General features: G+C 42.9%; 2 protein-coding genes, 10 long non-coding RNA genes, 1 other non-coding gene and 1 pseudogene across 21 annotated transcripts in view; 8 read left to right on the plus strand and 6 right to left on the minus strand.

Annotated features, from left to right (window-relative positions):
* The first annotated feature begins 8,793 nt into the window (after positions 1–8,793).
* On the plus strand, positions 8,794–63,716 carry PCP4 (Purkinje cell protein 4). The gene is made up of 3 exons (XM_077879263.1): positions 8,794–8,951; positions 36,008–36,059; positions 63,311–63,716. Exons 1-3 carry the CDS (start codon positions 8,943–8,945, stop codon positions 63,436–63,438), a joined length of 189 nt encoding a protein of 62 aa, XP_077735389.1. The 5' UTR covers positions 8,794–8,942; the 3' UTR covers positions 63,439–63,716.
* On the minus strand, positions 32,635–43,039 carry LOC144301982 (uncharacterized). 3 transcript variants are annotated; one of them, XR_013368906.1, is made up of 3 exons: positions 42,931–43,039; positions 41,986–42,426; positions 32,635–32,924 (listed from the first exon to the last, which is right to left on the minus strand). It is a non-coding gene; the product is annotated as an uncharacterized LOC144301982 (long non-coding RNA). The 3 variants fall into 3 exon arrangements; XR_013368907.1 differs by lacking the exon at positions 32,635–32,924 and adding an exon at positions 34,112–34,497; XR_013368905.1 differs by lacking the exon at positions 32,635–32,924 and adding an exon at positions 37,837–37,953.
* Positions 63,717–117,000: 53,284 nt separating the features above from the next.
* LOC144301986 (uncharacterized) lies at positions 117,001–151,051 on the plus strand. Of its 2 annotated transcripts, XR_013368910.1 has the most exons (4): positions 117,001–117,474; positions 124,767–124,914; positions 141,435–141,578; positions 150,047–151,051. It is a non-coding gene; the product is annotated as an uncharacterized LOC144301986 (long non-coding RNA). The 2 variants fall into 2 exon arrangements; XR_013368909.1 differs by lacking the exon at positions 141,435–141,578 and having other exon boundaries at positions 117,033–117,474; positions 150,047–151,039.
* Positions 147,409–880,198, minus strand: DSCAM (DS cell adhesion molecule). Of its 3 annotated transcripts, XM_077879265.1 has the most exons (33): positions 880,072–880,198; positions 758,754–759,071; positions 740,483–740,629; positions 453,288–453,434; positions 445,433–445,711; positions 441,345–441,620; positions 433,637–433,933; positions 432,606–432,881; positions 410,243–410,521; positions 386,998–387,117; positions 367,307–367,480; positions 285,671–285,867; positions 284,564–284,660; positions 283,754–283,882; positions 274,094–274,261; positions 266,268–266,338; positions 248,229–248,469; positions 246,525–246,671; positions 240,133–240,288; positions 228,741–228,874; positions 210,038–210,191; positions 207,450–207,567; positions 205,986–206,149; positions 204,260–204,358; positions 200,525–200,713; positions 199,022–199,312; positions 195,424–195,600; positions 182,930–182,960; positions 175,457–175,572; positions 171,780–171,929; positions 163,459–163,656; positions 161,839–162,141; positions 147,409–148,374 (listed from the first exon to the last, which is right to left on the minus strand). In XM_077879265.1, the coding sequence occupies exons 1-33, from the start codon at positions 880,112–880,114 to the stop codon at positions 148,022–148,024; spliced, it is 6,039 nt and encodes a 2,012-aa protein (XP_077735391.1). In that variant the 5' UTR covers positions 880,115–880,198; the 3' UTR covers positions 147,409–148,021. The 3 variants fall into 3 exon arrangements, with proteins under 3 accessions (XP_077735391.1, XP_077735392.1, XP_077735393.1); XM_077879266.1 differs by lacking the exons at positions 147,409–148,374; positions 161,839–162,141; positions 163,459–163,656; ... (5 more) ...; positions 200,525–200,713; positions 204,260–204,358 and having other exon boundaries at positions 206,016–206,153; XM_077879267.1 differs by lacking the exons at positions 147,409–148,374; positions 161,839–162,141; positions 163,459–163,656; ... (11 more) ...; positions 240,133–240,288; positions 246,525–246,671 and having other exon boundaries at positions 248,276–248,469; positions 274,094–274,170.
* LOC144301989 (uncharacterized) lies at positions 163,403–169,644 on the plus strand. The gene is made up of 3 exons (XR_013368915.1): positions 163,403–166,702; positions 167,216–167,334; positions 169,170–169,644. It is a non-coding gene; the product is annotated as an uncharacterized LOC144301989 (long non-coding RNA).
* LOC144301987 (uncharacterized) lies at positions 223,444–236,975 on the plus strand. 3 transcript variants are annotated; one of them, XR_013368912.1, is made up of 5 exons: positions 223,444–223,597; positions 224,156–224,329; positions 227,531–227,590; positions 230,649–230,784; positions 236,691–236,975. It is a non-coding gene; the product is annotated as an uncharacterized LOC144301987 (long non-coding RNA). The 3 variants fall into 3 exon arrangements; XR_013368913.1 differs by lacking the exons at positions 230,649–230,784; positions 236,691–236,975 and adding an exon at positions 227,894–228,170; XR_013368911.1 differs by lacking the exons at positions 230,649–230,784; positions 236,691–236,975 and having other exon boundaries at positions 227,531–227,868.
* On the minus strand, positions 560,542–575,973 carry LOC144301672 (uncharacterized). Its single transcript, XR_013368413.1, has 3 exons — positions 575,905–575,973; positions 574,176–574,326; positions 560,542–560,917 (listed from the first exon to the last, which is right to left on the minus strand). It is a non-coding gene; the product is annotated as an uncharacterized LOC144301672 (long non-coding RNA).
* LOC144301988 (uncharacterized) lies at positions 807,887–845,013 on the minus strand. The gene is made up of 3 exons (XR_013368914.1): positions 844,919–845,013; positions 809,163–809,317; positions 807,887–808,519 (listed from the first exon to the last, which is right to left on the minus strand). It is a non-coding gene; the product is annotated as an uncharacterized LOC144301988 (long non-coding RNA).
* Positions 845,095–855,435, plus strand: LOC144301983 (uncharacterized). The gene is made up of 3 exons (XR_013368908.1): positions 845,095–845,218; positions 848,053–848,182; positions 854,565–855,435. It is a non-coding gene; the product is annotated as an uncharacterized LOC144301983 (long non-coding RNA).
* Positions 880,199–966,066: 85,868 nt separating the features above from the next.
* Positions 966,067–985,823, minus strand: LOC144301990 (uncharacterized). Of its 2 annotated transcripts, none has more exons than XR_013368917.1 (3): positions 985,638–985,823; positions 984,807–985,031; positions 966,067–966,608 (listed from the first exon to the last, which is right to left on the minus strand). It is a non-coding gene; the product is annotated as an uncharacterized LOC144301990 (long non-coding RNA). The 2 variants fall into 2 exon arrangements; XR_013368916.1 differs by lacking the exon at positions 966,067–966,608 and adding an exon at positions 976,102–976,873.
* Positions 984,385–988,847, plus strand: LOC144301992 (uncharacterized). The gene is made up of 3 exons (XR_013368918.1): positions 984,385–984,918; positions 987,885–987,935; positions 988,272–988,847. It is a non-coding gene; the product is annotated as an uncharacterized LOC144301992 (long non-coding RNA).
* A 78,681-nt stretch (positions 988,848–1,067,528) lies between these two features.
* Positions 1,067,529–1,068,023, plus strand: LOC144301673 (ATP synthase F(0) complex subunit C2, mitochondrial pseudogene; annotated as a pseudogene).
* A 46,379-nt stretch (positions 1,068,024–1,114,402) lies between these two features.
* On the minus strand, positions 1,114,403–1,114,538 carry LOC144302133 (U8 small nucleolar RNA). The gene has a single exon (XR_013369006.1). It is a non-coding gene; the product is annotated as a U8 small nucleolar RNA (small nucleolar RNA).
* A 33,155-nt stretch (positions 1,114,539–1,147,693) lies between these two features.
* Positions 1,147,694–1,153,433, plus strand: part of LOC144301993 (uncharacterized) — a 14,630-nt gene continuing 8,890 nt past the window's right edge. The window contains exon 1 of the long non-coding RNA XR_013368919.1: positions 1,147,694–1,147,990. This is a non-coding gene — a long non-coding RNA (uncharacterized LOC144301993). The remainder of the gene's footprint in view (positions 1,147,991–1,153,433) is intronic.

Genomic DNA, 1,153,433 nt, shown 5'->3' on the forward strand with positions numbered 1-1,153,433 from the left:
AAAACTGCTAAATGGCTGACCAAAGGGGCAAAAAGAGGTGTCACAGAAGTGGCAGTTGAAGGCGGCTATCCCCCTCCTCCCCGGGGCCTGGGGAACAAAGGGAAAAATTGGAGATTATTAAAATTCAGAAGCTTAAAGGAAGGACCTCTGGGAGCTGAAGTTCAGACCTCTGGTGTGTCTGTGGGGAGTGTGGTGAGGCTGATCCTGCAAATTTTGGGAAAACCATAAACTAGATCCAGAGGAAGTGCCCCTCTCAAGGTAAGAAGCACTGCCACCAATGGGAATGGGGATCAAACAGGAAGGAACAAGAAGAAAACAGGAAGGAACACACTGGTCCTTCCTCCTCCTTCCTCCTCCAGCCTTGCAGAATCCTGACCTACCCTGCTCTCTCTTGGCTGGTCCAGAAAGGCTGGCCAACCTGAAATGTGGTTTGCAGAATCCTGAATACAGATCATAGACTGGGGATTTATAAAAGAGACATTACCAACTCCATCATCTCTGCATTTCGTTTACATGAAATGAACAGATCATATTTTCCTGCTTTTTTGGATGCCTGGCAATTTTTGGAGGCCCAACATTATGAATGCCATATTGTGGGGCGCTAGATTTGACCGTATTCTTTTAAAGAGTGTTGGACTGTTTTCCTGGCCTATAATTAAGTAAACTGTGGGTCACTTTGAGTCTTTTGAGGCTTGGTGTTAGGCTCTGCTGTGGCGAGCCAAGAGCAGCCTTCATTCTGGGACTAACTGAGCTCTGTTCCTAAGACAAGGCTTCAGTCCAACACCTGTATATTTTAAAGGTGGCTCCAGGAATGATCCCGACAGGAATGATTGCCAATTCCGTGGGATCTCCGGGAATTGTCCAGGGGCCCTTTCGCCAGCATTGAGAAGTTTCCTCCACTTTGGCTTCAGAGAGTACCTTTTGCACAGATCAGTATTCAGTCAAAGGCACAGGGGAACCTTCTGGGGTGCTCTCACTGCAGTAACCTCTCTTCCCGCAGGTCTTGCAAACCTTAGTCTCCCTGGCGCCCCCTGGTTAAAAGCAATGCCCTCCTTGTGCTTTTCTGACTTCCAAGGTCTATCTACTCCAGCCCTTTATCAATGAATGAGAATATAAATAATAGTGAAAGGGAATATAAGGGAAGGGAGAAGAAATGTGTGGGAAATATCAGAAAGGGAGACAGAACGTAAAGACTGCTAACTCTGGGAAACGAACTAGGGGTGGTAGAAGGGGAGGAGGGCGGGGGGTGGGAGTGAATGGGTGACGGACACTGGGGGTTATTCTGTATGTTAGTAAATTGAACACCAATAAAAAATAAATTAAAAAAATTAAAAAAAAATAAAAAAAAAGAAGGAAGAGGACACATTTGCCAGATCAATGACCACATACCATCAACCTGAGGCTACATTAATCTCCTCTGGTAGAGATATCATGTCTGGCACAATAGTTGCAACCTTGGTCTTAGCTGGTTGGGATTGTGCAACTCTACTGACATCTTCCAGGGTCTGTCTGGCTTCTGTAGTGACCAGACTGGTGAACTAAGTAAAGATAAATTGGAAGCCACCAACGTGCCACCCTTTCACTCTTTAAGGGTGGCACTGACCTCTGCTATTCCATCGGAATGTGATATTGTCTTCTATGATCATCTTGGCTGAGGTGGGAATAGCATCAGAGCTTTTACTTGGCTTTCCCCACAAAGGAAGCTCTTGCGCCACAGGCCATGGATCCGTTGTGGCAATTCCGCCCAATATGTCTATTTCCGGTGGACCCACTCTGGGTTGCATCTATGCCAGGATCCATGTACAGTCAGCTTCCTTATACTCCCACTCAGGCAGAGAGGCTGGTGCTTTGAGTTCCTAGTTTCCACTTGCACCTGTATTTGATAGTCCTTAAAATTTCCAGAGATTCTCTTTTTCATAGTACAGTCACTCAAGAAAATGGCCATGGACCCTTCTGAGGAATAACTGGGATGATTAGCACTATACCCTACGGCTATGATGTTGGTGGGTCCTTTTCTCGGGAGACCTGGCCACCTTTTCACGTGATTGCTTCTGAGCCTGAAAGCTGGTTCAGATTGAAAACTGGGCAAGGAATCCTGACTTTTTTATTGGGATGTCTGCCCTCAGCCTCTTGATTATTCACCTTCCGTTTCTCGTGCAGAATTGTGTAGATCCTCATCTAGATGTGTTTATATAGATTCAGGTTTCTCATCCTCAGCACATTTTCTCCCAGGTGATTCTTTGTTGCAGGAGACTGTTCATAATATTGTAGGAAATTTAGCAACAACTCTGGTCTCTGTATACTAGGTGTTGTAAGACTATCCCTGACCCAATCACAAATATTTCCTCCCAGCTGCTATATCCCGAAATGTCTGCAGACATTGCCAGTGTTCCTTGGGTGTGTGGGGGGTGCCCTTACCCCCCTTTGAGAACCACTAGTATAGACTGAGCAAGGCCCTCCCTTTTGATGCCCCTCTATGGATATGTGTTCTATTAATATCAACACAGTGCTCTGTGAGTCAAGCCCACTGGCTGCCCTCAGACTTTTCCATTCATTTTGATTATTGCACCCACATGCTTTCAATGATTGAGTGTTGCCACTTGTTATCTATTATTTCTGGATCCCTGTTGCTATCAGGAAGCCTGATTCTGTATTGGCTTTCCCTTCCACCAATCCTGGCTTGAGAAGGATAGAACCACTGAGCCACTCAGTGATGCTGTCGTCCCTCTCATCAGCACATTCCTTGTTGCTTTGGTGAAGGCAATGTCCTCATTGCGTGTTTGTTCAGAATTACATGGTATATCCACTCTAGCATGGCCTCATCTCTGAGCCTTTTGATCCCCTCTTCCACTTTTTTTTTTTACCATAGCAATTCTGGCATTTCTACTTCAATCTGTGAACCACCACTTCCTGCAAGGTTCCAAAGCAATCCTAGCAGCTTATTGGAACCATCTCTTGGGGTCTTGCCTGGAAAGTGTTATGGCATAGGTAGGTTTCCCATTATCAAGAAACTTTCTCTTGTCCAACTTTATTTTCTGCCCCCCACCTGTGGCTTTCATCCTGGATCCAACACTCGGAACCCAGCTACATGGTTGGGCTGGGTTCTGCCAGTACATGTTGGCCAAGCCCTGTAGCTCCTTTGGGGTCTTCCCTTACCAGGCTTGACGCTTGTGCCAGCTTTTACAATGATTCAAACGTAAGTATGAATCTGACAATCAGGAGGGGAGGTGGGCAGATCTGGGATAGGCATGCAGTGTCCTGCAAGACGGAAGCCTCTGTACCATCTTCAAGTACTGAGTGCACCCAGCCTTCAGCAGGTAGGAGGAGGTCAGTTCTGTAGGCCTGGAATGATCCAAGGGATCTGGGACTTCAAGATATTCATGTGCATCTACCATGACTTAGGATCTTTTCCCCTCCCAACCAGACCCTGGCTTTGGCATCGATTAGGAGAAATTGCCTTCTCTGGGATTTGGCAACATATGGTCAGTCTTGGGTCTGTTCTTCAGCTTTTTCTGCTGCAGCCATAAGACATGAAAATTTCTGCATGTTGCTCAAGAGGGCCTGGGTTTCACACTTAGTCTTTAGTTCCTAATCACTCTCAGCCTTGCCTTATTTTCCCCCAGCAACAGCTCAAGTAATGGAAGCCGAAGACATTCCATTGTCCTTATAATGTTTTTTTCCTGGGCTGGTTTCCTCTGGGGCCTCTCTCCTTGGCTTGTAGATGCTGCTTACTCCCCGTATCCTCACATGGCTTTTTCTCTTGGACGTGTATCCCTAGTGTCTCCTCTTTTTATAAAAGTACCAGCCCTATTGGAGTAGGGTCCCACCCTTAGGGCCTCATTGAACTTCAATAACTTCATTAAAGGCCCCATCCCCCCATATGGTCACACTGGGGGGTTAGCACTTTGAGGTGTGAATTTGGAGAGGCATTATCAGCCTATAATACCAGTCTGGCTTTGCAGAATCATTGATTTGAAATTTTGGGAGGAGTTGCTGAAGAGTGAATTGGAGTTCACCCGTGTAGGGAGTAAGCATAGGGGAAATAATTAAAATCTCAATAAAGCAAAATTCTGAGAGCTATCAAGGCTGCTGAGAGCGGAGAGCCCTTCAGCGATGGGTCTGGAATTGAGGCGTCCGAGACTCTGAATGCAAACACTGCTGACCTTTTCATCAAAAGGGGGATCTGCAGAGGGTGACACGTGGCTCTGGAAGCTCTCTAGGCAGACCTTATCCCCAGGACAGCCTTGGACCTTTAATTGAGCTAAAAGGGACTGCAGATTCTAAGATGACCTTTCCATCCATAAACAGGGAGTAATTTAAACCTACAGAACAGTAGCAGCTTCTGGTGAGACTGTAGCATTTGACGTTGGAAGATGAGACGAGACAGGTGCCCAGAACCATGGCAGAGAGATTGGACCTGCCCGTGTCCATCTCCCACACCATTCTCTCTTCTCTTCTAGTGCCTGGTGAGTTTTTAAAGAAAAGGTGACCTCACAGAGTGCCAAGATGGGATGGAAATTGCACGCTGTTTTAGGAGAGTGTGAGACATGGAGGGGGAGGAGAGAGAGCACTCGAGAAAAACGAATTTTCAATACCTCTGAGAAGTAATAAAACGTACACATCTGTTATGCAGAGTACCCAGTTAAGGGTGACGGAAGAAATGGGGGAAACACGTGTGTGGGATGGGAATGAAGAGGCGGCCGCAGAACAGCAGCTGTATAATCTTATTTGCTAAAACCCTGAGAGGCCATAGCCTAATATTTCTGTTAATCTATTTTCTCCTTAAAAAAGTCAACAAAACACAGTCATCTAGGTTTAAAATAGGTCTATTTTTCCCAAAATTTTAAAAGTTCTTTTAAAAAGCTGGTTTAAAATCCGACTACCTGGAGATTGTTGAAATATCCTTTTTTCTCATTTTTAAAAGAGAAAATTCTTCTACGTTGGCTTTTTTTTTTTTTTAAATAGAAAAAAGACAAAGAGTTTTCCTTATACAGCAGCCTCCACACTCGGTGGCCGGTAGGAAACTTTCTTGTTTGGAAGTGGTTTTGAGAGCTAACGTGGTGCCCACACAGGAGATGGGGGAGAGAACAGGATGGGATGGCCTCACCCTCTTTCATGAGCCTTAAAGTCCAAGAGGGGAGAGGCAAGCCTTGTGCAAGCCAGCTCACACCTGAATCAGTCATTGGAATAAACAGATGCTACTGGGAGAGGTCTCTAGAATCATGTTACATTTCTACATCTGTAGAGTGGCTTCCTGGCTCTGGGCCACGTGGCATCCAGAGGTTGTCAGAGAGCTAGAATCTGTAAAGGGGATTAAAATTAATTAATTAAAGGCAGTAGGAAGCAGGGTGGGGAATCAGAGGCAGGAAATTATTAGGTCCACCCTTTAGGGTGAGGAATGCTGAGCCTTTGGGGTAGGGCTGCCCAGGGACTTCAGGGGTCTTCTGAAGGGCGACAGTGAAGGCAGAAGGGAGGCAGGGTCTAGCCACTGATGTTGGGTCATGAAGACTCCATCCTGGGAGAAGGACCACATCCTCCCTTGGGCCAAACCTTCGAAGTTCAGGGATGAGGCCTGAGCTGTGCATGCACATGGCAGCTCATGAAGCATTAGAGAAGCAAAGATGGGAAAATGCAGCAGGAGGTGAATTTTTAAAAAGCCTCCACATCCCCTGAAATTATAGGTAAATGATGCATTTGGTATAAAAGTCTGATGAAAAGCCTCAGGTCATCAATATATAGTGGCCCTATAAATAACCCTAAAGGAGGATTTTGAAAGATTGCTTGGCTCATGTCTGCACCTTTGGGCAGGATCACATCCCCAAGAAGTTGAAAATAATCTATCCACATTACATATATTTTTTTCATAAATTATAGAACCCCATGTCTGTATCTTAATTCAGCAAGGTTGAAGTATTCCCCAGCATCTAATATATGAAGCTATAGATCTAATTCTCCTGAAGTTCTTTCAAAATTTATTTCTCAGCTCAATATATTTGTTGTGTATATTCTTGCTTAGGCTGGCAGATGCAAGATTTTACTATTTCTATATCACCAGCAGAGGAGATGAGATACTGAGGAATGGAAAGGCTTTGCCAAGGTCACATGGAAAACCATAGTTCATATCAAGGACTCAAGTCCTAAGCTTCTGGTTCATGACTCCATCTACCATATAATAGAGTGTTTGGGTGCTATGAGTCATATGATAGGGCCACACGGATTCTAAAAGGAGCTAGAGAAAGGAGAATCGGCAGGAGTCAGGAGGAGGCCTGGAAAGCTTGGAAGGAGTGAGTGAGGTGTGTATGTGTGTGTGTGTTTTATCGCTGTTCAAGCAACGACTCTCAAACTTGACTGCTTATCAGAACCAACTGAAAAGGTTTACCATCTTTGTCCACTTATCATCCTTGTCCCTTGGGATCCCAAGATGAGGTTCAGGGCGTCCTTGCAATCCTTGACCTGATGGCTGGTCTTGTGGGGGCACCACTCCCCCAGGATGAGGGATGGGGCTGGGAGCTGTGTACCACAGGCCCACCTTCTGAGAAATTATGGGAGTAACACCCAGTACCCTGGTGTCCATGCAGCTGGCTCCCAAGCAGACATGGAACCAGAACTATGTGGCATGCACCCCCAGATGCATCCCGTGTAACCTAAGGGTACTGAGTTCCCATGGCTGCTCAGTTCTCTCTCTGTGGCCATGCTCACCTTTGCTTTGTGTTTGAGGCAGATAGCTCCCTGACTCATTAATAGCAGATAATGGTGTTATAAAAAGTATCCTGGGGAAATTAACGGGGTTAGTTGCATGTCACATGGCAGATACTAATCACATTTGCTTTAAGATCTTTCTATGCTTCCCCTAAAAGTCTTCTTTGGCACTTGCTATGGCACCTGTATTAGTTTGCTGGGGTCACCATAATTAAGTGCCTCATGCCAGGTGGTTCAAACAATGGAAATTAATTCTCTCACAGTTCTGGAGGCTGGAAGCTGGAAGATCAAGGTTTGGTTTCTTCCAAGGCCTTTCTCCTTGGCTTGTAGATGGCCATCCTCTCCCTGTGTCTTCACAGGGTCGTCCTTCTGTCATAGGTCTGTGTCCTAATCTATTAATCTGTGCCAGTCCTATTGGATTAGGGTCCACCCATATGATCTCATTTTAGCTTATGTACCTCTTTTACGACCTCATCTCTAAAAGCAGTTGTGTGCTCAACTGGATGCTCAAAATCCCCAACTAGGCAGGCTTTTGCTGAGAAAGGAGTTGTTTTGCTCTTCACACAGAGAAGTGAACCCTGCTCCCCTTCCTCTGGTCTGATTAATAAATAAATAAATTAATAATAAATAAATAAATAAATAAATAAATATTCAATTCAATATATATTCAATATATATATATTCAATTTCTGTTTTTCTGTGAAATATTATAACGAATACATCTATCCTTCCATTGAAAGGAATATTTCTCTAGAGACATTCCCATGTAAAGTGGCTATAAATTAGGACGATTGGTTCCCACAAGTCTTAGGAGTCTTATGCTTCTGGCTGCCTCGTGTTGGTGCTTGCTCATGTGTGCAAGCAGAGACCAGGGGCCCCTCCATGGGCAGCCTGTACTCGCTGGTACCAATTTGGGGATATATGGCCTTCCACTCATGAGGTAGACCCAAGAAAGGAGTTGAAAGGAGAAGCCACCATAGCAGTGGCTGGATAGAAGCCAACGGAAGGAATGAGAGTTGCGTCTGAGCTTAGCGTTGGTTTGTCACACAGCTGTTGACTGAGTCTCCCCACGTGGAGTCATGGGTGAGGCCCCCCAGGGGGGCATCTGAGTAGCAACTACCCACTTTCTCATGTGTTTATCCATGTGAGCTACTTGATAGCTGTCACTTGGATATGTTTATATCTCCGGTAGGTCCTTTGAGGAGTTGTCAGTCATCGTTTGTAGTAGCCAGGATGGGGCCTCACCGTTCTCCAGCTGAGGCTCCTGCTTGAACCTGGCACCGAGCTGAAGCTGGTGAGATGTAGAAGGGCGTCCTGACCATCCTTGGGCCAAGCAGATGGGCAGTGACATGTACCTCATTCTCTGCATCGATCACGATCCCGGCTGTGAAAGTCAAGGCTTCACTTGGCTGCTGGGAAAACCCTTCAGCGTCTCCTTAGTCCAGGTGAAAGGACCAGACCTCTTTACAGAGAGACAGCACTGGCTGCAGCAATGAAACCGCTGGCAGGTTCCAGGGTCCAGCCCACATCCTCTTCCTGCTGCTGGTGAGGTTGTGACGTCACAGATAGGGCTGGGGCCCTTCTGTCTCATTACAGTGGGGCTCTCCAAGCCCATGTCCCAGACCTCCGATGCCCTACCGCCAAGGGAGGAAGTTCCCGGGGTACAAGCAGCCTAGCAGATTTGGGGGCAGGGTGGGGGACAGTGGAAAATGTTCCCCTGAAAGCCTGAGATTTGTGCCATGAAGAACAGGGGAGGAGGCTGCAGCTCTTGGGAAAACCAGCCGGGAGGAGAGCTCGGGCTGCTGTTCCCAGAACTGGCCTTGCTTCAAAAAAACAAACCTTCTTTCCATTGATATGGAACACGAATCTAAATCCTGCGCCCTTGAACTAATAAACAATGGCCAACCCGTGGGGGATCTCTGTACCTCTGACTTTGACCTTTCAAAAAAAAAATTAAAAAGAAAAATATCTAGCCTTTCAGTCTCTGTCCCTGGTGGAATCTGGAGCAGAGAGCCAGCAGCTTCCTGCTGCCTTCCGCTAGGTGGCACCTCGTGCTCTCAGATGCCCGCGCGGCGTGCGGACAGGTGAATGAATCTCATTGGCTTACGGGAGGCATGATGCCACCGGGCAGCCCTTTTTAAGAGAAAAGCCAGGACCGGTGGAAGAGCCACCCCTGAGCAGCGGTTTGGGTGCTGAGCACGGTGCCGAGCACAGGGATCCCGGAGCTGCAGTGTCAGAGCAACATGAGTGAGGTGAGTGGCGCTGCTGCTTGCAGACGGACACTTGGGGTGAGAAGGGACCTGGCCACAGTTGGGCTTGGGGAAAAAAAATGTGAAGGGTTTCCGAGTGGTGATGAAGAGCAGATCAGCCCCGTAACTATTTTCTCTGAGGGTTGACACTCTCGACAGCTTGGCTGGCACAGCAGGTGCAGACACCTGACAGGTTAAGTCTGCAACTTTTAGAAATCTGCCTTAGAAAGAGAAAGGGGATTAACTGTCTGCTTCCAATGTCATTGGGACTTTGGAAAGTGCTCTGGGTTTGAGACCTCCGGAGAGAAACCGATTGGCTCAGTGTCTTGGGAGGTTTGCACTGCTTCCCGCTTGTCCTCACGTGTCCGCTTCGGGGGCCCTGGCAGCAGGTTGGCAGGCAGGCCCGCTGGTGACAGTCAGCCCTGGGAGAGAAGCGGGGGCAGGATCTCGCGGCCCAAACTCTACCTGCAGTTCATCAGGGCACTGGCGAAAGGGGCAAATGGTGTGAACCGTGCCAGCCCTGTGTGCGCGGCTCGGCCTGGAAGACGCTTGGACAGGAGAGCAGCGACAACGCTCGGCTGCAAGTCCCTTCTCTGAATATGTTCATATAGAAGATACCTTGCTGGGGCAAACTGAGAGCTCATTTTATTTTAAGACAATCATGTTCTCTTGCTTTCTTTTAAATGAAGCAGGTTTGGGGTTGGTGTACAAACCACCCCCTAACTCAGCTCAGTAATTGGGACAAATCCATTTTCATGTCTTTTTTGGTCGGCACGTAAATAATGACTTTTAAAGACCTTTTATCTTCTCTGTCTTTTTTTTTTTTTTTTTTGACAGATGGGGGATCCTTTTTTTTGGAAGTCTAGAGTAAAATTAACTTCAGAAATAAGATGCACCTTCACTGCGTTTCTCTCTCTCTGATGGGTGACTTTTGACATACACAGGACAGGAAGGAGGGGGCCAAGAATGTAGGGTTTAGGGATGGGGCTTGGGACGGAGCCAGGGGTTCGAGTGAGGGTGAGGGAGTGCGGGAGGAAGATGGGAGGGCTGGAAGCCTCCCCGCCACCCACCGAGAAGGCTGGGGGGGCTCCAGTAACACCCCGAGCTTGCCTGTTCTCGGCCCTCAGCTCTGCGGCCCCGCGCTCCACTTGTGTTGTCTCATTTGCCTTCCCAAGTGCTGTGAGGTAGGTGCTAGTGTTATTCCCAGTTGACAGATGGGGAAACTGAGGCACACTGAAGTTCAAGGTGAGCTGGTTCCATGTGGGTGGCTGGTGAAGGGCAGGACTCAGGCTGTGGGGCTGGCAGCCGGCCGCCCAGTGATCTCAGGGTCCGAGAGCACATGGAGGTCTCTGAGCCTTGGGTGCCAGAGAAGGAGGAGGGGGAGGAGGAGGAGGAAAAGCAGCTTGGGCCTGAAGCAGAGACGGGGCAAGAAGGACCAGGCCCCTGGGCTTTCTGCTGGAGCCCACGAGACTTCGGGGGCCTCTACCCTGTGGCAGCTCACCCTGTTCACCACGAGAAGCGCAGGCTTTGGGGTTGGAGGTCTGTAAATATACAAATTAACAGTCTCATAGAGAAGGAGTCAGGACACAGTAGAGCCCCCGGGGCCCTTCTTCCACATTTAGCTACCCTGGGTTTTTCTGGAGTGGTGGGGCTCCTGCTGGCTCCCCTCGGGCTGTCACCCCATCTCCAGCCGGGGCGGTGGCCGGTATCACACACATGAGCTCTCCAGAATGCCTCACCTCCGAGGTGTTCACCTAACTGTGGGTCCCCAGGGAGAGAGCAAACGTCCCAGAGCTCAGCCCATGATTAGGGTCACAACCTCGTTTCTGCCAAACGTGAAATTAGGGCAGCTGTGCAGCTGCGCCCTGCCCCATCTCTCCCCCCCCCCCCCCCCCCGACCTGTTCCCCATTCCCTCAGACCCTAGCAGGCCACTGCAAGGGCTTCCTGTGGTGCTGAGAACATCCTTCAGGATGCACATCTGGCTCCTTTGCCGCCCTGTGCCCCCACCACACCGCTTCCAGCTCCCTCCTCCACCTTTGCCCCTCCTGTCCCTCCTGCACCCAGGCCCCCCTCAATCAATCACCTGCAGCGCCAGTCTTCTGGCCACCAGCTGGGTGACCAGCTCTCTGGCTGGTCCCCAAGTTTCCGGTTGTGTGTCCCTCAGAGGGTGGGAATTTGTCCTTTCACTAAAACTTAAATCTGCTTAAAACATTTAATAAAGTTGAACAGAAGCTCCTTTCTGGGTAGAGAACTGAACCTCTCCCCACCCCAAAGCCTTTCCTTAGTTGGATGAATTACATGTGGTTTCTTGTTTTAATAGCTCTCAGGCAGGGATGGATTTCAGATGATCGTTTACTTACTCATGTAACTAATGACTGCAGAGGGCCGAAGCAATGGATTTTATCAGGCTTTCCTCTGACTTCGGGATTTGTTTGAGTCTGGTGGGCAAACAGGGCCTGCTCCAGCTGGCAGGGTTTAGGGCTCGCTGAGCTTACAGCTGCTCCCTTGGGCTGTGCTGGAGCTGGGCTGGGGGGAGAGGCTCCCAAAGGGCCATGTGCTCCCCAGGTGGGCACAGGGGTACAGCCCCGGGGACTGAGCTGGCTTTCAACTGGATGACGCCACGACACAGTATCTTCTCCATCCCCTGTGACAATGCTTTTGGTGGAGGGGGCATGAGGTGATTGAAAAGAGCAGCTCAAGTAAAGCAAGGAAAGTCAAGTCCAATTTTAGGGCACCGAGAGAGTGGAGGTGGTTTGTGGGGGTGTCTCATTTACATTTCAGGATTAGAGTATGTCAGATGGGCCTGGAGATAATTTAATAGGAATCTAAGTGCAGGGTAAGGTGTATTAGCTGCCTTAGAAATCCTAGCCACCAAGGTTGAAGTGTACAAAGTCATTCCCTTCTCTCTTCAACTGGACCCCCACACAGGAAAAGAAAAAGACCTCTTTTGAGCCACCATACAGGAGTCCAATGAACAATAACAGTCAATCCCATTTTTCCCATGCAGGTTTGCATTTTTAAGTTGCTCTTCAAAAGAACTTATTTAGAAGGGCCAGGAGCAAGATTTTAATGCCATTAAGGCAAACATTTGGAGAAGCAATTTAAAAAATGACACCCACCCTCACCCTATTTGCAGGGGGTGGGGAGAGCTCCCGTTGCATAATGCATCAGTTGACAGTTATTAATTAGACCCGGGACCCCTTTGAGAAGGCATCCTCCCGTCTCCACTCTTTTCTTGCATAAGCTTGGATGGGATGTTGCAACTTGGCACCAGAGCTATGAGCCTTTCTTTCATCCAGATACTGCCGACAAAAGGATCATGCCTCTCAGAGGCATGGTGGGAACACACTGAGGACATTTAAGGGCAAATCTTTAGACCCACATGCCTGTCCTTAGCACAGAATCAGAAGCTACTGGCTCTGCAGCAAATCTCTAAAGAAGGAAGAGGACAGTGAACAACATTGTCTGGAGAGAGATTTGCAAGGGGAGGGTAAGCTCACTTAAATCCTGAGGTGGGTCATAGAAAGGACGGGATTTTTTTTTTTTTTTTTCAAAAGTAGCTGTTGGTTAAAAAATATCATAGGACACTTGCTTGGGACTTACCTGGTCAGCCATCAGGGTAACCCACTGCTGAGACAAATAGTAGGAAACAGAACTGGAATGAGATTTATCATAGTCGTGTGCCTCATATGACGTCATGGTGAGCTACAGCAAATGCTCACGGACAGATGATCGGGTTTGCAGAGAACCGTGTGGTTTAGACCAGTTAAGCACAGATGCTGGGGGTACTTGCATAAAATGGATTTTAAAATTGGCCCCGGAGGCCTAGCAACAGAAGGCCAAATGGCAATTCAGTTTTTTTCTGTAATGTTAACCTCATTTGGGGGGGCGGGTACCAGCAGCAGGGACACAGAAAGATCCAGAAAGATCCACATGGTTTTGCTGGATCACAGCAGGGTAGGCACTCTTTCTCTCCTCTCACTGGGGATATTAGGTCTAGAAAGATACCAGTTTCAACTTGGGTTCTAAGTTCAAGTTTTCTGGAGTGGGAAGAGGTCACAGTTCAGCCTGGAAATGTGTTTGCTGGGCTGATGATTGTAATGGATTGCCATAAAACTCATTCCCCCGATCCTGCATTTCATTAACAAATGACGTGTGATTAAGAAGCCTCACTGTTTTCCTCTTTAGAATTCTAAGAATGACAGAATGCAAGATGTATTTTTTTTTTCAGAAAGAAAAATTGAAGAAATGACTCACACTCGGTTTTATTAAGGGTTCAGTTGAATAGTGTGATCGAGATGAAAAGGAAATACAATTTTCTGTCAGGGGAAGTGCCTTGAATTTATGATGAATACGTTGTTTGCATTATTATTTTTTTTAATTATAATTTTTACCTCGGTTTTTCATTAGAGGTGTTGTCACAGGAGGAAGGTGTTCACCATTTGTCTTTGGTCCTCTGTCCTCGGTGTACTGGGTGCATGGTGCTACTTGAACCCCTGAATAATATCATAAGCTCAAGCCCGGGGCTTTTCACTAATTTAGAATGGCTTTCTAGAACGGGCTTCTTGCTGGAGGGGGCAGAAAGAAGGACTTTAATTTGCACTGATTTATGTTATATTTGGCTGATGGTTTTCTAAGACACAGCGTCAAAGCTCATGCTATTGTCTTCATCTGTTTGGGCTACTGTAAGAAAGTGCCACAGATTGCGTGCGTGCCTTATAAACCTTGGAAATTTATTGCTCACGGCTCTGAAAGCTGTAAATCCGAGATCAGGGAGCTGGGTTGGTCGGGTGAGAACCTTCCTCCTGGTTCATAGACACCTGTCTCCTTTCTGAGTCCTCACATGGTGGAAGAAGGGACAGGGATCTCTGGGGTCTCTTCCCTTGGGGTCTCTTATGCGAGGTCACGAGTCTCATTCATGGAGCGCCCCCCAACATGGCCTAATCGCTTCCCAAAGGCTCAATGCCTTCAGCTTGCGGGTTAGGATCTCAGCACATGAATTTTGAAGAAACACAAACGTCCAGACCCTAACAAGTACTACGGGTTGCATTTTATTTATTGGGATTATCCCACCTGGACCATAAGCTTCCTGAGGATAGGAACAACTTTACACTGTCCCCAGGACCTGGCTCCTGGTCTGGCACTTGGTAATGCCCCCTTACTGGATGAATAAATGGATTTCGGGGTGTGAGTTTATCGGTTAAAGTGACCAACAGACCTGACACCCTCTTTTCTAAATGTTGAGATTTGGGGTCCAGACAGGTTTGGAGAAGTAAAGTTCTATCTTTTTTTTTTTTTTTTTTTTTTTTTTTTTACTCTAGGTTTGAAATCTGGGTTTGTCATTTGAATCTTTTAAGTTGGAAAGGATACATTTATATGCTTTCAGGACAGGCAAAGAAATAAGAGAAACTGGAGAGAATCTGGACAGAAAGAACTCTTGACATTTGGAAAAATGTCAAGGAAACCAAGGGAGCAGAAGGAGGGACAGAGAATTCTAATATCCTATAGTTGGGGGGTAGTCTCCACTGGGACTATTTCACTTCAGATAAGCTCTATGAAATTCAAACAAAAGGAGCCATAGCCAGAGAGGCAGAGCCCGTGAATGCCCTACAAAACGGTTTGCTGTATTGAAATAGAAAACCAATTTGACTGTGCTTAGGGGGGGATCAGAGGGAGCCTGAGCAGATCTTTAGTGAGATAACTTCTGGTGCCGAATCACGGTCCACCAGCCTGCAAATCCGGGCATATTGTTGGAGGCAGAATGGATCTCTCACACAGGAAACGAAATTGCATATATTCGAATATTTTAATTCATATCGAAAAATTAGCCATTGATGTTTATAGTAATTAACCAAGTGTTGTAACTTATGGTTGCATATTTAAATATTTTTAGTTAATTGGTATTTAAAATAGGAATATACAACAATTCATACACAGAAAGATGCATTTGCCTGTGTTCTCCTGGGAAGTCAGACACTGAATTGTGTGACTGTGCCCCCATGCAGCCCAGCAGGCTCTGACTCTATATTCCTAACACCCCCAGGTATCCACTGTTTGCCATTCTTCATCCGATCCTTGGAACGAAGTGAGGTCTAAGTAATGAGGAGGAAATATTTTCCATTCTGTTTGGTACAGGTGCCTTTCGAGCATGGATATGAGAATGTTCTACAGATCATTGTTTTGTGCCATTAAGCCAAGCAAGCTTGCCACACCTGCCAGTGGCCCAAACCTATAAATCCTACATCCATTTCTGGGCTGTTTTACATGAACAATTCAGCGTAAGGTACACATTCCAGGCATCAATCTGCTTGAATATTGTTAGTGCCTTGCAAATAGCCCGAAATTTATGCTTCGGAATCTCACTGAATTACTTCTCATTCCATCCCTGAAAGGGAAACGCTTGGCCATATTTATAACATTGCCGGTGGAAAAATCAATCACCCACTAAATGCCATTATTTTACATTTTACTCTTAAACTGCCACCTTATAAATAAAAGGAAGACAAATTAGAATCATAAAGCAGGAAGGTAATCACCCACAAATTGAAAAAAACTCCTCTGCAGAACATCTAAGGGAAAAGAAGCCAAAAAGTGTGAATTGATAAGAAGTATTGAAATGAGGCAATTTTCATATCACAATGGAACTAGAATAGAGAACAGGAGAATCCTTTTTCCTGGAAGGTCTCTGCTCCCAGTCTGAGGAGAGTCAGGGCTTTGCCAAGACGGAAGTATCTCAAGTCCTCCGTATTTTGATCCTTCACCCAATGGTCTAGAGTGTCTTTTGAATGTTAGTTTTTAAATATTTGTTTCTGACTATTTGAAAGCTGTTTGATAGCTGAGGTTGTAGCTGGATTGGCTTGAGATTATGCTTTCCCCACTATCACAATCCCAAACTGTGGAGGAGCAGCAGGACGAAGGAAATGGTCATCTGTCCTCATAACCTCACACCTGTGGCTTGGCCGAGGTTCTAACAAAGTGATCGGTTATTTTAATTTTATACAGTGCCTGAAAAGAGGACCCCGGGGGTTGACAATACTCATTAACGTTTGTCTTAACCAAGCAAGACAGTAAAATGTAACAAGGAAATGTCTTTATCCTCAAGATTTTTAATTTTTTTTTTGCCAATATACTTTTATGTCCATCAGGTACTAAGTCTAACTATTTAAAAATTAATTAATATATTACATCTGTTTTTATCTTATTTTATTATTATTATTTTAATCCTTAAGCAATCTGTCTGCCTGACAGGGAGCTTGAATCACAACCCTGAGATCAAGAATCAGTCACACGCTCCGCCGACTGAGCCCGCCAGGGTCCCCATACCTGTCTTTACATGGAAGATTCTTTTTTTTTTTTTTTTTCATGGAAGATTCTAACATATATAATTTCCTTATTAAGTAACATCCCTCTTTCATCAGGGATTATTAGGGAAGCATCACTTTTCTTTTCCCGAGCTTGGCAAAATGACACAGTGTACCTGTGCTTTTCTTTTTCACATTTCCCGACAGTTGTTTGATCTGCAGAGAAATCCCCGATGCCATGAATTGGTCCAGCAGGTTCGGTAGCTGCGCTTCTCCAGCCTAATCTGATGGCCGTGGGTTCGGAGCTCGCATGGGTGCTCGTGAAGATACTCTAGCAGTCGCAGGGGGGGTTGGTGCCCTCCGTGCTTCCTTGTTACTTTTGCTGACGGCGTTAGCATTCTTTTCAATCTGTGAAATTGTATGCACAATGTTTAAAAATTGGGGTAAAACGCATATCATCAAATTTGCCATCTTACCCATTTTTAAGTATATAACTCAGCAATGTTCAGTTCTTTTACCTTATTATGAAATAGCCCTGCAGAACTGTTTCATCTTGTCAAACTGGAATTCTAAAACAAAACCAAACAAAGACAAAAAACTGGAATTCTATACCTATTAAACAACAAGTGCCCTCCCTCTTCCCCTCGCCTGGTGACCGCTTTTCAACTCGTTGTCCCTATGCATCTGACTACTCCAGGGACCTCGTATATGTGCACTCAGACAGTATTTGTCCTTTTGTGCCTGGCTGAGTATAGTCAGGATGATATCCTCAAGGTTCCCCCATGTTGTGGCAGGTCACTATGTAAGACAAGTTCACCTAAAGGTAGATCCATAAATCGATAAATGGATTTATGGATCATCGATGATCCATAAATCGCCCTCCCAGAGCTCAAGCAACTGCCGCACAGCACACGGTGATATTCTGAGAGCAAGTCAAGAGTCGTGGGATTCCCATTCTTTCCCACTCACCCAGATGACAATGTCGGTATCAATCCTGTTATTAGCTACTGATAAAACCTTATTTTGTTCCTATTGATCTTTGATCTCAGAGAGACATAAAAAGAAATTGTAAAGTTTCCTTCCCTGTGCGTGGTTATGACAGTGAAGCACCTTACATCCCCAGAGATGCCATTCTTTTCCATAGTCTATATCACTGGTGATCCCTGGGGTTGTGCTGTGCGCAACCTGTGCAGCTGAACGTGGTGGCCCTGCCCTTTCCTGGAGTGTAGTCACCCTGCTCAAAGACCGCTGACCTAGAGAAAGACTGTCATTTCCATGGTCCTACTTAGAATTCAGAGAATTGAAGCAGACCACTGTTGTCATTTCATTCGAAGTAGTCATTTGAAAATAGGGAGCTGAGTGCCTGAAGGCAAATCTTGCTCAGAATCACAGAGCTTCTTGAGGAAAATCCAGTGTCGGTTTCCCTTACACATTTCCTATTCTATTAAATTTCTCACTTTCTGTCATATCCTAGATACAACCCACTTTCTTTTACACCTGCCCCAGTTCCACTTAGGACTTGGATGTGAAATACTTGAAAAACAATATTGTCCTGGATTTTTTTTTATTAGCCTGAGTAAAAAAAAAAAAAAAGCAGCAACAGAAATCTTGACAAAGTCATTCCTTCCTCCCCCAGGTCTTCCACTTTGATTCTAGAGGTTCAAGTGTGCTCTCTGAGCCTCACCCCCATCCCAATAACACAAGGAGGGATTGGTGAGGTGAGCGTCAGGGAATGGCTGCCGTGAAATCTCACTGAGATCACAGTTGACAAAGTCTTTGCCTCACCTGGCGGTTTCCTTGACTTTGACTTTACACCAATCCACCGTCATTTCTTGCCTTACTCCCCAAACCCTGGCTCTGTTTGAGTAAGAAGAGCATTCTGGACCCCTCAAATAAAACTTTTTTAATTTTTTAAACCTTTGCTCAGGGAATGGCAGCACTTTGAGTGGCCAGATCCACTACGTGTATAATCAGTAATCACATATCTTGTTGGCCACGTTTCCTTCTGCCTTCTAGATTAGGGAACTTTGAAAGACAGAGACTGGCTCTTCTACACTGGCACATGCCCTTCAATGCACATTGATGGGGAATCCATTGCATGCTGTACGTTGTACTAGGTGAAGGAATAAGATGTGGTCCCCACCCCTCCAAGAGTTTAGAGGCTAGTTGGGGAGACAGAGTCACATAAAATTAACCTGACTTAAGGTCTATTCACTGTACAAACGGATGGAAGCACTTGACGAATGTCATTGTTGCAGGCCTGGAAAGGAGAAGAAGGGTGTTCTCAGGGAACCTTCCTCATGGAGTCAATGCTTCCAGAAGTAGGGTCTCAGGGGATCCCTGGGTGGCTCAGCAGTTTGGTGCCTGCCTTTGGCCCAGGGCGCGATCCTGGAGTCCCGGGATCGAGTCCCATGTCGGGCTCCCGGCGTGGAGCCTGCTTCTCCCTCTGCCTGTGTCTCTGCCTCTCTCCCTCTCTCTCTCTATATATATATATCATAAATAAATAAATAAATAAATAAATAAATAAATAAATCTTTAAAAAAAAGAAAAAGAGGTAGGGTCTCAGTACACATTGACTGAGGAATATCGACCATGACTAATGGATATTCAGTCTAAAAAATCATGAATTTCAGAACCACATGACAATTTAGCCATCTTCATGTCCAAGGGACAGGTACATATCTATGATGATACTACAGTTGATTTCTGCCCCTCGCTTAGTGATACAGATTGCTTCAAATGTGTCAGACATCTTCCCATCCTTATCAATGAATATTTGGGTTCTATTAAATTATCATGTCTTCTTTAAAAGTGCCAAGTGAATAAAGTCTCTTTAGTACATTGGAAGCTGATGACATGAGTACGGTCAATAAGACTTTTGGAATTGTGCAGATTGTCTCATTTTGAAAGTTCCACGTTCTACTTGTGAGAAATGCCTGAGTGAACTCAGATATGCCCGTAGCCGTCCTTCTGTGCGAGTATTAGCGTTTGTCCAGGATGAGCCCTCCCTGCTCATGTTGTGTCCCAGAGCCCCGGGTGGCTTCCTCACCATTGTTGGTAATTTCTTCTCTTTGGAGTTTGTTCAAGGCATGGGCTCATCCCTGTATTTATAACTCTGTTCTCACATATGCATAAATCCTGTCAAAATATAGAGATAACACAGCGCCACATCGCAAATATTATTTCTGGCAATGTTCTATACCTCAGAAATGTGGGCTATTTTACCTATTCTGGAAGATGACTTCTTAAAATAGATGTAACAATGTGTCAAGTCCCTCCACCAAGTACCTCATGCGAGTTTACTGTTGTCTTTTCATCTAGATTTAATCCATCCCATCTTCAAAGCGGATTCATTCTGGGGGCACTTTTTAGTGAATTTCCATGCCTTTTTTTGTTTTGTTTTGTTTTGTTTTTTGCCCAATTCTTGCTGAGAGCCAGATTTGGCTGAAATTCAGGTGAGAGCTCCCTGATAATTGAACGTTGGATGAAGATTTTGAATTCTCACAAGACGAACGCATAAAGGCAGCGTCGTGTAACTTTAGCGCTACAAGCAGTGCCCTCAGGGGACCCCACTCTCGCTCTTGTGTCCCTTGCGTATTTCAACAAGGAAGCAAGAGGGGGACTGAAGAGACAAGCAGATCTCCATCAGAAATGCGGTGGTTCCAAGACAAGCAGCAGCTCTGTAATTGTTGGCTCCTGCCCGCCTCTGCACGAAATGTCTTTTAAGGTGATGGTTGCTCACATGGAGCTGGAAAGTCCTGGGAAAGCCCGTGTTTGGATGGTGGGGCAGGACATGTGTGGGGCCCAGTGAAAAACAGGCATGTGGGGCTCCGTGGAAAACATTATTAAGAATTTCAAGACTGTGATGACAAAGCATTAAACCAAACTTGGGGCTTTTCTGAGCCAGAGGCCCCTGTGTGACTGCGTGGGTCATGTGGCCATGAGGCTGGTCCTGCGTGGAACTGGAAGTGGCCTGATTGCTTTTTAGTGGAGAGAAACAGAGAGAGAGCGAGAGAGCAACAGTGCCCTGATGAAACATTGCTATCCCTTTGCAATGTCAGGGGCCTTATATATATATTTTTCCCTCACCCAGAGGAGGTTTTCAGAATGGCCCATGCCTGACCATGGGAGCAGGTGGCTTGAGGGTCTTCCCTCTGAATCAGATGGAGCATCGAGGTGGCTCTGAGGAAGTCCACCTAGCAGCTCGCTTATGCAAGAAATCAGATGACACTGGCTGACCCTGCAGGGCTGCTCTGAGGTTGGGGTGACAAAATTGATTAAAAAGCACTTGGAAAGCATTTTTAAAAGGCCATATACATGCTAACTTGTGACCCCAATGTGACAAATTCCCTTCATTCTGATTCAATGATGAGCACTGGGTGTTATTCTGTATGTTGGTAAATTGAACACCAATAACAAATAAATTTATTATAAAAAAAAACACATAAAACGACCTTACCCAGTGTGGGCTGTTGATTCAGATGAACATTGCAGGCAGCCTGCTGGCACCGAGGTACCTCCTACACTCTCGTGTTCTTCCCTGGAGGGCACCCTACCAAGAGACAGGGAGAGCAGGTGTATGAGGCTTGTTCAATCCGCCTGGGTGGCTCAGTGGTTTAAGCGCCTTCCTTCATCCCAGGGCATGATCCTGGAATCCTGGGATCGAGTCCCACATTGGGCTCCCTACATGGGGCCTGCTTCTCCCTCTGCCTGTGTCTCTCCCTCTCTCTGTGTCTATCATGAATAAATAAATAAATAAAATCTTAAAAAAAAAAACAAAGAAAGAAACGTTTCCTGCTTGGGAAGTACAGGGTTCTCATCAGAGCAGGAACCAGGGTCAGTATGGACAGGTACAAGGCTGGCATGAGTGTCAGCCCTTCGGATCAACCCTGACCCAAGAAGGCGACCTTGACCGACGTTACAGCTGGGTTTGTTTTCCAGCAGATTACATGGGTCTGGATCTTGGAGGGATTTGAAAATAAGATAGAGAGCGAATGAATATCCACCGTGAAGGAGGCAGAGCGTGAGACGGAGCTGGTAGCGGGTGCTGGTGCTGGTGGTGGGCATGCGTGCATTTTGTTTGCATTGGGGAGATTGCTGGAGTTTACACCTCCCCAGGGTGCAGCTGATCAGATGGCCCGTACAGCTTCATCTGGTCTCCTAATCTGTCTCAATTCACCCCTTCAGCCGTGACAGCTGATTTATGACAAAGCAGTCAGTCCCCTTGCTTCCAGAAGTATACAACCTCAGACTTCTACGTGTTCCGAAGCTATTTTCGTTTTAGTCGAGTGGGGGAGAAAAGCTGGCTGCTTCCTTATTACCAAAAAAGAAAGTCTCCAGCTTCTGAAGCCTCGGAACACCCCCCTTGGGGAGAAGCACTCTGAGCAGCGCGGTGCCAGGTTAACATCTGAGCTTTATCACAAGGAGCCAGCACACGAGCACGGAGCTTCAGCTTCCCTAGGAGGGGCGCATGCAGAAGAGCCCACAAAACTAGTTTAACGTGTGAAAAATAAATCGGGACACTCGGGCGGAGGGGATTACCGAGCAAGATCCCCACTCTGGTACCAGATGGGTCGAGGCATAAAATATCTGTGCGGTCGATGGCAGAGGAGCCATCAAAACCATCAAAGACAGGTCTTCTGTCTTCCAAAGCCAATACCTTCCCCTCTAGACAGGCAAGATGAGGTGGCAGGTGTGCAGACTTCCAAACCAGTCTGCCGACCTTCAAACGCCAATCCCTTCCACTTAGCAGCTGTGAATCCTTGGGCAAGTCACTCAATCTCTACCCCAGTGTCTCAAATTTTATATCCATCAGATGAGGGTGATTGTCCTATCGGCTTCACAGGACGGTTGGTTGCTACAGACGTGTTACCCTGTCGCTTTGCAGGGACGGAGCCTGCTGCCTTGGTGCAGAGAAAGGAAGCCCTTGCCAAACTTGGAAGCAAGATCATTCACTCGGCCCTCAATGTGGCTTCTCTTGGGGAACAGTGGATTTGGCTGATGTTCTTTCCTCTCCTGCACACTGTCTTGTTCACTTGATGAGGAAGTTGAGCTCAGCAGTAGATCATGATCGGCTCAACCATTAGAGGAGCCGTGTGGCCGTGGTGAGCGACCATTCAGTGCCCGGGATGGGTGGCTGTGTAAGGCCCAGCAGGGCAAAATTCCCTCAGCTATGGGGGCATTTTCATTCTGTGGTTTTTGGCCACCCTTTGCCTTTCACTTGATGACACCTGGCACTGCATTTTATTAGCCATACTGGGGAAGGGATGGGGGAATGAAATGCCGGTGTTACTGCTGAAAACAAAGCAAAGAGGTCTTTTCCTGTGGCCTCTGTAATCTGGGGGAACGGGGACCTTCTGGCCTCACATCAGCTTCTCTGGCCTTTGAAATATAAAAGTGCCCTAAAAATAACATGACTATAGGAGGGACGGGCAGGCTTGGTGTTTTCACACCAGTATAGGTCTCATTTCGTTCCAGAAAACTGGCCATGCCTGTTGGTTTATCCCCCTCATCATCTGTACAAGGTCGATTTGTCCTTTAATGAGTTAGTTTATAGGTTCATCTCAGTGTCTGCCTTTGCATTTATCTTTTATGGACGCTTTTCCACCTCCCTTCTTTGTCGTGGCTTTGGGTTGACTGGCTGTAGCTCCCGGGATGGGGAGCAGAGCAAATCTCTGAGGTCCCTTTCTGCTCTGCGTGGCTCTGGCATCTTCTGTTACACTGAGAAATAATACACGTTTGGGTCTCTGTGTCTTTGTCTGAGAGCCTACTGTTGTCTGGTCACGGCAGCTGTCGGAGAAAGCATCTGCTCTTTACGCCGACAACCTTTATTCTAAGGATATTCTAAGGAACCTACAGAACTTTAGGAGGGCAGAGAAGGAAGCGGGGCAGACGGAGAAGCATTTCTTTGGGTGCAGTTCAGATGTGGAGGGTGGATGATGACATCTGCATTCAGGGGTCGTGCTGGCACCTTACAGATCCATGGGGCTTCTAAGGACAGCTCAAGGCAGGCTTGTTCTACTCTTGCTGGGGTCCGTGGAGGGGGGTGTGTATTGACTCAGGCTTCTTTTTCATCTTCAGCTGTGCGGGGTCTCTGCAGATGGGTCAGCTGGACACACACTGCCCCAGGGCCACTCCGGTGTCCCCTCTTCCTTCCCCACTCTTCCCTTGGTCACCATTCTACCCTCTTCCTGTGTCTTCTCTTTCTGGAAAAAAATACAGGCTGTCATTTGTATCGACACACAAAATAATCCACCTTGGGATGAGAGGCCCAACTGAAATTCGTAATAACTGATAGGTAGAGACTACCTACTTTGTGAAAAAAATAATCACAAATCCCAATATTCTCTCTTTAGATTCTCATAATAGCCACGTGAGCTATAGGTTTAATAATTTAATTTAATTTAATTTAATTTAATTTAATTTAATTTAATCCTTCATGGAGAAGAAACTGAGCAGCAGAAGAAGCCAAACTCTGAGGACTGAAATCACTTATTTGGGGTCATTTTGCTGCATGTCAGAGCTGGGGTTTCTCCTGGTCCCCAAGCTGCTGAGCACAATGTGCTTTCAGTATCTTAACTTACTGCAAATCGAACACAATGGAAGCAATACAGGCAGACTTCTTTTGAAGCCTGTTTTCCCATTACTTTGCCGTCTGGTTCCTTTTAGGGACCAGATCTGTGCACTGAGACCATTTTCATCATGTGTAATTCTCACAGCCTGATGAAGCAGGTGCCTTGTCCTAGCTTTAGAGAAGCAGAAACTGAGGCCCCAGAGAAGCCAAGTGACCTGTGCAGGGTCACACAGCTGCTAAGTGGCAGGGCTGGGAGGGTCTGGACAGTCTGAACCCAGGATTGCAGGAGACTGTCCTTACTTCTCTGTTTTCTTACTTTCTTTCTTTCTTTCTTTTTTGGTCATATTTATAAAGGTATAATTTGTGTATAGTAAAAGTTACCTTGCTTAGTTGTATAGTTGATGAGTTTTGACATGATCAGTCTTATAATTGAGACACAGACTATTCAATCACTGCATAAATTCTTTGTGTGCCTTTAGCGTCAGCTCTTTCCTCTGCCCTTAGCTCCAGAGCCTACATTCTTTGCCATCACATCCTAAATTAAAATAATCCCAATTTATGATGTAAGCTATTCACACTGCCTTGAGAATACCGTGATCACCGAGGCCTGCACAGGTGCTTCGTAACTGACAACTGAAGCATTAGAAATGTAGGAAAACAATCAGGAGAGTGAGGACAGTTCTGGTTCTCGTATAAATCACTCCCAAATCTCAAACTGCAGAAGGGACGTTCAGTGATGGGGGCTCTTTTGCTTTTTTTTTTTTTTTTTGGCTTAAACAACAAGCATTTATTCCTCATAGTTCTGAAGGCAAGGAAGGCGCAGATTCAGTGTCTGGTGAGAACTCACTCCCGAGTTCATAGATAGCCATTTTCTTGCTGTGTCCTCACATGGTGAAAGGAACCAGAAAGCACTGTGGGGTCTCCTTTATAAAAGCACTAATCCCATTCATGAGAGGTTCACTCTCATTACCTAATCCCCTCCCAAAGGCCCTACTTCCTAATACTATCACATTGGAAGTTAGGATTTCAACATATGAATTTGGGAGTTGGGGGAACACAACTCTTCAGTCCATAATAGAGGCATACAACATCAGATCATCCCATGATTAATTATTTGATTGTCAGGTTTAGGTGGTGACCTCCAGCTATCATTAAGGTACAGTTATGCTATATGTTGGCAAATTGAACTCCAATAAAAAATTAATTAATTAATTAATTAAAACAAAACAAAACAAAGCAAAATAAAACAAAAAAACCCAAAAGACTATGGGAGACAACTTGAAGAGAACCCTCTGGTCAAATTTGGAAGAATTTGAGCATCAAAACAAGAATGAGTATAATTGTTTATAACACATCGATCTCTTAAAAATCTGTGAGTCCATTGTGATATCTCTATCACATATATATCTCTCATTTATCTAGCTACCTCTCATCATCAGTTGTAATCTATATTTATATAAAGGAATAGCAGAGAAAAGAAAAGCTCTTCTTCATAGTAGAATGTCAAAGAATATAGAATTAGAGATATCACTATTTTATAACAGTTGATGTAATAATTGCTGACTAGGTCAGGCAGCAATCAACGGTGTATTTTAAAAACATCAGATAAAAGGTTGTTAGGAAAAAGGCATATTCATATGGTGCTGAAGAATCACTCCACAGTTTACTTAGTAATTGCAAAAGGAAAACTGTACCTTTGCTTCTTTTAAATGGGTTTCTGTTCTGCTCCCTAAATGGACACCCCACCACCTGCTCACGGGGACTCTTCAAGCCTATCAGGCAGAGAGGGCTGGGAGGCTTCCTTGCCACCCAGCAAAGAAGTGAGTGCCTCCGGGCCAACACGGGTCCCTACTGTAGTCCCGTGATCTGCTCTGCATCTCTTCCCCCAACCCCATCCTTGCTGGTGGCTGGGAAACCCATGGCTCTGGGCTGGACACGTGGTTTAAAGAGGACACTTATCTTCCCTCTGGCCCAGTGATAGCATCCTGCCTCTGCACATTGAGGTTCAGGAGGGAATTCAGCCCATACCCATAGAATCAGACACCCCATGGAGAGCAGCTACCCCAAGTGGTGTGGAAGGAAGACACCCTCCTGTGTGCTCTCAGCAGCGGAGGCTGGGGGTGCCGGCGTTTTGCTCTGAGACCAGAGTTGGGGGCATCCTGGACGAGGCCAGTGGCAGAGCTTGCTCTGTGTGCATCTAGGTTTCGGCCCAAGTGCAGAACCTGTGCTTTCACATGTTGCTGTTGGCATCACTGGTCTTCCAGAGATGCCCTAACAAGTCACCATGGTCCAGTTGGCTTAAACAACAGAAATATATTGTTCCACAGTTCTGGAAGCTGCAAGTCCAAGGTCAAGGCATCAGTAGGCTGGTTCCTTTGGAGGCTGTGCATGAGAATCTGCTCCAGGCTCTCTCCTTCACTTACAGATGGCCGTCTTCTCCTTAAATCTTTCCCTCCGTGCATGTCTGCATCCACTTTTCCCCTTTTATAAGGCCTTCAGTCTTATCGAATCAAGGTCCGTCCTAAGGACCTCATTTGAACTTAATTACCTCTGTCCAGACCTGGTGTCCTAATAAGGTCACTTTCTGAAGTACACTCAATTGCAGGAGCACGTGGTTCAACAAGTAACACTGCAAATGTTGTGGTGAATTCCCTCCGATTTGAAGGACCATCCAGAACCTTCCCTGCCACCCATTTTTAAGGAGGATTGACATTAACTCACATCTTATCATGACTCCTTTTTTTTTTTTTTAAGATTTTATTTATTTATTCATGAGAGATATGCAGAGAGAGGCAGAGACACAGGCAGAGGGAGAAGCAGGCTCCCTGGGGGGAGCCTGACATGGGACACGATCCCAGGACCCCGGGATCACGACCTGAGCCAAAGGCAGATACTCAACCACTGAGCCACCCAGGTGTCCCTCTGACTCCTTTTTGAGCTGAGTTGAATAAACAAAGCAAAGTGATTTTCTTGACATAACTTGAGATACGTGGATTTGAAAATTTAGAGGTATTTTCTGTAGATAAATTTAATAGGACATGAACTCATCCTACTTTGAACTCATAAGATAAAGCAAATCTATAAACTTAGAGGATCCACACAAGAGCCGTTAAAGTGTTCTTACATTTCTAGCATATACCAGTTATGGAATTGTATGTGTGGTATGAGGCGATTTTTGTAAAACGGAGACTATATGCATCTCCACACAGAAAAATGATGTGTAAGAAATATTCTAGGCTATTTCATGAAATATTAACGAAGTTTAACCCTGATTAGTTGGAGTATATGTAGTCTCATGCTTTCCTCCTTGTACATGTATTTTCTGAAATTTTCATAATGACCATATCCTAGTTTTATAAATAAAAAAAGTGTTATTTTAAAAAATAAATTGGCACAGGAAAGGTTTTTAAGGGTGAAAAATACTAATTAAAAAATATGGCTGTAGGGGCGCCTGGGTGGCTCAGTCGGTTAAGCATCTGCCTTTGGCTTAGGTCATGATCTCAAGGTCCTGGGATTGAGCCCCATGTCAGGCTCCCTGCTCAGTGGGGAGCCCGCTTCTCTCTATCCCTCTGCCTTTCCTTCTGCTCATGCTCTTTCTCACTCTCTCTCTTCCTCTAATGAATAAATAAAATCTTAAAAAAATATAGGCGTAGGACAAAGCATAATGGGAATTTCGGTAAGACAAAGCACGCATGGATCCCTAAAAATGAGGATCCTTTTATAAATGGTCTGCCCTAAGCACAGCAATGCTAATTATTTCTATTACCATAAAGGTCAGGATAACAAGGGTAGGGGAAGAACTTAGCCTCTAGGGTGGGATTTCGGCCTTTGGGTCTTTCTGGGGTGAGGGCAAGCACAAGGAGGGGAATGAGGATGAGTTTCAAAGGTTAGAGCCCTTGTCTGTGAAGATCCCACCACTTTTTCATTTAACCAACTTTTTTTTTTTTTAAACCCTTCCAGCTGAAGTTCTCTTTGACGTTAGTTTCTACACCTTTAGGGATTAAATTAGCAGCATTTTTAATGCTCCATTTTCGGAATGGAGAATTATAGGTGATTTAAAGTATCAGTGGCATGAAATTAAATCTATTCTATCCTTATCACATAATGTTGGCATGAAAGTCTCTTCCGCTCTTCAGACAAATTCAGGAACTTTGATTTGGGAGAGGCTTTTAATGATGTACCTTTGATGTTCCCAAGAAGCCACCTGTTCAGTTGATCTTGGTGGCCCCAAGCAATCATCAACTGCCTGCTGGCTCACCCAGCCACCCAGCCCACTGCACCATGCCGTGGCTGTGGTTTTGCTCCACTGTACATTTTAAGTCTGATATTTCGGGTTGCCTGGGTGGCTCAGTGGTTGAGCATCTGCCTTCAGCTCAGGTCGTGATCCTGGGGTCCTGGGATCGAGTCCCACAAAGGGTCCCCCACAGGGAGCCTGCTTCTCCCTCTCCCTACGTCTCTGCCTCTCTCTCTCGGTGTCTCTCATGGATAAATAAATAAAATCTTAAAAAAAAATGAAGTCTGATATTTCATCCAAGAGACTTGCGAAACTCTGTCAATAAAGTGTTAAATACCATGGAAACACACATTTGTTTCTTTATAAACACGGTAAACAAAAGAAAACACAGAAAAGGTGCTGGGTGGGAAGGTGAGATCTTCGGGGACAACTCTCATCTTGACATCTCTCCTGTGCAAGGCACTGATTCTGGGAAGAATCTGCAATATTCGAAACATCATGGTCCCTGAGTGCAGCCCACACCACAGAGAGGCAGATTCGTGTTTTTCCGCTTATTTAGGACCCATCTGAGAAACTGCTCGTCACGATACTACCATTTCAGGCAAGCTGGAAACCCTGAAACCATTGGAAATATGAATATCAAGAACACTACAAAAGGAAGATAGCACCGAAGAGAAAAATTGCTTGGGAGCAAGTGTATCACCAGGGGATAGACGGCGTTAAGTAGCACTTGCTAGCAAGAGATTCCAAGCCATTATGGGAATAAGATGGATTTTTCTTTCCTTCTTTTGCCAGATCTCTGCAACTACTTGGTAGACAGAATCCAAGAGAGGCTAGATGTTGGAAACTGAGAGCAAAGTGCTTTTTAAACAAAACAAAACAAAACAAAAAAACAAAAAAACCACAACACCTTGAAACAAGTACTTTCCCTTCTTTTGATATAGAAATGCCAACCACTTGATATCGCCGGGTAGCGTGGTCTCTGGACTACATGGTAGTTGATGGGCAGGAGAAGCACGCTGACCCCCTGCCAGGTCCCAACGTGTGGCCAGCAGGAGCCAGAGGTTATGATCTTTCCTTCTCAGAGGCGGGAACAGAGACTCCAGGAAGGGCTGTCCCCAGCGACGCAAGGCTGGTGGGGGCGCTGTGACTTGCACTGATCCGCAAGGGGAACAGCCTCCTTGATTCCCAGTCCTGGTCCCTCACCTGTGCCCCCGATCTTAGTCATCGTCGGGGAAGCTCTTAACCAGCTCGTAGAGATGATCAGGTCGTGAGCCAAACAAAGTCAGAGAATGTGTCCTTCTCCCAGGGACCCTCAGGGCCCAGCCCAGTGCCTGGCTCACTGGAGAAAGTGAACAGTCCAGCAAGGAGTCTCTCCCCGGGGCTGAGTGCTGGCCTCTGACCCTCAAACCATAGCCTTCACTGCAGATGGTCTTGCACATTGGTGAATGTGCCTAATTTTGACAATCTGTTTTTGTAAAGAATCTTTTATTTCTTAGCCTGGGAGAGATCAACATTCTTTAAGTATTTTTCTCCTACAGCAGCAGTGAGAGGCTGATGCCAGGACAGTGAATCTCTTGTTTCCCTTCCTCCTGGATGGTTCGATAACAGGACTGAGAAGCTTATGCCTTTCTGAGCCAGAGGCTTCTGTGGAGCCCCTCTGTCCTTTGTCCCCCGTGGACCTAGCTCCATGAGGCTTGTTGACTTTTCTCCAGTGTTGCCAAAGCAAATGCATTGGCATGGAAATCTTTCCATTATTTGGTGGCAAAATGGATGATGCTTTTTGGGAGACTGGGGAAGAAGGGGTGGAGAGTGGGTAGGACCCTGGGGACTCTGGGGATGGCCTGGGACATTTACTTGAGGAGGCTCTTTGTTCCCCAAGCCTTTGGGAGTGGTGACCCTCTAGTCAAATCATATGTCACTAAGTTAAGTATCAAGCCAGTACAGATGCAATACAGATTTATACATTTATTTTTATTTATTCATTTAACTTTTAGTTTCGGGGGTAGAATTTAGTGATTCATCAGTTGCATATAACACCTCATTACATCAAGTGCCCTCCTTAATGCTCATTGTTGTTACCCCCTCCCTCCATCCTCCTCCCTTCCAGCAACCCTCAGTTTGTTTCCTAGAGTTCAACGTCTCTTAGGGTTTGCTTCCTTCTCAATTTTCATCTTACTCTATTTTTCCTTCCCTTCCCCTGTGTTCATCTATTTTGTTTCTTAAATTCCACATATGAGTGAGATCATACGATATTTGTCTTTCCCTGACTGACTTGTTTCGCTCAGCATAATACCCTCTAGTTCCATTCACATTGTGGCAAATGGCAAGATTTGCTTCTTTTTGATGGCTGAGTAATATTCCATTTAAATGCTACAGGTGTAGCTTCAGAAAATATTCTCGGACTGTCACTTGGACCTTAAATTTAACCTGCTCAAATTCATTTCACTTTCCATTTTCTTCAAACTTCTGAAGTGAAGAGTAAATATCTTAAAACGGGAACCTGTGTCTTATCCTGAAGATGAAACTCTGTGCACTGACTGAACCATTTTCAAAGGAGACATAATCTGTCTGGTGTTCTGAGTTTGCACTGATGAGGAAGGACATTTTGGTAATTCAGTTTTATCTACAACATATGATTAACATAGTCAACGTTATAGGTATTGATGGCAAAGTACGAAAGTCGAGGCCCCCCCCCGCCCCGCCACTTCAGTATTCTGGAAGTTGCATAATAAGAACTCATAGAATGATAGCCCAAACTCATAACTTATAGTCATGGCCCATGAAAAAGCTGCAAATGGAAGTTGTCAAAGACTTTATTAAAATAATTTTCCAAATCCTTGAAATTACTTAATTTCTTGAAATTTTCACTTACTTTGGAGGAACGCTGGACCGGTGCCTGGTGGAGCTGCATGGAGCCTGAGGCAAAAGGAAATGTCAGTAATACTGGTCGATTTTGTCTTTGTGGACCATGTTGACATCTTGTTTATCATGACTTTTTACAGTAATTTGATTTTCTAAAATAGTGCCTTAAAACATTTTTTTTTAGTTGTATTGAGGTATGATTGACAAAATTGTAACATACTTACAGTGGACAATATGATGATTTGATATATGTGCACATCGTCGAGGATTCCCATCATTGGGTTAATTTCCACATCCCTCACCTCACATACTTACCTTTGTTTTTTGGTGGGAGCATGTTAGTTCTACTCTCTTAGCAAATTTCAGTTATATAACATTGTGTTACTAATACAGTCATCATGTTGTACATTAGATCCTTGGACTTTATTCATCTCACAGCTGAAAGTCTGTACCTTTTTACCAACCGCTCCCTAATCCCCCACCCAGTGCCTCGCAGTCACATTCTACTGTTTCTATGAGTTTGTCTCCGCTTCTCCAGCTTTCCCTCCCTCCCTTCCTTTCTCTCCCTCTCTCCCTTTTGCTTGCTTTCTTTCAGATCCCACATATAAGTGGATCCCATGCAGTGTTGGTCTTAATCAATGACTTTTTTGGTGCCCACTTAAATTTTGTGTCTGAGGTGAATGCCTCACTCACATTATTACCCAACGGTGGCTACTTCAAGAACACCCAAGATTCTGTAGTAGATCGCATGAGGAAGCCTAGAGGACTGAGGAGTAATGTCGTCGCTCATTCTCAGAGAAAGAGTGAATTTTGCAATGAGCATGCAGTAAGGTGGTTTCTGAGGATTGGGACAGCACCACCTATTCTGTTTAGCTGGCACTCTGAGGACATAGGTACTAGTGATATGTGCACGCCCCTAGATGTAGCATACAGATGGCCAGGCATATCTTAATCTCCATGCTGAGCTCAAAGTGCAGGAAGAAATGGATCCAAAGTCACTTATTTACCAGAAAGTAGGTATGACCTATTCTATCGTGGAGTATCTAATATGAACGGGTTGCCCCTGATTGTGCAACTTGGTTGAAAGAGTCACCCAGACAAATTGATGTGCTGAGTCAGACACCTTTTCAGATGTCACTTTAGACTCTCTCAGTGAGGACCCCGTGGGTGGCCAGCTTTGCGTGGGCTCCACAGGCTTCAGGCAGGTATGGATTGACAGCATGCACCTCTTGGCCACACCACGTGTCTCCACCTCTGCATCTCCTGCCCTGACACTTCCTGGTAGATGCCAGCTGTGAGACATTGCCCAGTCTGGAGGCATCAGGAACTGAACTGGTGAGCGACAGCAGCTGGTGGCTTATCGCTGATCTTTTCCCATGGGGGTCCACTGGGTTGCACCCCTCCTAGAGGGGGCGAGGTCAGTGTCACCCGGTAAGCCGGCTTGGCGATGAGTCCCTCTTTGCTCTTTCGTCCCTCATCCCAGGCGCCCTCTCTAACAAGGTTGTAGCACAAACAGCATTTGCCTCTGTGTTCTGGGAAACCAAATGAAGACATATTCTTTATTTTCCTGTAGCCCTTGGTGCCATGGGACTGTCAGAAAATTACTTCAAAATTTATACCTTTAAATACCAATCCTGCCTTTTTATGGATACATGGCATGTACTAGATTTTCAGAAAGAACTGTATATACCACTCTTTATTTGGGCTCCTTTTATTTGGAAGCTTATTAAATTCTGGAATGCTGCCTTTTTATTACTTAACATCACCGGGGAAGGATGCCTCTCTTCTGAGACCCATGTGAGTTGCTTGGCAAGTGTTCAGGGGTTGAGGACAGTCCTCTCTGGCAGCCGTTCTACCTTGTTCCCTCCCATGTCCTCCCTGCTTGTCTGCAGCCTCCACAGCAGGTGTGCTTGCTCACCACCAGCTCATGCTGGAAGAGGCTCCTTCAGTGCTGCAATCGGAACTTCTCGTGTTGTATCCTTGGATGGCTATTTAGCATTTCCTAATGGCAAATGAGGACAATATAGAAAGAGATAATTTTCAAGAAAATGCATCCATGTTCTAATAAGCTGAGTAGCTTTTGTATTTGTGATCGTAAATAGAGCAGAATGCGCTTTCCCACACGAGACCGTCTGCCCCCTGAAGAGGTCTTGGGGATGGTGACAGGGATGCTGTCTTGACATGTTGGAAAAGAGAATGCCATTGTGCCCGAGGAGGATGGACACAGAGCTGGCTTGAGCAGCAGGATGCTGTTTTCAGATGGCTGAAGAAGGAAGGGACTGTTATTCCTCCAGACACTTAGGAAAGCTTGGGAGAAGGACTGGGTCTGTAGTGGGACGAGGTGTAGTGGAGGGTCCCAAACAGGAGTGTCATATGAACGTGAAGCTGTTCAGGTGGGGCTGGAGCTGACCAGGAGAGGACCTGACTGAGAACATGTGCCAAGGGCCTTGACAAAGGCAGACGGCAAGAATCATGGTGATGAAACAATCAGGTGTGATGACCACTATAGACCCCCAGGATAGGGACACTCTCTCTCCCACTGCACTCAGACTTCCCTTAAAAATGCTGCAAGATCTCAGAGAAGTTTGAAATGGGAGACTCACAGTGAATAGTTCTTTTTTGCCAGGATCATTTTTCTGATCTGAGACGCCGTCTCCTTGTGACATCTCTCAGTGTTATTTTGCCTCCCTCAAATAAGACCTGACACAAAAACCCTGTCTTAGAAATCCTGAAAAAATGAGCTCCTTTTCCCCTCTGTGCACATTTCATGTTGGATTTCCTCGGGTTTCTAAAATGTGATATTTTACGGAACGAGGTATTCATGACATTTGAAAGGTGTCACTGTTTAAGGTTGTTAAAGACAGTGAGGGTTGAATGCGCTCCTATTTTGCATTTGTATTCTGCTTAATTTTGACTTTATTCAACTCTACAACCCTGTCCTTTTATTCTCTGAAATTCGCTTTCTTCCTCTGACCCGTCTGTGGATTATATGGGGGAAGGATGGAGGGTGTAAACACTGGAGTGTCTAACAGCTGCCATGCAGCTGGCTGGATCCTCTGTCATGCTGGTCTGATTCTCTTCAGTGCAGCCCACTTAACCAGCCCTACAGTGGAAGAGGGAGACTCAAAACAAGCACGAGAAGAGAAGGGTGTTTCACTTGCAAATCTACTATATTTAAGAAGTGTGCAATTTATTTAAATGGAGATGATGTGTATTCCTGGTTGACTGCTTAGGTAATGATGCCATGACACAGGATCTAAATGAAGTTTGTAGAGCAGTTGATGTCTGGCTAAGAACTGCAGATGCTCTCTGTGGGAACACATGGGCAGATCTAGTGCTCCAAAAATTCAGGATGTTCCAAATTAGATGTGAAGAAAGGGCCCACATTCATACAATCTTTCTAAGTGGCCTCTCCTTCCACTTCCACTAGCCCACAGAGAACTGGGTTATCCTCCCAGAACAGGACAGAGCACCTCTGAGCAACATTTGCACTTCATGTTGACTGGGATGGGGTGTGTGGTGGGCTTGGAGAGCACCGGGACACTTGGCTTTGTCACATTCTCTTGAGTTATCATCTGCACAAGGCAACAAGAGTACACGGGGATCATTAACTTGGTTAACATGAGTCTTTATCATTCTCTCTATTTATTCATACTAATCAGAACCTGAATTTCTCATGACAAAACCGAACACTAATGGGAACTGATAATTAAGTGATACTGTTTTTATTTTTTATTTATTTTTATTTTTTAATTTTTTAAATGATACTGTTTTTAGGCTGCAGTCCTGGACACAAATTAAATTTTGAGGACATCTTTAACCCTTCCTGAGAGTCACCTATAGTGATTCCCTCCTTGTTCAGAGCTCTGCCTCTCTTCCCAGGATCCTATTCGAATAGTTAGGTGACCAAGACAATCCCTGCAAGTCTCTAACCTCTGGACACAGAAGTCCTGTGAAGACTAGAGGTCTAGTCTTGACTGTGCCACCAACTAGTTCCTGACCTTGGACAAATCAGACTCACTCCTGGCTGCATTTTCTTCACCTGGAAGTTAGATACTTCATAATCTCTTCAATCTTTTTCAACAGGATGCATATTTTCAATAACAACCAGAAAGTTGGATTGGCAATAATACTTCTCTCTCCATGAACTAGAACAATTCTGAGCATCATATTGTTTTTGTTTTGTTTTTTGTTTGTTTTTGTTTTGTTTTGAGCATCATGTTCTCTTAAAGATAGTAGTTGGATAAGCTTTGAGGAAACATGCTTGTATGTTGACATGTATAATGTGTTTCACATAGCTCCCCAGACCTCACAGCCAGAGAATCTTGCCCAGTGATCCAAGATGAACCATAAAATTCTCATATTTTGGTCAATCTGGTGAAATGAAAATGTACAGCATAGGCTTACACAATGACAGACAGATGACTCAATAATAGGAAAAACTCTGACTACAACATAATATTCTTTTAGTTGATTAAAATTATTATTATTTTTTTTAAAAGATTTTATTTATTTATTCATGATAGTCACAGAGAGAGAGAGAGAGAGAGAGGCAGAGACACAGGCAGAGGGAGAAGCGGGCTCCATGCACCGGGAGCCCGACGTGGGATTCGATCCCGGGTCTCCAGGATCGCGCCCTGGGCCAAAGGCAGGCGCCAAACCGCTGCGCCACCCAGGGATCCCGATTAAAATTATTTTAATCTGGACATTGTGATTGGCATGAGAATACAATGGTATAGTGGCCATCATTGACAAAATGACGATTCTCATCTTCCCACTGAAAACTATGACTGTTTTCCTCATATTTCAGATGGGGTTTTGGTCTGTCAACAATAGCTTCCCATCTGGTGTTCCTTGGATGTGGGTGAGGGGGGCAGTCTGTGCAACTTGAACGGATCCTTTCTGGGGTTGACCCTTCTTCCTTGGCCTCATGAGCACCATGCTTTTGCCATCTGAGCTCAAGTAACATGATATAATGAAACATGATATAATGCAACAGATATTTAAAACACTAGAAGAGTTAAAAATAATCCTGAATATATCTGATAACAATTTCTTTCCTTTTTTTTTTTTTTATGCGTTTAGCGACAAGGTGCTGGGGCAACCAATGGAAAAGACAAGACATCTGGCGAAAATGGTAAGATGACACGAGTAGTCCAGATATTTACTTGTATCATGTCTACAGCCTCGCACATGTGGCAGGCGTGGGTAACGCCTTCTGTGCAAACCTGCTTACTATACGTGTTTATGCTTCGGGTTAGAGTGGATTTGAGCAATTCACAGTGAGCACCATGGTCTGGTGTTACAAAGAAAACCAAGCTCGCTAAATGCAGTGATAAGAACAGTTTCCTTCCCAAAGGAGGACTCCCATTTTGGGCAACACGATAATTACAATGCAAATATAGTTCTGTGCTTTCTTCATTAGGGTTGGTGAGAATCGTCAGAGTTGTTGTGAGGATATAATGAGATCAAATGAGATAAGCGCTTGGAAAGCTGTGAAGTGCTCAACTCCTGATGGGAGGCTCTACAGTCTGCTTCAGCCCTCCCGAGGACAGGACCCAGAGCACAGCACTGGAGGTCTGGATCAGGGAGTGTTGACAGCGTGGTTGCCAGCGAAAATGTGGTAGAGGCCAGAGCGTGGGCATCCTGGCAGCAGTCTCCACGCTGGCCTTGAATTGTAGGAGCATCATCATCATGGTCTTTGTGGATGGGGCCTGAGGCTCGGAGAGGGGCTGCTGGCTGTGACCACGAATGGGAAGAGGGTGGACTTGCGGGGAGGCCCAGCTAAGTGTAAGCCTGGCCCCCCAACTTTAGCAGCACAAAGGGGAGGATGCAGATTAATGAGGAGTAAAATATGCTCCTGGGGAAGTTCGATTCTCAGCCTTCTTACTTTTTTGTTGATTATGAAATGAACTCACTTTTGTGGGAAATGGGTCCTATGTCCTCCTGGGTGGGGTTCAGGCTGTGCCTTCTCCTCCCATCGTGGGTAATTCCACTGCAAAAAACCCTGTGGAGGCCTTCAGGGTGCTCTGCTGGGTCTGTGCTAGGGCCTGAGCAAGACTCAGGTCCTGGAATGTTCCTCGGTGCCATACTCCTGGGGAGCCTGCTGACTCATCCACCTGTTTTGGGGCATCCTATTGGGCAGAGTCATTGTGCGAATGAGCAGAGTGTGTCCTGATCAGAGCTGGGGGCTCTTCCTATCTTCTCCATGTGAGTCGGGGTTGGGCTGTTAGCAGGGAGATGGGGTGGGGACAGGCAACAGGAAGCTGAGCAAGCACAGTGGAGTGGAGGGCCCCCCAGCAGCTTGCCCATCTCCCTGGTTCGTGGGTTCATAGCCATCTCCTTCCTGGCACCTTCTGCTGGCCTCACAGCCTTAGGATCCCAGGGTTTTACAGTCAAAAGACTTCTCAGTGACCCACCAGCACCCAAGCACAGTAGTTGTGCTTTTGTTCTCACAGCTACTTTCCATTCGTAAAAATGCTCCAAGACCCCAAAGAGCTTTGTTTTTGTTAGTTAGATCTGTGGTTGGTTCTCATAGAAGAAATTAAAAAGGAGGAATTATTTTTTTTTAAAGATTTTACCTATTTGTTCATGAGAGACAGAGAGAGAGAGAAAGAGAGAGAGAGGCAGAGACACAGGCAGAGGGAGAAGCAGGCTCCCTGCAGGGAGCCCGATGTGGGACTCGATCCCGGGACCCCGGGATCATGACCTGAGCCAAAGGCAGACGCTCAACCACTGAGCCACCCAGGTGTCCCTAAAGGGAGGAATTCTTAAAAATGTTTACGTATCAATTCAGTAAACTTAAAGCAATAAACCCATGACATGTTCATGTAAGTAACATTTTCAAATTCAAAGTAATTACATTTTCCAAAACAGAAAAAAAAATACTATTTAGCAAAAGAATAGCAATGTCCTACATTTTGGCAAATCTCTTTAATGTCTGGGTTTAATAGAAGGCAGCGAGCTGCCTCTGCATTCCATCCTGTGGCATCGCACCTCGTCTCGGCTCAGGGATATTCCACTGTGAGCTCCTGAGGGAACGAGATTTTAAAAAGCAAGTCATAACCTAGTACTACAAAAAATAATTCTGATCTGAGCGCTTTCTCAGAGGAGGGCTGCACCCCCCATCCCGAGTACCTGGTCCACACTCTGAGCACTGCTGCTCCTCTGTGATTCCCCGTGTCATGTGTGAGGGGCCTGGACTCTGAAGATAAGGGGGTCATTGCCCAGACAGGCTCAGGTGCCTCGTGTTCACTGCCCCTGCCCGTTGGCTTTCCCCTGGCCTCCGTCCCATCCATCCTCTGAAGCATATCTACACCCTCAATACTTTGCACCAAAGAGCTGCTGCTGAAGACATGACTTTCTGCCATTCTGAGGCATGAAATTTCTTTCAGCCAAAATCCGATTTCTTCTAGTGAAAACCAAATGTGTCTTTACTGGAGGTATGGAAGTCAATGGAAAGAAAAATTCAAGATGCTATGGATAAAGCTTTCCTTTCCATAATTCTAGATATTAGAGGATAGTCACTTCTGAGTAGAAAAAGGGATGTTTAGAATTAGAGATCATTCAATAATCGTAGAACAAAGGTGCTGTATAAATTTAAACCATTAACACGCTGCACTTTGATTTCAGACAAAACGGCTCACACATGCTACATGTCCATGACATTTTATTATAATTTGAGTTTGTGCTTTGCCTCTAAAAATGAACAAAGACAAAAGTCAGTAACAAGCCAACAATGATTGGGGTAAAGACTTGGTCTAAAAGATGTTTTCCTAAAAGTCTAAGCCACTTAATTCCTTGTTCTTAAATTTGTCATGCGAGAATATCATCTTGGAATTTGTTTTAACCTATTATTACATCCCATTGAAATTCAAATTATTTTACTCTGTCATCACAGGTGTCTCGAGAGATCTTTTATCTGAATGTGTATTTCCTGTTACCACAAATGAAGCTGCCCACATGTGTTGAAGGAGTAGGGACCCATGGGAATGGACGTGTGGGGCAAAGGGCATCAAACTGTTAGGAGAGTTAGATAGTAGTCAATTAATCATGAAATGATCATTCCCAAATTTCATTAGATGTCTACAAGTTGAAGGTGTTCTTATTTCAAATATTATAAATTTACTTTAGGTCTCTAACATTTAAAGCAATGAGGACTGTGGCAGTGAGTTATGAGTCCTTCCAAATTCTAATTCGGATCATAGAAGACACATCTTGGATACATTAAGACTCCAGAGGGATCTAAATCGTTAGCTCCGCTGGAATTTTGTTACGTTAAAAATTATCTCTAGAGGGCCATTGATAGAGAATCCGGATTCTTGTTATCCCAAGATTATTTTTACTGACAGTGTTGTTGCTGTGGTATTTATGGATATGAAATATGATATTTATCCACTCCACACCCAGAATGCCCCTGAAATCTTCCTCAGTCAGTGGGATGCCAACCTCTGGTTATACAACCCAGCAAACCCACATCTGTAGTATGGAGACAGATTTTTTTTTTTTGAGATAGATTTTTTCAGAAATTTTAAGGTTATTATTTTTTTTTTCATTAAAGAATGAATTCATTGGGATCTTGTTAGTTCAGACATTTTCATTCTTGTAGGAACCAAGTACCTTTGTTGTTTGATTGGTTTAGGCCAAGAACTTCATTTGTTTCCCTCCTTGAGTGAAACAATAGTTCATAGCTCCAGTTACAACTCATCTATTGTGTTAAACGCAGATACGATTTTTCGCCTCCAATCACCAGTATGGACACAAACAGAAGGTGTTTTGTTTTTTTTCAAGATAGTAATTTTCCTCGATGTCTTGATCTGTATCTTGATACTTGTCATCAAGAGAGTCTCCAAGAGTTAAAATTTTTAGTGACATAGAAAGTAGGAAAATACTGGAAGGAGAGTGGCCACTGGGAGGCTTCCAACATGAAGGAAAGATTTACGAATAATAAACCTCTGGCAGAGCTTACTTTCAGAGCCTGGAGGCTTACCCAAGCTAAATTGAATTTCCAAAACTGGAATGGATTTCTCTGGATTTAGTGAGCTGTGATACATTTGTTTCCAGAAAGCTCTGTCTTTGGAGGTGGAGGGCATGGATACACTTGATCTAAGAAGAAGATCCTCTCCCATCTAGGTTGTGGGTAAATGCCCAGAAGGGAGGTATTATTCTGCACCACCTGTGGAGCTCACTGCAGTTGTAATTTCTGAGCAAGAACTCGGCATCATGCTTGAATATGTGTGCCCTTCTTTGGGAAAGAGTTTGTGGCTTGAGAAACTTCTAGTAGGTGTGGGGATATGCTAGGACCAATAATGTTCAGTTTGCACTGATACGATTATATGATTGCTAACAATGAATAAGATAAGACATTGTCTTGGGTGTTCTCCTCTCCTTGTTTCAAAGAAAACCTAGACCAGGGCAATTTAAGTTTATCTCTCCTTTGGATTTGAGAAAACACACACACACACACACACACACACACACACACACACTGAAATTTTGTTTTTTCTGCTATCAGGTAGGTGGAGGGAGATTGAGAAGGATTTGTGCTCATAGATAGACTTACAGACTACCATTAATCTGCGTGTGATTGTTCAAATAAGACATGAAATTCAAATATTTATCCCCAAAGCAGCCCCCTGTCAGCTCCAGATCGCTTAGTAGAGAGCAGCATTTTTCCTTTTGGTGTTCTCTTGGGGTATGATCATCTTTCAGTACCTATAAATAGACATGGGCAGGTGTTGCCTGGGACACATCTAACTTGCCAGCTCTCCTGGTTTGTGGAGATGTGTAGAGTGAGGCCTGGTGTTCGAGGGGGGATGGTGAACCGGGAATAGGATGGGTCCAGGAACAAAGGTGACCCAGTACTCAGTAAAGAAAAGGTCAGTCTGGCAGGAGGTGCTGCCCGGCGGGTCCTGCTTTTGTGCAACAGGACGTTTGGACAGAAGGCAAGATGAAGAAATGCAATTTCTAGAAAGGCTACAGAGACATCGCACCATGCAACCCCTAAAGCAGGGAGGTGACCTGGTTCTTCTTCAGATGCAAAGTACAATAGACCAGAGTTCAGGGCCCACAAGGAGAAGGCCCCAGCCCACAGCCTTTGAGATTTGCGGTGTTCCTATAGGCTGGTGTGTGCAAGCATTTGGAAGCCGGGGAATTGTGAAGCTCTGCTCCGCACGGAGATCTAATATGCCAACTCTGCATAAATCTCAATGGGAGTTTAGGTGGGAACTTGCCATCCTCTGCAAAACCTCTTTGAAAAGGGGAAAAAGAGAATTCAGAATGCCGAGCAGCAACATGTATCAGAAATACACTGTTTAAAAATTTTATAGCCCGCACCTGGCTGTGGGAAAAGCACCTCCCCAAAGTTATCAATCTCTAAGGTGTGCAACGATTACCAGGCCAGAAAGCTCTAAATCTGTCTCCGGCTAGTGTAATCAAGCCTCGAGCTGCATGAAGCCCAGAATTCGCCTGTGCTGACATACTGCGAGCGCTGCCATGAGCACCACAGACACATGAAGCTTTCAAGGAGAAAAATCAAATGCCTCTGGTCTCCATCTGGGGCCTCTTGGCCCTTTCTCTTTCTTTTTCCATACTCGGAGCAACCAGAGGGGGAAATAAAAATCAAATCAAGGGTGATAAAGCACTAACACGGGTTTCAAATATTATAGCAGGATATGCCCTTCTTTGCTGTCAGCGTGCAACACTCTGAAGATCTATATTCCAGGAGGAAGGTAATGGGCACACAAGGTTGCTTCTGATATCGATCCAGAAGGAGAAAGAATGAAATTGGAATTGCTGATTAAGCCAGGCCTTTCGACCGCCAGAGTTTTCACACAAACCTGGTCAGTGGGTAATATTGTTCAACAAGTGAGTTGATTCTGTGTGAAGGTTATTTCAGGGATTAATGCTGACGGGAAATTTATTACTGCTAATCTTAGCTTTACCCTTGATTTTTTTTTTTTTTTTTTGGCCTTCAGATTGAGCATTATAATGACTTCAGTGTACAGGTCCTACCTTGGATAGATAATGGTGCTTCAAATCCACTGTCTTTGGGGTAAACATACTTGAAGGGTCGTCAATGGGAGAGGAGATTTGTATCTGTGCCCAGTCTCTACATCCGTATGCATTTGCATCGCTTAAAATGCTCTCATGCATGACCTTCTGTTTGATTCCCTGGCAGCCTTGGGAGGTGGGTGAGGAGGTTGTGTCAGGTGAAACTCCTTGTGTTGGTGATTTGTCCAAGGTCACATGAATCACAAGAGGAAAGTTTTGGTCCTCTGGCCAGCAGCTCAGACACGCATGTCTGCATGGACACTCGGTCCTGGGAAGCTCATTACGTGGACAGCCACATTAATTTTTAAAATTAACACATTGAGGCAATATGCTAATTTACCTCTTCCTTCCTTCTTTCCTTGTGAGATTGAACATTGGATAACTTTAGACCAGCCGAAGATAGAATTCTGTTTCATATCATATGGAGAAGGCCCATATGCCTCAGTGGAAACCTGAGGGTATAAATAAGGTTGAAAGAATTGCCATTTAAGATCTTTTTAAGCCCATGAAGCAGCTCGGACCAGGAAAATTGGCGATCCTTCTTTTCTTTGGAATCCTGCCTTAACCAGGACACAGGAACACCTCCCGTTCTGCTAATCAATTATTCGTATGGAAATAACATTTCTCAAGTGCTTGAAAACATTTTGCTCTTTTAAGCATGTGAAACACTCCTAATTTTACTTATAGAATTAATTTGCACAGCAAGCAGCTTTTCGGAAGACAGAACCGACTTGAATCTCAGCCTGGGCTCTCTGATAAGATGGTTTAAATTTGTAGGTTTCGTATTAGTGAGTTTGTCTGTGATTACAGACGCATGTGGCAACGCTAATGTTCCTGCTTGAGAAAGGGTGTTCTTGGTAGATAGTGGGCTGAACTGTCTTCAGAAACTGAGCTCCCGCTCAGGCTGGCCCAGCCCTCCCAGCCGCAGGAAGAGGAAGCCTTGGTGTCCCCTGTACCTGTGTCCCTGCACCGGGCATCCTTACAGCCAACCCAGATCTTGCTTCAGACCCAAGGGCAGACGTCGCCCTGGGTCTCCCAAGAAAGCCCTCTGCCACGGGTTCTAGAACACAGCTCTGGGGAGAGCCCCTGGGGCCTGTTGTGAGCTCATGTAAATTCTACTCAACACTAATTGATGGTTTCTTCCAGCATTCTTCATCAGTAACGAGTGGGAGTTTCTGATCAATACTAATTAATTGTGATGATTTGGTCTAATTTGGGCCATTCAATCAAGAAACAGCACTATTTTGTCCCACGTACGACTTTTATTCTCTCCTTAGTGGGCTTTTCCTTGTTTTCAGGAACTGACCGGTTTTCATGAAGTTAGGCAAGCTGAGAACAGATTTGGCTCTGAATGCTCTTTTTAAGAGTTACTTCAAAATGTGATAATGGTTTTTCTGTTTTGCTTTGTTTTTGGCTTTGGTTTTTTTTTTTTTTTTTTTTTTGGTCTTCCACTAAAATTTAGGATAGCAGACTGGCCAAGCACTAAGGTAGAGGGCAGGTGGTTTTGGCCTTGCTTTTTTGAGGAGTCAGGAGAGCAAACGTGACCAGCTGTTGCACACCAGTTCATGAGCCACCCGGCTCTGGAAGACAAGATCTAGCAATCTCTTTCCTGATTGTTTTATGATTGACACCTCCTTGCCTTTTTTTCATTCTCTGTGAAGGATGGGGCCGCCACTCTCAGGGTCTAGGGAAAAATGAAAACATGACCTCCTTGTTAAAAAATTGTTAAGCAGAACATAAATCACCCTGCTGAGTGTGGGGCCTTACGCATGTTGCCTGGCTGTGAAACCAGCCTCTAAAGGTGCCGGATGCAAACCTTTTTTCTTTAAAAGTATTAAATATATACCATTCACTTTATAACACATTTTCTATCTGACACTTTCTAAACTGCTGTCCTGGCTGAAGCACAGCAGATAGATAATTGGAAACTTTTTAGGGTGTGAAAAATTAATTTGAATTTATAAGGAGCACAAAACATCCCTGCTCTTTATACTTTCCTTACTGTTTAATGGACTTGGCGAATGAATCCTCCTGGATCACTTTGTATGCTGGTTGTAATTTTGTATGAATTCTGGTTTTGCATCCTATTTTGTAGAGGAGTACAGATAACTCCAAGGTCTTTGCCCCATGGAGAAGGAGTTCTAAGTCCCCTTCTCTAACACCGGGGCAAGTGCGACTTCTCAGACCAGCAACACACAGCACAGGGGGTGCGTGGGGCTTCTGGGCCCAGACCTAAAGGAACCTGCAGCTTCCACTTTTTCTCTCTGGGAATGTTTGCTGTGGGAGAAGCCCATTGCCCCGTGAGAAATCTGATACCCTGTACCCATCCTGTTGTGAGGAAGCCCGAGCTAGCTGTGTGGAGCAGAGGCTTGGTGAGAAGCTTGACCAGCCAGCGGCGGTGCCGCCTCTCCCAGCCCCACTGCCAGATGTGCGGTGAAGATCCCCTGGGTGACTCCAGTTCCAGGACCATCTGGCTGCCACACAGGGAAGGCTCCATGCAAGAAGTGCCCGGCTGAGCTCATCCACCTGTAGGACCAGTAGGCAAAATAATCACTTCCTGCATTGAGGCTATTACAGTTTGGAACAACAGTTACCTGTTACATACCTAAACCTCTTGTCTTTACTAACCTGTCGGTTGGTTCCCTTCTCACTCCATCCCTCCTTCAAGTGCATCCTGGAACATCCTGAACATTCTGTTCTTGCTGGTAGGAATGTAATGTTTAGGTTCTTAAAAACCAGGAAAGGGATGTTACGAAACAGTATCAACTCTAGCATTTTTTGCTCTTTCATTTAAAAAGTATTTGCTCAGCACCGACTCTGTGCTAGGGATTGAAATCAGAATGGAGAGTGGGGCCGGATGTCCTCAGTGACAAATATGTGGGCCATGGTCCTGGGAGGGATTGGAGGGCACACCCCATCCCTGAATAACTTGAAGAGTTAACTACAATGGGACTGTTTGCAAAGATGTGTGTAGGGCTTAGGGAAGCCCACGTAGAACATCAAGGCACCTCAGACTAGCGATGGCAGGGCCTGATGGGAGGCACCATCCACAGAGGATGCTGTCTGGAGAGATAGCCCGATGGGGGCTATGTTCTTTGTTGATGGATATACCCGAGCTGCAGCAACTGTGCAGATTTGTAAGGTTGTCAGATTTAGGAAATAAAAAATACAGGATGTCCAGTTAAATTTCAGCATCAGATAAGTAATAATAATAATAATAATAATAATATTTTAAAAAAAAGTTTAAGTATGTCCCATGCAATATTTGGGACATACTTATAGTAACTATTTTTTTTCATTGTTTTTCTGAATTTGAATTTATGGGCAGTTGTATTTTATCTGCAACCCTAGCAGAGAAGAAGGCAAGGGAATCAATACCCGGATCTCTCTCATTCTGTTTTCTGATTGCCTGTGGTACCACCCATTGGAAGAACCCAACCAAAGCCACAAAAAAATGGTTAGGAGAAGCAGGAAAGATATGGACAGCAAATCTGAGCAGCAAAGGTTGAGAAATGGCACTGTGTCTTGCCCATGCACTTTCCTCACTGAATCTTGGGGCCAGGTCATCCACTACCCCTCTCAATCTTCACTGATTAAAAAATGTAGCTTATTGTACTGTAAGCAATTGCAGCCTTACACAGACAAAGCCGGCAGGAATTTTGCATCCAAATTCTGGATTGGTTTCAGAAAAAAGCACAAGAGAAAGAAAGAAATGCCATTTATGAATATTATCCTGTTCTTTTACCTGTGTAGTGTCATTGGTTGGTTTAATATTTTTAAAGGAAGGAAACCTGTCAGATCTTCTTTTTTTTTTTTTTTTTAGATCTTCTTTTGAAAGAGCAATTAGGCTGTCCGTGAAGGTTTGTGTGTCTCCCAGGCAGTCAGTTTAAGGCCCCCAGACACTCTTAGGTGTCATTCAGGAGCAAAGGGAGGTGGGCGAAGGCTGGGGAGGGGTATTTAATAGGAATGCAGCCAGGCTGGTGTGTGTGTATATGTCTGTGTGCGTGCACGCGTGCACATGCAGAGTGGTGTACATCTCAACCTGGTCTTTAGGGAAACCCTGATGGAAGCCCAGGCCAACTGGGAAATGGGTGTGTGTGTGTCTGTGTGTGTGTGTGTGTGTGTGTATAACGGGCACCGTCACTCCCTCCCAAAGTCAGGTTTGTCAGGGCAGGAAGGAGGGCCTGCAGTCTCAGCCTCCTGGGATTTGGGGTTACCAGAGACCAAACAGAGCTGGGGCATGGTGGTCCGGCACCCTCTAGTGATCTGGGTCTGGAAGCCACCAACTGAAGGCTTCCAGAAAAGCTGCCTTCTGGTGGCCCACTGCACTTGTGGACGATGCACCCAGCTCTCCTGAGCCACAGGAAGAGTGAGGAGAATGGGGGCTACCAGTGACCCCATGTGATGCCCTGGAGGGCTGCCAGCCTAGGGCCTCGGTCTGGGAGGGATACAGCACTGGGCTCTCCCCGGACAGCATTTCAGACAGGAGATGCTGAAATTTGCCTTCACGGTCCTGGAGAGGGATTAGGTTGTAGATCGGAGTCCTTCGTTTCAGAACCTTGAATTAAACTTCAAACTTGTGACTGCAAGATCAGCTGCTTAAGACATACGAGAAACAACCATCTCTTTCTTTTCATGAAGTGCAAATCAGAACCAAAATCTTCATCCCTCTCCTTCCCTACACAGCCAGGGGAATTGTTCATGTGGGCATGTTGGGGAAGATAATTTCCCACAGAAATGAGGGAAAGTTCAAGAGGAAAGAAGGATAACCATAACCAATATTAGGGGATCACTGAATTTGCAGTGTAATTATTTGTAGACTTAGCTTTTTCCAAAATTAATTTGAAGGTGTATTTATTATTATTATTTTTTAAAGATTTATTTATTTATTTGATAGAGATAGAGTGCATACAAGCAGGGGGAGCTGCAGGCAGAGAGAGAGGGAGAAATAGGCCCTCCGCTGAGCAGGGAGCTTGACTTGGGACTTGATCCTAGGATCCTGGGATCATGACCTGAGCTGAAGGCATACAGTCCACCGACTGAGCCACCCAGGTGCCCATATTTTTAACAGAAATTGTTGCTTGTCATGATTGAGAAGACTAATTATTTGCATATCACTAGATTTAATTTACTGAGACATTTAAAAACAAATTCGATTTCCCTTGAACGTTCGTTACCTGCCTCTGCCAGAAAACGAACTGGCTAGTAGAAGCTCCAAATCTGGGATTCCTCTGAGTTCTTGACAGAGTGCTCTTGTGCCAGGTGCCACTTTCCTTTTTCCTGTTGGGATCATGGACTCGAGTAGACCAGTGATTGGCTGAAAGATGTATTGATTTCATAGACCCAGCCGGTGTAGGGTGGAGGGGAGGGTGGAGGTGGGAAGTGGGAAGTTAGAGACACGGCCTCCTTCACGTTTATGAGAATACTCCTTCCCGTAATTTACGATTACTCGAAATGGAAGCTTGCTGCCATTTTCGTTTTTGGCAAGTGGCCTCTTCAATATTTCTAAAATGCATTCTTCTTTTGCACCGTCCCAGACCCTGAAGATAATTGAAAATTGAACTGTGCTCCAGCATTCATTTAGAAAGCAAAGTGTCCTTGGATGTCAGAGAGAAGCTTTCCTGGCTAGGTGCTGATGTGAGCAAAAGTAATTTCCACTTTAGACTCCTCTTCCCATCATAATTAGCTCCCAGGCCTAAGTGCAACAGGATCGACCTTTGAACATGGCAGATCTCATTACCCGCAGCACAGAATTGCTAATTGCGCTGATCACAATGGAAACCCTGAGTCTTCTTGCCTCTGACCTTTCTTAGGTCTGGAGTTGCAATGCAAACGTAAACCTTTTGGCAGTTTGAATTGATATGCACTCACCCAAATTCAATTTCCCACCGGTCCATAAAGCAAGCATTTTTACAGCGTGCATTGCAAATGGGCTGGGTCGTCAGAAACAGCCCTGAAAACATGCGTTGTAGATTATAATGCATTTTCTGGCCACAAACAAGTTCTCCAAATGTTCCTCCCAGGTAGTGGCTCTCCGTAATTATTTCATAGGAGTTTCAGAAGAAAATTAAAAAAAAAATGTTTAGCATCAAATTTTTGCTGGGTTCATTCACAGCAATAATTTCCCACAGAAATGAGAACTTGAGGCCCTTTAACATAAACCATACTTCGAAAGTTCAAGAGGAAAGAAGGATAACCAATATTATGGGATCATTGAATTTGCAAGGTAATTATTTGTAGATTTAGCTCTTTCCAAAATTAATTTGAAGGTGTATTTATTATTATTATTTTTAAAGACTTTATTTATTTATTTGATAGAGATAGAGTGAAATAGCTGCCACCTACATTGCCACCTCTGCAGTTATTTTGACATTTTTAGCTAGTTGTTTTAGGATTTTCTTTGCTTTTCGGCTTTTGCCCTGATTGCAGTACCACTGAACCTGCTCCGCTGGCTGTATGGTCTGGCAAGAAAACCATGTCTGAGTCTCTGTTTGCTCACGAAGAGGCAGGTGAAGAGTAGATCCTGTTTCTCATCCTTGCCCTTAGTGGCTTGCCATTGGCTGCTCATTCACCTGTGGTCAATCATTTCCTGTCTTTGGGGCCCCATTCCTCACCACGGAGCAATATCGCATCTCGGCTTTTGCTGAATTTTGATGCTTTATGATCCCGTGGCTGTCTCTTTCTGGCACACTATAGGATGTTTGACTTCTTTGGATTCAATCTTCTGCACCTATCGAGGGAATATTGCCTGTGAGTCTGAAGGAGAAATATGATGCTATTTCTTGGTGGAGGGAATGGAGGGGAAAGAAAGTACAACTTGTAGAATCTGAAAAGGATTGTCACCGGCTGTGTTAACAGATATAACCATTTCAACAAATTGGAAAATTTGTTCCTTTAGTTGGATGGACTGCATTTCCCGTAGCTGCCTGCAGAACACGGGCAGGGGCTTATTGCCCTGGGCTTTCCGTGGTATGCATTCGGGTGTGTAGCAGGGCTTCCTGACCAGTGACTGGCCTCCTGGTGTGGACAGGTGTCGGCAACAGCAGTCCACTCATCACAGGAACACAAAAGAAGTGGGCAGCCTGGTAGGGCTGAAATGTGCACACCTGCGCACATAAAGAGGCTGCTGTCAGCCCTCCTGCTACCCCTGAAATTAAGTTGTTACTGCAATTTTGCAGCCAGAAAATATCCCAATTTTCTTTTCTTTTCTTTTCTTTTTTTTATATCCCAATTTTCTTTTGAAACTTTGTAACCGTGGGTTTGGGCAATGCTGCCCCCGGGGTGCCATGCTCTCCTGGAATCATGCAAGGGGTTGCCAACGAGGGCCCCTCCAGATCCTGGCAATTGAATCCTGAGTTATAGCTACTTGTTGAAAAATGTCTCGCTTGCATTCTTTTATAGACCCAGCCCATGGGCACTTTAAATTATGGAAATATGTGGGGGAGTCGAACTATAATTTTGAAATTATGAGCCAGATTAGTTGGTGGAAGGTTCGAACAGGGCCTTAAAAGACTCAGCGAGCTACCTGCAGATAAAATGAGCAGTCTTACTCTGTTCACACATCTCAGAGTCGAACAAAACCGTGACATCCTGCCAATTACATATCTGGGATGGAGGTAGACTGTTAGGTCACCCCGGCCATCTGCAGCTGGCAAAATATATCCCTGGTGTGCATTTCCTCAGTTGAGCTTAAAATGGCTTTAGTGAAAGGTCGGATGCCACAGCTCCGGGGAACACTTCCATTCTCTAACAGAGCGATGTTAGACATTTTCCCCTAACGTCCTACCTAAATTGGTTTTTCATATCAGTTTCTTAATATCAGCCTCTATTCATGTTCCCTTGAGCTCCTGCAACCAAAAATGGATATTTTATCACTGCTTAAATTTTTGATCTAGACGGAAATGCTTCTATTACGTCTGTTGATCATCATAATGCTTCAAGGGATGCTATTTCAATGCTGGTCCTTTGAAAAATGATTTTTTTTTTTTGAAAAAAAGCTATTTAGAAACAGAATACATTTGGATCATGTTGCCTGACACTGGAAATTTCTCTGTTTTTAGAATTCTTAAGATAAAAATACGCTGCTTTATTTTTGATCTGTAAGGACTTCTGTGTGTGTGGGTGGGTGGGGTGGGGGAAAGGGCTTTGATGGCTCTCCTGTCAAAGTGTCAGATAAAAAGCCTAGCTTAAACAGTGGGATGGCTCTTCAGACCAAGCACAGTTCACATCTGAGTTTTTCCCAGGTGCTGGCCCACCTTAACCAGTAGGACAGACGTCTGAAGACTCAGAACTTCATCACTACCTGGGAAAGTACTTCTTACTCCATTTCTTCTTGAGATTAGTTGTGGAAACATTATTACTAAGTAGTGCTTTAAACTAAAACAGAAGCTCTACCATTGGCTAGTCCTTCTGGGTCTAAGTACTAGATGTGGTTCACCTACCGAGTCCAGAAACCCCATAACCTCATTCCTTCCTGAGCATTTGATTTTAGTCTCTTTTAACAATACGTGAACCCATCTTCCTGGTAAGTAGGATAACTATTCCAAAGCTTAAAATGACTCCCCTTTAGGAAGCTATTTCTAACAAATCGGTGCGTACTTGACCATGAGCTCTTAAGACAGTGCCATTTTAAAAAAGCAAATGGAAGCGATGTGCCAAACATGGGCAGAGAAACGTGGAAGCAGAGGCTTGTGGGGTCAGGACAGCAGCCTGCATGGAATTTAAACCCACGGATGGCAGTTCCTGGAACCTAATGCATCTCTTTGTTTACACGTTTACAACAGAGGCACACACCTGTGTGCAAAGGTCCTCCCTGTCCTTGGGATATTCCAACATGGAACACATGGTCGCGTTCAGGAGGTTTGAAGGGTATTTAAAATACCGGGAAGTCGTGGACACGAGCAGTCTCTCTACTTCTGCTTCTCTTTTTCTTCTTGCTGTGAATGAGAGGTGCAGGTGCAGAGGGTGAACGGAGGCACCTGATGCGTGACCAGGTTTGGTGGCAGCGTCACGTTTGGGATTTTAAGCAGCAGCAGTGCTCATCAGCCCGACTGCAGCTGGACCTGGCACACACCTGACTCTGGCTTCGCTTCACAGACCCCCTTTCCAGGTGTCACCCAGAGCGTGACCCCCAAAGTCAAAATCTGTATACACAATGGATGCATCTGCCCAATAGACCTGCGCATCTAAGGAAGCTTGTAATCCCTGAAAATCCACATAGGAAAATGCTTGTCCGCCGGGATTAGAGGCGCGGGGCAGAGAGCCAGAGTGGGAATGTGTCCATAAGATAGTGCAGCCCCCCTGCTGGGCCGCAGGGGTCCAGGAGGAACACAGAAACGTCTGCCAGGGCAGATGGCACAGGGCCGGGGGAAGGCGTCCCTCGCCAGGCAGCGCCGCAGAGCAGAGGGAAGGAGAAGAGGTCTGCAGCCCAAAGTCTGAACACAGCCTCAGTCCCTTTCTGGTGCACACGTAATGCTTTTTCTATCCACACTGCTGCTTCCCCCCAGCCCGGGGATCCTCTGGTCTGTAGGCCTAGGAGCCTTTCCCTTCCTCCCCCATGGAGTCTGGAAGGCAGTGCACTTGCCTCTGCTCCTCCATCCCTCCTAAAGGCAAGTTTTCTGGAATGATGAGCAAGGGGAGCTACGACCCTCCCTGGGCTCAAGTCAGGTTTCTGTATTAATGACTGGAGCTTGTGCTCCTTGGAGGCTCCTGGATGATGGCCTGTCATTACGATCGCATTTTCTTTCACTTTAAAACTGGAGAACTTTACAAAATTCTCCACGGTGCTGAAGTCTTCCGAGTTTAATCCTTCAGAACTTTGAAGGTTGGCAGCTAGGGGCAAGTAAGTCCGGGAAGATTTCACCCTTCTGAAACCTTGTGAAACGGTAAAACCAGGTAAAGCATAAGAGGAAGGGAAAACCGCTAATATCCCAAAGCTCTGAAAGAAGAGAAAACGAACGAAGGGCAGAATGAAGGGAGGATGCTGAGCCCTGATTAAAGAGAACTCACATTCCTTTCCTGTATTTTCAAGCATTTCAAGCTTCAGACTTTCAAAAGCTGGAAGGGGAAGGCTGTGGGGGCAGAAACCCCAGTAGGGAAGCCGGAGAGAAATGCTTGCAAAGGTTACCGAATATACAGGAGATATTTCTATCAAAAACCTGAGGTTTTAAAAGTATTAAGTGTTATAAACAAACGGCCATCGATATCAGATGTACATATCAGAATAAATGTGTGGGAAATATCAGAAAGGGAGACAGAACATGAAGACTCCTAACTCTGGGAAATGAACTAGGGGTGGTGGAAGGGGAGGAGGGCGGGGGTGGGGGTGAATGGGTGATGGGCACTGAGGGGGGCACTTGACAGGATGAGCACTGGGTGTTATTCTGTATGTTGGCAAATTGAACACCAATAAAAAATAAATTTATTATATAAAAAAAAGAAAAAAGCTCATGTAGTTAAGGGAGGAAAATATAGCCATGCCCTGTATGGTGATAGATGTTTGAATTTATGTTATCAGGCTGATATGAATTCAAATGAATTATATGCTTATTGTAATTTATGTGTAAATAGATGAGGTTCATCTACAAGAAGCTGAAATTTAAAAAAAAAACAAAGCTTAAACAATAAAGTTATTTCTTTCTCATATAAAAAGTAGGTCATTGAGGGCAGTCAGGATAGTGCTAAGGAGCATCCGGCATCCGTATTCCTTTGTGCCCCCCACAGCATAAGACTCTTAACTTAAGGCCCAAACCGGCTGCTTGAGCACGAGCCATTGCATCTGCACTCTGACTAGCAGGAAGCAGATAGGAATAAGGAAAAAAGGACAGAGTGCCAGCTTACGTTTAAGGAGATTTCTTTTAAGGAGATTTCTTTGATCCTACCCACGTCATAGAACCTAGTTGTGTAACCACACCCAACAGCAAGGAGGCTGGAAACCTAGTTCTGGGTTTGTAACTAAGGAAAAGAGACCAGGAGCAGATGCGGCCACCATCCATTTCTGCTCATGGAGTTTCTCGAGCGCTTACGTACCTGGCTGGCTTGCGTGGAGAGGGCTGGTCGAAGGTGATGGATGACTCCTTTGTTCTCTGTCCTCCTCACCAGCCTGAAGTCGTTTTTCTTTGTCAGCACGTGAGGGAAGGCAAACTGTGGCTTCTCTGAGGGGTGTGCTGTTAGGGAAGTTAGCTGCTGATTTGGGGTGTGCTTCGAAGAGGGAAAGAAACCTTTGGTGTATTATCCTCACCTCTGAAAGGGTTCTCCTTTGTCTACTTTTATTCACTCTGTTCTCCACTAAGTACGAAAGAATTCTCTATGCACGTAAAGTGAAAGCCTGCTCTCTGAACCCCAGACACACGGGGGGGGGGATGACCCCCTTTCCTTACATAACAGCCCTGTCCCTCCCCTGTCCCCCCTCCCATATAAGCTAGGCGTGCCTGCAGCTGATGGGGGCATGGACAACACAATCCACGCACGCTTGCTGGATTCCATGGAAGGGAGTTATTATAGGGTTATCTGTGCCTTACAGAATTTCTGAGAGGCAGAGAGCCCAGCCTGGACCATGCACAGCCGGGATCAACGCATCCAGAATCACCTGACCACGCACAGGTTGTTCTAGCAGAAGCTCCACTGCTGCTGCTGCTGCTGCTGTGTGGCTGTAGCACCGGGCAAGGCCAGTCCATGTCCCTACAGCTGCCCCAGAGAAGCCCGATGCCTCGGCCCCTGTGCTTTTGCCAGAGACGGAGTCTTCCTGTGTTTGCTGACCACCCCCAGGGCTCACTTCTGCTTCCTCAGGTCCTGCCACGTTGCACCTGCCTGGCTGGCCCTAAACCTGAGAAGCAGGATCCTCCTTCCAGGACATCTGGGAATGGGTTTCCTCCAGCCTGTCAGCAGCATGATGGAGCGAGCTGGTGGAAGGAGAGGCCATGGGGTGAGCCGGTCTGCGTGCCCCCGTCTCGGGTAGCATGCATTTGTAATCGCTCTGGATGCGCCTCAGAGCCGGCTGGCGCACACCCTCTCCTCGGCCCTCTAAAGTTCTTGAGAGGCAAATGAGTCTCGATTCCTTAGCATCCCCCATTTCAAACACAGCGGAGCATTTGAACCTCAGAAAAGCAAATCTGACCACACTCGATCAGTTGGAACTTGAATTTGAGCTTTCCCTAGTGAAGCTGCTTCTTCATGCCTCATTGCCCTGTCTTCATTTTTTTTTTCCTCTAAAAGGAAAAAAGACATTTCCTCAAAATGTAGGCATTTTGGCTAGTGCTATGGGCTGAATTGTATCCCTAAACCCAACATTTGTATGTTGAAGACCCAAAGTACTTCAAAATGGGACTGTATTTGGAGACATAGTCTTCAAAGAAATGATTGAGGTCAAATGAGGTCATTAATGTGGGCCCTAATCCAAGACGGCCGGTGTTCTTATATAGAGACCCATATATTATTATAATATATTATATTATTATATAATAATTAATATATATAATAATATATTATATTATTTGGTGTTAATATATAGAGGAGATCAGGACCCAGATGTGTACAAAGGATGACCGTGGGAGGACACAGGTAGAGGAGGGTGTCTGCATGCCCAGGAGACGGGCCTCAGAGGAACCAACATGCCAACACCTTGATCCCAGACTGTGAGCAAATACATTTCTGTCATTTAAGCACCCTGCTGGTGGTACTTTGTTACCAGCCTTTGCTGACTAATAAAACTGCGAACAATTTTGCCTTTCCAATAGAAAAATTAGTTTTTTCTTTTTTCTTTCTCTCTCTCTCTCTTTTTAAAGATTTTATTATTTATTCATTAGAGACACAGAGAGAAAGAGGAGCAGAGACACAGGCAGAGGGAGAAACAGGCTCCCCATGGGGAGCCAGATGCAGGACTCGATCCCAGGACCAGGATTGCAACCTGAGCCAAAGGCAGATGCTCAACCCCTGAGCTACCCAGAAGCCCCCCAAAATTGTTTTTTTCAATGATGTTTATATCTTCTTGTTAACATGGTCTCTTCCCGTGCTTAATGAATTTGGGGGAAAATATGATCTCAGCAGCACATATGTGCACCCATTTGGTTACCTAAACGGCCCAGCCCAATGGTCTTTTTTATATGAGGAAGGTGCATGTAGAAAGGGGCCAGAGCAGCAGCATAATGGAAGCAGAGGACTCAGGAGCTGCAAGTAAGCCGTTGCGTTCAGGAGACCAAATTAGGCCTGGCATTAACAACAACCCATTTTGAACAATGGAGACTGGGGGTTCAGAACGCCTCTATTTTATGGCAACAGAGAATTTCTCTCTCTTTGGAGAAGCTGTAAGAACCACAAAAGTGCAAACTTGGTGTGTGTGTGTGGAAAGTTTGAAGAAGTGGGAAATGTGTGTTTATCTAGCATGAGGACACAGGAGAGGCAGAAAGGCCCCTCGCCTGCTGCCGCTAATTCCCGGCCTTGCTCATTAATCTCCGCCCGCCGCTTAGCCAAGACCTGGAAAATTGCAATTCTCCGCACCAGCAGCCCCCATTCAATAAACCCTGAGCCAGTGGGCAGGAACGAGAAACTGGTTGGAGCTCAGAGCTCGGAGGCCAGCTTGTTGGAATTCCACACTCCTGCCCAGCCTCGGGGGAATGCTCTAACTCACCACCAACTGGGCTTTCCCCGGCTTTTTATTTTTATTTTATTTCATTTTAATTTTTTTTTATTGGAGTTCAATTTGCCAACATATAGCATAACCCCCAGTGCTCATCCTGTCAAGTGCCCCCCTCAGTGCCCGTCACCCAGTCACCCTGTCCCCCTGCCCACCTCCCCTTCCGCTACCCCTTGTTCATTTCCCAGAGTTAGGAGTCTCTCATGTTTTGTCACCCTGATATTTTCACTCATTTTCTCTCCTTTCCCTTTATTCCTTTCACTAATTTTTATATTCCCCAAATGAATGAGACCCCAGCTTTTTAAAGAACGGGCAGTCATTGCTTTTCTAATTAGCATTTTATAAGATAGATGCTTGATGCCAGCATTTTTTGGAACAAGGCATACAAATTTATCTTTATTATTTCTAGGGTGAGGGCAGCGGACGGGGGGTGGGGTGGGGAGGACACGACCTCATCCCTAACACTAGGTGCCTTGTTCTCTGGGTATATTTTGATTCAGTTTGAGGCTTAAGAAATAAAAATGCCAATCTTTGCTTGTTTTTCTTGCTTGTCTCTTTGCTTTCCCTGCCTCAAGGGTCTGGGTTTGGGTCCTTATGAAGAAAGCCACGCTGCTGGCCTTGGCCAATAGGTGGCCCTGGCGCGCTAGAGGGCGGAGAGTCAGCAACGAGGCCCCTGGGAGCCCCAGGTTGCCCTGTAGCAATTAGCTTAAGTATATCAAGGGCAACACGATGGACAGATGTTAATTTTTTCCAAGCTAGTATTATACTCTGAAGGCAGGTCGGGCATTCTAAGGACTTCAGTATTATAATACCCCATTTGCAAGGCATACTTAAGTTAAATGATTGCTATTTCTTTATGGTGTGCTAAAATTTAGGTCTTTATGATAGGCTCTGTGCTGTGCCTCCGAATCAAGGCAAACTCCTACTCAGGACAATTATATCCCAATTTACTGCTTATGCACAAATTTCTGATCTACAGGATTAGGACTTAGGAGGTAATTTTGTTTCTATAAAATAACTCTTTAACGTATGGAGAGTTGTAAGTATGTAAAGGGGGTGTGTGTGCATGTGCATGAGTGTGCACGTGTGTGTGTGTGCAAGCCCCTATATTCATGACTTATTGCCAGTACCTCTAGGCCATGACCCTATATCATCATAAAAGCAAATATATCTAAGAGTTCCTTCCATCAGGCATGGGGGTTAATATGATGTATTTTTGAATGATGCTGAGTCTCAAACTTTTTATCAGATCTTGGGCTTCACAGCCTCCAGGAATAGCTCTGTTATGCTCTGGATGACTACATGTCTGTTAATTTCTAAAGGATTTATGCTAATTATTTGAAGTCTGCTACTTAGATTGTGAATGCACGGATGGAGAATAGTTTCTCAAAACGTGTTGTTTCTCAGCAGCGGAAGGCCCCTGTGTCCTTCTCCCCCGGGCAGATGGGTCTTAAGCTGGTTTTGGGGATAGGCCTCCTCTCCTGACCCTGTCTCCTTCCCAGAGCCCTTACCTGACTTCATAACACACACACACACACACACACACACACACACACACACACTTTATTTTGGGAACTTATGAAATTCCATTACTTATTTGCATTTGCTTATTTATTTATTTATTTTCCCTGGAGAGAAGGGGGCTTTGGGCTTGTTCTTCCCTCTCTCTCTCAGCCTCTAGGACAGGGATGGATCCGTACTAGGCATTCTTGACCATTTGCTGAATGATCGCATTTGGTGTAGGTTCTCCTGGACTGCCCAGTAGACCAGCAGATTTTGCAAGCTGGTCGACTGTCTCATGTGTTTAATTTGGGCCATTTAAGATTTTCTTTTCCCCTAAGCAACATTAACCGGTCCATAGGAAAAACTGTCATTTCGGCCTCTAAGGATCTGAAAGCAACCCAACAATGTTGATTAAAATCCAGATTTCGAGCAAAGCTGGGCTTCCGACTCAGCCCTTGGCCAGCGCTCACCAGATGATCTCAAGCAAGGCATATCATGGTGTCTGTGCCTTTGTAAAATGGGAACAGTGGGCATTTCCTGCCGCTCTCGAGAATGCAGAAGCCAGACAAGGGACAGAATACAAAGCTACTTTGAAACCTATAGAGCCCAAAGTTAGTTTAGGTTGAATTGTGTCCTCCAAATTCGTATACTGAAGCCCTGATCCCCAGTGTCTCAGAATGAGGCTATATTTGAAGATAAGGACTTTAATGAGGTGACTGAGTTAAATCGAGGTTTCTTTGCGGTGTCTGACCAGTGTCCTTATAAGAAGAGGAAGAGGCACCAGACCATGTGAGGACACAGTGGGGAGGCGGCTGTCTGCAAGCCAAGGAGAGAGGTCTCAGAACAAAAACCAAACCTGCTGCTCTGTTGGTCTTGAACTTCCAGCTTCCAGAACTGAGGGAGAACAAGTGTCTGTCATCCAAGCTGTCTGGCCGGGGTACTTTGTAATGGCAGCCCTGCAGATCCACACAGGGGCCCAGTAAGAACCTGTTGATGGGCTGTGTAGCCCTGATTTGATGACCACCACTCTAGCGCCAGCTCCGTGTTTGTCAGAATAGATACACGCAGACAGTATTCTAATATGTCAAGCCATTTTCCTATACGATAGATTTTCATGAAAGCATCAGAGACTTGCAATATTCACCTGGGATTAGCCTGAGCTGGTGGTAGTAGCTCCTTCCTTTCATATTTATGATTCTCTATTTTACATTTGCCATCAAATGATCTGTAAAAGAAAATCCACTTAAATCTACGAGGGAGGACCTATTTAATGCTCAGTGAAGGGTGGCTCTTATTACAATGACATCTTTAAGAACGGCTACCTGAACATCTCTCTTATGGCGTAATAAAATCCAAAGCAGCAGGGCTACTTCCCATCTCAGTGCCTGCAAGGCAAGGGCAATATTTCAGGAAAGCAGCACAAGAGATGTCTACAGGAGCTCGGAGTATAAATCTGAATCGCACCGGCTTCCTTCCAGGGGGGCAGGTCACGGCAGCACTGAATCACCAGCCTCCCGGGCCTGGGGGAGCGTCGTGGCTCCCGTGCTGCTGGCCCGCAGCAGAGCTCTGGGTTGCGTCTCGGTTGTCTGATGGAGTTTCTGCCTGGGGAGAAAAGTCTAATTGCTTGAGACTGTTTTGCAGCTGTCCTGCTGGTTCTGAGAGCGCAGTGGGGGAGAGAGGATAGGATTGGGGGGGGTGGTGGCAAATAGAAGGCAGGTGGATGATGTAGTAGCTGGTAATGGCTCAGACTGCCCTGTGCCTTCGAGAGCAGGCCTGCTAGGTAAGGGACCCACAAAGCTGGGTGCCATCTGAGGGACTCGTGGGGGCTCCCAGCCGACCCGGGCTCCTTGAACATTGCAGTTACGGGGGTGCCCCTTACACCCCCGGAGCTACACGGTCGGGAAGCCGGGCTCCTTCCCGTTCTCCAGGGGACTTGGCAATCGCTAGCTTTTTATGACTTTTTTATAATTGGTATGAATAGCATCTTGACAGTTGTCCTGGTCGGCTGCAGAATTTCTTCACAGAGGGATGCTCAGAAATGATCAAATTCCTGTGCTCCAGAGAGATGTGAATAATAACAACGGCCGTGCAGCAACGGGCAGGTTATAAAGTGCTCGCTTAGGCTGGTGGAACCAGGTCTCTATGCCCTTTGGCTCCTGGGATCCAGGATACAAATGTCAGGTAGGGAGCCCACCCTGCCCGGCTGCAGGCCCGCAGGCCCGCATGCACCTTTATGAAGTGACAAGTAGAAGAATCTGGGGAACGGCTAGGCGGGGTCTGGAAGTGAGAACAGCTCACGATTTCCCTCTGCTCATTTAGATCTACTGTCCCTCCTGAGACAGAAGCCACCTGGACACAGGGCCCCAGGCGCCTTTAGTGCCTCCTAGCGACCGTGCCTGGGGACTGCCTGGTTTATTTTCACATGACCTGTGAGGCCTCGTCCGCACCTGTCTTTGGGTGTAGCCTCTGGGCCTTGTGCTGCTGAGCAAGGATGTGAAGTCACAAGCCCAGCAAACGCCACCTGCCATCCCAAAGGCTGGGGAGGGCCTGACCCCTCAGCGCTGCTGATGGCCGTGTGGCTGGCCCTGCTGGAAAGCAGTCATTTCCTTCCCCCACACAGCAGGCCCCAAGCACCTGAGAGTCTGAGCAGGTGCAGGGCCCGGGGGCTGGGGAGCCATGGGACTGCTCACACCCCCTTCCACCTGCTTTGCCGCTATGGCGTGTCTTGCTCAACACCACGGGGCCAGTGGTTCGATTTACAGCATGGCCTAGAGCTGCACATCACACTGGTATCTAGGTGGAACCGGCTTTTGAAAATAATTTTGCCTCTCCATTTTTGAGACGAGCACACTGAGACCCAGAGACGCTCCGAACCTTCAGGAGAGTCACAGAGCAGTAGGACACTCCCCCAAACCACTGTACCTGGTCTCACAACCCCTGCTTCTGCCAGCTGCCTCACTGGGACCAGGAGGGAGTCAGCCTTAGCCCCGAGAAGGCTGGAGGATGCTTGCCTGCCGGATGTGAGGCTGCCTTTCCTTTATTCCTGGCCACGTGCTGATACCAGGCACTGTTCTAGGCACAGAAGGGCTTAAAAGCCCACCCAGAGCTCACCATCAGGAGCTGTGTATCTGAAGGTGCCTACCTTTGGACGCCTGTGAGTCCTTCCTCTCTACCCAGGCCCTGACCTTTCCCTGTGGCACGCCCCCCTCCCCATTAAATGATGCTTCCTTATATCACTCCAACGTCGCCACATTTTGTATTGTGTTCACCAAGTTGTCTGTGGATAGTGCCCCTTGGCTGGCCCCACAGAGGCTTTGCCATGACCCCCAGCCTCCTCCTGCTGAGTCTGGGGTGCCTCGAGCCCTGCTTTCCTACTCTTAGGACCACACCCTGAGCCATCTGCAGACCCTTGCATCATTTGCGGTGGACCCTGTGCCACCAATTTGGTTTTTTTTTTTTTTTTTGAAACATCTATATATATATATATTTTTTGGAGTTCAATTTGCCAACATATAGCTGTGTCACCAATTTGAATAGTTGTCTCTTCTCTACCACATTCTGGGTCCCTCTCCTCTGCTTTACAAATCCCAGTGAGAGGAGTCACAGGGTCAGATCTTCCCCAGGCAATGCTGGACTCTGCCAAGTAAACAGAAGGTAACGATTCCTGAACTATTAGTGCATTCTTTTTTAAACATTGTAATATTTTTTCAACGAGGGAGGAATGTAGAAATCACTTTTGTCTGGAGATATTAGTTCCAAATATGACTGTAAAATTGTTTTTTATGACCCATCCTTACAATCTCATATATTTCTGAAATCTACATAGTTTTCTAAGCCCTCTTGAATCATTTGTCAAAAAATAATATTGCTGTTTTCTTCATTATTATTAAGGGGAAAGATGAATCAGGCCATTGAAAGCCTTCAGGTTGCAGCAATATTTTACATCTAAGAGAAGTTTTCTGTGTCTCCTTGAATGACAGATGGCCTCCCCTTTTGCAATCGGATGCAGCTGGGCCTAGCTCAGGCTTGCTAGACACTGTCCTATCCCTGTCTCGCACAATAATGCTAATGAAACATGTTTGAGGTCCTGACCCGGGAGTGTCCGGGAGCTCCTGCCCCACCCAGTGGCCCTATTCCTTATTGATTCCCTGCAGTGCCATGTAAAATGTGAATGGCTACCGGATGCAGTACGAGACAAACCCAATGTGTTCTCCATATCACCTGGGCTCTCAAGGGTTAGGAAAAGATGGCCCTCAAATATTCCCCAGACATTGGGACATTCAAACTTCACTATTCTTATGGGCATCCACAGCTCATATCCAGGATAGAGGAAAATAGTTCTACTGATTTAGGTCACAGACGCGTCAGTCTGGCAAGGCTTGCCGAGCCAGTGTCCTCTCCTCCCAGATGGAGGTGTGTTTGGAGGGATCTAGGTGGAACCAGCTTAGTCTCTGGGAAAATTGATAGGAGCCTCCTTAAGGGTCTGCAAAGGGAATGCCATGCCAGCAGATGCACCTGAAGGAAGGGGCAACTCACATATATTTATATTCTTATCTCTGTATCATCTCTCTATGTATCTATCATCATTTATATGTATCTATTTACCTATCATCTATCAATCTACTATCATCTATCAATCAATCATCAATCTATCATCTAATATCTATCTATCTATATTTATCATCTATCAATCAATCATCTATCATCTATTATGTATCTCTCTATCTATCTATGTATCTATGTATCTATCTATCTATGAAAGAACAGAGAAGGCAGGAGAGAACAAGCCTGCCTCACTTGAAAGTGATCCATGGTCTCCACCTTCTTTGTGAGGGTTGCAGCTGAACATTATCACCCAAAGTCTCTGAGAGAGGAAGTGAGTGAGTGACGAACTCAGGCTGCTTGGTGACAAAGTCAGGTGTAGAGACCTGTCCCTGCCTCAAATGTCCCTGACATTCCCATCCTGGGCTCGATGTGCCTTGCACACTTCTGGGCTCCAGGGCACACTGCTGGGCTCCAGGTTCAAGTCTGGGTTGCAGTGAGGCAGTGAGGTCTCAGCCCAAGTGCTCCAGGGTGGGTCCTGTTCCCAGGTGTGCTTTGAGCTAACTCTAGGGTCTTATTTGGTGCTTTTTCCATAGACAAAGTAGCTGAGTCTCAACTCTGGCTGCATCTTGGCATCATCTGAAAGCCTTTTATGAAAACAGGGCTGTCTGGTGCTGCCCCCAGGGCTGCTGATTCATCTGACCTGCTCTTGCTACCAGGAGCCCTTCCCAGGGCAGCCTTAAGCCTGGATTGGGGCCCTGGGCTTGTATGTTTTTTTAAAAAGATGCTTCGGTGATTATGAGGATTAGCGTTCACTGGACTGAAGGAGCTGTAAAGATGCTTCCCTTTTAAGACTAGAGGATTTTACTTATTTATTCATTTTAATATTTGACGAGAAGTCAGCTGATGCTCAGTGAAGAGGGACACTGAGCACGTGCTTTCACTTTGGCTTATATTCTATTTTCTATAATCGTTACAGTGTGAATTAGTTAAATCCTTCCAGTTTAGCAAACATATTGCTAAGCCTCCCTCATCGGAACAGACGTGTGGAAGTTTAGCCAAATTGTGAAGGTCAAATGGGGTCATCCATTGGTGACAATGATAAACAGAAACCCTGATCCAATCAGCAATCTCGCTGGCAATAAAGAATACGTGGAAACCCAGTGACTCCCCCCCCAACTCTTGTGAATATCAGTCCCCCATTGGGTCAGTATCTGTAGCACTATTTAAATTGTATCTCTATGAGGAAAAAGTCAAAGCACAGCTAGTATTATTTTTTTTAAATTGGAGTTCAATTTGCCAATATATAGCATAACACCCAGTGCTCATCCCATCAAGTGCCCCCCTCAGTGCCTGTCACAGCTAGTATTTTTAATACCATGTGATACATGACCATGAGACATAGAAAATTATGTACGGAAAGTATCTGAGTGGTTGGGGCTATGTCCTTGAGTTTCATGGTCTCTTGCAAGTGTACAGTTTAGGCAGCCAGAGAACAACCCATTCTGGGCTCTCGTGGGGGGTCAGGACATGCTCTACTCTGCACACCAGGTCCTGTGCTGGGGGTGGTGAGTGCGCGCTGCCTGGCGGACTGGCGGCTGTCTGTGTTTTTGCTCTCAGCTCAGTGACAGCTTCATGGGTGTGTTTTTCTTTTGTTACAGATGGGCAGAAGAAAGTTCAAGAAGAATTCGACATTGACATGGATGCGCCAGAGACAGAACGCGCAGCCGTGGCCATTCAGTCTCAGTTCAGAAAATTCCAGAAGAAAAAGGCTGGGTCCCAGTCCTAGCGGGCGAGCCCCTTCATAGTCTTCCAGGAGACACCGGATTCAACCATCATCTGTCAAGAAATTAAAAGAACAACACCCTAGAGAGAATTCATTTGCACATGATACACACATGCACACCTGTCCTGCAATGCATGTACAGAGACCCATGATATTTATTCCCTGCTAGGAAGGTGTAGACACTGCAACTGTGGGTGGCTTAATCTCTGTTTATCTCTAGTATCATTCCTCCTGCAACTATTTTCCTTGATGTTGTAATAAAATGGAGTTACGATGCGTGATTCAAGCGTCTGCTTTGTCTCTCCCTTTAGATTAACCTGGGAAGTGACCAGTGTCAGAGATGACTACAGGTCAGGTGTGTTTTTTCTCCTTCCCTTAAGAGTTAGAGCTGAAACATGGTGCTTCTATGAGAAGCCTTTCTGCTACGAATGAGAGATCTACTCCTTGCCATGCCTGTCTCATTTGAAGAGTATTAACTGCCAACCGGCAATGCATTTTTCTCTTATGATGGGAGTAGAGCCCTGTATCCTGGGATGTCAAAGAACCAGAAGCTTCCCAGAGGAATTATGACTCACTCAGGAGAACAAGAAGGGGGAGGGCGGTGCATGGATGTTTGGCGCATGTCACTCAGATGTGCTCAGCAGGTGCATTTCATGACTCCAGGGGGACGCCCCCACCGCTGAGGCCATTCTCTACACCTGTATGGCTCTAGCGGGAAGGTAGCTCTATGGTCCTTCCCCTCCCACCTCCCTGAGCTCCTCACACTATGATTTGCTACTGGCTGAGATCATTCACCACAACCTGCAATTCGAAGAAGCTGTTTGGCTTACCTTTCATCACATACCTTGAAGGTATGTGGTTTCACAGACTCCGAAGGGGCTCCACAGACTGGGAGGAGAGATTGCCATGTGGAAAGGATGCCTCACTGAGTAAGGGGCAGGGGGATTGGGTGCTTGCCTTGGGACCCCAGGTGGCAGGAGCCCTGAACCACTAAATCTTGCTGGTTTTGAGCTTTGCCACTTGAGAAGCTGATATGGAAGTTACATCTTGTCTTCAGCATCCTGAGGTGCTCTGTGACAGCACAGTGGTCCACTGAGGGGTACTTGATTTCTTTCCTTAACTAAGTATTGAGGTGGAGCATGAAGAATGGTGGAAGGAGGAGAGACAGGGCTCTGTGTGTGTGTGCTCACACTTGTGCTTGGGAGTGCAGGTATAAAGTAAGGTGGAAGTGGGCCAGGTGATGGCTGGGGTGGAGCTCACGGTGCTCCTCTGGTGGGGGTCCCATGTGGTGCCACAAGGGTACGGACCAAGAAAGATTGGCATCCTTGGAAAGATTAACTGTTTCAAAAAGTCCATTTGAAAATGTGTCTAATGTGTTTTGTGGGGAAATCCCTCCTACTGAATAATTCTCATGGGATGGGCTCTGGGGCTCCTCTAAAGGGTTTCTAATCAGAGAAGTACTCAATAGGATCGCTTCAGTACCAGCAAACAGCCAGGGCTTCCTAGGGGTCCTGGCATCTGTGGACCACTGCAAACAGGACATCAGGTTGAGGGGACACTCCAGAGCAGGCTTCCTGAGACAGTAGAGCAAATGCCACTAAAGTCAGATGGGCTGCTCTGTAGTCTCTTCATGGAGGTAAAGAGAGTTGGGAACATAATTCAGATGAATTCCCTCTACATCTGATCCTTTTGGTGACTCCTTTGTCCTTTCATTCTCTGAATATTGTCACACAGAGGTAGTGGCCTCCTTACTGAATGTGTCTGGCCCTGATGGCCTGTGTGTAGATCTCCTCCAGCTCCGACTCACCTGAAAGCAAATCTGGTTTTACAGTGAGGATTCTCCCCTTACCAAGGACTCTACATGCAAAGCAGAAGAATCTGGGGAATGTTCTTCCCCAGTGTTCCAAAGGGATGGGAAGCCATCCTCAGGAATAATGCCTATTGATGCAGAAGGAGGAGAGGGGGCTGAGGGCTGTCATGTTTGGAGAGGTCCCTCAACAGCTCTGATATACCTCCCTCATCCTGATCACAAGACAAGGGTATGTCTGGCCTCCTTTGAGCCACAGGAATAAATTTAACTTTTTATTTCCCAGGTAGATTCATAAGAGCGTCAAACTCTAGGTAACAGCAAGGGAAAGACTCTAAATGTGCCTCCCTTTGCATGGGATTTGGGTATGTTGAGTTTATGACCTCATGGAGACAGAGGAATGAGAAGGGACTTATGGCTCCAGGCTTTCTTTTTCTGTGGCCTGCAGTGTTCATCCCAGAGGGCAGAAGGGAACTCCCCCAGGGTGTGCCCAAGCAGGGATGCATAGAGTGTCAGCAAGCTGGACCATCATCAATTCAATTCCATTTCACACATATTTATTGAACTCCTACTATGTGTAGGTACCAGTGCTCTGGCCATCCCTTGTCAACGTGCTGGCAGGCTGGTGGAGAAGAGGCTCAGATAAACAGAAGATAAGATGGAGAGATTTGTGCTTGGGTGCAGTTTATCCAGGTTTGGAGAATCACTCAAATCTCCCCGAGGAACTGCCACCCCAGCAATGATGGGAAAGATGATGGGGGTCACTAGTTATATAAGATGGGTGGTTGGGGTTGGTTGGTTAAGAAGGGTCTGGGTGAGGCAGACAGGATGCACCTACCCAGCCTAGGGCACGTGGTTTGTCACCCACACTTGGGCAAGCCAGGAGGCAGGACTCAATGCTTGAGACTTGGAATTGGATTTATCTTTGACTGCAGAGAAGTTACCTACTGGAGCAGCAGTTTTTCTTACCATCAAGGTGATGAGAAGGTGTACTTCGGTGGATGGGAAAATGTTAGGAATTTAAAATGAGGTAAAATACTTGAGTGTCTTGCTCAGTGTAGGTATCCAATACATGAAAGGCAAGAATGGCAGACCCATGTGGCAAAGAATCTATCATTACTTCCAGCAGCAACAACCTTTTTTCCTGACTCAACCCAATGTAGAGTTCCATGGGACTCTGCTTCTCTTGGTGACAGCCAGTTGGGCCAGTGGTGGGTTCCTGGCCCAAGGGGTGGGCCCAACTAATCAGAATCCTTCTCTCTTGAGTCTAGACTAATGGTCATGGTCACAGAGCTAGTTAATGGGAAAGAGATGTTGAGTTGGGATCAAGGCTGGTATTATGGCAGATAAAATCCGCAAAAAAGCTCTTCACAAAAAAAGCAACCCCCCTCCTTTATTTATTTTTTAAAAAAAGATTATTTATTCATGGGAGACACAGAGGCAGACACATAAGTGGAGGGAGAAGCAGGTTCCCTGTGGGGAGCCCAATGCAGGACTCAAGCCCAGGACCCCTGGGTCATGACCTGAGCCAAAGGCAGATGCCCAACCACTGAGTCACTCAGGTGCCCCCCGCCCCCACCTCCTTTTTTAAAAAAATAAGTAACAAAAACTCATTTGGAAAGAGCTGTAGGGGGGTGCCAAGAGGATTTGAGAGCCAAGATATATGGGCCCAGAAGAGACAAAGGGTAGCTTAGGTTGAGTTAGTCATTTTGTTGCAATGAGCAGAAATCCATTCACATGAACTAAAAACAGAATTATTCAGGTCTCACAGACATCTAAGAACAGAACATCTTAAGACATCTGACAAAAGAATAGGATCCCATAGGCAGATAGAATTACATTAAATTTATAAATAAACAGGGGATGTGGTGGAGGAAGAATTGACATCTTTATATTACTAACTTTATAGCATTTTATGACTTTCAGTGAAGTTTTATAGTTTTCTTCATAAACGTCTTCTTGTTCTATTTCTAGGTATTTCCTGGTTATTTTTGTTCTTCTAAATAGAATCTTTCACCAAAGCTTTTCTGGTTGGTTTTGCTATTATCTAGGAAAACTGATATCTGTGTATTTAAGCTTGCAACTACTCATCTTACTGAACTAGATAACATCTGATGGTTTTTCAGTGGATTCTTCCGAATTTCCCCGTAGACAGTCCTATCATCCGCAAAGAACAATAATTTTTCTCTTCTTTCCCCCTATTTTTAGCTCCTTTCTTTTTCCTTGCCTTCCTGATACTTCATCCTTGCACTCTGGGGGAGCCTCGGGGGTTGCATCAGCCTTGGGTGACAGTGACAGACCATCTCTAGAGGTGTTTTCCTCACAGCTCATCTATTTTGGGTTGACAGAATTGAACATCAGAGGGTCATGTATTCTCAAGTCCTGCAGTCTTCTTGTCATACCTCTGAGGGAAGAAATTTTGTACACACTGAAGATTAGCTTGGATAATTTAGCAGAATTGTAAGGGAAGAGTGAAGAGGAGAAAGAGTTTAGGCTTGGAACTTATATAGGGTTTGTGTTTAAGGTGAGGATTCACATGGAAGGCATGTTTAGGAGATTTCACTTGATTCTGATTCAAAGCACATAGATCATTGAGGTGGGGTCCTTTGGTCAGTCTGCAACATCCAGTCTTAGTCCACTCGGGCTTCTGTAACAAAATACCACAGACTGGGTTGGGGTACAACAGACATTTATTTCTCACAGTTCTGGAGTAGGGAAATCCATTATCAAGGTGTTGGCTAATTCCTGGTGAGAGCCCTCTCTCTGGTTTGTAGGTGGTCTCCTTTTTGCTGACTCTTCATATGGTGTAAGAGAAAGAGAGCTGTGATGTCTCTTCTACTTCTAAGGGCACCAAGCCCACCAGGAGGATCTACCCTCATGACCTCACCTAAACCCAATTATCTCTCAAAGGCCCCATCTCCTAATACCATCATATTAGGAGTTAGGACTTCACCATATGAATTCTTTTTTTAAAAAAAGATTTTATTTATTTATTCATGAGAGACAAAGAGAGAGAGAGAGAGAGAGAGAGAGAGCCAGAGACATAGGCAAAGGGAGAAGCAGGCTCCCTGTGGGGAACCAATGCAGGACTCCATCCCAGGATCCGGGGATCATGCCCTGAGCTGAAGGCAGATGCTCAACCACTGAGCCACCCAGGTGTCCCCACAATACGAATTCTGGGGGGACACAGATATGCAGTCCATGACATCTGCCTTGCAGGAGTAGGAATGGTCATTGACATAGATGTCATTGACTGTAATGTGATCAGACTTACACGTTGGACTTTATTCACAGACCTACTGATTTACTGCAGGGCTGGGATTTGTAGCCACTGCCTGATTCTGTGTTGGCTCTCTTTCCCTGATGGCTGTGACAGTGGACTCTGTTCAGTGCCACATTGCCCTTTCGGAAGTAGTTTGTTCTTTTGCTAACAGATGCTTAATTGAATAAGAAGTAAGGCTGAGTGAGATGCTGCTATGTTTTCTGTGACCTCCCCGGGAGGTAGGGGTCCATAAGGCAGGGATAATGATGGGTTTGGCAGGGCCCTACCAGGCTTCCTGAATAAAACAATCAGAGGATTGTCAAAAAGCAGAACCACTAACCTTGTTCTCTGTCTGCTCTTTGCCCTGTAAAGCTGATCTGAATATGGAGATTTTGACCGCCTCCCCTTCCCCGAAGCTAATCATTCTCATTATTTCTGCATGCCTCTGCCGTGGGGCCTCTGCCCCCTGAGTGTTTTAAAAGCTGTCATCACATGAGTCATGATAGTTCACAAAGGATGGAGAAGTGCTTCTCTGTTAGAGGTTCTTGAGCTTTGGTTGGGGGTCTTCTTCCAGCCCCTATAACTCAAGACCCATTTCCTAGCTCACCTGGAAGACATAGAAGACCTTCAATTAGATGATTGTCTTGTCCAAAGCCAGGCTGAGTCCTTGACTAGTGAGATGGATTCCTGCACAGAAACACCCAGCACAGGTGAGACCACCATGCAGTGCTCCATGAGATTGGGAGGGGCCTTAGCTTCCCTGTTGGGTTTCTCATGCGTGACTGCATGTTTCCCTCTGGTGCAGCCACAGCCACTGGTGTCCCCAGCCTTTAACCAATTACTGTGGTTACAGCTGTCACAGGGCATGCATCTAGCCTGAGAGAGGACAGCTTTGGCTGACTTGTTAAGTGGTGACTGGTGGATAGAGCTAATTGTAGGGAGAGCCTGTGTCTTTCCACACCAGGATCATTTCAGCAGTCACTCTTCCGATTTCTCTACTCTGTACCCACTTTCTTCTTTCTAGTGCATTCCTCTGTGTTAGTCGATCATTTAAGAATGAAAATTAATCATGTCATCTTTTCCATGTCTTCCCACCTCCAAACTTAAAAATCCTTTGAGGATTTCACTGTGTCTCAAGAGAAAGCCAACCAATTTCCTTGACATGCATGGCCTGTGACGACCTGCGTGGTGCCCTGTCCCCTCACTTTCTCAACCTTGAGCCTGCTCCTCTGTCTTTGCATCTTTTAGTTCTGAGCTGGTATGCTACTTTCTGGAGCAGCTGAGATAAAACTACCTACCAGGAAAATCTCTAAATTCTGGAGGCTGCACCCCATAAATTTTATTACTCACTCACAGCCCAGCTTGATGCATGTGTTCTCAGTCATGGCCATTCTCCAAGTGGAAGATGGCATTAAAGGTTTGTAATGACCTAGACCTAGAGGTGACCTAGATCAATTACACTGGCCAAAATGCAGGCACACATGAGGTCCTGTTCTTGATGGCACTTATTACAGCTTTAATCTCACATGTGCTTATGTGATTCTTTGGTTAAGGCTGGCCTTCTCCACTCAGCTCCATGAGGTCAGTGACAATCATTTTATAGGCAATTTAGTTGCCCAGGAAATACTCAACTTGAGCATTAATGAATACACATGTGTCCAAGTTTGTTGCATGTGCTTTACAGAAAATGTCTCCCCCAACATATTTGAGGGCAGAGGGACATAGAGAAATCCTGTACTATCATTTAGTGAACAGCCAAGAAAGATCATGATTTGGTCAGAGTTCAAAGTCAGCTTGTAGACACACACTGGAGTCCAGCACAGATGGACACTGAGACATAGGTACGTTTCTATCTGTCTTATAGAAAAAAAAACCAAACTATTCCCCAAGCTTGTGATGGCCTCAAGGGCAACAGTGTTCTGAATACTGCAAATCCAGGATCCTATTTATCATGTATATATTTTTCATGTCATTCCTTCCATATGGAACATAGCCCTTCCTTTCCACTCACCCTTCCTAGGAGAGGAGATGTCCTTGGACTATGGTCAGTGGAGCCAGGCTTTGGCCTGGATCCAGTCACTATTGGTGTTATACTGTAAGCACTATAACTTCATCCTGCCTCAGTCTACCCCTCCATAAAGTGAGTATAATAATCCCCCAGTGTTCTAGGGAAGGAATGGAGTCTTTTCCATGTGTCAGCCTGAAGCAAGATACTGAGCACTGTAATCTTAGCAATATTAGAAAGTAGGTACTTTATACCCATTTTACAGACAAAGATATTGAGTCTAGGAGAGGATAAGGAAATGCTCAAGGTTGTGCAGATAGTGAGGGGTGAAATGGAATTTCTTATCCAGGTCTGACTTGAAAGCCTGTGGTCTTTGACACCTACATCACTCAATGTGAGGCACTGAATACCAATGTACCTTGTAACTAATGATATTTCTTATCCACATAGGGCATCATTCAAGTTCTATAGTCCTCAGTGATGCTCATGGTGTCTTCCTCATCCATTATATTCTTAGGGGTCCTCTTGATTCTGAATTCTGACAGTGGTGGTGGCAGGTAGAACAATGGCCCCCAGAGGTACCCACGGTCTGGTCCCTGGGACCTGTGACTACATTGCCTTATATATAGTGAGTTAAGTCAAGGATTTTGAGATGGGGAGGAAGGTTATTCTGCTTGTCTGGGTGGGCCAATGCCATCATGGAGTCCTTATAACAGGAAGACAGGAAGGTTGTATCAGAAAACGTAAGACTACCAAGCTACATTGGAGAGATGGCCTTAGAAGGTGGGAGGAGGGGGTGGGAGCCAAGGAATGTGGTGGCTTCTAGAAGCTGGAAAAAAGTAAGGAAGCAGATCCTCCCTTGGGCTTCCAGAAAGAACTCAGCCCAGCCAAAACTTTGACTTTACTCCATAAAACTCATTTTGGAGTTCTGATTTCCACAACAGTTACCATAAATTTGTGTTGTGTAAGCTACTAGATTTTGGTAATTTGTTGCAGCCACAATAGGAAACTAATAAGGTGGTATTTTCTTATACCTTAACACTTGGTATGATCTTGTAACTTTAACTATTATCCATGTGTTAATTATTATCACCCTAGCTGTGAAACTAGGACAGGGGAGACCATCCTCTCTGTAAGGTTAGTACAGACACAAAAGAGGGCTTGTGAAAAAATTTGTTGGGTCCCAAACCAAGGCCCAGTGTTGAGGCCATTGAGAAGGTCAGCAGATCATGGTGTCACTGGGCCTTGTCTCTGGGGTGGAAACTGTACAACTTCATCACCCCATGGTCTCTGTAGGACCCCCTCAGACAGGGATGTGTTGATGGTTGAAAGGAGCCAGCAGTATTATGGGGTCTGCAACTTCCAGGACCAGACCACTGTGGCTGAACTCAACACATGGTGGTGCCCTGCTTTGGAGGTGGGCCAGTGTTGGCTGTCACTAGCAGTTCACTCATGGTTCAAGTATAGCTCAGGATCTTCTGTGTGATTTGTTTGCAACCAAGCCAGCAGCCTCTGCAGCACCAGGTCCCCAAGCCAAGCTGATGAACATAGTGGCCACAGAATGGCTTTGCTACTGCAGTGCTTTGAGCAGAGATGGAGCAATGCAGGCTCTGCACCACTTGTAATATTCCTCTGGTGTTCCATCCTCCCACAGCAGTGAAGCTCTGAGCAAAGGAAGATGTATATCTCCACCGTCCTCCTGGCATAGGTTAACAGCAGGGTGAGATAGCTTTATTAATTTGATAACCTCCTAGGTGGGCATTCAGTAGTGAGGGACCTCCATGGAGCTGTTCATGAAAGGGTTGGGTTTGGCTTTTATGATTATCTGGGGCTAAATGAACAAAGGCATTCTCCAGCTCTCTAGGGTATCACTGGGCTTTCAATCTACTTCTTACTTATTCACGACAACCCCTTATGTGCTTTGTGCTCATAAATCAAAGAGCGTTCAGTGCTGCAAATCACTGTAGGGATGTCATCCTCCCTGAATTTTATAAACAAATAAAGCAAAGCTTGGATAAATGGAGTGTCTTGTCCATGGCCACATTGCCAGGCCCTGGACCAGAGTCCTTCAGGGATGGTGTGTCATCTCCTGGAAAGCATAGACCACAAACAGAGCTGATGCAGCCCATCCCACCTTCCCATCAAACATGGGAAGCTGCACTTGTCCATACCCTGGCCCTTAGAATCTCCTTGCTGGCCAGGTTACAAAATCTTCTGCTAACATTCCCTGGGAATGGAAGTGGGGGGAAGATCAGAAGCAAGCAAATAGTGGGCTACCCCACAGCTATTTTAGTACAAACCCTGGAAGAGTGGTGAGGAGGAAGTGTGGCTGTCAGGATAAACCCACTGCTTTCACTAACATCTCAAATAATAATGGCTCCAACAAGAGCGTTGTCTCACCTGAGACAGTCTTCATTAAGCATTCCAGGGCTGTGTAGCACCTCCTGATATCAGGAGCAATGTTTCTACCAACTTGCTCTTCCACCATCCTCAGGTCCTACCCTTTCCCCCCTGGTCACTTGGGTCCACATTCCAGTTCTAGGAAGGAGATATGGAGACGGATGCCTGGGAGGATGGATATAGAGGGACAGCACATGGTCTGTGCCACATGGGTCATCTTGTGGCCTAGACTATGGAGATGGATATGTATATGCCCCAAGTTCTTCAGACAGTTGGCATCTGTCCACTTCTCTTGGCAAGTGTGTGACTGGGGATGTGTGACTGATATGGTTGGTGTACCAGATGTTCTTAGTGCCTGCCCAGTGCTCCCCAATTAATGTGACAGCCTCCTTTTCTGAACCTCTGTGACTCCCCTAGGGCTTCTCCCAGCCTGCATGCAGGGCAACTAGGGGTGACAGGGTGTCATTGCCACTCAGTGCAGTCCCCAGCCAATGCCTGATAAGGGCTGGAGGACAACCATTATGGTTCTCTCGCTCCTTGGGCGAGCTCACTCCAGCACTGTTCCCTGCACACAGAGCAACCTGCTTGACGCTGCACTCTTGGTTAGCTTTGCTCCTTCCTATGTCATGTTCTCACTTCCCTCTCCATGCTCCCTCAGATAACCTCCCAGATAAACCTCTTGCATTTCAGTCCTTGCCTCAAAGTTTACTTCTGGGGGAAGCCAACCCTAGACATATGGTGAGGGAGATGTGTGGGCATTTTTAGCTAAAACTCCAGGTTTAAGGATTCTGGACCATATGTTTTGTTTACATCCTATTTTTCATAATCTCTTTTTATTAAGAAATCAGCCTCTTTGGATTAAAGTGGGCAAGAATTGGTTTAGTGTTTATACATCAAGAGTTGTTTTGTCCCTTTCCTTGAAGAAAAAAACCTGTCGGGGAGAAGGAAGGTGGAATGGGATGGTGTAACCAATCTGCTTTGTGTTGGGCTCTGGATGAATCTCATAGATACAAAAATGAAGGATATGTGGCCTCTCCATCCCCCACAAGTCTTCCTCCAGTAGAAGATTGAAGATGTAAGAATGTGAGGAAGCAAGTAAGGCAGAGCATACAAACATGTCACGTGGAGCTCACGTTTATGAGAGAGAGAGTGTGTGTCCTCGAGCAATGGAGGGGTCTCCATGGCCAAGTTCAGAAGAAGAAACTTCTCAAACTGGAGAGATAGAAATGGGAGAGAGGATGTCTGTGATAAGACCACATGTTCTTGCATCCACTTCACCTATTTGATCACATGAACTTCAGCCAGGAAAATCTCCCTCTGTTCCTTGGGAATTGCAGATTAACTTACTCTTGGCTTTTCCAGCTTAACTGAATATGCATTTCAGGTCACTTCAAGGATGCTTCTTTCTTCATTGATTCCTTATGACTTGGTGCTTACATCTCTGGGATATGCTGATGTCTTGGGTCTGCTTCTGCATCACAGGTTCAAACAGGGATGGTGTTCTCTACTTGTGTACCCCCATCCCTTCCCCTAGTGTTGTTATCCACTGCCCACTCTCTCTGTTCTTCCCAGATGTTCACTCACTTGTTCTTTGTCAAAGCCCCCTTGACCCCCTTACCCTCTGGACCATGTTCAAGAAGGTCCTTGCTCCCCCAAGAATAACTTCTTGTGTTTGGTCCCATCTTAGTTTCCTCAAGGCTCTCTGCCTGAGGGATAATTGCTTCCCAGGAGGATCCCTGATGCCTCTTGACATCACTTCTCTGATGGACACAAACTCTCAGTGGTCCTGGCTGCAGAGAAGCTTGAGTTGGTAGCCTGCAGAGAACTGAGCCTCTCTCCTGGTACCAATGCTATTCTAGAACTATGAAAAGCTACTCTAGTTAAAATCAGTTCAGTTTGGGATGAGACTGATTGCACTGTGGTCCCTCAAGATTTTCTGAGTCCTGTCTCTTCACTTTTTTTCTGTTATTTCTAAGCCCCAGGCTATGGCCTTCCAGTTTTCTTAATGGGAAAACTAACACAATTGTCTTCCAGACAGATTGTAACATCTCTATCTTGCTTTAAACTAGATGCCTGACCTGGATTGAATCAGTCCTGTGTACATCTTTTGGCTTCCCCTGGCCTGGGACCACACTGATTCCCAATGTGAGAGCTCCCTAGGAAATCATGTCAGTGTCTCTATGTGGGGTTTTTATAGTTTAAAACATGGCTTTCTATTAAGTGGTCTGACTTGGTTCTCTGAGTTAAAAGTGACTCTAGTAGGTTTTAGGGATAAGGTCTGACTAGCATGGAGTTGTGTGCGTTTCTATTGTGTCAGTCATTCTATCCTGGGCCCATATACACATGAAAGATCCATAACTCAATATACCATCATGGATGAGGATGTGGACTACTTCTCTCCTCTTCTTCTCACCATTCCTGCTATCCAGGTTGCTCTTCTTTGCTGTCTCATCTAGATTTCCACTTTAGATCCCTTAATAATAATAGCTATTACTTAGGATAATTAATGCTAGCTGCTGTAATGAACAACCCCACATCTCAATGATTTATTGCACAAGAGGTGAGTATCTCCCTCCTATGAAGTCTGATGAGCATTGTGTAGCTCTTTGGGGCAGTTCTCCACCCAGGGGGGTGACTCAGGGACTCAGGATCCATCTCTTGGGTGACTGCTATCTTGGGTCATTTGTTTCTGAGAGGAAGAGCTTAAGGGATTATATGGTATATTGATTTTCTAGGCCTTCCATAGCAAATTGCCACAAACTGGGGGCAGATGACAATAGAAGTTAATTGTCCACAGTTTTGGAGGCCAGAATCCAAAATCAAGGTATTGGCAGGGTTGGTTTCTTCTGGAGATATGGTGGGAGAATCTGTTCTATGCCTCTCTCCTAGTGTCTCATGCTTCTGGAAACGCTTGAGTTTCCTTGGCTTGTAGACATACAACTTCAATCTCTGCCTTAACTTGTACCTCTTCTGTGTGTATCCCTCTCCCTCTCTCTGTTTCTTTTTATAAGGACACTGTCATTTAATAAGGTCACCTTCATAGGCTCCAGGGGTTAGGATTTGGATGTATCTTTTAGATGAACACTACTCAAGCTAGCACACACAGTTTGTTTTATTGTCAGTCCTAGAGAGGCAGACAAATCTACCCACATTCCAGTGGCCAGAACTAATCACACAGTACAGCCCTAGTTGTGGGGGAGGATGGGAAAGATAGTCTTCTAGTGTGTCTAGAGAAAAGAAATGGAGGATGTAGACACTTGGCCAGTCTCTGACATTGGCTAACACTCAAGGGGCACTTACTCTGTGTCAGATGTCCTGCTAAGGACTTTGCAAGGATAATTGCATTTTAATCATTTTCATCCTCACAAGAAACCTTTGAGGTAAATACTCTCAAGTTAGTAAACAGAGGCAGAGAGTCCTTTGAATGATTTCTCAAGGTTATTTGTAGGTGGTGGAAGCACTGTTTTTGTCTAAGCAGACTGTTTTCAAAGCCTATCCCTTTGGCTCCTGTATGAGATGGCCCCTAACTACACTGACCCGTGGCTATTTGTCCCTGTGGGACACAATTGTTATCCTTCCTTACATGTCCTCAAGCTTGTTCTCTGACTTTCCTTTACTCATCACTGGGAAACCACCTGGGTGGAGCCAAGTGCTTTTTTTTGGGTGCTGCCTTTCCTAGGAAATGCTCATCCCTTCACCCTTAGAAGTCTTTCAGCTTTCTTTCCCTCACAGTGACTTGTTCAAGGACACCTCAATGGACACCAATGAAGCAGCCAAAGTAGTCACCTGCCAGCCCAGTAACCGGATGGAACCTACTGGCAGGAAGGACAATGCGGATGTCCCAGATTGATTGAAGTAATGCTGACAAGTTCATCTGCCAAAGAAGAGGAACTGGCAAGTAGAGCCTGATGAGTGGCCCACAAGCACAATTATTGACTTTTGAGCTAGAGGATACTGCACATTTATTTCTGTTTTGGCCGCCCACAGGACTGCATTTCGGCAGCTCTAGCATAACCTACATCAAGCTACACAACATCAATTGGCTGCTTGTTTGAAGTGGATCCAAACTACCTTGTCTGAATAGAGAACACAGCATATTTGTAAGCAAGAAGGCCTTGGATTCATGGTGTGTGAGGAGGAGGAGATCAGGGTTACTTTCCTTCTCCTGCTGCCCCTTCTGTTCTGGAAAATTTTCTGCTAGCTCTCAGAAGTCCAAGAAGGAAAAGATGCTTGTGTAATTTTGGATTTCATTACTGATTTTTGATCCAGATCTGGGTGGTACACACAGTAGAAAACAATATTTTTGTGAAGAAATGAAGTCCAGGAGAGGACTGAGGTTGGTGGAGGGGTAAGACAAAGGAAGAAAGGAATCAAGAAAAGGGAGAGGAGCAGGAAGGGGGAAAAAAAGGAACAAATAAGCAGGAGGAAAGATTTCCCTCTAGCTTGGTTTTGAGGTAAGAAAAAATGTTTCTCACCGTGCCCCTGGCAAGTGCATAGTCAGGGTATATACATGCCTGCTAAAAGTTCTGTGAATTCTCTGTCTGCAGATGCAGTAGGCTTCATTATGGGAGCTGGAGACCCGTGTCCAGGCCGTGGATGTGGGGAGCACCTGAGAGCATGATCTGGCACCAGTTCACTTTGTACTTGCTGTGTAAAAGGCATTGTATCAATTCTGCAGGGACACAGAGTGAACGATGCAATTAGTTCTCACAGTTTGCTTTGGTTAGGCACAATGTTAAGGCATGACCATATGTCTGCAAGGAGCTTGCTTTTTAATGGAGGTGATAGACATACTCACAAATAAGATAAAATGTCAAGCTTTTTGGCAGATAGATGAAGAATGGAAGGGAGTTAGATCAATTTCAACAAGAGAATGCTTCATGGAGAAGTACGAATCTTGAAAAAAGCATAGAGCTTAAACATGTGGGGATAGGGAAAGGGACATTCCTGGAAGGTCAGATACAGAGGCAAGAAAACACTTGTTTGGGAGAATAGTAGCTGTTACAATTTGGGAAAAGCACAGGATCTTGGAGTGGTATGGTGGAACCAAAACTTAGAGAGATAGGTTAAGGCCAGGCCAGATTACAGATGGCCACTGTGGCAGAGATGGCTAGTAGTATACCAGCCTGTCTCCGGCTTGTCTTGGAAACGCAGCCATTTTACACTTCTCAGCTTTTTTCACAGTTATATGTGACCATGTGACATGTGAACCCCAACCAATGAGACAGGGACAGAAGCCATTTACCAGAAAAGATGAGTAGACACCATGGGTGGGTGGAGGGTGAATCTGTTCAACTGCACCCCCACTTCTTACCATTCCAGTTGCCACCACCACCACCATTACTATTACTACCACCATCACCACTGCCATTACCATCACCACCATTAATACAACCATCAACCCCCCCACTAACACCACTACCAATACCACTTCTACTATCACCATTACCGCCACCGCCACCATCGCCACTACTGCTACCTCCACCACTATCACCACCACTGCCACCGTCAATGCCACCATGACCATCACTATCACCGCCACCGCCACTGCCAGATCCACCATTATCACCACTACCATCATAATGCCACTATTGCCATTACCCCTGACAGGAGAATCAAGTACACATGCTTATGCCAGGTGTTGTTCTAAATATTCCCACATCTTACCTATCTCATTTAACCTTGATGTTGACCCTATGAAGGGGTCATTATGATAAACTCCATTTTGAATATATCTTTTAAACCACTGCTTGTGTTCTAAATTTCAAGAATTTGAGCCCATCTATGCTTTTGATTTTCTTTTTTTGAAGTCAATTCTTAAATCATAGTGTTTAGGTCACACATGTTTTAGGCTTTGTTTTCTTAATCATGCTCACCATGAGTCTTATAGTCTTTTAGTTAAATTTGAATAGTAGACCAGGGTTTTTAAATACAAGCACATTCAGTGGCAGATGGAAGAGTTTCCAGCAAAGTACTATAGCATATAAACGTTTAGTGTTATATTACTCCTTAAAACTTGGGTAGCAACAGCCATTGCCTTGATAACTGTCCTTCACTCTTATTACTCTTGCTCTGTTGATGAAATTATATAAAACAAATAAAATTAGGTGTTTAGAAATTTAACCTACAGTGGAACAGAAAAGTGATGAAGATGGGTTTTGAAACAAAATGGCCTGATCTGAGTGCTTAATCCCTCTGCTACCTCCATTGATTCCTTCCACCTCTCTACAGCTGCCATTATTTACTGATTTTGCTCTTTATCCATGTCATCACCCATGCTTCTAATTGTTCTACTTTCCTTCCAGCCACCTCCATCTCACATTTTTTTTTTTAGCCTTCACCTGGATCTCAGCCATTTCTCAGAGTACACATTCCCTCCTCTCTTTATGTGTTGCCTGTGGTTTTTAGTTAAATTTTACCTTTAAAAACATTGCATAGTCTTGCAGTCGTTTTTTTTTTTTAAAGATTTTATTTATTTATTCATGAGAGACACAGAGAGAGGCAGAGACATAGGGAGAGGGAGAAGCAGGCTCCATGCAGAGAGCCTGATGTGGGACTCGATCCCAGACTACAGGAACACGCCTTGGGCAGGTGCTAAACCACTGAGCCACCCAGGCATCCCAGTTATACAAGTCTTATAACAAAAGCAGCATGTTCTATTTCCCAAAGGAAACTCTTTCAACTTCTTCAGATGTTTCTTTGAGGATTTACCTCTTATTTCTAAAACATGCTTAACATAACTCTTACTATTTCAGTTTCAGATGTTATATGTGACTTTCTAAATCAAATACAAGGATTTACCACCCTCTCAATCTTCCCCTTCTATTCTTCCAATAGAATTATGTTTAAATCAGGTTTGGTATTGTCATTATTATGTCTATGTTAATATAATCTTAGCTGAATCATTTAATGTACCCTCCACTGAATTTTCTTTCCCCAGAGTTAATAATTGTCTTTTTTTCTTCTTAGGTTTTAAGTTCTTACTCCTATTTTAATCTCAAGTTTTCCACCCTCAATGTATCTGTCCCCAATACATTCAAATACTTCAAGTAATCTGTAGTTTCCTTCATTCTTGACATATTCCTCCATCCTCTTGCTTCACTAGGACTGCAGCACAGCTTTCATACTGGAGTGTGACACTGGAGTGTCTTTCTGTCTATCCCTCAAGCAGTCACTTAATTTGTCTCCTGAGTTAAAGTTCTGAACTTCTGACTCTCATATGGCCCTGTTTCTTGGTTAACTCCTTCATGTTGATGGGACATATCTTTGGGTTATAAGAAAGAGTATCTGGAAGGTGTTTTTTTGAGATTGTGCATTTTTGAAGATGTGTTTTTCTTAACATTTGCAATTGAGTGACAGTTTGGCTAGGTATAAAAATGTAGGTTGTGAATAATTATTTTCAGATTTCTTATACTGCATTTTCCCCAGCTTTACTGATGCATAATTTACAGATAAAATTTATTTCTGAAAAGTGTGTATTTTTTTATAATTTTGGTAATATATATAATTGTGTAGCCACAACTACAATCAAGATTTGGATAGTTCTATCATTCTAAAAAGTTATCCTTCTACAGTCAGTCCTCAGACAACTACTTCCCTGTTTTGTGTCACTATAGTTTTATCTCTTCCAAAATTTCATATAAATAGTATCATACAGTTTACAGACTTTCGTGTTTCTCATTTTTCACTTAGCATGATGTTTTTGAGACTATGTTGCATTAATATTTTATTCATTTTTTATGGCTGAGATGTATTCTACAGTATATATGTACTGCAATTTGTCCCTTCACTATTTGGTTTGTATCAGTTTTAGGATTTTATTTATTTATTTATTTATATTTTTAAATATTCATTTATTTATTCATGAGAGACACACACACAGAGAGGGAGAGAGAGAGAGAGAAAGAGAGAGAGAGAGAGAGAGAGAGAGAGAGAGGCAGAGACACAGGCAGAGGGAGAAGCAGGATTCTTGCAGGGAGCCTGATGTGGGACTTGATCCTGGATCCTGGGATCATGCCCTGAGCCAGAGGCAGATGCTCAACTGCTGAGCCACCCAGGCATCCTTGGTTTTAGGATTTTATTAATCATCCTACAACAAACATTTGCATGTAAGTCTTTGTGTGTACATATATTTCTATTTCATTTCTTTCTCTGTGAGTGGGTGAGATTTCTGGGTCACATGGTAGGTTTGTGTTTTGATTGGTAAGCAATGGCCGACCTGTTTTCCAAAGTGGTTGTGCTATTTTACATTCCCACCAGCAATGTATGGGAGTTAGACTAATCTCATCTTTGTAAATGCCTGGTATTGTTTCCTAAGGTTTTTAAGGGGGATTTTTATTATGTACCATCTCCACTGTGGCTGAAGAGAAATTACATATCATTCGGATGTTCAATCTTTTTTTTTTTTGATGTTCAATCTTTTATCTGTGCCTTAATTTTTTGGTTATGTATTAAGCTTTTATTCTGATTCCAGTATAGTTAACGTATAGTGTTATATTAGTTTCAGGTGCACCATATAGTGATTCAACACTTCCATACAACACCTGGTGTGCATCACAACAAATGCTCTCCTGACTCCCCATCACCTATTTCCTCCATCCCTCACCCACATGACCTCTGCTGACCATCAGTTTTTTGTTAAGAGTCTTTTTCTTTATTTCTTTCTCTCTTCCCTTTTCTTATTTGTTTTATTTCTTATATTCCACAAATGAGTTAAATAATATGGAATTTGTCTTTCTCTGACTTATTTTGCTCAGAATAATACTCTCTAGCTCCATCCATGTCATTGCAATAGGTAAGATTTGCTCTGGAAACGTCAAGGTTCTTCTTGGCATCCCAGTTTTCTAAAAATTTATGGTGATGTGCTTTGAGATAAGTATCTTTCATTATTCCGTACTGATTATTTGAAGCAGACTTTCCAACTAGAGCCTCATGTCTTTTAGTTCTTGGAAATTTTCCTAAATTATTTTTTTTTTGTAATTTATTCCCTTCTATTTTTCTCTGAACACAGTTTTTAAAACCTCTATTGTTTGGATGTTGGCTTTCAAGATCAAATCCTTCCATTTTATTTACTTTTCTTTCCTACTTTCCATTTCTCTATCATTTTATCTTACTAGCTAGAAGACTTTTTTCAGTTTTGTCTTTCAATACTTCTATTGTGCTTTCCATTTTGCTCTCATACTTTAAGTTTCCAAGATTTAATTTTGTTGCTTGAATGTAATTTTTTAAAATCATACTCTATTGTTGATTTCTTAAAACACTACCTACCCATATCTATCAGGATATTAATTGTAGTTTCTCCCCCTAAAGATAGATTACTATATTTGCTTCATACTTGCTTCCTTTTCTCTATTTGTTTTGGAATTTGTTTTTCTTTTCCTGTTAGATCATGATTCTCGACAGGGCAGGTGTGGGCAGAGGAGAATGTGAAGAGGCAGGAGAGGGAGGTGAAAAAGGAGGAGGATGATTTTACTTTCAGGACATATTTGGCAATATCTGGAGATATTTTTGGTTGTCACAGCTAGGGTGGGGGAACCACACCTTCTAGTGAATAGAAGCCAGGGATGTTGCTAAGCATTTTACAGTGCACAGGATGCCCACCTTCTTCTCTGTGACAAACAATTATCCAGCCCCAAATGTCAATGACACAGAGATTGAGATCCCCTGTGGTACTGAATGCTTTTGTCAAATATCTGCTGGTCCTTGGCTGTCAGTTCATATTTAAAGTGCAATGCAATAAAAAGTATCTATTGGCAGAGCTTGTTGACTGATGGATCCAACATAGAGAAAAGTGGCTGGGTCTTTTCATTGTGTGTAGATCACTGGCAGAGTTGAAGAGAAATCCTTAACTCTCCCCAGTATGAATGTGTAGGAGGCAGAGTAAGGAAGGCAGCCCATGTGCTCCCCACTGAGGAGGGAGAGGGGCCCAGGGGTCTCAGCACTATGTGTGTGAACTTATTTAGAATTAAATAATTCTCATGTTTCTATTTATTCCTTGACCCCAGCTCTGTATACCCTACCTCTGTCTCAGTCTCTCCAGAGAATAAACCTCAGCCTTCTGCTGGGTCCAGGAGGATCACTCAGGACTCACACAGACTTCTGAACCATGTTTTGCTTTAGGTGACATCTGGAGACTCTCATTGCTTCCCTGAGCTCTACCCTTGGTCCAGCCTCCCTTGGGCTCATTTGCTCTGAAAGCAGAGTTGCCACCTGCTGCTTTTCCATAGCAGCTGCCCTATATCCTGAGAGCTCTGCATAAATGTCCACCCTACTGCCAGCTGTTCCCTGAATTCTTAGTGGATAATCCCACTCCCCACCTGACTTCTCAAACTGAAGCTGTTCTGATGTTAACCCTTGATTCCATGCCCCTTATGGGCAACATTTCTAAGTTTCACCATGTCTCTTCCTTCTGTTTAGAAGAAATATGTATTTCCTTGAAAAGATCCACCATTGTCCCTGGGTGGAATCAGCCCCTTCTGGTCCTTGGGAAAGATGCCCCACACTTCCATTCTTCCTTGAATCCTTAATTTCTCCCTCATCATAGCTTCCCTTTTCTCTGAGATAATATGGTTAGGAGTTTAAAAATGAAATCACCCCATGACCCTGGTATTTCCTAAGACTCCTATCCTTCCCTCCACAACCAAATTTATTTTTACAAGTTGTCTACACTTCTTGAAAGCACTTAGCCAACTGGCATGTGTGGACTGGCCCTGACTTCCATCACTCCACATCCCTGGTGATAGTCTTGCCTTGTACCCTCTGAGATAGCCCCATGTTTCTCCTTCTTCTTGCCATTGCTCCTTCTTTTTTTCTGGATTCTTGCCATTGCTCCTTCTTTTTTTCTGGATTCTTCTATCCTCTCTACTGGGTCTTCTTCTTGCACTAGCACTAACCAACATGTACGGTAACACTAAAAGTAACCCTAGGACAATCTTATTTGTACCCATGGCTTCTGTTAGTTGGCTTTCAGATCTCCATAACCAGCTCAGACTCTATATAAAGTACATTCGAGGGACGCCTAGGTGCCTCAGCGGTTGAGCGTCTGCCTTTGGCTCAGGGCGTGATCTCACAATTCTGGAATTGAGTCCCACATGGGGCTCCCTGCATGGAGCCTGCTTCTCCCTCTGCCTGTGTCTTTGCCTCTTTCTGTGTGTCTCTCATGAATAAATAAATAAAATCTTTTTTTTAAAGGGCACATTTGAGAGAAATAACCCTTTTGTTCTATATTGTCTTGGGGGGAAGAAAGATGGTAGCCAAAATATTGCTGTAATAGCTCTATACATCTGGGCAGAGGACAGCAGGCCATCAACCTGCTGGACTCACTCTAACATGGGTGGAAGTGGCCTCCCACCTCAGCTAAAAAGCCAGTATTTCTGCTTTTCTTCTACATTAAATCCTTACTTATCCTGCCTTAACTTGGGACCATTTTAACACCTAAACTATTCATACTTCTGTTTTCCAAATTATCCTGAAATGACTTTTTGTAGTACCTTCTGTAGCTAGACCAAAGAACTATGGTCTTTCATTCTTTTTAAGTTCAAAATGAAAGCATAATTTTGTTTATTCTGTGACTTGGAGCGGAAAGGAGTAAGGCGAACCACCTCTGAAACCTACAATCACTCACACACTCATTATGCTGACCCTGGATTGAATCTTGCGGCTTAGGTTCTTGGCCCTGGCTCACACTGTAAACGCCTGGGGAGCTTGTGAAGAATGCCATTGTTCAAGCTCTACCCTAGACCAATTATGGGCCTCAGGCATCAGTACTTTTACAAAGCTTTTCATGTGATTCAAATGTGCTGCCAGAGCTGGGAGCCACAGTTTCGGTTGGGTTTTTTTTTTTTTTTTTTTGCCCAGCTTTTATTCTCTTTTGGCCAACACTCAAGTCTTACTTTTGTGGCTCTCAAACTTTAGTGGATGTTAGAATCACCTGGAGTGCTTCTTAAGCCAGATTTTAAAAATGATTTTATTTATTTATTCATGAGAGGCAGAGAGAGAAGCAGTTTACCTGCGGGGAACCCAGTGAGGGACTCGATCCCAGGACCTGGGATTATGATCTGAGCCGAAGGCAGACACTCAACCACTGAGCCACCAGATGCCCCTAAGCCAGGTTTATGAGCCTTACCCTCAGAGTTTCTGATTCAGTAGGTCTGGCTGGGGCTCAATAACTTGCATTTCTAACCAATTCCCAGGTGATCATAGTGCTGATCTGAGGACCACACTTTGAGAACTACTTCCTTACTCTGCCTAAGAGCATTAGTCTTTTAGAGTCTGCTTCTCAGAGTTAGGGTAACCTGTAGTCTCCATGTTGGCACTAAAAGTCCCACATCATGGGAAGTGCCTCTGTCCCAGTTTTCCAAAAAGATATGTCCCCATCCTAAACCCCAGAATCTGTAAATGTGATCTTATTTTGGGGGGAAACATGATCTTTTTTAAAAAAAGATTTTCAAAATTTATTTATTCAAGAGAGACATGGGGAGAGAGGCAGAGACATAGGCAGAAGGAGAAGCAGGCTCTCTGCAAGGACCCCGATGCGAGACCTATCTGGACTCTGCAATCATGACCTGAGCCAGAGGCAGATGCTCAACTACTGTGTCACCCAGGCATCCTGAAAAAGGGTCTTTATAGATGTAATTAAGAAGAATCTTGAGATGAAGAAATAATACTGGACCATCTGGTTGGGCCCCAAAGCCAATAACAAGTTTCTTTAAAATAATGAGATGGAGGAAGATTACAGACTGAAGAGAAGACCATGTGGCCACAGCAGCAGAGACTGGAGCAATTGGCCACGAGCTAAGGGATGTCTGGGGCTACTGGAAGCTGGAGGAAGCATGGAATAGATTCTTCCCTAGAACTTTCTCTAGGACTGAGTGTGAACCTGTTGATTCCTTAATTTTGGACTTTTCTGGAACTGTGAGAGAATACATTTCTCTTGTTCTTAAGCTACAAAGTTTGTGGTAAATTATTACCGTATCCACAGGAAATTGATAGAGTGGCTCTAGCCACTGCTCTTCTACTGGGTGGTGTTTCTTGTCACTTGTGCTTATGAAAAGTGAGCTATTCTGAAAAATAGATTGCCTCCACAAAGACTGGCTGATTGACTAATGAGTCTGTAAAAATGCTTCCCAGAAAGAATAAGCTAGAAGCCAGTGGATTGCAGCTAATCTGATATATTAAAAAGTTCTGAAGATTATCTATAGTAGGTCATTAAGCAGCAAATGATGTAAATAGAAAATCTATTAATATTAAATGTGCCACTTTGTTATGCAAGATATGGCAGCCCAACATTGTAGGCGTCCTGTCAGAAATGTTCTGGAGCAATTGTGCCTGGGAACAAAAAAGAGAGCACGTGGAGAGACCTGGAGAGTGCCAGCATGTCCTCAGCCAGTGGGAAAGTACTTCAAGCCCAGTCAGAGACAGAAGGGTTTTCTGTGTTTGAGAAGGTATTGGCACCTTTATATCATCAGGCCACACAGAGACAGAGCCCAGGTGAGAGATCTAGGCCACTCCCAGGTCATATCTTGTCAACTCCAGGTCACTTCTGGGGCTTTGTCCAAAATGCTTGGAAGAGGAAGGCTAAGATATACCTAGAAATCTCCAGGAATGGCAGGTTTTCTTGCAACCATCTTTGCATCCCATGCCCTGGGCTGGGTCTTCCTGGGAAACCAAGTGTGGATCTGTGTGGGGCCCCCTGGCTGGTCTACTCTGTTTTCTTCATTTCTTCTAGGTGTCCACTGGCTGCTTCTGAGGGGTATTTGGCTCCTACATCCTTGCTACATCCATGGTTTTCCTGATATTTGACTTCTGGACTATTCTGTGAACCTACCACTGTATGAACTACCTTGTCTGGGTTGCCCATACTAGTGTATGTCTAGCATATACATACTTTTTCTTGATTTTTTAAAGATATCCATCAGTTGTCTCATGTATACTCTTTTGCACGCTGTGATTACTAATTATTTAAGAACAATCAGGCCATCTGCTTTTACTTACTTTTGAAGCACCCAGATTTGGCACCAGCACACAGTGGGATCTTACCTGACATAGATGCATTCATAGTCCCTGCTATTTTTAAATTATTATTACTGAATCTGGCTCAGCTGTGAAATAAATGGGGGCCCCTGGGATGGGCCTCAAAATGTGGCTAAATGATCTAAAACACAGGGAGAAAGGATCAACACAGCAGGCGGGGGAGAGGATGATGGAGCTAGGGGCACAGCTTAACGCCCAGCATCTTTGCAAACATTCAGTGACTATTTATTGAATGAATGCAGCCTGAGGGAATTAACAGTGTCTAACATATTGTAACAGAATACTTTGTGGGTGTTTTTGCATCAAGAGAGAATCTGTTTGGAAACTCTGCAATGCCTGTTCTTACGGGACTGACTTATTTTCTAAGACCGCAGAGGAGAAACTCTGTTATATTTAGCGTCATGTTCAGCCCAAGACATAACCAGCCCAAAGGCCCAAAGTCTGTTTGAAAGCTGGTATTCTAGCCTAAAAATTCACAGGAACATCCATTCTAGTCTCCAGTGTTTGCACTGTAAATTGTACACTGAGGAATATAACCCATCTTTAAGGAAGATGTGTCCTGTGTTACTCCATTTCCAGATCCTTCTGAATCCTGAGGGTTAGGGTCCTCCTGCACCAACCCTCGAATATGACTGGCCCAGGACACAACTGTAAGGAATTGTGTTAAAATAGTGATTTTATTTTATTTTATTTTTTTAAAGATTTTATTTATTTATTCATGAGAGACACACAGAGAGAGAGGCAGAGACACAGGCAGAAGGAGAAGCAGGCTCCATGCAGGGAGCCTGATGCGCTACTCTATCCTGGGACTCCAGGATCACGCTCTGGGCCAAAGACAGGTGCTAAACCACTGAGCCACCCAGGGATCCCTAAAATAGTGATTTTAAAGAGGAAGTGATTAACACAGTTTGTAACATGGAAAGATGTAAGATCCAATACTTAGCTCTCCCAGCCAACTCTACAGCTAGTTTTGCAGCATGAGCTCACAGAAAACATAAAGTGCTTCTTGCTAAAAATAGAAGCAATTTGTCCAGATACAATAGGCTAGTATGACAGGCTTTGCAACCTTTCTTCCTTTTTTAACAACAACAAAAAATTGTTAGTAAGCTACAAGACTGTGGGTTTTTAATTTGTAGGTTTGCTATTGAAGTTTTTAATTTGGGAAGGCTGACATAAAAAAAAATGCTTGGCTTGCAAAGCTTTCAGAAATTTAGGTGATGTTTTCTTTGGGATTTATTTACTGATTTCATTGAGAGTTTGGAGTACAGGAAAGTGAGGGTAACTGGTTTTGAGTGTGGTTGAAATTATACTACACAAAGGCTCTAAACTGGAGAAATAGAACAAATTATCTCCTGTCAATGGGAAGATAATTATTTCAAATACTAACAATCTTGTATTAGTCGCTTTGGGAAAAAGTTAGAACAATTTTTATGTCAGTTCCTTGTAAATTTTAACTGGAATTGTTATGGGACTTTATCACTAGGTCCCAAATCCAAAGTGAATTTTGTAAAATGAACTTCTTATGCTAAAAAAGAAAAAAAAATGTATCCGAGGGTAGTCAGGCGTCCTGCTGATGAACACTGGCCATGTTCTCTTAGCTATCGTTCTGTACTTCTGAGCTACTTCTATAAGCTTACTAATGTCTTTGAAACTTGGAAGCACAAACCAATGTCATGTAAATGAAATTCACCCAGGAAAAAGTTTCATTCTGGTTTGAGCACTCTCCATAAACACTGAAAAATGGATTTTTAAAAATAAGTTCTGACCTTGAGGAGTTAGGGTATGTGGTAGGATAAAACCAAACAGAAACAGTATCTAAAAATTATGTGATCTTGCTAACTCTGTTCTGGGTTTCAACACACAGCATGTTTAACCATCAAGTCCAGGTCAAGGGATGCCTTGACACAAGTACCCCTTTTGCATTTTCTAAGTCACCCTTTCTCCAAGTCATCCCCCCAAACTTGCTTCTATCAGTGCTGTTGTTTTATGGATAAGCTGAGCTGTCAAGTTATGTTGGATGTTCTTACTTGCTTCTTTTTTTGAAACATGCTGACCTGATGTTTTCCACCTTGAATTTCAAGAGCCAGGTGGATTTTTTTTGGGGGGTGGGGGGAGTTCAAATTCTGTAAGTGTGTATGTTATCTTTAGCTGGGGCTCAAAAAGAAAATAGGAAAGCGTTTATAAAAGGGAGACTTTTCAAAGAGTATTATTTCTATACTTTTATTTTTAACAGTTTAGGTAGACATTTAAAAAGACTGTTTCATGTCAGCAAGGAAGCTTACAGAATAAAACTTTTCTTAAAAATCAGAACTTTGCCAAAAATCCTGGAAAAAAAACAAAACCAAACCAAACCCATTTTCACTTAGGGCAGGAAATGGAGGAGTGGAGATGAAGTATGGGAGAAAGGGAATGGATCTGACTGGATTCTTTCTTCAGATCTAGAGAAATCAAGTAATTTTTGGCTTTGATTTTCAACCTTTTTGTTGACTGTTTCTTTGGCTGTGCAGAAGCTTTTTATCTTGATGAAGTCCCAATAGTTCATTTCTGCTTTTGTTTCCCTTGCCTTCATAGATGTATCTTGCAAGAAGCTGCTGTAGCCAAGTTCAAAAATGGTGTTGCCTGTATTATCCTCTAGGATTTTGATGGATTCTTGTCTCACCTTTAGATCTTTCATCCACTTTGAGTTTATCTTTGTGTATAGTGTAAGATAATGGTCTAGTTTCATTCTTCTGCATGTGGCTGTCCAATTTTCCCAGCATCATTAATTGAAGAGACTGTCCTTTTTCCAGTGGATAGTCTTTCCTGCTTTGTTGAATATTAGTTGACCATGGAGGTGAGGGCCCATTTCTGGGTTCTCTATTCTGTTCCATTGATCTATGTGTCTGTTTTTGTGCCAGAACCATACTGTCTTGATGACCACAGCTTTGTAATACAGTTTGAAATCTGGCATTGTGATGTCCCCGGCATTGGTTTTCTTATTCAATATTCCTCTGGCTGTTCAGGATCTTTTCTGATTCCATACAAATCGTAAGATTATTTGTCCGAACTTTCTGAAGAAAGTCCATGATATTCTGATAGGGATTGCATTGAATGTGTAAACTGCTCTGGGTGGCATTGACATCTTCACAATATTTATTCTTCCAATCCATGAGCATGGAATGCTTTTCCATCTCTTTACGTCTTCCTCAATTTCTTTCAGAAGTGTTTTGTAGTGTTTAGGGTATAGATCCTTTACCTCTTTGGTTAGGTTTATTCCTAGGTATTTTTTTGTTTTGGGTGCAATTATAAATGGGACTGATTCCTTAATTTCTCTTTCTTCAGTCTCATTGTTAGTGTACAGAAATGCCACTGATTTCTGGGCATTGATTTTGTATCTGGCCACATTGCTGAATTGCTGTATGAGTTCTAGCAATCTTGGGGTGGAGTCTTTTGAGCTATCTATATACAGTATCATGTCATCTACGAAGAGGGAGAGTTTGACTTCTTCTTTGCTAATTTGAATGCCTTTTATTTCTTTTTGTTGTCTGATTGCTGAGGCCAGGACTTCTAGACTATGTTGAATAGCAGTGGTGAGAGTGGACATCCTTGTTGTGTTCCAGATCTTAGGGGAAAGGCTCCCAGTGTTTCCCCGTTGAGAATGATATTTGCTGTGGGCTTTTCACAGATGGCTTTTAAGATGCTGAGGAATGTTCCCTCTATCCCTAAACTTTGAAGGGTTTTAATCAGGAATGGATGCTGTATTTTGTCAAATGCTTTCTTTGCATCTATTGAGAGGATGATATGGTTCTTGGTTTTTCTCTTATTGATGTGATCTATCACGTTGATTGTGATTTTCAACCTTCTTAACATCAGCAATTTTTATTTTCATTTCAGAAACTGTCACTCATGGATCTCCTTCTGGATCTTACGACCTTAAAGAGGGAAAATTCTTCACCATGGCTACAACCTTTGGTCTTTCCCACTGCTTCCCTTGGAATGTTCTTTTTCTACCAAACCAGTAGTCCTGTAACTAGCAGACTGCTTTCTCCCCAGCCATCTCTCACCCAGTTCTCCCTGTTGGTCTGGGTTAGATGACCAAACATTCCAACTGTTCTTTCACTAGCATTGTCAGTTTCAGTATCTGCTTGAATTTCCTCATCACTTATGTAATTTTTGCTTAACATGGATCAAATTCTTGTGTGTATGTATGTGTCTCTATGAGCATGTGCAGGTGTGTGTGTGTGCCTGTGAACATGCACGTGTTTTTATAGCCTTGATGTTATAATTTCAGATGCTACTGGAGAAAGATACTCATTATTCTCACTACAAAATTGTTTTATATAACCCCAACTGAAGCCTTCTGGCTACTTTATATTTTTTTTTGTTTTTTTTTTATATTTCTTATTATTTATCTATTTTATTTTTTCAAAGATTTATTTATTTTTAATTTAATTTTTTGAAGCTTATTTATTTATTTATTTGTGAGAGAAAGAGAGAGAGAAAGAGAGACTGTGTGTATGTATGTATGTGTATAAGTGGGGTGGGGGAAAGGCAGAGGGAGAAGCAGATTCCCAGCTGAACAGGGAGCTGGATATGGGCCTGGATTCCAGGACCCCAAGATCATGACCTGAGGTGAAGGCAGATGCTTAAGCAACTGAGTTACCCAGGCACCCCTTGTTTATTTTTTTTAGAGAGAGCGAGAGAGATTGAGAGAGAGAGAGAGACAAGAGCACATGTGTGAGTTGTGGGGTGGAGAGAGAGAATCTTAAGCTGATTCTCTGCCGAGAGTGGAGCCCTATATGGGGCTTGGTTTCCCAACCCTGAGATCATGACCTGAGCCAAAACCAAGAGTGGCTTAGCTCACTATGCCACCCAGGCACTCCTTATCATTTTTTTTTGGGGGGGGGTTAATTCCCTAAAGAATTGCTCACAGTGGCTAATCTATCTCTTTTCTATTGTATTATTCGAGTCTCAAACTTATTCCTTAAAATTCGTTCTCTGATGGTGAATATGTCCCGCCCTTCTAAGAAGGTAAGATTGTATAAACCTTCTGTCAGTCTTGGCTCCTCACACCTGGATATCAGAGTTGTTTCATCTTCTACTGCCTTCTCTTCTGCTAATATTCCAGAAGATGAAATAAATCTCCTCCTTTTTCACTATTAGAAAATTCGTAGCCATTGTCACTTTGATAATGACTTCTGCTCACTTCCCCTCTTCCTTCTCCTCTTGGGGACACAAGCACAGGAATGGTGGGATTTCTGAGAGTATCCCATGTGTCATTTAGCTTCCTGACTGTTTTTCCCACAATTTTTTTTTTCTTTCCAAATTTGGGTGGATTCTACTAGCTCTTTTTCCAATGTGCTGATGCTATGCTCTGTGTGTCCAGTCTGTCATTAAACCTGTCCACTATTATCCCAACCTCAGATATTATACTTTTTTCAATTTTAGATGTTCATCTGTTAATTGATGAACTTAAGGTCTTCTGCAAAATTCTCCACCTTTTGGTCTATATTATGATTATTTTCTTCATTTAAAGGAACATATTAATCAAATTAAATCCTTTTTTCTATCTCTAATATGTAGCTTATCTGTTTCTATTTCTATTGAATACCTTTTCTACTGATTATTGGTCATTCAGTCTCCCCTCTTTGCATATCTAACTTTTAAATTCATACCATATATATTATCTTCCACAAAAAATACTTGTTCTTTCTTTTCTTGGGCAGAGAGAATAAGAGACTGATCACCTTTTACAGTCAGGATTGAATGAATTGTTTATTAAGTGGAAATTGTAGCAAGACTCAGTTTACATCTGATTTATCACTGTTTCAGGCTTTGATTGAGAGCCTACTTGGTCTTTATCACAGCCTTGAAAGATAAGAAAGTTCAGTTTTGCCCTTCAGAGATTTTTTCAATTTAGCTTTTTAACCTCACATATATATTAGTTATCTCTTTCTGCAAAACACATCACCTCAAACATAGAAGCTTAAAACAACAGACATTGTTATCTGAGTTTCTACGAGTCAAGAATTTGAGAGCAGCTTAGCTGGGCAGTTTGGCTGAGGATTTCTCATGAAGTTGCAGTCAAAATGTTGGCTGGGGCTGCCATTGGGACAAAGACTGAACTGGGGCTGGAAGATTCTCTTGCAAGCTTAGTTACTTGGCTGCTGTGTCCTTTCCTCCTCTCTGGCTGTTGACCAAAAGCTTCATTTCCTTACCGTGTGGCCTCTCAATGGGGCACTTGTGTGTCATTATGACATTGCAAGTGGTTTCCCCCAGAATGAGTGATTCAACAGAAAGAACAAGTTGGAAGTCACATGTCTTTATAATCTGGGCACAAAAGCCATTCTCCATCACATCTACCTCATTCCATTGCTTGGAAGTGAGTCATAAGTGGATCCCACACTCAAGGAGAGGGAATTAGCTCCTGAAAGGGAGGGTATGAAAGCATTTGTGAACATATTTTAAACCACTACACCTCCACAAGCATCTTTCAAAATCTGGCACATGTCTTGAGGGAAGATCTGCCTTGTGTTTGAGGTAGACTCTAAAACTCCTTGCTTTTTAAACATCAAGAGAATGCAAGAAAATTCATATTGTTGTCTAGAGTTTGTGCCCTGCTTCCACAGTCTCCCACAGGGTCCAGAACTCAGACGATGTCCCGAGGCCCCTCTCTGTTCCTGTTTGTCATTACCACAGACTTGTGTGCTGCTGGAAGCTCTGCTGTTTCTCTTTCTCCTGATGGAAGCCCCCTCTGTGGGTCCTGACCCTCCGCGGCCCCTAGGAATGAGGAGTCCCCTGGGGGGAATAATGGACATCACTGTCACATCATCTCAGAGTGGCTCCCCTGTGTTTAGAATCTTTGTTCATTAGTCTATCATATTGCTTCCACGGTTCTCTGATGCTTTCAAAACATAATTTTCTAATTTATTCACTTTTTTTTGTGGTTGTTGCATTAGAAGCATTGGCCTGCTGTGACTGCTACATCCTACCCTAAGGCAGAAGCTGATCTCTTTCTTTAAAAGAAAATGTCTCCATTTGTTTTCTTGTTTCTGAGTCCTCTGGGGTCCTGCTCCATAAAGTGCATGTTCTTTCCCTGGAATCTCTCTTTGCTCCTGTTGTTTGCCAACAGCATCTTTATGTCTTTGCTCTCTTGAATAAGTCTAGTGTTTTCAACACTGGTACCTCTTCCAAAACAGCCTCCTGTTCCCCTTCCACTCCAGCGTTGGAGTCACCTTCTTCTGGTCTCCTACTTGGGTCCTTATTCTCTGGTTTCTGAAAATCCCCTGTAAGGTCCTGTAGTGACTGGCCTAGTGACCTTGTGACAAAGCCCAGAGGCTTCTTCTCAGTTGACCCTGTACCCAAACATGCAGCAGCTTCCGTTGAAACCTCTGTTATTCTTTAGCATTTCCATTGAGGCACCCTGTTTTGGTACATGTGTTGCCACTTGCTGTGCTCTTTTCTCTCATTACTAGATGTTCCCTCTTAATTACACTAAAACCCAGGGCTTTACCTTCCATTTCTATTTGAGTGATCCCCAAATTTTCTTCTGTAATCTCTTACCTTTCCCTTGGGCAACAAGCCAGTTTTCAAGTGCTTATTGGACATCTCCTCATGAATGGACCATTATTACCCTAAAAACAGTATTTTGACTTGAAATTTTGTTTTCATAATCTCTGTTTATTCTCCAAGACTCAGATCACACTGCCCATCTGCCTGCATCTGCCTGTGATCCCATAGGCTGCATGATGGTGTGGGATGGGATAGGTTTCTCTGTGCTCCTCGTGAGTCTCTGGCGTGGCATTTACACTCTGCACCACATCAACTGCTAGCTGTCTCTATTGCCTCCTTAGAGCACTGGTTCTCAACTGGGATGGGGGGCTCATGCTATTCCCCCAACCCCAAAGAAATTTGACAATGTCTGGAGATGTTTCATGTTGTGACTATTCAGACACTGCTACTGGCATCTAATGAGTAAAGGTCGGGGATGCTGCTGAGCATCTTATAATGCATAGGCCAGCCCCACAGTAAAGAAATCCACTGTGTAGTACTGAGCAGCTGCGTGACACTTTCAGCCTTTCAGAAAATAGTGATGGGTTTTCCTGCCTGTGAACCTACAGTGCTCAATGCACTGTGTGTGCTGAATAAATGTCTATTAAATGTCTGAAAGAAAACAAACTCATTTAATACCTCTGCTGCCTTATCTTCTTTTCTAGATTGGGTAATACCTTATTCTCCTTTTGTTTACTAAATCTTTTTTTTCTACTAAAATCTTATGCATGATTCAGCTCAGATACTAGGAGCATTCCACAGGGTCTGCCCCAGCCCCTTGAGAGCTTCTCTCTCTCTCTCTCTCTCTCTCCCTCTCTCTCTCTCTCTCTCTCGTGCACCCACAGCAATGCACCTGTGGCATTCATCCCTCTTCTGGAGAAGTACATTTATTTGCTTTCATTGTCACCTCCCTCAGTGATTCCTAAGTCTCCTGGGAATACTATTGGCTAACTGCTGTTTTTAGAATTCTCCCAGGGTCCAGCACTGTGGTCTGGAGAGTGGGGCTGTGTTTCATCGTGAATAAATTGACTCGTGCTGCCAAATGGCCCTCAGACTCTCCCAATCCAGATCCTTCTGGGGTACCAAGCTGCATCCCCTAAAATGATGCAGAAACCAGTGGATTATTTGAATCTCCTCTGTTTTCTGTTAATAAATGCCTAATTGGGAACTGATAGGCTGGTAATGCCTGATAGTATTTATTAAATAAATTCCAATAAAAGGACTCCCCATAACATCTTAACAACAGCATCATTGGATTATTCTATAATGATGGACAATTTTCATTTTAGTATATAAATATCAGTATGTTTGCAAAAAAAAATAATCAAGCAAATCACTAAACAGTCATACCTGCATTACAGCACTGAAGGGTAGCAGAATATTGCCACCCCAAAATATGTTACTTTGGTGTAAGAATTATTTTGAACTGAAGACAGAACAGATATAAGAAAAGCTCTCTGACCTTGCCCAGTTGTGTAAAAGCAGGGCATACATTTGTAAAGATGTCTCCTTCTGCACTTGCTATGAGGAAGGACAGAGGTCAATTCCTGGAGACAGCTCTGGACCTTTACTGGCCCTGAGACAGCCTCAGAGGAATCTACGTAGCAAGTTTTACAAGCTAGCCCTATTGTCCTTTGGTTTCTCAGTATGTTTACTGTCCCAGAATTTTCCACCTCCAGAAGCTCAAGTCCTTTTCCTGTGTCTTATCACTTCTCTGAGAATGTGTTGTTCTTTTGTTAAGATGCCATATATACCCAAGTTCTAACGATCCCATCAACTTACTCATCACTGGGCACCCCATGTGTAAATATGTGGCACATGTTAATAAGCTTCTGTCTCTTTCTCTCCTGTTAATCTGGTTTTTTTTTTTTTTTTTGTCAGTCTAATTTACAAAATTCCAGCCAAGGAACCAGAGGAAAAGGTGCCCCTATGGTACCTCCAAACCTTCATGTACAAGTTTGGAAGTATGGCCATTTATTCAATAAGCTCTATGGGCTGGCACTAGGCATAGAGTAGTGAGCAAGATGCTTTTTCAAAGACAGACTCATCCTCACTGTTGCCAAATTCTCGCTCTTTGATGGTGGGTTTGAATTTCTGAAATTGTCTGAAATCAATCAGAATTGAGAATGAAGAGCAAAGAGGGGTATCCCTGTGCCCTCTCTAACTTGCCTTTCAAGTTAGAAACAGGGCTTAGATAAAACATTGAAACCTGTATTTCTGAAAATCACTTATAAACAAGTTCAGAAAGTTCCAGAGACACCAGGTGGCTACTCAGAGGGGCTCAAACTCATGTCGACATACAAATTCTGTCATGGTCTCATTATCTGTTAATCACACCTTGTTTTGAAACTGTGTTTAAAGACCTTGTGAAGAGACAATGGGTCCTACTCTATTAGAAAAGAATAGAATATTCAGAAGTTTGGAGGAAAAATAACATTTAACATCCTTCTTGTGAATGATTCCTTGAAATACTCTTATAACTTTAAATCATGTTGTCTCTGTTCTGCCGTTGGCTAGGAAACTTCCAGAAATCTTAGATTAGGTTTTCTGTGCTTCCAACAGAAGCATATCATTGGGGAGCTAAATTACATTTAGAAGCTGCGTTTTTATTTTGATGATATATAGTTGATTGACTTTGCACTCAATTTAATAGAGTAATCATCTTGCTCCCGAGTGGCTATGACATGCTCAGTGCCCGAGGCCACAAGCCAGAATCTAGATCTGTTATAAGAAAGTCATCAAACTCTTTAATAGAGAAAAGAAAGAGAATAGATTCTCTGCTCCACACCCTCCAGCCCCACCAGCTGTTTTGAACTCATTTTCACTGGGATTCCAAAATGTTTTTTGAAAGATTTTATTTATTTATTCATGAGACACACACACACACACACACACACACACAGAGAGAGGTAGAGACACAGGCAGAGGGAGAAGCAGGCTCCATGAAGGGAGCCTGATGTGGGACTTAATCCTGGGACTCTAGGATCACGCCCTAGGCCAAAGGCAGGCGCTAAACCATTGAGCCACCCAGGGATCCCCTAGGATTCCAAAATTAATGAATTGTCTTTTCTAAAACAGTAATACCAGTTTGTACAAACTGATGTGTCCTGAGTGGACAAAATAGGTGTGTGTTTGTTTTGAAGTGGGCAAGGTAGGGACTGTAATGTTGCATACTTGGTTTCATCTTCCTTTTCACAATACACATACACATATAAGACAAATCACAATGAAAAATTCTGGAACATCGAATTCCACAGTTCTAGGATTGGATTACAGTGGACATTATGGTTCTGCCTGGACTCATCATTTACCACCCACATCTTGCATTTTATTTAATTTTCAAACCAATCACCAAAGAGGAAGTAACTCACCAGAAATGAGAATGTGACAGGCTGGGCTTGAGAACCAGTCTTTGAGTCAGGTCTTCTACCTGCTTCATTATGAGAGTGTTGCTCAAACTCAAGTATTGGACAGACCCTTGTACATATCATTGTGTAATTGTGAGGACTAGCAAGTCTGAAATCTGTAGGTCAGGCCAATGGACTAGACATTCAGGTGAGTTGATGTTACAGTCCTGAGTTCAAGTCGAATAGCGCAGCAGGCTGAAGTCTCAGGCAGGACGCCTATGCTACAGTCTCAAATTTGATTTCCTTCCTCTCTGGGACAGCCCAACATTTGCTTAAAAAGCATTCAACTGATTATAGGAGACACATTATAATCTACTTTATTCAAAGTCTACTATTTAAATGTTATTCATATCTACAAAATATTTTCACAGCAGCATCTAGGCTAGTGTTTGACCACAGAACTAGGCACCACAGTCCAGTCAAGTTCATACATAACATTAACTGTCACACCACTCCCTGCATGACTTGGCTCCATAGGACAGGCCACCCTGAGTCTGGAGTGTCTTTTCAGGACACCTACTGACTTCTAATTATCAAGCATCCTTTCTTGCGTTCCTTTACTCCAGTCTGGGAAGATTTAAAAATTCTCTCATGGGAAAAACTATGACAGGAAAAACTGGCTCTCACTTTATCCCATGTTCTTCCAAATCTATTGTCTGTGGTGTAAAATATGTTTCCTTGGGTCCTTCAGGATTTTGGTTTCTGATAGTCAAGTGGCTTTTTGTGTCAACTCTAGTTTCTTCAGTGAGTTGCAAAGGTTGTTTTTAGACTCAAAAGCAGAGCTGATGCCCTGGTTCTGCTGTGTCATCACAGTAGGAAGGGGTCGCATAGCAAAGCACTCTGTGATATCCCCCTGCTGCCTGACCCAGGTAGCAACACAGGGCAGGAACAGAGTCTCAGGGGTGGGAATGCTAAAGCCAGACCATCAACACGTCGGCAGCTGCATTTCTACCACATTGCCTGACGGACCATGTATGTTGATGAGATCATGTTTATGTTACGTGCACCCGGACCAGAACCTTCTTGGTGGCCACCTCTGCAGGTCATTCATCCCACACCTACCCCGGAGTTGAATAGAATGGAAAGAAGCTTCCAATTTTTTCTTGTACCAGATGACTATCTGAGACAGGCCAGGGAGCTGAGCAAGTTTAGGTTTCTTTAAAAGAGAACTGGGATCTCTTCATCCTTCCTGGCTGGTGTTGTTCTTTAAAGTGGTTGAACGTTTTCACAACCACTGAGACCTGGGGCTTCATGAATTTGTGCCTCCTGCGGTTAGATTACAAGGCCAAGCCCATCTGTTTTGTCACTTTGGTCAATTATTATAATTGCATTTTGGAAAGTAAGACTTTTGAAGAGCAGACATACAAGGAAGATCTAACCACATCATTTATAGCTAGTCCTCTGTGTCCTTGAATGTGTTTCTAGTTTGTCGCAGAAAAAGCTGGCTCTGTGAAATATGGCATATCTTTTAATTGCTGATTAAGACCTACATAAATCTAAGGCTATATTTCTCTGTTCAAAGGCATACTACCTTATATAACTAGCACAGAGGAGGCTCTCAGTATTATTTGTGGAACAAACAAATACATGTTAGTAATATAGATGTTCATATAGAATGTAAACTAATCATTGAGTCACAGGAGGGACACCTGTCCATGGCCTTGAGCTACCTGACATTGTTGGCCAAGGTATTACCACGTCCATTTCCCATTTTGAGGGCCATTATGTCAGTGAGTTAATTGTCAAGACCTCTAGGGTGAACCAGGGAGGAATTCACTGGAAGTTTTCAGAACCGAAGGAAAGCCTGGAGAATCTGGCTCAGAAAAGGGCAGTGTTGGAGTCCAGAGGTCTCCAGTCTGGATGTTAATGCTGATGCTGTCACCACTCCTAGATATCTAATGTCAGACCTGACATGGCCCAGGGGCAGAGGCTGCGCTGGACATCTGTCTCTGCGTGGCAGGCACCATGAGCAATTTTTCCTCCATCCCAGCATCTTTGGGTCACCCTCCTCAGGCAGGAGCTTCTTGTTGGTTGAGTGGAAGTCACAAACCCACTTGGTAGCACTCAGGGTGGCATGCCTGGCCCTGCCATCTACCAAAATTAATGCAATGTGGGAATTTCCCCCAAAGAGGACTGTGTTCAAAAGCCTGGTGAGCAAACCCCCCCAATGATGTTCATTGCTGTGTTGCAATGACTGTTGAGCAAATGTAGTTTTACAGGAATGAAATCAGCTTAATACCAAAGAAAGCAAGATTATGTTTGTATGGAGCCACTTAGCAGAGAGTTGGGCTCATGACAGACATCATTATTAATAATAGGGATTTGCTTATATTTTTAAAATAGTAGGTAATAACCATCCGTGAAATTGAGTGTAGCAGGGGAATTTTGTCTCAGATACCCCCAACTCCCTGCATTTTCAACTCTCTCCCATCCACCTCCTTTCCAGCCCCAGTCTTTCTGTGCTGCTTGATTCTCTTTCCCTATGCCTCAGGGTCGTCTTTGTTGCTGGTGGTCAACTAATTTTTTTTGAAGATTTATTCATTTATTCATGAGAGACACACAGAGAGATCAGAGACATAGGCAGAGGGAGAAGCAGGACTCCTCCTCTTCGCAGGAGCCCAGTGCAGGACTCAATCCTGGATCCTGGGATCACGACCTGAACCAAAGGCAGCTGCCCAACCGCTGAGCCACCCAGGTATCCCAACAAATGTTTATTAAAGTAGTTTACACTGAGAAGGGCTTAAATGCAGGACTATTTATATTTATACCATGAGCTTGTGAAGATCTTAAAGTTTGCAAGGCCCAGTGAATGAATCTTTAATGGTGACACTTACTGCCATTCAATAAAGTAAGCACACGTTACAGGAGTACATGTTGAGTGCAGACCAAAATGCTTTGAATGGACTATCTCCTCTATGCATGTCACAGTCTTTGAGGCAGCTATTACTGTTATTATCCTCCTGATTTTCAAGTGGGAAAACCAAGGTTCAGAGTCAACTAACCCACAGCTCATGCTGGGGGCTATGGACCAAACTAATGAACCTTCCATCTAATAGCACATTCTTCCAGTGCTGGTTCTTGAGACTCCTGCCCACTCAATGATAAGGAAAATAACTTGAAGACTGTCGAGGAGTCCTGTGTTAATCAAGATTCTCCAAGGAAACAGAACTATTAGGATGTGTATATGATTGGCTTATGTCATTATGGAGGCTGACAAGTCCAAGATCTATAGTCCGCAGGCTGAGCACCCAGGATTGCTGATGGTATTGTTCTACTCCGAGTTCAAGTGTGAAGACAGAAGACTAGTGTCCCAGGTGCAGTCAGGCAGACAGAGATGTTCTCTCTAATGCAGTCTTTTTGTTCTATGTAGGCCTTTAACTGGCTGGAGCAGACCCACCCACATGGGCAAGGACAATGGGTGATACTCGGTCTACCAATTCAAGTGTTGATCTCATCCAGAGGCATCCTCACAGATAAACCCAAAATAATGTTTGACCAAATGCTGGGTACTCGTGCCCCAGTCAAGTGGACCCATAAAATTAACCATCAGAAATCTTAATCTTCTAAAGTGTTTTGAGTTCCATGAGGCCAAGAACTGTTTTTATTTTTTTATTTTTTATTTTATTTTATTTTATTTTTTTACCTGTGACTATTCAGTGCCCAACTAATTAAGCTGAACTGAATAAATCTTTACAAGACCTTAGTTTCATGGTGGGAGGGACAATCCGAGGGGTTATAGTAAGGATTGAGTGCCCAGTAAGCACAAGGTGTAGGAGACAGAAGAGCCTGATTTCAAGTCTTGTGTCTGCAAATAAGCAAGTGATTCAAGGTCCACAAGTCTGCAGATGGGAGATCACAACATCCGCTTCCTGGAGATTGGAGAGAGGGCAGGGGACGTGCCAGGCACATAGTGGGCCCACCATACACAAGTGTCATTGTATTAATAGTGGAAGAAAACAAAATCAATTTTCTTGGCAAGGATCAAAGATGGCAGCTATCTACTGGCTGTGCCCAGTAGATAAGAAGTTTTGGAAGAAAGAAGTTCTTCCAAAAGAAGTTTCAGGAGATGATCCTCCCCAAGCCAACATCCATCAACTGGCCATTTAAAGATTTTCTCACAATCTCTCCTGAATTGCTTCATTTAAAAGACACCCAGCATGCCTCCTTTTAAAAGATAAATCACTGAAAATGTGACCTTTGTGTTCTAAAGCAGCTTTTATCTGGTGCAAACAAAAATCTCTGAAATGCCGAGAAAGCCTTTTAAGTGAAGACATTTGCTGAAGACTGGCATCATCAGGGTAGATGACCTTTTAATTGATGGTTTAATGAGCTCTCAGAAATCAAGTTCAAAGTTAATTTGTCGAACACTGTTTCTTTAAGGAACTGAGAGCCATGACTTCTTTCTTTCTAATGACACAGCATAGGGGTTTTATTTTTTTAGCAAAGTATTTGCTCCCTTTTTTAACATCTACCCTCTTCCCCCAGCATCTCTGGGGCTTGGACAGAGAAGTTAATTCTCAGTGGGTTAGGGCCTCTGTTGAGATAACTCAGAGAAAAGGAGTAGCCTCCAAGACTCCACAAAGACTTACGAAGAGTTCCCAAAGAACTAGAAGGATAAATGTTGGGTCTGATGTTGCAGGTTATTTTGGAATTATGGTGCTGTTGAGATTGCTGATTCTGCTGAATTCCCTTTTGGTGTCTTCATGGAACGCAACGGTAAGTTATGGCTGTTAGTGGAAATGCTTGCCCCTGGGGGGAGTGGGTCTAGGTACCTTCTTGGACTTGAAATAGCCTTTAACTCTCTTACATTATTTGGTCAAGCCATCCCTTTCAACCTGATATTCTTTCATTTTGCCCTTTCCCCTTTGGACATCCTGGGTGCCATGGCTCCCCTCAGCCATGCCTGTGAGCTGATTCACAAGTATCTCTCCTGATGGGGTAATTTCTATTCCTTTCCATCACCAATATCTTTGCAAAGATTCAAATTTGCTTAGTTATGTAGCCTGTGCTTAAAAAAAATATCCAACATTAGTTTGGATGTGTGTATTTCTAGAATGTTCTATGTACTCCTGAGTTTGTTATCTACTCCCACTTTCTGGGAGTCCTCATTTGCCTCAAATACATCAACGTCGTGAGGACAGCTGGCTTGAGGTTTGGCCAGCAACCTCATGTCTGTCCAAAGGGTAAATCCTAAAATGTTTGCCATTCAGGGCTACCTATATAGCCTGGAGCCACACCTTTGATAAACCCCAGACCACATCCATCTCTCTGAGGAGAGGGTCAGCTTCTCTTCAGCCCTGTAGCTCCCTCCCTTTGGGCTGACCCACTGAGTCAGGAAACACAAATGCTCTTGCCTTTGTACCTCCCCCGCCTCCCCACTAAATGCTCCTGACCAGAAAGCCATTCCTGAGGGTTCCACCACCATTTGAAAACATGCACAGTCAACCTCAGGCAGAAGGAAACTGCTGCAACCTAGCATACTTTCAGCTCAGGGTAGCTAAGAGCCGTGGAATGCTGATTTATTTTTCATTTTTTGCCAGCAGCACGTAACTGCCTCTTTAAATTATTTCAGCTAACTTCCATTGATGGTCTATGGATAAACAAAAGTGCCAGTTGCACTGAATTTGTGGGGTGGTTGATTTCACATAAAAGAGGCATGTCCTAAGTGGGAGATCTGTGCTCTAGAGCATCTAATTAGGAAAACCCAACAACAGCCTCAGTAAATGTCTCCCATTTACTTGCATCTGGGCTCGGTGCATCAATTGCAAATTAAAGATTCATAGATTTTGTGAATCATTAAAAACTATGTCACAATCATAAGGCACATTCAGCTCTCGGGGAAAATTGAAGGCACCATCATGGATTTAAAAGTCATTTTTCATCTCATGTATGTGTATATGAGTGTGTGTGTGATGCAAACATGTCCAGTGGGTGACCTTCATTTCATATGCCTCCTGTCTTGGCCTCCACCAGGCACCTGGCCTCCACCCTGTACTCTGTATTTCCCCTACAGGCACTTATATGGGATTTCATGTCTATGAGTTATTATTTTGCTGGCTGTCATGTTGGAAGACTAATATCCACTAAGCTTTTTAGCATCTTAAGCGATTTTTAAAATATGTAGCTTCTGAAAACTGAAAAACTTTCAAAACACACAAGGACTCGTGTCAAGTAATGGCATGTAGGTTTCCTGAAGAGTAGATGGAAAGATGGTTGTGGTCAGAGGTGTCTTCTGGCTCCGTCTGCTAGTGTCCTGGGGCTGCTGTAACAAAGGATCTCCAGCTGGGTGGTTTACACCTGCAGCACTGTATCCTCTTGGTTCTGGGGAAGAAGTCCAAAGTCAAGGTGTCAGCACAGCCATACTCCCTCTGAGGCTGTAGGGGAGGATCCTTCCATACCTTCTCCGGCTCCCGGTGGCCTCAGTGTTCCTTGGCTTGTGGCCATGTACCACCAGTTTCTGTCTTTACGGTCACATAGAGTCATATGCATTTTATTAGTCCACACATTGACCATAAAAGATGGGGCAAATTCTTCATACTGGGCCAGAGGGGAAAGTTCATCATGGTTAACCCATGCTTATGCTCTAACTGCCTCAGAGACCCCTTCCCTTGGTCTTTTTCCCTACCTTCCCTGGACAGGCTCTTCCTGGAATAAGGTAGCCAGATGGCATCCGACAAAGGGAATATGACAAGAAATCAGTGGTGATGGCATGACAACCCACTTAAGAAATCTGTGTCTTTTCTCCAAGGGTTTCTGAGTTTCATGTTTCTTATTCAATCTTTCTATGTTCTGAACTTGCTGACATGCAGTGACTTTCCTTTGAGATCGCCGCAGCATGGAGCTTCTCTGGGCAAAAGTCATCTTTTGGAGCTATAAAAATCTCGGCAGAATCCAAGAAACTCACTGGTGGTCCCAGTGCATCTCTAGGTGATTGCTCTACTGAGTTATAGGAAACAAACAATTTGGTCCAAGCTCCACTGACTGCTATTACGGAGTTGGGATATTATAGAGTTCAGAAGTCTAAAGACCCTGGGAAATCAGGGAGAAAGAGTAATTCCCATATCTTCAGCGTAACAACTCCAGTAAATGGATACAATCCTGCCTCTTATTGTGAGCTCAAAAGATTAACTTCAGAGATCTAGAAGTTTCTGTTGTTGATGCTACTTAAAAGTGGCTGGTTCCAAAATCCTCAAGTGCTCTGTTTGTAGAACAAATGAAGTTTTAATGGCCTGCAGTGCCATTTGAATATTCATGCTAATAGGTATTTTCCATTTAGGAAATAAGTAGAGTAACCAAGAATTAATTTCAACGGCTGGCAGTTGTTAAAGGCAACTAATTTACGCTGATTCTTGACTAGAAGAAGCAAATTGCCACATCCATTAAGGACATTAAAGAAAGCTATTCTTTTTTCTTTCACCTGCACCAGCCTGAGGGCACCCTACATATGCCCAGCATCCAAATGTCTCCCAAATGTGTTTACCACTTTTATTCCAACCATTAAGTGCTCTGTTTTCTATTTACTGCTATTCAGTTAACAACAGAGGAACCCAATATGAAAACCTAGGCTAGATTTGAAGAGTCAATACTTACAGCACATTAGGTCCTTTAGATAAGAAGCCCTGCAGGTGGCCAGAAAATCTTGTAGGTCATGGTTCTGCAGATCAGAACTGTGGATGCTGCTTCCAGTGAAATATGTAGATTTCAAAATGTATAGAACTGATGGGGTGAAAGCACTTAGATATTCTCCTTTGCATAATCAGACCAGCTAAAAAGAAAGTGTTCTCAAGAAAGGACAGGATGGTCTATTTATTTTCCAGTCTTCAATCAGGACTGTAAGGATCATTCTTGATCTACCAGCCTTCTCTCAAAATCAACATGATAGATGTCAGAGCCTCTGCTTATATATACAGCTTGTCTGAAAATAGTAATTTTTCTTTCTTTGGAGAAGCATCCCTTGAGTGTTCCCTGCTTTCTGTTTTTCTTTTCCTTTCTTTCTTTCTTTCTTTCTTTCTTTCTTTCTTTCTTTCTTTCTTTCTTTCTTTCTTCCTTCCTTCCTTCCTTCCTTCCTTCCTTCTTTCTTTCTTTCTTTCTTTTTTTTTCTTTCTTTTTAAAAGATTTTATTTATTTATTCATGAGACACATACACACCACAGAGAGAGAGAGAGCGGGGGGGGGGGGGCAGAGACACAAGCAGAGGGAGAAGCAGAGGGAGAAGCAGTCTCCATGCAGGGAGCCTGATGTGGGACTCGATCCCGGGACTCCAGATCACACCCTGGGCCAAAGGCAGGTGCTAAACCATTGAGCCACCCAGGGATCCCCTGTTTTTCTTTTCAACCAAGACTTATAGTCTTAACTAAGACATCCTGGACTGAGAATCAGCCTATCTGGCTCTTAGATCTGGTTCTGCCTCTAACTAGTTGGTGAACTGCTGAAAGTCCTCTAATTATGCTGAGCCACAGTGTCCTCATATCTGTGGTACAGACATTAAACCAGATCGTTTTCAGGGTGTGTTTCTAGCTATTTATTTATTTTAAAATATTTATTTATTTGTTTATTTATTTATTTGAGAAAGCAAGCAAGCAAGAGCACAGATGGAGGTGAGGGGCAGAGGGAGAGGGAGAGAGAATCCCAAGCAGACTCCTCCCTGAGCATAGTGCCTGATTCCAGGCTCAATCCCACAACCCTGAGATCACAACTTGAGCTGAAACCAAGAATTGGATGCCTAGCTGACTGAGCCACTCAGGCGCCCCCGTCTGTTTCTATTTAATACTCATTTAGACCATGGAATTCCCCATTAGTGGAAGCTCATACCACACCAAGCTCAAAAAGACCCTTTGAGTACCCTAATAAAAGAAAACCAAAAAAGAACAAGGTTCTAGGATCTTAAAGGGGAACTGAAATATCCTAGACATAGAAGTATACTTTATACACTTTAGCACAGAAAATTTCCCCCAGGGGTCTTCCCTATGTAAAGTTCTGTTATATGGAGAGCCACCTCTGCCTACTTTGCCTATAAATGCACAACTTTGGGATAGATGCACATGAATTACTCCAAAATGTTTGAACTGTTTTTACTAACTGCACTCTGACACCAAATCTGTGGGGGTTTTCCACACCATGCAATTCTTCAGTTTTCTGAGAAAGCCAGCAAGGTGTCCTAAATTCAATTCAGTTCTGACACTAACTATCCAGAGTTAGGGTTAAACCCTAAAACTAAGAGTTCAGCACCACAAGACTGCCTCTATTTCAGACTTTGGTTCCAAGTCCAGGCCACTGGTACTTCTTACTGACCAGCTGTAAATCAGGGGTTCCTTTGACTCCTGAATTAGATCTGTCATTTGCTAGAAGGGCTCACAGAACTCAGGAAAACATTTCACTTCCATTTATTAGTTTATTATAAAGGATACAGTTCAGGAACAGCCAAATGGAAGCCATGGACAGGGCTAGGTATGGGAAGCTTGTGTGAAGCTTCCAAGCCTTCTCCGGTTTTGCCACTCCCTAAGCACCTCCATGTGGATTGTACTCACATACCCAGATGCTCATCACCTCATTCATGAGTTCTTACAGAGCTTAATGTCCAACGCTTCAATCCCTTTCCCAGAAATCTATGTATGGAACTATAAGTTCCAACCCTCGAATCACTTTCTGGTGACCAGCCCCTCACAGGCTATTGAGGGTGCCTGACATAAGTCACCCCTTTAGCATAAATTCTGCTGTGATCAAAAGGGCCTTATTATGAATGAAAAAAGATTCTTTTCACTCAGGAAATTCCAAGTGTTTGGGGAGCCCTGTGCCAAGAATAGGGGCAAAGACCAAATATATTTCTTATTATGCTGTATCTATACTTCTTGGCTACAAAGTTGAGGGTTCCTATAATTCCCTGTTCCTTTCCAGTTCAGTGATTTGCTAGAATGAGTCACAGAAGTCATGAAAACACTTTTCTTACAATTAATAATTTATTATAGAGGATACCACTCAGTTAAATTAAAGAGATACATAGATATGAGGAGTGTATGAGGACACAAGATATGAGGAGTGGGGTATGTGAAGCTTCTATGTCCTCTCTGGGCATCTTACCTTTCTAACACCGAGATGTGTTCCTCAACTTGGAAGTTCTCTGAACCCCATTGTTTAGGGGCTTTTATGAAGGTTTTCTTACATAAGCATGATTGATTATGTCACAGGCTATTGGTGATCGAACTCAACCTCCAGACCCTTTCCCTTCTCTTAAGGTAGGAGTGGGATGGGGCTGAAAGTTGCAACCCTCTAATCATGTCTTGGTCTTTCTGCTGCACAGACCTGGAGCTGTTGTGGGTCCTCCAACCACCAGTCATCTCCATAGCACACAAAAGACACTCTTATCACTTGGGAGATTGCAAAATTTCAGGAGCTGTGTGCCTGGAACTGGGGACAGAGACCAAATATTTATGTTTTATTACATCACAGTGATCTCATATTATTTATGAGAAGACATCTTCATATTGCATGGATCATGATCAGTGAGATGATTAGTCACGTTTAGGTTCTATTTCATAAATGTATCTTCTCTCTAAAATACATGTGTTGGGTGTATAACCATTGTTCACTGCTATATTGTTACTGCCTGCATGTGGCAGGTAGTGAACAAATATTTATTGAATGTGTAAGTAAATGAATGAATATGGTTTTCCTGTATGCCATGTGCTGTTGGGCACAAAATATTTAAGAGTAGTCCCCTGATCTGCCATTCCTGGGGAGGGAGATTAAGATGATTCTGACATTGTGACACAGGAATATGCACATTTTCATCTTACATCCTAGAAGTAAGTAACTCTTTCAACTGAAGGGTGTTTACAGAATGACCTCCAGTGCCACCAAGGATAATGATGCCAATTCCAGTGGATGCCTCCAAAGATACCATTCCATCAGAGAGCTTTGTTGTCACACATTGTTCCCATTCCCTGGAAATATAAGCAGGTTGGATTTTGTGCATGAAGAAAAGCATTTCATAAGATTTGGTTGATGAGACTCAGATCATTCTTCCATTTAATAGATCTTTTTAAAAATGTGTCTATGGGGCAACCCTGGTGGCTCAGCAGTTTAGTGCCACCTTCAGCCCAGGGCCTGATCCTGGAGACCTGGGATCGAGTCCCACGTCGGGCTCCCTGCAAGGAGCCTGCTTCTCCCTCTGCCTGTCTCTCTCTCTCTCTCTCTCTCTCTCTCTTTCTCTCTGTGCCTCTCATGAGTAAATTTAAAAAAATCTTTTTTTTTTTTTTAAATTTTAAAAAATCTTATAAAAAATGTGTCTATGTGTCAGGGACTACCACTGTACTCTGGGGGTAAAACATGATTAAGACAGGGTTCCTGTTCTCAAGGTGGGAGGAGGCCACCCATTACACACCCTGTTTAGAGTGTCATGACACAACTATCCAGCTATATTGTGGGAGTTTATCCTCAACTTCAGATTGAGATTTGGGGCCTAAGTCTTCTTTTTTTCTTAGTCATCAGTATCTGTTTTTTAATACCACATGCCCTCTGTGCCAGTGGTGATGCAGTAGATCTGCTAAGAGTGATCAGCAACTGTCTCCAGATTTTCTGCGAGTTTTAATGCTATGCTTACCAGGATGGGTCATGGAAAAATTTCTAACTAACAATGGTACTTACTTCCATCACCAAATTATCCTTAACAAGTTTATTGGATAAAACATCAAAGAGAAAGAAGAGGGCATTACTTTGGAAATTCCCTAATTTCCTCATAGGACCATACAGAAGAACTAGGACAACAAAACTAAAAGCCCATGGACACCAACTACCATGGAACTTGGTGACAAGATAGTCCTACAAATTCCAGCATCTAAGTAAGTCTGAAGTCCACGTCAACAGGTACAATCACCTCACTCCTTCTGCATCATATGCTCTTCATGACTTGTCATGATCTTTGTATTCCTTCTCTCCTCCCTCCCTCCCTCCCTCCTTCCTTCCTTCCTTCCTTCCTTCCTTCCTTCCTTCCTTCCTTCCTTCCTTCCTTCCTTCCTTCCTTCCTCTTTGTTTTCTGAAACTGAAGTCAAAAAGAGAGAAGAGAAGCTAATATGTATTGGACTACTACTCTCTGCCCACCAGGGGTACATACTGGACTCTTCCCAAATCTCCCCAAACACACATGTTATTTTCCAGAATCCTTATGTTTTCACATAATTTTGTTCATTTCAATAAAGTCAATTTGCTAAATATACATGACTAAATGCTATTTTTGTATGCTTGTAAAACTTCTCATAAATAAATTCATAAATCATAAAAAATTCTTGTTTCTAAATGCGTGCCATGATTTTGCTTTGGGAAATACAATTTTTAGAGATGACACAAAGGGACAAATTTAAATTGAACAGCTGGGGAAACAAGCTAGAAAAAAATTTCAGCCTCTAAGTAAGACAGAAGGATATTATGGTGAAATGCAGTTCAATGAAAGTTGAAATAACTGCATATGAGATTTCATCATGTTGATTTGTGTTCCTGAGACATGATCCAACTATGGTTAAAATTTACTGTGTGCAATGCACACGCAATGCTATTGGGTGCTGCTTCTGTGTTTTGCTGGCCCCTTCTTCGATGGCCCCACTTGCCTGTGGAATACACACTTTCTTCCAGGTTCCTGCCACAGCCTGCTGTACTTCCTTCTCCCTCCCATTCCTGGGGGATGTCTTTAGTGCTCACAATTTGTGCAATTCTGGGCACTCCCAAGTGCTCTTCTCCAGTCCTGGACTAGCCTCTGGAATTCAGACTAGAATTTTTCAGCCTGGATCCATAGGTATTTATGGATCCATAGGAGTCCAGGGATGATGACAGGATGTCTGTGTGCACTTTTCTGAGAAGAAAGTATGTAGGTTTTATCAGACTTTCAAAGTGGTCCCCAGTGCCCCCTTCTGTCATCACAGCTAATGTTTAGTGAGTGCTTAACTTGTGCCTGGCATTGTTGCAAGTACTTTGCTTGAATTGTTGCTCATCATTATTGCAGTGGTCTGCTGAGGTGGGATGTGTTAACATCTCCCATTTCTGTGTGCAAGAACTGGAATAATAGTGAGGTTGGTAAGTAGCCAAGCTTATATCTAATGGATGTCAGAGATGAGGTCCAAATCCTGACACCCCCATCCTCTGCCCACCAAAGGTAAGAATTCTAAGCCTAAAACCATGTTCTCCACTGGACATGGTTTCCTATCACTATCACCTACCTAGTCCTCTAAACTCCCCTCTCTTTCACCTTTGCCCAGGCCTGGATTTCGTTGTTGTGTTTTTGTTTTCTTGTAATCTGTCTCCCAGATGTCTCTTATAGCACCTACATGATGCTATGAGATGTATCAGGCCCCAAACCTGATGTCTGAGTTAAGGCACTCCTCACCAAAGATGGGATTATCATCCCCTTGACCTTCATCCCTCCCCCTTCCACCCATCCACCACCTGCTGCCCTCATTGTTCTCAGAAGTATTGATTGGCTTGATAGGATCACATTCATCTGCTCAGACATGTTTGTGGCCCCCTAAGATAAAATCCAGCTTTTTAGCAGGAAGTCATACTTCATGATCATGGTCACTCTGACCTTTTCAGTTACAGCTCTGACTGGTTCCTACACGAAGTACTTACACACACACACACACACACACACACGCCGTGAAGACATACACATTACACATACACATCATACACATTACACCACACAGACACACACCCAGACACACACACCCTACACTGTGCAGACACAAAACATCACACCACATAGATACATACATCCCACAGGTAGATACGGACATCATATGCCTCATACCACACAGACACATGCCCACTCATACACCCTACACCATGCACACACATGGCACCACAAACACAGATATAGACATTCCATGTGTGGATATGCACATCACATACATCATACCACACAGACACACATACCATACATGCTGCATCTGACCCAGGCCCTTGAATGACCTCTCCACTTGAAATGTGACCTTTTTTTAGATGGCCAAATCTTTTAAGTGATTTAAAAGATTGGTTGGTGGGGTGGGTGGGGAAGGAGTGCTGAGGGGGATTTGTGCTGATAGAAAGTTTGGGAACTCTGTCTGAGAAAGCAGAAACTCTACCACTCCTGTCAGGTCCACCGAGGGAGGAAAGCATTAGAAAGAGGAGGGAGGGAGCTGGGCAGCCCCATTCATGAACCACCCCATGTGGAATGTGGCACCCTCATCTTCCTTGCCCTCAGAACCAGGCAGTGATTGGCTCCATCCACCCCTTGAATGCTAGCCCAGGAAGCATGTGGTGGTAACCCGACTACCTGTACTGGGTCTCAGCACGTCTGAGATTCTCACAGACAAGCAGGAGAACATCACCACCTCGTCTTGCTTTTTGGTGACAGTGGGTAATGGAGATGTTGCCTCTCTTGCTCCTCCATGCCCCAGGGAGACCTGGGCACCACCTGACTGTGTCCCTTTGCCATCTTGTACTCCACTTTATGTCAATTCCCCCTTCTGTTGCTTGCTACAGCACTGCCGTTTGTTTCTGAGAGGTATTTTCCCTGGATGGGCTCCAGGGAAGCAGGTATGAGGCAGAGGGAATGGTGGACCTATGTGATCCACAGGGAGTCATAGGGCCTGGGGTGGTACTCAACTTGACAACCTGAGGCAGGGAGTCTGGACCTTAACAACACCCTGCAGTGACCTATCATTGGATGTTAACTGTCCCTGGGGAGGTACAGAACAGCCAATGAGAGGGTACTCATCAGCTAGATGCTTTTGAGATCTTCAGCCACCAACACTCTCAGCAGCTGGGGGAAAGAAATCCTCTGTCCTGAAAAGGGTTCTGGGCAACCCATAGGTCATCTACCACACCTTTATATTTAAAACCCTTTGACATTCCAAATACAAGAATCTCACAGCATCAGTAAGGGAATGAGAGACTCCCTAGTCCAAATGCCTTACTTCATATGTCAGAAAAAAAGAGGTACAAGGAGAGGTAAAATGTCTACCCAAGTCTGTGGTGACATAGCTCCTCAGTGGCTTAGCTAGGACTGGAACCCACTGAATCTGCTTGTGAGTCCAGTACCCTATCTACGTGTAACAGTGAACTTCCCTGCTCTCCTTCTCCGAATGGACACCTCAGTTGCCTCTGGATGATGGGGAGTATGCTCACATTGACCAACCACTGGCAGCCAGTTTGCAAGTTCCTTGCTATGTCTCTGCAAAGGCAACCATAGGAAAGACTACAGAATGTCTCCACAAGAAATGCCAGGCAGGCCAGAAGTGTTTGTGGGATGAGCAGAAGAATTTTGAGCTACCTCCTAATCTCTGACAGTGATGCCCAATGGCCTATAAAGTCCTGGAGGACAAGATCCCCTCACCCCATCATGGGTCCCCCTAACTCAGCACAGACTTGACACAAAGCAGGGAACACCACGGCCTCTCTGAACCAATAAGCCACTTTACAATGGCTCGCTTGCTCATCCAACCTGCTGAGATAGTTTTCCTTCTCCAAAATTTCCTCAGAAATTAGCATTATCTTCTCAATTCTTATCTATACCTGGTCTTTTGAAAAAAAAAATCTCTAAAATGAATGTTATGATCCCATTGTAACCCAATTTGCCAATCTGCTGTCTTCCCACTGGGAATATCATGATTTAGCATCTAAGGAGTTCCTCGGCAAGCAGGTCTAATGGAGACAGTGTGCAGAAGACTTCCTGGGGCATGTCCTGGGGAGCGGCACCTGCAAGGGAGTGGGCAGCAGGCCTACGCAGAGGGAGATGATGAGCTGAAGTGAAGTTGCAAGAGGCCTCAGCCAGACTCACAGGGGGTTCCTGAGTGAGGCTGCCTTCAGAGTCCTCCCGAGTGAAGGCTGAAGGACCTTGACTTGGATGCCAGCACGGACCAGTCCTTGGATGCCAGCTGGCGAGAGAAGGGGTGTCATCACAGGCCAGGCAGCTCCTGCCCCAACTACGGCCAATCCTGGAGAGTATCTCAGCTGTGAGCCATGGCTTTAGTTCTCAAGGGGGATCGGCGGCACACAGTGTCCTTTACATTCTATAGTTGGTTAATCTCTCTAGATATGGCAGATAGACTCACCATGGTCCCAGCAGCCATCAGACAAAGGATTGATATTCCCAGCCTGTGTTGGGAGTTGTGGTGTGGCCCATTCTATGGATGTCCTGTGCTGCCTCTGCTCTCAGCCCACCCTCAATCTTTCCCTCATTCTCTTGGATATTTTCCAAGGTTCTGTTTGAAAGTTCAAGACTCCTGGACCTTTAAAAAAAATCCCTTTCCTGATGTCCATCACTCTGTAGCAAATTTCTCTCCCTCTCATCTCATCCAAACTCCCTTCAGCAGTAGCCTGTGTTTCTTGATGCCACTGCAGCACAGACTCTCCCTTTAACCGTGAGAAGAGCCATAGGATGAAGAGGACTAGGTGGGAGGGGCCTCTTACCCCAGACACAGAAGGTCACAGTAGAAACTCAGAGCCATAACAAGTTGCCAAATCATCTATGGAGATTTTGAAACATGGGTCAGGATCCAATTTCATGCTATTTTTCCCCCCAAAATGACATAGTTTTCATTGAGATAGGAAGTGCACACCTAGCATACCTGCAGTATTGGGGTCACATCATACCTGTGTCTCAGCCCACTGCCATCTGGCTTCTTGGTCTTCCATCAACTGAGTCAGGTTCTCCAGTGGTCCCTGGGGTGCTGTACCCCATGGATAGTCCCCTCCATTTCCTCTCAGTCCATTTGCTGGAATCTTCTTGCTCCTATGGAAGCTCCCCATAGCTATTGGAGGCTAGACTTTGGTTCCCCTCATACCTCATCTACCATTCTGTCTTTTGCCCTCAGATCCCTCTTTTCTGGTTGCCTATGAAAACATTACTTCTTCCCTCCTCACTTCATGTTTTTCTTCAGGATGGTTCCATCCACCCCTATGGCTTCAAATGCTATCTCCACATTGTTGAGGCTCAAACTCTCTAGCCTGGATTTCTTAGCTCCAAACCCTGGATCTAGAGGCATGTGGGGCCTCAGACAAATATACCCAAATGCAAACATTCTGTTGCTAAAAATCAGCTCCATCCTTTGACCAGTGCTCTAATCTAAGGCATCGACATGTGTAGCTCTTGCACCTGGACAAGGGCCCAGCCCGTGAGGAGCTGCACAAACACTCAACTGGGAATTGCCAAGGCTCATGTCACTGTGCTCTGGCACAGGCTGCAGAACTGGCCTCACACTGCTATCCACACACCCTCACAAGCTTATGCACACTCTCAAGGGCATGCAGTCCTAATGTGGCAAGTGTGGAAGATCAGCGTGTTTGCTGAAGGTTTCTTGGGAGGACAAGAAGGACGCATGTCACACATCACCCAACACAACTTCCTTCATGTTCTCTTTAAATGCCTCCTTCTCTTCCTCATTGGCTCCTCTCCTGGGACACCCCACATCCCTTTCCTCCTCCTTGTTGGTCTCTCTCATCCTTGTTCTTCCAGCCTCTTTCAGGTGTTCCCCATTTTTGCCAGGTAGAGACATCTGGTCTTTTCTTGTCTCCTGAATTTCTCCTCTGCCCATCACCTCCTTCAGGGACACAGCACGAGTGAGAAAAGCAAAGAACTGCTCCTGTTTAGTAAATGCATTTGCTTCCTGGGGCGGCTGTCACAGAGTCTCACAGAAGTACCATCTCACAGTCCTGGAAACCAGAGTCTGAAATTGGAATTTCTGCAGGTCAGCTCCCTCTGAGGGCTGTGGAGAAAAATCAGCTCCAGGCCTCTCCCATAGCTTCTGGAGGTTTGCAGGTAGCCTTTGGCACTCCTGGGCTTGTAGAAGCAATACCTGGACCTCTTACTTCATCTTCACATGGCGGTGTCCCTGAGTACCTGTCAGCGTCCAAATTCCCCCCTTTATAAGGACACCAGTCATATTGGATTGGGGTCATTTTACTCTGGTGTGACCTCATTTTAACTAATTATATCCTCAATGACCCTATTTCCAAATAAGGTCGCATTGTGAGGTTCTAGGGGGCTAGCCCTTCAACAGAGGCACACAACTCAATCCATAGCAAGTAGAGAGGGGAAAAGGGATTGTAAATATTGTCATATTTACAATTTCATATATTTTCTTCCATTTCCTGCTCTAGTAAGTCTTAGAATCCTCACTGACCCTGTATATAAGTGATGTAAGAGGGTAGAGATTCTTGGTGGTGGCCTCATGGTCCCTGGGCCAAAACGGGCTTTCCAGCTTCTGTAATGAAATAAGTCCTGGAAACTTCTTTAAAGGGCAGAACTCTGTGAAGCAGACAGAGGTTGGTCCCTTGGTCTCTGGAGGAGTGTCTGCTTTTTCAGTAGAGCATGTGATGGCCTGAAGGTCAAAGGCTGGCGAGGGGCACCTGTAGCTGTGGCAGCTGATACATTTTATAATTCTTTATTATTAGTAATCAGTCATCATAATACCGATTCTAACATTTATTGCACTTTCCTACGTGCCAGGCGCTAAGCCAAGCATTTAACATGTATTAGTTCACTTTTGTTAGTTGAGGAATGCAAGGCTCAGGGAGGTTAGGACATGTGCCCCAGCGGTGCAGCCAGTAAATGCACTGAGCATCAGTTGAACAGTAGCAGGAGGGGGTTTCCAGAAAGACCAGGCTCACCATGTGTGTGGAGGAGCTGCCTGCAGAGAAGCGAAAAATGGAATCTGCCTCTATTCTATGCACACTGCCCTTGGGTGTCTTCACAGGTGTCCTTGACCTGCTCCCAAGGGGACACCATTCCTATTTCCTCCCTCTGCCACTACTATCCAAACCAGTGGTTCTCAAGGCGTTATGAGCATGGAGTGCATGGGTAAGCAGTTTCCACATCAGCTCTTGTTAGCAATGCAGGGTCTCGGGGCGTACCCTAGATATTCTGAACCAGTTGCTCTGGATTCAGAAATGTGTGTGTGTGTGTGTGTGTGTGTATGTGTTTAAGCCCTCCAGGTAATTCTGATCTACTAAGTCTGAGAATCACTGAACTTGACCATTTTCAAGGGTTTATAAACCCTCTACCAAATGTCAGTTGAGAGGAGTTGGGTTTTTGATGGGAACGGACTTCACCTTGAGCAGAGACCACCTGCTTTGCCCCATGGCCACAGACACTCCTGGGGAGGGGCAGCCCTGACCTGGGGCCCCACACCCCATCCAAACCCTCTCTGCCCTCTTGTCTCACTTCTCCTGTAGTCCATGCTTCCACAATCTTACAGCCTGCCTGTTCAACAAACAGTTTTACTTTCCATCTGCAACCACATTTTAATTTTAGCAGTGAAATTAATTTTAATGAATGGAAACCCCCGAACGCCTTGTTATATGCGCGCTCATGTTCCCAGATAAGTGTCAAGTAGGAATGCTTATGGTGGGTGAGTCAGTTAACATTTCACAGTTAATCCAGGAAGCCCAGATTCTAAACCCCTGACTCCCCAGGGTGCTGAACACATCCCTTTCTGTAATTTATCTAGAGGGAAGGGAAAACAATTTCGACATGTGTATTTTATTTTGCCACATGAGGAGCACCTCCCCAGCCTGTAGAGTGGCCTCAACCAGCTGTAGCCCACTGGGGAGCCCCAGACCACCCGAGCAGGTAAGAGGTGGCATTCAGGGGTGAGCACTGGCAGGGGTGCAGCCCGGTTCTGCATCCCAACAGAAGCTGTTTCTAGTTCTCAGCCCACTCTGTACTTTGTTGAGTAGGAAAGGAGAGAGCCAGGGTGTCAAGCTCCTGCCCTACTGTGACGTTGCCAGCCCACTATGCTGGGGAAAAGGGTCAAAGTTAAGGGCTGCCCAGCATTGGATACTGGTGGCAATAATTTCATTTTGAAACCAGATGCAGTCAATTTCACTGCACTATTTGATTGGATTAAATGTGCTTTTGCCCAGCGGGGGGGTGGGGGGTCTTTTGTTTGAGTGACATGAGGTCTTATATTTCCCCAAACCCTCAAGCTGAATGTTGGAACCTGTGCAGGGCAGGACTAGAGCCATCAGAGGGTGGTGTGTCGATTGCCAGAAGGAGGGGAGTATAGGACAGGCAGGGTCACACATTGGTCAAGGGCATTGACGCTGGCCCCGCTCTTGTGTGTACATGCCGTGTCCTTGTCTCTGGGCGCACTCCTTCCCCCTCTACGATTTGGTTTCCTCATTCACATACTACAGGTGATGACAGTGATCCTGCCTCACAGAGGAGTCCTGGGGAATGCATGGCTTAATTTTCATAAAGTGTTTAGAACAGTGCTGGGTAGAACAAGCCTTATGGGTAAAAATAAAGGGTGAATCAAGGCTACTGATGTGTTTTCATATATATTTTCCCCCTAAAAACATAAGATGGAAAAATCATTCTGGTTAATAGAAGCATTGGAGGGTTTTGGAGATGACCATTTATATCAGCTTCCTGGGGCCACTGTAGCAAAGTACCACCAACTTTTCTGGTCTCACAACTTGAGGGGGCCAGGAGGCTGTGAGGGAGGATCTGCTCCAGGCTTCACGCCTTGGCTTGCAGATGGCTTTTTGTCACATCCTCTTTCCTCTATGAGTCTCTGTGTCCAAATATCCCCTTCTGCAAGGACACCATCAGATTGGATTAGGGTTACCATAGTGGCCTCATTTAACTCAATTTTCTCTCTGCAGACCCAATCTCCTAGTAAGGTTCATCCTGAGGTACTGGGGACTAGGACTCACACATGTCTTTTTGGGAGAGCCCACAATTCAACACACAACAACATTTAACTGTTGTTCTGGTTTCTGTGCTCATCTCAGACGATTTGGAATTAGCCCAAAAGGGTCTTCCTTTAGCCAGCTCTTCCTTCTCCAGTGTGGGCCATTTACATTCACGTCTGTGCTTGGAACCCCTTTGGCCTCCTGTAATCAGGAATCCTCAATGCAATCAGCTGCTGCTCACTGGTTTTTACAGGACAGCTGTACTTTGAGTTTTGAGGTCGTCTCAGAGAGGTTGTACTTTATTTGCTTTATTTTTGCTTGTCTGGCCAGAGTGCTACAAGTGCTTGGCCTTCTGGATGCAGTTTTGGGATGCTCAGATGTACGCAGCAGGCCAGGATCTGGCCCGTGTGCAGGATGTTACAGGTTTGGAGATCAAGCCTGTCTATTAATAACAATTATCACAGGGTGACTGCTCAGAGTCAATGTCATCTCCAGAATCGTTATTCTCTCCAGCATCTGTTCGCTTGAAATACAGGCGTGGGATTTTAAAAATCCAAATATTCAGAATATGCTTCTCTTCTCCCGGTTCTGAGGAGCTCAAGTTATTATTATTTGCTAGATGTAATGTGACTCCTTGCTTCTCATGTGATTTCACGATAATGTGGTAATCTGATGTACTGGGAAATCAGGTGTAGGTATATTGGGGCTCCGGGGGCCTGGATCGGCTGGTTCATGGGCAGATGCTCTGCAGAGCAGTGACGATCCAGAAAGAGGGATGCCAACATTTCTGACTCTTGGCCCTGTGTTCCAACTTTTAGCCCTACTCTGTCTAGGTTGACCAAATTTGGAGACACCTGTCACTGCAATTTCAGCGTGTCCGTGTTTTCTCTGCCTGTCTTGCATGAGGCCTTCAAGGAATTTCACTTGGTGTGCTTTATATTATCCATTGCTGCCCTGGAGCACACACACACTGGGTTTTCAAAACCTTGACATTTTGGGATTGGCCCTGCTGTTGAACAAGTTGATTCCAGGGATGCCTTGTATCCAAGATCTAGATGTGCAGCGGGCATGGTGGGTCTGGAGGTCGTTTCTCATTCCAGATAAGACCCACTGTAGCCTTGAACTAAAGAAGACAAGACATGGAGCTGCTGGGAGAGGCTCATGGGATGGCGGTTTTCCTACTTATGAGCTTCTGCAAGTGAGACACAGATATGACAGTGAGGTCTGCAAACCTCTTAAATATGTGCTTTTTAATGAGCAAAGTTTAAAAAAAATGAACAGAAAATAACCTAGAACCTACGTAATGCTGTGTTAGTTTCCTTGGGCTGCTGACACAATGTACTACAAGCTGGGTGGTTTAAACAACAGATAGTGATTCTGCCCCAGTTCTGGAAGCCGGAAGCTTGAGATCAAGGTCCTGAAGGGGCTCTTCTCCCTCTGAGACTCTCAGGGCAGGGATGGGCCACTCCTTTTGCCTCTTCCTAGCTCCTGATGCTGGTCGTTGCTCTTTGGCATTGCTTGGTTTGTACCTGTGTCACTCCCCGTCTCTGCCTCTGTCATTACATGGTGCTCTTCCCGTGTTTAAATTCTGCTTTCCTTGTAAGGACACCAGTCATTGCCCCCACCCCCCCGCATCCAGTATGACCTCATGTTGCCTAGATCACATCTGCAGAGACCCTATGTCCAAATGAGGTCACCTTCACAGGTATGGGAGTTGTGACCTCAATGTCTCTTTTTGGAAGTAGCCATTCAACCCAGGTCATGCTCGCATGTGCTCATCTGTTTGCTTGGTTTTCAGAAACTTTATCCGAAGAATGTTAAGTTCTAGGATATATTGAAAATGATCCAACCTTGGGATGTTGAAGTTAGGTTTGTAGTGACCACTTGTCTTCATTGATAGGGGGATAAGAAAATAAAATTTGCAACAAGCTTTGGTTTTTAGGGATCAGGCTAGCTGCCCAAAAGACACCTTCAAGCTGATTTATCTTACTGTTGCCATCAAATCTGGTAAATGCTAACTTCCTTGGTCCAGACCCACTTAGATCCATGGCCATGTTTTATGGCAGTGGTGTAAACAGATTCCCTGTGCTTCTGTGTGTGATGAGAGAGCATGGGCAGGACCAGCACTCAAGTTAAACAGTCAAGCAAAAAGCACTGATGTTTTGTTACCAACATACTTTAGCTTTCATTGGGAGTTGGGAAATTTTATACAGAAAAAACAGAATAACTTGCATGGTGCTTCACATCTACCACTTTCAGGAAGTGACTGTCTATTGTCCAGAGTCACAGCCTAAGGCCAGGCTGCAGAGTTTCTCTATGCTCTTTACATTGGAGAAGTAAGGGTGATGGCCCCTCATGACCTCACTGTGTTAAGAAGTCCTCCGTGTGGATTCTAACCTGGCAAGACCACCAAGAACATATCCATTTCATCCTTTGAAGTACCTGCTTTGTGACCTTGGGCAAAGCAATTGGACTCCCTCTGATTTGCTTCCCTTGTTGTGAAGGGGAGCTCACACATGAGAAGGAAACTCACACAAGAAAGGCTTCGCTGAAAAAAAACAAAACAAAACAAAACAAAGAAAGGCTTCGCTGTATGTCAAAAATAAATAACAGGACCTTAGAGCAGCTTATTGGGGTCTAATGCGAATGACACTATAGGTACTTCTCACAGTGAACCTTTGAGCATACTCATTAATGTTTTCAGGGTGCCAAGGCATTATGGAGTAAATTGCAACTTAGTCATAAAAAATGAAATATAACCGAAAAAATTATATAGATCATCACGTTTTTTTTGGTGAACTTTTTTTTTCTACAGGTTATTGGGACTTTCTGAATATGTGGGCCATAATGATTCCCCCATTCAAGTAATTCTCCCATGATTAAAGTACCTAAAATGGCAAGTCCTGAAACCTGCCTTGTAGCTAGTGGTTGAGTTTAGAGGATTCTTATTTATATAAATACAGATTTTTGCATATATATTTAATGTCTTTGTAAGGTAAAAGCCATGTTCACCAAAACGACCATTGTTTGAGAATTTTCTCTCAACTGAAATTGAGGTTGCTGTGAATGAAAGAAAATAGCCCTTTTTGGGTCATTTTAGACTAGATCGGGTGCGTTCAGGGTGGTATGGCCGTAGACTTGGGTCATTTTGGAACTTAGAGACACAACAGGGGAAGGGGAAGAAGATAGCATTATGAATTATGTATCTTAGGCTCTTATTACCAAGCCAGTGATTCGTTACTTGTTCTGTCTTATTCCATGATAAGACCCACCTGTGATAATATTGACTAAGTTTGAGCCATAGGTTTATCTACAAATTCAAAATTCTAACTTTCTGAAATGTGAACACATCCATTTGCTCACATTTGCAGTGGAATTGGTCTCTTGTGAAGTGTCAGTGTGTTGGGATGATGAACAGGAAACCTGTAGTTTTATTTTTCCCATTAGGCACCTTCTGAACTCTCCTTTTCTCCAAGCACAGCTCTCTGAATACAATTTGCACGTCTGTGTCAGCCCCTTTGGTTCTTAGAACAGTCTCAAGGCTCAGTGTTGTTCCTTTGCAGACATTGCTCTCAAGATGTATTTATGCCTCTCTTCTCCCCACAAAGCAGGTCACACATCCTCCTCACCTTCTTCCCCTTCATCTTCCTCCTCCTCCCTCTTTCACCTCTAGGCACCGGATTCTCTGAGGATGGGCAAGAGGTTGGGAGAAAAAGGCAAATTTCTCCTGGTTTGAGTAGGCGAAAGGGCAGTCTGTTCTGCCGGCTATTGTTGCCTCTCTGGCTGACACTGATGACCTTTTGTGTTCTTCTTCATCTGAGAATCCAAATGCTTGGGCTCTCATGGGGTAGACACTCAGGTGTCCTCAGGTGGTTCTTTGGAGGACCCTATGGATCTCTCTCTCTCTTTAGCCCCTACTTCAGGAAGTTTCATCCTCAGACTGTCACTGCTCCAGGGACAGATTCTCTCTTGATTAGATCTCCACAAGTCATTATAATGTTGAGGTGTTTGCTCAACCCTCAGGGAACTCCTGGATTCTTGCAACATCAGATGGTACAGGTTCAGATTGCTCCAAGTGCCCCATCTTGAACAGTCCTCCATGGTCATCATAGAGGAATGGTGATGTTCTGCTTGAGTTGGGAAGAGTGAGAGGAGGTGACACAGTAGCTGTGCTCATGAAAGAGCTCATGGACTCATCTCTTCACCCTGAGGAAAGCCTATGAGGGAGCAGTGGGTAGAGTTGGGATGGTGAAGCCAGCAGGCTGCTCAAGAAAGAGATGGAGGCTTCCAGGTGAATCTCCTGACTGGTTGCGGATGGTCATTCTCATGTTAACTACATGGTTTTTATGTCCATCATCAGCCTTGAATAGAAATATGCTGTCTATCTAAAATTGCTTCTCACAGATATCCCAATAAGACTGAGAGGGTTGATGTCCTCAAGGTAAAGATGAGAGAACATACCACACATTTGTGTATCTTTACACACTTTCTACCTGTCCTCCTACTGAGACAGAAATAACAACCTCTTGAAACTTCCCATGATTAGCCTGACCTTTATGGTCTTTCCTCCTGGATACTTAATTTGGCACCTGGTTTAATCTGTTTTCATCCTATTTTATCTATCAAGTATATTTGTCTTTTTTCCCTCACAAGATGGTGAATTATTTGAAGATGAGAATCACATCTTCTGAGACTTACACTCTCTTTTTAATTGACTAAAAAATGCTAGACGTTTAGTAGGTACCTTAAAAATATTTCTTGATTGATCCAAAAAGGCAGCCTGCACTAGTTTTGGAAGCTTGGATTACTCACGTAATTCCTTTAACTCCTTTTTATGGACAACTCTAATGGCCTTGAAGAAACCCATGATGGATGGATCCTCCCATCACCTTCTTATCATTCTATTGATAAATGAATGACCTTTGGCAGATTGAACCAAAGTGAGGCCCCATTCAAATGCACAAAAGGAGATTCCCTGGCCCATGTATTCTGAGATCCAGAACCTGCAAATCATAGCTGGATGTTTTGTTCTACAACTCCTTAATCTCCCTGGAAAAGGCTCTCTCATCAGTACCTTATAGAGAAATCCAAGGGTATGGTTGAGAGGAACCAACACCATAGTATGGAAAATGTATATATAATTTAATAAGCAGGAAATCTCAGCTCTGATATGTGTATAAAACGCTATGTAGTCATAAGAACAATCCCTTTCTTGTTACTAAGCACAAACGTAGTCTCCCCTAAGCATTGGGGGAACGTGAGTGACTTCACCTCCATCCCATTCTTGCTGCTACTTCCCTACATTCAGCTCTGTGGTGACCCTGCTCCTCTTTCTGGCCCTTCACTGAACTACATTGGATGGGCAAATACGTGTAGTCTGGCTGATATAAAAATGGCAGCAAGGCCTTCATCTAGCCAGGAATTATGGCTTAAGATACTGACTTTAAAATATAGAGTTTTCATGAATTAAACACCCACCACCATTTGTGCTAAGGTAGAGGTCCCTTGAAGAAACTGGAAGAGGCATAAATCCCCCGAAGTTCCTCACAAGGTCCTGACTGCTCCTTCCCAGGAATGGCTCTAGTTTTCTCCTCATGATTTAAGTGGCTGAGTTCTATAATCCACTCTGGTTTTGGGACAGACAAAAGCAAAAATTGGGATCAGCTAGACATGGATTTCCCATCTCTATGATTGCTTATTAATGGTGGGTCAAGTCATCTTTGGCCAACTCATCTGATCTCACAATGTCTTCATACAATTTCTGCCATTGATATCTTTGCATACATGCAGAGGGGATATGGGTGCTGGGGTGCTGACTTATCAAAGGTTCCCCAGCCTGCAGCAGTCCAAGAGTGGGTGAGGGGAAAAAGACTGCTGTTGTTTATGTTTTGTGCCCTCTTATGGTGACTCACATTTGCACAACAAATCAAAAAGTTGTGTTGCTCCATCTGATGCACACATCAAAATATTGATGCTGATGATAAGAAAACCTGACTAAACGAACAAACAAACAAACAAACAAAACCCTGGCATTTGTATGCACAATATTTTCCCATGTACCATTAATTGGATTCTTTTTTATTATTGCTGAGTTTTTCTGAGCGTGTTTCAAAATGTTTCCACAAAAGCATTCTTATTGACATTTATAAACTTAAACTTACTCCTCACTTGAGTTTGTAGGGAGACCGGAATGTAGTATCCCTGTGACCTCTCATTGTACTCCAGATGCCATGAGCCCTGCCTTTGTGGTGAATCTGGTGTGGAGACTAATTGCGTTGCCTTGAATGCAGAGCACAGAGAGTGCCCAGTCGTTAGAAAAGGAAACTGAAGGCATGCCAGCTGCTACAAGAACTTAAGCCATCCAAGGCCCAAGGTAAAAAGGGGGGGAAAAAGTAAAACCATTTAAAAAGAACTCATTAAACCAGAGGCATTTAAACAAAGAAAATCTTAATCTTTCACAAATTGCTCATTTGAGTCTCAACTTAAGTGCATCCTTTGGCTGAAAATATCAACTTGAATAGTTACTTGAAAGTCATGAAACATTAGCAGAGAAACTTTAATTAAAAATAGCCATTGCTTACTGCTTTGAGAGAATTTTCCTCTTAGGGGAGGGTCTTTAAACTGCTTGCAGTGTCAGATTTGCTTTCATTCTAATGATAAGCCTTGACAACTGAGAACAATAGCCACGTGAAATACTTTATTGGCATGCAAGGCTGTGCCCACAGAATAATCTCTTCTGCAAAGGGACCTGTCACCCCAAGAAGCACTGCATCTCTGCAAAGTGAGGAGCGGAGTGGCGTCTCTGTAGTGCATCAGCCCCATTTCTGTGAAATCTTTGATCATATATTCCTCCCTCAGTAAAATGGGTATGAATATCCTTTTGATTAACTGTGCACTGCTTTTCCTTGTGCATTAAGTTATTGACCCTCTTCAAGGTTGAAGAGACCCCCTTGAGTTCATAAACAGACTTAAGTCTTGCTGGCTAATTTCTATCACTCAAATCCTGAAAATGATCCCTCGGTAAATAACACCCTGCTGTCTTCAAAGAGCCTTTGAGGAGCTTGTTTTAGGTGAGTTAACCCTGACTTTGCAATGGATCTTATTGCCTAGCTTCCCATCTGGAGCAGGTCCTGGCAGCCTGCTCCGGCCCCTGCATGTCAGCTCAGCAACTGGTATCGTGGCCAGAATCCAAGCTGTGCAGTCACACTTCCTGCCCTCTGCCACTTGTCAGCGGTGTTAGAGAAGTTGCAGCAACTTTCCACACCTCTGTTTCAATATCTGTAAATCAAAGATTACTGTCTCATAGGGTTGTCAGGAGGATCACAGGAAGTAATGCCTAGGAAGGGCTTTCTAGGTGCCTGGCACACAAGAGGGACTCAATCCACAATAACTGTTTTATTGTTATTTTTATTCCACAAATCTTTGCTGAGATCCTACTATGCTTCAGGTGTCGGTCTAGGCCACTTGGGATATCAAGAGGAAATGATGAGTACCTTGGTCCTAGAAGCTCACAGTCTGAAAGGAGTAGACAAATACGTGCACCATGAGAGATCAGAGTGATCCCGACCTTGATGGAGGATTCCTGGGATATTTGGGAGCATCTGCCCAGATGTGGGCTCTGAGGGAAACACCTGCAGGGAATTCTGAAGGCTGGGTGAGAGGTGGACATAACAAAATGTTTCCCTTGACAGGGAGAGCTTGAGCAGAGGCCCTGAGGTTTGGGGGGCATGGAGGGGTCTGGAGTCACTGACGCTAGGTAGGCAGTGAATGTGTCCAATCAGAGGGACCTCAGAGATGGTGTCCAGGGATAATGGGAAGTCACCAAAAAATGTAAGGAGAGGAACTATTTTGATGATATTTTTGTCTCAGGAGGATAGGTTTTCCACAAGTATGAGGAAGAGACTGGCTTCCATTGTGAATTTGGGAGGAACACCCCATGGAGAGAGTGAGAACCTCTTGTTTTTGTGAAAAATGGGCTCCCACAGGGGGGTGGGGGCTGGGCACGTAGGAAGAGACCACAGTGATAGGAGGTTGGTTTGGACAGCGCTAACAGCACTGAAGGTGGGGGTGGAGGTGTCCAGAGGAGGAAGGGGGAGGACATTGGAATTGGTGGGCATGGGCACTCTCATTGTGCAGCATGGAGTGAAGCCCTCCACCTGTAATGGTGGTTAGGAGAAAGAACAACTCTGAGGGGGTTGAGGTGTCTGGCTGCCTGAAACCCCACCTTCCACTCTTTATAGTCTCTGACCTTGACCAAGTGACTATCTGCAAGCCTTGGTTTTCTCACACTGAACTGGGACTAGTAGCACCTTCCCCTGGGCCATGTGGGCATCTAACAAGGGAATGAGTTTGCAGAACAAGGCACCAGGAGCCTGAGGTTTGGTCAGGTGGCCCAGACTCAGCCTGTGGCAAGGGTCATCAGAATAGTGTGAGGCCATGTAAATCAGGAGGGGTCCTATTTGAGGTTTTGCAATTTGTAGTTCCAGGTCCTATGAAAAGAGATGCTGGGCTTTGCAGCCAGGAAGAGGATTTGAATAGATCCTAAGGGCATTCTGATCCTATCCAAGCTGCAGAACTAGTTGCTATGAAAGTCACCCAGATAAAGCTCAGTCCCTTGGCTCAGGGACCTGACAACTGGGGAAGGAGCCCAGGGTAGAATCCGAGAAGTCTGGCTACAACACTCACCCTGCTGCTCCTTCCTACGTCACCACCTTAGGCAAGTTTCTCACCTTCCCTGAATTGTGGTTGCTCACCTACAAAATGGGGATGATGATGCTTGCTTTCTGGGGCACTAGAGGAGGTTTAGGGGTGACACATGGCAAGAGGTTGCAGGCAGTGGCTTAATTATCATCAGGGGAGGTGCAAAATAATTTCAAATAGTTGTGTAGCACAGAATCAGGAGCACTATTGGGGAAGGATAAGGTGTTAAAGATAAGGTTCCCAGGAGGAAGGGATCATTTTCAGCTGAGATAATTAGGAGAGCCTTCCCCTGTAGGACATGGGACTTCCTCTGGATCTGGGGGAAAGGCGGGGGTTGTATGGTGGCTTCACCACTCTGACATGGCCAAGTGGCAGCTGTTTCCCAGGATCCAGCTCCATGTGTACAGTCGAGTTAAACTGGGCCATGGGGCATTTCCATGAAATTTTGAAGGTAAAGAAGAAGCAACAACCATGTTATTTCAGCCTTTGGGAGGTCAGTAAAGTATCCAGGCACCACTTGTTTACATTGTCCTTATCTGCTGGCTTAGCTGAGGAGGCTTCCACTGAATGTCCACTCTGCTTTTCCAGCTCCTAGATGGGAGTGGGCTTGGCTCCATCACAAAAAGTGCCACCTTTTTCTGCAGGATACCCTGCCACCTGTTACAGACAGGGACAGGGCCTATCTCTCACCCCTGGGAAAACACAGGAGGGCCTCCAATGGCGTAACTGCAAACCTGCCTCCCCATTGTGCTCCTGTGGATAAGGTCCCCTAGCTAAACCACTCTCTTTATCATGGGGACCAGGCAGAGAGCCTGCTCATTGCTGGCAGCAGGCTTTAGTTCCCTGCCAGCCTGCAGAATTACTCAAACAAGCCAACCATGTCCTCCTGATCCTACAAAGCCTGCTCACACAGCCCTGGTTGTTCACTCTGTTCTTGAGTGTAACCCTCACGTGGCCCTGCATGGTGTGTCGTGTCATCCTCCCCTGGCTGTGAGGGTGCGTGACTAACAAGCTGCTGCCAGTCTTACCTGTCTAGTGTCAGGTGCTATGTGTTTGATCATCCCATAACCCTGCGGTTGTATTCCTCCCCTCACCAGTGAGGTAAAGAAGCCGTGTTCAAAACAGAGATCCACACAGGTTCCCATGTTCTCATGGATTCAGGTTCTAGCATGTGGGTTCCACTTGTCCTTGCTCTCTCCCATCTGATACCAATCCTTCCTTCCCCACTCACGGTCTTCTTCCTTGTGGATGTTAAGGACCAGCATCAGACCAAAACCCATAGCTTTTCAGGGATCAGTTTCCAGAACTGCGTGGATCAATGCATGGGTCATATAACTTACTTTGTCTCCCTGGAGGCCCTTTTCTGCCAGTAGCAAAAACATAATCTCCCTAATTCACAGTAAACACAGTGAATATTCAGGTTCCTTTCCTCTCCAGTCAATCAGGAGTGGGGGTTCTGTGAGCTGACCCTGTGCTCTTAGGCTCAGCATTCCATGCAGATGGGCCCCCACGTCTCCTCAACTCTCTGATCCCCATCACATCAGAGGCTACCTTCTCCCCTTGGGGCTAGTTCTGGGGTGGGTTCATGACTCCTTCTCAGACATCTTGTACACATCTAATTATTTTCCTTTCCCATCTCTTTTCTGGTTTAAAGACTACTTTTCTCTCAGGAAAAGCAAGTATTTTTAAAATCACTTCGTTTTTTTCCTGGAGCTATTGCTTAAAAAAAAAAAAAAATCGCTCTCAGATGTTAAGAACTTGACATCTTTCTTATTTCTTTCCGAATGACCTGTGACTTTGTTTTGAAGCAATGGCATCCTCTAGTTCCAACTGCAGATGGCTATGGAGCCAGTGGGGAAGGAGGGCACACATCACATTCTAAAATCCCAGATGGAGGACAAGAGAGATGCAGAACCTAGTGTTATGAACTAAATATCTGTGTGTCCTCAAATCCATATGTCAAATCCCTAAGTTCCAATATGACGATATTTGGAGATGGGGTTTTGGGAAGATAATTAGGTTTAGATGAGATCATGAGGGTGGAAACCCATGGTGGGATTAGCACCCTTATCAGATTAAGAATGGAAACCAGAGGTCCTCATGCCTGTGTCTACTCACTGAGGAAAGGCCATGAGAGGACACAGCAAGAAGGAAGCCAGGAAAGGAGGCCTCACCAAGTATCCAATCTGTGGGCCCCTTGGTCTGGGACTTTCTGCCTCCAGAACTGTGAGAAACAAGTGTCATTTAAGCCACTCCATCTGTGGCATTTGCATGGCAGCTCAAACATACCAAGACAACAGGTGAACCATGGGTGAGAGCTGATTCCAAAGGAGAGTCAGGGACAGGTGCCCCTCTCCAGGTGGTCAGGAAGGCTGGGCCTTGGGAAGGCCATTTGATGCCACACTCAGGGATATTTCCTGACCTTCAAGAGAGTGTTTTGGGGAGGATGTAGAAAGAAAACAAGATTGTAAAGGGCTGGGAAGTAAGCAAGGATCAGGAATATGGGAGTGCTGAGTGTCAGCCACTTCTACGAGATCTTACTAAATAGAAGTGGGGACAGATGACAGAAGCTTTAGGGCCTACGGGGGACATTCAGAATCTAGCAGCAGGAGGGAAAGATATGTTTAGGCCAGGGAAACTTGAGCGTTTTGGAACACAGAGGAGAAAGACCCAAATAAAGGGAGAGATTTCCACACTCAGAAATGAGAAACCTATTTTGGAATATTGGCTATACTTTTTGGTAACATGGTGATCTTGGACAAGATACCAAATCTCTCTGAGCTTCATTTTCTTCATTGTGTAACTTCTGAGAATGATAAGTGTATCTCGCAGGCTTGCTTTGAAAGGTTTTACTATTAACTTAAAAGGACTTTGCATGATATACAGCTACTTCTGTAAGTAGGGACACATATATGGTACTTACTGTTTGTCAGGTCTTACTCTCCACTTAAATGCATATTAACTTACTGAGGTGCATGTACTAAATGCCTTTCAACTTAATTCTCAAAGCAACACTGTGAGGTGATTAGTTTTATTATTTTCATTTTACAAATGAGGCTCAGAGATGCTAATAACTCACCCAAGAACACAGAGCTAACGGTTGGCTGGGAGACTGGCTCCTAATCACCATGCAACCCTGTCCAATGCCAAATGAGTTTTCAGGATTAAAATTGATTATGTGGTTGACTGATTAGGTGGACAGAGAAAAAAGAAAGGATAATTACTGGAAGTCAATAGTAAAGAAGGAATGAAAGGATGGGATCAATAGCCCAAGTGGAAAGGCTGACCTTTGAAGGATGAGGGACAAGAGGAGAAAAAGACAAAGTTGCAAGGTGATACTAAGTGTTTGAGAACCTGTACCCAGGCTCTCCTAAAGCTGATCGGATCCATTCTCCAAATCTTGACTTGAGCTAACGAATCTTTTTCTCACTTAAATCAGGATATGTTTGTTGCGTGTTCACTTACTTGAGTCTGAAGGATGATAACTGAACATTCATGGAATTTGGAGTCTGGTGGTGGAGAAGAGAGGTGGAGCAGGCTGTCACTGTGTGGTAGTGACCAGACCCTGTCTAGCTGTCTATATTGGTGTCCTCAGGTTGCCCTAATAAGTTGCACCAACTGGGTGGCTTACATCAACAGAAATTTATTCTCTCAAAGTTCTGGAGGCAAGAAGTCTGAAATCAAGGTGTTGGTAGGGCCATGTTCCCTCTGAAGGCTATGAGGGAGAATCTATTGCTTGCTCTTGATGATTTTGGTAATCCTTGGTGTTCTGTGGCTTATAGATGCAGCACCCCAATCTTCCTCCAGCATCACATGGTTGTTTCTCTGTGTGTCAGTGTCTAAGGAGAACAATCATATTACACTAGGGCCCACTCTAGTGGATTATGACTTCAATTAAATTTGAGTCTGTTTTGAAATAAGGTCACATTTAGGTACCAGAGTTAGGACTTCAACATATATATTTTTTTTGACTTCAACATATTTTGAGGGGGACATAATCTTCCCACTCTACACTTACACGTGGCCATATGTGGCATAATATGATTATCTTGATATTGTCCTCTCCATTCCTCCTGTCTTTCCACAAGTGTTCAGGCAACTTTATGTCTCTCAGATTTCAAGGGAGGAGGTGACGCTGTCTAGCCTAAAGGCCAAATTTTTTTTTAAGGCCAAATTTTTTACTTGGAGTTTCAAAAGTGGTTCTTGAAATTCACTGTAAAGATAATATCTTTACAAACCAAGGGATTTTTGATATGTAAGAGTTGGACTTTTTTGAAAAACAAAAGGATTTGTGAGTTTGGGCAGGAAAGCTTGGAGGACCGAGTACAGAGAGAATAAAATAAGCCTGATTTCTGTAGAAGACAACAGAATGTAATGCAAAGGCCACTCCTTGCAAAGGAAAGTAAGCATTCAACAAGCAAGGTGCTTTGGAGGCAACGAGATTAGAATAGAGCTGTTTGTAGCTGTCTGAGAAGACTCCTGGAGGCAATTTTAAACTCTAAAGAGGCAAGAATCATGCACAGAGGTTTGAGGATCCAGATAAGAACAATCTGGAAACACTGCAAACAGATCCAAAGTAGATGACCTAAGGTTGATGCAGGTATTTAGCCAGATAGGTCCCAAGGCAATCTCAAGGTCCCGCACATTCCAGGGAGGGGCAGGCCCCCAGGGGGACCAGAGTGCCCACCAAGTCAGAACAGGGGAACATAGTGGCTGTCGCAGGGACCACAGGCCTTAGCACTCACTGGCTGTCAGCATAGAACACCGAAAGACCATGAGGGGCAGCTTCACTGAGATCTAGGTTGTAGCAGGAGCTGGAAGCCAACCCTCACCCCCGCTAGCCTGTCCTGAACTTCCTCTCCCAGAACTTAGGTCACCACAAAGACACAAAGAAGGGGCAGGAAGGAGTCCTTCATTTGGATAACTACTTACCCCCAACAGGCTGAGTTCTAAATTGGAAGTGGCTAATTTCCTTGGAATGAGTTTTAATTTTTTAAAGATTTTCTTTCTTTCTTTCTTTCTTTCTTTCTTTCTTTCTTTCTTTCTTTCTTTGAGAGAGAGAGAGAGAGAGGGAGGGAGAGGGAGAAGCAGACTCCCCACTGAGCAGAGAACACAACATGGGGCTCGATCCCAGGACCCTGGGATCATGACCTGAGCCAAAGGCAGATGCTTAACTGACTGAGCACCCCAGGCACCCCCAGTTTTAATTTTTAATCTCCAATTTAAATGGAAGCTGGGCTCAGTTATGGAGGAACAAGATAGTTACATCTGTACATAGCTGAGGCTTCTTAATATGTGTATTAGTTACCTCTCACTGTGTAACTTAAGCGGCTGAGGACAATGCAGAGTCATAGTCTCATGGTTTTTGTTAGTGAGAGTTTGGGGTGGGAGGTAGCTGGGTTTCCAGCTTCAGGGTCTCACCAAGCTGCAATGAAGGGACTGACAGGACCTAAGATCTCATACAAATGCTCTTTGGGAGAAGAAAGCATTTCCAAGTTTGCCAAGTTTTTGGCAGAACACATTTCCTTGTACCTACAAGACTGAGGACCAACTGTTGGCCGGAGGCTGCCCTCAGCTTGCAGGGCCTCCTCACAGTCCCCTGGCATGCAGTCCTCCCCATGGGTAGTTCACAGCATGGCATCTACCTCCTAAAAGCTGACAGGAAAGTGAAAGCGAGGTGGCGAGCAAGGCCAAGTCTTACATGATCTAATCATGGGAGTGACCAATGATCACCATTGCCACATTCTGTTGGTAGAAAGAACATCACAGGTGCTGGCTACACTCAGAGGAAGGGGATTGCACAAAGACATAATAAATAGCAGAAGGCAAGGGTCAAGGGAGGTGGGGCACCTAAGGGTCTGTCTGTGACTATATGCAAATCTTCAAATTTGCTATACATGCACCATTGGCTGCATACAGCTTTTGTTCTAGTGTATGAGGTCAGTAACCACTGACGAATGACTTCAGTGTAGTCTTGCCAGTTTTGTAAAGTTCTTTTAAAGGTTATAGGAGTTATAGAAGCTCTCTGTGGAACTTCACATGGAAGCCCCGTAAATCCTACCTCACTGCTGAAAGATGGGAAAGGAAGCAGGACTCTGAGGAGGCTGCAAGAAGGAAAGAGTTCCAAGTGGGTGTGCTGTGACCATTTCATATGCCGCCAGGGTCCAAATGGATGCTTATATGTGTTTAGTCAAGCATTACTCAATATAATTTGGCTATTAAAGGAAAGATATAACATTTGAGAAACAAGAACTTGTTTTTGCTACTTTTATTAAGAGTGATAAATAAGAAAATACAGGAGAACACATAGCTACATGACATTAATGACTACTTAAAATTTTTAAGCATGCTTCTTTTAGAGTGATAGTGGAACAGTTTCTTTTGAAGTTTAACCCCATAAATGCTGCCATTTATACATTTTTGGTAGACAACCTTTAAGAAGTGGCTTTAATTAGCTTCTCTTTGTATCCCTCTCTAGCCCCTCTACAGCCTTCTCCCCTCCTCCTTCTTCCTTAATATATGTTGATATAATTAGTTTTATGAACCAAACTGGCTCACATCACCAGAAGACATGATATAAAATTGAAAAGGCACTGCATAATTAAACATTTAAACATGATTAAGCACACTTACATATATGCTCTTGGGCTAAGAACTGATTTCAGTACCATGGACATTCACCAAATAGAAAGCTCCTGGGAGTGTTTGCCTTATGCTGTGTATATATATATACACAAATATAACAAAATGACCCTTCTCAGTCCAAATGTTGAAATAGTGTTTGGAAATGAGTGGGATGCTTGTTGGGACGTTCTCCATTGACAGATGTTACTCGGCATCCATGGTCTTATATACGTGGGTCAAAGGAATAATTAACCACAATTGTAAACACTTATTAATCACCTATACATGCCAAACACTTGTTCTGAGCCTTTTAGATGTGTTAAATCATTCCATACTCCAACATCCCTGAAAGAAGTTGGTATTATTTTCCATGCTTTACATATAATGAAATTGAAACATGGGAAGCAACTGCCCAAAGGTTACAAGCTTATCCATGGTTACAAGCTGCCCAAAGGTTACAAGCTTATCCATGGTAGAGTCCAGAATCAAATCCAGTAATATGACTATAGATCTCATACCCTTAATCACTATGTTTTAAGATTCCAGGAGGGTTAGTGCACGTGTGCAAGTCAGTGCAAACTCAGTCTTTGGAATGACCTAAAGAAAAGTAAGACCTCTTTGAGCTATTTCATTAAGTCTCAAGATTAACTGCTTGATGTAAAGACCCTGGTGTGCTGTGCGCTCAAGCTTTAGTGGTTTCCATATGTATAATGGGGCAGGTTCTAATGAAGCCCATTTTCCTATATTTACTATTTTTGGCCCAAAGCCTAGCTCATGATAACGTTGTGTGAAGTGGCATCTTTTTTGGCCCTTTTTAAAAATATTGTGCTCAACTCAAGTCAACAATCTCTTGCCCCATGTGTTAGCAATATTGAGTTTCTCTTAGCAGGGAGCTGGAAGGATGAATCAGCCACAAAGTGGGGTATTACAAAAGAAGCCTTAAAAAAAAACCAAAGTCAGATTTCTGGAAATGATGTTAAAGGTTCCACATGTATTGCAAGACCTATAAATATCTCATCTTCTGTATTTGAAAACCTTTACTGTTGGTCCAAATGTTAATCCTCATTAGGTTATAAACCTGGAAAGGATTTTGTTGTCAAAGATAAAAGACAAACTATAAAATTGGATGCTTCCTAGCTGAGTCCAACCCTGCTGAAGAAACCAATGACTTCTCCTTGACTTCAAAGCCCTGACTGATTTACCTATTCCTCAAGCCTATCAATCCAAATGAAAAATATCCTTTGTGGAGTTTCTGCTTTAGCGGTGTCTTATCAGTTCTTCATCTGTGAGAAGGCCTGGGCCAGGGTGGTGGGGGGGTGGTGAGGGGTGATGGTGGTGGTGGCAAGATTAATGCAGAACAAGCTTCCACCTAACTTTCTATTAGAGACAACATCATTGGGCTCTCACACTGGTTCCCATTTGCCTGCCCCAGGCTCTCAGGTCAGCTTCGGAGCAGATTCTCCAAAGCTGACTTCTGTCACCTTAAGAATGCAGAAGAGCATTTTACATTTCAGAGAGTAAATATGGTGGCTACTAGGGAGTGAAGGGTAGGAGTTAAGATTGATGACCTTTGGGCAGCCCAGGTGGCTCAGCGGTTTAGCGCCCTCTTCAGCCCAGGGCCTGATCCTGAAGACCCAGGATTGAGTCGTGGGGCTCCCTGCATGGAGCTGCTTCTCCCTCTGCCTGTGTCTCTGCCTCTCTCTCTCTCATGAATAAATAAATAAAATCTTAAAAAAAAAAAGATTGATGACCTTTAAGGGTGCAAACTTGTAACAAGTACTCAATAAGCCATATACTCAATAAGCCATAAAGAACTAATGTATGGTATACCGAATATAGATAGTAATATTGTACTAGAAGTACATAATGTGACAAATATTACAATGGCAATGGAATGTATCAAATGTACAAGACATAAATGTATCACATGCTGTACATCTTAAATTTACACAATGTTACATGTAAAATTTATTTAATTAAAAAAAGAAAAGAAGGTAAAAATAAAAGAAAATAAAAGGATTTGAGCTTATGCTTTGTCCTTTACTTTTGGCCAAGATTTACTTGCATCACATGTGGAAAAGTTCAGAAAGCAATCAGCAAACTTCTCCCAGGAAAAATCATAATAAGATTAATCATAATCATAATTATAATTATAATAATATTCCTTAATGAAAATAATAAGAAAAAAGGTATTAACATCTGTGATGCTGCCTATTCATTTATTTATTTTTTTTTAAAATTTTTATTTATTTATGATAGTCACACAGAGAAAGAGAGAGAGAGAGAGAGAGAGGGGCAGAGACACAGGCAGAGGGAGAAGCAGGCTCCATGCACCGGGAGCCCGACGTGGGACTCGATCCCGGGTCTCCAGGATCGCGCCCTGGGCCAAAGGCAGGCGCCAAACCACTGCGCCACCCAGGGATCCCCTACCTATTCATTTATATCTTTATTGCCCAATATTTATTGAACATGGACGCTTGGGTGGCTTGGCGGTTGGGGTGTGCCTTCGGCTTGGGGCATTAACCCTGGGGTCCAGGATCGAGTCCCGCTTTGGGCTCCCTGCATGGAGCCTGCTTCTCCCTCTGCCTGTGTCTCTGCCTCTCTCTCTCTCTCTCTCTCTCTCTGTGTGTCTCTCTCATGAATGAATAAATAAATAGAATCATTGAGTATTGAGTATACTTGAGTATACTATACCATTGAGTATTTTTGACTCCCTTGTCAAATATTATTATTATTTAAAAGATTTTATTTATTTATTTATTTATTTATTTATTTATTTATTTATTAGACACACACACACACACACACAGAGGCAGAGACACAGGCAGAGGGAGAAGCAGGCTCTATGCAGGGAGCCCAATGCAGGACTCGATCCTGGGACTCCAGGATTGCTCCCTGGGCCGAAGGCAGGCACTAAACCACTGAGCCATGCAGGGATCCCCCCCAAAAATATTATTGAACATGTAATACATACTAGGCACTAGGATAGGTACTGGGGTAGAACGAAATATGAGACCCGGCATTAGGTATGCCTTCCTAGCAATAGAACTTGGGATGTAAATTTATATGCAAAAAATTTATTACAATGCTACCAGAAGAAAGCAAAGCAAGAGTGGGGGAAGGAAGTTGGAAGAAGAAGCAGTGATATCTGGCAAAGTCCCAGTTTAGATGATTTCATGGAGTTTTGGAGCATAAACTGCAGTTTGGATTTTGCTTCATATGGAGGCAAGGGAGCTGGACTTCCATAGTCCTGTGCTTGTTGATCACTGGCTAAATTCTTTCTAGGAAATGTTAATTTCCAGGCATGTTGATTCTCTGTGCTTGTAGGAAAGGTAATCCCAGGAGCTCAAGAGCAGTGCACTGATAGAAGTTGTAGGGGCTGCCTCTAGGAGAGCAGCCCACCAAAGCTGATGTGTGGGCACTTGGAAAGATTAAGAAGATATTTGAGGAGTCTAGGTGAAGCGCCAACATGTCCGTATAGTCCAGCCCATATTCTGTCTAGATTTACTTCCTTTTCACGTTACATTCCCTCCAGCCTATCATGGCTTCTTCAAGACTGGGACTGAGTTCAATTTCTGTGGGAAACCCTATAAGAAGAGAGTTAGTGGGACAAAATGTAGCCCCTGCTGCTGTAGGTGATCCCAAAGCAGTATCTGATGTTTGTTATCTATTTCCTCTGGCATCCATTCTAGATAACCTTTGCCATTGGCTATCACTTCTGCTGGACTGGGTGGTTTGTTTAGCGAAGTCACCAAGACACTCATCCCTGAGGATGGAGCCTCTGGTGACTATCGCTGTGGTTGTTGTAACTGCCCAAGCACAGTTAAAAATGGGCACGGGAGCACCAAGAGATGCCCTAGTGAATCAACTGCATGGTGAATACATCCCTTTCTGCACTTGGGACATGAAAACCCTGCCTCCTTATGATGATCAAGGTCAAGTACTGCTGATCTGCTGTTAGAGAGAACCTCAAATGACTAGGTAGCAGCTATGGCTTTAAGTTTAACATGGCTTTTACTATGTCTCCTGTTGGAAAGAGCTCTCCTCTGGTAAGTGGCCTCTAGATCTGTAGAACCTAAAGTTTTGGGGATAAAATCACAAATTCCCTTGTGAGTTGCTGGAGGTGATGGTCAGTAAGGTCATTCCTTCCAAATTTTGGTTTCTGGATCCATGTCTTTTACCACTGGGATCTTAGTACCATATAATGACTGTTGGTTTAAGATATGTACTACATCCTGGAGGACCACAGTACCCCCAACTTCATAGGGTGTTGTCTCCATTCTAAAATCTTAGCCACATCTTCAAAATACCATTATCATGCTCTATTATTACTTATACACATTGTAGGACCAGTAGACCCATCATCATGTGCCCAGTGTCACACTTTCTTTGCCATTAGTGGTCCCTTCTTTCTATATGTTTATTTTTTTAAGATTTTATTTATTTATTTATTTGAGAGAGAGAGAGAGAGACAGAGAGACAGAGAGAGACAGAGAGAGAGAGAATGAACATAAGTAGGGGGAGCAGCAGGCAGAGGGAAAAGGAGAAGCAGGCTCCCCTCTGAGCAAGGAGCCCAATGTGAGTCTCAATCCCAGGACCCCAGGACCATGACCTAGGCTGAAGGCAGACACTTAACCAACTGAGCCACCCAGGCACCCCAGTAGTCCCTTTGTTCTAGACAATATTTTGTTACTTGGGACCCCATGTTGGTACATTTGTTACTCCGGCTCTCTGATCTGTGGACCTCAGCATTGGGGCAGGAAGAGCAAAATGATGTATGTGAATCTTGATCATGATTCACTGCCCTTTCCAAGCTAGAAAAGAATAAGGAAGATGTGAAACACATTATACTTCAAAGTCCTGCGCTCAGACTTTCATCTCAGAGAGAACTGAAGGGTAAGGTACAGCTTAGCAGGGTAGTTGTCCTGCTCATAAGCAAGGCACTTTGGATTCCACACCCTATGCCAGTCAATCACTGGTAAGGTCTCTTCATCCCAGAACATAAACTCCCAGGCACCTCTTGCTCTCTTCACTTGTATGTAAAAAGTGGCTCCAGCAACTAAAGAGAGTTCTTCCAAAATGAGTCACATGTACAGATATTTGAAGCCAGAAGATGGGCAGAGGACTTGAGTAAAAGAGATGTGAGGAGTCATAGATGAAGTGCAGACAGTGTTTGCTCATGGCTGAGAAGAGACACAAACCCTAAGCAAACTGTTATAATTCAGAGTGGTAAGTGCCATAACAGAGGCAAAGGCAGGCAATTCCAGGGTCAGTGAGCCTGTCTCTTCCTTGGGCTCAAGAGTGTGAGAAGAAAAAGGAATAATTATGTACCAGGAGGTGACCTCTGAGTTGAGCTGAGCTCATAAAGATGGGCAAGGATTATTCAGACAAATGGAAAAGGGGATAGACAGGTTCCAGGTAGACAAACAGGCATGTGTAAAGTCATGAGGATGAGAGACTCATTTCAAGTATTTAAGAAACTGAAAGAAAAGTGTGTGTGTGTACGTGTAGGTGTAGAGTATGGTGGGAGATAAAGGGGGTGTTGATAGAGATGAAAGAGTAGTCTAGTTTAGGCAGACTACACTAGATGAGAACCAGATGATGAATGGTCTTAAATGCCATACTGAAGAGTTTGGATATTTTATTCAAGGCAATAGAAAATAATTAAAAAATATTAAGCAATAAATTTCTCAATGAAAATTGCATGCTAAGAAGGCTAGTATGGCACTGGTATAGAGGGTGAGATCCGATAGTGTATAATATTGGAGATACTAAGACCTATTCCAGGAAGTCATCGCGATAATCCATGTGAAGAAGAACAGAGCAGTTGTGGAGAGATTAAGAAGCATGGGGGAAGTATGAGAGGATAAGAGACATGGTTAGTAGCTGTGGAGGTGAAGGAGAGTCCTGGATTGGATGGTAAAGCTATAACTGGGATAGGGACTCAGGATGAAGGGAGCCAGGAGGAGTGAGGTCATACATAGTCATCAGTGTTGAGTAGACTGATTTTGAGTTTTGCATGCTACGTCTAAATGGAGATGTCCAGGAGGCTGCTGGATGTGGACTGACAACTCAGTGTAGAAGTTCAAGCTGGAGAAATAAATTAGGAATCAGTAGAATGCAGATGATAATTAAAGCTATGATTGCAGATGGGATACTAAAATTGTCAAGGGTGAAAAAATAAAATAAAATAAAATAAAATAGTCAAGGGTGAGAAATAAATGCACAAGGGTGAGGGTGGACATCTGGGAAAATACACTTTTGAAAGGAGCTTTGGAGAATGAGAACCTCATCAATAAAATTGAGAAGACTTATCCCAAAATGCAGAAGAACCAGAAATCAGGAAGAAATTTCTCCAGTGCTATGGAGGAAGTTGACCAAACTGAGGGGCCATGGGACCAGGGCTCAAGGAAGTCTTCTATGTTTTTGAGGAAGTCAACTTCAGGGTACGAAAATAGGTGGTGAGGGCACGTGACGTTGGTGCACACTTCAAGGTGCTTCATTGACAAGGAGAATGGGGACAGGCAGTGCCTATAGTGAGTGGAGAATTGAAGGAGAGATTTTTTTTTCTTGATGTGAAAGACTTGAATATTTTTACATATGAAAACGAGAGGAGATAGGACTGAACAGGGGAGTGTGGGTCTTATAAAGGTGGGAGAGTTTGAGATCCAGACTACAGATGGATAGATGAGCTGCAGGTAGGAGGGGGACACTTTTCCTACTGCCCTAGGAAGGCAAGAGTAAGGGTGGGTGTAGGCTCAGAAGAGTTTGGCGGTGTGTGTAGGAAAAGGAAGCTTTTTCTTGGTTGCTGTCTGCTAGAAGTGAGGGCAGGAGATGGGATAGGGGTTTGGAGAAGGTCCTGATGGTTTGGCCTGACCCAGGTGGAACTGGGGTAGCATCAGAAGTGCTGGCCTTCTAGGAGCCTCAGTTACAGAACACTGGTGTACATTTCCAAGAGTGAGAAATGTGACGTCCTGGCAAATATGAGTCACTGGGGCTGTACCCACCAAGGACAGACAGACACCAACCTTGTTACCAATGGTGGCAACAACAACAAAAGTCAATTTTCTGTGACTCTCACAAAAGGGTTACCAGCACAAACTTAGAAATCTGCTAAATGTAAAAAGAAACTTATTTAGAAGGACCTGAGGGAAGGTCAATCTCTTCAACATCAGTATGCGAGATTTTATGCAACATGCAGTGAAGTCGCTGTTACCTGAAACCTTCAGAAGTGGAAGTTTTGATGAAACAGTCATATTCTCTTGTCACGTGGCCAGGAAGTCAGAATCAGGCTTCTTTACTTTCCCCTCCCCTCAGGATAAAGAGCACACACACATAATAATTAGCTGAATTTAGGAGTTTATTAAAAAGGTTAAAATCTGCCTTATACCCTGGGCTTACACATATTTAGAGCACCCTTTTTGAATTTTACAAAACATCTGCACATCTACATTCACTTCATAAACATCATTTAAAAACATTTACTGGTATTGGCTGATGCCTGGGCTGGATGTAGGAGTTAAAAAAAAATAAAAAGAATGTAATGCAGCCCTCACCTCTCATACACAGTTCCAAAGAGCTCAGATATTTGCCCAATGAGATTGACACCAAGAAGGATCATCTCCTTGTTGAGCTGGAAGGGCCCTGGAGAGCTGATCCAATCAGGTCTGTTTGCAGATGTCTAAACCAGATGGCCAAGCACAAGATCTCACGGTGAGTTCCTGGACTTGTTGGTGCTACAGCTGAGTCTCTCTGCACAATGTTCTTGTTATTATACCACGTGCCTTGCCAGCCCCAAATCCTCCTATGACTCAATACCATTAAACATACAAAATTTTCATGTTCAGCAGAATGGACACATAGGGAGGCAAAGAGACAAAGGCATCTTGAGAACAATTTTTGGCTAGAATGGATGCTGGAGGGTTTCCGGTTAGCTCTATAGCCGCTAGAATGTCCCCTTGCTGCTTGCTCTGGTAACCGTTATTGGAAGCATCTTCATTATGCTTGGTTTGACACAAAAGACTCTTAACTACTCTTAAAGGAAACATAATCTCCTTGATGTTGAAGGTTAGTTCTTGCCACATGATTGAGCTGAATGTCTTCACCAAGGTCCACCATGCTGAAGATTATGAGAAAAGTTAAGTGGAAGTTTTAGTAGAACAGGAATGTTCTTTTGCCATGTGGCCAAGCAGAAAAATAGGTAGTGTTGGCCTAACAGTATGTCTTTACTTAACTTGTGCTTTGCTCTGCATGTGCAGAGTGCATCTGTTTGGACTGTCAGCAGATTCCTTTCCTGGTCAATGGCAGGGCAAGTTCCCACCTTGACGGGAACATAGATGTTGGAGTTTGCTGACATGGTGTGTGTGATATGTTTTATCTGTGTGTTATTGGGTGTGGGCACAGTGGTTGCATGGAAGACTGTGCTCTCGCTCAGGTCAAGGGTTGAGTGCTAGATCAGCATGCTGGCACCATTATTGCTCCATCTCAGAAGCTGAACTTTGTAAGACACTTAAAATTTTGGATCTGGAAACAGGAAGTGTCTTTTTAATAGATTGCTAAATATTTCTTCCTGGTGTGGCAAAAGGAGGTCCCATCTTTTTACTAAGGCATTCAGCCCTTAGGGAAACCTCAGAGAATGACAAATTAAGACAAATACTGAATTAATAACTCTTTGAGAACCTAACTTTGTGCCCACATTCAACATGAATGGAAATGCTGCCTTCCCTCTGATTGTGATGCCCAGGTGGTCTTGGTAACCCCTCTGTGGTAGCATAGCCTTGGGCCCTGTCATCTCAAGGACATTTCTGAGCACCTTCCCTTTATTACACACAGGATTGTATATCTCAGTTGTTTCTCTCTCTGTGGTAGGGTTTTCTTTGAAGCAGAACACAACCCTCTCTGGGGAGGCACAAAGCCAGCGACAATAAACATTGCCTTTTCTTCTTACAGTTGGCTTGAAGTTTCTGGAACACAAAGAGCTTTCCAGCTTTGCCAAGCTTGTCTTGGGAGATGAAACAGACACTCCTTGCCATGTGCTCAAAGTTACTTTTCCCTAGCTTTCCCCCTTTCTGAAAGTGAGATATTGAGAAAAGCAAAACAACAATAACAACAACATTCTCATCAAATTGCAAAAAAAAGTTGTGACTGAGTGGATCACACCCAGAAGCCTAAGCTGCAGTAATTCTGTTAGGGAGTAGAGGAGGCGGGCACTCTCCATGTCTAGTTTGCCATTGTCAGGGATCTGTAGAGGGTACCATACTCAAAAACTAACAGGTTGGCTCGCCACAGTTCCATGGATGCTGGAAGAGGACATGAGTCTCCTGTCAGAGACCCAATGTAGTATTACAGCACAGTGATTGGCAAGAGTGCCACACTCTCATCAGTTCCCTTGTGCCCTCAAGGCCCACAGGGTAACGCAGAGGTGCTAGGTAGACTCTGTGCACACAGTAAGTTTGTGTCACAGTTGATGAACCATGAAGTTGAGAAAAATTGAGCATCTTTTCCATTTCAACAAATATTTGTAGGGTGCCTACTGTGGACCAGGTGCTGATCTAGGAATGGAGGACACAATGAGAAAAATGGAGTTCTGTCCTTGCGTGGCTGACTTTTTTTTTTAAGATTTTATTTATTTATTTATTTGAAAAATCCAAGGATTTCTTGGATTTGGATGAGAGATCCAAGGATTTGGATTTGGATCCATTTGGATTTGGAGAGAGAGAGAGAGTGAAAGAGAGAGAGAGAGAGAGAATAAGCAGGGAGAGCAGAAGGCAGAGGGAGAGGGAGAAGCAGACTTCCTGCTGAGCAAGGAACCTTAGGATCATGCCTTGAGCTGAAGGCAGATACTTAACTGACTGAGCCACCCAGGCACCTCTGTAGTTAAACTTCTTGTTGGAAAAGACAGATAGTGAAAAAGAACCATTATAAATAAGTAAATTACATAGTAAATCAGAAGATGAGAAGGGTATGGACTGAGAGCTACAGAAGATGTGGGAGCAGGAATGCTGGGAGGGGGCTGGATACAGTATAAATAGGGTGTTCAGAGAGGGCTTCGCTGAGAAGATGAAATTGGAGTGAAGATGGAAGAACATGAAGGAACCTGCCTGAGGCCATGCAGACGATCAGGGAAGCTTGAGGATGTGAATGCCTATGTTTAATGCCTAGGAAACTTTAAACTTAAGAAAGAATTTGCTGGCAAACCTGTCAAATTTTGCCTTGGAGGGAGACATTGTTTTTATTATCTCAGTCAGCACACAGATCTGCCTTTTGCCCAGCAGGGAGATATAGCTCTATCTTCTGAAGCTATCCTTTATGCAGATAGTATCCTTGAAAAGATACTACAGAACAGAATCTATTAATACCTCTACTCAGAAGACATGCACAAATGCAAGAGAATCATGAAAGATTGTTTCTCAGCAATTATTCTCCACTCTCATGCTTGATGATACTTGAGTGACCCAGCTAACTAACTGAGGTCCCTCCAATCCTCAGTCCCAGTTTGTAGAGGGGAGAGGGGCTCAGTCAGGACCCCGTCCTTAGTTACTATCTAACTCCATCCTAGCCCTGGCTGGCAGGCTCAGAAATTCCTGCTGAGAACTCAAGAGCTCTACTATCACAAATCTTCTCCTCAAATAACATACAAGAGCAAACAGACACAGTTCTACATAAACCTGAAGATGCCTTGACTCATACCCTAGTTAAGATTGCAGCAGCCTAGTTTCCAAGAGCTGAAGAAGACTTTTCTTTCACTCCAGCTTCATTCCTCTGACTCTGCTGTTTGACAGGTCACTTTGAGCCAATGGGTGGAATAGCATCATGGGGCTCAAGGACCTTGGGATATTAAATTGTTGATAATCTTCCCAAGAGACCTTTGGAGAGCTGATGATACCCTCCAGACCACATTCTTTAGGTAACTGAGAAAGGCTTTTGAACATGAACATACCATCAGTATCCATCAAACTTTCCAGGGCAGGTGAGTATAATCAGCTAGTCCTTGGATTTCCAATCCTAGTCCTTGAAGGCTGTCCACCTATGCTAGAAATAGATTTATAGAGTTCACATTTTCTTTTTTTTTGGAAGGCTTCAGTCATTTCCTTAAAAACCACATGAAGCTTTTGGCTTATGGAGAATCAAGGTCCCAAATCAGAGAGACCTTAAGTGAGTGTGATCTCCTGCTTAAGAACAATTGAAGCAACCATATGTTTTTTTATGTCTTTAAGTATTATCAAGATTCTCTGTGGTATGTGTACAATGATGATGGGATGAGAGCTTATCCAGTCTAACCTGTGATAAGCTTTGTATCATTTTACTCCTCCATCTTTCCCCACCTCCGTTTCTCCACTTCCTTCTCCTCATGAGTGGTCATGGCAGATGTGGATACAAGAAAGTGAGCTGACGTACATGTGAACTGAATGGAAGAACCAGGGTTTCTGTAGATGTATGAGTACTGAGGGCTGTGTGATTTACTGGGAATTTATTACAAAAAGGCCTTGCTTGCTTTAGGAAAGTGGGCATTTTTCAGACTGTTAGCTGAGGGATGCCTTAGAGGAAACTCAGCCCATTGACCCAATAGTATTGTTCATTGACTCTGTACCTATTCTCCATCAGCCTGCCAACTATCATGCATTGACCCCATAACTATTCTCCATTGACCCCAATGGCTATTGTTCATTGACCCTCTAGTTATTGGCAGAGGATAAAGAACTTATCAGAGTTCCAGTGCTCTAAGATACCGCAGTCTGGTTTCAGACTTAGCCTAATAAAATGACCTCTCAGAAACATTTTAAATCAGGTTAGAGACAGGCAAAGGTCCAGAGGAAAATTAATCATTATCACTCAATAATGGTTGTTTTACTACACAGTGCCCCCTTTAATCTATAAATCTGGATCTCTTTGTGGTCATCAATACTGGACCTCTTCCTGAGAGGTAGGGAATTGGACTTTTTGATACAAGGCTTGTGTGTCGAACTCATTTTAATGAACATCACGAAAGCAGAGTTATTGAAAGTAATCCATTACAGAGGCAAGCATTATGTAGAATCTTTATTTTTGCACAGCTTGAGAAAAAAAGAAAATATGGTAAACTTCTAAGTTTGGGAAATATAGGAGTTTTAAACTGATGAAAGATAGTTTTAATTTTTCCCAGAAAGTAGCATTTAATTTCTTTTGCATACAAAAGCAGTCTGCGAGGATCTGTGAGGGTGCAGACAATAAGCTGTCGACATGTTTCAAATTCTGAAACCATGGCAAGAAAACACACACACACACACACACACACACACACTTCAGAAGCATAGAGTCATCTACTATTCATGCCAGCAGGTGGTCTTGACAGAGTCCTGGCCCTGTTCTGCAGGTGCTCAGTATCACTGCATCTATGTAGGCAAATGTGCCTGCCTGGAAAACAAATGGAAAGAAGCAGTGATAGGAAAGAAGGAGGTAGGAGGGAAGCAGGCAGGGAGAGAGGAGGGGAGAACAGGAAATACGTTTCTGAACATGTTCCCATATGGTAATAACTGGCACCCGTCTATGCTGGTGACTTAAATGGGAGCCTGTAGAGAATATTAAGAGAGAGGAAAGTACTCGGGTAGTCTGTTACCTGGGCCACTGAGCTGCTATGGGCATTTGATCAAATTTTCTGGTGAATTTCAAACTTCTGTGGTGGAGACCTAAGAAAGTCTGCAATGGGGTGCAGGTGCCATGGGAGGATGATGTGGTCTTTCTAAAACACACTGTGTAAAGGTCATGGGGCAGAAGAATGCAGTCCAGGGTACTTAAGAGTACGTTCTCTGTTAGGATAAGCCACATGATAAATAATTTAAACTTGAAAGAAGAAGAAAAATTTAGATTTCAGAGGAACATCACTTACTGTTGGCTGGTTTCCCTCCTGGTACAGAGAAGTGAACCAGAGGCAACATATACTAAGATGGTCTATTGCAAATTTAGATACCAGTCATGGCAGTGACAGGACAGGTCTTAGAGGGTAAGAGGCATGGAATTCCCTGGTCCTCTCTTCTTTTCTCCAGAAAGCTGATGCTAACTGTGAGACTCTAGAGTAGGGGTCTGCAAACTTTTTCTGTATCGGGCCAGATGGTAAATATTTTCTGCTTTGCAGGCCATACCATTTCGGTTGTAACTATTCAACTCTGTTGTCATAGCACGGAATAGCCATAGGCAAAATGCAAATGGTGCACATGGCTGTTTTCCAATAAAATATTATTTATAAAAGCAGCGAGTGGGCTGGATTTGGCTCATGGGCCATGGTTTGCTGACCCCTGGTCTAGCTAGAGAGTGAGGTGCTGTGGAGAGGCAAGGAAGGAGCAGAACATCTGGGAGGCTTCGAGTACCTGGCCAGCCCCTGGTTATGGTCACGACCAGCTGCATCATCTGTGCTCTTCCCAGCCATTCCTGAGGAGCTTGGAGTGTTGGTGTCCTCTCTGGTTTATTCAACTGGGCTCTGGGTTCAGCCCTCGTGTTTGCAAACACAAGCATCGAGAGGAAGGAGGACCCAGCAATCAGTGGGAGACGAGAGAGGTAGACATCGAAATAAAGGCAGACCACCTTTTCTTTTTTATTTCGCTTAGACAAAATGCAAAGAGTGTCTCATTAAATTAAAAAATAAACAGAAAAGAAAATCAAATTGATTCCCCCCCCACCCCTTCACTGACGGCACTCATCCTAATTCACAACAGAAGGAGGTCAAATTGAGGACCCAGTTTCTAATGGGAAAGAAAGGTGTGCAAACATGACTAAAGTCTCCCCCCTGCCCCCAAATCAATGTTCCTTTTAAATTCACAAAGAGGGTGATTTTTTCCCCATTTTCGTTCTTAAATCTTGTGTGATAGAACTTCCAGTCAGAAGGTTTAGTTAGTCCCCCATGCACTTTGTAGAAAATCAGTAAAAATGCAATAACCTGTGAAGATCATAAAACTGGACTTCTTTCCCAAAAAATCAGATGCCCAGGCAGATGGAGCTCACACTCAGACAGAAAAAAAGCAGGAGAGTCTTTGCACTGTCTGTGGTTTCAGTATTTTCTCTTTTTTTTTAATATATTTTGGCAATTTTCTTTAATTATAAATATTGGAATTCCGTAAAAAAAAGGTAGCTTTGATTGAATTTTTTAAATTGTATTTACAACTGCTGTCCAGTCATGCTGTTTGTTATACCAGGGTGTAGGATTTTGCGTAGGGATTGTTTCCTTTCAAATGGCCCCGAGAGTCGAGCAGGGATTCTTGGGAGCTGCTCATCTTAGCTGCCTGTCCCAGCTCTGCTCCCTCTCGCTGAGGTAATGTGGCCACAGTCCCTTGCTGCCACTGCTGTCCCTCTCTTGTGGAGGACGTGGAGGAGGAGGCCTCCATGGGGATTGGCTCAAGGACCGTGGGGCGCTTCAGGGTCCGACTTTTCTGAGGTTCCAAGCACGCTTGCCCTAAACTCAGGTCCCTGCTGGTGCCTGCACCGCTTCGGTTTAACAAAAAGTCCATTCTAAGGTATGGAGGCAAATGTATGAGGTCACCTGCAAAGAAACACAGAGCAGTTAGTTGGCTTCCTCACTTGCTCAGCAGGAGCCGAGTGCCCTTTGGGGTTCAGAGCTGGAGATGTCACTGTACCTGGCTGTGCTTTGTGAGACCCCTTGTCAGAGCTCACCGCAAAGGCAGGTGGAACCCTCCTCACACCCGTCCCACCAGGCATAAGATGAGCTGGCTTTCCTACAGCACATTAACTTAGGCTTTTAAGGGTCATACTTCAGCCAGAGAAAGAGCAGTAACAAGATCCTTCAAAACCTCACAATGGAAAGAAAAGCATACATCAAAGGCAACAGTGCACCCCCAGGTATAAAGGGTGATGGACCAGACCCCGTATGTGATCGGAAGTGCTCAGGGGAGCATAGGGCTCGAGGAGGAAGGCAAGGATGCCAAGGAAGCAAGGGTCAAGCTCATTGGCTAGCTCAGTGCTTCCAGTCTTCTCCACCCCAAGACACATGCAGACAAGGGAGCGTTTGTGTAGCAGCAAGCTGGGTGAATGCAGGGGGCTCTTCCCAGCCATCTGGGGATTGAGGAAGTCACTATTTTGGCTCACTTGTAACTCCTGGGTGGACAGCTCTGGCTAAGAAATGGGCTGCGGGTGTGCCGTCCTCAAGCCAAGAGACCAGGAAGGAGGATGTGCTGGTTGGGGGAGGCACGGTGATGGCCTGAGCTCAGAAGACATCCACAGAATGTCAGAAGGAATGTAATGGTGAGGCCTAAAAAGGGGCCCAAGGATCATGGTTTCCGATTGGAGGATAGTGGGAGGGTGACAGGGAAGGATGTGTGGATTTTTATATATCCAGGTTCCTAAAAGTGATGACCTGACCTTATTCTAAAAACTTTAATAAGCAAATTATATTAATTTGCTCTTTTATTTACTCACATGGCTATTAGTCTTTAATTTTTTTTTCTTTTTCACATACCCGAGAAAACGTGGAATTCATTTACCTCTAAGGTTATTTTAAAATGTAGGTCAAGAGTGCCTCATGCTGTTTCTGAGACCCAACTAAATCTTGAAACTTGACATATTTGTAATGTGTTGTAACAGATTTGGGAATGAGTCTCTATCCCAGCAACTCCCCACTGAATGAGCAGGGCTTATTAAGCCTTCAAAAATCTATAGCCTTTTGGTCCCAGCTGGATTACAGGATGCTCAGGTCCTAGATTAGGAGGAACAAATGTGTTTGAAATCAAAAGACAAAACCCATGATAGCTGCCCTCTGCCTGCAGGGGCTCTCACATTAGATTTAGTGATCAGGAGGGTGAGGGTAGCTGAGAAAGGTGGGTGAAAATGGAAAATCCTTAATAACGGAAACAGTCCAGCGCCCACATCTTCATATAGCAGGGCTACTTGCACTTGCATACTGCAGGTCTGCCAACTATCTCTGAATACCCAATGTCTCCGGGCGATCCAGTTTTTCAGGCAAAGCTGAATTAAGTTGCATGATGCTCTAATTAGCCCTTTTGACAGTGTGAATGCTGCAAATGTGTCCTCTTAATAATTCATGCACTTATGTGGAAGAAAGCACCAGAGTAATCGGTGGTGAACTTGGTTTATTAAAGGCACTTTATGTCCATTAAAATCCCACCCCATGTGCTGATCCAAGTACCACTTGGGAAACTGGGCTATCTAATCATCCATGCATTTTCTATGTTCTTCAGATGCCTACAGATCCAAGGCAACTTGTGTGCTTATTACTCCAGCGAGAAAGAAGAGGAATGGAAACCGTGGTGACAGTCTGGATGTTGGCACAGCTGCTTTTCTCAGCCTCCCGCCTTCCATCTGCCTATTCCCACGGAGAACCTAAACAAGGATTCTACTGGTGGGGATTAGGAGTAGAGGTCTGGAAGGCATTGCCTGCCTTTAATCTAGGCTCAATCTCCTCACTCATAAAAATGGAAATAATACTAGAATCTACCACATAGAGTTGAAGTGAGGATTTAATTAGGTAATGCATGTGAAATGTTTACTGTCAGACACCTCCCTTCTCAGAAGGTCCGTTGTTAGGAGCTGGACCAGCCAGGGGAATGAGCCGGGAACTCTTCTTTCTACATTGGTTTCTATCTTCGGTGGGTTGATTACAGTCCACCCCTTCCAAAAGATACGTCTGTGTCTCAACCCTCAGGACCTGTGAACATGACCTTAGTTGGAGAAATAATTAAGGATCTTGAGACGAAATCATTAGGACTCAAGGTAGCAGGTGTCCTTATAGGAAAAGAGAGAAGGAGGCTGGAGACAGAGCAGAGGGGAGAAGCCATGTGAGGATGGAGAGATGCAGCCACAAGCCACAAAATGCATCCACAAAAGGATGGAGCTGGAGGAGGCATGGAAGGGATTGTTTCCTAGAGTTCCTGGAAGGACCACAGCCCTGTTGACACTGGATTTTGGAATTCTTCCCTTAGAACTGTGAGAATAAATTCGTGTTGTTTTGAGCACCCAGTTTGAGGTACTTTGTTATGCCAGCCACAGGACACTCACACAGATGTCCTTTCTTCTTGGCTGGGATGCCCTGGGTACTTCATGTGAAGCCTCTCTGAATACTCCTACTGTCTGGGAACAGTCTCTGCTTATACCAATTACAGGAAAGGAGGGAATTTCTCTTTAGAGACCAGTAACAGCAGCCGACATAGTTGTGGTTTGCGGTGTTCCCACCCTGTGCTCTGACCCGTCACCCACCTTTCCTCCTTACAGAGACCAAGGCAACACCTCTTCCCCCAGTTCCCCTGCTCTCTGGGAAAGCACACACCTGTCCAGCTGGCTCTCAAAGCCCCCGCTCAGGGAGGCTGGCTTTCCTGGGGTCTCCCTCACAAGGGAGCGGAAGCCTCTATGAAGGCCTCTGTCTCCACAGGGAGCAGGTCTCTTGGTTCCTCATAGTCCAGCCCTCCCCAGCCGACCCACCCCTGGCCACCTAACCCTCTCCATGCTCTGTGGAGCAACATGCCCTGAAGCTAATCCACCAGGAACCCCTGGAGTTATCCCATGTGTGAGAAAGTAGCAGTGATCCAGGAGTCATTCAAGGATCTTTTTCACTTTGAGCTCTACGGTCACCTCTGTCGGCACACACGGCCTTGGTCTCCTTGTGCGTAAACCCACCATTGCCACAAATATGGGCAGAGCCAAAACCTGGCCTTAGTGCATTTCCAGTAAAACCAGTTACAGTGGAGTTCACCTCCAATTCCAGCAAGGATTTAATCATTTAGGTTCCCTCTTTTTGCTTTACTCTGCGTTACCTCTGCCCTTTCTGTCTTTCTCCTTGTTTTGTTTTCCTTCTGCTGACTCTCTCCTCTGTGGAATACAAGGTGGAGGAAAGAGATGAAACAGACAGTGTGGGTTGGAGAGGGGGTGAGGAGATGACAGGCAGCAACCAGGGCATGATGTCAAGGAGAGTGTGGTATGTGTGTGTGCGAGTATATTCATATGTCCCTGTGTATGTGTATTTGTTCATGTGTGTATGTGTGTCTGTGTGCATGTGTGCACATGTATTTGTGCATATGTGCGTGTAAATGTCTGTGTGTGCACATATATTTATATTTGTTCATGTGTGTATATGTGTGTGTGCATGTGCACATGTGTTTGTGTATATGTGTTTATGTGTATGTGTGTACATTTATGTGTGTGTGTGTGTGACACAAAGACAGACGGAAGGAAAACCCACAGGTTGGGGGAGAAGCAGACCCCACAAGGAGAAGACAAGGTGCGCAGGAGAAAGGCACAGGTGTCAGGAGGACCTGGGCTCACATTCAGATGCTGGAAGGGAAAGGATCTGGGGACTCCCTTCCATGCCTTCCTTTTGCTCTGCTTACCTTATTTCTCACATTTCTAGCACTTTCCTAGTTAGCTAAACCCATTAGCTACTTTCCCAAATCCAGCATGAGTGAAACATGGTGACAAGGGGCTAAGAGTCCTGATAGGCCTTAGGGGCACACTCCACTTGCTGATTCTTGTGGTGCTTATTCACACAATTGTGTGTCATGAACAGTCACCCGCTGTGCTCTGCCCCTGAGGCCTTGAGTCAGAAACATGGGGTGAGGGCGAGGGTGGAGGGGCTGAGACACCCACAGGAAGAAGGGGCTCTGAGAAGCTGAGCTTAGGGGCTGAGGTGCTGGACTAAACCCGAGGCAGAGGGGCTGAGATGGGTGGTCAGGGAGGGGCGAGTGGGAATGGGGCTGAGAAGGGCAGAGAGATGGACAGGGAGACAAGAGAGATTAGAGAGACAGAGAGAGACACAGAGACAGAGAAAGAGATGTCAGAGACAGAGAGAAATGGGGAGAGGTGGAAAGACATAGAGAGATGGAGAGACAGAGAGACAGAGAAAGAGATAAAGACAGAGACTGAAAGAGACAGCTGTGAGACACACACAAAGACAGAAATGGGAGAGACAGAGATGAGAGAGATGGAGGGAAACAGAGATAAAGAGATGAGAGAGAGAGAAACAGAGAGGGATAGAGAGATGAGAGACAGATCTGAGAGACACAGAAAGAGACAGAGATGAGACAGAGAGAGAGACAGAGTATGATGGAGAGACAGAGACAGAGGGGAGATGAGAGAGATGGAAACACCTACACGGGGAAGCGGAGGGAAGCAACACAAGACATAGGACTGGGGGCGAGGTTGAAAGAGGGAGGAAATCTCCCATGAAAATGGGAAACAAAGAGTCATAAAGAGAGAAAAGCAGATAGGACTCAGCAGAGGAGTGTGGGGAGGATACTGCCACGGGACCCCCAGGGTGTGGATCATGAGTAAGGATATGGCCCTGTCCCCTTACCTGGCCACCACCCCCGTGGTCTCTGAGTCCTGAGTATTTCTCCCTCTTTGCCTCCTCAGCCTGCAGCCCCCAGATCACAGGCTGGCCCTCCCCTGTGACTCCCACCTGGAGGCACCATGGAAGGTCATTATTCAATATTATTGAAATCACGGCCCATTCCTTATTTTCCTGTCACCGCCCCTGGGACTTTGGTGCCCCTAGTATCTCTGAAAGTTCACACTAAACAAGTGTCATCAGTTTCTCCATCTGTCCCTAACCACCTTGCTCACTGGTGCCCTCACAATTCCTCGCCCCCAGACTCCCTGATCCACCAGCAGACATCCACCAGCAGGTGGGTGCTCAAAGCTTGCCATCCTCACCAACAGGGACCTGCAAGCCATGGTTGGCCCAACTGTGTCAAAACTGCTCTAGTAAGAGCACCTCCTGCAGGAGATGCACCTTCCTATTAGGAAAGCAAAGTTTCCCGAACTTTCTCAGTATACTCAGAAGCACACAAAGTTTGAATGCACTTTAGGCTCGAAGAAGGATGGCAAAAATCGATATTAAAAAAGAGCAAGAATGCATCCATTCAGAAAATCTATAATAGATGTGCATCCATGAATCTATTCTCAGACGATGCTTCCTGCCATTTGGTGTGCACACCCTTGGGGAGGAAGCATCTAGAGTTTAGTAGTAGTTCTCAGCAAAGAGTGATTCCGCCCCCAGGAGGCATGTGTCAATGTCTAAAGACTATTCAGGTGTTACAGTTGGAGGGTAGCTGCTCAGTAGCCACCAGTAGCCTTTACTGGACACAGGCTAAGGATGCTGCCCAACATCCTATTAAACACAGAACCCCACAGACCCTCCTCCCCTGCCTCCAATCCTTCAATGCTCATTGTGTTGCTACTGAGAAACCATAGCTTAAAGGGGCCAATGTTCACTATTCCAAGTGGGCCTTTATTCTACTTTAAGGAACAAGAAACTATTGCCCAGCTTCTTCTAGTCCACCAGGAGTTATGACCTCAGATCCTGGGAGAATGTGAAAGATGTATCCCATGGAGCAGTGGTCATAAGGTCTTCTTCCAAGTTGGTCTGATGAGGTTGGAGCTTAGGATGGGGTAAGAGCATGAGTTAGAGTCTTCTAGGCTTCCTGAAAAAATTCTGCTTTTACCTCTAAATGGTTCTGTGACCCCTTCAAATTTTGCATCTTTATCAAGTGAAGGGGGCAAGGTTATTTCTAAGGGCATCTTCAAGTTTGAAAGAGTCTTTCTTATGCTCTTTACCATCTCACCTGTGAAAACTGGAGGAGCACAATGTATTAGGAATTTGAGGATAAGTATGAAACGAATGCATTTTTAGGAGCCTAAAATTCTGAGGCATATTGTAATAGCCTTCTTCCCCCTCTTATGTAATACTTCATTAGCACCTGTGAAACCGTGCATATGCTTTCACAACAAAGTCCTGGAGAGAAAGCTAATCAGAGTCCCTGGGGATTAGCTCTCCTCTGGGGCCATATAAAAAGGAACTTTCATCAATTTCTAATAAGGCTTCACATCTATGCTTGGATGGAGCTGGGTATTGATGCAAAGGTAAGAAGCAAAGGATGCTTACCTTGACTTCTAGCAATTTCAATAAGAACCACACAGATCAGACTTGTAATGATGGTTACAGCATCAAAGAGCTAGTTACAAAGCGAGAGTATAGAGTCTGCCCATTCTGGAGGCAAATGAGATCTAACACTTTTTTAGTTTAATATTAATGCTGAAGCAAGGTAATGAAACCTTGTAAATGAACCTCTTTTGGTAAATGAATCTTCACTCCCAAATGGCCACCAGGAAAACCCCTAAATAAATAATGTGAGATTGATACCAGAGGTCTGTGTATGCGGATTCTATTACCATTCTTGGCTTGTACTTAGGAGGCTTCATGCATTTTTAAGAGCGCATCAATATTGTCATCCTCCTACTCACTGGTGAACTTTAGCAACTACACTGAGGTATGAAGTGGGGCTTTGAGTTTGTTGCTGCTCACAATTCTTCTGAAATAAAATAGTTCTGTGTGAGAAACAGGATTGGAAAACCCAGCACTTAGGCCAGGGTGGAATCACTTGGCAAGGCATTTGGAGCACTCAGTGAGGAAAGGTCCATGAGGCTCAAAGAACCTCCAGCTCCCACATAAGACTGACAAGGACACACACACTGGGGACCACTGAGGAGGAAGTGTGGTTGGGTGCCTGTACCTGTTCCCTTGTGGGGCTGGCAGACCTTTCTCAACAACCCTGTGCATCTTGACTCATCTCGTAGAAGGACTTAGTTAATCTGGAAACGAGAAGATTCTAGGCAGAAGGAATATACATTTGTGGACTTTAGGAACCCAGAGAGCAAGGGTCATGACCAGTAAGGAGACAGGGCTGGCTTCTTGAAGCCCTATGAGTCTCTATCCTGAGCAGTGGGCATCTTCACAAGGGATTTCAACATGAGAGCGTCAACTACACCACTTGAATTTAAAGTTTGTTGGTTCCCAGTTTGGGATATAGGATGCATTAGAAGTTGGTGCCAGCTGTGTTCACACAGGACCCCATTGAAATATGATGGTCTTTGCTGTCTTTTTACCTTTTTGCATATTCCTAGCACCGTCGGGTTGGTCATGGCTTCATGACATCTTACTGGGGTTTGTGTGTGTGTTGGGGAGGCCTCTGTCTTCCAGAGCTGGATTTTTTTTTTTGCCTTGTTTCCTGGATTTCCTCATTTATCTGTCTTGTGTCTTTAGTGCCGTTTATGATACTACATGGTATTCTGATGAATTAAGGAGCCTATGGGAAGTGTTGGTTTAATATATTAACAGTTTTAAGTCTTAGGATAATACCTGGTATTTTTTTTTTTTTTACAGAGAAGATATTCAATAACTATGGGTTAAATAAGTGAGTGCAATAGATTTGTGTTTTCACAGGGTCTTTCTGGAGATGCAGTGAACTTTCACTATGATGAGCCTTTTTGCTCATCACCCTTTGCACTGGAATCTAGAAACTTCCTTCTGGCCACTCAACAGGACACAGGTGGGCTTCCTACTGCTCCCTTACAAGTTATCAGGCACAGACCTCTTCCCTACCTTGTACCACCCATGAGCTCCCCAGCAACTAAAGCTGAAGTCCAATAAGCCAACCAAGGAAAACAGTGAGTTAAGGGGATAGGAGTCAGAGAAAAGGCAGTCAGAGCAAAAGAATGCACTTAGGAATTGGGGGACACACATAACAGCAGCATCTTTGAAAAATCCTTAAGAACACTTGGAAAGGTAAGAAGACTCAGGCACCTGGAATCAATGACAGAAAGTCACTGTCAGAGACAGAAAGGAGAGGAAGTTGGTGCAAAAGTCAAGTGGGCTTTGAATTCCAAGTTTGGGACTCTTTGTAATAAGTCCTACCATCCACTTCATGTGTCCTAGAGAGATCAGATAAAATAACAAGACGGTCTTTAAGAAGATGAAATCACAAATGTATGTCAAAGAGATCAGTTTCCGAGCAGTGAGCCAGGACAAGCATGGTGAAATCTTTAGGTTTACTCAGGGCAGGTGCATAGCAATATGTGGAGGTGCTGTTAATGGCCTCTGGGTCCTTCAAACTTTATTTATTGATTTTTCCCAAAGATTTCATTCATTTATTTGAGAGAGAGAGAGAGAGCAAGTGTGCATGAGTGGGCAGGGGTGAGGCAGAGGGAGAGGGAAGAGCAGACTCCTCACTGAGCAGGGAATCTAACACAGGGCTCCATCCCAGGACCCTGGGATCATGACCTGAGCTGAAGGCAGATGCTTAATCCACTGAGCCACCCAGGTACCTCTCTAACTTTAATTACTATGGGAATATTTGAAAGTTAGTCAGTTCAGAGTGAGCTCTTGCTCCATGTGGTGAATGTGAGGCTGATTCCAATCTCCTGACTTTGCTCTCCCCTCTCCCCACACCACTGTGCCTTTAGGATGTCTACCAGGCTTTCTACCCCATCTACCACTTAGATCTCAGCCCACATCTCATTGCTTCAAGAGGCTTTCCTTGACCATTCTCCCCAACTCCCAATCTCTGCCAGACTTGATCACCTTCTCCAATTACTTCTCTTCCCAGAACTTACCATAATCTGAAACTGTGTTATTTGCTTATTTTCTCCCATCAGGAATATAAACTCCCTTAAGATGGGGTCTTTGTGGGTCTCATCTACCATTGTATCTCTAGCTGTGAGATACAATGGGAGTGGGATCTCAAAAAAGACATGCTGATATTAGAAAGCAAGACTGCTAACTCTGGGAAACGTACTAGGGGTGGTGGAAGGGGAGGAGGGTGGGGGGTGGGAGTGAATGGGTGACGGACACTGGGGGTTATTCTGTATGTTAGTAAATTGAACACCAATAAAAAATAAATTAAAAAAAAAAAAGAAAGCAAGCTGGGAGGCTGGGAGGCTGGGAGGCTGGGAGGGAAGAATCAGGAGCATCTCTAGAAGGATGGAGGCCAGAGAAACTCAGTGTGCATGTGTGTGTACGTGTGCATGGTGTACACATGTTCTTGTGCATATGGAAGTATCAAAGATACTTGTGCTTCAAAGGAGACACTTTCTATAGCTCTTAGAATAACACTCATGATAGAAATTTCAAAATCTAATTGTAATGAGTGCAAAAAAGAGGAGAAGGATGCAAACCTGAGGCATGTGGCCCCCATCACCGACCCTAAGAAGTGAGGGGAAGAAGGACACAGAACTGCTTGAGAGGAACCAAGTGTGGTGCCTTGGGTCAGGAGGAGAGAGTCTATGTCAGGTGACCTGCTGGGAACAGAACTCATGTCCTCAGGTGGTGAGGGAGATGCAAGTAGAACACAGCTGTGGAGGGGGATTCTGGACAGTGAAAACCTCCAGAGTCTAATTCTGATTCAAGAGCCAGCATGAAAACCACATGGGCTTCAGGGGAAGCAGTATGTTCAGAGTGATAGCTGAGAACAGGAAGAACAGACTTCACTTGAGGGCACCACCAGAGCAGAGGTCAGCAGGTCCTTCAGGTAAGCACCTCTCACTCCACGCTCTTCTCTTTGGTTAAATGCTCACATCCAGGAGGGCACGAGGGATGGCATGAATGGATCCGAAAGCCAAAAACTGCTTTATGTAGCTGATTGTTCAGAGAACCAACAAGATGACAGTAGGCAGTGACCATTGCCAGCTGGAAAACTTCAAGTGTGTTCATCACGAGACAGGCTGATGTGTGTGTATTTAAGGCTGGTGTCCCAGAGTGTGAGTGCAGGAATCTAAAGGGGCTGACCCTTCTCCTACTCTTCATGGGGCCAGGATGCACTAGGCTGCATATGTGAAGTTTTAAGTAGCTTTGTGCGAAAACATTTCTTGATTGCATAGGATAAACTCATGAATAAAGGAGGAGCAACAGTCCGAGAAGGTTAAAAATCAGTTCAGAATGCTACCTGAATCCAAGAACAGGTATTGTAATCAAAGTATTGGAAATTGCTTTGACCAAGAGGGAAAGAAGTTGTTAAATCTTCCCTCTATTTCTCAGAGGAAGATAGAGTTTTATTTGTTTGGTTTGTCATTTGTTTCTAAAGATGGAAATAAACATCCCTTATTGGAGAAAATAAAACCGTAGCACAACTGGCATTTTATTTAAAATCAAAAAGCCCTAAAAATTCAGTACATTCAAAAGTCAAGTATTATTAAACATCTAAAGCGAGATTCTGATGTTTGCCTTACGTGCGAGCCATTACAGTTCATGAGGAGCTCCCCTTTATCTGTGGAAGAGATTGCTTTTTGATTTGTTGAGAGCAAGAATAGAAAATGAATCACTGCTGGAAGATGGGGTAGACTTAAGTGTTCTCTTATGTTTTACTGACAACTTCTAATAATAGTAATATTTTAACCAATTGGTCAGTCTTATCATTATCACAGCTATGATATGTACATTCATTCAATATATTTATTAAGCACCTACTATATGTGTCAGACACAATGGTAGGAGCATATATTCATTCACTAAATCATTTAAAATATTTCTTGAGCACTTACTGTGCTGCCAGTTATCTGTTAGACACTAGGAGAGAAGTATGAAGGCAATGAAGACATATTTTCTATCTTCCTGGAGCCAGGATCTGGCCTAGTTGGTTTAACTGGATCCTGACTTGATCTATGGAGTGTTTAAAAGGTTTGGATCACAAGTGGAGGAAAGACCATCAAACAAGAAGACCCGATTGTAAGGAGAAATATGTACAGAGACTTGGAAGACTTCATGGAGACACACATTGATTGACCGACGCCCTCTAGAGCTACGCGACACAGGTAAGAATGAGGTTTGAAAGCACAGCCCCAGGAACTGATGATTTTGACGCAGCCTCCAGTCAGCAAAATACTAAATTGTCACCTTGGTTTTTGTGCCTGGTCTTGAATTTAGTTTCATTATAAAGGGACAAGAGAAAGGTTTTCCTAAAAGCATATCAAATATTCAATAATAATAATGCAGCCATCCAGGGTGGACAAAACAAAGTTTATATGCATTAGGACTTGTGTTGATTTAAAAAGTTACTCATACCTAAAGTCATAAAATCATTTTAGTCTTTTTTTTTAATCATTTTAGTCTTAATAGCATTTTAAGACTATACTACTTCACTTAGTTGTGATCTTTCAGTTGTTCTGATGGATGCAGGCAACGATGTCAACGATGTCATAACAAAAGTTCAAACTTTTTTTTTTAATACGAGCCTAACAATAGGAACAACAAGACATCAGAAAGAAACTCAAGCCTTTAATTAATTCAAAGCTTCCATAAATAGGACCATTACTTCACCAGGAACTCCTGTATGCAAGGGAAGATGGTTGCCAATGGAAGCATGGCGTACTTAACTAGGTGATATGCAAAGAGGCAGATGCTTCCTGGGGGGGGGGGGTCCATGGCCACTGAAGGGAAATAAAAGAGGGAAGGAGAGGAGCCAGCGCTCATCTGGAGACCACATTGGAGTCACTATGAGAATCCCAACAACAGCGTCAACAAGGCAACGACAGAAGCAACTGCTAACCACTTCACCCAAATTATGCTACACACATCTTATACCAATGTCACGTCCATTTCAAAGATGGGGCACCTGAAGGCTTCAGCAAGGTTAAACAACATGCCCAGAGGCACATTTTCTCCTTTCCCATCTTCCTCCCTCTCAGGCTTAACAGCCACAAAGAGCTTATGTTGTGATCCTATGTTTTTCTGCATTCGCTTTGCAAATAAATGCCAACAAGAAATGCTTGAAATAAAAACACCCACAAATAACAGCTCATCTTCTCCCCGAGGAGGTAGACAGAATGAAAATAAATGAAGCCATCATTCTTTATTGTATGCTGGCATGAGTCTTGACTCAGTTTGGAAGATTAGTTGCTGGATAGACAATTCTTATTTTATATATTTTTATGCATTTATAAGGCTCATTTCAGCTGGGCTATACGCCATAAAACCCAAGGGAATTGCAGTAATTTAACAGTGAAGATAAATTTTTGAAATAGGGCTAGTATACTGGTTCGGAAAATGGGAAAAAAGGAAATAAAACTGGATTCGACAAGAATGGAGGGGCTGGTCCGCAAAGGAAAGTCTACAGGCAGCTATTTAAGGGTGAAGAAGAAGAAGAAGAAGTGATTCTTCACATGAGAAGTACCACTCGTCGCCATGGCCGGATTCAGTATATAGAGTGTTTGTTTGCCCTGTACAGTGGTTTGCAAATATCTGACCCAACACTTGAAAACTGTGAGTCTTCATAGAAAACCAAGATTTCTGGCTTCTCTTGAAAGTCGCTCATACTGGCCCCCCATTTCCACTTGGGATTAGTTGGTGGGAACATGCTGGCGTCTCTCCCCTCTAGATAGTCTTTGAACCCTTAAATTGTTCATCCTGCATCATCTCCCTGCTCTGCAACCTCTTCACTAATGCATGCCATCTGCCAGGCCCTGAGGCCTTAAAACCCAGAGCTGCCATCCACACACCCAGTCCACTCTCACACGCTCAAGGCAAAGCCCAAACCAGTGGCTGACCAAACCCAAGCCAGTCATTGTCACTTTGGGTAGCTCAATGAAACCAAGGCCCAAGCACTGGCCCACCAGTAAGACTTCTCTCCTTTGGAAAACCCTCGGTACAGCAGCTTTAAAACATAAGCCCCCTGTCTTTGAGCCTCCTCTCCTCATGTGTTGGGGTCTCCATCTCCAATCTGAGCTCCTTGGGCTCTTTGACGATTGCACAACAGAATATAGTAAGCGATGTGTCACTTTCCAGGCCCACTCTTAATAGACCAGATATTTCTGTTTGCCTGCTGGGAAGCTTGCTTAGAACCAAACTGCCATGATATGAAGAAGCCCAAGAACCTGGTGGAGAAACCCACCCCAGGGAAGGACATGGCCAGTGCCAAGCTGCCAGGTGAGGGAGCCATCTGGGAAGGCTCCTCCAGACCTAAGGGAGCCTCCTCAGCTGACCCAGCTGGAGAAGAGAGGAGCTGTCCTCACTAAGCCTTGACTAGATTTCAGATTTGTAAATAAGTTAAGTGATTGTCACTGTTGGGAACCAATAAGCTCCAGAGTGGTTCATTACACAGCAACCTGTAAACAGAGCACCGAGTCCAAACACCAGGATGGGCTTTCTTAGGGCACGGGTGTGCCTCAGGAAGACGAGTCTCCTAAACAGTGGCCCAAGCATTGCTTTCCTCACCTGGCCGGTGTGCCTTTGGAACCGCCATGTTCATCACTCGACCTCCATCCTGAGGTTTGGGGGGAGATGCAGTGAACCTGCAGATCCCCGATTCTGAAGGGGTGCTGGAGGTCAGACTGTCTGTGTACTCGTTTGTCCCTGCCGTCAACTGTTCAGATGATGTGTCTGATATGAAGCACTCTGTGATGGTGAACTTGGCGTGCCTCAGCTGCTCTTCCATCTTGGCGTGCTCGTAGGCCCTGGCCAGTTCTTCGTAAGTGGAGGAGGCACTTTCTGTGGAGACCATGCTGCTTCGCGCTCGATCTGCAGTGTGAAAGAGAACAAGATGGATAAATGATTGCCTTGGGCATGCACCCAGAGAATGGCCATCTCTGGCTTGTGGCTGTCTCTCCCAGATCCTTATGCAACCCGTCAGGGGTCCTGGGTCTTTGACTGAGAACTGCCTTTGTCACTATGGGGCCCTATTTCTGCACCTCTGTAAGGTGGGCTCAGGGAACTTTGTTTCAGCTGAATTGTTCACAGCCTGGGACACTTTGGTAAATCAGCAGTGCTGAAGAAGTCTGTGTTTAGTTAAAATGATCGGGAACACAGTGAAAATGGACAGCAGTGTCTACCCCCTGCTCTGACTTGTCAGTCAGTCTGTTCCGTAGAGACTCTAATTGGCACGAATGATTTGAGCTCTGCATTCAGCTCCTCCAGCCCTAGCTTGGCAATGAGGTTGTGACAGCGGCTGGAAATGAAGCTGCAACGTTGCATGAAATTGGCCAGTAGGAAGAATGGCCCCTGGTCCTTCGGACTTATCTTTTTGTGACTGCCATCCTTTATGGGTCCCAGAGAGTGGCCAGGACAAAAGGAGAAGCATCTTGGTCAGAGGAATCTCTATTTTACACACTAAAAAGTTTTGAATCACCTCTGTGGAACTCTGAGACTCTTCTAAGAGAAATAACAGCCATAAAAATAAATGTACAGGGTAACACTCCACCTTTAGAACACTATTTTTAAAGTATATCATCCAGAACAAAAGAAAATGAGTATTAAAATTTCCTACAGCTATTAGATTCAGATATAATTTCTTTTCAAAAGTTAAGGTGGGGGGATGGGGCAACCTGGTGCTATTCATAGGCCCTGTCTTCTCTCAGAAATGAAATCTAAGTGGTTGATGGCACAGACTAGATGACTTACCTTATAATCAACTCCTGTTTAATTGTCAAAAGGATCAGCCTATGCTCCCTATAGAGGGTGCTATGACCTTGTCATGAAATTTCAAGTGTAGCATCTTAAACCCAGAGATGATAGTGGGTCATGTGCCCTCAGAGTATAATCAGGAACTACTGCAATCGTGTGGGTAAAAATTTTGAAGTATCTGTGTTTCTCTCAGCGGGGTAGGAACTAAAACAAGAGAGGAGCATGAGTATGAGATTCAGGACACCTGCAAAATAGATGCCTTTCAGTTCTGCTTTACAAAAATCATTGGGCCCTGGATATCATCATATTGGTACCTGTTAGATAAATGCCTGAAAATTTGAAAGTGACCTTGAAGGAGCATGAGTAGAAGCTTCTGAGGCCCATCTGTGGGCCACACTTGTCCCCAGGGTTGAGGAGGAGGCGTGCAGACCCTACCTGTGTCTTGTGAAGGGCTGACACTGTAGCTGTCACTCTCCTTGTCCATTGATCCTGCAGCCCTGGGCGTCGGCAGCCTCCAGTCTGTGGTGAGGGTGTGTGCTGAAATGGTGGGGTGGGGTCTGTTGAGGGTCCACTGGCTGGCATACCGATTTCTTGCTGTGGGTCCTGCCTTTGCGTTCCTCCTGGTGGTAGGATCTGTGAAGAGCCAAGAATAATGTTTGTCTTAGTCCCTAGGGGTATGGCTAGTTATGATCAAAGTGTTGAGAGTGGTTCTCTCCACCCAGTCCTAAGACTCCATCCTGCAGGACTCATACTTCCAGGAAGCCTTCCCAGAGTGCCCCTATCCAGAGCATTCATTTCCTTCCTCTTATGGCCTGAGATATTTATGTGATACTTAAGCATTTTAAAAAGTCCTGTGAGAGGGATCCCTGGGTGGCGCAGCGGTTTAGCGCCTGCCTTTGGCCCAGGGCGTGATCCTGGAGACCCGGGATCGAATCCCACGTCGGGCTCCCAGTGCATGGAGCCTGCTTCTCCCTCTGCCTATGTCTCTGCCTCTCTCTCTCACTGTGCCTATCATAAATAAATAAAATAAAATAATTAAAAAAAAAAGTCCTGTGAGAGAAAGAACATTAGATTTGGACTCAGGGATTATGGACTCAAACCTTGCCGTTTGCCCTTAAATGTTTCTGTGAATCAACGCATATCACTTAAGCTTCCAGAGAATAACCACCATCTTCCATGCTTGGCCAAATATACTCTAACATGGCCTCTTTTTTATAGGTCTCCTATCTTAAGGTGTTATTATGGGTTAGATCATGTCCCTTCCAAAGATATGTCCACATCCTAACCCCGAGTACCTCAGAATGTGACCTTACTTGGAAATAGGGTCACAGCAAATGTCATTAGTTATGATAAAGTCAGATGGGAGTAGGGTGGCCTTCAATCTAACGTGACTAGTGTTCTTATAAGAACAGGAGACAGACACACAGAGGGAAGACAGCCCTGGACCAATGGAGGTAGAGATTGAGGTGCTGCAGGTGTAAGCCCAGGAATGTCAAAGATCGTCAGCAGCAACCACCAGAAACTAGGAAGAAGTGAGGAGGGATCCTTCTCTACAGGTTTCAGAAAGAATGTGACCCTGCTTATATCTTGAATTTGGACTTCTGGGCTCCAGAACTAAAATTCTGTTAGGCCACTGTAGTTTATGGTATATTGTTATAGCAGTTGTAGGAAACAATAAGTGTTATGGTGGTTTTGTATTTACTCGTTTCCTTGAGTATGACTGTTTTACTCATCAACTAAATTGTATGTTCTTAGACCAGAAGGATGATTTTTTTTTTTTTTGTCTAAAGACTCTCTTAGTCCTTTGCATATGGTAACATATCTTTTCAGTAGGATTGTCTGAACTTTGTCAAAGACACAGGTCATTCAATGCGGAGCACACACAGTTAATGATATCTGGATTTTATATGTCTGCTGTCCTCAAGAATACAGAAATTTACATACATAGAGGCCGGTGCCAGGTGGGTTTCATTTTTTTCTAAATCTGGAACCAAAAGCAGCAGGTCAATGGGGTAGGCAGAGTTCTTGGTTCAGCTCTTTGGCTGGACACTGGAGTGGATCACAAAACTGTCTTTTCTGGAATTCTGTGGAATAGGGGAGAGGCTCAGTGACCTGGAGTGATTTTTCTCGGGCTCAAGGCTGAAGGCAACACAAGGTCCTAGAAGGGGCTCATCCACCATTGAATTCTCTGCTCCTCAAAAAGGAATTTTAGGCAGTTATATTTCAAAGTGGCCTGGCCCTTTCTAAACACTGCAGTCTATATTTATGGCTCAGGACTAATGAAGCGGTATTAAAAGATCAACACTGAGAGGGCCAATCCTTGGCATTGTGACAATGACTTACTTATGTGCTTCTGTAGGCCTGGAAGTCTCTCTAAGGAAAGGGTAAGGGTAAGGGCAAGAGTGTTCATCCTTGGGTTCATTCATGGGGTCTACAATAATTTCTGGTACACATAGTCCCCTGGATGAATACAGATAGCCCAGGGTCACTTTATGGATGAAGCAATGGAAACTCAGAGAGGATAAGTGGTAAAAATGGAGCCCAAGACTCCATGGATTGGTTCAGAGATTGCCCAGCACTTGACCACGCTGGATATCTAAGTATCTAATACAGTGTCCCACGACACTGGCTCCTTTTTAATGCCAGGTTGGATCATTTGAAAGTGGCAAAATGAGTTTCTTTTTAAATGGAGGATTTTCCTCTTTGCAAATTCTAGTTATTGGACTTTGAGCCTAATCCATCATTCTACAATGCTGTAGAGAAGCATTAAGATGGCAACCAAATCGATATGTTTTAAGATTTCCTGGGTCATCAAAATGCTTCATCTTGGTGCATATTCTTTGGGGCATTGATTTTTAAGACACATTTTATCCCTACTTGCAAATTCCACAGCAGACTTTGTCGGAAGATATATTTTTTTGGCCTTAATTAGAATGTAAATGTGTTATGCTCGAGTGCCAACCCCTCTGGACAGCAAGGTGTGAATGATAATTGTGTTTCTCCACTGAAATGCTAGGAGAGAGGTCCTCAAAGAGATAGAAAACTATTCTCACAGGTAGGAGGCTAAATATCTTCCAGGTATGATGGACTTCCTAAATAGAGCTTCAATAAATGGAGCTTGTTATTATTTTTTTTGGAGCTTGTTATTTAAATGCTAATAAAGCTTTCCCCCCAAAAATGACCCTGTCCCTTACATAAGATTTGAGGGTTCTTATTTTAAAAAATTCTTCAAGGTTCTCATTTTTATTCTTTATGTTTCTTGCAACTACAACTATGGATCAGATTTACTCCTGGCATGGATGCTTGGGCAGGGGTGGAGGGTGGGTATCAGTTTGATCTTCCCACTTCAAGGATCACAATTTCTTCAAATATCCAACTTCTCCCCTGTGTTTCCTCCCACTGACTTGCCCACCCACAGTGGGGCAAAGCTGTAACCCCTTTCTCACTGAGATCACCCCAATGTGGAAAATTTCATGGTCACGTTGTGCATATCAGCCTCTATTCAAAGCCAGAACTCTTTTCAAGTTAATTTTGTTCATTATCCTTTTTTTTAGATGAGGACAGTTTTACCAGTGGCCTGATAATGTTAGAAATATAGGTCATGATATTACTTTCCTTGAACCACATCCTGCAATTCTGTTCTGCTCTAAGCAAGCATCCTAGAGGCAAAATTATCTCGGTAGGTAGAATATTGGGGTGGTTGACACATTTTTTTAATAATCAGGTTTTGGGAGCTGTTTTGTACCTGAGTTGAACTCTTCTGTATGATAGCTCCTAAGATGGCAGCTAAAATAAAAACTTGACTTGGATTCCAATTGGTAGCCTCCTTGGTAGTCCTTACCAGGTAATCTACTAAGGAAATAAATGTTGAGATTTACTGCCCCTGCATGGAAAGCATTTTATTTGACTCTCCAACATTCTGATATATATACAACTGAGTGACGAGCCATCACACTTGCTAAACAGCTAACAAATTACAAGGTAAGTGATACAAATCACTCTTGGCCTTTCAACACCGAGTCTGAACCTAAATTAAGCTTTTCTGCCCATTGAATCAAATTATTTTAATCATCCTGAACTCAGAATAAGAAAGGATTTTTGTGGCTAATAGGGTTATAAAACATGTCATGTGCACTGTGATCTGGGTATTAATCTATTTTTATTCTCTGGCATTCGATGTCCTATCTTGTAGGTGCTGTGGCCTTAGCTTCACGTGGTGATGATGCTGTGGGGCCTGAACATTCCCATCACATAAGGAGCAAACATTTATCAAGGGCTCATTGTACACAGGACACTCCTCGCCTCCATCAGGTATTTTCCTGCAGTGTGATGTCGAATACAATTCTGGGTGATGGAATGTGAATTTGTTTTCAAAGTCCCAACAAAAAAAAGTCAGTCCATGTTATAAACTTTTCAGTCCATGTTATGAACTTTATATATATAAAGTCTGCTCCGTCCCTAGATGTCCTCTAAGAAGCATCATCTCCACTTAACAGCAACATGGAGTGGTTGAGTTACGTTGCCTGCCTTTGACCCAGTTCCACTACTTGCTGGCTGTGAGCTCACCAGACGTGTCCATTTCCCTCATCTCTGAGAGTGGGGTTATCACCTCACCCACCCGTACGGTTGTTGTGACATGTTGGGGGGCTCAATAGATTTCAGGGCCTGGCCTGTAATTCCTGAGTGACAAACACCTGGTAAGAGTTGGAACACATTGTGCTTATTGGAAAGAGGATTGTGGAGATTTAGTAGATTGATCAGGAAGGCTAGAAATTTAGACAATTTGTCAGAAAAAAAAATACCGTAAAGCATATACCATTTGGTATTTTTTAAATACCAAAAAAATACCATTAAATATCATAAAACTGGATCCTGGAGAGTTCCCACACTGCAGAAAAGAGCTGAAGAATTGAGCTGGTAAGGATAGGTGTGCATCGTATTCATGCCCAGTCTAGCCTGCTCTCATCAAGGGCTCTTGTAATGCTCTTGGCCCAGGTGGGTGTATGGTGACAAAGGAATGGCTTCCAGGTAAATACAACCCAAGAACCCAGGTCAAGTCTAACATTGTTTGCTTCATTTGTCCTCATACCTTTGTACAAGAAATTTGATTTAAGTTCTCCTGTGACAATCTCATTGGTACGTCTCCAAAAAGTGTCCTGGGGAGAGACCGTGTACATACTTACAAACCTCTAATCAGCTGGCATCCAGACACCCAGCCTATGAGATGTTGCAGAAAATGGAGAACAAGGAGAGGTGCCAAGTGGACTGCCCAAGTCCTGTCCAAAATGCTAAACATTCTTTCTTTTCCACTCCTTTTACTGTGATTTCAGAACTTGGCGTGGATTGATATTTAAGTGTATTTACTGAGTGCCTACTGTGTGTCAGACCCTGTGGCTAGAGCCAGGGGTTGGGGAATACAGACACAGACACCAACAGAGGCCCCAATTTCAAGTGTACCCTAATTCACAGGAGAGACAGGGAAGCAAACAGAGCTGTAGACACAACCAAGGCATCTGTTTCCTCTGGTTGAAGAGCTAAATAGCCAATTATTGGTATTTCTCCCATCCTCATAATGAATCTTTGCTGCAACTCTGGAAAATTAAACAAAGAAAAAATGTGCCTAGAAACATAGCTTCTGTGATGCAGCCATGATAGTGTGCAAACAACATATCATAGATGCTCTTCTTAAAACTGAAGAGCGCCCACACTGAGGACATGGTCCTAGCATCATTAGGACAGAGTAGCAATGCCATTTGCAGTTGAGGAAACAGACTGTCTCTGCAAATGCACCATGCTACAGTGTGGAGAACCCACCACATGGGCCTGAGATGACACAGGTGCCCCATGTGTGCACCAATGATAAACTCTGGGGTGCAGGACCCAAGCAGAGAGTTGGGCTTTGGAAAGTTCCCAGAAAGACTTCTGCGGGGGGTCATCTGCTGGGGTGGGGGGCAGATGTTCATTGTTTCTACTTCTAAATGAAAAACAAGATTTCTTAGTCCCTCATAATGTGGTTCTAGAAGGAATATTTAATAATGAAAAAATTATCCCAAAGATCTTTTACTAATAGAGAATGTTGTGCAGATGCTAAATGAATCTCTCTCTCTCTCTCTCTCTCTCTCTCTCTCTCTCTCTTTTGGAACTAGAGACTGATGCATGTATTTGAGTAGATTTGCCTAATGTTTGTAAACAACTGTTGGATGAAGTTCATCACAAATGAAAGAAGCTGCGTTCTGGAAGCTGTGGTTGCTTCAGTGTGATGTGATCATCAGGCTGAACCCTGGTGGAGCATCCCAACATTCTCAGGATGAAGCGCAAACTCATGAGGCTGGCCCAGGAGGTTGGCCAGCTCTTTCTCTGGCTCTCCCCCTCCCCCTTTCCCTGTCACCCACTGCATTCCGTGATGCTTCTGCCTCAACAGGCCTTAGGAGGTTTTCCTTCCTCTTTACTCGGCCTGGCAGGCCAGCTCCTGACCACAACTCAGGTTTTCTCCTCAATGGTGGTCTCCCCAGACTGGCATCTGAAGGGTCCCTCCCATCATCCCTCTAAGACCCCTGACTCACCATCTCATCACTGTGTCCTATTTTTCCCTAGTTCTTTTAGATAACGAAAAATGCTTGAGTTCTTTGTTTGCTGTATGATTCCTGCACTAAGATGAAATGAAAGTCTTTTTGCATCTTAGGATGTACCCCCATCACTGGGCCATATGTAAAGCAAAATCTTAGTAAATATTTCTGAGTCTGAAAGCACGAATCCTTAAATTTCCCCAGTTATGCTTCCAGTATTGCAGGTGTGAGAGACATGGACCTGCTGCTTCCACTTGCCTCTTGCTGGTTCTAGTTTATGCTTGTGATGGACATTCACATCTCTGCTGATATTCTGAATGTCATTGAATCAATGCTTCCATGAGTCGGGGGGTGATCATGCAGTTGGGAGGTTCCCAGGGCTTTGGTCTAACTATTCCCTCTCCCCTATTTAAGGCTGGCCTCTTTGCATTTCTCTGCCAGTTGAACATTGAAAAGGAGGTAGGAATGCTTGCTTGTTTTACTTGGCAGAAAGAAGTTATGTGCTGTGAGTGTGGCAAGGTTGAGAGGTCCTGTCCCACTGCACTAAAGGGCAGGGACATAAAACCTAACAACTGGGGAAGTATTTGTCAGTGAGGGCTCCAGACAATCAGCATCAGAATTCCCCAGAATGTTTGTTTACAATGCAGGTTCCTGGGGCTCTTCCCTAGGCCAAGTGAATCAGAACCTCTGGGGATGGAACCCTGGATGGGTGTTTTGAACAGACATCCTGAGTGATCCTGATGCACATGAAAGTCTGCGAACTAATACCTGGACATCTGTCCTCTGCCTCTTTCTTATTTTCCTGCTAATGTTTCCATCAGTTTCCATGTTTCCTGGTGATGGGAGGAACTCTGAGGTCAAGGATCCATCCATTTCAGTCCCCCTGGGTCTACAGTCTTTCCTTCACTGAATAGCAATCAGTGGCTTAGAAACCCATCAATACAGTGTCCCGAAGTATCCAGAAGCTCAACCAGGCAGATGATGATGGGGAAACCAGTAGCTAGAGAGAATGTCAAGGACCATGAAGCAGTTTCTAAGAGCAAGGCTCTTGCTCCAACACCCTTGTGAAAAGTTAACTCTCACTCATGGCTCGTTTGTATCTTCAGTGTATGCTAATGTCATCAAGGAAGGAAGGGGTTGAGGTTACACAAAAGTGAGAATAAAAGATTTCTTGAGCATGCTCTTGAGCACATTTTTTTCAAATGAATTTCAGTAACACTTGAAATTATTTTCCCTCAAATGACAATGTTATTAGGAATCAACTGGTTTGCTTCATAACGCTTGGTGCATTTCACAAGTGCCTTTTGAGTCAGAACTTATGAAAAACAGCTCCTAACGTTGTAATATTTTTCTAATTATAACACTCCGAGAATGTAAATTTTTGCAAAGCGATTAGAGATTTAAAAGCTAGACATCAAAGCTTCCAAAAAGATAATAATCAGGACATCAATTTCTCAGTCTTTAAAGAGATTTAGAAACCATTTCAATTATGAAGAAATGAGAATATCTAATTAATAAGCTCTAGATACATATTAGGGGATTTAATTTCATTGCAGTAATTAATTCCCATATATTATGGATGCAGATATTAATAACCAAATCACACATAATCCCCAGATTAGCCAGGACTACAATTTTTCTCAAACAGCGTGTACAGGAGAAGAGCATAAGCTCCAAGGATGGACAGATCTATGACTAAATCTTGGCTTCACTACACATTGTGTGTGCGACTTTGTGCTGTTTACCTAACTTCTCTGAGAACCCATTTTTTTTTAACCTGTAGAGGCTATCATATCTTTTCAAACCTATTATAAGTAGGTATCTGGCAGGGTTGCCTTACAGATAACATACATGACATTACCTTTTTATCCTAATCCTGGCACAGAGTAGATACTCACTAAAGTCAATTACCTTCCTCTTTTCCTGAGTCATCCAAATTAAAAAAAAAATACCTTGACCTGAAATTTCTAGCCCTTTCATAGTGAATCAATACCAAGGGCTTCAACTGACACAATTTTAATACCAGCTTAGCTCAAACACTAAAAACTCAATGTCCCAATGAAAGATCCTATCATATTGGCCCCTTAGGCACGGGGCCAATGAGCCCCACTTCTGTTTGATGGGGACAGAGCATCAGTGTTTTGTCAGCATTGATAACAGCCACACAGTTTGTGTTGTTTGACTACTTACTTGTTCCCGGTCGAGCGTCCGAAACATCTACCAGGGGGCCGGTGGCCTGTGACACCGACTGGTAGTGTACCGTGTGTGTCACTGTCAGGGACTTCTGTTTTGCTGCCTCCCCAAAGTCAGCATCCGTTAACAGGACCGTGGAGCGATCATCTGCAGAACAGTAGGAACACAGGCAACCAGACACGTTTACCCCCTTTCAATGGCTCCCTTGCCTTCTCTTCCCTAGGTCCCTGTGTTATTGTTGATTACAACAATTACGACTTCATCTAAAGAAGCAAGAACAACTAGAAATTCAAGCACTGTGTTAGAACCACTGTAGGATGCTGAAAGTAGATTATCTTTAATGGTTGGCTTTCAGAGCATGAATGAAAGAGAGTGACCACAGAGAGAGGTCTTCTCAAGAAGCAAATGCTGGGATGCCTGGGTGGCTCAGTGGTTGAGCATCTGCCTTCGGCTCAGGGCATGATCCTGGGGTCCCAGGATTGAGTCCTGCATCGGGCTCCCTGCATGGAGCCTGCTTCTCCTTCTGCCTGTGTCTCTGCCTCTCTCTCTCTCCTCTCTGTGTATTCTCATGAATAAATAAATAAAAATAAAAAAAAACAAATTCATAAAAAAGAAGCAAATGCTGATTTGGGGAGACTTGTTGCAGCTACCTGTTTATAATAGAGTTTGGGAATTCTGTGTTTGTCAAAAGCTCACCTGAGATGTCACCAGAGATGCCAGCATCACTCAGCGATGGGGCTGTCATTGCAAATAAGCTTGGTGTGCAGTACTAGAAAAGCTCTGCCACAGCTGTCTACACTTGAGTGGCTCTCATGCTGAACTTGGCAAATGTTTGGGGTTGGGGTGAAGGGAGGGGAAGAGGGAGCTGGTCTTCAGAGTTTATTGATTCTTCTATTTTAAAGGTTCTGAGGTACGTTCCTTTTCTTCCCACCTCTTCTGAGCTTTAATTACTCTAGAACATCCTTTAATTGATTTTTCAAAATGACTCACTTGTCAGATTTCCAAGCCCAATTGGCGTTTGAAGATTGGAGAAGCAGGAGCCTGGGTTCAGATGAATTTAGAGCATTTTAGTGCTTGGAAAGGAAGCACTTGGTTGAGCTGTGTGTCATTATTTGGTTGTCTCAAGGTTTTCATTACTTTGTTGTGATACTTTTCACACTTCCTTAAGAGCTTTTTTACTCCAAGGGAAACTTCCGTTAGGATATATGGATAGATTCATACATTTTCAAGCACCGCAGCCCGGGATGCTGTTCATATGAGTTTATCAGTCAGCCGGGACCATGTTACAGCGTGCCTTGACACGGAACGGTGATGTGAAAGTCATAAACAACACAGCTAGACTTCTGTGCCCAAAAAAGGCTCTGAACAGAATGAACCTTACAAAATCCAATTACTCAGGCTCTGGCAGGAGAGGAAAGCCTCTTGAAGTTAGAATAAAATTTCTTGGCAGAGAAATAGAGGAAAGACTGCCAAGGTGTCTGCTGGCATCCCAGCGTGTGATGCAGTGCGGGTTGCTACCGCAGCAGGAGCCGGGGTTCGGCCTGGGGGTCAGTCGCAGCCTTCGCTGGCCCCCAGATTGGGCGGCCTTTATGCAGAAACAGATTTTTACAATTGGACCTGGTATCCGAAGCCTGACACTGACGTGTTGTGGTTTCTAACATGTAGCCCCGCTGAGAGCACTCCAGATAATCTTTGGGGCTATGCTACGATCTGTGGGGCTAGGTCACAAATTTTTAATGGGAAATTTCAGGTGCCTGTCAGTTTGTGAGCTTAATCATTCATTCTTGCTAGAAACTAATGGCACTCTCATATTGCATTGTTTTAAAGTATCACATTTCTACTTCCCCCAAATTAGAAAATGCCATCGACCAGCTGTCAGGCATCACCAGGAGGTAAACGATTCCTGGTGATAGATGATCCTGTGTAGAATAAGATGCACCTTTGACTAAGGGCAGTGACTATGGACAGAGGATGGGCAGACCTTTCTCTGGTCTTAGGTCAACAACGACTACCTATCTATTTTAACCACTGGAGGTACAATGATGAACAAGCCTGATGAGGAATGTTTACTAAATGTTGAAACTATATTATAAGGGCAAAGAAATTATGTTTTTATTTTTGAAGTAGTATTTCAAAGGAAGTTTTGGTTTTAATGCCCAACCTATTGAGTTTAATAAAAGAGATGCCAGCTATACTACTGAAAGATAATGATTATTAAAAATGAAGCATGGTGTTTTTGTCCTGATGTGAGCCAGCTAATAAAATCTTGTATATTTTAGGAGTGAGCCCTCGGACAACACGGGTAGTATTTAACCGAATTTGGTTGATCGAGGGCCACACTGGGCTTGACCAACCTTCTCCAAGTGCTATTATGCTTGGACCAAATTTGAATCCAGCAAGACCATCCCAGGCCTTAGGACTTTGAAGCCTTTAAGTCAAGATGTCTCTGCTGTTCCATTAGAACATAATCATGCAGGGTGGGGGCAAGGAGCAATGCAGATGTTTTGCCAATTTGGCCATTTACCACTTTTTTTCTGGCAGGAGGTTTCTAGTTGCCAGTGTAGTTGCCAGAAGTTGGGTAGTTTTAGCCAAACCACAGGATAGGGTTGCCCTGGGACCAAGTGCCAGCAAACACCTTCCAGAACAAATGCAGAGCAAAGTTTGTAAAGGGCCAAATTGGCAACCTGCCTCAGATTCTGTTTCCATGGATACTGGAAAGCTGAGTGGTATTTCTAAGGTGAGGGCTTCTGGGAAGTAGCTTATTGATATGGAAGCAAGTGGTGACAGTTACAGGAAACTAAGCTGGTGGCTGGGTGGGGGCCCTACCTTGGTTCTGCTCTAGTCTATGTGACCTGCAAGCTATGTAACTTCTCAATGCCCCAATTACAAAGTAGTATCTTTTTCCTATGTTGCTTGGGTGGGTTGAATGAAATGATGCACATAATGTGCTTTAAAAAGTAGGTGACATTAAAGAGCCCTCAGTAAACATTAGCTATTCTTCTGATCATTATCACAATGGAAATATAAAGTATCTGATTCTGGAATAAATAGACCTGTGTCAGAAGGCAGTGTGGAATGGTGGATTTTGAATGGAAAGGGCTGAAAGGAATTAAGACAATGGGATTCTGGATAAACCAGCCAAAAAGCTCTCTGGGTAGAACAGGGATCTTGGTGTTTCCCAAAGCACTGCCAAGGAACCCATTCCAGGGTGTCTATAGGATGCTGGGGGATGCAGAAAAGGCAGCCCGTGCAAAGACACTTGTTTGTTAACTGCTAGGTAGAGTTTAAATGTTTGCTTTAATGAAGGCCTTTCTGGAGCTGAAGAAGAAAGCACTGAGTGGATTTCCAAGATGGGGCTTTAGTGTATGGCCCTTCTAGGTTTATTTGATTACAGGTGTTTGTTCTTTGGAGAGGCACCAATAATCTCCCCAGAAAAGATCCAGCATGGATCAAAGTTGGGGAACTCCTGTCTCAGGTGACCTTGGAGGTACATATAATTTCATTCTCCCCCCACCCCACATTTGCTGGTATTCATTATTCTCCTCAATAACAATTATCTACCTTCTACCTTTGCTTGTGTAGCACTCAAGATGTTCCCATGTCTAAAGGGGTTTGGGCTGAGAGGACATGGCTGTAGCAGCCACATTGTGTGAAGCCATAACAGGGTACCTTACCTATGGTCTCCATTGTGTCTCTCTCTTCAATCAAAAGCTGAGCCCTGGGTATGTCAATGTGCATTCTCAAGGTTTGTTGTTGCTTGCTCAAGGTATCCGAAGTCCGAGTATTCTTACTGGGAATAAAATAGAGGGGATGCATGAGCAAATGCAGTTCAGAGTCACATTATGCCAACACGTGCTTGTATATCAACTGGGTTTAGTAGCTAATTATTTGAATGCCTTGTGAGCAGGCAAGGGGGAAAAAGCAATGAAGGAAAAGGGGAAAAGGAAAAGAAAAAATATTTTTCCTTCATTCAAATGATATTTACTAATATTAGGTTTCAGTAGTTAGTTGTGAGGTTCACAGAAAAAAAATTGTCTATAGACATTGGTTCCATATTGATAGAACCTTTGGAATTTCCCCTTTTCTGTGTAAAGCTAAGTAAAACAAAAAAAAAAAAGTGGTTTCTAAACCCAACAACACTTTTGTTTGTCAGATATGAGATATTCCAGTGATGGCAAGGGAGGAAGCATGTGTGCTGGCTGCTAAATGGGTGGGGTTTCTACTAATGGATTTGTATTTATATCTGGTGTCATTTTATTTTTGTTCTGGTAACAAATCATAAACCTTGTTAACTTCCTTGACACTAGTTTATCCTGATATCACATTTTAGAATTAAAAGAAAAACCCAACTACTGTAAGAATTTGTGTACCAGAAAATTACTCTTAGAGCAAGCTGTCTTCTAGAAGTAAATGAAAATAGGTAGTAAAACGGCATGGGATCATCAAACTCAGTTACAGCTTATAGCAAATAAAAAAAATCTGTGTATTTCACAAAAACTCAAAAAAAGTCAATAAAGGCTTTAATTAGAAATCTACATTGCAGAAGTGATTGTTCAGTCTTTGCACAGTTGTAAGAACTTAGATGATTTCAAAATATGTACAGTTGACCCTTGAACATCAAGGGTTTGAACTGTATGGGTCCATTTACATGTGGATTTTCCTTGATAAATACAGTCTAGTACTGTAATATTTTCCCTTCTGTATGATCTTCTTCTTTTTTTTCCCGTATGATCTTAATAAGGTTTTCTTTTCTCTAGCTTATTATATTGTAAGAATACAGCATATAAATCATAGAATATGCAAAATATGTGTTCATTGATTGTTTATGTTAAGGGTCAGGCTTCTGGGCAACAGTATACTATTAGCAGTGGAATTTTGGGGAAATCAAAAGTTGCATGTGGATTTTCGACTGTATGTAGAGCTCAGTATCCTTAATGATTACATTGTTCAATGTAAGTTCTATTGTTCAAAGGTCATCTTTATATGAAAATAACTTCTAATGAGCAACAAAGATTCAGAATAATACATCAATGTGATAAACTATGGCATCCATAAATCCAGCTCAATAATTGACAAAATCTACTTTGAGAAAGATTTCTGGAGCCTACTTCACTCAATGATTTTCCTCTGTGTTTGTTACTTTTAGTAGAGAACAACAAAGAGGGTATCTATTCTGGATCTTAAATATTTTTCTTCCCAACTAAGCATTCACTAAGAGTCCTAGATCCTTTCTTGTTGATGAGGATTCATCTACTCTTGAACCCTGTAGCTGACAGAATGTTAATAATCTGAAGGTCAAGTTCACTCAAGAACCCCTGTAGATATTTGCATGTTGAAGTCTGTGTTAATATTCTGAATATTTTGTAATTGCCCTTCCTTCATTTGAGTATAAACAAAACAACCTACAAAAACAACAGCTTCTGAAAGGTGCACCATTCCTACTTAGGACTTGATCTTGAACCAGATTTCTTGCTCTGCAGATGAGTAACTGGGTTATGTAGCTAGATCATGCTAATTATGCAGAGCCCAAATTCAAACATTTGGCCTGAATTTTTCACATGAACTGCATACTTTAAAAAATTATTTACTTATCTATGTTTTCACTTTATTTGTGTGTGTTTTTTAAAGCAAAAAGTCAAATACTTGTATAAAATGAAGAACATTTTGGTGACTTGGGGGGCTGCAGTTATGTCATGTTTAGACAAGCTCTATTTCCTCAAAAACAGATGGGGAACTACTCCTCTGTGAGTATCCAAAAGGTCTGTTTAGAAACTCCACTAGGGACTTGAGCTTGTCCTTGCACCAAAAATAGAAATGTGAGCTAGTTCCTTCTGCTCATCATGAATAGTTATGAGGCAGTCAGCGGCTGCTCTATTAAACACTATGAACCCAAGTGCAAACTATACTTAACAATAAGGGGTCCACTGTCAGACTGACACAGGAAGCATGCTAAATAGCTACTGTGCACCACTGCCATTGGCATGAGGACTTAGAATATGATGGAACTTCATTAACAAAGACAATGAAAGCTGGAGGTAAAACTTTACTTCCTCCTTGAAGGATTGCATGCTGTCAAGCCCTACAGTGGGAAGGCGAGAATGTGGCCCAACAAACCTTGAGATTCAGGAGCTAATTGTTCCCTTCTCCCTTGGAACTTGCTGTTCTCTTTGCTTAGAAGAAATGTTCCCTAGCCCTATCCCAGTGGCCATGTGACTGGCTCCCTCCCTGGCTTCAGGGCTTGATGCAGGTGGAGTCTTTTCAATGGAGCCAGGTTGGCCCAGCTATGGGCACTGCTGATGTTCCCCTCCCCATCCTCTGGTGAATTTTGTTTCCTCAGCACTTAATACTCAAGCATATGTTTAATGGACTTATCTTGTTTGTGATCGGTCTCTTCCACTGGAATAGGAATTATATAAGGAATAGTTCCTTCTGTTTTGTACCCTCTATATCCCTGGAATTAGAGCAGTATGTGACTGAAGTAGGAGCTAAATAAATATTTGTTAAAGCTTGTTGAATAAATCATGTTGCTTTGGGGGTACAGTGGTAGTGAGTGACATGTCCCAGAGGCACTAATACTCTTCTCATTTTAAAAGATTACTAGGTCTCAACTTTCTTAATGAGGCTGCCATATTCTATAATCTATTGTTATAGGAAGGCTGATTCTCTAAAATTATAACAATTGGTCATTAAAGCAGCAGCCAACCTTCAAAAAAAAAACTAGTTGAAGAAACCTCTTTTGTGAAAAGGTTCTGTATATTTCACCATGCAAAATTGCATCTTTTATATGATATGGGAGCATGTTAAATATGTTAGTTATTATTGAAATATAATCTTCCGCCATCCATTTGCAATTTGGTTGTCTGATTATAATGACAGAGAGCTGACCCTCATTCACAGAGGATGGTATTTCCCAGCTTAGTCAATAAATTACTTGCAGTTGTTAAAACTCCTTAAAGTCTTAGTATTTTCTTAAGCTTTGTGGGGAGAAAAAACTAATGAAAAAGTGTGTACACTATCTACCTTCCGAAATGTGCTATGAAGCATTCTATAAGTTCAGAATAATTGTAGGGTTATCAGGACCATATTTCATTATAATAGCTGAGTGGGTTTTTTTTCTATATGTCTAAAGATATGAACATCAAAAAAAGCTAAACTTATCTAAATTCTCAATTTGACCCTTCTTCATCCTTTTCCACTTATAGCTAGCTCTAAATAATATTGGTCTTTGGATATTAACCATGCATTGGCTAGTGCCTTAAAGCAGGCTAGTTTTACTCTTATATAGCTGGTATATTTTTAAAAATTATTTTCACCTAATCATAAAAAAGGAAAATCCTTTCTATCTGGTCATGGTGAGTGAGGTCTCTTTTCTCTCTCTCTCTCTCTGTGGGGGGTGATTTGCTTGGGTAAAGTAGATGAGTGGGCAGAAGCACGAAGCCCAGCGAAGGGAGATGACACCGTGTGGGGGTACCCTGGCACCAGCTTATCTGTGTTTGTCCTACAGTAGCATCTGCCTTTCTGGCCCTAGAACAGCTAATCCCAGTAAAGTATGCAGATACTTTTTTGTGGAATGTGGTTGGAAAATAACGTTACCTTCACCAAGATCACAGAATGATAAATCTAGGAACAATTTCAAATTATTATTTTTAAATGAGAAAAGTAGGGGAGTGCTTGGGTGGTTTAGCTGCTTAAGCACCTGACTCTTGATATCAGCTCCGGTCATGATCTCAGGATTCTGAGATCAAGCCCCCATCAGTCTCTGTACTTAGCATGGAGTCTGCTTAAGACACTCTCTCCTCCCTTGGCCCCTGATCCCACTCAGGCTCGAGAGCGTGCAATCTCTCTTTCAAAAATAAGTAAATAAATCTAAAAAAAAAAATGAGAAAAGTAGGGAATACAGAGGGAAAATGACTTGCCCAAGATCACAAAACCAGCTGGGGGCAACTTGAAGCCTACAACATAGACTTGCAGTTCTCTATGCTCTTACTGCACCAGGCTGCTAAGTCCTCAACTTCCCTTGCAAGCAGCAGCGAAGGTGAGAGATAGTGGTTCTGTAGCCTTCTCTGTACCAGTGGATATATGACTTGCCTAGGTTTTCCAAGCCACATTTGAAATATGGTTGGCCCTTAGATCTCCAGGAAGGTGACAGAGTCTTTGGTTGTTAGGCTTTGTTAACCAAACTCAGATTGAACTGACCCTTCATGATTAAAAGCATTGCTTTTATTTCTAAATTAATCCATAAAAATCCACCTATTTGAGAAGTTTGGAAATTCTCTTCCTTTTCAATCACTGTATCCTCTGGAGGAAAACCACCTCAACTACCTTAAGTGGGAGTAATTACTAGCTTTAATGTTCCTAATTTCATGTTGGCAACTGTTAACCTCAAATACCACTATTAATGCCTGCTTTCCTCAACAGGTGGTTTTTCAAGCACAGTGATTGGCCTATTAATGTAGAAGATATTTTTGATGTCTCGCTTGGGGCTAATGAGAAGGGGGAGGGATGCATTCTAGGACATCAGAGAAGCTAATAGAACTCATCCTAACCGAACAAATGTTGAATATGTCGGAAAACACAGATTCCAGTGTCACGAGCTTTGAGCAGAGGCATAATCTCTGAAGGAAGTAGCCAGAAGATCTCTGAGATGGCTGCGGGACCCAGGCTGGGTACAAACCAGTGAAGCAGACTGGAGTGGGGATGGGGATGGTGACTTTTTATACAGAGCAAAAAAACCTACCATTTACTTTGATGTGGATGGAACTGGAGGGTATTATGCTGAGTGAAATAAGTCAGTCAGAGAAAGACAATTATCATATGGTTTCACTTATATGCGGAATATAAGAAAGAGTGTAGAGGACCATAAAGAGGGAGAGGAAACTGAATGGGAAAAAATCAGAGAAGGAGCCAAACCATGAGAGACTCTTAATTCTGGAGTTGCTGAAGGAGCGATGGGTGGGGAGATGGGGTAACTGGGTGATGACATTAAGGAGGGAGGGTATTATGCTGAGTGAAGTTAGTCAGTCGGAGAAGGACAAACATTATATGTTCTCATTCATTTGGGGAATATAAATAATAGTGAAAGGGAATATAAGGGAAGGGAGAAGAAATGTGTGGGAAATATCAGAAAGGGAGACAGAACGTAAAGACTGCTAACTCTGGGAAACGAACTAGGGGTGGTAGAAGGGGAGGAGGGCGGGGGGTGGGAGTGAATGGGTGACGGGCACTGGGGGTTATTCTGTATGTTAGTAAATTGAACACCAATAAAAAATAAATTAAAAAAAAAAGGACGGCATGTGATGGGATGAGCACTGGGTGTTCATCACACAACTGTGAATTATTGAAAACTACATCTGAAACTAATGATGTACTATATATTGGTTAAATGAATTTAAATTAAAAAAAATTCACACCCAGTCTAAAGGGAGCACTTCATGTAGCTCCAGACAGCCATAATCTCTAGACTGTGCCCAGTATGGTCAGAGCATTTTCAAGAGAAGAAAGAAAGCCACAATCTTATATGAAATCTCTTGATTTCATGAATCATATGAATTCATATTTTTAAGTCAACATTAGAAAATTCATTTTGTTTTGAAGTTATTATAAATTGAAAGACTCTGGTTTGTTTTTTGTTTTCTAAATATCTGCCAGATTTGCTCTGCACAGGTGCACATGTGTCTGGATACCTTCCATGTGACCACAGAAATGTCCTAATACTTGCTTAGCAAATAAGTACAGATTTGCATTAGAGCATGGATTCAATCTTCTATAAAAATATAGATTTTTATATTCTTCTCATGCAAGTTTGACCTAGAAGGATGTGGCTAAGTTCCTATTATGGAAGATATATTTTACAGGCCATTTTCATTTCTGAGTTCTCTCTTGGCTCTAGATTCCTGCTACCAGCTATTCGACACTTGGAAAGCATCCCAAATTCAACATGACCCATACAAGTCTTTTCATTTCCATCAACATTCCCTTTTCCCTGTCCTCCAAAAAATAATAATAATAATAATAAAAGTCTGTACCCTGCATCTACCCTCCTAATTCCTAATCCTAGCAAATGACACTTATGTTTATTTAATTGCTCACTCCAAATTTTTTAGAGTAATCTTGAGTTCTCCATATCCATTACTTATAGTACACATAGTTTTAACATATACTATTGCAAACAAAGATGTCTGTGGAAAATGTAATTCATGGGCCAATGGCAATTGATCTCTGTCTTAGGTCTTCAAAGATACTGGTGATATGGGTTATGGGCTCTTTGTGAATAATAAATGAGCACCAATTTTATATGCAAAGATGGGGAAGGAAGTTAAATACAACTGTGGTGGGGTGGGGAGTAGGCCCCATACCCATCTTCTTTTTCCCCTACAGTAAATATCCTAAAATGGCAATACTGTCAGGATTCTTGACATTTATCTTAATCTGATTTCCAGACTCTGATTATCCTTTTTCACTTCTGGTTTAATCATTACAATATAAAAGGCTTAAACTGCAAATACTGAGGTGTCTTCTACAGCCTTGAAAATTCACTTACTCATTCAACTACCACAACTTACTTATTCATCTACTATAGTTCTGGTATTTTTAACATGAGGACAACATATCAGGCTATGACCTCTAAGACCAGACAGTGAATAGATAATTGTAGCAGAAATTGGTGAGTGCTCTAGTGGAGGGGTGCTCAGGATGCCATGGCTGCTGAGGACAAGGGGATGATCTTTTGATCATCCCATCTCTTTGGAAGGGCACAGTGCACAGTGCATTTCCTTTTCAGGTTTTCTTTTCACTTGCCTAACTCTGCTAAAGTGGAAGTCTCAACCTCAAAAGTGGTATACTTGGGTGGAAACAAAACCAAAGCTATTTACTTATAATGTGCTTTTGTATTCCCAGCTTTATGGGAAACATTCCACTGGTTGAGTCTGATCGACAAGAAAACAATCTATGGCATGTACAGAAGTATATTATTTGCTATCTATATATCCTATTAGGCATAACATGGATATTTGGTACACAGAATGAAATTTATGTGTCAAAAATAAAATGTGCTATCAATTTCAGACAATCATTTAAAAAAAACATCAAAGCAAGTTGGAAATTACCCTTTTAAACATGATATATAAGATAGTAGGTTTTGTTCTTACCTCATGAGCATTTCAGCTAAACTCTTTGCATCTGGGGAAAAAAAGTTAATATTAGTACATGATAAACAACTCATTAACATTCACTTAGGCATTTATGACAAATATTCTACAGAGTCAGATGACAATAACCACTTTAAAATGTAATTATCATTCCACATATCACTATTAATAACCAAAAGTTTAGTGGATTCCTTATTTCTTCTACACATATGTATGTGATATTCATGCAATAATGTTGTATATATGCAATCATATGTCATATATATATATGGTGTGTGTGTGTGTGTGTGTGTGTGTGTGTATATTACAAAAAGAGCATAACTCTCTGGGACCATAACATTTATCAGACATCTGTTAAAGTCTTCTTACAGTGTATTTATTTGCCAATTTTTGAAAACCCAATTTTATTTTCAGTAGTCAGAAAATTAACATTTTGAAAGTAGTTTATTTATGTAGTATACATTCTACTTGTTTTGTTATCAAAATATCAAAATTTAAAAACTTATGACACATAGATGACTTTAAGAAAGCATTATTACAGAGCTCTGAGTCCCCTAGGTTGATCAAAAAAATTGTATAAATGACATATCATTGTGTCTCAAAACTCAGATGCTTATTTCAAACCCCAAAGTAAAAATTTTCTTTACATTTTTTTTGTCTCTGAAAACATTGTTTATCAAGTCTTGGTTACCACTCCTGACAAAAGAAATTCTGCCTAAAAATGATGTAGAAAAGAAGTCTACATTTTTGGTGACATTGCTTTGAAATTCTCATCTCCCTTAAAACATAATTTGTTTTTCTTTTTACACATTTTGTTCTGGCAAAAAAAAATGAATGTTTTCTTTCTTAGAATACAAAAGCCTTCTTCTTGCTTTTTTTTCCCCCCACTGCTTTCTAAAAAACTTGATGTTAAATGTAGTATTCAATGAACAGAAATTTCTGGAAATGGATTCAGCTATGTGGCTGGCTCTATAGTGGAGAAAAGAGTATGTTGAAGCATTTTCATCTCATCTTTCATCTTTTAGAGGCTGACATTTAAGTGCAATCATTGTCAAGCCGGGGAGCAGCATGGTATTATTGAGGTGCTTGGGCAGTCACAGGGATAACCACCCATGGGCTGGCATCTCTGTAAGCCGAAGTTCAGTTATTCAAATCAGCCACGCCAGCTCCTACTGGTAACCTCACACATTCTGTGCACAGATGGGTTCAGTCTGGGAAACGAAAACAGCTCCTTTCTACCCCACTCATATGGTGAAGCAAAGAAAGCAAAACAACATTTAACTTCCTAGTTCATGTCTTTCTCTCCAAAGACCAAGCAGATATGAATTTCTTCTCTTCCTGAATGATTTAACACTTGCAAAGTAAATATATATATAAAGTCAAAAGCGTGGGATTAATTAGCTCTATGTAACAGCCAAGCAGTGGCTAACTCAACGGTCTAAAAAAGAGGGGGAAATTTAAGGAGTACACACTGTACTTCAGCTCATGATTGGAAGGTAACTCAGTCCCCAATGTCTTCAGAATGGACCTGGTTTCCTCGTTTTGCTCATTATCATCACACTTTTTCTGTTCCTGAAGTCAGCACAGTTTTCTGTTCTGTGATTTTTTTTTCATATCCATGTGCTAAGGAATTGTGGCATCTAACAAGTGAGAACAGAGTTCCCCTCAAATATCGGCATGCTCTAACAGCAAGTTCTTTTCATCTACAATTAGCAGGCATCTTTGCTGTGGTTAAGCTGGTCTACAGCTGTGGGCACCCTGAACCATTTTGGTCCACACTTCCCTATGCTTATCATCTTACAATAGATCCTTTTCTCTTTCTATCTAGTTACTATGTCCTCCTCCTGATGTCATCTGAAATTGTGAGAAAAGTGATATTAATTGAAATTCACTTCTGTGAATTCTCCTTTGAGAATCGCTGGTGGAGTTTTACAGCACAAGTGGCACCAGGGACTGTGTGTGAATGTCTTCTGGGAGCAGACACGAGGTGGGCTGCAGTCACAATGGAACATGTACTAGGAATCTGGATTGTGCCAGTCTCTACCTGGGAATTATTATGTCTTCTTTCAGAAATCAGGAAATTGGGACCCAGATATGTTCAGTAATTTCTTACAGCTGAGCAGGAATTCATAACCAATGTCAGTTGGTTCAAACTTCTTTTTTTTTAATTTTTATTTATTTATGATAGTCACAGAGAGAGAGAGAGAGGCAGAGACACAGGCAGAGGGAGAAGCAGACTCCATGCACCGGGAGCCTGACGTGGGATTCGATCCCGGGTCTCCAGGATCGCGCCCTGGGCCAAAGGCAGGCGCTAAACCACTGCGCCACCCAGGGATCCCTGGTTCAAACTTCTTTTCCATTACTACTTTTAAGGTTCTGTATACATAGAGTGGGATTTGTGTCATAACTTCAGGGACATAGGGGTACAGACACCTGGTACCTGCTGACTGAGGGAGATGATCCCAGGATCACCTGTTTCAGGCTGAGTCAATCTGGGAAATATCCAAGACTGCCCTCACCTTAAAAGGAGCATGGGACTTGGAGAGCATAGACTCCAATGGTAAGAGAGCTCCATGACACAAAATTAGTGTGTCCTGTAATTTGAGCTCCTTTAGGAAGTATGGAGTAGGTCAGTTTGACTGGAGAGAGGTTTCCAGGAAAGGTTGTGAATTAGGGTTGGTCAAGGCATACAGAGCTAAGAAGGTGTGACTTTGGGTTACTGGCCATAATATGGACCAAGAGGAGAGGAGGAGGGCAGAGGTAGTGGTGGGTGGGTGTAGGTGCTGTGTACTAGCATCAATCCATCCAGAGTACATGGAATGGGGGCTGGGGACAAGGAGTTGGTGGTGAAGGTGAGAGGCTGGGATGGTTGGCTGCAGTGAACAGGGGGACAGAGAGTGTTTGATGCTATAACAGATTGATGGTATCTGCAAGAATCAGGACCCACTGGGTATGGAGGGTCTGCAGGGAGTCCAGAAAAATGACAAGATTTAGGATATTCAGGGCTGGGTATGGTAACACAAATGACAGGAGTCTGGAAGGACACAGAAGCAGCAATGTGGGTGGAGCCAAGGTGCTTGGCTTCAAACCTACTGCGGTACTCCACCATATTAATATAGGCTGGGGGACATGAGGTGAGGCTGTTCAAGGCAGATTTGGAATCAAGTTTAAGAGAGATGTCAGGACTGAGATGGGGTCCAGGGTCTTCTTCATATTCATGTAGGGACAGTGAAAAGAGATGACAAAATCTCGGATATACTTTTGTTTAGTGGTGAGAAGAAAATCTGGGGCAAGTGAAGAACATTTTTAAAATCATGAAATCATAGAATCTTAAGAGCATTAAAGACTCTTCAAATCATCCCTGCAGTAAATGTTTGTCTCCATGCTACAGTGTCTTGGGCAGATGTTAAAATGAGCTGGGCTACTTAGCACTCTGGGGAGAGGGGGGTCCATGCTGTCGCTACCACATAGCACCTCTCACTCTCAGGTCTGATTTGATGTCAAGTCTGTTGATATGTCACCTCAACACGTCCCCATGGGACCTTTGCTTTTTTCTTTCTCCTCAGTTCGAATCAAATTACCAGGCAGCAGCCCCCTCCCTGGCCTCCCCACCTCCAATGTGTCAGTCCTGTAAGTGACATCCACCTGCGGGAAGGGTGATGGATCTGAAACACACCCCTCACTGTGTCACAACTGTGCTTTGAAACTCTCGGAGGGACCTCCCTGCCAACAGGACTCAGCACAAAGCAAGAGCCTGCTCATGCTGGTCCCAAGCTGTCTTTCCAGCCCTCCTGCCCCTCATGTCTTGCCTCCAGCCCTCTCTGAGGTTCTCGCTATTGCATTCTCTGTAGACCCCATGATATGGCTCCTTTGTCGCTTCAGTGTACGCAGATGCGACTTGCCCTCTGCACTCTCCCAAGCCCCGCCAGGTGAAGTTGGTGCTTTGGTTCTCTGGACTTCGCACACCTCTGCACAGCATCCAGCATACCCTTTCCCACTTCCCATGGTGGTTTCCTGTCCCCATGTCCTCTCTCCACTGGCCTGAGTCATCTGCCTCCCCAGCTTCAGCCCAATCTCTGCTCCATATGGAGGTCGCACAAGCTTTTCTTGGGGATACATTTAATTGTGGGAAACATCTCTCTGCTCTTGTGCTGAAATCCCTTGCTGTAATTTCTACCTGGACATAACGAGGACACCTGGAGTCATTCATAGGCCATGAGAATATCTCCATGCAGCTGCCTGCCACCTGTTTCTTTTCCAAGTTGAAGTTTCTAATTTTCTCAATCCCTCCTCAGATGGCATAATTTCTAGGTAATTCTCTATCTGGGACTCTTCTATGAAAGACCTGTGATTTCTTATTGTCCTTTATTAAATGAGGCCGAGCACAGAAACTGGTCATTTTTTGATATTCTCTTTCTTGCACACCCGTGAGGACACAATGCTCATTATGTGTGTTGTAAATGAATTTTTACAACTTATATAGAAGATCTTACAGTTTTCCCTATTACATTTTATCTCTTTGGTTCCAGCCTTTCAAAAGCTCTTCAAATTTGGATTCTTCCCACTAATACATTAGCTTTCACCCTTGGAGTTGTGCCACTTCCAAAATGGCTCAGCCTGCTCTGACTTTAGCCTCAGCCTGGTATCCCATAATCAGTCAGCCCTGTCCAAAGGGAAGTGAGATTTGTCTGGGCCTTTGCTCATCCCTATAATTTCCCGATTGCTGGCAAAGCATCCTTTCTATAACCTAAACTACTTTATCTCAATCTGTAACTTCTAGAATTTATTGTTTTTGAAAATGGGTATGGAGTGTAACTATTTTCCTATGCCTTTGATTGTTCAAAGATTATCCACAATTATTTTTGGGATTATATCCAGAACATCTTTGTCCAGAATCCTAAGACATCATCATTTGGGGTCTAGGAACCAGTACCATGTGATATCCTTCCTAATATTTCCTGTGGGGGGGAAACAAAATCTTCCCCTTTAGTGTATTATCGTAGCATTTATTGGTGCCCATAGTATGGTGCTTATCATTTAGAATTTGTGTAATAGTTAGTTGTAAATATGCCTTCCTCCTCACTAGCAAGATATCAGAACTATTATTTTATGCGACATCCCATCTTTTGCTCCCATAATGACTGGAACATAGTAGGCTTTGAAAGAATAAGTAAATTTTTTTTTTTTAAATTTTTATTTATTTACTTATGATAGTCACAGAGAGAGAGAGAGAGGCAGAGACACAGGCAGAGGGAGAAGCAGGCTCCATGCACCGGGAGCCTGATATGGGATTCGATCCCAGGTCTCCAGGATCGTGCCCTGGGCCAAAGGCAGGCACCAAACCGCTGTGCCACCCAGGGATCCCAAGAATAAGTAAATTTAAATGATCAAGGGCTCTGGTTATTTTCTTAAGCTCTTCCTTCCTTCCTTCCTTCCTTCCTTCCTTCCTTCCTTCCTTCCTTCCTTCCTTCCTTCCATCCTCCCTTTCCTTCTATCCCTGCTTTCTTTCCCTCCCTCCCTCTCTCCCCTCTCCTATCCTCCTTCCTGCTCCCTCTCTGTCCTTTCCTTCCGTTTTTATAATTCTTGTTCCACATTTTATGATTTGAATAGCACTTCTCCTGGTGCACATCAAAGCAAAGCAGACATTGAGTCGTTCTTTCTACCTGCCATCTGTTAATATGAGAACATCATCTCAAGGCTTGTTCTTGCTAAACAGCCTCTTGTGTTGCCTGTCACATTTTTTTTCCCCACAAATTTCAGCTCAATCTGAGATTTAGACTTTGTGACACCTTTCCTAAAGCCCTTTGCTACACCTACATATACATCCCTGGCTCTGTGTTTCCCCGTTAATCTTGGGAGTGATAGAGAAATAGTGCCAGGATATTTGGAAAGAAGGGGTTTCAAAAAATAACATTTGCTAACACACTGAATTGTAAAGTGTCCTAGAAAATGGTAACTGGAAGGAGAATTTGGTGATCAGAAGGTAACTGGTCATCTGCCTTCAGGAGAGCATTTGGTGGGTGGGGGTGGAAGTGAGACTGTGAGGATTCAGGAGCCAGTGAGAACTGATGCAGCTGAGTATGGAAGTCTTTCAATAATCCAGTGAGGAGAAGCAGTAGAGAAAAGGGTGGTAGGTAGAAAATATGCAAACAAGAAAGAATCTATATTTTTTAATATTATGGGGAAGGTAGATATATCAAATATAGAGATAAAAATGAATAAACCAAACATTTTCCATTGGAAAAAAATAAAATTATGAAGTAGTTATTGATTCTGTGTTAATATATTCTTCTGACTCCATGCTTCATTGACAACCCTTTCAAAGCCAACAATATTGATGGGATGTCCTGTTTCTTTATCTGGGAGTCCCAAGTCTTAGGCAGTTTCATGGAAAGAGAACAGGGTATGGCAGCAGTGATCAGAGCTCTTTCTCTAGCCTTGTCTTGATATGTGATTTTTGGACAAGTTCCCTTAAGGTTTCATGTCAGCAAAATAGGGTATAATATATATCAAGTTTATAATCTACCTGTTTGCATGGCTATGGAGAGACTAAGACAAGGCAGCATAGAGTAAAGCATTATGAAAGACAAGGGCAGTGCAAAAGTAGAAGATATGAGTCCTCTGTTGATTACTGCATGATACAGTGGGCTCTTGGGAAGAGGCACCCCTGTTAGGTAACTAATATTATAGCGTGGTCTCGCCCAGTTCCCATGTTCTTTTTGTAGATCACTTCCCATCCTGGAAGAGTCTCATCCACCAGGCAGTGCTATCACGGTGTGTCAGGGGAGCACAAGGCAAATCTCAAGAACAGCAGCTGTGCCAACTGAGAATCTGAGCTCTTTCCCATTTTGCGTGCCCAAATGTTTCATTAAAAAAGAGAAATCTCATTCATAGCCACATGACTACACTTTCATTTCTGAAGTTTCTAGTTAGGTAAAATGGAATATGTTTAGGTTAATACTTCTGTTGGGCAGCTACCTGCACATACCCACAAAAACAAACGAACGAACAAACAAACAAAAAAACAGTTTGGGAGTAGCAGATTTTGCCTAGCTTTACTATCTATCAAGTGTTCTTTGCAAGCTGCCTCACAACAATCCCTGCTTTTCTGTGGAATTGAAATGGGACTCGTAAAGTAGCTATTTTTGTGAGGGTTATGAGCCTGCATTTATGTTTTTGCCAGATGACAAATAGGACTTCCAATCATCAGCATGCTATGAAAGCTGATCCGAAAACTATGACTAAATAAATAGTCAAAAAAGAAAATCTATAACCTTATCCAGGAGTCCAGAAGACACATTTTGCTTGTAATCATGCCCTGATTTTTCTGAGAAAATCTGAGAAAACTGCAAGTACAAATATGGACCAAGTAGAACACCCAGGCAGGGCAAAGCACCAGGGCTGACGCCAACTCTCTCCCTCCGGACTCTTTGTCCTCACTCTTTGTCCTTTGCTCCACTGGCTGCCCTTGGCTTGGCCCTGCCACCATCCTAATGTTCCTTTGCTCTCCACTCTTTGATATGGAGGCCACTTTTACTCAATCCTTCCATTGCAAATTTGGAATTTTAAAAGAATAGTTTTATTAAGAAATTAAGGTTTGAAAAAGAAAAAAAAGGAGGGAAGGAAAGAGGAAGGGAAAGAAGGAAAGAAAGAAGGAAGGAAACAAAGTATAGAAATGAAGTTTCAGAGCATATGCTTATGATCTCCTATTGGAGGAGATCCACAACTGGGCATTTATTAGCTTAATTAAGAAGTCTCTACACTATTCTTCCTTTAGATTATTAAAGACCAAGCTAATATTTAGTCCTACAAATAAGGAAAGCTTTTAGCTCATTTGCAGAAGAGATGAATGGATGTTAGAGCTCAGTAGATGATGATCATCCCTCATAGCCTGCCCCTTCTTCTGTGCCCTTGTAGAACCATGAGGCCACATACTCTCTGGGAATGGCCTTCTGTAACTGATTTGTTTTTATAATATTAACACATTTCAAAGCATGCTTAAAATAACCTTGCTTCTGTTCACGGGAAGAAAGGCATTTTGCCACAGAAGCATGGTCAAATTTTATATCATCCATTGATTTTTATCTTTAGCTTATTTGAAGTGCCAGAAGTAGCTTTTAGGCTTGGCATGCCAGTTGACCCAACTGGCTGGTGCCAACATTGCACCTTCTTGGGTAGACTCACACTAAAGAAGGAAGTTTTTAGTGATACTGGCATTGATTACTTGACATGGGAATCAAATTTTGTGGTTTTTATAAGGTTGGGGCTCCTGAGATCATGGACCCAGCCAGGGATTTGTTCTGTAACCTTGCACTTTAAAGGATTTAGAAGTGGAGAAAAATCAGGGCATGATTACAAGCAAAATGTGACTTCTGGACTCCTGGATAAGGTTATAGATTTTTTAAAAAACATACCACTTGCAGACAATTTAGACTTTAGGAGGTCGCTATGCTCTAAAATTAGTAAAGTTCTCAGGAAGGAAGAAATATAAGTTGCTAAATTGCTTGAGTCTCATATTCTTTCCTTCCTTCTTTTCTTCTTTCCTCCCTCCCTCCTTCCCTCCCTCCTTTTTCCTTCTTTTCTTAATTTTTACATAAAAGAATGTTATGTTATATTCACCTAACTAGATTGCTTGTCTACATGGTAAAACATATCTTGCTTATAAACATTTAGTAGTTTCTAGCAATCAAACAAGGTCAACAATACGAAATTGACCTTAAATAGCAACTCTAACAGTATCCATTAGAACCCTCACAATGTTTTTCTATAATCCAAATTTTATTTCCAGTTTTGATCCTCATTGGTGGTTGTTCAAGCAACATTGACATATTATTAGAAAGGTCCTTATTTGGGGCAATAAAAATATTGTATGAAGCAACTCTTCCTGTTGAATCTGTAAATATATTTGAACTCATTTTAATCCAGGCACAGGATCTGTATCTTATGTGGGTCAGGTTGTAACTAGGTGATTCTACTGCTGAGTTCTGTTTAATAGGTAGGCACCTACTACATTAAGCTCTGGCTACAGTTTTCCTCTATGAGTGAGTTGTAAACACTTTTTTGTCATTAACTAACATTTTGGGGGCTCTGCTGGACTACAAGAGAAAGATGTTTTGGGGGCAAGATTTGGCCTTGTGTGGAGGTTCCTCAAAGAGTTAAAACTAGAACTGCCCTACAACCCAGGAATTGCATTGCTGGGGATTTACCCCAAAGAAACAGATGCAGTGAAACAGCAGGACGCCTGCACCCCAATGTTTATAGCAGCAAAGTCCACAATAGCCAAACTGTGGAAGGAGCCTCGGTGTCCCTCAACAGATGGATAAAGAAGATGTGGTCTATGTATATAGTGGAATATTCCTCAGCCATTAGAAATGACAAATACCCACCATTTGCTTTGACGTGGATAGAACTGGAGGGTATTATGCTGAGTGAAGTAAGTCAGTCATAGAAGGACAAACATTATATGGTCTCTTTCATTTGGGGAATATAAAAATAGTGAAAGGGATTATAGGGGAAAGGAGAGAAAATGAGTGGGAAATATCATAGAGGGAGACAGAACATGAGAGACTCCTAACTCTGGGAAATGAACGAGGGGTAGTGGAAGGGGAGGTGGGCAGGGGGATGGGGTGGCTGAGTGATGGGCACTGAGGGGGCACTTGATGGGATGAGCACTGGGTGTTACGCTATATGTTGGCAAATTGAACTCCAATAAAAAAAATATATAATTAAAAAAAACTGTTATACCCAGCACATGGCAGGTGATCAACAATGGCTTGTTGAATTAAATTTACTTCTGTGATCCATACACATTAAAACTTATAGTGAAAGGGAATATAAGGGAAGGGAGAAGAAATGTGTGGGAAATATCAGAAAGGGAGACAGAACGTAAAGACTGCTAACTCTGGGAAATGAACTAGGGGTGGTAGAAGGGGAGGAGGGCGGGGGGTGGGAGTGAATGGGTGACGGGCACTGGGGGTTATTCTGTATGTTAGTAAATTGAACACCAATAAAAAGTAAATTAAAAAAAACTTGCTGTTAGAAAGAGGGTGGAATTGGGTTCATGGTCCTTTGCATTCTTGCTGCATTTGTCCAACCTTTACAAAGCACGTACAAAATGCAAGACTGCAGACACTACTGTACTCCGGCAAGGTACTTCCCTGGAACTCTTTGCTCCCTGACATCTTGCGTAAATATGCCCCCTTTCTCACAGTACTTGTTTTCTTCCTGCTGAAACCTTTGTGCCGGATCTGTCTTTCCTCATGCACAAAGAAAACAAAACCGTTTCTGGGGAGGGAAAGGCCCTGCTCTCTGATGTGATGTATTGCTTTCTTTATCAAGATTCACCCTGAAATACTGGTGACTAGGAGTAGAGATGCCCACAGTGATAATGCCAGTCCCAGGATATTTTCTGGCCAGAGCACTTGCAAAGCAACCACTGAATCACCAGACATGGTTAAGAATGACAAGAAAGGGTCCATGGGCCCGCCATTGGTCCAGCGCATTATGTTGGTAAGAACAGCATCTTTAGCATCTTTAGAGGCTGAGGTGCTTAAGTTGTAAGTAGAGTAGGGCAAATCAAACAATAGCTGGGAAGGAAGGAGTAAGCAATAGGGCCAGGGTGAGGGGAGGAACGGTGAATTTGGCAGAAGGTAGTAGAATGCTAGGAAAGAGTGCCTTCATGTTTAGTGCATTTGCTGCCAAACCCTTGTGATCAAATGGAAATTATTAATAAAAAATTACTGCTGATTTTATACGATGTTTTATGAACAACAGATAGCCTTTGAAATGCAGCTAGTTAGATCTGGCTGTCTAAACGCAATAAGGACAGACCCTTGCTGGGTCTGTCAGTTATTGGCTCCTCAATAAAATTGCCCCTTGCCCCTAAAGACCTGAATGTGGGATTTTGTTGTCCCTGAAAGAGTTATAAGGACATCCTTTGGTCCTTATAGTGATGAGCACTTGTGGATGTAATCCAACACAATTCACTTTATGTTGGATTTCTCAACTTATTAAGCAATATGTTGCTTTTTCATAGCTCTTAGACGGCCTCCCCTTCTCTCCCCAGTTTGGATTAATTGCTCCCTCCTTTGTGCTTATGTAGGATTTGTTTGAAGCCCTATTTTAGCATTCATGACATTTTTGTTCTTTTCCTGGTAGATGCTCATGTGTCTGCCTCCTACACTAAACCTAAAGTTCAGAAGGTTCTTTCTCTTCATTTTGATACATCAAGCACTAAGCATAATGCTTAGAATATATAGGATTTACTAAGGTAAGTCTGCAAAACTAAATAAGTGGTTAATGTGATTTAGGAAGGATATTTCAATGAGATCGATGGCTCATCTGAATTATGGGGCTGCAGGAGATTTGAATGGAAGCGCTATTAACGTGTACAGATGGAACATGATGTACTTCAAATATTTTAATTTGTCAGCGAAGTGGAAGCAAATTGATAGGAAAATGTGTTAGGGCCACATAAAGAGAAATGCTTCCCATAAGTGCAGACAGGAGAAAGTATCAGCATGTTCTGCTGCTCTAATCAGATTATAGCCAACTGAAGTGTTTGTAGAAGATGCCAATGTTTCAATATCCCCACAATGTCTGGGGTATATCCCAGATAAGTACTGGGGACAGGGCTTTCAAACTTGTCCCTAAGATGTAACTCTGAGGAATATGCAGGATGCTGCATGACATTACTCCACACTGGACTGATTAAATGCGAACATTGTGTTCGTGCATTTTATCAAAAATGTGGCTTGGTTAAATATCCTGACGGTGAAAAGCAAAAGACTTAAAAATACTCTTCCTGCGTTGAGTTTCATGTTGGAAAGAGCTCATTTTCCTCACACTGCAGGGCAAGGGCAAAGGCAAGGAAAGGCTCTAGCCAGAAGCTGGAAATAGCTTTGTCACCAGGACCTCACAGAGCTGGACATTATAATAATGGTGTCTGCTCACAATGGCTCTCGTCTGGCCTAGGCTCTTGTCTTCCATGGTTTTTTTTATGGTTTGAGTGAAACTCTTACACTGGGCTTCAGCTCAAATTTCTAATTTGGGAAAGTGTGTGTTTTCTGTCTCACAATGCTTTACCATAAGCCCTCAATTTCCGCTTCCCGGCAATAAAATAGTTCTCATTGCCACAGCAAATGTGATAGATCTTTTTAAAGGAAGTCGTAATTGATGGCACTGCTGGAATGGTTAGAATTAAAGAGAGGGGGGTTGAAAACCCATGAGAAAATCATTTTCTTTGCCTATGATGTCTAGGATTTAGGAGACCTGTGTGAGGTTGACCCTCACTCAATTTCTGATGGTGTTGAGTAGTAGCATCTGTGTGACTCTTCCCCTAATGCTCTGTGACCCTGATGAAGGCACAGCACAGAGTCAGGCAGCTGGAAGACCTGGCCTGGAGAGTAAAAGCCCTTCTCTTGGGGGTTAGCTCCCACCAGGCTGGCTGTCCAGCAATGGTGGCACGAGCAGTTGACTGTGGGGCCACCACTCACCTCTCAGCCTCTTCAGTCTCTGCTCCCGCCTCCTCCTCCGTACCACGAGCAGGAGCACAAACAGCAGCAAGACCCCCACCAGGATGCAGGAGATGGTCACCAGCATCTTGAGCCCTTCGTTGGTTGTCAGCCCTTCTTCACTTTGGACAACTGACTTAATGAGTGGAGGGATTGTACCTGAAAGCAGGGCCGTGGTGTTAGATGACTATTAATGAAGACAGCATGGCGGAGGTTTTAGGGATGACGGTTACAAGAGGCACATTGTGTGATCCAAGGGTGTCCAGGGTGATGAGCAATGAGAGGAGTTCTTTATCTAGGTCCTTGCTAATTTATTTATTTTCTCACACCCCTCCTCTGCCCAACTTGCAACTTACTTGACAGCACATCAAATCACGATCTGCACAGAGGGTGAAGCCCATTTCTTTGAAAGGGACTCATTTTGCAATGTACTGCTGGGTGCAGGCACTTGAAAGCACAATGTCCAGGCTAGTGCTTAAAAAAGCCACATGCATTTAGCTGGAATTGTCACCTATAGTACAACTTATAGAGGCTACTTGAAAAACCTGCACATCAAAGAAGGAACAGTAGGTCTGGCAAGTGGACAGGAGTCTGCAGGGAGACTGTTCCAGATACACTGGTTTAAAGAAGCCTAACGTCCCTTTCTGTTTGGTTATTCACTTGCTTTTTATCTACTTTAGAAACTCTCATTTTAGGGTGTAAAGACTGAAGATAAATTTTCAAAAAGGAAACATCTAGGTCTCCAAAGCACACTCCTTAACGATCAAGCATTATTATACAGTGTTATGAAATTCAGATTATTTAGAATCATAAGGAAACACCTAAGTAGACTGGACTCTGAGCTATATTTGAAGCTGCTGTCTATGCAGAGGCTGAATATAATGGGCACAGAGATTCAAACATGCATCCACACTTTTATGGGGCACGCATATTGGCACCTTCCATTATGTAAGAAGCTCCATCTCACTATATTTTTCATGTAAAACAAGGGCCAGGAAGTCAGTGGTTTAGGAAAAATAATGCAAAAATAATACAATTTCCCCCCTGAGCAAAAATGGTCTTTATCCTGCAGTTAGTAAGTAGAGCAGGGATAATAGAATCCCAGTGCCCTATGTTATCTGCCCAGGCCAAGAAAAGTGTTCTTTGAACTGTGCAGTGTTTTCAGCTGGAAACCATGTCTGTGGTTGCTCAGAACCCACATAAGGAGATGCAGGTGAAGCTGGTCTGCAAAACCAAGGCAACACAAGGATGCATGCAAACATTTTGCCAAGGAAATGGCAGAAGAAAGAGTCAAATAAAGACACAGAAGAATCTGAGACCTGACTGGTATAGGTGTGAGGCTGTCAATGTTTGTTTCTCCCAAAATGAAAGAAAAATCTTCAGTCAGATATGATAAAAGAGATATTAAAGCTATATATCTATGAGATCAGTTCCAAGAAATCCACAATCCTTTTCAATGAAAATGCAAATATGTATTTTTATATCCTAGTGTAATAAAATCATTTCAGATTTCAGAAATTTAAATGTAGCTCACAAAACTTTTGCATGATTATAACCTAAGATCCAGGATAAAATGAGAGCATCATTTTTTTCTTTTTTCTTTTTTTTTTAGAAGACAAGCACTTAAATTCTGCAGAGTGCTTTGTAAGTTTGAATTACAGTTTCAAATTTTGCCTGTGAGTGATTTCTCATTAAAAGATTAGCATGACCATATCATCAATATGCACAGTGAAGCCCAGTGCTCTGGCACCTACACAGATTATAGAGAAGCTACATGCCAGCATGTGATTATTGTAAGTCAATTAATGTAAGCCAATAAGCTAAAGTAAGAAATATGCTTTCTGCCCGAATATGTACCTGCTAGCAGAGGACTTTGGGGGAACTCTTAAATGCAAAGTAAAGTTTGGTAAATCAAAGTCCTTTATTTCATAAGATCAAAGAATTAAATCATGTTGGAGGAGAAAGCCACAGGGAAGGGCTACTCTGACTATGGTTGGTACTTGGGGTTGGGACACCCTTGAATGACATTACTTGCAACTGAGGGCTAGAAAGTTAGAGGTGGCCCACGAAGAGCATCAGCTCTTGAGCAGAAGGGTTACAATCCAGTTGCTGAGCTAGCCATTCCAGAGCCATGGCGCAGAGTACACTGCAGTTGCAGAACCCCAGGCTGGAGTAACCAATACCAGGAAGGCTTCCACCTAAGGCTCTTCCTACTTTCATGTGCCCCAGGCCTGAAATGCTGGAGGCCAGATAGGGTGTTGGCTGGGGAAGACTTTGTGGTGACATGGCCCTGGATAGGAAACTTGGGAGTGGGTTTCCAGTGTGCCAGAGCAGAAAGAACTCATTCTGGGTCATCCATGACAGTCTAGGAGAAAATGACCAAATGAGGATCCCAGTCAACATCACCTGGTTAGCTTCCTTTAGTTGTTTATGAGAGTTCTTGGGTTCATGGATATTCTTGTTAGGATTGTAAAACCTGTGCTCCAAGGAGGTTCTTGCTGGAGCTTTAATTAAGCAAGATCCCGAATACATACAGGCAGAAGAGGGAAGACCCTTTAGCCTGCCTACTGATGATGAATAAAGTATGGGTGGTGTTTGCTCAGGTACACACTTCCTGGGCTAAACCATCCAACACTGTGGTCTGACCTGATCAATGGCATTGGCCAGAAGACTCGGAGGGGTGGGGGATGCTAACTAAGCCAGGTGCTTCCAATATCCTGATGAACTGTAGTGGGTCTTGTGTTTGAGCAGCTAACTCAATCACTGCTTTTCCCTGAGTCAAAGTCACTGCAAAGCTGTAGAAATCAGCACCAACATGCTGTTTGAGACTTTCTAAAGTTCCCTAACTGCATAACCATCAATGACCCACTATCTTTCACCTCACTGGGCTGGACATTTGTTCAGATATCAATAAATAGCCTTTGATACAAGTTGTAGAAAAAAAAAGGATAAAAATCTGTATCATTTATTTTTGGTTCACCAACCATCACAAGATACCTTGCCTGGTTTTCAGAAAGTCCATGCAAATTGCATGTGCATGTGTGTGTGGGGTGGGACACATGCTAATATCCTATGATATACCGCTTTCATCAGTGCCTGCATTTCTGCTTAGGGACTGCCATAAGCTCCTTTACCATGAAGACTGTTTTGGCACATGCAGTCTAAGGGCTAAATGAGAGCAAAGGCAGAGTTATGTGGGTTGGGATGGGGTGGGGAATGGGTAGGGAGACAACAAAAGCAGTGTTAGCACATAGTCATTGACAAATGCACAGAAGCACATGTTTGGTAAATGAAGGTAAAGAATCCTTCAGCCCAAAGAGAAACCACTTCTGCACCAAGAATCCCTAAGGAGATTCCCATTAGCCCTCAGTTCCGTATTTCTGGAACAGAGCCATGGTCTCGGGAACACCGTGAACTAGGGAGCCCCACAGGGAGCCGACTGAATGGCCCCGAAGCCTAAAGGGATCTGTGAGCACTGGTCACTCTGTGCCAAGGATGAATGTTGCATGGGAAAGGGACAGTAAGCACATGCACATGTCCTGTGACACAAAGAGGAGGGCCATAAAGCCAGCCAGCTTACTGCCATCGTAGTTCAGCGTGGCGAAGTTGGCCTGCTTCTCTGCACAGCCGGCACTGTTGCACACCCTCATCTGTAGCTCATACCACGTGGCTTCTTGCAGGTCGTACAAAATGTACGACTTGGAAAGAGAGGTCCGCTGAGCTGTGGTCCAGACTGTGGTCCCAAAGGGTCTGTACTCCAGTGTGAAGGAGGTGATGGGACAGCCGCCATCATTCCAGCCAATGAGGTTCAGCCTCACGCGCGTGGTGTTGATGCTGGCAAAGAGTTCTTGCTCCTTTGAAAATTGGGGCTCTGTAGGAGAGTGCACAGTGGAGGTCAGCTCATGGGATACACAAATGAAGGCCATCTGCATAGTCACACATTTCCTCTTTGGCTGCTTTCCCCATCTGGGTAAGGAGCTCAGTCCAAGTCTTGGTCATAGTCAACTCCCAATTTGTCCACTATTTATTGGGACCTATAAACCAATGGGCAGTCTCCAACTATCTCCCTTCGTAGGTACTAGAGGGAAAACTGGGTGGGTAGAGGCTATCTTTGTATATGTCAGAGCTCTTGAAGAACAGTGCTACTTTCATGTATGCATTTCCTTGAGTGGTTCTGAAGGAACCAGTGCTGTGTGCTGAGCTGACCTGTTTCCACTCTGGGGTGGATGGACCTGACTCAAGAATAGTTTAGTTGGATTTGGGAAGTACCAACGGGTGTCCCTTGCTATCTAAACAATTCCTACTGGAACCCAGGGATCTAGTGGACATACTTCTGCATAAATAAATCCCTCATCCTCTGAAGCCTTGCTGCATCTTATCCAAAACTCAGGTGCCAGGTCCAGGTAGCACCTTTGCCTTCCCATCTCTCACTCTTTGCTGCTATCCAGTGTGGCTCCATGCACTCGATGAGAGTCAGACATGAGAGGAAGTTCCAAAGACCCTCTCTTCACTGCCTCACTCACTCTTCTGTGCCACTGTGCTCCTCCCCTTATTGGTGTCCCCAGACTACAATTTCACTGCTGAGCACCGATCCCTCCATCCCCAGGGGTTCATCTCCTCAAACATTCATGTTTCAGATTAAAAACCAATTCACATTAAAAGTCAACAGTCTATATCAGTCACTTCTCACCTGAAAAGTGGGGCCTTGGAGGCAAAATGCGAGTTATGGATAGAGGGGGCATCGGGCGACGGAGAGGGGGAAGATCACAGTAGAAGAAGGTGAGGGGTAAATGTCATATTTCATGGTGACCCAGCTGGGGCACTTTATGTTGGCACTGAAACCCTTGATTTGCAAATGGCACTTGTCTTTTTCACGGCAGGTGAGATAACGAAGGAAGGGAATCAGGATATTCTGTGAAGATGGGCCATTCCTCTCATTGCACCGCAACACTTCCAAACCCGTTTTGGGAATAACAAAGTTCAAACTCACAAACATGCAAATATAATGACATCTTCTGTGGTTCCAGTCCCCAAATTAAATCTGGAAAGTAGAGGAAATGTAGACACCAGGAAGCACACATACCTTTCCCCAATGTTTTTGCTTCTATGATTTCACTTATGCGTCCCGGTCCCACTCCATTTTGGGCAGTAAGAGTGAACTTATACCAAGTACCACACTTCAGATTTTCCAAGCGGTAAGAACGTTCACTTGGGCTGATTGGAAAACTTCCCCACTGCTCACTGTTATCCTCGGAGTACTGCAATATGTATCCTACAGAGCACAAGACATATTTGAAAGAGTCTTATTTCCTTTCTACTAAAAGTTGGTGGACGTTTGTATTTTGTAGGGGATGAGAGTTCTCAGCACTCATGCATCTTTGGAAGAAAACAGTTAAAGTCTCCCTGATGCCAGGAAATTGAACCCAGGCTGGGAGGAGGGCTATGATGATGTTTTGATTAGTATTTAGGCCACACCAGACATTACTATGGTGTATTGCTAATTGGTGTGGTGAAAATAAAACCACTTTCTCCCCATTTCCTTTTAAAGGGTGTAGCAAGCAGCAGGGAATGGACACTAGGTCTCTAGATATTGGCCCTCAGGGAACACATGCCTGAATCCTTGGGTATCAGCATGCTCTGAAGCTGACTTACATTTAAGAGAACTAAAGCTCCAGAAAAGGGGTATGTTATCAAGGGGGTAGGAATCTCCTCAACAACCCCCCACCCAGGCCATAATCACCAAGGGAACTGGCTCTAAATCCTGTATTCATTCCAACATTTCCATGGTGACCTGGCCTCTCCTTTGTCTGAAAAATCCCTCCAAAAATTCATTTCTGTACATGACCACTACCACCTGTACTTCCACTAGCATGAACATTAACTGTCCATTTCCTGAGTGTTCACCATGTGCCAAGCACCGTCCTCAGCCCACTAGGTTCATTACTTCACATAACCCTAGAAGATAGTGATTTTTATCCCCACAGCACAGAGCAAGACACTGAGGTCCAGAGAGGTTAGGTGACCATTTGACGGCCCGCTAAAGTAAGTGAGATTCAAACCCCACCTTCAGAAACTGAAGCCAGCACTATTGGCCCTTGTGATCATTGAGACATTCCTCCTTGTTATGGCCATCATCCTGTTACCCCAATCACTTCCTGGGGGGCAAACAGGTCTGTTTTCTCCGTCCCTGCCTCCTCCACATTCACACCCAGGCAATCAAGGACCAGCCTGCCTGGTGCATGGTGTCCTCAACCCCCCCCCCACCCCTGAGTGGACTGCTATCCTCCGGGCTCCATTTTTGACATGGGCAAAGCACTGCAGAGACTCCCAAGCCCACACAGGCAGCATCAAGTGTTTTGCGGACCTCTCACATGGAGGTCATCTGTCCTTGATTCCTCTTCTGTGGTCAGGGTCCACATCTTCCCTACTCTTTACTCCTTCCCTCCCCTCTGGGCCTCTGCTGCCTTGGGGTCCCTCCTCCTTTCCGAGACTCATTTTCTCTTTGAGCATTCCTGATCTGCACGTCTCAAAGCTCCTACAGCACCTGACAGATGGATGACGGATCTGTGTTCTCCATGCTCCCATGTCATCTCCTGGCTTCAACTCCAGCTCTGCCCAAACCACCTCCCTGCTGCTCTGAATGTCATGGGGAAGAACACTTTCCTTCTAATTTCCTCCACCCAAATCACATCTGGGAAGCTCCTCTAACCCTTGGCAATAGGAGACCCCATGCCAACAGCTTTGGCTACCATTGTGTTTCAGGGACAATCAGGGGATTGTCTTTGCTTAGAAACCCTTCATTACTAAAATTGGCTTCACCTTCATGACCTTCTGCTCTGACACTTCCTGTACCACCTCTCCCAGGCTCTCATACTTACAGAACCAAAACTTTATTTCATTTGAGCCTGAAGTCCTAGAGTCCCTCTAACTCTCCCCTCAATGCCCCATTTTTTTTTTTTTTCCATAACGATGTTCTCTAACCAGCCTAGAACCTTCTGTAAACCATTTCCACCAGGAGCCTATTTTCACTCACTCCTCTGACTTTGGCCACACTTATTCTTCCAGTCACCGGCTCTGGTAACCTGTGATTCACTTTTTCTTCCAGGTGTCTGGCACTACTTGACAAAGTCATTAAACTGGGAAAACTGTGACCACAATTTAGGCAATTTATATGCAGCTGGGGCCTCGCTCCCTCTTGGCAATGACTTTTTTGCTCTATTAATGACTCCCTGTGCATTTCACACGGTAGCTGTTACAAATCTTCCCCATATTCCTCAAAACTACAAGCATAATTTCACCTCAAGTCAGCCAATTATTTAAAAATATAATCTCGCCTTTTTCTCTCCCCCTTCCCAAAAAGGGAACATCCTCCCATTTACTCAGTGAAGGGTAATAAATATTCACCAACTGATTGTTAAAAAAAAAAAAAAAAGTAGAGAGGTGCCTGGGTGGCTTAGTTAGTTAAGTGTCTGCCTTCAGGTCAGGTCATGATCTCAGGGTTCTGGTATTGAATCCTCCATTGGGCTCCCTGCTCAGAGGGGAGTCTGCTTCTCCCTTTTCCTCTGCTTCTCCTCCCTGCTTTCTCTCTCTCTCCCTCTTAAATAAATAAATAAATAAATAAATAAATAAATAAATAAATAAAATCAATCTTAAATAAAAAAGAGCCCTGACCAGTAGCATTTCTGATTTTTGGTGTGTGTGACAATCCCTAGCCTGGGTGCAGTCACTGAGTTTAAGGCGGGGAAGAGATAGGACAGTTTGCTCTCATGAGCTGGAAGGAGCTGGCTCCAGCACACTGCTGGCTTCACCCTGAAATGGCTCGCTATTTCTGGTTGTCTATCACCCTCCTCACTCAGAAGAAGGAATGTCCTCTCTCTTTGGAATTCCCCGCCCATGCTCTAGGACCAAGCCCCCATCCCCAACTCTTTTTTTTTTTTTAATTTATTTTACTTTTTTAAATCGGAGTTCAATTTGCCAACATATAGCATAACACCCAGTGCTCATCCTGCCCAGTGCTCATCCTGCCCAGTGCCCCCCTCAGTGTCCATCACCCAGTCATCCCAACCCCCCGCCCACATCCCCCTTGCACTACCCCTTGCTCATTTCCCAGAGTTAGGTGTCTCTCATGCTTTGTCACCCTCACTGATATTTTCACTCATTTCCTCTCCTTTCCCTTTACTTCCTTTCACTATTTTTTATATTCCCCAAATGAATGAGACCATATAATGTGCATCTTTTGTCTGTTGCTCTGGATTCTCTCCCTTTCCTGTGGCCACAGCTTGCTCCAACTCTATGCAGAATTATCATGCTATCTCATTCCTCAGAACAGACTTCCTTTATTCTTTTCTGCTATGGACTACTTTCAAAAGCTTTGTGCAAATGGATCATTTCTCACCTAAACTCTAGGTTCTCCATCTTTTCGTGCTTTAAAAATTATAACAGTAACTGCTTAATTACTAATTAAATTAGTAATTATTAATTATTCAAATGAGTGATTGAGTAAAGGAGTGAATGAATGATGGAGTGTTGACAACATGGGGAAGAAGAATCTTGGGGGGGGGAGGTTACCAAATTCTTTCTTTCCTGCCTTCATTAATCTTCCTCTCGGGTTGGATGCACAATGGTAATTTTGTGAATGGGATGCCTTGGATGAATGATGGGTTTCGGTAAATACCATAAAAATAGACGCGTGGCTTGCTGTTTAGGTGGTGGGACCATTAATTATAATTGACACATAATAATTACTTGATGGAGATGTGTCACTTCTCAGCCTGAGGATAGTGACAATCAACTACTGTGGGCACCTATTGCTCATTACCTCTGATAGAACTGCCCCCGTTGTCTCCAGGGAGCCATGAGAGCGTGATGGAAGAAGATGTAGTTTTGGACACTGTAAGCCGAGGCTGATCGGGTGGAACTAGATAGGAAACAGTTTTTAGAAAACAAGAATTAGTTTTTCACATCTTTAATCTGCCTTAACAGCCATTTACCAAATCATTTTTAACAGCCATTTATTAAATAAGTGTTTTAGGTTGCCAAAATATGCAATTCACTTCTGTCAAAATGTCTATTTAGTTGAGGTCCTTGGTTAAAGAGACAGAGCAGAGTGAGTCTATTATTTAATGAAAATTCAACTGCATTTCTCCTTGGATTTATGTCTAACTCATTTCCTCACTGATTCCTTGAATTTCTGAGTCGTTCATCACTGATTGAAATCTTCTTTACGCTTACTGAGGATGTGTGCATTGCTCTGAATTTCAGCCATGATCCAAGGGAAAAAGATAAATGGCATCCACTTAGCTGTTCTGTTCCCAGGGATGCGAAGGGGGAGGAGAGAGTAGGGGAGGGAAGACTGGGTGAGGGAAATTTAAGGGAGGTGGAGTAGGGGAGGGCACAGTGGCTAGTGGGAAAAAGAATAGCAAAAATTTTCACTTTTTAAGCTACTCCCCCAAGATGCAACACATACACACACACACCTACACACAGCTCTGAAAATCAAAGGTGTGCCATTGGGTGTCTGCACGTGAACTTGCACACTCATATGAGGTTTTGAAGAATACATACTTCTAACTAATGGGGCTCAATATTATTTTGGATCAGCACCGAGGACAGAAACATTGAAGGATTTCAGAATCAGGTTATCCAAATTGTATAGAAACTTCCCATAAAATGCTCATCTCTTTTCCTCTGAGAAAGGCCCATATATATTAACCCAAAGGTGGGAAAACCTGACCTGTCAGAGTCACAATATCATGCCAATTTTCTGAAACACAATGGAATTCCCTCGACTCCAATTTACTTGGAATTTCAGACCAATATTGCATTATTTTTTAAAAAATATGGTTGTTCTCCTCCTCTTCCCTCCCAATACCAATTTTATTTTTACTCTCTCTGATTTACTAATGTGACAACACTTAAGTCCAAAGAAGCATACATACCCTTTGATTTTTCTACTAATAAAATATGGCTGTGCACCCAAACATGAACCCGCTCAATGGCCATTTGGGATTTTAGGTACAATTTTAATTTAATTATCTTGAATTTGTCACGTGCTTTTTGTGTTTGATAGCAAGAAAAAACCACATATGCTGTATTAAAGATTCAACTAATTGTTATAGCAATATGCTTAGATTTTCATCTGATGACCTCTTAATGTACATTACATATAAAAGTTTAGTTACTCAGCAGATAACAGACTTCAGTTCAGACTAATTGTTTTTGTGTGTGTGTTTTCTGGGTTCTACTGACACATATGTAGACTAAACCGTGCAATTAGCTGAAATTATCAAGAACTTAGCGATGCACATAAAGAAAAATGAGACTAGGCTCTCTATGCACAAAAATATGAATAGTGTTATCTTTCGGATTATGAATGTTTTTTGATTTGCTGCATTACATTTTCTGAAACGAACATTTTTTTTTTGTAATATGAAAATAGCAATTAGCTCTTTAGAAAGGCTGATTTTTAAATTTGTTCAATTTTACTCTTTGCATATAGGCATGCATATAAAAATATCATTAAGAAGAGTCCCCAATTATTGTACCTTGTACTTGTAAATTTAAAATAATTTCATCAGATCCCCAGTTGTTATTGGCAATGCAGCTATAATAGCCAGAATCTTCCGCCTTCACTGTACGGATAATGAAGCTCCCGTTGCTGAAGATGCTCCTCCGCCCATCAATCGTTACTAGGCTGGGTGTCCCGTTACTACCTCACAGGAAGAAAAGGGCACAGATTAAAGAAATTACAATCCAAATTAGCTGAGGCTGGGGAAAAGCATAAAGACTCTCTCTGAGGTAAACAACACATTTGGAACTAAATTGTGATTACATGACAAAAACAATCAAATAGCTGAATTTCATTCATTGTAAAACACGCCATGTGGAGGGTAGATTTGTGCCAGGGGCTTGGATTCTGGCTCTCACATATGGCAATGTTCGTCACATGCTGAATGGGCCTCTCCCTCCTCCACCATATAGGCACCAACCACTTCCTCTTGGGAATTCCTTCTGGGACAGAAGTGCCATTTTGACACAATCACATAGGGACAACTAAATGTGGGAATCTCCTGTAGACTTGCTTAGATCTACAGTTGTTAATGATTTTGACCCCATGAACCATGGTCTCTCAAGAGGGTGATGAGTTGGTCCTAGAATAAAAAGAGTTCCCTCGCCATTGTAACTGCAGCCATGGTGGCAACTGTCCAGCCATCCCCACATTAGGCAGGATGCCTGACCTTGGGAGCTTATTTATTTCTTTGGATAAACTGATTTTAAAAGAGGAGAAAAGTGGTCCCTGGACCAAGACTGTTATTTCAATAGTTTATGTCTTTTAAGGGCTTTTGTTTAAAATAGGCACTCCTCTGAAACCATTTTATATCAAATCTCCATGCTCATTAGTGAATTGTCAGCCCTTAATTTATATCCTAATTTCTTCCTCTGAACATAGAGAAAGCACTTAGAAAAGTTATAGGACAGAATACATCTCACCCACTTTCTGCCTCCTATCTTGGCTGCGATTATTCTAATAATTACTATTGAGTATGGAAAACCAGATTTTATGTTAGCAAAGTCCTAATGCATTCCATTTCTTGACGTTATTTCTCAGAGCATTTGAGGTAGGGTTGGTTGAACTGTTATCTTAGAAGGAGAAAGATAGTTGTCAGGTCTCAGGTGACATTGGCCTTCTTTATCTCAGTTATATGGGAAATTCACATGATAAAGTACAGAGATGATTGGATTGGTCAGACTATTTTCCTTGCAAGCGTTCTGTTGAACTTAAAGGATCTGAATTTATGGAAGATTGACACAAAATGCCAGACCTTTTTAGTGCTAAAGTCAAGATCCTACTCCATGCCCACACCTCCTCTTCCATCTCAGAAGATTTGGTGTTTCCTGGAATTTTCATGAGTGTCAATGGATAGAAAATTAGACCACTAGACCCAACTTGGTATGTCTGATGTAATCTCTAGAGTTTCACTAAAGGCATACATTAGGTTACTGGTTACCTGTCTTTCATCCACTTTACTGCAGGAGAAGGGTCCCCAACAGCTTTACAAGGCAAGGCGATGTCCTTCATCCATGGAGTAGTCACTGTGCCACTGAAGGTCAGGATTCGTGCAGGAGCTGGGGCACCAAACACAGCAGAAACCCAATTATGCCACAGCCTCATCTATACAAAAGCCAAAATGACCTTCCCCCATATAGTAACACTCCCAAAAAGGGTGAATGCAGCATAGCCAAATAATGATATATGTAAAAGAGGTTTATTTGTTAAGAACATACAAATAGCTGAAAATTTCTATTGTGGCATTTCCCCCATCTTTTGACTAAACTTGAGGAGCCCAAATTAAATATTTGGGTTTTCATAAGCCTAGCAGCCCCAAGCTGTGTTTTCTATGAGCCCAATTATTTGTCAGAGCACTTTATTAAGCAATTTATCTTAACTCCAAAAATCACACATTAAAATATACTTTTAATATCTGAGAGAATAGACTACACAAAGTATAAAGCCCCAAAAGATGGAGAAGTAAAACAGGAACAGCTTCTATTTATCAATTTTGTGGAACTTTCCTGACTTTATTGAATTAACTTGATCTTCAGCACAAATGTTAAGAAAAAATGAATGTTTTCTGAACAGCTTCTTCTGAAGCAACTGTTTGCTTGGGATAGAGATTCAGATGCTCCAACAGGAGCATTGGCCTGAGACATGTGACATCAGCACAGTCCCAAAGTAGCAGGAGCAGAGAGGAAAAAGCCCAGGTGGACCTTTGTCACAGGGGCCTCCTTGAAGACCGAGAGGCCTGGAACTGACAGGTTCTTAGAGCTACCTTCTTAAGGGAGACATAAAAGCTGACATCAAGACACAAGTCCTCCAGAGGCAAAGCAATGTGCCCCACCTTTGCCATACATTGGGATACTGTCTTCTGGGACATTCCCTCTGGAAGCGTAGCCAGGCCAGATGCAGTCATAGACATCACATTCCAAGATTGCAATTTTACCTCTAAGAGATCTTGATAACATGCTTATTAATGTGATAATTAAGAAAAGGTCAGAATACAATAGTGAGGGGGGAAAAGAGAATGCTGTCACTGTTTTAAACACAAATGCAGATAAAAAGTAAATATGTTGTTGGCAAGTTAAATAAATTCACGGATCTTTTTTTGTTTATTGGACTCTTTGATTATGATATCCAGCCACCCTGAACACACACTCTCACATTTAGAAAGCAATGATTATCAATGAGCATAAGGATTGTATCATGGGATCAAAGCAAACCAGCAACATGTGCTTCTCCCTCCCCAGAGCAAGCTGATACTCCGCAAAACTACTCAAGGACTTGACTCTATTTCCCAGGTGGGTTCTTCCCAGATGGGTATCTGGGTGCTGACCCCTCTCCATATCTGACTCCTGCTGGAGGTCTCTTGAGAAAAATGACTTTCCCAACTGCCTGCCTGACACTCAACACACAGAAGTAGAGACGAGGTAAAGCTATTGCCTAACCCTGCATCTCATGCTGCTGGTTTGCTTTGATCCCATGATACAATCCTTATACTCATTGATAATCACTGCTTTCTAAATGTGAGAGTGTGTGTTCAGGGTGGCTGGATATCATAATCAAAGAGCCCCAATAAACAAAAAAAAAATCCATGAATTTGTTTTCCTTGCCAACAACATATTTACTTTTTATCTGCAATTTTGTAAAAAAAATGTGACAGCATTCTCTTTTTCTCCCTCACTATTGTATTCTGACCTTTTCATAATTATCACATTAATAAGCATGTTATCAAGATCTCTTAGAGGTAAAATTGCAATCTTGGAATGTTCTCTTTTCTCTTTTAGGCACCTAGCAGCCTTGTTAGTAACCAATTGCCAATGTGGTGTATTCCAAAATCAGGAGGCATCTCCTGCTGGCCTGGAATTATGATGTTAGTATATTTACTAGTGAAAACTGGTAATTTAGTGGTACCCTAAACACTGGGTGGTAGCAATTAACAGAAGTAGAATAAGAATATTCTGTGCCTATACGTGCTTTTTAGGACCAGTATAACATTTCAGTGTGCTGATTCTACATTAATTTTTGGGAACTTTTATTCTTTGGTGACTTTGACTTCCCACTGTTAATTAAGGTCTTTTTTTTTATAGCATTCCATCAATGGAAGAAGAGCCAAAGATTTTCTTATATTCATAAATTTCCAAATTCCACAGACCCTAAAATAAGCACTTCCTCTTTAAGAAGTATGATGATTGCTTTTGATGAAAGTAGAATTTCCTTGGGAAGTTGGTATGTAGTGATTTTCACCCACCCAAGGGGTGAGTGGAGGCTCTTTTTCCTCACTTTCCTTAAGACACTTTGAGTTGTAAAGCCACTCACTCTCAGTGCTATGTTCACTTCTAGAAGGATTCTTTTCTGATTTGCATAAAAGCCCAGTGCTAACTAGCAGCAACCTTATTTCTTAAGCTGAAATGTGATAACACGTGATGTTCTGATTTTCTAGTGATTTTTAGGGCATTGTAAGCTTTATTTCTGGTAGAATAGGGATTTAAACACAGTCCAATTAGAGTGGGAAATGAGGTCTTTACTACAGTGGCACACCTTTAGCTAATGGCTCCACCATGATGATTTCACTGCTGTTGCCTCTCCCAGCCGAAGTCACAGCTACCACCCAGACGCTGTACTGACGGTTCCGACTCAGGTTGGGAATTCTGTAGGAAAATGAGTCAGGAGAGGCTTCAAACTCGCTGATCACCTGTGAGAGGAGACATAAATGTTCCCACATTCAAGGAGGTAAATGGCACACATGGATTTCCTAAAGGCACAGTTATTAACATATTATCTACCAAAAGAAACAAAAGACACAGCTAATCTTTTTCCAAAATGCAGGAATATATCAATATCAATATCGACATCTCATATATAGAGATGTCATATGTAGAAAGTTTATATTTCTCTGTGCAGCAGCCTTGACAGCTACCATGAAGTAGCTTAACCTTTTTAATTATGGGTCATGGTACATCTGTTTTCTGTTGAAATAGAGTCACAAAAACAAATTTACCCTCCTACCCAAAATGACCTAAGAACACATGGAGTATATGAAACCACAGTCTCAAAGGCATTGTACATCAGGTTATGAAGTACAAGGCCCTCTGAAATATGGGAGACAAATGAAATAAGCTTATTATTGCAGGGCTTTTACATTTTTTTGTGAGAGTCTCCAGGCCCTGGCACAGAGAGGGAGCCCAGGAGGAGGCCAGCAGCTTCCCTGAGTTGAGGATTCACACCTGAGAGACTGGGAAGAAGCTGGAGCTCATAGGACAGAGTTGAGAATTCACACCCAAGAGACTGGAAAGAAGCTGGAGTTCGTAGGACAGAGCTACACACAGAGAGAATGCTGGGGATCTGAAGAGCATCTCACATGGGTATTTAGCCAAGCAGATCTGTGCACGCATGGTGGGAAGCTAACAGAAACTAGAGAAAGAACTAACTGAATGGAAAGGAAGTCACAGTGCCCAACATTTACACAGGGCTGGGGATAGTGCCTGTCCTACCAACCAGAGTGGAAGACCTCAAGATTCATGGAGCATTAGATACAGTACATCAGGGTCTTACCTTGGTGGTGGGGAATAATTAGGCCTAGATTGAACACCACAGTGGTATTGCCTAACAAATATTAAAAGCAAAATTCATATAGATGAAATTTTCACTAAGGAACTGCACCCCAGAACAGAAGTCAGAATATTTACAGGAGTAAAAATATCCAGTACTCAATAAGGTAAAGTTCATAATGTTCTACATCCAATAAAAATTTCCCAGATAAGAACAACCCAAATATCCATCAACTGGTGAATGGATAAACAAAATGTGTTGTATCCATACCAGAGAGTATTATTCAACAATAGAAAGAAATGGAGTATAATACATTTTTAACTTGGATAAATCTTGAAAGTATTATACTAAGTGAAAGAAGCCAATCATAAAAGATTACATACTTATTCCCTTTTCATGAAATTTCCAGAATAGGCGAATCCAGAATCAGAAAGTAGACTAGTGTTTCCAGGGGGCAGGGTGGGGTTGGGACAGAATGGATAATGACTGCAATGGGGTATAAGGATTTTTTGGGTGATGATGATGAATGTTCTAAAATTAGATAATGGTGGTGGTTGTGTAACTCTATGAATATACTAAAAGCCATTGAATTGCACACATTAAAAGCATGAATTTTATCGTATGTAAATTAAACTTCAAAAAAACTGTTAGAAAAAAAATTTCAAGAATGCAAAAAAAAAAGCCCAGAGAAGCATTTCTTTCATAAAGAAAATATAATTCAATCAATCATATTTGACCTATAATTGACACAGATATTAAATTTAGCAAATATGGGCATTGTAATAGTTATTATAATTGTATTATAGCTGTTTATAACTATAGATCTTCAAGAATTTAAATAGATACATGAATGATATAAAAAGACCCAAGTCAAACTTGAGGTGAAATTACAATATGTGAAATGAAATATACACTGGATTAGATTAATAGTAGACTAGATTTTCAGAAATAAAAGGTCAGTGAGGGCAGCTCGGGTGGCTCAGTGGTTTAGCGTTGCCTTCCAGTCTAGGGCGTGATCCTGGAGACCTGGGATCGAGTCCCATGTCGGGCTCCCTGCATGGAGCCTGCTTCTCCCTCTGCCTGTGTCTCTGCCTCTCTCTCTCTCTCTGTGTCTCTCATGAATAAATAAATGAATAAATCTTTAAAAAAAAGGTCAGTGAACTTGAAGATATATTAATAAATGAATCACAGGGAGAAAAGAGAGTACAAAATTTAACAAAGCTTTAGTGAGCTAAAGGACGACATGGAGCAGCCTTGTACACATGTAATTAGAATTGCTAAAAGAGGGAAAGGAGGCACAATAGAAAAATGTTTGATGAAATAGTGGCTGAAATTTTTCCAAATTTGATGAAAACTATAAACACAGAGAGCCAAGAATCTTAATGAATTTGAGCCACAAAAATATGAAGAAAACCATACTAAAGCATATCATAATCAAATTGCTCAAAACCAGTGATAGAAAATCTTAAAAGTAGTCAGAGAAAGGACATGTTATATGTGGAGAAACAAAAGAAATGATGTTAGCAGACTTCTTGTTAAAAACAATCCAAATGCTAATGAATGTTTCACCATAATTTGTACACTGAAACCTAATCCCCAAGGTGAGAGTATTAGAAGGTGGGGCCTTTGGGAGGTGATTAGGTCATGGAATTAGTGTTCTTATAAAAGAGACCCCAGAGAGCTCTCTTGCCCCCTTCCACCATGTGAGGACACAATGAGAAATCTGCAGCCCAGAAGAGGTCTCTCACCATAACCCCACCATGATGGCACCAATGTCTCAGATATCCAGTATCTAGAACTGTGAGAAATACATCTCTGTTATTTATGAGCTACCGAATCTATCATACTTTTGTTATTGCAGCCTAAGCTAAGATACCAAGTAAGAAGAGAGTACAACAGCATTTTTAAAGCATTGAAAGAAAAAAAGTCAACCTAGATTTCTACACTCAACAAACAAATATTTCAAAACTAAGAAATAAAGACTTTTTCAAAATATAAACAGCTAAAAGAATTAATCATCAGTAGAACCACATGTGCTATAAGAAATGTTAAGGAAAGTCCTTCAGTCAGAAGGGAAATGATACCAGATAGAAATATAAATGTCCATAGAGGGATGTAAAGTACCAGAATTGGTAACTACATAGGTAAATATATGGTTTTTTCTTCTTCTCTAAATCCCATCAAATTATTCCATTGATAATCAAAAGATAATGACGTAGTGTGAGATTTGTAACATATAAAAGTATGTTACAAAAGTATAAAATGTATGACAATAATTGCACAAATATTGAGAAGGGAAAAAAACAGGCATACTATTATAAGGTCCTTATACTATATGCACAGTAAAAAATATCACTAGAAAAAGTGGAAAGTGGTTAGATATATATGCTTTAATCCTAAAGAAATCACTGAAATTACAAAATAAGGAGTAAAATTAATCTAATGGGCCAGCCAAACAAATAAAATGGAATTATTGGAAAAAAATGTTCAATTAATCCAAAAGAGGCAAAAAAAAAAAAATAGAAAGGAAACAAATAGGACAGTAAAAAACCAAGTAGCAAGATTACAGATTTAAACCTGTATCAATATATCAGTAACTATAATAAGTGTAAATGACCTAAAATCCTCATTAACAGCATAGATTGTAAGAATGAATATAAAAGCAATACACAGCTATATGCTGCCTATTATAAATCTTTTTCAAATATAAAAATACAAGTAGGTTAGAAATAAAAGGACAGAAAAGTTATCCCACACTAATATTAATCACAAGGAAGCTCGAGTGGCTACATTCATATCAGACAAAATAGATTTTTTTTTCTCTGTCCTATTATTTATTTATTTATTTATTTATTTGTTTGTTTATTTATTTTATTTTTTTTTGGGGGGGGTTAAATATATATATGTTTATTTATTTTTTATTGGTGTTCAATTTACTAACATACAGAATAACACCCAGTGCCCGTCACCCATTCACTCCCACCCCCCGCCCTCCTCCCCTTCTACCACCCCTAGTTCGTTTCCCAGAGTTAGCAGTCTTTACGTTCTGTCTCCCTTTCTGATATTTCCCACACATTTCTTCTCCCTTCCCTTATTTTCCCTTTCACTATTATTTATATTCCCCAAATGAATGAGAACATATATTTTTGAAGAAAGAATATTGTCAGTGATAAAGAAGGTAATTTCATAATGATAAAAGATCAATTCATCTTGAGGACATAACATTCCTTAACATTTATGAGCTTAGTGACAAAACTTCACAATACATGAGGCAAGAACTGTGGAACTTCAGGAGATGTAGATTCAGACAGGTCACACCTCTTAAGGAAGCCATATGATATAGGTAGGCTGGTATCAGATCCATTTTACAAATGAGGAGTATTATGGGTTGAATATTTGTTCCCCAAAACTTCATATGTTGAAGTACTAACCTCTAGTGTAATGGTATTTGGAAGTGGAGTCTTTAGGGGATTAGATTAGGCCATGAGGGTAGGGCTCTCATGATAGAATTAATGCCATTCCTTATTAAAAAAAAAAAAAAAGGAAGAGACACAAGAACTTTCCCTCTCTACCATGTGAAGACACAGCAAGAAGGTGGCCATCTGTAAGCCAGGAAGACAACAGACACTGGATCTATTGGACCTTGATCTTGTACTTCCGGCCTTCTGAGCTGTGAGAAATAAGTGTCAATTATTTAAGCCAACCAGTGTGGTATATCATTACAGCAACTAGAGCAGACAAATACAAAACTTAGTACTGAGAAGTAGGGTGTTGCTGTAACAAGCACCAAACATGTGGAAGTGGCTTTGAACTGGGTAGAAGTAGGGAGAGTTTTGAAGTTGATCCCAAAAAAGTTGAGATCCCATGAAAGAACTGTTACAGGTGATTCTGATGAGGGCTTAGGAAGTAGGAGAGAGCTGGAGGGAAAGCCTCCCTTTCCTGAAGAAAACATATAAATGACTACTTATAGAATGTCACTAGAAATATGGGTGGTAAGAGCCATTTCAGTGAGGCCTCAGATGGAAATTGGGAACATGGCATTGGATAATGGGAAAAGGCAATCCATGCCAGAAGGTGGCAAAGAGCTTGCTTGAACTGTCTTTATGTTCTAGTGTTTTGTGGAAAGTAGAATATGCAAGCGATGAAATTAAACATTTTAGCTAAGATTTCTAAGTGAAGTGTAAGAGTGGCACTGTGGTTCCTCCTGAATGCCTATGGTAAAATGCAAAAAGAGAGAAGTAAATTGAAGAAGGAATTGTTAAACAAAGAGAAACCAGAACTTGAAGATTTGGGAAATTCTCAGCCCGTCCATTGCAAAAACAGGAGAAAGTGTGTCTGAATCAGCCACACCAGCAGGAGCATTGCCAGTTTGCACTGAAGGACACTGAGATGGGATAGAGTTAAATGGGGTTCTCTGAGTCCTTAGATTCTATAGGACAGGATGACTGAGCTATTTGGCCCTGAACTCGTCCTGTTCTTCAAGAAAAGGGAAGAATGGCTCTGAAGGATATTGAGATCATCAGGGTCACCACCACCAGGGTTTCAACAGGTCAGACAGCCTCCACTTGAAGCCCTGAGGGTAGGACCTCCGGAAGCTGAGTCATGGAGACCCCTGCTTGGTAGAGCCCTGGGGATTCTACTCTGCCCTTCAGAGTTGCAAAATGGACAAAGCCTCTGTAGAGAGCTGTGGGGTGGGCTGACTCAGTAGTCTGGAATACACTGCAATCCCGAGAGGTCTTGAGGGCAGAGCATTGAACCAAAGAGGATTATTCCTGTGCCTTAAGATCCAGTGGGATTTGTCTTGCTACGTTTTGGATTTACACAGGAGCCATCAATCCTTCCTTCTTTTCTATTTCTTCCCTTTGGAATGGGAATGTCTCTCCTATGTGTGTCCCACCCTTGTATTTTGGAAACATAACTTTTGTGGGTTCACAGCTGCAGAGTATTTTGCCTCTGGATGAATGTACCTGGAGTCTCATCCATACCTAATTCAGCTGGTACATAGATAAGACTTTGGGCTTTGGAGTAGCTGGCGCAATGAGTTAACACTTATGGGGCTATAGGGATGGAGTGAATGTATTTTGCACTTCAGAAGAAAATGGATCTTGTGGGGCTAGGGACAGAATGGACTGAATGTCTGTGCCCCCCCCCCCCAAATGAATGCATATGTTGAAATCCTAACCTCTAATGTGATGACATTAGGAGGTAATTGGGTCATGAGGGTGGAGCCCTCATGAATGGGATTTGTGCCCTTATAAGGGGATGAAAAGACCGGAGGTCTCTCTCTCTCTGCCATATGAGGATACAATGAAAATCCAGGAAAAGGGTCCCCACCAGCCACTGGGTCTGAGGATGCCTTGATCTTGGACCTCCTAATTTCCTGAACTATTAGAAATAAAGATCTGTTGTTTAAGCCACCCAGTGTGGTATTTTGTTATACAAGTGGACCCACACAAGGAAACTAAGGTATAGACTATGTGACTCACTGGGGTCAGAGTGGCAGGCGGGTGAGTAGAGGCTCAAGCTCAGTGCCTCTGGTTGGAGTCCAGCACTGCTCCCTCACACTTCATGCTGACAGTTACAAGCAACCAAATGCACAAAAGGCTTACTTTTACCCTTCCAAGCTGTTAAATAAACCTTGTGTAGGTGAGTAGGCTGCATGGGCTGCAACACCAGCTCTACAATTAATCAGGGGGTGCAAATGTAAACTATATCCCTTTGTTGTCACAGATCCCATATTCCCTAAATAAAAAATAAAATCAGAAAATTTCCCATTGTCAAATATCCAACTTCTGTATACACAGTGTCAGATGATTAAAGGGAGACCATAGGGCCCTTGCACAGATTCCCCAGGTGTGCATATATGCTTTAGAGTTCATGAGCTCTTGTCACCGTACTGCCCCTTTGCCACCTCCACCCTCACTTATACCAGTCCTGTCCTGTGTTCAGAAAATCATGGGAAAATCTAATCCTTCTAGAATTTCAGAGGGAATTTGGCTTGCTTCCTAGCAATCTGAGGAGACAATCCCAAGACTGTGTATATTTGTATTCTGTAATGTTCCAAGGCTGTGTTGTTGCCAAATTAATTTTACAAAGCTTAATGATGTGCAAATTATAACAATTGCTCCTATTGAACATTAAGCATCAACAGAGCATTAAAATATATTTACAAACTAAGGATTTTCTGTGAAGAGTACATAGCTTTTTGTTAAAACTTAATAAGCATCCTGTCTATTAGGTACAATTGGTCTTTGACTACCTCCAAAATAAGCATTTTATGTAATTTTTACCTGCCACCCAAGGCATGGCTAAAATCAATGATAAAAATATAATTTCTTCTGCAGCAACCAACATTTGTTTCACTGTTTATATACAAGATCAACCAAAAGCCAAAGTAAAAAGGTTTGTTTATAGAAACTTACTCTTTTTGGAATGACATTTCTCTATAGATAAGGATGAGAAATAATAGTCAAGCTGTCTAGGGGTTCCTGTTGGTTATTTGGGAAATTTAGTTGCCCTGGTGTTATCACCCTCTGATGCCACTCTAGTCCCCTGATGACTGCCATAATTAGGCACCATTTTTTGGCGCCTGGAAGTGTAATCAGAAGGTTGCCAACCAAACAACTTAAACAATAGAAGAGTTTATTTGTTCTCTTCATAATATATGTAACTGGATATTAAATGTGACTTTTTTGTCTTAAAGTTTTGGCAATGGGTTTAATAAGTGAAAATAGTCCCAATGATGCTGGTACCTTCCTTCCTAATAAAAAATGTGAGACCACCTATGCAGGGCTTTCTGATGTTTTGTCCATCATCCATCTCTGGGCCCCATAAGAGGCTAAGTCAGGAATAGGATATTCTTGTTGAGAGCAGTCTGTGTGCATTTCCACATAGGGATGCTAGGGAGTTCTGAGCTCTAAGAAAACCACTGGAAGAGCCTGAAGTCTGGAAGAACATAGTGAGTCATAGAGTTGGTGAGGAAGCCAAAGGCTCTGCAGAGTGGCAAAGGCTAGCCCTGCTCCCAGCAGGAGAGCAGGCTGTGTTGGGGCTGGCTGTCACTTCTAGTGTGGCAGGTTAGGAAAGCTTACACGTAGGTGCTACAGAGGAGGGCATGATTGGATGTCTCCAGAGGTGTGAGATGCCTCCTACAGAGGCGTGTACTGTGAATCCCATAATCACTTATCCATAGATGGTGCCTAATTCAAACATTATTAACAAGTTCAAGAGGTGGAAATGGTAAGAGAAAAAGAGATAAATGGGAAAAAAGATAATCAGAAGTTCATGTGAGGTAGTGAAGCAAATCCATTTCTTTAAAGCTTTCCCCTTAATGCTCAGCCAAAAACTCCTGTTCTCAGAAAGAGGATGAATATTGCTTCCTTATGAAACATTTTCCTCAATATTTTATATGAGCTACAATAACTGACTATATTTACTTTTCATCAATTGTCAATTGCCTTTTTATTGGATACCAGATTCTCCAATACAATGATCTAATCCTGTTTGAGCTGACTTGCTAATTTCTATGTGCACCCTATTATGTGTCACTCCCTCCCAAACCCTGGTCAGTGAGAAGGGATCGATTTTATTTCCAGGTTTCTCCTGATACTTCAGCTGCACTGGCGCATCGGAGTCTCAGAAACGTTGAGAATATGTAGAAAAGAACAGGAAAATTCCTCCTTAAAGGGCAGCAAGACAGAAAATGATAGCCTGAGGAAAAACACACACCAAATGTGGGTTCCTAGGATGAATGAATCCTAGGGAAAGTGGCAAAAGAAGACATTGGTAGGGAGGAGAGAGAGACACTTTTCTCAATATTTAAATATTTAAATCTCTAAATATTTAATTTTCTGCAGGCAGATCTATAACTCTGTCGTCTCATCTTCAAAGTTAAGACAGGGATATTAGCCACTCAAGAAGATTTGATTATGCCTACGACGTGAATTAATCTTGAATGGATGGCTATAACTAGGCTGATAAGGGATGGCCAGAGGAAGAGGGCACGTGGGGACAGCCATACAATCTCATTGGACTACAGATTTCTCCTTTGGGTCTTGCAAAGAAAATGTATGCGAGGGCTCTTAGCACCATGCCCGTAATGAGAAACAGTCATAAATAGTTGTTGTGTTTGAATTCATAGGCATTTACTGAGTTCCAGTCCAGTGCATAGACCATAAGGTAAGGTCCTGCCCCCAAGGGAACAAGAAATGATCATAGCTTGGCAAATAGAGGATTAATTAAATGAGGCAGAGTAAAATTCTGACAAGCTCTGCTAAAATCTAGAAATAAAAATCATTTGAATTCTGTTTCTAAAATGACTCCAGTTGTAGTTGAGGACATGATTAATATTTACAAGACACCTAGGAAAATAAATAAAGACTTCATGTATTTCGTTTAAAAAATACGTATTGCAAGTTTCTTTAATAAAACTTCAGACAGGGAAACGAACTAGGGGTGGTAGAAGGGGAGGAGGGCGGGGGGTGGGAGTGAATGGGTGACGGGTACTGGGGGTTATTCTGTATGTTAGTAAATTGAACACCAATAAAAAATAAATTAAAAAAAAAAACTTCAGACATGTTGGCTTCCTGAAAATTGTACCAAGAGTAGAAAAAACAGCTCATGATATAAACCCTGCAATACTCAGACCAGAAAGCTCACATTCACCTCTTCTGCCTTTCTTACTAGTGCTTTAGGTCTGGGTGGCATCACGGATTTCTGAGGAAGTCAACAGTATACTCCTCAAAAGAATGTAGAGGTTGCTGGAAGGTTGGCTTTCTCTTGGTGCTTCAGTGTCACCCCTCAAAAAGCCTGAGAACAGGGTCTGCTAGATCTACTTTCACCACATAACTATTTTTCCTTGTGGTCTTGATGCAATCATCTTCCTTTCATGTTTAAGACACTTTGTAAGAGTAAATAAGATAAAATTAATCACAATGAATTACTTTCAATGCTCTTTAATGATTTCTATAAAACTGGATTTTCCCCATTATTTTCTGGATTCATTCCCAAACCCCTCATCCTATTTAGCTCCATGGGTGACTTGCAAAGCCTTGTAGCCTTCTTTCAGCCCCTCCCCGTTGGGTCCCACATCTGCCCTTGGTTTACAGTCTTTATCCCCCTTTGGATTACGGTCTTGCATGTCCTTATCACCTCTCCCATGCTGGATGGAGTTCAGGCTCTCTAAGGGACTCCCTCTCTGATTCCCCGGGGATCTTAGGTCCCAGCATTAGAGTCAGGACCCAATCGCCACTAACCAGAACACCTGTTGCATTAAGTTGACTAATGACCTAGAAATTATTTGAATACAATCGAGAATAACTATGTAGAGAATGACTATGGATTCACAGGCTGCTCAGATCAAATTATTCAGTGTATCTCATGGTTATAAAAAGAATTCCACTTAAAAAATTTCAATTAACTTTTTAATGAAAAACTAATTCTGTTAAAGAGGTATCATGCTTTAAAAAGCTCTAATATCTAATTATTTAAAAAAAAAGCCTCGAATGTTCTGATTTTATAGATAGCATGTTCACAGCAGTGATTTAAAAAACCTCCCCCAGAGCAGAATAAGCAAAATAGGCAGCTCTTTTAATTATGGGATAACGACACTTTGAGGACATATAAAACCTTTCTGTTTAGTGGCAGAGAAATGACCTGGATTACGTTAAGAATAAGGAGTTAGCTGGATCAATTTAAGATTTGTCTTTGTTCTTTAAATTCTTACTTATAATACATTATGATCTGGTTTTCATTTTATTTCACTATTTTCACTTCTAAAAGAAGATAATGGGGCAGCCTCGGTGGCCCAGTGGTTTAGCACCACCTTCGGCCCAGGGCGTGATCCTGGAGTCCCGTCGGGCTCCCTGCATGGAGCCTGCTTCTCCCTCTGCCTGTGTCTCTGCCTCTTTCACTCTCTGTGTCTCTCATGAATAAATGAGTAAAATCTTTAAAGAAAAATAAAAGAAGACAATGGATGGCGAAGATCACCCTGCAGGGATAGACTGGGATGGTCAGCGTCCTGAGTGGGAAGAGCATATTCAATCTACTTGCTTTATCCAAGTCAATTTTGGTGGTTTCCTTTGTACTTTCCTGAGATGACTGTAACTGCTGTTGTATTTATGCCTGTTGGCTACTTTTAAAAAAGTCTTCTAAACAAAATATTTTGGCCTTCCAAATAGAAAAATTATTATTTTGCAAGCACATGTAAGTTGATATCCAGAAAAGGTACAGAAAAAGCTAGTGTCTCCATATTACTGTTTAGAATCAGCACTGTCCAGTTAGCCAGACTGGCATCACAGGGTCGGTCCTTACTTTTCCCAACCTTTTTTTTTTTTTAAACAAAATTGCCTCTATTCACTACAATTTTGCCTCATTTCTTCTCTGCTTTCATCCATCTGCTGTGCAAATTATCTATCTGTAAAAGTGCTTTATTAATCTGGCTGATTGCTATCACTTATTTGATGATGAACAAGTAATTCATTGTACATGTGCAAATGGAACAAGCCCATGCATTCTTAGCCAACTTTTGGCTGCTCCATAATTTCTAGCTTTGCCATCACAGTAAAGAGAGATCCACCATCAGGCCTTTTGGATGGAACTATGGGAGGATGATTTCCATGTGAGTGATTTAAAAGCACAGGCATTTTATCTAATTCCTTGTGAGATCAAAAGCATCCCCAAGTATATAAGATACTTTCCTGCCTCATGAACCAGAAATTTCATTATACAGTTTAACCTCTATTGGATGACTCACAGCCACTATCCATAAAATTTAATTTAGACAACATTTGCTGAACATCCACTATTTCAGCATAATACCAGGCTTTCTAAAGTCCGAACAGTGACTAACTGGGTGGCCTGCACTTAAGCTGAAAAGCCACCATGGGGGCCCAACTATGTCCTCATCTGACAATAATGCAAGAGGTTGTAGTTATGCCAAAGCAAGGCTTAAAACCAGTTCTGGGGCCTTTGAGATGAGACGGGAGCCAACTTCCCAGGAAAGACTGCAGGATGTCAGGGTGAAAGGCCTGGGCTCTGAGCTCAGACAAGTGGGATGCAGCCCCTGCTTTTACCTTGCAAACTGCATGGTCCTTGTCAGACAGCACATGCTGCTCCATTTCAGTACCACTACTGTGAGGTCATAATAACCCCACCTGCATACGGTAATCAAGAGGATTAACTGATAAAAGCCAGTATTTTTAAAGTGGTGCGTCATAGAAGCAATTTTGTGAGTTATGACAATCATTTACAAAATAAAATGGAAGAGAAAAAAACCTAACAGAATGGGAAATATCAGAGTGCATCATGTGGAACAAGTGTAAATGTTATGAAGCTTTTATTGTGTGGGTCCTGGATTATGATTGTAAGATATATTCCCTATTGTGAGTCATGAAAAAAAAGTTTGGAAACCATAGTCATAAAATGTTTAACAAATGGTGGCTAGAATTTGGCCAATGTTCAAAAATGGTGGAATAAACAATAGAGCATTTAAGTTGAACCTTTAGAATAAAGACTTTAAGTGGGAAAAGGATGAGAGAGAAAAGGCAAGGAGGACCCAGACACACGAGACGTGATATGGTTAAAGAGCTAGCTGGGTAGGGTAATAGAACAGGAGATAGGAGACTGGACAGGAGTTGGAGCTGGATGGTGGAGATCTGCTTAGGTCATCTTGAGGATTTTGAACTTTGTTTCAGGTTAAAAAGGGAGAAGTCATCCAAGAATTTGCCCAAGTGAGTGATATGGTCAGATCTAGAATGTGAAAGAATGATTATGACAGCAATGCAGACACTGGACTGGCCCTTAAGACTGGCAGTGGGAAGGCTTCTGACCTAGTTTGGTTCCCCATTCGAAGACCTGAACCAATGCAGTGGTGGTGGGTGTGAAAAGAAGGAAGAGGGTTAAAAAGATATTGTGGAGACAGAATTCTCATGACACAATGTCACTTCACAGATGCTGTTTCCTCTGGTCATAATACCCTCGTGTCCGGTAAAACTTCTCCACCTATAAGGCAGGGCTGTGTGTACATCCCAAGAAATGGTCTCTGACCCTCTGTTTGAGTGACACCCCCTTGCCTGTGCTCCATGTCATTCTGTACTCTACATGCCCCGGCTGTGTCCCTCACCCATCGCAAGAACAATGACAATCTCTGGTATTTTCTTCCCTCCCTAGAACCAGGAACTTCTCAAGAAAGGCAGACCCTCTATCCTTTATCACTGCAGTCCTGTGGTGGCCAGGAGAGCTCTTCCCCAAGTTGCTCTGGTTTTCCTGTCTACCAGGTATGTGTTGGAATTCTGCTTTCTGGTTCCCCTGTGGTTGGGGGAGGCCAGGTTATGGGTGTGTCACACCCTCCGGAGAGGCACAGAGGGTATTGTTAGATCATTAGCTTGGCTGGGAAACAGGGAGAGAAGAGGAACAGGAATGAATTTGGTTCTGGATACACTAGATGCAGTGGAGTCTCCATGGACATGGATGGAAGAAGTTGGAAATACGGGTCTGATTGGTCCTCTAAGATGGTTTGGGTTGGAGAAACACATTTGACCTTTGTAACCTCAGGTATACTTAAATTATAAAAACAGATTCAATGATTCATGGAGATAATAAAGAACAGGAAAAGAGGATGCAGGGAGAGTGTTGAGGAAGGCGTACATTTAAGGGTGGGTGTCGAGCTGGAGGAGACAACAGAAGAGAAAGACTAAAGAGAAGGGAGGTTGAGACAGAAAGAATATTAATGCAGATAGCAGTATGACAGCATGCTACGTGGCAGCAGAACCAGGGAGAGTGCTGCTTCCCTCGGAGGCCATGGCCTCGTACATCCAGGGGGTCCACGGTGGCTTCAGAGACAGGAGCCGAGGCCAGTGAGATGGACAGCATTATAAATATGGATGTTCAGGTTGACCACACTTGATGATTCCATCACAGCACCATTGTTTGACCTGAGACTACTCAACACTTCTGGATTTCTGAAGCCGCTCTCCCTCGTCCTCTGGCCCGTGATTTATTGAGTATAGGCCCCCGGGTCAGGTGGGTGGATATGGGGCAAACGCACACTTGCTACCTTGGCTTGGAAGTTACCCAGACCTGGCCAAGGTTACTTTCCTTGTTTCTCTGCAGACTTGCTTACTTCTAAATTGTGGGCTACACTGTGGGGAGTCTAGTTGCTGAAAGTCACCCTCCGGAGAAGAAGAGTACTGGAACATTCTCATTTGCTCATTCAGCACCATCGACCGAATACCTGTCACATGCAGGGACTGGATCACAGTATCATCAGAAACTGGGATGTTTGATGTGGGTCATAGCTCATCGATACCATTATTGTAGGCCTTCTGATTTTGCTCCTAATTGCTGAGAAGTCTGTGCTGTCTTAATTTCACATTTCTGAGTCCTGTCTCAATCAGCTTAGCGCTGGAAAAGGGACACACGTTCCTTCTCCATCCTCGTGCTTCGTTAACATATGGCATTTCCCACGGGCTGGGCTGTGTTTACACAGGGAGGAGCGCTAGAGAGGAGATCCAGCCTTGCTCCTTTCTCCCTGGGACCGTACAAGTGTGTGAATTGATTGTTCAAATCATCACATGTGAAAATTAATAGCCACGGCCCAAGCATTATATGGATGAGCTCCTGAATCAAATGATTTTTAAGATTTTGCTGTTAGAATCTCTGTCTGGGGAGGTTGACATCTCAGGGCATCTGCTGGACCTTTATAGGGAGACTCGTGTTTATCCAGCACCACCAGACGTTAGATGAACTTGCAGTTTCTTGTCTGGCCCAACATGTGAAATTTCCAATCTTAATATCTTTGACTAAGCTAACTCAAGAGAACACAATGAAATAAGTACCTATTATTAGAAAATGGGCTTTACCCATTAGAGGGAAGAGCCTGGGGCTTATAACAGGTCTTTTCATGGGGTCTAAGGGGAAATTTATATCAGCGAGGAAGTCAGCCAAGGGACTCCCATACAGAGCAACAAATTACAGAGTGTGTTGTGTCCTCATTTATCCTCCTATGTTCTACATTCAACTATGAAATCATTTCAAAGAAAAGAAAAAGTTAGATAGCGGAGCAGCAAAAATATACAGAGCTTGCACTGCCCTCTGGTGTTTATTCGGCCGCATAGGCAGAAATGTAAAAGCCTCACAAAAGGGGACAGTCTCGTCTTGTGACTTAACGTCAAATTACAGAAAATCGAGATGGAAACAAAGTTCCTCTTTCCAGTAATTTGTACTCCCTTACTAATTCCATGTGAAAAAAACCCCAAAATAATAGGTGGTATTTTCAAGTGTTTCCCTCCAAAGGGAAATATATTAATTAGTCCTTTCTGATCTTTACCTAAAACGGTATTATTTTATTTAAAAAAATAGCCCTTGTATGGGAAATCTCTGTACCTCCCACTCCGCTTTCTGTCACCCTAAAACTGCTTTTAAAATAAGGTCTATTAAAAAATCTTGGCCTCGTGGTCTTAAGTGATCTTTGAAGTAGATGAGCAGCAATGGAATGAGCCTAATTCTAGAGATGGAATAAGCCTAATTCTGGTTCACTTCACTTTATTGAGGACAGCTCTGGGATTCTGGACCTTCCTTGCAAAACTCCCATGGTGCTGCCCTGAAGACCACTGGCACCTTGTAATGATCATATTTCTGAATCTATATGCTTTTCAATATAGTCAAAGGCAGCACAGAGACACCCAGGTAGTGGCAGTCAGACAGTAAGTAGGTGAAAATTTTGGTTCTTAATTCCCATCTTTTCTGGTTAGTTTGATAATAGGATTGTCATTTTTGGAAGGGTCTTGTTGGGGAGGTACTAGGTGGTCAAACCTCATTGTCCTGTGCATGGAGACGCCGTGGAAATCCCTGGGCAAATCTTCTCTTCTCCATCCTGCAGATGGTTTGATCACAAGTTCAGGATTGTAACTCCCTCTGTTCTATTGTGTGTAATTCATGGGCTGGGAGGACGGGAACCATCCTGGCCTACAGCATCCACAAGTGGGGCTGTCTTACTCAAGTATGGATCTGTTAGGACCAATTGCAAATAAATAATCCAGGCTGGTGTTTGTGGGGTTTTTTGTTTTGTTTTTGTTTTAGCTTAGAGACAAAGAGCAGATTGAGGGGGAGCTGCTGGCGTTCTGGGTACCCTGCTAGTCTCTTCCTAGGTTGCTGCAGTCAGAACAGCAAATGTGAGTCCTCCAGCAGATAGATGGATGAATGAGTGAGTAAAAACAAAGAAACATTTCAAATCCCAGTGGAACACAGGTATTTTTTACTTTAGCGGTGATTTTGTCTCTCTTTGGAGGACTGGCTATATGTTGGGGCTAATGAGAGAATCAGGGGCCACACAGGGGTCCTCCGTGAATCCCCTCTCTGAGTAGCAGAATATGACTGTCTAGAGCATCATCCCGGCACTGTGTAGCATGTCTACACTTCGACGGTAGGATTTGGCAGGTGAGAATTAACAGCATGGGTGACGGGCACTGAGGGGGGCACTTGACGGGATGAGCACTGGGTGTTATTCTATATGTTGGCAAATTGAACAACAATAAAAAATAAATTTATTTATTTTTTTTTATGGGACAAGTTTACTAGAGATTTATATATTTTTTTAATTTACTTAACCATTTTATTATAAAGTTAATACAATGGGCTGTTGTATTACTATGATTACTTTTGTTTTTTTTTAATTTATTTTTTATTGGTGTTCAATTTACTAACATACAGAATAACCCCCAGTGCCCATCACCCATTCACTCCCACCCCCCGCCCTCCTCCCCTTCCACCACCCCTAGTTCGTTTCCCAGAGTTAGCAGTCTTTACGTTCTGTCTCCCTTTCTGATATTTCCCACACATTTCTTCCCCCTTCCCTTATATTCCCTTTCACTATTATTTATATTCCCCAAATGAATGAGAACATATAATGTTTGTCCTTCTCCGACTGGCTTACTTCACTCAGCAAAAATAAATTTATCATTAAAAAAAAAAAAAGACTTAACAGCATGTTTGAAACCAAAGAAGGAACCCACAAGAAAGTTCTGGAGCTTGACTCTGACCATTTACGTGTAAATCTTCACTTCAGCTCCAGAGGGGCGGCTGTTGACATTCTCCAGCAGGGAGGCAGACCTCCGTGAGCTGAACACGTGCTCTCTCCTGTCTCTCCACCTGCCACTGTTAATCATGCTCACTGCCTGGGGCACTATAAGGCCTGGGGGTTCCCTACAGACTCTAGACTTTGGAAAATGTATCACTTTAATTAGATAATTAATTAATAAATAGTTGGAGAATATTCTTCAGCCTTCAAAAGGAAGGAAATCGGGCAGCCCAGGTGGCTCAGTGATTTAGTGCGGCCTTCAGCCCAGGGCGTGATCCTGGAGTCCTAGGATCGAGTCCCATGTCGGGCTCCCTGCGTGGAGCCTGCTTCTCCATCTGCCTGTGTCTGTCTTTCTGTCTCTGTCTCTGTCTCTCATGAATAAATAAATAAAATCTTTTTTTTTTTTAAAGGAAGGAAATCCTGACACCTGCTACAACATGATGACCCTTGAGGACATTATGCTCAGTGAAGTAAGCCACATGCAGAACAACAGAAGCTGTATGATTCCACTTATAAGAGGTCCCTAGAGCAAGTCAGATCCACAGAGGCAGACAGAAGAATGGTGGCTGATAGTGCTGGAAGGATGGGGAATGGGAAGTTTCAGTTTGGGAGGATGAGAATGTTCTGGAGGTGGCCGGTGGGGATGGTTGCAGGACAGTGTGAATGTACTTAATGTCACTGACCTGGACACTTAGAAATGATTAAAATGGTAAATTTTATGTGAAGGTATTTTACGATAAAAACCAACATTAGTCCATGTACTCATGTCACAGATACTTCCAGAATGACTATGCATGACTATGCATGTCTCGTTCTATGCCCAGCTGGGGCACAGAAAGAGGGCTACGACATGGTGCCAACCTCAGAAAATGCCTTATATGTTCCTGTGAAGATATCGCGAATTTTGTTGTATCACTTTAGCTTTCTTTTCTCTCATATTTCCCTTCTGGATCTGCTTTTGTATCTGGTCTAAGGAACAGTGTAGCTCTATAATTATGACTTGGTAGTAATAATATTAATGAAAATAAATACAGCATTTGGAAGTATTAATTACCCTAACTTTTAATTTTGTCACAATGAACAAGGCGGACCACGTAATTGTCAGGGTCACAGATCCTCAGTAGAGGTCCTCGTGTCCGGCCCCACAGGGGCTTGCCTCCTCTCCCTCAGTGGAGGATGGGGCCTGGCAGGAAGAAAGGGTGGGAAGTAGGAGCACAGGAGGGAGGGCGGAGGGAAGGAGGGAGGCAGGGAGGGCCTGGGGTGCATACAATGACGCGTCCAACAGCAAAATCAATAGGTGTTGTCCACTGACTACCAATTAAGGCACAATTAAGAGCTCTGGGTTTTGGTTTTGAGAAGGCTGCTGGCAGTTTTGTGGGAAGTCATCACCCCATAAACAATAATTCTAGACAATTGTGTACCTTACAATGATTCAGATGGGTACTTTCAGATGAGGTATAAATGAGGATGTAGCTTTGTGGCGGAGACAACGGGAGAAAAATAAAACCACTGGAAAGACCCAAGTAGGTGGGAAACAAAGGAACAAAACTGTCCCAAATGAGCACTCGCAGCTCATTTCTCGAAGGTGCTTGAAAGGCACTTGGTTATTTACCAACTTACTGTGGGGTAGGGGTGGGAGCAGAATACAGTGTACTTTCGGATGATGCCGTTCAGCTTGAGAGGGGGAAGCCAGGAGACGAAGACCATGGAGGCTGAGGCCGCAGCTGCCTTCACTCCTGCAGGAGGACCTGGAACTAGAAGAGCCGTGCATTTAGTCACAGAGACGGGGCTTCCGACCAGGCGTGTAGGCCCACGCTGAGCAACATAGCTCAGCCCCTCACCCCCTTCGCTGGGCCCGGCCACTGTCTTGGGTCCGTTCCTCAAGTATTGGGGCTGACTGGAGATAGGGCTCACCTGAGTCCCCTCAGAATCTGCATGTTGAAGCCCCAACCTCCAGAAGCTCAGATTGTGACCTTGTTCGGAGAAGGGGTCTCTATAGAGATGACCGAGTTAAGCTGTGGTCATTTTTGACTGGCATCCTTATGAAACAAGGAGCAATGTGGACACAGAGAAGTGCTTAGAGAGAAGACAATGTGAGGACACGGGGAGCAGGTGGCTGTCTATAAGCCAAGAACAGAAGCCTGGAACAGACTCTCCCTCACAGCCCTCAGAGCAAACCAACTTGGCCCACACCTTGATTTTCGATGTCTGGCCTCCAAACCATGAGGCAATGCATTTCTGTTCTTGGAGCCCGCCCCCGTCTGTGGTACCCTGTTGTAGGAGCCCTAGGAACTGACAGAGTGACAGAGTCTGTCTTGGACGAGTGACCTGCGAACCCCACCAGCCCTGTCCTAGGCATGTCCTCTAAGGGCCCAATTTTAGCAAGAATCCTGCTAAGTCAGTTCAGCCAGAGTCGCCTCAATAATTGGTCACTGCTCATACATAATCAATGTCTTCATTCTCTACCATACCCCACGTAATATCCGATCATCCTAGTGTGCCTTTAGCAAAAGTCTTGTTCGATTGATTGAGTCAGAGTGCCCCTCATCCCTGATGTCTCCTTTTCAAAATTTTCCACCCAGGGACCCCACTCCATTCCCTCCACTCCTTGGCTATACATTCCCACTTTCATTTGTTGTATTTGAAGTGGAGCCTAGTCTCTCTCCCTTACCGCAACCCCCCACTGAGGTGGTCCCCACACATACACCTCACAGCAGGCCCCCTGAATAAAGTCTGCGTTGCTGCTCTTTAATGAGTGCCATGAATAACCGTTTCTGCAACAGAACTCATACATTCAGTTCAAGTCCCTGTCTTCCTGGGAGCCTTCCCTACCCATTTCTGTCCCTCGTGATTTCCTGCCTCTGAACAGTTGGAGAATTGAGCTTCTTGTGCTGTTCTAGTGTCTGGCTTTGAACAGGCTGGGGATGTACATCTCGCCTTGGAAGAATGAGAGCAAACTTCCACAGCCTTCAGGGACCACTCTTCCTTGCCTGCAACACTTTATAATGGCACCCTTTTTGGCTGAGGGGAGGTAGAGAAACACTTTTTTTTTTTTTTTTTTTAGAGAAACACTTTTTATGAGAATGGGTTTTTGTGTCAATGATTCACAGCTCGTGTGGACAAAAACACTCTTCTATATAAACCAACTAGGAAGGCAGGAAATGCTAACAGCATTAAGCATAATTTGGGAGTGAGACTGCATGTACTCTCTCCCTGTCTTTCTGATTTCCAGGTTGAAGAGGGAGGATGGAGTGAGGTAGGAAGACTACACAGAGAAGGGAAAAGAGCATTAATGTTGCTGCTCAATAAGCTTTGAGGATCTTGTTTTGTTTCTCTTTGCTCTGACTGTCCATGTGGAGGATGGTTCCCACCTTGATAGAGGTCTTCAAATTCTAACCAACATTAAATCCCTTGTGAGCCCCTGGAGGTATCTTTGAGTGTCTTCTGGTTCCAATAACAACAGAACCGCTCAGTAAATATTTTTGGAGTTGAATGTGTGTCTCACAATTGCCATCTGAACTCTTCTAGGTCAAAACGACAAAGCCAGCAGCCACGGTGAGAGCTAACGTGGGTTGGACATCATCAGCACTTGAAAATATGAAATCTTGGGATCAGTTTTTGGCAAGTCCCCCTGGCAGCAGAGGGTCTAGAGAAGGGGGCACACGTAAGCGATGACACCTGAATTTCTAAGTCCTTAGGAACAAGGCACTGTTGTCCCAAGCATGGAGGGCATTTATTTTCCATCGGTGAGGGTTTCAGTCAAGACATTCACTGACCTGCAACCTGGTTCAGACCCGTAAGTGTTCCTCCTGAACACCAAGGGTAGAGTGGACATTTGCTTAACCTTTACATCCTAACGGATGCTCCACATTTGCCAACACTTTCCATTCTTTCTGTAAGGCAACCACCTGGCTGGTGTTCACCACACCCAATACTCCCTCTGGACAGCTTCCTTCTAGAAGCCCAAGTGCTTGGGCAGCAACTACCCGAGTGGCTGCTTAGCAAAAGTCAGTCATGCTTGTTTCTACTTTGTTTGTGATAATTATACTTGTCATGGTAATACGATTTAATTCATTATGTAAACCATTCAACTATGAGTGCCGAAGAAAGCTGTTTCCATGACAGTTAATGGGACTTCTTTGGCAAAGCTTTCTCGAAGGTAAGTTAAAAAAAAAAAAAAAAAGTTTGGCTAGGTTCAGGCCAAAACCATAGAGAAAAATGATACACATGGGGAAAAATCAAGACAAATAGATTTTAAAAAATCTAGCAAAGAGATTATCAGCAAATGGCAACAGGCTTTACCCCACTATCAGGAAACGAAAGCTGGAAATGGCAGAGGATCCATGATGGAAACAGTTCATGGAACCGATGACATAGAGATCTCTTCATCCAAGACTTAAGGAAATGAGACTACATTATTTACTTAAAGAATGAATAGAGAATCAATCTCTATTTGTAAATTTTAACTTAAAATGCAATATTTAAGGTACATCTGTTGGTCACTATAAACCTTAGTGACTCCTTGCTTTATTTGGTTATTTCCATTAATTTGTCTTTTTTTTTTTAAGATCTGATTTTTTTTATTCATGAGAGATATACAGAGAGAGGCAGAGACACAGGCAGAGGGAGAAGCAGGCTCCCTACGGGAAGGGGAACCTGATGCAGGACTCGATTCCAGGACCCCGAGGTCATGACCTGAGCCGGAGGCAGACGCTCAACCACTGAGCCACCCAGGGGCCCCTCATTAACTTGACTTGATTATATCAGAACAAAGGGCTTTCACTGCTTTTACTGTGTAAATTCCCATCTGACTCCTCACACACTGATGTATGATCTATCTTGTGCAGTCTTTTCTTCTAAATTAGGATTTAATACAACAAAGGAGTAAGTACACAGAAATTTTGAGGAACAAAACATTCTGGAAAAGTTCTCAATCACTGAGCCGTACCCAGCAATTGCACTGTTGGGGATTTACCCCAAAGAGACAAATGCAATGAAACGCCGGGACACCTGCACCCCAATGTTTATAGCAGCAATGGCCACGATAGCCAAACTGTGGAAGGAGCCTCGGTGTCCAACGAAAGATGAATGGATAAAGAAGATGTGGTTTATGTATACAATGGAATATTACTCAGCTATTAGAAATGACAAATACCCACCATTTGCTTCAACGTGGATGGAACTGGAGGGTATTATGCTGAGTGAAGTAAGTCAGTCGGAGAAGGACAAACATTATATGTTCTCATTCATTTGGGGAATATAAATAACAGTGAAAGGGAATATAAGGGAAGGGGGAAGAAATGTGTGGGAAATATCAGAAAGGGAGACAGAACGTAAAGACTGCTAGCTCTGGGAAACGAACTAGGGGTGGTAGAAGGGGAGGAGGGCAGGGGGTGGGAGTGAATGGGTGATGGGCACTGGGGGTTATTCTGTATGTTAGTAAATTGAACACCAATAAAAAATAAATTAAAAAAAAAGATTATAATTTAAGGATGAGCATTGGGTGTTATTCTGTATGTTGGTAAATTGAACACCAATAAAAAATAAATTTATTATAAAAAAAAGGAAACACAAAATGCAGTGATGGAAACACTGAAAATACAGATTTCCTTAATTTGTGTTAAAAAAAAAAATTGTAGTGGTTTGGATTATACCCCAGTGGTGGAAGGTGTGAGCCCTGCAGTCCCACTGAGGGCTTTTGTTTAGCTCTACCACTTAGTTCTCTGTCCTGGGCAAATTCATTACCTTCTCCAACAAATCTTAGTCTCCTCATCTATGAAGCTGGAACAATAATTGTACCTGTTTCCGGCTTTGTTGCTAGGATTATGAGTGATAATTCATCTAAAGAATATATATGGAGTTTTGCATACAGCAGGCATCAAATAAATTCTAGCTATCATTTTTAAGGGCAATCTTCATTTTCTTACATTTCACATCACTCAGGGATCCTAGCCTTTCCTTTGTGACCCAGCGTTGAACTATAAACACCAGATGTTGAGAGTTGCAGAAAACAGATGGCATAGGATGGTCTGTCTAGAACATATTTTCTTAAAACATTCTTAGTCATCAGATTACATTTTGGTAATCTGATTCTTTTTTTTTTTTAATGAAAATACAGGCAAGTTTAGGTTATTTTCATGAATTCCTACCAATGTGGAGTGAATTTCTGACTTCAGATCTGATTGGTTGAAGTAAAGAACACAGCATAGAATCATCTCTTCTACGGTTCCAATTTGCCCACACCTCCTTACTGTATTGCAGAAGCTCTTAGAGATCACATATCCAATTGTCAGAGATCTCCACTCTGTCTGAGATCTCCACTCTGTCTGAGATCTCCACTCAGATTCACGGGTGCCTTAGACCAACCATGTCCCAAACTGGGATCATCATCTTCCCTTCCAAACTTCCCCATCCTTCTGTACCCATTATAGGTAAAGGGACAGCTATGGCCTTGGTTGCAAAAGCCAGAACCTAGAATTCTCTCCCTGCAGCTACCACCCCACAGGGGATGTGTAAGGTTAGTGAGCCTTTTAGACCTCCACATAGACACAGTTAGTAGTTGGCCTCTCCTTCTAGCTTAGTGTTGTTCTATAACATCAGACCACTTTTTAGGTCTCTGGAAGTGGCATGCTTGTCCCACTCCAGGACCTTGACACAGGATGACCTAGGGTCCTTAGGTTCCTTTTGTTTGGATCTTTTCCTACTCTCCTTCTTTTCGTTGGCAACTCTTACTCATTTATCAGGTTCTATTAAATATCATTGAGGGGGGCACTTGACGGGATGAGCATTGGGTGTTATTCTGTATGTTGGCAAATTGAACACCAATAAAAAATAAATTTATTATTAAAAAAATATCACTCCTTGAGAAAATCTTCCCTGACCACTAGCCTAGATTAAGTCAGGGCTCCCATATTCTCTTTTAAGACCCTTCTCCTTCATGGCAGGATGCACTCAAATATCTGTCTTCTCCATCAGCCTACAAGCCTCACCAGGCTCATCCTGTTCTCTACTGTATCTCCAGTGGCTGGAGCAGTATCTGGAACATACTAATCCTCAATGCAGATTTTCTAAGTGCATAGAAAAATGAGTTTATCAGCTATTGTGTAGTAGGAAGAATTCTAAGATGGTGCCCAAGATTCTCATCTTTTGGTATACATACCTGTATAACTCCTTCCCATTGAATACAGGTGGTAACTGTCACTATAGATGGACGGATTATTCCCATGATCAGGTTATGTTATGTGACAAAGGTAAAGGGATTTTGCAGATATAATTAATGTTCTAATTAGTTGAATTTAAGTTAACCAAGAGAGGGGCAGCCCAGGTGGCTCAGTGGTTTAGCACCGCCTTCAGCCCAGGGTGTGATCCTGGAGACCCGGGATCTCGTCCCACGTCAGGCTCCCTGCATGGAGCCTGCTTCTCCCTCTGCCTGTGTCTGTGCCTCTCTCTGTGTCTCTCATGAATAAATAAATAAAATCTTTTTTTTATTTTATTTTTTTAAAATTTTTATTTATTTATGATAGTCACAGAGAGAGAGAGAGAGAGAGAGAGAGAGGCAAAGACACAGGCAGAGGGAGAAGCAGGCTCCATGCACCAGGAGCCCGATGTGGGATTCAATCCCGGGTCTCCAGGATCGCGCCCTGGGCCAAAGGCAGGTGCTAAACCGCTGCGCCACCCAGGGATCCCGTAAATAAATAAAATCTTAAAAAAAAAAAGTTAACCAAGAGAGGAGTATTCTGGTTGGGCCTGACCTAAACAGAGGAGCCCTTTAACAAGAGGGTCTAGGAGGGTCAGAGAGGCAATAAGTCAGAGAGATTTGAAGCAGTAGAGATGCTCTCCCATTGGTCTTGAAGAAGCAAACCATCTTGCTGCTATAGAGAGGCTATATGGCAGGGAATGGCAGGTGGCCTCTGGGAACTGAGGAGATGGTCACCAGTCCTACACACACAAGGAACCCAACCCTGCTGACAACCAGTGAGCTTAGGAGAGGACTTGACCTCAAACGAGCCCGCTGCCCCAGCCAACACCTTGATTTCAGCCTGTGAGACCCCCAGCAGAGGGCCCAACGGACCTATACCTGGACCTCTAAACCATGGAGATGGTGAGAGAATAAATTTTTGTTAATTGAAGGTGCTAAGTTTGAGGTGATTTGTCATGTAGCATAGAAAGTAGAAAATGAGTCCATACAGTTGAGGCCTCTAATGATATATCGTTTTTTTGTTTTGTTTTGTTTTGTTTTGCAATCTAATGATATATCTTAATGTAAAACATCAAAGTCAGTGCTTTGAAAAAATACTGCTTTGGTTTGAATTATAAGCCTGACCAGGCACACACACAGATACTTCATCCAACTTCACTATTGTCATGATCATTTCTCTGGTCTTCAGTGATGAGGTATAGGCAGGGGTATGCATGTGTGTGCATGCGTGTGCATGCGAGCCTGTGCCTATGTGATCTGCCATGGTAGCCAGACCTACCTGAGCCTAATGCTGCCCCGAGGCCCCCCTAAGACATGTGCAGACCACATGGTGTTAGAAGGAACTGTCCACAACTGTCATCACGTTCATACAAAGCACACGTCTTCCCCATTTCCACAAGATGCTGATACATCTGGCCTTTGCTCTTACAAGAGAGGTATTTTTTAGACATTCTTTAAAGTAGACAATTCACTATGGCATCATGCGGTGAACCAACAGACAAGCACAAGGGGATGTGGAGTGGCTCCTCTTGAAGTCCAGTGGGCAGTGTGGAGCCCCCCACGAGGCACCTCTGAGGCCCTGCCTGAGAATCACTGCAGGGGACGGAGCCCTGACATCCTCATGGTGGGAGGCCTTCTGGGATACTCTGGTCTGTGTGCCGTTGGTGTACCTGCTACCACACAGAGCCCAGCACCACCATGTGCTCAGTAGCTGTTGGGCTGAGGAGGCTGAGGAGGCTAACAACCACTTTTGGTGGTTAGGCAAATAGACATGCACATGGAGTCCATTGCTTTTACAGCACGCTGAGGTGTGGTCACACAACCATCTGAGAACAGATAATCCGTGCCTTCAAGAGAATGTATGGCTCAAGATTTGGAGGGTCTGAGGGTTCAGAGACAGCCTGATGTCTGTTCACTGTTCCCTTGCTCTTAGCTATGCTTTCAGACGCACATCCCCCTCCCCTCAAAGACAGTGCTAATCACGGGGCAGGTGGAGCAAAGTTCATACCCTGCACCTCCCCCTGGCCGCCTTCCCATATAAAATGATTTACAGAGTTATGTGCCTTAGTAATGCACTCAGCAAATATTTGAATTTAAACACAACCATCAATATTTATACATATACAATGTTGACTTTTGCAGAAAAGGGCCAGGGTTGTAACTACGCTACGCCTGCAGAATATAAATAACAATCGAAAAATTAATAGATTGTGTTTTGTTTGTGTTCTCTTTCCCCCAGGCCTTGCTCAGATTACAGTCTCAGCAAACAAAATGGCATTAGGATCTCACAAACCTTTTCGAATTCAGAATTAGTTGTCTTGTGTTCAAGAACAGAAAGCCAGATCAGCAAATAATCTTTTGCGTTCTTGCAGAGTAACAAAGGTACACGTTCTGATTGACGGAGCAGTCCTGGGAAGAGAATCTGAAGCCTGAGCAATTCTTGAGGACCCCAAGAATATGTCCACGGACCTGGGACGATGTCTGCGGGTCCAAGATTGTGTAGTTTATGGACCCAAGACTATGTCTACGGATTTAAGAATCTTTCTCCTGGCCCAAGATTCTTTATGGAGGCTGAGAAACTGCTGAAAGGCACAGAAAACTTGTTCTCTGAGCAAACATTTCAATTGCAAATTATCTCTGGCAGAAGTAAACTTCTACAAAATGTCTTAACTTTTGATTTGATGTATTTATTGTATTTATTTCTAGTTACTATTTTATTCTATTGTTGTGTGTTTTATTAGCAGCTGATACATTTTCCCTTCTTAAGATGACCAGTGACCAAACAACACTGCTTAAACTCTAGACCTCCTGACACTGGGGGTTTTAGGATCTTGTTTAAGAAATGTACTGGGCAGGGCATTGGGTGGCTCAGTGGGTTAAGTGTCTGCCTTCAGCTCAGGTCATGATCTCAGGATCCTGGGAATGAGCCCCTGTCCGGCTCCCTGCTCAGGGGAGAGTCTCCTTCTCTCTCTGCCCAGTCTCTACTCATGCTTTTTCTCTCTTTCTCTCTCAAATATAAAAATCTTAAAAAAAAAAGAAATATATTGGGCATAGAGGACCAGATTGAATGCTTGGTGTCAATGCACTAATTAATATTTCTTTCCCCATGAGAATATCAATAAACTCTGAAACTTCAATCTGTGCCTAGACTAGTGCTTTCCTGAGGAAGAATTTAGTGAATGTTGGCAATTAGTATTTTACTTGAATTTCATCCACAACCTTACATCATTTAATTGAATCTGGCAAGTTAATCCAAACTTGCAAACCGTAAGATTTTGCAGAAGTTCAAACAGGATCTATATTCTCAATTTGAGTAAGCACTCCTTCTATGATAATTAGCCTTGCCCCTTCTTCCAATTAGAGACAAACTTGCATTCAGTTCTCTAAACTGTTCAAATGCCTATTTGTATTTGGTATTGAGTTTAGAAAAGTGGCTAGCACAATTCTTCACTGTCTCATATTGGTGAATTTTTCATGTGGATCTGGGAGATAAGCTCATTATTATACCAGTTTTTCTCTACTTCCCCCTAATCTCCACTCTGCTTCTTTTTGAAAATGCTGATGATTTATCCCAAGTAAATACTGACTTTCGGTTCTGCACCGCTCTTTGTGATGCACACCAGCATAAGTGGGATTCTCCACCTCCTTCCCAGGGAAACTGTTAAGACCTAAGGTGGGGTCATTCACCATCAGTGGCATCTCCATATATCATCAGCATTGGATAGGAAAGCAGAGAATAATTGATTGACAAATTAGACTTTAGGCCTCAGGGTCAAGTTTTGAGGGAGAACCCCAGGATTTCTAAAAGTGGAGGATTAATTAAAAATTGATCCCAAATCACCAGTCAATAAGCTGTGGAGAGCCTTCCCTTCTTAATGGATTTCTGTACATTCATCTGAAAATTGCAGGTGTCAAAATTTATGTTGCGGATCAATTTGCTCTTTAAATAATAATTCCAGTGACATTTGTGTTATTGCTTAGCAATGCAAAAGAATGTGCCACCCCCACTCTGAAGGAGTGGAGATCAAATAATCAAATATCTAGTGTCAGGAACCAACCCACTATGTGTCAAGTTAGGTGTTTGCACACATCACTTGACTTTTTATATCTTAACTCTGTGCAGTCTGATTATGATGGCACTTTTGTACGTGAGTTCAGTTCAGAGGTTAGGTAAGGTGCCCAAAGTACCCTGGGCAGCAAGTAACAGAGCCAGCATCTCGACATGGCTCGTTGTTTATGGCATTTTTAGAAACTAAATTATGACCACCTTCACTTAGGGCATAAATTTGTAGGTCTCTCCATACTTTTTAATGGCATTTCATTTTGCCTTTAGATTTCCCTAAATAGCCTAATTTCTTTGATCAGAATGGGCCGATACCTGCACATTCCTGGGAAGAATTAATTGTGTGTTCTGGAAAAGCTAAAGCCAATGAGGATGAATTTGTGTGCACCCCCAATGAAGCAAGAAGGGCTCCAGAGACAAGGAGAATAATGTGTGAGAGTAGATGGAAGAGACCAGTTGGGGGAGGAGGGAGGGCTGGGTCTGCAGAGGTGAGGGCAGAGAGTAGGATGGGACATAGTATGCTATGGGTGTCAGAGAAGCCTTGTCAGGGGTCAGATCTCTGAGCCTGGATCCCCAGCTTTGCTTCCAGAGGATGGATATGGGTGGAACCATTGTGTGTTTGGTACTCTGTGTAGTGAAGGAGGTTGCATAAGCAATAAGCAATGGGAGGTCATAAGAATGGGTAGCACTTCCCCCCACTGTGCTCTGCCCAGCTTCCTGGGAGCAGAATCCTAGAAAGAAGACAGAAGGTGTGGAGCCAAAATCTGCACAGAATTTAGGGGCACTGTTATCTCATCTCAACCCAATTTTGTATAATTCTGTGCTCTGATTTGGAGAGTCCCACATGGGTATCATTTAATACCAGTTGTTTAAGGTGGAGACGGCTTTTCTCACTTTGCTATATTTATCAGAACTTAACAGGTTCAGGGAGGCAGGTGGGGGCATGGGGTGACTGGGTGATGGGCATTGAGGAGCACTGGTGTGATACTATATGTTGGCAAATTGAACTTCAATAAAAAATATATATATAAAATGTAAAAAAAAATTAACAGACTCAGATATGGCACCTCAGAGTTTCCCTTAGAATAATACAACACCTCCCCCCACCAACACTTGCCATATAGTTTTTGCAGGTTTGGGAAATAGTCGTACAACCAAGTTATACAACCATTTTGCTGACATGGCACAGCAAAAATTAATGGTCTGAACCAAAGTGAGCTGCAATTTAAAATGTTACTAAGTTGTTATGAATTCCTCTAAGAAATTTTAAAAAATCAACATGAAGCCCTCAAACTAAGGTGATTCTAAAGCTGGTGTAGAATAACATGACTTAGACCGTTAGGTAATTTTACAGTGGAGGATGGAACTACTCTGAGCCTATATACTGACAGCTGGAGTCACTGGGATTATTCTGATGGTAGGATGTGTGTTACACCTCTGCCATAAAAGGCATTTTCAGTTAAATAATACTCTGCCAAAAAAATTTTAAAAAGAAGAAAAATTCTGGGAGGGAGGATGGACGATGGATACATCGAGCAAAAGCGACATGGGGTAGATGGTCTCAGTTGTGCTGGAATATTTTGGGAGGACAGCAGATGGTTTGCCCGGAGTGAAGTCAAGGTTAGCCCGATGAAGGGACATCAGGCCCTAGGACCCGGCCCTCCCAACAATAGCTTCTGCCCCAGGTGCTGTCGCTCGGTGGGGCCCTGCAGGTCCCCTGGCATCCGCCCCACATTTGCCCCGTCCCTCACCATCCTCTTTGGTCCGAGTGAAGATCTGCTCACTCCTGACGCCGTCCCCGGCGCGGGTGAAGGCCAGCACCTGGATGCTGTAGTTGGTGTACTTCTCCAGCCCGTCCAGCTCTAGAGAAGGCTGCGTCGTGGTGACATTTTTAATCTCGCCCAGTTCTGGAGGGAGGACAAGAGAACACGATCTGGTGACTGGCTGTGAGCACCCTGTGCCCGCTGTCCATCCCTGAGGCTCGTTCTTCAGCCTCCACACCCTGAAGTCCCTCGAAGGGACTCATTCACACTGAATGGCCACAGGACACCGGACAGAAGGTTGGTCTGAAAAGCAGAGCAATTCACTCCGAGTTAGGTGTGAAAACCCAACACCAACTACTGGGACCCAAGTCCCCCAGCCGCCAATCCAGCGTGCCCCCCACCACACACACCGCTGCTGGACCCGGGGAGCTTGGGACTGCAGGGCTCATTCTGCGGTGCATTTCTTCCTTTTTTTTTTTTTAAAGGTTTTATTTATTTATTCATGAGAGACACACAGAGAGAGGCAGAGACACAGGCAGAGGGAGAAGCAGGGTCCCTGTGGGGAGCCTGATGCAGGACTTGATCCCATGACCCCGGGGTCACACTCTGAGCCAAAGGCAGATGCTCCGCCACTGAGCCAGCCAGGCATCCCTGCAGGTGCATCTTTAATTGCTGATCAAGAAATGACTGGAAGGAGCCAAGATGCTCATCAGCAGATGAATGGATAAAGAGGATGTGGTCTATATATAAAATATTACTCAGCCATCAGAAAGGATGAATACCTACCATTTACACCAATGTGGATAGGACTGGAGGATATTATGCTGAGTGAAATAAGTCAATCGGAGAAAGACAATTATCATATGGTTTCACTCATATGGGGACTATAAGAAATAGTGAAAGGGGTTATAAGGGAAAGGAGGGGAATTGAGTGGGCAAAATTAGAGGGAGGGGAAACATGAGAGACGCCTAACTCTAGGAAACAAACAAAGGGATGCAGAAGGGGAGGTGGGTGGGGGGATGAGGTGACTGGGTGATCGGCACTGAGGGGGGCACTTGATGGGATGAGCACTGGGTGTTATAACCAACTGATGAATAACTGAAGACTACATCTGAAACTAATGATGTAGTATTTGTTGGCTAATTGAATTTAAATTAAAAAAAAATGAAACTTCTGCAAGTTGAGTTTTGTTTTTCTGTTAAAAATAACAAACCCTAATGTCCGTGTATTTCTAAAGTACCTAGGCTCTTGGGTATCTGAACTGAGATGAGGTGGCTCAGCAAACTGCTCCTCTTACCTGGAGTGAACCCCCCCCCCCCAGCATCCTTGCTGAAGTGACATGCTGATGTGTCAGAAACTTGGCATTAGCTAAAAATGCTTCAATTTCTGGAGTGGGATCAGCTAATAATATTCAAAGACGGAATGTTATGCTCTCCCATCTTAGGCATATGAGACAGGGCAATTTGAGAAAACTTACAGTGAGGTGTTAAATGCCTCCATGGGTGTTCTGGATTTTGAAATGAGCCACCTACAGAGCAGCTGGAGCAGGAGAGAGAGGCGTGAGGACTGCTCACCCCCGGGCACAACTATCCGCAGAGTGTTGACACTGCCTGCAAGCCTGTGTGCCCAGTTACTAAGGGGACTGACAGGGAGCAGGTCCAGGAGGGATTCCTCATTGGGTGGCTGGCTATAGTAAAGGCCACCTGTGCATACAGTTAGCGAGAGGTAGGGCTGTCTGTCAGCTTCTCTCCCTCTTGCCTTGGTACAGACAGCCACTTGCATGCTCACTTAAGGGTCAGCATCGTTCTGGGCTCAAATGCTAACTTATTTAACCAGCACACCATGCCTACAGGCTTCAGGCAAGGAAGGTGGTCCCCAGAAGGTGTCTTTGGCCTGGGGTCAAAGGGTAAAGACTTTTTGGGGCCACAATTTGGAAGCCTCAAGAGATGGTTTTCGAAAGTAAAAACACATTTGCTCATGTGTGGGGTCGCTGCACGTTTAGAAGGTGGACAGTCGTCAGGCCTGATGGGTTAGGAAGTCTCCCTTCTGAAGTGGGGGGGGGGGGGTCCACCACTGACCACCAGGGCTCTTTGCATTATATTATCTGCTTATGATGTTCATTTTCCTGAATAGATCTAATATGGATCAAGTGGATTAGGATAAAAAACTCAAGTGAAAATAGAAGAAATTTAAGTATAGATCTCAGCAAGATCTTCTCATATTTAGGAATTTCTACATTGGGTCAAAGATCACACACACACACACACACACACACACACGCACACCAGGGAAAACAGGGTTCCACAGGGCTGCGTGCCAGCAGCTAGTTATGATGCTTTGTCTAAATCATTTGACCTCTGGGGACTCTGGGTTTTTGCTTTTGTTTTTAAGTATTTATCTTTAAGAAGGGCCCAGAGATTTCTCCCTCCAGGAGAAAGTAGGCGCCAGTCCTTTGCTGCCGGAGGAAATGGTGCTGATTCATCAGGGCAGTTCTTGGATAAGACACAGTGATGAGGAAGAGGGTGGCTACAAGGGACAAAAGGAAGTGGACCATCCCCTCTGTTTAAAGAAAACAACAATCAACACAGAAGAATTCCATCTACTCATGAAGCCCGATACGGATCAGAATGAACACTTGGATGTTTACTCATCTTGGGGTTCATATTGCTTTGATGAGCTGATTTATTCATGAACCAGGAATACCACTGGAGTCAGAACCCCCACTCATGATTACCCCCCAGAGCTTCCTGATGGTCCAGGCAGCTCTTGTGCACTCTGCTCTTACTGATGGAGGGGCATTTTCCTGGCTGGCAGATACTTGATGCTTAGCAGATATGGAGAAAATAGAAAAGAAAATAGAAAAATTATGACAAAAAGCCCAATCAAAACATCATGCTTCATTTGCCATTCTTTAGGGCTTTTTTTTTTTTTTATGGCTTAAGCAGGATTTCTATCATCTACCTTTTACAGCCTCCATGGGGTTATTAAAAAAAAAAAAAAACAGGAACTAAAGAATGATGTTCAGTTGAAACCATGAATAAAATAATGTGAAATGAATATATAAAGTAAATTTAGACATATTACTTCTACTACAAATTTTTTAACTTTCTGTTTTGAAACAAATTATTTTACGTATTCATACCTTTCCTCATTCTCAAAGGGTCTCAAGGCAAAAAAGAGGGGTGCAAATGACATTTCTAAAGTACTGCCAACTGGCCCACCACCAAAGCAAACATCCAGTTAGCACTAAATGCTGACTCGCTTCAGAGGCACCGCGTCATCTTGGGGAAACACAGAAGAAATGATGAATAGTTCAGATTCAGATGGTGATGTGCCTTCAAAGTAGACAATAGTCTAGCAATCACGGATGAATGGCTTTGTCAGGCCTTGAAAAGTATTGACCTTTCAGATTATGATAAAATTCTCAGAAATTTCATCAAGATATTGTATGGTGAGCCTGCCCTATTAGCCACTTTTATAGACCCCATTAATAATGACAAAACGCTTTGCTACATACGTATTTGAGGCAATTGCTAATCATAGTGGTAGTAACAATCTGTGTCTCTCAGGCTGTGAGTGTGTGCCTGTGAAAGTGAGTGGATGTGCGTGTAGGGTTGTGTGTGACTCTGTGAGTGTGTGTGCCTATGAGTGTGCATGAGCAGATGTATGTGTGAGTCTGAGCATGTGTGTCTGTGAGAGTGACTGTATGCATGTGTGAGGGTTGTATGTGAATCTGGATGTGTATGCCTGTGAGTGTGTACCTATGAGCATGAGAGGATGCATGTGTGAGGGTTGTATATAAGTCTGTGAGCGTGAGGGGATGTATGTGTGAGGATTGTGTATAAGTCTGTGAGCCTGAGGGGATGTATGTGTGAGGGTTGTATGTGGATCTGTGAGCGTAAGGGGATGCATGTGTGATGGTTGTGTGTGGGTCTGTGAGCATGAGGGGATGTATGTGTAAAGGTTGTGTGTAAGTGTGAGCATGAGGGGATGCATGTGTGAAGGTTCTGTGTGGGTCTGTGAGCGTAAGGGGATGCATGTGTGAGGGTTGCATGTGGGTCTGTGAGCGTGAGGGGATTATGTGTGAGGGTGTGTGAGTCTGTGTGTGTGTGTCCTTGAATGCGTGTCTGAATGTGTGTGTGTGTCAGTGTGAGAGTGTATGTGTGGTGTTTTCTCGGGATCAGTGGGTCCAGTCCTTTACACAGTCACATGTTTTCCGTCGGTGGGAACCTCAGGGTGGCAGCCTGTGGAGTCTCCGTGGAAGCTTCCAGTAATCCCATGGAATTACCTGCTAATTCATACCTGTCACTTTTTATAAGTAGCAGGTGAGGCGAGAGCGTTCATAGCAGGCTTATGTCTCCACGGGTTTCTTTCTCACCGTTTAGAGACTACATGTAGGACTCCTGCACCAGGCATTAAGCACATCACTCGGATCTTCCTACAGTGAGCAGAGGATCTTTAGGAACTGTATGCATTTCTGAGCAGCCTTATGTGAAGACTTCCGTGTTTTTGAATATTCAAGTTTTTAAAGCTTTGAAAGCATCGAGTCCGAAGAACTGCATTAACCACGTTACCCTCCGTACAGCTCAGGTGTTGGTGGGCAGCATTAGCAAGTATGAGTGATGTGTGAAGGTACGGATGACACAGATGAGGAGCCGCCACTGGATTCGGGAAATATTTCCAACAAGAACAACAGAACAATTTCAGTGTCACGTTGCCTCTAGGTGAGTGAGCTAAGTAAGGTGTTTGGTTTCACCTCATTCAAGACGCGGAGGAGAAACCAGAATAAAACACACACAGTGATATAGCCTGGTATCGGGTCAATAAGAGGGACATTTTACCAATTTTCATTGCTGTAGTCTTTATGTCTCTGGGGTGTGTACAGGCTTTTTGGGGGCACAAGAGGGTGGAGCTGCCAAAGAATTGTCTATGTAGGTCTGTCCGTCTCTGGGGCTGGCTGTGCGTTATTGGGCTTGCGGCTCTACATTCACGTGATTGTCCCTTGCTCACTGGTCTCAAACACCCAAGAGGGCAGACGCTGCATCCTCTGTGTCCAGCATGAGCCCAGCACAGGGTAGGTGCTCAGTTAACGTGTCTGCCTCGGGTCAAGCCAGTGAATCTTTACAGAATGGCTCTAGTTGCTGGGTGCTGGGTGAGGAGCTACACTCAGCATCAAGAGGAACCAGGTCTGGTCCTCAGCCTTGAGAAGCAGGTGGAAGCCTCCAAAAACTGCTCTTTGTTTAGCAGATGAAGCTTATTTAGCTAAGTGTCTTTCTTCCTTTGTTCTGGCCATTATTAGAGCCCTATGTGTTCTGTTTACCTGGGTGGGGACAGCCACCTGCTTGGAGAGCAGACTCAAGTGGCCCGAACAGGGGTGGGACATACCTGGGCCTCTGGCTGTGTTTGCCCAAACTCAGAAGTGAGCATGCACCAGGAGGCCACATGCAGTCAGAGGGGTTGAAAGAAAGCCCAGGCGGGAGGTGAGGCACGGCCCCCGGAGCAGGGGTGCAGGAGGTACCTGGGGACAGGAAAGGGGGTGTGGGCTACGCAGGTGTTGGGATGCAGGCAGTGAGCCGACCTTCACAGCTTCCCTGTGCAGGCCGCAGTAGGGGGGGTGTTCCTATCCTGCTCACAGAGGGGGGCTCAGTCTGGTTCAGGAGCACCCACCACCTGAAAGGCATCACCACCCTCAGACACACTCTCCCTGAGAAACTTCTGGCCCTAATCTCTCCACGAACTGAGAGGATGACACTCTCACTCATTCTTGCCCAAACAGACAGAAAGATTTTGTCCTATAACTTGAAACAAACAAACAAACAGAGAAGCAAGAAGGAAGAAAGAGAAACAGAAAGAGGGGACGGAGGAGAACAAGACAGAAGGAGACAAAACAGAGGGTCTGGGATTGAATGGCTCCTCTCGAGGAATAACAATACTCCTGGCGAGGTGCTCCTGAACCCTCTCATGGGTCAACTCCAGGGACTGAGCAAGTTTCCCTGCTGAGTTTTATCAGGAAATTGGAAGAGGTCAACCTTTTAGGATACACATCACATAGAACTTTCTAGATCTTGGTGTGGCCTGCAGAGGCTCTGCATAGATACTCCTCTAGGAAAGCACATCTATGCCTACATATCTCAAATGCCACCCCTCTCCGATGCCTCAAATTGCTTTTTTGAGGATACATGATGCTTCAAGCAGCTGAATACACCTGTGAGCACATAACATGACAGGTAAGAAGAGAGAGACATGGGGAGAGTGGGCAATTGTCCATTGATAAAGATGTGCCCTCCACACCCTGAAACCCATATTAGGAGCGGGGCTCTGCTAATCCCACCAGGCATCCTTTGGGGCAAACTCATATGCCTTGTTTTCATCCTCTTACCTCCATCCATCAGGTTGGCCCAGTAAATGACTCTGAACCCCTGGAGAATTCCATTCAAGGCTTCCTTGGAAAGCGTGGACCAGGATATGGATATGCTCTCTGGCGATGTTGCTATGGCTTGGACATTTTCAGGGGGGTAACTCGGCACTGAAATTAAATAATTAGAGTCTGTAATAACTGCGGGTGGTTTAAGTGGCAAAGCAATACCGAATAGGCAATATTAGTTTAACACGTCGATATGCAAGCAAAAGAAAAAAGTCATACTCAATCCACAAAATTAGGGAGAAAAGGTGAGTTCCACTTCCCTATACAAATAGTATGATAACTCTATAAGGTAACATGAGTTTGCACATCTGTCCTAGTCTCTCTTTCCAGTTTAACTGGCTCATGTTGAAGAAGGCTGTCCCGGGACTGAGTGGAGAACACTTCTGATCTCAGGGCAGGCGTAAAAGGCCTTTACCACTCTTGTGACTGTTGGAAGTTACATTTGCTTTATGGAGGACTATGCCCTCTGTATTTCGTGCTATCCGGCACATAAATCGGAAGCCTAGCTATTGAAAGGTGTTGAAAAGCAGACACGAAGTCGTAGCTTACTCACCACCCCCACCCCGGTCAGCCCCTCTTGCAAAACTGTCACCCTCTGCTGGAGGAAAGAGAGCAAATGGGCACAATGGGGGCTGCTTGTTTTTCACATCGAGTTTATGCAGATCTTGAATGCTGGGGCTCAGAGAAGAGACCAAATAACAGCAGAACCACACACACCAATGAAGAATGAGCACTGAGGTGAAAACCAAGGCAGATGTGATCATGATGGCAGAGATCATGATGCTGGACAGAAAACCCAGTGTTCAGGTTTCTGGTTTTCTAAGGCTTCTCTCCCTGTAAAAATGGTCACAGATTATGGAGGCAAGTCACCCTGTGCCCCCTCAAACCTATGATCACCTGGCTAACTGCACACGAGGTCATTGTGGTGCAAACTGGCTGCCTTAAAATCTACACGCAGTGCTGCAATGAAGCAGGTATCTTATCTCTGCCCCTAACGTGGGGTCTCTGGACACAGGGCTCTCCTTTGCTTTTCAAGCACAGGATCCTGCACGTCATGGGAGAAGGTGAATTAATTCCTCGTGGTCACTAGGCGGCGCTCGGTCACTGTGAGATTTGCTCCAGGAAACCTGCTCATTCCTTGCTCTTCTCCAGAGTGCTTGAAAATAGAAAGCATTGGAAAGAAAGGAAGGATGGAAGGAAGGAAAAAAGGAAAAAAGGAAGGAAGGAAGGAAGGAAGGAAGGAAGGAAGGAAGGAAGGAAGGAAGGAAGGAAGGAAGGAAGGGAGGAAAGGTTGGTTCTCCTCTTTAACATGATTTGGAGAAATTCTTAGAAAATCAGATTTCCACATTCTGGTCAGGCTTCTGCAGTCCTAGGGAGAGACTTGGATGCACTCGGAGAAAAGCCCAAATCTCGTGCTTGGAATAAATGAGATGCTGCAGAGGGAACGGATTTGGGCTTTGCAATCAAGCTCTGTCAAAGGCGAGGCCCACTCTGTGCAGCCGGCGAGGGAATTAAGACACACTTTCCTGGAACCCCCATCCCCCAGGCCTGGCACTTTTGTCACTGCACAGCCAGCACGAGCCAGGCTGTGGGGGGCCAGAGGGACATCAGCAAACCTCTGAGGAAGGAGAGGCGCGAGCGGCGGCCACCAGAACCTACCATCCTCGAGGGTGGTGGTGATGATTTCCTGAGAAGAAGGTCCCGTCCCGGCCCGGTTGCAGGCCTGCACCACCAGGCCGTACTGGGTGAACTTATTGAGGTTGTCGAGGGTGTAGATCTCACTGTCCCCAGTGGTGTCAATACTGATAATGTTGAATTGGAAGTTGCCCCCAGTGCTGTACTCGCGGTAACCTATTTGGTAGCCACGGATAATCCCATTTTGCAAATGTTTCTTGGGAGCCTAAGGAGGAAAAGAAAAGCAGACAGTAAGGAATTCTCGAGCAACACCAGGACGGGAAGCAGCACCCACTGCCTCTCAGGGAAGCAGAATAAAGTGAGATGGTCATGGAAATAGTAGCAGGAGGTGTCCTAGTGGGCGTAGAGTCAGGGCTGCTAGCCATGAACCCAGGCACAGCTTGCTGTTGGCCAGGTGCTCTCCCTTGGGAAGACTGAAACACCGGGGGCATTCATGTTGCCTCAGGGACACCGGCCATCATCCAGGGACACTGCTCTTCACACCTCACCAGCAAAATCTCCTGAGTTAGAGCTACTCTGCCAGCTTGTTCGAGGTGAGGGGGGAGCAGGAATGATTTTTTACAAAAGGGTCCCTGCCCTTGTGGAGCTTACACTCTAATGGAACGTTCCAGAATAGAGTTGTTTCCAGTTGAAAGCTGCATGTGGAAGGAGTCTGCCACTGACATGAAGGCAGAAATGATTTTGGAATCATTTCATGGTGATCTAAATGGGGCAGGGGTGAGGCTATAGTCAGCTGCTCTCTGCTAAGGACAAAGGGTCTTCTCAGTCAAAGACAGAATACTTTAGCCGGTATCTTGGACTTTTAAAAGAAACTTTTCAAGTATAACACAGCAGCAATGCTCTAAAGTTAATAAATGTTTTGTAGACTTTCAGGCAGTCAAGAGGTATGTGTGTGTGCAAGTGTGAATGCATGAGTGTGTTATGGCTGTGTGCGAGTGCATGTATGTATGTGTGTGAGCAAGTGTGTTGTGTCTGTGCATTTGTGAGTACATGTGCAGATGTGTATGTGTGTGTTATGTCTGTGACATGGGTGTATGTGTGTGAGCAAGTGTGTATGTGTGTTCTGTCTCTGTGTGCATGTGTGTGAGTACATATATATGTATGTGTGTAATGTGTTGTCTGTGTGTGCATTTGTGAGTACATGTGTATATGTATATGAGTGTGTGAGCATGTGTATATGTGTGTCGTATCTGTGTGCATGTGTGTATGTGAGTGTATGAACATGTGTATGTGTGTTGTGTCTGTGTGTATGTGACTGAGCAAGTGTGCATGTGTGAATACGTGTGTATGTGTGTATGAGCACGTGTATATGTGTGCTGTCTGTGTGTGCATGTGTGTAATACGTGAGTGGGTGAGCAAGTGTGCATAGGTCTTATGTCTGTGTGTGGATGTGTGAGTACATGAGTGTATGTATGCAAGTGTGCATGTGTTACGTCTGTGTGTGCATGTGTATGAGTACGTGAGTGTATGTATGCAAGTGTGCATGTGTGTTACATCTGTGTGTGCATGTGTGTGAGCATGTGAGTGTACGTATGCAAGTGTGCATGTGTGTTATGTCTGTGTGCATGTGTGCGAGTATGTGAGTGTATGTATGCACATGTGCATGTGAGTACGTGAGTATATGTATGCAAGTGTGCATGTGTGTTATGTCTGTGTGCATGTGTGCGAGTATGTGAGTATATGTATGCAAGTGTGCATGTGTGTTACGTCTGTGTGTGCATGTGTGTGAGTATGTGAGTGTATGTATGCAAGTGTGCATGTGAGTACGTGAGTATATGTATGCAAGTGTGCATGTGTGTTACATCTGTGTGTGCATGTGTGTGAGCACATGAGTGTACTATGCAAGTGTGCATGTGTGTTGTCTGTGTGCATGTGTGTGAGCACATGTGTGTATGGACGTGTGTGTCTGTGTTTCACCGCAAACCATGGATTTGGATCTCTCAGAGCCAGGAAAGGCTTCCTCTGCCCGGGAAGCACCAGGCGCCCATCTGGAAGGGGGTTAACCCCTAGGAAACCACAGAGAGTCTCGAGTGTGCAAGCGTCCGGCTCCGGGCAGTGAAGGCGCGGACAGCCAGGCAGTGGCAAACTCAGCGGTTGGAAGAGGCTGCCCCGTGGGCTTGGAAGCGTGGCCAGGGCCGGCGACTGGGAGGTGGGCAGGGTGCGGGGGGCCTGCAGAAACAGCGGGGGGAGTGGAGGGTGCCCGGCACACAGCCCTGAGGATCGGGAGCGGCTAACAGACAGGGCAGGGCTGCCGGATGGGCACGATTCGAGCCAGCGGGTCCACACAGGGGGCAGCAGAAGGAGGCTCCAGGCAGCACTAATGAATTTCAGCCAATATTTATGCATTGCCTAATATGCCCCCCGCCCACCCCCGGGGATCAGATGGCGCCCGCTGTGTTTGGGTGTTTGTTGGTCTGAGCTGTACAGGAGCAGGAAACTCACATTCTTAAAAGCAAGCTTCTTCATTTCTGGTTTTCTTGGATTGGAACTGCTTTCAACAACCAGTCTGACTTCACGCATGTACACGGGTCCAGTGGGGATCCATGAAACAGTCCCGTAAATCATTACTTTCTGCGTCAAGTTGGCACTGTTACACCCTGACATGACGGCTTTTCTCTATGCAATCTCTATGCAAGCAAATCTCTATGCAATCTTGTTTTTCCAGTGATGAGCTATGACTTTTCACTTTGTATGAAATCAGATCTAAAGATCTTAGATTTGGGGGGTACCTGGGTGGCTCGGTGGTTGAGCACCTGCCTTGGGCCCAGGGCGTGGTCCTGGTGTCCTGGGATCAAGTTCCATATCGGGCTCCCCGCAGGGAGCCTGCTTCTCCTTCTGCCTGTGTCTCTGTCTCTCTCTGTGTCTCTCATGAGTAAATAAATAAAATCTTAAAAAATTAACAAAAAAATTTCAAAAAATATCTCAGATTTTGAAAATTTGAATTCCATGGAAATTGTTTTACCACAACCACTGAATTTGCATTTATGCCATATAATTAATAAAATTTATTTCCCCGCAAGACTTATCTATAAGTCAAATTTAAAACAGATATTTTTATGTATTTAGTTTTAAAGATTTTCTTTATTTATTTGTGAGACACAGAGAGAGAGAAGCAGAGACACAGGTAGAGGGAGAAGCAGGCTCCCTGTGGGGAGGGGAACCTGATGCAGGACTCCATCCCATGACCCTGGGATCACGACCTGAGCCAAAGGCAGATGCTCAACCACTAAGTCACCCGGGTATCATGACATTTTTCTTATTTCACATAGTTTTTAAATTTTAAATACAGTGACCCAAATATAAATGCTATATCTTTTTTAAGATTAGTTTATGCCCATTAAATATTCTAGTTTTTCAACTGGCTCCCTGTATAGGGTTAAGATCCTACTAAGGATCACAGTGTGGTGGTTATGGCATCAGGTCAAGAAGCAAGTGAAGGGGGTAGATGCAAATGCCCATCAGAAAATGTTCACATAAAAAAATTAAAAAAAAAAAGAAAATGTTCACATAGAGCAGCAGCTAATGTAGTTAAATCTTCCACAAGGAGAGGGACTGCTTGCTGACTCCTAGCATCTTGGGTTTGGGGGATTAATGATTTGATCTGGTTGCACACGTAGGGTGGAGAAGACTTCTTTTTTCCCCTCCCACGGGTGAGAATACATTCTAACTGGCTTAATTATGATTTCCTTTTAACCAAAGAAACATTTAACAAATCACATGAAGAGAAAGTATTGTTTTTGTGCACAAAAACAAGTCAAAATTCTAACTATGTCAGGCAAAGTTTAAGTTTTATTATTATTTTGTCGGCTGGACAGATTTCTACTTAGGGATGTGTTTACATTAAAGAAATCCTTGAGAACATACTGAAAACTCAGATTTCTTTTTAAAAGTACATAAATAGAGGAGTTTTATACATTCAGTATAGGGAATTTTAGGGACTGTGGCACAAATTGCAAAGGGTTTTGAGAGTGACCCTGGAGACTGACTTGAATGGACAAGAAACCAGCGGTGACAGGGTGTATGGAGTAGTCTGGCAATGGGCCTCATGTCATCCCATGGGTATCTTTTACTTAAAACGGGTTTTAGATGATGCTTTAAACATCTGTGCCCTGGAGTACGCACTTACCTGGGATAAAGGTAGGTGTGTGTAAGGGAGAGATCCTAGTGGGGAAGACAGTTTTAGAATACAATTCTCTAGCCGTTAAACAGCATCAAATTGTGACTGACACAATGGGTCAAAAATAATTATTTGTTTCATGAAACTAAATGAATGAAATTAATAGTGGAGTAGGAAGAAAAGAAAAAGAGGAAATCTGGTAGAGATCCTGAAGATACTTTGAATCTGGGTTGCAGATACCGGAGACAGCTAATGTCCTAAGAAACCACTTCAATCACGACCCCTTCTCCCCACATCTCAGCAGTAACCATTGTGAGATTTAAGCCTGGCCGCAGTCTTTCCAGGGAAATGTCCCTTGGATGTTCCCTGGTGACCTAGGATTCTCTCTGGCTGCTTCAACAAGCATGGAAGTCCCAACTTTCTTGTGTTTTCCCATCTCATGAAAGGCCTCATCAGAGACTGCCTTTCTTCCTCCTCTATCAAAGCCCAACGCATTCTTCATAGCCAGCTCAACTTCCAGCTCATCTGCTTCCTTCAACTGCCTGCATCCAAGGAGTTCTCTATCCTCCAGCCTCCGCCTGCACACACTGATTCACCATCAGCTCGGCAACAACTGACCACTTCCATCCTTTCCTGTCGCCACTATTCCATATTGAATGTCTGCTTTCCGAGGACTTGATTGCAAGCTCCAAGTGCCTAAGGATTCTCACAGATAGGTTTGAAATCTCACCCACTCACTTGTCCAAAACAGGCCTTCAGCACAGTGGGCATTCTCAGAAAATGTTACTGTAGATGCAGAAGAGAATGGTTTTGAGCATATATGGGGCACAAAAATAGTGATGGGTAGAAATGACGTCAGTTGCAGGTTTATAATCTGGGTACAGGGCTAATGAGAACAGTTTGAAGATAGAAGAGATGCCCAGACTCCAGGCCCATGATGTAGCTGTTGGTCAGAGGCCTGGACTAGCCAATACAGAAGGATCTCTCAGGGGTACCGTGCGACTCAGACCCAAATTGAGAGCTGGCTTCCATGTGGTCGCTCAGCATGGCGGCTCATGTGTCAGGATGAGAGACACAGGCACGACTTAGAGGGGTCCAGCTTCATTTCTCAGACCCCATCAAGGGAAGAAAATAGCACCTGGAGAGCCAACTTACTTGGACAATGTCATCCTTTTTCTTTTCCTTTTTAAAACAGTGATTCTAGAGTTTGTTCACTTGTTCCGGGCAGCTCATGGGTTACATGTTTTTTAGAATAAGGATCATTTAAGCCAGACTCACAGATTGACAGCAAATCTCACTTGGCAACCAGTCCTCTTAATACTTAATAAAGGAAGACTTTGGAGGGTAAGTGAATGGAAAAAAGAAAAAAAGAAAAAAAGAAAAAAAGAAGGAAAGTCTAAAGTTCACTGTGTGTCACTGAATTCAACAATCTGAGGCCCTTTCTTTGCTGGAAGATGCTGCTATTTACAGACCACTCTGATTCACGCATGTTCTGTTTCTATCTTCTCTCAAGCCCCTTCGAGGGGACTACAGTTCTGAGAAAAGCCCTTCTCTATCCACTATTGTGTTTCCCATGTAGGGGTTAATTATTTTTCTGTGTTGAATACTACTCTTCCTTTCATTTACCTTTGGATCCGGTAATGAGCCTGGTTTCTTTCCATTTGTCTCATTGATCTGCCATCTGGGGTGCTCTCTCCCCTGTCTAGCCCTGGCATTTTTTTTTCCTCCTGTAGTCTCTCTAAACAGCCTTCTTTCATCCCTTCCAAATGTCCTTCCACCAGCCTCTGCCCCCCACCCCCCAACTCCCACTCCCTTTAAGAAACTGTCTCTTTTGATCTCCATGACAACAGCAGCACCACATCAGTGTATGTGCGTGGTGTGCCATTGCCTGCATTGCATGTGTCCGTCCAAATGAGCCTTGGAGCTGCCTGTGGTGGATACAGAGGTCTTTAAAAAGTCGGTAAAAACAGGGGTGTGGGAACGCTCACAGCACCATCAAGGACCTGAGTGATTAGAACAGGCCATCTCTTCTTTAGGAAGCCACCGGCCAGGTCCTGTTTCTGGCACACTTCCCTCCCCCCTGCCCAGCACAGGTGAATGGACTGTGCTCAATGCCAGGATTTGCCCGCTGACCAACCGGGAGAGCACAAACCTCGACTGCAGGTTCCTGCACTCCAAGAACACCCACCATATTACTCGGTCATGTTGAGTAACTCAGGTGAAAAATGAATTGAACATTTTCCTCTCAGGTTCCTCCAAATTCACTTAAAATGTAACCTGTCCTCATTCCCCTTTTATTACAGGGGGTTGTGGACTGTCTTTCTTATCTCTGTGTACTCCCTCCACCCCCGTCCCTGTTCCCCAACATAAATAGCAGCTACTTGGTAAGCCGGCTCAGGGAACAGGATGCGTTCAAGTGAGCAGTCTGCACAGGTGCCTGTCCTCTGCAAGGGGAGGCCTGAAAGTGAACCTGTGATGAAAGTAGAACACGGCGCTTGCAGGGCGGAGGGCTGGCACAGGGTAGTATGGAAGGGGAAAGGGGCAGGTGCCTTTTCCCCTTGTGGCAGAAAGATTCCCAGAGAAGGGGCACTTCATCTGAGCCTCTAGGAAGAGCAGCCGTTGCTGCGGAGGGACAGCCTCACAGGCATGCAATCAGCCTGCCCCACAGCACTCGGGCGAGATAACTGGAGATGCCACTAGAAGGAATAGCTCCAAGTGAGCCTTCAGAAGGTTTCAGCGGTGACCGTGGGGGTGGGCATAGAAGGTGGTGGGTGGTGGTGTGCAGGAAGCTAGGGAAACCCCCGGGGGATTCTGGTGCACGCTCAAGTCTGAGAACCACGGTTACCATCTTGGGGCGTCATTACAAGGTTGAGTATCGGCCTCACTTAGGATGGATGACGTAGTCCAAAGCAACAATTGCACGTTTCCAATTTTTCAGGTCACTAATAACCCGTCTTCCTGGTCTTTTTTTTTTCAGAACAAAAAGGAACAAATGCAATGACTAACAGACCTTCATGGTCCTATGAGTGGCACAGCAGTGAAGGGGCTGTGCTGCGGGGGGGGCCCGGTTGGGGGAGGAACAGCTGCCTTGCTGGATGGAGCCCTGGTGGAGCAGCTGCTGCAGGTGCATGGATGGTGGGTTCTGAGGAAGCGGCGCCGGAGTGGAGGGTGCTCCCATCATTGCGCTGGAGCATGTTTGCACTCCTGGACCTGCCCTTCGGGCTGCACTAAATACAAAGGCCACACCATAGGTCTCCTCTGAGGGGCATGCACGGCGACTGTCCACTGAGCGGCCAGGACAGAGTGAGGGGCCACATGTTATGAAATAAAGTGGACGGATGATCTGACCATGAGACGTGCTCAGAACACAGCAGCTACTGAGCCCAGGTCTGAGAAATTAAGGAGGAATGATGGAGCTTTGAAAGATGCACACTAGTGAGAGGCCAAGAAGTTGACTCAAAGCTGGTAGTCACTGTGTTCTAGTCAGATCTGGCAGCTGGGGTGGAGGCGGCAGCCAAGCGTGTGCTTGGAAAACACATGTAGAATTATAGAAACAGGCTCTCACAATTTTATGGGATGAAATTGAGGTTAACTATTACATAACAGGACTTTATTTAATTTCTAAAGTGTGGGGTGGCTCTCACTTTATTCATTCATTCATTCATTCATTCATCCAACCAACCAACCAGCCAACCAACCAACATGTGGAAGAGCTACTCTTGCTGGGCGTCCTCTTGTTTCTGAATTTCTCTGTTCTTTGCATCCCACACTGTCTGGTAACCACACACCAGCATTTCTCAGCAGCCTTAAAGCCTTATCCAGTGGTTTCTGCCAAAGACCTAACAAAGGAATTCATAGCACATACATAGACCCTACCTGGTGTTATATGTAGCAGCTCTGAGAGCTGGTCTCCTGAATATCTCATATTTAATGTTCAGAGCCTCTAGATGTCTCGATGTTTCTGAGAGACAGAGTTGGCCAGAAGAGTGATGGCCCATAGTGTCCCAGAGTCTGGGGGTGGAGTACAATGGAGAGAAGTAATGCAGAGAGTGGAGGTGCCCAGGTTCGGGGCAAGGAAAGAGCAGGGAGACAGTGGGAGGAAGACCTTTCCACAGGCCAACAAGAGGTGTAGGCAGGGCCCAGCCAGGAAAGAATGCACCTGGAGACTGTGTAGTTTTGGGAGACAGTCTCACCTGTATGTCTAGACACTGTGCAGGCAATAGGGATGTGGAGGGAAAGCGGTTTGGGTTAGGATGCCAAGAAGGATGTATACTAGTCTGTGAGCATAAGGCTGGGATCCCAACTGTTTAGTGGTAGCTGAGTGATCTGAAAAGACTTGGTGCCTCCTATGCAGACTGAAGGACACAACCTACAGTAGCTTTTACTACGTGGGGGATGGCAGGGTGGCCATGGAGATCTGGGGGGCACAGCTGGTCCAGATCTGCTAACCAAGCGCAAAAGGCAGTGTTTTCAAAAGTATTAGAGTCTTTGTAAAGGAATGGCCTGCCTCAGTGGTATGAAGAGTTGCTGCTGTCATTGTCTTTGTAACTTCTGAAGGGTAAGGTCTGTCCTGAAGGACCGAAGAAGATCTGAAGTTCAGAAGGAACTGCTGAATGAAAGGAAGGCTTTAACTTCACGCCTGGAAAGAGCCCGTTGGTGCTTTAACTCTCTGTTCAAAGAGCCAAGTAACAGGAAGCTCTTTGTGACGTATTCCAATTGCCCGTGGCCGCTTCCCGGGTGTTGTCATGTTCAGTAAAGCATGGTTGACAAACTTATGGTCCCAGGGCCAAGTCTATTTGGCCATGTCTTCTATATGGCCCTTAGCTAAGGAGGTAGGACACAGTGTTGTAGACTGAATCAACGAGTAGGGTGCAGGGTAGAAATTCCTGGGGCGGGCTGGGGTTGGAGGTGGGGTAGGTGGGAGGTCAGCAAAGGTGGAAGGCGAGGCACCTCCATGAGCGCAGAGTCAGATGGAGGCCAGGGTTTGGGCTGGGTGCTTGATGGCTGTAGTGCAATTCTTGCTGGGATGGCAAAGTTCTAACCCCTGTTCTATCAGAAGAAGACCCGCAAGGCCTGCATCAACGGCAGACTTTTGGTCATGGATTTACTATCTACCATGTACACTTTATGTCATGATTGAAGCCGAGAGTGGCATTGTTTCCATGGAGCTATTTACCTTTGTCTCTTATCTGTGCTTGGGTAATGAAAAGCTTTAGCCCCAACTGAAGGGATTTCAGGCGTGAACACTCATGAATGGATAATGGAGGAGAAGAGCATTGAGGGAATGTCCAATAGGATAGGTTCTTCTTTCAGAAACATGCTATCCTGGACATGAGATACCCCAGGGAGCACTCTGGTTCTCAGAGAGGGGATGTGCCTGACACAAGCCCAAATGCAGAGAGAGCCTCAGGTCCTGTACAGAGCCCCGGGGGTGACACTGCTCATTCTCTGCCCTCATACCTTCCTCTCTTGGATGACTTCCAGACATTCATAGCAATATGCCTCCTGATTTCTTCTGTTATTTATATAAAAAATGGGGCTCATTGCCAGCTTCAGATTGTAACTTTCAGGGAAAAACAAAAATGACAATATATCTTTAAAAGGTAGAATTGTTTAGTTTCCTATATTCCTACGATTACCCTAAGCACACGGCACTTTTATTTCACAGCAGAAGTTAAAATTTTCAAAAGAATGTGCTCACGGGAGGAATGCATCGCAAGAGTCACAAGAATGTAAAACTAGTTTTCAAAGATTTTAATACAAAGAGGAGCTGGCTTTTAAAAAAATTATGGGGGACACCTGGGTGGCTCAGTGGTTGAGCATCTGCCTTCGGCTCAGGGCGTGACCCTGGGGTCCTGGGATCGAGTTCCGCATTGGGCTCCCTGCATGGAGCCTGCTTCTCCCTCTGCCTGTGTCTCTGCCTCTCTCTCTGTGTCTGTCATGAATGAATAAATAAAATCTTAAAAAAATAAAATAAAAAAATTATGGGAGGTTACCCTGAGGTAGAGTTAGTTCATTACATCTTAGTGCATTAACTTAAATGCATTTGTATTGGTGAAATGAATCTGAAAGCATACGTTGTGTTTTTTCTGTTCTGTTTCATGTTACCATGAAAACAGAATGTGGAAACTAGATGCAGAGAAGTGTCCTACAGCAACTGGCTCATGCTGTCCTGGCTGGAGTTCTTCCTGAAACAGACCACAAAGAACTTTGTCCAGCCTGGTTTTAAATGATAAAGGCAACATCAGATTTCTTCCTTTGCCTTAGGAGACAGGTCCATGATGTAACAGGTGTCATCTGAGGTCTATGACATTCTTGGTTGGACATGTTTTCCTTTATTCGTTTGATTTTTCCTTCTAACACCTGTGCTCATTTACTAACTTATCTACCTTATTTGATTTCTTTGATGAGAAATGTGTTATCAGCAAAATGGCTTAATGAGTGCTCTCTAGGAAAAGGAGGCACATAAAATATTGTGTTTCTACTCACTTGCTCACTTGATGGATGCCAATCAGCTCATTTATAATACTTCGCTCCAAATTCACTATAACTTGAATTTCTGGTTTGTTCTGTTTAAAATGGAGTTAGCATTTCATGAGAACGAGTAAAACTACACCTGAGACCGTTTTATGAGTATTTTTCTTAAAATCACTACCTGCCCATCAACTATTAGGAATTAATCAATTATTTAAAATAAAATTTTTATTTATTTATTTATTTTTGTCAGACAAATTTCACAATATTTACATTTACTGGGGTGTACTGTTAGCAGGAAGGGCTGTGTCATCCAGAGCCACCAGGGTGCCAGCATCCAGGATGAAGATCAAAATGAAGACTGTCATTCAAGGGCCCAACCTAGAGATGCTACAGTGCCCTGATGTCCTTCATCCTCTCTGTTACCCAGTCAGTGCTGAGAGATGAGTGGGGAACATAATACTCAGGCATTTTTGGAACAGAACTAGTGTAAAAGGGTTTGAGTTTCAGTAAAGACTAACTTGCTTGGGGTCATTTCTATTAGGTGTAGAAATGGGAGTAATATCTAATTTTCCTAAAGTCTAGGGGCACCTGAGTGGCTCAGTAGGTTAAGCATCTGCCTTCAGCTCAGGTCACAATCCCATGGTCCTGGGATCAAGCCCTATGTCAGGCTCCCTGGTCAGCAAGGAGCCTGTTTCTCCTTCTCCCTCTGACCCTCCACCTGATTGTGCTCTCTCATTCTCTGCCAAATAAATAAATAAAATCGCAAAAAAATTTTTTTCCTGAAGTCTACTCCAGTACTTTTTATATTATTTTATATATTATATTATATATTCTTATTATGTGTAACTTGTAGATACTTTTAACTTATGTTGATCCTACTCAATGCATAATGAAGTGTTGTCCAGTGATATTTTTGTATATACTCTTCATTTTTCACTGAAAGTATTATATATTCATATATATATCCCCATAAGATTTCATAGCAAAAATTATGCACAGTGTACTTAATAAGTAATCTTCAATATTATTCAATCATGAGCAACTTTTTTCCTGATGTCCCAACTTTAGGATGTAATTCACTTGTAAAATGTGATGTTGATGTATCAGACAAAGAAAGACCCATGACTGGTTACCAGTAAACGTCCAGAATGCTCTTTTAGTTATGACCTCACAATTCTTACACATTGTTCTTATTTGCATTTTGACAATATGTTCTCTGTCAAGGCAAAAATACCATCCATGCCTCCTGACTCATTGTAACCTAGCAGTTTAGAATCTAACAGCTCTGAAACAGAATCACGGAAGTGCCTGCTCTCTGACGTCTTGCATTGTCAGCTTCATCCAGGCTCAGTGTGAAGCTTTCAGAACAAACCATCTGAAAGGACTTCCAGCTGATGGATAGAGATGGCCTGGGTCCTAGTTCTTCGTCCAAGCCCAATTTGTGTCCTGTCAGGGTCAATTAGCTGGAGCGCTACACTGGGATGTGCCTCCTATGCTGAGTCCAAGCCAACCTCTCCAGCATGCCTGGTGTCAGACCTGGACCCACACTCCTGGCGGCTGAGCAGCCTTTGGAAAGGTGGCCAGCATCCTTTTTCTGTCCTCAGGGGTTGGGAACCAGGAGAATTGCCTGCTTAGGTTGGGAGGCCAGCCAGGACCCTTTGGGCAGGCTGGCTCTGCTCTGGGAGAGATAACTAGGGTCACTGGTGAAAGCCAGTCACATGGCTAAACCAGGAGGGCTAATCCAAGGGATAGATGGAGAGAGATGAGGAATATATGTCAAATGAGGCAAATAAGCAATGAATGCTTTTATTAAAGGGATTTGTATATTTTATACATGCACAAAAAAGATGGGAATTGAATCGGAGGGTTTCCAAAAGAAAAGGTAGCCCCTCTTGATATGAATATTTTAACATGAATGTAAACAAAATAAATACCTCGTGTATTCATTTAACAAATATTTAAATATACTTCTGGGGATATAGTGACCAAACAAAAACAAAACAAACAAAATAAAAATATGCCCTCTACTCTCATAGAGCTAGTCAACTGTCAGGAGAGAGAATACTCCTCGGATATGTGGATGACCAAGAGGTTTTGAAATCAGTTTGAATTTTTCTTCTCTTGTTAGAGGGGAAAGAGGCTGCCGTGTTAATATGAGAAGGTCTGACGGTTCCTTAAATATTTGTAAGACATGTTGGTCACTGGGATTTTTTAATAAAGCTGCTGTAAATCCAGCCCTAGAACAAATTGATTAAGAAATGTAAATTTTGTAATTTTTCCTAGCCTGAGGATTAAAGTGAGAGTCAAGGAATGAAATAAAATTAATTTCAAGCCAACCCTTTTGAGTTTCAACGGCTGTTGGAAAAAGGGATGTTGACCTACTACTCCAGCTATGCCAAGGTTAAGTTTACATTTGGAAAGAAAGAGGAGGGAGAAATTACATTTTTTTCCTATTTTCTCTAATATTAAAGTTGAGTAAAATTTATAACATGAAGTTAGAAGGAACAGGACAAGAAACTAATATTGGTTGAACTTACTAAGCGCAAGCCACAATCTTGGCACTTCATGTACCTTAGCTTATCGGTTGCTTAGAAACTGGTCAGAAAACCTCGGAGGGTCCTCAGTCTGACAGTCCGAAGCCCCCAGATTTCAGGCAAATCCCTCCAATGTCAGGAGTTTGTACAAAACCCGGTATACCCAGTGCACAGATCTAATGGCATAATGTATGCAAAGTTGAGTACCATGCCTGGCTGGGGGCAAAAACTCAGAAAGACTGCTTTCCCAGGGATCCCAGCCAGGAAATACTATTCTAGAAGACAGTCCTCTTCCAATGTGGCATGCCATTTCCTGGGTAGAGGGATTTATTTATTTATTTATTTTTATTTATTTATTTTTATTTTTATTTTTATTTTTATTTATTTATTTTTTGGGGGGTAGAGGGATTTAGATGCAGGAGTCAAGAGGAGCCTGCAGTTTATTAAATCATTATGATGAAGGTCACTGGCAATAATGCAGTTCTGTTTTTAAATGACAAGCTAAGCCACTTTCCCACTGTAAGAGCTCATCTGGGAAACATAACATATTGCAATGATGCCTCAATTAGCTGGAATTACTGGGGATTGTGCAGATGTGGTGTTTTAGTTAAAAGTAGTCTTTGGATTACTTAAATTTAATTAAATCCCTAAATATGCAATGTTCAAATTTTATGGAAATAGGTATCCTTTGGCAACATTGCTCATTTTAAATAAAATCCAGCCAGACGGTTTGATATAGAGCGGCCAGAAAGTGGCAAAATCATTTTCAGGACTTTCTCCGGAGTCATCAGTCGGACAACCATTTTTAGCACTGGAATATTTAAACAATTGAGAATTTCATAGTTTTGGGATAGTGTATGGCTCTAAAAAAGACTCCTCATCTAAAACAAAAGGAAATATTTACATCAATAGGAAAAAAAATCTCTGCCTTAAATTGCATCCTCTTTAGAAATGTTTTGAGATACTTAGTAATGTTAAATATTTCGGATACTTAAGGTTTTATGTTATGACCACATGCAAATAGCAAGCAAACTGCCCTTCATTTGTAATAAAATGGGATACATTGATTCTGAGACTGAGCAGAAGAGAAAGTGGCAGACACTGTTCAAAAGAGGCTTGTTCTATCAATATTTTGACACTTAAGGAAATAGACCATAATTTTCTGAAAAATCAAAGAATTCTCCTTTAGTTTTACAATTTACATGTATGTAAACAGATATATCATCAATAATCAGTAACTTTAAGTATTGTTGCTGATTTTTTAAGATTTTGTTTATTTATTTGAGATGAGAAGCAGGGAGCAGAGGGAAAGGGATGAGCAGACTCTCCACTGAGCGCCAAGCCCAACACGGGGCTCGATCTCACAACCCTGAGATCATGACTTCAGATGAAATCAGGAGTCAGACACCTAACTGACTGAGCCACCCAGGCACCCCCATATTCTTTCTGATTCTGAAATAATCCCTACAAAAACGACAAGAAATTGTATTTGCTTATGCAAACCCTTCTATTTTTCAAAGAGGAGGAACAAGAGCTAGAACATGAATCTTTATTATCATTTACTTCCTTTTTATTTATTTAGAACCACTTATGTTATCTCTCAAGTTCCTGTCAAGGCACTGTTCAGCATTTTTATTTCACTCCAAAGGCATAAAGGTATTAAAAGCCCAATTTAATATGGCACTGGATCTTGGACGTCCTCCTGAAGGCTGACATTGGATGTGACATGCAGAGGGCCATTTCCTCTGACACTTATCACAAATTTTTTGAACCATTACTGTCATTTATTTTTCGATAAATTACAGTAGAAAGCCATATGTAAAGTGGTTCATCTGTGTGCTCGCCTGAGTGGTGATCACAGCTTTGGGCACCCACCAGAGTAGGCTCCGGGGAACTTCACTGGAGGATGAGAGAATATTACAGCCTGGGGTTCAGAGTTCCTCAAAGCTGGGTACCTTCTCTACAGCCGTGTCTGAAAGACCTAATGCTTCAGAGGCTACTGTGATTTGGAACACTTGTGCTGTGGACCTCATCATTCTCAACTCGCAGATGTCCTCACCCGATCATTTGTTCATTCATTCATTCTTTCATTTATGCCAACATGCCAGCCATTGGGGACCAGAGATGAACAATACTCCCTGATCTTAAGCAGGTCACAGAACAACAGAAGAGGTGCAGGCAAACAGAAGATAGAACCCATGTGATGGGGGCCTCACTGAGCTGTCCCCAAGAGTGAGGGTCCCATAGAGGCTCAGACAATTACTTACATTTTGGAGATGCAGCACACATCTTCACAGAGAGTCATGCAGCACAGGACGGGGCGGGGGGGGAGTGTTACCAATGGTGTTGGCAATGACAGCAAAGGAGGAGGGGGACGCCAGCTGTGGGCACGTGAATGGCCTGTTGTAACAGGGGCAAGGTGGGGGTGACAGCCTGCAGCCAATACTGAATGGCCTCATGAGACCTATGGCTCTTGGTCTACATTCAGTGGGCCACAGGGAACCTTCACTAGACTTGAAACTTTAAAAATTTGAATCTTTTCTATGGTGAAGGGTACGGCTAACATAAAAAGGTAAAGTTGTGTTGTTTATTTTATTCAACAGAAGGGGAATGTCATAGAAGTGTTGTTTATACAATAATTAGGCAAACAATATCCAGGTCCAGTAGGTCACCAACATGCCCCAGACCTTTAAGAGTTTGAGAGTCTAAAACGGCTGTCTTGCCACCAAAGCCCCAGCACTGTTCTCCCCACTGTCTCCTCTCTCCACTTAGTGCATATTTTACTTCTGTCAGTTGTCCTGTGACCCTGAATGAGTTTCCAGCTCCGTCCTCCCACAGCTCCCGTATTTCTATCCTGCTGACAGGGTGCGGGGCTCCCTCTCTGGGTTAATGTGATTTCTCTTTCTTTCTTTATTTCCTTCTCTCTTGCCCTTTCTGGTCAGTCTCCTTACACAAAATGTAAATCTGGGACTTTAACACCATAAAATCAAGACATATTTCATGCAACATATTGTCCTTTGCAGATCCTTTGGGTTGTAGATAAAAGCATACAGTTTAGTTGAATCAGTGACGTACTTCCATTACATAATCAGGCCAATGTGAAATGATGAGCCAGCAAACGGCGGTCCTTACCTCATTCAGTCTGTTAAATCACCTGTACACCTGTCTGCACACTGACAGGCCACACAACATCTGCCCGCTGCTCCGAGAAAAACCACTGCTCCATGAACCATGCATTACAATTGGCTCATGATCTAATGGAAGCAAGGCTTTCTTTTAATAGCCCACAACATGTTCATTCTTTTGGCAGTAAGAAGAGATTTAACTGCAATTTACTGACTTTTGCTTCCCCCCCGCCCCCCCCCCCCCCGGAGACAGAAAGGACGTCATGCCTCTAAAGTCTGGAAAGTTTCCATTTTGAGTTGTAAGGCCTCTGTGAATAGATACCTTTCTCATGCAGAACCCAGAAAGCTTTAGGGGCCACCGGCATAGCTGGCCTTTTTCAGTGGCAACATGTGAGACTGTGCAGAGCCAGTGGATAAAGCTCACAGAGCCTTTAATTTGAGACAGAGTGAGTCAGCATTCCGTCTGTAGAGTGGCCGGGATACGTGCAGGGTTATGGCTTGCTGCGTGCCTTTTATGATACAGTGTGTGATGCTCTCAGCTGGTGGATGTGCTCACAAAGGCGAACGCCACCCCTCCCACACTGCTTGGCCTGCACTGTCTGTGCGGCTAAACAGTCCCGGCCTGCTGTCCGCCACAGCCGCCGCACCGGCTGGGGTATAGGAGCGCACATGTAGGGGCTAAGGCATTGAAGAGGGTAGCCACCCCGACAACGAGGATCCTTTTTTTGTTACAGATGCAGTTCACTTTACAAAAGAGCCGGAACCCGAAGAAAAGCACCAGTAACGGGTGTGATGAGTTAAGTCTCTAATGGTTTTACAGGCAGGCCACTTGAGGACCCCACAGAGGTTGTTGACTTCTCCTCTGAGTGAGAATGTAGGGAAAGGGTGAGAAGAGAGGAGAGGGAAACCCAGAACTGGAAGAACCAGTGCAACGTGCACAAGTTTGGACCCAAGAAGAGCATTCTAGGTAAAAGGGATTGGGCCTCTTATCATCAACTGCAAGAGCACATCCAAGGATGACTAATTCTCAAGATAGTTTCCGCCACCGGGTTAGTGACCTCAAGATCCCTGGGACGATGGCACCTGACCTGCTGCTTGTGACCAGCTTGCTCCAGCACGTAAACCAACACTGCTTCCCTCACCAATGGCTTTGCTAGGAAAAACATGGCAGCTGGAAGAAGCTGTGCCGTGTAGTTGCCTTGTAGCTCAAGGGGTCTCTCCCAGTGACTGGCAGCAAGCCCTTGGCTGACCAGCGGCCAGTCCACATTTGTGGCCACATGCGAGCACCACTGCCTGGGACGGTAGCTGGCTCCAAAGGCCACCTCACTGAGGAGGAAATGAAGGGCGTTCTCCAGGACACCGCTGGCTGGTGGCACAGGGAGGGCGACAGTCCTTTCTGGCAGCTCAGTGGACTATCTTCCATACTCAGACTTGCAGTTAGAAAAAGCTTCAAATGTGCCCGGTGCGTCTGTTTCCACCATTTGTACAAAAACCAGCTCTCAGGACTCAATCAAATGCAAAGAATGAAAACAAGACCTAACAACTTCGCTCTCTGCGCATATCGAATTTGCTGTCAACGGATTCACAATGTGGACACATATACCGGATTTTAAGAAAGGGGCTTTTAATCTAATTTTGCAAAACAAAAGCTTCACCAGGTGTTAGTGCCTTGGCATCATGACTCTTAACCTGAGTGATGTGCTCACCCCATGAGAATAGCGCCAGGAATACAAGCGTTGGTTTGGTTTACCTTCCAGGTGACTCTGATGCTCTGAGATGAGAGGGGCTCCAGGTGGACTTCCTGAGGTGGGCCGTCAGGAGCTGTGAAGACCAAAACCCACAGGCCGGTTAGCACCGAGTTCCAGAGCAGACTGAAGTCTACACAACACACAGGCCCAGAAGGCAGTCCCCCAGCAGTGCAGAGAAGCGTGTTAGCCACTTCAGGGAACAGACCATGTTGGCCGCATCGCTGTGGACTGCATTTACCCTGTGCAGGGTACTCAGGGTACCCTGAGGTACCCTGCACATATTTACTCCCTCCCGGTAAATATGAGCCTTGAGGACCTGTCCTTGTGTTCTTCTTCACCATCCCTTTGACAACGTGATTAACAAAGTTCAAGTCTGAGCAACTTCATAGGTAAAGTGGGAAGGAGAAAGACAACATTTCTTTTGTGAAACCCTGCGATGGCTGTCAAAGACCCTTCCCTTTTCCTTGGAAGTCATGCTTAGTGACCTGGCATTAGGGTCACTCAGGTTGCTCGGGGCTAATGGGGCAAAAAAAAAAAAATCAGGATTCTTCTGCTTTTGAGTCCCTTTGATGGCTTTGGGTTTTCACACTTTCTGATGTAAAACTCTCAATACCCAGGGGCTATAGCCTCAGAAGGCAGAAGCAAAGAAGAGTCAAAGCATACAACTCACACCACCCTATTTCCAATGCTTGTAGAGATTCCAATTATGTTCCAGTTCCAGTTTCTAGCCCTAGACATGCAGTGTAGAAGTGGGGGGAAAATGTTTCTGCCCACCCAGAGTGCACGTGTTCACCAGAAAGCACAATGCACGTGCCGGGAGAAAGACCAGCCTACCGCGTGGCGGTTACTCAAACATCTTCCGAGAAGTGGAAGCACCTGGGAACTCAGGACTCAGAAGGAGAGACCCCTCTGGGTGAAAATATGCTGTGGGATTGACACTTGTGTGACACCCATTTCTGTGGATGCGGAGATGCCAGCTGCAGAAGGGGGAGGGGCACACGGCAGATGAGAAAGCCGAAGTGGTGAACGTGAACTAGTTCAAAGGGTCTGGAAGTCAATGGAAGGGTAAATAAAGCTAAAGGTCAGATTAGGGGAAGAGGCAAGGTCAAGGGAAACGTGATCTCCTCGGTTCAGGAGAAGAAGTTTTGAGCAATACCTGTTGGTGATGTGGCTAAGTTGATGGGTGTTTCAGTCTTTCTGCCTGAGTTCAAAATTCTGGCTCTCTCACTTAGCAAGCTGTGTGGTTAACTTCATTTCCCTGGGTCTCAGTTTTTTATATAACAGGACAATAAAATGCATGCCACAGGATTGTAATGAAAATAATATACTTGGTAAACACAAGTAATAACAATTATTATCATTGGGTGTTTGATGTAAGGGGAGGTGAAAGAGGAAATTCATACAATGACAAGAAAAGGTACCCTTGAAATAACGATGTCTGAGCACAGATGCAAGGGCAGTAATAGGAACAGAGGTGGTGGAGACCAGAGACATCCGAGCAACCATCTCTGGGGTGGGAGGAGGGAGGAAATGATGGGGGAGTTTCTGGTGGACTTGCTGGTTGAGGGAAGCAGGCTCAAACCTGTTTGTGTTTTCTTAGCAAAATAATAAGAGGCAAGGTCAGGGGCACCAGGGTGGCTCAGTCAGTGAAGTGTCTGCCTTCGTCTCAGGTCATGATCCTGGGGTCCTGGGATGGAGCCCCGTGTCGGGCTCCCCGCTCAGCAGGGTTCTACTTCTCCCTCTCCCACTGCCCTCCTCCTCCTCATGTGTGCTCTCTCTCTCTCTTAAATAAATAAAATCTTAAATTAAAAAAATAAGAGGCAAAGTCAGGAAGTCAGAATGGGAGAAGGAAGGAGGGCCATGGCTTTAGGAACACAAGGGCTTGGGGAATGGCAGTGGCCTATGGAAAAGTGTGCCTCGCCCAGCAGAGAGGAGCACGGAGCCTCAGCTTGGCATGTGAACATAACATGGGGAGAGGCCCGCGTGTGGGCCTTCATGAAGGCACCGACAGGGGTAGGCAGAGTACGCAGGGGGACTGGGGTGAGCATTGATGCTGGGCAGGAAGAAGCAGGTGCCCAACTTCTACTGGAGGAGGGGCAATGGGATCCCCTGGTTCCCTACATGAGGAAGAAGGCAGGGATGGGGGTGTGGGGCTGACTCCAGAGGCCAGGGATGGCGGGGCCAGGGGAGAATGAGAATGCTAAGAGAGGAAGCCGAATTGCCGGGAAACATGGTTCATTATGTTTTACGAATATGAACTCGAAGGGACTTGATATTGGAGCTGGAAATGTTTACAAGGGCTGGGAGAGCAAGAGGAGAGTCGAGTGTGCAGTTGGCTCCCTTCTCCACGCCTCGTTCCATCCTGCTAACACCGGCCCTGACATCTAGTCTGCAAGTCCCGTGCTTGGCCTGCTGCTGTGCCCACCGAGGCTCTCAGCCTCCCCCGACAGCCTGCTCCAGCCCCGCATCAGTGGCTCGTGCCGGTTTTCATTTGGTTCCTAAACACTGATTCTGGTCTCCACTTTACCCCTCTTAAAGGGGACATGGGCCCAGAGCACCTTTCAAACTGCTCACTTATCATACTAATTCCCCTGTGTTTGGTGTTCTGTGTCCTGCTTCCCTCTGTACGCTTCTGTTCTGCACCCTGACCCCCCCCATGCCATGCACCCCCTGCCCCAGCCGCGGCCAACATCTCAGTGGAACCCAAGCACACGTGAGGAGATCTGACCTTTTCCCTCCATCGGCATTGCCTGCCTCCACCGTCTACCCGTTGGTAGCATGGGGACCGTGGGGACCCCGACAATCACAGTGGTGCTGGGCACTTGTGCAGAGCCACCTTTGCACCGGGCTGTCTTCCCCCAGCTGACCCTGAGCTGCATGGCCTCCCAATCTGGGTCTGGAGCAAGTGCCCACTTTGAAGGGTAAAGCAATGTGCCGACTGAAACGCAGAGCACACCTCTCTCAGCCCGGCAGGTCTGGGGACAGCTGGCTTGCTGTGGGTGCTGCAGCCTCTTGCACCCATCCATGATTCCCCAAGTGAAAAGGCTTGTCACTTTTCTGTGGTCATCATAATTGATGAATTGACCATAATTCTGTGGTCATCAAGAAGTATGTGGTTCATCCACGAAAATCCATCTTGAAAAAATGATTCTGTGGTCTGACAGCTATATTGGTCCTTAATTATTTTAATTGTGATAAATGAAAGATCCTGTGTGTGAGGAACAGGAGGCAATGTGGGGGCAGGACCTCACCCTGCATCCTCTGGGTGTGTCTGGGCTGTGGCCTTTGGTGCTGCCTTCTGGGCAGGGGGGAGGCAAGCTATAAGTATAGCTTTCACATCCTTGGTGAGATATAGTCAGGCTTGAAAACAAAGATATGAAGATAGTGTTTACACAATGGCCTTGATTCTATCAGAAAACATGAAACCAATGATGTAGTCATGAATTGGGGAGAATTTGTTTTTCCCATCCGGTCTGGTATTTCTTGAAGGCCGCCAGTCCCTATCTCCAGGACAGACCTGACCATGTTTACACAAATGGCACTTTCTTTTTTTTAAGATTTTATTTATTTATTCATGAGACACACAGAGAGAGGCAGAGACACAGGCAGAGGGAGAAGCAGGCTCCCTGGGAGGAGCATGATGTGGGACTCGATCCCAGGACCCTGGGATCACGACCTGAGCTGAAGGCAGATGCTCAATGGCTGAGCCACCCAGGTGCCCCAACACGGCACCTTTTTTACTTGGCCTATCAATACTTCAGTAGTTTGCTAGTAATTAATTTATTGGTCTGCGTGTTCTCTGAAGTGAGTGGATTCAGATCTCTCTCTTAAGAATAAAGTGATAGAAACAATGTCAAAGACAAACGCCAAAAGGATATAATCTATGCTCACACACGAGAGTCATGCCCAATATAATTAGGAAGTGTTTTTGTTTGTTTGGGCACTGAATTTTCCACTCTAAATTTTCTAATGCATTATAGGAAGAACCTTTTAAAACTATATATCTAAAAAAAAAAAAAAAAAGAGTCTGCTTTCACAGCTATCATGCTTCCCATAAAAAGCTCCTGAGCCATAATTATTCCATAGGTCCTCGTATCATAGCAAACAGACAATTTCTGTAAAATTTAACCTAAGGCAGACTGAATTCTCAAGAGCTGAAAGTCTTCAAGATCAACCATTAAGTACTCATTTATTTAACTAATTTTGAAAATTGTATTGACACTTGACATTTAAGAATATATTTACATGCTCTTGAACTAAAGCTATACTACACATAGAAAGCATAGTTTCTTCTTCCGTTTTTAAACCAGAATATTTTGCTTTTTCTTGCAAGAGGAGAAGGCTAGGAGGTAAGGATTCATAATGAATGTGATTTTCTGAAATAAATAATCTCTGCGTTTCTCCAGAAGCCAAAACTGTTCAATCTGCAAAACAGTAGTAGTTGAAGATGATATTTACAGTTCCTAATACTCTTCCTAATTCTGTTTGGCTCAAGACACAGTGATCCTAACTGCCAAATGTGCAGACCTCTGCTCTTGCTTTTTTCTTCTGGGCACCAGGGCTGGCTCTGCATCCCTACCTCCTAAGCTGGCTCCTCTCCTGCTCCCTGCTTCCCTGACAGTCACTGTCAATGGATCGTCTCTATGGATGGCCCTGTCTCTCACTTCCAATAGGTGAACACAAGACTCCAGCCTCAGCACTTCCCTCTGTGCTCTCGAAATATCCTCTCCTCCAGGAAGCCATCTCCTGGCTTTATGCCACAGCATCACCCAGGACACCGGGGTCCATGGAGAAAGGAGGCCATGCCTCAAAGGCAGTTGTCTTAGTGCTACTTAGTGCTGGGGGAGAGGCACTAATGTCATCCGTGGAGATAGGAAACTTGGGAGGGTCTTCCAGACACAGGATGCAGCACACATGCAAAGGACTGGGGCCAGGGAAGGGCTGTAGGAAGTCAAGTGTAGCTTCAAGTGGAGAGGGTGGGAGAAGACCCAGACCTAACCATTCCAGAGACACATTTCCAGTTGAGTGCTGAGAGATGTTCCCTGATGCTCGAGATCTGGACACTGTATTATACCCATAAAAGTGAATGGGTCTACACCTTCCAGAAGCTTCCATCTGAGAGAGATGGCCTGCTTGAGAGTTAGTGTCTTTTTTCCTTAGGCAAAGTGGCCAATAAGGATGGAAAAAGGTCACCTTGAGATGATAGCCGTTCTCAAAAGACATGCCTTTGGGTATCCCTGCTGGGAAGCGGCAGTGGCAATCCAAGGCCACTGTAGGCAATTCTAACGAGAGGATCTTTGGTCAGGACAACTGCTCTTCATTCTACATGAGTCACGTTGTAAGAAAACCTGATTTTTTTCATTGCAGCCATAAAACCTATGCACCAGGGCAAAGACAAATTCTGTTTTGGAGCTTCACTTTGCTCTACTTGTTCCCTTCCTTGCATTTTCCCCTAGCTCCTCTGAATAGTAAATCAGAGAGGTGCTGTGGGGCCACCAGCAGCCAGCGTGCAGGTAAAATCCAGGGGTCCAGCCCCAGCAGCCCAGAAGGTGGCTTCTGCATCAGACTGTCTACAGAGATGCCAGGGAGCGGCACTGCAGGCCAGCGACCGGGAGTGGCTGTTCACCTGGCCTCCTGGCTGGGAGAGAGACGCTGCCATGGCAACTGCCAGCTGCAGAGGAGGCCACAGAAAGCCAAAGAAATAGCAACAGCAGCAGGAGTCATCGTGGCAGTCGGGAAAGCAGCCACCAAATGCATCACCAGAAAATACAGTGATCCTGAGAAGGATGTGTGGATGGGGCACAGTTAGAGCAAGGGTTAAGAAGGAGAAGTTTGAGTAGCGCGTCAAAGATTATATTTTGGGGGCAGCGTATCCTCCCTGAATATACAACGTAATGAAATTCCAGGAAGTTAGTGGGTTGTTTAAATATTTAAATAAGATTCTATTTCTGCAGGAGCATGTTGACACTCATTTCTCACTTGTTTCTGAGAAATACAAAGTACTTTTAGAGCTTGCATTTTTTCCCCTCAATTATCCAATATGTTTGTGACAAGGAGGGGAAAGGCATCCTTATGTCCATTTTGCAGATGAGAAATCACGTCACTTCTAAGCAACAGAAATGGCTCATCCTCAGACACTTAAGCGTATCCTATCACCTGTCCTTAAAAATAATTTTCAAGAGCCGTTGTGTTCCCGGGTGGAGAATTAAGTGCTCATCCCCAGTGCAGGAAGGATTGTCGGTTTCATCCTATTTCCTTGTGGTCAGTATTGACTATACACATATCAGAAGAGTTAAGTGTTTGCATTTGTTTTGCTCTAGCAATCTTACTGCTTGGAATTTAACCCAAGAGAACAATCCAAAGTGGCGAAAGATAGGCCACAAAGGATACTCATCACTGTGGCATTTATAGTAATAAAAAATGGAAAACCACAGACATGTCTAATAGATTGTGGATTTGTTAAATAGATTGTGGAAGGTACATTATGAATCACAGACAAGTACTTAAGGGGTATATAAGAGTGATGTGTTTTTGGAATGCCGTTCATGAGGGTCGAAGAGAGGTGGGTGGAGGGAAGGAAGTCAACAACAACTCTAATTCCTTAGCTGAAAGCTGAAACAAACCTCCTGTGGACTCTCACTCATTTGGGGATGATCACCTTTAAGCCTGGTTGAAGAAGGGATCTGAGACTAAGTTCCCAATTTCACCTTTGCAGTAGATAAATGGCTGATTAGCTCTGATTTCTGGCAGGGAAAGAAAAGCTGTGTTTGGAGCAGGACACTCCTCCCAAGAGATGAGCCAGGCTGCTGCCTTCCTTCTCTCCTGCCAGGAGGTGGATTGACAGCCAGCCTTCCCTGGCACTGCCTAGGCTCAGACCTCTACAAACCAGTCAATTCACCCCCGGTAGCCATGCGTGCATGTGTGTGTGTGCATGGGTGCATGTGCATGCATGTGTGTGTGTGTGTTCCTGCGTGATGAATGATTCAGTAGGTGATATCACCGTGCCCACAGGTAGCTCCAGGTGGTGGGATTATGGAAACAGTTTTGCCTTTTCCCTTCTTCAAAATGCTTATCTCTATCTTCTAAATTTTCAACTGAATATGAAACTCTTTGTAATAGGAAGGAGAACAATAAAGTTTACTATAGAAGTATTGACATTTCGGGGGATCCCTGGGTGGCGCAGCGGTTTGGCGCCTGCCTTTGGCCCAGGGCGCGATCCTGGAGATCCGGGATCGAATCCCACGTCAGGCTCCCGGTGCATGGAGCCTGCTTCTCCCTCTGCCTGTGTCTCTGCCTCTCTCTCTCTCTCTCTCTGTGTGTGACTGTCATAAATTAAAAAATATATATATATTAGAAGTATTGACATTTCTAGTCAATAAAATATCCTTGCCCATTGTCCCCCCAGCTCCTCACACAGAATATTCTTGACATTTCCTAGCATCATTTGATGCTCCTACAACTGGACTGCTTAGGGCTTGGGCAAGACCTACACTAGTGGTTTTCCTGTCCATGTGGATTCCAGGCATCCAAACAAAGGAATTGAAAAAATGGCCCAGCTCCTTCAATATCACCAGATTGGTAGTTTCCTAGGTCTGCCTTTTAATTCTTATATATGAGAACCCTAAATGAAGTCCTATTTGAATAACAATGCCCTCGAAGTAGGAGGCGGAGTGCTGTCTGCATCCCTAACAGGGCATGGCACAGTGGAAGGTGCTCTTCAAACAGCCTCCACCAGGTGCAGGCAGTGGCCTGATTCTATGTTAGCCATCTGAGCCCTGAGGGCCAGCTCCGGGGCTCTGGGATGGGGGCCTCGCCCGCTCACACGCACCTGCCTCATCCGCGGTGATGGAGAGCTCGTTGCTGGGCTCGCTCTTGCCAATCCGGTTCTTGGCGTACATGCGGATGCTGTAGGTGGAGGAAGGGTGGATATCAATGATGGTGGCCGAGTTCAGCTGAGGGGAAACATCTTTGGTTCTCTGAGCAGAATCCCAGGAGTCTTTTGGGTTTTGTTTTTCAAAAAAGAAGAGATAGAGACGTGAGTTTTTTTTCTCTGCCTCTGAAAGTTCACAAGTAGGAATTAAACACACACACATACACACACACACAGAGGAAGGAAGAGGAAATAAAAGAATAGTTATAACTCAAAGTGAATTCTCAGAGCGGTGCTCCCAGTGTGCCAGTGGGCTGGCTATCAGAGGGGGACATCACACACTCATTACCCATGCTGAGGGGGATGAGGGCTGCATATAGTTGAGGTCCAAGGGGACATCTGAGGCAATGCAATGGGTGCACTGATGGACGTGTCACTGAAGGACATCGTGTCAGTGAGGTGTGAAACAGCCACATCGAGGCACTCATTGTACGAGACAGTTAAAGGAATTTTGGTTTGGACGCTCCCCCCACCCCCTACAACCACCTCTGATTCTAAAAGGTACTTGAAGACCAGCTGAACCTCTAGCTATGTCCGATCCTTCCTTCTCCAGGAGCATATTGATAAACATACTTACATAAAAACATTTAGTCTCAAATGTTTTATTGTAAGAATTATCTTCAACCACAGCTACTTAACAAGAGCACATGCCTCATATGAAGAGATATCATTGAATATGTGACAATGTATACCGGCCGAGTTTAGAGCTTCAATCAATGAGGAATAAGTGGTTCTTATTTCAAAAAGAGGGTGGGTTGGTGGCTAATCAGGGGTGAGGGGCCAAGAGATGGTCAGTTGTGGGAGCACAAGAAACTCAGGTGGTGGACAGAGATGATGGTTCTACACTCCCACAGTCCCCCATGTCCTCATAGGTGGCATTCACCATGCCTGTAGGAATCTCACTGAGATTCTGTGTTCCTTGCTAGATTCTGAGCTCTATGGCAGCAGACAGCATGCTTGCAAGTGCCTCGTGCGTAGCAGACAACACATAAGAAATGCATGTGTAACATATGAATACACAAATGGCAAATACACAGGCCTCTGAGGCCTGGGAAGGGTTCCCTTCCCTTTCCACATTAACCATGAACATGAAGCTTAGAGGGCTGGTCTGCCTAAAAGTAACCATAAATATAAGAGGTCTTCTGGACTTGTACAAAAATATGTCTCTTCAAGGCTGCCTTGGAACGCTGTGACTAATCAGGGAACAGGGCATAATAAAGACTGACAATGAATATTCCATCAGAAAGGAAAAGTATCTCTTGAGTCAAGAAGATTGAAGGTTGAAGAACACTGACATAGAAAGAGAAGATGCTGGGATGCTGGGTGCCTCAGCGGTTGAGCGTCTGCCTTCAGCCCAGGGCGTGATCCTAGAGTTCCGAGATCGAGTCCTACATCGGGTTCCCCACAGGGAGCCTGCTTCTCCCTCTGCCTGTGTCTCTGCCTCTCTCTCTGTGTCTCTAATGAATAAATAAATAAAATCTTCAAAAAAAAAAAAAAAAAGAAAGAGAAGATGCTGAAAAATCACATGGTGGAAGAGGAGAAGAATGGGATCCAAAGTGGTGGGGATTTAGTACCAATTGACTGACACATAAATATGGACCCTGTCCCACAGGAGAAGGCCAATACTTCTGGAGAAGACATCTAGGACAAGAGAGGAATTCTGCGGCACTACAAGGTGCAGAGAAAGTGGTTAACCGGTCCCAGGTGGAAGCAAGTACTTGTAGTGGTTGATGGCTCTGCCCAGCGCCATGCGGACGTTTCTGGAACTGCCAGGTCCATGAAGACGTGGCCATCTTCATTGAGTGTGTCTGGGAGGCAGCAAAGGGGCCCAAGGAGGCATATTAATATCCACTGACCAACTCTTCCTCCTGTCAATCAACTCAGGACTAGCCCATGGGGGCGTGGCCAAGGCAGGGGTGTGGCCAAGGTGGGGTGGGGATGGGGGAGGGGGTAGGTTGGGGGAACAGTCAGGAAGGACAAGGTGCTCCAAGAAGGAGCCGTGTTTTTAGCTTCTTTCCTACAGTTATCACACTTTGATAGAAAAAGATGATGTCAATGATCATGATTATTAGAATAAGGTTCAAAACAACACAGGATGGATTTTGAGCTAAAGGTCAAGAAGATGAGAAAGAATGTTTTATCCCGGAGGATTTGAAAGTAACTGAACGGAGAAGAAAGTCGAGTTAAATCCCCAGACACCCTCTGGCAAATGATAGAGCATCAAAGGAGGAATAAAAACAAGGAGGTGACTACCCAGGAGAAAAGAGTCGGGACAGGAATTGGAAATACTGCTTCTGATCTCAGATGCTGATGTGCAGACAGATAGGTAGGACGTGGATTATTAGCAAAATGTGCTGGAAAATATAACACCGGGCATTATGTGCAAACAATTATAGAGCGATCCTGACACTTGAGAGGATGCAAATGCAGATTGAAACGCAAGTACGCCTGGGAAGGGCATACCACAGACAAAATAAAGAAACTTAGGCATATGTCCCAAACAGAAATGCATGTTTGGGAATCTGAGGGCTGGAGCACACATGGAGAGTGCTGCAAAGGGGGAAGAAATGAAGTTGTTGGGGAATTTATCACAGGTCCCCTTGCCCCATGTTGGAGGGAGAGGGTGGTTTCCAGATGCAGAGAACGAATGAAGTGTCAAGGGGGGTTTATAAGTCACACCTGGAAGATCCTTCACAAGGGGACTATTTACTGAGGTGTGGGCTGGGTTAGAGGAACTTGCAGGGGATGCTGAGGCTCTGGGCATCTAGCAAGAGTGGGGAGATGCTCCCTCTGGGGTCAGCAGGGCTGAAGGGAAGGAAGGGACAGTGTTGCCAGAGTCCAGACAGGGCTGGGACCTCAGAAGAGGAACCCTTGACGAAGCCACACACACAGAACCCAGCCGCTGCCAGGATCCTTGATCCTGATTCTGATTCATTTTGCATGTCTGCTGCTGCGCGAGCCCAAGGGGAGGTCAGACGGGAAAAAAGTCTGCGTGTTGCAGGAGATGTCAGAAGCGGAGTTCAGCCTCCCAGAGAAAGGCAGACCATGGATGGGTTTGCGGGGTAGGTCAAGGCAGCAGCCGGAGAAAACCCCACAGCAGAGGGAACTCACGCTTGTGGAGTGGCGTCTGCTCACCCGGTGCCGTGCTAGGCATTTTGCAAGCACGACTCCTGCAGTCCCCAAATGTGTGGGCACATTAGAAACACCCCGGAGCCTTTCGATAATGGCATTTTCAGATCTACTGAATCAGAATCACTGTGTACTGGGGCCCAGAAACCGGCACTTTTAAAAAGCCTCTCTCTGGGTCATTCTGATGCACAGCTAGAGTTTGGAGCGCTTTATCTGATTGAATTATTACAACATCCTGGTGAGGTAGGGATTTTTATTATCATCGCGAAGGTCAAGAAACTCAGGCATGTTACCTGGCCGGCGTGGAGTGGGGCTGGGGTCTCACCTCACCTGTGTTGTCCCGGAGTTCCAGGTCATTCTCCTGTAGCATGTGACCTCTACATAGTCTCCGCAGGACACCTAATGAGACTGGATTTCCCTTTTCCAGATATCTCATATGTTCAGATGCAGACTTTCAGACAAGTGCTTGACTCGGCTAAACTCGACCAGGAGTTTAGCCAAGTGCAAGGGAGGGGAACTCTGGCCAAGAATGATTATAACGCCTAAGAGCATGTAGGAACGGAAGTGGGGAGAGCTGTGCGTGCACAGACTTGGACCCTGGTTTAGAAAGGAGATGTCAGAAGCATTCCCTGAAACAGTTGGCAGGGTTCTCCGACGTGCCCCAGAGCGACAAAGGTGGTGGGAGAGGATAGAAAAGTTCAGACTCTCATTCATGCCTCTGAAATGCCAAATAACCTCGTGGGAAAGGACTGAGGGAGCCGTTGGGGGCCAGGGTGGTTGTAGTGGGAGCCCTGCTTGGGGGTCTGACACCCCAAGTCAAGGGGAGGGCAGATCGCCAAGGACAAACATGAAATTTTGATCTGAATTTGATCTGAAGAAGCAGTTAGATGCCAAAGACCAGGAGGAGTGAGGGTGACCAGATGGGTGTCCTGGAGGCAAAATGACTCTAAAAGTTTAAAAACTAAGAGGCAGCTCAGAGAAGGACCAGTTTTTACGGCACTGGCTACTAGAAGGGAGACAGAAGGGCACAGGGAAAGCCCCTTCTGCTCTGTGTGCTCCATGGAGGAGATGGCGAAGGGAGGCTGGGGAAAGAAGGCTCTGGAAGACAGCACCCACCTGCATAAGAGAGGCTGTGCTTCCTGGCTGGATGGTTATGTTCCGGGACTAGAGGGTGTGCCGAGGCCCTGGAGCCCACTCGGCGATCTGTGGGGTCCTAAGGAGGAGACAGGTGCCCGGGAGGGGGACGTGGGCACGAGGCCGGCTGTCCTCCAGAGAGGGGAAGGAGGCGGATGAAACAAAGTGCGGGATGGAGCCAGCGGCACAGACAGGGTGGGATGTGGAATAGGATGGCAAAGGGGGTTTTGTGTCCATCTGGAGGAGAAGCAGTGGGCGCCAGGAACAAAGCTACATGGCAGCCAGAGCAGCCCATGGAGCCATGGGCCACAAGAAGGGAAGTCGATGACACTGGCAGGGCCAGGTCGAGAGGGCCAGGGGGTGGGCGTAGGAGATACAAATAAAGGGACTTGGGGTGTCACATATTTCCTGGAAAACAGGGAGCCAGGAGAGTCCTCTGTCTTCAAATCCTGGGAGGAGGGTCATAGGACCAAAGGTCTTGGGGGTGGGGAAAGGGACCGCCAGATTCAGGAAGGTCTGTTTCAGGGCGAGAAACGTTGTGACAGTCATGGTCGGCCCAGGGCAGAGTTGTGCTTTCCTGGGGCCAGTGAGTTTGCATCGCCGGGATAGTTCAAGCACGGACCGATGACCCCTTGCAGGGACCCCGTCGGTTAAGAACACCAAGTACAGCAATACCTTACGCTCTTGGCAAACGAACAAAGAGTAGATGGATGTGTCTTTGGGGCACGATTTCGTGGCTTAACAAGTTCACAGATGTGCATTACGGTGTCCGGTGTGTGCTGCTTACTGGGGGATGCAGGGTCATTGCATAGGGCTCCTCAGGCACGGTCCCTGCCCCGAGTGGTCACTGGAGCTTCCCAGTAGGGGAGACAGATATTGACCATCTTCCCAGTAGAGGATCTGGGTTATTGAATAAGCAGTCACAAGCCCACCAAATGTTCCAGGGAGGGGCAGGATGCCAGATGCACAGAGGAAGGGGCACGCCCTAAAAAGGGTGGTCAGGGAAGGCTTCCTGGAGGAAGTGACATTTAAGCTGTGATTTCAAGGATCGGTTTTCTATGTATACAGCCTATAAGCTGCACTAGCTTAAATTATAGTTGTCTTTTTTACCCACCCAAAACTTATTGAGGAAGCAGCTAATACATGAACAGACTGACCCAATTTTTATGGCAGTGAATACAATGACTGCCTGCTACCAGCGTAGCTCCTGCTGCCCAGGCCTTCCAAACCAAAAGCTGTGGAGGGGCTGGAGGGCCCTGCTGGAGACCTGAGGTCATGGACTCAGGCCCGCCTGTCCCATGGGCTCTTCCCCAGTGACTCTCCTGGAACTCATTCTAACTCCAACTGGGTTGGACTCGCGGGTCGTGCAGAGCCCGATCAATTTAGAGTTAGGCAATGCTGTGGAGATGATTCTTAGGTGTTTTTTTTTTATTTGATTCTCAGGTTTGGATCGCAGGTACATTCAATGCCACAAGTAGTTAGCGAGGTGCTCCTAACTCGGCAGGCACTGTGCTAGGTGCTGGGATCCAGGGCCACACGACAGCAGAGTTCCTGCCTTTGGGGAGCCCACAGGCAGTGCTGGGGGGTACTGAGGATTCTCCAGTGGGGGATGCAGATGGTTTTCGAAGCATTTTATTTATAAGCACTGTGCACACCAGAGTGATCCTCAGAGCTGTCATTTAGTAGATATTTGCCCCAGACCCTGGGGGAAGCGCTTCAAAGCAACTCTCTTGTTAAAGAGTACCCACCCAGTCGGAGAAGGACAAACATTATATGTTCTCATTCATTTGGGGAATATAAATAATAGTGAAAGGGAATATAAGGGAAGGGGGAAGAAATGTGTGGGAAATATCAGAAAGGGAGACAGAACGTAAAGACTCCTAACTCTGGGAAACGAACTAGGGGTGGTGGAAGGGGAGGAGGGCGGGGGGTGGGAGTGAATGGGTGACGGGCACTGGGGGTTATTCTGTATGTTAGTAAATTGAACACCAATAAAAAATAAATTAAAAAAAAATAAAAGGCAAAAAAAAAAAAAAAAGAGTACCCACCAAGCGCACATTGTGTGCCCACAGAGTGCTGGGTGCTATGCTGGGTGCTATGCTGGGTGCTGGGGGTTGGGGAAAAGTAGACCTGATAACACAGGAACGTTCTACCCAGTGGAGATGACGCGTCGATCAGAAGTCACAAGCGCCGTGGCCCTATTTTCCCCAAAACGGTCACATTCTGTGGAGCCAGGGCTTAGAAACTTCAACGTACCTTCCCGGCGGACACAATTCAACCCACGACAACGTCACAAAGATGCCAGCTCTCCCTAAGTTCATTAACAAATTTGACGCAATCCCAATAAAAAAAAAAAAAGCCAAGAGTGTTTTTATGGAGTTAGACCAGTCGCTCCTAAGGATCGTGTGTGGAAAGCTACAGAAATACGGAAAGGAAAAGTGGGAAGGGCAGACGAGCCCTACAGGAAGCTGGAACATGATGAGCGCAGGCTGGTGCTGAGGCGGTCACAGACAGACAAAACGATGGAATAGACTGGAACGTCCAGAAATAGAGGAGCACATAGGAAGCTGATCGGTGATAGAGGTGGCATCTGACACCCCCGGGGAGAGGTGGACTTTTTTAATGAGTCACGTGAGGGCAGCAGGATTTCCGTCTGGGAGAAGATCGGACTGGATCCCTACCTCCCAGCACACACAAGAATCAAGTCCAGATGGATCAGAGAGCTAAAGGCAAGAGCGAGATAGAAATACAAATAGAAAGCAGGGGGGATTCCTTTACAGCCTGGCGGCAGAGAACAGCTTTCCTAACTTGACTCAAAATCCAGATGCGATAAAAGAAAATGTTGAAAAAAAAAAAAAAGAAAATGTTGATAACTTTGGAAAGAAAAAAAAAAAAAACCCAATCACAAGCGCAGGAGTAGCTCTACGATCGCCCGTGACGGTCCAGCCGGGAAGAAAGGGAGGTGATGCTGTAGGAGCACATGATGGGAGGCCTGGCCTCGGGTGTGGGCCAGGAATATGATGACAGGAAAGGTGACATCTAAGGACCAGGTGGTGGTAAGCACAGGAACCGGGTGGCCCAGGGAAAGGGGGGCTTCTCCAGCCTATGGGCAGCTTGTGGCCTTTGAGGGACTCCTGTCACAGGGAGATGCTATGGTACCCCATTTCACAGAGGGGAATGCTGAGGGCGGGGGGCTGATGAGGGCACACGGCTAGTTAGAGCAGGGCCAGCACAGGGTCGGGACGGGTTGTGCAACCAATGGATCATCACCAGCACCCGGAAACGATCGATGGCCCCTGAAGACAGGGAGGCACTGAACTGTTCCCCTGAGAGGCCCCCCTGACCGCCCACCCCCGTGGGCACAGAAGCCACAGGTCCTGCAGTCCGTGCTCAGCCAGGGACGGTCAGGGCCACCTGTCCTGGGGCCTCTGGGGACTGTCCCCATGATGCGCGTCTGCATTTCTCTGGGGTTCTCCTGGTCGCCACCGGTTCCGGGCCATTCCCGGCCAGCACGTGCTTGCCTTGCCTAAGAAGCACTTCCTCCACTTCATGACGCGCGTCTCTGAACTTGGAATTCTTTGGCTCCTTCCCCACCTACGTCTTTAGAACAAAGGCAGGTGTCCTCTCTTCCCTTTGGCCCTGGGGAAGCCCGTCTGTCCTAGTTCCCAAAAGAGCCCTGTTTGGGCCCGCACTATCTTCAGCTTGTCACGGTGCACCCTGCCCCCAGGCTGCCCAGCTGTCCCATCCCCTGGTGGCCTTGCCACTGGCAGCCACTGCACTCCTGGTTCCAAGCCCCGGGCCCTGGGCACGCATCCTCGCCTCGCTGCTGGGCCTGTCCTGACTCTGGGCGAACCAGCCTCTTTTTTTTTTTTTTCTGAACCAGCCTCTCTTACGTGCATTCCCAGTGCAGCTGCGTATTGCAAGTCTCACATGCTATTTCTTCTTTCTTTCTTTCTTTCTTTCTTTCTTTCTTCTTTCTTTCTTTCTTTCTTTCTTTCTTTCTTTCTTTCTTTCTTTCTTTCTTTCTTTCTTTCTTTCTTTCTTTCTTTCTTTCTGATTTTATTTATTTATTCATGAGAGACACAGAGAGAGAGGCAGAGACACAGGCAGAGGGAGAAGCAGGCTCCATGCAGGGAGCCCGATGCGGGACTCGATCCCAGGACCCCGGGGTCACAATGCCCTGGGCTGAAAGCGGCTAAACCACTGAGCCACCCAGGCTGCCCATCACATGCTATTTCTAAAGCCACGATTCTGGGTGTGAAGCGTATTCCTTTTAGGGTTCACGCTATGCTCCTGGGACACTCCACCCTCCGCAGTCCTGTCCAGCTCCTGCCACTCTCTTGTCCTGCCCCTTGCACGCTTGTCCCGAACCACGCCCTCACTCAGGGCCTGCCTCCAGCTGCCTAGAGCTTCGTTGTCACTATGGCCTCAGCTCAAATATCCTGAATAGGTCACCGCTGTGTAACCTGAGTAAAGAAAGTATGGTGCCCAGGAGGTGAAAAATAAGGCTACACGCATGGTCCCTACACATCCTGGTGCTGCTCTGATTCCTCATCTCTTTTATGAGACACAGTCCAAGTCCCGACCAGAGGCCACAGGGGTGGCTTTCTACCCTCAGCCCGACGGATCCTAAAGTTCCAAGCAATGCTGGCATTGCCACCTTAAGGGGACAAACAGACACACCTGCCGTGATCCTGACTCCTGGGTCTATTTATGGTGCCTCTGCTGACCTGGCCACCTGTGGGCCCTGGGGAAACAGGTGATGCTCCAAGCGGGAGCAAGTGCCTCTGGCTCGGCCCCGGGGCACTTCCAGGACTTCGCTGAAGGGTCAGTGCCCGTCTCCACAAGGAGCAGCTCTCCTGTCTCTGCACAAACTCGCCCTACAGACTCTGAACACAGCTGAAGTCCAGGCTCTAGACAGAAGTCCCTGTCTAGAGCAGCCACCTGGCTGGGGAAATGGGACACGAGGGACAGGGTGGGGGGCAGAAAGCATAACACCGCTGGCCAGGTGCTGCCAGGAGCTGCCCACCTGCTGCTTGGTGGCAAGAAGACCAGCGTGGCGGGTGGACAGCAAGCCTAGGGGCTGGAGGGAAAGGAAGGAGGGCTGAGGCAGAGACAGACCCCACCCCACAAAGGACCCATGCTCTGAGCAAGAAAGGAGAAGCTGGTAGAAAGAGCCCCCTCTGAGTCTCGGGGAGCCCAGGTTTACTCTTACAGGTAGTCATGAATAACAGAGGAAAACAATGAAAGGGCTTTTTGAAGTGAGAATAAAGCTGGGGGAAATAAAAGACTTACCTGATTTATTTTTGCATTCAATATCGTAGCCCGTGATGGGGCTGTTGCCGTCAAACCCCATGGTCCACCTGAGGGTGATTGTGCGTGCTTTCACGTCTTTGATCTCAATTTCGGGAGGGTCTGGGGGCTCTGTGCAATCGACAGGAAAACCCGGGCTTAGTTCAAACACGGCTCAAACAGAAAACGCGGGTGGAAATGCTGAGTATGGCTCAGAAGAGCTTTGTCAGCCTTCAACGGCGGCGGACACGTTTGCCGGGAAGCATTTTTAAAAAATTTATTATTATTTTTTTTTTCATTTTTTTTTTCCTAATGGCATTTCAGGGAGTAAAATTGCACTTTCCCAAACTGCAGGTGTTTACAGCAGGGGCATATGACAGGCTTTTGTTGTGGGCCTGGGCCAAAGAGGGATATGGATTAAATGTCACTCTTCTGGTTTGGAATCCATAACTCCAAAACTATTTTGGCTTCAGAGGTTAAATTTCTCTTCTCATTGGGATGGACCAGCATAAGGATTCCTACCATTCAGCTAACTAAGCAGGTGCACTCCTCCACTTGGTACAGTCTCTGGGTCTGCGGGGTCATCTGACCCCATTCCCTTCAGGACTCTGTTGCCTGTGTTGTCGGGCTGCCCAGTGACACAATCATGCACACTGCAAAATACAGTTTTAACACCAACTTTGAACATATTCAAAGTTTTCTGGGCATCGGGAGGTGTTACATAGCAAGCTTAGCGCACACAGAGGTCCGAGCCTGGGCATACACTTACTGTCCTAAAAGCCGTGTTTTCCCCCAGTTTGGTCTCCTTCCTACCTTGCACTGTGAGCTGAATTATTCCACGGTCCTCCCCATAAGAATTGATAGCATGACAGGAGAAGAAGCCAGAATCTTCTCTAACAGTTGGCAAAATCTATGTGCAAAGCAGAAAGAAATCCATCTTATCCAGTAGCATGGAGCGAGAATAACTAAAAGGGCTTTTGTCTGTAAACACATCTCTCCACTCCCACCCTTCCTACACCCCCAGCGCGCGTGCACACACACACCCCTGAGAGCAAATTATTTCAGTGCGATTGTAAGGGTGTGGATGGACAGGTTCGATGTACGTTATCACTGTCAGCTGCCAGGTCATTAAGTTGGATGTGTAATTTATGTAGGATGCCATGGTCAGGTTGATGTATATTCCACATACACATTTTTTTTTCCTCATGGTGTGCCCTTAGAACATCCAAAGCAACCCTGCCGAAAGAAGATCTATAAATCCTGCAGTAAATGCTTGGTCCTGCAGGACCCTCATTAGAGCTCTCTCTAGAAGGACCCCAGGATTGGACCTGCATGTGAATCAATACCAGTGTTTCAAACACAGGGACTGTTTTTCCATGTGTGCTACAGCATCATTTCTCCCCCACTAAAAACACCACTCAGTTAACTACCAATAGTACTAAAAAAATATGGGGCTATAATAAATTTTTTTCTAGCTTTTGTGATCCTATATGAAGGACAAAAGCTTTTATGTTGGTTGGATTTTTCCAAAAAAAAAAAAAAAGCCAGACATTTTCCCTTCTAAAGCCCATCTAATTTTTCTTTCTGCAGGATGTTAAAACAGGTGCATGGCATAGGATGTCATTCCTCCGGGATTAACTGTCATTAAGACATTCGATTCCTCCCATTTTTTTCTATTAGAGTTGTGTTCCCTAGCATGTTCATCATCATTTTATTCTTAATAACACTTAATATCAAGCACTATTTTTGCCGGCTACTCAGTAACATTGTTGTAAAGAGCCATAGAGAAATGGTTGTTCATAAATAAGTTCTGAAACATTATTTGCTGTTTATCACCCACATGCACCCACTTAGGTGAAAGGACAGGGTTATGCTGCCAATGAAGTTAGATTCTGATCTTCTGTGTTCACCGCGTTTTACCTGCAGAGTAGAGATCACCTCCTCTCCCACCTCCTTGGTGGACACGAGGTAACGGGCCATCTCGGGGTTAATGATCCGGTCCTCCTTCTCCCAGCGGACTATGATGGGCTTCTCGCCATGGGCTGCACAGCTCATTTCTTTCTTCTGACCCTGAGTGGCCAGGGTTGTGTTTGGATAGGACGTGATCATCGCAGGAACTGAAAACCCAAAAGGGACACGACTTATTTGGCAAAGCAGCATTCTTGACTTCCCCACCATAATGCTTAAAGAGGTGTTTCTCTGAAATAAAATGTATTCAAGGGACTGCTGAGTGGGAATCATGAACAAAGTAGAGGGAAGGTGGCAGAAAAGTGAAACCTGATGCAATGAGCCCTCAGCTCACTCACTCAGAAGTTGCTGCAGGATTTCATATCTGGTGTGTGTGTGTGTGTGTGTGTGTGTGTGTGTGTGTGTGTGAGTGTTTATGTGTTCCCAGCCCACTGCGGGCATACGTGGGTCACGGAGCATAGCCCATGTCCCCCAGGACAAATAGGAAAATGATTTTTCTTCTGAATAGACTGGAGAGGGAGCTCCCATTAAATGACAGTTTCTAACTATCATTTTCAATTGTGGGGCTCTGAAACCTTACTAATCAACTTAGGTTGGGGCTCTGATCTCTGCTGATGACTCTTTGAGGTGACTTCGAGATATGCCCATCTTCCACAGTTGTTACAAACTATCACAGTCAACTGAAGACCTCAGACCCACCCTTCTCCCATAACGTATGGCAAGGAACCTCAACCCCAATTTACCAAGAAAACAGAAAGCTTTATTTGTGAACTTCTCAAGTTCCTGCTCTTCCACTTCAAAATTAATTCAAAGACTTCCATTCTTGGCATTATGCTGGATGACATAAGGTCCTGCTCCATTCCACACACCACGTAGAAATGCAGGGCAGCACAGAACGAGCATCTTTTTAAACGCACACTGAGCTTATAAGAAAGTGAGGGAAATCCCAGGAGCCAGAAACAGAAGTGGATGTTCAAAGACCAGAGGTATTAGGATATTGGTGCCCTGACTACCTGAGAGGCAGGGAGTTAAAAGTGGGCCCTTCAAACCAGGCTCCTCAAAAAGCTCCATCTCCAGAGCAAGTACTTGCAACAATTACAACAAAATCCACACTGGCAAAGGGAGAAGCAAACTGCCTTGACTTGTGTTATGAGCGAAGAAGAAAAGGTCTCCTCTGAGAATCCATAGCTGGGCTGACTCTACATAGATTTGGACTTGGTGTCGGGCTAAAGGTTCAAGATGCTGGTGATCCTACTTTGGCCACAGGCCTGAAGATCCTAGCAAAACAAACACAAACACTCTCCGGAGGGAGGCAAACTCCATCCAGGCTCATTGGAATTCTCCAAGATAAACATCTGCTGAACATGAGCTAACAAACCAAAAGTGTAAAACACACGAGAAGACAACCCACTGTGACTGGGAATCAGCCCAAGCACTTCAAACGCTAGAATCATCAGACAGAGACCATAAAATAATTATGCGCAAAATGTTTAAAGAGTTTCAAAAAACACGAGAAGAGAATAAGATGCTCTCAAAAAGGACCGAGGGGATTTGAAAAATAACCAGAATCAATCTATATGTTTTACCTGTTTTGTGCCTCATGTCCACCATCATGGGAAGAAAGGCCCTGCCTGATTTCTAAATCAAGCTCACACTTGTGTGCTCTCCACTGCTCCTTGGGCAGGTGACCAGAGAAACACCATGAAATCTTTTAAGACTGGCATGCACTGGGTCCTGTCTTCCCCTACAGAGGAGTGGAATGGTTTGAGACATGCCATAACGAGTAAAAACATCTCCTAGCTCTGTAGCCTGGACACTCACAGGAGAACCCACACCGTCAGCAGGTCTGTGGCAGAGAGGAGGAGGCACAGAGAGAACAAACTGGGGGAAAGCAGCACTGTGAGTCCCATGTTTTATCTATCTGTGGTATGATTCCTCTTTCAGAACAACTGAGAGGCAGCCAGGCTGGCACCAGTGAGACCAGTGAGCCCCAGCCTTTGGTCCTGATGACTCACTTCCTCTAGCTGCTTTGAGAATAAGTTTAATTTTGATCAACATATTTATTGAGGTCTCATTTACATACCATAAAATACACCTGTTTTGAGTATATAGAGCTGAATAGATTTTAATATTGTGTTAGTTTCCTAGGGCAGTCATAACAGACCAGGGTGAGCTGGGTGGCTTTCAACAACAGAAATCTGTTCTCTCACACTCCTGGAGGCCAGTCCAAAATCAAGATGATGGCAGGGCTGTGCTCCCTCTGAAGTTCTAGGGAAGAATCTTTCCTTGCCTCTTCTGGCTTTTGGTGGCTCTGCTGCTGCTCCTTGGCTTGTGGCTGCATCAATCCCATCCCTGCCCCTACTTCATATCATGTTCTTCCGTGAGGGTTTTACTGTCTTCATATGGATTTCTTATAAGGATACTAGTCATTGGACTTAGAACCTACCCTCATGCATTATGACTTCATGTTAACTAGTTATAGCTGCAAATAACTTATTTCTACATGAAGTCATGTTCTGAGGTTCAGGTGGGCATGAATTAGGGGGGGCAACACAAGCATATTTACATTATCCAACACACATGCATGCATACACACACTATTACAACCCAACCCAAGTGTATAGAGTTGTATGATTACCACCACATCAGGTTTTAGAGCATTTACATTACCCCAAAAGGATTCCCCTGCCCCTTCATAGTCCTTTCCCACTCCTGTCCCAGGCAACCACTGATGGACATTCTCTCCTTTTTGATTGGCATTTTCTAGACATTTTCTATAAATGGGATCCTGCAGTAGGTATTCTTTTGTGTCTGTCTAGCTTTTTCTCACTGAGCATATTTTCCAGGTTCATCCATACTGCAGCGTGTATCAGCTCTTTGTTTTGTTGCTGAGTCATGGGATTTCCACGTTTTGCTTACTCATCCATCAGTTGGTGCACACTGGTATTGTTTCTGTTTTGGGGATATTATGGATAATGTTGCTAGCAATATCTGGGTGTGGATTCTTGCAAGGACCTATGGTTTCACTTTCTCTGGGTAGATCCCTAAGAGAGGAACTTCTGTGTCACATGGAGATTTTATGTTTCACATTTTGAGAAACTACCACACGGTCTTCCCAAGTGGCTTCACCATTTTTACAATCTCTGTGTCAGAAGACTGAGCACAGAAGAGGAAAGGGGAGGAGTGGTTAGGATTCAGAGTTTATGGTGCGGGAGAGGAATGTTCCCCTTCAACCACATGTAGGGTAAAGCTGTGAAGTGGGCACCAGCTTGATACCCCATGAAGTAGAAACCCCATGGCCACCACAGTGCTGCCCCTGCAGAGGAGCGGAATGGTAGTGAGGAAGGTTCCAGGAGAGGTTGACACGTGTCATCTTAGAGGATTAAGCAAACACAGGGGCTGAAGCCCTTCCTTCTCTGAGATTGAACAGAAGGCTTCTTGTGGCAACTGAGGAGCAGCACGAGAAGGGTCCATTGAGCTGTGAGCCTGGGATGTCAGATGGGGACTTTTGCAATGTATTCTAATCCCCCACCCCACTGGGGAAAGGGACTAAAGCCCCCCGGAGTTCAAGAGCCCCATTAGCTGCTCCTGATAGTCACCCAGAGAGAAGGCTGAACGGGCACTCCATTGGGGGGGGCCAAAGGGAGACATGGTGTCCCTCTCCAAGGGCACCCTTTGTAGGAGAGGAGGCCGGGGAGTCTCCGAGGGAGCAGGGAGCAGAGTAGACCACTCCCCCTCATCTGATACCCTCACCTGCAACTTTGCACCATCCACCATCAAAGGGTTCTAAATGCTGCTGAAAACCTTTGAACAGGAGGTGTGGGGTGTGAACATCCCATGTGTGGAAGGGACAGCTGAAAGAGAAGCTCACACCTTGACCAAAGGGGGAGTAGACAGGAGCACTGAATACTTGTGCCCTGGGGTAGTGGTGGAACATTTGCTTTCTTGCATGGAGCCTTGTGTGTCATCCCCCCCTGTCCATTTCACTGTGATGCACACTCATTATGGCCCTGGGAACCACATTCCTGAACACAGTTATGGGGAGAGGCCAGACCAGCCTGTGAGGCTCTTCTGATACATCTCCTTATCAATTTCCCTTTCAACATAAAGTGAAAATTTTCTTTAGAGTGGCATTTCTTTCCTGAGTAATCTCAACTGTAGGAAATATAATTATGGGAATTTCTCTGTGGGAAAGATGAAGCAATCATAAACTATGTCTAAGAAATCCAAAGGAGCCCTAAAATATCTACCAAATGCAAACATTTTAGCAGTAGGAGAAAGCTTTAGATGCTCTTTCAAAGTTGCTTCCTGTTTATATGCAGGACAGATGAATATGGTTAAATTGCTTTCCCGCCAATGGCAGATTAAAACCTACCCTGGAGAGAGCAGCAGGCTGCCACAGTGGAGCCACCAAGAAAAGCAGAAATGCCAGAGAGCCCAACATGGGAGAAGATGAGGGAACAATACACACCTCAAGATCATAGTGGCCAGGACCGCTTGGGGCTGGCAAACACAGAGTCCCTCTTCTCCTCACCCTGCACTCATCATTCTCCACACCCAGAAGACCATCAACATGGGTTTTCAAATGATGATCCTTAACCACTAAGAAAATGTTAAACTGTCCTGGTGTGGTTTGTTTAATAAGAGATAGAACTATTTCAAGTACTTGAGAAGATCTCTTTCCAAAATGGCTAATAGAAAAAAAAAACACATTTTATGTGTCCAAGAGGGTAAGAGAAGTTGGTTGTGTGGACATTTTATTCATGTGAAGGTGTGTGATGAACTCACATCTCTCCATTGTCTTCTCTTAAAAAATATCCAAGTAAGGAAGGTGGTAGTGCCGCTTTCCCCCAAGAGATTTGGAGAAAGAATCAGGGGCACCTGTTGAATCCTGGCAGGGCTAGCAGTACATGGACTCTTGGTATGATGTCCTCAGGGGTGGGGTACTGGCTACTTAGAATGTATTCAGGTATGCTCAATGCATTAAGTTCATTGAAAGGCAATTAAAGTCTTTTATGAGAAGGAATTGGCTCTATGGAATTGATGATGCTGAGTATATTTTATTATTTGTACATTTTTTTGGAGATCTGGTGGTTAAACATTTCCTAGCATATGGTTGGATGTATCCAGAAAAACCTGCAGACCAGAAATTAAAAAAAAAAACAAAAACAAACAAACAAAAAACAACAACAGGAACATCATTAAAAAAAAAAAGTGAGGTCCTAGCAGTCAAAATGGGCAGGTGATTTTGGGAAGAAATGCCCTCTGCTTCTTATGCTTCCATGTGGGGGGATCTTCTATTAAAGCAACACTCCTGACCCCTCTCTTGAATGGAGGGGCAGTGGCTAATCTTATTTGGGAGTTGGGGAGGAACTGGTAAGTGTGGCAAGTCCCCCCCAGTTATCTGTTGGCTGAAGGCACATATTCTGATCTATAAACTTCTTGTAGTGGAAGAGGATGCCCCCAAGCAAGAGATGTGTGTGTCTCCAGCTCTGGCAGAGACTGGGTGGCTAAGCTTCCTTAATTATAGAGTATAGCATCTGCAAACACACAGTCTCCAGAAAGCTAAGATCAAACCATCCTTCTCCTGTGTCTATCTCTTGCTTGATTCTGAATTCAGGGTTATTATTTATTGGACCCTTTGAAATGCAGACAGTAGGTATGGATTGTTGTCTGAGCAGAAATCTCCAGTTGCCTCTGGAAGCCCATTTTCCATTTTCCCCCAGTTTTTTTTTTTTCCCCCAGTTTTTAAGAAGAGACATTATTAAAAATATACCTGAATAAAGGAATGTGTTTCCTAGTTTTTCTTATAGTTGACTATTGACAGCAAGGCAATAATGCATCTACGTCTCCTGGGAGGCAAGCTCTGCTAGTTGGAATCCCTTTGGGCTTTCTCTAAATTCCTCCTGTGCCAGCCTGACATCAGATCTAATACCTGAGTGCTAGCTGTCATCTCCGAATATGAGATGACTCTGGAGATGGGAGTCTGGGTCCTTGGTGACACCACGAAGCTATCATGTACAAACTGGCCTGCCTAACTCCAGAAAACATTTATGTGAGAAGGAAGTAAACCATTATGTTTCTTTATTATTATGTTTGCTTTTTCTATACTAGGAGAGTAAGAATTGTTTTGAGCTGACCTTAATCATAGGTCTTGGCTCTTTGGGAGAATATGGCAGATGGTCTATATTGGAAAAAGAAAAAAGATTTCTACTGGATGGCTTTGCAGAAAAAGATATAATGTAAAGCACATCTAGTTTCCAAAGTGATCCCCAGTTGCAAAATTGTTGTTGTAGGTTGGGTTATCATCAGCCTATATAACATGCTAGTTGCCTGAGTGTGAATCTTAGACATGCTGCTTGCTCACTATGTGACCCTAGTCACTTAACCACTCTGTGCCTCCATTTTGTTCTTTGTCACAGGGAGATAATGATTGTTGAGAGATTAACGAAGCCAGCCGACAGCACAAAGGCAGGGCCATTAAGCATATACTGATGGCATCTCCATATCTCTGATGGCAGGGACTTATCTCTTCATGGCCTGAAGGTAGGTGGCATCTTCAGATGAGGAACAAATGTGGACTTTAGTTTGGGGTCTGTGGTCTGCTCAGGATTTGGGGCACATCTCCTTCATAGAGCTTCTTTACTAAAAACATTTTCATTTTGGGCTCAAATCCATTAACCAAGATTTTTTTTTTCTCACAAGAGCCAAGTACTAAATCATGATAATTAAAGATCCCACAGCCACCAAACGTGACCTTGCAAAACTGTGAATAAATCTGCTGTGGGTCCAAGAAGAAAAATATACTTACTTCTCATTTGTCCTCTCAGAGCTGGGGAACATGAGTTAGAAACTGTGAAACTCACATATAATTGAGCTTTGAAACATGACCCCCCTATTCCCATCAGTTAGGAGCCTGATTCCTGCTGCCTCCTGAGAAGAACACAGAATGGAGGAACTCTGGTGGCAGAGATGGGTTCTAGAGACCAGTTCATGCTAGCAAATCATAGTGTCTTGGGTGTATAAGGGCTACAATGGGGAGAGTTTGCTGCCAGGCAGGAAAAAGAAGTTGGTAAATTGGCAGAGAATGAAAACAGAGAAGGAAACAGTCGACAAATCTAAAAGGCAACCTACAAAATGGGAGAAGAAATTTGTAAATGACATGTCAGATAAAGGGCTAGTATCCAAGATCTATAAAGAACTTATCAAACTCAACACCCAAAAAACAAATAATCTAGTCAAGAAATGGGCAGAAGAGGAGACATTTCTCCAAAGAAGACCTACAAATGGCCAATAAATACACGAAAAAATGCTCTATACCACTTGTCGCCAGGGAAATACAAATCAAAACCACAATGAGATACCAATTTACACCAGTGAGAATGACTAAAATTAATGAGTCAGGAAACAACAGATGTTGGTGAAGATGCAGAGAAAGAGGAACCCTCTTGCACTGTGGGTGGGAATGCAAACTGGTGCAGCCACTGTGGAAAACAGTGGAGGTTCCTCAAGAAGTTAAAAATTGAGCTACCCTACAACCCTGTATTTGCACTACTGGGTCTTTATGCCAAAGATACAGATGTAGTGAAACGAACGAGCACCTGCACCCGAATGTTTATACCAGCAATGTCCACAATAGCCAAACTGTGGAAGGAGCTGAGATGTCCTTTGACAGATGAATGGATAAAGAAGATGTGGTCTATATATACAATGGAACATTACTCAGCCATCAGAAAGGATGAATACCCACCATTTGCACTGATGTGGATGGAATTGGAGGGTATTATGCTGAGTGAAATAAGTCAATCAGAGAAAGACAATAATCATATGGTTTTACTCATATATGAAATATAAAGAATAGTGAAAAGGACCATAAGGAAAGGATGGGAAAACTAAATGTGAAAAAATCAGAGAAGGGGACAAACCATGAGAGACTTTTAACTCTTGGAAACAAACTGAGGGTCACTGGAGAGGAGGTAGGTGGGGGGGTGGGGTAACTGGGTGATAGGTGTGAAGGAGGGCACGTGATGAGATGGGCACTGGGTGTTATACACAGTGATGAATTATTGAAAACTACATCTGAAACTAATGGTGTACTATATATTGGCTAATTGAACTTAAATAAAAAAAATAAAACAGAGAAATTTCCCATGAGGACTTGGCAAGTCCATGGTATTTTATCATTTCTTCTTCTGAGAATGAACCCATTCTGAAATAATGGGTTTTGGCCCTACCTTATACTACGTGAGGGAGCAAATCACTATGTACTATGAAGGCTGCTGTTGGCCCAGAGGTAACTTCCTACTTCTTTGAAAACAATCCACTGGAAGGCTATGTTATTGCTCCCTAAGAAAAATGCAGTGTTACTCTGAGGACTTTTTTCCTGTTCTTTCCTTTTCCTCATAAGGAAAAGCTTAATTGCATTCCATATGGGAACCATGCCTTGATGAAATAGTCAACCTCTGGCTTGTTCATGGTTTGCCCATCTTACACTGCAAAAGATGCTTCTCTTCCTACTCACATTTCTCCTTTGGAAGAGTGTCCCACCAAAATAGGTCTGGTGAAAAAACTCAGCATTTGGTCAGAAATGTGCTGACCGGCCCTTGTTCTCCTATCCCACCCAAATCTTTTCAGCCCTGTAAAGAAATGGTCGAAAAGGCTTTTTAAAAATGGATCATTATCATGGCTCCTTGCAATGTTAATGTTTGACGGTATGACCTTTCCACTTGTCATGGTCATGGGTGCTGAGAGATGACATGTCAGCAAGCAGGGCTTTTTGCAAGGATTTTGGAAGCATGACAAATGGATGGGGTAATTTAACAGGGATTGGTACCACGCAGAGGCTGTGGGCAAACCCTGCTGGTGGGGGCAAAGGAAATCTAGACCAAGAGAGCTTTGTTCAGAGACTGTGTGCTGTGTGCTTCCCCTGCAAAATTACCCTCTAAGGAAGGTGCCATTTTATATCACGATAACACTGGTTTATAAATTTCCTTCATAAACCATGATTATCATTTAACAGTATCTCAATGTTCAGGAAATCTGCGTTCTTATGGCTCAAGGGAGCATCACCTGACCTACTTTCTGCAAAGTAGAAAGATACAGGGGTGTAGTGCAGCCACTGCCACAGGCCAGGGAAAGCTATGAACACTGCAGCTCAACACACACTCATGGGATGTGACCTATTTAGCATGAAATTGGCAACTGTGGAAGGATTTACACCATAGACATTGGCAAACACTGCAAGTCAGGGCTCTCTTCCCTCTCTCCACCCCCCAACAGGTTTTGCTGTTTAACACTGATCAGAAGACAGCATAGGGGAGTGTGTCACCATATCGATGCTTTTAAGGAGTGTTCTCATAATACAGAGACACTGAGAAGGCGGTGAGTTCACCTGAGAGCCATAACCACTTTAATGCATAACAGTAAACTCTATGAGTGTGAACAGCACATCACTGTGTGTTTCAGTAGGTGATTTGGTGAAGAGGGGATGCATATGTTGCTTTCTCAACTCAGGGATATTGGAGGGTGGACATTTATATTAATAAACCACTGATATTCAAGATTAGTTCCAAATATTACTCTTGTCTTTTAATGGCACAAAACTGATTCTAATACATTTTTTCTTTTTTAAAAAAATATTCATAAGAGACACAGAGAGAGGCAGAGACAGAAGCAGAGGGAGAAGCAAGCTCTCTGCGGGGAGTCCGTTGTGGGACTTGATCCTGGGACTCGATCCTGGGACTCTGGGATCACTACTTGAGCCAAAGGCAGGAGGAGCTCAACCACCGGGCCACCTAGGGGCCTTATTTTTTTATTTCTTTTTTCCCTCCCCAGCTGTGCTGAACTAGCATAGAAAAAGAAGCAAAACAAAATACCAAGCGGCCTGGATAATCTCTAACTAGACAACCTGCCCATCATGATCACCTGTTTCAATTCCTTCATTTTAAGAAGAGAAAACCCAAATAGAGAAGTGGGTGTCAAAGCCTTGGAAATGAGTCAACCAGGATCTGACTTAGATTTGAATCCTATCCTAAAACCACCATTACCATCATCAATATTGATCCCAATAGAGAATGGCTAACCTTCCCGATGGCCTAGGACTTCCCATGTTTGAGCAGGCAAGCCCTGCCTCCTGGGGAAGGGGGAGTCCCTCAGTCTTTCACTCTGTCCAAACAGAGGCAGCAGAAGAGGGTGTGGTCCAAGGATAAAGCAACAAGGTTGCCCCAAAGCCCAAGCTGGAAAACAGAGGCAGGGGCAAAGGGCTTATGGTTGGGGGGGCCAGGGAGGTAGATGTTCTCAGACATGAACACATGTTTCAAACCTACTTTTTCAAATATTTCTTTTTTTCTTTTCTTTTTTTTTTTTTTTTTGAGAGAGAGGTGGGGAAAGGGCAGAGGGAGAGAGAATCTTAAGCAGATTCAGTGCTAGAGGTGGAACTGCCTATTGTGGGGCTCAATCCCCAAACCCTGAGATCATAACCTGAGCCTAAATCAAGAGCTGGATGCTCAACCGACTGAGCCACCCAGGTACTATTTTCAAGTACTTTTTCCTACAACTCGCCCCCTACATTTGACTGGAAAAAATTTCAACCATATGGAAAATTGAACAGCCATATACCCACTGCCTGGATTCCACAATGAATATTTCATGCACAGATTTGAGTCTAAATTTATTTCAGTGTTTCTCATCAGCCAATCAAAATGTACTGAATGCAGAATCTTCATTATTTTATCTTAAAATAGACTGGCTGAAAACATGAATCAGTGAGCATCCCGAAGCTCTCTAAGATACTAAGGCACTAATATGGCAGCCCTCTTCCTGAATTCCGCTGCTCGGGGTGGAGACCCACTGCATGTGCTTTCCTGTGGACTCTGCGGATACAACTTGGGGTCTGGTGCCACTCTCACACATATCATATCAGAGGGCGACATGTGAGGGGGACTCGGAGCAAGGAGCCTGGACCCCAACCTCACACCATCCAGGACATGCTATGAGTGGGAAGACCACTGACTGCCCTGGGCCTCTGTTCTTTCCTGACTCCCTAGAGGGGGCTGAATGGGACCAGACACTCTCAACCTGGGCTGTATCTCAGGAGTAGGAATCACTTGAGTAGTTTTAAAAATAGACTAGTGCCCAGGTCCTACCCCAGACCAACTGAGTCAGAGTCTCTGGGGGGTGGGGTTCAGGAATTGGTTTATTTGAAGCTCTCCAAGTGATCCTAATATACAGCCTGGGCTGCAACAATTCTGTGGGGTCAGCTCTCGAGCCTTTGAGAGCTCTCATGCTCCTCTGCATTCCCTGTCTCTTTCCTTCCCATTCTGCCTCATTATTCCCCTTTCCACCTTCCTTCCTTAATTTTCTCATTTTTTTCTCTCTCTCTTTCTCTAGCAACAACAACAACAACAACAACAACAACAGCTAACCTGTGTGAGTGCTGACCTTGTGCCGGAAACTTTCTCATAAGCCCCACATGTATTTAACCCATGTAACAACCTGATGGGATAGACATTCTGGCCATAGAAATGACCCAAGATCTATTTGTAAGTTTCATTTTAAGTAGATTCTAAATTTTGCTATAAATATGTGTGAGAGATGTAGAAATAATATTTTTAGCACGTTCATTGGATTTAAATTTATATTAACAGATGCCCATGCAGATGATCCAAGAGAACCATACACAAATACCTATCTTGAATTGGGAGAAAATAAAGTGGAAGCAAATGCTAAGATTCATTTAATACCTAGCATCTTCTCCCCTTTATATTTATAAGCAAGGACACAGAGAACCAGAGGGTTTAAGGCTGATTACACTGGAATACATGCCCTTTGCACTCCTTTCCTACCCATAATCCAATGATCTATTTCATCTTGTAGGATTTTTTTTTCTTAGAAAGCATCTTCAAGTTTTTTTTATTTAAACTCAATTTATTTAACATACATGCACCCCAATGTTTATAGCAGCAATGTCCACATCTTGTAAGATTTTTAAAACATCAGTTTCACCATGAAAGTAATGCAGCAAAGTTATCTTCTTTAATATCTAGCATAAACAGTTTTCCCCACCCTGCCCTCCCTGGAATTCTTAATTCCATTTACCCATACTAAAAGAGGATTGGGCAAGGGACGTAATAAGCCTAGAGCCATGCAACTAGGAAGTAAGTGGGAAATCCAAAAGAGGACCCTAGATCTCCTGAATCCAAGTGCAAGGTCTCTCTGTCCAGCCATAGTGGAGAACCAGAGGCTGGCCCTCTTCAGAACACAAGGTATGAGGCAGCCAGAGCATCCTTGGAAGCCCCTGGATCTGGGAGATCCAGATTGGGGGAGATTCATTTGGGGGAGACTCTCCATTTGGGAGAAACTCTCCATGATATCTTTGATGGTTCCAGTTCCTCAGCTGTAAAATAACATCCCTCCGGTAAGCCTACTGTATTTTTGAGACTGCTTGGCAGGACTGGCTACATGATTTCTGGACTCAGAGCAAAATGAAAATGTGGGGCCCTTTGTTCAAAAAGCAGGAAAAAGGTGGCATTCAAGTTCTAAAATATAAAGCTTTTTTCATTCTTGTGTGGTCTCTCTCTCCCACATGTCATAATGGTTTACGTTTTCTATTTAATGTTGTGTTCCCTTGGGCTTGGGGCTGGCCGAGTGCCGGCCTTCCCAGGCATCTGGATAAAGCCTGGGACTTGGCATGCATATGTGTGCACCAGACCAGCTGCCAGGTCTACCTTCCACCAGAATGACCATCATACTTGGATCTGGGAAGCGTGATCCTGACGGTATTCTGAGTCACCTTCTGAAAGCTCCTTGTTGCCACCTCCAGGCAGGGAGGGAATGGAGATGCTCTAAGGAGCCTGACCTTGATCTTCCAACACACCCTAAGGTCTCCGGGTGAGGAGGACATTGGGGATTGTTAATGGGTGATAGTAGGAAGGGATAGCCTGAGGCTCAGAGAATGGGAGAACCAGGAGATAGGTGGCAGTGGGAGGTGGATGATCCTGGAGCTGAGGTTCTAAGTCCCCAGTTCAAGCTCCAGGGTTCCATCAGACTTCACATACAAACACAAATGTAAAGACAAAGTATTAAGAATCTCAAGAGGGCAGCTGAAGAACATTAAACCCCAAGTATAAGGCTCTTGAGAGCTCATGGGCTCATGCCACTGAACTTATCACGTACCCAAGATGCTGGCCCTGCAAGCTGATGTGTACTCAGCCTTTTAGGCAGCCACTGCTGTTCTCTAGTCACCTGATGGGAGAAAAGAAGCTGGAAGGAGGCAGTCTCTTGGGCAAGATTTGGGCATAACCAGCCACAGTTTGGAAGATGTGCAGCCAGCAGCCTTCTTTTTTCTCTATTGCTATGATGAAGGGCATGCACACAGGGCAAAGCCTAACGAGAAAAGTGGTTAATCCCTTCTGATACAATACAACCCGACAACATTATCTTTCACTGTAATTTGTGTAATTATGGTTCCTGTCCTGGTTCACCTGGAGCCATCAAGGAGCCCACAGTCACACTTTCCAGCCACAGCAAGCACATGTCCTCCCAGCACACCTAACATCAAAGTTACCATCTTTTTTTTTTTTTTAAGATTTTATTATTTATTCATGAGAGATACAGAAAGAGAGGCAGAGACACAAGCAGAGGGAGAAGCAGGCTCCCTGCGGGGAGCCCAATGTGGGACTTGATCCCAGAACTCCAGGGTCACGACCTGAGTCAAAGGCAGACGCTCAACCACTGAGCCACCCAGGTCCCCCAAAGTTACCATCTTAACCACTTCTAAGTGTACAGGTCAGTGAGGTTAAGTACACTCACAGTGTTGTGCAACCATCACCAACGCCTGTCTCCAGAACTTTTCCATCATCCCGAACTAAAAGTGGGTCCCCTTTAAAAACTAACTCTTATTCCCCCCTTTACAGCCCCTGGCACCCACCATTCTCCTTTCCATTTCCATGGATCTGACTCCTGAAGGGACCTCACAGAAGTGGAATCCTGCAGTATTTGTCCTTCTGTGACTGGCTTATTTCATTTAGCATAATGTGATCATGGTTCATCCATGTCATAGCGTGTGTCAGAATGTCCTTCCTTTTATAGTCTGAGTAACATCCTATTGTGTGTTTATGCCACATTTTGTTTATCCGTTCATCCATCCATGGACCCTTGCACGGCTTTCACCTTTTGACCATTGCGAATAATACTTCTATGGTCATTATTCTTGAAAACACCTACAGCACTTTGCAAGAGAAAATGGTTTCCAATTCTGTGCCCGTTTCTTCTCAAGGCTTTCAAAGGCTGAGTGGCTTTTTCTCTGTCTGGGGTCCCTGCCTCTCAGCTTCATCTCCATTTCTTCATCTGTAAGAACAATGAGACCTCCAGCCTCCTGAGGCTGTGATCAGGATTAATGAGATTATGTTAGTGGAACCCACTGAGTGTGTCAGAAGAAAGGCCCCGCAGAAACACAAAGTGCTATTATCACTGCTGCAGAATCAAAAATTCCTCCTGTCCAAATACTTATTGTTCATAAAAGTTTTAGCAAGTAAGGCTACCTACTGGGCAGCTCTAATCCCCATAAAGAAAATGATTTCTCCAGCCAGGAATTAATAAGTTCTTAGCACATACTAAAATATCTTCTTGGCTGGGTTATTACGCTTACATAATGAAGTTACTTTGATTATAACCATTCATCAAATCCGTGTTTCCAAGCTACAGTGGGCTGTATTTGATGTTAAACTTTAACAAGAGTGGCAACAGCTCTACTTCCTGGCAGCTTGGCCAGGGCCTCATGACATGATTAAATGTGTCAGGGCAAAGATAGAAAACATTTAGGATTCATATTATAGTCACTCTGAACTTGTTTCAAGTGACATTATTAGAAGAAAGTTGATTTACTTTGCATGACAAGTGTGAATATTAACCAAAAGATATTAAAAACAGTATTCCTCCCCACCCCCCCACCAATTCACAGAGAGATAGGCAGGACATTTCTTCCCTTTTTTTCCCTCCTGTCTGGCCATGTACACAGATGGTACATTCTACCTAACAAAACTTCCTAGTAATTAGGTAAGAAGAAGGACAATAGTAAATCGACTTTGATTTCCTGCTGACAGTGATGGTATAAAGTAAATCTAAAAACGTAAGAAAATAGGTTGTGTTGCCATGCAAAATGGGATGAGGTCTAGAATATTCATGAGAAAAAAAAATCAGTGGTGTTGGGTATCCGCCAAGGTGATTCCCAGGGATCCTCACATTCTGGTTTGCAAACGCTTGAATAGTCTTTCCCATATTTTACCAGGGTCCTTGGTCCACGTGAGCAGTGGTATCTGGCAGTAGGACTGGTAAATAACTCAGATTAGATTATAGATGGAAGCTTCCATCTTGGGCACTGGAGCACCTGTGTATATGTGTGTGTGTGTGTGTGTGTGATCACTTGCTCCAGGGAAGCTTGCCATCACATCACCAGGACACACAGGTGGCTGCAGAGGACCACGAGGAATGGAAGTTTCTGGCCAACAGCCTGAAAAGATCCTAGGCCGGTCAACAACCTGGGTGGGAGCTGGCAAACAGATTCTCCACCACTCAAGCCTTTCCTCTTCTTACATATTTGGACACGGTTCTTGGAAGGCAAGATGTCTCCATGGAAACAGAACCAGCTGCTTCCGGTGGCTTGGGGATGGATACACAGAATAGTTGGGTCCAAAGCCATGTTCTAACTTTTGAGCAAATGTTTTATGTTCAGCTGTTTTTCATGGAGACAGAGAGGCACAGAGAGAGAAGATAAGCCATTATTCCCACCAACACTCTTGGTGGTGGCCTCAGCCACATTCTGCCGCTATCAGCTGCAACAGCATATTGCCTTGTGGCTCCCTGGAGTGCCGGCCAGTGTCCCCTGGCAGTGGAGATCACACCTCCTCCCTCTCGAGGGCACCCCAGGGGCTTCTTTCACCTAAAGATTCTTGTCTGAGACAGGCCAATGCCCAGGACCTCAGTCTTGCCGTTGACCCTGCAATCCCCACCCTGTTTTCAATTTGTGATGTTTTGCCTTTTCCTTGAAGCCATTTTCTCTTGTTTTTCTTTTTAAAGATTTTATTTATTTATTCATGAGAGACACAGAGAGAGAGAGGCAGAGACACAGGCAGAGGGAGAAGCAGGCTCCGTGAGGAGCCCGATGTAGGGCTTGATCCCAGGATCCAGGGATCATGACCTGAGCCCAAGGCAGACGCTCAACCGCTGAGCCATCCAAGTGACCCCCTTGAAGCCATTTTGACCACTTGCTCTTCATCCTGTGTCAATGTCCATTCCCACAGAACCCTCTTAATTGGCTCCTAATGTATGTTTTCATTTGCTTGCACAAATAGATATGTGTTTTTGTTAACTTGATTATCTGGATTTGGTTATAACATTTTTTTTTTCTTTTGGTTATACTTTTTTTCCCTGTGTGTCTTTTTCACTTGTTGTGTTAGTATCAAGGACATAAAATGCCCTTTGAAAAACATCTGGTGTAATAAAGATGATGATAATTATAGCTAACATAGATTAAGCCCTATGTTGAGAATTTTATCTGCTTTTCACTTTTACTGCAACCCTAGGAGGTAGGTGCTATTTTTACCCTGATTTTTACATGTGCAGAAACTGAGGCAAAGACAGGCTGAATGACTCATTCAAGGCCACACAGGTAGTAAGCAGTGGAACTAGAATTACAACACAGGCAGCTTAGACTATTCCCACCTTGTTATGTATCCAGGAACAACTGAATTAATCTTGCTTGTTCTTGAATTGTCTATACAATAGGATCACACCATCTGTACTGTTTTGTGTCTCCCTTCTTTTATTCTGTGTTAGTTTATCTGGTATCTACAACATATAGAGAGAGCCTGCAGGTGTTTTCATTACTGTATAATATTTCTTTGTATGAATATTCTATGGTTTATTTATTTCAGAAGTTTCAGATTCTACATGACTGTGAACATTTCTGTATATGAACCCTGGAAATCTATGCATGAATTTCTTTAGGGAATGTATACAGAAAGCTAAGGTATGCGTATTTCTCTAGGTTTATGAGACAATACAAAAATAGCTATACACATTTGCAGTCTCACTATCAATCTTTGTGATTAATTTGTCGACAACGGTGGTTCTTCAAGAGTGACTCCTGAACCAGCGGCAAGAACAGCACCTGGGAACTTTCTAGAATTGCAACCCTAGGGCTGGCAGCCTGAACAACTGTCCATGAGATCTGGCTACATGCCAGAGTGTGAGAACCACGATTTTAGAGCTGTCCTTGGCATGGCCCCTGAACCTCCATCACCCAGAGCATTACTGTAAGGTCTTGTGAGAGTGTCGTGCAGAAATAGCACAGGATTTGGAATCAGAAGAGCTGACTGAGTTCTGGCTCTGCCAATTTGTGAACTATAAACTTCCATGCATGTTTATACTCTGAGCCTGATTCCTCAGTGGGTACCATGGTGATGCCTCCTCCGTACAGAGGAGCTGCAGAGATCAAACACACGGGAAGTCCTTTGTAGATTGTAAGGGCTTATAATGTTAGTTATTTTTTCTCTAGCTAATATTTGCATCCGTGACTTGTTTTCCTGCCTAGATTTACATTCCACCAAGGCTAAAGAGCAGTTCATATATACGTATATAGGCAAGGACCAGAAGGAAAAGCAAAGCAAAACAAATCCCCATTAGGGTGCTGGGATTATAGAGATTTTAAAGAGCCAGCCTTGTCAACGTGGTTTTCGTAATGTCTGAGCAATAAATGAAACATGTTTAAAAATAAATTTCACTTGTATAGGTTCTAAATGAAATATTAATGGATTTGGTAAATAATATAATGGCTGTGTCCATCACATTATCTAGAAATTTGACAGCATAGGTTAAAAAAAAAAAAAGGAAAAGGAAAGTGTTTTCTCAGTGCTAAATTCTGATCCCTTGATAGGAAGAGAATGGGATTGATGGCTTGCTTCCTTTCCAAGAAGAAGGTTTTGAGTGTTATTCTCAAGGGGATTACTGCCATAGGTGGCTAGAAGGGTCTATATTTGTGTATATGTGTGCATTCACGTGTACTTGAGTGTGCCTGTGTGATTGTGTGCATGTGTGTGCATTCTTCTACAGGTGCACAGTGTGCATACATGTGTACGCACACGTGTGTGTATATGCACACCTGTATGTGTGTGTGTTGGAGGCATGCAGGGCAATTCCTCAGCCACCGGAGAATTTGAATTACCTTAACATTCTTTCTCCCAAATTTTCTATGAGAGCCAAACTCACAAGCATTTTTCATAATGTTGATTAGAAAATAAATATGCCATTATATAGTCCTCTCTTAAGAGCTTTCTCTTTCATAAAGAAAAAAAAATAAAGGGCTCAGATGGTCTCTTGCCCTCTTTTTATAGGTTTGCTAAAGCAATGTCTGCTTGGAAAAAAGCAGAATAGCACCAATGACTTTGCAGACAGGAAAAAACACCTTTTCTGAAGGAACCAGCAGCAGCGCTAAACACGGCCTTGTGGGGACCTGCACCCGCCACCTTTCTTTCTTTCCTTCACTCAAGGCAAGGAAAATTCTCTCCACGTACTGAACTATAGGGTCGATGATGCTGAAGGGTGGAGGTCACGTCCTAGCTCACGAGCCAATTCTAGGATACGCGAGTGCACACGCACACACACGCACATACACAGCTCACATCAGTGCTTTTCCTTGTTCTCTTGCTGTGGACTTGGGAGTCCGATCCAGGCACAAAATCAGCCAGCCCTCACCCGGCTCGCGGCTCGAGGGGGGGATATTTTCAGCGTCACTGCTGGCAGGCGGCACCTCTTGGTGTCTTCTGTTTATGGCAGTTGATAAATCTTACAAAGGAAGAAACGGAAAGGAGCAAGGGATGCTTGGCAAACAGCGCTGTTAATCAGGAGGTATTTTATGACCGAGCAGCTCTCAGGGGGTTTTTAGATTTCAGAGGCCTGTGAAGTGAAATGTGTAACCGTCCCTCCCAGGGCCGGCGAGCAGGCTCTAATTGAGGTATTGACGGCTCTAAATGAAGCAGAAACCCGCTAGGAAGGCTCAGCTCCAGCGAAATGAGTGCTGCCAGCGGCGCAGGCCAGGACGTGAGTGGTTTTCACTCACTGCTCGTTCATGCAAGCAAGTGTGCACTGCGGCCCGTAGACCCGGTCTCTAGCAGCCCCCGCCCTGGGCTCCAAGGCCACAAGGTCACCAAGGTGCTAACAAAGCTCTCCTTTAGGGTTTCCCCAATGTGCTGTCCTTGCAGAAGGATATTTATACTGTGTGTTTCCCCCAATTCATGTAGAAAACAGGTACAGGAAGTATTTCAGCCCGTCACAAGATACCCAGGCATGTTCAAGAGCATTTGATAGCTCCCCATGAAGGAAGAGTATAGCGGCATTCTCTGCATCCCATCCTGCTGGGAGAGCATTCCCACAACAGGTGCAGGGGGTTACCTCCGTTGACTTCTTATATTTAAGGCGGGAGCATCATGTCTGCAGACGCTTCTTGGTGCTGGCAGAGGCACCTGCTTCCTCCTCCATCCAGAGAGCCCTGGATGCCCCAGGAGGAGGGATTGTGGGTTCTGGCTCAACATTCAACCTTGTCTTTCTGAAATCCGCTCAGAATAAGTAATGTCAGTGCACGTATGTAACGAGCGCTTTCAAGCATGTGTGTGTTTGTCTGTGCATATGTCAATAGCAAATGAGCCACAAGGAAAAGCCCTCATTCAAGTGGATGTGTCCCTAATGTCAGGGATAGAACTGGAAGGTTTTAAACCACTGGGTGCTGCCCGGGAATGCACATGAAGTCCCAGGGCGGCTCTGTCTGCAGCAGCCAGAGCAGCGGTGTTTAGGCTGGAACCTGCTTCTGAGTCAATGGCAGGTGTGTAGAAGCACAGATGACCTGGCCTCGCTGAGTGTCTGATCCTGCAGGTGTAGAGAGGAGTCCGCATGTCCCACACGTTCCCAGTGACCCCACGTGGGGATCCACTGGCCCAGAGGATTGGGTGACTCTAGCACCAAACAAATCCTATGCACTTTGGCATGGCTAATTGGACGTGCTACATCAAAAAGTATAAATACTGTTGTTGTTTTTTAATTCCAAATAATGGTGTAGCAAACATCCTTAACCCCTCCATTCCCCTTGATATTTACTCAGAAGAAATTTAGGTGAATTTTTTGAGAAGAAGAAGAAAAACATGTGTGCATGATATCCAAGCCAGAAACTGTGCCAGTAAAGCTTAGTAGATCCCAGGACACAACGATTTAAGAATTCTTTCTACTGATAAGCAAGCAAACCACTGAGCAAAACAAAATGAAAGGAAAAACGGCAAATGGGAAGAGATACCGTAACATATACCAGAGAAAGGATCCTCCCTTGATAAATATCGAGACACAGAACATTGGAAAAAAAGTGAAAATCATTTACAAAGAGAAATCACTTACAAAGTAGAAATGAAAATTTCAGTAAGCAGATATCCAGATACTCAACTTCTTTTGTTATGAAATTAAATGATCGCTTTTGCCAACAGATGCAGAGCAGGTTAGAGACTCAAAGTGTCTGGTTGACTAGGAGGTAGGGGCACTAGTACTTAAACCCTGCAAATGGAGATGCTGGTTGGCGTTGCCTTTTTGGAATCCAGTCTGGCCACGTGTGACACAATTTCTCAAGAACACATCTTTTGACCCTGCAACTCCACTTCTCATATTTTACCCTGTAAAAGGATTTGGTATATGTATACGTACACGGATGTTTCTTGCGACCTTGCTTATAATAAAAACCTTCAGGCACAATGTAAATATTCACGATTGTTTAAATAAGAGGTTACATAGCCATAGAACAGAATACGATCCAGCCCTTAAAACAGTGAAAAGATGCCTCTAGTAGTTTGTTCGGGCTGCCAGGACAGTATACCACAGACTGGGTGACTTAAATCACAAAAATGACTTTCTCACAGTTCTAGAGGCTGGAAGTCCAAGACCAAGGTGCCTGCAGGTTTGGTTGCTCCTTGGCTTGCCAATGGCTACCTTCTTGCTGTGTCTTCATAAGACCTCTGTGCTACATCCCATGGGCCTCCCCCTCTTCTTAAAATAACACGAGCCCTACTGCATTAGAGCCTCACTCTTTATGACATCGTTTAACCTTAGTTACCTTTTTAAAGGTCTTATGCCAAATGCAGTCACATTGCGGGTGGGGGGGGAGCGGTGATTAGGACTTCAAAATAAGAATGTTTTTTTGGAGAGGTGTACAATTCAGTCCATAACAATCCATTATCTATTGAATAAAAAAGCCTATAAGCCATAACTACTTTTGTTCTTAAAAATGTATTTAGGGGCACCTAGGTAGCTCAATTGGTTAAGCATCTGACTCTTGATTTTTTTTAATGATTTTATTTATTTATTCATAGAGACACAGAGAGGGGGTGGGGAGAGAGAGAGAGGCAGAGGCACAGGCAGAGGGAGAAACAAGCTCCATGCAGGGAGCCTGATGTGGGACTCGATCCAGGGTCCCCAGGATCAAACCCCGGGCTGCAGGCGGCGCTAAACCGCTGTGCTACCGGGGCTGCCCTGACTCTTGATTTTGGCTCAGGTTGTGATCTCAGGGCCATGAGATTGAGCCCCGTGTCAGGCTCCATGCTCAGAGGGGAGTCTGCTCGAGGTTCTCTCTCTCCCCCTTCCCCTGCCCCTCACCCCACTTGCATACTCTCTCTCTTTCTAAAATAAGTAAATACATAAAATCTTTTAAAACTGTATTTAAGAACCTCTCTCTCTTTCTCACTCTCTCCTCTCCCCTCTTTGTATGCAAACAAATCTATATATAGGAATAAAAAGTTAAATGTCCTAAAAAATCGTAAATATATTAATGAGAGGAATGTTAGGTATATTCACTACATTTATTTCTTTATTATCGCATTATTAATATATTTCTTTGAATCATTTCTAATAAACATATTTACTTTTATGAGCAGAAAACATTTTATTTTTTTTATATTATGAGCTTAATGGCTTGAGTTTAAGGTCCCATTACAATATCCCAGATTCAAATGTGGGCAGCACAGAGATCATCTGGAAAAAAAAAAAGTGCATCAAAATGTCTTTAAGCCCTGGCTGAAGACTCTTCCAGAGGCAGCACTGCTGGGCTGAATCAGGCCACATCCATTGTCAGACAAATGGCAGAAAATATCAAGAGGTCTCTGGGTGGACACACAGACTCTCCCACTGAGCTCGTGCCTTGTGCCTTTTTTCCAAGGAGCTCAAACATGCCCTCATGTTCCTAAAAGGTCAGGAGTTCTCATCCAGCTGGGAAAAAGGAGCAATGTTTCCTTTCCATCTTGCATATGAAGGAGCATTTTGAGCATGGTGAGAACACGTAGAAAGTTATCCTGAGATGACCACTCTCTATAGGCAGGTCCAATTTAGCACCAGCTGAAATTCTCTTGGGTCACACAGCCCAGATATAGGGAGGCAGCTGCAGCCTCCCATTTGGAAACTTTCCTATGTGTCCCCTTCCTCCTTCCTCTTCTCACCCTCTTATTAAAAAACAAACAGCAACATAAAACGGGCTGCCCTGATCTTCTAGGGAGACCTGAGAAATGTTTGCTATTGATGGGAAGCATCCCTCCACCTCCAATGAAGGAAAAAGCCCTCAAAACAAACAGCCCCCCAAACAAGGTCTGAGCTATTGTGATTTCTTTCTGGAAGCTCTAAGTGCAAGGGAGCTGGCAGCTAAATGAGGGGGTACAATTCTGAGAACTTGCAATCAGGATTAATTGTGGAGACGAGGTTCTGTGGGTTTAGAGAGGCTGCCTGTAGCCACTTGGACAAAGAGCGATTTTCCCCTCGTCTCTGGCATCGGGGACGCGCAGGGCTGGTTGCTATGGCTGATGAAATGCACCTGACAACAGCCTGTGGCAGGAGCTTGTTAAGGAAGTGGTGGGGGCGAGTGAGCGGGTTATTCAGGGGATGCAGCCAAGCCTGGACCTGTCTAGGATGATGGCAGGCTTTGAACAAAATGACAGAAGAAGAAGAAGAAGGTGAAGTGAAGAAGGGTTTATTTATTTTCTAGACTCTGTAGGGGGATGTCTGCATGTGCAGGGGCTTCCACCCCTCTCTCCTACGCTGTCCCCTCTCCTGTCCAGGCTCACCCTTGCAGATCCCACCTGCGTGGGCTCTTGCGATGAGTTATTCTGAAGCAGTGACGCACCTGTTTTCAGCTTCCATCTCACGACTCTGAAGTCATCCAGACATTTGCAAATGGATGGCATGGTACCCCCTCCACACGGACATAACAAAATGTGGCAACTCTCCCCCCCGAATCCTTCCCTCTCTCTATTACTGCATCCCAGGCTCAACCTTGGACTGGCTTTAGGTCTCCACGCTCATCGGTGACCTGATTCTGTGTGGCGAATGTTCATAGCATCTTTCACACCAGATGTGTCCTTGGTGGTCTCCCAACTGCCACCTTGGTCCAAGCCTTAATCTGGAAGCCTGCGCTGGGCTGTGGCAAGTGTCCTAGTCCCTTTGCCTGCCCTTCTCTATCTCGCCCCACTCCGATCTACTCCAAACCTCTGCCCAGTTCAGCTCTGCAAATGCCACTTCTAGTATGACAGTGATTTCTCACTATCTGCTCTGTTTCCACAGCTTCAAGTCTAAGACATTTGGAATCTTGTTGAAGCCTGTGTTTCCACCTACCAGTTAATTCCCCCTTTAACCAAACATCCTGCTCTTGCACTCAAATTCACTTTATGCGTTCCTCTACCTCTCTGATCCCATATGGGAACATCCTTTCCCTTCTTCCAGCACAGCTGGCTGGCACTGCTCTGCCTTTCCCCAAGTCACCTCCGTGTCTCCAACCTGACTGCCACCCATCCTCCCTCGTTAACTCACATTCCATCTCCCACCCCAAAACCTGCCCTGACCTCACTTCCCCAAGATGATCTGTCTTCTCCGAACATCGTCACATCTATATCCCATATATTCCACACATCCACCTTCTGTCTTTCTGTATTTGGTATTATGTATTGAGGGGTATTACTTATCAAAAACTACTTATTTTGAGATACAGACTCACAGAGATTTGTAAAAATGGTATTGAGTCTTATGTGCCCTTCACCCAGCTTCCACCAATGTTGAGATTTTACGTAACTGTGGCACAATATTAAAACCAGAAAACTGGCACCGGAACATTTCCGTTCACTGAAATATATACCTTATTTGGTTTTCACCATTGTTAAACCCACGTGAGTGTGTGTGTGTGTGTTTGTGTGTGTGTATAGCTCTATGTAACTTTATCTAATTAGAGATCCACGTACTTATCACCACAGTCAGGACAAGATACAGGATGGTTCCCTCACCACAAAAGAAGTCCCTGTTGCTACCTTTTTGTATTTGTATCTGGCCACACCCCAACCTATTTCTCTGTCTCCTAATAAATTATTCTCTATCTCTGTAGTTTCATTCTTTGGGAATGTTATGTAGATAGAACCTTTGAAGACCAACTATTTTCATTAAGCTTAATTAAACTTACCTACTTATTTTCCCCTACTCATCCTATGGTACAGAAGGACCTCCAGTGGAAGTGCTCCATCAGACTTTAATGTGTCTGAATCCTAGCAGTTGACGTAGTAGGTCAAAGTGACCTCCTGTTATTCTGATTATCAGTGAAGTCCTCACAGTTCTTGGTATACCAGATGTCCATCTGTAAGCTCACAGCTCTCCTACAGACCAGGTAGGCTTCCTCCCTCTGACTTGTTATGGTGGGAATGTGAATGATCACATTTTCCAGTAACAGCACAAACACTCAATTTTTTATATTGAATGCTGTTATATGTACTCTTATAATTTATTAGGAAATATTTCATTCCAACAAAGAAAAACAGAGAATAATGAATGAATTTCTGTATGCCTTCATGGATAAACATTGCCATCACGTGGCCCCAGGTCACTGCTCATCTCTACTCTCCTGACCCTCGGTTCCTACTGGGACATCAGGGCCATTCAGTCTGGAGGCTATCCAGTGACAGGCAACTGCAAAATTTATTTATTATTGTAATATTGTCATATGCTAAGTTTTAAAAAGAGATTTTATTTTTTAGAGCGGTTTTAGGTTTACAATATAATTGAGATCAAGGTACAGAGATTTCCCACATACCTCTTGCCCTACAGTTGCCTAGTCTCCCCCATTATCAACATTACTCACCAGAATGGTACTTTTTTTTTTTTAGCAAGGGGGAACCTGCATTGGCACATCGTAATCACCCAAAGTCCATAGTTTACCTACAGGTTTACACTTGGTGTCCATGAGTTTGAACTAATGTGTCATGACATCCATTCATCATTATAACGTCACACAGAACATTTTTTCTGCCCCCAAAATCCTCCGTGTTCTCTCTGTTCATCTCTCGCCCTGCCCACCCCTGGCAACCTCTGAATTTTTTACTGTCTCCAGTAGTTTTGCCTTTTCCAGAATGTCATAGAGTTGGAATCATATAGTATGAAGTCTTCTCATATTGGCTTCATTCACTTTTAAGGTTTTTCCATGTCTCTTCAGAGCTTCATAGCTCATTTCTTTGCAGCACTGAATCATATTCCCTTGTCTGGTTGCACCACAGTGCATTTATCTGTTCACCTACTGAAAGACATCTTGGTTGCCTTCAAGTTTCGGCAATTATGAATAAAGCTTAACTACACATCCAAGTACAGTTTTGTGTGAACATAAAACTTTCAGCTCCCATGGGTAAATACAAAGGAGAGATATTGCTGGGTGGCATGGTTAAGGATATTTTTAGTTTTGTATGAATATCTCATATAATATATGGATGTTTCCATTCCTCCACATCCCTGTCAGCATTTGGTATTGTCAGTTTTCTGGATTTTGTCCATTCTAATAGGTGTGTAGTAAGTAGTATCTTGTTTTAACCTGATGACACATGATGTAGAACATCTTTCTATGGGTTTTATTACCATGCGTAGATATTCTTTGGTGAAGTATCTGGTAAGATATTTGGCCCATTTTCAAATTGGGTTGTTTGTTTTCTCATTTTTAGGTTTTAAAAATTCTTTGTAGGGACACCTGGGTGGCTTAGTCAGTTAAGCATCTGACTCTCAGTTTCAGCTCTGGTCATGATCTCACAGTGGTGCGATCAAGTTCCATATCAGGCTCTGAGCTTAGTGTAGAGTCTGTTTCAGATTCTCCCTCTCCCTCCTGCTTACACTCTCTATCAAATAAATAAATAAATAAATAAATAAATAAATAAAATCTTCTAAAAATTATTCTTTGTATATTTTGGATAACAGTTCTTTATCAAACGTGACTTTTGCAAATACTTTCTTGTGGCTTGTCTTTTAATCCTATTTATATTGTTTATAACAAGTTTTTAACTTTAATGAAGTCTAGCTTATTAATTAATCACTTCCATGGATCATGTCCTTGCTGTTGTTATCGAAAATGTCATCACCATACCCAAGATCATGTAGGTCTTCCTCTATGTTATCTTCTAGAATTTTATAGCTTTGCATTTTACATTTAGCTCTATGACTCATTTTGAGGTAATTTTTGTGAAGGGTATAAGATTTGTGTCTAGATTCCTTTTTTATACATGTTATACCTCCAGTGGTTGTAGCACCATTTGTTAAAGAGGCTATCTTTGCTCCCTTGTATTGCCTTTGCTCCTTTGTCAAAGATCAGTTGGCTGTATTCATGTGGATCTATTTCTGTGTTTTCTATTCTGTTCCAGTGATCTATTTGTCTGTCTTTTGCCAATATCACACTGTCTTGATTACTGTAACTTTATAGTAAGCCTTGAAGCCAGGGAGCATTAGTCCTGCAACTTTCTTCTTCTATAATCTTATGTTAACTATTCTGGGTCTTTTGCCTCTCCATATAAATTTTGGAATCAGTTTGTCGATATCCATAAAAGGACTTGTTGAGATTTATATTGGATTGCACTGAATCTGTAAATCAACCTGAGAAGAACTGACATTGCATCTTCCTATCCATGAACATAAAATATCTCTCCATTTATCTAATTATTTGATTTTGCTCATCAGAGTTTTATAATTTTCCTCATTATACATGTTGTATATATTTTGGGATATTCATATCTAAGTATTTCATTTTTTGCATGGTAATGTTAATGACATTATGTTTTTAATTATAAATTCTGGTTGTTAATTATTTGTATATGGGAAGGTAATGACTGTTGTATAATAACCTAGTATTTTGAAGCCCTGCTTTAAACACTTATTAGTTTCAGGAATCTTTTTGTCCATTCTTTGAGATTTTCTACAGAGATGAACATGACACCTACACACAAGGACAAATTTATTTTCCTTCCCAATCTATATTCCTTCGTTTTCCTTTTCTTACTTTATTGCATTATCAAGGACTCCCAGGACAGTGTTGAAAAGGAGTAGTGAGAAAGGGCATCCTTACCTTGTTCCTGATCTTAGGAGGAAAGCTTCATGTTTCTCACCATTGAGTATGATGTTAGCTGAAAGCTTATTTTATAGTCTTTATCAAGTTGAAAACATTCCCCTCTGTTCCTAGCTTACTGATTTACTGAGAGTGTTATCATTACTTCATGTTGAATTTTGTCAATTTTTTTCTCTGCATCTGTCCATATGATCATGTGATTTTTCTTTTGTAGCCTGCTGAAATGATGGATTACATTAATTAATCTTCAAATGTTGAACCAGGGATAAATTTCATTTGGTCATGGAGTATAATTGTTTTCTTTTAAACTTATTAAGATTCAATTTGCTAATATTTGTTGATGACTTTTGTATGTATTTCGCGAGTCTCAGTTTTCTTTCCCTGGAATATCTTTATCTGATTTTGGTATTAGGGTAATGCTGGTCACATAGAATGAGTTAAGAACTATTCCCTCTGCTTCTAGTCTCTGAAAGATATCGTAGAGAACTGGTATAATTTACTCTTTAAATGTTTGATGTAATTCACCAGGGAATCCCTCTGGGCCTGGTACTTTCTGTTTTGGAAGGTTATTATTGATTCAACGCCTTTAATAGATACAGTCCTATTCAGATCGTCTATTTCTTCTTAAGTGAGTTTTGGCAGATTGTATTTTTTAAGAAAATGGTCCATTCCATCTGGCTTGTCCAGAGAGAGCTAAACTAGAGTGGGCAGGAGCAGAGAGAACTGATGCTACTTTATGGCATATGCTCAAATCTCATGGCCAGTCTACATGATGAACATGTATTGCACATTGATGGTGAGTACAGTAATGAAGTGTCCATACTTATCTATTTAGAACTCTGTGAAAGGTTCATGTTTCCACAATGTTCTTTCCTAAAATTATACCTAGGTCTTGCACTATCCTCTCGAAAAAAGAATTTAAGCTTCCTTTCTTCTATCTCCCACACTCCAAAGTAAACTGTAAGTTTATTAAAGTAAAGTAAGTTTATTACTTACACAAGTAAGTAATAAAGTAAGTTTATTAAATGTAATAATTTACATTTAATTAGTAAGTTTATTAAAGTAAACAAGTAAGTTTATTAAATGTAATTTATTTTAATTTATATATCTAACAGCCAAAGGGGAACTACCATTTATAGTTCTTCGTCTTTGTCTACTTGTAGAGGGAGTATATAGGGCCAAACATAAAGGGTCCCAAGAACCAAAGAGATAAGGCACTTGTACAGCAGTCTGTGCTGGCCTAGAGCAGAGATACTTATGGTAGGAATTCTTAGTCAGGGTTCCATGGGTCCTTAGGGGATCATAAATGGAACTCTAGTTTGTATATACATGTATGATTTTTCTATGACAAGAAGCCAGAGCTATCTTCTGATGTTTAAAGAGGTCCACGATTCCCAAATTTCCAAATGTTTGCTTTAAAGGCAAAGATTACCCCAGAGCAGCAAGATTTGGCTATGACCTAACTATACCTATAAGGAAATCTAGAGAAAGAAGATGTCAGTATGAGGGTGTTCACAGCTATGGAGGCAAAGAAAAAAGAGCAAATGGAAGCATGGAAGGGGCTTTCTATGTTCCTTCTAGAACAGAGGAAGGAACAGAGGAAAGCTTGACCCCAAAACGTCAAGCATTAGGGTTGGATTCGCAGAGCACCCAAAGTGTAAGGCAATGGAGAGCAGCTCTGCTGGCCAGCAGTATATTTCTGGGATGTCTGGGTGGCTCAGTGGTTGAGCATCTGCCTTCAGGGTGTGATCCCAGGGTCCTGGGATCATGTCCCATGTCAGGCTCCCCACAGGAAGCCTACTTCTCCCTCTACCTATGTCTCTGACTCTCTCTATGTGTCTCTCGTGAATAAATAAAATTTGAAAGAAATAAATATATGTCTCTGTTTCTAGTGTCCCCTATTTTGATTCTAGTCATGCCAAGCCCTTTCTGGCAATCCTTTGGCTTCTCATGTGCCTCCATCTACTGGAAGGGGGGACAGCTCCAGTTCTAATTAGTCTCGTGTATTTGGCTGATTTGAGGACAAACCCACTATAAATGCCCAAATGCAGTTCCGAGCTGAGTAGCAAGTACCATGGCAATCTCACCAGGGCATTGGATGATGCCCTGTGGGATTTCTTGTGAGGAGACACTATCTACAGTACTTGGATCACTGTGGAGTGAGCACCTTTTCTAGAAACTTCAGTGACTGTGTAACAGCCATGGGTGCTATATGGTGATGGTAATCTATTACTGTTCATAGACCTGACATTCACAGGGATCTTGTAATACATGACAATGTATTTCTGGAGATCAGAAACAGAGATGCCTCCATAAATGCACTGCAAGCCCTTCTGTCATGCTCTCCCAACAGTATCCTAAAGGCAAATCAATCCTGCTCATTTTTCCAATGAACCTAATGCAGTTAAATTGCTCAGACAGTCATCACGGTGCTAGAAGGGAATAGACAGTGAACTAGGAAATAAGGCTTGAAAATATCCCCCTTGTTCCAGCATTCTGAGTTGGGTTTTTAGGATGCCATCCTTGCTGGGAAATGCTTTTAGAATGGCTACTGTTGCTTTTCTTCATAAACCATGCGAATGTGTATCACTCATGGTAATGAGATAACACATTACTTTGCACATCCCAAGCTGCTTCTCTGCTTTCCCACCATTCTCACACACCTGCTTTGTGAGTCCTCCCTTGGATACTGTGACACTGAGACATTTATACATGCTTGGCAATAAAACAATTCTTCTGGAGGGTCAGTATTCTCCATTTTAATTTTCATCCTTGCAGTGGGTTGAGTTGTGAGCCCCAAAATATATGTCTATATCCTCAACCCTGGATCCCCCGAATGTGGTTTTATTTGGTATAAGGGTTTTTGCAAATGTAAATAAGGTATGGCTCTCCAGATGAGAGCATCTGGGATTAGGGTAGGTCCTAAATCCAATGAAGAGTGTCTTCATAAGAGACAGAAGAGGAAAAAGACACAAGCGATGCAGGAAAGAAAGCCACACATGGTCAGAGACATACTGAAGTGATGCGTCTATGGGCCGAAGACCACCAAGGATTGCCAGCAGATGCCAGAAGCTAGGAGAGAGGTAAAAATGAATTCTCCTTTGGACACTCCAGAAGAAACCAACTCTGGTGACATCTTGATTTCAGACTTCTGAATGGGAAGTCTGAATAAATATATTGGAGACTATATACAGAGAATAAATACATCTCTGTTTTTTTAAGCCACCCACTTGTGGGAATTTGTTCTGGCAGCCCTATGGGATGAATGCAATCCCTAAATTTAAATAACACATGAAATTTCATGTCATGAAAGCTTTACTTACTATTTCATGTTTTTTAAATTTCATATTATATATATTTATTTTGTGTATCAAGGTTTGTGAGATATATTTTTCTCAACCTAGGATCATGAGCATTAGCAGATGGGCTAAATAGTGTACCCTGAGCCAGCAATGAAGTGAAGAGTCCTACTGCTTCTTCACGGCCTCTGCTTCCCCGTGTACTTCCCCAGGTTAGAGTCAGGCATTGCTGGTTAGTTGGCTAATGAAAGTGCATGAACAAGGAAGCTTTAGAAACAGCTTTTAAGTTGCCACCAAAATACATCTTAAGATGTTTGTTTCCACCATACATTTCTACTCATGTACATATCTATCTATCATCCATTATCTATCTATCTCCATATAGATACATACTATGTACAGACATATCTAGCTAGCTAGCTAGCTAGCTGTATCTACCTATCTAGGAGGCATCTTACAAGGCCATTACAAATCATTTCTAGAAGCTAATAGACACTGATAGGTCTCTGGAGACAGAGGGGAGGAGAAGGTAGGACAGAACCAGTTAAAGAAGAAATGGAAGGATAGACTCCTTGTCCTGAACATACGCTGAGACAAAGGATGGGCATAAGGAGGCCATCTCCAAGAATGGTGCAGGGTTTCTCCCCTGAAGGGATAACCCCTGGGTCCCTACCTTTCAGCTTCTGTTCTCTAGGGGCACCTCAGGGCCTTCACCTGGTCATTAGGGGTCATTGCAACCTGCAGCTAAGGGAGGGCAGTGTTGGAAGACAAAGTCTCCTTAGCAAACTCTGACACTGCAAGCACCCAGCCCCAGCAACTCCAGCCTTCAACAATAGGGCACAATGCTCTTTCTTTTCCACTTTCTTTCCAGAACCTTCCTTTAGGCAGAGATAGATGGAGGGGACAGAGGGAAGCACCCCATGCTTCCAATTAACCTCCAATCCTTTCTTTCTGTGACTCACCACACATGAGCCAGGAGGGTTTGGACACTGGGCTTGCTTTTGACTTTAGTCTGAGTTTCTTGGTCCTATATCTACTTTGCCCCAACAGTCCAGCTACAACGTTCATCCCAATCCTGATGCGGGAGTCATCTTCCTCTTACTTTTCTCATAATTAGCACTGATGGGCAGGGTAGTCCCTCTACAAACTTCCTTTGAGACTGGACTTCAGATATGCAGATGTCATATGGGCCAAAAAGATATTCTTGTCTCCATTAAGCCACTATTGATAAAGATTGTTTTAATAGCTACCAAACCTGTGTCCTAGTTTTTGTGCTACTACCTGTCTTCATCTTGGTTTTGCCCCAGTTTTTCCAGGGTAAGAGCAGAGAAGCTTCTCCTCTGAATACCTCGCCCCTGCCTCTGGGGGCCTCCTGCATGTGTCTTTCTCTTATAATGTGCCAGAGCTCTGACCCTTCTCTTCACACTGCCCCCTGTAGATGTTCTAGTTTTTTAATTTTGGTTTGGGTTCAAATGCTTCTCTGGGCAGCTGCTTGGCCTCCGCCAGCACGCATGTGCTGGTGTGCATGGGCTCACTACTGGTCATGCCCTCCCTCATTTTTAGCTAGTTAACTCATTCACTCACTCGTTCATTCCTTCAATTTTACAAATATTTATCAAGTGCCCACTGTGTCAGGCACTGTACCAGGTGTTGGCACCAGGGCAGTGATCAGGATCATCAGAGTTACTATCTCTCTACAGCTTCCCTCTCTAGACAGACGATAAAACAACCAACACGCACAGGGTAAGGTGTAGAGCAGTCAGTGATACCTGGGTTTCTAAAACAAAGCCTCCCTTCCTCTCCTGCTCATAATGCTTTTCAGATAGTTTTCTGCCCAGCCCACTTTGGCTGAATAAACACTGCCTTCTCTCCAGCCAGTCACAACCATCAGCCAGCCTGGCCACCTCACAGCCATCTCCCTGCAGGGACTCCTAATTTAAATACTTTTAGCACCGTCTTTTGCTATAGATTTTTAAATAGACCATAAACCACACTTCATATCTTATCTTATCTACATATCCACTCTCTTAAGTCTTGCCTTTTGGCAAGACTTTTGGAGCAAGAGCATCCTCAGAACCATGAGTAAACTCATTTAAATAGTTTATCAGAGGATCACAGAATTTTGTGACAGGCAGAGAGGGCTTGGCTTATGGCACATCATGGATGATGCCCAGCAGTGCAGCCAGGGGGCCATTCGTACAGATGACCAGAACAGCCCCAGCCCGTGGACGAGAAGGCGGCATGATGCCTGATGTCTCACCTGGAGCTGCTGCCCTGCACCTCGGCAGGGCTAAATGACAAATGACTCTTCCTGGCTGAGAATTTAATGTCATTTGCCTTATTCTTTAAAAGCCAGTTTCCGTTAGTGGAAAACAAAGATCACTGGATCTGAAAAATTGAACAGAACTAATGACCCCCCTTTGTGTGGAGAAAGGCCCAGTGGATAGATTTTTCTCATCTGACTATAAAAAGCATGCTGACTTTCTACAAGAGAACATTTCTTCTCCCTTTCTCAAAAATTTTATGAGAAAATTTTTTATCATTTTATAATTTCAAGATTATTTCATTTCCAATGATCTGGAGGACAATGCATATTTCATAATATTTTATTACATTTCTTGACTAATTTTCCCTGATGGCCGACTAGAAGTTTGATTTAGAAAATTTGGAAAATGCAGAAAAATATAAAGAAGTATGGCCTACTTTGGTTTGCCATAAAAACAATACCATAGGCTGGGGGGATCCCTGGGTGGCGCAGTGGTTTAGCGCCTGCCTTTGGCCCAGGGCGCGATCCTGGAGACCCGGGATCGAATCCCACGTCAGGCTCCCGGTGCATGGAGCCTGCTTCTCCCTCTGCCTGTGTCTCTGCCTCTCTCTCTCTCTGTGACTATCATAAATAAATAAAAATTAAAAAAAATTAAAAAAAAAAGAATACCATAGGCTGGGTATTTTAAACATCAGAAAATTATTTCTTACAGTTCTGGAGGCTGGGAGTCTGAGATCAGGGGCCAGCAGGTTTGAGTTCTGGTGAGGACTCCCTTCCTGACTTGCAGAGGGCCACCTTCTCATCACAATCCCCCCTGGAAGACAGGGGGAGCTCTGGTCTCTTCCTCATCTTATAGACCTGTATTCTATTGTGGGGATCCCACCCTCCTGACCTCCTCTAAACCTAATTACCTCCCACAGGCCTCACTTCCACATACCATCAGGCAGAGCTTCAACACATGAATTTAGGGGGGCACATTCAGCACAAAAATATATCATCCATAGTTGTGATCCATAGAAATGACCATTTTTAACACTGGCATTTCCTGCTCATCTTTCTCCTGTACTTTTCCTCCCACTGTCAAGATTATACTGTTTATATATTCTAGATCCTGCTTTTTAATAATTTAGCGGTATCATATGACTTTCCCCTACATTAAGGAACCTTTTAGAAGCATCATGTAAAATTATCACATACTATTCAATTAGGTTGAGGCACTATAAAATTCACACATGCATTCACTTAATTGGCTATGCAAAGAGAAGTTTTTTATTATATTATTATAAGGGGCGATGTTGACTCGTTTTGCATAAATCTTTGACTGCACACTTTATTTCTTTGGTATGGATAATTAAAGTTGAAATTAGTGGATCAAGAGAGATGAAAGTTTTTATGGCTTTTGATATATGTCGTCAAATGTCTTAGAGAGTTTGCTACCAAATGGCATATCAGAATGCACATCTTTATTCATCTCTGCCAGCATTCTATTTCACCAATGTTTTGTTTCCCTATATGTTTAGTAATAAAGCCAATGCTCAGTAAGTTGTGAAGTAAAATTCATTTTTAGATAGTACTCAACTTTTTAGATAGTATTCAACTTCATAAACAATTCATCTTTTGAGAATTAATATGTATCAATATGTTTAAATCTGGCATTTGTTTTATTTTGTTATATATGCCAAATAATATTATTTTGGATATGCTGGATACAAATCAGACATAAATTTTCTTTTTCTCCATAAAAGATCTGTATAGTTCTGGGGAAATTAGCTTTAAGCATCTATGAAACAAAAATCTCTTATAAAATCACTATAGTATTAATGCATTATGATCTCAGTTATGGGTAGCAATGAGACAGAGCAAATTAGAATCACCTGAATCTAAGGAGTTAATGAACTTTTCTAACATCTGTAAACTGTTTATGTTTGGCAGGTTTAGATTCTGTCTTCATCATCTTCTTCTTTTTTTTTTTTTAACTCTCGCATGAAAGACTGAGCAACATTAATTTGCCTTTCAGTTTTGCCTCATTTCTTCAGTCCCACCCACTGGACTCCTGTGGGCAGGTACTGGAAAATGTGGACATCATGTGTTTAAGCAAGGGTGGACTAGTGTTTCTGTGCAGCCAGCTATCTTCTTTCTCTGTAACTAACCCCGGGTGGCTATTTTCCAAACATAGCAGGACTCCTGTGGGCAGGTACTGGAAAATGTGGACATCATGTGTTTAAGCAAGGGTGGACTAGTGTTTCTGTGCAGCCAGCTATCTTCTTTCTCTGTAACTAACCCCGGGTGGCTATTTTCCAAACATAGCCAAGAATCAGAGAAGTTTAGAGTGAATTTAATTTAAATTTATTTAATTTAAAAAATGTAAAATAAAGATGCTGAATTGAGTGCAAAATAAAATGTGAACTCAAATCATCATTTTCTCTTCTCTAAAAGTATTGTGTATTTGTAAGCATGGTCTTAGCCTGAGTTTTGAGGTTAAGGTGTTTGGTATTCAAGAGAGAAATTAGCTAGTTCTACCTGTTAATTAAGATTGTTTTTTCCATGATATTTAAATTGAATTATAAAGGAACTTGATGCCTTGCAAGCTCTCCTGTGATAAACTCTAATACTTCAGAATCCTATTTATGAAAAATCTCCATAATCTTGGTGTCATGCAATGGTGAGAAAGTATGACACTCTCCCCAAGGAAAGAGGTGAAGCACCCAATTCCTCATTCACACACCAAAGTTGACGGGGTGTTTGTGCATAGAGCGAAAGCTGAAGAAAATGGAGCATCCCTCACTTATGGGCCTACCCCATCATCTAACTAAAAGGTGACCATCTGCCTATGTTCCTTTCTGGGCTCACTGGACCATGGGGCTAGAGAAGACAATTTTTATAATATGTCTTCTGAAGACTCTCCATCAGAGGATTTTATATCTCATTCATCTTCAAACAGTCCTAGGAGTTAACTGTATTATCTCCATTCCACAGATACAGAAACTGAAAGGTCCAGACACATGCTACATACAAATCACACAGCTGGTGAGAAGCCAAATCAGGATTTCAATGCATTTTTGTTTGATTCCAAAGCCTCTATTCATTATTATGCAAAAGGATGCAATCTCATTAGTGTCACAAGAATAATAGATAGATCCCTTCAGCACTACACTACCTGCCTATGGCACCCCCACCCTATACCCTGCAGGGAAACCTGAAATCCAATCTGGTTGGAATACTCAGATTTGAGATCTGTATAAACTGAAAAAATATTAAAAAATATATATATAGGATGCCTGGGTGGCTTAGTCAGTTGGGCATCTGCCTCTGGCTCAGGTTGTGATCCCAGGGTCCTGGGATGGAGCCCCAGGTTGGGCTCTCTACATGGTGGGGAGCCTGCTTCTCCCTCTCCCTCTGCCTCCCACTCCCCCTGCTTGTGCTCTCTCTCTCTGTCAAATAAATAAATAAAATATTTTAAAAAGTTAAAAATTTTATCTCTATAAACACACACACATAAAGTAATCATAGGATTACTATGATTACTGTTACTATCAATTGTTCTCAGATGACTTTGGGTATACTCAGCACATACCGGGCATCCCCAAGAATCTTTCAGGGGACTTGTGAGATTAAAAGCTATTTTCAGAATAATACTAGACAGTATTTATTAAAATGGACAGTGGTTTCTTCAACATGGATGGAACTGGAGGGTATTATGCTGAGTGAAATAAGTCAGAGAAGAACAATCATCCTATGGTTTCAATTGTGTGTGGACTATAAGAAATAGTGAAAGGGATTATAAGGAAAAGGAAGAAAACGGAGTAGGGAAAAATTAGAAAGGAAGACAAACCATGAGAGACTCCTGACTCAGGGAAACTAACAAAGGGTTGTGGAAGGGGAGGTGGGCAGGGGGTTGGGGTAACTGGCTGATGGGCACTAAGGAGGGCACTTGATGGGATGAGCACTGGGGATTATACTATATGTTGGCAAATTGAATTTAAATTTTAATTTGTTTAAAAATTAAACAAATAATAAAAAGAACAGTGGCCAGGCTGTTGGAGTGTTGGTGTGATTCGGGTGGTGGTGGTCACCTGCGCTGATGGCCTGTGTCCTCACCATCATGCACTCACAGCAAAAACAAGCACATCAGTTGCCAGCTCCACTTAAGTATGACCTTGACAGAGTAGTAAAAACCATTTCGTGTCGTTCTGTTTTGACTCTTGAGGACATGTCCCTTTAATATTTCATGTGACAGAGTGGCAAGCATGTATAAAGTGCATACATATGGGTGATCAAGAGAAAGTACTGTTGTGTGACTCGTTAGCTGCTTTCTTCATGCAACACCATTTTTACTGAAGGAAAACTGGTAAGTCATTTCTGTTTGGTTATTTGACAAACATTTTCTCGAAATGAATGAAGTGAGCCGTCACTTCAAGGAAAAACAGTGATGTGTTTGTTGCCGATGAGAAAATCTGAGCTCTCACGTCAAAATTTGATTCTGAAAAACTAGTACTCTCCATCATGCACATAATACAACTTCCTAACACTTAAAAGACTTTTGGATGATTTTAGTGGTGATATTAAAAACTGTGCTTTAAAAAATATTGTGTAATGAAATAGATCAATGTCTGGAATACCCACACAACTAAATCAATGTTTTTCAAAAGCTCAGTGCTGGGTGTTGCAAAACCATGCATGTGCAAAAGATCCATTCAACATGAAAAATAGCCAACAGATTTTAATGTAACAATATAAATAAGGCCATTGTTACGGTTTCTGAATCAGTGCAATTAACCGTTAAAGACTGCCTCCTGTCAAATTTTGGTGTAGTATTAGGAGGAGAAGCCACAACCATCTTACGAGGCAATTATTGCCCCTTCCTTTTCCAGCTACATCTTGCTGTGCAGCTGTTTTCTCTTAACATACATAACATAACTCCAATCAAAATAACATGTCACAGCAAATTGGATTCAGAAGCATCTATGCTGCCCAGCTGTAAGCCAGACATTTAAAGAGACTTCCAAAAATGTAAAATAATACCTCCCTTCTCATTAAACTTGTTTCATTTTGGACAATAGAGGATTTTTCTTCTTTAGTGATTTATTTATTTTTTAAAATTTTTTAGAGAGTGTGTGTTCATGAGCAGGGGTGGTGGGGGAGGAGCAGAGGAAGAGGAAGAGAGAATCCCAAGCAAGCTTCACATCCAGTGCACAGAGCCGACGCCGGGCTCAATCTCATGATTGTGAGATCAGGACCTGAGATGAAACCAAGAGTCCATTGCTTAACTGACTGAACCATCTAGGTGCTCTTTTAGACAATCTAGTTAGTTTTCATTAAAAAGTGGAATTTATAGTAACACGTCTGTTTATTGCTGTCATTTAAGGGTTTTAAAAAATTCCTAGTTGAATTTCTACTACAATAAATATAGATAGATATTTATATATGATAGATAAAACTCACATAAATAAAAGCACTTGGGGTGGGGTCCTCAGCAATTTTTAAAAGTATAAAGCCATCCTGAGACCAAAACATTTGAGAAGTGCCCTTCTATATAATTGAGAAAGTTTAAAAATTCAAAGTCTGTTTTGATGTGCTTCCAGGGCTTAAAGTCTGGTGGATGTTTTTCCAACTCAACTTTAATCCCTGGGAATGTTCTTTGTTCTCTCCAAGCAGGCCACCTCCCCTCCCCTGTCTCCAGGTCCCCACCCCCTGTAGCTTTGTTAGTCATGTTCTCCATGCTATGTGTGTTAGCTGCAACCTCTCTGCTAGGGCCTCCAAGTCTTTCTCATGCCTCTCCAGTGTCCTTAACTCTGGCTAAGAGTCCAGGGCCATACTGCTTGTCCCTGTTCCCCAGGTAGCACCTGGGTATTGTCCTTTATCCTGAGGCCCAGAGCCCTGCCCATCATCGGGGCCTGATAGCCTCCTGAAGGCTGCCCTCAGCCATACCACACCAGCTACCACCAGTTTCCAGCCAGCTGCTCCTACTGGAACTGATATTTTTAGCTCTTAGAGACTTTTCCACCTTTCTTGCCTTGTGACATCTTGGTTTCACAGAAACAGGTCAAAAACTCAAATCAGCAAGGACATCTAAGCTCAGACCAGAAGGACATTTAAAAAAAAGCTTCAACCAACATCCAAATCACCTATATTATTGTCACATCACACTTGCATGTTATAATCAGAAACACATTTGCAGATACATCCATACATCTATTAGCATGGATTGTATTCCTATCTTTGACACCTTCAAGAGTGGTTGTCAGCGTGACTTAATAAAGTGCCTAGGCAAAGTCTTTTAACAGGAAATTTTAAAAAGTGACATTAGGAAAAGGTTACACTTATGTGTGAAGATCAGAAGGGTTTCTGGCTAAGAACATGACAATGGGTGAACACACATAGAGACCTCTCTGCAACAGGTGAGCCTCAGAAAAGCCACACTTCCCACCTGTTCAGACCAGCTGTGGGCATGAAGGATGGTAAGTTTCAAGATGAACCTCCCCCAACACACACACACACACACACACACACACACACACACACACATGCTGGGGATCCCTGTGCATATCCTAGATTTCAGGTTAAAGAAGAAAGAATGACATCAAGAGGAAGCATTCATGGACCTTTGTATATTATATTATATTATATTATATTATATTATATTATATTATATATACTGTGGGTCACTTAAATATTTGATCTCAAGCATAGTTGAACATGTACTCTTGATAACATAAATTGGATTGACTCAAAGCTGCAGGGTACATGCTATCATGTGCTGGTACGTGACACACATGTATCATACATACATGACACACTCAGTTGGCTTATTGAAAAATGATGAGAACTCCCAGCCCAAGGGGGTCTGGACAGGCATGAAAGACACTGCCCATTCTCTAACTCAGACCTTCCTTCACATGCTGCCCATAAGAAATCTAAGTGCATATATGTACATATATGCTTTTCTCTTTTATTTACTGTCTTTTGTCCTGTTTGTTTGGTCCCTGACTACCTGGCCTTCATCACCACTCGGTGGCCCTTTGGGGTAAGCCAGAGAAGCCTTCATTGGTTTGGTAGCTCATCTCCATTCAAACCTCTTCCCTCCAGTCACCCCTAGGCAAAGTCCCTCAACATCTCACAGCCACTCCCAGTGTTATTCCCCAACACCTCACAAAATTTTCCTACCTTCCACTTTCTCACCCACGCACCACCTTCTCATATCTTCAAAATGTCAAAGACCTACCACATGGGAGGGAAGCTGTGGCACCTCCTTTCCTGCTGTTGTTTGTGTGTGAGCTTGAAAGCCACCTCCCACATCCCTCAATTAAGAGACCACACATCAGCTCTGATAAAGTGCAGAACTTGGGGGTAAAATCTCTGCTGCTCAGGAGGCAAGCTGCTTCTTCCTCCCCGATCCCTATGCCGGTGGGGTCCTCCTCATCTTCACTTGGACAATGGAGAGAGACAGAGATAGTGGACCCTTTCATCGACCTCCAGAGGCTCTACCTGTGCCAACACCTTTTTTGGAATCAGAGACGAGTATGCTGGTGCCACTCCATCAGCCATGAAACCTCAGCCCCATTTCATCATATTGATGTATTCCAAATTTGAATGATGCTCATCTCAACATGAAAGCACATCCCTTCTTACATGGGTGTGACAATAACCTCTCACATGTCAGTAGAACCTATCTGCTAAGTGCTTCATGTATATTTTCTCTCGTACATCCACCCATCAATCCAATGAGGTAGGTTCTCACTATTCCTGTTGTAGAGTAGAGGGAACTGAGGCAGGAAAAGTTAATACATAATAGACGTGGTATCCAGAACCCAGGCACTTTGGTTCCTAGAATCTGTTCCCTTGGCCATATCTCAAAATGATGGTTACCTGTGAAATTAGGCATGCAGGTAAGATTTACAGAGAATTGGGGAACAGAATATCAATAAAAATGTGGAAGACGTTATTTTGCTTACTATTTGGTAAATAATCCTTTGTAATTTAGTGGGTTGTCCATACTTTCTTGGGCTGAAACAGAAATTTCTGTCTTGAATACTGACTTTACGATAGCTCAGTTCACTGTCTCACATTTCTTTAGGGAGCCATATTTCACTGCTGAGAGAGGTAATAAGCAGCAAAAAAGATGTGATATTAAAATGGTACTGATTATTCCACTTTGCTATAAAATGAAAGAAAAACAGCTGCATGCTGAATGTAGGAAGCCTGCAGGCAACAAAATGTTCCAAACCCATGCAGCCATCCACAAAGATCCAACTGTGCCAAGTTGTAACACATGAACCCAAATCATACTCAAATGTTGGGAAGCTTCTGTGAAATGCAGAATATATTTTAAAAGGTGGACTTAGTATCTTTCATGTTTATGTAATCTCTCAGGCTTTTTGGAAGGGAAGAAATCACTTAGGAATCAAGGACTCATGTTCACATGAGTTGGGGGTAATGAGCAGAGGCTCCATCCCTGAAGACTCAGTACTCAAGTGAGTGGGGGCTTCCAAGCTTTTAGAGAAGACTGACAACCACAGTGCATGGTCCCCAATTCCCGCTTTCCTGAAGACAGTGGAAGGCAGCTCAGAACGTTTCAACCAGGTCTTTGGCAAAAGGTCATCTTTGTGGCTCCTCAGAAACCTGAAGTTTATAGGAGGGGCTGCTTTATAATACTAGACACATCTAGGGCAAACTTTTCCTAAATGCCCAATATTTGTGCCCAGGTCATTGTCATTCTCTCAGAATCTGAAATGCCCCAGCTCTATCCTGAGATCAGAGAGATGTTTTAAAAACTGTAGCTAAAAGCGCTTCTGTTCTCCCCACTCCCACCTGCCTCATCCACTTGGGGAGAATTCCTCCTCTTTACTGACTTTTTTTTTTTAGGTAGGCTCCATGCCTAGCATAGAACTCAACATGGGGCTTGAACTCATAACTATGAGATCAAGATCTGAGCCAAGATTAAGAGACAGACATTCAACCAACTAAGCCACTAAAGTGCCCCTTTGTGCTGGCTTTTTAAAAAATAGGGATATCTGGGTGGCTCAGTGGTTTAGTATCTGCCTAACATAACAGGGCATGATCCTAGGATCATGGGATCCTAGGATCGAGTCCCGCATCGAGCTACCTACCCTCAGGGAGCCTGCTTGTCCCTCTGCCTGGGTCTCTGCCTCTCTCTGTGTCTCTCATGAATAATAAAATCTTTAAAAAATAAACTTTACATTTTAGAATGTACTTAGATTTACAGACAAGTTGTGAAGATAATACATGCAATTGCTCATATACATAACACCCAGCTTTTCCTGTTATATACATCTTACATTATTTAATGATTAAATGGCTCTTGACACATGGTTAACTAATGTTCATATTTTATTCAGATTTCCTTAATTTTAATTCACCTTTTCTGTTTCAATATCTCATCCATGAGCCACATTATATCTAGTCATCCTGTCTCCTTGTGCTCCTCTTGGTTGTTAACAGTTTCTCAGATTTTCCTTGTTTTTAATCACTAACAATTTTAAAGAGTGCTGGTCAAGTATTTTGTAGAATGTCCCTCAGTTGGGGTTTGTCTAATGTTTTTCTCATTATCAGACTGGGATTTTGAGGTTTTTGAGTAGGAGGCAGCAGAGGCACAGTGCCATTGTCACCACTGCATGTCACGTGTCCATACTATCAATGTAATTCATCACTCTTGGTATTGACCTGGGTCACCTGGCTGAGGTCATATGGGTTGGGTTTGCCCACTGTGAAGTTACTGTGCCCACTCCATTTCCCATCTTGTGCACTTTGGGAGAACTCACCATGCACAGAACACTAGAGTGAGAATCATGCAATGTCTTTGAGGCGGTGTGTCTACATAAATTATCGGGAATTCTTCTGCCAAAGAAACTTGTTTATTTATTTACCCATTCAATCATTTATTTACATCAGTGTGGACTCACAGATATTTATTTTACACTTTGGATTATAATCCAACACAACTTTAGTTCCTTGCTCAAATTGTTCCAGAGTTAGCCACTGAGCACTCTCTAGGTTGACTCCTATGTCCCTCTAACATACTAACATTATTATCTTCCCTTTGTCCTTTATCTTTTCTCTCCTTCCTTCCTTTGATGGTTTATGATAGCACGTGTTTATAGAATGATTGAATTTCCCCTCTTTGTATCTGCAACCTATACACTGGGAGTCAGACAAAGTCATGCACTATGCACTAGACATTGAATTATACTTGTTAAGACCCTAAAGACAGAAGGTATATGAAAATAATTCAAATGTAATAATAGAGTCAAAATGCATTTGTTGAATCAAATCAAGTTAGCAACCTAAGGGTTAGAGACCTAAGGAGTGGAGCCATGGAATCAGACAATGAGTTACATGACTTTAGGGAGCACGGAGTATGGCAAATCCCATTTGAGAAGCCATGATGCAGCAACCATAGAACAAGGTGAGATTTAGTTTCAAAACTAGAACCAGCCACTGTCTTTACAAGGGGCTTCCCTGTTTAAGAAAGTTTAGTCCACAGGGGCACCTAGTTGGCACAGTTGATTGAATATCCAACTCTTGATTTTGGCCCAGGTCATGATCTCGGGGTTGTGAGATTGAGCCTCAGGTCAGTCTCTGTGCTCAGTGCAAAGTCTGCCTGAGATTCTTTCTCTCTCTCCCTCTTTCTCTCCCTTCCCCCTGCTCATGCTCTCTCTCTTTCTCAAATAAATAAATAAATCTTAAAAAAGAGAAAGTTTAGTCCACTGAGATAATATGTGTGAAGATGCTCAAGAAGCTGCCCTCTCAAATTTTTGACATGTTTCCTCAGCAGATAAATATCTCTGGCTCCAGAAAGATTTAGAATACAGTAATGTTTTAGAGAAGAAAATGCAAATATTATTATTTTTACAATACAAGTGCAGTTTAAATGTTTATGAGATGTATTAGTGTTCCATACCAGATTTGTAATTCTGATTATAATGTATAATGGAGTAATTGATTTAGATAGTTAATAGTAGGTGTAACTAACTCCTACTGAGGTTGGATATAATAACATTTAAGCAATTATAAGACTAACTAAATTTACTTGTAAGTTTAATATACTTGATTTATAAAAGCTATTTATAAAAGTTATTTATTAAATACTTTTGTTAGATAATTGGAGTACTTAAAAGGAAATCAAGTGTATTTAATTTATAAATATAGTTTAGTCCACAAAGATGAAAAATGAACTAAGTTTGTACATGGAACACACATAACATTAATCAAAAATAGCTTAAAAGTACTTGTTCAAATTTGCTAGATATATACACAGCAAGATTTTTCAGTTGAACTAAAAGTGAAAGGAAGATAGAGAGGCTTTGCATTTATACTTTAATAAATGGCCACATTAATTATTAAAGGCAAAGTAATAATTTAAATGGTTTTTTCTTTATTCAAGCTCCCAGGTGAGACACACCTGCAGTCCATAATCATGTAGTACCTGAAGACTGTCTAACATATGGTTTCACTCATAGGTAGAGTTTAAGAAACAAAATAGAGGATCATAGAGGAAGGGAGGGAAAAATAAAAAATTTAAATCGGAGAGGGAGACAAACTCTAAGAGACTCTGAACTCTAGGAAACAAATTGAGGGTGGCTGGAGGGATGGGGGCAGGGGATGGGGTACTTGGGTGATGGGAATTAAGAGGGCACTTGATGTGGTGAGCACTGGGTGTTGTATACAACTGATGAATCACTGAAACAGTTGTTTCCTGTGTTATTAATATTAGCTGTTGGTGGGAATGCAGACTGGTACAGCCACTCTTGAAAATAGTCTGGAGGTTCCTCAAAAAGTTAAAACTAGAACTACCGTACAACTCAGCAATCGCACTACTAGGTATTTACCCAAAGGATAAAAAAGTACAGATTCAGAGGGATACATGCACCTGAATATTTATAGCAGCAATGTCCGCAGTAGCCAAACTATGGAAAAAGTCCAAATGTCCATCAACAGATGAATGGATAAAGAAGATGTAGTCTATATCACAATAGAATATTACTCAGCCATCAGAAAGAATAAAATCTTGCCATTTGCAACAACATGAATAGAACTAGAGAGTATTATGCTAAGCCAAACAAATCACTCAGAGAAAGACAAATACCATATTATTTCACTCATATGTGGAATATAAGAAACACAAAAGATAAAGATAGGGGAAGGAAAAAAAGAGGAAAACCAAAAGAGACTCTTTAACCATAGAGAACAAACTGAGGGCTGATGGAGGGAGGTGGATGTGGTGGGGAGGATGAGCTAAATAGGGGATGGGCATTAAGCAGGGCATCTGTTGTGATGAGCACTGGCTGTCGTATGTATGTGATAAATCACTAAATGTACACCTGAAGCTAATATTATGTTATATGTTAACTAACTGGATTTTAAATAAAAACTAAATAAACTAAAATTCAATCACCTTGAAACATTACTGTCAAAGTTTGGGGGATCATACTTTTACAGCCCTCTTTATATATATATATATATAGGCACACATGTGCACACACACATTTATAGAACTTGTATAACATACAAGTTGTGCCTTGTTTGCTGTTTATCTAATGATGGGCATTTCATTTCTCTCTCTCCCTTCCACAGGGACACACTCTCTCTCACCTCTGCCCTCGGGAGACTCTGTTATGACTTCAAGTGCATCCTTCTATATTTTTCTCTGTATTCGTACAATCCTCCCGCCAAACGCATTCACAACACATATGTGCACAGTGCATAGATTTTTGATCATAGTTCATTTGATAAAAGGGTATCTACTATACATATTTCTCTGCATATTAATTTTCTTACACAGCAATAGCCCCTGGCGATTCCACTTAGCCTGGTACAGTTCTGATTCCCTTTTATTCACTGCTGTGTAATATCCCTTACAGGTTAAGATGCCTCCAAATGGGCCAACAACTGACAGCCTCAGGGAAAGACTGCAGAATCCTCTCTACCTCACCCTGGATGCTGTATGATCTATTCTTGCCTGTCCACCTCTTCATGCCTCCTATCTCAGCTCTCAAGCGAAACATACCCAAACTCCATAACCAGAAGGCCGATCCTTAAATATCCAGAAGCACAAAACAGCCCTTGCACAAAGTCAGCCTGCAGAGCGGGGGAGACCTAAATGTGGCTGTGCTCCCATAGCCTCATATTTGTCTCATGATCTCGATTTTTGTTTATTTTTCCATTTTAGGCATAAAGTAAATTTTGTTGTTGTTGTTGACTTAAGTGTTAGGGGTCAGGGCAAATGAGGTTATCCTGCTGATTGGAATCCAGTCAAGTTAAGTTGTCCAGGTGAGTGGTATAGAGGGTAGGCTTTGGTGTCAAATCCAGTCTGCAGTACAGAACAGCTCCATGGCTTTGGTCAGCTTGCTCATCATCTCTGAACCAGTTTCTTCATCCATAAAACGGAGGTCATGGGCACATCCCACCTCAGAGGCTGATGGAAGGATGCACAGGTTAGATGAGCAGAGCAGTTCCCACTGGGCCCGGCTCTTAGTGGACAATTAGTAAATCAAGCTATTATGTGCTTTTCCATTCTTGGTAATTTTGGTGTAAGATGTGGTTGTTTTTTGAATTTTTATAAAATAAGGTAGATGAACAATTATATGGCTATCTTTAACTCCTGTTTGTTGTGGCCTTATTCCTTCTTTTCCTGCTTCCTTTCATTGTTCCTTGCTATTCCATGATATTTTCCATGATCTGGCTCACTGCTACACTTTTCTCTCAATTTTCTTTTTTTTTTTAAGATTTTATTTATTTATTCATGAGAGACACAGAAAGAGAGGCAGAGACACAGGCAGAGGGAGAAGCAGGCTCCATGCAGGGAGCCTGATGTGGGACTTGATCCCAGGACTCCAGGATTATGCCCTAGACTGAGGGCAGGCTCTAAACCGCTGAACCACCCAGGGATCCCTTCACTCAATTTCCTGCAATGTCATGGTCCCTGTCATTTTCCCGGCACTTTTAAAAGCATTCAACTGGCAATTCTTCAAGTATATATGTGTTTTTATTTTTATGTGACACTACCTCTTATATCCTGAACCACACCCCTGAGTTGTTTTTTCCTAAAATGCAATGAGAATAAGATGTGTCCATAAAGCCCAGGATTGGAGGCAGGTTGCTAACCCCAAGTGCAGGTCTTCTCCTCCTGTCTCAAACAACAGGCTTCAATCTGCTCAACTTCTCCGTCCCCTTCCAGCTCCAAACTTTTATATGGACACCAGGGATATGATGACTTCATTGTCTTAAGTCTACAACAATGGTAAACTTTGTTAGTATAATCACCATCACCTGCCCATAGTCATATGAAACTGGCTTTTTCAGAAATGTGATAGTGTTAGGGGTAATTTACATGCCTGTGTGGCTGGAGAACCTCTGACAGACTACGCACAGCAGGTTGGGTATTTTCATATTGCTCTGTGGCAGGGGTGACCCATTACTATGCAACTGTTCCCCTTCTGCAGGACACATTTGGAAGCCAACAGTGGCCACAGAACCAAGACATACATGAAATCCCAAAACAGCAGCCTTATGTTCCACAATTAACCATCTGTAAGAGCCACCACAAAGAAATGCATTCACTTATGATGCAGGAAGACACAAGAGAGAAAAGTGGCGGGTTTGAAAAAATATGATGTATTTTCTCTCATATTTAATTTGGACAATGTTACAGAAATGCCAATAATTATGACTGAAAGACCTACCACTTAAAACTATGTAAGGAACCTTCTGATCTCTTCGTTCATCTTTCCTTTTCAGCCAGAGAGCTCAGTCAATAAGATGGGAAATAGAATTCAAACTGGAGGGAGGAAATGGTACCACCTCCAAGAGGGTCCACCACTGTCTTCCCTCAAATATCTTTTCTTCCCCTGCTTACAGACCCCCTCATCTGTCACTTCTTCAAATATGTTCATTCACAAGCAAATGTAGTTTCACTCTGGATAACAGTGCAACAAAAAAAACTAATGATAATGCATCAGGCTTGCATTTCTTTTCAGGAAAACAAAAATCAGATTTACACCACCCTAAAGGCCATCATTATTATATATAAGAGCTCTATCACTTTAGATAGTCTAAATGAATGTTTGTATCATGAATGGAACTAAAAAAAAAAAAAAGCTCACTATTGCATGGGTAATTTTTCCATTACTCAAAAGGAAGGTTGTTTTGCTCAAATAAAAATTAACAAAGCTCTGGGTAATGAAGTACCATGGGGGCTTTATTACCAAGCACAATACTGGGAATGAAACAGCGCTATTCCTCTGTACATCTACTCTGATCTGCACACCAAGGTAGAAAATGACTTGTTTCTTCCTACACAACTGCATATGTTACAAGGAGATTCTAAGCCTTGATCTTGGCTGCCATGTTTCCTGCCCACGTTCTAGAAACAGCTTCCTCTTCTCTATGTATTGTACGCATAGAGCCCAGGGGTTGGCTCAAGTGGAGACTCAACCAATACCTGATAAGTGGATAAATCAAAATTTGCTTCCCCAAGTGTCTATTCTGAAGAGCACCAGAGCATCTGGCATCTTCCATCATGTTATAAGATCACCTGAGCTAATGGCTTTCTGGCCCTTTTCTATTCTGATGATTATCTGTGGGTGTAGGGTAGTTTATCATTCCACACTTTTGCAGAACTCCCAGTTATGTAGGGTATTATTCCAGTGGGACAAAGATGGGGAGTAAGAACCTAGACCTCTCAGTCCCTGTGGCTCAAGGAAGGAAATGCCTGAGCCTAGCAGGGATATAGCAAATGAGGGTTCAGATTGAGACCCCCGAGAATGTGCTGCTCAGACATGCATACTGGCTCTGCTTCATACAAGCCTAGTGGTCTTAGGTAAGTTCTCTGGGTCTCAGTTTCCTCATTTTTAAAGTGGGAGTTAATTGTAACTACAACATCATGATGGAATAGTGATTCAACAAGTTATATTGTTAAAAGGCTTGAGAGAATGGTACACAGGAGGCATCAAATAAGTGTCCACTGAATTATTCTCAGATCAGTGAGTCACAGATGCTCCATCTTAGCAATGTCTGAAAGGAGACAACGGCCACCAATGCCACTGGGCTAGGCCTCTGGGAGACCTGAATGGGAAGCCATGGGGCAGCTTTATTGTAGCAGTGCCATCAAATATCTCACAACAACTGAATGTCCAACCCCTGTCTCAACACCTGGAGTCCGGGAGCCCCAGTGCCCGTCATTCACTCCCAGAGCTTGCATATTGTCTGTTGCATGAAGATATTCATTGGGCTTTGCTAGAAATAATGTTGCAAAAGTGCTACAGTGTTGTATTAGTTTTTTACTGCTGTTGTGAGGTTATCACAAATATAGTGACTTAAATCAAATGTATTCTCTTACAGTTCTGGGGGTACGAAGTCTAAAATCAGGATGTCAGCAGGGCTGTGTTCCTTCTGGAAGTTCTAAGGGAAAATCTGTGTCCTTGTTTCCTCCAGGTTCTAGAGGCACCTGCATTCCTTGGGTCATGACCCCTCCTCCACCTTCAAAATCCCCAACTCCAAATTTGCTTCCATTGTAACATCTCTTTCTTTGACTTTGATCCTTCTACCTCTCTCTTAGAAACACCCCTGTGATGGGACACCTGAGTGGCTCAGCAGTTAAAGCGTCTGCCTTTGGCTCAGGGCATGATCCTAGAGTCTCGGGATCGAGTCCCACATTGGGATCCCTGCATGGAGCCTGCTTCTCCCTCTGCCTGTGTTTCTGCCTCTCTCTCTCTCTCTCTCTGTGTCTCTCATGAATAAATAAATAAATAAATCTTAAAAAAAAAGACCCCTGTGACTACATTGGGCCTACATCGGGCCCCCCAGATAATCCTGGGATTTCTCCATATCAAGACCCTTAACTTAATCACAGTCATGCGAGGTGACATATTCATAGGTTCCATGGATTAGAGCATAGACATCTTTGTGCAGGTCGTTACTCTGTCTACAACAGAGGTTTTGGAAGTTTGAGAGAAAAAAATCAATTCAGATGTGGGTCTCTGTGTGAGTAAGCAATGGAAAGATGAGGTTTTGGGACAGAACTTCTGTCCCAAAACCTCAATACAGAAAAAGCACCAATTATTGGTGCATCTGCAGGTAAAGGTCAACATGGGCACAAGACTCCTTGATTAACTCAAAGTCAATATGATGACTGAGAGCCAAGGTCCAGACTTCTTCCCTAGGAACAGAGGAATTGAAAGATTAGAGAAAATGAAGGAACTAGGGTCAAATTAGTAAAAACTGGCAGTGACCTCAAGGGTCAGGTTCAATAGAGAAGCCAAACAATGAGAAGAAAGGAGTGAGAAGGAGCACCCAGGAGACATTCATGACTGTTTGAGCAATATATATCTGTACACCTTTCATTAACCCAATCTGGGTATGTATGGTCAGCAGTCCCTGGAATTTCTCTTATGGTATTAAATAATTTGGTAACTTGCTGTATTTTGTATGTTGTAAATGTGGCAGGCCCATCCTAGAAGGGAGGTCACAACTCCTCAGTGTAGCAAACCAGGAGATTAATGGGAAAGAAATGGATCAGGAGCTTGGCACAGCGCAGTATAGTGGGTGGGGAGCCCATATGTCAAACCATACTTTTGTTCAGGAGTAATTATTAAGAATTGGGGTCAAGACCTCAAAGGAATACTAAATTGATTCAAATACATAGCTTCTCTAGGAACAAGAGGACCTTGAGCAGTTGATAGGATGATCATCATGGAATCTCTGTCAACAAACCTGGCCTGGAAATCTGACTTTGCCTCGTGGACTGAGTGGGAAAATCACATCATCTCTCTGAGACCTGGTTTCAGAGGTAATGCACTCAAGATAAGCCTTATAATATAATTTCTGTGGGTTATTTTAAAATATATATATGAGGATAAAATGCCATCAGTTTATAAAGCCTTATCTTAAAGATCCATTGGGAAGTGACAACTGCTCCTCTCCTGTGTTTTATGTTCATTTGACCTTAGGGATACCTCAGTGGTTTGGAGCTGTAGGCCTCTCACCATCATCATCTTCTAGAGACTGACCCTCAGGGGATCCTCCTGCTTAAGTGGTACCCCACAGTCCCTGCCTCTGGGGTTTAGAATCAGGTCGGTGGGAGAGCTGGATAGCTTCTGGGGACATTGGGTCTAACACTGAGCAGGCAAGAGGGTAAAGGTGTTTAACCCCCAAACTCCACCTGCAGCTGGGATAAACCTGAAACAGGTGAGCCTGGCCTGGTTGGCCCCTAGGAAGAAGAATGAATGAAGTGCTCCAAGTGGATAAATTTTAGTTGTTTCTCCTCCACTCCATGGGGTGCTTTTGTGGCAGCAGGAAGACAGGAAAATCAACTCATTTTTCTATTGTCTAAATTAACAATGACATGGGTAGCATGTCCTTCCTTTTCCATGCCCTAACTAAATATAACCTGTGGCTTTGCGTGTACTTAATGGAGAGCTATTGTTCTTTTTTATGAGAGCCACCAGAGGTGACAGTACAGTGTCTGGGAAGAAATGGAAGCACTTCCATGATTTTCTAGAACCTTACCCCATTCTTTCTTTTATTTTTCTCTTCTCTCTTCTCTTCTCTTCTCTTCTCTTCTCTTCTCTTCTCTTCTCTTCTCTCTCTTCTCTTCTCTTCTCTTTTTTCTTTTCTTTCCTTTTTTCTTTTCTTTTCGAGCATAGTTGACACACAATGGTACATTGGTTTCAGGTGTCCACCAGCAATATGACAAGTCTATATATCATGCAACACTCACCACAAGTGCAACTGCTCTCTAGCACCATACATGCTATTACAATACCATAGACTATATCCCCAATGCCAGACCTTTCATCCCTGTGACTTAAGCATTCCATAATCGGAAGCCTGTATCTCCATCACTCATCATCAGGGAAATGCAAATCAAAACCACAATGGGCTATCACTTCACACCTGTCAGAATGGCTAAAATAAAGAAAACAAGAAATAACAAGTGTTGATGAAGATGTGGGGTAAAAAGGAACCCTCATGAACTTTTGGTGGGAATGCAAACTGGCGCAGCCACTGTGGAAAACAGTATGGACGTTCCTCAAAAAATTAAATGTAGAATTACCATATGATATAGTAATTCCACTCCTGGGTATTTACCCAAAGATATAGAACTATACCACCTTCAAGTGGGGGGAATTACTGTCATTCTCACCTGAGCCTCTGGCAGTGAAATAAGCCCCCATACCAGGTGATTTACCCACTTCCCTTGATGTGAGAGGAGCAGCCATACATTTTCCAAAAAAAGAGTGAGTTTTAATGTGCTCTTTACATGTGCCATTCACTGTCTAACTTATAATCCTTTAAATTCTCCCTAAGCATGACCTCAGATGTGGAGAACAGTTGTGTGTCCAGAGGGCAGTCAAGCAAGTATGATGGGTTTTCACTGATTTCTACATCTCTAGAAGGTCTATTTCAAACGTCTTATCTGGAGAATTGCAACCTTTCAAGAAGTCAAAATCCTAAATGCTAATAAGATAGTTAAGATACTGAAAGATCATTTTGGCTCTAGTAGAGGAGAGAGAAATTAGCCTTTTTCCCAAAGTGAGGAGAAATAACAACAATATATATTGGAAACAGAATTTTTGACATCACAAATCTCTCAGGAAGAGAGCCAATAATGCTTTTGCTTTAGATCAAAAGGTGAAGAAGGGAGCCTGTTTCATATGAGTGTTGGAGGTACACTTTCTTAAGTATGACTTAGTCAACTTTTCTGCAGGATGAAACCAGCAAATAGCAAATCTGAACTAAAGGACACCATCTAAGTTTTTAAAGGAAATAAACTATGGAGAAGAAACAAAATGTAATGCTTTTTTTCAGCCTCAGGTGGATTGTATTGTTTAGATTAGGTAGCTGTCCTCTGCTGGTAAGAAGTTACATAACTGAGCCTAAGTGCCTAAATTCTTACAGGAAACTTCCAAAGGCACTTAATTTGGGGCAATATGACTGCTTCCCTTGGAAGTGGCATAGTCAACGAGTGTATTAGGTAATGCAGCTCTGAGAGAGTCCACAAGCATCTAAAAGTTGGTAATTGCAAATGGAGAAGGACTTAGATACTTGAGATATTTTAATAGTGACCTTGAGTGCTCTTATACTGGCCACTTTTTATGTGTTTGGTACTTGCCTAATCTCTGTCAATTTCAGGGGCCCATCTGCAGGGCTCTGGTTGTACTTCCCCAGGTTGATTGTATTAGGGCTCTCCGGAGCTAAGGAAGGTTAAATGCAGTCATAAAGGTGGGCTCCAAATTGATAGCATGGTGGCCCTATATGAAGAGGAAGAGGAAGAGAGCTCTCTTTCTCTGCACACATGTACACACAAACATGCACTGAAAGCCATGTGAGGACAAAGTAAGAAGATAGCTATGTGTGAACCCAAAAGAAAGCCCTTACCAGGAATTGAATTGGCCAATGCCTTGATCTTGGACTTCTAGCCTCCAGAACTAAGAGAAATAAATGCCTATAGTTTAAACCTTGTCTACAGTATTTTGTTCTGGCGCACTCAGCACACTAACACACCCTAGCTTCCCAGACTTCGATGCACCCACAAATTGCCCAGGGACCTTGAGAGAGCACAAACTCCTGAGCTCCACTCCAGGATAATTTGCAGAGCCCAGTGACACTGATGCTGTGGATCCTCAGACCACATCAGGATTAAGGCTCAACCTGAAGAGGTAAAAGTTAGCCACCTCCTATCCTGTGAGATGTGCCTATACCACAGGGACCTCTACCTCCCCAAGGTCTGTATCTCCATTGACACTCCTACCTCCAAGGAGACGTTTATCTCCTGTGATGGTTAGTCAACTTGGACCAGATTAAACGTCACCCAGATTAAACATTATTTCTGAGTGTACCAATGAAGTTTTTTCCAAATGAGATTAGCATTTGAATCAGGGGATTTAGGAAACTAGATTGCTTTCCCCAAAGTAGGGGGCATCATGCAATCCAGTGAGGGCCTAAAGAGAACAAAAAGTTGGAGGAAGAAGGAATCTGCTCCTTTTGCCTCTCAGACTGGAATTGGGTTTCTTGGGTCTCTGGCTTGCAGATGTCAGATAGTGGGACTTCTCAGACTCCATTATGTGAACCAACTTTGCATTATCTATCTATCTATCTATCTATCTATCTATCTATCTATCTATCATCTATCGATACAGATATCCTATTACATATAGCTATTCCATATATCTACATCTACATCTATATATCCTAGTGATTCTGTTTCTTGGGAACTCAGACTAAACATGCAGGTGATCACCTTCTAATGATTGCTGTGTTTTGTGAAGTTCCACACTACCTGTAACTCCTCCCTCCCTCTTTCTTTCTTTTTTTTTTTTCTATTTCCTTCCTCCCTCTTTCTAAAATTGAATAGGCCAGTTGGTGCTTAGAGTCTGGCCCCAGGCCAGATCTAGAGCTGCCCTCCATGGGTGCTGTTTCCCTTCCCCCCTTCTTGACTGATCACTCTCATTCCTGCTGACCTCCCCTCCTGAAAGCTCTTTTTACAGCTAAAATAGCTTGTTTTCGTTGGACACCGAGGCTCCTTCCACAGTTTGGCTATAGTGGCCATTGCTGCTAGAAACATCGGGGTGAATGGATAAAGAAGATGTGGTTTATGTATACAATGGAATATTACTCAGCTATTAGAAATGACAAATACCCACCATTTGCTTCAACGTGGATGGAACTGGAGGGTATTATGCTGAGTGAAGTAAGTCAGTCGGAGAAGGACAAACATTATATGTTCTCATTCATTTGGGGAATATAAATAATAGTGAAAGGGAAAATAAGGGAAGGGAGAAGAAATGTGTGGGAAATATCAGAAAGGGAGACAGAACGTAAAGACTGCTAACTCTGGGAAACGAACTAGGGGTGGTAGAAGGGGAGGAGGGCGGGGGGTGGGAGTGAATGGGTGACGGGCACTGGGTATTATTCTGTATGTTAGTAAATTGAACACCAATAAAAAAAAATAAAAAAAAATAAATAAAAATAAAATAAAATAAAATAAAATAGCTTGTTTTCTAGCATCTACATTTTTGTTCAGGCTACTCTCAATGTTAGAAATGCCTTCCCCATCCTCCTTATCTCTGCTTATTGCAACTGCATACATTCTTAATATGCAGCTTTGATGCCACTTCTGTGAAGCACCCACTGATGTCACAAAGAAAATATATTGGCTTCCTCCTCTCAACTCCCATAGAAAATTGCCTTCATGATAGACATGACATTTGTGACACACGTCATGGCTCTCCTCCTCACAACGTATGTGTGGCTCCCCCAACAAACATGAACTCTGGGTGCAGAGATTCTGAAGATTCCATCAAGATTTAGCATGACATCCTACACACAGAAAAAGACTTTGTTAGAGGGACTCCTGGAATTGGGGATGGAGGGAATAGGAGGATGGAGGGAGGGATGGAGGGATGGAAGGATGGACAGAGTAATGGATGGATAGATGGTCAAAACAAGCAAGTAAAAAAGTTGTACTTTAGGCTTTGCAGGGGTCATGAATGCTGTTCACCACAGGCTTCAGGTTTTCTATCTTCTGAGCACCTAGAAGATATGCTTTTCTTGGTCCCTTGTGGTTGGCAGTGGCAGGAGGAGATTAGTAGGTGACTAGATATGGCCAATGAGTTGTGAGCAAAAGTAACACGTATGGCTTCCAGGTGGGACTATCTACTTGCTAGGACAAAACCACTGAGAACACACTTGCCCAATGACATTGTGAGAGGCAACTCTGAGACAGTGCCTGCTTCATTGTCTGGGAGTTTGAGAGAGCCCCACTACAATAAGCAGGCCCCCACATTCTCCGTACTGTGTGCATGAGAAATCAAGAATTCTGTGGTAAGCTGCTGAGAATTGCAGGCTGCTTGTTATTAGGGCATAACCCCTCTATACTCACTGGTATGGGCCCCCAGGCCTCTCTTCCACCCTGCTTGTTTCCATCTCTTGGTTAACCCTTCCAGCCATAACCATATCCCTTTCTTCCACCTCTTACCTTGATGATGATCCCTCATCACCATCCTAGTTTTGTAACCTAACAGCACTATCCCGTGTCTAAAGCTTTACATCTTATTTTCTGTTTACAGCTAATGACCTCTGGGCCCACAGCTCACAGCTGGGTCATCTGTGGGCCCCAACTCTGGGATTACCTCTAATTTGAATGTGCTACATATGGCTAATGTTCTCAAATGTTCATGCCAACTTTGGAACACTGGAGCTCAGGAGGAAAGGTCTTTCTGCAAGAGTCCTTGCTACATTTTATAGTTTAGAACTAAAGCAAGTGAACAAATCATAGAGAAAGAGAAAAAGAGTAATGGAGTGTTTTTTTCAGAAAGGAAAATAAATCTTTGGAGGAAGAGATTTTGAGGGGTGGAGGACACTGGGTTGGTTGGCTCATTTTGTTCTAGTAAAGAAGACCCAAGGCTTCTTTTTATTTTTTAACTAGTGAAAGGTAGTGAAGGAAGAAAGAAATGAATATCTTTAAAAATGCTAGTTTCATATCTGTTAGCTATAAATGTGAAATTTACAGGGCTCAATGCAAAATGAAAATGTGGACTCCCTTTTTCAAAAATTACTAAGAATGTCCGAACAGTCTTTTTGATGGCTAAGTAATATTCCATTATATATTATATATATAGATATATATGTATATATACCCCAATATAAACCAATTGGTATATATATACCCCAATATTATATATATATAAATATCCCACATCTTTATTCATTCATCTGTCAATGGACATCTGGGTTCTTTTCATATTTTGGCTATGGTGGACTTGCCATTTGCAACAACATGGATGGGACTAGAGGGTATTATTGCTAAGTGAAATTTAGTCAGAGAAAGACAAATACCATATGATTTCACACAAATGTGAAATTTAAGAAACAAAACAGATAGAATTTAAGAAACAAAACATAGGCAGGAAAAATAAAATAAGATAAAAACAGAGAAGGAGGCAAACCGTGAGGTGCTGAAGTCTAGGAAACAAACTGAGGGTTGCTGGAGGAGAGGGGGTTGGGGGGATGGGGTAACTGGGTGACAGGCATGAAGGAGGGTATGTGATGTAATGAGCACTGGGTGTTATATGCAACTAATGAATCACTAAATTCTACCTCTGAAACCAATAATACATTATATGTTAGCTAAATTGATTTAACTAAAAAAATAAAATAAAACATAAAAAGATAAAAGCCTTAGACCTATTCTGTCCAATATAGTAAATACTACTAGCCACTTGAGGCTCCTAAGCAATTGAAATACAGCTACTTCAAATGAAGATGTGCCATAAGTATAAAATACATGTAAAATTTTAAAGAATTAGGACCTCCAAAATATAAATATCTCTGAAATAATGTTATTTCTGATTGCATATTTATTTATTTATTTATTTTAAAAGATTTTATTTATTTATTCATGATAGTCACAGAGAGAGAGAGGCAGAGACACAGGCAGAGGGAGAAGCAGGCTCCATGCAGGGAGCCCGACGTGGGATTCGATCCCGAGTCTCCAGGATTGTGCCCTGGGCCAAAGGCAGGCACCAAACCACTGCGCCACCCAGGGATCCCTCTGATTGCATATTTAAAAGACAGTATTTGGAATATATTGAGTTAAATGATATATAATTTTGCCTATTTACTTTTTTTTTTATATCACTACTGGAAGTGTTTAAATTATATACGTGATTCACATTGTGTTTCTTTTGGACAGCGCTGCCCTAGAACATGAATAATATTATGGAGTCACTGCACCACTCTTGCTTGTGAGAAAACATAGATCTTTATTAAGTTGCTGTCAGATTATCAGTTTCTTGCAACCAAAAGCACTCCTGGCATTACACAAGAATCCTGAAAGTGGAGTTTCAGGATGGGTGGATATGTGAGAACTCCGTTTAACTTTGGGGGAGCCAAGAACAGAGATCTCAAAGTCGAGTGTATGCTGAGGGGGTGTAGAAGCTCCCGACAGCCTCATGGAGTAGCAATCATAGAGAAGAGAGAAACATCTACATATGTGACCCTGGATCTCCATGGTCCCCAGATTGCTATTGCTATGCAAGAGTATCCAAAACCTTCCCAGAGCCCAAATGGTGCTCAAACGTAAGCTGAGAGAGGAAAGCAACTGCCTGGACTATAAGATCATCCTTCAGCCCAGACAAGAAATGACTACAATGAAAGATCTGACACGGACCTGCTGTACTCCAGGACTGTTGAGGATGAGGCCCCATCTCTAAAGAGAGGAAAGTAAAAAAAAATAAATAAATCAAAATAAAAAATAAAGAGGGGAAAGTAGCTGGAGCCAAGTCAGGGCCTTAAGGCCAGCGTGTAGGCAGGGAGACCTCTGATGTAGAATGTCATGCACAAGATGAAAAAGCGGGCACCCCCTTTGCAGTGCTGCCAAAGTGGCATTTACACAAGCTTCAGCTAAATTCATTAAAAAAGCAGGCCATTAGACTGATGTGACTTTAAACCCATGATGTACCTACAGAAGCAAACCAGAATCTGAGCCTGAAAATGTGCCAAGGTTACAAAATCAAAATGCTAAGGGCAATCAAACACAAACAGCCATCTGGACTTTAAGCTGCGGTCAATCAAATGACTTCCTTTCTTTGCTTCTGCACCTTCTCTATATATGTCTTTCCCCTGGTTCCTTGTCCACAGAGCACTCCTAACCACTTCTGGTTTGGCACTGCCCCCATTGGAATAAATTTTTGCTCAAATAAACTCTTAAAATGTTTTTTAAAATTAATTTAATTTAATTAAAAAAAAAAGAATTTCCAAACAGTGACAGCAAAGCTTTGACTCAAGCATGAGACCTTTCAGGGCTCCGGGCACTTCCCTTGCATTTAAAAACCAGCCCTGCCTATAACAGAGAAGCCTTGCAAGACTCTAGAATACCTCTGACTCTCGCACACTTTGTTCCGTATTATAGTCCATAACCACGGAGAGTGTGGAGTTGCAGCACCCGAGTTAGACCAGCATCTCTGGAGGAGAAAGGGATGCTGCAAAGAAAGTGAGGAATCCTCCAGCCCATCAGCCACCATTCCTTGTCATCCCATTCATGCCCTGCAGTGTCACAGAGAAGGCCTGCAGTGACAGGGGTCCACGCAGGCAGCAGAGGGAGGGACCTCTCAGGGGTCCACCTCGCAGTTCCCATCTGGGACATGCATTGCAACCCTGTCTACCCCAGAACACACAGCTAAAGGAAAGCAGGAAATAAATGTACCTCTGTGCCCAAATGGACTCTCCTTTCCACGTTGAGACAACATGGTGGGGGATTGGGTGGGGAGGCCATTCCTATACCGTACGCAGCCGTAGTGCTCTAATACCCCGCATCTTTTATCACATGGGCAGCAGCTGAATAGCTGTTATCATTCACAACCGTGCTGCCATTGGCTATTCTGTGCTTAATCATTTTCTTAAGACCTTGTGTCTGTTTTGCATCTCATTTTTCATGATGCAGACCCAAGAGGTCTCAGAGATAAATTCCCAAGGGATGGTGGGGGGGCTGCAGGAAAGCTGCTGGAGGTGTGTTCTGTCAAAGCTCGATAAGCAGGAGCCTGGGCTACCAAGGAGCACCTAGAGGTAGGTGCCTTACTCAGGTGGGGGTGCCCTTAGGTGGGAAAAGCCAGGCAGGGAAGCCCCATAGTCAGCAGACATGCAGTTTGTAACAAGCCTCATTTTCCCCCAGCAGCCAGCAGTGGGGTGGATGAAGGCAGGGTCATAAAAAGCAAGAAAGCTCAGTGCTGTCATAATTTGCATGCAGAAGTGCTTGAAATTCTGTCCTGGCAATTATTTAACAAAACAGTGCTCATTTCTGCTAATTGCTAGCTTGACCTCCCGAGAGTGCAGCCCAGAGGAAGGAAGCCAAGAGAGAGAAAGAGGGCTACTTCTTTCCATGGGCTCCCTTGAACCCACCCCCTTCCCCAGCCGCTGCAAAAGTCGCTGTGTTGTCTTGACAATGGCCGAGCTGTATGGAATAGCTGAGAGAAAATCAACAAAGGGTTGCTCCAGCGACTTTCAGCGCGATTTATTGGCGCCTATGTCTTGCGGCTGCTGCCGCCTGTCGGGCTAATGACACATGATGGGTGATTAAAGTGCACGTCCTTGAATCAAAGCTGTGCTGATGGTCAGAAAAGGCAGCAAACAGCCCTGGGAGCTTGCTCACCCCTCTGAGTGGGGGGACCATTAGGAAAAAAAAAAAAAAAAAGAAAAGAAAAGAAAAGAAAAGAAAGGCCTGCTATCCTAACAAGAGCGAGTCCTGTACCTGGAAACCTTCTTGGGTTTGTAGATTTACCTGAGCTCCTGGCCTGTGCATGAGAGAAAGGGAGGAGAGTCAGCCACAGCTTGCTGGGCATTAGCATGGCTTTGCAGACCCCCTCCTTTACCCCCACCCCGCAGAGAGGCCCCCAGGGGAGAGGGGACACAGGACAGGAGCAGGTAGGGAAATTTCCTGGGGGCCGAAGCAGTGGCTGAAGCAGTGAAAGCAGTGTCCCCTTCTCTGTTTCCCTCCCTTTCAGGTTGGTGCTGCCAGGGAGGGTGGCTTGAACAGGTGGAGCTCATCATGTCCCCTTTCCCTTCATCCCAGGGCTTAGTGAGTGAGGAAGTCATCTTCTGCAGGTCCCTCTGAGCCAGGTTAGGGAACATCTAGTGAGCTGCAGGCTCTAAGCTTTGTGGCATTCTAAAACTGGACCGACCACTGAGGCTTTCTGCTGCCATGCTGGTGTAGCCAGGGGGAGGGACTGGGGCAGCAGAGGAAGGACAGTCTCCAGGTTCCTGATCCCTAAAGTCTCATCAAGAAGCATGTCCAGGGGGCTTGAGTGAGCATGAGCAAGGATCCCTGACCACTTCCCAAATGCCTAGCAAAGACAGGGATGGCCAAAACAGTGGCCCCAGCAAAACAGGACTCTGCAGTGGGTGACATGTCCTACTCAAGATGGAGCGGCAATGGAGTCAGCACAGAGGGAAAGCGGAACAGTGAGCAAGACAGTAAAGAACAGAATTAGAACAGGCCATACATTCATGGTATGTGGCCTGGACGAGCAAAGGTTCACATCTCAGCTCCTGAACTTCCTCTTGTGAGGAATCCCCAAGATGCTAGATTTTTCACGCTAAAACTGAGAGTCCCAGGCAAACCAGGACGGTTACCCTATATGTGACCTTGAGTCCATCTTTAACCTTGATGGACACCAGTTATATCATCTGAATCATGGCAAATGCCGTGACCCAAAGTGCAGTGTTGTTGTGTATTAGCATGTAAGTGTATCGTAAGTGTCTGGTGTGTTTCCTAGAGCAACACATGGGTTCAGTAATAGTATTATAAAAATAGTTCATGATACTTCAATTAGAATAAGATGCCTCTAAAAGTAGTAAGCTCTCTGTCAATAGACACATACAAGCCAAGGCCAGATGAGACCCTTCCTGTGTTGCTGAAGGGAGTTGAAGCCTCATGTTAGACCAGGAGACCAGCTGAGGTCCTTTCCCTCTGGAGAGTCCAGGACTTCCAGGAAGGAAGTTCTGCAGCACTATGAACAAGGACATGTATGAATATTCCAAAAGGTTCAAGGATGTTGTTGGTGATGGCAGCTGTTGCTCTGAAGTATGAGATGAGCAAGGTTTCTAGGCATGGAGTTAGATAGAAACACTCTTTGTAGCCTGGATGCTGGGGTTTAAGTTTAGGGGAGCACAGACTTGAGGTGATCATGATCCCTGACATGGGAAAACCAGTGGTTGTGTGCAGCCAGGAAAGAACAGAACCATCTCCTCCACAATACATGATGGAGGTGGGATGGGGGCAAGCAGCTCCAGGAAATGGGGGGCTTTGAGGTCTATTGTCTGCTGTGGTGAGTGAGCCCCAGGATGGCCTTGGCTGGTGCGCAAGAGATTCCTATGCCTCTGGAGGCTGCATCCAGGGACTGTCTTCTGGGAGACAGACCGTGCTGGACTAGGCCACTTGAGTGAGAGGCCCTCACGCCAACCTGGGTCTCAGTTGGGAAGAAAGGTTTTGAATAAATGCCGTTGACTTTTAAGCCCAGTACATCATCGCCTTGTGCTGCTTTTGAAGAGGTTCTGCTCACAGTGACCTTGACTTCACAACCTTTGAATTTAAATCCAAGAGTGTTCATGTACTTGGCTGGGTCCTGCAGTTCCAGAGTTCGGGTGGATAGACCCATAGAAGCCTGGGGATTCATGGGCCCCGTGGCAAGCTTAATCCATGCAGCACCTTATAATATCTGCAAAATATTCCTGCAAGAGTAAGGAGTTTTACAGAGAAGTCAGGGGCGTGGGTCAGGTGCGTGGGGAAAGGGGACAAAGGCTATTACATTGGAAGATGTCAGGGGGAGGGATGGGTAGGAATATGGTGCTGTGTGGGAACTGGGAACTGAAATTTTAGGCTAACTTGATGCATCTTCTGTTGTTTGCTTGAAATTGTTTTATTTTTTTGTTTTTTTTTTAAATTATTTTAATATCCCATGTTCACAGTGGACATACGTGATGCTGTGTACACACGCCTGCTAACGTAGTGCAAAATGCAGCTATTTTCCATTTCCTCCAGAAGGCTCAACCCTGAATTCCTGAATCCCCGGACAGCCTCGCTACAGCCTCCTTTTATCTCTGTGGCTAATCAGTAAAAGGGCAACACTCACGTGATGACACTGCTGAAGTGCCCTCGCCGGCCTGGTGACGGCCACCGTGCTGCACTGGGTGCGGCTGACGTGTCCAGCCTCACTGCTAATGAGACTATTTGAAAGATTACTGACATGCCGTGTCCACAGAGGCTGCCAGAAGTAATTAGGTGCTGCTTCAATGAAGGGTTACAAGAGTACATCTAAGACCTGAATGGTGAAAGGGTGAGGGTGGGGCCATGGGCACTGTTATCTGCCCCAATGTCTCTGAGACCTTCTCCTTCCAGGCACCCTTCCCTGCCCATCATGCCAGTTCCAGGGGCTGCCGTGGCCACTGAGCACCAGCTCGCTCTCCATCTCGTGACATCCTGAAAGGTAGTACATTCTGAGCTCCCATGTCCTTGTTCTGGAGTGTGTGATCAGTGGAATATGTGCAGGCTGCCATGTTGTTGAGGCAGCTTGGAAATGGTATGAAGCCACAACCAAACTGGCTGCCAAACACAGGTCCAAATAGACACAGGGCTAGCATGTGATGGAGAGTGGACACGACCATGAACCGCATATCAGAAGAATGCTGAATGGCAGAAAAAAATGATGGCCTCCAGTGACCCTGCCTCTAGTTAAGTCTGTGCATCACTACATGAGGAATAAGGTGTCCATAAAACAAAGAACTTTTAAATGCCCAAACAGTAACAAATAAATAACTTTTCTTGCTGAACTTACATAACTTACAGTAATAGACTCCATCCGGTAAAATGCAACTGACTTGGGTTTTTTCGCATGCAAAATCCTGCAGGTGGCAATTTTTCAGACTGCTTTGCTATGAAGAGCTATGTTGCCTGCATAAAACCTCAATGGAGAAGGCTTTGCATTCAGTGCCTGTCAGCTGATGTTCATATCAAAGAAATGAGAAACAGGATTTGACAGTGAAGAATGTCCTAAACTGACAACCACTGGCCAGCATTCCTATTGGAAGCATTTCTTTCTCGTGATCCCTTTTCAATACCCCCATGGAATCCCTCCCTCTTGAGCATGGGCAGGGCCTGCTACTCTAACCAACAGAGCATGGCAAATGTCATGGGATGTTGCTTCTGTGCGTAGGTTACATGAGACTCTAACTTCCATCTTATGACTCTCTTGCATGTTTTGGTAAAGCAAACAGCCATGATGGAGACATCTTCATTGCAAGGAATGGAGGGCAGGCTCTGGCCAATAGCCAAGAAGGAACTGAGGTCCTTAGTCCAATATCTGGGGAGGAATGAATCCTGACACCAACTACATGAAGTTGGAAGCGGGGCCTTCTCTAGGTGAACCTTCAGATGAGACCTCAGCCATGTCTCACACCTTGATTCCAGCCTTGAGAGACAAGACTCAGGTAAGCTGTGCCTGGACTCCTGACCCATGGACACTGGGAGATGATAAATGTGTGTTGTTTCAAGTTGCTAAGTCTGGGATAATTTGTCACAAAGCCATAGAAATGAATATACACTTCCGTGCTGTAAGGTACGCATGGTGGGTCTATGCTTTGGTGAGGCACAAAAGCTGTCAGGAGTCTACTCTTGCTTAGGACTGCCTGGGTGAGTCTATTGAATTCCTGGCTCAAGTTAGGAAGTTCATTTTCCCCCAGATGTAAACATCCCTGTCTCAAATCAGTTTTATCAGCAATGAATGATATGCTAATATTTGATTCCTTTTCTTTTTCACATTTTTCAGATCTTAGGCAGGAAAAAGAGAAATACTTCTAAAGGGCCTCCTTTAAAACACTCTATTTGAAAGTTGGGATCAGGGAAGATTTTTCTACCTTTTCTCTTATCACACAAATTTCAAAAGATCTAGGAACATATGTAATCATTATAAACAGAAATTTTTTTTTTTTACCTAAAGGGCCAGCTAGGTTGCCAAGAAAGTACAAGTGGGTGCTGAGAAGGACTTTTACTATTACCTCAGATTTCATTTCTACGACTCGAGGTTGAGGATTAAGATGTCCTGTCCTTCAATTTTCAAAAGAATACCAGGACCAGATTCCCACTAAGGACTTACTAAACTTTGCTACTTACAACCATTACGTCAGGCCCCATTCTTTCCTACTGCAGAAAATAAAGTTGGGGGAGAGAGAGAAGAGAAAACTGTCCTAAGTTATGAGAGAGTGTTATGGCTTGTATCACTTGCCCCCCTGCTCTGAATCCAATGGAAGGAACCTACAAGAGAGACTCAGAGGTTGGGAGTGCCAAACCAGTGGGAGAAGGCAATTCATACTCCCCAGGTGCTACTTTCTTTCTTTCTTTTTTTTTTTTTTTTTTTTGCTACTTTCTTCCCCATTCTGCCATATGTGAGTTTATGCTAATGAGGTGACCCCTGGTGAGCTCTCAGGTAGCTTGAGGTAGAGACTGGCCATGCCAGAAGGACAGAGTGTAATTAGAGGGTCCAAACTCTCACCCCCTGACCCCCAAGGAAGAGAGGGCTGGAGATTGAGTTCCATCATGCTCTGACCAATCATGCCTCAGCAATGGAACTTATTTAAAAATCCTTAACAGCAAGGCTTGGAGAACTTCCTGATTTTGAACACCTCAATGTACTGGGATGGTGATGTGCCTCAGCTCTACAGGGAGAGAAGCTCCTGCACTTAGGACTCCTCTCAATCTTGTCTATGTACTCATTCACCTGGCTGTTCATTCCTATCCTTTTCAATAAAACAGTAATTTTTAAGCACAGCGCTTTTGTGAGTTCTGTGAGTCATTCCAGAGAACTCCTGAAATGGAGCAGGTTAGTCATAAGAAACCCCTAATTTGTAGCTGGCCATGCAAAAGTATGTGGCCTGGGGACTACACTCAGTGCTGGTATCTGAAGCTAGGACAGTGAAGGACTGAGTCCTTTAATTTCTGGGATCAGACACTAACTGTGGGTAGTTAGCATTAGAATAGAATTGAATTATAGGACACCCAATTGGTGTCAGAGAGAGGTATTGGAATGTAGGCTACAGACTTTGATGGTCTCCAGTCTAGATGTGGCTGTGAAGGTATTTCTTAGATGTGACTGACATTAAAATCCATGGTCTTTGAGTAAGTCAGATTTCCCTCCATAATGTGGGTGGGCCTCACCCAATCAGTTAAAAACCTTCAGAGGGAAAAGATTGGGTTTTCTGCAGCAAGAAAGGATACTGCCTCCAGGCAACCTTCAAACTTGAGCTATAACATCGACTCTCCCCTGGACCTCCAACCTGCCCTGCAGATTTTGGACTTGCCAGTCCCCATGATTGAGTGAGCCTGCTCCTAAGGTAAATCTCTCTATCCATGTATCTATCCCATCGGTTCTGTTTCCCTGGAGGACCCTGACTGATACAGACTTTGAAGCAGGTGGCCTGGATGCTCAGGAAGGATTGTATTTCCACACACATGCCTTGCAGTGCTTACAACCTAAACATCTCCCCCCACAAAATCATGTATCTTAACATGCCACGGAAATTCCATATTGTTTACTACGAGTTGGAACTGAGAATGTTCTCTCTATGAATACTCAGGGTCTGCTGCCTTTTAATTTGACAATACCCAGTTTTAAAAATTCAAGTCAGAAATATCTACTGGATACCTACTGTCTTTGTTCTCTCTGGCCACCATAACAAATTACCAAAAACTAGACACAATGGGGCACCACTGCCTAGCCAAGTTGACATGTAACATTAATCATCAAAGTCCACCCCTTGTCAATGGCACTCACACACATTCCTTAAACCATACTTCATCCCCAAATAAAGGTGACAGCAAAGTCATACTTTCACCTAACATGATGCAACTATCCTGTGTAAGAATAAGAACACTAATCCCTCCTCTAAAAGAGAATGTCAAGACCCTGGAGGATGTTCACTCTTCTCTTTGCTATCCCATAGATGACACACTATGATATTAACTCAATGCATCCTATGTCGTATGATGAGGGGGTAAGAGAGGGAAGAAAACAAAGGTCATTGCTGTGTGTGTGTAGACGAATAGATATGTGTATATATGTGCTCTGTGTGTGCACGTGCACATGTGCCAAACTCACTGCCTGGCCCCTGCCTCTCCTGGGGAGATGAGCCTGCATGAACCAAAGGAACTCATTAGATAACACTTAACACACTAACACCAATACCCTGTGAGGTAATTATTACAGCAGTTTTTATAGCTGTAGGCACGTGGGAGAGGCAGGTTCATAGGAAGTGTCAGGAAGTAATCCTGGGGACACTCAGGAAGCATAAATTTTCTTAATGGTCATATATGTCCCCAACATGGCTAAGGCAACATGGCACTGGCGGCATGGTGTGATGATGGTGACAACAAGCGGGGTACTTACTAAAGCATTTTAAAGTCAGAGAATGCCTCATTCTCCTCTTTCTCTTCACAGAGGGACGAGTCCACCTCTTGGAGCTGATCAGTAGGCTTTACCTCAAAGTGCCTTCCCTCCCCTCTCCTGCTCAGAATGAAAGGCTACGGACTCAGAATGCAAGTCACTTTCTGGAGACTCTGTTTCCATTTCCCAGCCAAGGGCCTTTTCTGTATCATATCTATAAATGAGCCACAGAAGATGAGGCATTTGTGCTGCATGTCTGGGGGAAATACTGTTCTCTAATAGCACTCAACAGTATGCAAAATGTGCAGAAAACCTGAAAACACATATTCTGAAACTCCCCCCAAGGGTCTTCCAAGCTCTGGCTTCAGCTCCCCTGCTCCCTCTATCCTGCACCCTTCCTGCTGCAAGGAGTGGTGAGAACCTACCACCTAGGGCCTGGAGTAGGTCATTCTCAAAGGACCTGAACCCATGAAGTTGTTTCCATGCTGAATGTCCACTAAGAGATAAATTGAGCCACACAGTGAATCAGGGCGCACCATTAGAAGGAATAAACAGGAGCTATGTGTAGCTATCTCGAAAGACAACTGGGATATGTTATTAACTTAAAAAATTGAATCAACCAACATATGTTGTGTGCTTTAATTTTTTTTCAAAGAGGAAGCTGACACATACAGATGCACCCACTAGAAGAAAGAGCAGAAGAGGCTGTGCCGCTAACCCAGACTGCAATGTCATACCCTTGATGCTCTGTTGTAAGGGCTTTGTCCCCTCTCTGCTGAACTCTGTTCTTTCCACCAGCAGCATCACTGAAAGGACACACCAAGTTCTCTCCCACCTCAGGGCTTTTGCACTGGCTGTGACTTTTTCCCAGAATATACACAACTTCTTCCCTATTCACTAAAGACACCACTCTGAGCAAATACAGAAGCTAAGTAATAAAAAGCAGGAAGCACGATGCGGACTTCTCAGTACAGACCAGATCCCACAGCACTGCCCAGCAATAAGAATCAGGTCACACCAGCAGGAAGTGGTGCCTCTGGCTCCTAAGCTAAGGGTTCTCTCTATTTCCTTAAGGCGAAGACTCAAATTAGAATTAGATGAATACTATTTACCTTAGAGTTCTCTTTGGAGAGAATAAGAGTACAGAGACAGCTATTCTCAACCAATGCATCTGAGTCTGCCATGTGTATAAGTTACGTATGGTCCTTTGGTGTATAACCTACATCACTGATAATTACAGTCATGCTCTGGGGCCCAGAATGAGTTAAAAATCAGGTGACCTTTTCTGATGAGGTGATTCCTTTTAACCTGTGTGTATATGGGCTGTACTCCTCCAAAATGGGCCTTAATGTCAGTAGGCAGATGCACACACGTGGATACCTAGCTTGCAGCGTTAGAAACAATCGGCTAGGCATGTGGGAATTTAAATGAATAGGTGGGGGAAATAGTATATTCAGAGACCCACTGCCAACCTGGCTCCATATTTCTGCTGCAGCCCTAGCTGGAACTGCAAAGAGCAGATGGCTGGTCACTGCCCTGGTGGTCATGGGCATCCTGCCATGACCTACCATTGCATTACAAGCATTCATCAGCAAACTCTTCTCTAGGGCTGTTGTCTTTGGATGCGTCCTAACATGAGTAGTTCAGATTGCCCCCGCAGAGGGTCAAACCTGGAGTCCTCAAGAGAAAAGTGAGCATCAGAGCCCAGACACCATACTCCACGTAGAATAAATTATCAGAGGGAAGTCTTCAAGCCTCACATTTCTGTAAGCTCATTACCATGTACCTGTTCACAAGGTCCATGGCAGATCAGATGATTTCTGAGCTCATTGCAGCTGAGCTTGCAAAAAAACTGGCCCGTAGCTCTTGAGGACATTTACCTCTAGCTGCTTTCCTTTAGGTGTGCTTAAACAAAACTACCCATTACCTTCTGAGTCCTTTTCGAGATGAATTACATTAAAACCAATGAAGTGATAGCAATGAGGAAGAGAAATGAGGAACAGAAAAGCAGCCCCTGATGTCCAGGAGCTGGCTAGGAACTCCCAGGTGGGCCTTAGTGTTCTCTTCTTAAGAGTAACAATTTCACAAAATATTGACATCAGACCAAACCACTCTGTGGCTGAGGTGGATCAAGATAAACCACACCCACTCTATTGTGTCTGAACACAGTCAATAGCATGAATGCTGTTGAAATAAACCAAGACATGGCTAAACAACCACTACCCTGATGAATATGAGTGGCTGCTACATCTTTATTAAGCTTTGGCCTGGTTTCATCCCTCCCCACTTAGAGATAAGATTCATTAAAATACCTAATCATAGAACTGCCCCTACTCCCCACAGCAACCAGTCTAGAGCCAAATTCTGCTTCCTTGACCCTTTGCCCAAATCACCTAACAGAGACCCAGACATATGATACATCCTTTCTGGTACCATCTTATGGAGACACCCCACTGGCACCCTGTGCTGTGCATCCTCTCCTATGTCAAGAATAAACCCAACATGTTCCTCTACCTGTGGCTGGTTGGCTATGGCTGCAGGGCATTGATAGAAAGGAGGTGGGAGTGCAGAGGTTTGGGAATGTAGATCAGATGCTTGACTGATTCCCTAGCACCTGGCAGGAACTCAGCAAATGTTTGCTAAATGAATGAAAGCAATGACTTCAACTATACAAATAATAGGGGGAGGCTAAATAGTGCTTTAAATGAGCAATGGCTTTAACTCTACAAATAATAGGGGAAGGATATATATATCATATGGACTTCAAAATTTTGTGGGGAAAAATATTAAAGTATGTCTTGGTCCCAAATGGGAAAAAAATTGTGCACCTCCAGTAAGGGACCTACAACCAGAGAGAAGGAAGGGAAGTTTCATGTTTCTTTCTTGGGAGGCCTCAACATTAAACAGATGTGGGTTCCCCACCCTACGGAAGAATGCACACGAGAGCAGAACAAAGACAATTTCAAGTAATGGCAAAGGGAGAGGGCTGTAAGTGGAGGGGTCAGAGAGAAACAGGGCTTGTGCTATCACACATTTAAAATATTATTAAGATACAATTATGTAACCATACGACGTGGATATGGGCATAAAAAAACAACAACAGAGCTACAGGTGCCTGGGTAGTGCAGTCAATTGAGCATCTGACTCTTGGTTTTGGCTCAGGTCATGATCTCAGGGTCCTTAGATTGAACCCCCTGTTGGGCTCTGGGCTCAGTGTGGATTCCACTTGAGATTTTCTCTCCCTCTGACCCTCCCACTCATGCACTCTTTCTTTAAAAAAATAGATAAATCTTTATTTAAAACAACCACAAAAATCTATGTACACATATCAAACCATACATTTTAAAACATGACTTTCATGTATGTGAATTATACCTCAATAAAGGTATAATTTTTTTAAAAAAGCCAGAATATCTAGCAACTTCTAATGGGCCTGCGTAACAGTTGTTAAGAGTCTGGGTTTTGAACTTAGGCAAATTAGAAATTCAGCAAAGAAACAGAATATATGAAGAAAGGAGCTAAATAAAATCCTAGAACTGAAGAGTGCAGTAACTTGAATAAGGACTTGAGGGCATGGGCTTAATACGCACTGTAGAGAGCTGGAGAAAGGATCAGTAATGAAAAAAAAAAAAAGATTTAAAAATAGGCAATCTGGGGGCACCTGCAGGGCTCAGTCAGTTAAACACCCAACTCTTGGTTTCAGCTCACGTTGTGATCTCCGGGTCATGAAATCAAACCCCGTGATGGGCTCAGCACAGAGTCTGCTTAAGATTCTCTCTCACCCTCTGTGCCTCCCCATCCTTCCTCACAATAAATAAATAATTAAAAAAAAAAGCAATCTGGGGGATCCCTGGGTGGTTCAGCAGTTTGGCACCTGCCTTCAGCCCAAGGCATGATCCTGGAGTCCCGGGATCAAGTCCCATGTCGGGCTCCCTGCATGGGGCCTGCTTCTCCCTCTGCCTGTGTCTCTGCCTCTCTCTCTGTATATCTCTTAGGAATAAATAAATGAAATCTTTTAAAAAATAGGCAATCTGATGACAGAGGCAAAAGAATGAAGAAAAATTGTCTAAGTATCAGAAACCTTAGTCCTGGGGCAATATCAAGTAGACTAACATATGTGTCCTGGAGTGGCAGCCAAGCGAGAACAAAACAACAACAAAAAATCACATGAAGAAGTAATAGTTGAAGACTTTTCAAAGATCCAAGCAACTTCTCAATTCAAATCAACATAAATACAAAAGAAACAACATATAGGTGCATCACAGTCAAACTCTGAAATCCCAAGAGAAAGAAAATCTTAAAAGCAGCCAGAGAAAAGGGCCCCATCAAGTGTAGGGATGATAACCCTGGATGGACGCTGATTCTTGGAAAACCAAAACACTACCCTGGTTCTCCAGTCAGGGGCTTATATAGGTCAGGGGGCAATGCATATTGGCTCAGGTCACGTTTACAGAGGACCTGGTGAGTCTTCAAATCCATTCTGTGGTTATTCCCGCAGTTCCAGAATGTGGCACTTGGTAACTGGTAAAATGGCCACATGGTTCTCAAACCATTGAGTGAGGGCTGTGATGACAGGAAAGGCCAAGTGGAAGTCAGGAGAACTGCCTCCAAAACAAAGCTACATTCCTGGAAGGACTGCAGAGATCAGTGCTTTGGGGAAATGGGTGGTGGTGGAGGTGGAGACGAAGAACAGCAGGGAGCTAGTCACTGAGGAGGGTCCCATAAAGGAGCCCTGGGCTTCACAGGTTCAACATGGGGGCTGGAGGGATCCTTTCTAAAAGGCAGCCTTTCTAACCACAGACCATGAGAAGCAGAATCCAAGTAAATCCTGGAGCTACAGGGGCAGATGCAATCCCCCCAGTCTCCTGGGACTGCCCCAAGACTGCCACCTGCTCTGCTGGCCGGCTCTCCTGCCTCCCTGAGCACCTCCCAATAAGTCAGATGTAATAGAAAGTTTGGAGTGTGTCAGAATTAGACAATACTCTTGTTTACAGCAAATTGCAGCTATCACTGTCATAACACTTGCTCAAAATCCTCTGCTCAAAATCCTCCAATGGTGTCTCATCATAACTGAAATAAAGTTCAAAGGTTGACCATGGATCTAGCCCTTTCCTAGCTCTCTTGGCTTCATTGTGTACCTTGCGCTTCAAGCACATGGCCTCCTTGGGGCTCCTCAAACGTAATCGGTTTCTACCTGGAGCCTTTGCACTTGCTATTCCGTTTGCCTGGAATGCTCTCTCCAAGCATATGTTCACCTTATTTCCTCCCTTCATTCTGTTCTCTGCTGGGCATTACATTATATACCGATGCGCCTGCCGTTCTCTCTATGGAAATGCATGCTCCATGACAGTTAACCAATTCTGTCTTGTTCGATCAATACAGAGTGTCTAGAACTATCCTGGATGCTAGTGGACTTCAGTGGATACTGCTGACTGGTGAGTGGACAGATACCACAATGGTAGCCTGAGGACCAAAGGGGGGGCCTCTAGGCAGTGGCCCCACAGACAGGAACCAGATAGGAATGCAAGCATCTCAGTAAGTGCCAGCGTGGAGGGTGACAGCTAACCAGACTCAGAACACTGATGCCAACACCCACAGAAGGCCGTGGGGGAGGAAGGTTCTTAAATCAACGGAGAAACCCTGAAATAGCTGAGATTACCCCTAAAAAGCAAAAAATAACTTTTCAGCTGCTGGGTAGAAGGGAGCCTTCAAGCAGAAGGAGGAGAAAGAAGAATCAAATAAGCAAAAGAAAAAAATACACTTTCTTTTTCTTGGAGGAGTGCCAACCATCCCAAAAAACATTTAAAAAAATTTTTTTAATTTAAATTTAATTTGTCAACATATAGGATAATACCCAGTGCTTATCACATCATGGGCCCTCCTTAATGTCCATCATTCAGTTACCCCATATGCTATCTCCTCCCCTTCTGAAACCCTGTATTTGTTTCCCAGAGTCAGAAGTCTCACAGGGTTTTCTTCTCTAATTTTTCCCCACTCAGTTTCCCCTCCTTCCCTTATGGTCATCTGCACTATTTCTTATATTCCACATATGAGTGAAACCATATGATAATTGTCTTTCTTTGAATTATTTTAAAACTCATTCAAAACTTATTTCAAACTCAATAGCCTCCCGCTCCATCCATGTCAATGCAAATGGTGGGTATTCACCCTTTCTGATGGCTGAGTAATATCCCATGGTATACATAGACCACATCTTCTTCATCCATTCATCTGTCAAAGTACATCTCCGCTCTTTCCACAGTTTGGCTATTGTGGACATTCCTGCAATGAACATCAGGGTGCAGGTGCCCCTTCCTTTCACTACATCTGTATCTTTGGGGTAAATAGTAGCGCAATTGCTGGGTCATAGGGTAGCTCTATTTTTAACTTCTTGAAGAACCTCCATACTGTTTTCCAGAGTAGCCGCACCAGCTTGCATTCTCACCAACAGTGCATGAGGGTTCTTCTTTCTCCACATCCTCACCAACATTTGTTGTTTATTGCCTTGTTAATTTTAGCCGTTCTCACTGGTGTAAAGGAACATTTTTTAAAAACGCTGTTTGAATCTGTCATCCTTCCTCCACCAGTCACTCCCTGCTCTGGGACACCAGACATTCCCCAGGCCTGCACATTGTCATTGACTCTCAAACGCCCTTCCTCTCACAGACCTGTACTACCCCCAGCCTAAAGCATCATGCTTTATGAATCTCTATAAGGGATGAAGGAGATTCTAATGGCTGAGTAATATTCCATTGTATACATATACCATATCTTCTTTATCCATTCACCGTGGATGGAACTAGAGGGTATTATGCTGAGTGAAATAAGTCAATTGGAGAAGGACAAACATTATATGGTCTCATTCATTTGGGGAATATAAAAAATAGTGAAATGGAATAAAGGGGAAAGGAGAAAAAACGAATGGGAAATATCAGAAAGGGAGACAGAACGTGAGAGACTCCTAACTTTGGGAAACGAACAAGGGGTGGTAGAAAGGGAGGTGGGCAGGGGTGGGGGTGAGTAGGTGATGGGCACTGAGGGGGGGCACTTGATGGGATGAGCACTGGGTGTTATGCTATATGTTGGCAAATGGAACTCCAATAATAAAAAAAAGACTTAAATAAAAAAAAAAAAAAGAGATGAAGGAGATTGAAACCGGAGTTGCCAACAAATTACAGCTGCTCAATTCATCTTCCCATTTTACAAATTCCTTATTAACCTCAAAGAATCTTCAGCTCATATAACTTCAGGTTTATTTATTATTTTTTTCAGGTTCATTTAAGAAGTAAAATGTAAATGTTTATGTGGAATACAAGATGCTCTACCTGGAAGGAGCCACCATCCACCATCAGCATTATAGCCATGGGGGTCTTCCAATGGCTAACAGTTGCCCCCCACACCGTGTTTCCATTTTTACATTCCCATGATTCTTCCCATCCTCTGCTTTTGCACCCAGACATTCCCATGAAAACTGTAGATATGTTTGACAGTTGGACTCCAGAGGTGAAGAGTGGGGGATATAAGTGTGGACATATGTGTTAGAATAAATTGGAGTGGAGGCTGGTATATGCTAAAGCCATGAAAATGTGTCAACTGGGTGTTTTTGAGTCAGGGACACCTCATATTCTATCACCGACACTAATTTGTCTTGTTTGGGGTTAGTCATAGACTGTAACTCAGAAATGATGATGATTGTAACAACAGTACTGACATCAACTACAACAGGGGCCACCATTGCTCTGCATCAACTGGATGTCAGGAGTGATGGCTCATGTTAGCCTAACAGCAACCCCATGAGAGAGGTATTTTCACTGTCTCTAGTCTACAGAGGCCTGGTGAGAGGATAAGTTGCTTGCTCTGGGTAACACAGCTGGGAGGGGATAGAGCCCAGACATCGTGAGTCTGAAGCCTGACTACAACCTGAGTTACATCATTTTCACTCATTTATGTCACATGTGGCATAGGACTGTAGTAAGAGTGCGATCATGAAGGGAAGGTAGTGCAATATCAAAACCTAGTCTTCAACAGAGTCCAGTCTGCTGCCTGATTTATGGTTATTTACCACTCCTTATCCCCTTGTATCCTCTCATTTTGTGCCTGATTTCTTCCAGTCCAGTGCTCTGATGGGTGGGGGCAGGTGGGTTACAAGGAAAACACAATAAGGACATCCAGGGTATGATTTTCCAGAACAGTAGTTCTTGGCCTTCTTTCCATCATAGAACCCTTCGAGGATATATGAAGGCCAGTATTTTCTCTCAGAAAAAAAATATTTTTGCACATGATATCAAGAACCCTCATGGGATAACCACAGCCCACAGGAGCCCATGAGTCAAAGCTTGATCCAGAAGCTCCTGAATTAAAATATCGGGGAAAATAGCATCGGTGTAAGACTCACTCCATTATCTTGGTAGTTTAGGAAATAAAACAATTTAAATTTAGTAATGCTCATATTCAAACTCTCTTTCCAGCAGCCCCGGTGGCACAGCGGTTTAGAGCCACCTGCAGCCCAGGGCGTGATGCTGGAGACCTGGGATCGAGTCCCACGTCGGGCTCCCTGCGTGGAGCCTACTTCTTCCTCTGCCTATGTCTCTGCGTCTCATTCTCTCTCTGTGTCTCTATGAATAGATAAAATCTTAAAAAAAAAAAAAACCAACTCTTTTTCCCCCTCTCTGTAAGAGCAAAACCAGCCTTCATCTTGTTCTTAGAGGAAAGGGTATCCTGTAAGAGGGACCATGAGGAGACCAAAAAGCCTCTGTGGGTCTGATTAAGGCCATCAAAGCTTCATGGAGCAGGAGCATGTGCTCCTTCCTTCTAGGTGTCTCACAGAATAGCTCCTTCCTTCTAGGTGTCTCACAGAATAGCCACCAGGACTAGAGGAGATTTTTATTGAGATAACTAGGTGTGGAGTAAAGGTTTGTGGGTCTCAGGAGCAGAGTATGAAGGCAGGAAGTCCTGAAGGTTGAATTGAATATCTAGGGGTAGATTCTCAAAGGTGGTGGTAGATTAACTGATGCCATCTCCAACATATTCTCCCTGGAAATGGCAAGACTCGAGTGGCCTGAGGTTCCATCCCATCACCAATGTCTGTCCAGAAATGGCCAAGGTCCTGGGACCTGACCAAAGCTGACAAGGCCTGTGTGCCTGAATCCTGGCCGCAAAGAGAGGTGGGCCTGGCACCCAGGGACCTGCCCAGGATGAGCCTGACAGAGGGAGGCCCGGAGACCACGGCCCCACTGGAGCCTGTGGGGTGGTTCTGGGAGGCAGGGGTGTTCACTGGATTCTGAGAGCACCACCTCTCCAGGGACATTCCTACTCCTGTTTGATAAGGGATGCTCTTTTCATACTGTATGCAGTGACAGGAGAGGAGCTGCCTATGCACTGGGGCCTCAGATCCATTTGGAATTCAGTGTTCCTGGGAGCACACAGGCCCGGAGGCAGAAGGCTGTGAGGGGAGGGTGTAATTTTGGCACCTAGGAGAAACATTAGGGATGACAGCTCATCGTTTGAGAGACCTAGCAGTTTGGGGCAGCTCTTTTCTTATCACAATGACCAGATGCCCCAGAACCCCCATAGTCTGGTTATGGAGGGAAGAGTCTCTGTAGCCCCTGGTGGCCCTGGGGTGGGGGCTGCAGTGTTGTCCCAGAGGCCAAATAAGATAAAAAATAGAGCTTGGTCTCTGTGTTTTCTGCCAAAGTCTTTAACAACCTCTGAAGTTTTGAGTCTCTATGCCAGGGATGAGTTTTGGTAAAAGCTAAACTATAATTGAGATGATATTCACATATGAGTGAAATCATATGGTAATTGTCTTTCTCTGATTGATTTATTTCACTTAGCATAACACTCTCCAGTTCCATCCATGTCAATGTAAATGGTAGGTATTCATCCTTTCTGATGGCTGAGGAATATTCTATCATATGAAGAATCAGAAGCAGCAAGACCAACAAAATCGAAAGGATTTGCTCTAGTTATTTTCCTATCCCACTGATTGCTGCCCCTGATCACTCGTCCCAACTTGATTGCCTCATCTCTGCCCACAGACTCCTCACATCTGATTTTGAAGATGTGTGTGTGTGTGTGTGTGTGTGTGTGTGTGTGTGTGTTGGGAGGCTTCGCTGTCCAATCGCTCTACTATTGCAAGAGACTCAGCCCACAATAGATGGTTCCCCGCATCTCCAGTGAGCCCCCGACAGCATGCCCAGTTGAGAGAGTTCAGGTCATTAAAATGTGTATAAAACCCAGCACCAGCCATCCTGGGAATCCAGATCCCTCACCTGAGAACCTGCATTCATTTCCTGACATCACTTAATCGGGCAAAGTTCTCTCCTACTAAATTCAGAAATATTTGCTGCCCACTTCTTTTATATGACTTACAGAAATGAGAGAATTATCATATTTTTATTTAAAGCCACGAAATTTCCTATCAAAATATTTTTCTTTCAGTTTGAAATATCTATCTATCTATCTATCTATCTATCTATCTATCTATCTATCATTGATTTGTAAACAAGTGGAGTTAGGAAAAAGATGCTGGCTGTCTGAGTTTCTGAAGGCGCCACTCCCATGGATCAATATCACATGGACAGTGAAGCTTCTTCCCCCTGGATCTTGGAAATCATGTTTCCTCTTCTTTCTTATGACCCTACAAACTTTTAATTTTCTCCTTCAGAGTGATTTTTTGGAAATACTCCAGCACACACCACCATCAGCACCTTTGATTTCTTTTTCTCTCCAAACAACGGGATCACCTATTATTTGTATGTACTGGAATAGACACATACACAGAGTGCTTTCCGTTTTATGGTGAATCTTCACAGATTTTGTCCCATTTAATTTTCTTCCCCCGAGGAAGGTGTGATTCTTCCTATTTTGCAGGTTCAGAGAAGTAAAGCATTTTGTCCCAGATCGCTAATGAGAAGTGGAAAACCAGAAGAACCAGGCTGCTGTGCGGTGCAACCCCAGGAGTCTTTTCACCAAACCCTGGGCTCCCTGTTGATTATACTGTGCTTCATTCTCTACCCTCATGTCCATCTCACATAGGCTTTGATGAATTTACTAATTTTGACCCAGAACTTAGGGTTCCCTGCTTTTCCCCAATGGGGTTTTCAGTTAGGGGCTACTGCGTGAGGGTAGTCAAAATAGTGATTACCACCTCAAAGTAGACTTGCTACCAGTTTTATGTAATAAATTCCAACAATACTGAGAAATTCTTTAGTGTCTGAAAGATTGTAATCAACTGTTTGGGGAAAAGGGGGAGGAAACTTTGTTTTTTCTTTAGTGATCCCATGCAATGGTTTTCCCGGGGGTTGGCCAGTGGTGTCCCTTGGAATAGATAGTTTTAGTTCATTTGGGATGATTTTTCCATGTTTATATAGAATTCTGTGTGTGTGTGTGTGTGTGTGTGTGTGTGTTCATGAGTGTGGGTATATGCCATATTTAGGGCCTTATTAAGAGATTAAAATAAAGGGTGCCTGCGTGGCTCATTGGTTAAACATCTAACTCTTGATTTTGGCTCAGGTCATGATTTCAGGGTTGTGGGATCCAGCCCCTGCATCAGGCTCCATGCTGGGTGTGGACCCTACTTAAGATTCTCTCTCTCCCTCTCCCTCTGCCATCACTCATTCTCTCTCAAAAAAAAAAAAAAAAAGGAAGAGAGAGAGAGAGAGATTGATTAAAATACAAGATAATGGGATGATGGTTTTTCCACTTCTTCTACCTGAAAGGCATCTGGGTTTGGTGTGTACACACTGTAAATTGACATGAGCATGTGGATGTGTGTCTGCGTTTTAGTGCGCCCCTTCTCTCATCTACAGACGTTAACAATAAAACACTAAAGAAAGTGCCTGATGAAAGTCTGGTTACTGTCAGATGAGAAGAGCCCAGAACCTGCCTTGCTGTGGTACCAGGTATAATCTTGTTCCCATTCAGAGGGGCATTAAATCATCCGGGTATGCTCTATGCTTCAACTTCCTTCCTATTTTCTTAGTAAAATAGCTGTACACCAAGCAGGAGATCTCCCATTACTATTTGTGCTGCCTCCATTCATCCACTTTAACCCATTTAATGGTCTGGTCAAACAAATACAGGCAAAAAAGCAAAGTCATTCCCCTGTTTACTGCTGTTGTTTGAATGCTATCATTTGAGAGATAGACCTATTTACCATATATCTCCTGTCTTTGTGCTTCTATATCTCTGTCTCAAATCTTTTTTTTTCCCCCAGAATTTAAATATTATGATTATAAAGGGCTAAAAAATACCAGGGATTTGACGCTGAACTAATTGTAAAAGCACCAAGGGTTATTAAAAATTGGTAAAATTGACTCTTCTATAAATGCCCGTCTCTGCTAATAGATGGTATGGTTTGAGGGAATCTAAAATTGGCCAACTCTAAAAACCATTTCCCTTTGATGTGTGCTCACTTTAACCATTTCCCTATCTAACTTCCTCCTCCATGTATGAGGTACAACATTCAGACAAAATTACCAACAGGTAAACAGCCTTGGGAGTTTTATTTTTATGTATGTAGGTAGGTAGCTATTTTAAGTATGGTCCATGCACAGCATGGAGCCCAATACGGGGCTTGAACTCATGACCCTGAGATCAAGACCTAAGCTGAGAGAGTCAGATGCTTCACTGATTGCACACCCACGTGCCCTGCCTTGGAATTTTGGTTTCTTCTATCTGCTCTCTGTTCCCTCTCCCTCATGCTCCTGTATTTACCCTCAGAGACTGTACCTATTGAAATCCACTGTATCCTCTAGGACTATGTTTTCACTCTTCAGTCTCTGATCCTATACACGAACATAAATCACACATTTGTCTGTGCACCTTAGTGTTCTGTACTTTTTTCTAGTGGATTCTACTAGATAGGAGTTGTACACAATCATTCCTGATCATCCCACAAGAAAGGAAGTTCACTAAGGGCAGAGAGACATCTTTGTGGTCCCCCTCCATGCTCTACTAGTAGCACTAAGAGTGTGGGGAGAGGAAATATAGGGAAAGTCAGCTTCTGCATTTTTTAAAATTCCACCCACTTGTAAAGGATTTTTTTCCCATGAAGCTCTCCTTAATCCCTTCAAAATGACAGTTCTATCTTCCTCTGAAAGGCACATCTATGGCACATATTATATTATTTTCCATTTTGCATTAATATTAGTAAGCTCTATATTCTTCCTTGTTATCTCCTCTTCTAAAACCTAAGCTCTTTCATTCATGAGGGTAAAGCCCATGGATGATGTTTTTACATCCTTTATAGGGTCTTGAATCTATTAGAGCACACCTAGGTACTTATGGAATGGAAGGATTTTTATAATTTAAAAATACATCAAAGTTACAAAAATATAATCAAATTTATAAATCAAATAAATTGGATTAAATATAATCAAATTAAAAAATAGATTTACTGGGGGAAAGATGGATCAATATTGGTTACCATTGGCTCTCACCTCTTGATTTCCCTTAATATTTCATTAATTTGTTATTTTTTAAATTACTATTTCAACTTTGGACTTAAATAATATGATATGATAATTTGTCTTTAGATTCTTGCAAATCAGTTCCTCCAGACTATAAAATTTAGAAGTCAAATTTATGAGCTGGATATCTACGAAACATATTTTAAAGCAACCCTATACCAGAACTGTGATTTTTTTCATGATGTAAAAGTATAGCAGATAAACAGCTTGATGTTTTCATTGTTATGTTGGAAATAATGGATTAACTAGAATAAATCCTTAGTAAAATAGAATAGATACTAATCTTTGTGCAGCCAGCTTAAATCTCTCTCTCTCTCTCTTTCTCACACACACACCTATACACACCACTGAGTTTCACTTTTAAATTCAATACCCCTAAAAAGTGAAATGGTAGAGGTCCTTTCCAGCCTATCAATAATACAATTAAAATAAAAAAGAGAAAGGTTGATCAAAGCCTTGTCAGTAAGAAATCACAATTTTTCCAACAAAATTATGTACATGGACAAAGACATGTCATTCGCTGAAAACTAGATGCACACCCATTTGCTAAAAAGTAGTACCCAGTAAAAGTTGGCCCACTCTATGTCCCTTCTTTGGTGGTTCAGTTCCCAAAGTATAAAAATAATTTCATTATATGTTGCCCTCTCCTACAAAATGGGTCAGTAATATGGACCCTAGGTATAGAGTTACGTGTTTCTGTTTTATTGTAGTTATGTTTCTTTGGTAATAAGGTTTCCGGTTGCTTGATTTCATAAGGATCTTTAAAAGGAAACCTACGGAAAAGCCAGCTTGCAAATAATAAAATGCATGGAAACAGACCTTGGGAAAGAGCACATTTTAGAACACATGTTAGGCTTTTCCACAATAAAAACAGAGTAGGAATGCGGGTGCTAAAGGCAGAGGCCCACTCACCTGCTAGGTTGCCCAGAGCCTGTACCTGACCATAGGACCCAAAAGAGGAGGAGCACATGGCCCCAGATACTGGGACACAAGGTCAGGCTATTGCAACTGGCTGGATTTTTGCCCTCGCCTTCAGCTGTGTTCCTGGGAGAGCAAAACCTCAAACCTCAGCTATAGCGAACTAATGTTTTGTTTTGTTTTTAAACAAGTGTGTATGGAGACAATTGCAAATTTAACCACAAAAAGACCTATTTAGGTAAAACAAAGCATTCTTCTTCCTTACTTTTCACCGTGAGGTACATGGACTTGCTGACGTCCGCGCCCACATCGTTGCTGACCTTGCACAGGTAGTAGCCGCTGTCTTCCTCCACGACATGCTTGATCAACAAGGACCCGTTGCTCAGGACCTGAATTCGGCCATTGAGGGCAATTGGTTGGAACTGGGGAACCCCAGCACCTGGAGTACAATAGAAAGGAGGGAGAATTATGCAATGTGAGCAAATATGGGGAGACGGTGAGCTCAAGTTCACCAGACTAGTAAAGTGAAAGGAGAGGTATTTAGCAAACAGAGGGCAATCATGAGATCCACCAATTTTTTTTCCAATGTGGAAATTCCTGTTTACAGAGAAATACATTTACTTCAAATGTACTATTTCAAACCTGAGAGAAAGTGTAAGAGACCTTACAGGTAGTTTCTACATAAAAAGCCAAGTGTGATGAGTGTTAAGTAGCTGATAAATTATTCAAAGGCATCGCTGTGGAATGAGCACAGAAGTAGATGTCTCTCCTGAGACTAAATAGAAGCCTTGTGTCCCCAGGGAATTAATATGAATGTAAACAAGGAGTACTCCAGGGACACGGCATTTGAAGACTTCTCTTGCTGCACACACCTGAGTCTACAGGAGAATATAAGTATTGAAGGTTTCTTTTCTAAGCACAGTCATATATTTCAGTCTAGAAACATATGCATGTTAATATCATTTAGAGTTATTTAAATAAATAAGTCAGGTCAGGCCACTAAGATAGCACAGATTTAAAACATCACTTTCCTCTGAGTATTGCACTCAAGGTGATAATTCTGTGGTCATAGATGTGACATGACTCATAGGGGAGATTCTTATGAAACTAAATCTTTTAGAAATAATGAAAAGTAGGACTATGGTCTGGGAAGAGTTCAGGGAAGATGATGGTTTCAATTTACTTATTATGTTGCTTGCCCCTGTGTGAGGGGCATTGGGTGGTACTAGGAGGACATGATCCAAGCCTTGAAGAGCTCACAGAACCTCTCTATTTTGTGACCTGAGTGTGAGGATTTGGGGAGAGGGTGCAGGGCTGAGGACCAATTCTATCTTGCTGGAGAAAACCCATAACATGAGCCAGGCATGTACTCTAGAAATGGCCTGTTGGTCTCCATGGCCCCAGATCCTGCATGGAAGTTAAGCACGTGCCTTATCACCATATTCCTCATGCAGGAAACTTCAGACTTCACATCTGGGGACAGGAGAAGGAGACTCTTCCTCCTGCTGTCTCTACACCAAACTGACCACTTACCTATTGGTATGTCTCAGTTCACAGTGGCAGAGACTATGGCTGTGATTTCCCTCCCCTCATTTCTACACAAGGAATCCCAGCCCCAACAAAGAGTCAGGGGAATTTATAATGTATCAAGGGGACATTTTTTTCACTAAATAAGGACAAGTAGAATCCCTATGACAGGTGGTTTCTATCAAAACAGAACTGCTACAGAGGACATATGAAAACTTGAATTAAAAAAAAAAAAAGAGTTCCACTACTGCTAAGTATAGAGAAAGACACAAAAGAATGTCACATCCATTCTAACAACAAAGAAGAGAACCTGTTAATCTACAAAATCATTCTTTGAAGAACACAGAAAATTGAAGTCACTGGTGACTAGGTCAACTCAACTCTTGCAAAGAGTTAAAAGCCCTGCAAGGAGATGTGGAGTACATAAAAAATTCCATCTTTGGCATAAAACAGACAAGAAGTGAAGAACTGGAAATAAACATAACCTGCCACAATCTCTACTTTTCTTTTATGCACCAGTGCCAGAATTCAATAAAATATTAAGAGACACACAAAAAGCAAGAAAGAAGAACCAGAGAAAAAAGTATCAACAGAACTTTGGCATGGAGCTCTCAGACAGGGACTTTATAATATAATAATTATGATTAACATCCATAAACAGGTGAGGGTTCAGAAAGAATCCTAAAACTATAAAAGAGGCAGAGTGATAAAAACAAAAAAAACCCCCACAATATTAGATGTGAAGAAATGCTTAAACAAGCTAATTGGGAAAAAATACTGAATTTGAAGCTAGGTGGATGGAAAACATCCAAAGTTCAAGAAAAAGTGCAAAAGGGTGAAAAATACAAAATGGATTGTCCTGCAGTTCTAAAAGTATATCAAATGCTCTAACATTGAGAATTATAGTTTCAAAAAGAGAAGAAAGGAGCAAAAGAAGAAAACTTGAAATACAGAGGACTTGAATACCACTATTTATCGATTTGACTTAACCGACATTTACAGAACTCTGCATCCCACAACAGCATAATACATACTGGGTTTTTTTTTTTTATAATTTAAAAAAAAATTTTATTTATTTATGATAGTCACACAGAGAGAGAGAGGCAGAGACACAGGCAGAGGGAGAAGCAGTCTCCATGCACCGGGAGCCCGACGTGGGACTCGATCCCAGGTCTCCAGGATCGCGCCCTGGGCCAAAGGCAGGCGCCAAACCGCTGCGCCACCCAGGGATCCTACATACTGGTTTTGAGGGGACATTTGACACTTATCAAAATAGATGATATTGTTAGTCATAATACAAATCTCAGTAGATGTTATGAGATAAAAATAAAACATGTTAGGTTCTACTTTCATAGCAAAACTAAAATTGAAACCAATAACAAATATATCTGGAAAAAACCCAAATATTTGAAAATCAAACAACACGTTTGTAAATAACTCATGAGTCAAAGAAGAAATTACCAAGTAATTAGAAAAATACATATATTTTGAGTTGAAAAATTATAAAAATACCATAACAAAATTTGCGGTATGTAGCTAAAAGCAATACTTAGATGGAAGATGGTAGTATTAAATTATTGTATTAGAAAAGGAAGGAGATCACAAATCAACTATCTAAGCATCCACCTTACGTTATTCCGAGAAGGACAAGGAAAACCCAAAGTGAGGAGGAGGAAGAAAATAATAAAGAGGAAAATTGAAATTGGCGAAATACAAAACAGAAAAACAATAGAGAAAAATCAATAAAACCAAAAGTCAGTTCTTTGAAAAAATAAAAACAATATAATTAGTGAGCTTCCAGCTGGACAACTGATGAAGAAAAGACACAAGTTACAAATAACCATAATGAAAGAGGCCATCACTACAGCACCTACTTGAATTAAAAGGATGATAGCAGCATATCAGAAATAACTTTGTGCCGGTGAATTTGATAAATTAAACAGATACATTTCTTGAAAGACACAAACTATCAAAGAGCACTCAATAAAAAGTGGGTAAAGTTAATAGTCCTATATCTACAAATAAATTTAACTTATAGTTAAGCCTTCCACAAATAACACCCAAAGCTCTGGCAGCTTTGCTAGTAAATATTACTTAACACTTAGAGAAGAAATACAACCAATTTTACACAAACTCTTACAGAAAATATAAAATCACTTTACAACTGACTTTATGAGGCAAGCATCCTCTTGGTACCAAAGTCAGACAAAAACCTTATGAGAAGAGAGAACTACAGACCAATATTCCTAATGAGCACAGACATAAATATCCTTAGCCAACCATTACCAAATCAGATATATCAACATACACACAATAATGTATCAACCAAATGAGATTTACTCCAAGAATGTAAGGTTGGTTTAAATTCAGAAATTAGTCAATGAAACTCACTATATCAACAGATCAAAAAGAAATACAACGTCACCAATTGAATACACACAAATTTTTTTTTACAGAATTCAACATCATAATAAAATCTCATAGCAAACTAGAAAGAAGATGAATTAGCCTGATAAAAGGTTTCTACAGAAAACTTGTAATGAAATCATCCATAATCTAAAAGAACCTACAAATAATTGCTAGAATCATAGTGAGCTTAGCAAAGTCATGGGATATATCAATATACACAATTCAGAATTAATTTTATTTATACATATATTAGTAACAAGCAGTTGGAAACTGAAATAAAAATAATACATTTGCATAAAAGATTAAGTGTTTAGAGATTCATTTGAAATGGTATGTACAAAACTGGCCCATAAGGATTACAAATGTTCTTGCCAACAATATATTTTTTTAAGGATTTTATTTATTCATTTATGAGAGACACACAGAGAGAGGCAGAGACACAGGCAAAGAGAGAAGCAGGCTCCATGCAAGGAGCCCGATGTGGGACTCAAATCCTGGGAATCCAGGATCATGCCCTGAGCCAAAGGCAGCTCAACAGCTGAGCCACCCAGGAATCCCATTGCCAACATTTTTAATTTAAATTCAAATAGACAACATATAGTACATCATTCATTTCAGATGTAGTGTTCAATAATTTCTCAGTTGCCTATAATACCCAGTGCTCATCCCATCACGTGCCCCCCTTCATGCCCATCACCCAGTTACCCCATCCCCCCACCCACCTCCCCTCCAGCAACCCTCAGTTTGTTTCCTAGGCTAAGAGTCTCTCATGGTTTTTCTCCCTCTCTGATGACTTCCCATTCAGTTTTCCCTCTCTCCCCCTATGATCCTCTGCACTGTTTCTTATATTCCACGTATGAGTGAAACCATTTGATAATTGTCTTTCTCTGATTGACTTATTTTGCTCAACATAATACCCTCCAGTTCCATCCACATTGTTGCAAAGGGCAAGATTTGATGCCATTTCAGCCATTTTTTTTAATGGCTGAGTAGCATTCCATTGTATAAATATAAATAAATAAATAAATAAATAAATAAATAAATAAATAAATATATATATATATATATATATATATATATATATATACCACATCTTCTTTATCCATTCTTCTATTGATGGACATCTGGGCTCTTTTCATACTTTGTCTTGTGGATATTGCTGTTATAAACATTGCGGTGCAGGTGACCCTTCAGATCAATACATTTGTATCTTTGTACATCTGTACAATTATCCAGCGGTGTAATTGCTGATCATTGGGTAGATCTATTTTTAACTTCTTTAGGAACCTCTCTACTGTTTTCGAGAACGGAAAGTAATGAAGACCCAATCAATGAAGCATGACACCATGCTCATGGATAAAAATTCTCAATATAAACAATAGGAGCAAATCTTTTTCCATAAAGGGCCAAATAGTAAATATTTTAGGCTTTATAGGCCACACTACTACAATTACATACTTCTGCCACTAGAATACAAGAGTAGCTGCAGAAAATATACAAACAAAATAGTGTAATTGGGCTCCAATAACATCTATTTAGAAAGACTGCTTGTGGGCAGGATTTGACTCATACCCTTTATCTAGCTGACATGTGGTTTCAAGGTGTGTAAGGAACACACAGCTGTAAGATAATTGTAAAGTTGGAAGTTGGAACATATAAAAATAATATATATATGGATTAGTTTTGTATCACATATCTTATGTATGAAATATCATAACAAACATAACTTAAGTGGAAAAAAATTTAAATTTATATTGCTCTTAAAGAATTCAAAATTAGGGATGAGAAGTTCTAAAGACATAATAGTATTTTTCTTTTATAATTCCAACATGTTGCTTTCTACAGTATCAGCTACTGAATATTTTCCGAAGTGAGACAAAATGAACAAAACCAATCTTAATCCATTCACCCTTTGGGAATGGAGAAGTTGTCAAAATGTAGAAAATGTAAACTTAGAAACATGTATAAGATGTATCCTTTAAAATTAATTCACATAAAATTCACAGAAGATTTTAACAAATATTTCATGAATTATGAACATGTCAGTAAACCAATGATTGCTTTTGGAAAAAAATAATTAATGAAAGCTACCTGCCAGCTTACCTAGTATGGTATAAAACACGAGAATCCCATATTAGGGATCTGAGAATTTTTGGTCAAATATTCAAACAGTAAAAAGTAAATGTCCTTTTTTACTCCTCATGTCCCCAATCTCATAATTTTTCTTTCCTAGCATTTAGTAAGCCCATATAAAAATATGCTATGTTTTTACATAAATAGGATTTATTGTTCAATTACTGAGCACCTTCTGTGGAGCAGGTACTGCGTGTAGCTATTCTCACAAAAGACTGTTTCCTCTATTTCAATCCTTCTCTCTCTCTGAGGCTAGTGGCCTCACTTTGAGGAATGTGAGCTACCCTATGGAGAGAATCCAATAAGGGTGTCCTCTAACCAACAGTCTTTGAGGACCTGAATCCTGCCACACAGCACAACAACCACATGAGTGGGCTTGGGGGGAGACTCTTCCCAGGTTGAACTTTGACATGACTGCCTCCCTGACCAACACTTTAATTGCAGTGGTGGGAGAGACCTTGAACCAGAGGACTCAGTTAAGTCATACACAGATTCCAGATCCACAGAACATACGGAGAGAATAAATGTGCTTTATTTCAAGCCACTAATTTTGGGGGTAATTTGTTATAGAGCAACAGATCATCAATACACTGAGAAACTAGATAATAAGGTAACCTTTTGGTTGCTCAGTGTTCTCACCCATAGAAGTGGAGATAATACAGAAACTCCTTCAAGGACCCTTTCTACTTATCAGTCAATCCACCAATAGAATGGTAGGTGATCTCTTGAGTTAAGGCCTGGAGTGGAAACTTGCTTGTTTATGGTTGAAATACATGGCTAAGGTACTTACTGAAAGATACATCAGTTTCATTTCCACCAGGGCTGGCTGAAGGTTCATTTTTTCCTCATGCATGTATATGATTGATCTTTTTGATCTTCATCAATAAAGTATATATCTCATTTTAATTTGCACATTTTGACTATTTTAATATTTTTCTTTGTTTTTGAACATCTTTTCATGAATGTATTGGCAATTTGTACTTTTTTTTTTTTTTTTTGTGAACAGTCCATCCACAGTCTTGGCCTAGGTATCTACTGGACTTTCTTTTTCTTCTTTATTTGCCAAAGCACTTTGGATCTTAAAAAGTGTTTCTATATTCCTATTTTACATAAATTTATTGTTATTCTTTTTAAAATCAGAATTAGATGTCAAATATTATCATCTATCTTTTATTATCTATTGAAATGATCATGTGCTTTTTCTCCAATAAAAGTTGATTGTATGTTTTAAAAATTTGGTTTTATAAATTGTAAAATTCCTTCTTATGGATAACATTTTCTTTAGGGTCAGTATAAAAGGATATATTAGAACTTAGAATCAAAGAAAAACCCCGTAATGTTTATTTAAGAGCTTAAATTTGGTCCACATTTTGAAAATCTGTAATGGCTATTGATGCCTTTCCCAAAGTTAACTGTAAGAAGAGAGCTAGATCTAGTTCAAAACATGCAGTCTAAAAATTCAGCCAAATGTAGGATTTAAAGAATATATCCATAAGACAGAAAACCAGGAAATCTGAAGATGAAATGGGATTTGTAAATTATGTAAAACTATGTACAAGACCCTAAAAAATCTAATGAAATGCTGATAGAGAGTATGAGCTGGTTATAGGATCATTCATGTAAAAAATGTTAGTTTTCCTTTCCTTGAAGAATTTTCAACAGAAAAATACTTGTTATATTTGACACATTTATACCAAAGAATTACAATATAGGATTTAACTATGTTGCTAAGATGTCTAAATTAAATAGCGGACAAGGATTATCTATTAATTCCTATCTAGACTGAAAGAAGCCTCTTCATTACTAAAAGGTCTTAACAAAGACAGAAATAAAATATAAATGCATTTGGAAAAACATTAAATGTTTTTTTCATGAGGAAATGAACCTCACTTGAAGGGTCACACAATTTATAAATCTGATCATACTTACTAAACAGAATAATAGTGAACCAATTCATCTACCATAAGTACAGCAGTCCAAGGGTTAGTATTTGTTTAATTTGAGGGAAGTAGACTTTGTCACAGTTTGATACAATTATTGGTCATCCACTTTAGGTTTATCATTATTTTATAAAGAGCAAAATTTTACACGGTGCATACAATTTTCAAAATTCTGTAATCTTGTTGGCATGAGGCAAGCACTCTGGATAATTAGCTAGAAGATACACTATAGCAGCCAGAAGTCATTAATTAAAAAGCTGTCAATTTTCTGTGGATAGCTGGGGTCAAGTGGGGACAATTTTAATGCTCTATTACACAAAAGGAAAATGTTAAAGCATTATGTAAGGCACATACTGAATTACTGGGGGTGTTAATGCTGTGTGACCTTACTTATTTATGGAAAGATATGCTTAGCAGTGTTTCCAAGGACTGAGGGAGTGGGCACAGGGTGAAGAGAACCCACTTTGTCACCAAGGGAACCCACTTTGAAGACAACAGTGAAGATGGTGATTGAGTCACCTTTTCTTCCACTCTTGAGTTGTTGCTGGTCTGTAACAAGAGCACTTGACTAAGAGTCAAAAGAACTGGAAATTTACAAACAGTGCCCCTGAGAAAGTAGCTTACTCTTTCTGCACCCTTAATTTCATCTCATATGAAACGAAGAACAATGCATTTCCATGCTCTATAGATTGTTGTTCACCAAAGAAGGCAAGGGTCTATGAATGTGAATATAAATACCCACACAAGAACCAAAGAAGTTCGTCAAAGACCACATGCAGAGAGTCTCTCCAGAAGGGCCGAATAACATTGATTTGAAGTCAAACTGAACCATGGATGGAAGGAGATCTCTCTACATTCCCTGGTCTGTAAGGCTAGGAGCACAGCCCTCTCTACACCAGGGAATCAAAAACATAATCTCTTTTATCCTTATGGAGAGGATGGTGTTTCCCGGAGGAATGAGTTTGCTTTGCTTGCACAAGGAGGTTTTCCTTGTCTGGGAAGAGTTGGTGGGTTGCAGGAATGAGTAGCTATGAAGACAGATGTGGTGATGGGAGGGGGAAGGGGAAGTAGCAACAGCAGCAGCATCATACCTGCTCCAGGGTGAGCAGCTGCAAAAGGAACCACTGCTCAGTGACTGGGTGCTGAGTTCTGGTGTCTTGTTCTGGAGAAGCCCCCAGAAGTGGGCAGAGGCAAACTCCAGAGGCACTGCTCCAAGGTTCTGGCTGGAGAGCTATTTCCAAGCCCAGAGAAAGAAGCTTTTGGGCTGTACAGTGTAGGCATGTGACATTTTGCCCACATGCTTGTCTCTATGTCCATATCAGATACTGTCTTTCTACCCTCAGCCTCCTGGTTCCCTTCTCATCACTTCCCTAAATTACAGGGACTGGAAGCCAGAAAAAAACCATTTCCTGCTGAATTGTCACCAGGCTCTGGTTTCTGTTTCACCAGTGAGAGACACTGGAATACAGTTTGGAAGGTGCAGGGAAGGAAAAAAAACCCACCATCCTCCTTCAGAAGCAATAAGCTGGGGAACAGGTGGATACCGAACGTTACTTCCGGGAGAACCTATCACTGCTCACCTGCCAGATGCAGCTCTAGCCACAGATGGGAGCAGCTTCTCACAATCCCCATATTTCTCGAGTTCCTTAAAGGTAGCTGGGTTTATCCCACACTTCCCAAAATTTTGGATGAATCTAATTCCCGGTATTAAATCATTTCTTGATAAAGCATCTGAAGTGGGACAGCATTAAGGTTACCTGTTTTGTAGATCTGCATATAATTGTGCTCACTGTGCAGCAGTCCCGTTCCCTTCATCGCTTTATGTCTCTACTGAAGGCGGCTCTCTAGGAGAAACCACCTCACTTAGGTGGACTAGCTTCGTACCTGCCCAGGTCTTAACGAGACCCACTAGCTTGGCATGCCAACTGCACGACTTTAACTCTATACCTAACTGGCAAGGATTCCATCAGTAAGATGGAACACCTGGCCCCTCATGTGCATATTAAAAAAATAGAACCATGAACTGACAAGAGTTAGCACTTGCTGACAGGATGTGTGACCCTGCCTGGAGTTTAAGTGGCTGCATGATGCTGATGCCACCATGGCTTTGCATTGGAATTGTGGGCTGGCAGGAGCCTCTGCAGCTGCATCGAGCACACAAGGCCTTCAGCTACCTCTTCCCTGGAGCAAGAGCTCCCCCGACACTTGCTCCTGGTGTGGCTGCCTCCATCGATAGGAGCAACAAGGAAGAGGGCAGAGGAAGGAACAGAGAGAAAGAAGGGAAGGGAAGGCAAGATGGGCCTGGGGCCTGTTGTCCTGGTGACGCTACTACGTCTCAGGGAAACTGCAGCTTCTGTGGGTTGGGGTGGGGAGCAATACATATCTTAGAGCACCTCTCAGGGCCCTGAGGCTCTACTCATTTTTGCACAGACGAAGGCAGAAGATTTTCATCCCTGGTGAGTTTTACTCTACCATCAAAGGAAGAAAACAAAACAGTATGTTGAGTACTGAACCCCTCTCTTCTACACACAATTCTTTTCCAAGAACTCACTATGCTCAGCGAGACTCATTGTCCCCATGTGGGGACCATATAAGTGGGGCTGCTTTTTCCTCATACAGGGAGCCCTACATTAGGCCTTGAAGCTGTGGGTTTATTTTCACCACTATGTCCTGGGGAGAGGCTGTCTTCTTCTTAGATGCTTTGAGCTCTTTCCCTGTATTAATTTCAGATTCTTGTCACATATTTATGGGCTAGTAGGAACAGGAACTCTGGCTAGCAGTTGGGCCTGGCTGTGCCTAGTCCACAAGCTTGAAGTAGATATTACTGGAAAGACATAGGAAGTTTGCTGTTGGTCCAGCAAACCAAAGGCAGAGGAGAGGTTGAACCCATGGGGTTAGAGACTCTGGGCACTCTGCCCACACAAAGAGCAGGGTAAGTGGTGAGCCCAGGAGCACCTGAGGGACTTGTCCCATGCTGCATGTTCTTCATGTCACCCTGAGACATAGGCCTTGGGGGGCTCTGAATGGCCCTGGGATGTCACCTTGACCTTGGGAGGGAAGGGGTGAGCAGAACCAAGGGGAGGCGTCCAGGGACAAGCCCCTGAAGTAGGAGGGGGCTCCAGAGAGGTCACTTGAGCAGTTTGACCAAATACTAAGCATAGCATTTGTTTCTCAGTCCGGAATTGAGCAGAGTGAATGGCAACACCCAGAGAACTGTTCCAAGTGTCAGCTTTTATTTCTATGGATTTAAAAAATTAACTTATTTTATTTAAATTTAGTTATCATATAGTATATTATTAGTTTAAGAGGTGATTTATCAGTCTCATATAACACCTAGTCAAGTGCCTTCCTTAATGCCCATCCTCCAGTTACCCAATCCCCCACCCACCCCTCCCCTCCAGCAACCCTCAGTTTGTTTCCTAGAGTTAAAAGTATCTTGTGGTTTCCCCCCCTCTCTGATTTCATCTTATTTTATTTTTCCTCCCTTCCCTTATGATCGTCTCTTTTGTTTCTTGAAATTCCACAGATGAGTGAGATTGTGTGATGATTGTCTTTTTCCGATTGACTTATTTTGCTCAGCATTTCTGTGGATTTCTAACCATAGAGTCAAGTCCCTGTTGGCCTCTATAAAGAGTCTACAACAAGAGAGGAGGGTTAGGGCAAGGGGTTTGACATCAAGCAGAAGAGGACACTCCTGGGACCTTGGTGGTGAGGGACAGCCAGGCCCTCTGACAGATGGCACCTGTGAATGGCTCTCTGGGTACAGTGGCGATGACTGAACACAAGCAAAACTGCCTTGCACCAAGCAGCGGTGGATGCTCTGAAGTCTCCAGGGAAAACTGCTGCTGGGGAAGCTTCGCTCCCATGTGAATGTGCCTTTGCTGAGGGAGAAAAGGACACAGGTAGAGGCGGGGAGAGAAGCAATCTGAGAGTGACGGGCAAGTAAAGCAGGGCCCCACCCCAACTGCAGGCTTCCGTGTGCCCTAGAGAGTGGAAGAAAATAGGAAATCTTCCAAATTAGGGGCAACCTTTCCTTCCCTGGGAGAAGAGACACGGGTGGCCCAGATGCCACCCAGAAAACTGAAAAGGACCAAAGACACTTTTTGACAGAAGCTTACAAAGACTCACTGCCAGAGGCACACGGAGAGAAAGCAATTACATTATAATGGACATTTTAAAAAAGATTTAAATAACTAGTTTCCATGATATTGGCTGGGAAGGCTAGATATTTCAATGAGGCCCTTCTTCTCCACATAAACCTTTAAATTTACTACAATCTCCCAAAGTTTTCAGAATAACTTTTCCTGGAACTTGATAAGATTATCCTAACATTCATCTAGAAAAAAAAAAAAAAAACTTCATGTGAGAAACACAGAACATTTTTAGAAAGCAAATGAGGAGAGTATCATTGTACTGGATGACAAAACGTATTTGGAAGAGATAACCCTCTAAGACACATGGTCCTGATGCCAGAATGGACAGTGTAAAAGAGAGGATCAAAAACAGATGTCAGTGGAGACATTTTTTCCCCCCATAGGCTACAAAGCAGTTCATGTTAGTGGGGGAAAGGTTGGGCTATTCAATATATGGTTTTAGGACAACTGGCTACCCATGTGAGCTAAGGATGATGACAGATGATGTTATTGACTAATTGCTATGTGCCAGGCAGCAGCATAAATGCTTTCTATGAATCATCTTACTAAATCATTGCATTAATCCCCTTATTTCATCTGCCAGACACAACGAGGAAGCTGTGGTTCACACAGGTTAAGTAATTTTCTTGCAGTGACACAGCCAGACTGCGTGGTGTCTGGAAGGGTCTGAACTCAGGTGAGTCTCTTAACTGATGAGTTCTTAACCGCTTCTCCTAGATTCCCGCTTCACTGATTTTTCTAAAAGAAAGCCTAAATTTAATACAGCTTAGAATATAAACAATAGGGTTTAGGGTTTACAGAAGGCAGCATAAAACAAGCATTTCCTCTCTTCCTGGAAATCATACAAGCACAAGTAGGAGAAAGAGGGATGGAATATCTCAACCACAAAGTAGGTAAATGGTCAACCAAAAGTGTACCTCGGAAAAAAAACCAAAAAAAAACAAAAAACAAACAAAAAAAACCCACAAAAAAACAAAAAAGTGTACCTCGAGCAGAGCTGTGTGCAGAAAGGCAAGGACAGGGGCACCCGGGTGTATTCAGGGGTTGAAGGTCTGCCTTTGGCCCAGGTCGTGATTCTGGGGTCCCGGGATCAAGTTCTACATTGGGCTCCCTGCAGGGAGCCTGTTTCTCCCGCTGCCTATGTCTCTGCCTCCCTCCCTGTTTCTCGTGAATAAATAAATAAAATCTTAAAAAAAAAAAAAAAAAAAGGACAGGGACAGAGAGCCATGGCTGTGAATCTGAGCAAGCATCAGCAAAGGATGCGTTGTCAGAGTTGGGGGCATCTCTAGGGGGCACTCCGGGCACCAGGGACCACAGTGTGCCCAGTCTGGGTGGGGCAGGAGCTTCCCTGCACCTGCTGTGGCTCTTAGAATCAGAGAGGCAGAATTAAACGAGCAACCAGATATTTGCACAAAGCAATCTCTTTCTGGGGGATATGAGTATTTCTCAAATGGGAGTTCTCAAAAGGAAGTCAGGATCTAGCAAAGATACTATGATAGAGAAAGGTGGGGGTAGTGGGGGGAAAGTCAGGTAATGAGATCGCACCAGAAAAATGTTGCCAGGAGTTAGATGAAAGCTGTGAACAAAACAGCCGTTTGTTTTGTTCAGAAGCAAGAGCTCAAGCAAGAGTGAAGTATGAACCAGCAGGAGTGCAGGAAGGAGGAGGGAACATCAAATCACAAACGTGAAGGAAAAATTGGAGAGAGTGCAAAGAAGAACAGACTTGGCTGGGGTAAGAGGCGTGGAGAATAAACATTAAAATATCAAATTCGAGTCAATGGCTAAAAAAAAAATCAGAGAAAATGGCCCCTCTAGCAGATAGATGAAGGGAGCCGTATGATGCCACAGTGGGGACCCTGCAGAAGAAAATGAAAGGCAGGGGAGAGAACAAATATTTACAGATGTAATTTAAGAATTGTTTTCTTAAACAAAGATGCTTAGCATCTACGTATTGAATAGCACACCACAGCTGTGGGAAAACTGACCCCAAATGAGCAACATCAAGGCACCAACTTCTACATTGGCCAGACTCCGAAGTCAGCTCTTTGGTACATGCAGTAAAGTGATTCAGTCCCCTCCACCAGGAAGTCGGGCAGCCTCTGTTCCCTCCCGGAAAATAATGTGAGCCACCAGTCTCCTACCGGCCAAACTGGCTTTATGTGTGAGAAAGGAGCAGACACGCCATTGTGAACAAAGCGGAGCGTGGAATAGTGCTCACTGGAAAAAATAGTCCTCACTGGTGGCTGAGGACTAGTGATGGCACAGGGTCAATGTCACAGAACGGAAGCAAATCTAAAGTTGGGCCAATGGCGGTAGACCAGAAGGTGGAAGGTACGAGCTCCGACAGTGGAGAAAGCATTAATAAAAAAATGTTTTTTGAGTCTTCTTGTAAGATTCCTCATTGCTTATTCTGGGACTTGAGGGCTATGTCTACAGAAAGAGGGGCACACACTGACCACAGCCCACTGGGAGTGCTCCAGCTCTTCTCAAAGATGCCTCCCCTTTGCTCATTCCCACGGCCAGCCCATCAGCCTAGCGGGTTCTGAACTGCTGCCCCTCCTGCACTGCTGTCACCCCAATCCAATCCATGTCACCGCTCGGGCCTCCTCACAGGCTCCAGCTGCAAGTCCTGCCTCCATATAGTCTGTGTTCAACACACAGAGCCAATGCACGGACCCCACCACCCCTCCTGGATTGTTCCAACAGCCTCCTAGCTCTGGGGTCAGCATGGCAGTGGAAGAAAGGGGAGAGCGTCATCACCACTATACTGACCCCCACTCACCCCCACCTCGATAGATGGGAAATCTGACCTCCTGGAACCTCTCTAGGATCTTCTTTCATTCTGCCTAAGATTTAGAGGCTTGCTCAGTGTTTCCAGAACATTCCAGGCATAAACACTTCTGCCCCTGGCTTTGGTACCAGTTGCCCCCTTGACCTTTGGTGATTTCCTTGTTGATGTGCACAAAGCTCATCTCCTGCTTCTTTCAGGCTTTGCTAATATTACCTTTTCCTGGGCCTTCCCAGGAAATGCAAACTTCTCCCCATTTCTCTCTGCCCCTGACACACCTAGGCGTGTGTCTCTGACACTTGCCCTCGAACGTTTCCATGACGAAGCTTCCCTGGAGGTCAGAAGTAGCCTTGTCCATGGGCAGCCATGGAGCAAAGGTCGCCACAGGAGGCCATGGGCCAGAGCACTGGCCGTTTCTTACTATGGCAGGCCCTCCTTGGGGATGGTCCCCAGGACAGCAACTGAAACCCGTTCCTGCCTCTATACATCTCTGGGAGCACAGATGAGGCCCACTATGATATTCAGCCCTGATTTAAAAAATTCTCTTTAGACGAGAGGCCTTGTTTGTGCATATCAAAGGACAAAAACAAAAAAATCAGGAGATAGAATTGGATGTTTCAGACTTGGCGCAAGACTCAAGGTCAAAGATGTAAGGATGTTATTGTCCCACAAAGATTGTTTCCTTCCGACACCAGCTACCTTTAAGCCACTGCATTTACTCTGGAATTCTTCAGCCTCAGGATTAAACCAAACAACCCAAGTCTATTTTGTTTATATCTTTTTTTGTCACATGTAAGGAAGGTGCCCTTATGCCCCTAGTGAATATTTGATTACTGGAAGCATGCTCCATAAACAAGCTTAAATTTTTCTTAAGAAATGTCTTTATTAGTTGTATAATTAAAATAATACTCTACAATCTCCCCATTTTCTCTTGGAAGATATTTAAAAATAAGCATTGGGGCACCTGAGTGGCTCAGTTGGTTACATGCCCAACTCTTGATTTCAACTCAGGTCATGATCTCCAGGTCGTGGGTTTGAACCCCACATTGGGCTTCGTGTTCAGCATAGATTTGATTTGAGAATTCTCTCTCTCTTCCCCTATCCATCCCCCAACTTATGTGCTGTCCCTTCCCTCACCTCTCAAATCTTTAAAAATAAAGTAGTAGACCACTTATTTAAAAAAAATAATAAAAATAAGCATAACACCTGGTATTATTTTCATTGTAAGAAACAGACAAGACTGTAAACTCTGGAAGGTTGTAAACAGGAATACAATTCTGGCTGGTGGCCAAGGCGTATTGAAAGCTATAGAAATTGCTTACTCTGAGCCAGCAATTCTACTCATAGAAATTTATCCCTGGAAAAAATGGACACGCACAAGGATCGATGAGATAGAATCACTGGGACCTTTTTATGATAGTGAGAACTCAGAAAAAAGCTAACATACACCATCTAACAATAGTGTTGGACACACCTAAGTGCCAAGTGTCCCTTCTTTGTGAAATAGCCCAAATTGTAGGATGGTGGCTGTGCGAGTAGCTACAAAGCATCTAGCAGACCCCTATGGGGTTTCTGTTTGCTTGTTTGTTTTGATGCTTATTACTCAATTTATTAGAGGGATCTCTCTTCAGAGTAAAAAGAAGGAAGTGCAGTGGGGATGGGGAGCAGGGGTGGGGCTGCATATGTTATTTGGGACCAGTGGTGGCCACACAGTTAAACAGGTGCCCAGGCTCTGGGTTTGACCAAGACAGAGTTCTGTGCCAGGTGAAGCTGTTCTTGGCATTATCACAAGCCAGACAAAGGGGGCTGAGCGCAGAGAACCTCTGGAGAGAATTAAGACACATATGGTTTACAGTTTCATTGTTTTGCAATCAGTTTGACCATAAAAATGGGATTGGAGTGGGGGAACTAGGGATGCAACAGAGCCAGCAGAGAAGGCCAGGTGCTGGTAGGGGTGGGAGGTGGGGTGACCCAGGGTACAGACCAGCAGAACTGATTTATGCATATTCTAGAGAGGTCCTTGTGGGCAGATGACTCAGGTCCAGTAGAACTCTCTCCCTTTGCTCTTCCTCTTCCATGGAAAAGTAGAAGTGGCCATGGAGCTCAGTGGTGGGAGCTGTTTGCCAACAGGGGCAGAACAAAGGTATGAGCAGTTTGGGTTCCTGATATCCTAGAGGAAAAAACAAACTGGTCCTGAACTATCTGCCCAGACTCCTCACAGGAGAAAGAGTAAACCCTGTAGCTTTAAGGCACTGAGCCCAATCCTAACAAAGGCAAAGAGATAGTTAGATGGACGTAAGGAAGTATTAATGTGAACTCTAGACAGGTATTCAAAAGTCATAGTGAACACCCATGTTTATTGACATGGAGAGACATTCCCAACATATTGGTAACTAAAGAAAGGAGATTATAAGTCAGAAAGAATCATATGATCAATTTACAAAGCTCACAAAATTACACACATAGCTGCGGATATATATATTTTCTGGGGGACAGGCCTGAAAGGCTAGCCAAACACACTGAGAATAGTTATCTTTGTTTATCTCTGAATGATGCTATCTGGGGGGAATGTAACTTTATAAAAACTTGTTGCAATTTCTATTTGTTTCTTTGATGATTTCATATCGCACATAAAACTTAAAAATAAAAAAAGGCTACTGTGACTTAATTCACACGTCAGTGATGGGAAGGAATAAAATGTCTATCAGATCCATGACAGATGAAACACAATTTCATTTATGAAAAACACTCTTACAAATAAATAAGACATGGAGAGAAGCATGTAAAATAACATGAATAAGAAATTCCCCTTGGGGGCAGCTCAGCAGTTTAGCGCCTGGCTTCAGCACAGGGCGTGATCCTGGAGACCCGGGATCGAGTCCCATGTCGGGCTCCCTGCACGGAGCCTGCTTCTCCCTCTGCCTGTGTCTCTGCCTCTCTCTCTCTGTATCTCTCATGAATAAATAAATAAAAATCTTAAAAAAAAAAAAAAAGAAATTTTCCCAAAAGGGAAGAAGTGGTCAGTAACCATAGGACAATTGAATTTAAATTAAAAAAAAATGTTTAACATTGTTAGTAATCCAAGTATACAAATTAAAACAGAAAGCCATTTCTTCAACCATCACATTTTAAAGATTAAGAATAAAAAGATCCTTTTGAATTGGTGACGATGCAGGGACCCACACAACCTCAAACTGCTCATAGGCATGCAAATTGCTGCAATATTTTCCAAAGGACCCTGGGCTAGTACAGACCAAAAGCCTTAAATGTGATCATGCTACTAAGCCTGGGTGGCTCAGTTGGTTAAGTGCCTGCATTTGGCTCAGGTCATGATCTCAGGGTCCTGGGATAGAGCCCAAGTCAGGCTCTCTGTTCAGCAGGGAGGCCGCAGGCCGCTTCTCCTTCGCCCTCTGTGCCTCCCCACCGTTCACACTCTCTCTCGCTCTCTCTCTAAATAAATAAAATCTCTCTTTTTTTTTTTTTTTTTTTTTTAAGAATTGACCTGAAGAAAACAATCACACATATGCACATCACATCCAAGGATGTTCACCCTGTGGAGTTTATATTAGTGAGAAACTGAAAACAATCTCAAGGAGAAAGAGGGAGCCTAGCACAATGCCAAATACAAGAAATAATTCTGAAGAAGGCAAGTGTTGTGGAAAATGTTCATAATATCATATATGAACATGTATATAAACTAAGTTAAATGCATGCTATTTGTTTTCATGTAATACAACACAAGAGGCTTCAAATACAGCCTAAAGTAAAAAGTAAAAAAATAAAGTAAAAAGGCATGTGGGCAGATACTCTGAATAACAGGCTTTAGCTTTCTGAATAAAGTGCTTTCACATGGACAATGTTTGCGGCAGGCTACAGGGGAGTAGCCTCAGGGAATTCTTAAAAATTTAATTGAGTCCCTCCTGCAATGAAGTGGTTTCTCACACCCTCTTCCCTCCCTCTTCTCTTCCCCCCTACCCAAGGAAATATAGCAGGAAAGAGGAGGAAGTGACCCATTTGTTTTTGCTCTTGTTTCACTGTTATTTTCACAATAAGAAAATGCAACATGTTACTTTAAAAAGCAACATCTGGAATACAAATCGTAATAAAGCAAACAAATAATACACTCAGAACAATTAAGCACACGTAGTAGGCCTTAGATTGTTAGGAAAAGAGACAATGATTTATTTGTTTGTTTATCCCACCCACATGCTTTTGACCTTCAACCATTTGATAAATAAATTACTGAGTGAAAATGAGGCAATGAGAAAAGAGAAAGAACTCCAATATGTTGATAAGCACAGTTAAGAATCCTTCCCTAGAGAAGATGATAAGATGGACAAAATGATCTTTATGGTGTCTAGAATATTCCCAAAGACATGTTTCTATTCCTGCAAGGTTTACAGCATTACTTTAAAACTGAGGAAGCTGCTTCACCTTTGCAGAGAAAGCGTGATTAGGAGTGAAGACAAAGAACACTGGATGCTCAAAATAAGGCATGGATGTATGTGCTTTTAAAAGAATATACCAGGTGGATGATATGGAATTTGTGTATTCTAAGATAACCAGGTATATAAATCCATCAAAAAATTTATTTTTTTAACCTTCTAAACCCACTTAATGTCATATGTACAAATCCTGGGGAAATGCTTTTCAAACAATTAGTAATTCTGACAATTAGTTCTTGTTCCTGCACATGTAGGGATGTGCCATGTAGGGATCACGATTATGCCTACACAGGTAGGAGATGCAGAGCTTTCCCGGTACTGAAATAAATTCCATCGAATCACCTGCCTCATCCATGATCTTTCCCAGAGCATGCTCTACAGGACCAGTTTCCTGGTCCAAATAAAAACACTTAGGTTGGGCCAGAAGGTGAGAGGACAGACTTGGTATAGGTGGGAACATATCTACTTGCCAGAAACATGTCTGGACAGACTCAAAATGCTCATCTAATTCTTTCGATTACATGTTTGGCAGACAACAAGCAAACCAAGTAACTTCATACCTTTAGAGAATTTCCACACTATGGTGGGTACAGGATAGCCCTCAGCTGAGCAATTGAGGATGACAGCCTTGCCATAAATCCCATCCTGGTCCCGTGGCTGAACCACAAACTTGGGAGGAACTGAAAAGAGAGAAATATCACCCTTAATTAACACAAGAACACAACTTATTTTAATACCTTTAGGTATGATTTTAAGGATTCCAAGAATTTTAATGAACATGGAAATATATTAAAAAAACATGTGACATATATGGAAAATTGAAACACAGTATTTGTGTGAGCTGGAACACATTAGGAAAGCAACCTCAGTGTAAGAAATTTTTCTTATTTAGACCAATGAGATTCTGCACACTGAAGTTTACTCTGCCCTGGGGAAAAACTGAGCTCATGTGTGGGAGTTTGAATTAACCAAACGAATATGACATTCTGTTTTTTATTTGGTTATGGAAGATCTTCAGCAATCCACTCCATGGAAAACAGAATCAGGACCACAACTTAACAAAGAGTAATTATTAAGAGTAACTATTCCCCTTGGGTGTGCACTGCCCAAAGCAGTTGGTATCTATTCTTCTTCTTCTAACAGGAGATGAAGGGAAAATTAATAGGCAACCCCTAAAGGCAATAAAGAACACAGCATGATATTGAACTTTTCCCAAAAATCTGATGAAGACACATAGACCATTATTCCTGATGTTAGCACTCTTCTGAGCCAATGGGACACAATGGAGGCTAACTGAAGTCAGGTACCATGATGGCTTTAAAGTGCGCCTATTAAAAAACAGATTAACTGAGTTTTTGGTGAGTTTTGTGAAATGCTGAAAAAAATGCTTCTTAACTTGAAACATATACATGCATTTTGTTTAGAACATACCTGCCAAGAGAAAGCAAATGCTTTGAGTTAAGTTATTGTGATTCTAGGAGTATTTGAGTCTTCTCTTATTTATTTTTATTATTTTTTGATATATTTTTTATTGGAGTTCAATTAGCCAACATATAGCATATCACCCTGTGCTCATCCCGCCAAGTGCTCCCTCAGTGCCTGTCATCCAGTCACCCCATCCCCCTACCCACCACCCTTTCCACTACCCCTTGTTCATTTCCCAGAGTTAGGAGTCTCTCATGTTCTGTCTTGCTCTCTGATATTTCCCACTCATTTTCTCTCCTTTCTCCTATAATCCCTTTCACTATTTTTTATATTCCCGAAATGAATGAGACCATATAATGTTTGTCCTTCTATGACTGACTTACTTCACTCAGCATAATACCCTCCCATTCCATCCATGTTGAAGCAAATGGTGGGTATTCGTTGTTTATAATGGCTAATATTCCACTGTTTACATAGACCACAGCTTCTCTATCCATCATCTGTCGATGGACACCAAGGTTCCTTCCACAGTTTGGCTATTGTGGACATTGCTGCTAGAAACATCGGGGTGCAGGTGTCCTGCTGTTTCATTGCATCTATATCTTTGGGGTAAATCCCCAGCAGTGCAATTGCTGGGTCATAGGGCAGATCTATTTTTAACTCTTGGAGAAACCTCCACACGGTTTTCCAGAGAGGCTGCACCAGTTCACATTCCCACCAACAAGGTAAGAGGGTCCCCTTTTCTCCACATCCTCTCCAACATTTGTGGTTTCCTGCCTTGTTAATTTTCCCCATTCTCACTGGTGTCAGGTGGGATCTCATTGTGGTTTTGATTTGTATTTCCCTGACGGCAAGTGATGCAGAGCATTTTCTCATGTGCATGTTGGCCATGTCTATGTCTTCCTCCGTGAGATTTCTGTTCCTGTCTTTTCCCATTTCATGATTGGATTGTTTGTTTCTTTGCTGTTGAGTTTAATTAGTTCTTTATAGATCTTGGATACTAGCCCTTTGTCTAATAGGTCATTTGCAAATATCTTCTCCCATTCTGTAGGTTGTCTCTACGTTTTGTTGACTGTTTCTTTGGCTATGCAGAAGATTTGTACCTTGATGAAGTCCCAATAACTCATTTTTGCTTTTGTTTCCCTTGCCTTCATAGATGTGTCTTGCAAGAAGTTGCTGTGGCCAAGTTCAAAAAGGGTGTTGCCTGTGTTCTCCTCTAGGATTTTGGTGGATTCTTGTCTCATATTTAGATCTTTCATCCATTTTGCCTTTATCTTTGTGTATGGTGTAAGAGAATGGTCTAGTTTCATTCTTCTGCACATGGCTGTCCAATTTTCCTACCACCATTTGTTGAAGAGACTGTCCTTTTTCCAGTGGATAGTCTTTCCTGCTTTGTCAAATATTAGTTGACCATGGAGTTGAGGGCTCATTTCTGGGTTCTCTATTCTGCTCCATTGATCTATGTGTCTGTTTTTGTGCCAGCACCACACTGTCTTGATGACCACAGCTTTGTAGTACAACCTGAAGTCTGGTATTGTGATGTCCCCAGCTATGGTTTTCTTTATCAATATTCCTCTGGCTATTTGGGGTCTTTTCTGATTCCACACAACTATTAAGATTATTTGTTCCAACTCTCTGAAGAAAATCCATGGTATTTTGGTAGGGATTGCATTAAATGTGTAAATTTCCCTGGGTAGCGTTGACATTGTCACAATGTTAATTCTTCCAATCCATGAGCATGGAACATTTTTCCATCTCTTTATGTCTTCCTCAATTTCTTTCAGAAGTGTTCTGTAGTTTTTAGGGTATAGATGCTTTACCTCTTTGGTTAGGTTTATTCCTAGGTATCTTATGCTTTTGGGTGCCATTGTAAATGGGATTGACTCCTTAATTTCTCTTTCTTCAGTCTCATTGTTAGTGTATAGAAATGCCACTGATTTCTGGGCATTGATTTTTGTATCCTGCCACATTGTCGAACTGCTGTATGAGTTCTAGCAATCTTGGTGTGGAGTCTTTTGGGTTTTCTATGTACAGTATCATGTCATCTGAAAAGAGGGAGAGTTTGACTTCTTCTTTGCCAGTTTGAATGCTTTTTATTTCTTTTTGTTGCCTGATTGTTGAGAATAGGACTTCTAGTACTATGTTGAATAGCAGTGGTGAGAGTGGACATTCTTGTCGTGTTCCTGATCTTAGGGAAAAGGCTCCCAGTGTTTCCCCATTGAGAATGATATTTGCTGTGGGCTTTTTGTAGATGGCTTTTAAGATGTTGAGGAATGTTCCCTCTATCCCTACACTCTGAAGAGTTTTGATCAGGAATGGGTGCTGTATTTTGTCAAATGCTTTCTCTGCATCTATTGAGAGGATCATATGGTTCTTTTTTTAAAGATTTTTTATTTATTCATAGAGACAGAGAGAGAGAGAGGCAGAGACACAAGCAGAGGGAGAAGCAGGCTTCATTCTGGGAGCCCGACATGGGACTCGATCCAGGGTCTCCAGGATCACGCCCTAGGCTGCAGGTGGTGCTAAACCGCTGCACCACCTGGGCTGCCCAGATCATATGGTTCTTGTTTTTTCTCTTATTGATATGATCTATCACATTGATTGCTTTACGAGTGTTGAACCAGCCTTGCATCCTGGGGATAAATCCCACTTGGTCATGGTGAATAATCTTCTTAATGTACTGTTCAATCCTATTGACTATATCTTGTTGAGATTTTTGCATCTGTGTTCATCAGGGATATAGGTCTTTACTTCTCCTTTTGGTGGGGTATTTGTCTGGTTCTGGAATTAAAGTGATGCTGGCCTCATAGAACAAGTTTGGGAGTATTCCATCCCTTTCTATCTTTCAGAACAGCTTTAGTAGAATAGGTATTGTTTCTTCTTTAAATGTTTGATAGAATTCCCCCTGGGAAGCCATCTGGCCCTGGACTTTTGTGTCTTGGGAGGTTTTTGATGACTGCTTCAATTTCTTGCCTGGTTATTGGCCTGTTCAGGTTTTCTATTTCTTCCTGTTCCAGTTTTGGTAGTTTGTGGTTTTCCAGAAATGCATCCATTTCTTTTAGATTACCTAATTTATTGGCATATTGCTCATAATATGTTTTTAAAATCGTTTGTATTTCCTTGGTATTGGTTGTGATTTTTCATTCGTGATTTTATTAATTAGAGTTTTTTCTCTCTTCTTTTTAAAAAGGCTGGCTAATGGTTTATCTATCTTATTAATTCTTTCAAAGAACCAACTCCTGGTTTTGTTGATCTGTTCTACAGTTCTTTTGGTCTCTATTTCATTGAATTCTGCTCAAATCTTTATTAAATCTCTTCTGCTGGGTGTAGGTTTTATTTGCTGTTCTTTATCCAGTTCCTTTAGGTGCAAGGCTAGCTTGTGTATTTGAGTTTTTTCCAGTTTTTTGAGGGATGCTTGTATTGCTATGTATTTCCCTCTCAGGACTACTTTTGCTGTATCCCAAAGATTTTTGAACGGTTGTATCTTCATTCTGATTAGTTTCCATGAATCTTTTTAATTCTTCTCTAATTTCCTGGTTGACCCTTTCATCTCTTAGCAGGATGGTATTTAACCTCCATGTGTTTGAGTTTCTTTCACATTTCTTCTTGTAATTGAGTTCGAGTTTCAAAGCATTATGGTCTGAAAATATGCAGGGTACAATCCCAATCTTTTGCTATCTGTTAAGACCTGATTTGTGACCCAGTATGTGGTCTATTCTGGAGAAAGTTCCATGTACACTTGATAATAATGTGTATTCATGTGCGTTTGGACGTAAAGTTCTGTAAATATCTGTGAAATCCATCTGATCCAGTGTATCATTTAAAGCTCTTGTTTCTTTAGAGATGTTGTGCTTAGAAGATCTGTCATTTTCAGGAAGTGCTATGTTGAGGTCTCCCAGTATAAATGTATTATTATTTAAGTATGTCTTTACTTTGGTTATTAATTGATATACTTGGCAGCTCCCACATTAGGGGCATAAATATTCATGATTGTTAGGTCCTCTTGTTTGATAGATCCTTTAAGTATGATATAGTGTCCCTCTTCATCTCTTACTACAGTCTTTGGGATAAACTTTAATTTATCTGATATGAGGATTGGTACCCTTGCTTTCTTTTGAGGACCATCTGAATGGTAAATTGTTCTCCAACCTTTTATTTTCAGGCTGTAGGTGTCCTTATGTCTAAAATGAGTCTTTTGTAGACAGTAAATAGATGGGTCTTGCTTTTTTATCCAGTCTGAAACCCTGCGTCTTTTGATAGGATCATTAAGCCCATTTGCGTTCAGAGTTACTATTGAAAGATATGAATTTAGTGTCATCATAATACCTATTCAGTCCCTGTTTGTGTGGATTATTTCTTTGGACTTCCTCTTTCTTTTACAGAGTCCCCCTTAACATTTCTTGCAGAGCTGGTTTGGTGGTCACATATTCTTTCAGTTTCTGCCTATCTTGGAAGCTCTTTATCTCTCCTTCTATTCTGAATGAGAGCCTTGCTGGATAGGGTATTCTTGGCTGCATGTTCTTCTCACTTAGGATCCTGAATATATCCTGCCAGCCCTTTCTGGCCTGCCATGTCTCTGTGGAGAGGTCTACTGTTACTCTAATATTTCTCCACATATAAGTTAGGGATCTCTTGTCTCTTGCTGCTTTAAGGATTTTCTCTTTATCTGTGGAATTTGCAAGTTTCACTATTAAATGTCGAGGTGTTGAATGTTTTTTATTGATTTTAGGGGGGATCTCTCTATCTCCTGGATCTGAATGCCTGTTTCCCTCCCCAAGTTAGGGAAATTCTCAGCTATTATTTGTTCAAATACACTTTCTGGTCCTCTGTTTCTTTTGGCGCCCTCTGGAACCCCAATTAAATGTAGACTTTTTTCTTCTGAGTCTGTCATTCATTTCCCTTAATGATTCCTCATGATCTTTTAATTTTTTCTCTTTTTTCCTCAGCTTCTTTCCTTGCCATCAACTTGTCTTCTATGTCATTCACTCTTTCTTCTATATCATTAACCCTCATCGTTAGGACCTCCAGTTTGGATTGCATCTCATTTAATTGATTTTTAATTTCGGCCTGATTAGATCTAAATTCTGCAGTCATGAAGTCTCTTGAATCCTTTATGCTTTTTTTCCAGAGCCACCAATAGCTTTATAATTGTGCTTCTGAATTGGCTTTCTGACACTGAATTGTAATCCAAATTCTGTAACTCTGTGGCAGAGAGTACTGTTTCTGATTCTTTCTTTTGTGGTAAGTTCTTCTTTCTAGTCATTTTGCTCAGTGCAGAGTGGCTAAAAACAAGTTGTACATGCTAGAAGTGCAAACTCTTCTCTCTGTAGCGTTTCAGCTGTTCTCTCTTTAAACCTCAGGCCAAATTCATAGGTTTTCAGGATGATTTGAAAATTATCTAGGTAAGTTTGTGGGGACAGGTGACTCGGGGACCCTACTCTTCCACCATCTTGCCCTGCCCCCCCTTGAGTGTTCTCTTAAAGAGAAGATACAGATACTTCTAGAAAAGGCAGCATTGGAAGGTTTTAGAATCTCAGAACGTTTTCCATAAAAGTCAATGATTAATTATGGGATGAACTTCCAAAAAGACAGTCACAGGATTATGTGAGAGGAGATGTATTGTGTCCATGCTATGTCAGACATCTAGCAAATGTGAGCATTCTTCCCCTCCTTTCCATAGTTCCTGGTAAAGTGACTCTTGTCTGACTTGCAATTTTCAGAATTATTATTTTGAGACAGAAACATGGGTCTATGTGGTACAGATCAATAGAGATTATAACCATCACATGAATGGACTGGGAGTAAGATCAAAGTCTAGGTTAGCTAGAAGCTTAGAAGCATGTTGAAATGATTTGAACCATAGTGAATATTGTTTTTGTCATAAACAGCCAAGGAGGAGGGAATGACAGCAAAACACAAGAAGCAGCTAGAGATGGAACTCACTGCTATGTTTCTGAAAGAGACAAGTGACGGCTAGGAGTATGGAGCCAAGGACTAAACACCAGGGTTTGAGCTACAGCCCTGCTTCTTCTAGTTGGATGATCTGGTGCAAGTTATCAAATGACTCTTGGCTTCAATTTCCTTATCTGCAAATTAGGGATAATTACAGCACTTATTTTATAGGATTGGTATCGGGATCAAATGAATTAAGATTACAGATGTTCTCAGAACAGTGCCTGGAGGATATTAACTGTCCTAGGAGTACTGGTTAATTTAATAAATGTAGGTATGTCCAGCTTTAACATATCCTTAACAAACACAATTCCCAACTTGCAAATTAAATAATTTATATAACCAATGGGTCTGTTCAGTATTGCTTAACCAGTAAGCAATTTTACTTCATTTAGATGGTGTTCTGAGACATACATATTCAATAAAATGTAAATATATTTAAAATTAGGTGATAAAGGAAGACTATCTCATGCCAAGAAAAGTATTTCTAGGAAAAATTCTGGAGATCATATAGAGCAAAGTTTTCTGGTAAAAGTAATCAACATTGAGGATAGATTGCAAAGTTTAAGACACCATGCCAAAATCACTCTTGTCAGGTGGAAGGTAAATATGCAGTCATCTGTAGTCTATGCTCTATTTGGCTAAAATCTGCTAAGAGTAGGAAACCCCTTGTCAAATGAATGGGGTAACTAATCTCCTGTATTTCCTCTGGAAGTACATCTAATTATAATTGATCTATGACCCCTCCCCTCAATTTGATTCTAATCCAAAGGGACATTACTTAAAAACTTATCAAAGAGGTTTACATGGGAAATAACCATTGACATATTGCAAGTGTAAGGTAATTACAGATGGAAATGGCCCATAAAACTGAGAATCATCTTTCATATCTTCCTCTTTCAACTACTTGTATCAGGTACTGATGGTTCTTCCTTGAAAATCTATCACATGTCCTCAAATTATCTTCATCTTCACTGCCAGACTCTAGTCACAATGGGTAGACATGGTGTGTGGTAAAATGCCATGTATCTTCTATCCATATGGTTTCAGCACACCAATGGCTGGACACTTCCATGTACTTGCCAGGATATGACACCAAGAGCATGATGAGTCTCTCTTTGCTGTCTCAGGACCTTCTCCAGAGTCACAAGTGCTTACTCACTTTCACTGGTGCAACCCAGAAATGTGGGAGGCAAACATATAACAATGAAAGATGGTGGAGGGAGCATCCCCCTCCTCTCCATTCTCCAATCCCATGGAATGGTTCTGAGGCACATTCTGTGTCTGTGTTTCTCAAACATTAAAGGGCATTAGAATCACCTGACTAAAACACAAGTTCTGAACCCTATCTTGCAAAGTTTTAACTCAGTAGATCTGAGAAGGGATCCAGGACACTATGTTTCTTGAAGTAAGAAAGCTACCAGTGATGCTGAGGCTGCTGGTCCAAAGACAACACTTTGAGAATCATTGTTTTGTGTGATTCCTCAGAGGATTCCCAGTACAAATGAGCCCCAACTGCCCACAGCATCAACAATCCCACTAAAGCAACTTTAATTGATTTTTCCTCCCTTTCTGATCTCATTCTCCTCTTCCCCATTTCTCAATCCGGAATCCAGGAATCACATCTCAAACAAGTGACTGGCAGCCAATCATATACCTCAAACTCTGCTTTCAGAGGAACTCCCCTTGAGACTAGGCCAGTAGTGTTCTTGGCTGGATTCTCAAGTAGCATCCTCACTTGTCTACCTGGAACCTACTGCCCAACTTGAATCTGTTCTCCACTCAGTGGCTTGAAGAATGCAAGACACTAACTGCATGAAGTGACTTCCTACTTAAAATCACCAGTGCATTCCCATTATCCCTTGATAAAGTCCAGACTATTTTGAAGGATTTTTATGAGGGTTCCTGGTCTCCAGCTTCATCTCTCAACATTCCCCTCTTGCAGGCTTTTCTCTAGTGTGCTAAAACTCTATTATCCAGCTCCTAAGATTGCTCTTGCTTCTGGGTTTTCACACGAACTTCTGAATTTCTTTAACAGTTTTTCTCTTATTTACATCTCAGCTCAAAGCCCATTTTGTCTGAAATACTCTTTCTGATCCTATTGACGAGATTAAGTATCCCCACAGAACCATGTTACCCTGCTATTGCCTTTATCAAGCATGTCTGGTATTGCTGGTTTCATTGCCCGTGTCCTCCATCATGCTTTACACCATATGAGAATAAGAACCATTCATTTCCCACAGACCATTGTATCCCCAGCATGCAGCACAGCAATGGAACACAGAAAGTACTCTGAAAATATCTGTTGAACAAACAACTAATAGGTATTATTGTTACAGTTTTATGGAATAGGAAAATAGACTTTGTCCAAAGTAGCATGGCTAAGTTAATACTACACATCAGAGTGACCTCAATGCCCAAAGGCTTTGAGTAGGATAGCCCTACTTTCTTCTCAGGGAGGAGAGTATTAAGCATTATAGGAGGATTCTGGCCAAGGAGATACAGACTAGAGGTAGAACTGTTCCAATTTTAGCTAAAACTCACGATACGACCCAAAGACTTAATACTCAGTATTGTCTGGCTTATAATTACCCTAAATTGTTTGTTTATTTATTTATTTATTTTTAAATATTTTATTTATTTATTCATCACACACACACACACACACACACACACACACACACACACACACAGAGGCAGAGACAGGTAGAGGGAAAAGCAGTTTCCATGCAGGGAACCTGATGTGGGACTCGATCCCAGGACTCCAGGATCATGCCCTGAGCCAAAGGCAGATGCTCAACCTCTGATCTACCCAGGTGTCCCTGTTTCCTTTTTTTAAAATTATATTTTGGGGGTATCTGAGTGGCTTAGTTAAATGGCCAACTCTTGGTCTTGGCTGTGGTCACAATCTTGAGGTTGTGAGATCAAGCCTCATGTCCATCTCTGTGCTTAGCATAAAATCTACTTCAGATTATCTTTCCCTCTTCTTCTGCACTCTGGCCCTCCCTCCAGCTTGTGCTCTCTCTCTCTCTCAAATAAATAAATAAATAAATAAATAAATAAATAAATAAAATCTTTGAAAAAATAAAATTATATTTTGGTTTCCTTTTATTTGTGTAAGACTTTATGTTGTAGTGAGCATGTTTGCTGATATAGTTGGTTTTCCAATAGAAAGGCTTTTCAGTGGGGAGAAGGGTGATTAAGAAAATGAAAAGGATAGATTCAAGCAAATAACTATGTCACATCCCCTAAAGGCAACATAAACCATTCTTACCATTCACTTGTGTGAATGATAACTGCATGAACATTACCTCTATCCCCCCAAAAAGAGTAATTTGAGATACATATCTCCCAAAATACCCAAATCATGTCATAGGACCCATGGGGTCTGACGGTATCTGAAGACCCCAGGGATTCCTTGGAGGGTGTTTTCTGCTCACCTTGTCTAAAATGGGGGCCGTTCAAAATAGTGATCTTTGGCTTGGTCTGTTTTTTTTGTTTGTTTTTTACAAGGAAGAAATATTTTGTAGCTTTTAAGAGAAGAATAGTAGTATGCTTATAATAGGATAGGTCTTTTTCAATCTTAGATATAGTCCTTTTTTTTTATGTTTGGACTTCATGGCCTCCAGGAAACTATATATTTCCAAAGAATGGATGTAAACTTCCCTAAGCTGTCAAAATGGACAGGGATTCAGTTTTACTGAACGTAAAACTGGGAGTTATTTGGTGGTGGCGAGGAAGAGAGGGGGGGCATGCTCATAAATCTTGCCATTCTCTACTGGATGGCATTTAGTCAAGATGGTAATTGGTCAAAGTCTAGGTAAGACTTAATTTATGACAGTGGAAACTAAAATCCAATGGCTTCCTGTCACAGCCAGAAAGATGGCCCTTGCCCCCCAACCTTTCCCTCCTCCCTTAGGCAACACGGAGCCCGCTGGCCTCTTTGCTGCTCTTTGAACACACAAAGCACACTCCGATCTGGGGTCTTCATGCTTGGTCCTTCTGCCTGGAGCTCCCTGAGACTTGTCCTCTCATCTTAGTCATGTCTGCTCAAAAGTCATCAGAAAGGCTTTCCCTGTCCATCTGACCTGACATACTTTTCCTATCCCTATCACTCTCAATCCTCCTATGGAGTTTTGATTTCATAGTGCATACAGATACCTAACATTGTTTGTTTATTGTCTCTGTCTTTCATTGGAATATAAGTTTTATGGGGCAAGAACTTGGTATCTCTGCTTTGATCACCACTCTACCCCACACTCAGAATATCTGAATAAAACACATGCTTAATAAATATTTGTTGGAAGCATCAATGGATGACGTAAAAGGATAGTACATATATGGTATCAAAAATTGGGTCACTGAACATAGCAATAAGATAGTGGCCTCATATAACTTATTTTCCTTGCTAAATAAAGGCTAACTAGATGTCTTTTGTGTAGCATTTGTTTTCCATGTGGCAGCTCATCATTAAGAGCCAGAAACAACAGATACTTCATTGGACATAAACAAGTATGAGAACACTGACCTCCTTTAGAATCACAGAAAACCATCAGGTCGGCAGCTTTCCTCTTGGTGATGCAGAGTCAATAACAGGAAGCAAAGGGCAGGTATGTTCTGTCATTAAGTCTAGTGCTTTTCCTCCAAATGGCTTCATTAATGCCAAGGTCACTCGACTGAGCATGACATTGGGGAGATCATTGGTCCACAGCCAGTGTAAGCCATGGGGCATGCACATAAGAGCTAAGGATTGTTTTGTTTTCTTTTTTCTTTTAATTTCCCCTATGATAACAGCTAATGTATTTTACATTAAGTCTCTATAAATCTTGCCAATGACCCAGACAATCAAAAACTGAGCTAAGATCTATAATGACCCTAGGTCATAGGACTGTAATAGAAGGAATAACTAGGAATCAGCCTCCAAACTCCATTGCTGTCATACCCATTTATTTTACACCTCAGCTGAATTATCTTCGTTGTCACCTTTACCTCTTGAATGCAATTTACCCCAACTGCTGTGGTTTCTTCAAAAACATATTCTACTTTTCCCTTAGACTATATTCCCAATGCCTTCATTCTAATGAATTGCCTAATGCTTGGATTGCCCCATGGCCTCTTCTATGTAGTGTGTCTTCAATCATGTTCCAAAACTGTGTGGATATGAATGGCAGGAAGGGACAGACAGAGGGACAAGGGTAGAGGGGTATCATCATCCACCGAGTGCTTATTCTATGCCAAGCATTGTGATAAACGCACTATTTTATTTCCCTCAGAAATCTCAATTAGAAAAAAAAAAAAGAAATCTCAGTTAGGTATTATTCCATTTTATGAGTAAGAGAATGGAGGTAAAGAGGGGCTAAGGATTTTTTTTTTTAAACTTACACAACTAACAGTTTTCCAGGGCTGAAAACAAGAAAAGAAGAAAGAAGGGAGGCAGAGAAGAGGTCTGGGGAGGCAGGCTTGCAGGCCAAGCAGCCTTGGCTCTCCTGTCCACACAGCACAGCCAATCAACTGTTACCAGACTGGTCTTTCTTTCTTAAGGTAATCCATTCAAGGACATTTGTAGTTCCCCATCACTTCTTCCATCAAGTACATACTTGCTGATAACAATAGGCCGATGGGCAAACTCTATGGCACAGCCTCTATGTCTTGGCTGGTGCTATCTCTCTCTGACCTCAAAACATATGCCTGGATACCTGTGTCCCCTCTACTTAACCATGGAAAGTAATCCGAGAGCTCTGCTGCCAGCCAGGTGCCAAGGTCATACCAATTGTTACCTAGTTAAATTATCTCAGGAACTCCAAGAGGTAAGCCTCATTGTTCCTATTTTACATATTAGGAAATTGAAGATCAGAAAGATTCAATCACATTCTCAAAGTCACATAGAAAATGCACAAGTAGAAATGTGGACCTTGATTTTCTTACAGAGAGACCAACTGTTGAATTTTTTTTTTTACCCAAGCTGAATTTTCTTTTATTATTTATTATTATTATTTCTTTTATTATTATTATTATTTCTATGATACAGAGAGAAGGGGTATTTGGTGGAGAAGCAAGACTCCATTATAACATTTTAGTGAATTATTTAGATGAAAGATGCTAATGATAAAGTGTATGGGAGCCAGACAGTAGCTCAGATTGTTGCATTTTTATTCTCCATCTAACTCCTACTCACATCAAGGCTGATGGAGCTCACTCCTTCCATGAAGCCTTCTTTGAACATATCAAGCACTGGTCTTTCCCTTATTAGAGTTCATTTTGCTCTTGTAATTAATAGTCTATCACTTGAAGGCTCCCAAACCACCCTTGCTGTGACAAGGCAATTTCAAGGTCTCTAAGCTTCTCAATTCTAGTTCTGTTTTTTCCAAGCTGCATCTTGGACCTAAAACTTAAAGCCATCAAAAGAAAAACATTTCTTAACTCAAAGATTTAACTAAAGACCTATATAATTATCCTCTAATGCTTTTTGCTATTTTCACATGGGTTGTTTCCCCAACTATACCTTTGCATTTTTTTCATGAACCAACTGTGTTCCAAAGTTAATCGGTAAGTCCACACTTTGCAATGTGAATAGTCTTTCATTCTAAATGGCAATAAAATGATAAGATTTTTCATCTTCATCTTACCAAAAATGTCTATTTAGCTGATTCAGAATATGATCCAGCTGAAGTGATGATGAACTTCAACTACTTGGCCATTCAAATTAAAGGCTGAAATTTGAGCAGCTGCCTAATTTCTAGCAATCGAAGGCAAGAGGCTGTCACTCACAGCAGGCCTGAGCCATCCACAGAGAAAGTTCCCTGTCCCAATTATTCTGTATTGTGGGCAGATAGAGAATGGAGGAGACAATGAGATATCCCAAGTTCCACTCCAACACCCACCATAGTCCTTGGCCAGGTACTCTTGGGGAGAACGTCTGTCATCAAGGCCTCTCAAACATTTTTCTCAACGATTGACCACCAATTCCTACAAAATATCTTCTGAATTAACCCCACGTTTGCCATCCCTGCTACTATCACCTTAGCTTCAACCATCACCACTTTTCATGTGGACCATGGAGGCTTCCCCTCTGGGCTTCTGACCTCCTGGTCTCACTTTATTCTGTATGACTCCTTTTTTTTTTTTTTTTTGCTTTAGATCATTAGCTCTGAGTTTCACCCTTCATCCTATTGCTCTCCAGCCACACCATTCTACCACACTAGGGAAATAAGCGCATCTGCTGTCTCAAGCCACCCTGTCATTGCAGATGACTGACCTTCTTCCAGGAACATATTGCCTTCCTTTCTTTTGTAACTCCCTGCTGTATTTTTTAATGCCTCAGGGTCCCTCCCGTCCCCCAGAAACCTGCCTCACATGTCTCCTAACCTAAATTTTGTAACTTTCCTCTTCTTTCATAGTTTTCTGCAGCTTGTTACATCACCATGTGAGGATGTCACCTGTCTCTCTCCCACTAGATGGGGGCTCTCACTGGGAAGAAATGACCATTCATCATCCTAGTGACTATTCTAGAGCCTAGCAATTACAAGTATCTGCTGAATACACTGCTGTTTCATGATGAAATAAGAGAAGGATGAAGGGGGGTGCCTGGGTGGCTCAGTAGTTGAGCCTCTGCCTTTGGCTCAGGGTGTGAGCCCAGAGTTCCAGGATGGAGTCCCACATCTGGCTCCCTGCAGGGAGCCTGCTTCTCCTCCCTCTGCTATGTCTCTGCCTCTGTGTGTGTGTCTCTCTCTCATGAATAAATAAATAAAATCTTTAAAAGAAAAAAAATAGGAGCACCAGGTAGCTCAGTCAGTTAAGCATCTGCCTTCAGCTCAGGTCACGATCCCAGAGTCCTGGGATGAAGCCCTATGTCAGGCTCCCCACTCAGCAGAGAGTTTGCTTCTCCCTCTCCCTCTGCCCCTTCCCCAGCTTGTGCTTTCTCTCCCTCTCTCTCAAATAATAAAATCTTTTAAAAAAGAATTAACAAAAATAGATTTACTAAAAGTCATGTTGAAGCTAGATTATTTTCTACATGTGTTATAAAAGATGATACAGCCTGTGAGGAAGAGAATGCTTAAATAATAGCCTTTCATTTTAAATCATTGAGCACTAGAGCCAGAAGGGAGGCTCTATTTATTGAGGACAGTCACTAACTTGTGACATCTATTTCTATTATACAGTTCCTTTCAAAACACAATCCCATTTTTAACAAACCTCTTTTGGTAGGAAAGTTGTTATTTTAGAAAGTAAGTTAGTTAATTATTTCATTTTCAAAGAGTTTTGAACCTTAGGAATATTATCTTTTAATATTTTAAAAATTGAAGTACAATTTATATATAAACAGCTTTAAAGTGTACAGTTTGATAGGTTTTGACAAATGCATAAATCCACAAAACCCATACCCCATAAAGATTTGGAATATCTCCATTGCCTCCCAAAAGTTTCCTCATATCCATTCCTTGTCAGTTCCAAATTTTTCTTCCCAGTGGCAACCATTCTGATTTTTACCTCTGTTGATTAGTTTTCTATGCTGGAGTGTCTTATAAATGGATACAAATAGAATATGTTATGATATGTTATGTGTAGAATATGTTACTCTTTTTACGTGTCTGGCTTCTTTTACTCAGTATATTGTTCTTCAGAGTCATCTATGTTTTATGGGTATCAGTAGTCTACTCTATTTACATTTAAAGTAATTATTGATAGGGGAGGACTGACTTGTTATGGGCATTTACAAATACATTTATATTTGTCTTGTTTTTTTTTTTTTTGTCTCTTACTTCCTCTGTTACAGTCTTCCTTTGTGTTTCATTGTGTTTTAATATTGATGTACTTTGACTCCTTTCTCTTTTTCTTTTGTGTATTGGTATATTTGTTAACATTTTTCTGTACACAGCCATGTCATCAGCACATGTAGGTACCTTTGTGCCTTTTATCACAAATGCTATGCCTTGTATTTCTTTTTCTTGTCTAAGCGCAAAGGCTATAACCACTAAAGTACTGATAGAAATATTGAGAGTAGACATTCTTATCTCTTTTTTAATCATAAGGATAAAGAGTACGAAACATGGATTTTTCATAGGTACCTTTTATTCTAGTGAGACAGTTACTATTGTTTGTTAATTGAGAGTGTTTTTTAAAAATCTAGAATGGATATTGAATTGCAGTAAGTTCCTTTCATCTATCTTATTTATATCTGTGATTTTTCCTTTTTATTTTGTTAATATGGTAAATTCAATGGATTAGTTTTTGAATATTAAACCAAGCTTTTATTCCTGTGATAAAGCCCACTTTGTCATAATATGCTATCCTTTCTTTACATTACTGTAATTTTTTTGCACCTATATTTACGATCAATAACAGTTTGTAAAATTTTTTGCATGCAATGTCTTTATTAACTTTTATCTTAGGGTTATGCTGTGTCTAAAAATTTGGGAACTCTTCCCTTTTCCTGGATTATCTGAAGGAGTTTGCATAAAGGTGCTATTATTTCTTTCTTTAATTCTTGCTAAAACTTACAAATTAGGCTCTCTCAGCCTTCAGTTTTTGTGAGAAAGTTTTCTTATAATAAATTCAAACTTTTAACAGACATGAGGCTAATCAAATTTTCTTTTTTGTATCTAATTGGATAGTTTATGTCTTTGAAATCATTGATCATTTGATCTAAATTGTCAAATATACTGATATAAAATTATCCAAAACATTTATTATCCTTTTAATTAATGTCTGCAGGAACTATAGTGATGTTTGTCTTTGCATTAGTTTTCTATAGCTGCTGCAATAAATCACAACAAACTTAATAGCTTTAAACAACAAAATTTACATTCTTATGTTCAGGTGATCAGAATTCTAGAATGTGTATTCTGTAGTTGTTGGATATAATTCATAAATATCAATTAGGTTATATGGGTTGATAGTGTAGTCTAAATCTCTATTCTTACTGATTTTTTTTTCCTTCTGATCCTAATAATTATTGAGAAAGGAGAGCTGAAATTCCTAATTGTCATTATTTATTTGTCTGTTATTCCTTTCAGTTTTCTTTTGTAATCATGTGTTTGGATTTCTGTTATTAGGTGCATCTATATTTCTTTTTTTTTTGTATGTTGAATATTTATTATTTTTTTTTTAATTTTTTAATGGTGTTCAATTTACTAACATACAGAATAACCCCCAGTGTATTTCAGATTTATATGTCTTATGGATGAACTAACCATTTTATTATTTTAACATGTCCTTATTTGCTTATAGTAATATTCCTTACCCTGAGATTTAATTTAATATTAATACATCCAATCATGCTTTTTATGATTTGTCTTTTATGCCATTTTATATTTCACTATTTATGTTTTTATATTTACCATGGCATACCATGTACTTGAATCTTGCTTTTTAATTAGATTGGTAATCTTTGCTTTTTAACTGACATGTTTAGTACATTTATACCTAATAAAGTATTGATATAGTTGTATTAAAGTTTTCCATCTATTTTCCATCTGTTATTTTTATTTTGTCTCTCTTTTCCTACCTTTTTCCCATAGCTAATTGGGGATATTTTAATGTTCTTTTACCTATTCTGTTGGATTAATATCTATACTTATTTGTTTCATTCTTGATAATTGCTCAAGAGTTTGCATTGGACATATTTAACTAGCAGCATCTATGTTCAAATCATGTAACACTTCATGTATAACAGAATGAATTTTACAGCAGTACAATTCCACTTTCCTTCTTCCTGTTCTTTGTGATATTATTGCATATTTTATTTTTGCATGTTATAAATTATTACTGTTTAAACCTCTAAATATTTTTAAAGGAAATGAACTCTGGGAATCAAACTAGGGGTGGTGGAAGGGGAGGTGGGCAGGGGGTGGGGGTGACTGGGTGATGGGCACTGAAGGGGGCACTTGATGGGATGAGCACTGGGTGTTATTCTATATGTTGGCAAATTGAACACCAATAAAAAATAAATTTATAAAAAAACAAAATATAAAAACAAAACAAAACAAAAAAAAAACAAAAATGATAATAAGGTGTATGTTATCTTTAGCCATAAATTTATCATACCAAGCAATCCTCATTCCTCCTATAGATCAGTTTACATGGAATTCTTTTCTTTTAGTTCAAAGAGCATTCTTTAATATTTATTGCAGTAAATATGTAGTTAGTGATTCTTTAAACCTTTATTTGTCTAAAAATGTATTTATTTCACCTCCATTTTTGAAGAATATGTTTTGCAGGTTATAGAATCCTAGACTGATAAATGTTCCTCCTCTACCCTTCCTTTCAGCACTTTAAAGATATTGTTTCATTCTGTTCTGGCTTGAATTGTTTCTGATGAGTAGTCTATAGTTTTATTACTGGCCATTTTGATGTAACAAGTCAAATTTCTCTGGTTACTTTTAGTACTTTATTATTATTTTTTAATAATTTAATTAGAATGTGCCATGGCATGGTTTTTCTTTGTGCTTATTTTTTGAGGGTTTCTTTGGTCATTTTGATGTATAGATTTATATTTTTCTTAACATTTGGAAAATTCCCAATCATTACTATTCAAATAAATTTTTCCCTCCACCTCTTTCTGAGATTCTAACTATGTATACATCAGAGTGTTTGATATTTTCCCAAATTCAGTGAGTCAGTGTTTACTGTTTTTTCCATCTTTTACCTCTCCATGAAAATATCTGAATAATTTCTCTTACCCTCTTTTCAAGTTCAGTAATCCTCTACTCTGCAGTATCTAGTATTTTATATATAAATGAATCCAGTGAATTTCTCATTTCAGATATGTCTTTCAGATCTAGAATTTCTTTCTAATTCTTAAAAAAATGTTTTACAAAAAAAAAGTTTTACATCTCCCTTATTTCATTCCCTATGTATTCACTTATTGCACATATCTTTTCATTTGAAACATTGAAATAAGATGATAGCTGCTTGAAAAATTTCTTGCTAATTCCAACCTCTGTATGCCCATTAGTCTGGCTTTTTAATTGTTTTTCCTTCTGTTTTTGGCTCACATTTTCCTCCTTCACATATCTAGTAACTATGTGTAACACATTGTGAATATGCGATTGAGAGTATGCATTTTGTTTACTTCCTTTTAAGTGTGTTGAATGTTATTCTTGCAGACATTTAATTTACTGGTGAAGTTTTATTTTGTCAAGGCCTCTCTCAAGGCCTTTTTAGGCCTTTGTATAGAGTAGTCCTTCTTTTAGAGATGGATTAGCCCTCCTCTTATTGACCTCTTTGAGATTTTACCTGAATTCCCATGTGTTCTCTACTCTGGCTATTCAGAACTCCAATATATCCCAGCACTGTGTAACCTCTGAAGTCTTTATTCATTTCACATCTACCTGGTAGCTGTTCTCTAGCAGACTTCATGAAGTCTCATCTATGCATGTGAAGTGTAGTATTCAGCTGAAGACTCAAAAGGAAATTTTTAGAAATCTTTCTCTGAACAGCTCACCACTCCCCAGTATTCTGTCCTGAAAAATCCCACACCTCAATAGTTATAAATTTCTATCTGTATTCTCCACCCAGCAAGATCACTGTTATCTGCTTGGGCTCTGTATCCCTCTGCCATGGTTTGGAATGTGCCCCATGCAGAAATTTGGGGTAAATTGGGGTAGATTTTGGAGCTCAATTCATATACTTCCATTTTTTCAAGGATCACGACCCTCTGCCTCCTGTTCCACTGCCTGGAAATGGTTGTTTTATAAAATTTTCCCCCAGTTTTATAGATTATTTTTAATGGTGGGAGGACAGATCCATTACCTGTTACTCTTTGATGGCCCCATTCAATAGATTTTCTAATTTGTGTTTCACGGTACATGAACCAAAATCTGCCTCCCTGAAATTTCCAACCATTTCAGTTGATTCTATCTTTTGGAATACCACCACAATAGTTCTTACTATACTGCTTTTAACATATTCTATTGGTGCAAAGAATCCAATCTCCATTCACTAACTCAAGGATTTGATCCTATAATTATCTCATTATCTTTGCCACATACTTCTTTCCTCTCTACTAATTCCCATTAGCATGTAAGCTTCTCTTGTCTCATGTCCTCTTCAATTTCCTCTCCATTTTTCTGCTTCCCATGATAGCAATGTTTCTGCAAATATTAAAATAATCATATTTTCTTGAATTTCCACACATTTATTCACCTCCCTTTGTGTTCATTAGCCCTACTAATCAGGGCTAGTTTATAACCATGAACAACTCTTCATGGTTATAAACAAGTCCATCTGTCTATGGCCAGTGACCAATCCCCCCACCCCTGCCCATGACCAATTCTTGGATATCCTTTTTCTATTTCCAGTGGGATTTTACATACATTATTACCTGTGTTTCTTGATATACTTCCTAATTTGTTTCCAGGGCCCCACAGTCTGCTGGACTTCTCTTACTTCACTGGCTTCTCCTTTTCCTTTTCTGTTTCCTGGAATCTCAAATGCTGGAATGCCTTGGGTCTGGACCCTCTTGCTTCTCCCATGTCATTGTTCCCTATGTTACACTGCTATTCTTTGCTGCTTCCCCACTTCTGTTAAAGAGTTCTATTTACCTTATTAAGCAATACATGTGCTTCCTCTCATTCACAACATTCACTTTATAAACATGTTTTGTTTGCTTTGCCTTCAAAATGTATTGCAAATTCAACTGCTTCTCATTACTTTAATTATTACCACCTTCATTCAGGGCACTTTTCATCTTACCTAAACTTCCAAAATAGACTCTTAACTCTTACCCTTACTTCCTGGACCAGTCCATTCTTCAAACAACTGCTAGTGTTATAATTAAAAAGCTAAATCAGGCCATGTCACTGACCTGGTTAAAGTCACTAATGACATCTCTTCACATTTATAAAAAAGTCCAGGCTTCTAAAATAGCTCCATATTCAACACTTGATCTTAGCCAAAAGGCCAAGAAATGATTAGCTCCACATTTAAATTACCTGGGGTGATAGGACTTGACTTTACTGTATACTAAGTCAGTTTGGGGATTTTACAAATTACTGATCCCTGGGCCCCACCTCCAAAGATGGCTATTTAATTAGTATGGGCTGCAACTTAGACATCAGGACTTTTAAAGCTCCTCATGTAATTCTAATGTGTGACAAAATGTAAGAACCACCAACAGGTGATTTTGGGGGGGGTAGAAGGAGGGAATACCCCAGAGATATGAAAGGTGGATCTACTCTTAAAGATTATTCTTTAATTGGGATTAATTGGGGCCAGAAAATAGTTATCAGCATTTTCTTAAGACTCTTAAGAGATTCTATGGTTAAGTCTAGACTGAGATTACTGTCCCACATCATTTTGTCCTTGGCTACTTCCCCAACCACTGACCTACTTGTGAAGCACATTCCTTTTTTCAGAACTATCTTCACTCATTGGTGATTTACAGAAGCTTATTTGACATATTTGAAGAACAACCACATGAAGCCACTAATCAGATTGTGATCAACCACATCACCCCAGATGGGTAGGTTCAACTTCAGTTAATCTGAGCTCTGCCTTTGGTCAAAAAAATCTGGTTACCTTCCCTGTAAGGGCAAGTGATACAAACAGCATGCATGTCCATTTTTGTCTAACAATTCTTTTCCCTGACTTGCAGCCTTCAGAGCAGATTATTCAGGAAATAGGCTGATGTACTGCTTTGCCCTTCACAAATAACAGTAAGAGTCAATTCCTCTTATAAGAAAACATTTGGGAAATGGATACTACATTGGCTCCCATTTTTATTTGTCTTCAAAAAATGAGAAACAGATTCATGCATTCCTATTCTTATACTCAAAAGCACAAGGTAGAAAGAGAAAAAATGTCACTTGTATTTTTAGTTTGTATGCGACTGAAAATATATTTTCTTACTCAGGGAAAATCTTTTTTACAAATACAAAGTTGGTTTCTTTATATAAACTCTAAGTATGCTTCAGTTTCTTTTGTTGGCAAGTCCACAGAAAGTACATTACTCATCATCCAGAAGAGATGTCATGAGGACAAGGTCCAAAGATTGAGAAAGGACATAGGAATCTGCTGCCCAAGAAAGAATCTGCTTAGATCTATCAACTACCTGGAAAATAATGGAAATCAACCTCTCCCAACAATTACTCTGAGAGTCCAATTATGGAGATTTTAAAATGCAAATAATCAACATTAACATAAGAATTTAATTTCATACAATTATTTTTGCAATGCAGGTGAGAACTATAGTAGGAGATGAACACATACAGCTCTTACAGAATCATAAAATCACATGTGTGTAGCCAAGAGACTTTACAGAATAGCAGCAGCTCATTTTGCAGATAAGTAGAACCTTCATGGGAATTTGATGACTAGACTAAAGATTTGAAATGAGACCAATACTTACATTTTAGATGCATCAAGTTCCCTGACAATTTTATCTACAAGCTACACCACCCTATTTTAATTTCTAAATGAGTGGTACCCCACTTTGTTTAATTTAATAAATGTTGTTATAGCCTCCTAAATTAATGAGAGGTCTAATACTTAACAGAAGGGCAGAGCAAAACATATTTCTAAACTGAAGCTAACTTCACAGTTCTAAAACTAAACACAATAAGCTACTATTTGCTATGTGTCAACTGTACTTCAGTAAAACAAATTTAAAAAAATAAAAAGTTACTATTTTATGAATCATCAGAAAAAGTGTGATTGAGGGGCACCTAAGTGGCTCAGTTGATTAAGCATATGCCTTTGGCTCAGATCATGATCCTGGGGTTCTGGGATTCAGCCCAGCGTCGGGCTCCCTGCTCAGCAGAGAGTCTGCTTCTCCTTCCACCCCTCCCCCTGCTCATGCTTGCTCTCTCAAATAAGTAAATTTTAATTAAAAACAAATAAAAATTGTGATCTGACAAAAAATATTTGATAAACATTTGTAAAACCATCAATCTAAATAATAATATTATAAAAAGTGCTAAATAGAGTAAATATAATACAGTAGGAGCTCATGAACTTTATGGGTTAATGTAGGGAAAGCCTAGTTATTAATTAAGTCCTACTCACACTTCTTCTAGCACACATTTCTTAGGTGCTAATTATTTGAGGCTTCATGTTTTAGGTAAATAAAATCTTGGTTTTGGTGTTAGTGGAGTTTGTAGTTGGTTTCTACACTTGTGGGGTTTATTTTAATGGGATTTCAGCAAATTCTATGAATTCTAATTATTTTCAAAAATTTTTAAAAAAGATTTTATTTATTTATTCATGAGACACACACAGAGAGAGAGAGAGAGAGAGAGGCAGAGGGAGAAGCAGGCTCCACGCAGGGAGCCTGATGTGGGACTCGAGGATCAGGCCCTGGGCTTAAGGCAGCGCTAAATGGCTGAGCCACCCAGGCTGCCCTATTTTCAAATTTTTTCAAGTGAACACTCTCTGTGAGCATTGTTGAATTTAACCACATCAATGCCACACATCCTGTGTCCCTCTCCTTACCTCTCACAATCAGCTGGCTTTGGTGCTCCACAGCCGCTGCCTCATTCCGGGCTATGCAGGTATAATTCCCATTGTGCATGAGGGAGAGATTGGAAATCCGTAAGGAGCTCGTGAAGTCAATGTTGTCGATGGTCACCCCAAGGCTTGCTGGGATTGGCCGGCCATCCTTCTGCCAGGTGATTGTGATGGGTAAGTCCCCTGAGACCACAACACATGGGATAAAGACACGCTGTCCAATGGAGAATCTTGGAAACTCAAAAGGCTGGATAAAAGGTGGAACTGAAAGAAAGAAGAGAAAACATAATAAAGATGGCAACAAACTGCCCACATGCTTTACATTCTCTTTTCCTTCAGACCTCATGCATGACATTGAAAGGGGAATACAGTCACTGCTATAGCATGTAAATACATGAACTAGAAGATTTGAAATTGCACTATCCTGTTACCTGATTTTTCTCATCGTTCTAAATGAAAATCATGGCTTAATTTGTACTTCAGCAAACATGCTTAATTTATTTCAATAGACTTTTTAAAAATAATCATTTTTGAATGAAAATATTTCAGGCTCTGCACTCTTCATGTAAATACTGTGAAAGAGACATTTGGATTTGATTTTCTCTTAGATGCTTTTGAAAATGATATATAAAAAAAAGATTTCTTTCCTGCTCTGCTAGTACTAGCACAATAATTTCCATTCCCCCTTTAATGCATTCCATGGCTTGCTAATAGGCATACTTTAAGCCTGTTCAAAAAAGAGATTCTAGTTTCACCATTAAACATTTTGTAGGACTAACATCCAACTAATAGCAAATGTTAATGGAAAAAGACTTATTTTATGTTAGGATAATCACATCTTTACTCTGTACCCCTCAATTTTACACAGTCCATGTGCATGACCTTAAGTTATGAACTGATCCATGGCCAGTTTTCTGAGTTGCTGAGATGTGTTGCTAATGAGGACAAGGTCACAGCTTTCAACTTGGCCAGCCATGGACACAGCCAAGCTCAGTCTGGAAAGCTCTTTTCTGATTTAATTTTCCTGATAAACTCCTGTTTACCCTCTTGCCTCAGGACCACTCTTCCTCAATAACTTCCTAGATGTTTTCACAGGTTTTCAGAGTCATAAACTGTTAAATTGGAGCCAGAGAAGCCAACTTTGAATCCTACCTTTGTTACTTATTGGTTGTGGGGTCATGGGACAACTTTGAATCCTACCTTTGTTACTTATTGGTTGTGGGGTCATGTGTGGGTCAAGAGTATCAATATGCTCTTCCTATCAGCCCTAGAGGGTTATTATGCACAGTGTCACTTTGCAGATGGAGAAAGTAATTCTCAAAGATATTACTTTGCCTTTGGCCATAAAACTAGTCCAGAGTGAGAGCCAGACCTTCCCAATTTTATTTCATAGACTTGGAAATGTGCAAGGTTGTAAACTGAGATTATTAACCATGCAATAACTTAATATGAACCAATTATTATACCAGCTGATTTTATAGAAGGAAATTATTAAATAGAAGGATATCTACAGAATTTGTTCACTATATCAATTGTAAGTACATTTCAATTATCAACTTGGGGGAGATGTAAGCGATCAACCTGAGACACATCTGAATGGAAACCATTCATTGAGCTCCTGGTACGTGCTTGATGACACTGTGTGTGCTAGGCACACAGCAATGAACATAATATATCAGTCTCTGCCCAGTGGAGCTTTCATACATAGTCATAGGCAGCAGCAGATGTCAACAGAGCAGAGCTGTGGCTATTCTGCTATTTAATATTATTATTACTACTACTATATGCTTTCAAGAGCATAGGATCTAGGACACAGAATTGCAAATACAGCCAGTTGGAAGGACTAGTGAATAGATGGCTCAAGTCAGGTCTTACCAAAGAAACCAACAAGCCAACCAACAAAAAAAAGTTTAAGGTGCCAGTGCATTCAATGTCAAAACTGCTGACAGCGATTCTCCATGTAAACTTAGAGCTTTGAATCTGCAGTGCATTGATCTGACACCGGGAGAAAAAGATCTTGGGTTGTGGTGCTACCTGGTGCTGGTAGAAAAGATCAGGTTGGATTAGGCCATGGTTATTCATAGTTGATATTAGGCAGGGAAAGTGACAATTTGTAGCAAAGTGCTTGGGTTTCTCTAAATGTTGCTCCAAATGGCATAAATGTTTACTACTGGTATACATATTATTAACACTGAATAAACTATCTTTTCGAGTCCCACGTCGGGCTCCCTGCATGGAGCCTGCTTCTCTCTCTGCCTGCTTCTCCCTCTGCCTGTGTCTCTGCCTGCGTCTCTATGAATAAATAAATAAAATCTTAAAAAAATAAATAAATATAAATGAAAATTAAAAAAAAATAAAATAAAAAAGTAACTAAATTTCCTCTTGTTTGGTTCCTTACTTATCAAAACTTATTGTCAGTCTCCTCAGACAAACCTAGGAACTTACTGGCTATCTGAGTTGTAAATCATATTTCTTTTAAGATAAGAACTTCGGACCCAGACTACCTGGGTTAAGTCCAGCTATGCCACTAACTAAAGTCTTTAACTCCCCTCTGTGCCTCCATTTCCTTATTGGTAGAAGAAAGGGGTTTCTGTGAGGTGTGAATGAGTTAGCAGGGAGTTCAGGAACTTCCAAGGACACTTGCAAGCAACAAATCCATTGCTTAGTGTTGGCTTTATTTTATGAGGCTTTAAGGTGAGGAAAAAAACAAAACAGTTAAGTTGAAAGATGAATTGGCAAGGGAAAGGACTCCATTTCTACCAGTTATAATAGGGAGAAGACAAATATAAGGACATACTTTCTATTTCCCAGCTCAAGAAAGAAAGACATAGCATATTCTCAATCTATTTAATAAGAACACAATATGTAGGATGTACACTGATTATTAATTATAAAACTGTCTACTTTTAGAGTGAAAGAAAGTTCTAGAATAGGGAGATCAGGTGCATGTTACTTTCAAGAACAGAAACAAGAAGTAGCTACCAGGATTGATTGATTGATTGATTATTTATTTATTTATTTATTTATTTAGTGGGTGCACATGAGTTACGGGGAGGGGCAGAAAGAGAGAGACAGAGGGAGAATCTTAAGCAGGCTCCATGCTCAGCATGGAGCCAACCATGGGGCTCAGTCTCAGAACCCTGAAATCATGACCTCAGTCAAAGTCAAGAGTTGGATGCTTAACCGACTGAGCCACCCAGACACCCCAAAAATAATCGTGATTTAAAAAGAAAACAAAAACAAATTCTATCATTTCAAAATTTCTGGACTTCATTGGTTTATAGAACTGTAAGGGATATAACTGTAGTCCCACGAGTACGTTTCAAAAACTTGAAACATAGAAAAACACTCCTGAAGAGCCATGCCTAAAGACGCCATCTCCAAGGCAGTGAAAACAAACACTAGAAAGCCCATGTGCCTACTTACTCTCACTTGTGCTGCTCAAAGCACAGTCCTTCCATTCAACACTGTGTTTTAAACTATCACAACACTCAGCTGTCTCATTCTTAGCCTAAACCAGATGCCAAGAATGCAGACATACTCAGGCAGGCTCAGTGAGAAGGCACAGTTAGCAAACAAGAGGGCAAGTGACCAGGCGTAAACCTTATAAAGAGTAGACCCAAGAACACAACATGCACAGCAGCTGGGGGACACTGCCCTTAACCACCAGCATGTTCACAATTAATACATAATCACAGTATGTAATTAAGTGTCTAGTTACATACTCCAAATCATAAGTTATAGTGAATGTATTATATAGTGAAAAATATATTTCTGAAATATTTTAAAATATAGCCAGCCAAAAGGCACATGCATATCTGAGTCAGTTAAGCATCTGCCTTTGGTTCAGGTCATGATCTCAAAGTCCTGGGATCCAGCCCCATGTTGTATCTGGCTCCCTGCTCAGCTTTTCCCTCTCCTTTTGCTGCTCCCTTGTTTTTGTTCTCTCTCTCCCTCTCAAATAAATAAATAAAATCTTTTAATAAAAGTTAATAGAAGAAAATGCAGCCAGTCAAGAATGCTGCACCCAGCAAAACTGTAATTCAAAAATTGAGAAGAGACAGATTTTCATAGATAAACAAAACAGAGGGAGTTCACCACTGGGGCTGCCCTATAAGAGATGCTAAAGGAACTATTTCAAGTTGAAATGAAAGGACACTAGGCTATAACACAAGGCCATGTGAAAGTATGCGGTTCTCTGGTGAGAGTAAATATATGAGCAAATATAGAATACTATATTATTGCAATTTTCATGTGTAAATCCACTTTTAATTCCTGTATGGAATTTCTCTTATTTAATTTCAACTAGGCAACATATAGTACATCATTCATTTCAAATGTAGTGTTTAATAATTTCTTAGTTGCATGTAACACCTAGTGCTCATTGCATCAACTGTCCTCCTTCACGCCCATCACCCAGTGACCCCATCTCCCCACCCACCTCCCCTCCACCAATCGTCAGTTTGTTTCCTAGAGTTAAGAGTCTCTCATGGTTTTTCTCCTTCTCTGATGACTTCCCATTCAGTTTTCCTTCCCTTCCCCTATGGTCCTCTGCCCAGTTTCTTTTATTCCACATATGACCATAAAATCTATGAAACTCTTTTAATGGCTATATATCATGCAGAAATGTAATTTAACATTAGTAACATAAAACATTGAGGGGTGTCACTATAAAGGAAAAATAATAAAATATTTTAAAATATATTTAAGGAAAAAAAAACTATCCAAAATAATTAAAGATTTCCATGATTAAAAAAAGAGGATTCAGTTAGAGGGAAAAGTCATTTTCCCAGGATAATGTCAGAGTCAAGTTTGTTATTTGTTGTTTTACTTGCCACATTACATCAGGATGCACCTTTTAAAATGGAGATTAAGCCATCAGACAGATTTGTGGATTATATCACTTTTCATCTCACTATCTTCAGCACTTTAGCCATAAACACATGTCTGGTGTATACATTGATTATATTTTTTAAAAAATATTTAATTAATTTATTTATTTGAGAGGGACAGAGAGCAGGAGCAAGGGGGAAGGGCAGAGGGAGACTCCCTGCTGAGCAAGAAACCCTATATGGGGGTGGAACCCAGAACCTTGAGATTATGACCTGAGTGGAAGGCAGATGCTTAAACCACTGAGCCACCCTACCTGCCCCTTAAGTTTTCTTAAAGGTCCCCAAATTGTATATTTTACATTCGTAAGTTATAGAATTGAAGGCAAAAAGTAAACCAAGTGATTCAAAAAACGCTTGTAAAAACTTTGGTAAAGTCACACTGCTCGCTTTATATGGTTCATTAGTACACCTCTTAAGGTAAATCCTCTGAATCTTGTTGACAGCGAAGGCTTGTAATATCACAGGAGCAGAAATCTGGAATGTGACCTACAACAGGTTGGGACTTAACCTTCCTACATGAAGCATGTAAATATCTGCTAAATGTCACTAATGACCAGGTTTGCTATTTCATTTCCCTTTGCTTGTGGGGCTCCTCTCTCCTAGGCAGTTGGGAACTATGAATGCAGCCAAACGTTAGTTTCTACTCTATCTCTTTCTAAACCCTGAACAAGAATGTTAACTCAGGGTAATACATTTCTATGTGTTGTCTCTCAAGAATTAACTGTATATTCTTCTTCACAGGGAAAAAAAAAAGAGCTTTTATTTCTTCCCAGGGGGAAGTATGACATAGAAAAGAAACATGGGTTGGGTGTCAGCCAAACTTGGGTAATTTGCAGTGTTTACCTCATCCACTTTCTCTAAGTCCGCAATTTGATTTCTTCCTGCATAAAGTGATGACAAGGAATATAATTAATGAGTGTTGGTGGGGGCTTCACATAACACTCAGGCATAGGGCCTAGGGGTGCACAGAAGATGCTCAGTTTGCATTGCTCTCTTTCCTCTTTCTACCTTTTTTTTTTTTTTGTCCCAGAGCCCACTGGGAAAAGTCAAATACATTACATGGATGTTGACACACACAGGGGCTGTGTTTGTACCACTATATATAATTTTATTAACTCCACATTTGTCATCTCTTCTCTGATGGTACTTCAATGCCTTGGGGCTCCACACAGTCCTCAGGTTGATAGCTCCTGATCTCAGACTGCTCAAGGAGCCTGCCTCAAGCCAGTCTTCTGGGTTACAGCAATGGGTATTCTCATCTTCCCAATTCCCCTTCCCCATTCCATCCAGCAACCTCTCTCTTTTTATCCTTCAAGAAGTTTTCCTGTTTTATATCTTGCCTGCTTCCCAAAGTCTCCAAAAATTGTATCTGTAAATACTATCCATTATGGGAATGCAAATCCCATGGCTGATTTCTCAGAGTTCAGTTCCAATTACACATGCATCTTCGGTGCCTGTCCTCCACTAGATATACCCAGGACCCTCACAGGCTTACAGCCTTATTCTGTCCACTGAAATGGAAGCTGTGCTCTAAAATCATCAGGCTGATGAGCATGTGTGGCTTGTGAGTTGAGCACATCATTCATCTGTCTCTCCACCCATAAGACCAGTTATTTGTCCAATTCTGCTACTTTACAACATGCTTTAGATTCCCAAATTGTCAATTACTAGCCCTATGCTGTATAGTTCTCTACTCTGTTATCACAACATGATTAAACTCTCTTCTACCCATTCCAAGAGCCTGCTATTCAAGATTGTACAGTGGAAAGTATCACAGGATGGATGGCATGTGAGTATGAGTATAGCAGTCTGTGCACATGCCTATTTCCTTACTTAGAGTGACCAAAGAGGCAGAAGATGTATTGAGTCTACCTATACTTCCCACAATTAGTGGAAAGAATAGTGCCTTGTACATCTTAACCGCATAACAGGTTTTGAAAATACCTTTTAGAGGTGACAATGAACTTGTGTTTATACTCTGAACATTAGACAAGACTGAATTTGTGAATGGAAAGGGAAATATATCCAGGACATAATAATAACAAGATGATAAGGACAAAGGTGAGGCTCTGTTTCATAGTCTGATTAGTGTAAGAGCTCAGGACTTCTAACTTGAAGTCCCACTGAGCCATCTCTCCTCCTACTGGCAGGGTGAGTTGGGTAGATAAAGTTAGACCTAGCCTTGCTTATTTAGGCATGGCCATCTGGGCCAGTTGAGAACTGCTATGTGAGCTTGATCTTCTGAGCCAGAGCAGCTCCCGAATCACCATGAATTATGTTGCTGGTCCTAAACCTGTGTCTGCTGGAGAAGGACAGGCATGAGGCAAGAGAGACAGATACATCTGTATAGAATTAGAATTAGGTTTATTCAATTATTGGTATGATAAATATAATTTGAAATTATTTTTAAGCAAATTAAATGAACCAGTAATATATTCTCAGGAATAATAAATGTTGCCACAACCTCTGCCTCTTATGGGTGTTTATAAACAGGTGAGTGTTTTATAAAAGTTTACGAGTTCACAGATCCCACGGCAAAATGACGTGAGGGTGGGTGCCTCATTCATTGGAAAAATTCATACAACAAACCAGAAAGGAGGTTAAAAACCTGAAGTAAGTAGTTCAGCCATGTTCCCCCTACTGATTCTATGCTGGTAGAAACCTCATTTCTTGATGCCCCATCCTGGCCTTCGTTCCTATTTCCCTGATGACTACCTACCCCTCCACTCCGATGTCAGCTCCATGCCACTGATTCCCCAATCTACCAATCAACCAAAAACTCCTTCTCAAACTTCATGCCTGCTTGTTTAGTTGTCTGCTACTCTCTTCATCTTGATGTCGCATAAGCATCTCAAATTCCCAACCAAACATACGAGTTTTCCATTAATCTAAGCTTCATCTTTCACATTCTCTTTCTGTCTAAAAACCTCCTAACTGCAAGAAGCTCAGAAAAAATAAAAGCCTTGCTAGTTGTGCATTTGTCTTCTCTCCAGCCACTAGCAGTGGGCTGCTATGTCTCTTCTACTTCATTTCTCAATATCTCCTGCTCTGGCTCCTTTTCTTCCAAACACACAACCTCCACCTTTTATTAAAACTTTTTCAATTGAGCCTAATGAAGCTTCCTATTTTTTCATCTTTCTGCATTCCAATCCATCTTATGTACATACTTCAACAATATTAATATCTTGAAACACAGCTGTATGTCCCTCTGCTCACGTCCCTCTGACTCCATTATGTCACCACTTTTAGGTGGTGAAAGCAAGCAGAGGTAACAAACACCGCAAGATCTGAAGCCTGTCTCTATACTGACTCATCCTGCTTGCCTCCACTGGGGATTCTTTGTTTCAGTCTTATTGACTCTGAATGTAAGGAACTCCACCCTTCCCCGATTACTGCCTCTTCCCCATCTGGACCTCATTCCCACCCCTACCATCTTGTGGCGTGAACACTCAACTCATAGGTTAGCTACTTTGTAGACCTCTTCAGGCTCCTTTGAGACTCAACTCAGTTTCTCTTGAAAAAGGAAACCTTTTCTTGACTCCAGACTTCCCATCCCACCTCACTAGCAGAATGGTAGATGTCATCATCTCTATTTCTAAAAGATCTCATGCATACATATTTATTTGATGGTGTTATGTTGAAATCAGTGCTTTCCTTATTCATCTACCCACTGCTCTCTCACAGTGAGCTGAAATATTTCTCATCCTGTGCTGCTTCCTTTTCAAGACATCTACTACCTGCTGCTATGAAGTAGTTATTTATCTGTAGGTTCTCCTACTAATTCCAGCCCATTAACAGTAAATGCACAGATATTACCTGAATAAATTAAAGAAATCACAGGAATCAAAGAACTGAAGAGGTTCTCTGGCTTACAAATTGTTTTGATGACAAAAGTCTACTTCAGTTAGGTGACCATCATACACTGTGATCCTTTTCATTTCTCTATTTTAAAAAGATTTTACTAATTTATTTATAGAGAGAGTGAGAGCATGGAGGGAAGGGCAGAGGGAGAGGAAGAAGATGGCTCCCCACTGAGCAGAGAGCCAGACACATGACTAGATCCCAGAACCCAAGATCATGACCTGAGCTGAAGGCAGACAGATGTCCATCCAACTGAGCCACCCAGGTGCCCCCCTTTCCATTTCTTGTTTGAAATATTGAATTAATGTCATTATAGAAAGTGGGAGCAATTTAAGGAAAACATTTTTAGGGAAAGTGTTTAAGATGCATATCTCTAGCTGTTTGGCATCTATGTAAGTGGTAGGAGTTGATGCATATGGAGACATGTAGCTCAGATTCTTTTTCAAGAAAAGATGTGTGCCCCAGAGTCTGGGAATGATGTCAGGTAGTACCCTTCAGTTATCAGCTACTCTGAAGACTGTTCCAGCTGCAGAGATCCACTTCACGAGGGACATGCTCTTTCTGGGGTGACTACCTCCAATGACTGATCAAGGAGGGCAATTCTGTCCCAACGCAACAGCTCTGAAGGACTCTTCTTTCTCCAGAGCTCCCTGCAGGGATGCTAAGTCTGTCACCAGCCTGTACCACAGCTCATCTCCTCCCTGTGCCCAGTCCCTCTTCTTTGCTTTCCTTCCACAGCATTGATTGTTGGAGTACTCCTTGATAAACACCTTATACACTAAACTCTCTCTTAGAGGGAGAGAGTTTGCTTCCTGGAGAACCAAACCTACAAGAATTTGCTTCACCAAAAGTGAAAATTGATCTACTGTCAATAACAAAGCCAAATCTATTTGTAAAACTGCCCATATATACTCCATCCAACCATCCATCTATCCAACCAAGCAACCATCCATCCATCCATCCATCCACCCACCCATCCATGTTGTTTTTACTCATTTCAGATTATGACCAGAGGATAATCATTGTGTGTGCTGGGTTGTCCTTTATTAAGACCCTTATGTATTTCATTGACAATATCTTCCTATTCTCCTACAGAATAGAAATATTCTGTCATTGATAGAAGCAAGGAAAAAATTGTTTGAAAGTATAATTTTAAGATTCTGGGGCATCTGAATGGCTCAGTCAGTTGAGCACCCAACTCTTGGTTTCGGCTCAAGTCGTGATCTCAGGGGTTGTGAGAATGAGCCCCACATTGGGCTCCATGGCCAGCGGGGAATCTGCTTCTCTCTCTTTCTTTCTCTCTCTCTCTTGCTCTGCTTCTCCTTGCTCATGCTCTCTCTCTCTCTAAAATAAATAATTAAATCTTAAAAATATTTACTGCTCATTACCTTTAAAAAGTCTGTGTTTATTTGTTGGTTGGTTGGTTAGTTTGTACTTATTTAGGTGTCCCACGTTCAGCCAGTGTCCAGAACTGAAATTTTGTCTTTCACACGGGGTTATGCATATTCATAAGCTCACTAATATACATCAAACAGAACTAAAGTGAGTAAGAATTCAGTGCTAATATTGGAGTCAGAGCTCAAGGACTCCCAAAAGGCTCAATTCAGAAATACAAGAGAGCATGACAAATATAAAAAATAACACACATATGCACGAGTGCCAAGCATATACACACCCTGCTTGCACCAGAGAAAGGGTTCCTAGCAGGTGGAGGCCTAAAGTATAAGGTCCCTAAGCTGAATACTAGCCAACAGAGTAGTCAGTTGACATAAAACATGGTGTAACTTTGGAATAAATCAAAGACAATAGTAACTATCTCTTCTATAGTGATTTTTGAAACAAAGTGTTTTGGATGATCAGATTGTGAGACCTATAGAGCCATAAATATGACAACATAAGTAGATAGGTAAGAAAAATAACTTTTTCTCCCCAAATTGTTTAAAATTACAAATTAAGCCCTGGGAGAAAATACAATTAAAGCATTCTTAGTAAGAAAAAAATCCTTAAGGCACAATGTAGAATTATAATGAAGAGAAAAAGGAACTGTTGTTCCCATCAGCTGGAAAGTTACAAATTGCACATAAAGAAGAGGAAAGACAAATTGCTTAGAATTTTAGAATTTGTGGGGGTAAAACACTAAAACTAACTCTGATAAGGTGACAGCATTTCCTTCAAAAGCACTTTCAAAAAGCACAGGTCACTTCTGCTATTGTCAACCAATGGTTGTCAACCATGCTGTGGTGTAAGGACCTGGATGGTTTCCAGAAGAGATTCTCATCCCTAGTCATGAGAGATGTTTCTTCATGGAAGGTATTCATGGCCATAGCCATATCATACTGAAATGAATCACTTCTTTAACATTTAAAAAATGATAAACAACTTGAGAATTCATGAGAATTTATGCATTTAACAATTAGAGTCACCTTGGACTGAGGAGGATGCCAGGTTACTTTCCCCTTTCCCCCACGCAATAATGTGTTTATACAGAACACTTAGTATAAAACTGAGCCATCTTCTGACATATCCAGACTAACTGGCATCTCTAATATTTAAAAGAAAAGCTATTTAAATCATCATGGCATCAAGAAAATGCAACCTACAATATCATAGAGGGAGACAAACCATAAGAGACTCTTAAATCTAGGAAACAAACTGAGGATTGATGGAGGGGAGAGGGGTAGGGGGAGGAAGTAACTGGGTGATGGGCATTAAGGAGGGCACGTGATGGAATGACACTGGGTGTTATATGCAACTGATGAGTTATTGAACTCTACATCTGAGACTAATGTTATACTATATACCGGTTAATTGAACTTAAATAAAATGAGTATAAAAAAGAAAAGGAAAATGAAACATAGCTCAGGTCTTGCTAATCCAGGTGGAGAAAAGACTCATCCAAATGGGCTTCAATTACTTTGTGTTTATATCGATGGAAGCAAAGCCATGTGACTCTAACCAGCGGGGATGACAGTGAAGCTACATGACAGGGATAAGAAAGATTCGTAAAAGCACTGGCATTCATTTTAAAACTTAGCTCATTTTTCCAAGTAGCTTTTTTTACAAGGATTGTCAGTAATAGCATGTTATTTACTTGAGAAGTATTTTCCATGACACTGACTGAGAAAAGTTCACCCTTCTTTAGAAGCTTGGTTATTAATTATAACTGACTTCAAGTTGCTGCATTTCTTGAGCAAAATGCTGAGATACAGGGTGCCTGGGTGGCTCAGTCAGTTAAATATCTGACTCTTGATTTTGGCTCAGGTCATGATCTCAGGGTTTGCGAGATGGAGTCCCAACCACACCAGCCTCTGCACTGAACATGGAGGCTGCTTGGGATACTCTCTCCCGCCCTCTAAAAAAAAAATACTGAAATACGTCATAGTGAAACAAGGGTATAAAAAGGCAGTTACACTATTTTAATTAAGCCCTAGGTCAATTAAGTTTGTTTGATAAATTTCAGGGCACTGAATTAGCGATGTAATGAAGGAGCAATATCATTAATTGCCTAAAAGAGAGAAATAGTATATTTGTCCCTCTGTATTCCATCCACACAATATTCACATCAGTATAAATTTGCAGAACTGATTACATAGACTGCTGTCCGTGCAGTCAGGCCAGCTATGCAACTGTGCACTCTCTGCAACTTTTTCAATTTCTTCATGGTGAGGATTCAGACTAGATGAGTTTTAGCACTAACATGTTCTGAGTCTTTGAGTGAATGATGCGGAGGTGTTGTTATCATTCCTAGACACCTTGAAAAACTCGGGTCTGTAGAACCAGGATATTTTGTCCCCATGCTTAGATTAATACACATAACAAGCAACTAGTTCTTTCTTGAATAAATTAACAAATTCTGTGACTGAACTGAATAATTAGGACAAAGAACCTCATGTGTGTGGAAATATGATGAGAAATATATTGATGACCATTTAGTATAAACACATATTTTAAACCTAACTATTAGTCCTTGAATGAGTCTATCTGGTACAGAGGGAAGGTAGAGAACAGGAAATAGAGAATAAATGGAAACTATGGGACTATCGATATAACTAATATCTAAAATAACTTCTGACTAATCTTTAATAATATTAATCTTTAATAAGATTAATTAAAATAAACACACAAGTGTTTGAAACATGTAGACATGTTTCAAAAGTCATACACATACACTAATAACAATTGGATTCATTCAGCATTGTAAAACAAAAGGCTACAGAAAACCAAGAGTTGAAGAAATGGGGAAAAAAATCTACCATGCACCATTAGGTATTTATCCAAAGGATACAAACATAGTGATTCGAAGGAACATACACCCCAATGTTCACAGCAGCAAAGTCCACGATAGCCAAACTATGGAAAGAGCCCAGATGTCCCTTGACAGATGAATGGATAAAGATGATGTTGTATATTTATATAATGTAATATCACTCAGCCATCAGAAAGAATGAAATCTTTCCATTTGCAATGATGTGGATAGAAATAGAGGGTATCATGCTGAGGGAAATAAGTCAATAAGAGGAAGACAATTATCATATGACTTCACACAGATGTGGAATTTAAGAAACAAAACAAATGAACATAAGGGATGGAAAGGAAAAATAAAATAAGATGAAAACAGAGAGGGAGGCAAACCATAAGAGACTCTGAACTCTAGGTAATAAACTGATGGTCACTGGATAGGAGTGTGGTGGGGAGATGGGGTAACTGGGTGCTGGGCATGAAGGAAGGCACTTGATTCAATGAGCACTGGGTGTTAACATGCAACTGATGAATAACTAAGCTCTACCTCTGAAACTAATAATACACTATATGTTAATTAAAATGAATTTAAGTAAATTTTTTTTAAAAGAAAAAAAGGCCTAGAAAGATGGGTTTCTCTGAAAGGAAACAGACACACCTGTCTTCTCTCCCAGGGATGTGAGAGATGGTTAGCTGGAAGACAATGACTCACTGTTCTACTCCTTTGGGAGCTTAATGGAAAAAGAGGAGAGTTGTCCAGTGCTGCCCTGGAGGGAGTAATGTGACCAGGGAGAAAGGGGATAGCTAGAGAAGGCAGATTTGCATCCAACAAGTGGAAGAACTGTGTGGTGATCATGAATCAGGATGGGCTCAGAGCTTGGAGTGGGATATGCACAGACCGTGTGCAGACAGAGTCTAGAAAAATTCAGGTAAGTCTAGGGCAAGGCAAGTATTACATGGTAGTCTCATGTATGTGATCTCTACATTCATTTATACCCTCTGGCTCTATCTTTGTACCGTCTATTCATGCTATGTTGGCATCTCTCATATATTCATTTATGTCTATCTATATATGAATATAATGCACATAAATATTTATTTACACATGACTTTAACCCATGCATATATTTTACAGTTACATGTAAGTAAAATACACAAATAGCATTTATGTCATATATCACATGTGCACAAACATGTATAGTTGTGTTATATGCCAATCTACATAAAAGATCCTACTGTATGATTTTGGATCATTGAAAAAAGGTTTTTTTTTTCTAACTTAGAATATCATCAGAACATTATTGCTTAAGCACTCCCTGAGGGTCTTTATCTATGCGTGTGTGCATGGGTATGCGCACAAGTGTGCATATTTGCAAAGAGATTGATTATGGGTTAGGCAGCAGAAGTGTAATAATTTTTGTCATTCTTTTTTTTCTCATCTCTACTTAATTATTTCCCTCTTCTAGTTCCCATGTTTAACAAGCACAAGTATTGCAAAATGTGATTTCTCCTACTATCATAATTTTAACTGAGTAAAAACCAGCATCCTTTCACTTCAAAACAAATCCAATACACAATCTTCCTCTTTTCCTCTACCTAGAGAAAAACAATGTGGGGTAGTTTTTCCTAAAAAAAAAAAAAAAAAATTAATGAAGGGTTTCCTTGAAGAAAGGTACCAGCTTAATTTTCCAGAATTAGGGGGAAATTACAAGGCCTTCTACCTCCAGGACAAACCCATCTGAAGAAGACACTCAAGTGGATTTCGGAGCTCAATTCTGACATCCTAATGAAAGCAAAGCAGTTCTCTCTTGTAGGAGCTCGAGAGCGAGAGCATGAATACTCAGCCAGGGGAGTAAATGCAGCCATTGGGCCCATCAGTCAGCAAGGAAGGGTGGTAGTTCAGCAAGCAAGGGTGGTGCAAGTCCTCCATCTCATCAGCCTTCCTCTGTCACATTGGGATATTAAATTAACCTAGAGACTCTAAATTCCCAGTTGAAATCATAAAGTCCCACAAAAGGATTACACATTTAACGTCTTCCCCTACGTTCCTTTACTAGATCTGTTTCCTCCCATATTATTCATAATAGGAACGATACCTTCCCTACGTAGTTGCTGAAAGTCAATACAATTTTGTGAGTGACTACAGTTCATGGCCACACAAGACCCAGCAAACAGGACCCTAAGTTAAATACTGCTCAACTTTAAGGTGGCACTTGAAGGAGAAAACTAGCTTGAAACACCACGTTTTCTACAAACAGTACTATCAGTGACTGCAGGAACAGGTGTAAGGGACCAAGAGAGAGGAACATCATCCCGGTCAGAGGGAGGTTCTGGGCCTAGTTGGAATAGCAGGGAGGCTGGTGGTGCTCTAGCTGGTACAGCAAAGGAGCAAGAGTCGGCAATGGGAAGGGGAATTGGGTGGCGCTGCCAAAGTTGTCTCTGCACAGAGCTCTGTCTCTGCCCAGGCCAAGAGACATCAGCTGTCAGGAGCTCCTGAAGAATGATATCGTTAGCAGGCAATGCTCCTGGCCACTCACCGAGAAAAGGGCGCGGAGCCCTATTTTTAATTTAGCATTCACCTCCCCAGCTGCAGCCACGGCCACACTGCCAGGCCACCACGTTCACAGAGCAGGTGCAGCGTTCGATAAAGAGCCACACCGGAGGCAGGATCTGCATGTCAGATTGTGCAGAGGCTCATCCCTGTCAGGCAGCAGAACACAAAGGGTCCCTACGGTTTAGTCGGAAACGCTGCCAATGACACCTAATTCTTCCCTCGGTTTGGAATCAGGCATGAGAAAGCTGCATGTTAAATCAGGAAGGGAAAACACTACAAGTACTGTGCTGAAATGAAATATGAAGGAGCTAATGTTTGTGATCGCTCTTGCTGTGTTTCGAGCATCATCATCTCATCTCATTACTGGCAAACATTTATTTAAAAAACTCATGAAAAATAATTCCGAAAGCTTGATGCTTCTCAGACACTCTTGACTACCTATAGTGTCGACTGCCTCTCTCTACTAATGTGATCCCGCCAAGTCTGTATTTCAGAGTTTTCATGGTCTGGATCCAGAACGCTGGTCCTGATGTTTTCAACCAAACCCTACCTTCCATACACCTCATCCAAGCCACTAACACCATAGGTTCCCTGTCTCAGGTTCTCTGTCACCCAGACCGGGACTTCTGAAGTGGCCCTGGGTCCTCCCCCACCCTCATTTTCCAAATCCATTTCCCCTTTTACTTCTCATCAGTGTCACTAGGTCTCATTCCCTTTCTTAAATGAAGCTCTCAGTAGCCTCACACCTTTTCTTTTCACATAATCCTTTTTTTCTTAACTTTTTAAGCAGCCTGCTTCCTGTGTTCTTTGCCTTAATTTCTCCTCACTTTCCTCCTGGCTTCCCACTGCAATGCAGATTGCTTTTCTAAAACACACTACAGGGTGGTATTGGAATCCAAAGATGTGTATTTGAATCCTGAATCCTGGACATCTCTGAGCAAGCCTCCTGCTTGCTCTTAATTCTGTTTTCCTGCTTATCCTTTATCTACATTGCAGAGTCACTGTGAGCATTAATTAAGGTCACACATATGAAAGTGTTTGTAAACTATAAAGTTTTATATAAATATAAATAGAAGGTGACATTTTTATGTAGCAGCCAATTAACTTTCCTGGCAGTGCTGGTCCCTAGCAATTAAAACACTCAATTAGGCACCACTCAAGTTCAATATGGCACCTAAAATGAGGGAAAAAATGCTCTGAAATGTGTTAAATATAACCCTGCTTGTTAAATTGAAATGAAATTAAAAAAAGGGGGGGGGATTTTGACTTTCATTTCTCCCAACTGGTTTGAAAGCAGCACAATTGTGCTTCTGATTGGTTAATATAACTCAGAACTGCTTAAGGTTTAGGCATTATCAATAATTAACAGGGTATTTAAATCGATCTTTGAAGGTTTTTTTCTTTTTTTTTCCAATTTCCTAAGTCAATGCTACAAAATAAGCAAAGGGCCAAGACTATTAGCAAAAAAGACACAACTGGAAAATAGAATTGTTTCCAAATATAATCTAATATATACACACTCACACATACTTACATATAAACTCACACACAAACAGCGCAGCATTTAGTGTTAACAGAGAACCCCCGGTCAGGTCACGAGATGAAAAGGGTGTCCCCCCGCCCTTTGTGGCATTACTGACGGAAACGAGTGAGTCCACTTTGCAAGGAAGCCAAATTATGAGCCATCGTATTTACTATTCTGAAATTATCTAAATAAAATATTCACTGCACAGTCTCACAAGAAAAGTAATCGAGCTCTATTTATATAAATATTATAAGAACAGACTGCTTTCCCACTCTGATTCGCAGAGAAAGGAAAAAAAAATCCGTCTTCTCCTCTAATTCAGTTGATTTCTTATCTCTTCCCTTATCATAATCTTTATCATAATTGAAATCAGTAAGGGTTATTAATTTTTTAAAAGCATGGATAGACTACAATCCCGACCACCGGAGTGTGGCTTAATTTGCATATTTCATCTCAAAACATTTTAAAATTCAAATGTACATGTTCAGAAGTCATTCTGGTTACAACCTTTCTAACGACATCTGAGTAAAGGCTAAAATTATTCATAGTGTATAAGTTAAAAGTTAAAAGTCATCTGAAGCAAGAAATGGAAGTGGTATCTTAAGCTGAATTACTCGATTATCTAGGGGGCAAAGCTGGAAACTATGACCGATGAATCAGTAAATAAAGGTGATGTCAGGTGATATACAGGAACCCAGACTGTAATTTTTGTCACCTGGGAAGTCCCACACATGCTTACACAGGGTTAATGCTGCCCATTTAGCCTGCAATTTCCTCTTTAGGTGTCTACAGTTTCATCTGTCAACACAGAAAAGATGAAATTAAATAAATATAAGATAGAATACTCTGGAGTACTGAGAGCCAACAACTGTATTTAGTTTAGAAAATGTTCCTTTAAAAAAAAGATGATTTATTTATTTATGAGAGACACAGAGAGAGAGAGGCAGAGACACAGGCAGAGGGAGAAGCAGGCTCCCTGTGGGGAGCCCGATGTGGGACTCGATCCCAGGACTCCAGGATCATGCCCTGAGCCAAAGGCAAATGCTCAACCACTGAGCCACCCAGGAACCCCCAGAAAATGCTCCTTTTAAAACATTTTTTGAAGCAAAGATTTTCCAAAAGGATATGCTCTCTCCTCTGCCCAGATATCTGCAGAAAAAACTTATAGACATCTCATCAACACCAACTGAACACAGTTTTTCGCAAGTTCAGTATTCCAGGCTTCTTGGCAAACCCACCGTTAAAATCTTTCCAATCAAATTTTTGTTAGTGTGTGGTATTCCCATAAGGTGGGCTCCATGGAAAGATGTAACCTGTCACCTAGAAGGCTACTGCTAGAGACTTCCAGGGATGTCTCTAGCTTTGCTCCTTTGGTCATTGTAGGTTTCATAGGGATCTGCTCGGTTTCAATGTCATCTTGCATTTAGAGGGCTTTCTACTTGTCTGTCTGATTTGGTTGATTCACCTGACATCCTCCTTCCATCTGGCCCTTTCCTTCACATTTTCTTTCTTTCTTTTTTTTTTCCTTTAGAGATTTGATTTATTTGAGACAGAAAGAGAACACAAGTGGTGAGGAGGGGCAGAAGGAGAGGGAGATACTGATGCCCCACTGAGCAGGGAGCCTGATGCAGGGCTCGATCCCAGGACCCTGAGATCATGACCTGAGCCAAGGGGAGATGCTTCACCAAGTGAGCTCCCCAGGCCGCCTCCCTCACACTTTCTATCAGTGGTCTCTGCTTGGCTTCCACAGTCTAACATGAGTCTTCTGATCCCTGGATTTGGTTTATTTGGATAGAATTTATTTTCTGAGGTGCTGATCGGCTTGGGGACCTTTCTTTATTGAGTACATTTTACTATGTAAAATGAATACACATTTAGAAGTTTTGAAAACAAAACTATCTGATTAAATTGTTCCCTAAAATGATGGATACTTCGGTTATAAGAGCCAATAAATTCTCCTTTTGGGTGTAAGCTAGTTGTAGTTGGTTTCTGCCACTTAAAATCAAAAGGATCAAGGTTAATACACTGATTTATGCCGGTCTAGAAGATTTTTAAAATAAAAGTGAATGATTCAAATGATTTTTGTTTGAATTCATTTTTTTTCTAAAATTTAAAGTATTTGTATCCATTTATCTAACAATCATAACTTCTGGCAACTTTTCCTGAAAGAAATAATCTTACAAGTAGATAAAGAGAAATGCATGGAGAAATTCATTTGACACATCATCCAAAATTGTTAAACCTTAGAAATAATTGAAATGTTTAGCACTGGAATAGATATTTTCTAAATGTAGTCTGAGACCCTTAAGAGCTTCTGAAAATATTTTCAGGGGTTTGTAAGAAGATAACCATTTTCATTGTAACACTGAGATATTATTTACTTTTCTCATTGGCTTGACATCTGGATAGATACTCAAAAATAACAATGGGTAAAATTGCTGGGGCCTTAGCACAAATCATGGCAAGTCATCACCGTGTTTTTTTACCCTCACACAATTCTAATTTTTTTTTAAACCAGTTTCATTTAAAAACACTTGATGAAGCCATAAAAATAATAATTTTAAATAAAACTTAAACTCTGAGTTCACATCATTTTCAGTGTTCTATGCTCTGTGTAACAAAATGGGAAGAACGCCCAAAACACTTCTGTTTGCTGTCTTGAAGCAAAATACCTGTGTACTTGTTTGAGTTACAAGCTTAACTAGCCACTCTTTTCATGGAATTCTCTTGTATCTTGAAAGAATGGCTACCTAAAAACGATAGGTATTCAGGCTTGTGCAGCTGGCAGACATTGTCCTGGGGGGAAAAAAGGGTACAAGCCTTCCTCTCCTATGATCACAACTGTGTTTGTTGCAAATAATGAAATTCACACTTTCAAGCACAAAAGTAGAATTTTGTAAAACTTGTATCTGTTGTTATGAGCCTCTCAGCTTCTCAATGCTTAAAGACTTTTCTGATGAGACTATGGTGATACTTTGATTTTACTCAATAAATTCTGTCAATGTTTTAAAGATCCACGTAACTCAGCAAACCAGTAATTTCCAAATGATCAATTTATCCTGTTACAAAACAAAGTATGGATATGACATTCATTCTAAGGGCATTATAGACTGATGAATTTTAAGGTAGCAGAGTAACAAACATTTTTTAATACAGCTTCTAATTTTCCAGTGCAGCTAATCTTTAAGATATCACCATGTTTAAAATCTTTGCATAGTACTGAATAGTAGAAAATATTTTCTGATTTATTCACTTGTTTTGTTTGTTTACTGTTTGTCTCTCTTGATTGGAACGAAAGCTCCACAGGGAAAGAAGCTTGTCTACCTTCTTCATCCTTTTTCCTCAATGCCTAGAGTAAAACCTAGCATCAAACAGATGTTTCATAAATGGTACAGAAATAAATACAACCACAAAATGAACTTTTATATAGCTATTATGGTCTGATTTACCTAGAAATTCTAATGATTTGAGGAAATTCTTAAGATATGTAACTGTTTTTAAAAGACTCAAAAATAGGGATCCCTGGGTGGCGCAGCGGTTTGGCGCCTGCCTTTGGCCCAGGGCGCGATCCTGGAGACCCGGGATCGAATCCCACATCAGGCTCCCGGTGCATGGAGCCTGCTTCTCCCTCTGCCTATGTCTCTGTGCCTCTCTCTCTCTCTCTCTGTGACTATCATAAATAAATAAAAATTTAAAAAATAAAAAAAAGACTCAAAAATATTTATGCGCAAGTGTATCTAATACATTATACATGTTATATGACATATAATACATATTACATAGATTGTATGTATGCATGCATGCGTGTGTGTGCATGCATGTGTGTGTGTCTTTATATGCATCCTAAAAAGGTAAACTAAAGAAGTTTGTGGGGAGAAAAAGTTTGGGGAAGACCGTGGAAAACCTATGCAACTTTGCACACATGACATTAAAAGACAATTATTGGTATGTAGGGACAGCCCAGACAGCTTAGCATGCAGAAAGCTATTGCTACATAATTTTGAAATTGTTTCATAATATTTTAGAGTTATTTTCATTACCTGCTTCATGTAATTACCTACATAATTGAAAATTTTCATTTTATGTTCAGCTCAAGAAACTGACTTGGGGGACAGAAGAGACGCCTTCTCATAAGGGTCTTCCACTACAAAGCTGTGTGTCCTGGGGTGGGTCTTGTCATATTACTAGTTTTTACTGATAAGGAAATTGTGGTTGAGCTTCATGACCTCTAAAGTTCATCCTGATGGTTAGATTCCATGATGTAAAGAATCACTTAGAAGTCAAGAAATTTTTCTGTGGGTTCCTTTAATCATACAATTCCTATATTGTTTTGACCTATTCAACTATTCATGATGAGAAGATTCTTTGAAGCCCTTATCTGTTACAGAAAATCTCTTCTGGTTGGATTCTAAAGGAACTTACTTTAGGAGTTTTTAGGGAAAGAAAGATTCAGATGGTGCCCAAATTAGAATGCATTAGCTTCTATTTTTTCCACTTCATGATGGTGTGGAAGATGTGTGCACTCTGTAGAAACTGTACTTTGAATTTTAGATCTAGCTTTTCCCCCAGAACTGATGATATGTAGTAAATACTCTGTCAGGATGCCGGGCAGCAACAGCGAATGAACCACAGCTCCCAGTCAGCCAGTGGTCAGGAGGGTAAACAATAAAAAATGACAACCATTCTTAACCCATACAACCCCCCCCCCGTTCTTCATTTTCAGTATAGTATTCAATAAATTACATGATCTACTCAACACTTTGTTATACAGTTGGATTTCCATTGGATGGTTTTGCCCAACTGTAGACTAATGTTAAGTATTCTGAGCGTATTTCAGGTATGCTAGACTAAGCTACGATGTTTGTTAAGGGAGATATATTACATTTTTTACTTACTGTATATATAACTTACAGTGAGTTTATTGGGACATTTCCCCATCACAAGTGGAGGAACATCTGTATGTGTTTTAAAATGATGTGTCAGACAACTAGGTAACCAAGCCAGTGACGTCTATTTTTTCTATGGTGATACTGACCACGCATATCCTCTGGAGAACAAACCAAATATCCATATGAAGAGAAAATTACATCAACCACAGGTCTTGTGCAGATGCAGGAGTAAAGGGCTCAGAACACCTGACGTGCTCTATCATTCTTGTCTTTGTAACTGTCCTACTGAAGATATGCAGCTTCTAGGCCCCCCCCCCCCCCAATTCGTGGCTCTGGGGAAAGAGCTGAATAATGGCAAGCTGCATGAGGATAGGAAGAGCAGCCTTACCTTTGACTGTCACGTGGACACTCTGGCTGGTGGAGAGCTGTGGTTGAACCAGCACATTGCACGTGTACTCTCCCTCATCCACTTCCTTTTGCACATCTGAGAGTTTTAGAGTGCCATTGTTCTCAAATGCCACTTGGCGATGGTTGAAAGGAAGCAGATTAGAGTTCTTGTACCATTTGATGGAGTAATACGGATAGCCAATCACACGACAGTGGATGTACGTGTCCCGTCCTGCTATTGCTGTGATATTTTTCATTGGTCGAATGCTTGCAGGCCCTAGAGAGACACAAAGAAACTCTTGAAAATAATTTAACGGTACACCTCATGTGTGGAAATGGGTACACTTTTCCTTGAGTTAAAAAAAATGTAGATTATTTTCATGTAAAAACATCATTTTCAATTAAACAATTTTTTCTGCATTTGGATTTTTCTACTAAGACGTTCTTTTTTTTTCCTTTTAGCTTCATTACTTTCAAATGAATTGAATGAGTGTTTTAAATACTTTCATTACCAACTACTTCTATTAGAACATTTTGAATTACAAGATAAGAGGCAATTTAATCAACAAAAAGTAACTAGTCTGCACTGAACCATCATGCTGTTTTTGGGAAAACAGTGGTAGCAATTCAGTTTTTAAACTCTCTGTAAAATAGGTTATGAAGATGGAGGTTATGCCATGTTGCACTATGAATGTAAGTTAAAATACCATGTACATGAAGGCTTACCATGAATGTGGAAGAACAGAAGAAGAGGAGGAAGGAGAGAGCATGCAGAGCATAAACCGGGAAAGGACAGATCAAGTGGACAAATCTCAGAGTGACAAAGAGAACAAGCTGACTAAAGAAACCAAAATGCCATTTTTCACATTAACCCAATCAGGGCCATTCTGGAGTCAGAAGGAAAGGGCAGGGAATGGGAAGCAACAGTTAATCTGTTTTGGCATTCCAAGACTCAGCTCGGTGCATGCAGAAACCTTCTTCTCCACTACATGAGTTATGTGTGTTTTTTTGAGGAGCTGATTTGACAAGCACCTCTTACGTTTATTCGAGCCTGGTACAGGACGACTCCCGCCGAGTTGTTGGCAGTACAGCGGTAGACTCCCCCATCCCGGACCTGAGAGCTGGAGATGTTCAGGTAGCTGACCACGTTTCCCTCTGACGTGATCATCTGGCTGATGCGGTGACTGCCACCCTTGAGGATCGGGTCATCGTCCAGGGTCCACGTGATGGTGGGCAATGGAGTTCCCTTCACATTGCACATGAGGGAAACTGGTTCTGCTGGACTCACCACTTTTTCACTAAAGGCAGAAATAATTTTGGGAGTTCCATCTGCGGGAAGACAAATTATGGAAGGAAGTGGCACATACAAATAATTAAACAACTTCCAAGTCCATTATTTAACGATTAAGAGGTAGATGTGGTGGTGATTAAACAGTACAAAGAAAGACTGGTTTTAGCGGTAAAGCTAAATTCCAAGCAGAACAAGATTTTATTTTCAAAATAGGCAAATACGCATTAGCAAGCTTTAATAAATTACTTATATATTTCCTGGTTGGCATAAGAAGAACAATCATGCAACCCAGATGCTCATGTTAGACAACGTCAGCTACCAACAAGTCTATAATCCGGGACTGTCATGTCCTCACCAGAAGTTATAGACACAGAGGAAATTCACCCTTCTAAATGGTCACATTGGCTTTCCACTTCTGAGATAATTAGGGCTTGCTCACCAGGGAATAAAGGAAAGACTCAGGGATTGATTATCTCACCTTATTCATTTTCTCCTAAGAAATCATCCTTTAATTATTGAACTCTACATCTGAAACTAATGACGTACTGTATACTGGCCAATTGAATTTAAATTAAAAAAGAAATCATCCTTTATAGTTTTAATGATAAATAGTAAGTCCAGGTAAATGTCCATGAAAGCTCTGAGAATGGGTAAAAGCCAAAGTTTGACCCCTCCAGTGTACATTAAGTATCTTTCTAAATATCTTAAGTTGGTGGCTGTATAATTTATCATCCAACCTGCAACACTTTTGAGGATGAAACAGATACTAGGAGTAATTATGCTAGGAGACAGGCGCAACCTCAGACTGTCCCAGGCAAAGTCGGATCTAGGTAAGATCTAGGTCTTAGGAAATTTTCCATAGGAACTTCCAATATTTTCAATAAAGATAAAATGTTTATACTCCATTGTTTTTCTATCACATATATGGACCATTTCCCTCATACTGTATGGTAGTAATCACAAATGCATTGCTGACAAATTGGAAAGCAAAACAAATGGAGGGGGTACACCTGAAGCTAGCTTGCAGTGCCATCACAGAAATATAACTGTTAACACTTCCAAGTAGTCCTGAATAATTTCTCATCCCCAACAGCCTACTGGAAAACCTGGAAGCCTACTTCTGTAGCCAACGAGGCCAGCCGTGTAGGGTTCTCCTGATGGGGGTGCTGCGCCGAACCCTCTATCATCCTTCCTCTTGCAAATTCCTGAGTGTCAACTCCATTCCCACTCCTGGGTGACTGGAGTTTTTCCCCCCCACACAATCATAAGTGACATATCCCAGTGTTCACGGATTGCAAGCATCTTGCTTTAATATGAAAGATGAAAAAAAAAGGACTTCATAATATTGAAGTGAGGAACTGTGCCTTTGCGCTTAGGATCCTGCAGACACTGCTTCAGTGTGCTCTGCCTTTATTTCCAAAGAAGTTGGACGTCACAGTGATTGTTATTCTTTGTACATAATTGGCTGTCGATGCTTAGGAATGTGATTTTATTTAATCTTATGATTCACCTTTTAGTCAGGACGTGCTGAGCTGCAAATTTCTTTGCACTGATTTTTACGCTACACATTGAAAATTTGTCTTTTTTAAAATCTATTTCAGAAAGTTTTCTTCAGTTATACCTTTTTTGTAGGTAAAGTTTACATACAGTGAAATGTACAGATCTTAAGTGTACTAACAGAATGAGTTTGTTAAATATGTACACTGCATAACCACTCAAGTGAGCATGATGTAAGGCATGTCATTACCCTGCAACATTCCTAGGGCTCCTTTCAATCAATCCTCTCCCATCAGAGGCAGTCACTTTCCTGATTTCCTTTACCATGACCTAGTTTGCCAGTTATTGAGCTTCAAAACCATGTAGTCATAGAATGTGTGCTCTCTATATGGCAGATATACCACCATCGCCTTAACACAGTCAGTGAAATTAAGAAATGTAACATGGGAAAGTACCATCACCTAAGCTGAAGTCCATATTGGAAGTCTGCCAGCTGATTGATCCTGTCCCTCACAGCTATTTTCCCCAGCCCAACCAGTATCACACATCCCATTTACATGTCATGTTTCTTTAGTTTCCTTCAATCTGGATCATTCTTTCATCTCTTTTGTATTTCTTGACTTTGACATTTCGAATAATTATTCCATAGCTAGTTGCTCAAACTGGTTTTTTCCTTCTATTTCCACATAATTAGATGCAAATTATGGATTTTTGGCAGGAGTATCACAGAAGTAATGTCTTTATGTGCTTATTGGCCATTTGTGTATCTCCTTTTATGAAATATCTACTCAAATCTTTTGTCCATTGTTATGTTAGACTACCTTTTAATTGACTTGTAGGAGTTCTGTATGCTGATATAAGCATTTACCAGATCCAGCTATTTTCTAATGGCCAAATATATTTTTCAGGTATATTTTTTTTGTTTTTTTTGTTTTTTTTTTATTTTTCAGGTATATTAAGTACATATAATGTGTGCTAGACATATATATATAGCACATAGTATAGCTGTGTGTGTTTGAATGTGTAAAATGATTTCTTTTAGTTTGTAGTTGCCTTTTAGTTTCTTAATGATGCATTTGCCTTTGACTTTTAGTGCTTTCTATATCCTAAGAAAGCTTTGCCTACTCTCCAAATGATGAATTCTTCTATGTGTCCTTTTAGAGACTTCATAGTTTTGGATTTTTATAGCCCAGTCTATAATTTATGCAAATAAAATATTCATAAGGTATAAGGTGTGAGGTAGGAGTTGATATTAATTTTTGTGTGTTCCATTCATTAAGTAGTTTCAGTGTTGTTTGTCAAAAAAGACTTTCTTTTAGCTTTGGAATATTATGGACTCTCTTGCAAATCCATATATCGTATATGTGTGGACATATCTCTAGACCATCCAGTATGTTCTATTGAGCTATGTATCGATCTCATTGAATGTAGCTAGTATATGATTTGTCCAACTTTATTCTCTTTTTTTTTAAGATTATTTCCACAACTCCCAGTCCTTTACTTTCCCATACATGTTTTAAAAATCAACTTAGACTATAGGACTGAAACATTTCTACATAAATTAAAAAGTCATTCTATAAAAGCTGTTGAGATTTTCATTGAGATTACATTGATCATGTTACAGAAAATTGTCACCTTAAGAATATTTAGTTTTTTGGTCCTTGCATATGGTATATTTTCCAGTATTTTACATTAGAAATTTATAGTTGTACAGTTTACATGTTGAAATCTTTCACATCTGTTGTTATATTTATTTCTGTGTCAGTTGTTTAATGCTAATGTAAATGGAATTTTAAAATATTATTTTCCAATTTTTGGTTCCTACTATATAAAAGTAAAACAAATTTTATGTTTTTATATCCTACTAGTTTTTAAACCCACTTATGCATCTAGAAATTATTTTATAGATTTCTTGAGATTTTCTATGTAAACAACAAAGTTTCTGTTTAAAGACAGCTGAAATCTTTTCTTTCCAAAATTTATGTATTTTATTTCTTATTCATACCTGCCTATGACTTATAGTATAGTGTTAAACAGAAGTAGTGATTGTGAACATCCTTGCCTTGGTCCAAATAGTAAATGAAAAATATTTAGGGTTCAACCATTAAACATGGTTTTCACTATAGAATATTCATAAATGCCATTTATCAGGTCAAGGAAGTTCCTTATATTTCTAGTTTGCTGAGAATATTTTATTTTGAGTGGATGTTGAATTTTGTCAAATAGTATTTTTCTGGATATCCTGAAGTCATCAGTTGGCTTTTCTCCTATATTCTATTAATATGATGCCTTACACACACATAGATAAATTTTGTTTTTTAATGTTTTGCCAATATTACGTGTATGGGACAAACTCCAACTAAGTTTTACACTGATATAGATACAGTTGGATAGAGCAACATATACATATTTATGTAGATATACATAAACATATAAATATTTATGTGTATATCAATACTGACATATATTTGTGCATGTGAATATTATGCTACGTCATGTGAAATGTAAAATCCCTGGTACAAATAATTTAAAGTAATTTAATTTATATTCTCCTTTGTGTTATTACATCTGTTTATGTCCAAACTCTATAATACAGTGTCAAAATTTTATAATTGTCTATTATTATCTAAAGATATTAAAAGAAAAAAAACTTTTTCTAAATATTTATTAATGTATTTCCTGCCTTTCCACATGCCTTTTATGTCTATAGATCTGAATTTCCATTTTAGGTCATTTCCCTTCACCTTCAATGATTTCATGTGTCATTTCTTCTGGTGTCACTTTCTTTCATCTTTTGTTTACTGGAAATATCTTTACTCTTGTTGATTTTTAAAGACTATTTTTTACTAGATATGGGAGCCTAGGTGGACAGGGATTTTTTAAAATCCTTTTTAACATTTTAAAGATGTTGCTACATTGTCTTCTGTCCTCCAAAATATTTGATGAGAAGTCATCCATCACCCAAATTGATATCTCCATTCACTTAATATTTCTCCTCCCTCAGAATTACAAGACTTTTTATTTATCTTTGGTTTTCAGCAACGGGACTCTAATGTGCCTACAAGTGATTTTCTTTGTATTTATTCTCTTGGGGTCTACTGCTTCTTCACTCTGTAACTTTATTTTTTATAACAAAACTGTAGCTATTATTTCTTCAAATATTTTTTCTTCCCCAGTGCCAGTCTCCTATTTTTCTGAGCCTCTAATTATATGTGGATTTGGCCATCTGATGAATGTCCCAAGTCACTGAGGCTCTAGTCATTTCCTTTGTAGTCTTCTTTCTCTCTGTGCTTCAAATGAGATACTTGATTTTAATTTATCTTTAGGTTCACTGATCCTTTCTTTTTTCTCCAATCTTCTGTTAAAGCCAATACACTGAATTTTTATATTGCTCCAGGTTCCTTTTTAAAGTTTTCATTTTCTCTTCTGATCTTTCCCAGATATCTATTCATTATGATCTTATTTTCCTTTAAGGTATTGAATATATTTTAAATAAAAGCTTTTAAACTTTTTTGTCTGCTCATTCATCTGGGTTCTCTCAAGGTCTATTTCTATTGCCTACTTTGTCTTTTGACTTCAGCTAGCAGTATCCAATTTTTTTTTTTTTTTTGTATGTCTAGCTGGGTTTTTCTTTAATTCAATCAATTAGACCTATTTGTTTTATTTATTTTTTTATTTTTATTGGATTATCCTCCACATTTTCCAGTTCAGGTGTCAAATAAGTTTTTCAAGGATGTTTATTTTTAGAGTTTAGTACTCTCCACTGTTAGGGATTTAGGATAACTTTCCTTCCTGTAATTTCAATGCATCTCCCTCAACTGCAGGTGATTCAACAGTATGGACTTTTGTTCTTCTATACTTCAATCCCATAAGACTATAGCTTTCTGTTTTTCTTCTAGTATTCTACGCGCCCCCCCCTCCCCCCGCATCTCACAATAAAGACTGGAGAATGTCCTCAAGGGAAAAGCGGTACCATGACATCTATAACCCAACCCCTTCCTCTTCTTTTCTTTCTGCTTTGAGTGTCTCTCCCAAGTTTTGTTTTTCCTCAAGTTCATAATTTTTATCTGCTTGTAGTTTAGTCTGATACATGCTATTCTATCATTTCCCCAAATAGGACATGTTCTTATTCTTTTCTATTATTCCATTTTCTGGTTACTGTGGTTTCATCTTGAACCTATAATTATTAGATTTCAGTTTCCTTAGACTTCTATTCCAGTTTCTTTGGCCTCACAGAAAATATTCCCAGAATCTGCACTATATCAATGGCAATTCTTAGCTCATAGTATTGTGAGTTTTTATAATTTACATCAATCTAAAGCCATTTCAATGGGAATAATAGGAGCCTATATCCAAGGATACTAGTTAGACACCATTTTAAGGCAAATACTAGATATGCATTTATAATTACACTTCTGCTCTCTTTTGCTACATTAGCACTGTCATCTCTCAGAAGAGAAAAAAATAAAGTGAAGCTTCTTGCCCTGAATGGAAACTGACATGCAACAAATAAATCGGTGAGTATGCTCAGTATGCTCCTCTGCCCCCCTTTTTTATTCAAGTGACAGGCTTTTTTGGAGATGAAAGCAGACATTATTTTCCCAGTGAGACCTAAATGTCTTTGAAATCTTTCTTGCTGTCACTCTCTGATAACCTGAAATCTTTCGACATCATTATGGATTATCAATATGCTCTTTAGGTTTTCTTAGTCACACAAGATAGTTGCCAAGGTAACTAGGCCTAGACAGGTATTCTCTCCCTCTTCCACAAAGAATCTAAAAATAGTGATGTGTAAGGACTATAGTGCAGCAGCAGCAAACCGACTCTGTACAAATTGATTACTTTCTGCACTTAATTATTATGGGGATCGCAGTGTCAGGCATTTAATATGGGTTCCATGCCTTCAGCTAATTTCATCTCTGCTTTAAGAAAGGAAATGCTTGAATCAAAATAAGACCCTCATTGCTAAGCCTCCTTCTTCCTAAACATTAGCTAATGTTAAAAAAATTAATAGGAATATCCTCTAAGAGCATCAAGACATATTTCAACTTATTTTCATATGTAAATATTTATTCCTGTCTTTAGACTATATGAAAGTCATGTAATTATTTTAATCAATTTATACCAAGTGAATTTTAAATTATATGTTAAGACACAATTTCCAACAAGATGCACAAATATACAGATAAAAGCCAGTTCAATTATCTGGTGATAAACATATGTCTCTCTTGAATGTTACCTTGATAGTTTTTGTTCCCTGGCTGATGAATAAGCTTGAAAATGTAAGCAGGCCACTAAGAAAAGAAAACATACCTATGACCTATTGTGACAACCTGAGGTCATTACTCACAAATCCCACTCACCTATATTTATGAATATCTGGACCCAACCAGGGACAACTATACAAATCAAATGCCACTTTTTCCTTTCCACTGAGGATCATATTGGAATTTTGCCCTACATTTTGCCTGTCAAATTGTATTTCTCAGCTGGAGTCTATTACCCCCACCAGGAAATTCGGCAATATTTGGAGGTATTTTTGGTCATCACAATTTGGAGAGGGAGTGCTGGGCAGAGGCCAGAGATGCTGTTAAACACCCATAGCACATAAATTGGCCCTTCACACAAAGCATCACTGAGAAAATCCAGTCTACCAAACTTGGTTTCAAGTTTCTGAGGTCTGTATCTTGATAAGTCACTAAACACATGGGTGGGGAACATTTATATTACTTAACTTTATGTGAAATTACTTTTGTTATTTCTACCACTTACAATTTTGCCAGCACTTGTTCTTTCATTAGCCCGATTTTTTCCTGAAAAATTAGGGCAGAGTTATTAGCTAATCAGATAGAAATCATAACACTGGGAGTTATCAGCACTGCTTCATTATCCTTCTGAGTGCTCTGGGTTTGGGTTCTTTTGCAGCTGAACCCTATAACGAGGCCCACTGACCTTCAAGGACCACCTGCACATAGTCTTGAGCGGACAGCTTATCCTTGCGCACAAAGCACTGGTATGCGCCCCCGTCACTTTTGACCATGTGATCCATTATAAGGTTTTCGTGGTTGATCCCTGTGATCCTCACATTTTTTCCAGGGTTGAGGATTTCACCGTTTCGGTACCAGGAGAGTTCCTGGTCCTCACTGCCTGTCACGCTGCAGGACAAGGAAACCTGGCTACCCACGCTGCTTTTAACTTTCCTGGGGCTGATGGTAGCTTTCAGTGGCTCTGGAAATATTGGTAAGAGAAAAAAAAAAAAAGAAGAAGGTAAAAACATCACATAGGTAGACATCATTTCAACAACACGCTAAGCTTTCGACAAGGCACATGCATCATAGTAAGCATACTCTATATAGTTCTCATGTTCAGCATTATGTCATAGTGCACCATTTTGTTCAGGAGCACCATCTTCACTGTCTTTCCTGGCCTTCCTTCTCTGTGTAGTGGCATTGGTCAAGCTGCTTTCTCACAGAGTAAATGTGAGGATTAACCCACTGACAATAAGAAACGCCCTGTTCTGGTTACCAGTAAGAACAGAGGTATTGAATATTTAAAACCCATCTGCTTGTCCCAAGGTAGCACTGATGGGTTTCTCTGGGACATTCTCACACACTCATACACTTGTTCACACACCCTGTGTGGTTTAATCAGGGCCCGTAACACACAGCTGTAAGAAAACAAGTTGATGTTTGAATTTGTGGCCACGTAACAGGGTTGTTATTTAACATGAGGCTAACTGATTTGTACACAGCTGGAACTCTCCTATTTGACATTCAACATTTTAATTCAATAAATCCAATTTTATGTAGCAAGTTCATTTATTGAGCATTTACTCAATGCCAAAAGTGGGGTTAAACTTACAAGTAAGACAAAGATGAATTAAAATTGTGGCATAATAGGCATGGCCATACAATTACTGAATGTCTTTTGTACATTATTTAAGTCAGTTTTCCCACAGTCCTGCATGTTTTATCATATCCATTTTACAGAAGAGGAAGTGCTTATTCAGCGAGATTAGTTTAACCAAATCCACTCAACAGGCAAATGGCAAAATACATTTTTGTTTTGTTTTGTTTTGCTTACCCCCAAGTATTCCTGACATCTCATGCTACAACACCAAAGAGTCCACCTCCAAGGAGTTCAGTCTTTTTGTGAATGAGACAAATATGAGAGTAGATGTAGTAGCCAAGTAGTAGTACAGGGTTCATCAGAGACATATAAATGTGGAAAGGGATCCATAGAACTTAGGACTTTCCAAAGATCAGGAAAGTCCTTAGATATCAAGGATGGATAGAACTGAGCCCAGCTGGAATGAAGGAACATTTTGGGAATTAGGGCATAAAGCAAGGCCACGTCACAGGAAGAGCGTGTCTGCTCAGTTTGGATGCAACACAGCATCTCTGTAGGAAATTTATGGATTTTCCTTTGTAAATTACAAAGGCAATCTGGAACGAGATTGAAAAAAGGCCTCAAGATTTTGGAATTAAATCAGAGGGGACTAAAGGAAGCATACAAAAATTTTTAGCAAGTGAGAATATAGTCAAACACATTTTTAGAAGAATTGTTTGTGTTGTATTGGAAAGCCTAGAGTAGGGTAATTAGTAAGGGTACATTGCAAATGTCTAGTTGAGGTACAATTAAGACTCAGTTTAGGATAGGATGGGTTTGGGGAGTGTGGCTGAGAAACACAATGAGTTACAATCTCTAAAACTTGGCAGGATTTGGACTCAGAAAGAAAAGACCTAAGGAATATCTAAGATTTAAAGCCTGACGTTGGGGGGCTCAAGGTGGGAAGACATCTCGAATAAGAAAAGCCATTGACAAGGTAGAAATGGTGGGGAGTTTGGTTTGCAATACTGTTGTTTTGAAGTGCCAGAAAAACATCTGATCTAAAATTGGGAGATAGACTCATCTAACTCTCAAGATGGAAGCTGAGGCTAAGCATGCAGATCTAGGGCTTGTTCTCAGAGGAGAAGAATCTGGAGCCATACAAATAAAAAAAGCACCAGGAGGGAAGAGATGGATAAGAATTGGGTTTTGGAAAAAAAAAAAAAAAAGAATTGGGTTTTGGATTTGGAACCCAAGAGAATGCTTTCTATCTAGAGAGGAAAGACAAAAATGAAGTCAGAGGGAGGTGGGAAACATTCAAGAGGCATTTGAGGACTTGTCCAGACATGGCAGAAGAACACAGTAATGAAAATAAGCACAGTCAGAATTAAAATTTTTCCACAAATAACTTTTAAAATGTAGATAGTGACAAATGCCTTTACAGAGAAAGCAATACATTAAACCCTGAGAGCTTAGCATGAGATGCTTAGGGGTGGGGATGTTTCTGGGGAGGGCACTGCACCGAGCTTTGAAAGATGGGAAGTGTTAGACCTTCAAGTATTTGAAAACCATCTTCCATGCGGAGGGAGCAGCATGGCCTGTGATCAGGATAGGGATGGGCTTGTACAGGGAATAGGCAGAAATTAGATTTCATGAGAGTAGCTTTTTCTTTGAAGCAAAACTATGGGCAATAGGACCAGGCAGGCTTATTTGGGATGATTTTGATACCATCCTAAAATATAAACTCATTCAGCAGGAAATGTGAAGCCATGAAAGGTGTTTTAACATAGAGATTTTTGAGCTTGTGGGGATATGTTTTACTTGCTGTCCAGTGCTGCATCATTGCATCTAGAAGGTCCTTTGGCTACAGATATAGAGCTTATCTTCCATTTCTCCCTAAGCCCAGCCTAAGCATGTTTGCATGATATTTGCAGGACCCACCCTGGGCGAGCTGTTTCTAGGCAGTACCGGGGATATCTACTGTCATGCGTTTTGTTGGGATGGTATTGTGCTAGAACAGTCCACACTCAAGATGACATGGAAATGACAGTTCCACAAACAGGTGTGAGATTGGAAACACACACACACACACACACACACACACACACAGATGATAAGAAGAGAATGCCTCCCCTTTGTTTTTTTTTAAGATTTTATTTATTATTTGTTTACTCATTCATTCATTTGAGACACACAGAGAGAGGCAGAGACATAGGCAGAGGGAGAAGCAGGCTCCCTGTGGGGAGCCTGATGTAGGACTCGATCCCAGGACCCCAGGATCATGACCTGAGCCAAAAGTAGGCGCTCAACCACTGAGCCACCCAGGTGCCCAGAGAATGCCTCCCCTTTCAATGTTCACTCTTGTGATTTAGCTTGTTCAGTCACGTACTTCATCAAATTTTAAAAATGCATATTTTATCTCATGTAATATGTAATAATATTATATATGATGAAAAGAACATTTCATTCACTTCTAATAGCCACCTATTTTGACCAAAATTCTGTCAGTCAATCATGGCCATGTGCTCTTGTGTAACTCACTTTAATTTGGTTTCTACATGAGTAAAATTGAGGGTGTCTGACCAAAGTATTTCCCACTGCAGTCACACCTCTCCCTCCTCTGCGGTTGGCTTCAGCATCCTCCTCGACACCTTCCTCAAGACAGTCACTACAAATAAATTGGAGATGAAATATACCCACCATATTTGAACTAAATGATATGTAATAATGAGTCCAAGCCCAATATTTTGAGAATTTAGAGCCCTATATTTATCCTGGTAAGAGCCCCATTCAAGAACATAAAGTAGTATCTGAAAGCCAGCAAAGGACACCCACTGTGATCTGACTACCGTCACTTGTGCTAACATCACAAGCCTGGCCCTCTTCCTCTGTCAGCATTCAGACAAGGTGGCCATTATTAATTCAACAGCTAGATGATGTGATCTCAGATATGTATCTTGTAGCCTAATGGAAATCTTGGAGGTTCAGACAGACCTGAATTCAAAACCTAAGTCCCAAACTCCTCAGCTGTGTAATCTTGAGCAACCCACTTGGGCATTCATTTCCTCATCTGCAAAATGGGGTAATACTGGTCTCAGCAGGACTGTTGTGAGGATTAATAAAAGGCTATAATGAGAGCCTGGAAGTCATCTTGTAACAAGAGGTCCACCAATGGTGGTCAACATCACCATTCCAAGCTACCGCCAACTTACGTTTCACGTACAGGCGGCCTATCACCTTAGCAGTGCCGTATCTGTTGGAAACTTCACACACATAGCTGCCTGAGTCTGAAGGACGAGTGTTCTCGATGAGCAGCCCTGTCACGGTCTTCTGGAATCTTCCAGAAAGTTCCAGGGGCATATTGTCCTTCAGCCAGCGATAATCTGGCTCAGGATGTCCAAGCGCTTTGCAAGGCAACTCCACACGCTGCCCTGCCATGGCTTTGCGATGATCAAACCCATCCAGTATGGATGGGGCTGAGTTCGCTGGGTCTGAGGAAGAAAAAAAAAACTCTTAGACATGGTCAATGAGTTGAAGTGGTAATTTAGAATCATAGGACCTCATATACAGGTTAAATTCTATATACATCATGCTAACTATTGACAATAGATCTTTAAGATTTCATTAATGAACAGAAAGAAAAACCCTACTGGTAGAGATTTCTTCTGCTCAGAATTTTCCAAAGGCTGAAGCAGAAAAGGTTCTGCTTTTCATTTCCCACTAAATAACTAATAGCTCCAGAATCAGCATGCTTCTGCAGGAGTTTCCAGCCTAGGACAAGAACTGGATTGTCTTGTAACCAGAGAATGTCAGACTTCCCCTTTAAAAAGAACAACAGTAGTGGAGATAGTTGTTTGAGATTAGTAAAATTTATTTCATACACTCGAAGAGTCTTATAGTCACTGAATTTGAAAGTATTTTATTTATTTATTTCACAATATTGTTTGAGCCTCACGTCCAAGGACAGCATACAGTCAGGAATTGGAGACACGGTGGCCAATGAGACAGGAAATGATGAGGCCCTCATGGAACTTACATCCAATTGCACGAGTGGGGGTGGTGGGCAATGTGCAAATACAGAAATACATAAAGACAGTGTGGCTTGAAGTAGGTGCAACAAAGAACAGAAAAGCCTGACACAATAGAGTGTGTGCAAGTGGTTGTGTTGGAGGATGAGGGGGACTTAAGGGCAATCTTCATGGATGTCCTTCACAATCGCTGAGGACAGATGAAGAAACGAAGACAATTAAGGTGTGGCAAAAATAAAATGGTTATTACTTACCACACAGCCTTGCTTTTAAAATGCAACAGCGTATAATTCACCTGTGCTCTCAGATGATGTTTAGCTGGTATTATGTTCTCAAGCCCAACGAGGAAAAGAACTAAATGCTCTCAAGATCTGGGTCAGTGGAAACCATTCGGCTCAATGATCAAGCTTACTTTGAGGAATCAATGTTCTCAGGGAATATTATGAAGAATGTAAAAATAGAGGTCCCCTTTTGGATGTCCAACATAAAAGTCAGTGACCTTCCCTTGCCCTCTCTTACCCTTTTTCTATTCAGAACTTGCACTAACCACATACATGAGCGGTCACACTGGTCTCCACACAGATATACAGAACAGGTATGGGCTCCTGGCTCCTGAACTCTATTTTTGCCTTAGTTAGAAAAGCACCATAGCTGTTGCGATCTGCCTGCAGTAAACTCAAAGCAAAGGACTGGATATCTTCTATCCTATTAAAGAACTCTCTGGAATGGCTTTTTAAAGTGAGGTGATTCCTCAGTCAGCCACTGGGGGCAGTCAGTAGACCCGAGTGAAAGTGGCAAACCCCTTGAGCAGAAGCTGCTTATGCCAGGGCTTTCCTTTGCGACCATTGGAGATAAAATCCATGACAAACTCCCTGCTCTTCTCGCCTCCCTGGCGCTTTATGAGAACAATGTGAATCTTCTCATGGGATATAATGAATGAACTTAATAATCTCTTAAAGAATATGTAACCGACCGAGTTTCTTTGACTCTTCTGCAGGTCTATCATCCACTTTAATGAAAGAATTCCATAGCCCATAATTATGCTCACTCACATGTCTGGGTGGGGGACTCCAGAGGATTACAGATAATAGGCTCACAAAAGCAGGTGCATAGCCCTTGCTAGCAGAGTCCTCTTTGCTTCAATCTCCTCCTGAAGGAAGTTAGATGGACCTTGGAAAGTGTTGAAGAGCAAGTAACTTCCTTATGGACTATGTAGTTACAAGATATGTTGCTTTGCTTAGAGTAGGAATTAAGGTTGGTGCTGGAGAAGGTGACACAATGAAGGTATCACTCCTTTGTTGGGTGTGGTTAAATTTTTTTTTTTTTTTTTTTTTTTGCAAAACAAGTCCACAACCCAGGAAACAAAAGGGGCCCACTTCTAACAGCAGTCACAGAAAGCAATACCTGATGATTGCACTTAAATTTTTGTTCTGCAACTAATTATTAATAGAAATTTCTCAAATATCCTTAAGATAGTTCTGTGTAAGTCTGACTTTTTTAAAAAGTAGGGATGGGGCAACTGGATATCCATATCAAAAAGAAGAATTTAGAAACCTGACCTCACACCACCTACAAAAAATTAAAAATGGATCATAGATCTAAATGTAGGAGTTAAATCCATAAGACTTTTAGATGAAAAGGTAGGAAAACGATCTTTATGACCTTGGGTCTGGAAGAGTTCTAAGACAGGACACCAACAACCTAAGTGGCAAAAAATCAATATGCTATGCTTCATGACAATTAAAATATTTTAACTTTCCAAGATATCATTAAGGGAAAAAATGTAAGGAGCAACCTACTGGGAGGACATATTTGCAAATAATATTTCTGGTAAAGGACTTCTCTTCAAAAAATATAAAGAACCTGGACATCTCTATGATAAGAAAGAAAATTTTAAAATGGACAAAAGATCTGAATAGATATATCACCAAAGAAGATATAAATGACTAATAAGCATTTAGGAAGATGCTCAGTGTCATTAGCCACTAGGGAAACGCCAATTAAAACTACAATGAGATACTACTTCACACCTGCTAGGATGGTTAAAATAAAAAACATGAATATGAACAAGTGCTCATGAGGAAGTGAAGAAATTAGAACTCCCATTCACTCGTGATAAAAAGTAAAATGGTACAACCATTTTGGAAAACAGTTAGGCAGTTTCTCAAAATGCTCAACTTCAATTTTCCATAGGGTCCACTCCTAGGGATCTATCCTAGACAAATTAAGCCGTGTTTATTCAAATACTTGTATACAGATGTTCCTGGCAGGAGTTTCCAAAACAGCTAATAAGCAGAAAACACCCAAATGTCCCCCAGTTAGTAAAGGGATAAGTGAGATGTGTATGTACATGCAATGGAATGTTCTTCAGCAAAGAGTGAACTCAACTGATACACCTTACAACATGGATGAACCACAAAAGATTATGCTAAATAAAAGAAGCCTGATACAAAGCCATATGTTATGAGTATGGTTTATAGGAAATATTCAGAAAGCGCACAATTGTAGAAATAGGCAGTGGATTAGTGGTTGCCTGGGGCTGGAGATGGGAATTAGAATTGACTTCAAATAGGTCACAGGGAGTTTTCTGGGTGGTGGAAATATTCTAAAATTGGATGACACTCATGTTGCACCACTTTCTATATTTACTAAAATCACTGGCTTGGATACTTAATATCGGTGAGGTTTATGGATGGTAAATTAAATCTCAATAAAACCACTTTACAAAGAAGGAGTGTGGCACATTTCTCCGATAGTTTAAGCACACAATTTCAGCAATGCTTGAGACAGGCTCTCTGGGTAATAGTTGGTCATGTATAAGATTAGTACAACCAAGGAGCACTGTATTTAATGTTTATCCTCTCATCTTTCATCTGTTTATCTAAATTTAAAAATATTTTTTTTACCAGAAGAACTTGCAAACTCTCACAAGAGTAGAAAAAATAATATAACGCATCTCATATATTCATCACCTAGATGCAAGAGGCATCAACATTTTTTATCATCTGTTTATTTCTTTGTAGTCTTTGCTTTTGGTGCTATCATATTGAGTCAAATCATAGAACCAGTCATCTTATCACTCTATCATAAGTATGTTTTTCTAATAAGAATAAAATTTTTCTTATAAAACCTCAATGTCAGTAACATACAAGAGTCATAATAACCTGGTCGTACCATCTAGTATCTATTCCATAATCACTTTCTCCTGATGAACTAAAATCACATCATTATTATTTACAATTGTGCTAATTAAATCAGCATTATTCTATAATTAACAGCTGTCTTTTGATTTTCTTTTAATCCAAAGCAGGCTCCTCCTTCTTTTCTCTCTCATGTCTTTGACTTGTCAAAGAAGCCAGGTGAATTGTTTTGTAAAGAACCCCATGGTCTGAATTTCTTTCTTGATGGTGACATTTAACATGTTCCTCTGGATATTTTTCTCATAAACTAGAATCTATTTCTCATGAGCAGATTAGATCAAATTCAACCTTTTTCCTTTCTCTCTGTATGCATTTAACATGCAGCTTTCCCATACTCAGTGAGGCTGAATTGATCAGCAAGTTCAGGTTATCAAGTTTGTCTGAATTAGTTATTTTATTAAGGGTTTAAATGATTTTCTAATTGTCATAGCACCTTCACATTCAGTAGATGTAACTATTCCACAAATAAGAACTTTCCTTCTTGAACTAGGATTTTTTTGTTATTTTGAAATACAGTAGTCATAGGAAAGACGGGGGAGGAGAATTGTGATTCTTTTTAATCTCCAAGTATCAAAATCAAGAATTGGTGCCCTAGTTTCCTCTACATAGGCCAATGAGATTCTTACTATTGCTTTGGTTATTATTAAATATTATTTGTGTGTGTATCTAAGTATATACGAATGTAAGTATGTGTGTGTGTGTGTGTGTGTGTGTACACACATGTGTATATTCATAATGAACTCAAAGTTTTTAAATGTTTAATGGTTAATAATCAAATGCAATCATTATTTTTGAAATTCAACTCCTCACACTCTCAGCCAACAAGAGCCTCTTCAGAAGTTGTCCCCGGTATCATTTTGACAAGACCTCATTAATGTTTCGGGCTCATCTTCTACATTCCTATCCCAGACACTATAATCTACCATCCTTCCAAGGAGCCATGGTCCCCTTTAGGAGGAGTATTTAAAAGACACTAGTATTTAGATATTAGAGGTCATTGTTGTCCATTGCCTATCGCTTCTGGGCCTTTTCAGTGTAAAGACCTTGGGGACACATTCATAAGAATATAGCAAGTGTGTACTGATAGCATCTATTGGACATTTCAAGGATTTTATATTTTTATCTTTTCTTACACTGAAAATCTTGGTCCCAAATAAAAGTAGCATAAGCATAATTAACCTCTATCCCCTACTTTGTTACACATTACAGTATTTTACAGGATGGCATTCCTCTAGGGCCTCCCATGCCACCTGAGCTTCCCCTATCACCCTTAGTAATGCGGAGTCACTCTGAGCCACTCTGACTCAAGTTGATTCCTAAAGCTAGCAGTTCTGTTGGGGTAACTCTGCTCTTCTGAAAGGAGTATTTGATGGATACTTGTGAGATCTTTGAGGAGCCAGGCCACCACTGAGCAACGTGGTCATCACTGACTGCTCTCATGGCCATTTGCACTCATCAACTCATCACTCATTCAACTCCAAACTCAGGCACGTCTCTCTAAGTGTGGATAATACTCCCAGACACTTTTCCCCAGGATCCATGCAAGAGTTGATCATCTGTTTTGGAGAATTTGCTGACTATTTTGCTGTTCTGTGACTGACTCTGTGGAGTCCCCCTGTTGTGCCCCTTTGCTGCCCACCACTGCCGCGACACTGCTGCCATTCCTGCATGCCCTCACTGCTGTCAGCACTCTGTCCACACCAACCCACGTTCAGGTTCCACAGAGAGCTACTGAAGGCCTTGTCCATGTGCTTTTTCTTCTGTCATTATACGGGGTCTGTTTTAGTTTCAGGAGGAGTTTAAGATCAGTAAAAATTTGGTCACTAACATGCCCCACGTGACCCAAGCCCATGTGTGTATTTTTAAAGACATTTAAATCTAAAGTAAATGAATTTTTCTTTTTCTTTCAAAGCTTAGACTTCTAGAATAGTCATCTGCACTCAGTGTTTATGGTCTCATTTTCTAGCATTAACAATTTCCTCCCTAAACTATGTTATTAACATTTCTGTGACAAAAAGTCCTAACAGTTATGTGCTACATCCAGAGACTCTCTCAAGAGCCTTTCCATGACTTGACTCTGTTGAGCCTAGAGCTCCCCCTATAACCCCAAACATTCAATGTCTCTAATGTGAGACATTCATTCATGAGACTGTGCCTTGAGGCTCCTAAATTCCCATCACAAATGCTCACTAGGTGACCTCATGGACCCCACTTACTTCCACGGTGACCAAGTGCTCATGGGTTCTGCTGTCAATGTTTCAAACATTAGTAAAACTTTCTATAAAAACAAAACAACAACAACAAAAAAAAACTTGGAATTAAGAAAAGTAAATTTGCCTCTCCAATCCAAAGAGTTAAATTTGAAAATAAAAACTTAATAATTTAGAGTAGAGACAAAGAAGCCCACATTTCAGGATTCTCTCTCTTTTTTTCCTCAGTCTTCTTTTCAGATTTTCTTTTTAGGTTTTTCTTTCAAGAAAGATGGGCTTTCAGGTTACCATCCGTTAATTCACTTTTTGGGGATGGAGAAATGCTTTTTGCTTCTTTTGCTAAAATTCAATTTAATCTTGGATCCAGATCCACTTTCCAATCCTTCCCTCTTCTTGTCCCAATGCTGTTATGACATTCCTCTTGACTGCACACAAGATCTTTTCTAGGATATGCTGAGCAAGTGGAATACTGTGCTGTCATTAAAGTCACCATGGACTAAGATGTCATTCACTTTATCATTTGTATTTCTCCAATCTTTTTTTTAATGGAGTATAATTTTACTGTACTGATTGTTCTTGCCCTTAACAGAAGCAACAATGAGGAGCTAAAAACAAAGCGTAAAGTAAATTGACATGAAAAAGAAGAGGTAAAGAAAAAATATTTTTGTGTGCAAAGGAGAAATCACTTAATTCTGACTTCTGTTTGTGACACCCTTGGCAACACAGGTGGGCTCAGGCTGTTTTAGGGACATGAATGCGAAAGAGGAACCCAGATAGAATGAAAGGGCAATAAGTGAGTGTTGGGGCAACAATGTTTTTAATTACCCCAATGGTCAAGAGCTTTCCAACACTTCTCCCTCACAAAGCATCAGATATTCACGTCACGGAGCAGTTTTACCTTCTAAAGCTGAAAGGGCAAAGGTCCGATATTTTGCACTAGATTTCTAGGACCGGGATGGACATCTCACATTCTAATTGGCTCTGTGAAGAGCTAGCACATCGCAGTGTGAGCGGATTGTTTACTTATTTGACAAATGGACCAGTAACAAGCCAGTTGTGAAGATTATGCAAAAGGTTGGTATTCTCTCGAAGTATAAATGCCATAGAAAAAGGCACAAAACTGACATATTTACAGCAGAAAGGAATCAACTGCCTTCAGGCTTTCTTCCCTTGAGAATGATCCTGGAAGGAGGTGGGAGGGAGTGACTAGCCCTTTAACTTTAGAAGTGGGTGATTTCCCCAATATTGTCAGACACCATATGGGGAGCAAGAGGTGTGTTCTCTGTGCTCCCGCCCTTCTCCATTGGAGTTATGCATCACAGGAAGCCTCATGGTGCTGGTGGACAGAACACAAATACACTGGGCAAGAAGGCCTTATCTTCCAAACAGAAGCCATACTGGTTCAAGGGAATGTGCAATATTATAAAACCTGAAATGAGTTCACTTGGAATATCTATATTTGTAGCATATAGTATTAGTATTTTTTTTAAAGAAACTTTAGTTGCTAAAATATTTTTTGGGGAAAAAAAGAAGTCTTTATCTAAATCATGAATTCTACAAGTCTGGTTGACTCAGGACACTAACATATGAATAACAGAAATGATAAACACAGTCTTGATGGGTTTTTACCTGATACAAAAAGTCTAGCGCTGTTACTGTGCCTGCTTTCCCCAGTATATCTGTGCCGCGTGATACAGCGGTAGTTATACAATCCATCTTCATTCTGTACATCTTTAATATACAAGGCTCCCGTGGATGTGATGAGAAATCTAGATCCTGAAATAGAAGAAAATGATTTCCTGATTAAAATAGAACAAAGGCAACTCAAATCACATAAACAAAGACATTGAATATTTTTTTTCCCACTTGAAGGAAGCTTAGGCAACGGCCAATGATAGGAGTGTGTTGGTTACTTTTATGGTCCAGGCTATTTTAATTTTTCAATTACCCTAAATTAGGAGTTTCAAGTAAGTACACTACACAATAAATATATACTTAGAAAATCTAGTCTCATGAATTAAGTTTTCAGGTCATGTATTTATCTTTAGAGCAACAGAATTGGCATATAACGCATGGGCAGCTAATTTAGCAGATTTTCTCTGATGACTGTTTCTCTCTTACTTAGCATGTGACAAATCCTTCAAGGGAGTATTAACTTTCTTTAGTGAATTTCTACCTTACAGGAAGGACCATGAACTTTTGCTTCAGCCTGAAGTGTTTCAAACCCACAAATGTTAGGCCATAAAGCGATAAAATATCTACAAACTTCCCAGGAAGGACTGTCTTACCTCCTCATAATAATAACCAACACTTAACACTCGATTCTAAGACTAAGATCAATTCCCCTGTCATCACTGTTCTGGAGGACTCTGCGGGTTCTTAATCACTACTCCAACAATTGTCAATCACCACTTTCCCTCCTGGGGTGTGTGCCTGTACAGAACTGTCCGCATTAAAAGAGCAAATGTCAGGGCTGCTTTAAGAAGTGTAAAGACAATTTTTCCTTTGAAAATGTAAATGTCTGAAGATAATTTTTACTGTTCAGTTATAATTTGATGATAAAGCAAATGAAGGCAAAGGAACAAACCCCAAAGCAAGCTGTGGAGCTCCTATGGTGAATAACCCAGGACACCACTCTCTGACACTGTTAGACTCTCTTACAGTGAGAGAATTCTAGTAGCAGGATAATGCGATTTTCTCTCTTTAGGGAAAGACTAAAATGCCAATAATTAACTTTTTTATTGTTTGTTGTCTTTAGGTTCATTTGAAATTTTTCTTAAAGATTTATTTATTTATGAGACACACACACAGAGAGAGAGAGAGAGAGAGAGAGGCAGAGGCATACATAAGCAGAGGGAGAAGCAGGCTCTTCTCAGAAGCCCGATGAGGGACTCGATCCCAGATCTTGGGATCACGACCTGAGCCAAAGGCAGCCACCCAACCGCTGAGCCACCCAGGCATCCCTCATTTGGAACTTCCTTTGGTTTATTTGAACCAGAACTTACCAGGAATTTTAGCTCTCAAATATTTAAGTTATAAACACAATTCCTATAGCCCTTGATTATTTCTTGTAAAGACCATACTTTATTCATAGGTCAGTTGTTCACATAAAATAAAAATGGCTAATTATTTCTTATGCAAATAAGAGCAATTCAAAAGGGCATGAATAAGTAAGAAAAAAAATCACAAAACAGACGAATCTAGAATAAGCTTTTTAAAAGAATGCCAATTAAACAAACAAACAAAAAAGCACAAAAATCTTGAAGGCAAAAATTCACTTTTTAAACTGTTTCAATTTATTTAAAAAATATATTATAAATATGCTAAATATTAGGACAGCTAGTTCTAAAAATATATTTTAGAACTTATTTACTTATTTAAAAAATTTATTATAAATTTAAAAAATAAAATTATTTAAAAATATATTTAAAAATATATTATAAATATGCTAAATATTAGAACAGCTAGAAAAACAAGTTATGTATATTTCTAGATATTTTTGCGTTATCCTCTCCCAAAGAGAGACCAACTAAAAATACCTTTTACCACTTGTCATATGTCATTGTCATATGTCATATTTCCTACCAATAAATATTGTATATACTCAAAATATTTTTTTTCTTTCAACGTATTTTGCATACTTACATAATGTCTTAATAACCAGCTCCTTTAAAGGACTGAACAGTAGAAAAGAGGAACAAAAAGATAATGTATGTAATTCCTGTCACCTTTCTAACACAGAGCAGTTTCATTAGAATTGACAGGCCATCAGCAGTGGTGAAATGTAAGTGGAAAGCACTCTGTGTACCGCTACTCAGAAGTGTTGGGAAATGCACGAGGATGGGGCAGCCGTGTGCATTCATTAGGCTGCCGATTCCTGAGAGGGCTCTATTCTCCAGGCACATTTAATTTAATCACTCACTTGCTCCTGTAATATCTCACTTTTTTTTGTTGTTACTCACTTAGCATGCCAAATACAACCCTTAAGACACGTTGTTTCAGAAGAACTTGAACCTTATTTGTTTTAAACATTCCTGAGATGTTCACAGGACGAAGGGATTGACCCAATTACTGCACCTCATTTAAACCGGCTCCATCTAGCCCCTCATTTCCCAGAAACCCATTTCAAAATCGATCAACATTTTAAAACAAAATAAAGATGAAGAACAAAAGCCCTCAACTAAGAGATGACCTTGGAGACCCACGATCCTGGGGTTCAGTCTGAACTCCCAAGATGTGTGGAATTTTCAGGGGCAACGAGGGCATACAGAGTCTTTAGAGCACCAGATGTCTTGTCTCCATGGTGATAAAAAATCATCTCAACTGCTCCTTAACTTGCCACCACATGCCACTTCCTGCCTTACACCATCGGAGCCTTTTGTATCATATAGAATAAATGGTTTGCTCACATCCTGAAATGGGATTAGCGAATGTGCTTCTGTTAAAATAAGCAAACATGAAGAAACAAAATGTTGATATCAATAAACTGCACGCACACACACACACACACACACACACCCTTTGCTACTCACTCCTGTCTGGTAACATACAACTGTGCAAAAAGCCAAAATTTTATTTTTTTTATTTTATTTATTTATTTTTTTTAAAAGCCAAAATTTTATAAGTGACTTTATTTTCCTTGGAAAACACAGTGCATGCTTTGTGTCATGTTAAGCACCTGCACATCAGTCAACTGAACAACAGTGAATGATTGTGGGGTTCATCGTGGACATCATTTACTGAGCTACACTGCTGAGTTATTAGACGGGTGTCTCAGAGCCTATCTTGGCTTCTCAACACTCACTAAATGGCTCTCAGATGTTTAAGCCCCAGTTCTGTTTTTAATAATGTATCTGTTCCTTCCTTTGCTACCAGGCAAACCAAGAATGATTACTTCTCTCTGCCCTCCCGTGTCCCCATCAATACATTCACAAGGTGATGCATTCGGTCTGCAGAGAGGTAGAAACTAGAGATACCACAGCTGTTAGAGCTCTCCATTAACTAAGAGTTAGTGAGGCACAAGTAAGTGCCAGTGTGGTTCTCCAACATATGGACGTGAACTTGTATGTCAGCGCCACTAACAAACCCACAGTTTGGTACCAGGTCAGACAGCTCAGCACAGAGACTAGAGGGATATTTCCATCTAGAGACATAAAACCAGCAAATCTGCAAAATTGGGAGTATTATAGGAACACTCAGAGTAGAAGCCCTACAGCCACACTCCTGCTGCTGCTGCCATGCTGAGCAGTGGAGAAGGCCCAGAGAGCACAGGCTCCTGAGGCTCAGACCTAGTGCCTTTGCAAGTTTTCTGTGCCATAGCATCAGGGGCAGAAATTAAAACAGCAATGGTTCTAGACACTCATTTGCCCAGTTACGTATAGCTGAAGATCTGAGCTGCAGAAATCAGGCATCAGAGACCTCCAGAAGCAAGCACATGGATATTGATTCTAGGAAAACCAGAGTCGAATGGTACACCATTCACTGCGCCAGCACTCTCCTGGGCTCTGGGGATCCAGAAAGGAATGCGACACAGTCTCTGTCTTCAGGGAGCTTATGATCTAAACAGCTTTAAGTATTAGGGTTGGAGACATGGCATCAATGTGAGAAAACAGGATGGGAGGGAAAAAATTGGGGTGCAATCAGGATACCTCATCTCACCTGGATGGAGGTAACTATTGGTACCCAGAGAGGAAAGCTGTATTATTAGCAAACCTGCCTATACCCTTGCAGATTGCTCTGACATAAATAATTAACTTTATAAGTTTTTTTTTTAAGATTTTACTTATTTATTCATGAGAGACACACAGAAAGGGGCAGAGACACAGGCAGAGGGAGAAGCAGGCTCCTTGCAGGGAGCCCGATGTGGGACTTGATCCCAGGACTCCGGGATCACGACCTGAGCCGAAGGCAGATGCTCAACCACTGAGCCACCCAGGCATCCCTTAATTTCATATGTTAAAACTTCATCAATCATCTTGTTCAATCTACTCAGCGAATTTTTTTTTTCTCATTCTTTGAAAGAATCAAGCTAAAAAGATCTTTTCCTTGGTACCAGATAGAACAAGCTCACCCACCTGGAAAGATTTCTCATTGCAGAAGAGAAGCGCTGGGTTTTGGAATCCGGTGGCTCCGAATTCCAAACCTGTCAAAGTCACTTTCCAGCTGCGTGACCTCAGACAAGACATTCAGCCTCTTTAAACTTTTGCATGTTCATCTATGAAAGACAGATGGTGAATAGCATCCTCTTTGTTCAGGTGTTGAAGCTTAGACTGATGCCTGGACATCATCGCACAGATAGTCCTGCATTACGTAGGGTATCTATAAAAGCAAGCGTCATGTTTGCTATCCTGCTGTTCTGACGGGATAGATCAGTCATCAGTCTACCTACAGGATGTACACACAAAGCTGCCCAGGGCCATCAGCTGCCTGAGCCAGGAAGGCAGGAGCCCAGGTGCACGGACTTAATATATGATTATTCATTTACTTGCTAACTTCTGTGAAGCCAGCCTCATGGATCAGAAAAAGCACCAAAGTGGAAATAACATGGCTAAGTTTTGTATCCCACTCCTGCCACGTGGAGCTGTGTCGCCACGGACAAACTACTTCCTGAATCCCGGTGAGCCAGGATCACACAACAGGGTACTTAGTACCAGGGTGAAGAGACACAGAACAAGGCCCACGGAGTTGCTTCCTACATCCAGTGTGGGGCTGTGGGGCAGCAGAGGGCTGTACAGACATCCTGGGAAAGCCTTCCTACCACAAACGGGGACATTCATGGAAACTCAAGGTTTTCCTCTCATCGTTAACGTGATTGGGATGAGAATCCCAATTTCTGGCACGAATCATGGCAATTCTATGGCATGTTTGTCAGTATCTAAACGTAAGATACGTACTCTGAAGTTTTCTAAATTAACCGTTCCTTACCCCTCATATCTCAGCCAACACAAGGTCCTTCTGTTCCTTCTTCTAAAATATATCCAGAATGGTCCATTTCCCCATCTCCATAACACAGTCAGATCTGGGGGGCCCAGTCTTCTCTCACTCTGTTTCCAGTCCTGCTCCTCATCAGCCATGGTCATTCAGCACAGTACATCAGGCAGGTCATTACTGTCAGTTAGGTCCCACTAGACTGAATTGTTCATGGTGGCCTACGATGGTTCAGGCTTTGATGGTATTTCCAAAAGCCATTCATCCCCTCTCTCCCTCTGCCACCAGGCCCCAGCCACCCTGGCCTCTTACTGGCTCTACCTGCAAGACCCTGTGTAATGAAACCTGGCTGGCTCCTTCTTATCTTTCTGGCCTCAGGTCCTAAATCAACTTCCCACATTAACTTATCCATGGTCACTCCTGCTCACAAGAGCTTGATTACATCAATGTGAGGTTGCCTTGTGTGTGCTTAAGATGGCCTTAACATTTCTCTCCTCTAACCAGAACAGCAGAAACATGATTTGTCTTGCTCAATTTTTCATCTCCATTACACAGAGCAGTGCCTAGCTATGCTATCTGGAAATATTTGTTCAAGAGATGGGCGGATGAAACAGTCTATCATTGCTTGTATACAAAACGTCTCCTCTTAAGTCTGGGTAAAAAAGAAAGCAAGCTGAAATACCTCTTTTTAGGTTTCAGCATGAAACTTCCTCATGCATAATACATAAAAACAGTATTTTTCCTCTCTAGGAGTGACTTTAACATATTCTTATATGAAAATGAGCATATTTTAAGATTTTGATGTTAATTATTCTTTATGCTCTCTGGCTTTTTCCTGTGCAGCTGAGCTGTTAGATCTTCAATTAGGACAATACTATTTTCAGGAAGATTTTAAAAGCATATTTGATTTTTCACTTAGTCAGAAATATATCTTAGGGTCTTTTTTTTTTTTTTGCTACTGCAATCTGAACTGAGTTAATAGTAATTAAAAGAACAGATGGTTCTTCTAATAAGATGCCAAATGGTAGCATAACACAATGAAACTTTTATCAGCTGTGCCTGCCACCTCCAATTGACAGCCAACTGTATAATAAAACTGAGCTTTGTCCCGGGCAGTTTCCATAACAGCCTCTGATAAATAAGAGGAAGACTGAAATCTGAGTTTGAAGTATATGGCAGTAGAAACAAGAGGAGCCTCCAAAGGAATATCTTAACTTTTTTTAGTTTGAAAGTTGAATTAGCATTAACTAAAATAGAAGTGGAACCAGAAAACAGATATAGATAGATATAGATAGTATATTTATATAATCTATGATAATCTTAAAGTTATGACCTTCCTTAATTGAGATGTAGACGAGAATAGAATTGAACTCTTCACTTGGTTCTGAGGTAGGTCTGTGGTGTGATGTGATGGGTGGGTGCCGAGCCATAATTAGATGCAGGTGTGAAGGAGCTGCAGCCATTTCTTGGGCAACTGAGTGGACTGGTAAAAATGATCATTCAAAGAAAATTATGCTGAAAGCTACCTATAAGGGAAAGTAGTAGCCCCTTAAGATGAGATTTCTAATCTGGTATTATAGGTTGAAGTGTGTTCCCTCCAAAATTTAGAAGTTAAGGCCTAACCCCCAAGACCTCAGAATATGGCCTTATTCGGAAACAGGCTCATTACAGATGTAATTCCTTAAGATGAGGTCATGTTGGAGCAGAGTGCATCCCTAATCGAATGTGATAGTTGTCATAAAAAGTAGAAATTTGGACCCAGAGACACCTGGATATTGATACCAACCCTAATCAGAGCCAGCAGGTATTGCATGCTTAGTATGAACATCCTATGTTCTCACAACGACCCCACGAGGCTGGTGCTATTACTATTCCCACTTGACAGATGAGAAAAGTAAGGAACGGAGATTTAGTGACTTGCCCGTGTTCATACAACTTGTGGTATCCCTGCCTGCGTGATGCCCTGGAATTGTGGCCGGAAGCCCACACCCTCAGCCACCACACTCCCTGGCTCTGGGTTGTGGCCCTGGTGGGACAGCAGAGCACAGGAACAGGGTAGTGGAACAGAAGTGACACACCCAGAATTATTTAAACTAAGGAATCAACAGAACAGGGATGCATGAGTGTCTACCTTTGGCTTAAGGAGTGATCCTGAGGTCCTGGGATCGAATCCTGTATCAGCCTCCCCTCAGGGTTTCTGCTTCTCCCTCTGTCTGTGTCTCTGCCCCTCTCTCTGTATCTCTCATTAATAAATAAATAAAATCTTAAAAAAAAAAAAGAAACCACAGAACTGATTAGGACAAAAAGTGCTCCAAATGCTCAGTCTGAGAGACCCACAGGATGATGGTGGTATTGGCAGGTGGAGAAGCCAGGCAGGGTGTCTATTTTTATAGGGAAGACACGCTGGGTCACTTAGGGTGTGTGATGAGAGTCAAGCCAGAGGCAGAGCTTTAGGATCAAGCTCCACACACTGCGAAGCCCTTTATGTGAGCTCATGCCCAGGAACACCCCCCACACTGGGTCAGGAGTAGACGAATAGGGCCAGGAAGACACGGCAAGAGAAAGGACGGACAGAAATCCAGAAGGATGTGGGATTATGAAACCGGGGGTGGGGAAACTTCTAAAAAGGATGGTGCAGACGTCAGCTCTGCGTCTCCCTGTTAGCATAAACTAGAATACACATGCAATCTGAAAGAGCCTCTATGTCCTCTTCTGTACAACGGGGCAATACAACCCCCAGAATATTGTGATGTTCAATAAAAATGTCCATGTAAGTGCCTGCTGGAGAAAGGTGCTCTAAAGTCATTGTAATCTGCAATAAAATATCATGATAAAGTATCCCACTTGGCTGGATCAATAAAAATATTAAATATCTACCTGTAAACAGCTAGTCATACAAACGATGACCTTAAAGAACACTGCAAATCATTACCAAAGAGCTTATCAGAATAAGACTTGGGTAAATGGAGAGGTGTGAATCCCAGGATTAGACAGCTTGACTGCAAAATGTCAGTCTTCCACAAATGAAATTAATTGCATGTTGATTGATTTCGGAACAGAATTTATCTAGAACTTGACAAAATCAATGCAGATTAAAACAAGATGTGATTTTTTTTTTGAAAAAAAAGATTTTTATTTATTTATTCATGAGGGACACACACACACACAGAGAGAGAGAGAGAGAGAGAGAGAGAGAGAGAGAGAGAGAGAGGCAGAGACACAGGCAGAGGGAGAAGCAGCCTCCACACAGGGAGCCGGACGTAGGACTCAATCCTGGGACTCCAGGATTATGCCCTGGGCTGCAGGCGGTGCTAAACCGCTGAGCCAGCGGGGCTGCGCAAGATGTGATTCTTCATCCAGGAGAATAGAAAAAGAAACTTAAAATATTTGATAATATGTAGTCCTTGCAGGGCATGGGGGAAGGCACACCTACAAGTAGGAGTGTAAATTGGTGAAATCTCGTTTTTTTTGGTGGGCACTCCGGTAACCTATTTCAAATGTGAGAACTGCATGCACTTCACTGCAGCTTGACCCTTCTAAGGGCCTGCCCTATGGAAACCCCCATACACATGCACACACTGATGCACGCATAAGAGGTGCACTGCAGCCTGGTTTAGAAATGAGAAACTGTCGGCAAACCTAAATGCCAATCAAAGGGTGAATAAATGACCTGAGGGTGTATCCACGCTATGCAGCCCTTTATTATTTTTTTTTTTTATGCAGCCCTTTAAAAGACAGTAGGGTAAACGTATGCAGACGGCATGTGAAGATCTGCAAGACATCAAATGAGTATAGAACAATACCGAATGTTCCGTACGAAAGGCAAGGAATGCGTGCCTATCCGTGTGGATTTGTGTATGTAAATGTACAGAGAGGAAGGTGTCAGAAGATGCACCAAAATGTTAGCTGTAGCGGCCTCTGAAGTCACCACTGGATTAGGGGAAGGGAAGGGGGAATTATAGGTTCTACTTTGTAGTCTCATGTATTTGAATATCTTAAAAGAAGACTCTATTAGTAGACTACTTGCACCGTTGAAATTTATTTTGAAGAAGGTGTCAGTGGGTGGTGAGCATATGGACGCAGCAGGCGTAGACCAAACTCATTTGAGCAGCACGGCAGAGGGGAAGAAGAGAAACCCAGGATAATATTTATGTTGGGAGTAAATGTGTCAAAAGATGGCCTTTTGTTTAGGTTGGTTTTCAATCTGATTGCACCGACGCATACATGAAAGCATAAGGGGGGCTTTCAATATTTACGCTGGTCTTTGTAATCCTCCCCCTCCAAACACCCAACCCCAGCGTCTCAGCCAGCAGGTAGTGGATTTCCTAATCCTCGGCCTTACTCAGTAACACGGGACTTCACACCCTAATTGCATCCCATCTAGTCTGTTTGCGTGGCTAGTCCTGCCTCCCCCAGTGACAGCAGCCTCTCCGGGGCAGGCTAATCCTCCTGTTTGCCTTACTTACTGCTGTTTGCCTCTGCCTCGCACAGTGTTGAATTAAATGCTCATTGGAATACTGATGACATACTTATTTTGGATTTTTCCCGGAAAAACAGGCTCTGTACAGAGGGCATCATAACTGTCGGGATCTGCAATGCTTACAAAAGTATCACCAAGATATTCAAAGGAATCGCGAAGCACCAACTTGGACCTTGGGCCACCTGGAAGAAATCGCTTGGGCAGAAAGGCTGAAATGATCCCTACAACACATGGCGTGAAGAAGAAACTAGGAATCCTGGGCTGGATTTGAGGAGTGAGGAGAGATTTGGCATATATATGTTTAAATTCTCTCAGAGCAATCGAAGACATTTTTCTTATGTAAATAAAATTCTCTTGGTGAAATTCTCCTGCAGTTAAATGAGGCTCAATTATACACTACTAATTTCAGCCCGCACACAGCATTCCAACTGTATACCTAATTACCCTATTTAGTCTGTTAATGATCAGATCTTCGTTCTTGAGCAGATAGCTCAGTCTGCCATTAATCTTTCCTCTAGTTAGATTCCTAGTTATTTAAAAGAATAAATCCTTGGAAAGAATAGAATTTGATTTTTAAAGGAATTATTTTAAGTATTTTTTTTTAAAGAGCCAAAGAAGCTTATAAAACTTGAATTGTAGGTCTTCGTTTATATGATGAACAAAAAAAATGCATTGGGGTCCTGACATCTAGGAACAAGTATTTCGGCTTTCAGGGGGGCGGAGGGGAGAATCAAAGCAAGTAAATAGACAAAGAAAATAATTACAAAATGTGATAAGCTCTCTTAAGAGAATGAAGGCACAGCATTTGAATCCATGTAAAAAGAACTGTTGTTTAGACAGAGCTGGGGAGGAAGGGTTTCTGTGGAGGGTGCTTTTCAGAGGAGGCATGTGGATGGGAGAGTAGGGCCAAGAAGGAAGTAGGAAAGCATGTGCAAGAGTCCTGGGGTGCGGAAATGGTGGCATGTTCAAGGAGCTTTTGAAATAAGATATGCTTTGAAAATAGAATTGACTGGACACGGATTTGGCCTAGAGGCTCGGGTGAGGTCAAAAGCGATTTGTAGTTTTGGGGAGGGATTCTAGATGCCTGGAGAGGAAAGCCTTTGCTGGAAAGGTGAAGCCTGGAGACATGGTGCTGCTTGTCCATGGGTGACTTATTTTGAACTTCTGGGCTTTAACAGATTATGGCAAAGGTTAAGAAAAAGAAAACCATGAGGTGTGCTTGCTGTCTCATGGTAACTCGCATTTGGAAAGATGCATCAACAGTATTCCCTGTCCCGCCCGATTTCTGACTCTGAGGCTGAAAGAGAATGCATATTTCATGGTGATCACCTGTTCCAGGCTGCATGCTATGGTGCTCATTTTTTTTAAAGATTTTATTTTTTGATTCATGAGAGACACACAGAGAGGCAGAGACACAGGCAGAGGGAGAAGCAGGCTCCATGCAGGGAGCTTAATGTGGGACTCGATCCCAGGATCCCAGGATCACACCCTGAGCCGAAGGCAGATGGCTCAACCACTGAGCCACCCAGGCATCCCGATATGGTGCTCATTAAAAAGCAACATGTTCAGAAAGGAAAAGAAAGAGAAAGAAGAACAAAGCACGAAGCTTGGGTCTGCAATGATTGCACTTACATGGTCTCACCACGCCGTGGAGTCAAGAGGAACGGAAGTGCCTGGGTTTATGGGTGAAACACAGTGAATATTAATCATAAAGTTAGTCTGCCTCATGCATATGACATATGGTTACGGGGAGGAATTTAGGAAAATAGGAACCGTTAGGCCCAAAAATAGACACAGTGGCCACTTAATATTATAGGGTAATGGTTCTTCCCACGGTGGGCAGTGACCTATTAATGGGCTGTGAAATCAATTTCATGGACTGTAACTTTGTTTTTTAAAAAATAAAATAGAGGAGCTAGAACGAATTGGCATGCATCACAAATAGGAGGGGTATTTTATGAAAGCTTTGTCTGAGTTCACAGGTGCCCATAGAGGATTGCAGACGTGTCAACGTCTGTGCACACGTGTGTCCATCTAGACAGACGTGCGCCCCGGGTTCCGATGCAAAATGTCTTTCTCACTGTGTGTTTCTTGCTGTGAGTCGAGTAAAAAGTGTATGAAGGGCACAGCTCAGCGCCTGGAGATCAGGCTGTTTTTTTTGTCACTAGGTCTCCCACGTCCAGGAAAGTCACTGCTGAGGTTGTGAATGGTCTACACTAGGGCTTCCTGGAGGTCCAGGCAATGGTGCCAGGAGAGTGGCAGATGCTTTCAGATCGTAAGGCAAGAGGTAAACCCAAATGAAGCCGATGTCAAATTGTGGTTGAAGAGGGAACAGGGCCCGGGAGATGTAAAGGATGTTGTCAAAGCCAGGCAGTGGGACAGAGTGGACGGCTCAGCTTCATGACCAGGGGTCGCTGGTCCAGAAGGGACCCATCCTTTAAAGGAGGCTCTGGCCTCACAGCGACCTATTTCTTCTGACCCGCCCTCCTCCTGTGTCCTCAATCCCTCATCCTCTTCCCATTTCCCACATAATTGAAGAAGTACAAGCCACCCGCAGACACAAAATGCTCATCTGTGTGCCCATCACTCAGAATTGATCACTGTTAACACTATTATGAGCTTCTCTTTATTTTAATGAAAGAAATGACACTTTACAGAAAAAAAGTAAATTCCTCTCTTTGTTCCCTCTCCTGTCCTATCTTTTCCTCTTAAAAAGCCATTGTTATCAGGAGTTGATCACATGTATTCTGTTCAGCTTTTATTCCATCACACACACCTATATGCATCCATGAAGTGGACATCTATTGTTCTGTATTTTCTTTTTTTTTTAAATTTACATAAATAGCTTACTGTTTATCATGGAAAATTTTGCTTTTTCCACCCAATGTTATGCTTTTTAAGCTCTCTCCATGTGGATACAGGGAAATCTAATTCATTCTTTTTAATATAAATATAGCATCATATTGTATAAATGTAAGTCATGCAAACCACTGCAATGGAGCTCACTGGAGGCATGTGTCTTTTGGGTTTTGTTTTTTTTTCATTGCTGTTGTCTCAGCACCTAGAACAATGCAACACACACACATACACACATACACACAGTAGTTGATCACTAAGTATATGTCCAAAAATGAATGGATCCTTTCGTTCCATTAATCATGGACTTTGGGATGTCAATAGTCCAGTCTTCCAAAGAGTCTCCTCAGACAAGTTTAACAAGATTTCTCTGGCACACATTGAATGTCCCACTGACATATCTTCCTACATATGTAATTATTGGGTCGAGAGGTTGTGTTTTCAATTTTCCTGGATCCTCTGCAGTGCTGTGTGACTTCTGAAAGGCCTGACATTTCATACTGTGGGGCACTGCTTTGGCTGAGGAGACTGGTTTTGTGAACCCTCCGAGGGCAGGGTCAGAGTGCACGTTGCTGGGGTTGCAATGCCTCTTTCTCCCCAGTATACATTTTTAAATTGATCAATCTTGAGGGCACCTGGGTGGTTCAATCAGTTAAGCATCTGACTCTTGGTTTTGGCTAAGGTCATGATCTCAGGATTGTGAGATGGAGCCCCACATCAGGCTCCATGCTCAGTGCAGAGTCTGCTTGAAACTCACTCTCTCCCTCTCCCTCGGCCCCTCCCCATCCCAAGTGTTCTCTTTGTCTTTAAAATGAACCTTTAAAAATCGATAAACCTTTATGAGAAAGGAGAGGTGGAATTATTCCAAGTAATGAAATAATCCTAAATATAAAATAAGTGGGTATAACGATTCACAGCCAGGGACAGGGATCCTCTTTGGGCCAATGGAGTATTGTTGTCAATATAGCCTTAAAGCAGGATCTCTGTTTAACCAGGGTTGTCAGTGGTAACAACAAGCTCAGGGTGGAACTAGCCCTTACCATCATGCCAGGAGTGTACTGGATAAACGTCACATCACCATGTAAAAGCAATATCATGCTCCATTAATTACACCCGTGGCCATGTACTAGCCTTGTAGATCCTAACACAGTACTTTTATTTCCTTTTTCCTTAGGCCACTTCCCAGGCAAATATAAATGAAATGAGGTTTTTGAAAAGGAAGGAACACTTGAATAAAACATACTGATTTTTCGCTGCAAAACAACTCTTAATGAGCTTTGTAACCTCTTTGGAGCAATTAAAAGGAAAACATATACAAGATCCTAAGTCTCTGCAAAGATTTTCAAATTCTGAGCCTTCAGTCGTAGGCAATTGTGGAAGTACAAGGCTTTTGCCAAGACTTGTTTTGAGCATGCATGGGTGTCATTTGCTGCACAGGGACTGGTGTGATGTGGAGTCTCCTTGGCCAAGCATCTGAGCTGCTGCCCAAGCCCCGTCACTAGGTGGAGAGGACCTAGCACCCCTGCTGGCCTATCTGGGGCCCACAGGCTCACCCTGGGGAAAGGATTGAACCCATATGTGGTAGGAAACACAGTGTGAGAAACACTCGCAGAAACAAAATAGCAAATTCCTTTGGATTTGCATGACCTCGATACTTCCTCATAATGATAGCTGATTTCTACTTTATTAATCTCTAACCAATTCCTGTTCATTCCCTCTTGGGCTCTGATAGAAACTAGTGGTCAGCAGAATTCTATTTTTTAATGGTACCCTGTCAGATTACTTTTCAGTTTAAAGCATGAGCAATCATGATTCTCAATTCCACATATATTTCTTAACTATTGTTGTTATTATTTTAGGCTAGTCAAGCGAAACAGTGGGAGTAGAGAAGGAGCAAAGAAATCTGTAACTGGATGTGATCAATTAATTGTAAACACCACTGCGCTCAGACCAGCCTCTTAATCATTACTTTTAATTTCATTTTTGCTATACAACCATCTAATGAATTTTCCTTTAGAATATTTAGATAACATCCCTCCTTGGGTTCCTTTTGGTCATTTATGTCATGAAAATATGGTATATTATTTAGAATATTATCTTACTGTTTTTCTTTCAAATAGTTTAATACGGTCAACAAGTCAAATGTGAGTTGTAGCAACGTTCATTTCTGACAACGTAAAAGATTAATTATTATGATATGTTTGTGTAGAAGAAACTAGAGATGGTGGGTCAATATAATAAACATCCATTTAAATGAGCAGCAGAGCTGTAAGGTAAGGAAAACTCTCAGGGATCTATAAGTGAGGAATAAACCGAACACTCTAGAGCAAAGAAAAAAGAAGGCTTTAGTCCGACACGAGGTGAGGAAGCCTCTGCAGAAAGTCAAAACCTCCTCCAAGGGGCAGACCAGAAAAGAACAATTCTCAGTGAGCACTCTTGCTTGTTCCTGCCTGAGCTTTGGGTAGGAAACACGTCTCACCACAACACGAGGCTTGCTCAGGTTTAGGGTTTAGATTTACACTATCTGCAGGCCCCTAAGAAGCTTTATGCCCAGAAATTAGCATAGAGTGACCTAGTTTCCATGAGCAAGGGAGAGAAACAAAGGTCGGTCTTCCCTGGAGAACCAAGCTACCAGAGTTGCTTAAACCTCACTCCTTCGTTCTAATCCTGAGTTCCCAATCCAAAACCACAGAACGTATCAAAGAACAAATTACTCTAAGAAAAGCCAGAAAAAACAACAGAGACCCCAGATAATGGAATAACTGGATACAGATTACTCATTAGAATTTTTGAAATGTTTGCAGAAATATAAAATTGAATCAAGGATAAGAAAAAGAGGGATGTCTGGGTGCCTCAGCAGTTGAGCATCTGCTTTCAGCTCAGGGCATGATCCCGGGGTCCTGAGATCAAGTCCTACATAGGGTTCCCCACAGGGAGCCTGCTTCTCCCTCTGCCTATGTCTCTGCCTCTTTCTTTGTGTCTCTCATGAATAAATAAAATCTTAAAAAAAAAGGAATAAGGAAAAGAAAGCACGAAAAAAGATAAGTTAGATAAAGAAAACAATGATTAAAAATAAAAAGTAATCTTTGATATAAATACTTAGCTAAGACACAGAGAGATTCATGTAGAGTAAAATAAATCTAAAGAAATTACCCAAAATATCGCTTAAAGAGAAAAAGAAGCATAAATATGAATGAGAGGTTAAGACACTTGGAAGAAAGGTATCAATGTTGAAGTCCAGGAAGGAGAAGTAGAAAACACGGCAGACAAGCAACATTTGGAGAAAAGGACCAGACAACGTCCCAGAATTCATAAGAACAGAAGGAGTTTGCCAGTAATTCATACTCTCCTGGGATTCCAGGATGAGCTCCCAGGAAAGCCAGGTACTCAAAGAGGGAGGGCCCAAGGGAGTGATGAGCAAAGGCACTGCTATGAATGGGTAACTCTAAACAAATAATGCCTGTATAAAGTGATCATCATAACAACTTAAAAGATAGATGAAAAACCAAGATTCACCTAAAACACTGGAGGGAACTCCATATTGGAGTGTTCATATTGGCTTATATGAACATTTCTCACAGTAACATTTCTCACATTTCCAACCTAAGATGGAAGGGATGTCACAGGAGTTAGGGTGTTCAGAAATCCTGTGTTCCTCAGCATGAGGGAGGCCAGTGGCATTACATCTACAACCAGAGGGAAGCAATCACTGTAGGATGATACCGATCCACAAACGCCATTCCACTCATGTCTTCACCTGGCAGGCATCTACTGACTATTTGAGAAACCCAACCATGTGCTTTGCAGTTTACAAAGTTTTATTAGCCATTACAATATTGAATCTTCATAACAAAACCATGAAAATAAAAGCCATTTTAAGACACAAACCCCTATTCTCCATTGATTACTCAGACTGTGTTCTTTGAAAATATTTGATACGATTCTAAGATATGCCAACATTACATTTTGAGAAGTGTGTCCAATCTTACTAAAGCCTATTAGAATGCATTCCAATGCAAATGGGGTATGGTTACATGAATTCATTGCTCTTGGGTAAGCAAATCTTTCTTTTTCTTTCTTCTTAAATTCCCTACATTTTCTCCCCTAGTAATTCCTTACAAATTCCATGTGGAACATGTTCATTTCATATTGGCTTATATGAACATTTCTCACAGTAAATACAGCATACAGTGTAACCATCCTGTATCATTCCAACACTGGTGGAGTACAACATGATAAATTTACCCTCTCCTTCAATCTAATTCAACATGTATTTAATCAGAGCAGGGTAATCCTCTATGAAGGATGAATAAAAATTCCTTGCATTTTAAGATGATTTGCTCTCTTCTTGAGAGAGAGTACAAAAGGGCTTTTTCCAACATACATTTTACTCATTTTGATACCTTCTGATAAATTATTCTCATGTCATGCTGAGAAAACTTCAACTTGTCATTTGAGCGAGGATATAATAAAGTCGTTATAAATGTCTAGCACTGAAGCCATCTTTCTTTCATTTCTTGATATTAAATTTTAATTACAGAATATCCCCTTAAATAACCAATATTTTACAGAGAGAAATAGCATAAATGAAGACCATGAGGAAGAAGCTAGTGCTATAAAAAAGACATCTGACTGGAGGGTACTACTTCTTTCCTGACTCATTCTAAAGTTATCTACTGTATATAACAAATACCACAAAGGATTATACAAAAACAGAGATGAAATTCCATCACAGATATATTAACAGTAATTCTTTCTAGGCATATTTACTATCTTCTTTGTTAAATTCCCCAATTTTTTTAACCATATGAATCAAGTTGACAAGGGTCTTACCATCAAAACCATAGGTAACATGTTACCTTTATATAATGAAATTTTTGAATGAATAAAATAAAAATATTGATTTCACTTAAAAAAAAACAGAACAAAAACAGGAGCTAAAGTGCAACAAAAATCTGGATTCAGTTGATGTGGATTAATGAAAGGGATTAGAAAAGAGTATCCTTAACTCTTGCTCTAAGAAGAAAATAGAACATGTTATGATCATTGGATGGATAAGAACTCCCCAGAAAATCACCTTCATGTACCCTCACCAACTTTTTTTTTGCCAGATTTCCTACTCAAGTGCCACCCTACACCTTATGGCACACAGAGTTCACTCATCGTGTAGAGGAAAACTTGAGAGCAGAATTTTTGTAAGAATGTGGAAGTGATAGGACATGTATGCAGTTGAGGGGGGAATAAATGAGAGAAAATGTACCTTTCAAGGAAGGCAGATTATGTGGTCAGAGACATGAGCCTGGGAGTTCACCATCTTGAGGATCACTGTTATGTATTATTGAGAATAAATCCCAATTGTTGCCTGTTCATCAGCTGGCTCTATCTTCTGTCCCTGTGGAAACCTCTTGGGGAGGGGAGTTGCAAGCAGATGTGGGAGGGAGAGCCTGATGGTATCTCTGGTTGCTTAACCATATTTCTTCTGATGTCTCTAGCCTAGTATCAAATTCAGAGTTTTGCAGGAAGCAAGTGAGCCTAATTTAAATATTCAGTCAAAGCTCAATTTTTGTTCATTTTTTTCTCTGCTGCATGGAAGCAAAGAACATGGAGTCTATCAGTCATCTGTTAGACAGCAACAATTTTAGAAGGATCTGTAATAGCCAACCAAGAGATGACAATCTTCGTTTTCAAACTGACAGGTGCAAAAAGGAGATCTGAATAATTCATGGCAGGAAGACGGAAGCCTTTGATGGTTGTTTGCCAGAGCAACTTGTTTTGTGTCTTGCCTTTGGCTTCATCTTTCAATATGGCATCTGTGTTAGTTTCTTTGGGCAGCCATAACAAAGTACCACCAACTGTGTGGTTTAAACCACACAGATTTCTTCTCTCACATTTCTGGAGACCAAGAGTATGAATTCAAGTTGCCGGCAGGGCCATACTCCCCCCACTCCCCCCAAAGCCTCTAGACTGGGATGCTTCTCTACCTCCACCAGGTTCTGGTAGCTCTGCGCATTGCTTGGCTTGTGTCCATATAATTCCAGTCTCTACCTCTGTCCTCACATGACCATCTTCCCTATGTCTGTGCCCTGTTTCCCCCCTTCTTACAAGGACACCAGCCATGTTGGATCAAGGGCCACACAACTTCAGTCTGACCTCTTCTTAACGGATTACATCTGAAATTATCTATTTTCAAATACAGTCACATTCTGGGCTACTGGCAGGTGAGGGCTTCAACATATAATTTTGGAGGACACAATTTAACCTATAGTGTCATCTCAAAGCAGCTCACCTCTGTCTATCTCATGTATAACAAGGTTAAAACAAGAGGGGAAAAACTATACCCATAGTTTTTTGCAAGGGAGGGAAGGAGGAGAGAGAGTTTCTCCTAAGAGAATAGCTTTATCATGGAAAACAATTTCAAGATATATAACAATTCCTATCAGATGGATCAAGTTGCATGAAATCTCTGTAGTCTTGAACACATTCCATGGAGCTTGGGTCACCTCAGCAGTAACTGCCATATGATAAGTGTGTGTACACACAGGCGCTCTTACCCTAGAATGAGCATCAATGTTTATTTACTCATTCCAGTGAGTTTTAGACAAAAAGCCAAGGCTATATTAAAAAGTCTGTGGGTGCATAAACACAAAACACAGAAAGCTTGACGGATGCTGAATTTTAGACAACGTGCCCACTTCCTCTGTGAGAAAAGAACACTGTAGTTCTTAATACAAATTAAAGGCAAGAAGTGCAGAACATCAAAGAACCCCTGGCTCAGTTTAATCAAATGAAATAATGTACCCGCGAGTGATTTCAAAGTACAGCTACAAAGTATTCTAATTTTCTTTCTTTGGGGAGGAATACTTAATTTTTTGAGCTCATACTGAGATTTAGCCCTCTCTTCAATGTTCATGCTCACCATGGAGTTTTTCTCTAGGCAAGTGTGAGAGTGAGTACAATGTCAATGCAGGACATCCCCAGAATGCATGCTCCTTATAGAACTGGTGCAAGCTGATATCCCTCCCAGTACCTCACAGAGGATGGCACATGTTCATTCAATAAATACTTGCTTATCAACAGTGTTTAGAGAAGTGTATCATTCCATTGATTTTACTGGAAGTTCTTATCACACACACACACACACAAAATGAAGAATTGCTAACTCCATAATACTTGGGTGGAGTATGTTAGGGTTTGCATATACTAGGATTCAGAATGTGCCCTGAGTCATCTCGGATGAAAGGAATTATAGCCAGTCCCTTCCTTCTTCCCCTCTGAGGGGTGGCAGATGTTCAGAGAAGGGAGTCTGGGCTGTGGGGACCTATATTTACCAAACCACCACCAGAGGATGAAAACCCACTTCTTCATCACTCCTTTCTAAAGTACTTTCTAATTACCCTCTTCTCCATGATTATTCTACATTCTGTCTCAAACAATCCATACATTTTTCAAATCTCATACTTGAATAGGGAATAACGAATAGGAATTCCTGATAACTAGTGCCCCATGCTTCCCAAACATGTAATCCTATTAATCCAATAATTCTATTGATGCCATAAAATGCCATAAGTAGTAAATAGTTACATATATTTATCAAGATCCTAAGAGTTATTTATTATCCCAGTGAGGGTTAAAGAGAAATGGGATTTGGTAAGTAATCAAAAAGCACAAACACCTATGAAACAACCCTAAATGACTAGATCAAAGTCATCTATTGGCCATAACCTTTCTAAAATGAAATACATTTAAAATAGTTACAAGATGAGAATGGATTAGAAAGTAATAGTCCTATACAGTAGATGCTTGAACTATTTTTCTAAGAAATGATCCCAAGAAGACTTAGAAAGGAATAATCCCATGAATTTATCCCTCTAAGTCACAGAAGAGAATAGCATTACAAGTTCCTGTAACACCCCCAATTCTAGGATGGAGAATGTGTTCTGCATCATGACTCAAGGGAAAGGAGCAGCCATGTGTGGGTCGGAGAAACCTCTGAGTCTACACCAAACACAGAGATTCTTCCCTTGGCTCTCACCAGACTCCATGAAATGCAGCTGTAGAGATGCTTCCCACAAAGGACCAAACAGCAACCTCACAGCGATCACAACCTCAGAAGCAATGGTTCTGACTCCGTCAGATTCTTAAAAACGTGTCACAGGTGAAAAGCAAAGTAAGTACACACACAATGAGCACTGCCAGAAGCTTCTACTCCTTCGAGAGTATCAATGTTAGGTGAGCCACCAGGTCAATTTCTAATAATGAAAAATATATTTTAAAAGTAAGAGACGCTGAAGTCTAAGAAACAAACTGAGGGTTGCTGAAGGGGAGGTGGGTGGGTGGGACAGGGTAACTAGGTGACCAGCATTAAGGAGGGCATGTAATATGAGTGCTGGGTGTTATATGCAACTGATGAATCACTAAATTTTACCCCTGAAATTAATAATATAGTTACTATATAGTTTACTATATATTAAATAAATTGAATTTAAATCAAGAATTACAAAAAAGTACATTCAAAAGATAATAAAATCTGCCACCCCAAAACCAAGTATTACAAAGAGCCATGAGATGATAAAAATGTACAGAAATGAACTTTAGTGCATCAGTTAGGTACACATCACTCAAACTCTGCTTCCTTTAGGTCAAAAGTAAGACCATATTTAAAGCATTAAATGTGTGGTTCTCTAATACCAACTTCAGACTGTGACCATTAAAGTCTTCTTGGATGAAAGGTTTAGAATGGCCTAGAATCAAGTTCAAAGTCAGAGAACTACAATGTAGTGAATAAACTGACTTGTCAAATTCACCCACTACTGGAAGTCACACCCCAAAAACCCCCTCACATCTAAGAATTTCTCAGGACACAAGCACACAGCATCTGGCACAGTGGCAGTCCATAAATATGAGTTGCAGGAAAAGTGAAAAATGAATGAATCCCCCCAAGAAGTGAGCTGGGATTTAAGCATAAAATGACATATTCCCAGCCCTTGGGAGTTTATATTTTATAGGCAAAAACACAAAGAAAATTCTAGCTTGAGATAAACTATCAAATTTATATTTTTATCGGCATGTATTTAAAAACCAAGGTTTATAGAAGTCCATTTCTTCATGTTTATAAGGTTTTTAAATTACATTTTTTTCTGATTACAAATATAATAGAAGCACACTGTGAAAAATCTGAAAAATAAAGAAACATTAAGGAATAAAATATGAATCCCTCACAATTCCATTACCAACTGGCCACTACAGCAGGCCAAGAGCTCACTGCTATCAACATTTTTGCATATTCCTTCTATATATTTTCTACATATATATGTAGGTATATTCGGATAATTGAGATCATATTGTTATTTAAATAGCTTTGCCTTCAGTTTATTTAATTGATATTTTTATCACAATATGTACGAATGTTACAAAATGGATGGATATTGTATGAATGTTACAAAATAATGATTTCCTGTCACTGAAAGGTTTTAATACATCATTTTAATACTGTGTACTAATCCACTGGGTGGATATACAATAATTTAATTAACCTATCTACTCTTGGGTGCTTCTAACATTTCACCGTTATAATTAAAATAAAATAAAACTCTCCACATAGATCTTTATCTGTATTTCTAATTATTTCCTTAATTAGCTCCTCAAAGTAAAGTTTCCATGGCCAAACCTATACTTTTTTTAAAGAAAGACATTAAATTGGTGAAGTTTTAGAAGAGTTAATGAAAAAAATTCTACCGTACAATTGTTGAGTGGTTCAACACAAGGGCCTTAACCCAGGTCTTCCTAACTCTCAGTGCCACTTTCTTTCCACTACACCAAACCAGATGGCTTTCATGTAGTTAAGGTGAAAAAATGATGGAACATGGACCCGCCTCACTCCCTATGCCTCTGACAGTATCCTAATCCCTCCCAGAGCCCTGGAAACAAAGGAACTGAGGAAGGTCGCTTTTTGCTTTCCTGAGCCTCACCCCAGCTGACAAACCAGAAGGAGGTGGGAATGCATGCTGAGCAATCCAAGCCCTTGTTCAGGCAGAAATATTTACAGAAGAGAGAGCACAGAGGATGGCAAAGCCATCTCTTTCCTTGAGGAGGACAGATTGGGAAAGCCTCTGTCTTGTGCTGAAAGTTTTGAAAAGATGGATGAATTTCACTCAAAGGACAACGAGAGGAGGATTTTCAACACAGAATTGTAGGACCAAAGGCATGTGTGGGAACAAATTTTGCCACCCCAAGCTTTGCTTCTTTGGCATATTTATTATTTTAAGCTGGTTGTTTTTGAGAAACTGCAAATATAAGGGGCACCTGGGTAGCTCAGTCCATTAAGCATCCAACTCTTGATTTTGGATCAGGTCATGATCTGGGGGTTGTGAGATCTTGCCCCATGTCTGGAACTGCACTCAGCAGGGAGTCTGCTTGGGATTCTCTACCATCCCCTGCCATGCCCTCTCTCTCTATTCTCTCTAATGAATAGATGAACCTTAAAAAAAAAAAAAAAAAGAAAGAAAAAAGAAAGAAAGAAACTGCAGACACAAGAGAAGCTCTGAAAACTGAGTAAAAGTTACCCTTTTGTAAGAGACATTTACATGTATAAAGTAAATTTCTGCATATAAGGTATCTCCCTCCCAGTATCAGGAAAAGGGGAATAACTAAATCTCTAGAAACTGTTATCAATAGAGTCAGCAGAGACTCAAATCTGCATAACAACCTTAGTAACCTTTTCATTGTACTTTTCCTGGTCAGTTCTCGTAACTAACTGACCTCCCCATTCCCGGAATCTTTTGTCTTTAGTTGAAGATGGAATATAAGGCGATGACCTCAGCCATCCAGCAAATCTTACTCAGTTTTCCTGGGTCTCTCCCATCTAACCAGGAGGAATGCATGCTATCAAACTTGTGTTTGATTTTCTCCTGTTCGTCCGTCTCATGTCAATTTGATTATTAGACCAGCCAAAGAACCTGGAAGGGTAGAGGGAAATTTTCCCATGCCAGCCCACACAAGTTCACACTTGGGGGTTTTGTGTGTAATTGGGGAACATAAGAGAGATTATGATAGAGAGATAGGCAGTCCTAAGTGGGAGTGGGCTTTAAAAATCAGTGAACTCCAGATCTTTAATATGTGTTACTTATTTCCCAAGGGCACTATAAGACAGATTTAAAAGAAGGGAAAGATAGAATTAGATGTCATGCATAAACTGGGAATGAGGGGTCAAAGGATCCTTATTACTACAGGTGATACAACTATACTGAGTCGAGGTAGTTTCATTTGCCAAAAAACTTGCAAGATTTTTATGAAAACTAACTCCCATATGAAATGGAAATACATTATATTCGAACTTCCTCCTCCTTTTCCTTTCTTGGCTGGTTCCAAAAATAATGTAATGCGGCTCCATACTTTTAATTTGACAAGAGGCTATTCTGGGACATTCTTTTTTATTTTATGTTTATTTTCATTTTTATTGGAAAAAATGAAACTCATTTTTGAAGGCAAGAAATTTCTCTCTTCAAAGGTCAGGTTTATTTTTACTTCCAGATTTTTTTTTTTTTTTTTTTTGGATCAAAAATTCAGTCTCTTTGGTATCCAGCTTTAAGATGAAGCAAGGTTTTTTTTTTTTTAACCTGGAGATTGTAACATTTGCCTCTATTTTAGGTTGGAAGGGTTGAGAGCAATTTTTAAGTTCATATTTTAGGATCACTAAATTAGTGACAATTGGTTTAATGATACAATTTGGAGACTTCTGTGTAGATGCCATAGTTGTCTTTGCAAGGAATTTTTCTTAAATCATAAAACTTAAAAAAAAAAACCCACAGAAATACTGAGACCTTGCTATTAGTTTTATCTCCAATGAACACGAAGAAACTGGACAATAAAGCAGTTTTATGAAAGAATCACTCTCTGTAAACAAAATTCTATTAAAGATTCTTTGTGTTTGTGGTTCGTTTTTACTTTATTTTACTATTTTTGTTTTATTTTAAATTAATTTTATTTTTTGCTCAGGGGCCACCTTAAGAAATAGATTGGGGGGGGTGTGGTATTGGCTTTTGCTGTATGATTGACTGTGTGTCCTGATTATTTGCCAAGTCTTATTAAAAGTCCCTGAGATCACTCAGTACCTTGGCCCTTACACTCCATCATCCATCAATTCAGAATGTCAAACCTGATTACCAGGACTCTCTCTGAAGCCCCTTCTAAGCCATTAGTGAGGGAAAGCTGTGCCTTGGTGCCTGCATGATGTAAATGCACCTCATCAAGGCTTCCAACTCCAGGGCAACTCATTATGCTTCAGAATAGCATTGACAATGTTAACCTCCTAAACCAAGGGGACATTTGCAATTTTAAATTTGAACTTATTAGGGGGATTTTGTTTACTTTTGTCTTCATTGTTCCTACATCCTACCAAAAGGCAACTTCAATTCAAATTCTAAATTATATACTTAGTTCACAAAAACAGGTTAAATGATGTTTAAACAGCAAACAAGAATGTAACTGAATCTCAATGAAAATCACTCAAAACAGAAACTACATAAAAGGGATTCTTCACTATTTGCCTACTTTCCAAAAAATTTCTAACCTTGGGAATTAGCTAAATTTAGTTACATCAGATTCAGTTCTCACTAATCCACTATAATAAGGATGACTTGCAAACACAAGGATGGTGTTGATTGGTTTTGGTAGTTTCATTGAGTGATGAGGGGGATTACAGGTGAAAATACACTGCTTAGGAGCAACTCACATCTGTGTCCGTTGATATGTTCCAGAATTGAGTGTGTACTATCAGTAAAATACCTAACTTGAAATGGCTGTGGCTCTTCATGTGAAGAAAATATGGTAAATAAAGGTACTTAAATCTCTCTACTACCCCTTACAAGCCCCTTTAGATCTGCTACTTCCATAGCAACAGTAGCAGCATTAGCAATGCAATATATCTTTAAAAAATTCAGTTTACTGTGATGTCATTTACAACACCTACTGAGGATATTTGTACTCAGTTGGCTGTTACTGAAAACACCTACCTAAATTCCCTGGTACAGGGCCACAGGCGGCCTATAAAATCCTTGACCTCTGGGAACTTGCATGCTCTTTGGGGACCTGCCACTTTCATTCAGATATTTTTTAAAAGTGACCAGTTTTAATGGTCCTTCAGTGCTTCTGAGCAAAGTGCAAATGGTTGTCCTGAAAGTTCAAGATCACATTAAACTTGACCTTATCTCAAATCCTAACCTTTTGCAGCTGACTCCAAATGGCTCCCCAACATACTCTGCACTTTTTTTGCCCTAAGCTAAAACTTTCATTCTCATTACTCATCTTCTTTTCCTGAAAAGTCAGAAGCTACCAATTCCCCATCTTGTGTTTAAATGATAAATAAGTTGCTCCTGGTAGCCAAGCTAAGAAATCCTTAGAGCTGGACTTTAGTACGTCTCTCTAGGGCTCTACAGTTGCAACCTCCATGCTCTGTCTGCCACGTTCATTTTGAACATATGCATGCATATTGAAATCTGCACTATGAGATCAGGACTTTCTTTCAAGAAAAGGCAGTGTTCTGTTTTGTTTTGTATCACCCATAGTAAACATTCATTGTTGGAGAAGTGAATGACTCAGTCAGATTGGAAGCCAAAGATCCCACAGCCAGTAGGTGTTTCACACTGCTTTAGGGGGTAGGGGTGGAGAGCTCTATTGGAAGCTGAGTTTCTCTTAGTTTCTAAACAGAATTAGGGCTCTGGGAGGACCAGCCCACTTAAATTGGACAATCGGGGTTGCTAATTCCTTATGTGCCTGGTAGTTGATCAACGTAGCCTTTTATGCTCTTTATATGTCACCATGTTTATAAGAGAATATCTATTGGAACTCAAACATCTAAAGATGTTCTCCCTGAACCTTCCTGGCTTGGACAAACTTCCTGAATCCCAGGGTTCAAGAGTGAACCTAGTTACCTTCCTAGTGATATGACTGGCAAATATGTCATCACTTGATGACAGAAGCTGATGTTAGAAGCTGTTTGTTTATTAATTCATTTTTATTCAACAAATATATAAATTTAGTAGTGTCATGTTCTAAGTGCATCACTAACACTAACTCACATAAACTCCGTGCTGCCCTTAGAAGTATTTGAAATAATTACTCATTTTTTGGGTAGACAAACAGGTAAAATTAAGTGATGATTTTTTTTCTGTCTCAGATTTCTTTGTTCCAGAGAATATATTTCTAAATTTTACATAGATGTGTTATGGGTTCTACCAGTGGGGTTTTACATAAAATCCCAGATGAAAAACAGTCACTAGTGAATCTGCTGATTGAAGCAGGGATCGTGGGCCAAGGTTGCTCCGATTTCAGAGGCATCTCTCTCTGTACCTCATGCAGCATGTCTAAGGACCTCTTTATAGACGCTTACAAATTACTGAGGACCTCAAAGAGCCTTTGATTATGTGATTTGTCAATATTTAGTGGGGCAGAAATCTTTAAAGTTGGAGAATATTTGTTAACTCTTTAAAAAAATGAATAGTAATCCATTACATGTTAATATAATAATTAACATTAATGTTAATATAAACATTCTTTTAATGAAAATAACTATATTTTCTGAAATTAAAAAATGGGGGAAACAGTGACATTGTTCCATTTTTGTAAGTCTTTGTAATGTTTCTCTTAATAGAGACTGCAATTCTCATATCTGCTTCTGCATTCACTCTCTCCTGCAGTAAGTTGGTTTGGCGGAAGTCTATCCAGATGAACCAGTCTCACACATGGGTAGCTGGAAAAGAAAGGACTGCATTCATAACTTATACAGATCCCTGTGGATATTCTTTGGTAGTTTCTGAAAGGTTAGTTGCGATGGTCTTCTCATGTTCTATTAAAATTCATCGCTCAAAGTTCTTCTTCAAATCTGAGTGGATCTACTATGGATGCATGACTCCTATCATCCTGCGTTAGTCACTGATAGAGTATTATTCACTGAATTATGCAGATCTTCTAGATGTTGACAGACTTCAGTATGCAATATCAAAAAGTCATATTTGTGAATATCATCACCAATCTTATCGGAAAAGTCTTTCTGATATTGGGAGACTGTCAAGCATACAGTAGGGGATAAAGGTTTTTCAAAATTTTAATTTTTATTTGAAAGGTCAAATTTTACCGCTGGACCAAATTCTGTCAGTTATCTTCCTTGAAGTGACAGACTTACCTTGAATCGTTTTTAAGAAAACATCTAAATATCTATAGTCTCAATAATCAGTTTTACTATTCATTGCCCTTTAAAGTAAAAGTAGTGTTCCATTAAAAACAAACACAAAATAAAACCCAATAATTCAGCTTACAACTCAACTGCACAGTGCTCTTCCTTGACACACTCATCCTATTTGTGAATGCTCCCAAATTATTTTGTGTGAACTTCCCATTTCTTCACATAGAGTATTAAGAAGACATGTGTTTAAGGATGGAGATTTAATAAAATTAATAGTCTTATGGCTGCATAAGGGACATTCTCAAGTTGCTTTTTCCTATGTGTGTGTGACAGTGGAGAATACATTATAACACTTGTGCAATACGAGTGTGACTGGGTCCCAGGTCCCTATTTGTGCTAAGGCACCAGTAGTTTACCCATCATTGCAAATGTCAAAGTAGTGAAGCAGGCAAAGAACATGTTAGTATTATTGTGAAAATACTTTTGACATTGCATGTCCCTACAAGAATCTGGGAGACCCTCAGGGGTCTCGGGCTACATGTTGAGAATGGTTGCTCTTTGGCATTAGGATTCAAAGTTTGTTATGGGTTCACATCATGTTAGAAGACAAGAGAAGTTTAGACAGAATGGTTCCATCAGGGTCGCATGCAGAGAGCAAAGTCCAGAACTTCCAAAGCTCTGCCTTCCAGACCCACCCCATCTCCATCTCTGGTGACCCACCAAGCACCAGTCTTGCTAACTTTCCTAGGTCTTTTTACAGAGGGCCATCTAACTGACCTTGCTGTCAGCATCTCACACAAAGTACAACAGTGCTGGAAAAGAAATAAATGGTTCACCTTTTTAAAACTCCCAGTGTATGGGACTCCTGGGTGGCTCAGTGTTTGAGCATCTGCCTCTGGCTCAGGGCGTGATCCTGGGGTCCTGGGATGGAGTCCCACATCAGGCTCCCAGAAGGGAGCCTACTTCTCCTTCTGTTTCTCTCTCTGCTCCTCATCCCACCTGTGCTCACTCACTGTCATGCTCACTCTCTCAAATAAATAAATAAGATCTTAAAAAAAAAAAAAAAAAAAAAAAAAACCTCCCAGTGTGGGTGACAGGAAACCATCATAACTTCTAAGTGGTTATGTGAGTTTTATTCTTTTTTTGGATAGACGACATTTGGTTCTGAACAAGTAATTTTAGATATCTCAGATTATTATAAAAAGTACCTGCTTAGTGAAAAAGAAAACGTCTGGAGAATTTAAATATGAAATAGTTTCTAAATGGAGAAAAGACTATTTTTCCTAAGAGAGTAAAACATCTGTGTATTTCCAAAGCATACTGGTTTTCTTTACCTGAGGTTAGGCAACTATGGCTCCCTGCAGGCAAACAAGATAAACGATGGAACTACTTCAACATTACCATTAGATTTGTCCATTTATGTTTAATAACTATTTCTTAAGGGAAAAGTTCTAAGTTCAATTGATTCAAATATATGCATATATTTGAATTTTGATTTTAGGAAAACAGGTCCTCACTATATTAACTTTTCTTTTTACCTTCTCAAATACAAAAATATAAGGCTTGATTTTAATAAAATGCTAAAACTCAGCAACATAATAGCAAGTAATAAATCATCTCTTCATATCACCTGAGAGCCATAAGTTGAGGAAAAGATGAATTAACAAATTGGAGAATATATTATGCCTCTGTCTCCCTATCATGGCCCTTCCCTATCATGGCCCATTTAATTATCTGTCTATCTCCTCCACCAGCCACTGAAACAAGGCATATCCTATAACGTGCCCACCACTGTGTCATTTCCATCAAGCACACACCTGACACGTGGTGGGTAGATATGTAGTCGACAAAGTGCTCAGTGACGCAGAATCATAAGAATGGACATAATTATATGTCTGTATATATAAAATGACATATAAAATCACCATTACATATTAGCAATGATCCTTTAAAATACCACAAAGGAAAATGTATCAATAAACTAGCATGCTCTAAGGGAACATGCACATGCATGTATACAGCATACAACAACAGATAATCATTTTAAAAGTACAAGTGGTTAGTAAATCTCTTTTCCAAAAGAACAAATTAAAGACAATGCTCACTGGAATTAGCTTAAAAATTAGACCTGTACTCATTCATTTGGGGAATATAAATAATAGTGAAAGGGAATAGAAGGGAAGGGAGAAGAAATGGGCAGGAAATATCAGAAAGGGAGACAGAACATAGAGACTCCTAACTCTGGGAAACGAACTAGGGGTGGTGGAAGGGGAGGAGGGCAGGGGGGTGGGGTGAATGGGTGACGGGCACTGAGGGGGGCACTTGACGGGATGAGCACTGGGTGTTATTCTGTATGTTGGCAAATTGAACGCCAATAAAAAATAAATTTATTATTAAAAAAATAAAAAAAAATTAGACCTGTAGTTTACCAGCACGTCCTATACAGTCCTGTTCTTACATAGATGGTTTGCCAGTCTGATGTTAATACACTGGCAGCTTTAGATAGAAGATGTCTGCCTGAAAGAAAACAGGGAGAGGCACTCCAGGTATGACCTGCATTCCACAGCGACATCCACTCATTGCTGTGACACCAACATCATTCTTATCATCAATGTACACACACACACAGCATACACACACGTACACATATACTTCTTTCTCCTACCAGGATCCCACATTTTGTCATGACAACACTAATCACAAATCAAGTAGAATCCACTAGAGCCTAAAATGTTGAGAGGGGACCCTAGATCTGATGGTTGATAAACATATTAAGTTTCTCACCAAAGCTTGAGAATTGGTTGTTCTCTTAAATATTTCTCAAGAAAACAGCAGTTACGGTTTTAAATGCTCAGGAAATTTGACTAAGAAAATATTTTAGAAGATAATATGAAATTCAGGCATTTTTGTTTTATAACATTAACCATCATCATCGTCATCATGGCCACAATTTATTGAACTGCATGATAAGCTCTGTGCTGAGTAATGCGCATAGATGATCTAATTTAATTCACCAATGTCTCAGTCTATTCAGGCTGCTGTGACAAAACTCTCATTCACTAGCTGGCTCATAAACAACATTAATTTATTTCTTACAGTTCTGGAGGCTGAAAGTCCAAGATCAAGGCATTTACAGACTGTGTCTGGTGAGGACCTGCTTCCTGGTTCATAGATGGCCATCTTCTCACTGTGTCCTCATAAGGCAGGGGGATTAGGGAAATTTCTGGGGTTTCTTTTATAAGGGCAATGATCGCATTCATGAGAGTTCCCCCTCATCATCCAGTTGTCTCCCAAAGGCTCCACCTTCAAAGACTATCATACTGAGGGTTAGGTTCTAGTATATGAATATGAGAGGCCACAAACATTTGGTGTGCAATATCTCACCACCCTAAATGAAAAAGCTCAGAGATGGATTTCAGTTTCTCATGTTGACTCTCTTATATCGACTTCTATCTGACACCTCTCTTGTCTTCTGTGTATACAACTTCCTTACACATCACTTGACAACTGTCTCACTGAGGGTTAATTTCAAAGGGATCATTCTGTGACATAAACAAAATGCTGCTGCAAAAACACTTCACGTTTGCAAAATGTTCTGGAAAATGTACATGAATAGCAGAAGGGTAAGGATTTAGATACCCATACTCACCTTCGTCTTTCAGATTCTGTTAACAAAGAAAAGGTTGAAGATCTGTTAAATCAAAGGCTTAGAGGAAGTTTGTGACATTGGGTAAAATTTTGCAAATGAGCACCTCAGACCCAGTCTCTCAACTAGAGACTATTGTGTTCTCATGTGGCCTCTCAAGACTGGAGGCCAAAGGTTGAGCACAAGGCTAAGAGTGTTTCCTTGGAAACAAGATGCTTCTTCAATACAGCATCCCCTTTGGATGTCACATGTTTTCCATGTGCCTGCTGTGTGTCTAGAAATCTGCTCTATGAATTGTACTTCATTTAAAAAAAATAAACATGGGGAAGAATTCAACTTTTAGATATTCTCTTTAGAAAGTTCTAAGATTGCTTAACCTCCATTTTACAACCAGGGTCCCCCTCATCCACCAGGCTCTACACCAGCAGCTGGGAATAGGATGAGCAGAAGAGGGTTTGGTCTCTTCTCGACTAGAGGTTATCACGTTGTCACTGTCTAGGAAAGGCTCTTCAGCTGGTACTCCTGACATTGTTTGTTTTGTATTCATTTCCATTTTGATTCAATGAATGGGTCCTCTTCCCTTGAATGACTGATATTTATGAGGTCGGCAGGCATACCTAGCACATATTATCATGCTTATTTTATATGGAAGAATAAAATGATTGAATGAAATTCTATTTCAGCTTCGACTGTCACTTAGACCAAGGGAAGCCTTGTAAGAGCCTTCTGAGTCATAAGAGACAAGCCACATTCTATGCAGTATGGGGAATACAGAACAGAATCTTATCTGTGTTTAAAATATTTTTAGGGACACTTGGGTGGCTCAGTCAGGTAAGCATCTGCCTTCAGTTCAGGTCAAATCTCAGGGCCCTGGGATCAAGCCCAGCATCAGGGTCTCTGCTCAGTGGGAAGTCTGCTTCTTCCTCCATGATTTCTCTCTCACTCTCCCTCAAATAAATAAATAAAATCCTTAAAAAAATAAAATAAAACATTATTTTTCATTCAAGTCTTAGATTACTAGATGTAAGATCTAAGATATATGAAAAATAACCTAATCTGGGGACAATAAGGATTTTAATTTAGTTCCATGCCAAATACATATTATTTAAGTACAGTCATTTTTCATCCAGCCAACAAATAGTTCCTATATAAAGAGTGTCTTGCCAACTTCTGGAGAGTCAAAGGAGAACAGGACATGGCCTATGGCCCCCGGAACTGAGTCTAGTGGAGACAGTCAAGTAAAAAGACAATTCTCTGACCGAATGATACTGATATTCTGGGGGCACTAAGCACAAGGCACTCTGGGAAAACGTAACAGGGCCCTCTGCCCATCTAAGTGGGACCAGAGAAGCTATCTGATCATCTTATCCTTCTGAGACCATACGTGTATAATAGTTACATTTAAATTTAGAAGTTGTGCTATTTATCGTGACCTAGAATTATAATCACTGGTGCAGTCTTGGGGATAAGCTTTCGTGATACATGTTCAAAATGGTCCCCAATAAATCAGGCTTCTGTGTCAACACTCCCTCTGTGATGTGTCTATGCCTTGAATCCCAGATTCAAGGGGGAAGTCTATGTCCCCCCCCCTCCCCTGAATCTGGGATGGTCTTGTAACTTCCTTTGACTAAAATAGTGCCTCATGGATGACATCATGGGAGTTTCAAGGACATCCATTTAGAGATCTTACAGCTTTCTCTTTGTCCAGGTAGAACCTAGCAGCCATATGAAGGAGTCGAAGCTACCCTGATGGAAAGAGGCCACATGGAAGGGAGACCCTGTAGGACAAGCCACCCCATATAAAGAGAAAGGTTGCATGAAAGGAAAGCAGGTGAGCCAGAAGTTTGAGCCATGTAAGCTAAGGCTTAGGCAGGTGGGAAGGCTGCCTTTGAAACCCCAGCCTGAATCTAGCAGACACCACAAGGCGCAGAGAACGTGTCCTGTTCAGTTCCCTATCCCAAAAATCCTGAGCCATTGAATAATGTTTTTCTTAGGCACTAAGTTTCAGAGTAATTAGTAAGCCTCTATTAATAACTCGCATGACCCTTCTGTACATTAACCAGATCCAAATGAGCCACTTGACAGTACAATGCTGCCTTTTAAGGATCCGATTAAAGGAACCCTGTTCTTTATAAGGCCCTTTGACTACTTGGTGGGTTCATGCCCACCGAGTTATTAACAACATAGATAAAAGAGTTTGCACATCATGCCTGGCAGTAAGCTTGTACTGGTACTAAGGGACATGGAACATTTTGAGCACTGGGCCATTTTACTGCCCCAAAATAGAGTATAAATAGTAAAAACAAAACAAAAAAAATTAAGGAAATGTTAATAAGGAATATATTAAATGAGAGAAATAATAAAGGAAATGTTAATAAGGAATATATTAATAAAGGGAATGTTAATAAAGGAAATGTTAATAAGGAATATATTAGATGAGAGAAATAATAAAGGTTTCAGAGATTGCAAAGGATTTACAAATAATACAAAGGAAAATGCTAGTTATGCAATATTTAACAGAAAATGCTCTGGGACTCAGAGTGAAGGAGGACAGAAGGTCACTCCTGGGCATCACATCCCAGTTTTGAAGACGTGTATAATGAGAGACACTGGCAATCTGGATGCTGAATATTTTGTAGTTCTAACTTAACAGCAGATGTTCAATGATTTTAAAGTAGTATCTGCTCTTTTTGGACATTTCTTTTATACTAAGGTTCAGCTAAACAATTTATTAAAAGGGGTATTTAGTAGGTTTTGCTTTTGCTTGTCAGATTGCTCTGTGTTTTCCTTTCCTGGGTCTATTTACTCACACAGGATGATTTGTATGGGACTGGCTCTGTAACACATGCAGAGTGAGGACCAATAGATGTGCTCACTCATGCATACAGCACAGTACGCCAGGTGCCCCATGATGGCACTCATCATCTTCAATGACATTCCTGGTGTGCTTAGGCTGATGTCATTTTGATTAATGAAGTATTTGTTCTCTATCAGATAGCAACTTAAAATAGTGCATTTTCTGTGACTTATGAATGGGATTTGAATATTACCTGTCTAGGTGTTTAGGTGATTTGTGGCTATTTTTTTCACTAAGAAATCACTTAATATTTCTTTAAATAGCAGTGTTATGGCCCAATATTAATGCTTATGGAGGAAAAGAAAACATGGCAACCATAAATGGAATTTAAATACTTTACTAAATACTATTAAATACTATTTCCAGATGTCCATTTTAGAGTAGATACTGACAATACTTTCAATTCTTGGATATTGAGAACTTTAGAATTAAAAATTTTATTAGATAGTTATTTGGATATTAAGTGCAAAAGTGTATAATAATCACTTCCATATTCAGCCACGACTGAGTAACAAATTCCATATTTACCCTCTCATCTTAAACAATCTTAATCAATGGACCAGATCTAGGAAATAATGGTTTACAGGGATGAAAAGCAAGCAGCACAGTGCAGTGAGCCCCTGGAGAAGGAAATCCAATGAAGACATCACTACGACTGCCATGGACTGCTGACCAAAAAGAGGTCCCTAGCCACAATGCGCAACCTGATGGATTCTCCCCTAAGTTGCAAGAATATAGTTCCAAGTTTGAGGAGGGCAAGACTGCTAGAATTTATAGGGAAAACACCGGAGGAGGACCCTGTAGTGATGTAGTGTAAGTACCTAACAATTAGCTTTTCTGATTGCAATATAAGTGCCTGACATTGAGCTTTTAATTGCCAAAGCATCCACTTCAAAGACACACTATTGAATAAGCATATTTCCAGCTCACAACTAGATAAAGAACCAGGCCACCCCGCCCACAAATTTTTCCTTTTAGAGAGCTATGGATGACCTAGATAGCTGGCCTCTTGAGTGGACTGGACCTGCTTTTCTCTTCTTGTGCTTTAATCCCTGCTGTTATGTTTTAAATTTAAAAATGAATCCCAAGCCCCTATGTACCCTATCCAACCCCAATAAAGGCTGAACCCCAAATCTCCACTGTCTCTGTCTCTGTCTCTCTCCCCAGGATCTTGCTTTATGGACCCAGGCATGCTGTGTATCTTCCAGGTTTGTGAGTAATAAACCTTGTTCTTCAAAGTCCTCTGATGGTTGTTGCTGAGGCGTATCTTGCAATCATAAGAAGCAGAAGAGCCAGTCCAGCCATAGCACTGGTTCTGGGTAGGGAAATGTTTATGGAAACTCACCATGAGGACAGGTGCGAGTGAGTATTCCTGGGCATTTCTAGTTCATAGCATCACTCTATCAGCTCTAGACTGAAGTCATGCAAAGATGACTTAAAAATCAAGGTTTAATGAGAGCATAGTGACTCCAAGTAACTCAATTGCATTCCAGGAAACTGTCCAACAATCTTGAAAGAAAACAAAAGTATCTAAACATAAAGTTTAAGATGTCTGGCATCCAATGAAAAATGTCCGAACATGCCGAAAATAGAAATTTTAACAGCCCAGGAAGTGAAACATATGACAGAATTGACATATGAAGAAATTAAAACAATTACAAATGTATACCATTTATTCAAGAAGGTAAAGGAAAGAGGAGGAGAGAAATGGAATATATAACTGAGACTCACATGAGATTTCAGGATATATAATTTTTGAAATAAAAAAATGATTACTGGATGAGATTAAGAGAACATTGGACAATGTCAAAGAAACCATCAATGTACTTGAAAACATAGCAGTAGAAACTATCTAAAGTGAATTATGAACAGAAAAAAAAAGACTGAAAAATAAATGAACAAAGCCTCAATGACCTGTGGGACAATATCAAGCAGTATAGAATATGTACAACTGAAGATCCAGAAAGTGAGGAAAATCAGAAACAGAACAGAAAAAACAATTATATAGTTGAAGAAAATAGAAAAAGGAAAGAAATAGATCCAAATTTCACAAAATTATATAACCATAACTTCAAAACACTCAATGAATCTTAAGCCAAGGACCCATGAAGAAAATAAGATTAAAACACAACCCTATCAAATTGCTGAAATCCAGTGATAAAAAGTACAAGAGTCAGAGTTTGCTGTATACTCAGGTGACTGTAAGGATGACAACAGGCTTACCACACAAGCCAGAGACAATGGAGTCACATCTGAAAGTTCTGAAAGAAAAACTGTCAATGTAGAATTCTCTACCCATAAAAAAATCTCAGAAAAGATAAAATAAATATTTATTAAGACTAACAAAAGGGGAGATAACTCACTGCCAGCAGACCTACAGAATTAAGACTCTTTCTGGCACAAGGAAAAGGGAACCAGATGAAGACTTGAATCTACATGAATGAATGAAGTGCACCAGAAATGAAAAATATGAGGTTAAATATAAAATATTTTTTTTCTCAGTTTTAAAATTTCTTTCAAAGATACATGGCCATTTAAAATAGAAACCAGAAGATATTGTGGAGTTTATACCATATATAGAAATAAAATGCAGAGCAACAATAATGAAGAAGCTCAGGAGGGAAAAAAACTGAACTTATTTTTTTGTCATTATATTCTTTTAAAAATTTTAAATTTATTTATTTGACAGAGAGAGAGAGAGTGAGAACACATGAATGGGGGGGGAGGGGCAGAGGGAAAGAGAGAAGCAGAACCCCCTGCTGAGCAGGGAGCCCGTTACTGGGCTCAATCCCAGGACCCTGGGATCATGACCTTAGCCAAAAGCTTAACTGACTGAACTACCCCAGGTGCCCCTGTCATATTCTTATAACATATATGACAAGGTATAATATTAGTCGAAGATACATTGTGGTCTGTTCAACAGATATATTTAGTTCATAAAGAAAACACAAAATAACAAAATAATAAAAACAAATACACAACAACAAAACAGAATAAGCTTAAAGTAAAGAATATAAAACGTTATGTAGTTAATAAATATATATACACCTAATCCAAAATATTGTAATAAAAGAGGAAAGCACAAAGAATAAATGGGACAAACGGAAAACAAATAGCAAAATGATAGATTTAAACCTAACATTGTCAATAATCACGTTAAGTAAAGACAATGTAAATGTTTCAATTAAAAGGCAGATATTGTGAGATTGCACAAAAAAACAAGACCCAGACATATGCTGCATAAAAGAAATGTACTTTAAATCTTAAGTCACACAGAGATTGGAAGCAAAGAGATAGTCTAAAAATAAGCATGTAAATAGTACTCATCAGAAAGCTAGCCTGGCCCCAAACATTGATATACAACTAATATAAAATAAAATTAATAAACTTATTGCAAGATTGACAAAGTGATTAATAGAGGAGACACAAATTATTCAATATCAGAAATAAAAAGGGCTATATTGCTCAGACCTCCTAGATATCATTAGGATAGTAAAGGATTAATATGGACATTATCATGCACATAAATTCATGAACTTAAATGAGTCACTTTCTCAAAGAGCTACAAACTAATATTTACCCACAGAATCCTATAACTATTAAAGTACTTGAATTTACAATTAAAAACTTTTCCTCAAAATCCCTAGGCAATGATTGTTTAACTGGCAAATTCTACGAAACCTTTCAGAAAGACATAACACAATGCTATTTCATATCTTCCAGAAAACAGAAGAGGAGGAAACATCTCTGAACTCATTTTATAAGTCCGATATTAATTTTATTCCCAAACCAAAAACATTACAGGGGGAAAAGTCCCCCAACAAAATATTAGCAGGTTGAATCCAATGATATATGTTCCAAGATAATACACCATAGGCAAGTGATATTTATCTTGGTTAGGGAAAAATTGGTTTAACATGTGAAAATCAACCGGTGTAATTTGCCAGATTTGCAGAGTCTGACAGAATTAGTGATGAGACATGCCAATCTGATATCTTTCCAAGAGAATCCACTGTGGGTGATGCAGTTCACTGACTGCCACCACCTGAGATGACTTCAGATAACATTATAGCAGTAATGCTGAAGCCACACTGTACTCAGGCTGCTCCCAGCAAAGATATCAGAAAGGGAGACAGAACGTAAAGACTGCTAACTCTGGGAAACGAACTAGGGGTGGTGGAAGGGGAGGAGGGCGGGGGGTGGGAGTGAATGGGTGACGGGCACTGGGGGTTATTCTGTATGTTAGTAAATTGAACACCAATAAAAAATAAATTAAAAAAAAAAAGAAAGAAATAGGGATGGGGGCACTAAATGTGTCATTTCTGCTAGATGTAGGACACTTCTGCCAAGCAATATTTGTTCTGGGGTTCCTCATCAGCCTGGCCGAGAATTTCCCAGATATGCACAGCCATCTGCAGCTCTTTCTACTCCATCTATCCATTCACAGGTGTCAGACTAGCACTGTGGTTTTGAAAGCCTCCCCTCCTCCTCCTGTTAATGATGCCCTATTTCTTTAACAAGCCTTTCCCCTAATACATTTTTTTTGCAACTTGCTTCTGTTTTGGCAGCCTCTTAGGAGACCCCAGAAAAACCATATGATCATCTCAACACAATGCAAAAACAAAAACAAAAAAAGCTGAATGTATTTCCCCTGAGATCAGGAGCAACAAGGATGTCTGCTGTCAGCACTTCCATTCAACATTGTAATAGAGGTCCTAGCTAGTGCAGTAAAACAAAGCAAAGAAATAAAATGCATGCAGATTGGCAAGCAAAAAATAAAACTATATATTCATAGGTGACATAATGGTTAACCTAAAAACTTAAGTAATATGCCTGAGGAAATACCAGAACTACCAAGTGAGAATCAATATACCAATATACCAGAAAGTAAAAATGTATTTCTGTGTACTAGCAATGAACATCCAAACAAGACCATTTATAATAGGATGAATAATATGACATAAAAAATTTAAGTACACAAGTTCTATGCACTAAAATCTATACATTATTGATGAGAGAAATGAAAATAAACTTAAATAAATGGAGGGAGAAATCACAATCATGGGTAAGAAGACACAATATTATTAAGATGTCAATTCTTCCTAAATTTATCCTTAGATTTAACACAATTCCAATCATAATCTTGGAAGACAAATGAATTCTAAAATTTGTAAAGACATTCAAAAGATAGAGAATAGCTAAAATGACTTTTAGTAAGAATACAGTTGAAAGACTTGGACTAGCTGGTTACAGACTATTTTAGAATTGCACAATCAAGACAGTATATTATTGCCATTAAAGTAAACATATAGGCCGGTGGAACTGAATAAAAGCCAGGACATCTGATATACATGGTCTGTTGATTTTTGACTGATTTCATAGGTAAATCAATGGGGAAAGAAAAGATGTGTTCAGAAAAACAGTGCTAAAAGATCTAGGTATGGATATGCAAAATAGGTTAGATGTCCATATGCCAAAAATGGGCCTAAATATTTACTTCAAACCATACGTAGAACTAACTTGAAGTTGATCACAGACCCAAAAGGAAGAGCTGAAACTGTAGCACTTCTAGAAGAAGACATTGAAGACAACTGAAATGACCTTGGGCTAACAGATGTTTCGTTACAGACACGAAATAATTAGAAAAGAACAAATATTGATGAAACAAATTTACTCACAATTTCCAAATCTACTCTTCAAAATCACTATTTAAAAAATGAGAAGTCCAACCACAGATTAAAAGAAAATCTTTGCAAAGCATCTCTCTGGTAAAGGACTTGAATCTACAATAATAGAGAATTCTTAGAATCAACAGTAGGAAGGCAAATATTTCAATTAAACCTGCAGTGTGAAATATATGGATCCAGTGAGCAATATAGGCATGTGTTGAAAATCACAGGTTACTATAAATAATCACAGTGCAGGGAAGATCTCAAACAAGTCACTCACCTGCTAACACAAACCTGCCTGAGGCTACAAAGTGTTCGGATAAGGTACCAGGTAAATGGCAAGGCCTCAAAGCTAAAGAGATTTATCAAGGCATAGGAGAAAGGAAGGAAGAAATATTTAATACTCAGCATATAGATATTCTTGAGTAACTGAGAGAAAATTTCCTCATGCTCAATAAAATATATATCCACAATTACATATAGCAGGATTTGTGATATACACCTGAAACTTTTCCAGGATCGTGTCTATAGACACAACATATGACTAGTGGAAGGAAATGAAAAAGTTACTCAGGAGAAAGAGAAAAATACCTAGAATTTGATTTGTACATGTTTTGCCCATGTTAGACACTCAACAATAATTTATTAAGCTAATACTAAGGATTGTTATAAAAAATTGATTTTTTCCAACCAAATCCTTTTTATAATTAAAACTAAATGAGAGTCATGATTTTTAATAGTTATTGTAAGAAAGATGACAACTCACATTCTAGTACAAAATAGCAATGAAAATCGCTGAATGCCAAAGGATATTTTCATCTATGGTCGGTCTCCTACTAGAGCTCTCTCCAAGAGGTGGTAGCCCCACTATTTCTGTTTACACTGTAGATGAAGTTGCTATATGAAATTTCTAGACCTATCTAAAGAGGAAGTGGAGAACAGGTGAAGCAATCAAAGAACTTCCCGGGGATGGAAGACTGCTTGCAGGATGCTAGGGGGACAGACCAGATGTTTGCAAGGAGCACAGTGTGTTAGAGTGTGTTGATTAGGAGACTGTGTGGAATACCAGAACAAAGGTCTAGGGTCCTGGGGGGACAAGAAAATTGGCCCACACCTGGACAGGGAAGTTGTCCAGAGGCCAGAAAAAGAAATGAGCTCTGATCTGCACCAGAGCCCATATCCTTGTAATCACTAAGAGGTACCCTTCACAGATGTTCTCTAGCAGGCACCTGAGACGCACTTGGGAGGTCTTCTCACACTCAATAGGCCACTTCCTTTCTCTAGGCTCTCCTCACCCTCACCATCATCCCTACACACACCTCCACCCTACCTCAACCCCAGGAGGGCACAACCATGTCATGCAACCCTGCCATGATATCCACTTCCTGCCATCATCAACTTTATTGAGGTTTAAGCAAGGAATAAAATTGTATATATATTTAAGTCATTAGGACCATTCAGTTTTATTAGTGACATGTGTCTGTTAATAGCTTGGATTTTTTTTTAATAAATTTTATTTATTTATGATAGTCTCACAGAGAGAGAGAGAGAGAGGCAGAGACACAGGCAGAGGGAGAAGCAGGCTCCATGCACCGGGAGCCTGACGTGGGATTCGATCCCGGGTCTCCAGGATTGCGACCTGGGCCAAAGGCAGGCGCCAAACCGCTGCGCCACCCAGGGATCCCTAGCTTGGATTTTTTTTAGGTGGAAAAAAAGTTACAACCTTATGGCACAAAGGATTGTATTCAAATTCCTAAAGCTGACATGAGAGGCAGTTCATAATCCACACATCATCAGACTGGGCGGGCAAACACTTTCTTTCAATGAGATGACCTGCACACTCTATTTCACTTATAGGCTGAAAAGCCCTGCATTGCCTGAATATTAGGATCATTCTTTTTCTGTATTATGCTTCTTTGATGTAACTTTTTTTATTCCTACCTGTTGTTCTAAGGTGGGTTCCCTCTTCTCTGTATTTTCTGTGGTATCTTCCTAACCTCCCTACTGTGCTAGCTTCTTCCCCATCCCCAATCCCTGGTTCCCCTCTTCTGTGTCAATCTCTTAACCTGACTCACTTAGCCCTACTCACAGTAGCCCCTGATGTAACAGCATCTTTGCTATCACTTCCATGAACACACAGAGGTTAAATGAGACCAGACAATCAAGTGTGTTTGGCAGATTCTACATTGTTTACCTCACATCCTGGCAAATTGTCCAGTTGTGAAGACAGTGATGTATGTTGGCCAGAGCAAAAGATTCCATGAAATTCAACTTTTGCATGCTACCTAGCAAAACATCTTGTATAAAAGATCAAGATCATGTCTTTATTCATCTCCATGTGCTTTACCAACCAAGGAGAAGCCTTGTAATTATTTGTAGACACACCAGTAGGCAATGCCTTGTGCATGGTAGGTTCTTAGGGATTAATGGATGCCTGTTGAATTTACATCTCATAAACAAAAGAGACATCCCTCTGATCATTTCTCATGTAAATATTGTTTTGCTAAAATAAGTAGGCAAATAGTATGGGGGCAGGACCAAAACACAAACTTTCTATTTTAAGACAAAGAGAGATCAAAATGAAAGATAACAATTTGGCAAACTCTTTCAGGATTTTTTTTGGGGGGAGGGGCAGGATATTTTCAGCTATTTGCAAAGAAAATCATGGGGACTGATATCAAGGTTAACTTAATTTGAATTTGTAAAATAAAATAAGGAAGATACTATATTGAAGAATTAAAATAATATTTCATGACTGACAGTGTCTAGGTATTACAGTACTCTCTAGTGGTCGGATTTAGAGCAAGACACTTGCAGAACAAATGTAGGATTTTTTAGAAAGGCAAAGAGTGTAAGGGTACATAACATTCAAATATCAATATATCAATTGATATATCAAAATATCAATAATGAACATTCGTGAAAATGCTGTATGATTTGAAAACTTGAGAACTTCTTATATAACTAATACTACTGTATGTGAAAATCAAAGGATGCTGCAATGCTTAATATTCCTTCAGGATTTTTTGATCCAATACTCGGTCACCTGAAAAGGTGACATTGGTCAGACGTGGTTGAGGCATCTGATTATATGTAATGCTGGTGTCTATATTTTCTTCCCTATATAACCATTCCTAATTAAGTAGAAAGCTTCCTAAAATAACCATTTTAATAGCATTATAGAGTTGTAAGAACTGAGTGGCTATCTATACGTGTTTCATGTTTGCTTTTATTTTTATTGATCATATATATTTCACACAGATTTTGTTCCTTTGGTTTAAAAGCCATTTTTTACGACATAAGACATAAGTGATTTCTAAATGATATTTTGCAAAGAAATATTAAATTTGAGTACAGTAGAAAACACACTAGAATTCATTTCAGAAACATGACACAAGTTAATTATTGCATCTAATATCGGATTTGATATTTGATAAAGACAATAGAAATAAAGAGATATACAGAGCCATATATTATGTCCATATCAGACAGTAAAAAACTCAAATTTTATCTTACTGTTGTAGAGTGAAATTTAGCTACAATCACCACTCAGAGATTTTTGGTACGGTTCTAATATATGAGGCATTTAATTCTGTGTAACTCAGTAAATAATAATCACTGTGCTTAATAAATGTTAGTCACAAGAATATAAAAATTTTTAAAGAAAAATCCCAGTCAGACAATAAGTCACCCTAGGTCATGGACAAGGATGATCAGAATATTAAAAGATAAACTTTGTCACATATATTATGTTATTTATTCTTAAGAAAAAATCCTGTTCTCCATTATGATCCCTACATACAAATGAAGTAAAAGGCTCCAAATGAGAAAATCTCTTGCCTAAAGTCACTCAATGAATCCATGGCTCATACACACTGAAAATTAGATGTTTTGCTTGACTGTGTGCTTTTTCCGCACAAATGTTTCTCAATAAAAGATGAGAAAACTCCCTTGGGAGTAGCCCCTGATGTAACAGCATCTTTGCTATCACTTCCATGAACACACAGAGGTTAAATGAGACCAGACAATCAAGTGTGTTGGGCAGATTCTACATTGTTTACCTCACATCCTGGCAAATTGTCCAGTTGTGAAGACATTGATGTAAGTTGGCCAGAGCAAAAGATTCCATGAAATTCAACTTTTGCATGCTACCTAGCAAAACATGTTGTATAAAAATAGCTCATGTTTAATCCACCAGTAAGGTTTGATTATAGCTCAGAGTCAAGATGAAGAGGCTCAAATAAACAAGCTCTGTGAATCCAATTCTTATAGTTCCATAGCTGGGCATAGAATTTTGTACCATCCCAGGGAAGGTCAAGTGGGATTCTGGCCATAAGAAAATGGGATTTATTTTCAGTGAAGACAAGCTCTATCTTGATAAGGACTGCCAGGACTAGACAGCAAAGCATGAATGTTTTAGTAGAAAGTACACATGGAACACAGCTTTAGAAAATGTGTTACTAGTCCCAATATAAATAAAAAAGGCATTGCATATACAAAACTAGAACAATCTGCTAAAATAAAAGGACAAGCTGGGATAAAAGCAAATTGATTTGGTGGGGATGAAAAAAAATTGTTTCCTGAATTAAACACCATATAAAGAAGATGAGATATTGCATAAAATGGAATTGGTGGGGTAAAGGAAGAAAACTAAATTCCACTGACAATAAAGAATGAAAAATTAGGGATCCCTGGGTGGCGCAGCGGTTTAGCGCCTGCCTTTGGCCCAGGGCGCGATCCTGGAGACCCAGGATCGAATCCCACGTCAGGCTCCCGGTGCATGGAGCCTGCTTCTCCCTCTGCCTGTGTCTCTGCCTCTCTCTCTCTCTCTGTGACTATCATAAATAAATAAAAATTTATTAAAAAAAAAAGAATGAAAAATTAAAACACTGATGTAATTTAAAAACTAAGAAAATGGTTTAAAAAGCTATTCAGGACCTCACAAAATCCTACACTTTCAGATAGAAAGAGCTCATGAATTATCAGGCAAGTGTATCAAAAATAGAAGATTTTTAAACATACTTTGAAGACATTTTTTGAAAAATAAGGGAATAGAAAGTCTTCTAACTACTCAGGCAGATAAAACACATTATCTTTAAGTGGAGCAGAATGTACAGCTCTGCAAGCAAACTTCTATACCCAGCCGTATTGTCTTCCATCATCTGCATTCAGGATCACATTAGCTACACCACTTATGTCCTTCTCCCGGAAAAATCACTATCATATTCCAGCTTATCAAAAGATGGAAGGAAGAACTCAATAGCATATGGCATGACTTACAATAATTCAGTTAAATATAAACTAGGTCCAAATATGTGTTACTGATACTCTCGTAAAACAATAAAATGGCAACAATCAATTCTGTTGCTGTCACTATCAACATGATAGGAAGTTTCAGACTGTTACTATTGAAATAAAGCCCTGGCTTAAAAGTATACTAAATTACTCACCTAATACTCAAGAGGCACACAGACACTTAAAAATTTGGGGGGCATTTATAACTAGAAAGATATGTTTGAATGACTCTATATAAAATTTGTGAGTAATAATTAGTAAACTAAATACTGAATGCATGCCTTTCAAATTTCTAGAGAAAAGCCATATATAGAAAAACGGGGAAAAAAGGGACAAATGAAGGAGATGGAAACAGAATATAATGAAATGTTCAGCAGAACTTGCAGAAACCACACTTTTCATGTTTTCCAAACAAAGCAGCTACAAAACCAAAATCTCATTGCTGCAGGTTTTTCCAATAGTTAAAGGTGTTGCAGGAAAAGCAACCTTTCAAATATGCCATCAAAATTATATATAATAAACCTCAATAAAACATTCATCTATCGACATAGACTACTGCTGTCTAATAAGGTCTTTTACTAAGTAATTATAATGACACAATTTTATCAGTAAAGGTTAAGTATATTTATCTGAGCAGAATCCGATGAAATTAGTCCTGATGTAATAAGTACCATTTGTCACTATTAGAGCAAGAGCTGTTGACAGGACTTGGGTGTCTCCGTGGCAACCCCAGTGTTCCATTTCTTTTTTCTGTAACCTTAGACACTAACAAGGCATACAAGTCCAGAGGGCATAGAAGGTATTTCCTGGGTAATTTATTTACCCTTTTCTGACTTTGCAGGGCAGTGGCATATACGAGATTCTGGAGGCATTTTATATCAAGTGGGTATCTATTCTCAATATTGATTCTGTTGATGAATATTTTGAATAGAAATACTGTACACTAGTTTTCATTAACAAGACAAATCACTAATTTTTAATTGATTCATCATCCATAAGGCATAAGAGACAGAGAGAGAAAAAAAGAAAACACATATGTAAACAATATAGATTTCTCTATTTCAGAAACTTACAAGAATCAATATCCCTAAGCAATGCTACATGTTCCACTATAATTAAGCAATTTTAATGAAGTGCTAGGTACAGCTCGTGTCTCAAATAACTACATTTTTGGAATAGAGCATCCCAACGGGTCATATTTACAGCTATGCTTGAAATGGCAGGAATTTGCTATTAAGACCAGAGCTAGTACAAAGGCACTGGGCTCTTGTATTACAGAAAACCCCTCCCCTTCAGCTTCAAAATCAGCTGGAGACTCCGTTTCCATCCAGAGTCATACCTGAAAACATGCACACACAATTTGACAGACTGCATTTGGGCCAAACTGGATAGTAAAATAAAATTAATAAAAACACTTTATAAATGTTCCTACTATCAATCTTATGGGTAAAAATCTAAGAGTGGAGGTGGGATGTTGGGATGAAAATTTAGAGTAATGCTATAAACAAAATTTCATATTTCATTTCTTTTCCAGTGTTCTTTATCTTCTTAGAAATAGCAAACACATTTTTCCACTTTAAAAAATCAAATAACATGAAAAATAATAATTTATTTTTTAAAATGTAAAGTTAAAAGTGTAATTAGTCTATTTTTCAAATTTGTAGACATAGATAACCAGACTTGGAATCTTGTTCATGTGCAGATATTAGCAACATGACATTTCTTTTAAAATATATTTCTCTTGGGACACCTGGGTGGCTCAGTTGTTGAACATCTATCTTCCTTTGGCTCAGGGAGTGATCCCGGGGTCCTAAGATCAAGTCCTGCACTGGGCTCCCCACAGGGAGCCTGCTTCTACCTCTGCCTATGTCTCTGCCTCTTTCTATTTGTCTCTCATGAATAAATAAATAAAATCTTTAAAAAAGATTATATATATATTTTATCTTATTTTTTCCTTTTAGAATTTTTGTTATGGGTTAAATTGTGTTCCTCCCTCCAAAAATATATTGAAGTGCTAACACCAGAACCTTAGAATGTATCCTACTGGGACACAAGAGTCTTTATTGTGGTTATTAAGTAGAGGTGTAGCTCTAATCCATAGGACTGAAGTCTTTGTTTTTATAAAAATAAATAATAATAATAATAATGGGAAACTTGGACCCAGAGACAGACACACAGGGATGCCAAGACTGAGGAAGAAGCCTGTCACATGATCAGAGCACCCAATCTTCAAGGCAAGGATTGCTGAGAGCTACTGGCAACACCAGGCACTGAAGAGGCAGGAAGGACCCCCTCCCCTGCCCCAGAGCAATGAGGGGGGTGGCCCTGCAGACACCTAGATTTCAGACTTCTGGACTCCAGAAGACAGAGAATAAATTCCTGCTGTTTTAAACCATGCAGGTTTTGGTAACTTGTTTTGGCAGCCAAATAAGGATGCTAATACAATTTACCGTGAATTAAAGATAAAATACCTATTTCCAGAATATAATGCCAGTTAAGGCTTCAACAACGATGTCATCCTACCATGTAGGATCTGACAGTGGGTCATTTAAATGAATATTAGGGTCACAAAGTTAATGTTGTAGCTGAGATTAAAGTTCTCTTTCCCAAAGTTTCTCGTTCAATCATAAACTTAGTTGGAGTACAACATCTTTTTTACTAAATTCTAAGATATGTATTTACTTTAAACTTTATAGTTCCTGGGGATCCCTGAGTGGCTCAGTGGTTTAGCGCCTGCCTTCTGCCCAGGGTGTGATCCTGGAGACCAGGGATCGAGTCCCACATCGGGCTCCCTGCATAGGCCTGCTTCTCCCTCTGCCTGTGTCTCTGCCTCTCTCTCTCTCTCTCTCTCTCTGTCTCTCATGAATAAATAAATAAAATCTTAAAAAATAAATAAATTTTATAGTTCCTAATCAACCTTGTGTGTGTATACATATAGACACACAAACACACACATAGATGCATACATAGGAACAGTATGTCTATATAGCATGTGTATAGGGTATATGTATATATGTTAAGCATATATTTGTTATATATCAGATATATTATGTATGTGTACATATGTATACACATATTATATACATATAAATATATGCATGCCACATACGGACATAGTTTTCAGCAAAAGAAAGGATAAAAAAGGTTAAATTTTTCAAATAATTTGAAGTCTTCAGAAAGATCACTTTGCCTGCTGGTGAAAAAAACAGCTTCTCTGAACCTTACGGTTGATTTTTACATTTGTTGGCAGTTGTGGGCCTAAGTGCAGGAATGGGGCAAGGCCAGTTTTACACTGTTGGCACACTGAAGGAATGCACAGCCCAAGAGTGCGTCTAGCAAAGCTTGTGCAGAGACTGGGGCTCGTGGCTGGGGGCTAGTCCTCAGGAGCCAGAGTTGCAGTCATGGTTTCTACAAGCTGAACACATTTGCATACAAAAGTCACATGTGTTCCTATCTCATAAGACCAATGGGCAGTTTTCTAGGAAACCTTTGACCCTTCCTTTTCTCTATTCACCCTCGCAGTGATCACTCAGTATGTGGCCAGGTAGTTCCTGAGGGGACTTTCCCAGATGGAAACTGCATATGGTAGAAATGAGAGCATGAGAGCATTACTCCTTGTTACTACTTGTCAAAATATTTAGGGACTCAGCATTTTCTAATGTATTGTAAATATTTAAAGAATAATAATGTAAATAGCATCATTGACATTGTCAAGGACCATGTTTCACAATCTAGTTTTTAAATGTGGATACCATTAAAGGTCATTGTTTGTTTTTTTTAAGATTTTTGTATTTGTTTATTCATGAAAGACACAGAGAGAGAGGCAGAGACACAGGCAGAGGGAAAAGCAGGCCCCCTGCGGGGAGCCAGATGCAAGACTCGATCCCAGGATCACATCTTGAGCCAAAGGTAGATGCTCAACTACTGAGCCCCCCAGGCGTCCCCATAAAGATCATTGTTGTAGAGAATACCATGACATGAGTGATCATGTGGAGAACCAGATACACTCCCACAGGCATGAACTCAAAGGGCTGGCCTCTGGAAGACACCCAGAGCTTTCCTCTCTGCTTCCTGGGAACCTAGCTCATCACCACCGTCAACGTGACACCCAAAATGGCACCAGTGTGGGAGTCCAAAGGAGTGCACAGTTGTTTCCTTAGACCACCACGAACTGCTGTCTTAGCTCACATTGGTCTTCCTTCACCAGGGCTTGGTTAACCATTTGAAAGAAATCCATTATGCAAGGTCATAGTTATATTTGGTGGGAAAAAAAAAAATCACCGAGTCATCCCTGGGTGTGGTCTTAGAATCTGGGGTCATCAACCCTTTGAAAGAACAAGCAAGCTCACCGAGCAGCCTTCTGGCCAGGCATCTTCCATGCCATGAGCCTCCCTGAAGAGCACAAGTGGGCTTCTCTGTCTCACCTGACCCCCAGCCTCGGACCCAGCCATTCACTCACTGGTGTGCTGGAGGACTCAGAGCTCCTATCAGCTTTGCTAATGTGAGGCAAAATTCCCAAATCTCTTCAAACCTGGGCAGTATCAGGAAGGCTTCCCTGATCCTCCAAGCAGGAGAGCAAGGCCTCAGGTATGAGAGGTTTGCCAAATGTGCCAGGACCCTCCAGCCCTCCTTATGGGGACTGAGACCACTGCCCCCTCAGAATATCCTGTTCCCAATCTCTGCAGTGCAGGAGACACAGGCAAAGGAGGGAGGAGAACATCAACCACCCCATATCTGCTCCATCCCTGAAAGAATGTCACAGATTCTTGTTCCTATGCATCAGAACAAACAAGACTAAAACCCACAAAGCTAGCCTCGATTTTTGGCTGCTATCTGCTGCCCTAACTGCTGTTATTTTTCCGTGAGATTTGATTGGTGATGTGATTAAGTCTACCAAGCTACTGTGTCCAGGCAAATATCGGTGCTCTGGACAGGAAGCCCCATTCTTCCATGGGAATTCTCCAAATGATACTGATGGATCTGCTCAGTCTTGCTTCTAAATTGTTCTAGTCTTCTACCAGTGATGCCTCAAACCATGCTGTCTCATCCATGCAGAGAGAAGCATCTGCCTCAATCTAATGGATTGATTTCTGGTTCAATCTGATTCATTATGAAGGCACATTATCCTCCTCAATTCCTGAAATTCCACCTGAATTTCATTCTCTAGAGAGTGGGCTTGGTGTGTTCCTCCCGTCTTACTCCCCAAATACATATCTGCCCACAGATTTACTTATTCTCTGTTCTCTCTACAGCTGGGCCAACAAAGAGCACAAATATTACCTTTTGATCAATTATTAGGGTGTGGGTGAGTCTTTATAGAGAATCTAAGACAACTCAGGACTGAACAGGAAGACCAAACTATTTCCAAATGTGATATGCAAATGTAAATTCTCTTTAGAGCGAATACCCCTATTTTGCTGTTAGGAATATTATGACACTTCCCTTTTTGTTCAATGGCCCAATACACACACAGACACACACACACACCCACACACATCTACACATGTGCACATGCACAGACATAATCTGTACCATGTGAATCCTTTCATTAGAAAGATAAAATATAAACCAGAAATTGCCTCAGTGTGTTTGAAAACTTATTCTTAGACACTTTTACAAATATTGTTGGAATCCCTTGTAACATGATGATTTTTAAGGCCAACACACATTTATTGAGCAGATACTATATACTGGGTTCTAGGTTTACTAGATAAACCAGTTAACCAGACAAAATCTTTACTCCCATGGAGCTTGCTGTTGTACCCAAACTTTATGTGCTATTATATGGCATCAGAGGAGAATTATTTCATTGCAAACAAAACTACAGCTTTGCAAATTTTTGCATTTGCAAAGTATCATGTAAAGTGCTCTATTTATAGACTTTAGAAAGGTGATGTTGTATCCAGTTTAAAAGTGCAAACTGTGGATGCAGGCAGCCTGGGCTCCCATCCCAAGCCTGCCACCTGCAATCTAAAGAGTAACTAACTCCCTCTCCCCCAGTACTTGGACCCTCATGATGTTGACTGAAGGATCAGTAAGTTAATACAAGAACTGCACCTGGTCTCCTGGCTGGTACACAGTAAGGGCTCAGCTGGCTACCCTGAAGTACCACAAGGTATGTTACCTATTTTAGTTATTTGATAAACACTTTCTGGGCTTTTCCATGCTGGGCACTGCTCTGGATGCTGAAATACAGAAGACAGTGAGGCATGGGCTCTGCCCCTAATGGAACTTCACCCTGTAAGAATTAAACCCACAAATACCTAGCTAAGAATTGATAAACTCGAACCAAAGTCATTAAGTACCTGTGCAAAAAAACACAAATGAACAAAAATTAATGTTTCCATAATGCTTAGAGTTTAAAGAATGCTTTCCTATGCTTGGGGGAATGGCTACTGAAGCCCCACCTGTTACCCAAATCAGCGCCGACACAAGGAAACAACTCCATGCACATGTATTTGATGGGGAACTGGCCTTTTTCACTTAGCCTAGCTCAGAGCTTCTAGGGACACTTCCAGCTAGCCCACATTGTTTGGAATGGATGTTGAGGCAGCTTGGAATGGTTTCCAGGGCTCAAGCTCATCTTCATTCCCGGGAGCATTAGTGTCTGCTTGGCCCCCATGGACCTCAGTTTCGTAATCTGTAAATAGGTTCAGAACAGCTTCCTCCTCAAGAGGTTGCTGCAGGGTTAAGTGAGATGAAGCATGTGACATGCTTAGGCTGAGCTCAAGGCAAGTACATGCTCCCTGTTATTACTACTTATTACCCAGTTGTGCATCCATCAGAGATGATAGGGTGGGATGGTGGTAAGTAGAGGCAGGCCTGACATGGTAGGGGAAGAACTATAGCTGGAAGGCCTTCCAAGGCAGAACCACCAGCCAAAATGCAAAACAACCCGAATGTCTCTGTCACACAGAATCTGTGCAGAGGGAAATAGAACAGAAGTAGCTACCCTGCTATGCCTTCATCATTGTTTATTTGAAAAGGCTAATATTATGCAATAACTTTCAGAAAAACCTCCATCCCTACTAACTGAAATCAGATGAAATAGGGTGTATTAGTTTTCTCTTGCTGCTATAACAAATCACCACATAAAAGCTTGAAACAATAGCAATTCATTCTCTTTCAGTTCTGAAGAATGGAAGCCTAAAGTTAACGTGTCGGCAGGGCTGGCTCCTGCTAGATGCCAGGGGAGAAGCTGCCCCTGGCCTCTTCCCCCTGGGAGGCTATGGCATTTCTTGGCTCCTTGGCCATCATCCATCTGTTTCCCTCATGCAAACACTTTCTCTCTCACTGATCTTCCCCGCCCCACTCCCATAATCCAAGACCAACTTCTCACACCTCAAGATCCTTAACTTAAACATATCTGCAACATTTCCTTTGCCATACAAGGTAATATTTCACAGATTCCTGGAATTTAAGACCTGGACATATTCTGGGAACCATTACTCAGTCTACGAGGTTAGGCAAAGCTAGTAGTCATCTTACCCTGAAGCAGAATGCTTTTGTTCACCACAAAGCCAGAAAATGAGCCCTCAGTAGGTATAAATAAATAAATAAATAAATAAATAAATAAATAAATGCAGGCAGGCATGCATGCATACATGCATGCAAGCAAATAACTTCCATTTGCTGCACGTCTACTCAAAGCAACCCCATGGTCTAGGTGTGGTCATCTCTGTCATTTAGGTGAAAAACAAACACCCAGATGATTAAGTCATTTGCCCAGGTTCCAGGGCTGCTGGGCTGGGTTTTGCACCCAGGTCACATGAGTGCGAAGCTTATTCTCATAACCAGGACCACAAGCTGCCCCTCTTGTTTATTCTTTGTTCTGGATTGTGAAAAGCATAATTTCTGCCATAACTGCTACACATTTTTTATTTGTCTCAAGTCACCAGCACCTTACAGGTACAACAAAAACCACCTTTCCCCTTCGTTAATGCATCCATCAAAAACTAAATGAGCACCTATGGCATACAAGGCAGTGGCCTCTCAAGGTGCTGTGTGGGACTGACAAAGCTTGGCACCTGCTGGCTCACCTGCTGCTCCTGCTTGGACTGCCCATAATCCATGCACGAAATTTTTATTTTCTTGGGAAAACTATTTTCCGAAAATCTAATGATCAGTGAAAGAAAATAAAAGCTGGTTGTTAATGCTGCCAGCTGGTGGAAGAACCAGGACTCATCTTTCTTACCTTTCCTCAGTCTAAGCTAATGGTTAGTGAAGACTGGACAGTATCACCCAAGTCAAAGCCGCACAGTTCCAGAGGGGCCAGTGACGTCAGGGCATATCTAGAGTGTCTTTCTACTTCCTGACTTGGCCTGTTTGTTCCAGCCTTCCCTTGGGTTCCTGTCCTAGCTACTATGTTAATCAGCCCATGCAATTCCAAAACATTCCAACCACTTCATCATTATTTTCCTTCTTAAGAGTGTTTACACACGCAGAATTTAGAGACACGACACACCTATCCTCAAACACCAATGCTGCACAAAATCCACCAGGAGATAATATATTTACAGTAACAGTGATGAACAAGTACAGGAAAAAATAACCCTTGCAGCTCTTTTGGCCAGAGCACACGTGAACAAACAACTTGAAGGCAGGGAGAATGTCAACACATCCAACACTGGGATGCAAAAGATGGGAACCCATCAGCAAATGCAAAATAGTGGATCAGCTTCCCAGTGTCTTGGACTTCAAAATACCTAGTTTGAAAACCAGAGTATTTAGGGCAGCCTGGGTGGCTCAGCGGTTTAGCGCCGTCTTCAGCCCAGGGTGTGATCCTGGAAGCCCTGGGATCGAGTCCCACATTGGGCTCCCTGCATGGAGCCTGCTTCTCCCTCTGCCTGTGTCTCTGCCTCTCTCTCTCTCTCTCTCTCATGAATAAATAAATAAAATCTTAAAAAAAAAAGAAAACCAGAGTATTTGAATTGAGAGTCTTGAAATCAAGTGATTGAACTCAAAAATCCTTCGGGATACTGGCAACGCCGAGCTCACTTTGGGATGGTTGCTCAGCTGGGGGTTTGGGACACAGGCTCTTCAGTAATTGCTCCTCATAATGGCGCATTATGCAAGGAAAACAGTGTGAGCAATTTTGCTAATCAGGCCATCAAGTGGAAATAATTAAACAAACTAACGTGGCGGCACCCCAATTATAATTACAAAAAGCAATTGTGATATACCCCGCGAATGGAGACGTGAAAGGATTTTTGGATTTGTGTAATTAGTTATTATTCTCAATAAACTTATATTGATCATCAGCAATACACCAAGTCTCACAAGGAACACCTGACTAGATGCCATATCAAAATCTTCTGGGGAGGATAATCATAAAAACTATCTGCAAGTCCCATTCTGGCTATCAATCACTGGTTTATTTTTTCTCATAATGTTGAAAAGAAGCCACAATTCTGTTCACTTGCAGATTGGGGCTAGTAGGAGATTTAAAAAAAGGGGGTCTGACCCTAGGATTACCTGTCTCTAAAGACTCACATTTTCCCCCATAATGTTCTAGAAAGCCTTCCAATAATGGGATGGATCAGCAATAATAGAATATCAAGGGCACAGGGAACTTTCCATTAGGCAGGAGATGGAGCAAGACTACTCCAGAATCCATATTCTCCAGTTCTTAGATTTAGTGGCTGAGGAGCAAGGTGACATGGCATACTGGTGGCCTTGCTTTACAGATGCAGAGCTCAAACCCTGGCGGACAGAAGGTCCCATAAGCCCACAGCTCCTTGTTTGTAACTGCTGGGGTCACAGGAAAAGCTCCTTGCTGGATAATTTGTAAAGTTTGCTCAGGCTGTCAAATTCCACATTTTTGTTTGATTTAGTTGGGAATATGCATTTGTGCTTTATAGTTAAGCCTATGACCCAGTTTGAGGTAATTTTTGTATAAGGTTAGGATGTATGAGGTTTAGGTTAAGGTCAATTTTTTTTCCTATAGATATCTAATTGCTCTAGGAACATTTTTTTTTTTTTTAAAGACAATCTTTCCTCCATAGAGCTGGTTTTGCAACCTTTGTCAGAAATCAGTTGGGCACATATGTCTGGGTCTGTTTCCAGGTTCTGTTCCGCTGATCTGTATGTACATCCAGCCCTCCATCAGCTTGTAGAAAATTTAAACTTACCTTTGTGCCAATTTAAAGTGTTTCAATATCAATTACAGACAATGTATTTCTTCATCTAAAAATAGTATTATAACTCAGCAACTACGTAAAGATGAATTTGGGGAACAGCCCCCTTAAAGTGCTTAGCTTATAAGTCATGTTTTCCTGGTTTAAGTGACCAGTTATTGTCCTTTGGGGAAGAACCTGAACTTTGGTTATCAAAACAAGGTTAAGCTAAATCCTATCCAGCAAAGCATTCAGTACCTTGGCTGGCATGCAGGCATTTAGTAGCAAGTGCATATATGTTTTAGATTTGGAAATCTGGTGTGTATTTTTAACAATCAAGGTAGAGTCCTGGCTCTTCATTGAGTTTTTCTCCCACTGTCCGAGATGACAGGGAAGCAATATGTACCTTGGGACCAGACAGTGCCCCCAAAGAGAGGCAGGCACTGAGGGTCTCACCAGAGACAATTTGGAAGAATGCCATCTCTTTGGAATATGAATGAGGATGTCAAGAAGAGCTGCTTAACTTGTGAGATTCTGTGGAAAATAAAAATGAATATCTCCTTGTTTAAAATTACTAAGAAAATAAAATAAGATGAAAATTGAGAGGGAGGCAAACCATAAGAGATGCTAAACTCTAGGAAACAAACTGAAGATTGCTGGGGTGAGGGTGCAGTGGAGCATGGGGTAACTGGATGACAGGCATTAAGGAGGGCATGTGATGTGATGAGCACTGGATATTATATACAACTTATGAATCACTAAATTCTACCTCTGAAACTAATTAAAAAAATTACTAAGAATTTCAAGACGACAACAACAGAGCATTAAGTCAAGCACTGGATCCTTTTAGGAGCATGGTCCATGTGACTGTATAAGTCACATGCCTACTGGAGCTGACCCTGAGGTGTTCTGTGCTCAAATAAGCTGTAGAATTCAGCTTTTGTAACCTTTTGTACTTTGCAGAGTTTTTAATAAGCTGTCATAATTTTGATTTCCAGGAAGGGGCTGCGCTGTTTTTCAGATGGATTTGGTTATGTATGTGTGCATGTGTGTGTTGTCACTGTATTTTGGGAAACCTGCATCACAATTGTTATAGATGCACCCTGTACCTATGATAAGATATCGTACCTAAAAGACACAGAAAGTGGATTACATTTGAGTAAAAATGTAGGAATTTATTTTCAGCATTCCTGAAAATGGTCAAAATCAAGAATATAGACTGAAATAATTATTTTCATGAATGCTCTTCAAATAGAGGTCTCTGGCATGGCCACCAGTCAGTTCATATTTAGGATGGTTTTTTAAAAGATTTTATTTATTTACTCATAGAGATTTTATTTATTTACTCATAGACACACACACACACACACACAGAGACAGAGACAGAGAGAGAGAGAGGCAGAGACACAGGCTGAGGGGAGAAGCAGGCTCCATGCAGGGAGCCTGACATGGGACTCGATCCCAGGTCTCCAGGATCAGGCCCTGAGCTGCAGGCAGCGCTAAACCACTGGGGCTGCCCTAGGATGGGTTTCAAACAAGGGCAGGTCTATGGGGGGAAACTTCTGCCCTGAGAATCCCCAGAAGGAAGACCTTAAGCTCTAGACCATGTGATGATGTTCATATAACCACAGGAGTGATAATAATAATAATGGCCAAAATTTATCAAGTTCTAGCCATGGGACAGGCATAAGGCTTCCCAGAAACAATCTCAAAATCTGGGCGAGAATCTTGCAGCAAGCTCTATCATCACCCCTTCTTCACAAGTGAGGAACTGAAGCACAGAGAGGCTAAGTAACCTTCCCAAGTTCAACACCTAGGAAGAAAGGCCCAGGCAGTCTGGCTCCCAAGCCCAGGACCTGATTAAAGTCCAATCTTTGGCAGTAGTAACAAGCCCAAGACCAGGAGCCTGAGAACACAGGGTCTGATCTGGGTTATGTCTCGGACTAACTCGGTGACCCTAAGGAAACCACTCTATTACTGAGTTTAAAATGAGGATGGCAGGGGCTCCTGGATGGCTCAGTAGGTTAGGTGTCCAACTTCAGATTTCAGCTCAGGTTGTAATCTCAAGGTTGCAAGATTCTGCTTGGGATTCTCTCTCTCCCTCTTCCTCTTCTCCTCCCCCCACTTGTGCATGTGTGTGTGTGCGCGCACGTGCACACTCACTCATTTTCTTTCTCCCTCAAATAAATAAATAAATTTTTTTTGAATGAGGATAAAATAGTATCTCCAGTCCTTTTCAACTCTAAAATGATTGAACACAATAAGATATAGTTTATGATTGTATCCAAAGCAAAATAAATCTAGAGTATACATTTCCTGAGGGTAAAGATCATGTCTTGTGTGTATCCTGGTATCTTGACAGTTTAGAACAGTGCCTGACACACAGTAGGTTCTCAACCATTTATGAGTTGAATGAATGAATGGTAAGTTAAACAAATGAGAGAATTCCATAATCCAACACAGAGCAAATGAACATTACATATTTTTAGAAGCCTCACAAATCATGACACCAAATAGAATCCTGCAATTTTACTTGGTCTTGGTCAACTTCAATGTCAAAAGTCCTACCAGCCTTCAGTCATTGGACATATCGCTGGTCACAGGAACTCATGAGCAGGATCCACACAGTCTCTGAGGTGAAAGCTTTCACGTCAGTCTAAGGGAAAGCTTCACTTGGCCTTCATTTGGTGTCAACAACCTAAGAAGTGGGGACTGAGTGAGATGACATATTTCGGTTTTCAAAAATCAGTGTATCTTCAGGCACCTTTTGATAACATGCAGACCTTTGCTCTCTCATGAGGCACATAATGTGTGCGGGGCCAGTGGAGTTAAACTTCATAACTCTAACCCCTATGCACTGAGGATATTGACCTCCTAATACACGTTTTTAAAACCTTTTTTTTCTGGAAGATAGCGAAAGTGCAGTAGGTTCTAATAAAATCAGTATATTCTGATAACTCTGCATCTGATGAAAGGAAGATCTCATGAAGAAGAAACACCTTTGTACATGTGGGTCCCCCAACAGAATTACCCCTGAGTTCCCTGGCAATCCATCCTGAGCTTCCATTCACCACCCATCCCCACTCTGCCAGTGTTCTCTCTCATTGTGCGCTCATTATTTTGCTTCATAACATTTACCACCGCTTGTAATTATGCTCTATTTGTTTACCCATCAGCGAATGTCTTTTCCTTGAGACTGCAGGTCCAGAAGATAGCGATTATGAACACAGATGAATAGTCTCACCAGGTAGGGGGGCATACTAAAAGGGACCAAAAAATATTTGCAGAAAGAGTGAATCGATAAACAAGTATATTCATTAATAAGAGAAAAGGAGTTCATAATATATTGTTGAGTAAGCGCATTATAAAAGTGCATTAGATACTATGTGATACCTCTTAAAAGATATTTGTAAGATACCCACGTGTAGAATTTTACAGACAGTTATATACACATGTGAAAAAAACAAATCTAGATGTAGAAACTGAGATGCTCACATTATTCATCTTAGTTTGCTGGCATGGAGTGATTTTATTTTTTAAATTTACTAATTTGTACTTCTTCATTTTTCAGTAATGGATATGTACTACTTATGTTTAAATATTTTTTAAAGAACATAATGCAATTTAAAATCCCCGAGTTACTTAAGTTTATGATTAATGTCTAGACTCCTCAAATGGAATATATATTTTTTAATGAAAGAAACCACACATGATACATCTATGAACCCCTCCACTTCCCCCCATGTATGTGCATAAGCATGAAACAAAAGCTCATAAAACAGCAGGGATAGCTCATAAGTCCTATTGTAAGCCAGGAGATGGAGAAATGCTCAGACATATAAATCAGGGCTACAGACTTCTCATTTCCTACTTTGTGTCTGCTTACACATGTGTGGGTCGAAGTGCTGTCGAAGACAGGAATCGTACGAGGAGCAGGAAGACTGCGTGGCTCTTCTGAGCATTGGCTAATTTATGTACTTTATTTAATCAACTTCTTATGCTGCTATAAAATGCTAACTCATTCCAAAATAAAAAATTTAAACAAGGTTTTAATTAAAACTTGTATTGCTATGGGCATAAATCCACACGATGTTCCTTTCTTGGTCAATGGATTTATACTGTACTAGATTGGTAAAGCTGTTGAGAATCCTTTATTTTGGTAATATTTCATATCTGGCAATACCTTAACATCATCTGATTAACATGAATTTTCATACAACCTCAATGTAGAGAGTCAAAGCCACCGGTGGATTACAGGACTCCACTCACACGGGGTCTGTGTTTGCATCTGTGTCCCTGCGGGGGGAGCCAGCTCCCCATGGCTCCACTCCCCCATCGTGAGGCTACTTCATTATCACAATAAAATCCAGCTTTATGTCACCACCTGCATGTCCAAATGGAGTCCAACATTATCTCGATAAAGTAAAATCACATTGGCAATCTATGGCTTTTTCTTTGGGTCAACATAATTCCACTGACAGAATCAAGAACAAGGAAATGTAATATCCTCATCACAAATACTGGTGGAGGAAATGTGGGTACTCTGGCCTTATATCGCTCCTACTGTTGTAGCCATTACGGGTGACAACAGCATGAAATACTTTAACATTTTAATAATTCTGCTGAAATTACAGTGGCTCCACATCATGCTTATATTCCTAGTCACTTTACAAAGTTGATAAACAGGCATTTGTGTCAAGCTCTCTGACTATTAACCCAATATTTTTATTGAGAATTTATTTTTTTAAAGATTTTATTTATTGAGAGAGAGAGAATGAGCAGGAGAGAGTAGGAGAAGAGGCTCCCTGCTGAGCTGGGAGCCTGACAAGGGGCTCGATCCTGGGATCATGACCTGAGCTGAAGGCCAACACTTAACTGACTAAGCCACCCAGGGGCTCAGAATTGAGAATTTAAAAGTAGGTGAAGGGAAAACGCGTAAATACTTGACTTTGTGTAGACTGAAGATTTCTTTCAGAGAAGAGATCATGTACAGTACTAGAAAAAAAAATGTTTTTCCCCCTCTTGCCTTTATAATATCAACAGAAGCTACTCTTTCTTTCTCAACTTTAAAACATGCCAAAACACGCTCATGGGTGGATAAATAGCTAACCTGGGAGAGTCAGGATACTAGATTGTGGTTGATCCTTTATTGTTCCCTTCAATGGCCAGCCTCATGTGGGAGGAAGCATGCATTTCTTAGTGCCTCTAGAGTGAGGCATGGATATGTGACTTACAGCCAAGATCATGTCAGCAAAGTGTCTGGAACAGCGGCTCTTGAGTGTTTGCATGGTTTGCCATGCTTCTGATGCTACTGTGACCTGCCCTGAGCAAAACAAATCCCACAATCCTGTTGGTCCAGAGAGGAACAGAATCAAGTGGAGCTGACCTGGCCCCATCTGGTACCTTGGAGACAAGTCCATTCCAGCCTGACCTAGCTGAGGTCAGCCAATACCCAGCCAACTAGGAATTCAAGGGAAAGAGAGATAAATGGTTCTAGATTCAGGGGGGACTATTTGTTATACTGCATTATTCCAGAAGTAGCTGACTAATACACAATCTGTTAAAAACAGAGTTGTAGCATAATATGTTCAAAGACTGAACAGGAACTAAAGTGACCATCTGGACCTGCTCCTCTCTTTTGGTAGATGAGGACACTGAGGCTCAAAACTTGCAACTTGCTCCAAAGTATAGAAGAGAGTAGGAACCAGGTCTCCTGATACTCCGTGCTTTTCCCCGACTGAGCATGGCAGATTCCAGACTGGCATGGATTTTTGTTAAGAGCCCTGGATTATACGGTCTACCTCCCTGCTTCAAGTGTGCCTCATTCTTGTCTGCCCACTCTCTCTTCCTTCCCTCCCCCAGGCTTCCCCATCTTGGATTGATCTATATTGTCCTCAGAGTTTGCTACGATATCCACTTGGCAACCCCATAAGCCTCTGCTGTATGCTGGACTCTGGGCTGACTCGGGTGACTCAGCTCACTCTGGGATAACGCAAAGATGTGTCTGTTTCAGGGCTACGACTTAATTGGACATCTCTTTCCATCACATTCTTTTTCATTTGTTTGTTGTTATCCTATATAACTTTCCAGATCTCAGAGTTAATTTTTAGAATTACAGGATCTCACAGTTCCATGGAGTCTTGAGGGTACATCATCCCACACCTTCCCCATTATTTTAAGGGAGAGGGAGAGAAAGAGAGTTCTTAACATATCTGAGGCCCGAGTCAAAATGTCTAGAAGTTGGTAAAAATCCAACACAAATAGATTTTTCTTTTGTAACTATAGTGGTAGTGAGACTATTCACACCAGAACCACTTCTCTCTCCATTGCTTTGAAAGCTCAGTCCATTGAACATTTTTCTATCTCCTGAACAGCTTCTCTTTGATCACCTCATTACTCTCTCTAGGGCTGAAGCTTATAGTTCAAGACCTTCAAGAATCTCCTCAGTGGGCTCCCCAAAATAAGTATTACTTCTCTTTAAAAATGTACTCAGTGCCGCCAAAGTTTTACTCTGCACGTGGTGCCCCTGCTCATAAAATGCCTTGTGAAAGCTCCTCTGACCTGTGCATGAACAAAGCCACACAATCCGTTGCATCTCTCAGGTCAGCTCACGTCCCTTGAGTTGACCGACCCAGGTAGACTGACCCCCCCAACAGATTCACCCAGTGATCTCATCAGTGAAGGATTCCACATTAGTTCCTAACCCGTTTCTCCAACTTCGTTCTGCACATGGATCTTTTTCCCTTTCTTGGTTTAACGAGTGTGTCCACTACCACTTTCAACTCGAAGCAGTCCCCACGCAAAAGAGAAACAACAGCACACACTGCCTTCCTTCCTTCCTACCTAAACACTTATTTTACTACATTTATTTTTTCATCGGCAGCTTCAGATTTACCCATGTTGAGGGTTCCCAAGTATGAAAAGCAGCCAGACAGAGAGGGCAGGAAGTCTAGTCTTTCCCTCTCTTGTAACAGCAATACAATCTGGAGAAATTTATTTAACATTAGTTTCCTCCCAGTAACTGGATAGATGTCTGACAGTATTCCTGGAGAATTATCAGAGATATGAGATTGCACATGACAGCCCCTAAGCAGTGCTGTATTTATGAGAGTGATTACGATGTCAAATCCTCACAATTGTTCAAAATAAATGTCTTTCTTGTACAGTCTCCCCACCTATGTTGAGCAGTTTTAGGAAGCACCCAGACCAGGTAGCCTCCTTGTGATGCCAGTCACTAGTGGGCACTCTTCCCCACTGGAAGTTGGCAACCAGAAGCTCATGGTCCATACTGAAACACTCAGCACCAGCTTCCTTCCTTCTGTCCCCAGCATCCGGGTTGGTCCACTCCGCTGTGCCTCACTTCTCTGAAATACTATAAGGTTAAAAGACTGCCTAATTTCACATCTTTGCCTTTCTAAATGCGAATTCCCTTCTATCTTCTTCTTCTGGAAATCCTTCTCCAAGTTATCTGATTTGCCACTGGCCTCCACATTATTTAAAAGGCAAAAAGGAACACCTTCTTTGATAAGCAATTAATAGCACTGGCAGGAAGTCTTTGTTAAACCCTTTGGGGTATGTAAGCTGCAAAGCCTGGAACCAGTCATTGTATACAGCATTACTAGACAGCTGAATTTATATTTTGGGTTGAATCTACAGTTTAGTACAAAAGTCTTTTCTTAAACAGGTGCCTCCCCTCATTTCCTCAACTCATTTCTAGTGAAAAGAGAGAACAACACTCAAGTATGTAGGTTTGGCACACAAGGTCATATACAAAATCTGCTGCCCCTGAGCGTCCTCCAGAAATCCAGTTAGGATTTAGAACTGTGATGGGCTGCTTTCTAGATGGCAGTTAACTTAACCTTTACTTTGAAGAATCTGCATCTCCTCCACATAACCTTCACTACACAATAACTACGATACTTTGCAACTAAGAATATATCAAACACGCTCAATTTTCTTGGAAAGGGAAATGTAGTCATGTTTTCTCTAATGATTCAGGTTGTGCAGTTCATGCTGAATGGATATCACCAGGCTCTATTATTAACTTTCTTTTTCTCTCTTTTTTTTCGATTGAGGTATCATTAACATACAGTGTTGTGTTAGTTTCAGATGTACATTATAATGATGTAGCAATTCTATACATGACTCAGTGATCACCATGGTAAATGTAGTCACCATCTGTTCCCAGGCAACATTATTACCATATTATTGAATATATTCCCTATGCTTTACTTTCCGTCTCTGTGACTTATTTATTTTGTAAGCACAAAGTGATATCACCTTATACCTGTAAGAATGGCTGGAATCTAAAACACAAAAAATAACAAATTTCGGCAAGGACATGGAGAAAAAGGAACCCTTATATGCTTTTGGTGGGGATGTAAGATGATGCAACCATTGTGGAAAACAGGATGGAAGTGCCTTAAAAAACAGAATTACCATATGATGCAGGAATAGCACTACTGGGTATTTACCCAAATAAAACAAAAATGCTAATTTGAAAAAATATATGCAAAATTGGAAAAGATATATGCCCCAATTTTTATTGCAGCATTTATAATAGCTAAGAAATTAGAGCAACTGAAGTGTCCATTGATAGATAAATGTGGATAAAAATGATGTGATACATATATTTTTGCCAAAAGCTCTTGCCAGATTCTATTACTTTAAGTGCAAAGATGTCCAATTAGTCTAAGAAATTCATTTCTGTATGAGAGAAAAGATATCAAAACATATTAAATATATATGATATATTCATATATGTTAAGATTAATACATTACTTAATGAAGAATCAACTTGCCTGTATATTAATGTCTCAGCAAAACATCTTTAGCCCTGGAAAGAAAGGTTAAACAGAATAGTTAGCTTTGTATTCCTGTCTGGGATCTTATTACCCAACAGGCACAGAGAAGTGACACCAAGTATACTTCCAAGCTGAATACAGCTTTTTGCAACCCTCCTGAAAGATTATTCAATCGTTCAAATAATAGATCCTGATATTAAAAAATAAGTTTATCAGGGTTCGTTAGTATCATTTATGTGAATATTTTGAGGTCCAGCCCTTTAGCTTCCTTACACTACATTAATTATGACAGTCTTTTTAATCTTTAGTAGAAGATTTTAAAAATCTTCATATTCTTGCAAATGGCAAGATTTCATTCTTTCCGATGGCTGAGTAGTATTCTACTGTGCATATACACCACGTCTTCTTTATTCATTCATCAGTCAATGGACATCTGGGCTCTTTGCATACTTTGGCTATTGTGGACCTTGCTGCTATAAACATTGGGGTGCATGGGCCTCTTCGAATCACTATGTTTGTAACCTTTTGATAAATATCTAGTAGTGCAATTGCTGGGTTGTAGGGTAGTTCTATTTTTATATGCAACTGATGAACCACTAAATTCTATGCCCGAAACTAATAATACAATATATGTTAACTAAATTGAATTTAAATTAAAAGTTTTAAAATGTTTTCATGTCTTGGCTCTGTGTGAACTTTTCTCAAGAAAATGTATAGTGTACTATTCTTATGTGGGGAGGGCAGAACTTACTTAAAGACTCCTGGGGGGGGGGGAAGTGGCCAAGGAGCAAGGCTGGAAGCTCCTGCAAATGTGGACTGCTCAGACACCACCACTTTGGGGTCCTCTGGAAGGGGCTCAGTACCAAGGAGCACCAAGAGTGTGTTTAGAGCTGATTTCACCCCATATCTTACATGTATCAAGCACTGTGACAAATAACAGCAAGCATTTGCTTCTTTGATTTTATACCTGACTCTCTGCCAGCCTTTTCCTTTTGTCTCTTAACAAACCCCATGTCCTATACGATGTTAAGAGTCTTAATTTACTGGAGGAAAGGAGAAGAAAATGGATGAAGAAGAAGAGCCTAAGTACACTGGTGCCTGCAGGACCCTCTGTTTAGCTGTGTGTCTCCCCAGGTAGATGCCAGCTCTCTGAGCAACAGGATCCTTGGCAGATAAGGTCAGCACAGCCATTCAGGCACATGCTGGGCTATTGGAAAAAAGGGGGATAGACGTGGATCTGCCTTCATGGAGTGTAGCATCTAATAAAAAAATCATAATGTAAACATGCACTCATGTAAATCACTACATAATTAAAGGTCATGATACTGGCAAGAGGAAAATGCTGGGCTCCAGCTGTCAGGGAAGACCTTTCTCTTTGAGACCTCCAGGCTGAGTAGAACAGTCAGTTAGACAAAGGTCTTGGAAGGGAAGAGGTGGGGGCACACTTTTGAAGACTAAGTCAAGGAAGAGGCTGGTGATTTGGAGACCTGAGAGTCAGTGAGGGAGGTTGGAGAGAGACTGCAGACACAGCCAGGGCCAAATCAGGGGACTGATGGATTCAGTTAGGATAAACTGGATAAACTGGGTAAATTCTAGTTTACCCTTCAACAGGGGAGGTGCCCATACCATCTGCTTTTGGTCAAAGACAAATGAATAATGAGAAAATGAGTGACCCTGGCAATATGCCAAGGAGTCAAATCAATTGGAGAAAATGGAACACCAGCAACAGCTGGGGAATCTCCCTCTATCCAGACCACTGCTTACACCCACTCCTGGAGCATCTGTCCTCCCACCAACCTTGTTGGGGCCATCCCTCCCCACTCTATCTTTTCAGTAGGCCATCTAGAAATGGTGGTAAAAGATACTGGGACTTCTGTGCATTGTGTGATTTACTTAGTCACAGAAAGGGTGGTCAAAGTCACAGTTTATACAAATTAGGGAACTCAAGTCTACTTCAGAGAGTCATGCCTCGTTGACAGCTCACACTGCAATGACATGCCTGCCTTTCTGCCCTACTTCATTGTCAGTCAGGGCAACACTGGACTCTGTGAAGGCCATGGCATGGGATCTGATGGGAAGCTCAATTCTAAGGGCACCAGGTCAGGGAATGTTGGTGGGTCTTGGATGTTTCAGAGGAAATCTTTCCTACACACAGTGCCTCACTGGTTCTCATACACAACCCAGCATCCTCCTGGTTATCCTTCATTAAGCATCCTGGGCCCCTGTGCAACATAGTGCTCAGCTGCATTAAGAAGAAGTCATTCCTAGTCAGCATGCTGCTGAGAAACAGCCAAATCACAAATCACTCAGTATGTGGTTTCCAATGGCCAGAGTGGACTCTGACCAAGTTGCAAAGTGAATCTCATTTAAGAATCATTCTTAGCAACTCATGGATATGGCTTTTCCCCAAAGGAAATAATTCTGCTGACTACCTCACAATGAATAATGTTTAGTTCCAACCAATGAAGCAGAGTAGTTTCCACCTAAGACTCCTGGAATTCTCATATTGGAAATTGTATTTGAGAATGAAAATTTAAATCCTTATTATGCTGAAGGTGCTGTTGGGAAATTCTGGTGACAGTAGTAGCTCTGCATGGTACTGCACATCAGCACATGGCAAGGACTCAATGCTGCAGAAGACCTGGTGTCTTGTCCTCTGCCAACTAGAAAGCCCATCCGTCAGGAATGCCCTCCTTTCATGTCATCTCCTGTGTTCCTATGTTACACTGGCTTCTTCATGCTCTGGGAGGGCTGGTGCAGAATGCTCATGGGATCTCTTCCCAGCACCCTTACCACTCACTATACGGGACCCCTAATGACATTTCTTCCTTGGAATGGAGGATTACTCATCCTGTTAAGGTTGGGTAGGTGGGTGAATGAAGTACTATCCCTTCAATGACCAGGGCTCTCACACCCAAGTGGGGGTCTCATTGTGGAAAGCATAGTAGGCCATATTACCAACACAGAACCAAAGATCCACAATTTCCTTCTAAAATCCCTAGTTCCATTTTGGTTCTAAATGGTCTAGGACAAAGACCAAGAACAACTAAAAATACATAGTTTTTTTTTTTTTTTTCCACAGACCAGTGAAACATTTGTTCTTTCCTTAATGGGAACTGATACTTCTCCATGTACTTTATGGTTTAAAAACCATAAGCAACTTCTGTGTAGAGTAGAAGTGAGTAAAGAGTAACCCATGATTAGGAAAATACTGCTCAAATTGGGAAAAAAAAATATTTGAGACATTCCTGGAACCTACACAGCCAAATTCTATGGCCAACTGTCCCCTCTTTGCTTTCCAAACAAGTCCATACTCTTCATACAACACATCACTGTGTTCATTGTACACTCAGAATGTGATATATTTGTACTTCCAGGGGCAATAATCATCCTTGAAAGAATAACCACATTTATGTTTGTATTAATATATTTTTTATCCTAAACAACTTATTTATGAATAAGTATTTTCTCACATAAGATATTGCACAAAGTACAACTGCGTCTTAACAAGCAAGTGTGTGATATATGTATCAACCAACCTCAACCTACTTGAAATTTTTATAGGAAAAAAAAACCCTCAACACTGAAATTTTATGTGATTGCTCTACTCTTAAAAACCTATCTGCTTTACCTGAGAGAATTCCTGATCATGCAGACTTTCATTCCTCTGGTTTCTGGAATATTGGCCTAATAAAACAAATGTTTCTTGTGTCTCTCAGACAAAAGACAATATGAAGGTTGAGTTCCTTTATTCTCTCAACATGGAAGTAACTGTGCTATGGTCTATTTACTCTGCAAACATAAAACCTGTTCCTCTCATTCCAAGGGGTTATATTGCCCCACCTCACCCCCATAACAACTTTAAAATATAGCTTTTAGAGTTTTATCTTAGGGTTGAGGGAGAGAATGCTAAATCTTACTCACATCAGTATAGATTTCCTGTTGCTTCTGTAACTCATTACCACATACTTATTGGCTTAAAACAGCACAAGTTCATTATCTTACTCTTGTAGAACTTAGAAATTGGACATGAGTCTTACTGAGTTAAAACTGAGGTGGGTGGGCCTGTGTCCATTCTGGGGGTTTTGCCTTTTCCAGCTTTTAGGGACGACTTGAACTTCTTGGCTGTGGTCTCTTTTTGAATTTCCAAGTTCAGTCCCATTGCCTTTCTCTGACCCTTCTGTGGTCACATCTTCCTCTGACCACACCTGGGAGAGGTCTTCTGCTTGTAAGGTCTTGTGTGATTAGATTGGGCCCATCTGGATAATCAATCTAAAATAATCTCTCCATCTCAAGGTTATTTAATTGCATCTGTAACCCCTTATGCCATGTAATGCTCCATATTCACAAGTTTAGGGGATGTAGGTGCCTTTGGGAGGTCATTTTTCTGCCTACCACAGTATCTTTATGTATATAATTACTTTTCTGAAATAATACCCCACCTATAAAAACTGTATCTCACAATGCCAAATATAAGCTCATTATACTAATCTGTATTCTCACAGTCTCAGAAGTCAGAGATGGGAAAGAAGACATCATCAAATCATTTTTTAGGAATCAAAACAAAGTTTCACCTGCCACAGATTTTCATGTGTAGCAATAATAACTGATTTCATAAGTCATCTATGGCATATTCTTTAATGCTATATTCTAAATAGTAATTGAGCAGATTTTTAAAAAGGAATTATTACTGGAGAAGATATTTACAAGTGACATATATGATAAAGGGTTAGTATTCAAAATATATGAAGAACTTATAAAACTCAATACCAAAAATTGAATAATCTGATTAAAAATGGGCAGAAGACATGAATAGATATTTTTCCAAAGAAGACATCCAGATGGCCAACAGACACATGAAAAGGTATTCAACAACACTCATCATCAGGAAGATATAAATGAAAACCACAATAATATAACACCTTGCACCAATCAGAATAGCTAAGATCAACAACACAAGAAACAAGTGTTGGTGAGGATGTGGAGAATGCTCATGCACTGTTGGTGGGAATGCAAACTAATGCAACCACTTTGGAAAACAGTATGGAGGTTACTCAAAAAGTTAGAATTACCCTGCCATTCAGCAACTCCACTACTTGGTATTTACCCAAAGAACACAAAAACACTAATTCAAAGGGATACATGCACTCCAATGCTTATAGCAGCATTATCAACAATAGCCAAGCTCTGGAAACAGGCCAACTGTCCAACCACTGATGAATGGGTAAAGAAGTTGTGGTATATATACACAATGGAATATTACTCAATCATAAAAAGCAATGAAATCTTGCATTTTCAATGACATAGATGGCGCTAGAGGATATTATGCTAGGCAAAATAAGTCAGTCAGAGAAAGATAAATACCATGTGATCTCATTCATATGTGGAATTTAAGAAACAAAACAAATGAGCAAAAAAAGAGAGAGAGAGAGAGACAAATCAAGAAACAGACTCTTAAATATAGAGTACAAAGGGATGGTCACTGGAGAGGATGTGGGTAAGAGAATGGGAGACATATTGGGGATTAAGGAGGGCACTTGTAGTGATGGGCACCAGGTATTGTATGGAAGTGATGAATCACTATATTGTACACCTGAAACGAATATTACATTGTATGTTAACTAATGGGAATTTAAATAAAAACTTAAAAAAATAAATAAAAGGAAGAAACGGTAAAAAAAAAAAAGGTACTATTTACTGACTCACAGTCACTTACTCACAGTAAGCTTATGTCCATATTCTTCTGCTGGCATTTTTCATCGGAGAAACAAAGACACAAAGCCTTTGAGTTAAAATAATCAGCGTAGCTAAAATCTAATGACTTCTTTACTGCCCAAAGTTCCCAGATAAAAGGAACCTTGATTTTTAATAAAGGTTAGGCTTCTGGAGCACCTGGGTGGCTCAGTTGGTTAAGCGTCAGATTCAAGGCGTGATCTCAGGATCGGGGATCAAGCCCTGTACTGGGCTCTGCTGGGGTTTCTCTCTTCTTCTCTCTTAGGCCCTTCCCCCACTTGTGTTCTCTTTCTCTCTCAGAAAAAAATAAATAAAGGTTGGGCTTTCCTTTCCTAGTGAGACTTCTCACTATTAGATATTTGACTTAAGCCTATTTTTATTAACCCTGTAAATCAACACAGTTTTAAATAAAATGGCTACATCTACAGTATCTACAGCAATTAGAATAATCCTGAAAAAGAAATAAAATAAAATATTTTGTTTGAGTTTTTCTCTGTTTGTTTAAGAAAGCTCTGATTGAGATATACAGAATAACAAGTCCATGAAATGGTTAATGACATTTCTAAATGGATATCAACATAAATGTCAGTAAATATGAGAAAGTTTTAGAATGCTATACAGGAACTGGTTAACAAGTTACTTTGACAGTCTTCCTTGGATTTTTTTTTTTCTTGGTACACATGGGACTCAGCACCTTTATAAACCAAGCCAAACCACATAACATATATGTGTGGGGATTTCTCCTTGACTTGAATACTGGGAAAGCCAGAACAAACCAGATGTGCTTTGCTAAAGACTGTGTAGAATCTGAAACTTTTGGCTTTCCTGAACCCAGGCAAGCACTTGAAAATGGACTCCAGGGTGCCTGGGTGGTTCAGCAGTCAAGCGTCTGCCTTCGGCTCAGGTCGTGATCCCAGAATCCTGGGATCGAGTTCTGCATCAGGCTCCCTGTGGGAAGCCTACTTCTCCCTCTGCCTAAGTCTCTGCCTCTCTCTGTGTGTCTTAAATAAATAAATAAATAAATCATAAATAAATAAATAAATAAATAAATAAATAAATAAATAAATAAATAGATTCTTTTAAAAAAGAAAGAAAATGGACCCCAAATGTCTTTGATACACTACTGTTTCATATTCTAGCCAAAATCTCATTTATTCACTTACAGCTATATGAAGATACTCAGTATCTTGCTTTTGGTAATACAATAAATGTCATTTTCCATAACATTGTTATTTACCATAAAGGCAAGCCTAATGACCTTGAGAAAGAGTATATTCAAGGATACAGCTCTGGATTTAACATTCCATGTGGTTTTAACCCATAATGACTTCCAAATATTTGATTAATTGCCCATATTTTTATCTAATTCAAGAATGAAGCTTATTTTAAAAAGAAAATGATATAAGAAATGAAGTGTATTTGTAAAGTTTTGAGCTTCTGTCTTTCACATGCATTAGGTTTATCAAAGGTATCAGGACTCGCAAGTTCAGGTTATTCACAGTTTTTATGAAGCATATTGAGACTTGACAGATGGTACGTTTTACTGCTGACATCATTTGAGCTTCGAAAAAAAGTGTTTAGGAGGCTGCTTATTCATATAGAGTTCATATGGAAATTTCTGGCAAAAACTGGACTATAGTTGTATTTCTATATCTATCTGTTGATTGATCTTTCATGTTTGGGTTTTGGTTTTGGTTTTGTTTTTTTTGCACCTTAGGATTTCAGTTATTTTTTTGTAAATCTGTTAATCTCTTATAGTTCACTTGCCTCCTGCTAAAGATTTTGTCCTGTTGGTGGGTGTTCTAACCAGTTGGCTGAGTTGGGCCATTCCAGGATATACCAAAGTCTGTAGCCTTGCTCTCAAGGCCAGGTCTATAAATAATCCTTCAGTTTTCACATAGCACAGTGAATATGGTGAAGGAGGCAGGAAGGTGGAAGATTTCTGAGATGTTCAGCAAGCCATCCTTGGGCATTCAGCCTCATCTAAAAACTTCCCCATTGGAATCTGGGCCTCCCATTGAGTAGTTGAGGTTAAACTGTTCAGACTCCTAGCCATGGTGAAAGAGAAGGCCGGGTTCCAGGGTTTGTAAAAGGAACCAGATGTTATTTTAATGAAAGGAGAGAATTATAGTCCAGCTCCCCGTGATGGTTTCTACTAGCCTTGATATCATTTCTTGTTGAAAGAAATGGAAATCTTCATAACAGATTAGGAGAGCTGCTTCAGCGGTATATCAAAGCAGCAGATTTGGGGCAGTGAAGGAATTTCCACACCAAATGCATGAGACACTGAGTGTTTCTTGGTCCATGTCCATATCCATGTGGTATATTTATAAGAATCATGTGTGAATGTGCACGCTTGCCTCGAATCGTATGAAGTCTGTACCCAGTATATACAGTTGTCAGAATAAATTAAAATTGCTTTCTCAATTACATCAAACATCAGTGTGGTAAAGCACAATAATGATAGCAATTTAGCCACAAATGTTTCCAGCAGACCACACGCTGGACTTCTTTCAAGTGTACAAATAAATCAAATCACTACAGTAGAGTTTAGGGATAGCTACACTATTTGTGTGTACCAGAAACTATTTGGAAGATTATTACAAATGTGATATTTAACAAAGGATTACTCCTTCACTGTGGATACTGGTTAGGACAGCCAGGTTCCTCCATAGTTAGTGTTGCAGCTGAAAGACACCAATTATATTACCTCCTAAGATGTTGATGTACCAAGAGGCTCCTCAACTTGGCAAAACTTCAAAACTAAAATTTATTCATGTTTCTTGCCCATTTAACTGGATTATTTGTTTCTTGTGTGTTGAGTTCTTTCAGTTCTTTATATATTTTGGATATTAACGTTTTATCAGGTATGTCATTTGCAAATATCTCCTCCCATTCCGTAGGTTGCCTTTTAGTTTTGTTGATTATTTCCTTCTCTGTCCAGAAGCTTTTTAATTTTGATGAAGTCCCAACAGTTTATTTTTGCTTTTATTTCCCCTACCTAGGAGATGTATCTAAAAAAATGTTGCTATGGCCAATGTCAGAGACTTCATTGCTGGTGCTCTCTTCTAGAGTTTTTATGGTTTCAGGTCTCACATTTAGGTTCTTAATCCATTTTTAGATTATTTTTGTAATCTAAAATAAGTCAAAGAAAGTGGTCCAGTTTCATTCTTTCATACGTAGCTGTCCTGTTCCCAACATTTGTTGAAAAGACTGTCTTTTTCCCATCATATATATTCTTTACTCCTTTGTTGAAGATTAATTTACCATATAATTGTGGGTTTATTTCTGGGTCTTCTATCCTGTTCCATTGATCCACGTACCTATTTTTGTGTCAGTACCATACTGTTTTCATTACTACAGCTTTGTAACATAACTTGAAATCTGGAATTGTAACACTTTCAGTTTTGTTTTTCAAGATTGCTTTGGTTAGTTAGGGTATTTTGTGGTTTAATACAAGTTTTAGAATTATTTGTTCAAAATATTCAGATGGCCAAAAGACACATGAAAAGATGCTCAACATCACTCAACACCAGGGAAATGTAATAATAATAAAAATGAGATATAACCTCACATTTCTCAGAATGGCTAAAATCAACAATATCAGAAACATCAGGTGTTGGTAAAGTTGTGGAGAAAGGGGAATTCTCTTCACTGCTAGTGGAAATGCAAACTGATGCAGCCACTCTGGAGGACAGTATGGAGGTTCCTCAAAAGGTTAAAAATAGAACTATCCTACAATCCAACAATCACACTACTGGGTATTTACCCAAAAAATACAAAAACACCAATTCAGTGGCGCACTGAATATATGCACTCCAATGTTTATTGCAGTATTATTTATAATAGCCAAACTATGGAAGCAGTCCTAGTGTCTATTCATAGATGTATGGATAAAGAAGATGTGCCATATGTATATATATGTATATATATATATATATATATATATACATACACACATATATGTATATATATACACATATATGTATATATACACACACATTTATAATTATTCCATTATACAATTGAATATTTCATTATATATGTATATAATATCATTGTATGCACATTATACATATATGAATATTATTCAGCCAAAGAAAGAAATGAAATCACGCTATTTGCAACAACATCAATGGAACTAGTGTATATTATCCTAAGTGAAATAAGTCAGTCAGAGAAAGACAAACACCTTATGATCTCACTCATGTGGAATTTAAGAAACAACACAAATGAGGAAAGCAAAAAAGAGAGAGGCAAATCAAGAAACAGACTCTAAACTATTGAGAACACACGGATGGGCACCAGAGGGGAAGTGGGTGGGGGTATGGGTGAAATAGGTAACGGGGATAAAGGAGAACACCTGTTGTGTTGAGCACTGGGTGTTGTATGAAGTGTTGGATCATTATATTGTACATCTGAAACTAATATTACACTGTATGTTAACTAACTGGAATTAAAATTTTAAGACTTAATGAAATAAAAATAAATAAAATGTAGCTATCTACACAAAATCAAGATGATTAAAATAACAGAGAAAAATGCATGAGAGATGTAGATACAGAGCACTAAATAAATATGCCAAGAAAAGGTTATTCTGGAAAATACCCTGTAAATGCATCAATCTAACTTGTGAAGTAAATTTAATATTCAAAATGGATTTGAGCACAATTATTATCTTATACTAGTTGGTTTCAGAGATGTCTGTACATAGACATGAATACATTTAAGATATTTTAGTGATGTTAAAATATGAAATGAATGAAATTGAATAAAGAGCAATATCACTTGTAGTCCTTGTTTTACTGTGCAAATATACTTTATGTTAAAAAGTGACTTCGTTATTCTAACAACCTATTACTATGATCCAAAGTATGAAATATATTTTCTGATTTTGGTAAGAGCAAGACCATATTTTGTCGACATAAAGCTCACAACATGGCATTCACGGCTCAGGTAAGCAGTGGGATACTACTAGGTTATGGGGTATCATTGTGTATGAGAGCTCTCTACCAGCAGAAAAGAAGAAACTGGATCTGTCAGGACATTTTTCCTGAGGCATGACGCAAATAATTCTCTATCAAGCCTAATATTTAGTTATGCAGCTGCAGAGAAGGTCTGATCTAGGATTTGTGCCAAATGTTATATTCTATATAGGAAAATGGGACAAATCTGCAAAATTCTAGCTGGGGCTGAAATTAGTAATTTATTTCTCAATTATTCAATTAGATTTAATTTGATAATTCCTATTAAATTCAGAATGACATTTAAAAAGAGTTTTGGTACTTCCAATCTTTTTTTTTTTTTCTAATGTGAGGCAGAAAGATGGCTGCCTATGTTTCTGAACTTGATGGACTTGATGGACACAAGTACCATCACACACTCATGCATAGAACTGCATAAAACAAAGTTTAATTAACATGTACTTTCCCTTTGTTTCCTGAGCTCATGGGGTTGATATGGGATGAATATGTGCCTTTTCTCTTTCAGTAGATATTCCTTCTTGAGAGGATAAGGAGAATGGGTAGACTTACTGAAAGAGTAATGCACGGTCTTCTGTTGTATTATCTTTGTGTGACATAAAACCCCATGGCATGTGACACTAGAAAAGGTCATGATGACAAGCTGATCGCTGCAGTTCTGGAGGATTCTGTATTATGACTGTGCATGACTCTACCTTCTCACTGCAAAATGCCTGCAACAACAAAATGTATGTGTTCCTTTGCATTTTCAGAAACACTTCAGAAAAGTTTCACTTGCCCCCAAACTTCTTTCAGCCATTCTTGGGGACCATTGCTCATTTCTTGATTGAGTACATTTGAACAAGAAATTTACCATCCATCTGAGCACTGGTTAGTACAACATCAATAATTATGTATTATTGATAATGATGAAAGATAAAGAAAAGTAAAACACTAAAAGTGCCACAGCTCTTTCCTTCAGAATAGATAACATTCAATTACAAAACATTTATACAGCAGTTAAAATGCTTAAAGCACTGAGGCATATCAAAAGCAAACAGATTTTGCCCTCCTGTAGAGTTATCTTAATGGAAAAGATCAGGGGACAACTGATCACTCACCAATACGACTGAAAGAGAAGTAAAAGCCTTGGCCCCTGGATTAGCAAAGGTACTCATTGTGTCTAAGCACAGAAAGGGGGAGTCCTTGGCTGGGACTTTTCGTGTCACACAAAAGCCAATGCACTTTCTAAGGGGGCCCTAGTCCGGAAACAAGGTCCATAAGTACCCTCGGATCCCTGCCCAGTGGGGATGGAGAGGATTGCATACTAATGAGTGGAATCATATACTGAAATGGAAAGATATAGATGAGCCAATTAGACAGTCTGTCACCATGGCAAAGTCTGCTCATGATAAATAAGGGCAATTTTCTATTTTCTCTAATCTATCTCAAATGTCAAAGCTCTCACCAAGTTCTGAGGGCTGTTTCTTGTGTTTGTGTTCAGTTCCCGGCTTAGAGGGGTGGTGTGCTGAAATGAAAAGGGCTATCTGAAGCTCACTCTGCTATGTATTAGCGGTGTGACATTGGCCATGGCATGTGCTTTATCAGAGGTTCTTCTGTTCATCTATAAAATGAGGACGGGTATGCCCACTTTGAAGGATGGTTGAAAAGATGAAAGCAAACTATATATGTAGAAGTTTTATGTCAGGACTACTCTGAAGGAAACACGTTCAATAATTTTCAATTATCCAAATTTCCTGCCTTTAAAAATGCAGGAATAAAACTGAAAAGGCAGTACAAAAACTTTAAAGACACTACACAGAACGGAGGAGCTCTACCAAAAAGAAGTGGAAGGATGGCATGTACATATTTCTAGCAAGGAGGAGCATTTCCAAATGGAAGAAATTCACTAAAAGGTTGTTTCCACATACAATTTGTCTTCAAAAAAAAAAAAAAAAAACAAAGATATTTCTATTAACTCAAATGATCTTCTAAAAGCAGGGGGAAAGAGAGGAAACTATGAAAAGTGATCACAAAAAAGTTATCTGTAGCAATTCAGGCAGAGCCAACAAAGCATCCTTCTCAAAGTGTGGGAATTACACTATAGGAATATCTAATGGCTTAATTAATCACAAACTTCAGTAATATGATGGTGGGCTGCTAATGGGAGCTTCTCCAGAGCTTATCTGGCATGTTGGAACAACAAGAGAGGTAGGGCTGGGTAATTTCTATCCCCATCTCCAAAGGATATTCAGCATTAGGAGCAGCCCAGGATCTGACTTCTGTTGGCTGGAGAAAAGTGAAGACAAAAAATAACTCACACATGAAAATAAGCCCATGTCAGAAGTTGCTTCACTATGAAGTGGAAATAATTCTTGCTAATCTGGTTATGGTTTCACTCCTGAATAAACCTTTTTACAAGTACCTGATCTAGAAAGGTCTTCTATCAAAGGGTACGACATAAATCAAAAAGTTCCCAGCATGGAACTGTTTATATAATTATAACACAAGACAAGGTTATGGAAAATATTGGAAAAACAAGTGAAACATCAACACTTAACCAGAAAAGGTAGTTACTGAGCCAAAGAATCATTTAAACAAAATACACAACAATGAATAAAAATAATGAAAGGAAACATGTAGAGAACTTCGAGCAGGTAAAGGCTCAGTGCAGACAAGGAGATGGAATACAAGCTATTTAAAAGCAAAGAAAAGGAAGGGATATTTTTTTTAAATCACAAACTGTCATGTTGTAAATAGCACAAGGGAAGTAGACATTGTCCTTAACATGTAGGATTAGATTAGGAAAATAGTCTAAGTAAGTAGGTAGATAGATAGATAGATAGATAGATAGATAGATAGACAGATAATTAAAAAGGACTCAGAGCAGATAAGGAAGAAAAGAAGATCCAAAATCCACATAACTGGTGTGGATCTTTTGGAAGATCCAAAATCCACATAACTGGTGTGCCTGAGTAAGAAAAACATATGAATGAACTAAAAAGTATTAAATATGTTATTTAGGATGTAATGCAGAAATATCAGGATAAGAAGACTTGAATATACACATTAAAATGGTTATATTGTACCAAGAATATTTGAGAGAAAAGTCAAGAACCTTATCTCTATTAAGATTTTACACGACTTTTGAAGATAAATATTTTTTCTTTGTAATTGGGTGAAAAAAAGGAATACCAGAAAGTCACTTAAAAGAGGAAAGTAAATCACAATTATACTCATCTTCATTTCACAATGACATCCCACATTTGAAGATAGTGGGACAATGTAAAATATTCATGGAAATAAAATGTTATACCCAAGCAAAATAGCATTAAATTATAAAGACTTCAGAGCACATTTTCAAATGGAAACATAGTCAGAAATTACAGTTGCTGTGAAATTGTTCTGACAATTAGGAAAAAAATAGCTAATGGAAAAACTGAATGAAGACTATTAATATTGAACTCTACTTAATGATGTGTTGGCTGAACTGCTTAAGAATCTACTGAAACCTGCAAATTATTCTGAAATGCATCAAGAAATAAGATGGATAGATGGTAGAGGAATCGCTAAAGGGATAGTCAGATGATTAAGCATAGATAGCAAATATCAATTGTAGAATCTAGATAATGGTTAAAATGTGTTCACTATACAACTATTTTAATTTTTCTATATGTTTAAAAATGTTCATAATAAAATGATGGGAAGATGAATCAAGAAATTGAGGGAAAAGCATTGGCTTGGTATTAGTTCATTTATGGGATTAAGAGTAAAGCTGGGAATTATAGAAATCAATGTTTTACATCATGGCAATTTAAAATTGCTATAACAAAAATTAATAGGAGAGAGGAGATAGGAAGTAGAGTGATGTTTATAATCAGGGATCAAATACAGATCCTTTAATGGTGATATATTAATCAAGATATAAATGTAAACACTCGAGGAACCAGGATAAATATAATCAAGTAAAATTGATGGATGGAATTCTTAAGATACTTCATAATTTCTTCACAAGTCATTGTGGAGGGGTGATACTGTCTTTAGACACACAAACAAAGACCAAGTACATCTCATAAATGTATAATTACAGAGTTAGCCATTGTAAGAACTAAAAACAGTTCATCAGGATTCTGTAACTAAAAAGAACTAAACACACACCAAAAACAAAGGGGGAAGGTGGATAAAAGAAACCATATAAAGAAAAGCCTAACATGCAATATGATAGAATACAAAATGTAGATTTGCTAACCTTACTCCCATATTGGATCACAAATTTAATTATGTACTATTTTGGTGAATTTTAAAGTGATTGAAAGTACTGAATATTAAAAATATGGAAAGGCATATCAGGCAAATGCAAAAAAGGGAAAATAACTGGTCATATTCTCAAGTAACAGACAAAATAGGGTAGTGAGCGTTACTGTGACAAAGAATGGCCCTTTATGATGGCAAAGGATATAATCTGCAACAAACATATAGAGGTATGAATATCAATACATCGTGTAAATATCACAGTCAAATTCATGTAAGAAAAAAAGACAGCAATGTTAGTAGCAGATTTTAATTTACCTTTCTCAGCCCATGATTGATCAAATATACATAAAATGATAATGAAGTTTCACACAACACAGTGAATAAGTTAGATCTTATTCACTTAGAATAAGTATGTAATTTATTGAATCCCATAACCTGAAGATAGATAATCTGTCCTCCTCTCCATCATCCACAGAAAAACACTGCCAATTTTGAAGACACATCAGACATTAAATTTCCGCAAGTAGAAATGGTATAGAAGAGAGTAGTCTCAGAACTTGGTACAGAACTGCAACTAAATAGGATTTCCCAGTTTTAATTTTAAGTTACCACAGAAACCAAAGCAGACATTGGAGAACATCCAAAAAACAAGGACACTTGTGATAAGCCCTGGGTGTCAGATATAAGGGATGAATCACTGAATTCTATTCTTGAAACCAAAGTTACCCTATTGGTTAACTAACTTAAATTTAAATAAAAACTTGAAATAAAACAGAAACCCAAACAGTTAAGAAAAAGTAATGGTAATGGGTATCGTTCATTTTGGAACCTACGTGATATACCAAAAACACTTGGAAGAAATTTTAAAACCTTGCACACTTAAATCAATAACAAGAAAGAAAGGAAATAAATGAGTTAAGAATCCAATGAAAAAGTCAGAAAAAAAGATGAATAAAATACAGATAAAGCAAAAAAGAGAAAGCTAGCGAAAAATAAATACTCAAGAATCAATGTATTCAAAGCACACTGATGTTAGGACTATTGCACAGATCTAAAGTTTTAAAATAATTAATAAAATAGAAAAAATGGTTCAGCTAATCGGGAAAAGAAGGACAAGACACACAAAATTAACAATGGCAGTGGGGAATGAGTTACAGAGAGTGGCAAGATCGAATGTGTCCAATGTGTTGAGAGAAGGACATTAGAACAACGTCTACTAAAATGGAGAAGGGGCTTAGCATTGCTCGCACCCAGAATAATTGCACAACTGAAAAATCCATGAGAATCAATTGAAAAACCATTACAAACGGTAAAGATACTCTGTGGAGTTAAAAAAAAAAGGGGGGGGTGGGGGTGCGGTGACAGGGTGACAGGAGGCTGCCTAAGTACATACAACCACTCCTCTGAAGCCAGGATCCTATTCACATTCACGACAGGGATAAGAACAAAGGTAACGAATATGTATGAACCCCCAAAGACATACTGAATTGCTTCTCAGATATTCAAGAGGACATTTGGATAAGTAGAATGGCAGGCCCTAGTTTAGATGAGAACACAATATCCCAAGAGGGGCAATTCTTGAATGAATCTATACATTGCAGACCACACTAACAAAATACCAAACACATTTTTTTTCCCAGACAGATAGAAGATCTAATTTTAAAACAATCATGCAAAAACAGCCAGGAAAAAATCTTCAAAAAATGAGTAAATAAGGCAGAAATAAATCTGCCAGATATATAAATGCATTTCAAGGGTGTAGCAGGGTCTGTGAATAAAGAGAAACATGGAACAAAAAGGGGAGGCCAGGAAAAAAATATATATATATATATATTTGTAACATGTGATAAAAATGGTGCTGTCTGTCATTAGAAAGAAAAAAATCAGTCAATAAATGGTGTTGAGGCCCCATTTTTTTTCCATACAAAAAATGGAAACCATATCCCTACCTTAACTCATCGAATCAAAACAAGTTTCAGAGATTTAAACACCACAAATAACATAATTATTATAGGAAAAATAAGACATTTTTTGTCTTATGTTACCTAAGATAGGAAACAGTTTTCTAAGTATAATACAAAACTGTAATGTTATAAACAATACATAAATGCAACCACATAAAAATCAAATATTTCTGTGAGGCAAAAATGAAAAGCAAACTAAGTGAGAAAAATTTTTGTAGTTTCTATCATGGAAAAAAAAAATAGTTCCTAAACTGTGATGAAATTCTATCAATCCATAAGGAACAAAATCCAAGATTCAAAATAAATGTGGATGAGAGACATAAATTGATGATGGTTAATTGGGAAAATAATAGGACTGCAAAGGAATATATGAAAAGATGCTAGTCTCACTCATAATGAATGATGTTAATGTAATGCATGGTAGTGTTTTCACCTGTCACTGTGAAATAAAGATCCTTCATGACATGAGCCAGCCGGGAATGTGGACACACACACACACACACACTGTGTTGATGTGAATGAAAATGGAGAAGAGATCTCGAGACCCTCAAATTTTTAAAGCACGTTATTACCTTTGATTCAGAAGATTCACTTCCAGGATATAACAGATACACGGACCATGTACGAACTGGTTCATTTATAAGAATATTAGTTACAGCCTTGTTCCTAATTGCAAAGAACGGAACACTCCATGTTCGTCAATAAAGGACTGGCTGAGTAAATTGAAGTACATTCATAAAATAGAAACTATATGAAAAAAAAATAGAAACTATATGGCTGTTCAAAGAGTGAGGGAGGTGATGTTAACTGAATTAGTATTCAGAAAAGTGCATTACAGTCTACCACTTGCACAGATAAATTAGATATTTGCCTATGTTTGTACCCGCAGACAACATCTCTGAAAGGTTGCCCCAAGAACTAGTAATGGTATTTGTCTACAAATTCTGGGTGACTGTAGTTCACTGCAAAATTCTTAATAAAAATGATGATGATGATGATGATGATGATTTAAAAAAATAAAAGAATAGCTAAGGTTTCTAACATCCCTTTGCCAGCATCACATATTTATTTCTACCTGCCTGCCACCTATCTAATTAAAATATCCACATATTCACCAGTGTCTCAATATTGGGAGGTAAGCACTTTAATTCTTTGACATCCAGAAATTTAGAGAAGTTCAATATCTTGCCCTGGGCACCCCACCCAGCTTTGAAGCCATAGAGCTGGTTTAATGATTTAACACTAAAGCTGCCTCTGGAGTCAGGCAATCCAGAGGTCAGGGATGGCAACAGAATAATGGTCTCCAAAGGTGTTCACATTCCAATCCCCAGAACCTGTGAATCAATCAGCTGATCTTTTTTTTTTTAATTTTATTTATTTATTCATGAGAGACACAGAGAGAGAGAGAGGTAGAGACACAGGCAGAGGGAGAAGCAGGTTCCCTCCGGGGAGCCTGTTGTGGGACTAGATCCCAGGACCCCAGGATCAGGACCCGAGCCAAAGACAGAGGCTCAACCACTGAGCCACCCAGGCATCCTCAGTCAGCTGATCTTAAAGGAGGAAGATTATTCTGAGTTATCCCAGTTTACCCAGCGCAATCACAAGTGGTCTCAAAAGTGGAAGTGAAGAGGGAGAAGTCGATGTCAGAATGATGCAATGTCAGAAAGACTTTACCAGCACTGCTGGATTTGAAGATAGAGGGAGAGGTGAGTCAAGGAATGCAGGTGGTCTATGGGAGCTGCAAAAGGCAAGGACATCAATCCTTTGGGGACTCCAGAAGGAAGCACAGCTCTGCCAACCCCTTGATGCTGGCCCATTTGAGACTCACTTAGCCCACATCCAGAACTGTAAGATAATAACTTTGTGTTGTCTTAAGCAACTGAGATCTATGCTAATTTGTTAAAGCAACAGGAAATTAATACAGTGGATAAGAAGAGAAGAATGACCACAGGAACATAGGAAGGCGGTAGGGGGCAGATAGGATTTAAACCCACTTCTCTCCTCTAGGAAGTCCCTTCCTGCAAGTTGCTCTAAGATTTCATGCAGGGCATATATGAGCTTCTGGCCAGACCACCTGCAAGCAGACACATGTGCTTCTATCAGCTGAGCATGGTAGCTGGTGTGGTCCCCAGACCAGCAGTGGCAGGGTCACCCCAGAACTGGTTACAAAAGCAACTTCTTGGATCCCTCATCAGATGTCTCCAATCAGATATTCTAAAAGTGGAAGCCAATAATCTGGGTTAACAAGCCCTTGGGGTAATTTGGGTGTGATGAATGCTGGAGAACCACTCGCTTAAGGTAGCTGTTGGTTTAGGCTGAGCCCTGACTCCCAAACTTTACAGGACATTGGAATTGCTTTGGGCTTTCGATGAATTCTCAATGGCCTGGTTCCCCTTCAGACCAACTGAATTAGAACGACTCAATTCGTAAGGTAGGTATCTGTAAAATAAGCTATTCAAATTGATATAGATTAACTTTAGAAACTGCGTCCAATTAAAATAACGTGTGGAGTTCACTCATTCCCCCCCCCCTTCTAGAGAATGGAATTATGTTCTCTCTTCAAAGAGCATTACGGCTAACTCTTGAGATAGTTAAGGAAGGAACAATGACCCCTTGCTGTAACAACTTGTTGGATTACAAACACAGTTGGTGAAAAATATTTTCTGCAAGCTTGTCAAATTCTAAGGTCTGTTTGTTTTTGAAAGCATAAAAATAAAAGAGGAGCATATCCTTGCTGTTTTGGGTGACAAAATCATGCCTACAAGGATCTCAAAAAGACTGTGAAATATGCAGATGTGGTCACAAGGAGTGCAATATAATTGGAACTGTTGCTCAGAAAGGAATGCCAGCATCCCACAGACATATGCATGATCCCATCTGTGATTCTAAATTCATGGCTCCTGAACAGCTAGAGAGTTCCCAGAGATCAGGAGTGATCTGTGCTGGTTACCCTTTCAGAAATAAGGCAACACATAGCCTAGATACATCTACTCTCCTGGAACTGGAGACAAACGACATTCACCCCTGCTGAGACCCACTTCATGCACTAATACTGCCTTGCATTCCTGAAACTCCCATAAACAGAAAGCCTCCGATGCCTTCAGCTGCTCCCACATGGCTATTGATTATTAACCCACGTAGGACTAGGGTCGGAGAGTCAGAAAGGATCACAGAGCCCAGGACAATCCCTGAAAGCCTGAATCCCTGCAAGGCCCCTCTGACAAGCAGGTCTCCATCCTCTGCTTGAATACTCACAGTCATGGGGAACTCGCTACTTTCCCAAGGCAGCCCATTCCCAGTTTTTTGAAATATTCTTTTTTCATAGTAAGTTGTTCCTTATAGGGACCGGAAACTGTTACCTCCCACCCAGCTTCTACTTCCGTCTTCACTGGCCAGGTGAGGAGAGGAGTCACATGGCAAATATGGCCCCTGTGACCATGGCGATAACTAACACAATTCCTCTTTACTGCAGCTTACATACCTTACTTCTTTCAAGGCCAATCAGTAGCAATTTCTTGGGCCCATCTCAAGGCCTCTGAACTGCTGAGAGTAGACAGCAAGGCCCCAAGGACATCGGGGCTCCTCTGTGACCCAACATAGAATTGGGTTCCAGTTCCATTGGCTTCCAGGAGTAGTCATAAGAACTTGGTTGAACTCAGCTGATCACACCCTTTAAAAGTCATATTTTTTTCCTAGTGCAGTTATATTCAAAAGTTTGTAAAGTTTTAGTTAGTTTTGTTCATTTTTTAAATTTAATTTATTTCTACATTTTCAGGAATTTTAAAATAACTAGATCTCATGAACCTAGAATTTAAGCCTAAGGATGAATGAATATGTTAGTCTGAATCTAAACGTATTTTCATCACCAACCACCACCAGAGGGCTCCCATATTTTGGTCATCAGTACTTCGCCTATATTTAAAGAATTAAGAAAATAAAGGCAATTTGTGGAAATAGTCATCAAATTGAAACATAAGCTGTTACACAAAGAGACCTCAAAAATTTTTTAAATGATTTGTCTTTGTTTCCTATCCTCAACACACTGTGTCCTTACATCTATGAACACACACAGAGATTTAATCCAAAAAGGGACAGAATAGTTAATTGCTCCTTATCCATACATTTATTTAAGATTATATGATATGTGGTCTATATCTGTAGAAACTGCCATGTGACTATTTTATGTGAAAGAGTGAATGCTCTATTTTCAGAAACATGTGCCTACCTGGAGGCATATTCAGCAGTAAAAGTGATGACAATTCGATGAAATTAATTTACCTATCAAGCCAAAGATGACAAAAGAGGAGCTAGTGCTCTTTCTTCCATTTGGGAAGAGAAGAGCAAAGTGAATGCTCTTGTACATACTGGCTATATGCAAAATTCATATATTATAAGAAAGTAGTTTTATAAATGCAAGTTTGCAATTCCTTGGGGAGGGCGGGAGAGCCACAGAAGGACGAGGAGATGAAGAAGAGGAAGGGAGGGCATCCCGCTGCAGAGACATTGAATCCTGCAGAGCTAGAGTGAAATGTCCACACACACTGGCTCCACTCTCCAGGGCCAGGGGTAGATGGAAGAGCAGCAGGTGTGTACAAGGAAGGATGGGGGAGGAAGGCTATCTGGGGACACCCTTTCCTTGCACACATAGAACCTTTGAACACCTCAGGAACTGGAGACACCAGATCCTTCTGAGATGTGGAGTGAGTAGGGGCTGAACCAGAAGATGCTGCCTGAAAATGCCCGGGTCCTCCTCCCCTACCCTATATCCTGTGACCGCCCCTGTCTCACCCACTCTGAAGCCTAAAGGTTTGTTCTCTGCCTAATAAGCAGAAACAGAATTTGGGGGTGATTAGAAGCTAAGCGGATTTTTTTAACTTAATATAACAACAAGAAGAAAAAAGTTGGGAGAAATTTGTAGGCTCTCCAACAACAAGGATGATAAAATCTGGACAACAAAAGAATAAAGACTTAAGACATCATCATCTCCATCCGGGAGGTCTAACACCCGAATGGCAGGAGTCCCAGTGTGGCAGAAGGTGGACTGAGTGGGGAGGGAAACACCCAAGAAGCCACGTAAGGCAGTCACCCCACCGTGAAGGACAGGAGTGTGTCTGCAAGAGCCTGCTCAAAGATTAGCACCGTGAGTGAAACAAGGGAGCAGCCAAACACATCCTCATAACATTACAGGAATCTCAGGGATTAAGAGAAGGGCCTAGTTGGTTCCAAAGAGAAAACAGAAAGCAAATTTATACCCAAAGGTCAGGAATCAGAATAGCAACTACCCTGGAAGCCAAAAGACAATGGGGAAATGATTTCGTATAAAATTATTTTACATTTCTGAAAGACAAAGTATCCTGGAACTTAAATTCTTTTTGCAAACATACGTTCTTCAAAATGCACTTCTCATGCAGCCTTTCTCCGAAATGATTGGCTGGAGGCTGTGTCCCACTGAAAGGAGAGAGAAAGAGGATTCAGAGGAAGATTCAGGACTTAGGAAATCAGGAAGCAGGTTCTGGAGAGGTGGGGAGAACACAGCACAGGCAGAACACACAAAGCCGGGTCTGCCCACGGATAGAGGCTCAGCCTGGAAGCCAGGAGGGGGTGCCAGGAGACCCCTCTGCTGAGAAAACAAGCCAGGACCGACCACCCACCTGCCAGACCTGACCAGGTACAAAACAGACTATGCTCTGGAGTGTGGGAGGCATCACTGTGCAAAGAAAGCATGGTGCTCTACCTGCCTCAATCATTAATAACATTTCCATGGTTATAATGGATTGGCTGTAGGAGAAAGTGGCTGCCTCTATGGACAAAAATGGGGGGGGGAAGCTGTATACAAGCTCTTTATAATGAGGTGACCCTGCAATTATTTACATGTGGTGTCTGATTCAGAATATACCAGTGAGGGGAGCCTGGGTGGTTCAGTTGGTTGACCATTTGACTCAATTTCAGCCCTGGTCATGATCTCAGGGTCATGAGACAGAGCCCCACATTGGGCTCCACACTCAGCAGGAAGTCTGCTTGGGGTTCTCTTTCTCCCTCTGCCCCCCAGAGAGTTGCACATTAAATGAATGAATAAATAAATGAATGAATGGATGGATAAATAAATAAATAAATAAATAAATAAATAAATAAATAAAATCTCTTTGAATAAATAAAAATCTTAAAAAAAGAAAAGACAGAAAATGCCAGTGAGGTATATGTACTCTATGGAAAAATGTTTTTAATAGGTCCTGTAGGAAAAGCAAAAGTTGTAAAATGACATAATTTCACATATTATCTTAGGAAGAAAGCTGGATAAATCTACTCCAACATGTTTGAAAATGTTCACTTCTGGGGCACAGGATGACAGGGGTTCCTCATTATTTAACAGTCATTCCTGTTTCTAAATATTTTGCAGTACATCTTTGGTTTTTTTTTTTTTCCCCTAAAAGTGATAGAATTAATATAAGTGTTACTGAATAAAAATAATAAAACTGATATATTTTATTTATCTCAGATTTGGCTGCAAAAGGAAAAGCTCTGTCACCTGATGCAGTACAGAGAGCTTTCCAACCAATGAGAGTTTAGTATATACGACAAACATCAAGGGCTCTACTAGGCAATGAGTTTCATGTTTCTACCTCATAAAACACACACACACACACACACACACACACACACACACGGATGCTGAATATCCAAGAGCCTTGAACTCTACAATTTATGCCAGGGATAGGCTTACAATAATGTCCCACCAAAGAGATCAGCACTGTTCGGTGCTTCCTGCCACAGACAAGGTTTGCTCGCTAAATGAAGGTGGCTCTTGGGATTCCAGAGCTTTCTGCACCTGGTCTCCAACGGGGTCAACTGTGAAGTAACACAGAAGAACATCAGTGTCCCGTTGGCCCTTCATAGGGGTCCCACATTTTAAGCCCAGCACTACGGTTACTCCGAGTCATGAAGCCTGAAGAGTTTTGGTTTTCTTTTAATTGACAGGATTAATTCAAGGCTAACAAAGAGCTCATAATCTTAAACTAGCAGCCTCAGAAAGCCGCATACATAAGAAAAATCATTGTGAATTATTTTGGTTTTGTTTAGCAACTTTACTCTCATTATGGACATTTCATGGTTCTCCTTCCCTAGACTCCGGTTGTCATATTCAATTTTAGTTAGCCGTTTCATTTTTGGTATTTTTTCCTTTTAACGCATCAGAGGGGGTAACATGTAATTGGTAAAGCTCTATAAATGGCAACTTTCTTTTCCAAGGTTTAGCTGAATCAACATGAACTCTGACCAATTAGTGCCAAATTATCCCAGCAATTTACGCTCCTTGCTGAAATTCTGACCTCACGCACACAAAAAGCGTTTTGTTCGTGTGCCAGAGAACCGAGCTCACGTCAACACTGCCAAGCCACTTTACACTGCAGGCGGAGACCAGTTGACTTAATGGGGTCAAGGCCACGAACCGCTCCCTGTGACACAGCTGGGGAGAATCTGCCCTCTTGCCATCAGCTGCTCGTGGCAGATCTCAGCTACCGTGATTTTTAACCCACTGCTTGTAGAACAACAACCACGGCAACTGTGTTGGAGTGACACCAGGGTCCCAATCCTGATGTAGGTGTTTCACGGGGATTAAATAATTCAATCCTCCACGGCAAGCTGATGAGCTGGGGACTACTTTTTGTTCTTGCTTTTTGGATGGAGAAACTGAGAATGTGCACACCACCTGCCCAAGGCCGCACAGCTTCACTTCTAGGTCGTCCAGCTGCACAGCCCACGAAGCTACTATCACATCAGATCCTGGGCTTCGAGGGACAAACGTCCTGCTCCATCATTTTCCAAGAGGGAAAGCCCAGAGGAGCAGAGATGGCCCAAGTACCCAATTACCCATGGCCCAGAGATAAAGCTGGACGACAACTTGCTTTTCTGACCCTTACTCTCCGAGGCAGCTTTTAGTGCTGTGATGTCACCTAGATGTGTCAAGGAAAGGAGTGCTTCTGTGCATAAGTACGGGAACGCGGACGCTTCACCCTTCACTTCTTAGATTTAGAACACAGGCTTACACCGCATTTCAAAACGTATGTTCCTGAGGAGAAGGCTGTGAAGTTTTTTTTTTGTTTTTTTTTTTTCTCACATTGAATCATATTTTACATTCACGGAGAGCTATTTAAAGCAATCCTGAAGTAAATCACTTTTTCAGCTAAAGAAAACTTTTGGGAAATAATCATCTTCTAAGCTATCCGTGTATCCGTTCTAATTTTCATAAATGTGTCTTAGCTAACTGGAGACACGCACACATCTTGTTGTATTGGGCATATTGTTCCTGAAACAGAAAAACAAAAGAATGGTAAAACTTCATTTTGGAATGATTTTCTCTCAGATTTTGAAAAGCGGGGTCTGGGGGAATTTGAGGGCAGTTCCAAATCAAACACAAGAATGGTTGATTAGGTTTGAATCATTTGTCTGTTTGTTCTGGAAGGGGTGGCTTCTTTGAGGGGATGGTTAATTTTTGTGTGTTAATGTGTTTCTGAATTGTTTCCCTTATTTTTATATCTTTTATATTTAAATTCAAATTGCCAAAATATAGTATAACACCCAGTGTTTTTGAATTTAAGACCAAGAGCCCCTATTACTCATTTCACAAGACAATTACATGTTGCGCCTCCTATCCTGTCCCCATCTAGAACACGAACTGTCCCTGAACGTGTGCGTGATACAGAAGTTGTGTGCAGGCTAACGTACACCCCCAGGAAGGGACATGAGAAGGGAGCACACACAGCTTCCCACTGCTTGTCAGCACAAACACGGCAGGACCTTGGTATTTTTGTTGCAAAGGTCATACCGGTCAGCCCTCACAGTGGGCTATGAACCTATTTCCCAGCAAACAACACAGTCCATAGGGGGCACTAATATTGTTGAGCAGAAGTATCAATGTCGTTCAAGGAGAACAAAGAGGCAGGTCACCAAACTGGCAGAGACCTTGTTTAAAAAGCAGCCAGTCACTCAGTTTACCCGCTGGCAAGAACCACCAGCTGACTTCAGTTCATGGACAGAACCTGTCAGACAGACTGACTCAGAAACACAGAACGACCTGCACTCGTGGCAGAGAGGTGCGTTCTTTTGGGCCTACAGGTGATGAAAGTTATATCAAATGCACAGTTTTAATATAATGAGACAAATACTGGGATTTGCTGTGAAACTTAGGGAGGATCTCCCACTGAAATATGCAGTAACTGAATGAAGGTGAGGATGAGTAAGAAGTCATTAGACAACAAAGCAGGCCGACGAAGGCAACCAGGCTGTCTGACACACTGGAATCAATAGAATGTGACCAAAAAGAGGACTCTGAAATGGGGTAGAGGCCACCCACGGGCAGAACCCATAGACTCTGTGATCACAAAACCCATAGACAACTTTTTCAGACAATGGGCTGAATCTCCCCCAAAATCAAATGTTGAAGTCCTAATTCTCAATACCTCGGAGTATTTGGAGATGGGGTCCCTTTTTTTTTTTTTCTTTACAATTTTATTTACTTATTCATGAGAGAAGCAGAGACACAGGCAGAGGGAGAAGCAGGTTCCCTGCAGGGAGCCAGATGCGGGACTCGATCCCAGGACTCCAGAATCACACAACCCAAGCCAAAGGCAGATATGCTCAATCACTGAGCCACCCAGGTGTCCCTGGAGATGGGGTCTTTAAAGAGGTGCTAAAAACAAGGTCTCTGGTGTGGGCCTCAATCCAAAGGCTAGTGTCCTTCTAAGAAGAGGACATCAGGACACAGACACACACAGAGGGACGACCATGTGAGGACACAGGGAGAAATGGTGTCTATCAGCCAAGCAGAGAAGTCTCTTGAGAAACCAACCCTGTAGACCCCTTGACTATGGACTTCTGGCCTCCAGAACTATGAGAAAATAAACTTCTGTTGTTTGAGCCCCAGCCTGTGGTCCTTTGTCATGGGGCCCCAAGCAAACAAATATAGATGATCTCAAAACAGACACACACCCACAAAGGTCTAGAAGATTCTAGAGAACAGTCCAAGCATTCCCTTGGGATGTTTCTTTGCAGCATAATATAATATTCCATGCCATTGTCTCCAAACTTTTTTTATTTTTGTAGACAGTGCTTACTTTTCTTGATCCAAAATATTAACAAACAGTTATAAACAAATAAACACATAAAATTGCTAAACATGGAGCAGCAGCCAGGGGAGCCTCCACCCCCCACCCCTTCCACCGGGAGCCAGTGCAGGCCCTGGGGCTCCAGCAGAGCAGTGCTTGAAAAATGCTGCTCCCATTCTGGTGCCTCACAAAGATCTAATATGTCAGCAAATTACCTCAGGTTTGCACATTATCATTAATCACAGTTGTCACGGGGGACAGTAGCATTCCCTCAGACATAATAAATAATGATGACCTCAAGGCTTGTGCAGCCAGAATGACGTGTGTGTGTGTGTGTGTATGTGTGTGTGTACATGCATGTGTGGGAAGGAGGGTCTGAGTCCATAGAGACAGAGGGAGAAGTTGCTCTTGATGTGTCCACTGAGGGTCCCTGCAGGGAGACCCCTCTCCCCCACGTAGGAAGCCTGCCCTGCAAATACCCAGCGGAGGTAGATGAACAATCCCGAGTCCTGCAACCTCCAGCTTCCCTCTGCAGACTCTCAAGGGCATCTGCAGCTCTGCATCACCACAGGGAAAGATGCCCATCACCCCACCCATAACAAGGCTTGCGGCTCCCTCACCTGCCCTGGATTCTGAAGAGCACCTGGAAGTTTCAGAAGCTCCTCCAGCAGTGAGGCGCTCTGCATCCCTCCTCCAGCCAGCCATGCACAATTAATGACACACTTTCATTTCTTAGGGCATTAGCACTTCAGTCGGCTCTCCTGGGATGCTCCTGAGTTTACTCTGTGTTTAAACCCTCCAACTCGGCTTTGATTTAGGTCTTAACATTCAGACCGGTGTCCTTCAGAAGGACAGTAGGGCAGCGCATTGCATCTTTGAGGGCTAACTGGCCCTGCAAGATTCCTCCCCTTGTAAAGCTCTTAATTCGATGTGGCAGGGAAAGCTCCTCTCAGAATAGGACTGGGGCCTTTCTTGTGATTGCAGGCTAGAGTCAGGGGCTCCTTCCGTCGCCCTCCTGCTGGTCCACTTAGTATATTTGGAGCAGGTTACCCTCAGTTGCATTATCGATGTGTTCATTCGTGAGCGTGCTCACCTTCACGTACAAAATGGTCCTACCCGTTCAATCTGGGTCGTTCAAAGGTTCCTTGGTTTTTCATTTTCATCCCCTTCTTGATTTTGTAGCATCATCGCATTATTCGTTGTTGATTGATTATCCAATACTACAGGCTGCTGTAGTCTATATTATGTTTTATCTTTGGGTCGATGCTGCTTCACTCCACAGCTGGACTAGGACCATCAGGGGAGAAGGAACAGTCTTTGAGACTTCTTTTTATTTCTGTTGAAGTGTCCCCACTAGAAGGGACTTAGTTAAGATACACTGATAAATTGGAGAAAAACAAGATCATATGGGGAAAGCACAGTCAGCTGTGAGTGTGAATGTCCAGCTCAGCTATTCATTAGTGATGTGACGTTGGACCATTTCTTAACTTTAAGTCCCTTATGACTTAGTTTCCTTCTCTGTTAGATGGGGCTAATAACACCCATTGGGTTGTCACAATATAATTAATGTATTAATTATATTTTTAAAGTCATTTTTTTTTGTAATAAGCACTGGAGTGTGTGAGATCCAAAAACAGAACTTCTCAGACTCTAAACACCTATCCATATATGTACTCATACAACAATGAAACAATTTCATTTGTGTATTAAGTCAGCAACTGAGTTAGTATCTGATACATACAGAAATTGCTTTTCTTTTATCAGTTGATATATGTATCAACATATATATATGTTTATATATATGTTTATATATATGTTTATATATATGTTTATATATATGTTTATATATGTCATATATATTTACATATATATAAAAAAACAAATGGAAAGTTTTCTTTTTAGAGCTATTTTATATTTAGATAATGGAAGCAAAATGCACAGCTAAGTACCTAGCACAGAGTAATTAAGTTATAATGATAATATTGGTGAAGATAGTAATAATGATGACTGCAAACATTTAATAAAATGTGGGTTTAAACAGAGTTTGCTCACAACTTTGTCCGCTAAAGTATGTGTGGCCTGGGGCACCTCGGTGGCTCAGTTGGTAGAGCATCTGCCTTCAGCTCAGGTCATGATCATAGGGTCCTGGGATCAAGCCCCATGTCAGGCTCCCTGCTCAGTGGGGAGTCTGCTTCACCCTCTCCCTCTGCCTCTCCTCCTGCTTGTGCTCTCTCTCACTCTCTCTCTCTCAAATAAATAAATAAAATATTTTAAAAAATAAAATCAAGTGTGTGTGGCCTAAACAACTAAATAGTTTTTGAGTGTTTATGAAGGCCAAATCTATATGATCAAGGCAATTAACCATGAACTGGGAAGTAAACTTGACAGGAAGTTCAGAGGGGGCAGTGAGAAAGTTTATTCCATCTCCTTCATCCAGAGACCACTGTTTTGACAAACATAGACCTCATAAAAATTATTTCTAATTTTATCTAACCTATTTTTAAGTTCAAACCATATTTATTTCTAATTTTATCTAACGTATCTTTAAGTTCAAATCAAAAAGCAATCATTTTCATTGCATGAAATTGAGATATGTGGAAAAGTCCAAAGACCAAAAGTTCTAGATCTTCTTAAAAAGTTTGTGTGTTTATATTTTTTATGCATTGTTGGCACAAAAACTAATGTTACATTAGCTTCAAGTGTACAATCTAATTAATCTACTGATTTGACAAACTTATACATTATTCTGTGCTTTCCACAAGTGGGTTAAAAAGCATTTTAATGAGGACTAAAGCCATCCTACATGCATTTAGGATCTCAATGTAGAAAAATATGAGATGTAATGTAATTTATAAGTAAATTTTCAAAATATATTTGTTCAAACCTCATTGACACATTGACACATACTCCCAAATTAAAAGGAACATGAAAATAATTCCTTTTGACTTAACAGTCTAGAAAAATAAAAATGACTATCTGCCTAAAGCTCCAACCTGATGTAATGAAAGATAAGAACCAGAAAAGGGAATGGGGGAGAAAGGAGATCCCATACAAGGAGAGGAGGGGGTGAAAAAGAAGAAAAGAAGGAGGAAAGGGAGGAAGAAGAAGAGGAAGAGGAGGGAGAGGAGAAGGAGAAGAAAGTTAAAAAAACAAAACAAAACATGATAATGGCTAAAACAGTATTGATCTGCTCGTCTTCTCTACAGTAGAACTTTGTATTCTTCTGGTATTCAACACTGGAATTCCAAAGGAATGTTTGATTTCCATTAATGCTTATGAATGGCCTACAATTATTTCCAACACGTGTATTTACATCCTCTCCAACAAACCTACCCACTAGAATGTTTCACTTCTCTCTGTTTTGGAAGGAAGTGATAACCCACCGTACTTGGTGTACTCTGTTAAGGATAGTGTCTATCAAAATTGAGAGGCATGCTTTTAATTTGAGCACAAATTTATAACTATTTAGAATTTTATCAAAATTATATAATTAACTTAAAACCCAAATACACATTTCCATTTAAACTGTTAAAACCATATTCAGTAATTCAAAAAAAATTTTTTTTAGTAGGCTCCATGCTGGGATGGAGCCCAATGTGGGGTTTGAACTCATGAACCTGAGATCAAGACCTGAGGTGAGATCAAGAGTCAGACACAACCAACTGAGCCATTCTGGTACCCCTGTATTCAGTATTTTAAAAAATACAAATGATCTAGTTTCTGTATTGATATTTTTCTGCATTATTTTTTAAACTTGCTAGTAAAGTGTAATATACTTAAAAAAGAGTACATTTATTTTAAATGAACAGTTCATTGAATTTTCCCCAACTGACCTCAGCAGTAAGAAATGCTTAGGTCAAGAAACAATAAATGACCAGCATTCCTGAGGACCCCCTCCCCCAGCGGAATGCCTTTGTGGTGATCACCCTCCAAGGTCACCATTTCCTGACTTCTAACAACATTAGGTTGGTTTTGCCTGGTTTTGAACTTTATATAAATAGAAACACATAATACATATCCTTTTTTGTCTGGTTCCCTTCACTCAATATTGCCTTTGTAAGACTCATCCACATGTGTGTAGCTGGTGGCCATTCATCCTTGTTTCTTTGTTAAGTATCATGTATTGTGTGAAAGTATCTTGATTCCTCTCCATTTAGCTTTTTGGGGAATTTAGGTGGCTTCCTGTTTGGGGCTCTTATGAAGAATGCTGCTAAGAACATTCTAGCCCATGCGCATTGTAAGCAAAAGTGAGTACTTCCATTAGAGACAGATTTGGGTTTGGAATGGCTTTGTCATAGGGCAGCATATGATTAGCTTTATAAGATATTGATAGTTTTGCATAGTTGTTGTATCTGTTTTACTTTTTATCTGCCAACTAAATGAGTCAACGATATTGCAATAAAAATGTTTTAAGAGGATGCATTTTAGCCATTATAGAAAATCCTTATCTCTCGCATACATCCTGTATTAAAACATGTCTAGTTATGGTTTTTTTTTAAAGATTTTATTTATTTATGAGAAAGAGAGAGAGAGAAGCAGAGACACAGGCAGAGGGAGAAAGCAGGCTCCATGCAGGGAGCCTGACTTGGGACTCCATCCTGGGTCTTCAGGATCATGCCCTGGGCTGAAGGTGGCGCTAAACTGCTGAGCCACCCGGGCTGCTCTCTAGTTATGTTTTGATAGCAGAAATACATACAGCTTTGGCAGAAATTTGGTACTGTTGAACTCATCCACAGTAACTTCTTGCAAGATACATCCACGAAGGCAAAAGAAACAAAAGCAAAAATGAACTATTGGGACTTCATCAAGATAAGAAGCTTTTGCACAACAAAGGATACAGTCAACAAAACTAAAAGACAACCTACAGAATGGGAGAAGATATTTGCAAATGACGTATCAGATAAAGGGCTAGTTTTTGGTACTGTTGTTGCTGAAAGCCAGTAAATTGGGGCCAATGCTAGACTGTGTTATTATCACAGAGCAATGTGCCATACAGTTTGTTTTTTTTTTTAATTTATTTTTTATTGGTGTTCAATTTACTAACATACAGAATAACCCCCAGTGCCCGTCACCCATTCACTCCCACCCCCCGCCCTCCTCCCCTTCTACCACCCCTAGTTCGTTTCCCAGAGTTAGCAGTCTTTACGTTCTGTCTCCCTTTCTCATATTTTACAGCAACACATACAGAAGTGTGTACTGTAGGAAGGCCACCAGTAATCCCTACTAAAACTTTGATTAATTGGACCTTGAAGATTATATTGGTTCAAGGACAGAGGACATTCCAGATATTAATATTCGTATATATTTTCTCTAATGTAATTGGAAAACATTTTAGTCAACCTACCATATACATTGATTTGGAAAAGAGATAACAATGTCTATTCATCAAGTGGGAATAAAAACTATGTTAAAGCTATTAAATTCTCTTTTAACAAGAGCCTTGCTCAGGAATACTGAGATATACTCAAATATCCAACATTATTCAGTATTGGTGACAATGACCAAAATAATTCAACGAAACTACAAGAGTATGATTTCCTTCCATTTTTAAAAAGGTACAATAAAACCAGAACCACGCTCTGTGGTGCAAAGAGCAAATTATGACAAGCAGCAGCACTGTCTTAATTCACATGCAATGCCCAGTCACTTTGTTAGAATTTGGGCATGGGGCCACCATAACTGACTACTCCAAGAGGCCAACAGGATGGGTCTCAGGTTCCCTTGGAGGGAGGCAGCTGAGTGATGGATGAGCAATTTCATTAAGCTGCAAACAAATGAATGACAGATAAGAGCTGGGAGCCACTGCACTGGCTACTGATCCAAAAAGCTGGGCTCTCACCCCAGCAGGTCCATTCCTGGTCCCCAGTCGAGCAGGAAACAAGAACTCTCCAAAGTTGCTGAAATCACTCTAATTATTATTAGAGCAACACAACTCGAAGAACCAGAGTGCTCTCTCTCATGCCTGTGAGCTACTGCTCATTTATTCATACATGGAAATGGCTCACCACCACCACCACCCCTCTATGGCCACACTTTCATATAAGTGAAGATCATTCCTGGCCTCTTCATTCACATACGTAAATTTCTTCCTATTACCTCAGAATTTCTTAATGTGGCCATTTTAACCAATATTCTAAACATCACTACTGTATACATATCTACTCTACTCTACAAAGCACCTTTTCTAATAGATTCTGAATTTTATGTATTTAGAGCTATAGGGGAGCACAATTAAATTGGGCCTGTTTTCTTTGAACACATTTAAAGCACACTTAACCCCCAAATAATAAAACTAGCAATTGCTTCTGTCACATGTAGATGTTTCACACTGCCCTTTCCTCCCTATCTTCTCCAGGCTCAATAGTTTTTTCTTTTCTCTTCTTTTCTTTTTTAATTTTAAAGTAGAGAATTGCTCAGAATTGTTTCTCACTACAGCTCCAGCATTGTGTGAAAGAATTTCATGTTTTTGAAATTGGACTAAAGGAAAACTTCATTGGTTCTGAGCAAGACCAGAGAAATCACTACATTTCCCCATTTTCTGAAGCCATGTCAGAAAGAATTAGTGCAAAAGGTAGCCCGCAGTCCCTGAGGTTGGGCCTGACAGGAGGGCAATCCATCCTCTGATCCTAGAATTTTTCATTCCCTTTGTTTATATCCTGCGTAAGGCTCCTGTGTTTTTTCCCAAAGCATTTTAGCAAGACAATTTGTAAGTCTCAGCACTGCCACGCACTTCACAGAAGTGTGAAGCAGAGAAGAATAAAGTGTGTGGGGTGGCTTGCCTCCAACAGATGTGTGCTTGAAAATGAGGTGATGATATGCGGAATGCTATCAGGGAGACTAATGACATGCAGCCAGCCTAATTGTGAAAATATAATTAAAGTAGTGCTGCTGTCCTGTGGATGGGATTATTTTCAAAAATATATCTGACTGGCTTGTTATATATTGATCGACTCTGCCAGTGAAAGACATCTCATAAAATTTGACAATGATTTAGTTGTGACTAATTAAAAAAAAAAAAACATGACTCTTCTTTGTTTCTAGATTAGAAACATAATGAAATATAGTTTTGTGGAAAAGCAAACACACATGTGCAGACACACATAAGGAAGAATTCCACAAGATTTTACGTAACATAAAAAAATAACAATTATCTATCTAAACATTTCCAAAAGTGTTTCAGCATTCTAAGATTATATTTTAATTGCATTTTCATTCTATTTGCAAAGTAAGGAAGGCAGAACAAACATTTACAAGAAACCTGTTACACATAAGCATGGTCTTAGTCATTTAAAAAATTATCATTTTTTTAAGAGAAAATCAAGCTAAATGGGCAGCAATGATTTAAGAGTTAAGTTGGTTTGGTTTTAATGTCATTGACCTAAGTCTTTGGCCAGAAATTTCAATGGGAATTATATCTTTATCAGCTAATTTTCATAAAAATTTTATTGTGTGGATTGACAAGACATGATGACTTCATCAAATTAAGTAGCTATGAAAAATTTATTCTTAATAGCATGTTATTTTCCTACATAATAGAGGGATATTATAATCAAACATATACAGTTAAGACTGCTTAAGCTGTTTATCAGACACATTTTTATATAGTTCATTTAACAACTATGAATATCTGTGAATAAACGTGGATTGCTATTTTTCCATTGAAAGTCTCATCTCCAGGTTGGGTATGAAAGCTTGCCTGCTTTCCTTATTATTTTAATAATAGAGCTGAAACATGCCTCAGTCACTCTGCGGTAGACTTCTCTTGAGTACTGGTAAGCTTCCCTGAAAAGGAGTTCATGACTGTGTTTCTTTTAAAATTTGAATGGGAAGTTCAAACATTTGGTATTTAAGCATGCTATTCCTTTCCCTATCATGGCCCCAAGCAAGGACTTTATTTTTCCAGGGATCAGGCTATTTTAATCTCAATATTTCCAAAATTGCCCAATATTTATAGATTATTAATTCTATGGAGTAGGAAGGGTCCTGATGGATGGAAGACTGGGCATGGTTCTTGCTTTCAAGAATGTCCCAACCCTACAATGTCTTCTGATCTTCAGCAGGCATCCTACCTGTAGACAGACCAAATCTAAGGACTGTGAGTGGTCAGATCCAATATTTCACCACCTCAAATATGTTGTCAGGAAACACTGTGAAGGATTAAAATGGGCAAGAAATGATTAAGTGGCCTTTGGGTGTCTTTCCATTCACCCATCTTGGCTGTCCATACCTTTGTTTGCCTGTGATTGGGCTTTTACAACTCCACAAAGGAAGACGTTAATAGAAGACAGGTTACAATATGAACATTTCTGTCTGTTCAGGGAGGTGCAGGAGAGTTTTCCTGCAGATAATACAAATCTGGTGGGTCAAATCCTCAACTGAACCAGTTTACACCTTACCAGTTCGCTCATTAGTAAATACATACGTTAAATAAAAATCTTTGATTCACAATCGTGCTTGTGTGAGTGCCATGATTTTAACTCCTAAAAAGAAAAATCCTTTAATGGAGTTTGTGAGTAGCTTTTTGCTCTCGTTTCCTGCTGGCTATGTCATCTTTGTAGCTGCTGACCTTTCCCCATCTGGTATGACACCAAGTGTGACGCACAAATTTCCCAAAACACTACTGACAGAAGGCTACTGTGGTTACCTGGCTTTATTTTGGGGCCTGGGGTCGTAGAATAAAAAGGGGCCCACACTGTGCTAGAGGATATTTTAAAGTTTATGTTTTCGCCTTGAAATGCATACAGATCTTGTGCTCTGGCCCATAATACAGCAGTGTTTTAGCATTACAATGAACGCTTGCATTTCCATGGAGTAAACCAGGTATACCAGGAGACCAGGCAATACTTCCTTTCCAGCTCCTTTTTTTTTTTTTAATATTTTATTTATTTATTTGAGAGAGAGAGAGAGAGGGTGAACAGGGGGAGCAGCAGAGGGAGAGGGAGAAGCAGACTCTCTGCTGAATAGGGATCCTTAGACAGGGCTTGATCCCAGGACTCCGACATCATGACCTGAGCCAAAGGCAGATGCTTCATCAACTGAGCATGCAGGCACCCCCTCTGGCATCTCATATCCCCTGAGCTGCACAAGCCTGCAGTCCTTGTGCTCAGTAGCAGTCATCAAACACCACTTGCAATAAGCTAACATCACAGCACACACTTGCACACTTGTGGAGCAGTTGCACTCCCGTGAGCTCCTCTGAGCTCCTGCTCTGCTCCTTATTGGGCTTCTACTCCTTCTGAGGCACCTGCCCCTGGCTTGGTGGCACTGGCACCTGCTTTAGCTCATTTTCTGTTCCTGGGGGCGGGGGCCGGCAGCACCAGGAGGCGAGGAGGTAACACCCACATGCAGCATGATATGATAAAGTGGACCATTTTCTGGATAATGTCAGGGTGAGGAAGATCTCTGTGTCTCCCCCTTTTTCTTTCTCTCCCTCCTTTCCTCAATTTCTCTTGTTCGCTTGCTCACTTTCTGTCTACAGGTGCAAGGTAAGCATGCCAGGTAGCCATAAGACTTACCTGGTAAAGTGCCTTTGTCTAACTCAGGCAGGTGTGGGTGTTTGGGGTGTTGCGTGAGGCAAGGCTGGAGGGGAATGACATCCCTTGGATCTTGGAAGCCACCCAGGCAGTGTGGATTTTCTTTGAGAGCAATGGGAAGGCAATTCAAGTTCTTTAAGCAGAGCTTGAACAGATTTGAATTTTAGCAAAATCAGCATGACTGCAGAGTGGGGGAATCCACTGGTAGGGAGTCAGAGTGGAGGCAAAAAACAAACAAACAAACAAAACAAAAACAAAACAAACAAACAAACAAAAAAACTATGCAAAGGTTAGTGATCTGAGCCAGGGAACCAAAGTAGTGGCTGTGAGGCTGGGCAGCTTCTGGAGATCATCTGGAGGGACCCTGCAGAGTAGCAGTGAGGGAGGTGACAGTGGTTTTTAGAGAGCCACTCAGGCTCTGGGGACTGGGATAAAGGGATGCTTTTCATGGCAAGAGAACTATGGGGGAACAGGGCTGTGGCAAGCAGAGGGGCTGCTGCAGCAAATGTGGTCAAAGCCCGAAGTTCTAGCTTCTGTGCATGCTGGACCAGCACTTCTCAACCCCCGGCCAAATGCACACTCGAATCCCCTGCTCATCTTATTAAACACAGACTCTGATTCAGGATGTCTGGAAGTTTCTGCCTCTTGAACTAGCTCCCAGGTGATGCCTATGCTGTTGGTCCAGGGACCAGATTTGTATTAAGGCTCCAGATTCATCCAAACCTTCCTCTGTAGGCACCAGTCCTCAACAAACCTATCCTGTACCCCATGAGAGCGTTTGCGCTCCATGCCTCACACCTGGAACAGTAATGGTGGCCTGCAGTAGATACACATAACTTTGTTGAGAAAACCAGCACCCAGAGCAAAGCCCTCCCCTCCCTGTGCTCCCATTTCCAAAGATAGGGATGCTGCTGCTGCTGCTGCTGCTGCTGCTGCAGAGCCAATGGGTCTGAGAGGTCTCCATGGAGACCATGGCTCTTCCCCATCCTGGGGACTAGGGGGAAAAGGCTTTGGCCTCTGTTAACTATTATTTGGATACTCAGTCATGTCCGAGGTTCTCTGTCAGTTTGGAAAAAAAAAAGACAAAAAACACTTGGCTCTCAGGTTTGACTCTGTTACATAGGAGGAGGAGGGATAAGCTTTTTAATCCTTTTCTGGCTTCATGGACACTGAACAACAGGTGCACATCATAAAGAAAAGACAGCCTTCCAGCCAAAGAAGAGAGGAAGGATAAATTATCCCACAACGGACACCATTCTGATGAGAGTTCTCTTCGAAGATTATTGGCAAAAACCTCTAACCTGGAAGGGAGGGAGAATTATCCCGATTGTAGCTTCAGCAGAGAAAGGAAAACCCTAATTTTATTATTCTCTGCTCCAACTCTCACGCACATCCAAGGATTAATAAAATGGTTTGTTTTCCCTTGGTTTCATTTCCAGAATCATCCTCAGCAAACACAATTTAAATTCTAGATACCTCCCCACCGAAAGGCAACAAAGACGTGTTCAGGAGAGTTCACAGAGATTTGAAAGAAAATTCACAGAGATCCGCCAGCTATGTGCAAAGAATATTATATGAGTTCCTACCACACTGTGCTATATTCATATGTAACTGGATAGGCAAAAACCATGGGCCACTCTTCTCTAGAAATATGCTTTGAAAAAAAAATAATGCTATAAAATATGCATAAAGAAAAAAATCTTTTATCTCCTAAATTTTGGAAATGTAAATAAAGATAAAAGATATAGTGTTTCAACCAGGATATATTGGGAGATTCTGTGGGTGTGTCTGATTTGCTAAGAGCAGTGTTGTGCATGATAAATGTAGCTTGTTTTTTTTTAAATCTAGATCTATAATTGGAATCCAGATATTTTTATTTTTTACTTAATCAAATCCACAATCATGCTTCCATTACATGGATCTCAATACCATGACTTCCCACTTTGGGGCCACTGGTGCACCACCTGGCTCCTGATCAGGGCGTATCAGGAACAATGAGTAAGGAGGGAGGAAGGGAAGGGCAGGGGTGTCCTTAGGGCCCCTCCTCCCTCTTCCCCCACTCACACTTTACCGCCCCCACATTGGTGAGAAAAGATCTGAGCTCTGCCTGGAATTCCTTGTATCCAGACTAGAGTAATAATCCTATGTGGATGCCCCAGAGGAACTGGACAGGTGGACTAGTATTGGCAAAGTCGCTGGCATGCAGCAGGACTTGGATCTGCCATTAATCTCCTTTCTTTGCTTTCCTTTTGGCCCCATACTCTTGGCCATACTGCCCTGGGATTATGTACATTTCAAATGTAATTCTCTTCACAAGAATAAATATTTTCTAGTGAAAAATCTGTTTTTCTACTTGACTGTAAATGATCCAAAGCACTGGGGAGTCATTGTTAATTGAGCTCTTTTTCTCACATCTCATATCCAGGTCATCAGCAAATCCCATTCATTCGAAGTACACCAGAGTGTGATCCCTTCTGCCCACCTCATTGCTGTCACTGCCATGCTGTCTTTTACTGCCAGGACTCCTGCTCATGGTCCCCTGTTTCTAGTCTTGACCATGCCCATCCCTACCACTGTCTTTTTCAACTCAGTTGCCACAGTAGTTTCTAAAACAGATGTCAACCCTCTGCTCAAATTCCCAGTGGCTCCCCATGCTGCAAAGGTCCTGGACACCTAGAACAGTGATTAGTGTTTAATATGCACTCAATAATCTCTTTTGAATAAATCAAGTATTTTTTTTTCATTATTTTAAGGGGAAAAATGTTATTCCAGGCTCCAGAGTCATTGGTAAATTCCATTTAAAGGATACATAAATTATTAGGTATATATTACACATAATGAAGATCAGTTCCATTTAAATTAAAAACTTGGTTTGCTTTGTATCTGAATGCCTTGAAGAGTCATGCAGGTCAGGGGAGGACAATTATATAAAAATAAGAACGGGGAAATAATTGAGCATAAGGCTCACTTCCCACGCCCAGAACAGAGGGCTCCCGCCTGCTCTGACCCCCTCACCTTTGCTTGCATGTCTTTCAGTGGCAGGCTGTATCTTTCCTTCAAGCTCTGCCGTCAGACATCAGTGAGGATCTGCCTTGACACCCACACAGGATATAGAAGCTCAAACAGGCACAGCACAGAGTGCCCAAGTCAGCTGGTTTGAGATCCAAACTGTGGGGCATACAGCGTCCAGAAGATAATAGTAATGTTCCAATTAGAAGGCAATCATTCTCTTTACATGAGAGCACATTTGAATGGTGTACTTCTAACTCATCTTTCTGCAGCAAGCATTTAACTAATTTACTCTTCATGACTGAATAAACATAAACAATTCAAACCACGCTTTCAAAATTTGCCACAGTTAGCACTTATTATATATGTCACTCTTCTCTCTCTCAACAAAAATTCAACATTGCACACTTGTGCTCCAAGGAACTCCAATCTAACGTTAATTAGGATATTTGCTCCCAATAAAAATCAGGTATATACATTTGCCTTTGCACAGCTCTATGTCACTAAAGAGCAGCTTATTTCTAACATAGATCTCCAACTAATGTTGGGAAATGCCACCACGCTCTGTTGAAGTGCAATTTTCGAACTACTGCAATTGTGAAATACGAATAGAATTTCAAGGAGAGAATCCTTGGTGTGTCATCCGATGTATTCATAAAAGATGAGCACAAGGTAGGACATATAACATAGGGTCAAGAACATGTGCAGGGGCAGCCCGGGTTTAGCACTGCCTTCAGCCCAGGGTATGATCCTGGAGACCCAGGATTGAGTCCCATGTCGGGGTCCCTGCATGGAGCCTGCTTCTCTCTCTGCCTGTGTCTCTACCTCTCTTTCTCTCTCTGTGTGTCTCTCATGAATAAATAAATAAATAAAATCTTAAAAAAAAAAAAGAGCTGAATGTAGTGAACGGCCAGTAAAGGGTTCAGGTTTTGACTTCCCTTCCCTTTACACAAGGTTTTTTTGGACATAATTTCTGTAGGACCAGAGGAAAATTGGTAGAAATTAATTGATATGATCAAGAAACAGCTGACTACCATTGTTCAGAATTTATAAGATCTCTAAGAAATTATATTTTAAGATTATGCATACCTATATCATAATACAAAATATTTTATTTGTGTATCCATCACCAGTATTGAGAAAAGATAACAAATATTAAAAGGAGAATAAATAAACACTATAGAAATTCTCAAATAGAATTTAAGAATCCACACAATGACCAAAGCCATCTTAAAAGGGGAGATTAATTAGAACATTAAGAGAGTTTCTCATTACGACAATATGATACACCGCCCATCCTGTACCAAGTAAGAGAGCTGGGGCTCTCTAGAACATCATTAAGATGGGTAATAGTTACAGGAAAAATTAGCTGGGAATAAAACAGATCAACTCAGTTAAATGAGATCAACTAAATTTACCTAAGCTAGAAAACAGACTACACTGAAATTCATGTATAGATACTTGCAAACTATGAAAGATTGAGAAGAAACTCTTATATCTGTTTATGTAATCATATGGCATGAGAGAGGAAAACACAATATGGCAGATATGGAGAAAGCTGCCGAGGAATCCCGACCCAACAATGCAGCAATTCTAGCCCACAAATTTATCAGGGCTGAAGAATTGTGACAAGACCAATCAATCTCTTCACTGATTGCTAGGACTCTTGCCCTTTCGACCACCTTGCTTGAATACTCAAAGTAAAACCAAATGAAACCAAACAAACTCTTGGAACTCTCCTACATGTATGAACGATAGTAGCTAGAATTTGGGCCAGCCTCTAAATAAAAGATCCCTGCTCTTAATTAAGAATCCGCCCACTGGCCTGGTGTGTCTTTTCTACTGTGTGGGATCAGCCATGCTTCAATATGTCTGCGAATTCACTGAGAAAGTTTAGAGAAATAATTAGGGGATTTAGCTATTTCTCTGCTGCTTTTCTCCCAACCACATTTGAGACAATTGGGTCAAAGGAATAGAAATGCAATTAAAATTAACAAATATTTCTTGAAAACCTACTAGGTTCATTGAAAAGTGTCATCCAAGTTCTGAGTCAGAAGTGAAGTCATTAGCACCCTTTTTGGGGAATAGAACTCAGTAGCACAGTGAAGGACAGGCAGGAAGGAGGGGCTGTAGGAAAGAATGGCACAAGACAAGATGTGACTTGCCTGTTAGTTTTTCCTTTTCATTTACTAAACATTTTGATTTCTGGATTTTCTGAAGAAATCCTCTTAAAAACACAGGTTCTATAAATACAGGATTTATGATCTTGTTCTATGGAGGACATGGGCATTCTAGTGATAAATTGCTTTTTTCCCACAGAGCTTTTTTCTTCTTCTTCTCCCCCCTGCCCCCTGCCCCTGCTGATTAAGGTTCCCATTTCTATTCATTCCTCCAGAACTTTTTAGGAGCAGATATCCATTTTATAATGGAGATTAAGTGCCCACCAGGACCTCACCATCTGAATGGCACAGCCAAAATGCTAACTTTGCTGTTTCCTTCCCAAATCTTTGTTTTTTTCTTTCTAATTCATGCTTCCATGATCACAGATCATACACTTGACCTTGTATATCTATTGAACAGCCTATACTGTGTTAAGTAGAGAGGAGATGGCACCCTAGGCTCAGTAATTTGAGGGGAATCTACAAAGGGACACTTTACAAAGTTAGTGCAGTGCCCAGGGGCTGAGAGCAACTCAAAGCTGCTACCTGCCCTGGGACTGAAGAGTGAATGGGAACCGAGCAGGAGTCTCAACAACCTGGCAGGGAGGGAGCTGGTGGAAATAAAATAAATACGCTGTCAGCACTCTTCTCCCCATCTCCTTCCGGTGCCTCCCATTAGCTGAGCCCAATGGGAAGCCAGTGACCAGGGAGCCCATTGATGTACACAGCCACTTGGGACCCAAAGCAAGACAGAGACAGGTGATATAGTGGACGTGGAGAGGCATAGGGAAGGTGTGCAGCCCAGGATGCACTTCCTAAGCCAGAACAAAGTCAAAAAGATTGGTGGTTGCAAGGAGTCCCAACACAACCTCTTGCTACTACTGCAGCAATGATTCTTCATAGTCTAGAGATAATGAATCAATAGCCTCTTCTTTGTAGGATTGCCAGAGTTAGCTAAAAAAAAATGCAGGACACCAGTTAAATCTGAATTTCTGAGAACGTGTAATTTTGAGTATATTTGATATTTGCTTACACTCACGTTATTTACTATTTGTCAGAAACTCAAATTTAACTCAGTACCCCATATTTAATCTGAGAACCCTATGCCTTTGTATAAAGTTATGACTTCTGTCCCAGAGGATGAGGGCAAATGATGAATTTCCATCAAGTGTGTTATATTTAGTATTAATCTTGTGAGTTTCATATTTTTGCTTCCCTTTCCAATTTAATTCTCGGATTCTCCCTTTTAAAAAATTATGCTCTCTATTTTTACTCATTGTGATATATAAAGACTATCTCCATTGAGAATGTACCAATTTTATTCTCATTGAGGTCATCCGTGAATTGCTTCTATTCTCATGAGAATACATTTTTTTAAAAAGGCATTAAACTTAGTGTTCTCCTGCATGGTAGTGAAGTTTTGTTACATGTCTTCTGTGTGCAAGTGGGAAATACGGATTTTAAAAATGAGTCCTCATTCAGGGATCTTCAGTATGCTTCCAGAGATAAGAAACATATGAATCTATAGAAACTCATATAAGAGCAGGCAAGACAGTGGTCCACAGCTCCAGAGGCTTCCAGGGGTTTAGTAAAGGAAAGACCATCTTCAGGAGGGATTAGAGCTTGACCATTCTAGAAACTTTATTTTCATGGTGCCAACAGTGCTTCTCACTTGTCCACGGAGATGCTGAGGGAGAAGAGGAGACCCCATGGCCAAGGCTGGGTGAAGAGGGAGAAGCCAGTAAGTGGAAGGACACACAGAAGGTGTCTCCTTCTCCCTCCCATTTACCTCTCGATAGCTCCCCAGTTGAATTCCATCTCTCTAGTAAAGCCCTAAGTCCTCACAGGACTTCTCATGACTTGGCCCTGTATCCTCATATCTCAACTCTTCTGTCTTCATTTTCCTACCTGTTCTCCTTCAGCCACACTGATCTTCTAAGGGGTCCTGAATTTTATAGGTACACAACCATGACAGGGCTCCTGACCTGCTGTTTTTTACTCCCTGCTCCCTCATTTTGACAGGGTCCATTTCCTTGCTCCCTCATTTTTTATGGCCTTCCCTAATCAGCCCCTTTAAAATAGCACCACTTCCACTATTCTCTGACCCTTTACCTATTTTATTTTTCTTCTACACATAGACCATCACCTCCCTGTGAGGTGATCATTTGTCTATCTTCCTCTCTATAGAATATAAGCTTCATGAGACCAGGTTTTTTTGTCTTCTTTTTAAATCTACTGCTATATAGCTAGTGTCTCCTCACAGCACATGAAGATCACAAATTGGTGTAAGGTCTCCATCCTGAGAGATATCACACCGCATACTTACTCAAAAGATATAAACTGTAAGCTGTGTTCACCTTCTGGCTTTGCAAGTATCCATCACTTGAAGAGTGCACCTCCAGATAACTAATAGAACCACACCACCTGCCCTCTTCTTTTTCTTTTCTTTCTTCTTCTTTTTTTTTTTTTTTGGTTTTTAATAATCATTAAAATCAAAATGAATTGGAATTGGGTGCCAACATCATCAAAGTCTGGTATCTAACCATGCAGACAAGTAATCAGTTCATCCAATATTTTTGTTGTTCATTTAATTTCACCTTTAACACACAGTATTACCCCATTTGAGTTTTGTTAATGGTCTTGCTGGTACTTCAACAATACAAACTCACTGTCTTCTTCAGAAGACATACCACCCAATATTAAAAAGTGTATTTAATATTTGTTGACCCTTTTACCAATAGGTCTCTAAACTTCTTCAGTCTTAGAGTCACTCTTATTTTCCCTGAAAATGTTTACATTAATTGAAGCCTTGAGATGCTCGTTCTCTGTCTCATCCTCCTTGGTTAAGTTCATCATAGACTAAACGGTCCTGAGCACAAGGCGTATCAGCCCTGCTGGCAACCCCATTAACGTCTTCTGGGTCTATTTAAAAATGCACAAAATTCCTGACAGCCATGCAGCCCTTTAAATTTTATAAAAAGGACTGGATATATATTATTGTATTTAGTTTTCACAGTAGACCCAAAATGAATTGTTTCCCCAATTTCAAAGATGAGGAAACTTGCCAAGTTGAGAGGGGTTTCGGCAGAGCCCATTGCAAAGCCCAGCTCCATGGGGAGCTCCTCCCTTCCTGTGAGTGTAAGGCTGTGCGTGATGACTCTGGTTTTAAGTGATTTTATCACAAATTACTTCTGTGGAAAAGGCAATGGCATATGATTACTGAATCTAATTTGAGGCATTTTTCCCAACTGTCCTAATTTCCTATACACAAAATGAACAGATTCCTTAAGCAATTTGCCATGATCAAAGTGCCTTACTGTGGAGCCACCCAGCAGAAACATACTTAGGCACATACTTTTTACATGAGCCAGTGAAATAGTTTCAATGAGCGGTATTTTAATTTTATATTAATTAATTCTGAAAGTGTGTATTTGGGGATCCACAAAGACAAAGATGGACTCATCTGGAGGTCTCACACACAGAGACATAATCTGATATTTAATGATGCAAGCCATATATGAACAGTCCCTGGAGTCCAGGGTTTTAGGGCTAGAAGGACCACAGATAGCATAGACCCACTGTTCCCAAACAGTCCCAATAACAGAGACATGTGATAGTGTGTAAAGGAATATGAATCTCGGGTATAAGCACAGTTCATAAGACTAATGCTTCAATGGTAAGCAATTTCAAATATCACTTAATATTAAACCAAACACATATAATGTGGAAAAGAATTAAATCCACACAAATCTTCAAGACTTAATACAGTTTTCACAGATGGTTTAAGCTGGTAGTGGGCTACTTTGGGCAAATCCCAAACTCTCTGGGGTTTATGTTATATCGCCCTCAGGGCAGGCAAATGGGAGGATTTCAGAAAAACTAAGCCTCCTCAATTAACAGATGAATAAAACTTGAGCCCTAGACAAATTAAATGATTAATAAAGATGTTAAAATTAGCTATTGCATGAGATGCCATGCCTTTCCTGTCTTTTTTTATGGGATAATGTGCCTAGTGTCTGAACTGCTTGTACACGTGTGGGTTAAATTTGGCTGGAGTGTGCTGAAAGGGTTGATATTGGTTTTCTAGAGATGTCACAACTAACTACTGTAAATGAAGTAGCCTAACCCTAGCTCTGGAGGCTAGAAGTCAGAGATCAAGGGTCACAGGGCCATGCTTCCTCTGAAGACTCCAAGGAAGGATCTGTTCCAGGCTCCTCTCCTAAGTTGTGGTAGTTCCTTGGCTTGTGGCAGCGTAACTCATCTTGACATGACTTTCTCTGTGTACATGTGTGTTCATATTTCCCCTTTTATAAGGACGTGAGTCATTCTAGATTAGGGGCCCACCCTACCCCCGATATGCCCCATCTTAATTTAGCTAATTACATTTACAGTGACCCTATTTCCAAATAAGGTCACATTCTCAGGTGCTGAGGGTCAGGACTTGGATAACTGAATTCGGTGCAGGGATAGGACTCAACCCATACCCATACCAGTCCATTATGGCCCAGACTTAATGAACCAGGTGGTTCTGAAAAATGGTAGCCAAGCTCAAAGGTCAAGATGAGCCTTTTTAGTGCCTACCACTTAGGCTTTCTTAAGCTCAAAATAAAAAATTATCCTCATTTCCAGAATTCACTGCAACCACACAGTCTAAGATTTTCAACTTGGTACCCTATGTGTGCAGCACTAAAGATAATGTAATTGTTGAACTTTTGCTGATCTTAGGTCAAGATACACAGGAAGGAAAGCAATGGAAGTTTGAGTCAGCTGCCTTTGAGAAAGCAGAAATCTACCTGCTGGCACTATGTTATCAAGGAAGACCTCTTTGAGATCCCCAAATATTCATTAAGTGATAATAAAGAGATGGAAACATCTGTCACTTTTGAGTTAATTCATCTTTTATTTTAGTGGTCAATATTTAGATTTATTCTCCTGTCTGTGTATTTCTGCATTCTTGTTGAAGGGTCAGGTAAATCATGATTGAATACTTATGCCCTGGTCTGGGGGAAGCATTCAGAGATATGCTCCGTGTTCTAGCTTCACTGACATTTCAGCTTCTGCTCATCTTTGTGTGTGTAAATGATACTTGGTTATGCTCCGTGCCCCCCCCCCGCTTTTTTTTTTTTTTAGATTTTATTTATTTATTTGAGAGAAAAAGAGCATGTGCATGAGGAGTGCCAGGGGCAGAGGGAGATGCAGACCCTCTGCTGAGGAGGGAGCTTGACCTGGGGCTCAATCCCAGGATCCTGAGATCATGACCTGAGCCATAGGCAGATGCTTAACTAACTGAGCCAGTCAGGTGCCCCACCCCCACAGCCCACCTTGACTATTTTCTAGCCCCAAAGTAATGGAGGTCATCTAACAATTATTACTTGTGAATCTTTCATGAAACTTTTCTCCTTTTATTGAAAGGGCAACTGATTAGCAACCTTAATTCCAACTGCAACCTTCAACCCCCCTTGCCATGTAACTTAGCATACTCACAGGTAGGTCCTGGAGTAGAACCTAGGCATCTTTGGGAGTCATGATTCTGTGTGTGTGTATGTGTGTGTGTGTGTGTATACACACACAAACTTGATAAATGACTTCCTTTATAACACTATGGAGTTTGTTTTATACACTTAGAACACTATCCTGAGGAGGGTTCTACAGGCTTCGTCAGACCTCTGAGGAGCTCCATGACACCAAAAGATTAAGAACACTTGAACCTACAGACAGTGAAGCTGACAACTCTGACCACCACTTCCTCTAATGAAGCATCTGCTCAAAGGCACTTTTCACGTATTCTCTTTAATGCCTACCTCCCAGCAACTTTCCACAATTAGATGCTTTATTAAGTATTTTTTTAGCTGAGGAAACTAGGGTGGCAGAGAGCGATTTGCTCCTGGCCACATTGCTGATGAGTTGCAGAGCTGAATTCAAAGCGCTCTGCTATCCCATGAGCTGAGAATTCTCCTTTAAGTCTTTTTACATCGCAATATATCCACTTACCAACTAAGACGGATTAGTATTGATATCAGCGACTGGTGTTTTCCCTCCTCTTCCTAATTTATCTGACCAGTGTTGAAAAAAATATTTGAAAAACAAATGCCAATCACTTCTGTTGCTAGCTTTCTCGCATATCAAAGAAGAACTTATTAACATGAATTTATGACAAGGCAGTACTGTCTCCCTAGCTGAGTGCCTCACCAACAAATACACACTGAGATCTGGAGCCCAACTTTTTGTCACTGATGACTGGTCTCTTTAATTGGAGTATTTCATCAGGATTCTATTTCCTCTGGATTGTTCAAGCCACAGAGATTAAGATCTGACTCTGTGCTGCCTTAATGCTGGAAAGCATCTTCACCATGTCACTTGGAACCTGGTGGATACACTGAGACTCCGCTCTGAGTTCAGCATTGACTTATTGTCATTGTGGACTGATTATCATTCAGTTACCACTGCTATTGATCATCACCCCTGGGTCATCGATTAGCAGAACTTCTCTTTGAGGCTGACCCCCCCCCAAAAAAAAGGTGTTATTGTGTAATAGCTCAAACTTCTCAGTAACAGCTCTGATGAGTGTTGGAAGAACCAGGCTTGGGGCACAAACATCTCATGCTCACTGTCTCCTCTAGCTAGTTTTAGAGGCTCACATACTGCATGCCTAGAACAGGGAAGGAAGGAAAAAGAAGAGGTGAGGATAGAACAGAAGAGGAATGGGGATAGAGGAGGGAGGAGGAGAGGAATTTCTTTATAGTTTTTAACGTTCCAAAGGACACATATATTATTTTGTAATCAAACAAAAATTATTTAAGTTATTTTTTAAAGAAATACAAAGATGAAAAAAAAAGATCCTATTATATATAAAAAAGAGAAAAAGACGTAGTGGAAGATATATGCTATACCAGCTCTCACGTTCTCCTCTGCAAAACAGGAGATGAGGCTCTGTTCATGATTTGGCTTTGGGGTTGCAACCGTGCCCCACAACCTGCTTCCCTTTACATGGGTGGTGGATACACTGCAAAGGCTTTGAGACACCTGGAGAAGAAAGTGTTTGAGGATCAGTGGAAACGGATTTAGCCTATCATGCATGAAGTACAGGGAGACCCAATCCATACAGGCAGGTGAATCCAGAATCTGTCAGAATTTCAGCCCCATTATAAAACTGTAATAAACTGTAATGCTGAGCCATTCTACCTTGCAAAAGCAGACAGCGGGGATAGAGCTATTTCTGTGTAGGCAGGTATTCTCACATGCTAAAACTTTCTTCCAGTTATTTTTAACAGGTTTATTTGCTATTTGATTAGAATAGGGAACTCTAGAGATCTTGTAATATTCATTCATACCATTCTGAGAAAAAGTCAGACAAATTCTAAGAAAGATTCTATTTTTCAGACCTTTCTCAATTGCTTTACAACTGCTTGTTGCTTCCTTCAACTCTCCCTTACAGATCTCAGAGAACACCTGAAGTGGCACATGCTATCGTGAGTTTTCTCCACTTCATGAACACTGGAGTCCCTTAATCTCTCCACCTGTTTACAGGAATACCCATATTACCGAGAGACTAGTCTGTTGCTAAGGTAGAAGGTAGCCGTCAGAACTTTCTAGCTCGAGCTATGCTGATTAAATTGCTCTTTGGGGATCTCAGCTCATCACATAAAGTCACACAGGGAGTTGTTTAATGATTGTGATATGCAGCATTCCTCTCGTGAAATCCCACCACAGTTCGCAGATCCAGTCCCTCTGTGTGTGATGGTAACAGCATCCTTGACTTTTAGCACTTCGCCAATAACTATTAATCAAAGTGTGTATCTTTGAAATGAGCAAAGTAGCTATATTCAGCTCTTTTTCATTCAGGAAGATGCTTAAAATGATGCAAAGAACCATTAAAAAAAGAGACAAATTGCCAACTGTACAGTAAAAATTGAATATAGTACTCTTGAACCAACTTGTACTTCCTTTGAGATTCTTAAAGGCTTACCGCAGAAGCTTTGTTGTTAATGCACTGCATGTTTGCATTTCAAAAATATGTAACCCATTTTATAAGCTACCCTGTTAATCTCAAAGACAAATGAGCATTGTCAAGGCTTTCTCACCACGGATCTCGACTGTCAAGCTTGCATGCCTGGACAGCAGCAATGCCTATGGCATCTGGTTTTCAGATACAGAATAAAAAATGTGTATTCCAATGAGAGACTCCTAACTCTGGGAAAGGAACAAAGGGTTGCAGAAGGGGAGGTGGGTGAGGGGTTGGGGTAACTGAGTGAAGGGCACTGAGAAGGGCACTTGACAGGATGAGGACTGGAGATTATACTATATGTTGGCAAAACGAACTTCAATAAAAACAAAAAACAAACAAACAAACCAAGAATGAGTATTCCAGCAAATCAGATCTTTCATTTGAAGGTTTGATACCATTTCCTGGAACCCACAACTGCCCATGGCTTCCCTGATATACACAGAAAATGCCAATGGGAACTTCTGACCCACTAACCTCACAGAGAAAAGATGAAAGAAACTGAGGTTGTTGGACCACCTATTTGCTAATCTTGCTTAATTAGAAAAACCACGTGGTTCAAAATCTGCTTAATTCAAATATGAAGCAATAAACCATATTTGAAAAACAATCACTAACTGAAGGCAGCAAATTTGGGAGAATTAGTAGCCCTTTCTACACATCTGACATCATGCTTACTCACCAAAATGTCATGTCCATATATATGGCCAAAGGAAAGGGTGACTTTCTAGGAGGAAAAATATATTTTTGATCTTACTGTATCAGCAAAATATTAACCCCAAAAATAACATAGAAGGTACTGATCTAGTCATAGTCAAAACAGGGGAAGAAAACATATTTTGCCCCACTGTCACTAAAACATTAACAACAAATATAAAGCATCAGAGAAGCTACACTTTAATTTGATAATAGACTTCCCTTGTTAAAATGCCATCAATCTTTATTAAATACCAGGGTCTGATTTTAGACAATAGTCTTATCATTCTTCTATTTGACTTATGGATGACAAACACCACGTTCACATATTTACATATACTCTGTTGTTTTTACGTAGCAAAATCATGCATTTCTAATGTGCGCTTCCTATTGATTAAAATACCTTGCATTTATAGGAGCTGGTCAGGACTGTTCCATGACTCCTTATAGAACTGCTGTACAAAAGCACTAATCTGTAGATCTTCATGGCCAGAAATTCACAGATATTTACTAAAGGTAGTTGTGGAAAATGGGCAAAGGGGCACCTGGGTGGCTCAGTCTGTTAAGCATCTGCCTTCAGCTCAGGTCATGATCCCGAGGTTCTGGAATCAAGCCCCATGGAGCCTGCTTCTCTCTCTCCCTCTGCCCCTCCCTCTACTCATGCACACACTTGCTCATGTGCACGCTCTTTCTCTCTCTCAAATAAATAAATAAAATCTTTTTAAAGAAATGGGCAGGGATGAATGTGTTGCTTATTTTTTTTCCCTAAAGTGGAACAACCTTCAATTGAGAAGGCATATTTAATCTGGATATAGGGAAGTGTGTGTTGGGATCGCACTACCAGAAATGGAAGGAGAGTCTTAACTTTGGGTACTCACTATTCCGAATTGTTTGACTGGGAAAGCAAAGGGACATTCACTTTTGTAACTTTTAGAAAATAAATAAATCAATAATGGAATGGATAGAATGGAATATGTTGAGATTCATACTTTATCCACACTTTAAATGGGAATTCACACTTTAAATGCTATTTATAACCCAACGGAGAAAGTAAAAGATCCAAAGAGCTGGTTATGATTATCAGAATAACTTATTTATAATCGTTAAAATGCAAACTAGTAATGGTAAAAGGATCCCAAGCATAGATAAATTTAAATCAAATTTAAAATATGCTAACTAAATCACTTGGCGTATAAACATACAGGAAAACAACAGTCCAATAGAAGGAATAATGGCAGAATGATGCATTTCAGACATAAACCTTTGGTTGCTGAGTAGTAAGAATCTGGCAAAAAACATTTTTCAGTGGGAGTTGTGTGTTACACAGGAAAGGGAAAGGCTTTTTTGTTCAGCCCTCTGTTTCCAAGAGCACAGCCATCGGTAGCCATAGAAGCCAAGAAAATAAACCATTAAGTAGAATTTAAAAGGAGTATGGACAGTGAGCCCAGACGCCCGAGATGATGTCAAACCTTGCCACCATTCCCCAGTAACCTACTGATTAGCAAAGGGTCCTTTTCTAAGATTGCTTCTCTTTTACACTTAAGCATAAAGAAATAGCTGGCAGATCCCTGCCAACATTCAATGGCCTAGAGATTTGATTTTCTGTTCTTCACTGGAGGGCATTGAGGAAGGAAAGATGTCTCCCCTTTGTTCATTTCACTAAAAGCCAGGGGGCTGTCTCTGATTTCCCAGGGGCATTTCACATGCTCACCCCAAGGGCAAATGTCAACACGCAGTGGGTGCAGATTGACAAGGAGATCGGACACGGACAAGGACCCGGTCAATACATAGAGCTTTACACATACAGCAGCTGGCCAGTGAAAATTCTGTTAAACAGTCATAGAGAATCACACTCAAAAGCAGGAATAAAAGCTCCAGCACAATGACTTCACACTTTGTGAAGTTAAAAAAATTGCATATGTGCATTTTGAAGAAAAACAAAAAACCCCAACTAAACCAGAAAATGAATTCGATAAGAAATGTTCGAAAGTTTTTTTTTTCCCCCCTGAGGGACTCCAAAATTAACCCCTGAACATAACAGAAATTAAAAAACAAAAATTCACTGTGAAATCACTAAAGGGCATGGCTAAATCTAATACAGAAACAAACTCTGGAGGGGCTATACTTCAATGACAGGCAATCAAATTTAGAAGGATATTTATTAATTTCAGTGGAGCTAGTGCTTTTATCACTAATATTCCAGCTGTGTAGACAGACATGACTAGGTATTGCCTTATAATTAATCTCCCTTGTCTGAACTAAGAAATAGCTTAATTTTTAAATAGTAAGTTGTTGAGGAATTAGTACCATGCTTATTTACATATTAGAACAGAAGCAAGAAATTTTTTAAAAAGATTTTATTTATTTTTTTCATGAGAGACCCAGAGAGAGGCAGAGACACAGGCAAAGGGAGAAGCAGGTTCCAGGCAGGGAGCCTGATATGGGACTCCATCCTGGGACTCTGGGATCACACCCTGAGCCACCCAGACGTTCCTAGAAATTTTTTTTTTTTTTTTTTTTTTGCGAAAAATCACATCATGTTTGTTCTACAGTCCAAAAACTCCATAAAATCCTCATTTAAAAAAATTTATCAGAATAATTTTGTATTGTGCACACATCTGTTAATATTACAGATTGGATTTATTTGGTGGATAGTAAAATCCTATTAATTTCTGTGACTCTGTATGTGGTATATTGCTTTATAGTTTATAAAGTGTTTTCACCGGTTCTCAGTTATTCTTAAGAAAGGAGAACAGAATAGAACAAATATTCCTTTATCCATTTTACAGATAAAGAAATTGATATTTTCTAACAGCTCCCAAGAAAACACAGCTGTTAAGAACCAATGTTAAAAATATATTCATATAAATACAACTAAGAATAAAAGGAATTAAGCTTTATATAAGTTATCACATGAATTTCTTTATCAGAGTAACATGAGAGTTCCCTTTGAAAAAGAAGTTCCGTAAATTCAGTGCATGTTACTTAAAAATAACTGAACATGATCTTGGTTGGGCAACTTTAGCTCTTCTTCAAAAAGAAAGCCTTCTTCAACTACAAAAGAAGTGAAAAGGATTGACCCCAAATCAAATCATTAATGTCCCATTCAGCTCAAACATCCCATGAGTCTATGAACTTTGTACTCTCATGAATAAAGTCAGGGTCCTGAGCTTCCACCAAAGCCAGCCCCTTCCACCTTTGGCTGAACATCAGCCGCCATTTTGTCACCTAGCAGGTATCAGATTGAGGTCTTGTTTCCATAGAAATGACCTGTGCACAGAAAGAAGTTGAACAGAACGAGAACAGAGAGGGAGACAGGCCACACGGTTTTGCAATAAGAGGGTGAGTGTGTTTGAATCAATCTAACAATGATCTCCTTCTACCTGAACTCCATTCAGTGACTGCCAAGGAGAAGAAAGGCATTTGTCCATCCTACCCTGAATGAGCCCTGTTCTTTCCCACTCACAAAAATGATGGAGTCTATTTTCTTTCTTATCTATCCGTTCACCAATGTTAATTTAACATTTACTCGTGGTGGTCCCCCTGCTGCCCATTGGGGATACAACGGCAAATAGACAGGCATTCTCATTGTCCTTCCCAATCTTACATCTATTACTTCCAGCTGTTGGAAATATGGGCCTCTTGTGATGTTCTGGAGTCTAAATTGTCAGAGACAGTAAAATTCAATAGTAGTCAAAGCTTGTAAAAGAAGGGGCAGAGGAGAGCGTGCGAAGCTTCCTTCACACCACATTATTCCATGCCATCGATCGCCAGGAACAAGTAGATCTCAGAAGGGTTCCTGTAACTGGACAGTGTTTGGGAAGCATCAGCTTTGGACTACCTGGTTATCAGTAATGGAAATACACCTCCATTTGCACCCTTGCACATAATATTTAAATCTCACTGCATATTTTACCTTTTTATAGTGAATTTATATCATTTCATCCTTATAGGCCTTGGGAGTAGTAGTCTCTAGCCTCTTCTGCTCACATCTGGACAGGCCCCCTCCATTAGCGCTGTTAACAGCACCACTGTGTCCTTGGTGGCTGCCCTTTAGACCTGCTGAGAGGGGACAGCAGATCTGTCCAGTTTTCAGTAATTCCTCCAAAACTTCTCTCTGACCACAGGGCTCAGTTAGGCATCATGTTCCTCTCCCCTACCTTTTCTTATTATTTCTTTTTTTTTTTTTTTTCCTCACTGGTACTTGTCTGTCTTCTTGCATCCTCCTATCTTTTGTTACCTATTCTACTTCACTCAACCTGCCTTCTCTTCCTGTCTTTTCCTCCTTGCCATGAATGCCACTGAGTCTCACCCTGTGCAGAGAGGTAATTCTCAACCACAGGGAATACACATCATAGCAGGAGACAGTGATGTTTCCTCACTCAGGTCATGCATCATCTCTAAGGAGATGTAATTTGCCCCTGGAAGGAAAGAGGTGGGCGATTCAGGGCATCTTGCCAAGACAGGATGGAAATTACCACCCCAAAACATATGTGCACACTATTTACATCAGCGTGCAGGAGCCACGGTGGTTGAAAGAATAAACTCCATCTTGGGAACAAACAAAAATCTAAGAGCAAAAACACGCATATGGGTGTTGAATAAATGGAGAGATTACAAGAAAAATAACATTTTTAGAAGGAGACTTTAAAAGCTGGAAAATGTATGTAACAATGAAGAAAACATAAGTTCAGTTGAAAATAGTCAAACTATTTTCTGGAAACCAGATCATAGATTGGATGAGGAAACAGAAAGGCACTTCATAAACGGTTGACACTCTAGTCTCAGGACTGCTAGGTAAACGATGTGGTGATAGATGGTATACAGAACCCACATGGAAAAATCCAAGGCTGCTTGTGCAAGCGCGGGCAGGCATCAGCTGGGCAGGAACTAGCAGGCATACATTTGTTTTCAAAAATTTGCCTTTGCCTCCTGAGTGCCTCAGTCTGTTAAGCGTCTGCCTTCAGCTCAGGTGGTGATCTCAGGGTCCTGGGATCAAGCCCCACCTTGGGCTCCCCAAAAGCAGGGACTCTGCTTCTCCCTCTTCCTCTGCCCAGCCTCCTGCTTGTTCTCTCTCTCTCATTCTGATAAATAAAATTAAACACACACACACACACACAAAATTTGCCTTTCAAAAAATGAAAGCAACCTTCTGAAATAATTTAAGAAAAGCAGGGCATGTACAAAGAAAATCTGACAAATATGGGCAAACCATACTCCTTGTTTCTAAAGAATTACAGGAAAGCTCTTCCCTCAGTCCTCTGTGCTCCATTTACAATTCCAGAATCACCTTTTCTCTCACTATATGTTGTCACTGGACCAGGAAGTCATGCAGTGCTTCATCATCCCAGGGAACATGAACAAGGTTCCCTGATTAATTTGAGTGATACATACTTATTCCTCTTAAAATGTAGTTCACTGCTAAAACTCTGGATTATTAAGAAAACATCCTAAGCTCCAGCTCAATACATCAAAATATAAGAGACTGTCTCCTTACTCAAAATGAACCATGGAACCCCTGGACCTTTATTTTTCCTCTTAATATTGCATAAAACCTATAAGAATTTTCCAAAAACAATAGTCAGACAACACAGGCTGCACCAGTGTACATCCTAATGCTCTGTGGCCATATCCAGTGGTAAGATGAAAAATGCCAACATGTGTTTAGATGTTAAAGTTTTTTTTTTTTTATTTTATGGAGCATGGTGATAGGATACAAAAATGGACTCTGCAGAAGAATTTGCTTTTGTTCCTTGTTCTCTCTCTCATTTAGTAAATGTAATATGTAATATTGTCACATAAATATGTAAATATGTGTTGGGGCACCTGCGTGGCTCAGTCGGTTGAGCATCTGACTCTTGATCTCAGCTCAGGTCTTGACCTTAGTGTTATGGGTTCAAGCCCTGCATTGGGCTCCATGCTGAGCATAGAGACTATTTAAAAACTAAATTAATAAAAAATTTTAGAAAATACGTAATGTGTTAAATAATAGTAGTTGTTAAACCATGACTAAAACAGGTTTATCAACAGAGCTTGTGAAATCCCAGGTATTTTTTCCAAAGGGCCTTCTGAAGGGAATAACCCAACTTAGATATGAAAGTGCTAAGTGAATCATCTGATCGTTTGATCCTAAAACACTGGCAAGGGTGAGGTCAAGGACTGCATGGGGGAAGAGATGGTGAAATTTCATTTCTAAGAAGAGGCAGTGTGCCCAAGCGATTTCTATTTTTCCTTAAAGAGCGAGCTCCCAGTATTAAAATCTAGAACATTAATACTTACAAGTTCATCACTTCTACGGTTTTCAGAACACAGCAGAAACTACTCTGCTGTTCCTCCGAAATAGGAAAAAAGCTTTTACTGAATGCATCCCATTTTCTGAGGTAGCACCATTTCCAAAGCAATGGTTTTCTTAAACTTTGTTTCTGAAAATCTGAAAAAGGTCACTTCATCAAAAGCTATATACTCCATTAGCTTTCAACTTATAATTTTGAAAAGTTACAAAGGGTCAGTTACTAAAAAACCGTAGGACGACCTGAAGCATCTCTTTCACTAATCTGGCCACTCAATGACAATTTGCCACCTGCTGCCACCACTGACACTTTTTAAAAGAGAGACAATAACCATTGTTGCCACTGAACAATTTACAAACATGTTGCAAGGGTGTCTGAGTGGCTCAGTCAGTTAAGTGTCTGCCTTTGGCTCAGGTCATGATCCCAGGGTCCTGGGATCAAGCCCCAGGTCAGGCTCCCTGCTCAGCAGGGAGTCTGCTTGTCCCTCTACCCCTCCACACCACCCCTCTGCTCATGCTGTCTCTCTCTCTCTCTCTCTCAAATAAATAAATAAATAAATAAATAAATAAATAAATAAATAAAATCTTTAAAAGAAAAATAAAAAAAAATTAAAAGTATGTTGCATACCTGATGCCCTTTTACCTCAAACACTTCAACATTATCTTCCAAGAGTAAAAACAGGCTTTTATATAAGTATAGAATAATGAACTATTTCAGGAAATTAAGATTTTACTGTGACTGTCTTTGGTCTTAAGTGGTAGAGTCACTGAACTCCAATCAAAAGTAAAAATACTTTTCCTTCATTATAAACCAGTATTTTTCTGACTCCTCATGCCAAGGAACTAAGCAGAGTAAAATTCCTGAGGGCAATGATTTGCCTTCCTTATTCTTCCCAGGTGTCGAGAAGCCCCCGGGGAACATGCAAAGACAGTATTTGCTGACTGCCTGACACTGTGTGATGCCTGTTGAGTACCTTGTGTGCCTAGAACAGACATGGGAGCTGATTCTCCACTATGCTTATGTTTCAACGTTGATATAACTCATCATTTGGGAAATTACTGCTTTTTTAAAGGATGATTACAAAACATTCTTTTCCTACAGATCCCGCAAACATGACCAGAAGTCTTGGGTCTTGATTTACTTTTTTTTAAGTATGCTGGGCCTGTGTGCCATTGGTTTGGATGTTTAATATCCAGTGAAAGTTACCACTGGTAATAACTATCCCATTGTTACCACTGGTAACGCTGGGGGCGGAGGGGAGAGAAGGGAGTTATTAGTTTAGGTTGATCATGGGATTATGAAATCCTGTTATCCTCTTACTCCCTCCCCCCACTGTCATTCATTCATAAACAAAAGAATAAATCTAGCCTTCAAAGGAAAAGCAAGACTCTCCAAACTGAACTTCTATAAAAATTAATTTTTTAATAACTGCTTGGTTTTATCACTACTTCCCCAAATGCTAATTAATTCTAACTCTAAGCTATGTAATTATAATACTTCTGCTGAAATACTAAGTATCTGGTGCCCCTGGGGTGAGGCAGGGAGAAGGTATCTCACGTTCCACCCAGCTCTTCCCAGAGCGGAAACAGTGGAGCAGCCCCCGCGCCCTGCACCTGCTGGTGCACCTGCAAGCCCTGCCCCTCATCTCCAGCTGGGGGGGTGGGGTTTGCTGACAGCTGGCACCCCTCTCCGTGGGGCTGGGAGGAACCGAGGCATACCGAGTTATTTTTGGCCAGAACCTTCAGGAGCCTTCACTGAGTCCGTGGCCTAAGTGGCCGCGATATACCTGCAGAATGTGAATTGATGTTGCCATGGAAATAGGACAACTCTTCCTGGTTCTGTCAAAATCCATCTCTCTCTGCCACCAGGCAGGGGTCAGAAAGGGAAGAAACGGAGCAGGGGGGCTTTGGTGGTGCCCTGCACCCGGTAGGGTCGCACAATCCGGTCTGCTTTCTAGGTGGAGACATGCACATTCACACACAGGGCCATTGGGGGCCAAATCTCTCCCTCTCCTCCCTCCTCTCCTCTCCCTCTTGCCTGCTCTCTCTTCCCCTCTCTTCTCCCTCCTCCTCCGTCTCTCCTCCTCCCTCCTCTCTGCATTCTCTCTCTCTCTCCTCCTATCTCTTCCCCTCTCCTCTCCTTCTCTTTCTCTCCCTCCCTCTCTCCCTCTCCTCTCTCTTCCCCTCTCTTCTCTCTTCTCCCCCTTCCTCTCTCTCTCTCCTTCTCCTCCCTCCTCTCTGCATTCTCTCTCTCCCTCTCTTCCCCTCTCTTCTCTCCCTCTCTCCCTCTTTCTCTCCTCTCTCTCCTCCCTCTCCCTCTTCTCTCTCTTCCCCTCTCTCTCCTTCTCCTTCCTCTCTCTCTCTCCTTCTCCTCCCTCCTCTCTGCATTCTCTCTCCTCCCCCTTTCCCTTCTCTCCTCTCTCTCTCCCTCTTTCTCTCCTCTCTCCTCCCTCTTCTCTCTCCCTCTCCTCCTTCCTTTTCTCTCTCCTTTCTCTCTCTGTCCTCTATCTTCCCTCTCTTTCTCTCTCCTCTCTTTCTCTCTCTTCTCCCCCCTCTTTTCTTTCCTCTCTCTCTTTCTCTTTTCTTTCTAGACAGTAGTGAATTCAAGCATTTTCCACCCTGGATCCTAAAACCAGCCTTTGCTGGCCTGCTACCTAACATCTTCAGGGGTCCGTTTCCCTTGCTGTCACTTGAGGAAGGTGACCCAGGTGATCACTAAACCATCCCCGTTGAAGATTTCCATGAGGCTATTTAACATTCTGCTTTCAGTGTTAATAGGTATTAGCCCGTTCTGCCCAGACCTAAACTGAAATGTCATGATTTAAGTCCATGGAAACAGGGCCATGGATGTAAGAATAGCAAACCAGTAGAAGATGACTCCCTCTTCCTTTCCCCTGCTTTCGGGCTGTAGTGTGGTACTGGTGCTGGGGCCTGTGGCTCTTAGCTCCTGAGACAACAGCAGGAAGGCCGACCATGGGATGGCCAGGCAACAGGGCCCTCCATTCCCCTGCCTGTGGGAACCAGGAGGGGCAGCCTGCTGCTATTTTCCTGGATCCAGCCCACTGCTCTCACCTTGAATCACTGCTTTGGCACAGCAGCTGGGCCTGACCTTCAGCTACTCTGGTTTGCAGAGATACTTGTACTTAATGCAGAGGGAGGGCATACCCAGGATCTGGTGGTGCAGGTGTGTATGTACATGTACACACACACACACACGGATCCTATTGGTTCTATTCCTCTAGAGAACCCTCATACGATAGATTTTTGCCTAATGTTTGAACAATGAAACCTAAACACCACCACCACACAGGCCCCTTTGAAGCTCACATCATTCACCTGGGTAATTCAGATCACAAAACAGGTGCCTTACCTTCTTGCATCCTCTGGACTGCAACACTTACAGCCCCGGACCCCTAATATCAGTGAACACTCCCATTATTTCAGACATCTCATCTATTAGAAGACATCTAACTACTCTGATCCAATATGTTGCCTGAGAGGCCTTAGTCATTGGCCCTACATGAGGCATGAATGTAGGGATATATTTCCATTGGAAGAAACTCTATGAGCCATAGACCTATATAAGTTGAATTTCAGGGGTACTGGGAAATGCCCACACATATGTCAGGTTTGCATGTCAGTAGGCCTGCCTTACTTTTTAATAACCCTCCTTCTTTTAGAAGAAATGAATCTCTATAAGCATAGCAAGTCAAATGGGGGGCGAGGTTAAATGCAATGCTACCATATTCCAGCAAATATGTTTCCCATGAAAGTGTTTCAAAATCAAAGATTGCCATCAAAGATCTAAATGTCTTAAGCGTGTTTATACTTGTATAAGTTCTTAAGGGCACAAAACAAACATACCCCACTAAGACTGAATAAAGAAATACATGGCGTGTATATATCAAACATCCTAAATGATTAAATTCGAGTTAGCACCTGATAGCTAAATTGAAACAGTCCTTATCTGCAAAGCTTCTAACAGATTTAATAAAATAAGATTGCAAGAGACTCCTGAAACACCTTCTGTCTCTGGGGTCTTACAATAATCCTACAACACCTACTCTACCTACAACATTGGTTCTCAACTGGGAGCCACTTTGCACTCCAGAGGATACTTGGGTGAATATCTGGAAATACCTTTGGTCATAACTGGGAGTGGGAGGATGGGTGATACTGACATCTAGTGGGTAGAAGCCAGGGATGCTGCTCACTATCTTAAAATGCCCAGGATAGCTGGCTCCCCTTCCCCTAGAGCAAAGAATCATCTGGCCCAGAATGTCAACAGTGCTGAGGTTGACAAGCACTCTAGAACAAAATTCAGCATAAAGTATGTGCTTCCCACTGGCATGTGTTATAATTAAACTGAAGAGGGAGACAGAACTCTAGATTAAATTGAGGGCAGTAAGTACCAGGCAGTTAGTAGATCAAAAACTGGTATAAACTCCAAGCGCAAAACGCATGCAGTTGTCCTGAGGAAGGGAGCTAAGCAAACAAAGACCATTTCAGCTCGGTTATCATGTGTTAGCTCAGATCCACAAGAAGGGATAATAGCAATGCGATTTGTTCCACTTGATTATAGTTCATTTTGCTCAACAGGGAAGTCAGATTTGATGTTCATGATCATCAAGCACAAATCCTACAAAATGTATTTAATAAGAATGCGATGTAGTTTCCAATGCCTTCATTAATTTGATTTTTCCCCCTTTCAAAACAATAAATATTGATAACTAAATCAAAGTCACGTTATCTCTTTGGGTTTCAACTCCTCAGTTTTGAAACTGGAGAGTTCTACTTGGTGAGTCTTTTTGAACCGGAGTACACAAAATTCACCAGCCGGTGTCTATAGTCGGTCATGAGCAAAACAAAATTCATTTTAGGAAGCTATTAAATCTCTATATCTACAGGGGGCTGTTTGAAAAAAAATATATGCACCCCTGTGTTTATTGCAGCATATTTACAGTAGCCAAGATATGGAAGCAGCCCAAGTGCTCATCAATAGATGGATGGATAAAGAAGATGAGGGATATCTATGTACAATGGAATATCCTCAGCTATAAAAAAGAATGAAATCTTGCCATTTGTGACAACATGGATAGACCTAGAGGGTATTATAAAATAAGTTAGAGAATGACAAATATATCATTTCACTTAATGCGTAGAATATAAAGACCAAACCAACCAAACAACAAAAAACGGAAACAGACTCATAAGTACAAAGAACAAACAGAGGGGATGGGCAAAATAGGTGATGAAGATAAAGAGGCACAAACTTCCAATTATAAAATAAATAAATCATAGGGATAAAAAATACAGCATAGGGAATAGAGTCCAATGATATCAAGACTGTCTCAAGAACTTGAATAAATATGAGAGGCTGATGAAAAGAATTCGTTTTTTTTTTTTTAATGCCATGTCTACCTTTATTTTTTTTTATTTTTTTATTTTTTATTTTTTTTAAAGATTTTATTTATTTATTCATGATAGTCACACAGAGAGAGAGAGAGAGGCAGAGACATAGGCAGAGGGAGAAGCAGGCTCCATGCAGGGAGCCCGATGTGGGATTCGATCCCGGGTCTCCAGGATCGCGCCCTGGGCCAAAGGCAGGCGCCAAACCGCTGCGCCACCCAGGGATCCCCCATGTCTACCTTTAAAAATAAACTGGTAGCAGCAGTTTTGATACCTAAGAAAATTTAGATCATGAGCAACTTAAAAGCTAGAATTTTCATCAACAAACTCTCCCAAATTAAGCTTTTTAAAAATTTGGTATTTTCCAACATTTTTTTTCCAAAAAATATAAAATTTGGAAAAGTAAAAACAGATATTCAGAAATCCGTATCATTAGTATTCAGAAATCCGTATCAATGGGAGAACTGTCTTTCTCCTTTCCTTTTCCGTGTCTTTATTTTTAAACTTTTCCACCAGTTTTACTAGTACAAAGATGCTAAATGCACAGAAGTAACATAATAACTATTTGTAAAGTCTTTCCCTCCTTTTGTTGCTCGTGATTGATAAAAAATTCAACATATTAGATTTTTAAAATTGTACATAATTGTAAAAATTTTATTACATAAATATCACATATACATATACATTTTAATTAGCTTCTCTTAATATAAAAATCCTAATTCTATGTAAAATGTTTATACATATACATATATAAATATAAACAATAAAAATATATATAAATATCTTATGTGGATTTAAGCTTTTCCAGCATTTTTGTGGGTGTGTTGCCATGAATTAACAATCAGGACAAGCTCTTAGTATACAATATGTCAGCTACACACGTTATTTGGGCTAGCAAAACTAATTCATTTTTTTCCTTAAGTTTTCTGGTGAAAGGTGCCTTATTTGGCTCAGGGGAGAAAAATTCATAGATTATTGTAAAATTCAAGTACATTATGTTAATTTACATGATAGTGATACCAGTAATATGCTAGAGAGACCTTAGAAAAATTTATCATAACTTCACAAATAAGCATGCTCAATTCATATGATTTGTGTTTATAGATACTATTCCCAAAGTGGATCTTTATTTGTGGTGTATTTATCTCATGCAAGTATATACAAATCATAGGACATCAAATAAATATACCCGGGGATGCAAAATTAAAGATTGACGCCATGCCAGCAGACATGAACAGACATATCTCCAAAGAAGACCTACACATGGCCAACATGCACATGAAAAAATGCACTGCATCACTTGCCATCAGGGAAATACAAATCAAAACCACAATGGGATCCCACCTCACACCGGTGATCATGGCAAAAATTGACAAGACAGGAAACAACAAATATTGGAGAGGATGCAGAGAAGGGGAACCCTCTTACACTGTTGGGGGGAACGCAAGCTGCTGCAGCCACTCTAGAAAACAGTGTAGAGGTTCCTCAAGAAGTTAAAAACAGAGCTACCCTATAAGCCATCAATTGCACTACTGGGGATTTACCCCAAAGATATAGATGTAGTGAAAGGAAGGAGCGCCGATGTTCATAGCAGCAACGTCCACAACAGCCAAACTGTGGAAGAAGCCATGATGTCCTTCGATGGATGGATAAAGAAGATGTGGTCTATATACACAATGGAACATTACTCAGCCATCAGAAAGGATGAATACCTATGATCTGCTTCTACATGGATGGAATTGGAGGGTATTATGCTGAGTGAAAGAAGCCAATCGGAGGACAATAATCATATGGTTTCACTCATATGTGGAATATAAGAAATAGTGAAAGGGAATACAAGGGAAAAGGGGAAACTGAGTGGGGAAAAATTAGAGAGGGAGACAAACCATGAGAGACTCCTAACTCTGGGAAACAAATAAAGGGTTGCAGAAGGGGAGGTGGGTGGGGGGATGGAGTGACTGGGTGACGGGCACTGACGAGGGCACTTGATGGGATGAGCACTGGGTGTTATACTATATGTTGGCAAATTGAATTTAAGTAAAAAAAAAAAAAAAGTTATATAAAAGAAAAAAAAGTGACGCCATGCCTCCAGATTTTGGAGGAGCAGTGTCCCTGTTTTTGTCTAGCAGTAGGCAGGGGTGCAGTTAGAAAAGATCAGAATAGATCACCACAGAATGTGGGGCTTCATGCTCTAGGCCTCAGACTGCCATGAAACAAACATGGTTTGGGTAAGAAGAACAATTACACACTCCTGTAAACCCTTCTCTGAATGTATCAGTGGTTTGCTAAGATATTAAAACAGTCACTTTTCAGAATGAGTTTGGTTTTCGTCACCAAGCCTTCTGCACACCCAGGGACTCCCATGGATCCCTAACCACAGGCGTATCATTAATTCTTCTCTCCTACTCTTTTCTGGCTTGCTGACTTGCTCTCCATTTCCACAACATCAGTTCTTCCATCCTTAGGGCCCTCAGCCCTGCCAGGCTCTCTGCCCAGCAGGGAAGGATTGCAGAGTGGATTCCAGAGTGTGCAAAGGCCTAGCACACTCAGTTGCTCTGGTCTTTTTTTCCCCTTTGGGGGCATTGCATTCTGTGGTTGGAATGGTGCCTAGTGCAGTCAGAAAGAGCAAGGACTTTAAAGTCAGACTTGGTTCCTGGCTGTGTGGCCTCATGAAGTTCGCTTAATGCTTTGAGGCAACCATGTTCCAGTTTCAGCCCAGAGGGGTCCCACTGCACACAGCTGCACCCTATACCTCGGAGCCTTCTCTAGCCAGCAAGCAGGACAGGCAGTGCTGGGGGCCAAAGTCCCCAGGAACAGCCCTCAACCATAGATAAGGCAGGTTTGTTGTACCTCAGGTGTGATCCTTCCTTAAGGAAGGACCAGGTTTCTCAGCATCCCAGGTGGGGCTGAGCCACCAATCTCAGATGTCCAGTAACCCACTGGACAACAATCGCTTTACTATCTTCTTTCTTTTCTTGTCCTAATTCCCTGCCTCTGAAATAAACTGCTCACACTCAATTTCTTGTCTTGGGGTTTCAGGGAGGCTGCATCAGCTCTTTAAATGGAAAATGACACCAGATGCAGAACTATGATGTCCCTAGGGCTAGGTGGTACTCACCTAGATGCCCCTGAGCAGTTGGAGGGGACTAGATTTTTTCTGAGGGAGCCCTGAGTATAGAGGAGAGCTGTATGTGACTTAGCATAAGGTCAAGCCTTCCAGGAAAGCTCAAATTACCTTTACCCTTTTTTTGGCTTGTTCAGGCTAGGGAGATGGGGGCTTCTCAGGGAGTCCTGGCCTTAAGGATGCTGGTCCTGTGATGAGAATATTAAGCACAATTGTTCTATTGTGTTCTTCTTTTTAGCTATGTAGATACAAGGCCTCTTTCAGGAAAGAGTTGGGCTGAGGGTCGGCATGGCCGGTGGGTGGGACTTGGGGGTACTGAAGACAATGAAAGCAGTCTAAGCACCTGCCAGAGAGCCAGGAACTTTGCTGACCAGACACTGAGACAGTTTGGAGAGAACCACATGCAGGGACATTGCATGTGACATCAACCTATATAATGAGGAAGAAGTTACTGTGTGCCGGCACCCAGCTAGGGTGTTAGGAGACCTTAAGCACTCTCTCTCTCCCTGAACTCTGCTGAGATACCCCATGAACAAGCCCAGGTTAGGCTGCTGCTAACAAGAGGCAATTGGCTCCATTCCTCCCATCATCCAGATGCACAGCTGGGCAACCCCAACCCAAAAACAGAGCCATCTTCCCAACAAGAAGCTGTCACAGCCTCATGCCCAAGCCCAGCTGAGCCTAGCCCAAACTGCCAACTTAGAGAAGCATGAACTAAATAAATAGCTCTTATCTGAAGACACTGAGTTCTGAGGTGGTTTATTTCACAGCGATGGATAACTGAAATATCCTGGGACAAATCCAGCAGTGCCTTTTTTTGGCTGTCACAGCTACTGGTTCAAAGGAAATCTGAAGCCACTCTCGCCTCCCAAGGAGGAATCTTGGGTGGAAGTCTGAGACAGGAGCCCTACACCCTGCTCCCCCTCCTCTCTGAAGAATGCATTCCTCAGAGGGATGAGAACACGGGAGCAAGCCTCTCATCCGGACTTCCCTGAGATTTCCATGGTGTAAAGTGACACGAGTGGGCAACCATCTTTGTGTCCCAAAATATCAGGGCCCCATTTCAAAACTCTAAGCCAAAAAAGCAATCCTTCAGCACTGGGGTGAAGTATTCCTTGAAGTGCTCAGGATGACTTGATAAATTACCACTGATTTCACTTCACAGAGATCTCCATGATGTGGACACGGCCACAGCCACAAGTCCTGGGACACACTGAATGGTGAATTCCAGAATTCCATTCCATTCCTGCATGGGGCTCAAATAAGACATAAGAGACACAAAGCAAGACTCATCACACTGATTTTAGGACTAAAGTCTAAAAACATCATGGAATCATTCTGCTATATTAACTCCTGGCCTCTGATATTTTATTATACACATTTAGGAAGTGTAAAAAATAAAAACTTTTTTTTTACAAGCAGAATATGCATCAACATTTGCTCTGGATTTTCTAGGACAGCCCTGATTTAAAATATCCCTTCCCAATATATACTGGATAATGTTCTTCCTTGAACTAAAAGAAAGAATTGTTTTATAATCTTCGTGTTCGGACATTGTCGGCACCACTGTCTCACATTACTGATAAATTGTGTGTGACTGTGCCTCATCTTTCTAATTAAATGCTCGGTTTCTTAAGGCCACAGGCTTGAGAAATACCCTCTTATGTCTCTCCTCCCCTGCTGAGGGACACTGATTGTGTTTTTTGTCTTTGCTGAGTTGGTGTCAATAAATCACCTTGTAAAGCAATGTCTCTGATTTCAGAATCTCCGAAGATAGAGAGTGAGTAGTAGTCAGAGAATCATCATGGGTGTGATTAAAGACATAGTTTGTCCTTAGCAATGTCAAGGCTTTCCATTTTTGGACTCCTCTTTCTCAAAGTTTGCCATGGCACTTACCTTCGGGAAGGTTCTTGAGTGAGTCACCAGAAAGCATTCATCACACCCTTCAGTGCTAAAAGGCACTGACATACATCTATCATGAGTTTTGCATGTTTCTATCACAGAACATGGTGGGGTTTCTTGGTGGCTGTTAAAATAGTTTTTTCTCTTGAATAGGAATATGTTTGCAGAGATTTCACTCCAAGCTCTAATATTTGCTTGTGTTGATTAGGAGTAACCTTATCTTAAAAGTCTTGGATCCTTTCAAAGCCTTTCAAAGCCATATAGATCTCCTTAATACTAAGTATCTAGCCAATCAAAGGTCCACATCCTGATCCTCAGAGACTGGTGGTCATTTCTGTCTGTCAGTGGATATTTTACAATCATCTCTCTCACATCAGCTCCTATCTGACCCTAATCTGGTGCGATGAGAAACATTTGAGGTAAATTCCTAAGCTTCTTAGCCATTTAGGTATAAAAGAGCTTTAAGAATGTTGCAGATATGTCTTTGGATTTGGAATAATGTTCATAACTGCCTTGGAAATATACCTTACTTCTTAGAGGAATTTTTTTCACTATAAAATATCAGAGGATTAGAAGAACCCTTGGGCAGCTCTCCCTTTGGCCATCTCTCCTCTTTCTTAATGCAGAAAAAAAAAAAACTAAGAATCTTTATTTACCTAGAAAGCACAGTTATGGGAGATAATAAAGTTTATGGAAACAGGTTTGATATCTTTTTTATTTCCCACTGCCTCCAGCAATACTTTGAAGAGACAATTTATGTATTGGGGATGTACTGTCTTAACTCTGAGGGTACTATTTCCAAGGGGTACCGTACTGCAAAGATGAAATAACACACACGAAACCTTTCACAATTGCCCCAGGTCTACTTCTCAGCTCCACACTGCCCTTGAAAGGGGCTGGATCAAACAAAATGCACAAGAACGTGGAAATTGTGAGATACAAATTCAGTTCTAAGAAAAAAAGCACCATCAGTTCTCCCAATAACTCCCAATAACTCCCAATAACTCCCCCCCCCCAAATAGCTTATGCTGGGCTTGATCCTCCTCTTCTGCTCTTCAGAGACACATACAGACTTGACCAGCTGTTTTCTCCATCTTAGCCTTGTTGGAAAAATAGAGTGTGGGCCAGAACATACTTTCATATCATCAAGAGGAGAAAAAATTCCTATCACTTTAGTTGACCAGTTGTCTACGATTTATTCATTAGGAGTTTTGATTTCAGGTGGTAGTTCTTTTGCACTGAAAGTAAATCCTCTGCCCCATTTTATGTCACATTAGGAAATTTCTGAATTATCTCACAACCACCCTATGAAAGGACTCAAGTTCCTGATATATAACAGCAAATAGCCTATTTTCCTAAAGAAGATATGCTTTCTCATATACAGTCTCCTCTCTATGGAGAAATCCTGGAGAAACTTCAAAATCAAACCCTCTGATAACCAAACTCCTCTTTCTCCACCCAAAGCCCACACTTCACCTGGTTCCCTCCAAGTGAGTCAAACTTTCCACCACTCACCCTGTACCTAAGTAAGGAGGTCACTTCACTTGCCCTCTTTTTTTCTCCCTGCCATTATCCACCATGTCACCAAGTCCATTCCACTCCATGCCACGTCATCCCTCAGCTCGGCCAGAGTCCTATCCTCTGAGTCAAGCTCTCCCTAACTCTCACCGGGATTATGACCCAAGCATGCCCCACATCTGGAGCAGGTCAGCCCCTTTCCCCAACCACCTGCTATACTGCAGGCAGAGTGAACATTTATATTGCAAAGGCGATTGCACCTCCTCAGCAATGAAGTCTCTGTGTCTTCTCAACACTAACAGGACCATTACCATGGCTCACAGGACATCATCACAGGGTAAGTGCTTGCTTGCATCTGCAGCCTCACCTTCTGCACCTGATCAGTCCCCTTGCCCAGGCCTTTCCCCACCTCCAGCACACCACACTCTCTCTCTCTCCTCCAGGTCCCCTCTGTCTGACACATTGCCTCTGCCACCACATTTGTCTCGCTTCAAATCTTCCCCTGTGTGCTTGCCTTTTCCTACAGGTGACATGCTCATGAGTCCTGACCATTTCTTCTCCTGGCACCAGCACATCTGTCTCACTGGAGCCTTGTGGGTGTCACCCCCTGCACCACAGACGGAGGAGAAGGGCCAATGTTGGTGTCTCCTACCCTTGGGCCCCATGCCTGGCAATTTCTGGCTCACAGGGGGGATGCTCAGTAAGCCTGGGGCAAGCAAAGGACAAGGTGGATTCCTCCAGGGAATTCCAACCCAAAATTCCAGGGAGGCCACAGAAGCAAATAGAGTTGTCCACCCTGATCCCTGAGCCTCCTCCACCAGAGGTGGAGGGAACAGGGCTCTAGCCATCAGAACCCAAGCCACATGGTAGACAATGCTGGTCCTGCCCCTTCCCTGCCTTCATTTCAGACAGAAATTCAATGAAACCGATGAACCAACAACAAGGAAATGCATTTCAACACCCTACTTTTGGTCCTCTGCACCAGTGACTGATGTGGGTGTCACTCGAAGGTGGGCCACTGGGCTGGAGAAGGATAAATGTGGAGTCCAGGACAATGGGCCACCAGGAGGCAGAGCTGGGGTCTGACCACCCTGGACGCCAAAGCCTAGCAACTGAAAAATCTGTAATATAATTGAAGGTGAACATTCCCAAATACTCAAGAGTTTTTACTTTATGTTTTAGTAAATTCTTTTATACTGTCATTACTGTCTTTTTTTTTTAAAGGTCATATAAATCAAGTGGCTCCAAATCAACATTGTTATATAAAAGAGGTTGTTGTAAATACATAAAGAAATTCCTTCAGAATTCACATTGGTGGGCAACATGGAGAATAAACAATGAAGCTGAAATACCAATAAATCTCAGATAAGACAGCTTCAGGTTCTAGTAAAGCTAATGGTTAATCGTACCTCACCCCCGCTCCCAAATCCCATCAACTGTTATGAGGCTCTATTCCAGGGACTGGGGATATGTCACTGAATGGGCAGGTGACATGCGTGCCCTGGACAAGAGTGACACAGGCACTAAACAAGATAAAGGACTGTGTGGGGTGGCATGAATGCCTGGTAGAGAGAAAGAGAAACAGAAGTGAGAAGAAATGTCCTATTCACTCATGATTGTAAATACAGTGGTCAGATGGGTTACATGGAGGGGCCAAGGAGGCTCTGGACCAAAAAAGAATCAGGGAAGGGAGATTGAGGATTGAGGGTGGTGGGTGTGCAGTGATATGAGATGGTTAGGGCCATAAGGTGACCCAGGGCACAGACTCAAAGAGAGGGAGGGAGAGAGGGAGGGAGAGAGGAAGAGAGGGAAAGAAGGAGAGAGGGGGAGAGAGAGAGAGAGAGAGAAACAGTGGTCATCTGGGGAGAGAGCATCCCTGGCAGAAACACCTACAAATAGAAGGACACTGAGGCAGACGTGTACACAGAGTGTTTGGAAACATCTAAAAGATGTTGTGGAGTGAGTCAAGAAGACAGGAACAGAAGGCAAAGTCCAAGGGCAAAGGGACATCTCACAGTGCCCTAGGGAGCACTGAGAAAGCCTGAGTTTGTGATGATGGTTGGGCCTAAGCCTAGATGTGTGTATGTGTTAACAGAAAGAATACCATTCGATTTGACTGACTTTACCAGTAGGACAGAAAAATATCCCACTTGTAACTGGTCGGCAAGGGCAGGGAAGCTGAGTAAAAAATAAAAAAATGATTTTAAGGATCCCTAGATTGTTTCAGGATACTTTCAACACAATACTATTTAATTACCAAAGCTTATGAATGATCAAAACTGCCCTTATCTCCTGCCTGCAAGTGTGATTATATCTATGCATGTGTAAATGCACGTGAAAATCATTTCTTTGTAGTGCGCTATAAATATACAGGCATATGACATTTTAAATATCCCAAACCTATCTAAAAATTGCTCTCTTTCTCCACTTTCCTAACTAGAGAAAGAGGCACAACGTTTAACCAATGTATAAGCATTGTTCAAATAAACCAATCCACCTATCTATTCATTTCACTCATCCACGTACCCTCCCAACCTTCCATTCATCCACCCCTCCAACCACCCACTCACCCATCTACATCCATTCACCCACTACCCACCTATCCATCTACCCATATACCCGTCTACACATCCGTGATTCAAAGCATTGAGTCATTATTTTAAAATTTACTTGAGTGACTTTGTTTTGACTTTATTCCTATAGAAGATCAGAAGCTTATAAAATAGCTGATAAACTCTTATCACCAATGCTCTATATTAAAAGAAAAATGTAAATAGGCAACGATATGCTTTTTTAATCCATCAAAATTAAGATATTCCCAAGTTATTGTATATGAATTTTTTTTTTATGAAAACTGACTTTAGTAACGAGAATAGAAAATTTCACCCCAGGTGGCAAAATCAATTCAGATTCTTTTTGACATTTTCTAACCTTCGGATTTCTCTAGAAGCAAAGTAGTTGTATAAAGATTATATTCTTGGATATTAATTATTTTGAGTGGTTTCCGCAGGGAAAAAAGTAAATGTCATTTGTGACAGTTCAGAAGAAAGTCAAGGTTTTACTTTCTCTCGTTTATGAGAAAAAGAAAAAAGAGGAAGATCAACGAGAAAACACATGCATCTCAACTGTAGCCCAAGGGGCCTCTGGCATCTTGACAGTATTCACCTGCATTGAGCGCATAGGCCCTGCTTGCAGATGCCAACCTGAACTCCGCAGGCATGGATCTGCTTTGCCCTCTCACTTGCAGGCCAATGGCATTCACTGCCAAAAGCTTGCTTTCACGGACATATTTCTTGACCAACATTATTTTCATTTGAAGAGTAGTTAATAAACAATATTATCCAAAACAATTATTTAGGAGTGGTGTTTTTTTAATTTATTCATCATTTTACTCAATATTTTTCTATAGGATATTTAGCCAATATAATTTTCTGTATTATTTTAGCTATTTTTTATTACCCTCTGATTTGGAAATAATGTATAGAATGGTATCAAATAGTGGGTGGCCATAATGATCTCTGCCAGTGTTACCTCTACAGCCATAATAGCATTATAATCAAGTCTCTGAACTTATGTGGAGTCATCTAATATAGGTCAAGAAAAATAGAATATTCTAGTTTGGGGGAAGCAGATGGACTTCTATGACAGACATGCCTGGGTTAGACCTGGTTCCCTAAGAGGTGGTCAGGGTTAAGAGTGTGACCTTTGATACCATGACACTGGAGTTTGTTCATGTTCATGATCCACCACTTATTCTAGTCTAATCTGCATCTGTACTTATATCCTCTGTGCCTGGATTGGCCTTATTTGTAAAGTGAATGCAATGATACTCCTATCTTAAAGGTTTGGGAGAGAATTACATGAGATAACACCGGTCAGAAGGTTTAGAAGTGTGCCTCCTGTAGAGTAAGCACTAAAAAGAAATGTTTACTCTTATTTTAACATGTAGGAACATGGGCAAATAATGTCCCCTAGATCCCTGTCCTCATCCATCATCAGGCAAAACCAGGACCAGAGTTAGGGTGAGGATCAGCTGTAATAATAGCTCATGATTTGTTCCCAGCAAACACCTGCCAATCCTAGTTCCATCTCCATCAGCGTTAGCTTCCTTTATAACCTTCCTCTGCATTTGCTAATTAGGACATGATATTTATGATATACGATAGGGTCAAAAAATAAATTATTACCATCATAAATTCCATGGAAATTCAATGACTTTAGATAGGAGAATATATTTTTAAAAACTATATTTGTCTCAATTCTTAAAACACATTAATTGAACATATACTACGTGCTTGACAGTGAGTATGTGGATTTTTAAGAGCTGGTTTCTGTTCTTGAGAAGCTTGAAGTCTAATAGGAATGACTGGCAGATAAATATGTAATGCACCTGGAGCCTGTGGGTGTGAGCTGGATAAGTTAGTGGATCACATGGGTGTTGGATAGGACACCTCGATTAGGGCAAAGCACAAATTCTCATCTGTTTCACATATGCTTCGCAGGCTTGTTTGGAACAGAATACCACTTTGGCAGGCCTGGACACAACCCATTTGTTTGTGTGGCAACGGAAAAAAATTAAAATTGGATTTTTTTTGAGAATATAACTTTAACTTTAATGGACCTTACACTTATTCCTAAAACTCTTCCTGATGTCAAAGTTCAAAAAGGTCATTAGATTTTATAAAAGACATCAAAATTGTCTTCCAAACATCCGAACTCCCTCATACTATTCTGACTGGGGAGACTTTTTAAAAAATTATTTGGACATGGTTTTAAAGAGATTTATCAGAAAGAGGAATTATGGCCAGAAAGGAGGCAGCTTTGAGCAAGAGAACAATAATTGAAGTTGGACCACTTGGTATTTATTTCGGGCACCTTCTAGTGATATGATTTGGGGCAAAAATCTGAGCCTCCAATTCCATGTTATTAAAAAAAAAAGGTTTATTTTCCCTATGGGATTGCTTTGAGGATCAAGAGGATAATACATGCTATTTAGATCTTTCACATTGGAAAATATAATGATAAGAGGGACCTCTATGCAGGCAGTGTAATCTGTTGCCATAAAGCATATTGTTAACTGGGGTGGGGTAGGGGGGAGAGCCATAGGGGACTTAGGAGCTCTGGCCTCTCCATAGTTGTCTTTGGCAACAAAGTCCCCTGGTGCAAACCTGAACTTAGAACAATGCTCTTAGGCACCAACGTTTAAACCAGACATTATATGATCATTGCATTGCCTTTGTTGTTTTTTTTTTTTAAATGCAGCTTTTTAGAATTCTGATCATAAAAGCAATTCATGTTCATCAGAGAAAACTTCAAAAGAAACAGAAAGGGAATAAAGATGTGAAAATTTATTAAGTTGGCTGTTTTCACCTAACACAAGCAGTGACTTAAACTTCACAATTTCTGCTACTGAACCCTCTCAATGACCCAAGGGGCTGGTACAACTGGTGTCTCCATTTTTCAGATGGAGAAACCGAAGCCCAGAGAAATCAGTATGCCCATCACACAGGTGAGAGAAATATGTTCTGCAAGGTAGGATGACCTGGGTAAAATCCTCTCTGTGCAACCCATCTCACAAAGGGTGGTCACGGTCCACCTGTTGTTGACCTGTGTCCCTCTAGCTTCCAAGTCCTAGGTCCACTCACTGACACAGCAGCTACTTTTGAGAAAGTGCTCACCCAGGGCAGGCACTGCCCCATATGCTAGGGCCAGAGCAGCCAACCGACCAGTGGACAGAACAGTCCACCCGCTGGGTGGGGAGGCAGGAAGGGAGAAGAAGGTGCATGTGGGGTCACACAGTGTTAGGGTTATGGGGAGTCAGAGGTGAGGGACAGAGCTGAGGAAGAACTTTCTAGAACTTTGACTTCTCTCATGAAACAGAATGTCATCAGAGGGTGTGAGCAGAGAGTATGCCCTAGCTTTTATTTTCATAAAATCATTCCATCCACTATCCATCAGTTCTGCTGGAGGAGATACCTAGGAGAGGGAGGAGGCGGAGGGAATCATTCTCAACATGTGGATTTGGGAGCCACAGTTTAGTCTTTCCCTTCATTAATTTATGCTTGTAACATTAGATCTGCCCCAAGGAAAAGAACAATTTTGGTTTTCTCATAGTTTTTTTTTTTTTTTTGAAAGTACTGCCCATTTCTGGAAATGTTTGCAAGGACAGAGGCAATAATCACCCATTCATAAGTCAGTCCCCCTCCCTCTTCTCCCCTCCCTCTCTCACCATCCACTTCCCTTTTTCAAACCCCTAATGACCAAATCATGTTGAGCAAATATGGTATTTCTAATCTCTAGTACTTCAGACCGTGATTTGGAAATAGGAGTGCTGATAGGATCGCCAAAAATATCATCAGACACGAGATCCTCTGGATTAGGGTGGACCCTGACTCCTGTGAGGATGCTGACAGAGATGGGGTGGTGTGGCTACAAGCCAAGGAATGCTAAAGAATACACCAGAAGCCAGGGGAGAGGATGGAGTAGATGCTCCCTCTCTGCCCTCAGGAGGAATCAGCCCTCCCGCACCTTGATCTTGGACTTCTGGTCTCCAGAACCGTGACACGAGACATTTGTTGTGTAAGCCATCAGTGTGTGGGACTTTGTCACAGCTGCCTTAGCAAACTGATGCACTTCCCAAGCACTTTGCATGATATAAAGTATCTGTCTTTCTTCTGTAGGGCTTTAGAGGTCCTTGGAGAGGAGCTCAGGGGTATTCAACTTTGGGCCTCAGAGAGAGTGTTGAGTCAATGCCGACTACTAGGTGAGTGAGCTGATGAGGCAGGGAATGGCTCCAGGGACAGATGCAGGGCTTACCTAACATTGGAGCAGAGCAGGGGCTACTCCACTGGGTAAAGAAAAGTCTGCCTGCCCATTAAATAATGAAGGTAACCCCTCCACCCTCAGGTCACTTACCTGAGAACCCTCTGCTTTCTACACAGAGAAGCCACAGTTTTGATAGCAAGCAGCATTTTAGTGTCCCTTCTTTTCTAGCCCATAGGGACAATGGAATCCTTACTGAACGCAAAGCAAATCACAAGGAATGATGGAAGAGAGGAGTATAAATGCCATCGGATCTCTTGCATCCATCCAGTGCTGTAGTATGGGAATGGGAGCTGGTGCCTACGCCACAATATGCAAGCTCCTCATGCACGATACTTATTATCACAGCTCCAGACTATAAAATACTCACGTTTTAAATCATTCTTGGGAAAAAAATTCCACCTTAATAAAAGATTCTGATTTCTCCCAAGTAGATTTTGGATCAAACCTAAAAGGGAACAATCCCTAAGTATGAAATGAAAATTCATTTTGGTAACTGTGCTTCCTCTCTGTTTGCCATCCTATAAACCCCCAGTGATGATCTTATTTTTTTTTATTTTTCTGTTTGTTTTTTTTTTCTCCTAAGTAATCTCTGGACCACCTGCTATTAAAATCACCAGGGATGTTGTTTTCAAATCAGATCTATGGCCTCTCAGCCAGAGTTGCTCAATAAGACTGGGAAGCAGGGCATACAGAGGGAGAAACAGGATAGCACCTTGCATTCCAATGAACTATTCAAGTGGTTCTACACAATAAAGATTGAGATCTGTTTCTCTGGGTTCCATCTTTCTTACACAGGCAAAGGGGGTGGAGGATAAAGATAGCATTAAGGTAAATTAACTCATATACGGAAGAGAAACACTTGCCCTGTATGGGATAAAAAGAAATCCAGACACAGACTTCTTATAGATCAGGATTTAGTGCTAGGGAGGAACCTCATGATTGTAGTCTAGTGGCTATTTGGGGAGCCCCACACACCAGGAGCCCCCAGAGAAAGAACAGGTGGGGGTGGGGTGGGGGTAGGGGGCAGTGGCTGAGCAGAGTGGACTCTGGATCTCTAGATGTTCACAAGGCTCAACCAGAGCATCAGCTAGAGATTGTCTGTTAGAAATACTGAGATTTTATGTGAGAACAAGACTTCACTGCTTAATGACAAGTCTGCAATCCTATCACCATTTGTAAATTAAATAAATAGAATCACAGCAAGATGGAATATAGCTAAAATCACCTAGAAGTAGTGGCCAAGCTGGAGCAAGAACTCTGTTTTCTTTCCTGTGTATATGCTTTTCACAGGATGAGAAACATTATTGTAATAGGTAAATTTAAAAAAATCAATTTGGAAGTTTTTGAAAAATGGAAACATGGCATAGGTATCTTCATTTAGATTAAGGCATATTCTCTGTATGTGGACATAATCCAGAGCATTCCCGGTGTGTCTCACTTTACCTAAGGTCTTTATTAGTATTTATTTTTTCTTCATGCTGAGGGAAAAATATGATAAAGAAGACACCGTCTTTAGGCTCAAGGTAACTAACTATAATTTTAGTATGGATAACTTTTCGCAAATATTTTTAACACTGAGTTGCATTATTCATTTAAGGATTCCTTATTTTCATGTATGACCCATCCTCAACATCCTTATTAGAATTCATGAATTCTTAACAAATATTGACTAATTATCAGCTGTCAGGCTTATGTGCTGTTCCTTCTACATCTGAAGCCTGCTCACCTCCCCTTTCCATGAACAACCAAAACACAGAAAAACAAAGCACTCTCTATTCATTAATTCATTCACTAAACATTAATTAAGGCATATTTAGATTCTCGAGAAGGTAGAGATCAAACAGCAATTCTTCTAAGAAGCCTCCATTGATTGCCCAGATAGAACCAATCTCTCTCTCTCCTTCTCCCCTGGGACTCAGAGATTCCACTCTAACACAAGATACAATCTGCTTCCTGTCGATCTTCATTACCAAGTCTGTCCTTCTCATTGTCCCACATGGGACTGAGCCGGAGTAATAGAACCATGGTTTACTTTCTTTGTGTGTTCCGCTCTCATTATATATGGCCTTCATTCTTCCAAATTGTAAGAAGCTTGGTAAAGAAGCCAACAAGTACAATTTTCTAGGATACAAAAACTGAAAAATGTTAGTCAGAAAAAGACTGATAATAAACAAGTACTTATAAAAAGAAACCATCTACCCTTTGGTCTACCCCTCCCCTTGTAGTCCCTCCTCTTCATGCCAAAATGTCCTAAAAGGGTCCTGCTCCTTTTCTGCTTCCTTGGATGTACTCCTGTCTGGTTTCAGCCACATTAACTCCACCAACAAGTAATACTGAGAGAACCACTGAACCACTGAGAGAACATACTCTATTAAAAGAAATCATAAATATATGTTAAAAATTAAACATGAATGTTCTGGAAGAAAATGCAGTTGCATGTCAATATCATCTTGGCAGGGAGAGGCCTTTCTATACATCAAAATATTAACAAGTGTCATTATTTTTACAGGCCACCGTTATGTTTTATTTTTGCTTATCTATGTCTTCTATACATTATAGGAAGAACACATACAAACCTTCGCTAAGAGAAAATCAATTCACATTACTATAGTCTAACAAATTCGGAAGTTTCTGCAGCGAAGTCCATTTCAGCATCTACTCCATGCTTTCAACATTTCAGGTGGAGGGTGAACTTATAAACAGTATAAGGCATGTAAAATAAGCATCAGATAATAAACGTTCTAAATACACAAGAATAAACAGGAAAGCTCAAATGCAAGGATTTTAAGAGAGGAATCTTAACAATCTCTTCACAAACCATTGTTTTTGCCATTCTTTTGGTCCACTTTCTTCACAAATTAAAGGTTGTTTTCTTGCGAACTAAATGAATAGAGGTATTTTCCAGAGTTGAACTTTTAAACACACTCGCTAAAAATTTTTGAAATGTGTGCTTATCATTATTAGGCAGTGGGTTTATGTAATGTATAGGGATGGATTTTCCTTTCTGATAGGGTCTTAAGTCTGAGGCACACCACATATATGAATTTTGAAAAGTATTGAAAAAAGAATACAGGGAGCCAGAAATAATAAAGAAAATCAAGACATAGTTAAGAAGAAAATCCTTGGGGCTAACATCTACAGTCCTGTGGGTTTTCAGATATAAGTGTGCATAGATATATGTATGCACAGAGATATATGCGTTATAAGACCTATGGCCAACTTTTTGAAAGTTGTAATATTATTAAATCTATCAAAATGAATTTTAACAAGTAAAACAGTAGGACTATTCTTAACAAAGAACCATCTGTCCAGCATATTGATGTCCAGAAAGACTCTGGAGAAATGCATCCAAATTCCTCAACATTTACTGCCCCGAACAGAGTAGAATATAGAATAGGCATTTGGGGTAAATCTAGTTATATTTGCTTTGGACATGGGAAATATCACAATGAACAGCAACTGTGTTTGGTTATGCAAACCTCTTAAAACAAGAGAAGTCAGTTTGAGTAACATGGTAACCCTGATGCTCAAGAAGAATTCCACCTGCATAGGTCAGAAGCTAGAAACGAAGAAAGAGCAAAGCACACAAAGAAGAAGGTGGAGAAAAAGTCACAGTGGCTCAAAGGTTTAACGAGAGAAACCGCTTTTCTAAAAAACACATTTCATTTCTACTTCCCTTCTTTCTCACTGAGGCCACCTTTCTCGTGTTCTCTAATTGATTTTGGAAGAGGTGCTTGATTATTCAACATCTATAGAACCGTTCAAAAATAAATATTTAATCTTGAAAGATGAAAGCTAAAATGATATTTGTAGACATGGGTAGAAGTGCTCTATTCACTGTAAATTTGAACCTGTGAATTTGTAATAAAAGAAAATGTTTAGGGGTAAGCATGTCACAAGGAACACATCTGGCCTGGTGCCTTCTCTCACACAACGCAGAAGTTGTACCGATGGTTTCCAAATTGTGCTCCCAGGAGTCTCAGGAAAATGAGGAGGGTCTCTGAATGTGGGGACTGTGTCAGGGAAAGTTCACTATGATTCAGCCAGAGAAGCTCTTGTACATTTTATATGGCATGCACGTGGGAAGAACAGAAAGCTTCAAATAGCTTTTGGTTTGTGGGTTTTTATTCCTTTGGTTGGAGGCTTTTCATTTTTCTTTAAACTGATTAATTTTTTAAAAAGATCTTTAAAGATTTTATTCATTTATTCAGGAGACACACACACACAGAGAGAGAGAGAGAGAGAGAGAGAGAGAGAGAGGCAGACACACAGGCAGAGGGAGAAGCAGGCTCCATGCAAGAAGCCCGACGTGGGACTCAATCCCAGGACCCTGGGGTCACGGCTGAAGGCAGGCACCAAACCGCTGAGCCACCCAGGGATCCCCTAAAAGAGATCTTTATGAGAAATAAAGACACAGAGAGACACAGACAAGAGGACCAGGTGATAACAGAGGAGATATGGTGCAACACGTCTCCAAGCCAAAGAATGACGATGATTCTGCAGACATTAGAACTTGCACAGGGCAGAAAGGATCCTCCCCTCGAGCTTTTAGAGGGAGCCTGGCACCTTGATTTTGGATTCTGGACTTCACAACTGTGAGAGAACACATTTCTGCTCTTTTAAGCGACCAGTTCATGCTAATGTGTTAGGCCAGCCATGGGAAACTCATATAGTGGCCATTACCATCATGGCTGTCGACAGATCAGTTGAACCTTTCCAGATGAAAATTATCTCTCTATGTGCATTGATAGTCAAAGTGCACTTGGGAGGCAGGTATTTTTTTTTTCCCCAAATAAGGAAAGTAAGACATGTGTTCATGATCATTTAATTAAAAGCATGCAAAGCAAAGTGGACAAGGGGTCAGCATTCCAAACTGAAGGACCAACCCAATGATTATCCATCTTCACAGATCAGGAAAAATATTTCTTCCCTGAGATCCTCCACTGGAGATACCAGGCTCTGTGATTTCTCAAATTTCCCTCTAGCAAACAAAAAAGCCTTGGTTGCAAGTCCCACCTGTTCCACCAAGACTTTACAAAAGACAGAAAATGCCATTTGCAGCCATAGAGGCTGCAGAGCAGTGACCAGAAGCATGGTCTGTGCACCTGCCACCCACTCCAGGGAGCCTGGGGCTCCTCAGCCGGGAGGCCTTGCTGGGGATGTGAGCAAGTGTGACACAACGTGCAGGTGCACAGCCCACCCAGCATGGCAGGCAGGGCTGCAGAGTTGGGGGAGCGACCTCAGGCATCAGCTAGCCACAGTTACTGCTTGCAGGGGTGAGGAAGGCATGCGTCAGAGAGCTGACTCAGTCCGTAACTTCCCAAATGACACCAGAAGCAATTTGGAGGCAGGACATGTGTCTCCAGCCATCCGTGGCATTTCTGAATGTTGTCCCCATTTGTCCACTGCAGTGGCCTCAGATCCCCCAACCCCTCATGTGGCAGGGTGAGCCTGTTATGGAGGAAAGCAAACCTATGGCCTCGGTGGCAAGCCAATGGCTTTAGGGGCAGAGAGTCGGCTCCAGTCTGGGCCTCCCATGTGGGCACATGACCTTGGGAGGTTTTCCTCGCTTTGCTAAGCCTTCACCCCTTCTCTGCTAATGAAGATCATGATAATGCCCAATAAGAGGGGTTATCTTCAAACTTAAATGAGGCAATACAGTGCCGGGGGCCTGTATGGGAGTGAGTCACTTCCATCTTCCCTTCCAACACTCCCTGCATAAAACTCAGACTGGAGCTTTACGGGTCCCCTTCCTCAGTCTATTCACAGGCCTCAAATCGCCTTCAGTGTGTATGTTAGTTTTATTCCTTTGAGATCCTCCTTTTTCTAAGACACAGGCATTTTAAGAGGGCTAGTGTGGAGAAAGAGTCCATGTCCTGGGTGAAATGAATTTCACGTGTCTACAGGGCAGAGATTTAGGGTAAGAAACCATGGAGGGGTACAGCGTGTAGCTTCCAGGAGGCCACACTTCACTGGGTCAAGGGGGATTTCTGGTGCAAGGCCCCCGCCAAGTTAGCAATGTCACTATCGTAAGCTGGGCAAGCTCTGGCCAAAAGGGAAATGAATGTGACCAAGGGACTATGGGCTCTGGGTGGGACAGATCTGGCTTTGAATGACAGCCACCTCCCTGCCTCTTGACCTTGGACAAGTCGCTGAGACTTCTCTGGGCCTCAGTTTGCACAAGCAGATATGGGATGATAACACCTACACCACAGGGCCCACTCCTCATGAGCACAGCTCCCGGCTGAGGGAGGGCAGTAAATCAATGGGGTCCCCTTCCCCAGTCTATTCACAGGCCTCAAATGGCCTTCAGTGTGTATGTTAGTTTTATTCCTTTGAGATGCAGCCTATTGACTTAAAAAATAAGTTCAATTTTTTTTAAATCTATAGGTGACATTTCCTAATGTTGGGTTTGTGACTCATGTAATATTTATTGGGATCAAGTCACTGCCAGCCTTGCCTCAAAACCCATCTAGAAAAAAAGAAAAATGTGAGTCTTTCTAAGGAAAGTCACATCTTGTACTCTCCCAAAGTACCTTTTCAGGAGAACACTAGTGAGTCGGTGGCTTTGCTCTGGTGACTGGGGCTGGGGTGGGGTCTGGAGGATATTTTATGAAGACTGACACCTAGTTATGGGGGAGAAGCATCACTGGTGAACATTTCTTCTCAAGCCTAACACAGCCCCTGCTACAAACTTCCAAAAGGCCATGCAGAACCACCAAAATGGTGCCCAAGAACAGCCAGCTCTTGGTCAGAGAGGAGTCTTACCATCTGCTCCTCCGAGGACCCCCACCCATCCTCAGGAAGATATGATCTCACTGTCCCCAGGGTGAAGGGCCAGTGGGGCAGGAAGGTGGCCTCTGCTGTCTCCTGTGTGCCTTTGCCCCTCACACTCCCACCCTACAGCTCCCTTCCCTTTCTCAAGCGCCTGCTGTTAGAAAGGTCTTGATCCGGGTGATAGAAGGAAGCATGAAAAGGCAGCTTCAAATCGAATCAAGCCCAGAAACCACCGTGCACCCAAACCTATCACCTGGAGGGACCTGAAAGGGAATTCCTCAAAAGCCAAATGCACTCATCTCCCTTTCAAAGCCCTGGGATCCAGCTGTCAGGCCGCATAAAAACCATTCTCCTCAAGGTTAAAATTTTAATGCACTGTTTACACATCGAAGCAAAAGAGGTTTGCATAATTAATAGAGCACAGAAAATTGAGAGCCAATGCACAAAAATATGTTTTAGAGAAAGACTGTCTGTGAAGGAGAAAAGATGCCCTCCTGACGTGTCCTGCACAGCTGCAAAGAAACCACGGGAATCAAAGTCAGGTGCCTCTTGCTTCTAACGGTCACAGGGGACCCCGATCCCAATGCTGCCACCCTCAGTGGCGCAGGGAGCCTGGCAGGTTTAAGAGTAAAGCTTGGGGATTCCCAGGTGGCTCAGCAGTTTGGCACCTGCCTTTGGCCCAGGGCATGATCCCGAGGTCCTGGGATCGAGTCCTGCATCGGGCTCCCTGCATGGAGCCTGCTTCTCCCTCTGCCTGTGTCTCTGCCCCTCTCTCTCTCTCTCTCTCTCATGAATAAATAAATAAAATCTTTAAAAAAGTAAACCTTCCTGGTCCTTCAAATGTGCACCAGATGGGTTAAGCAAACTCCCCAGGTTCCCCACCACATTCCGGGGAACAATGGGCCTTCCTCAGGAAAGGCAGGGAGGGAAGGGGGCGCAGGGGCAGACTTTGCCAGGGGCTCCCAGGGCGCCATGAGCTGGGGAGGAATCCCTCCACGTGTCGTCAGAAGGGGCGCCCGGCAGAGGCAGCCTGGCATATGGCATCTCCAATTTTTTAGTGACAAGTGGCACGCTAGCAGAGCCGTGGAGGAAGAGGCAGAGAGCCGGTTGGCTAATCACTCCCCGTTGCCTGCACCCTCAGGCACAATCATATTGCTTTATGCAGATGAGCTCATAACAGTTTCTTCAATTTGGCTTTTATATAAAAAAGTGCCAGCTCCTCACACTGTGTCAACAGCCACCCGAGGGCCTACCACTTTACAACGCAAGTGTATTACTATTTAAAGACAAGCTTTTAGCTGAACATCAGTGCTGCCTTCAGAGTTTAATTACCGCCCTCCCCATGGGGCCCAATGAGCCAGCGACTCTTCCCAAGGGGTTTCTGCTTGGTGATGATCTTTAACTAAGTAAGTAAATGCCAAACCAGCTTGGCTTAAAGCGCCTGCGTCTGATTTCCGGCTCTGCTGCAAGATTGTAGGTGACTGGTAATGAGCCATGAGCAATTTAGAATCCTGGGGTAATTAATTTCCAATTGAAAAAAAAAAAAAAGAACTAGTACAATGTGTGTATATATGTATGTGTGTATATACGTACATATATATATATATAAAGTACACTAGTAGAATATATGTCACATTAAAAATATATATTATTTATGATTTATGTTAAAATATGTATTATATTTTTATTTCCTCTTCTGAAGTACCAAGAAAAGAGCTCAATAGCAGAAGCTAGCTCCCAAAACCACTTCCAATGTTATTAGGGCAGTCATTTGATTCCGGTGCCAAAAAGGAGGTTCTTCTCCTCTTAAAATCCTTTCTCAATTTACTGAGTCGAATGAAGAGGGTTTGAAAGGGTGAGGTCAGGGCTCCTTCACTTCCCCTACAGTGATCATTAAATTAAGTCCTTTCTTCCAAATACCATTAAATAGGCACAACTTTGACATACACGATTGTCTTTTATCAGGTAAATTAACATGTCAAGAGTAGTACACATTGAAATTTTATCTGAAAGTGGTCCAGGGAATTAAAAACCAAATGCATTTTCCAAAAGCCATCTAAGAGTTGAAATAAGGCAAACCAGAAAGAACTGCTTTTATCTTGTTTTGAGAAAATACAAAAAAAAAAATTGATGATGAATCAAGGCACAAACTCAATTTTTCACTAAACCAAGCTTGATAAAACATTCCCAAGGGACTGACTGAGCTCCAAACAGGTCAAGGTATTAAGTGTTCATTCTAGAAAATTCCAGCAGGTTCTTCAGTCCCCTACTTGGAGATCACAAAATGTACACAAGGTTGGGAAGCTATGCTGATGAACAGACAGCAGCTGAGAAGGATAACAGTGGTCCTTATGGGACTCTCTCTCTAAATAAAATAAAGCTCCTCACAAGGAATGTTTGTGGTGCCAAGTAAAGTAAGCCACACATTTATTCTGATGGGATTGAGGTGGTGTGGCATCATAAGGGGGCTCACCCCTGGGATGGGAAGACCCAGGTGCCAGCCCCGTCCCTTCCATAGGTGTGAAATTTGGCAATGAGTCACCTGGACGGTCCCCCTTATTTAACAAAGAGACTGTATCTGTCATATGGAGGTTCTGACCCTCCAGCCACACCAGTGGAGACAAGAGTGGGCTGACGTGGGGGATGAGAGACAAAGCACCAGGAGGAGTGCTGCACAAGACACTGCTGACAGATACCGAACTCCAGGCTGACAAAGGTACCCGCTAAGTCAAGACATGACTACATCCTCCATGTTCCACCACGCACACAAGTTAATGAACAAAGTGTTGAGGTGGATGAAATGATAAGAGCCTGGCTTTATGGGATGTCTAGGAAGTACCAAGCACCCTGCTTGGTCTTTTGTTCTTCTCATTGACTTGAAGCTAATGAGGCTGGTCCTCTGTTGTTCATCTCATTGGCCTGTGAACACAACCCCATCAGAGTGCCTACCCTGTGGCCAGGAAATGTCCACCATCAACCACATGGTAATTGGACATTTGGACTCCCGCTCCAGACCAACTCGTAAGCCCAAGCTTGACACTCAGCTTGACTCTATATCCTTTCTCAGAGCCGTCCTCCCTGTGACATCTACCTCTTATACACTGCATTAAAAAATATTTCACTAAAAAAAAAATATTTTACTGAGATGCTTAATAAAAGTTTGCACAGCGTTTGTAGATCCCTTTGCTTGTAAAAATCGCTTTTTCATAAAGATCCTTGCCAAGTAACTAACACTAGACACCTTCTACTCCCCCTTCTTCCCCTTGGAGGAGACCTTCCCAACAAACACACCACTCTCTTTGGGGAGCACTTTTGTAGAGTACTACTTTCCAGGATGCTTGGCCACTGCAGCTACACCTCAAAGATGCGCTGGGAGGATTCTTCTAAGCCAGCAGATCCTGGGCCTGAGGTTCATGAGAAAGGGTCATGCAAGGTGATGGATGACACACTGGCTGGGACGGGTAGGCAAGGCCGCACTGCAGCCTCATGCTCCACCACCCCTGCCATCACCTGGACCTCAGATTTCTTACTCAGGCTTTCATTGATGAGAGGGGAAATAGCTGAAGTCCTCCCCCCAATCAGGACCACCCCAGAGTGTTCATCAGAGTCTACACTTCTGAAACAGAGGGTGTTTCCAAAGATACTCATGTGCAGGGTGCCTGGGTGGCTCAGCTGATTAGGTGTCTGTCTTTGGCTCAGGTCATGATTTAAGGGTCCTGGGACTGAGCTCCATGTCAGGCTCCCTGCTCAGCAGGGAGTCTGCTTCTCCCTCTGCCTCTGCCCTCCTCTCCACCCCGCTTAAGCACTCTCTCTTTCTCTCTCAAATAAATAAAATCTTTAATAAAACAAAAATACTCATCCTTTGACAGGAGGGCCAGCCACTCCAGGGGAATTGGAAGTCAGTTGACTGGGAAAAGGATGTGCTCCTTGGGCTCACAGCACATAGGTTGTTTCCTTACTACCTTATAGGGGTTTGCTTATAGACTCCTTACCCCCAAACACCTGTCCATTCCCCCCGACTTTCTCTGGGATGGCTGCATTTGTCATCAGACTATGAAAACATGTTGCATGGGGTGGCAGCTGAGGGAGTGAGATCCAGAAGTATCAAAGCCCCTCTCTTCAAAAGGGAGCTAGGGTAGTCACCATGAGGTTTTGTAGCCCTGATTCCTGGCCACTTCATGTAGACTCAATAAGACAGTGAAGAGCGTATCGGTGAGGGTCAAGTCAGGACCATGAAAACCCCTTCTGTTATCCTCACAGGAAGACTTTAATACAATGAACTGTTAACCAGGTGCTAGAGAGCAGAAAGGCACGGAGGAGGCCTTGCAGCTTCAGAGAGTTGGTGACTTCAGGGCCCCTAAAGAACAGACATGAACAGCTGGAGTTACTAGAAGGTGGAGGCCTGGGGAAAGGGCCCCCAGAACTGGACTCCAGCCTCCAAAGGACTCATGAGTTAACCTCTTGGTGGCTGGCAGATGATCGAACCTTAGGAACTCAGAAGAGGGACCTTGTAAATTCAGACCTGGAAGTAAATGATGCTACCTGCTGGCATCTGCATCTCCGAGGGAGTGCCATAAGGTGCAGAAATGATAACCCTGCAAACTGAAACTGAATGTGACCCCCAGGAGCCCAGTGCCATTGCTAGATCAAGTTCAGCTGCTACTGAGATAAACAGAAGTCAGTAAGCGGGAACTCACCCTCCCCTCTCTGCCAGCCTCCTGACACCCAGGGGTCCTGACTGGCAGAGCTGGGAAGCACAGCTGGTGAAGGAGAAGATAGATTTGCAAAATCCCAGCCTTGGGACCAGCACATAGAGTAGAGAGGGTCAGTCAGAGCCAAAATTCTTAACCCAAGATATGAAATGGTCCCATTGACTAGACTTGTGGCTGTGTGTTAGTGTTCTATTGTGGCGGACAAAGCCCCATGTGCTCAGCAGCTTACAATAATGACCACTTATTGGTTCACAGTTGTGCACAAGAGATGCTCGCTGGGGCATGGCTGGCTGGGTTGTCTGTTCAGGATGTCACAAGCCTGAAATCAAGGTGTGAGCCAGGTGAGGTTTTCATCAGGAAGCTCTGGGGGAAAAAATCTACTTCCGAGATCATTCTTGTTTTCAGAATTCAGTCAGTCCCTTGTGGTTTGGGGACAGAGAACCCTGTTTTCTTGCTGGCTGCCCCCTGGAGGCTGGCAATTCTCAGCTCCTATTGAGGGGAGGACCTCAATTTCCTCTCATGCTCTGACCTCTGACTCTGACTCAAAGGGAGCATATGTTTAGGCCAGGCCCACCCTGATAATCTCCCTAGCTTGAGGTCAGCTTATGTGGGACTTTAATCACATCCATAAAATCCCTTTTGCCACAGAATATAACATCATCACCTGTAGGTTTCCCGACTTCCAATGGGAAGAAGTTCTGCAAGGGCAAGGGTCTTTGGAGGTCATCAAGAACTCTGCCTACCACAACCAGCATGTAGGAAATTCCTTCCGCTCTTTTAAGGAATCTTGAGAATTCCCAGGGAATTTTGTCAGGCTTGCAAGAAAGGCCCAAGCTAAGTCTTGATAAAACTAAATTCTTAGAAGAATCACACTCAGATCAAAACTTCAACCTCTTGGAATATTTTGAAGACAAAATTAAATTGTGGAGGCAGGGAGGCTCTCTCGGCCTATATCATGGCTCCCCAGTAACCCCAGCAGGGTCTGTGATGTACAAGCCTGATCCGTGTGTGCAAGAGGCAAGAGCTGAGCGGACCACATCTGTTTCTTCTCTACATGTGAAAACTGCACTGTGAAAGCTGATCTCAGACCAGGTTCTAAAGCATGATTCTTCTTGTTTAGCTGGATCGAGAGGCAAAGCTGAATAGATGAGGACCAGCAGACACAGCTCTAGAAGCAAGCTGTCACATCCTGTCCTCAGAGAGGCACCAGGGCTCCCAAAGTGGAAAGAGAAACAACCAAAACAAAAGTGGAAGTTCCAAGTGAGAAAAGCAGAAAAAATCACCGGGCCCACCCCCACATCCATCCCATCTTAAGATCTACAATCAGAATCGGGTTGGGTGGGCTTCTGCGCATTATATTTCTCAACTCCAACTCAACCTGAAACTCACATCTCTGTGAAACGAAAGTTCACTGAGGAGCCTGTGTGTATCTACCCACTGCTCCCAGCTTGGGCAGCACTGAGAACCCGCCACCTTGTCCTGCCATCCTCTGTGTTAAAAATGTTTCCATCTTCCTCAATCACCTGGTAATCAAATCTCAGCAGTCACACCAGCACGTTTCTGCCAAAGATCAACTGCTCCATCCACTTTCCATTGGACCCAAGAGCTCAACCTACATTTAAATCTATTCTGGTCAGGATCCCTGGGTGGCTCAGCAGTTAAGCACCTGCCTTCAGCCCGGGGCGTGATCCTGGAGTCCCAGGATCGAGTCCCACGTCGGGCTCCATGCATGGAGCCTGCTTCTCCCTCTGTCGGTGTCTCTGCCTCTCTCTCTCTCTCTTTCTCTCTCTCTCTCTCTCTCTCCCTCTGTCTCTTATGAATAAATAAATAAAATCTTTTTTTAAAAATCTATTCTCGCTGACCAGATTTGCATGGAAAATTCTTTCACTCCTTCTTATCTAGAGAAATTGGCACTTGCACACCCTGGATGCGTCTTCACATTTTTACCTACGTCGTGAACTAATTTTGTGATGATTTATGCCACACGGTGCTGAGCCTGCGATCATATCAGTATTCTTTTCACCCAACACCTTATGGGCATTATTTCCCATGCTCAAGGACTTCTGAAGCTAATGTTGCAAAAGAACATTACAGATCATCTGGAAACAGTTTTCTAATTTTTTTTAGTCTAGGATTAGGATGTAAATCCAACCCGGAAATTGAACCATCCCTAAACCGCATCGTTGTTTATCTGATTACTGCTCGAAACCATCTGCACTTAATTGCAAGACAACAAATCGTGTAACCATCAGCAAGGATTAAAGGACAAACCCTCTTAGCAATAGTCTCTATTGGTGGAACTTAAAAATTAAAAAAAAAAAAAAAGAGCACATAACCCAACATTTCTTTACTGATTTTAAAAGTCCATTGAGGCTTTTTGTTGCTATATTCGAGTGGTATTTTTATTAAAAGTACTGAAGGGCTTATCTTTTATATCTCAGAAAGGGCATGTGCACTGTCTGCAATCAACTCCTCCCTTCTGAGAATTTCCAGTGAATTCCAGAGACCCGGGTGATAACAGCATCTCTTTTGATCAGCATTTCATGTGGAACGGCTCATGGAGATGAGCCACTCCACCAGGGCTCCTAAGAGATCATTCTATGTGAAAGGGCCTCCTGGCGCTGAATGAGTGGGGAGCCCCTGCATTATAACACCTAACAGAGGAACATGCAGGTATTTCTTTTTCTTAAACTTTTTCAAACAGATAAGATATATTTTTGTTATTCCTAAACCAAACCCACATTCACCTCTTCTCTAACCAGTCCCTCCTCTCTCAAGCAAGATGTGCTAATATATGGAAACCCTTCTCATTCTTAATTCTCAAGATGGCACGCCAATGTGAACCCAAAAGTATACTGCACACATGTGCCAGAGATTCTTACTGCAATTTTCAAATCCAGTTTCACCTGTAATTTTTTTCTTAGGAGTTATTTCTTTTTAGCATTGTAAGGCAGATTCATAGTATTACTAAAGCATGACTTAGCAGTGGAAGTTTCCCAGGAGAATGACTTAGTTCATTTCTTCTTCTAACATATGATAAAACTGAGTCCCAAGAGGTTACTTGAGTTGTCTGGGTCTCAGCAAGTAGCAGAGTCAAGTTGAGAGGAAACCAAAAAAATCCCAAATCCCACAGTAGGGTGCTTGCATCTTCACATGTGTAGAACTTAAGTTTATGGTAATATTTCTTTTTTATTATTTATTTATGAGAGACAGAGAGAGAGAGAGAGAGAGAGGCAGAGACACAGGCAGAGGGAGAAGCAGCCTCCATGCAGGGAGCCCGATGTGAGACTCGATCCCTGGTCTCCAGGATCAGGCCCCGGGCTGATGGCGATGTTAAACTACTGAGCCACCTGGGCTGTCCCTGTGGTAATGTTTCTTAATGTGATTGTTTTTTTTTTTTAATGATACTTCAAAATGTTATATTGAACTAATTTAAGAAGTTCTAGAACATAACTTCAAGCTGAACAAAATTGGATCATTTTCTGCTGAAGTGTTATTTAGGTGGAAGACCCAAGGTAGCTATCACTCTTACATAAGTGAAAACAAGATGGCTTAAAGCACCTTGGAAATGTCTGTTTCCAGCTACAGGAATTTTTGCTGCCAGTGGGTTCCCTGGGTTCCCTGGAGGATGCTGCTGTGTGATCCCAGCCACTAAGGCCCCTGGGGCCATGTGAGAAATGTTGGGGAAATCAGACAAATTTTGAGTCACTTGACCAGTGATAAATGGGATTTCACTGTGTCCTGAATGTGGTATTGAGTTAAGAATATGAATTGTAATCCCCATTCAGAAAATTATAGAGAAATAGTTATTCTACTCACATATGTGCGCTTATCCTAGGGTGTATTCCACTGAATTATGTTTTTAATAATTGCACAACTTATTCCTATTTTTATGTATTCTTAAAAGATGGCAGACTCAACTATATGTGAGGTATGAAATGTATTTTTGTAAACTTCAGTAGGATACCAAGCGTGATTCCCCTACTCCTATGATATATCACGGCTTTTCCATAACTGCTGACACACTGTATTGGAATTATCACTCAGCACATTGTGTTGGGATTGTGTATTACTTCCCCGTCCCTTCCATGATACTCAAAGCTTTTTACAGACAACATCTTATTTGTTTTTTAGTACCTAAAAGCAAGCCCAGATCCTAGCACACAGAAGGCATTCAATAAATGGTTGACATATGAATCAATGAATCCATTAATGAATCCATGAATGAGTGTGAATGAAATAATATCTTATATTCTAAAACACTATAAATTATTGACATACATATTTTAAAATTCAATATTCAGGCCTTGCTATCTCCATTTTTCAGACAGGTGATGAAGTTGAGTCACTAGCTCAGATTTGTACAGGCTCCACATGAGAAAACCAAAGCTGGAATCCAGGTAACACTCCATCTGCTCAGGGAACCCCACAAACATAAAAAGTACACATGATCTTGAGTGTTTAAAATACAGATGCCTTTGCTCAAGCTTGTATTTTGTAAATGTACAGAAAAACGTTTTGATGGCAAAATCCAAAAAGCAAAGGTCTTTGCTCCACTACCAGAGACCTATCACACCTCATCTCTACAGTACTGAGTTACCAAAGGCAGTATTTAATTGGAAATCTGCTTAAAAATCAAGATTTAGTCGTACTAATTAATACTTTACTGACAACAAAATCAGAATAAAAATTTGATCATCAACCCCTGAAATATTTTAAGTTACAGAAGATAAAATATTAATTTAAGTTTCTTATATAAAATGATTATTCTAGATGTGAATGCAGGACACTTTAACCAATTTTATACCAAGTTTTGTCCTGATAGTAGAAAATTGGTTGGGTGAAAGAGGTACCAATTGGATAATACTGTTAGATACTGAAGAAACAATTCTGTCAGTAAGAAAAAAAAAGAATATATAAAACAAAAGGTGATATATAATACTTCCTTCAAATATTTGCTTCAGAGCAGCCCAGGTGGCTCAGCGGTTTAGCACCACCTTCAGCCCAGGGCGGACATAAGACTATATACACATGGACAGCTTACTGGAATGTGTCTGAAAGATCCAACATGGGTCAATATACTTTGACTACAAGTATTAGGGGTACCTGCTTTGTGATCTGACAATATTTTGATTTATAGCTGCATTTAATATATATGCTGTGGGGCATATACTCAAGGACAATGTTTAAAAAAAATCTTGTGTCTTTGTATAGATGAGTCTACCTAAATTAAATGACTAGTATCCAAGGATCATTAGATAAATGAATATCTATCCCTTTCTTCAGCCTCAGAAACTTTCCACTGTACATTTATATCAATAAAGAAATGATGTCAGCACCTGGTTGTACCTTTATCATTTGTCACTAAAATGATCTCAGTTAATTATATTGAAAAAGTCTTGATTCCTATTCAGGAAGGCAACCTGCAGGAGGAGATGGTGACTGTGTTCGGAAACACAGAGAAGCCAGATCACAAGCTGATGACCAAGTGGTCCAGGTCCCATCAGACAGACCTCACTGCCCGACAGAAACACTGATGGTTCTCTTTGTAGCTTCATTTAGATAAAAATGGATATTGGGACATTTCATTGCTACCTTCTAAAAGAGCTGGTCTTTCTCACTCTATATTGTGAGGTACTTAATGCTACTTTTTATCAAGTTTCCATCCCTTTTCACAAACCATCTTGGTTATTTTATCACCTCCGAAAATGATTTTATTTTTATTTTTTTTTATTTTTTTATTGGTGTTCAATTTACTAACATACAGAATAACACCCAGTGCCCGTCACCCATTCACTCCCACCCCCCGCCCTCCTCCCCTTCTACCACCCCTAGTTCGTTTCCCAGAGTTAGCAGTCTTTATGTTCTGTCTCCCTTTCTGATATTTCCCACACATTTCTTCCCCCTTCCCTTCTTTTCCCTTTCACTATTATTTATATTCCCCAAATGAATGAGAACATATAATGTTTGTCCTTCTCCAACTGACTTACTTCACTCAGCATAATACCCTCCAGTTCCATCCACGTTGAAGCAAATGGTGGGTATTTGTCATTTCTAATAGCTGAGTAATATTCCATTGTATACATAAACCACATCTTCTTTATCCATTCATCTTTCATTGGACACCGAGGCTCCTTCCACAGTGTGGCTATTGTGGCCATTGCTGCTAGAAACATCGGGGTGCAGGTGTCCCGGCGTTTCATTGCATTTGTATCTTTGGGGTAAATCCCCAACAGTGCAATTGCTGGGTCGTAGGGCAGGTATATTTTTAACTGTTTGAGGAACCTCCACACAGTTTTCCAGAGTGGCTGCACCAGTTCACATTCCCACCAACAGTGTAAGAGGGTTCCCTCGAAAATGATTTTAAACCTTGATTATTCTTGGCAGCACATGGAGAAATGTCCTTCACTAGGGACACCAGGATGAAGTGAATTTATGAGCCCATACATAGATCTGATAAGCTGGCAGAAATCATTTTTATTATGTACATAAAACAGTACCCGATTAAAGGACAGCCACATTGTCCCCTGACAACCTGTCCTATGTCACTCCAGAAAATAGGCTTTCTTTCTTAAGGTAACCTTATAAGAAACTTAAAGTTTAAAATGGAAATCCTTGAGGGGCACCTGAGTGTCTCAATGGTTGAGTATCTGCCTTTGGGTCAGGTCCTGGGGTCCTAGGATAGAGTCCCGCATCAGGCTTTCCTCAGGGAACCTGCTTTTCCCTTTGCCTGTGTCTCCGCCTCTCTTTGTCTCTCATGAATAAATAAATAAATAAAATATTTAAAAAAACATAAAAAATAAAATGGAAATCCTTGAAACATCAAGAGATGAAATTAAGTAAAGCCACGAACACACCAATGGGAATATTTGGAGAATAAACCTGCCAGGTTAAGGACAGTACAAGTGCAGACAAATGATTATAAGCAGAATAAGAAACTGAGAGAAACATCCTGTCATATTCTGAGTACCTTATGGGGTCCACAATCTTGTCAATTTGTAAGAGTGACTCCATACTCTCCCAAGTTAAACCAAATGTCAGTAGATCTGGAATCCAAAATCATATTCAGAATTTGAGGCTTATCATAAACAAATACCTACAGTAAGACCATACCCTACTAGAGATTAAGAGTAAGAGTAAGACCATACCCTATTAGAGAAGGCCAAGGTGAGTATCTCCCTCAGTACTTTCTATGTGGGAGAGGAAAAAAGAGAGAAAGAGAACACGTATTACATTGTATTTCATTTCTTTTAGGAATTAAGAAAACCTATTAATAGAAAAATCTATTTTAAAACCAACAATTAACAAGAAAAAGGAAAAAATATAGCATTTAGAGCACTACATAGCACAAGAATATGAGTGAGAAGAAATGATTTACTCAGATAGTAATGGCAACTGTGTGAATAAATGCATTGCATGTTTTTGGTTATATTTTTAAAAATCAGGTAGAGCTATTTTACTGCATGAATGCTCTCCAAATCCTATACCTGCATCTTTTAAAAAGACGTATGTGTACGTATATAAATGCGCATAAATATACATGTGAGTTAATTTTTTAAATGCTCAATGAGATGACATGAGAAAAAAGAAATCAAGTCCTAACCAGCAGGCAGGATCAAGGGCAGAGTCTCAAAGTTTCAGTGGGGAACCCAAATCCATATTCCTAATCCTTTCCTAAGATTGATTCTGTGTGTGTGTGTGTTATATGTATGTGTGTGCATGTGTGAATGTGATGGGAGAGCAGATCTAGGCATCTGCATTTCTAGAGATCTCTAAATTATTGTTACTCACTTTGAAAAATCAATGTTTCAAAGATGTCCACAGATCAGCCTGAACTTTGCCAAGACCCTCACACCCAGCAACTTTTCACTTTAGAAAAGCACCAAGTTCCCCACCTCAGGCAGGTCAGGTCACCTCACAGTAATGGGAGCTCCATTCCAGGCAGCCTTACAAATGTCCTCCTTGTTTCCAGTGAGAATAATGCACCATCTTACCATGAATTCCTGGCAATGTAATTCCTGCAAGTGACATTGGGAAGGATTGCCCACATGGACAAGTGAATGTTAGCTGCCCCCTGAGCAGACATGAGCTTGGGGATGTCAGCTACAGTGCACCGTCTGCTCAGAGCTTAGTGATGCCTCCTGATGTCCTCTTCAGCTCTTCTGGGGACCAGAGTATAAAAGTCTCCTGGTTTCTGAATTTCCCAGCAGCCATTCTGAGGATTCCCAGTGTGATTTTTTTCTCAGGGCGGGGCGGGAGGGTTCCCAGTGGGAACATAAACTGGGTATCATAGAGAGCCTCCCTCTTGTTTTCTCTTTCTGCCAATTAATTAAGGCAAATCAAATATTAGAATGGGTTGTATTTTCTTCGACATAAAGGCAACAACAAGCAATCTGTTACCCTTTATCTCCTGGATATCAGCATATGGTCAAGAAGAGATTATTATTTATTGTCTACCTGACACAGCCAAAACAAATTAGAATTGCTTTGAACTACCAGTTTTGAGAACTCATACTAAAAGATTGTTTTTAGTTATTATTTTTTCTTTGTTTCTTCTGGGGCACATTTGACAAATTAGTTCATTGCTAACAGAATGAATGTGTGTGCATGTGTATAAAATAATTCATCATTGAAATTGTTTTGTTTTTTCCATTTTGCACTAAAGTGTAGGTGGCATTGTAAGTTGATACCTTTTTCTTTATGGGCATCAGTAGGAAGTAGAAAGGAAATGATGAGTTTCCCCCACGTGTGTAGAAACAGAACTCATTAGAAGTTCATTAGAAGCTCATGTTGTAGTTCTGGGGCCTGATGGTCTCATTTACATAGCAGACAAAAATCTGCAAGCATAAAATATGATTCAGGACATACAAGTCATGCAAAAGTCATTATGGAATCTATCGAAATGGAGCAGTACAACGATATATAAGTACTTTGTTGACTACTTAATTAAGGTCTTTTGTGCTTTCAAAATTTTCTGTGTTTTAAACTCAACAACTGTCATCCTCCACTGCTGTTAGAAGAGTAAGATGAAAAGATGTCAGAGTCGAGTAGCAGAATTCCCAGGTTGTCCTCCCATGTTATCCCAATACAAGGAAGGACTGTCTGTCACTCAATGGAATGAGTCCCTTGTGTAATAAGATGTGCCTAGAAGATCTCAGAGCATGAGTAGAAGACAGTCAGGGAGACAAATGGTCCTTGGGGAGACTCCTGCGTTGGGCAGGGATTTGGAAGACATGACCTAGAAATTCCTGGCCAGCTTCAGATTCTTGACGCCGTGTTCCTGAGACTATCCACAACCACCTTGACGCTGACAACACTGAACCAGGTGAGGACAAGGGTGTTTTTGGTCAATCCATTGTTAATATTATACTAAGTCCTCCTTGTTGATGGGAACCACACTTGGGGTCATGAGTTAATGAACATTAAGGGGTTAGCTTTTCGATTGATGAACAGCTGGGCCAGATCCTGGGTGGTGTCATCTCCATCCCCACACCTGTCCACTGACCTGGGCTAAAGGTGGTAACCAATCTCCAATGGAAATCCAGTGAGGAATGATGCACACAGTCAGTGCCCCCTGGTGGCAACATATCCCACATGCAATGGACCTCTTCAGGGGAACATAAGTCCTGTGAAAGTATAACTGACAAGAATATGTCCAGGTGTGTGTTTTGCATACATGTTGTTCCGCCATTTTCTCATGGGCAGAGTGTCTTAGGAAGAACCTAAACCACCTTGTTTTCATCTAAGTCTGTTTCTGCTAACTCCGTTCCCACAGTGACAGATCACTGCTTTCTGGGCTGCCATTTAAGACAATTTACATGGTCACCCTTCAGCTTTTGTTTGGTGGGATGACACCTCATTTCCTCTCTTTTCCTCTGACTTCTCTTCAAATTGTTTATTTACATTGTAATGAAATAGGGGCTTTGTCATAATGAGAAGTTTTTCTTTTCTCTCTCTCTCTCTCATTTGTTTTTTGGTTTCAATATTAGCTCATAAACAAATCCTCCAACAATCATGATATCCTTTTATGAAACACAATAATGACAAAAGCAACTAGACAAAGTAGTTGTTTTTATTTTTGGAGATGGGGAGGCATGTACAGGGAGTTTCCGATATTGCTTAGGGGGAAGCAGAACCAGTGGCAATAGCATGAAGTGAGCCTGGATTTGGAGGCCCTTTGTGTACGCTTCAATTTTTATCACATCCAGGCATAGCTCACTTTTGATATTTCAATTCACATATTTTTTCATTATTAAACTTCAATCATAATTGCCAAAACCTGGAAGCAAACAAGATGTCCTTTAGTGCTGAATGGAGAGAGAAACTGGTACACCAGACAGTGGGATAGAATTTTGCACTAACAAGAAATAAACAACTAAGCTAGGAAGAGACATGAAGGAATCTTACACACATACTACTAGGCAAAAGAAGCCAATGAGAAGTGTCCATACTGTATGATTTCAACTCTATGACATTCTGGAAAAGACAAAATTATGGAACAGTAAAAAGATCAGTGATGGCCAACATTTGGAGTAGAGGGATGGATGTAAAGAGAGATTACAGAGGATATTTAAGGCAATGAAACAACTCAGTGTGATACTATAATTGTGAACACTGGTCATTACCTCTTTCTCCAAACCCATAGAATGCACAACACCAAGAATGAACTTGATGTAAACTATGGACTCATGGTGATGATGATAATATCAGTGCACGTTCATCACTGGTAAGAAATGTACCTTCTGGTGGGTTTGATAGTAGGGGAGGCTGGGTACAAGTAGGGGCAGGGAGATATAAGAAATTTCTACATCTTCCCCTTAATTTTGGTATGAACCTAAAACTGCTCTAAAAAACTAAAGTCTTCAAAAGACTTCTTAAAAAGAACAATGACTTTGCTGACTTTTTCAAAGACTGAACAAACCCAGCCATCTGTCCATTTTTCTAACTTTCCCCACATATTAGCCTCTCTTTGTAAATGATGCTCAGCTCCTATATAATCTTGTGCTTTTCAATGTCCTCCAACATCATACAGCCTGCCCCTCCCCGGTCGCAGCCCTTGCTCAGAGAAAACACATTCCCCTTTACCAGTCCCTTCTCACATCATCCTCTCCTCCTGAACTGATTTTTCTACTACCTCTGAAAATAACAGCTCATTAGAAAGTGATCAGAGAGTGAGTGAGCAATTGAATACAATCACACAAAATTATACAGACCTTCAACCAGGTGCTAGCTCTGTCTCTGAGTGTGGGAAGCTGAAGCCCTGTATTCTCCAACACAGTGCTGTTGGAGGTCACCTTGATGGCCTTTAAAGGGAAAAAGGGAAATGTTCCCTCGCTGCAATACACACAGAACCTCATTTTTTACTGCACAGTGCCCTAGAAAAGGGACCATCAGAGGTCCCAGTGGTGGGACTTCTGCAGCCCACATGCTGAAAATCAACAGACGGGAGAGAGTTGCTAAAATAAAGCATGTCAAGAATCTGGCATATGGAGGCAGTGGCCAGTGGATGTCAAGTAGGCTGACTTCTCTCTAAGAAAAGCTTACATGGAAGTGGAAGAGAGTCTGACATCAGTGGCGGGGGAAGAAGGGGCACGATGTCTTAAAATGACAAAATTTCCAGGATACTCTTGCTCACTGACCCCATTTTGAATGTGACCAACTGTCCAGGTTTGCCCAGAATTGTTCAAGTTTTTGCACTGAAAGGCATGCACGCTGGTTATCCCCTTTGTCCCTGCCTAACCAGGATGGTTAGTCATCCTGTTTAAAGTCACTTGAGACCATGAGACCGAGGGACACATGCTAGAAAAGCAATAGGGACCATTCCAGGAATTGGCAAATTTCCACTAGATCAATGATATTCCCTAAATTGGGGAGGGGGGGGACAGGAATATAACAAAGATGTATTATAAAATTTCTTAGTGGACGCCTCCAGCTGTTTTAGTAACTCAAGGTTTTCAGTTGCATGCTTAGAAGCAGACCTTTAAAAATGGGGAAACCAAACAAACAAACAAACAAACAAACAAAAAAAGCCTCCAATTAAAGCGCATCCCAATGGAGAAGCCAGAAGTTGGAATGAAAAGCTGAAGCTATGACTTCAAGGCCCAGACATAGCATGAGGCAATGAATGGCTAGACTTCCCTGATTCTCAGTCTTCCATCTACCAAAATCTGTCCTCCTGTTTTTTTTTTTTTTTTTGTCCTCCTGTTTTTAAATACCAAGCATTTAATGATTACCACAATAAATATATTTGATTAGGCTTCCCAAAGATGGAAAAAGAAATCACCCTAAAACATCTTTGATGGTGTTTCCCCCTTGAAAACTTGTGTCACTGTTGACCATTATCAGAGCCTAGACTCTAACTCTATGGGGCTTACAAACATGAGTATTTTGTACCTAGTTCTAATTTGTCATGAATTTTTCAAGAATGTGATCACCGTATAAACTAAAGGAAGTATGTTTTTCAATTCAGAACTTTCTAAAGGGTCTTTCGACCTTTTAAAGACACCAGTGGCACTTTTAAAAAGTAATAAATAATATTACCTTCTTACTCATGTAATGTTTAAACACTTGCAAAAACTTGTGTACAAGTGTTCATAGGATCATCATTTATAACTTGTGAAGGAATAACTGAAATGTAATATATCCACACAGTGTAATAATATTTTATAATAAAAAAGAACAAAGTATTGATAGCTCCTCAAAAACATTATGGAAAGTGAAAAATAAGACATAAAAGATCTCAGGTATGATATAATTCCATTTGCGTGAAAAGTTCAAAGAAGACAGGTCTATGGGTTAAGAAGTAGATCGGTGGTTGCCTAAGGCTGGACATGGAATGGGGAGAGATGGTTAATGCATAAGGAATTTCTTTTTGGGTTGATGGGAATCTTCTAAAATTATATTCTGGTATGGTTTCATAAATCTGTAAATATAAACACTATTGACTTGAACATGTAGAAGGAAGTGAAATGATAGGAAAATCATACCTAAATAAAACTATTAAAAACTCAATATAATGAATTAATTATAATCTAAAGAGAAGATAAAATAAATATTATTTAACAAAAGGTATATTTCACTATGCAGATGCTCAGACACAAGAGGCCAGAGGTTTGCCCCCCTCATCGAATGCCTATTCATGTGAGGTCTACGAACTCAGACCTGATATGTGGGTAGGTAGATAATATTACAAATTTCTTGCCAGGAAGTAAAGTGTTATTCTAAAATATTTGTCATCAAAAGGGAAGTTGGACTTGATGGTGTTAGGATCTACTGGTGGTGTTAAGTCTTTTAATCATCACACACATTCTGGCCTATGATATTGCCTCTTAGATATAAACTCAGAGAGGTTGAATAAACTACCCAAGCTCATGCCCATGGTGCAAGGCAGACATGGATCCATTCCTGGGTTATCTGCCTCTAAGGAGAGACTCAGCACTGGGCTGTCCTCAGCTTCCCACGTCACCCCACTCAAGGTCACATCTTAAAGCTCGCATGCTTCCTAAAGCATGGAACTTTCCTGGTTTTCTTGTGGGACAAAGGTACTTGGCCCTCAAGGTTTATTCAAGGGTGAGATTCACAGCCTATGTTAGCAGGTGGAAGTAGGAATGATGCTAAAAACAGCACATAGCACACAGAGAGAAATAGCCCCTGACAGGGGACAAGGAGGGAACTGGGTGGAATCCAAAGCCATAGCAGTCAAACTATGCAGCGGAGCCTATAGCTCCTTGGCCCCAACAGAGAAATTCAGAAAGGCTCCCTGATCTCCTCAGACTCCAGCATTTCCTTCGAGAAGGTCAGACCTTGCACTATGGGACTCAGCTCCTTGGCCGTGGCTGTTTGGACCTGAGACAAGCCAGTGGGGAGGGCTGTGCCCTGTGTGGCATGTTGAATAGCAGACCCTCTGCCTGGGGAGGCTAAGTGGTTGACCTACAAAGACTATCAGCAGACATGGATGAGGTAGGAGCTGAAAGGCAGCCAGATAGAGGCCTGAGGTAGTAGAAGCCCTGACAGGAGAGGAAAGGAGAAAGCTGGCTCTGGCAGGAAGAGAAGAGAGAGGCATAAGGAGTGTGAAGCACCATGATGGGCTCAAACAGCTCCCACACAAGGATGGGAACTGCCAAAGACAGAGCCTCCAGTGTCTTATCATGGGTACCAAATTTCTTGAAGTTTTGTGTCTTGACTTAAAAATGCAGGAGCCCACATTTTGTGCATAATATATGCAAGCTTACTGTGACACAGAATTGGGGTGAGAAATGATGTGGTATGAAGATGTGCCATGTTGATTCTGTTCATTCCCAGGCCTCCAGGATGGGTACCTGGAAACTGGAAGTGAAGGAGGCAGGGGTGTGGCAAGCAAGGGCAGAGTACAAGGTGAATGCTGCTTCCCTAAAGCATGTTACAGTAGAGTAGCCCCTTTCCATTAATACTTAAGGTCATATGTTGTTAAGATTACGACATGACACAAGATGGGAGACAAGGAATGTAGCCTTTGTACCTGCTTAGCTCCTGCCAGCCAAGGTATGGGCTTCTCTTCTTGTGACACCTGTTCTCATGTCCCAGGGCTGCTAGGCATCTATGGCTGAATGACCGGTGTACACAATGAGGTTTATATCACCTGACAGTTTAGCAGTCATCTGAGGCAGTTAGATGAAAAGACACACCACTTGGAGAAGAGAACAAAAGAGAAGAGGGCCTATTCTCAAAGGAAGGAGAAGACGCCATTTGTAAGCTCTGTAATAATAAACTCTTGGTGGTGGGAGGGGGGCGACCATGGGTCTTTGAATTGACTCTACACTATCCAAGATACCAGTCACCTGGCTGATGACAATTCCCACAAACGAATGCTAAGATGCTAATATGTTCATAGAGAAGCCTTGTGATACTTGCCATAGAGATAAGCATCACATAAGGAACATTCTGGGAGAAGAAACATACCCGATTTAAATTGGAAATGGAATTTATTTCCACGAAGCTCAACTGCTGTCCCTACCTTGTAAACGGCTTCTGAATTACCATCAACAGCCATATGTTTGCAATCAGTGCCTTGGGGTCTCTAAGATGTATAAAAACACCAGCCAGATTTCCTTATCTGTGGAAGGGCTCATGGTTCCTTCACACCGTTATTTAACGTTATATAAAAAGGCAAGATTTAACTTTAAGAAAGGGAAAATACATTCTAATGAATCACTTTCATCCACATTTAGGTCTTCCTCCAAACCTTCAGTCTCCGACCTAGAAAATTGGACTATTTATAACGCCTGTCAACTCCACACATGCATGTGCCCACCCCCAGCGTACACACCTACAACATGTGTCCTTGTAGATAAACTTGACACACCAGCTAATACGAAGCTTCTGGGGAGGAGCGGGGGGGAAGGCACATAAATAAAGCAAAAATATGGTAGATATCAAAGTCCAGATTTAAACCCCGTTCCATTTCCTCCCTTGAATGGGTCCTTTAGCTTTCATTCTGTTCCCATCCCGTTTCATCTTGCATGTTATTATCATCCTGAATATCATGGCTCAGGGTTTTCTAATAAGCCTACCATAAGCATGTGCTTCCAGGGCTGGCACAGAAGCATGGGTTGCTGTTGGAGCCAGGAGAGCGCCGTGTTGGGGAGGACCTCCTAAGATGGTAGCAGGGCGCCATAGCCTAACACCCAGAGGAGGAAAGAAGATCCATAGTAATACAATGAAATCTTTTCTTTTTATATTTTTTTTTATTTATTCATGATAGTCACAGAGAGAGAGAGAGAGAGGCAGAGACACAGGCAGAGAGAGAAGCAGGCTCCATGCACCGGGAGTCTGATGTGGGATTCGATCCTGGGTCTCCAGGATTGCGCCCTGGGCCAAAGGCAGGCGCCAAACCGCTGCGCCACCCAGGGATCCCTACAATGAAATCTTAATAACACAACCATGGCAAGTCCATGTAACCTGGTCTAAGTGAAAAGACATAAATGACTCAACTTTTGACCCTCAATGGCTCCTAAATTGTTTAAAATTATCTAGCTACTTACTGGTCTAGGTACTGACTGGTCAGGCATGGGTGCATCAAAATTTGGCTTTCGGCACAGCTGCTCACCATTCATTCTTCACTGCTCAAAAGTAATTTGAATTTATCATGGACTGGATTTAGTACATTTATTTTGAACTGAGTTCCAAATGATTTCTTTCTCCTTTTAGTTCAAGGCAGTATGCATTATGTGGCACAGAAGGCTTTTAAAATCACTTCATTGTCCAAAACATTCAGTGAGTGGGTGCTACATTCCTCCGAAAAAAAAGTCAGCTAGGGAAAAAAAGAAGTACCATCACCCCCGCCACCAACCCTGGCATGGCAATTTTCACTCACATTCACATTCATGCATTAATTCACGTACTTATTCATTCACTCATTGATTTATGCATTCATTCATCCATCCAAGCATTTATTCATTCATTCATTTATTCATCCAAGCATTCATTCGTCTGTTTACTCACCCATTTATTTTTAATTTTTAAATATTTTTAAAAAAATACTTATTTATTTGAGAGAGACAGTGTAAGCATGAGTGGGAGAAGAGGCAGAGGGAAAGAATCTCAAGCAGACTCCCCACTGAGCATGGAGCCAAATGAGGGGCTCGAACATGATCTGAGCTGAAATGAAGAGTCAGACACTCAGCCGACTGAGCCACCCAGGCACCCCCTCACCTGTTTAACAGATAGACATCACAGGACTACCTAGTGCTGGGCAGTATGCACTGTGACTATGTTGGTTGGCCTCATTGCTCCTCTGTAGACATCCTTCTATGGCACACAAGGAAGGTGGGCATGGGCATGGGTTGAAGATGACCCCATTCCAAACACATAAGCATCTTTTATTCAATGTAAAGAAGAAATGCCAAACAGCAACAAAACAGAAGGAAGAAGTGTTGGCCATCAATCTATGAAAGATATGGGGTTCTGGGCCATGCCATATTAGGACATTCATGGGTCCTTCTTCCATAAAAAGTTGTTAGGAGATTACATTTTATGACTGCATCAGTATAAAGACAAACAAGATCTTGGGGGAATGGTTTATGTTCAACCTTTCTTGCTGGTTTTAAAAGAGATTAAGATATTTTCATTGACTCTTAAAATTACCAGGGCCCTAGATGCTGTGCATACTGTGCTTGGGAATAAGTAGGCTCTGACTTTGTGGTCACTCACACCTGCATCTCAGTCTTCCAACACCATTCACCATAATGCCCTTGCACACAATAGCTCACTTCTTTGCACCTCCTGTCTCTACTACTGAGTTATAAAATGGCAATGAAACCATGTATCTTAGTGCCTGGGACATAGCTAGGACTCTGTGCCTGCTTCTCCTTGCCCCGCAAATAACCACAAAAATAATAATTGACCCTGGAAGCTACCAAATACTAAGGGTGGCAAGGTCACAGACGTCTCTTCTTTGGAGCTCAGGAGACATGAGAGCATTGAGATTGAGTAAATCCTATGAGAATGGAGTTGTTTTCATCAGTCACTCACTGTTCAGTACACAAACCACCAGGACTACATTCAAGGAATGTAGTAAATAGGATCTTTATTCCCCCCCTGAAATAATTATTTTACACCAAACTTCACACCTCCCCAGCTTTTATCGTCCTTATTTCTTTAAAAATATTTTATAATCAATTTGTTCATTCTGCTCATCATCTGTCTCTCCTCACTGGTGCATTAGCTCTGTAAGGGCAAGTGTTGGTATATTTTGTTTACTGCTATATTATTATTCCTGACACTTAGATCAGTGTCAGTCACAACATACACATTCAGTGAATACTACCTGTTAAACTGAATTGATTTGAAAATTATCAGAAGCACTAGTTTCAAAAGCATTAAAATCCAGCCTTTAGAATATTTTTGTTACTTTCTATGAAAATTTCTTCTCTACAAACTGTAATTCTTGATAAAGTAATTCTAATAATGTAGGATATTTTTTTCTGTCTATTCCTCTTTCCATATCTCATATATAAACTATTTTTGACTGAAAAGTTCAGCAAAGGGGGTGGCTCAGCCAGTTAAGTGTCTGCCTTCAGCAAAGGGCATGATCTCTGGATCATGGGATTGAGCCCCACATCAGACTTTCTGCTCATCAGGGAGTCTGCTTCTCTCTGTCAATCTCTCTCTCTCTCTGTCCCTTCCCATTACTTGTTCTCTCTCAAAAAATAAAATCTTTAAAAAAATGTTCAGCAAAGGATGCAGAATGCATGTATACCACTCCCTTCTTCCCCTGCCAAATTCTTTTTTATGTGCTAGAATTTATTATTGAAACATTATGATAATTTGACAGTTTTCCATAGAGCAAGAAGGACAAAGAGATCACATCAGCAAAATTAATAGGGTTAACTTATTAAAGCACAAGGTATTTGAGAATATGGTTCAAATATATATATATTTTTCCTTTTAGAACTGCTGCTCTACTTGAAAAAAAAGACAATAACTTCGGATTAATAATTTCTAATATCCTGAGCACAGAAACTGCCCCATTTCCCACATAGGGGACTCTCTCAAGGTTTAGGATGTCCTTTGTCATCCCCATGAACCACTGCTACCACAAGGCACTGTACATTCAAATGTTGCTTATGGTAATTATTGGTGGAGACTTACAGAAAAAGAAAAATATTAAGAATCTCATTTTCTTCCTTATAGAATGCAAACTCATTTCCTTGTTTATTCAAAATGTTAATAGTTGTATTTACTTAATTATAAAATTAAAATATTTACACTGTAAAAACTTTATTAAACATGGAAAGGTAGAAAAAATGACCCATTATCACATAATGACATCTTGAAGAAACAAAATGCCTTCTGTTAACATTTTGATGTACACCTCATCGACTGGGTGCAATGAGCAGAAGGATCTGAGGTGGCCCTGGGAGTTCACTTGGGCTAGCCTGGATGGTAAGCCAACTGGAAACAGGAACGCCCTTTCTGCTGCCATAGAGGCTGCATCTGAACGAGACTTCTTTTCCCCTGACAGAAGGGATAGCACCTTCCCTTGGGCCTCTGAGTCTCTAGGTGCTAGGCAGCTGGCTCTCCCAGACGACTCCAGTAGCAGCTGATGCTTAAACCCAGATGGTATGCCTGTCCCCCTGTTTACTAGGATTTCTCTCAGGTTCATAAAAAGGAGAATCAGAGGGTATAGAGGGGCCCCTAACAACATAGACCAACCCACTCTCCAGGATACCCAACCCCAGCATACCTCCCTTGGGATGATGACTGAATTAAGAAACCTTTCATTTTCTTGCTTACATTTATTTTCTTCCTTAAAAATTATTGTTTAGCACGTGCTGTACCATATTGTGCAATATGCCTTTAACCACCATAATAAGTCGATTTCGTGAATCAACGTATAGCTAGGTGGTAGCACCAAGTTGTTTAGTCAAAGGCTAATCTAGATATTGCTGTGGAGGTACTCTGCAGATATGGTTAACATCAACGACCAATCTTATGTAAAGGAGATGACCTTGGATAATCTGAGTTGACATTATCTAATCAGTTGCAGGGCCTTAAGAATAGAACCGGCATTTCCCTGCAGAAGAGGAAATTCTACATGTGAACCACAACGTGGTCTCTGGAGTTTTGAGTCAGTCCTTGGCCTTCACTACAGATTTCAAGCTTGTTCATCTCAACTCTATTTTTTTCCATGAGCCAATACCTTGAAATCCACCCATCTATCTATCTGTTCTATTCTGTTCCTCTGGAAGACCTTGATTGGTACACCTGCTTTGCATCAAAGCTATATAATGTTTTTCATAAGCTTAAGTTCTATATAAATGATACATGACCTCTTTGGATAAAGTTTATGAAACTTTTCTATCCACCCACCACACATTCATTTGCTTCTTTGTTATTTTATGTCCCCTTTCCAATTTGGATTTAGGATATCAACATAGCAAGGTATCATAAATTGAAAATATAAAAATAACACATGGAATCTTTATTAATAATTTAAAAATATCAAAAATAAGTTAATGGTAAGAAAGCAAAAAGGCAAGAATACATTTAACAAACAAAACAAATGCCAAAAACTGGGAGAAGGGCTGAGGGGACAGAGATAAATCCTGCAAAGATCCCTGTACACATACCAAGTACGCTGACGTGGCTCTGTAAAGACTGAGGACAGGGCTACAAGGGAAAAAGAGATGCCTTCATATGCACAAAGCTAGGAATGGATCTAGAGAGTAAAGAGAAAGCTCCAGAAACTCAAAAAGCTGGCAGGTAGGCTATAAAGCAGAAAGAGAAATCCCATAGTTTAGAAAGCTGGTGCTGGCCCTGCAAAGCATGAAGAGATCTAAAGAATCTGGCTGGTGTTCAGATCCCAGACCCTTCTGAAGGCAGAGTTTCAGCCCCACCTTCACAACAGGTGAACTGAATCACCTAAAGACTCTAACTCTGTTGCAGAGTCCAGGAACAGCTCAGCTACTGTTGTTCTGGCTCAGTCTCACACCATCAGCCTGACAGAGCAGCAAGTCTTTCTCAGGAGGTAACTATACTTTATCCCCCAAACAATGTTCAACATAAAATAAAAATCACAAGATACACAAAGTGAGAAAATGGGGCCTGAATTTAAGAGGAAAAGTTCATAGTAGCAAATGTGGCAATGGCCCAGATGTCTAAATTATAATTCAGGGACTTTAAAGTAATTATGATGAAGGATCTAGAGGAACATGTTGACAAGTGTGAACAAGGTAAGGAATTCCAGCCCAGAAGGGGAAACAGAAAAGACAAAGATCAAATGGAACATTTAAAGTGAAATAATATAATACCAGAGAGGAAGAGATGTATTTACTAGCAGAATGGGTACAGTAGAGGAAAGAACAGTGAAATCAAAGGTGGGCCAACAGACACCATGTAAACTGAAACAAAAGGAGAATAAAAAATGAAAAAAAAAGCAAAGCATCCAGACCTGTAATATACTATAAGCAATATAAATAATTGGAATATAAAATGGAGAGGAGAGAGATATAGAAGAAAAAATATTTTCAGAAACAATTGTTTAATAATTTTTAAATTGATGAAATACACCAGCATACATATCCAAGAAGCTCAGGAAACCATAAATACAATTCTTTTAAAAATATTCTTAAAATTACACCTAGTACATCAGAGGCAAATTGGAAAATGGAAAGGAACTCTTAATAGTAGCCCCCAAAACAACCCATGTCATCTGCAGAGGAAGCATGAAAAGAACGATGGTTGAATTTCTCACCATGGAATGGAATTTGCAAAGTGCCAAAAGAAAAAAAAATGCTGCCAATATAGAATTCTATATATAGCCAAAAGTATGCATCAAACACAAGAACTAAATAAAGACATTTTTGGCCATAGAAAAACTCAGATTTTTACAGCAAGAAGACCTGTGCTACAAAAGTACTAAAGAACTAAAGAATTTCTTCAGGGTGAAGGGATGTGATACCAGACATAAGCACTATTCTGTAGGAAAAAATGAAAATATAGGAAATGCAATACATGGGTAAAAATAAAGGACCCATTTATTATTTCTAAAATGTGTGTTCATATGTATACATATGTATATTTATATACATGTTCATAGAACACAGAGGAATAAAAGCACAGAGGTAAGAGGGAGGAATGGAATTATACAACCATGAGGTTTCTACTTTTTAAAAAGAGTTTAATATAATTGGAAATTAGATGATGCTAAGTTAAAGATATGTACTGTAATTTCTACAAACATCTAATAACAAAATAATGAATATTTTAAAAAATACCAATCTCTAGCTGATTTGGCACAAAATAATGATATCTATAAATATAACACATTATTCATGTCACTATAAGGACATTAGCAAAAATTGAGTATTTCAAATGAGTTGCTGCACAAGGAAATCTTGAAATGCCCTGAAATGTGATGGCTCACTTATGAAAAAAAAAAAAAAGATAGAATTTATGTCACATTTGATCACCATTCTAACCACTCGCTTGAAATTACATTAATTTAATTGTAAATTGAAACTTTTTCTGATATCTTCAGTAGGAAAAAATACATTTTGATTAATTACTCTAAAACAACAACCCCCAAAAGTAAATAGAGTTAAATAATTTCTTTTTCATTCAAAATAAGGCAGGAAATGAGAGAAACATATACCAAAGTGAAAGACTTAAACACAATTGAATTGATAGTTACATTAAGTATAAATGGACTAACACCACTTAAAGGTTAGACAAAAAAGCCAAACCCAAATTTATGCCTCTTATAAGAAATACACTTAGAACACACACACACACACACACACACACAATGATTGAAAATAAAATGTTGAAAAACAACCGACTACTCAATCACTATGCATCATAAATCTAGATGGCTATGTTTATGTAAGACATAAGATAACTTAAGAAAACAGTAATAGATATAAAAAAATATTTCTTATTGCTAAGAGTCACTCTGTCAAGAATAAATAACAGCCCTAAATTTGGATGCACCTAACAAAAGAGCTTCAAAACATAAAATGCAATAATCAACAGAACTAAGAAAAGGACTGCTTTTTAAGCTTATTTTCATAGTGGGAGAAATTAACATGCCTCTCCTTATGCCTAATGAAACAAGTAGACCAAAAATTCAAAAAATGTAGAAATATATGTAAATCATATTATTTTTATTAAACATTTTATTTTCAAAACCCTCAAATTATAGTAATCCAAAGTATGTTCTCTGACAACAAAGCCTTAAAATTAAAATCAATAATAATAATAAAATAGCTCTAGAAATATTTGTAAGATAAGCATTTCTAAATGAGTGATGACTAATGGAAAACCACAGGGATACAATGGAATATTACTCAACCATTAGAAATGACAAATACCCACCATTTGCTTCGACGTGGATAGAATTGGAGGGTATTATGCTGAGTGAAGTAAGTAAATCAGAGAAGGACAAACATTATATGGTCTCATTCATCTGGGGAATATAAAAAATAGTGAAAGGGAATAAAGGGAAAAGGAGAGAAAATGAGTGAAAATATCTGAGAGGGAGACAGAACATGAGAGACTCCTAACTCTGGGAAATGAACAAGGGGTAGTGGCAAGGGAGGTGGAAGGGGGCTTGGGGTGACTGGGTGATGGGCACTGAGGGGGGCACTTGACGGGATGAATACTGGGTGTTATGCTATATGTTGGCAAATTGAACTCCAATAAAAAAATGAATAAAAAAAAGGAAAACCACAGGGAAAAACAGAAAATATTTTAAATTGAATGGTAATAAGTACAATATATCAAAATATATGGAACGTAATGAAAGCAGTGCTTAGAGGGAGATATACAGTTTTAATCGCCTATTCAAATATGAAAAACGTGTTATAAAATAAAAAGCTTAGGCTGCTAGCTTAACAAGCAACAACAAAAAAATAAAGCAGAGGTTAGAGAATGATAAAAGCAATAGGGTAGATATTAAAATAAAAATACATTATAAACAAAAAAGAAAATCAACAATATGGAAAGTTGGTTTCCTGAAAAGATTAATAAAACTGATATGACTAGCAAAACTGTTCAAGGAAAAAAAGAAAGAAAATGCAAATTATCCATATTAAGAATAAAAGAGATACACATCTCTCTAGCTCCTACAGGTATTTAATAATACAAAGATACTATAAACAACTTATGCCACTAAATTCCACACTTATATTTGTGGATGAGTACCTTGAGAAACACATAACAACTGATACAAGAATTAAAAAAAAAATCTAAGTAGTTCAATACCTGCTAAAGAAATGAAACTTGCAATTAGAAGGAAGGAATGACACCAACCCTTCACAAATTTCTTTTAGACATTAGAGGAAGAAGGAACATTTCCCAAATAATTTTCTGAGGCTGCATAAGTTTTTCATTAAAAACTAATGAAAAACTGTGTGGAGGTTCCTCAAAGAGTTAAAAATAGACCTGCCCTACGACCCAGCAATTGCACTGCTGGGGATTTACCCCAAAGATACAGATGCAATGAAACGCCGGGACACCTGCACCACGATGTTTATAGCAGCGATGGCCACAATAGCCAAACTGTGGAAGGAGCCTCGGTGTCCATCGAAAGATGAGTGGATAAAGAAGATGTGGTCTATGTATACAATGGAATATTACTCAGCTATTAGAAATGACAAATACCCACCATTTGCTTCAACGTGGATGGAACTGGAGGGTATTATGCTGAGTGAAGTAAGTCAGTCGGAGAAGGACAAACATTATATGTTCTCATTCATGTGGGGAATATAAATAATAGTGAAAGGGAATATAAGGGAAGGGAGAAGAAATGTGTGGGAAATATCAGAAAAGGAGACAAAACGTAAAGACTGCTAACTCTGGGAAACGAACTAGGGGTGGTAGAAGGGGAGGAGGGCGGGGGGTGGGAGTGATTGGGTGATGGGCACTGGGGGTTATTCTGTATGTTGGTAAATTGAACACCAATAAAAAAATAAAATTAAAATAAAATAAAATAAAATAAAATAAAATAAAATAAAATAAAATAAAATAAAAACTAATGAAGACAGTATAAGATAAAAAATAATAAGCAATATCCATCATGAACATATATCCAAAAATTAAAATATTAGCAATTACATGCTATAAACATAAAAAAATATAATACATCTTGACCAAGCAGAGTTTATCCTAAAAATACAAAATTGGCTTAACATTTAAAAACCAATAAAAATAATTGATTATAACAGAATAAAGAAGAATTTCATATACAGAAAAGTCATAGGACAAAATTTAACCCCATTCATGAGAGAACCCTCAGAAAACCAAGAACAGAAAACAACTTCCACAATCTGATAAAGGATATCTACAGAAAATATATAAATAACTTTGTATCTAATGCTGAAGTAATATTGAATACTTTCAACCCTTAGGATTGGAAAGTGCAAAGGAATCCATCCTTATTAGTTTTAGTCATTTCTAATCAACATTTAACATTGTACTAGAAATCCTAGCTAGTGTAATAAATCAAGAAAATAAAATTCAAAAAGCCAAAATAATCTCAAAAATATCACTTATAGTACCTGATTTTTATGATTGCAATCATTATCATCTTTAGCAATCAAGAGAGTATAGGCAAAACCACCTCCAAAAAATTGCATGGCTTGATTTTTTAGACTAACCATATATAATTAAAACTGTGGAATTGGCATGAATATTAACAAAGTGATCAGTGAAAAAGAATAAAGATACATCACATATATGATTAATTGATTTTTTAAACCAAGGTAAAAAATCAATCAAATGGGAGTGGGGGGTGGGAAGAAAGTCTTTTACACAAATATTGTTGTAAGAATAAGATAAACAGATGGAAAAAGAAATGATCCTGGAGACCTACCTCACTCTTTATGTAAAAATTAATTGAAAAGAAATCTTAAGATTTAAATGTAAAAGCTGGAACTACATGTTTATAAAAGAAGGCCTTGGAGATGAGACTGAAGAAAGAGAAATTAAGGAGTCAATCCCATTTACAATTGCACCCAAAAGCATAAGATACCTAGGAATAAACCTAACCAAACATGTAAAGGATCTATACCCTCAAAACTATAGAACACTTCTGAAAGAAATTGAGGAAGACACAAAGAGATGGAGAATATCTTTACAACTTTGGAATAAGAAAATACTTTTTTTAGGCAGTAACCATAAAAAAATTATAAATTCAACTTTATCAAGTTTTCTTAATTTGTTCATTGAAAAGCACCACTGATAAAATGCATATACTACAAAAAACAAGATATTATACCACACAAATGATTCATATCCTAAATATATGAAGAAAATCCTACAACTCAATTATAAAAAAAATAACCCAATTAAAGTTAGTCACTAAAAAAAAATTTAAAAAAAAAGTCACTTCACAAAAGAAGATATATGATGGCAAATGAGCACTTGAAACAGTTATCATTAAATGATCAGGTAAATGTGAATTAAAACCATAATAAAATATTATTTCATATAATTGAAAGTATTAAATTATAAATAGCGTCATAACAAAAGTTGGGGAAAATGTAAAGCAATGAGAACTATCATACATTTCTCGCAGTACTTTAAATGGTGTCTTTTGGAAGTTTCTTATAAAGTTAAAAACACACAACCCCACTCCAACTATTTACCCCCCTCCCCAAAATACTAAAATATGTCCACAAAAAGACTGTTACAAAAATTTTCAACCAGTCTTTCTCATATTAGTCAAGGACTAGAAATAGAACAAAAGTCTAGCAACAGAAGAATGAAAACAATGTATTTTAATAAAGGAACAAACTTCTGAAACAGAAACAATATCTGTGAATTTCATAATTATTATGCTGAGAAAAAGAAGCCTAGTATCAAAGAATGCATACAACTTGATTCTATTTATATAAAGTCCAGGAATAGGTAAAACTACCTTGTTGGAAGAATCCAAAGAGGGGCTGCATTTGGAGACTTGATTGGTAATGGAAACAAGCAAACTTTCCATGATGATACTTAATTGAAATGTTCTACATCTTATTTTGTTTGGATGGTGATAATGAATATAAGTTCATTCAAATGAGAAAACACATTAAGCTGAAAAATTGTCATTAGTGCATTTGATTGTACATAGATTACAACACAAAAATAAACTAAGAAAAAGTATGAGTATCTGTTTAATGCATGGACAAAGTTAAAACAGTAACAGAATGAAATAAGATATTTTTAGCATCTAAAGTTAACAAAACCTAATGCTTAAATATACATAGAACTCCTGAAAATCAAAAAGAAAAAGACACTCCACTGGTAACATAGGATGTGAATGGGCAATTTTTTGAAAAGAAAACCCATAAGGTTCAAATGAATGTTTTTTAAAATCCTAAAATTAATTAGTAATCAGAAAAAAATAAAAATTAAGATGAAATATTATTTTAATGCTTTTTCAGCTATCAAAAATTGGAAAACCAAATATATCCAAGAGTTGGCAAGAATAGGGGAACACGGGAACTCTCATGCCTTGCAAGAAAGAATGCAGACTAATAACGTAGCCATGGCACAGAGCAATCTGGTGATATTTGGTTAAATCATCCTGTGTATATCTCCCCAAGAAACTCTGGTCATGGTCCAGAAGGGAGAAATAAAAGGATATTCACTGTAGTAAAATTTGTGGTGGGAAGGCTTAAAGATATATTGGGTATCCATGTCTGCAGAAATAGATAAATAAAATGTGGTGATTACCAAACCACAGGATGCAATGCATCTGTAAGGTGCAAGAAATTCAATTTATACATAGCAACATGGAATAATTCCAAACTTGTAGCAATGATTGAAATTAAAAGATGTATTACACTTTCAGGGGGCACCTGAGTGGTTCAGTCAGTTAAGTGTCTGATTCGTGATTTCAGATCAAGTCATGATTTCATAGGTCATGAGATTGAGCCCTACATCAGACTCCATGCTCAGTCAGGAGTCTACTTGATGATACTGTCCTTCTGCCACTTCCACCATTCTCTCTTTTTCTCAAATAAATAAATACATCTTTAAGAAACTCTTTGTAAAAATAAAGATGTATTATATCTTTTGATTACACAAACTAAAACCAACATTTGCACACAGTAACCTTGCACAGTGTACAGAAATACATACAAAAAGATGCATTTTAAGAATATTAGCACATTTCAAATGAGGGGGGAGCCTAGAAGGAAGTGGGTGATGGGAATAAATAAAAGGAAATAAACAGTAGAAGGGATGAGACTCTCATTGAGTCCAGACCACAGTGTGTCACAGAACGACAGCAGAGTAGCTGAGTCCTCACAAACCAAATCCAAACAGACAAAATTAAACAAAACTTAACAAAAACATAGAAGAGGGGACAATGGAGAAAAAAGTTGATATGATAAAATCACCCAGGGTACAACCCGTAGAGGTAAAGATTGAACACTGTGAAAGAGGAGCTAAATTGGAAAAGAGTAACAAATTCTAAAGCATCTTTAATAGGAATCTTGGAAGAAGAAAACAGGAGGGACAATATTCCTGAAGAAAATTCCACAAATCTTCAAATTCCAGAAATATTACAAGCCAAGCAGAACAAATATTTTTATGAGTTTTTTATTTAAATTCAATTAATTAACATATAGTGTATTATTAGTTTCAGAGGTAGAGCTCAGTGATTCATCAGTTGTATATAACACCCAGTGCTCATGACATCACATGCTGTCCTCAATAACCATCACTCAGTTACTCCAATCCCCATTCCCTCCCCTTCAGCAACCTCAGTTTGTTTCCTATGATTAAGAGTCTTTTATGGTTTGTCTCTCTCTTTGAATTTGTCATATTTTATTTCTCCCTACCTTCCCCAATGATCCTCTGTTATGTTTCTTAAATTCCACATATGAGTGAAATGATATAATTGTCTTTCTCTGACTGACTTATTTCACTCAGCATAACACTCTCTAGTTCCAGCTACATCATTACGAATGGTAAGATTTCATTCTTTTTTATGGCTGAGTAATATTCCATTGTACATATACATAATAAATGTGTATATACACACACACACACCACATCTTCTCTTTTTAAGAGTTTATTTATTTATTCATGAGAGACAGAGAGAGAGGCAGAGAAACAGGCAGAGGGAGAAAGAGGCTTCCTGTGGGGACCCTGATGCGGGACTCAAACCTGGGAATCCAGGATCATGCCCTGAGCCAAAGGCAGGTGTTCAACCCACCACATTTTCTTTATTCATTAATCTGCCGATGAACATCTGGGCCCTTTCCATATTGGCTGTTGTGGAATAATTTTTTTTTTCTAAATCCCTGTCTTAACTATATGAAACTATATATCATCACAGAGCCAGGTAAAAATATTAAATCCCATCAGAGAAGAAAATATTACCAGCAAATTAAGGACAGATACACTGACAACAGACTGCTTATCAGCAATAAAATAGGTAAGAAAATCATGAGAAGATATCACAAAAATTCTGAAGGAAAGTAGATGCCAATATAAAATTCAATACCCAGCTATATTATCAGCCCAAAATGAAGCAAAACAAAAATCTTTTGAGACATAAAAGAATGCCAGAACTTCTTACTCTCAGATTGTCACTGAAGAAACTATTGAAGATTATACCTCACCAAGAAGGAAATGATTCCTGCAGCAACAGGGGGGTTTTCTGGGGCGGCTCCAATGGCTTAGCAGTTTAGTGCCACCTTCAGCCCAGGGTATGAGCCTGGAGGTCCAGGATCGAGTCCCATGTCAGGCTCCCTGTATGGAGCCTGCTTCTCTCTCTGCCTGTGTCTCCGCCTCTCTCTCTCTCTCTCTCTCTGTTTCTATTAAGTAAACTCTATCCCCCAACATGGGACTTGAACTCATGACCCCGGGATCAAGAGTTGTGTGCTCTACTGACTGAGCCAGCCAGGCACCCTCTCTCTGTTTCTAATAAATCAATAAAATCTTTAAAAAAAAGAAACACCATATCTTTGGGGCAGCCACAGTGGCCCAGCGGTTTAGCTCCACCTTCAGCCCAGGGTGTGATCCTGGAGACCCAGGATCGAGTCCCACATTGGGCTCCCTGCATGGAGCCTGCTCCTCCCTCTGCCTCTCTCTCTCTCTGTGTACTTCATGAATAAATAAATAAAATCTTAAAAAGGGGGGGGGGGTTCTGCAACTATGCCCAACCTACTGATCTATGCCTGCTCTGACTGGTCAGGCCTCTATCCCAACTGGCTAGACAACATACAAGATCTCAATTATTCAGACCATCCCACCAGAAGCAATGATGAATAAAGAACTCCATGAATATGACGGTGAATTTAAATAAGGGTTCACTTTTAAAAAGACAAATGGGTGTTCTGTATGTTGGCAAATTGAACACCAATAAAAAATAAATTTATTATTAAAAAAAGAAAAAGACAAATGAGCATGTTAAAAAAAAGGTAGAATTATAATTCTAGACAAAACAACATGGAAAGTAGGAGAAAGAGATCAGAATGAACAAAGTCAAGTTCAGGAGAAAAATATGCTCATTGACTGCAAGCTTTGTAAGTGAGATATAGATGTCAAAGTCACTAGACCAAAAAATACTAGACATGGACTTACAACTTTCTTACCAATAGAAGAAATAGGAAGAATGCTAGCAACCTAACAGCAACAGGAAAGTTCCAGAAGGTAGGAGGAGAATCAAGAACGAAGTGTGATACATGGAAAATGCCAAGTGTATCATAAATTCAAGAAAATATAAATGTATTTAAGGAGGTTTACTAAAAACGACATATTAAAAAAATCTTGTGAAGTGCAGCTGTAGTGTTCATTGGAGAGATTTATATCTTTATGTATTTCTTTTTAAAAGAAAGACGAGAAACAAATTAGCTAAATATTCATTCTATAAGCTAGAAAAATAAGGAAAACCCAAAGAAATTAGAAGGAAGATACAAAACACAAAATGAGATATTAAATTAAAACAAAAGTTATGTTTTTAAAGAGATTAATAATAGAGAAAACTATTTCAACAAGGCACAAGTAATAAACAGGGATGAAGAAGGAGACTATGGGTCAACCAGGTCCTTTTCAATCATAAGCAAATAATTCAAAGGAAAAGATTACTCTTTGGTCCTCTCATAAAATTCAGTGCATGCCCTGCAGTGCCAGGAAGTACGGTTTTCTTCTTAATGCACAGGGGCACCTTTTGCCAGTGATGAACACTGCTACTACTTGAACACTGCTCCAGTATCTGGGCTCTGTATCTAGTAATGAGGCTCTGTAACACCGAGCCAGAAGTGTCCACTCATCACCTTTTTAAATCTTCAGCAGCAATGAGGTCAGCACTATCACCCCTGTTTTGCAGGTGAGGACACAGGGGCCTTCGGACAGAGATAACACATCCATACTTGCTCAGCTAGTTAGCGAAGAAGCCAGGTTCCAAACTCAGGATTGTCTCATTGTAATTTCTACAAGCCTCTAAAGAATGACAAATTAATTAATATTAAAAATATACCAATTTCTAGCTGATTTGACACAAAATGATATCCACAAACACACAACTCTCACTATAAGCACATTAGCAAAAAAAGAGTATTTAAAATTAGTTGTTGCACAAGAAAATCTTAAAATGCCCTGAAATGCGATGGCTCAGTTATGAAAAAAAAAAACTTGATAGAATTTATGGTCAAATTTGATTACCACCCTGTCTCATAATCCTAAAACTACAGCACCTTTCACAGTTTCTCCCAGGGGTAAGTGTAGGGAAGCTGGGATAGGGAGAGAAACAGGGAGGAAACATAAGGTCATGCTTTAAGTTTTCCTTCACTTTTGATAAAATGTGACCTTCCGGTGTTGTCAGCCTGTTGCAGGATATTTTCCCACTGTTAGGTGGGCCCACACACATCCAAGGCCTTCCAGGATTCACTAGAATCCGAAGCTGGTAATATATAGCTAATGAATGTAGTCTGTCTTTTAAAGCTTAATAATGACACCGTCATATTAGTAGAATTCGTTTATTTTTAGTCTTTAAAGAATTATAAACAAATAACTCAGTCAAATATATTTTCACTTCCGGAGTCTCACAGTATTCTCTAAGGAAGCTGTAAAATGTAATTTATTTCCTCTGCGTCATATTTTTAATTCCCTGATCCCATATGCTGGTGAGAAGAGCAAAATCATAGTGAACTGTGGTTGAGTCATAGGTAATTACTTTAGATAAATGTCATTCTGTGGTTTAGGATTCTGGTCCTGAGTCCAGTTTTTAACGATGTCCGATTCAGACCTCCTTGGATTGGCCATATAGTCCTGGGGGCTGTATGTAACAAAACCCAACAAAATGACTCATTCATCAGTCAGTTCTGATGCATCATCTATCCCAGGGGATGGTTTCATATCTAAATCTAAACATTTATGTCAGACACCAGCAAGAGCAGAACCAGTAGACACAGTTGCATTTAAGTAATGAGAATGCATACTTGAAAGGCATATATCAATATGCACCTGAATCAAATATTGTCACTTTGACTTTCAGTTTGTAGGTCTTCTATTTTCTTTCAAAGCCAAAATGGGACAAAACACACAAGGAAACACACACTCCAGATTCAGAAAGCAAGATAACATCCCTAACAAAGAGCAAAAAAGAAAACATTGCTAGGTTATATGCTCTAAACATATATACGGTAAATACAGCCTTGGTGACAATTCTCACAGGGTATTTTTAAAATGCGCCAGTAAGCAGAGGAAGAGAGACAGCAATTTGGAGGAACAGATACAAACACACAGAATAAATATTTCAGGGATTTCCAGTCATTGGGATTCTGTATATAGCCCAGGCACATGAAGATAAAATTCAAAGAAATTGAAACTCTGGTTAACACATGGCCTTACTCATAAATCCTTGCTAGAAATTGAAATGGTGTCCTGAATATGGCCTAACTAAAAACAAAATGCCAGTATTTAGGTCAAAGTATTCCAGGTTCAGAAGGAAGCATAAGTGAGAGGAGCCTGTACCCTGTACCCTGTTCTACAACAGGTAGAATAAATAAAAGACCATCCATAAATCAGCAAAAGTATTATCTTCATAGAGACTACACATGGACCATCAAGCAATAGGAAAGTAATGCAATATTTGGAACACACTGTCAAAGTCATGACTAGATGAGAGAACTGAATTATATGTACCACAAAACTGTAGAAAGCAATTAAAAAAAAAAAAAAAGACCAAGGACAACTGACTGCATATAAACTATTGAAGAAAGACCACTTAAGACCTTGGAAAAATACAAGATGAAATCATAAAAATATGTTTATAAAACCAGTCCTGTATATTTCAAGAAACCCATTTCATAAACAGAAAGCAGTGGTAGGTAATGTGCCCTACCCCAAATAGAGGGCTACTTGAGGCAAACACACATTATATCACCCAAAGCAGTTGCTGGGTTTCCAGGTTGGAGACAGATCATATTAACAATTCCAGGCTGGATTTGATTTCCATCGACTTAATGTTTGATCACTCAACATCCAGAGTCACATTTGTGGCATATCAGTTTTCAGAACTCAAGGCCACAAATGAACCCACAGACACAAACGTACTTGTGGGTATGAATGGCAAAGGGAATGTGAGCTCCCCTTCTGTCTTCCTTTCTTCCCTCACACCCCAACACCTGCCTCAGCTGACATTACCCCAACTCTGGGCGCAGGGAAATGAGTAGGAGAAAACAGAAATGTGCAAAGAGCAAGAAAATATCCAGGTTAAAAAAATGTAAATTTCCTTTTGCCTGGCCAACTATCTCCATAGGAAATCCTCGAGTCTTTCCAAAACTTTCAATGAAGCCAATGTAATAATCAGTCTCAGAAGTACATTGAAGAACTGTGCTCTTGTGCCGGCATCATGAATGAGTTCTCCTATAGACCCTGGAGAGCAGAATGTAGAACATTCTGGTTGTGAGCATCCTCTTGTATTATAGATGATGGAGTTAAATCCTGGAAGTATTGGCTGACTCCGGCATGATTTTCTTAGTGTGTTGTTGCATAGCCCACGAGCATGGTCAGTGATGAAGGAAATCTTTCTTTTATATGGAAGAAAATCACACGCTTTTAAAAAGGAAAATCACAAATTTAAAAAATTCCCCAGTATCCTCATCACTTCACGGTCTCAACTCCATTCCGTTCTTGAAGACATCTAGTAGCCCAGGGAGCCTGGGAACCATGCACTCTTAATAGTGAGGTAATGTTTGGGGCTCACATCAGCAAGGTCAGTTCACTGAGTTCGTGGATTCATGTTCAAAGTGAATGTTCGAAGTCCCAAGCATCTCACAGTTTGACCATTGGACATCACTCAGAGCATGGTAGATAGATTAGATAGATAGATAGATAGATAGATAGATAGATAGATTAGATAGATAGATGTAGTAAGGATCAAAAGGAGTAAAATTCAGTGATGAAGGGTCTTTCTGTGTTTTGAAGGGAATGACTATTATGCATTAAGAAATGAAGCAAAATTGCTGGTGTGGATGGAATTTTGCCTCAAGAAAACTAAAAGGGAAAATAATTCTGTATTAATCAGAGGAAGACTCATAACTTGATATCCACTGCCCACGTGTGTCATGGAGAAATCTGTAAGAAGAGCACCACAGGAAATGTGATATGCCTCCCATAAGCCTTCTATGGGCTCCTTTCCTTGAGGCCATGTCGGGGTTTTAGCATAGCTCAACAGAAGACCTGATGGTCCTAGCTTCTAAGCCCTGGATGTGAGTTCCCTGGTGGTAGACATCGGTGAGTCAGGGCTGAGGGATAAATGAATTACATATATTTTTGCAAATTCATCTGCAGTCAGATGAAAGACGATTTGGGATTGGCTCAAGGCACAAAGCCGGAGTGTTGTTATAACGACAAGGACTGAAGTTAACTGCCATCTCGCACGTGTCAGCAATGAGGTAGGGGAGGTACTGGGAAGAGCGGAGACCTATGAACTTGGCCAGAGTTGCAGAATGGCAGGAAAAAGCAAAGGGTACCTGTGCCAATGAGAGGAAGCACGGGCAGTTTGTGAAGTGCTCTCACGGTCATCACCGTAACTGGTATTCACTCTGCACTCATCACTCCAAGAAGAAACAGAGGCTCTGCCAGTCAGGTCAGTAGGCTCCCAACAGGGCCGACCACCAGAAACTCCTGCAGAAGTTTGCCACAACTACCAGTGTCTGGGGCTCTGTGGTCCAAAGGAAGCTCTGGGGGTGTGGATTGTGAAACTGGAATGGTCAAATCCTATCTTGGTGATTCTGAGGATCCACAGATAGAAGAACACAAAAAAGGGTCAGAGAGATGGGACTTATCAGAGCGCATTAGATCCATGAGCAAAAAATTATATGTTTTTTAAAATGCTAAAAAAAGACCTATATTAAAAGTTATATTCTTAAAAGACCTAAGTATTAATATGTCTATAAGGTTATTTTTCTTTTCAGTGTATCAATGCAACAGCAAGAAACAGGTGATTTGGGGAATAGTTTATTTTCCCCCTATTTAGTGCTAAAAGGAGAATAACCTCACGCACGTCCAATCAGTGGAGGCCAATGAAATGAGAAGGTTGTGTTGGATTGTTCAGTGTCCCAGAGCAGACCTGATTAAGAATGGAAAACTGCACAGTAGGAGGGAGCATTCAGAAAAGCCCAGCCCAAGGTTAACTCGAAAGACAAGGACATCTTAGCCCCATGCTTCTCAGACTCCAGTGTCTGAGAATCACCTGAGGATTTGCTAACATGCACATCCAAGTTCAGGAGCTCTGGGGCAGGGCCTGAGACTTTGCACTTCTGACCAGCTTCTGGGTGATGCTGACAACCCCAAACACCCTTTCAGGGACTGAGATGTTTCTGGCAGCACAGCAGCAAATACCTGCAAAGAAGGCAGGAGGAGTGTGGACAAAATCAGTGGGCAAAAATCCATGAACTACTGCAGAAAGGGGTGCTGATTCCTCAATGTGTATGCAACCCTCAATTCATTTCCAAAGCAAATTTCTGTGCCTACTAATACACTTCCAAATTCCAATCACGAAAGCATAAAATTGAACCATAATGCTAGACCCCAAATGGCAGCAAAGATGACATCTGGGGCCACATTACATGGCATTCAGAAAAAAAGAACAAGGCACTAATTCCTTCATGCAAAATTAAAAAGTAGGTGATTCAAAGGGTTCACAGAGGATACAATCTTTTCCAAAAATTAAAAAGAAATTCAATAATTTTACTTAAAAAGTATACCAAATACTAACAAAACATACAAAAAGGAGAATGATTGCTTTTGTGAGCAAATTAGTAATAGTAACATGAGTGATAACCCCGTCCACCTCAGACTGCAGACTTCCAACTGTAAATTACCTTGAAATCATGGACTTTTTGATAACCCATATTTTTTCTGACCAGAAAACTAGGGCCATGGCTGGGGCTAGAGCTTATGATTCTAATGACAAAATTTGGGCTATAGCTCACCTAACTACATATTTTTACCAACATAAATGTTAGTCTACTTACATCCTGATTTTTTTAATGAGGCACTCACAATTTTAAGTTCACCATAACACGTATTCATGTCAGAAAACGTTTGCTGTGTTTATTAAGTTTTATACAATATTCATTAGCATCAGTTAATTAAAGGAAAAAGATAATGTGTAGTCCATAACTGGCTGCATTACCAGAAGAATGAGAATGTTTGGTCTTTATCACAAAAGGTTAAATTTGCCATATGGTAAACACTTCCTTTCCAAATTTTAATAAAACCAGAAATAACATTATCTCCACTTCATAAATATCTACCATTGAAATAGTATTAAAAGAATGTTCAGCTCCATAACAACTAAAACAAATTTTTAAGGATTCCACAATTTCCATTTTAATTTATTCATGTTGGAATATGTTGCAAAAAAAAAAATCAACATTTTCTGATTTACAAACCAGGGTGTTCTTTTCATGCACTTGCAAAGCCTTTGGGCAAGAGGTTGAGTTGAAAGTTAAACATCTATTTGCATTTGGCTTAGGAAATCCTTGTCACTTTCCCATGAAATTTCAGCCGTCTCAGTGGATTTGGGGAAGATCAAAGCCCCCACGCTCAGGGAGCCTCGGTTTTAATCCCTGCCAACAGCCAATCATTTGATTCTTGAGTACAAAGAGCTCCTCCTGGCTCAGTGCTGCCCACACGGTTATGACTTCATACAGCCCTGTTTCCACCTGCCTGGGAGGTGTTAGGTTCCAGGTATTTCAGGGATTTTGCAAAATTGATACAAGGGGAATCTAAAATGCGACCCATGCTCAAAATTCAGTGATAGAAAATACTGATGAAAGCCTTCCCCTCTCGTCCTGCCTAGTGAGCAAGTGACATGATGTGGAGCTGTTAGGGGTGGGCTCACAACGTGGATGAGCCATGGACCTTGGGTTTCTACTTGGCCTCTCCAGGAAGAAGTGGGGTCCATCAGATCTCAGAGTCCACTTTCTTTCAACCACACTGTGTAACCTCGTGATATTATACATGCTCTGGAAAAACTACTCTGTGACTATCACTTGGTTAATATCAATATTGGTCAGGACATGTTTATTTTTTTTATAAATTTATTTTTTATTGGTGTTCAATTTGCCAACATACAGAATAACACCCAGTGCTCATCCCGTCAAGTGCCCCCCTCAGTGCCCGTCACCCAGTCACCCTCACCCCCCACCCTCCTCCCCTTCCACCACCCCTAGTTCGTTTCCCAGAGTTAGGAGTCTCTCATGTTCTGTCTCCCTTTCTGATATTTCCCACTCATTTTTTCTCCTTTCCCCTTTATTCCCTTTCACTATTTTTTATATTCCCCAAATGAATGAGACCATATAATGTTTGTCCTTCTCCGATTGACTTATTTCACTCAGCGTAATACCCTCCAGTTCCATTCACGTCAAAGCAAATGGTGGGTATTTGTCGTTTCTAATGGCTGAGGAATATTCCATTGTATACATAGACCACATCTTCTTTATCCATTCATCTTTCGATGGACACCGAGGCTCCTTCCACAGTTTGGCTATCGTGGCCATTGCTGCTAGAAACATCGGGTGCAGGTGTCCCGGCGTTTCATTGCATCTGTATCTTTGGAGTAAATCCCCAGCAGGGCAATTGCTGGGTCGTAGGGCAGGTCTACTTTTAGCTCTTTGAGGAACCTCCACACAGTTTTCCAGAGTGGCTGCACCAGTTCACATTCCCACCAACAGTGTAAGAGGGTTCCCTTTTCTCCGCATCCTCTCCAACATTTGTGGTTTCCTGCCTTGTTAATCTTCCCCATTCTCACTGGTGTGAGGTGGGATCTCATTGTGGTTTTGATTTGTATTTCCCTGATGGCAAGTGATGCGGAGCATTTTCTCATGTGCGTGTTGGCCATGTCTATGTCTTTCAGGACATGTTTAAATAGGAGGATATACTTATAATTAATCTCAGATGAGAACCAGGATGATAAAAGATTTTGTAAGCATCAATGGATGCCATAAGTTTCAGCTAGTGGTGGCGGGGGAAACTATATTGAAATTATCATTTTCAGAGCAATGGACTCTCCTTGTTGAAATCACAGAGGCTGAATCTTTGTTTTATGACAAATTCATTATAAATGATTGATAAAAATGATTGATTACACAAGTTATAAATAATGATCATTTAATATATATAATTATAGTATTACATGTTCATAAATATTCTAGTCTTTCACTCTCCCATGACTTAGACAAAAGAAAATAAAAAGATTTTCTTTTTCTGGGTGTTCTATTCAGTTGGTGCTATTCCACATGTGGAAAAATGTTTAACAAGGAAAATAACTGAATAAGAACAAAGGAAATTATTTTGACTGAGGAAAAAGGAAGAAAATCTTCATTCTCATAGAACAGAAAGTGAAGCAATTGATGTGAAGAAAAAGAAATCGCAGTCAATTATCATTATTCTATAGTAGTTGTATTTTCAAGAGCCGAATTTTCCATCTTACTAATTAGGAACTCAGGACTGTATTTGTGTGGAAAAAAGAAGACCCAGGCAAGTGATACCATGTGACCCATCACAGCTCTGCTAAGTGCAGCCCTTTCTACTCTTCTGCATTGTTTCTCAAAGACCATGAAAGAAACAATTATTCACAACAGAATTGCAATCTATCAACAAGTCACTTTTTCCATAGAAATAATCAGTGAAGAAACAGCAACAGGGCCTGCAGCTCTTGCCTCCAAAATACGATTTATAAACTTTGGATTAATGTTTTATTCATGCTTCCTTGCCAAAAGAAGAAAAAAGAAAGAAGACAAAACAAAACAAGAAACAAAAAAAGGAAAACAAACAAAAAAAGAAAAAAGAAAGAAAGAAAGAGAAAAAAACAGAAATGAATTACCATTCTTTTAAGATAGAGGTATTTCACATAAGTAAAAAAAAAAAGAAACTTGTAATTTTTGAAATCATCTTTAGCAGTGAGTATGACATCAAATGTGTACCAATGATGGAAGTACGGAGCTTGGAACCTAGCGCCTATAATCACCACAAACCATTCTCATCACTAAACTTCTGAATACAAGCTATTTTTAAAAATAATAGATACATTGTATTCATTCATCCTCTGGTGGCTGATGTTTGGATAATGCAGCCAAAAATTCTATACAAATGAATTGGCTTCTCCTTTAATCTATTATTATAAATTAGCCCCTTTCCCTTCACTGGCCAGGGCCAGGTTTTTTTAAGGATGCAAAAAATAAATCTAAAGAGATAATTCCTCTTCCCCAGAACTGAATTAATAGAGGCTGACAGGTGATTTCTGACAACTCATAAGGGAGTTCACACACTTGAACTGAAGCTTTGGTATACCTAAGAAATAGACCCAAAAGGAAACAGTATTCATACCCAAAGCCTGCAGTCAAAACCCTAGCTTCATATGTGTAGTCTTCAGCTTACTCAGAAGTATGTAAATTAGAATATCAACATAATGTAGGAAAACTCACAATTTGAAAAATGGGAGTTTCTAATATCCCTATTTAGTGCTCTACCATTATGTTCACTTTTTTTTTTCACCCAGGCACAGGCATGTCGACCATTCATGCAGGCCCTATAGGGCTTCCACCCAATGCACTGAGACCCAGCATCAAATCCCACTTTGCAAACTGTGTGAACACTAAGGAGTTAACTAAACCCTCAGACTTCAGATTTCTCATAGATACAAGGGTGGGGGGGAACAGCCTACTGCTTGCAATAGCAATAATATCACTTAATGTTACCTCGTGAAATATGTTCCAAAGTCAAAAATACTGAAACACTAGCAAGAGACTATCTCTGGCGTCTTCCTTTGTAAATAGGAGTCTTTGGATGATTTTTCACTAGTAAAAGTCCTGTGCAATACAGTCAGCCTCACTTCTCAGACCAGAAATCACCTTAGAGGGTTCACATCTTGCCTCTGAGCAGTGTGATCAGGACATCCTTTCACAAAGAGGTGGCGATGAGGTGAATCCCTCACCTAGCCTTCATGCATCTGACATAACTGAGTGTGTGCTCTATCCAACCGCCCTCCTGGGAGTTAGGAACACCGTGGTGCACTAAGCGCAGCACATCTCCACCCTTGGGGAGCCTCCCTTCTAGAGAGGATAAATAAATACACAGAGAGATGTGGGGTGTCCCACTCAGTAGTGATCACTCTGCAACAGGCAGAGTGGCAAAATGAAGAATGGTGGGGTGCTGGCAGCCAGGGCAGTGAGTAGGGAGCTTCCAGGAGGAGGCAACCAATGACAGAGGGAGATGGGAATAAAGCAATGGCTTTGCCCCGTGTGATGGAAAAGCGTGGGGAAATTTTTCAGGTGTTTTTCTTTTTTCAATATCCTCTTATACACACAGAGTTTTCTAACTTCACCGGTTCTTAAACACCGTCTTCAATTTGGAAAGTGTGATGCGAAGAAACAGAATCTCAGGGTTGACAAGCAGTACTATCATTTGGGAAGGAAAACGACATGGCCACCTTCCAGCCATGGTGACTTCACACATAGAGAAGTCGAGTCACTGCACATCTGCTGGGGCCCAAACACACCTGGGCCTGGATGCAGGGGTCAGGGCTCAAGTCAGCTGCACTTTCCTTTCCCATCCGGTTCATTCTACATCTTGTCCCATTAAGGTCACGGTTTTCTCACCACTGAAACCTCACAAAGGCAAGAAAAGAAGACATTTGTGACATGTGGATTTCTCACACCCCAGGGGGGAACCTGCTGAAAGCCCAGTTTCAACAAACAGGATTTTCACAGGAAAAAAAACCACAACTATAAATATTAAAGAAGGCAAATGTCAACAGGGTCAGGACTTTAGCTGACTGAATTCATATGCATTAGATCCTAATTAGGGGAAGTTCCTTACCAACTTTACTAAGTTTTGAAAGCTTTCCATCAGGTAGCCCTGGTAAAAGTGACAGAAAAGAAATCACAGATCTTCCATAGTAAAAATCTGTATTTCTGGTGTCCATGAATAAGCAACGGCCATTGCCATTGTCTGGGGAAGAACAGAACCACCACATGCCACCTAGACACAAAACTATTTGCGTATAATGCCATTTGATAGAAGCCCCCTTGTCATTTGGGGCTATACATTCAATTTGGGTAAAGTTGGAAAATATTATTTAGCTTAGATTCTGTGACAGTATTACAGACACTTGAGACTCCTGGGGGTCGGAGGGATGTACCAGGAGTGAGAAGCCAAGTGACCACCAGGGGAAGAGTCCTGGGGTAATTCTTGTTCAGATGAGTTCTGAAAGAACCAGGCTGGCTAAAAGAGTGTGAACATACATAAACTCGAGAGTCATTCTGCGGAGGTGTTCGTAGCTACGGCGGTAGGGACGTATTGAGTTCTGATTTAATAATTTCCATCTCAATCCCTTAATCATATACCACGTACGTGTTGACAATATGAATGGTCCAGGATATCTGGAGAAGATGCCTTGGATTTGTATGTCATTTAACAGCTTGCCCATCATTTCCCCATGTATCAGATTGCAGTAAATCCATGAACCAGATCTTAGCCCCGCTGTACAAATGAAGGAATCACATGGCAGAGAAATTACATGATCTGCCCAAGAAAAACACAGGAAGCGGCAGGACTTACTAAGACCTCACTCAGTCAGGGACATTCATCACAGCCTAGCTGCCCAGCAGTATTCAGAATTGCTACAAGTGCCACATTCAAGAAGATCTACGCCTTCCAGGAAGGGGATGATTGATATCCCAGGAGAGTGTTAGTAAAAAATGTAATTTTTTAAAAATCTGACTAAAAGTGTACATTGATGTTATATTTTTCAGGCAAAGAATCACCCTTAAAATATGATTGTTCCCCAAGGAATTCTGATGTTTCTCCTAAGTCAATGTACTGATAAGGATATTTCAAAATCTAGAAAACACCCTCTGGACAGGAAAAGAAACTCCGTTAGCTGAAGGTCTATCCAATATCACACGGTTGCATGGTCTTGTGTATCTCAACAACATTTGTAATAAGCTGAAGAGACTCCCATTGTCAATAGAGGGGCAAACTGTTACCTGGTTTTGGTCAATGGTTTCCTGTTATGATTACAATAAGATGTGAATGCCCCTGTTCAACCCACAAAGCTCAGTTTGATCTCACCCCCAAGGTCTCTCACACTTCACCTTAAACCATCCTCCTGCTCAACTGGTCTTTCCAAAACAAACATTCTCTCTGTCTTCCAGGACACCCAGCCTCTCCCTGCTTCTGTGCATTTGCTGATGCTGTTCCCTTTGCCTGGCTGGAAAGAAATATCCCTTCCATTTGGGTCTTGACGAAGGTGCCACTTGCTCAGGGAACCCTTAGAGAATTCTTGGTGACTGTCCCTTCTATCAGGCCACCCCAGGTCCTCCCTAGCCCCACACCCTGGGTCATCTCCTACAGTACAATGTTGGCATCCCCGCTGATGGTATATTAACACCATTCTCACAGAACGGAAGCCCCATGAAGGCACACACCTTGTTCTAATACACTGCTGTCCATAACCCCTAGAAGAGTTCATAGGAACTCATCACAAGCACTCAATATTTGTTGCATCAACAAACCATGGATACTTCATTAGCAGTTAAGCTGAAATAAGAAAATATGCAAAACAAAACACGTTTGACTAATTTAAACGTGTGAAGAACCACAACAGGTCCTGAATTGTTGTTTAGAATTAGAACAAAAAAAATATTCTCTGCTCACAGTTGAAGTTTAGAACTGCCTTAAAACCTTTTAGTTAACTTAAAACCACACTGGATAATTATGAGGTAAAGTATATGTTTTATATATCAGAACTTCATAAAGTTACTTGTAATTTTAAGTCTTATTAATAACTTTTTTAAAAGATTTTATTTATTAGTCATTAGAGACACAGAGAGAGAGGCAGAGACACAGGCAGAGGGAGAAGCAGGCTCCCTGCGGAGAGCCCAATGCGGGATTTGATCCCAGGACCCCGGGGTCATGCCCTGAGCCAAAAACAGATGCTCAACTGCTGAGCCACCCAGGCGCCCCCTTATTAATAACTTTAGAAACTACTGACCCATGGAATAAAGTTTGAACTCCTAGACTTACATCATGATTTGGCAATCTCACCTGTTGGCCTCCAATCTCCACCTTTGCATGAGATGCTTCAATATTACAAAACTATTTGAAATGACCTGAAAACATCATTCAGTGCCATGCCTCTAGGAGAGCTCCAACCTATTAACATCGACGGCTATGTTTTATTCAAGATCACGGATTAGTGGACATAGAGCCAGGAGGACAACCCTAGTCTGGGGTGACCACACAAAGCAGGAATGCCCACTCTCCAGGGTTTCACTGGAGCGTCATGCAATGTCAGGGAGGAAGCCAGTGACCACGAAAGGAGGGCTCACAGGCATTTCAAAAAATGAAAATGATGATTCAGAATTGCTGTCACCTGCAGGCTCTGCCAGGGAAAATGTGTGAAAACTGAGGGGAAGGAGCAGTAATGGGGTTAGCGCAGCAAGTTGTTCACATGTTTAATATGAAGGGAGAGAAAGGGGCACAGGCGAGGCACGTGGCTTCTGGGCTGTTCCAGCTGCCCTGGGAACTTCAAGCAGGTGAGGTCCTACACTCACTCAACTTGCTCAGCTTGCCTCACGACTGCACGTGCACATGGGGGTTAATAATCGTCATTGAACTATTCTGAGCTAGAACCCCTGGGTAGAGCAATCTGAGCCCGTTCAGCACCTCTGAACAGCTGACCAGGAAGGCTGAATTCCAAGTTGACCCTTTTCTGACGTTCAATGGGAAGCTAGGTGTAGATCTCATGTCTCTGCTAACATCCAGTAGCTAAGCTGCAATGTTTTCCACTGTATCTGACATTCCAAAACAGAATCCTAAATCCGCTCCGTGAACACGAGTTAAAAGGTATGATATTATTTCTTGTTTTGTTTTTAGAAAAGTGCTTCAGTTCTTGTGTACATAACACAACATTCGATACAAAACTGTCACTTCTCACAAGTCCCCTTTCAGTTGAACACAGGTGCTATGGCACTGAAATTTGCACAGTTTGTTTCACATGTAAAGCCTACAGGAAGATGCCCCCCCCCCCGCCCGCGTGCCCCCGTAACATTACTGGAATAAGGATAATAAGGGGTTATGTGCTGAAAGGTAAACCAGGAAAATAGGAACCAATACTAGATTTAAAACAATCTGCAGTACGCAATGGAGTTTGGAAATATGTTGCTGGCAGAGACTCTACAGAGCCACGAGTCCCTGGAAGGTGACCAGGACGTGTACAGAGGGGTGTAGATTAATGGGACATCGTGATAGGTGGAACCTGGGATTGGAGTCAGCTCACATGGGTGTTATTCCCAGTTCTGTCCTATCCAGAGTACGACCGTGGGAAGACACTTAAGTCTGGGAGACTCACTTCTTATCGTCTGAAAAAGAAAAACACTAGTGATGGTCTCTTAAGGTTGTTAGGAGCATTAGGTGAAATGCCATTTTGTAAGGCTGTGGGCACAATATTTGGCACTGGATGGGGGGGTGGGTGAATGCATGCTAGCTTCTCTGTCCATACTGGGGAAGAGACTGAGAAGAGGCCGTCGGAACACAGCTAGTCGCCACCAAGGAGTGTCATAACCGGGCTGTCTGCCATACAAAGATGTGGTCTCTCCACTGGGCGCTGCAATGGAAACCAAGGGGTGAGAAGAAATCATGTGACGGTGGTGCTTTTGGGAGCTGATGCCAAGAAGGCAACCACAGCCCTTCTGCAGGGGTCTACATACGCTCAAGGATACCACTGAAGAATGCTTCACACTCTTGGTTCTAACTCTGTGCCCTCTCTGCTGAGACTGGGTTAGGTGAGGTGGTCTGCGTTCACTTGCACCTTCTCACCGGGCCCTTGTTGGACTTGTCCTGGTCCCAGGCAGCACCTATCATGCCTTGTTTGGTGCCACCACGTATCTCTGTGTTCACCTCTTACTTTACCATCTCCCCCTCCTTATTTATTTCTTCCCATAACCACTCATCCACCTTGTAGGTGTCAGAAATTGCTTCTCTTTAAAATTTAATCTGAAACGACACCTAGGCTATGATAGGTGTGTCACAACAGATGAATGGATAATTATATATACCTTCTCTGCATTCTTCCTGGGAAGGGAACATACTGAGGTTCTTTTTTTTTTTAAAGATTTTATTTATTTATGAGAGAGAGAGAGAGAGAGAGAGAGAAGCAGAGACACAGGCAGAGGGAGAAGCAGGCTCCATGCAGGGAGTCCGACGTGGGACTCGATCCTGGGTCTCCCGGAACACACCCTGGGCTGAAGGCGGTGCTAAACTGCTGAACCACCAGGGCCGCCCCATACTGAGGTTCTAAAGAACCATCTCCATTTAAAGGTGTGTTGCAAGTTCACACTTGCAACGTGCCCTGCAACACAGAGCTAGGAAGTTCTGCTTGGCTAAGGAATATGAATGTGCCCTTCTTACTCGAAAGTCAATAAATTCTTCAGAAACCCCCCACATAATTAACTCTTCCTGGTAATCTATTTCCTTTTACCATAAACAAAAGCTACTTTTTTTTTAATCTCTCAGAATTCAGCATAAACTTTTTTTAGGGGGGGGTGGGTAGCCCGAATATGTTGATGAACATCTGTGAAACTGCTGCCAAAGATCCCTGTCTTTAACTGAATTTCCTTTCAAAATAATGGCACAGTGTTACTTTGATATATTGGGAAATAGATTGAGTTGTTGAAAAGATCAAAACTACACAGATGCACACCCCGATGCGTGCATGTATTTATTTACATAGCATACACTCTAGCAGCATACACTTGCTAGAAAACCTTTCTGACCCAGGAAAAAAAACATTGATTTGTTCACTTCCATTTAATCTACACCGACTGTAAATTTGATAGGCGCATCTTAAGTGGAATGATTCCTTTCTTTGAGGGAAAAGCTTTCAATATTTGGCTTATCGGATCAGCTAATGTTTAATTCATGGCTTCTGGCAATTCAATCGAAAGAAGGAATGTTTATCAACAGAAAAGAAAAGGCAAAAGTCAACCCTGTTAGGGTTCCAGTTTATAAGGATTTGGACCAGATCCAAATTCTGTTTAATGTTACACTGAAAGGAATGTTTGACCACACAACATGAAGGAAGGAAGGAAGGAAGGAAGGAAGGAAGGAAGGAAGGAAGGAAGGAAGGAAGGAAGGAAGGAAGGAAGGAAATCCCACATTTTTAATGGTCCTAGGACATAAACAACACTAATGATAAATTCTTCCAGCAAAGTAAAATTTATGAGCTTGAGTGTCCTAGCCTGTAATGTCACCCCTACTGCTAATAGGATATAGGTTGCAGCAAAGTGTGTCTTCTTTGTTCCGGGTGTGTGTGCATCTGGTCTTATGCTTATATCCCAGCTCCCCTCTGGTTTTACTTTTGGACAAAGACTAACAAGGCAGGGCACTCTGAGAAACCCATTTCCCTGCAGTGGTTCACTGAGCATAAGCACTAGCACAGGCCTTAAAAATGGTGGAGCGTAGAGCTAGAAACCCCCTAATATTGTCATATGAACACAGCTGACTCACTTGTTCTATGAGAATACATACCCACTACCTATAAAAGAGTATGTTTTAGAAAAATGACCAAAATAACTCTATATCCACAGGACTGGTTACAATATCCAACTTTCAGAAATTTTCAAATACAAAAATGCTGTCCCTGGGGACGCCTGGGTGGCTCAGTGGTTGAGCGTCTGCCTTTGGCTCAGGTCCTGGGATCGAGTCCCATATCAGGATCCCCGCGGGTAGCCTGCTTCTCCCTCTGCCTGTGTCTCTGCCTCTCTCTGTGTCTCTCACAAATAAATAAAATCTGAAAAAAAAAAAAACACTCCCTCCGAATGATAACCTTTTAAGGATGTACTGCTTTAAAAGCACAGCAGAGCCAACACTGATTATTCACTGAAGGTGGGAGCTGGAGACTCAGAAGCCCTTGATGCTCATTCTTTGTTCAAGAGTTTCCTGAAATTTTCCACCAATTTTTTTTGGTTTGGATAAAAAGAAGAAATCTCTATTGTATGTCAGAACTCTACAACACAAGGAAACTGAGTCTTTACTAGAGAGGTGGGAAGACCAAACATGCTGTGTGCTTGGCAGGTAGGTATCTTAGGAAGAAAGATGACCACACAAGAAAACAGAGTATATAATTGTGGTAATTCCTCACCACAAGAAAACATTCTCCAACATCCGCCCTCCAAAACAATCTGGGTGATACTAAAAGTACACACTCAGAAAAATGGCTGAACTCTATTCACGTCATTTTTAAGGGAAATATAATGCTTTTTACTGTGATTTAAGGCCTGGCTCCCATGACAGTTTCATAGCTAAAAATCACTCTTGAGGGAAAATGAAATAGCTCATATGTGCCTCATTTCTTGAATATATCATATGAATATAAATTATATGTATAAATATATATAAATATGAATATATACGTATGCTCATGTTGGTCCATGTTCCGGAATCCATCACAATAGGTAAGTCAATGTGAGGCTACATTAAAAATAAAATATATGTGCCTGGGTGGCTCAGTTGGTTAAGCCTCTGAGTCCTGATTTTGGCTCAGGTCATGGTCTCGGGGATCGTGGGATCAAGTCCCGCATGGGCTCCATGGTCAGCGCTGAATCTGCTTGATATCCTCTCTCTCCCTCTGCCCCCCCTCACTCTGTCTCTCTCTAAAATAAATAAATACATTTTTAATTAATTGATTGATTGAACAACATTGTATTCTGGATTTGTCCTTGTACTGAAAACATTTTACAATTTTCTTTGCACTGAAGGTTCTGTGGAGGGTTTTTTTTTTTCATGTTTTTTACTAGTTTTTTTAACCAATCTAAATATTTTAACATATTTTAAGAATCCACAATCAAATACCGCAATGCTCCTTTAATAAATTGTAAGCACTCATAACACATAGAATATATTTATGCTCTCATGTCTAAGCCAGTTTGGCTGTTGCTGGCTTAAACTAGCTTCTGCCTGTTAAGATATCACCATTAGGTGTCAAGTGCAAATAGCATATACGGCAAATCAAAATAACCTACTCTCCCAAAGTACAAATGACCTTGTATATTTTACACTGAAGTTTGATCTCGTGGAAAAATGTCTTCTTCAAACAAATTAAAGATCTCCTCTGTGGGTGTGATTACAGGAATGGGTACCAAGCATCTCACTGAGTTTTAGGACAGGAAGGTTCATGGCTCCAGACAAAAACTGGTAAAAAAATTTTTTTCCACTTTTCTTTTGAGAATTAGATTTCATTTTTTTAGAACAGTTGTAAATTTATAGAAAAATTGAGCAGATAGCACAGAGAGTTTCCATATACTGCTCCCCATATAAGATTCCCCTCTTGTTAAAATCTTGAATCAGGGGATCCCTGGGTGGCGCAGTGGTTTGGTGCCTGCCTTTGGCCCAGGGCACGATCCTGGAGACCCGGGATCGAATCCAACATCGGGGTCCTGGTGCATGGAGCCTGCTTCTCCCTCTGCCTGTGTCTCTGCCTCTCTCTCTCTCTCTCTCTCTCTCTCTCTGTGACTATCATAAATAAATAAAAAAATTTAAAAAAAATCTTGAATCAGTGTGGCAAATTCGTTATAATGGAAGAAGCTCTACCGATAAACTATTAACTGCAGAACACAGTTTATATTAAACTTCACTCTGTCTTTTACACTTGATAGGTTTTTAAAAATACATAACGCCATGTATTCACCATTATGGTATCACACAGAATAGTTCTACTGCCCTAAAGATCCTCCATACTTCACCTATTTATCTTTCTATGGCCCATACTCTGAAACCCCTGATCCTTTCTACTGTCTGTATAGCTTGAATTTTCCAGAATATCATTGGAATCATACAGTATATAACCTTTTCAGACAGGGTATCTTCATTTAGCAATATGCATTTAAGGTTCCTCCAAGTCTTTTCATAGTTTGATAGCTCATTTCTTTTTATTGCTGTATAGTATTCCATTGTCTAGATACACCACAGGATGCTTATCCTTTCCATTTTTTTTTTATCCTTTCCATTTTGAAGGACATTTTGGTTTCTGCCAGTTTTGGGGCAATTATAAATAAAGTTTCTATAAACATTGTTTGCAGATTTTTGTTTAGACATAAGTTTTCCACTCGTTGAGTAAATACCTAGGAACGTGATTAATGGATTGTGCAGTAAGATTTCACGTAGTTTAAAAGAAACTGACAGCCTATCTTTGAAAGTAGCTCTACCGTTTCAGATTTCTACCAGAGATGAAAGAAAGTTTCCTATCGCTCCATCTCCTCATCAGCATTTGGTATCATCAGGGTTTTGGATTCTAGCCATTTTAACAGACACATACCAGTACCTCACTGTTGTTTTAATTTGCAATTCCTTGATGATGTATGATGATGAGTATCTTTTCATACGCTTATTCACTATGTATATCGTCTTTAGTGAAGTGTCTATTCATACCTTTTGTCCTTTTTAAAACTGGATTGTTGGGCATCTGGGTGGCTCAGTAGTTTAGTGCCTGCCTATGGCTCAGGTCGTGATCCCAGGATCCTGGGGTTGAGTCCTGCATTAGGCTCCCCGCAGGGAGCCTGCTTCTGTCTCTGCCTCTCTCTGCACCTCTCATGAATAAATAAATAAAAATAAAAATAGATAAATAAACCTGGATTGTTTTTCTTATTGCTGAATTTTAAGGGTTCTTTACATATTTTGGATACAAGTCTTTTTCAGATGTATGTTTTGCAAAGGTTTTCTCCCAGTTGATGGCTTGTCCTTTGATGCTCATAACAGTGTCTTTTGCAGAGCAGGACTTTTTAATTTTAATAAAGCCTGACAGTTTTTTTTTTCTTTCATGGACTGTGCCTCTGTGCTTGTATCTAAGAAGTCATAGCCAAATCCAAAGTCATTTAGATTTTCTTCTGCATTCCAGACATTATATAGTTTTGCATTTTATATTTAATTTTATAATCCACTTTGAGTTAATTTTTATGAAAGCAAACTGTAATATTATTGTAAAAGTTTATGTCTAGTTTTTGGTTTTGGGGTTTGTTGTTGTTGTTATTGTTGCATATGGATGGATGTCCATTGTGTTCAGCACCATTGGTTGTAAAGACTGTATTTTCCCATTGAATTGCCTTTGCTCATTTGTCAGAACTCAGTTGAATGTATTTGTGTGGATCTACTTCTTAGCTCCTAATTCTGTTCCATTAATGTATTTGACTATCCCTCTGCCAACAGCATGCTGTCATGATCAAGGAAGTCTTAAAGTCCAGGAGTCGTAGTGCTCTAACTCTATTCTTCTATGAGTCTTTTGACTCTCCAAATAAGCTTCAGAATCAATTAGCTGATAGGCAAAAATTGACTTGCTAAGATTTTAATTGGGATTGCACTGAATCTATGGGTCAAGTTGGGAGGAAATGACATCTTTGCAATATTGAATCTTCCCATTCATGAACATGGAATATCTTTCCATTTATGAGACCTTAGATTTCTTTCATTAGAGTTTTACAGTTTTCATCAGATAGATCTTGCAGTTTGCATCAGATAGATCCTATTAGATTAATATCTAAGTCTTTTTATTTTAATTTGGATGCTCTAATGCAAATGATCTGTTTTTAATTTCAAATTTCAATTGCTTATTGCTGATACAAAGTAAAGGAGTTGACTTTGTATATTAGTCTTATACCCTGAAACCTTGTCATAACTGCTTATTACTTTCAGGAGTTTCATTATTGATTTTTTTGAGTTTTCAATTATGTTATCTGTGAACAAAGATAGTGTTATTTCTTCTTGCCTATTATGTGTACCTTTTATTTCCTCTGCTTTTCGTTTTAGGAAAAGATTGTAGAGAATTGGTATCATTTCTTCTGTAAATGGTTGGAAAAATTCACCAGTGAAACCATCTGGACCTGCTACTGTCTTTTTTGGAAGGTTCTTAATTACTTATTCAATTTCTTTAATATATATAACCCCATTAAGATCTATTTTTCCTTCCATGAATTTTGGTAGTTTGTGTCCTCCGGGAAATTAGGGTTTGTTTTTTTTTTTCATTTAAGTTATCAAATTTGTGGGCATTGGGTTTTTCATAATACTCCTTTATTACCATTTTAAGGTTTATGGAATCATTAGTGATGACCTCTCTTTCATTTCTAATATTAGTTATTTGCATCTTCTCTCCTTTTTTCTTGGCAATGTAGCTGGAGCCAATTTTATTGATCTTTTCATAGAACTAGATTTTAGTTTTGTTGATTTTTCGTACTGGCTTCCCACTTTCAATGTAATTGATTTCTTCCCTGATTTTTTCAATACTTTTTTTTTTTCTTGTGCTTGCTTTAGGCTTATATTGTACTTCCTTCTCTAGTTTCCAAAGTTGGAAGTTTATATGATTGACTTCAGATATTCCTTCTTTTCTAATATACACATTAAATGCTGTAAGTTTTTGTTGAGCAATGGTCTCATTGAATCCCACACAGTCCAAAGTTGTATTTTCATTTTTATTTAGTTCAAAATGTTTTAAAATTTCCTTTGCAACTTTTCCTTTGACTCATGTGTTATTTAGAAGTGTTTTAACTCTCCAAATATTCAGAGATTTTTTCTACGTTTCTGCTATTGAATTAAATTTAATTCCCTTGTAGTTTAATTCTGTTGTAGTGTGAGACCATATTTTCTGTGATTCAATGATCTTAAATTTATTGAAGTGTGCTTTATGGCCCAGAATGTGAACTGGGTGAATATACCACTTGAAAAGAATGTGTATTCTGCTGCTAATGAAGTATTCTATAAATGTCAATTAGATTCAGTTGTTTGATGGTAGTGTTCAGGTCAACTATATCCTTACTCATTTTCTGCCTGCTAGCTCTGTCAATTACTGATAGTTTTAACGTCTGTATAATAGTGGATTTGTCCATTATTTTCTTGCAAATTTTATTTTACTATCATTTATTCCATCCGTGATGTGCCTCTTTTCTGTATATAGATCTGAGTTTCTGACTAGTTATTTTCCTTCTCTCTGAAGAATATCTTTTAACATTTCTTACAAGGTGGGTCTACTGTTGACAAATCCTCAGTTTTTATTTGTCTAAGAAAATATTTATCTTTCATTTTTGAAGAATAATTATATTGGATATACAATTCTATGTTCACAGCTTTTGTTTTTTCTCTCAGCACATTACATATTTCTTTCCACTCTCTTGCTTGTGTTGTTTGTAGCAAAAAGGACAATATAGTTCTTGTCCTAGTTCCTTTACAGGTAAGATGCCCCCCCCCACTCCCAAGGACTTTTAATATTTTATCTTTTTCTTTGGTTTCTGCTGTTTGGATATAATATGCTTAAAGTGTAGAATTTGGGGGTATTTATCACACTTGGTGTTCTCTGAGCTTCTTGGATCTCTGATTTTAAGTTCATCAATTTCAGACAATTCTTAGCTATCATTTCTTGAGATGTTTCTTCTGAATCTTTCTTTTCCTCTGGCATTCACATTATGCATATGTTATATCTTTTGTAATTAATTTTCCCACAATTCTTAGACATTCTGTTCCTTTTTATTTTTTTCTTTGCATTTCAGTTTGAGACATTTCTAAGGACATATCTTCAGGCTTACTATTCTTTCTTGATTGTGCCCAGTCTAGCAGTGAGCCCCTTAAAGGCATTCTTCATTTCTGTTACACTGTTTTTTGTTTTAGCATTTCTTTTGATTCTTCTTTAGAGTTTTCATCTCTCTGTTTATCTTACCTATCTACTCTTGCATGTTGCCTACCTTTTCCACTGGATGCCTCAGCATATTAATCAAAGCTATTTTACATTCCAAGTCTGATCATTCTAACATCTGTGTCATACCTGACTCTGGTTCTGAGGTTTACTTTGTCTCTTCATATATGTCTTTTCTTGTATTTCATTCCTTGTAAAATTTTTATTGAAAGTCTGACATGATCTATAGAGTTATAGGAACTGAGCTAATTAGGATTTTATTGTGACATTTTATGTGAATCTGGGCAGCAGTTGGACTATATTTAATACTGAGATAGTTACAGGGACCAGAGACTTCAGCTGCCTCTAGCTTTCTTATTTTACTTTATTTTCTCTTCTGTTCTCTGTGTCTCTGTAGGAATTCTTTGGAGTGTGTCTTACAGCTCTCCTATTTGTAATATACTGCTATTATGTTGGACCCCTGTTGACATGGTGGAAAGGGGCTGAGAAGGGGAAGCTTTCTATAATCTTCGGATTAAATCTCAGTTTTTAGCAACCCTGAGTCCCTGGGTTGTAACTTTCAGGTTTTGTTTGTTTGTTTAATATTTTCTCGCTTTATGTGAGATAAGAAAGCTAGAGGGGGCTGCTGTTGGCTAAGTGCTCTTCCCTAGGCTGGGTAGGGTACGAGCAAAATAATTTCCCTCAGAAAACAGGGCTTCATTATAGATAATGTACTGGGCTTATTTCAAATGGTTGGTTTTTCCACTCCCCATGTTCAAAACAAAAAGGGGGTTTTCTCTGATGTGCATGTGAGAACTTGATGAGGCTCCTAGAGGTAAAATGAAGGAAAGTATATGGGAGCCTCCAAGAAATGTTACCTCTTTAGGTATCCACACTTGCTGTCAGCAATTTGTCAAAATTACCATTTAAATGTTCCAACCAGCTCTGCTCCTGGTAAACTGACCTTAGATGCCATTCTCTGTTTTGGGCAGTCCCTCCAGATTTTAGAATGGCTCTTTGCCCTATGACTTCAATTCTCTGGTGGATCTAAGAAAAGCCATCAATTTTCAGTTTGTTCAGCTTTCTTCTTGTTGTAAGAAGTTGAGTGATGACTCCCAATTTCTATACATGTCAGAGCTGAAGTTTCAAAACAAAAAGTCATCAAGCTTTTTCTATAAAGGGTCAAATAATAAATGTTTTTGGCTTTGTCAGATATATAGTCTTTATTGTGGGTACTCAAGTCTGTAACTAGAATGTGAAAGCAATCATAGACAATATGCAAATGAATAAGTATATCATGTCCCAATAAAACTTTATTTACAAAAACAGGCGAAAGAAGACCACAGTTTACCAACCCCAGCTTTAGACTAAAGGCCACAAACTGAAATGTCATCTGGGGCCAAGATGGTAGCAAACCTGAGCAAAGTTGGATGGGTTATCAACAAAAAATACTATACACTTTGTTTATATATTAAATACATACTCTTTATTTATACAAAGTAATAGGGCAGGGCAGCCTGGGTGGCTCAGCGGTTTAGCGCCACCTTCAGCCCAGGGTGTGATCCTGGAGACCTGGGATGGAGTCCCACATCGGGCTCCCTGCATGGAGCCTGCTTCTCCCTCTGCCTGTGTCTCTGCCTCTCTCTCTCTCTCTCTCTCTCTCTCTCATGAATAAATAAATAAAAATTTAAAAAGGTAATAGGGTATATCTAATTTTTCTTGAAAAAATATTTTATTTTGGATAGAAATGTGGGTACCACCAATCATTTAATAATTCTAAAAGACTATAAGCAAACAGCACACATTGTGAATATAATTGGCAACTAGCAGTTTGTCTCAGTTCCAGGGACATAGGAGGTGGTGGAGACTTTTCTGAACTGGGAAGCAGGACACTGCAGCCACAGACAGCTCCTGACCCATAGAAATATGAGTCTGTAATGCCAGAATTAGTTTTTCAAGAGAAGCTGGAAATCTGGATTTTATAGCACCCGTACCATTTTAAACGTTGCCAATTATTCAAAATAAACTTTCAAGTATCATACAGGCCAACAGTGTGTACACAAAATACAAATATTCTAGCTGGTTGAAGTTGTCTCTGGGTTGAATTTGTCCTCCCATCTAGGACAACTCCAAGTTTTGCCAAAGGGGGTCTAGGAGCCAAGAACTTTCCCAAGGTCATTCAGCCTTGAGATGGCCGGGTGTGATATGTGCTTTAGCTGCTGAGTAGACCACATCTCTGAGTCTGTTCATATGTCACATTAAATACACCTTCAGCCTCCACAGGATTAACATCCCCTCCTCTGTTTTTGGTCTGGCCACTGTGTCACTTTCTTCCACTCACAATATCAATAATTTCCATGCTTACATTCCTAAGTAGCTTTTTAAATTAACCAACTGCATAATTTTTTTCATTTTTTTTCAGAGTACAATTATATTTCACTTAAATCAGCAAAGAACAACAATCACAATTATGTTTGTGCTGTGAAATCACAGCAAGATAAATGATTCCAATCAGTTACAGGAAGTCTGCAAAGAACATCTTACTCAAAAAATGTGTTTCAATTTATTCATATCTTAATTCCCCGTGCAACAGAGTGTTGCTTATTTCTGAACTGCTCTAAAAAACTTTAATCTTTCTATGGATTTCAAGGGCAAAACAAGAACAGAAGAATGGTTAGAATGTCCCCACCCACTGCACACTACCCCAGATGGAGTAGGAAGTTGGCCCAAAGTCGTAGGGACAACATGGCTTCATGGAGGCTGACAGTGGTGGGTAGACAGACAGGGAAGAGGGTAGAGGGTAGAGCTTTCACAGGAGGACTTACAGACAGCCCAGGCTTGCATTCCTTGTTGCCCTCTACTTAGAGCTTCAGATTGGGAGCTTTTCAAAAGAGAGAAGTATCAACTCTAAAAGGCACTACAACTGGTAGAAATTGACTGATTATGACATACAAACAATCATTATGAGCTCAATGGAAAGATTTTCATATCAAAAGCAGAAAAATAATTATCCTAAAAATCTGCTGACATCATATTATGTTTCATTACTATAATTTTGGATTGCCATAGAAGTACTTTTTAATGGGGTTAGGTATAAGGACTGGATATTTAAAAATATATTTTTAAGCTAGAAAAAACAAGAAAATATTGTAATCCAATGCATTTAATAAAATTAGAAATAGCTTGGCCTACTGCAGAATAACAAAAAAGAGACCAGCCCATCACACACACCCATGTGTGCATCCACTCATGTGTGCGCACGTGCACACACACACATACTCCATAACTGTGTATTTTAGCATTTCCCAAATTGCTATTCTAAGGAAAAATAAGAGATGTGGCTCAAAACAAATTGTTTTGTGCCCAAACAGGTTGTGAAAATGCAGTTAGATAAAGTTAAACATAAAAATAAAAATTTTATTACAAAATCTCTTATCACTTTTACTATGCTTGATGCATTGCACCCGCAACAAGAGAATTCTGCTATGAAATATTTTTCAAATCTGTTGACCATCAAAGCCCGTAGTCAAGTGCACAAAGTATAAATTCTCCCAAAGAAGTATTTACTAGAACATCATAATTTGGGAAATGCTGATTTATTTTATTTGTTGGCAAACTGAAATAACAACTTCATATATGAAGAATTTAAATTTGCTATTTTCTTAAATTATGCAGCCATTTTGGTTATAACAGCACCAGGTCACCTTTTCTTCCCTCCTTCCTTAAATAGAAGGTACCAGTTCTAGGAGCCACCACTGATTTTATACCTGGTCAAATTCTCATGTTCTTTCTGTGTAAAATATTTTGAATGTGATAAACTGCTTTGTATTTCCAAATCAGTGTTTTCTTTGCAGGTGGGTCTAGAAAGAGTTAAAATGTGCACCTCATATGGAATTTTCAATGCCAGAAGAAGCAATTAACACAAAATTGTTGTCATAAAATTTATACTGAAGCGAGATAGAACACCTGGTTAGTTATCAATTAATACCTTTTTATGTTCTGTTCTGGCCTTCTTCATTCTTATGTGAGATGATACTTGTGTGAAGGTTATTTATGATTTATAGGAACAATGGCAATTAAGATTTATGCTTATAGGAAATGCTTTGCATCTCTGCTGCAAGTAGAATAACACAGTGCAATGTTCCTTTTAATCACACAGTGGGGAGGAAAGCTGAACCTCCACAAGAACAAGAAAAATCTTGGAAAAGTAGATGAAAATGACATTGGAGAGGCTGATTAAAGAGGATAGCTCTAAAAGGGAAATATTTTATTGAAATTGGGTGGAAATGGGAGGTCAGTACTGGCTCTGGCAAAGGGCGGGTGGGCCCTTACTAGGAAAAGCTAATCCCAGGATGGGCAGAAAGGGGTGAGATTGTCAAGACTGTCTCAAGCTCTGGTTAGAATTCTTCTCACTCTGTGCTCTTACATCAAGATCATTCTAGTAGCAGCCCATCAAAGAGTGTCATGGTGCTCTGGGGATTAATTTCTAAGATGCTTCCTTACGGGGAGATGGATGGTTTCCCAGATTCAGAGAGCTCCAGAACACAATTGCATGAGGCCTAAATACCTTTGAAACAAAAACAAGGCACAGGACACAGTTCAAGTGGCAATCTTGAGGATTCTGTGTCGAGAAATGGCACATTTACATCTCTTGCCTCTCCCATCAAGATCAAAATGTGGAATGCCCAGTGAGAAAATATCCATCATTGATGGTTGAATAAAATGCCCACATTTCCGGCAGCCAGTTCAAGGAAACTGCAGGACAATATGGCACTTTGACCATGACACAGTCTACATCTATTCTCTCTCCACCCCATCCCTTGGACACACCTCTCCATACACATTGTATAGCAGAAATAGTATGCTACATCTTGAGTTTGCCTCTTCAGCAAACTAAAACAAACTAGGTAAACAAAGTAAACTAAAGAAAAAAAATGGCCCAGACTTCTGCCAAGAGCCCAGTGTGGGCTATTCAGAACTCTGAGGCTGATGAGGCTCTGTCTGTCCAAGTGAACATAACTTCCAGCACCCAGGGAAACGGTCATTTTATGTGACTCTATGTGAGATATTTTGTGATTCTGAGAGAGTCCCCAAATCTGGCTTTCTATTGAACATCCCCCCATTCCACCTCCTACCACAAATGAGGAGGCACACAGTAGTAGATTTGGCTTCTAATTTTTGTAATGAGAGTCAGTATTATATGAACCACATCCATGACTCTAGAATCAGGCATTCTGGTAACAGGTACCTAACCATGTTTCCCGAAGTGTGTTTCATGGAAGATAAATATACTAAAAAGAATGGATCCCATGCATGGTCAAATCACTTCCAAAAACATTGGCCTAAAGTAAACAGGTGTCTCCTTGCAGGACTTCTCAGCACCTTAGATACATTCATTATAAACCTTCTAAAAGAGAAGACTTCTTGTAGCATTAATTCTAACATATTTTACCAAAGAACCTTCTGTCTAGGGCAGAATTGTTCAATGGAAATATAACATGACCCCCAAATGATAGCCATGCATGTGATTTTAGGTAGAAAGTAAAAATATAAAAAGCAGGTGGAATTAATTTTAATATACTTCATTAACCCAGTATATCAAAATTATTATTGTTTCAACATGTAGTCTGTATAAAATTTTATTAATGAGAACATTTACATTCTTTTTTTTTTTTTCTTTTGTGGAATGCAGTATGTAGTTCACTCTTTCAACACTCTCAGTTCAGACCAGCCACATGTCTGGGATCTAGCACAGCATCAAGTACAGCCATGGCTACCTCACTGGACGGTGCAGGTCCATAATATCTTAGGAGAAAACTGTTTCATGAAATTGGTGTGATTTGGGAAGTACATGTAAGCACTACTTCTGGATTTAGGCTCATAGGATGTTGACTCAATAAATATTTATTAGATGCGTACTGTGTGCAAGACACTGGGCTAGCTGCTATAGAAATAGCGTGGAACAGCATTAAAAACCCTCTTGCTTAATGAGGCTTTCATTCCAGTGAGGTATGCAAGCACTGGATCACACAATTAACATTCAATACTGAGTGCTAAGAAAGGACACTGCAGAGCCAGGAGTCAGTGAAAGCTTCCCCAACCACGTGACATTTAAGCCAATGCTGGAAGCTACTTGGGCTTTGCCAGACAACGTACAAAGAGAACATTAGGTGGGAAAAACCACTGTAGTTCAAAGAAATGGAGGAAAGTTGAGTTATTAAAATGGAGAGAGCAGAGCCTGGGAGAGCCATGGTTAGATGGCTAGTCCACAGAAACACTCAGGATGCTCCAAACCAATACCAGATTTTATCTGAAAAGCACTGGGAAGCCTTAGCGGGGGGTTTAAGCTAGACTGGAAAGATCCATCATGTTTTTGTGAAGAATTAAAAATAGATGCAAATTCTTTACTACAGTTCTCATCAAGAGTTGGAGTCTAATTCCTCTCTTTTAATCCACGTTGACCTTAATGATCTGCTTAGCCAAGAGAATTTGGTGGATGTCACGTTCTGGGATTTCCAAGACCAAGTTATAAGAAGCCTTGCAGCCTCAGCCTAGTCACTGGGCTCACTCTCCCTAGGAAACCCGAACCACTGTATAAGAAACCTAACTACTGCAAGAGAACCAAATCAAGAGCTGTACCATGGGGAAAGGACTGAAGGCAATGAGCTAAAGAAAGAGCTAAATGCTCATCCTGTGCATGAGAAAAGTTTCTGCTACTCTCCAAATCAGCCTTGCCCCAAGGAAAGAACAGATTTTCATCCTGCTGGTCATTCATGCCATCACAGCTGAGGTCCACGCATCCCAGAGGAGAGGTGAACTGTTCTACTGAGCTCTGCTCAAAATCTCCTGCCCATGAAGGAAGCAAATAGTAGTTATTTTAAGCTACCAAGTTTGGAAATGTTTGTTTCGCAACAATGTATATTTTGAATAGTTTCTGATAATCTTTTGGCTGCAGTGTGGAGGTAGCCTACAAGGGAACAGGGCATGTGGAAAATAGTCACTGAGCCAGAACTTTGCAGTAGATAAGGAGGGAAGTGGTCAGCAACATACATTATTGTCTTCATTTTAGCTTTCTCATTTGTAATTTTTTTCCGAAAGAATTATTTATTTAATTTGAGGAACAAAGGGAGAGAGAATCTTAAGCAGACTCCTCACTGAGCATAGAGCCCAATGTGGGGCTCAATGCCAGGACCCTGCTGAGATCATGACCTGAGCTGAAATCAAGAGTCCGATGCTTAATGGACTGAGTCACCCAGGCTCCCCTCATCCATAATCTTACTTACAGCATTGGAGAACAAAGATAAGGATCATTAATTTTAATCCCCTTTCTTTTGCTACCTTTCTCATATGTTTTTGGGGGGCTCAAGAGTGTCTGTATCCACACAGCTATAAAAATAACTTAGATGTCACAATGGATAAAATGCCTGTCGATTCATCCTTGGGAAGAGGATGCTTGGATTTACTGGAAACTGTGCTTCCATGGTCAGGTGGTTTAAGAAATAATAAAATTTATCTAAGAAAAAATTGAAAACATCCACCTTCATCCTACCCTAATCAAAAACCATTACAGTGTCTCTAAGTAGGAAATAAGTATTACTAGTGGTCAAGTTGCAAGAGGAACAAGTTCCAGTAACTGGCATCCCATTGGTTAAGTTTGCCGGGGATTGGTGCACCAATGCAGCACCCCCTCCTAGCACCATTTTGGGGAAAAAAAATGTAGTGGAATCTTGTTTAATTGGGTCATTTAACAGGTATATTTTCATTTGTATTTATCTATAGTAGTTTTATAGTCTCAATTCTTAAAGCAGTTTTTTTTTTAACTGTGAAATCTAAGGCTAATGTAAACAAGAGATTTCTCAGAAGTCTCTAAGAAAGCCTTCTGTGCATCAATGAAGGCCACAGTTTTTAATTCATCAGTGTATTGCAAATTAATTGCGATCACATTTTTAAAGGGAAATTGTTAGAATAGAGATTGGGATGTATAACTTGCCCTAGCATGCACACCGCTGAGAAGAGATATTACGGCCCACTTTTCCACTTCACATTTGGGGGATCCGTAGCTATTATTTCTTATTTAGGAAGTAAAATTGGCTGCACCTGGGCATATTATTAGCTGTTCACCACAGGGAACCTCATGCTGATGGGCTATAATTTAGCAGAGAAGAAAAAAAAAGCAAGCCAATTAAAATGAAGCACATCACTTGGTGCCCATCCACTGATTGTTTGTCAGAATTTATTATCTTATATTGAACAAATAAGGGATAATTAGAAAAGGAATAAGTGTGACATAATCAAAATCTGGAGAACAAATTACTTCTTCTACACATGAAGAAAATGTCTCTGTGAGTCCTGAAAATCAGTCCTGCCCAGGGAGAAAAGCATACCAACCAAGATGGCCCCCTGAGATTCAGAGATAAATTGAGAGGTGCCCCATAAACCAGAACCCAACCCCAGCTCCAGGATCTGGCCCTGTAGACCCTGCCTGTGGTGGAGCCCACACCTGGCTTACTCAGTGCCCATAGAACCAAAGCTTCCAGCAGGAGTAACTGGGCCCTGGTCGCGAAAGTCTGGGAAGTCAGGTGATCATGTATGCCAATTGCTTCTTTAGGGTCAAGAAACTATTTTGTTTACTTCTTCACATTATTTGGTAAATTTGAACAGGCTGACATCTTGGTTAAAAGAGAAAACAATGAAGTTCATTTAAAGGCTTTCTGGCAGTTCCTTACTGATCAAAATTATTTTACATTTAATTATAATGGGAGTCACTTCACACCAAGTATACATATACACACATGCGCTAATCACTAAAAATCGGTAAATTTATGAGAAAACAGGCCCTCTGTGAAATTTGGAACAACTTCTATGCAGGAGAACTGGCTGTAAGTTTTAATTGGAAAAATGTGCATATCCTTTCATTCAGAAATCCCACCAGTAAGAACCTTGAGGGAAAGTCATACGTGCACTGAGATTTGATGGTAGATTGTCATCACAGCATGACATTTGACATAACACATGGAAATAGCTGTATGTCCAATACCAGAACTTCTAACTATGGCATAGCTCATGAGGCCAGGTAACATTCTTCAACAATTTGGATGAATATGTAATGTTGATATAGTTAGCATCAATAAGACAAATGAAAAGCAGGTCATAGAAGGACATCAACAGGATCCAAATGCTATAAATTATATGTAAGTTACAACTCTATGGGTGCATATTCCTAGGCGTACGTGTGTGTGTACATACATACACACACACCACACATATATCATCCCCATCTATATGCCTTCAAAGTAGATGGGACAATTATACACCAAAATCTTAGCAATTCTCTGAATAATAGAATTATGAGTTATTTTTATGATCCACTTCATACCTTCCTGTGTTTTTATATTTTTAATAATAATTCTGAATTACTTTTATAATCTGAAAAGAAGAGGGGAAAAGTATCTTAAGAGTAGTGTCCTCATCCTCTTCAATGTCTTAGGAAGAGAGAGAGAAGAGACTCTTGTGGGAGAAAATTGGACAAATATACCCCAACCATGGTCTAACATCTCAGACTGAATTTTGTCATTATTGAGAGTGGTAATATTGCTTTCCTCAGAGATTATGATCTGCACTATACACATACATTCAGTACACACATAAGAAAAGCAGGATGCCTCAGACCACAGCAATGGCGGACCCCTGGAGTAGTCTGGGACATGCACAGACACACCCAGACACAAGTGCTAAAGGCGCCCTGAGGCACAGAGCTGCACATCAACAAAGGTCTAAATGTGATATGGGCAATGCCTGTGCAGGTCTGCTGGATCTAGTCTATTTTTAAAAAGAGAGGGAAAAAAAAAGAGAAAATATTGGGCACTTGGAGGGCTCGGTTGGTTAAGCATCCTACTCTTGGTTTCGGCTCAGGTCATGATCTCAGGGTCATGAGATCGAGCCCCACATCAGGCTCTGTGCTCAGTGGGGAGGCTGCTTGAGATTCTCTCTCCCTCAGCTCCTCGCCCCTGTGTGTGTTCTCTGTCTCTCTCTCTTTCTAAAAAAAGGGGGGAATCAGAAAGGATGAATGCCCACGATTTGCTTTGACATGGATGGAACTGGAGGCTATTATGCTGAGTGAAATAAGTCAATCGGAGAAGGACAAACATCATATGGTTTCACTTATATGTGGAATATAAGAAATAGTGAAAGAGACTATAAGGGAAAGGAAGGGAACTGAGTGGGGAAAATTAGAGAGGAAGACGAACCATGAGTGACTCCTAACTGAGAAATGAACAAAGGGTTGTGGAAGGGGAGGAGGCTGGAGCAATAGGGTGATTGGGGGACAGGCACGAAGGTGGGCATGTGAAGAGATGAACACTGGGTGTTATACTATATGTTGGCAAATTGAATTTAAATAATTTTTTTAAATAAAAAAATTTTAAACGTATTTTATTTATTTTTTAAAAAGGTATTTTAAATACAAATTTTTAAGAGCCACAAGGAAGTCAGTGGAATTCCCTATTACACTCTCTCCATTGACTCATGTATGGTCTCCAGCGGAGCCTTCAAAGACCTCACCTTTGATAGAAAAGATAAAGATATCAGTTTGAAATAACACACAATCGATGCAAAGCCCAAAATTGGCCTTGGTTGTTATTTTTGAATGACATCGTGCATGTGCCAGCGCCTGCTTGTTGGATACAAGCACCAGGAACCAAACCTGTCTGATTTAAACACGAAGGCTTGATAGAGAGGAGCTGATGACCCCACTGTGTGGGAAACAAAAGGTGATGTCACTCATCTCCTGAGTTTCGGGGGCCTGCTTGCATAACTGACCATGGCCTTAGCCCTTGAAATCTTCCCTATGCTGCTCATTAATAAGGCTGTTTTGTACACCAGGGGCCAGAAATATGCTGCAGTAGCTTACCTGGCCCGCCTGTACCATGAGTGTGATCAATGGTGTTCACCAGCTTGCCTCTGGCTGTGTGTGCCTAAGTGACCACACCTCCAAAAAGCTGTGGCCTCTGAAACTCAAGTGTGCTGCCTTGGCCTTGGAACCCTGCATATCTGTCACACAGATCATGAATGAGTGGGATAAGTGTGTCCTGAACAATTACATGGGGAGGACTCTGGAAGCCGGTGCCTGGTGTCCTCCAGATTTTTCCTGGTCTTCTCCCTTCAGTGACTGGGCTGGATATATTTCCAATGTAACAAACTGCCTCTGAGTCCTAAGCCCTTCCCATGAGTCCCTACATTTGAGGGATGTCATAGGATGCCAGACACAGAAGAAGCAGGCCCAACAGAAGTCAAGGACCAGGGCAGAATGGACACCACTGCCAGTATCCCTGGACACCAGAGGCCACAGCCTGCTCCCTCCAGTCCCAACTACCACCAGAACCAGGCCCTGGAGACCCCTGTGGCCCTGATTCCATGACTGTCTTGGATGTCCAATGATCTGCTGTCACAATGGACCTGAGATCCCCTACTTCTTGACTTCACTGGCTCCCAGGTACCACAGGGTTTCTTAATCTCAGCACTGTAGACGTGGAGGGCCACATAGCTCTTTGTTGTGGGGACATTCTGAGCATCATAAGGTGTCAACAGTCCTCCTGTCCTCTACACACTAGATATGCCAGTAGCTCCCTCCAGATCATGACCATCAAGTGTCTGTTGACATCGTCAAATCACCTCTGGTTGGGAACTACTGACTTAGAAGAAGCTAAGTCAGGGGGCCAGTGGTAGCTACAAGCACATCTGGAAACTGAGACTCTGCTGACTCAGCCTCTACTATTTCCTCTCTCCACCAAAACTCCTATGGTTTGGGCAGACAAATCCTCAGCCAGAGGAAGTGTATTCAGATGGGCGGCATCGTCCACCTTGAAACCCCCTCAGGGTCTTCATCGGTGTGGCTGCCTTTGTTGCAGGGAACAGGTGAAAGCAATAGAAATGTTATGTCTGCTTTCCAAAGGGTATTTTCCTTACTTTCTGCCTCCTGAATTCAGAGCTGTGTGGCACTGATTAAAATATGGTTTGCTTTAAGAAATTAAAGCATCATGTTTCAATAAACATCTTTGATAAGAAGAAAATTGCTAGTTAGTGCACGTAAAATCAATAAGCTTCTCAATGCCTCTCAAAATGTGTGCTCCTTTTTCATAAAATCTAAACAGAGAGTGAATAAATGCATTTTAAAATGTTGCCTCATGAAATCCACAGATAAACTCTGTGGTCTCTGCCCTTAAAACAATGCACATTGGACGTGGTCTAAGGAAGGATGGAAGGAGCATGGCAGGTTGGCAGCAGCCGTCCTATGAGCAGGATGAAGACGGGCTGTACCTTATAGTTCTCCTCCCAGCACATACCACCCCTACCTTCACATTGGTGGCCTGGGGAGGGGCGGTGGAGGGAGGACCATAAATCCACCCTCTGAACGTCTGGGTTCATTCTGCCGAAGGCTTTGCTGCACACGTAGGCCCTGTCACATATAATCTACGCGGCACTTAATTCTAGATGACTTAATTTGAATATTACAGATGAGTAAGTTACATTGGATCAAGAACATCCCTCCAGGTGGACAGACTCAAAAAAGAAAAAATCAATATCTTAGGGTAATATTATTTCAACAAAATACAATTCACTCTAATCTTAATGTTATGCAGCCCACATTTCTCCATTTTGTTCACAAGTCTGAAATACAATGTTATATCTATGAAATTATTTTAATATACAATTTAATTAACTCATCAGAAAGGAAGGAAATCAGGTCCCTCTGGCATATTTCATTTTTAGGGAAGGCTTCTGTTGATTACGACTTTATTTAATATCTACTCCTAAAGGATCTACAAAATAATCTGTCCTAGAAGTTTGCTTTCCCATCACGTCCACGGGCCTTGTAAATACGCCAATCCATAGTTGCTAGACTCGATGCATTTTTGTTTTGTGAAAGATAAAATTTGAATGGGAACACTCTTTTTGGAAAAGCCCAGTCAGAAGGTTTGAATAGATGCTTCCGTAAAGAAAATATACAAATAGTAAGTAAGCAAAGGGGTAGGTTTGGGGGGGAAGCTCCAATGTATTAGTTTCAAGGAAATGCCATTTAAATCATATGAGACAATACTACGCGTCCACAAGGATGGCAAAGAGAGAAGGAAGGGAGGCCAGAGAGGAGGGAGGGAAGATAATCTGACAGTTTCAAGTACTGGTGAAGATATGAAGACAGGGGAGCAAGTGGGATTCTCATCGGTTGCTGGTGGGAATTCAAAATGAATTAGCCGTTCTGGAAAACATTTGACAGTTTTTTACAAAGTTAAACATTCACCGACACTACAACTCAGAAAGGCTGCTCCCAGGTATTCACCCAAGTGAAATAACAACCTATGTTCACATAAAAGCCTGTAAATGAATGTTCATAACGGCTCTATTCATAATCCCCCATAACTAAAAAACAAAACAAAAACAAAACCCAAATGTCCTTCCACAGGTGAGATAATAAAAAGCCTGTATATCCCTACAATGGACTACCTCTCAGCAATGTATAATTCTATTCAGCATGCACTGATGTATGTAGTAATGAGGACAAACCTCAGGTGAAAGAAGCCAGGCTCAGAGGCCACCAGAGTTGGCACCTGAGGGGACAGGGCGGGGGTGCAGAAATGAGTACTGACTATGAGGTGGCCCCAGACGACTTGGATCTGACGTCAGTGATCTCTGATTGTGGCCGTGGCTTTATGACTCGATGCATTTGTCAAAACCTGCAGAAGTGTACATTTGAAAGGATGAAATTTTTTATAATGTAATTATATCTTCATAAAAAGAAAAAGGAAAACTGGCCCGTGTGCGATCACAAAATCAGCAATTTTGAGGTGAGTTGAGCTTAGGAATAGTGACGTGGGGTGTTCTCCTCATGCCAGATGTTCTTCTGGACCTCCTGTCCCACATTTCCACCTTTGGGGGATCACAACAGGACTCCCAAGGAGCCTGTCATAAACCCGTCATGGAGGTCACGTCAACATTCTACTGCCTGGAGTGATATTTCATTTGGGCCCCACAAGAAAAGAGCAAGAAAATGAACATCTCAGGAGAGTGTATCAGTGGGACATCTGGGTGGCCCAGTGGTTGAGCATCTGCCTTCAGCTCAGGTCACGATCCCGGGATCGAGTCCCACGTCAGGCTCCCTGCAGGGAGCCTGCTTCTCCCTCTGCCTGTGTCTCTGCCTCTCCCTGTGTCTCTCATAAATAAATAAATAAAATCTTAAAAAAAGGGGGGGGGGAAGTGTATCATCCCCACAACACAGCTGGGAGAGGCATAAGGAACTCTGAACCAGAAGCTCTAATTTACAGAATAATGATCCCTGGATCCCTGACCAGCAGGTGCCAGGCCTTGGCTACTGAGCGCTCTTTGTATCTTTTAAGCTGCTGGGGAAGGATGGCGATTTTGCACCAAGGGTATTTGGTAAATCTAACTGCAGGCAGGGCATAGAGATGGCCCCGGATGCCCATCCAGCTGTGAGACTAGGGACTGCTTTTACGAAGCGTCGGCCTCACAGAGAAGGATCAGAGTGTGAGTGAGGGCAGGTACTGAGTCATGGACCAGCCGCATGAACAGTATAAGAGGCAGGAGTGAGGAAGGGGAGAGCCACCCTAAAAAAAAAAATCCTCTAAGAGACAAAAGATGTTTAAATACCAAGTTGATGACGGGCAGCCCTGGTGGCTCAGTGGTTTAGTGCCACCTTTGGCCCAGGGCGTAATCCTAGAGACCCAGGATCGAGTCCTGTGTCGGGCTCCCTGCATGGAGCCTGCTTCTCCCTCTGCCTGTGTCTCTGCCTCTCTCTCTCTCTCTCTCTCTCTCCTGTCTCTCATGAATAAATAAATAAAATCTTTAAAAAATACCAAGTTGATGGGCTTCTAATTTTAGGCTGAATTTCTTCTGCTCCCCACATTATCACCTTCCTGCTCTCTTCTTACTCCTTGACCTTCAGCGAGTGCTCCTGACTCTTCTTTTTTTAAAGATTTTATTTATTTATTTATTTATTTATTTATTTATTTATTTATTTATTTATTTATTTATTTATTTATTTATTTATTTATTTATGAGAGACACACACACACAGAGAGAGAGAGAGGCAGAGATCCAGGCAGAAGCAGTTTCCATGAAGGGAGCCCGATGTGGGACTTGATCCCAGATCTCCAAGATCATGCCCTGGATCGAAGGCAGGCACTAAACTGTTGAGCCACCCAGGCGTCCCCACTTTCCTAGTTTTTTAAGCCAAATAAAGGATTTGAATATCAGCCAGTTCTTCGGAGGTGCAGCAAGGGAAATAAAAAAAAATAATAATTAAAAAAAAAAAAGCCAAACCTGTGCTCAATGAAAAGCTGCAAAATGTGCGGAGTATTCTGGGCCTTCATTACCTTTGAGCTATTTCACAATTCTGTAGTTTTGGAGGTAACTGATGGACACAAGTTCTGTCTCAACTGGTGAGGGTTGAAGTGACTCCCTCTCCCCCGCCCCGGCCATCCCCGGCACCCCCACACAGAAAAGGCACACTCATCCCAATATTCCCGAGGACTGTTAGAACCAGTCAGGACATCTTCTCTGCTCCCTTATTAAATAAATTACATAAAATCTTTAACACGTGTTCACTTCTATACCTGCAGGAGGGGTCTTTCACGGACAGGTGTGTGGCAGCTGCCTACCCTAAGCTGCCACCTGGGCCTGCCTCTGTTTGGAGGACTCGAGAGGTTCCTGGTGCTGTAAGCCTCCTTTTCTATAAACCCCGGGGACTGGACCAAACCCCGCTCTGCCCTCCTAGTAGTGCTTGTCCCTGAGCTGGTTCCCAAGGCTGCCCTCGGGAAATATTTGTTTTGAATTAAAAGCACTTAATACAGATTGGTGTGTACCCCTGACCAAAAAAAAAAAAAAAAAAAAAAAGTGATACTGTGCTCACCGCTGATCATATAATTGGACCTAATAAAGAAACATCACATGAGTTACCTAAATAAATTTCAATTTATTACTGAATTAACAGCTGTCCTCACATACATCAAATATTGTCAACACTTTCCTGGAAGCTGGTGCCACCCACAAATGTAACCAATTAAATAATTAATTGAAGTGAAATGACTCTTGTCCAACAGAAGGGACATGAAATGCGTTTCCTTGCTCTCTGAAATTCCTCTTTCTCTACGTGGCACCATTTTCTGAGAAGCAGGTTGGAGGGTGGACTCTGGTTTCACCAAAGACCGCATGAAATATTCTGAAGGACCGCATTAAAAACAACTTTTGTACTGGAGGTTAAGTGGCAGGAGTCTTTACAGAGACAAGTCCCTCTGTGTTGTAAGCTACTTCCCGAATGCAGTGAACTTATTAAGCACTTTGATGTAGCAAAAATTGTGATGTGCATATGTACAAATGATCCAAACATAGCAAAAAGCAGCTAAAAAAAAATCAATAAAGCAGCTTTTTAACAAATGCATTCCGAACTGGATCAAAGGGATAGCCTCGCAGCTACATGCTACTGATCTAACATTCTTTACATTTTCATTTCAAGGAGACATCTTTGGCAACAGAAAGGTGAAGTCTATCTGTAATGAGCTTCTTCTGAGGCAAGAGGAAAGCTTCTTTTCAAATAAGGGGCTAAATAAATATAGGGCCGATTGAGGCTCTGCAAACACAAGGCTGCAGAGGGCTCACCCTGGAAAAACAGGCTTTTTGAAAGAACTGCAGGTTCTGAGGGCAGCTCTGTAATCGTTTGCTGCTTTCTTCCTCCCCTAGGATAGACTCGTCCATATGAATATGGATGTGGTCCAGAGAACACACTGGCCAAGGCACAGTGGGTGTTTGGGTTTTGCGTTGTTGTTGTTGTTGAAGGTTTGATGACACTGCAGCTTTGTCTGCGAAGAACCCCCCTCCAACTGGTTTGATCAAGACCTTCACCACTGGGATCCCTGGGTGGCGCAGCGGTTTGGCGCCTGCCTTTGGCCCAGGGCGTGATCCTGGAGACCCGGGATCGAATCCCATATCAGGCTCCCGATGCATGGAGCCTGCTTCTCCCTCTGCCTGTGTCTCTGCCTCTCTCTCTCTCTCTCTCTCTGACTATCATAAGTAAATAAATAAAAATTAAAAAAAAAAAAAAAAAAGACCTTCACCACTCACTAGTAGTCCTACAACCCAAGGGATGGGCTCCTCTTGGAATATTTAAGGCATAGGATTTTTCCAATGAGTTCACTCTTAAAGGGTTGGTTTGTTTCCAGTATTCGTGTGGGGCTAGACCTTGACACTGATTTGGGGCCATGTTCTGAACACATCCATACACCCATCCCAAGTGGGTGCCCACCTACCCCGGCAGCACAGCACGTCAACAGAATGCGGGACTCACTGGCCCTCCATCCAGACCCCGTTTTGGCCCTCAGCCTCCCTACTCATTGTCTGCCTCGCTATGGACAGACATGGAAACATGGAAACTTGCCTTTTGCCTCCACCATTGCGCTCATGTGGAATAAAACAAAACTGGCTCTCAATTAACTTCCAGTAATACAAGTTAGAAGTAGGTGAATAAAGCACAGAGATCCAGAATCGTTTTTTCAGCTCTGTCTTATGTGAGCACCTATCTAGAATAATATGTTCCCAGCATTGCTGGGAAGTAATCACATTTTTTAAAAACCCACAAGGTTTTTCATTTCCTCCCCCAGATCCCTAGAATGGAGGCCAAGGTTTACAGAAAGTAGGCAAATAAAGCAGCCTTGTCTCCAGATGAGGTGATGGGCATCTGAACAGTGTGGTGTGGCATCTTATAGATACACAGAGCAGGGTCTGCAGCACACACTTCCAGAGAAAGGAGAGAAACACAGAGGCAGATGATCATCAATGCTGGTGCCTCTTGTGTTATTAAACATTGGCTTTTATTGACTCTAACAGATATTTATTTATTCCAAGGAAATGTCAGAGGAGATCTTGGTGCATGCAGACACACACAGACACACACACACACACATGCATGCATGCCATCTTTACAGGAAAATCCAAATTATAAAATATTTCAAATATACTTTGAAAAAAATGTGACAGTATAATTAACGGAACAATTTTCCAAATGGCTTGTTCATTGCACTCATTGCTTAAGCAACATAAAGGAAAACAACCTTTGTTTATACAAATTGAAATGAGCTTTCATAATCTAAGAGTACGTTTATTGTGGTAGTTGTTCATGTTTTGATATATATTGTTCAAATATATTCGTATTATAAAAGATGCAAATAAAATATGCGTCTTGAAGTCGGGTAAAGTTCTATGTTAAATCTTTATTTTGGAGGTGTCCCAATTTGGAAAAATGAACATTTATGCAATGTCTGAAAGAGAAATGAGTGACCTGGAAAAATGAGAGGCATTTATGAAATTCAACAGATACAAAACCCAAAATGCAATTAACCTAGGAGTGGGGACACCAGTGAGATAAACATGGAGACCAATTTGTCCAGGTTCTCTGAAGGAAAATAAAAAATCTTGGGGAATAAGAGAAGGATTTTACATAAAGATGCACTATAATGCATAATCCAGTTACATTTAAATCCTCCCGAAACCAGCTGTCCCAAAGCGTTCCTCATCTGAAGCAGTCGCTCAACAGGGGTCTACAACCCTGTATCTAGCAGGCTTCTTTCCATCTCCCTGAGACAGGATTTTCAGTTTCTCATCCCTGCCTTCTCTACTAAAAGCTCTCCCAAAGCCTTTCCCCACCTTTTCTCTGAACAGAAACCTCATCTTAAACTTCCTGAGTTAGAATCTCCCACAACTCTGTACCCATCTCCAGTTTATCCCAAGCCAGATCCTCCTGCTGGAGCTCTGAAAAGCCCCCACCTTGTGGGTTTCTTGAGGACCTCAGTCCTGTGTTCTTCCTTTGTTTCTCAGTATCCTCATCTCTATGGGATTACTGTGCTTATTATGCAAACATGCTTGCTATTTGTTTTAAGAAAAACACATAAACAAGTAACAACAATAAAATCAAATTCCCTTTACTAGACTTTCTCCTTTACTCTCTACTATCCGCTCCCCCTTTTTTTTTGCTCCTCATACACAACCATGTTTTTCAAAGGAGTAGATCAAACATTCATCTTCACATCGTCTCTGGCCATTTACCTTCAACTTCTTCAATATAGCTTCTGCCCTCCAAGATGCTCTTGTCTAGGACTCTGATGATTTTGATGGGGCTAAATTGAGTGAATACTTCACGGATCTCATCTTGACCTCTCAGCAGCATCTAATACAGCCTCCGTATCATTATTCTATTGATTGATGTCCATGATATCCCACATTCTCACATTTCATCCCAATCCATTGGGTGCTCCACTGAGGTCTCTTCCCTCTTTGTCTGATCTCTAATTGTTAGCGTTCTTCAGGAATTCATCATGGGCTCTCTTTTCTCCCCTCATAGAGCATCACATTCATCCAATGACTTTAGATACAATTATATAGCTGAAGACTCACAGATTTATGTGGTCACATAATCAACATATCCAACTGCCAACTTGGCTCTTCTACATGAGTGTCATTTATATTTAAAACATGATCTGGGGATGCCTGGGTGGCTCAGTGGTTGAGCGCCTGCCGTCAGCTCAGGGTGTGATCCTGGGGTCTGTGGATTGAGTCCCATATCGGGCTCCCTGCATGGATCCTGCTTCTCCCTCTGCCTGTGTCTCTGCCTCTCTCTGTCTCTCATGAATAAATAAATAAAATCTTTTCAAAAAACATAATCGGTTTAAAAGCGTTCTTAATTTTCCCCCTCCAACCTCTCTCACATTTCTTCTTCTTAGGGAAATGGACCACCATTCACCCAACCCCTCAGCCCAGGAATCATTCTTGATTTCACCATCTTCCTGCCTTTGTGTTTCTTCCTTCCTCTCATCCTACCTCAACATCTCCTATAACAGATATGATTCTTTCCATTTCCAAAATAAATTTCGGATCTCAGTCCATGTGCCTCTACTTCCAGTTCAGGTCATCATCTTCTCTTAGGTCGACATTTGCAATAGCTCCCTAACTAGTCTGTCTGCATTCACACTTTCTCTTCTATAATTTATTTCTCCTTATCTTCATTAGTGAGAGTAACCTCTTTAACCCAACATCAAATCACATCATGCTCTTTGTCAAAATCCTTCACTGACTTCCCATTGAACTTAAAATAAAATCAAAACTTTTCCCATTGCCTCCCAGCCTCTGGTAACCCAAGCACCTCTCTCTGTGAGCTTGTCTCCTTTCTGGTCTCACTCAATTCCAGCCACAATGTCTCCTCGCATCCCTCATTAATGCCACCCTCTGCTCTTCAAGTGGCCAATCATTTCCCATTCTTCAGAACATGGACGACCCTTCCTGTCAACTCACTCAAAATAGATGCTCTCCCACCCTGTGCCACTATTCTATCTCTCTTCCATGTTTGTTTTCTTTGGAACATTTATAAAAATCCCTAATTATTGCAATTATTTTCCTGAAATAGCTTTTCTGACTGTGAAGTAATGCCTTTCACCTTTGTATTTGGAAAATTGTATGATTTCTATTTAGTTTTCCTTAGCTACAATGACCCTCGGGGTAATCCCCTTGCCTTGCCTTGTCTCTCTCTCCTCCAACTCATCCTGCACATTGATGGCACTATTTTCATTTATTGTATGTTTCAGTTATTGGATTCCCCCCATTTTTGCTATTGGAATATAAGCTTCTTGAAGGCAGTAGTTCATGATGAGAATTTGCCATTGGTTTCCCAGAGTGACCAGATGCTAAATAAGTATTTGCTGCTGAAACGATATGGAATTTGGAGACTAGTGGAAATAAAACTTCTCAGTGAGGTCATAACAGGTAATACAAAGCCAATCCTATCAAACTCAAAAACTTTATTCATAAAAAATACCTTGAGTTCTTAGATTCTTGCTTTATATACCAGGAAAATAATAACAAAAATAAATTGGATCCTCAGTAAAACAGGAAAGTACCTGTTGTGCAAGTCTTTCCAATTTTCACTGGGGGGAGAGAGAGAGAGGTACTGAGGACAGGAGACACATCTATTTCATATTTCACTGCCTTTGCTTTCTCAGCAGCTAGCAGGTTGCTTAACCTGTAGCAGTCAACTTCGTATTTGTTGAATGAATGAACAAACAAAAGTAACCTCTCGTAAATAAAGGTAGCCTCTCGTAAACAAAAGTAACCCAATAACCCCTCATAAATAGAGGTAAATACAAAGAACCAGGTAGGGACAGAAGAATCAGTGACAGACATACTTGGAGATCATAATAACAACTGAGCAAGCCAAGTCTTAAAAGTTACGTAGTACCAGAACAAGCAGAAAATGTAAAGAAAGCTGTCCACACAAGAGAATCCACAGGAGCGAAGCTGACAGCTTCCACCATTACTTAAAAGAAAATATGCTCTAGAGATCCTGAACATTCTGATTCTTCCAGAAAATCGCTTGAGATTTAGAGTTCATTGTCTTCCTTAAACAAGTATGAGCAATTCAAACTTAAATGACTCAATTGCACTCAGTACTTGTTTGAAGCCTTCCCTCTATAAATGTGATCAACCCAGAAATACAACAAAAGTAAAACTGTACCATGAAGGCAACCAAGGTGGTGAGGATTCCTTACATGTCTGGGAGTGTTCTAACTCACCCAACACTTGCATTTACCTACACTCCTCAAGTATTCATAGCATATCTATAGGTAAATATCTTAGCTCCATTTTTCAGAAGAGAAAACTTCAGTTATTGAAGTACCAGGCTTTGTGCATGACCCCACCACAGAAACTACTAATGGACACTCACATTCAGCCCCTCCAACCTCAGTTGCCTCCCACACCGACTCTTCCTCACTCCTGGATGGAGTTCTTCTGTGGTGGTTTTGCCTTTTATTCCACCCTTGTGGAGAGGCACCACAAAGAAACCTGAAGGTCCCCTCAGCTGTGTGTATGTGAATGGTGGAAAACACTCAGATGGCACATTGCTACCACTTTGTATATTTTCCAGTTTTGTGCCTAGTGTGCTTGTGTTAACCAGGGCATGCAACCCCAGCATGAGGGAAGCTTGAATAACTTGTGTCTTTGTGTAGATAGCAAGAGGATCACCAAAAAAAGACCAAACTATTAAATACCTGGCAAACCAAGCCCTCTTTATCTGATCTACTCTTCAACGGCCTATCTGAACACACCAGAGCAATATCACAGAGAAGCTGTGTGTCCCAATGGTCAGGAACATGGGTCATTGCCAGGCAGCCTTATCTAAACCTGCTCCCCCCAACTTACTAGCTGGGTGACCTCTTATAAGCTACTGTACCTCTATGAGCCTCAGTTTCTTTTTCTACAAAATGAGAATAACAATGAGGTGGTCATAAGGAAAAACTAAGCAAATACAGGGGTGGACAAATGACCACTCAGGAGTCAAACCAGCTCACTGTCTGCTTTTGTGAACAAATTTGTATTGGAACACAGCCATGCTCATCTGTTTACAGAGTATTCATAGTTGCTTTTGCTCTATGATGCCAGAGTTATGTAGTTAAGACATAGATCTCATGGCCCCAAAGACTAAAATAAAATATTTAGTATCTGTCCCTTCACAGAAAAAGTGTGTTAACTCTTGAGTTAATATATGTTTAGCACTTAGAACAGTCACTGGCATCTCATAAGCATCTATGTATCTATGTGTCTATCCATCTATTTATCTATCTATCCATTTACTTATCATCTTTTATCTATTATCTATCTGCCTGCCTGCCTGTCTATCATTGGGTGTGTGAGTGTGAGTGTGTGTGTGTGTGTGTGTGTGTGTGTGATGGTTGTCAGTCTATGGGAAGTACTAGGGTATATGCAGAACCGCTTGCTCTCTGATATTATTCAGTCCCTGCCCCCTGACAGAGGCCCAGAGTTTGGGAACTGTGGGTCAAACAGTCCTGGAATTGGATGACATTATCCTAATAAATTTTCTCGAGCACTCTTATTTGGGAAATGAAAATTACAATGAAATTGACTTCTTCAGGGGGAACCAGGGTGGCTCAGCTGGTTGAGCACCTGACTTTAGCTCAGGTCATGATCCCAGGATCCTGAGAATGAGTCCTGTATCAGGTACCCTGCTCAGCGGGAAGCCTGCTTCTCCCTCTCCCCCTGACACTTCCCTACTTGTGCATGTGCTCTCTCTCTCTCTCTCTCCATTAAATATTTTTTTTTTTAAATTGACTTCTTCAAAAAGATTAAGTCTCGTGAAAATATATAATTATGAGTCTTTTGTATGCAGACTATATATCGAGCTCAATGACTTCCATTCAAACTCCTTTGAGGAAAGTCACATATCTACTGACATCAGGACTGGCCATATGACTTGCTTTGCCCAATTCCGTGTTATAAAAGTGGACAGATAATCACAACATAATTTGATGTTTAACCAGGGCTCTTGAAGACATTCAATTGAGAAATATGGAGGACATAATCCTTGGTCTCCAACCAACTGATGGAAGAGGAGGAGGAGGAGCTTATGGGCCTGGGGGAGGCAGGATGCCCAGAAAGTCAGACAAGAGTGGCTTTTTGAGGCTGACCAGGGAAAGAAGACCCCACAGAGAACTCAGGTCAAGCAGCTGACCAAGGAAAAATCCTGGAAGTAGGAACATCTTTGTAATAAATCTGAAAAGTGAAAGGACTATCATTTTCTAAAATTAGATAACATAACTTCTTCCCCATGCTTTTAAGCAGTTACAAACCATTAAATATGCTGCATTATTAAGTAGAAATTTTGTATCAGTATTGAATTGAACCCTACCCTCTGCACTTACATATTTGTGCCAAGTCACCTGGAATTATTTTATAGGCATAGCTTTCTAGGGGCACCCCGTGCCTTCTCCACATGGCTCAGAAGGCTCTCACCCTCACTTTCATGGGTCTGCAGGTCAGCTCAACCATGCCACACTTCCTGCACTCCCTCATTTGTCTTCTTGGTTCTTAAGTGACTCTTCTTGGCAAACTAATATTTAAACCAGTTACTTACCTGCTCAAATAGCTCACCTTCCCTTCCCCAGCTTTCAGATCGGTTCCAGTAAATTGTTCCTTCCCACATCTAACTCATCGACCATGTGTCATTTATTCTAAAGAAAAATTTTTAGTTTTCCTGGGCATGGCTTTTGGGTGGGATTCTGGGCTCAAGTGATGGTCAGGTTGCTCATACAGTTTTCCTCTGACTCTGCACCTTTGTGACCCCAAAATAACTTTGCAGGATCGTTTCTTTCCTTGTCCCCTCTCATACCCCATAATAAAGGCAATTATGAGAAGGAGCTGAGACACTGGAATCTGTCATGTAAAGAGATAATCTCTGTTCACTTGGGAACAACACAGGTGGTTTTCCATATTGCCCAAATGAAATGATGATAGACTCTTAGAGCTGGGAGAACTAGGTAAGTCTCGATGATTGTCTCTGCTCTAAACTAGGGATTTATGACAACATGTGATCATTCAGTCTCTGTGAACCTCACTGTCCATGAGGCTTCCCAGTGTAACATGAGATACAGGCTTATACTGCAGAAGGAGGAAAAGAACTAATAGTAACAGGAGCCCCGGGCTGGAAACCAGGACATGACACCAGCCTGGGAACTGTGAGCAGGTGCCTCAAACTCTCTCATCTCAAGGCTTTCCTTATAAAATAGAAACAGTGGCAATGCCTGCCTCCCTGCACACTGGAAGATTCTATAAGTGTGGGCCTTTGGAAGCATGTGTTCATGCAGTGGAAGCAGGCGTCCCTTTACAGTTTTGAGTTTGCAAGAGCAGCTCCAGCCGTGCGTGAGGCCTCCAAGGAGCTGTGCCAGCTTCTAGAACTGCTGATCCCAGTGCTTATGGAAGCACTCCTGGGTGAGGCCCTGTGACTGCAATAACCAGGTTTCAGAGGCCTTTTGGACATAGGAGGGGCAGAAGTAATAATTGAAATCACCCCCAAACGAGTCCAGCTACCATAGCCCACTGTAGAATTTGGCTATGCCTGGTTGTATCAGTATCTATTGTTCTCTATATAAATGAAGATGTAGAGAAAGCAGTTTACCACAAGATCAAAAGCAAGTCAGGGCTGGGGAGAGAGAGAGATTGGAAGGAAGGCCGAAAGGAGGAAGAGGGAGAAAGGGATGGAAAGAAAGAGAGAGGCTGCCAGTGGGAGTGGGACCCCAGATGTCAGGGCTCCCTCAAGGAGGTTGTACAAGAAGGGGAGGAAAGCCAGAAGCAGCTAAGTAGGCAGACTTAGCAAGGAACCCATCAAAGGGCATGATTCAGATGTCTGGGAATGGTATGTCTTCCCATACTTGGGAACATTTGAAGCTCATGCCCAAGGCCCACCCAGGGATCAGCTTCTCCTCCCAGGGCTCAAAGAGGGCTTCATTTATCAGCACCCCCCACAGCAGCCATCCGCTGGCCCAGAAGAAAGGCACTCTGTGCCACCTAACTGAGTCAGCATATCTGGGTGTCCCTGTGAGCACCTCCTCACCTGAGATGAGATGCTTCTCCCACTGCAGCTGCTCCCTGTCCACTTGTGGCCATCCTGAGCCACTTGAGAGCACTGATGGACACCTCAGTGGCACTTTGGTCCACTAGGCTCTCCTTGATTTGTCCCTGGCTATAAAATTTGGCTGCTTTGCCTCAAAGCTGGAAGCTTCTTGATGATCTTTGTTTTTCTTTCAGTAGCGCTTATTAGGCGGTCTATTCACCACATCGCTTTTATTAATCTCAGTGCACCCCATAGCAGGCACGGCAGCAAAGAGGGGCCCGGCCTGGCTTTCTACATTCCTGTGTAGCAAGGTCTCCACTAAGTGTTCCCTCACTCTCTGCACCACTGCTAACCTTGTGACAAAGAAAGGGAAAGAAAAAAGGTGTGCAACAGTGCTGCTGCTGGTCTGAACAAAAAACTGAAGTTGGTGTTCTCTTCCAAAAGAGCACACTTTGATACACTTCAGAGATTTCTAAATACCCCAGCCCTAACTCAGATATACTTTAAACAAACATATTTAAATATTAAATTAGTAGTTTATATAAAAACCAAGAGGCATACATAAAGGTAAATGGCTCCTACAATGTCTGAGATTCAATATGCTTGAAACAGAATGCTTTTTAGAAGCACATTGGTTAAAGCAAATTCTGATGTGACTTGTAAAAATGAATAAAGGGAAACCTCACTAAAATGGAGTTAGAAGGCCAGAAGGGGAGCCCAGAGGGAAAGCTTCACCACTCCACATCAATTACAGGAAGAGCTGTCAATTACAGACTCAACAGAAGAATCCTCAAAAGGAAAGAATCATCCATTACGGGCCCCAACCAGGAACCACATCTCCTACAAGCAGTCAGCTACCCCTGCAACTCAGCCAACAAGAAACCACCATCACCCTGAACACCTGCTTTTCTCCAAACGAGTATCACTCAAAGCAGCTTCCTTCTTCTTCTCCACAAAACAACATTCCTCTCCTTTATCTGTTGGACTTGTTTATGGTTTTGTCATAGTTTGCATGTACCAAATTACAATCCTTTGCTATTCCTGCATAAACTCATTTTGCTGGTAAGATAATGGGCTGTTTCATTTTTTAAGGTTAACAGAACCAATACTTCATTCGACAGACAAGCAGCGTCAGGGTCTGGAGGTGAATGAATAAGGCAAAGTTCTAACAGAATTCATTTATACTAAAAATGTCAAGTTGTGATGAGAATGGAACCCAGAAAGTGAGACAGAGCAAGACTGTTACAAAGTTGTGGCAAAGAACAGAGATGTCAGAATCTGGGAGCAGGATTGTGGCAGAGATAAAAGGCCCGTAGTAATATAGCATTTTTTTTCTCTCCTTTTTTAGCTTATTTTATTTAAACTCAATTAGTTAACATATAATGTATCAATAGTTTCAAATGTAGAGTTCAGTTATTCATTCATTGCATATAATACCCAGTGCTCACATGTTCCCTTAATACCCATCATCTAGTTATCCTATCCCTCCACCAACCTCCCCTCCACCAACCGCACAGTATTTTCTGATACCTTCCCTGTCTCCTCATGGGGGTGGGAGTGTGGCATCTCAACTCCCCTAGTGGTTTACTGTCCTCCCCTACCATACAATTGACTTTGTGCTTTATTTTATAGTTAGTGGATGCATCTGTTTTCCTGTCTACCTAATTCTGATCTCCTTGAAGATAGTGACTTAGTTGTGTTTGACTTTGTTATAGCAGTGACAAATGGCCATGTGGACCAGTGACAGGACCAGTGGATTCATCACTGTGTGGCTGGAAGCCATTTATTTATCTCTTAAACAGTAAGATCTATAAGACCTCCCTCTCTGGACCCTGGCACAGACTGTCATGTAGCAGGCATTCAGTAAATGTTTACCCAGAGACACTGAATAGAATATGGAAGGACAGAAGAGTTTACAGCTGTTTGTGGTTGAGTCAAAAAAATCACATTAAATATAGTATCTTTTAAATTTTATTTGGTTTACTGACTTTATCACAAAAACATGATGAGTAATAGACTGAGGACTGGAACTATTAACCAAAGGATAGCCCTGAATCTCTTTCAGGAAGTAAATAAAGGCCATCCTCGAGGTCTGACCTGGGGCACAGTACACGAGGCTGAGTGGCTGGAGGAGGTGGAAACATGGCTCTTCTTTCTATCTCTTCATCAGGACCATCTTGGGAATGCATCTCAGCATTAATTAGAGAGATGGCCACATTTAATCAGATACCTATAAAGCATAATTGAAGAGAAAAATCTACCCACTTACATAGTGGCCCATCAGAGTTGTCCACAGAGAGTGATGAAGTATGGCCCCTACAGGCTAGGAATCCCTGATGGTCCCACAAGTGGGCCCCCCAGCAAGTGGAGTTCCCATCTGTAAAATGGGAAGAGTAACAGTGGCTATTTAGCATGATCACTTCACATATACACACAGACTCCCTTACATGCATGTACACATATACATGCTTGTACACACATATGTACATATATGCATGCAAACATAAGTGCACACATATGTGCATATATACATAACACTGGGTGATTATATATGTACACACATAGAAAACATGTGTACACACACACACATAGTAGAGTTGTCTTATATACACACATATACCAAGGGTTGTTTCACACACACAAATACATACACTAAAGATGTAAGACATATAAACTGTCTAACAGTCCCTGTGAGTGTACTACAAACATGGGATAATCTAACCGCCCATAGTGTATCAAATTCCAAGTCCCAAATGAAATCAGGCGCTGTGCCTATTGGGAGGACACGATCATATTACAGCATTGAAACTGCTCGCGTGGAATATGCAAGTGCTTTCACTCTCACTCACTCTTTATCTCTAAACCTATTTTTATTCAACATTGACTTTGGACAGTGGTTTTAGAAAGAAGGAGCACGACACTGCACTGGACCAACACAAAGTCCAGAAGCTTTGAAATTTAAAACAAGAATGTGACCAAGTGTGAACCCCTTTCAAGGAGGTGTGAATTCCATTTACACACTCTGCTCCATTTGTACCTCAATGATTCAGATCATTTGAGGTACAAATACTTACATCATTTGCTTAAGGTTTTCACCTGCATCAGTTTTCCCTTTTATTTGTCCTAAGAGAATTTATTCCCAGGGATTTTGTAAAATAGCACGTACGTGAGTTAATTATCCATTTCCTAGTATTGCCTACATTCATTGTTCCACATTGATTTGTTATTCAAAACAGCCTTTTAAATTGTTTATTGGTATCTTTCCAGTCTGTGGTTCTCCCTTATTTAATATATCGTCACTAGAGAATTTTTAAAAAATATTGAACGACAATTACTTTAATAGATTACACTTCTGAATGTGATACTTGGTTTTGGAAGGAAAGAGCAACAGCGTGAAATGATTTTTTTGATAGCATCCCTCACGGGGTCATGGAGGAATGCACAGCCCTCACCATCAAATGGTGGTCACCCTGGGGGTAGGGGACACACAATGACTCGGCAAGATGAGACAGCCACACCTCCCTTCACATCACTGCTGTGAGCATGGAGACCCACAGCTCAGATGCAACAGGGTCACCATGATTTCAAACATGTCACCCGTTATTCACTATCAGTAGTTTCTGGAAATAAAATAGCATTTAAATAAATTATATAAGCCCTCAATAAAATAAAAGATGCATAAGTCAAATCAATAAATCCAAAATAATTCTTTTGAAAATCTCAGTGGCAAGTAATGTGTTCATTTCACTCTATTAGGTTGAAATCTTTATGTCCATCTTTATGTACTTAGCAAGTACTCATACAGATTCTTCCATTTGGGCCAATAAGGGAATGGGAAGAAAAGGAGACTAAACAGAAATTGTGGATATGATCATTGCCCATAAAGGGCCTCAGTTAGGATTTTGGTTAAGAACAATTTGATGGGGACACGTAGAGAAAAACCATGAGGGCTGAGTGAGTTGTGGGAAGGAATGTTCAACAGCAGGAGACCTTTGCACATGTGTACCTTGGAGGGAATCACATACAGAAAATACAAGTTTACATTCTCCAAAGAAAGGACATGATGGATTTGCCTTCTCCTTGACTCAGGAACATAGACTAATTTCTTTAAAAAGAAAAATTCAGCAACCATTTCTTTTCAAATACGTTGGGACACGTTCCTTTAAAAAAGTCTCAAAGATGCAAAATGTAAGGTTCTCTATTTAAAGATGACTGAGGAATGGTTGTCCTCTTGGTCCAGGCACCAGCTAAGGTGCTAGCACTTCACACTGTGCACAGAGCTGTCCCCCATCTCTCTCCATGTGTGCAGTGGGACCTTGTGACTCCAGTGCGATGCTCTCCCAGTCTTTGCTCTACAGACTCAGGGCCCTCTGTAGCCACAGAGAATGCTCCAGAATGTAACAGCACTAATTATCCACTTTCTCCCTGCCTGGGAGGCTCTTTCTCCAAATACACTCCCATCCTTTCCCCTCATGTCTATCTAGACACCTGCCTCTGCAAGAGGCTTCACCCTCCATCCTACTGCAGGTGTTAGTCCACACCTCTGATCATGCTCCCCCAGTTTGCTTCTACGGCCCTTCTCAGCAAGCATGCCGTGGTCTATGTGGTCTTCCTCATGGTGCTGGGGCTTCTTCCCTCCCTGGAGGGCAAGCGCCTGGAGGACAGGAACTTCCTCCTTGTGGTTCTCTATTCTATAGAATAGAGAGATGGGGCCCTATTGCATCTGAGCTGTGGGTCTCCGTGCTCACAGCAGTGATGTGAAGGGAGGTGTGGCTGTCTCATCTTGCAGACCTTGGAACGGCCCCTGGCACATGCAAGGGACTCTGTGCACATTTGAGGAATGAAAGAATGAGTGCACTGGGGATGGTGTCTACAGAAGTCAGAGTTTGATGAGGACAGGACACAGATGGGGGCACCCAGGGCTGGAGAAAGGAGAGGAACTCCGTCAAAGAAAGTGGCAATAGGGAAAATCAAGAGAGAGGATGGGGGTGAGCTGTGACGGGAAGGCTCTTGGAAGGAGAAGGTGAGACAGCAAACAAGGCCAATGGCCTGAGTGAGGTCCGGCAGTGCAGCCATGACCCAATGACACAATTAAGCAGGGATTAGCGACCGTCAAGAGAGTAGTTTGGGCACAATGAGCCAACCAGACGGCAAATTGCTAAGAAGTTAAAGGAAAGATTTAGAAAATAGTCTTATTTAATAAAAATAATCTGAGAAGAGCTAGGCGGGAGCAGGCTGGCCAGCAGTCTTAGCAGCCCAGCATCTAGAAAGAAGGTTTATTGTGCTCAGAGTTGTATGTTGGTGTGTGTGTCTGCCTGTCTGCTTCGCTGTGTGTATCTGCCAATGTGTGTGCATCTGTATGTCTTGAGTGAGCATGCGTATCTGAGCGAGTGTGTGTCGGTGTGTATGCACGGGTGTGTGCATCTGAGTGTGTGTGTCGGTGAGGGGGCAGGTGTCTGTGTGTTTGTGTGTCTGACCAACAGGATGGTGGAAAATCCAGGAGTAGTCCTTTCAATTCCAGAAGAACTAACCTCACCACATGTTCCTTTAAGGAAATGGGAGAAATTAACCGTTGACACAGTGAATTTTGGTTTCTCTATTTCAATTCTAGGAGATAACATATCACAGTGTCCACACTTCAATTTATTTAGAACCTTTTTAGATAATAATTTTAAGATAGCTCAGAACTAAGTCTCCAGGTCAAAAGAATTGACCTACATGCGCTGGCAACTCAAACAAAGAATAGTAGGAACAAAGGAAAAAAAAATACCCTGCATAAAAAATTAAAACAAATGAAAAAGCCCTATAGGACCAAAGACAGAGGCAAAATGAATTCTCTGAAGAGGCAAATACACTTTGTTCTAATATTCTCTTAATAGATTTTTTTTAAAACATGATAAGAAGATGGAAAGAAAGCTGAGAAACTCTGATAGATTATGCAAATACTCATCTCATTTCTCCGCTTTTGGGTGAAGTATCAGCACCATTTTAAAGCTGTAAACCCCCAACATTCCCTATCTCTGCTCCCCAGCTGGCGAGCACAACCAAAGGATTATGCGTAATGCACTCCCGATCCAGCAGCAAAGACGTTTATGCGGAGCTCAGAAGGATCTGGATACTGCAGGTCTCGGGGGCTTAGAATGAAGATTGTTAAAATACAGTTCCATGATTTTCACCAGCTTATCTCAACCAAGAGGTTAAATAGTCTCTCTCTTCTGCAGAAAGAGGTGGAGGGTGGGGGGGTGGGGGGGTGGGATTTGCTGCTCCTGCAGCCAGGAATGGAAATGACTTTGATTCTTTGATTTTAGGTTTTCTAATAACCACTAAGGCCCTTCCTCATCTTCCCTCCCTCTGAAAGTGTGAGGTTTACACCAGGGAATATTCCACACCAAATTTTACCCTAGCTGTTCTTTTTTTTCTTTTTTTTTTTTTCAGCTTTGTATCTCTAACACAGAAAAATATGCTCTGCTATCGTATTAGGCTAAGGGGAATGAAATGAACACAATGTGCTAGATTTCCATTGTCTCTTCCCCTGTAACTTGAATGACCTGCTGAGACAAGAAATACCACTGGAGTCTGAAGATTTTCGTCTAGGAATCTCATGGCTTCTTTGCATAGCATCTCATTCAACAAACACCCCATGGTTTGAGACTCTGCCCCTCAAATAAATGTTCCTGTCATCCCTGTTCTCAGAATTGCACTGCAAGTCAGCTCTCATTAAGAAGGCCCCAAGACCCCAGTGATCAATATAGATGGAGCCTATCTTCATCACTCAAACACAGTCTTTGTCCGAAGGGAACAACGGTGAAGTGTGGACCGAAAGAGGGACCCGGATAGACTGAACCCAGAAAAATCCACTCTTGCTACAACTGTCACAGGCAAAGGTATCTACAGACTTCCCTTTTCTGATGAGAACATAATTGAGCTTAGTCTTTCATTATGTGACCCTCAGAGATAAGACAATGTATGAGAAGAAATCGCAGCGATGTTTGCCTTCGTGCTCCAATTTGTACTAAAACAGAAATGATCAAGGAAGAGTCTTCCTTTCTGTATGTGCCCCGCTATGTAATCTGTACTGTCAGGTGTTACCACCCACGTGTAATCCTGAACTTCCAAACGGAATTTCCTCAATAACACGATGTGCTTATAACCCCATAACATAAATAAACTGTATAACTGTAACACTTACGATGCAAAGGGGGAAGTCGGCTTGGATCATTTCTAGCGACAATAACCTCATGAGTTTGTCCCTGGAAATGGATTCAAGACGATTGGCCAAAAATAAATTGTAATTTGAAACAGAACGACAAGCACTGCGGTTGAATATTTGGGTGGCAAAGAAAACGGGAGTTTATCAAATTCAAATTAAACTGACAGTCACAATGCTATGCAAGCGCTCAGGGTTAATTCAGGTCGTTTTCTCGGCTCTTGTGTTCCCTGATTTGAAGCTCGGCAAAGCTGGGGTGTAATTAGGGAATGGGTAGTACTCACTGTACACCAGTTGGGTGTAAGCTTTAAACTAATAACTCAGCAATTACGAGAAAAATGAGCAGTAATTACACCCATTTTACTCGCGGCTAGACAGATGGAACATTCTCTCCTCGTTATTGGCAAACTGTCACCACATTTATTTCATTTTTACTGTTTACTATTTGTTGTGCTTTGATTAAGAGTAATTACAGCCTAGAAAAATATGAAAAATATGAATGTTGGGTATTTTTTAAAAATAGAAGGAGGCCCTTCCTTCCGATCTATACGGATAGAACTCTCATTTTAGATCCTATTGAAACGATGTGAGTCTTCTTAAAATACTTTGAGGCAGTTTTCATTTCCGTGCCGGCTCTTCAGAAGGGGATTTTTGTGGGTACTAATTATTTGGGTCATCACAGGCGCCACCTCCCGCAAGCGCCCTTCTTGTGTATCCGGTGAACAAGTAAAGCAGAAATTCACCTGTGTCTGCAGCAAAGCAAGTAATGCAAAATTCACCATGGCTATTGTTTTCATGGATTTTAGGGCTCAAAGTCTACTTCCCTCCCATCCTTGTAGAATAACTTAATAGACATTGTCCAGTAAACAATAATATGGAGTTCCTTACTCAAATCTCTCTCTAAAGCCCTTCGGCATAGGCGACATCAATTTTAAGATCCTATGATATTTCCATTGTAGTTCCTGACAAAGCATCAGCAGTATTGATTACACCAGTGGGGAAATCCACTTGAATTCATTTTCAGCAACCTTGTTTCTAGCTGGTATTATTAATTTATGTGGGCTAAAAAAAAAAAAATCATACTATTTTAAAAGAAATGTTAATGACAGAAGGGCCCAGGCTGAACTATCACTCCTTGAGCGCAGATTTTAGCTAATCTTAAACATGGTACCTCTTTCAGAATAAGTCCCCCTGTGTAAAATAACGTGCTCTCCATTTGTACAGTTTTTGTGTGCGCATGGGATGCTTTAAAGACATTTTGTGGCTCATGACTACCGAGGGTGCAACTCCAAATTCCAAGGCCTGGATGATCCAATCCCAGGAGAAATAAAAGCCATCATGGTCCACGACTGGCCCCCACAAAAGCATGATTTTGCAAGAAAAAAAAAAACAATGTTTTCCCCTTCCTACAAGGCCTACTTGAAAACACCTGAAAAGTTGTTTCTGGCATCAGTTTTTCTTAATGGGAGAAAAAACACACCCACGGCTTGTTGTACATGGGCTCCATATTGATTCACGGCCATGCCATGTGTTAATGCACCGACTTGCTAATGGCTCTGCCTGTGTGGTGATCTGCTGTGCTAGGGTACTGCACGGAATTGATTAGTTCCCTTAATGAGCCTCCGATTGTGCTGTTACCAATATGCAGAATGTAAAGCAGGGCTAAGTGTGCGACTGGAGGAAACCTGCCTCGTAGCAGCCATCAAGAAGGAAGCCGAGAAATGCAAGTGGCAGAAAAATGTGGGAGGCGTGGAACCGAGAGCCAAGCTGGAAGCAGAGGCATCTTTTCTCTTTTAGGAGCTGTTGCAGCTTTGTTAGAGCCCGGGCTTCCTCCCTGGATGATGGGAGGACGGGGCAGGGCGACGTGGAGACCCAGTCGCCAGCATGAGTGGTCCCGAACCAGCTGGGGTCAGATCAGATCCGGAGTTCATCCCCTATACATATCACACCCTCCTCATACCACACACACACTGCTTCTAGAAGAAGAAATGTGGGATAAGCTGCTAAAAAATTCTACACCCCATTTGTGTAACCCTAAGCCTCCCCTCCCGATGCACAGCTTCCCGCAAAGGAGGGAGAGGGGGAAATGATGCAGTCTTCATTGTGCGTAAAGTGCATCACCCAGTTTTTGCTAGAAATGTGCTCGAGGAGGTAAATCACATGAAGCCATTGAGAGAGTGAGTTCGGTTCCCGGGGAGCCAGTGGCCGATGATGCACAAGTGGGAGGGACGGGACTGGGTCTCCAGGAGGCCAGCCGTTAAGGCAAAGGGGAGCACAGGAAAGAAAGAAGAGGAGGTGTGGGTGCAGGAGACTGGGGAGACCCTTGGGCCTGGAAGGACCCGATCTGCCCTCAGTCGTTGGTAGAAGTATCCAGAAAGTGATACAGAGAAAGGAAAGAGGCAGAAAAAGAATGGATCGGAGAGCTCCCCCTTTACTCTGGGCCTGCTTCCCCTGCCTTTGCCACCACAAAACACACCCCACACACACCGCATGCCACACACGCAAATACACAAGTACACACACTCACAAAAGCCACACACACATCGCACACACCACACATGCCATGCAAACAAATACACACACAAATCACATGCAAAAAACCCATACATACTGTACACACCAGGTATACATACACCATACACACAACACACACAAAAAACCATATGCACTACACACATACCGCAAACATACCACACCACACACATCTCACACTCTGCACACACAACATACACTAAAACAGACACATACCATACCACACACATACACGCCGTACATACCACATAGAAAACACACATACTGTACACACACAAATATACATACATCACACACATCTTACCACACTATATGCACATCACACGTTACACACAACACAAAAAATACACACCACACACACGTCATAAACACAAAAAGCACATACACATCACAATACTACACACACATAACTCACACAACCACACACATCTCTCACAAACATATCTCACATTGCATCCCCTATACATATCACACCCTCCTCATACCACACACACACTCTAGAAGAAGAGATCTTGGATAAGCTGCTAAAAAATTCTATAATGTTTTCAAACAGTACGTGAAAGCAATTTAGGAAAACATTTCCACTTTCTGAAAGAAATATAAACAGGCACTGTTACCCACTGCACTGTGTTCAGGTCGGAAGAGCATAAGTGTGGGAAGCCCTATGGCTTGTGGAGGAGAAAGATCTCGTCCTCACCTCAAACACTTGCTCCCTGTGATACATAAGGGGACACATGGCATAAAGTTTTATATGTGTAAGTTAGTGTTTATTTATCTTCTTGCCTTATTAAACATGAAAGGGCCTTCCTAATGAGATGAATGGAGTGTGTGGCCTGTGGATAAGATGCATCCAGGAAGCCACATTATGGTCTCGGTGGCTGCATCAGTGTGGTCTATGTACGTCACCACAATGCTCCTAGTGCTGAACACGGAAAAGCAAAGACAGGAAAGACACAGGAGCTACTGGTAGGAAAAGGCATCTTGATTAAGTATTCAGAGATGCTTCCTCTTCCTCTAGATGGTCAAAAGGGGTTCATGTTTCATGCATTAATGCCCATCGAACAGGTCATATTTAAGTCAAGGAGATGGTCGTCACTCAATGGAAACATCCAGAATGCTTCTCTCATTTTAGGAGTTTCACTTTAGTCATTAGAGGCCACTGGCTTCCCTTACCTTCTTTTAAATATGTATCACAAAAAACGTAATACAATATCTAGAAGTGAAGTTCTAGAATAATCTTAAAGCTTCGGATAAGAATTTATTTGGTTCCAGGGTTCCTGAATGGGAGGTTCAGTGGCCAACTCTTGATTTCATCTCAGGTCATGATCTCAGGGTCATGAGATTGAGCCCCACATGGGTCTCTGCACTCAGCATAGAGTCTGCTGGGGAATCTTTCCCCCTCTCCTTTTCCCTCCCCCTCTGCTCCTCCCTCCATTTGCACTCTCTATCTAAAATAAGTAAATAAATAGTTTTTTAAAAAATTATTTATGTCCAATTCAGCAGATTTTTCTTTTCTGAAACAGCTACTTACAGATTGGTAAAAGCCCAGATAATATTTGTTTTGAAGCAAAAGATAATAAAATAGTTGAATCACTACTATGACCATTGACAATTATACATAATGGTATCATTTTTCAGAGCATACCCATATATTATATGGCATCAAGTGATAAAGGATGTTGTACAAAGTTAAATTGGAGAGAGGTGAGCACAACCTCAGAGATGTACATTCCCAATGCTAGCACTCATGTCAGACTCATTACTGTTTCCTTTCAGGGTGAGTCCCTTTGATAGTATACACTAAACATCTACAATGTGCCAAATGCTTTGCCAGACACTGTGAGAACAGAATCAAGTAAAGTGCAAAGTTGTTCCTCTGAATGAAGCTATAATATACTAGGAGTAAAAAAGACCAGCATTTTGTAGGGTTTTTTTAATGGTTCCCCTTCTTTCCAACTCCTTTTTTATTAATTTTTGTCATTGTTATTCTAAATCTTTTGACCCAGAGAATAACAAAAGGCAGCAAAATCCAATGCTGGCACAAACCACGGGAGGATGTACCATTTCCTGTGGGCCTACTATGTGCCAATTGCACAGGACGATTGACAGATGTCCTCTCATTTATCTTTACGGTGTCTTTACAATGTAACTATCATTATTCACACTTGGGCTCTTGGATACAAAAGTGGAGGTTCAGAGACGTAAAGTAATTTGCCCAGGGCCACTTAATCTTGGAATGACACAGCTGAGCCCTGGCTGTTGAACTCCACAACCCAGAAGGAACTCAGAGATGAAAATCTCTATATTGACTTAGCCCCTAAGTGGGCTTCACAGTAGAAAAGAGGCCACTGCTGGTCTACGGGATGAAGAGATGCCCAGGGGAAGAGCACTGCAGTGGAGGTAGAAGTCAGGAAGGACTGCCCCAGGCCATGGTGGAAAGCTCCTGTTAAAAGCCATGAGAGTTGAAATTGCAGACATTCACATTTAGAAACAGTCTCTACTCTCACTCATAGGAGACGCTCATTCTGGAGAAAAATGATGAGTCCCAGAGGAAGCCTTTTTACAAGCTCTCCTGTGATCATGGTACACCTGCCATGAGCCTAGGGATCATGATGCTAGAAGCCCCCCCAGAGAGCCATGAGGGGGTTGTATTTACTCTGATAAGAGCACGGAACCTGGACTCTGGGCTCTGTAAGTGCATAGATTAGGGCTTTGTGTTTCTAGCATGTAGCAAAATCTAGCAAATTATTGAAAACTACATCTGAAACTAATGATGTGCTATATGTTGGCAAATTGAATTTAAATAAATTAAAGAAAATCTTGAGTAGAAGAAAATGCTTTCAAGTGGATGGTGAGTAGGTGGATGGTAGGTGAAGGACATGTAGGGATGAATATAATACAATTCTTAAATGCAGCTCATATCTACAGAAGTTGGATGTGCCTGATGGCTACTGTGTATGAAGAGATACTTAATATTTTTCAATATCTTAAATTAAGTAAAACTAGTTGCTCTTCTCACCCCTGACTCACACCTGGGTGGCCTCCAGTCAGAGGCCTTCTTGTTTCATTTTCTCTAACTCAGAGAGACAACCTATCTTCCAAGTGATCAATGTGTTATCAATAGCAAGTGTGCAAACACTGGAGCCTGGTGATCCAATAGCTTGAGATACTCTGTGTTCAATTTACAAGCCTCCCTGGGAGGAACTCTGAGAGCCTTAACATCTCAGTGTCCTGCTCTGCCTTGCTCCAAAGAGCAGACTGGAACACCAGCTAGGAACACAGCCAATTCAGCCAAGGGCAGATGCTTTTGCCCTGCCATGGGCTGACCTGCCTCCACAATCCCCCATTCACACATTGACATCTTGACCCCAGCAATACAGAATGTGACCATAGGCAGAGACGGGGTCTTCAAAGAGTTTAGATAAAACGAGGCCTTAGAGCTCATCCTAATACAATCCGACCATGTCCTTGTGAGAGGTAATTTGAGCACACGGATGCCAGGGGTGTGCACACAGAGGAAGAGGCATCAGGAAGGCAGCCATCTACAAGCCAAGGAGAGAGCCCTCAGGAAGAACCAGCCCAGCCAACAACCTGATCTTGAACCTCCAGCCTTGAGACCATGAGACAATACACCTTGGTTGTTTAAGTCACCAAGTCTGTGCAATTTGGTGTGACAGCCCAAGCAAACTCCAACACGCTCCCTTTGGTCCACCTCTACTCCACTGAGACTGTTAGGCTCACTGTGCACATGAATCATTGTGGGGGTGAGGAAAGGGAGAGCTGGAGGGAGGTGGTCCACAGGTACAAACTTATGGTTATGACATAAATAATGTGCTGGGGACACAACGCACAACATCATGACTAGACTGCGGCTAACACTGCTGCAGAACACACAAGAAAGTCATGGAGACAGCCGAAGAGTTACCATCACAAGGCAACATCTTTCTTTTCTTTTTATTGTATCTGTGTGAGGTGATGGATGTTCACTAAACCTATTTTGGTGATCACTTCACAATATACATAATCAAACCAACACGCGGTCCACCTGAAACCAATACAATGTTGTATGTCAATGATTGCTTAATCAAAGTAGAAAAAAATATTGAGTAAAAAGATAAAATCATTGTGGACTTTGGACTTTGTTCAACTCCCAATTTCTCAAGGCTCAGCCCGGAGGCCCGGAGGTTCTGATTCAGCTGGTCCAAGACAGAGAACGTGGGTGGTTTCAGAGCTGTGCTGAGATCTCACAGCCTGACAGTGAGAACACCACAGAGGACATGCTCCGTGAATACTTCCAGGATGAATGAACGAATGAACGCTTTCTGATAAGAGTACAAAGCCAAACTCATATTTCATGGCATTTCTCACCGCAGCAATTAGTGGGTAAGCTAAGACTGAGGTAACCTGTGTGTAGTGAAGACCCTCACGAGCACACGGACAAACATGAAAATCTTGGAACAAAGGGATGGGATACACAACCTACAATCTGAGAGAGTCTAGGATATTTTTTTACTTAAAAATAGATTTTCTTAAAACCTCAAGATTTATAAAATTGTTTTCAAAGTAACTAAAAGTCAATCACTCACATTGTTTTTATTACATTTTACATATAGGGATACTCGGGGGTTGGGGGGAGCTTCATTTTATTCCAGGTTTGGCCACACAAACACATGGGGAGGGGGGAGCTGTCAAACCAATGGCATTTTCCTGGTGTAACAGTATAATGGAGCCTTTCGTGAAGAATTTATATACTCTCTTTCTACAACTTTTCTCCCTAATATCTCCCACTTTCTTCCTTCTCCACTGGTGGTTTGATGTCCTAGAAGCTGCAGCAATTAAGGAAACCATTGAGCATAGCACTCACAATCCACATGGTTTCTCGTGGTTTTGGTGACTTAATACGCTACACAGGCATTCAGAGCCACAAAGACACAGTAACTGAACACAGAGTCCCTGATAAGGAGCCATGTAAACCAAGAACCAAGAGCAAAAGATTTTATTAGTGATGATGACACACAAAGATGAAATTCGGCTGCAGTGTAGAAGGCTGTCAGCTGGATGATGAGAAACAGCGAAGACAGAAGCAGATCCATATTTATGGAATCCTGTGATGCCTCGATGCCGTCCTATCCTGGGGCACTCATTCGTTAGTTTATGTCCACCAGTAAAGTGAGAACAAGCAGGGAGAAGGAGCCCCCATAGCCCCACAGTCATTTGGCAAGACCACAGAGTGCCCCCGCTTCCTCTTTGGTGTGATCTGGGCAAAATAGGGTCATGTGTGGTGGTATTGGGTCAAGGGCCTAAACACCATGTAGTTATTACACAGGCCATTTATCCCACTCACTTTTACATCTGACTCAATTTAAAAGAGAAAGAAAGAAAAGAAAAGAAAAGAAAAGAAAAGAAAAGAAAAGAAAAGAAAAGAAAAGAAAAGAAAAGAAAAGAAAAGAAAGAAAAGAAAAGAAAAGAAAAGAAAAGAAAAGAAAAAAGAAAAGAAAAGAAAAGAAAAGAAAAGAAAAAAGAAAAGAAAAGAAAAAAGAAAGGGAAGGGAAGGGAAGGGAAAAGGAAGGAAGGAAGGAAGGAAGGAAGGAAGGAAGGAAGGAAGGAAGGAAGGAAGGAAGGAAGGAAAACCATTTAAGAAGAGTGTATTTATCATGGTTTCTTGGTAAACTAAAGGCAAGTCATGGGCAAGGAGGAGGGTGGAAGGAGGAAGGAAAGCAAATGCCACTTCGATTGAAAGAAAAGTGTGTCGTTTGGTACAAGGGCTTTTCCAAAGCAATGGATTGTTTGAGCAGCCTCGTGACACCGAAGATCTATCCTCCATAGAGGGTAACAGGTACAGGGAGGATGACATGGAATGAAAACTACACATCTGCTATAACCCTGTATGCTCTGTGCCATGAAACTCACTGTGTCCAGCACGGCGAGACCCTTGTCAGGGAGGAGGCCAGGGATTGAGTGCCACCTCGGCATCCCAGCCATGGAAGGAAGTCACAACCGAAGAGAGAGACATGTGGCTAGAGAATAAAGCCAGACCTTAACCACCTTGCAAATCACTGAAAGAAGCACGTGTTCACATGGTAACCCTGATTTCTTGTTCCCAAAGAGAAATAATGAGTCATGGGCTTGGTCCAGAGTCGGTGCTGCACCCACTGAACTTCCTCCCAACAACACTTCCCTCCTTTGACTTCATCTTAGCTTTCTCCCTTGGATGAAATATTTAGACATGACAGCAGTCGTGACCTCAAACATAAAATATCTATGAGAAAAGATGAGCAAGGAGAAAGGATGATGGGGAGAAGGAAACATGGAATAAGTACAATATGTGAAGAACTGGCAGGGGGTTGGATCTCAGGGGGCTACTGTGCTTGCTCCGAAGGCCAGGGATGTCTCCAGGGAGAACTCAGCTGTCCCCCAAGCGCCCCCAGAGCTTCTGAGTGGCTCAGTGCCCCCTTCCCTCCACCCCAGTGTGTGCAGGCACCCCTCCAGGCGTGTGCAACAGATAGGAAGCTGCACTCCCGCCCAGTCCCTGGGTCTTCTTCCAAAGCTTCTCTTTGCTCTTAGCCATGTGCATTCTCCCTGAGAATCTCTAACCCCTGAAACACACAAAGTTGCTTAAATTTTACTCTGGCTTTTTCAGGGAGGAAAAGTTCAGGCCATGAATATTCACTTGGGCGATGCTAATTTATCATTGTGAAGGTAAGTTTTCAAATCCTATAATTATCACTTTATTGGTTTCTGCACTGTAGGAGTTGTTAAAATTCACAAGACTCACATCAGCCAAATGTTACTGTAAAGACCTATACACTATAATTATAGCTTGGAAAGGCCAATCAGTTTGCTCCTAAATTATAAATGCAAAGATCTTTCCCTTAGCCCCTATGCGTATGCGTACTGTTTCTGATAATCATACCCCCACTTCTGCAAAGTGATCTTGAATCTTCTTTGTCTATCAGACATATTTAAGAAAATAACTATAAGTAGCCCATCAAATGTTTCCAGTCCTAAGGGTTCAAAAAAAATCGGATCAAACATCAGTTTTAGGTTAATAATACAAAAGTGACATTTGATGGATTATGGTGAATTTTATGTAAGTTTTTGTTACCACTAAATAAATTTGACTGCCCTCCAAGAAATCCCATCCCATTATCCAAAGGCTGGTTTCCTTACCTAAAATGGTAAAATCGTGAGGGACAGGACAAAGAATTAACAGCACCTGCCTAGTTATAAGACAGTACCTTTGGTATAGTTAGAATGTAAACTATATGTCACTTAACAAATCATGCCCATTGGAAATATTCCTTCTGAAACTTTTTATCTTTGAAACTCAGCAGATTATGCTAAGTGACAGTTATTTTTCATTTCATGACTCAGAAACCCCAGGATTTGGGACCCCTGGGTGGCTCAGCGGTTGAGAGTGCCTGCCTTTGGCCCGGGGAGTGATCCCGGAGTCCTGGGATCGAGTCCCACATCAGGCTCCCTACATGAAGCCTGCTTCTCTCTTTGCCTCTTTCTGTGTCTCTCATGAATAAATAAATAAAATCTTAAAAAAAAACAAAACAGGACTTTCAACACATCCAAAAATGTGGCTGGTTTATATAGTATCACACATCTGCACGAAAAAAAAAGATAAGGACAATCATTATATGGTCTCACTCATACGGGGAATATAAGAAATAGTGAAAGGGATTATAGGGGAAAGGAGGGGAACTGAGTGGGGTAGAGAGGGAGATAAAACATGAGAGATGCCTGACTCTGGGAAATGAACAAAGGGTTGCGGAAGGGGAGGTGGGTGGGGGGGATGGAATGACGGGGTGACAGGCACTGAGGAGGGCACTTGATGGGATGAGCACTGGGTGTTATACTATATGTTGGCAAATCGAACTTCAATAAAAAAATAACATAACAACAACAAAAGACACTGAGTATCATCCAGGAGTATGTAAAGGTCCAGATGCTCTGGACTGTTGGACCCATGTGTCTTGCACATTGAAAGGTGCCAAATAGCGATGGCGAGTGAGCACCAACATCCTACATAAGGGGAGGAAAAGACGTCAATGTTCCGAGAGAAATAAGGTGAGTTAAGTTGGCACATGCAAGAGAGCATGTACAGACTGAGACAAAAAACATATGGAAAACCAAAAATGTCAAAAGTGGCATATTTTGCATTCTTGCAACAATTTATTTTTCTTATTTTTTTAAAGATTTTATTTATTTATTCATCAGAGAGAGAGAGAGGCAGAGACACAGGCAGAGGGAGAAGCAGGCTCCATGCAGGGAGCCCGACGTGGGACTCGATCTCGGGTCTCCAGGATCACACCCTGGGCTGAAGGTGGTGCCTAAACCACTGAGCCATCCAGGCTGCCCTTCTCGCGACAATTTAAAAAAATAGGATTTTGAAATAGTAGAGCAGAAGAGTAACTACCACACCGCACATATTCCCATGAGTAGTAGTAACATATCCAACCACCTGTACAATTACATAAATCATTAGTTAAGTGACATCATTAAACATTTTCCTTCGCCTTTTTTTTCCTGACTTTGTATGTCTGCACACCCTGGCACGCACACTACAACCACTCAGCAGGTGACCGAAGCTGTAGCACCAACTGTTTACCAAATGATTCCGATACTTCTGATTTTGGAAATTGCCGGTGTGATAGTTTGTTCGCTGCCTCTGCCCCAGCTGGCTGATGAGCCGGGATTTGGCACCAGACACTGTCATGACCTCCCCTGGTTGCAGGTGAGGTATCTGGGTGGGATGTGCCCTGGGTGCCAGCAGTTTCCACGTGGCCTGGGCCAGTCTCTTGACCCCAATCCCAGTTCCCCTCCACTGCCTTCAGCTCCTCACTCATTCACGGTCTCCACCTTCTCGAGCGGCAAGGGCATCACATGTCCCCCTGCCTCTAACCTCCATCTCTGTCCACATCTAAAATATCCCCACTCCCACGTCCTCACCACCTCCATGGCCCCCACAGGGCAATGCCACTAGAACCCTAGAAGTCCTAATAAGCGGACAATTTCTGTTTACCAAATGGTACAGAAGAATTTTTAAAAATATATTAAGGGGTGTCTGGGTGGCTCAGTTGGTTAAGCATCCGACTTTTGATCTCAGCTCAGGTTTCGATCTCAGGATAGTGAAACCAAATTCTTCATTGGGCTCCACACTGGGCATGGAGCCTGCTTTAAAAAAAAAAAAAAGTAAATAAAACAAATTTTAAAAGTTAAATATAGGGCAGCCTGGGTGGCTCAGCGGGTTAGCGCCGCCTTCAGCCCAGGGAGTGATCCCGGAGTCCCGGGATCGAGTCCCACGTCAGGCTCTCTGCGTGGAGCTTGCTTCTCCCTCTGCCTGTGTCTCTGCCTCTCTCACTCTCTCTGTGTCTCTCATGAATAAATAAATAAAATCTTTAAAAAAGTTAAATATAAATATATATATTTAACAACAGATAATGTCACGTGGTTGTGTATCAGCTGCATGCTTACTCTGAATATAAGGTCCCTTTGTCCCTGGCAATGAAACCCCAATAGAACCACCTGGAAATGAGAATGATGGCATGCAAACAATGCTCAGTAGTGTAGAAAAACATGTGGCCTGGAAGCTGCATGAGAGAGGTGGTCACCAAAGAGAGATGCTATTGCGCCCAGAGCACTGCAGACCAGTCTGGACGTTCTCAGGATGAGCAGGCACCAGTGTCACTTTGCGCTTCACGATGCCTCACCTGCTCTGCCTCGTGGCACTGCCTCCTGGAAAGAGACCCGGAGAGGGAGACGGCGCTGGCTCCAGGTGCACACCCGGGGACCCCAGAGGTGGGCTTTTCCACTTCCAGGCTCCTACGGGGGGGGGCGAGCAGCCCAGAGGAGAAAGAACACAACTCACCAGGGTCTCGGAGAAGGGGAGGGGTAAAGTAGCATTTCATGTGGTGCCACCGAATCATGGCTGGGGACTTGTTCTTCTTCCGCCTGGAACTGCTTCCAGAGGTCAAATGTTGAAAACAAGCCTTTCATTTGGGGTAGACCATATTGTCATGTGAGCATCTCTGAGCACTTACTGCCCACCTGTCACGTTTTGCATTATGCTAGACGCAACGTTTCCTCTCATTACCCAAGTGCTTTGGCTACATGAGATGGGGAGGCTTATCACCTTGTTGGAGTGAAAGTGCTCAGGCAACAATTACCTATGCCGTCATGCCCTGCCCCCCAAGGAGGAAGTCCTGAATATGCCAGAAAGACTCGGGTCACACACAAAGAGGTGGTAGTTCCTTGACCCAGTCACCAATACAATAATCCTAAAGTTGGTGAAGATCTTTTCGTTTTTCCCTACAAATTGCGTAGGCTATCCGGAGACAAACACCAGACATTCAAGAAAAAGCCCCTGTTAACAACTGCAAAAGAGACAGGTTTCTAGATGGAAATGTTTCCAGCGGTTTCTAGATGGATGCCTTTCCAGCATTTGTGCAGGGTTGGGGCATGGCTTCGCTCCCGGCACGCGTCCCAGGTCGTGCGCAGCAAGGGATCCGTTCCATTTTGGTTGCTTACTGTGTTTATCAGTTTCCTATGGTGGCTGCAACAAATTATCACAAACTTGGTGGCTGACAAAACCACAGATTTATTACCTTATGGAATTACAGATCAGGTGCATGTGTAAATGGGTCTCGCTGGCTAACATCAGGTGTTGGCCGGGTTGCTCCTTCTGGAAGCTCCTAGGGAAAGCCTGCTCCCTGCCTTTCCCAGCCTCAAGAGGCTGTCCACATTCCCTGGCTCGTGGCCCTTTCCTCCACCATCAGAGCTAGCGAGGGTGAGCAGAGTCTTTCTCACCTTGGATCCCTCTGAGTCTGACCCTCCCGCCTCCTCTTTCCCTGGACCCTAGTGATTCCATGGGACCCACTAGATAATCCAGGGTGTGCTCCCCATCTCACACAAGTCTTTTTTTTAAATAACAAATTTATTTTTTGTGGTGTGCAATTTGCCAACATACAGAATAACACCCAATGCTCATCCCGTCAAGTGCCCCCCTCAGTGCCCATCACCAAGTCGCCCCCACCCCCTGCCCTCCTCCCCTTCTACCACCCCTAGTTCATTTCCCAGAGTTAGGAGTCTCTATGTTCTGTCTCCCTTTCTGATACTTCCCACACATTTCTTCTCCCTTCCCTTATATTCCCTTTCACTATTATTTATATTCCCCAAATGAATGAGACCATATAATGTTTGTCCTTCTCCGATTGACTTACTTCACTCAGCATAATACCCTCCAGTTCCATCCACGTTGAAGCAAATGGTGGGTATTTGTTGTTTCTATTGGCTGAGGAATATTCCACTGTATACATAAACCACATCTTCTTTATCCATCATCTTTCGTTGGACACCGAGGCTCCTTCCACAGTGTGGCTATTGTGGACATTGCTGCTATAAACATCGGGGTGCAGGTGTCCCGGCGTTTCATTGCATCTGTATCTTTGGGGTAAATCCCCAACAGTGCAATTGCTGGTCATAGGGCAGGTCTATTTTTAACTCTTTGAGGAACCTCCACACAATTTTCCAGAGTGGCTGCACCAGTTCACATTTCCACCCACAGTGCAGGAGGGTTCCCTTTTCTCCGCATCCTCTCCAACATTTGTTGTTTCCTGCCTTGTTAATTTGCCCCATTCTCACTGGTGTGAGGTGGGATCTCATTGTGGTTTTGATTTGTATTTCCCTGATGGCAAGTGATGCAGAGCATTTTCTCAAGAAACAAAAGCAAAAATGAACTATTGGGACTTCATCAAGATAAGAAGCTTTTGCACAGCAAAGGATACAGTCAACAAAACTAAAAGACAACCTACAGAATGGGAGAAGATATTTGCAAATGACGTATCAGATAAAGGGCTAGTTTCCAAGATCTATAAAGAACTTATTAAACTCAACAGCAAAGAAACAAACAATCCAATCATGAAATGGGCAAAAGACATGAACAGAAATCTCACAGAGGAAGACATAGACATGGCCAACATGCTCACACAAGTCTTAATCACATCTGCAAAGCCCTTTTCACTGTGTAAGCTAACACTGTCTCAGGTCCTGGAAATGAGGACGTGGGCATCTCTGGGACCAATTACTCTGCTGACCACATTTAGTAAGTATGAGAATCTGGTCCAGGGGTTAAAACACGACCTTACGAATGAAATCATCATCTCTGCCATCAAGGTGCTCAGTCCAGACAGGGACATAACCAAGGAAATACGTGCTTGTACTATGGGATCACTGGTTTACTCGGGCTCTGAGGCAGCCAGAGGAGGACAGACTCTGACTCTCCCATTTATGCAGGACACAGTCCCAGACACGCCACACGCACGTCGACATCCTGCCAGAAACTGGATGCTTAAGGATTATGCCTCTCGCTCGTTCCCTTCATCAGGAAGCTAAAATATCACTCTCATTTCACTTGTCCTCTTTACCCCCTTTTAAAGGTTACAGTCAATCTTTTTTTTTTTTTTTTTAGAGTTTCTATTTATTTTCACGCATAAATGCTAATGACTTCCAGGTTCCTCCCAAGTCTCTCCTAGATCCTAACGTGAAAAAATTTCATCTGTCTTTGCAAACCTCACAGCCAAGCCCTGTTGTGCCTGAGCAAAAGCTCTTGTCACTTGCTCCATGAGAGGCTGCACGGTCAAATGGTTTCTCTGTGTTATTTCTTCGCTTGGGCCTCAAGTTGACAGGGGAAGCGGAACGCACAGCTAGATGCTTCCATACAAAGAGTGTTTGTCGGCACAAGCCTGAAATGGAACAGGATGGATCATTTTGTGCACTATCAATGCCACAATTCTGCACCACTTTCATTGTGGCTTCCACCTCAAGACAATGAATTGCAATAATATAATTTTTCTTCCTAGCTGTCTTTGCTGTTGGCAATTTAAAGGCTGGAGTTTAATTACATATGACACAGGGACAAAACAGCCAGGCCTGGTCACTCCACACCCATGGTGAGGAAAGCAAGCAATAGAAACCAACAGGATCCTTTCAGCTCACTTTACACAAGGGTGAGAGGGTGGGATGTCCCTTATTTTTTTTTAATTTTTTTTTAATTTTTATTTATTTATGATAGTCACAGAGAGAGAGAGAGAGAGAGAGGCAGAGACATAGGCAGAGGGAGAAGCAGGCTCCATGCACCGGGAGCCTGATGTGGGATTCGATCCCGGGTCTCCAGGATCGCGCCCTGGGCCAAAGGCAGGCGCCAAACTGCTGCGCCACCCAGGGATCCCGGGATGTCCCTTATTTTATCTTCCATCCATCCATCTGTCTGTCTGTCTATCTATTTATTTTATTGGAGTTCAATTTGCCAACATACAGCGTAACACTCAGTGCTCGTCCCATCAAGTGCCCCCCTCAGTGTCCATCACCCAGTCACCCCTTCCCCCCGCCCACCTCCCTTTCCACCACCCCTTGTTCGTTTCCCAGAGTTAGGAGTCTGTTTTCTTAACTAATATAGATCTGAGTTGAAAAGACTACGTGCCAGCTGCATAGGAAGTGTTGTTCTATGTACCCTCTTAATGTAAGGGTGCTAACTGCCCCCCAAACTTTATGTCTATCAAAAAAATAGAAGCAACTATTTTTAAAATTAAATAAATAAGGTACACCTGGGTGGCTCAGTGGTTGAGCGTCTGCCTTTGGCTTAGGTTGTGATCCTGGGGTCCTGGATCGAGTCCCGCATCAGGCTCCCCACAGAAACCTGTTTCTCCCTCTGCCTGTGTCTCTGCCTGTGTGTCTCTAATGAATAAATAAATAAAAACTTTTAAAAAATTAAATAAATATTCAATAAAATCTTATGAATAAAAAATTGTATTGCTTAATAAAACATTTTAAGGCTTTCAAATACCTCTGTTTTAGCCAAATCTTGCCTTAAAGGAAGTTTTGGGCAGGAGTGAGTTGATTTGCTGTCTACACACACCACATGGTTGGTGGCCATCTTTCTAAACCACAGTGGAAAGTATAAATCACCTTTGCATGATCCTGGATGGACCAAAGCTTACAGAGTTATGAGAAGTGTTTGTTCGTGGGCAGGGATGCTCCATCTAATCTTCCATCCCCAGAGGTTAGTGTAGGGCTGACATGAGGAATACATCAATAATTAGCCCTTAAGATGCAATTCTCTGTTGGCCTAATTATTCGGGCCATTTTCACAGACAATAAAAGCAAATAAACTGGAGTACAACTCTTTTCAAAATGTAAAAGATGTTAAAAGCAACATCAGGGGGCTACTTCAAGTGCCTTTCAAACTGCAAGGAAAAAAAAAAGTGAAATGGATGAAGTCCAGGGTTTTACTTGCAGCTGATAACAGGAGAGCCACAAAGCAGCAGCTGAGGACTCGTGCTGAAACAACACAGCCAGTACACTTCCTGGAGATCCTCCATGGACAGTCAGAAATATGCCTTCCAGAATGTGGCAGTTAGATTTGGGAGTGCTCCGCTGGAAGGCCAACGCCATGCCGATAGGTGGGACAAAGCAATACATTTTCATTTGTTTATATATGCACAGAGAATTTCTGGAAGGACAGGAAACAAGCGAATGGGCATGACAATAGGTACCTCCTTGAGGGTAGGGGATGCATACCTGGGAGTTACCGGTGAGGCTCTGCCTTGGGACTCGAATTCCCTCTATATTTGTTTTTATTTTTTTTTAATTTTTATTTATTTATGATAGTCACAGAGAGAGAGAGAGAGAGGCAGAGACACAGGCAGAGGGAGAAGCAGGCTCCATGCACCGGGAGCCCGACGTGGGATTCGATCCCGGATCTCCAGGATCATGCCCTGGGCCAAAGGCAGGTGCCAAACCGCTGCGCCACCCAGGGATCCCTATATTTGTTTTTAAATAACTTTTTTGAGTTTTGGATTATGAACAGTATCACCTATTTACAGAGTAAATAGACTACCCAGAGCAAGCCAACAGTGATCTCCAATTCACAAGACGCTCCTTGGGGGAGGGGGGAACGAATTGGCCGGGTGATGCTTCCCTGTCCAGAGCTGTCACCAAACAGCCATCCTCGAGGAAGAAGCTCATTTCAAACACAGAGAAGTCGGCTCATTTCTTAGATTTTGCAGGGACACATCCAGTCACAGCAGAAGGAAACGTCACACAAGCCATTCCACAAATGTCACCTCTTCCCAGGTCCATAACATTAGAATTTAATATCTGAATATCCCCAGATCTGTGAAGACACTGACCTTCTCTGGTTTTTATGTGTTTTTTTTTTTTTTTTTTTTTTTTTTTTTTGTCAAGCCCTCTGAACAAACGTGCCTCTCAGGCTGCTTCTGCCAAGGTTTAAAAATGATCTGATATGTGGTGTGCCCTTCCTAGGAGCAAACATCAGGCTGCAACTGAGCCAAACTGACACTCTAATAGGGCACAGTGAGCTGAGAAGGAATTTTATTGCAAATCCTCACCATGGGGCATCGTGGGAATTCTACAAGAATCTTCATATTCATGAAGCTTAATTATAGCAAAATTGCCAATCTGTAAAATACGGCTGCATTTGAATACTACTTTCAAGTCTGAAACGTGAACAAGGAGATGCCGGTCCTCTTGAGATCCCCCGGCAGTGTATGCAGAGAAGCACAAGTGAAAGGGAACTCGGGGGGGGGGAAAGGAAAGATAACTAAAAACATATCAAGAGGCACTCTACTTACCCAGAAAAATGAAAGCGCCAATCACAGAAAGGGGCTTATTATGTACTTGTAATCAACCATAACATTCAAATTGGTGAATAAAGAAGCAAATAAAATCACACATTTAAGACATTAGTCCTAAAGATAATACAGATTTTAGTTACAGAGATGACTACGAAGTCGCCAAGGCTGCACGCACATCCCATCTGTTCAATAATAGGGCCAAATGAGGTTCTGTCTTTAAGCCCCTGCAAATAACCAACTTGAAATCCTAAGTGCTCCTCCAGAGAGGAAGGGAAGCATCTTGAAAGAATAGAGACTGGGGAGACTTGAGCAACAGAGCTTTCGGCAGCAGCGCCGTGCCTGCAGAGATGTGCCAACGTGTCCTCCAGGATCAAAACTGCATGTGCGTGTCTAACCATTTGATAAAAATGGAGGTAATTTACTCTGGTGGGCTGTGATTTCCAAGCAAAGAAACAACCTCCAGCAATATGAATTCTTCCTTTTCCCCTTTTAGAAAGATTCTCCAGTGTGCTCTCGTTCATAGTAAATATAGAATCCCAGAGTATGTCCTGGCATTTCCTGTTCCCAACCACTGGAGGTTCAGATGAATATCTACTCATCTATCCATCCACCCATCATCCATTTATCATCCATCTTTATCTATCTATCTACTATCTCCTACCTACCTCTCTATCTATCCATCTATCCACTCAACCACACACTCATCAATTATCCCATACTTATTTATCCATATCTATCTACTATCTATTGACCTACTTATCTATCCATCTATCCACTCAACCACCCACTCATCAATTATTCCATCACTTATTTTTTATCCATATCTATCCATCCATCTACCCACTCATCAATTATTTATTATTCCATGACTTATCATTTATCCATATCTATCTATATATCTATAGATCCATCCATCCATCCATTCATCTATAATGCACAGGTTGTAGCAGCTGTACATCCTTACATGGTCAGGCATGGCTATTTGCAATAGACCCTCACATAACATTTAAATCTAAGGCTGATGAAGATAACCATTATGGATAATATTTTCATATAATATTTTCAGAATAACTTACATGTCAGCAAAAACCAAAATCATTTCACAATAAAAAAAAACCTAAATGTGAGCAAACTCATTGCTTAGAAGAACAAATGTGGAGTGATGCTGCATGGCATGATAACTACAGTCGTTATTCACTGAGCACCAGCTATATGCTAGGAAGTATTTTAAGTATTTTCACACCCTTCATCTTGTGTCTTCACAGAATCCACAAGGAGGTAGATGCAATGGTTATCTCAGGAAACAAGTCCCAGGAGTTACATGGAACAGTGTTCATATAGGCAATGAGTAACAGAAACAGAATAGGACCACAGATCTGTGACTTTAAAACCCGGGTCCTTAAAGACCATACGCGCTGCTGCCTGTCTCCAAATCTTGATGAAATAACCAGAGAAGGAAGGAAGGAAGGATGGAAGGAAGGGAGGGAGGAAGGGAGGAAGAAAGGGAGGGAGGGAGAGGAGGAGATAGATGGGAGGGAAGGAGAATCTGAGTCCGTGCCAGAAATCAGGGCACGATGCCATCAACTGGCCAGAAAGTGTGTGAATTTATAATGAAATAATCATAATTACAATCACAAACATCTCCAATCTCTTATCTGCAATCCTACAATGGAAAGATACCCGAAAACTGAGAAAGAATGTTCATGATTCACCTGTCAGCAAAACCTGGCCTGAATTGACAAGAGACTCCACTTGGTCCTTGTTTATCCCACTCAGAATGAAAACTCCAAAGTCCTGCTGCAGAGAAATACTGGAGCGGTCGTGCCCATGCTCCACCGGTGGGTGTAGGAAACACCCAGGGTGTGCACAATATCAGCTGCCTGAAATCCAAGAAATTCTGAGACATATTTAGCCTCCAAGGTTTGGACAGGGGCTGAGAACACGTAGCATCCAGTGACCCAAAGCACCCCCTGCCATGAAATGTCCTTCACAATCAGAGCAACAAGCAAATGACTTCTGGTCAAAGCCAAATCAGCAATGACAGAAACTTAATGACAAAAGGAACATACATCTCAATAACTGATGGATGGGGGTGGGGGTGAGGGGGAAAAAAAAAGCATCCTTCTCTGTTGCCAGGAGGACTCATGGCAATGTTATCACATTAGGATCTGACATCATCCTTTCTCCCCTCCAGGCTAATTTCATAACCCAGTTTAGTTTGAGCCCAAGGACAGCCACTTCTGGACCCTGATTACATTGTGTCCCTCAGGCTCACCAACCCTCGACTGGGAAGCACAATATTTTGGTGCACAGTTTCTGTGCAAAAATAGAGAGGTTTCAGAGAAATGATTTATAAGAAACCTAAGGGTGAATCTTGATGTGTGTGTGTGTGTGTGTGTGTGTGTGTGTGTGTTAGCAATTCTACACATTTTCAAACCCAACAAGTAATAGCGACTGTGGTTGACGGAGTCATAAATATATTGTGAAGTATCAAAATACGCATAAAAATATCAGTGGGACCCTACTTCTCACATTATTATTTATGAGAAGAATGAATAAAATGTGACATAGTAGGAATCTCTGTCTCTGTGTTGGGCTGAAACACCTGCTTCTATCATTCTCTTTTTCTGTTTAGTTGGAATGCATTTGTTCATTCAGCATTTGTCTCAACAAAAATCATCCTCACTGAATGCCAGCCCTGTGCCAGACACGGAGCAGATTGAGGGAGAAAACAGACAAAAATCCCTATTTGAAAGGTTTTACAGTTCATAAGAAAAAATTATATGAATTGACTGTGTCTTCTTAGGTCTAGAAAACAAAGTCACTTTTCTCTGCATAGATGGGAACGATGCTGATTTGCTTATTTGTTTTTAGTAGAGTGTAAACTGATAAAATAATTAATGATAATAGATTTCCCTTACAAAATGGACATATCTTCAAACTGACCAGAAATGTCAGGGGCTACCAGGCAGGAAGGGTGGGAGGGAAGGAGGGACAGGCAAGGTGGGCATTTCTGCTGTGAGCAGGATCTCCACTCTGGATGTCCTCAAAGGAACACAATGCAGCATAAAAACAGACCATGTCCAATTCCATTTTCCAAAACTGGGCCAATTCTCTGAACAAAGGTTTTTGCCTGGTAAATAAGTGTAAACAATATAGGAAGTACTTAGAATATTCCTATGAAGATAAACTTATTTTTTCAAAGTACTCATACACACAGGGTTAGAGTGTAAAAGCAGATAGTCACTCTCTTGGGAGCCCCTGGGAATTAGTGTTTGGTCAGTGTTATGGAGATATTCTAAAAATGTAAACCTGATGGCATTAAGTTGTAAAAAAAAAAAAAAAAAAAGCTTTGTAAAGAAACAAAAGCAGGCATTAGAAATGACAAAAACCCACCATTTGCTTCAACATGGATGGAACTGGAGGGTATTATGCTGAGTGAAATAAGTCAGTCGGAGAAGGACAAACATTATATGGTCTCATTATTCATTTGGGGAATATAAATAATAGTGAAAGGGAATAGAAGGGAAGGGAGAAGAAATGGGTAAGAAATATCAGAAAGGGAGACGGAACATAAAGACTCCTAACTCTGGGAAACGAACTAGGGGTGGTGGAAGGGGAGGAGGGCGGGGGTTGGGGGTGACTGGGTGGCAGGCACTGAGAGGGGCACTTGACAGGATGAGCACTGGGTGTTATTCTGTATGTTGGCAAATTGAACACGAATAAAAAATAAATTTATTATTAAAAATAAAAAAAAATAAAAAAAACCAGGGGTGCCTGAGTGGTTCAGTCGGCTGAGGTCCCAGGATCCTGGAATTGGGTCTTATATCAGGCTCCCTGCTCAGTGCTCAGCATGGAGTCTGCTTCTCCCTCTCCCTCTGCTCCTCCCCCTGCTCCTGTGTTCTCTCGCTCTCCCTCTCAAATAGTCTTTTTTTTTTAAGAGACAAAAGCATTAGAATTTATGAGCATCTATAATTTTATAAGAAACTAACATCCAAAGGAAGTTCACTGCTATTTCTTCTTAAAAGCTATAATCTTGGCTATCTTTTTTTTTTTTTAAGATTTTATTTATGTATTTGACAGAGTGAAAGAGAGAGAGAGAGAGAGAGACTTATCTCCAAAGGTGTACCTGGAGAATGGGGATCAGGTACAGCCCTCCCCAAGTTTTGCTTTACCCTAAAAGATACCAATAGGATTGACTTAGCTCCCTTTCAAGGCACTTAATAAAAGAATAGGAAAAGAAACGGAAGCAGCAGAGTGCCAAGGTGCTCATCAGAAATCCAACTTTAGGGGTTCAGAACACACAAGGGCTTGCTTTGGTTGTCAATGATGGGGGGGCAGGTCAGTATGAGTGCCCAGGGCCACCTGGCCATGCATGGGCCATCCCACACATCATGGCACCATCCACATGGCCAACACTCTTCTCCTGACCCTTAAATATTGGTTCATGGGCTTTTGTAATTTTTGTTCAAGGCATCCACCTCCCCCTCTCAAGGTAAGAGCACCTGGGTCTTATGAGGTGCCCTCCATCACTGATATGGGACCAATGTCACCACCATGACATCCCTATACATAGGGAGTAGTTCATAGATGGGCACATGACATGAGTCTATCTCAGGGACTGGAGAAAGAGGACTTTGTCTCTCCTCAGGTGCCGAGCTGCTGCTGGTAACGAGTGTCCTTCACCTGCCTGCCAAGGGGCCAGTCTAACCCAGAGGAAATCCAAGCACAGTGAGGCCAACAGCAAGAGGCTCCCATCAGTGTTGCTTGAACACCTTGATCCAGCTGGACCAGAAGGTGGTTACTGTTGGACTTTTTCAGCTGTGTGAGCCCATAACATCCTTTTGGGTTCTTATTTGTCATCTGTGATCAAAACAGCCCTAATACAAATGATTGCCCAGATCCTGAACTCCATTTATTGCTGCAAAAACAAATACTTTTGAAGAATAAGCTCATATTATGCTGTAAAAATGTATTCAGATGTCAACCTGCCCAAATATTGTCTGACTACAACATATGCTCAAATTATATATTTGGATTTACAAAGCCAGTGTTCCTCTTCTTTGGAAGTCTGGCTCCATCTGCAAATGACCTTTTGGCCACAGCCTGGGATAAGAGAAGTGGATTCTTCTAAAGGGCTAAGAAATGCCTCCCAATGCCACCCAGCATACATAGAACCAGCTGTGAAGAATATAGAAGAATCTGTACTTTCATGGAAGGAGGGAGTAGAGAGTGGGGTCCTTCCACCAGGACTGACAGGATTTCTCATCATATTAGTGGGTATCATCATCAAGACTGGAGTATGCTTCCCTGCATCATTAAAATCACTCGTGAAGAAGGTTGCCAGGTTCCCCCATGGATGGAAGTGTGGATTATGGGGACTGCAATTCTGCTTCTGAAAAATTGACGAAAACCATGAGTTTGGGTCTGGTGGGAACAGAGCAACAGACTCCTTGAGAGAAGGGGACCCTCTTCCTGACAACAGTGTCCTCTGGAGAGACCTTCTTCTCATGGTAAGCTGGCCAAGGGCCCACCAGGCCGGGAGGAAGGCACGCCTGGTTGCGAACACCTGAGGGTTATAAATGTGCTCTAAGAGAAACACGGATTGCAAGCAGGCTGAGAGAGCAAGCCTCACCCTCTCTTCCCTATTGCTTGGCAGGCTCAAGGTCCCCAAAGAAGTGGCCTGGACCAGCCAAGCAGCCACAGTGAGTCAGCCATGCCCAGAACTTCAATGCAAACTCACTCCGTGTATTTGCCCTATGAGTGGAGGCATTTTTATGCTGCTGTGTTTCTGGAACTTTGGCCATGCTAGAAACCCTCCTCCGTTGTTGCATAAACAGTGAGTGCCTACTGTGTGCCAGGCACTGTTTTATTTTATTATTTTTTTAGTAGTAATATGAAGGAAACTTTATTTGAAGGATAAGTTTATTGCTTAATTATTATTTTGTGAAGCATATACACCATAAACATTCCACCTGATATCAAAGGATATTTTTGCTAGACCATAGTAGTATAGTAAACACAATGCAAAATAAAAGAATCAGTGTGGATTTTTTTCAACATTTTTATAGCTGTCGAACTTCAAGTAAAGCATATCTGTTGTAAAAAATTTAAACAACATAGAAATATTAAGAGTGAAAAATAAAAGTCCTTCAATTCCCTCTCAACTCAAAAATATTGACTTCCTTCCTGAGATGTATCTAAAATATAGACATTTCATTCTTACATACAGGCATTGTTTTAAACACCAGGAAGAGCACCAGACATGACAAAGGGCCTACTTCCAGGGGCTTTCATTTAGAAGAGGAGCAAGCAAAGAAGTAAGTGAACAACAGAACTTCCCAGGGTAGTAACTTCTATGAAGAAGAGGCAGTGAGTGGCTGGGTGGTGGGAAGTGGCAGGTGTACAATGAAAGTGTGTTCCTCACTATGATTTGAAGGGCAAGAAGGGACCAAACAGACCCTGTGACTCTCTGGGGACAGAATGTCCTGGTGGTAGACTGCATGAGAAAAAAATCCCAAAGCAGGACCAAGCTGACAAGACTGGACTCAGTGACCAGGGAACGGCTGTCCCCTCCTCCTTCAAACCTCCTACCTCAGGGGCCCCACACATGCCATTCCCTGCCCAAATGCTCCCTTCCCACCTTGCCTCCTACCCAGCTAAATGACTACTTGCCACTATCTATGGGGCACATCCCTCATGTCCCACAGGAATAACTGGAGAGCCATTTGCATGACGGTTTGAGGCCTCCCCAGGACCACAGGCCAATGAGACCAGGATGCCCCACACTTCTGCTCACTGTTCCACCCTATGCACCACCCATGCAACACCTGACTTGTGGCCACACCCAATGAACACTCCTCCAATGAGTCACTGACTGAGCTTTAACTAATACGTTCAGCCCTGTCTCTAAAAGATAGAGAATTCTTGTGGCCATGACATTGGATGGAAAGATGTCAGGACAGTGGTCAGACCTGTTGCCCTGCACCTCTGAATGTCTCTTGTCCACTGTCCCCGTGGCTCGAAGATGAGTCGGATGCAGTGTCTGCTTTCCCCCAGCTTGCACTTGGCAAGCTTCTCTCCTGCTTCTCACCTGCCCAAGGGCCAGCCCAGGACAGTAGGTGCTGGTATCATTGGCTGCTTCTTCCCTCTAGGGACCTTCTGTCATCAAAGATAACCTGAAGGGACCAACCACACCTCAAACCTACCAAGTAAGGGAGCAAGAAACTTTTCTCCCATCCCCATCCCTGCACCCACATCCTGGCGGCGGATGAGCTTGGTAGGTAGAGCACTCTAACCATGAGGATGATGATGGCCATGCACACCATGCATCCCAGGCCCTGACAGTACTTTCCAGCCAGTATCCCACTGAATCCATAAAACAACCCTAGAAGAAGAGTGGTAGCAGCATCCTCATGTTGCGGAGGAGGAAACCGAGGTGCAGAGGTGCTGAGTAACTTGCCCAGGATCACGAGAGGGGAAGTGGCACAGCCCGGATCCCGGGTGGCTAGACGGCAGATCACAGCTGCCCTCCCTGAGTACGCTGCCTTGCCTGGACTGGGCTTCCATGCATTCTCACCTGCTCATCCCCTCCCTGCACGGACAGGGGCCCCTTCTGTCCTCCATCATGACAGCCAGCCTTCCCTTTGGGATGGTGCATTCTGATGAGTATGGGATGTCCCCGGCGGCTGTCTTCCTGTCCCTGTGGTCCTTGAAGTGGTGAAGCCATCAGCACTCATGGCCCGGCCCTGCTGTCTCAGTCTGCAGAGCCACTCACTGAGAGACACAAAGCCCAGGCTCCAGGCACCCGAGCAAGGCCTCTACGGATTGGCTCAAAGTGAGGTGCAGCAAGGCATTTCGAGAATTGCCAAAAGCCACTGTGGTCAGTGAATTCTCGTTTAACATCATGTTCTCCTGTTAGCCGGCTTCCTCGGTCGGCCTCATGCTGTAACCCTTGCAGGAAAGAACAGCAGGTGTTTTGCGAGACGGACACTGCAAAGCTCCTGGAGTGGCCTTCCTGTCTGTAGGGGCCACCTGCTGGGGTCACCCTCAAAACCACGTAGGCCGTGCATTATCTCACTGACCCTGCGCCTCCTGAAGAAGCAGGCCTGCTGAGGAAAATGTTCCTTTTTTTTTTTTTTAAGATTTTATTTATTTATTCATGAGAGACACACAGAGAGAGGCAGAGACACAGGCAGAGGGAGAAGCAGGCTCCGTGCAGGGAGCCCGATGTGGGACTCGATCCTGGGACTCCGGGATCATGACCTGAGCAGAAGGCAGACGCTCAAACGCTGAGCCACCCAGGGACCCCAGGAAAACGTTTCCTAACAGGTACATCAGGAGCATAGTCAGGAAGGTAAAACCACACGGAAGCTACTTCCTGTGTGGATCTGAGAACACAATAAAAGTAGTATCTCAGGAAACAGCCAGAAAGTGCTTTCTGCTCAGATAGAAAAACACATGTCCCCGCCCCCACCCTGCACTTGAGGTCATGCTTCTTGAGACAGTGTCATGTCTGAGAAGCAAATGGACGGTACCTGAAAAGGAGTCCTTAGCAAGAGAAACTTATCTTTACCCAGAAGCAACTTTTTAAGGCTTGGTTTCTACTTTTATTTAAACATGCTACCAAGAGAGAAATGCTCGTTTATATTGCTGAGTATTTGTTGAAATGACGCTCCCAGAGTGTCTGTCTGTCCCCCTGACTTCAGTGCCTGGCAAGCTACTGTGGATTTATGCCTCTCCATTCTGTACTGTTGATCTTCGTTTCATTTATTTCCTGTTTTATTTTATCTATAATCTATCTATCCATCCATCATCCACCCATCTATTCATCATTCATCTGCCACAGATATAAACTTATTTTTCCACCACTTTCTTTCCAGTTTCCCTCCCAACTTTTATCCAGAGCGCAAGACCTCCTTCCTCCATGAAGTCAGGGCCGGGAGCACCAGACCACAGTCATGGGATCAAGTCACTCACCAGTTGTCTACAATGTCTGAAAATGATCACTCACTTGCCCTGCAAACGTATTCCTATACACTAGTCCCTGTGCCGGCAGCTGGCTTATGATAATTCCCCCACCTTCCTCAGACCACAGGCAACATTGGTCTACACCAGGTCTCATCAGTGGATTCGGTTACACAGGGTGACGGCCAAGTGGCAGCTGGGCTTGTCCATGGCAGTGGTCTTCAGGGCCGGCAGTTCATTCAAATTACCTGGCGAGCTTTTAAAATAACGGGTGCTAGGGCCCTGCACCTTAAGGTGAGTCTGTAAGCACAGGGCATCAGTATTTATAAAAATCCACCCAGGTGGTTCTAATGTGCAGGTAGGGCTGAGACCTACAGTTTTGCCGCTCACAGTGTGGCCCCGGGGCTAGCCGAGTCAGCAGCACCCAGGAGCTCGTTAGAAAATCACAGTCCCAGACCCTGCCCTGAACACCTGAATGAGAATCCATGTTAACAAGATGTCCCGGTGATCCACACGCACATAACAGTTTAAGAAACATGGTTCTAGGATAGTACCTTAGATAAAACTTTACCGAATTAATAGATCACCCTACAGGAGGCCGCCTGTCATATCCTTGTCAGAAATGAACAACCATATAACAACGTGTAAGATGTAGGTCACTCCAGACCACACAGAGATGATGCAGGCCCCTACTCTCTCTCTTGAGGGATGCTCCCACCAAAAGACTGTAATTAGGGGGAAAAAATCAAGTACAAATATTGGTGGTAACACGAGGCAGTACAGGAGAACCTCAGAAAGTAGTTATATCCCCCTCCACACACACATCAGATCACACATTCCTTATCTCTTTATTCACAGTGACATTTGCAAAGCCACACACGGGGCTTGCACACGATAGGTGCTCACTAAACATGGTTTGTCTGATTTAGTGTCGTGAGCAGAGGGTGCCTCTGTTACTCATCTATTATGAGATAATGGACAAATCTCTCTGCCCCTCTGCTTTTCAGTGTTTTCATCTATACAATCTGCTTAAATTACTTACCGTGAGATATAAGATACTTAGCAACTAAATGCTCACTGGTAAGTAATTATGTGCTGGATGCAAGGAAGGCTCCTCATCTCTGAAGGTCTGTACGACTGGTTTAGGAACCTACTATTTTTACACCACACACTCAAGTGGCAACTAGTACACAGATCCCCCAAGCAACTTGTTGAACAAATACTCATTGAGTTTGTACCCTGTGCCAGCTACCGTTCTACACATTAACAAAACAGATCAAAATCCCTGCTTTCTTGCAGCTTATAACCCAGTTATATACCATTCAGATAACCATAGGGTTAAAGACAATAAAATTACGACCATATTTTTCAATTGTTATTACAATTTTGAAGTCTATCATTTACTTTTTTTTTTATCATTTTCTAAGGGCATTTTCCAATATACAGCTATAATTTTTTTAAAAAAATCTAAATTCAACATCATCAACCACATTCTTTTACAAAATACTAGGACAAAATAATTCTTATGATGGTTTTTGAAGTAGTTTGTAAAATACAGTGTTACACATACAATCCTATTTAGTCACCTAGGTCTTATCTATGAACAAAATCAGTTTTCCCATTTTTCCATGCAATTATTTAAAAGGGGGAGATTCAATAATTTGCTTTTTAAATTTTTTAATTGTGGTCAAATATGTATAATATAAAATTTGCCATCTTAACCATTTTTAAGAGTACAGTTCAGTAGTGTCAAATACATTTTTGTTATTGTGCAATCATCACCACTATCCATCTCCAGGGATTTTCATCTTGAAAACCTGAAGCTCTATCCCCTTTAAACAACAGCTCCCCACTTCCCCCCATTCCCCAGTCTTTGGCACCCCCATTCTACTTTCTGTGTCTATGAGAATTTGACTTCTTTAGGGAGCACACATAAGTAGAATCATACAGTCTTTGTCATGTTGTGACTGCCCTATTCCATTCAAAAGCATGTCCTCAACACCTATCCATGCTGTAGCATGGGTCAGAATTGTCTTTTTATTTTCCCCCAGGCTCAATAATATTCTCTTGTATGTATCACATTGCATTTCTCCAATCATCTGTCAATGGGCACTTAGGCTGCTCCCACTGTTTGGCTGTTGTGAACAGTGCTGTTATGAACATGGGTTGCAAGTATCTCCTCCACAATTTATTTTTAAAAACCAGTCTCTAATTGCTTTTGCACAAGTGACAGCATTTCTCCTTAAACCACCATCAGTTAGAACAAAGGGAAGACAAGTCAAATGTGTGTTTTTCATGTAACTTGTACCAGAGAAAATGCTTGGTGTTCACCAAGTAACTCTGCTATACCGTTAGGAAGGAGCACACCCTGGTATTTTGTTAAGATTTTATTTACTCATAAGAGACACACAGAGAGAGGGAGAGACACAGGCAGAGGGAGAAGCAGGGACCCTAAGGGGAGCCCGAGGTGGGACTCAATCCCAGGACCCCAAGATCTTGACCTGAGCCAAAGGCAGACGCTCAACCACTTAGCCACCCAGGTGCCCCCAAGCTCACCCCAATTTAAAGCAGAAGCTGAGAAGGTCTCACGCAGGACAAGGCATGAAACAAGTTGAAAGGACATGATTTAGATTAATGTTCTAATTAGAAGCATGACCCCATAAAGTTTCTGCAAAGAAACTCCATGATAGCCTTTCACCACTTTTACTTTCTTACAAAGATATAAAACTTTATTTTCCTCTCCTCATGAGTCTAGAAGAAAACTTATGCACTGTTCTTAACGAAGTAATATTCAGAGTAAGATCACAGGCATTGAAGAAAATGATCCGAAGTTTGGAAATTATAAAACTTAGAAGTTAAAATAATGTCTCCTAAAGAAGATAAGCTAATACAGTAGCCTGGGGAAGAAAACAATTTCTGCACATACTAAACAAGAATAGAGAAGCAGATGACTATGGACAAAGCAGAAAAATAGTTTGAAATTGTGAAGATGAATCAGGGCCAGATGATGTGGAAGCTCCATGGAAGCTGAGCACAGTGGGCAAGGGGACATAGCACAGCTCTTCCCTGAGAAACCACATCCACACAGTCACACCGAAGAGCAGAAAGGTGCCTGTGGTGTTTTTACTTTGAGCTCAAATCTATGTAGTGAAATTAAACAGTGAGTGATCACCACCATGAGTGCTCGGCTGTTGTCCCTGGGGTCTGGAGCAGGGCAGCTGAGAAGAGAAGCCCATCACCTCCCTTCTTATCTCAGATGCCTGAACTGTCCACTGGCCTTTATTTGGACCAACCTGAATCAGTCAAGAACAGGGTGAAGTCAGTGGTGGGATGGAGGCTCCAGAAGTCAGGTGAAGCCTACGGTGACACAGAATAAAGACCACAGGATGATCAAAACAAAGAAGCAAGAGAACCACATCCTGAGCCAGCTTCCCATAGATATTTTTGGTGATCATACAGGGCTTACAGGCCTTCTCTCCCACCCCCCACAAGAAGAGCATCCCTAAGGGGCTTTCCCTATTACTCAAGCTGACCAATTTCTTTTTAAGGGTTTTTTTAATTTATTCATTTGAGAGAGAGAGAGTGATTGAGTGAGAGCATGAGCAGTAGGGAGGGTCAGAGTGAAGGAAAAGCAGGCTCCCTGCTGAGCAGGGAGCCGGATACGGGGTTCAGACCCAGAACCCTGGGATCATGACCTGAGCCAAAGGCAGATGCTTAACCAACTAGGACATCCTGGTGCCCCTAAAGCTGATCAATTTCTGACTGATGAAATTAAATAATAAGGTTTCCCCCACTTGTTCACAGTACTACCATCTGCTAAATTCCCTACACCAACAACCTGAGTCGTCCTCGAGGACTTTGCTCTGTCACCTGTCACACCCACTCTATCAGCCAACATCCCAAATCTTCCCCAAACATCTCCCAGATCCATCCTCTTTTCTCTGTCCTCATGTCTGCTGATCTGATCAAGTCTCCAACATGCCTCGTACTCACTCATCCAGTGACCCATTCACTCCCCACGCCCCACTGTTGTCCATACAGCAGCCACAGTCACATCATCACCCTACCCACATTATAACAGTTTTGCCTTCATCCCTACAAAAAAATCCAAACTCCTTGACTGGGCAAAGAAGGCTGTTCATGCATTGGGCCTGCCCACCTCCCAGCCTCACTTCCCACAACTTGTCCTTCTTGGGTACCTTTGCCTCACTTGAGGAACCCATATTGCTGGTGCCCTCTTGCTATTCCAGCTCAGCATAAACACATACCCCTTCCCTCTCCATACCAGACTGTTCTGGAGCTGGCCATGATGGTGTCTTGGTTTACAGTACAAAGGAGAAAAATGATGTCTAGAGAGGTACAAAATAGAACCCAAATCTGATAAAATCTGAGACACCTCTATGTTAGGCTCTAGAAAAACAGAATTTTCAGATTTGTTCTACCCATAGGTGGCATTTGGTTCTATGACATCATCTGGACCATACTTAACCATTAATCATCATTAATCATTTAAACCTAAGGTTTAAAGGAACACCACTTTTTTTTTTTTTTTTTTTTTTTTTTTTTTTTTTTTTACAAATTAGCTTTAGTGACCTTAAGTTCTAACACACCACTTCCCAAATTGTAGCCTCAGAATGTCATGAATGGTCTTGGAAGATAAAAGTAAATAAAAATAAAAATTGCCATGATCACGAGGATTTGTGGTGCCGGCCCAATTAAACAATAGGAACTTGTTCCTGTATGTGGTGTCCAGTCCTATTAAACATAGTTCCTATTGTTTAATATATACTTTCCTAATTCTTTAAAGCCCAGAATCAACATGAACATTTTCTAGCCTCTTAACCTTTCCATGGACACAGCTGAGAAAATGCTGGTTGAAAATATCTCATTAACTGAGAAGGAACACTATCAATTTGGAGAAGCATCACTAATTTTAAAGGACATTTTTTTTTATGGTTCTAGTGTTGTCCCAGAATTTCAGAGCTCATAACCAGCAGGAATACAACACTTCACTTAATGTATCATTAATTTTTAAAATATGACATTCATAATCTGCCTATTTCTGGCTTGATGATGTGCCAATTGTTCATGTTTAACCATGTACTCTGAAGGTTCAAATATAAAGTATTATGGTTTGTTATCCAGGGTTTTTTTCCTTCAACTTCTCATTATAGGTATTTCAACATACACAAAAGATAAATATGATCATAATGAGTATCCATGTACCCGCCACTCATTTCAGCAATGGTCCCCTCCTGCCACACCCAGCCTCAACTACCCCACATACCTGGATTAATTTGAAATAAATCCTAGGTATTAAAAAGGTATTTTTTAAGAACTAAATCTTGGCTAATGTTTGTTTCTAAGGGTGAGAGAGCCACTGCTCCTGCTCTATCATACAGCCACACATAAGTGCACATATAAATACACACACACTTTGCACATTTACTACGACAAGTAGTTCCAGCTGCTTCCAATTGTAAGCTGCTGTCTCCGAATTCACGACATGGCACAGGAAGGTGTGTTAATGGACCTCTCTCTTACTGCTGATGAGGTATGAAATATTTGTCCCAGACCACAGGGACTAATCCAGTAGCACAGTTTGGACTGTCAGCTCGGTTTAATGCACACAAACCTGTCAACAAAGCAGGTCAGCAGGCTAGTGCAGAGAAGAAAAAAATCAATAAGCCTTTGAATGAATCACACAGCCGTCGGGGAGAATATGGGGGCGCAGGAGGAGACCCATACAGACGGCTAACGTGCCTTCTGCTCTCCCAGCACTTCCCTCATTTCAGCCTGGTGTGCACACCCTCGCAGGGACACCCACTCCAATAACTGAGTGCAGGTAACTGTCCCTAATTTATAGTTTCTATCCCACCTGATTCTTTTAGGAAAGGATTTGAGCCTGGAGACAAATGAGCCAAATTTAAATGAAAGGAAAAAACGCACCATCCTAAATTGCTTTACATTCTGGTCACATATGATATAGTCGATAACAAGCAAACACACTTCTCTGTAAAATGGGATTTACATCTCATGTAATAGCCTTATGTACACAAAGAACTTTACTGAACCTTTACATAGGTTCAAAGCCCCCTCACCCTAAACATCCTGCTCTTACATGTGGGGTTTAGGAGCATTGACACTCATGCTGTCACAATTTAACAATCCTCCAAAACAGACATACCCTAAATCACAATCCCTAGGCCTTCAGATCCTACTTCTAAATAACTATCTCCCAGAGGTACGTATCAAAGATCTATAAAAACATTAACCACTATTAGTTAAGAAGTAATTCAATCTTAGATTCTAAATTGAAAACTGAGGCAACTATAGATATATTTTTGCCACGTACAGCAAACAGGTATAAAATTAGAGATTATCAGTGATGAATGCACAGTACGTGTATGTTTTAAGTACCTAGAACGGCTTGTACTGCTTCATTACTTTTCCTTGAAAGATAATAATTGGGCATCCCCTCGCCATCTACACAGGATTTCTTTTTGAAACCTCAACATAAAATTAAAGACAATTAAAATAAACGTTCTGGTAATTTTGATAATGGAAGAGAGGAGCATATATGCATTCATCTTTTGTAGCAACAAATCAAATCCAGTAAACAAAGAGCCAAAGATTCAGGAAAATACACCTGGGTTCACATGTTCAGGACCGCAAATATATTATGCAAGGAAGCCCATGAAAATCACTCATCACTAAGGAAATCAGAGGCTCTGTGCATCTCGCATATAAAATCGACTTTGGAGCTCTGTGGAAACCTTTTGCTGGAGAGCCGCTGAGCACATGGCCAGTGATGGTGTGTTCAGGCTTCCTTCACTAGCTGATGGGATGGCACACAATTCTGCAGAAGAGGAAATGGGTGAAACATGCACTGGTATATCTCCTCACTTAATGGCAGGAGATAAAGTGGAAGTCAGCAGAAGAAGGACATAGTTGGGACACGGATGGGACAAGCATGACAGGAAATGGAGACAAAGCAAAGTGTATAGGCCCTGAATAAATTTTGTGGATCATTTAAAGGCTCTCTGCAAGGCTGAGATACTGTTTTCCTTCAACATTTGATTATTTGCGGTGGGAATCTGCAATATAGACTTTTTTTTTTTAATCCAGAATCCAGTAATTTTTTTAAAAACTATTACTTGAAACTCAGAACCCGGAGCCACAGACACGTGTCACGTGCACCCAGATGGTGTGTTGCTTTGGCTTTCTGCAGAGGGCTCAAGTCTGGCTGCATTCCCTTTTGGGAAATGGCCCTCCTCAATTTCAAGTTCATTTGGCTTTTTCAATAATAGGGTTTCAATTCAAATGGATAACAATGCCAAGAACTAAAAATTTCACCATCTAATTAGGGAGGGGGAAACTCAGTACAGCCCTTCTTTCCTAATATCATCTGTAGTTTGAAAATGACTTGATGAAGGCTTTTTATAAAAGCCCCTCACTTTTCCCTGCACAAGAACAATTGCAGTGAAAGCTACTGGTACAATGAAGTGGGCACAGCAGTGGAGGAAATGTATGCATAACAAAGGGAGCAGAAGGAGCAGGGACAAATAAAAGATCAGAAAAAGGATCAGGCTGAAGATTTCAAGGTCAAACTTATTAAAAGAAAGAAAAGAAGAAAAAGAAAAAGAAAAAAAAAGAAAAAGAAAAAGAAAAAGAAACTAAAAGAAAAAAAAGAAAAAAGAAAAGAAAAGAAAGAAAGAAAGAAAAGAAAAGGAAAGAAAAGAAAAGAAAAGAAAAGGAAAGAAAAGAAAAGAAAAGAAAAAAAAGAAAAGAAAAGAAAAGAAAAGAAAGAAAAGAATAGAAAAGAAAAGAAAAGAAAAGAAAAAAGAAAAGAAAAACACACCACCTGATGTGTCTATCAGAGGGTTTCACCTGGGATAAACACCCAGTTAGTCTGGGTGAGGACAGGTAAGGATGGTGTTGGAAGAGTTAGACGAGTTGCAAATCTGAAGAGAAGCAGAGAGGTTTCAGAATTCATGCAGGTTTGGGTGCTTATGTGCTACCTGGGGATCCACTGTCCTATAGTTTGCATTACTTCCTCAGCTGGTTCCTGATCCAAAAAAAAAAAAAAGTCTAGAAACATCTATCTAAGGACACTTCTGCCTCAAAAGGAATATATTTATATTTTAGAAGCTACCAGCACACATTCCAAGCTCTGCAACATCTTGTTTGCATCAAAATGCATTTGAGATATTTGATATTGAAATAAAACTCAGAAGCTCAGGATTGTAAGTCTATTTCAAAATGACTTATGTTGAGAAGCACTATTTTCAATGAGCTTCTTTTAAATCAACAGTTCCAAGCCGGAAGTAGTGAGGGCAGCTCCTTCAACTACTGTAAGCTCATTGACTTGAAATAAGCCCTGATCGGGTACTTTTATCTCGCCTGTGCATCTCTTACAAGAGTCATATAATCACAAATGGTGACTTTGAAAACAATGCCTTGGGGTGCCTGGGTGGCTCAGTCAGTTAAGTATCTGCCTTTGGCTCAGGTCATGATCTCAGGGTCCTGGGATAGAGCCCTGAGCAGGCTCCCCACTCCCCCCCTGCTTGTGCTCTCTCTCCTTCCTTCTCTAATAAATAAATGAAATCTTAAAAAAATAAATACAATGCCTTATGTAAGTAATAAAAGATCTTTAAGTTACTAGGGCAAAACAATCACACACACACAAAGAAAATCCCAGGTTTGAGTCTCCACTTTGCCATCCACTCCCCAGACGACTCCTTTTTGCATTAAATAACTTTTCAACACAAATCTGATCCTGTGATAGAGATAAACGATGCTCTAGGCAACATTACCATCATCACCTGGACTCACACGGGTGAGCCCACCAGCTAGACAGCCACTACTCCTGCTGCTGGTCATGTGACCTTCTTTCTAAGGCTCCCTCATCCACATCAGAAAGATGTTCTGACCCTCCTCCACACAGAAATTCTAAAGTTTTCATATGTGGCAACAGAAATTGGTGAAGCATGCTGATCCACGTTTGAAACAGGCACTCCTCCCACAAAAGCCAGACAGAAGAGTTGACTGGGTTTACCGAGGGATGATGTGTGTGTAGCTCCCTTTAGAGAAATTAGTAAAATAAAACATGAGGAATGATGGTTTGGCGGTGGACTTGGTGCATTAGGAAATGCTCTAAAAGGCCCCTAAATGTCTTGGCATGTAAGAATCTCCTTTGTCTTGTACACTCACCCATCAATGCTATATTTTAATAAATGTCACAGCATGGAACTGTAAGTTCACAAAAATAATTTCATGAAAATAATGGGGGACAGCTTTTGCTTTGGGAATAATAAATATTGGGGATTTGGGAATATCTGTTTCCCTTAAAACATCATCATTTTGTGAAAGTCTGCTGTGAAACCAGGTTGCATGAGATTTGGCCTGCCCAGACATTTCTTCATACTGGGAGAAGAAGCTGATGTGAAACTGAGCTTCAGAGTAGTAAATATATATACGTGAAAGTAAAAGCTCTTCTTAAAGCATTAAGAATAATTTGAAAGAAAATACCATAATTTCAAGGGAACAGTTGCTCATTGAAGATTCAATTTGATAAATATTTATCAAGCTACTATTATATGCCAGGTATCCTAATGTTATACTTGAGGACGAAGGGACGATTTTATTTTATTTTATTTTATTTATTTTATTTTTATTTTAAAGATTTTATATATTTATTCATGAGAGACACAGAGAGAGAGGCAGAGACACAGGCAGAAGGAGAAGCAGGCTTCCCGCGGGGAGCCCGATGTGAGACTTGATCCCGGGACTATGGGATCGTACCCTGAGCAGAAGGCAGATGCTCAACTGCTGAACCCCCCAGGCAGCCCAAGGAAGGAACAATTTTAAACTGAAATTAAGAAAATTATTTTTATCCTAGACAGTTTCTCTATTTGGATTTTTCTCTAGTTGCAGAATATTGTTTTAAAAAACATTAAGCATATTGTCTCCAAACCACATGAAATGTCCTAGATATGTCAACTATCCAGAATCATACCATATTGGAAAATGTTTTTCTTGTTTAAATAAGTCCCTGTTCTCAAGTTATAGCTATTAGAAGTTGTTTGTCATTCAACTGACAACCTTTGTTGACTCACACACACTTGGGTGCTATAGAAAACCAAAAGACTTTTCAAAAGACAAAATCTCTACTTTCTAGAGAAGGAGAACTACAAGGTAAGGGTGTGGGTGAGGCTCAGTATTCTTATCTGAGAAGTGGGGTTGCTGAGAATAACCACCTATGGGGCAATTAGAAATTGTTCAATAGAACCTGACATATATCATCAGCCATTTATTAACCCCAAAGTGTTGCAAGTGTTTTAAATAAGCTCAAACCTTTCCTCAAACAGGTCTTCTAATTTCTCTCTGAGGGTAAGGTAAAAAGTAAAGAGACTCTCATTCTAGTTCATTGCTCATTTTACATTACCTGATTTCTGTTTAAGAAAAGTAAACATTTAAAAAAGCAAGTGTTGTTTATTTTGATAAAACCCAATAGATTATTAGTTCAGTAGCATTCTAATGCCTTCATGTTGAAACTGCAGGATTTCAGATCATTTGGCATACCTGGCATTTTAATAATTCCTCTTAAATAGAATTATGTCTGCTTTTAGTCCATAATAAGCTCATACAAGCAGTTTCTTATTGTTTGGAAACCACGTAGTCCTGAGCACCTGCTTTCTGGAGCAGGGATACTTTAGACAGAAGATAAGTAACAACAACAACATTTATGTCAAACACTGCTCTAAGCATTATACGTAAAGTAACTCATTTAATCATTACAACCATCTGATGATATAGTTATTGCTGTTGCTGTCGTTTTCCAATTGAGGAAACTGAGGCATAGAAAATTATGTGATTAGCTCAAGGCCACAGTGTGGGCTGTGGTGGATTGGGAATGTGTACCTATACATCAGCTTTAGAGACCATCCTCATGTCTTCCGACTAGATAGACAAATGCATAGCTAGAGACCAGGAATTGGCTAGGTACTTATAATTCATAGAGCACCTCCCTTGGCATTTCTCATCTGTATCAAAACACTGTCCAATTCCACAGAAAGGTAATTAATTGTTGAAGCTCTCACAGCTGTGAAGTTGGGACCCAAAGCCAGATCTCTCTAAGTTCCAACCCAAGATGTCACACAGACTGTTGGTAAAATGAAAGGTGAGGAGCCTGAAGCTTTCCCTGGAAGAGTATTTTAAAAACAGTCTTTGTTTATTTACTGTATCTGCTTATTAGCTTCTCCACAAAGAACATCTTGACTGTGCTCACACAGAGCAGCTGGAAATTTTCAATTCTTTAAACAGGCCCAATTCTGGATGGTTAATAGTATGCATCATCACTGTTTCCAGAAACTAAACAGACAAAAATATTCTCTAAAAATCCCCTTTTTAAAAGTAAGCTCTGTGCTCATTGTGGGGCTTGAAGTCATGACCCTGAGATCAAGAATCACATGTTCTATCAACTGAGCCAGTCAAGGACTTATGTAAATATTCTCATTAGTTCCCCACACATGGACACAGCAAGGTCAGTACAAATCAAGCTTAGTTGTAGATGTTTCAATCCTAAATAATTATTTATACAATAGAAATAGTTATTTTGGGATTGACTTGAATTTGGGTACTTTGGGGGAAATTTTTAATTTTTTTAATTTGAATATAGTTGACAACAAGGTTACATTGGTTTTAGGTGTACAATAAATACCATATGATTTTACTCGCATGGGAAATTTGGTATTGCATATAAGTTTTCAGATGACTAGCCATTTGGGAAATTTATTATTCATTTTTCCATTAATAAATGTCTCCTTTTCCCTTAGGGGAGGGAAGCGTAGAACTTTAAATTACAAAAATATCCACTGCACTTGAAAATAGAATCATTTATCAAAAGCATGAGAGCTGTTTCATTTATGTTATTTATTAATGTTCAGTGTTATCCAGAAAACCAGGTGGGGGAGCAATGTTAACATGCAGAGTTCCAAAGTGGCAGTAGTAGACTGAGAAAGTGAATGTATATGCATATTATCTACATGAGTCGGCTCAGGCTGCCATAACAAAGTACCATAGACTTTAAGCCATAGACTGGTTTAAACAACTGGAATGTACTTTTCACAGTTCTGGAGGCTGGGAATCAGAGATTAGGGTGCTGGTTGGGCGAGTTTCTGGTAAGAGCCCTTTTTCCTTCTCACTTTGTGTTCACAAGTCTCTTTCTTTTTCTAAGGCCATAGTCCTACTGGATTAGAGCTCAATCCTTAAAACCTCATTTACTCTTAATTACCATTTAAAGACCCTATCTCCAAATATCAGGGGTTAGGGCTTATGAGTGTGGGGACACAATTCAGTCCATAGAATGATCTGAAAATACAAGTCAAGCAGTTTGCCTATAGTCCCTGGTGTCTTGGCATGGAACATCTTGATTCTGTCCCCATCCTGGCTCCAGCCCAGTCTGACACAAGGGCAGGCTACACACAGCTGAGGGAGAAGCAGCTGATGGTGTGTCTGCCAGCTGGCATTCTAACACAGCTGAGCCAGGGCAAAGGAGCCAGCACGGGTACGGTCATTCAGGTATGGGCACTTCGCACTGAAAGTCTCTGTTCTTTGTTTCCTTCCTTTTGAGATTGTTTTTATTTCAAGATCCTACCTGATACACATTTGTTAGCTGTCAAGCATGTGATAGCAAGATGTAAAACAGGTGTGAGAGAGGGTCAAAAGAAACCAGAAGGATTTATTAACACACAGGGTTGCAGAGCATCCTCCCCAAATTCATGTCCTTCCTGGAACCTCAAAGTATGACCTCATTTGGAAAGATGGTCGTCATGAATGTGATTAGTTAAGACGAGATCATACCGGAGTAGGGTGTGCCCTTAATCCAACCTGACTGGTGTACTCATAAGAAGGGAAGAGACACAGGGACATACCCAGGACAAAAGCTAGGTGACAAAAGAGGCAGACAGTGCAGTGATGCAAAGATCTGTAAGCTGAGGAATGCCAAGGACTGGCTGAACTGCCAGAAGAAATGCATAGAATGGATTGTTCCCTAGAGACTTCAGAGAGACCATGGCTCTGCTGATAGTTTGATCTTGCACTTCTAGCCTCCAGAACCATGATAGTATACACTTCTTTCGTTTTAAGGTGTGTTATTTATCACTAGTTTGTGAAACTTTGGAAGCGAATAGTTAAAATCCAGGGGGATAAAAAAGAAAGGAGTAATTCAAAGACAAATTCATTAGTGGTTAGAATGAATGCTGAATTCTGCTTTAGTTATGCTCTGTTGGAGGGGGCAAGAAGGGAGCAAGAGGGGAGCAGACAGTTGGGAATAAGCAAGCCCAGGAGAGAAGACAGGCCCAAAGTTAGGATCATCTACATAGACATGATGGATAAAGCCCTGGGGAAAAAAAATGAAATGACTGATAAAGTGAATATTGGAAGGAGCTGGGAGTGAAGATTGAATTTGGGGGTCTATTCACATTTCTGAGCAGAGGAAAAGATAAGTTAGGAAATAGTTCAGACATAATCAGAGAGGAGAAAGTCAACCAGGACAACGTAGTACAGTTCACCAATCAAAGGAGGGCAACCAATGGAAGAGGAGGGTCAACAGTGTAGATTCTTCAAGGAAGTCAGAGAGAACTTGCCATTGGGATTTGACATTAAGAAGTCATGGATGACCTTGAAAATCTAAGTGTCAACAGCATGCAAGTGGTAGAGCCTAGACCACACAAGATTAGGAAGAGTAGTGAGTTCAGCCTCTCCTTTCAACAAATTTTCCAGGAAAAAAAAAAAATAACACATGCATGGAAAGTTGAGAAAGGAAAAGATTTCTTTAAAATTGGAGAGCCTAAACATCTGTGTCATAAGAAATATGATAATCACTAAAGAGATGATGGCAGAAGCCCCAGAGGAGAGCACTGGTAAAAACAGGTCCGAGACAAGCAAGAGGTGTCATGACAACAGCATGTGATCAAGGAACAGACCACAAGGAAGGAGGATCATCTGTGACGGGAAACATGAAGACAACATCTGGGATAGGAGGAGCTGTCTGAGAGAGCGGGGTTCAGATTCCAGAAACAGAAAGAGACTACCTCTTGAGGACTGGAGAATGGATCCTTGAGCGATTGTGAGTGTCAATTTTCAGATACCTGAGGAAAAGCTTGGGAAATCCACCAGCAGCAACACAAGAGCAATCAACAGAAACCTCCAAAGATCTGGGAACTGGAAAAGGACCAGTGAAAACTAACTGGTGTAAATGGCCAGTGTACCTGGGATCTCATGATGCCCAGAAGGCCTGAGGTCAGAAAACAAAACGGTGGCAACCGTGTGGGCTGGGGATTCTCCTGGTCATGTGGCTACTGAGGACAGAGGAAGTCTAGGGAGCTGGGAGCTTTGCGGTCCTGTCTTATCTGCCCAGAACTGAAGCCACAATGGGCTGACAGGCCCTGTGACACCACCTGGTAGTTTTCTGGGGCCCCTGCCACCTGTCCACCTAGGGAGGGACTCTCCTCCACTTGGGCTGGCCCAGCACAAGGGAAACAGCACCAAAAGCCCCATATGATACAGTCCACGCTTAACTCAGGTCTTCACCTTGAATTCATGTTGATCTCTTATCCTGAGTCAAAAATGATGTCTACAAATCTTGAATCCTGCTTTCTTACACGGTCGTATGCTGCCTAAACATACTTTGATGCATGACATCATGCTTTGATGCTTTGATGCAGCATCAGCTGGACGATAGTAATATTAATGACCGTATGATTGTCTTCATTGCCTTCAACGTTCCTGAAATAAAATCTCACAGATGAACAAGAGACCAGAAAGTGCACTTGGGTCCAAATCATAACTGACTGACATGGGTGACCATCTGTGTCATGTCTAGAGAGAACCAAACCCCATAGAGAGAGCAGACAGGAGGTCCCTAAAAGCCAGAGACCAAATGAAACTCCGTTTACATTTAGGTAGAGAGAGGAAGACTCTGGATCTATATGTTTTGGGATATTAAAAAAAAAATGGGAGTGAGAGCAACCTAAAGGCTTGGAGAAACATGGATATGATGAGGCGATAAAACCCTTAGAGTATAGACAATGTTACTCATGTGCTTTCTCCAGCATTTGGTGCTGGGCACATCCAAAAAGTGACTGTTGAATGGGTGACGAGCAATGAGCCACCATCACCGAGAAAACTGCCCTGTGTAGAAAGGAGTTAACATGATAGGTCTGGAATTGCTTTTCCCTAACAGACCTGTTTGCAAGGCTGACGCTGGGCTGGTGTCCAGGAACTGGAATTTCAGGAGGGTTCCCACCACCTCACTGTGTCTAAACTATACAAACGATATGGTTTCTTGAACACCTAAACACCTGCTTTCCTCCTGGGACTCTGGAATTTTGGTACCTGCCAGGCAGAGGGTGCCCACGTGACCTGCCTCCAGTAAAATCCTTGGACGCTGATTCTCTAATGAGTTCCCTAGTAGATAGTATTTCATGTTCGTTGTCATTGTTCCCTGCTACGGGGATTAAGTGACTATATGACTCCTGGAAGCCTGTGCCTGGTTTCCTTCAGACAACTCTCCACACGCCTTTTCCCTTTGCTGATTTTGCTCTGTATCCTCTTCCTGTAATAAATCACAGAGGTGAGTAAAAATATCTTCTGCATCCTGGGAGTCCTCCTAGGAAACCACTGAACCTCCAACAAATGCATAAAATAAATATTCTGTGAGGTTCAATCTAAGATAGAAAAAAAAAAGTTGACTTGAGAAATGAAACATTCAATTTTGAATTTTAATAATCTGTTATTTTATTAGGAGGGGGACCAGGAAAGCCATCTTTTCTCCACATAAGGGAGCTGAGGCAGGGAAAAAAAAAAAAAAAAAGCTCGCTCCCTAGTCACCAGCTAATCTGTGGGAGCTGCAATCAGCAGCCCTAGTCCCCTGGTGGTTCTTGGTGGGAAACCAAGCAGTGTTAGGCTGACCTAACAACCCAATACTTTCCTGGAAGAAGGGGTGTTTCTCACACACACACACACACACACACACATCCTGAGATGCTCCGGGATAAATTTGCTACCACCCTTGCCTTTGTTTTGTTTTCTTTCTTTTTCTTTCTTTCTTTCTTTTCTTTCTTTCTTTCTTTCTTTCTTTCTTTCTTTCTTTCTTTCTTTCTTTCTTTCTTTCTTTCTTTCTTTCTTTCTTTCTTATATTATGTTAACATGTCTTTAGCCATGTGTCTACTTGTCCCAGAAGTTCAAAAGTCAAAAACTTTTTTTGTTGTTGTTTTGAGCTATAATCTTCAATACAATTTCCAATTTTGAGAACGGGAATGCGTCTTCTCTCTGAAGGCTGACACTTAGTAGACCTTCTGTTCACTCTGGGCCTTCCAGGATCTCACCAGTGGTTTATTTCCGGACTGCCAGACCTGAGCCACTCATCTAACATGACCTTCGTTCCCAGGGTCAGGAGGGTTTCCTCTGCACCACAAAGTTTTTAATTACTTTCAGGTGGCAGTGGAGTAACATGCAAAGACTAATTTAGTGAAAATAGACTTAAGTGGAGAAAGGACAATCAATTAATGGCTGTAACAAAGAAAGAGACCAGGCACCTCCCTTCCTGTGCACTTGCCCAAAATACAGCACAGTGAAAATATTACACCTCTGCATCTTCCGAATTCTAGTCTGCTAGATCCCTCCTGTGCTAATATCCAGTGTTTGCGATGAGGCTCCTACTTGCTGAAAATCAAGATAGATAGATAGATAGATAGATAGATAGATAGATAGATAGATAGATAGATAAGAAAGAAAAAGAACAAAGAAGAAAGAAAGAAAGAAAGAAAGAAAGAAAGAAAGAAAGAAAGAAAAGAAAGAAGAAAGAAAGAAAGAAAGAAAAGAAAGAAGAAAGAAAGAAAGAAAGAAAGAAAGAAAGAAAGAAAGAAAGAAAGAAAAAGAAAAAGAAAGAAGATAGATACATTGATAGATGTTAGATAGATATTGGTGCATGGATGAATGAATGGGAGGAAGGAAGGCAGGATGAAAGGATGGAAGGAAGAAAAGAAAGAAAAGGAAAAGGAAAGGAAAAGAAAGAAAAGAAAAGAGAAAAGAAAAGAAAAGAAAAAGAATGTTCCTTTAACAGCTTCCATTTGGACCTACAAATTTCTTTTTCAGCAAACGAGAAAGCAATCTTTCTTTGTTCCTGCAACTCCCTGGTACTTTTATTTTTATTTATCTAAATTAAATTAGCCAACAAAGTCCACGTCATTAGTTTCAGATGTAGACTTTAGTAATTCCTCAGTTGCATACAACACCCAGTGCTCATCACATCCCTGGTACCTTTAAAATCAAAGACCCGGCTTTCAGGCCACCGAGCGGCCTGTCCCCTTAATCATTCTGATCTCATTCCCTTCACTCAGAAGCACCTTGAGGGCAGAACTGGGTCTTATCACCATGGCAACTTGAGCAGCTTTGTCTCAGATTGCCTTGAAAATGCTCGGTGACTAGTAAAGGGAAAATCCGAGTGTCTTAGAAGGCGGGCGAGATCACACATGGTCTTATGGTTGCAGGAGCACGACCACAGAGACACCCGGCCACATGACAGCCGTCCTTGCCCCCGGCAGCTGTGTCCCCACCGCACTCCAGAAGACAACAGAGCACATCAAACCTGCTCTTCGTTTACATTTGCTGAAACATGAAAACCTTGCCTAACTGGGGTGACTGGATCTATGATGTAGTTAGTCTCTGCATCCTAAAATGCACACCAACATTTTCTTAAAAGGACCACCACTTCTGTGAAAACTTCCGTACCTCCCCAGGCAAAAACGCTGAAGGTGTGTGTCCCCCTGCCCGTCACCAAGCTCACACCACACTCAACTGGGTAATCTCACCCTTCAACTCCCTGAGAGCAGAAGCCACCCCCGGGGGAGGGGGGGCACAGATCCTGCCTTATCTACGCTGACCAGACCCAAATACTGCATCCATAAACTGCAGCGAGGGTTTCATGTCAAGTGCTGGGCTAATGTCCTCTGATATTTAATGTGGGCAGAAAATTGCTCACTTTTGCCCAAAACACAGGAAAAAGATCATCATCCGTGGACTTGAACTCATTGATCCTAAGAGATAAAATTCTCCTTGAGTCATCGCTAATAAAGGTGTTCATATGGGAAATAGCGCAGCAGAAAATTGGGCCAGTGCTAAAGAGGGAGGCAGAGTCTCAGGGAATAGTAATATGTTCACTGTTTCCATTTTCCAAATCCGGTTACCCTTGGGCTGTGTCTTTGATGTTAATGTAGCTAAACCCCCAGTGAGATTCTCAGAATTTTATCAGAGGAAACAGACACAGAATGCTGGGCTCTCTCGTCGCCAGCCTCCCTAATCGGTTAGAAACTCACAACAGGCCACTGAGCGAAAACCCAAATATGAAGCTGTCGATATTGTTCTTTGCTGAGCTGGGCTCTTAGGTATCTCCCCATCAGCACTACCTCCCAAGGCACATCGCTATCCAAGCTACTACATTTTTATTGGGCTGCATTAATATTCTGAAATTTAAAAGTCTCTCATTTGTGCTTAGAGAAAGAGAAGCGATAAGGACATTTGAAAATGCACATGGACATCACCGCCCTTGCTTCTCCTGGCTCTTTTGTTAGGTAAGAAGGATCCATCCTGTTCGTTGAGGACATTCGATGCACAGTGTGCACCTGTCCCTGAGGTGCGTTCCCTCCATACAGTCACCAGTTCCTATCATCCATTTGCCAGAGGATGAGTGTGAAGGTTGACCATGTGCTACCCTGTGGCCAGGTGAAGAGCCCAGGAAGATAACAAAGCAGAGGGCACAGCAGTATCATTATGTGATACTCATAATGTGCCTCTCCTTCCCCTGGGGGAATTATAGGATTGCTACTTTCAGCTCCGGCTACCATTTTATATCTATATTTACATATAGATAAAATATAAATATTTTATATATAATATATGAATATATTATATATAAAATATAAATATTTTATATATAATATATGAATATATTATATATAAAATATAAATATATTTATATTTTAAATATAAATATTAAATATTTAAAATATTATATATAAAATATAAATATATATTTATATATTTTTATATATATATAAATTCATATACACACACACACACCCACAGACTGGGTGGCTTCAACAAGAAGCATTTGTTTTTTAAAGATTTTATTTATTTATTCATGAGAGACAGAGAGAGAGAGGCAGAGAGAAGCAGGCCTCCTGCAAGAAGCCCCATGCGGGACTCCATCCCGGATCCCGGGATCACACCCTTAGCCAAAGGCAGATACTCAACTGCTGAGCCACCCAGGCATCCCAACAAGAAGCATTTATTTTGTACAGTTCTGGAGGCTGGGAGTCCAAGATCAGGCTGCCTGAAAGGTCGGGTTGTGGGAAGAGCCTTCTTCTGAGATTTAGATGGCCACTTGCTCACTGTCCTCATACGGTGGACAGGGAGAGTCCTAGTGTCTCTTCTTTTAAGGACACTAATCCCATAGGGAGGGCCCCACCCTCATGACCTCCTCAAACCCTAATCCCCTCCAAAGGCTCCACCTCCAAATACCATCACAGTGGAGGTTGGGACCTCAACATATGGATTTTAAGGAGACATGAACATTCAGTCCATAACAAGACCATTGGAGGATTCTTTCCAAAGATCGTTTAAAAGAAGTGAACTCATTTAGGTGCTTAATACAGTGATCTAATGACCTTATCTGACAAAGAGGCACAGCTTGATTCTTGAGTCTAGAGTCAGGCCAACCGAAAACTCCCCAGAAAGAAATCAGTGCATGACTTCATGTGTAAGAAGCTAATGAACACAACTGTCAGAACAGCTGATGAATCCATGCAGCTCACGTTGAAGCCCAGACAGACATGACTGGTGCTTCTGACTCCGGCAAGAACATAGCCCAGCCATTGATTTGCTCAACCAAAGTAAAGGGCAAAAATTAGTGAGACGTACCCAGAGAAGCCATACCTTTCTTTTTATAAGAATACACTGATATTTAATTTTTTTCATTGGTAGGATTTCCTAGGTGGTAGATACCCACTTACCTTGGCCTAGATTCAAAGAGCCCTGGCTTAGAAGGTCTGCAGAAGCCATATGCTCACCGACCGAGAGCAGGCCTTTCCGCTCTGGCCTTCCCCTGGGGTGCCCTAGACCCAAGAGGCTGAGTAGTAGGACCCACGCTGATGGGACAAGAGTGGACCCCCAGCGGGCAGGCCTCTCCCTGTGCAGGCAACTTTCTGCTGCAAGCCCCAGGCATGCAGGGACACTGGCCAAGGCCTTGTGTGGCCTGTGGGAGCTCTGGCTTTCTTGGATCAGCCCCGCTCCCAGTCTTCTCTTCCCACTCTACCCACTGCGGTGGGATATTCACACAGCCTCGTTTCCATGGTGGATTTAGTTCCTGCCCTTCCTCCATTGAAGGAAGCGATGTGTGTAGAGCAGGCGTGTTTCCTGGGAGCTTTCCCAGCCAGATTCACTGTCGGCTGGGCTGTCCTGGAATCCCAGAAAGACTGACCTGGGGTGATCGCCCTGCCAACCACCAAATCTAACCAGTTCAGCAAGGAGGCACTGGGGTCATGAGTTTATTTACAAATCACAGACAAATTAAACTTTTGCAGACCACCTGCCATGCATACACTCGGGATATCTTTGCTGGAGTTGAGCACTAACTCAGAAAACCTGCTGGATCCCTGGGACCTCTGCACTGTGCCAGGCTGCCCCTACTGCTGAGAATCCCTGGCACTCCCTCACCACTTAGTGCCTGCTGCCTACAGGAGGGAGGCCCCAGGCTCATCCTCTAAACCTCCCTGTCTCCTTTATGTGGTTATCTGTGCCCTGCCCCACTCAGGGCTCTGGCCACCTGGGAGAAATGTAATCCTACTCCACCAAAACCATCCAAAACTAGTTTATTAATTAAGATTCCCCACCACCACCATGTTTTAAACCATATTATCACCTCCAGTGGCATCATAACCTCCTTCCCTGGGCATTTTTTGGCAGCTCCGATGGGTTGAGCTCAGGCGCTGGAAACAGAGTCCAACAGTAAGCTATGGCAAGTTGCATTACAGGGTTAATTTCCAGACTAGGTTCCTACTTACAGATCATAACACTGCTCCGGAGCCCTGTTCTCAGGTTGAACTCCCTGAGAATGAAAACAACTCTGACTCACTCTCTTTCTGCATGTGTCTCAGTCTCTCTCTCTCTCTACACACACACACACACACACACACGTGCACACAGACACCATCGGAGCCACGTGGAGGATCGTGGGACTACCTTGTGTTTGATTAAACGGCTTCCTGAAAAACAAACAAAAACTTGCTACTGAAGTATTCCTTAATGAGATAAAAAGCCTATAGGATATTGGTTTTCTGGACATTTTTGTGAGAAAAAAGAAAAGCCAAGTGCTCATCCATGGTACACACATCGTTTTCTAAATTTTTGCCAAAGGGTAAAGCATGATTGAGGAGATGTGGGTATCCTCAGAACCTATCAGCAAGACACCAACTCTGCATTTGCACATCAGCACCCTCTCCCCGCTCACCAGATATACAATTCTTTTTATTTTATTTAGTTAGGTTCATGTTTGAAGAAAAATTGTCTTCATATCCATGGCACCAAGATGAAACCTGAAGAGCTATAAAACTAATTAAAGATGCCAACGAAACATAAGGATGCACACAGAACATTTTATAAATATAACCTATATTATGAACATATAAAACATATCTATAGATATGGATAGCCACATCGATAGGCATATAAAGCCTTCGGTAGATATTTCTAGTTCTCACCCACATCTCCAGCTGTTCTCTCCTTCCAGGCACATCTCACTGAAGTCAGATATGCCATGTGACTTGCTTGGGCCAATCAAATATTAACAGAAATGGCATATGTGTCCTCAATTAGAAGCACAGGGAGGCAGTTTATAACCCTCCCTCCTGACACTCCCTCCACAGCAAATCCTGGAGGCTGTTTGATGGCTGTGCTGTGATGGTCCAGACTCCATCCACCCAGATTCTTGAGTGTGGGAGATCACAAATACTGTCCCACATCTTGCCCCTCGGCACACCCACAAGCCCTCACTATGTGAGTGGGAGTACCCTTCACTCTGAGCCTGGGCTCAGCCAGAGGGACTTGTCATCGAATCTCTCCATCTGCTATTAAAAAACTAAAATGACCTCAAAAGAGAAGCCATTAAGACCATTAATCTAAAACAACAAATACGGGCATCTGGCTGCCTCAGTCAGGAAAGCACAACGCTTGGTCATGAGTTCAAAGCCCATGTTTGGTTTAGCGATTACCAAAAATAAATAAATACAATTTTAAAAAACCACACAACAACTACAAGTGTACAAGTGAGTCTATTATGATTATTTGCAATCACATGCAGCCATTAAGCTCAGTATTTTCTCAATACTTTAAGTTAAATTATGATGATTAATCAACACAACAGCAAGGCATATATTCAGTGAAGTTCAAGGGACTCTGACTTGAGAGTGTTGAGTAAAACCTGCAAACATCCGTTACACGCTAGTTTGCTGGATATACTTTAAAGCCCAAAGATTTAATTTTTTCTCATGGTTTAATGATTGTTTTAATGGTCCTTGTATGGTAACCGACACTGTCTAGAAAATCAATAAGCTGAAAAACAGAAGTGCTAAGTCACTGTGAGAGTTTAGTTCCAATCTCTTATTCTATAAATGAGCAAAATTTTGGTGGTATTTAAGAACTGCATGAAAGCAGCGTGTGCGCACTTGCACACACATTCACACAGACATGTAAAGAAAAGCCAGCATTTATAACCTCTTACAACATATCAGATGCTCATCACCACTGTTCTCCAAAAACCAGCCCACAGTCACTTATGATCCAAAGATGAGCAAAACAGGAGCAGTGAACCCTGCCTACAAGGCCTTTCCAGATCAATAGCCAAGGAGGCCAGAAATCAACTTAAACACCATAAGAAAGGAACCATAACATCTTAGAAGCAAAATTTCAGTTGCATCATTTCCAGGTTCTGAAAATAAACCAATAAATTACATAGATCTATATCTATATATAGATATATCTGTGCTGAATACATATTCTGAATTGAATCTTCAAGAAGTCAAAGGCATCACATAGATCTTAAGATATCTGAAAGGGTCACAATAGTCGAAACCAGAGCTTCTATTTTCAGATTATAGTTTCAGGATATTAGCCATAAGCATATGGCTGAGGAGTCTCACAGGTGCAAAAACCCTACTGCCCTATTTTCAGGAGAAATAAGCCAAAGTTGCCTCAGAGAAGTAACACGATGGCTAGATGTACGGTAACTAATTTCCACCCATCAGTCAATTCACTGGAGAATATCTGACTCATGCCACAAAACCAATATAAAGCACTGATGGCACACAATCATCAGACACCCACCAACCATCCATACGCTGATTCACAGTTAGGATGGATACATAGCCAGAGACCCAGTTCAGTACCTGAAACAGCCTCTAAGAAGGTCAGCCCCGCACTCTGCATCCCGGACATGCCCCACCTACCTGAGATGAGTGACACGGTGTCTTTCTCCCAGGAGACGACGGTGACGTACGCCTCCACCGAGGAGGGGATAATGCACTTGAAGACCGCAACATTGCCTCTCATGGTTTTCTGGTCCTCCACACGGACTGTATAGGGCTCCCGTAAAACTGGAAGGCAAGGAGAGGACCCTTGGTAAGACACCTTGGCTCATTTGGGGAGAACCTCATTCAAATATATGCATTGTAGCTCACATAGAGTAATTGCACCGAATACAGTTAGGGAGGCGGGGGGGATTGAAGAAACCTGCAGTTCGTGTCTTAAAAATTTTCATCCCATTCATAAACTACACCGTTCTCTCTCTTTTTTTAATTGAAATTCGATTTGCCAACATATAATATAACAGCCAGTGCCCTCAGTGCCTGTCACACTGTTTTCTAAAGGGCAAGAGCATGCCTAAAAATGGCTCATCTGCTCCCTAAATGCACCTGGCAGTGGAAAGTAGGAGCTTCTTAATGAAGTTCTGATCATATGGGACACTGCTCCCCCTGTCATCTGAGGACAAAGGAAGAATTTTTGGACTATAAAGAAAAAGAATTCAAAAAATCAAGAAAAGTTTGGACGCCTGGGTGGCTCAGCAGTTGAGCGCCTGCCTTCGGCCCAGAGCGTGATGCTGGAGTCCTGGGATCAAGTCCTACATTGGGCTCCCAGCATGGAGCCTGCTTCTTTCTCTGCCTGTGTCTCTGCCTCTCTCTGTGTGTCTCTTATGAATAAATAAATAAAATCTTAAAAAAAAAAAAAAACAAGAGAGGCAACCTCTCCCGGGAATTCTTAAAAACTATGTGACAATTAAAGCAACTCTGCATAGGTAATTTTTTTTTTTGACAGTTGGACTCTTGGAAGCAACTATTTCCCTCACCCCAACTCATTAAGTATGGGGGCATGCCTCGTTTCTTCCGAGCTTTATTTTCTTCAAACTTAAAGTTAGGCAGTTGGGACAGGAAGATTCTCAGAATCTGAGTTTTAGAAATCTCTGTGGTTTTCTAAGAGAGCTGCAGACACAACCTCTCGCATCATCTATTCAGCTGTCTTAATGTTCCAGTCATTTACTGGACCAATATGTGTCAAGAAAACTGGCCATGGGACTACTTTTTCACGAAATTGACATACCAACAAAAATGGGAATGAGTTTCTAAAGGGAAATCTCTTAATAGGCAGTGTTGAATGCTTTAGAAGAAGCATTATTGAGATTGGCAGTAGTGGGATGCCTGGGTGGCTCAGTGGTTGAGTGTCTGCCTTCAGCTCAGGTCCTGATCCTGGGGTCCTGGGATCGAGTCCCACATCGGGTTCCCCGCAGGGAGCCTGCTTCTCTCTCTGCCTATATCTCTGCCTCTCTCTCTCTCTGTGTGTGTGTCTCTCATGAATAAATAAAATCTTAAAAAAAAAGATCAGCGCTAGTTCTATGATATGCTGAGTATTTTAGTATTAGAGTATGTCATTTTATTCAGAGTATTGCTCCCCAAGCCCCACTTTTAACATTAGTATTTAATATTTTCCCAACTTGGAGAATTTTTTCATTCCTGTCTCCAACCAAAGAGATTTTCAGAAGTTTGGGACTCTTCTGAGACCCCCATCCCTGCATGCCATAGAGGTCCAATGCAACGTGCCAGGTGGCAATTCCACATCACTTGTCAAAAAGTCCCCAGGGCAAAGGTTCAGGGTGCCCAAGAGCCTGGCCTCAGAAACATAATCATCATACACAGGAGCAAGAACCTTTGTACGGGAAATTCCCTGATCTGTAAAACTGGGGAGAGTAGGGGTCCACAGTCATAGGTCAGAAAGGCACAACAAAGAGGTAAAAGTAACCAAACTCATTAATAAACGAGAATTTGAGTGTGGTGGAGAGAAGAAGACAGACGAGAGGAAGGGGTCAAGAACAGAAGATAAAGGGATTGGACAAGGTGACCCAGGGCCAAAGGGTCTGTTAGCACAAGGATAGGGTCAGCAGAGCAGGTGCAGGAGACTAATGTAAGTCTGTGTATTTGTGTGATGCTGGCTGTAAACTATAAAGTCACTTCATGTCCCCAAACTTCCAGTGAACTCCACTTCACACACAAATGGCTCAGGTTAAGGAATTTCTAATGGAAACCAACATCAGGGAGCCTATTTCTCTGTCCCGGCCAGGGAAGAGCAGGGACAAGAGAAGATGCCCATAAGGAGCAGAGGAAATGCTTTCCCAGCGGGCATGCAGTCATGTGCCAGGCCTGGTCTCTGGAGCCACATAGAGGGACCCAGTAGGGGATTTCCCCTGTTTGCACCCAAAGTCTGCACCCTCAGAACTCCTCAGGCCTGGCCTGTCACACATATACCATGGGGCACCCTCTCCCCTTCAGCACTGCAGCCCTCAGTATAAAACCTCTATGTCTGTCCTTCTCCGACTGACTTACTTCACTCAGCATAATACCCTCCAGTTCCATCCACGTTGAAGCAAATGGTGGGTATTTGTCATTTCTAATAGCTGAGTAATATTCCATTGTATACATAAACAAGGACAAACATTATATGTTCTCATTCATTTGGGGAATATAAATAATAGTGAAAGGGAATATAAGGGAAGGGAGAAGAAATGTGTGGGAAATATCAGAAAGGGAGACAGAACGTAAAGACTGCTAACTCTGGGAAATGAACTAGGGGTGGTAGAAGGGGAGGAGGGCGGGGGGTGGGAGTGAATGGGTGACGGGCACTGGGGGTTATTCTGTATGTTAGTAAATTGAACACCAATAAAAAATAAATTAAAAAAAAAGAGACAAAAAAAAAATAAAACCTCTATGACTTTTGCTCCCTCTAGGCCCCAAGTCAGCCCCAAAGAGCCCAGAACATTCTAGAAGCAGGAACATAACCTGGGTGCACCACACTCCACTCAGCGCAGAAAGAATGGGACATGGAAAGAAATGCTCCACTCCCTCATTAGGTTCTTCTTTGGACAAAGATTGATCATACATGGAGCCTTTAAAAAAAGAAATTACCATGGGACTTTCTAACAATGCTTGGCACACAGTAGGTGCTCAATGAATGCTTAGAGAATGAATGAATAAAAATCACAGAGCTTCCCTGTTGCAAGTACTTCTAACCCTGTTGTAGAACATAATCATCGTCGATTGTTTTAAAAAGCAACTTGGGTTTTCATTACCGATCTCCACCCCATCAATGAAAATGTTTCCTCCTGAGCTCCCCACCACCCTAACTTGAGAAGCCAACACTGCTCTCTATGGGAATATACCTCTCACAGTACAAGTCTCCCAGGATCACGGTGAGCTTCCCCAAGATACCTGGGGACCTCTAGCCCCTACTACCACTACTCAGGGGAACAGAGACCGAGCTACAAACCTAAGATGCAGGCAAAAACTAAATGTTATTTTAAATGCGATTGGCATTTGCATTACAGGAGGTGTGACCCTTGCACCATGTGTCCTAAGCTGGGCTCTCCCTAGAAGCAGGCTGGAGCCGAGGAACTGGGTGAGAGTGACTGATTGAAGACTTGATCCTAGGAGAACCAGGATCCCATGAGGACCAAGGAGGGAGAGGCTGGGGAAGCCTTGCAGGGCAGGGCCAGCGGCAAAGCCAGGGTGTGATTTCAGGGCAGTCCCAGCCTCCACTGATCCCAAGGGGAGCTGTGAATAAGAGTCACACCTCAGAGCTCCTCTCACTCCTTGCCTGGAGATGGAACTTTATCCTTAGGGCATTTTGGCCCTGGCTTGGGGCTGGTCCCAGGGACTTCCCCGTGTGTGTGTGTGTGTGTGTGTGTGCAACGATCCGCTGAAGGCTCTCCACGCGGGTTCTTAGCAACCAGCCTGCAAAGCCAGGGGATCTGACTCAAGGAGCTGCCAACAGTGGCCATGACAGTCAACTTCATCCTCCTTAGTCAAATTTACAAGCTTTGAAGCCTTTCCGTAAGATCGAGTATGGTTAAGAGGATCAGAAATGAGAATCCACAGGGATGTGGCTTTGGGGCGAAGTCAGGTGCGTAGACTGAGCGGGGATCACACCGCTGCTGTGTGTTTGCAGAGCCCACCCCTCTCTTAGACTTCATCCTTCCAAATGGAAAGACCCTTGAACATGTTAAATAGTAGTAAATGAGGAATAGTCTCATTTCATATTCTACTATGAAAATGAATTTAACCGAGAGAAGCCAAGCACGTAACTCATGGGGCTCAGAGCAAAGTGAAAATCCAGGACCCCTTATTTACAAAGGAGGGGGGAGTGCCATGAAGATAATAAAATTATTTTTTCTTCTGTGGTCTTTCTCTCAACCTGTCATAACATTTTTCAGTTTTTGCTCACTGTCACAGTCACTGGGACACAGGGCAATCACAGAACAGGTGCAGGCCCTCACAGGCACTCTGGACCACACTCCACTGGGCACGCACAGCCCACCAGCTACAGGTGGCGGCTCCTGCCAGTGTCTGGGCTCATGCATCATGCCCCAGCTGGGAATGGGGAAGGCAATGTCCTTTCTCCTTTACCCCTCCCACGGGGGACAGGTGACCTCTAAGGAATTACAGCCTCCAACTACAGCTCCCTTGGGGGAGGGGTTGCTTCCGCCATGCCCCGTGTCAGAGTGTGTGTGCACCCACTCATGCCCACACTCCTGCCCTAGCCCTGTGGTTGCTGAACAGGGGCAGGGAAGAGGCCAGGCAGGGCCAGAGCACCCGGGATGGGAGAGGCAGCAGTGGTCATACTGGGATTAGGGAGGAGGAAGCTAAGTGGAGCTCTGGGCATTCAGAAACTAGAGAGGACCACTGAGAACCCTCCAAGGGAGGTGGCATGAGGCAGGACCCTGCAAGAACTGAGGTACCAAGCTCCCAGAGCATGTTCCATTGTCCCACTGCACTTCACTTATGAAACACAAATGGAAAGATAAAAGCATTATAATGTTTCAAGATGGCAACAGGAGAGCATGCAGCCTGAACTCTGGGACCTTCTTGACGCTGGGCCTTATGTGATGGCACCCATCCTGTGAGGTCGGTCCTGATTCAAACTCTGTCCATGCAGCAATCAGATGATGGACAGAAGTCAGGGGAAAGTCTGAAGAATTGGGCACCACAGGGGATGAGGATCTGGGTGGCCCCCTCTCCTGATGGGTTGGATTTGGATTGTTCCCACCCCTTTGATTCTTACATCTAAAGTGATAAAACATAAGCAAATGCTCATGTGCTGGATTTCTCTGGAACATCAGAGGACTTAGGGCTGGGAAGAGGGTTGACGCTTGTCTTTCCTGTTTAGGAAATGGTAATCTGAGGCACCGGGTGACCTCAAGGCACATTAGGTTTGTAGAAGTTGGTTTTTGTTCCATTATATTTTGTAGCAGATTGCTTAATCAATTGAGATGTGCCTCAAAGAATTAATTACATCTTGAACACATCCTCATGTCAAGCACAGTCTCAGGGACTATGGAGATCCTTAGACTTACGGAATGATGAGCTAAAGCAAGAAAATTCAGACAGCAGAACAACTAGAAGAAAATAATCAAAGATTGATGGGCACAGGTGAGAGTCACCACAGGTAATAAAAATCTATGGAAGTGGGCACATTGGGTGGCTCAGTCGGTTGAATGTCTGCCTTCAGCTCAGGTCATGATCTCAGGGTCCTGGGATTGAGCCCCGCATTGGGTTCCCTACTTAGTGGGAAACCTGATTCTCCTCTCCCTGCCCTCTGCTTATGATCGCCCTCTCTCATTCTAATAAATAAATAAAATCTTAAAAAAAAAAAAAAGAATCTAGAGAAAGACAGAACCAGTGAGCCTGGTGAGTGGTGAGTAGCTGGTGGGGAAGGAGGCACTTGAGCTGGCCCAAAACACAGGAGGACCTAGACATGGAGGGGGAAAAGAGAGAAAGCTGAGGGTCACATGAGCAGGGCATATCCAAGAGACTATGAGGCACTGAACCAGCACCTTTTAGCTAAACGGGCTTCCAACCACAACTCCTATGAACAGGCAACAAGAGGCTCACAGCAACCTCCCTTCCTTCGTCTGAAAATGAAAATAAGATCTACCTCGCATGGTTGTGCAGATCGAAACAGAGAACACCTTAATGTACTTGGCACAATGTCCAGCCCATAACTGCTTTATTCAGAGTCTCTCTGATTGCTGGCAAGAGGAGCTGATCTGAGCTACCTGAAGCTGAAAGTGGAGCACCTCTGAAGACACGATTGCTTTGCAACCACAACTGGGCCCTGGGAAGGGCCCTACAACCTCTTTCTCTTTGATTCTGACTTCACCCTTCTCTTTTTCCATGGGCAGGCTTCCTCTGTGTTTCTGGTCCGTGTGCTCAACCCACACAGTTCCCAAGCATCCAGAGAATAGATAGACGCTCTCTCAAGATTTCCATTTCAAAACCAGAAAGCAGGGGCAGCCCGGGTGGCTCAGCGGTTTAGTGCCACCTTTGGCCCAGGGAGTGATCCTGGAGACCCGGGATCAAGTCCTGCGTTGGGCTCCCGGGATGGAGCCTGCTTCTCCCTCTGCCTGTGTCTCTGCCTCTCTGTGTCTCTCATGAATAAATAAAATCTTGAAAAAAAAAAAAAAACAGAAAGCAGAGAAACCGATGGAGCAGCCTGGTTAGCTGCTCTTCCTCAGTAGGATCACCTATGACCAGAGGTTCCCAACTATTTTGTGTGATATGTATGCAAGAGACAGCTCGGGGGCTGACCGTGCACTGGGCAGAGAGGCATAGAGACACACAGCTACTAATAGCTACTATTACTCTATGAATGTCAAGACAACTCCTAAGTAAATAGGTCAGCCAAGTATTATTACTTGCTTTTATCTTAAAACAACTTTATCAAGATACAATTGAAATACACTAGAACGTGTTTACTGGTAAGTTCTGACATATGTACACACCCATGAGGTCACCGCCACAATCAAGATAATGACCAGACCCATCACCTGAAAAGTGAACTTGTCCTTTGTGAGCTGTCCTTTCCACTCCCTTTCACAGGCAACTGCTGATGCCCTTTCCATAATTACAGATTAATTCACACATTTTAGTCTTATGTAAATGGAATCACACAGTACAAACATTTTTATCTGGCTTTTTTCACTAAGTATAGTTATTTTGAGACTTCTCCCTCCTACTGTATTTATCAATACAGTACTCCCTCCTTATCTTTCCTTTTCGTGGTTTCAGTTACCTGTGGTCAACCCCCAGTCTGGAAGCACATGATCCTGTTTCTGACATATCATCAGAAGCGCAATGGTAGTCTCACGCCACATCACAATGTGTATATCATTCATCTCACTTCGTCTCATCACAGAGGCATTTTAACATCTCACATCATCACAAGAAGGGCGAGTCCAGCACAATAAGATATCTTGAGACAGAGCACATTCACATAACTTTTATTATAGCACATTGTTTTAATTGGCCGATTTTAGGATTGTTGTTGCTAATGTCTTACTGTGCCTAATCTATACGTTAAACTGTATAGGAAAACACATGGTATATATAGACCTTGTTACTATCCATGGTTTCAGGCATGCACTGGGCACCTTGGAACACATCCCCAGTGCATAAGGAGTGTGGGAGGCTCTGTAATCAATTCCTTTACTTCAATTTTATGGATAAATCACAATTTGTTTACTCGTTCATCTGTTGATTGACTTTGACCCATTTCTGGCTATTACAAATAAAGCTGCTATGAACATCCCTGTAAGAGTCTTTGTATGGGCATATGCTTTGGTTAAATATCTAAGACTGAAACGATTGGAATATATGGCAGGTTTTAATATTCATCTTTTAAAGAAAATGCCAAAATATTTTCCAAAGAGGCTGTACCATCTTACATGATGACCAGAAGTGCATAAGGGTCCCAGTCAATGCATCTCCTCACTAACACTTGGTCCGGCCATTGTGTTTACTTTTAGATTTGTAGAGTAATCTACAAATCTGCAGTTGTAATCTGCATTTCCTCGAAGGTTGATGATGTTAAACATCTTTTCATGAGCCTGCTAGCCATTGCATATTGCCTCTGTTGCCGTGTCTCTCCAGAACTTTTAACTCATTTTTAAATAGGTCGTTTGTTTTCAAATGATGGAGTTTTTAGATTTCATTGTATTTCTGGATAAAGGCCCTTTAACAGATATATGTTTTGGAAGTATTTCCTGCTAGGCTGTGACCTACCTTTTTATTCTCCTAGCAATGATTTTAGAGGAGCAAAAGTTTTAAATTTTGATAAAATCCAAAATAGCAATTTGTTCTTTTATGGATTGTGCTTTGGGTGTCCTATCTAAGAAAGTGTTATATAACACAAGATGGCAAAGATTTTTCTCCCATTTTCTTCAAAAAGTTGATAGGTTTATATTTGGATCTACGATCCATGTCAGGTTTTGTATTTGATGCAAAGTATGGATTGAAACTCACAATATTTATTTATTTATTTTGCAAATGGATATACAGTTTTTCCAGCATCATTTGTTGAAACTATTCTTTCACTGAACTGATTTGCACTTTTGTCAGATTTAAGGTGTCCCTACATGTACTGGTCAATTTCTGTACTCTTTTATATTATTTAGGTTTATAATAAGTCTTAAAAGTCAAGTAGTGTTAGCCTTCTTAAATTACTATTCTCTTTTCAGGGTTCTTTTGGCTAGTCTAGGTCCCTTGTATTTCTACATAAATTTTAGAATAAACTCATCAGTTTCTGTTTGTTTTTAAAGGCTGCTGGGGTTTTCATTTAGATTGTGTTGAATCTGTAGACCATTTGAGGGGGAACTAACATCTTAATAATACTGAATCCTCCACATCATGAAAACAATATTTTTTTTTCTCCTTTTACTTACCTCTTCTTTAATTTCTCTTAGCAATGCTTTACAATTTTCAATGTAAAGGTTTTTTCACATTTGAGGTCAAATATACACATAAGTATTTCTTATTTTTGATGCTATTTTAAGTAGCATTTTAAAAATTATCGACCAATTGTGTGTGTGTTGATCTTACATACTGCTGTTTTGATAAACTCACTTATTAGTTCCAGTAGATTTTTTGTAGATTCCATCAGATTTTCTAACATATATATGATTGTCATCTACAAATAAAGATAGGTGAACTTGTTTCTTTGCAATCACAATGCCTTTTACTTCTTGTTCTTGCCATATTGCAGTGGTCACCACCTCCAGTACAATGTTGAAAAGTGGTGAAAGCACACAGCACACATCCTTGTATTCTTCATCTTTAGAGGAAAAGCAATCTTTCATCATTAAGATGTTAGCTATAGTAGGATTCCTATAAGTGCTTTTTATTAGCATGAGGAAGTTCACCTCTACTCCCAATTTTCTGAGAATTTTTATAAGTGAATGCTGTATTTTGTAAATGCTTTTTTTGTATTGATTGAAATGATGACATGGGTTTTTTTTTAACTATGTTAATAGGGTAAATTACCTGGATTAATTTTCAAATGTGAAACTAACCTTACATTCTGGAGGTAAGGCCTACATAATCAGGATGCACATCCTTTTTCTTTGTTGTTGAATTCACTTTGCTAAAATTTTGTTTAGATTTTTTACATCTATACTCGTGAGAGATATTTATGCTTCTATTTTCCTCTTGTAATGCCTTTATGCTGTTTTATTAGCAAGGTAGCAATGATCGCATAAAATGATTTCAGTATTTTCTCCTTGTCAGTTTTCTGGAAGAGTTTGTGTACAATTTTTATTATTTCCTCCCTGCGTTTGGTAGAATTCAATAGTAAATCCATTTGAGCTTAGAATATCATTGTAGAAAAAATTTTTATTATAAATTTGAATTCTTTAAAAGATACAGGGATTTTCACTTTATTTCTTCTTGAAAAAGTTTTGGTATTTTATGTCTTTTTTTGTCTTTTTATTTTATTTATTTTAATAATAAATTTATTTTTTATTGGTGTTCAATTTGCCAACATACAGAATAACACCCAATCGGAGAAGGACAAACATTATATGTTCTCATTCATTTGGGAAATATAAATAATAGTGAAAGGGAATAGAAGGGAAGGGGGGAGAAATGAGTAGGAAATATCAGAAAGGGAGACAGAACATAAAGACTCCTAACTCTGGGAAACGAACTAGGGGTGATGGAAGGGGAGGAGGGCAGGGGGTGGGGGTGAATGGGTGACGGGCACTGAGGGGTATTTTATGTCTTTCAAGGAGTTTCTCATTTCATCTGAGTTGCTGAATTTATTGACATACACCTGTCCTTAATAGTTTATTATAATCTTAATATCTGTAGAATATGTATTGATATAATCTTTCTCATTCTTGACATTGGTCATTTGTCTGCTTTATTTTACTTTATAGCCAGGCCAGAAGTTTCTCAACTTGCTGATTTTTTTCCCAGAAAACTAAGTTTTGGTTTCACAAACTTTATATGTTTGATAATTCACTGATTTTGGCTCTGAATTTTATTCTTTCCTTTCTATCTATATTGGTTTTAATTTGTTCTTCTTTCCTAGTTTTAAGATGGAAGCTGAGACCAGTATTTCAGACCATTATTTTATTTCTAATCAGGGTTTTTAAAACTATAAATGTCTCCCCAAGCACTGTTTTAGTGCCATCCCCAAAATTCTTTCTTAGATATTGTGTTTTCATTTTCATTCCATTCAAAATAACTTCTAATTTTCCTTCTGCCTTTTCTTTTGCACAGACTATTTAGAAGTGTGTTATTTTGTATCCTAATATTTGGGGATTTCCTGGAGTTGGTGATTGCTATTTTAAATCCCTTGCAGGTAAAGAACATATTTTATATAATTCTATTTTAAAAAACTCACCCGAGACTCTCTTCATTCATATAACATGGTTTATATTGGTAAATTTCTGTGTGATCTTGAAAATAATGTGTATTGTGCTATTATTGGATTCAGTGTTCTCTATTTAAATGTTGATATTATCAAATATATAATAGTGTTGTTCAAATAGTCTTTATCCTTGTCAATTCTGCCTACTGCTAATTAATAAAGAGGGGTGTTGAAATCTCTAATGATAAATTTTGATTTGTCTGCTTCTCCTTGAAGTTCTAACCATTTTTACTTCACATATTTTGAAGTGCTGTTATTGAGGGCTTAAACATTTGGAATAGTCATATCTTCTGAATTAAATGACTCCTTTATATTATGAAATGAACGTTAGCCCCAGTAATATTCTTTGCTCTGAAATATACTTCGATATTAACGTACTTACTCCAATTTTTAAATACTTTTTGATTAGATTTATTTGATTTGATGAGCATAGTACATATTTTCCCATCCTATTACCTTTACCATATCTGTATCTTTATATTTAAAGTACATTTCTTTTAAGCAGTATTTGAAACTAATCTAGCAATTTCTGTCTTTTAAATCAGATAATTGGAGCATTTATATTTAATGTGAATATTGGTATGGTTAAGTTTAAGTCCATCATCTTGGGTTTTTTATTTCTATTTTTGCCATTTATTCTTTCTCTCCTTTTTCCTATTTTTTTATTCTATGTTTAGAATTGAGGATTTTCTTAAAGATTCCATTTTTTCTCTCCTTTATGATAAAGCTTATTAGCTATAACTCTGTTTTGCTATAGTGATTGCTTTACATTTTATAGCATACCTCTGTAACTTATCATAATCTATATTTAGATAATATTATATAAGCTCACATATAAGACAAGCCTTATGATATTAAACTTCGCATCTTTACTCCAGGCCTTAATGCTATTATTACCATACACTTTACTTATACATACATTGCAAACCCCACAAAACATTACAATTACTTTTGTTTAAATAGTCAATTGTCTTCTAAAAGATTTTAAATACCAAAAAATTATGATATAATGCAATGTAGAGATTTGATGTGAACCCAGCAAAATACCAATGGCATTTTTCACAGAACTAATGACATTTTTTACACAACCCTAAACTTTTTGTGGAACCACAAAAGACCATGAATCGCCAAAGCAATCTTGAGAAAGACAAAGCCAGAGGTTATCATGCTCCCTGATTTCAAACTATACTACAAAGCTATAGTAATCCAAAAAGTATGGCACTGACACAAAAACAGACACCTAGATCAATGAAAAAAAAATAAGGAGCCCAGAAATAAACTCATTCATATGTGGTCAGTTAATCTATGACAAAGAAGGCAAGAATATACAATGGGGGAAAAGACAGTCTCTTCAATAAATGGAACTGGGAAAACTGGACAGCCACATGCAAAAGAATGAAATTGGACCACTTTCTTACAGCATACCAACACACTAGTTCAACTCAAAATGGGTTAAAGCCTTAAATGTATGACCTGAAACCATAAAACTCCTAGAAGAAAACATAGACAGTACTCCTAGAGAAAAACATAGGCAGTAAGCTCTTTGACATTTGTCTTAGCAGTATTTTTTTAGACCAGTCTCCTCATACAAGGAAGAAAAAAACTAAAATAAACAAATGGAACTCCATTGAGGTTTTCACACAAAGAGACCATTAACGAAATGAAAAAGCAACCCACTGAATGCGAGAAGATATTTGCAAATCAAACATCTTAAAAAGGTTAATATTCAAAATATATAAAGAACTCACACAACTTAATATCACAACCATAACAACAAACACAAAAACATAATCTGTTATAGATTGGGCAAAGGACTGGAACATACATTTTTCCAAAGACATCCAGATGACCAACAGGTACATGAAAGGATCACTCATAACATTGATCATCAGGGAAATGAGGTTTTATCTCACACTGCTCAGATTTCCTATTGTCCAAAAGACAAGAAATAACAAGTGCTGATGAGGATGTAGAGAAAAGGGAGCCCTTGTGCACTGTTGGTGGGAATGTAAAGTGGAAAACAGTATGGAGCTTCCTCAAAAAATTCAAAATAGAACTACCCTAGAATCCAGCACTTCTACTTCTGGGTATTTATCTGAAACATAAACAAAAACACCAATTCAAAGAGATACATGCACCCCATGTGTCCTGTGGTGATATTTACAATAGCCAAGATATGGAAATAACCTAAGTTTCCATAGATAAGTGGATGAAGAATATATGAGGTGTGTGTGTGTGTGTGTGTGTAAAACAGAATATTACTCAGATATAAGAAAATGAAATGTTGCCATTTGTGACAACATGGATGGACCTATAGGGTGTTATGCTAAGTGAAATAAGTCAAAGAAAGACAGACACTATATGATTTCACTCATATATAGAATCTAAAAAAAAAAAAAAAAAAAAAAAAACAGAGCAAATGAGCAAAAAAATAAAATAGGAGTAGACTCAGAGATACAGAGGACAAACTGTTGGTTACCAGAGCAGGGTGGAGAACTAGGTGAAGGGGATTCAGAGGTACAAACTTTTAGTCATAAAATAAATATGTTATGGGGATGTACATTACATCATATAGCATAGGGAATTAGGCAATAATGTTATAATAACGCTTTCTGGTGATAGATGGTAACTATACTTACCAGGAGGATAATTTTTTTAATATATAAAAATATTAAATCACTATGATGAACACCTGAAAGTAATAGAATATTGTACATCGGTTCACTTTTAGAAAAATCTAATTTACCCACATTGGTTACTTTTTCACTGTTCTTTTTTTTTAAAAAAAAAAACAACACACATTTATTATCTCATAATTTCTGTGGATCAGGAATCTTTTTTCTTTTAAGATTTTATTTATTTTTATTCATGAGAGAAACAGAGAGAGAGAGGCAGAGACACAGGCAGAGGGAGAAGCAGGCTCCATGCAGGAAGCCTGACATGGGACTTGACCCCGGGTCTCCAGGATCACACCCTGGGCTGAAGGCGGTGCTAAACCCTGAGCCACCTGGGCTGCCCCTATTTTCACTGTTCTTCCCTCTAAGTAGATCTAAGTAGATCTGAGATCCCGCTGTCATTTGTCTTCTGACTGGAGGATTTCCTTTAAGATTTCTACTGGTGCAGGTCAGCTGCTGATAAATTCTTTCAGCTTTTGTGTGCCCAATAAAAAGTCTTTATTTTGAAATAAAAATATTCTACTAGATATAGATCTAGATTTCTAGATTTACAAATTATATTTCCTTTCGATACTTTTTTTTAAAACATTTTATTTATTTACTCATGAAGAGACAGAGAGAGAGAAGTAGAGTCACAGGCAGAGGTAGAAGAAGGCTCCCTGAGGGGAGCCCGATGCGGGACTTGATCGCAGGAGCCCGAGATCATGCCCTGAGCCAAAGGCAGACGCTCAACCACTGAGCCACCCAGGCACCCTCCTTCCAGTACTTTAAAGATATTGCTTCTCTGTTCTTTTACGTTGATTCTGAAGGGTAATCTGTTGGTTGTCATCCTTGTTTTTGTTCCACTAACGTATTTTCCCTCCTGGTTGTTTTTAACATTTTATCTGTAGACTGGTCCTGAGAAATCTGATTATCATACACTTTGGTGTATTTTTCTTCTGATATCTTGTACTTGGGGTTTGTAGAGCTCCTTGGATCTGTAAGTTTATAGTTTCCATCAAATGTGAAAAGAATTGACCAGTATTTCAACTATGTATTTGTTTTGCTCATTTCTCTCACCGTCCATTCCTTTGGGGGACTCTATTTGTGTATCAAACTACGTGAAATATTTTTTTCCAATTTTCTTTGGGATAGATTTTATTTTTTAGGGTGGTTTTAGGTTTACAGAAAATTTTCAAAGTACAGAAAGCACAGAGCATTCCCATACACTGCCTTTACCCACCCAGGCCAGTCTCTCTAGTCTCTCTCATTATTAGCAGGTTGCATTAATGTTATACTTTTGTTGCATTCATGAACCATTATTAATAATAATAATAATGTTATTATTAAGTAAAGCCCATAGTTTACATGAAGCTTCCTTCTGTGCTGTACAGCTCTATGAAGAATGTCCTGGATCCACCACTAAGGTATCATCCAGAAGTTTCCTTGCTTAAAAATGTCCTGTGATCTACTTACTCATCCCTCTTCTCCTACCTGGCAGCCCCTGGAAATCACTGATCTTTTCACTGTCTCTATAGTTTTGCCCTTCCCAGAACGTCATATACTTGGGACCATATATTTCATAGCCTTTTCAGATTGGCTTCTTTCTCTTAGTAATATGCATCTATGGTTCCTCCTATCTTTTTCATGGCTGCATGGCTTGTTTCTTTACCTTGCTAAGTGATGCTCCATTGTATGTATTTACCCTAGTTTGTTTATTGTTAAAGAAAAAATTATTCTGATGCTTGCTAAAATGTGACGGAGGACTTTAAGGCTATTGTAGTAGGACTCATGACTACTCCAATAAGGGAGAGAGATTTTTCTTACCTCCAAATAGAGCAAGGACAAGTGGGGATTTCCAGCCAAATGGCAGAGGCAGTGAGGGGATCAGTTCATAGATTACCCAGAGGAGACCTAAAAGCTAAAGGCAAGACTGACTCACACATCAAAGTAAGATGAGGAGCTTGATCAGATATCAGAGTAGCTGGATGTCAAAGGGAGGGGATGACTGAGAAGGAGTCTTCCTAAAACTAGGCTGGGGGAGGACAGAGGTTCAAGGTCAAAGACTAGTCAAGAAGAGGGCTCACATGCAGCCTGACTCCAGCTTAGGCAAGGAGAGTGTCTTTGTTATTACCCACTCGCATACTGAAGGACTTCTTTGTTGCTTCCAAGTGTCAGCAATTATGCATAAAGCTGCTATAAAAATTCGTGTGTAGGTTTTGTGTCCTCCATCTGGAAACTCAAGGCAGTGCACGGGGGCACTCAAAGAGCTCACCTGCTTCTTACAGCTTCCCAAGGATCACTTTCCTCTATTGCCCGGTGGCCAGTCTTGACAACTGTGGCTCTCTCGGTCTTGTCTGCATGTTATTATTTCAGAGAAAAGGGTAAATTTGACCCCTGCCATTCTATCCTGGCCAGGAGCAAAAGTCTCAGTCAGATTCTATTAATCACAGTAAATGAAAGAGGAAACAATCACTAGATTTTTTTTTTTTTATTTGCCAAGGTCATACTGCTTATTACTATTTGCTAGGGGCCAGGGACGGTACTGCTTCAAGAGGTCTGTCTGCATTCCGGTCCTTGCAACAAAAAGCGGAAGAAGGTATTTGAGTGCTGATGTGTATGTGCATGCAAGGTGACCTAGCTTTGCGAATTCCTAAGACGTGACAGATGAAAAATCCCACTTTTGCAGATACCCAGACCTGAGTCAAAGTTGCTGAAAACTGTGAAGAATGAAAATGTCCTGTCCTGCCAAAGGACAGCTTCTGAGGCCATTTCCCCTAATGGATTATTCCAGGAAAACTCCAACACCAATCGAGAGGGACAAGGAGACGCTTAGGGACACCTGATGTGTAGGTGCCACCCTGTGAGCCAGTTGTCACTCTGCTCAGATCTTGCACTACAGCTGGCACTGGGTAGTGTAGACAGGACACCCCACACAAACCCACACACACCTGCCCTTCTGCACAGCCATTCAGTTCTATAGTAGCATCTACATAAAAATGGTGAAGCCAGATTTTCAAGCATCCAATAAAAAACTCTAAAAGACTGTTGCAGTCATAAACGTCTCCACGACAAGAAGTCCAATTAAATGCGAAAAGAGATTCCATGCGGGCAAACGTGAGTGTCCGTCTTGTAAGCTCACGCTGATGCAGCAATCACGTGTTTGTTGGACATGTACGCAGGAGGCCCCGGGTGTCGGGAATGCCAGCACCAGGCCAGGAACGCACTTAGGCGGGAGTGGAGAGGGGCACGGCCGCCAGACCAGGTGATGCCATTTCCACCCCCCTAAAAACACATTCAGTGGCGCGCAAAAGTAATCAATTCCAGGACAGGTTTCAAAAATGGCAGGTAAAACAGGAGGAAGCGTTTAATTTCTTGATCTGACAGGAAACCCAAGAAAGAGAGAGTGGATTCACACGTACAAGCAGAGCTGTCTGAAGTTCCAGGTTTTTCGATAAGTGGCACTTTGTAGATTACAAATATGTTTCTATAACGCCTCATTAACATTTTCCGCCTGCCAAGTAAAAGGTGCTCGCTCTCTCCTCCTGTTTGTCAAGTGTAGAGGTCTCTGTGCAAATTTCATTTGCTTCATTTTAATTATTTGGGGTACCGACTTTTCATAGCTCTTGATTAAAGGCAATCTTTTTCTTGCTCTCCTAAGCGTGCTCTTGCTCAGGTGCTGGAATTCACGAGCATGTCATGGAGATCAAAATACAGTCGGGAAGACGACTAGCTAGCAGAAGGAACCGTAGTCTAATGTTTGATTGCTTACATCAAAGAGATCATATGCAGGAATTCAGAAACATTTCATAATTTGCTCATGCGGTGCAGACTTCCAGCAGCACCTCCTTGCTTGCTGCGGAAATTATTACAAAGCTCCCCCAGCTACCTGGTGCGTAAGACAACAATCAAAGTCACCTTCTCTTTGCCCCGACATTACATCGTGTCGGTGTGCCGTAGTATTTGTGAGGTGAAGTTTAAAAAAAAGTTAAAACACTGCTTGCTAACTAGAGTCTAGCTGTGAGTCTGTTTCTGGGGGCCTCTGTTAAATCTATAATGTGACACGCACGATATGTTCTGTTATGTACACCTTTTTCATGTCTGTGAATCTCAGACCGTATTCCCAGGTTGACATACAAGAATGTCATTTTTTAAGGTATATATTGTTAAAAGGGACACAACCAACTCAGGATTTATTCACCGGCAACATCCTGGCAACATGTGACCCAGTCAAAAAAGAAAAAAAAAAAAAAACGTGGAAAAGGATGTGTTCTTTTTTGTTTGTTTGTTTTTTGTTTTTTTGTTTTTAATTTCACAGGGAATACAAGGATATTTGGTTCTGTTGCAGTTATAGGATAGGTTTTACTGGACTCACAACTGTGTGTCCTCCCTCCGTCCTCCCCACTCCCCGACTGCCTGCCTCTAGGCCTCTAGGCCTCCGTATGGGGAGGGCTGATGGGGAGTCGAAGCTGGACGCAGACACACTGGGTTTGAGACCCTGAGAGTCTGAGTCAGAGCATCCATCAGCCAAAGTACAATACAATTTGGGTTACACTTTACACCTGCCCCACTGCCATCACGAATTTCACGTCTTAGTTCCAGGGACACAGAGCATTTGGAAACTCAGTCAAAGGATGCTTGAACATATTAAAGAAGAAGTCACGGGCAGTGTCAGAATGAACAGAGGACAGGGTTTTCACTTTAGGTTTTCTCAGCTGATGGCACCTTACTGTTCATCACACACACACCCCACCGCGACCACCACCGCCACCACCTCCCCAACCACAGAAGGAAAACGCGGAGGAACCGTACTCACCAGCCTTGATGTGGACATCCTGACTTCTAATTTTCCCTGAAGGATTTTCAGCTGTGCAATAATAAGTATTATCATGGATTAAGGTACTAAAGCTTGAAGGAGGGAAGGGAAAAATTTGGAGAGTGCCGTTGGGGTGGACGTGGCGGATCCCGGGGACATCGTAGATCTCCTCGCCCGTCGCTAGGTACCATCTGAGAGACACAGGAGGGACGCCTGCAGCGGGACAGGGCACCAGGGTCCCCGTGGTGCTCGCGAACACTACCTCTTGCAGAGATGCATTGACAAAGTAGAGGCTGGAGTGAAGGTCCTCACTGAAAACTACAAAAAGACAACACAAGAATCGGTCAGTCGGGCGCATGTTCCGAACTTGGCCTTCAAGTCAGCCTGGCCTCAGGAGGTTGTTCTGGGAAACAATCGCCAGGCTTGGCTAAAATGAAACACTTCAAAATGGGCAGAGGGGCTGGTACTAAAGAGCTACTGTCCTCACTCCATACCTTGTGCATAAGCTGATAGGTTATCCTGGATTGTAACCTTTTTTTAATATTTTCATTTATTTATTCACGAGTGACACAGAGAGGCAGGCGCACAAGCAGAGGGAGAAGGAGGCTCTCTGTTGGGAGCCCAATGTGGGACTTGATCCCAGGACCCCGGGATCATGACCTGAGCCAAAGGCAAGACACTCAACCACTGAGCCACCTAGGGGCCCCTGGATTGTTGGCTTTTAATAGATCATTTACCAGCCCGTTCCCGACACCCTGCTTGGCCTCCACAGTACTGTCTGGTTGCTACTGAGATTCATGCTATGGATTTTGTATTCACTACTGCTGGTCTCTACCTCTAGAACATGAGCCACATGAGAACGATGTCACCATTTGTTCATGCTCTTCCCCAGAGGGCACAGCCTAACACCCAACAGGTGCTGGATGAACAGAAGCTAAAAGGATGAATGATGAGGTCCAGTCTCTCTGACCAGATTGCTCTGGTTGGGAGGTACATGGAGAGATACTCTTGAATGAAATCAGTCACACTGTTTTTAAAAATTAAAATCTATATTTACAGGTAAAACATTTTAAAAAGCACAATTGGTTTCCTAAAAATAGTGTCCAATCAACGATGCCCTTTTCTTTTTTATTGAAAAGGTGCAGCAATAATATAAAGAACTTTGACCGAAGCATCAGTCAATTCCACCAGCCTGTGACAATTTCTGTTTTGATTTTCATATTTCCTCTTCAGGTTCATCGGCCTACATGGTGTGCCTACATGATTACTCTGCGTAATAATGTGTATACGTAAAATAATGCACTTGTGGTAGGCTACGCTTCATTCTCTGTTATTTCATATACAAAAACTCCATACTTCTTATACAGGCCTTACAAGTAAATAGTGGATGTACGTTTTTATCTAATAGGATTTTCTAAACTATTTTCCTGGTCTTAGTTATTTAAATTGTTTCTGTGTTCATTGCTACAAACAAAATGTATACAAACCAGTTCACACATATTTGGTTTTTTAATTCATTTACTAGGGCTTATGTTGCACTCGGGAACAAACAGTCACACAGTGTCATTTACGTGAACAGAGGAAACAACTTCTAGAATTCAAAAATTAACTGGAAGATTTTAAAATGCCACAAAGACCCACTTCTCAGATGTTTGTGCTTATATATGACTTCCCAGAAACAAATGCACACCTCGGCACATATTCACAAGAGAGAAAAGAAGCCCTTGATACTTGGAATTAATCTCACTAAGCAGAGGTGTGAATATGAGTTATGGAGCACCTGTACTGTATCAGACGATGTTACGATACTCAAGATGTAATTCTAGTCTTGTGAACAGCATCTGTGCCAGATGAGTGTAGCCTCCACTCTGCAGAAGAAGATGTGGAGATTCAGAAGGGTTGTCGCTTGACCAAGGATTCGGGGCCAGGAGGTCACAGATGCAGGATTCAGTCTTTCTGATGAAGATTTAATCTCATTATATGGCTGCCTTTACTCTATAAAGCCAACTAATTCCCAGGGAAGCTGTGTCTATGAGACTCAGCATCCCCTGGACATCTCACCTGAACATCCACCCACTTCCCCTTCATCTCTCTTCCGGGCAGTACCCACCAGCTTGCCCACTGGGCCCAGTGCTGACTGTCTCTGAACAGACAAACAGAGGGAATGCCATGTATCAAAAGATGGCAGGGGGAAAAAATCCACTTTGTAAAAGCGATAGATTTACTCAAAAAGAAGACAGCCAGGGGTGTTCATCAAGTAGTAACTGTTTGATGGCTTTCTCTCCCAACCATAACTAAAGACTTTAGCAATGCTCCATAAATCAGAATATGAAAATTATTGCCAACTAAGAAATTGGCTCAGATCGGAAGCACAGTTAATAGTTAAACATTACAGCTTTCAACTCAAATAAAAATGCTGATAGTGGCACTGTGATTTTACATTTGAGCTTTCTAGGAAACTGACATCACCCCAAACACATTGTTAGGAGTGAGGTAACTGTCACTCTTGGAGCTAATTAATTCCACCCAGATTCCTTTTTGTTCCCTCCCCACATGACTCTTCTGTCAACTGGATTTGGGTAATTTAAACTAAATAAAATTTAGTCATATCTGAATTCATTCTCGTGTCTCATAAAAGTAGCCTTGTTAAGAATAGCAGGTCTTTGAAAACTGAACGTATGTAAGAAATATTTCATACATAAATGCGAAATTATTTAAATGACTGTGAGAAAAATGCAAAATAAATGTTTAATCCTAGCAGTTAAGGAGATAAGTGACCCACAGGGGATTACTGTCACTTCTCCTTACATTTTTTTAAAGGTATTTTGCATTAGTCTCTCTATTTCACACCACCGGGTTTAATAATGTAACATAAACTCATTCTCTAAGATACACATCATATGGCCACAGGCAAGAGAAAACCCAAACTACATTCCAGCAGCTTCTGTTTCTTCCATCTAAGGGGCCATCCATCTGCTTAAATAATAGTACTTCATTTTATGGCATGCTGCATGCACTTTGAATACAGCAACATTTGCTCCCTCCAGTAAGGGCATGGGCAATCTCGCTGTGAATTACGTGTGTGTGAAATTTCCCTGAAACTAACTGCAGTTTAATAACAGAAAGCTAAACAAAACATTTGGCATAATCTTGCTGCAAAATTAAGGCATATAAAATCCTGGGGTACGGACACTAAGGACGCTGAAGTAAGGGGCTTTGGAGGATTGTTCTTTCATCTGCAGATTTCTTCTCACTTTATATCGTTATAACAGATGGTATAAGCAGGGCTCCAGTGACAACATAAAGAAGAATGTTACGCTAAAAAGAAAAATAAGTCTACATTGCTTTCCTTAAAAACCAGATCTGGCGAGGTGAAGACACATGAAGGAAATGTTATAGGAAGCAATGACACGAATGCTCCTGCTTGCAGTGGTATTTATGGAGCACCTGCCCTGTTCCAGGCTTCATGCAAGGGCCCAGGAATGCAAATTCACGTGAGTCAGGGTACAGATCGCAAGGATTTGTTTGCTCTAGAGGGGGCCCTGGTCAGTAAAGAGGTTGGTGCTAATTCTTTGCTGAGTACTGTGGAGGAATTATTCACAAAATGATACAGGAGCAGAAATGAGAGCTACTACCCCAAACTGGGGAAGATGAGGGAAACTGTCCAGAAGAAAAGAGGAAAGTAGATTTTAGGCAGAGGACGTAAAAATGTTAGGACACTGAGTCATCCCAGATGGAGAGAAGTGAGAAGATATAGGATAACAGGAACTTCAGGGCTGAACCAACAGTGATGCAGAATTTAGGAGAGAGAGCCTGGGAGTCTTTATATCCACTTATGCTGTACATACATGCTCATCACCTGCTAACGACCTGGCGCTGTGCTAAGGCCTGGGGACAGCCTACCAACCAAAGCTCGGAGGTTGATCTCAGGAAGTTTCCATTTCAGATGCTTATTATAAAGTCTGGGCCATAAGTGGTATCCGATCTCATGCTAAAAAGCATGTGCTTACTTCTGTGGGCAACAGGAAGTCCCATTCGAGGTATATAGCCAAGAGAAATGAATACACATGTCCATGCAAAGACCTGTCCTCAAGTGTTAAAAGGAGCATCATTTCCAATAGCCAAACGTAGGAGCAATTGCAGCGTCCATCAACTGAAGAACAGATAAATAATAGCTGGTGTGTCCATCCAGTGGAATTGTATTCAGCAGCGATGAGAAAGGAAATACTGACGCATGCGACAGGTGTGGATGATCCTTGATAATATCACGCTAAATGAAAAAGCCAATCACAAAAGGCCACACACTGTATGAGGACATTCCCATGAAACATTCAGAAGAGACAACTCTACAGGGATGGAGAGGAGTGGTTTCCTTAGAGCTGTGGGTGAGGGCGAGAGGGGGAGAGCATGGTAGCTAAGGGATGCAGAGTTCCTTTGTGAGGTGATGAAAATGGTCTAAACTTGACCGCAGTGAAAGTCACACATACCTGTAAACTTATGAAAAATTACTGAATTGTACACATGGATTTTATTCTCTGTAACTGATACCTCGATATAGCTGTCTAAAAAAAAATCATAGAGAATCTGAAAGTTCTGAGGCAGAACAAGCACTTTCCCTAATTGTAGTTTTAGAAAGTAAAAACTCAGTTTACAAGGAGTGGAGACTAGAGGCAGGAAGTCCGATTAGGCTGCTGTGGGGGCATCCAAGACCTGCCCACTCATTGGTGGGATCAAGATAGAGGGAATTCTAAACTATATGAACACATCTGATGTGAACCTGCCAGAATTTGTGGGCAGGGCCTTGGGAGGAATGAGCAGGAGGAAGAAGAAAAAGTCATTATGGTCAAATTCAATAGTTTGCACACCTGGCCACATCATTGCACTGTGAACAAAAATAGACAACATATAAGGCAGAGCTAGTTGGGTAGAGCAAACAATGACATCAGACTCATTCAGGTTAGGGGGGGCACTGCCTTTGGACCACTCACTAGTGAGGTGGGTATAGGGGTCTAAGATCCCAGAGAGAGATGCCACAATCAGAGAAACTGAGCCCACCATTGGGTGAGGTGTACCAAGGAGAGTGTAAAGAACCAGAAGACACAAAAGTCAGAAATGAGGTGGGGTGGGGGAGCTGGGTGAAATAGGTGAAGTGGATTAAGAGTATACTTATCTTTTTTTAAAGATTTTATTTATTTCTTCATGAGAGACAGAGAGAGAGAGGCAGAGACACAGGCAGAGGGAGAAGCAGGCTCCCTGTGGGGAGCTTGACATGGGACCTGATCCCAGAACCCCGGGATCATGACCTGAGCCAAAGGCAGATGCTCAACCACTGAGCCACCCAGGCGTCCCATGGAGTACACTTATCTTGATGAGAACTAACATATTGTGATATCACTACATTGCATATCTGAAATTAGTATAATACTGTACATTGACTATGCTGGAATTAAACATTTAAAAATAAAAGTTAAAAAAACAGAGATGGATCCTCAGGGATACTTAATATATAAAAGGTGAGCAAAGGCTATCTGACCTAGGACTGGCATGCAAATCCATAACTAACTCCTACAAATCAATAAGAAAAAGAGAATCTGATAAAAAAAATGTACAAAAGACTTAGTCACTTCACAAAAGCCATTTTACAAATAGCCACTACCCAAATGAAAAAGTACTGAATGTAACTAGTTATCAGAAAAGTAAAATTAAAAGCAAGAAGAGGGGCACCTGGGTGGCTCAGTGAAGCGTCTACCTTCAGCTCATATCATGATCCCAGGGTCCTGGGGTCAAGCCCCGTGTCGGGCTCCCTGCTCAATGGGGAGTCTGCTTCACCCTCTCCCTCTGCCTCTGCCTCCCCCCACCCAGTTTGTGCTCATGCTCTCTTGCAAATAGATAAAATATTCTTTATTTTTAAAAAGCATAAGGAATTACCACTATACTACCTTCTGAATGATTAAAGTTGAAAAGATAGGATATACTGAGTGTCAAGAATAAGGAGCAAAAGGAATCGCAGATGCTGTAGGTGAGAGTATAATCTGATAAAATCAGTGTGTAAAACTGCTCACTGATATCTACTAAAGCAGAACATATGCATATCCTATGACTCAACAATTCACCTGCAAGGTATTTATCCAACCGAAATGTATGCATATGCTCACCAAAAAAAAAAAAAAAGTGTATATATATATATATATATATATATATATATATACACATACAGGAATATTCATAGCAGTGCTATTTGTAAAAGCCCCAAACTGGAAATAACTCAAATATCCATCAATAGTGAATAGTATGATGCATTTGTACACTGAATTACTATATAACAGTAGGAATAAATAATCTATAATTACAAAAAATATAAATCTCACAGCTATAATGTTGAACCAAAGCAAATAGACACAACAAGAGTAAATAATGTATTATTCCATTTATACCAAGCATAAAAACAGAAAACACTAATCTTTGATGTTAAGAATCACAGGTTGGTCTGGGTATAGAGAATAAAAAGATATAGGGGCATTCAGGCTGCTGGCTGTGTTCATTTCCTGGATCTGAGTACTGGGTACACTGATGTGCTAAACTAATGAAAATTTCACTGAGCTATTCACTATGATATGTACACTTTCATGTATATATTCTATACTTAAGTTAAATATTTTAAAGAAATTGAAAAATAAAAATCCATCCTGATGATTAAGAAGAAATTATGAAATTGGGAGTCCAAATCCCAGAGAGTGATACCTTAGAAAGAAAAGGATAGCATTTTGGGAAGTCAACCCATGGTTTCCAACCGTGTCAACTGCTTCAGAGCAATCAGAAAACATGAGAACCAAAACAGAGCATTCGATTTGCAAATTGGGTATATTCATTTTGAATGGAAATGCCATTTAGGACTAAAATACTTGTATTGATTTTATAAGAATATGTGAGCGGATGTGCTTAGTAAAATGAACTACTTCTGTAAAGGTCTTACAAAATGAAAAGGGATATAACTTAGCCTTAGGTAAATATTATGTAGAAAGCAGAACCCTTCACTGGTTCAGACTCCAAAATGTTTTTATGTTTGAATAACTGCTTTGAAATTTAGTGTCATTTTGATCAGATGATCTGGAAGCAGATAAAGGAATGGTCTCATAATGACTTGGAAAGCATTCCAAACTTCTATAAAATAATTCCACGGCAAGCTATAAAAGTATTCTCATATGTTATGCATTTAACTCTAATATATTTCAATTATTCTATCTATTCCCCAGCACTAAAGCAATGGTGCAACTGTTCTCCTGAATAAGAAATGGATAAAACTTCACAATGGTATAAAACACTGAAATATGAAATTCCATTTCTGTCCACAATAAAATAAAACAAACAAAAAGCCAGGAACTGGATTTACCCTCCAACAAGTAAACATTTCAGGGAATATGGAACTGTAAACCATGAAAAAGAGGAGACAAATGTACTGGGCCCTACAAGTTCCCAGCTTACTGCCTGGAGAGAGTTCCCAAATCCTTTCAAAAAGAGGAAACCTAAGTAGATGTTGGTGGAATTTCTGAGCTGAGGAGACCAAACGTGAGGTGTGGGGAAGCCAAGACCACTAAATTTACAGCCAGAGAGAAGGAAGTTGCATAGATGGGGAGTTCCGGAGACCCAAAGAAGGTTCCCTTCAATGAGTCTTTAGCTATTTGCATGTATGTGAGGAAATTATGGATAAGGAACACCAGAAAGGAACAAGTGGAAAATCCCTGAAGCTCATGTGGAGGAGAAACAGGTTCATATTCCAGCTGGCCAGAGTGGAAAGAACTAATACATGGGGTATCAGATAGAGAACTCAGAAGTGTATCAGCACAACATTGAATGTATCTCAGAAGGAATTAAATTGATTCCAAGTAACTTCACTGCCAGAAAACATATTTCAATACTAGTTCATGGAAAGGAACAAAATCTGGTAATCAATAATGTAACATTTTCAAGGTCTGGTATTCAATTAAAAAAGTGGACCCAAGCAGGAAAATATGATCTATTATCAAGAATAGATTCATTCAATAGAAACAGACACAAAAAAGAGAAATGATATAACTAGCAGTCATGGACATGGACTATAAAGTAGCTGTTATAAATAATCTCCCAATACCTCCAAAATAGCAGGAAAAAGCAAAGGCATACTGATGAAAGAAATGGAGACCATATAAATAGCTAAGATAGAATTTCTTGAGATTAAAAATATAATATATGAAATGAAAACATGCAAATGAAATTAACAGCAGATTAGATCTTACAGAAGAAAATGTCAGTGAATGAAGATGGAACAGTTGAAACTATACAAATCAAAAAGCAAAGAAAAAAGGTCTAAAGACAACAAACAAAAAAAAAATAGTGAGGGGTACCTGGGTAGCTCAGTCAGTTAAGCATCTGATTTGGGATTTTGGCTCAAGTCCTGATCTCAGTGACATGGGAGTGATCCCCATATTGGGCTCCATGCTCAGCGGGGAGTCTGCTTGAGATTCTCTCTCCCTTTTCCCCTTCCCCCCAACTCATACACATGTGCAAACTCTCTTGCTTCCTCTCTCAAAAAAAAATTTAGTGAGATGAGGGGCTAACTCACATGGCCCAATATATGTAAAATTGGAGTTCCAGAAGGGAAAAGTAATATAGAAAAAATTTAACATCCAACATTTTCAACATTTAATGAGTACTGGAACTCCAAATATCCCATAAATCAATGAACACCAAACAGAAGAAACATGAAAAGAAATCACACCATGAAACATCATCATTATATTTCTGAAGGCCAATGATGAAGAGAAAAATCTTAAAGGCAGCCAGATAGCTAAGTAAAATACACACTATAGACAGAGAAATAAAATAAGAATGATGGCTGACTTCTCAGAAACAATGCAAACCAGAAGACAGTGGAGGAAAAAAAAATTAAAACATTATTTTAAAAGAATAGAGAAAAAAAACCTGCTAATCTAAAAATCTATACACAGCTTAAAATACTTTCATTAATGAAGGTGAAATAATAATGACTTTTCAGGGACACCTGGGTGACTCAGTGGTTAAGCATCTGCCTTCAGCTCAGGGTGTGATCCCAGAATCCAGGATTGAGTCCCACATCAGGCTCCCTGCGAGGAGTCTTCTTCTCCCTCTGCCTATGTCTCTGCCTCTCTCTCTCTCTCTGTCTGTCTCTCATGAATAAATAAGTAAATCTTAAAAAAAAATAATGACTTTTCACATATCCATAAGCTAAGAGAACTCAGGGACAGTAGGTCACAAATATAATAAATGTTAAAGGAAGTCTTTGGGGCAGAAGGAAAATACCAGATAAATATTATGATCTCCCGAAAGAAATGAAGTGTGCCAAAAGATGATATGTATGTAACTAAATATTTAAGAAATGTATTTCCTCACTTAAAAACCTCATCAAAAGAAAAATTTACTGTTTACAGCAAAAATGATAGTAATGTATTAGGGGTTTACAACATATATGGAGATAAAATGAATGACAGTATTAGGACAAAGGCTAGTGGGAGGAGGGAAATGACAATCTACTGCTATAAGTTTCTCCCACTACACATTAAATGCTATAATATCACTTGGAAGTAGGCCATGTTAATTTAAAGACATATATTACAAACTCTAAAGCAACCACTTAAAAAAGAAACAAAAAAAGTAAAGCAAAACAAAACTTAGATATTAATCCATTAGCTAGATGAAATTGATCATTAAAAAAATACTCCACTAATCCAAAAGGAGACAAGAAAAAAGACCAGAAAATAGATAAATAGGAAGCAAGTATCAAGATGGTAGATTTCAATCTAAACTGATGTTCACAGAACTTTACATCCAAACTCAACTGAATACACATTCTTCTCAAGCACACATGGAACTTTCTCCAGAATAGACCACATATTGGGTCACAAATCGGGTCTGAACCGATACCAAAAGATTGGGATTGTCCCTTGCATATTCTCAGACCATAATGCCTTGAAATTAGAACTAAATCACAACAAGAAGTTTGGAAGGACCTCAAACACGTGGAGGTTAAGGACCATCCTGCTAAAAGATAAAAGGGTCAACCAGGAAATTAAGGAAGAATTAAAAAGATTCATGGAAACTAATGAGAATGAAGATACAACCGTTCAAAATCTTTGGGATGCAGCAAAAGCAGTCGTAAGGGGGAAATACATCGCAATACAAGCATCCATTCAAAAACTGGAAAGAACTCAAATACAAAAGCTAACCTTACACATAAAGGAGCTAGAGAAAAAACAGCAAATAGATCCTACACCCAAGAGAAGAAGGGAGTTAATAAAGATTCGAGCAGAACTCAACGAAATCGAGACCAGAAGAACTGTGGAACAGATCAACAAAACCAGGAGTTGGTTCTTTGAAAGAATTAACAAGATAGATAAACCATTAGCCAGCCTTATTAAAAAGAAGAGAGAGAAGACTCAAATTAATAAAATCATGAATGAGAAAGGAGAGATCACTACCAATACCAAGGAAATACAAACGATTTTAAAAACATATTATGAACAGCTATACGCCAATAAATTAGGCAATCTAGAAGAAATGGACGCATTCCTGGAAAGCCACAAACTACCAAAACTGGAACAGGAAGAAATAGAAAACCTGAACAGGCCAATAACCAGGGAGGAAATTGAAGCAGTCATCAAAAACCTCCCAAGACACAAGAGTCCAGGGCCAGATGGCTTCCCAGGGGAATTCTATCAAACGTTTAAAGAAGAAACCATACCTATTCTCCTAAAGCTGTTTGGAAAGATAGAAAGAGATGGAGTACTTCCAAATTCGTTCTATGAGGCCAGCATCACCTTAATTCCAAAACCAGACAAAGACCCCACCAAAAAGGAGAATTACAGACCAATATCCCTGATGAACATGGATGCAAAAATTCTCAACAAGATACTGGCCAATAGGATCCAACAGTACATTAAAAAAACTATTCACCATGACCAAGTAGGATTTATCCCTGGGACACAAGGCTGGTTCAACACCCGTAAAACAATCAATGTGATTCATCATATCAGCAAGAGAAAAACCAAGAACCATATGATCCTCTCATTAGATGCAGAGAAAGCATTTGACAAAATACAGCATCCATTCCTGATCAAAACTCTTCAGAGTGTACGGATAGAGGGAACATTCCTCGACATCTTAAAAGCCATCTATGAAAAGCCCACAGCAAATATCATTCTCAATGGGGAAGCACTGGGAGCCTTTCCCCTAAGATCAGGAACAAGACAGGGATGTCCACTCTCACCACTGCTGTTCAACATAGTACTGGAAGTCCTAGCCTCAGCAATCAGACAACAAAAAGACATTAAAGGCATTCAAATTGGCAAAGAAGAAGTCAAACTCTCCCTCTTCGCCGATGACATGATACTCTACATAGAAAACCCAAAAGTCTCCACCCCAAGATTGCTAGAACTCATACAGCAATTCGGTAGCGTGGCAGGATACAAAATCAATGCCCAGAAATCAGTGGCATTTCTATACACTAACAATGAGACTGAAGAAAGAGAAATTAAGGAGTCAATCCCATTTACAATTGCACCCAAAAGCATAAGATACCTAGGAATAAACCTAACCAAAGATGTAAAGGATCTATACCCTCAAAACTATAGAACACTTCTGAAAGAAATTGAGGAAGACACAAAGAGATGGAAAAATATTCCATGCTCATGGACTGGCAGAATTAATATTGTGAAAATGTCAATGTTACCCAGGGCAATATACACGTTTAATGCAATCCCTATCAAAATACCATGGACTTTCTTCAGAGAGTTAGAACAAATTATTTTAAGATTTGTGTGGAATCAGAAAAGACCCCGAATAGCCAGGGGAATTTTAAAAAAGAAAACCATATCTGGGGGCATCACAATGCCAGATTTCAGGTTGTACTACAAAGCTGTGGTCATCAAGACAGTGTGGTACTGGCACAAAAACAGACACATAGATCAATGGAACAGAATAGAGAATCCAGAAGTGGACCCTGAACTTTATGGGCAACTAATATTCGATAAAGGAGGAAAGACTATCCATTGGAAGAAAGACAGTCTCTTCAACAAATGGTGCTGGGAAAATTGGACATCCACATGCAGAAGAATGAAACTAGACCACTCTCTTTCACCATACACAAAGATAAACTCAAAATGGATGAAAGATCTAAATGTGAGACAAGATTCCATCCAAATCCTAGAGAAGAACACAGGCAACACCCTTTTTGAACTCGGCCATAGTAACTTCTTGCAAGATACATCCACGAAGGCAAAAGAAACAAAAGCAAAAATGAACTATTGGGACTTCATCAAGATAAGAAGCTTTTGCACAGCAAAGGATACAGTCAACAAAACTCAAAGACAACCTACAGAATGGGAGAAGATATTTGCAAATGACATATCAGATAAAGGGCTAGTTTCCAAGATCTATAAAGAACTTATTAAACTCAACACCAAAGAAACAAACAATCCAATCATGAAATGGGCAAAAGACATGAACAGAAATCTCACAGAGGAAGACATAGACATGGCCAACATGCACATGAGAAAATGCTCTGCATCACTTGCCATCAGGGAAATACAAATCAAAACCACAATGAGATACCACCTCACACCAGTGAGAATGGGGAAAATTAACAAGGCAGGAAACCACAAATGTTGGAGAGGATGTGGAGAAAAGGGAACCCTCATACACTGTTGGTGGGAATGTGAACTGGTGCAGCCACTCTGGAAAACTGTGTGGAGGTTCCTCAAAGAGTTAAAAATAGACCTGCCCTACGACCCAGCAATTGCACTGTTGGGGATTTACCCCAAAGATACAAATGCAATGAAACGCCGGGACACCTGCACCCCGATGTTTATAGCAGCAATGGCCACGATAGCCAAACTGTGGAAGGAGCCTCGGTGTCCAACGAAAGATGAATGGATAAAGAAGATGTGGTTTATGTATACAATGGAATATTACTCAGCTATTAGAAATGACAAATACCCACCATTTGCTTCTACGTGGATGGAACTGGAGGGTATTATGCTGAGTGAAGTAAGTCAATCGGAGAAGGACAAACATTATATGTTCTCATTCATTTGGGGAATATAAATAATAGTGAAAGGGAATATAAGGGAAGGGAGAAGAAATGTGTGGGAAATATCAGAAAGGGAGACAGAACGTAAAGACTGCTAACTCTGGGAAACGAACTAGGGGTGGTAGAAGGGGAGGAGGGCGGGGGGTGGGAGTGAATGGGTGACGGGCACTGGGGGTTATTCTGTATGTTAGTAAATTGAACACCAATAAAAAATAAATTAAAAAAAATAAATAAAATTGCTCAACTAAACTGATGTTCACATTACATGTAAATCGCTGAACATTACAAGTAAAAGGCAGAAACTGTCAGATTGGATGAAAAAACTCAAGACCTAACTATATATTATCTAGGAGAAATTCATTATAAAATACAAAGAAATAAGTAAATTAAAAGTAAAAGGATAAAAATATCTCATGCTAATACTACTTAAAAAAAAAAAAACTGGAACAACAGGTGTTGGCAAGGATATGGAGAAAGGGGAACCCTTGTGTACTGTTGGTAGGAATGCAAACTGGTGCAGCCACTCTGGAAAACAGTATGGAGAATCCTTAGAAAGTTAAAAATAGAGGTGCCTGGCTGGCTCAGTCAGCAGAGCATATGACTCTTGATCTTAGGGTCATAGGTTTGAGCCCCAGGTTGGGGGTAGAGTTTATTCTAAAAACTAAAATTTTTTAAAAAGTTAAAAGAAAAAAAAAGTAAACACTAGAGCTACTCTACAACCCAGCAATCGCACTACTGGGTATTTACCCAAAGAACAAAAAAAGTGCTAATTCAAAGGGAGATACATGCACCCCAATGTTTATAGTGGCATTATATTTTGAAACATCTCTGGGAGCCCTCTCTCTGCACCAGGCTGGACTAATTTCCACACTGGGCTTCCCAGTGCCTTGGGTCCCCAATTCTCTTCCCACATCAGGGTCTCACAGATCCTGCACCCTTTGCTGAAATACTTCACCATCCTTTGCTCCAAGAGATACTACTCATTCTTTGAATCTCGGCTTACCCATCGATTTCTTAGAAATGTACTCCTGGTCTTCCACCTCCCAGACTAGACTCTGTGTCCTACCTCTCAGCTTCCTGCACGATTCATTCATAACTCTTTTCTTTGTTGTTTGGTGTGGTCCTCCCACAAAAACTGTAATCTACAAGAGGGGCACTGCATAGAGATGACACAACCGTATTCCTGGTACTTGGTACCCTGACTCATACCTAATGGAGGCTCTCAAATTCCTAGTGAATAAATGCACAAAAAATATTATGATTTTCATAGTGTACATGGCCAAAAAATATCCTTTTAAGGAACAATATTTAATCTGTATTTCATATGCATCATCTATTATAATCAAAATTCCATTATATAGATGTCAAGGGACAGTAACAGAGAAAACGAATTTCTCAGATATTATAAGAAGAACACATTTATGAGATTTAGCTACCGTGTGTAAAAAATGTTCTTTTCATCCAATATTTGTACTGATTTTTCAACAAAGGGGAAAAAAGCTCAATTTTGCTATGTGTTTTACAAATCTCTGGAGGAAAAAAATAAGAAAAATGTTAATGTTTTTGCTCAGAAAATGTCTAAGTATTGTTTGCAATATCCTTCTAGAGAATTATTTCCATATGTGTACAGGGAATTCATTTTAGAGATAAAGTCTCACTGTCCCTTTGGATGGATGAAAGTCACTCACAGTAACACTGCTGGCGGTTAAGTGTATATTTTTAGAGAATACAGACACTATAATGAATAATATGTATGTCCTTTGCTATGTTCCAACATTTACATTTTAGGCTCAAAGCTTTCCAATGGCATGAAAGTAGCTAGTGATTTGGAAAGAGCAGAAAGCACTCTGGAAATTATGACCATAAGCAATGAAGCATATGAATAAACCAAACTGATGTCAATGACTCCTTAGCATTTGGCAGCATTTGGGAAGAAATCTGGGAACAAAAATAGGATAAATTAATGAAAAAAGCATGACTGCAGATGTACACGGGGAAGTATAAATTTAAAAAGATCACTTTATGGGATGAGCACTGGGTGTTATTCTGTATGTTGGCAAATTGAACACCAATAAAAAATAAATTTATTATTAAAAAAATCATCAGGAAAGGAGAGTGGGAAATAAAGCTAACATGATAACTATGTTGACAAAATTGTTTCCTAAAGATGAAAAGACTTGGGAAGAGAGAAAATATTATGTCCAAAAACATAGCACTGTGAACCAGAAACAAACAGAAAAGCAAAGCAATAAAATGAGACTATTGAAGCGAGGAATGGAATGAAATTAACTGAAGCCAACTGAATCACCTGTCCTATGATTAAAGAACAAAATAAATTAAAGCCAGAGATTGCAATGAGACCCCAACAGAAAGATGTAAAATCTAATTCAGAAGTGAAATCGTGGCTCTAGTGTTAAGTGAAAGCACTGAAGTATAATGATTAAAAAAAACACACACACACACATACTTCTTGATCTCATTGTACAGCATCATTCTCGTTTGCTAGAACTCAGAAGTACTCAATTTTCCATTTTGCTCTGGCCTAAGGACTTCCATAAGCCTCCTTTTTAAAGTAATTTATTTTTCCAGGTAATGCACAGATTTACCTTTGTGTTTCAGTAACAAAATGAATGACCATTCGGATAACTGCAAGGGTGCCTAAGTGGTAAGTAACAACAAACTTTTCAACTAGAAAGACTCTCAGAGGATTGACTCTAGTCTCAGCTGGCTCCTTTGGTTCACCAGCCTGAGTTAGAGACCTGCTCTTGGGCTTTCTCTTGTGTCACTTTCTTCAGCTTTCTCCAGTATGTTCAATCATGGGCAACTCATCTAGCACCATTGCCAACTCATGGCTGCCAACACCTTAACCTCCCATCTTCTTTGTCCTTAGGATCACATATAAATGCCTTTATTACCATTTGAATGGAGTTTCAGGGGCAGAATGAATGAACAATGACAGAGTCTAGATGTTGGGTTGTCTTGTCTTACCAGCAAGGCCTACTATCTCCAAAGCAGTGACATGAAGAACCTGTGTCTGGGTTCCAGGTATGATATACCCCTCCGTCTTCCCATGGAACACTGGGGAGCATTGCATAGAACTCACCCGTGTCTACCATCATCTGAACTTTCACACCAGCTGATCTAGCCTTTCACTTTTTTGCCCTTGTTTCATCAAGATAAGGTTCATTTATGTGACTTCATTCATTGATCAAACATTTGTACCATGGATGCAGCACAGGGGACATTACACCCTTGCATGTCATCTGCTTGCACAGGACTGAGTACATAGGTAATGCAGTGGACACTTAAATAGAACTCAAGCCAGGTCTCCATTGATGGAGAAAGGCATTTCTTTGGACAAAAGGTGGCATCTTCCTTGGGCCTCTCCATAGTTCAAACCTGCTGTCTGACATACAACAGTAGGAAGGCCGAAGACCTGATCTTTCACCTCTGAACCCCGATTATAAAAGTCATGGGACCGACCTAGAATTCTATACCCACAGTATCGAGCAAGCAAACAAAGACATTTTTAAATAATGCAAACCCCAAAATTTTACCTCTTGTGCATCCTATTCAGAAAGCTACTGGAATGTATAAAAAAGATGGCAAACCAAAAAAAAAAAAAACAAAAAACAAAAAACAAACAAACAAACAAACAAACAAAAAAGATGGCAAACCAAGGGAGGGGAGTTTATGACATAGAGAGGAGATAGAGACTCAGATGCAGGTAAGGAGTTACACAAAAGGAATTTCCAGAGTCCTGAAAGGTTCCAAGAAAGCAGCTGTAGAGTAGAAATTAGTCCAGCTGGTGCAGAGAGAGGGCTCCCAGAGATGTTTCAAAAAATAAAAATAAAAAACATTTGAAGACCCTGATGTATCTGAATGTATTAAAAAGGAGTACTTAGTCCTGTCAGAGAATTTGGGGGATGACTTAGTTACACATGCAGTGAAGACTAAGTAAACAAAAAAGTCAGTGATTATTAATCCCAGGGAAAACACAAAGCTGTAATAGAAAAGGAAAGCATTCATAATGTGCTAGGTGGCTCAGCAGTAGCTAATATTTACATGGTTATAATAATGTAAACCCTAAATATTGATTTAACCCAAAACGGTAATATCGTTGTATGAAAAAAAGTAGAAGATAAGGAGGGCCGGCATTCAGAGTCCATAAAATTGAGTAGATATCTAACCCTCAAAAATGAAGTACTTCAGTGTAAACAGAGAATTTGAAAATACAGAGGTGAATCCTAGGAGAAAAACTTAAAAAGGAAAAAAGATATAGAAAGCAAAGTCAGTAGGTGAATGTGTTGCTAGAGAGCGCTCCATTCCAATCATGCTAAGCAGCCCTAAGCAACCCTTATGTACAACAATGCCCCCCATGTGTATGAATCACAGGGTGACTGGTGCTCACCCCTCATCAGCCAGCATGGGGCCTAATGGCACCCCACAGGCTCTGGAAGGTGGACCATAGGATGTAGAAATCCCACCTACACAGCCTTATTTGAGAATCTCAAACATTTAACACTTTAAGGGGGAAAATCGGTTGATTGCAACCCTGGTAAACTGTTGCTCTTGTTTCCTGGTCCCCCCCCCCCACCACCATTACAACCATTTTCTGGGATCCAGCATTGTGAACATATTCACATTCATGAATTTCTTTTACCTTCCTGCTCTCTTCCATGTGATTCTTTCACATATTTATTAATATTTCAGAAGGAGATCAATTACATCCACACAAGTTACATACAAAAATATTCCATCCGTGAAATATCCATTTTTGAACAGAAGAGCTAAAGGCCATCTGTTCTTACAGTCGCTCAGTCCAAACACTCGGGGTCCCCCTTGACACCCCTCTTTTTCTCATCCCTTACACTCACTGCATGAGGGGGTCCATTGGCTACACCTCCAAAATATGATCAGAATCAGCTACCTGCCGTCTCTTCTACCATTTCTCTCGTCCAAAGCACCACCTCTCTCCCCTGGATTGTCACAGTGATGCCCCATGGCTCTCTGGCACCCACTTGTACACGTGCACTAATCCACCAGCCAGTGCCATCCAGGCGAACGTGTCAGGTTGTCTCTCGCCCCCCGCTGAGAACCCCCCAGGGTCCCCATTCTCTGGCATAAAAGCCGCCATTTTCCTAGGGGGACCCATGCTCCCTGTTCCTTGTCTGCTGTCACCTCCTACTCCTCCCCTTTGCTCCTTCCCCTCCAGCCAGGAGACCTTCTGGAAGTGCCTACAGCATCCCACAGGCTCCTCCCTCTGCCTGGAATGCTCCTCTTCCAGAAAGCATGTGGCTGGTTCCCCCACCTTCTCTAGTCTTTGCTGAGTGCCCTTGTTCTCCACGAGGCTTACTCTCACCCCTCCATCCACCACTGTGCATACTCCCGATTGCCCTCATCCAATGTCTCCACAATGGCAATCACTTTTTGGCATACTGTATAATTTGCTTTTTTGATTATCTCTCTCGCTCCTAAAAATTTGTGTTCCTAAACGATAGACATTTGATTGGTTGAATTCCCTGACAGATCGCCAATCCCTCCAACAGTTTCTAGCATGCAATAGAATTCCAAGAAATGCTTCTTAAATACATGGCTGCTTGACTGAAGTCAACCAAATACAAATAAATAAATCTCATTGAAATAAAATAAAACATTCTAAAATTAGCTTTCATGAGAAATGATTAATTATTCCACCTATACATTGATAGACCATTTTATCCCATACCAATGCATTTCCTTCCAGCCCTGCTCCCTTAAATCACCAGAGTTTATTGGTACACACTGTACAAGATCAGAATACAAAGGCCAGAGAGAAGGAAGAGGGTTAGTTATCCCAGATCTCACATTTGTGTCCTGGGCAGTACAAAGATGAGAGTGTGTCCCCTTCACTTAGTGGCTGAATCCATGTATGACATTACTGTCATCTCAACTTTCGTGGCTTGCTGGCCTCACTTCTACCAAGACAGTAACACCAAGTACATAACTAAACTTTAAATTTAGTTAAATCTTCCACTACTACTTTCATTTTTGGGTGTAGTTGAATGACTATTTATTGAATATGTTATTACATTCAGTATTTTAACATAAAACAAATCCTTAAGGGTGCCCAGGTGGCTCAGTCAGTTAAGCATCTGCCTTTGGCTCAGGCCATGATTTCCAGATCCTGGGATTGAGCCCCACATTGGACTCCCTGTTCAGGAGGGAGCCTGCTTGTCCCTCTGCCTCTCCCCCTACTCATCCTCTCTCTCTCAAATAAAATCCTAAAAAAAAAAAAACATCCTCAAAACCAATCTTACAGACACCTTTCGTTTCTACTTTCATGTTAGAGATGAGAAACCTTATGAAGTTTGAACTCCACAGACATGGGATTCGCTCTCAGGAGTCATCTCAGTGGGGACTGTGTTTGGACCCAGGCTCCTCCAAGAATGAGGGGCACATGCTGAGTGTGCTCTCAGAAGGGGGGCAAAAGCACCCACCAGTCCATGTTCAGCCCCTTAAAAGGACACTTATTTATTTATTTATTTATTTATTTATTTATTTAATTTTATTTTTTTAGGACACCTTTTTAAATCCCTAAGTTGGACACCTTTGATCTAAATATCACTGCAGAATAATGATATAAAATTCTCACAATCGAGTGAGGCTCACTCCAAAGCCTTGCCACCCTCGTCTGGGTCACCCACCATCTGTGTAGGCCCTTTCCTTCAGCAATGACAGCCTTAACCTGGAGCTGCACAAAAACCCAAACAAACAAATCTTGGCCATTGAAATATCTTTGTCAGTAGTTCTTCGTCCTTTTTTTTCAGTTCTAGAAAATTTGGATTATCTACCTCAGTGTACTTCTCCCCCGAATTTAAACTATGATTAAGGTTGAAACAACCAAACCAGAAAACACAATTTTCAGAGTGCTTTCCTCTAAAGACATCCACTAGGCCTGAATCCGTGGTGAAAATGCAGCATGTTCAAAATACGTGGGGGCATTAATGCTAATTTACAACCACAACAGGTTTCTCCCTGTAGGGACCAAATCTCACTTGGCACTCATTAATTTTGACAGTTTGCCTATCGCACTAGAATGGGCTTGCTGAGTCACAGAAACTTCCCTAAAAAGAGAAGAATCACATTCTCCTTGCTATTAAGTATTCATAACAGAATGGAATTTGAGCATTCTCGGGGAAATCAGGCACACCGTTAATAACACCAGAACCTGTGAAATGTGGCTTGGGCTTCACCAAGTAAAGAGCCCACAGCCACTCAAGTCCCTCTGCTAATATACCTAATATATACCAACCAGCTGTGTAATGGGCCCAAGGACCCCCTGGGGCACAGAAGAAAGTCATAAAATAGAGTCCATTATCCTGCACTGAAAATTTGACTTGATTTGGATTTGACACTTCATTTAGAGAAATGTCCTGGAGGCATATCTTTTCTAGAAGGTTGGGGTTGGACTAGGTGGCTGGCTGTTGCCACATTAATTCTGCAGAGCATTTTTAAACTTAAAGGAGTAAGACTTTTAAAATATTCCCTTCATGATGACTTCAGAAAATCAAATTGAGTTGTAACGTCTGAAAGTTATTACTGGAACGTTTTAAATTAAACCAACCCAGCCTCATTCATTTCCAAGAGGGAGCATGAGGACAGTGCCAGTCATAGCATTTCCTAGTGTTGGATAAAAATCAAATCTTATGTGTAAAGACAAAATAGTTCTAACCTCAGATGGTATACTTCTGAGTATATATTTTCTTCCTTAAGAAAGGAAGAAATAGTACCCATGCAGCCTATCAAAGGATGCCCAAGGACCACAGGCTTGGCATGCTCATGATCCTATTACATCTGTCTCCACATGAGAATAAACTGATGTGAGATGCAAGGTTTCCAAAGCAATGCAAAGTGCAAGAGAGGAAGAGAGATGGAGGTAGAAAGAACCCAGACTCTGGCTTCTAAGTCAGTAATGTCTTTGTTTATGTATTTGGGCATGGCTATGGTATATTAACAACATGGTGCAAGTAACTCATTCATGGTTATCGAAGCCCAATGTGGATACCATTGGGAAATATTATAATGTGAGACTACTACTATTAGGAAAATTTAAGCCAATGGAAAGTAAGCCCATGATCTGAAGTAACCATCACAGAATAATTTTCATGTTTGTACATTTGGGCCAACTCCACACACTTAAAAACAAAATAACTTAAATGTTGCTAATCACTTCTTTAAAACATAAGAGTCCAGTAAACTGGGAAAACATCAGAGGCCACGAACCTAAATTTCAATCAGGAATGTATGGAAACAAGGACGGCAATTGAAAGTATAAATATCTGAGGAAGTATTTAGGAATGGGTCAAAGTGAACCTTACAGAAATTCTGAAGTATCATGGCATTTAGATTTGACCTATCCACGTCTTATTTAATATTTTTATTACTTAAGCAAATATAATGTAACGCTATAACAATAGGAATGATCATGTTAACAAGAAGTAACATTCATCCAATACTGTGCCAGATGCTATTCATTATCTCCAGTAATCTCCCGCCAGCCCCAGGGGGAAGGTGCTATTGCTGACTTTATTACACAGAGAGAAGGGGATACAGGACACTAACAGGTCACACTCACAGTCAGGGGTAGAGCGTGTATAAGTCAGCTCCAGCAGCCATAACAAGATACAGACTTGGTGGCTTAAATAACACACATCTATTCTCTCAGAGTCTGGAGATCCAAGATGAAGGCACCAGCAGGCTTGTTTTCTCCTGAGGCCTCTCTCTGTGGCTCACACATGGCCAGCTTCTCCATGTCCTCACATGGCCTTCCCCCTGTGCATGCACATCCCCAACATCCCTCTGAAGGTCCAAATTTCCTCTTCTTACAAGGACACCAGTCAGATTGGATTAAGGCATCATGTCAACTTAATCGCCTCTTCCAAGGCTGTATGTCCAACATAGCCACACTCTGAGAAGTGAGCGTGAATGGGGGGAGGAGGAGACACAATTCATCCCATAATAGCTGGAGGCATGAGGAGAGACAATTTGGGACAATGTGACAAAAGAATCCTGAGCATTTTGCAACCTTTGCTATGAACAAGAGCATGAGATGTTCTCTGTGGCCCCAGGACCCTCCAGAAGGAAGTCCAAGGCAGGCAGAGTTTGTCTCCATGTAAGTAGAATGTTCTGACAATTAGAGAACTGCCTACTACTGAGGCTAGTGTTGCAATATTTTGGCGGCAGGGTGGGGGGCAGTGGGCAGGATTTATTGGTGCAGTGGGGTGCCCTGAATGTTGATTAGACAATGATTAGTTATTTCACACCTTCTGTTAAGATGCATGAAATAACTAAAGAGATGCATATTTCTCTGCCTTGGAAAAGAGATGTTGATTCTATAACTTTGTCCCTGTGGAAAAGAAAACCACAGCCCCAAAATGCAGTCACTTAGGCCAAGTCACCATACCAGGGCTTCATCCCTAACCTAACTGCAGTTCCAACATCCCCCAGGAACGTAGTCGTAACTGGCCAGTGAGGAATCTTCAGTGGGGACCAAAGAGATCATCTGTCCCCATGGGTCCTCCTCCCTCCCCCAAAGGAGGAAGAGGGAATCTGCAGGATCAAACCCCTGCTCTTCCCTCTGAAGGAAGGTGACCTTCCCTGAAACAATCCTTTCCTTTGCTAATAATTTCCTCCTCACCCCCCTTCCTATAAAAACCTTCCATACTATACATCTCTGAGCTCCCCTTGTACATGCTGGATGGGAGGGCTGCCCATTTCATGGATCGATGAATAAAACCAGTTAGATCTTCAAATTTACTCAGTTTATTTTTGTTATTTTAATCTCTCAGAAGCTCCCTTTCTGAGTGATGTGAACAAGTCCTGCAATTAATTACATATTAGCCCTCATTCCTAAAATAGTTCATAGAATCATTGAGACAATTTTCAAGTGAACATGCTTTGCAAAGTAAGTTGCTTTTTTGCCCCCAAACTAGTCCTAATTAGCTACATGTATCATATAACGAGAAGATTATAGCTTGAATCCAAGATAAAAGCCTAAGAATGATGAATAAAAAACACTTTTTTGAGAGGAATCACATGTGAGGAAGGTAATCTATGTGACTATTAGCACTATTTAATGGTACACTGTGCCAGCGAGGACTGGGCTTGGAGCCAGCACCACGGATATGACTTGCTATTCTTTCCACTGTTTCAAGAGTCTCTGCTTTTTGTGCTGGGTAAGATCCGTGTATCTGGCAGGTCAGATGAATGCATAAAATGATTAGGAGGAATAACACTGACAGCTAAGTATTTATATGGGAAAATGTTCACATCCATTTTTCTTCCAATAGCTGAAAAACATTCTCTAAAATCAATACCACCATCCACACAAGGCCACATGATACAAAGGGCTATGGGGGCCCTGGGAGGGTATAGAGGTGCATGAAAGCCCTCGAGGGACACAAAGTCGGGTTGCTGCTGTCTTTGCAATAATCCACAGGTGACAGTAATTACAAGGGGGAGATGTAGAAATGGGAGGGAAGAGGCATACTCAGGGAGCTTGGATGGAACAGAAGAGGCAGTGGATCCTGCCTGTTGGGATTGGGAGGAGTCCTGGGGAGGATACTTCTGCTTTTTCCTCCATTTGGAAGGAAAAAGGGTCCCTATATTGGAGGAGCACTTTTCCACTGAGGCAATTTTGCCCCCAGAGAACATTGGCCAATGCCAGGAGACACCAATGATCATCACAGCTGGGAGCAGCGAGGTGTTAAGGTATCTAGACAGTAGAGGCTGGGGTGCTGCTGAACATCCCACAATGCACAGAACAGGCCCCCACACAGTTATGCAGCTCCAAATATCAGTGGTCCACAGTTGAAGAAGCCTGCACTCAAGTGTAATATCCATGCACTTTCGGACGCTCCCTCCCTCAGACAAGAGGTGAGTTTGGGAAAAGGAAAGAGCACATCTCCTTTTCTTACCTCACCCACTGGCACCCATCTCCCTGCAGGAAGCACCTCCTCTGGTCTGCCCTCACTCATGTGGTAAACTGAGTGGTCCTGGGATTGAGTCCTGCATTGGGCTCCCTGCATGAAACCTGCTTCTCCCTCTTCCTCTGTCTCTACCCTTCCCTCTGTGTCTCTCATGAATAAATAAATAAAATCTTTAAAAAAAAAAAAAAAAGAAAAAGGAAAAGAAAAGGCCACTTTAGGAGACGATGGCCCAAGCCTGGAGTCAAACTATGAACAAGTGCAAAAGCACCCTGCCTAAAAAAAAAAAAAAAAAAAAAAAAAAAAAAAAAAAAGCACCCTGCCTCTGAGGATGAGGATGGCACTCATGTAAATCACTGCACTTCCCTTCCGCCCACAGAAGCAGGCATCTGATCTGCCTCTCTCAATGTAAATGAAACTGTTCACAAAATAGGAAAATAATGTATGGCAGCCTTGGCTCTAAAAATTCAATGAAGTCCTTCATTCCACTTGTTTCGATACGAGTGGTTCACTCTTAATTTTCCAGGGCTTTCTTTTCAGTGAATATCCCCTTTCCTCGTGAACGTCATGTGAAAATGCAGACCACAGAGGTGGCTTTTCTGCTTGCTTCACCTATGCAGCCTCCTCTGTCCCTGCAGCTTCAGCAGCTCCACCTCCCAGGCCGTGAGGCATTACCACGTGTCTAGGGAGGAGGAAGAGAACAAGCAGACAAAGTATGAGGATCTGGGGTACGGACTCCTCATCTTCGTTTGCATCCATGAGGCAAAAGAGAAATGCTCATTGGTTTGAAATGTAAACTGATCAACTCTTCACAAATCAATTTTAAAATCCAGGATGGCCCCCAGAAGTAAATCAGCAAGGGAATGACGCACTGTCACCCTACATGCCTGCTATTCTGTGGATGGCACTACTGATTCCTGGGCTCGTCTTCCTCCCCCAAGAGACTGATCAGTCCAGAGAGGCAAGGACGATATGCCATTCACCCCTGCATTACCAACATGTAGCCAAGTGCCAACACAGATACTCCAATATTGTTTTTTTGTTTTTTTTTAATTTTATTTATTTATGATAGTCACACACAGAGAGAGAGAGAGAGAGAGGCAGAGACACAGGCAGAGGGAGAAGCAGGCTCCATGCGCCTGGAGCCTGACGTGGGATTCGATCCCGGGTCTTCAGGATCGCGCCCTGGGCCAAAGGCAGGCACCAAACCGCTGCGCCACCCAGGGATCCCTCCAATATTGTTTACTAGGAATTAAATCCAAGTCAAAGGATGGAGGAACAGACAAATCACAGAAGAGGAAATACAACTACTTCAGGGACATAGAGAATTTCTAGCAATTAAAGAAATACCACATAGAGCCATGGCAATTTAAAATGGATCTGCACTCATTTGAGATGGAAGTGGGTGCACATTCTAGAAAGCAATTTGGTAATAGGGATCAATATCTTGAAATTTTTCCAATATTTCTGCTTTCAGGAATCTTTTATAATACTATTTCACCACTAGTGAAGGACCTTATTACAACTGTGATGAGATTCTTCAAATGTCTTTGATCCTCAAAAGGTGATGACCACAACAACCTCATGGGTAGGCAGTAGTCCCATCTGAAGAATGAGAAAGCAGAGGTTCTCAGACATTAGCTACAATACAGAAGGCAGGCCCTGAGAGCCTTGTGGCTGGAGAGGCAGAGCCATGATTCAAAACCAGATCTGTGGGCATTTTCTTCTATATTGAATTCCAAGGTTATAATATTAAATAACATATTTTCTAAGATTTTATTTATTTATTTGAATGAGGGAGACAGAGAGCAGGGGGGAAGGGCAGAGACAAATAGGTTCCCCATTGCAGGGAGCCTGACATGGGGCTTGATCCCAGGACCCTGGGATCTTGACCTGAACCACAGGCAGACACAACCCACTGAGCCACCCAGATGCCCCTAACATATATTTTTTCTTCACCAGCTTATTCGTTTCAATCTTATTTAAAATTCTGCAAAGTTGGAAATTATCTAAATAAACCACAGAAGAAAACAATTAATTGTGAAACATTAGTTTAATGGAATATGATGGGTCAAAACTTCTATTTTAAAAAGACCACAAAAGGGATCCCTGGGTGGCGCAGTGGTTTGGCGCCTGCCTTTGGCCCAGGGCGCGATCCTGGAGACCCGGGATCGAGTCCCACGTCAGGCTCCCGGTACGTGGAGCCTGCTTCTCCCTCTGCCTGTGTCTCTGCCTCTCTCTCTCTCTCTCTCTCTCTCTCTGTGTGTGACTATCATAAATAAATAATAAAAAAAAATTTTTTTAAAAAAAGACCACAAAACACCATAGAAAAATATGTGAGATACCATGCTAAGCAGAAAGCAAAATTGTGATTGCACTGCGATTTCAATTAGAAAAATAAGTTTGTTTGTAGAAAAAGGACTGTAAGGAACATTCTAGAATTATGAGAATTAAGACGATAAAAGATTTCCCCTTATTCCAATGTCTTGTTTTCACTAATGGATTTCTTGAATCTTGACTGTTATAAAGGCAGGTTTTGATTTCATCGTAAGGCAGAAATGATGCATATTATAGGATTATAGGATGCTTGTGAAAAAGAGAGACAGAGCTTGATAAGGAAATACCACTTTGCTCCTGTTATTGGAGACGTTTGCACCTAAAACTCAGCAGTCTCTCTGAGCGGCAGTTGATTCATATGTCGTGGATCAACACCTAATTATAGGGTATGGCAATAAGCTATAAGGAGGGAGGAACCATCCCGGCTCAATCCTGCCTCAGCATCACCTTGGTCTCCCCTTCTGATGAATCATAGGCCAGGACTTACCAGGAAGAGAGAGAGCCTGAGGCAGCTGCTTCCCAACTGTATGTTTGCCTCAGGGGACATGTATGGCCCTTACCAAACTTCTTGCTAGAGTTTTTTTTTTTTTATTTGGACCATTCTATTTTTTTTTGGGGGGGGGGGGGCAGCTCTGTATGATCTGTTTAGCCTTACAGCCATGGGACTGTAGGGCAGATTAATTTATCCAAGCCTCAATTTATTTTTCACTAAAATGGGACTCATTGTAACTGGCTTATATTTATTTTAGGCACTTAGTGTTATTTATGGCTAATAAATGTTTAATGAAGGGTAGTCACTATTATTAGCACTAACTCAGTGGCAATGATAGAGAACCCAATGCTGATAATACCGCCACCTGATTAAAAATTAGTACATTTCAGGGGGCCCAGGTCTACTGATGGATGTTGTTTACCAGCAGGAGTTGGCTTCCAGCTCTTTGTCCCTCCCTCCCTTTGTTTGGAAAGCGGGGCATCTTTCCACCCATCTGCTCCTATCTTTGGCCACCCAAACACACACTCACTGACACACCCGATTCCTTCCTCCTACAAGATCTCAGACAGGTGGTTAGGAACACTCCAGAATTAAACTACCTAGCATCTTGCTCTCCTACGTTCCAAACATGTGACTTCCTGTAACTTAAGGATCTTTCGGCTGCCTCCCTTGCTGTGTCTTGAGGACTGAGACAACAGCAGAGCTGACTTTGCGATCAGTAAAGCGGGTTGCACGGGGGAGCGTTCGGCATTGGCAGGCGGCACGTGGTGACCCAGGGCTGTCCTTTGTTTTCTGTCAAGATGCTGATTGTTTATAACAGGGAGACAGGCTGCAGCTATGAGAGAGGTGTCACTTAATCACCTTGACAACAAAAAAGGGAACAGAAATAAAAAGAATACAAGGAGCTTGAGAGGACTCATTTTCCATGTCAACTTGGCTGGGCCACAGTACACATATTCGGTTAGGCATTATTCTAGAAGTTTCTGTTCCGATAAGGGTGTTTTTTGTTTGTTTGTTTATTTTGTTTGTTTTTGTTTTGATGAGGTTAACATTTGAGTCTGTGGACTCTGAATCAAGCAGATCACCCTCCCTAATATGAATGGGCCTCATCCAATCAGTTGAAGGATTTAATCAACCAAAAAGGCTAACCCACCATAAGCAAGAGGGAATTCCATCAGCAAATGACCTTTGGACTGGAGCCACAACTCTCCTCTGACCTCCAGCCTACCCTGCAGATGGCCTGAGCAAGCCTCCACCATCACATGAACCAGTTCCTTAGAACAAACCCTTCTCTGTGTGCACACACATCACATACACACATGTTGCTGGTTCTGTTTCTCTGCATACATCTAATACAAACTCAAAACCAGCATGGCTTACAAAGGACAGGTGGGTTCTTGTCTGGTCCTGGCATGCAGACTCTGGGCTCACAGACTCACCCTCCTACACCTTGTCTCAGGAGAACAATCCTCAAGGATTAGCACCTTGAAGGCAGCAACAGTGTCTCACTCTCTTCAGGCTCTCTAGAATTTTCCTGGTGTTTCCTCATTCCTTAAGACATCCGTTCTCAAACTAGGGGATGATCAGAATCTCTGGGGGGGAGGGGGCTTGATAAGAGACTGCTGAGCCCCACCTAAGAGTATCTGATTCAGTGGATCAGGAGCAGGCACTGAGCCCCTGAGTGATGCTGATGCAGCTGGCCGGGAAACAGTGCCATGAGTCCAGCCAGTGGAGAAGCAACAGAGCACAGAGAAATACTCCTCCTACTTCACTGAGGTTCAGGAGTGACTTCAGTTCAATTTGGTTCTGCAGGGGCTAGTCACAGGGACCCCCAGCCCCGCCCCAAGGGACAGTGCCAAGTCCATCAGATGGCAGGAGTCCTGGTGGGGAGGGGGTCACCTCTGCCAGGGGCTGGTCTGTCTTCACAGAACTAGTGTCCTTGTTATGAATCCTTCCAGAAAGCTGTGCTCCCTTTCTCCAGATCTTAAACAAACAGCGATTGCTTTGCACACTGAGGCTGAAGAGGACATTCCCTCTGGTCACTTTCCCTTATCTGACCCACTGACAAAGGGAAAGAAGGGGTGCACCAAATCCAGGCAGGTGGCAGAGGGAGGGCCATGGTCTACAGGAACAACGGGAAGGGAAGACTCAGGGTCTGGCCACAGAGGACCCTGACAGAGAAACTCCACCTGCGGGCAGGGCAGTAACTGGCAGAAGCAGGCATGGGAAGGGCTGTGTTCAGTAGCAACTTCTCCTTCTCTTGCATTAATTACATCTGGGGTTATTGGTTTGTTGGGCCACCACGACAAAGCACCACAGACCAGGGGCTTAACCAACAGAAACTTACAGTTCTGGAGGCCAGAAATCTGACAGCAAGGGGTCATCAAGGTGTTGGCGGGTTTGGTGGTTCCTGAGGCCTCTCCCCTTGGCATATGGATGACATCTTCTCCCCATGTCCCACATGGCCGATCCTCTGTGTGTGTCTGTGTCCTATTCCCCTTGACCTAGAAGGACGCTAATCACATTGGATTCAAGCCCAGCCTTGTGACATCGTTTTAACTTAATGACCTCTTTAAAGGCCCTATCTCCAAATCCAGTCACATTTTCAGGTGCTGGGGATTGGGACTTCCATGTAAGAGTCTGGGGCGGGACACAACCCAGCCCATAACGCTGAGGATAAGATGCAGCCTGTACCTCCCATAGTCAGTGCGTCCCAGCATGTAGATTAGAGTTTTTCCAGCAAAGAAACTCAAAATCTGGCAAGCAGGTGAGCCTCAGTTGCTCACTTTGCCTCAGTTTACAGTTTTCAGACCCAATCTGCAACAGCCAGCCCATGGTCACAGGTGGAAACACTCATTAGGCAGACCAGCCCTGGGAGAGATGGGTGAGGTGCTCTCTGGCCATCATTTAAAGCAAGAGCCACAGCCACGATGGGGCCCCCGGGTGGCTTGGTCAGTTGAGCATCTGACTCTTAGTTTCAGCTCAGGTCAGGATCCAAGGATCAAGACCTGCATCAGGCTCCATGCTCAGTGGGGAATCTGCTTCCCTCTTTCTTTCCCTCTGCCCCTCCCCTGCTTGTTCTCTCTCTCTGAAAAATACATAAATAAATCTTTAAAAATAAATAAAGCAAGAGCCACAGCAAGCCTTGACAAGCAAACGTACACCAATCTCTAATTCGAGAACTACAGCAACAGGTGTACATAAGCAGAGGCAAACTCTGCAGCTGATAACCCTTTAAGCCTCTGCTTGAAGCACCTAAAACAGTACTCTGTAAACGTTGCTATCGATGAAACTCAAGCCACTGTGGGGAGGAACAAACGAATACAGAGTCCTCCTTCCAGATTTGAGATGTCAAGCATGGCTTAAGCAAAATCATTCACCTCCTTAGTTTTTTAATTTGTCAGCTAAAAGACAAAATTAAAAAAAAAATACCGAAGATTAAAAATGCCTACCTCAACAGGGTGTTGGATAGAAGGAATGACATTATTTTAAATTCAGAGAGTAGGTGCTCAATACATCTAACATCTGCATAAACCACACACACACAAACACACACATTTTCAGATTGATGCCGCCAACTATTTTGCTTCTGTGCATACCAAAGGGACTTACCTTCTCAATTGCCTTCCAAAGCAGTGAGGCTCAAAGTGTAGTTTCACGGACCATCTGCATCAGCCTTACCCACAGGCCTGTTGGAAACCTTTATCTCAGCCCCTCACTCCAGAAAACTGTGTCCCAACTAGCTCCCCAGTAGTTCTAATGCACACTAACATTTAGAGAACCACAATGCCAGACAGCTGGTTAACTACCTGGCTGCACAGTAGATTCACCTGGGATCTTTTTAAAATGAGTTGTAATACCAAGGCCCCTCCCAGACCAAAAAAAAATCAGAATCTCTGTGAATAGGAACAAGGTCCAGAACTTTCTGTTTAAGATCTCCCTCAGGTTAATGTAATGTGCAACCAATGCTGAGAAACCATTGTTCTGGGCACATCATGGATGAGGAGTTACTTGGTGGTTCTCACACAGAAAACCCACCTGTTCATTTCTTTGTTTCCCTAAATATGAATGCCTACTCTATGCCCAGCACTATAGTAGGTAGTGGGGTTACAAGACAGACACAGACCAGATGTTTCTGGAGATTAGGGTCTGCTGGGCATCACAAAAAGCCCACCATTTACAACCACACAAGTTGTACACTGCACAACTCTAGTGGGAACCGCTCACATCTTTATATACAACCTGTCAGGCCACACACACTATCCAGGGTCAAAGCCCAAGGTAATCTTGGCACCATAAGATGTAGGATATGTAAATTCAAACCAGGTTTACCCTCAACTCTTGGCATCGCTGAAGTCTTCACAGGAATCCTCCTGGGGACCAAAGCCAGTGAATTGATTTCTTATCACTCTGCTGCGTAGAACTCCTATATTTACTAGTGGATGAGGGATACTGTGTGAAATATGACTTTGCTGAGCATGATAGTTTTATTTTGTAGTAAACTGGCACCAATATGAAGTGTTTTCATTTTGAATTTACTTTATTCTTACTGTGGTAGACTAAATAGTGGCCCCCCAAAGTTATCTAGGCCTTAATCCCTGGAACTGGTAAACATTTTCTTATATGATGATAAGCCTTCATAGATGTGATTAAGTTAAAGGCTTGAATGGGGAAATTATTGGGTGGACCATAAATGTAATCACACATGTCCTTGTAAGAGAGAGACAGAGGTATATTTGATACAGAAGAATAAAACAACGTCATCACTGAAACAAGATGCTACACTGGAGGACAGAGCTGGGAGCCAAAGAACAGACTCTAGAGCAAGCGAAGACAAAGCAATGGATTCTCTTCCTACAGCCTCTGGAGAGAACATGGTGTTCCCAACAAACCAATTCCAGCCCAGTGAACCTGATTTCAGACCTCTGACCTCCAGACTACAAGAAAAGCAAATATATATTGCTTTAAGTAATCAAATGTATAATTATTTGATATAGCAACAATATAAAACTGATATATTTCTATGTACCCAAATAAAGAAAATCCAGAAGAACAGAACAGAAAGCTTGGAAAGAAGTTCAGAGCAGCTGAAATTTAATGTATCAACTTTAGTGGGCCAGGCTCTGTGCTGGTTATTTTACATGGATTAGGTCTCAAGCTCACAAGAGCCACGAGAAAGGTGATATTATCACCATTACTGTCATCAACTCCATCTTCATTATCACCATCATCTTCATCACCATCTTCATCTTATCACTACCACCATCATAACTATCACCATCATCATCACCATCCTCATCATCATTATTGTCATCTTCATCACCACCATCTTCATCATCGCCATCATTAATATTTATCAATATTTTTATTTTATATTTTTGCATTCAGCTATAAGATTTTACTCCAATTAGAACAAACATATCAGGGAACCAATTAATGGTCTTTATGGCCTGAAAGCAAAGTGAAGCAACTTTTGAAGAGCAACAGAGTAGGTTTTATGGTAGAAACCTGCAAAGAACAGCACACAGATAAACGTGATGGGTGGTCCCACCGACACTGTTCATACAGAAATTAACATGTTTAAATGCTATTAATAACTCCCCATTCAGTACCACCCTGCCTAAAAGAAATTGTTTCTACATCATCAACTCCTGGCAGCAACTTTGCTATACTTGAGTTGCCATTTCTCACAATAATGTCCTTTTATCCCACTCGGGACCTGTCACCTGGAACAAATAAGGTCTTTACGAGTCCCAGAAAATGAGAGAATTTTCTTCACAAACTATATTTTCCTGTACTTGTTCCCTACCCTGACATAATACCAGAGGTTAACCTACTAGAGAGATTGAATTTCACATCCTCCAAAAAACAAATTTGCTCATATCAGTAGGGAAAAATCCAACGTATACAAAAAAAGTAAGATATGGGATTCATTTTAAAATAAATAAGTCTCTATGAATTTTATTTCAGGATTTATGCTTTCATAAATACGTGATCTTCAATGACATAGATGGATACTCAGATATGATGTTTCTATCTGGTCAAAAGTTCTCAAGATCTCTCACAAGTCCTGGATCCAATGAGTCCTCCCAGTCACTCCTCAACATTTGTATTTGTCTTTGTGATATAAAGAGGTCAGAGTTCCCTAAATGGATCAATAGGTTAAAAATAAGTCCAAATAAAATAGCAACATTATGACACCTTACACTTACTTAGCAATTCCCATATACCAGGCAATATTCCAGGGCTTCACAGATGGCAACTCTTTACTCTTCCCATTATGAGGAAATATTTCTATCATCTCTGTTCTGCAGATGATGGATCTGAAGCACAGAGCTACTAAGAGGTAGAATTCTATGCTAAGGATTTTGACCCCAGAGTCTTCTAAAACACAATATTTTAATGTCTCAACAAAGTTCTAAAAGGAATTTCAGAGAAGTATGGATATCTCAATTCACAATTTACACAAAAGCCTAAAGAGCCAAGAGAAGCAGACTACTCATAAAGCCAGGGTCACAGAGCCAGTGAGGTGCTGATGCAGGGCCACATCAGCGGGCCTCTAGAACAAACAGAAGATGCCAGTAAAGATTGCACATATGTGGAAACCCACATGCATGAGGGAGGTGTGTGGCACAATAGGAAGAAATGCCCACTGAACAATTCTGGGACTGTTTGTTCTCTTGATGGAGGCAAATGAAATCCAATTTCTGTCTCTCACCATACAAAAATTGACCCCATTAAGGACTTACAGAAATGAAAGCCAACACAAACTATTCTAGAAAAAAAATAGGAAAACTTATGGTAGGAAGCCATTTTTTTTTAAGGCATGAAACACTAACAAAAGATTGTGAAATGAATCTAAGATCACCGTTTCATCAAAGAAAGAACCAAGAAGGTGAAATAAAAACCACAAATGGAAAAATGAAGCACTTATAACCATGTAACTAACAGAGGATTAGCATAAACAATATATAATTAACTCCAAAAACAAAAAGAGAGAGAGAGGAAGAAAGTAAACCCTCCATTAACAATAACAAATGGGCAGAAGGCACCAGCTGGCATCTCACAGAACTAGCAACATGTAAGGTCCATACACATGAAAAGATACTCAACCTTATTAGTTAAAAGAGAAATGTAGATTTCATGTGAAATTGGTACAAATTAGGAAGTCTGACAATACCAAGTGCTGGCCAGGACCTGGAGTAACGGAAAAGAAAATATGCTTATGTTGCTAGTATATATTTGCACAAAAACCCAAAATTGATGGGATATCCAAAAGCCTGTCAACAACAGAATATAATTACCAATTATCTACTCATTAGCTAGCTAGCTAGCTATCCATCCATCAATCATCTACCTAACTATGGATACTATATAGAGCAATTTTTCCTTTTCTTTTTTAAATAACCAAATTCCCCTTCTCTGCTAGGTCATTCCTAAGTGCATATACACACGTGAAGTATTGTCGTTCCTCCACTTTTCCCTCCAGCCTCCTATTCTCCCACTCTGAGTGGATTTGTGTCCCCACCACTCGACCAGCACTGTTATAGAAGTCACCAGTGACCGCACGTCACCCTAGCAGGGGTATTGGGCACTGCCGATGATGCCTGGTTCACGCTCCTTTCCTGACTCAGAACTTGAGTGTCCCAGCACTCCGCCTGGGGACCTTTCTCCGCCCTCTGTACACCTGCTCTCTTGATGCTTACACACACTCTCAGGGTTTCAGTAGTGTCTCTAGATTGGTGACTCCTACATATTCAGTTCTAGCCTGGACCTCTCCTGTGAAGCCCCCTCCATGCTGCCCCCACCTCCACCGGGCATGTGGAATTCACATAACAAGCCGAACAGGCTCCCAGCTGAGCCCTGGTCTTTCCCTCCTCCCTCCACCTGCTTCTCTCTCTGTGCTCCTCCGCTCAGCACCTGCCCCTCTGCCATCCTATTGCTCAGCCTTCAGCAATCAGAAGTGGGAATAGAATTAAGTTGCTTTCTCTGTCAGCCCAAATCCAACCATCAGAGCAAGCCAGCACATGGCCTTTATATGCATACACCAACAAGGTGACCCCCTTTCACAGGGTCGTGCCATCTCTCATTAGTGGTAAGGGAGTCCTACCTGGGGGCTGGCTCCATGTCCTCCCATGTCTCTTCTCGCTGCAACCACAGACATGGTGTCAAAACGCCAGTCCGCAACATCACACAATGTCACTGCTCACACCCTTCTGGTGGTATCCATCTTCCACTTCCTCTCTGTCCTCACCTCCTCCCCCTGCACCCCCGCAACTTACCCTGCTCCCCTTTACAGCACCTCAAACTCCAGACACAAGACTGCTGCAGGGCTTTGTCACTTGCCACTTTGCTCCACCTGGAGTGCTCTCCCCAGCATCTCTAACCTCTCTCCCTTGCCGCTCCAGATTTTCACTCAGAAGTCCCCCTCTTAGCCTCCCTCCCTGAGACACCACATCTCCCCTAAAATGACTCTTCTTCACGGCTTCAGTTTTCTCCTTATACCAACCAAGTGCTACAAATTCTATTTATCTTGTGGACTGGCCCCTTGTTCTCTTAGAATGAAGCTATGTTAGGACATGGGGTTTGCCTATTTTGTTCACTCTGTTTCCCCAGAACCTAGAGTCAATGTGCAGCACTTGTTAATTGCCCAGAAAATTATTTGTTAAATGGATGGACAAATGACACACATTATCCTGGGTAAATCTCAAAGCAAGAATGTAGAGAACAAAGCCAGTCCCAGAAGAACACCCCCTCTGTCACCGTAATGGCACCAAGAGCATACACATCATAGCAAGATACCACTTAGGGCCGTAAGTACGTGTGGAGAGAAAAGCAGGGGTGAACTAACACTGAATTCAGGAGGGGTTCCCTCCTTGGGAAGGGATGTGGTTGGAGAGGGGCACACAGGGGCTTTTCAAGGACACTCCTATTTCTTAACACAGGGAGGTTCTCTGCATGTTTATATTGTTAGCACAATGAATTTTTAAGTTGCATTTTAAAGACAAGAAAAGTCATTTAGAGCACATCCAACCACATCACTTCTTTGGAACCCGACATTCATAATACAAATGGCCCCGCCACCAATCTGTGCTCTGCTCTATTTATGTGGCTGTATCACCAACTCACTGTGCAGCCGAACCTGGCCACCTGTACTTTGTCCCATAGTCCAACAGGATGGCAAAAACCCATCCCAGATGACTGATCCCCAAGAACAGTCAAGGTAAAAAAATGAAGGCTGCCTCTCATTTTGAATCCTCTGACAACACTTTGTACGTGGCAATGATAAAAAACAGTGTCTAATGATTAATTATACAAACCACAGATTTGACTTAGTAGCATAAGGGTTTGTACCCAGAAAGGAGAATGGGTTCCCAAAGACTTTGTCAAGAGTGGGTGCTTCCTTTCTTCTGTATCCCCCACCTTTTCTCAAAAGCCAGCTCAACTTCCTTTTGCCTGAAAGCAGCTGGGCCCCTCTCCCACACATATTCACATAGCCAAAAAACTGTTTCCTGAGGCAGAGACTCCCTCAATATCCTTCCTTAGAAAATGACCTGTAGCTCCACTAATATCTGACAATTCAGGATGAAGACCAAGAAGTTTAGAGGCAATATGTGAGCAAACATGCAGTTATTGTTAAAACACTATTGTGACACTGAATAAGAACCCAGACATTCAAATAAATCCCTGTGAATAAAGCTCAAGGAAATAAACAAATGATAGATTATAGCTGATCAATAGATAGACACATAGCTGATAGATAAATGATAGATGAAAGCTAGACAGGGAATAAATAGATGGATAAATGATGGATGGATGGATGGATGGATGGATGGATGGATGGATGATGGTTGGATGATGGATGGATGATGGATTGATGATGGATGGATGGATGGATGGATGGATGGATGGATGGATGATGAATGGATAGATGATGGATGGATGATAGAAGATAGATAGATAGATAGATAGATAGATAGATAGATAGATAGATAATAGATGAAATGGAGTCTGTTTTGGTCACTAGTGTATCCCCAGCAATTATGAAATAATAGACATTCTAGAAATATCTATCAAATGAATGAATGAAATAATGGATGTTGAACAACATGATAAAATATGGTCCAAAATCTTTAACATCTTGTTATCCTACACATGTATCTATACAGATGGCCCTTCAGTTTCCACTATGTGGCAAAGCTCAGGTGAACATGCATTTTGCATCTGTCTCCTAAATGCTGGGCCTATTCTCTTCTGGAAGCCAGCCTATCTGTGCTCCTGCTCCAAGGCAGGTGCTTGAGAAACAATGTTTTACTTAATCAATATATGTTTTGGGAGGGTATCTACAGAGATCTATCTGGATCCCAGAAAATGACCACATTGCATGAAAGACCTAGCTGTCCCTGGTGAGTCCAAAGTGGTGATGCTAAGACCGATATCTCTGGACTACAAAGAGTGTGAGTTGGTCAAAACCTTCCATAGCTCAGCCACAACAGTTCTTGGTCCTCCAGAACTGTGATCTCTGATATGGCAACCATTGGCCATGTATGATCATTAAATTCAAAATCACTGAAATTAAACAAAATTAATAATGCCACTCCTCACTCGTTCTATCCACATTTCAAGTGCTCCATCATCAAATCTGCCTAATGGCTACCAGGCACTATATGGCTTAATGTTCTAGAACATTTCTATCATCACAGAAATTTGCATTGGATGGCACTGGGTTAGCATGTGATTTGATACTAACAGTATCACCTTCTCCTGGGATCACTGAGAATAAGCCAGCTAGAAAACCTTAAAACTACAGAAAGGGCTAAAATGATTTAATAAGGATCAAGGAATAAATACATGAACTGGAGTTTAGGAAGCAAAAATATAAAGGAGTTAACACTCAATGGGAGAGGGGACGAGTAAATCCTCTACCTAAAAATGAAACAATACATCTATACAAAGGATAAACAGATAAAACTGACCCTCTTTAGACCTATATTGTACTGAATTTAGGCAAATGCATTGGTCAAGAAACTGACTAATCCATTTACAAACTAATTGGATTGTTAGGTGCACATTCCTATCAGAGTAGCCTGAGGTAGCACTTCCCACTAATGGTAGTAATTGCTTTTAAATAACCTTAAGATGAGTACAGTCATCTCAAATGTCCCATTAACTCCCTTTTCCATTGTAGAAATTATGCTATAGATCAACCTAATGGGAGACACACGCCTAATATGAATACAAAGGACAACCGGAAGAGTCAAGAAGTGAAAAGTAAAAAAAAAAAAAAAAAAAATGAAGCTCTGTAGAATGAATTAAGACAAGCAAAAATCTGAACTGCCCTTGAAGCAAAGCTGGCCCTAGTCACCATCTTATGGTTCATGGTTCTGCAGCTTGCTACCCTTATGACCTTGAGCTTGCCACTCCGTCTCCCCACACTTCAAATATCTACCTGCAAATCGAAAGGAATTGTGGGAGTGTGTGACATTTCTTTCCATTGCTATGGGCAGCACATGCATGAACATGGCAGGGACAAGAATGGAAAGAACAGTGGCCAAGACTTTCTTGCCATCAGGCCAGCTCCACCCTGCCAAGCTCAGCTCCACTGGAGGGACCAACATGCTCCCAATCACCTCACCTGACTCCTAAGACTCATGTCCCATCCTCCTGCTGCCCTGCCAATATCCTGTCCTCCTGATGTCATGACCACCCCCCGGGACACACAGGACCAGCAGAACCACAAAGCCTCCTCTTCATCACTTCGCCCTCCACTGTGCTAACAGGTGCTACTGCTGTGAGAGAAACACATCTGACACGTTATATTGTTTTACCCCTGGGTCCCCTCAGAAGACCCTGAGACAGGGATTCAAGTGAAAGCAGTCTTTAGGAGGTGTCTTCAGGAATCACTGAATGGGGCAAGGGTGTCAGAAGACAGAAGATGGCCAGTGAAGGGTGAGTTTGCAAACAAGTCACCACTATGAGCAACTGTAACTTAATCTTCAGAACACTGTGAGACCCAGTGTAGAACCATACCACGGTTAGCCTGCCTGAGAGGCTCAGGTACGTGTCATTAACTCCTACAGTCACTGGTTGAAGGCGACTCCTGAGAGTCAATCCCCCAGCCCTCCAGCTGGAGCCCTCAGGCAAAGTGTAGCTCTACCACCTACCAGGAAAAGCTAAAGACTGAGAGGGTCTGGGCAGCCACCAATACCATCTGTGACAAAACCATGTATTTTCATTTACTAATTGTCCTTTGGTTCCTTTGTCCACCAAGGAGATGGTGGCCTTTGGGTTAGAGAGGACAGGTACACCCAGATTCAGCTCTGGGCTCTTGATTTTGTTTCTTGAATGAGAGATAAGAGTTTGAAATCCAGCCTTTATGGAACTCCTGAGAGGGAAAAAAGAATCTTCTAAATCCTAAAATTTTCATCCTAAATTAAGGTTTGGAGGTCTGGTGATGGAGTCCAGCTATTGGACATGGTATGGGGAAGACCAAAGATATGCCCTCAGGATGGAGATCCCGCATCCTGAAGAGAGGTGAGGATGACAGTATGCAGGATGCAGAGAGATGTGGGAGGATAAAATGAAGTTCTTGAGAGGGAGCTTAGCCCTGGGCAGGAGAGGAACAGTTTGAGATTGGGACAACCAAAAGGAAAGGGAAACTTCCCCCTCCCCTGAGAGGCCACAACAGGGTGGAAATGGTAAATGGAAGGACACAGCAGAGCAGGGTCGAGGTAGCCCCATGATTTGCCATGGCCTGGGTGGGGTGTATAGGGGATCCCCCAACACATATGCATGTGCACACATGCGCACACACTCATGCACCATACACACATAAAGTGACATGTGAGTCCAAGAGCAAAATGAAATAGTAATTAAAACAAATAGCATCTGTGCAATAGCTGCAATATGCTAGATACTGTGATAAACGCCTTCCGTATTTTCACTCATTTGATCCTTACCAACCACATCCCTAGGAAGGAAGTATTACCACTTCCATTTGGCAGATAAAGAAACTGAGGCACAGAAAGTTGATCAAAGGCCATACAGTCTGTGTGTCTTGGAGCCAGAATTACAACCCAGGCGATGTAGCTCACAAGCTTGTGCAACTAATTTCTAGAATATTCTAGAGTTCTGTAAGAAAAGTTACCAAGAGCTGATATAAACATTATTTTTACTCCACTACAAATACCTAAGATCATGTCACTCAACTTCTGTGATAGATTATTTGTGAAAAATGGCTGTAGTAAATTCTCCCATTGCGCTGTGGACGTCCGATGCCATATGACTTTTTTGGTTCCATTCCTTGAATCTGGGCTTGGCTATGGGACTTGCTTTAACCAATGGGACACTGACAAGTGTAACAGGGGAAAGGTCTGAAAAATCCACGCGCGCTGGCGCTTGCTGGAGACGTGGGATGGCCACCATGTGGACAAGCTATGCTAGCCTCTGGGGGATAGGAAAGACATGGAGAGGCCCAGTGGTCCCAGCCACCCCCGCTGAAGCCCAGACATGCAATGAGTCCAACTCCCCAGCAGAACCTGCCCTGACTGCAAGGACTGCCTGGCCACCCCATAAAACCATGAATTCATCATGATGGCTGCCTTAAGTCACTAAGTCCTGGCATGGTTTGTTCCCAACCATGAATATCTGATACATCTCTTTGAAACTTTTCAGTGACCACTGCCCCCTCTGCCTTAACCTCCCTCTCTGGCCTCAGCCTGGCATTCAAGACCCTGCACAGATCAGCTCTACTTTTCTGCTTTGTCTCCCCCTCCCTCCCTCCTCATGCTCTACCCACTGGACATAGCTTCACCGCTGCTTCCCAAATATACCTTGTGCTTCCAGCCTTCTCTCCTGGCTCAGGCTTATCTCCAAGCCTAGAAATCTCCTTTGCCTAAACAACCCTACCCATCTGTGGCTGGAAGAATAATGGCTCCCCTAAAGATGCCCACGCCTGAACTTATAGGACCTGGGAATATGTGACCTGGCACAGCCAAAAGGACCTTGCACGTGTGATTCAGTTAAGCATTTTGAGGTGGAAGATCATCCTGGATTGTGCAGGTGGGTCCTTTTAAGAGGGAAGCAGGAAGGTCAGCGCTGGAGGAGGAGCTGTGACAGCAGAAGCAGAGGCCAGACTGGAATGATTACCAGGAGGCCACCGGCTAGGGGATGCAGGCGGCCTGCAGAGGCTGGAAAAGGTCAGGGAAACATTCTCTCCAGAGTGCCTCCAGGCCTTGCTGAAACCCTGGTTCTGACCCAATGCAATCTATGTTCAGATGTCTGACCTGCAGAACTGCAAGATGGTACATTTGGGTTGTTTCCAGTTCTAAGTACAAGAAACAGATATATGTACCACCTGCCCATGAAGCCCCCTCTGGTTCCGGGGATGGGAACCCACAGCTCTCGCTTTGCACCCACCCCGTACCCTGCTTACACTTCAGCTTGATTACCTTGATTCAGGTGAGGAATATTCTTGTCACTTCTTTCTACCCAGTATCTCCTTGGTAAGGTCTTACTCGTGCTTGTATCAGTTTACCCCACCCCACTACAAAACTACTCCAAACACACACACACAACACACACACGAATCTGAGCCCTCTCCACCAGCCCCACAGCCCTGAGTGCTGGGATCTCCTGTCCACAGACAGGAAACCCATCGTGCCTTAGTGACAGAGAGCACTCATGATCCCTTTATTTGAATAAAGTGGATCAAGAATGACCTGCGACATTTGCTTTCTATTGCCTGGTCTTTTGGGTGGATTCATGCGGTCCTCCCTATGTGCCTGGCACTGTGTGTGTGAAGTAGACACAGCACTGGGGGGAGAACAGGGTCCCCCAACAAGGTTTGAACAAGTCCCAATCTCAATCCCTGTGAACACGTCCTTACACAGAACGAGGGTCTTTGCAGATGTAATCCCAGATCCAGAGATGTGGGAACGGAGACACCAGGAGGACCCCCTGTGATAACAGAGGCACGGACTGGAGTGAGGTGGCCACAAGCTACGGGCGGCCGTCGACCACAGGAGCTGGGACACGGGGAGCAGATTCTCCCTTGGATTCTCCAGAAGGAACCAACCCTGCCAACACCTCAACTCAGACTTCTGGCCACCAGAACTGTGAGACCGTCAATTTATTTTGTGCTAAGCCACTCTGAGGTACTCTGTGACAGCCCCAGGACATTAATACATACATCTGGGCCGGAGAAAAAGAAAAACACAGAGGAACCAAAAAGAAAAACACAGAGGAACCAACCAACCACAGAGGTAAAAGATGCTTTACCCCAAGCCCGTACATCCCAAGTTGTCTTGTCTTCCTTCCAGGCAAGACACATCTGGCAGAAATTCAGGAGAAACAGGCTTCTTTCACAGGTCCTGCCTGGGATGCTCCCCCGCCCCAGCAGGTGATGGTAAGGAAAACTTTTGCTCTGTAGCTCTCCACCTGGCTCGCTTCCAAATGCTTATCCTAGTGGATAAACTACCCATGAAGAACCAGAATGTGCACTTGGGACATTCCTCAGAGGAGAGAGGTCTAGGCCGCATAGGGCTGCCAAAGCGGTGTTGGGTATGGATGGGAGATAGAGCCCTGTAGGGGAGAGAAGGGAGCAGACAAAGGAACAGAGAGAGGGATGGACAGAGGAAGATATGGCTTCTCTCGGTCCTACGTCCTGCATGTTTAATCTTCCCAGAAGGGAACAAAAACCAAAAATCCGGAAGGGAGCATAGGCTCCCTCAGGCTCAAAACCACACTCCTCAGGCTTTCAAACTCTTCCATGCCCTCACCCCATCCTCTATGTCCCACCTCAGCCCCACCACTATCTAAAACCCCATCAATCAGGTATCCCTACTGCTCCTAAGTCCTGCAACGTCATGGCAGCCCAGGAGCCAGCTCTACTCTGGCTTCCTCTTCATCCTTTCAAGTCTCTATGGATTGGATTACATTTTTTTTTTTTTGAAATCTGAGTAAAATAACCAGCAGGACAACCTGTAGAGCCCCCCTTTTTTACATTTTTTATTTAAATTAGATTTGCTGGGCAGCCCTGGAGGCTCAGTGGTTTAGTGCCGCCATCAGCCCAGGGCGTGATCCTGGAGACCCAGGATCGAGTTCCACGTCAGGCTCCCTGCATGGAGCCTGCTTCTCCCTCTGCCTGTGTCTCTGCCTCTCTGTCTGTCTCTCTCTACTCTCTGTGTCTCTCATGAATAAATAAATAAAATCTTAATAAATAAATAAATAAATAAATTAGATTTGCCAACATATAGTATAACACCCAGTGCTCATCCCATCAAGTGCCCTCCTCAGTGCCCGTCACCCAGTTACCCCAACCTGCCACCTACCTCCCTCCCCTTCTGCAACCCTTTGTTTCTCAGAGTTGAGAATCTCTCATGATTTGTCTCCCTCTACAATTTTTCCCACTCAGTTCCCCTCCTTCCCCTTATAATCCTTTTCACTATATTCTTTAGAGCCCTTTAAACTGTAAGTCTCCTCTCTGCCCTGCCAGTGGCTGGCAAATGCCCATGTTCTTGAGAGCAGCCCCCTGGCCAACCTGTCTCATCCTCTTCCTCCTCTAGTCAAAAGACACCAGGGGACACAGAGTCTTCTTAAAAAAAAAATTTTTTTTTGTTTATTTATTTGAGTGAGTGAGAGAGCATGAGCAGGGGAAGGGGCAGAGGCAGAGGGAGAAGCAGCCTCCCCACTGAGCAGGGAGCCTGATGCGGGGCTCGATCCCAGGACCCTGAGATTATGACCTGAGCCGAAGGCAGATGCTTCACTGACTGAGCCCCCCAGGACCCCAGCACAGACCCTTCTGTGCTGCCTTCAGCACAGACCCAGTCCTATTCTCAGATTGCTGGGCTGGTTGGTGGGACTCAGGACCCCAGGCCACTTAGTAAATGAGCATGACAACCAGCTAACCCTGCCTCAAATACCAGCAGCCCAAACTAGCCCATTCCCTCTCCCCGGCATCTCTGTGAGCCCGCTCCCTGGTGGAGGTCAGCAAGGTGCCCGGGGTGGCAACCCCACCTTCAGCACCGCCCTTCCCACCACCACCTCAGCATCACTACCACAGCCACCGCCCTCTGCACCCATAGGAGGGACGTGCCGGAAAGTAGCATCCGCCTCCGAGAACCCCGCAGAAAATCAGGCGTCGCATTTGGTAAGTTCACACCCATCCATCCTGTTGGTCCTTGCCGCAGTCCTGCTCCAAACATTACAGGAGCATTCCCATTGCTCAGATAGGAAAACTGAGGCCGAGAGGGGTGCTGACCTTCCAGGAAATCCGCAGATCACTTAGAGCAGAATTTGGAGATGCTCCAGATGTTCAGCGTCACATGCAGCACGGAGGCTTTGCCATGGTGGGGCAGGGAACTGCCGGGAAGCCCATGCAGCTGTGGCACCCATGCCCCACCCGACTGTCCTCTGTCGCTGGGAAGCTGGATGTGACTCTCCCAGGGGCCTCTGGGAATAGAGCACCCTGGCCCTCCTGCACCTCCATCTGCCTGCCTGACCCCAAAGTGCCCTTCCATCCATCCCTACCTCCTCCCAGCTGGAGCTCCCACGTAATTAGAACAGGACTCCCCAAGTCTCCGCTGCGAGTCAACCCACTCACGCCCCACGGTGGGCATACGTGTGCATATGGTGTGTGTGTGTGTGTGTGTGTATGTATACATGGGCTGTGCTCCAAAAGGGAAGCTTTGGGCTTAGGACTCAGAATCTCGAGATTCCTGCATCATTGCTCAACGTGCACCTCTTCTCCTAGCTCCTCGTGCCTCACAGGACTCACTGCCGAGCCTCCCCGTGCCCCTGGGGTGCCTCCATCCTGTCGGCGACCCGCTAACTTCCTATGGAACAAGGAGACCTGGAATCTGAATTGGATGGAACTGGGGGGGGGGTTGAATGTTGCTAGTGAGGGTCCCTAAGCCGAGCCGTCAGTGCTGTCCTTGCTTTTCCAGAATAGTGGACGTCACCACCTTTCCTCGCAGCCCCCCAGCTCGGTACCTGCAGTAGCTTCCCATTGCTGTTGTAACCACAAACTCAGTGGCTTAAAATAACACAGATGTATCTTACAGTTCTCGAGGTCAGAAACCCAATGGGTTGGCAGGGCTCTGTTCCTTCCAAAGGCTACAGAGAAGCAGGTGTTTTCAGGTCTTTGCGGGCTTGTAAAGCCACCTGCAGTGCTGGGCTGTGGCCCCTCCCTCCACCTTCTCTCTCCTTTCTCTCTTTGCCTTCATCCCTCTCTCCCTTCTGCTTTCCTCTTGCAGGGACCCAGATGATCTCCCCATCCCAAGATTCTTAACTTAGCTGCACCTGCAAAGTCCTCATTGCCCCGTGAGGTGGCATTATGCACAGGTCCCAGGATCAGGACCTTTTGGGGCCCATTACTCGGCCTACAATAGTCTCCACCTGTGCCATGACCCAGGCCCCATGGAGAGCTGGGCAGACTCACGGGGTAGGAGCTAGGGCTCCTGACCTATCTTGAAAGGCCTTCCTTGTGCTTCTGGCCACTTGACATGCAGTTCTTGGATAAATGAATGGACGGTGTAGTGTCCCTTAAAAATTCATATATATTGAAACCCTAACCCCCACTGACTCAGAATGTGACCTTATTTGGAGACCACCATCTTTACAAAAGTAATCACATAAAATAAGGTCATAGGGTGTGTTGTCATCCAAAAAGACTGGTGTATCTTTGGGCATAAAAAGGGGGCATTTGGACCCAGACACACACACAGGGAGAGAGCCATGTGAAGATGAAGATGGCCATTGACGAGTCAAGGGGAGAGGCCTGGACCATATTCTTCCCTTGCAGCCCAGAGCGAACTGACACCGGGAACATTTGCTACTGAAGGTGGCTGGTTTGTGGGGCCCCGTTGCAACAGTCCCAGCAAACTAATACAGAGAGTGAATCTGCTAATTAGAGAATGTCCTGGTACACTGCAAATAAGATATTTTTTGAAGATTTTATGTACCTATCTATCTATCATCATCCTCATTATTATTATCATCATCATTGTTATCTATCATTATTATTATTATTATTATTATTATTATTATCTATCTGAATGAGAGAGCATAAGCCGCCATCATCATCATCATTATTATTATTATTATATCATTATTATTATCTATCTGAATTAGAAAGAGAGCATGAGCCAGGGAGGAACAGAGGGAGAAGGACAAGCAGACTCTGCACCTAGCACCGAACCGACACCAGGCTCTAACCCACGACCCTGAGATCACAACCTGGGCCGAAATCAAGAGTCAGACGCTCAACCAGCTGAGCCACCCAGGCGCCCTGCAAATAAGATGTCAGGAGGTTCTGTGCCAGCAAAAACGTTTTGGTCCTTGGAGAGGCAGAGACAGAGGGGCAGGTGGCGTGGGAGTGCTCCGGGTGCCACTTCCCACCAGCGTCCTAGCCACCTCTCAGTGCACGGAGATGGAAGCGAAGACTGACCGTCCCGCCGTGAGGTGTCTGGCACCTGCAGAGGATGCTGCCCTTAGGACGGTGCAGCTCCTCCCTGCACAGAGCACGGCCAGGGGCAAACTCTGAAGGGACAGCAAGGCCCCTTCCTTGTCCCTGGTCTGTCCCTGGTCCCCATCATGTCCCACATGACACCTTTATTATAAGAAGCATATTGTCCAGGGTGTCTGTGGTCACATGCGATACCTCCAATTAAGAGCAACTATGAAAATGTCCCCCGAGAAAGAAATTGGAGGCACTGGAGAGGCGGGCATGGGGAGAGGACTTGAGTACATCAGGACACTGCAGGTAAGATACAGCCCTTTACAACATCGCCCTTGACATCTTGTGAGACTTGCAAGAAGGCATTTTCTACAAGAAAAAAAAAAATAATAATTTGGGGCCATTTTGCTAGAAATGTCTAGCCAAGTGTCTGCTGGAAGCCCCCCATGAGCTAGGTGTTTATGTGTTGTGAGGTCCACCCCCAAAGCTGACCCCTCTCACTGCCCCGCCAGCGTATTTTACTAAAGGCAGCCAAGGGTCTTAATCTCTGGCTCTGCAATCTCTTCTCCAGATGCCACTCATCTCTCGTCTTACACACCACTGGTCAATTGTGGGGGGTTGGGGGGGAGAAATAATTAGCTTCCCTCTACCCAGTGCTAATTATGGAAAGCATCATTTACCCAGGCCCGCGCCCGCACTCGGGGCAGCCTACCTCCACCCTGCTTCCCGGGCCGCGGGGAGGCAGACAGCGAGCGCGTTCCGGTGACAGCTGGCAAGCCAGCCTCTGGGAATAAAACATTTTAGCACTTCATAAATTTCTAACAAGGTTTCAAATTGCTGCCGCTTCCCTCCTCTCAGCTCTGTCAACTAGCAAAAGGGAGGGGGAGAAAAAAAAAAGACTAATTAAATCTACAATGGGAAAGTACTGTGGGTAAGATTGCTACTTATTAAAAATAATGAACTGGTAGGGCCAAATCGCCAAGTCAGGTGAAATTCTCCCCATTTCTCCCCACCACCACCCCGCCCTGTATATCAAAATACAAAATATACTCTTCCCACTTCCCACTTTATATGTGTTTGGCATTTCTGGATATGTATCAAAGAACTCAAAACGTAGCCGAACAGGGTGTACGTGCAGTTCGACATCCTTACACTCGACGGAAGGTGAGGCGGTAGGTAGCAACATTGAATATGAACATGAAGCCTTGATTTCATTGATAAAGTAGGTCATCTCGAATTCTTTTCCCATATGATTTTTACTGCAAGTAAATGATTGCTGGTGAGGCATCAAATGGAGAGAACCATAACCTTGGAAACCTCTCGGAAATGACAATTTCCGAGTTTTAATCACCATGGCTCATTAAAAAAAAAAAAAAATATATATATATATATATTTTGTCATATATTTTGACATATATATATGTCAACAACAATAAAAGCCTCTTAATTCTCTTGCAGGCTGTTTTCAAAACACAGATGCTCAATAGAGAAGATAAGACTTACAGGAAGGGACGCTGGAGAGAGGGGAGAGCCATCGGAATTCACAGCCGGGTTTCACTGTCACCTCGAACCTAGCCCCAGCCCGATGGGAGGGATGGAGTCAGGCAAAACTAGGGTGCTGCTAGTAACTTGGGGTTCAAATCCCTTGGATCCAGCTCACAGCCAGGCACAAAGTGGCTGCTGGACACTCAGCAGCGGCCGGGCATGGAGGGGGCTCCCTGCACCCACCGAGGTCTGCCTGACACTCGCCTGCCTCACCTGATGGCCTGTTTTCTTTCTCCACCCAGAAAAGTTGACCTTTAGGATGACATATATACCGAAGCTTCTGCAGCAAGGACAATGAACAGAAGGGCATGTGCCCTCTCAACGTCTGGGATTATAAACACTCTCTCAAGGGTCAGCCCAGCCCGTGTTGGGAACCGCGACCCCAGGACTGGCTATCTCCTGATGGCTCCTGAGCACATTTCAAATGCAAATGATCGCTTGGTAATTAATTCCAGCCTTGCTACTATTTGGTCCTGGACATCACAAGTAATTGACGGGATGAACCGCCAGTTGTGCTGCCGGTGGCCCCCATGGGACATTTGGGATCTTATGAGCGATACACTCTACGGTGACTTGGGATCTTATGAGCGATACACTCTACGGTGACTTGACGTTGCTGGTTTGCCGATTAGGATCCTCAGTTTATGTATACAGTGGAATATTACTCAGCTATTAGAAATGACAAATACCCACCATTTGCTTCAACGTGGATGGAACTGGAGGGTATTATGCTGAGTGAAGTAAGTCAACCAGAGAAGGACAAACATTATATGTTCTCATTCTTTTGGGGAATATAAATAATAGTGAAAGGGACTATAAGGGAAAGGAGAAGAAATGTGTGGGAAATATCAGAAAGGGAGACAGAACGTAAAGACTGCTAACTCTGGGAAACGAACTAGGGGTGGTAGAAGGGGAGGAGGGCGGGGGGTGGGAGTGAATGGGTGACGGGCACTGGGGGTTATTCTGTATGTTAGTAAATTGAACACCAATAAAAAATAAATTAAAAAAAATAAAGGATCCTCGGTACGTTGCTCACCATTGTCTCTCCCTCTCTCCCCCTCTCCCCAACCCCCTGCTCTCTCTTGCTTGCTCTCTCTCTCTCTCCCTCTCATTTCACCAAGAGATATACCAAATGTTATGTTTCCTACATATGCAGAGGTTTGGTGACAGGGAGAAAATGAAAAAAAAAAAAACTACAAGAATAACAAAGAATGTGGCTAAGGACAAACAACGTATAAAACACTGATGTTGACTAATAATGGTAGGCCACAGAAAGGTGGGCTTCAGAAATTCATCCAGGCTTTTCGCATGTAGGCTGTGACACCACTAAAGGAAACAAGGTCACCCCGGGTCTACTCTGCACCCCAGATGGAAGCTCTGAGCCGCTAGACAGGACGTGTCCACCTGCCCCATCAGTTTACGGCATCTTGATATATATTTGTCCTGTGTTTATATGGAAGTTTCCCCATGATTTTATGGCATTGTCTGATCCAACACTGGTCACCATGACATCATGGAGCGGAAATGATTGCTCTCCATCCCTCCCAGCTATTCCTGCGGCGCAAACCCGATGGGACAAGACCAGTGGCCAGCCAATATCTTGGGCTTAATAAACAAACCTGACCAGAATGTATTCTTGTCATACAACAGTTTCCACCTCCAGGTGTTTTCCAGGTTCAGTGAACATCATGGGACGGCCTTTCCCTGGTAAATTTAGAAATCCATCTGCTGCTAGCAGCTCCCATGCACTTTGATCGCCCAGTCTGGAAGTGCTTCAAGGTAAAAGCAGGCTTCCCGAGGAACAAGGAACCATGCTAATTGTAATGAGAGTGAAGCCAGCAGCTTCCAGGGACAGCAGTTGAGCACAGCCTGGGGATGGAGGAGGGTTGGTTAATGGCGAAGAAGAGTAAAACTGCTTTTCTTTGGAAGGGAAGGTTGGAGCTTTATGGGATATGTCTGAAGTTTCTCCAAATGGGCAGGTTTATCAGAGGGACTGATATTAAATATGGAAGTTAGAGACCTCTTTCAATGTCAGGGTGATGTATTTAGGGGCTAAAACAATTAGACCCATCTCCAGAGGGCAACTGGGGGATGTTTGCTCATATTAAAGCACTGGAGTCAACATCTTAGAATCTTTGGGGTCCTGCCTCCGTCCTCTGCAATCTCCTCCGAGGCTCTAAGTGGCCCTTTGGTGTCAGATCCCTCCCCTCCCCAGGAACATTCCAGAAACAGAGGGATATTTACACCTCTGTGATATACTGCTTGTTGCCCTATAAATATTCTTAATAGTTTAGATTTTTCTGAGCAGCCTTCTAGAAAAGACGGTGTAGCACCTTATATGTTCACATCCTATTTTCCAGTTGGGAAGCATGGGGGGTCCTGACCAGAGACTTAAAGATGACCTCAGGAACTGAGACTGGCCCATTGTGCTGTATCCACAGGGCAAAGGAGGTAAGCATCACCCCCCCACCCCCCACCGCCAACACCCACCCCAGCACAGGGTGAGCATTACCAGCAGTGATGTCATCATTGCAAGAGCCCTGCAGAGAGCCCTGAATCCCAGGCCAGTTCCCCTTCAAGCACAGCCAGGCATCCTGTGTTCAGTTCCAGAGAACCCTGAGCTCTTCCCCAAGTCAAACCAAGGAACATCTTCTAAATTACATCCTCCTAAAAATAAAAAGGAGGTATTACATAACCGGTCTTCATTATCCCCGGGATACAAGAAGTCGCCTTTCATATTTTTTTAAAGGAGTCTTTTCCCTCAATTGTTTTGGTGTCACCTCACATTCACTGACGTATGAAAACCAAATCTGGAATCAGTTCCGAACACTTTTCAACACATTTTCCTCTACTGGCACGTGACAGTCAGTGTCAGGGTAGCATGTTGGGGCTCACAACTCAGAGCCCGAGGGACTGGTGAAGTCACCTGCAAGCATCCAACCTGCGTCCAGGACCCAGGAATACAGGAGAGGTTGTGCATCAACACAGAGCCTTGCCCATAAGTAGTCCTTCCTTGAGTTTTCTCCATGAAATCAGAGTGTAAGACAGTCAGAGTCACTGGTGTGGCCAATTGAGGTCGTGCAGCCCTCTGCATCGTCTCAGAGGAGGAACAAGGAGAGCATTCACCACCTACAATTGGCCAGGCACCACTGTAAACCTTTTTATAGGGCACAAACCTACAGCAATCCTACGGGAGGCAGATGTTCTTACCAACCCCCACTTTCCAGATGAGAAAACGGAGGCACAAAACAGGTAAGCTGCCAGAGCCATAGAGCTGGCATGAGGAGGAATGGAGTTTCCGACCCTGAGATATTTATAGCCCAATGAGGAAACCTTTTAGCAGTTCCTAAGCAAAAGCAAAAGCATGTTGAGGACATAAACAGAGTGTGAAAAATGAAAGAAGAGGTCAAAAGTTGCCAAGGTGAGGAGCACATGAGGATCTAGGGAGTCTTTTCTTCTGCAAACTTGCAAAAAGATTCAGGACGTCTAGAAAGAAAAAAAAAAAGCAGATATGGAAGATGAGGGCATAGGTTGAAAAATGTCGAGGGGCATAAGGCAGCTTGGGAGCAAGCATGGATGTGAACATGACATACAGTCCCGGGCTGGGCAGCCTCAGATGCACCTGCTGGAGGGTGGGGGCTGCAGAGCATCAGTGGTAAGTAGGGCTGGACAGACATCCAGGTTTAGCTAAGCTCCATATGGGAAGAAAAGGGCTGGCTTGGTGCACTGAGCGCAGGAGGGACAGACGGACTGTGTAAGGAAAAGAGCCTTCAGGACAAGGACCGCGCAGCTCATGCCACCAGGCATCCTCTTTGAGTGGGCACCAGGCTGGGTGTCCTCCACGGGCTTCGGTCATGCTCAGGCTGCTGAGATGGAGGGAACCAGATGCAGGGAGGTAGGACCAGGAATGGAAAACCACGAAAGTCATCTCAAAGAGCACTGTGCCTTTGGAAGCTTTTTTTAAACGCCACATTTTGAAAGCAGAACTCCTTGAAAACATGGGCTGCGTGTGCCACTCCCTAGGACTGTGAGCACATTATCTCTTGACACCTGCACCAGATGAGACAGGGCAGTCCCTCGACCCCATCTCCGCGCGGCGCACTTGCGTGGTGAATGCAAGCCAAGGCCAGAACCTGCTCAGTCTACCTTCTCTGTCTCTGAGAGTGGGGCTCGTTACCACCCAAACCGCCACCCCTAAGCAAATCAGGTGCAGTGAAAGGAAGTATGAAGGTATAATGCTTTCGTTACTCTCGATTACTGTAGGCAAAACGTTGAAGCCGATCTGTTTGATCTGTGATGCTGTTGTTACTGCCTCAAGAACCATTTTTGATTTGGAAAGGCAGCCCGAGTGGGTACACTGGAGATGCCACCTAAAATTGTCAGGTAATTTAATTTTACATGCATGTTTTATGTGCAGGGAAAATACACATGTTGCACACAGTGGAGAAGAGAAAAAAATTGGAGACCAGCGTTTACGATGCCGTCTTTATGGGAGCGTTCTTGGTTATTGTGTAAAATGTGACCCCGTTCATGGGAAAGAAGCCATGAAAAATGGTCACTTCTGCTGCACGTGCTGATAACGGCAAAATAAGATGGACAGGAATTGACATAGAATTTTCGTAATAAAGACTGATGCAATGTCCTGCTGCATCAACGCAAATCCAATTCCTGAGTTTTTGTTATTAAATGTCTTGTGAGTAACAGATGAAGAAGCAATTTGGTGATCACAGCCTCTATCTCTCTCTCTCCTTTGTGCTAATGGTGTTTCAGACCCCAGCCCCCAGCTGCTCCTGCCTCCGCAGGTTGCTCAGGCAGTTTTAGGAGATGCCCCAGCCCTGCCCCCCGCAGGAGCCCCATCCACCTCCATGTCTCCCTCTAGGCTCTTGAGCCTCTGCAACCACACTCCTGGCACCTGGTACCTCTCCATATCAGGTGATGTCCCCCTCCCAACTACAGACAGCAGGAAGAATGGGGGGCACCTGCTGTGCTGTGCAACACGGTATCCTTTGGGGGTGTCTCCTGCCAGGCAAAGTGATTGCCACTTGTCACACATCAGGATTTAGATAAATAATTATTGGCATGGTCGAAGCAGTGGTAACCAGGCACAGAGCCCGCGTAGCCATCTTCCGGCTGAGTGTTAGCAGCTAAGACCTCAACTTCACCTAGACGCCCCTCACCCCAGAGAAGTGTCTCCACCAAATGAGAACCAGCACCTCCCACGCCTCTCTGGCAGCCCACGGTCCATATCTGGCTGACCTAGGTAGGGTTCAAGGGGTTGGCCCAATTGCCACAGCTGAACAAATGCTGCGGACACTTTGTGCTTCCAGGGCACACCGGCAAGGTCAGGCTGAGTCCAGCTGGAACCCCACTCCTGGCTCACCTGGCTCCTCGTGCTGCCCTTCCTCCTCCAATCCCTCAGTATCCTGCCCAAGAAGCTCCTGCTCAGTTTCTGCTTCTTGGAAACCCTGCGGCAGCCGTAACAAATCCCCACAAACAGAGTGGCTTAAAACATCCAGAATTTATTCTCTCTCAGTTCTGGAGGCCAGAAGTCTGAAACTGAGGTATAGGTGGAGTTGGGATTTGGAAGACGCTGAGGAAGGGACCATCCCATGCCTTCCTAGCTTCTGGTTCTGTCAGCAATCCTGAGCAAACCCTGGCCTGCTGATACGTCATTCCAATCGCTGCCCCCACCTTCACATGGCCTTCTCCCTGTATCTCTGTCTAAATCCCCCTCCACTTTCTCTTATAAGGACACCAGTTATTGAATTTAGAGGCCCACCCCTAAATCCACCTGATTCTCTTTCTCAATCATCACTCGATCTGGAGACCTTATTTACAGTAAAGTCACATCCTGAGATTCCAAGTGAACACAAAATTTTGGGGAGAGAGGACAATTTTTAACCCATTATAGCAAACTAAGACAACTGAGCAAAGTACCTACAAGCTAGAGTCAGCCAGAGGAGGCAGAGGTCCTCTGATCTCTGCTCTGACCCCATAGCAAGTTACACAGGGCCAAACCCCATGATGGACAGGCAGCATGGCCGTGGCTTTCAGGGGCCTTCCCCTCCACTACGCTGCTCTCCTTCACAAGGATGACAAGTATGACAGAAATCTTGTGAGCAAGGGAAAAGTCAGGCTACTGGGGCACAGGAGTGTGGGTTTAGATGCCTGCTGTTTGTAGCAGTTGTTTGGGAAGGTTGGATACCCAGCATGTAGGAGCCTAGGGGGGCTGTAGAAAGCTGGGTTCAGGTGCACCCTCAGGAGGCAGGAAGCCACTGGTCCCATGGGAAGCTGAAATTGGTTTGAACCCCCCACCACTGGCAATAAGGGAAAACAGCAGTAGAGACACCATCCAGAACAAGGGAGGGAGAACCCAGAGCTCCTTCAGACAGCTATGCTTTTTGTACCACTTCCTACAAGGACGGTCAGTCTGGGACCTGCTTACTGTGACCACTTTGCCATAAGATCCATCTTTTCATTCTGAAAGTCTCATAAAATACAGAGGCATGAACTAGGGGTGGTGGAAGGGGAGGTGGGCAGAGGGTGGGGGTGACTGGGTGACAGGCACTGAGGTGGGTACTTGACGGGATGAGCACTGGGTGTTATTCTATATGTTGGCAAATTGAACACCAATAAAAAATAAATTTATAAAAAAAAAATACAGAGGCAAAGAGCACCAAAAAGATAAAGGAGGAGAACATGCAGACTCCACAGCGGGCAGTGAAATAAGAGACACAGCAGGTAAAAGCAGCTATGCCCAGAGCCTGACCAAAGTTAATGGTGGGAACCTGAGGGAAGACCCATGAGTTGCACATGGAGGGTCAAGGAAACAACATGGTCTCCAGAGTTGTCGGGGAACCTCAGTCCCCTTCCAGTTCTGGAAAGTCCACCTGGGCAACTGTTCCTTTTCCTCTTTGATACCTGGTCAGGTAGCTGAGGCTCCTAGCATCCTCATATCCAAATGCCTCCTTTACAACCAACTTCCATTACTTGCCATTGATCTGAGTCCAGCATGCACCAGAGCATTATAAGGAACCGACAGAGAACCCCACAAAGCTATGAGGATCTGTGACACTATATTAAGAACCTTAGATATAAATAAAGCATCTTTACCATCTTTACACTGGAAGCCACAGGGATCATTACTTGGTCTCACTTGTTTTTCAGATGAGTCTAAGATTCTTGAAACATCTTGCCATGATCACAATCAATGGTCATGAGTGATGAGCTACATCTCTTAAGTAGCCTCAAAAAACAGGTTGAGATAGACCATCCAAAGTCCCTCATTGCTATTACTCATCTACATTCCTTCATGTGTTTTCTCACTCGACAGAGACTGGAGAAGAGGCTGATAAGCAAAGTCAGATATGATTACTCTCCTTACAGCGCTGAGAGTGAGACAGGTTTGATCAAATGATCATTGAAACAGAAGTGGAATTACACTTCTGAGAAGTGCCACGAAGGATAAATGATGCTATGAGGCTATTTACAAGGGTGATTTTATTTATTTGGAGGCTATGGTGGAAAGAGTCAGGGGCTGAGAGGGCCCGAGGGAGAAGGCTCTTCAGACAGAGGGAATGGGATGTGTGCAGATCCCTGAGATGCCACAGGAAGCAAAAGCAGCACTGGCATCAGGACAGAGAGTGATTTAAGAGAAGGCTGAGGGACACCTGGGTGCTCAATGGTTGAACATCTACCTTTGGCTCAGGTCGTGATCCTGGGGTCCCAGGATTGGATCCCACATCGGGCTCCCTGAATGGAGCTTGCTTCTCTCTCTGCCTGTGTCTCTGCCTCTCTCTCTCTGTCTCTCATGAATGGATAAATAAAATAATTTTTAAAAATAAGGTAAGGCTGAAAATCCATGTGGGGAGAAAGTGACCAAGAACCTTGGAGACCAAAGCAAGCATCCTGGTCTCTGTTCTCTGGGTAACTAGCATGCTTCCAGCAAGAGGTTAATGTGATGAGAATGCTCTTTCAAAAACAAGCAGACTGGGCAGTGCTTCATGGAGGAGTTAGGTGATTCTTTAAGCGTAGGTGTCACTATTCTATATGCACAAATAGAATTCCAAGGTGACATTTAAACATAGAGAAATAGAAAACATAAATCCTAAACATGCAGAGAAAGAAAGAAAGGAAAAAAAATCATCACACAAAGAAAGACAGGAGAAAGTCTGAATACAACAAAGTCGAAAAAAAGTAAGGTAGGAAAAGGAAGTTCAATATGTCATCATGACAATGAATGGATATGGACAAAGTTAGAGTTTGTGCAGGCCTCTCTAGAAGGGCCCAGGAGAAATGGGACAGCAAACCAATGGTTTCCAGTCCACCGGACTTTACCTTTTTAACCAGGATCATTTTTATCAAAACAAAACAAAAAATGTTTTAAAGGGGAATAAAATATTCTTGGGTTAAGTATGAGAAAAGAGAATGGAGGGACCCAGGCTGGATATCAGAATGTCATTACAGCAGCCTATGCAGGTGATGACTAATACACTTAGAGTCACCTTTTCCAGGACATCCTCAACTGTGTCCACAGAACAAATTCTGAGGAAGAAAAATTGAGGTCAAAGAGTTTCTCATTTTCAGTAGGAATTGCTCAAGGTTCTCTCTTGGAAGTCGGCCCCCTTCAGTGCTATCACATTATTTATAAATAGTCTTGTTAAATTCTTATTGCATTTGAACCAAGTGCAGGCACTGTTCTAGATCACAAGAGGGAATGACACAGACAAAAGCCACATCCTTGCGGATCTACCATTCCACTCCAGGAGGGGAGGAAGGCAAACCACACGAAAACTACATCAAGAAATAATCATTTCAGGGGCAGCCCGGGTGGCTCAGTGGTTTAGCGCCACCTTCAGCCCAGGGCGTGATCCTGGAGACCCCGGATGGAGTCCCGCATCAGGCTCCTAGCATGGAGCCTGCTTCTCCCTCCTCCTGTGTCTCTGCCTCTCTCTCTCTCTCTCTCTGTCTCTCTCATGAATAAATAAATAAAATATTTTTAAAAAAAAATAAAAGAAATAATCATTTCAGACAACAAAATGTTATGGGAAGATAAAATAGCTGCACTGATGAGCTGGGACTTCGAGGTCTGAGTCAATGAAGGTCTCCTGAGCCAGGACTTGAGTGACCGGGAGGAAAAGCCTCCCTGGCAGAGGGGTGGCAGTGGGTAGGCTGTGAAGCAGAATTCCCGGGGCACAGCTCCAGGAAAGAAGTGTCCATGTGGCCGGTGTATGATGACTGACAGGTTGAGTGGGCTCCTTCCAACGAGATGACCAAGATTCACATACACACCCATGTCTATGGGGAAGGGCAGGGGGCAAGAAAGATACTGATGAGCATGTCAAACCCTAATTGTGTCTTCCTTCCCAAGAGTCAGGGATCTTGATGGGATGAGCACTGGGTGTTATACTATATGTTGGCAAATTGAACTCCATTAAAAAAATATATACAAAAAAAATGAGTCAGGGATCTCAACTTTAGTGTTATTATGTGCTCTTGGAGTTCATATACAACATCTCTTCAATCATGATGACAACAAACAGCAGACGCAGACAACATCACCTCCATTGTCATGTTAGGAAGCAGAATCTGAGCAAGACAAGTCACACAGCTTCCAAGAAGCAGAGTCTAGCTTTAAACCCACATTGCACTGACTTTCAAAGTTCATGTTCTTGCTACCGTGAGCCAAGGGACACTGGCTTGTACACTGACATTGGGATGAGGCTTTAGAAACCAACAAGCAGGGGATCCCTGGGTGGCACAGCGGTTTAGTGCCTGCCTTTGGCCCAGGGCGCGACCCTGGAGACCCGGGATCGAATCCCACGTCGGGCTCCTGATGCATGGAGCCTGCTTCTCCCTCTGCCTATATCTCTGCCTCTCTCTCTATCATAAATAAATAAAATTTAAAAAAAAAAGAAACCAACAAGCAACGCCTCAAGCAAGCTTGTAAAACTCATAAAGGGGACATGGTTTTCATGACTTCATTAACCACAGGATTTGAGGAGTCACCTACTTCCAAATTATATGTATATTATGATCATACATCTGACATATCAACAAAAAATAATTGTTAGGAGAAAATGAGAGAGCAAGGAAAATGTCATATGGGGGCACCTGGGGGGCTCAGGGGTTGAGTGTCTGCCTTCAGCTCAGGGTGTGATCCTGGGGTCCTGGGATCGAGTCCCGCATGGGGCTCCCCACAGGGAACCTGCTTCTTCCTCTGCCTGTGTCTCTGCCTCTCTCTCTCTCTCTCTCTCCCTCTCTTTCATGAATAAATAGAATATTTTTAAAAAGAAAAGAAAATTTCGTATGGCAGCATCCTATGGTGAAGTAGCCATTGCAGGTAAGAATTACATTTTAATTAATTAATTGCTACTACGTCTATTCTCACACTAGAAATGGTTGTTTCTGACAGTCTTGCTTCCCCTTGTAATAATAAACTCTGATTCTACTAATTACCAACTCCTCTTTAAATTCAGAATGATAATATTTGTCATGACTATTTCACAGTAAGTTTTTAAGGCGGAAATGAGGCTTATAAAAGGACTTTGGGGGTCTGTCCTGGATACACAAGCCAAAAGTGGGTGACTGCAATGGCTTTCGAACATTTTCAAATGAACTGGAAAGAAGGAATCGAACAGTGACCACTGGTGCATGGGAGTCTGAAGGATCCTCACCCAACACAGAGGTCATAAAAGACACAGAGGTCTTTTGAAAAGAAAACTTGAGAAAAAATTTGAAAGGAAACTCCAACCAGCAATGGGTATGCGATGTCAGGCAGTGCAAGGGTTTCCGTTTTGAATGCCGAGTTGACTACATTGGGAGATCACATTAAAGGAATAATGTTTGCATAATTAAGCAGAGGAAAAAGTTCAACAAAGATCTGGGCCCATCATTCCCTAGAATTAGCAAATTTCAGTGAAAAGAAATCTCCTGAGCCTTTGTCTTTGGCTGTAGGAGATGGATTTGAATTTTAGACTCTGCAGGATCACAGAAGCACAGCTGGAGATTATTCTGGGCAGATGAGCAGAGGTAGAGCCTTTTTTTTATAGATAAATTTATTTTTTATTGGTGTTCAATTTACCAACATACAGAATAACACCCAATGCTCATCCCGTCAAGTGCCCCCATCTTTACCCCAAAGATACAGAGGTAGAGCCTTGATGGGACACATACTGCCTTTCCCCTTCCCTATCAGCACCAGGACATACTCCCCAGAAGCTACTTCAGAGTCAGGATCACCCTCAACATGCACAGATGAACTCAAAACCTCTTACTAGCAGCCATTAAAATGGCTTCATTCATTTTTTTGAAAGTTATGATTTGCTTTTTTTTTTAAAGATTTTATTTATTTATTCATGAGAATACACAGAGAGGAGAGAGAGAGAGAGAGGCAGAGACACAGGCAGAGGGAGAAGCAGGCTCCATGGAGGGAGCCGGACGTGGGACTTGATCCAGGATCACAACCTGGGCTGCAGGCGGCACTAAACCGCTGAGCCACCGGCGCTGCCCATGATTTGCTTTTTTAACGTCCACGGTAAAACATGTTTTAAAGTACAGAAAGATATAAATTAGGAGCAAAACATTAACTTTACAACTCCCAACCTCAAGTACGAAAGGAGAAAACCATAGGTAACATTTTCCTATGAATTCTTTCATAAGTATATATGTATGTTAAAAGTACATAATCTGTATGTACTTTTGAAATACACAAATAAGATAAAAATATGCATGCTACTGTAACGGCACCCCATTTTTGTTATTTGATAATCTACTGTTTTGGTCAGTGCACATGGATCTACCTCATTCCATTAATTTTAATGGAAGTTTATTAAAGTTTATTTTACTTTACTGTATCACCGCTTCCTATTTTTATTGCTACCAATACTGCTGCATGAATAATGTTGTACACATCTCTTGTGTGATGAGAATATCACAGAGTATTCCAAGCAGAGAGCATGCTGGGTGCTTCCATACAACACTGCAGGGCCTGTCCCCATATCCATGCTAATGCAATGGCAAATTTCCATTTTTACCCATCTGGTTAATAAAAGAAGGCATGGTGCTGATTTAATTTGCAATTCTTTAACCATGAGAGTTGGTCCATTTTCATGTCTGTACTGGACATTCCCATTTCATTTGGGGCTGTCTGCCCATTCATATGCTTTGCTCATTTTTCTATCATCGCTTTATTCATTTGAAGCATTCTTGATAAGAGAAGAAAGTTAGTTCTTTGTTACATCTCTTTCTTGTCACTATTACAAGTATTTTTTCAGAACTGCCACCGCCCCTCCATTCCTGAGTTCCATTCTTGGATTCTAGCTTGGTTGACTGGATTTCACCATCAGTCTGATTCTCTCCAAATTTGGTGGGGATGTGTCTACTCTTGAGGTTTTTCAGAAAATATTGTCCATTCTCCTTTCCTGGCCCTTCTGCCCACAGCCGTGAAGGCTGCGGTCAAGAGTTACTTCCAGAGATGGCCTGCCTTCCCTTACCTGGAGAGGACCCACCTGAAGGTCAGACCGTCACCCCCGTCCCATTGTTAGCTTCTGCACGCATACACTTTGCTATTCTTTATTTAGTGTGTTAAAGTTCAGGGGCAAGATGTTCTATGACTCAGCCTCACATCTTATGCTGATCTCCTCTCCGGTTCAACTACCCTGTTAGTGAACTTTAATAAGCATAAGTGTGCACACACAGAGTTGGAACTGAGCTCTGGCTTTATTCTTCTAATGTGTTTCAAAAAGTCTTCCTTTAAAAAAATTATTTAATTAAATTAAATTTTTAAAAAGTCTTCCCAGCTGTGTTCATCCAGACAAGGGATAAAGATGCCAGTCCCCTACACGTACAGACTCAGTGACAAAGATTCATTAGTTGTACGGTATAAAATCCCAAAAGGTGATCCTCGCAAGTCAGGAAACAAGAAATTATTCTTTCTTGGAGGCCTTGTCACACATTATCTATATGAGGACTAGAATGTTCTGGAAATTCTGGGCATCAAGGTGAGGCATGACGCCAACAGACAACAGTAATAGTGGCCAATATTTATGTATTTCTTACTATGTGCCAGGTACCATTCTACCATTTATATATTCACTCATTCGATAATCACAAGCAGCCCTTTTGAGGAGTATTATTACTATCATTAACTTCCTTTTGCAGATGGGGTCCTGAGGCAGAGAGACTCAGTAACATGCCCAGGGTCATCTAGCTCCTCAGCAACCCAGCCAAGATTTGAAGCCAGGGGCCCTGCTCTCTACCCCTATGCTGTAATGCCTCCTGAGTAATTTTGGGGGGTGGCACATTACAAGAATGACCTCAGCTGCATTCTGCAGCTGCCACTGTCATCCACCTCAAGTCCGAAGTGTGCCCATCCATTGAATGATTATGGAATACTGTCTCATTTGCCACAGGATCAGACTGGGAAGACTTCCAAGTGTCTTCCGTCACCCATCTGCGTTTCTTATGTAAAAAATCAGAGGCCTCGGTTTAAATTTGCATCATGCATTATTTATACCAAATGTCCACATTAACCCAATAGAGCTGTAGAAGAGCAAAGTGGGGGGAGATCAAATCACCAAATTTGCTACCATCTCCCTGTGCACAGGCAAGGGATTTATCTTTCCTCTGACACCACTTGGGCTGCTTGGAAGAAAAAGGCACCAAAGATTAGAGTATTCTATTTTATAATCTTTTGGATAGATGGCTTCCCTTACTTGGAAAGACTGAGCTCAGAAAATGTTCTTTAGCCTTGCAAAAAATGAAACACTGGTTTCTATCTTCAAATGTTAATATTGCAGGCTGAAACGAGAGATGCACAGTCATTTTTTTTTCTCTCTTTAAAAGGAGATTAAGGAGCAGAGCTGAGTGGAGGAAGAATGGAGAAAGGGGGGAATCTAAATGCATGGCTTGAGTTTATAACAATACGGTTTTCCTATGCATTTGCTCTTCACTATGGAACCAGCTTCCCAGGGGTAACAGCAAGGAGAGAGGAGGTGGTAATCAATCACAACCGAACGGCTATGTCCGAAGCAGCCTGGAGATGGATGACTGGGGCTGGGATCTCTGATTGAATAGAAAGCTGGGTAAACTATTTCTAGCTTCAGGTGGCCCTTTAAGAGTTCCACCAGAAGAAGAAATCACAATCAAAAAGTCAAAGGATGGGGCACCTGGGTGTCTCAAAGGTTGAGCATCTGCCTGTGGCTCAGGGCATGATCCCGGGGTCCTGGAATCGAGCCCTACATCAGGCTCCCCACAGGGAGCCTGCCTCCCCCTCTGCCTATGTCTCTGCTTTCTCTTTGTGTCTCTCATGAATAAATAAATAAATATTTTTTTAAAAAATCAAGGGATTATTTCCATGATCCCAAAGAAGGAGCAACCATGTCACCTTAAAGTACAGAATGAATCTCAGATGCCCATCTTTGGACGATGACCTTCACAGAGAAAACTCTTTCCTGAGATGACTACTGTGAATTTGATAGCCACAGTCCAGGCCAACAGGAGGCAAGGTCCACCACTCCAACTGCTCCTTTGTAGCCACAGCCTCTTCTTCTGCCTTAACATTTCAAGCAATGGAAAGCCATGTGTGTGCAGTGTCATGGACTGATCTGTGTCCTCCCAAAATGTCTATGTTGAAGTCTTGACCCTCAGGACCTTTGGTTTTAACTGTATTTGTAGATATGGCCTTGAAAGAGGCAATTAAGGTGAAAGGAAGTCACTAGACACCTTGACCTCAGACTTCCAGCCTCTAGTACTATGAGGAAATAAATGTTGACAAAGCCCCCACAACCCCTGTCGTGGTACTTTGTCATGGCAGCCAAGCAAACTAATCCATGGAGCACTTAAATATATATCAATGCTATATTGAATATTGAAATATTTCTGAGGCCATGTATGGTGATTTATTGAATTAAATCCTACAAAAAGAAAATGGGTTGTTAAACATTTATCTCTTGAATTATCATCAGTTGTGTTTAAAATAACTCATCAGTAACATTTTCCACTTATTTTTCGTATGGTGTGCTTTAGTTGAGGCTGACTACAACAGCCATCCAATCCCTGCCTCCATGGCATATGTGTGAAAGGTTCAGACCATGGATCTCACACCTTGAACCTATCAGAAAGGCACCCAGTGTATATATTGGTATTGTGCTTCATCCTCCAGACAAACCAAATTACTTGGAGGGAAGAGAGAGGAGACGATAAAGATGGGACTGAGAGAAAGCCCAATCAAATCAAAATATTCTTGTGAAGGAGTCAGAATTTGCTCAGGTGTACACCTAGTTCTCTCTCCAGGAGGCAACTCCCTGAAGCCCAGGGTCAATTCCAGCATAAGAGGAGGGGTCGCAGCCCTTCCCCTATTGACCAGCAGCAACACGTGTCACTTCACGGATGACCTGATGTGTTTATTGGTCATTTCCAAGCTGTACTCACGCATTTGTAAAGAAATGGGTGGGGTGTGATTGGCTACTGTACATGTATGTAGCTTTAAACCTACCACTGTGTGTGTGTGTGTGTGTGTGTGTGTGTGTGTGTGTGTGTGTGTAAAACAGCAAACCACAAGAAGTCCTCAATTCTGCTCTTAGAGACGGGCATTCTTTGAGGGAATTTCAAATGGAAAAGCAATTCTCCAGTGTTGGAAACAAAGGAGGGACATTCATAGAGTCACATGGAACACAAAAAAAACAAACTGCCAAAAATCTCTGCAATTGTCGTACAGCAAGCCAGAGCAATGGACTGCCTTGTCTGACTAGTACGACACAACTCCTTGATGGCATTTTTAACTCCCCACACTTATACTTGCCTAAAACTGTCTGTCCTGTGTCCATGAGCACAAAACTGTTAAGAGCAAATGATCATTACACTTTGACAATACCTACTTTGAAGAGCCTATTGCATTCCACACACATCTGTTTGGGGTCACATCCCAAAGTAGCTGCCAAAACTGCTTCCCTTCTTTCTTCTTACATATGCCTTTAAAATATTAAAAAAGTCAAATTTGATTTTGTATATAATCTAATGAACATGCAGTGTTTGGGGAGGTAAGGAAAATTTTGTCTTAAGGCAAGTGTTTTGTTTTTTTCTTATAACTCAAGTGCTGCATTTTATTAGAGAATATACAAAACATCTTCAGATTCATTTCTAGAAATAAGTCAATATTCATTAGCATCAGTTTTGTGTAACATATTCATTCTAGACATACCATGGCATATTTTATTAACATTGTGCTTTTGGTTACCCGCTTAAAATACACCAGCTAATCCTCTAGCTCACGAAGTCTCGAAACACAGTTTCCAAATAAACTGAATGATTCCACAGGAAAATTTTTTTTAGAAGTAAAGACCAATACAATCAAAACAGAAATAAAAAAAAAAACAAATAAATTTACATTTGGGCAAAGCCATTTATTTTGAACTACAAACATCAGCTATTTCTGGTGAGGTTCAAAGCTGTACACAGGAACCAGCACATATGTCCAGACAAATCTGTGGGACACCTCAACTCCATGACTTTTCCAAATGAGCATTTATTTACTGCTCTCCTCTATGTGTGTGATGCCAAGAGAAGCTGTAAGCACTGGGGCACAGTGGTGAGAAAATCAACACGAACCTCTCCACAGGGAGCTTAGTGGAAAGGGCAAGACAGTCATATCATCCACGCCTCGCCTAAACCGTACACTAGGTGTATCTCTCCTCTGTGCGCATTCCTCAGTGTCTTCCACTGAGATGACACTCTGTCCCTACTGCCTATATAAGATTATTTCATCTAAAAAAAACCACTAAGATGAAAACTGCAAAGACACAGTTACAAGTCCTTGTTCCTGTGCAATTATAATAAGAATGAAAACTAATATTCATACAGTTACTTACTATAGGCTATGTTCTAGATATAGCTATAAATAGGAATAGAGAGAATTGTATTACTCTTCAGAGGAACCTAAAAATTAGGTGTTATTGTTCTCGTTGTTCAAATTAGAAATCTGAAGCTCAGAGAGGCTGAGTAATTTTTTCAAGATGACACAACCAGCAAATCACCAACTAGGATTAGAACCTAGCCCCACCTGATTCTAAAGCCCAAAGGCCCAATTAGAAACTTGTGGCTGTTTATATTCAATCACTAATTTTCTCCCAACATGGATGTAGTTTTTTTCTATTTTATCAAAATCATATAGGACTAGTCCATAAAACACAGTTTGGGAAGCTCTTTCTCAGAAACAAGATCTTCCATAGTGCATCAGACCTATACTCCAGAGGCAGAAGGCCCCAGCAGTGTGAAGCCAGGGTACCACCAAATGTGATGTCAATTTTGAATGTGAGATTTACCTCCCAGCCATTCAGTGGGTCACAAAACAATTTAAGGGTTTCCTCCAGGCCCAGCACACTGGTTACATCTTGTTCAATTATCTCTGTTTTTATGGGCATGCCACTATCATATACGATGTAAAGACTGTATGAGGCCTAATCAAGACACACAGTGCAGCCTTCTGTGACCTCCTTCCATTGTCCCTAAATAGCTGGTACAGACGGAGTCATCACGTGCTCATAACATGCTTGGGACTTCCATCCCACACCTTTTCTCAAGTACAGATTCACTGTTCTTAATGTCAAAATTCTTGGGTTGTCTCGGATTGTTTAAACTTGAATTTAGAATCCACACAGTCATGGTATTTTCATATGCCTTCACTGTTATCCATCCATCCTGAACCTATCCACTGAGTCCCAACTAAGTGCCAAGAAACCGTTCACTGTCATATGAAGCTCTTCACATTTATAATTACGATCTTCCCAAACCAAAATTAATGTGACCCAGCCATGGCAGCCATTCAAGCATATTCTAATACAACATTCTATCCATGGCCAGCCTGAGGGAGTGGAAGGATCAGAATTCAAGGTCAAAAAAAAAAAAAAAGAATTCAAGGTCAGACTCAGAAGATATGGGAGAAAACAGGCTATGGATTTTCATCTTCTCCACTGTACCACCAATTTTCTACTGAGGAAATCAGTAATAAATGATCATTAACAGCCAACCCCAAGTAGGAAAAGAAGCCACAGAAATATGGACACTACTGCGTGAACAGGAATGAAGATTCCCTCCGCCAGCTGGCAAAGTTGACCCAGAGTGAAGGATTTGGTTTGCTGTAGAGAAAGCTGACTGTCCATCTGTGTGTAACACCAAGCAAAGTGACACCAGAATCAGAAATGCCTTCTACTTCCCTCACCTCTCGTCCAAGAATTCCTAAAATATTCACAATAAGCTAACCGTGTTTAACTCTCACATGAATATAGGCTCTATCCTAGCAAATGTCATTCCATAAGTTGATCCTAATTTTTTTCTACATCTGCATTTCTGTGTTCTGAATAAAATTAAATGTGTAACCGGCACACATTTCTTTTTCACCCAAAAGAACATTATGAAAATTCAGGCAATAGGGGCGTGACACTGCCTATCTGATGTGTTTGTAAATAAAATTGGTTCCCCCCAAGTGTAACTTTGGGGTAGAGGACAAAGAACTTTCATTTCATGGCTTTGCTGGAGAACATACTGTAGCTCGGCAGTCCCCAGCAAAACAGAAGCGTAAGCATGGCCTCATAAACTTAGCACATCTCTCATCCACGTCAGCCCACTTCTGCTTCATTTTGAATTGGGATCACTGGTTCTGGTCTCCAACTTCCCTGCCCCAGAGCTCATCACATCAAGTGATTTCTGGCAATGGTTATTTTTAACCGCTTTCTCCAAACTCCAGTGTCCTATAAATTCAGTGATTTGGACACAATATAGTATACCTAAGTCCCTAAAGAAGATCACATGTGGATTTTGTTTTAATACCAGAATCCTTTACTGTAAAGACATATGGAGGGGAATCTATGATGATTTAAATCTAAATCCATAATCCAACTTTTATTTTAAAGTAGATTATTGAGGAAGGCATGAGTCATCAATCAAAAAGATTAATTTAGCATTGTATCTTCTTTACACTGTTTCATGGTGCGATGTAACAATACAACAGCCCCATAGTTTTAGATTTTCCCTTTAAAAGGATTGTTTTCTACTCAGCAATCAGAATCTAGGTCTAGAATTTCTAACAGCAAAATATTAATACTTTTAGGTCACTGCTTGGCACACAGTTGCACTCATTATATTTGAAACAACAATATATTGCGAAGAACCCACAGAAAGCATTTTACTATAAATGCTTCATCTTATCCTTGGCAATCATTAGGGAATAGTGCACACCCACACCTGCTGTAAGTATACTGACAGAGGAGCTGAGGTTGCAGATACTTTCAGAGGACAGAATGATACCAGAGAAGCATCGAGACAACCCAGAACATGAGGGAAGATAACCGATAGCAGGAGAAGACACTTGAGATAAAAATGAATCACACTTTTAGAGAATAAGTCAAATCTTAATCCTTTGACTCCAAAAAAAAAAAAAGCAATGGAATAATTATCTGAGTTGGACAATAAATCAGGCTTAACACCTACTCAGAACCCAACATGCTAGATGTGACAACAGCGACATTTAAGTGGCTGTGTTGCTTTGTAAATAATTGGGACAAAATTCCATAATCATAGCAGCTGCTTCATTATGTCCTGATAAGCTGCCTAGGTAATTAAAATGTCACACATGATGCAGAAGAGTAGATTGATTTTTTCTGCTCTACTTCTTAAAGTCAGACGTTCCCTCCCAGCCTCTGTGCTGGGAGCCTGGACCGTCCACACACCATCTGCATGGCTCTGATGGGCGCTTCAGCCAACCTGGCATCCGTGGCACCTGTCTGTGCCTCCCAACTGGAGCTGAGCCTTTGCTTTTAAGGCTTGGTACCAGGATGCATGATTCATATTTTTTCCCAATATCAGAGGTTCTCAAGTCACTGTCCAGAACTCACAAGACCTTCAAACATTTCTGTTAAAAAGTTCCCCCATAATGTGAATGTTTACCTCAATAAAGCCTGTTGTAAGTAACCTTGCCCAGAGGCTCTGATTAAAATTAATTTTTTTAATTTTTAATTTTTTAATTAAAATTAAATTTATCTCAAGTGTGAAAAAACCCGTACTGGTCGTAACAACTTGTTTTGCCCTCTTTCACAATTCCTCACCCTTCCAAATGCTTGAAATTTAAAGAACACTAGATTGGATAAATTTATCTAAATGATTTCCATCATGGCCTTTCGAGGCTCATATTCGCATCACCCTATTATATGAAATCACTTGAATAGACCACTGGGGTTGGTTGACTCTTGAAGAAAATCGTGTGTGTGTGTGCACACACGCGTGCATGTGTGCGTGCACACATGTGAGTATGTTGATTCTAGTGTAAAAAAGCACTGAAGATATTTGAGATGCTATAGGATGGAGTATAACAGGGGCACTTGGGTGGTTCAGTTGGTTAAGCACCTGCTTTTGGCTCAGGTCATGATCTCAGGGCCCCGGAATCAGGCCCTGCATTGGGTTCCCTGCTCAGTGGGGAGCCTGCTTCTTCCTACCCCTCCCCCCCGTTCGTGTTCTCTCTCTCTCACTCACTCTCCCTCTCAAATAAATAAATAAATAAAATATTTTTATTAAAAAAGGTAGAGTATAACAAATAAATGAGAATTTGTAAATTTTCTAGCATCATATAATAAATAGCAAATATACCACTTATACTTGTCATTAGCTCAGAATGCACACTTGATGCTTCATGTAATGGCAAAAAAATATCTTTATGGAAATATCTTTAGCACCGACTGGCTGATGGAAGCAGAGCCTTTATGTGCACTCACATAGATGGATGGAGGGTAGGATGCATTTATCTTCTAAGAGGCCTGAATAAATCAAGGAGGAAAACAGATAGCTTGCAGGACTGTGACAATACCCTCTTAAGTAGTCATAGTCTTGCTGGTTATTTGTATAATAAATAAAATAATAAAGTATCGACAGATGCCATTTTCATTCTTAGAGTTGGGATCGAGTGAGACGGTTTCTCATCCTGTTCCTAAGGGACTACATAACTATTTGAACTACAAAGAGATATGCTTCTGCTCACGTTGTCTTAATCCCAAGCTCAGGAATCATGGTCACGAAGCCCAAAACTGCAGGCATCTCCTCAAGCTCACAAAGTGATCCAGGCATGCTTCCCAAGTGTGCCCTGCCCCTTCTCTCCTCACACTGCTCAGCTAAGGAAGCTGAATTATGCATCCTTCAAGAACACAAATCAGAAAGGAAAAAGAAATGCTCATTATTTTGCTGGAGCTCTATTAGATCTTCTTTCATAGTATAGAAAATCGTCATTTGATAGTTGTTAGGTACATAGCTTAGCTTGTGCTGTGGGTTGAATTATGCCCCCCAAAAAACATTATGTTGAAGTCCTGACCCCCAGGACTTCAAAATATGACCTTGTTTGGAAATAGAATTATTGCAAACATAATTAGTCTGGAGCAGGGTGGGCCCCTAACACAAAATGACTGGTGTCCCTACGAAAAGTGAAAATTTGGACATGGACACATGAAAACAGGGAGAAAGACATGAAACGATAAGCCAATGATCCCAGAATTTGCCAGCAAACCACCAAAAGTTAGAGAGAGGGGTTTGAAACAGATCGTCCCTCCCAGCCTAAAAAAGAACCAGCACCACTGGCACCTGGATCTCAGACTTCTGGCCCCCAGGACTGGGAGACAGTGTCTGAGGTGTAGGCTCCAGCCTGTGGTGCTTTGCTAGGGCAACCCTGGCAAACTCACATGACACTATAAGCCAAAAACATTTTAATTTTATGTATAGGCACTTACAAACACATATGTATGTGTGTATATATGTGTGTGCATTAACATGTATACATAGATACACATGTAGATCCTGCTAAGACACCACCACCCATGACATTAGGTAAAGAAATACCAAAAAACATTTTAGGCTGACTTAACTATGTGGGGTATTGAATATCCATATAAATGGATTTGTTCAGCCATTAACATTAATGAGCATTTAAATGCAACAGATATAATTTCAGGTGACTTAACATGAATGAATTAAAGTCAGTCTATTTGGGGAAAAAAAATCAGAAAGAAAAAAAAACACACAAGGCTGACAAGCTAAGACAATTTGAGTAAAATTAAAGTGTTAAGAAATGTCTGGGAGCAAGCCAAAGGGCAACTCTGCTCATTATGCAAAGTCAAAAAGACTTAGAGTCTTCATTCTCCCCAGCAGAGACACATACACGTGCACACATGCACACACAGACACTCATGTACACACATATACATGTCTGTGCACACACAGGCACACACACAGGCACACACACATGCACATAGGCTGACCAGCCAGATTACTCTCCCATCACCTTCAAGCTCCTCAAATACAAGGTCTCTAACTGGGCCACAGTCTCTGACTGGGCCCCACTCTGTTTCTCCCTCCGTTTCCTACAGGGATTCTCCTCAACCAACGGCTCTCTGCCCTCCCCACTGTAAAACACCTGAGTTGTCTGGGGTCTCTAACTTTTGCTTCACTCGACCATGGGTCCCTAGGAAGTCACTAGCTTCCTGTCCAACACAGGTGTCTCCTCAGCAGGTGGGGTGGAGGAGGAGGGGGGTACAGAGAAAGAGTGCAACCAATTTTAATGCCCTATCTTTTCCTCTGACATCGCCAAATATCAAAGTAAAATGATATCACTCTTTTTTAAAAAAAATCCAGTTTCTTGCAAGAAGCCCCGAGGTCTTTTGGACTTTCCATTGAGTCCCTGCTTGCTCTGGAATCAAGGTGGTTCTTTAGACCCTCAGAGAAAGAGAGAAACATAAAGAGTTCTGAGGGGTTCCCTGGGGGCAGAGTGTCCTGACATGGGCACCGTCTCAGCCCTGGGCAGAGATTATTGCAGTTCTACCCATACTTTGAGGAGTAGGAGAGGTGTCTTGGCTTGATCCAATGAACAGAGCAGGTGGCTTCAACAGTTTGAGAGCCCAGACATCCAAGACGGAGGTGCCAGCAGGTTTGGTTCCCACCATTCTGACTGGTGTGAAGTGACTCCTCATCGTGGTTTTGATTTGTATTTCCCTGAAGATTAGTGATGTTGAGAATCTTTTCATGTGTCTGTTGACCATCTGTGTTTTCTTTGTAAAAATGTCTTTTTGGGTCCTCTGCCCATTTTTCAATCAGATTATTTTTTTGACACCAAGTTTTATGAGTTCTTTATATATTTTGGATGCTAACCCCTTACTTAATATATCATTTGAGAATAATTTCTCCCATTCAATGGGTTGCCCTTTAGTTTGGATGATGGTTTCCTTCACTGTGCAAAAAGCCTTTCCATTTGATGTAGTCCTATGTGTTTATTTTTTCCTTATACTGCCCATGCCAAAAAAAAAAAAAATCAGTAAAACCAATGTCAAATAGTTTACTGCCTATAGTATTCTCCTAGACTTTTTACTGTTTCTGGTCTTACATTTGAGTCTTTAATCCATTTTGATTATGATATTATACAACTTGTATATAGTATAAGAAAGTGGTCCAATTTCATTCTTTGGCACAGAGCTGTCCAGTATTCCCAGCACCATTTATTGAAGAGACAGTCTTTTCCCTTTGTACGTTCTTGCCTCCTTTGTCATAGATTAAATGACCATATAAGTGTGAATTTATTTCTGGGTTCTCTATACTGTTCCACATACCCACGTGTCTATTTCATGCCAGCACTATACTGTTTTGAATACTGTAGCTTTGTAGTATAGTTTAAAATCTGGAGGCCTGATACCCCCCAGCTTTATTCTTTCTCAAGATTGCTTTGGTTATTTGGGTGTCTTTTGTGGTTCCATACAAATTTTAGAATTATTTTTTCTAGTTCTGTGAAAAAAAAATGCCATGGATATTTTGACAGGAATTGCACTGAATCTGTAGATTTCTTTGGGTAGTATGAACATTCAACATTACTTTTTCCAATCCAAGAGAATAGTGTATCTTTCCACTTATTCAGAGGTCATCTTCAATTACTCTCATCAAGGTCTCATAATTTCCAGAGTACAGGTCTTTAACCCCCCCGGTTAAATTTATTCCTAACTTTTTTATTCTTTTTGATGCAATTATAAATGGGATTGCTTTAATTTCTCTCTAATAGTTCATTATTAGTGTATAGAAATGCATCTATTTTTCCATGTTCATTTTTTTTATCTTGTGATTTTCTGAATTCATTTATCAGTTCTAATAGTTTTTTTTTTGTGGAGGTTTTAGAGTTTTCTAGATGCAAAGAGTAATAGTTTTACTTCTTTCTTTTCAATTTAGACACACTTTATTTATTTGTCTTACCTAATTGCTATGGCTAGGACTCCTAATATGATGTTGAGTGAAAATGGCAATAGTGGGCATCCTTGTTCTTATTCCTACTCTTAGGGGGGAAAAAGGCTTTCAATTTTTACCATTAAGTACAATGTTAGCTGTGGGTTTGTCATATATGGCCTTTATTATGTTAAATTACATTTCCAATATACCCATTTTGTTGATAATTTTTATCACAAATGTTGAATTTTGTCAAATGCTTTTTCTGCATCTATTGAGATGATAATGTGATTTTGTCCATTGTTTTGTTGATGGAGTGCATCATGTTGATTAATCTGTGGATACTAAACCATCCTTGGAAAAAATCCCACTTGATGATGGTGTATTATCACTTTAAGGTATTGTTGAACATATTGTTCAAATATTTTGCTAATATTGAGGATTTTCCAGGATTTTTGCATCACTGTTCATCAAGGATATTGGCCTGTAATTTTCTTTCTTTGTAGTATCTTTGGTTTAGTTATCAGAGTAATGCTGGCTTCACAGAATGAGCTTGGAAGCATGCCTTCCTCTTCAAATTTTTGTAATATTTTGAGAGGAATAGGTATTAACTTCTTTAAATGTTTGATAGAATTCACTTTTGAAGCTGACTGGTACTAGGCTTTTGTCTATGTGGAGTTTTGTTTTATTTTGTTTGGAGGGGTTTAACTACTGATTCAACTCATTACTAGCAATTGATCTGTTCAGATTTTCTATTTATTCCTGATTCCATTTTGGAAAATTGTATGATTTTGAGAATTTATCCACTTTTTTCTAGATTGTCCAATTTGTTGGCATATAATTATTTATAGCAGTCCTTTATGATCCTTCACATTTCTGTGGTATTAATTATAACTTCTCCTCTTCCATTTCTGATTTGAGTCTTCTTTTTTCCTTGGCAAGTCTTACTGAAGGTTCATTGATTTTGTTTATCTTTTCAAAGAAGCAGTTCTTGGTTTCACTGATAATTTCTGATTTTTTTCTCTTCTATTTCATTTATTTCCATTCTTATTCTTTATTATTTTCTTCCTCCTCCTAACTTTAAGTGTTGTTTGTTCATCTTTTTTCTAGTTCCTTTAGGTGTAAGGTTAGATTATTTGAGATTTTTCTTGTTACTTCAGGTGGGTCTGTATCATTATGAACTTCCCTTTTAGGACCTCTTTCACTGTGTCTCAAAGATTTTGGAATATTTGTTTTCATATTCATTTGTCTCCATGTATTTTTTTTATTTCCTCTTTGAATTCTTTGTTGACCCATTGCTTGTTTAGTAGCATGTTGTTTAGTCTTCATGTGTTTTGGGGCTTTTTTTCCAATTTTCTTCCTGAAATGGATATCTGGTTTCATACAATTGTAGCTGGAAAGGATGCCTGATATGATTTCAATCTTCTTAAATTTATCAAGATTTGTTTTGTGGGCCAGCATGTGATCCATCCTGGAGAACGTTTCACATGCACTTGAGAAGAATGTATATTCTGCTGTTTTTTGATGGAATGTTATCTATCTGTTGAGTCATCTGGTCTAATATGTCATTTAAGGCCAATGTTTCCATATTGATTTGCTGTCTGGATGGCATATCCATTGATGTAACTAGGGTGTTAATGTATCCTACTATTGTTGTATTACTTTAAATTTCTACCTTTAGGTATGTTAATATTTGCTTTACATGTTTAGCTGCTCCTATGTTGACAGCCTAAATATTTATAAGTGTTATACCTTTTTGTTGGATTGGTCCTTTTATTATTATGTAATGCCCTTCTTTTTCTCTCATCACAGGCTTTTGGTTCTTTTGTTTTAGTTTTGTGGGTTTTTTGTGTTGTTCTTTTTTGCTGTTATTTTGCTTTTGCTGTTTCTTGGGGGTTTGTTTCTTTGCTTTCTTTTTTTCAAATTTTTATTTAAATTCTAGTTAGTTAGCATATAATGTAATATTGGTTTCAGGAGTAGAAGTTAGTGATTCATCAGTTACATATAACACCCCATGCTCAACACAAGTGCCTTTATTAATACTCATTACCCATTTAAAGCATCCCCCACCCATCTTCCTTCATCAACTCTCAGTTTGTTCTCTATCATTAAGGGCCTCTCTTTTTTCCTCTTCCCATATATCCATTTTATTTCTTAAATTCCTCATTTGAGTGAAATCATAGGATATTTGTCTTCCTCTGACTTATTTCGCTTAGCATAATACACTCTAGCTCAATTCACATCATTATAAATGGGAAGATTTCATTCCCTTTGATGGCTGAATAATATGTATTACATACACACATATATTTGTCTTTACCAGTGAGTTTTTCCCTCTTTCTTCATGTATCTTCTCATTTCTAGTTATAGTCTTTTCTTTATTACTAAAAGAAGCCCCTTTAATATTTCTTGTAATGTTGGTTTAGTGGTGATGAACTCCTTTGTTTGTCTGAGGATGCTTTACCTCTCCTTCAATTCTAAATAATAACTTTTCTGGGTAAGAGTATTCTTAGTTGTTTCTTCCTTTTAGCACTCTGAATACGTCATCATGTCTTTCTGTCCTGCAAAGTTTCTGGGGGGAAAATCCATTCATAGTCTTACAAGCATTCCCTTATATGTAATTAATTGCTTTTATCTTGCTACTTTTAAGATTCATTGTTTATTTTTAAATTTTGGCATTTCAATTATAATGTTTCTTGCTATGGTTCTCTTTGGGTTGACCTTATTTGGGATTCTCTGTGCTTCCTGGACCTGGATATCTGTTTCCTTCCCCAGATTTGGGAAATTTTCAACTATTATTTCTTCAAATAAGTTTTCTACATTTTCTATCTCCGTTCTCCTTCGGTGACCATTATAATGTCAATGTTAGTAGCTTGATTTTGTCACAGAGGTCCCTTAAATTATCATTTTAAAAAATTCTCCTTCCGGGATCCCTGGGTGGCGCAGCGGTTTGGCGCCTGCCTTTGGCCCAGGGCGCGATCCTGGAGACCCGGGATCAAGTCCCATGTCGGGCTCCCGGTGCATGGAGCCTCCTTCTCCCTCTGCCTGTATCTCTGCCTCTCTCTCTCTCTGTATGACCATCATAAATAAATAAATAAATAAATAAATAAATAAATAAATAAATAATTCTCCTTCCTTTTTACTGCTTAGTCTGAGTGATTTCCATTACCTTATCTTCCAGATCACTGATGTTTTTTTTTTTTTTCTGTATCACCTAATCTGCTGTTTATTCCCTCTAGTGTATTTTTCATTTCTGTTCTTGTATTCTTCAACTCTGGCTAGTACTTTCTTATTTTTTCTATCCCTTTGATACAGTTCTGTGTTCATCCAGTCTTCACACAAGCTCAATAAGCATCTATATGACTATTACTTTGAACCCTTTATAATGTAGATTGCTTATATGTGTTTAATTTGGTTCTTTTTCTGAGATGTTGTCTTCTTCTTTCATTTGGGACATATTCCTCTTTCTCTTTATTGTGTTTAACTCTGTTTGCTTCTATGTACTGGTAGTTCAGCTATATCTCCCAGTCCTGAAGGAGTGGTCTTATGAAGGAGATGTCTTGTGGGATCCAGAAGCACAATCTCCCCTGACCACCATGGCCAGGTGCTTGAGAGGTGTCCCCTGTGTGGCTGTATGTGTCTCCTGTTGTGGCAGGGCATGACTTCTGTGGTCAGCTGTGAAGCCCAGCTGAGGTGTAGAGTTGTGCTGGGCTCTCAATGAGAAACACTCCCTGGCATGAACATCCATCCTAGAGGGAGGATTCTTCAAGACCAGCTGGCAGAAAGAGGTGGCAAAAATGGCTGCTACCAGTCTTAGTCCCTAGTCAGAGGCCTGGATGCCTCCTACTTCTCTGGCAGGCACTCCAAGAGTAGGTCTCCTTAACCTATGGTCTATGCACTTTTTGTTCTGGTGTTTTGTGCTGGTTTCCAGTTTGACTGAGTCTGCACTGAGCCCTCTAAAAGTGTGTTTTCCTTTCTCTATAGTTGTATACTTGGATGTATTCCTTGTTGACTTCCAAAGCCAGGTGTTTTGGGGCTCATCCCTCCAACACAGGATCTAGGGATTGGGGTGCCTAGGGTCAAATCTCTTGCTCCTCATTGAAAATTTCCATACCTTTGAGATCCCTCCCAACCATAGGATGCCATGCCTGGAGTGTACTTTCTCCCTTAGTAGGACTGTATCTCTGACTCTTTTTATCTGTTTCATTGCTGTCCCCTGTCATAATGGCTCTGTTCATCCAGTTCCTACACCCCCGTCAGAGATAATTACTCCACATGTAGTTGTAGATTTGTTGGGCCCATGGAAGGAGGCAAGTTCAGGATCTTCCTACACTGCCATCTTCAACTTTCAAAATCAGTTGAAAACTGTCTGGACTAGCACTGGTGACCCAGTGGGTGTTCATTTGTTTTGTGTTTATTTTGTCAGGTAATGAGTATTCCATTTCCTATGGGATGAGGAGTGGAGGGGAAGATGATTCTTACCACATATTTAGTTCCCTCAGATGTATATGTAGGTACAAAAGATAAAGTACATATATCATTTAATTGCCTTAAAAATTTACTGCTAGTCTTTACTGTCCATATATGAAAAGGACTCATTTCTACAGGCTGAACTAAAACATAAGGCAATAGATGTTTGTACATAGTTAACAAATCAGACAAATTGTTAATATTCCAGACAAATATTATCAAATTTAGATCCTCAGACAGATGGCAGGTAGGTTTTATGTCACAAGCCTACTCTGATCAACTAAAAGTAACTGCCTTGAGTCTTGTGATGGTAAGGATTCTGAGGATCAAACATACAAAAGATAGTGCTCTCATCAATTAACCATATCTATCAGGGATGGTGGAAGGAGAGCTTTGCAGCACCAGAACATGGAAGCATAGAGATCAAACCAACTTTCTAGGATATTCTCATCTTGCAAACTACCCAGTATGGCTTCAGTCAGACAAATCCCTAACTTTGCTGGTGCAACAAATGAAAGCATGCTCTGCTGTGCTTTATGAAACCAACAAACACAGAGAGAGAATGAATTGTTTCCTTGGGCATAGAAGAAAATTAAGATCATGTGTAATATAAGTAGTACATGCCTTCTATGATGTTAATATGAAAACCAAAGAAACAAATGTTTATTGGTTTTGTTGTGAGGTTGGTGCTTAGAATTTTGTAGTTTTTGTTTTTCTTTTTTAAATCTCTGTAATAAGCTTATTGATTTTTTTTCCTCTTAAAATAAGCAATATTCTGTAGGGAAAAATCCAACCTTTCTTGGCACTACCTCTTTTTTCTGGAGATTATTAATTTCTTTTTAATAGACCTCATACTAAAAATCAAATTTTTATATCACAAAAGGATTTGCATTTATCTTGAGCTGCACACTCTTCATCGTCTATCAAACTGAGTTTAAGTTTCTAATTGAAATAATTTTTCAAGTGTTGAGCAATAAAGAGGCAATAAGTGATATATTTAAATTATTTATTCATCTAATTTATAATTAATTCGGTTTTGTTCCTTGCTGCACAGTGAGGCTAACCCAATGCCTTTGATTTTCAATCTTCTCTATCATTAGGGCAACAATAGAAGTGGCTGCTTTTCCCACCCCGCTTGTGTTTCATTGGTCTCTGGAGACTCAGGCAACGTCAATTAAAATCACAGTTAAATTTAACACATTAACTTTGTTTTGCAACATGCTGCTCCAAAAACAGAGAGTCGCAAATACAGGGTGCCTATTATTCTTAGTCAAACTGGGGAAAAAATTACCCACCTGGTAAGATGAGTCATTGCATTAACAAAGATCTTACCCTTCAGCATTAAGTACTACATATGCTTTGGGCTACACTCTTCCTTCTATACATTGAGGTTGAGAGAGAGAGCATGAGCATGCGGAGGGGCAAAAGGAGAAGCAGACTCCCTGCTGAGCAAGGAGCTTGTCACAGGGCTCGGTCCCAGGAACCTGGGATCATGACCTGAACCAAAGACGCTTAACTGACTGAGCCACCCAAGTGCCCCACAATTCCTCTTTCTGACTATGATTGTTACTACCAAAAACTCAGCAATTGCAGAGCCAGGATTCATGCTCAGAGCCTACACAGTTATCCCCCTATGCATCCTAAACCTACTTTAGTGGGGTTCTCTGTCCAGCAAAGTGGAATGAGCATACTATTCAGTGTAGTCTGTCTGCAACAACAGACATAAACGATACCTGGGAGTTGGTCAAAAAATGTAGGATCTTAACCTCTTACTCCAGAATCTGCATTGTAACAAAATCCTCAGGTGATGTATGTTAACACTAAAGTATACAAAGTGCTAGCTTAATACACCCACATGAATGTCATACTTCATGAAAGGGCAAGATCAAAGGGCCACAAATTGGAAATGAAAAGGCAGAACCATCACCTTATTTCACTCTCCAATTAGAGATCAAGGAGGAGGGATCTGTGCAGTAACTACCATGGCAGCACTCAAATACAGTCTGGTACTTGCTCCAGCCACCAAATAATGCTCTTTGATGGAGCAGCTCACACCTCACGGCTGGCTATGCTGACCTCTTGTTCACAACTCAATGGCTTGTTTACTGAACAAATAAACATGAGGGCCTATTAGTCCTCATTAGGGACTGTTAGCATGTGAAAAAAAAGATACATTGTGCTTATCTTACTCTCCTGTTCCAAAATCTCATTATTGGTTTATCACTCTTTTGATGAGTGACATTGACCACTAACCATAACAGTACACACCACAGCTTCCCAAGCACAAGTTATTATAATAATCAGAAGAGGAATATACTCCTTACCAGGTGCTACACAGCTGAAAATTCAGCCATGATCTCTTCTCCACACGTCCTAAAATCCAGTGGCAGTGAGCCAGAACATCCAAGTGGTAATGGAAATGAGTAATGATCTTTCAAGATGGCGGATGATAGAGGCAGAACAAGTACCCATGCATCTAAGACACGTTCTCCCAAGTGAAAGCTAAGGGTTTTGACAGGCTGGTTTATGAATAAATTCATGACATGAGACATTTCCAAAATGTCTGTTAAGAACCGTTTCAAAATGAAGTCATCAAAATTACTGCAAAATGTATACTTTAAATTCAAACAGCCGGGGGAAAGAGTGTGCTTGTTATGTAGAATTCATTATCAGTATTTCAGAGTGCAGCCTCTATAAACATTTGTTTAGGATTGCTTTTATGCAATTGTTTGGAACATAAGCAGAGAAAGAGCTGAATGGGAAATTCCAGAAGCCCAGAGCTTATTCAGCTTGGGGTTTTTTTCCTGCCTTGTTAGAAAGAAATCATTTCTTTTTCTTCAAATTTTAAATGCAATTGGAAGGATCTGATTTTTTTTTCTAATTTATCAGTTTATGTTGTTTAGAGTAGGGACATCACTTCAATGTGGAAAATAGAAGCCATATACTAGGTATTTTCTCTTTCATTATCATCTTGGGGGAAAAAGGCTCTTCATTAGATGCAAATTACTTTTCATAGGTATTTAACTCACAATATAAATATAAGTATGTGCACTTTCAGATTCACATAATACTGATTCCTGTATATTCTGAATTCAGCCTGGAGCTGCTAAGGGATGAGATTATATGGTCAAGCAATCAAATTAGCCAACAGAGGAAATTAAGAGTCAAAATATGCTAAAGGAAAAAAAAAGCTATTTTTAACATTGAACTAAGTGGTTGGTTAAGGGTTAGAAACATCACTGGTCTACCATGAACAAGGAAAGTTGCATTTGCTCTAAAAGGAAAAGCTAGTTAAGATCTGGCATGCCATTGTAACTGAAGAAAATCAGTCTGTAAATAATAGAGAATAGAAATTATCACAGACATGCCCAAAAAGGAAAAGCCAAATAGTTTAGAGTATATAAAAATTTAAGACGTATATGTCCAAAAAAAGATCACTATAAACAAAATTAAAATGCAAATGATGACCTTCAAAGTTGTACATATTTGTTTAAAACATTAATAACCCTAACATACAACAACAAAAAGCTTGCAAATCTATTTTTTGAATAACATACCAAAAAAGAAATGGGCAATGCACATGAACAGGCAGCACTAAAACTGGAGGGACAACATAAATGCACATTAGGGGGTGCATGTAAACTGGCTAAGTAAACTGTGAAAGATATATATCATAAAATGAGATGCTGCTATTATAAAACCACACTACAAAGGAATATATATTGACATGGAGAAATATTCAGGGAGCAGAACAATCAGACAAGCACCTGATTATTAGTATCTGACAAAAGTATTTTACAGGTTAACAGTATCTATCTCCACATTGTAGAACTACAAGTGTTTTCTGCCTTTTTGGCTTGCATTCAAGTGTTTTACAAATTTTACCCATTCAGTATATATTGGTTTTCAGTTAGAAAAAATAATAAGCATCAAAAAATCAAAAGAATTTAAAATGGAAGCAAATTAAACATTTTAGCATAAAAATTCTTCCCAATCCTATCAAATTATCTAAACCATTGATATATCTTACTTGTAAGCATACACTGGCATATTTTAGACAAATATCTTTCACCCATATGGACATTTTTAGATATCAGAAGCTATATTGAGGACAATGCTGAGTCACATGCCACGTGACTCCAAGGTAAGGTATCTCCAAGATAAAGATATATCTTGGACCAAAAGGAAATCCATTACCTAAATTCAGTGTCTGTGTTTTCAAAATGACTCTCCTGCCAGGATACCTGCTGCATCCTGGAGCGTGCTGGGTTGACAGGATCAGACTGCTGGTGTTTTATGTTGGAGGTGCCTCCTCACTACTTCTGCATCTACATCTACAGGGGCTGCCAATAGGTTAAGACAGAAACTATCACATCAACCTGAGTTCGCTGCTTGCATCACTTCCTCTGATCCAGGAAAACCAATCATGTAAATTCACCAGGGTAACTGATTGGTGAAACATAAGGGGGAAAAAAACTCATAATGAATTATTCTACAGTATTATTTTGTTACCAGTGTGATACACCAACACACATTTGGTGGCTTCAAACACCACAACTTTATTCTGTTATACTTCTGGAGGCCAGAAGTCCAAGATCAGTTTCACAGGGCTAAAGAGAGGGTTATCAGCAGACCTGTACCTCTCTGGAGGCTCCAGGGGAGAATATCTTTCCTTGACCTCTCCAGTGCCTTGAGACCACCTGTATATCTTGGTTAGCGATCCCTACTCACATCCCTCCACCCTTTTATTCCACCATCACATCTCCCCCTGTCCCTCTGATTACCTGCCTCCCTCCTAGAAGGATCCTTGTGAATATATCAAGCCTTCCTGATTATCTAATCCAGCATACTCTCCCCATGTCCAGAACCTGAATTTAAATTCTCTCGCAAAATCTCTTTGGCCGAGTCCTATCCACAGGATCCAGGGGTTAACACATGGCCATCCTGGGGGATGTGGCCACGTAATTCAGGCCACACCTGCTAGTCAGCTAGGCAAGGTCCAAACTACAGAATCCCTCTTCTTGGTACCTCTTTGTCAATATGCTAGAATTACGACAAACCAGGATTCTCTTCAGAAGCACTACATTGAAGGTAGGTCACGTGAGTGGGTTTCTAAGAGGGAAAAGAATACTCATTCTTAAATTCCTTGCTCTTTCCCCAAGTCTCTGCTGAGTGCTGCACAGCTGAAAACTCGGGTTTTAAAAACAATTACGGCACGTGTGCCATATGGCAGATACAGATGTGAGCAGCGGCTTTTTCTTCACAAATGCAAATGATGCTTTTGACTTTCTGATGGCCTCTCTGCTGAGAAGGCAGGGAGACGATAAGAACACACTCTGCCATGTGAACACACGCGTGCCACCCCTGGCACCCACCCCGGGCCTGAGAAAACAAGGCCAACCACAGCAATCAATGAAGGAAGCTCAAAGTCCAGTAAAGAAGAATAGAAAATGTTTGGGTTCTTTGCTGTGGCGGGGCCACCATGCAGAGGATGCCCATTCATGAGATACTTGCGCCTTCACAACACTCCCCCGTAAACTAACCTCAGGCCTCTGCTTTTCCCTTATCTTTCTCTTCATGAGCTCATGTGTCTCTATGCTCACCAAATCTCTGAGTTGGTAATCACTACTGGTAATCACCCTTTGGACAGCATAGGAAGGAACAAAGGGCGAGAGAACGGGGAAAAGCCACTCTCTTGCCTGTTTCTGGACCCTGAATGTTGCTGGAGAAAAATCACACATTTGGAAAAACTTGTGTCATAACAAACATGTGGTCACTAACCTACACAGGCCCCTCCCTCTGTGTCCCCAAGGAGAGGTCTCTCTCCCACTCTCCAAAATGGCCCCTTTACCTTCCATAACCTCTCAAGCCTCAAATTCCTTATTCTCAGGAACCAGTCTTCCCTCCCTCTTTAAAGAGAAACGTGGGAAATAGTTTTTAAAAAATCCCTTTCACTGCCTCGCCACACCCTCCTCTACAGATGCTGCAGGGTCTCATCCACTCTTCCCTCACAAGGGTTGGAATGGACATGCTGACCTGGCCAGTACAAGGCACCCTCTCTCCACGGTGTCCATAGGGAGATGGGTGACTAGCTCCCACAGTTCTGAGAGTGGGCGTGGCCTTGCTGATGCTGGGTTTGGTTCAGAATTGGGAGAGCCCCAAGTCTGCAAACCTTCCTTCACATGGAAGTGTAGAAGCTGTGCTCCAGAGGGTGAGGAAGCCTGGAGATGGAAGCTCTGCAGGGTGGTAAGGCTTTGGCGTTAGTGTCTCCCTTTCTCTCGAACTTTCTGGCTCCTCCTTGCCTCTCCATCGTCACTGGCTCTCTGCTCACTCATGTCACCATCTAGTATGCTCAGGTCCTCTCATGGAGTAGAGCTCTCCCTCTGCCCCCACCACCCTCCACTACTAACTGCCCATGATTGCTCTCACTCCCATTCCCTGGGAAGATGCAAACATCCCAGGCTCCATGTCTTCATTTCTCTGATGCTCCACCACCCAGCCTGACACCCTGCCCATCCCAGGCCTCAATTTTCTGCCATCCATGGACACTGCCTCTCAGTCTTCTTTGCTGGGTCACCTTTCTCTGCCCAATCCCCAAATGTTGGTACTTTCAGGCATTCTAACCTGGGACCTCTTCTCAGTTCACCCTACATTTGCTCTTTAGAGACCTCAGGCACACCCAGTGCCTCAATTACCATCTACAGGTCAACTCTCCACTCAGGCCACACCCATCCTGCACCTCCAACTGCTACTGGACAGTCCACTTGCATGAACTTGTAGGCATGTGAACTGACCAGGACCACACTGGAACTCATGTGCTCTCCTTCCTCACTCCCCAAACTGCTCCAGCTCCAATGTTCCCTGCATCAGTGACAGACACATCCACCCAGCTGCCCAAACTAGACTCCCCTAAATGCATTTCAAATTGACTCACTTCTCCCCAGCCACATGGCTCAGCTAGTCCAAGACCCCACTGTCTCTCCTAATGAGCTGTAATCACCTCCTAAATGGCCTTCCAGAATCCATTCTTGCATCTTACAAATCTATCCTCTACTTTGCTACTTCATTATCTTCCTGTAATACCTGGTCACAATACTCCCTTGCTTAAATGCTTGAGAGCATTTGACTGACACTTAACCTTTGACATGAGCCAACCATCTCTTTACAGTTTGGCCACTGTCCTTGCCTCCATTCCAATCTGTGTCTCTCTCCCTCTTGGGAAGATCCCTTTCTGTTTGTTCATCCTCTTCTCCTCCTCACCTGGTCCTCTGACCGGTACTGACTACATCAATGAGCTGCCCATGCCATCTGGCTTTTGGTGGACTCAGGGTGGCAGAAGCCTTCACAGGAGATCAGAGGTGAGTAGGAGAGTGGAGTCACTTATTAACTCCCTGATGAGTCTCCTTATCTTGTTGCACCCATCAACCAAAGGTCACACATCCTGTAAAAGTAGTCCTCTCCTTCCAGGTTTTAGAAACCAGTCCATCATGCTCTGACCCCACCAGGCATACAGACAGTGACAAGATGGCCATCACAGGACCTGAGCCACTGCAACACCCTTTGTGCTTTCCTGACACCCAGCCTACACCCTCATAAATGGTTCCTTTATTAGACATTCCTGGTGCTTTCCCCTCTTTGAGCGCCATCATTTTCCTGTAGGAATCTTGTCTGGTATACCTTCATAGTCTGCTCTCCAACCCTGATGACCTTTCCTCAGATCCACCAGCATGCCATGTTTTATATCCCTGGAGGCCATGTCACAACCAAGGCTGGGCTTTCTGCCCTGCCTGATCCACAGGGTAAATTAAGTCCCCCACTACATGCTCCCAATGTGTGGTCTACTTTGGTGCTGATGTCATCTGAAATGCTGCCAAAGTAGCTCTTTAGCATTATGCCCACAAGGTCAGGGACCATTTGGGTAGCACCCAATTCCCTCAGCACCTGGTGCCCTGTAGGAACTCAATAAATAGTGTTGCCCAACAATATCATCTCTCCAAGTTTACAGTCTCCTGGTGAATATCTGATACTATTTAAAGTTCCATTCTAGCTCTTGTATAATATATGTAGCAATGCTACACAAATAGCTTTGGGTAGCCTGAGGTAAAGTGACATTGTTTACTTCTAAATCCTAGAGGTATTCAAAATTCATCCTTCATTTTGGACTCAGTCATGAGGTCCAAAAAACTTATGAAAGCTCAATATGTACAGACACATTTAAGGGCTGGATCCCATTTGTTTCATCATCCTATGAAATTAGTTTTGCATAGCAGACTCCAGGTAATATACAATGAAATGCAACATAAATATATGATGAGTGGTTCACTATTATTGAACTCGGTTGCTGGCTGACCACTGGTGCCCCTTGGCTTCATGTCCACTGAGCTGAGGGGCTTTGGCTGTTGTTATCTGTAGCGGATGCTGTAACCTGCTGCAGATTCCCACTTCCAGTTTTGGGTACTCAGCCCCTACTTCCCAGGCATGTTGCCTGCTGACAGCTCACAGCAGAGTCCTTTCAGGGAATTGACCTCAACCAGAAGAAGACATCACTTATCTGATGATTGGTCAAAGGCAGTGCAGGAGCCTAACCCAATCCCGGACAACGCTGAGGGTCATGTCAGCTATAGGGTTACTGACGGGATCAGCTCAGGCTTCTCTTTTGCCCAATATTTGTGGCTTAATTTCCTCACAGGTGTGGCTCCTGAGAGCATTTCCCCAAAATTTACTGCATGGAGATCTTCCCATGATCTGTCTCCCTGGATCTGACCTAAAACATAAACACTCCCTACTAAAATATTGAAGCAATGGAGGCTTCATCCTTATTGTCCTTTAATTACCAAGCCTCAGGGAGACCAGCAGGCCCAAAAATGCCCACTAAAGCTGATCTTTGACCTGGGGATCATAGCAGGCCTGCCCTTTATACAAGAACCCTTATAATATTAGAGTTGAAAAAGACTTTGGGGGTCCCATATTCACCAGTTGTTCAGTGTGGGTTGGAATCAAGCCCAGAGCACGTGCCAGCCACAGATGGCTGGCCCTCTGACTTGTATAGTGGTATTACCCATCTAAACCATCAAATTCACCCTCCTCAAGCTTTGTCTAGCCTCTTTCATCCCAGAGACTGCTCTACACCCCCTCCACCGACCATTCCCCATGCCACCTGACCATCCCTGAACAATCTCTGATGTTTCTTTTCTCACTGGATGAGAGCCCTGCCCCACCCTAACAGTCAGTTTGCATCCACTAGCTCAGGTTATTTGGGATCCATACCAAAATGCTCAGGGTGTCCCAGGACAACACAATCGCTATCACAGCAGAGGCAAGAGGAAGCATTTGCCACCCTATCCGAGGGCAGGACCAGCAGCCCATAATTCTAGACAAGGGTCAATGTTGGTTTGGGTTCTCCAGAGGCAGATCCTAATTCAAGAGTTCAAGCGCAACATATCTACTGTCTCTGTCCCCCAGGGAGGGTACATTGTCAAGTCTTCAGTCTGACTGCACCTGGAGCTTCATCCTTCAGGAAAGCTCTGAGAAAATAGTACAAAACATACACCCCATAATTCTTACTTGTGGTTGGAGAGAGTCAGGTTATTTATAGACCCACTGCCATGGACTGAATATTTGTGCTGCCTCTCCCCCCAACTCATATGTTGAAATCCTAGACCCTATTGTGATGGTATTAGGAGGTAGGGACTTTGGGAGGTGATTAGGTCATAAAGGTAGGACTCTCATGAATGGGATGAGTGCCCTAATACAAGAGACCCCCAGAGAGCTGTCTCTCCCTCTTTTTCTGCCATGTGAGAACCTGACCATCCTGATCTTAGACTTCCAACCTCCAGAACTGTGAGAAATACCTTCTTCCTGTTGGTAAGTCACTATGTGAATACTTCTTTGTTATAGAAACCTGAACTAAGGCCTACCACCAATCATTGGTTGTTGGTTAAGAGCTGCTATGAGGGTGTTCATTCTCTGAAACTTCCAGCCTGCCCTATATGGACAGACCAACCTTGTGGGCAAGGTGCCATGGGCAGTAGCAGGCAGATGCTGACAGTTGGAAATCTTCAGACAACACTGACGCAGTAAGATCTGGATACCTAGGTGGTTGTCAGTCCAGCATCTGCTAGGGCCGGTAGCATGTTAGATGACCAGCACACTCCATATCCTCTCCACTGTCTCCCCACTCCTGCCATGATATAGACTGATTAAGTCTGCCACCCTGGTGTGGTTGTTGAAGTGGATTATGGATTTCAACAACAAGATGGATGATGATGGATTTCAACAACAAGAAAGAATAAGCCAGAATGTAGGGCAAGTAGTATTGGTGGTACTTTCTACATCTGACCACCTACACCTGGGGACTTCTACATTGCTCAACTTTCTCCACACTTTCCTTTAAAAAAAGCAACAGGAAACAATGAGCAAATGGTTTGAGTGGACATTTCACCTAAAATGTACACACAAACAGCCAGTAAGCATATGAAAAGATGCTTCATGTTATGCCTTTAGGGAAATGTAAAATAACACCACCATGAGATACCACTTCGCACCCAGGAAAATCGCACAATAAAAAAAGATAAACAAAACCAGAGCTGACAAAGAGGTGGAGAAGCTTGAACCCTCACACGGTGCTGGTGGGAATGTAGAGTGGTGCACCCGTTTAGGAAAAAACAGCTTGGTAGTTTCTTAAAAAGTTCAACAGAAGTTTACCACATGACCCAGATATCCCGCTCCCAGTATACACCCGAGAGAAACGAAGACATATGTCCACACAAAAGCTGCCACATGAATTTTCATAGCACCACATTCTTCATAGTAGCCAAAAAGCACAAGCAACCCAAATGTCCATCAACTGGAGAATGGATAAACAAAATGTGGTCCATCCATATGATAGAATATTATTTGGCGATAAAAAGGAACAAAGCACTGATAACATGGCCAACAACATGGATGAATCTCAAAAACATGATGGTAAGTGAAAGACGCCAGTCAGCAGACTGTAGATTACACGATTCCACTGAGACAAAATGTGCAGAAAAAGCCAGTCTATACATAAGATGGAGTAGAGATTGTTGCCTGACGCTAGGGGTAAGGGTGGAAATGGCAAATGCCTGCAAATAGGCATGAAATGTATTTTCGGGTGATGCAGGAATATTTTGGGGTGATTCTAAAATTAGATTGTGGTGCTATCTATACAACCCTGTAAACTTACTAAAAGTCAGTGAATCATACACCAAAAACAAGCACATCATACGCCATGTAAGTTATACCTCAGTAAAAATGTTAAAAATATAAAAATAAAATTAAGAAGTAGGTAAGTAGTAAATAAACTGAGCCTGTGATCACCCAGCACAGACCCCACCCCACCTCGGCCTAAGAGTTGGTATGTGTCTGTATCCCCAGTGAGATTTTAGGCTGTCAACTGCCATTTCATCTTTGTTATATTCAGAGCAGAGTTCCTTGCCTATAGCTATCATTCAACAATTATTTGTTCAACTGAACCCTAGTAGAGGGGAGAAAGAGGTTTTTTCTTCTGGACATAAGAATAATGCTTTTTTAAAAAAAGGTTTCAGAAACCCTTTCCGCAAATGACCCCTTGTAAGTGACTCGCTCTGTGGAGGAAAAGTGCAATGATGTGGGTGTGAGAAGATGACATTTAGCTAAAGACCCAGCAAATCAGTCTTTCGGGGGGGGGGGACAAACAACCATCAGCAGTGAATATGGTGTTGTGTCCTGATTTCAGGCCAGCTGACAGTGGCGCTCCAGAAGGGGCAGCCATCCGGCCGCTGCTGCACAATGCCAGGGGCTGCTGGCTCCTCTGCTGAAACCATCAGATTACAGCCCATGTGGCTGAACTTGTGGACAGGAAACACAGCTGAAGCTGTTTTGCATTTTTGTCTAAAGCTTGCTGTGCATGTCCTTGCAGACAACAGTGATGCATGGGAGCCTCTATCCGGGTGAAATCTGTCACTGGACCCCCCCACACACACACACACACACCCGCACCCCCTGCAGAAGCTCTGCACCCTGGAAACTGCACATGGCAGGGATGGTGCAAAAATATTCTGAAGGGAGTTCTCCCCAGGGGAATGTAAGTTGTTGGTTTTCTCTGCAAAGGGACTTATATCAAAAGAGGATTAAAATAAAATAAAATATAAAATAAAATGTTTATATTTATATATTAAAAGAGACAGAGACTTATATCAAGAGAGGATTAAAATAAAATAAAATAAAATAAAATGTTTATATTTATATATTAAAAGAGAGAGAGGACTCATTTGTGAGCTCTCTGTGGCCAGGAGGCCCAGCCTACTCCTGATGGGGAATTTCTGAGCCAGGGATGTAGGTGGGTGGGTACAGTGTCCAGGCTGTGGGGTCTGAGACCTGGGCTCGGGTCCCAGCCCCCTCAGTTACTAGCTGCCCACCTGTAGCCTGCCTGGACCTGTTTTCCCCCTCATGCACAAGGTCATTACTGGTTTGCAAGGAGCATACCATGACACAATGATGGCATCATGTGGGAAACACTCAGCTAGGTGCTGGGAGCCCCCACAGAAAAGCAAGTCATTACATTAAATGAATGAGACACTGGTGCAGCCAGTCATCAAAGGTGTGTCCTTGGTTGGGGTTTCAAACGACCTTTCCAGGGTGTGTCTGCCAGAGAGGAGAGAGTCTGATTCATCCTCTTTGCATGCTTGAACACGCAGACTCAGAAAGGAAGAAAAAGAGCCTCGTATGATATTGGAACTCAGACTGACTTTTTGAGGTAATTGTGTTTTAGCCAGAACCCCAGCATCAGTATCGGCGGCTCTGTGTTTTAGAGAACCATCACTTCGAGTGAGTATGTCTTCTTCAAACTTTTACCCTCCAAGAATAAATCCTGACTTCACTTGGCCAAGTGTTTGATATCTTCCAAATGCTCAATACTGCTCATTGAATTTTAATTAACTTAATTATTCCCATAAGTTCACCAACATGAATCATAAAGAGGAAACTGTATTATAAAAAGATTATTTCACCCAAAAGATAGACTTAAAACAAGGATAGGTTCTTTCCACCAGGCACTAGAAAAGGAGCCCTGGGACTACAGAACCAGTGGCCCAGGCTCAAGAAGCAGATAAAGAAAATCTTCAGACAGGGGATGAATCCAACACTCCAGGAGAAACAGGGTAAAACACTGTGAGCCTGGAGACCAGTTCTGGGTCACTTTTTGGGTCTGGCCTTACTTTCTCATTTTGAGAAATCCACCCTTGAGATATCTGTAGCTCCTGCTTAACCTCCCTTAGGGTTGAGCCAAGCAGAGTAGATTTTTCGAAGACTCATGTGGGATCTCACATAGGACAGGTACCTGGATCATCACAAGTCCAGCTTGGTTTTGGTTCTGGTCTTTCTCACTTCTACCCCCTTTGGATTGAGATTCACAATCACTATGTTCTCCGTCTGAGGCACTGGTGCTCCAGTGTAAAGATAATATTCTTTCTCTATCCTCTAACCTCCTGGTATTAGGGTGCAGAGGGATGGCTTATAAGGACAGGTACAAATTTAGATGGGGAAAACAACCAAGGAGGGGCAGAACCAGAGTAATATAACAAATAGATGGTAGCCAGAAATCCCTAGAATTTGACCCACAAACTCCTCACCCTAAACAGCCTTTTGTAATAAGAAACCAACCTTTTTACTTGCACTGTAGTGTCTCAGGGCAAACACCATCATTCCCAGGTAATCTTCTCGTACCCAAGTCGTCAGCTCAGAAGCCCATGTACTACACCTGGAACTGTCCCCTAACACCCAGACAACCATCCCTACCACCACGGCGCTCAAAGACAATCACTCCTGGAGCCCCCAAGACCCCTAACTTCCCTCCCATGTCCTATGCTCTCTTTATAGATACACCTGAACCATCTTTACCCACATCTTATGGCTATTTGTGGGTGGGGGTCAGAGAGAGGAAACAGTATTTGGCTGGGACTATTGATGACTTGCTTTAGAAATGACTCTGAATTCAAGGGGACATGTCTTGACAACTGAGCATACAGGTCTGAGAGTCAGAGGAAAGCAGGAAATAGTAAGTTGTGTGCATGCATTTCATCATCCACGAAAGAGAGGAGAGGATGAAGACAGAGGGGTAGAGTGGGGTGGAGGGTCTAATGCCAAAAGACCAGGCATGAGCTGGCAAAGATGACTGGAGAGATAAGAGAAAGCAAGACAGTGAAGGAGTTTGGGAGCCAAGGAAGAGGTTGTCCCAGTGAGGAAGGGGGACTTGCCCATTTTGAAAAGGACTGTGAAGACTGCATGTGAACCAGCATCCGAATCTGGCAAGGTGGAAGTCCCTGCTGACCTGGGAGCAGTCTTCATGGAGGGAAAGGGCTGCATGGAGCTGACAGATGGGATGTTGAGTGAGTACAACATGGGAGCAGTGAGTGTAGACGTGTTTAGAGAAATTCCACTTCTAGTACACCAAGAGGGCAGTAGCAAGTGGAGTAAACAACAAAGAGCAAATTTGCATGAAAATGCAGCCAAATATACACTAAAGAGTATAAGAAGTATGGTTTCCATTCCACAAGAGGCTAAGGGATGAGCTGATTGAATATGAAGCCACGTTGCTTTGACAAAAAGACCACGGTTGGCAAAAGAATGGAAGCCGATGAGACCAAACATATGGTTATTAATCTGAAATATGAAGCAGGCCTGATTCACTAGCTCTTTTGGTCACTTGCGATTTTTCAGTGGTCACATAGACACAGCTGAAATTCAGTGCTCCAGCCCAGCGACCACAGAATACCCAAGAGGAAGCGGAAAGCAGAGGCACTAATAAGCATATGTGATCAGAATGCAACTGAAACATTCTGAAAAACAGCTTTTCTTGTGCCCCAAACAAGGGGCTGGGTGTGCCAACTGCACAGTTTTCCTGCACATGGAGAGCCACAGAACCATGACGCCTCTCCAGCTGCATCCATGGCCAGGTGCACCTCTCAGAGCCCCTTTAGAAAACGTGTTCAGTGTTCAACTGAAGCTACCATGCTTGAAGCTTTATCCATGTTATCGCTGAAATCTTAAGAATGATCCGTGTGGGAGCCCCGCCTCCTAGCGTAGTAGAAAAAGGATCAAAGTTAAAAGTGCTGGAATCTCCCGTGAAAAGACTCGCTGTGAAAAGAAATACTGCTTTTGCTCAGTTACATCTAAGAGCTATTTTAAAAGCTCACACAAAGATGTGCACTGATGAGCAAGGGCACTGTTTATCTCTACTGTGTTGGTGCTGAAGGCTTAGCAGCGACACTGACAAACAGCCCACTGACGTCAGGAGATTTTAGTTAGTTTTAGGGTAGAGGGAGAAAAGGATATAATGGAAGAACAAGATGAAATGTTGACTGGAGACTGATTGACTTGGAGCCACAGCCTTGCTGTCAAACAGGCAGACATAAAAATACTAGGACCATGCACAAGAAGCAACTAGGCCACCCAGTGAACAGGAGGTAGACCAGATAACTGAAACGCCCAGGTGCTTCATACATTGACCTTCAGCCATATAATGGCATAACGAAGCACTGTGAGGGCCTATTTATCTCGTATTTTTAGGAGAATACACCAATGGCAATATTTAAAAACACGATTGCAATTTACAAGTTTAAAATAAGCACATGTTAAAAACCAGCACTTGAGAAGAGCCACATATCAAATCCTCAAAACATGAACCAACCTGTCCCTGCAGGAAAAGCTCAAATGCTACCCCAGTGTGAGGGGACAGGAGGTTAGAGCTGAATGGAGGAAAGAGGCCAATGGTCACCAATTTCGACCTTCCTACTGCTGCCATGTTATTTCTAGTTGCCAAGACAAAAGAAGTCCACATCTTACAAAGCAATCTCCATCTGAACCGTTTGTAGACCGTGAGGGGCCCATCGCTTGGTGCTTGGTGACTTCCTCGGGACAAACAGGAATGCACAGATTACCACAAGATAAAGCTCTCCCCTCCACACTTTGACAAACAAAGCTCACTGATTTCAGCCCGCAGCTCCACTCCTGGAGCCCACAACCCGGGATGACACAGATAAGGCCTCCAAGGCAGGCCACTGCCTCGCTGAGACTCAAGAATGTATTCAGTGAATATGAGCAAATGGAGGTCCCTTTATCTCCCAGGATAATGCTGGCACCAACCTCTGCTGGAAAAATTAAAAGACAACATTTTCCAACACTAATCAATTCTCTTCCACTTAATGAGCACCAATGTCTTCCAGGGCAGCTGCGATTGTGTCTGCTTCACAGATGAGAAAGTAGTAATAAGAGCAGCGTGACAGACGCCAGGATAACATCTTTTTTTCAGGGTATTTTCACATGCATTATGACCATTTGGTTTGAGGCTCACAATGACTTCGTGCAGTACACGCGAAAGGCAGGATGAGCCACAACTTCCGGAGGGGGTTAATAACACTGGTCCTGAGTTGGGAGATCTGGGTTCAACCTGACCTTGAGCAACTTTCTCAGCCTTCCTGAGATTCAGTTTGCTCGCCGTAAAGAGCAGAGAGCTAGGAAAGAAAGGGCTGCCAGTGAGAAGTAAACGTGAGCGTCCTAGTGCAGTGCCTGGCATTGAGCAAGTGCTCGGCAGACGGTCGCTGTCAATACTATATCTGTCATTGGTGTTATTGCCACAGATGAGGAAACTTGCTGAGGTCCCACTAGATCCCAGAGACAAAGACTCAACCAGAAACAGAAGAAGCCCAAAGTTAGAGACACAACCATGGCTCCTACACCTGGTCTAGCACCTCTTCTGATCTACCATGGAAACAACTTAAAAAAAAAAAGTCTTATTAAAGGGTGGGAGCTTGTGTTACATGTGTATTTAAATAAAGAGAAGTCAAAGTCCCATAGAAAGAGAAGTATGGTTTGAAGCTTGGGCAAAGGCTAAAAAAACATGGTAGTGGTTTGTGCTTAGCTCTGTCCCCTGACTGTATCAGGATGAAGTCAAGATTCTGCAGTGCTGGAAGCCTTCCAGCCTCCCTAGTGGAAAGGGGGGCTGATGACCTGCATCAAGAGGTGAGTGACAGGAGAAAACACGGTCGCCCTCTGCATCAGAGACCGTCAGCACCTCCACAGAAACCAAAGTCCCAGGGGGCCACATTTTACAATTTTTTTAAAAGATTTTATTTATTCACTCATGAGAGACACAGAGAGGCAGAGACACAGGCAGAGGGAGAAGCTCCCTGCAGGGAGCCCGATGTGGGACTCGATCCCAGGGCCCCAGGATCATGCCCAGAGCCGAAGGCAGATGCTCAACCACTGAGCCACCCGGGTGCCCCACATTTTACAATTTTTAAAGCAACATAAGAGGGTTGCCTTCAAAACAAACCTATTTTCTTGAGAATATACACCTTGACTCTCAGGAATATGGACCCCTACTTGTATTATTTTTCTGATATTCAAATAACATTGCAGAGAGCTTGAATGCACTAAAATTATCGCCGGATACAACTAGAACGCTTCCCGGAGAAGAAAACTCAGAACCCAAATCTGCACACACTTCCCAGCTCTGCTCTCTCTCTCTCTCTCTCAGTGCGTCTGTGACATCGGATGCTCAGCATCGGAGGCGCACTCCACAGCCTGTAAGTCATGCCCTTTGCCTACGCAATAGGTGAGGCTTGAAATCTCACACGGCCAAGGAACGGGTTCCCCTTATTTAAAGATATGCGGTAAATTAGATTTTTTTCACGGTGCCAACAATTAGGAATACATACTTCCCGTTTCTAAGCAATTTGAGGTTTAATTAGGATTCTCTAAGCCCCATTTGTCTTAACAATGTGACAGCTCCCTTCCCCTTGCACACCCACCCTCTCCCTTCTTTTACAATTCTTCCCGTTTGTAGCATTTTACTCTGTAGAAATGCGAGGAGGGAAAAGGGAAGCAAGCATAAGTGCAAATGAGAGCACTTGTTTCCTCTCTGAACACGCCACTTTCAAGGCACCTTTGATAAAAGGTTATTTTCCCCTGACTGACAATTATCTCTAAGCTAATTATTAAAGTGTCTTATTAAAATGGGCATGTTTGAGGGGCTTCCATGGGAGGCATCGATGAAACCCCCTGGAAGGAGAATATGACATCACAGGAATAATGTGAAGGAGAGCGCCCTGTTTGTCCATTTAAATTAGTTTCATCATCCATAACAAGTGTTTAAAAAGCAGAAAAGCAAGGGCGATGCATAATGCATTGTGTCATGATGCATAATAATTAGGCCTGCTCCCAGCCACCCCAGCTCCCAATACCTAAAAATCTCTCTGAGTAAGCATTTTGTTATAAAGGCTTTGACAAAAATGCCATTTAGGGACTTTCAAATTTACAGGGAGGCAATTTGTCATCATTTATAGGAAAAGGAAGAAGGTAAGAAGAGTATAATGCCACACACCTCATCACTTCACAAACCTCTTGGTGACGAAAGCTCCCCAGGCCTCAAATTGGAAGAGGCAACAGCCAGCCGGTCCCCGCAGGCTCACAGGCCCATGGACCTCCCCAGGCCATGTGTGGCTCTTCTGCTAACAAAACGACAGAGCCACAGCAGGCGTTTCCTCCGGGCTCACACAGGAGCAGAATGATTTGCTCTTGGAAGAGCCAAAGTCAACTCAAAGTTTAGAGATCCCTGATATCCTATCTGCTTTTCCAGTTCTCCACAAAGATGGACTGAGGATGGAACAGCATCGAAAACATCCTTTATTCTAAAACTTCGTTTTTAGAAGATATGATAATCCCTAAAAGAACGCCAAATTCATGTAACAACTCAACTTCCTTGGAAACAAGAGATGGATGCACAAAAAAAGAAAACAGATGTTTTGGGGTTTTGTGTTTCTTTGGAATGAGACATTGTTCCTTTAAAATGACCGATTATTTCATAAGAAAGAGCTTCTTCTGGATTTAAAATAAAACTTGGATCTGAAGTGCACCTGTGATATTTTCCCACTGAAGTAGGAAAAGAAACCAGAATGTGGGATCTGATACACTGCACGCGGCATATTTTTGCTTCCACCCATTCGCTCGACACTGAGCACCTTAATGTGCGGGGGATTCTTTTCCACGGCCCAGGGTTACTTGTCCACAAAGCCTGAGTGAGAAACACAGAACAGTAAGCCTCCCGGTTATTTTCAGACTACTGAGAAAGAGTTAATGTAAATGATTTAATGAGCAAATAATTAATGAAGTCCAAAACTCAACTCAAGTAACCAGAAAATTTCTCTTTCAGCTAATTTAATGTCTTCCCAGAAATGAACGCAGATCTCCTTGAGCCACAGCGCTGTGCGGGGCCTCACCCAGAGATGGACACCTTGCGTCCCCATGTTAATTCCTCCCACACAACGGGGGGAGTGTCCCTGTCACTAGAACATTTTTCTGGACTTTGACAAAAGACATTCAGTCCTGGAGGAAAAATGCAGGGACCAAACCACGTACCGGCTGTGGATGTTTCCAACCATAACCATATTTAGCATTAGGCCACGAATTTAGGAACACAGGGCTGACGCCATGTAACTACTAATTCTGACAAACTTCTGGTATAGAGAAACCATCTCAGCCGACCAAGGAGAGCATCATGAGCCAAGCTGTTAGGAGACATCAGGCGCACATATTGATCCACCCTGGCCTCTGTGTGACTTTCCAGTTTCTTCTAATATCTGTCCCCTTCATGCATTCAGCATGATGAAAATTATCTGCAAATGGGAGGCAGCTCAGTCGGGGGAGTCCTAGCTCTGTCCAAATCATAATGTGTCTTATGAAAGAAGTCTGCTACGTTTGGTCCCCTCCCCTCTGGCCTCTCAAACAGAAGTTGGAGAGCTGGCTGCCAGGGTCCCTTCCACCTCCCATTGTCCATGGCTCTAAGGACTTTGAGGTGTTACGCCTCAAAAAGTAGGGTGCCGGGGCACCTGGGTGGCTCAGTTGGTTAAGCATCTGCTTTCAGCTCGGGTCATGATCACAGGGTCCTGGGATCAAGTCCCGTATCAGGCTCCCTGCTCAGTAAGGAGTCTGCTTCTCTCTCTCCCTCTTGCCCCACCCCCACTTGCACTCTCATTCTCTCTCTCTCTCTCTCTCTCTCTCTCTCAAATGAATAAATAAAATCATTTTTTAAAAAAAGGAGGGTGTTGCTGTCAGGAACGTGATGAAGTGGGAAGGTGAAGATCTGTGGGGGAAGACCCTATACATTGGGACATATATGAATGAAGGCTTTCTGCAGGTGAGAAGCAAGGTAAAAAGACCACCTGGGTATAAGGTGAGAGCCACATGTGTATATTGAGGAAAAAAACAAAACAAAACATTACCTTAAAGTTGAAGTCCACAGGCACGAAAAAGATCATGGAAAGACAGACAAGAGGGAGGGTCTTCGGATGAGGAGCCCAGCTTAACATGAGGGACCTCACGGGTTTGGTGTGCAAATTAATATTCATTCCCTCATGAAAGCAGTCACTTCTCTAAAGCCTAATAACAAGCCATAATCTATGTCTTTCACGTAGTGAATGGCTTTAAACTCCACCATCCATAATCAGGGAAGTACCTTGACCCCAGCGTGGCACACACATTTACTTTCTCAAAACATCTCTGTATTTTGATTTTGCCAAGCGGTCATTGTTTTTACTCTTCCCACCCTAGAAGTCACGATGTTGTCAATGTCATCCTGCAACCTCCCTCCAGGGCTTGCCCCTCACCCAGGATCCCCACTTTTCACGCCCAGCTCCCTGTCCCCTTCAAGGCTCCCCAAGCTCTGCCGCTCCTGTGTGTCACTTGTGGGATGTCCTTCCAAGGACACCATTCAATGAGTCACTGAAGTAGAAATTTAGAGAATAGAATCACTCTTTCTGGACTTTGACCTTTGACAAAAGACACTCAGTCCTGGAGGAAAAAATACCTATTCCTCCTTGTAAAAAATGTAAGTCTGTCTTTAGGAAGGGCATCTAAATACAGGAAAAATATAGCAAACGAGCTGGACACTCAGACATGCTGATGGGGAAGGTAGGGGACACCATGAACAAAAGGAGAGCCAGAGATGTAAAATATAAATCCAATTTATGTCTGAAAGCTGAAGGAGGTCTCCAATAAGACTAAAGTTGACTAAGTTATAATTTGGATGAATAATTAAAGATCAATTTTTTTCCCCCTAACACTCCTCAAGCAGGGTGTTAGAGACCCTCTTCTGGGCAAATCCTCTCAGCACAGACTTTGCCTTTACTAGTTCTGTCTACTGTGTAAACCCTCTGTGTGTACAGACATCAAGAGAAGATATTTTAGGTAATTACGGGATCATAAAACATGGCTGATGTTAGCATACGGAGAGGTCATAAATTTTACCTTTTGTAAAGCTCTTCATTTGTAAGTGACGGGGGATTCACTACATCTTCTTATTTTATTTTATTTTATTTCCTCCATTCATCTTCTCCTGCCTTAAACTAAAACCCTTTCCTTTCCACGTTGTAAAAACTTGGTGCCAATTCTGGGGATTTTTGAAAGAGCTGCAGTCATTGCTACCTTCATACCATGGCTGTTTGCCACAAGTCTGGGTCCAGTGCATGTGCTTCTGACCCTCTCTAAGTGCCTTGAATTTTGCTTCTCAGCCTGCTGCAAAACCATGGATCAGTCTCCTGATTTATAATGCTCAGCCCTGTTTTCAAGCTTATAAGCTGCACGTACACACGCTCATGCATACACTTGTGTTCACAAATACACAAATGTACACACACACCATTGCCGCTAATGCTCAGCCCATTCTCAAATTGCTGTTCCAGCCCTGATCCAAACCCCATAGGATTCTGCTGAAGCTGTTCTTTCATGAAGCCTTCCCTGACTTCACCTTGCAAAGCTTGCTTCCTCATCTTTTTTCTTAAGTTTACTGTCTTATCTGAACCATCAGCAAATCATTTTTCAACATAACTAAATTAGATAACCCAGTTGATCTTATCAGTTTATACTTTAGTTTTAAAAAGATCTTCTTTCAAAAACCAAAAATAAATAAATAAAATAAAATAAGATCTTGTTTCCTTGTACTTACATTATGTCATGATTTCCCAATGAAATGGCCAATTCTTTAAGGACAGAAATCTCTACTGTTCTTCTCTTATTCCATATTCCCAATGGGCATAAAATATGCACAGTAAATATTTTCTGGTTAATTAAGAAATCCTCTCCTAAGAAAACCCATTGGTGAGTTTATGTTGGTTCCATGATCAGCCATTAGTAACACTGTGCTACCAATGATCGGTCCCTTGAGATCATCACAATTTATCACAATCTGTATCATGAATCAAATACACATATGATTTTCGGTTTTGAAAACTTGAGTTTTTCAATTTTCGGCTTTGAAAACACAACTCTTTTTCAGTAACTACAAAAGCAAAGGAGTTTCTGATAAATGCATTGTAAGAAATAATGCTTACTCTGAGGACACATAGTGTGTGAGTGAGTGTGAATACGTGTAGAAGGCAAGGAGAGAAAGGAAAGAGGAAAGAAGTTGACGAAAGAGATAAATCATAAAAGACACTCTGTAAGTCTCACAACAAGAAATGAGACCACGAATGCAAATTATGAACTTAGCCGCAAATTATTTTGAGGTTGAAGCTATACTAAGTTGAATTCTGCTGGATCTAAATTTGAGTTAAGAATGGAGAGATTTGGGATGCCTGGGTGGCTCAGTAACTGAGCATCTGCCTTTGGCTCAGGTCGTGATCCTGGAGACCTGGGATCGAGTCCCACATTGGGCTCCCTGCAGGGAGCCTGCTTCTCCCTCTGCCTCATGAATAAATAAATAAAATCTTTTAAAAATAAAAAAAAAACGGAGAGATTTCGGGAAACTCACAATATGGAATAAAGTTTTTAACTTCACAATTTTTTAACCATACCATAGATTTCTGTGGAGCACAGTTTACAAATCAGAGAAAATGGATGTTTGGGTGCCGACAACACAAACTGGTGCCTCTTAAGGTTCATCTAGTTACAGTCCATGACAGAAATTCTAAATCTTCATGCCTCTGCTTGACCCTTCATCTTCTGGTGTCTACAGAACCCAAACAGGTTCACATGAAAAGAAACCAAAATGTTGCTCAATTACTGACAAATAATAGATGGTGGTTGCCACCATGGAACTGTAATCCAAACTCAGTCAATATTAAACTTTTGGATGCTTTAATTTCAAGAGAAATAGGAAAACTAAAAGAAATGAAGATTGCTGGTTTCCCATTGGTTCGAATGCATTAGTTCATCACTCAGACTGTGCTCCTGACCTGTACAATCTGCTGTCCAGTTTCCAGCCCCTCTCACATTATGCTGGGATAACCAAATCATGGAATGGCTCTCACCGAGCATTGTAAAACCCCGTCAGTGGCATACAGTGTTCAGGTGGGCTGATTCCATATAGTCTCAAAAAAAAAAAAATTCAAGAGGAGGAGTCTGGGCAGTAATGCCTGTACAAGGCTGCAAACCTATCCATTTATTCACATCTTTGGTTTACCAGCAACTCTACATAGTGAGATGGTCCACGGGGATCATCTAGGCCCCACTTCACCAGGAGTCAGGCTTAGATTCTCACCATTACTTTCCTCTTGGTCAGCACCCAGCCACCCACCACCATCCCAATGCAGGCTCTCCCCTTCCTGCACAGCAACCTAGCACCGCTTGGCCACCCTTCCACCAATGTCCTCAGCTCTGCTTTGCTCTGCACCCCAGGCAAGATACAGCACCGATCACTCATATGATCTAGACTATGATTCTAACACAAAAACCTTAGATACAAATTGAATTTGAATTCGAATTCGAATTCCCCGTATTCTGCTCCCTGTCCCATGTTAGATGTATCTCCCCCTCTGACACTGCATAGTCCCCCTCTGACGTTGCACAGAAGCTGAATGGAGCTACTGCCTCCCCCTCCACATCTGGGACTTCCCTGCTTTTTCCCTCTGCTCCCACCATCGCTTTAGTGTGCTTCTTATCCAGTGAAAATCTGCACCTACTTAAAAGCCAAGTCTTAAAACCACCTTCTCCTTGAAGCACTTTTTAAACAGTCTAATCAGAAGTTGCTTCTGCCTCCACAAACACTGCAGAACCTTCCCTGTGTGTCCAACATGGTGATCATTACCGCCGGCAGCACCTTCTACAGTCGTGAGTCTGTCCTCTCTTCCCTGGGACTTTGCCATGATCTACAGAAGACCTACAAAAATGGTCTTCTTTCTCACACTGTCCTCAGTCTGGTGACCAAAATTGTTTTAATTAAGGTATTTTTTACTGTTATGCCTCTGAGAATGGGTCAGATTGAAAATTGCAGGGCATGATGCTTGCTGACCTTCCTATCAATATGCATGTCCCCATCTTCCATAAGAAGCAGCTTCTGGTATGCAGAGAGATATTATCACTCCATGGGGAAAGAGATAATAGAATTAAAGACAGCAATGACATCAAGCCCCTAAGAGTTATATCCCTGGAAAGAGCATTCATTGACTTAATCATTCAATCAGCAAATACTTATGGGCACCTGCAGTGTTTAGTAACCCTCCTGGGGCCAAAGACACAGAGATGGGCACAGAAGACAAGGTCCCTACTTTCCCGGTGGGAAGAGACAGATACCAGACAAACCACCACATTATTCCAGGCACCTATAACTGCTCTGAAGAAACACAGAGTGCATGCAGCAAAGAGGAACAGAGTTATCAAGAACATGATTAAGGGAGATCTCTCTTAGGAGATCGTATCAGGGCAGAGAACTGAATGAAAAAGCAGACAGTGGAAAGATCCAGGATAGAGCATCCCAGGAAGAAAAAGGAGTGGGTGGAAAGTTGAGTCACCGAGCGTGCCCAAGTTCAGCACATTGGAGGAACATCCAGAAGTCTAGCGTGGCTGAAGAGGAGGCAGCGTGGTGTGGACAACCTGAGCCAGATCCTGGAGGGCCCTCAGGTTATGGTAAGGAATGGCGGGCTTATTTTAGGGCTGATGGGAGACATTCCTACCAGCTTTAAGCAGACGGGTGATATGGTCAGATTTACAACTTAAGCAGGTCCCTGTGGCCACTGTATGGAAACCCAACTGGGAGGTGAGAGTGTCCACAGACAGACTAGTTGGCCAGTTATTGCAGAGCCTGCTAAGAGATAATAGCGTCAAGTGACATGGAAGTGGGAGAAATGGTCATGTTCTGAAAGTAGAGTCACTAGACCTGCTGATGGTTTGCATGAGTCAGGAAGGAAGGAGGAAGTCAGTGATTCCAAGGCTCTGTCCTGAGCAGTGAATGAGCAGGGGACCTGGGACAGGAGCAGATGGTGAGAAAAATCCAGGAGCTCTGTGTTGGGTCAAAATCTGAGATTTTGACCCACAGGATTTCTAAGGGGAGATGTTGAGTAGGCAGTGGGTTGGAAGGTCTGAGTGGAAACCCAGAGGGAAGCCGTGGACAGAGATCTAAATGTGGACATCACCGGCATACAGATATTTCACGCCGCAGCCTAAGTTAAATCACAGAAAGGAAAGATGGGGAGGTGAGGGGAGCCCTGGAGTACTGCAATCCTTCATATTTGACTAGAGAGGAGACCAGCAAAGACAATAGGAAGGAGAAATCAGAGAGGCAGTAGACAAACCCAAAGAAGGTGATACCCATAATCCCGGGGCAAGTGGTTCAAGACGGAAAGTGACCTGTTGCATCAAAAGCTGCTGAGGATCTTACAAGATGAAGACGGGAAACATGGTGGTCATTGGTGACCCTGACAAAACACTGACAGTGGAGCTGGGCAGCAGACACAGATGGGAATGTGTCTGAGAGACTGAGACACATGGGGTTGTAAGGGGTATGTAGACAGCCTTCAGCGTGCACAGGCCAACAGCTCATCTCTCATCTGCAGTGAGGGGAAGACGAACACGGAGGGGCATGGTCCAGAAGAGTGGATCCATGGCCTCCGTTCTTGGCCACTGGGGTTCAAGTGCTTCAGGGACCATGGGGCTCGTGTGCAGGTGCCAGGCATGTCCTGCAGGCCTCACGCGGATCAGTAGTGCTGATGTCGAAACCCAAATCCTCAGCTCCACTGTGCAAGAAGTATTGCCACGTGCAACTCTGCTGGGTAGGTTTATTTTAAACCATGTCAGAGAAAGGAGGCAGGTGAGGGTGGTGCTGGGAGGAACAGGCTCAGCTGGTAGTGTGTTCTGCGTATCAGTGTGTTGTGTTACTGTGTTCTGCGTGTCAGTGTCCTCCACGTTAGCATGTTCGACATTTCAGTGTGTTCTGCATGTTTAGTGTGTTTAAGATGTTAGCCTTTTACCAGCTGGTATGGTCTAGTCTACCTGTTAGTGTATTTACACATTAGTGTGTTCTGAAAGTTAGCAGGCTCTGCACACTAGTGCATTCCACATGTTAACATCTTACATGCTCATATGTTCCACGTGGTAGTGCATTCTACATGCCAGTGTGTTGATGGGAGAGATAATGTCGTGTGGTATGTCACCCGGAAGACAGGGAAACCAGGACATGTCTGCGAGTGGGAACACAGACATGAGGCCAAAGCCCCTGAGTGGATGGAAAGCAGTGAAATTCTGGGTATGGATGGAGGCCTCAGCCTTTGAGGGGATCAAGGCAGTTGCTTCCACTGTCAGGGGCAGAAGGCAGTCAGTGTACATGGGTGTTGGGGTGCAGGACCTGAAATGAATGTTGAGTGTTAAGCTCTGCCTCCACACCTGGTAAAATCGGAAGGGCTGGGCCACCTGTCCTCCTCTGCTCCCACAGACAGACCCCCAGCCAATAAGCCTCCTTGTCAGGGGACAGGGCACAGCCCCTGCTCACCCCCGAGCAGCAGGTGTCAGCTCCCTGCCAGCCAGTGTGCCCGCAGAGTCATTCCAACAAGCCAACCACGTCCTCCATGTGAACCAGGGTGCACTCACCCTCCACACTGCAAAGTCTCCTCTGTGGCCCACTCTGTTCCCTGGTACCACCGCCACCTTGCACCATGCAGATATCTTCATCCCATGGGCCATGAGCACACATGGCTAAAAACTGGCTGTGGACCTCATGTACTCAGGTGCCTAGTCATCCCTCTAACTGAATCTCTCCTTCACTAATGAGCTGAAGGGAAACCATCACACCAGGCACAAACACGATGCCATGATAAACTGAGGTGAGGAGGAGGGAGTATTCCAAGTAGTTAACTGGCTTCATCTAGGTTCTTGGTAAAAGAATTGAGATCATCAACTGCAAGTAGAAAAGGAAGGAGAGTTTGAGGTTTATGGAAGAAGAAGAAGGTGGAAAATTGTCTTCCCACAGAAACAGGAAGTGACAGGCAGTCAAATGAGGCCGAGGGCAGATCTAAGGGCCCACCGGAGGATGCGGCTGTAACCGAAGACCTGTCAGAAAATGGCAGTGTGTTCTGGAATTCAGGGTAGGCCTGAACCTCCAAATGAAAGGGATCAGAAGAAGAGGTGTTAGAGAGAAAACATCAAGGCCAACTGTCAGGTGATGCACCAGATAAGGCTTTGGGCACCATCTGCTGAAATCTGCAGGGTTTAATTTTTTTCCATACACCATGGGAATAGATATGGAAAGATAAGGGACACATGCTACAGGCTGGGACGTGTTGGTGACTGGTCCTTGACAGCATGGGACAGGCACTGTGTGCTTGGTGCTACTTCACCAACTGAGCATCCTAACTTGGCAAAGAGCTGAGATCCTAGAAATGTTGCGATTGAAACAAACCCCGAAAGTCCCATACGGTACCCACGTTGCCACATTCTTCCAGCATCTTCCTCCAAGAAAACTTAAGAAAGCGATGCTTGCTCTCTGGCCCATCCCAACTCTCTGGCATAAGCCATATTTCCACCTCCCCAGATACGTATCGCCACTTCAACTGGGATGTGTGCTCAGGAGCCAGCCCAGATATCCAGAACTCATTCACAGACAAGTATAGGCAGATAGTCAACGTAGGCATTCTGGAACTAGACTGCCCGGGTTCAAAACTTGCCTTCACCACTAGCTTGATATGTGACTTTCAGAAAGCCTCTTCACTTTTACAAGTTTTACAACACTTTTATGACCTTGATTCCCCCCAAGGATAATATGAGTAAATATCTCAAAGACTTGACTGAAGATTCAATGAGATGATACAATCAAGCACTTAGCATAGCCCATGGTCAGTGGCCCATGGTCAGTGTTCTGTAAATATTAGCAATTATTATAAATAGGTTTGGTCAGCACGCCACACCACAGTGACTCTACGGGCATACTCATACCACAAACTTCAGGTTGCTTGGCCCATACAGAGGACGCCCAATATCTCAATATCTTCTCACCTCTCTGTGGTCCGGTCTTCTGTGAGACCAGTACTCAAGGTGTGAGAAGTGGCTGAGTGGATAGAAATAAAGGCAGACCTTGAGACAGGAGTCCACCTGGGGGATCCAGGCCTTGACTCCATGAGCACCTCCTATTGATGAACTCCAAGTGGTGGGTGTAGTGCCAAGAGGCCACCCAGGCAATAAACAGCTACAGCTAAGTGAAGTATGGGCCATTCAATCTCTGAGCACCGACAAGGTTGGGCTATTGTCATCACATCAGAGCATTGGTGTTTCCTATGTTCCATGGAAGGCAAATATATCCTGTGTGAGAAACTGGTTCAAACGTTACACAAGCATCGAATAACAAGAATGTGGCCCTGGCATGGCAGGTGTACGCACATGCATTATCCTTACTTCCCATGAACCTGAACGTCTAGGTAGTATTTGCTCCACTCTTCAGAATACATGTCTCATGGACAAGCTGGTAAAATAATTCAGCTGTGCTGGTAAGATTCAGACTTGTGTGCCCAGAACTAATTTGTGTCTTTCTTCCTAACAGCCCGGTTGATGCTAAGTTCACACTTGATTACCAGTCTTCATAACCCACTTCACAAACTGGTTTTATTCTAACATTTTGACCTGAGAGAACGGACGGTCTATCGAGAACAAACATAATATATTTAAAAAGATACACGATTTAAACTGGGGGGCTGGGGAAGGTCCCACCACGTAACATGAACAGAATATAAATGTCACTCTTAAGCACACTGACAATAGAGCATGATGCCATGAAACAGCTCCACCACCGAAGTGGATAAAAGTTAATTAACCTGTCCCTTACTTGCCTAACTTAGCGCAAGTGCATAAAACCACGGCTGACAAGGAAAAGTAAATGAATTTTACCCATTTATACACTAATTCTTCAGAGATCATATTTCACTTTCTCAAAACAAATTTTTATTGCTCAACTTTTAAAGCAAGATTAATGTCATCATTTTCAAAGTTTAGGGAAAAAAAGTCAAAGGAGTAAAGATGGCTTTGTTTGGAGGATCTCGGGGATGCTCACAATGCAGGATAACGGGGACCTCAAATCAACAGGCCCTAACTGACCACAGCCCACATCCAACATCTGCAAACCCTGGGCTCTTTTTTTTTTTTTTTAAACATTTTTTTTAAATTTATTTATGATAGTCATACAGAGAGAGAGAGAGAGAGGCAGAGACACAACAGGCAGAGGGAGAAGCAGGCTCCATGCACCGGGAGCCTGATGTGGGATTCGATCCCGGGTCTCCAGGATCGCGCCCTGGGCCAAAGGCAGGCGCCAAACCGCTGCGCCACCCAGGGATCCCCAAACCCTGGGCTCTTATTGTGCAAAACTGACACTGGGAGTACTTTCTCACTGGGCTGTGTGAGGATGCGTGGAGGCCGTAGACCCCACCTTATGGTGGTAATGGTGGTATTTTTTTAAAAGATTTTATTTATTTATTAATGAGAGACTCAGAGAGAGAGGCAGAGATGCAGGCAGAGGGAGAAGCAGGCTCCCTGCAGGGAACTCGATGAGGGACTCGATCTCTGGACCTCGGGATCATGCCTTGAGCCAAAGGCAGATGCTCAACCACTGAGCCTCCCAGGCACCTCCGTAATATGGTATTAATGCCTACCTCCCAGCTTCGGGCATTACAGGCACTACCATAACCTCTTAAAGTCATACCTCACATCTTAGTAGTAAGTAATGCCAGTGACTGCCAATGACATCATCATCACTCCTATCACTAAGAAGCACAAGTGCACATAAGATAGTAAGCACACTTCAGATGCTCAGCAAATGAGAGTTTCCTCTTACTTTCATTTTTTGTGTGAATAATAACAAGTAGAGCTTCATTCTTCAAAGAAAATCAAAAGATGGCAATCTCTTATAAATGCCATTGCACACGGGACGCCCGCATGGCTCAGTCCGTCAAGTGTCGACCCTTTTTTTTGTATATTTTTTATTAGAGTTTGATTTATCAACATATAGTATAACAGTGTTCATCCCATCAAGTGCCCCCCTCAATGCCCATCCCCCAGTCACCCCATCCCCCACCCACCTCCCTTCCACCACCCCTTGTTCCACTCTTAATTTCAGCTCAGGTCATGCTCTCAAGGTCAGGTGATAGAGCCCTGCATTGGGGTCCATGTTCACCAACGAGTCTGCTTGAGATTCTCCCTCTCTCTCTGTCCCTACCCACCCCCATGCTCTCTTTACACAAATAAATAAAATCCTTTTAAAAATGATACTTCAGGGATCCCTGGGTGGCGCAGCGGTTTGGCGCCTGCCTTTGGCCCAGGACACGATCCTGGAGACCCGGGATCAAATCCCACGTCGGGCTCCCGGTGCATGGAGCCTGCTTCTCCCTCTGCCTGTGTCTCTGCCTCTCTCTCTCTCTCTCTGTGAGTATCATAAATAAATTAAAAATTAAATAAATAAATAAATAAATAAATAAATAAATAAATAAATAAATAAATAAAAATGATACTTCACACTTCTCAGAGTAGGGGAGATATGAAAATCTTAGCAGGTATTTAGTCCCTATATTGTCATTGATTCTGTGGTCCCAGTGGTCCTCAGGACAAGAGATGTGGGACTGATGACTTATGTCTCATCTTCTGGCCTGGTCTTAAATGCAAATGCCGTAAGTTCCAGGCAGATCCAAACACACGTGCATTCTGATAGAAAAAAGAATACATATCCTAAATACTGATGTTTTAGTAACCAGACGACCCCCACTGCATAAATGTAAAGGGAGAAAATAGGGACAGTGTGTAAACAAAAACCCCACCACTGCCAAGCTCCTGAAACCACAAAATGAGCCACGCAACCTCCCATCCTGGAGGCGAAATCTATTCACAGTGGAACTGCCATCAGTACTTTCCACGCATGCTCTTCCCAACTCATCTCAGATTTCTCCTATCAGGGGGCATGTCACAGGCCTTCATTCAACACAGCTGCGAGGCACCTAGACGAAAGCTCTAGGCGTAGACAAGAGGTCACTACCTAGAAACAGTGGTGAACACCAATGCTTTAAGCTGCACTATTAAACACCCAAACACACCAACACAAAATGGTGGAACACTTTTTTCAGGAAAAACACACTTGAAATAAACACAGAGAACATGCCTCTAGGCCCAGCACGCACTAAAGCAGCTCTCCCCGACGATGACCCCCAGCCCTGGGAGGAAGGTGGCAGGGAAGGTGTCTCCTAGAGCCAAAGGCCCAGCTGGTGGTCTTGGGGGTGGGGCCCAGAGCCTCCTTTGGGTGGGGGAGCTCCCTGCCCTTGCAGCACCTCTCTGCATCTCATTTCTCCAAATAATTGGTGCTTCCTAGCTAGGGTTTCCACATTTCCCAGAGGCCTCCGCAGTCCAGCCTCTGCCTGGGAGAACAGGTTACAGAAATATCCCCTCTCCCTTGTACCACGCAACAAAGGATTTGCAGTGCTTTGAAAACAGAAATCCACATCTTCAGGAAGAGCAAGCCTCCGTCGGCCAGAACAGGGTGCTCCGGGCACAAGGTAACCAGGCGAGAGAAATGCATTCTGAGCGCTGTGCACGCAGGATTAATCGAATTATAATTTAATCATCTGATCAAACACTAATTAGCATAATCACTTGAGGGGGAAAAAGGGCTAGAGGAACAACACCTCGATGCTCCTGCTCTTACTGATTCGGCCAAAAAGGGGATACAGATTTGGTTTTCTTCTTTTTTACTCGTGACAAAAAATCAGAAGTGAGTAGTAAATAAAGCTTCATCAACCACAAGCATTACCAGCTTGGAGTCTGGTAGCCAAGGAATCAGAACTGAGATTCAGAACATCTTCCTTCTTGCTGTCTCTCCGGGGCCGCTGTGGCATCCGCAGAAAAGCACAGACCTGATATTCTATTGTAGGAACTAGGCCTTAAAATGATTTAACTCAGGGTTGCTCAACCTCTGCACTGCTGACATTTTGGATCAGAAAATCATTTTTTGGGTGAGTGGGGGGGTTAGGGGTTGGGTCTGCCCTGTACACTGTGGGGTGTTGAGCAACATCTCTGGCCTCCACCCACTAGATGCCAGTGGCATCCCCTCCCCCATGAGAATCGTGACAACTGAAAATGTTTCCAGATATTGCTCATTATCACTTGGGGGATGAAACTGCCCCTGGTTAGAACCACTGATTTGGCTGAAGACCACATTTTGTCAAGATCATACCACTTTTTTAAATGATCAGATCACAAAAGGGTGGGGAGGGGTGGAAGGGTGTCTTTTATTTCCAGCTGCCAAAAATAATGAGCCTAAAATAATAGCTCCACAGAGTTTACTTTGTGTCTCATGGTTCGTTCAGAGCTTCACAATAACCGAGAATGCCAATGCCTGGATGCTTCAGAAGAATATTTAAATATCAGTTTCCCACCCTTGCAAAGATCTCCAGACTTCCACGGGCACTCCTGAGTGGGTCACCCATCGGCTGAAAGGACACTGTCCCTTGCCCCCAGACTTCATCTGAGGGAAACCGCCCCCCCCCCCCCAGGTCCTTCCAGCTGCCTGAGCCAGCAGAGGCCTTGGATCCTGGGGCCATACAGCTCTCTTCTCTCTCTCATGGGTGCACCTAAGTTCTAATATTTGCTCCAGTTTCCAAGGAGAGAGAGAGAAGGTGAAAATAATGACAAGGGACTAAGTGCAGAAAGCCCCTCTGGTCCCCGCAAATCCATCTCCATTGCAGGAGGCTCAGTGCACGGCCCTAAGCCGCTCAGCCCTGAGACACACGGGCCTTGAGGATGCTCATGCCTGCTGCTTGCAGAGGGACGCAGATGCTACCAACCGAAGGGGAAAGCGCTCAACACCTACTACGGCATGTAATAAATATCTTCTATGGGTTAAGGTGATTGGCTCTAAAAATAAATCTGAGTCACACAACCTCTCATTTGTATTTTTTCTAAGGAAAGTGTTTAACCATTTACAATGACTCGTGAGTCCCTTGCAGGTCATTAAACTTGATGATGGAAATATTTATACCCTTCCCACAGGGGAGAGATCAAAAGACAGTGACCTACGCCGGTACGAAATTTTGAAGAGAACAGTCTGTACAGACCGTGGAGGTTTCGAAAGCTCTAGATCAGAGACGGGTTGGGAGCTATTTTAGACCAGATCTTCCACGAACTCTCTCGGTAGAGCTGCTGACTTCCTAGCACAATGCCCCCTTTTTAGAGGAACGTAGGAGTAGGAGACTATTGTTGCAAAGAAACGGGGTCTCCCCTAATTCCTGTAGTTCTGAGTAAGCAGAAATCACATTTCTTCAGCCCGCGATGACTTTCATACCGTTTTTCTTCTAAAGCTAAGTATCAAAACAGCCGCTCTGAAAGATTATCTCTGCAGTGAATCACAATAAAATCGCCAAAGCATTATAACATCAAACTTGTTTAAGATGCCTAGGAGGGAAAGTTATTTTTAATATTATCTAAAATAAGATCTCAGGACACAAAAGGATATTTTTTAAGGCTCCGAATTTAGGCCTCTCTCCAGCACACGTTCAAGTCTATTTTAGTTCAAAAATCAAGGACACGGTGTTTTGAAAGGATGATTCTGACACTAGTAATTGTCCTCAATTTTATCATACATGCGACAAGGTCTAAAAATGCATATATGTCCTTATATGCCATTTTCTCTTTTTATGAAGACTTGGCATGACGGCACATGCTCCCTTTGATAAATATAGTCAATTTGGGGTGATCTGCCTCAAAGAAGGAGGAAGAGACCAAGAAAACCCAAAAGAGTAAACCATCCCCAAGTCGTTTATATCTGGCTTTGGAAGGAGCTTGAGCACCGATATTTGAATGAAGGCATATGTCGCGTTCCCGGGTTGGCACCGAAGCAAAACCTCAAGCTGCAAATAGATTCATTCTCCTGTCCTGTCTCAATCTGCCCTTGATCATCATTCAAAATTGCTCACTACAGTCACCTGCTCGGATTCGCACTATGGGCTTCCTGCTTGGAGCAATGGGGCCACATGTAGGTTTCCAAGGGCTTCTCTTCTCAGACTCCAGCTGCTAGCAAGGAAGGGGTCAGTGCAAAAAATGCAAAGGGAACCAAGCCCATAAGCAAAGCACATGCTAGCAATAAACCTGAACATCCAACAAACTCAATAAGAAAAAAAATGGCCCACGTGCCCACATGTATATGCTTAGACGCTAAGGTATATAGATATCAGAGAGACACATAAATGATTCCTGAGCATCCAAATTAGAAGTGCCCCTGATGGGATCACATCGTCCCCCACTCAGGGTCTTCCCTGTTTCCAGCTTTTACTGTCATCTATCCCGAAACCCACCCAAGTCTGTATGGTAGTCAATGACTACCTAACCCCACACGTGTTCAGCCCTGCCGATAAACCACTACTCAATACAGAGTTCCCCAAGAATTGAGGTCCACTTGAAACATCCTTGGGTTGACTTTTAGCCAGTGTCTGGCCCTCATGTCAAACAGGGGCCAACAAGTCCCTTGCCAAGTGTGTGTTACTCCAGAGGGATATTATGGGCCCCCTGGATCAGAAAAATAAGGCCATTTCCTAAACCATGCACATCCCAGAGCTGCAGAACAAGACTTTCTGGTCATGAGAGCCAGGAAACTATACACACTATTAGCTGAGTCTTCTGCACAAAGTTGAGAACCTACAGGGATGGAGAAAAAGTTGGCAAAGGTACGTGTTGGAAGGAGACCTGAGGAACTTTCCAACTACAGCCCACTCCCAAAATGGTGCTGGCATCAGAATCTCCAAGACTCATAAGGGGAAAATCTCTCTGGGAAGTTTCCTTAACTTCTTCCTCCCTGCCCCAGCCCCTGGGGCAATGAGAACCAGTGGCCTTGATCCACAGCTAAGAAGGTCCAGAAGGAGGCACATTAACTAGAACAGGGCCCAAGGTGTCAAGAGACTATGGCCTGGAGACACCTCGCCTCCTCCTTCCTCCCCTGTCTGTTCCATGGTCATGACATGGGGGCTGGTGCAGCCCCTTTCTCCATATCCTTGGTCTTCCCATACCTTTACTCCCACTGCCTCCAAGCACCTGATGCCAGCAAAGCCTACAGCGTACTCTCCCACTCCCATCATCAGCGAGGGCCAAGAGGGAGAACGAGGGGGTCTCTTGTGACCATAAATCACAAGGCGGGTAATGTGAGATGCCGCAGACACAAATGAACCGTTAATCAAAGTAGCTGCCCAAGACAAAGACCAACATCACATGTAGGTCAAATTTTGTCTTCCCAGTTTTCTATGTAAATATCCATCAAGTCTATTGTAAACGGTAGCCACCAAAGACTTCATAGGTATTGATTCAGGGGAGTCATAATACGCATGCGCATGTCTGGTAAGTAACCATCCCACTTGCCTTCTGCTCTCACGTCAAGGTGCCAGACAGGAAGTGCTAACTTGGGTTTCCCCAACCTGAATAATTTATGAAAGAATAATTCTTTTCCTTAGAGAGCATTTCACATTTGTTACACATTTCTTGTTCCCTGGCCACCAGAGAGGCAAACGACTACCCTTTGCAGGAACCACGATGACTGGGTCCAGTACGTGTGACAGGTTAACCATGGCGCCCTCTCCATGGTGTCAAGTTGCCCAAGTTGGAGTTGGGGGGGGGTCTTTGTCTCATCCCCGAAGTCTCACATGTAATATTACAAAGCATTGTTATTTCTACCCTGGCAGCTACAAATCAGTTATTAAAACTGCTCTACAGCCAATATTAAGAAATAAACACTGTAATTAAGCAGGCTGGGATTTGGGGTTTCTAGTGTCCTGCGGGAACCCAAGATCAAATCAGGCCGCAGTGGAGAGAAGAAATGAATCTCGGATCTCTCTAATGAGAAAATATGTTTACTCAAAAGTTTCCACAGCATAAGTCAGGTCCTTTATGCAGAAAAAAAAAAAAAAGGAGGGGGAGGGGAATAAAATATAAAAACACACAGAACTGCAGTGGTTCTAATTATCTTCGGACTTTGTTTTTTGTCTTATGACATAATCACAGAAATCTTGCCATCGCCCTGAAGTTCATTCAGCGGGTGAGGGAAGCAGAGATTTCACGAGGGACGTCTATGCTTTATTCAGTATTAAGAAAAGGTGTGAGTGGTGAGGGTCTCCACGGCCATCGGCTATTTCACATGGCCCAGCTCCTCAGTGTGCGTGATGCAGGCCACCTCGGCAAGCATCCTGCCTGCTGGGGGTTCTAGGCCTAGCCTTATGTGCTCCTCACGGAGGTCCCCAGAGGACGCAGAGAGCACCTGGGGACCCTGAGGGCATCAGGATCTTCCCTGGGAATGCCATCACTCCTGTAGTTTTGCAGAAGTATCCAGGAACTTGAGAGTTCAGGTATCTAGAGAACCATAAACGTTCACTGTATTTGCACACAGCGGACAAGAAGAATTGTTTAAATTCTATGTAAAATGAGACTTAAAACTATTTCCTGGTTCCTCATTTCAATATTAAAAGAGGCAAGGCTCTCACACCTCTCAAAATCGGTAATTAGAGAGTTCACATCTCCTTCCAACCACCTCCGCAGACAGGCCCATTCCACAGTCCGGAGAGGCCGACCACAAAATGGCCCATTGTACAGGTGCTTCCTCCCGGGACAAGAGGCAAATGCTTTTCACAGCATCGTGCCCAAGGGTGGGCCAGGACATGGCCGTGGCTTTTGTTCACATTTCCAACCTGTAAACCAGCAGTATTTCCAAATTCAAGAGTTCTTCTTAATAGGAAATAAGGCCCACTTGAGACCAGTAAAACCAAACTGTTCCAAGGAGCAGATGCAGTCCTAGGAAGGAAGACGATTTTCATTTTTAAGAGCAGGTGTGTTCTTTTCCCTTTGTCCTGTGACATTTATGCCAAGCAAGCAGCTTATGGGGACTTGGCCTGCCCATCTGGACTGACCATTTTGAGGAGCGAATAGCACAATTTAAATCTCCGGAATTTAGTTAAGCGATTAACACAGAGGGTCCTGTGATCATCGAGGGAGCCTAAACCTGAACCCCTCTCTCAGTCATTGCTCTGCTACAAACATGCATGCATATTCGGCCCTCCCACACTCCTTGGGGCCGACCATCTGCGAGAGAGGCAATGCGCGCTGCCCAGGGAGCACCTGTGGCCACACGGCACACTCCGCGCCCACCCTGCGCTGCCCTGTCCACACCTACCCAGGACCCATTTCCAAACCATATGTACACTGGCTCCCCACCCCTCCCCCAAGTCAGACACAGACTTCAACCCTGGGAGTTCTAGAACATTCTGCAGCATCTAAAAGCAATTTCTGAATACTCCCGCCAGGGCTGGTATGCCCTTTTGGTCTCCTCCAAAACTCCTGTCCCGTGCCGGGAAGTTAGGAGAAGCTGCTGTTCAGCACAAAGGTGATCTCTGGCGTTTTCAATTCTTTCACTGTCTCAACCACTGCATTTAAAAACGGCTTTCTATAAATAGGACTGCTTGCTCACTCTTAAATCTTACTCACTGTTGTCTGCGTAAAAATAACTTAAATAGGGATGCAGGCAAGATTTATTAATCTCTGTCATTCTTCCTCTCTGTGCAGAAGCCTCTTCCTTCCTCTTATCCTGACAAACACCTCGCTGACCCCATTTCTCCCCTCTCTGCTAAACCAGGATACATATGATTTACATATTCCACAGGACTTAAAGACCAAAACCTCACCCAGTCAAGTGACTTTTTTTTAAATACCATAAGTTTTTTTAAAGATTTTATTTATTTATTCATGAGAGACAGAGAGAGAGAGAGAGGCTGAGACACAGGCAGAGGGAGAAGCAGGCTCCCTGCAGGGACCCCGATGTGGGACTCGATCCCAGGACCCTGGGGTCACACCCTGAGCTGAAGGCCGGTGCCAGACCGCTGAACCACCCCGGTGCCCCTAAAAATACCATAATTATTGATCGACACAGAACAAATACAGACCTCCAAATATCAAAAGATAGCCAGCATTGCAAACTATGACACCTAATCTGATTCTTGTATTTAAACAAAAGTCAAAACTTTGGTAATGAATAAAACGCATTCCTCTCATGTAACTTTGAAGAAGGGACTAACTTTTACATTTGGTTCTGCTGCAAAATGAAGGGAAAAAAGAGAGAATGCTGAGAAAGTCCTAAATTAACGGGAGACTTAAGAAAATCGTAATGTGATGTTTGTAAGACAACTAAGGCCTAAGAAACTGAGCTTTGTTTTGATGCCCTGGGTGGCTCTTTGATGAAGAAATGAATTCCCAAGAATCCCGAGGGAAACCTCTGTGTCCATTTCATGCTTCTGACTGGTTTTCAGAACGCGACTGGGCGGTAGACATCGTATGGGATTTCTAAATCATGCACTTAGCAGCCTATGCTTGCGAACGAGGCGGTTGGTGCACGTATGGACATTGGAGCCAATCCTCGTCAAGAAGAGCACCAAAAGCAACCACATCACCATAATGTCCCTGTGATGGAGTCCTGGAGCATATTCCAAAGGCAAATCCATTTCGGAAAAGAGAGGGAAATGCTCTAGAAGTATTTCTAGGGAATAAATCGAGTCCGTGCATCAGATGGAGATGGCAGGAACCAAGGAATCCACACAGTTGCTTAGTACCTTTCGCACCATGGTTTAGGGCCTGGGGCCCAGAAGGAGCCAAGGAAGGGTGAAGAGGATGGGAGACGGGTGGGTGGGAGGGAGAAGGGTAGGGCACGGCAGGAAGAAGGGTTCTCTCATCTGTCCCTTCATTCACTCAGTCAGCCAACATCTATTTCCACCTGCTCCATGCATGTGCTCCGCACGGTGGGACTAAACGGTGGACCTTACCCTCTAGAGAGTGAGACACAAGCCACCAGCCAAATTAGCACCAAAGAAATAAACAGTATGGACTGCCCTTGATCCTGTCGAGGGAATGGCCAAGGCTCCACGAAAGAGGATGAGGCAGGGACCTACTCTGGGGGAGCAGATCTCTGAATCCAGCCCTGCCCAACATCCTGGCCTCCCAGCCAGAAACTGGTCATCTATTTGCCCCGTGGTACTTCCCTCCTGCCCCCTCGGCGGACAGTGTCACCTGCCGAAGGCGCCCTGCGTGCTACACCCTGGGAGTCCAGAACCGGTACATGTCAGGTTGCAGGAATCTTCCATTCCCACCGTCTTATCTCAATTAACCCATAAATTCAGGGAGGGAAAGGCCACTCTGAGTTTTCTCCTATTTTCAAAACATGAACAAGAACACAAATATGGGGGGAGGGAGATGGATGATGAGGATTTCTGGGCCCAGGTCTCTGGGAGGTGAAGAGTTAACAGCAGCCCAGGTGAACAGGTGCTGCCCAGCCTGCCTGGGGGAGCGGCAGGGAGGGGGCTCCTGGCCACCGCCTCCCCCCAGCCCTGCCCCCCCGGGGCAGTGAGACAGTCGGACTGCAGAGGCACAGGAGCAGCAGCATCACCCCTGTCACCAGCAGCAGGAGGGGAAGCCAGCAGCGCCTCCTGGAATGACATTGGAAGGTCAGCCAATCAGGCGCGGGGCTGCTCCGGAGCTGCCACCTCCAAGAGGCACGCAAGCCTGGGCCCCCCACCCCACCACCACCCCACCGCCGCCGCCACTTTGGAAGGGGCTATGCAAATGCACCTTCCTCGCTAGGCACCTTCTAGGCTTCGCAACAGGGCTGTGAGCGCGGTGGCCCTTTATACGTTCGGAAACAAAGACGGCCGGACACGGCCTCCGTGTCACAGCCCTAGCACTGCTCCCGGGACAAGTGCACCGAGCCGAGGGCGACAGGGCCCAGGAACCGGAGAGATCGGCGGGGAGGGGAGCCTCTGATGGCCCAGCCTCCGCGCACGACACTGCTTCCCCGGAGGCGGCGGGTCTGCCCGCTTTGCTGAAGGCTGGCTGCACCAGTCTTGCGAGGTTTGCCGCCCACTAGTGTCCTATGGCAGGGACACAATTGACATGCAGGTAGCACCACCTCTCCATCTCCTAGGCCGGCCGCTGGAGCCGGTCACCAAGAGTGGGCAGGCACTTCCGCCCAGCAGCCAAGAAAATGCCCAGACACGGCGGCCCCTGCCTGGTGTGCCCGCTGCACCCAACACACATGCAAACCCAGGGAACGCTCCTGGACGCCCCGCCGGAGCTAACCCGGAATGTATCATCTTCACTGCCTATTAATTATTGATGAGGCATGTTCATAATCTCACCCGGAGAAGTCAGCTAATTTTGTGAAATTTTGGATGCCGTTGATTTTGTAAATGCATCGCCTGAGATACCCATCCTTTAATTTTCCAAACATTAAGTATCTAGTCTCCTGCAGTGTTGATAGGTCTCTCCTTATAAAATGACCTTCTCCATCTCTCTCTCTCTCTCTCTCTCTTTCTCTCTCTCAGTCCTTCTACATCAAGTTTCAATGTACACTGCATGAGTCTCTTCAGGAAATCCTCACTGCATCTCATCTCAGACCCATCAGTGATAAAACACTTTGATAGCTACGTGGAGGTCCACTAATTAGGGATTCAGATGGGTCTTTTTTTTTTTTTTTTTTTTGACAAAATTATTTCCCCTACCAGAGTGCTGTATGCCGTACCAGCGGGTCCCTGATTCCCCGGGGCAGCAATGAACTGTGGTCACGCCAAAGTGGCATCCAGGAGGGAGTCAAGAAGTAGAGAAGGATGGGCTGGCATTTATTAAAGGTCTGTATGGCATTTTGTTTTCCTACTGAGGGCATCTGGCGGGGGCTCACAGCTTAAGGAACCGAGCAATTTCAGGTGAGCTCTGAAATTCTGAGATAGAATTCGAATCCGTTTAATAAAAACACAGGAGGCCCTGAAATTTTTCACCTAATGACATCGTTTACTTGTGTGTATTTACATGAGCAAAATAAAAGTCACTTTAAAAGCCCCCAAGGCGCATTTGTGCTCACAAAGGTCTACTCCTACATTTAAATACAATGTCCAGTCTGCAGTCTGAGATACCCTGTTGGAGATGAACTCGGGGGGCTGACACCCTACCTCCGCTCTGAAGAGCACCTGTCTCTCTCCCACCACCCACCATCCCTAATCTCCACGAGCCCCACGAAAAGAGCAAAACGGCAAAGGTCAAGCTTCCATGGCCTAAGAAAAGATGTCAGGGACACGTGGGTCCATCAAAAGAGAGGCAAAGATACCGGCAAAAATGTATTATATGTAATGAATATGCTTATTGCTCATCATTCTGCTTATCCGGAGGCCTGTCTATGCCTTTAATGAGAATCTTAAACTAGAATGTGGCTCAGTGGGGTTAAAACCATGAGAAATTGTGCTCAAACACAATGCAGCATGATCCTGTCCTGAAGAGGCAGCCGGGGACGTGTGTGTGGATGTGTGTCTGCACATACGTGGACCTCGATTCCTTGCACTATAACCGAAGGTCTCCCGTGAGTATTTCCAGAACACTGCAGAACAAGTTGACTGCTTTAAACATGATGACAGCACCTGATCAGGTGAGGTAATTCATTCAAGGGTTTAACCCATGAAGGGACTGCTCTCTCATTTCTGTCACCCAAAACACTGTCGGCAGCCTGTCCAGCCACCGTGCTTTTATTAAGAAATAAATGTACATCCGATTACCTCAGTGGGGAAAAAAAAATGCTGTTGCCTATTGTGAAAATGCAGATGCCTTGCGCGGTTCTTATTTTGTCAGCACCCCAAAATATCTGTTACAAATAGATTTTTTTGAAATCATGTCAGACATTTTGCTGTTTGAGGCCTAGCGGTAATCAGCTTGGGTATTAGAATTCATAGATCTCTTATCACCCACGTTCAGGAATTTTTCAAATTTCAGGGAGACCAAGCTATGATAGTTGTTGAAAATTTTTTTGAAAATTTTTTTCTTTCTTTTTTTTTTTTTTTCCAAGTCTCATTCAGATAGGTAAGAACCATTTGATTTCACATTTTTGAAATGTGGTCCTATGAACGGGCAAGCATTCCAAATTGGACCTTTATTCTATTTTCACATGACCATGTATTTTATGATCCTTTGCACAGTGTGCATTGAACATCATTCATTGAGAAACTCTTTAAAGCTAATTCCTCCTCCACCACCACCACCACCACCCCCCCTCCAAAAAAAAAAAAAAAAAAATGAAAGAGCCCAAAGCTCTACAGTCGGGTCTTTCTTTTTTTAATTTTTTTTTTTTTAATGCTTGGTCATATAAAGAGAGGGCCATTTTTATATAAGAGAGTTCCACAGCCTTTTCCACAGCCTTCTGACAGATAGCATCAGGCCACATAATACGGCCATGTAAAATATTCATTTACATGTACAGGCTTATATTGTGAAATCTACCTGTGTTCATCACAATCCCAATAATGGGGATTATCAATCAACTTTAAAGGTCTCGAAAAAGGTGTAAGAAGATAATGGACATACATATGCACATGCATATTCTTTGCATTTATTTTCTATATAGACTATTGGAGGTTTTACACAATTGTCTCCCTATATAGGAGTCTCTCGTGATGATTTTAGTAGGAAAATTAATTTTTTTTAAGTCACGCACATTCACAGCATCCCTGAACCAGAAATTCGCCCATACTATTTTTGTCACCTCTGTGAAACTGTAAAACACTAATTGACTGCCACTCAGAAGCACAAAGTCTTCCCTCATCCTGAAACACACACTTCCCAACAGGATGCAGATTTTATCTCAACCTATGATCCTGGCCTTTCCTAGGAGTCCGGAGACGTACACCCTGACAGGTGAGACAGGCCGTCAAGGCTCGGAGGCACCAGCCGACGTATGTGATTTTTCCATTTTCTCTGAGTTCACATTAGCAGAGCAGCATCAAGGGCCGACTTTCCTGATGCATCACCACACATTAGCTACAGCAGATCTCTCCCCCAAGGTAAATTCCCACGAGGCTGCACAAGAGGTAGAGTGCCCTCTGGGAAAGATGGGGTCATGTCAGAACTTGTTGCGATTCTCTCCTGCTGGGAAAGCTCCAAATGAAAGTTTTGAACACTTGGCTTTAGGTTATATTAGAGAGCAAAGCCTCGTTTCCATGTTAATTCCAGGAGCGCCTTGGTTCAGCTCTACCTTTTCTTAGTCATCATTTTTTTTTTTAATTTTACAAAGTTTATGTGTCTCCTCCGGCCTGTCAGTGTGATGATTGCTAGGATGCTATCTAGAGAGGCAAAGAAAATGCACCCCTATGCAGCTAACACTCAGAGCTTCCCTGTGCATCTTCCAAGAAAATCTTAGAGCCTCCCCTTGGCTTCTGGCATTTTCTCACCAGGGCGAGATTTCCTGCCTCCCACCCCCACCCCCTTGCTCTCTCTCTCTCTCTCTTGCTCTCGCTCTCGCTCTCGCTCTCTCTCTCTCCTGGGTAGGGGATTCGGCTTAATGGTTTAATTTTAACTGTCAGCAAGCCATACATTTTATGCAGATTTGTGTTCCAAAATTTGAAATGGGAATTTAGGCTGTAGCTAGCTACTCCCAGGCAATGCCAAATGATGACAATTTCCCCCAGTTCCCAAATGAGAGGAAGCCATTCATACATGTAAGTTCATATTTACGCGGTGACAGGCAACCTAAGGTGCAATCACACTTACTAATTGGGTCTGACTCAGGCAAGAGCAATAGCTTTCCAAATCCCCAGGAAGAAAGCATTTCAAAATGCAATATTGCTGGGCGCGAGGAAAGGAATGCTTATTTACGATATTCACTGATGTCATTTGTACAACTGTACAGGTGTTTCTGAAAAATTTGTCAACATCTCAGATGATGTCATGCTTATGAGTGCATATTTTTACATAGATGACTGTGAGGAATATGTAGTACCCAGAAGGTTGGAGGTGGGGGGTGGGGGGAGTGGAAGGACAGATCTTTCTTAAAGGCTTCATTGCTGCCGGAGAGACGAATTGCAGCTGATTTAAAGCACACCTTTTAAAAGCTGAAAACGCTTTGAATGCGAAAGCAAGTGTTCTTAATTGACCCTCCTCCTGCCCACACTTGGAATGCCGTGTCCCTTTGAGGTTGTAACGTGTCAAAGTGGCGACGGATCTCCGCCAGTCTCTCCTCCTGTCGCCAAACCTGGTTTATTCTGAAACGAGCTAGCTATCTAGTACTGGAGTTAGCTCGGAGCTGTCACTTTGCTAGGTAAGCTCCTTTAAATGATTACAGAGCAATTTTTTTGCAACCCCCCCCCCACACACACACACCTCCCGGCCTCCCTACATTGCCTCCTCTCCTCCCAAAAGAAATAAAAATATTAAAAAAAAAAAAAAGGAAAGAAATGCATGATCATTTAAGCACAGATTGGGGTGGGGGGGGAGGAGAAGGAGGGAAAGACTTCCTTCACCCATGCACCCATGCACCCATGCACCCATGCACCTATGCACCCATGCACCTATGCACCCATGCACCCAATGCCTCCCCGCACCCCGTCTCCACGCTCCGGTCCATCCGAGCAATGAGATTCGCCACAAACCGAAAGGCTCACCATTCGCGAAGCTCTGGAACAAGGAGAGAGCCAGTATCCACATGCCCCTGCTGCTCCCCGGCCTCCCGCGAGCGACGCGCCGGCCTCGCCCCCCGCGCTCCGCCCGGCTCCGCTCGCTCGCCACCTGCCCGGGGGCCGCCGCCCGCCCGCCGCCGCCGCCGCTGCTGCTGCCGCCGAGCCGCCCGGGCACGCGGCGCGGCCGGGCTCCGGGGCGAGGGCTGCGCTCCCCGCGCGCTGCGCTCCTGCACACCTGCTCCCGGGCGCCGCGCCCAACGCTGCGGCCAGAGCGGGCCGGCGGGGCTGCAGCCCAGGTGCGCCGTCAGCTCAGGGGGCCGCCGGCAGGTCTGCAGGTGGAGGTGGACAGAGCCGCAGACGCGGGCGTGAGCTCATCCCGGGCACCCGGCGCCCCCGATGCGCAGCAAGCGGCCTCCCGTGCGCCAGCCCTCAGCCTCCACATCCAGGCAGCAGGCGGGCGGGCAGGCTCATCTTTCCTCTCCCGCGGCCCGAATCGCAGTGCTCCCTCCTAACCTTCCCTGCCTGGGAGGCGGGCGGGCGGGCGCGGAGCGAGCGGGCGGCGCGGAGGCGAGCGGGGACCCCCCTCCCCTGCCTCTGGCCGCTGGGGCGCTCTGCAGTCTTAAAGCAGCAGCGGAGAAGTGGAGCCGGACTGGAGGCAGGATGGAGGAGAGCGCGCAGCCACCGCGGAGTCACGCACCGTCATCTATCAGGATGCATTTCTCAGAGGCTTCAAGAATCATTTCAAGCGGCCGATTATTTTTAGTTATTTCCTTGCAGGTTGCTAATAAGACGCGGCCAGGGGTGACTCTTCCGGAAGGCTGCCAGCCAAGCAGAGGTGACCATGAAATGTTAAGCAGTTTTCATAAAATGTGCAGCTGGGTTCGGATTTCGTGTTTACCCTCATATAAAAGTCCAGCTCGTGTGCCTGCCTGGAGGGGGGAAAAAGCTGCCTCCGGAACCTTCCTGCTCCTGTAAAGATCTCTATGGCTTCACGGGCTAATTTTTAATTATCTCAAAATACACTGTCGCACACAAACAGGCAATCCTGATTTTGCTCTCTGAAGGGTGCAAAAAAAAAAAAAAAAGAAAGAAAGAAACTGATTAAAATTGCTGATAATCTGAGTTAATTCCAAACAGGACCCCTTCCACATTACTGTGAAAAGCCAGCATGATTATATTTCCTGAACGTTCTGTATGGTTCTTGAAGTCATAAGCATATTAAAATCAAAGCTTTAACAAGGGCATGCATCCATATTTTATCACTTTGCAACAAAAAAAAAAAAAAAAAAAAGCTGGCATGCACCCCCATCTAGGATCCAAGGTAGAAAGCTCAGAGATGGGGCAATCAAGACCAGGAGAGGTGGCTGGGGCCAAGGAGGGAGGTCTCGTGGGAAAGGAGCGGGCCTCCCGGGCACTGGGCGTGTGGCCCAGGCCCCACGTTTCCCTCTATCCGCAAAAAGGGGGAAATAAGCACACCTAAAGCAGCTCGCAAAATAACAGGAAAAGCAAATGGTGAGGCAGAAACAAAATGGTGCTTTACCAGAGCTGGGCACAAGATGGCCAGGCCCCGTGTGGGAGGAAGGGCCAGCCAGCCGGTGAGGCTGAGCTCGCCACAGCTCTGCAGCTGCAGGGGGTCACGTGGTGCCACCCACTCAGGACCGCAGGCCCGGCCCTGCCTGACCACACGCCCCGTGTCCTCTGGCTTTGCACGCCTGGGGCTGGCTCCCCAGGCTTCCCCAAAGGCAGTCCAGGAGGACAGGTGATGGCCTGACTGCAGCCCCCGCATCCCGCTCCTGCACCTGCACCTGCACCTGTTCCTTCAGGTCTCAGAATCTCAACGCCCTGCCATGCCTGGGTGCGGCTCTCCGCAGCCTCGGGGGTCAGGTGCCCCGGGGTCAGACAACCCTGACCCGGAGCACAGTCTGGCCACCTATCTGGTGTGCAGCCGGCGCCTCGTTAGCCACCTAGAGCGAAAAGGACCGCGGTTCCTCGCCCACGTGCTGGTGGAGATGCGACGGCCTATCCCTAGCACGTGTGGTCACTGTAGTAAGTCGCCCCGTGGCTATTGCTGGGTTGGGTAGCAGGGCTGGCGGCAGGATCCCCTGCAGAATGAAAATGGGGAGCTCCTTTCTCAAAAAGGGAAAAAGTGCTATCAAAGCTACTAAAATACCAAACGTTCCCCTTTCTTTCTCCGTCTCTCTCAACTCGTCATGGTGTTTTTCCTTCCCTACTGAATGCCAGGCTCCCTTAGGCATGAGAACAGTCCCTGGCCAGCGGCTGTGACTCAGGGCAGCACCAAGAACTCATATCTACCACCTCTACCCCCACTGTGCCCCCCGCAGGGATTTCCCTTCCCCACAGACCACTGCCCCGTGCACAGTGCACAGGAGATCCTCAAGGGGCTTCCGTCTCCAAGCTGGCAAGTACTTGTATCTAGATCAGAGGCAGTGACAGTCCGGCCCCTGGCAAGTCGCTAGTGGAATAGCTCACGGCAAGGGCAGCCTAGAGTAGGGACAGTGGCTACCCGGCGCTGCCCTCAACCAGCACACGGTGGTGCACGCCCTATCTCAACACTCCCAGAGTGCACACCCGGGCCCCCACCAGGCAGACTGAGGGTGATAGCAGAATCTGGGCCTCCTCTTCCAACATTACCCAGATGCCACCTGATGGCAGAGCAGCAGTGATTGCAGGATGGGGTCAGGAGGAGCCTGGTCAAGACCCCAGGGGGCACCATGGAGGGAGGGAGTGGGCAGGCAAGAAGCCCTCCAGAGAGGGCGGCAGGAGGCAGGACAGTGCAGGAGCCAGAAACGTAGGAAAGATTTTTCTAGGTAATAAAAGCAATTTTTTAAAGTAATAAATTTTTAAATGTCTAAAAGTAATAAGAATTTTCAAGACAGCAATGGCAGAGCTTCGGAGCCCAAATGCAGGCCCTTCCAGGATGCAGGATCCCAGTGCCAATACACTGGTCCCATACCCCGTGAAACCAGTGGTCTGTGGGGTCTACCAAATGCATCTGCCCCAGACTGACTAAGATAATAGTGATCTCGAATAGGCCTAACACAGCACCCTTGTCACAAAAACTTTTAGAACCTATTTCAATATAAAACCACACGTAGATGCAGAGAATTGCATCTCCATCTTGCCCTCCAGAGCCCTAAAAGTTGATACAGAGGTCTTAAAGAGATTCAGTTCCTGGTACCCTCCAGATGGTCTCAAGTGCACCTTACTCTCTCAAGGTTGTATCCTTGAAGTGGCTTCTGGGGGTGCAGGAGGGGGGACAGGACTCTAGGCCCAGCTCTCCATCTACCAGAGGTCGAGTCCTCTCCATGACTTCTTCCAACAATTCTCCTTTTCTTGTATTCCAACTTAATGGCCAGAAAGCATCTCATAAGGAATCTTCCCCCCACTGCTCCCCAGACTCTGTCCTCCTACCAAGCAGAAGAGAGGCAAAGTCCAGGACGCCACTTTTCACCCACCTGAATCATGCTAAATAAAAAGCAACAGACATTGGGAGAGCACCAGCACCCGAATTTCGCCGTCTACTCCTCCATGTTCTCTTGCAGGATCAAGAAGAGCATCTCTGGAGTGGTGGCATTTGAGCCATGTCCTAAAGGAGGGATTGGGGTTGCACATAGACGCGATGGCTGAGTTGGCACTTTGGGTGGAAATGTCAACGGTGTCCACAGTGGGGAGGCTCTCTCCTTTTTGACCAGGAGGACAAGGCGTTGCCCAAATGGGATGTGTGGTCGTGTCCTCAGGCTGCTAAAATGAGTACCACAAACTGGATGACTTAAAACCACAGAAATTTCCTACCTCATAGTCCTGGAGGACAGAAGTCCAAAGTTATGGTGTTGGTTGGGCTATCTTTTGACATGTAGGAGAACTCTAACTGCCTGTCTCAGCTTCTAGTGGTCAGCAGCACGCAGCGTTCCTTGGTTTGTAGATGCCCCACTCCATCTAGTCCGTAGCTTCACGTGGCCTCTTCCCACTCCGTGTGTCTGTGTCTCTCCTGCTCTTCTTTTTTTTTTTTTTTTAATTTTTATTTATTTATGATAGTCACACACAGAGAGAGAGAGAGAGGCAGAGACATAGGCAGAGGGAGAAGCAGGCTCCATGCACCGGGAGCCCGATGTGGGATTCGATCCCGGGTCTCCAGGATCGCGCCCTGGGCCAAAGGCAGGCGCCAAACCGCTGCGCCACCCAGGGATCCCTCCTGCTCTTCTTATAAGGACAGCAGCCATATTTGATGAGAGACTCACCCGAATCCAGCATGGCCTCATCTTATTACATCCGCAACTTGTAATGACCTTGCTTCTTAACATGGCCACACTCTGAGATACTGGGTGGGCGTTAGGGTTTCAATATATGCTTTGGGAGAGACACAACTGACCCCATAATAGGACCCAAGAAGCCTGAAATCAAAAAGCAAGACGGATGAGAAGGTTGTCCCCACAGAAATGGGCAATGGGCCTCACACCTCTTGCTTGCACCAGATGCCCCTTTGTGGTGCACGTGCCCAGGAGTTCAGACTATCTGGAGTCTCAGGGCCTTCCCTTGGAAGATGAAATAACCATACCTGCTCTTCTTACCCTACATATTGTTGAGATGATAAAATGAGGTATGGGAGCTGACTTGATGAGAGTTACACAGGGAACCACCATCTGCAGGGACTACTGTCTGCAGCCAGGCCTGTGGAAACATTTTGAATACATTTATTATCGCAGCGACTGGTACTTTGATGAAATTGAAATCAGGCATTATTATATCTCTGGTCTGAGAACTGCAAAGGACAGAGATGGTCAAGAGTGTCAGTGGGCCATCCCTTTCTTCCTCCAGTGAACTGATGGAGACCTTCCACAAATACTCAGAGCATGCCTGCTACCCACAGTGGCTCTCATGGTCCCCAGGCAGCTTAAAGACAAGGAAGTATGGTCCAGGCGGTGGAGGGCCTTCGGGAGCCTCTGGGCTGCTTGACATGCTCTCTGTCTGGATCTGGGTGAAAGTCACAAGGATACATACACATATAAAAATTCATCAAGATACACACTTAAGATTAGTGCACTCACACACTCAACGGTGTATTAAAAAAAAAAAAGGGATCCCTGGGTGGCGCAGCGGTTTGGCGCCTGCCTTTGGCCCAGGGCGCGATCCTGGAGACCCGGGATCGAATCCCACATCGGGCTCCCTGTGCATGGAGCCTGCTTCTCCCTCTGCCTATGTCTCTGCCTCTCTCTATTTCTCTCTCTGTGACTATCATAAATAAATAAAAATTAAAAAAAAAAAAACAGTGGCTGGACAGTCCCCGCTAACCTCACAATTCAGAAGGGATTCAAATAATGGCTGCGATAATTTGATGAAATAAACTCTATCATTGAGGGAGTGGCACATCTAAATCAGCTAGTTGTGTGTGTGTGTGTGTGTGTGTTGGGAGTACGTGTGCAGAACACGGGACAGAAACAGAAGAATGGGTGCAGGAGGTGTTTGGACTTCATCATGAAGGTGAGAGGAAGCTACTGACATATGGTAAGTAGGAAGTGATATGATGAGATTTATGTTTTGGAAACATTCCCTGCTACGGACCCAGTGGAGAATGGCCTGGGGATTTGAGGAGGTCACAAGGACACTGTCAGAAAATTAGCCTGAGTCCAATGGAAAACGATTGAGACCCGATGAAAGCCATGGTACAGGGATGAAGACATTTACATCTTATAATATCAGGAGACAGTAGGAAGGTGAGACCATGGGAACTTAGAAGTACTGGTAATGGTGATGACAGCCGCTGTCACCGTCAATGCGGTGGTCCTTCAGCTCGGCACTGGCGTTTATTCAGCACTGGCATGTCCAGCTCCATGCTGAGTGAGTGGATGCTTACCAAATTCAATTCTCGTCAGTGAGATAAGTGCTATTACTGTCATCCCCATTCTTCGGATGGGGAGCCTCAGCTCAGAAAGGTCCAGAAACTGCCCTGTAGCAGTGAGCCAGTTAGGTAGTAGCAGAGCCAGAACCCAAGTACAACCCTCGTAGGTCGGGTAAGGATCAGTCTCCTCTGAACAGGGAAGAGATGGCAGGAAGTGGTAAGAGAGAGATAAGGAGGAAGTGGTGAGGGAGAGGGGGGAGAGGTGAAAAAGAGGGAGAGGAAGTGGTGAGAGAGTGGGAGGAAGTATGAGAGAGAAAGGGAGGAAGTGATGAGAGAGAGGGAGGAAGTGGGGAGGAGAAGGGAAGAAGTAGTGAGGGAGAGGGAGAAGGTGGTGAGAGAGGAAGAGGTGAGAGTGAGAGGAAGTAGTGAGAGGGAGAAAGGGAGGAAGTGGTGAGAGAGGGAGGAAGTGGGGAGAGAGCGAGGAAGCAGGGAGGGAGAAGGAGGATGTGGTGAGAGAGGGAGGAAGTGGTGGGGGAGAGGGAGGAAGTGGTGGGTGAGAGGGTGGAAGTGGTGGGGGAGAGGAAGGAAGTGGGGAGGGAGAGGGTGGAAGTGGTGAGGGAGACGGAGGAAGTGGGGAGAGAGGGAAGAAGTGGGGAGAGAGGGAGGAAGTGGGGAGGGAGAAGGAATAAGTGGGGAGAGAGGGAGGAAGTGGTGAGGGAGAGGGAGGAAGTGGTGAGGGAGAGGGAGGAAGTGGGGAGAGAGGGAGGAAGTGGTGAGGGAGAGGGAGGAAGTGGTGGGAGAGAGGGTGGAAGTGGAGAGAGAGGGAGGAAGTGGTGAGGGAGAGGGAGGAAGTGGTGGGAGAGAGGGTGGAAGTGGTGGGGGAGAGGAAGGAAGTGGGGAGGGAGAGGGTGGAAGTGGGGAGAGAGGGAAGAAGTGGGGAGAGAGGGAGGAAGTGGGGAGGGAGAGGGAGGAAGTGGTGGGAGAGAGGGAGGAAGTGGTGGGAGAGAGGGTGGAAGTGGGGAGGGAGAAGGAGGAAGTGGTGGGAGAGAGGGAAGAAGTGGTGGGGGAGAGGGAGGAAGTGGTGGGAGAGAGGGTGGAAGTGGTGGGGGAGAGGAAGGAAGTGGGGAGGGAGAGGGTGGAAGTGGGGAGAGAGGGAAGAAGTGGGGAGAGAGGGAGGAAGTGGGGAGGGAGAGGGAGGAAGTGGTGGGAGAGAGGGAGGAAGTGGTGGGAGAGAGGGTGGAAGTGGGGAGGGAGAAGGAGGAAGTGGTGGGAGAGAGGGAGGAAGTGGTGGGGGAGAGGGAGGAAGTGGTGGGAGAGAGGGTGGAAGTGGTGGGGGAGAGGAAGGAAGTGGGGAGGGAGAGGGTGGAAGTGGGGAGAGAGGGAAGAAGTGGGGAGAGAGGGAGGAAGTGGGGAGGGAGAGGGAGGAAGTGGTGGGAGAGAGGGTGGAAGTGGTGGGGGAGAGGAAGGAAGTGGGGAGGGAGAAGGAGGAAGTGGTGGGAGAGAGGGAGGAAGTGGTGGGAGAGAGGGTGGAAGTGGTGGGGGAGAGGAAGGAAGTGGGGAGGGAGAAGGAGGAAGTGGTGGGAGAGAGGGAGGAAGTGGGGAGAGAGGGAGGAAGTGGTGGGGGAGAGGAAGGAAGTGGGGAGGGAGAAGGAGGAAGTGGTGAGAGAGGGAGGAAATGGTGAGGGAGAGGGAAGGCTCCAAGATGACCCCCATCCTGGATCATTCCATCGGGGATGCCTGTGTGGACAGAGGGCACCTCCCAAAACTAGTTCACCCTCACGTCCAGGCGCTTACTGTTCCTCTTGTCTTCCACCCACAGCCCATCCTCTGTGGGGCAGGCAGCGTGGCCTTGCACACACACACCCCGCGCACACACACTCGCTCCTGACCACAGGAAGCTCAGCGCACCAGCCCCTGCGTCCTGCTCTGACCGAGGCCCCACCAGGCTGCAGGCCCCGACCCGTGGGCGCCTCCGCCCTGCTCTGAGGGCAGGTCTCCCGCCGCGGCCCCACTGCCACCCTCCCCACGGGTACCCTGACCTTCCTCAAGCACAGCAGCACGCCCGCCCTCCAGACACCCCCGGTGCCCTCCCACCTCCCACGCCCTCTCCCCCAGGGCCTTTACCTACCCCCCTGCAGTGTGCAGCCCCCGGGGCTCCCCGTAACTGGAGGTATTTACCCCTGGGTGCACCCCTCGGAGGCAGGGGGACTCCGCACACCAGGCCGAGACTCCGTGAGCACCTGCCAGTGAGGAGGTGCCTGGGCTCCCGACAGAAACATTTCATCGAAACAAATATTTCTCTACTCCCCACCAGGCAGGTGGCTTGCTGATGGACGCTCTCACGTTATTTTTTTTTTAAGATTTTATTTATTTATTCAAGAGAGACACAGAGAGAGGCAGACACACAGGCAGAGGGAGAAGCAGGCTCCCTGCGGGGAGCCTGACCTGGGGCTCGATCCCAGGACCCTTGGGTCACGCCCTGGGCCGAAGGCAGATGCTGAACCGAAGGCAGATGCTGAACTGCTGAGCCCCCCGGGCGTCCCTCTAACAAGTTGTTTTTCAGAGGCCGTGGCCCGGAGTCTAGGGAGGTGAATTATAAGAGGGGGTGAAGGCAGATGCATACCTGGGGTGTCTGGGGAGCAGGGACCACAGCACCAGGAAGTGTGGGGAGGGTGCCGGCTGGGAGGAGGGCCCACGGGAGAGCAGGACCGGGTCTGCTGGGCCCACTGAGCCCCTGGAAGCCAGCCTGGGTCCACAACCAAGTGTGCAAACTGCCCCCTCATGGGAGCCTCATGTTCACACCAAATTCCCGGAGATGGGAGACGTTGGAGGTGGCGGGGTTTGAACCTCGTTTCGGGATGTCTCAGTTCTGGATGGGGACAAGAGATCACATGTGGGTTAGCCCACAGCTTTGGCATTGTGTGACCCGGTGTGGCCCTAGGGTGACCCTAGGGGAAGCAGCGCAGGCCATAGGGCGACACCCGCGTCCCCAGCCACAGCTCAGCCCCGTGGCTTCAGCACCCCCGATGCCACCGAACAGATGCTGAGGAGGGCCCAGGGGCCACTGTCGTTACTGGAGGGACAGGACAGAGAGGAGCAGGGGCCAATCACAAGTAGGAAGGGCAGGGGGGACCAGCTTGGCTTCCTGTGGCATGTTTGGCACAGCGGTTAGGATGGGGACTGTGGGGCTGGGCCCCGTGCAGTGCCACTGAGTGTGGGGCCCTGGGTGGTGGCCTCCTGATGCCACGGGGCTGCCGTGACCACGCCGTGAGTTAACACCTGCAGAGCGCCGAGAACGGTGCCTGGCGTGCAGACAGCAAGTCCAGTAAATGTAAGTAAGCACTAGTGATATTGCTGCAGTTGTTGGTGTCCTGAGTGAGGTTTTATAGCTTAAGGCAAAAATAGCAGAAAAAAACAGTAAGTGCCACCAGCAGTGGGACAGAGCGGGAACGTGGAGAAGATAGGGTAAAGGGAGAATCAGAAAGCTTAAGTGGGTGAAGAAGAAAACATTCCAGAGGTTTCCTTTCAATTTACATGAACCAAAGCTGAATGTCTTTTTTTTTTTTTTTTTTTAAGATTTATTGATTTCTTTGAGAGGGAGAGAGCAAGGGGAGGGTCAGGCGGAGAGGGAGAGAGAGAGGACTTCAAGCACACTCATCGCTGAGCAGGGAGCCTGACACAGGCCCCATCCCAGGACCCTGGGATCGTGACCTGAACTGAAATCAAGAGTCACTCAACCGACTGAGGTCCCCCAGTGCCCCAAAATTGAATGTCTTTAGAGAAGTCAAACAGAATAAGGTAAAAGTAGACCTTTACCTCATTTCAGGCATATTTAAATGCTTGGTTTAAAAAGGAAACAAAGGGGCCCCTGGGTGGCTCAGTGGTTGAGTGTCTGCCTTTGGCTCAGGTCATGGTCCCAGGGTCCTGGGATCATTTCCCCAGATTGGGATCCCCACAGAGAGCCTGATTCTCCCTCTGCCTGTGTTTCTGCCTCTCTCTCTCTCTCTCTCTTTCTCTCTCTCTCTGTCTCTCACGAATAAATAAATAAAATCTTAATAAATAAAATAAAATAAAATAAAAATGAAATTTAAAATCCCCACATTTGAAAGATTTAAAAAAAAATGATTTTTGAACCAAGCAATTCAGATAGTAGACTGTCCTGGAGAATGTGCAATCCGGGGGCCCGGGAGACACCTGTAAGCACGATAGAAAGCCCAGAAGCTATAAAATAAAAGACCATCGAGTACAAACCTTTGTGGAACAGCAAAATATAGCGACACAGCGGGGAGGACAGATGCAAGGTGGATGGGGGGCACGGGGACCACCTGCAGGACAGCCAAGGCCCTGACATCAACTGTGAAGGATCACTTAAAGGACGGTAACAAAAGGGCCATCAAGCCAATAGAAAAACGGGCACAGGATTTGAATAGGACCCTTCACAGAAGAAAACAACACAGCCAGTAAACCTGAGGAGATGCTCAACCACACTAATAGCCACAAAATGTAAATTCAAATAACAATTCGATATTGCTTCTCACCACAAAATGAGAAAGAAAACGGGGGGATTGTAATGTTGGCAGGATGCAGGGAAGAAGGGCGCTTTCAGATGTTGCTGGTGGCGGTGTGATGTGTTCGTAGCTTTCTTTACTGTTAACGGATTCTGGCGATTTCTATTAAAAGAAAAAAAACAAAACAAAACAAAACAAAAATACACTTACCTTCAACTTAGCAATCCTACTCTTGGGAATCTCCCCCACTGAGGTGAAAAATAACCGGTACTTAAAGCTATTTGTACAATGCTATCTGCTGCAGCGTTGTTTGCTGAGACAATAGACAGAAAAAAGGAAAGAAAAACGAAAAAGAAAAAAAAAAAACATCATCTGAGTGCCCATCAAGGAAGGATACTGAATACATTTTGGAGCATGCAAACATTGGAACGTCACAGTCAAAAACTAAAATGAATCAGTGATGTGAGGACATTTCGACCACATTTAACTGAGAAAAGGAAGAGGCCGAGGAATACATAATATATTTCATTTCAGGGGCGTCTGGGTGGCTCAGTCGGTTCAGAGACTGCCTTCGGCTCAGGTCATGATCTTGGGGTCCTGGGATCAAGCCCTGCATCAGGCTCCCTGCTCAGCAAGGTGTCCGCTTCTCTCTCGACGTCTCCCCTCCCTCTTTCTCCCTCTGTCTCTCTCAAATAAATAAAAATCTTTTTTAAAAAATTTAAAAAAATTTTTTTAAATAAAATATCTCATTTTTGTAGATCAAACAACAGAAACCCCATATCTGTGTAAGTGTATGTGTTATGTGTGAGCAAACACCTTCCTAAGGATGGGGAAATGTTGCACACCACGTATAAATATTTGTTATGGGACGGGGCAGAGGGTGGAGGGGGGGTGGGGCCAGGGAGAGAGAAAGAAGAAACTTATGGAAAAAATAAGGAAAGGTTGATTTAGCACGTATAACAATATATAACCTGAGCACTTTTATGTGAAATATGTCACAATGAAAATATTAATGGTAGTCATCCATGTAGCGGGAGATCCATGTTTTACTGGTTTTATTACCTTTCTTGGGTTGTTTGATCCTTTTTATTTTCTTGATAAGAACATCCAAGGGGCACCTGGGTGACTCGGTCGGTTAAGCAACGACTCCTGGTTTCAGGTCAGGTCATCATCTCAGGGTCCTGGGATCGAGCCCTGTGTTGTACTCCCAGCTCAGTGGGGGATCTGCTTGGCTCTCTCCCTCCCTCTCTGTTCCTCTCCCACTCACACTCTCTCTCTCTCTCAAATAAATAATTTTAAAAAAAAAATAATATCTAAAATAACGCCTAGGAGGCTCAGCGGTTGAGTGTCTGCCTTTGGCCCGGGATCATGTCCCACATCAGGCTCCCTGTATGGAGCCTGCTTCTCCCTCTGTCTCTCTCCCTCTCTCTCTCTCTCTCTTTCTCTCTCTCTGGAATAAATAAATAAAATCTTAAAAAAAGAATATCTGAAATGAAAAGACAATAATGAAAGAAAAATAGTTATCCAGGAAGCCTGATGGGGTCTGTGTGCTGTAATACAGGGGTGCATGCAGAGTACATGTGCTGACCCAAAGGGTCCATCTTCACTGGTCTCCTTTTCTCCTGACCTTTCTGGTCCTGCCTCCCTGAAACTGAAATGTGGAATCAAGAGCCTCTTCTCTCTGTATCGTGTAGTCCTTCTCCTTCTTGTCATCACGGCCTCCAAGGGCCCTGCTGGACTCCAGCCTATGCTTCACTCTGCCGCTCCCAGGACACTGATGATGAGTCAGAAGGGAGCTCATTCTGCTTTTCTCTCATTATAAAAATCCCCAAGGGAAGTTCACTTCCCCACTCCCCACAGAGGACTAAGCCACGAGGTAGAGGAGGGGTCAGAAGCCAACCCTCAGAGGAGGTGACAGGAGGAAAGCAGGCCTGTCCCCGGGGCTGACCTGGCACAAGCCCCTGAATAGGTGAGCGGCTCCAGGGAAAGGGAGAGGGGAGCTTAGGTGGTTATGGAAGAAAGGCCAAGAGTGTTCGTGGAGCGCAGTGCTAGGAAAAGCTGGAAAGGAGAAGCCTGATCTTGGAAATCATCCCCATGATCAACCAGGCAACCTCAGCTTCCCCTTCTGTGCCACGCTCCCATCCACTGTCTTGCAGAAATGTGGCCTGCGCTGCGCTGCAGTGGCAGCTGGCAGGGCCCTTTCAGCCCAAGAAGACTCAAAGGAGCAGCCCAACAGAACTCATACTCCATAAAATGGGCCATGACATCTTTACCCAATCCCATTTCCAGAGGAACTTTACAAAATTTTAAGCAAACTTTTGAAAAGCAACTCTCCATATTTCATCTTCTTTATTCCTATTTCTCTAGGAACTGTGGGGATGTTATTTCAAGAATGGGTAGGAAGCAATTAAAAAATAAATAATATTTGATTGCCAGAGCTATTGATAGCATTTGCTCTTTATGACAAAGGGAACCCATCCAATCTTCAGCCGATGTCTTCCAAGGGAGGCAAAAGACCTCAGAGTATGATGTACAACTGGAGCATCTCCTCATCCATTTGACAAAGATTTGCTGAGCTTGTGCTGTGGCTAGGACTGTGGGCACAAGCGAACAAAATAGGCAGCCGCTACTTCTCTCATCCACAGAGTCAGTAGGAGAGCGTGACAACGTGACAGCCATCACTTGCTCACTCTGGTTTATTTCAGAGAGCAACACAAGGATGATCATTTATTTTTTTTATAATAAATTTATTTTTTATTGGTGTTCAATTTGCCAACATACAGAATAACACCCAGTGCTCATCTATTGAATCCTATTGAATCCTAACTGATTTGTATTCTGGTGTTGTCTGAGAGACTCTACTTCTTATGCAATTCGCTATCATAGAAAAGACCAGCCATACGTGCAAAGATGTAAGTGGATGGATAGTCATTAAATTGATATTTGCAATAGCAACAGGAAGTAAAGATAGATAGATGATAGATGATAGATAGATAGATAGATAGATGATATAGATATAGATATAGATATAGATAGATATAGATATTTCTCCACCATTGGGGCCAGTTAAATATGGTGCAACTAGCAAATCTGGAATATTATGCAGTCATCAAAAAGATGAGGCAGCTTTACAGCCCATACACCAAGATTAGGATGTCTTGAAGTGAGAGAAATAGGGTGGGGAAAAGAGAAGATACTGTATGTTCTCATTACATCATTACATAATGAAATGTATGTACATTTACATATTTATACATGCATAGACAAGTTGGGGACAGAGATAAAAGAAGCTATTATCAATAGTTTCATCTCAGGGGAGACTGGAGGGAAACAGAATACGTAATTTCATGAAATCATCTTTTTTTTATCAAATAGATGTTTTCTTGTTAATCTTCTGTCATTTTGCCATGCATATTTATACTTTTCCAATTAGAAGTCATTAGCCAAAAAAAAAAAAAAGATAATGAGCATTAGGAAGCTATGGCCTATAGCTCTGTCCAATACATCACAATCAATATCTCAGCCACTAGCCACATGAGGTTATTTATATTTAAAGGTGAATTAATTAAAATAAAACGAAAATTTAGTTTCTCAGTTGCAGTGCCTGCGTTTCAAGTGCTCAGTGATCATGTGTGCCTAGTGGTTAGCACATTGATGGTGAGTACTTAGAACACTTCCATTATTGACAGTTATATTGGACAGCACTGGATACTCTTCACGGACCTAGAGCCAGAGAATTTTTTCTTGAAATATCTCAACCTTCGCCCTTCCTAGTAGAATGCATGGAAAAGAGAAATATGGAACACATTTTGCCTTATAGAAAAAGACAGGCATTGATGTACATCTCTCCCTCTCTCTCTCACCCCTTGTTAATGAGCCTGAACATGAGAAACTCATCCCTTCCACTTTTTACGGTGTCACAACTTATAGTTCTAAAATATTTTGCATATATTGTAAGTATTACAAAGTCTGGGTACTTTTGCCCCCTGGCAACCTAAATTCATCAATATTTGTGAATGCTTTTTGCAAGCATAAAGTAATAAAAATAAGTGACAGCCCAGAATCATCCTATTTTTTTCCATTACTGTATAAATACTAAAACTTTCTCCCTTTTTTAGATCTCTCAAGCTCTAACTTGTTTAGGCTGATGAGGACTCTCCCAATTCTGAGAAGCCACAAATACAATCCCAGCTAAGAATTCAGCTTGAGTCATGAGGGATCCCTAAAGGTTGTTAGCAAATCTGATTCAACAAACTACAAAGAACCAACAAACCAGTCAAGGATTGCCCACCTATGTCTACTCTGAAAACTGCATTTGTATTTCTTAATCAGCCCAGTAGGAATTTAAATATTTTCCAGTCATTCACACTGAGGTCTTGGTCAGTCAAATGCCAAGAAAGCAACCTCTAAGACGTAGAAGTTTCCTTCTTCCGGTTAGTGAAAAGATAAATGCAGAATCAGTTCTTATCCTTGCCCTTCAGAGAGAGCATAGCTTATTCTAAAATTTTCTCTTCCATGCATAGAGCTGCTTTAGTCCCAGACAATAAAGTATCAGAGCATCAGCTGGCTGGAGAGCTGGCCTCCTAGGAGTCTCTGCAGAGGACACGTGCATATCATCCGTTAATAATAGTATCTTCAACATAGCCCCACACCCAACCATCTGTTAGGTTGGGGGTTTCCATAATCAACCGCTAGAGAAAGAAGTGGGGATGAATACAAAAATGCTCTTTCACTCAGTTTCCTTTTTCTATTCTTGGACTTCCTAGAAGAAACTTCGATGACCTGTCTCAGAGGACAGAACTTGGAAGCTGCAGAGAAAGCACAAAGCTGTGGACTTACCTGCCGGCAGGTATCCAGATGAGCTTCTTGCTACCAGGAGAAGAATGCAAATCTCCCAATGCTGCAAGCTCTCCTTTTTTCTTTCTTTTTTTAAAGATTTTATTTATTTATTCATGAGAAACAGGGAGGGAGAGAGAGAGAGAGGCAGAGACACAGGGAGAGGGAGAAGCAGGCTCCATGCAGGAAGCCCAATGTGGGACACAATCCTGGGACTCCGGGATCACACCCTGAGCCAAAAGCAGACACTCAACGGCTGAGCCACCCCGGAGACCCAAGCTCTCCTTTTTTTCTTATTCAAAGACTTATCTGAGAGAGGCTTATCATAGCAACCTGACCTGAACTCGCCATGCAGACAGTGAGGAAAAAGTGGGGCTAGCCCCGCTGACACAGAGCAACCTGTGCCAGGCCAGGCACTTCACGGGGATAGCCTCAAACAGGCCAGCAGAGGGAAGATGTGGTAAAAGAGCATTCTTCTGCTGCTCAGTGTTACTCAGACTGTGGAAATACAGCAAATACATCCCCAGTGTGGATCTGCTGCAATTTAGAAGCTGCAAAGGAGTGAAACATGATAGTTCTGTTCTTCTATTTATCCACCAAAGTGCTCTGATTATAAATTAAGTATTAAAAATTTCACATTTGTCAACCATTACCCAATCCATCCTATGGGTAATTTTTAAGTAAACATAACAGTGGTTCATTAACACAGTGTTGATAAGTCACAACATGTTCTTCATGAATTAATTTTCTCTCTTTTTTAAAAGATTTTATTTATTTATTTATGAGAGACACACAGGAAGAGGCAGAGACACAGGCAGAGGGTAAAGCAGGCTGCCTGTGAGGAGCTCAATGTGGGACTTGATCCAGGATCACGCCCTGAGCTCAACTACTGAGCCACTCAGGTGCCCCAATAAATTACTTTTAACAAATGTGTCTTTTATGTCAACAAAAGGAACTTCTTCAAATAAAAATTAATATCAGCAACTTTAGAGTCAGACAGATAAGGGCTATTCATCCCTCCAGTTACTAGTAAAAGGACTTCAAGCAGCTCAGGCCATCTCTCAAGGCCTCAGCTACCTCATCTGCAAAACAGGGATATCAATGGAACATAATCTGTAAGGCTCTTGTGAGGTTTAAATGAAGCATCCTCTCTGCTCAGAGGTATGCCTAGAATGTCAGAAATGCTCTACACGGCAGGGCTGGTGATGGTGATTTGTTGTGTCCTGACTTCTTAAGGAGCCCATATGATGCTATAATATTTTTCCTGATGACTTAAACCCATCATTATGAGCCTCACAATGAAGGTATAGGTCCCTATACTTAGTGATCCTGTTGCATTTGGGGAACTCTATGCGGTTTGGTATTTGGGACCAGTTTTTAGTAAATCTCCCCTTCCATATTGGTTTATTTCAATCTGCTATAAGACAGGAATCCAGGTGACCAAATAAGTTACTATTCTGCTTAAGACCTCCAGTCAGTGATTCTCATGTTAGAATCACCCAGGGAGATTGGTCTGGAAGGGGATCGGGGCTCCAGAAACTGCAACAGTAGTTGGCTCAGATGAGCCCAGTGGGCCAGTGGAGCCCACCCCGTCAGGGAGAGTCAATTCCCTCATTCTCATTCTCTGCTGGCAGCCCAGGAGGTACAATAGATGACCCACCAGCAGTAAGTGGTGTTGGAGGGCAGCTCAGGACATCCCGTCCAACAGATGGCCCAAGGTCACAGACTGTTTTCTAAATCCAAAGCCAGCCTAGCCTCCCAAGGGGAGCTAAAAGGTAAAACAAAGGCAAAGGTGGTCCTTCATCTAGTGCTAACCAAGGTCATCAGGTGCTGGTGGCACTGGGGCATATTAGTGAATAGGACAGATATTGCCTCAATCCCCTGAATGCAAGAGACCCACGTGGAGCAAATAAAACCAATAACTGCGCACACACACACAAAAATGAAGTAATTGAATAATTAAATAATTGTACTGAGACCAGTACTTTGGTGAAAAAGCGTTAAGCTGGAGATATACCCCAAAGGGTTCCTTAACCAAGGCTGGGAGAGCAGACCAGGCATCACTGAGGAAGGCCAGAAGGTAGTGTGTCACTCTGCTAGGACTAGTGTAAGAACCTACCACAGACTGGGCAGCCCAGACAACAGAAATGTGTGTTCTTTCCCAGTTCTGGAGACCAGAAGTCAACGATCAAGATGTCAACAGGGTTAGTTCCCTCTGAGGGCCGTGAAGAAGACTCTGTTCTAGGCCTCTCTCCCAGCTTCTGGTAGTTTGCTGGCAATACTCCATGTTCCTTGCCTTGCAGAAGCATCACCCAAAGTCTTGCCTTTGTGTTCACATGGTGCTTTCTCTGTATGCATCCCTGTTTCTGTCCAGATTTCCCCATTTTATTGGATTATTGGATTAGGGCCACTCTAATGATCTCATCTTAACATGATCATCTGCAAAGTCCTTATTTCCAATTAAGTCATATTCACAGATGCTGAGGGTTAGGACTTCAGTATCTTCCGGGGTGGGGGTAGGGGCACATTTCAACCCATTACATGTGGCAAGGAATTTGGCTAGTTGAAGCAGGATGCAGAAGAAAGCATAACTAGAGAGGAAGCTTGTGCCAAAGCCACCAGCCTAGAGGGCTGCTACAGTGATGGAACAGCTGGAAGCCCCTGGTGCAGGCTTGGGGTAAGCAAGGGGAAGAGGTGCAGGGGCGCAGGCAGCAGCCCAATCCCGTAAGGCTCTGGCAGGCTTTATAGAGAATGTGGGAGCCAAAATGGGGAGTCAGAAACCAGGGTCATGGAGGGTGAGGTGTAGCACAGCCAGCAAGATGGACAATCATCCCCACTGTGTAGGCCTCTATTGTTGCTGATAATCAGCTGTTAATATTGTTGGGGTTCCTTCATATGTGATAAATTGTTTTCTCTTGCTATTTTCAAGATTTATCTTTGTCTTTGGAACTCAAACTCTTCTCTATAACAGATATGGGTTTGGATCTCTTGCATTTATCTGACTTGCAGTTCATTGAACTTCTGAAATATGTAGATTAAAGATTTTCATCAAATCTGAGCAGTTTTCAACCATTGTTTTTGAATATCTTTTGTGTTTCTTTCTCTTCTTCTGATGCACTCATTACCCTTATATTGGTGTGCTTAATAATTTTCCGTACTTACTGAGACTCTGTTTATTTTTCTCATTCTTTTTTCTCTGTTCTTCAGATTGTATGATCTCTATTGACCTATGTTTAAGCTCATTGATACTTTCTTCTGCCAACTCATACATACTCTTGAACATCTCTAGTGAGTTTTTTGATTATTATACTTTTCAACTCTAGAATTCTCAGTTGGTTTGTTTCTATGATTTATCTCTCTTTGTTAATATTCTCTATTTGATGAGACACTGTTATCATACCATCATTTAATCCTTTAAGCTTGGCATCCTTTAACTCTTTGAACATATTTACAACATATGCTTTGAAGTTATTACCTGCTAAATCCGAAATCTGGATGGGAAGTGAGAGTATCGTGTTTTGGAGTGTACCTGCTTGAAGTTGACCTTCTGTCACACTGAGGTGGGAGTGGAGTGTGGACTGAGCAAATCATGGCAGAGATGCTACAGACATTTACTGTTTTAACCCAGATGTAGTAGATTTTATTAGATAAATGTTTCTTTCATATATGTCGGCTGTAGTCCTTTAGGACAATTTCCAAAAAACTAGTTTTAAAAAAAAATAAGTGAAATAACCTTAATTGGTCAATTCATATTCAATACTTAATTTGCCTTAATTGGCCAATTAAGGTTATTTCACTGGGGAGAGAGTATATGTAGCTCCACATGTCACCATTCCGGGAAGTGTCACTCTATATGTTATTTGTCTATTTTTCTTTAGATTTTTAGATATTCAATTTTTTTCTCAGACTTGTACTAAATTTGAAGAGTCATATTGTTTACAGGGTTTGCTAAAACTCAACTGTTTTTAACTTACTTAAAAAGTTATCTCCTTGTTTAGAAGTAGCATGCTTATACAGAATCTTTAAATAATATTCCAGTTTTATTTACCCAAAGGATACAAACATAGTAATCCAAAGGGACTCTTGTGCCCCAGTGTTTATAGCAGCAGTGTCCACAATAGCCAAAATATGGAAAGACCCCAGATGTACATTGACAGATGAATGGGTAAAGAAGATGTAGCCCATTTTTAAACATTTTTTCCTTAAAATTCTTTAGAATGAACATTCATTTGGGTCTTTTGTTTGCTTGGTCTCCAATGTGCTTACTTCCAAACTTTCCATTTGTCTAATTCTCCTCTCAGTGGATTCAAACACCCAGATGTTCTACTTGTTTCATCTCTCTGAAGATGTCTCTCCAAGAGCCTCTTATCAGACACTATCTGGCCTCCTTGCCCTGTAGGGTTGTGTTATGGCTGCTTCCTAGGGTTCTCACTATCATCCTAGAGACTGCCTGTATCTCTGTCTTGTTTTAGACCTTGTTTCTTTCCTGTATGTCATGTCTTCTCTCTTGGTTTCCAATTTCAGTTTAGTGGGTCTCATCCGTCAGTACCTCCTTGATAAAGGGTGTAGGGGAAGTATATTTTTTTCAAATGTTATATTATGAAAATGTGTTGGTGCCAATTATTAACAGTTGGTTTACCTGGACTTGGGATTCTAGGTTGGAAATAACTTTGTCTATGATTTTTTTTAAGATTTTATTTATTTATTCATGAAAGACACAGAAAGAGAGGCAGAGATATAGCTGGAAAGAGAAGCAGGCTTCTTGTGGGGAACCCAATGCAGCACTCGATCCCAGGACCCCAGGATCATGACCTGAGCCAAAGGCAGATGCTCAACCACTGAGCCACTCAGGCATCCCTTATCTATGATTTTGTATGACATACTCTTCTGTTTTCTAATTTCTGATATCAGCTTTTTTTCTAAAGATTTTATTGATTTATTCATGAAAGACACACAGAGAGAAAGGCAGAGATGTAGGCAGAGGGAGAAGCAGGCTCTAGGCAGGGAGCCCGATGTGGGACTCGATCCTGAGACTGCAGATCACGCCCTGAGTCAGGGGCAGGTACCCAACCACTGAGCCACCCAGGCATCCCTCTAATACCAGTTTTGAGAAATCCAATGCTATGCTGATTCTTAATCCTGTGTATTATATCCACTGTTGTTGGGTTTGTTTTTTTTCTAAGAGTTTCCAGTATCTTTGGTCCATGCTCTAAAATTCTGTGTGCTTAGGTGTAGGTCTGTTTTCATCTGTTTTGCTGGATATTTGAAGGTCCCCTTCAGTGCAGAAATTCAGTTCCTTGTCCTTTGGATCTAAAGAAGTTTCTTGAATTATTTCTTTGATGACTCTCTTCTTTTCACATGATTTTCCTTGTTCTATATCTCCTTTAATTCAGATGTTAGGCTCCATGGACCAGTCTTCTAATTTAAAAAAAAATAGCTCTTGCTCTCTCTCTAAATTTTTGTTTTACTTTCTACATCATGCTTTCTAGCCCTTCCATTGGATTTTCTAATTCTGCTATCATATTTTTTTAATTTCTAAGAACTTTGGTTTGAGTTTTCCTTTTTTGATTTCATAAATATTTTTAAATTTATTTTAGAGAGAAAGAGGATGCAAGTGAGAGGGTTAGTGTGAGGAGAGAGAATCCCAGGCACACTCCCCACTGAGCATGAAATTGGATGCAAGGCTGGTGGATCCCATGACCAAGATCGGGACCGACCTAAGACAAAACCAAGACTTGAAAGCTCAAACAACCGCACCACTCGGCCGCCTTGACTTTTCCTTTTTAAAAAATAGCATTTGGGGGTGCCTGGATGGCTCAGTTAGTTGAGTGTCTGCCTTGTGATTAACCACCATTTGTATTTAAGAGCAGAATTCTAAAATGTCAGTTGGAAGCTCATGGACTTTCCTTGAGAGCTGTGATTCTCAAAGTGTGGTCCATGTACAAGCAGTGCCAGTATTCCCAGGGGCTTATTAGACATGCAGGTTCTTGAGCCTTTCCTAGACCTTCTGAATCAGAATTTCTGGTGGTGGGGCCCAGGAGTCTATATTTTAATGCCCCTTCCTTCGTAGTAGTTATTCATGCTGTAGTTTGAGAAGCAGTGAAGGGTGTGGGGTGGTGTGCCTGGATGGTCTCACTAGAGGAATTGTGCATGTCAGTGTCTTTACCCTTCTCCTTAGACTGACCAGCAATCCCAGGGTGATTGTGGCTGCCAAACTTGGGAGAGCCTGAGTAGGGAAGGACTTAGGAAGTCAGCATTCAAGGCACAAAGAGTTCTTTAACCCCCTGTTTCCAGTTTATACCTAGCTCTCAACTGTCTCTGCTGCCACCTAGTCCAGAGACTCTGTATCCTTCTCTAGAATTAAGCCTCCAGGCTTCACTTGTGTGGCAGAGGGGCTCGTCCCTCTTCAAATTGCTAAATTGAAAAAAAAATACTGTCAACCAAGGATTTTATATCTACCAAGTCTATCTTTGCAAAGTGAAAGTGCTATAATACATTCCTAGGGGGAAAAAAACGATAACAGAAATTTCATTTCAAGCAGATTTGACTTAAAATAAATACTAAAGGAAGTTTCTTAGGAACCTGACACCAGACAGTAATTCAAATTCATACAAAGAAACAAAAAGGACCAATATGATTATATAACTATAATCATATAGTTAATTGTTATTCTAGTTATATATACACATACATATATATTCTGGTTATTTATATATAACATATTATAAATATATATAGAGAGAGTTAATCCCATATATCTTCTCCTTTCCTCTCCTAACTAGTTTTAAAAATCATAAAATATTATGCATGTAATTGCATCAATGGTCCTATAACCTATAAAATTGTAATGTATTTGACAATAGCAACACAAAGGAGGCAGGGAGGAATAAAATTGTATGGGAGGAAGAAAATGACACAAGAAGATAACTCAAAGCATAGGAAAAAAATGAAGAAAATCAGAAATGGTGACTAAGAAGGTAAATATAACAAACTTCTAATGTGCAAAAAAAGGGAGGGAGTTACATTTTAATAATCTCACTTGAATTGAGCTGGTCTAAATCTAAAATAGATTTTAATAAGATGTATATTGTAAGTCTAGAGCTATCGGTAGGAAAAAATTCCCAGATAATATATTGTGGAAGTGATTAAAGAAATTAACATTAGAAAATGTTCGCTTAATGTAAAAGAAATCAGTAAATAAGGAATAAACAAAAAAGACATAAGACAAACAGAAAATAAAGTAAAAGGGCATATAAATTCAACTATATCAATAACACTACTAAAGGTGAATGGATTATGCAATCTAACCAAAAGCAGAGGTTGTCAGTCAGGACAAAACAAAAACAAGGTCTAACTACATGGTATCTACAGAGGACACATTTTAAGTGCAAATATATAAACAGGTTGAAAGTAAAAGGGTGGAAAAGATATACAACAACCATAAAAGAATGGGAGCATATATATATAAATATATGAAATATACTTTAAAATTTAAAAAAAGGAGCACCTACATAACTTGGTTACTTATTTGCCTTTGGCTCAGGTCATGATCTCAGGATCCTGAGATTGAGTCCAATGTAGGGCTCTGCACTCAGCAGGGAGTCTGCTTGAAGATTCTCTCTCCCTTTTCCTGTGCCCCTCGTCCTACTCATGTTCTTTCCCTCTCTCTAAAACAAATAAATAGATCTTTAAAAAAAATAAGAGAGATATCATCAAAACTATAGTTAATGGATAAATGCAAGTTCCACAGAATTTCAAAAGAAAAAAGAAGAAGAATGATCTCAAATTAGTCCTAAATCTCTGTGTCCCAAGATGCTGGAGTTAAAAAAAAAAAAAAAAAAAAAAACCACTAACTAAGCATAAAGCAAGCATATGGATTAGAGAGAAATTAATGAAACAGAAAATAGAAAAAACAATAGAGAAAGTCAATAAAATAAAAAGTTCCCTGAAAAGATAAAAAAGTGACATGCTTTTTTAAATCCTTTTGATTTTTTTTTTTAAATTTAAGTAATCTCTACACCCAGTATGGGGCTTGAACTCACAATCCTGAGATCGAGTCATATGCTCTACCTATGAGCTAGCCTGATGCTCCAACATGCTTTTTTTGAAATTAACTAAGAAAAAAAAGACTCCATTTACTAAAATTAAGAAATAAATGGGAAATTATTGATCTGCTATAAAGTATTATGATGGAATAAGTGAACAAATACATACCAATAGATTATATAACTTATACCAAGTGAAAAAATTCCTAGAAAAACAAATTCCTGACACTACTAAAAATAAATGGAAAATGTTAATAGACCCATAACAAGTAAATAGATTGAATTAATAACCAAAAACCCACAAAAAATGCTCAGACTCAGATGGCTTCACTGGTTAATTCTACCAAACACTTAAAGAATAAATAATACTAACTCTTCATAAACTCTTCCAAAAATTAAAAGAGAGATTCCCAACTCATATTAGGCCAATATACAATTGATGCTAAAACCAGCCAATATTACAAGATCTTGTAATATTTTACAAGAAAACTACAGATCAATATCAGTTGTGAATATAGATGTAAGAAGATGCAACCAAATGCCACACACTGAATCCAGCAATATGTAAAAAGAACTGTACACCATAACCAAATAGCATTTATGCTAGGAATGCAAGGTTGGTTTAACATCTGAAAATCAGCTAATATAATACATGTCAATAGAATACAGGACCAAAACCACAGGATCACCTCAACAGATGAGAGAAAGCATTTGTCAAAATTCAACACCCTTCCATGATGAAAGCATTTAGCAAACTAGGAACAAAAGTGAATTTTCTTAGTCTGATAAAGGACATATACAAAAACCACAGCTTCATATCATAATTAATGGTGAAATAATTAATGCTTTTCCCCCAAGATCAATAACATGGCAAGGATAATATGCTCTTACCTCTGTTAGTCAAGAAAATTTTCTCCACAAAGTTGGGCAAGAAAATAAATAAAAGGCATCCAGATGACAAAGGAAAAAATAAAACTATCTCTATTTGCAATTTACATAAACTTGTATAGAGAAAATCCTAAGGAATCTACTTTAAGTAGATTAAACTATTAGAACTAGTAAACAACTTGAGCAAGTTTGCAGGATATGAGGTCAATTTACAAAAATCCATTGTAGTTCTATACAGTTTCAACAAAAACCTGAACGTGAAATAAGAAAACAATTTTATTTACAATAGCATCAAAAAGAATAAAATACTTGGTAATATATTTAATGCTGGAGTGTCTGGCTGGATCAGTCAGTGAATGAGACTTTTGAGTTTGAGGTTTTGAGTTCAAGTTCCACATTGGCATAGAGTTTACTTTTTAAAAAAGTAAAAAATAAAATGACATTTAAAAAAGAAATGTAGGGGGACACCTGGGTGGCTCAGCAGTTTAGCGCCTGCCTTCAGCCCAGGGCATGATCCTGGAGTCCCAGGATTGAGTTCCACATCGGGGTCCCTGCATGGAGCCTGCTTCTCCCTCTGCTTGTGTCTCTGCCTCTCTTTCTGTGACTCTTATGAATAAATAAATAAAATATTTTAAAAAAAGAAATGTAGGGATCTCTGGGTGGCTCAGCAGTTTGGCACCTACCTTCAGCATGATCCTGGAGTCCCGGGATCGAGTCCCACATCAGGCTCCCTGCATGGAACCTTCTTCTCCCTCTGCCTGTGTCTCTGCCTCTCTTTCTCTCTCTGTATCTCATGAATAAATAAATAAAATCTTTAAAAAATAAAAATAAAAAATAAAAAAGCATGCACTCTGAAAATTATAAAACGTTATTGAAAAATTAAAGAAGAAAAACATCCCATGTTCATAGAAAAGTAGACAATATCATTAAGATGATGTTCCCCAAATTTATCTACAGATTCAATGTATTCCCTATCAGTGTACTAGCTGGCTTTCTTGCAGAAATTAGCAAACTAAATTTATAAATAAATTAATAGTCAAGGGATCCCTGGGTGGTGCAGCGGTTTAGCGCCTGCCTTTGGCCCAGGGCGTGATCCTGGAGACCCGGGATCAAATCCCACGTCGGGCTCCCAGTGCATGGAGCCTGCTTCTCCCTCTGCCTATCTCTCTGCCTCTCTCTCTCTCTCTGTGTGTGTGTGTGACTATCATAAATAAATAAAAATTTTTTAAAAATTAATTAATTAATAGTCAAAATTTTACAAGGAAGAATAAAGTTGGAGGATTCACACTTTCAATTCAAAACTTATTACAAAAAGAGTAGATCTTAAAAGTTCTTATCATAAGGGGGAAAACATTGTAACTATGTAAAGTGACAGAGGTTAACTAAACTTATTGAGGTAATCATTTTTATAATATATACATATTTCATATCATCATTTTGCACACCTTAACTTTCACAATGTTATATGTCAATTATATCTCAATAAAATTGGAAGGAAGAGCTTATGACAAAGCTTCAGTTATGAAGACAGTGTGCTCTGGAAATCCATGGAACAGAATTGAGAGTCCAGAAGCAAATCCTTTCATTTTCACAAGAATGCTAAGACAATTCAAGGGGGGAGGAAGAATAATTTTTTCAGCAACTGATGTGAGACAATTTGATATCCCCATACAAAAGAATGAAACTGGACCCCTACCTCACACTATGCATAAAAATTAACTCAAAATGATCACAGACCAAAATAACTCTAAGAGCTACAATTATAAAACATAGGCGTAAATCTTGGTGACCTCGCATTAGGCAAAACCTTATTAGGTAGACCACCAAAAGCACAAGGGACAAAAGACAAATGCATGAATCAGACTGTACCAAAAATAAAAGTTTTTGTGCTGCAAATAATACCATCAAAAAACTTAATACACAACCCCTGGAATAGGAGAATATTTCCAAATCATATAGGTGATAAGGTATTTATAGCCAAACTAGATTTTTTTTTAAAAAACTCTTACCTCACAATAATTTAAATTAATTAAATTAGAAATAAATAATCCAATTAAATATGAGATCTTAGATATTCTTTCAAAGACAATATTCAAATGGACAATAACACATGAAAATACACTCAACATCATTAGTTATCAGGAAAATACAAATCAAAGCCTCAATGAGAAGACATTTCACTAAGTATCAGAAAGAGATAATAACAAATGTTTGCACATTTGAAGAAACTGAAACCCTCATTCGCTGTTGGTAGAAATATAAAATGATACAGCCACTTTGGAAAACAGTTTGTGAGTTCCCTAAAAAAATAAATAAATAAACAAAGAGTTACCATATGATCTAGAAATTCCACTCCTAGGTATCTATTCAAGAGAAATGAAAACTTACGGCTGCGCAAAAACTTGTACATAAATATTTTAGAGATAATATTCATAATCATTCATAATTATCATGATGACTAGATAAAATATGATATATCCATATGATGAAATATTCAAAAATAAAAAGGTGTGAAGCTCTGATGCATGTTACAACATGGATTAAAAAAACCACTGTGCTAACTGAAAGAGAAGCCTGTCACAAAGGACCATGTACTATATGATTCCATTTATAGCGAGTGTCCAGAAGTTGCAAATTCATAGAGGGAGAGGATAGATTAGTGGTTGCCTTGGGCTGGGGAGGTGCAATAAGGGGAGGGGAATTGACTGATAATGGGTAAATGGTTTCTTTTGGGGGTCGCAAAAAAGGTCCTGAAATTGGATTTGTTATGTAATGGATGTACATTTCTGGGAATAGTATAAAAGCCATTGAGTTGTACACCTGAAGTGAGTAAATTGCATGGTATGTGATTTATATCTCATGATGGTTAAAAAAAAAAAACATAAGCAAGAGGCAGATAGAATGTTGCAGACTATATTTACTAAAATTTCTCGGTGAGCATAGATAATCTTTGTTTATTACGTGGTTTTTTTTCACCCCGAAACCAGGATATTCTTCATGTGAGATCAAGTATTTCATAGCGATGGCTCATTACCTCTTAAATATACAAGTTTAACAGGGCTTTCTGGCTGGCTCAGTCAGAAGAGCATGTGACTCGATCTTGGGGTCATGACTTTAAGCTTCATGTTGGGTGTTGAGATTACTAGATAATAAATAAATAAATAAATAAATAAATAAATAAATAAATAAATAAACAAACAAACAAACAAACTTTAAAGAAATCATGGGGCACCTGACTGGCTCAGTTAGTAGAGCATGCAACACTTGATCTCGGGGCTATAGGTTCAAGCCTATAGCTTGGGTGTTCAGATTGCCCCCCCCCCCAAAAAAAAACTCAAAAAAATACAAGCTTAGAAATATAAATAAAATGTAAGTTTAACTCATTTTTATTTATAACTTTAAGAATACAGTGAGGATGCAGATCTGATGACTTATATTGCAGGTATTGCGTATGCTGGTTGATCTCCATTTAACCCTCCACCTTTTCTGGCACCAGTGCTTCAAGCGTCTGACCTCCATGGACTGCACCATCCAGGCTCCACCAGCTTAGCCAGTAGAGAAGGGAGGTGATCAGAAGGCAGGAAAAGACAGGTCTGATTCAGTATCCCTCCTCCTCCCTGCCACACCGTGGTTTGTCAACAGCTGAGTTCCTTGTGACCACAACCTCTGTCCCCCACCATCCTGTCCTCCACAGTTCTGTCTCGGGGTCCTATACTACCTTCCAGCTCCCCTGGCTCCTTCATTCTTAGAGGTGCAAAAGCTTTCTACTGGGACCATGCATGCCTTGGTCACTTCATCATCTCCCACTGGCGCGTCACCTCAGTACCCTGTCCTTCACTGTATCCCCCATCTGCTTCTTGTTGGGGCCTCCATGGAGAACAGGGCATTTCACATGAGTTCCTTCCTCAACATGAACCCCCTGAGGTCAAAGGAAGAATTAGTTCCACCATTCAGACTCATCACATCACATCTGGCCTTGGGCATCTGCGTCCCTGCAAACCCCAAGTAGCCCCTGACCGTGCAGATTCACGTTGGCAGACCAGGATGTGTATAACAGGGTCTACTTGGTGGCCTTTCCTTCTAGGTTGTCAGGAGATGATCTTACAAGTGACTGAGTTGTATTTAGAAGCCCAATTCTTCCTCCCAAATGGATTAACTGTAAATGTGGTCTGTGTGCCTCTTTTCCTTCCGGTTGTAATATATCAGATGTCATCATTAACATGCTGGCTGGAGATGTATTTAGAAGCTTTTTCTCTATAGCAACCAAAAGGCTATCAAGAAATATTTTTGGTGTTTCATTTATCATGAGCCTATCTCGTTGTGACCTCCACAAAGGGCGACTTCAAAAGAAATCGGTCATGGGGATGGTGTGATTGAAGGACCTCCAGGCAGAGTCCTTGGATGAGAAGAGCAACCCCTCCCCTGGACACTCTGCTCTGAAAGGGTCATTCCCTTAATCAGGGGTTTCTCTAAATGTGTGTCTACATGTGTATGAGTGTGGAGAAAGACACCAGCCAGCTGTCTACCTTTGTCACCTCAGAGGATGGAACTAGATGGGCAGGGACTTGGCAGGAGATAGACTATTAACATTTTATACGGCATCATTTTACTTATTGCATCAATATGTACTACTTAGGTAGTTTGCTGTAAGAAACTTAATACCAAGCATTTAAACGTAAAAGGCGGTCCTATAGAATTAGTGTTCCAGGAACATATTTTGGGAATTCTACTTTAAACCTGTTTCCCACTGATAAAATTCAGCCTCCTTCCTATAACATAGAAGGCTCTTGGATCGTTCATCCCAGCCTGGACACTCAGCCCGCCCCCCACGTCACTCGGGTGCAGGGACGCTCAGGGCCAGCATCACCAGATATCCAGAACTCCCCAAATTCACCAAATACATCATGCTGGTTTCTCTTGCCAAAAGTTTCCTCCTTTCTTCTGCCTGGGGAGAGCCTACCCTGAGCCCTTCTGGACTCAGTCAAATGTCACCTCCTGTCACCCAGACTGAGATCTAGCCCCCTCCCTGGTCCCCCACATCTTCCACACAGCTGGCTGCTCACCCACCACACATGGGCCATCAAGTACTCACAGGCTTGAATCACATTCAAGAATATCAGCTCTTTACTGAGCACTCTTTGTCCCGCCCATTGAAGCTGTTTACAAGTGTCCTCCTCGTATCCTAGGAGAGAAAGAGAACTCCTTCCCCCATTGTACTGACCAGGAAGCCAAAATGTGGAAAAGTCACAGAACTTGCCCCAAGTTACATGGTGGGGGGTCACTGGAGCCAAGATGCTCACCCTGCCAGGCCAGCTCTGGGTGCCCACACTCATCCTGGGAGGCCAACATTAAATCATATGCTCCTCACGAGGCTGGCAGTGTGAGTCTCTTATCTGTGTACCCCCCAGGGAGCTGGCAGGACTGCTACTTAATTTAATAAAGCTTAATTCCTTACCAGGTTACCTGATATAGCCTCTGTTATCAACCGCATAGCAGGTTGACCAGATGTCAACTTCCTAACAGAGTGCCAGAAACTCAGTAGACTCACACATGCCTTCCTTCTTCCCAAAGTCGGAAGGATGGAGGTTGGATGTGTGAGGTTTGAGTGGGTCAGGGTGTGCCAAGAGGACACTGATGCAGGGACGTCAAGGGTAAGCCTCACCCCTCCACCACTTTGGTTAGCCCCAGGCTGTGCACATTATTAACACGACAGAAAATGTCCAGTCCAGCTTCCATGGGGCACAGCCACGTTTGGTTTAGAGTGAACAAACTGCCTTTCTGGGCACTGCCTCCACAGAGATCCTCAGCAAGCCAGCTCTGGTTGGTAGGTGCAAATAATCAGAACCAACCAGGGTTCGCTCAGGATGAGGACGAGTGGCAATGGGTGAAGATCAGACCGAGGTGTCCCAACCCAGTATGCATCCCCAGCTCTCCACAACACACAGCACCTCCTCTCTGGATAGGAGGCCCATGGCCAGACATGGGTAAGGAACGCAGACATGGTCTAACTTTGCTTGTCTCTTTATAGCTCCAGCCCTCAGTCAGCTGTGAGCTGGGGAAGGGGTTCCTCAGGCTCGGAAATGGGGTAGGGCCAGGAGATTCCACAGGGAGATATTTTACCCAGGAGCACCGGTCTCAGTGTTCTCTCCAATGTTCCATTTGATTTTTAGGAGCCTGAATGCATATATAAACTGAGGACTAGGATTATAGAGGGGATTTTAAATATAAAGCAATCTCCAGGCATGTGTCATTGGCCATAGGATGGGGGATAAAAAGTCACCTCTTTGCTTTAAAATGATGCAGCCCGGTATGATAAAGCAGGGGAGTGGTGCCCTGGATTTTAGGCTCACCTCAGCAAATTCAGTTGACATAAATCACTTAATCTCTCCAGCTCTTGATATTAAGCACCTGTCAAATGGGAATAATATTGCTCATGCTATTTTTCTCATATATTTTTAAAATTAAAAAAAATAGAATACTTAAACATTATTAAGTTTCTATGAAAGCCTATAGGGATATCAGATTACTGTTATTAACTCCCTACTTTTATTACTATGAATTAAGAAATAGAAAGCAGGGATTATGTTTGGCATATTAATGTTTAAATTCTAAGGATTTACGTTTCCTTCAAATACTAAAGAAGTCTTTTATCCCATGGCATTCCAGCAGCAGTTGTTTGTTTCCTCATTGAACCAAATTAAGGGACAAATAGCATGGATTGATTATTACCCATTCGTTCATACAAACACAGATTAATATTTTACTCAGGAAAGAATGGTGACAAGTTTTCAGATCTGTACTCCTGTGTCAATAAATCCACAGAATACCTCTCAGATTCCAAAAGGGCAATTTTTTTTTCTGTTCCTCCCTTTTCAGGAGGAGTATTTTTTTCCCAGGCCCTAAATCGCTTACAGTGGTGTCCTTCCTTCCCCCTTATTCTTGCTCCTTTCTCCTCATTTCTCAGGAATGTGTGTATAGGAAAGAACATAGTATACGTAGGACTCGGTACTATCTGCAGTTTCTGTCAGATAAGGGGGAACAGATCCCTGCAGATAACGGGAGGGGGACTCCTGTACATGCAATATGCCCAAGTGATTATGACCCACAGAGCTGATATTTTATATAACAGCATTATTGAAAGATAATTCACAGCTTACACTTGACCCATTTAAGCTATACAATACAGTAATTTGGTATGTATACAGAGTTGTGCAAACATCATCAAATCTAAATTTAGAAGATATTCATCATCCCTAGAAAGAAACCTTGTACCCATGAGCCACCTCTCCCCATCCTCTCCCCCCCCACACACACACACAGCCATAGACAAGCCCCATTCTACTTGCTTTCTCTGTGGATTTGCCTATATGGGCATGCCATATAAATGGAGCCATACAGTATGTGCCCTTTTGTGACTGACTTCTTTCACTTAACACAAGGTTTTCAAGGTCCCTCCAAGGGACACCTGGGTGGTTCAGTGGTTGAGCATCTGCCTTTGGCTCAGGTCATGATCATGGGGTCCTGGGATTGAGTCCTGCAGAGAGCCTGCTTCTCCCTCTGCCTATGTCTCTGCCTCTCTCTGAATAAATACATAAATAATCTCAAAAAAAAAAAAAAAAGATAGATCCCTCCGTGCTGTAGTAGTGCCAATACTTCATTCCTTTTTATGGCTCCATAATAACCCATTGCATTATATTCCACATTTGATTTATCAGTTGATGGACATTGGAGTTGTTCGCACTTTGGGATGCTCTAAAGAATGCTGCTCTGAATATTCACATATAGGAGTTTGTGTGGAGCCTCCTTTTCATTGCTCTTGGGCAGATACCTAGGAATGGAAGTGTTGGGTCATACGGTAACACAATTTCTAACTTTGTCAGGAACTCCAACAACTTCTGACACCATTGACTACACCATTGTGCATTTCCACCATCAATGTACAAAGGTCAGGGCTGATTTTTGGAGAGCCTCTCTCTTAGATTATGTATGTTGTGAACCTACTGCTGTGTGACTTTGGGCAAGTTACCTGCCAACAGCGGCACTGGGCCTGCACCGTGGGGAGAACAGTGTCTGCCTATTTAGGTCCAGGTGTGGATCAACCAAGCTGATACCTACGGGTAGCAGCCCAGGGCTGAGAGTATACAGCAGGTGCTCAGGCAGTGCTGCAGGCCTGCCATGTGCCTGCTCATCAGTAGGAAGACAACCAAAGTAACCAAAACACATGAATTACAGAACACTCATCATTATTGTGCCCTAAACAGGGCAGGTCCACTACAGGAGTATCAGTAAGTTAGGGCAGACAGAGAGGAACCAGCTTTTGGATGAGAAGCTACTTCTCTTCTCTGCCCTGAGCACATGCAGGGAACAGCATGAGTCAGTAAGGAATAGCAAGTTTGGTCACAGATACTAGTGAGGGAAAGAGCATTGAGAAGACTGTCCACAGAGGACAACCACACCAGGTGTGGGACCAAAGTGAGAGTACTCGGCCAGACCTTGAAACACCTGGTTCATCAGGATGCCTTTCCCAGACATTGCTTTAGGACAGCAAGGAACCCAAACCTGCAGCATCCTGGGTTCCATAAAAACACCGACCTTAGTGGAGAATGGCCAGAAATAGCCCGTTTCACTTCCTGTCTTGTCCGGGGAACAACTCAGCACTGATGCATGCTCTCAGGCCACCCAAAAAGCAAAAACCAAAAAGTGAGTTAAATTCAGCGATGGGTGGTGGTAGCCCTAACATAAGCCCAAGTGGAGTAAAAACATCACCATGTGGCCCCTGACTGGATTTTTTACCCCGAGCGTTTTCAACAGCATATGATGGAGTGCTTCTACTGAGCACAACCCCAGAATCGGTCCCTATCGAGCCAGTGCGAGGAGGAACCTGGCAGGAAATTGAGGCTGTCCTGCAACATTAGGAAAAGGAGGGGACAGGTGCAGGTGGCGTGGGAGGGGACAGGAGCACTGAGAAAATCAAAGGGCCATTCACCGAAAGTTTAGATGGGTTGCTGTGGCTTTGCTAGCGCATCCAGTGTGAAAAGGGGCACCGTGGTTTGCAGGGGATGAGCTGGTCACACAAAAGAGGGCAAATCACTGAAACCTGTTTAGAAGGAGCGTACGTCAGCCCTCAGCCTCCACATCCAGGCAGCAGGCGGGCAGGCAGGCTCATCTCTCCTCTCCCGCGGCCCGAATCGCAGTGCTCCCTCCTAACCTTCCCTGCCTGGGAGGTGGCAGGCGGGGACCCCCTGCCCTGCCTCTCTGGCCACCGGGGCGCTCTGCAGCCTTAAAGCAGCAGCGGAGAACCAAGGGCGCCAGGGAGGCTGGAACAGCAGGGAGGGAGGATGCTCAATCCAGCAAAATTTATTTTTTTTAAGATTTTATTTATTCATTCATGAGATACAGAGAGAGAGAGACAGAGACACAGGCAGAGGGAGAAGCAGGCTCCATGCAGGGAGCCCAACGTGGGACTCGATCCTACGTCTCCTGGATCATGCTCTGGGCTGAAGGCGGCACTTAACCACTGAGCCACCCAGGCTGCCCCAAAATTTAAAAGTACACCCATCTGCCCCTAGGTATAGTCCGGGTCATGTATCCAAATCTAGCCTGACATCATTGTTCCTAGCACCCATTTTTCCAAAAGGCTAAAGAAATACTGCGTTGCTCTCATAAATGTGCCATCTCTGACAGGTGATCAAAATAGGCTTGCTTATAGTGAAACACGTCTGACTTTCCAGAGAGCATTAACATTCCTGGTTGCTCCTCATACCCCCCCGCCCGCCCCCTGCCTTGGAGTAGCTGAATGATGCAGATATTAGTAGATTAGACTCATTTTCCAGAGGATAAAACAGATTTAGAGAAATGCGACCTGTTCACGAGTAAGCAAGGGGTTGACGAGCCAAGTTCAGTCTTTCCAACTGCTGGCCAGCGTTCTGTGGCTTGCTCACGTTGTCCTCACGTTCCCTAAATTTTTTGGCAAACATTTCCTAAATCCTTGGGGGATCATTCTCTAAAGGCCTAAAAGTATGCAATATATGATAGAAGCTGAGGGATCTCCAGGAACCACAGAGAGCTGGACACAAGCACCCTTCAGGAACCTCACTCAAATGACAGTAGACAAAGAATCCAAAAGGACAAAGTGAGTGGTGGAAAGGAATGGCCGCAGGCAAAAGATGCTCATAGAATTTGAACAGGCATGGAAGAGGAGGTTTGCGTGCTGACTTGGTAGGGGGAGAAGCTGGCTCCTTTTCTGGGGAGGAACGGCCAGCAAGAAGCAAGGGGGTTGCCCCTCTAGGGCCCTGGAATGACCGAGGTGCTTGGAGGCACAGATGCTCTGAGGAGAGAGTCTTCGAGAAGCAGGTGAATCCCAGGTACCCCCTTCTGCAGGCAGCCTGATGCAGGTGTCTCCCAGATGCTGGCAGGCGACTTAGGCAAACCTCTCGAAAGCATCTAGACTCAGTCGCCGGAAACCCCATGGAGAGGAGCGGTCCTTCCCCTAGAAAGAGAAATTCAGTTGAAATCCGCATCCCCAGGTTGGTATCCTCTCCCTTCTGCTGGCTTAGGCTCCAGAATGCAGGTAGCAAAACTTACACTAGTGCTGCCTGCACCCTCCACTCCCTCCACGAGACTCAGACTGCTCTTTGGGGACGTGATCCTCACAGGTGAAAAGACCCACAGACACTGGCATTGCAGCTCCCCCGTGGTCAAGCCAACTAACGCCTCTGGAGAAAAGCCCACCATTGCACAGGCCCCTCCATCCCACCCCACACGCATGATACACAGAGTTCCCTATCAGTACTTTCAATACTGGGATTCTCTTTCTGAAATGTAAATGTACCCGCAAGGATTAACAGACAGTTTTAGGCAAGTTCCAACACAAAAGACAGAGACAAGTGGGAGGAAACACTGAACAAAAAAAATAAAAAATAAAAAATAAAGGAAGCTGAGGAATGTAAAAAACAAAAAAACAAAAGAGTCTACAATGAATGCCCCCAGGGAAATAGCCAAAACATTTTCAACTGTGAAACAAGAACACCATGTTGTGAGAGCATCACTTAAAAAGTAAGAATGAGCTCCTGAGAATTGAAACCTCATGAGGTCAATAGGGTGATTGGAAGGTGAAAAGTTGTGACCAAATATCCCAAAGAGGAGAGGGATGGAAAACAGGGAGAGAAACAGATACTTAGAAAATGGATCAAGGGTTTCCAATATCTGAATTATATGAATTTCCAAAAGAAGAAAGTAAAGAATTTAGAGATTAAAATATTATCAAGGAGGGATGCCTGGGTGACTCAGTCAGTGAAGCATCTGCCTTCAGTCAGGGCATGATCTCAGGGTCTTGGGATCAAGCCCCACATTGGGGTCCCTGCTCAATGGGGAGTCTGCTTCTCTCTCTCCCTCTGCCCTTCCCCCTGCTCATTCTCTCTCTCTGTCTCTGTCTCTCTCTCTCTCTGAAAAATAATTAAATAAAATCTTTGAAAAATATATCATGAGGGCAGCCTGGGTGGCTCAGAGGTTTAGGGCCACCTTCAGCCCAGGGTGTGACCCTGGAGACCCAGGATCAAGTCCCACATTGGGCTCCCTGCCAGGAGCCTGCTTCTCCCTCTGCCTGTGGCTCTGCCTCTCTTTCTCTCTGTGTCTCTCATGAATAAATAAATTTTAAAAATCTTTATATATATATATATATATATATATATATATATATATATATATATATATAATATGAAGGAAATTATGGAAGAAATTGTCCCAGGACTGAAGCATGTGAGCTGTTGGAATAAAAAGGCATACTGAGTACCCTGAACATAAATAAATAAATAAATAAATAAATAAATAAACAAACAAACAAACAAACAAATAAATTCCAAATCACTCAAAAAATTTCTGACCACTAGGGATAAGGAGAATATAATAAAATGCCCTATATTTATCCATGTTAAAGGATAATGGTTCAGAGGAGCACGGTCTTTCTCAATATCAATCCCAAATGTCCTAACATAGGAGCAATGTCTAAACATCTGAGGAGAGGGGAGCCTGAGTGGCTCAGTTAGTTCTGCACCCAACTCTTGGTTTTGGCTCAGGTCATGATCTCAGGGTCATGGGATCGAGCCCTGCATCAGGCTCTGCATTGGATGTGGAGCCTGCTTGACATTCTCTCTCTCCCCCTGCTGTAAAAAAAAAGAAAAAAAGGAAGAAGAAAGAAAGAAGGAAAGGAAGGAAGGAAGGAAGGAAGGAAGGAAGGAAGGAAGGAAGGAAAGAAGGAAGGGAGAAAGAAAAAGAAAGAAAGAAAGAAAAGAAGAAAGAAAGAAAGAAAGAGAAAGAAAGAAAGAAAGAAAGAAAGAAGAAAGAAAGAAAAAAGAAAGAAAGAAAGAAAGAAAAGAAAAGAAAGAAAAGACAAGAGAAGAGAAGAGAAGAAAAGAAAGAAAAGAAAAGAAAAGAAAAGAAAAGAAAAGAAAAGAAAAGAAAAGAAAAAAGAAAAGAAAAGAAGAATAATCTAAAGAGAAAGAATCAGTAGCCTCGCCCAATCTCCCAGTGCAGGGGTAGAATGAAGATACACCAGAGCTCTGATCCGCTCTGCTACACCACCCCCCTCCATGAATCCTTCTTGGAAGCTCCTGGAAGTCTTCCTCCACCAAAACCAGGGAGTGAAGCATGGAAGGGAGAGACATCCCCTGCACCCTCCCTTCTGGAAGAAGGGATCCCTACAAGAGTAAGGCCAAGGAAAGCCCCAGAAGAACTAATAAGGCGGGTCCCAGGACAAGAGTGTAGAGCACTGGTGAGGACTGGAGCAGGACATAGAGAGCTCCAGAGCGAGGCTCCTGAGCGAGGTTCTAGAGCGAGGCTCCCGGGACAGACAGCTGCTCGCAGGTTCCTGGCGTTTCCGAGTGAATGGAATGGAGCGAATTCCTTCTGCTTGAAGGTCTGGGACTGATTAACGGAAGTGAGAGAAAACAAGGCAAAGGGAAGAAATGGAGCACCTGTTACCTCCGGGATTAACAAAACCGCTACAAGAAAGGAAATGTGACCGTGGCACTCGATGGGCTCAACCGTGACCTGTACGGGAACTGTGGGACTGAATTACCCCAAGTCCTCACCCCAGCACCCCGGGAGGAAGCAGGGAAGGCAGGCGGCCTCTCAGGTGGTAGGAGGACGTGTAGGAGAACCAAAACCCCGTTGACCAGAGCAAGGAAGCCGATAGACAGTTTCCTCACCAGAACAAAATGCAGAAATCACAGTGTTTTTAAATCCAAGAAAGCCAGAGTAAAATGACGTTTAAAAAATCATGGTGTTTGAAATAAATCAATGGGGACACCAGGATGGCTCAGTGGGTGAGCGTCTGCCTTCGTCTCAGGGCATGACCCCAGGGTCCTGGGATCGAGTCCCACGTCGGGCTCTCTGCATGGAGCCTGCTTCTCCCTCTGCCTGTGTCTCTGCCTCTCTCTCTCTCTCTCTCTCTCTTACGAATAAATAAATAAAATCTTAAAAAAAATAAAATGAATCAATTGGTGTCAATGCGGGGTGGCATTCTCTGAGAGCTGATGAATAACCAAGGTGAGCTCACCTGTCCAGGTGTTCTGGGCACGTGGCCAGATCCGGGCTGGTCCTTTGTGCGGTTGGGCACCACCTAGTGGCCGATGCCTACACAGGTCTACCTAGTGACGACAGGTTCGGGGTTTGCAGGGTTCTCCAGGCCTCCCAGAAAAGTAGCAGCAATCCCTGGACTGTCCTGGTGACAGAGCACCTGTTTGATGGGGTTTGATCCGAGCAGCGTAAATAGGGAAATATGGGAACGAGGCGGCCCGTCCTTTAGCTTCCCACTTTTTGAGTTGGGATCTCCTGACATTTCCCCTCCTAGTCTCAAACCTTCTCCCCGGGTCCTTCCTCCCCTGGAGAGGGAATCAGAGCTGCCCACCACCCGTGTCATACCTGAATTCTCTAAAATCACTCTCCGTTGCAGGCGCACAGCAGGAGGATGACTGTTTTAACTTTAAATGACTCAGAGTAACTATATTTCTTCTTAAAATAATAAAAATTTTATTTTTTTAAATAATAAAAATTGTAAAACATTTAAGGGACAAGAAGGTCATAAGCCAGAGCAATGCCTAAATCTGAGAAAAAAGAACCACCAACCCAGCCTGGCCCAACCAACCACGCGTCACCTTGTACCGTAGAACAAAAATTAGACCACCAAAGGGTTCCCGTCCATGAATCTTTTCTTTGTTCCCTTCCTACTTTCTACTACTTTCTAGAGTTTTTTGAAGCTACATATGTTCAGCTAAAAAAAAAAAAAAAAAAAAAAAAAAAGATTGACAATCTATTTCTTTAGCAGCCCAAGACAAATTGCCTTTTTTTTTTTTTTTTTTTGTCAGTTCAAAAAGATTTAACAAATCTTTTCTTACAGGAAAAAAAAAAAAAAAAGTTGTGTCTTTTCTCTTCCCCTAGCTCCCTGTGGCTACAATTTGCTTTCGTTTATTACAATCTAGCGAAATTCTAGAATAGGACTCCTTGTCCCAAAAATGCTCTCAATGACCTTGAGGATAGTGTGAAAGTCGCATCTGGGTCTTCTCCTCAGGTCACACTCCACGTACCCTTTCTTCTCGGATCCTCTCATTTCAGACTTTAGGGATTCTGGTTGATTCCTCTGGCCAGGCTCCAAGCCTGCCCTTGGCCTTTGGGGCTGCCAATGGGCACCTTGGAAATGTTTGCCCTCTACTGGAACGGGTGGCACAGACCCCCACCTGCTGCAGGCCCCGTGGGCAGGAGCCGGCATTTTTGCAGGGTCAGTGCCCTCCCAGACCTCTGCCTGCCGGGCTGGGCCTCCTGTCCCGTCGCATCTGGAATACCAACACCATCCGAGGACGGAATAAACCATTCAACTGCCCCGCGTGTCTGACAACGTTACTGAATTTAACTTTTTCTTCTCAATCTAGCCAAACCATTTGGTACGCACACTAACAGTCTAGCCTTTGCTTCCCTGTTGGTAAAAAAATCAGTATTTTGAACTCAGGCTTTTTCCAGATTTTTTTTCAAATTTCTTTCAAACAGATCTATATCATTTCCTCTTTTTTTTTTTTTTTTTTAAGATCCCATTTCTCCTCAATGTGAAAACTTGTTGTATGTGTACAGGGTCATAAGTAACACTTTTTTTTTGAAGGTGGTATAATCCAGAGTAGGGAAGACTTTGGGGAGCCCCTGGGAGGCCTGGCGAGAGCTCACGGCTTGCAGAAGGTCCTGGCACCATTATGACTGAAAGCCCGGCCAGAGCTCACTTCCCCAAATTTTCTTTTTTTTATATATAATAAATTTATTTTTTATTGGTGTTCAATTTACCAACATACAGAATAACACCCAGTGCCCCCCTCAGTGCCCGTCACTCATTCACCCTCACTCCCCACCCTCCTCCCCTTCCACCACCCTTAGTTCATTTCCCAGAGTTAGGAGTCTTTATGTTGTCTCCTTTTCTGATATTTCCTACCCATTTCTTCTCCCTTCCCTTATATTCCCTTTCACTATTATTTAATTCCCCAAATGAATGAGACCATATAATGTTTGTCCTTCTCCGATTGACTTACTTCACTCAGCATAATCCTTTCCAGTTCCATCCACGTTGAAGCAAATGGTGGGTATTTGTCGTTTCTAATTTTTTTTGAAGTACTTAGAAAAGTTTATTTTGTGCTTCTAATGGCTGAATAATAGCAGCAATGTCCACAATAGCCAAACTGTGGAAGGAGCCTCGGTGTCCATCGAAAGATGAATGGATAAAGAAGATGTGGTTTATGTATACAATGGAATATTATTCCTCGAATTTTCTGTCCCGTCTCTCTGGGGGGCCCAGTACTCTGGTTACCTGATGTGAGCTGCACTGCTCAGGAGGAAGGAGTCCAGGCCCCCGTCAGGAGAGTGGAGTTTGATCCCACTCCCACTACCCACTAGCTGTGGAACTGTGGCCACCTGGCACAGCTTCTCGGCCTCCATCCCCTCCTCCACAGATGATGGTGGCAGTAGCACCACCGCATAGAGGTGCTTTTAGCGATAAATGAGACGCAGACAAAGCACATCAAACAGTGCTTGACTCAGTACACTCCAGACGCATAGCATTATTATTACCATTATTCACTCATGCCCCAGAAAACTATTTTGTGAGTACAATCAACTATTGAAGGGTCCATACACTTTTTTTTTTAAAGATTTAATTATTTGACAAAGAGAGAAAGAGAGCATGAGCAGCAAGGGAGAGTGAGAAGCAGACTCCTCGCTGAGCAGGAAGCCCGACACAAGGCTCGATCCCAGCACCCTGGGATCAGGACCTGAGCCGAAGGCAGACGTTTAACTGACTGATCCACCAGGTGCCCCCACATATTTTTATCAATCGCTGTGTGTATCCTGATAAACCAGCAGCACGTGTAGATCAAGCACCATGAAGGAAAAGACCCTTGACCCCACGTATATGCCAACACCTGAGCCTATTCCTGTTTCGTGAAACTGGCACAAGACACCAGACTCCGGTCCTAGGGTCTGCGGCAGGTGCCTCCCCCAACAAGGTAGACCAACATCAAAGCCGCTAGACACATCATTTTTAAAACCACAAAATAAGTAAATACTATGACTAACAGAAAGTGTTCATTTAAAATCAAGAATAAATGCTGCTGGCCATTGGGATATTTTATAAAGCCCATAATTCGCTGAGATTTGACCACCATGTTTTACATGAGGCCCACCAGACACGTCCTCAGACACCCACCTCTCTGAGCCTCACGACAAACCTGTGTGAAAACTCTTCTCATGCCCCCCAGTGAGGCTGAGGACTCACCAAGGTCACACAGCTCATCACCGGGGGAGCTAGGATTTGAAATGGGTGTTTCACTTTCACTAAAGGTTCAAGACAGGAGGACAAAGTGGCTGGGATTGTGGTCTCTCGGGCCAGTCGATTTGGTTTCAAAGTCACCCTCCACATCTGGCCAGCTGACCTTTGGAAATCCCTTAACCAGTCTGGGCCTGAGTTTTCTCATCTGTAAAATGGGTGCGATAATACTTTCCACGCAGGGCAGAAGTGATGATAAAATGGAGCAGTTTTACAGAGTCTAGATCATCGGTAGCACTAGGTAAATGCGGCCAGTGTCTGTATTGCTTTGACTACATTTTCCAACATTGAGTCAGATCCCAATAATCCACTCTGAATTATCCATCTCTCTTGGGAATCACTTCTTATGCCTCATATGAACCCAGGCCAAAGCCCATGCTCCCTTTTGTGACAAGGTCAGTAAAAATTCAAGGCATGAACTGAGAGGCTGAAGGCCTGGGGGTGGGGGTGAGGCCTGGCGTAGGGGTCTGCAAAGTCCTTCTGAAAGTACCAGATAGTAAATATGTTAAATTGGTGGTCCACACACAGTCTCAGTCCCCACGACTCAACTCTGCTGACTTAGGAGCACAAAAGCAAACCCACACAACAAAATGAACGCTCGTGAGGCTGCGCCCACAAAACTTCATTCACAGACACAGATCTAAATCTCACAATCTTCACACATCACACATAGGCCTCTTTGGGTTTTCTAACTTTTTAACCATGTTAAAGCCACTCCTGTGGCTGGCTGGATTTGTTGTGGTTTGCAGAGCCCCGCGCTAATGTCTGAAACCAGAAGTGTAATGCTATCAATGGGACTGAGGATGGGGGTGGGCCTCATGTAAAACATGAGGCCGGAGAGGCTGCAAAAGTAAGGTCAGTGAAGGTCAAGGACCCGGCATGCATCCAGAGGGTGTGTGTGGGGGGGTGCAGTGGTGTCCGGGCAGGTGCGAGAGTTGGCTTACATGAGACAACAAATGTGCAAAGACTCAACACAATGTCTGGCACTGCATGGATGCAGACTCTTAAAAACATTAATATCTGTATGTTGGCAAATTGAACACCAATAAAAAATAAATTTATAAAAAAATTAATATCCTCTCTAAGTGGATTGTGTTTTTTTAAATGCAGAAGGCTGTGCTAAAGTTCCTTGCATCTCAACCACCAGGATACAATTCTGTCCTTATGAGTCCACAGGAGTTTTCAAACAGGACGGCAGTCTCTGTAACATGGCTTCAGGGATGCCAGATTGTATTCCTGGGTCTCCCCCACTAATACGTTTCCTACAATTCAGTGCCTAGAATTTTTTTTTTTTGAGTCACTATTTCATTTCTGTGCCTTGAGCACCTGCTTGCAGGTAGACCTTGGTTACACCTAGAAGCAAGTGCACATCAGACCCCCTTAAGCACATGTACTTATACAAAAGCAGAACTTTACTGGGAGACAAAAAGTTCTTAAATTCTGAGGGAAGGAAAAAAAATAAAAAGAAAAGGAAACATTATCTAGGAGAAGAATCCAGAATGTCAGGCCAGGGCCCTCAAAGTCACACTCAACCGAGTCACCTGTTCCCTTTTCATGGTCATTATTCTGGACATTAATTTTCAGAGTGGATAGATTTTTTTTTTAAGATTTTATTTATTTATTCATGAGAGACAGAGAGAGAGGCAGAGACACAGGCAGAGGGAGAAGCAGGCTCCATGCAGGGAGCCCGACGCGGAGCGCGATCCTGGGTCCCCAGGATCACGCCCTGGGCCGAAGGCGGCGCTAAACCACTGAGCCACCCAGGCTGCCCCCCCCCCTTTTTTTTTTAGCTAACAGAGAATTCTAGTTAAAAGGGTGTTGTTGCATAGTAAGCTTGTTAGGTTTAAACCACCACTGCTTCGTAAAGCCACGGTTGGAGATTTGGTGTCTCGTGACAAAAAATGTAAAATCCTATCTAAATTAGTTAAAATAATGGATTCATTATTCGTGATTTTCAAACCTAAAAATATTTAGCTCCAAGTACCCGTAATTGGACGTACGGGTGGATTACGGAATTTTATTTTCAGTGACTTAATATTTTAGGCTCCTGAATGACATAATATTAACAGCAAAGATTTTTACCCTGTCCCTACCCAAGCTGATTATGGAAACTATCTTAAACTCATCCAACTCATCCATCGCTAAGTAATTAGTCTTAAATAGATCCTGGAAATAGAGTGCTTAGTGTCTTGCCGTCCCCATCAGTACTCCAGAACCAGCGTCGTGCACCTCCCAGGATCCTATTCCTTTCGGCTCACGGCTCACTCGATCTTGAACGGGTAGGTCTGTCCCCGGGAGGGAGAAAGGGCTGCAGAAAGAATTGCACGTGGCTTCTATTTGATTTGGAAGCAAAATGCACGAAAACCCATAAACCACAAAGCAACCGTTCTATCACCCTGTTCCACCGGCGCGTCTAACATCAGTGTCCTCGGTGTGCACGTCGTGTGCACCCTTAACCCAGCTTTACGCTTTACCTTTGAAAGTGACTTCTGAGCTGCCATTCCTTCTTGGAGTTTCATGCCTGAGGGTAACGAAATCGAATCCAGCTGTCCCCTGTGGGCTCCATCCCCCACCCCCTGGTAGAGCTCCCCAGAGCTCTGTGGGGTGGGAGACCAGTCGGCACCCCGCCTCCCTGGCTGGTGTGGGACGGCTGCTTTAGGATCGCACCCCGACGCTCTCCCTCATGGTCATGCAAGACACTGTTTGCACGTTGCCTCGAAACTTTGTTAATGGCCTGGGGCACAGAATTATGAGCCACTGATACACTTTCATTTGATTTAGTAGTAATTGGTCCATTTTTGCTCTAAGTCAGGAAGTTTTGCCCCAAGACATGAGCCTTTTATGTTCTCTTTTCAGCAGGCACGTAGATTCACACGTACAAGACCAGATGAAAAAGAAACACAATGAGGTATCTTGATGCTAATAGTTGGCTTTGCACTCGGCTCCTCCGTTCATGGTCCCCATGTTTCATTTTGAAAGTGCGTGTAATTTCGTATTACACTTTTCGTGTTTTCTTACAACTTTTAAGTTGTGGGATTGTTAGCACTCCTGCGTGGTTGCCGTGCTTGGGGGTTCTGTGGGACAAAGTCATGTGATTTCCAGCATTAATGTGATGGGGAGAGAAGCTCAGATATACTGGAGACTGGGGGCACTTCCAGTGTAGTGGTTAGTGGTGGTGACAACAGCAATTTGGAGCAAATAGACACGCAAACAGGCAAAATCCTGAAGGCAGAGAAGGGACACGTAGGTTTGCAGGCAGTGGAGTGCTAGGGGCACCCTGAGCTGGCTCAGCAGCGCCGGGGCTGGCTCAACGATGGTGCTGGCATCACTCACCTGCAGAGGCGGCTCTTAATGGCAGCAAGGACTTGACTGGGATCAAGTCCAGCATCGGGCTCCCTGCATGGAGCCTGCTTCTCCCTCTGCCTGTGTCTCTGCCTCTGTGTGTGTGTGTCATGAATAAATAAATAAAATCCTTAAAAAAAAAAAAAGATTTGACTTGCCAGCTTCCTCTCTGTGCCTCGCAGCATCAGAACTCCCAGTGTAGCGGGTTCCCACCTGGGCACCACCTTGACGGCACTGGCACTGTGTCTACAATGACCGTCTTTCCACTCCCGCACTTCTCACGATTCCTTTCTTCCCCTCGCTGATCACTGGTCCATCCCCCAGGTATTCCTGGCCGCTCAGATCGGTCACGTTGGCCAGGTCCCTCTCATGCCAAGTCATAAAACACCTCTTTAATGCCCTTCTGAATAAATCAACGTCAGATTGGAGCATTAGTGGTTCCTTAGACTTGGATTCTTCACCCAATATCACAATTAGTGGCTGCTTCGCTGGAGTATTAAGGATTCATTAACTGTACATCAGCTTCCCCGTGAGGACTGATGTACTGGCTTCCACAAGGCGTTATTACGATACCATCGCCAAGGGTCCAGCATCAAGCCAGGAATGAGCTGTCTCGGGAGAGATCAATCAGCTGGAATGACTTCAGGCCGACTCCATCCAGCTTCACGGTGTGAACCCGATGGCTTGTCTGTGTCTCAGGCCAGTCAGCTGAGCTCTAAACCTGTTTTCTCACCTGTAAAATGGGGATAATGCCATCACCCCCCGAGTGTTTTGAGAGGATGGAGACGATGATGTCTGCACAACCAGTACATGGAAAGGGGGGGACCCGGGGTGGGGTAGTCAGGAAACAGTCCTAACTGCTTTCACCGCATCATTGTCTCCAAACCCGCTTCCAGGTCCCTCTTTCCCACAGTTGGATGATGCTCCTGGGAAGCCCACAGCTTCTCCATCCTCTTCAGGCTTAGTTTCCGCAGCCTCACCTAATTCCTAAATCTCAGCACCTTCCTGATTTTCTCACGGTTCAGCTGTTACTTAGGTTTGAAAGTCTGCAAGGAACCTGCAGGGCGTCGGGTCATCCCTCCTTGATCATCTTTCCGCCACCGCCGCCTCCCGGAGGCCTCCAGGACTGAGCGAGAAGGAAGCAGGAGGATGGGAGACACAAGGCTGCCTCTCGAGTCTGAGGGTGAGGTCTGAGGTCCTGCATCAGGGCAGACGCCCCGAGGCCAGCTCCGTGCCTCACACCCTCTGTGATGGGCACCTGCTGTGGCTCACCTGGGCTGCTGCTCAAGGGCAAAAGCCCTTTCTTGGCGACCTCGGCACAGCCTCCTTCTGCAGCGTCAGCCCAGTGCGGGGAAGGACACAGTTGCTGCCAGGAAGCTGCCTGCAGGCTCGGTGAGCCCACGCCTTCAGGTGTGTTTCCTGACCTCTTCCTCGGGGACAGTCACAGGACCTAGCTCCTGTGGTGGGGTCACACCAGCTGCCATGAGCATATGCAGCCAAGTGGTGCGCTGAAGCCCTGGCCACAGCAGCTGTCTCCCGTGGCCTCTAGCAGAAAGACAGCGTGGTCAAGGTGGCTGAGAGCACGGCCCACGGAGCTGATGGCCTGGGTTCGGGTTCCACGTACTAGTCGTACACCCTGGACAAGTGGACAAGTCCCAGGTGAGTTGATCTCTCTGTGCCTCAGTTTCCCATCCATACGTGGAGACCACAGCAGTACTGCCCTGTCCTGGGTGTTAGGTGTTGATCTTCAGTACCGGGCTCCCCTCCCTCCCCAGGGATGAAGCCTGGAGACTCGCCCTCCACCGCCTCTGCCCCGGGGTGGGGGGGCTGTTGGATTCTGTCCAGGAGGGGCTCCTGCAGGCTGTTCCCAGGGGGACCAGGGCTCCCGCGATGGCAGCCGTGCAGGCATCGGGGTGGGGGCCTGCCAGGGGCTTCCAAACATCCTCCTGAGGACCCAGCACCTGGCTACTGCAGGCACCTGAGGGCTCCCGACTGTCCCGGCCAAGCCCCACCTGCCGCCTGGCCCCTCGGGGCTGCGGCGAGGATGAAGCCAACCTGCACCCTGAAAGCGCTCGGAGCTGGTGGACGCCACCACTAGGATCTCTTCATTCCGATTCTCAGCCCCGCTGGTCAGGCCATCCACGCACAACATTCCCCCGCAGCCCTGCGCTCGGGGGCGGGGGGAGATGGTCAGGCAACTCGGCCTCCCCCAGAGGCCTGGACACAGACTGCTGTGCTCACTCGGCTCGCTCAGGAGCGTGGAATCCCAGGAGTGCTAGCCCCGGTGGGGCCTGTTGAGAGCCGTGGCAGGAATGTGCACGCTGGGCACAGATGACGTCCCAGAAATGTCCAGCTGGGATCCAACTTGTCCATCTCTCATTTCAGCAGCTCGAGAGGGAAGGTCAATGACCAAACGCAAGGGGCCACTTCCAAGGACCCCTCACCGATCAGTACCCAGATGGGGCACACGCGTGGGAGGCAAGCTTACGAAATCACCGTGCTGTCGAAATGCATCTGAGATTCCATTGACGTCGCCTTACTTTGGCAAAAGCCGGGATCTCCAGGTGAGATCCGTGAGATCCAGAGCCAAGCTCCACGAGCTGTTGGAGTTACCGGCTCGGCTAAGTGGTCCAGCCGCACCTGGCCCCGAGGCGGGGACAGGACCCCAGATGTTAACCAGTGCGTGGCTCGCAAAGCCCCAAACCGGTTGCATTGGTTTCTGCTCTGCAGGGAGTCTCCAAAGGCAGTCTATCTGGGCACGGGGGTGATTATATATTTGTTTGCACCTTTAAGAGGATGAACCCACACCAAGGCTGGACTGTAAGAAAGAACAAACAATAAAACATAAAAGCCCTTCGTGCCACCTGGATTCGTTCACTTGCAGAGAAGGAAGCCGATCTTTTCGGTAAGGCCCGTCCAGGGTACACCCTCAAACTCTGCATCCCGTTGACGTAACCCGCTCCACCTGGGTGCCCTACAGTGTGCGTGCTTTATGGCTACTCTCCCTGGTAACCCCTACATATTGTTACGGCAGCTTCCCTCCCAACCTCTACAATCAGAATCAAAATCATCCTTTTTTTTATTTTATTTTTGTGCACCCTTATCATCCCTCTAATGTCCTTTCTGTGTTTAAAGTGGTCCCGGGTCATCCCCCCTTCAGCCCCAGGAATGACAAGGGTTCACGGCCACGGGCTGTTCCTTTTCCAGAATGATCATCTCCAGGGAACAGACGCTTCATTGGTCATCAAGCTCAGGTACGCATCGTGTCTTGGGCTTTTCCCACAGGAAAACGCTCAGGTTAACGGTCTCAACAGTTTTGATAGCGGCTGCCCTCCACCCCTCTCTCATCTCTCTAGATTTTTAGGACATGATGAGAAGGAAGCCGATTCACTTTTTGGCATCCTATTTGGATGCTTAAGAAAAGTAACGTAAACATGCACAGTTTTTAAAGGGAAAAAGTAGAATATTTCCGTATATATGCATATGTGTACGTATATATAGATACGACAGAAAGAGATGATTTCCTTTTAAGGAGCCTATGTTGGTTCGGAGATTTCCATTCCACCGTCCAATCAAACTGCATTCAAAGTGCAGGAAACCAGAAAGAAGAAAAGATACCTCTCGTTCTGGGACAGAAGGCCAAGCCCGGAGTAGAGACGAAAGATCTAATCTCCAAAATTTCAAATCCGAGAGCTAGGCCAAAGACAGGCTGCATATATAGGTATAAAGACACTAGCATGGGGATCCCTGGGTGGCTCAGTGGTTTAGCGTCTGCCTTCGGCCCAGGGCGTGATCCCGGGGTCCTGGGATCGAGTCCCACGTCGGACTCCCTGCATGGAGCCTGCTTCTCCCTCTGCCTGTGTCTCTGCCTCTCTCTCTGTGTCTTTCATAAATAAATAAATAAATAAATAAATAAATAAATAAATAAATAAATAATCTTTTTTTAAAAAAGACACTAGCATGGTTTGTCTGCTAAGTTTTGTGTTTCTACTGGTGGGGTGACAGCAATTCCTGCATTTGACTCTGTGGCCGGGTCCCCAAGGAAGACCCTAGACTGTTGTCACTGGAGGCCTGGCCATTTCAGACCAGGTGGGAAGCACAATGTTTGGAGAGCAACGTGTAACGCAGAACAGAGTGGTCGGGATACAGGTAGACCACAGAAGCCATAATCTGTCAAAAAGTACAAATCAAAAAAGAGTTGACATGACCCTGGCCCCAAACTCCAAGACCGTCAGCAACCTGACCTGCCAAAAATGGGGTTTTGATGCTACAGATCTGTCCCCGTAGCATTTGGGAATCACATGATGTCCGTGGTTGCCCCACTGAATCCAACTGATCACATCAGATTGTCTGAGCAGCTGCTTCCTCGTGAACGGTGGTGACTGGGAAGTTTTTAGGTTTCACACAAATACGTGTTTTTCCACAGTGCATTCATCACTGGGATTGGAAATGGTGTTTCCAGGGAGCGCTTATGAAGACAGCAAAGGAAAGATGCCAGGTTGGAGTCTATCCTGTGCACTGCCCCCCCCCCGGGGACACGGCTTATCTCCTACTGCCAACGGGGCCGGGATTGAACCCTGCCAAGGCACACGGGCATTGCCAAGATCAGTGGCAATAGACCATTCACTATTCACTACATCTGAAAAAGCAGAAGAAGACAAAGTAACCAATGTCCTAAATCATGCTTTGTGCAACCTGGAAATCATGACTTGTGCGTGTCTATAAGAAATATCTCAAAGATGAGTTTTCAAAACGTGTTCATTGTCCCAGGGCCATACAGAACTGTGTCTTAGCACTTTGATGTCTAATACTGGATAAGATAGAAAACGTTTAATATTTAAAACAAAAGAGACAACATGGTGGGGGGGGTGGTGAGAGAGGAAAGTATGATCACTCATACTTATTATGGCTGAATGTCGGGTGCCTGCAATTTTGAGTCATTCCACCCCCTTGGTTCTGCTTCCTTACTGGTAATTCTGCTCCCATTCACCAGGACTCTCCCTCTCCAGCACCTCTCCTGCCTCCCTTTGCAGCGGTTGGCATGATGCCGCCCTCCTTGTTTGGTCTCCAAGCATGGCCTCAATGTCTTCCTCTCTTCTACCTAGAAGAAAAACAGCATCTGCCTTTTTTTTTTTTCTGAGAGTTTATTTATTTATTCACCAGAGACACATACAGAGAGAGGCAGAGACACAGGCAGAGGGAGAAGCAGGCTCCCTGAGGGGACCCCGATGCAAAACTGGATCCCAGGACCACACCCTGAGCTGAAGACAGACGCTCAACCACTGAGCCACCCAGGCGTCCCAACAGCATCTGCTTTTTACTAAAGAAAATCCAGGGATCCCTCCGTGGCGCAGTGGTTTAGCGCCTGCCTTTGGCCCAGGGCGTGATCCTGGAGACCCGGGATCGAATCCCACGTCGGGCTCCCGGTGCCTGGGGCCTGCTTCTCCCTCTGCCTGTGTCTCTGCCTCTCTCTCTTTCTCTGTGACTATCATAAACAAATAAAAATTAAAAAAAAAAAAGAAAATCCAGCAGCCCCCTAGTCAGGCTGAATGCCGTTGGCAGGACCCTGATGCCCATCAGTAGCCCAGCGACTGCAGCATCCAGGGGGTAATTCTGGGAAGGAAGTAGACACCTCAAGAGGTCCAGGCAGATGTCTTCATCCTTGCAGCCCTCAGTTTCCTTTAAAACTCCTCCCCATGAAGGTCACTGCAGGTCATGGTCCAGCACACCTTCTCATGTGTTCCATCCTCCAAGATGAGGGCCTAGTCTCTCCCTCCTCCAGAGCACAGGTGCACACCAGCTCCTCCCAGAGCTTTCCAGTTCAGCCCAGCACAGACCATTACACCCCTCCCCATCAGAGCCCTCCTGACTGACCACTCGCAGTATTGCTCTTGTACCCTAGGGAGTCCACGTCTCACTTCCTGGTCCTTGGGAGCAGTCTCCACACGGGACACGTTTTGTCTCTCCCGCAAGCACTCAACAGCACTGTTCATGTGGTAGGGGCTCGTTTTGTCATACCCGCCAAGTGGCAGGGCCCAAGGGGTAAGGGGATGACACTGACATGCTCTCACTTCTCAAGAAGCTCTGCCCAGTGCTCAACCAAACATTTATCACTAGGTGTTAAAAACCACATCTGCTGCTCCTTGGTATTTGCCCAGCAGAGTTGAAAACTTATGTTCATGCAAAAACCTGCACACGGTGTTTATCGAAGCTGTATTTATGATCGTCACACTTGGAAGCAACCGCCATGTCTTCCAGTAGCTGAAAGGATAAATAAACAGGTAAATACAGACAATGGAAAATGATTCAATGTTAGAAAGAAGTGAGCTATCAAACCATGAAAAAGACATGGGGGAACCTTATCCATGTCACTCAGTGAACGAAGCCAGTCTGAAAAGGCTGCATACTGTATGACTCCAACCATAGAACATGCTAGAAAAGGCAAAACTATGGAGACAGTAAAAGATCAGTGGTTGCAGGGGTTGAAGGAAAGAGGGACAATTAGGCAGAGCACAGAGGGTTTTTAGGCCGATGAAACTACTCTGTGTGATGCTGTAGTGGTGGACATGTGTCATTATGCATTTCTCAAAACCAAAAGAGGGGGGCACCCAGGTGGCTCAGTGGTTGAGTGTCCGTCTGCCTTTGGCTCAGGTCATCATCCAGGAGTCCTGGGATCGAGTCCCGCATCGGGCTCCCTTCAGGGAGCCTGCTTCTCCCACTGCCTGTGTCTCTGCCTCTCTCTCTGTGTCTTTCATGAATAAATAAATAAAATCTTAAAAACAAAAAGAAAAATAAATAAATAAAAATAAAAAATAAAAAAAGAAGGTGCAATGCCAAGAGGGAACCCCAATGTAAGTAACCATGACCTTTGGGTGATAATGATGAGTGGGTTCATTGACTGCAACAAATGCACCCCTCTGGTGTGGTGAGGGGTGCTGCAGCTGGGTGGGGACAGGGGATGTGGGGAAACTTTATAAACTTTCCACTCAAAACTTTTTGGGAACCTAAAAGTGCTCTTAAAAATAGCTTATTAATGGGGGTGGGGGGAACCCACATCAGTGTGTCTAAGAGAGCTGGGGACAGGGTGAAGGAACACGTGAGCCTAGCCGTCTCTGAATCAAACCACAAAAGAATTGGCGGAACTTGCTTCTGAAAAGCCTGAAACCTAACTTTTTAGGGACAAGTGGAATCAAACACAATAACCCAGAAAGGCAAAGAGGTTAATCCGTGTGGTACACATGGATATTTTGATTCTGGCAGCTTGGAATCGTAGACTATTGATCCAAGAAATGAACTCACAGATCATTCGTTGAAACCTCTGGCCTCGAAAAGGAAGAGACCACATCTGGTAGAGACACATGATTTCCCCCCAAATTATAACGAGAGTTATCTGAGCTCATCAACCCCTCCAGGCCTCCAAATAAAAATCCTACTTTGGTAGGAGCCCCACAGATGGGTGGGCATCTACAGCCTTAGTTTTTGAATCCTGAAATGGGCAAAGGAACACAACCCCTCCGGGCTGCTGGCAGTGATATGAGAAGATTCGTAATTCATAAAGCTCTGTTCAACAAGAATCTCTTCTGTTCCAGGAATTCTATTCTGCGGGAAGTCCGAGGCAGGTAAACATCCTTCAGGAAGCATCCGTTTATGACAAACCTCACAAAGAGGAAATCAGAAGGGCCACAAGTCTAAGAGTGACTTCTGAGCGTACGAACATGAATAACAAAATATTTAAGCTACTGATGTTATAAAGACAGGAAACCTCTTATCATTAAGAAGTGTCTGGTTTCCTGAAGCTTCGGGTTTTAGCCCATGCTTCCTCAGAGCCAAGAACTATAAGACTTCAGAGGTTTTTTAAAACTCCAGTAATTTCTTTGAACTTACTAAAAATCTCTCTGGCTTGTTGTATTTATGCAGTAAGTACCTAGGTCCATCTTCTTTGTACTTGGATCACTTGTTAAAGAAAGACTGGATTTCAGAGCCTTTTGACTTAAGCAGCCATTTAAACGTATTAGGAGGAAAAATAAATTGCAGATAAAATACACCTGATGTATTTAAGTTAAAATTGTCTTTAGAATCATTTCTGGGGGGAAAAATATTAGGGAGAAGGATAAGGAGCCGTAATTATGCCCCAGCAGCTGCTACAGCTTTGCAAATTAGTTGATAGTTATGGATTATGTCCACAGCAATCCTGCGATGCAGCTCCCTTCCTGCCAGCCTACATCCCAGGTGAACGCGAAGGGTGGACAATGTGAGGTGCTCTAGGCGTTATATAAATACCACTTGCAATCTCAGATCAAAGATGTGAATACTTCTCCTTTGGGTCTTGTGACACTTACTGTTGCTTTATTCCTTTCCAAACTCCATATTTAATGGAGGAGATGAAGTTGAGGCCCTCTATGCCCAGCGGACACCTGACTATCTAACTGTCCGTGACCCGAGTGTGATTCTACAGTGAAGAGCATGTGGCTGAGGAGCAAAGAGGGGATCCCCTGGAACCAGTCAGAAGAAAGCACCATCTGTATTAGTGTGTGACCACAGCGCCGGGGGTTTCCACCAGGTGAGCATCTGGAGAAAGCCTCATTCATCTAGGTGACAGCATCTACTACATCTTTGGCTTGCCAGCAAGGCTAAAAATTGTATCTCAGAAGACTTAAGAAGAGACGAGGAGACGCTGAATACGAAATCAGCTCAGAACTGGTTTGTTGAGGAGTCCAAGTAGAGCGCAGGCTGGGGCAGGGACACTGGAGCCTCACATGGTGCCAGTTCTTGGGCAGTTGGCTCCTTAGCCTTTCCACGACCAACCCCTCACTTGAAGAGGAAGGCTATAAATAGTACTTAGTCCAAAAGGTTGTTGTGAGGATCGAAAGTTTACAACAATGCTGCCAAGAGGTAGGTTCTGTGAGAATAAGCAGACCTGCAAACCTGGTTGAGAAATGGTGAGTCTGAGCTACCCAGAAAATTCAGAAGGAGCATCATCACAAAAGAAGTGCAGGAGATGGTGGCAGTTGGGAAGGTCCAGAGATGCCTGATGGTCCGGCAGGCAGCCCAGGGGGTGTCAGGCAGTGCCAGGGTATGGAGAGGGCAGCAGGCATCGACAGTGGGGGCATGCATCAGACAGCTCCAGCGTACTCGTGAGCGCACCACGCCAGGCAGTGCAGCGCTGGAGGAGGTGACCTCGTCAGACACTGTCTCCAGTAATGAAGATGAGACTGAACCTGTCGTTTTACGGCATGGACAAGTAGGCCCTGACTCCCCGATGAAAACAACTGAGCATGGTGGACATACGGGCCCTGCAGAGGTGTTTATGAGCAAAAGATAGTAATTAAGAGCCAGCGTGGAGTCATAAAGAGGAAGTCCTGCCAAACGCATCTTAAAAAAAAAAAAAAAAGAAACGACAACAACCAAGATTACGGGTCTGGTTAGATTGGGTGAATCTGTTAGATCTTAGGGGCCAAGATCACAAGGGGAGGTTAGCTTGAGTTCAGCAAGTCCTTTGACAAAGAAGCGACATTCTCCACTTTTGGATAAAGTGTCCAAATGTCACTGGAATGTCACTCCAGTTCAGTGGAGCCCCGTGAGCAGAAAGATACCTTGAATCGTTTGATGGTGGCCGGGTGTGCACCGCCTCCAGACAGCTGGGCTACAGGTTATTACAGGGACAGGTGGATTCTCTACTGGGATAGTAAAGGACCATAATCTTGACTTCCTGCACTCATATTTCATCAACAAGTTGGATGAGGACAGTGTGCTCATCGACTGTCCCTGTGACACCAACTATTACAGGTGATCCCACCCCAAATACAGAATCAAGCTTTAAAACCACTGCTATCCTGGGGTTGAGCTTCAGCAGGGGAACGGGGAAGCTCTGCAGGCGGTTGGTGCTGCTGGTCACACAACAGTGTGCACGTACTGAATGCTACTGACCTGTTCACCCAAAGCAGCTAACACGGCGTATTTCATATTATGTATATTTTAACACAATAAATAATGCAAGACAAAACCAAAAAAGGTGGTCACAGTCAAGTCAAACAGCCTTGTCCCATGAAAATTCGTTTTGGTGGCAATGCTAAACACCAAGGTACAGCGTCTCCCCTCTGGCTGTGTTACGACAAATTTTTGGTGTTAAGTGTCATTCCGCTCGTGATGAATTTGAAAACAAGAACGCATTTAGAGAAGGTGTGAGGGACATTTCATTTCCTTTTTGTGCTGGTTTCAAGTTCAGGGAAGGGGACCTGTGAAGAGGAGAGTGTAAGCCATCATTTCAGTATAAGCAACACATTCGAGTAAGAACCCAATTTTAGGGCGGGGGGAAAGTATTATCTTTTAATACAAAAGAATGTAAATAAATATCTGTGGTTTAAACCAAAAAGAGAACCCAGTATTAAAAGCATTTATGATTGACCAATTTATTTATAAAAATAATCTTTACAAATAAATCACACTAACAAAGCATATGAGTGAAGTCGGCTTACACGTTTGACCATACGTATGGCCCTGTTATGCATGTCTTTCACTGGATATTATATTCTGAATCTGTTTGCTTAACTTTGCATAACAACTTTTATCCAAATGCCTCCATGAGATTTAGAAACACTACCTTGTTATTGGCACACATCACAGAACGAAGTCTGCTACTGTGACAAATGAAGCAGAGTCCTTTGAACAATTTATTTTTTTTAAGATTTTATTTATTTATTTGAGACAGAGAGAGAGAAAGCACAAGTGGGGAGGAGGGTCAGAGGGAGAGGGAGGAGCAGGCTCCTCACAAGCAGGGAGCCTGATGCTGGGCTCAACCCCAGGACCCTGAGATCATGTCCTGAGCCGAAGGCAGACACTTAAGTAAGTTACTGAGCCACCCAGATGCCTTTCCTTTGAACAATTTAATACACAAGTTAAAAGAACTGAAAAAAAATCCAGAAATAAATGACCAAAGTGACATTCTTGTTCCCACATTTCTGAACTGGAATAAATAGTTCAAGATTTCAAAATGATGCTCCATTTAGCTATGAATGGATATGAAGAAAGTAGGAAATCTCTAGGAGGAAACCGAAGAAAATTCAGGACATGGAAGGATTATAGAGAGAAATATAGGTACGGATGGATGTGGTCTGCAGATTCCGATACCCCAGGTTTCAGCCTCCCCTGCCCATTCTGCCAAATGGCCTCAAAACCCAAGGGGTTGCTGTGAGAAGGAAATAAGATAATGTGTGTAATGCTGAGGTGCTCATGGCTTAGTACCTGATCCATGGCACGGAGAAAGGATTGGCCTTTTTTTTTTTTTTTGGAAGTCCCTCCCCACTGGAGATTAAGGGGGGAAATGTCTTCAGCTTCTCCTAGGTCTCTTGGAAGATAGTTCAATAGAAGAACCATCTTCTGAGAGGCAGCAGCCAAGGAGGATGCCAAGTACCTGGGGATGACCACTGGAAGGCATTTGCAAGTCTCTCTCTCCCCTTCTACCCTCAAGTCCTTTGGCCCACCTCCCACTGGTGACCCCATCAGAAGCCAGAGGGCAAAGGTGCTGGGGGGACGCTCCATGGGGGTCAGCCTCCAGGTGCAGCAGAGCAGAGAACCTGGGATGGGCCAATCTCAGCGGGCACAGGGACTTTCTCATTTTCCCCAATGGGACTTGATCGGAGCAGCAAGTCCCACACCCGAGCTTCTAACAACGTTATGTCCACTTCTTCACTGAATGGTCATGAAGCAAGATATTATAGGAAATGAAACCAATTTGCTGAAAAAAAATGGCTTTTCCAGCCACCAGCTTTAACTCGGATATGGCCGGCGAGGAAAGTAAGTGGAAGTGGAAGAGTGAAAGAAAGGAAATCGTTTTAATACGTGGTGGGAAAAGAACAACTCTGGCAATGACAGTAAACCTCTGTGTCCAGACAAAATTCATACGCTGCCATCCTGACGCTCAAATGTGGGGACTCCAGGGGCTGGTGCCTCTGAGCATGACCAGGTCAGGGGGGTCAGAGCCTCCGTGAGTGGGATCCATGCTCTCACCAAAGAGGTCCCACAGTCCTCCCTACCTCTCTCCCCCTGTGAGGACACACGAGAAGTCAGCCACCCTCATCCGACCACACATAGGCACCCTGATCGCAGACCTCCAGGCTCCATCACTGTGAGCAATAAATTTCTGTAGTTTTAGGTCACCCAGTCTGTCACCGCAGCTGAAACGGACTAAGACATAGACTTTAGAAGATGCTCATAAAACAGAAACTCATGCCCAGCACGTGTTAAGCATTTCAAGTCCCGAGAGTCCCCCGCTCGCACTGTACACGCCTCTAGAACATGCATCTTTTCCCGTTAGGCACCACCCCTTATTTTTGGCTGAAAACTTGGGCCGCTGAAACTCCAAATCAAAGGATCAGTGGGCACATCGGATTACAACTCTTTGCATAAAATTATGGCAGAGACACTAATGAGTCACGGGCTATGGCTAGGCTGGCCACCTCTGCTGAAATGCAGCACACCACTTGGAGAATTTATTGTTCATCTTGGAACTAGCAGCCCGGAGGTGTCTGCTTTCATTTCCAAACTCGTTTCTCACCTGCCCCACCTTAATGAACCCTTTGCTTCAACCAAATGGGTCAGAGCGCCACCCTCAGCCACCTGGCACTTCTCGGTGTGGTTCCCTGCCCAGAGTTCCATGTGGCTCCTTGTCACTTCTTCATACCCTCTCCGTCTGGGGAGCCTTTGCCCACAATACTCCACTCAGACACTATCACAGTAATTAGATGCAATGTCTGCTGCATGAGGACAGCAAGAAGCCAGATGTGATTGCCAGAGACTCTCACCCCTTGCATTGAATTTAATGTTACTGCCTCTCATTTGGCACCTAGTTGGTCTCTATACTTGGTAAGAATTCCTCATGTCTCCTCACTGACCTGGCTAACAGCAACTGGAGGATGAAAATCTTCCTGAAACATTTCCAGTTCCCATTTTTCCCTGGTTACAGAGCCTCCTTGGAGAGGTGTTTCACCAGGGCCCCCGCCCCCATGATTAAACCCCCAGTAGTGGGACTGTAAGAAATGTGCACATCAAAGGTTGATCATGTGATAAACAGTTTACCTGAAACAAACAAAGGGGTGTGAAAGGGGGGGGGGTGGGCACAGGGTAACTGGGTGATGGGCCCTGAGGAGGGCACTTGATGGGATGAGCACCGTGCGTTATACTATATGTTGGCAAATTGAATTTAAATTTTAAAAAATTTTTTAAAAAGAAAATAAAAAAAGAAGATCAAAGAAAAAGAAAACAGTGTTGTGAAAGAAAAAAAACAGTATTTAGGTAATAATCCTAAATAAACTCCTAAGTGACTGTGTTGTGTTTAATAAAAAATAAAAAAAAAAAAGAAATATATGCCATCGTTGGGTAAATAAGCATTTTGGTTATAGAATGCTCCCAGGCTCAAACCCTAAGGCCGTAGGAAGCAATCCGTGGCGTATCAGGAAAACCATTGTGCTTGAAACACTCCTAGGAACCAGTGAACATGTCTTAACGTGAAATTATGTTTCGAATGTAAAAGAAGTAAACATCTGATGCTCACTAAGCTTAAATAAATAAATTTGAACCCAATAAATATAAATCTTTAGGTAACTACATAAATGAATACATATTGAATATATCTGTAGGGATCCAGGGGGTCCGTGAACCAGAGCAGAACCAGATGCAAGGTCAGATTCCAGGTGGGAACATAGGGCCCAGCAAGGCCGAATGTAACGGTAACACCCAGGACCCAAAACAGGTGAAAGCCCAGGAGCTAAGAGACAAGGGCAGGGACAGCCCAGAAATGTAAGTGCTGTAGGTTCACCTATCTAGAGCTACCTCCCTTTTCTGGAAAGATGCAGCTGCTGCCATGGCTCTCAGCATGTGTCCTCATGCTTCTCGCTAGAAGGTGCCACCATAGCTGTGACTGCTAATCTCAGCTCAGGCCCCAGCTGCCCAGGGCCCAGGGCAGCAGGGCACAGTGCTCCAGGTTGTGCACTGCATCACGGCAGGAGGAACCGCAGTATAGAGTAGTGGCCTCATCCCAGCTAGCATCGAAAAAGTACCTTTCTGTGCAAGACATTATAAATTTGACCAATGCTCTTGGAAAAGAAAAGCAACCAAAGCTATTAGCCATATATAATGACTCACCCGGCCGCAGCTTTTCAATCATGCCAGCTCTACCCCCCCAAGCCCCAGGGCTTTGTATCCCCTCCTCTGTGTGTTTCTTTCACCAACCCTACTATGGTTTGTGTCCAAGGACTCACTCTCCCTCAATCACTCGGTTATAGTCTAAGGCCCTTCTCCAGTAACTGTTTGCAAATAATGTCATGATCCTATGCTTTCCTCCGTGGCACCTTCCTGATGACTCTTAAATTAGCCACATCTTCTTCTCACTGTGGCCCCCTCTCTGATTGGTCCTAGGGGAGCCTGGACAGGATCTGCACACAGCCAGGGCCAGCCATATGATGACAGCTCCGGACCAGTCAGAGGGCAGGGAAAGAGGGCCACCCCTGAAGTCCCCCTCCCCGGGGCACCTATGCCTGTGAGGTCATGAAGGCAGCTGCAGGCAGGCCCCAATCAGCTCGCTGTTCAAGAGAAACCAGCCGCAAGGCATATAGTAGGCAGTGCCCAGCCACCGCCCCCCCCCCATGTGGCTCTGAGGCCACATGCTCACTGGGATGGCCTTGGTTGGGTGCAAGAGCCAGGCCATTTTCGCCCAACACATCGCTGCCCTCAGGCTGTTTCTACACTAAGGTGCTCTGTCAGCCTCGCCAAGACTTTCTTGGTGCCGTGGCTCAGGGTGAGGCCCTCCCCACATGGTCCCCGGTCTTCTCGCTCTGTGTGCAGGAGGGGCAGCCCTGCCCTGCACCCGGGGAGCCCACCCCACCTGCTCGTGCTCCTTCTCCAGTTCATCCCATGCAGATATCCTCCAGTAAGCCTCTTACTCGTCTCATCGCTCTAGACACAGCTTCCTGGAGGATCCTGAACCACACAAGGACCAGGGAAGACTGGAAGCTTTGAGGCACCAAGCTGCGCCAAGCACCCAGCAGGTGGGATCACCTAAAACAGAGAAGCCCCTCTTTCTCTATGTTTGCATCAGGCTTCCAGAAGCCACCCCCTCCGCAGGCAATGTGTGAGACTGTCTTCCTTTCTGGCCGCTGTTCCTCTCCTGCTCCCATTCTGATAAATGCGCTCTTTCTTTAGAAGCGCCAATACCACCATTCAAGGCACAGTATGAATTGGAACAAGCGTCTATGTGCATCTGAAAATGGAGCCAGATGCGCGGTCCTCGGCCAGTCCTCATGACCCCTGTGGCTTGGCCGGCCCCTCCGGACAGCTCTACAGGCCACAGGTTTGTCCTCGGAGGGCAAAGCATTTTGTTCTCGGTGGGCAATAAGCATTTCCTGAGCCCCTGCTCTGTGCCAAAGAGCTCCTCAGACATCACAGGAAATGCCCTTAAAACATTAATAAGCTTCCTTGCCTGTTCTTCTCCACCGTGTATGCAAGAAGCACTTTCCCAACCTTACTATTCACGAGCATTTGAGCATCCATTGGTAATGATCGGCTCCCATCAGATGAGAAGCTGCTGCCGACAAGACATAAGCAATGGTGAAAGGGCAGGAAAAGGCAGTGGGGAGAGAGGGAAAAGCCACCAGAAGAAGGAGCAAACCCAAGGAAGGAGAGCTGAGGCTTCCCACTGCAGGAGCAGACGTGGGTCACCCCGTGTCATCAGCCCAGGCAGGGTTGGCGGTGGTTGAGAAGCATCATCCTGAGCCATGCAAAAGGCCTAAGGCAGCTTCGCTTTGCAGCAGCCTGAAGCAAACTTAACCACTATCCTGTGTTTGTTGAACAAACTGCTGTGTGTTCAGTGCCTAACCATAGGCCACGTAGTCTTCTAAACCCTGGGAATATTGGGACAACCAAATCCCTGCCCTGTATAAGCTGAATTAGAGCATATTCACATTAGAAGCGGCCACAAGTGCTCCAGGTCATGGCAGCCAAAGGAGTGAGCTTCTGTTATCTGCAAAATGCACGCAAGCAGCGGCGGTCTCTCCTGAGGATTGCACAACAGACAAGTAAGACTGTGCATGCTCCGATGGAGGGTTGGGGAAGGGGGCAGGACTGGTAACATTGGTGTCTTCCTGTGTAGACTGCACCTCACCCTCACTGGTGCGGACAATCAGGCATGGATGGAGAGGACAAGCACCGATCCACGAATGTCAAGTGACCGAGCTCTGACTTTGCCGTCGTTGGCGCTGGTGCAAGATCCTACTCAGACTCGGATGTAATAGGGCCACAGAAATTGCAAATACATGAAAGCCATCAGTGATGCCAGTCACTCCTTGCTGCTCCTCATGGTCCCCATGGGACTAGAGCGGCGGAGGTCAAAGCTTCTGTGGAGGCCAAGGGGATGCGCTCACATGTGAGGTTTCACACGGAGGGCCAGGGAATGGAGGGGAGTCCTGGTGGTGGGGAAACACCAGCAAACTACATGTTCACTGGCTGGAGCTGGTCAGTTAGCTCCACTATATCCATGGGACTGCATGCCATAAAGCCACTAGGATCATATTTCTAGAATTAGACTTTTATGAGTGAATTCACTTGGTCAACAAGCATTTCCTGAGCCCCTGCCCTGTGCCAGGCACCATTTTCGGGAAAGCTGAGAAGTCTATGAATGAAACAGGCAAATGTCTGCACTCCCTGGGCTCATCTTCTAGGGGAAGAGGAAAAGAATGAATAAGGAAGAAGAACGTGAGAAGCCTGATGGCACGTGATGGGACACCATGAAGGAAAGGACAGTGAATGGCCTAGTGTCCCTTTCCACAGGGAGTCCAGGGAGGGTCCCAGAGATGAGGATACATGAGGAGGGAAGGGAGAGCCTGAACTATCTAAACACAAGAAGGCTCCTGACAGAAGAAACATGTGGGAAGGCTCTGAGCTGGATTCACGTGTGCCTAGCCTGAGTAAGGGGTGCTGAGGGTCTAATGAAGGGCCGGAAGAGCGAGCTGGCCAGGAACCAGTGATTCCAGAGTGGTCAGCAGAGAGGTGATGATTAAAATAATAGAAAAGGATGAGATTGTCCAGGAAAGGGGCCTAGGGTCCGAGGCATGGTGGGCAGATGGCACAGATGTGGCACGGCGCATGGTGATCTCAGCTGGGTTGGCCAAAGAGGTAGCTTGCTCACCAGTGGGGCAAAATGAGTGATCATAGGAGCCAAAATAAGAAATCTAGAAGATTTCTGGGTAAATGTGGCTAGAATGAGATAGGGGGGGACATAAAATTAGAGTATTTTTTATTGATTAAGGGGGCCCCATGGCAAGGATGAAAGCTTCTGGAATCTACCTGCCTGCTCGCTAGTGGTTGTCACCAGGTTGACACTGGTGAGCTGCAAGAAGTGGCTCAATGCCAATGGCTTCAGCTCCCAGAATGCGCTGCTGTCTTGACATGATCTCCAGGAAGACCTCTCTTTGGAGCTTCCCCTCAAATTTCCAACTGCACATACGACATCTCCACGTGGATGTCACACATCCCTGAGACAAGACATGCCCTACATTGAACTTACAATTCTCCCTTCAAACACATCTCTTCCTCTATATTTCATGCAAAGGAGCCTCCAGCCAGTCAGCGAGTGACTCAGTGCAGGAATCAGGGCCCACTCAGACACACACTTCTTCCCACCTACCAGTCTCCATCAGCTGGCCTCCAAACCCTACCAATGACGGCAAAGGGTCTTCTACTCGTGTCCACCCATGCCCAAGTGAAGGAACCCCTTCCTCCCTCATTCTTCCATGACAAAATGAAAGATTGCCTATGCAGAGAGATGCCCCAGGTTGGGGTAGGGTGGAGGACAGTTGAACCATGGACTCTTGCCCTTGACCTTTCAGTGGGGTCTCTCTCTAACAGCCATGGCCACCACTGCACTCTCAAGGGATACAAGAGTTCCCCACCATGCTCCTACTTCAATTGGACGTGGAGTCTTCTGCTTAATTCCACATAGCTCAGTTGATTACTAACTGGAATTTGGCAACAAGAGATAATATGAAGGGACTGCCACACGTGGTGACATGACACCAAATCTATCTTATGAGACAGATCAGCTCCCTGACGCTCAGAGACCTCTCCCATTCTTAGCCCACAGCAAGTAGGCACTGCCCTGCCCTCTGCGCATCTCCTTCTCTGGAAAGGATGCTTCAACACAGATGGGCACCAGGGACCACGTCCGTATTCCATGATCCTATCCCCCACACCTTTGTATTTAAATGATCCATCCAGGGACTACCATCAGACCTAAACAGGGTGAATCAAATTTTTCTCTAGAATTTTTCAAACTGGAGCTATGGAAGCATATTCTAGCATGGCAAGTGATGTGGAGTGTCAGCAGCCACGTGGGCACAGTGTGAAGAAAGCCAACAGGGAAGGAAGACAGGCGGGAGGGTGACACAGGGAGAAGCAGAGAGAACACACAGGCGCCACGGCTGTGTGAAACATCATTTCCATGGCTCCTGGAGACTCAGATGCTCTCTAGCCTTTCCTGGGATTTGGTAAAAGGACAACCCAACATCATCTCAAGAACTTTCTCTCTAATCCAAACCAGGTCTCTTGTAACAGTCCTGGGTGGTACATCCTAGTACCTGGTTTGTCTCCTGGGAGGGACCCTCCACTCTGCAGTCCTGTCCTCACATCCATCTCCCAGGAGTGGTGCCATCCCTTCCCTGTGGGAAGAGATCAGAAGCAGTGGCCTTGCCATACTCACTTACACTGCCACGGGCCCCCGTGCAACATCGTGCACTGGTCATTGGAAAATACTGCTTCGCCAAAGCATGCATGATACAATACCAAAAAAATCACAATTACTAGTATAACGTCAGGAAAGTCTATATATTGGGAGAGTGTTAAGCTCATATTTTTTAAATTCTCACTTTTACTCAAAAAAATGAATTTTGACGGGCACTGAGGTGGGCACTTGACGGGATGAGCACTGGGTGTTATTCTATATGTTGGTAAATTTACACCAATAAAAAATAAATTTATAAAAAAAAAGAAAAAAAATGAATTTTGTAATTAACAACAAATACTGTCAGTTGTTCTTTGAAATGACAGGCTCGGTATATTCATTTATTTGACAATGTCTGCTGAACACCCAAGTCTGAAGCTGCAGTGTACCTGTCAGGTGTTCCTTCAGGTAGAAGCGGCGTAATAGTAAGAGATGTGAACTCGAGTGTTGGGATTTAATAAAATCAGTTAGTTTTAGTATTTCATCAAGGATATTCTTTTTTTTTTAATTTTTATTTATTTATGATAGTCACAGAGAGAGAGAGAGAGAGGCAGAGACATAGGCAGAGGGAGAAGCAGGCTCCATGCACCGGGAGCCTGATGTGGGATTCGATCCCGGGTCTCCAGGATCGCGCTCTGGGCCAAAGGCAGGCACCAAACCGCTGCGCCACCCAGGGATCCCAAGGATATTCTCAAATGAAACTAACTTCCCTTCCTTCTTTTCTTCCTTTTTTCATTTCTTCCTTCCTTCCTTATTTTCTTTCCTTCCTTTCTTTCTTCCTTCCTTTCTTCACTCTTCCCTGGGTCTCCAGCCTGCTGGCCTGCCCTGCAGATTTTGAACATGTTAGTTCCCATAATCATGTGAGCCAATTCCTTAAAATCTCTCTCTCTCTCTCTCTCTCTCTCTCATTTGTGTATTATCTATACCTATCTATCTAATCTACATTACATATATTTGTATTATCTCACCAAATAACACTGTTTCTCTCTCTCTCTACACACACACACACACACACACACACACACACACACATCCTATTGGTTCTGTTTCTCTGGAGACTGTAATATATCTATTAATGCATCTGCATCATTAAAGTCAATTCAGAAAAAAAAAGGCAAATAGCCTCCTTGTATCACATTAAGAAAATCATTTTGATGATGTGATACTGCACTGTGAAAGTATTTTGAGTTCTGATATTCCCAGAGGCCCATGGCCCACACCTGGAGAGAACTGCCGTCCTCACACCTTCCCCGGACATTTCTGTAATCTCAAACCTTCATGACAAGGCAAACAAATGGACTCGCTATCAAATCAGGAGGGCCATCCTGGTTGGGCCCCTGAATGCTTTCTTAGGAGAAGCAATCCCCAGAGCCTGGTGCTGCTCAGCCTCAGCTGTCTTCCTGACACCAGTTCCCCCAGGGGTCCCTGGTTCTGAAGCTTTCTCTGATGATGATATCTATGGACAAATTGCTAACGATTCCTGTTCCTTCTCTTCAGGTATAACAGCCATGCATATTTTATTCCTATAAATTATGAGAACTGAGCCATCACAAAACAGGACGTGTTCGTTATCCCCTTTTTGTCTCCTCAAGACTCTGCAGGTACAGGATGAAGCATGGGCCGTGCTGGGAAGAGGCTGTGCAGGTACCGCTCCTGCTGGCTGAGATCTCGGGAGAGCCTGGACCACAGCCAGGCCACCTCAGGACAACGGAAAAAGGGGAAAAATTCCACAGTTGGTGGCAAAACTGTCTCCTCACCCGAGGGAACTTTAGCATTCAAGTTATTAAATAAAGCAGCTCATCTGGCAGTTGGCTATGAGAAGCAATTCACACCACTGTAAATGGATTAGCGCAACGTAACACCTTCCGCATTTCAATTTCAATTATTCCAAATGGGTGCACGATTTTTAACGTTCAGGAATTGTTTTGAATGTCTACAGAAATGCAAAAAAATAAATAAGCTTCTTGCTTTGGGGCTCTGAAGAATGTTTCCCGTTCTCATTATTTTCCCTCTTTGCCTTAACCTACTGTCAGTGGTCAGGTTGACCAGCTGCCTCGTTGTCGTATAAGAAAAGGGATGTAAGTATATGTTTGTTGGGAAGTAAAGATGTAAATGCCAGAAGGAACCAAGGAGGAGGGTCTGTGGCTGTCCTTGCCTGACACTTCCAGCTGGTAAGTACTGAAGGAAGCCTGGTGTGAGAGGGGTGGGAGTCCCTGCCCTTGGATCCGGCACGGTGGATTTCCTGGGGGAAGTATAATTGACATGCACAGCGATAGCTTCAAAGCATGCTTGCACCCTACTTACAGGACTGCCCTGCACACTAGAGATGCCATTTTGCTATGGTGCATTGGTGCAGTTTTATGCACACACCATCCTTTAGCTCAGTGTCTAGGTGACCACATTTGCTGCCTTTTCACACTAGGATGCTTTGAATAGTCAAGTCCATTCTATGAATTAGAACCGAGGGAAGTTGAACTCCCTTCAAATGTGGTATTGGAAAGTGGGAGAGGAATTTCCACTTGCCCCAGGAGATCATGAACTCACAGACTTCATTCATTAGAGGACATAGGAGGCAACAAGAGTTGGGGCATGTGGAAAAAAAAAAAAAAAGGAAGACAACAAGAAAAAGATGCTATTCAATCACAAAGGTAGGGAGGAGAGGCAGCAGGCACTGGTGAAGCTTATCCCCATGTGAGGCCAGGGAATGCCATCTGGATCTTACTGAGAAAGGCACGGCAGGTGGGGGAAGGGGCAGCAGCACAGGGGCTGCCCAGAACAAATGATGGAGCTAGACGCTTGACCTGTATGTCTGATGGTTGTTTGTATAAAGAACTGCAAAAAACATTGTCCTGGGGGGGGGGGGGGAGTACCTGAGACCTGTCAACCCTCTTCACTCACACCTTTATTTATTTATTCCTCTTGCATTTGCCTTGCCATTCCTTGCCAACATATAAATCTAAAATGCCAGAGTTAGACCAATGTATTGGAAATGTTACTGAATGCCAGGGCTTGCACAGAACCTGCAGCCTAAATCTCTTTGGGCTCCTCAAGGAAGGATCTGGCTCTGAGCTTCCTTATAATCATTGAAAATCCCAGATGCTCCACATATAAAGAGATTCACATATGCTTGGACAGAGGCAAGGCCTATGAAAAAGCAATCTCTCTCCAATTCATAGTCTAAGTTTTTTACTTAAACAGAGTTTGTTCTTCTAACCAATTGGGAAGTGTTTCTCCATTTTGGAAGCAGAAAGCAAGATGTTTGTCCCCCTCCCCCATCCCACCCCTGCCCTCGGAATAAAAAAAAGTCACTCTTACTAATTTATTATCTTCTTACCAAAGGACAAAATGGAAAAAGCAGTATGAGATCCTATTTTTACATTTTTAAAATTCTTATCCATTCTTGAATGAATGCCATGTTGGACAGTAAGGAGGCTCCCACATTCACCTGTGTGGACAGGTAGGGGGACACTCTCTTTTCCTGCATGTGAGACTATTCACAAGCATCTCAGGTGGGGTTCTTGTATTTGCAGTTCAGGATTAGACAAGGGCTTATCTTTCGGAAGAATGAGGAGATGTGCCTGATTCATTTTGTTGTGTGTCAAACCAACCTTCTAAGAAGAAAACCGGTGCCAGAGCAAGAAGATGAGCATTTTAGGGCCAACATAATATTCTTGAGTTGGATTGTAATTTTCTGTGATTTTACGGTAATGCAAATAATAAGCATGAGGGAAGGGAGAATGCGTGATCTTCAGGCATAGAGTAACACACATAGGACAGTTGCAGGGAAAAAGCCCATAAGATTGTAGGATATCCTATCAATATTACAATATGATAATGATAAAAATAATATAATACAAATATTTATAATAGTAGGATATAAATATTATAAAATACTTTATTTTTACATTCCAGTCACAGCTGACAGTAGGATTCATTGTGTGTTCTTAACTGCTAACAGAATGGGGCTCGCCATAATCATCCTCATAATCACATAATGATAAATTACCTATTCAGGAACAAAAATGATGCAGATTAACCATCTAAACTGCCCAAAGTCACTTTCTTTCCCTTTTTTTCTTTCCCTCTTTGGTGTACTGATTCTGTGTATGTATGTGTGTTTTCTGTGTGTCTGTCTGTCTGCCTATCTGTCTGACAGCAATTCTGTCCCAGGAGTGAACCCAGGCTAAAATCTTTGAGTGCTTTAAAGAAAAAGGCAATTCAGATGCTCCAGAGATCTTTTAAATTTTCTATGCTATTAAGATATTAAACAAATATGTTATACAAATATTCTTGAAAATTGAAAAGAATCTATAACAAATCTGATGTGGCAGGAGAAGGAATTTATCTAATCAAATATTGTGGTTAAGGATGAGTTATCAAATTTACATCCTATAAAGATTATCAACTTCTAGAAAATTCATATAATTTTCCAATAAGGCAAGCATATTAACAGTCAACTGAAACTCCATGAAATCTATATTTTCCATAATGTTTAGAAGACAAATAAACCCCTCTTTGTCTCTTCTTGGCCTCACTAAATTGATAGTTCTCAACCTTGCTTAGATGTAGGGCCCATTTAAGCTCCTCGTAAATCTATGGACCTTCTTTCCCCATAGACCCAATTCAGACACAAATTTGGAAAGTTTGTGAGTTTGTGAATCCCTTGAAGAAGATCTACTGATAATTTGGAATTAACAAACCTAGATACATTCTTTGAGCAAATATTTATCAAATATGTACTATGTCCCAGCTCATTTCCATGTGCCAGGTATTTCAAAATCCGCGATACACCAGTCCCTGCCTTCAGGGAGGAGAATAAATAGAGTATTTGAATAAGCAAATAAGAAACAAGATCATTTATGATCATGATGGGTGCATAAGAAAGTCACTTAATCCAAGGTGACTCATAACCCAGGAACATGTTGTGATATGAGAGTTGTCTAACTTTTATAATTTACAAGAGTTTGGTTGGAAGAAACCAGTGTTTAAATACAGGGCTGCCTCCATGCCAGCATGCTATTATTATTCTAGATTAATAAACTCTTTGGACTGAAAATGACCCCATGTCTCCCAAGGTGGGAGACTACACTGCTTCTCTCCATTACTCACAAGAGGGTTCAGCCCCTCGAATTCCATCAGAAAAGAACTGAAAAGAGCTGCTCTACATGGCAACCTACACCATTTCAAACACTCCTCATTGTTAGATAAATGTCTTTACTTATGACAACCTGACATTTGACTTTCTATAATTCCAAACAGTTAAATTATTCCTAAATTACCGAACAACTTGAGTCTAATCCATCCTCTTACAGATTCTCCCATAGATCTTTTAAACAGGCTAAACATTCCCAGTTTCCACTGTAACTCCTGAACAATTCACTATTTTTCATGTGCCAGTATATTAACTGAAAGCCCTGGAGACGAACTGAGCAATGTAGGAAATTCTATAGCAATCACTGCCTTTCACATACAGCATTTTATTTATATTAAGCTTCAGACTGCCTTTGTTTAATTCAGCCCCCATTAGGGCCATGGAGATTTCCATTAACTAAAACTACCTAGGCTTTCTTATTAATCAAAGCCTTCTCTATTTGACTTCTTTACTTTTTCTCTGTTTTTCTTTATCTAGCTTCTTTAATTGAATGCTCAATTCACATTTGCTAGTCTTATTTTCAATAAAGTAGCTGGGGCTATAAATGTACACCTAAGTACTGCTTTAGCTGCATCCCACAAGTCATATCAAGCAGTGTTCCATTGTTGTTCTAACTACTTCACAATTTCCACTGATATTTTTTCCATTAGCAAAAAAATTATTTAGGAAAAGTATAATGTGTGTTTGCTGTGTTATCAGAGAATATCCAATTCATCTATAAAGAAATGCATGTGTGTGTGTGTGTGTGTGTGTTTCTATGAGCAGGAATGAGTCCCTTGGGTCTGTACCCATACTAAAACCTTTGAGTGCTTTGAAGAAAGGGATCATTCAGGCAGTCCAGAGACCATGTGGATTTTCTTACAAAACTCACAAGAAGAGTTAAGCCTAGATCTTAAATAAGCTATTAGTTTTATGATATTTATTAAAATCATAGTGTAAGTTAAATATAGATAATGAATATTTTAAGTAGCTCGTGAAACAGTAAAATTGATAGATATGTTACATAGAGAAAGTTAAGTTAGTGGCCTGTATGACGTATCAAGATTAGATAGAACAAATCCTTAAAATATGATGTAATAAAGTAGATGCTGGCATAAAGCAGGGAAGGCCTGGAGAACAGGTCATGATGGTGCCACCTCTAGGCAAGTGATGGTGTGTCCCTCAGATTCAGCCAGCCACCAATGACACCCTTTATGGTCTCTCCACAGCCCCGGTGCTCTGCCCAAGAAGCTCAGATGAAAACCACAGCTAATCAGCAGACTACCTAGTGAGCTGTGGCCACGCCAGCCTTCCTTGCCTCTGTGTCTCTCCCATGAGGCAGGTATCAGGTGTTAGTGACCCAGGGAACTTTCTGTTTGTGGAGCTGCTTATTCAAACCTCAGTTCTGTCCTCATAACCACGTCCTCAGGGGGAAGGCTGATCCAGCAGGATGAGAATTCCCATAAGTACCACATACCTAGGATTCAAGGAGTTCACCAGCTCTCAAGTGTGTTAACTTACCCTTCCTCTCTCCCCTTGCTTCCCTCTGTGTGATTCAGGCTGAGTTTAATAAACTACATAACTTGAACTTGAAAAGAATGTCTATCTTCCACTTTTTCAGTGCAGGGATATATTTTTTTTCCAATCAATTGTGCAGAATGGTATTTTTCACCTCTTTCACAACATTGTGATATATTCTTCTGTTCTATCAATTTCTGGTAGAGTTGTATTAAATTTTCTCAGTGAGATTATGCATAGGTCTGCTTCCTCTTGTGCTTTTCTGAGATAGACAGATGATAGATGACAGATGATAGATAGATAGATAGATAGATAGATAGATAGATAGATGAATCAGTGACTTAGGCTTATAGTTTGCCTCCTCTATATACAGTAAGCCACATATTTTTCAGATGTGCACAGGCTTGTGGTTGTGGCACGTTCTCAGGAAAATGTAGGGTTTATTATTACTGCATCTCTGTTCATCCCTAAATGATGCTTTCTGCCTTAAAGTCAATTTCGGTGGCATGATGGCAGCTGCATCAGCTTCATTTTGGTCAGTACTGACTGTGCATCTGTTCCTGAGCTGCGCTTCCAGCCTTTCTCCCGTGGTCTGTTTAAGCACACCTTTTTTTAACATCATCAAGTTGAATTTTTAAAAATCCATTCCCTTATTTGTTGTCTTTTATTCATGAGGAAACACAGTCATGCTTTATAATAGGTTAAGCCATAAGCAATTACTAATATTTAAATATTCTTACTGAAAAAAATGACAATCTCATGACATTCAACCTAATATTTTCTGTGACATAATTTTATTTATTTCTGCCATGTTATGCTTTTTATCCTTTTCCCCTTTGATTATTTTTTTTGCCTTTTGTTGCATTGATTTCTTTAAGTTTTCTTCACCAGCACTTATCCTCTTCAATTAGGAAGTCAAAATTTTTTTCTGTTCTTCGATTGTTGCTCCATAATTGTTATCACCTATGGGCTCTCTGGTGGCTCAGTCGGTTGAGCATCCAACTCTTGATTTTGGCTCAGGTCAAGATCTCAGGGTTGTGAGATCGAGCCTCACATCATGCTCTGTGCTCACATGGAGTTTGCCTGAGGATTCTCTCTCCTTCTTCCTCGGTCCTGCCCCCATTCATGCACTCTCTCCTTCCCTCTCTCTCTCTCAAATAAATAAATAAATCTTGAAGAAAATAAATAAATGAAATTGTTAATACCTAAACTTCATTATAATTCTAACAGGGTATAGAATTAATTTTTCTTATTTCAGTAGCTCAATCCTACCCAATCATATGATGAAGCTGATTTCCTCTTACTATTGTTGCCTAGTTTGAAGTCCATATTGATCAACATAAAATATTTTTATGTTGTTTTTGCAGTTCAGTCTGAATTCGGTGTAGCTGTGCATTTTTGCACTGTGCCCACCATCCTTTCCTTGCACCCATCTCTCCCAGGTCAGTTTTGTTTTTTTCCATATACATTTCACTGCTGACCTTTCAGCCATCCAGGATCCACAGTGGGAGTCAACTCTGCACAGAAGGCTGAGAAATGCAGTCTTTACTCAGGACATGATGCACCCAACTGCCACCGAGGAAGAGGAGGAAAATCCTGGGAGGTGGCCAGCAAAGCTGTCCCACCCCTACCATGTCAATTCAGCTAATAGGAGGACAGTAATTTCCATTCCAGAGAAACAAACCAACATCTTGAAGATTGCTCTCCTGCTCTCCTGAACAAATGAAGCATAAAGTCTGTAAGAGCTGTGCATTTCTCTGGGAACACCAAAGGAGCACTGTATGTGTGTCACAGTACAAGCTACTTGGGCAGCAGAGGAGCATTCGCCTCATGGAGCAGAATAGCTCCTGCCCCTGGGTGCATGGACTGCACTCCTTCCCTCAATTTGTTTGTTGAAACCCTAAACCCCAAAATGGCTTCATTTGGAAATGGGGCCTCAGAAGGTAATTAAGGCTGAATGAGGTCACAGAGAAGGCCCTGATTCCATAGGATGAGTGTCCTTATGAGGAAGACACCAGGGATCTCTCTCTCTCTCTTTCTTTCCCTGACATGCATGAGGAAAGGTCATGTGAGGACAAAGTGGGAAGGTGGCCGTCTGCAAGCCAAGAAGAGAGGCCTCGCCAGAAATCTAATCAGCCAGCACCTTGATCTTGCACTTTTAGCCTCCAGCACTCTGATGAAATAAATGTCTGTTGTTTAAGCCCCTAGGCCACAGTGTTTTGTTACGGCAGCCCAAGCAGACTGGCACCTGCCATCACAGCAGCCTTGGCGTGAAGCACCTGGAGAGTACTGGGACCAGGGCCTGATGTCAGAAGTACAGCCAAGAATATCTTCACAAGCAGGCCGTAGCCACGATGCTTCCTATGTGTGTCAGGAGCAATCCAAGTTTCCACGAGCTGGGGGGATAGATCTGGAGGTTCCTTTTGGGACCACATTTTATCTGGTTGGAATTACAGCACACAGCATGGTACCCAATGCTCAAACAACATAATGAATAAATGTTGGAATAGACCAATAATGACTGGCTGAACAGCTCCTGAGGTTGGCAGGAAAGAGATCTCTATCCCCTTGGGATACCTGTGCTTACACAGGTAGCTTCCCCAGGATCACAGAGATGGAGAGCAACTCTTGGGATTAGATTCCAGGCCTCTGTTGACTTCTTCTCTATGCTGTGATGGGGGCCAGAAGTGTCAGGAAGAACAAGTGCCTGGGAAAGTGACACCCAGCACCTGTGTCCCCTGTTCCCTTGACGAGCTGAGTCACCTTGAGTGAGTCATCTGTCCCTGCACCCATCTGCTCTCGCCTATAGAGAGCAGCATGGCTGCACAGGTGATAGCCAAGGCCCCTTTCAGCAGGGATATTATTGGTCTCTCCCCAAATATAAATCAGTGAATTTCCCTGGGATGCGCTTTCAGAAGTGGATTCTGTTAGCCAAACCCTTCACAGATGGTCGGGTCCATGCACAACTGCACAGGGCTTTGATGTAAAGGAGCATGCATTTTCTGTCATTTATGTAAATTCCATCTTCTTGGCTTGGAAATCAGAGAGTTATTTGAACCGCCAGCTCTTCCTCCTCCACCTGGGATCCGACAAGTATTTGAAATGCTCCCATCATTGAGGAAAGCGTCTCTCGGTGTGCACAGTGGAGATGGGCCAGCAGCTGGTTCTGCATTTGCGTCAGGCTTGGTCCTGTGATGTTAGCAGAGAGGCCACCTGGGGTTTGTCCAAAGTGGAGAGACTAGGAAGGAGTACGTAGTCACAGGAAGATAATTGCAATCTTCTGTTTCTGACTTGCTCTCTCTGCTTACCGCCTCATTAAAATGAAATAAGTAGGCTTTGGCTGGGTGAAGAGGAAAGAAAGTTCCTCTGTTAGACAAAAGCCTTGCAGTAAGGAAGCAAGAAGCAGCATATTTAGGGGATGGAAAGGTGAGTAGCGCAGCATCTGAGTGGCTGCACTCAGGCAGCACACACCCGCGTGGTGAGAAAAGGAAGCGGGACAGGCTCAGCCCCTGCAGCCTTCTCCACAGGACAGGCAGCCGGTCTGCGCCTTATAGGCAGCCTGAGACAGCTGGCAGATTCACATTCAGGAAAAATCACTGGGGCTGCTCTGGGGAGTTTGGGGATCATTTAGGGACAGTCTGAGGAACAGGAATCATTTAGGAGACGGTTGAGCAATGCCCACCGGAGATGATGAGTTTCAAGGACGAGGGGACACATGGCTTGGGTGAGAGGAGGGCATTGGCAGTGACCACAGGGCTGGCTGGAAAGCTGGGGGATTAGCAGGGTCAGTCATTACCAAGGGGGACTCAAGGCCGGGGAGGTAGGTGGTTCTGTTTTGGAGAAGTTGAGTTGCAGGTGGGGGCAGGACAGGTAAGCAGCACTGTTTAGCAGGGTGGAGGGCCATCCGCAAGCACATGGAGAGATGGTGGGTGATGACACGGAGAGCACGGGAAGCAGAACCAGCAGGTAAAGGAGTAGATGGGAGGTGAACAGGGCGGGGAGGTTGGGGGAGGCACCAAGTGTGCACAAGTTGTCTCTTGAGAGGAAGAGAGACATGTGGACTTGTGGGGTTGGGAAGGTTACTGTTTTGTTTTGGTTTTGCTAATAAAAGACTGGGTTGGTTGAAAAGTTCATGAAAATGGGCCAGCAGACAAGAGTTCCCTTGTGTTCCTGCACCAATAAAGCCATAGCTTGTCATCAAATATGCATGCCTCAGCAAGGCACTGGGGGGTCTCCACAAACCAGCCTGCTGTGGACTGAATTGTGTCCCCTAAAAAGATATGGTGAGGGCCTGACCCCCCCAGTATTTGTGGGTGTGATGTTATTTAGAAATGCACTGTCCCTTGAAAAACCCCCAGACCCCTGGTGCAGCTAAAATTCTATGCATAACTTTTGACTATCCCAAAACCTCTAATAGCCTACTGTTGACCCCACAGATAACATAAAAAGGTAGATTAGCACATATTTTGTATGTCATACATATTATACATGGTGTCCCTACAATAAAGTAAGCTAGAGAAAAGACAATGTTATTAAGAAAATCATAAAAGAAAATACATTTAGAATGTTAAGCCATATTTACCCCAAAATGTAAAAATTATGCATCTAAGTGGATCCATGAATTTTAAACCTGTGCAGTTCATAAGTCAACTTTCCAGATGTCATGCATGTAGGGGGAGGTCAAGACTGGAGCTGGGTGGCCCTGACTCCAATGGCTGGTGTCCTTGTGAGAAGAGGGGGATTTGGGCAAGAACATAGAGACACACCTGCTGGGGGTGACTTGTGACACCCAGGTAGAGACAGGAGAGAGGCAGCCACAAGCCAGGGGAACCCCGAGTGCTGCCGGCAGCCACCAGAAGCTGGAGAAGCGCTCGGAGCAGAGCAAGCCAGCATCTTCACATGGGACTCTGGCTTTGCAAAATGTGAGACAATAGATTCCTGTTGGTTTAAGCCACCAGTTCAGGTTCGGAGTGACTTACTGCAGCAGCCCCAGGACACTGAGTGACAGCCCTGCGACCTTTCACTACCACTTCCCTCCCACCGTCATCCTCCACCAGGGGTGCGTGCCACACTGGGCTCCCCTCCACTCCCCAGTACCCCTGCCCAGTCCTGCCTCTGGGGTCCTGCCTACCTCCTCCCTCTTCCTGAAACGTCCTACCCCACTTTACTGTCTTGGAATTCTCTCCATCCTCGAAAATCAAGCGCACATTCAGCTTCACGTCTCCAGAAGGGCCCTGTCTCTATGCCCCACAGCGTCCTGTTGATGCAGGATTGTGGCCTCACTCACCCCGATTTGCACAACGCCGTTTGTTCTGTGTCCTTGGCCATACTGTCAACTTCTGGGAGCAAAGGTCAAGCCACTTTGTAGCTCTACCTCCCCCACACTGTGGAAATAGTGCGTCCATCAGGGTCTAGCCAAGAAGCCAAATCCCTACCAGATAAATTAAAGAGAGGGACTGTAACTTGGAGAATTAAATACAAAGGTGCAAAAAAATTAATAAATAAAAAATAAAAAAATAAATACAAAGGTGCTTAGAAGAATTGAAATAGAGCACAGGGCTGTGAGGCATTGCAGAGATTAGCAGCACCACGGAGCCAGTGCCACCCCTGGGGTGGAGTCCAAGGGCAGGAGGCAAAGGCAGGGGTGGGTCCACCAGCAGGACGGAAACCGTGGAGGGCATGCAGCTGATGCCAGGAGCTTCACCCACCTAGAGAGATGTGAGATGCCCTGGGCTGTCTCTCCCTCCCCCTGCAGGAAGCCAGCCTGAGACCAGCCCCACTGCAGTGAGGAGCAGAGGGCGGCCAACACGCAGTGTGAGGGCCGGGAACTTCTCAGGCAGACATCCAGTCACAGCTGCTGGAGGAGATAAGACATGCTTTGTGGTGGAGAATTTGGTGAGCCCCGTGGAGGGCAGAGAGATGGCCTCTGATGTTGTCCACATCCTAATCCCAGTGATGAGGCTACCTTCCTTACTGGGGAGGGTGGGGGGAAGACTTGCAGATGTGGTTAAAGTTGTGATGGGGAGCTTATCTTGGGTTATCGGGGTGGGTCCAATGTGAGCACAAGGATTTTTATAAAAAGGAGGCAGTAGAGAGGGGAGCCAAGGTCAGGTCATGTGAAGAGGAGGGCCCGCACCAAAGAAAGGCCAGTGCCTTCCTCAGTTAGGGCTGCTGTGACAGGGCCCCACAGACCAGAGGACCCACAACACAAACATGTATTTCTCACAGGTCTGGAGGCCGGCCCTCTATGATCCGGCACCTGTTTGGTGGTGATCTGGGCCATGTCCTCTTATGGGTTGCAGATGGCAAGTGTCTCCCTGTGACCCCCACCCCATCCACCCTGCCGTGGAAGGGGAGGTGAGAGACCTCGGGGATCCCTTTCATAAGGGCACTGATCCCATCGTGGGGCCCCACACTCATTATTAATCACCTCCCAAAAGCCTGGGAGGCTCCATCACACTGGAGGCTAGGATTTCAGTGTATGAATTTGGAGGGACACAGACACGTAGACCATAAGAGCAGCAAAGGGGTAGAGTCTCCCCCTGGAGTCTCCAGAAGCAACCAGGCCTGGTGCACCTTGATATTAGCCCCATGAGACCCCTCTTGGATGCCTGACTTCCAGAACCACCAGAGAACAAATTCTTGCTGTCTGGAGCTACAACATCTGTAGGCATTCGTTACACCAGCCACAGGAAAACAGTAGAAACGTCAGGCCCATACAGAGAGGACAGGGGTTTTCAGAGTTAACGAGCGCCAAGGACTCATGGTCTTAATGAACATGGGGGCTGCTGGGCCGAGAGGAAAGACAGAAGGTTTGGAAAGAAAAGGGAAGAGGCAAGAGGGAGCCTCGCCATCAGCGACACTCAGGCTGGAAGAGACAACTGGCCACACGAGCACGGATGTCAGGAGGCTGTTGGGAGAAGAGCAGACCCGCTGTAATGAGCCAGCCTCGCCATCCAGACCTTCCAGGCCCTGTGTGGGATGAGGTGACATCGGGGAGGTCGGTACCCGTAGTTAATCTCCACACTCTGGGCAGAACGACCCCCTTTCTGCTTCCCTATCAGACAGGTTGGGTTTTGTTTCATTTCAGAGAAGTGTTCCTCTTGAGCTGCCTTGTCTAATGCTTGCTTTGACCCACCACTGGAAGACCCGGTGCAAATTCATCTTTGTCTACTGATATTAGGCAATTTCAGTCAAAAGCATTAAACTCCTTTAAACACTCTAGGTATACCCTACACCTGTTCATTTCCCTGGGTCTTAATAAGTCATTTATTATAGTTCTGAGCTGGTTCTGTCTGAGGCCACTCCTTCATCCTATCCCCGGGCAGCCAGCATGGAATTCCAACCTACTGGCATGTTTTGTTTAACTTTTCAAAACTACGGTTGGAGCCTTTCCTGAAGCTAACCTTGTTTCGTCTAAAATTACAGCTAAATCCACCTAATCCACATGGTTCTGGTAAAGCCATTGTCTCTGACTTATTTTAATGTTTTTAAAGTGCATTTGCTTTATTTTGAAAGCACAGGCCCAACCAAATATTTCTCTAAGGGTTCAATTTGGAACCAGGGTGGAAGGAGCCGAATGAAGGATAATTTTCACATCACAACCTTCTGTGTGCCACGAGCACACAATGTCACCATTGTTACCACTGAACCGATGCATGGCTGATGGACGTCAGGTTGGTTCATTACTGCAAACAGGCCCCCATTGTTGGTGGGATGTATTGTTACAACTGCATATGATTTCTTTAAATGTCTCCCTCCAACCATTTATTTTATCCTTTCAAAATCTGAGAGATTTTCTGACAGGCTCCCAAGGTCATTGATGGGCACAATGTACCTGAGTTTTCTATTTTTCTTGTCACATTTAACCCTTTTTATATGCGCGGTTTTAAATCGGTTGGCGTTGAAATTGGCTAGCAAGTTAATATTTTAATATAGTAAATAGGCTTGACCTCCTCTGACTGTGACCATTATTACTACTGCTTTAGAAAAGTGGGAGAAGGGAATTCAGATTTTAACAATATACATCTTGAGCAACAGGAAGCTAAACGAGGCCATGCACCGTGATGAAACACGAGAAACAGCGAGCCCTGAAATACGGATTCAGCTGCCAGAAGCATGAGAAATGACGTGTTGGGTCGACCAGCTCAGCCAAGCTTGGCACACAGTAGGGATTCAAGAAAATTTATTTGCTGAATGAATGAATGAAAACCAACTAAATCAAGGCTAGGAGATAGAAGAAATGACATATCCATGGGATACATTTCTGATTACTATTTTTCCAGGCAACATTTGCTTCCATGGAAAAAAAGAAAATAAAAATAAATAATAGTGAAAGGGAATATAAGGGAAGGGGGAAGAAATGTGTGGGAAATATCAGAAAGGGAGACAGAACGTAAAGACTGCTAACTCTGGGAAACGAACTAGGGGTGTTGGAAGGGGAGGAGGGCGGGGGGTGGGAGTGAATGGGTGACGGGCACTGGGGGTTATTCTGTATGTTAGTAAATTGAACACCAATAAAAAAAAATAAATAAATAAAAAATAAGGATTCATTAAGATATTGTGGTGGATCAAAAAAAAAAAAAAAGACAGAGAGAGAAATTGTGGATCCCCAGTCCCATGCAACAAGAGCTTATTATTTGTAATGTAGCTGAAACTGAGATGCGGCTATTCTCTTTGCCAGTCAGGTCATGGCTTTTAAGGCAGGCTCATGCTCTCTGCTCAGTTGCGAACCAGATTTACTGAGGAGGTTTCCAGAAGGGAACCAGAGACCGACAAACATGGGTGCTCCTCAGAGGAAGATGGAGGATGGAAGCGTGAGTCTTCCAGAAAATGTGTTTCTCCGTATGAAGAGATGCTACCAGGTGTAGCGTGGCAGCCCAGACACAGAGGAAGCAGGGGGAGAATCTTCCTAGCTCAGGCTTTAGGATTCAGTCTCTGGATTATTGGGCAACATCTCTTGACTCCTTGGAATGAACTCTTTCTGGCCTGTAGGAAAAACACACGTAAATCAATACAAGGTTTTTGGACTACTACCCTAAGTGGGGAGTGGATGGGGGGGGACATCGTTTTAGGTCTGCTCCAAATGTAGCTGAATATAAAACCAGGCCCTCTTGCTCCACCTGAAGGACCACTTCTATATAGTGGGGACAGTGTCAAAGAATCCTCAGTCTGGCTACCAGATGATTATTGAAATGCAATTTAAATCTTTCAGCGAGTCTTTAAAACTTGACAAAGGAAGGATCCACTCGTGGTGTGAGGTGCGCAATGTTGATACCTTCAGATCTTCCCTTTCCCTGAGGCTCTTTCTGCATTTCTCACCCCCAGATCTCTCAATATCCTCTCCTCTCTCTCGTCCAGGCTCTCTCAAGCCTGGCACCACTGGACCTGTCCTACACTCCCTCCAGGCCCACCCCCAACAGCTCATTTCCCCCACCCTGTTGAGAAGGCAGGCTGGAGTGGGCATCAGGCCAAACTACTAGGTTCCATTGCTACTCTAACAAAGATTTGCTAACCTCCATTCCTATGAATGTGTACTTATTTTTTTTTTTCAAGCTAAGGGTCTTGAGATGAGGTCATCCTGGATTAGGGAGGGCTCTAAATCCAATGATTGGCATCCTATTAAGAAGAGAAGCCAGGTGGACATTCACACAAGGAGGACACCATGTGGAGACGGTGTCCACAATCTAGAGACTAGGCGGTCTCAATCTAGAGACTAGATTGATTCATCTACAAGCTAAGGAACCCCGAGGATTGCCTAGGGCCAGAAACCGGGAGAGATGCCCAGACCTATTCTCTCTCAGAACCCCCAAGAAGGAGCCCACTCTGCCCACACCTTGGTTTCCAACTGCTGGTTGACCTTCCTGGTCTCACCTGACCCTGTGTTCCCAACATTCCTTGTGATCAGGGTCAGTCCTGTGCTTCCCCCACCTGAACATTCTGTATGATGATGTCTCCCTGATGATCCTGGGTTCTCCTCTCCTTGTGCCTATTCCCTGGCGGGGATGCCATCTGCTATGACAACAGAAGACCTATGGCTCTGAGACCATGAACAACAGCCCCGTGGCCTCTGTGGCCTCTAATTCAGTCCCTGCCTTCATCCACCCCTGCTTCCATGCCCCTCACCTGTGCCCTGCTCCCAGTGGATTTCCCAGCTCCCTGCTGGTAACTACATCTATCAGTGATTCCACGGGAGGAAACCAAGCCTTGGTCCCTGCAAGTCTCCTCTCTCTGTCCAGAAAAGACTCAAATTTCTCAAGAAACTGGCTGTCCATGGAGACCAGGATAACTACTAATTCCAGCTAGCAACTCCACAAGAAGTTTCTCAACCCTCCTCAGCTCAGGGATTTGTGTAACACAGTGAAGTCTGGGTTCTCCTTCAGATCCATCTCGTGTGTCCTCTGATGCATTGCCATGACTATCTCGATCTCTTTCGTGGTTTTCTGCTAGCTCCGCTGGGGGACACAAACCTCCACCACTCACCCGTGTCACCCGCCTCACCAGCCCACCACATGGTCGTGCCTGCCTCCAGGCTGCTGGTAACTCAGGGTTGGGGTGTGCCTCAAATCCATTCACAGGTGGACCCCCAGAATATACGACTCATGAAGGTGCATATCTTAGTCCTTACCTTAAGATGATGTGACATTTAATAAAAAAATGGAGGTGGCTCCTAGGTGGCTCAGTCACTGAAGCATCCTATTTTGATTTCAGCTCAGGTCATGATGTCAGGGTCATGAGATCGAGCCCTGTGTCAGGCTCTGCACTCAGCATGGAGTCTGCTTGAGATTCTCAATCTCTCTCTCTCCTCTGCCCCCCTTCACTGCTCAACCTCTCTCCCTTCCCTCCACAAAAATAAACAAAAACAACCCAGAACATAAGTTCCAAGAGGGCAAGTGTCTGCACCTATCCCATGAGCTATTAAAATCCAAGTGCCTGGAAGAGTCCCAGGCATCAAGTAGGGACTTCAGAAATATTTATTAAATGAATCTAAACTATTGATAAGAAATATACTTACTAAATTCCCATAAAGGATGAAATCTCGGGCAGCCCGGGTGGCTCAACAGTTTAGCACCGCTTTCGGTCCAGGGCGTGGTCCTGGAGACCCGGGATCGAGTCCCACGTCAGGCTTCCTGCATGGAGCCTGCTTCTCCCTCTGGCATGTGTCTCTGCCTCTCTCTCTCTCTCTTTCTCTGTGTGTGTGTGTCTCTATGAATAAATGAATAAAATCTTTTTTAAAAAAAGGATGAAATCTCCATTATATGTTTTTTTCTTTTTTCTCCCCCTGCCCGCCTTCCCACTCACTCTCACTCTCTTCCCTGCCCCCACCCCATGGCATCACAATGCATTGGTTTCCAGTAGCTGCCAAAACAATTTACCACAAGCAGGGTGGCTTACCGCAAGAGAAAGGTGTCCTCCCACAGTTCTGGAGGGTACAAGTCTGAAATCAAGGTGTGAGTTGGGTTGGTTTCTTCACCGGGCTGTGAGGAGAATCTGTTCCACGACTCCTGCAACTTCCCGTGGCTGCGGCGGCCCATGGTGTTCTTTGATTTGTAGCCAAATCCTTGTCTCTCCTCCTTCATCACCTTCACCATCTTCTCCCTGTCTGTTTTCTCCCTTCTGTTCTCTGATAAGAACACTTGCCACTCATCCGGGGTCCATCCTGAGTCAGGATGATCCTATCCAAGATCCTTAATTACATCTGCAAAGACCCTTTTTCCAAACAAGACCACTCTCACAGGCCTCAGTTGGATGTATCCTTTGGGGGTCACCATGTAACCCCATCACACTTGATATCCATCAGAAAAATAGAGCATGGTCCTGGCGTGTCCCCATGACATCCACCATATTCTTCCTAATGCAGCCCACCCTGATTCTTTTTTTTCTTCTTTTCCTCTTCCCCAACTAATCTCGTTTTCTGTCCTATGTGAATTGATGCAGAGCATCTGGACTCCTAACAATTGCCCCTCTTCTGCAGCAGGCTTAGAAAGAAATCTGCTTAACAGGTTAAGGAAAGGAAAAGCAGTGGAAACCCATTCGATGCTATCAGTGGCATTTTTTCCCACATAAACTGATAAATAAGTAATTCAGAAGAGTATCTTTTCTTGTACTGAGGACAGGAAATACTCCTTAGCCCCACTGACACAGTATTTTCCATCTGTTACCAAGACTGGGAACCTCTACATTTGAATATCAGGTTCTTCTTAGGAATTACCATCTTTGGGATGGTCCTAGGGGTTTAATTTGAAAACCTTTCCTGATTCTTGAAATGCAGAGATGAAGGTCAACCTGCTAAATGATGAACTTTCCTGTATTTTGTGGCCATGTTCAGATTTCAGCTCAGGTGCGTTAGAGAAATAACAGAATCAAATATTTGGAGTGTGTGTGTGTGTGTGTGTGTGTGTGTGTGTGTGTGTGCATCCATATAGAGGTTGCCCCCACCATGCAAAATGATGTAAAGCAAAGGAGCAATTAACATTAGTTTACATGGAAAACTTTTGAGCTTTCCCAGACCCCCAAAAATATCACCTCTTTTAGGTTTTTCTGATTCCCAGAGCACATTTAGCTAATGAATACACAGAAGCAGTTGAGATCATGCCCAGATGCTAACAGACACCGTTCAGAGCCCTGAGGACCAGAAGCTGAGATGCTGCAGGTGGTGTGTGGGGCAGGAAGTCCAGGGGGTCATTGCTCACTGCATGGGGTGCACACTACCTTCCCTGCAACTCACTGCAAACCTGCTGCTGGACACTGTTTTCACTTTTCACCATTTTTATAAAAGTGAAAATCCCCTCTGGATTTCTTTTGAGTAGTGAGGACAGGTACTAATGTAGGTCTTTTGTAAAAGCAAAGTTGTTTAACTTAAGCTTTTGAAAAATGGAAGATACCTGTACACACACACACACACACACACACACACACACAGCATTACCAGAAATCCCAAAGTGTCTTCTTGAATGTTTCCTGTATTTGGGCTTATGTTCTCTTAACCTTCCAATTACTTCATTCTCTAATCCTTTCTACTCTCAGAGAGTCTCATTAAGGGTCACACTGAGGAGTGAGACACTCTTTAAACGCCTTTGCACACACCCCAATCAAGATGCTTCTGTAATGTTTCTCCGATTATTTGTTAAACTTCCTGCTTCCGTATTAATTCTGTTGAATTTTGGTGTTTCATTCTTCTTTTTAGAAATTTTATTTATTTATTCATGAGGGACAGAGAGAGAAGCAAAGACACAGGCAGAGGGAGAATTAGGCTCCCTGCAGGGGGCCCGATGCGGGACTCGATCCCAGGACCCCGGAGTCACGCCCTGAGCCACCCAGGCATCCCTAACACTTCGTTCTTGATAATGACAGTGTGTTTCCTTGATTCCTTGTTTCCTTGATCCTCAATCTGATGTTTCTCATTCACAATATTCTGTGTTTGGTGAATGGCTCGGTGGCTGCCTGTGCCAAATTACTCACCTTTTCAAGGGACAACCATGAATACACCTAAACCATGCCTGTCTAATTTACATATGTGTTATTTTGTTATTTATCTCCAACCAGGTGTTCTCAAAATGCAATTTTGAGTGCTATTTTGTCATATTCTTATTCATGATATGAAATAATCCACAGTTGTAGAAAACAAAAAAACAAATCACCCACAGGGCTCATGGCTGTAGTAGTGCCAAATTCTGTAACCACAAGGTTAAGGAGAACCAAGTTACTTCCCCGCTTTATTACTTTCCTAAAATCAGATTTTCAGAAATCAAGTTCACTTAAAACAAATGAACACTGTGCTCTCATTTCACTCCTTGATTAATTTGCCAAAATTAATGGCAGGTGGGAATGAAGACATCATAAAGAAGAAATTCCATGATGATGATTTTGCGATGACACTGGCATTTTAAGATGAGGGACCCATGAATGAGGCTTTTGTTCCACGGTGTTAACTCTGGGACATTCCCAACAGGCCCACACAGTTCTCGAGAATTTTAGATCAGCGGAAGTGATGCCAGTTTGGACCAGAAGGGACAGAAAGAGGATGAGTTGAGAGGAAGCTGTTGGACCCTAACCACCCCCCCACCCCCACCCAACAACTCTATTGGCAGGAAGCAGGCTGATAAAACTGTTGAGCTAAAAAATATGCTGGCTTTCATAAAAAAGGGAAGGTGACTCAGAGCAAGACAAAGAGCCCAGAGGCAGAGCTGAGAGCCACAGGTTATCCCCAGGCCTGGAAATCTAAGAGACTTCACCTGGTTGGGTTTCAAAATTGCTTTGGACCCAAGACTTCACCTCACCGTCCGTGTTGCACGATTTTGAAGAGGAATATCTGCAACTGTTAACTTGTGCATGTGCCACCACTCTGTGTTGGAGACGCGTAATTTGTCCTCAGTCACTGGCCTGTAGATGGGGAGGAATGTTCCCAGGAGCTGCACCTGATTCAGGTGGTGAATGCTGGTCTCCAGAATCAATGAGATTTAGATGAGATTTTGGACCTTGGGCTGATCCTGTGATGGGGTGGGGACTTTGAGGGCTCTAGGATGCATGAGGTCTTGAGAACCCAAGGCCGACCGGGGTAGGTTGAATTTGATCCCCATGACTTTGACCCCTGGTGCTATGCCCACAAATAACTTGGCAAAAGGGACTTCTCAGATGTAATTAAGGCTACTAATAAGAAGACCTTGAGATAGCAAGATTATGCTGGATTATCCTGGGGGGCCCAATGTCATCACATGAGCCCTTAAAAGAAGAAGAAGAAGAGGGAGAAGAAGCAGAAGGATTTGCATCAGGAGAAGTATTTGATAGACCATCACTGGCTTTGAAGATGGAGGAGCCATAAGCCAAAGAATGTGGAGGCCACCAGCCAGCAAGGGAACAGGGACTTCTGTCTTGCAGATGCATGGAACTGAATTCTTGCAATACCTGAGCAAGCTTGGAAGCTTGGAAGACGATTCTTCCACAGAGCCTCCAGATAAACGCAGCCTATCTGGAGCTCCTGGGTGGCTCAGTGGTTGAGCGTCTGCCTTCAGCTCAGGTCATGATCCCAGGGTCCTGGGATCGAGTCCCACATCAGGTCCCCTCAGGGAGCCTGCTTCTCCCTCTGCCTGTGTCTCTGCCTCTCTCTGTGTGTCTCTCATGAATAAATAAATAAAATCTTAAAAAAAAAAAAACAGCCTAGCCAATACCTCGACTCCTCAACTCTGGCCTTGCAAGGCCCTGGGAAGAGAACCAAGCTACACCGTGTTGGGCCTCTGATCCACAGAAATGTGATATATGAAATTTGTGTTATAAGCCACAGAGTTAGTGGTGATTTGTTAGAGCAGCAATAGGAAATGAATGCACTTGCTCAGCCACTGTGAAGGGAGAGTCTCTTCTTCCCACTCAACAAGACAAATACAGGTGCCCTGGCCAGTGTTCCCCATTGACAATAGAGGTAGAGTCCAGAGAGTAAGGCTCATCTGTATAGGACACAGCTTCTGTGACACAGTCTTCCTGCAGTAACAATGCAATTCCACCTCCTTCATTTAAAATATGTGCACTTCCTATGACACATTTGTTCACCCTAGACATTTCCCCTCTAGCAATCACTGTTGGGTAACAAATCATACTTGAAGTAAGAATAAGGCTCCAGATTTTTATTCAAATTCTTATCTCAGGCAAACTCTTAAGCCTGAGGCTTTCACCAGGCAGGCTTCTCAATGGCTCAGTGGGAACAAGGGACTAGGGAAAGCCCCCAATGTGTGGGGCTTGGGGAGAAGGCCATGGAGGCCAAGCAGGATGGTACAGCGGGTTTCAGGGGTGACACTGGGGCAGAGCCCGAGTGGGTCTCTGGATCACTGGTATGCAGCCATATTCTTGTGTGATTCTCATTATTTTTTCTGCAAACCTGCTATGTGCTCTCCTTCATGGCCACCCCTGCTCAATTTGTCTCTATAGCACTTACTAAATTTTAATTTTCTAGAATACAAAATCCATGAGGACAAGGACTGATGTTTATTTTATCCACTGATGGCTAGCCCCTAAAGAAGCACACATAGTAGGCCTTCTTTATATTAAAGAGTATTTTCTCGCAGTACTGACTGCAAGAAAGATGAACGATCACATTCGGATTTCCAGAAGAAGAGGTGGAGCAAAAGTGGCTGCCAGGAGGCCGTGGGGTCAGCACTGTAATTCATCTGAGAGGAGACAGTGATTGGGCTAAGGCAGGGAATTTTATAGTCATAAGAGACTACAGCACACAATTTACAAATAATAACAATGTGCCTAATATTTATTATTGTCAATTCCACATAGTAAAGTGATCTTCACAATATGTTTTATTTATTTTGGCAGAACTCTTAAATCTCGAGAGAACCTATGTTCCAACTGATAAAGTTTCTGATATAAATACTGGTTGCTACTTTCATTTAGAAGAAACACAAAGTGGAATAATGACGATGTAGGTCAGAACTTGCTATCATTAGCCAAAGACCTGACCTAGTTCTTTGCTGGGCAGGCTAGTAATTTTTGAATACTGAAAGCTGGTTTCCTCAAGTGTTTGAGTTATTAGCATCATAATGACTAAAAGGTGTGCCACCCTTCAAAGTGTGATCCACATCATTGACATTTTCTCCAATACCTTAAGTCTGCACAACTAACAAAGCAATAAATCCAGCTCTGGTTCTAACATTTACCAATTTCTATGGTGAAAATACTCCCACCGTGACATATTTCAGGCCGCCAATGTGACGTCACTGAAGGCAGGATTGAGAAGAGGTGCATGAAGGATACAGGATTCCCACCAGGCAATAATCTCTAGAACAAAGATGATCATAAAATGCAATAAAATAGTTAGGAAGTGATGGTTGCAAATATTTATTACCTTTGTTTCAGTACAATTTGCTTACTTGTAAGTCAGTATCATTTATTTTTAATAATTAATTTTTTGTCACCTGGCTTTTATTTTTTTTTTAATTTTTATTTATTTATGATAGTCACAGAGAGAGAGAGAGAGAGAGGCAGAGACACAGGCAGAGGGATAAGCAGGCTCCATGCACCGGGAGCCCGACGTGGGATTCGATCCCGGGTCTCCAGGATCGTGCCCTGGGCCAAAGGCAGGCGCCAAACGCTGCGCCACCCAGGGATCCCATCACCTGGCTTTTAACAACCAGTTCACAAAATTCTGGAAAATTTAACAATCACTTGTAATGAGTTGAATACAGACCAATTCATCACACAACTAGCACAGAAAGAGTCATTCCAGGAAGGATGCTAGAAACTTGGTTTGCACAATTGGATAGATGGCCTGTCGTTCATTCAGAAAGGGGACACAGCATAGACAGTGGAGGCATGCAGTTGGGATCATGGAATTAGAATCAGGCATGTCAAGTTTGACATGTCAAAAAAACTTCCATGTGGAGATGGCCAATTAGCAACTGGAAACATAAGCCCAGAGCTCAGAGGAACCCCAGGGAAGAAGAAAGAAAGAAAAGTCATCAGTGGGTGGATAGTAAAAAGTGATGGGCCTCAGATTCTCTGGGGAGAGTAAAAAGTGAAAGAGGAGGAGGAGCTGGGCCCAGGCTTGAGAAGCACCATTGAATGGCCAGAGAAGAACAAGCCTGCAAATGGAATCGAGGACAGTCCACTCAAAGGATGAGTGATTCCATACATGGCGCCACCGAAGAGGCCAAGGTGCAAAAAGCTGTCAGCACCATTGAAAGCTTCTAAGTGATTCAAGTATGATGAGAACCCAAGGTTATTGTTGACTTTAATAAGAACAATTTTAATGTGTCATTGGGTGGAATCACAGAGAACAGAAAAGTAAAGCAAAAGTCAGGAAATTAGAGAGAGAAAATATGAAATTGTTTTCTTTCTGGAAGCTTGGCTATATAAAGTGAAAAAGCATAGATTCCAATGTGGGGTAATGTAGTATTGAGAGGGGCTATTATTTTGTGGGAAATAAACTGCATCCAATGCAGAAGCCAAGGGATAGAATCCAGTAGAAAGATACAAGATTCAAGAGAGATAGCAAGTGATAATATCATAAGAATTTGGGAGGATTCCAAAAACAGATCCAAATGCACAGGGGATGCTATTACATGTTTAGGGCAGCATGTCATGTCACCAGGACAATTTGATAACCAATCAGAAAAAAAAATATTATGAATTTGTACTTAAAACCATAAATCTAAACAAATTCCAGGAAAAAGCTTTTAAAAGAAATTATAAAAGCATCATAAATAAGTATGGATGGATTGTGTTTAATTATCTCACAACTCAAAAGGCCCCTGAGTGTGACACAAAACCTAGAAGCCACAAAAGAGAAGACAGATGCATTGGACAACATGAGAAAAAATTTTTAAAAGATCTACAAAGCAGCGGGCCTGGCTGGTTCAATTGGTTAACTGTCTGGCTCTTGGTTTCAGCTAGGTCATGACCTCAGGGTCCTGAGATAGAGCCCCACATTGGAGTCTGCTTGAGATTCTTTCCTTCTCTCTCTGCATGCCCTCCCCCACTGTTCTCTCTCTCTCTCTCTAAAAAAAACAAAGAAAAAAAGAAAAAGAAAAAAAAATCTACAAAGCAAAACACCATAATTAAAGTAAAAGACAAATAGAAGACTCTGGGGGAAAAATGTGTAATTCATAACACAAAGGGCTAACTTCCTAATATGAGAAAAAAACACCCACAAAACCATATGAAAAGCAACAAGTCAATAGAAAAAATGAGCAAAGAACTTTAATGGCTCTCAGAACAGAAAACTCAAACAGCTCTTAAGTGAAGTTCAACATCACACATAAGAAAAAAGAGCAAAAATGAAACTACACCATTTTTTCATCTATTAGAAAAAAAATTTTAAGAGCTTGTTTGGATACTAAATTTGAGAAGAAGTGGGCAGTCGGGCATTTTCACACATTCAGGTGTAAATTGGGAGAGCCTCAGTGGTCACAACCAGATATTTAAAGATTACAAATAAACTTACATTTTGACCTTGCAGTTCCACTCCTGGGAGTTTACCCGACAGCCTTGAGTGACAATAGGCTATAGTTTATCGATTTTTAAGATGCATTTTGGAAATTGGGTGAGTTTGACTCTCAATGCTGTGGCATGTTTTAATTAGCGGTGTTTTTTTTCTTTGTCCATGGCACCTAAAATAATAGGATGTCTTAATATCGAGGCATCTTAGTTTAGCCGAACTCAGTTTGTAGAAGACTGTCCATTACAGCAGGTTTTGGGAGAAGCGATGAAAGCAAAGCAGGAAACAATGTGTACTGTTGCTCCAATTCATGTAGAAATATATCATCTCTATCTGTAGTCTACACCACATCTGTGCTAGGGACACATGTGTTATATGCACTTATATGCATATATGTTCACATGCATATCTGTATATCCATGTGTCTAGACTCACTCACACCTAACCATTGGCTGGTTTGTGTGGGTAATTGCTCGGCCAGGATTCTGGAACCTCTGTTGCCTCTAGGGAAGAGAACTGGGTGGCCTGGAAGAAAAATTTCACCTCTTTTCTATTTTGTGACCACTGTGCAAATAAATGTATAATCTAAAAGTTGTAAAAATGTATCATCTAAAATAAAATATTATTAAAAACAGAAACAAGCAGTCATCCCCACTGCAGACCCTGCTCTGCGCTGGCTCACAATCCGCTCCCCTCCTGATTGACTACACCTACTTTAGCCACTGGGCTGTTGAGTCACAAGGAAAGGGAATCAGTGCCACAAAATTATCCTTTATTCTGAGTCCAGCTATCACAGAAAATCCTCAATTCAATAACTGAATGTCCTTTCTATAGTCTCTGTAATATATTTAGTATCATAAAATCCCTTTTAAAAGTATGATTTGGGGCAACTGGGCTTAGAAGTGAGTCTAGTTCTAATAAACTTTAAAAAATCCTTATTACTTTTCTGATCATAAAAGCAATACCTTGTCAAGGAAAAAAAAGAGAGAGAGAGAGAGAAGTACTCTCTAGAAATTGCTACCACAGCAAATGGAAACAGATTTTGGCGAGGGTGGGAGTTCGGGATGTAGTCAGGCCCAGGAATGGCTGTTTTTTTTGTGTGTGTGTGTTTTTTTTAATATATTTTTTAAATTTATTCATGAGAGACTCAGAGAGAGAGAAAGGCAGAAACACAGGCAGAGGGAGAAGCAGGCTCCCTGCAGGGAGCTCGATGTGGGACTCAATCCTGGGTTCTCTGGATCATAACCTGAGCCAAAGGCAGATGCTCAACCGCTGAGCTGTTGCAAGCAGTGTTTTGGTATTTTAAAGAGCTGTGATTTTACATGTTGACAGAGTCATCATGACCCAACTAATGTCAACCCGTGGCATCAATATGTCCAGCAAGTCAAACGCTTGCCTACCTAGGTCTGCTTCCTACCAGTGGCGGGGCTGCAAGGGGTACCACGTGGGAGGGCAGTCTCCCCAGCTGGTCTGTGAGTTCCTGGAGGCCATCTCTATATTCTCACCGCCAAGCTGGGGGCCTGGCATGCATGGAAACTTAATACTCATGGAACAAATTAAGATGTGGCTTGGGATGGTGGAAATCTTACCCACTGGGACGTGGGACCCACGTCAGACTCAAACCTCAAAGCTTGCAAGAGGAGGGGTCTGAGTATATGTCACCCACCACCCCTGAGTCTTGGCCACCATCCATACAGGGCTGTGATAACATTCTTCTTGCTGCAGAAATCAAAAGCCATCTGTGCAAAGGTGCTCTCATAGCTGCTGGAACCAACTAAGGGCACACTGTATTTGTTTTTCAAACATGGTGATTACTGCTGGGAAGGAATCTGGGCTGATGGGCAGAGTGGGGGTGCAGTGGCCTCCTGGGAGCATGTGGCTGGTGATGTCTGTGTTATCAGGGCACAGGGCTGTCAGGCACCGCTCCACCCAGTGTCCCTGCAAATGAGTCCCACCCACCCCAGGGGACATACAATGTTCAGCAAGTAAAGTCCTGCATTCTTGGAGCTTCTGTTTAAAACCAGGAGGACACTCCTGCACCTTGTCCACTGGGGCTGCTGGGGAAATCACACATCTTTGAGGACTGGTGTCCTATGAATCCTAGGATGCTGACTGCTTCTGAGACCCCAGCCTGCAGCCCTGTATCCTTCTCTGGTCGCTGGTCAGAGTCCCCATTCATGGCCACAAAAGCTGCTTCAAACCTCATTCCCTCCCTAAGGCTGCTCCTTGCTGCCTGGCCTGCATTCTTAGAGGAGACAACTTCACTATTTCACAAAGAACTCAGAAATTGCCTCATAGCGATGTGATGCATATACTGCACAATCCTGGTTTGACGTGTCCAGTTCTATGATTTTACTATATTCACGGAATTAGGCAACTGTCAAGTCTGTCAATCACAGGACCTTTCCATCATCCCAAAAGAAACCCTAGGGATCCCTGGGTGGCGCAGCGGTCTGGCGCCTGCCTTTGGCCCAGGGCGCGATCCTGGAGACCCGGGATCGAATCCCACGTCGGGTTCCCGGTGCATGGAGCCTGCTTCTCCCTCTGCCTGTGTCTCTGCCTCTCTCTCTCCCTGTGTGACTATCATAAATAAATAAAAATTAAAAAAAAAGAAACCCTATACCTGTGAAGCACTCGCTCCCCATTCTCCACTGTCCCCATCCCCAGTCTAAGTGACTACTCATCTACTTTATATCTCTGTATATTTGCCTATTTCATAAAAATAGGATCATATATGTGGCCTTTATGACTGGCTGTTTTTCGCATGACAGAATGTTTTTCAAGGTGCATCCATGTTGCGTCAGGTTCTCAATGACTCCATCACGTGGGTGCACCACACTTTACCCATTCTCAGTTGACAGAAGACATTTGGGTTATTTCACTTTTTGGCTATTATGGGGATGGGCTGCTATAAACATTCTTGTACAAGTTTTTGTGTAGACAGATGTTTTTATTTGTCTTGCATATACACCTAGGAGTGAGATTGTTGGGTCATATGGTGACTGTGTGTTTAGCCATTTGAAAAACAGCCAGACTGTTTTCCAAAGTGGTTGCACCATTTTACATTCCCACCTGCACGGAGAGGCTTCCAGTTTCTCTACATCCTGACCCACACCCGTTATTGTCTCTCTTTTGGATTCTAGCCATCCTGATTGGGGTGAATCTTTACTTCACTGTGGCTTTGATTAGTAAGGCTTAGTCCTCAGGGACTTGAACCCTCTTACGTCACTACTGATTTCATACGGTCATAGTACATATAATATGATGATATTTACAGATGTGTATATTGCATAGAGCATAAATAAAAATATAATGGAAATACATAACATATAAAATGCAATACGACTGTAATAGAAGGCTAGTAAACAAACAAACCAAATGCTTATGTTATGAAATGTGTAAATCCATCACGATGCGTTTATTTAGGAACAGCTGTTATAAAGAATGAGGTAGGTCATTGGAGCTGACCTTGAAGCATCTGACCACCAGCCATGCAAATCACGTGCTGATGGCATCGATCCTCACCAGATCCCTCACTTCTTAAAAGAGCAGGGTCCTTCTTTCTGAGCCAGCTCCACCCAGCCTTGAGTCTGGGCCCCATTCACTCACACCTCTGGAAAGGGGCTTCCTTTCCATCCTCTGTAACTAGTGTCACAAGCCAGAGTAAAAACCCTGTTCTACTGGGGTTCCTCCACAAACATCTGATGCAGCAGAGACTCCAAAGCAAATGGCTGGAAGGATCCCAGTGTCACTGTCCCCTGAGCACCATGCGCCTTGCACTGCATTTATCATCCATTACAACTGCGCTTGCCTCCTGCGGCTGTGAGGCTGGTGTGACCCGAGAAGTCTAAGCCCGTCTGAGGGGCACCTGGCCCGTGGTGAATGCATGTGCTTGCTCTTAAAGTTATTGTCTTCAAAATCGTAGTCATGATTTGCATAAATACTATGTGCAAATGACACCAAAGTTAGGATAAAAGTGTTATATGGCGGGATGTAGGCTTCTGACCACCAATCCTCTTTCCACAGCCTGGCCCCCGAGGCGAGCACTGCTACCAGCTGTTTGCAGAGCCTCACAGAGGTGGATATCCTGTACTTGGGCAAGACAATCATACGAGTGGAAAATATACACATAATAGCCTGCTCATCACCATATTCCTGAGTTTGCTGTTTTTCACTTCACATTTATTTTGCAGATGTTTCAATGCAAGCACCAAAGACTTCTCTCATCCTTTGTAAGAGCTGCCACTAAATGAATATGTCATCATGGATTTACATACAGGCTTCCTAATAAAGATGTTATACAAATACAAATATAACATAAATATAAAATATTACTAATTATATATGATTGATTAGTAATATTTTATATTCATGTTATATTTATATTTGTATAATATAGTCATATATAAATATTACATATTTATATATAAATATTTACAATTAGTAAATAATGCTATTGCCGGATCATCAAATATTATAAATGTATCCTGATAAGAAAATGTGATTAATTAAACATAATTAAAATTTATAATAAAAATTTCCAAATTTATCTTCGAGAGATGTACCAAGTGACAATTTCTAGCCACAAAACAAGAGCATGTCCGTCTCCCCCTAACTTCCCCAAGTGCTGTTGTCTCTGGTCCATGTCAACCTGACAGGTGAACAACAGAGTCAGGGTAACATTTAGATATGCATGAATCCTGACTCGTGTGACTCAGAACACATCTCCAAGTGTCTAGGAGCTTTCTATATTGTATTGGGTAAAATGGTGGAAACTATCTGCGTATTCCCTCCACTCAATTTCTATTTTATTTTAAATATTTTCTTATTAGTTTGTTAGAAAAACCAACCCTTTGATCATGATATAAACTGCATTTTTTTGCAAGATTGTTGCTTTCGTTTTGAGTTTGTTTGTGATAAAGTTTTTCCCAATTCAGGGCTATATGCAGTCAAATTTATCAGTCTAGTTCTGGTGTAATAGCTGAAGAGAAATTCTTCATTCCTATGCTTTCTTATAGTGCTTTTATGGTTTATATATACATATATATGCATAGACACACTTTATATATATTCTTTATATATATAGTTTGAGCTATTGAAAATTTGTTTTCTACAATTTATTTTTTCCAGATACTATTTAGTTTTTCCAAATACAATCATTATTTAATAATTAATTAATATTTTCCTCTCTAATTTAAAATCACATCTTTAAATTCTTTACCTAATTGGGCCTGTACTGTGTCTCTTTTCCATTTGTCTGTCTTTCCTAATCACACAGCATCACATTGATTTAATTATTGCAATTTTATTTTAAAATTATTTTCAGAAAGGTTGTTTATTCCTCCCTTTAAAAAATGCCATTATATTAAATGTATAGATTCACCAAGGGAGAGTTGGTCATTCCAAGAAGCTGAGTCCTGTCCAAGCAGAGTGCTTTCCCATTTATCAAGTCTGTCTTGTCCTTTCATAATGTTTTAATGTTTTCTTCAGCACGATCTTCACCATTTCCTGGTAAGCTCACCCTCAGCTATGTCATGTTTTTTGTCGATGTTATAAATGGATTTCTCTCTGACCGTAACCTCCCTCTGCTGAGTGTAAGACAGCAATTAGTATCTGTATATTAATTGTTCTATTCTGACCCTTTCTGGATTCTCTTGTGTATAATTGCTTTTCAACTGTTTCTTCTTGCTTTTTCCACTTTTTTCTGTAAGGACAACAATACTTCATCCACTCTAATTTCCTTTTCCTTTCTAGTTGTAGTGATGAACCAGATAACATTTCATGTCCTTTTGTCTTACTCTCAACCTGATGGAGATGCTTTCAGTGTTGCCCTACAAAGCATTAAGGTGCCTTTCAGATTGAGATGACGATTTTAAAAATATTTTATCATGAACACTTAAAATATAAATAAAATTAGAAAGTATAGATGTTTACTAGAAAGTAAACATGATAAACCAAAGAATCTAGATTCAACGGTTGCTAACATTCTTTGTTACTTGCTTTACACACACACCATGTGTATACACACACATTGCTGACTGATTTCAAGTAAATAACAGAAATCATGAAAATCCAAAAAAGTAAGCTATTCCTCTATATGGACACCAATCATTATTAAACAAAACAAAATTAGTAATTAGTATAAAATCTAGCTTTATTATAATAATACCCACATTTTTTCAAATGCGTCCAATTGACCACAAAATGGATTTTATGGCAAGAAACAATCAAAAATCACAAATTTCATTTGGCTTGTTATATCTTGTGTTGAATATATTTCATATTGCTGAGAAAGCAATTCTTACTCTTTTCCATTCATAACTTAGATGTAGCATTATCAGCTGTTTTTCCAGCATCTAATGGGAACCTTTTCTCTTTTGCTCTATTAATGTGGTGAGTTATTACTAAAAGGTTTCCTAATATTGAAGGAAGTTTGTATTCTGAGAACAAAATTCTCTTAATATGATTTTTTCCAATGTGTTACTAGAAACTATTATTCAGTAAGATTTGCCTGTGGTTTTTGTTTCTCACGTTGCTTTTTCTTTTTAACCTTTGATAACAAAGCTGTATTTGCTTCAATTTTTTAAAAGATTTATTTATTTATCTTAGAAAGAGAGAGAGAGAATGAGAAAGCATGAGCAGAAGGGGCAAAGTGAGAGGGAGAGAGAACCTCAAGCAGACTCTGCTCTGAACGCAGAGCTTGATCTCACAACCCTGAGGTCACACCCTGAACCAAAACCAAGAGTCTGACACTTAACAGTGCCACCTAAGCACCCCGTTTGCTTCAATTTTTTTGAAAAGGAAGATGTTCTTTCTTTTTCTATGTCTTGAAATAGTTTAAATAGTGCTGGAGGCAGTTCTGCTAGCAAGAGGGTGAGTGCTCCCCCTACAAACCAGCTCTCCTGCTGTGATACCTGCACACACTGGGGCTGTAACTCAGGTTGCTCTCTGCTCTGCAAGAGAGCAACTTCCATCTTTCACCTTCTCTCTCTCTTAGCTCCCTATCTTAGCTTTCACTCTCTCTAGGTGTTCCCTGAGCTCTTGAATGTCTGGGTTTTTTTCTCTTTCACTTCATGTTGTTTGATGGTGATAGCTTAATTAAGATTTCAAAGATTTTCTGAAGATAGGTTGAGCCTGTTCTATGGTCACTTTCTTCTTGACCTGAAAGTATTGACTGAGTGAGTATTCTTTTTTTTTAATAAATTTATTTTTATTGGTGTTCTATTTGCCAACATATAGAATAACACCCAGTGTTCATCCCATCAAGTACCCCCTCAGTGCCCATCACCCAGTCACCCCCCCCCCCCACCCACCTCCCTTTCTACCACCCCTAGTTCGTTTCCCAGAGTTAGGAGTCTCTCATGTTCTGTCTTCCTTTCTGATATTTCCCACTCATTTTTTTCTCCTTTCCCCTTTATTCCCTTTCACTATTTTTTATATTCCCCAAATGAATGAGACCATGTAATGTTTGTTCTTCTCCTATTGACTTATTTCACTCAGCATAATACCCTCCAGTTCCATTCACGTCGAAGCAAATGGTGGGTATTTGTCGTTTCTAATGGCTGAGTAATATTCCATTGTATACATAGACCACAGCTTCTTTATCCATTCATCTTTCGATGGACACCGAGGCTCCTTCCACAGTTTGATTATTGTGGACATTGAATCATGAAATAGGCAAAAGACATGAGCAGAAATCTCACAGAGGAAGACATAGACATGGCCAACAAGAACATGAGAAAATGCTCTGCATCACTCGTCATCAGGGAAATACAAATCAAAACCACAATAAGATACCACCTCACACCAGTGAGAATGGGAAAATTAATAAGGCAGGAAACAACAAATGTTGCCGAGTGAGTATTCTTGAACTGCCACGTCTTCTGGCTCTTCCTTGAAGGGCCTTTAAATAGATCCTACAGTGGTTTACTTTTGACTAGTCATCCTGAATGAAGTGAGTTCTTCTTGAACCACCTGGGAACTGTCTGTGGAGGAGGGGTCCAGATCATGTTCCAAGCAGGAGGAATGTTCCTTCTTATCTATGAACATGGATTAATTATTTTAGCCTTTGTTTCTCCCCAGCCAACGGAGAACAGAAGCAGTAAGACTGTCGAAAGAAAAGATATATTTATTTTGCTTGTACCTGACCCTTACTAGGCATGTTTCTGAATGTGCCATTGTGATAAATGGATGGTAAGTAAATGTTTCATGAGTTACATCCAATGCTAACTTCCAGCTGAGGAGGGTTTGCTTGCTACTCAGGACAGCAGGGCAGTGGAGAGGGTGGTCTCTACAGGCAGAGTGTCTAGTCTGAATCCCACCAACACCTCTTCCTATCTATGCGAGAATCAGTTTACACAACTATAAAGTTGGAATTAGTCTGTGTATTTGAGATAAGGATTAAGGGAGGTTAATCCCACGATACTCATCATAATGCTGCTCAATGAATGTAAAGCATTATTGTTATTTTGTTTAGTTGGACTCAAGTCAATTAATAGAATTAGAAGGGAAGCCCAAGAAGAATGGCATGTGGACAGACCCCTCTCTCCACCACCAGGTGAGGTCTCTAACCATGCAGGTCCAGAACCTTAACCTTAATGGACTCATTTTCACTAATTAAGTTGGCAGGTGATCAGTTCAAAACCAAGATGTGAAGCTCTTCATCAGCAATGGGGACTAATACTGATGAGCAGATGGCAATGCTTAGTGATGCTGTGTGGAGGATGCTCCAGGCACACCAGCTATTCAGTAGGAATAGCACGAGGCTATTGAGCACGAGGCTGGTGGGACACAGAAGGCTGGCAAGAGAAGAAAGAAAAATGACTTTGGGTCCTTCATTTACCTCCCCAGGCATGCAAACGCTCTGCCTGAAAATTAGGGGACTGAGTTCCCAAAATGCATATCCCTGGCTGGCTCCCATGAGACATGGACCAACCTTCATGAGTTCTTAGCCACCAGTGCTCTCCTCTGTCCAGCACTGCTTTCACAGCCAGGTTTTCATCATTTCATTCCAGTTTTTGGTCATTCACGATAGTTTTGGAATCATTTTGCAGAAGCCTCCAAGAACAGTGCAATTTCCAGGCATCTTGATGTTTAACTGCCCTGCAGGTCCCTCAGATCCACCTTGGTTATAGCAAGAGAAAGACACCCCTTGTTTTTTGACACTCCCGTGTTCTTTCTCTGATTCTTGCACACATCAGTAATTTACTCCCTTTTTTTTTTTCTAAGAACATTTCACAGTATAAATTGTGGCCTGGAAAATGGTGTGTTTCCTCTGCTTCCAGACAAGGAAAGCTGTAAATAATTTAAAGTTCCTGCTGTGCAAAATTACCCAAACAGAAAGTGCATTTTTTATGCTTGGCACTGAGGATGGTAAAATAAGAAATTGTGCCAATTTTCCTACAGGTGAAATTTTAGCTTCTTTATAACATAAGCACTTTGACTCTGAAATCAGTAATGTAATGAGATTTCTTGCCAGGCACGCCAGCGTTAATGTGGGGCCATAGGAATAATGGCCCACATTTACCTTTCTCAAAAAAAGGAAAAAGAGACTTACAAAATTACTGATTGAAAGTCTGAGCCTGGGACCATTAAGTCACACCTCAAGGCTCAAAGATTATGCTCACTAATAGCATTTATGTCACCATAACTGTCCAGGTCAGCACACCTGACGTACATGAAAAGATTATCTTGTGGCACAAAATTCTTATTTGTATGTTATTTGAATTTCTATGAGCCACCATATGTTGAAACATCATTGTGACCTATTTTTCATCCCCTAATTAATGAGTCATGGTGAAATGGGGCCATGTTTTGTTTCACCTGACCCTGATACATTGTGAGCACCTCCAGAGATGTCCTGCTGTCTCTGCAAGGACTGGAGGACTTTCCTCCTTCATATCCAGGAAAGCCCAGAGCCTGGCAAAGCTCCATTCCACAGGCCCAAAGTTCTCAGAGCAAGAAGAAGAAAGAGGCCATCATGCCTGGTTCTTTCTCCCTAGGAAACTCATGCTGGGAGCCTGTAATGGAAAGAAGTCTCCTGGTCTTCCATTAAGGTGCCATTTTGTAATGAAGGCTGTTTCCCTGGACACTGGACCAGTGGCTCTCACACCAGATCCAGTTCTCATTCATCCATCCCATTCTACATGAGCAGGGATGGGCTGCGTCATCAGATTTTATAAAGACAAAGCACAAACATTAACAGAGAAGAGCCAAATATACATCAAAGATCATGAGGCTCCTGGGTGGCTTAGGCTTAGTTGGTTAAGTGTCTGACTCTTGGTTCCAGCTCAGGTCATGATCTCAGGGTATGAGATCGAGCCCTGCATTGGACTCTATACTCAGTGTGGGGTGTCTGCTTGGAATTCTCTCTCTCTCTCTCTCTCTCTCTCTCTCTCTCTCTCCTCTCTCCTCTCTCCTCTCTCCTCTCTCCTCTCTCCTCTCTCTCTCTTTCAGGAATAGATAAATAAATATGTTTTTAATGTTTTATAAAATTGTTTGCCAACAGCTGCTAAGCACCATCAGATATATGCACAACCAGAGTTTGCTTCTGGTGGTCCATCCCTCTCACCTAGTGATTTCATCCTCCAGTGCCAAAATTTCAATCTCTACACCTCTCTACAACCACTTCTCCAGCAGGACATCTGGTTGCTGAGCAGTTCTGAGCAGATGCTGAAACACCACAGAGACATGCCCTCATAGGTATGAATGAGCTTGGCTTATATTTTGTACTGAGAGACAAGAGAGAAGGAATGAGACTGGAGGAAAGGAGGAAGAGAGAAATTAAAAAAAAAAAAAGCAAACAAAAAACAGTGTTTCCTATAACATGGTCTCCACAGTTGCAGCAGGAGAGGTGTGGTGTTTCTCCAATTAGAGGAGACAGAAGAATAAATCTTCAGCTATGTTACCTCAAGAGTCCCTGGTTGCTCAGAACCCTGCACTCTGTGGGGCATGTCCCAGGGCAGCAGCCAGCATTGCAGGCCATCTGCTTGGCAGGGTTGCCCCAGACTCACCCTGCGTTCTGGCACTGCTTCTTTTTTTAATATTTTATTTAAGTTCTATTTGCCAGGGCACCTGGGTGGCTCCCTGATTGAGAGTCTGCCTTTGGCTCAGGGCATGATCCTGGGGTCCTGGAATCAAGCCCCACATCAGGTTCCCTGTGAGGAGTCTGCTTCTCCCTCTGCCTGTGTCTCTACCTCTCTCTGTGTGTCTTTCATGAATAAATAAATAAAATCTTTAAAAAATTAAAATAAAACAAATTCAATTTTCCAACTTATAGTATAACAGCCAGTGCCCATCCCAAAAGTGCCCCCCTTAATGCCTTCCACCTAATTACTCCACTCCCAGCCCTTCTACACCCTCAGTTTGTTTCCCAGAGTTAGGAGTCTATCATGGTTTGTCTCCCTCTAATTTTCTCCACTCAGTTTCCTCCTTTCCCTTATAGTCCCTTACACTATTTCTTATATTCCTCATATGAGTGAAACCACATGATTATTGTCCTTCTCTGATTGACTTATTTCACTCAGCATAATACCCTCCAGTTCATCCATATCGAAGTAAATGGTGAGTATTTGTCCTTTCTGATGGCTGAGTAATATCCCATTGTATATAGACACCACATCTTCTTTATCCATTCATCTGTCAAAGGACATCTCAGCTCCTCCGCCAGGTGGCTATTGTGGACACTGCTGTTATGATCATTGGGGTGCAGGTGCCCCTTCCTTTCACTACATCTGTATCCTTGGGGTAAATCCCCAGCAGTGCAATTGCTGGGCCATAGGGTAGCTCCATTTTTAACTTCTTGAGGAACCTCTACACTGTTTTCCAGAGTGGTTGCACCAACTTGCATTCCCACCAACAGTGTAAGAGGGTTCCCCTTTCTCTGCATCCTCGTCAACATTTGTTGTTTCCTGTCTTGTTAATTTTAGCCATTCTCACTGGTGTGGGGTGGAATCTCATTGTGGCTTTGATTTGTATTTCCCTGATGCCAAATGATATGGAACATTTTCTCATGTGTCTGTTGGCCATGGGTAGGCCTTCTTCTGGCACTGTTTCTTAGGGAGACCTCCCACGACTCCTGAAACAAGCTGGCTCTTTCCCTCAACTACACATTGTGGTTGCCACCCTCTTTCACTTTCACTATTAAATTATAAACTCTGTGGGGAAAAGGATTATATCGGCCATGTTCCTAATCTAATTCCCTGAGCCTCCTGGTCACTAAACAGTTGAATCAGTGAGCTCCGGGTGCCTCATTAAATATTTTCAGGCTCACTTAGATGCAGGTGATGGGTTCTGTGTTCTCCTGAAACCAGAGGATATTGTGCCCTTTCTTACTTTCTTCCTGGGTTGAGCATGTACTGAGATTTTGAAAACATGGCTTGATTGGCTTCTTGAGAAAAGAGCAGTGACCAACCAATCCAGGAAGAGTTTCCTTGGCTTCCTGGCCTCAATGGTCTTCAAAACCCTGGGCTCCAAGTGCCATTTATTTAACTCAGGTAAAATGGAAGAGTCTTGAAACCATCTCATCTAATAGTAACTTCACAGAGGTCCATGTTGATGCTGATCTTGGAGAAATGGAACCTTTAGTCTGTTAAATTTTTCCAGAGAATACACCTCACCCTCCAACCTAAAGCAGGGGAAGATCTCTAGTTGGAGATAAACCCACAGGCAGATGCCCAATTTCCTGTTCAGTAGCTCTTCTCCCCACTATGGATTGGAAGTTCCTAGGAAGCAGGACTCAGGTAGTCTTAACTTGCATCACCCTAGGACAATTACAAGCTGAATGGATACCTTTGGATGGCAACTGGTGTAGGTCCTTCCTGAGTTTCGGTGCTAACTGAGCCTCTTTGAAAATATCTACTTATTACTTAAAAAAAAAAAAAAAACAGAATGAGTTTCAGAATGATGGGATCACGGAATACAGAGCTCAACAGCTAATATTTACAACTCACTACCATTGTCTCTTGCTCTCTGGGTAAAATGAGGCTTGGCGCACCTCTGGAGTCAGACAGCCTGGTTTGCCACCCACCTCCTGAAATGAACTTGAGCTGAACGGCCCCTCACACTTGGGAGGTCAAGCATGGATGACAGGATCCAAGCTCAGCTTCTGGCTTCTTATCAATTTCTCCCCAGCGAATACTTAAACCTCCAAAACAAAGTGTAAGTAATATACTGAATGTTTCACCTTCAGGCTTTATTTCATAAACGATAAGCACCTGCTTCCTAGTATGTGCTATTCAGTATCTTGTATTCTAGGTATGGAGTAGCAACTTAACAGCATTATTTTTTTCCCTTGGGAATCATTTAGAACACATTTACCCCCAAATAGTGCAATTTGAAGGAATCTTAAAATGACTTTCCCTTCATTTTTAGCACTGTTTCTAAAAATCCCCAAAGGCCAAGAGTGTGTTACGACTGTCCTTGAACAGGCTGCTGACTGTGTGAGCTGTGTGCGTGGCAATGGCTAAAGGAATCAAAAAAATGCCAATCACTTGGGTGCAAATGACAACTCCCTTAGACTATTTTCAGGGGATCTTAGAAGCATTCCCAGCACCAGTTAGTTCCAGGGCCACATTCCTGCCCTGACACAATCTTTGGGTGGAATATCGTCTCCACAAGGCTCCTTCTCAACTGTAAACATACCATCTGCAGAAAGGTCAGTGCTCTACTAATCCAGTAGAGCTTTCTGATCAGATTTGTGGAAAGAACCTTCATGGAATGTGGCAAGGGAGGACTCTGCTCAAGGGTGCAGTCTTCTTCATGACAGGAGAGTTCCTACCCTACTTGGGGCAGCCACAAAAGGAAAAGCAGGTCATCAGTGAGATCCTTAAGTCCTCAGAAGCCCTGGGGATGGCTGGGTGTGAAGAAATATGTGTGTGTTCTGGTGGTGTTGGGGCTTTCTGAATAACTTTGCCTGCAAATGGGGGCTCAGAGAAAGCCTCAGGAAGAAGTTAATGTACAACTGCAGCGAGTAAGAAAACCCCAAAGAGATGTACTAACTCTGTCTGGCTGTTGACGTTTCAAGTCTAGAGACAGAAATATCTCTAGGCCTTCAAAACTAGACTCCAGAGCTCACCTAGCCTTGGAAGGGATGTATTTACACTCTAGATAGAATGAGAACCCAGGATGCTCTAGGGCTCCATCTCTAGGAGCAAAGGTTTTCCTCCCTCCTCCTGGGAGGGGACAGGAGGCAGCTGCCTCTTTCTCCTGTGCATCAGGAGAGAAAATTCATTCTTTGCTCAGATGCAGATTTTGTGTTTATGTCTGTGTATGGCATTGGCCTACTTCTCCCCACCTCACCCCGGGGGTGAGAATCAAGGCACAGGAACCCTGCAGACGTTATTTGCTTTCTAAATGAATAATGATCACCTGTCTCTAATCCAGAATACACATTCTCATGTACACTTTCAGGATAAAGTTAATAAAGATGAATGTTAAATCTTAACAGCAGTTCAAAGCAAAGAAGATAGCCTACTTTATTTCTCTGTGGGCTTCACTTGTGGCTGGTCAAGGGGAGGGAAAAACCGTTCTGAAGGGTAAAAATGGGGTGAGTGGAGGGAATTCTTACTTTATCTGCATTTGTTGCTTTTGCTTTTTTTCTTTGCCACAATATATGGCATTGAATTTGAGTCTGTTAAATCAGGGGTTCCCTACCTCAACCCTGCTATCAAGTTGGGCTAGATAACTCCTTATCTTGGGGACTGTCCTATGCATTGGAGGTGATTTAGCAGCAATCCTGGCCTCTGAAACCCGATACCAGTAGACACATCCCCTCCCCCGGGCTTGTGACAACCAAAAAATGTCCCCAGACATTGCCAAATGTCCAGTAGGGGGCAAAATCGCTCCAGTTGAGAACCACTATTGTAAATGCACACGTGACACCACATATCCATACATTTCACATGGTACTGGTCACAAGTGAGATGATAACTGTTTTTATGCACAAGCCAACCAGATTATTTCCTCCTTGTCTGAAGAGATCTTCCTAGACACCCACATAATTAATCCATTCAAATGATAGCCAACCTCTTTCACCCACAGTGATTAAGCCAAATCTGCAAACATCCCTGTGAAAGGTACCACCGCTGTATAGTCTGCTTGGAAGAGACTGCCAGGCTGGATGACTAATACAGCTGGTCCTCTTTTTGAGATCAGCATTTGATAGAAAGGGAAGGATCAGAGTCCTGAAGGAGAAAGAGGAACTAGCGAAAATAGAGGAAAGTTGTAGAAACCGAAGAGCAATGGTGCTAAAGACTACGTTCACCCCATACAAAATTTTGCAAAGAATGAACACCACTGAATATGGAATCACTTAGAAAACAAAACACACAGCATTCAAGAACATCATAAAAGCCCAGTGGGCTCTCCCAAGGGAAGGGAGGCCCACTTGCACCCCCTTTGTTAAGACAGGAAGCAATGGGCAGAAAAGCAGCTCAAATGAGAACATGTGAGCATGGGAGGACTGGCTGCCTAGACAGTGCAACCAAAATGAGGAAGGAAATGCTCAAAGTGGTGGGGTTCATATCTTCCTTACGATTGCCTTATTGCCTGGACAACAGGCATTTATCTCAACACGCCTCTCTTCTACAGGATTCTAGAATTCTGTAGGCAGTTCTGGGCTTCACCATGAATATTTTTGCTGAGGTGCCTGACCCAGGGTCTGACATAATAGGAGGATCATAAAATAGGGGAATCCATGCCAAAGGGAAGCACTGTGTTAATAAAGCTTTGTTTAGCATATCTACCACTGCTGGTGGCTGTGCCTCAAGATCGAAGATGTGTTTCAGAAGGACATCCAATCACGGAAAGCCATTCCTAGTTGCCAGCGTAGACAGCCAACAGAAGGGGAGGGTTGGGCACCATCACCCAAGACCTCAAGGACTCTCAACATGAAGATGTCAAAATCCCCAGGCAAAATACGGTCTAAGGAGACATAGTCATTTTCTATGGTGCATAACAGATTACCACAACCTTAGTGCTTTAGTGGCTTATCTGTTCACTATCTCAGTTTCTGAAGTTCAGGACTTCCAAGCACAGCTTACCTGGCCCTCTGCTCACGGTCTCACAAGGCTACAATTAAGTAGCCCAATCTGCTGGGCTGTGTTCTCATCTGGAAGTTGAGTGGAGGAGGACTTCACTTCCAAGCTTGCACAGGTTAGCAGAATTCCTCGATGGGTGTTGGCCAGAGGTTGCCCTTAGCCGCTACAGGTGCCCACAATTCTCTCTCCACAGGCAGTCCACAGCATGGTATATTGCTTCTCTGGGGCCTGCAGGAGAGCAACAGTGAGTTTGTTAGTGAGACAGAGTCTTACACAACACAGTACAATCACAGGACACACCTCCTGCCACCTTTGCCATATTCTATTGATTAAAAACAAGCCATGGATCCCACCTAAACTCAGTGAAAGGAGCATTTCACAAAGCCGGGAACACCAGGAGGCAGGGCTCACTGGGGATTACCTTAGTATCTATTCACCACAGGAGGGAAAATCATAATAAAATCTAATTGTAACAACTCTTCCCAGCAGTTGTGCACCAGGAACATGGTTACCATCACTTTGCCACAATTCTGACATTCCCCCCACTTATGGGAAAGATAAGGGGAAAACTGAACTGTGGGATGAGTTTCCTTTTCCATGCAGCAGCTCTTACTGTGATAGGTCTCTGGTCCCATCTCATTCATGACTGTGACCTGCTGCCTAAACAGAGTGGAGTTAGGGGAAGGGGGAGAAAGTCTATCACTACAGAAACCCAGGTTTGGAATGCTGATGAGTAAATGTGTAAACTTTTGGTGCACTGTTTCCTGGCAGGAAAACTGAAATCACACTGACCCTCCCTCTTTCCCATCCCTGGGCAAGACCAGAGCCCTTTACCTGAAGCTTTGTCAGAGCCAACATCTTTTTTAATGAAGGGTCACATTCACAATCTTCTGCTCCTGGAAATCTGATTGGTGCTGCCCTCATCCACTCTGGTCAATTTCTCTTAATCCTTATTCTTTCCTGACCTCATTAGAAGTAGGTTTGTTCCATCCCGATGGTGTGTTTTCAGACCCAGTCCTCACCCACTGTTTGACAAAGCACAAAATGTTTCCTTTATCAGGTAAATTAATTAAGAGGCCAGTCACTCAGTGAGCCCAATCACACCTGGGCTGAAGGCTAAAAATAGAAGGAGAGGAAGTCTTTCAAGCCACAGAAGCAAAGATGAATCACATTCTAAACCTCTCTATGGATGACTCCTTGTCAAGGAAGAGGTAGCCCCCCTTTCTCTACCTAGAAGCACTGGGCTCTAAGGAGTGTGATTCAACCAGATTGCACCAGTCGGAATCGCTCCTTCTCCCCATCCCCTGCCTCTGATTAATCTCCATTCTTCAGCAAGACCACAGATAAAGATATGTGCGTGGCTTGTACCCCCACAATAACCTCTGCATTGTTTTCCTCTTATTCTCACAGAAGTCATTTATAACTGATTTTATCTCTTCTTGCATATTACACTTATATGCTTCTTATTTTGATCTTTTTAAAAAAATTACAAGGTATTTCAACTTATGGATCATGGATTTTAGCTTTGAAAAAACTTTCAAAGATATCAACCCCTTGTCCTGCCAATGTGGCTAGCGGGAATGCTGCAGTCGAGTGACCTGCCAGGGGCCCTGTGATGACTTTACTGAGAGAAGGATCAGATCACACAGGATCCTGAAATTAGCAGACACTGTAGTGGCTTCATGGGAGGGCAACCATGAAGACACAGTCACAGTATAGAATCCTTGGATTACCAGATTTGTTGTGACCTCATGGAGACAGGCTCACAACTGAACCATAGCTCAGAAGAATCTTGAAACAGGCCAGACTCAGGAAATTGCATCTGGGGCCTTCCCACCTGTGTTTTGCATTTTATCATTTTTATTTCTTGCCTCCCTAGAACTCCTGTTTTCTGATAATATCAGTACCAGAATCCTTCACCCTCTACCTCTGCTCCCCCACCTCTAATCTCCTAGTGACTTCATTTAGGACACAGCCACGACTGTCCCTCCCTCTTAACCTGAAACGTTCCTTCTAGTAATGCCCTTGCCACCTCAACTTGATATTTTCTTCTCCCACATGCACTGCACTGCATACTCACGAGTGGTGTCATTTCTTGGGTGTCTATCTGGTGGTACCTGGCATTATGCTTAGCGTTCACTGTGTATTGCTTAATCACCACAGAAACCCTAGGAAGTAGATGTTATCTCCACTCTACATGTGAAAAGACGAGCTCAGAGAAGTTAATGACCTTCCCATGCTCACTTATTTGTTCAGTGTGGTGTCAGGATTTGCACCTGAGTCTGACTCCAGAATCTACCCTCAGTCTACCACTCCAGTATGGCATCCCAAAGTGCCTTGAGTTTTATAGAACATCATTGATTTTAAATACTGTGTCCCTTGAACCGTAAGTACATGTGCCACTTGTCAGATTGTTTTTCATTTGCGTTTGGAAAGGAGAGTTCTCATATTTATGGGGGAAATTGATGACACACAATTCTTCAGCCTTTACCCTACTGCACACATACACACACCACAAATACATGTGTATAATGCTCCTCTACATTTTGCACAGGCAGACCTTTCAATCTTGGGGAATGCCAAAAACGAACAAAGATCTCTTTGCAGTTGGAAACTTATACCTTCACTAACCTCCACCATCTATCCTGCATTCCAACCAAGTTGAATTCAATATAGATTATTTGTTTCACATTTTCCTAAGGACTTGACAGCTCATATCCTTGCCAGAGACATTGAGAAATTAATGTGGTAGTTTTCTGCAGCACACTGACCTCATTGGCATTATACAATGTTGAAACAGTTTGAGATTTTTTTTTTTTTGAAGCTCATGTTTCTTTTTTTTTTTCTTTTATTTCTGAGTTTCCCTCCTCTGTTCATCATTTCCAGTATAATTTTTTTGGTATACCTCTAAGTAGTCCTTTGTGAATCTATACCGGATGTTTCCTGTTCTTTGTGTTCTTTCTAAAGAAATTGCAATTTTCTGGGCTTTAATTAAAGTGTCCCTCAGGATACCCCTGTTTTCTTCTGCTTCATGTAATATTGTGCAATTTTGTCTATTATGCTTTCTGCTCCTCTTTACAGATGCAGAACTCTCCTCCACTGTGCTGCCTTGAATTCCCATCAGAACCATAGGTACATGCTTATTATACTTCTCAAAGTTTGAAACACAGATATTGGATGCCTACTCTTGTTGACAGTCCAACACTAAACATGTGGAGATGATTGCAGATATCTAGCTAATTTGTGAGTCAATGGGTAGAATTAGGTAGCTTTGCTGATACCTACTACTAGCATGGTACATACAGGCAAATGCCAATGAAAGAATCCTAATTTTTCCTCTGAAAAAAATGTGATCTATATCATCTGATTCCAAATAGATACTGTAGACATGCAGATCTGTATTATCTGTATTATCTGATTTTAATAATTTTTTTAATTGGAGAAATTATACATCTCATATTTTTAAAGGATTGGAGAGGTCCAAAAGTGATGAAGACCAAAAGAACTTAAGCCAGAGAGATACAAGAGCTTTTCCTAGAGGAGATGCTAATTGCTGACTGTTTTCTTCTCTTGATGCATTTGCCAATTCTGAATATGAGATGAAGATTAAGCTTGGCCCAAATGGAGGGATGCTTCTGGAAGACTTTGGGTGGACATCTGTGGATGAAGTGATGTATTGAAAGGATATTCCCCAAGAAGCATGTCTTCCCCTTGAGACATTTGCTGAACTCTACTGCACTGCTGGAAACTGAGGACGTAGACAAAAACACAGACTGAAATTTCATACAGTGTTTAAGAAACTAAGTCCCATTAGAGAGAGAAGTTCTGCAGCAAACACAAAGCCAGTCTTCCTTTGCAGTCATTAGCCATACTTGAACTTACGTGAAGCAAGAACTAAGCTAAAAAACTCTGAAGGGTAGAGCATTCTGGTAAGGCTGAAGAGATTAAAAACAAACAAACAAACAAAAAAAAACTGGGAAGCACCACAACCCAAGAAACAAGGATTTACCAAATATGAACAAATCTTGATAAAATTCCAACCCAGCCCCAACCCAAGATAATCTCAATTGGATTGCAGTCATGAGCTTCTCATTCTATATGCCCACAAGAGGAAAAGGGAACCCTCACTGGCTAAAGATATTATCTAGAGCACACATGATCTATTTATATGCCATGTTTGGGATATAGCAAAAAATATCATTGGATAAATGATTGGATCAACAATCAAGAGAAAAAGTTTTTTTAATTAGAGGTATATGATTTTAGCTCAAGCATGCAAAGAATCTGGAAATCATCATTCTATACTTATCACCACCAACAAAAATCTGGACAAACTTAAAATCAATGCTTTTCCTTGAACTGACGAGAAATAGAGGTCACAGGTTAAGCCACTACCACAAAAATCTAGAGAGACGGGCAAATATGAGAATCACAGCTGAAATCTGCTTCTCCGGAGCAGAAGCCACTGGAGCTGCAGACTGCTAGAAATGTTTAATTGGCAATTTTGATGAATTGCTAGAGGCTGAAGTAGAGGCTAGCACAAGACTGAGAAATTCCTGGGGGCCATCGTCTTAGTGTGCATGTGTGTGTGTGTTGGGGTTGAAGGGGATACATTTGTGAGCGTTCCTTCTAGGAACCACACCAGGTTTTCATGGTGAAGATTTGAGAAAGACGTCCTCCTGGCTCTGGTAGAGAAAGGCAATCATTGCAAAATGTGGCAATCTTATCCATAAGACAGGACTACTGTCCAGTGGGAAAGACCTTGTCAGAACTGTAGCTCAGCTGCAGAAGGGTATTCCTTCCAGTCAAGCCCCATGTAGCCTTCCTGTCTCATCTAAGTGGAAAAACCCAGTCATCAAGGCACAAGACTTCAAAGAAGTAGATTGGGAATTGCTGTAGCTACAGAACAGAGCAGGAAGCAAGGGCCAAAGGGAGAAACTAGGCTGCTAGAGAAACACCTGTGAAGGTCACAGCCCCACTAAACAGCGAGACTAAACCATGAGATTATAAAATGCTTCCCATCCCCCATACCTTACCTCCATACTAGCAGGGCTACAGTATGAAAAAACAGTGGGTTAAAGATGAAAGGGCTGCAGAACACAGACTTTATATAGGGAAGAGTAACTAGGGAAGCTCTAAGTCAGTATGGGAGGAGAAAACAATGACACTGAAGGCGTAGGAAGTTTCTGGCACCTAGTGCAACAAGTATCAAGCACTCTTGTCCAGATTAACATAACACCTAGCACCATATACTTTAGTACCTGTTACAGCCAGCTGACATGCTATATCCAGCTCTCCACAATAAATTACCAGGAGTCCAAAAAAAGCAAGAAGAAGCAAAATCTGAAAAGATGGATATTTAAAATATGATTTCTCTGCTAATGTGTATAGGAGAAAAATGCAGACAACATGCAAAAAAACAGATGAGTGATGTAAGCACAGAGTTGGAAACTCTAAGAATAAAAAGACAAATGTTAGGAATAATACTGTAAGAGAAACGAAGGCTATGTGGATGGGCTCATCTGTCGATGCAAGAGAGCCAAGGCACTCGTGAACTTGAAGACAAATCAAGAAAAACTTCCCAAACTGAAATTCAAAAAGAAAAAAAGGAATGAAAGAAAGCAATCCAGAAATAGAATATCCAAAAACTGTGGAATGATTTCAAAGTTGTACCATATGTGCAATTGGTACACCAGAAGAAATAGAGAACATTTGACATAATAATGGCCAAGAATTTTCCAAAATAAATAGCAGATGCTAAGCCACAGACCCAGGAAGATCAAAGAACACCTAGTGAGATAACACCACCCCTCTCCCCAAAATACCAAACACACTGAATTCAAACCACAAAAAAAAAAAAAGAAAAGAAAAGAAAGAAAGAAAAGAAAAAGAAAGAGAAAAAAATCTTGAAAAAAAGCCAGGGGAAAAGAAATCATCTAACTTACAGTGGAACAAGGATAAAATTACAGCAGGTGTCTCATCAGAAACAGCGTTAAGTAAGAAGAATGTGAAATTAAATATTAAAATTTGGGGAAAAAAGAATCAACTTATAATTCTATATAAGCAAAATATCCTCTGATATTATACACTTCAAACGAGACGCAAAAAAATACACATTAGATGTTGTCATGTCTGGAAGGGGCACCTAGGAACTTTATACCATGTCGAATACTTAAGTAGTGCTGGCCTTGATGAAATTCAACATACAGTTTAGTATATGTGGAGTAGCCCTACATTTGGACTTGGTGAAACAATTCTCTCTGATACTGTATTGTTGGATACATGGTACTATGTACTTGCCAAAACCCATTAAACTTTATCACACAAAGAGGGAAACTTAATGTATACAAATTTTAAGTCACTTAGGAGCTCAGTGATCCCAGCATGGAATGTAGAATATAACAAAAGGACCGAGCTATATTAAACTGTATGAAACAAACTCAGTGAAGAGAAGGGTGAAAAAATATACTAACCTAAGCTTTGGGAGTGAGTGAAACTGGTAAGTCTAAAAGTAAAAGAAATAGCACATAGGCCCAGTGCTCTGGCTGGTAATCTTGTTCCCCCCCAGGACTATGGGTTAATTCTGAAGACACTACAGGTGCATACCAGAACTAACACAACTCAGCAAGAGTGGCAGGTGTCCCACTGTTGCAGTGGGAGGTTACAGATAAGCAAGGAGGGGGCTAGAATGATCCAGGTAATAATGGATTAAAGTTAGAGCCACCAGTATAAACTCACATTTAGCTGAATACAGACACAGTTATGTATGGAAATGTTTGTCGATAAGTTGTCAAGTAGCATATCTAGCCCCAAAACTTGGTTTCTAATACCACTTTCTAATCAAAGCAACCAAGACTCCCTGGAGAAATGTCTGATTCTAGGATCAGAGCAGAAAATCCTGAAGATAAGCCTGCAGCTTTTTGTGTTAACAGAATGTAAAGAAATGCTCAAAAAAAAAAAAAAAGAAATTGTAGGATATGTCAAAGGAACTGATGAATCAACTGGTCAAAGCTAGAATAATTTAGGCATAAAAATAAAGTAATATTGGATTATAAAATATAACATATATACCCATTAGTCTATACCAAATATTAACAAATGATTGAAAAGTGAGTAGAGAACAGACAAATCTCCCATGCAGAAGAATCCCAAATAATTTATGTAGATACTTTATCTTTAGGAAAGCAGAGCATAACTCCTACTTAAGCATGGACTGTGCTTAGTATTTTCCTTCCAAAAAAGTGCAATATGGAGGAGTCTGTAGAACACAGCTGAGGACTAAGGTTAACACCAATCATGAAGTCACATTGACGATATGTATCCTAGATATGTGCATGAGAATGGGATGCCTGGGTGGATCAGTTGGTTAAGTGTCTGCCTTTGGCTCAGGTCATGATCCCAGGGTCCTGGGATGGAGCCCCACATCAGGCTCCTTGCTCAGGGGGCATCTGCTTCTCCCTCTTCCTCTGCTGCTCCTTCCTGCTTGTTCTCTCTCTCTCTCTCTCTCAATCTCTATCTATCTATCTATCTATCTATCTATCTATCTATCTATCTAATAAATAAATAAGTAAAATCTTTCAAGAATTATAATGGTAATAAGGGAAACTGGGTTCAGAACACATAGAAAATCTTGGCATTATTTTCATACCTTTTTGTAACCATAAAACTATTCTAAAATAAAAAGTTTATTTTAAAGAAGATGATAAATATTCAAAAAATAGAGGCACACACACAGAAGATCCAGATATTGAACACAGTTGACAAGGACTTTAAAATAACTATAATTAATATGTTAAGTCATAGAAAGAAAAATATTAGTAAAATTAATGAAAGGATAGAGAGTATTACTGTAAAGTAGGAGTATACAACATAATCAAGTGGACATTCTGGAATTTTTTTTAAATATCTGAGGCTTATGCTGGCAAATTGAATTTAAATAAAAAGAAATTTTTAATAAAATAAAATAGAATGGAAAAAATAAATATCTGAGGTTGTATAGACTTAACAGAAGACTCAACATAGCAGAAAACAGCAGTAATGAATTCAGTGATGGTACACGGAAAATATCTAGACTGAAACACATTAAAAGAATGGAAAAACAATTCAAAGCATGGACAAATCAAGACATAGTTCAAAGTTCTAATAAATGTGTAATTGGAGTTCCAGAAAGCGAGGAGGAGAGAGGGTGGGCAGAAAAATATTTGAAGGGATAATGGCTAAGAATTTCTCAAAACTGATAAAAGGTCTCAATCCACATATTATAGAAACTCAGTAAGACATCAGCAGGATAATTATTCCCTCTAAAAAAAAAAAAAATCATACCAGAACAGGTTTATTTAAAATAGTGAAAACCAGATACAGGAAGAAAATCTTTCCAACAAGAAAAGACATATAACCTTCCAAAAAGCAATATGTGGAAGCCAGAAACAACAGGTGATGTCTTTAAATTGCTGAGGGAAGAAAAAAAGACCTTCCAACCTAGAATTTTATTCCATCATAAATTCATAAGTGTCCTTCAAAAATGCATGAAATAAAGATATATTTAGGAAAGTAAATGCTAAATCAATTTGCTGCCAGAGATTGGAATGATAAATAACAATACTAAAGGCAGTTCTTCAGGCTGAAGGCAAATGAACCTTGATAAAAGAATAGAACTTTGAAGAGTCTTGGCAGGAGTCGATACAAGGGTAAACACAAATGATGTTAACTGTTTAACGAAAATAACTTAATCTTAATAACGAATTAATCCAAAAAGTGATGATAGTATTTTCTGTGGTTTCTAGCATATGCAGAAGCACAAATGTATGAGGACAAGCACACAGGTGCTGAGCATGGGTAGAATCATACTGGGATAGGACTCTTCCATTATTCCAGAAGTGGTAAAGGTAAGTATTTATCTGGAATGATCATTAATTTCCTAAAGTACGGCTATAACAATAGTAAGAATATATAAACAAAAATCTAAAAGAGTGAAAAACTTTGAAAAAATCAGGAAAGGATAAATTTTAAAAAACCAACAACAGATGGGATGGATAGAAAACAACGAAAAGATGATAAAATTAAAATCAACTATATTATTAATTACATTCCCTACAAAAGGACTATACAATCTAATTAAATGACAAATAATTTATTAAAAAACAAGCACCAATAATTTAGTGGTTGCAAAAGACAATAATATATGAATATTGTCATGGAAAAGTAAAAAGATGAAAGTGACTACAATGCTCAAACAGAACCAGGAGAGGCTGTTGCGGCCATATTCTATAGTACTAACATTCTTGTTTAAGAGACTAGGAAGGACCTACCATAATAATATAAGGATCCAGTGAGCCAGAAGATAAAACTAATCCTAAATGTGTATGCACTTAATAACACAACTAAAATGTACCTAATACAGACCTTTGCAGAAGTAAAAAGAAAAATAAACAATGTGCTATCAAGATTTTACCAAATCTCAAAAAAAAAAAAAAAAAGATTTTACCAAATCTCTCCTGGTAACTGATAGAATAGACAACAACCGGGGGGGGAAATAGGCTACAGAAGAATTAAACAAGATGATTAATTGCATTGACCCAATCAACATTATGGAAAACTAATCCTGACATACCAAATACATATGTTTCCAGTTCATATAGAACATTCAGCAAAATAAATGAATAGGGTGGGCCATAAAGTAGATCTCAGCAAATTCCAAAGAGTCAAAATCATACAAAGCCTATTCATTCTCTGCCCCAGTAGGATCAACTTGGACTATCAATGACAGGTAACTAAAATATTCTCAAGCACTTGAAAATTAAACAGCACATGTCTAAATAACACTGAGTCAAATAAGGAACCAAAATGGAAATTAGAAAATGTTTTCAACGAAATAATAATGAAGATTTAACATTTCCAATCTTGTAGAATAATGCCAAAGAAACAGGAGAAAATTTATGGCTTTGAATAAATGTGTTTTAAAATAATTAATTATCTAAAATTGCATCTGAATAAGCTAAAAAAAAAAAAAGAAAAGAAAATTAAACCCAACAAAAGTCAAAAGACAGAAAGAGTAAAATTAAGAACAGAAATCAATTTAATAGAAAGCAAACATTTAATAGAGAAAATCAATAAAGCCAGTAGATACTTTGCAAAGATTAATGGTATTGTTAAACCACCTATAAGACCATCCAAGAAAAATGAAAAAAGACAAAAATAACCAGTATCAATATTTTAAAAAGAACATTACTACAAATCCAATGGGCTTTAAAAAATAAGAAGAAAGTATTATTAATGATTTTATGCCAATTCTTTCAAAAATTAAATGGACAAGATTTTTAAAACACATACTACTAAAACTGTCAGAAAAAATCAGAAAACCTGAAAAATTCAGTATTTTCTAAAGAGTTGATCTCATTAAAAATTTTCCACCAAAAATTTCAAACTAAGGTGACCTCATGGGTGAACTCTTCAAAATATTTAAGGAATAAATAAAAGTTTTGTTTTTTTTTTTTTTACAAACCAGTTTTAGAAAATACAGGACTGAGGAACTCATCCCAAATAATTTTATAAGATTTTTTAAATTATTTATTTATCTTTAGAGAGAAAATGAGCATGTACAGGGTGGGGGCAGAGCGAGAGGGGGAGAGAATCTTAAGCAGACCCTGCACTAAGCCCAACACAAGGCTCACTGCAATACCCTGAGGTCATGACCTAAGCTGAAACCAAGAGTCAGACACTTAACCAACTGGACTAACCAAGTGCCCCAAATCTTGATGATAAAACCAGACATGGTCATTTCAAGGAAGGAAAGTTATGGGCCAACCTCTCTTTTGTCTATAGATGCAAAAGTCTTTTTTAAAATTACCACATTAACACCGAAGCGAAAATTCCACTTTATGTTAAATAACTGGAATTGAAGTATAAACTTGTTGTTAAATAAAATAAAATAAAATCCAGTCCTATATATAAAAGACAAAATATCATGGTCACAGGAAGGTTATTCTAGGAATAAAAGGATGCGTTAACATTGACAATTGATCTGTTTAATGCACTACGTTAAAAGAATAAAGGAGAAAAATGATAAGTTCATCTCGGTGGATGCAGAAAAGCCATCGATAGGATCCAACAACATTCATGATATTAAAAAAAAAAAAAACTTTCTGCAAACTAGAAATGGAAGGAATCTTCTTTAGTCTGTTGAAGATGTTTACCAAAAATACCCAACAGCTAATATAATACTTAGTGATGAAATATTAAAATCCTTCTCTAAAATTTAGAAAAAAAAAAGGATTCTACTGTCATCACTTCCATCCAACATTGTGCTTGAGACCCTACACAGTGCAAAAAAGCAAGATAAAGAATAAAATGTCTAAATGTTAGAAGGAACCAAATAAAACTGTCATTATTCACAGATGACATGATTGTATATTTAAAAAGCAAAGTGAATCTGCAGAAGTAACAGCATTAAAAAGTGAATTTACCAAATTTGCTGAACAAATGATAAATATAGAAGTATCAAGTGTTTGTCTAGATACTATCAACAAAGAATCACAACATGAAAAATTTAAATATCATTGCAAATCATATTAGAAAATAACAATGCTTGAGAACAAATCTAACCAATGATATGCATGAACTCTATACTGCAAACCAGACACTACAGAAGTTTTTTAATGAAATATATAACTCAATTGGAATATTTTAAGGTCCTCACATTTTGTAGTAATATCAGTAAAATTCCTGTCAAAATCCCAGCAAATATTTTTGGGAAAAATTAACAATCCGAATTCAAAATTTTAATGGACTGAGAAATTCAAAGGACCTGGAATATTGAAGAAAATCATGAAAAAGAAGAGCAAAGTTGGAAGATGATACTACCAGATTTTAAGCCTCATGATAGAAGTACAGGAATTAAGGCAGTGGGATAGCACCTCATGGGTAGACCAGTTAGACCAGTCGAGTGTCACCCACTGGAATGGAATATACTTGTAGAATTTGTAAATGAGAATTAGTTAGAGGGTAGTTTCCTGGAGCCCGTGCAAACTCACAGTTGACCTTCCTTCCCATCTTTCTTCGGATCTCCATTTTAGGATCTCCTACCCCTCTTCTAAACATAATATGGTTGGGGCGCCTGGGTGGCTCAGCTCAGCCGGTTAAGTGTCTGCCTTCAAGTTGGGTCATGGTCTTGGGGTCCTGGGATCCAGCCCCACCTGGGGCTCCCTGGTCAATGTGAAGTCTGCTTCTCCCTCTCCTTCTGTGATCTTTCTCTCTCAAATAAATAAATAAAATCTTTTAAAAACATAAAATAAAAAAATAAGCATAGTAACTCATAAGGTAGCTTCTTTAATTTGTTGTTTGTATTCAGTAGAATTTGCCTATTCTATTTGAAGTTTTTATAGTGCAACATCAAACACTTTTCTCCAATAAAAACAGACAAAATTGCTTTTTCACTTAAGTGATCCTCCATTGAATGTGTATGTGTCAGTGTTACTTTGTAGAAAAAACTTCTGTGATTACGAGACAATCTGAGTGACCAGCCTTAGTTCAGGAGCAAGAGGAAGACACTGGCACCTTAAGTATTTGGGGGAAAGAGTGCGGGGCTCTGTCGCTATCCTCTGCTCCCTTTCCCAGTGTATATGAGTCATTCCCTTGAAGCCCCCGACCCTCACCTGGGAAGGGCGAGAGTGTAACACACACATGCACATGCACAGACGTACACCACACACATATCGCACAGGTGCACACACACCACACACATCACACACCACACATACATCACACATGCTCACACATGTGCACATACAACACACATTAATACCCAACATACAGTCCATGCAACACACATATCACACACCGCATATGCATCTCACACACGTGCACACACACCGCACACATGTTGCACAGCACCCAGTAGGTGCCTGGGACCCCAGGCCCACCCCCCTTCTGACAGCCAAACCTCTCCCAGGCCCTGTTGCACCCCCCTTCTGACAGCCAAACCTCTCCCAGGCCCTCCCCAATGAAATGGCATCGCCAGGAGTGAGACAGTGTGGGTAGCGGGCTGTTACACATGCATCTGCGTGTGCAGTGCCCACCAGCCTGTCACAGAGCAAACCCGGAGAGGCAGGGGGCCTGGGAAGCTCTCCACCTGTGAGTAGCGAGGAGCGGGAAGCCTGACTCACCTCCGGAGGGACCGCAATGTGACAACCAAGCGTTTTGTAACTTGTAACAAGGCAGGAATTTGAAGGCCGAGCATTTCTTGAAACCTCACGTGGCCCCTTGGTTGCCAAAGTATTCGGACAGTGAGGTCACAACCATAGGTCAGTGCAAAGGCAAGCAGCCTCCCCCTTCTGGCCCACAGCACCCGCTGACGTCTGGTCTGCTTGGGATGGGGCTGGGCATGAAAACAGACAGAAGGAGGAGACGACAGACAGGACTCTGGGGTGCTGGCCACACCGATGCATGGCGAGAGGCAAGAAAGTGGTTTCTGTCAGGCTCTCATTGCTTTTTTCTTTCTTTCTTTTTTTTTTTTTTTTTTTTTTAAGATTTTCCTTATTTATTCAGGAGACACAGAGAGAGAGAGAGAGAGAGAGAGAGAGAGAGGCAGAGGAAGAAGCAGGCTCCCTGCAGGTAGCCTGATGCGGGACTCAATCCCAGGACCCTGGGATCACGCCCTGAGCCAAAGGCAGACCCTCAACTGCTGAGCCACCCAGGGGTCCCACTCTCATTGCTTTTCTTAGAAAGCACTTCACTATTCCAGCCCCGCTCGGCTGGGGTCCCAGGGGTCCCAGGGGTCCCCTTGTCCAGGTGAAAGCATCTCTCCCAGCTTGTCACTGACCACGCGTACAGGTAACCCTACCTAAACAGTCACATCGCGTACTCCCTGGGGGCTTTTTTATGGGGGGGGAAAGCATGTGTTTCCAGAGCATTATTCCAAACCGGGGGACACAGTGCATGATGCACGTGCGCATCAGAAGATTCAGCTTTTGCACACCTCCCTTAAAAAAAAAACCAACTAATTTTCTTCTAAAAAGAGCCACGCTGGGGAAGTCCTGTATGCCCTGCCTTCTGTGAGGAGCCGGTAGAAGGTGCTGAGGCTCATCCACCAGGCCCTCAGATCTTCCTCGGCGGGAAGGAGATGGAAGCTGGCTATGGAACGCACGGATGAAATAGGAACATTTCCCTCCTATTTCACGCCGGTGATATTTTACATAGATGCCTCGTGGCACGGATTGGAATGAAGGGAAAAGTCCAGAAACAGTGTTGTTAGTGTAGGAGAACATAGTGGATAGCGTCATCTACTTTTTTGCAAGTGAATGACACACTCTCTGTGTGATTAAATGCAATACTGTCAGGGGCGGCTCAGTGCCTTCGGCTCAGGGTGTGGTCCCAGGGTCCCAGGATCGAGTCCTCCTGCGTCGGGCTCCCTGCATGGAGCCTGCTTCTCCCTCTGCCTGTGTCTCTGCCTCTCTCTCTGTGTCTCTCATGAATAAGTAAATAAAATCTTAAAAAAGAATAAAAACAATACTGTGATCACAGCTGCTTCATATGAAGGGTGTGGGCCTGCCACACACCTGGCAGTCCTGTTGCACTTTCTCTGCATTATTGCAGCAAATGTAGCCCCTGCGGCCTTGCCCAGTGGTCATGTGGCCTCCGGAGAACCAGAAAGATCTCTTCGTCATCAAGAAAACACAGGACCCCTGCTGGCTGAGCGTCCCAGGAAGACGGAGAAATCACCTTTGCTGAGGGGGAGGTCATGCACAGTGACATGCATCACGAGAACGACGCCAGGCCCCGCTCAGGAGCCAAACAGCCAAACCCAGCACCTTTATCGGCTGCAGCTAAGATTCCCAGCAAGTCTACTCTGTGTCAGGCACGGATTTCATCGTCTTGCCGAAGTCACAGCAATCCTATGACCATCCCCTTCACATTATTTGCAAGCTTCGAAAGGACATACCAGACCAGTGGAGGGGGGGAGCAGAGCAGATCCAGATGTGGAGTGTAAGACACACACCTGAGGTTCGCTGCCCTGCTTGTGAGTGAAGGCCGAGAGATGACTGCACAGCTGTGTGTGTGGAAGGGAGGACGGTGCTGTCCTGGGATGGGGACCGTGCGGGTCACAGAACCTGCGATCGCAGCCTAGTGTTTGGGTGGACCTGTGATCTTCGCAAGGGTTGCCTAGCTGCTCCCCGCCGCCCTTCTAGGAGACCCAAAAGGCTAAAGGGGATGGATGTTGGAATAAGGTTTTGATTAAGTCTTTCCTGGGACCTGCGTTTTGGGGAACGCCCTCGGCACATTGCAATATAGCTACTTTGCCCCTCCCCTTGCCAGACACCCAAGAGGATCATCGGTGGCTCTTCAATGTGGGGGCCCCAAGGACAGGGTCTCCTGGGACTTTGCTCCCCTCAGACTATCCACACTCAGCCTCCAGCAATTCATCAGAAATACTGTTCAAGTGCTCCTGCCCCCGTGTGGCCGCTGCGGCGATTCTGCTCCAGGTAAGCACACCTCTGTGGCTGTCTCTCTCCCCAAAGGCATCATCTCTCCAGACTCTGCAGTGTCCGGTTTCCCTTCTCTGATGAGGCCAAACAAAGGTGTTGATTCTTAGCTTTTGTCTTGTTGTAAAGATGACTTCCAAGCTCTTTGCATGTTGAAGGCAAAATAAATAAATAAATAAATAAATAAATAAATAAATAAATAAATAAATAAATAAATAAAACACAAAACATCCAGGCTTCCCATCGGGTTGGATATGGAGGTGACAATAAACTTACTGATGGGAGTGGTGTAGCTGATGATGGCCAAAAGTTGTGTTGTGTTCACCATGTTCAATATGTGTGGTTTGTAAGCATCACCCAGCGTTAGAAGAAAACAATGAAGAAGAAGAGGAAAAGAAGAAGAAGAAGAAGAAGAAGAAGAAGAAGAAGAAGAAGAAGAAGAAGAAGAAGAAAAGAAGAAGAAAGAAGAAGAAGAAAGAAAAAGAAAAGAAGAAGAAGAAAAAAAGAAAAGAAGAAGAAGAAGAAGAAGAAAAGAAAAGAAAAAGAAAAGAAGAAGAAGACGACAACGAAGACGACAATCTATTACACGTACCCTTTCACTTGATTTTGAACTCAGAGGCCCCAACCAGTTAGACCGACATGATTTACATTACAAGGTGGTGCAGTCAACATCTCGGGCTTCCAGGTTCGAAATGACTTTGCCCTTCAGGATTACCCAAGGGAAATCTTGAGACAAATACCTTCTAAATGGATAATTTTCACAGCACTGTGTGGTCAACATACCCTTAGCCCCAGGTAAGGTACCCTGCAGCCATCAGCAGCTACTGGATCCCTCAGCTGCCCTTTGGAGCCCACTTTCCACATGTCTGACAGCACCTGATAGCCCCAAGGGATGCCAAAGTGTTGGCAAGCTTTTGCAATTAACATGTGGTGAAGGACACTTATGCTCAACCCTATCGCATTTATCGGGCCATGGGATAAGTGGATCTAGATTTTAATACAGACTCTGGACAAGGATATTGATCTGGGAGAGCTTGGTTCTTGTCTCACAGAGTCGAATTAATCTTGGGGACCCAGGAGAGTGAGTAAAGGGATAGAAGTTTATTAAGCAAAGATACAGAGAAAGCTCTCAGGAGTGAGAGGGGTTCCGACAGGGTTGGCCACTGAGGGCTTGTAGGGTTGGCCTTTCATTGAGAGCCTAATCAGGGAACCTAAATACTTTTAACATCTCCATTGGTATCACCATTGAGTAAGGACTATTGGTAACATCTTTAATGGCTTACTTCTTCTTTAGGGTCTGGTTATTCTTTGTTGGTCTCAAGTAGCTGTTATAACAAGACACCTTCCCCACCCACACCCTAGGGCAGAGCAGTCTGGCTTGTTCATTTATCTCTGCTTTTCTTACACCTCAGCATTTTTAGGATTTTTGTGAGCCTGCTTCTGTGGCCTAGCCCTGCCTAGCCCCGTTTGTCCCTAACTCAATGTGACTCCTCTGCCTGCATTTCGCATCTATAAAATGGGTCTAGTGGACTACTGATGCCCATAGAATTAGCCCTAACGTGTAGCATAAGTGCCCAATCAAAGTGAAATCCCCATTTGGGTTGCTTGGTTTGATAAAATTTCTGCTCCGTGGTTTGGTAAAATTTCTGCCAAGCAGTATAAACATGGGTTGATCTGCTTCTGATTAGTAATCTCTGGGAGATTTCCTGAGTTTAAGTAGGAGGTTTCTGCCTGTGGATCTGATTAGCCGTGTCTTGTGGCCCATGATCAGAAATAATTGCTGATATAAGGATGGGTTCTGATTGTCTGAGTTCTCAAAGCTCCTTTTCTTGTATATGAAGTTGTTTTCTTTGATGTGAGATGGCCTTAAAACCTCAGTCATATGGTCTATCAATATCTCTCTGTGCTTTGCTGAGCATTGCTGATATAATGCTGCACAAAACCAGACGCGGACCCCCTGTCACAAAGCTCTGCTGGTGGAGGAATATGGATTTGAATCCCCTAATCCCACCGGTATTAACCACAGCAAGTGTTAGGATGGAAAGACGGAAGACTTAGCGCAGGCAGGGGAAGGGGAGGGGATCACAAGAAAATAAAGAATGGGGACCTCCTCAAGTAAACAGGGGTCGAGGGGCTTCCCAGAAGCAATGACAGTGACCCCGAGATGCTGAAGGGTGAGAGAGAAGCTCAGATGACAGGCAGGCGAGGCAAAAACCTTATAGAAAACCCCCACATGAGTGAGGTGCTGGCAAACTCTCTTTACAAAGGACCACCTGGAAAATATCTTCAGCTTTGCAGGCCCTGCCTGTCCCAACGACTCAACTCTGCTGTGATATAGCACAAGCCACGGACAAGTAAACAAATAAGAGAGGATGCACTTCCCCAAAAATTTATTTGTGGATGCTGAAATCTGAACTCCATAGAATTTTCTTGTGTCACAAAGTATTCATCCTTCGACGCTTTTTCTCTGCCAGCTGAAAATGTAGACTCCATTGTCAGCTCACAGGTTATACAGACAGACAGCAGGACAGCAGACCAGATCTGGTCCATGGCCTGGAGTTTACAGACCCTTGGGGTGAACCAAGGAGGTCATGGGCAGTAGTGATCAGTGGGGACCCCCAAGATTGAGGCCTGGATACAGTGAAGTCTCCATGGGAACAGTTTCTCCCCAGGAAAATGTGCTGCAAAATGAAACTGCCCTTTTGTAAATGATGAAACGCTACACAAAGGCATTCTCTTATCGTTGTTTATGGTCTCATCAAATGTTAAGGCTGGGGCCCAGAAAAGGGGATCAACGTGACATCTTTTGCGTGGGAGGTAATTCACAGTTGCCCAAGGTCAAGGGAGCTGTCTAAGATCAAACCGTCCTTAGGAGACCTCGTTTAAGACTAGGAAGGAAAAAAAAAAAAAAAGACTAGGAAGGATGTGGTATATACATACAGTGGAGTATTACTCAGCCATCCAAAGAATGAAATCATACCATTTGCATTGACATGGAAGGAACTAGAGGGTATTATGCTGAGCAAAATAAGGCAGTCAGAGAAGGACAATTATCATAGGATTTCAGTCATTTGTGGAATTTAAGAAACAAAACAGAGGATCATAGGGCAAGGGAGGGAAAAATGAAATAAGATGAAACCAGAGAGGGAGATAAACCATGAGAGACTCTGAACTCTAGGAAACAAACTGAGGGTGGCTGGAAGGCAGGGGTTTGGGAGGATGGGGTAACTGGGTGATGGGCATGAAGGAGGGGCACGCAATGTGATGAGCACTGGGTGTTATATGCAACAGATGAATCATTTTACTCTACCTCTAAAACTAATGATACACTATATGTTAATTGATAGAATTTAACTAAATTTTTTAAAAAGAAAAAATAGAAAATAAGAAATAAATAAAAGACTAGGAAGGAGTAATCCCTCCCATCTGGTGATGAATACGTCACCGTATTCAAACTGCTTGAAAATTCATTCCCAGCTGCTAATGAAAATCAGCAAAATATGGAGTATCCCAAGATAGCATTCTTTTCGTAAAGAAGAAAGGCTCAGGAAGTCTGGACACACTTTCATTAAAATGACAGTCAGGTGCCAGGTAATAGGGCTGCGCTTCCTTAATTCCTATATTGTGAGGACGTAATGAGACCACGAGGATGGACCACAAGTAGCTCAGAGGGAAACTGAACAAAATAGACAGGGCTCCTCCTTCATGCTACTTAGAGCTTAGATATTCCAGGATCACACAAAATTAGGTATTTTCGTAACCAAGACAGGCGACATAAAGGAAAAGTATAGGAAACTGTGAAGTGACTGAACAGGGCTCATGGTTCAGGTTGGAAAGTTGGAGGGACCTCCGTGTGGTCTCTGGACAGAAGAACTCCCAAGCTGTAAAGGGTTTCGCATGTATGAAAAACTCGACAATGGTCTTCAGAGAAGACAAACAGTCTAAGTCAAGCCTAAGACACCAACAAGGGGGAATCCCTGAGGACCCCCTTGGCCTTGCTGAGACATCCGGATTTTATTCTCTGTGCAAAACAGCGTCTCTGAGGGGTTTAAAGCACGACAGTGTTGTTCTCAGATTTATATTTTCATGGGAAGATAAGTGGAGGACAGGCATTGATAATGAACTTGGGTTTCTAAGGGCAACTACATTCACTGGACTCCATCACATGGACAACGGGGCTTAAACCACCTGATTCTCTGTGCTGCTATTTTGCATCTTGGCATGTTCAGGGCAGTAAGAAAATGAAAGCCAACCTGACTTCATTCATGTGCCACCCAGAAAAGTGCATGTGTGGAGGCCCCGTGCTGTGTGTATGGGACTGTGGTTGGCACCCGAGAGAGGTGGATGTCATCTGTTTGCCCATCCTTGTCCAAAGCCCTAGGATATTCAGGAAGGAACTCCATGTTTGGAGATTTGAACATATATAGGCAGCCTGGAAATACATGTCATGTTCCAGGAGAACCCGGTGGGATATTTTACAGAAAGGTATTTTCTTTCTCAGATAAAATAAATTAACATGGTGTCACTTGGTTCTTTTTAAAGAAAAAAATCTGTGGGGCACCTGGGTGGCTCAGTCAGTTAAGCGTCCAACTCTTGGTTTCATTTCGGACTGTGATCTCAGGGTCATGAGATCAAACCCCGTGTCTGGCTCTGAGTTCACCAGTTATGCTTGAGATTCTTTCCCTCCTCTTCTCCCTTTCCCTCTGCCCCTCCTCATGCATACTCTCTTTCTAAAATGAATAAATAAATAAAATCTTAGAACACCTGGGTGGCTCAGCGTTTGAGCGTCTACCTTCAACTCAGGGCATGATCCCGGGGTCCCAGGATCGAGTCCCACGTCGGGCTCCCGGCATGGAGCCTGCTTCTCCCTCTGCCTGTGTCTCTGCCTCTCTCTGGATCTATCATGAATAAATAAATAAAATCTTTTTTAAAAATCTTAAAATATAACAATAAAATAAAAGTAATCTGTGAATGTTAAAGAAATCTTCCTTCTTACTTCAGTTGTCTTCTGTGTACATCTTTCCTGTGGTTAATTCATTCTCAAAAGACAGGAGGTAAGAACAAAAGGTACCAACGAGGATTCTTGTAATTTATTGCCAGAACTCTGAATATCTCTCTTACTTTTTTTTTATAATAAATTTATTTTTTATTGGTGTTCAATTTGCCAACATACAGAATAACACCCAGTGCTCATCCCGTCAAGTGCCCCCCTCAGTGCCCGTCACTCATTCACCCCCACCCCCCGCCCTCCTCCCCTTCCACCACCCCTAGTTCGTTTCCCAGAGTTAAAAAACAAACAAACAAACAAAAGAAAGAAAACCGAGAGTGAAAATGCTTAATTAATTAATTAATTAATTAAAAGGAAGTACTATGTTTCCTATTAAAATCACTTATTTAAATGTAATTGTAGTTATGTAATTTGGAGTGTATGGAGTGGATCACTCATTGCAAGAATATCCTGGGTCACTGTGCTATATATACACTTGTCCCTCCCCTGCTCCCCCTAAAAGTACAGTATCCACCTCAAGTCTCCAGAGTAGAGCAGATGCTTGCTGACAGTTCTGCATTTATTACTCTGCTTACTCAAAGTGAGGGAGAGTCAAAACTGATTTTTGGCCCCTTGCATTTCATGCCTATTTTAGTCTGCTCGGGTGGCCACATCGAGGTTTCACACCCTGGTGCCTCAAACTACAGAAACCTACTGTCTCTCTGTCCCGGGGGCTGGAAGTCTGAGGTCAAGGTGTGGACAGAGCCGGTTACTCCTGAGGCCTCCCTCCTGGGCTTGTGGACGGCCGTCTTCCCCAGGTTTCAGTGGTCGTCTGCTGTTTTTCTAGAGACACCAGTCCTATTGAATTGGGACCCAGTCTAATGATCTCGTTTTACCTTAATTACCTCTGTAAAGTCTCTGGTCTCCAAATACAGTCACTTAAAGGGTTAGAGTTTCAGCATATGCATTTTGAGGGAGATGGGGGACACAATTTGGCACATGAGACTGCCCAACAAAACCAGAGGCATGTGGGCCTGAGAACTGGAGACGCCCAGAAGGATAGATGTTCCCAAGAGAGCCTACGAGAAGGCAGGAGAGGCACAGCACCAGTCTTCTCATCATTGACCTGGGCATCTGGGTGTACCCCAAGAGTGGAAACCCAGCATAGCCTGGGAGATGGGGGGCAAGAGAACCAGAGCCAGGGGAGGAGGCCTCAAGACAGTACAGCCTCTGCAGGGGCTTAGACACCACCCCCGTAATTAAGGAGCAAGTCAGAGACCCCACCCTCTCTGACTGCCTATTCCAGCCATGACTGCCCCAGACAAGACAAGACAAGACAGAGGATGGGCCACAAAGACTCCTTCATCCCCAGGGGAAGTATGTGTTCACTATAAAAATGAGTGCTGCTTCTCGAAAGTTCTAGCTCCCGCAAATGCAAGGTAATTACCTTGTGGGTAATGAACCTCCAGGTCCGCAGACGTGACTTCGGGAACTCAGCAGCATTACAATGTACATGCTCGTAATCTGGACGTCTGGGGTTTGTGAAAAATAGGCACCGGGCACAAGCGAAACCTGAGTTCAGTAAAAACAAACCAGAAAAGAAAGGGGGAGGGGGCACTGGCTAATGAAAAAAATGCAACCTGGACACTGATTTTGCAAATGCCTAAAAATTATCAGCTCAGTCTCCCTGCACTTTACCTCATAATTTTCTTTTCTAATTATTCTATAAATGAGGGATATGAAAATGCAGCTTGGGAGGGTGATGTATCATGAGAGGAAAGAAGACTTTGTTTTTTTAACAGAAGCCTAAGTTTTTCGTATGAGTTTCAAAGCTTTGTTTTGTTTTACTTTTGCTTTTTGGTTCTGGTTTCTATAAGAGCTCTTAAGACTGGAGACTCTCCCCGGAGCTGGCAGGCTGGGGGCTCTCCTGAGGCTTTGCTCCCGCCCCCACCTGGGGTCCGCAGCGCTGCTGCTTGGGAGGGCAGAGCTCCCAACTAGGAGAGCACGGGGAGGAGGCACAAATGTCCCCTGAATGAAGGGCAGGAAGGTCTTTCTGCAGCAGGAAAATAAGTCCTGATGCCTGGAGAGAAATAGCCTAAAAGCTATTGTATAGACACATAGAAATATGGGTCTAGGGCATAGGTGTATGGGTACAGCTATGTGTGTGAGAGCATGTACCTATGTACAGAAAAGTTAAAGTATATGTATGGGTGTGCCCACGTGCACGCGTATGTGTACACACACATCTATTTGTACCTACATATAAATGTATGTGTAGCCATGTATGTATGTACACATGTGTGGATGGATGGATGATGGATAAATTTAAAAAAAAGTAGGTAGATGAATGGATGGCGGATAGATAGATGGACAGGCCGGAAGACAGACACACGCCATAAAACTTGACATTTTCAGAAGCTGGGAATACAGGAGCCTGGTCTACTGAGTCTAAAGGCAAAAACCAACCAAAGCAAACTTAGGTTTAAGCAAAATCAAAATTCATGGTAGGGTCAGGTAAAGACTCATTCCAGAAACCTCCGGGGAGCCCTCCCGCAGCAGGCTAACAGCTAGGGTATATGTGAGGAAGCGGGTGTGAAGCCAGACCCCAAGCCATCAGACTCCGGTGCCAGCCACCAGGGAGGGAGCCTGGCCCAGGGAGGGGGGACTCGGCAGCTCCAGCACTGACGCTGCAGCGCCCGGCCATGCGGGCACACGCGGCCAGGTGCGCCTTTTGTAAAGGGCCTTTTTCATCTATGAAAAACGATAATAGATAATAATAAAATAATAAAAGATTATTATTAATAATCTAATAAAAGATCATTTTAAATGTTGGCCCCAATTGACTAAAAAGGGGGCAAGTAAAACTCATACATGTTGACATGTATCCCCCAAGCGACAGCACTCAATTGATCTCCTTGTGATGTCTTGGCACAAAATGCTGAAAAGTCATGGTTTCTATTACCACGGAGTTTCTAGAAGCTTCTAGAGCTTCACATCTAGAGGGGAGAGAGAAATGCATCAGTGCAGGAAACCTCGGAGCTGGCTGGGACACCTGGCAGGGCTACAGGTCAGCGTCCCGGAGGAAAGGCAGGAGCTCAGTCCCTGGGGGAAGACAAGCGGTGGGCAGGGGTTTGGAGACATTGAAAGGAGCCCTCGAAGTGAGTAATGATGATTTCCACCATGAGCCCCACTGTGCAAACCTCCTCATGCCTAGTCCTGCTTTGGGACACTCCCTGTCTTATTTCATACACAACCCACCATCCTGTTGCATTGTTCCCTTTTCTCTGTTCATCTTTATAAAACACCAGAGCTTAATGTAGCATCTCCGTTGCAAACATTTTGCCAAATGATTCACTTTTTATTTTATTCATGGCATCTTCCTACCACATGAGTCTGTATATAGAAAATATGAGTATCTTTATTCCATTGCTTTTCCGTTTTCTTGGTTAACAAATGCTCTCTACTCTTAGAATTCCTTCCACGATTTTTGTTGGTTCTTTAAAAAATCATATTTCTTTAATCAATCTGCAGTTTATTTTGGGGTCTGATCTGACTTAACAATGTTACTGTTTTCCAGATGGACAGTCAATAAGTTTCTCCAGAATCATTTTTCGAGTAAGCCAGTTTTCCAAATAAATATCAATTCTATCTTTATCATAAATTAAATTTTCCTGCATATGAGAATTGACTTCGAGATCCTGTTCTATGACATTAATTCATGTGTTCCCAGGCTAAAACAATATTGATTTGATTATGCTAAATAAATGTAGTATAAATTTCCCCACTACTGTTCTAATTATTTTCCAGGTAATTTTCAGGCTTTTTCTCCCACATGTAATCATTTAATTTTGCTACACCATGGCCACTGTGCATATGTGAGTGCCCCCCATACACACACATACACACACAGGTTGAATCCTGCAATTAAAAATAATCAAGCACCTGTTCCTTTTTTCTTAAAGCTATTGTTCCCTTTTGTTAAGATGAAAATTCTCTGAATGGGCAATATTTCCCAGTGTGTTTTTACACCTGAGTGTGAATGAAATCCTAAGTCCCCATAGTGAGAGGAGCTTTCTAGAGATGTAGAAAGAATCAGGGAGTAAGGGTTCGGGGTCCCTGCAGGATGTCTTAGGCAGAAGCTAGGAGACACCAGCCTGCAGTGTCTGAGACAAATGTACTTCATTTCATGGTTTGAGAGGCTCCATCATGTCCCCTGGATACTTTCCCTCATTTATTGCAACAGTTCTTATAAAACAGAGGTCAAATACTTTTTTTAAAGGGCCAGATAGTAAATACTTTAGGCTTTGAGGGCCAAAAGGGAATATGGAAAATATCAAGTAGGAACTTACGTAACCATTTCAAATTTAACTATTTAAAAAATGTAAAAATCAAAAAAATAAATAAATAAATAAAAATAAAAAATAAAAATGTAAAAATCATTCTTAGTTTGTAGGCCTCAAGGAATTTGGCTCAGAGGCTGCAATTAGATGACTCTTGCTCTAGAAACTTCCCCAAACTTTGTGCGCAAAATTCCAGAATCTAATGCTACCGTCCCACTAAATGTTGATAGGTGGTTATGCACATAAAAATATTGCTTCCATAAACAGTTATGTACACACACTACACATGGAAGTTACACGTGGAAACATGACAATATTGTGTATCTGACCATATTGACCCAGAATGACCAAGACACATCCTATCCTACCAATACATATACCAAGATTACTGAACTTCAGGAAATTAGTTGCTGCACACCACACGGGTGGCTCAGTCGGTTGAGCATCGGACTCTTGGTTCTGGCTCAGGTCGTGATCTCAGTCAGGGTAGTGAGATGAAGCCCTGTGTTGTGCTCTGTGCTCAGCACGGAATCCACCTGAGGTTCATTCATTCCCTCTCCCTCTGCCCCTCCCTTCCCCCAAATAAAAGGTTATTTGGAATGTAGGCAAAAGGAACAAGTGCTTCACAAGGGGGGGAAATAAGATTATTAACGGGCTTTTTGAGAGCGATTGTTTATGCCCTAAGAAAATGGCATAACATTTAAGATTTTTTTAATAATAAATTTATTTTTTTATTGGTGTTCAATTTGCCAACATACAGAATAACACCCAGTGCTCATCCCGTCAAGTGCCCCCTCAGTGCCCGTCACCCATTCACACCCACCCCCCGCCCTCCTCCCCTTCTACCACCCCTAGTTCGTTTCCCAGAGTTAGGAATCTTTATGTTCTGTCTCCCTTTCTGATATTTCCCACACATTTCTTCTCCCTTCCCTTATATTCCCTTTCACTATTATTTATATTCCCCAAATGAATGAGAACATATAATATTTGTCCTTCTCCGATTGACTTACTTCACTCAGCATAGTACCCTCAGTTCCATCCACGTCGAAGCAAATGGTGGGTATTTGTCATTTCTAATGGCTGAGGAATATTCCATTGTATACATAAACCACATCTTCTTTATCCATTCATCTTTCGATGGACACTGAGGCTCCTTCCACAGTTTGGCTATTGTGGCCATTGCTGCTAGAAACATAGGGGTGCAGGTGTCCCTGCGTTTCATTCCATCTGAATCTTTGGGGTAAATCCCCAGCAGTGCAATTGCTGGGTCGTAGGGCAGGTCTATTTTTAACTCTTTGAGGAACCTCCACACAGTTTTCCAGAGTGGCTGCACCAGTTCACATTCCCACCAACAGTGTAAGAGGGTTCCCCTTTCTCTGCATCCTCTCCAACATTTGTGGTTTCCTGCCTTGTTAATTTTCCTCATTCTCACTGGTGTGAGGTGGTATCTCATTGTGGTTTTGATTTGTATTTCCCTGATGGCAAGTGATGCAGAGCATTTTCTCATGTGCATGTTGGCCATGTCTATGTCTTCCTCTGTGATATTTCTCTTCATGTGTTTTGCCCATTTCATGATTGGATTGTTTGTTTCTTTGCTGTTGAGTTTAATAAGTTCTTTATAGATCTTGGAAACTAGCCCTTTATCTGATACGTCATTTGCAAATATCTTCTCCCATTCTGTAGGTTGTCTTTGAGTTTTGTTGACTGTATCCTTTGCTGTGCAAAAGCTTCTTATCTTGATGAAGTCCCAGTAGTTCATTTTTGCTTTTGTTTCTTTTGCCTTCGTGGATGTATCTTGCAAGAAGTTACTGTGGCCAAGTTCAGAAAGGGTGTTGCCTGTGTTTTCCTCTAGGATTTTGATGGAATCTTGTCTCACATTTATATCTTTCATCCATTTTGAGTTTATCTTTGTGTATGGTGAAAGAGAGTGGTCCAGTTTCATTCTTCTGCATGTGGATGTCCAATTTTCCCAGCACCATTTATTGAAGAGACTGTCTTTCTTCCAATGGATAGTCTTTCCTCCTTTATCGAGTATTAGTTGACCATAAAGTTCAGGGTCCACTTCTGGGTTCTCTATTCTGTTCCACTGATCTATGTGTCTGTTTTTGTGCCAGTACCACACTGTCTTGATGACCACAGCTTTGTAGTACAACCTGAAATCTGGCATTGTGATGTCCCCAGCTATGGTTTTCTTTTTTAAAATTCCCCTGGCAATTCGGGGTCTTTTCTGATTCCACACAAATCTTAAAATAATTTGTTCTAACTCTCTGAAGAAAGTCCATGGTATTTTGATAGGGATTGCGTTAAACGTGTACATTGCCCTGGGTAACATTGACATTTTCACAATATTAATTCTGCCAATCCACGAGCATGGAATATTTTTCCATCTCTTTGTGTCTTCCTCAATTTCTTTCAGAAGTGTTCTATAGTTTTTAGGGTATAGATCCTTTGGTTAGGTTTATTCCTAGGTATCTTATGCTTTTGGGTGCAATTGTAAATGGGATTGACTCCTTAATTTCTCTTTCTTCAGTCTCATTGTTAGTATATAGAAATGCCATTGATTTCTGGGCACTGATTTTGTATCCTGCCACGCTACCAAATTGCTGTATGAGTTCTAGCAATCTTGGGGTGGGGCTTTTGGGTTTTCTATGTAGAGTATCATGTCATCAGTGAAGAGGGAGAGTTTGACTTCTTCTTTGCCAATTTGAATGCCTTTAATGTCTTTTTGTTGTCTGATTGCTGAGGCTAGGACTTCCAGTACTATGTTGAATAGCAGTGGTGAGAGTGGACATCCCTGTCTTGTTCCAGATCTTTGGGGAAAGGCTCCCACTACTTCCCCATTGAGAATAATATTTGCTGTGGGCTTTTCGTAGTTGGCTTTTAAGATGTTGAGGAATGTTCCCTCTATCCCTCCACTCTGAAGAGTTTTGATCAGGAATGGATGTTGTATTTTGTCAAATGTTTTCTCTGCATCTAATGAGAGGGTCATATGGTTCTTGGTCTTTCTCTTACTGATATGATGAATCACATTGATTGTTTTACAAGTGTTGAACCAGCCTTGAGTCCCGGGGATAAATCCTACTTGGTCATGGTGAATAATTTTCTTAATATACTGTTGGATCCTATTGGCTAGTATCTTGTTGAGAATTTTTGCATCTATGTTCATCAGGGATATTGGTCTGTAATTCTCTTTTTTGGTGGGGTCTTTTCTGGTTTTGGAATTAAGGTGATGCTGGCCTCATAGAACGAATTTGGAAGTACTCCATCTCTTTCTATCTTTCCAAACAGCCTTAGGAGAATAGGTATGGTTTCTTCTTTAAACGTTTGATAGAATTCCCCTGGGAAGCCATCTGGCCCTGGACTCTTGTGTCTTGGGAGGTTTTTGATGACTGCTTCAATTTCCTCCCTGGTTATTGGCCATGTACAGGTTTTCTATTTCTTCCTGTTCCAGTTTTGGTAGTTTGTGGCTTTCCAGGAATGCGTCCATTTCTTCTAGATTGCCTAATTTATTGGCATATAGCTGTTCATAGTATGTTTTTAAAATCGTTTGTATTTCCTTGGTGTTGGTAGTGATCTCTCCTTTCTCATTCATGATTTTATTAATTTGAGTCTTCTCTCTCTTCTTTTTAATAAGGCTGGCTAATGGTTTATCTATCTTGTTAATTCTTTCAAAGAACCAACTCCTGGTTTTGTTGAACTGTTCCACAGTTCTTCTGGTCTCGATTTTGTTGAGTTCTGCTCAAATCTTAATTAACTCTCTTCTTCTGCTGGGTGTAGTATCTATTTGCTGATTTTTCACATTTAAGATTTAAAAAAAAAAAATGTGAGTCCAAGGTTTATAGTCAACAAGCTGATTTCCAAGTATCAAAGGCACAAAAACACTGTTTTCCGCATGCATGAGCTCTTCTTGGGGAACTTGCTAAGAAAACAACTTCAGAAATCAAAATGATTACTTGATGCAACTACTATTGACAAGCATTAAATGTATAATGACTTCTAGAGCGAGGTCTTAACGTGGGTTCGAGGGAGAGAGTGTGGTGTGAATTGGCTGTTCTGACAATGTAGACCTAGTATCAAGGACAAATAGGAAAAAAATGTGCCAACAAGAAGTTTCATGCTTCCAGCAATCATACTGATGGTGACAGTATTGGTTTTCTGAGATTTTGTGTGTGCAAAGTGGGATAAACAAACAATTATGGGTGCTCTGAGTCTATCATTCCCCTTGTCATTGGAAACTAGTATTCTTAGTTTGGAAGAAAGGAGATATAGATAGATGTGGTAGAGGAGAGGTTAGGTTGTCTCTTTTTTGTTTATTTATTTGCTTATATTTTTTAATGAGACTTTATTTTTTTGGAGCAGTTTTAGGTTCACATAAAAATTGAGGGGAAGGTACAGAGAGTTCATCTGCCCCCACACACACACACACACAGCACCCACACACACATAAACATTCTCCACCAGAGTGGTACAATTGTCACAATTAATGAGCCGATGTCCATAGTTTACCTTTACATCACTCTTGATGTTGTACATTTTATAGTTTTTGGATAAATGCCCTAAAAATCCTCTGTAATGTGTCTATTTATTCCTCCCCCTCCCCAACTCCTGGCAACTTTTTACTGTCTCCATAGTTTTTTTCTCAGAATGCCATATAGTTGGAGTCATACAGTACACAGCCTTTTCAGATGGCTTCTTTCACTTATAGTAATATGCACTTAAAATCCCTTTATATCTTTTCATGGCTCATTTCTTTCCATCACTGAATAATATGCCACTCTCTTGATGGGCCACAGTTTATTTATCCATTCACCTACTAAAGGACATTCTGATTTCTTCCAAGTTTTGAACAACTATGAATAAAGCTGCTACAAGCATCCATGTGCACGTTTCTGTGTGGATATAAGTTTTCAACTCCTTTGGTAAATACCAAGGAGAATGATAGCTGGATTGTAAGAGCATGTTGTAATTTTATTTTTAATAAAAGCGTCAAATTACATTCATAAGATTATATGTGTGTGTGTGTGTGCGTCCTACACATTTCCACTAAAATGGCTTAAGGCTTGAAACAATGACCAACTCCAGCAGCATCCACATCCCTCAAACCACATTGGTTACTGTGATGAGAAATAACGTTTTCCATTAAAAGAAACAAAGACTTCTAAAAGAAATGGGTGATGGTGGTTTGGCATAGGAAATGCACAAGATGAGCCTAAAATATCTTTTCACATCATAAAGTATAGATCACGTCAAAGAATATCATGAAAAGCTCCCACTGACCAAAGATAGAGCAATTTCAACTTCAATTAAAACAAAAACAAAAGCAAAACAAGAGGCATCTGGATAACTCAGTTGGTTAAGTGGCTCAGGTCATGATCCCAGGGTCCCAAATCAGGCTCACTGCGCAGCAGGGAGTCTGCTTTTCCCTCTCCCTCTGTGTGCTCTCTTCACCCTCTAAAATAAATAAAATATTTTTAAGAAACACAAAAGCAATTACCAGGCATCAAAACCTAGTAAATATACTAAAAATCTATTCTTTCCTAATGATATTTCTTATAAAGCTACTTGGTCACCTTTGAACAATGACAAGGAGCCAATTAATTATTTTTATAACTGGTAAAGGAGGAAGATTACAGCATTTATCTTGAAAACTGGCAAACAAGGGAAAAATATAGTATTTATTGCTGTTTATATATATCAACTAAACTATTGGGTAGCCAAATAGCAAAGTAGGAAGTGTCTCTATTAAAGTATCCCAGCTAACAAATGAAAAAGAAATCACCAATTTGCAAACTTCTCCCACCACAAAAGAAAATAAAACAAATGAAAAAGCCCATGAATTAACAGATTGAGGCAATGAGCACCAATGACTACAAACATTCATTTAAAAAAAATAAAGAAAAAAAATAATAAATAAATAAATAAATAAGGAAAAGATAAGCAGACACCATGTGCCTCCTGATGAAAGAACACTCCACCACTTCTTCCCGTCTTGCCAAAGGGACCAAATCTGAAAGTCTACGTGTAATCAAACCCTAAGATCCAGCTCCCAAAGTGCAGGGAGGGAAGAACATTATGCAGGACCGCACCATGTGTGTACATCCAAGAAAATCAAGACTAGGAAACACCACAGTTCAAAGAGCTCAGTAGTCTCAACAGGTAAATTGGAAGGACAAGAAAGGGGATGGAAGGGTGGAGGAGAAACCTGTGAATAACAAGAGTCTGTCAAACTAGAGAAAAGAAACAGTTGAGATTAAACTCTACTATTTAGGGATTCACAAACTAGAAAGAAATGTAAGAAAGTTATCACCACAAAAGTCAGGATGGTGATTACTTTGGAGGCATTTGGTATGATTGAAATGGGGCACATGGGGAAGCTTCTGGGTTGTTGGCAAAGTGCTGTTTTTGATGTGGGCATTGATTATGACTGTGTTCACATCACAGTGATGAATTGGCTATGCATGTCCTATGTGGCTTCCTGGATCTCCCATGTTTTATAACACGAGATTTTAAAAAGCAAAAAAAAACAATAAACTGGGTGATCTCCAAAGCTATCTTCCCCCTTCAAAAAGTACATTTGTTTTCATGTACAGGGTTAATTCTTTGGAGGGAAAAAAAAAAAGATAAAAGGTCAGGATGTGGCTTGGTGGGGGGGAATATAAAGAGCAAAAATAATTGGTACTATTCATGCAAGGCCATGTCAAGAGAATTTCTTGGAAAATCAATTTCCTGATATCAAGGGTTAAGATGCCTGTTTGGTTAATGAGAGGTGCAAATGGCCAAAGTAGTTAAATTAAGCAGAAAGACTATTAGTGGGGAAACTATGTGTGTTTTCCAACCAAACAGAGGTCATGCATTTCAATATCAGATCATAGCACATTTTGAAAGTCAGACTATATGTTCCAGAAATTTGGACTTTCGACCACAATCACTGATAGCCTTGCAAATCCTTGGCTGGACACTTGCAAATGAGGCCTCATAGAGGTTAGTCTGGCTGGATGAATGAATTAGGTTAGGCGTGGCAAAGGCTCATTTGATGTTCAATACTGCCAGTCCTGGCAATCAATATTTATGTCACATACATTGCATTTGAAATATTTACATGAGAAGTAATCTTACAATCATATTTTATTCTAAATGTCCATACCCACAGTTAAATATATTTCTCTATTAGTCGAGCAGGTGGTGCACTCATGGCTAAAGCTGAAAGGTTTGCATCATCTGTTGTCCTTTGAGAGAAGCAGGCCAGCAGGACAGGAAGTGTGCTTTAGCTACGAGCAATCCAATTTACTCCATTGTCTCCTTGGATTAAGCGTCAGCTCAGCTAGCCCAGGCACACAGTTGAATTGAATTAACAAGGTTATTCAAAGCCAGAAATCACTATGATAGAGGAATGTTATTCATAGGGTAATCTTATTCTTTATTTTCAATTAGATTTTTTTTGTTTTCTTCGAAGGAAAATTAAAATATTTTATTAAAATAAATAAAACTTTCTTAAGAAACTCCTCAGTTTACAAACATATACATGGCAGACCTGACTTGCTGGATGCCTGTCCAAGGCCCAAGCAGAGACAATGGGACATGGATTTCTAGAGTCTTTGCTACTGGGAACAGTCTTGTTGACTCTGAGATTCCAGATCAACTGCACAAGATAATTTGGAGGTGGAAGCAAGGACTCAGAGTTATACGAGGAAGATGTGGAAACAGGCCAGATGAAATTAGATCATCCAGCACAGAGAACAATCCTGAAGACGCTTTAAATAAACCCTTCATATGTTCTAGCCAAAAGATATACAGGACGACGTACTTACTGGATGAGCTTTTCTGACTTTTTAGGCCTGGCTGTAAATAACACTTCTGAAGAGAAGTGGAAAAAGGAAGTAGAGTTGAAGGCTCTTCAAAGTCAGGAGACACGGTGGGGTCACCCAGTGCAGCCCAGCCCCAGTCCACTACTCAAGCAGCACACATAAATTCCTGACACAGCATCTCTGATGAGCTGTCACCAGCCACTGCATAAGGACACAGAGGGAGGGACCCAACACCTGAAGATAACCACTGAGACTGAGCCAGTGCTGGGAAAGAGGCTCAGTGAAATTTATCTTCATGCTCCCAAGCTCCCTGCTCTGCACCTTTTCTCCTCTGCAGGAAATCTCTGTACTCTTTTACCTGCCTAGTATCCACTTGTGTCCTAGCTGGGGAATTTTGCAGTTAATTAGACTTCCAAAATGGGATGTGCTGCCTTGAGTGATAACAAGTTCCATGTTATGGGAAACAACCAAGCCAAAGCTGCATGAGCAGGGAAACTATAAAGTGGGCTGAGAGGGTTAGTAAGGAAGTGAGAGCCTCCCCCCACATAAGCTGAGGCCCTTATGACAGCAATTGTATATGCTGATATCACTTCAACGAATCTTGACTTACCTTTTAGGCCAGGCACTGTGTTGGGCTTTATCAGGAAATCGCAAGCTCAGTGAGAGAGAGAGAGAGAGAAAGTTAAGAAATAAACCCATGAATATACAGTCAACTGACTTTCCAAAAGGCATCAAGACAACTCACTGAAAAAAGGAGAGTCTTGCAACAATTGGCACCAGAACATTTGGATATCCATGATGGTGGGCGATGGTGGGAGAAGCTCCACTCTTACCAAAAAAAAAAAAAAAAAAAAAAAGAAAACAACAACAACAACAAAACCACCAGGAATGTGCTTGAAATAGATTCTAGATCTAAACCTAAAATTACTATTTTAAATCTTGTAGAAGAATATGGGGTGGGGGTGGGGGGGCAGATTTGTGCTCTTGCAGTGGATTTTTTTTAGCCAAGCAGAAAAAGCACAAACAAAAGGAAAAAAATATATAAATTGGACTTAATCAAATTTAAAATCTTCTGTTCCTATTCAGAAAATGACTAAAGGAAACTGGGTGGCCCAGGTGGTTAAAGCAACTCTTGATTTCAGCTCAGGTCATGATCTCAGGGTCATAAGCCTGGCCTTGGGCTCCAAGCTCAGCCCAGAATCTGCTTGAGATGCTTTCCCTCTCCCTGCCCTGTCACTCGTGTGCTCTCTCTCTCCCAAGTAAATAAACCTAAAAAAAAAAAAAAGAAGAAAGAAGAAAGAAAGAAAGAAAGAAAGAAAGAAAGAAAGAAAGAAGAAAGAAAAGAAAGAAAGAAAGAAGAAAGAAAGAAAGAAAGAAAGAAAGAAAGAAAGAAAGAAAGAAGAAAGAAAGAAAGAAAGAAAAAAAATGAGAAGATAAACCATAGTTTGGGAATAAGTTCTCATAACACATGTATATGAGGAAGAATTTATATCCAGAAATATTTTTTAAAAAGTGCACAAATCAATAATAAGGCAAACACCCCAATGAAAACACGAGCATAGGATTTGAACAGCTGTATTACAAAAGCAGATATAGGAATGGCCTCTAAATGTGTTGAAAAATGTTCAAGATCATTAGCCATTAGGAAAATGCGAATAAAACCACACTCAGATACCATTACAGATCCCTTAATGTCCAAAATTAAAAAGACAGACAATGCCAAATTGGCAAGGTTGTAAAGCATTTGGAAGTCTCCTACATTGCTGATGGTAAAGTAAAATGGTTTTACCACTTTTGAAAACAGTTTTGCTATTTCATACAAAGTTAAACATATATTTAGCATACAACCCACAATTCCAATCCTAAGTATTTATCCAGATAAAAATGTGTGTCCACATAAAATCTTATACATGGACGTTTACAGCAGCTTTATTCATAGTAGCTCAAAACTGGAAACAACTCAAATGTCCAAAATAAGTTGAGTAGATAAACCAATTATAGTCTACATACACAATGGATATGACTCAGTAAGAAGGAAGGGAGGGAGAAGAAAGGAATGGAATGGCTTACTGGTACATTCAGCAGCTTGGATGAATCTCAGAGGCATGGTCAGCAAAAGAAGTAAGACCTCAAAGAGTCCATTTCGATAAACCCATACACCTGAGTTTCTAGAAAAGCAAACCTAATTTACAGTGTCAGAAAGCAGGGCATTGCCTACCTGGGCTGCAACAGAAGAAGGGAACTTTCAGAAGTGTTGAAAATGTTCAATGTCAAGATTGTAGTGGCCGTGACATGGCTTAAAAACTTGTCAAATCTCTTGAACTAGGGGTTCTTGGGTGGCTCAGTCAGTTAAGCATCCAACTCTTGATTTCAACTCAGGTCATGATCTCACGGTCATGGGATCAACCCTGGCAGTGGGCTTCACGCTCAGAGAGAAACCTGCTTCTCCTGCTCCCTCTTCCTCTGCCCCTTTCCTCCTAAAAATAAATAAATAAAATCTTTTTAAAAAATCTCTTGAGCTGTATACCTCAAAGAGTGCATTTTACAGATATAAATTACACCGCAGTGTGTGCATCTGCCACATAGCAAATGCCTAAGGAATGAGGAGGAGATGAGGAGGAAAAGAAGAGGAGAAGAAGAAAAAAGAGGAAGAAGAAGTTATGATTATTAAGTTTATTTCATAAAAATGTTTATTTGGTGGTGTGCTTGGCTGGAAGAGCATGTGACTCTTGGGGTTTTGAGTTCGAGCCCCAGGCTGGATGTAGAGATGACCTAAATAAATAAAGAGGCTTTTAAAAATATTTATTTGGCAACAAAACTTATTTAATAACAGCTCAATAACATGAGAACATCACAGTTGTTGACATCATCGGACATTGGTTTGCTCCCGGTTAAGTTCATAAACGACTAAGGGGAAGAATATCCGATACTGTAGACAGATACACATCTACTGTCCTGCACTAACTGTACTGTACAACACTAACACAGATACACATGCCAAGTGCTTCAGGAATTCCTTCCTAAAGTTTCTCTGGAAATTTATTTTTCCAAATCCCCAAGTTCAGAAAAATTAGGTCAAGAAACAGGAAACCAGAAATAAGTATCAGAATTCTTCTGTGACTATAAGTTGAACGATCAACAGAAAGATGTGACTGTTTGGGGACCCCTGGGTGGCTCAGTGCTTGAGCATCTGCCTTTGGCTCATGTCATGATCCCAAGGTCCAGGGATGGAGTCTCACATCGGGCTCCCCGCAGGGACCCTGCTTCTCCTTCTGCCTGTGTCTCTGCCTCTCTCTCTGTGTCTCTCATGAATAAATAAATAAAATCTTAAAAAAAAAAAAAAGAGAGAGAGATGTGACTATTTTGAAGGCATCTGTTGACATCACATTGAAGGCAGGAGCAGGAAACCTTGACACAAGGAGTTGACAGCTAAGATCCACATTTCGGGTAACTGGGGCAGGAGTAGGCGGGAGATAAATGGTCATGTCCTCAGCTGTCCCTCAAGCCTGCACCTGCTGCCATTTTGTAGCAGCATGTGTTCCTGGATGCTAATAGTGAGGCGCTCCTGGAAACTGGTTTATCATATATTTACTTTCTACAAATCTTATAAGTGGTGTGCCAAGGAATAATAAATGCTGAAAGTGAAATAAGTCCTTAAATTATCCATTCTATGAAGCACTATCAATCTGGGTAGGAGTCCAAATTTTCCATAGTTTTACTTATCTTCACTAGCATTTCCTGGGATTTGAATATTTGCTGTAGGCTGCAATTCTTTGAAAATACTGCTGAATTTGATATTTCTTATTTTTTAAAGATTTTATTTATTTATTTATTTATTTATTTATTTATTTATTTATGTATTTATTTATTTATTTACTTACTTACTTACTTAGTTAGAGAGAACAATTAGGAGGGTGTGGGGGAGAGGGAGAAGCCTACTCCCCTACCAAGCAGGTAGCCTGACTCTGGGCTCTATCCCAAGACCCTGGGATCCTGACCTGAGCTGAAGGCAGATGCATAACTGACTGAGTCACCCAGGCACCCCTGATATTCCTTATTTATGAGAATATTTTAGGTATCATTAACAGTGAGCAGAGTATGAAGAACATTGGAAGTATTTTAAAAGTAACTTATGAGGGATCCCTGGGTGGCTCAGCGGTTTAGCACCTGCCTTCGGCCCAGGGTGTGATCCTGGAGACCCAGGATCGGGTCCCGCATCGGGCTCCCTGCATGGAGCCTGCTTCTCCCTCTGCTATGTCTCTGCCTCTCTCCCTCTCTGTGTCTCTCATGAATAAATAAATAAAGTCTTTAAAAAAAATAGCTTATGATCATGGGCATTCCTGAAAATTCCCCCAAATTAAGATTTCTCATTCTCAAACCCCAAAGATTAATATCTATTAGGAAGTTGGGAACAACCACAGATATGGAGAGAACTATGACGTGATTGAACTGCATGGGCTTCATAAAGTGGGTGGTATTTGAGCAAAGTCTTGAGGGATGAGCCTTGGTTATAGCAAGACATGGCTGTTTATATCAAGAACCATGCAGGTGGGAGGGGGATGGACCCAGCAGGAGTGCTCACCACCCCAGCAAGTAGGGAAGGGTGCTGAGGTTTGCTAATTCAGCAGTCAGGGCGGTCCAATCTACCAGGCAAGCCAACTCATAGTCCAACCAATGTGACACTATTCATCAGCCACTCAAGCAAGCTGTTGCCCATGCAGAGTAGAGGTGAACATGAATAGGATACAGTGATGAGGAAACCCTGCCCCCGGCTTGGGAACCATGACTCTTGTCATCAAGGATTTAAGGAACTCATAGGTAGAAGCTCAGCACCCTTGAACTTCTGATTGTTCTGTTGGACCCTGTATCTCCGTTTTATTGTCTAGAGCTTCTGACCAAATCTCCCTCATATGCCTCAGGGCCAGGGTCTGGGTCTCAGTGAGCCCAGTTCCTGCTGGGTCCTACTTCTGGGCACCTGAGCCCAGCCTTCTCCCAACCAACCCTCTCAGGATCTCAAGTCCTGCAGGACCAAGTGCCTGGCCCTAGTGGCTGGCCCTGACCCACTCATTCTCCTCACTCCACACCACACCATCCTCCCATCCATCAGGGCTGAAACTGCCCACCTGGACCTCTCACATCACAGAGGACCTCTCACATCCTCAGCATCCACAATGTCCATCTTGTAGCAGAATCACCTGAAATGTAAACATGGATTCCACCCCCCCTTTCCCCTCCTCTATTTCAGGAAGATGACTGGTCTTAGTATTTCCTTGTCTCAGTCAGAAGACAGAAGCTACTGAAAGTCACAACTTGTTCTGTCTTAAGTGAGAGAATCTGAGTTCCTCCAAGAGTTCACACAGGGCAACCAGGAGAGAGTGGGAACTTCGTCTCTGTCTCAAGGTTGGAAGCCATGGCTTGGGGCAGATCTAGGAAGAGTGTGGACACTCAAAAAACCCACAGCTGTGTCCAGAAGAGGGAATGTCAGAGAGGAGCACTGGTGGGCCCCTCTCAAGGCTGCCCTGGGGACAAGCGGGGCGCCCCACTCAAAGTTAGGCAGAGACCATACCTGAGGGGTCACATCACAGGGAAGGAAAAAGAGGTCCCTTGACAGAAACCAGAGAGCTTCCCTCTGGCCCCGACCCAAACTTGGAGAGTCTCACTGGGTGGCCTCTCCACATCTGTAGACTACGATTTGTGGTTGAGTCCACGCCTGCGTGGGTCCTTCTATCTCCAGCTCATATTTGCCCTGCTGAGCCCCAGTGCTGACAGCTCTAGGGAGGATATTCAAAATAAATCTCTTTTCTCCCACTCAGTATCTTCTAAAGAGGATTAATTGAGTTTACTGAGTTGGTTGAAATTGTTTTATGCAGCGGAAAACAGCTGTGTTGATTGCCTAGATGGGCCCATTCAGGGAGCCTTCCGTTTCTATTATTTAGCACAGAGGGGCTTCAAGAGGTCTGCACTCATCCTTCCCCCTGGAGGGCATCTGCTCATCTGACAGGCCAGACTCAGCACTCAGCGCTTCCAATTAAGGCCTGATTACATACCTGAGCCCGCTCCTTCCGAAGGCAATCAAACCTCTCTTACTGTTTTGTTGAAAAAGGATTCGAGCGGAGCTGGGGGCGGAAAGGCAACAGCGGACAAGAGCATAGAATCAATGGGGGTGCCTCTGCAGTGACCAGTTCACTGAGTTTCCAGATTAGACCTCTTGATATCAGGGGTGGAATTCTGAAGAGAAAAAACAAAACACAAGCATCACTTGGCTCTCATCAAGACAAATGCACCTCCCTCTGAAGCCAGAAGAGCCTGGAAACTCATGTAAATGTTACCACGGACTGTATTTGGGGGAAGGGGAGGAGTCACCTGTTTTGAGAGCCTTGGTTTTGTTTCTAAAGATCCAATTGCTGTAATATGTAAAGAGCCACGGATAGTACTTAGGATAGAAATTATTTACATTTTAATTACAGAATTAATGCTCTTTAACATATCATAGGGTTTTCTTTTTCTTTGTTTTTTTTTTTTTTTTTTTTATCATAGGGTTTTCTGTTGCTGTCTTCAAGGTGAAAGTAGGTCATCAAGGCACAATTTCACGGGAGCTCAGCCACTGACGACACAGAACTGGCAACATGTCAGCTGGGCTGCTCAACCGGGCTGGGATCGGGCCGCAGGGGACAATCCCTGCCCCTTGGTGTGGTAGCAGAATGATGGCCCCCTAAGGATGCTCACATCCTAGTCCCTGGGGCCTGGGACGTTGCTACCTTTCATGGCAGAAGTGAATTTGCAGATACGATTAGGAACATTGAGATGGAGACTTTCCTGTGTGATCTGAGTTGGCCCTGATGTAATTAATCACAGCAATGGCTACAAGACGGGGGCAGGAGGGTCAGAGACACAGAGGGATGGGACAATGGGACCAGAGGTCTGAGTCCTAGAGAAGGGAGAGCCTGGAAGATGCTACACAGTGGGCTTTAAAGGTGGAGGGAAAAGCCACGAGACCAAAACAAAGATGATTCCAAAAAGCTGGGAAAGACTGTTAACAGCTCCCCTCTCTCACCCCCACCCCCACTGAGACATGAGAAGGAACCGGCCCTACCGACACCTTGATGCCAGGACTCCTGACCTCCAAAACTGCAAGACAGTCAGTGTGTGTTGTTTGAAGTCACTGGCTTGGTGCTGGTTTGTTACAACAGCTCCAGGAAAATAGCGCATTTGGAGATCCTGAGAAAGCACCAGGGCCCTTGCCACCCCTGTTGGCATCGGCTGCCTCCTCCGTGGGGGCTCGCTGTCCCTGCCACTTGGACACATGAGAGACACTCGCTCCCCCACGTGCTGCCATGGCTGACTCTGCCTTCCCAGACTTTCAGCTTTTCACCCCAAACAATACAATCTTGAAATGTGATTGGTATTCTGGAGGCCTGTGCTCCATTTTTGGCTGCGGTATAACTAGATAGAAACTAAATTTGAGGACAGTTTTAAGCTTCTAACAGACCATATTCTAGACATCACATGTGAGTCTCACTGGGGGAGGTATTTGGCCCTAACTTCCAAGTGTCTGTGCGAACGAGAAGCAAACTTTGAAGCGTGTATAAACCATTTTCATGAGACCAGGCATTTCTCTTGCCAAAGTGAGAGGAGACTTTTTCCTTCCAAGGACTCAAGTTCTAGAACGTATTTTCTTATGACTTGAGGGGATTGTCAAGATGACTAGAAATAAGAAAAAAAAAAACATCTTTTCAGACCCAAGTTTATATATGGACGTTAACAGGGGAGACAGCTTGTTGGTTCCTTTTTTCTCATCATCTGATTTGTCACTACGCCCCAGGACTCAGATGATGTGAGGATGTGTAATGGGGGAAGGGTATTTACACTGTTGTGTGAACAAGAACGCTCCCGTGCCAACGGATCAGAGTCCCTCAACCAGTGTATTTTTATCCCTATCCCCAGGCTTCCTACTGATATTCCACAGTTGGGTTAAAGGAGGGGAACCAGGTAGGTGGCTCACCCATCATCAGCTTCCTTCCCACACACGTGGCAGGTGTCACTACTTGATCACGACACACTTCCCTCCCAGCCTGCCCACGGGCTCATCACTCCTGACACCATAGTCAACAATCAAGGATGGATCTCCACTCCCAAGGAAACCTATTTGCCAATCCCCAGGCGAAGCAGCCTATTAATGCAAGATATTGTTAAGGACATCTCATCGACAACAAATTATTTACCCTCCACGACCTCTGGCATGGTAGTGCCTCCAGGTCAGCACTACCAGTCCTTAAAGAGGTGGCAGAGAAAGAGCCTGTGCCAGGTAAGGAAGGACAGAAAGGATGCTCTGTGACATGCTCCCTGGCTCAGGGGCCAGGTGGAGATCCCCAGGATGCTCCAACAGGGTGGAGCTGAGAGAGGACAAGGGGGCACAGAGGAGATGAGATGCAGGAAGGTGGTGAAGGTGCTGAGACACCCTGTTCTGAGGGCTCGCGTAGCATTTCAGTTGCCGTGGAAACCTCTGGCCTCATCCTGAGATATCATGAAGGTTTTATTGAGCTAAACCGCACAACTGTGTACCTACACCAGCTATAAAGGTTAGGGTATCCCAGGGCTCAAAGTCTCCCCTGAAGTCATGATTTTTCATGAAGATGTGTTTGTTCTGTTCCTGAGGACGGTTGTGCTTGGATTCTGGCTGAGGGGCAGTGTTGACTTAACAGCATCTTAGGTGATGGAAAACCTGACCGTGGGGTTTCTAGAACGTGAACCTGCCAATACAGCCTGATGGGTGCTTCCCTGTGGTGCCCCCTCCAGGTGGGACGAACAGAAGGCAGCCAGGTAACTGGCAATTAGACCAGGTGATGTGAGAAGCGGAACCTCAACCACTTACCCAGAAAAGAGGCTGTGACCTCCACCCCCCACACCCGCACACTACACTAGACTACTTCCATTTTCTTCCCTCCCTCGTTTGAATCGTTAAAGTCAAAGCAGAATTCAGGCTGGATCATTCATAAAACGGTAATAATGCTTATCTAATCCATTTTTCACATTAAGAAAACTAAATATCATACCAAGGAACTAATTAAACTACGGACTATCCCTAAAATGATTGCAGGTCTCACCACTGTTGTAGCACAACATCCAGGGACACCAGGGTGCCAATTTTAAGTGGAAAAAAAAAAAGTCTACAAAACTGTGCAGTGGCATGTAATTTTTTGTGATTTGTTAAATGGATGAAAATTGAGAATTCTATAAACCAGAGTCCCTTGGGGATGCGGGAGGTAACAAGTGTGGTTATTTTACTTTGTTTTTATTTTCTGATTTTTTTTTTCTGTTAAAAAATGCATTCTTTTTGTAGAAGGGAAAACATTAAATTCTTTAATGTCCCCCCAAAAATGTAGCACATCTAATCAGCCTGTTTACAATGCTAAGCATGTTAAACTATAATAATAGGCAGGAGAAAAGTGACTGAGCAAGTTGAGCAAGTTCTTGGTTCTCCTATATTTCCCTAATGCCCACTGTGAGGAACGAGAGAAAAATGTACTCCTAGTGGACTCCTTCACCCACTTTATTCAGGTTCCAGCTGGGTAACCGCCATCACCATGGTCATCACGGGCGTCACTACTGTGACGTCCAGGCCCACCCTGGTTAGTTCTCTCAGCAATGGCATTCACTGAGCGCCAACCCACTGCTGGGTGCTCCTGCATCCAGCGGACTGGCTAATGCACCATGTATTAAACCCAGGCAGCTGGAGAAAATAGGCTTTTCCCAAAAAATGGTAGATATCATGCTGTTTGGCCCAAACTTGCTCAACCCCCAAGTAGATGAAAAAACAGTTCTATTTTGTCCCTATGCCTCCCAGCATTTATTGCCTGCATAAAGAGGAGGAGAGGGAAAAGTAAGAGCTGTATCTCCATAAATGATCATGCTCTGAACGTGAGCCACAGACAGACGTCCTCACTCCAGTGACTACAGAACGGGTATGGGCATGCTAGACACTAGGAATAAAATGTGGGGCGTTCTAGGAAGGGTAAGAGTATTTTGGAAATCAAGTGAGCATCTGTCTTGAGCATAATGTATGGTATTTGCACCCCCAAAAGCCCGTCTGAGACCTCAGTATTTAGAGAGCTGATGCCTTTCTTCAGAATTATCTGTGTGTGTATGTAAGTGAAATTCTATTTTAAATGTTTCCAAACTCATCATGTAAACACGCACACACACACACAAGCACACACACACACACAGCACAGCCTCCTTCCTTTAAGAAAGCTGATGCAAGGAAATTATTCAGTGTGGTTTGAAGCCTGGGCAGCAGGACAATGAGCCGCCCACAGTGAGGTAACCAGATGTCCCCTTTGGGCACAGCCCCGCACACTGCTGATCGTGGTGGATTGTCGGGATGCCAGCCAGAGCTCAGGAGCGATGGAACACAGCACTGAAGAGCCACACGGGGTGCTGGCAAAGGTAGCTAAGTGGACAGGCAGTCTTCAGCGCGCATGGAGAGAATGTTGGGGACCAGCCACCTTCAGATTTAGACGTGTTTGTCAATGGCAGAAATGCCACAGGACAAAAGAAAAAGGAATTTCAGAACAAGAAGAGCAAACTGTCCAGGGGAGATACACTGACCTTCCGTACGTGGCATTCAAATGTACCTCTGAAGGGTTTGTCATTTTACAATGAACATGCATATTTCGAAAATTAATAGAAAATATATATATATATATATATATATTTACACGCATATAACGGAGTACAGGCCACACCCTGCCTCTAGTTCATCAACACACCTTCCACACATCCCTTGTACACCTGCATGTCAGTGCTTGTGCCCAGATGTCAATAAGAGAAAGGGAAGGGTGGGCGCTGCTCCAGGTGCTGGGGGTCCCCCCGAGTTGTGCCATCAGAGGAAGGGGCATGACCCGCATCAGCAAGAGACTGCCCCTCCTCCTGAAGGTCAGACCAAGTGCCACTTAACTGACATCAAGTCTAGGACCTCCTTCTCCCCCCCACACTCTTACCATGGTCATGTCCTACGCAGGAAGTTGAACAAATTGAGACAAATCCCCACCTACTACATGGTCTGAATGGATGGATATAGAGATGCCTGTTTCTACTACTTGCAAAAAACAGAAATATGCACATGATGCTCTGTGCTATAGGCCTATACATGTGTTTAGCCTGGCAAAAGCCAGTTTCAAACACTAAGAAAAAACACTAATAATGCAGATGAATAAAATAAGGAGGCAATAAAACCCAGTCACACCCACCCAGCCCCATTACCACTGCAGGAATAATAATTGCATTCATCTAGATTATTGCATACACCTGGATTATCACCTCTTTGAGTCCCACCTTGAATGTGCTGAATCCCAAAGAGAAAGATGATATAGGGGTGCCTGGGTGGCTCATGGTTAGGCATCCGACTCTTGATTTCAGCTCGGGTCATGATCTCTGGGTTGTGAGATTGAGCCCCATGTTGGGTAGTCGGCTTGAGATTCTCTTTCTCCCTCTCCTTCTGCCCTTCCCCCTCTAAAAGACGAGAGAGAGAGAGAGAGAGAGAGAGAGAGAGAGAGAGAAGAGAGAAGGATGGTATAAGTGCAGGTGCCTCTATCCTCATTGTGTAACATTCACTGGCACACAATGGAAGCATCTAAGAAAATGCAGGGGTCAGAACACCTTATCTCCTTACTCTGGAATACTCGAGGGGGAAACTTAGAAATACATGATTGATTTTAAATCCAGGTTTACACACTTCCCAGACTTTTAAACTTTTGCTTTTCTCATTGCCAAGGTTAACGCTATATACCTTTTGTTCTATAACCATTCTCGTGATTAGTCTCTGGTCCAATGATTGGTCTTCTAAAAGGTAAAAATCAGTAACGTCAAAAATAACATTATAAGTAATTTCCCCTTTTTGATGGATTTTATTTTTCCTGAAATACTTAATAATCTATTGTCTATCTGTCAATCAACTTAAACATGTCTTGTAATGTCTGCTTTTATCATATCCTTACCATTATCTATCTCAAGGACATTTCCAGATATACAGAACTCTCTTCCTCCACTTATCTTTACTGAGCTCTTTGGCCCTAGACTAATCTCTCCCCAGCTCTGTTGTAGAGTTATCATCCTGGATAAAATCTCTTCCTCTTGGACCTTAAGTCTTCCTCTTTTGGTACAGTGCCTGTTTTGCTGGAGTACATCCTAGAATAGCTTTGTCACAATGTTTCCCTTGGGGGAAAAAATCTGGGTTCTTGCACAATCTGTCTTCACACTTAGTTGATAATTTTGTTGCATATATATAATTCCAGGCTATAAATCCCTTAGAACTGAGAAGACATTCCTCCTTGTCTGGTAACACCGAGCTTGTAAGAAATCCACAGGCAGTCTGACTCTAAGTCTTGGTAAGGAAATAGTTTCATACTCTCTGGAGGCTTTCAGAACCTCGTACTGACTGGTATACTATGACCTTTTGTCAATGTGCCTCAATGTCCCCTTCTGCTGGGGTCAGAGGATGATTTCTGTCCAGGAATGTGTGCTTTCCTCACTTCTAGAAAATCATCTAGTATTATTCCTCTGAAAATTGTGTTTTCTTTTGTCTCTGTTTCTAAAAATTCTCTTGATTACCTTGGACTTTTACACTGGTATTTGTCATCTCGGGCACTCGCACACATTTCTACCCTGTTTTTGTGCTATGTTTTTGTTTTACTTTATAGGAGGCTTTCTGGATTTCATTGTGGAAATTTGTGTTGAGTTTTGTAGTTTGAAAATAATTTTTGGCTTTCTAAGAGATCATTCTTGTTCTCTAGGAGTCTTTCTTTGTTAAATCCCATTGATATGTTATGGCTTTTATACCTTCTCAAATTGCTCTCTCAGAGGACACCAATTAGGATTTTTTAAAGTACACTTTCACCCCTTGAATTATTTGTTTCCTCCTGGATCACTTTCTTCTGGTTGTTTATCTTTGCCTTTTTCCTTTACATTACAGGCTTTCCTTAAATGTCCATGACCCCCTGCTACCCATTTTATTTGTTTACGATTTATTTATTTATTTTAGAGAGAGAGACATGCAAGCATGAGTGGCAGGAGAGGCAGAGAGAGAATCTCAAGCAGATTTCCTGCTGAGCATGAAGCCCAAGATAAGGCTTGATCTCACAACCCTGAAATCATGACCTGAGCCAGAATCAAGAGTCAGAGGCCTACACCACTGAGCCACCCATGCACCCCTATTTATATTTTAAATAAGCAGCAGCTGGGAGCTCAGTGTCTGCAAATGATGCCCCTCATGGAAGGTTTCACTGCAGCCTGAGCAGGATGGGAACAGCCCTACCTCCCAGGCCTCAGAGCACGCTGCTCCTGGCGCCTGCTCGCTCACTGCGCTGCTACTGCTCAATTTGCTGTTTGCTTAGTGGAGAATCCTTTGCTTTTTTGCCTGAGGGGTAAACATCTGCCTGTTGGCTGTTCTGTGCTCAAAGGTGAGGAAGAGACTTGTCAGGACTCAGGTCCTGGTTCATCCCTGCCAAATCTTACTCCCATCCTCCATAGTGTCTCTGAACTGCAGGCCTCCGTGGGGTTCTGCAGGGTGTTGGTAAGGTGTAAAGGGTAGGGTCCCTCCCAGTTACATTTCCCTCTGGACCCTCCACCCCTGATTGATTATTCATCACCACCACTCCACCTGCTTTCACCTGCGGGAAACCCAGAGCTAGCTGTCATTCATCGTCAGCTCCCTTCCAATTCTCTTTATGGTTGTAAGCTAATCCATTTTTCATTCTCTAACTCTCTTTTCCATAGGGTTTTGAGAGTAAGAAAAAAGAATCATATGTGAATTGCCAGGAAAAAAAAAAAAAAAAAGAATGGCCAAAGGGCTGTAAAGGAAGAGAAGTGGCCTTCCAGGGGTAGAGGCCTTGAACTCTAAGTAAACCAAGAGAATTCACGGCTTTTAAATGAGTCAAACACAGTGTAAGGGAGGTAGTGTGCCTACCTTTAGTTGTGATTTTGCAGCCAAATTAGACTGTTGTGCCAAAACCCATACCTAGGTGCATTCAGATATGTTTGGTCATTCTTAAAACTTATGTACAATTCAAAGCACATTGTCATCTTCTTCTGTAGAAAATATGCTTTTATAGGTAAAGATCAAAACACAAAAAAAAATAGTCTATAACACGAGTTAGGGACCATAATGACTGATGGGGGTACAAACCAGGACTTTGAGTAGCAAATGTTTTCTTTCTTGATCTGGGTGCTATTGACAGAGGTGTTTCTACTTTAGGAAATGTCCTCTTGCTGGATTCATGGGGTTTGTAGTATACAGTTTGATACATATCTATTTTTTAAAAATGAAGAAACAAAAAGAAAAAAGAATACCTCAAAAATCATTCTTTTTAAAGACGTGTCTAATACCATGACATAGACAGCCGTCGATAACAATGCCCCTCCTTCCCCCATAGTGTGGACTTCTTAATGATGGTGGTGTTTCTTCATACCCTACACCCTACACAGTTCTTGAGTAGATAAGTCAGGGAGATGAAATGTACAACACGGGAAATGTAGTCAACAATAGTGTGATAACTGTTTGGTGACAGATAGTGACCACACCGACCACACGAGCGTCATGTAATGGACACAGAATTGTCGAGTCGCTATGCTGTACACCTGAAGCTAATATAACAATGTGTGTCGATGATACTCCAATTAATAAAATGAAGAAAAGAACAGTTGTTGGTTCATCACAGGTGTTCATCAAATGTATGTTGAGTGACGTCCTGTCTCACCCTCCTGTGCCAAGCAGTGGGGTGTGTACAGCGGGCCCTGAACCCACATGACGGTTGATTGATGGCTGCAGGAAGTGATTGCCAAGAGCCTATAAATGGGACTGACAAATATCGGGGCATTTTCTTACAGTGTTGCTGCAACCCCGTGAAAAACATCAGCAAAACTGCTGTGCCTTCCGCACGCATGTGGATGGACCCTCCCCCTCGCACTTTGTCTCCATTTCTCCCCCTTGCAATACGCCCTTGGAGCAAATGCTACCTTGCAAAAACACAGCCTTTGAGGTCGGGACGATGAGGGGGTAAGACTCCATCAATCCCGTGTGATGAGCTTTCCTCATGCCTCCCAAAAGGAATATGAATTCCACTCTCCCCAGGCTTTCCAAGCCATAGCAACCTCTCTTCTCTGAAGGGCCGGGGGCTGCCTTCCTGCCTGTTCACAGGGAAACCGTGAAGGCCACTCAGAGAATGAGCAGCTGGGATGGTCTCCCTGAGGGGGTAGCATCCTTGGGCCTGCAGAGAATTTTGCAGCTTTTCTTTATGCATTTTTAATCAATTCTAAGCTTCTTACAAATATGTGCAATTACTTTCTGCACTTCGCTTTGTAATAAGATTTAATGACTCTGCTACAATCCTCTGGGTGAACATTGATAATCTGAGTCTACGATTTAAAATTTAGCGTTAGCAAAAAAAGAAAAAAAGAGAGAGTATAAACTGAGATGAAGGGTTTTTTAGGGTTTTTTAAAGGAAATCAGGAGTTGGAGTTATTTTAGCTTTCAAAATATCCCTGATATGAGAGAACAGAGAGTCTCATTTATTTGCCACATAGCATCCGATTAAAATATATATATATTGAAAATCCCTGACAACATAATCTTTCTCTCTCCTTTATCTTTAAAACATTTTACAGATTATCTTAAACAGGGAGACCCATAGAAACCCAGAGCTGCCGTGTAGCCATTTGCAAGCAGTTAGATATGGAATGTCTTCCAGTGTCCTTGACAAAGAGGAGGTCTCCTGACCCTCCGATCAGGTGGAGGACCCCCGTTTCCACCGCCCTGCTATATGCTTGGTCAGCAGACCAAGCCTTTCTATAACCAAGAATAATAAATACCCCTCATATCTTCCAAGTAAGCCACTGATGAAAGCCATACATCCTTATAAAAACCCAGGGAGCAGGTATTCATGTCATCCCCGTGGTAGATAAAGACCCGGAGGCATAGGCACGAGGAAGCCTTTTACGTCTGCTCTCTTCAGTACACTGGAGAAATTGCAGCAGCACCCCTATTTTTTGAAAAGGGGCCCGTGGATGCACATGGTCCTGTGAATGTTGCTACAAACCCTTTAGCCTAACTTCCTGCAGGCAGCTTAGCTGCCCACCACTGCCCCATGCCGCTGCTAGCAGCAGGGGGGTAGGATGGGGTTGGGGAGCAGTTACTGCTTTTCTATGCAAAGTAAGTGAGCACAAAAGGTGTGCAGATTTGGCTCATGCTGAGCCACCCCTGGATGACTTCCTTCTGTTTGAGACTCTAGGAGGCCCCGTGGCCTAGCTGGCAAAGGGGTGATTGTGGGGAGAAGACCCAAAGCCTAGATGTCATTATTGAACTACTCTGCAACTGGGGAGCCAATCTGAGGCTCTGTTTTTTGTTTTTTGTTTTTTTTTAATCTAGAAACTAGCCTCAAAGATCCCCTGTCAGCTCCAGCACATGTGATTTTATTCAACAACCATTTGCTAAGAGTCAACCATGTGCTAGGAATTAAAGATAATCAAGTTGTCTTCTGTGCGCAAAGTCCAAATGTTTCTCAGTGTGTACCGGTGTCCCTGTGACAAAGGATTCAGAGGAGCCCTGAAATAAGGCAGATTTCCTTCTTTCCTATTACACAAAAGAACAAACATTCTACTCCCAGAGGCTCCTCTTCTCACCAAGTATTCCTACTCTGGAGGGAAATTCTGGAGATACTTCTCAGTGAAGGTCCAGATTAGCCATGGGATCCAAAGGAACTGACACAGCTAAAATCTGCCTGAGGTTTATGAGCTGTTGGGACACGCAGGCCTAGGGCACCGTGCATGCCTGAGTGCCTGCATGCCACTAGAGTCATTACCCACCATTAACCGCAGGCTCAAAATATGGGGAAAACTGCATCTGGTTTCTGAAATGGAATGCAAGCCCCCTGCTCCAAGCGTCACAAGCATCCCCAGAACTTTGGTGACTCTAGGTTTTACAAATAACAAGGAACGTTTTCTAAATTTTTTTTTTCTGGGAATGAGGCACAATTTAATGTGATTGACAGTTATATTCTGAGTTGTCAAACTTCAAATTTGAATAATTTACCTTTTCTCCTCTATTTACATCTAGAGTTACATCTAGAATGGTGGGACCCTGGATTAACATCTGGAACAGTGTCCATAAAAGGTGCCTGTGTAAGGTGGGATGAAGGCAGTGTGGCAAGGCTCTGATTCTACATGTAGTGGCTGGAGAGGTAGTAAGTAGCATGGAGAGAGAGTAAGGCCAAGGGGAAAAAAGATAATGTGAGACTAGGAATGCTCCATCAAGCCAAAGGCAGAGGGCCCTCTGGCAGTTCCTAAGCTGCCTTCTGGGGGTGGGGATCCGGGGGGACAAGAGCTTCTGTAGCAGAGGGCATCTCCCAGTGGCAGAGTGGGTCTGAGTGTGGACAAGGAAAGAATACTCCTGGAAGGAGGAAAATGTAAGTCTTCATATGGCATCCCCCTAATGAACTGCACATCCCTGAATGGTATACAGGGAAGTTAAAGCCCAAAAGATATGGCAAAGAAAATGGAGGGAACGAGTGAGGGCCCTACCAGACCTGGACAAAAATATGGGTAGTGGGGGATCAAAGTGGCAGCTAAGCTGATGAACCTATTTTCAGGAAGCTTATTTTCCATAATCAACAAGCCACCAGGAAGCACAGCCTCTCGGATAATTTCCCCCTGCTCTGTGAGCAATTGTCCACCAAATGCACACTTTCCAGAAACCCCTTAAGGGATTGGAGTTTCAATTACTATGATCAAAGGAAAACCATCTACTTAGAAAAATAACTCATGCAGAACATTTGCTCGGTAGATTTGGGCATTAAGTATGTTCTAAACGGTGGTCATGAGACAGAATGCTCTGCAGAAGGCCACCAGCGAGCTCTTAAAACGGCATCTTTGAAAGGAATTGCAAAAGTGATAATTCAAGAAAGGTACTCTCTCCCCTCGCAAAATTCAAAGGCTTAAAACCAATAACATGGACTCATTCACGCAGCACTTGGACAGGGCCTCTCCCTCTCTAAAGATTTGACAATTTTATTCTCTCATAGAGAGAGAACCTCTCACTTTACAAGGGGGCATGTAGGAAGGAACTAGTAATTCTTGAGTTTTCCTAAAGCTTGAACCTCAGAAAGGCCCACAACTGACTTGCCCAACATATCTTCTCAGCAGAGCAGGATTTGAGTATCTCTTGGTCTGGCACTGGCATCTTAGCAGATCCTTGTGACAATACAGTATTGGAGAAACTGTTATAACATCTTTATAAGTGGGGAAACTGAGGCAGATAAGGGATTGTGTCCAAAGACACAAAGCTAGTAAATGGGAGCATCCATACTCAACCCTAGGCTTCTAAAGCAAAAAATAATTTTAAAATAAATTTTAAAAAATACTATATACAATAGCATTCAAAAACATCAAATGCTTAAGAATCAGTCTAGCAAAATCTAGACAAAACCATTGAAATGAAAGCTAAAATAACTACTAAGAAATTAAAGAAGACATAATATGTGGAGAAGTACACTTTGATCACAAACAGGAACGCTTAATGTTGTAAAGATGTCTATTCTCCCCAAACCAATCTACAAATTCAACACAATTCTGGTTAAAATCCCAACAGGTGTGTGCATGCGTATGTGTGTAAGTTGACAAAGTGCTTCCAAAAAGTCTGTGAAAGAGCAAAGGACCAAGAATGGTCTGCATAACCTGGAAAAAGAACAATATCGGAGGACTTCCATGACCAGATTTCAAGACTTTCTACAAAAACTCATCAATTGGAGCATTTTGGTATTGGCCCAAAGAGAGACAAATAGATCAATGGAACAGAATAGAGAGTCCAGAAACTGCCCCACACAGTCTCCTGGTTTACAACACAGGCACCCATGCAATCCAGGGAAGAAATAATGATCTTCTCCATAAATGGTACCAGAGTAATAAGATACCAACGTGGGGGGAAATGAGCCTTGAACTCCTACCTCATATTATACATCAACTTTAATTTGAGATGGGAAATTATGAAAGCAAAACACTAAGGCTTCTAGAAGAAAATCTACAACAAGATCTTCATAACTTTGGCAAAAATTCCTGAAATTTGACCCAATGCGCACAAACTAAAAAAATAAATCATTGGTACATTGGACTTCAATTCAGTTGAGAATTTCAGTTCCATCAAATGACTTCGTTTAAAAAGTGAAAAACACACCACAGAGTCAGAGGCAATATTCATGAGGCATAGGTCCAACAAAGGACCCGTGTCACAACATTTATGGGTTATCTACAAGTCAAATTTAAAAAGGCAAAATATCAGATTTTAAAAATAGAAAGATGCCTTTTACAGACCCTTCCCATCCATTCGTTGGAATATCATTCCATAAGAAAAAACTAATTTATTGATACACAAAAAAAGCCTGGCGAGATCTCATAGACATTATAGTGAGTTAAAAAAAAAAAAAGTCGTAATCAAAAGAGTGGCCACCCCATGATTCTACTTATTTTAAAGTTCACAAACAGATGGAGCTAATCAATGGGGTTTGAATTCACAGTAGTGGTTATCTCTTGGGAGAGTATTGAGTGGGAAGGATCATTCTGGAGCTTTCTGGGATGATGAGCATATTCTCTATCTCAACCTTGACAGTTTTACACAGTTTACAGATGTGTAAAATTCCATCCAGCTATTCACATAATATTTATGCATTTTACATGCCTCACTATTTGTATTTTTCATCTCAGGTATAAAAACTTGTGGTTTCCAGGGGCTGGGGAGGGGGGAATGGGAAGGTATCGTTTAACAGATAGAGTTTTCTGTTTGCAGGATGAGAAAGGTTCTGGAGATGGATGATGGGGATGGTTGCACAACAGTGTGAATGTCCTCAATGCCACTGACCTGTATGCTTAAAACAGTTGAAATTGTAAAAATTTATATGTGTATTTTATTTAGCACAATGTAAAAATAATTATTATACAAAAACAAAGGGCTGTCAGATGAGAGGTTACACGGTGTGTGAAGGGGAGACACTCTGGCTGGGGCATGAAATGACACACAAACGCCCTCATGCCAGCCCTGGAAAAGTCACTGCCTGCCTTCTTTCAAGTCACCAGCTCTCCCTACACGGTTCTGTTTCATGTATCCCTACCACGTGCCCTGACACCAGAGGTGTGAAAGGACAGCTGATAGGGACTTCTGCACTCCTTGCACTTCGTGCAACATTATGGTGGACTCAGACATGCACCCAAGTAAATAAAGCACCAGGTAAGTATTGCATTGGGTGCTAAGGAACTTGGGGAGCAATTACGAATGGGGCCATCTTCACCCTCAGAGATGCATTTTGCAGGCTGAGTATGATTCACATCGATTTTACTGAGGAAATTCAGCATGAGCGGCGTGTGGCATGCAGGCTCACTTGCCTTGCAAACTCCCCTTTGAGTGTATTTTTGTGACTCGTGTTATTTTCATGTCCTTTTTCAGATGTGGCGGAGGAGTGCCTGGCTCAAAGGCAGTTAGCATGTCCCACAAAACTCCCCTCTCTGCCAACACGCAGGGCCCTGCACATAGTGGGTGCCTTATAAACACTGGCTATATCACATGTACTGGTGTTCCAGCAACGAACCTTGAGCCCCGAAATACCCTGAGCCACATCCCATCCCAGTGCTGCTGAGCAGGACACCCCCCTGGCACCCAGTCCTGTGCAGAACAGGCCATCCACTCCTTCATTTACCTGTTCATGAATTAATTACACGTCTCCTATTAAGCACTCACTGCATACCCGGGACTTGGCTCGACATGAGTAATTGCCGAAGTCCCAACATAGGCTGAGAGTCCATAAACCATGTAGCAACGGTTCGAAACATCCGGCGACTACCTAGTAAAGCATGCTCAAGATTTCAAAATGATTTGACAAAAATGAGGAGTTATATTGACAAGTTAAATACTGGATCCAAGCTAGGAAGCAGAAAATATCCTTTCTGTGATACCATGGAAACTCACTTAATCCAACACAGCAGTTTTCATGTTCGGGTAAGAAGAAGATCATATTCGTGGGAACTCCCCTTTTTCACAAAGGTCCTACCTGAAAGGGTCATCCCGCTTTCACACCCCTTAGGAGGTATCACAGATGACCTGCTCCGCACTCGCGTTCCAGCAGAAGCGCCGACGGGAAGCTTGGTCACCCCGTTCACTTTTTCCCCAGCACCTGTGATCAGCACAGCCCAGCTCCACAGGCGCGGTCCCACGGGGCTTGTGGAGTTTCCAGACCTGATTCCATCATAAGCCCATATTTTGAATTATTGAAAACCTTCCAACACATTTACCTTTAGACAATAAATTTTTAAGAATCTGGTACTTATCCTAAAGGGACTGTTTCCAAAGTGAATTCAGACAAGAAGAAACTTGATGAAGGCGAACTAACCAAGTCTTACTCCTTACTTAGTCACCCAAGATCACAGATACCTCTGAATTTATTTGCACCAAAGAGGCAAACTTTGTATTCATGGCTCACAGCGCTTCATTATTTTTCTAGCATATGCTTGTTCACTACAGCTATTAAGGGATACGAAATGTCGTGAGCACAGAGAACAGGGCCTATGAGACACATCACGGCGCCTCAAGATGAGTTGACACAAAAGGATGGAGTCCAAGTTAAGACAGAGCTAATCAATTACAAACTGAACACAAACTTTGTTCCTTAGTGCACAGACTATTCGGAAAATTGCTCTTGCTATTTTGGAGAATTCTCATCAGCTCTTTAAATTAGACCCCTTTGAACAGCCCCAGATCTGACAGTGACCCAGTTTTAAAATTGGCCAGTGTGTAAGCAAGGATGTTGGGATCACACGTGGGGGGCTATTTTGTTCGGACTGCAACTGGGGAACGCTGTGACCCAGACAGAGATAAAGGCGGTGTGTAAGGGAGGGTGCCTGGGGGCTTCAGTCAGTTAAGCTGCTGTCTTCAGCTCAGGTCATGATCTCGGGGTCCTGGGATCGAGCCCCACACTGGGATCCCTGCTCAGTGGGGAGTCTGCTTCTCCCTCTCCCTTTGTTTCTCTCTTTCTCAAATAAGTAAGATAAAATCTAAAAAAAAAAAATAAAAGATCATAAGGGTCTGCTAGGACATCACTTACTTACACTCATGCACACTATCAGAACAGCAGTGCCTAGGAGGGTGAGGCTCCAGACCTTTCCCAAATAGTCTGACCTGGTGATCCTCAGCTCTGCGGCTTCAAACCACATGGCCACCCAAACCTTCCCCTTTGCTTGCCTTCCAATCCCGTCTCCTCCAGCAGCAAATCCTAATCTCAGGGAGAAACTGCCTGTCAATGTAGGCAGTGAGTAGGACTGATTCCCCCACAAAAAGTTGAACTCCTAACCACCACCACCCTGGTACCTGTGAATATGACCTTACTTGGATATTGGGTCTTTGCAGATGCAATCCAAGTCAGGATGAGGTCACCCTGGGCTATGGTGAGCCCTAAATCCCCAGTGGCTGGTGTCCCTGTAAGAAGGAGCAAATTGGACACAGACACAGAGGGAAGATGATGTAAAGGCACAGAGTCCATCATGTGATCAGAGTATTGCACCTCTAAGCCAAGGAATGCTAGAGATGGCGCCCACCCCCCAAGCTAGGAAAAGACAAGGAAGCTTCCCCACCACACACCCCCAGAGCCTTCAGAGGGAACACTGCTCGGCTGTCACCTTGATTTTGGATTTCTGGCCTGAACTGTAAGAAAATAATATATTATTTTAAGGCATCTGGTTTGCAGTAATCTGATGGCCGCGCTAGGAAACTAAACCCACGTGTCATCACAGGTTGGCTGCAAAGGGTATTTGCTCTGGAAAGATGACAAGGCCCCGTTCCAAAATCATTGCCTTGTCCTGTCCTTCTTGCAGATCACAATCACATGGGCTTGGGAAGGTCCTTCCACCTCTCTGAGCCTTGGTTCCCAGCCCCCCGCCACCCCCCCCCAGGGTGAATTGGCAATGATAATCCTCATGCACAGGTCTGTGCACAGCATTCAACAAGAAGTTATAAGAAAATGCTCAGGCGCAGTAGATGGTCCATCCTTCTCATCAGAATCCTTCATAAAAGTTTGATCTGGGTTTTAATCATTCGCCGATGATCCCAGATTTAGCTGGTTTTTAAAAATTTGGTAGTTGTGGTGGTTGATTTTACATGTCAGCTTGACTCTCAGCCACAGGGTGCCTGGGTACGTGGACACACGTCCTGGGTGTGTCTGCAAGGACGTTTCAGTGGGACACCAACATTGAATGAAGTAGGGTGCCCTCCTCAGTGTGGGTGGTCCCCATCCAAGCGACTGACAACCTGGAGAGAAGGAAGGCTGACCTTCTCCTGGCTGCTCTTGTACTGAAGCATCAGCTCTTCTGGTTCTACAGCAGCTTCCAGCCTTCAGACTCCAACTGGGACACCAGCTCTACAGATTTGGGACTTGTCAGCCTCCACAATCACATGAGCTGATTCCTTATCATCTTTCTCCCTCCCTCCCTCCCTCCCTCTCTCTCATCTCATAAACAGATGACTATACACTTAACACAAAACTCTGCTCCAAAGAACTTTTCTTTGTGAGCAAAGATTTTGCAATACCGTTGCTCTTTCCTTATCCCACACCCCGTGAGGAAGGGGTGGGACACTCTGTTGTCCTATAGCTTCAGAGCCCAAAGGAGAGCCCCAAGAGGACCTCAGGGATCTTATCGTTTGTCCCTTGACCCAGGGAGCCCAGTGTCTGGGAGCTGGGAGGTGTGTGGGTGGGAGACTCCAGCAGCTGAACAAGTATGGTGGCCACTATGGGAGCTAATCATGCTTCCACCAAAGAGGAGTGTAGATGTGTCTCCTCTCACATTAAGCATCCTTCAGAGTGGACCCAGAGACACAGGTGTTTATATGAGAGGTGACTGTGGGGAGTGTGTGTAGGAAAGGGAGGAAGGCTGTCAGTAAAAGTGCCAAGGGGAGGTACAGGGAGTCTGAACAACTCACTTTTGTAAGTGCCTGCTGAGGATCCTCAGAGACACGGCAAGGAACCCACTTCAACTGCCCACCCGAGGAATGAGAACGCAGGGGCATTTGTCATCTGGCCACCATGGGACAGGGTCACAGGTGTTATTACTAAGATGATGACCCAAAAGACAGGATCTGCTATGCGTTCGCTGCAGCATCTTTTCAAATGGCTTGCCCAAGAGTGCTCCCCAGCCAGGGGTGAGACAAGGTCAGCAGAGGAGGGTGGAGGGGCACCATGGACGCAGAAACTGAGAGAGGTTCATGGGTGAGCCCACATCCCAGGACCAGCACTTTGGTTCCCAGTGGAAAGTCTGAGAAACCCCACAAGAGATGGGGTCCATGATGACCATGGGCAAAGCACAGGGAGCCTCAAACCCATATCTCAATGGCAATCATTTTATTTGCTCTCAATTCTGTGGTCCAGCAGTTCTTCTGCTGGTCTGGTGTGAGGTCACCTGACAGTTCAACAGGGATGGTGGTCCATGAGGAAGGCACCCACAAACTCAGCAGAGGAGCTCTCCAGCTGGCTAGCCCAGGCTTCTGGACATGGCAGTCACTCCTCTCATGGAGTGACAGGAGGAGCTGCAAAGCCCCCCACCCCCTACCCCCCCACCCCGGCCCAGACGCGGAACTCCTACAGCATTATTTCTGCTGCTTCCTACTGGTGGAAACAAGTGAAGGGGCCATCCCAGACTCAAGAGTTGAGGGATGGACTCTGCCTCTTAGTGGGGGAGGCTGCAAAGAATCAGTGCACATTTTTTACCTGCACCCACAATTCACTCGTGAGACATACAGCAGATTGAAGTGAGGGCTGGGCAAAGGGCTGGTGGAGTCAGTGCATCAGGGCTACATGATTTCCATGGTATACCCCCTGCCCAGAAGGTTGTCAGACAGAAGTATACTCCTCGTCACCGTGGTGGCAGGGCAGTGGGTACGTCAAATGCTTTATATTTGAGATTCTCTAAAAATATTTCTACTTTAATTATTCATTCTGTAGTACAGGCTTTCCCAAAGACAATAATGATTTAAAAAATCATTTAAAAAAAAAAAGCACATAACAAGGACACCTGGGGGGCTCAGTCAGTTCAGCATCCCACTTTTGGTTTCAGCTCAGTTTATGATCTCAGGGTCATGGGATCGAGTTTGTATCAGGCTCCGTGCTCATTGGGGAGTCTGCTTGAGATTCTCTCTCTCTCCCTCTGTCCCTCCTGCTTGTACTCTCTTGCTCTCTCTCTCTAAAATAAATAAATTAATCTTTAAAAAAGTATATACCATTGAAAATACCCCCAATAAGTCCAATATTGGGTTTCCTGTGATACACAGTGATGCTGTATATACATGTAAAGTTTTGATAAGAAAATAAAATTGAAGGTGATATTACACGTGTATGTGTGTACAAGTATAAGCATATATGCACACACATATTTGTGTTAAGAATTGTGTGTCTCTTCCCCCACCCTCCCTTCTTCTTCTGTTTTCTCCCTCTCTTCTTCTTCATTGTCACTATCACTGTCACCACCATCAGCAGAGCAAACATGAAATGAGCATCTATTATGTGCCTGGCACTGAGCTAAAAGCTTTACTCCTATCAGGTCATTTGATCTTCCCAACCACCCCATTTAATGGGTGAGAAGACTGACGCTCATGACAGACTTCTCATTCTGCAAACTATCCTGTCATTGCATCATGTTTATGTGTTTATGGACTGATTAGTTATGAAGGTTAGGTCAATAGTTACATCAGTGTCAAAAGAGAGGGGATTATAACTGGGCAAAAAATATGCAGAGAGGCTCCTGCCAGGAGATACAAATGGACAAGCCATTCAAACGGGTCACATCCCAGGCCCCACACACGTCAGCACAAGGTGTACACTCTGGACCTGAAAAGGAAACCTATGTGCTCTGTCCAATACTCTAGGGTGATCCTATGACCTATGTTCCTCCAGCCTTGCTAGGTCCAGTGTACCCATCCTGATGTTGAGAAACATGTAAATAATGTACAAAGAAAGTAGCAATTCATGTGAACCATGGCCAGAATAAGGACTCTGTCCTTGGTCTCCCCCAGACAGCACATGCTGACCAGGCCTCCTCTTCCTCTTGTGTTAATATATTTCCCCACGCATGCCAGTTTTGCTCCCACAGTTCAGTAGAAGCATCTCTGAGGGTATGGATCATATTAATCCATGGCCCCTGAGCTGACAGTGATCATCCCAAAAGTCCTCTGTGAAGAGAAATGGCTGGGAAGCCCAACTTGCAGGGTCTACATGCAGATGCACACCAAGGAGCACAGTGCCTGCGAGAAACCCTGCCCAACCTGCTAAGGACCTCACTGCCCCGTTTCTAAGGCACTTTCGTGCTCTGGGAGCCTAGGTTCTTATTAGTTACCTGTCATTACCTGTGTCTGTTTTCTTTCCAGCCACTCCCTTCACTCTTATGCAGCTTTCAAGTTCCTTTCCTTTTTCCTTATCTTTCCCTTTTATTTTTATTTTTAAAAAGATTTTATTTGTTTATTTGAGAGACAGAGAGAGCACGTGTGCATGCACGGGCATGGAAGAGGGGCAGAAGGAGAAGCAGACTCCCTGTTGAGCAAGGACACTGGGCTCTATTCCAGGATCCTAAGATCATGACCTGAGCTGAAGGCAGATGCTTAGCAGACTGAGCCACCCACGTGCCCCAATTTTTATTTTTAAATAAAATCACCCAGCCTCTCCTCTGTGGAACTTTCCTAAGGCAAGCAGCTCTTTGACCCAAGGGGTACAGTTGCTCAAGAAAGGAAGACATGACTGGTTATAACAGGTAAATACCCAAATAGAGAGAGTTGGCCATTAGTTCTGCCCTGGAGGGTTGGAGAAAGCCTCACAGAGGTGCCATGAACCTACAGTAGGAGTTTACCTAATGGAGAGGTGGAAGGAGCTAAGGAAATACTTCTAGAAGGGATAAGGTATGGGCAGCAAGGCAAAGAGCAGCGGACACAGGTGAAAATAATATGCAGAAGGAGGCCCACGTGTAGACGAACAAATACAGTGTCTGGAATTTCACAACCAGATTTGTGAGGCTCAGGCATGGAGCCAAATAGAGAAAATACCAGACAAACCACCTGCAGATGGAGAAATAGGGGGCAGGACTCTGATTCCAACAAACTGTGGCCTCAGAGCAGAGGAGAACACAGACAACGACCCACTATCTGCGTATCTCCAGAAATTAAATGTGTTGGGAGAAGGAAGTGGTTGGCTCCTCAAAACATCTAGGCTTATCCCCCAGATTAAAAAATTGTTCATGTCTCCTTACCAGTCCTCTATTTAACAGAGTCAAAAATACTTTAAATCTCCAATGCAGGTCTGACACAAAAAGGAATATGGGAATGGAGTTGAACCTCATACAGAATTCTTTTTTTTAAGACCAATTTCTGCCCATATGGTGAGGCAATTGCATAATCCTAATTGTGCAAACTGTAGCTGTGGTTTGCTTCCTAAGACTCATGGGAGGCAGGGCAGCTGGCAGGAGCTGGAGCAGTGGGTCGTGCAGGAAGAGGCACTTCTCACGAGCATGAGCAATGGGATACATCCGGTAGCAATAACTTTTTAATCATCTTATGCCCCTATTAAAAAAAAGTACTGCCTTTCATCACATGCTTCTAAAAAGACAAATACTAGCATTTAAAAATTAAAGAAACTCCAAAGATCCAAAACTGTGACCAATTACCTCACAGCCCAGAGTGGGTGGCAATGACCAGTTGATGGGGTCAGCCCCTTGAGAAGGGCCATCATAATGGAGCCATGGACAGACCCTAAGTAGGTCAACCCCACGGGGTGCCTTTGCAACAAGGCACATGTTAATTGCTTGTGCTGGCTCAGGGTCTTTTCATAATGATCCCACGACCGCAAGTCAGGTACAAATAAAAACTCAGTCACAACATCTTCCCTCCTAAAGGCAGTTGTGTTATTTTATGGATATTTGATACTCAAATTTTAATGAAGGTAGAAGTAGGATGGAACATGGACAGAGGCAGGGTGAGCAGAAAGAGAACTTATTCTGTTACACACGGGTCGACTGGAAGGAGGGCAGGTTCCAGGGGACAGTGACGGAGCAGGAGAGCCGTGCCTGTGGATGAATGGCCTGGGCCTGGCACGCCCTAGGCCAGGGGCTGGGAGTCAGCGCCCCGAGAACCACCACGGGAGTGAGAGCCTCGCATGAAGTCACCGCACTGCACCGACCCTGGGATAGTCTCTGCATCCCCCCGCAGCTTGCTCTCCAGCAGAGGCACCTCGCTGCTCTCTCTCTCTCTCTGCTCCCTGTATGCAGCAGGAGGGAGCCACACTCCCCTCCCACCTGCTGGCAGGTCCCCCACCCCCCCCCCCACCCCCGACATGCAGGGCGCACCTGGCCATCCGCAGGGCACCGATGCCCAAATTCCACTTTACTTCCTTTTGTTTGGAAATCAAAATGTGGTACAGAAATGACTCCAAGTCGGGCTAAATGTTTCACATCACATACTTCACCCTTAAAATTATCTACATCCCTGCAGGTAGTTCTGGGTTGTGTGCTAGAGCGGAGGGTTATGGAATGGATGACGTCAGTGCTGCGGTGATTTTGAGTGAGATCTCCAACCAAATTCCAGAAATAAACTTCACTTTCTAGAAACAGCAGAAAGTGCTGCTGTTGTCTGGGTCAGGGAATGTTTCGGTGTCCAAAAAGCTCAGTGCTTCGGTCGCTCACAGATTATTCTTGTAACTGGAGGGATCTTACCCAAAGAACGGCCCTCTGGCCATAGCACTAACCCTTGGGGCTAGCAGCTGTATGTTCTAGAAACAGGCAGCAGGACTGGGGGTTGGAGAAGGCAGGAGGGCGGGTTGCCTGCACCTTCCCAGATGCACCAGTGGGCTCCCAGACCTGAGAAGTTAGGCTTCGAGTCTTATCCAATTAACCCGACTAATCTTGTTTGCTGTGTCTTGATCAGCAAGTTGGTGGAATTAGCTGTTGTGAGCAGGAGGGGTACAGCCGGGGGCTCCAGCCTGGGCAGTGGGGGGTGGGCAGCAACTGGGAGACATTGATTGGTTTGTCTCCATCCATCAACACCCTGAATCTGGAAATACAATTTGACAAAATGGGAAATGAAAAGGCAATAATGACCTTTGCTGTTATAGTCCAAGATAAGAGGAAAATTAAATCATTTACATTGACCCAGGAAAGGGATAGTTGGCTAAGAAAGGAGCATCTTCAAGACATACCTAAAGGGGCTCTCTATAAATCAGTAACTGTCAGCCCTCGTCAAGGAGGCAGTAACATTTTGGTGTCATCGGGGAGGCAGTCGCCTCAGAGAGTCAGGATATGGAAAGCCCCCAGTCCACACGATGGCTGGGTTATGGTGGACACGGTGGTTCTCAAACTGTGGTCCCCAGACCAGTGATATCAGCCTCACCTGGGAACTTGTTAAGAAAGCAGGTTCTTGGGACGCCTAGGTGGCTCAGTGGTTGAGCATCTGCCTTTGGCTCAGGGCGTGATCCTGGAGTCCCGGGATCTAATCCTACATCAGAAGTTGCTTCTCCCTCTGCCTGTGTCTCTGCCTCTCTCTGTGTCTCTCATGAATAAATAAATAAAACCTTAAAAAATATAATAAAATGAAGAAAGACAGCAGGTTCTTGAGCCCTACCCCAGACCCACTGAATGAGAAGCTCTGGGTGGCACACAGCCCCCTGGGTTTCAACAAGCCCTCCAGGTGACTTGAAGGCCCCCCCAAGTCAGAGAACCACTGAGCATGCACCTGTGCTCTTAGCAAGTGTTACTTTGGGGAAAAACAGCTACTGGATTTCCTTGCCCTGTTCCCACTGTGCGACACTAACACTACCCACAGAGAAAACAGAGAAGGTGCTCCAAAAACAATCTTTTTGTTCCTCAAGGCGCGAGTCTTTGTCCAGGAGAAATAGCAAGCTAGCTGCCTTGCCCCCGCAGTAGGAAGGCCTCACTTGCTCCCTAAAGGCAGAGGCTAGGATGGCCACATGCATGACAGAGAAGTGAAGGGGTAGGAGGTTCTGTTCCTTGGTCCCACAGGCCCTCTCTGGAGTGCACCTGCCTCCCCCACCACCTGCCACTATCTCCCATCCATCCTTCAGGAAGGGGCTCCCTCTGGGAGGAAGCCTTCCCTGGGAGCCCTGAACCCCGCCGAGGTGGCTGAGGGCTAGTGGAACATCCACAGTGGCCCGAGTAGGCATGGAGGGAGCAGGGTTAGGTGGAAAGGGGGAGCAGCGGGCCCTGCTAGCTTGTGGAGGCAGAGACGCCTGGGAATGGAAGAGGAGCTAGAGATGGAGAGACCAAAGGAAGGGCTGGTACCCGTGCCTGCCCTGAGCAGAGGGGTTGGACTGGGAGTTGATGGCTGTGCTCACCAGGGACCTGTTTGGAGAGACTTTGGGCATGAGGAGCCACTCTTGAGACCCAGGACCAAAACCCTGCTCCTCTGTCTGACTACCCAGTAACCCTCTTGCCCTTCCTATTCAACCTTGGTAACCTCTTCCCAGAAGACAAAAGGGGCACACCTGCTGAGGAGAAGGGGCTGAGAGTCATCATACATCCAACAGCAAGGTCCTCATAGGCACATACAGGCTGGAGGGGCTGGGGCACACAGCCACCCCCTTCCCCAGGAACAAATAATGACAGCCATGCACAGTACTTAGGCACCAGCCACTCCAAATGCTTTATGTGCCGTCACTCATTAAATTCTTGCCACGGCCCAATGAAGGAGGAATGCTATCTCCATTTTATGGATGAGAAAACTGATGCACAAAGAGATGAACCAACCCATGCAATGTGAGGCAGCGACCATGCACTGGGGAGGTGCTCCAGCTGGGCACCGCACACCCAGCTTCTCACTGGTTCACACACGTCTACCTGCAGGCAAGAGTCGTCTCTTGGCCATCTATCTCCCCGTAGTGCCCAGTGAATAACTGGGAGCCAGTAAGCAGTGAATAAATAAATATGAAAAGGTATGTCCAATAGGCCCACTGGCTCCCAACCCATGGGCCACTGCTGCTGTGCTGTGACATGTCCTGGGGTCCGTGTTGGCTCACAAATCAAAAACATGATTTTTCGTATATGAATGTGTAACATGTTAAAAATGTATATAGAAACCATTGTGATGAATTCAATAAGATTCATCATAAGAGGTTGTTGAGCGTGACAGTGTTTCTTGTATGCTCTGCATCTACCAATGTCGGGGACTACAAGTACGAGAGCCACCAGTGAGGTTCCATGACATTTTGTCACATGAAGAAGATCTGTAATTTTGCAACATGAGACAGAAGGAAGAGAAGGAAAACTGCAGAGGAATAAGGGTTTGGGGGAGGAGAAGAAGGGAGAGAGAGGCATTGAGAACCCGTATTTGGGGCCAGAGCCATCATGAGGATTTTGTTCCTTCCTCATCCCACTTCTTATGTTTTTACCCCAACAGGGCTCACAGAAGAAAATTTTAATTTGATTCATCTAAGGACCACCACCCTGATGGGCCAAAGCAGAATTTGAACTTGAATTGTGCCAGAAATGTTTGAGAACCACATTCCACATTAAAAAGGATGGGACTTTCCTCAAGTCATTTTTGGACATAACGAATGAATCAGCAAGAATGGAAGCTCACACAACCCGCCACGGGAAAAAACCAGGCAGAAGCAGAAATGCAATTTGCTTCCTGCATTACCAGCAATAAACAATCTTTTATATCATAATGTAAGATCTAAAAATAGTTCACTTTAAATTTTGAGCCCTTGTACATAATGAAAGGAGTCTGTGCATAAAAGCCAGTTATTCATTTATTCTCCACATTAAAGGCTTCAACAGCAAGAGCCCAATTAACAAAAAAGACCGGTGGGAAATTATACACAATACTTTTTGTTTATTACGGAGAGATTTTCATTCATATCTTAGTGAAGGGAAATTTTGTACTGAGTTACATAACTCATCCATGACATTATTCCCTCCGAACATAGGGTTCCCACAAATGACCATGCAGAAAGAAATGAAATGGAAAAAATGGTGATTTTGGGAAAGATAATGCCCCTGCGTCATTAAGAGTTGTAGACAGCATTTCCACGGCCATGGGTCAAGCCGATAGCTTTGGACAGATGGCAACGCCATAGCTGCGGCTTGGAAGAAGCACCAGGGTCATGACTCTGGAATTGTGGATTTTAATGCTGATTTAGAAGGGATCATTTCCATCGATTGTCTTATTAATTCCGAGCACATGATGCAAATTAGCTCCAACCCTCTCTGACCATGCCATTGTGCAGGTGGGGGGAATGGACGGTTAGGGAACTGCGGGTTGGGGTTCTCCTACCAGCTCTCTGTGACAACCTCCAGCCCAGAATTCCTCTTCTGCCAAATGAGATGGCTAAGAAGATCATTTTTAAGATACCTTAAGCCTCTGCTACCGTATGACTACTTCTCAAGAAGGCTGAGGACACCTCCAGTTAAGTAAAGGAGAAACAGCAGGGGTCACACTTTCCTTCCACATTCAAGAATGGCATTCACCGTTCTTTCCCGTCCCCAGAGTCCATGGCATACGGTAACCTGTGACTCTGCTAAGGCTCGGATCTGGATGCCAGTTAGGGAGCTGGCATGTTGGAGGAAACCATTTGGCTGGGGAAGGAGCCTGCTGACCACCCAGCATCCCCATTTGCAGAAACCCAGGTGGTTCTCTGCTTCCTGTCACAGCGAGTAGCTCTTATGAATTGATGGAACCCTTCCTCTTCCTAGAGGAATAAATGACCCCAAAGGCAAGCCATTGGCTAGGGCTGGTGGTGGGACTGAAGAGAAAGGCAGCCTCAGGAAGCATTCTGTCTCAGAGTGTGGACACAGCACATACTGAGGAGTGAGGTGGCAATTCAGCTATGCTTGGGTCTCTGGCAAGCCCACCATATGCTTTTCCATGGATGGAATTATGTTACTATTGCATTTGAGAACTGGAGTAGGTATTAAGATCTCAAGACATATCTTTTAAGAATATCAAAGGTCTTTCATATCACTTCCCCCATCCTTATCATGCCTAAAATTTCCAGAAATGAGAATGCGATTTTTTAAAAAATAAGCATCTTGATCATGGGGATGGGATATGACTGTGAGTGCTAACATGAATGATTGGCAAAAAAAAAAAAAAAAAAAAAAAAAGAATGATTGGCTGATTGGGGCCACCTTTACAACCATGCAGTGTGTCCAGTTGGCCTTTTGAGTGTTAAGAATAGCTGACCGGGACGTCTAGGTGGCTCAGCAGTTGGGCGTCTGCCTTCGGCTCAGGGCATGGTCCCAGGTCTGGGGATCAAGTCCCCATCGGGCTCCCTACAGGGAGCCTGCTTCTCCCTCTGCCTGTGTCTCTGCCTCTCTCGGTATCTCTCATGAATAAATAAATAAAATCTTTTTAAAAAAATAGCTGACCAAGCCTCCTGCTCATATTCTGGAAACGCTAGGATATGATGTAAGTTTCGCATTGTACACAGTGGGATGGTCACAGAAGAGGTAAAAAGGTACAGAGGGAGGGATGAAGCCGACTCATCCCCTTGGTACCAGAACACAGGGACTTTCAGTGACCCATAGGGTCTCAAGTCTCTGACGGGGCTACAGACCCTTGCAGTCCCTGGCAACGGTCTTTAGTAAGAGTTACCCATGATCTGGGATGCCCAGAGCAAGCCACACTATTTTAAATACATGAGTTCCAGGGGATCCCTGGGTGGCTCAGTGGTTTAGCGCCTGCCTTGGGCCCAGGGCATGATCCTGGAGTCCGAGGATCGAGTCCCGCATCAGGCTCCCTGCATGGAGCCTGCAGCTGTCTCTGCCTCTCTTTCTCTCTCTCTCTCTCTCTGTGTCTCTCATAAATAAATAAATTAAAAAAAAATATATGAGTTCCAACATGAATATATATTATTATACACTCATATATTACCGTAGTTACATGTGTGTAATTAGATATGTGTGTATATATGCGTGTATATATGTATATGCAGTGGGTAAAAATGATCATACATAGAGGTAAAATACATTACTATAGTTGCATGTGTATAGTTAGTAAATAAATATATACCCATAAATATATCTCCATTAAGGCACAGCACACACTCAAAATTGTTTCCAAATAGTAGTACATAATCAAAAATGCCCTTGATTATCTCCCTTGATCTGGACACAGTACTTTCTTCAGTTAATTTTAAGATTATGTTGGCAATATTTCCCCATATTCAGTTTGCTGTCTACTAAAAACAAACAAAGAAAAACAAGATATTCAGCACTTAAATTGATGTGAAGCCAAGCCTCCCTAAACTTGTATCTGTAAAAAATGCTTACTGAACAAAATATCAGAATTTCCATTCATCCGTATTTGAATTTATTTTGTGGGCCTCTGCCCAATATTTTTTGCCTGTGAGGATTAATACCCACATTTTTCTCAACTACCTTAAAAAAAGAAAAAGCATATAAAAACCTGCTGGAAGGAAATACACCAAATCTCAACAGAGCTTGTTCTGAGGTGGTGGGTTTTTGGCATCTCTGCACTTTTTCTACTTTTGAAATATCCTACAATGGACATGTATTTCGATGGTGAAACACAAATAAACATCTATAAAGCAAATGTTTCAATTTCCATTCTCTTCACTGTTCCTCCAGACCCTTTGCCAATGGTACATGCTCTAAGTTCAGGTGTTTTGGGGTTTGTTTGGGATTTTTTAGATTTTATTTGTTTATTTGACAGAGAGAGCAAGAGTACAAGCAGGGGGAGCAAGGAGAGGGAGAAACAGACAGTCCACTGAGCAGGGAGCCTGATGCAGAGCTTGATCCCAGGACCCTGAGATCATGACCCGAGCTAAAAGCAGACGCTTAACCGACTGAGCCACCCAGGCACCCCTAAGTTCATGTTTTAAAGCACAACACAGGACTTGGTTTATAACTTGGCCTTGGTTTTAATTCCTTATTTCCATTAAGTTTTCACAATTTTAAATAGCAATAGCACTTAACAGAAATACGTGCAATGACATTTAACCAAAGTGAACATGGGTTAGGAGGAAGTCTGCAGGACACAGGATGTGGTTTGCATGTTCTGTGCTGAGCTCAGCTAACTGGTCTCCATCTTTGATTTGTATGGAGCAAATCCCTTCAGTTCCTGGGGACAGACACTCCTTTATCAATGTATTTACAAGCCAGCTGTTATCCAGCTCTTATACAAGTTCTTGGCTTTTTCTGATTCATGTCTCATTAGCTTCAAAGAAAAAAAAACAGCTAAACTCAGACTTTTTACCTATTATGAGCTCACGGTGGGCTTGTCCAAGCTGTTGTGCTTTTTTTCCTTCAAAGATATCAAAATGTGGGCCACCTGGGTGGCTCAGTTAAGCATCTGCCTGGCTCAGGTCATGATCCCAGGGTCCTGGGATCAAGCTCTGCATCAAGCTCCCTGCTCAGTGGAGAGTCTTTTTCTCCCTCTCCTTGCTCCCCCTGCTTGTACTCTTGCTCTCTCTGTCAAATAAACAAATAAAATCTAAAAAATCCCAAACAAACCCCAAAACACCTGAACTTAGAGCTCTCTGTTCAGTGGGGAGTCTGTTTCTCCCTCTCCCTCTGCCACTCCCCCTGCCTGTGCTCTCTTGCTCTCTCTCTGTCAAATAACTAAATAAAATCTTTTTTAAAAAAAGCTATCAAAATTTTCTTTATAAACATTTTACACCACCTTTGCATAGAACTAAATAGAAACCACAGTTACAATGTTTTGATAAATGACTCAAAGTGTGACTGGTGAGATCAGCAAGTGCAAAGGGGACAAAGCCAGCGGTCCCCCCGCCACCCAAGAGCCAGCCGATCAGCCGTGCTCACCACTACTCTCCTGGATGGAGCCACGAAAAATCAGAACATGGCTGTTCAGGCCAAATCAGCAGGATGGCTAGGGCGCCCTCCCAACCCCATGAGCAGGTGTGTCACCTCCTCAGAGCTGAGGGAAAGCACAAGGCATCCTACAAAAAAAAAAAAAAAAAAAAAAAACAACTTTAAAGCACTCATAAGCAGGACATGGACTGTTAATTTTTTGATTCCAACAGTTAGAGTGTATAAAATAAAACCAGAGACACTGGAGTGTTCCCTAAATGCAGCAAGTACTGAATCAGTGAATGGACGTCAAGGACATTTGAAGAGACGGAGGCAAAGTGTTGCAGGTGTGCGGGCGAGAGACCAGAGGGGTGTCCCCGGTAGCACTAGTCCGGATGACAACAGCAACAGCAACAAGATGAAATCAGCAGTTGAGAAGAAAATAAGATCATGTGGGGATTCAAAATTGGTATGAGAAATACACTATCGTGTTTCAAAAGATGAAAGCATTCACAGCATGGATTATAAATGCACAGCTATTATCAATGATTCTGCACAAAGTGTGTTATTATCTAGATTATTAAACTAGCAGCTTCGATGCAACCATTATGAAATGATTGTACGGAACGGATATTGCAGGGCTGGAGCCTAATTAGACAGGATACGGGGAGCCCGATGGGTATCCGAAACCAGCAAATGGATCCAGGGAAGGGGTTTGGATTCAGAGTGAAGCCTCATGTCTGGTCCTGTGCTTGACCATAAAACTGCGTGATGAAGACCACATTTTCAAACCCACATACAGTCCCCACTTACGGCTTTGTGCAATCGTAGTAGGTATATTGTGTACATTTCTGAGGGCTGTGTGCAAATTTCTTTTTGGAAAATTGAATTATCCTTTAAAGGTACCCAGGGAGATCATGCATATATGAATGTTCAGAAAATGTTTAAAGCACAAAAATAGCAGTGATTAGTGATAACAAGGTCTGCAAAGCTTATCTGTGACTGTACGTCTACACTGATTTTTTAAAAACTTAATATGTACAATCACAATGATAGTAAAATAAACAATGATTATCTCTTTTATAAGTGAAGAGTGATGCTTTTCCCTTGAGTTTCGTGATTTGCGTGTTTGGGCTATGGAGGATATACCCGGCTGTGTCCAGGAGGTGCTGGCAATGGCACTGGCCTGACCTAGATTATGAGGCTGTGGGAGCCAAGAGCACACGCAGAGACACAGAGCACCACAAAGTAGCAGTGAGCGCATCACCAGGTGGCTGGTTGTATATGGGAGATAAAGACCTCAGGCATCAGAAACCAACAAAAGTGAGCCCGGATGACTTAAAAGATACCACTGTCCTTGAAAAAAAAAAATGGGTAGTTAGGAAGGGAGGCCCGGTAAGGGTATATATGCAGTGGGACAGGGGACCATAACCAACTCTGTCTCCTTGGAGGAACCCAAGTGCTAGAATCATTGAAATCACCATCTTGGCCTGAGTGCTTATGCATCTACCTTGTGCAGGTTAGCCCCTGTGAGGAAGGTTTCCAAAGGCCTGAGGATCCTCACAGGCTCTGATGAAATTGTGTTTCTAGATCCAGAAGGATGGGCAGCAGAGCTGGGGTGTCCCCACCAGCCTAACTCTCAGCTACATGCAAGAGGAGACAACCAGGCTTAGCATAAGGCAAGGCCTCCTCCCTAATGCCAACCAGCTGCCCACAGGGAGCTGGGAATGCATGCCAAGCCCAGACACTCCACTTAGAGTGAGCAGCATGCCAGGGTGTAGCCAGAGTGCCCCTCAGCACCCAAACACCCTCTGTAACTTTCTGCTGGAAATCAGGACAGAGGAGGAAAGAAATCCAATTCAAAATAAAACACTTTCCGGGCAGCCCCGGTGGCCCAGCGGTTTAGCACCACCTTCAGCCTGGGGTGTGATCTTGGAGACCCTGGATGGAGTCCCACGTCGGGCTCCCTGCATGGAGCCTGCTTCTCCCTCTGCCTGTGTCCCTGCCTCTCTCTCTCTGTATCTCTCGTGAATAAATAAATAAAATCTTTATTAAAAAAAAAAGAATTCTAATGGAAAATTGAAGTCTATATTCAGGGGGAGGGGATTTAATCCAGATAGGAACATTTAAAGGTATGGGAAGAGAAATGATATTCTTTTGGTACAAGGGATAGAATATTCCGTGCCATCAAGAATATGCTGGCCTTCCAAGAAGCCGACAAACAGTGTTGAACCTGAACGTGTTTCTCAGAGACAGAAAAATCACACAACCACTCTCAATGTGGATAACTTACTACTGCTTTTCAAGCCCCTTCTGTACATTCTTACGTAAAATTCATCTAAAAACATGACCATATGAGCACTTGGGGGGCTGGGTAAGAAGCCAACAATGTGCCTGATTTCCATGCCACCTCTTCTTTAGACATATGTCTCCCATGTGTAGCTGTCACCGTGACATTACTCATATATTTTCCACAGTAGGGATGACACACACCAGAAGCACTAGATCACTTACATGTTAATTGCAATTACATAGCAAAACATAATGTGCTGCCAAAATATTCACAGGATAATTGCCCTGTGATGACAAGATAATTCTTCCTTTTCTCCCAAAACAGAATGTAGATGCCCCATCTAATTACTTCGCAATCTTCTAGGCAAAAAATTTCACTCGGCCCCAGCCAAGCATGTACCTTTTCACACACAACTCCCCTCCAAGTGTCTCTCATGGTGTCGGAGGAACTGTGTGAACACGCCAAGGATGTGACCGGGGTTCTCAACCGCAGCACCACCGACAGGTAGAGCCAGATGATTTTTTGCTCTGTGTGCGTGTGTGTGCGCCTGTGTATGTGTGTGTGTAGGGACGGAGGGGAAAGACTTCCCTGAGTCTTGTAGGATCTTTAGAGGCATCCCCGATTTTTACTCACTAGAGGACAAGTGCTCTCATCCACCTACGGTTTTGACAACCAAAATGTTTCTAGACGTTGCCAAATATGCTCCAGGGGGGCAGAATCACTCCCTGTTGGGAGCCACTGGATTAGATGTATTTGCCCAGCTGGTAAAACGGTCCGTTTGCAGCCGTTAACACAGGACACACTGAAGGAAGCAGAGATGCATGACACGCCCCTTGTCCCCACGGTCCTCCTCTGCATGTCTCCTCCCACCTCTCCAGGCCCCCAGCACAGGTTGGCCTCTCTTCATTCAAAGTCCCAACTCCGTGGAACTGCTCAGGCCCTCCTCCCTCCAGAGATTCCACCTCCAAAGTAACTGCAATCCTCCTCGTTTCCCACCCTCCCACCACCACATACGCCTCTCACAGCATTTCACAGTGTTACCAACCTCAGACCAGAGGGGAGAGGAAAGCACTTGGACTGAAAAATAAAACAATATTATCCTTAATATTCATGGGGGTGTTTGATGAAATTTTAGGTGATGTGCACAAGTGAACAAGGAAATAATTTAGAGTCAGAAAGCTGTTTTCAGGATTTCCTGTATAAGACTAGCCCAGATGAACCCTCTCAAGACCTTGGGGGACAGGGAGTCCTTCAGAGTCCAAGGACAGTCCATCTCTGAACAAAGGAAACAGTGTTCATTCTCAGCCCCCAGTGTATCGAGATCAGGCTGTCTCTGATTAGTGGGAATGATAAATTAGGAAAGTTCCAAAAGATTCTCAGTATATCATTGTAATTTGCTTTAAGATACAACCACTAAGGGGCTCCTGGATGGCTTAGTTGGTTAAGTGTCTGCTTTCGACTCAGGTCATAATCCCAGGCTCCTGGGATCCAGCCCAACATCGGGCTCCCTGCTCAGTGGGGAGTCTGCTTTTCTCTCTTCCTCTGTCCCTGATCATGGGCTCTCCCTCACGCTCATTCTGTCTCTCAAGTAAATAAATAAAATCTTAAAAAAAAATAAAAAAAGAAAGCGAGAAAGATACAGTCACTGAGAGAAGATGCAATTACTCAGTGTGGGTCAGTAAACCATTCATGTAAATGGCCAGAAAGCAACGATTTTGGGCATTATGGGTGATAGAGTAGCACCTACCCAAAACTGCCGTTGTAGGGTGCCATGGACAAAATGTAAATGAATGAATGCAGTTGTGTCTCAATAAAACTTTATTTATAAAATCAAGTTAGAAGCCAGATTTGATCCAAGGCCCAGAGCATATCAACCCCTGACTTAAAGGATCCCCCTTGTTCACGCAAACAACATTTGCTGAGCATCAACAATGAGCCAGGCATTGGGAGGCACACTGTGGTTATGGGATTTATAACGCATTGACTCAGCTCTTAAGAAGCTTGTCCTCTAACGAGGACAGAGACGTTCAAACAGCAGACCCAGGGAAGTGTGGGAGGTGTACCATGGAAACCCAGAAGCAGTGATCAATTTCTCCTCTGGGATGGGACTGGAGGGTGTTAAAAAAAACAAAACAAAACAAAAAACTTTCACTGAAGAGGTCCCCAAGGTGCTAATCCACTGAAAAACCGTTGTTTTCAGTAGAGGCCACCTCCATGCCCTGCCAACAGTCCTGGGGTAGCCCATCCTGTCTCCCACAATTGGGGCTTCCCACCATGGTCATCTCTGGAAGTTGTGCATCCCTCTCTGGAGCTCCTATGCTCATAGACAAAGGAGCTGAAGCTCTGAAATGCCTCATCCTCAATGGCTTGAACCACGAGCTTGACCCCCTTACTCACCAGAGCCTGAAAAACTGAAGAATATGGGTTTAGCTGACCAGAGTTCTTTCCCTCCTCCTTTGTCTCCAAACACCTGACTCTTGAGTTACCCAGAGTCATCTTCAGGTTCTCTCATATTGCATGCATGCTGTTTGTTTTAATTTATAGACTCACTTGAAGCACTCTAGTGTTGCAATTCAGATTGAAAATGTATCTCATTTCATAATATTTAGCGATGTCTCAGGACTGGCTGAGCTGTGATTGGACAATATTTTGACTCTCACTTTAGGACTACAGTTTCCCATCCCTTATGAGTGAGAGAACGTGGAATGCTATTGTTTTCCCGTTTCTAACCACAAAGGGCAGCAGCACTGGAAATAGAAAGTTCAAAGGAAGAATGAAAACACCCACTCCCGGAGTATTATGGGAAACATCGCATTGTCTCTGTGGCCAGATCATTCATGCTCCCACTGATGATCACAATACACGTGAATCTCTGGTTTCTAAAATTCCACCCAAGACAAAATCATCCAAGGGTACACACGGAGAAAACAAACACATTAATTTTAGTAATAAAAGCATTAGGGAAGGAAGGTGATTAATAACTTAAACTAGTTTAAGAACAGCAGCAGGGACATACAGCCACCCAATGGCAGCCTTCTTGACATGGCCTTGGAGAAGTCTCAACTTTATGAATAGAGAAAAATGATGTAAATCCCAATGAGTTGAAGTGGGAGGACATCCATATGCCACCCTGAAGCCTAAGGCATCCACAGACCCCACAGACTTTCTGTTTGTGAAAGTGGCAAGAAAGATAGGATCAGTGTCTTGGCCTCTGGAGCACGGGATAGAGTGCAGAGCTGAGATTGTTCCCTTCCCCTTGTCGTGGCCGCAATGTTACTGAAATGACTCACTTTATTGTGAGCATTGTCAAAGCAGAAGTCACAGATGGGGCCCATGTAGCTATGCCTGTGGCCTGACTAGCCTCTTGATATGATGCATGCCAGAAGCTGTTCACTCACCTTTGCTCTCTTAGCAGCCTGTCTTCATCTCCAAAAGAGGAGTGGCCATCCGTAGGTTCAATGCCTTCACAAAGATTAGCGCACCGTGTGTGTGGGAACAGGGCTCCAAAAGTGCGGATCTCAGACCTGGGTAACTCTCATCAAAGATGGACAAGTGTCCTGTTGCCACTGTAGCACACACCCCCAGACTTAGTGGCTTAAAACAACACAAATCAATTCTCTTTCTGTTGGAGAGGCAGAAGTTTGAAACGAATCTTATAAGACTAAAATCGAGGTTTCTGCAGGGTGGTGTTCCTTCTGGACTATCCAGAAGAAAATCAATTTCCTTGCCTTGTCCAGGGTTCTAGAGTCAGCCTACACTCCTTGGTTTGTGGCCCCGTTCTCAGACCTCAAAGTGCATCTCTCCAACCTCTGCTTCCATTGTCATGTCTTCTTTTATGACTCTGACCCTCCTGCTTGCCTCCTAAAAGGACACTGTGGGGATCCCTGGGTGGCGCAGCGGTTTGGCGCCTGCCTTTGGCCCAGGGCGCGATCCTGGAGACCCGGGATCGAATCCCACATCGGGCTCCTAGTGTATGGAGCCTGCTTCTCCCTCTGCCTGTGTCTCTGCCTCTCTCCCTCTCTCTGTGACTATCATAAATAAATAAAAATTTTAAAAAATAAAAAAATAAAAAAATAAAAATAAAAGGACGCTGTGTCCGCCCACCCAGATAATCCAGGATAATCTCCCCAATTCAAAATCCTTAACTCAGTTACATCTGCAAAGTCCCTTTTGTCACTTAAAGTAACATTCACGGGTTTTAGGGATTAGGGCACAGACATTTTTGAGTGGCCATTGTTCTGCCTACCATGCACACACCAGCAAGGGCTTTGAATGAAGGGCAAGAATGAAGATTGTCCAGAAATGGAGGCTGGTTAAAAGTCCTACTGGCCTGGAGAAGAAGGAGAGAGGTAGAGGCTCCCCACCTTGACAATAGAGAGCACTTGAATGAGGAGCGCCAGCCTGGAGCCAGGAAAAGCAGGTTGTAGGTGGCTCGGCTGCCACCTTCTGTGTGACCCTGGATGAGTGAGTCTCAGGTCACCTGCCTTTCTGAGCTTGCTGCTGCTTTCTCCTCCAGCCTCCGTGTGCCCTCTCTGCCTCTGTACCCACATACTCGGTCTCCTCTGCCATGAGAGCTGTTTCTGCTCAGACTTGCTCTGGGACTCACCTTGCCTTCTGAGCTCACCTCCCCACCCTGTACATTGTCAAGTCCTCCATCCTCCATGGAGTGATTTCCTTAACCCACAAATGTGCTGCAATACCCTTAAGAAGATCTCCCTAGGCCCCATGCTTACCTCCATCTACCATATCACACCTCTCCTCCTCTTCTCCTCTTCATAGCTAAATTTCCCAAAAGGGTAATGGGTACTGGCTGTTTCCACCACCTCTCTACTATTACTTACTCCTACTCTTAGATTTTTGTTCCCAAACATGCCTCTGAATCCTCATTGTCAAGAATGACAGTGACCTCCATCTTGTCAAACCTAGTGGGTGGTTCACTCATCCTCCTTTGACCTCTCTGTGCATTTCACATAGGTTTTCATCTTCTTCCTTTTGAACACTTCCTTTCCTTGCTTCCCTTGACTTCAAGCCCTCCTAGTTTTCTTCCTATCTCCATGTCTGCCTCTTCTCAGCCTCACTTGCTGATTCTTGCTCTTCCTTCTCTTGCCAGCATGTCAACATAGCAGGCTCCATGTTCAGACTTCAGACCCTTCTCTTCCTTCACCTACTCTCTTGCTGAGCTTATCCAGTCCTGCTGCCATTTAAGCATTACCTAAATGCCTCCTGCATGCTCACAGTTCCCTAATTTATATTCCTGACCCAAACTCCCTCCCCAACTCTAGATTCATGTGTTCAGTGGTCTATCCAATATCTCCATTTTGATGTCAACCAGACATCACAAACACAGCATGTCCAAGAATGAACCCTGGTTCATCAACTCCAACCCCACCACTCCCAAAGTCTTCCCCACTTTAGCAAATCCATTCTTCTGATGTCTCAAGCCAAAATCCTAGATGCCATCTTTGCCTCCTTCATTCTCTGTCCCCTTCCACCCAACTCAGCATTTGGTGTATATTTAAAACATATCCAGGGCCTTTGTACTTTGTACAGCACCCCACAACCACTCAAACCTAAGCTGCCATCACCCTTCACCCAGAATGCTCTACAGACTGGCATTGTCATCCTCTCTTGATCCTCCTTCAGTCTGGTTTTAATGTGGGAGCCAAAGAGTGGTGCTTTTCTTTAAAAAAAAAAAATCACACTTGATGGGATGAGCACTAGGTGTAATACTATATGTTGGCAAATTGAATTTAACTTTTTAAAAAAAAATCAGATCTTGTCTGATCCTTGCACAAAATCTTCCCATGACTTCCTATCCCATGCAAAAACCAAACAAATGAAAAACAACAAATAAAAACCCAAATTCCCTGCAGTGTCCATGTGCCCCATATGCTGATACGCAGCCTCTCTCTGACCTCATTTCTAGTGGCATGTATGCTGGCTCACTGCTCTCCAGCCTCCCCACTCCTCAAGCAAAAGCCTCCTCTGCTTTGGCACTTTTGGATCCCACCTCAGAGACTGGCTCCTTCACACCTCCACAAGATTCATGCCCCGACTTTATGTACATCTCTGCTCAAATGTCACTTTCTTAGAGAACCTTCCGAAGACCATCGTATCCAGCACAACCTTCCTTTCTCCATCCTTTTGTCATCCCCTTGTAGAATATGGCATTGCCGGCAATTGGTGCTCATTTTACTTGTTGACCTGTTTATTTTCTGCCTCTCTACTAAAATAGAAGTACCATTAGGACCAGGATCTTATGAGATTCATTCTTTGCTGTATCTCCATGATTGAGAATAGTGCCCAGCACATAGGAGGCACTTAGCACATTCGTAGAATATTTGCAACATGGGTGACTGTGTACTCTTCGAACATCTACTTTTGCTATCATGGTGCCCTGTTGCTATCTATACTCTAATCACTGTGGCCCCACTGCCTCCCTAAATGGGCTGTGAGGTCCTCAAGGGGAGAGGCATGTCTTTTTTTAACCCCAGCATCTAGGTAGTCCATATATATTAGATATTTGGATATCTGGATGGGCAGGTGGATTTATTAGATTAGGAGAATAAGAATTATGCCCATGACTGGCCCTGGGGCCCACATTTTGATAGGTAAGAGGATTTGCTTTTTGGAGTTAATTCCTCAATCATCTCAATATAAATGCCATCCAAGCTGGTCATACAGACAGCAACAAGCAAAATGATGTTTTGAAAAAAAAAATCTATGTGTTGACACTTCCCATCTTCTCCTAAGTTGTAATTAGCAACCTAGGGGTTACATTCACTTTCCTAAAGCTTCATATTAGTGCCCTGGTCCATCACTCTAACGTGTGCCTTAAACAAGAAGGAATGCCCCCTGAGACATTCTTCAAAGGCCACTCTCACCTTCATGCCAGAAAATACAAAGGACCCAAATCAAGCAAACATCCTCCCAAAGCTAATTCTGACATAATGAAAAATAGAGACAAATGTAGATGTTTTCTTGGGGCTCACAACCTAATTTCTCCCAGACCTCAACAGACTCTTCAATGACCCCAACCCAGTACTCATCTATGTGGATAATTTAACTCTCATTGTTATTTTTTTATATATACCTCAAAAGATTTCTTGATAATGCAGGGCTGCCTCACAAAATTTTAGCACTCCTGACTTTTTTTTTGGCCTAAAGAAGCAAAAAATAATTAACTAGACCAGATAGGTTATTTGAAGAAAGGGAAGGGAGATTATGAAGAAAAGTATTTAAAATATAGATATTTTTAAAGTACGGTTGAGAAAACTAGCATCCAAACCATTCTTATCTGAATTATAGTATTTTCCATTTAGGGAAGTGGGACAAGTTAATTGCATAGTTACCATGAAATAAACTACATGGTAATTACACAGATACGCCTTCAGAAGCCGTAGTAATTACACTGAACTAAAGCATTCTAAAATAGACCAAGAGTTACCAAGTTCACATACAATGAAAAGATGTTTAACCTGGACTCTGGCTCCTTGATGTGAATACAGCACCATCAATGACTCCTGATGCTAGTTTTCAAAGATAATGATTTTTAAATATAGACGTATTTCTAGAAATGGTCCTTGGCACAATATTTCCTTTGGAAAAAAAAATTGGAGAAAAAGCTCAGTTAACTGCCGCCAGGCAGCAAGAAAGTTGACAGTAATTCCCTGCCGAAGAGAGGTGACGATCTTCAAAGAAAAATATGAACATTTTCAGTTTTAGAAAGGAGATTTTGGTTGTTGGCTCACATCTACATACTGTATGTCGGATCTGAAAGGAGGCTGCATCAGAACAAAATGGCTAAGTTGTGAAGTGAATGGTACAATATATTTTGCATAAAACAAGCTATGTTCCTGGGAATTGAAAGGCCCGTTGTGTAGTCCATCCTCCAAAAGGCTCAACACAATCACCTTTTGTACCTCTGTTTTACACCAAATCATTCAGCTGGAGAAAAGAAGCGGGGACAATATAGGATGGTAGGGATTTTCAAGCCCTAAAACATGGTCATGGAAATAGCTTCTGGGATTCTAGGTTCCTAGCACTGGGTGTCTTGAAGCAACTTATTAACCTTCGGCGTGACTTGATGAAAAGACTCTCTCCAGGACTTCTTTACTAAAAACACAAGGATTAGAGTTTTAGAAGAAGGAAACAGGGTTTCCAGTAATGTCCAGAGTTACTCTGTATATCACCTAGCCTCCTGCCACCCTCCCTACCCCCCCAGACAGCGTTCACAGGGAGGTCTACAGATGGGGTGCTGGCCGCCTGCCTCATGTCCTTGTCACCAGGGCCAAAACTATTATCAGGGCTGGGTTCAAAATAAGCTGCCAAGGCCTTTGTGAATTTAATTTCATGAATGTTGTTCTGCTAAGCTGATGCCAGGGTAGATGATGGCCATGAGAGCAAGAAATGGAATTTGATGAGGACAAAGCCAGACAAAGAGGAGGGAAGTTTCTAATTGCACGTAATTCAGATCTTGTTTGTGCTCAGCTCTGGCTTAGCCAGGCCAGCTCCAAAGACATTGGTGAAATGCATTTAGTCCAAAAATGGTTCTGTTAAACCCTGACCCGAGCTGCCTCTTAGCCTTACACACACACACACATACACACTGATGAATGGATAAAGATGTGGTCTTTATATACACAACAGAATATTACTCAGCCATCAGAAAGGAATGAAATCTTGCCATTTGCAATGACATGGATGGAACTAGAGGGTATTATGCTGAGCCAAATAAGTCAGTCAGAGAAAGACAAATACCATATGATCTCACTCATATGTGGAATTTAAGAAACAAAACAGATGAGCATAGAGGAAAGGAGGGAAAAATAAAACAAGACAAAATCAGAGAGATAGACCATAAGAGATTCTTAATCATAAGAAACAAACTGAGAGTCACTGGAGGGAAGGAGGGTGGGGAGATGGGATATATGGATGACGGGCATGAAGGAGGGCACATGATGTGTGAACACTGAGTGCTATAGGCAACTGATGAATCCCTGAACTCTACCTCTGAAACTAATAATACACTATATATGCTAATTTATTGAATTTAAATTTTTAAAAAGAATTAATTAATTAATTAATTAATTAATTTAAAGAGGCCAGAGAGCTGGCTAGCATCTCACGCCAGTCCTAGGAAGTCCCACCTACAGGAACTCTACTACAAGAATCAACATCTTAAATGAATTGTAAATAGCTCCTCTTGCTATGCCATTTCATTCCCAAGGGCCTCTCCAATGCCACTGACTTTGTAAGCCCCACACATCCCGATGGGGCATCCTGTGGCCCATCACCCCATCTTGAAGAGGCAGCACGGCCTAGTGGGGGAGTGTGAGCTCTGGAGGCCCCTTCCTGGACCCAGCTCACTGCCCGCAGCTTCGCCAGGTCACCTGACCACTCTGTGCCTCTCTTTTCTCACCTGGAAAATGGGGATGATAACAGAACCTCCCTCTCGGGCTTGGTGTAGGATTAACAGGGACAATGGTTAGCAGGTCTGGAACGTGGTGAGCGCTCAGGGAACCTTGGGTCTCATGTGTATGAATTACGGCCGGAGAGTCTGCCGCAGGAAGGTGGTTGAAATGAGCAAGGTTTCCCGTCTTTTGAGTCTGACTCTTGTGGATAATCCCCTCTGTTTTCTTTTTTCCTTTTTTTTTTTTTTTTGAAGATTTATCTATTTATTCATGAGAGACACACACACACACACACAGAAAGACAGGCAGAGGGAGAAGCAGGCTCCCCACAGGAGCCCGATGCGGGACTCAATCCCAGATCCCAAGATCACAACCTGGACCAAAGGCAGCCGCCCAACCTCTGAGCCACCCCGGCGTCCCTCCCCTCTGTTTTCTAGGCAGTTTGAGTCACTGCTCAAAATAGAATTTTTTACTTCTCTCCCTGAATAAGTAGATTTATGCGGTAATAACTCATTCTTACAAAGAGAATCCCATTTTTGACAGGAAACCCCTGTCATTACACACACACATTACACACACATTTTGCTCATATAAAAGCAATGTCGATTGTGGGACATTTGAAAAATATAGAAAAGTATACACATAAGTAAGAGTTACTCATGATCCTATAATGTCAACACATTGACATGACATCATCACAGTTGATATCTGGGACATAGCTTTTATGGAAGTTTTTTCCTAAGGAAACACACATTTTCAGACACAGGTACTCTATATACATGACTGCGTGATGCTCTTCTTTTCAGCTCTGTTCTTGATATGCCGCAGTAAGGAGTCACTAGGTTTACGGGACAACATCTTCTGGTGCTGCCCTTCTTCCTTTCAGGGGTTTTGCAGTCGGAATCACAAAACCTGTCATTCAGAAATACCTACCACCACTGCCAGTGCACGGGGTCAGTCCCGAACAGGTGGTGTCTCCTCCCAGCACCAAGCTCTCCGAGCAGCCCTGACACTAAGTGAAATAAGCCAGTCACAGAAGGACAAATACAGCATGATTGCTCTTGTGCACGGTAGCTAAGGTGGTCAAACTCATAGAAGCAGAGAGTACACGGTGGTGGCCAGGAGCTGGGGGAGGGAGAGTGGGGAGCTGCTGTGCAGTGTGCATCCTGTCAGCCGTGCAAGGAAACGTTCCAGAGACATGCCGCACATCACCGTCCTTACAGCAACGATGCTCTACCTGACACTTAAATATTTGTTAAGAGGGTAGATCTCAGGTTCTGTGTGTATGGCATTTGTTATAATAAAATAGGTTAAATGAATCAATAAAAATTCAAAAGGGTTCCCTGAACCCTGCACATGGACTACTGTGTGAAGAGCAGGTAATCAGCTGATGGGCAGGCCGGCATCCTGTCAGAGCCATGCCTGGGGACAGCGGAGGTGACCTGGCCACCTGAGAGTGTCGGCTACCCTGGCAGGAAGATCACCACCCCCATGGCTGGTGGAAGCTCTTCTGGAAGCAGACTCCATCCCTCCACTGAGTCTGCTCAGGACTCTCTGGGTCATACGACTTTTTGTTGCTTGGTAACTAGAGCACCTAATTATTCCACTAGGAGGTCAGAGAAATGTCAGCAACCCCATTACGTGGACCCAAGACAGTCAGACATAGGGCAATAATTTGCATAGAGAACTCCATTTTCCAGGGAGGGATAAGAAAGAAAGAGAGTCGCAACGTTCAGTGCCTGTTTGCTAATTGCAAAGCAAGATGGTCTGGAAAAACAAAATGCAATCCAAACTGGGATGATGAAAAGCAACTCAGAGTGGGTTTTCGGTGTTCGCTGCTTTTTGTTTTGTTTTGTTGCCTTTAACTCTGAAATTGTCCATAGATAAGGCACAGTGAATAGTCAAGGAGGAAAGTACTTCTCCATCTGTAAAATAATGAGGTTTTTCTAGTAAAGGTTTGTCAAGAATTAATGGTTCTTTTTTTTTTTTTTTTTTTTTTTGGCTTGGATTTTTTTGTAGCTTTGTGTTGAGTTTTCTTCTCAACTAATTCTAGGTGATCAGGTTTAAACAGAATTGAGTTGTCTTCTTTACTTTCTTTGTTGACAATCCCCACCCATTCGTATCTGTCCGTGGCTGTAATCGCCAGGATTCTATTTTCTACCTTGGGTGATCTGCTAAAAAAACGTTCTAGCTGCCTGTGTGGACCGTGGAACGTGGCTGGCCCACATAGACGCTCCGGGCAGATGGACTGGCCTTCTGTTACTCACAGCCAAGTTCACTTCGGGAGCGAGGAGCCGGGGAGTCCTGACTTCTTCGTCTTCTCCAAGGAACATAGTGAGCAGCTGCAGGTGCCACGCGGTGACACTCCGTGGCGGCCCCCGGCGTTCACAGACATGCCCCACACCATTCCAGACACAAGAGACGCCCGCTCCATATCCTCACTTTCCCTTACTCCTTAAATTTCACACTGAGATTGGCAGCCCAGCATGGGTCTTTCTCCCCGACTCAGGTGGCACTAGAACACCCAAGATCTGTCCAGTTTAAAATACCCAAGTGGCTCTCATTCGTCTCTGCACCAGGAGCAGCTCTCCTGCTACAGCCCCTCATCCCCTGGAAATGCACACCTGTGCAAAGTTCATCTCCACCCCCTTCTTGGTCCGGAGCACCTCTCAGCTGTTGGGCCCATCCCTGTCTGCAGTGATGCTAAAACCACCGGAGACACGGACAGATTAAGCCTCGGCAGCTGGGCAGCCCCACGTCCCCTGACCTCACTTCTTCCCAGCCGCAGCTTCCAAACCAGCACCATTTCAAGGGACATGGACACAGCAGCCAAGTCCATTGGGGCTGGGGCTGGGGCTGCCACTGTAGGGCCGGCTGTCTCCGGGGCTGGAACTGGGACTGTGTTTGGGAGCCTCCTCATTGGTTATGCCAGGAATCCCTCTCTGAAGCAACAGCCCCTCTCAACGCCATTCTGGGCTTTGCGCTCTCGGAGGCCACGGGGCTCTTTTGCCTGATGGGGGCCTTTCTCATCCTCTTGGCCATGTGAAGGAGTCGTCTCCACCTCCCATAGGTCTTGCTCCCACGTCTTGTCTGCCCCGTGTGTTCCTTTCCCTATACGTCCCCCGGCAGCCTGGGGAAAGTGGTCGGCTCAGGGTTTGACAGAAGGAAGACAAATAAATACTGTATTAATAAGAAAAAAAATACCCAAGTGATGCTGCTAACTACCCCCTGGGGCAAAAAGCCTGGGAATCCAAGAAAGGAGCCCCCCCCCCTGCCTTGTTCGTCTTTGATTATTTCTTTAAACGATGAAAATTGGTGGGAAAAGTTGACTTTGAACAACTACAACGTGGCTTGGCTCAGTTTCCCTACACGGTGTGGAGCTTCTGCTGTGGGGGCTGCTGGCCTGGCTCCCAGGCACCTGCCGCCCCGTCTTCCTCCTCCGGGCGGGATGCGCAGGGACTTGGCCCACCGGCCCCCTCTGCTGGCCCTGAGTGGAAGTGACCAGGAGGAATGAGCCTCCCTGCGTTGCACCTGTTTCCTGCAGAGCCATTTTTCCTTAAACCTCATTTTTTATTGAATGCCCCTCACTGTCCAGCTCTGTCCCCGATGACTGACAGAGAGCCGGAAATAATTGGTTAGGACGCAAATGTCAAAAGATGGCACACACACAGGACGGTGTGATGGGGGCGCAACATGAAGGTGCTCAGGGCCCCTGAATTATACATTTAAGAATGGATCAAATAGTGCATTTTATGTTACATGTATTTCATCACAATAAAAAAAAATAACAAACACAAAATGGAGCCAGTGAAAACAAGTGAAATGAAGAGCACATCACAGGCCTCTGAGTATATGTGACCCATGGTCCCTGATCTTCGTGAACGCCTCTTGTGTGCTGCTGGTGGGGTCCCCGGGCCCTGGCCACAGAGGGGATCATAGCTAGCACCCTGGGATGGTCCCTGGCTGGGGAGGGGATGAAGCCAAGAAGAGGAGGCCAGGCCCCAGAGGGGCTGGGGCGGACACGGGGGCTCAGGGGTCCTCCGCTCCATCTAACCCCCTCACCCTCTCCAGAGCATGAGAGAGACTCATGGCATCCCCAAGAATGAAGCCACCAAGGCCTTTAAAGAACTATCTGGGGGCAGCCCGGGTGGCTCAGTGGTTTAGCACCACCTTCAGTCCAGGGCCTGATCCTGGAGACCCAGGATCAAGTCCCACGTCGGGCTCCCTGCATGGAGCCTGCTTCTCCCTCTGCCTGTGTCTCTGCCTCTGTGTGTGTGTGTGTGTGTGTGTGTGTGTGTGTCTCACGAATAAATAAAATCTTTAAAAAAAAAAAAAAAGAACCCTCTATATCCAACTCCTTTATCCTCACAGTACATGGGGGGTGGGGTTGGTAGTGGGAGCAAGGAGATTAGGTGAAGGGCTGAGGTGCTCCAAGCAGGGGAGAAGTGAAGCTCGGGAGGGGGGCACAAGTGGCACACCACCTGGGGAAGTTTGCTCCAACAATGGAAACTTCAAACCAGAAGGCTGAGTCCCAAACAGAAAAAAAAAAAAAAAACATGGGTCTGGAACATATCCAGAGAAAAGACAAGCCTGTCCTTTCCTCATGGCTGATTTTAAATGTTTATTTTTAAAAATCATAAAAAGTCTTGAATGATTCCTAAGGTATATTTTGATAACATACTTCAGCCTCCCATTCATGCAGCAAATATTTGGAGCACCTGCTATCTGTGCAGGGAGAAAAGAGAATCCCTGACTTCATGGAGGCAGGTAAGAAAAACCTGCAAACGTAGGGTGTGCTCATAAGTATTTTGGAGGAAAATAAAAGGGCAAAGGGAGTGCGGAGTGGGGGAGCACACTGGTCTTACTTTCAGGGCGACACCCCTAGGGAGACCTCACTCTTGAAGTGACATTGCGTAAAGACATGAAGGAAGGTATGACTGAGCCATGAGATTTGCATCCGATCACCAATGTCATCCATCTCTCAGTTCTTGGGGACACTCCAGATACATCTCCATCTTGTATGTTTATAATTGTCAATCACATAGTAGAAAATACAGGAACACAACAATAAATGATGCCCAAGCCTGCCCTTAAGGAGCTCGGGACGCAGTGGGGAAGGGACAGGGAACAGGTGATCGCATCTCAGTGTGCGCGTGCACCCCATGCAGGAGAGCTCTGGGCGCTCCAATGACACACAGGTGGGCATTCAACCCAGAACAGGTGTGTTCTAGATGCTGGGAGTGCTGCAACGATCGAAGCAGACAAAACTCCCTGGCCTCATAGGGCACAGGCTCTACTGAAGGAGCAATATCTATACCTGTATTTATGTTTATTTCTGTATCTTTTTCTATATTCGTATCTCTCACCATGTGTCTGTCTATCTTTAGCAGCCATAGTCTTCAAAAATTGTAATTTATCAAGAGCAGTAGGAACGTATCTGTATAGGAACGTATCTATAATTCAAAACGGAAATACGGTCCCTCAAAAGAAAGTTAAGAATGTAGTGAATACACAAAGGGAAGAAAACATGTACTCCGTGAGGACTCTCAGGAAAGACTTCACAGAATCAGTAGAAAGGGAATGGAAAAATGCAGGAAATGCAAGACTGTGTTTGGAAAAGGCAGGAGGCTCAGCGGCCCCTGACACAGACTTGTGGAATCAGCTGCGTGAACCGGGTGAGGGAGGCTGGGAAGGGTGTTGGGGCCGCAGCCCTGGATCCCCTCTGTCCCTAATGGTCCCAAAACATAACGTCGATGACAAATATTTATAACAGACAAGGTCATGTCTGCGGTGACCACTCCAAGAACTTGAGATAGACTTGCTTAATTTTCTAAGCGAAAAAAATCAGAAACTATAGAATCCTCAAAAAGACTTAATTTTTCTGCAAGAAAACAAAAATCCATACTACTCATGTAGAGTAAGAAAGTGTGAGTTGTTACTAAACTGTGTTTTAAGGTCAACTTAAAATACCATTCTTAGGGCAAAAGTATGAAGTGTTCCATTTTATCCAGAACTAGAGAATTTATCAAATCACTATTGGATTTGTCAATGCCGATTTAACAGTGAATATTATGAACAAAACAAAATCCTAAGAACACCAAGTCATACAAGCACCGTCTCCTCTTAAAATAAACCCTGGAAGTTATTATGCATCTCACTCACCAGCGCTTAGCAGAGTGGGCCTTCCAGAAATGTTTGTTGTAAATGCAATGATCCAATTAGAAATGTTATAGCAATCTTTGAGACAAGTGTAAAAAGACTGAGAAATTTTGAAGAAAGCAGAAAATTTTAGAAACCATCTGGAAATCTTAAATAGACGACAGTAATTATTCAGCTGTTTAGAAACAAGCCCTTAACAAGAAAACTTGAAGCTGGTCTCTCATTTTCTGCTAAAATAATTGTTTGTTTTCAAATCTTACAGCTTCGGGTTCTGTAATATCACCGACAGGCTCCCGTCTCCCTGTGGACGGATTCTACGGTCCAGTCACAGGCCTCCGTCCTCCCTGCAAATCACCCCAAAAACTGCTGCCGGGTCCCTCCTTGTATGACCACCTGTTGTCCTCTCCCTGATCCTTCACCTTCCAGAAGCTGACGCCGCTTCCCATGCCTGTCGCCCAGGCCCCACTCAAGCGCCCAGAGCAGCTCAGTGTCCAGGAGAGGCAAAGTGAACACATCCCAGTGCAGTGGCTGATGTGACTGGACCACAGATCGATTTCCCTTCCAGAACCTTCCCTGAGTCAGGAGGAAGCCCTCGTAAAGGTTGTTGAAAATGCACCAGCCAATGTCCTGCTTGGCTTGAGTGCCTTCCCAGCTTCCTGTGAGCTGTGTGTGTGAGGTCAGTGAGGTTCCTGCCCCTGCTGCTCAGCCCTCCCACCCCCAGACCCTAGATTCTGAGCCCCCTGCCAGGCAGGTTCCCAGCGATGACCCACACCCGGCCTCCTTTCCAGTCCATGCTGAGAAAACCATGCTTCACTGAACTTCCCTTCGCTGTCACCCCTGGGCGGCCAGCGGCTCTCAGATTGGTTCATTTAAAGCCCAGCTCTGTTTGGCCCCAGCTGTGCTGCCTCCAAGTCCTATCGGTCACCCAGGCCCTGGCACCACCAGAACAATCTTTCCTGTTTATTATGCTAATGCTTCATATGGGTCATGGTGGGAGCAGTGCACCCTCTTTCCTCGGCATTCTCTAGAAAGTCACTACTTCCCCTCTAGATAGAGTTCCCAGCTCCCCATTATCATGTACCCTACACCACCCACTAATCTTCCCATACCCTTCTTCTCTCCTTGGACCCATGCCAACCTCTCTACTGTCTTTATACCAAGAGCCCGTAATTTGTAGAAGGACACAACCAGGATAGAGAACCACCAAGTTGGAAACATAGCTCATAAAAATCTGAGCTAACCCACATTCCTGTAATTCTGCCCTCCATCCCTATACGGATGTTCAGAGGGCTCAGGCGGCCATAATGAATAGCACAGACTGGGGGCTGGCACAGGGGACTTGTTTTATTCATTGTCCTGGAGGCTGGACATCTGAGGTCAAGGTGTGGGCAGGGCTGCTTCCTCCTGAGGCCTCTCTCCTGGGCATGTAGATGCCATCCTCTCCCTGTGTCCTCACAGGGTCCCTGTGTGCATCCGTGTCCTTCTCTTCTCATAAGAACTCAGTCAGAGAGGATTAGGGTCCATTCTAATGACCTCATTTGCTTTAAAGGCCTCGTCTCCAAATATGGCCACATCCTATGGTATTAGAGTCAGAGCTTCAACATATGAATTTGGAGGGGGACACAATTCAGCTCATAACAACCCCTAAGCAAACTCTTACCAAAAAAATTATAGTGCCATTCCCTTCAAATTGGGCCCCTGGACAGCAGGATTGGAAATAACCAAAGTCACAGCACTACCTGCCCCAGAGTCCACTTTACTTCAGACTGTATGATGCCTAGAAAAACCTGTAATCATCATATCATCATATTTTGGAGAAGAATTAAAATTTTCAATAAAATTTTACTCTATAAACCCAGACCTTCAAGAGAAAATCTGCACGGGCCTCACACCGTCCTTGGCTGTGTAGGCCCATTTGTGGTGTATATTCTCCTTTCTCTCTGTTCCAAAGGATGCTGGTGGAGAAGTTTGAGGAGTGTTGAGTCTTCCTTCAAAAGAGCACTCATTACAGCTCGCTCAGCTTTCTCGGTTCTTAATGAGCATTACTCTGATAAGCAAAACAGAGGTTTCAGAGCTCCCGGAGCGTTCATGCTGTTTAAGTCTTGTTGGGCTGCCAACATGCTGAAATTTTTCTACTCAGGCAGAGTTCATGTCTTAAATCTATATCCCCAGAATGCAGTTAATGTATTTGAACTGATTGGTGCTTTTAACTTTTCTGAAGAGCTCCATCTGAGAGGGAGGTTGGAGATGGAAGTAGGGCGTGCCAACTCTGGCTTAAAGGGACATGTTTCCGTAGACATTTGTGATGGAATATGATAGAAGCTCCTCACGTGAATACGTCCCCAATTAAATTTTGTTAAAGTGGTATCCATGTCTTAAAAAATTAGCTTGAGTGAGTACACAATGCCTTTATGGAAAATTTTTCATTTAATCATCTGAATAAATGTTATGTTGTCTTTCTGGTATAAATTAGCACAATGCAGTAAACCTAATATAGTAAATATAGCAATTAACCAATTCAATATACTAGCTATACCAATTATTCCTAAATTCATATATACACTCAGAGCAATCTTAATGAACATTCCAGCTAGATTTTTTTTATGAATTCAACATAAGAACTCTAACATTTATATGAAGGGATAAGATCCACAAAACGCTAAAATGCTTCTTGAAAATAAAGAACAAGGTCAGGACTTGACTTGAGAAAACCATTGTAATAAAAGCAAGATGGTTCTAGTACAGATTTGGACAAATAGACCAATGGAACATCTGAAGCTCAGAGATCATCCCATGCCAGCTTTATGTATGATAAAGGCAACACCACAAAGCAATGGGGGAAAAGAAATTCTTTAGCAGATAACTTGCAAGAAGTTGAATTACTGTGGAGAAAATGAAGCTGTATTCCCAACTGATCCCCTGTAAAAATGTCATCTTCAGACTCTTTAAAACCCCGAAAGTTAAAGAGAATTGCAAAGATTCAAGAATACATCTTCATGACTCAAAATCAGCACAAGACTTTTTAAACAGGAACCAAAAAGAATAAACCTCAAAGTAATATGTTAATGGACCAACTTGATGGCATCAAAATTAAAGCTTCTTGCTAGTGATGAGCACCACAAAGTTCCCAGGGAAAAGACACACTAAGAGGAAACACTTGCTACATCAACCGTCAATAGCATATTAATGAATATAAGAATACATAAGGACCATTATAAATCAATTTTTAAAACCCATAGAAAGTTAAAACCCTAGAGAGAAATTGAATAAGCAATTGTAGATGAATATATACAAATGGGTATTAAAATCGCTAGTGATCAAAATAACACAAATAAACCATAGTGAGAGACCATGGTACAAACAGAATGAATACTGATATTAAGGGTTGGAAAAGATGTCCCACACTGCTTGTTCTACAGAATACACAAGTATCCACGAACATATAGTAGACACATTGGAGTGGGTGGCTAGTGGAGAAAGAGGAAGAAGAAGGGGAGTGAGGCAAATAAAGATGAGCCTCACAGCAATGAGGAGTGCACCATGATCTTCTGTATTGTGCCCCCAACTCTGCCCTAGAGGAACAAAAGACAATATATACGTTACCCTGGCGGGGTGGGGGGGTTGCACACATCATTGGTAATCATCAATGACATAAAAGTTTCCTTAAGGGATGCCTGGGTGGCTCAGCAGTTGGGCATCTGCCTTTGGCTCAGGGCGTGATCCTGGGGTCCTGGGATGGAGCCCAACATTTGGCTTCTTGCATGGAGCCTGCTTCTCCCTCTGCTTGTGTCTCTGCCTCTCTCTGTGTGTGTCTCTCATGAATAAATAAATAAAATCTTTAAAAATAAATAAATAATAAATAAATAAATAAATAAAATAAAACTTTCCTTAATTATGAAGGTCAGGTATTAGCTGGCTGCCCACCAAATCCCTATGTGCCTTCCTGGGCACACAGAAGTCACAATTTTCCAACCTGCTTAGCAATTTGGTTGGGACCATCCTACTAGGCTCTGGTCAATTAATGAAGGTGCAATACCACTTCCACCTGGCCCCTAGAGAATCCCGTATAGTCATGTACATTCCACCTCTCCCAGCCATGACATCAAATATGAAGGACTCTGAGAACCATTTGATGATAGAAACCTGCATCCTTCAATTAGCATCTGGAGGAAAACCACCCAGGAAAGCCATGGAACCCCATCAGACTCCCAAGAGCAAGAAATAAGCCTGTGTTAAGCCACTGGGATGTGGGAGTTATTTTTCTTTTAACAATTAGCTTACCAGATAGAATAGCATTCTATCAAGCCCACTTCCAGCCTCTCTGTTGCAAATAAATGAAAAAAAGCATATACGCTTACTTAGCTCCAGGTAAGTTTGAAATCATGAGACTCCGATTCAGAAATGATGAAATTAAGGAGAAATTAGCATTACGATGGCTCAGCTCTTAGGAAGCAACTTAGAAATGTTCCTTTCTTGGCTCCACAGCAACACACCAGCACACTGGACATTCTCACGGGTGGAGCCTGTGCCTCTGAGGTTGAACACAACTCAAAAGCATTTGCTAAACCAGCCTTCCTCAGTAATTCCTCTCACTGTCTCCGAAGGAGAACTCCCAAAGAAATATAAGAAGTAGAAGGTACTTGAAATTTACTTTTCCATGCCCAAAACACATTTCCTTTAACAGAGTAGGTGTTCGTTTCCCAAATGAAATGCATGATGAAATGAATATGGAACTGCTTCTTAATACTTGAGAATAATCAGAGATTGAGCCTTGGGATTGGCGCACATCAATCCCACTCCCTCCTCTTCGGGTTCCTGCAAATAAATGAACTTTCCATTAACTTTAAAGGGCAGCGTAGAATTTCCAGACAATATTGGCAGACTGGGAGAACTTTTATATTATAAACCTACAGGGCACTCTTCAACAAGCCATGCCTTTCCCCTTCTCATCTCATCAACCAGGGGTCCCGTTTCCCATTGTTCCCATAGCTAAGCAGTGCCCAGCCCCAACTGGTATCTGCACCTGTCTCCTGAGGCAGCTCAATCCTAGGCCTGCTCACCTCAGTCCTAAACTCCAGGGGAGTCCAGGAACCAGAGAATCCACTTCCAACCAGAGCAATCTATCCAAACTTCCACCAACATGCAGAGAGACTCTTCGACCACCACCCAAAGCAATTAATTGCTCTTCCAGTTATTGTGCATGTGTTTTAAAATGTTAACAAACTACCAGAATCTCTCTGAAAGCTGTATTCTCTAAGAAACCTTCTCTTATATGTCATGTAGCTTTGGGAGTTTTCCCTTGTTAGTATCCAAGTTATGTAGACAATAATCATATATTTATGTATTCCCTATTCTGATCACCACAGGTGACTTCTCTGGAAAGAGTGATGAAAGTGTGAAGCCAGATTCTGAAATCTGGGGACATGGCAAATGACATCAGAGTCGTTAAGTCACTGTGGCACCATGACTCTTCAGTAGTTGTGTATCTCAGGAGGGCCACATAACAGTGGTGCCCTTGGCTTCTGGGGATCCTTTTGAGAGCAATGTCAAGTGAACTTCAAGTCTCAAAGAATCACGAACCAGAGAGGGTCAGCTCTTGGGAACTGGTTGATTGCTTAAGAACCACTATGATTAAAAAAAAAAAAAAAAAAGAACCACTATGATTAAAATAAGGCAAAATGAGTCAGAGGAGCGTGTCGTTCATTCACACTGGCATACTTATTAAAGGGAATATCTACCATTGAAACCCTGCTCTTCCTTCAAGTGACTGGTGCTTCCTACTTAAAGCCGAATCCGAAATTTTAAGCCCAAACTAGTGACAAGTCCTATCTTCTTTTCACTTCAGTTACAGACCTTTTCCATTTTATCTATGTCAAAAATTGTGTCTTGCCCATTGAAATTCATTCTCCCTTTTGTCCATAGAACTAGAGTTACAGGGGGCAGTGGAGGCCCCTCTAGAAGCTATGTGTGCCCAATTTCCTTCGCAGCTAAGTGTGGCTATGTGCATCTATGAGCAAAACTAATATGTGGTTTCTGCCTCATTTAATGGAAAATAATCAACTAGCCCCTTTCTCTCTCTCTCCCCTTAAGCTGGAACATGATCAACTTGCAGATGAGCACAAAGCCATTGGGAACAGTAGAACAAGATGAAAGGAATCGCTCGCTTCCAGGAATGATCACATAGAGAAAAGCTATTCCATGTCTTAGACTGTTACGTGAGAGGGAAGTCAACTTCTATTCTCTTTAAGCCACTGTACTTGGGGATTTCTTTGTTACAACTGCTTAGATGGCTCATTACCTAATACTGCCTCTTATTTGTGATATCCATTTCATCCCTTAAATCATAAGACCTTTGATGCCAAAGCAAAGAGAACCAGGATAGGATGAGTCATTGTTCCCTGTCAGTATACTCCTAGATGCTTTTATTCCCATTTTCTCCTTTCTTATTCAACAGAAAACAATGTTGTAGACATGCTTCCTTTTTTCATGGGGGAAAAAAAATAAGCTGTTTAGTTATTTGTTGCTGTGTAACAAATTATCCCCAAACTTTACAGCTTTAAGAAATCATTTTATTATGCTCACACATTCTTGATTCAAGAAGTAAGAAGGGATAGAGCTTAAATAGAGCGTCCAGGCTCCAGAATGTCTGGATCTCATCTGGGCAACGAGAAGATCAGATGTGACTCAACGTCTGGCGGCAAGATTCTTCTGAGGCATCGTCACTCGTGTGTCTGCAGGTTACTGTTTACTGTCACCTGGGATTTCAGCTGGAGATGTTGAGCAGAACACCTACATGTGGCTTCCCCACAGCATGGCAGCCTCAGACTTTCTACATGTTGGCTCAGAGCTACAAAGTAAGTGTCTAAGAGAACCAGGTGGTGGCTGTGTTGCCTCTGATAACTTAGTCTTAGAAAACTACCACTTTGTAGGTCAAAATGGTTGAATGTTAGCAATATAATATGATTCAGCATATTATTTGTTTTATGTCATTTTCATGCTTCTCTACCTCCTGGCATCTAGCCCATACTAGACTCTCAGTTTATATATATATATATTTTAAAGATTTTATTTATTTATTCATGAGAGACACAGAGAGAGAGAGAGGCTCAGAGACACAAGGCAGAGGGAGAAGCAGGCTCCATGCAGGGAGCACGACTTGGGTCTCGATCCCAGAACTCCAGGATCACGTCCCAGGCTGAAGGCAGGCGCTAAACCGCTGAGCCACCCGGGCTGCCCTCAGTTTATATTTTATAGAAAAACTACATAGCCAAATATGTGATACTAAAAAAAGAAAAAATACTGCCCAAGTCCCTCTAATCTTCTGTTAGAGTATTCATTTCTTGTGGCTGTTTTTTTTTTAAGATTTTATTTATTTATTCATGAGAGACACAGAGAGAGAAAGAGAGAGAGAGAGAGGCTGAGACACAGGCAGAGGAAGAAGCAGGTCCACGCAGGGAGCCCGATATGGGACTCGATCCCGGGTGTCCAGGATCATGCCCTGGGCCAGAGGTGGTGCTAAACCGCTGAGCCACCCAGGGATCCCCTCTTGTGGCTGTTGTAATAAATTATCAAAGGTTTGATGGCTTTAAAGAGCAGAAATTTATTCTCCCACAACTCTAGAGGCCAGAACTGGACTTGACATCACTGAACTGAAACCAGAGTGTGGCCGGGGCTATGCTCCCTTGGGAATATCTAGAGTAGAATCTATTTCTTGCTTCTTCCAGCTTCCAGCAGCCACCAGCATTCCTTGGCTGGTGGCTACGTCTCTCTTATTTCTGTCTCCACAGTTGTATGGGCCTCTCCTCCTTCCTCTGTGTCAAATCTGCCTCTGCATCTGCCTCTTTCTTATAAGGACACTTGCTGCTGCATTTACGGCTCACCCAGGTAATCCAGGACAATCTCAAAAGCCTTAATTGAATCATATCTGCAAAATCTGCCATCTAAGGGAACAGTCACAGGTTCCAGAGTTTAGGGAGTGGACATCTTGAGGGATCACTGTACAATCTACCAGAATCAGAACAGAAGTTTCCAAGGGCACAGGTGAGGCCATTTTTGGTAGCAGTCGGCAGAGCCCGACAGGTTGGGTTAGAAACCCTGCCATGACAACAGACTACATGACAAGCTCAGAGACAGGATTCCAGAGAGCTCTGGGCACTCCTGCTCAGTCTGTGACACCTGCTGCCCCCAGCGCTCACACTATGAGCCCATGGAGAATAGAGCAACAGTCTGGTTTACTTGACAGTTTTGTGAGTGTTTGTTTCATTACTCAATTTTCCCAGGATCTTTGTTCTATATAAAGCCTGAGAGTGTTATTAAAAAAAAAAAAAAGAATTATCATTAATCATTGTTACTTGAGAACCAACACATGTGGTTTTTGGCTACCGGACTCCCCAGCGCCAAGGACATGTAGTGGAATGGGAAAAAAGTCAGAGGACGGTGGGCATAAGTCTTTGCTTTGCTGACTCATATTCTTGTACCTGCCTTTATTTCCCAAAGCAGCTGTTTGCACTTCAGTCTCGCATGCTTCCACACACCTAGAATAGCCACCGTTTATAAGCTCCACCATGTGCCAAGAACAGCTCTAAGAAGATGACTCAGAGGTGCTTATGATGTCTGGACATCTAATAGAGCATCCTGTGCCTGATCACTTGTATGCACCCCCTGGCATTCATCCTGGTGGGAACATCACGCCTCCAACCAGGTAGCTCCAACATCTTAGCCCAAAAACATATGGCTTATGTCTGGCTCTGAAAAACTTCTAACAGCCATCCACCCACTCGCCATCCGTGAAGACGTACAAAGTTACGTGAGCAAGGTCTGGAAGCATATGAGGTAGCAGTTACTGTGACAAAGCAGAACTGGTACTTTTTCCCAGGGAGACTTAATCAATTCTAAGATTCTTTGCTTTCTGGGTCACAATTATACTGCTTAGATTAGTGAACTTGTGAACAGGGCATGGAAATACAAGGGACCGTAAAATCAGAACCACTGAGTACTGGAAGGGAAGAGATGGCCTGTCTTTAAACTGTAAACCTCCAAGGGTCAGGCTTCAGAGGCAGCCACAAGATGCTTCCTGAGCACCCAGGTGCAGGGGAGAGGGAGGAGAGGTTAAATGGGAACATATGGTGGAAGATTAAACAACATCCCTTTAATCCCCAACTGTCCCACCACCCCTGCTGTAATTACATGCCATCAAATTCAAAGGCCACCAGATGTTCAAGGCCTAAACCAGGAATTACCCACTTGGCCACTATCTTCGGGAATGAGCACTCTGACTGGAATGGGAGCGGTGCATTTAAATTAAACAACGTGGGAGCATTTTTAGATTTGTTCACAAAGAGTGGGAGAATAGAGGTAAACCAAAACATTAACCATTTTCTTCCCAACTGGGAACCACAACATCTAGGCTTATGAGCACAAACTCTTACCTCTTTAAGCTCAGAGGATTCACACGTCTGTTATTTTGAGGGACAAAATCTTTCTCATAGGTTATTTTCCCTTGATGTTCCAATAAATAAATCATTTTTCCATAGAAGTAAAAAAAAAAAAAGGCCAAAATTTCTTCTCTCCTTCCTTTAAAGAGAAGAATAATAAAAGATATAGTCAAAAGGAGACTTTCTTATTTGTATTTCATTGATGTTCGTGATTATGCCCAGGAAATGACTTAATCTAGATTGTGGGGAGAGGAGACTTCTCTGCAAAACTAAGAGTGTGTAACTGAGATAGATAGATCTGTCTGTATTTCTCCTGATTTCAAGGTTTCACATAATCATGAATCTGTTTTAAGTTATATATATATATATATGTATATATATATATATAGTTAAAGGTCAAACAAACTCTGATTAATTTGATGTGAAACTTCATTAACTAAATGGTCTTTCCAGGAGACACAGCCTAGATCCTCAACGTTGGCTGCCTCTGACTCAGGCTTTTCTCATGTTTACTTCCAGAGTACCAAGGATCCAGCATAAAACAATGACATCTGCCCATGTAAGACTAGAACCTGTCTTTTACTGACAATGTGTTTTTAAAAATACCTCCCATAGGGACACCTGGGGGGGCTTAATCAGTTATGCATCTGTCTTCAGCTCAGGTCATGATCCTGGGGACCTGGGATCAAGCCCCACATCAATCTCCCTGCTCAGTGGGGAGTCTACTTCTCCTTCTCCCCTCACCTCGCTTGTGTTCCCTTTCTCTCTCAAATAAATAAATAAATGTCTTAATAAATAAAATCTTTTAAAAATATTTCCCATATATCTATTAGAACAATCTATAGAATTATGAGACTCAAAGTTGTTTGGGGGTATAACCCAGGCTTGTGGAATTTTGATAAGTACCCAAGTGATCCCAGTGTACAGCCAGGCTTATGAACCAATGATCCAATCCAACTTTCTTTAAAAATATATGTACATTTGCAGTTTGAACAAGCAACCCCAGCTGACTAAGTTTATGTCCAGTGATCTATTAGTTTCAGGTCAGGAGTTGAGGCAGAAGATCCCAGTGGCTATGAATGAGCCCAGCTCAGGAGTAAAACTGGACTTGAATCTGGCTACTATTTGTCAGTTCATCACCATAACCTAGCTCTTAACTCTCTTCTCTGTGCAGGAGCTTCCTGGATTATTAAAATGGGATAAGGATCGTAAAGCCCTTCTTATTACTGTTACACAGAAAGAGTTCAATAACTGGTAGTTAGTACCATTCTCAGCTTTAAAATAATAATTACCTGGTCCTAATTCCAATGCCTACGTTGGCTATTAAGGGTTTTGTTCTTGACACAGAGACATTTTATAAAACTTGGCAGCGAAGCAGTGGTTGAGGTCTTGCAGGGGGTGATGTCTCCATATGGTATATCTAACCTTCTGGTATGGTATATCATATGGTATATCTAATCACCATATGGTATATCTGGACCTTCAGATGGAGTCATTGTTCTATGCTTTTTTTTAAGATTTTATTTATTTATTTGAGAGAGAGAGAGAGAGAGAGAGAGAGAGGGTGAGCATGAGTTGGGGGAGGAGCAGAGGGAAAGAATCTCAACCCGTTCATTGCTCTACTCTTATCCTTATCCTTCCCTCCTACTCATCAGGTCCTGGTTTTAGCTTGTCTAAGTGCTTTTAACCCACAATGTTCTAATTTTCACTACAAGGGCATGGCCCCATTCAAATTTTTCATTAAAGCTCCAACCTCAGGTGCTTCCATGATCTCCAATTTGGAAACGTGACCTTGAATCTGATCCACACACACCAAGTCTCAATTCTGTCCACATGGCCCTCGCTCCTCTCCTGACCATATAGATCTCAAATTAAAGAGTGAGGAACCTTCGTAAACCTACATTCATAGAAGCATTATTCACAGTAACCAAAGATGGAAACAAACCAAGCATTCCTTGAAGAGGAATGGATACATAAAATGTGATCTATCCACACAGTGGAATATTATTGAGTCTTACAAAGAGGGATTTTCTGACATCTGCTACAACATGGATTAATTTTGAAGACATTATGTGAGTAAAATAAGCCAGTCACAAAAAGAGAAATACTGTATGATTCCACTTACATGAGGTCTCTAGCATAGTTAAATTCACAGAAACAGAAACCAAATGGTAGTTCCCAGGAGCTAGGGAAGGGGATGGAGAGTTAGTATTTGATGGAGAGAGAATTTCAGTTGGAGAAGAAATAGAGTCCTGGAGGTGGATGGTGGGATGGTTGCACAACAGTGTGAATGTGCTTGATGCCCCTGAGCTGTATACTTAAAAATGGTTAAGATGACTATTTTATGATTTTATGATTTTATGATATTTTATCACAACCATATATTTTTTGGTAATCTAGGGAACCGCTGGAAGTGCTCTCTTTAACATTAGGGATTGGCAGTGATTCCCACCGTAACCACTATTATTTAGCTTTGATCTAGAAATATTGATCAATGCAACTAGAGAAATAAAAAGAAGATCAACATTGCAAATGAGGAAACATAATTATGATTATTGTTGAATATTATTTTACACCGAGAAAAATCAAAAGAAAAAAATTAAAATATTAAAGATAAATTAGAAAAAGTCCACAAAGTTCATTTGTAAAATTAATAGATTTCCTATATACATTTTCCATATATTACTAGAAAATATTAGAAAAGGAAAAATTCCTTCATACTTTTCATCTAAAATTATGACATACCCAGACAGAAACATTACAAATAACATGCTGAACCTACATGAAAAAAATTGTATAATCTAAGGGTTATAAAAATTACTTTAGTGACTGAAAAACAGAAACAAAAACACATTTTTCAGATAAAATGATTGAATACTAAAAAGATGTCAGTCTCCCTAAATTGTTCTATAAATTCAATGCAGTGCCAATTGAAATGCTTTTTAAAATGTTTTTAACTTAATAAATGACCCTGAATTTCATCTGGAAGAGTAAATACACAATAAGAGCTGAAAATTTTGCAATAATTTTTACACTGTTGTATGTTCAAAACATGTCCCTTGTCTGGTTTCACAACTGAAGGGGAATTTGCCTCGGGGGGATTTGTACCTTAGTCTCATCCACATCTGGCTTAGATGATGTTTAGATGAGACTCTGGATTTTAGAGTTGTTGATATCATGTTGAGACTTTTGGGGGCTGTTGCAGAGGAATGAATGTATTCTGCATGTGAGAAAGACAGGAATTTGGGGAACCAGATTAGAATGCTTTGGATTGAAATGTGCCCCCTCCCAAATTCATATATTTGAATCCCTAATCCTCAATGTGACTGTATTTGGAGAATTGGGCTGTCAAGAGGTAATAAAGGTTAAATGAGATCATAACAGTGGGTCCATAATCCAATAGGGCTGGTGCCCTTGTTAAAGGAGGAAGAAACACCAAAACTCTTCTTATCTCAGCCATGTGAGGACACTGTAAGAAGATGGTCATCTGCAAGCCAACAGGAGAGCTCTCATCAAGGTCTGAAATCAGTCAACATCTTGAATTTGGACATCTCAGTTCCAGAATTGTGAGAAAACAGATTTCTGTTGTTTAAACTACCCAGTCTGTGGGATACACAGTTGTGGCCTGAGCTGGCTACTTTGTTCACAAGCCAATGGATGATGGTGGGGTGGACAGGGAAAGAGGCTGGCTTGTAGTCACAGAATGGGTCATTCTATCCACTTGATCATTAAAATCCTCTTTGGCTGAGCTTACCCTTTGGTAAGTATTCACATAGGACACTAATATCTTCATAGTTTTTGCCCATTCAGAAAAGTCTATCCAGACTTCTCTTCCCCAAATTTCCTTGTCAACAATTTTCCAATCATATTCCTTCAAAGTCCCTGACCACTCAGCCAAACTATTGGCCACAGTCAATGATAAACGTGTAATCACATGTCCGCCATTTCTTCCTTCAAGTAAACTGAATGGATAAGTACATTCCTCTAAGTTTACCCACTGGGTGGATTTCCCTTCATCACTACCCTTTGGGGATGTCCTGCAAAGGGGCTATGATGCTGAAACTATCCACCTTCAGATAGTACCTGCATAGCAAGCAGAATAATCTGAAGACCAGGCCCAAGTTTTCTCTTCCTCTGTCGGTTAATTGCAGGGAACTCCCCACAAGGCCACAGATGCAGACTGGGAGAGAGAAAGCAGTGTAGCAGGAGTGGTGACCATGGGTATTTGGACCACCTCTTCATATAGCTTACTGTACTTTCAGGGCCCTCTTGGCCCCAACATGCATATATATCACTTTCATTGATGATGGAGTGCTGTTGCACATCCTCAAATCTATGCCTTGGGGTAGGAGGGTCATGTTGCGGTAATCTGATGGCCTACCATTAACCATTCAGTCTCTACTAAAGCCTACTAGCAGGCAAGGAGCTGTTTCTCAAAAGGAGAGTAGTTATCAGTACAAGATGGCAAGACTTTGCTCCAAAACCCTAAGGTTCTGCACTGATTCACATATAGGGGCCTGACAAAGTCTACAAATAGCATCACTACCTGCCACTGATGATTCAAGCACCACCAAATCTGCTGGATCATATGGTCCAAGTGACAGAGCAGTCTGCAAAGCAGCCTGGACCCACTAAGAATTCTGTTTGGGGCCCACTCAAAACTAGCAGCTCTTTGGGTCACTTGGTAAATGGGCAAGAGCAGCATCCCTAAACCAGGAATATGTTGCCTCTAGAATCCAAAGAGACCCACTAGGACTTGTGCTTCTTTTTTTGGTTGTAAGAGAGGCCAGATGCAACAATGTATACCTCACCTAGAAGGGATATCTTGGGATGCCCTTCACCACTGGACCCCTAGAAATTTCACTGAGGTAGAAGGTCCACAAATTTTTGTCCAATTTATTTCCTACCCTCAAACCCACAAATGTCTACTGCTAAGTCTAGGGTAGTTGCTACTTCTTGCTCACTAGGTCGAATCAGCATAATGTCATCAATGAAATGGGCCAGAGTGATAACTTGTGGCAGGGAAAGGGGGTCAAGATCCCTGAGAACTAAATAATGACATAGTGCTGGAGAGCTGATAGACCCCTGAAGTAGGTCAGTGGGGGTTCATTGCTAGCCTTGCTAGCTTCTGGTGGACCTTATAAATAGGCATGAATAAAAGAAACATTTTTCTTTCATATCAGTAGTTCTATACCCAGGACCAGGGGATGTGTAAATTTGCTCATGCAGTGACACCACCTCTGGTACAGGAGCTGCCATTGGAGCCTCCACTTGGTTGAGTTTATGGTCATCCGCTGCCATCTCCAGGACCCATATGTTTTCTGCACAGGCCAAAGAGGCCAGCTGAATGGGGATGTTATGGGAATCACCACCCCCGCAACCTTTAAATCCTCAGTGGTGCTCCTAGAACCTCCCTTACTCCCCAGGTGAGGGAACCAGTGTGGTGATTCTCCCAGCTGCTGAGTACATCTGTTCTAATTGTGCATTCCAGAACTGGAGGAAAAAACCACAGGACAGGTTCAGAGACCACCTGGGCCCACTGTGAAATGGATCCAAGCCAAAACTCCATTGATCACCTAACCTCCACAAGCCCCTACCCTAACTAGTGGGCCGTAGAGTCATTTTGGGTCTCCTGGAATCAGTGTCAGGATTATATCCTCTTCACCAATGTGCAGTTAAAGGCCATAGATCTCTTTGGGAAAGGCTAGGAGAAAGATGAGTAATACACATTTTGGGGTCTGTAAATTGGCTTAAGTGTGGGAATTGATGGAAGGGCTATCTCTGCTTTTATGATTCAAGTTAGGCTTTTGTTCATTCAACCTAGAATTTTTCTGCTAATGCAGACTAAGTAAGATTGAGTAGGCTTTGTATTTCAGTTTTGGAAACACCATGATCAATGGCAAAGGCCCATGGGAGTCAAACTAGCCTGATTGCTGCTTTGACTCAGCTGTCCATTATGGTCTCTGCTCACCTTACCTTTGGCCACTGAGAGCCACCTCTTGGCCCCCGCCACTCTGGGACCCAATTGCTCCCACTGCATTTAGGCCTCCCAATCCTGTGACTGCCCTTCTCAATGCAAGGTCTGGGCTGCACAGAAGAACAATCAGAGAGCTCTTCAAGGATACTGAGGCCCCCTTCACAAATTTATTTCTCACAACTGTGACAAAAAGAGATGTGTCCCCCAAGGCAGGTGAGTAGGTCTTAAATGATAAATTCAGTCCAACTCTCCAATACCCCCAGGTCTTTGGATCCCTTCCTCTACATCAAATCAAGGTAGGCCAAGTTTTTCTGACTTGTTTACTGTGGGCCAAATTTTGGTCCATGTTTCAGCCAACCAACCAAACCAACTGGTTTGAAAGGTAGGGTCCTTTATAACTCCATTAGCTGCAACATTAACTGTAGAATCTCTGCTTGGTGAGTCCCTATCAATAAGTTTGATAATAGACAGATGATAGAAAGATAGGTAGATAGATGGATGATAGATAGATAATAGATAGATGATAGATAATAGATAGATAGATAGATAGATAGATAGATAAATTTTATCTGATCCAAATTTATGTTCCCTTCACCAGTAGACACAACAATGATTCCACTGAACTGAAAGTTGAGACTGCCAGCCACATTGGGCTCCTAGTGCCTCTGAGTCAACAGGCAAAGAGGAGAGTGCTGTGTTGCTGGGGTAACTGATCCTGCCTACCACAATGGAGAGAAGGAAGAGTGTGTCCAGAATATAGGCGATGCTTTAGGGTGTTTCTTGGTATTACCAAGCCCTGTAATTAAGGTCAGTGAAAAACCACAATGACCCAACCCAGTAGGATTACTAATGGCCCAGACCCTTCGGAAATGAAGGTTTGGGTCACTCCAGCAGGCAAAGAAAGAACCACAACCCACTGAGGTGCTAAGACCATGTGATCAATTCCAGAAATGGGAACTGTAATTATCATGGGGATTTCTTCCTTATTTTGTTATTTGTGTGTGTTTACATTTATATTAGGAGATTAAGTAAGTATGGTTTAAAGAGACACAGATGAGTGCCAAGTTGACAAGGGGTGGACTTTGGATGATTAATTTCACATGTCAACTTGACTGAGCCACAGAGTATCTAAATATTTCCTCAAACACTACTCTAGGTGTGTCTGTGAGGGGTTTTCTGGATGAGATTTGCATTTCAGTTGATGATCTGAGTAAAGCTGAGTGTCCCCTCTCCAGTGCACCTAGGCCTCATCCTGTCAATTGAAGGCCTATTAAATAGATGGAAAAGGATGAGAAAGAAGGAACCCCTCCTACCAGACTATCTTCTAACTGGGATATTGGTTTTTTCCTTACTTCACACTCAAACATAAACACTGGTTCTTCCTGGGTCTCGAGCCTGCCTGCCTTCAGACTGCAACCACACCAGGGCTCTCCAGGATTGCTGACTTGCCACCTGCAGATCTTGGGACCTTTCAGTCTCTATAATCATAGGAGCCAATTCCAATAATTAATTAATTTTTTTAAAAAAACGTCTGATTAGATCTAGCTCTCTGGAGAATCCTGACTAAAGCAGGTACCTTTGAGAAGGGAGGAGTAAGGGAGAGAATGTTGTTACTCAGTTTGTATACCTGGAAGCTAGACTTGGGACTCAGCACTACCACAGCGCTCCCTCCCTGTACTGATTTTTAACACTGGCTGGTCTCCCCTGCTCTCTGTCTGCAATCTCTCTTCCCACGGCAGAGAGTTGTTGCCATGATCCTAGAACAACATTCTTCTTTGGTTCAGAAATTCACAGGACTCTAATTGCATCAGCCTCAGTGAAGAATTCACTCTCTTGCTAAGTAATCCCTGCATCTAAGAAGTGGCAGTAGGTGACCAACTCAGCATGGGCAATGTGATCTCTTCTGGCCAAAGGGGGACCATGTACCCTGCCCGACAGCCCAGCAGGTACCTGTAATATCCTATAATAATACAGTTAATCATAAGGGAGCAATTTCCTCCCAAAGCAGGAATGTTAGGCAGACATTAATAGCACATAGTTGGATTCAGCCTCACTAAACCCCCACCTCTCCACCCACCTCACCTGGCTCTACACATCTGCTGCATCAAGTAGGAAATCCAATTCTCCTCTCAGATGCTAGTCCAGTGCCCTGACGCAGTAGGCTATGAGTCCCCAGTGCTCCCAAGAAAGGGGGTAAACATTCTAAGAAGCATAATAAAATTCAAGCTGTCCTCTTGGGAGCTTCCAACCAAAGAGAGAAAGATGCTTGCGTTACTCCAAATCCAATGAGTAAAGTTCAGACCCTAAAACCTAGAGTTGTTTATTCTCTTCCACTGAAAGAAGAAGCACCATCACTTCTGGCCTGAAAGGTCCTTTAATGCTTTTGGGACACATTTTCTCCTATGACTGGGAAACTTCTGCTCTTTTGTGCAGGAGTCATTTTTGTGACATGACTCATCACGAAGAACCACAATTATGTGTCTAGGCCACGTTTCTCTGTCTGCAGGTCTGTGTTGAGTTCCTACAACCTCTCCCTCTGGAACTTCATTCCCTGGATGGGCACAGCAGAAACCACTCCAAAACAATTTTCTCTGAGATTCCCTGTCCTTCGTCCACACCTAACACCTACATTCCAATGTCAGGACAAACAGATAAGACACATATTTAACGAGTGCCGCTTAGCACACATGTAAGAGAGACATCTCCATATTGCAATAGTCGATATATCACATAATGTGTGCACATGCCAGAACATAGCCTCCGGGCTGCGCCCTACCATCCAGTCGCCTCTGGCACCCAGAAGCTCTGCTGTAGAAATGCCTACAAAGGCTCCATCCTGGGAGAGAGAACATCAAGCAGCAGAGGGCTGGGAAAGAGCTGCAATGGGGAAAACACAGGGTGCCCTGGGACCCATATGAGGGTGATATATCTTACATGAGGCTGGGGGAAGGGGCATAGGTGACCAAGAAGGACATGTCCCAGAACATCTACATGAGTTGAATTTTACATCTGGTCAAACGTCCAAGGTAAGGAAGGTGTTTCTGGGAGAAAGCCAGAACAATCTGTGGGAAACAGGAAGAAACAAGGGTGTGCATTGGGTCTGAGAAGCAGCAGACAGACCAGAGAGGCTGGAGCACAGAGCACAAGCCTTCAGCTGGACTTTGCTAGGGTTTCTGAGAGTCATCAGTAGCTCTTGGCAATTTGAGACAGAAGTCTGGTTTCACAGGCATTCCAGTCGTCACCTGGGCTATGGCCCCCTGCCGCCAGTCTCAGCCATCCATGAAGGAGGCTGGTACCTCTAGTCCCACCTGCACCAAATTTTTCAGGCAAAACACACATTCACAGCATCAGGGCCCTTCCACTGGCTCCACTGAAAGAGATGAGGAGCATGTAAGATTCTTTGGGGACACGTATGGACATCTATGCATCTATGGACTTGCCCACTTCCAGAAAAAAAAAGGTATATGATATGGAAAGGCAGCGAAACTTCTCTTTAAAATGACTGAGAGTAAAAATAAATAAATTAAAATAAAATAAAATAAATAAATAAATAAATAAATAAATAAATAAATAAAATGACTGAGAGTATCATATGGATGGTCTGGTGTCTTTCTCTTTCTCTACTGATGTTCAATTGTTCTATTGTTTTTGCTTTCACATGTAACTCCCAGACTTCAGTATGACCAAAAAAAAGAAAAAAGAAAAAAAACCCTCTAATGTATGTCTTTTAATGTAGTAATTCTCTTGTCATCAGCTAGACCAGTCACTTCTTATTTTTACTTCTGTGAGACGCTGAGTCCCTTATGATCAGAGCCAGCCAGTGCTATTAACCAGCCAACATTTCACTGCAGATATATAACGTGCATTGCTCTCTGGAACAATCACAGAATCTGATCTTTCAGCTCTTTGAAAACAAGCCACGTAAATGTGTGGGTGATCATTGACATGTGGGCCTATCTGAAGCCAGAAGACCAAAGATGAGAAAATCCCCTTCATGTCTAGCTTTGCTGCTGCAAACTGGTGAGGACAGAAACCAACTTTGTTTCGTTTGGTTTTTACCCAGGAATGCATGGGGCTGTTACAAGTCTCTCCAAAGTCTCTCTCACTGTCTTTCCACATCTTTCTGCTGAGGAGCCATATTGCTTCTGGCACACAAAGAGGGGATCCCTTTGAGGCAGGACCTTAATGAGCTGGAGGAGATCTAGCTCATGGATGCAAGCTCACCTCTACCCATAGGGCAGGAAGCACCACCAGCATCAAATTCCACAGTCTGTCAACCTTGGGAGGAGAAGCTGATGCCATCGACCAAACCTGGTCTCCTACAAGAGAGGGGAGGATCCTTATCAGGGCGCTATTGGGCCAAAAGGAAGCAATGTTGTTCCAAGTACATATCACGGCCACTACCCCATTGCTACAAACCCAGCTTGTTTTATAAAATTGAGACTCACTATTTATATGAAATCACTGTTTTGGGGGATCCCTGGGTGGCTCAGTGGTTTGGCACCTGCTTTTGGCCCAGGGGGCAATCCTGGGGTCCTGGGATCGGGTCCCGCATCGGGCTCCCTGGATGGAGCCTGCTTCTCCCTCTGCCTGTGTCTCTGCCTCTGTGTGTGTGTGTGTGTGTGTGTGTGTGTGTGTCTCATAGATAAATAAATAAATGAAATCTTTTTAAAAAATCACTTTTTTTGTAGTAAGTATTTACAAATGGAAGTTAAAAACCATCAGGAATGCATTAACCCTTTACATACGGATCCAATAAATATGATGTGTAATAGATAATCTAACTCACACAATGAATATTGCATACAATCCACCAAGTCTAACCAACACTCCAGACTACATTGTAATATGATCTCACAACTGGTCCTAACAGGTCTGCAAGTATATAAAAAACACTAAGTATTAGATTCATTTACTTCCTAAGAGCAGAAAACATGCAGTCCAAATTTGTAATTCTAAGGTCAACATAAAAGATGATACTTTTCAGAGAATAAATAGAAATAGGATTATAGGTCATCTCCTTTCTGTTTTCCCAGAAGAAAGCACTTTTTGGAATAAAATACTTTTCCAGAAGCATTGGCGTAGCTTTTGACTATCAATCCAGGCTTCTTGGCCAGCCTAATGAATCCGTAGTTACCAAGATCTCCTGTATATAATCAGTCAGGCTGACTTCAATGACACACATCAGTCAAAACTTAGCTGATAATGGAAGCAGGGCCGTCCTCACCTCAGCCAGCAGACACTCGCAGAATAATATATAAGGATCTCTTTCTTCTCCTACATGCACACACCCTCTCTCTGTCTCTCTAAGCACACATTGTAATTATAAATATGACAATCTCAGCAGAGTAACTTCAATGAAATAAAATGAAATAATGTATTGCTGTACTTAGAAATACTTTTTTAGAAAAGCAAGCTAAGCAGCACATAAGGACATAAAGGACATGGTGCAGAGGGGAGCAGAGGCACCAGACCTCTCTGTAGATGCTTCCCCATTAACAACTAAGGTATCATTTCCCTGTGTTTGACCCACCACACCCATCAGTCTCCCAGAATTTCACTCAGTCCCAGCTCACCAAAAAAGGCCCTGTTTAAGTACATGATCTGAGTCAGATCATGAAAACACATCTGAAATATTAAGTGGCTAAGCAAGTGAATGTGACATGTGGCCCCATGCGTCCCTGGCTGCAGAGATGAAGGTTACTGTGTTGAGAGAACCTATAGCGACAAAGCATTCACATGTGCCCTGTTGTTCTCAAACTGGAGAAAAAATGTCACATACATAAACAAGTATAGCCAAAGTTTAGAAGTGGAAGTTCTTATCAGACAATGGCTAAGAAAACTTTATCTGGGAATTTAAGAAGGGAGAGATGACTTTCAGTTTAGGACGGTAATTCTCAATTGTGGGGAGAAACCCCACCATGTGGGCATGCCAGAGTCATCTGGAAACAACTAGGACTGTGACTGGCTACACTACCTACCAAAGCAATTTCTCTCTCCTTCTAAATGCATAGGAGGACTGCGTCTCCCAGCTTCTGCTTCCAATGGTGCTGTGCATTAGAGGCAAAATATATCCGAGATCATTCCAATGGCGCATCCAGGAAGACATCATGGTGGGAAAGAGGAACATTTGGACTGAGTTCTGAAGGATGGGTAAAATTTGGTACGGAAAGAAGGAATCATGAAAACCCTCAGCAAAAGGAATAGTGTGGATAGAGACATGGAAATGGAAGGGGTTAAAGGAAAGTAAACACTACATCATTTTTAGATTAGTGATCCTCAAACTTTGCTCCCTTGGAACACTGCAGACTTCTGAGCTGAATTGAATGATAATCTTTAAATTCAAATATAATAGCATTTTTCCTAATTCAAAGAAAAACCACTGGACTAGTAAATAACTTTTAAAGACTTTACTGCCATTTATTTTCTTCTCTTTCTTTCTTTCACATCTTAATGGACAACTCTTGAGCACGCACTATGCCTCGTTCTGAGTTCTATGAATACATGGTAGCCAATAGATGTTATCCTTGACTTGATGGTGGAAGCATCAACATTGAATAAATTCTTATAATGATGGTCATGCTTAGGCAGAAGGATAGTTTGACAGAGAGACCTGTAAATGGTGTGTTGCTTTCCCGGGGTTCTGTAACAGGACAGCAAACTGAGCAGCTTGACCAAGAGAAATGTGTTGTCCCTCAGCTCTGGATGCTGGAAGCCAAAGTCTGGGCAGGACTGACTCCTCCTGAGGATGTAAGGGAGAATCTGTTCCATCCTCTTCCCCAGCTTTTGATATGTTCCTTGGCTTGTAAACCATTGCCCCATCTCTCCCTGCATCTTCATGTGGCATTCCCTCTCTGCCCATGTGTGTGTCTGTGTCCACACTTCCCTTTTTTATAAGGACCTCAGTCATATGAGTGGATTAGGGACTCATCCAACTCTAGCACGAGCTCATGTTAACTAATGCAATGACCTTCTTTCTAAATAAGATCACAATCCGAGGTAGAGGGGTGAGAACTTCAACATATGACTTATGTGGGGGACACAATTCAACTCATTGCATGTGGGGAACTCAATTGTCTGAAGTTATCTGGAAACAGTGCTCTCAGGAAATAAGTGAGTAGGAGAGAGGGGGCAAAAGCATTTCAGGCAGAGAAAACAGCATGTGCAAGGTTCCTGGGACAGGAGGGAACATGATGCATCAAACATGATTGCGGTTTAACTGAAGAGGCCACATGGCAAGGAAAAGTGATCATTATAGAAGAAATTGTGAATAGTCCTGGCAAGAGTTTGCCAGAGCCAGAACGACAGAAGGCACCATGGCCATTGGATGGACAGACACATTAGGCCTTGGCAATTTCTTACTGGGCACAAGAGAAACACAGAGTCGTGAGTGAAGTTACAAGAGAATGGGACAGCAGAGATGCTATGAAAGCTCAGAGAAAAGCCTCTGAAGAGATGAAGAGGCTGAATGAAGCAGCCACAGACTGTCCCTATAGGAGTGAGAGGCATGTGTGACCACTGCCCCACTCTCTTGGATAAACAGATTGTGAAAGCCACATCCAACAGATCAAGGAGGCATCCCACACCAGCTCAGTATTCCAGGAAAGGTCCACACGTGTGAGACATTCAGGCAAGAGTGATGCCCCAAGGACAACACTGCAGAATGAGCACTTGTTAACATTCTGAGGATGACCATTGTTTTTCATAAAGCCATGATGGTCAAGGAGAAAATCCAGGAGGAATAGGCGAGGCTTGTGCTGACATGTAGAAAGCACTCAATAAATGCATGAGGACGATGAATAGGCACATGCTACGTGGATAAGAGTACAAAATGACAGAGTAAAAAATACAATTAATCAATGCCAGCTTTCCTTCTGAATTGAGCTCCAAGGAGAATCAACCATTAGAGACACAAGGGCTCGTACCTAGTTTGGAGCTCAGCTCTGCTCCTTCTTCTGACCTAAGGCAAGTCACTGGCTCTATTTGGATCTCATTTTCTCATCTTTACACTGAGGCCAATAATAGAATCTATGCCATAGAAAGTGTGGGGAAGATTTTATGAGATAATGCACTTTGGCAGAGCTTGCCCACAAGAGCAACCCAATAGAGTTAGCTGTGGCTGCGGCTAAACCAGAACAGCAGACTAAAGACACTCAGGGAGCATGATCCTGGAGTCCCAGGATCAAGTCCCATGTCGGGCTCCCTGCATGGAGCCTGCTTCTCCCTCTGCCTGTGTCTCTGCTTCTCTCTCTCACTCTCTCTCTCTCTCTCTCTCTCTATCTCTCAATTTCTCTCTCTGTATCTTTCATGAATAAATAAATAAAAATATTTTAAAAATAAAAAATAATAAAATAAAGACACCCAGGGAGCAAAAGCTCAGAGTAGGTGGGGGTTCAGTTAGAGACTCTGAACTGCTGAAATGGGCCATATCCCCAAGCCTATCCAGTCTCCACCCAGGATCCTGAAATTGAGGTGAAGTCATAGGGCATCTGTAGTAGTCAGCTTGGGTCACCATAACGAGTTCTGCAGATGGAAGGGGGGCTTAACCAAATGCCTCTATTCTCTCATAGTCCTGAGGCTAGATGACTGAGGTTGGGGGAGGGGGGGCAGGGTCACTAGGGCTGATTCCTCCTGAGGCCTCTCCTGGGCATGTAGACCCCATCCTTTCTCCCTCTGTCCTCATACCATCTCTCTTTGATCCCCTCTTCTGATAAGGACCCCAGTCATTACTCAATACTCAGGGGCCATTTAGAAACAGAGAGGGATCTTATTTTCTTATTCTTATTCCAGTCAGAATGGAGCAGGGCCACACTAGTGACCTCATTTACCTCTCTAAAGACCCCATCTCCAAATACAGTTACCCTGTGAGGTGCCGGAACTCTGACATATAAATTTTGGGGACACATTCAGCCCATCACAGCCCCCTGGCTACTTGAGTGATCCCGCTGAGTCCGGTGATGTCAGGAGACAGACCACAGCAGATGAAAGCTTCAGATGAGTGTGGTTCACTCTGATCACCAGACAGATTATGAGAGGCACAGTTACACTGGCTTTGAGGGAACTTAGGAAAGAGTCCTGATCCCTGGGATCAACATGAATTCACAGGAATATGCCCATGTGCCTTTGTTAAGTTCTTTTTCATTTAAATTCTCAGTTGAGTAATTGTTGACCGCCCATCATGTGCCAAGCATTGTGCTCAAAGATGGCCTCTGCTTGAAGGAGTTCCCATTCCCATCAGGGAACCAGGCAGCTAAGCCCATGAGCTCACTTACAATGTGAACCAACCAACAAAGGAAGGAAATGCACATCACAGAGATTGCACAGACGGAAATAAATAATTTTATCGGAAGGCCTGCTCAGAGGAAGCTTCTTAAAGAAGACATTAGAGCCATAATTTGAAGAAATAAGGATTTCCCAACAGAGGAACAGGCCCCAAGAACCCCAGGCAGAAGGTGAGGGAGGTGTCAAGGAAGGTGGGGAGGGAGCACTGACAAATACTCAGATGTGAGGCAACACCCATAATCTGCTTGTTTTTCTTCCTCTGATGTAAAGTAGAGGTGAATGATGTGAAAGGATGCCAGAGCAAAGAGGAAGTCAGAGGTGAGATAAAAAGCTATGCCAACAAGCTGGAACTTCCTCTACTAGTAATGAGAAACAAAGGGGCCATTTAGAAACAGAGAGGGACAGCAAAATTAATACTGTGACAGAAGCACAAACGAAACCCTTGCAGGGCATGGTCGATGTATTGGCTCTCATGGAAAGGAAGAACAAAGACACAGCCATGACACCAATACCTGGGGACTCAGTGAGCCAGATCCCCTCTCTGGGCCCTCTGGTCTCAGTTTCTCTCTTTGTGTCAGCTCTGGCCCATTTGATTGGGCCCATTTGATCTGGCTCATTTGATTGCTCCCCTGCTTTTTCAAGGGCTGGAAGAATGGCTGCCTGTGCATGTTCCTGGGCTTGTGTCTTACAAGCCCCGCCATTCAACAATGGATACTCACCCATCCATTCAAACACAGAAAGTATCCAGAACATGTTCTCACCATGTTAGAATCCATGTGGCCAGAGTCGGACAATGGGTTACCCCACTGGAACCAGTGCACAGGAATGAGCAGCCACAAGGAGCAGGATGCGGACTGTTGGGGAGATCCAGCAACTGGCACTCACTGAGCGGGTATGTGTCCAGGCAAGGCATGATGAAGACTAGAACAAAGGGAGTGCTGAGAGGAAGGAGGAGCTCCGAATCGAGAGACATTGAAGAACCAGAATTAGCAGTACCTGGGCTGATTGAACAAATTGCATGAAAGAGGAAGGAAGACTAAGAGAGTGCCCAGGTTTCTAATGTGGAAGTTCCTATGGGTGGAGAAGTCACTAAGGAGAAATCAGGGGACAAAGATGAGAGCAGGTTTCAGGTGAAGGTGATATGTGCAGGTTGGGGGCACCTCAAATATGAATGGCATCTTCTGGTCTCCAGATGGAAATTCGGCAGGTCATACGGGTTGATGCTGGGACCAGAGCTAGAGCAACTACAAGGACAGGTGGAGACAATACAGCGTGGAAGACAGACTGGGGGCTTGTAGGGGGTGCCTGTTTCCACTCACATGATCAATACAGGAGTTGTAAGTTTAACTACAGTCCTAAGAATCAACTGGATTGACACCTAGGGAGGCATGACAGGGAAGTTTGCAAAAATGCACCATCCGTGCGGTGATGAACACCAGCAAGGTGGCTCTCCATGCCAAACACAGGAATGTTTGTTTGAGGGACCTGAAGCCCACAGCCCAGTTCCCTGCCTTCTAGACCCTCACTAGAGTCATGTGATAATCATTATCAAAATCACACTATCTTCCTTTCTTGAGATCCATGACTAAAGCATTCTTGCTTATTGTCTGGGAGACCTTCTTCTTTTTGACCAGAGTATCTATACTAGATGGAGGAAAAGCCTAAAGAAGTCAAATATTCCAGGAGCTTGGGATAACGTGCTGGCCACTTCCTTTTAAATAATGATTGTTTCTTTCTAAGGTTGAAACTGAGGTCTGGATACAGAGTATTGTTTCCTCCCAAATTCCATCAGCTTAGCTATATCCCACTCATTTGTACTGCTGCACTTACAGAGGCTTCCCACTTTACATAGAGTGAAATCTGAACCCTTTCCCCTGGCGTCTACCCATAATCTCACACTGCACAGCCCCGTGTTTTATCATAACAATTCTGTTACAGTGAAAAGTACATTGACCCCCATCCCAGTGCCCCTAAAAGTCTCAACCCATCACAGAATCAGCGCCAAGTCCAAAACCCTGTCTAACTCTCATCAGATGGGAAGTCCCAAATTTCATTATTTAAATCAAGAATGGGTGATACTCTGGGTGCAATTCATCCCAGAGCAAAATTCCCCTCCATCGGTAGATCTACAAAACCAGAGAACAAGTGATCTGCTCCAATAGATAATGATGGGACACGCAAGGACCCCAGCCATAGACACTCAGGTCAAAGGGGGAAAAAATGGAGGGAAGAGAGGAGTCATGGGTCCCAATTGACTTGGAAATCCAGTCAGACAAATTCCACTGGGTATGAAGCATGGGACTAATCCTGCATGGCTCTTGGTTCCATCCTGGCTCCACCTTTGTGGCATCCTTCCTCTTTCATGAAAAGTATCATGAGTGGTTTTAGCAAGCTGTCCCCTGCCTGTAATGCCAACAACACTACTTTCAGCCTGTCTTTCCTTTCTAGTCCAAATTGGCAGTTAAGTTCTCAAGAACTTTATGGGTCTCCCATTTATATCATGGGGACTAATTCCATGAGTCGTGCACAAGTCTTCCTGAATAACCTCATCTCTGGTTTCCACTTGAGATAGTATGAGGCCATGCTCCCAAGCTTCCCAGAAGTCCTCTGATTTATCTAGGAAATCTGTGAGTCACACTCATAATCTCTTCAAAGAAATGTTTGTGCGACTGAATACTAGGATCTTTTGATTTTTGGAAGACATCAGGAAAAGATCGTGCAGCCACTCCCTGAGCTTTTTCTAGAGCATGTTTTCCTGACAGTAAATCCCTTCATTTTAGCATCATCTTCATTGTGGGGATGAGAATGTTCAAAACCGACGAGTTCTGATTCCTCTTTAACATGTCTCCTCTCCATTTATCTCATTCATCTTGAATTTTACCCTAAACAGCAAGGAGAAGCCAAGTTGTACTTTCAACACTTTGCTTGTTGATCTCCTCCATTAAATCTACAAGTTTGGGGCACCCGGGCGGCTCAGTTGTTGAGAATCTGCCTTTGGCTCAGGGCGTGATTCCGGGGTCCTAGGATCAAGTCCTGCATCAGGTTCCCCACAGGGAGCCTGCTTCTCCCTCTGCCTGTGTTTCTGCCTCTCTCTCTGTGTGTTTCTCATGAATAAATAAATGAAATCTTTAAAAATAAATAAATCTGCAAGTTCGTTCTTTACTCATTCTACTTTTCACACAAAAGACTCTGTTATGGGAACAAGACAAGAATCCACCAAGCTTTGTGCCACCACACAGCAAGGCTCTGCTCCCCCAGTTTCCTGGGACAGGCTCCTCAGTTCCTTCTGAGTTCTCACTTGCAGCACCTCTAGCACCCATATTTTTACCAACAGTCTGTTTGCCACGATTTACATTTCTTCTTCACCAGTTTCTCACTCCCTTGTGAGCCCTCGCTGGCACTCTGAAACTTCCATATCTCTATGAATGGTGTATCACACTCCTCAAAATTCTTCAAGCCTCGGCCCACTGCCAAGTCCAAAACCATTTACAGTTCTTAAAAAAGAAAAATACACGTTTTTTACATCAGCACCACATTCCTGGTATCAAAGACTGTATTAATTTTCTATCACTGCTGTAACAAATTCACATTTGTGGTCTTCAAGCAACTCAAGTGTATTAGCTTATAGTTCCAGAGGCCAGAAGTCTGAAATGGGTCTCACTGAGCTAAAATAAAGAAGTCTGCAGGGCTGAATTCCTCCTGGAAGCCCTGACAGAGAATCTGTTTTCTTGTCTTTTCCAACTTTTAGAGGATGTCAGCATTCCTTCGTGCATGACCCGACTCCTCTGCCTTCAAAGACAGCAAGCACACGACTCTGGTCTTGAGATTATTCTCACATCTTCTCCTCTGACTCTGACTCTCTCTTCGGGTTTTAATTAATCTTGTGGTTATATTCGGTTCACTTTGGTAATCCAGGATATTTTTAAGGTCAACTGTCAAGCAACCATAATTCCATCTGAAGCTTCAGTTCCCCTTTGCCACGTTAGGTAACCTATCTTTGGTTTCCAAGGATCACGTGGACATCTTTGGAGGGCCATTATTTTGCCAACCTCAGGTTCAGTATTGGTTGAGTCGGAGGCTGCTGCCTTGAGTCCTGGATGACGAGTTGGACAGAAGGGAGCCTCCTGTGCAAAATAACAACAGTTACCCCCTCAAATTCTTGGTGTTTTAAAATGAGATTGAAATAATATGTATGCTCAAACCACAAACAATTACTTGTTTAGATCTCCCTCTTCTAAACAAGGGAATCAAGAATTTAGAAGAGTAAGAACTATCTGGTGCATGGGGACCAAAATAAAAAATCCCTTTGAGCCTACATACATCGATATTGCTGTTTAAATAATACGTGACCATTTGGTGACTATGTAATGCACTTGCTCCTTCTTTGATAGTGACCCAGCTATGGCTTCATGCTATGATGGCACTGCAGGCGAGCTTGGGCTCATCATCAACCACAACGATTTTAAAGGAAAATAAACTTCAAGGAATTCAGGCAGAGTTAAAGTTAGCAATTCAAAAACAAATATTCAAATTTGAAAACATTGATATATCCCTAACCATTACCAACATTTTATATTTGTCAAGTAAGGTCTAATTTCTCTCTCACTTACCCAGAGGACATAAAGCACAACCTTCACAAGTAACAATAACCACAACAAAAAAAATTTGTGGAGCATGCGGCAGACTCTGGGCGAAGCCATTTGCATGCACACTCCAGTTAGAAGAGACCCAGATGTCTCTGACTGATAATATCAGGCACAAAATAAAAGATTCCCTAAGGGAAAGAACCTGACCCTCTGGGTCCCCCGTGTTTAGATGCTATCTTATTTAGTCCTTTCCACAGCACTATGAAATAACAGTGTTGTTGGTGAATAAACAGATCCAGTGAGGGAAAATAGCTCCTCCAAGTTCCCACAGCCAGATGTGCACAAAGGCGCGTTACAGACTTGAAGATGGTGGCTTCCTAGAGCATGGATGGTGCTCTACAGCTTGATGTCTGCTTGGAGGTGCAAGACAGGATGGGTGCAGGACCTGAGGAGGGTGCTGTCACTGCATGGGGCAACTGGAGAGAGAGTCACAAGAGGAGGGGAGAGAAGGGAAGTGGAGAGTGGAGGAGAGTCAGTCAAGGCACAGACCATTGTTGACCATCTGGGAGAACCGGGAGGAGTCTGTCTAAGTGGACCACGGACCCAGGAAGGATGGCACGGAGCAACAGCTTGGAGTCAGCGATCACTTCCAATCCAGAAGACCTGAATGGCAGGTGTGCAATGTGGCCACTTCCAGGAGGCCGAGAAAACCCACTAGAAATCCATGCATGAGGCATGGATGGACGCAGAGCTGGACTTCACCCGGATTCGCATGAGCAGCATGCAGGGTGGAAGGAAGGCAGAGACGGGGGCGCCGGCAGCTGCCTGGGGCCACGGGTAGGGTGATGAGGGTCTGCATTACAGGGACGGTAATGGGAATGGAAACGAGGGGCCAGATGCCACAGCTGATGCGAGAGGCCCCAGAATCAGGCCTGACAGGATGTGACAGCTGAGGGACTGTGGAAGACGTGAAGAGGGAGAAGTTAAGTGTGTCTGACTCAGAGGTTTCCTGCCTGGGAAAGCAGGAGGAAGCTGGGCTCACACAGCAGGAATGGAGGTGCCAGGCAGGAAAGGGGAACAGAGGCACTGCCTCTGGGTCAGACACCCCCTGGGGGGTCCTCTGACCACGTGCACGAGTTAAAACGGGGAGCAGGAGACCCCTGGCAAGGGAAGGGATGGGGGCCCGGGCACATCTTCCGCAGAGGCTGCCCTTAAGGGATGGGAGAGCCACCAGCAGGGCCAGGGCAGGACCCTGGAGAGAGCTCCGCAGGGGCGGGAGAGGATGGGAGAGCAGCATCCTGGGGACGCAGGAGGCTCCCCTGGGATGCAGCTGCCTGAGGGCTCAGCGCTGCAGGGAGGTCGAGGAGGATGCACCTGGCCCAGTCAGTCACGTACTGGGTCCTGAGCAGGGTGCTAACCACACTCCTGCTTCCTGCTCTTGCATCAACATCACCGGGTAGAGATCCTTACAGGTGGGAAAACCCAGGCTCAGGACCCTCCCCGGCTCCCACCACCAATGCCCGATGCCTAATAGGTGGGGATATGGACCCAGGCGCGGCCCACCTTGCCATGCGGCTCCTCTCAGTCCTCGCTTGGCTTGTTGACGTGTGCCTGCCTGTCTCAGCACTGCAGAGCCCCGTGGGCCTGGGGAAGGGCCTCGCTCGCCACGTACCATAGGTGTGGCCCACGGCGGCTGGCAGAGGTGGCCCGTCCAGGGTGCAGAGCCTGGAACCTGGGCGTGTGCTGAATGCATGCTTGGTCCGCTCCTCATTAGCCCTCCTGCTGCGACAAAGCAGGGAACACAGCAGGAAGAGAGGCCTTTTCCCAGTGACACATGCCTGGGAAAACAGGTACCACCCTCAGAAGGAAGGGAGGGAGTAGGAGAGCTACTTGGCACCCTCACTTGCATGGTGACGCTGACACTTGAGCCCGTGGGATAAATCTCCCTGTGAGGCTCTCTGTCTCCACACCTGCCAAATCCCAGGAAGAAAGGAAGCTCAGATATACTCATCTCCCCCAGATTTCCTGCCCTTCCTTCCCTTTCCAAATTCATCCTTCCTACTTTCTCCATCCTTCTCTGCAGAGGAAAGCTCACAGTTTTCCACACAGCAGAAATCTTATGTGAGCGTGATTTCTGATCTCAATGTCAAAACACTCTAAATTAGCACCCTCCCACCCCCAAAGTCCAGTCATTGGATGTCTTAACAGCAGTTTGCTCAATGGCTCTTCTATTATTGGGGAAATTGTCAAGTGAGCACTAGCTATCAACACCTATAGGATGCAGCAAATTAGTAATCCAAAGAACAATTATGGCTTTATAGGAAAACAATAGAGATTAAAAATAAATGAGCTAAGCGTTTAACACAAATAGTCAATACAACTAAACAACAGTAAGCCTAAAGGAAAGAATTAATGAGGATAAGAGGGAAAAAATAAATAGAAGGCTCCTCCTCCCTTGTCCCCTCCTCCCCTCCCCCTTGAAAAGTTAGCAAATTGATAAAAGCAAGAGCTAATTCTTTACAAAGACCAGCAAAATAGACTAACATCTAGCAAGTCTGACTTACATCATAACATTAAGGATGATAAAGGAGGAATTTCCGGTAATATGGACAACTGCCCCCACACACTATACAAAAACACAGAGAAAAGGTGGGTTAAATATAACACAAAGTCAGCAGGTTTTGTTTTAAACACAACAATCTCAGGGCGTCTGGCTGGGTCAATCAGTGGAATGTGCAACTCTTGATCTCGGGGTTGTGGGCGTGAGCCCCACATTGAGGGGAGAGATTACTCAAATTTTTTTTTAATTTTTAAATAAGTAAATAAATAACACGGCAATCTCAAATAAGAAGGAGAAAACACACACACCAAAAAAAAAAAAAAAAAAAGGAGAAAACATCAGAGGCCAGAAATGAGGGGAAATTGTAAGCCAAAGTACGAAGCATGAGCCGACTCTACTGTGGCCAACAGGACCCAGATATCAGCCCTGGGATGAGAGCCCAGGGACTAAATGCAAGCTGAGCCAAGGGAAGTGAGAAGTGAGAAGCAAGAACTGAGATCTCTGAAGGAGGCTGGAGCCCCTCAGGAGTCACTCTTCCTTTAAAAAAAACGGGATTCCAAATGCTTTGGCCACTTCTCCTAAGGAGCAAGGAAGCAGACACCAGTCCAACCACCAACCAGTCCAGTCGCTGTGGGTAGCCCTGTGACATGTAAAAAAAAAAAGCTCATGGCTGTGCTTCATATAGTTGTGGGATTCAAATTTACACCATCTTACCCATACAGGGGATGAACCACCAGGAGGGAGAGTCAGCTATGTAAGTTTTTATTATTTAAAATTAAATATAGGAGCTCTTAGGTGGCTCAATGGTTGAGCGTCTGCCTTCAGCTCAGATCATGATCCTGGGGTCCTGGGATTGAGTCCTGCATTGGGCTCCCCATGAGGAGCCTACTTCTCCCTCTACCTATGTCTCTGCTTCTCTCTGTGTCTCTCATGAATAAACAAATACAATCTTTAAAAAAATAAAAATTAAATATAAAATTTAAAATCCAATTCACCAAGGGAGACAGAACATGAAAGACTCCTAACTCTGGGAAACGAACTAGGGGTGGTGGAAGGGGAGGTGGGAGGGGGGTGGGGGTGACTGGGTGACGGGCACTGAGGGGGGCACTTGACGGGATGAGCACTGGGTATTATTCTATATATTGGCAAATTGAACATCAATAAAAAATAAATTTATTAAAAAATAAAATAAAATAAAATCCAATTCACCAGTATCAGTAGCCACATTTCAAGTGTTCAATAGCCCACAAGTGGCTAATGGTTTACATATCAAACAGTGTAGATATAGAATATTTCCATGACTACAGACATTTTTATCAGACAGCAGTGGCCTGGAGGTCTTAATACCACAAGATGGGGTGAAGGTAGGGAACAAAATGTCTAACTATTAGAATAAAAGTCATGAAGGTATAGTTCTTTCCATATAACACACACCTACCTAGGAAATCTAAATAAATTAATTCTGAAACTATGAGGACCCATTGTCAGAGTTAGTAAGGAAGCAGGATCCAAAATAAATATACAAAAAAAAAAAATATATATATATATATACACACACACACACATACACACACAAGGAATCACTAACTACAAGATATGACAAAATGAAGAGGCCACACACAACACCAACCAAATGTATAAAATATCCAAGAATAAGCTGAACAACAATGCACAAGACATATGAAGAAAATGCAAATCTTTCTGGAAGGCCATAAAGGAAGTTGTGAATAATTGGTGAGATGTTATTCCTCAGTGCAAAGACTTCATAACCACAGAATTAAGAAGAGTTAACCTTTACTGAGAAGTTAGGATGTGGTAGGCACTTTCCATGAACCAGCCCATTCAGAAGAGCCCACTCTTCCAATGAACAGAGTCCAGGAGAGGCCCCCCAACCTATGCATGAGAAAGCTAAGGCAGGAAGAGGCAGGGAGGTTTGAGGGTTATATGGGTAAGTGGCAGAGCAGGGCTTTGAATTTAGGCTTGCCACTCACATCAGTAGGGAAACAATGGATCATTCACCAAATGTTGTTGGGATGATTGGCCAATCATGTAGGTAAAATGAGTTAAATCTCTACCTCGTATCTTAGGCTGATATTCTACATGGACTAAAGATCTATATATCTTTACAGGTTATGAAAGTATTTAATATGAAAAATACTTTTTTCTACAATCTTAGAGTGTAGGAGATGTCTCGCAGCAAGACACAAGCCAGAAGTCATAAAGGAAAGGAAAGGAAAGCCAAGACTCACACAAAGTTGAGTATTTAAAAATGCAAAATCCAGGGCAGTTGGGTGGCTCAGTAGGTTAAGCATCTGCCTTGGGCTCAGATCGTAATCCTGAGGTCCTGGGATTGAGCCACCATTGGGCTCCCTGCTCAATAGGGAATCTGCTTCTCCCTCTCCCTCTGCCCCCTGGCTGTTGCTCGCTCTCTCTTTCTCTCTCTCTCTCTCTATCTGAAATAAATAAATAAAATATTTTTTTAAAAATGCAAAGTCTGGGGCACCTGTGTGACTCAGTAGGTTAAGCAGTTGCCTTCAGTTTAGGTCATGATCCCAGGGTCCTGAAATCAAGCTCTGTATCATCAGGCTCAGTGTTCAGTGGGGAGCCTGCTTCTTCCTCTCCCTCCGCCCCTCCCCACCATTTACGCTCTCTCACTCTGCTCTCCCAAATAAATAAATAAAATATTTTTTAAAATTAAAAATGCAGGGATGCTTGGGTCACTCAGTGGTTGAGCATCTGCCTTCAGCTCAGGGCGTGATCCTGGGGTCCTGGGATCAAGTCCCACATCGGGCTTCCTGCAGGGAGCCTGGTTCTCCCTTTGCCTGTGCTTCTGCCTCTCTGTGCCTCTCATGAATAAATAAAATCTTTAAAAATTATAAAATTAAAATAAATTTTTTTAAAAAATGCAAAATCCTATGTGGCAAAAGATCCATGACCCAAGTGAAAAAGATGGTACAGGCATGGCCATGGAGTCATCTGTATGCATTTTGGGGTCAGAGGCTTGCAGTAAGATGCAGACTGTGTGGTAAGGGAGAAGCGGAGGAGCAAAGGAGTAAACCACCAACCACTCTGAGCAGCTGAGCATATCCAGCTAGCTCCCCAGTCAGGCTGAGAAAGGGAGGCTTGTGACAGGTTGTGCAGTCAGCCAGTCAGTGGGGATGAGCTGAACCAGGAGCAGAAGAACACAAGGAATATTGAGAGCCTCTGGCCACCACTGGCTGGTCCTGTCTGCCTCTTGTCTACAGAAACAACCTGTAGAGACAGTAATACTGAGGCTTTCTTTCCTCTCCCACATCTCAAGCAAACTCCCTGAGTGATTTCTATCTGATATCACACACAAGGATGGATTGGGAGATACAGAGTTCCAACTTAGCCAAGTTGACAAATGACAGGCTGGAAGAAAACATTTGCACATCTTTACCAAAAAGCAAACAAACACATGATTAGAGCCAGTACTAAGACGAATATTTTTTTTGCCCATGAGATTGACATAAAATTTAAAGATTGAAAATATTTGTTTGTGGTGCTCTAAGGAAATTATCACTTTCACATATTATTGGTGAAAGTATAAACAGATACAAACATTTTGGAGAGGGAAAATATGTCAGTTCCAAAATTGTAAACATGCACACACTTTGTCAGAGCAATGTCATTTCTATCCTAGCGAAATAGCAGTGCAAGTAAGCAAAGATAATCTGTAAGAGGTCATTCTTGAAAGCTCTGTTTGTAACAGTTAACACCAATACTGAAAATGGGAATAATCTGTATTTGTACCAGGAATAAAAATGTAATTGTTTTCAAAATGAAGTGTAAGCAATGATGTTGAAAGATTACAGTATATTATTAATGAAAGAAAATAGTTGGGGTGCCTGGGTGGCTCAGTCAGTTAAGCATCCAACTCTTGATCTCAGCTCAGATCTTAATCTCAGGTCATAAGTTCAAGCTCTGCACTGGGCTCCACATTGGGCAGGGAGCCTACTTTAAAAGAAATTGTCGTGAAAGATAAGTAAGTACATAGGTAAGTGGTTAGGAGAAGGAGGAGGAGAGGGGGAGAAAGGGAGAGAGAGTTATAAAAGTGGCTATGGCTGTGGGCAGTGGAGACCCACGAGGTTACTGAGAAGTCCGAGAATAGGTGATTTAGGATTTGGTGGGAAACACATTTTACACATTTAATGTGACTTTGTTTGAATTCATTAGAACAACTGTTTGAATCTGTTAAAACTGTTATGTATTTAATTTTAATATCTAAATTTATTTTTAATTATGTATCTAACTAAAAAAATAACAATTACATACCTAACTTAAAAAGCAAGTGGTTTTTGTTATATCAGAGAAAAAGAATGAAAGAAAATAAAAGCAAAGAAGTGAGGGAGGAGAAGCTTTCTCTAAAGCTCAGATACGATTGGATGGTTGTCATGTAATGACCTATCTTCAAGGCAATTTTTTTACAAAATACATTTGCAATAAGATAACACAAATCCATATTTATGTAAGTAAAACAACCACCACCTTTGAATAAGAAAACAACTACCTGAATGTAGGATTTCAGCAACCAGGTAAACACCTGTTGTCAAAATCGCATCTTTCAGGATAATAGCATTTCTTTTCCAAAGATTTTGGAGCTCAGTGCTCAGAAATGGAATGATGGCCACAGCCCCAAATCCTGATGCTTGGGCTTCCTGAACCAGATTTTCCTACCTATCTCTTGCTCTTTTACTGCTGGACTTGAAGCCACAGCATCTCCTGCCACACAACATCTGGATCAGTGCTTATTTGGTATGAGTAATCACAGAGACCTTTTTTTTTTAAATAATAAATTTATTTTTTATTGGTGTTCAATTTGCCAACATACAGAATAACACCCAGTGCTCATCCCATCAAATGCCCCCCTCAGTGTCTGTCACCCATTCACCCTCACCCCCTGCCCTCCTCCCCTTCCACTACCCCTAGTTCGTTTCCCAGAGTTAGGAGTCTTCATGTTCTGTCTCCCTTTCTGATATGTCCTACCCATTTCTTCTCCCTTCCCTTCTATTCCCTTTCACTATTATTTATATTCGCCAAATGAATGAGAACATACAATGTTTGTCCTTCTCCAATTGACTTATTTCACTCAGCATAATACCCTCCAGTTCCATCCATGTTGAAGCAAATGGTGGGTATTTGTCATTTCTAATGGCTGAGGAATATTCCGTTATATACATAGACCACATCTTCTTTATCCATTCATCTTTCGATGGACACCAAGGCTCCTTCCACAGTTTGGCTATTGTGGACATTGCTGCTAGAAACATCGGTGTGCAGGTGTCCTGGCATTTCATTGCATCTGCATCTCTGGGGTAAATCCCCAGCAGTGCAATTGCTGGGTCGTAGGGTAGGTCTATTTTTAACTCTTTGAGGAACCTCCACACAGTTTTCCACAGTGGCTGCACCAGTTCACATTCCCACCAACAGTGTAAGAGGGTTCCCTTTTCTCTGCATCCTCTCCAACATTTGTGGTTTCCTGCCTTGTCAATTTTCCCCATTCTCGCTGGTCACAGAGACCTTTAAATCATCACTCTGCTCTTCAGTGATGTATTAACCTCACTTTAACTCCCGAGTCACGCAAAGCAACAGGCTATGTATAAGCTGGATTTCCTCATCCTTTCACTGATAATGATGATGATGATGATGGTGGTGGTGGTTATGATAGTGGTAATAATGGTGGTGATGGTGATGATAATGATGGTAATGGTGGTGGTGATGATGAAGATGGTGGTGATGGTGATGATGATGGTGTCGATGACGATGATAGTGATAATGCTGATGATGATTGTGGTTATGATGGTGATGATGATGATGGTGATGGTGGTGATAGTGATGTGGTAATGATGATGAAGATGGTTGTGATGATGGTGATGATGATAGTGATAATGGTGATGATGATGGTGGTTATGATAGTGGTGACAGTGGTGGTGATGGTGATGATGATGGTGGTGGTGGTGGTGATGACAGTGATGATGATGATGATGATGTGGTTATGATGGTGGTGATGATGATGATGGTGGTGGTGGTGATGGTGATGGTGGTAATGATGATGAAGATGGTGGTGATGGTGATGGTGATGATGATGATGGTGCCGATGATGATGATGATAGTGATGATGGTGGTGATAATGGTGGTGATAGTGGTGGTGATGGTGATGATTATGATGGTGGTAATAGTGGTGGTAATGGTGGTGGTGATGATGATGATGACAGCTAGCATCCACCATATGCTAATCCTGAGCCAGTCCATGCTCCAAGCGCCCTACATACATTAGTTCATTTAACTTCACCTCTACTTCATGGGTTTGCAGATAAAGAAACTGCTACACACTGCTTGACCACAGCAGGAAGTGGAAGAGGATCTTGGAGCCCCAGCAGCCTTGTTCCAGGGTCTGCAACCTGCCTCCTTACTGGTAGGGAAATCTGCTTACAGTCAGTTAACTCAACAGCCTGGGTACAAGATGGTCTTCATTCCATTTCATCCTTACTTTTGTGACCCAAACCACAAGCTAAGATACCCTGCACATCAAAGAGGTGCCTGGCCCAGTGCTCCTAATGAGCAAGTATCTAACCTGGGTACCACCTGGGACTCCATGCATTTGTGGGCTCCATCTCCAGTGCTGAGCTGGTCTGCATTTACTGGGAAAGAGCTAGGTGCCCATCACAAGTAAATATGGGGGATAAGGTGTCCTTCAATCCCTTGTACTCTGGAAGCCATCCTTCTGAGATGAGCAGACATTGCCCCCACCTTACAGATGAGGAAACTGAGTGTGGAAAAAGTGTAGGAAATCTGTCTAAGATTAGAGAGAATATTTCTGCAAGTTGACCAAAAAAAAATCATGGAGAATCATTGAACAATGTCCTAAAAATGCTTTGGTGTGTCTTTAAATTCCCCAAAAGTGAATTTCAGCATTCTTCCTTCTTCTCCAGAGAAGTCCCCACAGGCCAAAATGCATCTGAAGGTGACAAGGTCGGCCCTTCACTTGGCCCAAGACCATGTCTTTTCTGATGCCCCATCCTCTTTCCAGCACTGGTGCTGCAGGGCTCCAAGCATCTCCCTGAGAAGTGGCAGGAACATGGGCTTTGATGTGAAACAAGGTGACATTTCCCATGAGGGACAGGAAACCACATCCAGCTATGACTTGAACCATTTCTTCAGGCAACTGAGCTATTGCAAGCCCTGACTCTTATCCTGGAACAGAAGCCCCCAGGCAGAGTCCTGATGTGACCTTCACGTACCCACTGAGTGCCATAGCAATGATGCTCCAACCCCATGTGCACAGGCTTAGCATTATCACACAGAAGTAATACTGTCTACCTGTGTTCTTATTTTCTAAAAGCACTTGATTGAGATATGACTGACTTACAAACAGCTGTACATATTTAGTACATACCTCAATGTTGGAACATACACCCACAAACCTATGACCATCATCAATGACCTGAATATATCCATCGCCTCCAAAAATTTTCTCCTGTCCACTTTCTTTTTGTGTGTAAGAACACTTAACATAAGATCTTCCCCTTCACACATGTATGCACCATAGTATGCAATACGAAATTATTCACTGTAGGCACTACGCTGCACAGTAGGTCTCTAGAAGTTGTATAACTAAAGCCTTGTACCTTTAGCTAAACATCTCCCACCCACTTCCCCCTAGACCCTGGCAACCACCACCCTACTTTCTGCTTTCAGAAAGAAGGAAGTCCTGCCATATGGGACAAAATGGGTGAGCCTGGAGGATGTTTATGCTGAGTAAAATAAGCCAGACACAGAAGAACTACTATTATGTTATCCCACTTATATGAAGAATCTAAAATAGTCAAACTATCTACCTGTCTCTAAATGAGCTGGATATGAGCCCCATGGGGTATCCAACCCATTTAACTCACATTTATTCATTCATTGAATAAATACTTCCTAAACAACAGTGATGTGCTAATCACCAAGGACAGAATAGTGAGCAAAACAGGTACAGATCAGAGCTGACAGATTGGAGGGCAACACAACAAGTGAAGAGGCATTGTAAGCTACATGCAAGGGTGACAAAGAGTTAAGTGAGACCGTGTCACCCAGGGGAGGGATTGAGGACCATTGCAGAGAGAGGGTGGAGTCAGTTCTGATGGATGGATGATAAGAGTTGGCTGGGTCAACAAGAGATGGAGGCAGAGGGAGGGCCAGGTGGCCCAAACAGAGGAAAATCTAAGGACAAAGGCTTAGCTTAGCAGTGAGAGAGACGGAGAGGAGAGGAGAGGAGAGGAGAGGAGAGGAGAGGAGAGGAGAGGAGAGGAGAGGAGAGGAGAGGAGAGGAGAGGAGAGAGCAAGAATGGCTGCCATGGCCATGCACCACGAGCAGTACACCATGATAGGGGTCAGAGTTCTAGGGACAAGAGGGGGCTCTGGACAGTAAGGCATCCTATAGCACTAACGAGACCATGGGGAGCCTCTGAAGGGTTTAAGCAAATTGAGGCATGATCATACCTGCATTTCTGATAGAACATTCCAGCTGCAGTTTGGAGAGCATTGCAGAGGCTCATGGCTGGAAGCACAGTTGGGAGCTGCGGCAACCATCCAGATCCAAGGTGGCAGAGGAGGTAGTTGTTGAGGAAATGGAGAGAACTGGAGTATCTAGAGACACTTCTAGAAGCAACATGAGATGAAGGAGTGGATGTGGGAAGTGAGGGAGAGGAAGCACAGTCAAAGAAAACACCCAGGTCTCTGGCTTGGGTGACTTGATAGAAGATGTTACCGTGTTCCCAAAGACAGAGACAGAAATTCAAGAAGGTAAAAACCAGAATTCATTTTCATTTGAGGTCACACATTTGAGTTGGAGCAACCCAAGAAACCACATGGAGTTGTCCTGTGGGTGAGGGTGGCTCCCCGGAGCAGGAGCTCAGGACAGGGTCTGGGACATAGATGCACCTCGAGGAGTTATCAGGATGGGTTGTTAGTGAAACGACAGACATGCCTGAGATTGGGCCACCCTGAGGAGCCCTGACATTCAGCATCCGAGGGCGAAAGGACCATGTCATAAACACATGGAGGCGCAAGAGCGGGCAGGGAGACAGGGACCAGGCGAGTGTGTAAGTGCTAAGGATCTGGGATGAACATCTTCTTAGGGAGAGTGAGGTTCACGGTGACACAGGCTGCAGGATTCATGGACTTAGCAGCCATTTCGGGGCTAAGATGCTGGGTGATGGGGAGCTGGGGGTTGTGGGGGATGGAAGCCTTGGGTGCAGGTGATTTCCCACCAAGTCTGGCTGTGAAGAACAGGGGAGGGTTCTGGAAATGACAACATCTGAGAAGGAAAACTGGCGTGGGGTGAGAAGCCACCAGGGAGGAGGGGGAGGTTGGCATGGGTGAGGACGCCAGGGTGCAGAGCGCAGAGGAAGACCATGCATCCAGGGCCGAGGCCCTCCACCCCCACAACAAGGGGCATGGCCCAGAGGACAATAGAAGAGATGGGCGCAGTGATGTAAGGAGGTGCGGGCCTCCTAAGCACCAGGGCAGGCAGACCGGGACTAGCACTGCCCAGCCCCCTGCCCTGGGGTCCCGAGCACCAAGAGCAGGCCATGGGACACTTGTCCTCAGCTAGAAGCAGGTGTCGGCAGAGCCAAGAGGGGCAAGACCCATGGGAGAGGGCGAGCGGACACGGCGTGGTTGGCTGGTGCGAGTACCCAGCAGAGGATACACGACGTGCACAGACGGGCTCCCCAGGGCCAGGCGGGCAGGTGGGCAGGGGGCGGCCCGGAGTAGCCGGAGCAGGGCACTCCCAGGGGCCTCCGAGTTGGCTCTGCTGAGGACACCGATGGCATGAAGACGGGCTCCCACATTCCCCACGGAGAAATCTCCATGACTGGAGAATGACAGGCACGCCCGTGGTCCCAGCAGGCACCGCAGCACACATCCTCTTCGAGGACTTTGGCTCCAGCACAGAATCACGAAGGAATCTTGCATCGTGCTTGTGTCCATTTCCTAGCGTGGCCACCAACGAGTTTCCAAAATCTGGGGGACTTGAGACGACAGGACTTTATTCTCTGGCGACCCTGGAGGCCAGACGTCCGGCAGCGAGGTGCTGGCTCTTCCCGGGGGCTGGAGAATCGTCCACCGCCCGTCTCCCGGCCTCGGGCGCCTCGGCAGTCCTGGGAGTTACGGTCGGACCGGGGCGTCCAGACTCCCTAACGTGGTCGTCGATGGGCGCGTTGGCGTCATGACCATGGAGCCGAGGTATGTGGCATGGGGACCTCCGAGACCAGGTGAGCTGAACCGGGGGGCTCGGGCTGGCTGGGGAGTCACCAGAGAGGTTCTCTCCTTGACCCCACACGCACTCCGCGTCATCCCGGGGGACGGCACTTCCACACGTCTGTGTGGGTTTCACTCCTGCCTCCACAAGTGTCCTCTCCAGAGCCGTTGTCCTTTTGGATTCAATTTCCTCACCAGTGAAATAAGAAGGTTACATCTTGCAACCTCTGGCTCCTTGCTGCCTGGGGGGAGGGCGGGGGGGGGTTGGGGGGCTCGTGCCTTAGGAGCTGAGATGCGAGTCACCAGAAGGAGCCTTTGGAGCAAACGCCACGTGTCCGGCCTCATCTGAGACTCAGCAGAGGAGGCGGCATTTAGGAACGAGCCGGCCTGTAACGGTCAGAGCAGACATTCACGGGGTATGTGATGTTCCAGAAGCAGCTCCAGGTCTGTGGGGGTGGCCAAAGGGCTTCCTCAGAGACAGCAGGGAAGGGACCATGAGGGAGCTTTGACAACCAATACTCAGCTCAAACCTTCATCTGGTGTCACAGCTTCCCTGCCCTGCTCAGCCCACAGTCATCCCGCCTGCAAATGCTGACTCACCCTCCAAACATCCACTTTGTAGGTGAAGTCATCCGTCCCCTAGAAAATCTTCAAGGTCTGGATGTGGTCCTCCCAGCTCCACATCCCAGGGACGGTGTACTGTTTCGACTTTACCTCCCATAACCTGCGCAGGAGGATCCTTCCCTGCAGCCACCAGCTAACGCAGGGCTACCGAATGCAGTTGCGCAGGTTTCGCGCTGCACCTCTAGGGTGCATGTGTGGTAGACTGCACAAGGCATGGCGGATGCATGTTCTCTACTCACTCCCCTCCCATCGCCGCCCACCCCCACCCCCACCCGTGGCCACTCAGCAAGCTTTGTGCCTTTCTCTCTCTCTCTCTTTTAGATTTTATTTATTTATTCATGAGAGACACACAGAGAGAAGCAGAGACACAGGCAGAGGGAGAAGCAGGCTCCCTGCAGGGGAGCCCAATACGGGACTCGATCCCAAGACTCTGGGATCACAACCTGAGCCGAAGGCAGACGCTCAACCACTGAGCCACCCAGGCGTCCCCGGTTCTTTTTATTATTATTATTATTATTATTATTATTATTATTATTATTATTATTTCCCATGGAGAATCATACAGGAGTGACCAAGGTGCTGCAGGTCCTGGCCACACCGAGACACTAACCACGAATCACACGAGCTCTGATCATCACGTTCACATCTGCCCTCCCGAAGGGGGAACAGGTAAGGATGATCCTACCCGACGATCCCGTGTCACCAAGTTCTGAGGCAGCATCTGCAGCGGGCGGTGACCTGACCGACCACACGCAAGGGCTGACTCCAAGCCCGACAGGATGCGTCATCGGAAGGAAGCGCTGTGCTTCCACGGGTATTCGTTTTTATAAAGTCTCTCAAAAATGAAGAAAAGCAGAAAGAATGTGTGCGATCCATGACGGGCAAATTGTAGGAGCTCCGTTGCTCATTCCAGAGGGTGTCTCCGCTCTCAAACCGGAGGGAACTGGAACTGGGGAAATGCACTGGTTGCACGCCTGATTTGCTAGAGCGTGCCCACACCGGGGACGGCGCACAACCGATCACCGACACTGTCACCTCTGTTGGACTCCTTCAAATACCACAGCAACGGGCCAATGTCGGAGACTTGTGACTCGGGGCTGTTTCTTCTTCCAGATGTTCTAGGATTCCAAATCTTAGCAGTTCGACTCCTTCTAGGAGCACATAGACTTCTGAGGAAACCAGCGTCTGCACAGAACAAACATGAAATAATCTACTGCGGACCACGGCGATCCGAGGCCTGACGCAACTTGATCCTTGGAGTGGCTTCAGTCCATCAGACCCTTAAGAGTTGGCCACCCACCTGGCTTGCTGATTGGTAAATGTGCATTTCATAGACGTTATAGATGCAATTATGGGGAATAGCCATCCCTTTATGTACATCCTGGGAAATGGGAGAAACCCAGGGAAGTCCTTTGGCGGGATGCATATTGCAACATGCTCAAGACTCCGCCAAATTACAGCCCCAAGACGCATTCAGTAAGAGATACAATCTGTCAAGAATGGCCAGTTTATATTTGCAAAACCTTCTTCAGAAGCACAAATGAGGAAGGAAGGACCCCATGCAAGCTCCACTAGTTGGGGTGGGGCTCGCCTTCCTTAACAATAACTGCGCAGGAGGCACAACCATCTGCAGTGTCGGAGCTCTGAGCTCTGTGCTCAGGTGGTACTGGGATTAGGATGTGGAGAATGTCATTTGCAGAAACAGTGCTGGCCAGGGAGAAAAGCAAAGAAAGAGGGAAAGGGGAAGGGGAAAGGAAAGGGGAAGGGAAAAGGAAAGGGGAAGGGGAAAGGAAAGGGGAAGGGGAAGGGGAAGGGGAAGGGGAAGGGGAAGGGGAAGGGGAAGGGGAAAGGAAAGGAAAGGAAAGGAAAGGAAAGGAAAGGAAAGGAAAGGAAAGGTGCTTCTTCCCTGGAGAATGAGCTGCCCCGGAGAGCCTCAGGCTGTCCCCGGCAGCTTTAGGGACTCCATACCTGCTACTCCTCCCCTCTCCTTCCAGGCCAAACTAGCAGAGTCTGCAGCCTCAGGACATGTGTCCTTCCCATTTTATTTTGACCACCATTAAATATACATAACATAAAATCTACCATCTCGACCACTTTTCAGCGTACTGTTCAGTAGCGTTGAGAAATGCATACCGCGGTGCCACCATCCCCGCCATCCCCGCCATCCCCACCGTCCGGCTCCAGAACTCTTGGCCTGCCCCAAACTGAAACTCTGTCTCCATGAAGCACTGACTCCCCCATCCCTCCTACCCACCCCTTGCACACACCCCCACCCCGACACATCCGATTTTACTTTCTGCCCCTATGGATCTGACTATTCCAGAGGCCTCATGTGGGAGACATCACACAGCACTCGTCTTTCGGGCCTGGCTTATTTCACTCACCATCATGTCCTCAAGGTTCATTCATGCTGTGGCAGGTGTCAGTAGGTCCTTCTTTTTTTTTTTTTTTTTAAGATTTTATTTATTTATTCATGAGAAACACAGAGAGAGGCAGAGACACAGGCAGAGGGAGAAGCAGGCTCCACGCAGGGAGCCCGACGTGGGACTCGATCTCGGGTCTCCAGGATCACGCCCTGGGCTGAAGGCTGCGCTAAACCGCTGAGCCCCCCGGGCTGCCCTAGATCCTTCCTTCTTAAGGCTGAATGCTACTCCATTGTAAGTATAGACCATGTTCTGTTGACCCATTCATCCATCGCTGTTTATTTTGTGTGTCAACCAGGAGGTCCAACGGGAACAGAAAATGAGATCGTTGGATCACACGCAAGAAACAAAAACGGCCTCATTTGGTTTTATCTTGGACCAGCCTTGAGCATACATAGATGGGTAAATCCCCTACCCGGAGCCACAAATACCTCTTCCATCTGCCTGCAGTTTATGCCAAAGGCAGCACTGTAGGAAATTCTGTGTCCCGGATACGCCTGGGACGAAGTAACACGCTAAAGCGTGTGCTCCTCTACACGGTAGCGCAGAGCGGGGCTGCGACAATCTGAGAAGTGGTCGCTGGTGACACAGGAGATCTGATGGCAGAGACGGAAGAAGGATGAGGGAGACTTCACCGTGCGCTCTTCCCGGGAGAAAAGTACTTAATGGAGGCCTGTGTCAACAGAGCGGGAGGGCACAGGTGTCCCCCGGAGACAGGTTCCTGCAGGAAGGCGGAGCACGAAGGTGCTAGAGAAGGAAGGGAGGAAGGACAATCTCTGAGAAGCCAGGCGTGGGGTGGAGGCGCATCCTAAAAGCCACTCCTCGTCTCCTACCCCAGCCCCTCAGGTGGGCCGACCCAGCCACTGAGCCACAAATAAACTTCACGTGGAACACCTAAGCCTCTGCAAGGAAATACAGCAACATGGTGCAAGTGGGCTTTTTTTTTTAACTCACGTCAAAATAACACATAAATAGATGTGAAGGAATAGATTCAGTTATCAGCTCATACATAGGATTTTCTTATCTGCGAAACAGGAAGTGTTTGTACCTTAGGGATGCTTGGAATCCCAGGGATGTATTTTAGCATTTCGGGCTGGGATGCCTTTCCTCCACCCCTCCGCCCACCTCAGGTCCCCTCCTGACACCCACCCCTCGGGTTCAATGTCACCCCTTCAGAGAGCACTTCCTTGACCTGCCCACCAGCCTGTTTTATCCAACACGGCACTGGCCATTGCCTAACATCTTGTTGTATCTTAGCTTATCGGCTTCCCTTTCTAGAATGTGGGCCCCGTGAGCACAAGACCCTTGTGCATCGCATCGTTCCCGTCGGCCCCCTCAGCACCAGGACGGCGGCACCTGGCACATGGTCAATGCAAAAAATATCAGACTTATTCCAGTGATTTTCAGAAGGTCCCAGCGCCGACGCAGACGGGTGGTTGCCCCGTGACTTAGCCTGACAGCGAGTGGAGCACGGCGTGTGCATCAGCGGCTGTGCATGGCCTCTCAGAGATGCGCACATCCTTCTCTGTGTGATGTTCTGGATCCTCCCTGGGATTTCTTCAAGCATCTCCTTAAAGTAAGCGCTGTGCTAAGATTTCTCAGTAGAGGGTGCTGGAGGGACACGGAGAAGGAAGAGGCTTCCTACTTCCAGCATAGAAGGGGTGTGGGTGTTGTGAGGACCTCCAGCGGGACATTCCCTTGAGATCCCGCAGCCCCGAGCTCTGAAGGGCTCCCCTCTCCGCCCCACGCCAGGACCTGTGCCTCCGGGGGGGGGGGTGACCTAGGGCTGGTCCAGCAGCTTCACCAGCTCTGGCCTGGCCCGAACCAGCAACCACCTTCCTGCTGCCCCGTGGCTGAACCACACCTTCTCCGGGAGATCTGAACTCCTGAGTCTGTCCTTCCTTGGCATTGCTTTAGGACGTACAGTTACTCTTTTGTCACAGCCAGTGTTCTTTATATTAAATTTGCCCTGTTTCGCCCACTGTGTGGCTGCTATCATTTCACTGGACTCAGACTTTTAACCACCGAGGTCCTGCCCAAAGGCCCTGCTCAGCAAATGCCATTAGGCTGTTCTCTGCCCAGAGGGGCCACTTATTTGGCCTCGGGGCTGAGCAACTGACCTCAAAGGAGCCCACACATCAGCTGGTGAGAAACACGCGCGCCTGATGAACAAGTGCCAATCAACTAAATTAATCAATGTCTCTCTCTAGCATTTGGTGAGGAATACAAAGATCAGCCTGTCTTTAAAGACAGACTAGTCATGACAGTAGCTAACCCCTGTGGAGGGCTGACTACCCACAGGACTCCCCTCCAAGGACCTCACTTGTACTCACTAATTTAATCATCACAAGCCAGCCAGGGCTGCAGGTTGCTATTATCAAAGCCATTTTATGGAAGATGAAACAGAGACCCACAAAGGCAACGTTAAGTAGATCTAGATCAACAGTCGGTACGTGGCAGGGCGTGGGTTTGAATCCAAGCTGTCTGGCTCAAGAGGCCACATTCTTCCTTGTTTACATGAAACTAAAACCTGCACCCATGAAGCAAGATTGTACCTTTTTAAAGGATCGCCTTCAATTAAATATGTGCATTAAGCACATTTTACTATGATTGTCTATGGAGATGGGGAATAAAGACAAGAAAGAAATGAACAGGGGATCCCTGGGTGGCTCAGTGGTTTAGCACCTGCCTTCAGCCCAGGGCGTGATCCTGGAGTCCCAGGGTCAAGTCCCGCATCAGGCTCCCTGCATGGAGCCTGCTTCTCCCTCTGCCTGTGTCTCTGCCTCTCTCTCTGTGTGTGTCTCTCATGAATAAATAAATAAAATATTTTTTAAAAAGTGAAAGAAATGAACACATCCATAAATAAACAATGGAATAAGAGCAGGGGCTTTCAAATGTGTGTGCGCAGTTAGGATGCATGCAGCTTTCAAACGTGTGGCACCCTCCAAGAGCGTGTGGAGATAGCAGTCCAAACAGATAAAGAAAAAATACATTGGAGTCACTCATCAGAGGCAAGTATCTTGCTCGTTTAAATTTCAAGGGTTGGGATGCCTGGGTGGCTCAGCGTTGTGCACCTGCCTTCGGCTCAGGGCGAGATTCCGGTGTCCAGGATCAAGTCCCACATCGGGCTCCCGGCAGGGAGCCTGCTTCTCCCTCTGCCTGTGTCTCTGTCTCTCTGTGTGTCTCTCAAGAATAAAAAATAATAATAATAATCTAAAAAATAATAATAAATAAATTTCAAGGGGCACCTGGGTGGCCTGGTTGGTTAGCATCTGAGAATCTTGATTTCAGCTCAGGTCATGGTCTCAGGGTTGTGAGATGGCGCCCTGAGTCAGCGCTGGATGCGGAGCCTGCTTGAGGGTCTCCCTCTGCCCCTCCTCCCCACTCTCACATGAACTCTTAAGAAAAAAAAAAGAAAGAAAGAAAAAATTCAAATATAAATCCTTGCAAGAGCACGTGTATTATTACCCAACCACGTCTTCACATTAAATTTAGGAATGAGCCCATCAGGTGTTCAAATAAGCGGTCTCCCGTTCGTTTTCCTGCCCTTTGGAGGGTACCCAATATTTAATACCAAATCAAAGTAAGGAATTGATTTTAAATGCTAACAAGACATTAGCATAAATCAAACAAAGACGATCATCTTAGAAACAGCTCTGTTTGCTTTTCACTTTTGCCGGAAATATGCCCAAGCACCTGCCCAGCACCTGACCAGCTGGGGAACAAGCACTAAATCAACACGGGTCCCCAGAAGATACCCTTAATAAAATCTTCAGTGAAATGTTTACCAGCCAGGCACAGAGGAATATTAACATCACCGTCCACAGTCACAGCACATGACGAGCTTTCTAAAGTCAGCGCGACATCGAGCACAGCTAGCCACATCTCGCACATCCAGCCACACCTAGCACTAATTTTGTCTGTGAACCTAACAGGAAATACTCCCCCCACCTGCTCTCCCTCTCATATTTTCAGTTACCTCAGAAAAGATCAACTTCCAATGCACCGAAAGGTCTTTTTCTAGTTCTTGCAAGGGGTATTTTGAACCTCATGTGCAAGATTCCACAATCGCTGAACATCTGGCCTATGCGTTTCCCGGGGATGAGAAGAAACACAAGTGCCGTAGCCGAGGTGCGGGTCCTGGGTGTCAGCAAGCAGATCTTGATCACCTCACTTTCAAACTCCGGCGGCGCACGCGGACGTGATTATATAATCACGATCATGTGGCAACCAGAGTGTGAGTCTTGACTTACTGGTCCTGGAGCGGATGGAGTTATTTATAATCACTCTGAGGCTGGGTGGTCAAGTAATTGGGGGCAAAGAGGCATTTGTAGCTCCAGGGCTGAGTTGTAGGTGGGCAGCTGCCAGTTATCGGCCGAGGAGCCCACACCACCCACGGGTCTCAGGGCAGAGCTCACGGACTTGTGGCCTCGCAGCAAGGGACACGCCTTCGCAGGGGACCCATGTGGGCCATGGCTTTCGGCTGTCAACCCCCAGCTAGTCTTGGCAGACAGAGGTGAGCCTGGAAAGAGCCCTGCAGCCTCTTTTCTTGGATTCCCTTGCTGCGTTGAATATTTTAGCTCCTTGCAGAAGAGAGGCGACCCAAAGAGGAATTTTGGGGAAGGCAGAGGCTGGTGGCTCATGAATAAAATCACTCTTTTCATAGGAACAGAGCTGGGTTGTGTTTCCAAGGAGGGAGAATTGAGGCGTATGATAGGCACGTGGTTGGTTCCTCGGTGGAAGGACACGGGAATGAGTGGAAGGACTTGGCGCAGCAATCAAGCAGAGCCAGAGCAATGTCCCCAAGAGGTTTCTGCGGCCTTGGTTCTCTACGGAGGCAAAGTTGCACGGTGGCCCAGGCCCTGAGCTCTGGGGTCAGAAGGGCCCAGGTTTGAATCCCACCTCAGTGAGTGCTTAATTCAAACCACTTACATAGATCTCCGAAGTACGATGTATCTGAAAATAGTTTCCATCCCCACTAACGTAGCTGACCACCTCAGGACTTTTGCATTAAAGGTGGCTACCCTTCTGACCCCGTGGAACGGGGCCCCCCTCCCTCATACTACTGGGTCAAGGGACGGGCACCTCTCCTCCCTGACCCTGTTGCTCAAGTCACATTGACATTCTGGACCGTTTCCTCCTCTTCTCAGCTCTTCATCTCTTGGAAGGTCCTCGCTTCCTTCTCTAGAGAACTTCTCAAAAGCTGCGAACAACGGAGAGGATTATGAGCTAATTATCCCCGAGGCACTTGTATACATGACTCCAGGTCTTCACAACTTTTTCCATTGAACTATATCTATAAGGCTAAATTAATTTCCTATTGCTGCTGTAACAGACGACCATGACTTTGTGGTTCAAAACAAGGCGAGTTTATTCTCCGAGTTCCAGGTGTCAGAAGTGGAATATCAACCTGCCGGCAGGGCTGCATTCCTTCTGGAAGCTTCAGAGAGGGGAGTGGGGATTATTTTGTGGCCCCTTCAAAGCACCCCTCGCCAACCTCTGCTTCCCTCATCACTTCTGTCAGCCCGGGCCCTCCTGCCTCCCTCTCTTGTAAAGACCTTGTGATGACCCTGGCACACCCAAACAGTTCAGGGTCATCGCACATCCTTAATTTTTTTAAAGATTTTATTTATTAAATTTTAATTTTTATAAAAAAATTTAATATTTTATTTATTCATGAGAGACAAAGAGAGAGAGAGAGAGAGAGAGAGAGGCAGAGACACAGGCAGAGGGAAAAGCAGGCTCCATGCAGGGAGCCCGATGTGGGACTTGATCCTGGGTCTCCAGGATCATGCCCTGGGCCAAAGGCAGGCGCTAAATTGCTGAGCCACTGGGGCTTCCCAAGATCCTTATTTCTTTTTTTAAGATTTTAATTTATTTATTCAGGAGAGACAGAGAGAGGCAGAGACACAAGCAGAGGGAGAAGCAGGCTCCCCAAAAGGAGCCCAATGCGGAACTCGATCCCAGGACTCCAGGGTCATGCCCTGAGCCGAAGGCAGACGCTTAGCTGCTGAGCCACCCAATTAGAGAGCCTTAATTTAATCACACCTGCAAAGTCCCCTTTGCCATAGGAGGTAACATAGTCACTGTTTCTGGAGACTAGCCTATGAGCATCTTTGGGTGGGACCATTATTCACCCTCTCACAGGCATGAGGGGTGCGTAAGCTCTGTAAGAGCTGGGGGTGCACAGATGTGAAATCCCCATCACTGTCTCTTGAATAATTCTCGCAACATCCAGAGGGATTGGGGAGAGTAAGAGGTACCAGACCAGCCCTCCCACCAGAAACAGCTATGAGAACAGATGAAGTATGTGAAACAGAAGGTCCCAGATATTGGACATCAGACACAGCAGGATGGATCTCTGAGAGGGAAATCAGGCGAGCCCTATGATTTCCCCGGTTTTCCGCCTTAAGGCACTTTCTGGATAGTGGCCCAGGAAAGGCGAGCCCAAGCAGAGCGCAGCATGTTTTGGAGCAGTTTGGCTGCTAAGATGATGGGAATGAGCGTGCGACAGAGTGTAAGGCAGGAGGGAGCTTCACAGAAGGGGCTCCAGAAATCTGCAGGGGGACCCCCCTTGAGTCTGGCTGAGTGCTGAGTGGTGGGTGTGTCAAGGCCAGGTTGCTGTGAGCCAAACAGAGATTCCAGAACTTGCAAAAAAAAGTGGAAGACAGGTGTTCCACCTTGCCAGAATCCATCAGTCTCAGTGAACACCCTGGGAACTCAGTTGACACCTGAGGAGTGCCATGCCTCAGAAGCTGTGGATCACTAGTCCTGGAGTAAAAGCTACTCTATAGCCAGCCTGATGAAGCTTAAAGACAAGCCTTGAAAGGTTCACACTGGGGACGCCTGGGTGGCTCAACAGTTGAGCGTCTGCCTTTGGCTCAGGTCGTGATCCTGGGGCTCTGGGATCGAGTCCCACATCGGGCTCCTCACAGGGAGCCTGCTTCTCCCTCTGCCTGTGTCTCTGCCTCTCTCTGTGTGTCTCTCATGAATAATAATTTAAAAAATTATGAAAAAAAAAAGAAAGGTTCATGCTGAACTACAAATTAGCTACTTGCCAGAACAAAATTCAGCGCTCTTTATGAAAGATGAGATAGTTCAAGCACTTAACAAGCTAGCATCCACAATGCTCAGCATAAAATGTAAGTATTTCTAGGTATGCAAACAGGCAGGATGATGTGATCTGTTACCTAGGGAGGAAAAAAATGCCAATCATCAAGAAAAGACCCAGACATACCCAGAATTACAGAATTAGCATGCAAGGACTTTAAAACAACTGTTACAATTATGGTTGCAGACTTAAAGCAAAAACATGAGCATAATGATGGAACATATGATAAATCTCAGTAGAGAAGTGGAAACTATTAAAAAGAAGAACACAGTGGAAATTTTAGAACAGAAAAATGTAGTGTGTAAAATAAAATACTCATTGGCTGGGTCTGGCTGAAGGAAACTGAAGAGAGCCCCAGTAGTCTGTGGGACAAAATAAAGTGATCTAATAAACAAGTAATTGGAGTCTCAGAAGAAGATAAATGAGATATTGGAGCTAAAAAAATTTTGAAGAATTAATAGCCAAGTACTCAGCCATGAAAAGGAATAAAAACTGGTCATTTGCAACAACATGGGTGGACCTAGAGGGTATCGGGCTGAGGGAAATAAATCAGACAGAGAAAGACATATACCAAGAGCTTTAATTTAAAATTTTTACTTATTTACTCATGAGAAACAAAGAGAGAGAGGCAGAGACAGGCAGAGGGAGAAGCAGGCTCCTCACAGGGAGCCCGATGTGGGACTTGATCCCAGAACCCCAGAATCATGACCTGAGCCAAAGGCAGATGCTCAACCACTGAGCCCCCCGGGTGCCCAAAAATAACATCTTCTAAAGAAAAACAGACTCTTAACTACAGAGAACACACTGATGGTCACCAGAGGGGAGAAGGATGGGGGATGAATCAAACAGGTGACGGAGTGAAAGAGTGCACCTGTCCTGATGAGCACCAGGTGATATATGCAAGTGTTGGAGCACTATATTGTACACCTGACACTGTGTTAATTATACTTCAATACGAAGAAAAAGAAAAAGTAGAGAAACAATGGCCAAAATATTTCCAGATTTGATGAAAAACAGAAACTCACAAACCCTCAGAGAGAAGAAACACAAAGAAAAGTCACCCCAAGGTGCACGATATCAAATTGCTGAGAAGTAGCGATAAATGGGTCATCTTAAAAGCAGACTGAGAGGGGCGCCCGGGGGCCCGGGGGGCTCAGTCGGTTGAGTGTCCAACTCTCATTTGATTTGGGCTCAGGTCGTGATCTCGGAGTCACGGGATCTGATTGAGCTCTGCTTCCGGCTCCACGCACAGAAGGGAGGGAGTCTGCTTGAGCTTCTCTCTCTCCCTCTGTGCCCCCCACCCATCTCCTGCTCACACAGCCTCTCTGAATGAATGAATGAATGAATGAATGAATGAATAAATAGATAGATAAATAAATAAATAAATAAATAAATAAATAAATAAATAAATAAATAAATAAAATCTTTAAAAAGAAAAAAAAAGCAGCCGGAGAAAAAGAGATTCATTACATACAGGGGAGCAATGATGAGATGTATGAACACTGTCTTTGCCATCGGAAATAAAGGAGGCCATATGTTAATGGAGCAATATCTTTATAAAAAAAAGAAAGAAAAAAGGAAAAGAGTTCATCAACCTAAGGATTTCACATCCAGAGAAAATATCATTAAGAAAAGTGAAATAAAAAAAAATAAGAAGAAGAAAAGTGAAATAAGAGAATGTTCAGACACAGGAACAACTAGAAATATTTTGGAAAGTTTTTCAGGGAATGAAAAGCTCCCAGGTGCAAACAGCTGTGCATGAAGCAATGCAGAATTCCAGAAACAGAAAAATGAGTCAAAGATGAAGGCAGGCATTAAACTTTTTTCTTTTTTTTTTAAAGTAATATCTTTACGAGTTAATGAACGTGTGAAAAACAACCATTATAACCGTGGGGTTAGTAACATTTGAAGAAGTAAAATGTACAGCACACGTACCAGAAGCGACGGTGGAGGAGGAATTATGCTGTTGGACGGTGTTTATTGTACATTCTGAGCAATGACCAAGAGGGAGAGTGAAGCACCGGGTGGGAAAGGCATCAAGGTCAAGTCAGCAACAGAGCCCCGCCCTGAGGGAGAGGGGCACCCTGGGGTGGGCCTGCTTCTGCAGACCTTTGTATAAACAAAGCATTTCAGAGCAGGTGTGTAAGCCAGGTCAGGAAGGAGAGGTTGGCCAGGACCAGGTGACAGGGGTGGGGCGGCTGCCAGGGAACAGCTCCAGGCAGAAGGAACAGCATGTGCCAAGGGACCAAGCTAAGAGAGCGAAGCTCCTACAGAAGGGAGAAGGAGGTGTCAACGGCAGACACCAGGCCACTGGCTGGAGTAAAGAATGTGGGGTAAAGCATTCACGAGAAAAAATATGCTCATTTTGAGGGCACTTGGCCGACTTCCTTAGTGGACCGTGCAACTCTTGATCTCGGGGTTGTGAGTTGGAGCCCCACATTGGGGGGTAGAGTTTACTCAGAAAGAAAAGAAAAATGTGTGTATTTAAACCGTGGGCTGAGGGATGCCTGGGTGGCTCCGTGGTGGAGCATCTGCCTTTGGCTCAGGGCGTGACCCCGGGGTCCCGGGATCAAGTCCTGCATCGGGCTCCCTGCAGGGAGCCTGCTTCTCCTTCTGCCTGTGTCTCTGCCTCTTTCTCTCTCTGTGTGTCTCTCATGAATAATAAATAAAATTTAAAAATAAATAAAAATAAACTGTGTGCTCAATATGTGTGCGTGTGTGTGTGTGTGTGTGTGTGTGTTACACAATTCACCCACATTCATTTCACGTTTTGGTCAGTATGTCTTCACTTCACGGAGCACAGTCTAGTGCCACCACACGTTTTCCTGTCCTGGGCCCCCAGAATCCCTGATTCTTGGCCTTAAGGGGAAACTGACCAAATCCTCACACCAAAGGATGCACACTTCCTGCAGAAATGCATATGGCACTTCCTCTTGCCTTATGAAAAAAATCATGCATTGTCTTCAATTTTTTTTAAAGATTTATTTATTTATTTTTGATAGACATAGAGAGAGAGAGAAGTGGAGACACAGGAGGAGGGAGAAGCAGGCTCCATGCAGGGAGCCCGACATGGGACTCAATCCCGGGGCTCCATCCCGGGACTCCAAGATCGTGCCTTGGGCCAAAGGCAGGTGCTAAACCACTGAGCCACCCAGGGATCCCCTGTCTTCAATTTTAAATAAAGAAACTGTGACCTGGGGAGGTGAAGTACCTTGCCCATGTCGCACAGCTGGCGGTGATGGAGCTGAGATGAGGACCCTGGCGGTCTGGCTCCAGAGTCGTGTTCTCCACCATCAGGTCATGGTGCTTTCCTTATTGATCTTGACCAAACAGTGCTGCTGCTCATGCTGTAGCAGACACAACCAACGTATGGGGAAGCCCTGAAGGAACATCTACCTGTGGGTGAATGAAAGCTTTTCAGAGAAAATGATGCTCTGGGTTGGGAAGGACAAGTCGGAGTCAGGCAGAGGCAGGAAGGAAGGAGTGGGGAAGGGGGAGAGGGGAGGGGACATTCCAGGCAGAGGAACATGAGGTGGGCCACAGGGCAATGGGAACCAGCCTACTCCTGTAGGAGGACATGTGTGGGAATCAGTATCCAAACCCAGAAGAGAGAGGACTTTGCATGGGAAAAAAGAAAGAGAAGAGAAGAGAAGAGGAGAGGAGAGGAGAGGAGAGGAGAGGAGAGGAGAGGAGAGGAGAGGAGGAGAGGAGAGGAGAGGAGAGGAGAAGAGAAGAGAAGAGAAGAGAAGAGAAGAGAAGAGAAGAGAAGAGAAGAGAAGAGAAGAGAAGAGAAGAGAAGAGAAGAGAAGAGAAGAGAAGAGAAGAGAAGAGAAGAGAAGAGAAGAGAAGAGAAAGAGCAAGAAAACAGCTCTAATAGGTCACAGATTGAAACAAATCTAGAATGTGTTGGCCTCTCCTGCTCAGGAGTAGATTTTGACCAAAACTATTCTCCAATTAGTTAGGCAAAGAAAAGTCTGGAATAAGAAAGCTCCCCGCCTGCCTTCCTTTCTTTCTTTCTTTCTTTCTTTCTTTCTTTCTTTCTTTCTTTCTTTCTCTCTTTTTCTTTCTCTCTTTCTTTCTTTCTTTCTTTCTTTCTTTTTTTTAATTTTGTTTATTTATTCATGAGAGACACAGAGAGAGAGGGAGAGGCAGAGACACAGACAGAGGGAGAAGCAGGCTCCATGCAGGGAGCCCGATGCGGGACTCGATCCCGGGACTCCAGGATCTCAGATACTCCACCGCAGAGCCACCTAGGCGTCCCAAGTTCCCCCTCTTTCAAGTCAGTAATTATAGACTGAGTTCTAGAGAGACTCAAGGGGTCAATAAAAAATTATCGAGAAACTATTATGTTCCAGAGACAGAACTGGACCTAGACAGGGCTGTTGTTGTCATAGAGTTCATAGCCTGGGGGGAACCCACCCAGAAAATGGGCGTATTTTTTTTTAATTTTATTGATTTATTCATAAGAGACACACAGAGAGAGGCAGAGACACTGGCAGAGGGAGAAGCAGACTCCTCGCAGGGAGTCTGATGTGGGACTCGATCCTGGACCCGGGATCACGCCCTGAGCTAAAGGCAGACGCTCAACCGCTGAGCCACCCAGGCGTCCCAAAATGGGTGCAATTAATGCAGTCTATGCATGCAAGAATAGAGATATTTCATGTTCTAGGCTTGATTCCCCCAGAGGCCACCCTTGAGACAAGAATTTGAATTAACAGTGTATTTGGGAGGCGATCCTATGAAGCGCTGGTGGGGGGATGGAGAGATGAGAGGAGTCCATACATGGTACGTGGTTGCCACTGTGAGCATCTAGGTCCACCCCACCAGGGATGTCTGGGAGACCCAGGGGGTCCTGCCAGGGGGAGAGGTGCTGGGTGTTCATCACCATCTCCCATCCACCACTGATGAAGGGCAGCCCCGCACAGGCCTATTTTCTGGCACATTCAGATAGCCCCGTGCTCTGGCTGTGGAAAGGTCCTGGGGCAGCGAGGCAGGTACGAGAGTGGATGGTGCCCTTAGGCAACCGGAGGAGCTCAAGGCTTCCTGGAGATGCGAGTGCACAAGCGAAAGTCGATCCAAGCAAGGAGGAGGACCGAGCAGAGCATCCCAGGCAAAGGACCAACATTAACCACACGCATTAGGATTCTGTGTGTGTCTGTTTTATTCCCCACGGGGTGTGAGTTCCCATGGGACGTGATTAAATCTTATTGATCTTTTTATTCAACTAACCTTTCTCGAGCATCTGTTCCTTTTGTGTGGGGCTAGAAAAATCTAAGGTCAAAAAATATGGGATAAGGTATAAAGGGGACACCTGGTCTACCTGCTTTCCAGCCTCAGAGAAGGATGCTCACCAAGAAAGGGCAAGTTGGGGAAGACTGGGTGGCTCAGTGGTTGAGCATCTGCCTTCTGCTCAGGTCATAATCCCAGGGTCCTAGGATCGAGTCATGCATGGGGCTCCCTGCTCAGTGGGGGAGTCTGCTTCTCCTGCTACCCGTCCTCCCTGCTCGGGTTCTGTCTCTCTCTCTCTCTCTCTCATGAATAAATGAAATCATAAAAAAATATAACCTGAAACTCCCGTCGCCACAACATTTCCATGTGCGTAACTTTGTGTGAGAGAAGCCACACAGTTTGTTCCTTTAAGAACTTTATTATTTTTGTGCAAAAGAAAATATTTTTTTAATTAAAATGTATAGAATGTACATTTTCTAAAAAGGATTACATTATACATGCTAATGTAACCTATTTTTTAAAAATATCGAGAACATGCTATCGACACCATTTATAGCCACAAGCGTATTCCCAGAAGGTTCTGGAATATCGTAGCGTGTCAGATTTCTTTGCCTCTTCTTCAGCCTGTATTCGCTTTCAGACCTCGAACGAGGTCAGTCTAGGTAAAAATGTTTCTCTGGTCCTTTGAATATCTCTTGAATTTTCTTTAAAATAGGAAGCAAGCGTCAGGCTCCCTGCATGGAGCCTGTTTCTCCCTCTGCCTGTGTCTCAGTCTCTCTGTCTCTGTCTCTCTCTCTGTGTGTGTCTTTCATGAATAAATAAAATAGGAAGCAAGCTTCCCCCAAACACTTGCTCACATTGTGGCAAAGGCAGGAATACAAGCTGCCATGATTTTGCAGGTCTAGGCCAGTCCTTTGATTCTTGGGACTGTGGACGTCTGAGGGCAGGTGCTCCTGGAGCCCTTGGCCTCCTCTGGAGGCAGCGTCCTGCTAGGCCTACATTATACTGACATCTGGTGGCCACCGAGAAGCTGCCGCTGGTGACAACTCTTCAAAATGAGGAAAGACCCTGTTTCTTTCCCTGATGTTGCTGACCTTCGTTTTTATTCAGTTCTCAAGGCTTTAATTACCAATTTCTCAGGGCCGCTCTGTCTGCAGTTGATTGCTGCTACTTGCAGTTGTTTGGACCAGCTACGGTCATCCAGCAACGACCTGGGAGCATCTGTGGCAGCAACAGCAGACAGATGGAAAACGTTCTCAAACTTAGCTATTTACCTGATTCTCCCAAACTATCTCCAGAGCCTGAGCTCTAGGGTCTTTCACAGAACAGGGGGTGGAGCATGGGGGCGCCGGGTGGACAGGTTGTGTTTGTGATTTATTATCCATCTTCAAGAAAATATTCTGGACGTGGCACGCCGCAGAAAACCTAGGCAGGCCACCACCTGCCTTTACTCTGGCCACTGCCCCAATAATACCTCACAGAGGGTGAGTGGTGGGGTAGGGGGACTCCTGGGGGGACCACCTGCACCCCCTGCAGCAGAGTGCCTGGAGGCAATGGTCAAGGTAAAGAACCCTGGGCTGCAGAAGCCAGACCTCAGAACCCGGTTCCCTGGGGTCCTGGCTGTGCGTCTGAAATCCCTGTGCAGTCACCCTGGGTGATTTTTTAAAAAATTTATTTGGGAGAGAGAGCATGTGTGGTAGGAGGGTGCAGAGCCAGAGGGAGAGGATCTCAAGCAGACTCCCTACTGAGGGTGGGACCAGACTCCAGTGGATCCCAGGACCCTGAGATCATGACCCGAGCTGAAATCAAGAGTCGGATGCCCAGCTGACTGACCTACTCAAGCACCTTCACCCCCCACCACCTGCTGATTCTTAAGTACATTCAAAAGTGAGAACTACCAGTCTAGGGGCTCTAACTCACGACCTTGGGTGATGCTCTGCAGAAAATCAGGAGACTGTCAGCAGAATCCCTTTCTTAGCCTGGAAGTCTGTAAGCCGATGGCCCAAGCTGGGCCTCTCCCAGGCATGCCTGTGCACCGACCTCTGAGTCACCCAGGGCACCCATCTCCCTTTTAGGACAGCTTGGCTGAGTTGGGCATCCGCGTGTGGCCTCAGCTTCAGGTGAAGGAGCCCTGCCTCCTGCCTCCCACCTGCTGCTGCAAGAATACCGGGTGTAGGCCACAGTGGGTCCCTCGCCTCCACCTTCATACCTGGAAACTGGCAACGCCCCACAAACTGCCTGTGGGCACGGTAGTTCACGCCTGAAGGAAGGAGGGTACAACAGAGGTGATGGAGGTGGGGACGGAGGAGATGGAGGTAGGGTCGGAGGAGATGAAGGGGGTACAGAGGTGATGGAGAGGGGACGGAGGAGATGGAGGGGGGGACGGAGGTGATGGAGGCAGGGACAAAAGAGATGGAGACGGGGACGGAGGAGATGGAGGCGGGGATGGAGGTGATGGAGGGGGGATGGAGGAGATGGAGGAGGGTCAGAGGAGATGGAGGGGGGATGGAGGAGATGGAGGCAGGGACAGAGGAGATGGAGGCGGGGATGGAGGAGATGGAGGAAGGGACAGAGGAGTTGGAGGCGGGGTCGGAGGTGATGGAGGGGTCGGAGGAGATGGGGGGGACAGAGCCACGAGTGTAGGACCCCGGGGCCAAGGGGTATCCCTGCAGGAGCAGCACTGCTAGGCAGCACCGTCCACCTGGCCACCAGCTCCACCTGGTTCTGTGCTCTGGACTCTTCCCATCGCGGGTCTGGGGCTCCCAGGGGCCGCCCAGAGCTCTGCGCTCTGGGGTGCGGGGCAGGCAGATGGCCTCGCCAACATTGCCCTGCGGAACGGCCTTCTGCAGGTGGGTATGGCCTGACTCGCCGGGCCCTGAGGTGGGGAATAACTGCAGGAGTGCCCCTGGCCCCTTGTTGGAAGTAGGTGCCCGGCTTTAAGGTCAGCCCGTAGTGTCCCAGTGGACCAATGAATCCAGAGAGGCGGGCAGGCTCTTCCATCTCTGTGAGGTTCCCTGCAGCCCCCCCACCCCCACCCCCAGGCCTGCCGGAAACCGAGGCTGAGAGCTGGCAGGTGGACGTCCGTTCCCCTTTGCACCCTGGCTCTTCCCCGGTCGCACATGGAGGACCTCTGCGCCCCCCGGCAGCTCAGCAGTTCTCGACTCTCCCCAGTACAGAAGGGGCAGCTGGACCACGGACACCCGCTGGACAAGTGGACACAAACATATGGGAGCCAGCTGTCCAGGAGAAGAAGGGTCCGTACCACCTAGCTGGCTAAGAAAGCCCTGGAGTCCCCTTGGTCCTCACCCTGACCTCTCGGGGCCGGCCCGATCCTGTGGGGTACCCCTTCACCGCTGCCTACCTCCCCCAGGGTGGGCAGTGGCCACAGCTCCATCCCTCTGTTTGTGGGTTCTGGACAAAGGACAGGTTCTGTGCTCCCTCGGGGCTCCTCAGCCCTGAGATGCAGGAGGAACAGTAACCCTGGTGGGCACCTACGGAGCAGGAACCGGGCCCAGCCCTGAGCCGGGCACTGTGTCCCTGTCCTCATGCCATCTCTATGGAGCTGTCTGCTCCATCTTACATATGTGGAGACTGAGTCTCGCAGCGGGGACTGATCGGATGGGCGCCTCCGCTGGTAAGCAGCCCAGCCTCCATTTGACCCCGGCCGCCGTATCTAATTCCCAAAAGGAGGCAGAGATGGGGGTTCTCATCTGCGTGGGGAGCCGGAGACGGACACGGCCTGGGGAAGCCGGAAGCGCAAGCAGAGAGTCCCAAGCCAGGGTCATGGACCGTGTTTAGGGCGGCCCGCGATGGGGCGGCTCCTGTGCAACGGGGTCAGGTCCACAAAGCCAGGCTTTTTTCCTGCTTTTTAATTTCTGGATCCCCAGCGCCTCAACCCCGGTGTGGCTGTCGTGGGCCCTCGGCCAGTACTGGAATGAGTCCATCCCTCAGTCAAAGGATGGCCGACCCAGGCGGGCTAGCAAATCAGCAGACTGAAAACTCAGGACTCATTACGTGCACAGAATTAATCCAAACTGGCGTTCACTGCGGTCATTTTGAACATGCCTCCATAATATGTCTTCTACACACACGCACACGCACACGCACACATGCATACTCTTTAGCAAAAACCCCCACCCGCCCACTTCTTGAATTATGGGCAGTGAAAAGTCCAGGAATGGTATGGGCTTCGGGGTGAGAAACTCCTCGGTAAATACCAATTCCATCCCATTCCCGGAACACCACCTCCAAATATCTCACTGGGGGGAAAGAAAGAAATTTTAAAATTGTGTCTTCACATGAAACCTCTCAAAACTGAAAAGGTAAAACAAGGGGTGTTGGGTTTTTTCCCCCCCCTCTTCCTCTGTATTTTGAAATTGGCTCAGAACGAAGTTTAGAGAAGAATCTCTGTCCATCTGCTGCCCAGCCTTCGCTCAGCGGAACATTGCTCAGTCAGGGTTACGCAAAGCTGGAGAAATAATGGAAATGCACAGAAAACCTCATCCCAACCCACACCGCTGATCGTTTTCCAAAACAGCATTCTTGCCAAATGGGCTTTTGGCTTTATTCACTCAAACGACTTTCTTGCTCACTGCTTAGAAGAGGCGTTTTGGCAGGAAAAGGAATCCACAGTGTGCGTCTGACATGACATTCCCATTCTGATCGAGAGAACCGGGGTGGGAAACAGATACGGTGAAGCAGGTAGAGTTTGTCCAGCGGTCCCCTTCGCGGGGCACTCCTCCCCCAAGTGCCTGTCGTCTTGTCACCCAGTGGCCGCGGGCAGCTGCCCCTCTGCCCCCCGCTGCTTCATATGTTCGCCTCCCAGACCTGCGTGCTTACAACCTAACAGTCGGCCTATTCTAATCGTCGCTATGCAAACTGTAAGGTTGATATTATTCCTTTTTTTTAAAACAGATTTTATTTATTTATTCATGAGAGACACAGAGAGAGAGAGAGAGGCAGAGATGCAGGCAGAGGGAGAAGCAGGCTCCATGCAGGGAGCTCGATGCGGGACTCGATCCCAGGACCCCAGGGTCATGACCCAAGCCAAAGGCAGATGCTCTACCCACTGACCCAGCCAGGCTCCCCTTCTGACTACTTCGGACCCCCACCCGTGCCAGGCTCTAGCACACTCGTCATTCTACAAAATCCAAGACGACTCTCCCATCCTTGCTCTGTTCATTTGACAGGCGGGGCTGGGGGCAGGCCCTGCATGTTTGGGGAATAAGGAGAGTTTTTTCAAGTACATGTTAGACTCTCAAGTTTGGCGGTAGATCTTGTACAAAACATCGGGAAGGCACAGCGTCCAATGTCCTCGGTTTTATTGCTGTTGGTCACCGTTCACATTTGCTTTGCGGATAATTTCGGTAATTATTTGGTTGTAAATGCCTGTCTGTTTCCCAGATGGTCAGTTACCGGCCCCAGGGCTCTATGGCCTCAGAAACACTTGGTGCCCGACGACGTGGCCAAACGAGCCCGGGGGAATGGTTAGCTATGGCTTCACTGGGGGGAGAGAGAAGAGGAACGGACCGTACAGACGCGGCCGAGGCTCCGCTGCGAAGAAAGAGGCAGGAAGGGCGGGGGGGAGCTGCGAGGCCTGCAAGTAAGCGTGGACTCCGCCTGACCGGGCCCGGAGGGCGCCCAGTACCACCTCTGCCCGCTGGAGCTGACGTCGGGAGAGCGGGGGCCACAGGTCGCAGAGGAGAAAACCCCGGGTGAGGCTGGAGGGGGCCGTGGGACCCGGGCCCCCAGCTTGAATCCACTTTTCCCCCCAGAGGACTTTTCCTCCCGGAGATCTGACTCAGAAACCAGTGTCAGGCCCGCCAGCAGGAGGAGGGACAACATTCCCCCTGGGCTAGAAGTTTCGGGACCAGAAGCCACCCCGCGGCATCCAGCCTCCGCCACAGGGGAGTTGTCTCCATCCCAGCAGCACCCAGGTGCGGGGGTCGGTGGCCAAAGGGGCAGGAGCGTGCTGCCCCTGCTCCAAGGCGGTGGGGCTTCTCTCAAGGCGTGCGTGTCCCCAGGGAGGAGATGAGGCCCAGAACTGACCCCCCGCTCGCCCCCAGGCATGACTCTTGCACAAAGGTCCTAGGGCTGCTGTAACAAAGCACCTCCAGGGACTCAAAGCAACAAAAATGTACTCTCAGTTCAGGAGGCCGAAGTCTGAGATCAAGGGGTCAGCAAGGTTGGGTCCCTCTGACGGAGGGAGACTCTGCTCCAGGCTCCCCACACCCCACCCCAGCTTCTGGGGGTTTGCTGGCCATCTTTGGTGCTCCTTGGCTTGCAGAAGTGTCACCCGGATCTCTGCCTGAAGCATCCCACTGTGGAAAAATCCCGAGCCCCCCATGCAGCGCCATGCACACCTGCGGGGGCCCAGGGGACACGCATGGGCTTCATTTGTCTGTGAGGCTGCCCTAGTGGCCTGTGGCATCTGTGCAGGATGTCACAGTCCAGCCACCTGGAGCATGGAAGGCCTCACCGGGCGCCTCCGGCGGTAGAGGTGCTCTCACTCACCCTGGTGCAGCACCCCCCATCACGGCATCACCCCAAACTCCAGATGCACGTTGCAGCAGGCAGCGGCACCCCGACACCCACCCCACACACCCCCACCCTGCCCGGACCGGCCAGGCCACAGGCACTGCCTCCCGGGCCCGGAGTGAGGAGCCCTCTGGTGAGCCCCCTGACCAACTCTGCCCAAGGGCTTTGCCTAATTTGGGCCAAGGCAGCCCCAAGTGGAAGCACCTCTGCGTAAGTAGTGGCTTCTGTGACCAGCACAGTCCGGCAGCTCAGGGGGCGAGGAAAGGGCTCCCTGGGCGTAAGTGAGCAAAGCTCAGACGTGCCTTCGCTGCCTGGGGACCCGAGGGGCCCACTGGGTGCCCTGAAGCCCACATCGAGTCTCCATCCTGGGAGTCACGCTGCCACCGTCATCTGCAAACCTGACTTCCCAACGGGTGTCGGAGGTGGCAGGACGTAGGCAGAGAAGGAGCCTGGTCGGGGGTGCCGGCACCCAGCGTGAGCACCCGAAGCCCCAGCGGGCACCCCAATATGCTCACGGCCTGGCGCTGGGAGAAGAGTCCGACTAACATGGGGGAGCTTGGTACTTGTCTCCCGGGGCCGAAGCATGAATCTCACCGACCCAGGAGCGTGAGTAAAGGGCTATGGGTGTATTAGGGAGAGACACAGAGAAGCTCTCAGGACCGAGAGGGGCCCCCCCAGGGTTGCCCCTGAGGGCTTTTTGGCTGACCTTTTACTGGGAACCTAACTGGGAAGCCCAAGGCCTTGAGATGCCTTTGTGCCGTCTCAGGGGATTGACCTCTGGCTGTTTTGGGGTCTGGAGAAGCTCTGGGATCGTCTGGTAACCATCGAAAGGGGGATACTCCCTAACACTTTGGAGCTAGGGAGCCTGATTTGGTTATTTTTTCTTTTCCTTTTTTTTTTTTTTTTTTTTGGTTATTTTTTCTGTTTTTATGGTCTTATCTCTGTGTCCTTGGGATGGGTAGGAGCCTGACTCTGGGCCGTTTGGTGTCCTTGGGATGTATGGGAGCCCGACTCTGGGCCTTCCCCTCATCTTTCCCTGCCCAGCCCCATTGTCCCTAACTCACCACCAGGTGTTTTCGCCAACCTCTCAATTGTTCTCCTCGCACTTAACGGTGCCAACAACCGTGGCCTCTGATGCACCCGGGGTTTCAGTGTGAAAGCAGAGATTTTCTGAGTTGTTCATTTTGTTTTTTTCTTGTTTATTTTTGTGGGTTTTTTTTTTAAGATTGTATTTATTTATTCGGGAGACACACAGAGAGAGAGAGAGGGGCAGAGACACAGGCAGAGGGAGAAGCAGGCTTCCTGCAGGGACCCCGATGAGGGACTCGATCCCAGGACCCCAGGGTCACGCCCTGGGCTGAAGGCAGGTGCTCAACTGCTGAGCCACCCGGGTGCCCCTGAGTTGTTCGTTTTGTGCACAAGAAGCACAGAGCAGACCGCTGCGTTCCGGTGTGGCTGTTACTGACAGTTTTTAAAGATTCACAGAATCAGCGGTGACTTTTCTAGTCCTGGGACTAACGTGCTGGGAAGAGGGCCGGGGAAGCGGGGTCACCTTGGAGGAGCCCGCACGCCAGGCCGTGTGTGCCAGCTTATGCATGACGGCTGTCCCACGGAGAGGACGATTGTCCCCAATCACGGAGCAGGAAACTGAGACCCCGAGAGCTAGGCACCAGGATGGCCTAAGTCTCCTTGGCCTTCCAAGTCCGTGCCCTTCCCAGACACAAGGCGAAGGTTTCTGACTCGCTGCTGAGCTGAGCTCGTGTGCTCCTCCATCCAGGAAGGCGGAGGAGAAACGAACGCCCCCCATCAGCGGAGCCTCCGGAAACCAGCGTTCACTGGTCACATCCACCGAGGCAGGAATAGGAAGCAAACCCACTGGGGGAGCTGTGATCAAACGGAGGCGAATCCTACCCGTAGGAACCTACATGACTGTGGGATCGCTGCGTGGAAAAGGGAACAAGAGAGCACGGCGGAGCTCAAACAAATCCCGGAGCACCCGGTTGGGAGAGGGAGCTGGGGCCTGGGGCTGTGTCAGGGTGGAGGGCGCACACCCGTTTCCTATAGCAAGACTTCCAGAGTTCAGTCGAAAGAGTACAGAAGAAAGTAGCATATCAAGTCACAAAACGTGTTTTTCTGGTGTTTTCTTACATCTGGGAGTGAGCCCAGCAGCCCTGGAGACACAGCGGGTCCTCCTCGCCCTCCTCGTTCAGCTACGACTGACCCTCTGCAGGATCACCCCGTGGCCACCAGCTGGTCCCCTGCCAGGACTCTTGCTCAAGCCTCCTCCTTACTGTCCCCTCTCTTCCCTCACTTCTTCCCCAGGCCCGGGTGTGTCTCGGATCCAACAGCCACCCCTCCTTGCTTTCACCTCCAGTTCCTACCTGAGCTAATCCAGCAGGTGCCATCTCTCCAGGGCCCCTTTTCCCCAGGCTCCGGGGATGCATCCTGAGATGCACTCGGGTGAATTGTGTTCTCTAACACATGGGGTGACCTAGAGAAAGGAACATGAGGGGAGAGTGTGCACAGGCCCCTTTCGGGGCCCCACATCCACCGAGCGCAGGGTGGACACCCTGTCCCTCCTCCGGGAGCTCGGGGCACTTGGGACTCTGCGACACTCAGGGTGGACAAGACCTCTATCTGGTCACCGTCCAGTAAAAGGGTCCTACTGCTATGACAATCCTGCCACCAGTGCTTCCAGCAGGAAAAGCAGTGACAAGGACTTTCTTTTTAAAATTTTGTTTTATTTTCAACTTGTGAATTTAGTAGTTTTTTTTAAATTTAAATTCAACTAATTAACATATAATGTGTTATTGGAGGTAATACATTGGAAAAGCAGTGACAAGGATTTTCTTTTTTTATGCAATGAAATATTGCCTCATTTATTTGTTTTTTTAAATAATAAATTTATTTTTTTATTGGTGTTCAATTTGCCAACATACAGAATAACACCCAGTGTTCATCCCGTCAAGTGCCCCCCTCAGTGCCCGTCACCCAGTCACCCCCACCCCCCGCCCACCTCCCCTTCCACCACCCCTAGTTCGTTTCCCAGAGTTAGGAGTCTTAAGGATTTTCTTTCTAAAATTTTTTTTATTTTCAACTTTTGAATTTAGTAATTATTTTTTTAAAATTTAAATTAATTAACATATAATGTATTATTGGAGGTAGAGGTCTGTGATCCATCACTCATATAACACCCAGAGCTCATCCCATCACGGTGCCCTCCTTCATGCCCATCACCCAGTTACCCCAAACTAGGTCCCCTCCAGTGACCCTCAGTTTGTTTCCTATGATTAAGAGTCTCTTAGGGTTTGTCTCCCTCTCGGATTTCCCATGACAAGGATTTTCTTAAATCAGGAAAAATATCCAGAGAGACTCCACTCCCGGCTCCTAAGGTGAGGCCTGCCACCTTTGGAGGGTGGGGCCACCCAGCATGGAGTGTGTTTGAAGACGTCAGCTTCCGTGGATTACACAGAAAACCGCAGCCCCCAAATGGAGCCACTTAGGCCAAGTCCCCAAACCGAGGTTTCATCCCTACCCGAACTGCAGTCCCAACCTCCCCCAGAAATGTGGTCTGAACTGGCCAGTCAGGAATGTCCTGTCCTCACCAGCAAGGGAACTGGGTCTGCTGGGCCTTCTCACTCCCCACAAGGAAGAGGAGGGAATCTGCAGAATAGACACCCACCCCCACCCACCCTTCCCACACAGGGAAGGTGACCTAAAATAATCCTCTCTTTTCTTTTCTTTTTTTTTTAATATTTTATTTATTTATTCAGGAGAGACACCGAGAGACAGAGACACAGGCAGAGGGAGAAGCAGGGTTCCTGCGGGGATCCCCATGTGGGACTCGATCCCAGGACCCCCGGGGTCACGATCACAACCTGAGCCACAAACACTCAACCACTCGGCTGCTGAGCCACCCAGGCGTCCCAATCCTCTCTTTTCTTTTGCTAATAACGTCCTTGCCCCACTGTCCTTCCTATAAAAACCCTCCACGTTGTCACAGTTCCCCAGAGCTCCCCTCCACTTGCTGGATGGAATGCTGCCTCTGCCTCGTTCATGAATCGCGTAATAAGCCAATTAGATCTTCAGATGCACTCAGGTGAATTGTGTTCTCTAACACATGGGGTGACCCGGAGAAAGGATCGTGAGGGGAGAGTGTGCACAGGCCCTGAGCACTTGCTTTTTTTGTAACTACACCCAAAAACCGGAGTTTTAGGAAAGAAATTAGATCTTTAGTTGAAAGAGTCAGAAAATCCACAATTGGGGCGCCTGGGTGGCCCAGATGGTTGAGCATCTGCCTTCGGTTCAGGTCCTGATCCCGGGGTCCTGAGATGGAGTTCCGCATCGGGCTCCCTGCTCAGCGGGGACCCTGCTTCTCCCTCTGCCTCTGCCCTTGCTTGTGGTCTCTCTGTCTCTCTCTCAGATGAATACATTAAAAAATCTTAAAAATAAAAAGAAACAAAAAACCCTACACTTAAAAAAAAAAGAGAGAGAAAGAAAAAAAAATCTAAAATCAAATTCTAGCTGTGTTATCTATTAGTTGTGAGTCCAAACAGATCACTGGGCCTTATATAAGCCTCAGTGTCCTCAGCGTGGAAACCAGAGACAGTCATTTTGCTCCCCAGGCCTCTCGAGATTGCGAAGACTATCCAATTGTCCTGTGAATTGAATATGGGTGGGTTTTTTTAAAATATAAAGAACTGTAAAAAAATACAAGGTATTCTTTCCCTGCAGGATAAAGAGAATTAGCGTGATGGGCAGGCGTTACTATAGCCACAACCTCCTCCCAGTTTTGTGATAGTAAAGACGGCCTGTGGGTTATATAACCCTCTGAAGAGCTTCACTGTGTGTGTATTGATCCAAGACAACAACACACTTTTTTTTTTTTTTTTCAAATATGTGATGCCTGAAAACAACAACATGTTTATTAAAACCTAAGAGGGGGCCTGGGTGGCTCGGTTGGTGAAGCCTCTGCCTTCTGCTCAGACCATGATCTTGGGGTCCTGAGATCGAGCCCTGAATCAGGCTTCCTGCTCAGGGGTGGGGGCTTCTCCCTCTCCCCCTGCCCTTGCGCTTTCTCTCTCTCATATAAATAAATAAAATCTTTTAAAATAAATAAATAAAACTTAATAAATGTGGAGCGCCTGGCTGCCTCAGTCGGGGGGGAGCGTGTCACCCTTGATCTCAGGGTTGTGAGTTCGAGCCCCACGTTGGGGGTAGAGAGTTCCCGAGAACAAAATCTTCAAAGCTGAATTAGTTAATTAATTAAATCCTGAATTGTATAAAGAAAAACTAATAAAGGCACCTTTAGAAAAACAATCCAAAGTCTACCCATTTCCAGGTGGGGAACACAGGGTATCGTGAGGATGAAACCTTCTGTGACCTCCGAAGAGCGGGCATGACTGTCCCTGGTGGTTTAGGCCACGGGGGCGGTGACGTGACCGTCCTGAGAGCCCCCAGGGGAGGTCAGGATGGCCACTGGCGGAGAAGGGAAGATGGGTGGGTGCAGGGTGCTAACCGTGACAGGGGAGGGGGGGAGGTGGACAAGCACGCAGGGGCCAGTGCACAGAGTCCCCTGGGCGGGGAGGGCCCCTGATGGAACTAGTACCTCCGTCAAAAGCCTGGCTCGCCTCCGGGCGCCCCCGAGCAGCGGACCGCCCTGGGCAGGGGACAGGAGTATCCAGAGCCCCTGGGCGCGCGAAGCTCCGGACTCAGAACAAGTTCTGGGACACCTGTGCTGCCTCGGCGGACACCGGCCAGCCGTTAGGCTCAAAATCCTAGGACGAGGTATCTACCTGCCCACCTTCTCCCCTGATCTGCGAGCCCGCAGCTGCCAAGCCCGTCACGTCTCACCGTCGTGTTCACGGATCCCACTCCGCTAGCTGAGCGCAGTTACCGCGTCGCCTCTGCATCCCGGAACACCCGCCAGGAGGGGATAAGGAAGCAGGTGACACCTGTGAGAGTTGCGGGGCTGGCTCAGAGTCCCCTGGGAGCTAAAGACTTTTGGACACATTGTGGGGGGGCAGGATGGGCAGCTAGGGGCTCCCTGAGGGGCTGTCGGGGCTCAGCAGGGAGGTCAAAGCGATTCCCAAAGACTGATGGATCGTTAACTAATTAGCATGACAAGCTGGTATTTTCCTAGGCTCAGAGCCAGGTGTTAGAGCAGAAGAGGCCCCCTGAGGAGTAGGGTGTAGACTGGAATGGCCCCAGCTTCTCATTTCCCTGGGAAACGGCTCCCCCAGGGCTCCCCAGGGCCACCCCAGGGCCACCAGACTCCACCCGGACCAGCCCGAGCAGGGTCTGGAAGTTGGCTCCCAGAGGCTCAGGTGGCTCGGGACGGGAAACGACCCTGTGCACACCTGCTAGTGAGGAGCACCCGAGGCCACTCCTCGGGGAGGAAAGGGAAGAGGCAGCTTATAGGAAATGTGGCGGCCGCTTTCTCCAACTCAACTCTGCTTCCCAGGATTCAGGGGCCTCGGCCACTCGCTTCTGGGAACTTACTTGCTTAGAAACACCCCCTCTCTGTTGTTCCTTGAAAACAAAGAACGGAAACATTGGAAAAACCCTTTCGTTACCTGGTACAGTGCTACACATGGACACAACCATGGGGGAGCTTAAAGCCCTGGCTTGCAGCTGCGAACAAAGAGGGATTCATTGATTCTGCTGAAAGAAACGCACACAGCAGACAAACCAACGCATGCCATCGTCTTCTTCTTCTTCTTCTTCTTCTTCTTCTTTTTCTTCTTCTCTTTAATTTTTCCCAATATATTTTAGCAGAAGAAAAAGTTTAATTCAGGGGGAGGAAAAATCAGCCAGGGGCTAAACTTACTCAAACCGATCTGATACCCACACCTACATTTTAAGAGGGAACCCCATGCATAACCACCCTGCCCACCGAAGCAGGGGACCCCGGAAAACATGAACATTTGCCATAAAAGTGATTTCCCAAGATGGACCTGTTTATAAACCGACCCTAGTGTCACTGGAATGAATTTCAACTGTTCCCGCATTTCTGAAGACGGATTGCAGACAAGACCTGGCCGATCCCTTCGCCCGGGAGACCAGACCTGCAGGCCAAAGACAAAGTGCAGATCTGTCATTAAGTGATTGGGAAGGGGGAGAAGTACCTGCAGATAAACTGTGGCCCCGATGCATAAATCCCTGCCGTGGGGAGATGCATCTTTTGTGCCCAAGATTGCGAATCCGAGAAACCACCGAGGAGCCGACCCGGATGCAAACACACAAGGGTTTATTTACAAGCTCGAGCTTGGGCCCGACGCAGCGGAGCAGGGACTTGGACCCCGAAGTGGGTTACAGCTGGTTTTTTTTATAGGCTGGCCTAGGGGATTTTCAGAAGGGGTGGAGGAATTTCTCAAGTTCTGTTTACATTCTGATGTGGGGCTTTCAAGGGCGTTGAGCTCTGTTCTCATTCTAATATGGGACTTGCTACCACGGGTGTGGGCTCTGTTGTCTTTCTGATATGGGATTCCCTGCCGAGGACATTGAGGACATTCTGCAGTTTTTGCTATAAAATTCAGCTCTTATTCCCAGGGGCCTAAGATGGCTGTACTTGTGCTAATGCTAAACTTGAGGTGGGATGGCCTTGATTTTTCTCGGCCTCCACACATCTTGGGTATGCAAACTCTAAATTTTCCTCAAACACAAAGCATTTCCTGTGAGTTCAATGCCAGAGCGGCTGGTGCTGAGCTGGGGTGGGGGGGTGGAGGGTGGGCCTGGGCACAGCAGCGGATGGGGGCAGGGGTGGTGCAGCTTTTCAGGGAGGACAGGGCGGTGTCCCCTGCAGCGGCCCCTGAGAACAGCGGCCCCAAGTTCCAAACCACAGCCCCGTGGGCCCCAAAGAAAGTCAGACTAACTAGTCTCTGCTGGTGCTCTTGGCAGACTTGCCTTTCTTCATTCTAGAGACACCTGCCCCATGTTTGAGCACATTGAGCAGATGCCAAGGGGCTGATGGCTCTCGTTTGGTCCGTAGATTGTCTGCTCTTGCGTGGTGTGATGCATGTGTGTTTAGTGTGGTGTGTAGTGCGTGTGTGTGTGTGTGTGTGGCACATGCTGTATGTATATGTAGTGTGGTGTGTATGTACTGTGTGTGTGGTGTGTATATGATATGTCGTGTGTGTGTAGGGTGTGTATGTGTGCGGTATGGTGTGTGTGTGGTGTGATGTTGTGTACGTAGTGTGGTATGTGTGCACTCTGTGTGTGGTGTGTGTGTGTGATATGTCGTGTGTGCGGGGTTTGTGTATGTGTGTGTGCAGGGTGTGTGTGTGTGTGTGTGCGCGTGATGAAGGAGGGCAGAGGCCCCTGTGCACTGGGGGCTTGAGAAGCCTTCCTCAGGGGCCTATGCAAGCAGAGTTAGGGGTCCCCAGAAAAAGATAGATGAGCTACAGCTTTCTCGACATCAGAAAGGTCATGTTAGGCCCCGGCCATCCCGGGATCTAGGCCTGACCAGCACTACTTCCCCAAAGCACGTTTCTTCCAGAACACCCTGGGATATGTCGAAATTGCACAAGAATAGACCCCAGTAGTTAAGGATTTTTAAAAAAATTGTATTTATTTAATCATGAGAGGCAGAGACACAGGCAGAGGGAGAAGCAGGCTCCATGCAGGGAGCCCAATGCGAGACTCGATCCTGGGTCTCCAGGATCACACCCTGGGCCGTAGGCAGGCCCTAAACTGCTGAGCCACCCGGGCTGCCCAGTAGTTAAGGATTTTAAGGCAAGAAAAGAACGAAAGAAGCAGCCGCCACTACGAAGCCAGGAGAGAGCCTCGTGGGATCAGGGACAGTCAATCGGTCCCAGCGTCGGCTCAAAACAAAGATTGGCCAACACGCTCCTGAGCTGTCACTGCAGGATCCGAACCCCCTGAGCGCTCAGGTGCCAGACCAACTGGGGTGCAGAACTGACGGCGTCGCCTCTGGCCGGCCCCGTGGCTTCCACCGCCCAGCACCCCGACTCTGGCGCTTAACATGGCTTTTGCCCCTGGGGCGCCTGGGTGGCTCAGTCAGCTAAGCACCGGCTCTTGATCTCAGGGTCTTGAGTTCAAGCCCTGCGTTGGGCTCCATGCTGGGTTGTGGAGCCAAAAAAAAGAGCGAAAAAAAAAAAAAAAAGATGGCTTTTGCCCCAATTGCACGCTGCGCTCCCCACTGCACGCGCCCCCTCGTGAACATGCAAGCGCCCCAGCTTAAACCTTGCCCAGTGTGTTGTTTGAGGAGGCGCTGCTTGGGGAAATAGCCCCCGTGTTCCCCTTTGCTTCCTCCAAGGACACTATTCTTGTCCTTGTCCTATTCTTTGGCTTGGTTTGTCGCGCCCTTTGGCTCCCAGAGGCCAACAAGGGGCGAACCCACTTTCGGGTAATGCTGGGGCTTGGTAGTGCTTCTCAGACGGTGATGGTCAGAGCCCCGTTGGAGGTGCCATCTGGGAGAAGCACACACCCTAGGTCACCCCCAGGGAGCGGCTGTAGACGGGAAGGCCTGGCCAGCAGGAGCTCAGGACACCCCTGCAGAGGTGACTGAGCCCCCGAGTGGGATCTTCTCACCATGATGTGATAGTGAAGGGCCCTTGGGATGGTTGTGACAGCGGGGATGGTACAGAAAGCTCCTGTTACAGGGTAAGAGCTCCAGAGCGCTAGCAAAGCCCCTAATGATCTTGTTAATCACGCCCTGCAATGTTGTCTTTTAATATTGTAAAATACTCATGCAGCAAAGTGTGGTATTCGGGTATTAGAATAATCTAATCTTCTTATCCTCCAGAGACGCACTCGTAACAAAGCTCTGATGGCTTCTTTAACTTTGCGTAGGATCTTACGTTTATACAAAATCACTGTGCCCTGGGTACCTACCCATCACTTACCCTGCGGTTCATGTACTTAGCTCCCCTGCCCTGTAGTTTCCTCTGCTGTGCAACTGGGTTGACTTTTTTTTTTTAAGATTGTATTTATTTACTTATGAGAGACACAGAGAGAGAGAGGCAGAGACACAGGCAGAGGGAGAAGGAAGCTCCATGCAAGGAGCCCGATGTGGGACTTGATCCCAGGACCCTGGGGACATGCCCTGAGCCCAAGGCAGATGTTCAACTACTGAGATACCCAGGCATCCTGGCTGATGGTTTATAAGTGACCTGGTAAAGGTGGGGTGTCTATACCTGCGTGCCCGCTGAGTGCCCAGTAAGTGTTAGCCAGCCTCCCAAGCTGGTCTGCATCTTGGAGATGGAACCGGAACTCCATCAGGGCAAGTTCTCTGCTTTACCCCCGATGCTTGGTTCTAGGGCCAGTTGGCCTGGTTGATAGAAGGCAACCATGGAAGGAGCCTCAGGACGTGCAAAGGAGCAAAGAAGAAGGAGGAAGAGAGAGAGAGAGAGAGCCCAGCTGTGCTAAGGATGGGAAAGATGGACCTGACGTGGACCCAGATACAAAGTAGCATGTCCCTGTTCTCCTCTCCTGCCTTCTTCCCAGCAGAATTTCCAAGCACATGGAAGTCTGGGCGCATCCAGCACCTTCTTGTGTTCTCTGTCGCCAGATGTATAGTCGAAAAACCACATACCCTGAACTTGCACATCCAGACGTGCTCACATTAGCAGTGTTTTCAGAGCTTGTGTATCTTAATTCCAAAAGAACACAAGGAAAAAAAATTTTTAAAGAGTTTTTACTTATTTTAGAGACACAGAGAATGTGAGGGAGTGGGGAGGCTAAAGGCAGAGAGAGAGAGAGAATCCCAAGCAGACTCTGTGCTGACCGTGGAGCCAGACTCGGGGCTCAGTCTCATGACCCAGGACCCTGAGATCATGACTTGAGCTGAAATCAAGAATTGGTCACTCAACCGATGGAGCTACTCAGGCACCCCAGGACTTTTCAAAAAGAAATTTATTTTAATTTTATTTATTTATTTATTTTAAAGAGAGAAAGGAATGGGGGAGGAGCAGAGGGAGAGAGAGAGAGAAAAAAAAAAACTCAAGCAGACCCCCAACTGAGGGTGGAGCCTGGCTGGTCGATCTCATGACCTTGAGATCATGACCTGAGCCACCCAGGTGCCCCTAAAAGACATTTTAAAGTATATAAAGTATCCCTAAGGTATAAAAACATAACGTAATGTCATAGGGGTTTAAGTGATTTTCAAGTGAACGGGCACAGAAATGTAATTTTTGGCAAAAGACTAATATAATTTTTCATTGTTTTGTCACTAAATATTGAAGGTATTCATGGGTTATGTATGGGAAACACTTTTCTAAGGCATGGGTTTTTTTTAAGTCCATTTATTTCTCACTCTGACAATTTCCTATATTATATACTATTATGTTTTTATACCTCTGAGCCTGGATGGCTCAGTCAGTTTGATTTCAGCTCAGGTCATGATCTTGGGGTCGTGAGATTGGGACCCACATCGGACTTCACACTGGGTGTGGATTTTCCTTAAGATTGTCTCTCTCTCACTCCTAATTCTGGGAAATAAACAAGGGGTGGTAGAAAGGGAGGTGGGCGGGGGATGGGGGTGACTGGGTGACAGGCACTGAGGGGGGCACTTGATGGGATGAGCACTGGGGGTTATGCTATATGTTGGCAAATTGAACTCCAATAAAAAATAAAAATAAATAAATAAAAATAAATTAATTAATTAAAAAAAGATTCTCTCTCTCTCTTTGGGATGACTGGGTAGCTAAGTGGTTGAGTTTCAGCCTTTGGCTCAGGCCATGATGCCGGGGTCCTGGGATCGAGTCCCGCATCGGGCTCCCTGCATGAAGCCTGTGTCTCTGCTTCTCTCTGTGTCTCTCATGAATAAATAAATAAAAATCTAAAAAAAAAATCCTCTCTCTCTCTCTCTCTCTCTCCCTCTCTCCCTCTGACCCTCTTCCCTTTAAAAAGAAGAAGAAAAATAAATAAATAAAAGAAACAAGAATTTCGGTGTCCTCAGCTTGCTCTTCTAGACTTTTTCTTTCACTTTGCACCTGAAATACCTCCCGCCCAGAAGATAAACAGCGGGTTCCAAGGGTTCCAACCACCGGTATTTGCAAGGCACGGTCATTGTCTTAGTTTACTGGACGGTTCAGCTCAACCAGGAGGCAACACAGCCTCCCACTCACGAGAGGGACGCGGCTGGGCTCACCCCAGTGGTGCATCAAGCGCAGCCTGTGGTGGTGATGATGTGTTTTGGGGGCAGTGTTGCTGGGGTCCAGGGCCGATGGCCAAGAAAGAATTCTTGAGCCATCTTTGGTGCAAAAAGGTGACTTCAGTAAAGCAGGAAGACAGGACCAGGTGCAGAAAGAGCTGGTGCCCTGGGATTGGGAGGGGTGACTGTTATATACTTTGGGGTTGGGGGAAATAAAGGGAAGGGAAGCTCCAAAAGGACTTTCACAGGCTAAGGAGGCCCCGCTCTGGTCAAACCAAGGTTGTTTTTCCCTCTAACGGGGCATTAACACTAAGACCCTAGGGAGCTTCCTGGAGGAACTTTCTACTCTGCCGGCCTCCAGTACTTGTCAATGGGCTGCAGGTTATAAGGACACTTAATTTTGTCTCCATTTCCTTCTCCCTTTGTTTCTCACATCAGTGCCAGAGAACAGAAGGGTCAAGAGGACTTTTAAGGGCCACCGGGCTGGAGGACACCCTGGGACTGTAGGAAGGAGGAGGAGCCCTCCTTCATCAGTTCAATAAATATGTGCTGAGCACCTGGGCGGGCTGACCTCTGTTCTGGGCATTTGGGATGTGTCAATACCCAAGATGGGCAAGGACCGTGGCCCGGGTGGACTTCAGGTGCTGCAGGAGGGGGTAGCCGCAGAGACAGCGGATGGTCAACTACAAATAGAACGATGGATTCATTTGTGTGGCTTTATTATAAAGTGTAAGTGCTGTGGAGGGAAAGAAAGAGGGAATGAAAGGAGGGAGGGACAGAGGATGACTGGAGGTGGGGTTGAGAGGGGGATGGAGGAAGGAAGGAGAAGGGGTGGGGGAGGGGAAGGAAGGAGGAGGAAGAGGGGGTGAGGGAGGGAGAGGGAGGAGGGGAGGAGGAAGGATAGGGGTAAGGGAGAAGAGAGGGGAAGGGAGAGAAGGTGGGGGAGGGGAGGAGGGACCAGGTGGGGGAGGGAAAGGTGATGGAAAGGGTGGGGAAGAGGACGGAGGGGAGACTTGAGGAAGTGGGGGAGTGAGGTTGGAAGAGGAAGTGGCAGGGGAGACCTGGGCAGGACAGGGAGGGAGCTGCTGGCCGGGAGTGGAACCAGGGAGTCACCTGGGAGCAGAGTTTGGTGGGGGGGGGGGGTGCAGTGCAGGAGCTGTCACGGGGAGCATCCCGGGACGGAGCAGGTGCTCCCGAGGGAGGAAGCAGCAAGGAGGCCCTGAGGGTAGACTCCCCTGACCCCAGGGCAGCTGGGGTGAGCCTGAGAGGAGAGGAGGGCCTCCCTGCTCCCCCAAAGACGTGGGTCCCTGCAGACATCCTTGCAGGAGCTGGGGGGGGTGGCGGGCAGGGGACTAAGCCCAGGGACAGGTGTGGACAGGTGTGTGGGCCAGGGTGCCCTCTGGGAGGCTGGGGGGCAGGTGGGTGACGGTGGAGGAGCCAGAGGAAGGCGGGCAGCTCCTGGTAAGTCCTGAAGGCCGAGGGCTTCGAGCTGCATGGGGGCAGAGGGGCCTCGGGTGCCAGGCCCCTGGGGAGGCCCCAGAGCCTCAGGAGAGGCTGGGGAGGACAGAGGGACGGAGGATGGCAGAGAACCCGGGAGAAAAGACAAACTGTCAGCCCTGGATCAAGTGCAGCCGAGGGCGCGGGTCAGGCGGGAGCCCCCCACTGGGTTCTGGGGCTCGGACCCAAAGATGACTTTCACCACCTTGGTTGTCCTTCCCTGGGTGGTGCAAGCCCATCCCCGGGGTCCACAATTGGCTTCCGTCAAGGGACTCCATCAAGTTTAATGTCCAATGTGGGGACAACAGGTACTCAAGGTCATGAGCTTATTTGTTTGGCCTCCAGCTTGGAGGACAAAATGCCCCAGCCCCGAGTTATCACCACTGAGAGCTAGAAAACCAGCAACGGCCCGGAGCCCGCTGGGTCCAGGCGGAAAGGCAGGTGCAGCACCCAATGGCCTCATTCCTAAGTAGAAAGCCGCCAGCCTCCAAGAACCAGTGGGGCAAGATTGCACTTCGTGGGGGGGCGATACTGGTCTCCTCCGCCCTCATACAGGACAGGTAGCTACCTACCTTGGAGTATCTGCTTTCAAGACCCAATAAAAAGCTTCCCTGGAATGGAAACACTAAAAATTCCGATGAAGGAACAATCTCCAAATTCTTCCTGAAGTGATTGGGGGATCCGGGACCGGGGTCCTGCGTCCCCTCCACCTAGTACGGGGCCAGCTCCTCACTCTCCAGGGCTCTGCGGCCTGGCGTGTCCATTGGGGATCATGATGCTCACTGTCCACAGTTGCTTAAGGAGTAAATGGGAGAAAGTGTGCGAGAGCCTGGCATATGGCAGCTGATAAATAGTAACTGTCATGATGGAGATTGGCAGCTTTAAGCACACGTCCCAAGAAGAGAAATTTCTTTTTTTTTTTTTTTTTTGAGAAGATAAATTTCTCCCAGAGGGCTCATCCCCCAAGTCCCCGGGAAGCCCCAAAGTCAGATCCTAATAGCAGCGGGTCTGCCCACGACCAACCCCTCCACTGTCCCAAGTGACCCCTAAGGGAGGGATGTCCAGGTGAGACTCTCTGGTGTCCAGGCCTCTGGGAGAGGCCACTGGGACCTTTTTTTGCAGCATAGAAGGGAGTGTGGCCCTTCAGAGGAGTTTGGGTGGCTGAAGGGAGCTGCCGAGGATAGCGCTGGCATCTGCCTTCGCTCAGGTCACCATCTCAGGATCCAGCCCTGAGTCCTGTCACCCTGCTCAGTGGGGCATTTGCTTCTCTCCCACCCTCTGCTCTCACCCCTCCAACTCCCCTGCTTGTGTGCTCTCTTCCTCTCTCTCAAATAAACAAATAAAATCTTAAAAAAAAAAAAAAAAAACAGTTATCATCAGGGCACTTGGGTGGCTCAATGGTTGAGCGTCTGCCTTCAGCTCAGATCGTGGTCCCAGGGTCCTGGGATGGAGTCCTGCATCGGGCTCCCCTGCAGGGAGCCTGCTTCTCCCTCTGCCTGTGTCTCTGCCTCTCATGAATAAATGAAAAAAATGGAAAAAGTGAAAAAAAGTTCTTAAGAAAACCCCAAATAATTATCCTCTCACTGTGTACACAGGCCTACATCCTGCTCTTTGCACGAAGCAGAACTTTCCTATGACTTTCTTGTTGGCTCTGGATTCGGTCCCAACCTCCCTGAAAAGAAAGCAAACAAACTCCACCCTCCAAAGCTGACCCAACCCAGCCCTAAGCCAGCCGGACTCCTCACGGGGCTTACTCAGAGGCCGGACACACCTCACCCGCCTCTCCCAGGGCTTCGGGAGAGTGTTTCAGGACATAGGACTCAGCAGGGGGGTAGGGCACAGGTTTGTCACCTGGGTGGGGATGTCAATATTCCACTCCCAGAAGGGTACATTGAAAGGATCTCTGACACCTGATATCTTTTTTTTTTTTTTTTTTTAAGTAAGCTGTAAGCCCAGCATGGGTCGCCAACCCATGACCACGAGACCAAGAGTCACATGCCACCACCCACTGAGCCGGCCAGGGGCCCCCCAGCTTCCGGTAACTTCTCATAAGGGCATCCTTGAAATCCTAGGTTCTTTTTTTTTCCTTTTTTTTTTTAAGATTATATTTATTTATTCATGAAAGACACAGACACACACACACAGAGAGAGAGAGAGAGAGAGGCAGAGACAGAGGCAGAGGGAGAAGCAGGCTCCGTGCAGGGAGCCCGACGTGGGACTCGATCCCGGGACTCCAGGATCACGCCCTGGGCCGAAGGCAGGCGCTAAACCGCGGAACCCCCCAGGGATCCCCTGAAATCCTAGGTTCTTAAATTTCAAAAAAGTTTTCAGCGTGGCTTAACTTACGTGTTCCCATCCCCGTCAATAACAGTGACTGTCATGAACTGAAATCATAGCTAAAGCGCTTGAAATGCGCCAGCTCCGAGTGAGGCGATTGGCAGGTACCGTGTCTTCATTCCACGGCGTCCAACGCAGTGGGCTTCATCTCCCACCTCACAGGCGGGGAAGCCAAGGCAGCGTGAGGAGGCACAACAGATGGTGTCAGAACTCAGCCCTGGCGTGTGTGTGTGTGTGTGTGTGTGTGTGTGTGTGTGTGACCAGGACGTCTCCCTCCCTCTTCAGATAACCCTCCCCTCCCTGCACTCCCGGCCACAGGCCCCATCCAACCCCACCGCATCCCCCACACACACCCCCCCCCAGACTCTGGGCCCTTCCTCTTCATCCCCACCCTGTCCTGCCCAACTGGGAGAGTGGGTGACACCTGGGGTTTGGGTCTCCACCGGCCTCTCCTGTTTCAAGAATTCCTTCTTCACAATCACACTACTTCCTTCTCTCTGGGTCTATTGTCAACAGCTGTTTGGATTCAGCTGTCAGCGTCAGGGCCATGCGGGGTCACACTGCTGCTCACACACCCCACCTTCCTGGTCTGGAAGGCCTCCTCCTGCCTCATTTCTCTTTCATTTGGTTGGAGGGCGTCTTGAGGAAGAGCCTTGCCAGGCAGGCAGGGCCCACTTCTGCACCCCGTACTCCCCTCACTTCCCTCCCCCGGGGGTGGTGGTGGTAGACAGAGTCTGGGACCAACCCTCTTCACCTCGGACCTGCTGTGCTTCTGTCTTCAGCCATTCGGGGTCCTAGAGATGAGCCCATATGGGCGGATGCAAAGAATTTTTGTCTTCAGAATTCCTAAGTACCTTTTGAAATAATCCCACCCAGCCCCTGGGGAGCACTTGTGATCCGACGTCTTCAGCTCAACGAACACTTGTTTCTCTGAACCCTGCTTCGCCTCTCCTCTCTCGTCCTGAAAGACAAGAGCTCATGGATTTCCCCTTGGTCTCGGGGTCGTAAATACTGCCTTTCATGGTTGTTCCCTCCTCGGGGCCCTCTCGCTCTGGGGTGGCAACAAGAACCCGAGTTCCGTTGAGCTGCTAATCCAGCGCTGGCATCAGGCTTTTAGCTCCGTCCTTTCTGCCATTTGTGGTCTCTACTCAAGTTTTTCTTTTATTCTCAAAAATCATGGCTTTTGCTCCAAGAATTCTTTGAGCTCCAATTGCTCATTTAAACACACACACACACACACACACACACACAGAGTAAAATCTGTTTTTCCCTTCGCATGAATAGCTCCTGAAATTTCCCCGGGGGGAAAAATTAGCTCAAAATTAGCTCAGAAATATTGGCTCAATGGCCCCTTTCAGCCACCGACTCTCTTTGTGTGTCTGGGAGCTTCTCCTTGTCTGCGCACACTTACAAGCCAAAGCTCAGCCTGATGAATTCCGGTGGCTGGCATGGGCTCTCTCTGTAGCCAGTTGAGTGGGAGTCCTCAGGAGAGAGCAGAGAATGAAATTGGAGGTGGGGGTGAGCTGACATGCTTCCTCTTGGAAATGGTGCAGAGGCAGGATGGGGACAGGTGGGCAAGAGCTAAGAGCCCGCTCGCAGGGGGTGGCTGCCATTTTGAGCCAAGTGGGTGGCTGTGAGCCCTTGAGTCTGCAGGCAGAGGCTGCCGGTCACTCTGTGTGCGACTCTCTGACGAAATTGCTCAGATTTCTCATGAGTACTCCCATAACCGCTCCCCGTCTGCCCACCCACCCTTCAGGCCTCGGTGCTGATGGGACTTCAGGGGTGTGTCTCTAAGAGGTCAAAGGAAAGCCGGAGAGGCTCATGGCAGGGGATGGGCATGCTTGGGCATTTTGACTATGGCATCCTAAAATGAACTGCAGAGCCCCCCCCCAACCCCTCCGGGTCCTTTCCTTGCTTTTCTGTAAGAGCCCTGCCAGACCAGAAGTCCCACCCCTCCAGCAGGCAGCCCCCAGGGGCAAGCAGGTCAAATGCTAGGTTTGGCTGCTTTTCAGACAGGGGGGTCTCCAAAGCTCCCTTGCCATCCCCTCCTCCAACCTCCCCCAGAGGACCCACTGTGGGCTGCTGTACCCCCTCAGCTTGTAGGTGGGCGGTGGGGTTGTGTGCCCCATGCTTGAGGGCAGGTGGTTTCCTAGCCTCCAGCGGAGATGGGACGGGGCAACACTGGACCAGCCAGGGGCTCCGAAATCCCACTGAAGCCCGAGAACCACAGGGGCAGTGGTGACAGTGCAGAGGCTGGCGACTTCTCTGCACTTTCTTCCTTACTTGTCACCTTCCCTGTGTCCCTTCTGCGCTCTTTGTGTCTCCAACACACTCATAA

The sequence above is a fragment of the Canis aureus genome, chromosome 30 (genome assembly GCF_053574225.1).
Source record: "Canis aureus isolate CA01 chromosome 30, VMU_Caureus_v.1.0, whole genome shotgun sequence".
NCBI classification, from domain to species: Eukaryota; Metazoa; Chordata; class Mammalia; order Carnivora; family Canidae; genus Canis; species Canis aureus.

Bases quoted from the DNA above. Each gene is read 5' to 3' on its own strand.
- PCP4 (XM_077879263.1), top strand. The intron at 36,060-63,310 runs GTAAGATGACAC...CTTTTGTTACAG, and splicing joins CAAGACATCTGGCGAAAATG to ATGGGCAGAAGAAAGTTCAA.
- DSCAM (XM_077879265.1), bottom strand. From the start codon at position 880,114: ATGTGGATACTGGCTCTCTCCTTGTTCCAGAGCTTCGCGAATG. The intron at 740,630-758,753 runs GTGAGTACGGTT...CTTGCCTTCCAG, and splicing joins GGATGTCCACATCAAGGCTG to TTTTACGGGAGCCCTATACA. The intron at 228,875-240,132 runs GTGAGGGACGGG...CGGCTCTTCTAG, and splicing joins CACTCGGACCAAAGAGGATG to TTCCAGGTCCTCCTGCAGGA.